Below are 1,153,433 nucleotides of genomic sequence, written 5' to 3' on the forward strand. Positions count from 1 at the left end.
ATGTACATGCTCACTCTCTCTTTCTCTCTCAAAAAAAGAATCTTTTTGGGCGCCTGGGTGGCTCAATTGGTTAAGCGGCTGCCTTTGTCTCAAGTCATGATCTCAGGGTTCTGGGATGGAGCCCAGCATCAGGCTCCCTGCTCAGCGGGGATCCTGCTTCTCCCTCTCTCTCTGCCCGCCTCTCTGCCTACTTGTGCTATCTCTCTGTCAAGTAAATAAATAAAATCTTTTAAAAAAGTATTTTTACCAAAGAATTGAAGAGGTGACAGCATAAGACATTATTTGGCCTGAGCAAAGGTGAGGAGCAAGAAGCCAGCACTCACAATCACTATTGCCCTGAGGGGTTTGCTCATCCAGAAGTATCAGTGAAACTTTAAGGCAAACAATACTACGTCATAAGCATTAGATTGTCGTTTCCCAATGATAAAATGGTCAATTTACAAGGAAGATACAAAAATTACAAAACTGGTTTTACCTAATAATATGATTTCAAAATATATGAGCATTAATTTCCATAATTCTAATGATAAATTGATAAGCTAACTTTATAAAAATTAAGCACTTCTCTTCTTAAAGTTTATTTATTCTTTTTTAAGATTTTATTTATTTGACAGAGAGAGAGCACAAGTAGGCAGAGAAGCAGGCAGAGAAAGAGGGAGAATCAGGCTCACCGCTGAGCAGAGAGCCCGATGTGGGGCTCAATCCCAGGACCCTGAGATCATGACCTGAGCTGAAGGCAGATGCTTAACCCACAGAGCTACCCAGGCACCTCTCAATTATTCTTTTTTAGTAATCTCTACACCCAGTGTGGGGTTCAAACTTACAACTCCAAGATCAAGAGTCTCACACTCTTCCAACTAAGTCAGCCAGCTGTCCCAAGAACTTCAGTTCTTAGAAGCACATAGCTCAGAGAACCAACACATGAACTGCAGACTGGGAGAAAAAATCTGCAAATCTCATCAGATAAAAGATTAGTATCCAGAATGTATAAAGAACTCTCAAGACTCAGGAAGAACACAGACAACTCAAGAACAAATGGGCAAGAGATTTCAACAGAGCTTTAAGGAAAGAGAATACACGTATCAATGACTGTCTGGGTTTGTAAGGGAGGACAGCATGAGGGAGGGATGTCCCAGGGAGCATGAGATAACTTCTGGGGTGATATGTATACTCATTCTTTTTTATTGTGGTGGTGGTTTCATGGGTTTTACCCATGTCAAAACCTATCAAATCTTATACCTTAAATAAATATAGTTTATTATAGAATTATAGATCATAGTACATCAAGTATACCTCAATCAATCTATTAAAAATAATACAACTTCCTATAAAGAAAACACTAGGCCCGTTTCCCTTTACTGGTGACTTTTTGGCATTTTAAGAAAAAAATAACAATAGTCTTACAAAAATGCTTTAAGGGAATAGGGAAAAAAAAAAAAAAAGGAAAAGGAAACACTTCCCAACCAACCACTTTTATGGGATTACTTTGTCCATAATATCAAAACCTGACAAGGACATTACAAGAAAAATTATCTCAGGCTTATTGGATGTGAAATGTTAAATAAAATATTAGTAAGCTGATTCTAGCAAAACACAAAAATGGTAATACCTTATAAGTTGAATTTATATTAGGACAAACACCAACTGGGATGCCTGTCCAGAAGCTTCCTGAGTCCTTGGCTCTCTATTCATCCTCACTTTTGGGGGGTCTTATCCAAATTCATGGCTTTGAGTATCATCTGTGTGTTGATGACTCTTCTCCGATCCTAACTTTTCCCTAAACGTATAAATCCAGATACCTATTCACCCCTCCCATTGGACATCTAATAGGCATCTCATGAATAATGTCTACAGTGAACTCTGGGTCCTTCCTCGCCCCCAAGCTGTACTTACCCCATCCGACTTTCATATCTCGTTTCCTTTCACTGAACTCTTATGCTCCGAACTTGGAATAATTTGGACCCTTCCACCAGCTTTACATTGAATTTATCCATTATCCTCTCATCTTCATCTTCAAGTGTATCTGGGATCCAACTATTTCTCACCACCTTTTCTCACTGCCGAATATATATATATATATATATATATATATATATATATATATATATATATATTTTTTTTATAAACTAGGGAGATTAACTGCCTTTTTTTTTTTTTTTGACGGAGATCACAAGTAGGCAGAGAGGCAGGCAGAGAGAGAGGAAGGGAAGCAGGCTCCCTGCTGAGCAGAGAGCCCTATGCGAGGCTCGATCCCAGGACCCTGAGATCATGACCTGAGCTGAAGGCAGAGGCCTTAACCCACTGAGCCACCCAGGCGCCCCTGCCGAATATATTTTTATTATCATCTCTCTCCCCCTGCTAGCATGCAAGCTTCATGAAAAGTGGGGTCTTGTCTCTTTCATTTCTACTAAATTCCAGTGCCCAGAACAGTGACGGACAAACACATAGTAGGCACCCAATCAGTATATTTTTTTTCAATTAATGGCCTGCAGTAATTTCTCACACATCACAAACACTGTAAAGATTGATATCACCAATGCTGTAAGGATGTAGGTCCACAGGTCCACATTCATAATACTGTGGGTGTGAGAATAAAATTTTTAATGGGGTCTACTGAAATTTTAAAGATATAGATCTTTGATCCAAAAATTTTATTTCTAGAAATCCACTAGAAAAAACACTTGCACCGTACACAAAGACTGAATGGTTTTCACTCTTTGTGTGGTTTTCTACACACTGACTGAGTGGTTTTCTATGACACTGGAATAGTCAAAGATCAAAACTGCCCAAATCACCAGTCAGAATGGCTAAAATTAACAAGTCAGGAAACGACAGGTGTTGGCGAGGATGCAGAGAAAGGGGAACCCTCCTACACTGTTGATGGGAATGCAAGCTGGTGCAACCAGTCTGGAAAACAGTATGGAGGTTCCTCAAAAAGTTGAAAATAGAGCTACCCTGTGACCCAGCAATTGCACTACTAAGTATTTACCCTAATGATACAAATAGAGTGATCCGAAGGGGCACGTGCACCCCATTGTTTATAGCAGCAATGTCCACAATAGCCAAACTATGGAAGAAACCTAGATGTCCATCAACAGATGAATGGATAAAGAAGAGGTATGTATATATATATACACACACACATATATATACATACATATATACATATATATATAGTAGTATAGTATTCCATTGTGTATGTGTGTGTGTGTATAGATATATACATACACACATATATATACATACATATATACATATACATATGTGTGTGTGTATATATCTATACACACACATACATACGCACACAATGGAATACTATGCAGCCATCAAACCCCCGAAATCTTGCCATTTGCAATGGCGTGGATGGAACTAGAGGGTATTATGCTGAGCAAAATAAGTCAATCAGAGAAAGACAATTATCATATGATCTCTCTGATATGAGAAATTTGAGAGGCAGGGTAGGGGGTTGTGAGGGGTAGGGAGGGAAAATATGAAACAAGATGGGACCAGGGAGGGAGACAAACCATAAGAGACTCATAATCTCAGGAAACAAACTGAGGGTTGCTGGAGGGGAGAGGGGTGGGAGGGATGGGGTAGGTGGGTGATGGACATTGGGGAAGGTATGTGTTGGGGTGAGCAGTGTGTATTGTGTAAGACTGATGAATCACAGACCTGTACCCTGAAACAAATAATATATTATATGTTAAAAAAACAAAAACAAAAATTGCCTGAATGTCCCCTAGTAGGGGAATTGCTGAAATATCATACATTGTTCTTGTGCTGACAAGGACTTAATGTCATACTGTTAGGGAGGAAAGCTAAGTTCATAGTACTATGCACTGTGTATAATAATCAGTTCAAGTATATGTTTACATAATATTTCTCTATGCTTATGAGTGCATAGATAGAAAAGATCTCGGGGGCTACAGAGCCAACTGAGAGCAGTGATTATTTCTGGGGGTAGATGAGATGAGGGAGTTGTCAAGGTGAACTTTGTGTGATTTCTTTTTAATGAGAATATATTCATTTCATATGTATTGAAAATTAAATTTTAGAAGGACAGAAAATCCAATGAACAGACAAAAAGTTGGTATTATTGGCCTTGCTACTTTGTAGCTGTCCGCAGAGAGTGCTACATATTCAGCCCTGCCCAAACGATCTGGTTACATTCAAGAGTATCCCAGCATGCCACACGTAACTTAGTTAAAACTGTCCTAATAGCTCACAGTGGAAACTTGACCTTTGTGGGAGCAGATCGTCATTTAATGCCGGGGCAGGCGGTAAATATTAATATGTTTTCTGCAATTAAGCGTTCCTGAGGGGCTGACATGTAAGGCATATTTCAACAAGCATGATATTAATAGATAAATGCAACATTGGGAATAGTTCTTGTTCTTTTTATGAATGTCTTGATCCTTTAAAACTCACCTGGAAAAGAGCAAACACTATTGAAAAGAGAGGACACTCGATGGTATTTAAGTGTTTGAAAGCATGAGGAGCAGGGACATAACTCAAAGTAACTCTGTGCGAAGATGTGATGAGAACATGACCACTGTTTGCTGACAAACGACCAAGACTTTGGGAGGAAAAGCAGGAGCGTGAGCAGCCAGAGCCCGGCCCTCTGAGGGAGAGCCACGCTGAGGTAGTTGCTGTTGGATCGTCACGCTTTTAAAACTGCCCCTTTAGTTTCAAGTGATACTAACTGACGGTTGATGGAAAGTATATACTTCTCAGGGCACCTGGCTGGCTGGGTCAGTAGAGTGGGCACTTCTTGATCTCAGGGTTGTGGGTTCAAGCCCCACATTGGGTGTAGAGATTACTTAAAAATTAAAAAATCTTTAAAAAGAAGTGTATACTTCTCTTAGAATATGAAACATCAGACCTTTATTTTTTTATTTCTTATTTTTTTTTAAACTAGGGGCATTTTTCTCACAACCACTGCAAGGAATTTCTGACCTACAAAACTCGAGTTGAAGTCTGAAATGGGCATACATGGAAATGAAGTCATTACCTTCCAGCAAAATTCATCTTTTCTTTCCCCTAGTTACAAAACTGTAAAAGGGCAAAAAATGTTCTGGCGATTTCTGGGAGGGCGATTACTGTATGCAATTAATATGAACATAAATCTGAGGGGCGCCTGGGTGGCTCAGTTGGTTAAGCCTCTGCCTTCAGCTCAGGTCATGATCTCAGGGTCCTGGGATGGAGCCCCACATTGGGCTCTCTGCTCAGCAGGGAGCCTGCTTCCACCTCCACCTGCCTGCTTACTTGTGATCTCTCTGTCAAATAAATAATCTTTTTTAAAAGACCTCTTAATTTAAAAAAATATGATCGTAAATCCTAAGGTATGTAAGTAACCCCTGGATTCTATTTGGTGGGTTTTTCTGTTACTGCTGAGGTTGAAGGGCCCTTTCAAGTGTCCAGTACTTTCATGTGTCTCTTCTCTGACATCATCTCTGCAACATCCTGGTGAGGGTGGGGGGAGGTGGTATCTAATTCACAGAGAAATACATCGAGGCTCTGGGAGGGTAGGTGGTTAACGGAGGTCCCAGAGAAGGCCGAATCAGGATACAAACCCAGCTCTGCCTGATTCCAAAGGCAGGGGCCTCAGAACACCTTGCTGTCCTCTGTGGGGTGCCCTCTCACTCTAGTCCCTGTGTTCTAAGTGTCCCCACATCTTTCCATTTCAGGGCTTTCCTGGTCCAAACTGAACATGTTGAGAGCAGGAGGCAAGACTTATTCATGTTTGAATGCTCGGGGTCCTGATGAAACTAGCTTAACATAATGGTTTTATTTTTATCTTGACCAATTTCTAAAATAAATTCTGATTTCTTACAGCAGGGAAGAAATCCCTTAACATTCAAAGAATGAGAGTAATTAGAAGCAGGAGGACTCCAGGAAGGACACAGTTAAGAAAGAAAAATTTGGCTGATAGGACACCTCATTGGTTTGAATGTTTTGAGAAGTGATTTACATGTCCGTTGGCAATGTGGGATGAACCCGAGATGTTTAGCATACAAGTTACTTACTAATATAGAGATAAGAAAAAGTTGCATAGGAGAAGAAGTGCAACCGTGGTACAGTATATATGATATACGGCTCATCTGCGAGTAATATTCACGTGGTTGTAGAAGTGAATACTGAATACTGATTTCCCTCAAACCTGTGATCCAGCTATGTTGGGAGAGTAGGTTTGTGGAGGGGGAGGCACAGGAGAGAGAAATCCTAGACTTCAAGGGTAGCCAGTCAACGGGAAAATCAAGAAATAGCAGTAGAAGCCCATCACCCAGAAATACAGAGGGGATGGGCCCAAGAAATAGCTAGAAGAGCTGGAAGTAGGTGCTTCTGGGGGCCAGGCTCAGGGTGCATTGGAGGAGAACCAAGGGAACTATTATTTTTCACTGTAAGATTTTCACTATAAAACTTAAAAAAAAAAAAAAAGATTTTATTTTTAAGCAATCTCTACACCCACGGTGGGGCTTGAACTCAGGACCCGGAAATGAAGAGTCGCTCACTCCACCAACTGAGCCAGCCGGGCTCCCCTCATTGTGCATTCTTTACTTTTTAAGGCACATACACATATTACTTCAGGAGGGAGGAAGCCTAAATTATGAAAGTAAAGTGAGTGGCAGCTGAGGCTGGCTTCAGGGTAGAAACCACATCCTGAGTCGAACCTTCAGACCATGGAACAGTTTCTAAAGTACTCAAGCATGAATTCTTGCATGATTGGCCACGGGGAGCATCAAATAAGTTTTAGTGACTAAACTGAAAAAAAAAAGTAAAAAGGGTCAAGGTTTCAGTACTATAGTCAGGACTCTAGCTATAGAGCGTATCACAGGAAATAAAATCCTACAAAGCCAATGATACTTAGGCATGTGTTGCTACTTCAAGTTTTCCTGTTTTCTGTTGCTGTCATCAAGGGGAAACTGTAAGCATATCTTCGTAAAAACAGCCCACCTGTACCAAACTCTCACTATGTATACACCAGACCCTGTGTAAACCACATCCTGCCTTTAACCTTTGGATCACTCAACAGTTTCTGAATTCATGAGCGTGAGTTACTGCACAATCTACCATGTTCAGCCAGAAATAGTCTCAGTGGACTAATATTAGATACAACATTTATTTTTAGGGTTTTAGGAGTGACATAGCAAAATCACATACAAGAGAAACTAAAATAGAGTAAAGTAAACCATGTATTTAAGGCATTTGCTGTTTTTCCAAGTACTACCTCATCTTCCCTTCCAACCTAGAATGCTATTTTGGAGGATTTTTTTTTTTTTAAGGAGTTAATTATGTATGTGTTTATTTATTTATTTTCACGGGAGGGGGCGGGCAGAGGGAAAAAAAGTCTCAAGTAGACTCTGTGTGAGCACAGAGCCCAATGTGGGACTTGATCTCGTGACCCTGAGATCATGACCCAAGCCAAAGCTATGAGTCGGACCCTTAACCAACTGAGCCAGCCAGGTGCCCCTGGAGAATAATTTTTAATATAAACTGCTAATGTTTACTGAGCATCTAGGATGTGCCTGGCACAGCTTTCAAGTTTTAGATGCTTCCAGAAGAGCTGATGTGTCAGTTCTACAATTCTGGGTCTACGTTTGAGGAGGTCATGAAGTGTAAACAAGCTATCTTTAAACTAATTTTTAAGGCAATGTGAAGTTAAAAGAAAAAAGGAGGAGGGAGGTGGTGTCTGGCTGGCTCAGTTGGTAGAGCATGCAACTCTTGATCTCGGGGTTGTGAGTTCAAGCCCCACATGGAGTGTAGAGCTTCACTTAAAAAGAAGAAGAAGAGTCTGTTCATGTCTTCTGCCCATTTTTTTATATGATTGTCTGTTTTGTGTGTGTTGAGTTTGAGGAGTTCTTTATAGATCCTGGATATCAACCTTTTGTCTGTACTGTCATTTGCAAATATCTTCTCCCATTCTGTGGGTTGCCTCTTTGTTTTGTTGACTGTTTCCTTCACTGTGCAGAAGCTTTTGATCTTGATGAAGTCCCAAAAGTTCATTTTTGCTTTTGTTTCCTTTGCCTTTGGAGACATATCTTGAAAGAAGTTGCTGTGGTGGATATCGAAGAGGTCACTGCCTATGTTCTCCTCTAGGATTCTGATGGATTCCTGTCTCACATTGAGGTCTTTTATCCATTTCGAGTTTATCTTTGTGTACGGTGTAAGAGAATGGTCGAGTTTCATTCTTCTACATATAGCTGTCCAGTTTTCCCAGCACCATTTATTGTATAGACATTTTAACAATGTTTATTCTTCTGATCCAAGCGCATGGAATGGTCAGAAGACATGAACAGACACTTCTCCAATGAAGACATACAAATGGCTATCAGACACATGAAAAAATGTTCATCATCACTAGCCATCAGGGAGGTTCAAATTAAAACCACATTGAGATACCACCTTACACCAGTTAGAATGGCCAAAATTAGCAAGACAGGAAACAACATGTGTTGGAGAGGATGTGGAGAAAGGGAAACCCTCTTACACTGTTGGTGGGGATGCAAGTGGGTGCAGCCACTTTGGAGAACAGTGTGGAGATTCCTCAAGAAATTAAAAATAGAGCTTCCCTATGACCCTGCAATTACACTACTGGGTATTTACCCCAAAGATACAGATGTAGTGAAAAGAAGGGCCATCTGTACCCCAATGTTTATAGCAGCAATGGCCATGGTCGCCAAACTGTAGAAAGAACCAAGATGCCCTTCAACGGACTAATGGATAGGGAAGATGTGGTCCATATACACTATGGAGTATTATGCCTCCATCAGAAAGGATGAATACCCAACTTTTGTAGCAACATGGACAGGACTGGAAGAGATTATGCTGAGTGAAATAAGTCAAGCAGAGAGAGCCAATTATCATATGGTTTTACTTATTTGTGGAGCATAATGAATAACACGGAGGACACGGGGAGATGGAGAGGAGAAGGGAGTTGAGGGAAATTGGAAGGGGAGGTGAACCATGAGAGACTATGGACTCTGAAAAACAACCTGAGGGTTTTGAAGGGCGGGGGGAGGTTGTGGGAACCAGGTGGTGGGTATTAGGGAGGGCACGGATTACATGGAGCACTGGGTGTGGTGCAAAAACAATGAATACTGTTACGCTGAAAAGAAATAAAAAATTTTAAAAAAAAAAAAAAGAAGAAGAAGAAGAAAAGGGAAAAAAAAGAGAAGAAAAAAAAGGAGATCTACTTTGGGCCTTGCCTGCAAGTTAAAGAGTTATTTATTAATGCAATATTTTTTAATCCAATCTTTTACCCGGTAAGATGACTTGCCAGTGATGTACTGTTGGCTTCGGTGTGGAGGAGGAGGGAGCCACAGGTATGTACTGTCTTGTGTAGTAGGAAATGAACCACTCCTTTGCAAAAGTCGGTGCCGAGTGGAGATGGCCCGGGGCCTGGGTTCATGATGGTTGATAAAGAGGTTAGACAGAGCCAGCTACCAGCCATTCTGGTAAGCAGCCAGTGCTTACTGGACACCTGTGAGGGGCTCTGCAGGGTGTGGGGACTTCATGTGCACTGTCTTGTTAATGGCCACAGGGCCAATGTGGAAACTCCGGCCTTGAGAACGGCTCACTCAGGGCGGTGACCCAGTTCTCCAACCCTGTCCTGTAATGGCGGGCGCGGCCTGGCTCTGTGCTCTGCTGGGTGCAGGCACTTCCTCTCTGAGCTCTGTGGGTGTTTCCTGAAATAATCTGCAGGATCAGATGGCCGATGGAGGTATTTTATCTGTGCAGCTTTGACATTTAGTTCTGTTTTGCTCCACCTACATTAGTACTGATGCTTTGATGTTTATGAAGATCTAACCTGAAGAGAAATTGAGGATGAAGCTGGGTATAGGGTGGGGAATGGTATCGAGGGAAAGGTCTTAATTATTCAATCTGGGGTTTACCCAAGATAAAGTTTCTTCTCTTCCTTAAAAGAAAGAAAAGAAAATATTTTTAGACCAGTCTTTGTCTCCTAATTGTAGAATGGACAGTTTCTCTGTTTCCTGAAGCATGGTTGCTTCGAAACACAGAGGACATCTGATGCCTGTGCAAAGGCCAAGGCCCTGGCTGGCGTTTGTTTATGTTTGTGTTGGGAATTATGGCAGCCATTCTCCACACCTTTTAAGAGCTCAGTGGGCAAGGAGCTGAGGTGTTAAAGTAATTCCTAATGAGCCGACTTTGTTAAGAGGAGGAAAGTCCTACAGGAACTGCCCAGAGGGACACCTGTGAAGAAGAAGCCGTGCCCACGGAGTCTGGCTCAGATCCCTGACCCACAGAATCAGGGCAGATACAATGACTATTGTTGGAAGTCACTAAGTTCTGGGGTACTTTGTTACACAGCTGTAGCTCAGACAGACACTTACCAGGAGGAGCCGAAACTGGAAGATGCATAGATTCACCGGCCAAGGCTGAATCCCAGAGAGTTAAACTCATGAGGTGTACAAGGCCCAGAGAAGAGGGTGAAAAGGTGAGAGAGTGGAGGGGAGACAGAGGGATCGACGTTGCCATGAAGGGGAAGGTCAAGCCAGCTCTGTGGCTGAGGGCTGAAGAAGGCGGCCTGATTCTTCGAGAACTTTGTACGGTGTGTGCCAGTGGCAGAAGTTCAAAAAGTCTTTGTTGAAGAAACAAATGAATTCATGATGCAGTCCACTCTCCCATTCTGCTTATCTGCATTCCATTAGCAAAATACGCTCCTCTCAGGGTGTCAGCTGATTTCTTATTTATCTTGAGCCTTTTCATGCCCCTAATAATGCTCAGTGTCCTTGCTGTGCTTGGTCACTGTCGTTGCAGTGGTTTTCCTCAGACAAAGTGTCAAGGGTACCAGAATTCCCATGCAGAACACGCGGAGAAGAGGAACCTGGTTGGAAGGAGGCACTAGATGCCTTTTTAAAATAAAGTACAACCTTTACACAGAATATACAAATTGTAATTGTTTGCCTATGTAAACACCATGAGACTACCACTCTGATCAAATCTAGAATATTTCCATCATCCCAAGAGGTTTCCTCGTGAACTTCCGAGACACCACGAGATAAACCACTATTCTGACTTCTGTCTTCATGGATTAACTGACCTGGCCTTGAACTTCATATACATACGGAATTACACGTATGTATGCATTGGACTTCTTTGCTCACCATAATGTCAGCAACTCATCTGTGGTGTTGTATCGGTCATTACAAAAAAGATGTAAAAGTCATCTTTTTTATTGTATGAGTAGGCCACGATTTCTTTACCTTGTTAATGAACATGGCGGTTGTTTCCAGTGTGGGGCTAGAATGAATAAAACTGTCACGAACACTCTCATGCATGTCTTTTGTGGGCACACGCGTTCAGTTCCCTTGGGTAAATATCTAGCAGTGAAATTGCTGGGTCATAAGGACAGGCATTAGTTTCACTTTAGTAGATAATGCCCAACAGTTCTGTGATGTGGGTAAACCAAATTACTCTCCCTCTGGTGGTGAAGGATGGTTTCTGGGTGCTCCGCCGTATCCTTGTCAGAACGTAGTCCGGTCTGGTCCAGAGCAGTATCACTGAGGTTTTAATTTGCAATTCCCCCATGGGTGGTGAGGTTGAACATGTTTTATTCGCGTGCTTACTGGCCACCTGGATATTCGCCGCAAGTCCTTTGCCCATTTTCCAACTGAGTTGTTTGCCCTTTTCTTGATCTGTAGGTCTCTTCTGTGAGATGAATGCATGTGAATCCATTCTCCCAGTTGCTGGCTTGCCTCTTAGGGAGGGCTTTTGCTTAACATAAGCATCTAATTTTAATGATCCAGGACTTTAAAAACTGTATCATGTCTATGTACCTTATAACAATAAAATGAGTACTTATAAACCAGACCCAAAGTAGAACCTGAGCCCTGCTTTGGCGCAGCCTGCCCTTCCTTATGGGAACTGCTTCTTCAGAGAGAACTACTGCTACCCTTTCCATGCTTGAAAAAACAGTATTACCTAGTACAAATCTGTCTCTAAACAACATGTTGCTCAGTTTTGCTTGTTTTTGAGATTTATAAAAATAGTATCTTATAGTGTGTATGTGTGGGGTTTTGTTTGTTTGCCTTCTGAGGCTTTCTCATCTTCACTCCCTTTTTGCTTCTAGGATTCTTTATTGCTGCAGATAGGTGTAGGTCCATTCCCACAGCTGGATGATAGTCTATTACATGGATTTTTCACATCTGTGCGTTAGCACATGCTTGCAAATATGGGTTGTTCTCAGGATTTTTTTAATTTCAAAAAAAGCTGTTGTTATCCATCTTGCAAATATTTCATTCTTCTGAGCAAGAGTTTCTCTAAAGTATATCCCTAGGAATGGAAAATCCTGCCCATAGGATGTGTACGTACTGGTTTTACAAAAACACTGAATTTTCTAGAGTGGGTTTCCAAATGTCTCAATGTTTTCCAGATGATTGTACCAATTTATACTTCCCCTTGCAGTTAAATTTGCTCCCACTGCCCCATGTTTCCCTCAACATTTTGAACTATCACATATTAAATTTTTCCTAATTTTGTGGGTATAAAATGCCATCTCATCATATTTTAAAGAAATATTCTCTGGTTTTGTTTTTTAAGTAGGCTCCATGTCCAGCATGGAGCCCAATGCGGAGTTTGAACCCAAACCCTGAGATCAAGACCTGAGCTGAAATCAAGAGTCAGCTGCTTAACTGAATGAGCCACCCAGGTGCCCCTTATTTTTTATTTTTAAAAATCTTAAGTAAGGTCTATGCCTAACTTGGGGCTTGAATCATGACCCTGAGATCAAGAGTCACATGCTCTACCAACTGAGCCGACAAGGTACCCTGCTGTCTTGTCATCTTAACCTCCATTTTCCTCGTGACTAGTGACCTGGAGTGTATTTGTGGACCACCGGTCTCATGTCCATATTTCTGCTGGGTTGTTTATCTTTTCCTTACTGGCGTTATAGTCATTTGTCTTTAGTACTGTTCCTTTGTTGGTTATGTATGTGGTGAATATCTTCTCCCAGTTTGGGGGTAGAATTTTTACTTTCTTTACAGTGTCTTCCAACACACAGACGTTCTTAATTTTAATGTAGTTGTATTTCTTAATCTTTTATGATTATAACTTTTTAATACTGTTGAACACAGGCATACTTCAGAGATGTGGGTTCAGAGATGTGGGTTCAGAGATGTGCCACAATAAAGTGAGTGAAATGAATTTTTTGGGTTCCCAGTGCGTTTAAAGATATGTTCCTACTATACTGTAGACCACTAGGTGTAATAGCATTGTGTCTAAAAAATGTACATACATTAAGAGATACTTCATACTTGCTCTCAGCAAATCATAATCTTTCTGCTTGTTGAGGGTCTACCTCATCACTGATGGCTGCTGACTAACCTGGTTGGTGGCTGCTGAAGGCTGGGGCGGCTGGGGCAATTTCTTAAAATAAGACAACAATTTGCTGCAATGATTTACCTCCTTTCATAGTTTCTCTGTGGCGTGCGGTGCTGTTTCATAGCATGTTACCCACTGCAGGAATCCTTTCAAAGTTGGAGTCAATTCTCTTAAACTCTGCTGCTGCTTTATCAACTAAGTTTCTGTCTCAAGAAACCACGTGCTTGGCTCATTCATGAGAAGCAGCTCCTCATCTGTTCAAGTCTGATCAGGAGGTTCTGATCAGGAAGTTGCCACAATCCAGGCTCATCTTCAGGCTCCACTTTTTTTTTTTTTTTAAGATTATTTATTTATTTGACAGACAAGAGACCACAAGTAGGCAGAGAGGCAGGCAGAGAGAGAGGAGGAAGCAGGCTCCCTGCTGAGCAGAGACACCCCCCATGCAGGGCTAGATCCCAGGACCCTGGGATCATGACCTGAGCTGAAGGCAGATGCTTAACCCACTGAGCCACCCAGGCGCCCCTAATCACAAATATTTTTAATGGCTTCTAGAGTGGTGAATCCTTTGCAGAAGGTTTTCAATGTACTTTCCCCAAAGCCACTGGAGGAAAAACTATCTGTGGCAGCTAGAGCCTTATGGAAATGTATTTCTTAAATAACAAGACCTGAAAGTGGAAATGACTCCGTTGTCCTCAGACTGCAGAAAGGGTGTTGTGTTAGTGACATGAAACAACATTCATCTCACCATCCATCATCAGGGCTCTTGGGTGACCATATCTTTGAAAGGAATTTTTTCTGAGCAGTAGGTCTCAACAGTGGGCTTAAAATATTCAGTAAATCCTGTTGTAAACAGATGTGCTATTACTAGATTTTGTTGTTCCATTTATAGAGCACAAGCAGAGTGGATCTAACGGAATCCTGAAAAGCCCTAGGATTTTCAGGATGGCTAATGAGCATTGGCTTCAACTCCAAGTCAGCAGCCGTATTATTAGGAAGCTATGAAGACAGTCAGCCTGTCCTTTGAAGCCAGGCATTGTCTTCTCTCTAGCTCTGAAAGTCCTAGAAACATCTTCTTCCACTGCAAGGCTGTTTCCTCTACCTTGAAAATCTGTTGTTGAGTGTAGCTATCTTGATTAATTATCTCAGCTAGATCTTCTGGGTAACTTGCTGCTTCACCTTGCACATCTATGTTATACAGACCGCCTCTTTCCGTAAACTTCATGAACCAACCTCTGCTGGTTTCCAGCTTCCCTTCTGCAACTTCCTCACTTCTCTCTCCCAGCATTTACAGAATTGAGGAAAGCTAGGGCCTTGCTCTGGATTAGGCTTTGTCTTAAGGGAATGTTGTGGCTGGCTGGATCTTCTCTCCAGACCACTCAAACTTTCTCCCTATCAGCAGTAAGGCTGTTTCTATTTCTTATCATTCCTGCTCACTGGAGTGGCACTTTCAATCTCCTTCACAAACTTTGCCTTTGCAGTGACACCTGGCTGTATGGCACAAGAGGCCTAACCTTTGGGCGATCTCTGCTTTCGACATGCCTTCTTCAACTAAGCTAACTCATTGCCAGCTTCTGATCTAAAGTGAGAGACATGTGACTCTTTCTTTCCCTTGACACTTAGAGGCCACTATAGGGTTATTAATTGGCTTAATCTCAATATTGCTGTGTCTCAAGGAACAGGGAAGCCCAGGGAGAGGGAAACAGATGGGGGAATGGTCAGTAAGTGGAACAGTCAGAAAACACACATTTATCAATTAAGTTTCCTGCCTTGGGTGGACACAGTTGTGACAGCCCAAACTGATTATAGTAACAGCAAAGATCCCCGAACACAGATCATCACAATCTAATGGTGAAAAGATTTGAAGTATTATAAGGATTACTAAAATGTGACACAGACAAAAAGTGAGCAAATGCTCTTGGGAAAATTGCCCCCACAGACTTGCTGGATGCAGGACTGCCACAAAGTTTCAATTTGTAAAAAACACATTTTCTGCAAAGCGCAGTAAAGCAAGGTTCCATGACAGGAGAAGGTATGTCTGTAAATCCTTCTCTACCCAAGTTGATATTCTATATTATCTTCTAAAAACATTAAATTTCCCTTTTCACATTAAAAAAAAGATTTTAGAGAGAGTGTGTGCACACACATGTGGGGGAGGGGCCGAGGCAGAGAGTCTTTAAGGAGACTTAGGGAGACTCTCCGCTAAGTGCTCAGCCTCACACAGGACGTGATCTCCCAACGCATGAGATAATCAGCTGTGCCCAAACCAAGTGTCTGCCATGTTCAACTGACTGAACTCAGGAGCCCCTCTTTCCACATTTAAGTGTGTAATCTAGTTGGGGTTGATTTTGTGTTATTAATATCAACTTCATTTTTCCCATATGAATAACCAATTATCTCAGCATTATTTCTTTTCCTTTTTTAAAAAAAGATTTTATTTATTTATTTGACAGAGAAAGACACAGTGAGAGAGGGAACACAAGCAGGGAGAGTGGGGGAGGGAGAAGCAGGCTTCCCACCAAGCAGGGAGCCTGATAAGGGGCTAGATCCCAGGACCCTGACTGAGGGTCAGGCGTCTGAGCCTCGACTGAGCCACCCAGGCACCCCATCTCAGCACTATTTCTGTCCCTACTCTGTTGGTCTTTGTGGGAGGATGAATAATGGTTCTCCAAAGATGTCCTCGTCTCAATCCTTGAAACCTTCAGATACATTACCTTCTATGGCAGAAGGAACTTGGCAGGTATGATGAAGAATCGTGAGAAGGGGAGATTATCTTGGATTATGTGGATGAGCCTGATGTATTCAGGAGGGTCCTCATAAGAGGGGAGGAGTTAGACTTGGTCAGACACTGGAGTGCTGCACTTTGAAGAGAGAAAAAGGGGTCACGACCCAAGGGATGTGGCAGCCTCTAGAAACTAGAAAAGATGTATCAGCACATTCTTCCCTACAGCCTCTAAAAGGAACACAGCCTTGTGGACACACTGAGAATTCTGACCTCCAGAGCCCTTCTGACAATCAGTTAGTGTTGCTTTAAGCCTCTAAATGTGGGACAATTTGTTGCAACAGCAACGGGAAACTAACAGTCTTCAATGTCACCTTTGTCATATGCTAAAGTTTCATACTCTTCTGAGGTTGATTCTGGGTTCTTTATCTGTTCCATTAGCTGTTCTTGATCCTTCTGCTCATGCCACACTGTTTTAGTATGGAAGCTCTATAATAAATACTGATACCTGCTAGAACAGATCCTTCATTTGCCTCCTCCCTATGTCTTGGCTACTTTGACTCTTCTTAGGCCTTTGCATTTCCAGGTAAATTTCAGATCTGCTTGTCTAGGTTCTCAAAAAGACCCGGTTGGAGTTCTGTTTAGGGTTACATTGACTCTATAATCAATCTGGGGAAAATGGACCTCTTTAAATATTGAGTTTTCCTAAGAACATGGCATATTCTTATATTTAGGTCTTTCATGTGTTACAAGAGGCCTTACATTTTTTCCCATATTGAGGTTCCAGGTCTTTTGTAAGATTTTCCCATAATTATTTTGTATTCTTTTTGTCCTAATGGAAATGGTGTTATTTTTAAGATTATGTTTTCTAACTGCTGTGGGTACCTAGAAACATGATTGATTTTTTTATATGACCTCTTACTACAATAATTTTTCTATGAAATTCTTTTTTTGTTTTCTATTAGTAATATCACCTGTGCAATGAAAGTTTGATTTCACCCTTTTAAAATACATTTTCTTTTTCTTCTCTTACTGCACTGGCTAGGATCACCAATTTAACATTGAATAGAAGTGGTGATTGACTGTGGTCATCCTTTCTGTATTTCTAGTTTTATATTTTATCTTTTTAAAAGAGTTATTCGAGAGAGAGAGTGAGAGAGCATGAGTAGGAGGAGGGGAGGCAGAGGAGGAGAAGTAGGCTTCCCACTGAGCAGGGAGCCTGATGCGGGACTCAATCACAGGACCCTGGGATCATGACCTGAGTTGAAGGCAGACGCTTAACTGAGCCATCCAGGTGCCCCTATGGTCTCGGTTTTAAAATAATTTTAACATTTTCTCATGACAGTAATATCTAATGTGGATTCTTTTTAAACTTTGGTCTGGTATTGAACTTCATCAAATGGTCCTCTTTATGCTTTCCTTTTAGTGAAATACAGCAACATTTTCCAGTAACAATGGATTGTCCCTGCTGTTGTCTTTGATTGCTTCTCTCTGTCATCTCTATGAGACATGTCATTCAGCTTCTGACCTAATCTGCTTTGCCCAAGCTCAGGAAGGGGCAGCCCTGGGTAACCTCAGCCAAGAGTGGACGTATGACCTAATGTGCATGTGGCTCAATGCTGGCCAGCTATTCCAATGTCACGACCTCAACCTGTGTTCAAAAGTATGGAGCATGGGAACTTCTAAGCCACAGAGATGAGAAGTCAGAATTGGTCATGGCAACCCTGAATCACTGCAGGATAAAGTTACAGGGAGCAGAAACCTTGAACCATGGAGCACAGGTAGAGTCACAGAAAGGAGATACACAGACCCCACACACATGCAAGGAGTTGCCTCCTTGGATCTTAAGGATTCCCAGATCCCAGGCTTATGCCCATGAGGCCAGGCTCTGCTTCATTTCTGCTGTACAGAAAATTCCACTTTCCCCCATACTGGTAGTCTGAGTGGGCTTCTCCACATGGTCGAACAAGTCTGACTCGCATCTCCTCCCAGATCATTCCCTAGGACGCTGGCCTCCACAACGTCTGTCACACTGACCACTGCTTTCCCATCCCCAGCACCTCACTCAGGTCCTTCTCATGTCCCCCTCGGGCTCTCCTGCTGGCGGCAAACCAGTCTCTAGGCCCACCCTTAGGCAACCCTCTTCCCTGTCTTCCAGATGCCTCCGATTGCAGCCTTGCTCTGAAACTGCCCCCGCCCTACCTAATAACTGGTCTTGCCTGCCCAGCCTATCTGGACATCTGAACACCTCACCTTGCTTGGCCTTCAAGGGGCCATACAATTTGCTCTCACTGCCTCTCAAACGTATTCTACCTCTCAGCTACGACTGACCCACACAGTGAAAAATCCTATTTGCTTTGGGCCTCAGTGTACCCACATTCGGCTCCCCAGGAGTCCTTGCTCCTGTCCTCCACCTGTGGGCCCATGCTCCTTAAGTCCTCTCAGGAGGACCACCACCCTCTCAGGTACCTTAGGTATGGAGACACAGGGAAGTCAGGACACACTCAGCCATGGTGACCAGCCCTCAGCAGCACATGTACATGGATCCCCTGCCAGCGGGCCTGCTATTCCCACAACTCCTGTGCTCTGCTATGACTCCCGTGCTCCATCTGTGGGTCCCTCTGCTCCTACTTCAGAGGCCGCTGGGAACATCTGCCTCTCTGCCTGTTGGTGAAGCCGCCTCTCATCAGGAAGCTTCTGCCCACACCCTTTCCTCAGAAGCACCTGTAGGCCTAACACGCCCATGGTCCTCAGGGATTTCTCTTCAGGATAAATGCCTATTTTTCCCTTCAAGTTTCCCTACTGGATATATATACTTACTGTATTTTTTTTTTAAAGATTGACTTATTTATTAAAAGCTTGAGTGGGGGAAAGGCAGAGAGAGAGCGTCTCAAGCAGATTCCCTGCTCAACGTGAGCCTAACACAGGGTCTGATCTCACAACCCTGAGATCCTGACCTGAGCCAAAATCAAGAGTCAGGTGCTTAACCACTGAGCCACCAGGCGCCCCTATACTTACTGTAATTTAAACATTTTTAAAATTTTAACTTTTTAATTAAAAAAACCAAAACACAGTGATAATGCCGGAGTCCCACTGACTCCCTCTTCTAACCTGGTTCCTCTCCTCAGAGTGACCCTGATACCCATCAGGGCTGTCTACTGGCCTCGGAAAAAGGTTTTCTAAAGAAATTAAGTTTGCTGCTTTAAAAAAAAATAATAATATCCTATTTTATGTATTGATGATGCTCCTCCCCCATCTTACTTATTGTTGCTTGTTTTGAACTATTTCCTCCTCACATATTTGGAAGAGAGGGAGATGAACTAGGCTAACATTCACAAGGTAGAAAAGGACAAGCCACGGAAAGCGGGGCTGTCCTTGTCCCTTGGCAGAAGCCTTCTCCACCTGCAACGCCTCTCCCCGTCCCTCTTGCCCGGGTTAACTTGTTTTCAAGGCACCTGCCGCCCGCTGACACAGAAGCACATGTGTCCATTTCTGCCGTCTCCCGCACTGACTGGAGGCCACAGCAGAGAAAGGACCGGGTCTGTTTTGCCCAGGGCCTCTTCCCCAGCTCTTAGAACCTAGTGTCCCACCCCCAGTCAAAGGTGGATTCAGGAGACGGAAGACGATCTGGGGGTCCCAGGCAGTGGGGGGGGGGGGGAGGGGACGTTATGGAAGGCGCAGTCCTGGGACTGGAGAGCTGTCTTTTGAGGAAGGGCTCGGAAGAGAGTTGACGACAGAGGTTCAAGTGGAAGGAGGAGAGAAGGATGCGGGGTTGAAGGGCAACCAGGGTAGGGTGGGGAGAATCCCAGGCACCAGGTCGGGCTGGTTCTTTTTCTAGGGCACTTCACTGCCCAGGGCCACTGGTGTGTCCTCCCCTCCCGTTGGCCCATCCCCAGCAATCCTGAGTTGCAACCTCTTGGTTGGGAGACCAGCTCAAACCTGTTCAGGAACAGCAGCGTAGGCAGGAAATTGCGGGGGTCGGGGTGAGGGATTGGGGGCTGGGCTCCTAGTCCAGCACCCGTCCGGGCACGGCTCTACGCTGGCGGGCTAGTGGAGGATGGCGCGGCCCGCCCGAAGCCCCGCTTAGCTCACATCCCTGCGGTGTCATCGGAGTCCCTGGGAGGTCCGTGGCACCCGTGGGCTGCCCAGAGGGGAAGCGGGGGCTGGAGGGGGTGGACCAAGGCCTTAGGCCCCACACCTGTCCTCTGTCCTTCTCTGTCCTCTCCTGGCGTCTTGCCAGCATCCTGGGGCGGCGCTAGCCAGGGGTCGCAGGTGTCCCTGCCTGCGGGAGTAGGCGGTCAGCCTGCAGTCTCTGGGCGTGGGCACCGCCTCCCGCCGCTCCCCAGAGGGCTGGCTCGAGCGGACTTTGGAGGCACTGGCACCCCGGCCCCAGCACACAGGCCGCCTCCGGCTCCCAATCCGCCAAGTGAGCGTGCGAAGGGGAAGCCGGGCCCAGCCACCACTCCCGCCAGCAGCCCCAACCCCGCCCTTCTGCGTCCCCGCACCAGCAGCCCCGGCTTCCATCCTCCCTCACGGCCTGGAGGGTGAGGGTGTGGGGGGCCCAAGCCGCACCCGGGAAGTCAGCGCTTTCTGTGAGCAACAAACTCGGGCCACCAAAGGAGCCGCCAGGCCGGTGGCGCGGGGAGGGCCGCCTGCTCCCGACGCCGCATGCCGGCGGGGCTCCGAGGGCCGCCTGCCGGGCTGGTGCTCCCGGTCCGCACGCCCGGGCCTGCCCGCCCGTCCGCCCCGGATCCCCGCACCCCTCCCGGCTCCGCTCCCTGCGAGCCTTCGCCTCGTTCCCTTCTCCTTCTAGTTCTGAGCCAGACCGACGGGGGAGAGAGGCCTCCGAGCGTCCCTGGACCCGCTCCCAGGACCGGGGTGCAGGCCTCGGTCCCGGCGTGCCTGCAGCGCCCCCTGCAGTGAGTCCGAGACACGTTCCCAAACCCGGCGGCGAATAGAGACCCCGGAGCCTTCCTTTCCTCTCTGCCTCTGTGGGCTCGGGCATGGGATGCTGGCGTTATCCGTTCTCAGTCTGCGTCCAGGCCCCAATATACAGTGAAGCCTAGTAAATTACGATACAATGAACAACCTTGCCATCACCGCCCAGGCCAAGAAATAGCACTTTTCCAGCCTCTCCTGCATACCCGCCCGAGGCCCCATCCCGATCTCAACCGTCTCCTCCTTCTAAAAGTACCCGCTGTCCTGACTTTTACAGTGGTTACTCTCCTTGAGTTTCCTTATAGTTTTTTTTTAAGTCATTCCTGTGTGCCTCTCTAGATGCGAGAGGTTAGTCTTGCTCATATGCCTTTTAGGCCTTTGAATCTGCAGGTTTCTTCTCCATCTCTGTTCTCCTCACAAGGTGTGGAAGATAGTGAGCCATTCCCCCTGCAGAGCGCTCCAGGCCGGAGTTTGCAGATTGCATTCTCCGTGCAGTTCGGCACCTCACTCTGCTCCCTACAGCTCCTGCCAACTGACCGCTGGATCCAGAGGCTCGGTCAGACTCAGCATCAGATTTCTGATGATATTCTAGGTGTTGATGTGCTCATTCATCAGGGGCACACCAAGTCTGCTTGTCTCGCTTTTTCCAAGGTGTCAGCAGAGATGATATTCAACTATTCAATGCTTACATTAACTCGTTGTGAAAAATACTGAAATTCTAATTACATCATTTCTTTTTCATTTAGGAGCTGGATTGGTTTTTTAAGGACACCTCCCTTCATCCACTATTTGGTTACCCAGTGAAACAGTTCATAAAGGAGAGGCAGGATAGATGCTTGTTCCTTTTCATTTATTTGCCCACTTTCTTTCTCTTTCTTTCTTCCTTTCTCTTTCTTTCTTTCAAGATTTTATTTATTTATTTGAGAGACAGCAAAAGCTAGGGAGATCACAGAGGGATCACTAGAGAGACAGAGGGAGAAGCAGACGCCAGCTGAGCTGAGAGCCCAACTCAAGGCTTGATCCCAGGACCCAGGGATCATGACCTGAGCCAAAAGCAGATGCTTAACCGGTAGAGCCACCCAAGCACCTCTAGATAATCAATTGCTACACTGTCATCCTCCACTGACGATAAGTTAGTTTTTTAAAATATCGTGAGAGGTGTGCCTGGGTGGCTCAGCCGGTTAAGCCTCTAATTCTTGATTTGGCTCAAGTCATGATCCCATGGGTGGTGAGATGGAGCCCCACATGGGCAGGGAGTGTGCTTGAAGATTCTCTCCCTCAGCCCCTCCCCCTGCTCATGCTCTCAAATAAATAAGTCTTAAAAACCGCAAGAAAGTTAAGGATTTAAACATATTTGATGGATTTCAATACACCGCAGTTACTATCATTATTAATGTTCAAAATGTCCCATCTTTAGCCAGTTGGAGCCTCTTCAGGTCAACTCCTAACTCCTTCTGACAAGACCCTTGTAAGGCTGAGTATTTCCTTGCCATCTATCTGGTTTGGCAAGAAATTTTCAGCTCATCTTGTTTATTTCCTGCCCAAGACTAGAGTCAGCCATTTCTCCAAGAAGTCTTGGTTTCTTTTAATGGAAAATAATAGTAAAGACCACAACTGGGATGTTAGGAATCCTCCTCACTTCTGGGTTGATCATTTCTAGTTTTTGTTTTTGTGTGTGTGTGTGTGTTTTGTTTTCTTTTTCAGTGGGAAAAGCTAGAAATGACATATGTGATAAGATACTCTGGGAATTTATGCTACTCCATCCAATTCCAACTGAGGACAGTAGGGTTTTTACTTAAACTCTTCTATCTATATTTCCTTTCCTCACACTGGGAAACCTGGTTCTCAAGGACACAGTGAATAATTGAATTAGAATATCCATTCAGTGGCTTGTTTTTTAATCTCAACTTATGCACACATGGGTTCAGAATAACAATATCAATGATACCACAGAAGACACAGATGAAAGAAATTAAAGAAGACCCAAATAACTCAAAAGATATTCCATTCACTTAGACTGGAAGAATATTGTTAAAATGTTTATTCTACCCAGAGAAATCTACAGATTCAATGCAATCCCTATCAAAACTCTACTGGCATTTTTTTTTTTTTTTCACAGAACAAATAATCCTAACATTTGTAGAGAACCACAGAACACTCTGAATGGCCAAAGCAATCTTGAGAAAGAGGAACAAAGCTGGAGGAACCATTCTCCCTAATTTCAAACTATATCACAAAGCTTCAGTAGTTAAAACAATATGGCACTGGCATTAAAACAGACACTTACTTCAGTGGAACAGAAAAGGAAGCTCAGATATAAACCCATGCATATATAGACAATTTACAACAAAGATGTCAAGAACATAAAATGGAAAAGGAGAGTCACTTTAATAAGTGCTGTTGAGAATACTGAATAGCCACACATACGGAAATGAAAGTGGACACTGTCTTACACCACACATAAAAATGAACTCAAAATAGATTAAAGACTAGAATGTAAGACGTGAAACCATGCAACTCTGAGAGGAAAACATAGGCCATAAGCTCCAGGATGTCAGCCCAAGTGAAGATTTTTTGAATCTGACTCCTAAACCAAAGGAAATAAAAGCAAAAATAAACAAGTGGGACTACATCAAACTAAAAATCTTCTGCATGGCAAAGGAAACCATCGACAAAATGAAGACGTAACCTGCTGACCAGGAGAAAATACTTGCAAATGATGCATCTGATAAGTGGTTATTCTCCATCATATATAAAGAATTCATACAACTCAATAGCAAAAAAAAATAAAAAATAAAAAAATAAAAATCAGTTAATGGGAAGAAGATCTGAATAATAGACATTTTCCAAAAAAGACAGATGGCCAACAGACACATGAAAATATGCTCAACATTACTCATCATCAGGGAATGCAAACGAAAACCATAATGAGGGGCGCCTGGGTGGCTCAGTGGGTTAAAGCCTTTGCCTTCAGCTCAGGTCATGATCCCAGGGTCCTAGGATCGAGCCTGGCATCGGGCTCTCTGCTCAGCAGGGAGCCTGCTTCCCCCTCTCTCTCTTCCTGCCTCTCTGCCTACTTGTGATCTCTGTCTGTCAAATAAATAAATAAAAATCTTAAAAAAAAAAAACCATAATGAGCTGTCCTGTCACACCTGTTAGAATAGCTACTATCAAAAAGACAAACAATAAATGTTGGGATGTGGAGAAGAGAGAGTCCTTGTGCACAGTTGGTGAGAATGTAAATTGGTACAGCCACCATGGAAAACAGTATGGAGGTTCCTCAAAAAATTAAAAATAGAATTATCATATGACCCAACAATTCTACTTCTGGGTTTTTATTCTGAAGAAAACAAAAACACTAACTCAAAATGAAATCTGCACCCTCATGTTCACTGCAATATTATTTATAATAGCCAAGATATGGAAGCCACCTGAGTGTTCACAGATGGATGAATGGATTACAAAAATGGTGATACACACAGACACACACACACACACACACACACACACACACACATATACAGGAACATCTTTCAGCTGTAAAAAAGAATGAAACCTTGCCATTTGTTATAACATAGATGGACTTTGAGGGCATTATGCTAAGTGAAGTAAGAGAGAAAAACAAACACCATACTATCTCACTTATATGTAGCATCTAAATAAAACAAAACAGAACACCAAGCTCATAGATACAGGGAACAGACTGGTGGTACCGGAGGTGGGAGGTGTCTGGGTAAAATGGGTGAAGGTGGTCAAAAGGTTCAAACACCCATTTATAAAATAAGTCATAGGTATATAATGTACAGCATTGAGTACAGTTATTAATACTGTTTTTCATATTTAAAAGATGTTGAGTAGATATTAAAAGTTCTCACTTCTGAAATAATATATATTGATTAGAAAAAGTGCTCATCACAAGATAAAAAATTTTTGTAACTATGTGTGGTAATGGATGTTAACTAGACTTACTGTAGTGTTCATTTTACAATATATACAAATACCAAATCATCATGTTGTATACCTGAAACTAATATGTCAATTGTACCTCAATTTATTTTTTTATTTTTATTTTAATTGTACCTCAATTTAAAAAATAAACAATATCCTAGAAAAAAAAACACACCAGAACTAGTTAGACTTCTGAAAACAGTTAAAACATTTTTTTGCACAATACTTAAATTCCATCCATTTTTCTTCCTTTGTACCATATATCCATTCTCAGAACACAGAACCATTACATACTATAATCTCTCCTTTTTAACGCTCATTGGATCTTAATTCTACAAGTTCCTGCTCACCACCAACCCTTACTGCAAAGTCTCTTCAGTTATCTTGGTTCTGAAGATGGCTCTTAGGGCCTTCCTCAGGGGGCTGTGGTATGTTTTTCTAGAACTCTATAATAAAGGCAGGGTCAGTATTACTGATTTCCCCTCTTGGCCTCAGGCTCCAATCAGGCTCATCACAGAGCTGTGAATGGTTCTCTCCTGATATAAAGGTTTGATATTTTGCTCATCAAGAGTTTTTGGCATTAAATTCACTTTTTAAAAAACCACTGCGGTAAAATCTCATTTACCTTGAGCAGAGAGCCTGATGCGGGGCTCCATCCCAGGACCCTGAGACCATGACCTGAGCCGAGGTCAGAGGCTTTAACCCACTGAGCACCCAGGTACCCCTTTTTCTTTGTCTTTACTGTTCCCATCCTACTTAATTTTGATTCTACTCCTACCAGTGGCTGTCCATTGTGGAGTCTGCTGCCAAAGGAGCTCAGGCAGGGAGAACTCATAGACCTTCAGACCTTACTGGATACCCCCACCTCACTCACTGGTGGGGTGAGCCCAGCCCTCCCAGGGTCGGCCGCAAGGCCTTACTCTGCCTCTGCGCTGTGCCAGGGAGGCGCTCTCCTGCCAGGAGTGGGTGGGGGCTCGTTCTGCTCCTATACTGAGAGTGGGCAGGGCCCTCTGCTGTCTAGTTACCCTACTGCTTCCTTCCGCTTTCCCCAGTACTCATGGTGATGGAGGACAGGTCTCATGGCTGTTTTCCACCCACTTCTATTTTGTGGTGACGGGGGAAACCTGATCATGTCATTTGGTAAAGACTGTCCATGGCTTTGGTTTTAATATCTTACAGCTCTGTGTTTATGTGGGAATTCTGGAAGGTGCAAAACTATGTTTCCATTACCACGGCCATCTTCCCATAATTCTTTTGCATTTTTTAGAGATTTTATCCATTTATTTATTTGAGAGAGAGAGAGACCACACACTGGGGAAAGAACAGAGGAAGAGGGATAAGCAGACTTGATCTCATGACCACAAAATCATGACCTGAGCTGAAATCAAGAGTTGGACGCTCAACCGACTGAGCCACCCAGGCATCCTGAGAGGTTTTTTTGGTTGTTGTTGTTTGTTCTTTTTAAAAGATTTTCATTTATTTATTTGAGAGGGAGAGGGCTCAAGCAAGCACAAGCAATGGAGAGAGGCAGAGGGAGAAGCAGACTCCCGGCTGAGCAGAAAGCCCGATGCAGGGGCTTAATCCCAGGACCCTTGGATCATGATCTAAGCCAAAGGCAGATGCTTAACTGACTGAGCCACCCAGGCACCCCCACCCCAAGAATTCTTATATTTTTAAAAGGATACCTTGGGGTGGCTCAGTGGGTTAAAGCCTCTGCCTTCAGCTCAGGTCATGTTCCCAGGGTCCTGGGATCGAGCCCCGCATCGGGCTCTCTGCTCAGCAGGGAGCCTGCTTCCTCCTCTCTCTCTCTCTGCCTGCCTCTCTGCCTACTTGTGATCTCTGTCTGTCAAATAAATAAATACTTTAAAAAAAAAAAGATACCTTAAAAGAGAACAATGGAGAGCCAGAATTATTTTTTCATGCACAGAAAGCATTAAACTCCATAAAAAACACACTGTTGTCTGCTCAAAGCCTAGGTGTGTTCCCATTTTTAAAAAGGGGCCTTGCAACTATGAGGGATGTAACAGGTCTTAGTCCAGGCAAGACAGTCCCGACACCCGTGTACCACAAACACCCATACATGCAATGGCCTGGCCAAGCACAGAAGAGAGAAAAACAAAGGTCCCTTGAGTGAAGAGGAAGGAGAAAAACCAGGGTGCAAATTTGTGACCCAGTATTGCCGCAGTCAGGGTGGGGGACCTGGTATAGGTCTACGGAGCCAGGTGACTGGGTTTCACTGCCTTGCGACAGGAGAGGAGACAGGGATTAGGGATGGAGATATGCACAGCGCCAGGTACCTGGGTGGTTTGTGCCCCTGGTAGGAGGTTGACTAGAAAACATTCTGCTCCTCAGGAAGCTTTATTGTCTGGGCTCTGGGGAAGGAAAAGACTCCTCTGAGGGGGAAACATTCCTAGGCCTGGGTTATGGACTGAAGGTTTATGTCCCCCCAAATTCATATGTTGACATTCTAACCCCTAGGCGATGACAGAAGAATGAGGGGCCTTTGGGAAGTGATAAGGTTATGAGTGGGCTAAAGAGAGGCCTGAGAATGCCGCATTGCCCCTTCCACCATGTGAGTGCACAGCAGAAAGAGGGCTGTCTGTGCACCAGAAAATGGGCCTTCGCCAGAAGCCAAATCTGCAAGCATCTTGATTTTGGATCTCTGAGCCTCTAAAGCTGTGAGAAATACATTTTTTTGTTTATATGCCACCCAGTCTGTGGTATTTTGTTATAGCAGCCCAGAGGAATAAGACAAGCCTGGGATTTGGACAGCTAGTATCTGAGAAGTGTTATGGATATAAATAAAACAGGAGGAAGGAGGTGGGGAGCATTTTATTTCAACTAGGGTGATAAGTGAAGTCTGTGTGTCAGGAAGAACATTAAGGAAATAATATTTAAGAAGAATACTATATGTTCACCTCCCTGGGGCCTAAAAATGCATTTGAGAAAATTCAATATCCTTTTCTGATTGAAACCCATTCAACAAAATGGCAAGAGGGAGGATTAGAGGCCCCCAAATTTTGGGAAATAGAATAATCTGATAAAACTATAAAATAAATTGCTCTAAATCTTTTAGGTTAAAGACTTAAAAGATTGCAATGAAGTCACAATTGAATAAGATAATGTGGAAAAACAAGAGGAAAATAGAAAAATAAAACAACAGGAAAATAATTTCTAAAACCCTCCTCTGAAACCCAGAAAAGCCATGGAAATGAGAATGCTGCTGGGTGGGTTAGATACCAGGTTAATCATGATTGAAGAGAGAATTAGGAGACCAGAATGCTGCAGGCTGCAGAGAGAGGAAGTGGTGGGGGAAAAAAAAAAAGATCATTCAAGAATAAGGGCATAATAAGAACATTTTCAGACAAGGAAAGATGGAGTTTGCCACTCTCAGGCTCTCACTGAGAGTGTGAAAGGATATATTGAAGAAGTTGATGAATCCCGGAAGGGATGAGGGGGTGTGAGAAACACAGAGGGCAAGGAATGGGTGAATGCCAGTCTAAGACCAAATAGTCATTGACTGTATAAAACAATAATAGAATTATTAAGAGTGACTCATTTAGAAGGCACAAGAATAATTCCTTACTCACATATTATCTCTGTTTAGCATTTCCAGTTCTATTTCATTTCTATACCTTCTAAATTAGCCAGTTATTTTACTACTACTCCTTTTGTTGTTTCACAGTAAAAAAAAAAAAAAAAAGTGGGAATGAGAATGCCAGACAAAAACAATATGTGAGAGGAGTACTGAAATTAAAGCTTTCCTCAAGCCTTTGTGTTGTGTAGGAGGAAGCTAGAAATACAGATTAATTTTAGGCTTTGCTAAGTGTACATATTCAAAGTTTAAGGACAGTCACTACAAAATAGCCATATAATATAGAACCCTCATGAAACATAAAAATTCATCGTATACTCCCTGACCAAGCAAATCTCAATAAATCCCAAGGGATTTATATCATGAAGTAATGCCAATAAAAATTAAAAATATGAAGTTGTAAAAGCTCTCATACACTGGGATATTAAAAAACGTATATCCAGAGAGGGGAAGGTGACAGAGCCAGAAGATGCTGAGCTTACCTCCTCCCATGCACACATAAAGGCTGCAAATGCATAGAGTGCAATTTATTCTAGAATGATCCAAAGACTAGCAGAACGGCTCTTCCACGGCCAAAGACAGAGAGAAAAAAAACCACCTCAAGAAGAATAGGAGGGCCAGGGACGATGTCAGGAACCAAATCCCTGGTGTGGTAGCCCTTAAGATAGCACAGCAGAGATCCTCTCTGAAGAGCGAGGGCTTTAAGTCCCATATTGAACACGCCTGGTCCTGGGGATCTGCGGTGGGAAGACAAGCCCCCCAGTGTCTGGCATTGAAAACCAGAGGGATTTAACTCTGGGAGAGCCAGAAGGCTACAGGAACAATATCACTCACCCAAGACTCAGCACGGAGGCAGCAGTTTGCAAAGCACCTGGACTATATGTGAAGGAGATTTGCTGACCAATTATAAGACATGTGCTGAAACAGCAAGGACCTATAGGAACTTTCCCTGAGAATGGACATTTTTCTTGCACTCCTTCAGCCTCGCTGGCATAATGCTGGAGGGTACCAGTTCTGACATTACCTTGCTAGGACTGCTTGCCCTGCCCTGCAGTGCTTCTTCAAATCTATTCTCCCAAACCTGCCCACCCCAACAGGTGTCTGTCCAAAGTGGCTCCCATGCTGCCACACCAGGTGGACAGCCTCAAACGGAACTGATGTCCCCACAAAGCAACCACCACCTTGCCACAGCTGGTGGGCAGCCCTAGCTGGGACTGGCACCCCACCAAAGTGACTTCTGCCTTAAGGATAAAGGGTCTAGCCCCACCTACTAGTGCACCCACAGCTGTTATCATAACAGGTGGGTTCACACACAAGGAACATCTCTGGAGTGCCTGGTTCTGGTGACGGGGTGGGGGGGGGGACTGTCCTACTGGAATCCACAGGATTCTACAGAAGGCCACTACCTTCAAGACCAGAAAACACAGCCAACCTACCTAATACACAGAAACAAACACAGGAAGTCAGACAAAATGAGACCAGATGAATATGTTCCAAAGGAAAGAACAAGACAAAACCCTAGTAAAAACAAAACAAAACAAAAACTAAACAAAATAGAGATAAGTAATCTACATGATAAAGAGTATTGTCATAAAGATGCTCCCTGGACTTGAGAGAAGAGTGGATAAACTCAGTGAGAACTCAACAAAGAGATAGAGAATACAAAAAAAGGAGCACCCCGCTGGCTCAGTCAGTAGAGCATGAGACTCTTCATCTTAGGGTCATGACTTTAAGCATCACATTGGGTATCAAGCCTACTTAATAAAATTTTTAAAAAATTTTAAAAAGGAAATATAATAAAATCAACCAGAGCTGGAAAAAATACAACAGCTGAAATAAAATCACTGAAATAAAATCACTGAATCATCTTCCGGGGAAGATGGCAGAGTAGGAGGTCCCTAAGCTCCTCTTGTTCCAGATTCACCTAGATAACATCCACATCAGTGTAAATAACCCAGAAATTGGCTCTAAGTCCAGCAGAATAGACTCTCCACAGAGAAGAGACCACATTAAATAGCGTAGGAAGGGCAGGGATGTGGTCAGGAGTCAAACTGGTCTATTGGACTGTCTGCAGGAGGGAGTGATGCAGCAGGCACAGAGAGGGGAGAGGAGCAGACCCCACACCAGACAAGGGGCATATACACTGAGAAGATGAATCCCCATAACATTTGACTTTGAAAACCAGGGGGAGCTGACTTCATCAGTTCTTATAACCAGTAGGGCTTAATATCTGGAACTTTAAAAATCTTCAGGCTTTGAGTACCTGGATGGCTTACTTGGTTAAGTGTGCAACTCTTGGTTTCAGCTCAGATCATGGTCTCATGGGTCATGGGATCAGTCCCTGTATTAGGCTCTACACTCAGCAGGGAGTCTGCTTGAAGATTCTCTCCCTTTGTCCCTCTTCCTACTCGTGCTTTCTCTCTCTCACTCAAAATAAATTTTTAGAAATTAGCAGGCTCTTCTCTGGGAGAGCTAGAGAGTGTTGGGAAACAGAGTCCCTACCCTTAAACAGACAGCATAACAAACAGCCCTGCTGAGATACAGCATAGAAGCAGCAGTTTGAAAAATGCCTGGGGTATATGGGAGAGAGATTTGTTTACTAATCTCAGAGCACGAGCTGGAGGAATAGGGATCCTTGGGAGACTTCTCCAAGAATAAAAGAGCTGGTGGGTGCCATTTCCCTCCTCTGTCCCCTAGCTTAGATACATGGACATCTGTGGGAACCAGCACAGCTCAAACATTCTCTACCTAGCTCACTAACAGTGTGTCCCACTCCCACGTTCTCTGATGGACCTGCCCCCTCCAACCTGGCTTCAGCAGTTTTCCAAAGTGGTGTAAAAAGTGTGCCACTGTGCAAGCAGTCCCTATAGGGCTCAGCACCACTCTAAGTGACTCCTGGCCCAGGGAGAAAGGAAGATAACCACACATACCAGTCAGACTGTCGCCCCAACCATGGGCTAGGACCAGACACTGGGTCTGAATGCAGGCCCCACCCACCAATGAAAGCTTCTTGGACAGCACAGGGAGAATACCCTGCAGTCTGGTGTTACTGAAGCTAGGCTGAATGCCAAGTTTGACCCAACTCAAGCCTACAGTGGCCCATGACCAGCCCACTAACAGCATAGGGACCAAACCCTGCAAAGACCATTGCAGATGGCTGGACTGATAAGTAATAGCCTGACAGAGAATTTAAAGTATTGGCCATAAAGATAATCACTGGACTTGAGAGTTGAGAACCTCAGTGAGACTCTCAACAAAGAGACAGAAAACATAAGAAGCAATCTGCTGGAGAACTCAATCACTGAAATTAAAAACACATTACAGAAAGTAAAAAGCAGACTAGAGGAAACAGAATGGATCAGTGACTTGGAGGTCAGAGTAAATGAGTTATGAGCTTTTATTTAAGTAGTTCAGGGTAATTGAAAGCAATAAAGCTGAACAGGAGAAAGAAAAAATAATAAAAATGAGAAAGATTAAGGGAATTTAGTGATACCATCAAACATAGTCATACTGGCATTCAAGGATCTTAGAAAGGGAAGAGCAAAAAGGGGACAGAAATAATAGCTGAAAACTTCCTGAATCTGGTGCAGGAAACAGAAATCCAGATCCAGGAGGCAACGAGTCCTCAACAAAATCAACTCAAGGAAGTCCACATCAAGACACACGGTAACTAAAATGGCAAAAATTAGTGAAAAAGAGAAAAATTTAAAAAGCAGCAAGAGAAAAAACAGTTATATACAAGGGAAACCCCATAAAGCTATCAGCTGATTTTCCAGCAGAAACTTTATAGGCCGGAAAGGAGTAATGGTATATTCAAAGGGCTGAAAGGAAAAAAGGTGCAACCAAGAATACTCTATCAAGGCTATCATTCAAAATAGAAGGAGAGATAAAGGGTTTCTCACACAAAGAAAAGATAATGGAATTCATGACCACTAAACCAGCTCTATAAGAAATGTTAAAGGGGACTCTGAGTGGAAAGGAAAGAGCAGAAGCAGGAGTTAAGTAGGAAGCACAAAGCAATAAAATTAGTTATCTCTATAAATATCAGTCAGAGGTTTTACAAAATAAAAGGAGGTAGAGTATGACATTATACACCAAACAGGTGGACAGGGAGAGGAGTAAAAAATTAGTGCTTTTAGAATGGGTTCAAACTGGGGTGCCTGGGTGGCTCAGCGGGTTAAAGCCTCTGCTTTCGGCTCAGGTCATGGTTCCAGGGTCCTGGGATCGAGCCTCGCATTGGGCTCTCTGCCCGGCAGGGAGCCTGCTTCTTCCTTTCTCTCTCTCTGCCTGCCTCTCTGCCTACTTGTGATCTCTATCTGTCAAATAAAATCTTAAAAAAAAAAAAAAAAAAGAATGGGTTCAAACTTAAGGGACCATCAACTTAATGTAGATTGTCATATGCAGAAGATGTAAATATAAATCTAAGGTAATCACAAATCAAAACTGATAAGAGATATAAAAAATAGAGAAAGGAATTCAAATCTATCACTAAAGAAAGTCAGCAAACTGTGAGAGAAGAAAGAATAAAGGAACAGAGAAGAACAACAAAAACAACCGCAAAACAAGTAACAAAATGTCAATAAGTATATACATACCAATAATTACTTTGAATGTAAATGGACTAAGTGCTCCAAACAAAAGACATAGGGGGATGACATAGATAAAAAATGCCAAGATTCATCTACACATTGCCAGCAAGAGTCTCGCTTCAGACCTAAAGACACATACGAACTGGAAGTAAAAGAATAGAAAGATATCCCATGTAAATGGAAACAGAACAGAACCTGGGGTAGCAATACATACATCAGACAGAACAGACTTCAAAATAAAAACTGTAACAAGAGACAAAGAGGGGAATTACGTAATGATGAAGGGGGATCAATCCAATGAGAGGATAAAACAATTGTAATTATCTATGCACCCAACATAGGAGCACAAAAATACATGAATCAAATGTTAACAGACATAAAGGAAGAAACTGAGAATAACACAATAATACCAGGCAATTTTAGCACCCCAATTTCATCAATGGATAGAATCATCCACACAGAAAAGTAGTAAGCAAAGTGGCTTTGAACAACATATTAGACCACATGGACTTAACTGATATACACAGAACATTCCATCCAAAATACCAGCAGACTATGTTTTTTTTTTTTTAAAGTGCATATGGAATATTTTCCATGATAGATATGTTGGGCCATAGAACAATTTTCCAAAAATTTGAGAAGAATGAAATCATGTCGAGCATCTTTCCCAACCACAGCAGTATGAAACTAGAAATCAATTACAAAAACAAACAAGAAACCCGGAGAGAAATAAAAATGGAAACAATAGTTCAAAATGCTTCGGATGCAGTTCTAAGATGGTAGTTGATAGCAACACAAGACCTCAAGAAACAAGGAAAAAATCTCAAATAAACAATCTAACCTTATACCTCAAGGAACTAGAAAAAAGAATAAACAGAGCCCAAAGTTAGGAGAAGGGAGAAAATAGTAAAGATCAGAGTGAAAAAAAAAAATCAAATAGAGACCAAAAAAACAAAACAAAAACAGAATCATTAGGAAGGATCAATGATACCAAGAGCTGGTTCTTCAAAAACAAAGAATATTGATAAACTTCTGGCCAGACTCCAAGAAAAAAAGGAGAGAAGACTTAAATATAATCACAAAAAAGGAAAAGAAATGGCTGAAAACATTAAAGGAGAGTACGATGAAAAAATTATATGCCAACAAATTGGACAATGAAGAAGCAGCGAATAAATTCCTAGAAATACACAATATTCCAAAACAGAATTAGGAAGAAATATGAGATATGAACACACTAATTTCTAGTAATGAAATTGAACTGGCAATCAAAAAATTGCCAACAAACAAATACTGGGACCAGATGGCTTCCCAGGTGAAGTCTACCAAATATTGAGAAGTATAGCATTAACTGTTCTTTACAACTATTCCAAAAAATAGAAGGAAAACTTCAAATTCATTCTTCAAGGCCAGCATTGCCTTAATACCAAAACCATACAAAACCACTACAAGAAAACTAGAGGCCAATCTCTCATGAGCATAGATGCAAAAATCCACAACAAAATATTAGCAAACTGAATACAAAGCATTACAATGTGTTATAATAAATCAACAATACAATAAAAGGATCATTCACCAAGGTCAAGTGGGATTTATTCCAGGGATGCAAGGATGGTTCAATGTCTGTAAATTCATCAGTGTGATACATCACATTAACAAAACAAAGAATAAAAACTATATAATCATCTCAATAGATGCAGAAATAGAATTTGATAAAATTCAACATCCATTTATGATAAAACTTCTCATAGCAGTGGGTTTAGATGGGACATGACTCAACATAAAGAAGGCCATAGAGGGGGCACCTGGGTGACAGTGGGTTAAAGCCTCTGCCTTTGGCTCAGGTCATGATCCCAGGGTCCTGGGATCCAGCCCGCATAGGGCTCTCTGCTCAGCAGGGAGCCTGCTTCCTCCTCTCTCTCTGTCTGCCTCTCTGCCTACTTGTGATTTCTGTCAAATAAATAAAGTCTTAAAAAAAAAAAAAAAGAAAACCATACAGGATGAATGCACAGTGATATTATACTCATTGGGAAAACAGAGACCTTTAAGATCAGGGACAAGACAAAGATATCCACGTTCACCTTTTTTTTTTTTTTTTTTTTAGATTTTATTTATTTATTTGACAGAGATCATAAGTAGGCAGAGAGGTAGGCAGAGAGAGAGGGGGGAAGCAGGCTCCCTGTTGAGCAGAGAACCTGACATGGGGCTCGATCCCAGGACCCTGAGATCATGACCTGAGCCAAAGGCAGAGGCTTTAACCCACTGAGCCACCCAGGCGCCCCACCACGTTCACCGTTTTGATTCAACATCATACTGGAAGACTTGGCATGGCAATCAGACAAGAAAAAGAAAAAGGCATTCAAATTGGTTAAGAAGAAGTTGAACTGTCACTATTTGCAGGTGACATATTACCTATAGAAAGTCCCAAAGACTCCACAAAACCAAAACCTGTTGGAAGTGATACATGAATGCAGTACAGTTGCAGATATAAAATTAATATAAAAATAAACCATTTCTATAAACTTCTAACAAAGGAGTAGAAAGGGGAATTAAGAAAACAATGCCATTTACAATTGCAAAAGAATAAAACATGTAGGAATAAGATTAACCAAGGAAGTGAAAGACCTGTACTCTGAAAACTAGCAGATACTGATGAAAGAAATCAAAGACTACATAAATAGAAAGGTATGCCATGCTCATGGACTGGAGAATTAATACTGTTAAAACGTCCATACTATACAAAGCAATCCACAGATTCAATGCAATCCCCAAAATACCAATGGCATATTTCACAGACTAGAACAAATCATCCTAAAATTTGCATGGAACCACCAAGGACTCCTGGTAGCCAAAGCAATCTTGAGAAAGAAGAACAAAGCTGGAGGTATCTCAATGCCAGATTTCAAGATACATTACAAAGTTATACTAATCCAAACAGTATGGTACACAGAAATAGACATCTAGATCAGTGGAACAGAACAGAAAGCCCCCAAATAAACCCATGCTTTTATGATCACTAAATGTATGACAAAGGAGGTGAGAATTACAATGGAAAAAAGACTGTCTCTCCAATAAATGGTGCAGTGAAAACTGGACAGCTAAATGCAAAACAACAGACCTGGACCACTTTCTTACACCATAAGTGAAAACAATTAAACATGGCTATGGACCTAATGTGAGACCAGAAACCATAAAACTCCTAAAATAAAGGAAAGGAAGTAAACTTTTTTTTTAAAAGATTTTATTTGTTTGACAGAGTACAGCAGAGGGAGAACTCCCTGCTGACCAGGGAGCCTGATGCAGAACCTGAACTGAAGGCAGACGCTTAACCAACTGAGCCACTCAGCTGCCCCAGGAAGTAAACTTTTAACATTGGTCATAACAACATTTTTCAGGCTATGTTTCCTTGGGTAAAGGAAACAAAAGCAAAAATAAACTTCTGGGACTACACAAAAATAAAAGCTTCTGTACAGCAATGAAACTTGTTGACAAATGAAAAGACTACCCAGGGAATGGGAGAAGATATTTGCAAATGATATATCCAATAAGAGGTTAATAACCAAAATATATAAAGAACTTACAGAAGTCAACACCACTCCCCCTCCAGTGCACACACACAGATTAAAATAAACAACCCAATTAAAAGTGGGCAGAGGACCTGAACAGACATTATTCCAAAGAAGACATACAGATAGCCAACATGTATGTGAAAAGTTGTTCAACAGCACTCATCATCAGGGAAATGCAAACCAAAACCACAAGAAGATACTACCTCATACCAGTCAGACTGGCTAGTATCAAAAAGACCACAAAAAGCAAGAGCTAGCAAGGATGCAGAGAAAAATAGCCCTTGTGCACTGTTGGTGGCAACGTAAGTTGGTGCAATTACTGTGGAGAACAGTATGGTGGCTCCTCAGAGTTAGAAATATAAAAAAATCCAGTAATTCCACTACTATTTATTCAAAGAAACTGAAAACACTAACTTGAGAAGATAAATGTACCCTTATATTTACTGCAACATTATTTACTGTAGCCAAGTAACCTAACTGTCCTGTGATGGATGAATGGATAAAGAAGATGTGGTATGGGGGTGTTTGGGTGGCTCATTCAGTTAGTCTGACTCATGGTTTCAGTTCAGGTCTGATCTCGTGGTCCTGAGTTCTAGCCCTGCATGGGGCTCTATGTGCAGTGGGGAGTCTGCTGGAGATTCTGTCTCCATCTTCCCCTCCCCTTGCCCACACGCATGCATTCTCTCTCTCAAAAACAAAAAAAAATCTTGGGGCACCTGGGAGGCTCAATTGTTAAGCAGCGCCTTTGCCTCAGTTCATGATCCTGGGGTCCTGGGATTGAGCCCCACATGGGGCTCCCTGCTCAGCGGGAAGCCTGCTTCTTCCTCTCCCACTCCCCCTGCTTGTGTTCTCTCTTGCTGTGTTTCTCTCCATCAAATAAATAAATAAAATATTTAAAAAAAAATTTAACACCACTTTAAAAAAAATAAATCTTAAAGAGAAAACATGGTACCTATACACAACGGAATATTACTTAGCCACAATAAAGAATGAGATCCCGTCACTGGCAACAGCATAAACACACCTATAGGGTAATGTTAAATAAGTCAAAGAGAAATACCATACAATTTCACTTAAATGTGAAATCTTAAAAACAGCATATGAACAAAACACCAAAACTGAACAAAACGACCACCCCCCACCCCCCAAAACCCCACCAAAAATAAATTCATTAGTAGAGAGGGAAAACTGGTGGTTGCCAGAGGGGAGAGACGTGGGGTGGGGGGGTTGGTGAAACAGTTGAAGGGGATTAAAAGATACCAACTTCCCTTTCTAAAATAAATAACTTCTGGGGATGAAAAGTACAGCATACAGTCAATGATACTGTATTAATGCTGTATGGTGACAGATGGGGACTAATTGTGGTGAGCACGGAGTAATATATAGAATTGTTGACTCACTAGTTGTATATTTGAAAGTAATGTAACATTATATGTCAAGTATACTTATATTTTAAAAAGCTTAGTCCTCTCTAATCTCGGGGTCAAAACAGAAATAATGGGTATTAGGAAAACATTTAAAACTAAACTTTGCTGGGGCAGCTGGGTGGCTCAGTCGATTAAGTCCCACCCTTGATCTCAGCTCAGGTTGTGATCTCAGGGTCCTAAGTTCTGGCCACGTTGGAACCACGCTGGGTATGGAGGCTACTGAAACACAGAAACTACGCTACATGGACAGCATGGCATAGCAACATTTGTGGCATTAAAGTAGTTTTTACAGGAAAATTTCCAGACGGACTCAAAGCCTAACCATGAAAAGGAGAACTGTAAAATGTTTTGTAAGAAATACAGAAATGAAGTGTGTCTGGATGGCTCAGCCAGTTAAGTGTCTGACTCTTGATTTCAGCTCAGGTCATGATCTCAGGGTTGTGAGACTGAACCCCACACGGGGCTCCACACTGGGCATGGAGCTTGCTGAAGATTCTCTTTCCCTTTCCCTCTGCTCCTCCCCACACCCCTCTCTAAATAAATAAGACTGTTTCTTATGACATTAGAGGTAAGGAAGAGCAAGATACAATAAGCAAACCCCATAAAATAATGATAAATTTGATATTAAATTTATAAACCAACAACAAAGAGAAAAGGTAAGATATAGGGTAGGAGAAGGTATTTCCAATGCGTATAATGGAGTTAGCCTACGTATGACAAACTTCCACAAAATAGTAAAAAAAAGATAAGCAACTCATTCAAAAATACGTGAGGGATAAGAATGGGCATTTCCCTAAGGAGAAAATATGATTGGCTATGAAGACTCTCCACCTTACTAATAACAGGGAAACAATAATTTTAAAAATGAGATATATACTTTTACACACCCATAAATTTTGCAAAAATTTAAGAAGCCTGATAATACACTGTGCTGGGAAGACTGTGATGGACTCAGGAACCTGAGACTTTGCTGGGCGGAATATAAATGAGTGGATCACTTGGAGAGCAACTTGCCAGTCCTACTTAGGTCTCTGCACACGCCCTAAGGAGACATTCATAAGTGTTTGCTCTAGAGAAGCCCTTTCCCATGTCCATTAGGACACGCGCACCAAGAGGTTTACTGAGTCACTGGTGATAATCCTAGAAAAGTGGATGGAAATGACTCAACTCTGATCTCGGTAAGGGAACTGGTAAGAGAACTCTGGAATTGCCTGCAGAGAAGCGGCCAAGCCTGGGAGAAAGAGCTCCACCTGCAACGCATTTAAATATCAAAAACACTATGCGAGGAAAGTGCAAGCTGCAGCATGATATGCAAACCATTATCATAATTTATGTGAAACACATGAAACCGAAATAATACATCGTTAATGGAAATGACGTACATCAAAGTGTAGAAAGGGCTTACAGCGCAATACTTAACCCATGAACCGATCCTACATCCCAAAGCTATGGTGCCGCACACCTTCTTCCCACGAGGGGCCCACAGCACTCGGCCTCGCGCGGGTCTCCACGCTTCCCCGCCCCCGCCTTCCTTCCTCTTTCTCCTGGAGGCTTCCCGCGGCACCCCGACAAGCCCAGGAGGCCCCTCCCTAGAGAGAAAACTGGCCTAACTTTCCTTGACTACACCTGCCGCCTGCTGCCTCCCCTTCTTTGCCCCTACAAGCTTCTGAGAGAAATTGTCTACCTCGCCCTGCTCTCACTCCCTCCTCTGCCTATCTCCCCAGGTGCCGCTGCTCTCTGGTTTTGGCATCTGCACCCAGCGTCCGGTCGGCCAAAGTCCCCCTTGACCTCTGGGGACCACGCCCAAGCCCTGCAGTCCCGGACGTTCCACAGCCCGCGCGCGGGCCTCTTCCCAGTGTCCGCGGTGCGGCGCGCTCCCGGACTTGCCGCCGCCCCAGGGCGGGAGCCTCAGTCGCTCCCTCGGCCGTCCTCCCGAGCTAACCGCTCGCACCGCACCCTGCCCTCCTCCACCACCGCTCAGCTCTTGCTGGCTTCGCTCTCGGCCCGACCTCCCTAGCCCAGAGCTTCCCAGCCCTAGCGGCGCACTACAGTCGCCGGGGACGCGATCAGTGCCGAGGCCCAGGCCGATTGCGTCCGAGCCCGCAGGGGAGGAGCGGGGTCGCGGGTATTTATCCAAGCTCCCAGGTGTTCTGACGCCCGCTTGGCCTCCCAGCCTGACCGCTCTGAGGAGCGCCAGCTGCCGGTGCGACAGCTCCACCTGGCGCCTTTCTCAGGAAGTAAGGTGGGGTGGAAAGAGACAACTGTTACTCGTAAAATCTGGCGATGGTGAGCTTATTGAAGAAACCTGGAACTGCTGTTGGAGCCGCTCCAAGGGACACGTTCCCCTCCCCCTGCCCCCATCACGGTTCTTTCTAACCAAATAGCAAAACTCTTACAATAGGCGGAGCACTGTTTTAAGGGCTTTGCCACAATCATAGACATAGATATTCCCATTTCACAGACAAGGAAACCGACGCACAAAATCTTGCTCAAGCCCACGCAGGTAGCTGGAGCTGATATTACAAAACCAGACAGTCTGACTCGGCAGTCCACACTCACAAGCCCAGTGCTGGGAGGCAGCGAGGCTGCTGCCTTCTCCGGGTACTAAGGACGGCAGAGTCAGCTTCTTTGGCTGGGCACAGAGGGTGGCACAGGGATAGGAGGCAGGCTGCCATCCCCAGAAACATCTGATGTTACAGCCAGCCTCAGTTTGGGGGAGAGGCACTTACAGACAGGATCATAAAGGCAGCAGTAAATGAGATTGTCAAGTGACTCTAGGACGTTTAAAAGACAAATTCGATCCTGTCACTCTGCTAACAAACAGTAGAATTATTAGTGACACTTTGGGAAAAAGCCCAAACCCTCAGCTAGACCTCGAATTTCTTCTCCCAGCAGCCCTGCTTGCCTTGCTCCGCTCACTGGCCCCGTCTGCTCCCCCAGGGAGCGTCCCGGTTCCCAACTTCAAACGTCCCAGACTCCAGATTCAACACCGGTTCGCTCTTTACCTGGATAATGACTCAACCTTCAGGTTTCAGCTCTAATGCTGAGGTTTCAGTCCCTCCGCCTGGGGCCCGCAGTTCCTCCTCCATGACTGAGTGCAGGGTCCCGGACGCCTTCAGTCTCGGACGAAGAAGGGGCGGGGGGCTGCGGCTCCCAGAGACCTCAGGAGCTGAGCCCCATGGCTCCGTCGGCCGCCAGCAGCCCAGATGCGCCCAGCGGGCTCTGTCGCCCCCTGGCGGCAGCGGCAGATATGGTTTCTGGTCCTTCCACCAGGCCCTGAGAGGCCTGGCGCCGCCCCTACCCTAGAACAAGAGTTGCCCCCGTGTTCCTCGGACCGTCACACAGCTGGCTTTCCACGAGGAATCCGGAGAATTCCATCAAACCCAGCTGGGGTAAAATCAAGTTCTGAGCCGGGGGCGGGGCTTCCCGACATGGACCCCGCCCCATCTCAGGCCCCGCCCCTTCAGTTTCCGAGGTTGTTAACCAGGTGGTCTTCCCTCCATTGGTGATGGATGCAAATCCTCACTCCCGCTGCCTTACTGTGCAGCTTGTGCATATCACCTTTAGGCTTTTGATAAACGATGGTTGACCCCTTTTATGTGCCAGGCACTATTCCAGGCGCTGGGAATACCACAGTGAATAAAACCCACGAAAGGCCTGTCCTCTTGGAGCTTACAGTCTAGCGTGAGGGACTGATAATTAACAAATAGGGTTTAAAAACCATAGCATCGGGCGCCCGGGTGGGTGGCTCAGTGCGTTAAAGCCTCCGCTTTCGGCTCAGGTCATGATCCCAGGGTCCTGGTATCGAGCCCCGCATCGGGCTCTCTGCTCAGCGGGGAGCCCGCTTCCCTTCCTCTCTCTCCGCCTGCCTCTCTGCCTACTTGTGATCTCTGTCTGTCAAATAAATAAATAAAATCTTAAAAATAAAAATAAATAAAAACCATAGCATGTTGGGGCACCTGGGTGGCTCAGTCCGTGTAACCTCTGATTCTTGATTTCGGCTCAGGGCATGGTCTCAGGGTCGTGAGATGGAGCCCCTCGCGGGGCTTTGCGCTCAGAGATTCTCTTTCTTCCTCTCCTTCTGCCCCTTCCCCCGCGCCCCACAAAATAAATAAATCTTTTTTTTAATCTTTTTTTAAATCTTTAATGATAAGTCCTGGGATGGGAGGGGAATGGAGTGGGTGGGGGAGGAAGGAGGATAGGGACTTTGGGAAAGAGGGTTGTAAATTTTAAAAGGGTGATTTGGGAAAGACCTCCCTGAGAGCGGGCAGGTGATTAAAAGTTGAAGCGGTAGATATCTGAGGGAAGAGCACTGTGCGTAGAGCAAACAGCAAGTGCACAGGTGTGTTCAAGGAATTCAAATAGACCAGGCTGCTGGGGGGGAGGGGCACCCGGGATGGGGCCAGATTGAAAATACTTGTGAGGCTTTTTCTCTGAAAGGGGTAGAAAGGGAAAGGTGAGGGGAGGGAGGGGGAGCACTCTCCGCCCTGGAGGAACAGGATTGACACAAAATAACTGAATCTCTGTGACTGCTGCTGTTGAGAACAGACTGCAGGGCCCAAGAGAGGGGTAGTGGGTCCAGTTAGGGGCTATTGCCATGTCAGGAGACCCCTGTGGTAGTGGAGGAGGGGGGGAGGGGTGGCTGGATTCCAGATCTAAGTTGAAGCTAGAGAGGATAGGATTTCCTATTGGATTGGATTTGGGGTTTGAAGGGAAATCACAAGTTTCTCAACATCAGAAAGGATGGAATTACCTGGGATGGGGAAGGCTGTAGGAGAAGCAGGTTTGGGGGCGGGGAGATGAGGAACTCACCTTTGGGCATGGCCAGTTAGAGCTGAATCTTGACCTCTCAGGGGTGATGCTGGTTTGATGCTGATTGGTTAAAAAAGACAGGTGTTCATAGGAGGGTGAGGCTGGAAATCAAGATTTGGGAGTCATGATGTAGAGATGAGCAACAGTCGGGTGGTGGGAGAAAAACCAGGAAAGGGGGTGCAAAGCCAAGTGAAGAGAGTGTTTCACAGAGAAGGGGATGGACAACTCTACCAAAGGCTGATGGGGCGATACAAGGCCTGAGAGGTGACGACTGGATTTAGCATCATGGAGGCCATTGGTGACCTTAACAGAGCAGTTTGGGTGAATGATGGGGGTAAAGCCTGGTTGGTGTGGGCTTTAGAGAGAGTCAGAAGAGAGCAGCTGGAGGTGAGTCTAGACAAACCTCTGGCAGTGTTTGCTTTAAAGAGAAGGAGAGAGATGGGGTCATAGCTGGAGGGAGATGAAAGACACCCAGTTCCAATGGAGAGATAAACATACTGAGGTAAGCGGGGGGGGGGTGTTAGGGGTGTTGGGGGGGCAGTAGTTGCTGGAGCAATGTACTGTGGTGAGAGCTTGACTTTCTACCAGCGAGTGAGCTTTATTCATAGTAAGAAGAGAGGGAGAACAGATTATTTGTGCCCAGGTGCAGCTGGGTGGGAGCTTGGGAAGGTTCTCCCCGCTCTATCCTCACCACAAATTAACTTGTGAAATATATTTATAGAAAACCATGCAAAGCACGCGTGTACTATTTTATGAATAAAGTACCTATGTAACCATCACCTAGGGCAAAAAAGGGACATTATTAACACCCTAAAAAATCTTTCCAGTGTTCCTCACCAATCAGAATCCTTTCTTAGATATAACCATCGTTCTGGGTTCACTGATAATAGTTTCTAAAAAAGCTTTATCACCTAAATGCATTCCTAAACAATTTTTGGTTGTTATTTAACTTCATTTGGTTTTTAAAAACCTAATTTAATTTCCTCTCCAGCTTTATTGAGGTATAATTGACAAGTAAAATTGTAAGATATTTATTAATCTATTTATGTATTTATTGATGTACTGTTAGATGCAATGATACATTAGTTTCAGGTGTACAACACAATGATTTGACCATTCTGTGAATTACTCAGTGCTCACCCTGTGAGGTATTTAAAGTGCACAATGTGGGGCACCTGGGTGGCTCAGTGGGTTAAAGCCTCTGCCTTCAGCTCAGGTCATGATCCCAGTGTCCTGGGATCGAGCCCCGCATCGGGCTCTCTGCTCAGTGGGGAGCCTGCTTCTTCCTCTCTCTCTGCCTGCCTCTCTGTCTACTTGTGATCTCTGTCTGTCAAAAAAAAAAAATAAAATCTTTAAAGTGCACAATGTGATGGTTTGATACATGTGTACATTGTGAAATGTTTCCCCCTGAGTTAATTAACACATCCATCATCGTGCATATTTACTTTTTTGTGTGAGAACATTTAATTTCTACTGTTTTATCAAATTTGTTTTAAAGATTTTTAGTTATTTATTTGCTAGAAAAAGAGAGCACAAGCAGGGGGAGAGTCAGGCAGAGGGAGAAGCAGGCTCCCTCCTGAGCAGGGAGCCCGATGCAGGACTCGATTCCAGAACCCTGGGGTCATGACCTGAGTCAGAGGCAGATGCTTAACAGACTGAGCCACCCAGGTGTCCCCTCTTTGATGAAATTTTAATTATACAATACAGTGTTATTAACTATAGTCAACATGTCATACATTACATCCTCAGATCTTATTAATCTTGAAACCGAGAGAATTTGTACCCTTTTATCACCTCTTGCTGCCCACCCCCACCCCCACCCCCAAGAGCAAGCATTGTAAGAGGCGTGGTGGAAATGGCACGGCTTCTTTTGACCGAAGCTTGCATATCTCAGCTGTGTTCGATTTGTCAAATGCCTGCTTAATTGGTAGAGCATGCAGCTCCTGATCTTGGGGCCATGAATTCAAGCCCCACACTGGGTGTAGAATTTACTTAATATTCGTCAAATGAGTCACTAAGGCCAGCTCAGATTCAAGGGAAGGGGAATTGGATTCCATCTTCCTTTTTTCCACTCTTTCTTTCTTTCTTTCAAGATTTTATTTTTATTTATAAGAGAGAGAGCACAAGCAGGTGGAGGGGCAGAGGGAGAAGCAGACTCCCCACTGAGCAGGGACCCTGATGCTGGGCTCGACCCCAGGACCCTGGGATCATGATCTGAGCCTGCCTCAGGCTCCCTGCTTAGCAGGGAGTCAGCTTTTCCCTCTCCCTCTCTCACACTCTCTCTCAAATAAAATCTTTTTAAAAATATACAAATGAAACAACACACAATGGTCCAAAATGTTTGCTATGCAAAAAAAGCTGTTCTAAGAGGGAAGTTTATAAGAATACAGGTCTACCTCAAGAAGCAAGAAAAATCTCAAACAACATAACCTTATACCTAAAAGAGCTAGAAAAAGAAGAAGAAAAAAAAAAAGCCAAAATCAGTAGAAGGAAGGAAATAATAAAGATCAGAGCAGAAATAAATGAAATAAAAACTTAAAAACAATAGAACAAATCAATGAAACCAGGAGCAGTTTCTTTGAAAAGATTGGCAAAATTGATAAACCCTTAGCCAGACTCTTCAAAAAAATTAAAAAAAGGACTGAAATAAACAAAGTCAGAAATGATAGAGGAGAAATAACAACTAATGTTGCAGAAATACAAGTATTAGAATATTATGAAAAATTATATGCCAAAAATTTGAACATAGAAGGAATGAATAAATTCCTAGAAACATATAACCTCCCAAAATTGAATTGGGAAGAAATAGAAAATTTGAGCAGACTGATTACCAGCAATGAAAAATTGAATCAGTAATTTAAAAACTCCAAACAAACAAAAGTCCAGGACCAGATGACTTCACAGGTGAATTCTACCAAACATTTAAAAAGGAGTTGATAGGGGTGCCTCGGAGGCTCAGTCGTTACACATCTGCCTTAGGCTCAGGTCATGATCCAAGGGTCCTCGGATGGAGCCCTGCATCGGGCTCCCTGCTCGGCTGGAAGCCTGCTTCTCCTTCTCCCACTCCCCCTGCTTGTGTTCCTTCTCTCACTGTATATCTCTCTGTCAAATTAAAAAAAAAAAAAAAACTTTAAAAAAATAAAATAAAGGGGAGTTAATGCCCATTGTTTTAAAACTATTCCAAAAAATAGAAGAGGAAGGAAAAGTTCCAAATTCATTTTACGAGGCTTGCATTACCTTGGTACCAAAATCAGATAAAGATGCTACCAAAAAAAGTCCTACAGGCCAATATCTCTGATGAACATAGAAGCAAAACTCTTCAACAAAATGTTAGCAATAATACATTTAAAAAACAATTTACCACCAATCAAGTGGTATTTATTCCTGGGATACAAGGGTGGTTCAGTATTTGCAAATCAATCAATGTGATACATCACATCAATGAGAAAAAGGATGAGAACCATGTGATCATGTCAATAAATGCAGGAAAGTCATTTGACAAAGTATAACGTGCATTCATGATAAAAACCCTCAGCCCTCAGCAAAGTATGTTTAGGGGGAACATACCTCAACATAATAAAGACCATATGTAAAACCCCACAGCTAACATCATACTTAATGGGGAAAAACTGAAAGATTTTCCTCTAAGATCAGGAACAAGACAAGGTTATATACTCATCACTTTTATTCAATGTAGTACTGGAAGTCCTGGCCACAGCAATCAGATAAGAAAGAGAAGTAATAGGCACCCAAACTGGTGAGAAAGTTCAACCTTCACTATTTGCACATGCCATGATACTTTATATAGAAAACCCTAAAGAGGGGTGCCTGGGTGGCTCAGTGGGTTAAGCCTCTGCCTTCTGCTCAGGTCATGATCTCAGGGTCCTGGGATCAAGTCCCACATCTGGCTCTCTGCTCAGTGGGGAGCCTGCTTCTCTGCCTACCTGTGATCTCTCTCTCTGTCAAATAAATAAATAAAATCTTAAAAAAAGCAAAGAAAAGAAAACCCTAAAGACTCCAGCAAAAAACCATTAGAGCTGCTATGAATTCATTAAAGTCGCAGGATACAAAATCAATGGACAGAAATCTGTTGTGTTTCTATACACCAATAATGAGGTCATAGAAAGAGAAATTAGGAAAACAATCTCATTTACAATTGCACCAAAAATAGTAAGATACCCAGGAAAAAACTGAACCAAGGAGGTGAGAGACCTGTACTCTGAAAACTATAAAACATTGATGAGAAAAATTGACGACGGCACAAAGGAAAGGCGTTCCATGCTCATGGATTGGAGGAACAAATATTGTTAAAATGGCCATACTACCCATAGCTACCTACAGATTTAATGCAATTCCTATTAAAAAACTGACAGCATTTTTCAAAGAACTGGAAAAAATAATCCCAAAATTTGTATAGAACCACAGAAGAGCCAGAATGGGAACCATAATCTTGGAAAACGAAGACAGAGGTATCACAGTTCCAGGTTTCAAGTTATACCACAAAACTGTAGTAATCAAAAGAGTATGGTACTGGCACGAAAATAGACACATAGATCAACAGAGCACGGTAGAAAGCCCAGGAACAAACCCACGATCACATAGTCAATTAATCTTTGACAAAGGCAAGGATGTGCAAGGGGAAAAAGACAGGCCCTTCAGCAGTGGTGCTGGGAAAACTGCCACGTGCAAATGAATGATACATAATATACAAAAATAGGTAAAAAATGGATTAAAGTCCTAAATGTGAACCTGAAACTATAAAAGTCCTAGAAAAGAGCATAGGCAGTAAGGCCTCTGACATTGGCTGTAGCAACATTTTTCCAGATACGTCTCCTGAGTCAAGGGAAACGAAAACAAAAATAAACCGTTGGTGCTACATCAAAATAAAAAGCTTCTGCACAGCAATGGAAACCTTTAACAAAATGAAAAGACAACCTACTGAGTGGGAGAAGACATTTGCAAATGACATATCTGATAAATGGTCAGTATCCAATATAAATAATTTACACAACTTAACATCCACCAAACAAATAATCCAATTAAAAATGAACAAAGATGTGAACAGACATTTCTCCAGAGAAGACAGGCAGATGGTCAGATGGTCAGCAGACACATGAAAAGGTGCTTGACATCACTCATTGTCAGGGAAATGCAAACCAGAAGTATAATGAGGTAACACCTCACACCTGTCAGAATGGCTAGAATCAACACAAGAAAGAAGTGTTAGTGACAATGTGGAGAAAAAGGGACCCTCTTGGATTGTTGGTGAGAATGTAATCTGGTGCAGCCAAATCGATAGAAAACGGTATGCAGGGGTGCCTGGGTGGCTCAGTGGGTTAAAGTCTCTGCCTTCGGCTCAGGTCATGGTCCCAGGGTCCTTGGATCGAGCCCCGAATCGGGCTCTCTGCTCAGCGGGGAGCCTGCTTCCTCCTCTCTCTCTGCCTGCCTCTCTGCCTACTTGTCATCTCTCTCAAAAAAATAAATTAATTAATTAAATAAAATTTTAAAAAAATCTTAAAAAATCTTAAAAAAAAAAAAAGAAAACGGTATGGAGTTTCCTCAGGAAATTAAAAATAGAATTACCCTATGATCTAAGGATTGCACGACTGGATATTTACCTAAAAAATACAAAAACACTAATTCGAAGTGATAGATGCACCCCTATATTTATTGCAGCATTATTTACGATAGCCAACCTATGGAAGCAGCTCAAATGACCATCAACTGATGAATGGAGATATATATATATCTCTCTCTCACATCTCCTACATATGTATATTCCATTGCATAAAACGGAATATAATTTGGTCATAAAAAATAATGAAATCTTGGGGCTCCTGGGTGGCTCAGTGGGTTAAAGCCTCTGCCTTCGGCTCAGGTCATGATTCCAGGGTCCTGGGATTGAGCCCCACATTGGGCTCTCTGCTCAGCAGGGGGCCTCCCCCCACCCCCCCCCGCCTGCCTCTCTGCCTACTTGTGATCTCTGTCTGTCAAATAAAAATAAATAAATAAAATCTTAAAAAATAATGAAATCTTGCCATCTGCATTAACATGGATGGAACTGGAGAGTATCACGCTAAGTGAAACAAAGACAAATACCATGTGATCTCAATCAGTTGTGGAATATAAGGCACAAAACAAACGGAGGTTTTTAATTTTTTTTTATTTATTCAATTTTATTTTAAAAAATTATTTATTTATTTTAGGGCAGCCAAAGGGAGAGAGAATCTCCAGCAGACTCCCTCCTGAGTGTGGAGACTGATGTGGGGTTTGATCTCATAATCTAGAGATTATGACCTGAGCCCAAACTAAGAGTTGGGCACTTAACCAACTGAGCCACCAGGCACCCCCAAATGGAGCTTTTAAAAAAATGTTGCTATTATGTTTACTAGTGGTAAGAAATGTAATTTATTTTAGCATGATTTATCTTTTAGAACATTCATGTTACTTAGATATACTGGATTGAAATACTATCTAGATAGTTCAGTTATGTGTTTCATATTTACAGACATTAAAAATCATTTCGGGGCTCTTGGGTGGCTCAGCAGTTAGGCATTTGACTCTTGATTTCGGGTCCAATCAAGATCTTGGGGTTGTGGGATCGAGGCCCATGTTGGACTCTGCACTCAGTGGAATTGGCTTGGGATTCTCTCTCCCTCTGCGCCTCCCCATGCTGATGCACTTGCTCTCTCTCTCACAAATGAATAAATCTTAAAAACCCAGCATTTTTTATAATTAAATATAAAAAATTTTTAAAAAATTTCAAATCCATTTTGAGTAAATCAACCACCACAGAACAGCCAAATTGTACATTTACCCGGAACTTTTTGATCTTCCCAAATGGAAACTCTTTATCTATTAGGCAGCTCCCCATCCTCCCTACCCCCAAGCCCAGGGAACCAGCATTCTACTTCTGTCCTATGAATTTGACTCCTCTAGGAAGCTCATTTAAGTGGTACCATATAATGTTTGTCTTTTTGTGACTGGCTTATTCACCTAGCATAATGTCCTTAGGGTTCATCCATCCTGTGTGTCAGAGTTTCCCTCCATTTTAAGGCTGAGTAATCTATTTTATGTATATACCACATTTTGTTTATCCAATTGATGGACACTTGGGTTGTTTCCTCCGTTTGGCTATTGTGAATGCTATGAACATTGATATACAAACATCTCTTTGAGATCCTGCTCTCAGTTCTTTTGGTTATATACCCGGAAGTGGAATTCCTGGATCACATGGCAATCTTTTTTTTTTTTTTTGTAGCCTGTATATTGCTAAGATTTTTAAAATTAAGATATAATTGACATATAACATTATATTAGTTTCAGGTGTGCAACATAATATTCGAAATGATCACAGTAAGTCTAGTTAACATCCATCCCCACACGTAATTACAAAGTTTTTTTCTTGTGTGGCAATTCTATTTTTTAAAAAAATTTATTTGAGAGCGAGAACAGAGAAAGACCATGCGAGTAGGGGGAGGGCAGAGGGAGAAAAAGAATCTCCAGCAGACGCTCCACTGAGTGGGAGACCAACGGCACGGGGCTCAAACCCACGACCCTGAGATCACGACCTGAGCTGAAATCACGAGTCAGATGCTCAACTAACTGAGCCACAGAGGCGCCCCTGTGGTAATTTCTATTTTTAATTTTTGGGGACCTGCCATACTATTTTCCAATGTGCTGCACCTTTTTACCTTCCCACCAACGACCCACAAGGGTTCTGATTACTTCACATCCTTGCCAACACATGTTATTTTTAAAAATTTTTTGATCCTATGGGCGTGAGGTGTTATCTCCTTGTGGCTTTGATTTGCATTTCCTTAATGACTAAAGCTGTTGAGCATCTTTTCAGATGCTTATTGGCCATTTGTGTATCTTCTTTGGAGAAATACCTATTTAAGGCCTTTTCCCATTTTCTAATAGGTTTTTGGTTTTTTGTTGTTGTTGAGTTGTAAAGGGTTTTAAGCCAGATGTCATTATTCGATCTATAGTTTAGAGAGAACTGAGCTTAGAGCTTTTGCAGTAACCAGGGTGAGAAAGGATGAGAGCCAGAGCCTCCAGCTGCAAGAGAAACGCTGTGCGCAGTGCTCTTCCCAAAGGCCTGCCTGGGCCTCCTTCCTGCTCTGGATCTTGGGTAGCTTAGGACGCGGGGGACCCAGGTCATTTTCTTGAATTCTGTGTAAAGTATCAGAACAGTGCCTGGATCATAGTAAATGTTAGCGATTATTGTTATGTTCAATGAGACTCGGAGCTGTCTAGCTTCCTACCAACAGCCCAGTTGCCCCCTGCTCTTCCTCTCCAGCTCAAGGCACCTATACGCCTGAGTCAGGGCCGCCCTCTCTCTCCTGCCGCCTCCTGCGGGTTGCAGCCAGGCGTGCTCCTCCTGACGCCGGCAGGGGGCAGCATTGCACCGCGGCTGCCTCCGGGCGGCGCAGTAGGTCCCACCTGGGAAGCTGGGAGCGCGGTCCCCTCTGTCTTGGCACCGCATACAGGGGAGCGCAGAGACTGCGGTCTCTACCGGCCCGGGCTCCTCTTCCTGCCTGGTGTCCTGCCTCCCCCTCCGCGAGGCTTTTGGCGCCCGCGACGTATTTGCTTCCTCCTCTGCCTCTGTGCAACGTGGAGGCGCTCCAGCGTGCTCTTGACCCCGTGGACCATCTCCCATCTGTGAAATGGGAATAACTGCGCAGTGTCGCAGGGCTTGGCCCAGGCCGGGTCCAGAGAAATGGGCAGGAGATGTTTTAACCTCCACCATGGCTTTCCTTAGGGAGTAGATGGATGGGCATCAGGCCCAGGGTTATCTGGCAAGTGTGACCAATCGAGGGAGAGTGTGGCCAGGAGGCTGTATACATTGGCTTCTGCTTCAGTCTGTGGCTGGCTGCGTGGTCCCCAAGAGAGGGCTGATCTGGACATGAGCACAGGCCACTCTTGAACCTGCACAGCGTCTTTGCTTGTGCTTCCTGGAATGCTCCTCTGCCCATCTTCTAACCCAGCTTATGCTTCTCAGAAGATCTTAGCAGCCTCCCAAGTCTCTCAGGGCCTGGCATCAGATTCCCTTGGCCCCTGCCAGCCCCCAACAGCAGTCCTGTCCCTGCCTGTGCCAGGCTCAGGACCTCACACCAGGACTCCTGTCTGCCCCGCCATGGGCCTTAGTAGTGAACCACAGGAGTGGCCTGGCATGAGTAAAGGAAGGTGTCGGGTGAATGATTCCCATCCTGGAGTCTCAAGGATTCCAGGGGTCTAGCCCTTGGCTGCCTTTCTCCATAATTCCTGAGGAGACTTGAGCACTGGTGGAGGGGACCCCTCCCCCCAACATCTATGGTCACACACCTCTAACAGTTCACATTCTTTAGGAACCCGGGACAGGAAAAGACCTGTCGAAGAGCCACAAACTGGCAAAGAACACTCAGTGACTCCAGTGATCAGGAAACGCTTATTAAAATGACTTTTCACACAGAAAAGACACAACTTTTCACTTGCCAAATGAGCAAAACAGTAGAAATTAACAATGCCTAGTGTTGTGAAGGTACAGAGAAACATTTTCATGAATTGTTCATGGAAATGTAAGTTGGTTTTAAAAAATGGGTTTTGAGGGCAATTTTGGAAATACATATTAAGAGATTTAAATTATGCATAACCTTTCCTAGGCATTTATCCTAAAAAATAATTGCATAAAAGCTGGATATATCTGTATAAGTATTTTTACAGTTGCAATGTTTATAATGGTAAAAGTGGGAAAAAATGTCCAACTGCAAGTGACTGGTTAAATAAAGTATGAAAGATCCGTGAAATAGAACTGCAATCAGCCATTAAAAATCATGTTTTTTTTTTTTTTTAAATTTTTATTTATTTATTTGACAGACAGAGATCACAAGTAGGCAGAGAGGCAGGCAGAGAGAGAGGGAGAAGCAGGCTCCCTGCTGAGCAGAGAGCCCGATGTGGGGCTCGATCCCAGGACCCCGGGATCATGACCTGAGCCGAAGGCAGAGGCTTTAACCCACTGAGCCACCCAGGGGCCCCTAAAAATCATGTTTTCAGGTATCTGGGTGGCTCAGTCAGTTAAGCATCTGCCTTCAGCTCAGGTCATGATCCCAGGGTCCTGGGATGGAGCCCCGCATTGGGCTCCTTATTCTGTAGGGAGACTGCTTCTCCCTCTCCGTCTCCCTGCCCATCCCTCTGCTTGACCTCTCTCTTTCTCTGTCAAGTAAATGAATAAATTCTTAAAAAAAAATCATGTTTTCAGAAAAAAGTTGCATGGTAGGGGGAAGTGCTCATATTAGAATGTTTGTTCACTCATTAATTCATTGATTTAACTAACATTTATTGAATATCCAGACACGCCAGACATTGTTCTAGATACTGAGAATACAAATATAAACAAGGTAAACTAAGCAAAAATTAAGATTTCCAGTAGTAGTACTTTTGTCTGCTTTTATTAAAAAAAAAATCTAAATAGAAAAAAGCACAGGGAAAAATACCATGATGTCAACAATGGCTATGTTTGGTTCGCGGTATCAGTAATGATTTGTGTTACAAATAACTGGAAACTTTACTGCAGTAGCTCAAGTAGTGGAAAGCTTAACTGTCTCATGTGTTGGAAGCTGGAAAAGTCTACTATTTTAATCTGGTGGCTCTGCCCTCCTGGGGTGGGCTGTCAGTCCCACCCGTGGCTTCTCAAGATCAGAAGATGGCAGCCTGTGTTCTGGATCTCCCATCCACATTCCAGGTTGGGGGTGGGGGGTGGGGAGAGCAAAATCTTTCTCCTCTGGAGGCGCTGCGTTTTTATTACTCAGGAGCCGAGCTCCAGCCGGTGTGTCGCATTGGTCAGAAGGAGTCACACCCTTGCCCCTAGCTGAAGGAAAGTGCAGAAGAACACAGAGGTGGTGGACGAGTGACTGTAATTTTCTTCTCCGTGTGTTCTGGCATTTTCTAAGTCAAACCAGACACTAAAACAAGCTTTGCATAGAGAAGAAAAGGGCTCTTTATGTTGTAAGAACTAGGGTGGGGTGGATTGCTGCAGGGGGTGCAAGAAAAGAGCAAGGCGGCAGCAGCTGGGCCCCTGAGGCCTCCCCCCCCCATTCCCATCCCTTCCCTTTGGTTTGTGGGCCCCCTCCGGCGAGGGCAGCTCAGAGAACAGGCAGTGCCGTGAAGATCCGAGGCTGCCCCAGTGAGGGCTGCTTGGTCCCACGGGCTGCCTTGCTGGCCTGCCCTAGCTCTCCCCACTTGCCGCTCTTCAGTCTGTGTCTAAAGACCCTTGTGATGGCAGTTAGTGTCCACCCAGACAATCCAGGACAATCTCCTCCCCTTGAGTCCTTAACTTAATCAGACCTGCAAAGACACTTTTTCCAAAGAAGGTCACATTTACAGATTCTGAGGGTTAGAATGTGGATACCTTTTCAGCCTATCACATCCATTCATTCGCTGTCCAGTCACTTTACTGCTCTTAGTGATCTAAAGTGATCTTTACTGCTCAGTGATCTCATCTGTAGATTGGGGATGAGAAGCACGTTCTCACAAGGTCTGGTGATGATCACCAACCACATAAGCGGAAGGACTGGACCTCTCTGTGATTGAGCCCTGCCCTGCCCTGCCCCTCTGACCTCAAGGGCTGTTCTCATCTCCTAGGGCAGCTTCTCCTTCCCCCGCTTTTATCATCCACCTGTCCTGATCCTGGAGACATTTAAAGAGCACCCGGGGGGCACAGACCTAAGGGCCTCTGATCTGCAGACCCTTGTCCCCATCTCTATCTGCTTTTCCTTCTTGCACTGTGGGCGCCCCTCTGTGTGGTGTTGCTGTGCCCAGGCCTGGAATGTGGCAAGTGTTAGACACATAGACACATGCATTCTCCCTTCTTCCCCTGGGAGCCTCCCCCTGGGGCTTCTGCACCCTCCTACTCCCTCTCTTGTTTCCCCACCAAAATCCTGGGGCTCTCTCTTTTCTAGATGAGTCTCTGGCAAGTTAGGGACCTTGCCCAAGGTGGCAAAGCACATTAGCAGTGGATCCAGGACCTGGGCCATCTCCCTGTCTCATCCAGAGTCACGCTGGGCAGCCCCTGCTCCAAGCCAAGTCCCCAGGAACATCCCTGGGAGGTAGCACCTTCATCCGTCGGATTTACAGGGTGCTAAATGCGTCATGACAACCAGACTAGGAAAAAATCAATCACAATTTCATTTCATCTCCGGATAAAAGAAGAGGTTTACAGGCCAGAAAACCTCCTCGTGGAAATAGGTGTATCCATAAGCAGGGTGATCTGATCTGCTAGGGGTTGTTTCTAGCAGGATGCCTGGGTTGGGGGAAGGGCTTATCTGCCAGATGAACCAGGGCTCCAGACAGATGCATTTTCCCTAATCCCTGCTCCCCAGGGAAAAATGGGGGGCCCAGCTCTGAGAGACAGCAGGCCCAGGTTGGTGGGAACTGCTGGGCTGTACCTGGCTTAGGATGGGATGAGGTGGGATGAGGGTGGGCCTCTCACATTCATTTAACAAAGTGGCTGGGGTCTTCACTGTGTAGCTCCCAGTCTCCAAACCCGTGTGTAGGTTGATACTTGGGGACCCCATTGCAGATGCAGAGCAGGCCTGGACAGGGGTCTAGGGAGCCTCACATCATCTGTGAACACCTGCAGCCCTATCCCTCAAGAGGACATACGACTGACACAGCATGTCCTTTGCAGAGCCAGGATTGAAGAGCTTCCTGTGAGCTCCCTGGCAGCCAGGGAGACAAGGGCCTCACTCACCCCTCAGTCTTGACTTTCCACTGCAGATCAGTGGCCTTCTGGCTTCCCCAGGATGTCCACTGAAGACACAGTAGTTGACACATTTCTGGCCATGGAGTCACCCCAAGGTGCTGCTCTATAGAGATATGTCTGGGAACAAGTGAGACTGGCCTCAGTGTCTCCCACCAGGGCCACTCTGACAATCCACCAACTCCTCCTTCATGTTCCTCTCCCCTCTGCATTCCTTATATGCTTCTTCCTCTACTCTTTCCCTCTTGCTGTTCTCTCTGCTTGAAATGTGTACCTTTTTCCTTAACTCAGCTCATGGTCTCAGCCCCACCTGCATGGAGCTCACTGCAGCAGAGGGCAGCAGCAGGAGGAGCCCTGGGCAGTGGTGGGAGGGGTGAGAGGCATCTGTGGATCTCCATGTTCTGGATCTGGAGCCCTGGACAGTGGCTGATGAAAGGATGAGCCTAGCTCACGGGATGGACAGACAGGCCAGGGAGTTCTTCCATGCTGCTTGGTCCCATCTGAGGATTGGGAGCGCCCCCAAATATAGAAGAACCAGGGCTCAGGGCCTGGGGAAAGAAGGGGAATGCCTCCCCAGGCCTTGTAGCTGGGAAGCAGGGACTCCAACAGCAACATGGCAGGGGCTTTGTGCTCAGGGAGAGACTCCTTGGCTGGTGCTTTTCACACTTAGACTCTCAGCTGCAGAATGCTTTCCTCACACGCAACGGACAGAGCACCCACAAGCAAGACGTAGGAAGTGGGGTGGGTCTAGAGCCCCAGAGGCCCTAAGCCTCCTCTGAGGAAGCTCCTAGATCCAGGCTGTGGACGCACACCTGGTGGACCAGTGCTTGGGAAGAGCTTGGGCGTCAGGCTGCCCCAAGGCCTGGGACTAAGGTGACAGGTCACAGCGACCCTTCCTGGGAGCCTGCCTTCCTTCCCTTTGCTCTCCCTTGGCAGGAAGTAATGCCTTGGTGCAGACTTTGCCCTGCCTCGTCTGAGCTTCTGAGGGGCCTAAGGAAAGGATGGACCCTGCTGGCCTCCCAGGGGGCCACGGGGAGCCCTGGGTGTCAGTCTGAGAGACCCAGATGGGCCTGAGCCGGTGTTTGGTTCTGCTACCCCGCCCTGCCTGGAGAGCCTGGGTCCAGGGACCAGACCTCTGTGGTCCAGTTTGTTTTCTTTTGAAAGAAGCAACTTTTCACACAGGTAACTCTTTGGACTACCTTGATTTTAGGTAGACTGAGCCCACTCAGTGGGCTCCGGTTTCCTGGGCCCCGGTTTCCTGACTGTATAATGGGGATAAAGAGGGGTCCTTACCCTGCAAAAATAAGGCGAGGACATACTATGTGTGGTTTTCTTCTTCCTCATGGGGCAGGGCTCCAGCAAGCGAAGACCTCCCCTACCTCGGCTGCCAGCCACAGGCACCTGCACCGTGCCATCGGCAGTGGGGCAGTGAGGGTACCTGGAAAAGATGCAGCAGCTGAGTATGGGGGGGTCTGGGGGCACACCAGTGGGTCCTGCTTGGTGGCTGCACTCCCCCACCCTCAACCTCAGGAAAACCATAGACCAAAATGCATAGAAGGCTCAGATGATAAAATGAGAGATGCAAAAGATTGCCAGCTTGGGAAATTGAAAGTAAAAACCCATGAGACTACCCAAGAGTAGAAATAAAATAAAAAATATGGTAATATAAAAGGAGATCAAATAAAATAAATACAAGCTGAAAAACAGTGAAAATGAGATGAGAGAGGTAGGCAAGAAGGGGCAAGGAAGACAAAGGAGAGATGGACAATTGATACATAATGTGGGGGCAAAGGCACAATGGAGGGAAGGGGGCGGATAAGCAATAAATAAGGGTTTCCTTTTTTAAGATTTTTAAAGATGTATTTACTTGACAGGCAGAGATCACAAGTAGGCAGAGAGAGAGGGGGAAGCAGGCTCCCCGCTGAGCAGAGGGCCTGATGTGGGGCTTGGACCCAGGACCTTCAGATCATGACCTGAGCCGAAAGCAGAGGCTTAACGCACTGAGCCACCCAGGTGCCCAAGCTGTTTTTTAAAAAAGAAATACCCAGTGGGTTAAGAGGGGCCAGGGGGCAGTGAGGCTTTCTGAGCTCAGAATCCTGACAGAGTGGGTTTCCTGGAGTGCATGGGTAGGGCCCAGCCTGGAACTCAGGCTGCAGGGGTCCGAGCCTGGTCCTTTAAGATGCTGGCTGGCCCCACCCCGGGGAGATGACCTCAGGACTTGGGTTGGCCTCCTCCTAGTGTACTTGGGAGACCTTGTCTTCTGTGCCAAAGCCTGCAGAGAATGGCCGGGCCTTGGTCCTTCTTGCCAGCAGTAAGCTTCCGGGAGGGCCTAGGCTGAACTGTCTTTGAAACCCCAGGTGGGCTCCATGCTGGAGGGAGAGTGGCAGTTTTTCAGGGTACAGTATCATGTGCCATCTGGGGGCTCTCTAGGAGGAAATATGGTTGGGCAGGGGCACCTCTGCGGGGGTTGGGTGGTGATGGATCTACACGGAACAGGCAGCTTCTCAGGGACTGTGCCAGGGAGAGGCACCTGGGAGAGTCAGGATTCCAGCTGGCCCTTCCTGTGTACAGTTTTTAGCTGGGGTGAGAAAGAAGGTGGCTGAGCAGGGAGAGGTCTGCCTTTCTGGAATGACAAAGCTTTAAGTTACAATGATTGTCGCTTCCTAGTGGACCACTGTGGCCTTTCTCTTTGCCTTGACTTTCCTCTGTAGCTTCAGCAGTAAACTTTTGCATCCTTCTTTATTTCCTTGCGTGCAAAAATGGGAATGCTACCTCATAGGTAAGATGTAGGGTGCCAGGCACAGTGCCCACATGTGGTAAATGCTAAAGAAATACAGTTAGAATCAGTAGAGTGGGAGATCTTTTTAGTAAAAGTAGTCACCTCTACTGGCTGAACTCTGTGCAAAAGGATTTTTTTTTTTTGACTCAGTTTTAATATCTGTGAACATATCCTTGTGTAGTTAGGAGCAAACCAAGAAGACTGAGTCCTGGGTCTGCCAACAACTGGCCTGGTGCCTTGGGCGTCAGTCACGCCTCTCACTGAGCCTCAGTTTTCCCCTCTGTGAAATGGGTATGCATCATATGACTCAAGTTTGCCAATCTATCTTCTTCAGCCAAGTTATCACAGTAGGGGTAAACTTGCTCATGAGGTAAAGTTGCTTCCCCAGCAGCCTGGTTTTGGGGAGGCAGCTTTTGCAGTTCCAGAGGTTATCAGGGCTTAAAGGGACTGGGCTGGTAGGGATCAATAAGTAATTAAGAGTTTGATGAACCTGATAAAGCCCCATAATAGCCAGTGTTCCCGGAACCCGACAATCCCAACTTCGCATGGCAGAGAAGATTAAAAGTCTTGCCTAGAGGTGGGTGTGCACAGGGAAAAGTGATCTCTGGGCCTGCCTCCCAGATCCAGGAGAAATGTGACCTATGCAGAGTACCCCTTGTGGCCAGGCAAGCGCAACCCAGGCCATTCTAGTCTGGCTGGGAAAGCTGGCTTGGTAGTGTAGGAGTTTGAGCACCAGAAGATGAGCATCAGGGATGGTGAAGGAACCCATGCTGTGGGAAGTATAGGGGAAGGGAGTACCTAGGACAGGAGGGGAGATTGCCCAGGGCCAACAGCTTCCGGGGGATTCCAACTGGAGTCACTACGCCCAAGTCCCAAACTAGAGGGACCTTATCATCATCCAAACTAGAAACTGGTAGAAGTCTCTTCAAAACTCTATGGGTTGGGGGTGCCTGGGTGGCTCAGTCGTTAAGTGTCTGCCTTCCGCTCAGGTCCTGATCCCAGAGTCCTGGGATCGAGCCCTGCATCAGGCTCCCTGCTCAGCAGGAATCCTGCTTCTCCCTCTCCCCCTGCATGTGTTCCCTCTCTTGCTGTGTCTGTCAAATAAATAAGTAAATAAAATCTTAAAAAACAAAATAAAACTGTATGGGTTGGTAGGTTGTTTTCTTAATATTTGGGGGGGGTGTCTTGAGGATTGTCCTGCTGCAATCATGCTAGCTCTGCCTTAGCACAACATACATCAAGAAAACTTCTAACTAAGTTAGAAACATCACATATTTTACCAACACACTGCAGAGGCCCAAACAAGTGAGTTTGGTGATCTCTGACCCTATGACTCTTGACCTCAGATTTGAGCCCCTATTGGAGATCACACCCACTATCTTTACAAGGTAGAGGCAGTCCCATAGGAACCACATTGTTACATTAAAAAAGAAAAATCTACCCTTTGTTTCTCTTCTTTCTATAACTTTTTGGTCAATGAATGGTGGGATTTTGAGAGAATGAGGATGGGGAGGGGTGTTGGAGAGACTGGGAGGCATATTTTATAACTCAAGTCCCTAAAGATAAATTTTCTTGAGGAAGTGCATTTATGTGGGCACCATACCCAGCTCCCAAGCCCAGTCTCCTGCGGGCATAGTCATTCTTCTCTCCTTGCCCAGGGGCCCCCTCCTCCTGGAAGCCACCTTGCCTGCTCAAGTGGTTCCCTGCTAGTTCTCCAACCCAGCTTCTCCTCTCCACCAGGCTGCCCTCCACCCCCAGCTGAGTCAGCCCCATCAGCCACTCCAAGGGTTGCCTCATTGCTCTCCAAGCTTGTACTTGGCCCTCTCTGCACAGCCACCTCCCCCACCTTTCCAAAGTAACATTTGTCAATGACTCCTCCGTGGTTGGCAGCTTGAGACACACACACGCATGCACACACACACTAAATTCTTTATCTTCCTGCCTTGGCTGGATAACCAGCATTAAATGCCCGAAGGCCTCTATTCCTTCTCCCTTGGTAACCCCACTAAGCTTTTAGAACTGTCACCTCCTCCAGGAAGCCATCCCTGGCTCTTCCTCCCATGCTTGGCCAAGCGCATGCATGGCTCATTCAGGGTCCTCGCCACATCTTCTAATGATCTGTTTAGGTGTCCACCTCTCCCACTGCGCAGGGAGTTCCAGGCAAGGTCTGTTGCTAAGCCTCTCCAAGTCCCTCAAGCCCAGCGCAAGGAATGGCAGGAACCTTTCCGCGGGCGGACTACAGCCAAGGGATGTTCCCAGGCTTTCTAGAGAAGCCCCTTACACGAGGCTCTGCCAGGCGCGCCCAGACCGAGCTTCCGCGGAATCGGGGTCCCGGAAGGCTCAGCTGCGTCCCCGAAATCTTGAGTATGCCACGTGGATCCCAGTCCATCTGGGACTTGAGGGTGCGGGAGCTGCGCGTCCGGCTTGCCACCTCCTCCCAGGCTTGAGCCGACTGGTTAAAGCTGCATCTGGTGGTGGCCGGCCGGAGGCATTCGCCAGGCGGCGGAGAGACCTCGGTTCGGCGCTGGCCGCCAGGAGCGGGCTCTCCGCCCGGGCTCGCGCGTGAAAGCTCCGTGCAGAGTGGGAGTCTGAGTACGCCGGCCGCTTGGAAGGCTCCTCACGTCCAGGCGCCGCGGTCACGGCTGCGCCGGTTTCCGGCCATGAATTAGGCTTCAGAGTCCGAGCCTCCTGCCCGACTTCGGGCTGAGCGCGGGGGATGGGCGCCAGCCGAGGTCCGCACGGCTAGCTAGGGTTCGAGCCGCGGCCCAGGTTCTGCTTCGCGACGCTTGGCCGCGTCCGGTCCCCTTTGGCTCCCCTTGCATCCCGGCACCTGGCTCAGCGCCCCGCTCCGTCTCTCTCTCGGTTACCCCCAGTGCGGCTCAGCTAGGGGCTCTCTGCCCGAGGCTGGGTGCACGGCCCGAGACGCTCGGCGGCTGAGGTCGGCGGGCGCTCCGGGATCCCCCGAGGGCAGTCGGTGGCCGACCCTTCTCCATCCTCCCGCCCCCGGAGAACGGTGGGCACAAGACCCAGGGCCGCCAAGTCTCTGCGCGCCGCAGATTCGGCTGGTCCCCGCTGCCATGCCGGCCCCCGAATGTCCCCCGGACCCGGAGCGCGGAGCACCGGGCGCCCCCTCCGAGCCGCGAGCGGGCGAGTGCCGCGCGGCGAGGCTGAGGCTCCGCAGTCACGTGGCCGAGAGGAGGGCGGAGGGGAGGGAGGCGGGCAGGGAGGGGAGGGGGAGCGGAGCCGAGGGGGAGGGGGAGGGGAGGGGGCGTCCTCCGCAGTTCGCTCCTCGCCGGGGCTCAGACACACAGCCAGCCCGGAGCCGCCGCGCCGGCCCGGCCGCCGCCGTCACCGCCTCCGCCGCCTCCGAAGCTGCCCGAGCCGCGGGAAGCGCCGCCGCCGCCGCCGCGGGCCGCCCCCGCCTCACCGGCCTCGGCTCGGGCTGCCAGCGCCGCCGCAGCCGCCACCGGAGCCGGAGCGGGAGCCCGACCGCGCTGGGCTGGGCTGGGCTGGGCTGGGGCGGGCGCAGGGCGCAGGGGCGGGCGCGCGGGAGAAGACGCACGGGCGGGCTCGGCTCTCCCGGGGAGCGGCCCGGGACTGCACCCGGACCCGCGCCTCCCCGCTCCGCGCTGCCCTCGGCCTCGCCCCGGGCCCGGGCGGATGAGCCGCGCGCCCGGGGGACATGGAAGCGCTGACGCTGTGGCTTCTCCCCTGGATATGCCAGTGCGTGTCGGTGCGGGCCGACTCCATCATCCACATCGGTGAGCGCGGCGGGCGGTCGGGCCGAGGCTGGGCGGGGGCCCCAGCGGCGTGGGGGGTGCGCGGCGTCCAAACTTGGCGGTTCCCCGGGCCGAGGGGCTCGGCGGGCGGTGCTCCCCCGAAGGGCCGCGCCGCGCCGCCCCGCGGAGGAGCTGTGCATGGGCCGCGCCGCGCTCCCGCGGGCTCTTCGCCGCTCCCCGGGGCTCCAATCCCTGCGGCCTTTGCCGACACTTAGGGCCGCGGCTGCGGGGAACCCGGGGCCGGACGCGCGTCCAGACCCGCGCCCCTGGCTGGGCCGTCGGCGTGCTCGGAGCAGCGGTGGGTAGGGGGCGGACACAGCCCTGGGTCTTGCCAAGTTGGCAGGGCAGGATCAAAGAGGCCCGACCGGAACCGTGTGTGAATGTGGGTGGGTGGGTGTTGTCAGCGTGTATCACTGTGTGTGCGCCTGGCACAGTGTTGGTGTCACTGCGAGAGGGCGTTGGGATGTGTGTGTCCATCTGAGCCTGTGTTGGTGCGTGCACGACTGTCAGCCTGTTAGAGTGGACACAGTGTCTGCCTGTTTCCCCGGTGTGTTTGTGTATCTCTCGGTATATGTGTGGGTGTTTGTGTATCTGGTTGTGGCGACTGCAGCCCAATCTTGGACAGTCCCAGAGTTTCCCGTGGTCCAAGTCTTGGGGGCCGGCAGACGGTCCAGGTGGTGGGAACCGGAGGAAGAAGCGTGGGCGGCGGGGGGTGGGGAGGAGTGTGTGTGCGCGCTGAGCGGGAAGAGATGGATGGAGGGAGAGAACCGGGAGAGAAGATGAGATAGAGGAGAGGAGGAGGGGGCGCCCGGAGGGGGAGTGTGTGGGAGTTAGTGGCAACAGGGGAGGAATCCCAGGAAGTTAGGCCGGGTTGGGGGGCCTGAGAGCGGTTGCTTTGGGGGAGCCCCTCTGCAGTCGCCTTTCCGGAAGTTGGGAAAGACCAGGGAGCACAGAGAAACTGGGGGTTGGGAGGTGTGAAAAGGCAGGGATGATGGGACAGGCGGGGCGGGGGGGGGGTGTTGGGGGTGGGGAGGGGTGGTGAGGGACTAGGCCTGGGCTTGGTGAGCTGCAACATTCCCCCCCTCCCCCGCCGGGGCCGGGAGCCAAACCTGCTTCCCACTCAGGGGGAGGGGGGCTCGGGTCTCGCGGTCAGCATTGCGGCTCTGGGTGTAACGTGGAACCGGGGCCTCCCTCCTCCCGCCCGGTCCTGAGCTCCGGGGATCATCGGGCCCAGCCCTGGGACCGTGGGGACCTCGGGGCCTGGCGAGGGTGGGGGAGGACTCCTGAGTTGCCCAGGCTGCAGGGCCGGGCTCTGGCGAATCGGACCGATCTCCGCTGGAAGCGCAGAGTCGGCCAAGGCCGTGCTAAGGCGCGTAAAGGGCCAGCCGGAGGCTTCCCTGGAGATGTTCGCGGTTCTAGAAGGCCCTTTCAGGAGCGGTATCCTATGAGCTCCTCAGCACTGCTGGGTCTGAAGGCAAGGGGTCTAGGGTCCAGTTTCCTCTCCTACCACATACACACAGGAAGAAGCGGGGAGGATGGAGAGCAGGAGGTGATGCTCAGGGAGCCAGGCTGGGACTGACCTGCCCGCAGGTGCAGCAAACTCACTGGGACCTGCGTGCCGAGCTTCTCTCAAAGGGGGAATCTCAGAGCAAAAGGAAGTCATCATTCCATTCTGGGATTGGGGATGGGGACATTGCCCTGCAGGGGAACTTTCTGGCTCCTGCGATGGGATTTATGGGGCGGTATCAGGGCATTTGGGTGCTGCCTGAGGCCACCCAGTTTGGCTCAGTTCGTTGTGTGTTGGTACGGCCCGAACATGAGGTAGCTTGGTTGCAAGACACGTGTGTGACCTGGCAGCATGTGCAATGTGCATGTGTAACTCATGTCAACTGTGTGCACAAGTGCGCTGTGTGTGGAGAACACATTCCTGTTCTGGTTGATCTAAGAAAACCGTAAACTAGCCCGTGAAGCCAAAACCCCGGTCTGAAACTCCCACCGGACAACCAGCTAACCTGCCAACACCGAGACCTGAGGGCCAAGACCAGGGTGGGGGTGGGGTGGGGAGGGAGCGCTCCTCTTTAGGCCAGGTCTTGACCCCTCCTCTCCTCCAGGTGCCATCTTCGAGGAGAACGCGGCCAAGGACGACAGGGTGTTCCAGCTGGCCGTATCCGACCTGAGCCTCAACGATGACATCCTGCAGAGCGAGAAGATCACCTACTCCATCAAGGTCATCGAGGCCAACAACCCGTTCCAGGCGGTGCAGGAAGGTGAGCGGCCCCGGCGCCCGAGGCTAACAGGGCCGCCGTCTGCCAGGCGGCGTGGAGACCCACGGAGTTGCGACGGGTTCGGCCGCCTGGAGCCCCCTGTGCGCCCGGGCAGCCGTGGTGCCACGCATGGTGCACGCGTCCTCTCCGACCCACCAAGCGGTGGCGCCGGGAGTGCTCTGCGCCGGGGAACTGGAGCGGAGAGCTTGTGAGCCCCGCAAGCTAGGCTCCTTGCGGGGCGTGTCGCGGGCTGGAGCGGTTCTCTTCTAGCTCGGTGGGTGCCTGTGTGGGCCCCGCGCTGCCCGCGCAGGCATGTGTGGCTCAGGGCCGTCTTTGTTTCTCGAGTGTTTGTGGGTGGGCGTGTCTGCGTGCCGGGTACCTGCGTCGGTGCACCGCCGCTGACCTCGAAGGTCCGGGGCCCTCCTCTTCCCCAAGCGAGAAGTGCCTGGCGCGCGAGCCCACGGTCTCCCCTCTTCACAACGCAACCCGATACGCCCGGCATTTCGCGCCCCGCGGCCAGTCAGTGCCTCGGCCCCGCGTGTCTGTGCCGTGCTCCTCCTCCCGGCTTGGAGGAGCTGGTTTCTCCCTCGCTGTCCCTGCCGCGGGGAGAGGCGCTGTCGCCTGGGCCGTTGGTGGGCGCTGTTTGACCAGGAAAGGAGAGGAGCTGGGCCAGTCCGGCTTCGGGGAATCCTAGTCCGAGGCTGCGCCGGCCGCCGCCGCCGCCGCCTCCGCTCCGGTCCGGTCGGTCGGACCCACCCGCGGGGGCAACAGGTGCGCAGGCGCGGGCGTTCGCTGCGGCGGCAGCTTCTTTCCCCTCTTTTCTCTCTTCCTCTAACGTGTCACCTGGCTCGAGGCTGGGTTCTGGAACCCGAGTTCCTCCCGCATACTGCCAGCCGCCTTCCTGGTCAGGGCTTAGGGCTCTTTCCACACTCCGGCCCTCCGCCTAGCCCAGGTACCTCTTCCTCTCCTCTGCCTTGCTCCCCACATTCCTGGGTTGACTCAGAGGCCCTTGCCCCAGAGTGTGAGGGTAGGGGGCCCAGCTGGTGGCAGGGGATGCAGGGATTCCTCCCAGGAGGGACTGACAGGACAGTGGGTATTGGGAGGAAGAGGGCTGGTTCAGGGTTCCAGGCCAGCTCCCTCATCTCCCACCCCCATTCCCCTAACCACTGAGTGCAGAGCCCTTCTGCTGCCTTTGGGTCATATGCTGGCTGCTGGGCTCCTGGGTACCTGCAAGGGTAGGATGGTTCAGTGAAGACTCTGCTCTGTGTCCAGAAGGTAAAAGCTTTTTCTGGGGAGAACTTTGTGCTAGAAGGAGGTCTTTGGGAGTCTTCTGTTCTTGGATGCAGCAGAGGAGGGGAAGGCCCAACTGTGAGCTCTGAAGGCCCAAGGATGTCTTGGGGTGGGAGTACAGACTTGGAGGTCTGAGTATGTTTTTGGAGTAGCTGCTAGAGGGGTGAGGCTGGTGTTGCCTATCATGGGGTTTGCTGCTTCTAGCCTTGGCAGATTCTGTTGTCTGATATCCACTGAGGTATGGGGAATTCCTGTCCTTTGGTGTCTGAGTAGCCTACCAGCAGTCCCTGCCCCCACATGACCCACCCCAGGACTTCTTTTCTGTGTGCCCCCCACACCTCCTTGCAGGTGCTTGGTGTGGGCTCCAGCCATGGAGAGTGGGGCCCTCCTTAGGCAGGAATGATACTACCTGGGGTGGGAATCAGGGGGGTGACACAGACTTATCCCCTTACATGTCACAATTTTTACAGTGCCTTCTGCTCCCTTGACACTGTTTCCATACATTTGGCTCTGTGGTCAGTCATTCTTCGTGCTTGGGAGTTGAGGACACAGGTGGACACATCCGTTTCTTGCTCTCAGGGGCTCACATTGTGGTGGAGATCCTGCCTGTGTTTTCCACCTGCTGTTTCCGCTCTTCCACATCCCCTGTTGACATACCTTTTGTCCTTTGACTTCCCTCTGCCCTGTGGAGTACTCCATGCTCATTCATGATGCCCAACCCAACCCCCCCCCCGCCCCCTCCTCCTGCCCCCATCAGCAGGTCCCCAGGGAGTGAAGATAATGCTCTTGCCCAGGGTTACAGTCTCAGGCAGGTAACACACGTCGGCCAACGGGGCAGCTGGACTCTGCAGGGCCTGGAGCGTGGGGGCTGGAGAGGTCAATGCTGTTAAAAGGAGCAGCTGTTACATAAATTTAGACGATTTTTCCATTTGGGAATGAAAATCCTAATGTTATAGATGTGCCTTTTTTTTTTTTTTGAGAGGAGCCCCAAATCTACACTTTAATGTAAAACCTGACTTCTAACTGTTGTCAACTAATCAAGCAATTTAAACATAGTACAAGCCAAATGAAACGCACCTGTGGGTCATTCAACCTTCAGGCCCCAGTGCACCTGTGTCCTGGAGACACAGGGCTTCATCCAGGGGTCTTTTCTGGTTGACAGCTTGCTTTTCTGGGTCTCAGTTTCTCTATTTTTATGATTGGAAAAATGTCTCAGGCTCCGGGGATGGCAGGCTGACAGTCTCAGAGGGTGTGAGAGGGAGTGTGTGTACCCATCCAGAAGTAGGGAGTTGGATTCTGGTGACTGAGGGACATCTGATGCCATCCAGGTAGGATCCTGACCAGGTGTTGCTGGGCTGCCTGCTGCTCAGAGTGTGTGTGCTGGTTAAGGCTGGTATGTGCTTTCAACTGATGAGCCGCGTGGGCAGAAATCCACATGGTTACCCCGTGACCTTGCACGACGGCCCTTGGATGGCTACAAGGGACAGTAGCAGCCAGCCCCTCCAGGGCCTCATGGAGAGCAGAGCAGTGCTCGGAGTCTCCTTCTCCCTAGCATGGGGCTCAGCTGGACAGATATTCAGCTCTCTGCATGTCCTTCCTTCTGTGCTCTGGGATGCTGTCCATCCTGTGGCATGGTCCTGCTTGGTGGGTATCTTCTCTCTCTCCTGGGCTTGGAAAGTCATTGCAACTGGCCGTGGGTGGTAAGTTTGGGTGGGAAAGGAAAGGACTTCTTGGTGGAGAGCATGTATGGATGGAGGACAAAGGCGCACTGGGGTTCAGTCTCCATTGTGGACTGGACAAGCTCCCCATGGACCCCCAGTGGGTTTGGGATTGAGGTGATGCCGTTCCCACTTTGGCCCAAGTGGCAGGACCATACAGGGACAAAAGCTTGGTTGCTGGAGCTCAAGCAACCAGGTTCACATTTGTCTTGCCTTATGTGTAGTGTGGTTCCAGCGGGGTGTCCTAGCTCCGCTTTGAACTTCTGTTCACGTATCTGTTAAAAGGGACCAAACATAGTACCGGGCAAGTGGGGTTCTTGTGAGGATTAAATGAGATGAGACATGTGTAAATTGTCTGCAGAAGGCCTGTGGTAGGTGTTCGGTAAACTTAAATTCCCTCTTTGTCCCTTGACCCAACTGTGAATCCATCTAGCTTCTCATGAGGCTGGTGATATTTTCAGTGGCATCGTTTCTTAAACTGGTGAATTCCTTGAGAGCAGACGCTCACTGACCTTTTCATTTTCAGCATTTTGCTAAACTCGCCTCCCCCCCATTATAAAAGAAATGCATCGCTACAGTGAGCATGAATCAATTAAAAAATGTAGAAAAGGAAAGGGCTATGCATGCTCATTATATAAAATATGGAAGGTACAGAAAAGCATCACGAGGCAGAAGAGAAATCGTTCAGAATTTCAGTTAGTTCCTTCTAGTCTTTTTTTCACTCACTGTATTTTGTATATTTTGTAAGTGCTGAGAGCTTCCATTCTGTTCAGCTGGATAGCCTGTTTGTTTTTTTTTTTTTCATTTAACATCTTACTGGCTTTTTCTGAAATTGTTGCAAAGTATGTGTAAACGCTACTCTTAGCGGCTGCATGTATTTTATGATATTCAAGACAATTATTATTTTTTAAATGGAATCATTTATATGCTGAGATATGCTTAAGTGTCACTGAAGAGAATAAGAGACTCTGCTTCGATTCACTTTCTTCAGGACGATTTTGTACAAGTTCCTGACAAACCACTTTTGGAGACACTTGGTCAGTTGATGTAGAAGAATGGGTCGCATTTAATAAAATGCGTTTGATGAGGATTTAAAGTTAGCAAGTGGCGACACCGGAGTAATATTTAAAATGTTGTGTCTTGGATTTAGTTGGCAAAGTCCATCTTAACAGTCAGTGACAATTTTCCTTCTGGGTACTAGGAGAAATACTAATTTGTCAAATAAAAAAATTTCATATTGTTCTAAAGTGTTTGCTGAAGGGGAAGATTATATAAATGTGTAAATGCATAAAAGAACTAGCCGAACAGGAGTCTTCTCTGTTCACAGTGTTATCTTGTACTGTAGGTAAAAGACTTGGGTTATTGGTTATACTGTAGACATATCTGTCATAGAGTGGAAAGATAACAGTTTAGGGAAGAGGAAGGAAAAAGAAACATATGTGAGGCAATATTCCTTTTAGTTACAATAAGCACAAAAGTGTTTTAGGAAGACAGGGTAAAAATTACCCAAGTATAGCTTGGTGTTTGTAGACTAAAACAATGAGAGAGTGAAGTCAAATGAAAATAAAACACAGTGAGCTTGTTGGTGCCATCTGACTGTCCCTCCTGGGGTCACCCTGCCCCTCATGTGCCTGCTGATATCTGAGCATTCTGCTAGAAGGTCTCCATTGGAGCTTTGATGCCTCTGGAATCTTCCTTGGCTTCCATTCAGAAGGATGTGGCCAGTGAGGCCGAATCTTTTATACCTGCTGGGAGATTCCCTTCTGTCCAGGAGGGGCTCTATTGGTTCTCCTGATGTGATGTTAGTGACATTGAAAAGATGCCTGTAGGCCCAGGCCATCCTTCCCATCCTTCCCATCCACTCGGCTGTATTAATCTTCCCCGGGAGCTGAAAAAAATTTTGCCACACATTTTGATGGTTGGAAACAGATTCATCATCTCTCAATTCTGTAGGTCAGAAGCCTGATACAGGTCTCCCTGGACTAAAATCCAGGTGTCAGCGGTGCCGATTCCTTCTGAAGGCTCTAGGAGAGGATTCATTCTCTTGCTTTTTCAGTTTCCAGAGGCTTCCTACCCTCCGCAGCTCTTGGACCTTTTCCTCTGTCTTCTGCCAGGGTTCGTGGATGGGGTCCCTCTCAGGGCGTCACCCCGATCTCGCCTCTGTCCTCCCATCTCCTTTTCCGCCTCTGACTCTTGGTCCTCCTCCTCTGCAGGACCGTTGTAATTTCACTGGGCCCACCTGGATAATCCGGGATAACCTCTCTACCTTACAGTTAGCTGATGAGCAACCTTAATTCGCTCTGCAGCCTTAATTCTCCGACACAAAGCCTAACATGGTCAAAGTTGCAGCAATTAGGATGCGGGCATCCTCGAGGGTGCGTTGGCACACCTGTCAGTGCCTGTCACTGCCAGTGCACATTGTCCCCTCTTCCCCATCTTCCGCACGGTGGTCTGGACTGGGTGGACTCGCCTCGTCTTTGCCAGACCCGCTGGAGACACGTGGGACTTATGGCTGTGTGTCCACGTCTCCCAAGCTCGCTCTGTGAGCCGGGGGGCCTCCGCAGACTTACCCGTGCTCTTCAGTGAGGCATCGGGGTCCTTCCCTGGGCCTGAAAACTGCTGGTGCCCGAGGAGGTTCCCAGAGGAATCTGCTTTTTGCAAAGCCAGACTGTAAGGCCCATGCATGTGCCACCACTTGTACCTCCTTTTCTGTCCGGGCAGATTCTCCAGACCCGCCCCCCCCTCCTCGCATCATCTGCTGTGCCCACTTACAGCCCCAGCTGGGGCCTTAGCAGAGTCCGTCTTTCTCGGCCACTGCATGGCACTCTTCCTGGCCCCATGGGGGCTGCTGCTAGCAAGGTTTCGTGTTGGAAGATGGCTGTGGCTACAGGCGGGGATTACCCCTCCCTAGAAGGAGGCTGGGGGCAGGGAACCATCTAGTCCCCCCTCTGGATTGCTCACTAGCCTGTGAGCCATAAATTAAGGAGTGGCTGCCCTCCTCCCTCAGCTGGGCTCCCAGGCTCCAGCGCTCTCCTTCATTCTTGGCTCACTCCTGGGTGTGGAGACATGCGCACGCACACACACACATACACACTCACTTTATAGAATATACTCTTGCTGCACCCGTATCTGCATGTTTGGGGTTCTAGAGGATTCCTTTTAGTATCCCTGCGACCATGGCTTTACCCCCCAGATTGGGAGGTTGGACTTAATGGGCAGTGAAAGATGGGCACTTCTGTGGGGTGTGTGGGTTGGAGGCACGTGGGTCCTTGCGAGACACCTGTCCTCCTGCTGCCTCCAAGCTGCTGCCATTCCCTTTCCTGGTGACCTGGGAACTTTGACAACCTTCCTATCTGGAGCAGCATGTTGGGGCCATTTCTCCAGGTTTCTTGTGGAGGATAGCTAAGACCGTCCCTGGCACCCAGAGCTGTATCTTATAAGGGCAGATAGATTCTTTCCAAATTCTCGTAGTTGTGAGGTCAAAAATCCCCTTGCTTTGTTCCTTCTAGTAGCTGTCTTCCTTCTTTACCTGGCCTTTTTGCTACTAGAACATGCTGTCACCTAAAAACTTGGTGACACCTAGAGCCCAGTCTGATGCCTGAATGGGGGTCTTTTTTTAGGCTTGGCTATCCAGGTCCCTGCCTCCGGGTTTTGTTCTGTAGTTTCCTTGTATCAGCTAGGAAGTCTAGATTATGCTGTAGTAACAAACAATCCCAACATTTCAGTGGCTTAACATCACAAAAATTTATCTCCTGCTCATGTTGCACGTCCATCATTGGTCACTATGGAGTTTGGCTCACAGTGGCCACTCAGCTTGAATATTGCCAGTTGCTGTGCCACATTGAAAGAGAGCTCTGGAGGGGCGCCTGGGTGGCTCAGTGGGTTGAAGCCTCTGCCTTCAGCTCAGGTCATGATCCCAGGGTCCTGGGATCGAGCCCCGCATCGGGCTCTCTGCTCAGCGGCGAGCCTGCTTCCCTCCCTCTCTCTCTGCCTGCCTCTCTGCCTACCTGTGATCTCTGTCTGTCAAATTAAATAAAATCTTAAAAAAAAAAAAAAAAAGAAAGAGAGCTCTGGGGGTCTCAGCCTTGAGGGGACACGTGTCACTTCTGGCTACAGCTTATTGGCCAAAACCAGTCATGTGGTTCCAGCTAGTGTTAAGCGATCCAAGAAGCACAGTCCTACTATGTGCCCAAAGGAGGGACAACTAGAAATATTTGGTGAATGACAGAAATACTTATTCATGTCAAAACAGTCTTCCCATTTCCTTGCTGACTCCTTAAAGCAGCAACAAAGAAACAAAAAGCCCAGAACACTTTTGGGTACTGGATCCTGGTTGGGCCAAAGCCGTGGCTCCCATTACTTCCCCTCTGCCCACTCATTTACTTGTCCCTCTGTTCTGGAAAGCTCTGGGCTTTGGTGTGTATGGGGGAAGTCAGGAACCCTGGGTTCCCAGCCCCTACTGGACTCTGAAAAGAGAGCCAGTCTTGTGTCTGCCAACCTTGTCCTCTGTGAGCTATGGATGGGATAGGCGCAGCCTCAGAAGACTTGGGCTAACTGCTTCCTAAGTGGTGAGGTGAAGTTGGTCATTGCCGGGCCCACCCCAGGGAGCCCCTGCAGCCGGACTTCAGCAATCAGTGCTGCCCATGGGTTCGGCAGTGCTCCCCATGGTGCTGTTCCTCTCACAGAATCCCCCTGCCTCTGTCCCAGGCCCCCTTCACCCCATCTTCCCCCATGGCAGCGGCTCTCTCTCGCTACAGCTTTGGGCTAGGGCAGAGACTCATCGCTGGCATTGGCTGACCTGCGACAGCCCCTTTCTCTGGGGTCTGGCCTTTCTGACAGGCACAGGACCCAGGAAGGCAGCTGGGTCTGTGCCCAGTATCCCATCAGCTGGGTTCTCTAAAGACCTTCCTTCCAACCTATGCACACTAAGTTTTCTGGCCAATGGCCATGGGTTGGGAAGAGAAAGACCCATGATTCTCCCTTCTGGGCCTGAAGCACAGGCAGGGTAGCTGGGTGGTGATTAAATGGCCCATTTCTATTTGTTTCTGGGTCCGTGCTGTGGGCGAGCCAGGCTACCAGGGGTGAAGCCGGGCACTGCCCATTGGGGCCCCAGGGTGGTCATCAGCCCAGGCTTCCCCGCCTCCTGCAGCCAGACCCTGGCCAGTGATGTCTCCTGCACACCAGTCCTTCACTGGTCGCAGGCTGTGGCAGCCAGACGCACTGCCCCTGAGCCTGTTTCTGGCCAGTGCTCAGCCTGGCCCTCCTCCTCCTCCACACGGGAATGGATGTGCTGCCCAGAAGCCAAGGTGGGGGCAGAAGGAGCCTTGTGCTTTCACTCATGGACTGAGGCTCTTGTCCCTGCTCTGCGGTTTGACGCTGGGCAGGTTACTTCAGTGTCCCCAACTGGCAGATGGGAATGACAACAGAGAAGACAGCTTGAAGGTCAGTTGAGGAAACGCCCAAGCAGAGAGGTAGGGATGGTGGTTCTGTTGGCAACCTGAGTGGTTCCAAGGGGCTCTTGGCTCCCTTCCACTTCCTGCAGCTCTTGGGGTTCAGTCTGGCCTTTCTGAGTATCCTAGAAGGGCAGGGAAATAGATTGGTGGTTGACCACATGGCCCCCGTGGAGGCTAGCTGGAGCCATCTATGTGGGCTGGAGCTTGGGGACCCTGCAGACTGTTGTCACACATGATTTTATCTAGCTGTAGCCTCGCTATTCCGAGAGCACAGAGTGGCCAGAATCCAGCCTGCCTGGCCCAGCCTGCTTGCTCTGTGTGGGTGGAAAGGGGTAGGCAGGTCCAAGTTCAAACCCCAGCTCTGTGACTGATCAGCTGTGTGGTCTTGAAAGGTCACTTGCCCTCTCTGAGCCTCCGTTTCAACTTCTGTTAAGTGGGGCTAGGTCTAGAGGGGTGATGTGTGCCTGGCAGGAAGGAGGCTTTCGGCCGGCCGTGGCCCGTGGGGTGCCCAGCAGACGTGTGCTCAGCCTTGTGCTGGGGTTAAGTGTGTGTGTGGGGGTGCACACTGGATACTCAGTAGGAGTTTGTTTTCCCTGTGTCCTGACCACCATTTGTTCTGTCCTCCTGGACCCCTGCCAAGGGTACATGGCACCCCTTGGTTTTTGGGCCTACCTGGGTGCTACCAACCCCCCTGTCAGGGCAGAGACGTGGGCCTTGCTGGCTGGACACCATCCCTGTTCCCGCCATGGCTGAAGCTTCCGGCTTAGCCAGTCTGTTTGCTGACCCCACATGGCCCGAGCCCCTGCAGACCTGGCCTTGGCCTGGTCTGGCTTGCCAGGCTGTCTCCTTCCCATGAGCTCTTCCTGCTCAGTCTTGAGGCCTTGCCTTGCCTGTGCTTCTGGGCTGGGGCAGGAGGCTTTCTTCTGTCCTTTCGTTTGAGGGCCCAGAGGCATGGCGAGAGAGGGAGGGCCATTTTCTAGGCCCTGATCTGGGCTCCCTGTGTTTGTCTTGGCGGTGTCCATTTAGGGGCTGGTGCCAGGAGCTGAGGTGACCCTGACTTAGCTCAGAGCTAGGTTCTGCTGCCTTCCTTGTTGTGGCTGCGACATCAAATGCTGCTGCTTCTCAGTCCCCGTTGGCTCCCAGGGCACCTGCCCTCACTTGCCTCTCCCCAGGGCTCTTGTGGTCCAAACAACCCTGTGGGCTACCCCTGCGGCCTGTAGGCTGCCAGCCTGAGGGTACATCTCTCCTTGTCACTGAGCCCCCAGCTGGAGCCTCAGCTCAGGGCTGGCTCGGGGCTTCTCCTGTGTGCCTGATGAAGGCTCCCAAGGGCAGGCCCATGGCACTGCGTGGCTCACAGCGCTGAGCTGGGGCTGCATAGGGAGCCTTCAGCCAGTGTTCCTCCAGGGACAGGCAGGCTCAGAGGCCATGCTTTGGGTGGAAGGCAGTGCCGATGAGGTCCTCAGGCATCGCATGGAATCTAGGCAGAGCCCCCTGGCCCTGTGTATGCACGTGCGTGTGCAAGGGGTGTGTGTGTGTGTGTATGCAAGTGTGTGTGTATGTGTGGGTGAGTGCGAACACATACACATGTGTATATGCAGATGTGTGCGTGTGTGTGTGTGTGCAGGTATGTGTGCTTGTAAGGATGCGTGCACAAGTGAGTGTGTGAGTACGTGTGTGTGTGTTGCAGACCCCACGCTGCCTGGGCATGATCTGTGGAGAGAGCCAGTGGTTCCAGCTGCTGCCTGGAGCCTCTCTAGTCCCATCCCTCTTTGACCCCCTCCTGGATTTCCTGCAGGTCTTGATTTAGATGCGGCATCCCTGGGGGGTGCCCCTAGAGCCCTGAGGAGGAAGGCCCTGCCACATGCCCCCACTGTCCTGTGTTTGGGACTGTCCCCTGGAGATGCTGGGCTGTGGGGAGGGACTTTCGTACCCTGTTATAACCTGAGCTTTAAGACAGGGACATTCATGGGGAATGTTCAACAAATATTATTTCCCCCTCCCTCCTAGGGGATGTTCCTGGACGCAGATATGGGGTCCTGTCCCTGGGCCCCTTGGAGATCACCCCAGTGGATGGTCATTGTGGTTGTGGCCACTTGACTTGGCTAAGGTCAGGAGGGGGCTGTGGGTTCAGCCCGTGCCCTTCCCCATCTTTGGCATCCATTGTGGCACCTTGGCACTGTATCAGAGGTGTGAGGGTGGAAGCCAGCCCACCTGCATAGCCCAGGGAGTGGCCCTCCTGGGGTCCTAGCCATGTGGGTCAGCAGATAGCACAGGTTTCTAGTATCCAGAGCTTGGGGGGGGCACATAAAGCCAAGGCCAGGGAAGTTCTGGAGGTGCTGTGAACTGCCTGGACACCCCCCGCCCTGCCAGCCCCAAGATTCATCTACTGAAACCTTTCCCCCAGTGTGATGGTATTTGGAAGTAGAGTTTTTGGGAGGTGATTAGGTTGAGATGAGGTCTTGAGGGTGGGGCCTCATGGTGTGATCAGGTGTAAGAAGAAACCAGAGAACTTGCTCTTTTTCCCTCTCTTCCACGTGAGGATAAAGCAAGAAGGTGGCCATCTAAAAGCCAGAAAGAGAGCTCTGTTACCAAGAGCTGAATCTGCCAGCACCTCGGACTTCCCAGCCTCCAGAGTGCTAGAAATCAATGTCTGCTGTTTGAGCTGCCCAGTCTGTGGGACTTTGTTAGGGCAGCCCAAGTGGACGGCCCAAGGACTGGCCCAACTCCGGCCCCTCCCGGGGCCTCGGGGCCTCAGGGCCACATATGTCAGATGATGTCTGTACTTCTGAGGCCCCTGATTCTGATCTGGGACTGTCCTTTGTGCTGAGCTGAGGCTTTCTGCACCCCACAGTCCTTGAAGTGTTGAAAGACAGCCACTGCCCCCACTCCCCCCAAGACTTCCGACTGCACATCCTAGAGCCTGGTGATTTCCCACCTGCTTCTCTTTCGGACATACCCACTTATCACTGTCCCTCTTATCACACAGCATCCCTGAGGTGCCTCCACAGAGGTGGCTACCTTCAGCATTCCTCCCTGCAAAATGGGGACAATGGCACTTCCCGTCACAGGCTGTCTTAAGGACCAAGTGAAATAACTACCATTGAGAACTTAGCTGTGCCTGGCACTGTGCAGGTACTCAGCAAACAGGAGCCATTGGCACTGTCCTCACACTGTCTGCCCTGCACAGAGGGAGAGGGACGGTCGCTGTTAGCTCCAGAGGCTCTGCTGGTATTAATGGATGCGAGTGGATGGAGGCCGTCAGCACTGCCTCCTGTCAGGGCTCTGGGTGAACTTTTGGTTCCCCAGCCCTGGGGCTTTTGCCCAGGAAAGGGTGACACATCAGAGACCCCTACCTGGAGCTTGTGCACTTGGCTATTGATCCCAGCATGCCACTTTCAACCGACTCAAGTCCAGTGTGCTCAGAGCCTTGTGAGTTTCACTCGTATTTCCCAAGGATTTGCTCTCCCTCCCAGCCCAGGCCAGCTCGTAGGGGGGCCCTGCTGCCTTCACCCACCTCAGAAACACTCAGCAGTGGCTCCCCATTCTGCTCCATCACTTGACCCTGGGTCACTGACCAGCACCCCTGCGGCACAGGGTCTCATCAGGCAGGATCACTAATACAGCACTAGCCAGCTGCCTTTCTGCACCTGGCGCACTCACAGGCACTGTGTCAGCCCATGCATTCATTCTCCTGTGCGGACTTCATGGAATCACAGCGTGCTGGAGCCTGCTGGGGCCTGGGGCCTTCGGGGTGTCTCCTCCCTTCACTAGAGAAGCCTCGAGGGCTTCTGGGTTGTGCGGGGGAAGGAATGTGGCAGGCTTGGCAACATTCGTTCTCCTCCAGGTGCCTGGTGATGGCCTGATAAGAAGCAGGGGTACCTGGCCATGCCTGCTGTCTGTGCCCCGGGCTGGATGTGCATCATTCACCATCATCATCAGGACAACCCAGGCAGCAATGGGAATTATATAAGGAGTGAAGCTAAGCAGGGGTTGCTTAGGAAATGTGAACGCTTGGTATCTCAGCCAGCCATCTCCGATTCCTCACCTAGCCTCCAGTATGCACACAGCCCTGCCTTTATCCCCAGTCTGTGGATTCTCTCCACCTCCACTGCCATCTCGGCCCGGATCCTTGCAGTCACTTGCTCACTGCTCCCTCCTCTGTCCTCCCCTGTAGGCTGCTGTCAATGTGGCAGCCAGAGTTATTTGGAAAAAAAAAAAAAAATCAATCCACTCACCTTCTTCTCCGGCTGAAACCCTTCCACGGCTCCCTGCTGTACTTGGAACCCTTGCCGGAGATGCAAGCCCCTGAGTACCCTGACAAGAACTGACCTCAGCTGCTTCACCTCTGCACTCTTCTTGGCCTATCTGCTTTAGTCATGTTGGCTTTCTGTCTCCCTAACAGGTAAAGCACACTCCTACCCCAGGGCCTTTGCACATGTTTGTTTCTATCATCTGGAAGGCTCTTTGAATGACAGCCTCCTTCTGTGCCTTTAGCTATGCCTCAGATCTCACCTCCTTGGAGAGGATCCCTTTGGCTCCAAGTAGGGCCACGTTGATTACCTATCAAAGCTTTCTTCTTTGCATGCCCCCCCCCCACCCCCTGCAGTCATGTTAATGTATTTCAGAGCATCACCAGATCTATGAGGGCATGGAAGTGTCTGTCTTGTTCACTGCTGAGGTCCCAGAGCTAAGCCTGGTGTGTGGCTGGTCATGGGTGCTCCGTATAAGTCCTGAATGGGTGATAGGATGAACAGACACATGGGACCTCTGCTGTCTGAGACCCCACAAGCTCACAGTCCTTCCTTCACTCTTGAGACCACTGAGGGTCCTGTGGATGTGGGGCCCTGAGACGTGTTACGCTTACGGCAGCCCCTGAGGCCTACTTGTGCTGCCCCTTCCCTCATGGTCAGCTTCTGGATTCGAAGACCTTCCCCAACGGCATAGTCTCCCCTAGCCATGGGCACTTTCATGGGGTGTTCGGAGGCCCAGTGCAAAGGGTACAGTCACAATGAGGGGGTTTCTCATGCTTGCCATCTAGAGTGGGAGAGAGTTTGGGAGGCCCTGTCTCGGGAAGGCATTTTCCCACTGAGCTGCTCTTGCAGGGGCTCAGGGCCACGGCCTGCCCACCCGTTTTATGGGACTGAGGTGTGCCTTTGGGGCTGGGAGAGGGTGGGGAGGGTGAGGAGAGGGGAGAGAAAGAGGGAGAAGGGCTACACCCGGGAAGCAGAAGCTCTCCCTGGGCTCTAGGGGCTCTGTTGCCCAATGGCTGTCAGGTTGTGGGGTGTGAGCCAGAACCTGGGTCTTCATTCCTGTCTCCCGCCTACTGATCCTCTGGTGGGCTGGAGAGCCCATTCACTCTGGCCTCAGTCTCCACGTGTGAGAAATGGGGATGACGATATTGTCCTAACCACTGCCTGTTCCAGGCTCGGGCAAGAGAAGGGGCTGTGGGAGGGAGGAGGAACTGCAGGTCTGGGGCCGGGGGCTGGGGGTGTGGGGTTGCAGCAGCTCTGAGCTTGGCGGGGAGGGGCAGTGCCGACCCCCTTGGTGGGCACTCCAGGAACTGGTAAGCAGGCTGCATTTGCAAGGACACAGCTGCCACCACTGCCACACTGGCCTCTGAGGAAGCAGGAGCCAGAACCCTCCTGGTGAGCAGGAGCCCGAGGGGCTTTGAAGATCTGTTGTTAATGATCAAAACCTCATCAGGAGAAGCCCGCCCGAGTGCTGCTCAGGGGGTCTGACTGTGTCAGGCTACTTAGCTCCTGCCAAGAAAATTAACTTCATTAAAAGGCGGGCAGCGGGTTTGTGATGAGTATCAGCACCCACTGATCCATCCTGGGGAGCGCTCCAGGGGAGATGCAGCTAGATGGGGACCAAGTGCCTGCCAGGCCCTGCCCTTGCCTCTGGGATACTGCACATGCGCACAGACGTTCAGTGAGCATGCCAGCCCAGGTACCTGCACCCAGCGGGTGGGCCCCTGCCCAGCGGTCCCCTCAGAGTCCACCAGGGCACCTTCCTGGTGCTCATGTCTGGCCAGGCCCCCGGCCCCCCTGCCTGTGGGATGATGTCTGTGCTCAGCATTCGGGTCCTTGTGCTCTAGCCTCGGCTGGGGGTCCAGCCTTGTCCCTGCTGCACATCCCGGTGCCCTCACTGGGCCAGCGGAGAGGGCATGGCTCTCCCCTGACTGCAGCCACTTGCTTGCCCCTGTGCCTCCGTCTCGCCATCCGCTCGCAGTCTCAGCTTGGGAGGTTCTTCAGGAAACCTTCCTTGGCTGCTCTGCTCCTTCAGCCGGGCCCCCTGTCTGCTGCCTCCACGCCTCCAGGTGTGTCCTGCCTGTGAGCTCTGCCTCTCAGGATTCCCAGGCGCGTGCACAGCTGGAACAGGTGTTTGTGGAGCTGCTCTCTGACCGTCCCTGGGCACTTACACGTGTGAGCCTGCAGACACACACCGGAGTGCGTACGTGTGCGTCCTGGTGAGCTCACAGACGCACACCTGCAGACTGGCTGAGTCCCCGGTGCATCCAGGGAGCATCTCCCCACAGAGTCCCTCCCTGGGGGAGCCTGTTGGGGGGGCCTGCTGGAGGTGTGCTCTGAGGACCCTGCTGGGACTGTGGCAAGGTGGCTAAGCCATGGGGCCCTGGGCTCTGGGGAGAGTTTCTGCCTCTTGTGGCCTGGGAGGAAGTTGTTGTCCCCAAGCATTTGTGGGAATTCTAAGCTGGACCATCTGAAAAACTACACCCTAACCTATTAGGGAAACCTGTTGAGGGTCTGAAATCACTCTCTGTATTAGTCACGTTAATCATGCGGGTGTCAGAAACCCCTGTAGGGGCTACTTATCAGGCCACGTAGGGCACAGGCCAGAGGTTGTGTAACTTCAGTCATGGCTGGATCTAGGGGCTCCAGTGGTATCCCTGGGACTCTGCTTCCATCCCTTTATCCTGGCCCCTCCTCTCCCCAGGGCAGTCTCCCTTCCTAGGCAGCCCCATCCACTCAGTGTCCCTGGGCTGCTGCCCGCTGATGTCCCGTCAGCCTAACCCCACCGTCCCTCCCCATGGGAAGAGGGGTTTGCTTAAGAGTCTCACAAGCGTCCCAGGATTGCCACTCATTGGACTGGCATGGGGGTATGCTCCTCCGGGATTCAGTCCTGTGCCAGAGGAGTGCGAAGGCTTGATAGGCCAGGCCTGGGACTGCCTCAGCCCCTGGGGGAAGAGTGAAAGGGGTCGAGCAGACGTCGTAGTGTCACCTGGAGAGGAGAAAGGATGCTGGGCCCACAGTAGCATGCCCTCACATTTTCTCTTTGCTGCCCTGAGAGGCTTCCTGCCCACAGAGCACTTGAGATTGGACCGGAAGGCCTGGAGCCACACAGTGGACACCAAGAGATCCCAGATCATGCTGACTGGAAACCTCTCTTTGGGGCAGGTGGGGTTTTGAGAGGAAGAAGCCAGAGTCTGAGCTCTGTGGCATGTCCACGGGTAGATGGGGAAGGAGAGGAGGCTGGTGGCTGAGCAGTCCAGGAAGGTTTCCTGGGGGAGGGGCTCTTGTGCTAGTCTGAGGGCCAGGGGCCTTTGAGAGTGGATGGCGGGTGTTTTGGACACGCAGGACAGAGTGATCTGTGCGTGGGTTTTGGGCAGTGATGAAAGAGTGGGGGCCAACCTGGTGGGGTCAGGGCTGGGGAATGGGAAGGTAGGAGGGGGAGTCTGAGACCTGAGCCTCCTTATCCCCAGTGTCCTGAGGATCCCTCTGGGCATGATGTGACCTGGGTCTCCCTTGGCACCCCCAGGTCTTGACAGGAGGCAGGGCCTTATTCCCAGGAGGTGGAGCTCGCTGCTCCCTGTGCTCCTGCAGATCCTGGGGTGACCTTGGACCTCTCCCTTCCACTGGGTGTGATGTGAACACCTTTATGTAGGAGGGGGCAGGGTACTAGGTCTTGGCCTTACACATGTGATCCCCACTTTTTATGTAGCCACAAGCCATGCCTTTGGCCCTAAGCTCAACCTTGCCTACCCGGCTAGTCTTTCCTATCTCCACACCAATTGTGACCTGGGGTTTTTGCTCCCTTTTCTAAATGGCCCATTTGTGGCCAGCCCTGAGAGCTCCCCCTAAGGGAGGGAGGGAGCCCTGGGCTGGCAGCCAGATATCTGGCCTTGCCCCATGCCCCGGACTGGCTCTGCTTATGCTTCTGCCCAGTGAGGACATTGCCCCCGGAGTCTGGGTCACCCCAGCAGAACTGGGAGTTGTGGGGAGGGCAGGGGGCTGCCTTACTGGCAAGGCCTCCTGCAGTCTCCTGGGCCGAGTCTGCCCCCTCTGAATGACTAATTGAATAAAACCCTTCCACACACCATGAGGCAGAGCTCCGGCCCTGCCTAATCTCGTTAAGAGGTCCCCTGACAGTCTCATTAGGCGGCTGGATGCGTGGAGAAGTTTATCTCTGCCACAGGGTGGTCAGGCCCCTGGAGGCTGGGCCTGGGATCAGGCCCTCGCCCCGCTGCCCTCCAAATACAGGCCCAGGCAGAGGTGAGGCCATGCAGCTCTGTCAGCCACTGCCAGTCCCTACTTAATCGGTTACAGTTTGTTGGACTTAATTACTTTAAAATTGTTAACTTCAGCTGGAGAAAGCAGGTGGTGGGGGTCAAGGAAGAAATAGGAGTCTCTTTATGAGGTGTGAGGTGGGCCAGCCCCACCAAGACCATTCTCTGGGAGAGCTCGGGCAGGCTGTGTCCAGCCATGAAGGCCTGGCACTCCACACTGCCCATCCTGCCTGTGGCAGCCACAGAGCTGGGGTGGCAGGGACAGACATGTGGGTTTGGAACGTGATCTGTGGGACAAGAGAATGAAGCCAGGCCAGGGAGGCACCGATGTGGAGCCAAACCCAGCCTGGGCTTGGGAGCAACCATGGGAGACTTTCTGGAAGAGGTGACTCCTGAGCCAAGTCTTAAGTAGGGAATGGGGGTTTGAAGAGAGGGAGGCAGGCATTCCAGGGGGTGGAAGAGCTTGAACAAAGGCTCAGAAGTGTGAAAGGGCGGGATCAGGGAGCTGATAGGGTTGTTGGGCATAAGTGGAGGAGGAGGATACTGAGAGCCTGGCAAAGTTTACAGGGGTCTTAGAGCTCCCTCTCTGTGGTCCTGGCAGAAGTGGGCCAGGCTCTGGGGGTCGAGCTCGTGGGGCAGGCAGGGGGTGTAGGCTGTAGACACTGGGGCCCAGAGCCATACATTAGATCTAGGCCTTGAGCCATGAGGGGAGCGATCCATGAGGATGGGGAACACAAGGGAACCGTCAGTTCCCTCTACTCCCTGCCCTTGTAGGCCTCTGTGCTCTGGTCCCAGGGGCTGAGGATGGGGGCTTGTTCTTGAGGATCCCAGATATGAAGTGAGCCATTGTTAGAGATTACAGGGTTTCTGCATAGTGTGGCCCTTCCGTGTAGCCTGGCTCCTGTTTTCTGTGCCCACAATTGCCTGTTCACCCGTGGAGTAGAGTGGGGAGTGGGGGGAGGAGGGACAGGTTGCTAGGCTCTTCTAGGAATGCCACCTGGCTCCTGGCCTAGAGCCCTAAATTCCTGCTGGAAGGTGAGGTAGTCCCAGGCTTCTCTGCTCCTGTCACTCCAAGCTGGGCCTTTCTTGGTGACATCTACTGTTGATGACAAGAGTACCTGCATTTCGCAGAAGTCAAAGCCCGAGGCAGCCCAGCCCAAGACCAAACTGGAGCCTGAGACAAAGGCAGCTGCGCAGCAGTGTGCAATGGAATGTGATGGAAAGGGATGGAAAGTGTCAACCAGGGAAGGAGGGAGAGCTAGTTTGAGCTAGTCTCTGCCTGGGCAACTGAGCCTCCTCCCCATCGGGACCATCCAAGAAGCCAAGTAGACTAGCTCTTGGATTGTCCCCCAGTGAAGGGACAGGGGAGTGTTTACCCACAAGCCACCCCCACCAGTGGTCGGTGGGGTACAGCTGCTAGGCTGGGTGGGCTCTATGGGTGACAGTGGGGGTGGGGGGCCCGGTGCAGGGGAGGTGAAGTGTTGCCCTATCACGTCTGTCTGCAGCCAATCACCACAGCAACAGTCTAGAGGTGGGCTAAGGGGATGTGACCTGGGCCACAGAAGTTGTCTAGATACTCCGATTCTGCAGACATCTTAGAATGACCTGATGGTGAGATTTCAGGCCTCAGGTTAGGGACTTGCTGAAATCATATCCCGCAATTGTACTTTGGTCCCAAAAGGGGCTGGTGTAGGAGGATTTGGTGCCCTGATCTCTCTCCAGTACTTGATGGCATCACTAGACACGGACAGCCCAGCACCTGGCTCTGGTTTGTCCCTGTTCCTCCCCCAGCCTCTGGCTCAGCATGGGGCACATGAAGGCCCCTTGCCAATTCTGAATGACCAAGTTGGAGGGAGAGGGGAAAGATAATGGGAAGTTTCAGAATGGCCTTTGACACCAGACAGTAATCCAGTTGGGCTTGAATTCCTCCTGTGTTTCTTGTTGGCTTGTGATCCGTGGCACTTTCCCTTAGGTTTCTTAGCTCCTGGCTCCCCATATTTAAAGAGGCGATACTCACCATCTACATTGAAGGATTGTTTATAAAGTCCAGAGGAATGATATAGAAAGAGGACGTCCACACAGGAGGTGCCCATTCCTTTCTTGCTTCTATGTCTACCAAGGGTTGACCCTGTGCTTGCTACTGTGCTAGGGATGTGTAAGCACAGCAGACCAGAGTCCCCACCCTCTGGAATCTCAGACAAGTGTCCACACCCAGAGTCCACTCCCAGAGATCCTGATTCCCCAAGCCTGAGAAGGGCCTGGGCCCCAGTATTCTCTAAGAGCTTCCTGGATGGCGCTTCCCTGTAGCCAGAACCAGCCAATCAACACCAGCCCTTAATCATGGACATGCCGAGGGCTGGCAGAGCCACCTGGATGCTTTCCTGGCTCATAGTAGGTAAGTTAATGGGGTGCTTACCCCCACTCATTTCTTTCATCATAGATGTGGGCATGTTCCCCCTGGTCCCTTGGTTTCCCCTCCTCAGATGTTGGGCTCTGGAGTTCAGAAGAGAGAGGACAAGAGAACCAGGCATCACTAAACACTGGGACTGGGGTCTCCAGAAAGGACCCACCCTCACATCGACTGTCTCCATGATGGTCTCCTTCCCTGCCTCGGGTGCCTCAGCCACCAGAAGCCATGTGCCCCCCGGCCAAGCGAGCTCTGAGTTGAGGAGGGCTTATGCTGTCTGTGAGGAATATTTCTCTGCAAGGAATATTTCAGCTCATCTTATCAGTAATGTGAAGCAGTAGAGCGGTGGTATGTGCGTGTTCTAATTCATAATTTTACAGTAATTAAAAAAAAAAACCTCAAGATACTGGTTTTCTTTCCATTAATGAGATGGTGGCAGACAGTAAAGCCCACTGTCTTTTTATAATCGGATTTAAATTGTTTTTAATTATACAGCCCATATTCTCCCAGTAACATACCATCTCTGTGAGTTAATGGGCTTTGAAATCTCTCTGTTTCCGTACACTGTAGATACAGATTTTTTTGTTAAATGATTTACTTTATATATAGAAATTCAGAGAATTAGCTGTGAGGTAGCTTCCGATGAGTATTGGGAGGTTCTGTCACCTTAGAAGAAGGTGAATAAGTATCTGCAGAAAACCCAGCCCAAATCCTGGATGGAATTTAGGGCACCTCCCTATCACTGGAACAAGGTTTTTTTTTTTTTTTTTTAACGGGTTTTATTTATTTGGCAGGGAGAGGTCACAAGTAGGCAGAGAGGCAGGCAGAGAGAGAGGGGGAAGCAGGCTCCCTGCCGAGCAGAGAGCCCATTGTGGGGCTCCGATCCCAGGACCCTGAGATCATGACCTGAGCCGAAGGCAGAAGGCTTAACCCACTGAGCCACCCAGGCGCCCCACCTGGAACAAGGTTTTAAGAGCACAAATGATGTATGGAGCTATCAGTGTTGCTGTGACCACAGCAGAGAGAACACTCCGATAAATTATCAGTGAAGATATTAGAAAGAAAATGTACATTCATTCATTCATTCATTTCCTGAGTTCCTTCTGTGGGCTTGGCCCTGGATCTGGGGATATACAAGAAGAAAGGCCATGATCTTTATTCTTAAACAGCTGGCATTTTCCAGCGAAACAAACATTCCGTGTATGACTCTCAAATAAGACCTCTCCAGTGGTCAGTGCTTCCTTGGATCGGGGTGCCCGCAGGACTGCCAGCACTCAGGGCTTGCTCCCTGCTGATGCTAAAGATGGAGGAGGGTGCCTGCTCTGAGGTCTGACTTAGGCCGCCCCTGGCAAGAAGGTGAGCTAGGCTCCCTAGGGCTTCCTGGAGAACATCTCCTGTTCTCCAAACCAGGATGTCCCTCAGCCTTGTCCTCCCTACTCTGTCCAGGGGCCCTGTCTCAGGACTCCTGTGGGTAGGTACTGGGGCCCAGCTTTGGTTCAGCTGGCATCTTAGCTGGGTGGAGCTGCTCCAGTCACACTAACCAGGTTGGCAGAAAACACTTTTGGTTCTGATGGCCATTGGCTGGGGACCCAGTGGGATGGGGTGTGTGTGTGTGTGTGTGTGTGTGTATACACACGCATGTGCGCACATTGTGAGGAATGGGGTTCAGCCTCCTTGGTTATCATGACTGGGATCAGTATCTGGGATCAGCTGGAAGTGCTGTGTGTCTTTTGTGGGTTGCTGCCCTCTCTGTTCCTGATGCTGGCTATGGCAGTTTGCTCAGTGGTGCCTCTCCCGAAATCTCAGGGGGTGGGTATGCCTTCCAGTGTGAGGGCAGTGAGAACCCCTCCTTCTCCAAACCTCCCTTCTTGTCTCGTCTCCTGGAATACATGGGCATTGCATTTGGGGCCCCCTTGGCTAAGGGTCTTTTAGTGGTTTGGGGAAAAGGCCACAATCTCCCCATGGGCTCAGGAGTGAGCAGGGGTGGGCAAGCCTGGGTAGGTCCATCTGCCCCTCACCCACAGTCCCTCCATTGGAAGAGCCCAGAGCAACTCCTTTCTCTAAGCCCCACAGCATGGAAACGCAAGCTCAGCACCTCCTTCTGTCCCATGATAGATCTTCTAGAATTGACACCCTTGACCCTTTTGCTAGACTCAGAAACCCTAGCATGGCATCCCGAGTTAAAAATTACCATGGCAAAACCCCAGGGTCCAGACCTCTCTATCAGCTCAGAATAAGAGCTGCAGATATAGGACCGTCTAGCCTGGAGACCCAGTTGGGAAGCCACCCAGCCCCGATGCTTCAGGCTAAGGTGTCTTGTTACAGAATCCCAGGACCATGCTTTTGAAGTCAGCCCTGGCCCAGAAGCTCAGCCCAGCTCTCCACTCTCCTGGTGGGCAGCCCTGGTAAGAGGGGCACCCTCTTGTCATGTGCACAGATGTAAATGCCAAGCCTACAGCAAGAGACCACGTGTTGCTAGATGTGGCTGAGGTTTCACACGTGGTCTCTGGCAGTGCGTTATTTACAGCTGGCGAAGAGCGGAGGAGCTCTGAAAACTAAGAAAGGGAAGCCACCAGCCCTGTAGGGGAGGGCTGTCCACTCTCACTGGCTGCAGAAATGTCATCTGTAAGCTCCTTCAGGTGAAGTATTACCCTGAGCAGGCCCCTCTGGAAATGTGTTGGGAGAGTGCAGTGTGAGTGCCCAGAGCCTCTGGGCGCCAAGGGGTGTGGCTGACATGGGCCATTAGCCCCGGCTTCTCTGCTGTCCTTCTGGCCAGTTTAGTTGGGCAGTGAGGCTGGGGGAATCTGCCAGCATGTCCTCAGGATCTCTGTGTCAGCAGCAGGATTTTCTCTCTATCTCTAGAGCACTGTGCTCCCTTTATTCTTGCATTTTAGGGCTTACATTAAAAGATGGGTCTGGGATGGGCTTTGGGAGGCCGAGAGCTCTGGCTTTTTCCTTCCTCCATGGGCATCGTCCATGCATTCTTCGGGGCCATCTCCTCCAAGGAGCCTCCAGAGCCGCCAGTCTTTACCCCAGCAGCTCTCATCCTCGCCTGCAAGCTTGTGGCCACCCTGGAAGTCCAGGGTACAGGGAGTTCTTGGCCACTCTTTTTCTTCCTTCCTCCCTCCCTCATTTTTTTTTTTAATCAAAATTATACATGCAGAAAGCTGAAAGAGTTGAGTTCCACAAGGTTTAGAAAAATAGCAGCTCCCTTCCCTGCATCGTCCCCTGCCCGCGGCAGCCCTGCCTGTTAGCAGATGTTCGATGTTGACCTGGGTACTTCCCGTGAGCCGGCTTGGCTTGCACTCCTTGGCTTTCTGGGTATGGGCTCCTTGCTCCACAGGAGAGAATCCCAGGCTCTTTCTTCCTCTGTGCCCGCACACTCCCCATCTCTCCTCCCAGCTGCATTGCTCCTTCTGGTTTGCAGCCTTAGGCGGTGCCAGCATGGCAGAGCTGGGCTGGGGAAGCCTCTGCCTTTCCTGTGCACATTTCATTTCCCCTGGAGTTAATGACTGACTTTGTGGTGGTCTGGGGCTCCACTTTCCATGCAGGTCTCACTAAGTCATTCCTGTGCTCTCTGTTGGTGGGTTGTCTGAATCAGGTGTGGTTTCCATTCCACTCTTGACCCATGACCCCTGGAACCTTCCTGCTGCCTTGAGGCACTCTTCCTTGAAATATCTGTGAGGCTCACTCCTTCCATCCCCTGTCCACCAGCACTGCTTAGAATGTCACGACCTCCAAGAACTCTTCCCTGACACCCTCTTTAGAATTTCATTCTGTTCCCGTCCCCCCACCCCCGCACTCCCTACGTTGCCCTGTTTTCCTCTGTAGTATTCATGTCCTTGTAATAGGCCAGAATGACTTTCTTTTTGTTGGTCCACTTGCATCTCAAGTGGACGCTTCAGGAGGGCCGGGGTTGCTGTCTTTTGGGTCCCTCTCTTGGGACAACGCCTGACACCTAGCAGGCGCTGTCAGTGCTGGTTGCATGAAGGACTGAATACGTCTGAGCTGGTTGCCAGACCCTGGTGCAGGATGCTGTCCTGCAATCTCTCAGAGCACCTCCCCCCTCTCCCCCCCTGCCCCCCTCCCAGCCCCGTGGCTCCTTGGCACCTCCCTCCTCAGGTCAAGTCCCTCTTGAGGTTGCCTGGGGTCTGCTGACTCCCAGACTTCCTCCTCCTCTACTTGCTCCCTCTTAGGTTCTCTTGGCTCCTCGGCTAGGTGTGGCTGGCCTCATCACTGCTCATCAGGGTGCTCCGTGTGGCCATCCCCGAGGGCCAGCTCCAGGCCCTCCTCCTCAGCAGGAGAACTTTTCCCCCATGTACAGCTTGCAGCATAGTTCTGCCTGCCTGGTTCAGCCTCAGCGTGCAGTGGGAACTACCGCATGCCTGAGAGCAGCAGGTTAATTCATGTGGTTGGAGCCAGCACTGGGTAATCACCGAGTCCATCCCAAGCGCAGCATGTGACCATCCCAGCCCTCATTCACCCCAGCTTTGGGCTCCCCCCGCCCATGCACAGGGCTCTGAGGTTTCCTGGCCTGACCCTTGCCAGCCTCGGAGGCTTCTCTCTTTCCTCACTTTGCCTCCTCCTTCCCCCCCTGCTTTCCCCTGTAGCTCCTCCCAGGGGGGTTTCTCTGGAGAGCAGGACCCCTGGGAGGCTCCTAGGAGATGCCCACGTGTTGTCCTCCTGGCGGAAGAGGAGGGCACCTTCACTCCCGCAGGTGTTTACTGGTGTCGGGTCTGGGCCAGGCACTGTTGGGGGCTGGGGAGGGCAGTGGACATGGCGGATGCACGGATGGAGCTCTTTGTCTAATGGAGAGGGGGTGAGAGACAGCACTTTGGAGGCAGGCCAGCTAGAGCTGAACCCCAGCTCTTCCACTTACCAGCTTTTGATCTTGAGTAACTTATTTAAGTTCCCTAAGCATCATTCTCCTCATCTATAAAATGGGGATAAACATAGCACCTGGCACTCAGGCGATTCGTGTGAATTTAAGTGGACACAGGATGCTAGGAGGTGCCCACTGAAGGTGGCCCCATCCCCATCCCAACGCAAGCACAAACCAGGTGCCCATTGTGTGCTGTCTGCTATGGGGAACGCAGAGGTGACTGACCCGGCCTCAGAGCTTTAGGAACTCGTGGCGGAGCAAAGTAGAGGGGGGCGGGCAAGGTCAGAGCTGTGCCAGGCAAAGTAACAGGGAGTAGGACAGAGTTGAAAGTTCTCATACCAGTGGTCCTGGGGCCAGCCAGGGAGGCCTGCGGTTCTGGACTTTCAGGGTTGGGCTGCACTTGGAGTAGAACAGGGGAGGCACCCCGTAGGTGCTGGGGTGGGCATCAAAATGGGGTTCTGATGGCAGGGAGACCCCTGATCATGGGAGGGAGCAGCAAGCTTCCTAAATGAATACTGGTCAGAGCTCCTTCAGTTGTAGGAGACAAGAATCCAGCTCACCCTGGCCTTTCCAAAAGGGAGTCAGGAACGGTTGGTCTTGGGCTTTGATAGGGGCTCATTCTGACTTCATTCTTTTGGCCAGGTTTTCTCCACCCTACGTGGAGGTCAATCTTCTTCCTTAGCAAAAATGTCGGAGGTTAAGAGACCCGTTCTCTCCCCATTCTGAAGAGGACCTCAGAGGACTCCAATTGGCTTAGCTGGGGTCACGTGCCCATCCATGAGCCTATCAGGTCTGTTAAGGCTGGGAGCATTGTGATTGGCTCAACCTGAGTCATGTGCTCGCCCATGAACCAATCAGTGTTACCAGCGATGTGGGTATATTGTTGATTAGCAGTGATTAGCTCTTCTCCAGGACTGGATAGAATTAGAAGAAAAAGTACCCAAAGGCGGGGAATGGCTGTTAGCAGAATAGACTGGGTGAATAAATGTGCTGGTCATTCAGAACTGTAACTTGCCTGGCTGCTACCAGGAGCAGTTCCATGAAGAGCAGCGCTCCTTACGGAACTCTGTTGTTCTCGCCGTGCTGTTTTGAGGGCTGGCCTGGGTTTCCCCTGCTGCCGAGGAGTTCCCTTAGCTCAGGACAGCACCTGTTACCTTTACAGCTTCAGGTACGGTCTCAAAGTGGATCAGGGTCTCTCTCAGACAGGGGATTCTGTGGTTTTATAGCTGAAGCCTAGCTGTGATCAGAACTGCCTGTCCCTTATAGGACAGGGTCCCTGGGGAGATGCCCTTGCCATAGGCTCCTTGGCACACAGGTCAAGGATCAGAGGCCCCCAGCTCCTGCCATACCACGAGGTAGTCTCTGGTCCTGTCCTGCTCAAACGTGGGTTGGAGGGGTGGGTGTGCTCGCTGGGGGCCTCTCCAGCTGGTGCTGGGCTGCATTCTCGGTGGCCAGGCTTGTGGTCAGTCAGTCTGTTTTCGGACTGATCAGTGAGCTGGAGTGGGCCAGGCAGTCAGCTATGGTGTTTGACGGGGTCTTTCTAGAGTGTGTACAGATCAATGGGCCATACTCAAAAGAAATGGAACAACTGTCAGAAATAATTTGTAGCCATGTTCCCATGGAGCCGGGCCTGGTTATGACTTTGCATGTTGCCTCCTGGCAAATGAGGTTTGTCGTCTAATCATCACACTTTAGTACTTATTATGAAAGCCAGCCCTGAGGCTGCGTTGGGCAGGAACACCACGGGGCTCCAGGCACCCAGGGGATGGTGGGCGGGGGAGCTGGTCCATGTTTGAGAAGGCATGGAGCTGGGTGGGTGGCAAGCAGCCCTAGTCGTCCCAGTGGGGATGTCCCAGTGGGGAGGCCAGGCTGTGGACAGACTCGGATGTCTTCTTTAGCTGCCTTCTTGGGCTCTATAAGAACACCTGGGCTGGTAGGCTCTGCAGGCTGGGATTCTGCTCAGGAACACTGATGTTCCCAGAGCTCCTCACTCCCTGCCCTCCTGTCCCTGAGGTGTCGCAGCTCTCTTCTGCCACCAAACCCTTTCTGATGCCTAAATGTGTGCTTGGCTGTGATTAGGGGCCAGGAATGATGATAGTGCCTTTCAGCATCTGCACCTGCCATCCTGATCTCCGTTAGTGTTTTCTAATATGCGCATGTGTACATTTTATTGTGAGCACGATGAGACAAATCTCCTTGTGGCACATGGCACTGGACTTAATGTCCAATGAGCAAAGTCCTAGGAGCTTGACTTGAAGTTGTCTGTGGCCAAGAAAGGATTCAGAAAGTTGGAGCCGCCCCTGCCGCTTTCCTGACTCAAAATGGGGGCTGACATTTGTGATCAACAGGTGCAATGTTTATATGACTTCTAGGTTCCTGTCCCTCCACTGGCTGGTGAGGACTCCTGGAAACCACGCTCAGTGAAATGTGGGGAGGCCTCCCTCAGAGTTTGCCCTGGGCCAGAGGCAGACAAGGTTCCTGTACCTCTCTCCCATCTTATCTTCACAGCCCTCCAACTGGGACGGGGGGGGGGGGGTGAAGAGGGGAGGGGGCCCTCCTGTCATCTCTGGAGAGGTGGCCCTGGAAAGTGCAAGGAGCTGGGAGTCAGATAGTTCTAGAGGGCTGCCCCTGCTTTCCTCTGTGTGCTCCTCACTAGGCAACTCTTCACATAGCTCCCACTCTTGTGTCGGGCCTGCGGAGTGGGTGTTCTCTGTGCTGGGTGCTGGGGATACAACGGTCAATGGGAGAGACCTCATGAACTTGTGTCGTTTTTCTAAGATGTGCACAGCCATAGCTACTTTCTGGGGCTGGTGAGGAATAAAACGAAGCAGCAGCATTTCCCAAATTGAGTCCTGCTCAACTAGTTCTAGAAACTATTGTGAGAGAAACAGGCTCTGTGGCTGCATACATTGTGACCCAGCTGGATTCTTCTCTTGAAGACTTCTCACCATATGCACTCGTGTATTTAAGGCTCTGAGAAGTCCTGCAGTAAAGAAGCCTGTTAACTTTTGTGAACTTAGCATTTGCAGGCTCAGTTGAAAGTGGAACTTTCTTTGGCAGAGCACTTAATAACATCCTGCGTAATTGCTGCTTCGCACAACCCATTTTGGAAACGCCAAGGCAGCATATGTAAAATACCCCACGGAGTGCTCTGTACCTGCAAAGTACTCAAATAACCATGAGTCTCTCCCCAACTCGGTGTCCCAAAGGAGGCAGAGGGACAAAGCAGACCCCTGCTGCCCACAAATCAGCTTGGTGGAGCTGATAGTAGCCGTGACACTCAGATTTTAATGGTTATAGCAATGAAAGTTAAAATATGTTTAATTTTGAAAAGGCAAGGAGTGATTTCCCTCATGCACTGCCAAAACAGGACTTCATAAATATTGTAGCAGGGTGTGCTGGGTGCTGGGCACAGTTCCTGGCTGGGAAAATCTCTGCATGGCACTGTTAGAGAGCAAATGGCTCTTCCCAAGCCACACTCCTGTTCTTGTTAGCGGGATCCACCATTTGACAGTTTTACCCGTCGCGGCCATTGGCTGGCCTGGGATGGCAGTGGATTTCACAGGCTTGTGTTCTGGAAAAGATGTCCCTGCAGCCACCTATGTGGGAAGGGACTGAAGGCCTGGGAGTTTCAGCAGACCTAACCACATCCTTTAGCCTCCCAGTCATGCGGCAGGATCAGAGAGCCTCATGTTACTTTTCTGGAACATGGGAACCATCCTGTACAGCAATGTGTGTGCCTTGAGGTAGCTACTGCATCTATACCCCTTGTGTCCCCATAATCCAGCCCAGGTGAAAATCAAAACTGGGTTTTGAAGAATGAATAGGAGTTTCTAATACATACAGTGGGAGAAGGGTATTCCAGGCAGATAGGACTTCATGTACAGAGGCATGAAGGCCTGAAAAATCTGACATGTGATATGAGCCCTACGTATCGAGGTACAGGGAGCGTGTAAGGGCTGAGTAAGTGACAGAAGATACTTCTCAGGGTGGCTAGGGCAGCCTTAGGAATCTACTTCCTGTATGAGAAGAGACACCAGGAAGGGAAGCATGGTATGTTCAGAGACAGGAGTGATTCCTGCTCCCACCCCGCTCTGAAGAACTGGTTCGCTTCATCCTGACAGCCAGCAGCAGCAGTAAATGAAGGAGATGGAACGTGTTATTTTAATTATATACTCTCACCACCTAATTATAATTTTAATTGATATGTGAGCAGGTGCTGTGCTCTTCAAAGCAGTTTAAGGCAGGCACATTCCCTGGAAAAAGGAGCACAGGTTGTTCTGTTCATTAGTCAAGCAGATGGATGGGCTAGAAGGGCTGGGAGGGAGCCAGGAGGGCAGGGGGTAAAGGGGAGGGGGAAGCAGCCTTTGCCCTGAGTGATGTAGGAGGTGAGGGTCCTGCCCTGGACAGGCTGAGCACAATATGAGAAAAGAATAGAGGGGAGGGAAGAGAGGGGTGGGAGGGGTGAAGGGGAGGGAGGGGGAGGGTCCAGGAGGTGGCTGGCATCCAAAGCTAGAGTGGATTTATTCATTTATTCATTCAGTTATACTCTGCAAACATTTATAGAGAGCTTGCTGTAAGGGAGGCTCTGTGCTAAATGCAGGGGGTTCCAGAATGACTGTGGTACAGTTCCTTCCCTCAACATGCTCCCAGTCTGGTGGGGGAGGGTGGATAGATGTGAGAAACAAATAATTACAGTTCGTGGAATAAATGGAACATTATCATAGAAGTGGCATAGACTAGGGGAGAATTTTTGCTCTCTAGTGATGTCGGGAAGGCTTCCTGGAGGGCACTTGATTTGGGGTTTCGAAGTCTGAATAGGAGTTGGCCAAATTGTCTAAAGTTAAGGATAGGCAATGGTGATAGGGGTTGGCATTCTAAGCAAAGGTGGGAAGCTGTATAGGTCATGCAAGGAATGCCTGATAGTTTGCTGGATCTCTGGCATGAGGGAAGGTCTAGGAGAAGAGGCTGGGGATTTGAGTGGTAAGCAGTGTCCTGAGGGTAGGAGCTGGATCTCAGCCTGATTGCAGAGAGTTGCTGGGGTGACGCGATGAGATTTGTGTTTCTGAGAGATCACCTTTGATGGTAGAAGGTAGGACAGAGAGACTGATGATGCAGTGAGGAGGGGCTTGTGAAGGTGGGGGCAGGAGCATGGAGGTTGGATTCTGGATACTGGGGTAAGGGAAGGGGAGGGTCAGGGTGAAGGATGAGTCTGGGCTCAGTCCTCTAAGGGTTGCCATCCTTGAGATGGGGAGTCAGGGAGGAGCATAGAAAGGTGGTGGGATGTGATGACTCTTCAGAGGTGTTCTTTTTTTTTTTTTTTTTAAGGTTTTATTTATTTATTTGACAGAGATGACAAGTAGGCAGAGAGGCAGGCAGAGAGAGAGGAGGAAGCAGGCTCCCTGCCAAGCAGAGAGCCCAATGCGGGATTCGATCTACTTGAGCCGAAGGCAGAGGCTTAACCCACTGAGCCACCCAGGTGCCCCCTTCATAGGTGTTCTGACACCGGGAGGGAGGACTGGGCCCTTCATGCCCCTTGCCACTCAGCCCTGGGGCAGCCACTTCAGGAATAGGACATGGCTTAGGGGCGTGGGATTTCTCATCAGCTGGGGAGGTCTCCTTTGGGGCTGACAGCGAAGAGCATCTGAAAGCTGTGTCTCAGGAGTCCTTCCCTCCAGAATAGGCATCTAGGGTGCAGTGTCTACCACACATGGGGTCGAAGGAGACAGAAGGAGATCCCCAGCCCAGTTTTCCCAGACCCCACAACTCCTTGCTGCTTCTCACTTGTTAGCTTCTGTCCATCATTTTTTCTCCTCCTGGAATGCCTCCTTCTCCTCTCCATGGGCTGTTCTTACCCGTCCTTCACCTGAGTAGCCCCCTCTCCTCAGGCGGGAAGTCCTTTTTGATTCTAGAGGGGCAGGGGAGGCCTGTGAGGGAGCCAGTCCACCCTAGAGGGTCAGGGAGGCCAGGGACAGCCATCTCCATGCCCTGCCCTGCCACTGGCTGGCTGCGTGACCTCGGGAAGTCACACTACCCCTGGTCTCCAGTTTTTCCATTTCTGAAGTGAATGGTCTGGAATCCGCATGTCCTGCCATGTGTAGGTGGCTCTGGTGTTGCGGGTCTGCCTCCAGGTCCCCCAGTCTCTGTCTGCTCTGTCCCTTACAGTCAGGGCCTGCTGTGTCAGCCCCAGCTGAGAAGATGGCCCGTGTTCCGGGCCGTGGACCTGTGTGTGATTCAGCTCTGCGTACCCCACGGTAGCCAAGACAGTGGGCTGGACACCTGTCTCTTTGAAGAAGGGGTAGTGCCCTGTTCGATGTTTGCCAGGTGGCTTACAAGCGCTAGTGTATTTATGGCCCAGGACAGCATGTCTGCAGGCGAGGAAATTGGGGAACAGAGCTGCGGTAGAAATGACAGTGAGTTGGGGATCCAGGTCTGGTCACCCCCGAGTCTGGGCTCCTCTTTTACCTGCTCCTGGGGTCCCGAGGTCACATTGCGGAGAGCTTGGAGGTCTCTGTCTCCCGTCCCCCCTACCCCACCCCCCAAGCCCTTCCTGACTGGAGGACCACTGGGAATGTGGAGCAGTGTTAATTCAGCTGTGAAATTTCAAATGGTGCTGTGGGCACCTTGCTCACCTGACTTGGGGTGGTGGGGAACGTGTGCCATGGTGGCACCATCATGGCAACTGAGCCCCTGAGCCACCCCTCCCAGCCACTCATGGAGCTGCTCAGCTCAGTTAGCAGTGACCCGGGTGGGAGACCCTGTCTGGGTGGCTCTGGGTGTGCTTCCCGCCCCACTCTGGGGCACCCAGCATGACCAGAATGCTCAATGGGAATTTGGAGAAGTGCTTAAAGAGGCCACAGTGCTTTGGCAGCTGGAAAGGTGAGGGTGGGGGCAGGGAGAGGTGTGCTTTGTAGTACATCCCACAAGGACAAGCCAAGCTTGCAGTTTTGCACTGTTGACAGTGATCATCTTCTGGCCTGCTCCCCCCATCCCCTGCCCCCCACAGGCCACAGCCTACCCCGCCTGTCCACCCTTGTAGCCTTTCTGTAATGGGGCATCCTCGTGGGAGGCCTGGGTTCGAGCCCCAGCCCAGGACACACAGCCTGTCTTCTCTTCCTGCTGCCCTGTTTTTCTTCTCTTCTTCCTTCTGTGCTTACCACAGCGAGCAGGTGTTACAGGTCAGCGGTCCTGCCTTCGGGGCCCTGAGAGTCTGTCCCTCTGCTGCGTGGCCTTGCACTGGTCCTCCCGTCCTCTGAGCCTCAGTTTCCATGCTGGGACATGGATGTGGTGACCAGCCCCTCCCAGGATGGTGCTGGTCATTTAGCAGGCATGCTTGACACATGGGAGGCTCCCTGTCCTTGTGGGTGCAGCCCTGGCCAGGCTCTCCTGCTTCTGTTTTTCAGAAAACCCTGCACGTGGCCTCCCCTGGGCTTTACCAGGTACCACACCAGAATTCGTTTCCAGTCTCCTCTTTCTGGCTATGTGGCCTTGCGCAAACTGGGAGGACTGTCCAGGCTTTCCTTGTGGCTCGGCCCTGTGGGGGACCCTACCAGTCTCTGCCTTACTCAGCTCAGTCAAGGCTGGGGAGCAGGTATGGCTGAGGCTGTGCCCTCTCCAGGGCTCTGCTTGAGTCCCAGGCTGTGGGTGAACTCGTGCAGGAGGCATGGGCCAGGGGAGCTGGGGGAGCACTCCTGGGGGTGCTGCCAGCCTGCCAACCGGGGGCCCGGCAGCACCTCCTGCCCTTGGCCAGAGGTGTCCTGGGCCTGCCTGAGGATCTCTGCTGGGCAGGATGGAGAGCTGGGGAAGGAAGGGCTCCAGGAGGGCAGGGGTGTATATACAACCCCACCAGATGAGAATGATGAGTCTGGGGTCAGAGGGAAGCCCTGGGTCCCTGGTTCACTCTTGACATTTACTGAGCCTCTCCCTGGGGGCTGGGGACTCTGAGGAAGCAGAAGACCTCTGTCCTGAGGGAGCTCACAGACAGATCCATATTAGGGGCTGTGATGCCTGACTGCCCCTGGGATGGGGCGGGAGCTTCAGGGAGAGGCAATGGGAAGGGAGGGCGAGGCCTGCTGGCCGGCTCAGCGTATCAGGAGGGGCCAGCATGGAGGCAGCCCTGTGGGGTCTGGACCGTGGGAGGAGGCTGCATGCTCAGGCTGTTGAGCTGAATCCAAGGGCAGTGAGGAGCCCTTGATGACATGGCTGCTAAGCCCTGATGTGGCTGATGGCACCGGAGGAGGCTGCCTCCAACTTCTCCAGGAAGATCAAGACTCTGGGTCCTTGGCTTGACTCCTGAGCTGTCCAAAGAGGAAACTGGAATGCTGGGTTGAACAACGAGACCCTGGCAGGGACTCGTTCCCCGGGTTTCTGCAGCTGGGATCGGCCGCATAGGGGATGGGCCCACAAGGTGGCATGTAGGAGCTGAAGGTCATTTGGGCCGTTCTTTTATTGCCAGATGTGGTAATTCACTCCCTGAGGCCTGCCCTTATCCTCTGACTGGAAAGCAGGGTGTCTCTTGGCCAAAACTCTACCCGGGGAAGGCAGCCCATAGGCTGATTCTTGGACACCAACTGTCTTCCCTCCTTCCTGTTTCCATGGTGACATGTGAGGGTACTTGCCTTCTAGCCACGTGGGCCACAGACCCCTGGCTTCTTAAGTGTTGGTGGCATGCTGTAACCACAGCATGTTCATTTGCCCCAGCGGGTCCTTGAAGTCCTGACATGGTTGGGGGTGCTTGGGGATATGATAGGGCTGCAGCAGGGGGTGGGGGACCCAGGTAGCCTGGTGGGTCCTGCCACAGGTGGCATGCACGTGTGAGGCTGGCAGGGCTGGGAAGGGCAGGGGAGCCAGGCAGCCACCTTCTTATTTCATTTCAGAGGGTAGGAAGAGATTGCTGCCCCTGTCCCCACACATGGAAAAAGATGGGTGTAGATATTTGCTGAGGACTCCAAACCCATGCTTTTCTTTCTTTAGTTGGGGTTTCTTGGATTTGTCCAGCCATCCTAGGGTGGCAGGACTTCTGGGAGGGGAGGCACCCTATCCTCACAGCCTTGGGGGTCTGTAGTTCATTGTCTGAATCTCAAGCCCTATTCTCTTGGAAGCACTTGGCAGCACAGGGAGGTTCTGGGCCCAAAGGCAGGTAGAGGGCTGAGGGTGAGAGGAGAGCCAGGGGTCCTGGAGAGGACCATGAACAGAGCTAAAGGGCCTCACGCAGGGAGTCCCTGAGTCCATTGTCTCTTGGCCCACAGAAATGGCAAGTCCAAGGGTACCAGGACAGGGGCAGAGAGTTCTGGTGCTCTTGTCCCCAAGTTAATTCTCAGAATGTTCTCAGAGAACCTGTGGGGAATCTCTCCTAGTGCGAGCAATAGGGCACTGGCCGTTTTCACGTAAAAATGTTTCTGGAGGGACACCTGGGTGGCTCAGTCATGATCCCAGGGTCCTGGAATCGAGCCCTGCATCGAGCTCCCTGCTCAGCGGGAAGCCGCTTCCCCCTCTCCCACTCCCTCTCTTGCTGTCTCTTTCTGTCAAATAAATAAATAAAATCTTTAAAAAAATGTTTCCAGAAATTTTCTGGTTGTAAAAGCAGTACATAGGCTTCAAAGAAAAATTAGGACCTAATGAAAAGGACAAGAAGGTAGATAAATGTTGCCAGGACACCAACTATGCAGAGAACTGCTGTTCACATCTTCTGGCCTCCAGTCTTTGCAACCTTTCCTTCCATATGGTTGAGCTCATACTCTTCACTTGGTTTGGTTTTCAGCCTTAACAATCTGTTTCTTTAAATGTTAGAAATAATACACAGATACATCTTATCATAAAAGAGTTAAAATAATGAAAAGAAATAGAAGTCCCGTTTACCTCCTCAGAGGGAAAACTGAAATCAGTTCGCTCTGTATCCTTCCAGAACTTTCTCTTGCTGCTCACATTTATGTACACACAAAATGGCATACAGGTAGAACATTTCTATGAAACCTTTCACAGACCAAAATGGCATAAAGCAAAGAGGATCGCCTGCTTTCCAAAAGTTCGAATGACACCACTTCACTTTTTATGAAAGACCTACATTAGTATCTGTTATGCTAAGCGAAAGGAACCAGAAGAGGATTTTCACTTTTACAAAAGGAAAAAAAAAAGGGAAAAAAAAAGAAGAAAAAGCTGTTACCATAGTAATGTAGGTCTTTGGCAAAATAGAAGTGACATGGGTACTTTTGGAAAGCCGGATAACCACAGAATTTAGCTCTGCGTATTTTGAGTATGTAAATAATGCTGACTACCCATATTTTACTGTACCTTGCTCATTTTCATTCTCTAATATGTCTTGGTGAGCTCACCGTGTTATTTCATATAAATCTATCACTTTTTAAACAGAATCTCGTAACATGTTTCTCTGTTAATAAATATTCAGTTTTTTTGCTGATTTTTCATAATTACGAACCATACTGTGACTAAAATTCTTACACATGCCTATGAGTGTTAGTCTAGGTAGATTCCAGGATGTAGAATTGGTTCGCTGAATGGCACACACAATTATATTTCTCAATAGCTCTTGCCAGATTGCACTCTAGAAAGCTGAATGAATCAGTTTGCACTCCCACTCGACAGTGTGAGAAGAGCACTAACTTCCTCACATTCTTGCCAACACTTGATATTATCAGCCTTTTCAGTTTTGCTGATCTGATGGCTAACTCGTGGTCCTGCATTGTTACTTTAATTTGCATTTCTCTAATTTCTGTGAATCTTTTTATACTACGTATATGACATATGCCGTTCTAGTAGCCCTTGTTAATAAAAATATTATCACTTAAATTTATTTATCCAAATAGGTCATTGCAAACACGATTAGCTAAGGCACTGTCCTCTGATAACAATACTTCATAGGCTCAATGAGGAAATCTTTGAAAGAGCAGTATATACCCCTCCAGGAATCAATACTGCCAGCGATGGGTTGATAGGGGTCCACTAATATGGGGAGGGCCCACTCATGGGGGGCCATTATTCTCATGTGGATTTGCTACACTCTTTTGCTGTTTGCGTATGTTCTTTAAGATGCTGTTGTTGAAGTGTGGGGTCTCCAGCCATAGGCAGAGTAACTGGGCACAGAAAACTAGTGTGTATCTGGGGTTATAGTGAGGCACTTAGAATCTCTAAACACTGGGATTTCAGGCTGCCCTACCTTCATCTCTAATTCAAAATAAAAACAGCACCAAGCTGTAACATGAATGTAAGTGTGTCCAGCAGAGGTATTAATTTTTTCAGGACGACCCTGAAGCCAAATTACTTTAAAAATGTGTTCTTGTTTTCAGGTTCCCCACTTTGTTGGTTGCCTGCTGGGAGTCTGGCACGTGCTTGACTCCTGCCTCTCATGGAACCGGTGATGTGCCTGCAGTCTTGGTGATACCTCTCCTGTTCTCTGTGTGCCCAGGACTTTCCGCTCACCAGTAACTGGAGCCTGGCACTGCCATTTGCATGGGCCGCTAGTGTGCCATGACAGCTCTTCCAATGGCCAATCCTTCTCTTTCTTTTATGCCCTTTGGTGTCATCGTGGCCCTAGATTTTAATTTTCATCTCCTGGTCTATTTGAATTGCCTTTCTCTATTTCATTAATGCTCTCCTCTGATTTCTCAGTGTTTGTTCATATGGTTCGGACCATTTCACCCTTCTTAGAACTTTCAAACATTTGATTAAGTAAATAAATGCTCAGAAAATGAATGCAGTTCTTATAAACGATCATCATCTACTTGTCACCCACCAGTGTCAGCAGTTATAAATGAAACGGTGTGTCTGTCACCGAGTGCTTTAAATATATAGGTTAATAAAGCAAGAGCTTGTCATTTTCACATACCGATACTTACCATCCAGAGGCAGAGTGCATCTCTCCACTTAGCTGCAGTCTTTTAAATGCTTTTAGTGAAGTTTGTCCTTTTCTTCATATAGGTCTTGTGCATTTCTTATTAGGTTTATCCCCAGGGATTTTATAGATTTTTTTTTTTTTCTAATATGAATGAGCTTTCTTTTGGATTACATTTTCTAATTGGGAATGCTGGTGTACATAGAAGCTATTGATTTTTGCATATGGGTTTTTTTTTGTTTTTTTAAATCTGGGAGTTTTGTTGAACTTTCGTAGGAGTTCTAACAGTTTATTAGCCAGTTCTCTTGGAGCTTATAGGTAGATGCTCATATTTTCTGCAAGTCATGCCAATTTTTTATGCCTTTTCAAGGTTTATCCGTATTTTTTTTTCAGGTGTTATCACATTGTCTAGAACTGATAGTGGTAGAATATTCTAAAGTTTCACAATTAAGTATGATGCTTGCTGTAGGTTTCTAGGAGATGGCCTTTATTTGCTTAGGGTAGTTCTCTTGGTCCCTTCTTTACCAAGAGTGATCAAGGGTTTTACTAAGAATACTATTTGGTCAAATATCACAGGTGCCTTGATTCAAATTCACTTCTAAATACTTTGGAATCTTTTTTTGGTCATGATTTCATAAATCAGCTGTTATGGGAAAAAAAAAAAAGGAATGCTTTAAATTTTTTAAGTAGATAGATTGGGCTGGGTAGTTTCTTTTATTGTTAATTCCTAAACTTATTTTATTGGACTCAGTTAATGTACAGTGGGTTTCTGAATAATTTCTCCTTTAGGATTTCACCCAGATTTGCATGTTGGAGAGCTGGGTGTGCATGGAAGAGATTGGTGCTGTCTCTCGGGTCCCATGAGAAAGCATGGAAGTGTAATTTGAGAGCACATAAGGGAAGATCTGGGTCCCAGCCTTCCTCCTACTGGCTGCATGATGGTTTGCAGGTGACTGGGCATCAGTTTCATCGTGTGTGAAATGGGCAACATGTAGTGCCAACTTTGTAGCCTTATGGAAGGATTAAATTTGCTAATATCTACAAAACTATAAAACAAAAGCTAGAACATAATTTAAGTATTTAATAAATAGATATTATTTGGTAAACTTACAGGTGAGATATGCAAATCTTCCATATTGTTTTTTGCCTGCTGAATCAGAAATGAAAATGTCAAAGTCACCTTTATGATTGTGGATTTGTCAGTATCCTCTTTAATTATTGTCATTTGGGCCTTATTTATGTTGAAGTTGTGTTGTAAAGTTCATAAAATGCTGCAACTGTTTATTTTTTTTTTGGTGTGGCTTTTATTTCTTATCAGTGTGAAATTTCCCTGGCTATTCCTTTGAGTGCTTTCCACCTTGAATTCCATTTTGTCTGATAAATACCTTCTTTTTTTGGCTTATCTGTTACTTGATTGCCTTTCTCAACCTGTTATTTTCAACCTTTCTGGAAGTTCCTCTTGGTATCTTTTGCAAAAATAATTTTAAAAAATCTGGTTCGTTTATTGAGGTATTAGGCCCATCTACCCTGTTTACATTTAATGAGATGACTGATGCACTTGGACTTTTTTCTTGCCATCTTACTTTGTGTTTCTCATTTACTATGCTTTCATGTGCAGTTTTCCCCCTTTCTTGCCTTTTGTTTGGTTTGATTGGATTTTTCTTGTCCCAGTTTTTGTTCCTTAAAGCAATGTTCTCAATAGGAGCGCTGCTGTCATTTTTGGTAGGACTGTCTTTTGGGATGTGGCACTCTTCCCTTTTTTGGGAGGACATTTAGTGTTCTTGGCTCTGGACACTGAATTACGGTAGACCCCTGCCTGTCACTGTGACAACCCCAGAAGCCCCTTCCCTCTGTTCTCAGTGGAGAGCCATCTGCTCAGGGTTCATTAATATATTACATTTTTGTTTTCTCATGCTTACTTATGTTTTAAAGATATCTTTAGGCTCATATTTGTCTCTCAAGACATAATCAGTGTGTCCATTGTCTTCCCGAAGAAATCAAGAACTTTATTTTTTTTACTTTTTATTTTTTTTTCAAATCACGAACTTCAATATGCCTTAACGCTTCCACACCTGAATCTTTTCACCACTTAAAAATGAGACCAACTGAGGGGCACCTGGGTGGCTCAGTGGGTTAAGCCTCTGCCTTCAGCTCAGGTCATGATCTCAGGGTCCTGGGATCGAGCCCCACATCGGGCTCTCTGCTCGGCAGGGGGCCTGCTTCCCCCCTCTCTCTGCCTGCCTCTCTGCCTGCTTGTGACCTCTCTGTCAAATAAATAAATAAATAAATAAAATCTTAAAAAAGAAAATGAGACCAACTGGGATTTTTGTTTCAAATTTTAGTAATAGCCAATAAATGGCTTTAACAATAAATTAAAAAAATTTTCTCAATGCTACTTTTGTATTCCACATCCTGTTCTTGGATTCATTTTGTTGTTATTGTTGAGGCAAAATTCACATAACAGAAATCATGACTTTAACCATTTTAAGATGTACAATTCAGTAATTTCTAGTGTATTTGCAGCGCTGTGCAGCCATCGCCACTGTCTGATTCCAGAACATTTTCATCATCCCCCAAAGGAACCCCTTTCCCATTAGCAGTCACTCCCGGTTGCTCTCTTCCCTAGCCCCTGGCAACCAGTCATGTGTTCTCTATCTGGACTCATTTTTGTGGTTGCTGGAGCATACCATTTGGTAATTCTTTCCAAGAGGGTTTGTGGGAGATGAACTTGCTATGTCCTCACGTGTCAGAAAATTCCTGTTTTCTTTCCAAAGCCTGAGTTTTCAAGGTTTATGTCATTTCTTCCTTCAGCACGTCTTCTGAGATGCTGTCTCACTGGCTTATGTGTGTCTGATGTTTGCATAACAGTATGAGCTAAGCCTCACATAGTGGGCGCCCCGTGGCAGGGCTTTATGCACGTTAACCCATGTAACTCTGACGTCAACTGTGCGAGACTGTTCCCCACACAGTGGACAGGAAAAGTGAGACAGAGTGAGGAGGAGCCCCACAGCTAAGAAGGAGGGGTACGGTCCACACCCCACTGGCTGGATTTCACAAAGTCGACACCAATCACTCTGACTTGTGTTTGCTGTAGGCAATCTGTGTTGTTTCTTCCCTGGAAGCATTTGGCATTTTTCCTTTTTCCCTTGAGTCTGAAATTTCACTACTTTGTGCCTAAATATTGCCTTTTTACAGACTCTCACTTTGCATGTGATTAGTTCTTTCAAAGTGAGGATTGTGTCTTTACGAAGTTATTTATTTTACTGATTTCCTGCGTTCTCCCAGATCTCTCCTGGGAATTCTTTTTAGGAATTTTAGGTGGTGGTTGGACCTATACCCCCCTGATTCCCTTTCCTTTCCTTTCATCCTTTCCATCACTGAGTTTTGTGCCACTGTCTGAGAGAATTACTGTCTTGGTCCGCAGGTCAGTCATTTGATCTTCAGATGCTCCATGCTGCTATTCAGCCTGTTTTTATATTTTAACAATGAAGTGTTTGGTTCCCAGATCTAGTTCATTCTTCTTTTTTTTAATGGACGTGATAGTCTCTCCCACCACTGTGGGTGTTCTAGTTCTAAAGTGTCATTCTGTCTGCCTTAATATCTCTATATCCTCAGGTGTTAGTTCTGGTAAGTGCTGAAATTTGGGGTGTCTCTTTCAGATATAGGTGGGTGGTTCTGAGTTGTGCTCTCTTTGGGTTTGAAATGTCTTGCTAGTCTCTCTGTGAGGCTGAACCCATTCTCAGCAATGGGGTGCTGGGTTGAGTCCCTGGGTGGCTGCAGTGGTGGTGCTGGATTCCAGTGTCTGGGATGGATGCCTCCTGAATGTTGGTGCCACTCTAGGGCTCCCTGCTCCCTGGGAATCAAGCACTCTTACTTCTCGCTCCTATGGGCAATCACTTTTATAATTCTCTGCTTTGTAGGATGGGGAAGGGGCACCTGGGTGCTTCTCCCAAGACCCCACCATCACCAATCTCAAATGTTTCCTTTTTTTTTTTTTTTTTAAACACACTCTCAGATTTGATCAGGGATTTCTTCCATGCCTCCATATCCTCAGTTTCCTGGCTCAGAGCTGACACCCCCATGGCAGCTATCTCTTAGGTGTCTTTGGGCTTTGGGGCCATTTCCAATCTGAACCCGTCAGCCTTTGGCCTTTCAGAGATTCCTCATGATTGCTGCCCTATTAAGAACCCCATTCATGTCTCCTAGCACTGTTACAGATTTTTAAAAAATTATTTACCTTTTATGTCATTTTAAGGGTGTTTTGTTGGGAAGGAAAGAGGCTGAACATGTTCAGCTACCCTTTCGATCCAGTCCCTATTCTTTTTTTTATGGATGACCTTGTACCAGAAGGATCTCATGATGTTGCTTACAGTTCCTTCCATATAATTACTGTGAAATGGTGATTATTTCCCAGGTCACTAAAAGTAGTCACTGTTTCAATGACTACATAATATTTCTTTTCGTGGCTATACCTTAGTTGACTCAAACATTTTCCTTTATTTCCCAGTATTTTACTATAACAAAAAAATGTAGTGATGCACATCTTGTATCCGAAACTTTGTCCACATTTGGGACTACACACAGTCCCTGACTTAGTGATGGTTTGACTTAACAACTGTTTGATTTTATGATGGTGCAAAAGCAATCAGCATTAGGTAGAAACTGCACTTTGAATTTTGATCTTCTCTTGTGCTAGTGGCATGTAGTATAGCACTCTTGTGATGCCAGGCAGTGGCCATGACCCTTGGCTCTCAGTCAGCCGCACAAACCATTCCACTTTTCACTTTCAGTCCGGTAGTCAATAAATTACGGGAGGTACTCGGCACTTATTATAAAATAGACTTTGTGTGAGATGACTTTGCCCAACTATAGGCTAACGTAAGCGTTCTGAGCACATTTCAGGTAGGCTAGGCTAAGCTATGACGCTTGTGTATTAGTTAAGTGTATTAAAAACATTTTTGACTTCAGGTATTTTCAACTTAAAAATGGGTTTATTGGGATGTAACCCCATCATATAAGTCAAGGAAGATTGGTATTTTCCTAAGATAGAGCCCTCAGAGGGTCATCATCATTTTCGTGCCCAAGAAATAGCTTTCCATTCACTGTTCCTGCAGCCTGTGGCAACCGCCATTCTAATGTCTGATTTTGACTACCCCAGGTGCCTCATGTAAGTGGGATTGTACAGTATTTGTCCTTTTTGATTGGTTTATTCATTTAGCATATTTTCAGGGTTCATCTGTGTTGTCAGTGTGTGTTTTACAATGCCCACTCTGTCCCCCTTGCACCCAGGGAACCCACCACACCCTGCCCTCCCCAGCCCTTGTTTGGGAATCAGCCATGCTCCCCCAGGAGGTGGCCTGGGAATCCCTCTTCATTTGTGGGCAGAAAGAAGGGCTTTTGCCAGAGACTCTGCTATCAACATTCACTTAAAGATTCATCTCGGAGCCAGAGCCAAATGAAATGGAATCTCGTTCCCAGCAGGGCTGGTCTGAAAGTTTGTGCTCAAAAACTCGCTTTACAGTAATCTATACCTTGAGTTTTATCGTGCTGCCTGCTCTGTTCCTCCTGCCTCTGCTAGAGGTATTGCCACATGGGTCATGGGGCACAGGTGTGGCGGGTAACCCTGGGATGCCCTGCGCCTAGGCTGTGGATGGGGATGGTGACAGCGAGGGCTGCGGTTTGAACATGCATTTTTGTTGCTTGATCACTGCTGCTTCTGTTGCCGAGGGAAGAGGGGGCTCCTGGTACAGCTGCTTCTCACTGCAGTTCATGCTTTAATGTCTGACCCTGGGAAGGAAATTGATAGAGTCTGGTGGGGGAGGGTAACCCCTGTAGCTTCCGGGGGCAGCAGGCCCAGCAGGTGTCCGTGAAAGCTGTCAGCAGCTTCTTTGCCACAGTCACTGTCCTCCTCAGCAACTCTGCAGGCCCCAAGTCTTCCCGCCTCCCAGACAGTCTCAAGAATCCTCTGAGGAAGTTGTTATCATGACTGTAGTGTAGATGGGGAAATGGAGGCTCCTTGTCCAGAGTCCTAGCTCATGTGAGTGCTTCTTGGCAGGTTGGATGCTTTAGTCATGGAATTGAGGGGGTTGGTGAGGGCAGTCAGAGGACCCCAGGGCCTTGGTGGGAACAGTCGGAGGCCCCCGGGGCCTTGGTGAAGGGAGGGAGAACCATAAGCTCCCTCTCCTCACCCCGGGGCTCACCCAGAGCAGACCTGGAAGGGACCGTGGAACTCAGCTCCTTCAGGCATCATGTTCCCTCCGGCCCGGTGCAGGGGCTGCCCCGGGGAATATGGCCGGCTGGGCCAGTAGCAAGGCGGATGGCCTTTGCAGGGTCCCAAAGGCAATAAGCTGGGGACCCAGATTGGATTCCTGGCTCTGTGATTCTAGCTGAATGATCTGGGTTCAGCTCCTTAACCTCTCTGAGACTTGGCCCCTGTTACTGCAGTCCTCCCTGATCCGTACTGAGTTTGGTGAGGTTGATAGGTCTGTCTGGTCTCTGGGCTTTTCTTCTCAGCCTACTTGTCATAGAGAGCCTTTAAAACAAAGGCAGATACGGAAACAGAATCCTAAGTACAGAGAACAAGCTGGTGGCTGCCAGAGGGAAGGCTGGGAGGATGGGTGAGGTGGGTAAAGGGGATCGAGAGGTACAGACTTCCAGTTTTGGCATGAATGAGTCATCAGATGAAAAGCACAGGAGATATAGTGAATAATAATGTAATAACTTGTGTGATGACAGGTGGTGGCTACATTTTATGGTGGGCATTATGTAACGTACATAATTGTTGTATCTCTATGTTGTATACCTGAAAATAGTATAACTATATCAGCTGTGCTTCAATTAAAAAAAAAGTCATCCTCAAAATAGATCGAGAATGCGATTGACATCAGAGTCATGTTCAGTAACCCTGCATGTCCTTATATCCTGGCGGAAAAAATCAGTTTAAACGTTAGTTCTTTTGCCAGCCATTACATACTAGTATTCAAGTGTATTACTTAAATAAAAATACCTTAAGACAGAAAAACAAAACAAACTAAAAAACCAGAAGGCACATCACATCGTTCTTCTGCTTATAGCCTGCCAAGGCTCCCTCCATTTCCTTTGGAGTTCAAGCCCATGAGGTCCTCGTGATCTGGTCCCGTTACCACTTTTCCCTGTGCTCTCTTCACTCCTGTCAGAATAGCCTCCTCCTCGCTCTTCAGGCACCCAGGTATGGTCCAGTCTCGGGGCCTTTGCACTACCTGTTCCTTGTGGCTGCAGTGCCTTTTTCAAGACCTTTACTCTCATGGTTTCTCTTCTTATCTTCTCTTCTTGGGGAGAGCTACCCTAACCCTCTATTTTCATTTAAAGCCCACTCCCCAGTTCCTGTTTCCTTTCTCCTGATTTTTCCAATGAACACTTATGACCTGTAACACACTATTCTATATATGGGTATTTAGTTAGATTTATTTTTACACCCTCTTTTGTTCTAGAATGCAAACTCCATGAGGATAGGGTTCTAAATCTGTTTGATTCTCAGATGAATCCCAAGTGCTTGGTACACAGTAGGTGCTCAGTTGAATGAATGAATAAGTGAGTGAATGAGAGTGTCTAGCAAGTTGTCCTGCCCATGATAGGGCCTCAGGAAGAATGATTTCTTTTTTCTCCCACACTCTCTTCTTCTGCCCATGATCTCAGACTCAGCCTCTTGGCTCAGATGTGTCCCAGCAGGGGATGGACAAGGGAGGATGCTAGGCCTGGCCTGGTTGGGTTCTCTGGGGACAGTCCCTAAACACCCCTAGGATATTGGAAGTGGGATTTTCACAGCAGGAGGGAGCAACAATGTGAGCTTTACCTGTATCTTGCCAACCTGGTGGTCCTGGGTGTGGCTGGCCCTGGCAGGTGGAGGACAGGGGCCTTGAAGTCACCATGGAAGCAGAGCACAGAGCTTGACTGGGGAGAGAGGAGGTATTTTCCAGCCCTGGCACAGCTTCTGTGTGGCAGCTGGGGCTGTGACCATGTCCAAATTAAGTGAGTGAAATGTGTAGAATGAAAGCCAGAATGAGACATGGGTTTTGGGGTCAGCCTTGTTCCGTAATGGAGAGGGACTGTGGTGGACAGCTTGGGGGTTGGCTGCTTAGCTCCAGTGTGTCCCTTGGGCCCAAAGTCCCTGCCTCTTGCCTCTCTCACCCTGAGGGGGGCCTACTGATGCCTGACTGTGCTGACTCTTAATAGGCGGCATGGGGGGAGCCCCAGCCCTCTACGTTTGCTGAGGAATAATGGGGATAGCTGGAGAGAGGGGTTAGAATCTATTCACAGAATAGTGAAAGGTTGAGTCCCTCATGGTCCAAGAGAGAGGCTGGGGTGCCTTGCTAGAGGATAAGCTGGAAGGAGGCTAAGACGACCAGAAGGTCTAGGGGTGCCTCTTAAAGACACCTCTGCCCCCTTGGGTTCTTCACCCTTGCAGAGTGGGCCCTGGGGCCCGCAGCAGTGGGGGCTGAGCAGCTGCACTTGGCTCTGGTACTCAAGTGCTGAGTCAGTGCTAGTCCCTGCCTATGTTGAGGCGGGCTACAGCCTTATCAGTGCATTGACGAGCAGGCTGCAGTGGGGTGAGGTCTTCTAAGCACCTGGGGTCTTTTCTTTTCACTTGGGCAGCCCAGCCTGGCCTTTCAGACTGTATGAACTAAATGGACGCAGCCCAAGAGGTATCACTTAGCCTCCTTTTCCCTAAGGCCAAGCCCAGGAAGGGGGCCCACTTGTGTCGTGGCCCAGCCAGGAGCACTGGTTGAGATCAGTGGGTGCAGGGCTCCTGATGCATGTGGCCTGCTCACCACTCCTTGCCATCCCAGCAGGGGCAGAGTGTGAGAATGCCAGATGGGTGCCCCTGAGAAAAATGGCAGTGTGGAGAACCCATTTTCAGAAGGTGAGATGTAATTGTGGATAATTGAAAACACTGTCAAGCTATTTGTCATAATTTCTATAAGTGCTTTCTCCTTGGGTCATTCATAACACTGGCAGAAGCTCACAGGCCACAGAGCACACGCTTGCTGCATCCCTGTCTTCTGCAGAGGCTGTCTTTTTCCCCGGGGCGGGGGGGGGGTGTGTGGTGTGGGGGGCTTTTGGGTAGGCCAGCCCCACAGGCAGGAGCCTGTAGGCCTGGGTGGAGAAGGTTTTGGATTCAGGGGTCTGAGCACTGCAGGGCAAGGCACAGCCTGACCTGAGCAGTGAGCTGCAAGCCCAGTGTTCAGAATCATGGAATGGGGAAGTCAGCACAAAGGGCCAGCTATGCACACTTGGGTTGAGCCCTAAAGCCTTGACTGAGAGCCTGGGGAGGGGGGTTGGTGCAGAGGGTGGGGGGCTGCCTTCTGGATGGAAGTGAGGGTGGGGACTCAGGCAGTTCTCTTCAGAGGGGATTTAGATGTATAGTTCTTTGGTGACAGGCCCTGGGGCCACCGGTATTGGAATCACCAGCCTCTTACGCCCACCAACCCCATCACGTCTCTTGGGGAAGGACCTGGGATCTTTGCCAAAGCGGTTCTTATGGTTCCATGCACACTGTAGTGTGAGGAGTGCTGGCTTGGAGTAGGCTGTTCTGAAATCCAGCCTGTCCCTACCTCAGAAAAAGCTCCACAAGACCAAGCCAGGGCCTTACCTGAAGGAGGAACAGGTTAGTAGTGGAGGGATTACACATGTCTGAGCAATGTCAACAAGATGACCTTGGAGCAACAGAAGGCTGGTGTCCAGGAGCCCTCGGGTTTTACACACTCCCCGCTGGACCATTCTAGGCTGTATTCTGTATGTCTCTTCTGTAGGGTCCAGCCCTACCAAACCTGAAGGTCTTGCCTGTGCTGTTCTGACTTGTCTGAGGGCAGTTTTGAGGGGCCTCGGGGTTCAGTGCTGGGGAAAGTTTCTTCCACCTGGTTTCAGGAGAGCGAAGAGCCCCAGGGGCCAGGCCGGCTTGCCACCTGTAGCCACATGGCTCTGGAGACTCTGGAAGGCACGGTGACATATGATCTGACTCACTTGCAAGTCAGGGCTCCGAAGTCCCTGACGTGAAGCAGCGGGCAGTTCTGGCTTATGGGAGTGTGCAGATAGGATGCAGAGTGGGCCCAGTGTGGTCCTTATAGGACGTGTTGGAGGCACAGAATTTTTCTGGGGGATCAGAGAAGACTCCCAAGAGTGCAGTACCTAATGGTTATGAGGGGTGTTGACTGAGTCAGGGTTCCCAGTATTGACCAGAGTGGACAGAGTTGCCATGGGCTGGGCCTATGGCCATTGCTAATCCCCATGTTGCATTCTATGATACGTTTGTTCAGTCTTAGGAGAAGAACCAGGGAAAGGAGGTTGGCTGGATGTGTAGGTGGGTGGCTAATGGCGGATGGGTAGATGTGTAGACAGATGGATGGGTAGACAGGGGTTAGATGGATGAGTGGATAGAGTTGATAGATGGCATTTAGAAAGATAGTAGTTGTATGTGTGTATGTATGGATGAATGGTTAATTGAGTTCATGCCCAGCTGGCTGGGTGGGTGGCTGGTCAGTGGGAAGATTGATGGGGATTGGAGCTGGATGGGTGGATGGTTGGATGGATCAGAGGATGGGAATGGCTGGGTGGACTGATGGAGTGTAGATGGGAATAGATGGGTGGCTGAATGATTGGAGGGAGACATATAAGAGTGACTGAAGGAGCAGATGGATAGGTAAGGGTATACGTGCATGTGGGTGGGAAGATGGGTGGATGGAGAGTAGGGTGAATGGAAGGATGGATCTACCGGTGGGTAGTTAGTGGAAGGACAGATTGCTGGGTAGGAGGCAGGTTGGGTGTGCTATGAGACTAAATAATAGAAATAAACAATAAATAATATAAAATTAAGCTGCAGCCAGATATGCAAAAGTCAAGGCTCCTTGTGGGACCCAGAGAGGCTGTAGGGGTTCTGGGAGGAGTTGCCCAGCCTCAGACACATTAGGGGAAGTAGACCTGCACCCCTCCCTGGGCCACCCAGGTCAGGCTTCTGCTCCGCAAGTCTCTCCTCCCTGTGGCCTCAGCCATCCTTCCTTGGTGGGTGTGGTCGTCTTGGAGTCTGGAGACCCTGCCCGGGATGTGGCTGTGCCTGGCCTGGGTGACAAGGTGAGAGCTGTGACACAGGGCCTGGGGGACAAAGGCTGAGGGGAGGGCAGGACCTTTGCTTTCTGGAATTGGAATCAGGTCCTGTACACTTTGCACACATTGCCCATTTCATCCTCATGATGGCTGAGGTGGTATTGGCCCCACAGAGGAGGAGACAGAGCTAAGGGAGGGTGAGTGGCTGGCTCAAGGTCATGCTGTGTAACACGGGCAGAGCCTGGAGGCCTGGTAGAGGCTGGCAGCTCTGAGCTAGAGACCTCATTGTGGGATCAGATCAGCAGTGGGTCTGGGAGGACAGATTGGGTGGGGAGCCCTAACTGCAGGCTGAGGCAGAAGGTGGGAGTGCTCCATATGGAGTGAACAGACACAGGGACTTGTTGGTTCAGCTGTGGGGCCCTGGGTCCTCTGTCTGGTCTCCATGCCCACAAGGCCTTTCTGATGCTCCTATACCAGGTCTTAGGGGACAGGGCAGAGCTATGGAATGGCAGCACCGTATTCTGGCTAAGCACAGAGAGTTGGGCAGCTGGCATACCTGGGAAAAGTGCTGGAGGAGGGACTGTGGGTCCAGTGGTCCAAGCAGCTTCATAAGAGGTTCTGCCTTCAGAGAGTTGCCTCCTCCGGGGTCTTCTGCTGAGCAGCAGGTGCTTCCTGCAGCCCACTGACCCTTTCATGCCAAGGGCACCCTGTCAGGACTTTCCAGGCTTGGCTGAAAATGTCCCCGGAACTCCTAAAGCTTCCTTGCCTTTGTCTCTGGGCCAGCTCATGGTTTCCTCTGATGTCTTCTCAGACGGGGCCCTTGGGGCACAGCCCATCCCATCTTGAGGGGTTGGGGGAACAGACAACCGCCGGACATAGGCACCCAGGGATGGGAGGAACCCTAGTCTCTGACCCACCTCCAGGCCGTGTTTCCAGGCCTGGGGAGTCCTCATCATTTAGACCCTGGGCACCAGCTGCAACAGCCAGCGCCACCTCATGGTGGAGGAGCCCAAGGGGTGAGGAATGGAGCCTCAGGAGCCAAGAGCAGGAAGCCCCCATGTTTGGGAGGAAGGAGAGAGGAAGCTGGACCTGAACTGGCTTTAGCAAAGGAAGAGAAAGGAGGAAAAACAGAAAAGTAATTTTAGTGCATTAGGCTAGAGATGTGAGAATGTTTACGGATCATTTAGTTTACGGATGGTGATAGGTTAGTGGTTAGATTAGCAGGAAACCAGTCAGCTTGAAAGGAGGGAATTAATTTATGAGATTGCAAAGGGGAAAATTGTTTGCAAGAAATACAGGGGTTTTGTTGTAATAGCAGCAAGTTTAGCAGAAACAACAAGCGCTGGCAGGCCCGCTGTCCATCAGGGAGCCAGCCACCAGGAGCATGAGTCTGTGGGGATGCAGGGGGAGCGGGATGCCCCAGCTGGGGGACAGCCCAGCTCTCACTGGCTCCCCAGCCTGGAGTAGGCTGTTCCTGTCCTGGGAATTTCCCAGGCTTTGGCACTGAGGTTCTGGAACCTGGAGCCTGGACTGGGGGTCCGGATGTGATGGCAGTGGGGGGGGGGGCTGGGTAATATGTGGGGGGTGGGGGATGGGCAAGACCCAGGATGCAGCTCGGTCCTGGGACATCTTTACCTCCGGTGCCAGGTCCTGCTGCAGCGTACCTCTAGTGGAGAGACCTCCCTGCCATGGAGACCTGGGGAAGGAGGATCCAAGGTGGCTCTTATGGTGCCTGTGCCCACCGAGAGAGTGGGGGACAGAAGACCTGAGCAGGGACTCCCAGAGCCTGGAGAGTCCTCCAGTCATCCCACAATCATTCATAAACTCAGCTTGAGACCCAAGAGCTGGGCAAGGTGGGATGGCCTGGGTTCTATTTCTGGCTCCACCCCCTAGTGGCTGAGTGACTTGGGGCTGCTGTGGAGCCTCTCAGAACCTCGGTGTCCTCATCTGTTAGCGTCTCATGGTTGTTATGAGGATGGCCTGAGAAAGTGCGTGTGAGAAGCCTGGCTCGTGGTTAGTGCCGGCTAATGGCTGCTGTCAGGATAATCACTGTGTTAGTAATGGCAAGGGCGTTAAAAAAAGCATGCTAAGCCCCAGGTCCTTGTGGCCTCCCCAGGCTGCCCAGACTCAGCACTGGTTCTCTATACAAGAAGTGCCTCCTCCTGGCTCTGCCCCGTCTCTGGCCTCTCCTTCAGCCCCGGAGCCCATCCTGCAGCTGAGCCCATGGCTTGTCCTATACCACTGCTATGGTGTCTGGTGGTACTAGGGAAGAGCCCCTGACTTTGGCACCCTCTGTCTGGGTTTCCTGTCCTGTGGAGTTGCTTGGAGGCCCCACTGGTCCTCTGAATGGGAGGCCAGCACGGGTGGGCCACTGCTGAAGTTGTCATGGGGAGTTATTTGCCACACCCCTACTGCAGGGGGTGCAACCCTGGGCACTGGTCACTGCGGTCCGCATTCACAATGGCACCTTATCATTTACAGAGAGCTCAGTCTCCCTATTCACCTTGTGACACGTGACCCACAGTGCCCTCCAGGCCCAGAAAGGGGAAGCATCTTGTCCAGGTTGCAGAGCTGGCAAGTGACAGAGCCAGGATTCAAACCTGCCTCTTGTGGCCCTTCCTGCAGGCCAGCTCTTTCCATCTCCTGCCTCAGGATTGAGCCTGGCCCTTGGGGTCCGAGGGCTGAGGCAGCTGCCCTTCTACAGTCTGTGGAGAGGCCAGACCACTGCCTCTGAATGTACCGCCTGAGTCTGACTGAGAGAAGACCTTCTCCAGAGGGGCAGCTGGGAAGGAAAGGAAAGCAATCCCTTCCCCTTGGCTGGCTGACTAATAGAGGGTGAATCTGCTCCTTGGGAGGGGACCAGTGGGCGCTCTTGTCGTGAGCTCCAGCAGAGAAAGGGACAGTGCACTTGAGGGGGGCGGGGGGGGCATGAAGTGCTTTTCTTCCATTCCCTGTCGAGCACTGCCCTGGAAAGGCATTTCTCCAGGTTGGGGGAATTTCTGTTTAGAAAGTGAAATGACTCTGATGTCATCTGGGCTTGACGGAGCTAAACCACCTGGAAACATTTGGAGATAGCTTTGCTTTGTTTTCGCTCACATTTTAACTTAACGGTAGCCAAGGCTGGCTGAACTTCACCAAAGTGCCGCTGTCAGCAGAAAGAACTTGCGCGCTGGCACTCCGTCAGGAGGCACTTTGCGCAAATTACAAGTGCTGGGACGTGGAGGCCAGCCCCAAGGGAGGCTCTGGGCTCCCCCCTTCCAGCCACATGGGGAAGGTACCCTGGGATGAGCCATTGGGGACCCTCAGAACTGGAGACCCTTGGGTTTTAAAACCCGCTAATTGAAATAGATAGTGGTTTTAGTGCTGCTAGTGGGTTTTTGACTTAGCTTCTGAACCTGAGCTCAGTTGGAGGGTTGGAGAGATGGAGAGAGAGGGAGAGTGGGGAGGGGGAGAGAGGGAGAGAGAGAGAGATCTTGGTGCATTTCTTCACTCTGGTGGCCCAGTATTCTCAGGAGCTAGGAAGCTTCTGACACCTCTCTAGTGTTGAATTAGAAAGGTGTGGTCTAGGTATTTGCCCTGCCTGGCTGGAGGGGAGAGGTCTGTATAGGCTTTGATGGAGAGAAGTTTGGTTGTGAAGGGGGGGGTGTCATACCCCATGCATGATACAATGGAACACTATGGGTACAAACCTGTGGGTGACCCCCATCTGCTGTGACCAGCTTTCCCAGCTGCCCCAGGGGTTTCTCTCACTGCCTCTTGGAAACTGTATGATACAGTAGAGAGAGGTTGGCTTTCACATTAGACAGTCTGAGTTTGCACTAAACTGGCTGTGTGATTTTAAGGACATTTCTTAACCTCTCTGAGTCTTGGTTTCATCATTAGTAAACAGGGAATAATACCTAACAGGCCTAATAGGCTCTCATGGGATTGAACAAGATAGCAATACATGATGTCTTAGCTCCTGGCTGGCACAGAGGATGTGCTCAGAAAACATTGGTCTGTCCCTCCTAACCCTTCTCCTCTTCCTCCTTCACTCCTGTGCCTTCCTCTTCCTTGTCTCCATTTCTTGTTCCTCCTCCTCCGTCTTGATCCATGAGGCTCTTTTAGGATGGACCAGCTGGAAATCTATCATGCTCCCCGTCCTGTAGCCTCTGCTGTCTGAGACAGAGATCTGGGCTCAGAGGTAGCAGGCTATGACTCTGCAGACCACTGCACAGTATTAGCAGAGTGGGCCAAATTGTAAATTCCTCTGACTTTGGCTTTTTGGAAGCTCCAAAAATAAATCTGGGGACATCTCAGGCTCTAGCCAACTGGAGTGCATGTGGAGGTTCGGGGACAAGACGACAGAAGGGCAGCAGGTGTGTCTGGCTGGATCTGAGTGGGATCAATGGCTTCTTCTGGAATTTCCAGCCTCTTTGCAGAAACCACAAACTAGGCGGTGGGAAACATGGATTCTGGACCCATATATACCCTTCTGCACATCACTTGAATGTCTGGGTTCCCTGAAAGAGCAGGGCTGGCTGCTGCATCAAACTGTGATTGGGGTCCTCAGGCCTCGAGGCTCCTTGGTGGAGTCAGGTACAGGCTGTGAGTAGATGGAGCCCTGTTCCTACCACTGTGCCCTACCTGGGGCCTGGGAAACACCCACTGCAGATGCTGGCCACAGTGAGAGTGCTTGGCAGGAGGTGCCAAGTCCAAGTACATGCAGAATACCTGTGGCTCTGTCCTATGAAGCACGTTGGGAAGGGCATGGGAAGGTTTGGGGCATTGGACTGTGTCTCTTTGCAGTGAGAATTCATTAGTGGCCCTGGGCCTGGTTAGAAGGATCTTGGCTTGAGTGTGGGTAGAGAAGGGCGTGAGGGCTGCCATGGAATTGCTCTGATTTAGGATGGAGCCATCAGGAGAGGAGGATGGGGAGGAGGCACCACCATGTGCACCGGGTTCCGGTTTGGGTGTTAATAGGAGCAATCTGAAGCAGTCCCAGTGGTAGAGCTGAGGCTCTGACCCTGGCAGGTAGCCTCAGGCCAGCCAGCTGGGACCTGGGGGTGGTGGTGGTGGGCTTGAACACATCTGGCTGTGAGTTCCCAGAAGGTAGGGTTGGTGAGATAGAGTGGAGTTGGTTCAGTCTTGGATTTGTGCATTTCGCAAGTGTGGGACAGAAAGGGTTTTAGAGGCTGAGCTCATTGAGGACGGGCTTCAAGACCCATGGAGAGGATGGTCTCTCCTATCAAGGGGGCTTTGCAGGAGGAATTTCAGTGCAACCTTTGTGTGCAAATTGCACAGATATGTTTCAGAAGGAAGGATATTGATTCCATTCCACTTATTGGACTTCTCTTGGGTGGATTCTTTGATGGCACTAACTATGGAGGCCAGAGGCTACAGTGCTGGTAATTCAGGCCCCTCATAAGAGTTGCCAGGGAAACAAATGCTGCCGTTTCCAGCCCAGGGTTCCTTACAGGTAGGGGTGCTATGGATAGAACAGATGATGTAGTGTGGATATCTCTGATTCTCTAATGGTTAAAACCATGCCCATAGGGACATGACAGAGAGGTACCATGCCCAGAACTCTCTAGAACACAGGCTCAGTTGATTTCCTTTATGGATAACCATGGTGATCATGGCACCTCCAAACTCCATCCTAGTAGCTCCCCCAGGGTAGTTTTTTAGAGGACCAAATGCTGTTGGTTACTTCATTTACTATGGCTTTGTTAATTATCATTCATGAGCATGAGGAGGGGCTCCTTTTGGGGCTGCAGGTTTCAGTATCAGCTGCTCCTCTTTTTTCACTTTGTCAAATCCAGCTGTGTTTAGGGCTCACCTCACTCTTGTGGTCTCAGGAAAATTAATGCTCTGCAACTTCCCACCCCTTATCTCTTCTGTGACTTTATAAATCCTAAGTTCTAAGACAAGTTCTCCTAAATCCACTAATTTACCGTATCATCATCCTCTTAACATAAAATATGGAGTATCTCCAAACATAAATAATGAAATAATTCTATGTTTAGAATCCCTCTAACCAAGAAAATTTTATATACTTGCTATAGAACCTAATACCTTTTCCATTTCCAGCAGATTTCTCTTTTGTTCCACACCCCCTACAGGAGGATTTATGACTCGAGACTGGGTGTTTTGTGTTTTTATTCCACTAATACATTTTGGCGTAGACTCCCTAACTTGACAGAATATATAGGAGGAATAGCTCGCTTGAACCAAAAATCCACAGATTCTGGAAGTGGTTTTGGGGTCGCTGCCAAGTGTCAGAGTCTCACTCTAAAGTATGATGGGCCCTAGTTCAGGTCTGTGGGGGTGGGGAGGAACCCAGCTGGTCACTCAGAGGTAGCCTTAGTTCATGGTTCCATGAAGCTAAAGATGAGCTGCTTCTGGGGCAGGGTCTAGCTGTGGAGAGGTAGGTGTTTGGGGAGAGTACAAAAGAAGGGCAGGGTGGCAGAAAGTGAGGGAAGACCTGGCACCTGAATTCTGGACAGCAGAATTCACACCAAGGTAGCAGCAAGGTGTGGGGTTAAAGAAGGTTTCTTCCTATCCTCATGCTCATCAAAGCACAGGGCACTAGGGCAGGTCAGCACCTTGGATAGCGCCAGGGCGGCTCCATTGTCTCAAGCACTTTTGAGGTAGAACTCTGCCTGCAGAGTTTAGCCTGAGTGCTCTGTCCCCTCTCTGGGAGTTTTATTGTTAGGGGACCCTGGATCTCTTTATGTTATATGCCTTTCGGTCTTTGGATCTCTGTGTCAGGGGAGGTCCTTGTCTTCTGGCCTGGGAAATGGACCTCCTTCCTCCCTGTCCCTCTCTGTTCCTCCAACATCTAGACTGTGTTTGGCCAAACAATGGGCCACCGTGGCCTGGCCAAAGTGACACATAAAATTAGCCTCCACAGTTGGGGACAGTGTCATCCAGTGGCTTAAAAATGCTCCTTTAGGGGTGCCTGGGTGGCTCAGTGGGTTAAAGCATCTGCCTTCAGCTCTGGTCATGATCCCAGGGTCCTGGGATTGAGCCCCACATCAGGTTCTCTGCTTAGCAGGGAGCCTGCTTCCCTCTCTCTCTGCCTGTCTCTCTGCCTACTTGTGATCTCTGTCTGTCAAATAAAAAGATAAAATCTTTAAAAAAATGCTCCTTTAGTCCATGTTTACATTCAGGAGGCTCAAATATGAGAATACCCCACATCCTGACCATGGAAACAGTGTGGCCAACTCTTTTTTTCTTTCTTCCTTTCTTCCTTTCTCTTTCTTTCTTTTCTTCATTACTTTGACATTTGGCTTCTGGGATCCAGACTCAAGGCAAGGGCAGGAGAGAGAGAGAATGAGGGGAATTGAGCCCAGATACAGGGGTCTTTTTTTTTTTTTTTTAAAGATTTTATTATTTATTTATTTATTTGACAAACAGAGAGGCAGAGAGGCAGGCAGAGAGAGGGGGGGAAGCAGGCTCCTCACTGAGCAGGGAGTCTGGTGCAGGGCTCGATCCCAGGACCCTGAGATCATGACCTGAGCCGAAGGCAGAGGCTTTAACCCACTGAGCCACCCAGGCACCCCAATACAGAGGGTCTTAACATCTAGGAGACCCTTTGTCTTCCGAGCCCAGATTGTTACAGGTTTATGTTCGGGAGTTTCCAGGTAGCACCGCTGTCTTTCCTTGTGATTTGGAAGTCTCCTAGAAGCAGATAAGGGAGTGCTAAATGTGATTAGGGTCTGTTTTAAATCTATCAGAGGATGGTGACTGGGGAAGGTTACCCAAGCAAAGAGCTTTCTCTATTGACCTTGGCTCAAGAGAGCCCTAAACAATCCACCAGGGCCTGTTAACACTCACAGATCTTGTGGGATTCAGGGCCAAAGCTCGGGTCAGTTGGGGTCTGGGGCTATAGCAGGAGAGGCCCCCAACTGGACTTACGGGGGTGGAAGACTCTTCCTTTCAAGCTTTGAAGTAGAGGCTAGGATCCCAGGGTATCTAAAGACTTGCTGAAAGGGTCTAAGTGAGATGATCCCTGAAGTCATTTCCTCTTCTCTACATTCACGTGACAGGTAGAGTCAACATTTTCCTTGACGGGGACACATCTGAGGAAGGATCATTTTAAAATGTGGACAGGGTAAATGTTGGGACACTGATCACCCCCAAGTATTGGTAGAAGGATTTGGGCTGGAGGAGCATGCATTTTGAAGCCAAAACATTAACTTGTAAACCTGGCTTCTTACCATCTGGTTACAAGGTCTTTGGAAAGAGAGCTTGTGACAGTTCTTGTTGAGGTTTGTTCCTCAAATGTAAAAGGAGACAGTGTTGCTTAGCTTGTAGAGTCATTGTGAAGATTAGAGACAAAGTATAGAAAGAGTCCAGTGGAAGTCTCAACCCTCCCTTCCCAGAGCATCCAAGACATTGTATGATCCTCCTTTCTGAAGTCCCCAGGGCAGCCATGGTGGTCTGGCCTTGAGGGGAGACCAGACTGGAATCCCAGTTCTCATAGTTTCTGGGAGCTGATGCCAGGACTACTGAGGACCCTCACTCTCTTCTCTCTGCATGGAGAGGCTGAACAGAGGAACTTCTCTGTGCAGAGGTGCTCTCAGCTGTGGGGGCACTTCCCCTTCTACTTCCCCTCCTACAGAAATAGAAGGCTGCTTTGGAGCCTCTGATAGAGATGCTAGATATTCTGTTGCTTCTGGAAGCAGGAGGGAATGAGGGGTGGGAGGGAGGTCTGAGAACCCCATGGTTATAAAGTAACAGCTCTTTTGAGTTTTATACAATTATAAAGCCAAGATCAATCCTTAGCCCTGCCACTTTCCAGTCACTTTAAGAGAAATAAAGCAAGGTTTATGGGGCACACATCTGAGGGGAGACAGGCTCTGCTTCTCTGCGTGCCCTTCAGCATCCCTGCTGACTCCTGACCATTGGCAGGATCTTGAGGGAGGGCTTTTTTCCAGGAAGTGGTGTATTAGTCTGGGTTCTCCAGAGGAACAGAACCAATAGGCATGCATATTTCTCTCTCTCTTCTCATCATCTGTTGAGAGACAATTAGCAATAATCGCGCCTCGGATAAACCTCATTGGCTACGATACTGCCACTGCGCAAAGCTTCTCTGTTGAGAGACAAAGTGAGACACAGAGACATAGACATAGAGAGACAAACAGACAGAGATAGAGCAAGTGAGAGTGGGAGAGAGATTTATTTTAAGGAACTGGCTTATGTGATTGTGGGTGCTGGCAAATCCAAAATATTCAGACTTGGCTAGCAGGTTAGAGACCCAGGGGTGGGTTGATGTTGCAGTCTTGGATCCGAAGGCAGACTCAAGTCTGAAGCTTCGGAAAGACCTCACTCAGTCTTTTCTCTTAAGGCCTTCAACTGATTAGATGATGCCCATCCATAATATGAAGGATAATTTGCTTTACTCAAAGTCTCCTGATTTATTTTGTTTTTTAAATTTTTATTTTTATTTATTTTTTTTTTTTTAATTTTTTTTAAAGATTTAATTAATTTATTTGACAGTCAGAAATCACAAATAGGCAGAGAAGGCAGAGAGAGAGAGAGGAGGAAGCAGGCTCCCTGCTGAGCAGAGAGCCCTACATGGGGCTCGATCCAAAGACCCTGGGATCATGACCCGAGCCGAAGGCAGAGGCTTTAACCCTGTGAGCCACCCAGGCGCCCCTAAATTTTTATTTTTTTACTGTAAATTCAGTTAGCCAACATATAATATATTATTAGTTTCAGATGTAGAGATCAATGATTCATCAATCATATATAACACCCAGTGCTATATATAACACATATATAACACATCACATGTCCTCCTTAATGTCCATCACCCAGTTACCCCATCCCTTCACCTCTCTATCCTCCAGCAACCCTCAGTTTCCTATGATTAAGAGTCTCTTATGGTTTGTCTCACTCTCTGATTTCATCTTGCTTTATTTTTTTCCTCTCTTCCCCTATGATCCTCTATTTTGTTTCTTAAATTCCACATATGAGTGAGATCATATGATAATTGTCTTTCTCTGAGTGAAAGTCTACTGGTTTAAATGCTAGTCATATCTAAATAATACCTTTACAGCAACATGTAGACTCCTGTGTTTGACACAAGAACTGGTCACCATAGCCTAGCTAAGTTGACACACAAAAGTAGCCATCACAGACAGGGACAATGCCATCCAGTGGCTTAAAAATGCTCCTGTAGTCCATGTTTTGATCCCAGAGTTTCCAATCTGAGAGTACCGTACAACCTGACCATGGAAAGTGTGTGGATTTTTAGTCTGCCAGTCTGGATTCTGATCTCTGCCTCCCCACTTTCTTGGCAATGACAGCAAGACATCTCATTCCTTTTTTATTTTTCCTGTTTGCCAAATGTAGACAATAGATTGCATGTTCCAGGAGAGCTGGATCTTGAGGTCACAGATGTGGCAGGGCCAGGCACAGTGTTAGCTTCCTCCAAATTTCTCTTCCTGCCTTTGGGAGCCGCTGCCTGCCACTCTGGCATCTGTCATGCCATCTGGGTTGGGGGAAGTAGGCAGAGCTCTGCAGGGCTCAGCATGTGCCTACTGGATCCATTTCAGGGGTTCAGGAGCTGGTGGAACCCTCTGTGGGACTCTAGTAGCAGACCCAGGGGTACAGAAATGAGGAGCCAAATGCTGAGGATGGGACATATGAAGCTTGAGTTCAAGTGTAGGAAGGGGTGAAGAATTCTTTCTGTTGATGTCTTCCTCATCTTAATCAGTTCCTGTGCATGCCCTCCTTTTGTCTTGGTTCATTTTGAAGCAGGTTATTGAGGAGTTGGGTCAGATAGGCAGTGTAGAAAAGTGGAGTGGAGTAAGCTGGGAACTGGGCCCTGGGGACCCTCTCCGTACCTCTTCTGAAGGAGGTGACAGCAGGGAGGGTCATCTTCAGGGTCAGGGGATCTCCCAGCCTTCTGGGAAAGGGTGTTTGAGAACACTTAGCATCGCCTCTTCCCATGGCGTAGCCAAACATCCAGCCAGAGGGAAAGCTGGAGATGGAAAAGGGCAGCGTAAGAAGAAGAAATGATTTGAGCCTAAAAGGAGAAAATTTGTTGGGTCTTCAAAAGGTCAGCAGTCATGAAGTCAATTAACCAGGGGACACGGTGCAGAGATGGGGCTAGGAGTCAGTATCCACAAAGGCACCAGTGTAGGTAGGAACAGCTCAGGATGAGCCTCGTTGCCCCTCCTGGCAGTACTGCAGTGGCCAGAAAGGAGTCCAGGTGAGGCTTCTGGAATCCTGTGAAATCAGGTGGGGAGGACAGGGGCTGTCACCGAAATCTTGACACAAGTCCCCACCAGCTGTGTGTTGTGGGGTCCACTAGGCAGCTAGCTCAGTTTCCTTATCTGTAAAATGGGGCTAAGAAGATCAACCTTGTGGGGTGATGTGAAGATAAATGAGGGAAACAAATACCCACTACTCTTGTGCCTAGTATGTAGTAGATGCTCGAGAAACATGCATTTGCCTGTTGCCTATCCCTTCCCCACTCACTGCCTGCCTGCTGAGCCTAATCCCTGCCAAGAAGGGAAATCATCCAAGCATGCACCTACCTGAGCATGCTCTACTTTTTGTTTAGAAAAATCTCTTTAATGAAGTAAAAGATTATTTCTAATTTTTATTATACAATTTTTTGTACACATGGAGAGGTATTAGAATAGTGTAATGGGCACCCACACAGCCATCACTAGATTTAACCATTGTGGCTGTTTTGCTCTATCTGCTTTATTTATTTTTTTGTTGAAATATTTTAAAAGTAAGTTACGGATATCATGACATTTCACTCCTAAATACTTAAGTACGTATCCCTAAAAATCTAAGGACATTTACCTACATGATCACAACACCATTATCACGTCTAGTGGGATAATCATAATTTCTTATTAAAATCTAATATTCCATATTCAGATTCCCTTGTTGCCTCCACAGTTTCTCTTACAGCTGACTGGTTCAAGTCAGTATTTAATCAAGGACTATGTGTTGCCATTGGTTGTTATTTCTCCTAATTCTCTTCTTTTTTTTTTTTTTTTAAAAGATTTTATTTATTTGTTTGACAGACAGAGATCACAAGTAGGCAGAGAGGCAGGCAGAGAGAGGGGGGAAGCAGGCTCCCCACGGAGCAGAGAGCCTGATGCGGGGCTCAATCGCAGGACCCCGGGATCGTGACCTGAGCCAAAGGCAGAGGCTTTAACTCATTGAGCCACCCAGGCACCCCTCCTAATTCTCTTCTTATTTAGACTAGTGCTTGTCAGACTTTCATGTGTACATACAGTCATTGGGAGTTCTTGCTAAAATGCAGATTCTGATTCGGGCGTTGGTGAGGGGCCCAAGCTTCTGCATGCCTAACAAATTCTTCTTTTTTTTCTTTTTTTTTTTTTTTCAAGTTTGTGTATTGATTTATTTAAGCAGTCTCTACACTTAATTTGGGGCTCAGGCTCACACCCCCAAATCAAGAGTTGATCTTTAATGAACTCTGTAACAAATTCTTAACAGACTCTTAAGTGATGCTGCAGACAGTCCATGGAATACACTTGGAGCAACAAAAGTCTAGAACAAGCCCTCCTATTTCTTTCCTATGACATTGACTTGTAGAGTGTGGGCAAGTTGTCCTGTAGAATGTTTCTTCTGCCTCCAACTGGTTGCTTCCTCAAGGTGTCATGTCCTTTGTTCATCTACCCCCTGTATTGCCTGGAAACTGGAAGTTAGGTCTGGAGGTGAGTGTACTGCCCATAAGACATATGTCGTGAGAATACATCACTGGGCATTCTGCATGCTTTATATTTTATCTTATCAAGAGGTATGTGAAAATGCCTTTCAGTGGGAGTCATGGTTGGACATCAAAGGGTCCTTGACCACTTGGTATTGTAGGTAAGTGCTGTTGGATGTGAGTGCACACTTCTGGGGAGGTGGGGAAAGGATCCATTAGGTGCATAAGATTCTTAAAGGGGTCTTAGAAGTTTTCACTCATGAAAGACAATCTGGTGTACTTCTCAAACCCTTGAGGGACATCAGAGCTGTCCCCATTTCCTCTTTTTGTCCTTATCTCCTCACCCACAGAAGTGTCTGTGCAGGGTGAGGGCCATTACCTTTCGCTTGTGTTTCCCAAGGAGGTGTGTTTGCCTCCGTGGAGTGAGTCCCGGGGAAGAACTTGGTCGCAGGCACCGCTGTTTGTGTCCACGATATGCCTGCTGGGACCCTGGGTGGCCATGGCCCCTCCTAGGTGCTGGGAGAGAAGTGAAAGTTCGAAGAAAGCTATGTAGGGAGAGGTGAGGCTTTTAGCAGGGCAACGAAGCGGAGTTGGGACCAGTCAGGGTGCGCAACTCGAGACAGGTGATGAACCATGCTCTGAGTTGGAAGCCCATTTTTGGGGGTGTGAGGGCAGCCTCGATGGCTTAAGAGGCTCCTTCAGGTCCAGAACAACGAGAGACTTCAGAATGGGTTCACGCTGTTGAATCCAGGCAGCAGCTCCTTGAGTAGTATTGAGGCCTCAGGAAGGGTGGAGAGCCTGATTGTGGACGGGGACCCTGGCATCAACCGCAGGGACCCGTGGTGCCAGCAGTTTAGGCCAACACTGCCCAGAGGCAAGGCAAGACCGGGGGCTGATGTGCTGGCTCTCTCCTTCCCAGGCACCTGCTGCTCCTCTGGGGCCTGTGCTGCTCCTTTCCTTGGGAAAGTAGGGATACGGGTTAGAATGGTGCTGTGTGTCTGAGGGCCCATCTGCTGGACCAGTGGCCTCTTGAGAAATGGGTCTAAATCTGGGTGAGATTTGTGTCCACTCCCCTCTCCAAAGAGTCAGCAGAGCTGGAGAGAAAAGAACATGTGCTCAGGCTCAGGGGAAAGATAATGCCGTATAATTTTATATCTTCTTTTATACAGTGGCTTAGCCACACACCATTAGCACAACAGGAAGGAAAATGAATGGAAATGAAGGGTGTCAGTGGCAGATACAGATAGATGGGGCTGATTGATTTTGGGTTTTTTTCCAGTGCAACCTGAAGCAGAAAGTCAATGAGCAGCCCTGAGCCAGAGTTGGCTAGGGTCTCAGCCAGCACGGCCATGCTGGGGCTTGGTGGCCCCTGGGTCCCAGGCCTGTGTCTCCTTTGAGCTTCTCTGTGACCTGTGTTTTGGCTCCATGGTGGACCCGTTCTGCTGCCTCTTTTCTGTGCTTGTGGGGGTGGGGGTTGTTTTAGTTTTCATATAAGGACTTATTCTCTTCGCCTTCCTTGGAGGGTGGGCAGACTCTCCAGGCCACACACACACATCTCAGCTCTACAGAATGGACCAGCCATGGAGGACAGCAGGAATGCTGTGCATCCCGCTCTTGCACAATTTCTCTAAGACTACCCAGTTTCAGTGATTTCTCTAAGACTACCCAGCTGTAATTGATGGAAGTGGAATTTGAATTCAGTCCACCTGCTTCCAAAGCTCCTGCTCTTCTTGTGCCCCATGATGCTGTGGATCTGTCTTCTCCTGTCTTCTCCTCCCGATACAGACCTCCTGGGCCCCATCCATGCTGTGCTCCAAGCCCATTGCCCAGGCAGAGAGGGCGAGGTTTGGGGGTCCAGGGGCCATGTTTGGCTCCCCTGGGGCGGAGCCCAGGCAAATGCCTTCCTTGGAGTCCCAGAGCCTCAGAGGCTTCACTGCAAATTACTCCAGGTTCATAGGTAAGTGTTTGATGGCTCTGGTGGGACTTGGAAGAGGCTGGTCTGTGTGGCTCCAGGGTAGGACCTGGCCAGGGGCTGGAGCCTCTAGAGAATTCCATATGAAGAAAGGTTTCCAGGTGGGCTGGGGCGCTATCTTGTTCCGTCCTCCTTGAGCTGCCGTATCTAATTGCCACAAACTGGGTGGCTTAAAATAACAGAAATTTATTCTTCTCCCAGTATTGGAGGCTAGAAGTCTGAAATCAAGGCGTCAGCAGGGCTGTGCTCCCTCTGAAGGCTTGAGGGAAGAATCCTTCCTTGCCTCTGGATTCCTAGCTTCTGGTGGCTTCCGGCACCCCTTGGCGTTCCATGGCTGGTAGATACCTCCTTCCGGTCTTTACCTCCATTGTCTTGAGACCTTCCCTTTCTGAGTTTCTGCGTGTGCTCTCCTCTTCTCATAAAGACCCTGAGCCATATAAGGATTTAGGGCCTACCTGAATCCAGTATGATCTCAGCTTAACTAATTACATCTGCAAACACTCTATTTCCAAAAATGGGTTATATTCTGAGGTTGCAATAAACATGGCTTGTTAGGGGGACACTACTGAACCCCCTACATATCCTGTCTGTCTGGGCCCAGGCAGAAACTTGACCAACCCAGGCAGAGGTTAGTTAGTGGTACCAGCATTTCTTGCCCTCATAGGTCTGTCCCATGATCCACTTGGGATGGCCATCGATGCTGTGACTGTCAGTGAGAAGCAGAGTTTCTCTGGGGCCGGCAGCATAGTTGCCAGCCTCAGCCTGGGCTTTGGTGGGGGGCAGGGACAAACTGTGCCGAGTCTGCTGGCTTTCTGCTAAGCCCTCACAATCTACATTAACAAAATGTTGCTGGGTTCTTCTTGCTCATGTGGAAAGCCAGTCCCTGTCCTGCAGGTCAGCTCCGGGACAGATAGGCTGAGTGAGGTTGAAGGGCAAAGGCATAAGCTTTGGATCAACAGACTTGTGTTCACTTCCTGGCTGTGTGTGACTTTACCTCCCTGAGCTGTGGAGTGGGTGAGAGTTTCTCCCTAATAGGGTTGGGTGAGGAGGTCGTGGGATAAAGCATGGACATTACCCCACAGTGCCCCACAGACGGGAGCTGCCTTTCCTTTCCAGCTAGTTTGTGATCTTCTAGAAGGTGGGGTGCTGTTCGCTCCTTCTGTGTACTTTTCCATGTGTCCTCTGGGGCTTGGTATAAAGGTGGAGGCTTGCGATGCGTGAAGGATGAGTGGCCCTTTGCTGATGTCTCTTCTGTGCCTGGTCGGAGCTCAGTGCTGGGCCTCCGAAGGCAAATTGGATAGAATCACTGCCCTCTGGGAGCCCCCAGGCTAAGCAGGGGCAGGACACAGATCTGCTGGCTTCTTTGTGTCCAGGATAATTGTAGGTGCGATGCGGTGGAGTTTGTGTATGGTGCAGGGAGGTTGCTGGAGAAGTTTTGTGGAGCATGTTTTAGGGTGAATCCTGAAGATGAATGTTTCCAGGGAGTCGGGAAGGGTGTTTCAGGCATTCCAGGTAAAGCCTGGCAGAGTTGTGGAGCTCCCACGGAGCCTGGGCAGGCTGGACCTGATGGGCCCCGGGTCCTGACAGAGAATGGCCAGGGGGCAACATGACCCCTCAGCCCCAGCCCTTGGGTCTTGGAGCTCAGGGATGAACGTCAGGTGAGGCTGACCACGTAGCCAAAGAGATTCCTGTGTCCAGGTCTTTTAAGATTTTTTTTTTTTAATTTATTTGTCAGAGAGAGAGAGAGAGCACAGGCAGACAGAGTGGCAGGCAGAGGCAGAGGAGAAGCAGGCTCACCGCTGAGCAAGGAGCCCGATGTGGGACTCGATCCCAGGACGCTGGGATCATGACCTGAGCCGAAGGCAGCCGCTTAACCGACTGAGCCACCCAGGCGTCCCCTGTGTCCAGGTCTTTACGTAACACACAGAAATGCTATTACCCTGGAGTGGGAATAATAGAACTAACCCCCCTTACATAGCTCTGTGTTCATTTTCTCTATTCCCTTCCAGCCCTTGGTCCGTAGATGTATTTTTAATCATAACACAACTTCAGTGTTGGTCACAGCTTTCCTTATTATACTGTAAACATTTTTCACTGTAGCTACAGTTTTGCTAATTATCATTTTGGGGGCTGGCTACTTTGGCCATTAAAGTGGCTCTTGAATTTATTTAAATATGCCCCTTTGTGAGAAGCTTCGCTTGCTGGGACTGTTTCCGGTTTCTGGATATTAGGCATCGTGCCGTGCTGACCGTCTTGAAGTCACCCTATTCCTTCTCAATGTTTTCCCAGAAAAAGTGAGACTACTGGGTCCGAGAGTATGGGCATGTTCATGGTACTTGGAGTTGTGATGCTGTGCTGTTTTCAGGAAGGACCGTTTCCCCATCAGTTTTAGTCTCATGCAACAAGCATTTGGTGCTGCACTGACAAACCTTTGTTGTTCTTTACTGCTATTTTAATAGATGTGAAATGACTTCCCATTTGATTACCAGCGAGCTGGAGCCTTTCTCCTTATGTGTGTTTAGCTTACCGATGTCCTCGCACGCATTTCTGTCCAGCCCATTCATCTGTTGGCGTCTCCAAGTTTTTATGCCGATTTGTGTGAACTCTTCCTGTTACGGCATATCAACACTCAGCCTGATACCGTGCTGCAAATATTTTTCTGGGACTGTTTTAATTTTAAGTTATCTTGTTCCATTTCTACAAAGCTTTTGTACTTTTATGGTGTTGAATCTGTTACTTTTTTGGGCTACTTCCTTTTATCAGTGTGAACAGATCAATTATTTTCTGCTAAGTTTTACTTTCATTTGACTTCTCCATTTGCCTCTTTAATCCCACCAAGGTTTTTTTTTTTGGTGTGAGAGGTAAAGTGTGTTTCTGAATTAATTACTTTTCCTTGAAACTTTCCAGTTACCACAGCACAGTTTATTAACTGAGAATTTCTTTCTCCATTGTTTGGTGATGCCCACCTCGTGATATATTACATTATCATACAGTTAGGTCTATTTCTGGATTTTAAGATTCAGATCCATATTTCTCTATTTGTGCCAGTTATATAGTACTTTAATTATTATTGCCTCATAATATATTTTTATATGTAGTTTCCTCTCATTTTTTTCCTTTATAGAATTTTATTTAATGGTCTCATCTGTTTATTTTCAAAATGATTTTATAATAATTTTATTTAATTCCTTTAGGAAATCCTTTTGAGATTTTGATTGGGATTGAATTAAATTTATAAATTAACTTTTGGGAAATTTGACATTTTTATAACAAAGTCATCCCAGCTGGGAATGGTTGTTTTTTGTATTTATTCAAATCAAATTCAAATATATCTTTTATAACTCCCAGTAAAGTTTGCTAGTTTTCTTTAGTAGTTCATGCACATCTCTTGTTAAGTTTATATCTAAATAGTTATATTCTTTGTTGCTTCTGTGAATGGGCTCCCCTTTTGCTTTATTTTAGATTTATGCCTGTCTAGAATACAGTAGTAGAATAATTCAGTTTAAAAGATCATGCTTTTTATTTACTGTATAACCTAAATGGTAATAACAATTGCAGAACTCAGAGTAATAACCCCAATTCTCACTTTTTTAAAAAAAATATTTTATTTATTTATTTGACAAGAGAGACACAGTAAGAGAGGGAACACAAGCAGGGGGAGTGGGAGAGGGAGAAGTGATGCAGGGCTCGATCTCAGGACCTTGGGATCATGACCTGAGCCAAAGGCAGACGTTTAACGACTGAGCCACCCAGGTGCCCCACAATCTCACCATTTTAACAGGCAAATGATGTTAATTTTTTTGTGGCTCCTTCTAGAACTTATCTGCAAACAGATGTGCACAGCTATAACCTCAGTGGTGACCCATTTTACATCCCATGGCTTCTCTTATATTTTATCAGAAGCATTTTCCCCTCTTGCTGAAGAGTTTGGTTAGTGATTGCATGTGAACCGTGGGGACTGAATGTGGGTTCTTAGCCGTCCTGAGGAGTGTACAGGGCGTGGGAGACAGGCTGTGGCTGCTGGCTGTGGTGTGGAAGGTGCTGTGATTAACGTGTGGCTGGTGGAGTGGGCATTGGGGAGACCACTTGGTTCCCAGTAAGGCTTGCCAGGGTGAGGCCAACCCAGCTCCATGAACCTCCCTGGAAACAGGAGGAGCCAGGAGTTAGAAGCACAGTCTGCAGGAGAGAAGGGGGAGGTGACTTTGGAATCCACTGATCCAAATTGCCCTCCACGGTCCAGATGAACCGGATACTTTCCAGATCTCTTTGGCTTTGGTGCTGGGTGGGCACAGTATACATCTTATTGTCATATCTCCCGGCCTGATCGTTCCTTCTCTCAAACGTTTGTTGAGTGCCTGAAGAGTGTTGTTGGGTACCGGGGACACCGATGAACAAGACAAGCTCAGAAGTGATGTCATCACTGGGCAAAGCCCCACCCCGCCACTCCTGGTACGGACATCCATGCTGACCAGTCTCGCCAGTACCGACTTCAGGGGACACCTGTGCATGCCGGCTGCACCACAGTGCATTTCTCTAGTCCATTCACTCTGCCATTGCCCTTGACTTTCCTTCTCTTCCCTTTGCAGACCCTCAAACACCTGTTATTTCCTGTGGGCTGCCCACCTCCCACTAGCAGAAGACTTGCTTCCTATATATTTCATCGAGAAAAGAGAAGCCCAAGGAATAGAATCATCCCGTGCTCACTGCCATATCAGCACCCCCACCAGTCTGTGCTCTGGACAGTGCTCTAGGTCCTTCTGATGACCGTGCCCCCACCTGAGGAACCCCTCCCCTTGGCACGAGGTCCCTCTGGCTCACTGAAGGCCCTCACCAGCAGTTCTCCCTTTTCTCCTTCATGGAGTGTACATCATTCCTGTTAGCTCACCAGGATGCTGGGCTGTCTCCTGCCTCAGGAAGTTCCTTGCTTGGCACCGCTCCCTCTCCATTACTGCCCCATTGCCTATGCCTTTACTGCCGATCTGTATGCTCAGGCTTCAATGCCTTCCCCTCCACTGGCTCCTGAATCCCACCAGTTGGGCATGACCTCAGGACGCTGGCAGAACTGCTCCCAGTGACCCATCACCTCAGTCCTCCTCTTCCCTGACCCACTGGCAGCACGGGGGACTCCCGACGCTGCCCTGCCCCCTTCCACTGGGCTCAGAACAGCAGGCTCCCTCCTCCTAGCTCTCTGACCACCTTCCAGGTGCTACTGTTGGGTCCTTCTCATCTCCCTGCTGCTACACATTGTGCTGTCCCATACCTCAGACCTTGAACGTCTTGCTTCTCCAGTTACACTCTCTTCCCTGGTAGACAGGACTCTACCAGACCAGACTCTACTCTGACCAGAGTCACATGAGTGACTCTTAAGTGTCCCATTCCGCTGGCCTCTGTCCTCAACTCCAGCCTCTTTTGCCACTTGGATGGCTCGGTTGCCCACTTGGTGGCTAATAGGCTTCTCTGAGGTACAGGTCCCCAGTCAAGCCCGTTCTTCAGCCCAGGCAGGATCCCCAGATCCTCTCCATCTGCTCATTATTCCCAGTGCTCGGGTCCAAAGGGGTCCCCCTCATTCTCCTATTTTCCTTGTGCCCTGGCCACCCATCCTTCCCGCTGGTGCCGCTTATTGCCCCACAGCTGTGGCTCTGCTCTGAGCCACCACCGTCTCTCACCCGGATTCTCGGAATGCCCTCCCAGCTTCTGTCTTTCCCCCTTCAGTCTGTGTGCAACACAGCAGCAGCCGGAATAATGCTGGTACGAACAACTCACATCTCCCCACTCCTCTGATCAAAACCCCTGGTGGTTCCCCATCTCACAGGGCAAAATCTGGTGACGGTGGGGTCAGGCCCTGTGCAGCTCTGCCTCTCTGCCCCTACCCAGCTCGCCACACTGCTCCTTGCTGTCCTTGAGCACTGGGTGACTCCCCCTTGAGGACAGACTCTCCACACCCCCCACCCCTCGCCGGGGCCTCTGTCCCACCTGTTCTTCCCAGAGCTCTGAAGGCTCCTGCCTTGCCCGCTGAGCCCTGCTCAGGTATCCCCTCAGGGAGGATTTCCTAGCCCCTTTCAGTACTCCTCTAACATAGGCTTACAAGATTCCCTTTTCTGATTTAGTTTTACCCACGACTGGGACCACCAACAAATCTATAATCTGCTTGGTCATTCTCCACTGTCTTGACTGTAGTGCAAGTCTGGGGCATCAGAGATGCTCTTCCAGTGCGGATCGGCTTGTCCCAGCACAGCGCCCGGACCAGAGTGAGCGCTGCTGATGTCTGTGGGACGAACGAGGGATGAGTGAATGCCTTCCACCCCATCTGCGTCCTTGCACTGCCCAGGTGGATCCCGCCTTCTGCATGGCTGATGATGACGCTCCTCCTAAGGGCAGCATCTTCATTCTGAAAGCTTGATGGGGTGCAGGTTTGGGAGAAGGCGGCTGGCGGGGTGTGTAAAGTGTCTTCCAAACTGCAAAGGCACATTGAGACCAGAGAACAAAGCAGGCCACTCTACACAATTTACATGGAGTTTTATTCAGGGTCCCTTATGGACAGGGGAGATTGGGCGGAGGACGATCTGTGGCTGCTGCCTAATTATTTCTCCACAAAATCCAGACATTAGTCCACAGATTTCCTAGAGTGAGGGGACACGAAGAAGGGCATTGCAATGATGCACCTGTGCCTCAAAGGGCTTGCATGTACCTGATTGACAGATGACCTTCAGTTAGATCTTGGGGCACCACCTGAGCATCAGGAAGGGGAAAGGCAGCGTTGTCTCTAACAGATTCCCGGGAAGCCAAAGCAAATCGTCCCCCTGTCCTGGCCCTGGTGGGCATTTCTGGAGTACGTCTGATAATCTCCAAGAGGCCGAGAACAGGCCCGGAATATGTAGCCCTGAGAGAGGTCATTGAGCAAACATGAGCAAGATGGAGGGTGGGAGATGGAGTCCGTATTGCCAACCCTTCTGCTTTGTGAATGCTCACTGTCCCCACTCTTGTGGGGCCACACCCCTGGACCTGGGGCCTGGGGCAGCGAACAACAGCTTGCTTTGTGGAAAATACAGAAGAGCGCTGGTTTGGGGTTTTTGTTTGAAATGTAGTATACAGAATAATAACAATAAAAGAAAAAAAGTCTTTAACATGTAAATGGCTCTGTTTGGCAGAGCCAAGTAATCAAATCAAATGGCTCTTCTTTTATGCCCACCCTGATTCCCCAGGCATTTGCTGGCTCTGAAGAGTTCCTGTGGGGTTTTGTGAGCAAGCTCGTGGGGGCGGCTATGGGGCCAGGCAACAAGGCCTCAGGGGTGCCTGCCTATTGGGGGTCGGGGCAGGACATGGGGGGGATGGGGGCTGCTGCTGCTTTCTCCCTGGCCACTGGTGCCTACGTGTGAGCCCCCAGGAGCCATGCAGCAGCCTTGAAAGGGGGCTGTGTGTGCGTGTCTGTACAAAAGGCTGGGTATCTAGGAGAACCTGGGCTTTGGGGACCTTTTCACAACCTCTGGACCTGTTCTGGGCTGAGCACCGTGCCAGGAGTGGGAGCGGTTTCCGGGCCTGGGTCTGCAGCAGGGGCAACTTGTGGCCAGGCCACTGGGCCCTTAGGCCTGTGATTTTCTTAGAGCCTCAGCCCTGTGTGCCCTCTTTCACCAAGTCCATTTATCTGTCCCCATCCGCCTCTTATACACACTCTACACTCATACACATACATACTCACACACTTGCACTCATCCCCACACTCAAACACACCCATGCTCACTACACACTCACACAGCCGTCCCTGCACACACACTCACAGAAACACCTCATCCTCCAGGAGAGGCAGGAGGGAGCAGGGTGAAGGGATGGCCCTGGGCACAGATAGGCTCCCTCTTCAGCCCTGGGAGGAGCAGGTTTCTGTTTCTGTTGAGGCCCAGGGAGGAGCCCACGCTCAACGCTCACCGTGAGCTGACCCACAAGCGCAGTGGCTCTGGCATCCTGAGAACAGAGCCTTTCTTCCTGGCATGTTGATGCTTCCCTGGGGCGTGTGGCTGCAGGGTGACATGGGGATGCATTTTTCTTGCCACTCTGGCACTCTTGTGCATCTGGAAACCGAGCTTGCAAAGAGCTCCCTGCAGCTGGGGGCCCGTGGAGGCACCACTGTCCCACAGCAAGACCAGGGGCAGAGTCGGGGGGCATGGTGCCCCTGTGTGAGCTGGGGGTCAGCTTCCTTCCCTGGACAGGCCTGCAGCTCCGCTTCCCCTGCGCCTGCCAGCGGAGTGAGGGGTATCTGTGTAGGGGAAGCCAGAGGCTCCCCGTATGGTGTGCGGGCACCACAGCCCCCCCCACCCCCCCACCCCCGCTCTAGTTTCCAGGCTTGGCAGCCCAGACCCCGGATGATGATGATAGTGAAGGGGAGAAGGACGCTCTGGCCTGGGTTTGAGTCCTTCTAGTTGTGGAGCCCTGGTGGGGTCATTGTCCTGGGTTTTCTCTATCAAATCAGCGTGCTCAACCCCCCCCCCCCCCGCCCCATCACGGCCCTCTCCCGAAGGACCTCGGTATATGCTGTGGTCTATACTTCACGGGCTCAGGGGGTGGCGCTGGCATTATCAAACAATGCTTTGCTCCAGATGTGGGGATGAGCTGGATGCCATCTTGTTCCCACGGAGCTCTGTCTGGAGGGGTGATGGGCATGGAAACGGAAACCCAGGACTTCATTGATCCCCGCAGCAGGTGAGATGAGCATAGGGACTGGGGTCACAAACGGCAGCCCAGAGCGGTCCCTCACCCAGGAGGGAGTGTCAGGAGGGCTTTCTGGAGGAGGATGGCCCACACCAAGGCCCACAGGGTGAGTGGGATTATTGTCCTGTGTCCCTGGGCTGAGTCAGGGTTGGTGCTGAGCAGGCTGCTGTGGGGTGAGCTGGTGCTGTCTGGGGAGGCCTGGTCCTCAGTTCAGCCTATGCCTTCCCTGGGGATGACTCCTGCTGTCTTTGGGCTCCTCAGCTGCCCTTCCTCCAACTAGCCTCTGATGCTGTCTCTGGGCCAAGCCTTGGGCCTGGCCAGGGGCTGTAGAGTGGGTGGGGTCTGGGAGTGGGGACCTGGGTTCTCAGCTTCTTCCATTCTGACCTGCTTGTGTGGGTTGTGGACCTGGAGACTCCCGTGCCTCCCTTCCCACCCTCCCTGCACCTGTGCTCTTCGCTGGTTTGTCACTGAGCTTCATGCACACGGCCCGGAGTGGCCACACTCCTGGTGGGCTCTGAGCTGCTGGGAGCAGGGGGCTGGGACTCCTGTGATGTTTATGAGCTCTCCTGGTCCTGTGAGACTCCTAGGGACTGGCACATTTGTTGCTCTTTCCTGTGCTTTGCTGGATTGGGAACTGTATGGTCAGGATCTCACTGCTCTCCCTGGGGTGCTTTCTTTCCAGGGCTGCTCTCTCTGGCTTGGGCTTCAGGGATGGAGTGTGATACGATGGCAGGTTTTCCCTCTATTTTCTGTGAAGTGAAGTATTGGTACTTCCCACAACTGCCCCTTGCCTCGCCCCATGATACTACTTCCTGTTTCCCTGACACACTGTGGCCTTTCACGCTTTGTCTTTGCTGTTTCTTTACCTGGAATGTCCTTTAAGAGATAACTGTGGCTCAGTTGGTTAAGCACCTGACTCTTGGTTTTAGCTCAGGTCATGATCTTGGAGTCCTGAGATCCAGCCCCACGTAGGGCTCTGTGTTCATCATGGAGTCTGCTTGATCCTCTTCCTCTTCTCCTCCCCCTGCTGTCTCTCTCATAAATAAATAAAATCTTAAAAAAAAAGAGAAATGCCTTGGATGTTGTGGAGTAACCCACAGCTCTCAGACAGAGTGTATGCTCCCTCTTCAGTGCTCCCAAAAACACTTTGTGGTTTCCCTTCATTGTATCAGGCATCCAGTTCAGGATAATTATTTATCTGTCATGGGGTCCACTTCCTTCTGGAGTCATGGGAAGCTGCACTCATCAGGGCTATTTTAGTTAAAAGTGACAGAAATCCAAGTTAAACTGGTGTAAGTAAAAAAAGGGAAGGTTTTAAAGACTGGGTGGTTCAAGAATATGTCCAACTTCAGGTTCAGCTGGATCCAGTAGTTAAATATTATCCTTAAGGCCCTTGCTTTCTCCTCCTCACTCTTTCTGTGTGTCTTGCCTCTCTCAACTGTTTTAACTGTCAGGAATGCCCTCCCACGTGGTATGAAGATGATCACTGGATGCTCCAGCTTATCTGGTCTTTGGTGTCCATAGTCTCACTGCACGTGAGACTCAGCCGGCACAGGCTCTGGGGATATTGTGTTGGCTAAGCTTGGGTCCCCAGCTCATCTCTGAACCATTCAAGGAAGACAGGTAGCAGTGCGGTTGGGGTGGGCCACCGCTGACTAGGAGAGTGGGACCAGCCCACTGAAAGCCTTGGACTAGGGGTAGAGGTGTGTGGCCCTGCAGAAGACAGTGGGGGACAGGAGTCTGGGCAGGGGATGGCCGTATAGAAGCCATCAGAGGTCGGTCAGCAAGAAACTGAGGGGATCAGAGTTGTGCCTAGAGAGATGAAGCCAGCACCACTTCGGAGACTGGGTTGGTTTGGGTGGGCCGGGGTCCATAGAAGCAGGGTAGAAGAGGCTGAGGAGGAGAGCTTGGTTTTGGTCTGTCCTGAATCACTAAGGGCAACAAAGGTGAGTGAGGGGATTGTAACTTATGGATGGTTCAGCCCATTAATGTTCTCTTTATCAGGGATTCATGTGTGAGTGATGGTAGTGCTAGCAGTGGTCCCATGAGACCTTCCTGTCTTGCTCACACAGCTGCATGCTTTGGGGGCTCTGTTTCTCCAGGGCTGGGGCTTCTGTTCCTGGGTACTGATTGATCTTTGTCAGACAGTTTGAGGGTAGAGGACGCTTTGGGCCTCATGGATTGTACTTCTCCCAGTCAGCATGGTGGGGTCTGTTGGCCTCTCTCCCTGCTGACCTTGAGTGACACAGACTGATGAGTTCACCTGTGAAGCTTGTAGATCTAGTGAAAGTGGGCCCTTGGGGCCCAGTGTGAGCAAAGGTGTGGGGCAGGGCATGTTTCTGTGCCCATCTAAGCTAGGGCAGACGTAAGGGATGCCTAGGGGGTTGGTGTGGGCTGGCTCCTGCTGCTGAGTGGGGAGGCGGGCTGAGCGGGGCATCCTGGCGTCTGCCCTGCTTGTCATTCACGACTCTTGAAAAAGGCCCTAGCGAAGTGACCCGGCCGTTCATGTGCTGCCATCTTGGGGCTCAGGGTGGTCATGGTTGCAGAGGAGTTGAGAAGGAACCGGAAGACCAAGGTGCCATCTTGGGGGGGAGCGGTGATACAGCCACGGTGCTTTTCTTCAGAGGCACCTGAAGGGCCAGTATGGGTGCATGATAGGACTTCTGGGTCCTCCTGAGGCTCTGCCTGGTTTCCAGTTTCTGAGGTGATTGAGAGCAAGTTCCTCAAGTGAATGGTGATCGCATACTGGAATAACAGTGCCCCATAAAAGCCTCCCTCATGGGCATCTTACCCCTGTCTTGAGCTGAATGTAGCTGGAGAGAACCTCCTCCCTCAGATATGTAAATGACACACGCTCTCCAAACGAAAGGCGCCATTGTTATCCTTGTAAAGTCCTAACTGGAGACAATGGGCTCTCTCAACCTCCTGGAGCACGTTCTTGGCAGGCTGTGCCTGGTGCTTTCAGCTGAGGGGGTTATTGTGCAGGAGACATTGAGGTCTCTTGGTATTTGCTGCTGAGCCCAGCTCTGGCCTGGCAGGGAGCTGCAGGGGTGGTGGGATTCCGACCTGGGCTGGATGCAGCCCCATGGTCAGCCTCCCCCACCGTGGGCGCTGACCACACCACACGGGCCTGGCTCTGTGTGTGGCCTGGCATCCCGTAGAGCATCTTCAGGCTGCAGAGAGCACAGCCTGGGGCGGGGGGGGCTTTTCCCCAGGAGGCAACGGCATGACTCAGCAACCAGCACCTTTGGTGGAGGCAGGACCTGGCAGGGATGAAGCAGTCACTGGGGACGGGGTGGCCCTGGGCTTGTGTGGAGCAGATGTCAGATTAGCCCCGCCTCAGCGAGGTTCTGAGGAGGAATTTTCTGGAGTCTGTGTGCACTCCCTGTGGATCTGGACCCTCTGTCTTGGGTGCCTGGGTAACCTCAGAAAATCTCAGGGCAACGGAGTTCTGAGCTAAACGCCGATGTCTCCAAAGTGAGCTTGATCACACCAGCTATCACCCGAACCTGGAAACTGATGAAAGTGAAAGCTGGTGCTATTAATAATTATGCCCGACGACAAGGGCAGCTGGCTGTGCTGGGCAGACCAGGAGGGGCCACCAGCCCACTTGGGCAGCCTCTGCAGAGGGGTTTGGCTGGCTCTGCCCTGTGGTCTCTATGATGGGCCAGCTGGTCGTAGTCAGAGGCCTGGGCGGGGGCGGGGGGGACCCTGAAGTGTCACACGTCTGCCTGAGCATTGTGTCCTCAGGACAAGCCGATTCGTGAGCCTGCTCCCATTTGGTCCTGGCACCGTCCACACAGCCCAACTGAACCACCGAGCAGTCGTTCGTTCGCATTTTTTTCTCTGTTGCAAAAAGCACTTGTCACTAGAACAATAGTAGTTGCTATTTAATGGAGTGATCAGTTACTTGGGACCAGCCACAGTGCTCTGGACTCGCCCTTAAACAGCCCTTAATGATCTCTTGCTCTGAGCTGGGCACTGACTCGTCAGTTAGGGGTGAATCAGTGAACGACCTGGCCAGGTCCTGAGGAGTAGCTGGGAGAGTTTGGTGACCCTTTCTAGTTCCAGCTGCTGGTGCGGCCTCTGCCTTGCGTCTGGCCTTCTTTCCTGGCCACCGTGCCTCCTGTGCCCCAGGTGTACCTGCTCCTTCCTTACCTCCAGGCCCGTTCTGTGCATCCTCTGGGTCCCAGCTTCTCATCCTTGAAGGTCCTGCTCTGTGGAGTCTTCCAGTCCCTGGGCAGCGTGGTAACTCAGTCCTGCTCTGCTAACACACATGGCCATGTCTGTGGCCCGGGGCCTGGGACATGGTGGCCCCATGCCAGGGGTTTCCTGCTGTAGAGGGGCCCCTGGGGGCCTAATTTTTCCTGCTCTGGTTTTCCACATGGACACTGACTTCTTTCCAATCACAAGGAGAGCCGGCAACACCGATGGGGCATTCGTGGGGTGTTGGGCCCCGAGCAGAGGGCTCTGCCGATTCCGTCATGTGGCAGAGCTGCTGCTGTCATCCCCGCCGCACAGACAAGGAAGCGAGGTTAGACATCAGGTGACTCTCGGGCACATCGCGGATGCCTGGCAGGGCTGTGATTTCATCCCAGGTCTTTTGATCTGTTTCCAGGATCTTAAGCATATGCCGAGCTACTGAGAAGCATTCCCTCCCTGCCCTCTGTGGGGGGCATGCCTGCTGCAAACTCCCACTCCACAGCTGTGGTCTCACTTGTGGGCTGAAGCTGGCACCTTGTGGAGCCCACAAGGTGGTTTCTTCAAACCTGGTAAAAAGGCAGGGGAGGGTCGGATATCTGGTACAGGATCTTAAACGGTGACAGACTAGTGGTGACTGCCTCAGTCTGTCCCCTGGGCCATGCAGCTATGGGGGCATTCACCCTGCTCCCTGAGGGGTCTTTCCTAGGTCTTTGATGGGGGCCAAGCTCCCAGAGTCACTGTTGGGTGGTAGCCCAAGCTCACTGCCAACCCTGTGTCCTCCTCTGTAAAATGGGGCTACAGAGCATCTGTTCTCCTACGGGGTTGTGGTGAGGATTGAGACTGAGCCTCTATGTGTCTCTCTGTACCTCTGTATGTGGATACCTGTCCCTCCAGCTGTGGCCAATGTGTGCCTGCGTCTACACTTGTACCTGTCTGACCTGGTACCTACACCTACACCCACAGTGACCTGTCTCAGAGCAGGGCTGGCATGTGGTGATGCCGTGCATATGGAAGCAGACTTAATAATTATTATTAACCGAAGGCCAAGTTCAGGAGCACAGGACTAGGTCTCTTTGAGGGCCTGCAAGCACGCTCACCCTCTACTGCCCGCCCGATACTGCCCTCTGCCTCCTCCCCAGCCTGTACTGCCCCCCACTCCCAGGCCTGACCTGCCGGGTCCCTGGTTTCCCTTCTCTCTAACGTGCTCAGCAGGGACCCTGGGCCTGGGCATTTGAGCAGCAGGTTTGTGAGAAGCTGCTCCCTTTGTCTCTGTCTGAAGTCTCCCTGCTGCCTCCCCTTTGGGGGTCATTAAGAATGTTGCATTTGGTTTAAGCAAGCAAGCCGGCATTGGGTTTCTCTGCGAGCATGGTTCATGGAATAATCCTGCCAGCACCTCCCCGTGGACAGTGCGTGAAGCCCACGTGACATCCTGATGGCAGCAGGGCCCTGGCTTGGGGGACGCAGGGCCTCATGAGGGGCCGGGGGAGGTGTGTGCAGGAGTGGGCAGGAGCACTCTGGACTCTTCCTTGGGCCTGGGAGAGGCAGAGGCAAAGGTCCCTAACCCTCAGGAGGGCCAGGTTCTCTCCTGTCCTCACCACAGAGGGCAAGCTGTCAGTGCATGGGGCTGGGTGCAAACATAGGCAGGGCCTCCTTGCACCCTCCATGGCTCTTGTCCCTATTGTGTAGATGTGAGTGATCAGGCTGTCCCGGGTCACCTTGTAGGTGTGATGGAATCAGACCCGAGGGCCGCTGGTCTGCTCTGCTTCCCCATACCACCACACCCGCCTGGCCCTGCTCTGCCATCCGATCTCAGCCCTCTGCCGTAATGCTGCCCTTTCCTTGGACTCTGACTTGAGATGTTGGTGCCTGACAGCAGACCGGGGCCATGTCTGGCCTCCTCCATAGCATCCGTTTCTTCTTGGGGAGCTTGCTTGGTTTTCCTGCTTGCCCTGCTGGCCTCACTTATCCCCTATTGGACCATGCTGGAGGGTGCCCTGGAGGGCCCACATAATCACTCATGCCTGCTCTGTCCGAGTGGCTCTGGTGTGTGATGCTGCTTGGTGGCTTTCTTACACTACTCGCCCTCCACGGGACCTGGCAGAAGGGCTGCTTTTTTCCAGCAGTGGGTAGGGTGGCCTCAGCTCAGCAGTGGTGGAAGTGGATGCTGTTGTACTAGCTGGTGCTCTGGGTTGTTTAAAGAGGAGCCGTTGGGGTTTCTTGGGCTTGCAGACCGAGCCTCCCAATTTCTGTGTGTTTCCATGAAGCGGAACCTGGTTAGAAGGGGGCTGAGCTGCTGGAGGGGTCTCCGTCTGTAACTGAAACGTAGTGGTCATAAGAGAGGCACAGGCATGTGTGTGTGTGTGTGTGTGTGTGTGTGTGTGTGTGTGTGTGTATGCTGGTGTATGTCCCAGGGCGAGGGTGTGTGTGTGTACGTGTGTGAGATATGGGCAATCGAAAGAACTATAGCGTGTTCTAACCTAGTGCCCAAGCCCAGTGCTCTTTGTCTAACTAGGCAGCTTCTATTAAAATTGGCTCAACTCTGCTGAAGTCTTTCCGTAGGCCAGGCAGGGGTCTAGACTCTGGGGGTAACTGCCCCGTGTGATGAGCCAAATGGAGAGAAAGCCTTGGACTTGGCCTTGAGAGGGTCTGAGTCCTCCCCAGCTTTCTGAGGGTCCGAGTTCTCTCCCACCTTTGTAAACTTTGTAAACAGCACAACTGAAGTGACAGCATAGGGACTGGCCTGACCCAGAGGTTTCCTAACCCAGCCTGGGGAGGGTCTTCAGGCAAGGCTTCCTGGTGGAAGTGGTGACAAAGCAGAGCCTGGGAGGAATGGGGGTAGGCACACCGGTTGGGAGAGGGCATTCCAGCCAACGAGCAGCATGGAAGACCCCGGGCTGCCCAGGATGGAGGATGCTGGTGTCTTAGAGGAAGTGCAGGCAGTTCAGTATGGTGTGGGGCGTGGAAGAGGTGAGGGTGGGCTGGGAGGCAGGGGTCTGACCCTGATCACGGAGCATGCTTCATGCCACTGCAGCCAAATGTGTTGCTGCTGAGTGATTCTAGGCAGAAGAGTAATATGAACAGACTTGAATTTTAGGAGGATCCTGCTTGTTGAGGGTGGAGAGTGGGCTGGAGGCAGCTTTGGTTTGGACATCTGGGTGGGAGACGATGACTGATATGAGGCCGTGGCAGTGGGGTGAGGGGAGCTCAGAGGTCCTGGGAAGGGATCCCCCAGGGAAGGCTTGGGGACTGGTGAGATGGTGGGGAAGATGGAAGGACCAATACACCTGGATTGGGGTGTGTCTGGGGATAGGAAGCCACAGCAGCTGTCTGGGAAGATCCCTCTGTGCCCATCCTTGGGTTCCCCCTAACTTAAATAGTTTTGTTGCTGCTCATGGTGACTCCTTAATTATGCATGAACCTTCTCCAGGTACAGTCTCTTTTCTCCCTCCACTGGGAGGAATTTAAGAGCTTGTTGACAGAGTCTACTCTTTGAACTACTGTCTGAGATGGGCCGTAGGTCCCCTGTGTGGATGGGTCCAGTCAGCACCCGGACCCCGTGGAAGGGCTTTGCCCAAAGGCTCTCTGTGTCTGAGTCCCCTGATGGAGTGAAGAGGAGAAAGTCTCAAAAAATGATGATGATGATGGTAATAATAAGAAGAAGAAAAAGAAGAAGGGGCGCCTGGGTGGCTCAGTGGGTTAAAGCCTCTGCCTTTGGCTCAGGTCATGATCCCAGGGTCCTGGGATCGAGCCCCGCATCAGGCTCTCTGCTCAGCGGAGAACCTGCTTCCTCCTCTCTCTCTGCCTGCCTCTCTGCCTACCTGTGATCTCTGTCTGTCAAATAAATAAAATCTAAAAAAAAAAAAAAAAAAACCAAAAAAAAAAGAAAGAAAAAGAAGAAGAAAGAGAAAAGAAAGGCTCAGCTATTGCCTATGGTTATCTCCATTTTACAGATAAGGCAGCCAAAGCCACGGAGGTCCAGTGACTTAGCAGTGTCACCCAGGAAGAGAGGGGGACACCTGGGCCTCTGCCTCTACTTTTAGAGGCTAAACTGACAGTGTGAGGGCACTGCTTGAACATGTGCTGTGTTCTAGGGTCCCTATGGGGTTCTTGAACTATACCTTTCCATTTAATTTGCCTAGCAACCATGCAAGGTGAGGATTGTTTTCTCTCTTTCTCTCTCTCTTTCTTTCTTTTTAAGATTTATTTGTTTATTTTAGAGGGGTGAGGGGCAGAGGGGGAGGAGGGAGAAAACACTCAAGGAGACTATTGGAAAAGGCCCAACATGGGACTCTGTCCCAGAACCCTGAGACCATGACCTGAGCTAGAATCAAGAGTCGGACACTCAACCAACCAATCTGAGCCACTCAGGTGCCCCAAGGATTGTTTTTCTTAATTTGTCTATGAGTAAATCAAGATTTTAAATGGTAGAGTCACTCTGCAAGGTCCTACTCTGTAGGGTTGGGATGCATACCTAGGTGACTGATGGCTAGTGTCTTTCTGTACCACTAGTCTATCCTGCTTTTCACTTAGGGGTCTAGGGTGGAGTGGTATTTAAGCAAACCATACAGATAGGGGCAGGTGCCCTCCCTAGGCACCTATAGGCTGGCTCAGCTTCCGAACCTGGCTGCCCAGGAGAATCACTATGGGAGATTTTAAGATGTGGTCACACCTGAGCCCAAGCTCTGATCAAATTGCAGTTCCACTTCTGGAGGTCAGACATGGGCAATTTATAATTTTAAAATGGCCCCAGCTGATTCTCATGCCCAGTTAAGGCATAAGACTACTGGTCCCAGGCCTCGGACTGGTGACATGTAGATAACAGGGAGCCTAGAGTCCCTGCGGCTTCCTCCCTCTAGCTGCTGGATGTGACTCTCTTGAGTCTGGAAAATCTCATTAAAGACAAAGTCACTTTTCGTGATAGTTTTTTGTGCTGAATTTTGGAGATGAACTCTGAAAAGGCCTGCATGAAGCCAAACCACCTGGCTTGTGAGCGGGAAAGGAGAGTAGGTGAAGAAACATGAAATGGCACAGTTTCCCTCCAGTCTAGCACAGCCATGGGGAGAAGTTCTCCCTGAACAGCCTGCCCTCCTTGCTGCACCTCATAACCCATTAGGAGCTCCTGGCTATGATGGGTGCAGCTCCTCCATGTACCTCAACTTCTGTAATCCCAGCAGTTCAGTGCCAGGAACAAGATGAACGTCAGGTCCCCTCCCTTCACAATTTCTACCTCTCTTTATTCAAGTGTTTCATTTTTTTCCTCCCAGAAGACGCTACCTACCTTCTTTCCTTCCAGCACTTACTGATGGTTTCTTCTCTCTATGCCAGGCCTTGTTGGAGGGGCTTTAGGGATTGTAGGAGTGAGCCAGTCTCTGCCTCTGTCTATTGAATTATCAGTACAAGGATCAGACAAGAAACACATAGAAAATGAAAAGGGCTCTTGGCCTTGGTCGGGAGACACAGTGCCCTTGGGGCTCAGAGGAAGCATGGTTCCCTTGGCTGGTAGTCCGTAAAGGCTTCTTGAAGGAAGAGGCATTTTCAGCTGGTCTCTGAGTCCTGGGGAGAACCTGCATGTGGACAGAAGGAAGAGTAATTGATGATGGAGTGGGGACCATCCAAAGGGAGAGGTGAGAGAAAATCCTTGAAAATTTATGCACTGACAAGGGACACTATGGGGAATGTCTGGGGAGTAGTGAATCAGTTTAGCTGGTGGAAGGGCCAATGAAGGGGGGAATAATGTTGGAAAGGTAGGTAGGGGCCAGGTCACAGCCTTGAAAGCTGTGATTGTCTGGACTGGTTTCATACTGGGTGGGGGGATAAGAGGAGAACTTTTGTAAAATAAATTAAGATGGGAGAGAAGGGACACAGGTGGAGCCACCAGCCCATTACAATGCAGGTTACCCATGACTGAGAGAAAAGGCTTTGCTCCTCTGGTTTTCATAAGGATTCTTATCGTAAAGAGAGATCCCCACGTAAACTGTTAAAAGTCTCATTGCATTCAGTAACATTGATGTTCTGAGTTTGCTGGCCACACTGAGGAGTTGTTGAGTTTGGCCTTGACCCTGCTCCTAAAATGGAAGGGCGGGGAGTCACTGAAGGAGCAGCAAGTAGAGGAGGGAAAAGAAGGACGAAGGAGGCTGTCATGGTAGAACTTTTGTTAGATTGGTCTCTAAATCATGTTTTTGATGCAAATAGTGAGTCATTGTATTTTTAAAGATTTCAACTTGTAATTGCTCATGGCTGGCATGTTGATATAGTTTGTATCTTGTATATTTATCTTGTATCCAGCAATGTTGCTAAACTCATTTAGTTTTAGGGGTGTGTGTGTGTGTGTGTGTGTGTGTGCATCCCATCCAGTTTTCTACATAAATGATCACGTTGTCTGTGAATAAAGACAGTTTTAGTTTTCTCCAATCTGGATATCTTTTATTTCATTTTCTTGCCTTACTGCAACGACTCGAACTTCCGTTAAAAAAAATTTTTTTTTTTAAATGCTAAATAAAAGTGCTGAGAGTGAACATCCTTGTCTTTCTCCTGATCCTAGCAGGAAATCATTCAGGTTTGTTTGTTTTACCACCATTAAGTATGATTTTAGGTATAGGTTTTTTGTAGATGTCCTTTGTCAAGTCAAGTTTCCTTCTCTGTATAGTTTTCTGAGAGTTTTTATTAGGATGACTGTTTGAATATATACATATTATATATATTTATATATAATAAACATATATAATGTTAGTATGGTAAATTACATCAGTTGATTTTTAAATATTAAATTACTTTTACATTCCTGAGATTAAATCCCACTTAATCAAGATTTATTATCATTTTTATATATTGTTGGACTTTATTGCTGAATTTAAAAAATCTGTATTCGTGAGGGATATTAGTATAGTTCATTCTTTTTTCTTATAATGTCTTTGGGGTTGTCAGGGTAATTTGTTACTGGGGTGATTTTGGCTTAGTAGAATGAACTGGGAAATATTCATTCCTTTAAAATTTTCTGGAAGAGTCTGTGTAGAATTGGTATCATTTTTCTTAAATGTTTGACAGAATGCACCAGTGAAGCCATTGGGGTCTAGAGTTTTCTTTGTTGGAAGTTTTTAAACTATAAGTTCCATTTCTTCAATGCACTTTAAGGCTATTTAGGTTATCTGTTTTTTCTTGAGTGAGTTTTACTAGTTTGTATATTTCAAATTGGACCATTTCATCTTTGTTGCTGAATTTACTGCTGTTCATAATATTCCCTTATTATCCATTTAATATCTGTGGAATCTATAGTTATGTCACCTCTCATTCTTGACGTTGGTAATTTGTATCTTTTGGCTTTATCCTGATTAGTGTGGCTAGAGGTTTGTCTTTAGTAGTGATCTAAAAAAGTTAGGTTTTGGTTTCATTGATTCCCCTATTTGTTTTCAGTTTTATTAATTTTTGATCTGTACTTTATTATTTCCTTTTTTTCTACATACTTTGAATTCAGTTTGCTCTTTTTTTAAAGTCCATTTTTTTTAAAGAGCAGTCTTAGTTTTTTTTCTCTTTTCTTTCTTTCTTTCTTTTTTTTTTTTAAGATTTTATTGATTTATTTGACAGAGAAAGAGAACAAATAGGGGGAGTGGCAGGGAGAGGGAAAGGGAGAAACAGGCCACTTCCCCGGACCCCCTGCCACCATGGAGAAGGGAGTCTGATGTGGGGCTCCATCTCAGGACCCTGGGATCATAACCTGAGCTGAAGGTAGATGCTTAACCCACTGAGCCACCCAGGCACCCTAAGAGCAGTCAGGTTTACAACAAAAATCAGACAGAGGTACAGAGAATTCCCATATACCTCTGCCTTCACATGTGCTTAGCCTCCTCTGTTATCAACATTACTTACCAGAATGCCAGAATGATAATTGTTTGTTCAACTGAGGATGCACCCACACAGACATGTTATAACTACCCCAAATCAACTTAGGATTCACTCTTGGTGTTGTACATTCTGTGGGTTTGGACAAATGTATAATGACATATACAATCATTATGATGTTACATCAGGTATTATAGTATACAAACTATTTTCACTGCCCTAAAAATTCTCTGTGTTCTTCCTACTCATCTCTTCCTTCCCACCTCTGGCAAACACTAATCTTTTTATTGTCTCTATAGTTTTGCCTTTTTTGAAATGTCATGTAGTTGGAGTTGTACAGTATGTAGCCTTTTCAGATTGGCTTTTCACTTAGTACAGGCAGATTTTGTGTTTTGCTTTATTGAGCTTCACAGATTATGCCTTATTTATTTATTTATTTATTTAACAAATTGAAGGTTTGTGGCAACCTTGTGTTGAACAAGTCTATTCGTGTTATTTTCCCAACAGCATTTGCTCATTTTGTGTCTCTGTATCACATTTTGGTAATTCTCGCAATATTTCAAACTTTTTCATTATTATTATATCTGAATTGCTGCAGTCTCATGATAAAACTAACAGATGAGGATTTGTTTCTTACGGCTGAGCAAGGAAAGTGGCTTAGAGAGGGGGGATCTGTTCCCGGTGAAGATGCTGTGAAAACTGTTGAAATGGTAACAAAGAATTTCGAGTATTATCTAAACTTAGTTGATAAAGCAGTGGCAGTTTGGAGAAGATTGACTCCAATTTGGAAAGAAGTTCTGCTGTGGGCAGAATGCTAGCAAACAGCATCACATGTACAGAAAAGTTGTTTGTGAAGGGAAGAATCAATTGTGGCAAACTTCATCATTATCTTATTTTAAGAAATTGCCAAAGCCACCTGGGTCTTCAGCTGCTACCACCCTAACCAGTCAGCAGCCATCTGCCTTGAGGAAGACTCTCCACCAGCACAAAGATTATGACTTGCTGAAAGCTCAGGTGATGTTTACCACTTTTTTTTTTTCCAATAAAGTATCTTTAAATTAAGGTATGTACATTGTGTTTTTTAGACATAATGCTTTGCTACACTTAGTAAACTACAGTTTTGTATAAACATAACTTTTATGAGCACTGGGAAACCAAAAAGTTCATTTGATTTGCTTTAGAGTGATGTTCGCTTTCTGCGGTAGTCTGGCACCAACCTGTAATCATCTCAGCTATGCCTCTAAAATGTATTTAAGTTTCCTTCATATCTTTTCATGGCTTGATAGCTCATTTATTTGTAGCACTAAATACTGTTCCATTGTCTGGATGTACCACAGTTTACTTATCCATTCACCCACTGAAAGACATCTTGGTTGCTTCTGAGTTTTGGAAATTAGGAATTAAACTACTGTAAACATCCTTTATTTGACAGAGTTCACAAGTAGGCAGAGAGGCAGGCAGGGAGAGAGGAAGGGAAGCAGACTCCCCACTGAGCAGAGAGCCCCACCTGGGGCTTGATCCCAGGACCCTGAGATCATGACCTGAGCCGAAGGCAGAGGCTTAACCCACTGAGCCACCCAGGCGTCCCTATGTCTTCCTTCCTAATCTGTATACCTTTTATATCCTTTTCTTGCATTTTGACATTTTAGTAAGGATTCCCACTATGATGTTGAAAAGGATTGATGAGAGAAAACATCCTTGCCTTGTACCTGATCTTAGTGGGAAAGCTTTGAGTTTGATGTTAGCTGTAGGTTTTTTTGGAGACAGTCCTTATCGTGTTGAGGAAGCTCCCTTCTAAGTTTGTTGAGAATTTTTTTTTTATTACAAATGGGTGTTGAATATTGTCAAATGCTTTTTCTGCAGTTGATGTGATCATGTGATTTTCTTTTTTAGTCTCTCTCTCTCTTTTTTTAAAGATTTTATTTATTTATTTGACAGACACAGCGAGAGAGGGAACACAAGCAGCAGAAGTGGGAGAGGGAGAAGCAGGCTTCCCGCCAAGCAGAGAGCCCGATGTGGGGCTCGATCCCAGGACTCTGGGATCATGACCCGAGCCGAAGGCAGACACTTAACGACTGAGCCACCCAGGCGCCCCTCTTTTTTAGTCTCTTGATATGATGGATTATGCTTATTGATTTTTTGAATGTCAAACCAGTCTTCCATACCTTGGATAAGTCCCAGTTCATCATGGGGTATGATTCTTTTTATACATTGTTACATGTGATGTGCTAATTTGTTGGGGGGTGGTTTGCATCTATGTTCAGGAGACATATTGATCTGTAGTTTTCTTTTTTCATAAAGTCTTTGTCCGGTTTTGATATTAGGGCAATGCTGGCCTCATTAGAATGAGTTAGGAAGTATTTCCTCTGCTGCCGTCTTCTGAAAGAGATAGTTGAGAAATGGTGTAATTTATTTCTTTATGTTTGGCAGAATTCAGCACTGAACCTATATGGGCCGGGTACTTTCTATTTTGGAAGGTTATTAACTATTGACTCAATTTCTTTAATAGATATAGACCTAATCAGATCATCTGTTTCTTCCTGTGGGGGTTTGTCTTTCAAGGAATTGGTCCATTTCACCAGGGTTATCAGACTTGTTCATAGTGTTCCTTTATTATCTTCTTAATTTCCATGGGATCGATAGTGATGTCCACTCTTTCATTTCTGGTATTAGTAATTTGGGCCTAATCCTTTTTTTTTTTTTACTTAATCTGCCTAGGTGAGCCTTACAGATTTAATTTTATTCCTTCTTTTCAAAGAACTAGCTTTGGTTTTATTGATTTTCATTATTGATTTCCTCTTTTTAATTTCATTGATTTCTGCTCTAATTCTTATTAATTATATTCTTCTGCTTGGTTTAAAATTAATGTGCCCCACTTTTAGTTTGTAAAGTGAAGCTTAGATTATTGACTTTAGGTCTTTCTTCTTTTTTAATTTATGCATTGAGTGCTATAAATTTCCCTCTAAGCACTGTTTTCCCTGCATCCCACAAATTTTGATAAATTGTGCTTTCATTTTTATTTAATTCAAAATATTGGCTCATGTGTTATTTAGAAGTATGTTGTTTAATCTACAAGTACTTGGGATTTTCCAGCTATCTTTTACTGGTTTCTAGTTTAATTCCGTTATGGTCTCAGAGCAGAAATTGCATGATTTCTATTCTTTTAAATTTGTTAAAGTGTGTTCTGTGGCTGAAAAAGTGGTCTATCTTGAAGATTCTCTGTGAACTTGAGAAAAATGTGTGTTCTGTTGTTGTTGGATGAAGTAGTCAATAGATGTCAATTAAATCCAGTTGACTGATGGTGTTGCTGAATCCAACTATATTCTTATTGATTTTCTGCCTGCTGGGTCTGTCCATTTTTTGAGTGAGGGGTGTTGAAGTCTCCAACTATGATAGTGGATTCATCTACTTCTCCATACAGTTCTATCAGTTTTTGTTTCATGTAGTTTGATGGTCTGTCGTTAGGTGCATGCACATTAAAATTGTTATGTCTTCTTGGAGAATTGACCTCTTTATTATTATGCAATACCTTTTTTTATCCCTGACATTTTTAGTTAGTTTCACTTTTGCTCTGTGTGAAATTAATATAGTCCCTCCTGCTTTCTCCTGATAAGTATTAACACAGTGCATTTTTCTCTGTCCATTTTCTTTTGACCTATACATGTCTTTGTATTTCAAGTGGACTTCTTATGGACAGCTTATAGTTGGGTCATGTTTTTTTAATCCATTCTGACAATCTCTGTCTATTAACTGGTGCGTTTAGACCACTGAGATTCAAGGTGATTGTTGATATAGTTGAAATAATATCTATCGTATTTGTTACTGCTTTGTGTTTGTTGCCCTTGTTCTTTGCTCCTGTTTCAGTCTTCTACTCTTTTTCTGCCTTTTGTGTGTTTTGTTTGTTTGTTTGTTTTGAAAGAGAGAGAGAGAGAACACAAGCAGGGGGCAGGGGAAGGGCAGAGGTAGAGGGAGAGAGAATCCCAAGTGGGCTCCATACTCCGCATGGAGCTGGACACAAAACTTGATCTCACGACCCTGAGATCATGATCCCAATAAAGAGTCAAATGCTTAACCAGCTGAGCCACTGAGGCATCCCTGCCTTTTGTGGTTTTAACTGAACATTTATTTATATTTGTTCTATTATGTCAATCTCAATTCAAGTTTGAAAATTTGTATTTACAAATAGAGTACAGGACATTCCTAGGAGAATATTTGTATTTATGTTTATTATTTTTTTCAAAAACAAAATGAAAGCACAACACAATTATTATGATAATTGGGTAGCTTAATGAACATCTTGCTTCTTCAGTGTCTGTAATTACTCAATATTTAAATGAAAATTTGGGTTTTCCTGTTGGTTTTCAGCTGGAGCTGAGAAATCAGATTCTCTTCCTTTCCCAAACTTGGACATTTTTTACATTTTTGCAGCATTTCAACTAATGCCTACGAGTTTTTGGTTTAAGTTCAGAGTTGCAAAATATAGATGAGTGCCTTGCATCAGACCTTCAGGTAGTCCCCGGACAGCCTATAACAGACATGCAAAATAATTTGTGAGTAAGGTCTGTTCTGCTTTCTCTGGAATCAGGGATTAAGGGCTCTAACTGGGAACATGGGCTGTCACCACTTCAGGACTGCTGTCATGCTGAGATTGAGTGGAGCAGGTCAAGTAAAAGTGTCACAATGCTTTCCTATTGTTTTCAGGTTCCATTTATTTATTTATTTATCCCCCCCCCCCTTTTTTTTAAATTAACTATTCTCTTGGCTCTGTAAACCTTTGACTCTTTTCTAGAGTTCTGACAAAGTTGTTTCTGGCTATTTCTGCTGTGTGTGTGTGTTTGTGTGTCTGCCTATGTGCGTGTGCACATGCCTTAATTTTTCTCTGTGGATATGAGAGCTTAAAGCTGCTTCCTCTGCTGCCATTTGCTCAACCTTCATTTTTTGGAAGATATTTTTGTTGGGTATAAAAATCTAGGTTCATAGTTTTTCTCTTTCAGTACCTTAAAGTTGTTGCTCCATTGTGTTCTCTTTTGCATTGTGTCTGATAATAAATATATTGTCATCTTTATCTTGTTCTTCTGTAATAACATGTCTTATTTCTTTGACTGCTTTAATGATTTTTATCTGTATTCCAATTTTGAGCATTTCAATTATGATATGCCTTGATGTAGTTTTCTTCTTCATGTTTCTTGTGCTTGGGATTTCTTAAGATTCTTAGATCTGTGGGTTTATAGTTTCCATAAAACTTGGCAATTTTTCATGAATTATTTCTATGAATATATTTTCTTCTCCTTCTCCCTTTCCTCTCCTCTGGGACTTAAATCACACATATGTTAGACCATCTAAAGTTGCCCCACAGCTCACTATGCTTTTCTTTATTCTTCCTTCCTCCCTCCCTCCCTCCCTGTCCTCCTTATTTCCTTCCTTCCTTCTCTTTCTCTTCCTCCCTCCCTCCCTCTCTTTCTTTCTTTTCCCTCTTCTGTATTTCATTTTGGATACTTTCTTTTACCACCTTTTTAAGTTCTTTTTTTTCTGCTACATCTCATCTGGCGCTAATCCAGTTCAGTTTATTTTTTAATCTCATACAATTCAGTTTTTCTCTCTAGAATTCTAATTTGCATCTTCTTTTCAATCTTTCATGCCTTTGTTTAACTTTTGAACATATGGCATATAGTAATAAGGACTGTTTTAATATCGTCGTCTGCTAATTCTGACATCTTTGCCAGTAATGGTTTGGTTTGGATTGATTGATTTTCTTTTCCTATGGGTAGTATAGTTTACCCTTGAACAACATGGGTTTGAACTCCGTGGATCCACTTATTCACGGATTTTTTTTCCCAATAAATATACTACAGTACTGTTAAAGTATTTTCATGATTTTTTTAAAAGATTTTATTTATTTATTTGACAGACAGAGATCACAAGTAGGCAGACAGGCAGGCAGGAGAGAGAGGGGGAAGCAGACTCCCCGCCGAGCAGAGAGCCCGATGCGGGGCTCGATCCCAGGACCCTGGGATCATGACCCGAGCCGAAGGCAGAGGCTTTAACCCACGGAGCCACCCAGGTGCCCCAATATTTTCATGATTTTAAAATAATATTCTCTCTAGCTTACTTTATTGTAAGAATAGAGTATATAATGCATATAACACACACAATATGGTTAATCAACTGTTTAAGTTATTGGTGAGGCTTCTAATCAACAGTAGGCTATTAGCAGTAAAGTTTTGGGGAAATAAAAAGTTATGTATGAATTTTTGACTGCACAGGGATTGGCTCCTCTAACCCTCATGTTGCTCAAGGGTCAGCTGTATTTTCCTGCTTCTTTTAAAAAATCCCAAGTTTTGATTGGGTTATAGATATTGTGATGGATATTTTTGTATTCCTAGAAATATTCTTGAGCTTTATTCTGGGATGTGGTTAAGTTATTTGGAAACAGTTTGATCTTTTTGAGTCTTGCTTTTACCACTTGTTAGGCAGGATCACAGCTGTGACAGCTGGGGCGGGAACTTTTAATGTAATCTACCCAAAGTGGATCACGAGATTCTGGTTGAAAATGGCACTGTTCTTGGCCCTATGTGAAGTACTAGTCCCTCAAATCTTTTGGAGTGGATCTTTTCCTGACCTTGGAAAAGATCAACTCTGTTGAATACTTCAGCGGGATCTTTTGAAAAATCTCCAGATTTCTCTCCTTGTGTACATCTCTCTTTGGTACTCTGTCTTGATACTCTGGCTGCCTCTATCTCTCTAAATGCTCAGATTCAAATCCTCAGCTCAGGGCATCTTCTGGACTCTGCCTGTGTTCCCCCTCCCCCGAGCCCCCACCAGGGTTGTTCTGGAAACTTAAGGCAGTAGGCTGAGGCAATCGCAGGGCTCATCTTTTTTATTTTAGTCCCTCAGGGATCACTGTCCTTTGTTGTCTCATCTCCAGTATCTTGAAAACCATCATTTCATATACTTTACCATTTTGAGGGGTTGTTTCAGGAAGGGGGGTAAATTTGGTCCCTTTTATTCCATCTTGGTCAGAAGCAGAAGTCTGAGGTATTTTAAAAAATATGGATGATTTGACTTTATTTAATGACGGGGGAAATGGAGAAGGTGAAGATGCGAGGGATGGTGGAGAGGAGGCAATTGTTGGAATGAGATGAGAAGGGACAATTTAATGTTTTAATCTGCCACTGACCAATACTCTTTCCAGGCTCCTGTGGGTATTGGGGAGAATAATTCCTAGCAGCCCCTGCCTTCCAGGAGCCCATGATTTGAAGGGGCAGGAGAAATGGTTTATAGTTGTTTTAATCAAGAGGTACAGTTGCTGAGACAAAGCAGATGTTTCATGTTTCCAAACTATGAAGAATTAGATTCATTTAAAACATTTTTCACTGAATGCAATTATAAATGCAGTTCCAGGAAAGCCTACAAATCAGGATAGATTTGTTCAGCCATTAAGAGAAGAGGATGGTTAATTTTGTGAGGTGTCTGTAGGAAGGAGCTGGAGACTCACGTGTGAGCCTCCTTGGTCTTTCCTCTGCAGGAAGCCGTGGTGCCCCCTTGCACAATAAAATGGGATAATGGCAGGCATCTTGTAGGGTTTTCATGGGATGTACATGTAAGTCACCCATCAGGGTGCTTAACACCTAAGAAGTGATCGGTAAATGGGGTTCCCATGTCTGTGCAAATGAGTCCTGTTAGTGTCTTTGCATAGTGTGATGTTCTGATGGGCATTTCCACATGGGTCCCAAGTCTGTATGCCCATCAGCGTTGGAACCTTCCCAGACCGGAGCTGTGGTGGCTTTCTGCATTCTGAGAGATGCCATTTCTGGCTCCTGTAGACCCCTTCTTCATTCAGAGTCACTCCCTCTTGATCCCCTTCATCAGACAAGTCTGAAGGCCCAGAAAGACAGCAGGAAGCAGCAGGATATAACCTCCATCTCCAGAACATTACTGCCAGCCTGCCTCAAAAGAGCGTTCTGCTTCAGAGTTGAGCCTGAGGAAAGGGCCAGCTGCGGTCAGGGAGGAAGAGAGGAAGGACTGAGGACCAAGACAGGAGAAGCCCTAATGAACAAAGGGTCCATGCAGGCCAGGGCCCAGGTGCCCCAGAGGAGGCAGAAATGGGATCTCTCAGAATGCTGCCCTTTGCGTGCACGTGTGTGGGGTGGGCATGGCGATATAAGCTGGAGCATCGGCTTGGCGACCTCAGTGAGGTCAGCACCCCAGGAGCCTGGGACCTCTCTGTGCCCTGCATCGGTGACAGGGGACATCATCTCAGAGCCCATCCCAAGTTGGCTGGATGGGGTTATCCTGCTCCTCCCCCGCTCAGGGACCTTGGAGCTAATTTGAGGGACTGCCATGTATGAGCGATGGAAGACTCCCAGTGTGCCTGGCCCTTGACACACAGTTTGTCCTCCTGACATCTTAAGAATGCCCTGGGGGGTAGGTATTGACTTTTTGATAAGAAAGCTGAGGTTCACAGAGGTGAAGGGACTTGTTCAAGGTCATGGATATGTCTTAGCTTGGATATGAGTTCAAATCTGTCAGCCTCCAAACCTCGATCCTTCTAATGTGCCCCATAGGTTCTGTTCCTGTTCTGGAAATCTGGTTTGGGGTCATTGTCATGCAATAGGTCTAGTTAGAAAGCCAGCTAGGGGCATGTTCATGGCAGCCTGCAAAGTCCTGGCACCTGTGCTGTCCTGGGCAGGTGCATGTGGCATTTGTTTGCTCCTTCCTTGCATTGTCAGAATAGGCCAGCCTGGGTGACAGTGACAACAGCCTCCAGTCCCGGTGACCGATATCTCACGCAGGCTACACGTCCATCATGGGCTGGCCCGAGGGCGCTGCTAGCCTGTCATCATCCTCCTCACTTCAGGAATCAGGCTGAGAAGCCACCACTCTCCGCCATGCCTTTGGCGATACGGGTAGAGAAGCACGAACCAGCTCAGAGTTCTGCATGTCCCAACCCGCTTCCATTTCATTGGCCGGAGTAGGTCACTGGCCAGGCTTGACAGTGGTGTGGGGGAGCATCTCCAATGGTAACAGTCTCCAGTGGCTGCTCGGTTCCACTCTCTGATGACTTTCAGATCTCCTGGGGGTGCTTCCTCACCCCAGGCTGGAATTGGAGCTGCCCGGCTCTCTGCCTTCAGGAGCTCACCTGCTAGTGGAGGGTGGTCACAACCCCAAGAAAGGGATACGCCTGGGAGAGCACAGGACTGTGGGGGTACCCAAGACCTGTGACACATTTTGCTCATGGAGAATTGCTGGAGGTGGGGAGAGACCACATCAGAGCCTCCAGTTAAAGGATGAGAAATCCCCAGCAAGGGACAAGAAATGAAGGGGCTTTGCAGTCTGAGGGACAGGTGTGCAAAGGCATGGAACCAGAGCCAAGAACATGGTGCTGGGTGAAGGCCAGTGGGTTGTGTGTTTGGAGCTGCAGGGTCCTATGGGATTGTGGTGAAGAGGAAGGGGCTGAAGCAATGGGAGGCCCTGGGGGTGAGGCTTTCTCGGCTTATGCTGTCCGCCTGCTGAGCCTTGGTGATAGGATTCTGGCCAGTGTGTATGGAGAGCACTGGGCACCCTTGTTTTGAAAGCCCAGCTAGGCACCTTGCATGCATCAGCCATCGGCTCAGCCTGGATCGTTCTGGCTGCAGCAGGGATCTAGACCCTGCTCTCTTTTGCTGGCAGCCCCTGCTGTTCACCCTGGGGTGGAGGGTGGGGATGAATCAGCTCCATTCTTGGAGAACAAAAGCTCCTAGGTTGCCAGGGAGATGCAGGGGCTGCTGCCTGCACTTCCTGGAGTTGTGGTTTGGTGTCGGCAAGGAGGCAAGAAATGGGGACTCAGCGTGCCTGGAGCGGAGCTCTGTCCTGAGCGGGGCAGGACTATGTTGAGCTGGCTTTCCATGCCTTCCTTGTGGAGGGAGGCTCTCTGTGGGTCAGAGCTGAGCAGAGGCTCCTCTGCCAGTTTTCCTGTGAGTTTAGGCCCCCTGGTCTGCTCTCTATTTCCTTAAATTGAGATAATACCTGGCTTGTAGGGTGGTTGAGGTGTTTCATGAGAGCAGAGGTGGAAAGCTCCCTGTCTGATCATTTATTCAATAAATTCTTATTGCTGTCTGCCACATGCAAGCACTGTACCAGGGCTGGAATCCATGCAGTGACGTGGGGCTGACGTGGCCCCGTGATGAACAGACAGCCTGGCTGGCACGGTGCTGTGCACACAGGAGCACTCACTGAATGGTGGTTAATGTTGTTCTTGAGGTCAGGAGCTCTGTGAGTGGGGTGTGGGGGTGCTAGGAGAGGAGCATTTTTGGGAAGTGGAGGGATGGAGGGAGTTCCAGTCCCTGGTGCCATAGCCCTGCTGGAAAGAGGGTGAGGGTCATTGGATGACCCTTCCATGAACTTAAGCTTCCTCATGACTGTGAGTCCCAGGGTGCAAGGGCGCCCTAGAGTGTTTCCTAAGCCAGGGAGAGCTGCTGCATTTGCCTTTGGAGCCTGCCAGGGAGTCCCAGTCCAAGGATGAACTGGCCTTTCCCTCCTCTCAATTAGCAGGTGAGGAGTGGGCTGTGGCGAAATGTGTGGGGACGAGGAGCCCAGCTGACAGCCCCTCAGAGGTTGGGGGTTGGGAGAGTGGGGCAGAGGGCCTCCCCTGCAGAAGGCTCCATCTCACCTGCTCTGCCCCCCCCCCCCCCCCGCCCACTTCATGCACAGATGCAGGAAGGCGTGGGTCAGATTTAGGGGCTTCCCGGCTGCGTGGGAGTGCTGGGAATCTGTGAGGTGCATTTGGGGGTTGGACGTGGTATTGGGGTTGTTGATGATATTGAGGGCCGTCAGGGGTGCCCTGTGTGTGAATGCTCTGTGTTGGGGCCTGGGGGAGGGAGGAGGGTATGCTTGGGGAACTTCCGGAGAGGGTCATTGTTGCTGTGCCTGGGGGGTTAATGGCAGGTCCTGGGGTCACAGCTGGGGCCAGAGGTATGCTGGGGAGTCTGTTATGATGGGGGTATTGGGAGAGGATCACTAATAGTGTGGCGAGGGGGGATCAGTGAGGATGAGGGAGCTCTCAGCCGCTGTCCCAGAGGCTTTGCGTTTGAGCTCTGCCTGTCTGTTTCTGGTCTCTGGACCCCAGGAAGGCAGTTTGGGCTTGAGCCTCTGTGAGGGGTTCCTGGGCAGAGAGGTATCTATGTGGCCTGGGGGCCTGGGGATGGGGTGAGGGGGTGGAGGCAGGGGGCTGTTGATCAGCCAGCATGGAGGGGGAGGGGCTGAACCCCAGCAACCAGGAGCCAGGGGTGTGGGAGGCTGGGCTGCTTCTCCCTTCGACTTTGCAGATGCTCAGGGTCATTACTTGCCGTTGTCACCAGGGAAAGTTGCAAAATGAAAATTAACTGTCAGAGAAGATTGATTCGTTTGATGTCTAACCAGGAGCAGCCTTTTATTACTGTAAAATGCTGATTTCCATTCGTTGCCAATGACAGGTGAGTCTTAGTGGCACTGAAGGAAGACAGACCCCCAGTCAGAACCCACAGAACACATGGCCCTCAGGGCCCAGCTCTCCTCCATCGTCTGAGGCTGTGGGAGTGAGACTCAGTGTCTGATTTCACTCATGGGGCAAGAACAGGTCTGTGGGTGGGCTACCCACGGGCAGGCCTGGTGGTGAGACTTGGGGCTCTGGATTCAGACACATCTGGGTTTAAATTCAGGCTGGGCCACTTAGAAGCTCTGTGCCCCGGGCAAGCCTGTGACCTCATCTGTGAAATGGAAGGGGCGTACCTCTCTAAGTCTTAGACTTTGGAGCACTTGGCACAGTGCCTGGCACCGGTTCTCAGGGGACAGGGCTGGAGGGATCAGAAGCTGATGTGATTCAGGACTCAGATCACTTTCCCAGGAGCAGCATTGATCAAAGGTGCCCATGAGCTAGAGGATGGACCTGAGTCAAAAGAGGCAGAGCAGTCAGGGAAGTAAAGTAGGAGGCTAGTGAGGACAGTTATCTGAGATGACACTGTGTTCAAGCAGGGGAAGTCCAGGAGCACATGCCTACTGGGAGCTGGGAGCAGCCCCAGTGTGTGGCCGGGGGTGTTTCCTCTTGCCTCCAGCACTTTTAATTTCTTAAATGTAGCTAGGAAGAAAAGGGCTGGGCTAGTTGAGGTCTCACCAGGTCTCAGTAACGGATGGCAATGATCAGGGGGTTTCCTGGAGGTTAGGAGGCAGCAGCCATTCTCCCCTGGGAACTTCTGGGGTTGGCAAAGGGTATACGGTTGGTGACAGGTTGGAGGGGCTTCCTCATCTGGGGGGTTGGGGAAGAGGGGGCAAGTAGTGACACAGCAATCGAGTGGGAGGTCTCTGTGTTGGGCGTCTGTCTGCCCGCATGCCTGCCTCTTTGTTGCTTGGAAGGAGGCAGGGGCTGGGCCTGCAGCTGCCTGGGCAGAGCGGCTCCTGCGTGGGACACAGCTCCTCTCTCTGGTGACAGACTCAGACTTACCGCGTCGCTCCCCACTCACCTCAACAGTCTGCGTGGGGCCTTGGGCCAGCCTCTCCTGAGCAAGAAGATTGTGGAAGTGTCCTTCTCCGGGTGGAGCTGCCAGCCCTCTGAGAGGTGTTCAGGGAATGGACCTGGCTGGGGAGAGCCCCTAGAGGGGTGTGTTGAGCTCAGGCTGGGTGTGCACTGACACCTGCTGCATCTGTGGGGCCCTCATCCAAAGCTCTGTGGTAGGAGTGTGTGTGGGGGGGGTTGCATCAGGGTCCAGGTGTCACCCAGTGCTGGGTTCCAGCCTACAGGATAGGGCACAGACCCAGCCCTGGCAATGAGGGTACAAGGCATCCCCAAGGGGCAGATGAGTTATAGAGAGGACAGGTAGGAAATTCCAGCAAGTTTCTAGGCCAGGGAGATGCTGCAGAGGATGAATGGAAACGAGAAATGAAGGAGATATGGGTAGGGGGCTGCCAGTCTCTGGGGTATGGGATGTTAAAGCCTGAAGGTTACGGGGTTTCACCTGCCAGTTGGGCTAGGCTCTTAGCTCCAGGGTGGGTGATGCTGCAGCTGCTGGGTTGGGAGAGGAGGGTGCCCAGCTGGGCATCATCACGGGGCATCCTGACCTGGTATTACATAGAGAGGTTGGTGAGATCCTTACTGAAAATGAGGTAGATGGGCAGGAGGTCTCGTGCTGCAGGGAAAAAACCAAAACCAGAATGGAAAAACCCCAAACCAGGAACTGGGCCTGGGGAATAGAAGGCCTGGATTCTGCTTCTAGTTCTGCTGTGAACTTGCTGAGCCCTGGACAAGTCCCTTCCCCTCTCTGGCTTCCAAATTTTTCCTCTGTAAAATGCAAGCTGTAGAATAGAAAAAGGGACTTCAGATGTTTTCAAGAAGTGGGACCCTTTGTTCAAATGAAGTTTTCCATGACCCCTCCTGACTATGACCACTCTTAACTGAGTGAAACGGGTAGAGTGGTGAAGTAAGGGGAGCAGGTCGTTGCTCTATGCCCCCTCTCTTGAATTCAGGACACATTTAGGTCCCAGTGGTCAAGCTCATCTCCAAAGCTCTGCTTACACACACTTGTGGATTTTAAACATTATATATATATTTTAAACCGATTTTTATTGAACATTTACTATGTGCCAGGCACTGTTCCAAGCACTTATGCAAATATTAACTCTTTTATTTCTCACAGTAGCCCTAAGAAGGAGGTGGTAAAACGGAGGCACAGAAAGGTGGTGACATTTCAAGTTCACACAGCTTCTGAGTGGCACAGCCAGGATTCCAGCCCAGGCAGTGGGGGTCTAGGTTTGAGGTGTTCCCCTGTTCCCTACCCCAGTAGATAACAGAAGGAGGTGGCAGGAGGACCTAGCAGGTAATTAACTCAGTTGTTACAGGCTCAGGGGACAGTCTCTGGAGACCTGCCCCGTGGGGTCTGCCTCTCTCCTAGCTGGGAGAGGCCTGTCCTCGCTGCTGGGACCGCGGAGGCCCTGCAACGTCAAAGGCGAGTTTATAATGGCAACGTTGCACGCGTTGGCGCGTCGGAAATTGAATGCGGGAGTTTCTCCGCCAGGCACACACTCTAACCACCAAATTTATTTAAGCAGATAAAATGCAGGGGGTGTAATGTCAGATTAATGGATAAATAACCGTTCTGGTTTTTGGCAGGATGGCGGGGAGCGGCAGTGAGAAGCCTCATTATGTGCTGCTCTGCCTCGAAGAACAAGCCTCGCGCTGCAACCCCAGCACCCGGGCCCACGAACAGAGCATTAAATTGTTGGAAATGGCTCCCCTTCACTCGCAGAACAAAGATGTTTTCTCCAGAATAAATTGCCTCCCTCTCTGAGCGCTGAGCCCCGGTTTCCCACAAATGCAGCCTATGCTCGTGGCTCGGCTCGCCGGCGGTGGGGGGTGGGATGTTGGGGAGAGGGGAGGGGGGACGGTGCGGGCCTGGGAACGCGGCGCGAAGGGCGCTTCCTGCCGGGGCGAGGGCACCGGCCCCAGGGGCTCGCGCTCCGGGGCTCTCCGTAGTCAGCCTCCGTGGCTTGGGGGAAGGGGAAGGAGCCGGCCTGCTGTTGTGTGCACAATGCCCAGAGTCTCCGGAGGAATGCGGTTCAGCTGGGGCGCGTTGAGAGGCTGTGCTGAGCTGTGGTTATTACGGCTTTGCGTTTCACGCCCTGGGTTTGCACGTCGCCTCACCAGCTGTGCGTTCCTGGCAAGTCATTGAACTTCTCTGAGTTCTGGTTATCCGTGAAAGGGAGATACCGGCCCCTCCCACCCGGGGTGGGGAGGAGTAATGAAACAATGCAGTCGGGGAGTGCAGGTACTCTGGACAGCGCCAGCCGCTGCCTCCGCCTACCTTTGGGGGGCAGAGCTATGGGCGGAGCTCCGCCAAGACTCCTCCTCCTGCTTAATCGGCGCTTGACGCCCAAGCGGCGGGGAGGTGTGGGGACTCTGGAGAGCGCCTGCTGCTGGGCCTTGATCCCGTGACAAGGACGGAGTGGGGGGTGGGGTAGGGGGGGTGAGGGGGTGGGCTGAAGGACCCAAGCCCCTCAAGGTGGCTGGGCAAACAAGGCCCCCAGTGCCTGGCAGGCTCCTGGCTGGGTGGGACCAGAATCTCAGGGGAGGCTTAGCTTTGGCTTGGGGTAAATCTTGGCAGATTTGGAGCTGCTGCACTGGCTGCCCTGAGCCCAGTAGGAGCAGGGCTCTGAGAAGTTGCTCAGAGGAGAGTAACTGCTTTCTGTTCCAGAAGAGCCCCTGTCTCCCTCTTCTTTTTCCTCCTAGAAGCCACATGTGGCAGTGGAAAGAGCACAGGCTGAAGCCAGACTCATTGCTGTCACCTCCTAGCTGTGTTACTCTAGGCAAATTGCTTTCGCTCTGAGCCTCACCTTTGCCACCTGCTGACCCTGGAATAGTGCTTTCCCTTTGCAAAACTGATTATGAAGAGGGAAGCTCCTGGAGCAGTGCCCAGCACACTCTAGGCTCTTCGGGCATTCATGTTCTGTAACAGATATTTACAAAATGCCTACTCTGTACTAGGTCCTCGGCTGGTCTCTGATGATGGGATGGTGAGCAGGGCGGCCATGTGGTGGCTTCTGGGGGTTGGACTGGGGAGCGGGGCTGACCAGTGTACTGGTGGCTCTTTGGATGCATACATGGCCCTGGGGCTACTTACATGTGCCGCCTGCCCAGGGCCCTCAAAGTTGGGTTGCATGTGGCAGAATCTGGCCTTTGGGGCAGGGGGCTGCCTGCGTCTTGCTCTGTCTTCTCCCTCCTCTGTCATGCCCTTTCCCCGTTCCTTGCCTGCTGCACCAGAGTTTCTTACTGTTCCAGCCTCGAGTTTAGAAAAGGAATGTTCCAAAAATGTCCAGGGTTTGGTTTTGGTGAGCAAAGCCTGCCGCAGATCCATGGGGCATCCATTAGGGCACAGATCCCTAGTCGCTGATGGAGCATCTCCCAGCAGGGTCATTGGGCACCCTTCAGGTGCTGGTGTCCCTGGTGGGCAAAGCAGATGAGGTCCCTGCCCTCATGGATCTTTCAGTCTTCTGAGTCGTGGCGGTTACTGAGCACTTACCCAGTGCCGGGCTTGGTGCTAGCGTTTTCACATCTCATCCAGAGAACGGACAGTGGCTGGTTTTGAATCCCACCCTCTTCCCAGACTGGCAGGCCCTGTCTGACCTGCCTCTTTGCTAGGGTCCCTCAAGCCCTACCAACATAGAGCTCTGGGTTCTGACAGGGTTGGAACTTGACTCTGTCCCATGATGCTGCAAGTCACATACTCCGTGTGAGCCTTTCTCCTCCTGCACAAAATGGGGATGATACTCGCACCACCTTCCAGGGGTGTGAGGAGGAAGCCTTCAAGCATAGATCCTGGACTGTTGTGGGGCTTGCGAGGTGGCTGGGTGTGTTGCTCCCCAGGGCGTAGGCCTGGAGGCCCTGGCCCCTTCCCAGGATGGCAGCCATCTCCCCTCCAGCCCCAGTCCCGGCTCCTGCTCTTCCTCTGGTTTTGGAACCATGTTTGGGAGGCATGCAGTGGGCTCCCTGGGCTTCACTCCATCTCCCACCCACCGGGTCTCTGTTTAGCTCAGAATTAAAGCCGAAGCAGAAAACACAAAACATTTCCTGCATCGCAAGTGAAGGAACTGTCTGTCTTGTCGTCTCCAGAGCTGCCGGTGAGCTGCCAGTAATTGTGGAGTCTGGCTGTGGGGGCCTCCCCTGGGAGGCTCGCTTTCCATCACTGTCCGTGTCTGTTATCATGGTTATCACATTCCCAAGCAGGCTCTGGGGAAGCGGGGCTGACGTGATTTTCCATTTTCTGGAGGGGCAGCTCCCACCTCCCCTTCACTCACTTATTCCTCTGGCCCAACTCCCTACAGCACTCTCTCGCCTCACCTTGAACCTTCTGTGGTGTCACCTATTGGTGTCGTTCTTTCTGGTGTGTTTGTCTGTGTCCCCACGGAGATGGTGAGTTCCTGAAGACCCTGCTGGGTCCAGGCTGACATGTGCTGCAGGGACCATTAAAGATTCTGGGATAAGGAAGGAAAGCCAGGCACTTCACTTGTGGGAGAGCTCAGGCCTCTGAGGCAGACCCAGCTTCTAAGTCTCGTTCTGTCACCGGCTCTGTGACCTTCGGAGACTTACCTAACTTCTCTGAGCCTTGCTTCCTTCCTTTCTAAATTGGGGGTGATCCTGGTCCCCGCTGGCTGTAAAAGTTGGTGTAAGGATGATCTTGAAGTTATACCCACAGCGTGGAGCTTAGCATCTGGCACATGGTACTTAGAAACACTGGCTCCAGTGGGGCGAGAAGTCACGTTGGCTGGGCTTGAGTTTTCCTGTGGAAGAAAGAACAGAGAATGGGGCATAGGAGAGAAGCGTGGTTGTTGCCCAGGCCACGCCATAGGCTGTGGGGGTCAGGAGACAAACTCATGGTTGTCTGAGGACTAGGTGGAACTCACACTAAGAAGCTCAGGAGACACTGGTTTTGGCTGAATTCACGCCAGCACATTAATTCACAGGGTGAAACCACAGCCTGGGTTCTCACATGCTCCCCCCAGAAAGGAATCGCAGTGGGAAGTCCTAGCTTGGCCAGCTCCTCCAGGAGCTAGGGGGTCAGGTGCTTCCCATGTCCATCTCCACTGGAGGAACCCTCTTGGGGGGCTCTTAGGAACTTCTTGGAAACCGTTTGGAGCCTGCTCTGGATGGAGGTCTGGATGGCCCCTAACCGGCTTTCTCCACGTGCCTGATGTCCCTTACTGGATTCTTCCCATCCTTCTCCTTCCTCTGTACCTCTGCCTCCCTCTCTTTCTCTTGTCTGCCCCACTCTCCCGTATGTGCCCCTGCACAGACGTGAACGATTAGGGATGCAATTCCAGCGTGGCTCTCGGCTTCCTTAAATTTCAAGTCATTAACTTTTTTTTCTGATTTGAACCTTTCACCTCCATGTTGGTGGTTACCGTGTTTCTCCTGTTTTTCTTTATAATTCATCTATTAATATTTTTATTTATGTAATTTTATCTGTAATATACATTTACGTGATTTTTATCATTTTTTAACCTTTCAGAGACATTTTGTTTTCTGCATGCAGATAATTTACAGACACATCTGAGCAAGGTTGGGCACTAGACTGTCCTCAGTGAACATGGGCAGATCCAGATTTATGAGCAAGAGGAGAGAAAAATGCTGTTGAGGTCTGGAAGCAGCCAGTGTGGTGTCTGGGGTGGCCCAGCCATCTGCCCATTGGCAGGGGCAGAGCTCGTCGAAGGGAGCACGTCTGTGTTCTTAGGTCTTCTCTCGAGGCTTTGAGGGTGTAGCTGTGGAGCCCATGGGACAGACTTCCCCTGTTGGCACCTACCCCTGGAAGCCCACAGATGTACCCTTTCTCTCATCAAGAATATCCCCCTCTCGGGACACCTGGGCGGCTCAGTGGGTTAAAACCTCTGCTTTCGGCTCGGGTCATGATCCCGGGGTCCTGGGATCGAGCCCCACGTTGGGCTCTCTGCTTGTCAGGGAGCCTGCTTCCCTTCCTCTCTCTCTGCCTGCCTCTCTACCTGCTTGTGATCTTTGTCTGTCAAATAAATAAAATCTTTAGAAAAAAAAAAAAAAGAATATCCCCCTCTCTTTTTCTTGGAGATTCAAACATTATTCATTTAAACATTATTCATATCCATGAAACTTAGCATTCCTCTCCGTGTATAAACTTTTCCTTAGACAGGTTGTGTCCCTCTGATTTCTAATATCAGTTCTTTGTTCAGCTCTGGGAACTCTTCTGATGATAGGCTTTGGAAGATAGCTGCTGTCGGTTTCTTATGTGTTCTTCAGGAACCCAAGCCCCTGCATTTGGGTTCTTCTAGCATTTTCTCTTATGCTTATCATTTTTCCCATTAAAGAAAGTTTCCACTCAATTATTCCGTGTCCTGGGTATGGTGGTAGACTGTCTTATTGTTCAAAATATTCACTGCTTCTCTCAGTGGGGGGATGTTCGGGCTGCTCTGATGGTGTCCTCCCTGGCCATGTGACTTGCTTGGGCCAATGAAATAGGGGTGAGGGTTCCTTAAGCCTCTTCCGAACGGAAGCTTTAAGAGCCATCACATGGCTCTGGTGTATTTGGTTTCCCTTCTGCCATTAGGGATTGGGACTGCTTCCTCATCCTGAATAAAGATGCCCTAGAACAGAGCTGTGACCAACCAGCAATAAACATGGAGCCTGAGGGGAAAATAATCTCTTGTTGATGTAAGCCACTGAGATTTTGAGGTTTCTTATTACGACAGCATATCTTAACTTAAACTGACTAATACAATACTAATACGAATGATCTCAAACATATTTTTTGTTCTACTGGTACAATGTGTTGGCAGTGCCATTTCTGTTTTTTACTGCTTCCAAAAGCATTCTCATTAGAGGCATAGAGATATTAATTAAAAAACATTTTTATTGCAGTACAGATAACATATAGTGTTATGTTAGTTTCAGGTATACAACATTTTGCCTCAGTAATTCTGTACATGACTCAGTGCTTACCGCTGTAAGTATAGTCACCGTCTGTCACCATACGTTATTGCCATATTATTGACTATTCCCATGCTAACCTCTCCTTGGCTTATTTATTTGATAACTGGAAGTTTGTACCTCTTAATCTCCTCTATCTATTTCACCCATTCCCCCTACTGACCTCCTCTCTGGCACCCACTGGTTTGTATGGAGGTATTAATTTTGTTTATAACTCTGTTATTCAGTTGATGTAATATATTTCTTGTTCTCTTTGAAAACAACTGGTAGCATTTTCCCAAACTCTTCTTATGCTCTGTGTATGAGTCTGTTTTAGCGTTGGCCATCCCTCTGACATTGCCCTGCTTTCTTTCCCTCCCTCCCTTCCTTCCTTCTCTCTGTCTCCCTCGCCCTTCCTTCTTTCCTTGCTTCCTTCCTTTCTCTCTCTTTCTTTCTGTATTAGACTGCAGAGATTTTACTTCCTTACCTATGTGTTTATCTTTGTGTTTGCTCTGTTGCTCCTTCCTGCTTTGCTGAGGGATTTGGTGGCCTCCTTGGGGACGGAAAGCCAGGTTGTAAGCCTGGACACCCACCCAGAGCCCTGGCTGGTGGTGGGAAGTGTGTAGTTTGAGGCTGGGCACGTTTTCGGCTTGTCACTGTTGGTGCTGCTCGCGCTCTTTTTTTTCAGTGATTGCAGACAGTTTTAATTGGATCAGAGAGAGAGAGTCCTTGGCACTGTTCCCCTGTTCTTTATCTTCCTGGAGATAATCCCTTTAGGTGTCTGGAGCTGGCTCTCATGTCACCTTCTCCCTTGGCTGGCCTCTTGCCAGGCTTTTCTCTGGTCTCCTCAGCCACAGCTTGTGATGAGTTTCTGTGTCCTGCACACCTGGCCTGGCTTTTTCCCCTTCTAAGCCTTCCCCATCATACCACCGTCTCTACTGGATTAGAACCCAGAGTGGAACTCAGCTCTAAGCTGCCATCTGGCTGGTTATTAAGCTGGGGGGATAGGGGTGTGGGGGTGTGGGGTCCCTTCCGTCTTTTCTTTTTTTTTTAAGATTTTATTTATTTATTTGACAGAGATTACAAGCAGGCAGAGAGGCAGGCAGAGAGAGAGGAAGGGAAGCAGGCTCTCTGCTGAGCAGAGAGCCCAACGTGGGGCTTGATCCCAGGACCCTGAGATCATGACCTGAGCTGAAGGCAGAGGCTTAACCCACTGAGCCACCCAGGCACCCCCCCCTTCCTTCTTATCCTGGGTGTCATGCTGTTAATTCACCCAGAAGTGACCACATTAGTCCGTTGGCTCATATTCAGCTTAAGCGTGTCTTCCAAAAGCTTTTCACAGAGTCTTTCCTTCCTCTTATGCCTTTGGCCTTCTAAACTTCTAAACTTCTCTCTGTCTCTTTTTTGAGGTATATTTTCCTGAATATGGCCCATTGTTTCAGATGGCCGAAACCTTTTTGGATACCAACACTGCCATTCAGTATATTAACTAGCCCTGCAGTGGGGTCAGGAGCAATCAATATCCTCTGCCAAATCACTCATAAAAGTTGAATGGACAGATCTGCGGACAGAGCCCTTAGACGTATCACCAGAAACACTTTGTTGATTGTTATGAATCATCCTATTTTGGACCTGGTTAATCTCTGCATCCACCTGATGGTATGGGCACATGGCCCATCTCTGAGAAGGGTCCGAAATACTTTGCCGAAACCTAACTCTAAAGCCTGAAGGTGCAGATTCTTCAGGTAAATCAGCCAGTGATGGGCAAGAAACTGATCACACATTCCCAGGGGTCACTGAACAGAGCTGAATGAAGAGGAACCACGCAGGGACCAGGATTCCGGGGAGTGCACCATCTGTGGGCCGAGAAAGGGCAGGGGAAGGGGCAGTGTTCCTGAGCCTCCGAGAAGGAAGCAGCGGGAAGGGAGAAGTTGCCTGATGGGAGCTGTGTCCTCATATGGGGAACACAGCCATTGCAAATGTGGGTCCAGCTCAACTCTCTGCCTGCTGATGCTTCCCGGTGGCTCAAGGAGGAGCCAGGGGCCCAGGGAGCCCAGGAGTGGAATCCCTGGAGGCTGGCCTCATGGGGTGCGGACCAGTGTGGATTGGGAGGGTGCAGGTGGACTAGGCAGCTGGCCAGGTGAGGCTGTGACGGCACGTGCGTCTATAAAAGTGCTCCCTAACCCCCATGTGGTGCCACTCCCCATCACTTTTCAATGTCCCCCCAGCTTCTGTGAATGAAATATTTGCTTGGGAGCTGGTTCCCTGGAATGGAGAGCGGGCTTCTTTGTCTGTTGTCAACTGTGGATTCTCTTGTCGATGCGGTGAGTTTAATTATTGAGTTTTAATTACTATTGAGTTTAATTACTGACTTGTGGGGATATGATGATGTTTGATTTTGGCAAATCAAATGCCATAGGAACAGAGCCCCTGCCTTGGCCAGACAAGAGAGAGCAGAAGAGCAGAGAGAGCCTCCTAGGAGTGGGGGGGGGGGGGGAGGGTTTGGTAGGTGCTCCTGGAATTTTCCCTCTGCCCAGGGCTGTCCTGAGCAAGACGTACAGAGATACACCTGGGGACTCGTGGGCCTGTGTTCACTTCTGAAGAGCTGATGTTTCTGTCGCAGTCTCGCATTTGAAGGGGAGGCAGGGTTGCGATCTGGACGATCCTGTTTCTTCCAGGAGCTCTGATGACTGGCCATTGGGTGCACCCTGCGGCCGGGGGTGTGGTGCTCGGGGGTGTGTGCAATCCGAAGAGCTGAGATGGAGTATGTGCTGGGCTGAACCTCTGAGATGAGGGCCCTGAAATTCCTCTTGAGTTATGTGTCCCCCTGCCGACCCCGCCCAGCACAGGTGAGCAGACACAGGGGGTCTTTTAGGGCCTGCACCCAACGGGACCAAGTTAAACTCCTGTGGAGACAGTGCGGAGGATAGCCCAGGATGCCTAGGAACAGTGTGGGATTCCTCTGAGGGCAAAGCTGGGCACTGGGCAAGAGGGCTGGTGATGACAGCAGGAGGAGGGTCTCCTGAGCCATGGGTGCTCAGAGCTCAGCCGGCTGTGCACACAGATGGCAACATCCCAAGAGTAGGGCGCCGAGGGAAGGTGTTCCTGAAGGGGGCAGGTGTGTGCGTATGTCTGTGTGTGTGTGTGTGCGTGTGTGACATTGACCTAGGCCATGAGGTTTAGAGAAAATGTTTTAATCATTCATTTTAAAGTATAAATGTGATATAATAATTATATGACAGAGTGTTTGAAAATGAAAGAAAAGAAAAAAAACCCACCTACACTTTAACCAATTGGGGTTGCACTGGCTTGTATTCTTCTAGGCCTTTCTCAAAGAATCGTGATTTCTCAGGAAGCAGAGAGCAGGGATCACAGTGGCGTGACATTCTGGTGGGTAGAGGGCTCCTGGGGCTGGAGGTGTGGTGGGGAGCATTAGGGAGAGATGTTGGCTGCTGAGGGCAGGCCTTGTCTTGGGTTTTGGGGTCCAGGCCTGAGCAGGATTTGTCCCAGTGGGTTCCCTCCTGCAGCCTGCCCTGGGGGCTGGTCCTTAATCTGGGTCCTTGAGGCTTTCCGTTGTCAGCGCAGGCAGTGGGCAGGGAGGTGACGAGCAGCACTCTGGCAGGCACAGCCAGTGGGGTCCCTGGGTAGCTCCGGGACACCTGGCAGGGGGCCGTAGCAAGCATGGGTCTGGGCAGGATTGCTGCCAGGAACTCTGGTCCCCTGGGCACTTTTGCGGCCTGGAGGCAGCTGTTGGACATCAGACAGGTGACGGCCAGTCTCTAGGTGGCTCTGCCAGCAGCACAGCTGGGAGCTTGCTGGGCCCTCTCTGCCATTCTGGAGATGCCTACTGGGTCAGAGCTTGGCTTGCAGCCCCAGCTGCACATAGAATCCACCCCCACCCCCAGCCCGGAACTTGTACAATCTGTGACACCAGGGCCTCTGCATTCTGGGGGGTGCCACCTGGTATCAGAGTGTTTGAACGCTCTCCAGGTGACTTTAAAGAGCAGCCACTGTGGTTCTCAAATTTCATATGCATTGTCAAATTTCATATGCATGACAATCACCTGGAAATCTTGCTCAAAAACACAAATTGCAGGGCCCCACCTCCCAGGTTTCCGAATCATTAGGTTTGGGTGGGACATCAAATGCAAACAAGTTCCCAGGAGATGCTCGTGCCCTGGGTCTGAGGATGACACTTGGAGAACCGTTGGCCTAGAGGAAGACAGCTGGGGAAGATCCTGGTGCATCCAGGTGATGAGGACAGACAGGCATCAGCTGGTGAGGGCTGGTGTTGACTGCCACACAGAGGCTGTGAGAGCCGATGTTTGTCAAAGATGCTGAGGGAAGAGGTTGCCTGTCACAGGTGATGAGGGAAGGTGCTGGTTGCTACCCAGTTGCAAGGAAAGGGGTTTGCGGTCACACCCCTAGGTGCTGGAAGGTGTTGCCTTGTATCAGCTAAGGAGGAAAGCTCTTGGCTGTAGGTGTAGACGACAAAGGAAGGTGCTGGCTGTGACAGGCGGCAACCGAAGATGTTCTTGGGTGACCAGGAAAGCCGGTGGATTTATGTGTGGCTGGACAGGGACAGTATCGGGCTACCAGGTGCTGGGGAAGCTGTCGGGGGTCCCACACAGGAGACGAGAAGGTGGTGCCTTGTCAGAGATGTGAGGGAAGGTGTTGGCAGTTACAGGCAACGAGGGAAGGTGCTGGTCCTTCTAGTTGGCAAATAGGGTCCTTCCATAGGTCTCATTTGCCCCTGAGGCTGAAGCGCCCTCCAGCTCCCAAGTGCGGCTTCCTGCCCTCTCATTTCCCCTTTCCTGACCCTTCAGGTTCTGCCTGCGGCATAGATGGGTCTGAGAAGGCCAGTGGAGCTCTGAGGCCTCCTTTCAGGTGGGTGTGTTTCTTAGTCTTGGAGGGAGGGGTGTTAAGGGTGTCAAGTTCAGGCTGGAACTTGCCCCATGGCAGTGTGGGGCTCTTGGGTGGAGGGACAGGGCAGTGTGCACCAGAGCACACTGGCCATAAATAATGCATCTGCCACAGAAGGAGGACCCCGGGAAGCGTGACTCCCACACACGTTCAGGAGGCACATTTCCATGCAGAAGCCACGGGAAGAGCTTCCTTCCTCATCTCTGTCTTTTATCATTAGTTTCCAATCGAGAATCACAGCAGCCCGTGTCCTGGGGCTCCAGCCTGGTGCCTGTGGGGAAAACAGTTCTCCCAAGAGCAAGCTGCCGAGATGCATGATTTGGAGCCTAGTCTTTGGAGACGACAACATGCAGATGAGCCATTCTTGGGGGGAAAAGACAGAGCTGTCAGCCGGCTCAGTCTGATGTCCCTTGTTTCTATAGCTACCATAAATGTAATTACCAAAGAGTAACCCTTTGCGGATTTCACCGTAACCTCAGATAGCTAATGACATTTACTGGGTTTCTAGCAATCTGGGACAAAATGCTCATTTTGAATTTAACATGAGTAATGCCATTTTCCATCTTAGTTAAGTACTTTGTGTCATAAAAGAGTTATCTGCACAGAGCCCCTGGTCCTGTCAGTAAACATATTACAAATATTATCACCACTTATTTTCTGGATGAAAGATGTGGTGAAGGCCCAGAGAAATGCTCCTCCTTTACATTTATGACTCTGCTTGGAGACTCAGCAAATTCAGCATGAAATCATCGTGGAGGTAATTCAGACGGTACACCAGGAGCTCACACGCAGCTGGAGGCGTCTGGAGATGTAATGTTATTTCAGGGATCACCAACTGTGTAAATACACACTTCCACCCCCCGTCCATGGTGGGCGTCAGACGGTGTCACTTGGCTACCAACACATGATAGATGCTGAGCGTCTTGGGCCTAGGAAACTGGAGTTCTTTGACTGCTGCTTGTTAGGGGAAGACACGTTTGTTGTTGCTGTTCCTGGATTCAGGAAGAATTCGCACACCAAAGTGAGTGGGTACCAAACCAGGTAGTCATTTGTTCAACCATTTCTTCTTGCACCTTCTGGATCCATTCCCACAGCCCTGTCAGTAATCGTGATGGTGCAGTGTGCTGGGTGTTCTGATGGAGGGGACCTGGAGTGCTGGGGCAGGAAGAAGCTGGAGAAGGGAGCAAGGTGAGCTGCCTGGGGGAGTCCCAGTGGGCCCAAGGGGAAGGTGCCATTCACTGCAAGGTCTGAGTGGATGTGATGGACCTGGGCAGCCTGGGGCTAAAGGCAGGGCCTCCAGGTTTGGGCGCGATGGCAAAAGTCTTCTTGGACCAAGCCCAATGTCTGCCTCCCCTTGGGCCCATGACTGCTTCAGAGGCCATTGGGCCCCTGAGGGTCAGCAGGACCCAGACTCTGGACCTGGCTCTGCCAGTTAGTCGCAGGGCCACTTTGGGTCAGCTCAGAGCCTGTGTTTCCCTGTGTTTAAAGCAGGGACTCCTGGAGTAGAGTAGAAACGACACGAAGCAGCACACTAACCTGCACAGGCTGCCTCAGGTCTTGCTGGAGGCACCTCGTTTAGGAAATGAGAGCGCCCATCAGGATGCTTCTGCAGGAGGTTTGGTTCGGTTCACAAAGCTTTGCAGCACAGCCCTCAGCTCAGCTGGACCTAGAGAAGCCTCAGCAGGTGCCCTGAGCTGTCGGCCGCATGCACAGGTGGCTGTGTCTGTGCCTGGCATCCATGCTCCCTGATTCCTGGTGCTACTGTTGAGTGACCACAGAGGCAGCCGGGTCATCGAGAGCCTGTTCACTCCAGCTGCCGCCTCGCCCTGCCTCTGACTCCTGCTGGCAGTGATCGGCAGGCAAATTCCAGTGTGTGAGGCCTTTGGAGGAGGCCCTCCTGTGCTGCCTTCCTGCTCATGGATTGAGTGCATTCAGGTGGCAGTGCCGACCCGACTCTAGACCCATAGGCCTCTCCGTCTGGGGCCTGACATTACAGGGAGCTGAATGGAAGGTTGCACATCTAGGATTTTCCAGAAAGAGCTGGGGGGTAGCCCTTTGAGGCTGGGGGGCACCAGATCCCAGTGGAGGTGAGGGGCCTTTGAATGGCAGGTACAGGAGTAACCCCGAGACTGTGCGTAATTTGTTGTGATTTTGTCACATTGCGTGGAAAATGCACAGTTTTAAAATGGTCCTTGGATGGGCCTCCAGAGTGTCCCTTTGTGAAACCGAGGTGCCGCACACTTGCATGAGCCTGCTGCTTGTTGACAGCATTTCCCTCTGCCCACAAAGATGCTCCGGTGCTGAGGCCTCCCCATCCCACCCTTCTGGAAGGCCTGTGCACTGAAAAAGTGATCGTGGAAAGGCAGCTGGAGGGGAAAGCTTACTGATGAGGTGATGCTGGAGGGGCCATCTTGTCCAGCCCTTTGCTCCTGGGTAGGGCTGCCCTGAATGCTGTGAACAGAGGGACATGCGCCGTATTCACCCTCTGGTGGAGCCCCACTGCGTGGAGGGAGTCTTGGCCCCTGGAGACAATGTTCATATTGGCTTTGCATCTTCTTCATGTGGCTTTCTTGTTGGAACAATTCATCCATCTTATGCATTCATTCATCCCTTCGTCCGTCCATCCATCCATCCATCCGTCCATCCATCCATCCATCCAATTATCCAGAGGTGCATCCACTCATCAAACATTGATGAGGGCCCTATGTAACTGAGGATTACAAGGGTCTATTGTGGAGAGACAGACATACAAGTGAACTCATGTAAGTTGACCCGGAGGCCCCGTAATTGGGTGGTGATTGGAGATTTTCTCAAGGAGGGGGCACTGGCATGAGTCTGAAATGAAAGAAGGCATTGGCTCCATAGCACGGTGGTTGAGGGAAAGGAGTCCTGGGCAGTCCCCTCCGTAGAGAACGGCTCTCTGTCCCTGGCCGCGGAGAGGGTGGAGGAAGGGAGGTGGGTCAGGATCGGTGGAGAATGGAGTTGGAGGGTGGGAGAAGAGCCTGGGTGGTAGGCAAGACCCTCACGGGAGGGTATGAACTTTGACCTTTGGTCTAAGGGCTGGGCAGGGAGCACAATCAGGTCTGTGTTCAGACTGGGTAGGGATAAGGTAGAGCCATGGAGTGGGGGGAAGTTCTAACTCTGCTCTAGAGGGAGTCTTGAAGGTAGGACGGGTGGCAGCCCCCACTGGCCTATGGTGGCCACGTGCTGGGTCCTCTTCTGCCTCCCAGTCCTTATCCCAGTGCCCAGGTCCTACTGTCAGGAAGGAGCCCTCTGGGAACCCCTCTATCTCCTAAGGAACCTTTTTCCATCTGAAGGGGAAAGTGGGGATAGGAGGGTTTTCTGGGGGCCCTGTGTGTTGCTCTGCACCAAAGTAAGTGCAGGCATCACCCCCTTCTGGTCTTGGTTCCTCCTGCAGACTAGGGGAAGGGCGGATCCCAGTGAGGTCAGTACCTTCTCCTGGGAAAGGGAGGGTGGGTGTGGCTCCTTCTCCCTGTGCCTGCAGCGTGCCAGGACACTGTGAACTGATGTGCGTTCTCCATCTTCAATCCTGACAGTAACTGGGAGATGGGGATTGTCACACCCAGGTTACAGATGGAGGCTGAGGCCCAGAGAGACTGATTTATTCCAGGTTATATGACTGGAGCAGAAAGTCAGCATTTCTTCCAAACCTGCTAATTCTGAAACTCATGGTCATTTCTTGTTGATTCCTATAATGTTTTTTCCACCAATCCAGGCATCAGCCTCCCCCCCCCCGCCCGCCCCGCCACCCCTGACTAGCTCTCTTCCTCCCAGTTTGGTGTGGCATGTTTGTAAATAGGCCACCCACCTGCCCCAGGTAAGGTGTCAGTGCTCAACCCCCCTGCTCCCCTATTGGTGGCAGAGTGTTGGTGGGTGAAGGTGATCGTTTGCTGGCAGAAGCCACCTCATTAGTGCCTTTGTCTCTGAAGCCACTCTTTCTGTGCTATCTCTAGACTTTGCTTGTGGGTTTTTGGGGAGTTTAATAAGCATGCATGGAAATTCTATGTATTCCTGAGGAAGTGGGAGGCAGTAGGAGGCAAGGGCAGCCCCCTCTATGGGCAGTCCTTGAGTCCAAGGGTTCATTTCATAGGTCCCAGAAAAGGTGTACAGATTGATGCCCAGGCCCCTTGGGCTCTTGTTCCACTCAGAGGAGGAGCTCCAGCTTTGTCCAGGATGGGTACCACTCGCCCCCCCACCAGGCTAATGCTGACCTCACCTGGGCCCTGGGACAGTGTCCCTCCACTGGCCAGGTTGTGTTGGCCTTTGACTGGTAGAGCGGACAGGACCACATTCTGGTCTGGCCTGGAGGCCTAGAGATGGGTAGACATAGCTACCAATGCATGCTAGGGGTTTCAAGGGCCTGGCATTTGGCCCACATTGGTCCTTTCAGACTCTGCCAGGTCTACTCAAGGGTGGAGTTCTGCCCTATCCCATCTCTCCAGCTCATAGCTTGGTGCTCCTCAGGGCCTCCTGGGGCCTGGCCTATGCTGGTCTCTGCTCTGCCTGGTTCTACTGGTTCCCAGATTCCTCGGTCACTCCCCTTCTCCACTTTGGACACTAGCTCCTTTCCCATCTTGGTTCCACCACTTTGGAGAGACCCTGAAAGGGCAGACCTGCCAGTCTTGGCCCTTTCCTGGAGCCCCAGGGCCTCTTTTCCTGGCCTGCTATCCTTGGAGACAGTGTAGAGCCAACCCTTTGGATTTGGGAGACTGGCTGGGGTGTCTTTTTAGTGACTAGTTTGAGAGTTTATCTATCTGTCTCTCTGTCTGTCCATCCCCCTGTTCTTACCTCCTTCCACCCATCCATCTGTCCGTCTATCCATTCATCCATAAATCCACCCATCCATTCATCTGTCTGTGTGTCCATCTGTCTTCCCATCACCTAGCCAACAAGTATTTATGGACACCTACAGTGTTTCAGGCCGAGTGCCAGGTACTGGGGACACTAAAGTAGATGGGTCCTGTCTGCATTTGGAGAGGAGGGCCCTTTCCTTGTCTGTGCAGAGGGGCCATCAGTCACCCTCGTGGGACTTTTGGGAGGTCTCACTTAGTGACCTGAGGCTGTCATGGGCATGGTGGTCTGCGTCAGGGCTCTGCATGGGTGGACTCCTGACACTGGTTACTGGCGAAGGCTCTGTGAGCTGGGCTGGCTGGAGGGACGGGCAGGAGCCTGTGCTGGAGGGGGAGCCCCGGGGGTGTGTGTGGCTGTGGAGAAGTAGCTGAGGTGACACCGGTGCCTGGAATAAGCTTTCAGGTGGTGTCAGGAGGATGAGGGCGTCTCTGGTGCAGGGTGCATGGGGTGGGAAGGGGCTCTGGGCAGTGGTGACTGGGGGAGATTTGGGCTGTCGCATCCCTGGCAGGAGGGAGAAGTCTGGGGTAGGTGGGTCCTGGGGGCTGGAACAGGGCCACTGGGTGGACAGTGGGGATGTCAGCGAGGGGAACCTCTGCTTCTAGCCCTGTGTGACTGGACCAACCCTCAGCTCCTTCCAGGGTCCTACTCCTTTGCTCTACGAGCTGGCCTGTGGGTGGCTGGGTTTGGGGTCCCAGGAGCCAGCAGAGTCATCATTAGGAACTGCCTTGCCTGCTTCTTCTGGTTGTGGTTGGTGCCTTGCCCCTGCCGAGCTTCTCTCAGGTCTCAGACACATGTCCCTGGCACAAGGGAGGCCATGGGGGAGTGAGGAGATATGCCCACAGAAGGCCCTCAGGACCCCAGGCTTCCCAGGGGCCTCCGGCTTTGCTTGAGTGGCTCTAGTCTGAGGCTGGGGGACAGGGGGCAGGAAGTAGCAGGGCCAGTGAAGGGGGGTGGGCCGAGCATCCTCTGCCTCCCTCGCTGGCCCTGAGCCCAAGGCAGAGAGGCCCGGGGTAGGATGGTTCTGGCCAAACTTGGTCCCCAGATTACAGTGCCTTAAACGTCTGACACACGTCAGTGATGAGTAATAGAGTAAAGCTAATGATAATAGGAATTCTGATAATAACGATAATGAGCCTTGGGAATAGTTGGCCGTCTGAGGGGGGAGTGGGCACTGGGATGTGCGCCCCTCTGTGGGCAGCGTCCTTCCTTCCCAGGACACTCGGCCAGTTATGGGCCCCCTTGCCCTGAGGGCTTCCGTGCCAACCCAGGATGCCGGGTGGGTGGTGTGTCCTGGCCCCTTCCCCTGGGGAGGTAGGAGAGTGGGAGCCAGCCCCGCAGAACCTGGGAGAGGGGCTTCCAGGTGAGGAGGGTGGACACAGGCCCATTGGTCTGCACCAGTCCCCATTCCTAGCGCCTGAGGTCCCTGCTGTTGCCTCTGGAAGAGAAAGGAAGAAATGAAAATGCTGAATCAATGAGACAGGGGTCTAATTACTCCGGGTAGCATCAAACCTCCAATTTTGGGCCCGGGTGCTCTCTTTAATTTGGGGTGTTTAAATATTTACCTGAAATGGAGGGGAAAAAATCTTTTGGGCTGCAAGGCTATTCTGGCAGCAATGCGCTGAGAAATTCATTAAACCACAGTTAATTAGGGGATGAAAGATACATATATAGCTCATTAGTTCAACCCACATAATTTACATCTCGGAGGATATCTGAGTACGGCCCGGATCCGGCTCTCAGAAATGGTGTCTTGAAACACAGGCTCTCACTGTGGCTGCCTCTCTGGGCCTGTGGGACTAGAGAGGGAGCCCTGGCTGCCTCCGTCTGTTTGTCCGTCCAGGAGCGGGGAAAGGTGTCGCGTGCTTCGTCTCCCCACCGTCTCCCCCTGGAGCTGCGGTGGTCTGGCTGGCTGAGTGCCTGCTGCCAGGGATGATGAATGAGGCTGCGGTGCAGCCCTCCACGCCCCTCCCCCAGCTGAGCTGCTTAGCATAATGGTGCGGCTTCGTAGCCGATTTTAAGCTGCATCGAATCCCTTTCCTAGATGGGGGACATTATCCCCAATTTAATCTGTAGCAGCCTGGTGCAGAAATCAGGGCTCCAGCCGTCAAAACCCCGTGTCTCTCTACCAGACTTTGGTTGTTGTTTTGCCACATGTGCCTGGGTTTCTCACGGAGTCGGGGGCTGCCTTGGCCCTGCTGAGCCCCGAGTCGGCCTTGGATACCCAGTTGGCCCCTAGAAGAAACCCCATTTTGTCGGTTGGGGGCTATGATGGGATTACTGACGTTGCCAGGGGTTCCCGGGTAGTCACTGTCTTCTGGGAGGGGTTGCTGGTGGGGATTGGTAGGGGTTGGTCTAGAAGAATTCCCTGTCCTCGACTCACCATCTGGTGCTCTCCCTAGTTATGCCTCCAGTTCGGGAACAGAGACATGGAGAGGAGGGGAGGAGTTGTGTGTGCATGCGTGTGTGTGTGTGTGTGTGTGTGTGTGTGTGTGTGTATGGACGGGATGGCGGTGAGGGCCAAAGGAAGACTGCATCAGATGCCCTAAGGGATGGGGGGTGGGCCCTGCTCCATCCTGGCACCTGCGCCTGCACGTGGTGGGGGGCCGGGGCTGCTGTGGGAGAGAGAAGGGCTTGCTGGTGGGAATCCCACATCCGTTGCTGACTATCCATACCACTTTGGGCGAATAACTCTTATCTCCAAGCCTTGGTTTCTCCATCTGCAAACTAGTAGCAACAATTTCCAGCTCAGAGGCTGGTTTTGAGAATTCAGGGAAAGCATGCCGCTGAAGCTCTTTCTTCAGAGCCCGGCATAGAGCAGTCATTCAACAAGTCTTAGCTCTTTTCATTACCATTTTGTTCCTTTACCTCAGGTTCTTCATCTGTAAAATGGGGTTGGCGTGGCCTAGCTCACAGGGTGGGCTGAGGAGTTGGAAAGTCTCCAGCACCTGGCACACAGGACCTCGTTGGTTGGGTTGCTTGGGGGCCGTGTGGATGAGCGGGGAAGGGCGGGTAGAGGCTGGCAGGTTCGCAGGCCTCTCTGTGTGGGGGAGGCTTGGGAGGAACGGAGCTCTCAGAGGCTTCATCAGAGGACACCTGGCTCCTGCTCTGTCCTCCCTTGGTGGACACCTGCCCCATTGAGCTCTGGTCTGTCATGCCAGTCCTCCCCCTCTTCCTCAGGGTTGGTGCCTATCCCTGATGGCCCCACACCTGTGCCAGCACCCGTGCTATGAAATACAACACAACAGCATCCTTGCTGTGAAACACAACGTCCATTTTAGCAGCATGGGCACCGAGAATGACAGGCGACATGCACTGTGCTTGTGCCGTGGCCAGGCACTGCCCCTGGAATGACATTCTCACCCCTATCCTGGCAAGTGGGTTCCCTTCGGACCCTCATTTTATAGCTGAGGCACGAGGAGCTGGAGCCTCGTCCCAGGCTGTGCCAGCGGTGTGGGGAGTGTGTGCAGGGCTGTGGGAGGGCTGGGTGAGGGGCTGGAGGAGAGGCTGTGTCCATCCGTTCATCCATGGTCAGGGTTAGATCCCTGCCCAGCCAGTTGTCATTGTGACTGGGAGCAAGTCATCTTTCTTTGCTTGGGCTTCCTGGGCTGTGACCTGGGCTATCATCACTTGGAGAGGTGGGTCTATCCACGTGAAACAGTTAACCCCGTATCAGGCACACAGAAGGCTCTGATTATTGGGGGGTGAGGGGTGGGGAGTACGTGCTCCCAGAGGGTCCTCTGGGAAGAGGCGGCCTGGTGCTGGTGCCGAGGTCTTGGGGCTGGCATGGACCACTTCCGTTACTGGGGCCTCCTAGGCCTGGGTCCCCCACTGTCAGATGTCTTAGCCATATGGACTTGCAGAAGCTATCCAAGTGGGGCTGAGCCAGGGCCTGTCAGGGGGAGGCTTCCCATGGGATGTCCCCCCTCCTCCGGCAGGCAGCTCTGGAGGCTTCCACTCCTACCTCTTCCCTCTACCTCCATTCCCTCCTGGAAGTGGAAGGTGTCAGGCCCCCTTCCTGGTTGACCTTTGGCTTAATTTCCCAAGTTCTCAGGGACAAAGGTTGGGGTGGGGAAGAAGTGTTGTCCCCCCATGCCCTTCTTGGCATTGTATGGGCCCCAGATACTCCCCCTGGGATCTAAAACTGACCGCAGTTCCTGGGACCACACGGTACTTCCATCTCCAAGCCCTCTTACACACTGTTCTTTCTGCCTGGGATGCCTGACCCCGTTCTTTACATGGTGAACCCAGCTCAGTCTTCCAAGCTGAATCATGCTTCTAGAAACCCCCAAACTCTGCCAAGTGGGGTCGTTGCCTCCATCAGACTCCACCGTGTCACCAGAACCTGGCACAGGGCTTGGCACGTAGTGGATCCTCCATAAGGATTCATGTAATTCGGTTAGCACACGCCATCTCCATTGGTTCGTGTCATGTCTCTGTGATCTTTCCCATGTAAGCCCTCGAGGCAGAACCCTCCCTGGGTGTGGGGGCTGCTTGATCCTCTTGTCCAGGGGCCCAGTGTGGGTGCTGGCAAGCAGGATCTGCTCAGCTCCCAGGGCTCTGGCCAGGTCAGGTTGGGGTAGCTCCTGTCACTTCTCGGGCCAGGCTGGGCCGTGTGTCCTCAGGCTCCTGGCAGGACATCTGTCTGCTGAAGGGGGCCGCAGCCGGGAGTTTGTCCTAGTGGGACTTTGAGTAGGACCTTGTGCTTGCGTACTCATATCTAATTAATTATATTGTGGAATTGAAACTTATTCCCATTAGGCACCGATGAGAAAATTAAAGATCTATTGATATTGCAATAATTAATTGAACAAAAAAGTGGAAAAAAGATGCAAAGTCTGCGATTAAGTCAGCGCTATTAACTCCCTCATGGTCAGAGAGAGGTGAAGGAGGCCTGCTTGAGGGAAGTGTGGGCTAGCCAAGACTTGGGGACCCTGGTTACCCACTGGGGAGGGTGCAGGCTGATGGTGGTGCTCTGTCTGGCTGGGGTGCTGCCCAGACTGTGCCTGGGCTGTTGGGGGGGCCCTAAGGATGCCTCATTTCTAAGCTTCCTGGGACAAAGGGGTCCCAGTGCAGGGCCAGGCAGGGGTCAGAGCCTTTCTGTGGAAGGGTTGGAGTGGGGGCTAGAGTTACCAAGAAGAGTTAGAGTAGCTGCTGGCCGAACGTGGCTCAGAGCCCCAGAACAAGTGAGAGGAGTGGGGAGCTTTCAGGCCCAGGGCAGGGGGCTGAGAGATCAGGAGCATGGCAGTGGGCAGCAAGTGAATGGGGCTCACTGGGTGGGCCATGGCTTGAAGCACAAGTCTTGGACCCCTTCCAGGAGTGCGGGTGACGGTCACCCACTCAGCTAGGTGGTGGCCTCTTCCCAAAGCCTCATTGCCTGGGCTCGAGCATCAGACTGTCTCCTCATGTGCGCCTGGAAAGAGAGAGCGTCCACTCAGGCTGCAGCGCCTCAGGGGCCCGAGGGGCCTTCTCAGAGGCTCAGACTCTGCCTGGCAAGTGGCGTTTGGGGGTGCTCAGGGGAAGGGAGGACATCTTCCATGCCTGTCCAGGTGGTGGGGGACTGCTTCACACCTGGCCCTCCTGCTCTTCTGTGCTTCAGGCTCTCTGAGGCTGGTCTGGGGCTCCCACTCTGCTGCCTCTGGAGAATGAAGGCCTGGTGATGGGCACAGGTGAGCCATGGCTTGGGGGTGGCCTTGATGCTGTGGCTGCAGTGCTGGAACATTCTGGGTGCTACTCTGTTGTGTGCTGGCAGCTCGGGGATCCCAAGCACTGACTCAAAGGTGGAGAGTGCTAGAGAAAGCACCCCCCCCCCGCCCCCAGCTTCTGGGCCTGTGTGTGGCCCCCCATGGTGCTGAGGCTGTTCTGGCTCTCTGCCAGGGAGCACGTCCCACAGGTGGACCGTTGGTCTGTCTTCATCAGGAGCTCAAATCCACTTTTCATGGGTCCTGGGTGTGCCTGTGGGGCCCTAGAGCATGGCTGGCCACTCCCTCTGTGAGGAGGCAGGGCCCTGGGGCATGTCTTCTCTCCAGTCTCACATACTGTGTCCCTAAGGTCTTGCTCTGGGTCAGCTTCCCATGTGCTCACTGACTGACCTCCTCTGCTCTCTCTCCGGACCCCCCCGCCCCCACCCACCATGGCCCCCGGAACCCCTCTGTGAACCCGGCACAGTCCCAGACAAGGTTCTGTGTCGTAGTGGGCTGTGTGTTGGGGGTGGGGAGTTGACAGGATGGAGACCTAGGTCCTGAAGCCAGGTGGCCTGGGCCTGCCTCTCCCCAGATGCGGGTCTCAGATGCCGTGCCACCTTCTGAGCCTCAGTTTCCTTGTCTGGAAATGGGATGTCTTATTGAAGACCTGCTTTGTGGCAGGCCTCATGCCCCCACTCGATACGCCTGGTCTCTGCTCTTCGGCAGGGTGTTATGATGAACTCCATTTTGCAGATGAAGAAATTAAGAGGTTGGTATTTACCACCTAAGGGGAAATATTTACAAATCACTTATCTGATTTTGGATTTGAATCCAGAATATATAAAGAGCTCTTACAACTCAAGAAGACAGTCCACCCAGTACCAAATAGGCAAAAGATTTGAATGAATCCTTCACCAAAGAAGAGACACAGATTGCAAGTAAATGTAGGAAAAGATGCGCAACATCATTAGTCCTTAGGGAAATGCAAATCAAACATGAGATGCCACTTCACACCTGCTAGGATGGCTGTTATAAAGACGGTAACAAGTGTTGTGAGGATACAGAGCCCCTGGAACCCTCACCTGTTGCTGTTAAATGTTAAACACTGTGATGGTTTCTTTAAAAGATAAACATATACTTTGGGCGCCTGGGTGGCTCAATGAGTTAGGCATCTGACTCTTGATTTCAGCTCAGGTCATGATTGCAGGGTCATGGGATTGAGTCCAACGTCAGTCTCCGCGCTTGGCACGGAGTCTGCTTGTTCCTCTCCCCCGGCTTCCCCCAACTCCCGACACTCTCTCTTCCCGCCCCCCTCAAATAAATAAAATTTAAAAAAGAAAGATAAACATACACATAACCATATTATCCAGCAATTCTACTCCTAGCAATTCACATAAGAGAAGTGGCAACATCTGTTCATACAGAGACTTGTACAAGAATGTTCATAGCAACGTTATTTATGATAGGTCCAAACTGGAAACAGCTCAAATGTCCATCAACTGGTGAGCAGTAAGCAAAACTGGGTATATCTCTTTGCCAGAATACCATTTGGCAATAAAATGGAACGAAACACGGAGACTGACTGCAACGCAGATGAACCTCAGAAGCTTTATTCGAAGTGAAAAAAGCCAGGCACAGAAGACGACATGCTGTAGATTCCCTTTGTGTGATACTTCTTGAAAAGGCATAACTGTGGAGGAAGAAAGCAGACTCCTGGTTGCTCGGGGCTGGGGCTGGAAGCAAGGATTGACTGCAGACAGGCATGTGGGAACTTTCTGGGGGTGATGGAAGTGTTTGAGAACTGGATAGTCCCCATGGTTGCAGAACGGTATACATTTGCTAACACTCGAGGAACTGCACACTTAATGTGGGTGAATTTCTTGGTATGTAAATTATACCTTGTGAATGTTAAACAGAATCTTGCTGAAGACCATACAGTTTGCAGATGGCCAAGACAGAATTCAAACTATGGCTTCCATTCTGCAGAGCCCTGGCCTCTGGCCCCCCTGTGCCAGGTAGAGACAGAGTGGTGAGCCTGCGTAGGAGCTGAGAGATGTCTGCCTGGCCTTTGTGGTGGGGACAGGGAGCCGCAGGTGACATTATGATTATATTTGGCAGTTGGTGAAGGACTGGGAAGTTGGGAAGTGCCTTCTGGAAGGCCCAGATTTTCAGGGATGTGTGTGCATGTGCAAGGGTGTGTGAGGGTCTGGAGGTGCTGGCCCAGCAGCTCTGGGTCCTCTCTGAAGTCTCTCTGCATCGCCTTCTGTTCTGTTCTCCACTGCAGCTTCCTCCCTTCAGCGTGTCTCTAGTGCTATTGATGGGGCCGGAGGCTCTGCCGTCAGTGCTCCTGTGGGTTCCTTAAGGAAGCCTGTGGCTCCCTAGGCCTCGAGGAGGCCTGTTGTATTTTGCTGGTGGGCCCAGGACCATAGAGGCTGCTTTCTTACCCTCCTGGTTCCCATCATTAGCATTCCGAAGTGGAAAACAAGCCTGGTGCTTGCTGCCTAAATATTTATGGAATACCGCTGGGGTCAGAGGACAGAGCAGCAAATGAAATTAAAGATTTACGCTGAAATACCAGTCAGGGGAGGGTTTGGGCCACGGCTTGCCTTCTGTGTTGCTTGGAAAAAAGGTTTTCTTTTTTCTTCTGAGAAACTTAGTTTTTATAGATTTTTGAAGCAAAATGCATGAAATTTTAATCCGTGGCTTCACATCGCATCTTCCTAAGTTGTTAGTTACTACGGAGCGCGCAAGCTGAAGGTGCAGGCACACTCCGTGGGTCTGGATGCTCTTGGGGAGTTTGGAAAAATCCATTCCTTTGCTTGGCTCTCATTCTTATGGCCCCTCTGGGGAGGAGGGCCCATTATATAGTGCAGAGCGCTGTGCTCTGTGTAGGGTAAATTAGCTGGGAGCCGAAGTGGGGGGTGGGGGAGATTCTCAATAACCCTGAGAGCCACATATTTCTCTCTTTTGATGAAACCTCCCATTTTACATTGAGAAGACAAGGGAGGTTGGGACTTTACTTCTGTACCAGTCAAAGGCTAGCAGGAAAAGGAGGGTGTGCTCAAAGCATACCCGGAGCTCAGGTAATGAACTGAGGCTTTACATGAGTTGGGGACAAGGGCAAGGTGAAGGAGACCAGCAGATTTGGTGAAGAACCCACAGCAGATTTGGTGAAGAACCCAAGTTCGTGCTCCCAGGGAGCTGTTACTTTCTCTCGGCCAGTGGGAGCCCAGGGAGGGGACAGTGGCTACAGTACAGTACTACCAAGCCAGGAGGGATTGGGGAGAACCCTTACCTCTCTCCCCTCACTCTGGGTCCCCTTGACCAAGTTCTAAAGGAAGGCAGAGGACAGAAGGTCCCTGCGATTCTGTCCTCAGTGGTTAGCCTCCCAGAGCACAGGAGTGGCTCCGGAGGGAGGGCGTGTCATCTCTTCTCCGGCTCCCTAGGAACGGAGCCTGGAACAGGGGTTGGTGTTTGTGGTTTATTGAAAGAAGCAGGTAATGGGCACCTGGGTGGCTCAGGCAGCTAAGTGTCTGCTTTCAGCTTGGGTCATAATCTCAGGGTCCTGGGATCGAGTCCCGCTCCAGGCTCCTTGCTCTGTGAGGAGTCTGCTTCTTCCTCTCCTTCTGCACCGCACCCCCACCACCCCTGCCCTGGCTCATGCTGTGTCTCTCTCTCTCAAATAAAACCTTTTTTTTTTTTTTTTTTTTTTAAAGGCAGGTTAGAGAAGGGGAGAGAGCCAAGTAAGGATGTGGTGTCATGTAAGTCTGGCTTGACCATGTCTGGGGACTCTGGGACATAGGGTTGTTTTCCCTGGAGGTAAGGAGGAGGCCGCCTTCTCTACTTCCCTGACTGTCGGTCACTGAGTGTGAGCTACCCTGAGGTGGGAAGTGAGGCAGTCAGATCTGGGCAAGGTGGCTTCCTCAGGTAAGGACTGTTTGCTGGAGAAGGGGGCAGCTATGACACTCAGATCCCCAACACTGGGAGCAGGTGGGATTGGGAGAATCAGGCGGCCCACTCAGAGAATGACCGCCACACCGCAGTATGATTCCGGGGAGGACAGGTGTCAGTTAGTAAATGCCTCCAGATTATAGAAACCCTACACCTCTCTTCCCAGCCATCTCCCGTGGGTATTTATCTGACTGTATGTCTTCTCATTCACGGTGCTGGGCCTGGATGGGGCAGTGAGAGCGGAGCGAGAGCTTCTCTGAGGCTGACGCATTTCCCTCTCCAGGGGCCGGGGCTGTTGGGCTCCCACCCCAACCTCACTGCCTGCCGCTTAGTTGGTCCTGCTTCCTGTCCCCCTGCCACCAACAGACACCACAGGCCTCTGCGAAGTCTGGCGGAAGTGCTCCTCTGGTTATCCGGAGAAATTATACTGAAGGGTTCCAGCAAGTGAAGAATTTTAGATGAGGATATTTATCAGAGACGAGCATTAATAATAAATGCTGCATGATTTTTTTATTAGAGCAGCCACATAAATGTGGCTGCTTCAACTTTTTAACTCTCTGGAAAGCTTGAAGTTGGAGGCCACTCGGCTGTGGAAAAGTGTTGGGCTAATCAGTTCCCATTCATATGCAAAGCACTCCCTTAGCTGAGTTCATCAAAATGCAGTCGTTTCTTTAAAAAAAAAAAAAATATTTATAGACTTCCCCTCCCTGCAAAGGACTATGAGGAGGATGGATAGTGAAAAATACAAATTGTTAATACCCTGAAAAGGAAGCCTCACTCTGAGCCCTGCTAAGCATTCTTTATTCTCTGAGAAAAAGTTAAAAATGGGCATTTGTAATATAGTGTTCTCTACTTCCCTTTACTAAACCCTCTCCCTCCTCGTATTCCAACTGCTTCTCCGTGTGTCCGTGTGTCTCTCCTTCGTGTGTCTCTCCTTCGGAGGAGGCTGGCCTGATTTGTCCCCCTGGGCCGCTGGGGTGCGGTGGGCAGGACATGGAGCAGGGCAGGGGGTGAGGGTGTACCACGTCCTGCCTTGACCTTGCCTGGCACTGTGCACACTCCGGGCTTGGGAAGCATCACTGAGTCTTTACACCAACTCCATCCCCATGACAGAGACTGGAAAAGTGAGGCTCAGAGAAATGCCCAGCGGTTGCCTGCTGGAGACCCCTCCGTGTACCAGTTCCTAAGGGAGCAGGGCTCCTGTGTTTGCAGGACTGGAGCTGCTCGGGTTCTCGTTCTCATGGCCCCAGTCACTCTGGGGGCCCTTCCTGGCCTTCTTTTGCTGCATTTTTCCAGGGAAGGGGAGTCAGGATTGGGGGCTCCCCTGACCTCTTTCTCCATCTTTCCCCCCTTCTCTCTAGTCTCCAAGTGCGGTGAGATCAGGGCACCCAGCCCCGGTCCTCGGGAGGGAGAAGGGCTATCAGTGCTGGTGCATGGGGGAGCATGTGCAGTTCGGGACAACACTCACTCCGTCTCCCACTGCAGAAGCATTTGCTTAGTGCCTTCTGGGTGCCGGTCATAGGGAGTTGGGGTGACTGAGTGCCTGCTTTCTTGGTTTGCAGACTGGCAAATGCAGGTTGTGGGGGAGGGTGTTGCTGCACAGGCTATAAGGGGCTGGAGCAGCGTTGGCTGTCTGCTGACCCCCGGGGGTGGCTCATGATAGCTGCTCACCCTCTCCTCCCTCCTGTGCAAGCAGATATGCTTTTTAAAAATTTATTTATTTATTTGAGAGAAAGAGTCCTAAGTCCTAAGCAAACTCTGCACTGAGCATGGGGCCCCACTTGGAGCTTGATCCCAGGACCCTGAGATTGCGACCTGAGCCAAATCCAAAAGTCAGACGCTTAACCATCTGAGCTACCCAGGCGCCCTGCAGATGTGCTTTGGGGACAGAGTTGGAACAGTTGGAAAGGTGATTCTTCCCAATTTGTCAGATGGGAAAACCTTGACCCGGAAAGACACCAAGATCCAATTGTGTCATTCATGCAAAGCTTCAGGTGTGGCACTGCTTGGACACCTGCCTGTGGTATGGTCCTGTGGGTGCCTGGGGTGTGAGAGAATGGTTGAGCAGTGGGACCCCTGGGCCAGCCTAGGCTCAGCCTGCTCCTGGGTCGAGGCATAAGGGTTTGCAGGGTGGGAATGGAACTGGGGTACAGGGGGCCTGCTGGTTCAGGGGTCATCAGAACCTGACCCTCTATCCTGGGTGCAGAATGACCGGGCCCTGCTTCCCAGGCAGAATGGTTATGCCCTGAGCAGGTGGGGGTCGGGAGGATGTCTGTGCCTTTGTAGAAACCAGCCCTAGACCCTCTGTCACCCTCCCAGGAGACACTCTCTTCAGATTTTCAGGCAAATTAACAGGAACTTCAGCAAACCAACCATTTCCATTTGGAATTTAAATTGATCGTAGACAATTTTCTGACATGCGTGTCTCCTGCCATTTGCAAAATACACATCACGGGTCCCTTCTGGAAGCCTGGCTAGGCAGGTAGCATTTCCTCTGTCCCCAGCTGTCACCACAGGTTTCCAGGTTTGCTGGAACCAGGGTTGTGTTTAGCGACCCCAGAAAGAGCCCAGTGCTGAGAGGCCTGGTCCTCAGGTCAGTCTCAGGGAACCTGGGATGGCAGCTTGGGTAGATTCAGGGCCACCTGGGGCCCGTCACATCCACACTGCAGGGCAGCGGTGAGCGTGCCTCATTCCTGTACCCATCCCTGAGAGGAGGCCATCTGCCGGGGCTCCTTCCTGCCAACCCTGGGCAGAAGATGAATAGATGGCTTGGACATGGCTCTATCTGGAGGAGCTCACAGGCCGGAGTGGGGAGGCAGCTCTGGGAACACAGAAAGGAACTGGGAGAAACCAGGGAAGACTTCCTGGAAGAGGTGACAGCTGAGTAAATTCTTAAAGTACAAGTAGGAGTTTATAGTGGCCCAAGGGTCCAGACTGATGTAACAGGGCATGCAAAATTATAAAATCTTGAAAGGTGAGGTGGTTCAGGTGTGGAGACAGAGGGGAATGCATACCTCCTTGCTCTGGGCTTGGTGTGGATGGTGACTCACCCAGAATTGATCAGGAGAAGCCGTAAGAGCTCTGTCTGCTGTCTCTGTCTTGTGTTGTTTATCATGTAGCTGAGTGGCTTCTGGAAGAGGTGAGGAATCTGGGAGAGGTGACGCGGGGATTCCTGATGTGTTTTTCCCTACTTGGTGATTCATTTCCTCATCTGTGAAATGGACATTGTACTAAAAATTCCCACAGGTGGTCCTGAGTATGACCAGAGACCAGTGGGGACCAGCGGTGGCTCTGTCCTCTGTCACTCTTATGATGTCTCAGCCCAAGGCGGTGAGGTGAGCAGAGGCTCTGGGATGGGGCAGGAACTGTAGGGCCCAGGCAGGCAGAGTCTGGACCCAGGTTTAGGGACAGGTTGGACTGTGTGAAGGGGTGGGTGGGTGAGATGGGCAGGAAGGCTGAGGCAGAGGGGAGGTGCCCCTTACATTAACTGGGCTCCAGGAGCTCGGGATGCCTGGAGGGTGTTGCTCCGTAACTTTCCGACGGTCATTTTTTTCCGCCCACAGATACCTATCGGGCCTGCCGTGGGGATGCCCAGATGAACCAAATGGGTGTGGTCAGATGCTGAGAGAGTGCCCTGAGAACAGGGCAGTGTGTGTGGTGGCTACATCCTCCTGAGGATACCGACTGCCTAGACTGGGGGCAGGGCAGGGAAGGCCCCTGGAGAAGAGGTGTCCAGGCCAGACTCAGTGAAGGGGAGGCTATGGACGAGGCTGCGGCAGGTGCCAGGGCCCGAGTGGGAGGACTGGCCTGCCTCTGTAGCCCCTGCCCTTTGCCTTGACCATGCTGTTGGGGAGGGCACAGTGCCTGCCTCTTCTGCCCTGTCTGGGCAGCCCTCCTGGAGGGTACAGGGATTGGGGAATGGGTGGGGTGCAAGCAGAGTGTGACTTGGAGTCTCCCAGGCAGGGTCCAGGAGATCCCATGACCCCAGGCAGCAACAGGCAGAGGTGTGAGACATTTGGGTAGCTGTGTGCTCTGGGCATAGCAAACCTACTTAGGAATTAAGCTTCCATGGGATAGAGTGACGGGGTCCACTTGCTCCCAGAAGTGCCCCGCGCTGCCCCATCTAGGTCATAGCTGAAGTACACGGAGGATACCCTGACAGTCAGGCTCTGTTCCTAGCCCTTCGTACTACAGATCTTCGATTTACAACAGGGTTACCTCTTGGTAAATCCATCGTAAGTTGACAATATCTGAAGCTGAAATGCATTTAATACACTTAACCCACCGAGCGCCATAGCTTAGCCTAGCCTACCTTAAATGTGCTCAGAATGCTCCCATTAGCCTATAGTTGGGCAAAATCATCTAACAAGCCTCTTTCATTTTATTTTTATAGATGGATTTATTTATTTGAGAGAGAGAGAGAGAGCCATAAGCATGTGAGTGGGGGAGGCTTAGAGGGTAGGGGAGAGAGACTCTCTGGCAGACACACCGTTGAGCGCAGAGCCTGACGTGGAGCTCGATCTCACGACCCGGAGATCATGACCTGAGCCGAAATCAAGAGTCAGATGCTCAGCTGACTGAGCCACCCAGGTGCCCCTCACAAAGCCCGTTTATCATAAAGTGCTGAACATCCCCTGTCATTTATTGAAGAGTGGACTGAGTGAAAACCAGAATGGTTTAAAGGTATCGGGTACTTCCCTCGTGATCCTGCGGCTGACTGGGAGCCGGGGCTCCCGGCCCCTGCCCAGCATTACCGGAGAGTATCATACCACATATTGTCTGCCTGGGGGGAGATCAAAATGCAAAGTAAGGTTGCTCTTGAATGCTTATTGCTTTCACACCATTGCAAAATTAGAAAAATTGTTAAGTCCCATCATTGTTAAGTTGGGGATTGTCTATATTTACTCAGTCCTGTGATGTGGTTCTGGTATTTGCGCATTTTGCTGGTGTGGAAATTAGGCACAGAACAGTTCTGTGTCTTGCCTGAGGTCACACAGCTCATGAAGTGGCAGAGCTTGTCTTTGAACTTGGCAGCTGGACTCCCCTGTCCTTCCTCAGAACCCTACCTACTCTTTTTTTTTTTTCTTTTCCCAAAGATTTTATTTATTTATTTGACAGAGAGATCACAAGTAGGCAGAGAGGCAGGCAGAGAGAGGAGGAAGCAGGCTCCCTGACTAGCAGAGAGCCCGATGCGGGGCTCGATCCCAGGACATGACCTGAGCTGAAGGCAGAGGCTTTACCCCACTGAGCCACCCAGGCACCCCTACCCTACCCACTCTTTGTGTGGTCCCTGGTGTTTTGCAGGGCTTCCCTTCTGGCCAGGGAGGAGGGGCACTGGCCATGTTGGCCCCATGCGCTAGCTGGGGCTGAGTGGGTTATGGTCGGAGGCATGGAAGGTATATGACTGGAGAGGCGGGGGTGTCTAGAGGGCCGGGAGGGGTGTTACAAAGTAGCAGGCCCAGAGGAGATCACAAGGGGACCCTTTCCTGAGTTTCACTTAGTCCCTGTTTCAAGGCACAGAAGCCGCCTCTGGACCAAGGTGGCCCCTTCCCACTGGGTGTGCCAGTTGAGTCCATGCTCCCTACTCTTGCCTGGGGCACCCTTGGGCATGTAGAGGATCTGGAGGGGATGTACCCCTCTCCCTCACTCCCTTGCATAGTCATCAGGATGCCATTGTTATTTTGGGGGGTTGAAGATACCCCATATTCTGTATCTGAAGCCCTTCAAAGTCCCTCCTTGGGGTACCAGATCTTCAGAGCCATGAATTATGTCAGAAATTTGCGAGGAGAGTGGCTGGGGCAGAAGGGGACTGCCATGTTTATTTCCTGAGACTGACCCAGGTCTCTTGGTGGTGGGGGGGTGTGGGTATGGTCTCCTGAGGTCTCTAAGCTCTGCTCTGAGCTGCAACTCATGGATACTATTGTACCTATAGGGCACTGGGGACCCAGGAGGGTGACTTTGCTCTGGCCTTGGCTGAGCGTATCCAGCTCCTGCAATCCCTCATATGGGCCCGACACCTGGCGGCTTCGAGCTTCCTGGCCAGGGTGTCAGGTGGAATTAACTGGCAGCAGGGACAGGTGGGTGTTGATTGAGGCTGATTGCTGGGAGGCAGCGTCTGCAGGCTGCACAGAGCTATTTCCAGCCGCTCCAATTGTATCAAGGAGCCTTAATCCTTCTAAGTGCCTTTGTGCTCTGGCAGCGTGGAGTGAGGGTGGGGGGCCAATGCCAGAGCAAGGTCAGCCTTCCCCTGGTAGTCTGCGTTTCCCCTCCCTTTTACCCACCCATCTACCCATCCGCCTGTCCATCTACCAATCCCTCCAGGCATTCATCCATCCGTCCATCCGTCCATCCGTCCATCCATCCATCTATCCATCCTTCTGTTGTCATTCATTTCTTCTGTCCCTCAGGGTTCAGTGTCTGTCTACCGTATGCCAGGAACCGTGCTGGGACCCAATTCCTAGGCCCTCCCTTGGCTCCCAGTCTAGTGTTGGGGTTAATGCACCGAGGCCCCATAATGGAGGGGAGCACGGCCGCCACAGGAGCACTGGCTTACCTTTGGAGGTACCCTGTGCTGGAGCTGTGTCTTGGGGACCAAGCAGGGACTTCGTGGGTGGGATGTGGGCTGGCAGCCCTCCACGTGGAGGGCCAGCATGACCGAAGGCTAAGAGGTGTGAAGAGGCGCAGCAGTGAGCAGGAGGTCACCTGTGTGCGGCAGCACGAGGGTGGGGCTGGTGTTGGGGACAGGAGTGGAGAGCTGGATGAGCTCACCAGGGTGTTGGGCCTGGCCTTGGCGTGGCAGGTCCCATAGGGATGGGCATCCTTGAGGGCCTGAAGCAGGGTTTCGGGATGATAGCTTGGGTGAGGAATGGGCCAGAGGGGCAAGGCTGGAGGCAGGAAGATGAAAGAAGGGCCACGAGCTTTGCTTCCGAGCCCTGCTCCCTTCCTGGTGCTGGGCCCCTCTCTCCTCTCATCAAAGAATGCGGGCCGAGCTCCTGGCTGGCCACCTCTGCGGGAGTTCTTAGTTTCAGGCTTGAAGACTCCTGAGGTGCCTGAGATCCAGCCTCGACCCCAGAGGGGGGCCCCTTCGAGTGGATGGGTGCCACTGTCCTGTGACCTCTTTTGCTCGACCACACCTCCCCCCAGTTCTGTGTTCCCCTGCGCTGGGTCCCTCCTGTCATTCCTCTCCCCCACTGGGAGGAGGACCCACCATGGCCACACTCCGGCACGTGGGCAGCCAGGGGAGGCACATCCTGGCAGGTCTGCGTGTGCTGGGAGCTATTTCCCAGGAGCTCCCTAAACACAGCTCGGGGCGGCTTCTGCCCCGGATGTTTGGAAACCCCGACGAGGATGAGCTGTGGCACTGGAGCCCGCACGGGCGGGGCACACAGCATCAAACAGGGAAAATGGCAAGGCTGAGGGCTGGCAGTTCCCCGTGATTCTCTCTCTTGGTGACCTCTGGCATCCTGTTTCCTAATTAGTGCCGCGGGCTGGCTGAACTCTGCAGTCAAGAATGCATGGGAAGGAGCAGAGTGATCCCCTCTTTCCCTGTGCACAACTCTGGGAGTCTTCTGGGATGCCTGTGATGTGATTCTTCTCTTTATCCACACCCTCTCCTGTTCCTGGTGTTTCTATCTGCGCTCTGTGAGCCCAGCTGCCCTCCTACAGGTCTGTAGAAAGGGCATGTGAGTCCCCGAGTGCTCCCAGACTCACCCTGGCCCACCTGTGGCCGCGATGGTGCCAAGGTCGGTGTAACAACGGGCAGGTTCATTAATTGAAGGCTTCTCTGCTCATTAGAAATGTTCTCTATCCATGGGTACTTAAAGTACTTCAAGTACAACTACCTCAGGCCCAGGCCATTTTTGAATTTTAATAAAGGGTCCTATCATTCAAAGAGGTGTGGGACTTCCACACCCTGAAAATGGATTTAAAAAAAAAAAAGATTTTATTTATTTATTTGACACACACAGAGAACACAAGCAGAGGGAGCATCAGGCTGAGGGAGAGGGAGAAGCAGGCTCCCCACTGAGTGGGGAGCATGATGCGGGGCTCGATCTCAGGACCCTGGGATCATGACCTGAGCCAAAGGCAGATGCTTAACAGCTGAGCCACCCAGGCACCCCTGAAAATGGATTCTTTAGCACCGTTCTGTGTCTCTCCCTGACAGCCTAGGGCCCCTGGACCTTCTTGTCCCTGCTTCAGAGCAGGCACCGCCTTGCATGCCTGGGGGGTGGGGGGCGCAGAACAGCTTGGACCCTACTGCCTCCAGGCCATAGCCAGTTGTCCGCCCTCCTTCCTTGCGAGAAGCAGTGCTTTGAAGGAGAGTACAGATTGCCCTGAGCAATAATATAGTCCTCATCCGAATATGAATATGCGTAAACACTATAAATATTTGTAATTCTCAGCCTTGCACGGTGCCTCCCTTGGTCTTACATCCTTCTAAAAACCATTCAAGAAGTCAACCGTTTAAGGCCGAAAGATATCGTGCCGGCTTGTGGGAGGCCACTCTTGCCGCTGCCTTGGCTGCAGAGATGCAGGGAGAGAGGGGAGCCCGTGAGTGCTGCTGGGATCTTGGGTTTGGGGCTTACCTGGGGCCCTTGGCCAAGCCATAGGGCACATCCAGCTCACCTGCTGGAGCTGTGGAAGGACTGGGAGATGGCACCCCCTTCTTCATCCCCTGTGCTCCTCACCAGGACCCTCGGCTGGAAAGCCTGAGCCCCAGCTCCGTAGGGCAGAAGTGATACTCGGTGTGTGCGGCTAGTCCTTGGCACCCCCGCTGGATCTAATGCAACAGTTTCATTCTCTCCTTCAAAAAACAGTCCCCAGGCACCTGCGCCTCGGGGATCCTGCAGTGACCTCGACAGTTTGGTGGCCGAGACAGGGTGATCATTCAGAGTGACAGCTCACAGTTTGGTGGCCAAGACAGAGGGCAATCATTCAGAACGACAGGTGCCGGGCTGAGGTGAACTGTGTGTGTGTGGTGGGAGATAAGAAGGTCCCAGGAGGCTTCCTAGAGGGGGACATGCTTGAGCTGAGCTCAAGGAGCGGGGGGATGGGGACAGGGGGCTTGGGTGTTGGTATGATGTTGGCTAGTGCTCTGGCTGGCTGTGTTGAGGGAGTATACCTTGGGTGCATAATGGATGTCAGCTTGTTGTCTCCCCAGGTGAGGTCAGGGCCCCGGGGCATGGTGGAGGCATGGGGGTCAGGTACAACCTGGGAGTGGGATCTTTGGGAGGAAAGGGCTGTGTCTGACCTATTTGTGTGTCATGCCCAGCCACCACGGGGTCGTGTCAGAGCAGAAGCCGCCATGCTGGGAGGGCCCGGGCTGAGCTGGTAGGGCAGGGTGACCATGGGTCTGATCATGGCCGGGATAGGCTGCAGCATCCCAGTGCCTGCAGCTTCTTGTCTCGCCCTCTGCACATTTCTAGGCCCCGAGGTGTAGAGATCATCTTCCTGTTACCCATGTGGGGGCGTGGGCAGCTGGGGTGGGGAGTTGTGCTCCTTTCTAGTGAGGCTCTGCCCAGGTAGGTGCTGATGCTCAGTCTTGAGCAGGAACACCTTCCTTCAACCAAAGGTTTAAATAGATGCAGAAAGTAGATTCGTTAGCCTGGGTATGTTGGGAGTGTTGGGGGGTGTGTGAGAGGGTGGGAATCTGGGTGTTCAGGAAGAGGGGGAAGCAGGGAAGATGGAGCCCGGTTTGTGGGACATGTGCCTGGAATGAGAGCAGGAAGGTTTTCCTAATTTCATTTTTTTAGGTGACTTTGAACATCTGTCTACTGCTTGCTGGTTGTTGGTCTTTACCTGCTGGTTCTTGGTCTTCACCTGTTGGTCCTTGGTCTTCACCTGCACCACTGGGTTTGTTGGGAGCGTGGGAACAGCAGGGTCAGCAAAGTCAGACTACTTGAGTTTGAACTCAGGCTCCATTGTCTTTTGCTGTGTGACCTTGGGCAAGTGACGTGGCTCTCTGAGCCTCGGTGTCCTCATTGGAAAAATGTTGACAATAATCCTTCCCTCAGAATCGTCAGGCAAATCCAGTGAGATCCCCAAGGGATGCTGCCATGAGCAGAGTGGTTTGCTCAGTAAGTTAGGTCTTTTCCTCAGCCCATTTTGCCCACAGTATCGCTGTATCTCTGTGAGGGGACTTGGTGTGTGGTTGTCACTGGCTCCCATGCCACCTCAGCCACATTTTGGAGAGCAGTCTCAGGCCTGGCAGAAGAGAGCACGCTTGCCCAAGTGTGGGACTGCCCTTCCTTGGGGTGGAGGTCCCTGCTGAGGAGAGAGAGTGCTGAGGCAGACCACAGTGTTCAGATAGCTCCAGATCCTCCCAGAATCATCCATGCTCAGTCAGGGGTCTGGGGTGTGGGGCTGCCTGCACGGCCTGGAAACTCAGTGCAGAGGAGCCTGTGTGCATGTGCGAGGCCGTATGGGTGTGTGCGTGCTTGCTGGGTGGGGCCTTTGGGGGGGCTGAGCCCCAGCCCTGCAGCTCCCTATTCCTCTTCTGGTGCGAGCAATGGGGGCTGCATCCTCTCACCCCTTTGTCTCCTTGTCTCTGTCTAGAAAATTTGTCTGGACAGAGGAGGGGGGCCCCTGCCTTCCATGGCCAGGGCAGGGCCAGAGTTGGGCCAGACTTAAGTCTATGGAGCCTTCTAGGCCTGGCCATCTCTGTGGAGCCTCTTTCATAGCCGGAAAATGCCCGGAGGGAGTGCAAGTCACAGTGAGCACATATTTTGTTGGTTTTTTGGAGAAGAGAGGGCAATTCTCACCTGTTTTCGGAGCCTCTCTGCCCCAGTTTGCTGCACCGTAGCACCCTCCAGAAGCAGACCTGCCTCACAGGAACGTGTGGCCAGCAGCAGCTCACACAGGGGGCCTGTGCCCGCTGAGCTTGCCCTGCAGACGGAAGCGGCCTCACATGTGCCCCCACCTGGTGACAGCGCTGTTCTCTGTGTGTGCCCTTGGCACTGCCACCTTCTGCTTGGCTGAAGGGGAGGAAGGGGGTACCTGCTCCCCTTGAGCTGGGCTCCAGGGAAAGACTCGTGTACTGCGTGTGCCTGCTCGGACTTGGAGAGTTTCATGACGCAGCTCTGCCCAGGCTTACACTCTGTGTTCCCCTCAGCGATCTGAGAGGTGATCAGTCCGAGTGACGGGCCCCCTGCACTGAGGGTCTACCTCGAGTGCCCCATGTGGTGAGGTTGGCTCTCCTCTCTCCCCGCGGCTGCCAGCTGCTCTGGGGTGTCTGCATCCCTTGGGCTCAGCCTGTGCCTCCATCAGCCTCCATGGGGTTTTCCATTAGGGGCAGAGGTGGGGGAGGGGCCCACTGTTCCTTTCCCAGCTCATCCATTCTCCTCTTCCAGCTCCTTCCCTGGCATTCTGTCCTCTATCCTAGAGCTCTCTTGAGCCTCCCGGGGCATCGCAGATGCTGACCGCAGGCTGAATGGCTGGCCTACTCCCTCTAGGGCTGGAAGGCACCAGCCCCCATCCAGCCCTGCTCCTTGGGCCCTCAGCCCAGGCTTGGGTGGGCAGCCTGTGCCTCTCTGGAGGCCTGAGTTCTTGGTCTCATACTAGCCAGGGGGTGGGTTGTACCTGGCAAGAGACTTCACATTGCCAAGCCTCAGCTGTTCCCTCCATAGAGGGGAGTGTGGCGATTCTCTTCTGGGTTGTGGGGGATGTCAGGCCGTGTGCCACTAGTCCTGCTCACTCTGGGGGGTGGGGGGGAGGAAGCCTGGGCTCGGGGTCTGCCTCCTTGCTTGCCCCCCCCCATTCTGTGCTTCTAGCTGACTCTATCCCCTGACCTGTAAGGGCCCTGACAGTCCTCACTGCCTCCTGCACCTGCACTCCCCAGCCCTGGCCCTGGCAGGGCAAAGAGCAGGAGGAGTCAGCTTAGGCCTCGAGTCCTCTTGCTGCGTCCTCACTGGGGCCATTTTTCCAAAGGCAAGCTCTGAGCTGGCCTTGCCTGTGCCCAGGAGCCTCCTAGTCTTCTTCGTGGGATCAAAACACATCCCGTATCCCCCTCATTCCTGGTGGGTCCACTGATGCCACCCATGTGCCTGCCTTGGCTCATGCCATGTTGCCAGGGGCCTAGCTGCTCTCTTTCTCTTGGTCCCCCTTTTATTTGCATTCTGTCCCAGCATCAGCAGCTCTGTCCTCTGTGAAGCCCCCTTGCCATCCCGGGCTGTGTGACTTCATAGCCATGCTACTCTCGCCTGACATCCTTCCAGGGACACTGAGCCACAGCATCCTGGGCCGTGCTCCAGTGCCCTCTCCACATGGCGTTTCTAGAACCTGGGCCCAGATCTGCATCATCTCATTGTTCCTGGCGTGGGTGCATGGTAGGTGCTTGGAGAGATTTGTTGTAGGGCCTGGGGGGCAATTTGATTGCCCAGTAGGGAGGATCTGGTTCCCAATCGGTCTTCTCATGGCGGGAATGGTGCCAATGGGAAAACTGAGCCCCACTGATTGGGTTTTTCTTAAGTTCCTTTCTGGTTTGTGAATTTTGTTGTATTGTTTTTCAATTTTCTCCAAGCATCTGCTACTGTGAAAATTTTCATTATCACTGGCAAGGATCCCCTCTCATCCCTGCTGGTTGCAGGAGATTTCTGATTTCTCTCCCAGTCTGCTTCAAAGCACCTGGGAGCCAAGATGCCTAATGTCCCTGGACCAGCTGGGCTTTCGCTCTCGCATCTCAGGAGTGAGCCCCCTGTGACCGGGTTCAGCAGGCCTGGCCTGTGTCCTGAGGGCTTTGCCTCCGTTCCCTTGGGATGCCGGGCTGGTCCCGCCGGAAAAGCTTCCCCTGGGGGCCGGGCCAGCACCAACACCAACCCCTTTTCTTGAGAGACTGTCAGGTGGTGGCTGCTGGGAGCAGAAGCACCTGCCTCCTTCAGATGCATTCTGGAAGAGTAGCACCGACTCTTCAGTGTTGGAGGCTCTGTGTTGTCATGACGGCTGTTAGGATGATAATGAGGTGATAGACGTCAAGGCCATGCAGGGCCTTGGGGTGAATGAGAGAAGCAGCTGCAGGCTTTGGCAGGTAGAACCTCAGCTGGGTGCTGCCCCACTCAGCCCCAGCCAGCAGAACTGCACCTGGGCCCCCTGCTGGGGAGATGCACAGGTGGGCCCAGGCTGGCCTTGGGCCCTCACCAGCAGCCTGTTTTTGGACCTGGCTGGGCTGCTTTCTTCCCTGGTCTTAGCTCATTCCTCATGCAGGCGCTCAGCTAGTCGTAGTCACTGGCGGGGGCTGGATGTTTTCTGGATTCGAACTCATTTGAGGCTTGTTTGTATCCTATGACATAGGCACTGTGGGTTTTGTTTGCTTGGTTAAATGCATTTATCTGATTTGAAATCACTGTGGTAAGGCCATTTTTAAGGTGGGGCATGGAGAGGGCAAGACTTGCCCAAAGCTACTCGCAGCTGAAGGCACAGAGCAGGGATGTGAGTGTGGGCAGTTCAGCTCTGGAACCTGTGATCTTACCGTGGGCTGTCCCATCTCTCTGGGAGGGACGGAGTGCTTCATTTTTGTTTCAGCCCCCAGTGGGCTGGACAGCGGTCTGCTACCTTCCCCTATGTCATTGGATGTCCTCTGCACCAGTGTGTGCTTGGTTGAAAAGGAGCTGGGAGGGAGGGTGCTGAGCACCTGATAAGTGAATGAATGATGAATGTGGGAACAGACGCTTCCCAAGGGGAAGGAATTAGCATCGTAGAATTGATTCAAGATGTATTTTGTGCCGGAGGCTTTATTTTTACGTCTTGTGTGTAATGCGGGTGCTGTGACCCATTCCTCCTTGTCCTCCTCCTTTAAAAAATAATACATCGATGTCCTATAAAGGGACTGGCCCAGGCTCCCGGATGCTAAGTGACAGGCTAAGGCTCGGGCTTTGTGGCTGCTGCCTCCTGGGAGGAGTCATGGGCTGAATGGAGCAAAGTTCATTTGTAAGACACAGGTCAGAAATCTGGGGGGCCCTTCCCCCCCACCCCACTGTTGTCTTCACAGTCAGCTGTGGGTTTGGACCAGTATGTGTGGCCAGCAGCCTGCTGGGACTGCTCCACGCAGAGAGCATGACAAAGATGTAGAGAGCACTGCAGGGCTCCGGGGGTGTGCTCAGCCCCATCTGTCACAGCTACCTCCCTGGCTGGGTCCCAGATCCCTGCTCCTGCCCTCACCCTGGGTGCTGTGTGCTGAGGGGTGTGGGGAACTGTGTGCAGAGGGGTGAGAGGCATGAGGGGGCTAGCCCTGCTGGCCTTTTCCCTGGGTCTGGCTGTAAGGCTTGGGGGCTGGATGGCAGCCAGAGGCGGGGGGCAGCTAGGCTGAGCAGAGTGAGGGCCGGGGTGGGGCTGTGGAGGGGTGGCACCTAAAGGGGGGTCCACACACCCTGTTTGAGGGACATCGTGCAGGTGGCAACGTTGAGCTCAAGCCTTCCTTCCTCCTGGAGGGCGGGTGCGGCCCTCCCAGTGATAGAGTCAGGGAACGTGGCAGGATGGACGAAGGGTTTCCCTGGGTCAGCAAAGCCCAGAAGCTGGGGTCCAATGGTGGGGATCCTCCCCTTGAGAAGGGGCTATTTCTGCCCACTGTGGGGGCTTTGGCCAGTGCGTCAGGGCTGGGCTCCATTGGGAGATAGGTCAGGGCATAGCACAGTGGGCTGGATCCATGCATGCCTGATCTGCTCGGGCTTGTGGGGTTTGTGTGGGTGTCCCTGTGGACATTCACCTTAGAGACAGACCCACGGGGTGTGACAACCTGTTGCCCTGAGTGAGAGTGCCATCTTGGGCTGCCCCTGTGGTAGTGGGTAGACCAGGGCCAGCATATGCCCATCCAAAATTGGCCTGTTGTTGCCTCCTGCCCTGAGACCTCTGGGTGTCTGTCTCAGACTTGGTGCCAGGGACGGAGACGTCCTTAGGGGACTCAGTCCAGGGTATGACAGAGACCTGTGAACAAACAGTGGTGCGCTCTGACTGTACTTGTGTATAGGGCCTGTGGTGTCCTGGCTGGGGGAACAAGTCCTCTGGAGAGGAAGAGGCACTTGAACTGAGTCTGGAATGCTGAGTTTCTACCATGGGAACACAGGTGATGGAGATGTGAGCCTGACACAGCAGAGCCTCTGCTATTCCTGCTTTGTGCCTCAGAGCCCAGACATTGCCTCCCAGAAGCCTCCCGGGAGGCCAAGCTGCAGGAATAGTGTGGGGTCTCAGAGCTGGAGCTCAGAGCTGGAGCGAGGCAGGATGGGGACGTTTCTGCACCCTCCCAGCTTTCTGGAAGGGGCCCTGGCTGAGAGGTGACACTTGCTCCTGGGACACTAACCCCTTGTGGTCAGAGAAATGGGGAGCTCAGGGCCTAGCTGGCGGGTATCCGTGGGCCAGCTTACACACCCAGGGTGGAGATTGGGAGTCAAGGTGTAGACATGGGGCTCTGTCCCTCTGGGGCAGTCAGCCCTACTAGGGAGAGAGATTCACACACACGCACACATGCACGTATGCACTCTGAGAGAGAACTTAGGCTAAGGCTCAGAAAGTGAGAAGCAACAACAGGGGAATGAGAGAGATGGCCAGAGAAAGCTAGAAACGTCAGACATAGGTTGAGATGGGAAGGGAGATCGAGCAGCCTCCCTGAGTCTCTGTTCCCCAACTGAGAGGGCTACGCTAGGCCTGGCAGGAGCACTCAAGCCGGGCGGGCCCGGTGATGGGATGGCCTTGGCTTTGGGGAGACACATGCTGGTGGAGGGAGGGGAGAGGCACATGTGAGCTGGCCTTGGGTAGCCCAGGGATATGGGGAGGGCTGAGGCCAGGCTCTGGGATCTGGCCTCTTGGCATACATCCAGCCTTGGCTTCTGGCTCATTCCATCTTCCCAGCAGCCCTAGAGGTGGGGACAATTATTAGCCTGTTGGTAAGTGAGGGCTGAGGCTCAGCCCAGCTGAAGTGACTTGCTTGAGGGCACATAGCTCTAGCTGGGGCCCTGCCTGTCTCCTGGGTCAGAGGCAGCTCAGGGTTTGAATCCAGGCTCCCTTGTGACTTTAGGCAACACCCTGATGTTGGCTCTCTCCTCCTGTCAAGAGTGGGGTAGCAGTACCCATTTCCCAGGGGAACCATGGGTTCAGCAATGAGGCGGATGGGCCGGGCCCCCTATGGAGCCTGGCAGCCATCTGTGCACGGCTCCCGTCTTTTCTGGAGTCCAGAGCAGCAGAGTGGCTGTGTCCTCACCCCCAGTCCCTCTGGCTGTAAAGGTGAAAACACCGTCTTGCCTATCTTGGGGTATCCAAGCCTGTCCCAGCTGCGGCCACACAGGATGCCCCTTGTCCCTGAGTGCATATCCTGGGAACGCTGAGCTCCCCAGATGGCTCCCTGTGCCGCTTCTCTGAGCCAGGCTGCCACCTGGGCTCAGGCCTCGAGCTGTCCCGCCTCCGAGGCCCCGGTAGCCAGCGCTCCTCAGATCTGGGTGCGTCTCTCCCTTGCCTCGTCGGCTCCCAGACAGCACCCTTGCTTTCTCCACAGTTCGCACTGTCCCTTTCCCACCCCCATACCGTCTCTCCTTCTGGGGCAGAGTTAGAGGAAGTGAGTGTCCCTTGGCCCCCGGGCTCATCTCTGCAGAGATTAGATTCTGGAGCCAAGTCCAGGAGACCCCAGAGCCCACAGTCTTAATTCTCCCTGTGCTGCCTCGGGCTAGGCCCGCGCCAGGATGAGACACACTTTGCCATTGCCCTGTTCCTGGCATGCGTCCCATCCACGGATTCTGTGGGGGACTCGTTCACCTTGGGGCGCTGACATTCCCAGCTCTTTGTCCCTAGGCATCTGTACGTTCACTTCCTCCTTCCTGCCCTGAACATCTTCTGATCATCTCCGTATCAGGCCCTGAGCCTGGACCTGCAGAAAACTGTGAAACTCAGTCTTGAGTTTCGCTTTTCTTGGGACCTTAGGAATTAAGCATGAAGTCCAATAATACAGACTTGATAGAGAGGCTAAAATACTCTGACCTCCAGGGAGAGGGAGGATTAATCTTTCTTAGCATGGGGAAGTCGAGGAAAGTTCCATAGAGAAAGAGGCACTTGGGATGGGTCTTGGAGGAGGAAGAGGAGTTTGAAGGGCATAGTGGTGGAGGAAGGGCATTTCGAGACAAAGGAATCAGCACGTGTGAAGGTAGAGATTGGGAGAGGGGCATGGTGATATGAGCACAGAGCTGGGGGCATGTTGGACAATAGAGGGGTGCCATGCTGGTGTGTGGAGTTGGGGGATCCTGGGGGACATCTCACAAACTGGACTTTGACTCCCAGGCGATGGGGAGCACGGCAGGAATTTTAGGGAGCATGCTTGTTGAACTTTGGTCTGAAAAGTGGGCTAGAGGAAGAAATGCTGGGAGGCAGGGAGACCAGTAGGCTGATGAGGGATGTGGGCAGGAGTGGGGAGGGGCATTCAGAGGCAGGGTTGGGAGGGGGGAGCCCAGGAAGAGAGCTCTGGGCTCGGACTGCGGAGAGAGCTACAGGAGGCCCCTGGGTGCACTGCTGCTTTCGAGGTTCTCTGAGTCTCCCAGGACTTGTCACTGTCCTGATTTAACTTCCACAGTGTAGGCTTTGTGTGAATCCAGCCCGAGAGCCCGGCGTTCCATTGGCGGAGCAGTAAAAGTCATTAACGAGGAGCTGGAGAGCTATAAATAAGGCAGCACGATCCCACCCCGTGTTCCCTGTGTTTCCAATCTGTGGGAGCATGGAATCAGTTTTGATTCATTAATTGGCATAAGGATGAGGCCCCAGAGATTGGCATGGTCCTGCCAGCTCTTCTCCACCCTCCTGCTCTGCTCCCCGTGTCCTGCCTGCACCAGCTGCTCACTTGCTTCAGGCTACACTCCAGCATCCAGTGGGACCCTCCGGAGCTGCTCCTGTTGGGCCTCTGGGCAGGGGCATGGGAGCTCCCAGCCTGGAGGTGCTTTGGGGCCTCCGCTGACTTCTCTCTCACTGTCCCCTTGGCACCGTCTAAGCGCTGGGTGAAGCTCTCCTTACTCTAAGACTCTCCAGATTTTGGGATGTGGCTTCCCTTTTGGGAGGACATGAGTATCTGGGCACCTTGGCAGGTTTGAAAACTCTGTCTCACCATCGAACTGTGGATGCCAGTAGTGCTTCTCTTGCGGAGTTGGTGGGAGTCTTAAACAGCTTGTTGCTCTGCTGTGCCGTGCTGGGCGCTGGGCCAGTGGCTCAGGGGGTAAGTGGAATGCCCGCGCTTTTGCCCATGGGCTCATGGGTCAGAGAACGAGATGCCTGGCGGTGGCCACACAAAGTAGTCCATAGTTGCAAATGTCGGTGGATGGTATGCAGGCAAAGTGCAGTAGGGGAAACTAGAGGTCATGGAAAGTTCTTTTGTGGGTGTGACAGTTACCCACAGAAACCCAGAAGGAGGGGAGCCAGCCACCAGCTGCAGGAGGAGCTCTGCAGACCGAGGGAGGTTTGTGGAGACCTAGAAGCAGGGAGAGCTTGGAGTACCTGAGTTAGGGCATGAAGGCTGCTGCCTGGGACACAGGGTATGGGTGTGGGCTCGCAGGTCTGGTTGGGAGCGTTGATCTTATTTGAAAGCCAGAGGGAAGTTAACGTGGATAGTAAGCAGGGAAGCACAGCTTGCTTGGTGTTCCACGAAGGCCATTGCGCTGTGGCGTGTCGAGTGGAAGGCAGGAAATGGATCAGCGGGGAGGTTGGCGGTAGGTCGAGGTGGGGGGATGTCATGGTGGTTTAAACCAAGGTGACGGAGGGAAGTTGATAGACCCAAGACTTATTTACATATTATGTAAAACATCCAGGACTTGGTGATGGCTTGGATGCAGAGGGTCAGGGAGAGAGAAGGGTCAAGAACACGTGGTGGATAGCGGTGCGCCGTTTGCTGAGATTGGTGACCAGGGTAACCACCTTGCTGGGTGCATGGGTCTCTCTGGCTCTCCACTGTTTGCTCACAGCCATGGAGAAGGGGGAGGGGAGTTTGACCAGCCGGGGTGACTCTCACTGCGGATTTCAGCAGCTGTGCTACCTAAGGAGAGAGGGGGGCATGACGTTCTTTGCAGGAGAGTGGCTGGAATGATGGCCGGAATGAGAGCTGGACACAGCCGGAATGATGACTGGACAGACGCTGAGCTGAGAGGAGCGGGGAGTGAAGGCAGGCAGAAGCTGCTGGGAGTGCACGCTTTAAGCAGGTCTATGGGACAGGATCCACCAGACAGGAGGTGAGGCCCTGCTGACTCTCCTTTGGGGTGTCCTTTGCTAGTGAGCAGCGAGGGCAGGGTCAGCATCCTGTAGGACCAGAGCTCTAACCTCTGCCGTTGTCTGGTGCTGCCACCCTTTCCCCCCCATTTCGTGGTTCTGTTTACCTTTTTAAGTGTCTTAATAAAACATGAAAAAATATTTATTCTTCATAGATCAATAATTTACTATGAGTTATGACAATACTAAATTTGGTCAATTATTCATTGACTATAAAGTATTTATAAATGCTACCTTAATTTAAAGTGTTAGCCATTAGAATTCAAATATTAATAAAGCCGGTGCCAGCTGAAAGGAGGAAAGGAAGGGCACAGATAACGAGGGTGGCTCTGGGGAGGCTGAGTGCTCATGGCTGTTAAGAAGATTAGAATAACGAGTTGTCACCGGGAGCCCCACTTAGGGGGCAGGCAGAGGTGCCGGACCCCCTCTGAGAGACAGACTGTTCCTTCTGGAGGGTAGGGCTAAGCCCCGGGCTGCCCAGAGCCTGGCTCTCCCTTCTGTTGCCTGCTGAGACAAGCAGAGTCTTGTCAGGCTGCCCTGGGCATGTCTGCTTCGACCCAGGTGGAGTGGCCTCTTTTGCCTTGTCCATCTGGAAAATGTGGGATTCTTGGAGGGGCGACAGAGGCCAGTAAGCACAGGAGGTTAGGGGACCTTGTCCTCAGAAGGGCAGGGCCCCCATGGTGGGTCCCACCATACCAGGACCACATCTGGTCTTCCAGAAGGAGCAGGTGTGAATGTGCGGGGGCTCGGGGCGGGCATCTGGTGGAGGGGAGGCCTGGGTGGCTGTGGGCAGCATCATTTCTGGGTGGTCTCTTCCAGCACAAGTCCTCTGGGGCTATTGCTTGCCCCCATGAGTCTTGGTGCCTGGAGTGACCTCAATGTGTGGGGGCACCTCTCTCACCCACAGCGTCCACTGCAGGCACCTACTGACTTGATAAAGCCAAGGGTTTGCTGTTAGCTGAGAGAGGCCTCGTGCCCACTTGCCAGCTCCTTCCTCAGGGCCTGCGCTCAGTGTGGAGCTGCCCTCAGAGTTTCTTTCCAGGGAAGTGCTGGGTCGCAGCAGCCCAGGAATCCTGGGCTGTGTCCCCTACTGGCCACTGTGTCTTCCAGGACTGGCTCTAGAGGCTTCTGGTCGTCTGCTTCTGATGCTCTCTTTGCTGGTTGTTCTCTGGCTGTGTGGCCCTGGCTGAAAGGCCAACCCTCTCTGTGCTTCAGTTTTCTCACCAGGAGATCAGAAAGTTCAGGTGGGATGAGAGTTACAGAGAGCCCATCTGTCCCATGATGTGGCCGGTGCTGTGCCTGACATGTCCTACCCCGAGGGTCTCGTGTCTGGGAAAGCCTGGATCAGCAGGATGGCGTCTCAGGGGACACTGGCGGGAATGGGATTGTGGGGCTGTCCTGGAATCCTGGCGGAGCTCGTGGGTCCTCTCCTTTGGGCCCAAGCTTGAGCTCTGAGCACTTTCTTTCCCCCAGTTCCTGGGAAGCCACTGGGCAGTGCACAGACCTTTACAGAGACCCTCTGCTCTCCCAGGCTGCCAAGCATGGGGAGGGGGCTGGAAGCTGATCACATTCATCTCCGCTTCTTGCTTTCCCAGCTGATGAGCCACTCTCAGGGTGCCCTTATCAAGCCATCAAGCCTGAATTCTTGCAATCAAGAGAGCCGCTTTATGACCACATGATATTGGAGGCAAAGAATGGTAACAAAGGCTCTTATCTTGTAGCGAGCCACAGAAACACCTCCAAGTAGGAGAGGCAATGACTCTGGTGGCTTCTGCATCCCTACTGGGTGTCAGACAGTGCAAATGGCTCTTCACACACCGAGACCCTTCTTGGAACGTGCACGACAGCTCTGGGAGGTGGGTGCCATCGTCTTCATCTGACAGAGGCCCAGAGAGGGCCAGCACTGTCCAAGGACCCACAGCATGTATGTGGCAGGGCCCAGATTCAGACCCCGGCTGGGGGACCCCGGCACTGGGGTTCAGCATCTCTCTCTACAGTGTGGGTATGAGTTGTAAAACGTCCTGTCCCAGGAATGAGCACACAACCTTGATTAAGCTAATAGCTGATTTGGCTTTGATCTGATGTATTTTGATCATATTATTTTTATGTTAGGAGCCTCTAAATAACCATCATTTCAACAGTGCCCCAATTAGCAGGCCATTCACAACGGATTGGAAATTGACTTGTATCGGGCCTCTCCATTAGTGCCTGGGAGAGGCTTCCAGCCTTAATCACCCGCCCTGTCCCCGAGGCTGGCGGCTTGAGGAGCTTGCGTGGTGCTGCAGGTGGCCGTCCCAGTGGCGAGACAGCCAGGCCCACCTCTGCAGGGAGGGCTGTCATCAGCACGGGTGAGGTCCCTCTCTTTCTTAACTACTCTTTCTTGGGATCCTGGCCGTGACTTGGGTGGGGATATTGATGGGGTGATGGGTGTGCCCAAGGAGAGTGGCGGGAAACTGATACCTGTTTAACTTCTTTCCTGTGTACTGCAGGGCTGGGATTTGCCATTCATGTTTTAAGTCAGTGCTGCCGGAACTCTGCTGGGGAGAGATTCTTATCCTCATTTAACAGGAAATGGGGGCTCAGGAAGGAAACGTGCCTGTAGCCAGAGACTGCTGACCGGAGGACCCTTAACCAGACCTGTGGTTAGATTATAGGGTGTCTTCCACTGCCCTGATGAGCCTAGGTCCAGCCAAGAGGTTGGTGTCCCTGGCTACCAGCAGGATGGGGCAAGGTGACCGGTCAGGCAGTTGTTCCCTGAGCATGTTCCTGCTGCCTGGCCCCTGTCTTTGTCCCACTGCACCTCTCTCTCATGCTGGTCTAAATCCTCTTTCTTCGAGGCCCCGATGTCACCCCTCTCTGAGCTCAAGGAGCTTCATCTCTCCTTCCTCATGGGCTGAATTGTGCGGTCTGTCCTCTGGGTGGGTCTAGACTCCTCAAAGTTGGGGCTTCATGTTGTCTTGCTCTTTACTCCCCTCCAGTACGCAGTGCAGGGCTTTGCACATAGTGAGGGGAGTGGGTACTGAGTGGATGTATGAAACACGCAGGAGGGAAGGAATCAGTCTGCAGGGAGCAGTGGGATGCATGCCCAGGTGGGGAAACTGAAGCTCAGAGAGGTTCAGAGACTTCAGAACTGGTGTATATGGAGCGGGTACAGGGTTTGCCCCCAGAAGTCAGGTGGTGACCTGGGAGGGAGTTGGATGGGGTGGGTGACAGCTGAAATGAGCACCATCATGGGTGTCCTGGGCTGGGTGTCTGGACAGCCTTATATCCCAGTGATGTCAGGTCATTTTGTGTGATTACTTCTTAGAGTTAGAAATTTGGTGTATTGGGAGTAAGAGAGTAGGTACAAGAGAATAAAGAGGAATCCATTCAGCATCACAGCACCTTGCTTTTCTCCTGCCTTTTGGTGATTTCTCTTGCCTTTTCCCCAAGCATGCTTTTTAACTAGCTGCAGTCCTGGGGAGCATATAATTTTGTGCCCCGTGGTTGTCACTTAGCAGCTTCTCAGAAGTCTTTTTTAAACTGGATTGTGTCTCAGTTCAGCCCTGTCCCTTATCGCTTGTTTTTTCCTCCCAGCCTGTTATCTGGAAAATGGACACAATACCACCTGCTAAACACAGGTGTCGTGAGAACGAAATACACAAAGTACTCAACAGTATTTGGCACGGAGAAAATTCTCACAAAATAGTCCCTCCTCCTACATGGCTTCACTACTTACCCATCACCGGAAGATGATTTTCCTTTTCTCAAAGAATTATCTGTTCACGACTCAAAATTTTGGCAAAATAGAGAAAAGATGGAAAATCAGTTCAGGCCTCTTCTAAAATGCAGTCACTTTTAGCATTTTGCAATATTCTCTTCAGGTCTTTCTTTCATGTGTGTTATTTTATTTAATTGATACAATAAAATACGTATAATTTTGTATTATTTTCACATAACTTTTTTATGGCAAGCGCTTTCCCATGTTATTGTATTATTTTCGTAAGTAATTTTAAAGGCTACATAAGCTTTCAACAAATGGAGCGTTTTTCCTAACCACTCCCCTATTTGCATCTTTTAGATTGTGAGAGAGATTTTGAGAGTATAGATCAATGTCCTCTGAGTGTTTGGGGCTCTCAAGCCATTCCTATACTTTGGATAGTGCCTAGAGTAGAGTTACTGACCCGAGGGCATGAAAATGTTAAGGCTTACTGTATTCTTGCACTGGTCTTCACTGGAGAATGGATTGTGTCTAGGGAAGGATGGTGAGCAGGACGGGCGTAGCCCATGGCCTCCTGGAGTTTGTGGTCCAGAAGGGGAGACAGAGAGTTACACCAGCCATGCATTGTGCCGGGATGGTGGAAGTATAGGGTGCAGGGGGAGCTTGATATGGGAGGTCCTTAGCCAGACTGGTGATGTGGAGTCTTGAGGAGTGAGTGTGAAGGTTCAAGACGCATTGGCGTCTGCTCCTGGTCACCTTCTCTCAGCCTCGTCTGAGACATTACATAAACCCAAAGGCCCTCCACCGCAACAACCGCATTGTCAAAGTTGTTCAGAAGTCTGCCGTCTGCAGCAGATGGCCTGCTGACATTCACAGGCTGTGTTTTGAAGTTGCATCTGCTTTCCCACATTCCTCCGTCACATAAGCATTATTAATAAATGTCTGCTTCCAAACTGGTGCAGTGGGTTGCAGTGTTGGGACGGGCATCTTTCTATTAATTGGTCTGATGTCCCCAAAAGATGCAAGCATGTGGCTAAAAGGGGCGTCCCTTGTGGTTCCTGGATGACTTGTGAAGATGAGCCGTGCCGTGCCGCCGTCCTGGCCCCGGCTGCCCGGACCTCCCTCCCTCCAGCTCCGCCTCTGCGTAGCAGCATCTTCCTTTGTGATTATCAGCTGGCTTTTGCATAATCCTGGGCTTCTGGAAGCACCTGCTTCATCTGGGGTTTGACCCTGTATTTTATGATATAAATCAAGTGGACTTGGCCAGAAGACCTAGGGTTTCTTTCTTTCTTTTTTTTTTTTTTTTTGCTGCAACCCGAGTCCTCTGGGGTAAGTGTCTCCCTGACTTTCTGATGTAATTCATTCCTATCAGCCACCATCAGTTCAGTTCAACCAATAATCATGGAGCACACAGTATATTCATGGCCCATGTCTTGGCCTCAGAGATACACAGATCAACAAAATGTGTTCTTGGCTCTTAAAGGGCTCACAACCCAGGTGGGCAACAGAACGGCTAATGGAGCAGCTCTGATGGGTGTCTCAAACCAGATGTGGGCTGGATTCTTGTCCTGCCATCCCTCCTTGAGTAGCCCACAGCAAATGATTTTGCCTTCTCCTGGCCTCCATTTATTCCATTTACTCAGCTGCAGAATGGGTGTAAGAACATCTAGCTGGCAGGAGCCCTGAAAGTCTTAGTAGGACTCCACATGTGAGAGCTGCTGGCCTGGCCCGGGGTGGTTCCCAGTCTCTGGAGGGAGGCAGCATTTCCTGGGGGTCCCCCTGGGCGCGAGCTGCCAGGCCTGGGCCCTGCGGATCAAAGTCAGTGTGGCTTTGTCTCCAGGCTGACCTCTTCCTCTCTCTCCCCTCTCTTCCCAGCCTGTGACCTCATGACCCAGGGGATTCTGGCCTTGGTCACGTCCACCGGCTGTGCGTCTGCCAACGCCCTGCAGTCCCTCACAGATGCGATGCACATCCCACACCTCTTTGTCCAGCGCAACCCCGGAGGGTCTCCGCGCACTGCCTGCCACCTGAACCCCAGCCCCGATGGGGAGGCCTACACGCTGGCCTCCAGACCGCCTGTGCGCCTCAACGACGTCATGCTCAGGCTGGTGACAGAGCTGCGCTGGCAGAAGTTTGTCATGTTCTATGACAGCGAGTATGGTGAGTTGGGGGCCGGGGTTTGCTCTGGGGCTCCTGGGCGGCACCTTGGGCTCTGGGAGACCCCCGAGCCAGGCCACTGCCATGGTGGCTGAGAGCTTCAGGGTGGGCTGGGTGTACATGGCGGTGGGTGGTCTGGGTGGAGTGGGTCTTGGGGTTGGTGGGGCCCAGCCTTGAGCTTTGCAAATGGGGGGAGAGCTGCAAAAGCAGATCTGTAGACAGGCACGAATGTTGCCTAGCAACAACACCTTATCATGACAGCTGAAGTTTGAATCATCTTAGAGTTTTCAATGAAATATTAATAAACTGCTGGTAGGGATCTGAAGGGCTGCACGTAGGTAGCGACAGAGGCTGGCCAGCATGGTCCTCTCAGAATACCCCTCTTCAAAGACCGTCCCTCACGCTGGACAGTCACCTGACCCTCCCAGCTCCGTGGTCTCCCCTCAGTGTCAGGGTCTCAAGTGGGGGCAGAGGGCAGGGACAGGGAACCCCCAGGGTCATGGGACCAGGCTGGGATCATGGGGGTATGGCTGGACATGGCTTTTCTGAAGACCTCCCAGAAGAAAAAAAATAAAATTTGTTGGTTAAAAATGCACAAAAAAATGGGCTTTGGAGAAATAGTTTTAGGTGTTCTTATGGCTGCCCTGTGAAAACAGGCCAGTCCTAGTCCCAAGATGAAATGGTTTCCATGTTGTGTGTTTTTTTTAAAAAACACTTTTAATTTTGAGATAACTGAGATTCCTATGCAGTTATGAGAAATGGTCCAGAGAGATCCCTTGCACCCGTCACCCAGGTTCGCCATGGGCAGTGTGTGGTGTAACTCACATGATACCACAAGGAGGACTTGACGTTGATGCAATCCCGTGACCTTTCCACACTTCTCCAGTTTGCAGACACTTGAGTGTGTGTGTGTTCACATCTGTGCAGCTTTATCGTGGGTACATTCATGTGGCTGGAGTCAGGACACAGGGCGGTGCGCTCAGCAGTATCCCTGTGCCCCCTTTACATAGCCACCACTACTCCCATTACGTGTCTTTAAAGGGTGGGGGGTTGCTGGTAAGGGTCGGCGGCCTGGTGACTGGGGCCAGGGTGCCGTGGGTTGGCCCTCGAAAGTCTTGCCTTGTCTCTTGGTGAAATCATTCCTTTGCCAAGAATGTAACTAGGAAGAGAAGCCAGCATATGTTTGCATTTGCCTAAATACTCTGCTGCTCTAAGACTGGAATGTTGTCCTCAGCTCTTGAGCAAATATGCTGTTTGGAGTCTTCCAGAAGGAATTGGAAGAGCAAACAGTCACTGGGCCGAAATGAAGATGAGGTGGTGATAGAGACAAGGGTGACCCGAGGCTCCGGGCACTTGAACTAGACACTGGCTGGCACCTGGCCTCTCCTTCCCACCTGCATTCAATCCCTGGCACTGTGCGGGGTGTGGTGGGGGGTGTTGGAGGAGCTCACAGGGCACCTCTCAGGGCCTCGGCCTTCTCTGAGAATCTCTCCTACTGATGTTTCAACCTGGGCATCCAGTGTGTTCTGTGGCTGGCCTGTGGACACCGCCAGGGCTGGGTGCTGTGGGACTGGGTCCACATGCCCTCCGGCTCCCTTCTTCAGACGTCTTTGCTCTCCTTGCGCTGTGGTCCTTAGAAGTTCTTCAAGCCTTGGTTCTCCCCAAGGCCTGGGAGGCGGGAACTGTAGCCACAGGAGGGCAGGGAGCAGCTCTGCGGTCTGCCCACCCTGCCTGGGCTCCTGTAATTCTTTTTTTTTTTTTTTTTAAGGATTTTATTTATTCATTTGACAGAGAGAGAGATCACAAGTAGGCAGAGAGGCAGGCAGAAAGAGAGAGAGGGAAGCAGGCTCCCCGCCGAGCAGAGAGCCCGAAGTGGGGCTCGATCCCAGGACCCCGAGATCATGACCTGAGCCGAAGGCAGAGGCCTAACTCACTGAGCCACCCAGGTGCCCCTTCTGTAATTCTTGTACCTGATGAATGACACCTGATGGCACTTGCTCAAACTATGTGTTTTTGTATTATTGTACCCCTTACCCTAAGTCAGCTCAAGGATCAAGACCCCGAGGAGACGAGCCCCGATCTTTACCTGTCTGAAGCTTCCCTTCTTTCCTGGGAGCTGCTCTCACAGGCACATGTCTCCCCCGCTCAGCCTGCTGTCAGCTTGTCCTGACCCACTCATGAGGGCTGATTGCTGCTGAGCACTGACTGTCACACCAGGCTGTAAGCTCCAGGAGAGTGGGCCACTTACTGTTCACTGCTGTGTGCCTGCTGCTTAGCACCGTCCCTTGCACAGAGAAGGGCCCAAGAAATTGTCACTGTGTGAATGAGTCCACTTATGAGGATATGGGATTTTCAGACAATTTTCACATAAGACAAAGGAAAAATGGGAAGAAAGACAAGGCACCCGATAGTCTCACCTCTGAGGTCGGGGAGGTGGGCTAGGATGTTTCATTCTGCAGATATATTGCCCTGCCCCTTTCCTCTCCTCTCTGACCCACAACCTCCAGTCAAACCAAAAGGTGTGCCCCCTTTGCTGACATGGATGCTTTTGCTACCTTTGGTGGGGTTGAACTTAGTTTTCTCTCTCTCTCTTTCTTAAGGATTTTATTTATTTATTTGAGAAGGAGAGAGAGAGAGCACGGGAGAGTGAGCATGAGCAGGGGGAGGGGCAGAGGGAGAGTGGGAAGCAAGCTCCCCACTGAGCAGGGAGTGTGAGGAGGGTTTCAATCCCAGGAACCCCCCGGGAACATGACCTGAGCCGAAAGCAGACACTTAATTGACTGAGACACCCAGGTGCTCCTCGAAGTTAGTTTTCAACCAGCCTGGACTTTATCAGTGATTCCAAAAAGACATAGGGTGACCGATAGCTTTCCTCTAGCAGACAGGCAACTGGTCGGACCTCGAATGCTGTGTTGAGAGGGATGCCGAGGCTGTATTGGCTCAGCAACAGAAAATGCCGTGGTTGCTCCATGAAGTTTCCGTGCTGCAGGGGAGGGGCTGGCGGTATCCTGACGCGTTTGCTGATTCTGCTGTGGGTGCTGGGGGTTAATGGAACACCTGGACACTGCTATACATTGGACTGTTGCTGTCTTGGGTGCTGATCCGTTTGGCTTTAGGCTTTCTGGAGGCCAAAGCTCTTTCATCGGATTCTGTGCCAGACCTCCTATCTTTGTAGGCCCTGGACATCAGTCCCCTGATCTGACAGCCTCCAAGGCCAAGCCCCAAGCTAGTCTCCGTAGACTTTAACCACTTTGACTCCCACCACTTGTCCTGGCTGTGCCCCTCGTGCATGTCTGGTTTCTGGCCTGTTTTGCCCCCCTGCCTTGTGTAAGGTGGGCCAAGGTGGTGGAGGGCCATGTGCTCTTTGCTGCGGTACATGCAGCCCCCCGAGGGCGGGGTGTGGGTGTCTTCTCAGCATGGCTGGCGTTGGCCTGTCTCAGAGCAGTGGGTAGACTCAGTCTGCTGAAATGCCCAAGACAAATGGTGCCTCCAGAACTCCTCAGGGCTCCTCCTCCACCCCACCACTGCACCACGAGCTGCAGATGAGCCCAATTAAAAAGCAAATTGAGTGTAAAGACTGTTTTATTCCTTCCAAAGTCAAACAGAAGGGGTTTGGGGATATGATGACTTTTTTTTTTTATGCTGATCTCCAAGTATCTTTACATATATTAAATGTATATTATATGTATATATATGTTAAAGCCATTCCGTGACTCTTTGAGGTGGGATTATTGTTGGTGTTTGACAGGTAAAGTACATGAGGCCCAGAGAGGTTCTTTTTGACCTGAGTGCCCATGCGCTTTGCCAAGGCACCATCCTATTTCTGTAATCTGGGACTTGCTATGCTCCAGCTTCCTCTCCCTGTCCCCAGCCAGGCAGAGTTGATGCCAAGAAGGAGGGAAGAGTGCTTTGGAATGGACTTGGCATCCCAAGGCTGGTGTGCTCAGGACGTGAGTGAATGTCACATGGAAAGTCCCTCCCTTGCTGGCGGAGGCCTGATTCTTCCCTGCTGGCCCCTCTGCCTCCTTCTCAACCCAGGAATGACCTGTCTTTGGTGGAACCTGAGGACTGGGCATTGGAGTCAGGAGTAGAGGGTCAAAGAAGCCGAATCACCAGGCCCCGAGACAGAACTTGGCAGAGGGGTGCTAGAGGAGTTTTCGTGTATACAGTTTACAAAATGTAAGATGTGCCATTTGGTAAAATTCCATCGAAATTACTTGTATGCTTGTTGTGACAGCAAAAGGGAAAATAGAAGAGAAGCTGACATTTGGGAGAGAAAAATCTGTAACATGAAAATACCAAAAGTTTGGATCGAACAGAACAGAGAACTTTCTGATGTGCCACTTCAAATTCTGGGATATTCATTTGTGTGTTGGGGGAGTTGGGTGCCAGAAGCTATAGCCACAATTTTTCCCTAGTGAGTACACTGGGATGAGGGCGGTAGTTGGGAAGGAATCTTAGAAATCACTGACTCATTCATTCAACAAATATTCAGAGTCCCCACCACGTACGATGACAACGTTTCTTTATTATAGATGAAGAAACAGGAAGTTGGCTCAGGCTGCCCCGGGCTGGGATGTGAAGATAGGACCCCAGGACTCTTTCCTCCACCATATCCCCAAGGGTGCGGTGGTTTTCCCTGGGCTCCTGGGCCAGCCTACAGGCCAGAGATGGGTCAGGATCTGCATGAGTAGCTATCATCTATGTGTGCTGGTTTTTAAACTATTAAAATAATTAAAAGTCAAACATGATAATAATGTAGATGTCAAATTAAAAGAATGATAAGAAGATAAACTCCTGTGACCTCATGCTAGTTTAAAGAAATGCAAAGCAGACCCATGTGTCCCATTACTCTTACATCCTCCCTTGCTGAGAGGATGTGACCATGATCCTGACGGCATATGAACCCTGTCCTTGCTCTCCTTGCTGGCTTGTCACGCAGGCATGGACCCTGCCAGATAGAGCACGCAGTTTGGCCTGTTAGTGAACCTTAAATATATGGGGTCACACTTCTGTGCACTTTTGTGACTGCTTTTTTCACTCAGAATTAGGTTTTTGAGATCCATGCGTCTGATTCAGGGTGTGTTAGCAGTCATTTCTTATGGTTGCATAGCATCATCTGATTTATTATCTGTTTTAGTGTTATGGGTATTTGGGTTATTTCCAGGTTTTTGCTATTACAGATAATGCTCATTAGGACATTCTTGTATTTGTCTTTTGAGGCTTGTGTTCAAGACTTTTTTTTTAAACTTACAAACTTTTAAAAAAGATTTTTAAAAAATTTATTTATTTGACAGAGAGAGAGATCACAAGTAGGCAGAGAGGCAGGCAGAGAGAGAGGGGGAAGCAGGCTGCCTGCTGAGCAGAGAGCCTGACGTGGGGCTCGATCCCAGGATTCTGAGATCATGACCTGAGCCGAAGGCAGAGACTTAACCCATTGAGCCACCCAGGCGCCCTTAAACTTATGAACATTTTAATTTATTTTCTAAAGTTTGAAGTTTCAAATTCATTCATTCATTCTTTCTTTCTTTTTCTTTCTCTCTCTCTTTCTCTTTCTTTCGAGTTTTTGTTCTGATCACCTGGTGCTTCTCATGACAAGTGTGCTCCTTAATCCCCATCACCTACTTTACCCATCCCCTCTCACCCACCTCCCCTCGGGTAACCAGCAGTTTGTTCTCTCTAGTTAAAAGTCTGTTTCTTGGGGCACCTGGGTGGCTCAGTCGGTTGAGCATTTGCCTCCAGCTCAGGTCATGATCCCAGGGTTCTTGGATCAAGCTCCAAGTCAGGCTAGGTGCTCAGCGGGGAGCCTACTTCTCCTTTTTGCTCTACCCTCCCCCCACTCATGCTCTCTCTCCCTGTCTCTCTCTAAAAGATAAAAAAAAGTCTATTTCTTGGCTTGTTTCTTTCCTTTTTCCCCCTTTGCTCATTTGTTTTGTTTCTTAAATCCCACACATGAGTGAAATCCTATGGTATTTGTCTTCCTCTGACTGACTTGTTTTACTTTGCATCATACTCTGTGGCTCCATCCATGTTGTTGCAAACAGCAAGATTTCATTTTTTATGGCTGAGTAATATTCCATTATATGTATATACTACATCTTTATCCATTCATCAATGGATGGACGTATGGGTTGCTTCCATATCTTGGCTATTGTAAATAATGCTGCATTAAACATAGAGTTGCATGTATCCTTTTAAATTAGTGTTTTTATATTCTTTGGGTAAATAGTCATGTGATTACTAGATCCAGGGTAGTTGCTTTTTTTAAAAATTTTTTAAAAAGTGGACTCTGTGCCCAGTGAACTCATGACTCTGAGATTAAGACCTGAGCTGAGATCAAGAGTCAGATGCCCAACTGACTGAGCCACCCAGGTGCCCTGTGGTAGTTTGATTTTTAACTTTTTGAGGTACTTCTGTCCTGTTTCCCACAGTGACTGCCCCAGTTCATATGTGCAAGATTTTTTTCGGGGTCTTTCCCGAGGAGCAGAATTGCTGGAGTATTTGGTCTGGCATGTTTCACTTTAGTAGGTTATTCCAGATTGTTTTCTAGAACATTTCTACTGTTTATACTGTCATCTGCAGCATACTGCAACCTCACTAACACCTGGTAGTCTTCACTTTTAAGATTTTCATGTGAAATGGTATCTTGCTATGATTTTTACATTTTCTTGATAGCAGATGAAGTTGAGTGACTTTTTGTATCTTTATGGGGTATTTTTATTTTCTATGGAATGCCTATTTACCATTTTAAATTTTTGCCCATTTCAAAATTGAGGCTTTTCTTTTTTTAAGTGTGGCTGATAGCTTTTTTCAGTCTGCCTTAATGCACAGACGTTCTATACTGTATTGTTATCAGATTTATTCATCTTTTGTGTGGTTAGCTCTTTTTCATATCATTTAAGAAGTCCTTCCCCACACAAATGTCATATTCTCTGGCCCAAACTTCACTCTCTGCACTGAGGGCAGATGTTCCCCTACAGGCTGGGTGTCCACAGTTAGGTCCTAGCACTGGGACATGCACAGCTCCTGATGCTAGACCACCTCTCTCCCTAAAGCTGTGGCCTGACATTCCTCCCATGACTCTGCTATGGGCTCCGAGCCAGTCTTGTTCTTCCTGGGTATTCTGTAGCCTGTGGCAAGGTAGTTAGGGAAAGCTTCCTGGAGGAGGTGACAAAGACCTGAATGAGGACTATTACAAGTTAGGAAAGCAAAGGGTAAGGGGGGAGGAGGGTAGAAGAGCGTCCAGGCAGAGAGAAGAGTATGCTGGAAGGCCTGGGGGCAGTGGAGAAGGGAAAGATCATATGGCTGGATTATGGGCCATAGCCGGGAGTGAGGCTGGAATATAGGTCTGGCAGGCCTGAGAGGCTCACTGAGGAGCTGCCTATGTCCAGGCTCACTGGCTGCTTATAAAAGGGAGGGAAGTACTGCACAGAGAGGAAATGTGATCTGACTGAGGATAAACCCAGGGACTGGAGTTCAAGCCAAAGGCAGAACCTGAACTTCCCAGGTGACAGTGGGAAACCAGAGGTGTCAGTGAGAAACAGCTCATGCCTTCTCAGTCCTTGCTCTGGGTTAACCACAATGTCCCATGTCAGGGACAGCAGCTCACAGCATCTCATGGCTGTTCTTCCTGGTGCATTGGTACTATTCCCGTTTTACAGGTGAGGGAGCAGGCTCGGAGAGGTAGAGGCTTCCTCTAGTTCAGATGGCCGAGGAATGAGGGGCCGGCCAGGTCTGAGTCCCGAAGCTCATAACACAGCTCTGCTCACACACAGCCTCTGGGTCCTCATGGCGAACCCTGCAGGTAGACTCTCTTCTTAATACGCAAAGATTTATTGTAGCATTGTTGGCAACAGCAGAAGTGGCCAACAACCTAAATGCCCATCTTCAGCAAATTGGTTAATATGTTATGATATATATGTGTAATTTACAACCGGTTCATTATGTACTCAGAGGGAGTAGTTCCAACACTTGGAACTGTTAGTTGACAAAAGCAAAGCAAGAACTGGGATGTGGAGTGTTGCTCTGTGTCAAGGCAAGCTTGTGTGTGTGTGTGTGTGTGTGTGTGTGTGTGTGTTTGAGAACATACGCAGTCGGTACAAGGAAATGCTGTTTTAGGGAGAGAAACACAATGACTTGGGACAGGCATGGGAGATGTATTTTTCACTGCATTTAAAAAAAAATACCTTTTGAGTTTTGTACCAAGTGCAAAAAATAAAGAAATAAAAATGAGAGTGTGGGTTGCTCCCCCTGCCACCTTCTTACAGCCCACAGCGAATTCTCGGAGCTTCTGGTCCCATCTCTGGAACTGGGATGGGAATTCATAAGCTATACAAATAAGTACTTAGCAGAGGTCCTGGCCCACAGTGAGTGGTCTGTGTGATCATAAGAAGCCCGGTGTGGGAACCAGGAGTGGTGGTAGTCGGCATTCCTCCCTGGTAGGACTGAGTGTGGGTCCACAAGAGGTTCAGCTCTCTGCTCCTCTACTCTTGCTCAGGATGACCTTGAGTGTAGCGCTTCGGGGCCTAGACTTGGGGGCAGTCTGCCTGGGCTGGATCCTGGCTCTCCCTCTCTGGCTGTGTGATACTGGGTGTATCCCTCCACCTTGTCGAGCAGTCGTCTCTTCGTGTGTCAAATGGGGATAAAATAATGATCCCTGCCTGACAGGCTCAGTGTGTGGATTAAATTAGCTGATACCTGCTGAGTACTTGGTCAGACTTAATTCCCCAGGAACTGTGGCCAGCTCTGGCCCTATCGCTGCCTATTGTCTCTTGACCTCTGAGCTGGTAATCTCTGCTGTGGTTTGTTCTGAGACCCGGATTGCCTTTGGGTTCTGTTCTTGGTATGTGGGGAGATGGAGTTTGGGGGTCAGCTGTCTTGCCTGCAGGGGACACTCACTGCGTGGTCCCAGGTGGCTCTCGTGCGTCATCACACCTCAGTCAGATGGCCTGACTGGTTCCCATGGCAAACCTCCATCAGCCATTGGGCCTTACCCCGCATCTTCCCCATGTGAAACTTCCCAGAAGAAACAATCATTTGGACCAAATGCTATTTTAATGCTCTGCGCCAACAACGTCTTCTTTCCGTCCCCTGGCAAAGCAGGCCAAGATGACTGAACTGCAGTGGGGAGGATCTCATTAATAACACACATCGTATCATTATGGCATTAGTTTAAATCGAAGTAATACATGCTTTTTCTAGATGAGATGAGTAAGTGAGTTTAATTGCTAGGAAATCTACCAAGAAGTTCGACAATAACTTTAGCAGGACGAGTGTTTTAGGTTTTGTTCTTCCATCTAATTACAAAGCAACTGTACTTTGGGGCATGTTAATTGCAGCATTCCCTAGAAGATTAAAGTTCATTAACCCTGAGTTTCCCTCAGCCCCCCGCCAGATTCCAGAGTGCGTCTGGGAACGGGAGGAGATGCCTGATACAGGCCTGGATAAGGGACGGGAAGGCAAGGCTGCACTCGCCCCCACGTCTTCCCCCTTGTGCAGCTGGGGCCCATCAGCTTGGCCACAGCAAGAATTCAGCAGATCTGTGCTTTCCTCTCCCACGCATGCGACGGTGTCCCCTTGAAGACAGGGCCCCATTGCCATCCCTCTCCGGCTGACCCTGATTCTCTACTTTCCCTGAGCCCATTGTCCCCAGCATAAAAAAGGGAACAGGTTTTGTTGTTAAATACCAGGATTTCAGGGAGGGCACCACGTGATGTGGCCCCAACATCTGGGAAGGCTATTGGCTCAGATTGGATCCCTCCCCGCTTCCTTAGTGAAATGAGATCCTGTGTCCTCTTCTGGGTCTCAACAGAACAATCTCCTGCCCTTCTGTCAGGAAGAGCATGCCTGTTTCCTACTAGGAGCCATGTCAAGAGAGTGCCTTCATTTCTTGGTAATGAACTATATTGAGGTGTAAGTGGCAGGCAATAAAATACACTCATCCACTGTGTGCTCTTTAATGGTTTGACAGACGTGTGCCACAGAGCCTGGTGGAGGTGCGGAACGCTGCCCAGGAAAGCAGCATCGGTTTTGAAAAGAGTGAATTGTAGGTCACCTGCCCCTGGGCCCGGTCACTTCAGCCCTGGGACCTGTGCGCAGCTCCCCTCTAGCTGCCTCTCTGTTCCTTAAGAGGGTTCGCAGGGACCCAGAGGGTCCCTGTGGCTGGCTGGGAGAGAGGGAGCGGGACAGGGAGGCATGGATGGCAGGGGAATGGCAGGGTGAGGCCGGGAAGCCCTTTGGCAGCCGTGGCGGGCATTCGGGCCAAAGCCATCTCCAGCAGGGCTGAGAGCCCCGACCATCTGCTCGCTGGCTGGAGAAGGCTTCCCATCCCTTGCTAAATGATGGCTCGCACCTCCTTAGGAAGTGGCATTGGTGGACATTATGAACGCAGGCCTCTGTGTCAGGAAGAGCTAGGTTCAAGTCCCTGTTGCACTGCTTGCTGCATCCCGGGTGAGCCGCGTACCATTTGGAGCCTTGGTTTTCCTGTCTCTAGGATGCACAGAGCAGCACCTCCCTCCCGGGCTGGTGGACGAGCCTGGCCTTGGGCACTCGCTCAGCACACTACAGTGGGGCAAGGACCTTTTGCTTTAAAAGTTTTCCTTTGCCTTTTACAAGGGGGTCTCAACGGAGCCCACCCAGCTCTGAAGAAGCCCTTTTTGCTGGCCTGGGAAGTGGGTTTCTCTTGCCTGGTGCTCAGCGCTGACCTGGCTGGGTGGAGGCCGTAGCGGGGCTCTGTGGGAGGAAGGCCTGTGGGTCTTGCGTGGCTTGTGTCCAGAGAGGATCTCTGAGACAGCCTTTGGAACAGCCTTCCCCTTGGGAGTCTCAGGAGGCAGGAAGGTGCTGGGGCGGCACCCTAAGGAATTCCCCTGTGAAGTGTCCTGAGGGAACCTCAGATGTTAACTCAAAGGTCCACAATGATCACCGGGGCTTTCCATTTTGTGCTGGAATAACAGCTACCGCCCTTATAGTGGCCATCAGGCCTGCCCCCCGTCATGGCCACTTGTTCTCCACACCCATCGATTCCCCTACCAGTTCCTTGCTGCTATTCGAACATGCCAGGTGTGTCTGGCCTCAGGACCTTTGTGCTGGCTGTTTCCTCTGCTGGGACACTCCTCCCACAGACACATTATATGTCTGCAGGCTGCTTCCTCACCTGCAGAGCCTGGGCTTCAACCCCATTTGCCTTTCCTCCCCAACTCTTTTGAAGATAGCACTCCTTTTCCTCTTGGTACCCCTTTCTTCCTTCCTGCCTTATTTGTTTTCATTAACTCACTGCCCCTTACTTATTTTTTTGGTGTTGTCTTTCCCCAACGAGAATATGAGTTCCACATAAGCAGGGATTTTGTCTGTTTTGTTGACTGATGCTGCATACCCAGCATTTAGAATGGCACCTGGGACGTAGTAGGTGTTCAATAAATACTCAGTGAGTGAGCAAATGAAAAAAGCTGTATTTTGGGGGATTTCATTGCCCCTTTACTCTTCTAGGAAGCATTTCTTTGAGTTTTTTTTTTTTTTTTAAATTGACTTATCATTGACTCACAACATTGCATTCATTTCAGGTGTGCGACAGAGTGATTGGACAACTCTGTATGTTATACTGTGCTCGCCAGTGTGGCTCCTATCTGTCATGTACAACACTGTCAGAATACTACTGACTATATTCCCTGTGCTGTACCTTTCATCCCCGTGACTTACTCATTCCATAACTGGAAGCCTTTATACGATTCTAGTTACACCAGTGATCATCATTTCTACGGATTCCGGAGATGTATAAAGTCAAAGATCTCCCTTCCTCCACTCCCAGCAGTGAGCCTGTGTGTGCGGCCCCTCGAGTTTCTGCCAGCACTTTCCTCCTCGGCAAGTGTGTAGGGAGAGCCTCTGTATCCAGGGCCCAGGGCCTGAGGAGAGTTCAGACAGGCTCCGTTCACGCCAAAGTTCTCCCTGCAGTTTCCCAGGAGGAGAGCATGTTCGTATCCCAGTGAAGGCGGGAGTGGCTGCTGGGGTTTTGGGGGTGAGCCTGCTGGAGGACTTGGCCGTCCTTCCTGCCTCAGCCTTCTTCTGACTTCTCTCTGGGCACACTGACAAACCTTTTGCGTCCTTAGTTTTCTCCCTTCAGTAGAGGGCATCATAAAGATGCTTAGCTCAGAGGCTTCTGGGGAGGTTGGAATGAGATGCTGGGTCTGAGGGATCGAGCGCCCTGTGGCCCTAGACCACTTCTCACTTTTCCTGCTCCTCCCTGGGACCCAGGACAGAGCAGGGTGTGCTGGCCTCTCTCGTGGCCTCCGCCTGGAGCAGAGACGAAGGAGACGACGTCGCGCTGTGCGGCTGGCTCTCCGTTGTGGGAAGAAGCCCGGGAGTTTTGGTTCTGGTGGCTGCTGCCAACCCCGTGTTTCCCACTGGAGGCTCTGGGGGTGGTGACAGGGCCACGCAGGGCGAGAAGCTGAGGGTCCTGCCTGCCATGCCGTTGCCTTGTGGGGAGCAGGACGTTTCCTCTCCAGGCCTGTGTTTATCCAGTTCCTTGCTGGAAGTCACCTTCCAAGGGGCTGGATGGAGTGCCCGTGAGGGCCTCCGTGCTGCCCCTGACCCTTCCCCACGTGGGCCTGCGTGCTGTCGTTCGATTTTCGGTTTAATTGTTTCTGCTTGCCTTGTCTGCCCGTTTGCTTGTTTGTTTATTTCCTGCTCACATCCGGAGCGGGTTTGCAGAGGCTTCTAATGAGGCCCCCAGATGCTGAGGTGGAGAAAGTGGCAGTTAGAAAGTCAAGGCAAGGCCACCGCGGCTGTGCTGGCTGGGAGGGTGGCAGGGACCACTGTGGTCACATTCCCCTGGCAGCCCAGGGGGAGGAAGCCACAGCTTGTAGGATCCTTGAGTCCTAGAGAAGAAAGAAGCAGGGCGGCAGGCTCCTGGGAGGGACCAGGCTTCGGCGGCCCCGCGAAGAATTCCCCCGGAGGAACCTGATCTGTGCCATCGAGACCCTTGACGGGAATGGGGATGGGCAGCTCGGGCTCCATGTTAAATAACACACATGTAGAGGCGGCTTTCGTTTGGCTGTCTCTCGGAGCACCGCTTGCTGACGGTGGAGGGTAGCTCTCTCATGGCCTGGGGGTGGGGGTCCCATTTTCAGAGGGGCGGGAGGGCCCAGAGAGCAGGAGTCAGACTGCCCCATGGAGCTTCCTGTAGGCTGGCCTTGGAAGACATCAGTGAACCTAGGGCTGCCTGTTCTGGTGTCTCAGGTTGCTTGGAGTGTGGCCTCCTGTGTCCAGGCAGTCTGGTCCCATTGGACAGATGCCCATTGAAAGCCAGGTGCCATGTGAGGCCCTGGGGAGCTGGAGGTGAGCGAGGCAGGTGTGGCCTTTGCCCCCTTGGCCCTGAGCGGGAACGAGGCTCGTGACGGAGGCCAGGCTATGAGGGCAATTTGAGTTTCAGGCAGTGAGGTCTGCCTGCCTGGCAGAGCCTGGGAGGACTTCCGGAGTTTGAGTTGAGTCTGGATGGAGTGAGCAGCGGTGAGGGTGGGTGGGCAGGTGTGGGACGTGGGCTGAGAGAAAGCGGAGGTGTTCTGGGCTGGCCTAATTACACCTGGCTGGAGCCTCTTCTCTGGGATCAGGGACAGCGACACGGAGAGCCCAGCCAGGTGGCAGAGGGGCTGCGAATCCCAAGGGTGGTGAGGAAATGTGGAGGGGCAGACCGCTCTACTTTCTTTTTCTTTGTGATTTTTTTCTTTGCAATAATTTATTATGTCAGTAACACATGAAATTGTATGTTCTTGCTGAAAAAAATGCGGCATAGACAGCAAGGGGAAAATTATACACACCCTCTTCTCCCCTCCCCTCTCCCTGTCCTCCTCTCTAGAGGTCCTGGACACGTCACACGGACGTGCAGACATTCACGTTCACGTTCATGGGTTTTGGTTGTTTTCAAAAGCAGAAGCAGGATCATGCTTCCTGTATTGTTTTGGACTGAGTTCTGTATTTGGGGTGCTTTGGAGCTTTCCCTCCGTGCTGCCCCCCTTGGTTCTCCCTCGCCGTCCTCCCCACATTCTGCCAGGTGGATGGTTTATAGGTTTATTGTTTCGTTTCCTCATCTAAGTGGTTTCTCGAGACTGTGCGCTTGCACGCGGCCCCATGTCGAGCCTACAGCTTCGTGCACGTGTCTGTGTATTTCTGTGGGATGGGTTGCTAGAAAGCAGAGTTGCTGAGTTACAGGGGACTCTGCTTTCCAGTGAGGACGCTGGAAGGATAGTGGTGAGGTGCCAGGTACCAAAATAAGGCGGGCAGGAGGAGAAGAGTTTCTGGAGGAGAACAGACCTTGTTCTGGTCCCTGGTTTTTTGATGGCTGGGAGGAAGGTAAATTCTTGGCTGCCATGTTGCTGAGGGGAAATGTGATATTAGGCAGAAATTCAGAGACAAAATCCAAAGTCAGAGAACCAGAGGAACTGAAGCAGGAGCCCTCGGAGGTCAGCTGCAGCTGTCCTGAGAAATGATTTGGGAATGGAGCCAGTGGGGGTGGGCAGTGGCCGGGGGGACGGTCCCCTGTGGTGTGACCTGTTCTGAAGGGATCACGCCTGTTTGGTACTGATGAGTTCAGGCTGACGTGCTCAATGAGGAGGGACCCCAAGCTCTTGGGAGGAGTGTTAGAGGGGGCTGGGGCAGGGCAGATGTGAGCTGAGGGGTCCAGCCCCCTCTTAGTGGCCCTGGTCAGGAGAGGTGGTACAGGAATCAGGAGCTGTCTGACTGTCAGAGCTGGTCTGGGCTAGAAGGGGCTGCTCCCCTCTCCTGAGGTCCTCCAGGGCACTGTGGCAGGAAGGGTCCTTGTTTCTAATCTACCTCAGATGGGGGCAAGTCTTTGGGTGACAAGTCATTATTAATCGAGGTGCTCCCCACCCCCCACCGCTAGGTCTCTACTTCATCTCTCAACACTGAGAACTTCCCACTTTGCCTTTTTTTTTTTCCATTTTTTTATCATGGTAAAACATGCACAATATAAAAGTTACACTGTAACCATTTAAAAAGATTTTTATTTATTTATTTGACAGAGAGAAAGCCGGCATTAGCCAGGTGAGTGGTAGGCAGAGGGAGAGGGAGAAGCAGGCTTTCCATTGAGGGGGGACCCCAATGTGCGATCCCAGGATCCTGGGATCATGACCTGAACTTAACTGACTGAGTCACCCAGGCGCCCCTACATGGTAGCCATTTATAAGCGTGTAGTTTGGTGGTGTTTAGGACATTCCCAGCATTGGGCAGCATCACCCTGTCCATTGTCTTTTCATCTTGTAGAACTGAAACTCTGTCCCCAGTGAACACTAACTCCCGCCCCTAGCCCCTGGCCACCACCCCTGTCTGTCTTGGGTTGGTGGTTGCTCTGGGGCCCTCACACAGGTGGGATCGAGCAGTATTTATGGTCCTGGGATTGGCGTATCTTACAGCACAGTGTCCTCAGGCTTCCTCTGTGTCATAGTGGGTGCCAGGGTTTCCTTCCTTTTTAAGGCTGCACAAGGTTCCATTGTGTGTATACACCACGTTCTGTTTGTCCGTTCCTCCGTCAGTGGACGTTTGGGTTGTTTCCACCTTCGTCTACGTTGCTTTCGGAGGGTATTGAAGAGAAAGGGGTCTCTTGGGAGCTTGTGTGTGTGCGTGTGTGTCTGCATTTGCATGTTATCCCTTTTGGAAGACATCCATTCATCCCTCACTCTGCCACCAAAGTCACTGAGTTTAAGGCTCTCTCTGCCTAGAGCCAGACAGTGGCCCCCTGCTCTCCTCAAGGGTCAAGTTCAGATCCCTTCAGGAGGCCCCTGGGGACTTCAGGGTCTGTCCCTCACCTCCTTGCTTCGTCATTGCCTCAAGACTCCTCGAGTCCTGGTTACACAGGACGTACTGGGTCAGGGAGACACAGCCCACTCAGCCTTCCTCAGACGAGGGTGTTTAACACGGGAAACCACCTGACAGGTGTCGTCAGGGGTGAAGTGGACACATTCCAGACTAGCAACAGTAGGAAGGTACCAGAACGCCCAGGGCTAAGGGAAAATGGGAGAGATGGTCCTGGAGGCAGGACTGCCCGGTGGGAGGGGGGAACTACCCCGGGAGGCTGGAGCATGGAGGAGGCACTGAGCTAATGCTTATTGTAGAAATGGGTTAGATGTAACAGAAATAAAAGGATCAGAGATCTGGAGACCTGGAGGCATGCACACACATACACACACACAAACATGCATGGGCACACACATGCATCTCCGGTGCCTGGGGCAATTAGAGTCAGAGGCATAGGTGAATCACTATCAGTCACTGAGAAAGATGGATAAATTTGCCTCCTTCTGCATGGGCACAAAGTCTCCCTGGAGGGCACAGGGCAGCTTAAGGTCAAACTCTCCCTGTGGACTTCCGGCTATCCTGGCCTGCTCGGGAGCGGAGATCGAAGTGTGTGTGAGGGGCCATTCGGACCTGCGGGATAGGGCTGGTATGCCAGGGGCAGCCTAGTACCGGGGACAAGGACTGCAGGAGAGGCTTTCCTGCTGACGGGTCCACCTTGGACCTCTTCAGAACTGCAGCGAACTGCCACTGTGGTCACAAGACCGGGCCACAAAGCCAGGCTGTGGCCATGGATGCTGGTGGGGCCTCTCCTGACACAGCCAGGCTTCTCGGACCCCCACGTGTATTGCGGGGACAGGGGCAGCGAGGTGGGGAGGCATGTGTAGTGCCCTGAAACCTGTGTGCGTGGACTTACAAGAACCACTGGGCCACCTCTTGCCAGTGATAGCACTTTGGTAGCAGAAGTTGGCTAAGTGTGAGTGTTTACACCATGGAAATCAGCAAGTGCTACACACATCGGGCTTTTTATTCTGGAAAGCCAGCGTAGTCCCACACCACATGTCCTACTCCCCAGTATTTATTATCTGCTTGGGTGGGGACAAGAAGGTGACCAGAGAATTATGAAGGGCCTAGTTTATGCTGATAAGAAGATGGGCGGCATGGGGCCTGGATCACAAGGAGGCTTCCTGTGGGACCCTTGCTGAACCCTGACAGCAAGGGAGGATCTGGGTAGATGGAGACAAGGGTGCTCCAGGAGGGGAGCGGTCTGAGTATAGACAAGCATCAACTGTCTGAGTCTGGGAGTTGTGGGAGACAAAGTTAGGTAGGCTTGCAGGTAAACAGGGAGGGCCTGGAAAGCTAGAAGTTTGGTCTTTATCCTGTAGGGCAGGGGTTCTTAGTGGGCCATTAGCTTATGCCTGGAGACAGTTTGGGGAGGAGTGCTAGTGGTAGGGGTCAAGGATACTGCTAAACATCCAGTGCTGCTCTTTCCAGGATAGCCCCTGACAACAAAGAACTTTCTGGCACAAAATGGCAGTAGTGCTGAAGTGAGGAAACCCTGCTATTGGAGCTAATACAGGTTCATGGTCAGAGGTGTACACAGTCATAATTTTAGTGCACTGTGTGTGCGTGTGTGAGAGAGAGAGGGAGAAGGACAGGAATTGGAAGCAGATTGGTTAAGGTTGGGGGAGGGGGCCATCAGTTGCTCCCTGAGGGTCTCACTGCCAGCTTGGAAGGGCAGTGACTCACTCATGCCAAAGGAAAGAGAAAGAGAGTGAGAGAGAGAGAGAGAGAAATCAGTGCCCAGCCTGCTGAGGTCCCAAGTGGGGGCTCTCACCGCCAGTGCTCTTGTCCCCCTGAGTTCCCTTCTCCCTCCCCACAGCTGAGGCCGTGTCTGGGTCTGGCTCAGCTCTCTGGGGCCTGGAAAGTGACCTCAGCTGCAAGCTCTCCCCTCACCCCAAGCACCAAAGCACGAGCTCTCAGTGGCTCCTAGAGGTAAACAGTTTTCTCTGATAAAGAGAATATGTATTTTCTGATTTTTATAAAGGTATAAACAACACTGGCGTGTATAAAGTGAAAACCAGATTTCTCTTTCTAATGCCCTCCCTTGGTACTCGTTCCCTTCCTGCCCAGGGGGCCCCACCAGCATTTTCTTGAGGTATCTCTGGGTGCGACAGCCCCAGTTTCCTCTGTCCTGTTTGTGTGTTGGGAGGACGGGTACCACACACGTTCCCTCTAACATTCATTTTGTTACGTATGTCACGTTGTGTATGTGTCACTCATCAATGCTCTTTGAGGATCTGTCCTCCTATGGCCTGCAAAGGATGGGAAGGGCAGGGCAGGGCAAAAGCCTAGAGACCCTGGTTTCCACCTAGGCCTGCCATCACCAACCACTGGGCTATGGGCAGAACTCTTCTTCTTCTTTTTTAAAAAATATTTTATTGGGGCGCCTGGGTGGCTCAGTGGGTTAAAGCCTCTGCCTTCGGCTCAGGTCATGATCCCAGGGTCCTGGGATCGAGCCCCGCATCAGGCTCTCTGCTCAGCGGGGAGCCTGCTTTCTCCTCCCTCTTTCTCTCTCTCTCTCTGCCTGCCTCTCTACCTACTTGTGCTCTCTGTCTGTTAAATAAATAAAAAAATAATAAAAAAAATATTTTATTAATTTAAAAATTTTTTTTTATTTTTTAAAAATTTTGTTTATTTATTTGACAGAGATCACAAGTAGGCAGAGAGGCAGGCAGAGAGAGAGGGAGGGAAGCAGGCTCCCTGCTGAGCAGAGCCTGATGTGGGGCTCGATCCCAGGACCCTGGGATCATGACCCGAGCCGAAGGCAGAGCCTTTAACCCACTGAGCTACCCAGGGGCCCCCAAAGATTTTATTTATTTTTTGACAGAGAGAGATCACAAGTAGGCAGAGAGGCAGGCGGGGTGGGGGGGAAGCAGGCTCACTGCTGAGCAGAGAGCCCAATGCGGGACTCGATTCCAGGACCCTGAGATCATGACCTGAGCTAAAGGCAGAGGCTTAACTCACTGAGCCACCCAGGCGCCTGGAACTCTTTTTCTGAGACTCAATTCCCTGGTACTAGTAGGACTGAGGATGCTTCCTGGGCCTCTGACATCTCTACTTTTATGTCTTATGTAGCAGCCGCAAAGGAGAAGCTCTTAGAAGTGGGTGGTGGGCACTTCTGGAATTAATTCACCCATGAAGCTGCCATATGGAAATGAACCAATAATGCCCAATTCCTGGTGCAAGTCAGCTCCAGGCTCAGCTCAGCCTGAGCAGACGGCATGTTTCCTGCAGAATAAATACCTTGCCTAGAACTAGGGCAGCCCCAAGAGTGGCTCCAGAGCTTCTCTGCACCTGTGCAGCTGCCAAGAACATCACCTGTTCTGCCTGGGGCTCCCCCGTCCGCTGGCTGCTCCCAGGGATCTCACATTTCCTGGCCTAGTTCGGTGCTGGGCTCCTGGGATATATTTGTTAAATCTCACAAAACACTGGGAGGATAGTATAATTAGCAGTGCTGGATGGTGGTTTAGCACTCAGGGCTCTCACGCAGCCTGTCTGAGTCCATCCTCTGTAGCGCACGTGAACTAGGGTAAGGCATTCAATCTATGTCTCAGATTTTGCCAGTGATAAAATTGAGTCTCAGGAAGGTTAAGTAACTTGTCTGAGGTCATAGATCCAGATCATATTTTTCCTACTACAACCCACATGGATCTGTGTTCTTGGAGGATTTGTTAGTTGAGGGTTCAAATGCTTAGGTTAAGTTGGAAGGGGCCTGGAGATGCCATTTCTTCGTTATCCTCTGGGATGCCCACAAAGCTCCCTGGTGTCTTGGAAAAGCCATCTCTGGGTTTCTGGTTGTACCTATGAAGTTAATCCATAGGAACAGGTGGTTCTGCTTGGGATTTAGTCTCTGCAGTCTGTGAATGAATCTGTCGGATCTGCTGGACTTTGTGGCTACGTCGATTTCTGTATCTGTGGCTTGGGGTACTGCTACGCCCATAGGTGTCACCCAAGGAAGTGCTGGGGATGATTGCTTGTGATAGGAAGGGAGGAAGCGCATATTGAACACGTACTGTGCTAGGATTAGGTTTAAAATTTGATCTTGGATATAAAATCTGATCTCAGTGAATTGTCATAACAGCTTTGAAAGGTAGGTACAGTGGTCCCCTTTTCCAGATGAGAAAACTGAGGTGCAGACAGTTATTTAACGAGACTGAGGTCATGCAACCAGAAGTCACAAAAACCAATGGCTATTTGGCTTCAAGTTCCTTTGCCTCTTAGAAAGGCAGAAAGATCTCAGTCAGTTATCTCACCTTCCACCTAAGAAGCTAGAAATTAGAAGAGCAAATGAAATTTGAAATGAGTAGAAGAAAAAAAGAAGATCAAAGTGGTAAGCAAAGATATAGAAAACAGGAAAACAATAGAGAAAAATAAATGAAACCAAATGCTGGTTCTTTGTGAAGATAAAATGGATAAATGTCTAGACAGACTGATCAAGAAAATAAAAAAAGAAACAAAACACAGATTGCCAGCATCAGGAATGAGAAAAGTGACATTACTACAGATTCTACAGGCATTAAAAGAATATCAAGAGAATATTGTGAAAAACTTCATACCAACAGATTTGACAAACAAGCTGAAATGAACAAATTTCTTGAAAGATACAAACTACTAAAGCACCTGTAAGAATAAGAAATTTGAACAGCCCTATATCTGATAAGGAAATCAAATATGTAGTTAAAAAGCCTCTGAGAAAGAAAACTCTAGAGCAGGATGGTTTCACTGTTGAATTCTGCTATATATTTGAGAAGTAAGTATTATCAATTTTATACAGTCTTCCAGAAAATTGAAGAGAAGGGAATGCTTCCCAACTCCTGCTATGAGATCAGTATTATCCTAATAATAAAACAGACAACATTACAAAAACAAAACAAAACAAAAAACAAAACTTAGCCAATATCCTTCATAAACACAGACCTGTAAAAAAATCAACAGGATATTATCAAGAGCATAGAAAAGGGAGATATATTATGACCAAGTGGGGCTTACTTAGCCAGTGATGCAAGCTTGCTTTAGCACTCAAAATTCAATGGATGTGATTCCCTGTGACTATAGATTTTAAAAGAAAAATCATGTGATTATGTTTCAGAAAAAAAGCATTTCACAAAATCCAACATCTTGTTCTGTTAAAACCCTCAGCAACCTAGGGACATAAGGGAACTTCGCTACCTTATAAAGGGCATTTATGACTAACATTATACTTAATGGCAAAAGACTGAATACTTTCTCCTTAAGATCAGGAACAAGACGGAGATGTTCACTCTCATCACATCTATTCAACATTGTACCTGAGGTTTTAGCCAGTGCAATTAGGCCAAAAAAGAAAAAAAAAAATCTAGATTAGGTAGGAAAAACTAAAACTTTTTATTTACTCATGAAATGATCCCCTATGTGCAAAATTCAATATGATCTGTAAAAAAGCTACTGGAAATAACAAGTGAGTTTAGCAACATTGTGATGTAAAATCAATAAATAAAAATCAATTGTATCTATATACTAGCAATGGATAATTGCAGTCAAAATAAAAATCATACTATTTATTATAATAGCATAAAAATTGTGAAATCCTTAGGGATCAGTCTGACAAAAATCAGTAAGACCTGTACACTGAGAACTATGTGACACTACCAAAAGAAATTGGAGGACCTAAATAAATGGAGAGATACATTGTATTCATGGATTGGAAGACTCATTAGTATTAAAGCATCAGTCATTCTCAAATTACTCTATGAATTCAATGCATCCCTATAAGAATCCCAGCATGCTTTTTTGTGGAGTAGAAATTGACAAACTGATTTTAATATTCATAGGGAGATGCAAAGTACCTAGAATAGCCAATACCACTTTGAAAAGGACTAACTCCATGACTTCAGAACATTAAAAAAGCTACAGTAATGAAGACAGTGTGTTTCTGATGTAAACATAGTCGGGTAGACCCCTAGAACAGAACAGAGAACACAGAAATGGACTCCCGCATATCTAGATGATTGATTTTCAACAGAGGTACAAAGGTAACTCAATGGAGAAACTATATTTGTTCAACAAATGGTGCTGGAACAAGCAAATATCTACGTGCAAAGAAAGAAACTTCAATCCATACCGTGTACTATATATAAAAACATACAAGTAAAAAAATGGATCGCAGATGTGAAAAACCCGAAACTAGAAAGCTTCTATGAGAAAGCGCAGTAGAAAATTGTCATGGCCTTGGGTTAGGCACAGATTTCTTAGATACAACACCAAAAGCACAATCTATAAAAGAAGGAAAAACTGATAAGCTGGATTTCATGAAAATTAAGACCTCTTTAAGAATTAAGAGCTCTCGGGTCGCCTGGGTGGCTTAGTGGGTTAAAGCCTCTGCCTTTAGCTCAGGTCATGATCCCGGGGTCCCGGGATTGAGCCCCGCATCGGGCTCTCTGCTCAGCGGGGAGCCTGCATCCCTTCCTCTCTCTCTGCCTGCCTCTCTGCCTACTTGTGATCTCTGTCTGTCAAATAAATAAATTAAAAAAATCTTAAAAAAAAAAGAATTAAGAGCTCTCTAAGACCTCTTTAAGAATTAACGTCTTTGAGGGGCACTGTGAAGAGAATAAAAGACGAGCCATAGTCTGGGAGAAAATATTTACGAATCACATATCTGATGAAGGGAATCACACATGGAAAGTAAAGAACTCTTAAAACTCTTAAAACTTAAAACACCACAATGAAGAACGGGTAAGATATTTGAATAGACACTTTACAAAAGAAGATATATGGATGGCAAACAGGCCCATGGAAAGATGCTTCTTGGTGATTTAGGAAATGCAAATTAAAACCACAACTAAAAGCTACCATATCCCTATTAGAGTGATTCAAATTTAAAAAGGAGGATAATATCGGGAACCTGGGTGGCTCAGTGGGTTAAAGCCTCTGCTTTCGGCTCAGGTCATGATCCCAGAGTGCTGGGATTGAGTCCCGCATCGGGCTCTCTGCTCAGCAGGGAGCCTGCTTCCTCCTCTCTCTCTGCCTGCCTCTCTGCCTACTTGTGATCTCTGTCTGTCAAATAAATAAAAAAAATCTTAAAAAAAAAAAAAAAACGAGGATAATATCAACCGTTAGTGAGGTTCCGAGCAACTGGCATTCTTATACCTGCTGGTGGAAATATAAAATGGCACAGCCCCTTTGGAGCAAGGGTTTGGCAGCTTCTCAAACAGTTAGCCTACACCAACTGTATTAGCCGTTGTACTCATAGGTATTCGCCCAAGGGAAATGCAAACATATGTCCACACGAAGACTTCTAGAGCAGCTTCGTTTGTAATAGCCCCACATGGAAAACAATAGAAAGGTCCATCAACAAGTGGCAGGCCACACATTTGGCACATCTGTAGAGTGGAAGTACTTGGCAATGAAATGGAGACAATTATTGGTAAAAGCAACAGCATGGAGGAATTTCCAGAATGACTAGATTAAGTGAAAGAAGACATAAAAGAATACATACTGAAAGATTCCATTTCTATTAAACTCTAAAACGTGCAGACTAACCCATAGTGACGGAAGTAGATCAGGGGTTGCTTGGGGACAGGGTGGGTGTGAAGGCACAAGGAAACCTTGGGGGTCTTGACCCCAATTCACTATCCTGGTTGGGGTGATACCTATGTCAGAAGTGTTTTAGCTTGCACACTGTTCTATATGCAACTTACTGCATATCAATTACACTTCAATAAAGCTGTTAAACAAATTCCATTGCCCTTTCCAGATACCATGCTGCCTGTCACAGGGGTTCTGTCTCTATGCCAAAGAAACCACCATGCCTGAACTCATTCAAACAATCTCACGCCCTTATGGTTTCCAAAGATGTGTTAGTTTGATAATCCATCTGTATGACATCCACCACATAAGTGAGTCATGCTGGCTTGCTGGAATTCTGTCACACGTGGGAGAGAAAGGGTGGAATGGTCAGGATTGTATCTGGGGCCCTGAATGCAGTGAGCGATCTCAGCTAATAGGCCTTGAAATGCACTACACAGGAAGCTAAGTGAATCACCATCTTCTAGGAGCTGACATCACGGTGTTTAATCTCAGTGTTATAATTTTCTTCCTTTCTCAACTGTCCACATTAGGGTTGATTAGTAAGCCTCTGGCCTGCTTGGAAGCCATCGGGTGGGGACAGATTAGCGTGTCGGTTATGGAACAGTGCTGGGGGGAGCCGATCAGATGTACTCAGACAGTACGGTAATTAGCATGCCCGAGACACCAGGCTGCCGCGCTGGGGCGGCCTTGGCTGGTTTCACTGTGGAGCAGTTTGTTCCTTTCCACAAAGAAATTCATTAGTGGAGATCAATGGTGAGCGGTGTGGAACCTCCATCCCTGTCTTGCAGTCCTGAGGCCCAGAGGCAGAGGTGCATAGACGAGGCTCCGGGGCCTGTGGGCAGCCTCTGCATGGCCAGGCTTCTGGGAAGCGACTGCAGACTGTGGAATTCTGCATGCCCCAGTGTCTCACCCCAGAATCCCAACAGGGAGGGCTAGCCCTGGGCTCCAGTACCCTCTGCTTCTATGGAAGTTGATGTGGAATTGATGCCAGGGTCTAGTGCAGGGACTGGCGAGTGTGAGGCGGCCAGGTCAAGTTCATAAGGAAGTCCACATCTTTTCTGTGGTTTCTCCCAATTAATGGAAGCAAGGTCATAGCAGCTTCTAAGTGCCAAAGTTCTAGATCCATTCGTTCATCCAGCAAGTATTTATTATGTGCCTTCTGTATGCCTAGCTCTGTTTTATGTCCTGGGGATTCAGAGAACGACTGAGTCAACGTTCCTGCCCTCATGGTGCTCATAGCCTAATGTAGGAGACAGAGAATAAGTAAGTAAGGAAGCAAGAAGTGATTAATAATACTGTTCTTACTAATGCACAAAATATATAGGACTTCCTCTCATTCCAAGTTTCTCTTCCTGGTTTCATAGCCTCCATGAGCTCCTTGAAATTGTATGGAAAAGTATGCCTATGTGTGTGTGTTCATGCACATGCATTTTCTGCTTTTTCTCTGAGAAAAGTCCATAGTTTTCTCCAAATGCTTCAAGTGTCCACATTCTAAAGAAGAGTAGGCTTGTTACTCTAATTCCCTAGTGCCCCTCCTATCCAGGGGCACAGGGGTCCTTCCCTCACCCTCTCCTGGACCCACCATGACTGTTTCCTTCTTGTCTCACCAAGTTGGCTCACTCCCAGAGAGACCTGCCTGCCTTTCTGCTAGTAGGGCTTTGAACTGTTGCCTCCCTCCCTGGGTTCACATCCTTGTACAAGGGAAGCCGCTTATCTGCCTTTCTGAGTGGCAGTGGCCAGGGCTCCACGGGCAGCTGGATGCGGGGCTCTTCAGCTCTGCCGTCCCCCAGCCTGGCTGCCCAGTGCTGGAAGGTGGTGGCTGCAGTGGGGGCCCTCGTGTGCTGGTCATATGGGCAGGTGCAGGTAGCTAAATACATCGGTGGGGGTCGAAAGTAAGCCCCCTTAGGGCTGAGGCTTGGGGCATAGGGAATGTGTCCTGCTCCTGCAGCTCTGCTGGGAGATGATGGAAACTACAGGGACCATTCCAGGTATCCGGTAAGTCGCTTGAGCCCCATTCTGGGTGTTGCCCATTAGCCCCTGGGTCCCCCTGCAGTTGCACCACCGAGGCCAGCCTCTCTCTCCCCTCCCCCTCCCCAGCCAGGTGGCCTGGGCAGAGTTGTGCTGAACCTCTTGCCAATGCCTGGCGCACATTTCCCAGAGCTGCGGAGAGGATGTCTGTGGCCATGAGTTCATGACTTTTTTTGTGGTGTTGGTACACATGACCTTGACGTACGAGGTTCCTGTCGGCCTCCCCTGGAAGCCTCCCCAAAGCGGCAGGTCCCCAAGTCCAGGGCACTTCTCACCGGTATGTCACAGCCTGAATTTCTTTTGGCTTGAGGGTTCCAGGGAGCCATGGAATGTCTGTTGCCATCTGGTATTTAGCATCTCAGGACATTTTCTCTAGAACAAAATGTTCAGAAGACCTGAGAGAAGATGAAGAGCGTTTTTATTTTTATTTTTATTTCTTTGTCAAAGCAGCGTGCTGGTGCTGGATGGAGCCTAGGGTGTGCGGGTTTGCAGGTGCCCATGGGTACCTGGGGCACAGGAGGTGGGCCATGCTCAGAAACCTGTTCTGGTCCAGTTCAGCAAAGGCTGGTCAGGAGCCCCCTGGCACCAAGTCTGAGCATCAAAGTTCATCCTGCCCATGGCCTGTGTGCCTGAGGGAGCAAGCTCTGGGCCTAGCTGCCCTCCACATGGCCGGCATCCAAGCGAAGACCAGCCCCCTTGCCTGCCCTGGACCTCAGCACCACCCTGAATCTTCCATGTTAGTTTGCTCTGAGCTCACCAGGTCCCCGGCAGGGCCCGTGGCCTCTGTGGTCTGGCCCCAGGTTCCCTAGGCCCCTCTCGGGGGGTGCTGCCGGCACCCTAGGGAGCACTTCTGGTGATTTCATCCCAATCTCAGATGACTTGCGCTGCCCAATTTCAGAGCCTGTCCTTGAGCGGTGGAGAAGACTCTGGTAGTTGCCTTGCCCCTGCCTGGAGCCCTGAAGGAGATAGGGCCTTTTCTGGAGTATGTGGGGGGACACTCAGGAGTGGGTGCACATGGGTTTTCTCCTATAAGGCTTCCTGCTGCCCATGCCTTTGTCCCAGCCCCAGCCCCTAGGACAGGACTTCTGTGCTTAGCAGACCAGAGGTTCTCATTATATTCGGGACATGGTCAATATGAAGCACTCTGAGGACAGCCTTTGGAAACTCAGAGTCACTTTCCCCACAGAGAGTAAGGCCAAGCCTGACCCCGGGCAGCTGTTTGATCATTTGGGGACTCCATTCAATTTGTCAGTAAAATGGGGAAAGGGACATCTGCTTGTGTGATTGAGGAGAGAAGTAACTGAGATGATCCCTCCAAGACCCTTCTCATGGTGCCAGCCCTCGTGTTCTCTGGGTCTCCTTCCCATGTGCCAGTTGGATCTTCCCTTTCACCGGCTTGATGGCGCGTCACCTCACTTTTGGTGCCCACCTAGGCACCCTTCCTTTGTCTAGCCCTGTTCTTGCTCCGTCTTGCTCCAGTGGGCCCCACACAGCCCTGCCCGTTTCAAGTTGATGGCGCTCCATTTTCTTAGGGATGCCTAGGTCTTGAAGAGTGGTGCTGATCCTTTGGGGAGTCTCTCTGGACCCAGAGCCTAGGACACTCCCTGCCCCTGTGCAGCAGAGGGATCTGGATGGGGCTGGATGAGGAAAGATGGGCTTCCTCATGGTCCCTGGAGGTTTGTCTAGGGATGGTTGTGTGGTGACTTTTCACTGTCAGACTCTCCTGATTAAGGTGGCTGTGATCCTAGCCAACGTTTAGACATGATTCACTGGTTTGGGCTGCGGGGTCATCTGCTGCTGTTAATGATGGATGGGCCTGGGGCAGGGCAGGCTTATGTGAGCTTTGTAAAGACGTTCCCATACACGGAGGGATACAGACCCATGGCCAGTTGGAGCAGTGACCAGGGGACCCAAGGGTGAGAAGGGGCTTTGGGGCTCCACGAAATACCATCATCTGTTAGGACAGGTGAAATCCAAAATTATACTGTGGATCTCTACTGACAAATTATGTAACCTCAAGCAAGAGAGGGATACTTTTTCTCCCTTGAAAGCTAAGGACGGAAGTGATTCCTGCTTGGGCTGTGGTAAGAATCAGAGGAGGTAGCCTCAGTGGGGGTGGCCTGCATATCCTCAGGGACAGCCTGAGTGAATCTGAATGGCTACAAGTTCTGCTGGGTCCCTAGAGTGAGAAGGTTGGAGAGGGAGGGGTCAGAGGTTCCGGGGACTGGTAGGCTGCCAGCTTGATCTGATGAACCCTTCTGCTTTTCATTACTTTCTCTGGTCTGGCCAGGCTGGGACCCTGGACCTGCCTGAGGAGTGTAGGGCTGGAGTAGGACCTGAGGATGGACCAGACCCTGCAGCCTCTGCTTGCCCACCCAAGGTCAAGGCCCTCAGCTCAAAGTTGAAGTGAAAATCCTCCCCATCAGAAAATGTTTTGAGGCTTTCCTTGTCATGGCACTGATTTTTTGGGATCTCCACTCAGAATTAAGCTGGGATGCTGGGGAGAAAGTGTCTGCTGGAAGGAAGGTCCGCTGGGGAGGGGAGAGAAAATAGTCTCTCGAAGTCAGAAAGGCCTAGAAAGGCCTGGCTGTGCTTCCCAGGCTCCAAAGGTGGACCGAGGGGCTGCTTCATTTAAGGGGCCCCTGGTCTACCTTGTAGAGAGCATGGTTTTGAGGAACAAGGAACAAGTGGGAGTGAGGTGTCTGATGGGTCTGCCCTCCGGGGCAGTTACCCGAAACCCTTTGTGGGGCTCACCAGTGCAGCCTCATGGCCCGTGGGCAGAGTTCTCAGGCGTGGATGGGCACCCCCTGGCTGGGCTCCCCAGTGGCCCTGCACCAATTTGCCAAAAGCCAGGCCAGTTTGCCCTCAGAGCAAGTCACTGGATAACCAGTTTGGTGAATGCTTGAAGAGGTTTTGCCAAGTTTTTGCTTTCGCCTCCTTGTCTCTGCTTGGATGTCGTCCTCCTGCCTGTCCCTCCCCTGCTGGTTTGTATGCAAATGATGGGTGGGAGGAGGGGCAAGATGAGGCTAAAATCCTCATTATTGCTTTTGGGGATTTTGTGATTTGGCTTCTGGTGAGTTGGCCACTAGGAGAACTGGTCACATGACCTTGTCATGAGGGGAACGGAACTGACTTTGGGAAAAGATTTGGTTTTTGTTGAGTTGACTTGATTTCTGAAATGAAACATCAGGAAAGTTTACAGGAAGGCAGAGGCCTCCTCCCTGAAAACTTTTAAGTCACACACTGTGCTCCTCAAGGCTGAGACACAGTCTTTTCCTGGAGGCAGCACGTTTTTCATCAGAATGGACTGGAGTCCTCCCTGTTTTTCTTCCTCTGTGTCTCCTCCGTCTCCGTCTCTGTCTCTCCCCCTCTGTCTGTCTCTCTCTTTGACACACACACACACACTCCTCTGCTTCAAGCCACCAGAGAAGTAAGTTGGCTGCTGGGCCAGATTTTCCCATGGGGTGGCTCAGAAACCAGCCGTAATTGGAGGGAGTAGGGAAAAGAAAATGCACTGTAACTGGTCTAAATAACCCTTCTCATTGCGTGTTTAAAACAAATAAGTTCTTCAGGAGCAGACACAGCATTTTCCTTCCTTGGGCTTTTCTTACCGTTCTAGAAGACGGGCTCATCTTTCTCCCTGAAGGCTGGGTGGGGGACCGCGGAATGGCGGTATTTCCTGCTTATAGGCACAAACCACCAGACAGGGACACGATGGGGGCTGTGCCCTGTGTGCCTGGGACTGAACTCACTGTTTTGTTTCTCCTCCCTATCTGGTCCCCTCCTGGCTTGGCAGGTGGCACCCCTGTCACCTGGGTGATATTCCTTACTTTCTGTCATGGCACTCTGCTGGCTCGTCACCAGAACTTTCTGAGCATCCTTGAATCTATCTTTTCTCCATCCCCATCCTTGCATACCCTCATCATTTCTTACCTAGATTAGTATGACAGTGACCTGTCAACAGTTCCTTGACTGGTATTTTCTCCCTCTGATCCACTCCTATGGCCTAGACGGGACTTGGGAAGATGAATCTGATTGGTCAGATCCAAGCCGGAAAATCTTTGGTGGCTCTCTCTTGACTCAGGATCAAGTTTAGGTTTGCAGCATGACATGTAAGACCCTTCCTAACCTTCCCTTCCCTTCCTCCCCAGTATTGTCTCTCCATAGTCCCCATGTTTGCTGCTATTCTCTATGGCACCCTGTTCCCTACTTATGTCTCCATCTTTTCATGCCGCGGGGCCTTTTCTTATGCCCTTCTTTCTGCCTAGGAATCCCTTCCTTTCACTTTATAATCCAGTGAATTTAATAGGCCTTCAAGACCCAGCACAGAGAACATCTTCTCTGTTGTTCTTGGTAATAGTAGATCTACTCTCCCCTGTGCTTTTTCTGCTTTTCTTCTTTTGCCTTTTTCTCGACGATTACTATATTGCTTCTAACACTGTGCTATATTTAATTTGTTTCCATTTTCTACTGTCCTCTTACCCTTTATTCCCAGCATGTGACGTTTGAAGGCAGGAATCTTGCTTTGTCTACCTCTGTATCCCCAGCATCTGGCCCAGGACTCAGCACATGTTGGTCCTCAAGAATGGTAGTTCTTTCTCCCTGAAGGTGCTCATTCACAAATGTTTATCAAACACCCAGTATATGCCAGGCACGGCTCTAGGCACTGGGGATATGGTAATGTACGTGACCTTATAGAGCCTCCAGTCTAGTGGCGAAATGTGGAGAGTAGATAAATAAACAAGTCAGTGTGTCAGATGATGCCACCAAAAACCAGCCAAAGAGGCAGAGAAAAAAGCAGCCAAGAAAGAAGGAGGAAAACTGGAGGAGAGACCAAGAAGGTATTTCAGGGGAGCATGGGATGAGCACCATCCAAAGGTGCTCATCCAGTGGCAGGTGGGTTGAAGAGGAAGAGGGGTGAATGTTGACTGTTAGATTTACAGCAGGGAGGTCCTTGACATCCTTGGCAGAGCTGTTGCAGGGGGTTGGTGGGGCCAAAGCTGATGGAAGTGGGTTCAAAAGAGAATGGGAAGACAGGAAGTGGGGCCAGCAGGTGTGGACACCTTTTATGGACTTCTCCTTGTAAAGGGGAACAAAATCATGGAGGAATGGTGGTGTCAAGGGAGGTATGATTTTATAAAGACAGGAGACATGATGATGTGTCTGTGTTTTGAGCTAGTGCCTCTGCAAAGAGCATGCTGCATACGGGAGAGAAGGGACAGTTGGTTGTGTGATGCCCTTAAGTTGGCTGGAGGGGATGGGAGCTGGTACTCAAGATGTGTATGTCATAAGTGAGATGAGCCTCGTCTGGCTTCTCCCAGCACCATTAACCAGCTGGCGCCAATGATCTCAGCACTGGAGAGATCTGCAGGGCTGTCCTTTCCCCACTGTCTCAGTGTCATGGTCATGACTGCCAGGACTCCCGGCATGAGCAGGTGCAGGGCGGAGCAGTGCTGGCTCCAGAGATAGGCAGCATAGCTCTGGTAATAGGGCATCAGAGCAGGCAAGGGGGTGGACGGGTGACACCAGTGGTAGGTTTGACTGTGGTTTGCTTGAGGAGAAGTGGTGTGCCTGATATCCAAGAGGTGGTAGCATTTGGAGTGGAGTTCACAGATATCCAGGCTGATGGGGGAACTAGCAGAGAGTAGTCCAGAGGCTGAGGCCAGGGTTACATTTGGGCTACCAGCTCCTGTTGAAGAAGGTTGAAAATAACTAGGGGACAAGTCAGAGCCAAGTTCAGGAACTAGTTAGCAGTGTGTGTGCCAGGGTGGGAAGTAGGCAGAGCAAGACAGGATGGCAGTTCCATTATGGGAAGTGGGGGCAATGTGGGGACCGGGCCAGAGCCCACTTAGCAGGGCTGTCGCACCATATCTATGCCAGATCAGCCGGGGAAGGGAACCCACTGCTATTAGTTTTATGGACTGCTCTCTTGGGTGGATTATTTGTGTATCCACCCATTCATTCAACAAAGATTTCTTGCATCTAGTCTGTTTTTCATTTAGGCAAGAATTACTGTACCTATTTTATGGTCGAGGAACTGAGGCTGAGCAGAATTACAGAATACTCCTAAGGTCCTACCTATTTAGTGGAAAAACACTCAGGTTCCTGCCATAATTTGATGCTGCATGCCAGGAAGACCTGACACTGGGGCCCAGGTGGGCTGAGGGTCCTTGGATCCCCATAGGGTGGGTCCTGAGTTCTTTAGAGGTGTGTGTGTGTGTGTGTGTGTGCGCGTGCATGTGTGTTTGTGTGTCTGTGTGTGTAGGGATGTCAGAAGGCTTTAGCCAGGGCAGAGGAGGCATGCAAAGGCTGGGCGCTAGGGAGGGCATGAGACAGCATCCCTATCTTGCACCTGCTCTTTGGTCATGCAGGTTGCACCCAGGGTCTCGCCTGGCAGCCTTGCTGCCTTTGCTGGGACTGTCAGAGCTTACGGGGCATTTAGGGTGGGGAGGTTGGGTTTGTGCTCCGATAGCTGAAGCTCTTGGCTCTCTCTGAGGTTGCTTCTCTAGCACGGCAGCTGGGGAAGTTCCTGGTGTATGTGACGCAAGGCTGATCTTCAGGAAGCGTGTTTTGATTACCTACTCCATGGAAGATACTGTGCCAGAAACCTGACATTCTTTATCTGGTTTTGTCCTCATGGCAAGATCATCCCCTGCTTTTATAGGTGAGAAAACAGGCACAGGAGACCTGAGCGACTGTCCAAGATCACACAGCTCACAAGAGGCAGCACAGGTGTAGAAACCAGGTCTGCCTGACACCACCAAATTTCCAGAACCTTCGTTGCTGACCATTAAGCCATTAGCTCTTATTAGGGTGTCCTGGATCGAGGTGTCTAAAATCATTCATGTGTTCATTTGTGGGCAAAATGAAGACAATCCTTCAGTTCCAGGCACTGTAGTGGGATGATGGCTGGTTGAAGGGGGAAGGAAGGGTCCAGAAGGGCCCCCTGGGGTCTGAGGTGGAGAGGACAGGAGGCAGGGTGAGGGGGGGGTGGGTGCTCTGGACAGGAAGTGACTCAGGCATCCCCTCCTCCTGGGCCAGCATACTCAGTCTCCATTCCTAGGTCCTTCCAGCTCGTTTGCACATGTGCATACGTATACAAGTGCCTGTGTGGACGGCCACCAAGAAAGTATGGGCCCTCCCATCCATCTGCACCTATGAGTATATTGATTTGTCCATCTACATCCATCATTTCCTTATCTCTGTGTCTCCAGTGTTTGGCAGAAAAGGTGCTTAATCAGTGTTTGTTAGGGTGAGGTCTGTCTCTGTCTCCATGTCCATTCCTGCTCGTGTGTTACATGTAACGATGGCAGTACGGCCACTCCTGCCCCTGCCAGCAGCTCTGGTCTACCTTGGTCAGGTCCCCCATCCCCACACAGGGCATTTCAGACCCTTACCCTCTGGGGGGGGTTCTCGAGTGTGCAGGATGGCTGAAGGATGGGTGGTCTGTGGGTGGTGAGCCAGTGGGGAGGGGGAGCCTGCATTCGTGAGCCCCTCTGAATCTCTTCGTCTCTCTCCTGAGCTGTCTTAATGCGAGTTTTGCCTGATCCTCTATTCCCTCTCTTTCCAGTTTGCTTTTTTAGTTTCATTTGGCCTTTGCTTTTACTCTCCCCTAAGCTGGATCCATCTAGAATCTCAGAAGTGAGAAACGAAAAACTAGCCGTGAATCTTCTCAAATGTAGGGCGGCACTTTCTTTGAGGTTTTTTTCCCCCCCCCCCGCTTTGGTGGGGTAGGGAAGTGGAGGAAATGCTCCCTGGGAGTAAGGGAGTAAGCAAAGCGGGAGAGGAATACATAGGGAATAACCAGATCGAGATGCTGAGCCCTGTATCTGTATCTGTATCCAGATGTGTGTACCCTATACCCACATACCCACATTCACATGCACATCTTTATGTAACTTCTCACGACTCTCTGAGGCCCTGGGGAACACTGGTGTGCTGCTTTAGGAACAAAAGGAGACGGAAGGGGCAGAGTAGAGACGGAGGTGACCCAAGATCTGTACAGCAATTGGCTGCATGTCTTGGACTTTATCAGGCTCCTGATTTGAAAAAACTGTACAAACATCGTTTATGGGAAATTTGAATACTGAATTGAAAAACTACTTTTTCAGGCATATGCATGGTGTTGTGTTTATGTATTTAAAAAAATCCCTTGTCTTTTAGAGAGATAATTGAAATGTTTGCCTGTGAAGGATATGGTGTTGGAGATCTTTTTCAAAATAATTTGGGGGGGGGTAAGTTATACATGATAGGACTTGACGCTGAGTGATAGGTACCCGGGGGTTCATTACACTTTCTTAGTGTTTGAAATTTTCTGTAATATGCAGTAAAATAAAATCACATGATGGCAGTTTTTCCCTAGTTTTGCAAAGAATATTGTTTGTTTTTTGTTTTAGTTTTTATACCTTAACTTTTCTGGAATTTTAGATACTGTTATCACTTTCCTGCTAGAGAGGAGCAGATGGCAGGATGAATGGATAAGTAATGAGAAAATATTAATGAGAACAGGAAACTATCAATCGTGTTTCCTAGACAGCTTGCTTTTAGCCCTGGATACTTCTGCAAAATTACTTGCATATAATATAGTCCTGTTATTTTTTGCGGGAAAATGAATCATACCATGGGCTTAAATAGGTCAGCATTTATGGTGGGAGGCTTAAGCGGATTAAGTGTAGACTCTGGAGGCAGACTGTCTGCTCTGCACAGTGACCTTGGTCAGTAACTCCCCTCTGCAAGGGGGGGATTATGATAGCAACTACTGTGTACCCATACAGTGGAATATTATTCAGCTACAAAAAGGACTAAAGTACTGAAAAACGATAGTCATGAAAGACCACTTATTGTGTCATTGCATTTATACAAAATGTCCAAAGTAGCAAAAATCTATGCAGATTGAAAGTGGAAATTGAAAGTTGTCAGGGGTTGGGGTGGGATATGAGGAGTGTCCCAGTCATTTCAGGCCATTATAAAAAAGTGTGGTAGACGGGATGGCTTATAAGCAGCAAACATTTCGTTCTCACAGTTCTGGAAGCTGGGGAGTCCGGGATCATGGTGCCAGCAGATTCAGTGTCTGGTGAAGGCCCTCATCTGTGTCGGAGACTACCAACTTCCCGTGATCTCCTCACATGGTGGAGGGGGGTAGGAAGCTCTGTGGGGTCTGATCTCATAGGAGGGCTCCAGCCTTAAGACTTAAGGACCTCCCAATACTGATCTCACAGGAGGGCGCCACTCTCATGACCTGAGCACCTCCCAAAGCCATCACATTAGGATTTCAACATATGAATAATGGGGGTGGGGTGGGGTACATTCAGACCACAACAGGGAGTGGCTACTAATGGAATGGACCCGAGGTTTCTTTTTAAGGTAATGGGATGTTCTAAAATTAGGTTGTGGGGATGGCTGCATAACTCTGAGTATAATTAAAAAAACATTGACTTGTGCACATATAATGCATGAGTTTTGTGGCATGTAAATTATATATCAATAAAGCTGTTTGGAAAAAAAAAAAAGCACCCACATCACAGAGTTAAGGCTAAAATAACATGCCATGTGTAAAGTATTTAGAAGAGGGCCTGGCGCATCATGGAGGTTTTCTAATTCTAAGTGCTTTACTGAAATTATCGTGTGTGTGGGGGGCACGTTTTCCTCTAGGATTTCGTTTCTGAAGTGTTTAATATGTATCATGCTATGAAAGCTCTGAAAGTCAGTGGTTCAGGTAGAATTACCATCTCAAGGTTTTAATGACCATCTTTTTCTGGTCTGGAATTAAAAGCCTTCTAAGCATCCCTAAAATAGATTATTCATATCCCTCCACAATTTTGGTCATTAAAAAAGATGTCTCTTTAAAGACTCTGGAAAACACTTTGGGCAGTGTCTGGGCAGTGCGGTATTTTTTTGGTCCTGTCCCCCTTCCTACCTCTGTCCTTAGGCTGTCCTGTATTCTGTACCCAGGTTTTTCAGGTGGCAGAACTTAGGGGAACCTCTGATTCTTGGTACAGCTTTAGATTCTCACCTCCATTAACAGATAAAACGCTAATTGATAGTTAATCTAATTGATTCACCATCTCCTAATTTATCTCTCTTCCTTCAATAATTCCTTAATTGACTAAACTGTGGTGAGAGACAGAGAGACACCTGACCTGCAGAATTGGTCCCGATGCTGGGGTTTCCAGGTTCCAGGCTTTCCGACCAAAAACCCCTGGGCTCAGCATGGAAGGTCTCAGCACCTTCTGCTGTCCCAGGTCCCTGCCCTGGTCATTCCTTGGAGTATGAGGCAAGGGGTACTATCCTTTAGTTTAACCTTTGGCGCCCTACCAGGGTCAAAGCCTGCTTCCCCTCGTGGTTGCATGTTGGAATCACTTGGGGAGATTTGAAAACACCCTGAGGCCTGAGGCCTGCCTCTGGGGGCTCTGGGGTCACTGGTACATGGTTCAGAGATTAGTAAAAGCTTCTGAGTGATTCAGACATGCCGCAGAGTTTGAGAACCACCGCCTTCGAGGGAAGACACACCAAATGGGAGGTCTGAAGGCAGGAAAATCAAGTGTACTTAATTAGTAGGGGGCGGAAGTACGGAGGGTAAACATTTCTCCTGACTTGTGTGTCGGAACGAAACCTGTGAGTAAACATGCCGTTTAAAACTGGCTTTCGACTGAAAATAGACGGAAGCCCGGGTCCAGTAATCCATTCAGCTTCCAGAACATGGACCAAAATAGCTTCCCTTCTGCTCTGACACATCCTCGGGCAGGACTCTGCCTCCTTTGTCAACCACATATGTCAGGGGCTTGTCCTCCCGCACTCAGAGCATTTGCGCACGTGTGACAGCGGGAGGGTTTTGCGGGGCTTCGGGCCCTCTGCCGATTGCTTCTCTGTGGTTCGCCTGCCCCTGGGGAAGCAGAGGTGTGTGTATCCTTTTGGAGCATAGCAGCCCCAGGGGCGGAGAGCCGGTCCATTCATTAAAGGACAGGGTGTGGCCCTCTCCTAGGGGAGGGACCTCAGGACCCAGGCCCTGTGCTGGGTCACTCTTCACTCTGGAGAGGAGGGCTGTTATAGTGCCCCTTTCCAGGGGTGTAAACTGAAGCTGGGGGGATGTGTCCAAGGCCTTATAGATGGTGGGTGCTGGAGCCCTGCTGGAGCCCAGGGTAGAGCCACACGGGGGGCCTCTGGCTCAGGTAGCAGTGAGGTGGGGGTGAGTGTTTCTGGCCGAGTCAGTGCAGAAGCCCAATCCTGGGGCACTGAGTACTGGCTTGGATGTCATCGCCCCCTGGCTCTTCGATTCCCTTGAGTCCTAGGGGACTTCCTGGAAGAGGTGGGAACTTTGCTTTTCATTAAGGATGGTGGGAAAGGCGTGCCCCCTAACAGCCTCAGCAGTGCTTCCAGCCTGAAGGGTCAGATGCCTGAGCGGGGCCCCTCCCCTGCTTCTCTCCTCCCCAGCCTGCTCTCACTGACCTCGCTGTTTCCAACAGCAAATCTTTGGGGGTATGGCATCTGCAGGCAGTTCCCCCGCAGGATGGGGGGAACTGACTTGACTCGAGAACGGGAACCTTTCCGCTGTGTGGGAGGGGATGTGTTCCAGAAATTCCTTCCTGGATCTCTGCTGGGAAACTTCTGGAGGAATTCTACATGTCTCTGACTTGCTCGATCACCAGGCCTTACCCGTGGCTCTTCAGCATCCCTGTTTTCTTCTTGTTGGCTTCCCCACCACACCTCTGAAACAGAAACAGGCCCAAGGCCACACCTCTGAAATAGAAACAGGCCCAAGCAGATGCCCCCCCGGGTCAGGGGTATGCAGGGAGTGCCTCACACCAGCTGGCTTCCTAACTCTGTGCTCAGTGATGTCATTTTGGTAGCTTGAATTGGATCATAGTAGAAGTACTTAACACCAAGGAAGTAGGCAAACATGGCAAATCGAGGGCTTGTTATCGATCTATCTATCTATCATCTATTTATTTACGCATCTATCACCTATCTTTTTATTGACTTTCAGAGAACCCGCTGTTGTATCTTCGCCAGCACGCCCCTGCCCCTGGGGTCGAAGAATGGCTAGACTAGCCCACGAGTGCTTGTGTCCCTGCGCGCCTGTCCAGGCTCTGTGTCAGTGCAGGACTGGGAGCTTGGCTTTGTCAGAGCCGTATTTCTTTTTTTTTTTTTTTTTTTTAAAGATTTTATTTATTTATTTGTCAGAGAGAGAGAGAGAGTGAGCACAGGCAGACAGAGTGGCAGAGGGAGAAGCAGGCTCCCTGCAGAGCAAGGAGCCCGATGTGGGACTCGATCCCAGGACGCTGGGATCATGACCTGAGCCGAAGGCAGCCGCTTAACCAACTGAGCCACCCAGGCGTCCCTCAGAGCCGTATTTCTAAAGGCCACCTGGCCCTTTGGATCTGCTGTGACTGAACCCATGGGTCTGACTCAGGCCCTTTAGGCAGTCAGGTCTAGCGCTTGTGGTGGGCTGGCCTGGATCGCTGCACGGAAGCCACCTCCCATGTTGGAGCCTGCGTCCCGCAGCCTCCTTGAGGTGTCTGGGCATTCAGCAGCCCTGCGCAGCCAGGCACATTAGGGTGGGGATCTGGGGATCGTGAGCCTGTGCTCCCCCTCCCAGCTTGACCTCCCCTCCCCCAGGGTAGAGCTGAACTTACAAAACCCACCTCTTGCTTTGGGCTGTGGACTTGGGACTGTGCTCCTCAGTCACCTCACTCTGATGCACACTTTGCCCAGGTCCCTCTGCCCGGTCCCACAGAGCTGCGTGGATGGGCTTAGCAGAAGGTCCAGCACTTCAGTAAGGCGTGTGTGTGTGTGTGTGCATGCATGTGTGTAAGTCATGTGAATGAGTACCTCTGCATGTCAGCGTGTGTTCTGTCCCCCCAGCAGTGCTAGCCTGCTGCTCTCTCCTGGCTTGGCTGGGGCTGCCTCAGGGCTGGAGCGTGTGAGGAAGGGCAGCTTCCCAGGAGAAGGACTGCTAGTTGGCTGGGATGCTGCCATGTTTGCAGGGCGGGGTCCCGGAGGGGGTATGTCTCAGCCGTTGCATGAACAGCAGGCTCTTAGGGTGCTGGCAATTCTCTTGGGACCAAAGGTGAGGTGTCTCACTCCCAGGCTCGGACACACCCTAGGGGAACACAGACTCCCACTAAGGCAGGGGCTGCCCAACTCTGTGTGATGGATGAAGGCAGGAACAACTTACTTCACCTAGCCTGCATTGTCTTACTGGCTCTGCACGCCAGCCTGGTGAGGTACAGGTCATGGTGCCCATTTCTCAGAAGTGGAAACTGAGGCTCCGAGTGGTTCAGTTCCAGGTTACACAGCCCATAAATGCTGGGGGAAAGATTTGAGCCTAAAGGCCCATGTTCTTTCTCCATAGTCAGCATGCCGCCTGAGGCAGGGGAACCAAGGCCCACCCATATGCAGGCTGATCTTGCCTGCTGGAGCCTCTTATAGAATCTGGACCTCTTGGGCTGCCCTCATGCCTATGAGGGATTTCAAACCATTGATGCCTATGTGTGCCTCTTCCAGGCAGCCTGCCACGACTGCTCCCTTCTTCTCTTGCCCTCACTGTACTCAGACAGCTCTTGACCCTGAACTGCATGCTGAGAAGCTGTGGGGTGCACATGGCTTCTTATGCTCCTTCCTTCCCTGAGAACCCACGGTGGGCCTATTGCGGCACTTCCCTTTGGTCCCAGTGGTTCAGCCCTGAATCTCGTCCCCTGAAGACAGTGTCTTCGGTTTCACAGATGCACAGACAGGATGCCCAGACTATATCTGGCCCAACCCATGCCCATTGCTCAGCCAGCCCTCTTCTGTGTCCCAAAGGCACAGGCTAAGGAGCGGATTGGGGAGGGTTGACTCTGCTCTGGCTGTGAGGAGGACACGGTGGGAGAGCTTCAGTTTCCTCATCTGTGAAACAGGGACAGTGGTATGGACCCTGCCTTTGGTGAGTACTGCATGGGGGTAGTCCAGCCCCAGCTTGTTGGGCAGAACTGGAAAGATGCTCCAGTGAAACCCTCCTTCCTCCTGCCCCCCCTGTGGCAGCTCCTCTCTCCCCACAGTTCTGAGCTTGAGAACTCAGGACGTCAGGTTGGGGGCGTGGCTGAGGCTTCATCGGGAAGTGAGGAGATACTGGGTGTAGGGTACGACCAACCCTGCCACAAACAATGTGGAAGCAGAGACTGCCCAGCAAAGACTTTGATTTGGCTGCGGGGACTGATGGAAACTGCATTCCGGTCACACATAACCTTCTGGGTTGGGAAAGCAAAGATAGCATATTTGTTCTCACCTGAACTCTAAATGTCACCCGAGGCAGCTTCTGTGAGCTAGCCATTGGCCATCCTGGCTGCAGGCCCTGCTTTGACAGTTCCCAGCCGCGGGACTGTGCTAAGTGACATATGCTCTCTGAACCTCAGTGTGCTCATCTGCAGAATGGGACACTCGCAGAGCTCATACAGAGTTCTCGGGAGAACTAAGTGAAAACCCATATGTAAGGTGCTGGTAAAGTTGGCCTGAGGCTCAGTAAATGGTGCTACATGATGACAGGGACGAGAAGCACAGCTGAGCACGATACATCTCCTGTGATGGAGGCCAGCCATAGGTCGAGGTTGGCTCAGGCAATAGTGAACCATGAAACGTTTTCTTGTGTCCTCAGCATCCTGGCGTTTCCCTGGGCTCTGATGTCCAGCCAGCATGACTCAGACCTCCTCTGGGTGTGATGGGAGCCACGGTACTGCTCAGGATTTCTGGGGGTGTGAGCAGGGAGGTGCGTCTCACCTCCTGAATCCCAGGGACCTGCTTGGGGATCATCCTGGGACTACCAGCTACTCACAGCCCCACCTGTCTTGCGATGGAAACCACCCCGTGCTTCCTCCTCCAATGCACCCTTAGGACAAGGAGGTCTATGGGACAGACTCTCACTTAGTGTTTGAGAATAAAGGAAGGGATTCCACTCACCTTGCTCAACACTCATCCTGTCCCTATTCCCAGACCAGCCCCAGTCCCAACCTTAAACCTAACCCAAGTCTCCAAAGCACGTCTGTCTCTTTGTAAACTGTACCAGCCCCAGGCGCCTCCTCAGCCCCCAGGCTCCAGCAGGTGCTGACTATCTTGCCGGAGTCTTGCTCTGCGTCTCCAGCAAACAGTCACCCTTCCGCCTCTTGGTCCTGCAGAGCCCAGAGCTCTGTTTTCCTTCTTCCTCGGTGTGGCCTGGGCCTGGGCCTTCACACAGAAATAGGGCTTCTCAGGCATTTCTTACACAAAGCTTGAGCATGAATGATACCACAACCTGCCCGTGTGACAGGGTCCCAGGGTTCCCTGCCCCCTCACCTTGTGCCCCCCACCCCCAGGGCATAATAGAGGAGAGCGGGAAATGTGCATTGGGAGCAAACCTCTGGGCCCACAGAATTGGTTTTCACTGTGTTGGACACAGCCGGGGCTGGTGGAGAGCCTGGGCATCTGCTCTGTGGCCATGTGTCCTGCCCGGAGCACAGTCTGCCTCTGGAAACACAGAGTAGCCAGCTGAAGGCAGCCCCCCCCCACCATTTTTGGTCTCCTGGATTGCCACTTGTTACCACTCACATGCTTCCGTCGACTGTTCTTTGCTCCTTCTCTCGGGCTTTGTGTCCCAGGTGTGCCTTCTGGTCTGAGACATGCTTCACCACTTCCTACATGGCCTCCCCCTGCTGCTGACGTTCCGGGAGGAAGGCTGCACACCCACCTTCATCCTTTAGCCCTTGGGACCCAAAGGGAGGGGCCAAATCATGTGGGTCCTGGGGCCTGGAGGAAGGGGGTTCTCTGAGGTCCTTGAGGCAACTGAGCTCGCAGCCTTTGTTCTTGTTCTTCCATCTGCCTCAATGCTCTTCCTCCTGGTGCTCCTCTCCTCCACTCCCCCCCACCGCCCTGCCTGCCCCTCCTCCAAGCCTCAGCTTAAAGTCATTTCTCTGGAAGCCTTCCCTGATCCTTCTGACCCCGCAGACTTGCTGTTGTGTGATTGTAATGTAAGTCTGCGGTTGTGCCATTGTCCGTCTAATGACGCATCGGTCTCCTCCCCCGTGCGGGGCGAGGGCAGGGTGTGCTCTCTGTGCTTGCGTTGAGCTGGCTGCCTGGACAGGTGCCACTCTAGTACGCGTTTTTCACAAGCTGAGGGTCCGGGGCTGGGGCTCAGCGCCAGCCTTTCTGTTTTCTTCTACAGAGGGCTGATGGGAGTGGGCCTACCCATGTTTTGGCATCTTGGGAGATGCCCCCCCGCCCCCACCTTCCCTGCCTAGTTCTGAGACTTTTTCCTCCTGGTTCCTGGGCTGCTGTTCCAGGTCACTGGCCTGGAGCCTCCCCCAGATTTTGTCCTTTAAAACTCATCGATTTTTGTGCTGACTTTTACAGTACAAATGTCATCGTTAGATAAAATAATTGAAGCGGGTAATCTATTCGCTGAGCTCCCACGGCCCCTCCCACTCTTCCTGGCCTGGTGCGGCCACAAAAGTGCCGCTGGGGTTTGTCTCCATGGTCGGCCTGGGCTGGGCGTGGGGCCAGCTGGTGCGGTGGTGCAGGGCCCTCAGCCGGGAGACCCTTTCCCGCCACACCAGCACCTTCTTAGGTGGACAGTGGGGTGACCCTGTGCAGGCAGTCAGCCTCCAGCTGGGGTCCCGGGGCCCTTCTTCATCTTGTCTGCTCCTCATCCTCTCGGCCAGTCAGCTGGGTTGATCTAACTTCCCAGGAAGAAGGTTGAATAAGAGACCACACTTGGGCGGCCCCCGAGGTCCCTCCCGCTGAGCAAGGACTCAGCAGGTGTGGTGCCCTCTTCCTCCTCTCCCAAGTGAGTCCTCCAGGTGAGGGCAGGGCCAGGTAACCAGCAACCTGCAGACTGTATATCCCTTAAAAGCAAAGGTAGTTGGATGCCTGGGAGAGAAGGGCTGTATCACAGAAATGTAAACCTGCCCATCTTTTTTGTTTCCAGGAGCTTACTTTTTAGGTAGGGCCTCTGGTGGGGCAAACCCAATTTCCATTCCTCGTTCTACAGATGCAGCCTTCAGAAACAGAGAGTTTGCTGTGCATGAGAAGGGTCTTGGGGAGGAATTTTTCATAAGCATAAAGGTGGAAAGCGTGTTTGGACATGGAGCTGGGTGTGTGTTGGTGGGTGGGTGAGGGTGTTGTGTGGGGAGGCTGTCTGTTCCGCAAGCACACATAGGCTTGGGGGCGGGGGCTGGGAGAGGCTGCGGGGAAGTGAGGCTGAAGCTCCCCTGAGTCCTGGCAAGGGTGAGGACGGGTCTGGGTGATGGGGAGGAAAGGGCATTTGCTTGAAATATTTTATGGGGAGACCCTGATGATGGAAGCAAGCTAGTTCGGAGCTCTGGGTCCATGGGGGTAGCACAGGGCTCTGCCTGCCCCGTGGGTATTCCCCAGGATCGGGGCTATCAACAGGCTGCTGCCCTACCAAGTGTGTGAGGGAAGCTCTAAGTTAGCATGTGTCCCTCGCCCCCGGTCCCTGGGTGTGCATTCAGACTCTGCCACACCAGGCTGACGCATGTGGGGCCCACCACTTTACCGCTCGGAACCTCGCTTCCCTTGTCTTTGAAAGGTTGCCCAGCTGTGGAGTGGTGCGGATTAAACAGTGTGGAGTAGGAAGGCTTGGGGCAAGGCGGTGCTGGCTCCGGGTCCCCGCCGGCTCCGCTGAGGATGTGCATTTCCTTGGTGCCGAGTTTCCTGACAGAGCAGGGGTATGGTGGTCTTGGGGCTCAGGGCTGGGGGGAACAGATGAGATGAGGCTGACCTCTAGCAGGGAAAGGCAGCCTCAGCCCCAAAGGCCGACTGTGCACGGAGGAGTGTCGAGATCCTGTGAGTCAGAGCAGGGGTGGGGCTGGGGCTGGGGCTGGGGCTGTTAGAGCAGAACACGCTGACCACGGCCCCAGAGGAAGCTGTCAGGCCTGGGGGCTGACCTCTCATGAGTGTCTGAGGAAAGCAGCAATCTCTCCTTCGAATGTGAATGCGGAATCCGCATCCCTCTTGATCTCAGTCTCCATCCTGTGTTCAGCCTGGGCAGCCCCAGGGAGCCTGCTGAGGGCAGGCCTCAGACTTGTGACAGGGGAGAGGGACTCTGCCCCCTGCCCCACATGGGGGCTGGGCCTTCTCGATAGCTCTGTGAGGTTCCGTCAGCCTTGGCTGGCCTGGGTCTTTCTGGCAGCCCCTGCCCCCTGCAGGGCACCAGGAGCAGCTTCTGGGGACACTAGCTCCTCTGGGGAGGGAGAGGAAGGAACATGGCTTGTGAGAGCTGGGGGAGAGATTAGTTTGTCCTGGGTCAGTAGAATTGCTAATTGAGCATTGATGGTGTGCCTGGGGCTACCAGAGCTAGCCCAGGTGACTTGTCGGGTGACTTGTTTTCTGTGTGGCGTGGGCAGGTGGCCAGGAGAAGACATTGCTTCCCCTGGCTTTATCTTTCTGCAGGAGTTTCAGGGCCATGCCTCACACGTCAGAGGCCCAGATGGACTGCAACAAGCAGGGCTGTGGGGCTTGGGGCTTTCTCTACTGGGTGGGCAGCCTGGCCGGGGGCATGGCATGTGTCTGACCCACGGCTGTGTGGACATGAGCCTGAGGGGTTCCAGAGCCCAGGCTCAGGACAGGTTGCTGAGTGAGAGCCTCCGTGCCCAGTAGGACAGAGGAACACAGGGTCTGGAGGAAGACATGGGGGCTGAGGTTGAGGAGCAGGGAAGCAGGAGGCTGGGAAAGAGAGGCACAAGGGACAGGGAGTGGCTGCACGGGTTGACAGTGGGCCGGGGTCTCTGGGCTTTTACTCATGCTGGACCTTTCTGGGGGCAGACTGAAGCCACTCAGAACAATGTGGCGAGGTGGGGTGGGGTGGGGGCTGGGAGCCGTGGAGCCTGGCCAGGCACTTGCCTCTGAAGCCCGTGGCTGAGACGAGGCTCTCCGTGGCCCATCTTACCTTTGAGGTGGGCAGCATTGCTGGGGGCAGTTGGGGATGGTGGTCCTCTGCGCATAGGCCCCGCGGCACACCCCTCAGCGCATACCTTAAAGACACTGCTGACTTGTCAGCCCTAAGCCGGTGGTGAAGTCTGCAGAGACAGGAGCTGGCATCCTGGACTGAAAGGTAGTTGGCCAACTGAAACTCGGAGGAGGGGTCAGAGACTGAGACTCTGTGCGCTGTCCCACGCTGGTGCCCCTCCTGGTGGACCCCAGCTGCCCCTGGCTCAGACAGTGACCGTTCTGCAGGCTAGATGGACCCGAGGCCATGGGTGGTGGAGACAGCTGGGGAGGATCGCAGCCCGTGCATTTGCTTTTTCCCCTCCCTGCCAAGCAGAGTTCACTGGCTTCTATCCCTGGTCCTTTCCCCCAGGAAGCAGGGTGGGCCCCCAAACATGCTGATCCCGTATGACATTTGAGTAGGAACATTGAGGAGGGGTGTGCTGGATACTCCCATCCTGTCCCGCCCTGGCTTCATGGCATCTTGAAGGGGCAGCAGCTGGAAGCCGGCCGACTGGGCTCTTGGTCCCCAGCTACAGGTGCACCCAGGCCAGCTCCTGGGCCTCAGCAGGGACACTGTGAAGACAGCCTGTGATTTTGCCCTTTCCTGTCTCTGCTCCTGGGTCTGTTCCTCCCTGTGATGGCCGCACCTCTTCCTTTATACCTCCTTGGGCCTTGCTGCCCAGGACCCTGGGATAAATCGGCGTAAATCGCCAGCACCAGAACACATGCATTTATCCCACATTGAATTTCAATGGGAAGTGCTACTGGCACCCTCAGAGCACACCCAGGCCCAGCCTCACTGTGAGTTCTCAGTCTTGCCGCTCCCCAGAACAGGTCCCTTTCCAGCCAGCTGCCATGAGAAAAGTTCCTGAGTGGCCGCCAGCATTTTCCTCCTGTAAACAGAGTGTGACAATTGGAAGTTCGTAGAAAATAAAACACACTTGTTTTCCTGCCTTCTCTATTGATTTGGTTTTAGCAGGAAGGAGCTGGATGTAATTTCTGTTTCATTTTCCTCTTGGTTTCCAAGTGGATAGAGATGTTATTATCCATCCCTCCACCCCCGGCCCTTTCCGCAACTCAGTTCCTTTGTGACCAACAGCACCTGCTTGCCAGCCTTGTTGTGGGCAAATCAGCCGGGGGGGTCATTACTGCCTCCTTCGATGAACACCCTGCCAAGAGCAGGGTGATTTGCTGAGCGGTCTGTAGCATGTTTGGGAAGGCAGGTTCTGGCCAATGCGAAGACAATTCCTTCTGGGACCCCTTCAAGCAGTCATGCCCAGAACGGCCCACTCATGCCCAGAACGGTCCCAGCCTTAGCCATGGTGGTTCTCTCTGGGCTCACTGCACTGCTGGAGCCTCCGTGTTCTCATGTGTGTAATGGGCTGACGGCATTTCTCATGGGAACTGGGAGCGCTCAGTGGAGAAATGTATGTCAACCACTTGCCCCCACGCCTGGAGCAGAGTGAGAATTTCACAGATGCTGTTCCTTCCGGTCACTGCCTGTCCTGACTTGGCTTCTCAGACAGTCACTTCTCCAAGTGTCCCTACTTCCCTCTTAGGCCACCCGCTCTACACAGCTTCAGAAATCCTAGCATAAAAATCCCCACGTTTCCTGAGCCACCTGAATGAGCCAGGATGTCAGACTGAATGTGCCAGAATTTGTTTTTCTTTCCTGACGCTCCCTGGTATCAGCTTATTTTCTCATGCGTTCTCCCACTGCAAAGGGCATGGCTCACACCAGGTTCTCGGGGTTACTGGTTCACGTGGCCTGGGTAAGGGGGCTTTTGTATGGTCGTAGCTTTCTTCAGGTTTCACACAGTCAGACTGTCGTTGCTGGTAGTGACAGCTGAGAAGTGGGAGGCCCGTGATGGAGGCACAGCTTTCCTGAGAGCCAGCTGGGCAAATACTTCTTAACAAGAACTCCCTGGTTCTTGAGTATTGAGAAGAACTTCCAAACAGATGTCGAGAGATGCATGAAGGCTTTCGGCCTCTAAGAATGAGAGGCTTTGATTCTCAGTGTGCGATGTGTACTCTGACAGTAGGCTTTATGATTCTAAGAGAACAGCTTATGAGCTGCACTCCCCTAAAGTCCATTCCTTGCTTCCCCGCTTATGCCCTGTGTGACCCTGGGCAACTTACTTCACCTCTCTGAGCCTCAGGCTACTGATCTAGAAAATGAGGGTGCTTATTCCTACCTGGAAGGATTTTTTTGGAGGCTCAGTCGGGGAGGGCCTGGTTCCTGGCACAAAGCAGACCCTCAGTGCGTGCGGGTGGCTTTCTTCTCCTTGTAATGCTGGGACTTGCTACTGATGAGCTTCTCTCTGCTCGACACATCTCAAGCAGAGTTTCAGGCAGGTACTCAGGCTGGAGAGTGGTGATCACTAGCAGGTTGTCGGCTCGTGGCTACTCAGCCTTCAGACCCTTTGTTGACTATGCCTCCGTCTTCCTTTCCATCTGAATGGCAGAAGGTACACATTGAACTTCCTTCCTGGTGGCATGGTTGTATAGACCGTTCATGTCATCCTTCCCTGAGAGTAACTTGAGAGTGGTCATGCTAGGGCTGGCCTGCAGAAGGCGTGGCAGTTGGGAGAGGAGGGGCAGGATGGGAGATGTGGACTGTACTGGGCATTCCACCTGGCTGAGATGGAATGTGTGCTTTGGGGAAGTTCACTCAATAGGGGTGGAGGATAGGCACATGGTGGACATTGCCCTTGGCCAGGGACTTCCACAAAGACTGGCATCGCATGTGTCTATGATCGGGCCTCAGGATGGAAATCGGACCCCATCTGGCCCGGTATCCTAGTTTAGAGGTTGATGTCCATATGGGGATGGACAAGTATGCTTTGGCATACATGGTCCTGGTGCTGGTGCTGGTGATGGAGGTGATGGTGATGATGGTGATGATGATGATGATGGTGGTGGTCAGGATAGTGGTGATGATGATGGTGGTGGTGGTGATGGTGATGATGATGATGGTGGTGGTGATGATGGTGATGATGGTGGTACTGGTGATGATGGTGGTGATGATGATGGTGGTGGTGATGGTAGTGATGGTGATAGTGCTGGTGATGATGATGATGATGGTGCTGGTGGTGATAGTGGTGGTAATGGTGCTAGTGATGATGGTGATGGTGTTGATAGTGATGGTGGTAGAGCCAATTCAGTATTTAGTATATGCCAGGTACTTATCTACCTGCTTTGTGTGGATGATACTTCATTTAATTCTCCTGAGAATCCTAAGAGCTTACTACTGTTTATTATCTTCATTTTATAGATGAAGAACAGAGGCAGAGAGAGATTCAGCCAAGTGTCCAAGGTCGGGGGTGGAGCATGATGGTGAACCCTGGCTGACTTAGTTATTCTGCCGTCCTGCCTCTCTCCCAAGCATGCCAGCCAGCTCTGCTGAGTAAGACGGTGTCCTGTGGAGCAGACAAGGCTGTGACCTAATGATGTCTAACAGAAATATAATGTGAACCACGTGTGTAATTTAAAATTGACAGAGTAAAATGATCCAGGTGAAATCTATTTAATATACTTTATTTAGCTCAGTGCATTTATTTAGTTCATTATTGTTGTTCCAACATGTAATCAACAGAAAAAATTAGTAATGAAATATTTTATATTCTTTGTTTTGTACTCAGTCTTTGCAATTCGGTGTCTGTTTTACGCTCACAGCCTTTCTCAAACTGGATTAGCCATTTAAGGGGTCTGTGGTCATTTGTGGCTTGTGGTTCTCAGAGGATCACCCATGCCCCATCCTCCTGTGGCTCGCAGCCTGCCTGGAGAAAGAGCACCCTGATTTTTGCTTTGCATTTGCTCGGATAGTTTCCCATCTTTCTTGTATCTCTGCAACTTTGCACAGTTGCTCCTTTCTGTCATCTCAGGTGGGGCTGGACCTGAGTCCAGGTCAGAGAGACTTTGGAAAGGTCAGGACTGGGGGAGCCTGTGAAAGTCCAAAAAGGCAAGAGTGAGTCCTATCTGCCTTTCTGGGTGGAGTCAGGAGGCAGGTGCGTCTGGGATAGGGAATTTCTGAGGATGGCCATTGTAGCTGCTGTTTGCTGGGCACCAACACGATCTGCTTGACATTTTTCCCTTAATCTTCCCAATCACCCCATAATGTGATTCCCTCTTTCATTTTAATCAGTGAATTGAGTGGTAGGGAAACTGAGGCTCAGAGAGGTTAGAGGCACCTTAGCTGCTAGACGGTGAAGCCAAGATTGAGGCCTGGGGCTGTCTGACTCCCAAGGCCAGGCCTTTCTTTGGTCAACACATTCAGGCTCCAGCTCAGGCCCAGGAATGGATAGGAACTAGGGGACCTTGAGGCTGGTGAGCAGGGATGTATTCAGGGGACAAATCTGGCAGAGGGAGGACTGGTGAGCTGCATTTGCTTTAGCTCACTGGATAAATGGGGGGTGGTATGACATGACACAGTAGGAAGTCCCAAGAATGCTCTCTGCTTTGGAGGAACCCCTGGGGATGACTGTTGCTATTAGCCTCTCCGGGTCCATGCTCCGAGGGCTACAGCGTCCCTGACACTCAGCTGGCCTGTGGGTGCAGCTGGGAGTCAGTCAGAGACAGGTTACCCGATGGTTGGGATACAACCCCTGGGAGCCTGTCCACGGTGCTCAGCCCCGGGTTGCTTCTCCTCACCACTGCTAATGGAGGATGATGGCGGACGCCTTTTCTGACTGCCTGCTCTCAACTCACATGTGTAAATGGAGTAGATGCCAGCTTAAACAGGGAAACCTCACGTTCACTCCCTGGCCTTTTTGCCTCCTTTCTTCCATGGGGACAACAGAGATGGCCTGAGGACTTAGATCACCGGGAAAGATCCCGACTCTGAGCTGTGGGAGGAATTTATGCAGGTGGAACACCACTAGTGGCTTTGAGGAGAAGAGCGTTGAGCATGGCAGGTCTTGGTCATCTCCTTGCCACGTGGCCTCTAAACTGAGACACTGGGTTCCTTGAAGGACCCGCTGTGCGTCCGGGCTGTCCAACAGGGGGCGCCTGCAGGGCATGGAGTCCCGCTCAGATCTGTGTGGAATGCTTCTTCCTTGGGAGAGACTTCCGAAACTCCAGGGCCTGGGGCCTCAGGGCGAGCTCCCCTTTATTCCAGCTCTGCCGGAGAGAAGGCAGAGGATCTTAGAGCTGCCTGCCCTGTGCGGGCCCGGCGGGGGGGGGGGCTTCTAGGGGTCCCAACAAGAAGTAGGAGGCAACCCCTAGAATCTGCCTCACCCACTCCACCTTCCATCTTGTATCAAGGTCCACAGCCCTGGTTCCCAGTGGTGGGGCCCTGATGACATCACTCAGAGTCTCTGGACTTCCATGTCCTTGTCCCCATGCTGGGGTGACTGGATCTCCTTGCAGGGTGTGGTAAGGCTTTGGAGCAGATTCGGCAGGCCAGCATCTGTGTCTGAGATAGGCTGCTTGTGAAGATTTTGGCCATCACCCTCACGCAGTGGATCCTGAGAGAACCTGCTGCCTCTCATCCTCTTGGCTCCATTTGGGGGCTTTGCCCTCATATCAGTTTCTCCATATTTTGACATTTCAGTCTTTCTTTGCTTTGGTTCCTTCCTAGTCATGTCCCCCCATCCACGCTGGGCAAGGAGGAACCTGGCTCCTTCTCCCACAGTCCTGCCCCTTCTCCAAGCACCCATAGTCCATCGGAGCCAGTGTCTGGAAAGTGTCTTCGGTATTTACTGGCCTCCCTGCCTCCCCAAAGATATTCTTCTGAAAGCCTGCCATGGTCTGATTCATGTGTCAACTAGCAGAGACAGACACTCGTGTAAGTATCTCTGTGAAGGGTTTGGTCGATGGAATTAATGTCTGCCCTCAGATGACTTCAAATAAAAGAGGTGAGGGTGGGCCTTGTCCGATCAGTTGCAAAGCCTTAAGACCAGACCTTTCTGCGAGGAAGAAGAAATTCTGCTTCAGTACTGCTGCCTTGCTCCTACCTGAGGATTTCCAGCCTGCTGTCTGCGCTACGGATTTCAGACTTGCCGGTTCCCATGATTGCAGAAGCCAGATTTTTTTTTTTCCTGTGGCCAGGGCTTTCTCTCCACCTTTTCCCTTTGCTTCTCCATCTGCACACTGCCTAATTCCCTCAGCCTTACTTCCTCCATATGGCAAGAAACATGGCATCTCTCACCTGCTGAGCCCACGTGGCGAGCTTCGTCATTACAACGCTTACCCCTCTTCTCTCAGTTCTGGCTTGCAAAAAGTCGGGGATGGGCTGTTTCTGCCTGGCCTGGATCAGGAGAGAACTGCTGGCTCTTGACCCAGTGTGCAGGGAGTGGGGGGCTCTGGATGGCAGCTTGTTAGAACTGCAGGACTGGGGTGGAGTAAGGAGACAGTCCCTAGAATAAGGGCTGGAAGATGTTTCCAGAAGGAGAGGGATATGCATGTGACAGCCAGCCAGCTGTGCACCCACACCTTCCCTTCCTCCCTACTTGCATAGCTCTGAAGTAGTTAGTACTTTGGCCGCGGGACTGAGCATTTTCACATCTGGCTTCTGCCCCAGCCCCAGCCGCTTGAGGGCACTGCTCACGCCTGTTCATCTGGGTGGTTCTCCCGGGCCAGCAGAGTGTCGGAAGCATGGTGGATGCCCAGTGTATCTCCACATCTTTCCTCTTTCCCCGCTCACGTGCCATTTTTCCAATTCCCACTTTTACGTAGGTGTTTTCACATCTGCTGTTATTGTCACTAATAAAAATAGTGACTGTTGGCTCAGTTCGTTCCAAGCACCTTACACTTGCTATCTCATTTAATCCCGGCATCAACTCCCCAAGATATCCTGATTCTCATCCTATGAGAATCTATCCTATTCTCATCCTATGACAAAATTGCTGCTTTGAAAGGTTTGAAGGTCACATGGCTAGGAGGGGCCGAGCTGAGCTGATTTCCAACCCGAAGTAGCCGAGTTCCAAACCTGGGCCCTTCCCACAGCAGATGCTGCCCCTCACTTTACCTGGGCTTTCTGTTAATGCCCTGGCAAGTGTCTGCTCCGTGCCAGGCACTGTGCTGGGTCCTGGGGACGTAGTGGCAGACGAGACATGAGGACTGACTAGTGAAGATGATCATCTTAGGAGAGGCTAGGTGTCATGAAAAGAGGGCGGGGATGTGGCAGAGGCACAGGTGGCCGGGAGAGGGGCCCCCAGGCAGCTCCAGGAAGACCCCTCCCAGGAAGCAACACTGGAATTGGTACCACGGTGCTTTAAAGGTGGTAGTAAGAGAAAAACTGGGAAGGGCTTTCCAGGTGAGGGAATAGCAGGTGCAAAGTCCCTGAGGTGGCAGGAAGCCTGGAGTGTTCAGCAAGGAGAGAGGAGGTCTGCGTGGCTGCAGGCAGGGAATGGGGTAGAGAGGGAAGCTGGGTGGGAGATCAGGTCAGGGGCTGTGCCCTGTGGAGCTTCTCAGGTCCTGGGTGAGGACTTGGGCTTTCATTGTAAGCATGCTGTCAGGCCACTGGTGGGATTTTGAGCCCAGCAGCGACATGTCTGCTTCATGCTTAGAGAAAAACCACTGTCCATGTCTGTGGTGTAGAGGCAGGGAGGCCCTGTAGGAGGCTGGCAGAACAGTGTCTGGGAGAGGTGGTGGCATGGACCAGTCAGGCAGAGGAGAGGCTGGGTTTCAAGTATCTTGTGGATTATAGGTGAGGAGTGAGGAAAGGGGGAGACTCCCAGGCTTCCGGACTGAGCCGCTGAGTGGTTTGTGGTACTGGGATGGTTGATGGAAAAATCAAGAGGTCCACTCTGGGCTGGATTTTGTTGAACTACCTGTTTCCAAGTGGAGAAAGGAGTCTGGAAGCCCTGGCCGAGTCCAGGGTAATGCTATCCATCAGGTGTGGCTGCTATTTGAAGCCACAGGACTGGGTGATATCATCTAGGAGAGAGGGGAGGCTAGTCAGGACCCTGGACAGAAACTGACTCTTAGATTTCAGCAAAATGGAGGCTCCGTGGACAGCTACTCTCCCCATGGCTGCAGGTGCTATGCTTACAACACCATTGCCTTAGAGCCCCTCTCTCCCTCTTCTTCTTGCATCTTGGGCTGGTCCTGACCTCCTGATAGGCAAGGAGCTAGTAGGCCAGCAGACGCATAGCATATTAGGGTTTTTGATCTCCTGACTTCCAGGAGGAGCCTGAGGTCTAGAGCTTGGTGTCTGTGGGGCTTGTTCCTACCCATCAGCAGACTTGGAAGTGCTTGAACACCTTGCACTATCCTCATTTCGTGATGTTTCCCTATCTGCCTTCCTGTCTTCCTCAGGCCAGCAGTCTTTGCAGCAGGACCTTAGTCCTTCCTCTGGGGCGCACAGCTGCGCCCTGCAGGAGACAAATGGCTCTCTTCCCTCCTGCAGTCTCCAGCCCCCTCCCACAAGAAACTCCTGGGGACTGTTAACTTGTCCCTCGCTCATCTTGACGTATACAGTCGGAGGGAAGGGGCAGGCAGTGACCATGAACAGAGGAAGCTTTGCAGGACCTTTGACACTTCCGACTGCCCCTAAGAACCTGTGCCAGCCAGTAGGCAATTGGATCACTCTCTTCTCCTGGTGACAGGGCTTGTGAAAAACTGCAAATATTTCATCTCTAACAGGGTTTTACTGCTGTTCCAGAATGGTAGGATTAATTCTAAATGCTTTCTGGGGTGCTCATTTCCTCCTAAACTGAAAATCACTATGATCGCCATGAAAACTCTGACTCAGAATCAGAACATGCATCTCCAGTTGCCCTTGCAAAGTTGGGGAAAAGGCAGCTGTGGGTTATGAAAGAGCCTGTTTACTGTCCCGAGTAGAGGCTGCATGACCATGGCTGCAGAGAAGGGCAGGCTGGCCACTGAGCTGGCCCGGTGGGGCCTGGTAATGTAGGAGCTGCACCTTCAGCTCAGGCTTGGTGGCCAGGTTCCAGGGCCAGTGTGGGGCAGTCCCTAGCCTCAGGGCACAGTCCAGTCTGTGGTATTGGCCTCAGGGCACAGTCCAGTCTATGGTACTGTCCTCGGAGGACGACACTGGGCACAGTGTGGGTTTGTTTTTGATTATTGGCCTGGAAGGCCAAGGAGGCTATCAATAACGAAGGGCTTTTGCAGAGCAGACAGGTCCCTGTAAAGCAGAGGCTAAGGGCAGAGACTTTGGAATCATGGCTCTAGCACTTAACTTCTCTTGAGTCTCAGTTTCACCATCTGTAAAATGGGACTAATGATGGCAGTGCCCTCCAGTTGGTTGCTGCTCCTGGAGAGGATGGCATAGGGAGCCTCCAATGGCAGCCCTGCCAGTCCTTCCACTCTGACTTCACCACCCAGCTCCAGCATGGGCTTCTGCCACGATCCAGGGGGGTCTTGTTGGACCTAGCATCCACCTTTGGATGGAGAATGGCCTTTCATGAGTTAATTCATACATTTTCCCCATGTGGCTTCACGGAGCTGCTCTTCCCTGCCAAGCACTGTGTGTGGTGCTGAGGACACACTGGTGCATAAGATACTGGGTCACTGGCCAGAGACACCTGCTGCTGCTGGGAGGGACCCCCTTAGATATTGAGGCCAGTCCATGGTCGGGTGGAAGTCACAGGTCTTCAGGAGAATGGGGCATGCATGGACTGTGGTCCTTGGGGATCCTGGTTCCATTGTGTTCACTCTCCTGGAGGTAGCAGAGTGGGGTATAGTCAGATCAGCCTGGGTCTGCCTCTCTTGCTTGAGTGGCAGAAGTGACCCAGAACTCTCTGGGTTCCAGGTTTCTCATCTGTAAACCAGGAAGTCTGCTACCTTCACAGGCTGGCTGTGAGGAGCATGGACAAGAGCATGTGGGGATCACACACAGAAGGTGCTCCATGGCTGGGGCTTTGCTCCCCTCCTCTCCGTCCAGCACTCCCGGTGCGGAGATGTTTATTCTTGGGAACAAGAGCGGAGTTGGCATTGACCCTGGCAGCCATGTTCCCGTTGTTGTGGCCTGTGCCACTGGCATTGATCATACTATTAGTTCAATTGTCCCCATCCTCCTTGGAGCTCTAGAGCTGCCCTGCCATTTCCAGGGCCTTCTGGTGGCTGGTAATGGATGACCCAGTGGTCTAGCCCTTGCCTGTGGTGGGCCCCTAGTGGGTGCGGAAGTGCGATGGACCAGCCCGAGGATGGTATTTTGGAAGGAAAGTTCAAGTTATATTTCAGGATAATACCTTGCCTCCCCTGGCCCCCACTCTGAATCCCATTTGTAATCTGGCCTAAGAGGCCCTGGCAGGAGTTAACGAGCTTGTGATGGATGGGCCGACAGTCCTATCAGGCCTGCGGATGCTGGCTCTTAATTAATATAGATGTGGGTTTAATTTTGGGATTTGGCAGGTGTGTTTTGCAAGCGGGGTTATGTGGGGCTACAGAGGGCCCCAGCCCCTTGCATTTGCTCCCAGAATGGTCTGGCTCTCTGGGTTGGGGTTTCTGGCCATGCCATCCCTCCTTGCAGGGCCCCCAGCTTCCCCTGACCATCAGCTGGTGATGCCATCATCTTGCTTGCAGTCACTAAAGTGAGGCACCAGAGCGAGCTGCCGAGCCTCTGCTTGCCAGGTGGCATGAGGGGGTTGCCGCATGGACACCTTCTGGGGGCATCTGCTCCTGGCCCAGGGGGCTGGGGGAGGCTAGGGCTATAGGGTCTGCTGTTCCTTCATCCCCAGAGCAGCCTCTGTTCTCGCGTGGGTGTGGGTGTAGGCGTGGTTTCTGACCTTCCACAAGAGACACTAGGGGAGATGATGTGCTGGTGCTTGTGGACAAGATGGGGAGTGCCCTGTGTGTGTGAGTGTGTATACATGCATGCGTGTGCTTGTGTCTGTGTGTGTGTCGAGTACTGCTGTGGGAGTGGGTGTGGGTGTGGGTGGGAGTGTGTGTGTGAATGGGGAGTGTGGGTGTAGGTGTGGGAGCATGCCTGCTGGTGAGTGGGCCGAGTGAGTGTGAGGTGGGTGAGCAGGGCTGTGCTGCTCAGAGCTTACCAAGCCGCTCTCTGAGAAAACAGGAAGCTCTGATTTACCGCTCTGCTGGTTTCTGGGGTGTCAATGCCCCCAGCGAGGCAATTCTGGGCATCTTGGTGTCACGGAGCATTGAATTGGGAATGCTTAGTGTTCAGGTATCACAGGCATTAGGAGTGTAGATAATAGTAAAACACAGTAAAGAATGAGGAAGTCATGAGCTTGTGTAGTCATCAGTTCGGTTTGTAATATAATTTGCTCAATTATAAGTTTGCATCATTTAATCAGTAGTGGCTGTGTTTAATACCTGGCTCACACAATCAAAAATTTAACAACAGGCAGGCTCTCATGAGGGGGCACTAGGTGGTTCCAGCATGCCAGTGTGAGCGAATGTGTGAGCCTGCAAGTGAGTCTACGTGTGAGAGCAAGTGTGCGCACGGTGTGAGTCCAAATGTGAGTGTACCTGATTGTGAGTGTGCACATCAAGTGTATGTGAGTGTGTGTGTGTGTGTGTGTGTGTGTGTGTGTGTGTGTGTGTGTGCGGCGCAGGGTGGAGGAAGGGAGGGGTTCCTGCATACCCAGCAGAGGCCAGGGTCTGTGCGTGGCCGTCTGGCCAGGGTTGAGCCTCCTGCCCTCTCTGCCCACCTCCCTCATGTTCCTGTCCGTTGCTGCCTATCCGCCAGCCCCAGCAGGCTTCCTCTGGGCTGTGCCACCCCTTATTCCTCCCTTGCCTTCCTTCTCTGCAGCCAAAGGCCCTCCTCTCTGTTCTGTTGCTCCGTCATATTCAGGCTCCCTTGGGTCCTGCCTGGGCCATGGCATGGGCTTTTGATGGCCTCTGGACCTCTGCCCTCCAGGTCATTCCCCCTCTTCCAGAACTGCCAAATGAATTTTTGAAAATCAAACCCTTTCTTCCACCCTGTGCTTTGTCTACACTGTCCTCTGTGCTCTGCCCTGCCTTGGAGTCCAGCTTCCTCTGCATGACACCCCGGGGACCTAATCTCTTTGTACCAAGAGGGCCCTGGCAGGGCCATCTGTGCCCCCCCTGCTCCCTGACTCTAGCTCGGCGCCTTGCTCGGCACCCCCTGAGCAGAGCCTCCTGCCCTCCTGCCCGGCACTGCCCACACTTCGCTCTGCGGCCAGACAGAGTCGTTCCCGTGACAGGTGTTTCTGCATCCTTCCCTCTTGCTTTGGGGGCAGCGGTCCGCCGCAGCCCGGCCCCATCTGGCCTAGGGAGCTGTGAGGCTCTGTGCATGGCACCAGCATCTGAGCAGAGCTGGGTCCTTCTGCAGAGGTGGCATTTGGAGGCCCCTGGAGCGGGATGGTGGCGTCCATGGGCCCCTGGCTGTGCTTCCCTCCTGGCTCTGGTTGGTGCTACTTCTTCAAGGGCGAGTTCCAAAGGAAACAAATTAAATCTGAGTAAATATCAGAGAGTAATTATGTAAATTAAATACGTAAGTAAAAGAACATTTGTCGTAAGGTCAACAGGGAGCCCTGAAGACTGAGGCTTCCTGCACCGGGGTTGGTGGGGAGTGGGAGGGGCCGGGTAAAGGTGGGGTTGGGTGTCACCAGAGAGGTGGGCTCATCATGCCCAGCCTTCCCCACACTTGGACTTTGCCCCGGGTGCTTTGTGTTTGTCATCCCTTTGCTCCCCACGACAGTACCACATCGGAGTTGTTGTCCTGCCCATTTTACAGAGGGGGCACCTGAGGCTCCGAGAGCCGAGGAGGCAGATCCAAGTCATGGATGGGTCTGTCTCCTGGTGTCGGACCCCAGAGCCCATCTCCTTGTCCTGCGTGGGAGCCACAGCCCTGCCTTGAAAAGGCTCCCCAAAAGGGGTATAGTGGCGCTCAGGCCGTGGGGCTCTGGCCAGGAAGGGCACTCAGGTGCACCCTGGGGCTCTGGACTAACTCCAGGGCTGACTCTGCTACCCCTTGGTCCTTCCTGTGCCCCAGAGATATGGCGTGGAGTGGGCAGGAGGGCTGGAGTTGGTGTGGCTGGGGCCACAAGCCCCGGTCTCAGTTGACCTGCAGGCCATTCTGCTCTTCCTGCTGCTTTCTGGCCAGTCCCAAGAATGTCATGGTGACCACCCTCCTTGGGGACACACAAGGCTACGTGCCTGTCCTGGCCACACAGAGCCATCAGCAGGCCCTGCAGGTGGGCTGTTAGGTTCTGTGAGACCTTTGACCCTGTTGTCCTTTTGGCCTGGAGTACTTTTCTCTCTCCTGTCAACACAGAAAAGTCCACTGTATCCTGCAGTTCAGCCTCTGTGTTGAGCTCTCTGAAGGTTTCCTGGAGGCCCTTGGTCCCCCAGACACAGTCGGGGCAAAGTGGCTCCTTCCTTGGGACTTCCCGTGGGTCCTAGCATGTCTTTGAGCATCACTAGTCCGATTCCATTGAGCTCCTCGTCTTCTCCATCTCTCTCGCCTTCATGGTGGGCATGGCAAGGTGTGGGCACCAGACTCAAGCTTGGAGAAAGCCTGAGAGAGCGAGGTGCATGTGGGGGCCAGCCCCACAGTTCTGTCACAGGGAGGTGGGAGGCTGCTGCTGGTCCTGGGGTGAGCCAGGAGTAGGGTCAGCAGGCAGCGGCCCTGGGCATCCCCCAAGCAGGTCTGCAGATGGGGAACCCAGCCCAGGGTTGCTTCCAAGTCAGACCGGTTGAGGCTGCTGTTTCCAGGAGTGTGGGCTTTTCCTCAGAGTGGTAATTTACGGAATAAATGAGGATGCTGCATTGCACTGTGTAATGCTGGTTATTAATACTGATTGCAGATTAACAGTGGGTATGTCATGCAACCCATCTTCACTTCTTGCCCTTCTTAAAAGCTAGACTCTGGCACCTGACCAGCATGCTGTGTGGTCTCTCTGAAGCTCCATGTGCCTTGGGTGGCTGTTCCGTAGGCCTGGCTGGGGTCGGGGGAGGCTCTGGCCTCTCCCAGTAGGTCCCATGACCTGGTGTGGCACAGAGAAGATAACCTCTGACAGTAAATGAATCTGAAATTGAATCTCAGTCCTGTTCTGAGCCTAGAGCTTACCTGTGAAATGGGCACAAGCTGGTGATTCCTGGGGGTGCTCCAGGCACCCAGCCCAGCATCTGCACACAGCTGGGGGCACTGCTCTGCCTCCTTCTCATCCCTTTCCAGGCATCTCTGACTGCTTGGCGAATGTTGGGAGAGAGGCCTAGATTTGAACCCTAGTCTTCCCTCTGACTGGCTGGATGACATCAGGGCCTCATGGTGATCAAGAGACAATACATGCAGGACATTTAGTGTCATGCCTGGCACCAAGTTCGACCCTAATTGGTACATGCTGTTACGTTATTTTTGTTGTATGTGGCGGCCATCCCGCCACACTGTGGCAGGACTTTTCTCTGTGGCATTAACCCTGGGTCAACATTTGGAAGTAAATTTTCCTAGATTTGCTTTGGGATCCTACTTAAATTGAAGAGAAGTCCAGGAAAATATCCAGAACTTTCTCAAAGCCCCAATGTGGGCTGTTCCTCTTGTGGGCTGTGTGGTGTTGCTGGAGGGACCCAACTTCCCTGGCTTCAGTTTTCTCATCTGTGAAATGGGATAGTTATGCCTTCCTTACAGGGTGTGGAGGAGAAAAGACACAAAGCATCTAAGTGTCCAGTGGCTCTGGGAAAGGGAGTTATAGCTCTGGGCCTGTCTCCCAGGTCCTAGGGACCTGAAGATGTGGAGCGGCCTATTGGGGCCGGCAGCCAGTCTGTTGAGGGCCTTGTGCTCAGCCCCCTGTGGACATGTCCAGTGGGGTTTTGCTTCCCTCCCGATGCACCTGTTGGCTCCAGAAAGAAGCCTGTTGAGAAATGCCTTTTGATTCCTTACCCTGAAAAACTGCAGGACTTTACAAACCAGCCCTACAAATCTTGAAGGAGAACTGCTAAAATCTATAGCAAATACCTTGTAAGTAAAAAGTGATAGGAACATCAAACTTTATTTGTGAAAATTCTAAGAATGATTAGCTTATTACGGATTCTTTAAAAATATGACCTCACTCAGCTGATGGAAGGGGATTGCAAATCAAAGGGACTATTTACTACAGTGGGAATAAGGGACCTGCCAGATTATAAAAAAATACTGAAGGAGCCAGAGATTTGAAACATGAAAGACAGTAGCAGATCAGCACCAATGGAATTTTATCCACATACTGGAACTGAACTTAGAGCAGAAGTTGGTGAAGAATTATTTTATAAACCCATTTTCATCATAACATGTGTAAAATGCAAATTTTGATCATTATGTAAATTAGTTACTTGGTGTAATTTACTTAATTCAAAGCACTTAATGCAGCGTGGTATGTTTTTTCCAAAGTGCCAGAGTAGATGTTTATTTTAAATTGTTTTTAATCTCGATCTTCCAGCCTGATTATTTAAAATGTTTTTCCCTTATATTTGTTTTTCAAATGGGAAGGAGCAGAGCTTGGTGAGAAATGGGTGCTGCCCTCCGTTGCCGGGGCCCGGGTGAGAGGTGTGGGTAGGGCTCACTCATGGACCCTGTGTCTGCAATTCCACGTGTGTGCGCATGCCCCATGGACAAGCTCCCCAGGGTTTATCCAGAACACCCATTCCCCTTTCTGTTATCTGCTGTTGGATGGCTTCCTGGCTGGTACTGAAACCTGTTGGAGCTGAAGGCTCTTGGATATCACGGGCCCCTCTCATGGGCAGAAATTTGATGTCTTTCTCAGAGAGCGCTCACTGGCAGACCATTTCCCTCAGCCATTTGACAACTTTGGAATTACTGCAGAAGGGAGAGCTGAGCCTTTCAGTGCTCCTTTATGCCGTCCGCATGGTGCCACCCTTCTTGATGAGTCTCTAGGGCAGGAGGAATGATTTGTTCATTTGGGAACACTTTGGAGGGCATTCCTGGTGTTGATGAGGCGGTTGGAAGGCGGCCGGCAGCCACTGCACAGCTGTGTTGCATGTACTCGCAGTAATGTGCGCCCCTTACCCGAGGACCTTGGTGCTCCTATGAGGAGGGTGGGGTTGGCTCTGTTCTGCAGATGAAGACATGGGTTCAGGGAGGGGCTGCCTGAGCTTACCTGGCTAGTGTGTGGTGGGATTGGAACCCAGACCTGTGCTTATTCTGTGTTCCTGCGGGAGTGTAGCTGATGGGGCTGCTTCTCTGAGTCTGTCCCCAAGCTGTACCCAGGTTCCACTCTGGAGGGGTGTTGTACAATTATTCAGGTGTGGCGAGGCCAACAAATGCCAGTGACGGCTGTTGGAAGGGTGTTCACAGTTCCCTGGAGGTGGTGGCACACCGTGCCATGGGGGTCACCAGGCAGCACCGGGGGCGCTCAGGAGGCAGAGGGAGAAGGGGAGCTGTGGGCAGGAGCCCTTCGTGTGACTTCCGTAGGAAAAGAAGGGTGAGATGGAGTAAAGGGGTTTAGGATTAGCTCATTTGAGTAAGTTCAGCAGACTCTGGGGCACAGGGCTGTCTCTGGTCTTCTGGTACCTGGTTCTGGGGTGATTAGAGCACCCAAAGTGTGAGAACCTGATTGAGGAGGTGTTGGGTTTGGGCTGTGGAGGGGCAGGTTTGCACATGGAAGGTTGGATTCCTACCCCTGGGGATTGGCTCACCCTGCAAGGGGTGGTCCCTCTGGGGTCAGCAAGGCCCTGGGTGTCACAGCGTCAGAATACAGGAAAAGAAAAGTCATGTTTAATATAGGAAGCTGTGCATTTTGGGGGGCTTGGGGATGAGAGGTCACTCTGGAGGACTCCTGGGGCCAGGTTGGCTATGACTGGTGTCTGGGCCCTTGAGATTGTGACCAGGAGGCGGGGTGGGGTGGGGAGAGTCTGCCTCCCACCCAAGACCCTTAGCAAGAAGGCAGGGAGTGGTGGCATTGTGCCGCTGAGGACTGTGGGACACCATGTGACCGTCTTCCTGCTCCCTGGAAGCTGGCCCCTACCTGGGCCCTGGGGGTGTCTGCTGTCAGGGACGTCATCACCCCATGATGGGGACAGACCTACTGCTTCCTGTTCTACTGAGAGCTGGCTGGGTGTGCCACCTCCACTTCCTTCCTTTGCTGAACTCTTGAGGGCCTGCTTTGTGCCTGCCTGACTTCCATGGAGATTTTTTTTTTTTTTTTTAAATCACACCTACATAGATTGACTGCAATGAATTAATTCATCCATGAAATGCAGTCTGCAAACGGAACACATTCTGGCATGTCGTCGGAGGTGCTCAGTAAATGGAGGAGGGGAGCCACTTTCTGCTTCCGGCTCAGTCTTAGCTGCAGGACTGAGTGCTCCTTGAGGACGGGGCTGTGAAGTGTTACAGTGCTGTTGCTCCAGTGCCCAGCCTCTGGCCTGGCCCAGAACGGCGGTCGGGGGAAATATTTGAGGATGGAAGAAAGACAGGATGAAAAGGAAGGATGCAAGGAGGGAGGGAGGAGAGGGAAGGAAAGAGAGAGGAGGGATGGATGGCTGGAGAGAGGGAGGGATGGAGGGAGGCAGGCAGGCAGGCAGGCAGGAAACGGTAACTGGGCAGCTGAGGGAGGCCCCCCCGTGGATTTGGAGGGAAGGGAAGGGGTGTTACTTCTGACTGGAGCCACAGCCATAGATCTTTGTGATCTTTTCTCTTGGAAACGTTGGATGCTCCCTCACCTGAAGTCCCGGTCTCCATTACAGGCATTTCTGTAGCTCTTCTGTGCCTGAGACAAAGATGGCAGGTGGCATTTTGGGTTGGTAGTGGGGAGAGGGAGGGACAATGAATGAGGAGAGGAGCCTGGGCAGGGGTCTTGGGAGTGAACTTAGGATAAACTATATTTTAGAAGAAATTTGAAACGTCTATTTGGGGGCAAGATAAGAAAGAAGTTTTTAAAAAAGTCTCTAGAATCAAAGTTGTGTCTCAGCTTAAGGAAAATTTGCCAGTAATCCCTAAACACTTCTAGCTGTGAACTTCTCCTGGGTGTGAGTTAGCAGTCTTATACGTATATGTGTATTACAGATGGTAAGATATTCTTCGTAAGTACTCTCAGTGCTTGGACCTTTCTCGGAAATTGAAAATAGTAAGGGAAGCAATTTGAAATGTGTTCTTTCGTTTCAATTACTTTTCACAAAGAAAGTATTTAAAATACCCATGACTATTCTGTTTTTTTTTTTTTCTTTTTTTCTTTTTTTTTCTTTCAGGAGTAGTGGGATAGTCACAGCTATAGCCTTAGATTTTGAAAAAAAACTTTTGCCGGATTTCAATTCCTTGCCTGGAGCGGCCCTGCTTCCATCAAATACATGACAATGCGTAGTTGCTGAAGTCATGCTGGGTTTCAGGCGAGCTCTCGCTTTGGTTCAGTTTGATTTCACACCCTTTTGCTGTCCCTGACCCTGTGCTAGGCACTGAGCCTGGGGATTGGAGAGAGAAACGAGGAAAGACCTAGTTCCTGCTTCCCATGTCCGTGAATTTTGAAATCCTGAGAGGGCTTGAGGGGAGGTGTGACTTCAGCTGGGTCTTGATGTGGGGGTGGGGCTATGTAAATTTCATATTGGGAGCGTCCAGGCAGAGGTTATGCACTTGTGGGTATGTGTGTGGGGTATGAGTGTGTGTGGCGTGGTGTATGTGCATATGTGTGTACGTGGGTTGTGTGCGTGCTACATGCATGCGTGCTTGCATGCGCACGCATGTGTGTCTGTTTGTGGGATGTCCGGGGAAGGTCTAAGAGCTGCTTCTCCTTCTGGAGTTCAGGTGCGTGGTTTCTGGTGGTGGTGATGGTAAGATGGTAAGAGCTGGAGATACAAAAGCAAAATAGACAAAGCTCTTAGGGCCAGATAGCCCCTTATGCACAGGCTAAGATGTATGGAGTTTATTTATGTATGATAATAAAGTCTCTAGAAGGTATCTGGTTTGTTTGTGATTGATTGATGTTCTTGAGGATGTTCATGTCTTGGCAACTTTAAAATAGACTTGTGTTATTTATGGAAAGTTTTAGAGGAGGGCTCTATTGTGAACAGATGAACTTAGAAGCCATCCTGGCAGAAGGCATTAGAGGGGAGGACCCAAGAGTCAGGGGGACCTCAGGGGAAGCTGTGACAGAAGTACCAGTGAGGCACTGATGGTGCCTGAATCTGCGAGGGGGTCCTGGAGATGAGCTAGGGTCAGTGTTGATGTTCTTCCTGCCCAACTGACCATTGGGCCATGCCAGAACAAAGCCCAGGAGTAGCTGGGAATGGGACAGGAGTGTGTGTGTTTACAGGATGGGGGAGGGTGAGAGTGAGGGGGACTGGGGAACAGGAGCAGAAAGAGCACATACTGTCTGGAGGGTCAGGGAGGAGAGACCCTCGAGGACGGGTGGTCCTGGGCTGGGTATGCCGGAGAACTCATGAAGAATGAAGAGAGAGGAGGACCCTTATTTGTTGATGACTTTGGCGTGAGTTTTAGAGCAGCATGGTGTGGGTGGCCGTGGGTGGAGAGGTGAGTGGTGAGGAAGTGCCATAGGGTGCTTGGGCCTTGAGTTAGGAAGCTGGTCTACTAGGGGAGGAGGTCCAGGGCTCAGGAACCTGGGACCTGTGTCCTTCCCTCCTCCACTTGTGCTAGGCACTCCCTGGTGCCCATGGACTCCAGCTTCCTTCCCTTACAGCTTCACAGTTCTGGCTGCTTGGTCTTTGCTATTCCTGGTCCCCATCATGGGGGTGAGCAAGGTCTTCTTCCTTTGGTGTCACGGATGCCTCATTCTGGAACTTTCTACGTGCCATTGCTTCTGTCTGTCGTGTTCTTCTCTGACAGGTTTCCAGAGTTGACTTCTTCTCATGGACACTCCTTACAAAGGTTTTTCCCACTCCCACCTCCTGCAGGTTCCTCTAGCCCAACATCTGTTTTCTTCAGAGCTCTTATCACTGTTGGAAATGATCTATTTAGCATGGTGTTTATTTGTTTTGTTCTGTTCTCCAACCCCTGAAATGGAAGTTCTGTGACAGCAGGAGCACCATGGGCTCAGTCATTCTCGGTTCCCAGCACCTTGGAGAGGGACCAACACAGAGAAAGCGCTCAGTGAATATAGGAGAGAAGAAGGAAGGAATAAGTGTTCACTGGATGGCTTTGTCAGGTTTGGGTGTTAGAAAGATTTCTGGAAACCAGATCCCTTGCGAGCCCAGAGGGTGGACCAGGGAAGCTGAGGCCTATGCTGTGTTCCATCATATCACATTGCCCATGTTCCCTGAACTGCTGCTTTTCTCTGGGGAGCAGGATGTCTTTCCTGGGAGCCTCTCCCTGTCCCCAAGTATGACTAATGCCCTTTTCCGTGGCTCCTGCCCCCCTTGCAGCCTTGGAGAGCTGTGGGCCATTTGTCTCTTCCTGCCCTTCCTGGGTTGGGGCTGGGGATGTGATGCCATCAGCTCCTTTCCCAGTGGGAATGGGTCTGGTTGGGGGAGCTGCACCAGCAGGGATGCCCCGGCTGGGTTACTAGGATGCACAAGATGCTTGTAGAGGAGGGCTTGGGCCGAGGCCCAGAACTCCATAGGGGTCAAGGAGCTCTTGGGGTGCCCATTCTGCTGCCCATGGGAGTAGTGTCAGTTCTGTCCCTAGTCTACCTTCTTGGAAAAATCTTCCTTCCTGGGGAGTGGCAGTAGACAGCTGGATTTCTTGGGGGAGAAGGGGGTAAAGGTCATTGCAAACCCCGTCACTTCTCTTTTGTTGGAGAAGTGGGCTTCCTGGGCCCATTCCCGGGGAATGCCAGGAGGGCTGCAAAGTTAGCATGAGCTCTCTGCTGTTACTCTGCCCCCAGCCCACCCCGTGTACAGCTGAATAAGAGCTTTGGAGGCTGAGAGCTGACCTTTTCAGCTCAGTGGGAGCCGGCGGTTGTAGCCAGGGCCTGTGGTCCCTTGGGAGCGCTGCCGTCAGCCCGTATTGCTCCCTCCATGTGTGGGGAGCCAGCTGCTGACAGGGAGCTTAAACTCTCTCTGATGGCTCAGTCCCATCAGGGGCTTCCCAGACCAGAAGGCAGAGACAGAGCAGCTAATAGGGTGGGAGAGGTCTGATGGCTTGTGTTCTCCGAGTGTGCCTGTTTGTGTGTGTTGTGGGTCCCGGGCAGTGACCTGCATGCCATGGTGCCTCCTATCCCCTGGGAAAGTAAGACCATCCTATTTTAGGCAGGGGGACCTCAGGGAGGGGACCTCAGGGGACTTCTCCCCCAGTTTGGGAGGACTGGCCATGCCGGCAGGATGTGTGAGGTCCCTGGAGCCCAGTCAGACTCAGGCAGCGAGGGGGCAGGCACAGAGTGACACTGGAGTCCTCGGTGTGCATGTGCTTGGGGGAAGGCACAGCAAGCATGGCCCTGCAGACATGGCTCGTCTTGGCCACTTCAAGGATTCATGATGGCCTTGTGAGGTGCCTGAAGAGAAGTAGGAGCTAGTAGATGTGCCCCCTTCATGCCTGTCCTGGTCAGCTCTCACCCTCCTGCTAGCCGTGCTCAGCTCTGGGTCAGATCAAAGCCATGGGGCAATGAGGACCGTGGGTGTCCGCGTGAAGGGATGGGGCCTCACTGGCCACCAGGGACCTTGCCCAAACTGGCTCCTGCTCAGGCCCACGTGGGCGGTGCCATGGGGGAGCTGTGTGTGGGGCTCCTTGTGTGGGAGGCCCAGAAATCCAACCTCCTAGTAGCTCATAAGGATGGGGAGGGCACGGTGGTGCCTGGTGAGAGCCCTGAGCATCCTTCTAGGGATGGCAAATGCATGACCAAGATTCCGTCCCATGGCACCGGTATTCAAGTGCAGCCCTGACCTTGGCCAGCTTCGCCCATTGGCGACCTGGCCCCTGGCGCACAGACATTTACCCAGAGCTGCTTGCCTGGCAGCTCACAGGGGTCTCTGTGGCTCTGCCCGCAGAGTCAGATGGGAAAAGGTCCCAGGTACAGGACAGCAGGACAGGCTTTCTCCACCAAGCTCCCACCTGGCTCTCCCTCCCCTGAAGCTGCAAAGTAGGTCCTGCCCGTAACACCAGGGGCTTCCCGCACACAGGCCGCTGGCTGTCAACACCCCTCGGATTCCCAGAGAGGCTCTGCGGTCCCCACACCCTGCTCGGGCCCCTAGAGACCTGTTACCCCAAAGCCTTGAAAGATTGGAGAGGTTCTTCAGAGATTTCTAGCCAAACAGAGGGAACGGCAGGGCAGGCATGCATGGATGGTTTGGGGGACAGAAGTGCGACATGGGGAGGGGACCCCCAACTAAAGCAACTCAGAACTGGTGTCAACACCAGCCACTCCCTCTCCTGAGGACAGCACAACTCACACCTGCCAGTAATATGCTTGAACATCTCAGCGCCAAGCAGACATCCGTGCCCAACAGCCCCTCCTCTGTTGGGCATGCAGCAGCTTTCCATCTGTGCCCAGGATGGCCTCCCCCTCGATCTGGGCTCCCCAGTACAGCAGCCACTAGCCACATATGGCTGTTTACATTTAAACTTCAATTCATCAAAATTAAATAAAATGACACCTCCGTTTCTCACTCACACTAGTCACATTTTAGGTACCCAGCCACCACATCTGGCTAGTGGCTATCATACTGGGCAGATGTGCATCATATATGATGGATCCTTGCAGAAAGTTCAAGTGCCTTGTACTGCCTGAGAAGCTGTCTGTTAACCAGTGTGGTGTAAATGGTATTCCCAAATATGGGGGATTAGCTGCCTTCAGGCCCCTCGTAGTAGCCTCCCTACTCCCAAGCCTCTTGCCGTGTCCCTTTGAAGACCCTCTGAGCTCCTGCTCTGGGACACATGACCTCCTTTGACCTACGAGATGGTTGTGACTTTGTGTCAGCAGAGATCTGAGTAGACGTCTATGCATTCTGCCCACACCATGGGAACATCCCTGGGCTGGCCTGCTGGAGGGAGGTGGACACGTGTGGACCAGCAGGCAGGCCTCCAGTCATATGTCAGCCGCATATGGGGCACAGGTGAGCCTAGAACAGAACTTCCCAGTTGATCTACAGACTCAACAAATAATAAATGACTATTGTTTTAGGTCATTAAGTCTGAGGTTGGTTTGTTTCTCAGCAATGACTGACAGAGTGAGCTTATCAGACGCCTGTATCTCGTATACCTTATGACTGTTTCCATGAGAAAACAGGGCTTCTGTCTTAAAAGTAGCCCCATATGGGAGCACCTGGGTCACTCAGTTGAGTGTCCGACTCTTGACTTCAGCTCAGGTCGTGACATCAGGGTCGTGAGATCGATCCCCGCATCAGGCTCCACACTGGGCATGGAAAGTTTGATCCCCAGCTTACAGATGAGCAAAGGGAGGCACAGAGTGTTTGGAAGATTTGCCCAAGTGTTTAAGGAACCATCCTAAATTCTGAGTGTTGGAGTCCACAGCTAGTGCTCAAAGCGTATTCTACAACTTCCCCCTGGTGGGAAACAGGGCCCCCCTGCACGTTTCCCCCCAGCACTCCAGTGCTACCATGCCCCCTGGTCTCCCTCGCACTGTGTTTGGTTTTCCTTGACCTCTCTTGTTATGTCCAGCTGGGACTAGACTTACTGGTGAGCCTGCCATCCTGGCGAAGTGGGCAGCTGAGACCCACTGCAGCAGCATGCACGGTGCCTGGAACACTCAGGAAGTGTGTGGAATGGGCATGAAATGAAAGTCTGGGAGAGAAATGGGTTGGCAAAAGCAGTCTGGTTGAACTAACAGCGTTTACTGTGAATTTGATTTTGGGGGACTGGACGGGCCAGGGCATGCCTGTGGCAGCCCATGGGCATCCCAGGCTCTGGGAGAGAGCAGCTTGTGTGGCGTGGGCAGGCCCAGAGTATCCTTGAAAGAGGGCTGCTCGTTACAAGTGTGTCTTTGGGAGCCGGAATACACATATGGGCAGATGAAGGAAACATCCCAGACTTTGATAACGTGGCCTCTGGATTGAGACTTTGGGTTGAAAGTGGCAGAAATCCTGCTCCAGTTGGCTCAGGCAGGAAAGGGTATTCTTTGGCTCATAGAAAAATCCAAGAGAAGCCAGACTCACAAATGCACAGAGGCACTCACAAATGCACGACGTCACTGAAACCAGGTGTCACTTTCATACCTGCTTGCCTCAGAGTTGGCTCCAGTCTTGGGGAGGTCTCCCTTTGGAGCAGACAGATGGCTCATGCAGGGCTGAGAGAAGATTTGGGCCCTCGTTTTAAAAAAAAAAAAAAATCAGCATCTTGGTGCTCACAAGAGTGGGTTTGCATTAATATGTGGTAGAGCTGGGCCCCAAGCACCTTCTGAATGCTCATTCCCTAGTAATTTATTCCAGCTCCCCCTGCTCCCTTCTTGCCTTACATCCTGACCTCTTAGTGATGCAGAGGAAAGAGCAGGACTCTCTCCCAAGTGCTCCTCCAGAATCTGAGGATGGTGCTCGGTGGACCATCTTGGACCATGTGCTCACCCCTGAACCAGTCAGGATGTGAAGTTCAGGTTGGATTTGGGCAGTTACCCCAGTGGGAAAGAGAGTGAAAGAGGGGTTCCGTCTAGGGAAATCAGGCCACTGGAACTGGACAGGTCCCAAGCCTCAGGGCTGGGGTGTGAGGGCGGGGTGTTCAGTCATGGGATTGGAGCTGGGCCAAGGTTGGGGCAGTGGCCTTAGCTTACCTGCTAGGCCGTGAGCACAGAGGAAGGTGCAGGGAACTGGGGCCAGGGTCAGGGACCACCACTGCACATAGCCTCGAGGACAGAGCTGCCAGAAGTTTCGTTCTCATTGGGTGGAAACAGTGGGGAGAGAAAGAGAAGTCATCACAAAGGACTTCCAACAGGACCTGTTGGAACAAAGGGCATGCTCCTCGTGGTGGGAGGCTCTTCGCCTGGGGCTGGGCGCTGCCGCCAAATAGATATGTTGATGTTTTCCCACTTCTGTTCAGGGGTCACTGAGGCAGACGTGCGCCCTGGCTTATGGCAGTGGCCCGTAGCTAGTGGGGGGCGTTGGGGTTAGATCCTTCCTGCTTAAAGATCCTTCTTTCCTCCCCTTTCTCCGCTGCTCAGATATCCGTGGGCTCCAAAGCTTTCTGGATCAGGCCTCACGGCTGGGCCTTGATGTCTCTTTACAAAAGGTGGACAAGAACATTAGCCACGTGTTCACTAGCCTCTTCACCACCATGAAGACGGAGGAGCTGAACCGCTACCGAGACACGCTACGCCGCGCCATCCTCCTGCTCAGCCCGCAGGGGGCCCACTCCTTCATCAACGAGGTAGGTGGTGGGGCCTGGGGCCGCAGGAGGCTCTGCCCAGGGTGCCAAGGTGCACCACAGGTGCCGTCCGTTCATGCATGGCCAAAATGGGTGTGGGGACTCCTAGGTGCTGGGTGTTTGGCACAAGCCGGAAAGAGTTAGATCCTGAGCACAGCTTGGCTCCTAGCTGGTCCCCAGCAGGTTACCCCAGGCCTACCTGGACAGTGGGGCTGGGGGCAGCTGGCGGGAAGCCTATTCACAGGTGACTGCTGGAGATTTTGGAGGCAAAACTTGGGCTGTTGTTTCTTTGTATCGTTGTTTTAAATTTCCCCTCTTTGTTGGCAGGTATAAGCCTCTAGGGATAAAATAAATTTTCAGGTTTCTGCAGAGGTGGGCAGCTCTGCCTTTGGTATTTGCTAGCACCTGGAGGAGGTGTCGGTTGCACATTAGCAAATGATACTTGGTGCACAGGCTGATATTTTTGGTACCTAAGCTAACCAGTGATTTTTTTTTTTTTTTAATGCCTTTTTAAGGGTTAGGGCCTTCCAAGGAAGACAGGGCCCATCAGTTTAACAAAGAACTTAGTAACAAAGAATTTAGAATTTAGTAATTTAGTTGAGAATAGACAACTAGAAATATGTTCTGAGCTGGCTTATGCTGGCAGCCCTGATGGTCTGATGGCAGGAAGGTGACGAACTGGAGTTGGCAGGTCCCTCTCTGGCCTGGGTTGGTTTTCATGGGGGAGCCCGGGGTGAGGGGTGTGTGTGCTGGGGGCGTGGTGTGCCTGGGAGCAGGCGTAGCCCGAAGGGGTCGCAGGGTGGCCCAATGCGGTCTGCGATTTCCTCTCCAACCCCAGTCACCTACTTGGCTCTCTCTGATTGAAAGGAAAATGAAGAGAAAGGCAGAATTATACTAATTCCATTTGATGTACTTTGGTTGCTTATTCCGCTTTCTCCTCTAATTAATTATTACTCAAAATGCTACCTTATATATCAGGAACCAGCCCGAAGCCCACTGCTGGGGAACTTAAAATTCTGAACGCTTAATTTGGCACATTGGCTGGCAGTCCTGCAGCCCTTGGCTAATCAGGCCCTGGCTCACGCCGGTGGTCAGCCAGCCTGTGATGTCCTGTCGGCACTCGGCATTTTCTCTGGAACACGTTTCCCTGTAGGAAGTGATTCAGGCTAGTAATGGGAAGCCTAGGATTAGCCGCACTAATGTGTCCGGCTTTCTCAGAATGTTCCCAGCAGGGTGTGTGCCAGTGTCTGCTCATAGGATGGCTTTTCTCCTCGCTAAATTCCCCGGGCCGGGGCCGGCTCCAGTGATGGTGTCTGCTAATCCGGTCGCGGGCCTTCTCCATCTCTCTTCTCGCCCGTCCCTTGCCTCCTGCCCTTGCTTCCTTTCTGCCTTGCCGCTGTCCCGCCGTGAAGCTTCGGAGTGGGAAGAATATTGGCTTTGGAGTTCAACAGATTTGGGGTCAAGTCCAGGCTCCTCTACTTCCTGTTGCTGTGACCTTGGCTGCTTTGCCTCACCTGTGTGACCTCAGCTTCTTCATCTGTAAAGGAGGGAGGAAGGAGGCAAGAGGCCAGCTGAAGCCTGTGGTACATAGCTTCTCGGGAAACATCTGTTCTCTTCCACTTACATATTGTTTCCCTTCTAGATGAATTCAGCCCATGCTCTGTTTCTAGGCCCTGCAAGGATTTAACACGTAAACAAGACTGGCCTAAAGATACTATTTCCAAGTGGTTCATTATGCAAACTCCTGCAGTGTTGGAAATACTTGGCTTGGCTTGGGCCTGGCGCCTTCTTGATCCCCACCCCCCGCACCCCGCCTGCGTTTGCAAAGTCTTGGCTTTGCTGGGTGCTGCGGAACTGGACCTGCTCTGGGAGTGGCCACTCTTTTTTTTCTTTTTTTTTTTTTAAAGATATTATTTATTTATTTGACAGAGATCGCAGGTAGGCAGAGAGGCAGGCAGACAGGGAGGAGGAAGCAGGCTCCCTGCTGAGCAGAGGGCCTGATGTGGGGCTCAATCCGAGGACCCTGAGATCACAACCTGAGCTGAAGGCAGAGGCTTAACCCACTGAGCCACCCAGATGCCCCAGGAGTGGCCGCTCTTAGTGTTGGGCAAGAGTGGCAAGCCCCTGGGAGGGGTGGCCAGAGACTATGGGGGAGGATGGCACCTGGAGTTTGTGCCTTCAGCTTTAGCTGGTCAGAGTCCTGGTTTTTGATTTCCTATCAGGGTGGGTGGCTGGGTTGGGGGGCGGGTGTCATGTCCTGGCTACCCATTGTGGGTGTTTTGTGTGCTTTCCCTAATGTTCACACTTTTGCACACAAGGCAACTGAAGTCCAGGAAGTTCCCTGTTGCTTCAGGTCCCGTGGGTAGCCACCAGGGGGACTCAGCAGGAGTCAAGTCCAGACGTGACCCACTCCGGAGTCTCCGGCTGCCATGTTGCTGTGATGATGGTGGTGGGCAGTTGAGGTGTGCTACCTTCTCGTGGGAGGACGTGGTTCAGCAGCCTCCGTCCACAAGCTGGCAGAGGTTTTCAGGGCACTTATGCTCCAAGAATTTTAGTGTATGTACTAAACGGGGTATGGGAGGGGTTTCCGGACTCCGGCAGGCTACGGGACCTGGACTGCTGGCTAGCCCAGGAGGTCCCCTGGGAGGGACCTGGGCATGCCATCCCAGCACAAAAGCTTCATCCACTGCCTGGAGGTACTGCCTGGGCTTTGCCAGCAGACTGACCCAACCTCTCCTTTGTTGGGACAAGGACAGAGGGTGTGCACAAGGCTGATCCACTGCCAGGACATGTCCTGAATTTTATGAAACTCAAAACACTGTTTTGGGCCAGCAAATGGCCTCAGAGCCCTAGTGCTACTGATGACAGGTGGCTTTGGTACCCAATCAGGACTGCGTGTATGAACTGTGTTAGGCGTGGTGTACACTCTTCCCCTGGCTGTAACTTCTCCCTTGCCCACCCAGAAAGCCCGGCTGATGGGAGGAGGGAGGAAGATGGTGCTACTCAAATCTTCTACATGTTGCCACATGGGAATCTGTTGGCAAGGCTGGCACTTTCACTATCATTAGTGACAAGTTCTGGGTGGCACAGATTGGCTACCTGGGAAGTGCCAGGTGTCCCCATGCTACGCTGGGGGCTGCTTCTCTGTCCAGTGTCCAGGATGCATGCACTCACTGTGGGGACTCAGCCCGGGGACCCCTGCACTACCATCCTCTCTGGGATCCCTCTTGATGAGGGGCCATCCTGGCTGGGGGTTTGGGGAGTCTGGCCTTGGTGGTGGGTGGGTAGCAGGGGTGCAAGCAGGCTGAGGCACTGGGTGAGGGTGGGGCGTGGGCTCAGATAATAGGTCCTTCTTTAAGATCCCCTCACCTTTCACGGTTCAGTCTCCAATCCACATTTCCTGCCCTGAGATCATTTCATCCTAGTCTAAACAACCACCACATGAGTGCGTTGTCTCTAAAAGACTCCCCTTGGGGAGACTGGGCTCAGGGGTAACAGCATGCTGGTCCTGGACTGGGAGCCCACCATGGGGTGGCCTCGGGCACTGCTGAGGGCCCAGAGCATAGAGAATCCTTTCTCCAGCCAGGCCTCTTGTGCTCTGGGCTTGGCAGTAGAGGTCCAAGTAAGGGTAGGTAGTGCTCTCTAATCATCCCAACCGGGAAGTGAGTTGAACACATTCTATCCTCAGCTGGGCCTTGGTTTATCTCCAGACCACTGCTAAGTGGTGCTTCAGTAGGCAGTGATACGCACTATGACACCCTTCTCATGTTGCTTGTCAGCCTGAATCACTGGACAGGGGAGCTGGGGCTGGGGTGTGTGCTGTCCTCACTCCAGGGCCCTGGGAGTCCTGAGAGGGGCGGAGGGACAGAGGCTTTGCCTGGGTATCCTGTCTGTGGCCGTTGGAACCTTCCCCCTCTGCTCCCAGTTTCCTTCTTCCATTTCACCAGTATTTAATGAGCCCCAGTGGTGTGCCAGATTCTGTGTGGGACACTGAGGCTATTGTCCCTGTTCATGTGGGGCTCCCAGCTTAATGGGGAGGACGGACATGTCAGAACAGAGCTGTGGACCAGGTTCTGGGAGAGTGCCGAGGATGGAGCGGTGCCCTCTGGCTAGGGAGAAATGGGGGTGGCCAGAGGGTCAGGGATGCTTCCTGGAGTGGGTGACACTGGGGCTGGGTCTACAGGAATGAACCTTCATTAACCCCATGGCCAAGGTGGCGGCTGGGAGAAGGGGTCTGGAGAGTATTCAGAGACTCTTGTGTTGCCGCGGTGGGTGTGCCAGGTGAGGAGTGGCTGGGGCTCAGGCTGTGGTATCAGCAGGAAGGGGTCCCTAATCCAGGGTGGAGAGTCTGAACTTCAGGACCAATTTGTTCTTGGGGCCCCTTTTGGGGTCTTTGAAGCTAAGAAGCTCACTGAGCGCTCCGTATGGCCCCAGTGCTGAGGGTTATGTATGTCGTACTGTTTGTTCTTTCTCCTTCAGGCCAGATTTGATGGAGAGACCTCCAGTGCACACTCAGTTTTGGCCCTGGGTGTCATCTCCTCTTCCTGGAGCAGATTCCCTCCATCTATCTATCATCTGTCCATGTGTCCTTATGTTCATCTATGCGTCCATCTGTTGATCTGTCCTTCCATCCATCTATCCATCCTCCCACCTAAACACCCATCTGTTTAGGACAGATTGGGTGTCTACTACAGACCAGAAATCATATCTTGATATGGTTGGGGACACAGAGGTGGTGTCCCCTCCTGGAGACCTGACAAGATGTGAAATATTGTGGCTACACATCACACCCCTCATCCTGCTGGACATTCCCAGTGGCTGGCTGAGTGAGCACACCCCAGGTTTCTCATCCACTGAGGCCTCTTCTGGGCTTGGGGTGGGGGGTGCCCCAGGACTCTCACTTGTCCTTTCTGTGCCCCTGTCTCTATTCAGACTTAGACTTCCCTCTTTCCTTTTTGTATCCTCTTTGTTTCCTCCTGTCCCTTCCCTCTCTCTTCTGTTTTGCTGGAAAGAGTAGAAAACTTAACTATTTGAAACACTTAAGCACTTGATAGAGAAGAGTTGCCACTCCTTGTTCCCAGTTCCTGAGGCAAACAGAGCAGCCTGCTGGGGCCCTGAAGCCCGGGCACCATCAGGGCGCCCGTGGATATTGGGCAGCCTGTCTGTCCCATGGTAAAGTGAGCCCCTCGTGGACAGGGACCGGATGGTGTCCACCTTTGTATCTTCCAAGAGCAGCACAAGGCTGGCCCACAATGGCGGCTGAGGGAAAAAAGGCATGGATATTTGTATTTCTTCCCTCCGATAGAAAGAGCTCGAAGCGAGGTTTTCTCCTGTGTGCCTTGATTGCCTTTTAGCTTGTCTTCAAGTGCTTGGTCAGCTTGTCAGCAAGGGCCTTAGTCTTAAAACTTCTGCCTTTAGCAAAGCTTGAGTTTGTGTAAGAACCCTGCCTTTGGCCTGAGTGGGCCAGCAAAGGAGTGGCTGCTCCTGTGGGTGGGGACATTCCCAGGCCCAGCTTTGGTACAGAGTAGGGGAGAGCACTGTGCAGAGAGGTGAGTGTCTTGGGAGAGGCTTGACGATAAGCAGCAGTGTAGGCCGGTGTGGGAGACTGGACATGTGCGCGCACACACACACACACACACACACACACACACATGCACACAGGCTGATACAGTGATACCGCTGGCCAGCCACATGGCTGATACAAACACACCCTCAGATGAGCACAGTCTAATAGGAACAACCCACCCCCCCATCCCTTGTGCCCCCCCGTGCAGTTCTAGGCATAACTATGCACACACATACACACACACATACACATACACACACACCAGCATAAAGGCACTGCTGGTGTCAAAGCAGCTGGGGAAGGCATTGCAATGTTGGGAAAGACATGGCTGTTACCACGTGATGGTCGCAGCAGGTGACCGTTACCTTTGTAGTTAGACGGGTCTCCGTGATCTTTTTATGGCGGCAAGAAGGATGGGAGAAGAAATAGTGAGGGGAACAGCTTAGGGGTAGGACAGCTCCTCATTGCTCTGAGAGTGGGGTCCCCTTTCACCCAGATTGGGAGGAATAGGTGAATAGAAGGAACAGAGGTGGAAAGGGCCACTCGCGCTATCCCTCCTCACCCCTGCCCAGACTGGCTTCCCAGGCAAGGAGTGTGGCTGGAGGCCTGTTCAGTCCTTACTGGGAGCACAACTTGGGTTAGCTCCTGGCTTCAAATCAATTGCTTCTCAGAGTTTGCTGCAGTGAGTGAGTTTCCTTCCGCAATTTGAATATAAAGACTTGCTTTTTAGTACATTTATCGCAAAGGAAGATTAAGTAATGTCAGTGTTCTGTTGTCCCACATGATATATGCAAATATTTCTTACTCCAACATGGTAAATCTTCAGCAGGCGACTTTATCACTCAGAGCTAGGATAATTCTGTGCTATTTAAGTATCATTTACCAGAATATTTTAAATTACTAATTAATTATAGAAGATTAATTTTTAAATGTGGCTCTGCATTTGCATTTAATTATATCCTACTGTTTACAGATTTTAAAGCCTTAGTACTTCAGAAAAAGTGCTAGGAGTCTGAAAAATTCATTTTTTCCCCTTAGAAATTCTTAGAGATGAGCTCATGAGCAAGAGATATTATGTTGAGTTTGTTCTGGTAGGTTCAGAGCTCAAGGGATGGTCAAGGCAACCAAGACTTCAGGCCTGGCTGAGATGGGAAGGGAGCAGAGTCTATGGCCACTGTCTCCTTCCTTCTCTGTCCTCATTGCCCTCAATCCTTGCAAATCTCCCTGCATGCTGGGGAGGCCTTCGTGGGTTCCTTCCCTGTGGGACATGCCACATTCTGAGCACACCTCCATTGCCCCTGTCATCTCTAGGTCTGCATCGTACCCACCACTTGTGCGGTGACTCTTTGTACTTCCCTTCCCATGGGACCTAGGAACATGTGAGGGCAGGAGCTGGGACAGGTTCATCTTTGTGAATCGCTTTTTCAGAGCCTGTGGTTGATGGTTGGCACATGGGTGAATGAAGGGTGGAATCCCAGGAGCTTTGACCTCTGTTGTGCACGTGCAAATGTTTTCTAGAAGCTGCGTTCCCCAGTGGGCAGACCAAATATATTCCTAGTGCTCTGGCCAAGCAGGGGCACCTGAGTAAGCCGGTGTTTGGAAGAACTTCATGTTTGATTTTTAATATTTCCAAGGGGCATCCAAGCCCACATCAAGGAAGAATGCTTGCCTGTGGCTGGGTCTTACTGGTGTTTGTTTTCTGGTTGAGGGCTGTTTCTATTTTGAGTTGACTTTTGAATCATGCCACCCATTCCTGGGGCTCAGGAAGGTCTTCCTCGGCTGCCTGGGAGGACTGTCTGCTCCTTCCTGGGGTCAAAGAGTGAGATCGTGAACCTAAAGCGTGGGCTTGGAGACACTTGGTGTTCTTCCCTTCCTTCGTCGGCCATTAAATAGCCAGCAAAGTGTCACTTCCTCCCTGTGGGCGCCTCTGTGGCTTATTAGTAGCAGGAAGCCAGCAGCCCTGAGAAGTAGGCATTTACGGAGGGAAGCAGCCTACGGCCGTGGAATGACTCAGTTACCCTTTCTGCTCCCGGATCCCCGAGGGTGTTCAGGTTGTGGGGGCCTCCCCTGAGGTGGTGAGACAGCCCATTTGTTGACTGAAGGGCTGAGGGGGGAGCCCAGCAGGGAAGCAGCAGCAGACTCTCCCCAGCACTGCGGGAAGCCAGAGAAAGGCTGAGCTGCATCAAGAGAGGCAGAGGTGAGGCGAGGTTATCCCAGTTGCCTGGATTCATCTCCCAGCAGCTCTCTGTGCCGTACAGCCCACATCTGTTGTCATCCTCTGCACGCTCCCAAATGGGGCTTTCGGTCAGTGCCGGCAAGAACTTGGCCTCGGTCACCTGCCACCTGTGCCCAAGCTGCCAGGCAGCTGGGAGGAGAGAAGGCCTCTGCATCCGTGAGCTGGAGCAGTGTAACAAACCCCTCCGAAACTCGGTGTCGTGAAACAATGAGCCTTTGTTGTTACTCGTCAGCCTCATAGTCAGCAGACCTGGGTACGATGCAACTGATCTCGTCTGGGCTTGTGGATGCCTCTGTGGTCAGCTGACTGTGTGGCTGGAACCGGCTGGTTAGGAGAGTGGTTGGCTGGCTGTAAGTTAGGGTGATGGAGTGACCAGGCTGTGGGTCTCTCATTGTCACACACGCTGGCCCACACTTACTCCTGTGACAGCAGCAGAGTTCCAAGAAGGCAGATACAAGGGCTCTGGGCCACTCGAGGCCGGGGCTCAGACCCAGTGCCTTGTTGCTTCTGTAGGTCTCTTGGCCTAAGCCAGCCAAGAGGTCAGCCCAGATTTAAGGGGCAAGGGAAGAGAGCTCCCGGGAAACCCCTCATGGGGGAAGTGCAAAGTCACTTTGCAAAAGGGGTGGTAGGTACACTACAGAGTGAGGAGTTGGGGCTGTTTTTGTAATCTGTCTGCCCCGCCCCATTGTGCAGATGAGCTTCCTAGGAACAAGCAGGTGTCCCCTGGCTGTGTGGGTGATGGGGAAACACGTGTCTCCTTTCTCCTACTCTGTTTCAACCTGGCTCAACTTGGGGGTGAAAGTGGTGAGGAAAGGGTTGTGGACCAGAGGGAGAGTTGGAACAGGCCTTTATTTATCAAGAATGCTTATGCTGACCCACTGATTCAGCTCACCTCTACGATGCTGGGAAGGAGGGGCTATTGCGGAGTGTTGGAACCTGGGGGCTTAGGGACCTGCTCATGCTCCCAGGTCTAGTGACACAGCTCGGATGTGAGTTCAGAACTTCCTGACTCACAGCCTGGCTCTGCTTCATTACATGGCACTGGGAGGAGGGGGAAGCTTGTTGTCTTGACAGATCAAGGGAAGCCCATTTTCTTCCTAGAACATGCTCAAGGGTGCATCTGATGGACTTTGCCACTGAGGAGCAGGTGGGATATGGGGAAGGTGGACTGGGAACCTTTTTAAAAAATGTAAAATTTTTTAATTTTTTAAAAGATTTTATTTATTGATTTGACACACAGAGAGAGATCACAAGTAGGCAGAGAGGCAGGCTCCCTGCTGAGCAGAGAGCCCAATGTGGGGCTTGATCCCAGGACCCTGAGATCATGACCTGAGCTGAAGGCGGAAGCTTAACCCACTGAGCCACCCAGGTGCCCCATGGACTGGGCACCTTTGAGAGAGCATCCCCTGGACTCCACGGTCCTGTCTCTGCCACCACACCTGCAGAGAGTGTGAGGGGATGTGCAGGCTGCCTCTAACTCCCTCTTCAGTAACCAGAAGAGCAGCTTCCTTGCCCCAAGGTCACCAGAGAGTCTGAGGTGATTTCCTTAACCCTTCTGCCAGGTGGTCAATGGGGCCAAGTTGCAGACAGACTGGTTCAGGTCCCATGTCCTCACCATGGAGCTTTTCTGAGTTTTGCTCCCCCATGTATACGGTGGATTGATAATGATACTTGACCCCCCAGGTTCCTCTAAGAATTAAGCATGGGAAATATTCTGGAGTACAGCTTTCCTCTTTTCTCTCCTTCCTAGGGCCGGCCATCCGAGGGTCCCCAGTAACTGTTGTGTAGATAGGGAGACAGATAAGTCTTAGAAAATTTAAGGATATGGAGCACTTAGAGCAGCAAGAACAATGAAAAATCTTCTTGACTCCAGGCAAGGCCGACATTCCAAATTTTGAAACGCGCTGGTGGTTAACGTTAGGGATTGTCATGGTGACCTGCTGCTGGGTCAGCTCACCAAAGGGAGAAGTGGGCACGGTTGATGAACTATCAACAGGTGTGTCTAATGCTCATTTCTCCGCTGTTTGCTGTGGCATCTCCGTCCCTGCGGTGTGTTCCTTGTGTGTCTTCAGTGTCTGCATCCATGAGTGACGTCAGGGTGAGAAAGCCAGGGACAAGGGCACGATTGCAGCCATGGAGATTGCGGAGAAAGAAGTTGCTGTGACAGAGCCGTGTGGAGGTGTGGGAGACAAGAACCAGATGGGAGTGGGATGTCGAGGAAAACACACGTCGATGGAGCCCCAGCTCCGGCCACAAAGGCCTGGTGTGCTGGCAGGTGTGGAGGGCAGAGGCTGGATTCCCACCAGGTGGCGGGACGGGAACCACTTTAATTTTGGCAACAAGGGATGGGGCAGAAGACCTGAGTGTGTCCGCTTTTTCGCCCTCCTCCTTCCCACACCGCACGGATTCATTTCCTTGCAGAGGGATGCTGAGCACTTCAGCTGCTTCGGTGGGGGCCGTTCCTCGGGGGTGAGAGCTGCTGTCAGCACGGAGATGGGGGATTGCCTCTGGAACAGCAAGACACACCGGCCCCTGCTCACTGCCGGGGACGTCCTTTTGAGCCTGTTTACTGGTCTGTAGACTGGGATAATACTCCTTTCCCTGAGGGTTGCGGTGGGGTTTAAATGAGATAAAGCCCCAGGGCTGTACTCTGTGAATGTGGCTTTGTTATGGCGTCCGTGGAGAGTGTATGGCTGAGATCGTGGAACCAGCCTGGGCCGCTGCCAGGTCAAGGGCAGATGTGGTAATGGGTCTGAGGAGCCGTGCTTTGGCCAGCCCCATGGGAAGGCACCTTGCACGATCTCTGTGGGAAAGTATAGCTTCCGGAGCCAGGTGAGGAAAACCGGGTGCAGGGTGCCCCCTGGGTGGTAGGGGATGGGGCTAGCAAAACGTGACAAGATGCTCACGGCCCTCAGCCAGTGCAGCTGGGATTGAGGCCTGGCCTCTCAGATTACGGGGCGGTGGGGGGGGGAAGGGGGGGGAGCAGGGGGCCTCTCAGTGCTCCCCTCCCCCGCACAGGCTCCCTGTGCTGGCTGGGTACATGCAGGTCTTGCGCAGGAGCAGGAAGGAGAGCCCAGGGCGCCTCCCATCTGGGCTCTCGCTTGCCTGTCCAAGCATGCACAGCGGCTGGTGGCTTCTCAGGGCTGCTCGTGGCTAGGCTCACAGGAGGAGGAAGAGCTGTTGGTGCTTTCTGCCTGCAAAGTTACTTTTGGAAAGAGAAACCCTCCTTTCACAGCCTGTCGGGTGGCAGCCCTCAGCAAGACACAACGAACGGGGCCCTCTCCCTGGACCCCTTGCACTGGGTTCTTTGGTGGGGAAAGACCCAGGCTCTGCTCTGAAAGAGCTACCAAGCTGGACTGGACTTGGGAAGAACCACGAGCAACAGAACAAGGCGCCCAGCAGCGAGCACCCAGTTGGAGACAACTCTGTGGCTAGCACGGCCCATGGGGTGGGCAAGGGAGCAGTGTGTCTGCCGTTCTCTTGCTGCTCTGCGGCGGCCACGTGGGTCCATCCAGTCCACGTAACCATCTGGACCACTCTTGGCTATTGTGTAACCTGGGGCTTTTGAAGACAGCCAGAGGATCAGGTAAGAATGGCTAAACCATCCCTTTGGAATGCCGGCCAGGTACAGCCAAGTCACAGATCTGAAGGCCCACGACATGCAGGCAGGGATAGTGCAGGGCAGAGCAGGTGGGCTGTGAGAAGGACCAGCAGTGTAGCAACTGTGGGTGCCTGGGGGGGCCCATCCTTCCCTGAAGGGCACAGTCGGGCAGGCCCCACTGAGCTTCCCCCGTGAAGGCCTGGTACGGCCAGTGCATTCTGTGTCTCAGGAGCCAGAAATCTGGACTTTTCTGTGAAATCTCTTCATTTTTAAATGTTGGCAACTAATGACAGCAATTCTAAGCTCTCTGTTGGCCAGCTCTGCCTGGGGTGGGCTGATACAGCTTGCAGACCATTGAGTGGAAACATCTGATTTATGGCTTATACGCTGTCCACTTAAGCATATTAAATATGGGAACGGCACGACGTGAGCCCCGTTCTCTTCTTCCAGGGTTTTCTCACTAGGTGCCAGCAATCATTCTTCGTGCAGTGTTCCTGAGAATTCCTGTTTTTCTCCTGGATCCTCCAGCCCCCCCTCGTTGTCCGTGCAGCCAGTGTTCTTATCCTTGTTGGTCGGTGCCAGGGAATTGCTGACCTGCCTTAGGACCTTTCTTTGTATTTACAGGAAAGTCTTGGTCTTTAAGTGTGTGGAGGTCAGTTTTCTAGACAGAGGGTCACCACCGGGTTTGGTCTGTGTCCTTCATGGGGCTCCACAGTGAAGCTGCTCATTCCTTGTCCCAGGGTGGGTAGCTCTCCCTTCAGGGGTGTTCTAGCTTTCCAGGGCAGCAGAGAGCTACTGAGTCTGATAAGAGGAACTGGACAGTTTCTTAAAGGCCTGACTAATGCACTTGGTAATTCCTTGAGCTTCTCTGCTGGGCCCTTTCTGAGCACTGGGGAAGCACCTGAGAGGTGAGGTTGGTCCCTTCTTGGGTATGAAATATGGTTTAGAAGAACAGGCAGTGAGCCTACAGCCCCAGGAAGTAAGTATCGGAGCCCAGCCCAGCCCAGCCCATGCTTGCCTGGGATGCTGCCACCTACAGACTAGTGCCTGTCCAAGTCTCAGTTTGCATGTCTTCTAATGGAACAAATGTTCATTGAGGAGCCAGTGTGAATCAGGCCCTATTGTGGGTACTGGGGACACCAAGTGGCTGAGACAGACAAGGTCCCTGACTTCAAGGAGTTGACATTCTGGTGGAGTCAGGGGGTTGTCACTAAATCAATAAATGAATAATGTCCAAGTGATTGAGGTAGTGATAACCTCCTTGAAGAAAGCAAAGCAAGGTAAGAAGAGAGTGGTTTGGTGGGGACGCCATTTTAGATGTGGTCAGGGATGGTGTGACCAGGTGTTTGCAGAGAGACCAGAAGGGTGTGATGGAACCCATCAAGCGAGTTCTGGCTATAGAGCAATTTCAGAAGATGGAAAAGCATGTGCCAGGGTCTTGAGGGTGGAATGAGCTTGGCATGCTGGAGGATCCATGGGGGTGAGGGGGTGCCTGGTACAGGGCGAGTCAGGGGAGAGTGGTGGGAAAGGAACGTGGGGAGGGACCTGAGGTCAGAGCCCAGAAGACCTCTTCGGCCACTGTAGGACTTTGTGGACTTGGTTTCAGTCTGATGGGAAGGTTTGTGAGCAGGTCAGCAGTAAGATCTGGAAAGGGACCGGGCTGAGGGTGTCCTCTCTGCCATTCTTTTGCTCTGACAGGAAGTAGCTCAGGGACGTGGAAGTTCTAAGGAGATGGTAGATCATAGTTGTCAGGCCACAGGGAACCGATGTTTGGGGAGCTGAGCAGGGCTACTCAGGGTGAGGTGCTCCTTCTGCACCCTCTTCTTGCTGGGGCCACAGGGAGGGCAGGGGGCCCTGGGTGGGTGGCCCCATTTGGCGCTCTCTGCTTGGTCCCCAGTTGTGGGAAATCAGGCGGGCCTGGCTTCACATCTCACTCAGGGAGTTCACAGGGATAAGCACAGCCTCCTAGCAGCCCCCCATGGTGGCTTCCTGCTGGGTGCAAGCAGTCAGCCTAAAGAGCTTTGCATTTTATTAATGTGTGTGACAATGGGCCTGATGGCCTTGCTGCTCCAAGGACTCTCCTTCTGGAAGGGCTGAGAGGACACACTCTTTACAGAACCATCTTTCCTCTGTTCTTCACCAGGGAATTCACGCGAGCAGCGGCAACAGCCAACCTGACCACGACTCACTTTCCTCAGGTCCCTAGTGGGCGTCTGGCAGGACCGCTGCTGAGCCCAGTGCAGGCCTCGGCCCCTGTGGGCCTCCGTTCGTTTGCATGTGTGCCAATACGTAAACACATTTGGACCACCAAATGCTGTATTATGCTCTGTATGTGCCTATGACAGGGAACAGTTTGCTCATGTGTCCCAGCTTGTCCGCCTGCTTCCACAATGACGCTTTGGGGCTTGCGAGATGCCCCCTGCTACCAGTGCAGTGGGAGACAGTGAAGTGGAACTCCCCCTCCACCCATCCCACCCTTTGCTGCTCCCAACTGTGGCTCCTCTTCCCCCACCTCCCCTACCCGGCTCTCAGCATCCCCTGTAGGTTCTAGGCCATGACTTTGTGGCCACAGCTGTGACCTCTGCTTTTTGGGTTTGGGTTGTCACTTTTCCCTTATAACGGGATAGACTTGGGTAGTGCCCCTTCTCCTGCTGTGACCCAGTGGATTCCAATCCTATTCCTGCCACTCATTCCAGACCCTGGGGAACTTGCAGTGTTGGGGGTGGGTAGGCAGGCCTGGCATGGCACATGGTCTGGGTCCCTTGGCTCTGCTACCTCGAGGCCGAGTTTTGGACTCCAGACTCAACCGCTGCCAGGCCCACGGAGGAGGATGCTGAAGGGCTGCAGTGGGCTGGGACCAAGCACTCCAGGCTGCTCAGCCTGGCCTCCCACCCATCCCCCACTGTTCCCTTCCACATCCAACTGCTGCTTTCCAGGTGCTCAGACCCCCAGGGTTAGCCCACAGGGCCGGCCCCATAGTCCCATCAGGGGACATGACTATAGCCTAGGTATAGTGGGAAACCGGAGAGGCAAATAAAAGGTGGGAAAAACTCCTTTTTTCTGTGTAATGGGGAATGCTGTTTGCACATTTAATTCAGTGGCCACTTAAAAAAAAATCATAACTTTTTCTTTCTGTGAAAGGAGGTGTCCTTTCAAATCTGGCAAGTTTTAGCTTCCAAAAGAAGGGAAGTTGCATAATAAGCTAGCTGGGCGCCCAGACTGGGCTCTGCAGCCAGGGAGAGGCTGAACAGGGACAATCTGGTCCAGGGCTATGCGTCTCTCTTCCGCGTGTCTGCCGTTTCTTTCAGGGAGAAAAGAGCCCCGCTCAGAATGGCTACCTGCCCTGGGAAATGCAGAGCAAACACATCTGTGCTGGAAACAGCTCTGCTTCTCCCACTGGGGTCAGGTCGGGGCTTTGGTGTGTAGCACGTGGGACCTGTCCTCAAGTGGGGAGGACATTTGAGGCAACAGAAGGAGTAAGGGCTTGGAAATTACACAGTTGGGCTCACTCTCTGAATCTGAGCTCACTGACAAAATGGGGAAGCTTCTGCCTGCTTACCCCAGTGTTGTGGTGAAGTTCAAAATAGGCAATGTATGGAACAACTGCCCAGTATTGTCTGACCTAGAGTGAATGACTGTGTCCTGTTCCCTCCCATGGCACGGTGTCCCTCACTCTGATCTGATGCTCAGTTCAGAGCTAGGCTGTTGTCACCACTCCCATTTTCCAGGAGCAGAGACTAAGGCACTACGAAGTTGTACTGTACTTGGGGACCTGGGGTTTCCAGTGGAATACTTCTTTTCTTTTTTCCCTGAGTAGGGGAGGGACAGAGGGACAGGGAGAGAGAGAATCCCAAGTAGACGCCACACTAAGTGTGGAGCCCAACATGGGGCTCGATCTCATGATCCTGACATCATGACCTGAGCCAAAATCAAGAGTCAGATGCGCATCCAGGTGCCCAATCCAGTGGAATATTTCTAAAGAAACTTAGGATGAGAAGCCATGGAGTGGACTTGAGGGGAGAGGAGCCAGGGGAGGTAAGATGGTGCATGGCCTTTGGAGTTAGTGCATTTGAGGTTCGAATCCTAGCACTGCCCTTATGGCTGATGGCTGTGGGCAGATTATAAAACTGCACCAATCCTTTGTCTTCTCATCTCTAAGGTGGGGCTGGTAGCACATAGGCTGAACTACATCATGACAAGATGGCAGACAAATTTCTACTACACAGTGGGTACTCAGTACACATTCCTGGTGATGATGGCTGTGATGGTGATGATGATGCCAGTAGTGTTGATGATGATGGGGGAGTGGTGTGAGGACAGTGATGATGCTGATGCTGATGATGGCTATGATGGTGATAGTTATGGTGATGATGATGATGACAATAGGGGCAGTGGTGGTGATGATGGTGATGATGGTGATAATGACAGTGAGGATGGCAATGATGAGATACTGACAGTGATGATGGCAAGGAAGATAATGGCTATGATGATGAAGTTGACCATGATAGTGATGATGATGATGGCGATGATGCAGCTTGTGCTTCTCATTTGAGAAGTACATTCTCATTCTCACTGTCTTTGGCATTATCTTTGTCTTACTTGGAGACATGAGTAACCCAGAGGTTTTATCCCATCATAGCATGTTCAAAGGCAATTTTTATTTTGTTTCTGCATTGATGGCTGAGAGCAGGGTTAGGGGCAAGGAGCCCCTGCTGTGTGGGATTAAAGGGGCCCGGGAATCCCTGTGTTTGTGGGGGCTGTGGTTGTGGGGTCTACGTAACTGTTTCAGGGAGATGTTTGCACCAGGAGCATCAGCACATTGGGGAGGGGACAGAACATCCTCTGTCTTACAGCAGGACCAAAGCTGTGTAGAAAACTGCAGTCAAGTTGGCTCTGAGTCAAGAAGGATCTGAGAGCTACTGTGGCTCTGAGGTTGGACCTTTGGTCTGGTTATCTACTGCTGTGGGATAAACCACCCCAAAACTTAGTGGCTTAAAACAAAAATCATTTTATTATCTCTCATGTCTTCTGTGGATCCTAATTTTGGTAGGGGCTCGGTGCTTTTGGCTCTGAGTCTGACACGCAGTTGTGGTCAGTCTTATATGGTGGCAGGATCTGGAGGAGTGAGGGGTCAGAGAAGCTGGAGACCAGCTGGGCATCTCTCCCTCTTCCCATGGTTTGTCTGAATAGGCTGGTTTGAGCTTCCTCACAGCAGGGTGACCTTAGGATGGCAGGATTTCTTACATGGCTGCCCAGGGCTCTGATATAAGTGGTCCAGAAATCTAGAGGAGGCTTCGGCTGGATTCAGGGTGACAGAGGGGCTAGGGTGGGGTACTGCATCCTCCGGTTGGGTCATGGCATGCCATTTGAGAGTGGCCTGAAGGTGACTGACAGGAGGCTGTGTTTTTATCAAGGCACAGAATGAAATCCCAGTCACCGTAAGGCAGGAGCCCCAGCCAGTCTGTGAGGCGGCTGGAGGAGAGGGCGTGCCGGAAGGATGGAGTCCCAAGGTGGGGCCTTCCTGTTCCGCAGCAAGCTTAGCAACCCCCTGACTTGGGCTGTGCCGTCTCTGCCTTGTCATCACCTCTGAGAGTCCTTTACTCCTTGTGGTTGCTCTTCTTCCTCGTTTTGGTGGGAAAGTGAGGTCATAAAGGGATATGTGATTCAGGGACCTCCCAACGGGCCTGGGCAGATCCCTTGAGAAATTCCTCTACCTAAGGACCTCGGCTTAGCCAGAGTGAGGTAAGATAGGGGGTCTGCACGGGGGTGTGTGAGACATGGAACCCACCTCAGGGTCAGGGATGCTGGGAGCCCACCCTCAAGCCAGGAAGGAGGCGTGCTGCCTCGAGGACAGTTGGCAGCCTGCAAACCTGGTGTTCTCCTTGATGTCACTTCCCTCACAACAGAGGCACTTCTCATCAAAAACTGGTGTTTCTAAGCACTGTAAGCACACAGTTAGAGAACAGTTACACTGAAGGTAATATTTAATATTTATGTCCAAACGGGCAATACCTTGACATTAATTATCCTGTTATAATTAAATCTAGTAATCCGTTACATTGCCATATAATGGAATGTGGTTATATGGGACTCTAGTGAGAACAATGGAGTTCTGAAGAGTAGAATTTGTAATTTAATGCCTAGGAACAAAAGGTCTGGATTGCTGGCTTATGATGTTTCACCTCGTCTTTTTCCTGTAGGGACTTACTCATCATTAAATAAGCATTTGGCAGAGATCATGCCAGAGATGTGTGGTGAGAGCCTTGTGCCTGGGCTCACGGCTAGGAGGCAGCCCTCAACAGTGGGGGGTAGATGTAAGGTAGGGGTGATTGGGGTGCCCACCAAAGCCAACACATCCGTCCTGGGGTGAAGGAAGGCTTTCTGTAGAAAGCCCTGCCTGAGCCTAGTCTTGAAGGACAGGCACAAGTCAGTCAGGAAAACAGGGACGGAGGGGCCATCCCAGGGGAGGGACCAGCAAAAGCAGAAATGTGGAAGTCGGGGGCACAGGAGAGCTGGAGGAGCAGGTGTTTTTGTTGTTGTTGTTGTTTTGTTTTGTTTTGTTTTGTTTTTTGGAGAAAGCCATAGAGTTTTGCTATGGAACCATGGAGAGAGGCATGTAAAAGCATCGCAAAGGAGACCATCAGCAAAACAAAAAGGTAATTTGCTGAACAAGAGAAGATGTTTGCAAATGGTATATCTCCTAAGGAGTTTATGTCCAAAACAAATAAAGAATTTAAACAACTCAGTACAGAAAAGAAAAAAACAAATAATCCAATTTAAAAATGGGCAGAGGTCCTGAATAGATATTTTTCCAAAGAAGACATCCAGATGGCCAACAGACACACGAAAAGATGTTCAACATTACTGATCAGCAGGGAAATGCAAATCAAAATCACAATGAACTATCACTTCACACCTGTCAGAAGGGCTAGACTCAAAAAGCCCAGAAATAACAAATGTTGCTGACGATGTGGAAAATAAAGAAACCCTCATGCATTGTCGGTGGGAATGCAAACTGGTGTAGCCACTGTGGAAAATTGTATGGAATTTCCTCAAAGAAATTAGGGATAGAAATAATTGCACTACTGCGTATTTACCCAAGGAAAACAAAAATAATTCAAAGAGCTATATGCACCCCATGCTTATTGCTGCATTATTTACAATAGCCAAGATATGGAAGCAACCAGAGTGTCCACTGGCAGATGAATGGATAAAGAAGATGTGAGGTAGGGGTGTGTGTGTGTGTGTGTGTGTGTGTGTGTAATGGAATATTACTCAGCTATGAAAGAGAATGAAATCTTGCCCTTTGCAACAACATGGATGGAGCTAGAGGGTATTATGCTACATGAAATAAGTCAGATAGAGAAAGACAAATGCCATATGATTTCATTTATATGTAGAAGCTAAAAAATAAAACAAAACAAACAAAAGTAGCAGAAAGAGACCTGTACATACAACTGATCGTTACCAGACGTGGGGGAAGGGGTTCAGGGGAATGGGCAAAAGGGGTGAAGGGGAGTGGGAGGTACCAGTTTCCAGTTACAGAATGAATAAGTCACGAGGATAAAAGGTACAGCATAGGGAATATGGTCAATGGTATTATAATAGCTTTGTGCGATGACAGATGGAGGCTACACTGTGAGCTGAGCATAACCTGTTGAGTTCTTGACTCACTGTGTTGTACACCTGAAACTAATGTAACATGTGTTGGCTATACTGCAATTAAAAAAAGGCAATGCTAAAAAAAAAAAGGGAGGGGGATGTCAAGGAGGAGTAGGGGCAAGGCTGTGAAAGGACACCCCATTCCATGCTAGGGGCCAAGAGCAAACCTGAAGACAGAGGGAGCCATTGCCACGTGGGTGTGCCTCCGCACCTCTGAGTTGCCAAAGCTCTGAGTGGCCCCAGGGAGCGTGATGGATTGGATGGCGGGCCTGGGACCAGCAAGGAGGAGTGGTGCCAATATTTGAGTGAATGTTAACGTAGCACTGAGGAAGTCGGGGATTACTGGGGAGAAGGAAACACTTTTGAGGACTGTTTTGGAAGCATAGTCTCTAGAACTCAGGATGAGAGTCCAATCCTTAAAAATAAACTTTTAATTTTAGAATAGTCTTTGATTTCCAGACAAATTACAAAGATGGCGCAGAGAGTTCGCGTACACACCACGCCCCGTCTGCCCCCATCTGCGCATTTACGTTAGTATAGTACATATGTCAGCATTCATGACGTTATTGATACATTTTTTGTTAACTAAAGTTCAGGCTTTATTCAGATAATCTTCGTTTTTACTCTCTGCTCCAGGATCTCATCCAAGACCCCACAATACATTAGTCATCCTGTCACCTTAGGCCCCGCTTGGTTGCGACAGTTTCTCAGATGTTCCTTGCTTTTGGTGACCTTAACAGTTTTGAGGAGTCCTGGTCAGGTTTTATTTTGGAGAATACCCCTCAATTGGGATTTATTTGGTGTTTTCTCATGATTAGACTGGGATTACGGATTTCGGGAAGACCACAGAGGTAAACTACCATTCTCATCACTTTCTATCAAGTGTGTGCTATCAACATGACTCATCACCACTGATGTTGACCTTGACCACTGGCTGAGGTAGGGTTGGTTAAGTTTGTCTGCTTTAAGGTTATGCTTTCCCTTTTCTGTACTGTTCTCTTTGGAAAGAGGTCGCTCTATGCAGCCCACACTTCAGAAGGAATAGGGGGTTATGTTGTACCTTCTTGAGGGTGGAATATCTCTATAGATTATTTGGAATTCTTTGGCACAGGAGATGCTAGTTCTCTCTCTCAAGGGAACATTAGCTGGCTGTGGCTGGTGGGGTTGATGGTGGACAGAGTGGTAGGAGAAGACCCGAAGTTTTCTTGTGAATCATTCTTTCATTCTTCGGGCCACCTGTGCCCCTCTGAGCCTAGCTCCAGGGGACATTCTGATGGCTGGTGGATGGATGACATGAGCCACTGCCTGGACCTCCCAAGTAAGTGAGGCTCAGCCTCCTCTCCATGAGCTGTACCCCCAGCCATGTGGCCTATCTGTGCTCCTCTCCCCACAAAGTGGAGAAGGCCATTCAATCCAACTTAGTTCACTTCAAGCTAAACCCACAAGCACATTGTTGACCTTGGGGCTCTTCCCTAAGTACTCTTGGGGAGAAGGAAAGAGAACAGCATTGTTGCTTTGGGGCATTTACACAATAGATTCTGGGGGGAGAGACATTACAGACATGCCTCGGCCTCAATCTTGGAGGCTCAGTCCTTTCCAAACACCTATTTTTCCTCTTGTTTTGTTGTGTTTCTATGAAATAAAATTTTGTGAGTACTTATTGATTCTAGCCAGGGAGGCAACAACTGCATTTGATTGGTTTTTCTGCCATTTATCCTGAAGCTGTTAGAAGTTATACACATGTCTTGGCTTCTCAGGGTAACAGCCCGCAGGGTCCTTCCTCTGGGAGGGGCTGGGATGGGGCTCACCCTGCATGGGGAGGTAGCTGGGTCTATAAGGCAAGCAAATTGGATCTCTGCACAGGTTAGCAGAGGGTATAAGCAAATGGATCTGGAGCCGTCTTCCTGAGTTGGAATTCTGGCTCTGCTGCTCACTAATGGTGGGACCCAAGGAGACCGTCTCACCTGCAAAACGCAGGTCTTGTTATTACCTACTTCGAGGATGGTCGTCAAGATTAAACTTGCTACATGTACAAAGGTGCCCCATACCGAGCAAACCTTCACCTAGGAAGTGTTAGCTGTTACCATCTCGAACATAGGCAGGAAAGACTTAAGACATTATGAGCTCAACAGTGGCTTTGGGGTTCCCATTCATGGATTCATCTATTCATCCACTGCAAAATTTTTTTTAACATGGCCCAAACATTTTATTAAATGTATTTACATACATTTGCAGATTCTTTCCTAGTTGAGTACTAAAATAGACACAGTTTCAGAATTTTCATTCAAAAGGTTTTTTTGTTTTGTTTTGTTTTGTTTTGTTTTGCAGGGGGTGGTGTGGGGGGCCATTGGCTGTGAGATGGAAAAAGAGCTAAGCTTCTTTGTATGACTAATTCTAAATACATCCAACACAGTAAGTCCTAGGTACTATCCCAGGAGATAGTGTTTTGTTCCTTTGTGATCCAAATGAAACAGGTGCTGTCGCCCAGCCCAATCTCCGTAAAGTCACATTAGGAAGAAAACCAGGAAACGTAATGGACCTAGCAGGTCTCCGCTGGTGTCCTTCGACGACCTTCGGAGGACCCCATTCATAATTCACAGCAGCAGGGCTTTGAATCTGCCTTCTGTGTCTGTCCCTTCGCCTCTTGTCTCTTCCTAGACACGGTCTCCCTAAATCCTCCAGAGACGTCACATCCTGCACCTGTGCTCTTGCTTTCCTTCCCCTCCTGTCCTTCTTTCTGACCTTGTCTTGTGTCCCCCACAAAAGCTCAGGAACCAGCCCAGGAAGCCCAAGAAAGTGGAGAAGGTAAGGGGCCGTGACTGGATTCCGTGAGTAGGCTGGGAGGGGGGGAATTCAGATGTGACTTTGTCCTGCTGTGGTTCTTCGGCAATCCATGAGCACCTGTGCCGGTTGATGGGAAGGAGACCATGGGATGCCCAGGGGACTCTGTGCCTGCACCTGGCTGGGAGGAGGGGTTGTGGAAACACGCTCTTTCTAGCAGCTTCTCTCTGAATGGGCCCAGGGCTGGTTGGTTGAACAGGGAGCTGAGTGCAGTTCAGAGGGGCTCAACCTGGGGGGATGTAAGAAGCCCCAGTGTCTGAGAAGATGGGGAGCGGAAGAGGCAGCTTGACTTGAGAATGTTTCCAACTGGACAGGTCTGATTGGAAGGGTAGTAACTGATCCGTTGGGGGGTCAGGTGACAGGGACATAGGCTGTGGCATCTGTTAGATCTGAGCTCAGCCCCTTGCCCCTCAGATGCCCTGTTAGACTTGGTCAAGCAGCTTGGCCTTTCTGAGCCTTGGTTTCATGGTCTGTGGGTTGGAAGTCCTGTCACCCCCTCATAGGCTGTGGGGAGGACTGATGGAGATAAGTGATCAGAGTGCACGTTGTGGCATTCCGTGACTGTCACCTCTTCCACTGCCTTCCCTGTGCCCTCTCCGGGCTTGTGTCCCAGGAGGGAGCTGGAGGCTCCATGCTCACTTCCGTCAGGAAGGTACCTGCCTCCATTTGGGGCCGCGTGGAGTTGGCCCTGCCTAGAGCCTCTGACTTTCCCTTCCAGGAGGTTGGGCACATCTGCTGCCCTCCATGTCTGGTGGATGTGTGTGCTCCGTCCATTACGATGGTCCTACCCTGTGTGAGTGCTGTGGGGCTGTGCCAGAGGGCAAGTCTCTGCCCTTGCTCAGAGGGTTGCGATCTGGCAGGGTGAATAGGATCGAGATAGAAGAAACCATAGGGGATATTGATTATGGCTCACGGACTCAGAAATTAGAAGGATGCTCATCTTCCCAGTCTGTGGGCTCCAGCAGTGGCCTCTACTTACATGCCTCCAGAGATGGGGAACTCATCTACTAAGGGAACCTGTTCTGTTATTGGGTAGCTCAACAGTGAGAAAACTTCTGCCTCATGTCAGGCAGAATATTAAGTAGATCTGTCTCATGGCTTCCACCTGTTAGTCCCGGATCCATGTTCCGGATGCTCATCTTCCCAGTCTGTGGGCTCCAGCAGTGGCCTCTACTTACATGCCTCCAGAGATGGGGAACTCATCTACTAAGGGAACCTGTTCTGTTATTGGGTAGCTCAACAGTGAGAAAACTTCTGCCTCATGTCAGGCAGAATATTAAGTAGATCTGTCTCATGGCTTCCACCTGTTAGTCCCGGATCCATGTTCCGGGGCTAGAGGGGAACTTTCCTTTTCTTTCCCCACGTGAGCCCCTCAGCATCTGAAGATAGCATGCTGGTGAGATCTTGATAAGCCAGATCCCACCAGCTCCCTCCCTGATCTTGAGTCCATCAGTACTAATTCAGTACCTCCTGTGTGTCACATGCTTTGCACCTGCAAAGTGCTGGGCTATGGGAGAGAATAAGACATGTGATATCTCTACACCTATGGGACCCACACTGTGAGTGTGCGGGGAAGGAACAAAAGCAAGGCGACATCAAAGGTAAAGGGTTCCATGGGAACCACCACGGGACGAGGTGGTAAGGAGTGACTGGAGCCATGTTTGACTGCATGGCCATTCTCTCTGCTTTTTGAGCTGAGACCCGATTGGTAGAGTCAGGCCTATGAAAGCCTTTGCTTTTGTAAGGGAGACGGTGGCCATTTGCCAAGGTCCCAAGGTGGGAGTATAGGCTGGCTGGTTGGAAGTGTAGAAAGAGAAAGCCTCTATGGCTGGATCTTAGTGTGAGGTGGGGAGAGGGGGACAGTTGGTGAGAGAGGTGTGTGGGGGTAGGCCGCCTGTGGTCTGTAGCCCAGTGAGGAGCGGGGTTTTATTTTAGGTGCAATGGGGAATCAATCACTGCAGGATGTTTATAGGGCCATGACATGACCTAAGTCCCCTTTTGTGATTCCTCTGGCTATTCTGTGGGGACGGGCCTGTAAGAAGGCAGGAATGGGAGGAGAATGCGTGTCATTGCAGTCATGGCATGAGTAGGATCTTTGAAGACTTGCTTTGACAAGCACTGGACAAACCAGAGGCCAAAAGGGCTAGTCTCTTGCAAGACTTTGTGTCAGTGAGAGCCTCTGAGTCATGGTATCTCGAACACCCAAACTCTACGGATGTTTTCTACTTGTGTAGAATTTTGGGTGAGCCGATGTGAAGCCCACAGCTCGGCCAGATCGCCAGACTCTGAGCATGACCGGGACCGGGAAGAAGAACTCTGATGGTACGTTCACGTCCGCAATCCCCAGGGGAGCTTTCTTTCTGATGAGGGATCGTTAGAAAACGTATCAGTGGAAATTGGTCTTTCATCTCCATCAGCATCACTTTTATGTTGTGGAAAAGACCCATCGTCACGAGGAGGCAAGGAGGAGGTGAGATTTGAAGCAGGAGCTCTGTGGCAGATCCCGCCATCACGTCCCCCACGCCCGCCCCAGCTCAGCCGCGGTTGTCATCAATCTGTATTTCACTCCTGCTTTCATCCTTCACTCGCTGTTTGTCATTTTTGGAGAAGGATCCTCTCTGTTAGCACATTTGGAAACCTATTTTATTGCAGAGGAGAAGGGAACAATACAGGTTTTCATCTCAGACTAATTATGCCTCCAATACACTGATGCTAAATAAAACCAAGGGGAAGGTAATTGGAAATTCTTGACGTGACATTCACAGCTTTGAGAAAAACAGATGTTCACTTGAGGAGCTGGGAAGAGAATGCCTGTCCCCACAACTGGCCAATGAGATCGGTTCCAGGAAGTTGTGAGTGGGAGCCGGGCCACCCCTCATCCTGTGGACGTGCGTGAGGGTTCTCGGGAAGCCCATCTGTTCTCTGTTGGCCTCGCCTGTACCCTGTCCTCGCCTGGGCCGACACGGACGGCTCCCGTGTGGAGTCATCTAAGGCATTTAGGGACAACTCAGGTCTTGCAACAGAAGGATCCGCCTGCTGCCATTCACCAGCTGTGGGACTTCGGGCAAGGACTTTGGTGTGTATGTTTGGCCATTTCCTCACCCATCCCATGGAGCTAGCTCCTCACAGCACCTCACAGGGCTCTTGGGAGAATATGAAGGGACAACATCTATAACATGCCCAGAACAGGGAAGGTGCTCCAGAATTTCTGTTTTCTTTCCCAAAACAGTACCTTCCTGCAGATTAAGGTGGTGCCTGGTCACCAGGGCTTCTTCCCATCCATATGAATTCTTTGATCTCCTTAAGTGGCATGAGTGATTGGACTAGTCCAGCTTGGTTTCTGTTAGCCTAGGAAGCTACACACACCAGATCCACTTCCTTTACCAAGTAAACACGTTCACTAACTGCAAATAATAGTGGAGAACTGAGCAGTTGCGTGTGTCTTGGGCGAGCCCTTCATCCCTCCAGGCTGCCTATTCTCCACCTGTCAAATGGGATGGGGACTGCCTGGTCTAACTTACAGGATGGCTGCAGAGGGGGAATGAGGTAGAGGACAGGTGTCCTTCAGGCTAGAGGCTCCAGGTCCTGAATGACCCCGATGATTGGCCACATGTGTTTCAGTTATTCTCAATACATTGCCCTCTCTATGCAGGCCAACAGAAGTCTGGAGGGGCAGAGGCTGGGTGCGGCCCATGGAATGGTTACCCTCAGTTCTTCCTCATACCCTTGCTGTAGCCTTGGGGGCGGGGGCGGTAAATTATCCCTCCCTGTGTCTTACCTTTGGGTTTGGCCACGACTTGCTTTGTGGCAGCCCTGTGTGGGCAGAGGTGACAATGTGTGTGAGCCTGGGTTCTGAGCCTGAGTTCTGACCTTGGGCCTTAAGAGACACTGCACATTTCCATCTTTCCTCCTTAGCTGCTACCAAGAAGACAAAGGCTAAGCTCCAGATCACCCACTGGCCCCAGGAGGATGAGAAAGGGGAGCTGGAGCAGAGCCACTGAACTGACTGACCCATAAATTGCAGTGAGAAACAGATCTTCCCCCACCAGGCTACACGTCTGTGAGAGTAACTGAGGGGGATCATAGCCCCTGAGTTTTTGGGTGGTTCATTATGCAACATTATTGTGGTGATAGCTGACTGATACACTGAGTCCGCTCGTTTCTGAGTTCCTCACTCCAGCCCCCTGCCTGGTACCGAGGAGCCTCCTCTGTTTACTCACTGAACAAATGAATGAATGAGTGAAGAATTTTGTTTTGTGGTTAAACCTGATTATTGTGTTGATCCTTTCTTCGCGTTGTCACATACAGGGACATTCTGAGCCTGAGGGTCTGCTGGCTCCTCTTGAGGTGCCCACCCCATCTGGATGACTCTTGCAGAGTTTTGTTCAGATGGAAGGTAATGAGGCTAGCTCTTTTCTCAATGCCACTTGGGGAGGGTGAGCAAGCGGTATGGGCCACGAGAACCAACGAGGATCTCTAAGCCTGCTTATGTTACGGCTGTCCCTGTGGTACCCTAGGAGCACTGCAGGGAACCTTGGGCTTTTGGGCGGTAGAGACTAGGAGTCTAGCAGAAGTCACTGCTGGCATTAAGGCTAATGCCCAGCCAGCCTATTGCTTATCCCCCTTTAGGCAATGGTACCCTCTTCCCCAGTAGGTGGTTGCTGTCATGGGGTGTTTCAAGAGCCCTGTAGCAGGTACTGTGAGTCAGACCATCTTTCCCATTGCCGGGAGCAGTCAGCTCAAACCCAGAGATGGACTCTGGACAGCTTTGGATTTCCCTCTGAAAAGCCCTTTGCAGAAGTGCATCGAACGGGGGAGGGAATTGGACCTGGGTGGGATGACCCAGGGGTGAGTTAAGAATGATTATATTAAATACTTATTGAATACTTACTTTGTGCTAGGCTCTTTACATGAATTTTTTTCTTTATCTGCTGGAAGTGCTGTTTTGATTCTCCTTTTCATAGCTGAGGACTCCGAGGCTTAACAAGGCCAGTAACTTGCTGGCGGCGGTTTGTGGAAGTAGGGTTTGGATCCCAGCCATCCAGATCCACAGTTCCTGCTCTTGGAAGCCCAGTGGTCTCTACCCATCTGTACATCAGAGGCACCTAGGGAGCTTTTAGACAGGCCCGAGGCCCGAGGCCCAGGCCTCAACATAAGGCCTCCAAGTAAGAGGAAGCCCTCGGGCTGATGTTCGGTCATACTATGTGCAGGCCTTACTGCCCGCAGCTGGGCTGTGGTGTTAGGGCCTGTCTGGCATTGGGACACAAAGTAGTAAGTGTGATTGTCCTTCTATGGAGTTGTGTGTGGGAGGGAGCTGGGATGGGCCTGGGGAGAGCCTTGAACTTTTATGGTCACTGTAACCTTGAGGGGAGTCATTGTCCCTAGGCTGGATGACAGAGGCTTCTGGAGCAGGTTAATGAGGCCTTGTGTGTTGGTAGCCCAAGCTCTTCGCTGAGAGCTTTCTAAGCTGTGCTCAGGCCTGGCAGGCGGGGTGAGGGCATCTTCATCCCCGAACACGCAATGTCTCTCTCTTTCTCGGTGCACATCGGATTTGCTCCTTCCCCACTTTGTTCACCAGCCCCTGCTAACTGCCAGACCGAGGCCCTGGCTGGAGTTAAGGGAACGGTTGTTTGGAATTACAGAGGAAGGAAACCACCTTGAAGCAGGAGAAACAGGAAGGCAAATACATGCTGTGAACAATATTCGATCTATAGCCACAGCTGGAAGGATGTTTGCTTAGAAAAGGGTCAGGAGAAAAGCTGAAGAAAAGGATGAGAAGAGAAAGTGGAATGACCTGTTGGTCTTGAAGGTGGGGGGCTGGCAGGGCTAGCCAGAGTGGGGACCTGGGCAGTAGCACGCAGGGAAGGAAGGGGCTCCAAGAGGAAGGCGGTCCAGGGAGGGGCAGGGGAAAGCAGCAGGGGCTACACAGAAACAACTCAGGGAACCCAAGTCATCACACAGAACCACGGCCAGACTCCCAGGCACCCTGGGCCCTATGATGCGTGCGCCTTTTCCAAACAGTGCTGACAGGATTTTGAAAGTGATCAAAGACCTCCCCTGTTAAACACAGGATGGAGAAATCAAAGAATGTGGGAAATAAGAAAGACTAGAAATAAGGCAAATAAGAAAATGTAAACAACCCTGGGGGGCGGTGCGGGGAATGCTGGGGAATGAGCCTGGCGCGGGTCCACCCTAGCACCTCCCTCCTCGGTGGGGATAGAGCTAGGTCCCTGCAGGTGTGCACATGTGCGTGTGTGCACTCGTGTGTATGCACATTACGTATGCACATGTGTGTGCCTGTGTGCACGGGCATGTATGCACATTATGTCTGCACACACGTGTGCACGTGTGCCTGTAGGCCTACCAGGCATGCACACGTGTACTTAGGTGTGTGCATGCCGGCATTGTATGGATGCATACCATGCATGAACACGTGTGTATGCTTACATGTGAGTGCATGTATACACATCTTTGCTCATGGAAGTTTCCAGTCCCAGAGAGAATAACAGGGCAATTTGGTAGACAAAGCTCCATTCCAGGCAGGCAGTAATAACAGCTAATTCTTGCTGAGGCTTATCATAGGCCAGGTGCTTTCTGAACATTTATTGTGTCTTGTCTCATTGAATCCCCTCAATTCCAGGAGGCAGGGTTTTAAATTTATCCCCATTTTACTTGGGAAACTGAGATGGAAAGAGGTTATCTAACCTTGCCAGGGTTTGGGGTTTCCATAGGCAGGTTAGAGCCCAGTCTACCAAAGGTATGGGTTTGCTTGACCTGGAAACCTTCTCCCCTAACCTCACCCCTTTCCTTCTCTTGTTGCCACCTCCGGTTCATTTTCTGCTTCACTTCTATGTGCCTGGACATTTTTTACTTGCATCCCGTCTTAGCTGCCAACTCCTATGACTTCATCCTGGAGTTTGCCCAGCCCCAGCCCTGCTCTTCTTCTTGCCTCTGCCATTCAAACCTTCCATCCTGCTCCAGTGCATCCCTAGACGTGCCCTGTAGTCCCACTGAGACACCCCTGTCCTCAGCTCATCAGTGAGCAGGAATCAGAAGTAAATGACTTGGCCCGAGTGTGTAGCCCAGGAATAGAGCTTTAACTTGAACTCCTGTCTGTTTCTGCCCAACCCCACTCCTGCAGGCAGGTCCCTCCTTCCATGCTCACACCTGGATGCAGGTTCCTTCTCCATCTCCACACCTGAACACAGGTCCCTCCTCCCATCCTCACACCTGCAGGCAGGTCCTTCTTCATACCCTAACATCTATTTTGCTTATTTTAAAACCACTCTGACAACATCAGGAAGACTTTCATAACCTCACTGCCTAGCCCAGTTGCTGTTTTCATTTTCTGTGTTCTCTGGCCATATGCGTACCTATTTTAGATAGAGATACTCATAATCTAGATGCAATTTTGTGTTCTGCTTTTTTGACCTAACATCCTGGCATAAACATTTCCTGTGTTGCTGCAAAGCCTTCCTAATGATCATTTGTAATGATTGCATTGAGATGAAGAATTGATGTTCCATAACCCACCTAATGTTTCCTGTTATTGGACATTGTGCCTGTTTCCAATTCTTCAGTCAATTTTTTTTGGACAGTGTTTCAGCAACAAACTTCATGTGTCATGTTGTATTTTTTGCATTGGATTATTGCTGGTGGGAAATTTCCAGAGGTGGGTCAGAAGGCTGACGGTGCTAGGCTCCTGAACGGTATCGTCTTTGTCTTGGCTACCATACTCAGCTGTGGGTAGCATCACTCTCCTTTCCCAAATGAGAAAACTAGCCTTTCCAGAATCTTCTCACGCTGACTTCCTCTTCCTGGAGCAGCCCCCCTTGCTCTGTGCACCCTCTGCATACCTTGATAATCCCCATCATCCTTTCTCTCCCAGCCTGGTGGCTGCTCCTCAGGGTAGCCTTTTCTGAGCACCCCATGGAACCCAGCCCGGTTGGACATGCTCATGGCTCCCTGTGCTTTTCCTTGAGAGTGCATGATTCCCTCTGTGATCATATATCAGTCATATAATTATTTGACTAACCTCAGTCTTGCCCACTGGGTTCTATCTGCACAGAAGAGGGGGAGTGTGGTCGCCTCTCTCCCCACAATGCCAGCTCGGGTGTCTGGCATGCAGAAGGGTCTTACTGAGTGCATACTGAATGAGGAAGGAAGGCTCTGTGTGCCCAGGACACCACTGGGAAGGGGCACTTGGCCCCTTGCACTCTGGTTCCCTTGAAGGAAACATTCCCCACATAGTCTAACTGTGTGCCTGGGGAGGTTATGTCTCAAGCGTGAGCACTGAGCGTGAGTCCCAGTAGACAAGGCCAGTGAGCAAATCTGTGATGCTCTTGGGAGGCAGCATGGAGCGGTGACACACAAAGCTGAGAGGACATGCCTCTGACCAAGTGTGACGGTGGATGTCAGGCAGAGCATTCAGTGCCCTTGGGTCTCAGTTGTCTCACCTGGACAATGGGCACACACTGTGGTGGACTTGGCAATGGCCTTCCTTCCGTTGTGGGCCCTGTGGGCATCTGGAAGCTACCCTAGTGCCCCTGTCCTTCGGGTTACTTCCCAGGCATTTGGGGTAATACTTTTTGTGAAAACATAGCCCGTCGAATTGAAGATACTCCTTCACCTTCCTGGGAAAGAAGGTGGTGATACTCTTATCTAGAAGTTCAGAGCTACTGTAACTCACAATTGTTTTTCAAGAACTCGGGTGTCATTATGTGGATAAATCATGGAGTCAGAAGTCGGCAGGATTGATTCGTCGGGTAAATTAATCTGAGCAGCAGATGGAGGCGCATGGGGGCACCTGTCACAGCCCTGTCACCTGCTGTGGGTCTTGTTCACTTCCCAGCCCCTGCTTTGCTGCCTTCCGCCCTCCTGTCCTCCCCATCTCACAGCTGTCCGGCATGCTGACTGGTGGCCGGCCACATGGAAGGACCCAACGCCTCGTCTCAGGCTCTGGAGGGTCATGAGAGTAAGACACTGGGGCTCAATGTCAGTTGTATGGTGCAAGCCTGGGTGCAGGTGTGTGTCTGAACGCGAAGGACAGAGGTAGAGCCTATGGCCCTGGGGGCATGGGGTGGGGAGGTCCCCCAAAAGAAGGTATAGATCGCTCCTGGCTTTGGTCTGATGAGGGTTGCCTTTGCTGTATGGCATGAACTGTTCTCTGGATACAAACGAGCTGGCCCTCGCTCTCTGCCTGCTGCTTCCAGCTAGGGCTGAGCCTGGTGTCCTCGGGACATAACGAGTGGGGGGGTGGGCGTGCCCTTGCCTGGGCTGTCCTTGTGGCAGAGACCTGCACCCCAGGAGAGGACCCCAGGCTACCACCAAGCAAAGTGGGCATGAGGCATGCAGGCTAAATCTGCACTTGGGGAGGCCTTGCCTGCAGAGCCGAGGAGGCCCACAGGTGTGGGGTAGACCAGATGCAGGTGCACCCTTGATTCTGAGCTGGGCTGGTGGCAGCTTTGCAAGAAGAACGAACACTTACTGCATGTGCAGCAGGTTTACACATGAACACATTCGTGTCTTACAGCCCAGGAGAGACATCTTACAGGCGAGGAAGCTGAGGCTTGGGGGTTAGGTAACCTGCACACAGTTGTATAGCTGGTGAGTGGTGGGTTTGGGATTTGAATCTGGGTTCATGTGTCTCCAAGTCTGCTTTGCTCACTCTGTGATATTGAAGGGTCGGTGAGGCAGTGGGAGGGTGCCTTCCCTGGGGGAATGGGCTTGACCTATCTCTCTACAGTGTGTGTGTGTGTGGCCGGAATAGACCTTGAGGGCCACACCATTGGGTGATGCTCACAAGGGGAGTATGGTGGAAGGAACCATCCTTCTGAGGTTCGGGATGGACAATTTGTGATACATGTCTGGAGGTGGAGGTGGGAAGGCTGAGGGATGTGTCCAGCATCCATCACCGGATGACTAATTTATTTCCAAGTGGGCAGGGCTCAACCCAACAGTGCTTAGTAATGATTTTCTGCCTCCCGGTGACATGGTTGAGGTGTGGGGAGGTGGGTGGTGTATCAGGGTGACTCTGCCCTCTGCTTTGCTACCCTTGGGCTGGAGGACATATGCTTTCTTAAGAACTCTGGCTGGGAAGAATGTGAGGCCTGTGTCTGCTCCTGGAAGGTGTTACATGCTCAGCAGTGAGGATCCTGTCTCTGCTGCATGTCTTTTAGCCGCCGTGGCTGATGTTTGTCCTTGGGAGCCTGGGCACATGAGCCAGGATGGGAGCCCATGGCTGGGGGTGTGGTAGGGTCTCTGTAGATAGCCAATTGTGAATCTAGTTTCCGGCACTGAGCTGAGGCCTGCAGGCAGGTTGGGCTATGCCTTGCATCATAGACCCACATGGAATGGCTGAGGGGTCCAGAGTTCCCACCTGGTTCCTATAGGACATTCAGGGGCAGCTCTAGCCTCTGGCCTCAGAAGGAGCCAGGCTGCTCTGGATGGTCTTGGGGGCAGAGTGGTGGCTGGCTCCAGTGCTGCCTGTTCCCTGGCTGTCCTCCCCTGTGATGCACATCCACTTGGTGGGCTGAGTGTGGAGTGTGGCCAGGGTGGCTAGTCCCTCCTGTCTGTCGGTAATGTTCACTGGTGGTGAACAGTTTGGGGGAAGGCCCAGTTCCCTCCCTTGGGACTTCATGTCAGCTTCCCCATGAATGGCCATTCCTCGACTGGGACAGTTTTGTCTATCGGGTTCATGATAGGATTTCTCCTGTGGTGTGATTTCTCCTTAGGAGGGGAATGCTTGCTTCTCTCTTGGTCTTTTTTTTTTTTTTTTAAATTTAATTTAATTTTAATTTTTTCATTGTTCCAAAATTCATTGTTTATGCATCTCTTTGTCTTAAGGCCAGTGGTGTGGTGATGCCAAGCAGCTGGCTGCTGGAATCCCAGCCCTGGCTCTATGCTGTTGATGGGTGGCTGTGAGCAAAGGTCTTCTCCTCTCTATGCCTGGGGGATAGGGGCTTCTCTGCAAAATGGGTCAATCACCTTTTTTTTTTTTTTTTTTTTTTCAGTTGCTCAGGTCAAAAATCCTGGTCTTGTCTTTGATGCCCCTTTTTCTCACACCTCATAATTAGTCCAGCAACAACTCTGGCAGCTCTGCCTTCAGGGTATCTGGAATCTAATGATTCTAGGCCACTGGGATGGCCAACTCCCTGGTCTAAGCCACCAGCGTTCCAGCAATAGCTTCATAATTGGCCTTCCTGCTTTGCCCTTGCCTCCTGCAGCCAGAGTGATCCTGCTAGAATGTCCTCTCACCACGTCATTTCTCTGCTTAGACTCTTGTCATAGCTCCCCACCTCACAGAGGTGACCGCCAGTCCCTACCTTGGCCCAAGTGGGGTGAGCACCCTTCCTGGTCCACATAGGATGGCCACCGTTCACACCTCTTTCCCAGAAGAATTACTCATTCTCAGCCTTGTAGCAGCTGTATTCATAAAAGTCCCAGACTGGAAACCACCCATATGTCCTTTAGCTGGTGAATGGATTACAAACTGTGGTATATCCATACAATGGAATCTCATTCAGCACTGAAAAGGAACAAACTGCTGATATAAACAATAACATGGGATGATTCTCGAAAGCATATGACAAGTGGGAGAAGCCAGACTCAAAAGGTCTTTGTACTCCACGAAGCCATTTAATGGTGTTTGGAAGCAGGCAGGACTGTAGGGACAGACACCTGCTCAGTGTTTGTCAGGGCTAGGGGGTATAGACTGCAAGAGGCACAGGGAATTGCTATGGGGGATGGAAGCGTTCTGTCTTCATTATGGTATTGGTTATGCAGCTAAGATAATCAAACAAATACAATTGTGCAGAAAGAATGTATTTAACCATATGCAAGTTGTACTTTATTCTAAAAAATGTGTTTTGGTTTCGAAGATAAATTACCTGCCCACCCAACCTCTAAAGTCTTACTTGATCTAGTCATTTATTGTCTCTTTGACCTTATTTCTTAGTGCCCTTGTCCTTATTCTCTCCATTCCAGGCATGTAGGCCTCTTTGCTATCCCTTGAATATGGCAGGTGGGCCTCTCCTCCGGCTTTCCTCAATTTTTGGAGCAGTCTTCCTGCAGATGGTCACATGGCTCCTTCTCTCTCTTCCTTAAGGTCTTTACTCAAAATTCCTCCACCAGTCACATAACGCTGTGTAACAAATAAGCCCAAATCTCACTGAGATCCAGCATCTCATGCATCCTGCAGGCTGGCTAGGCTGGCTGAGCTAGGCTGGGCTTGGTAGGCTCTCCTGCTTACTGTGGATCTGCTTCCTGGCGTCTCATCTGGAGCCCAAGGGAGACAGTAGCCACCAACAAATGCCTTTCTTGGCCAAGGCAGACACACGAGAAGGCAAGTGCCTGCACAGACATATTTTAGGCTTTTGCTTGTGTCATGTCTGTTAAGAAACCATTTGCCGGAGAAGTGGAATTAGGCTGTCTATACCACCTGTGTGGTTGAGGAGGGAGTGTATTACCAATAATCCAAACTGTCACCGTCACCTTCCCCGCGAGGCCTTCCTTGGCCAACCTATTAAAATTCAACTCCCCTAACTTGACATTAGTGAGTCCTCCTCTCCTCCACACTTGTGACAGTGTAGCTTCTCATGCGTTTTGCTTATTTATCTTATTTATTTTCTGTCTTACAGGAATGTGTATTTCATCAGAGCAGGGATATTTGTCCATTTCACTCACTGTTGTATCTCCAGCACCGTGAAAAATGCTCACTAAATATTTGGCGAAATGATTGAATGGGGTTATGCTAAGAAATTATTAAGATGATATATGAGATATGCTTAAACCACAGTCCTGCACACAGGAAGTACGCAGTAATTGAGGGCTCTTTTTACTCTATAGTTTGAATGATGTTGGAACAGTGGGGCCTCAGTTACGCACATGAATGCAATAATTTGCATGATAGACCTTTGAAGCCAGATCTGTTTTTAGTTCTGGTTTCAGAGATAAGACACTGAGGCGTGGAGAGGCTGCCATTTGTCCTGAGTCACCTGGCCAGCCAGGATCTCTTTGACGGGAAGTTCAAGCTCATGTGTTTCTCTAAATGCTCTGCTGCCTCCATACGTCGCTTTATATCAGTTACTGGGTTCTGGCCCCTTTCCTTGCATCAGAGTCCCTGTGCAGTGAGAAGAAGTGACCAGGTTAGAGCCTAGTTCCTCAATGCCGTTGAAGGTCAGCCCGGGTATCCCTCCTGGCTCCCCAGGAGCCAGGCGCAGTATGGGACTGAGACCCCAGAGGGACAGACTCGGAAGCAGTCAGACCCTGAAGATGGGTAACTGGGTCTCTGGGCAGAGAGAATCATAGACGCGTATTACCAGGCAAAATGTAGGCTCCGCCGGCTCAGAGCAGAGTCAGGGAGGGAGGGCATGATGGATGGGACACGTAAAAATTTATGAGAGTCATTCTGTTTGGTCTGATGACCCCTCATAGACAACGATGGGCTGGAGGAGCCAAACTGTTCAAATGTGAAACTTCAGGAGGATGAATTTGACCTTGGGTGATGGATTCCGCCCTGCCGAGGGGACGGGGCTTTGGGTTGTGCCCGCTCAGTGCCTTGTTCATGCTTTTGTGAGGGCCCTGCCACGTGGATTGGCAGTTAGCAGTGTGTCTGTTTGTTTTCCCTGCCAGACTTCGAACTCCTGCTCGTCATTGTTTTCCTGGGGCTGAGCAGAGTGGCCCCAACAGCATCGGCAGCCGTGTGTGACATGAATGATTTATAGAGCAGTTATGGTGAGCCAGGAACTGTGCTTAGCTTCGCACACTCATGATCTCATTCGACCCTTTCCCTTGCCGTTAGGGGGAAATAGCTGCTGTTATCCCTGGGGCTTGGAGAGTCCGTACTTGTCTGAGGTGGTGCAGGTGGTTAGACCAGAGCTGGTTTATAGACCTGGACTCATAGCACTGTGCCACCTTTTCTCCTGAAATTGAAGGACATTACTGGTCCCAGACCTGCTAGTTACAGGTTGTGTGATCTAGGGAAGCCAATCCCACCACTTTGGACCTCTGGTTTCTGCTCTGTAAAGTGGGGATTCCAAAGCCCTTTAGTCCCACAAATAGGGCTATTGTGCAAGTCAAGCCAGAGTGGTTGTGTTGAGTGCCTCATAGATCTAAAATTTCTTACATATTATGATGGCAAGTGGGCACCCAGAGCAGTCAGCAAACGGGAGTCGTAGCAGGAGTGTGACAAAGAGAATTTAGAGAAATTAAAATATGATACTGATCATCCTTAGTAGGCAAATGTGCAAAGAACATGATCAAACAAATCACAAGAGAAAATGCAGCTTGTTAACAAACATATGGAAAACCACTAAAACCTCAGTTGTAATCAAAGCAAAGCAAATTGATACAGGATGCCATTTTTCACCACTCAATTACAGAACACCCCGTGCTGGCGAGACTTTGATAAAATGAACCCTCTCCTCTCCTACTGTATGCTGGTGAAGACTTTCTGGAAGATATTTAGTAATGAGTATCTGGAACTATAAAAATGTTTATATTGTTTGATCTGAAAATACCAGTTCTAGGAATCTCTCCTAAGGGATGATCCTAATTACGCAGAAAGCTTCCTGGGTGATGTCATTCAACACAGCTGAATAAAAAATTGGTGATAATCTAAAGAGCCAGCATTAGGACAGTGGTTCCGGAAAGTGTGGCATAGCCACGTGATGGAGTAACGTGCCTATGGCCATTCCGTGACTGTTTGCCGGGTTGCAGATGAGCACATAGGCTGTGAGGGAAAAAGCAAGCCACGAGATTGTATCATCTTATTACGAACACCTAAGATACCCTGAGCATCTTTGCCTAGAACCAAATCTGGAAGTCAGTAAAACAGAAATGGGTAGTGATGGTGGTTGGATCAGAGTGGAAGGAATATGGGGATTTACAATTATTTTTTTTAGTAGTCAGCCTGCGCCCCTTTCACGGAGGAACAAACAGCATAGGAGCTACACTGACTTGGCTGGGTAAGTGGAGATTTGGATGCTGCTGGAATAGAAGTGTCAAGGTCAGCAAAGCCAGGTCAAGAAACCGCCTTCTTAGGTCGTCTTTCCATCTAGAATTCATTCTGTCGAAAGCCAAGCAATGGTTTCTGATGATGAGCCATGCCAGAGAATAACCACTTGATTTCATTCTCTTCACATCCGGAATTTTTTGGTTTTGTTTCTCATTTGGTACTTTATCACTTTCTCCTTCCCATCCATCCCCCCACCCCGGCCAAGTAACTTGAATATTTTTCTTCTCCTTATAAACTTAAAAGACAGTTATATACATTTCAATCATGATCAATCCCCATGCAACTGAAAGTGAACAAGACTTGTTTCCCACCCTTCAGAGATAATCACTATTAAGATTATGTATTGAGAGTATGCCATTAAGTGTGCATCTGTTCATTTGGATGGCAATTTAGCAATATTATAATGAAACATTCTCCTATCTGTTGATTCCACTCCTGAGACTCTGTCCTTTAGAAACAGCCAGCTATGGGGGAGCCTGGATGGCCCAATCAGTGAGCGTCCGTCTCTTATTTTCAGATCAGTTGTGATCTTGGGATCTTGGGATCCAGCCTTGCATCGGGCTCTGTGCTAAGCTTCGAATCTGCTTGCGATTTTCTCTCTTCCGCTGCTCCTCTCACTTGTGCTCTCTCTTTCTCTCTCAAATCAATCAATCAATCTTAAAAAAATAAAGAAGCACCCTACTATGGATGGAGTGGTTGTATTCCTCCCCCTCCTTCTCCCCAATTCATATGTTGAAGACTTAACCTAAGTGTTACAGCATTGGAGGTGGGACCTTTGGGAATAATTAGGTTGGGATGAGGTCATGAGGGTGGAGCCCTGTGCTGGGATTGGTGTTCTTACCAGAAGAGGAGACTAGAGAGCTGTTTCACTCTGCCGTTGGAGGGTACAAGAAGGCAACCATCTGTAAGTTAGGAAGAGAGCTCTCACCAGGAACTGACTCTTTTGACACCTTGATCTTGTACTTCCTAGACTCCAGAACTGTTTGAAATGAATGCCTGTTGTTTAAGCCACCCAGCCAGGCTATTTTGTTATAGCAGCCCAAGCTGATTAAGACCTACTTCCATAAAGAGAGAACTACTAGAGTGTTCATTTGGTACTAATTATTATAGCTCCCAAACTGGGTCTTAGATTTCTGGCGAATCAAGATGATGCTTTTGTGAGTGCCACATTGTGGGACAAAGGCTAGGGTAGATCCTTCCTGAGACAGCCATGGGAGGTTGCACAGAAGCTCAGTGGGGCTGAGACACCATTGGCCGGTTGAGAGCCCTGGTACTGTTGGGCTGACCGGGCCACACCGAGGTACAGTGTCCAGGAAGTGCATTCTTAATGGGGCTTTGGCAACTGAGAAGTGGGAAGGATAGAATGTTTGTGGAGTATCCACTGTGTGATGGGTGCTTAGCGTCCGCCCTGTTGAAGAGCACAAATATTGGCGTTGGATGGGTCTGTGTTCAGGTTTCAGCTCAGCCATGAACCAGTGCTGATGGTAACCTCAGGGAGTTCTTTACCATCTCCGAGTCTCTGCTTCCTTCTCTGACCATGGAATGTCTGCTCTTAGGGTGGGAGATCATCGAGCACCACTCCTGGTCCATAGGAAGTCATCAATAGAAGTCAGTATTATCATTATTGTTAGTAGTGAATCCTCATTCCTACCATGTGAAACATGCATTATTTTCAAGAGGGGTGTACACAGTACGACGGTTCCCTCCGTCTTGCTCTCCCACTGCCTCTGCAAAGGGAGTGGAACATGTGTTATTAGCTCCAGTTTACAAATAAGGGAACAGAGGGTTTATGCCATTTGCCCACGGCCCCACAGCTCCTTCTTGTAGCATGGCCAAATCCAGGTTCACGACTGTTTTTCTTTAGAGCCTTTGCTCTTTGATCCACATGCATTGTACTGTCCACTGATAGGAGGGGCTGCATAGTAAGATGGAGTTCCTCACTGCCACATGTGTCCAAGCAGAAACCAGTGACCATTCTTTTGGGTCTCTTGAATCCAGTGGAAGGGGGTAGATCCCCATTTTTCAAAGTGTGGTCTTTGTGATTTAAAAAGAATTTGCACGGCAATGGAGTTCTCTGGCCAATCAAGTTGTAAAAGGTTTGCTTGAACAAAGTTAAACAGATTATGGCAGGACTTTCCAGTGCCTTTAATATGCTGATTTACAGTATGAATGATCAAGAAGGGCATGCAAAATGCAATGGTTCCCAAACTGATTTGACTATTGAATCTTTCCCCCCTCAGAGTATCTTGTAAACCTAGAGTTCCCCAGAATGTACCTTGGACAAGAGGCTTACTGGGCAGGCTTTCAGCGGGGCTGGGTGGTACTTTCCAGAGTTACCCAGCTTTGAAGTCATGATCCCGCCATCATTGGCCATCATGGAATGCCATGGAGCATTTCATCTGCCATCTGGGAACCTCAGAGTGTTCTTCTGGGAGGACAATCCTGCTTTCATTCCTTCTCCCTTCTTTCAGGGCCGTGAGCCCCTTAAACTCAGGAGGTGGGCTACTTGTTTCTGCAGTTCCTGGGGGGCTCATACAGGTGACCTTTAGGGATGCTTGATATCCTGGATGCTGGACTTTTCTCTGCCTTCAACTTTTTTATTAAACAAGTTGTTTTAAGGTAGTTATAGATTCATAAACAGGTATAAAAAATAATACAGAAAATCCATTGTACCTTTATCCAGATTCTCCCCACGGTAACAACTTGTAAAACTATCACAACTGGGATTTTGACATTGATATAGTCAAGGTACAGAACATTCCCATCCCAACAAGGGTCCCTTGTGCTGCCATTTATGGCCACCCCCACTTCCCTCCCAGCCCCATCTCTCTTTAACCCCTGGCAACCACAGATCCGTTCTCTGTATCTGTAATTTTGTCATTTCAAGCATGTTAAATAAATGGAATTATTCAGCACGTAGCCTATGGAATTAACTTTCATAACTCAGCCTAATGCCCTGGAGATTTTTGGATGTATCCGTAGTTCTTTCCCTCCCCCCACCTTTTTAAAAAGATTTATTTATTTTGAGAGAGAGAGGAAGAGGGCAGGAGGGGGGAGGGGTAGAGGGAGAAGGAGAGACAATTTCAACCAGACTCTGAGCTGAGCCGGGAGCTCAGTCCAGGCGCAATCTCATGACCCATGAAGTCATGACCTGAGCCAAAACCAAGAGCTGGATGCTGAACTGACCGAGCCACCCAGGCGCCCCCATAGTCCATTCCTTTCTGTGGCTGAGTAGTATCATGTGGCATGACGTACCACGATGTGTCTGACTAGTCACTCATTAAGAGATACTCTTCTTTTTTACTCAGTTTTTGGCTCCTATGAATAGGGCTGCTATAAACATTCAGGTGTAGGTTTCTGTGCAAACATATCTTCACTTCTCTGAGACAAATACTTAGGAGTGCCGCTGCTAGGTCATAGGGTTGTTGCATTTTTGTTGTTGTTAAGAAACTGCCAAACTGTTGTCCAGAATGGTTGTTGCATTTTTTTATTCCCACTAGCAATGTATGAATGATCTGGTTTATCCTCATCCTCTGGAAGATATTGTCACTATTTTTTAAATTTTAGCCATTTTAGTAGGTACATGATGATAGATCGTTGTGGCTTTCTTTTTTTAAAGATTTTATTTATTTATTTGACAGACAGAGATCACAAGTAGGCAGAGAGGCAGACGGGGGGTGGGGGTGGGTGGTAAGCAGGCTCCCTCCTGAGCAGAGAGCCTGAAGCGGGGCTCGATTCCAGGACCCTGAGAACATGACCTGAGCCGAAGGCAGACGCTTTAAGCCACTGAGCCACCCAGGCGTCCCAGATCATTGTGGCTTTAACTTACGTCTCCCTAGTGGCTAATGATGTTGAACATCTTTCCTGTGCTTATTTGCCATCCATAGAGTTTCTTCCATGAAATGGGTCTTCATATCTTTGGTCCACTTTCTAATTGGATTTTTTTTTTCTTTTTTACTGTTGAGTTGTGGGATTTCTTTGTATTCCTTGTCAGATATGTGGTCTTAAATATTTTCTTCCAGTCTAGTGTGTTTTTCATCCCTTTGTAGCTTGAAAGGTCCCTGGATCTTTCACAGAGAGTATGTTTTTCATTTTGATGAAGTCCAATTTATTAATTTTTACTTTTATGGATCACATTTTTGGTGTCGTGTCTAAGAATTCACTGCTTTGACCTCCACCCTGAAGGTTTTCTCCTATTTCTTTTTCCTAAAACTTTTATAGCTTTAGGTTTTACATTTAAGATTGTGATCTACATGGAGTTAATTTTTATATATCATGCAAGACTTGGTTTGAGGTTAATTTTTTAATTTGAAAATTTTTTTACCCATGGATGTCCATTTACTCCAGCAGTATTTGTTAAAAAGGCTGTTCTTCCCCTGTCAAATTACTTTGCTCTTCTGCTAAAGATCCGTTTGGCATATTTGTATGGGTCTATTTCTGGCCTCTGTATTTTGTACATTGATCTGTGTGTTTCTACCTCCACCAATACCACACAATCTTGAACACTGTAGCCCTATAATAAGTCTCAAAATTGAGTAGGCGGATTCTTCCCAGTCTATTCTTCTTACCCACCGCCCAAAATTGTTTTACCTATGCTAGTTCTTTTGTCTTCTAGATTAGTCTTGTCTATATCTGGGAAAATCTTGCTGAGATTTTGCGAGGGATTACTTAACCCTGTATGTCGATTTGGGTAGAATTGATATCTTTGCTCTGTTGAGTCTTCCAATCTATAAACACGATATGTCTCTCCATTTATTTAAATCTCTCTCCTTTTATTTCTTTCATCAGCATCTAGTAGTTCTCAGCACACAAGTCCAATACATATGTTGTTCGGATTTACATTGGGATATTTCTTGCCATTTAAATGGTATTGTTTTCCTAATTTCAGTGTCCATATGTTCATTGTAGTATATAAAAATATAGTTGAATTTTGTGTGTGTACTTTGTATCATGTGGCCTTGCTAAACTAATTTATTATTTCTAAAGTTCTTTTCTAGATACCTTGTGATTTTCTTTATGATTGTGTCGTGTGCAAATCGGAGCAGTTTTATTTCTTCCCTTCCCATCTGTAAGCTTTTTATTTCCATTTTGTGCTTTATTGCAGTAGCTGAAACCTCCTATACTAAGTTGCGTAAGAGTAGTAAGAACAGATATTCTTGCTTTGTTTCCCATCAAATAAGGAGCAAATGAAAGAGGAGAGCATTCAGTCTTTTTTCCGTCACTATTAGTTATGATGTTAGCAGTAGGTTTTTTGGTAGATGCTCTTTGTCAAGTTAAGGAAGTCCCTTCTATTCATTTTGCTGTAAGTTTTTATCATGAATGGATATTGAAAGTTGTGAAATGCCCTTTCTGCTCTGATGGATATGAACACATGAGCTTTCTTCTTCTTGCCTGTTAATACGGTGGATTATTATATTGATTGATTTTCAAATATTGAAATATCCTTGCATTCCTGGAATAAGCCCTACTTTGTCTTGTGTATAGTCCTTTTTATATATTACTGGATTCCATTTGCTAATAGTTTGCTAAGGATTTATGCACCTGTATGCATTGGTGATATTGGTCTAATGTTTTCTTTTTTTCTTTTTTAAAAAATATTTTATTTATTTATTTGACAGACAGAGATACAGTGAGAGAGGGAACACAAGCAGGGGGAGTGGGAGAGGGAGAAGCAGGCTTTCTGCTGAGCAGGGAGCCCGATGTGGGGCTTGATCCCAGGACCCAGAGACATGATATGTCTATCCATTTATTTAAATCTCTGCTGGAGTAAATGGACATCCATGGGTAAAAAAATTTTCAAATTAAAAAATTAACCTCAAACCAAGTCTTGCATGATATATAAAAATTAACTCCATGTAGATCACAATCTTAAATGTGAAACCTAAAGCTATAAAAGTTTTAGGAAAAAGAAATAGGAGAAAACCTTCAGGGTGGAGGTCAAAGCAGTGAATTCTTAGACACGACACCAAAAATGTGATCCATAAAAGTAAAAATTAATAAATTGGACTTCATCAAAATGAAAAACATACTCTCTGTGAAAGATCCAGGGACCTTTCAGATCTGAGCCGAAGGCATACACTTAACGACTGGGCCACCCAGGCACCCCATGTTTTCTTCTTTTCTATGGTCTTTCTTTGGTTAGGTATCAGGGTGATACCAGCTTTGTAAAATGAATTGGGAAATACTTTACCCTCTTTTATTTTTTGGAAGAGATTGTATAGAATTAGTATTCATTTTTAGGCATGTGATAGAATGATAGAATTCTTCAGTGAGAACATTTGGGTCTAGAGATTTCTTTTTTGGGGGGTTTAAGATTATGAATGCAGTTTCTTAATGGTTTTAAGATTATCCATTCCATATTGGGTAAGTTTTTTTTTTTTTTTTTTTTAAGGAATTGGGCCATTTCATCTAAGTTGTCAAATTTCGACATGTAGAGTTGTTCACAGGATTCCCTTTTTATCCTTTGTGTGTCTGCAGGCCTACAACAATATTCTCTGTTTCATTGCTGATGTTGGTAGTTTGTGTCTCACTTTTTTCTTTGTCAGTCTTGCTAGAGGTTTGTCAATTTTATTGATCTTTTCAAAGAACTAACTTTTTAAAAAATTTATCCTTTCTACTTTTTTTCTGTTTTTAGTTTCATTGATTTTGGGTTTTATCTTTATTATTTACTTCCTTCTGCTTGTTTCCGGTTTATTTATATTCTTTTGAGACTCTTGAGGTGGGAGCTTACTTTATTGATTTGAGGCTTTTCCTCTTCCTAATGTGTACTTTTTAGCATTATATGTTTTAGTCTCATTATTACTTTAACTGTGTCCCACACATTTGGATAGGTTGTATTTTCATTTTCATTCAGTTAACTATTTTTGGTTTTCCTTGAGACCTTCTCTTTGACCCATAGACTGCTTTGTAGTGTGCTGTTTGATTTCCCAGTGTTTGGAGATTTTACTGTTATTTTTCTGTTATTTATTTCTAGTTTGATTCAGTGATGGTTAGAGAATGCACTCTATAAAATTTCAATTTTTTAAATTTATTGGTACTTGTTTTGTGGCTCAGAATATAGTTTATCTTGGTAGATGTTCTCTGGGGACTTGAAAAACATGTATTTTGCCGTTTTTGAGTGGAGTGTTCTATGTATATATATATATATATATACACATACATACATATATATACATATATATATGTATATGTATATGGCTGATGGCAGTGTTAGGTACTTCTATATTCTCGCTAATTTTCTATCTAGTTCTGTCAGTTGTTGAGAGAAATGAAGCTTCCATCTATAATTGTGCATACAAATACTTACCCTTTCAGTTCTATCAATTTTTCTTTACATAAGGTTGTTGGTTGGTGCATACACATTAAGGATTGCCTTGTTTTCTTGGTTGATTGACCCTTTTTATTATCATGTAATGTCCCTTCTGTCTCTGGCAATTTTCTTTGTTTTGAAGTCTATTTCATCTGATATTAATGTTACCACTCCTGCCTTCTTTTATTTACTTATTTATATTTTTTTAAAAATTTACTGATTTCAGAGAGAGAGAGTGAGGTTGCTTGTGAGTGGTGGTGGGGGGCAGCAGGAGAGGGACGGAGAGAAGCAGACTCCCTGCTCAGCATGGAGCTTGGGTCTGATCCCAGGACCCTGAGATCCTGGGAATGAAGCCAAAATGAAGAGTCAGATGCTTAACCAACTGAGCCACCCAGGTTCCCTGGTTCCTCCCTTCTTTTGATCGATGCTGGTGTGATGTCTTTTCCCATTCCTTTACTTTCAACTTCTGTATTGTTATACTGGAATGATGTACCTACAGCAAACCTGAATTTGTTGTAGACAGCATATAGTTACTTATAATTTTTAATCCCCTCTGCCAGTCTCTGTCTTTTAGTTGTTATATGTAGACCATTTGCATTTAATGTCATTGTTGATCTATTTCAGCATAAGTCTGCCATCTTATTTATTGTTTTGTTTGTTTTGCTTGGTTCTCTGTTTCTTTTTTCTAGCCTCCCTCTGGATTACTTGAACATGTTTTAGAATTCCATTTTTATTAATCTGTAGAAGTTTTATGTGTATCTCTGCCTCACTGTGAAAGTGGTTGCTCTAAGTATGACTCTTTCTCTACAGACACATACACATACACAATCTTGTCACAATGTGATGCTATTGGTATTTTACCAGTTCAGATGAAGTGCAGAAGCCTCTCTTTATTTTTTCACCCTTCCCATTTGTAATATATAATATATCTTATCTTACATATTTATGCTACTTACATTTAGAATTGCATTAAACAGTGCTATAGGTTTTATTCAACCTTCAAACATAATGTAGAAAGCTAAAGAGGAGAAGGAAAGTGTCCTGTATGGACCTATGTTTTTGCTTGCCCTGTTCTTTTCTCCTTTGTGATATTCCAAGGTATTTTATCTTTTCCTTTCTGTTTGGAGAACTTCCTTTAGCCATTAAGATAGGTCTGCTGGTGGGTATTATGGAGGGCATGTATTGCATGGAGCATTGGGTGTAGTGCATAAACAATGAATTTTGGAACTGAAAAGAAATAACATAAAATAAAATGAAAAAAAAAAAAAAGGTCTGCTGGCAACATATTCTCTTGTTTTTTTCACATGAGACTATCCTTATTTTCCCATCATTCCTGAAGGATTATATATTTTTAAAGGCAGATTTGAAGTCTTTTTTTTTTTTTACATTTTTATTTATTTATTTGACAGACAGAGATCATAAGTAGGCAGAGAGGCAGATAGAGAGAGAGGGAAGCAGGCTCCCTGCCAAGCAGAGAGCCCGATGTGGGGCTCCATCCCAGGACCCCGAGACCATGACCTGAGCTGAAGGCAGAGGCCTAACCCTCTGAGCCACCCAGGCGCCCCTCCTGAAGGATATTTTTACTGGATATAGGATTCTGGGTGATAGGTCTTTTCTTTCAGCACTTGAAAAATATTGTGTCAATTCCATAGGACGTGCATGGTTCTGATGAGAAATCTACCATCATTTGAATTACTTTCCCCCCTGTAGATAAGCTACTTTTTAAAATCTCTTGCTGCTTTAAAGAATTTTTTCTTTGTCTTTAATTTTCAGAAGTTTGACACTGATGTGTCTTGATATGGATTTCTTTGTGCTTTTCCTGTTTGAGGTTCACTCATATTTTTGAATCTGTAGATTTATGTCTTTTGCCCAACTTGAGAAGTTTTCAGCCATTATTTCTCCAAGCATGTTTACAGCCCCACCCTCTTTCTTCTCTACTTCTAGGACTCTGATGACTCAAATACTAGAATTCTTTTTTAGTAGTCCCTCAAGTCCCTGAAGCTATGTTCACTTTTTTTTTTTCCCCCAGTTCATCTTATCTCTGTTGTTTAGATTGGGTGATTTCTGTTGTTCTGATTATTTACTCTCTTCCCTCCATTCTGCTGTTGATCCCCTCCCCTGAGCTTTATTTTTCAGTTATTGTATGTTTTGGTTCAAAAATTTCCATTTGGTTCATCTTAATATCTCCTATTTTTTTGCCAAGACTTTTTGTTTTTTCATTTGTTTCAAGTATATTCGCAATTGCCCATTGAAGCATTTGTATGATGGCTGCTTTAAAATCTCTGCCAAATTGTTATAAACGTTTCCATCATCTTACTGTTGGAATCTGTTGCTTGTCTTTTTTCATTCACTTGGAGTTCTTCCTGGTTCTTGGTATGAATAGTGATGTTCACTTGAATCCTGGACATTTTTGGGTATTGTGTTGTGAGGCTCTAGGTCTTACTTAAACCTTCTGTTTTCTCTGGTTTCTTCTGACACTCCCCTGGGGAGGGGGTTGTTGTCTCATTACTGCCAAGGGAGGGTAAAGTCCAGGATTCCCTCCTGGCCTCTGTTGACACCTGAGGTGGAGGATTCTTGTCACTTCTAGCAGAAAACCTAGGAATCTCAACACCATGTTCCTGAGGTCCCACATGGCCTCCACAGGTAGAGAGGACAGTGGCCTTTTTATCTCTGGGTGGGGTGAGAGTGCTGATTCCCAGCTAAGCTTCCTCTGACATCATCTTGCTCAGGGGAAGGAAGGTTGTTAGAGCCTGCGAAGGTAGGTTCTGGGGCTTCCACTGTGCCTTCGCTGTGTGGCTGAATTTGGGACCACACCAAGTTCTGTGCTGTTTGGCTGGAGTAGAGTGGTTGTTGTCTAAAAGTAAGCTGTCCATTCATTTCCTGGAACTTTGGCTAGGAAAAGTTCCTCCCCACCCCCCTTTCTGGTGCCTTTTGGTGTTTTTGGGTTGTCACCTTTTCAGCTCCAAGTCTAGAACATATGAAGAGAAAAGAAAACCAAACACCTGGGGATCTAGTCACCATGTTCCTTAGGTCCCATGGTCCCTAGCTGGTTTACCTTTTTTTTCCAGCTCAGACTCGTTTGAAATTGTTTTTGTATAATGTTTGGGGCTTTTACTTGTACTTACTGAGAAGAAAAAGGAAGGGTACATCTACTCCATTTTCCTGAAGCAGATTTTTGCACTCCAGCCTGCCCTCACCTATTTTTTTTTTTTTTTTTTTAGATTTTAGTTATTTGTCAGAGAGAGAACACAAGCAGGGGGAACAGCAGGCAGAGGGAGAAGTAGGCTCCCCACTGATCAGGGAACCTGATGTGGGACTAGATCCTAGGACCCCAGGATCATGGCCTGAGTCAAAGCCTGATGCTTAACCAACTGAGCAACCGAGAAGTCCCGGCCCTCAACTATTAAGGCATCTTTTTGTTGAGCTCAAATTCCCCCAGTCTCCAAAATTTGTCCTGGAGAAGCACAGTCACTGCTTCAGAGCTAGAATTCTGGTGTTCCTTGGGCCATGTCTGCTGTTCTTTAAATGGGGAGTTACAAAGTTAGTCAAAGTACAGTTGTTCATGTTTCAGGCATGTTTAATGCTAGCATTCATTTGCATGCTAAACGAGTATATCTGGACTCTAAGAAAGTATTTAAGGAATCTCAAGTGGAGGATATTTATTTAGTTCTAAATGAACAGTTGTGATCTTGCTCTTTTTTCCTTTTTATTTGCTTTTTATCCCATTGTTGTCTTTTAATTAAACAATTCCTTCGCAGGATGTTCTTTCATTGAGAATTATTAAAGATGTCAGCCTTCCTTTATCAAACTGTGAGCTGTGTAATTGTATACACTTTACATTTGGCTCTGGGGAAATTTAAGAATTGTGGGAGAGAAGGTGCTCCGTTAATTGGTTGAGCAAGATTGTGCCTTTAATGGAGACAAAGCCACGGAAGCGTTCATGGGGTTGGAACAGTCCGCGGTTGTTGGAGAGGACAGAGGCAGCCAGTGTTGGGGACCCTGCAGACAGTTCCTCCTTCTGCACTGACCGCCGGACGTGCCCTGCATGAGTGGATGGAGGGCGTAGGGGGCAGGGAGGACTGGCCTCTTCCCGGGGCCTGAACGAGACCCGAGACCTGGTGATTGCACCACCTTCTGGAGCAGACCCTTGGGAACTTGTGGGGGTGGGGGTAGTACCAGTGGTCCAGGGGGGATGGAGGGAGCTGGGCCAGATGGGTGTGGGGGGGGGGAGTGTGGGCTGACTCACTGTGACTCTCCGAGGCTGTGTGGACAGGGATCCAGGGGAAGGGCGAGCCCTGCGCTCATCTGCTGTTAATTAACCAATTAATCAGTTGTGCTTTTTGGACACCCAGGAAGTGGCCAGTGATGGAAAACAGTGAAAGAGCCCACCTGGTCTCTCTTTTGTCTGGACTTTACAATGTGGAAGGGGAGGCAGGAAACACACACACACACACACACACACACACACACACACAGATTGGCATGTAGATTCATAGCCATAGTCCCAGCAATCTCTCACACCCAGGTCCACAGACACACATGCACAGACACCCCAGCTCCACATACAAGACTCTACTCATACAGACACACATGTGCACACCAACACACACTTCATCTTCCAATACAGAGTGACATAGGAGGCTGGATAGAGTGGCCCAGATAGGATGTGTGTAGAGCCACTGAAGAGACATAAGATTGTGTTGATTCCATGCCTCCTGGTCTCCGTGTAAGTACATTCATTTTTTAACCCTTAACTCTTGCTAATCTCGTCTCTGTGGACTCAGGTGCTCTCATTCCCCCTGACATACATGCAGAAAAGCAAAGGAACTTTCAACAATGATCGCTCACATGCACGCAGCTCTTGAGTTTGTCACAGTTCAGTAAATTTTTACTGAAGCTCATTCGAAGGTCCTATTGAGTGTTCTGGACACAGAAATATGAAAAAGATGAGCTCTCTTTCTTCCAAAAGGTCCTGGCCCTGTGGGATGGAGCCATGTCCAGGCCTCGGAGGCACAGGTACAAATACACGCACATGCACACACACACCCACACCCACGCTCACTTACACACTCTTTCATTTGCTTCTTTTGTCTTTTTGGAATCCGTAGGGCCTTCAAACAGTTGTAGCTTTGACTCCTGGCCCTGCCACTGCCTCACTGTGTGACTGGCCTGCAGCCTCCTGAGGCTCACTTTCCTCATCTATAAGGTGGGGGCAGTAATTCCCATCTTAAAGCAATAACTCGATAGGTCAAATAAGATGACAGGAGCAAAAGTGCTTGGTAGATAATACTCATTTGTTCATGAATTCTGCAAATATTTTTGACTTCTACATGCTCAGTACTCAAACTGGGTGCTAGGCCAAAAGAGATAGGCAAGACCCCAGCCCTCATGGAACTGTATGCTAGTAGGAGGAGACAAACTAAACAAGTGAGTGAATAAAGAGAGACAATGTATGTGGGAAAGATAATTAAGGAGAGTGATGAGCTCTGTGGGGGGAAGGAGCAGGGGATATCAGAGAGAATAGCTAGGTGGTCAGGGAGGGCCTCTCAGAGGTGGTGACGTTTTATGTATGTCCATATCTATGCACGTATGAATAGTTGGCACACACTGTTACATTAATTGCAGTGTACAACATAGTGATTCAACAGCTTTATACATTACTCTATGCTCACCACAAGTGTAGGCACTGGCTGTCACTATACGATGCTGTTACAGCATCATTGACATTCCCTAGGCTGCACCTTTCATTCCTGTGTCTTACTCATTTTATAACTGGAAGCCTGTATCTCCCACTCCCCTTCTCTCATTTTACATGTCCCTTCCATCCCCTTTCCTCTGGTAACCATCAGTTTATTCTCTATATTAACAGGTCTGATTTTGCTTTTTGTTTATTCACTTGTTTTTTTTTTTTTTTTTGGATTCCACTTATGAGTGAAATTGTATAGTATTTGTCTTTCTCTGACTGACTTATTTCACTTAGCACAATACCCTCTAGGTCACCCACATTGTCACGGATATCAAGATTGCATTCTTTTTTATGGCTGTGTAATATTCCATTGGGTATAGTACATTTCCTTTATCCATTTATCTGTTGATGGATGCTTGGGTTGCTTCCATATCTTGGCTATTATAAATAATGCTACAGTAAATATAGGGGTGCAGATATCTTTTTGAATTGGTGTTTTTACTTTCTATGGGTCAATAGCCAGTAATGGAATTATTGGATCATTATGGTATTTTTATTAATTTCTTGGGGGGAATCTCCATACTGTTTTCCACAGTGGCTACACCACTTTGCATTCCCACCAACAGTGCATGAGAGTTCATAAGATTCCAAATGGCCAAAGCAACCTTGAGAAAGAAGAACAAAGCTGGAGGTATCACAATTTCAGGTTTTAAGATACACTACAAAGTCATAGTAGGCAAAACAGTACCATGAAGGCACAAAAGTAGACATGTAGATCAGTGGAATAGAACTGAGTGCCCAGAAATAAACCCAAACTTAAATGCCCGATTCATATACAACAAAAGAGGCAAGAATATACAATGGGAAAAAAACAGTCTCTTCAATAAATGGTGCTGGGACAACTGGACAGCTACATGCAAAACGATGAAACTAGGCCATACTTACGCCATATACAGAAAGAAAGACTATATTGGGACCTAAATGTCAAACCTGCAACCATAAAAATCCTAGAAGAGAGCACAAGCAGTAATTTCTCTGAGATTGGCCGCAGCAACATTTTTCTAGATCTGTCTCCTCAGGCAAAAGCAAAAATAAACTGTTGGGACAATACTGAGATGAAAAGTGTTTCCACGGTGAAGGAAACCACCACCAACAAAAAAAAAGGCAACCTACTCAATGGGAGAAGATATTTGCAAATGATCTATCCGATGAGGGGTTAATTCTGAAATAAATTAAGAACTTACACAACTCAACATCAAAAACCCCCAAAGAATCCAATTAAAAAAATGGTCAGAGGATGTGAATAGATATTTTTTTTTCCAAAGAAGACATCCAGATGGCCAACAGACTCATGAAAAGATGCGCAGTATCCCTTATCATCAGGGAAATCAAACCAAAACCACAGTGAGCTATCACCTCACACCTGTCAGAATGGCTAGAATCAGAGAGACAAGGAATAACAGGTGTTGGTGAGGATGTGGAGAAAAAGAGACCCTCAGAAGCAGTGATACTTGAGGTAAAGTCTGAAGGATGAGCACCAGGCAGCCCCCGGGATCTGGTAGCAGCATTCCTGGAGGAGGGGACGCCAGGTGCAGAGGCTGTGTGGCTCCATAGGGCTTGGCAAATTTGAGGAACAGGAACAATCCCAGTGGGGCTGGGGCACGGAGAGCTGGAGAGTCAATGGGTTGAGGCGAGTCAGGGCACCGGCCCGTGCCCAACGTGGGTGCCCTGATGGCCATGGGCCAGGCTTGGGTTCTGCTCACAGGGCATCATACTCAGAGATGTCAGAAGCCTTCCTGTTCCCCGGCCCATGCTAGCCTAGTGCCTCAGAATGTGTGGTCAGCAGGCTTCATGGGGCACCTTTCCTCTCTCCATGTAGAAGTCCTGTGCAATGCTGGGACCCACAAAGACATGGAGACTGCTGGGTGGAGGTGACAGTGCCATCGGCCTTCTTGGGTGTCCAGGCCACGAAGAGGACGTCAGATGTTCCCTGTGATTCTCCATTTGCTCTGTGGGAAGGCTCTGCTCTATTGGCTTTGTCTTTCTGGGTATGGAGGAGGGCGTTCCCTTTAACTCCTGAGGAGTGTAGCTCTCCTGGGCTACTGTGGGCTGAGGCATGCACTTCCCAGGCTGGCCCCAGCAGGCTTCCTCTCCTTACCTTGCCCTAGGTGTGTTTCTATGTTTATTGTTGGTTTCAGTGGTTTCTAACACCTGCCTGCACCTCTAGTCCCCTTGTAACTTCTCATTGTTAGGTGGCACAATGTCCTCCTCGGGGCTGGTATGGTAGGGTCTGTGCCAGGGGCAGAGCAGGGCAGAACCTCTGTGGGGGGCCAGATGTGCATAGATGAGCACACACTGCAGGGCTGGATGAGCCCCCAAAGCCCAGGAGAACAAACTGAGGACCCTCAAGGCTCATGGACAGCTGTCCCTGCAGGGTGCTCCTGCTCACCCCAAGGGCAGGTCTTCCTCTTCTAACTCTTGAGTTTCTTAGATGCAGTGAGCAAGTTATCACAGTGCTTCTAACAGAAACACTATTTCCTGGAGACTCCTCTTTGTTTTTATTGATTGATGGATTCTTTTTCAAGATTTTAAAATCTATTTATGAGAGAGAGAGCATGAGCTGAGAGGAGGGTTAGAGGGAGGAGCAGACTCCCTGCTGAGTCCCTGTGGGACTCGATCCCAGGTCCCTCGGATCATGACCTGAACCGAAGGCAGATGCTTAACCAACTGAGCCACCCAGGAGCGTCTTGATGTATTTTTTAAATTGTGGTAAAGTGTACATAACAAAATTTGGCATTTTAGCCATTTTTAAGTGTATGGGTTAGTGATGTTAAGTATGTTCCTGTGGCTGTGCAGCCATCACCACCAACCATCCCCAGAACTTCTTCCTCTTGCCTGCTGTAACTCTACCTCCATTAACCATTAACGCCCCGTTCCGTCTTCTCCAGCCTCTGGCAGTCACCTCTCTAACTTCTCTCTCTGTGGGTTTGACTACTCTTGGTACCTCGTATCAGTGGGATCAGAGTTTGGTTGAGTACCTTATCTCTTATTGTGACTGTGGACTGAGCATCACAACCTCCAGGTTCATCCGTGTTGGGGCCTGTGTCCGAATTTCCCTCATTTTTAAGGCTGAAGAATATTTTGCTGTACGTAGACACCACATTGTGTTCATCCATCCACTGACAGAAACGTGGGTTATCCGTTCTTCGGCTCTTGTGAGCAATGCTGCTATAAACGTGGATGTACAGACATCTCTTTGAGACCCTGCTTCCAGCCCTTTTAGACAATACCCAGATGTGAAACTGCTGTCTCATAGGGTAGTTCTGTTTTTAGCTTTTTGAGGGACTGCCATCCTGTTTTCCATAGTGGCTGCGCCGATTTACATTCTCACCAACAGTGCATGAGGGTTACAGTTTCTCTACAGCCTCACCAGTGCTGGTTTTGTTTTGACAGTAGCCAAAACAGTAGGTCTCTTCACTTAAAAAAAAAACAAAAACTTTTAATTAATTAATTAATTATTGTTTCTTTTATTGTGTTATGTTAGTCACCATGCATACAGTACATCACTAGTCTTTGCTGTGGTGTTCCATGATTCATTGTTTATGTATAACACCCATTGCTCTATGTAATCCATGCCCTCCTCAATACCCATCACCAGGCTCACCCATCCGGAATCTATAGTCTTTCATGGTTTATCTCCCCCTCCAATTTCTCCCCCTTCATTTTCCCCTTCTTCTAATGTCTTCCATGCTATTCCTTATGTCCCACAAGTAAGTGAAACCATATGATAATTGACTTTCTCTGTTTCACTTACTTCACTCAGCATAATCTCCTCCAGTCCCATCCACGTTGATGCAAAGGTTGGGTATTCGTCCTTTCTGATGGCTGAGTAATATTCCATTCTGTATATGGACCACATCTTCTTTATCTGTTGGTCTGTTGAAGGGCATCTTGGCTCTTTCCGCATTTTGGCTCTTGTGGACATTGCTGCTGTGAACATTGGGGTACAGGTGGCCCTTCTTTTCACTACTTCTCTATCTTTGGGGTAAATACTTACTAGGGCAATTGTTGAGTCATAGGGTAGCTCTAAGGCCTCTTCACTTTTTAAGACACAGGTCAGCCATCACCTCTTCCAGGAAGTCTTCCCTGATGCTTCCAACCTGGTCAGGGGCCTGTCTTCCATATTCCCTTGGCCTCCTGTGCTTCCCTTTGTTATGTTTGGTTGTGTGCACATTTCTTCCCTCGATGGTAGGTAAGCTTCTAGAGGAAACATGCTGTGGATATCCAGTGCTATTCTCCCTGTCATGTCAGGGCCTGACCCACAGGAGGTGCTCAGGACATTTTTGTGGAATGAATGCCTAACACCAGAACCAGGTTGGTCCCCAGGGTCTGATAGCAAGGACTCCAGATATAGGGAGAAGAGCCTGGTCCCCTCCCCTGGGGCTGCTGGACCCAGGACACCATAAGAGCTTTTCATGGGTTCTGACCCAATCCTAGAAAGTGGCCCAGTGCTGCCACAGAGCCTCATAGCTGAGAACACAGAATCACAACCGACTGTGAGTTGAAGCAGAGCTGGTGTGCACAGAAGTGGGTATGAGGCAGACAGCTGCACTAGACGCGTGTGCTGAGTGGAGGTCATTGGCAGTGTGTGTTGGCCAAGGGGGCCCGATTCCTGATGCTAGTGGTGGCAGATTTATCATTCTTCTTCCCAGTGATGAAGACAATGACAGAACTTCTATTCCTGGTGATTTAGTGGCAACGCCTTCATTTCTCAGGATGGCCAAGAGACTTGGTTGTGGAAGGGAGGATGGCCTTTCACTATCTCCCTTGAAAAAGCAGTATAAGTTGGAGCTATCCTTAGCCCTCGGGGGAATGACTGCTCCTGAAATGAGATTTAAAGAGCAGACTTCTTGACAAGAATTGTCCCGTTACTGTGAGGAAGGGAGTTAAGTGGCAGTAAGTAGGCCCTACTGTGCGTTAGCCCTATGGAAACCCTTGGTGCCCTTGACCCAGCCGTGGCCTCACAGTGGTGCTTAAGGTGACAGAAACAGAACCCTACTGGGCTCGGCGCAGTGGAGATGGCCACAGAGCTCCCAGCCTGTCGCGTGCTCTGGGCCAAGCCCCACGGTAGCCCCTGTGCCCTTCTCAGCGTGGGCAGCTCCCAGCAAGCGATGCTTTAGAAATGAGAACGTAATGTTCAAGAGAAGAAGCAAATGCCGCTTTTCATTTCAAGTTTGGGTGGGAGGTGGTCCCGGTGGTATTTCCGTCCATTTACATTCACTCAGTCATTCCACAAACTTTCCTGAGCGCCCACAATGTGTCTGGCTTTATGCTGGGTGTGGTGACAAGATGAATAATGTAATGTCTTCCACCCCCAGAAGCTCCTGGTCTAGTGGAGCAGAGAGGCAGACAAGCCCTTCCATTGCACCATCATAGAAACAGGAATAGAAAGAGAGGCCCAGAACTAGGAGAGCACAGACGGCTGCTTGCACAGACTCTCCCCGGGCATTCTGTGGAATGACTGCAGCGGGGTGGGGGGGGGGTGGTGACCACATAAGCTGGGGGTTGAGGATAAAAGCAAAGAAAGAGGGAAGGACAGGGTGTGCAGAGGGCACAGTGTGTGTGCAAAAGCAGAGTCCTGGTTTGGTTCAGCAGAGGGTGTGGGGGAGGCTGGGGAGATGTGACAGGAGAGACTGCTTGGGGGGTTGCGGAAGGTTCCCATGAGTGTCATGCAGGAAGGAGTCTGGTGTTTATCCCGTAAGGCAACTGGGCACCAGCAGAGATGGTAAAGATGGGACGTGACCCTCTTGGATGAGTTTCTTTGAAGCTCCCTCTGGCAGAGATGTTGATGATGGACTGGCGTGTTATGGGCAGGGAAGTGGATGATGATGGTCCCAGTGAGAGATGATGAGGATGGGAGCAAAGCATATCTGAAGAGGCTGGCTTGCCTGGGAGAACCAGGAGAACCAGGTCCTGGTTAAACCCAACTCCCATCCCCCTGTGCACCTGGCACTGCAGCTGGTTGGAGAAGAACACACAACAGGGCTGGAGCTGGTTCCTCTGTGACCTGGCTGCCCACATCTCCTAGACCCTCCATGCCGCCTGGCCATCCTACCACCTCGCCCTAGGCCATTCATTCCCACTCTCCTAGATAAATATTTCACGTGTTCCCTCTCCTCATCTCTCCAAATCTCCTTTTTCTGTACTTATTTTTTGCAGAGTTTTTTTTCTTTTTAAAAAATTAATAGATGTTATTTTTTTGAACAGTTCTAGGTTTACAGAAAAATTCTTCAGAAAATACAAAATTTCCATCTACCCCCTCACTCTCCTTCCCATCTTCCCTTGTTAATATCCTGCATCAGTTGGGTACATTTGTTACAACTGATGAGCCAGTATTGAAACATTGTTATTAACCAAAGTCCCCCCCCCCCCGCCCCGACATTAGGGTTCACTCTTTGTATTGTGTGTTTATGGATTTGGACAAAAGTATAGTGACAGAGATCCACCCCTGTAGTATCATACAGCCTAGTTTCACTGCCCTAGAAATCCTGTGCTCCACTTACCCATCCTTCTCTCCCTCTCATCCCTGATAACCACTAATCTTTTTATAGTCTCCATAGTTTTGCCTTCTCTAGGATACCATGGAGTTGGAATGCCACAGTATTGTAGTCTTTTCAGATTGGCTTTTTGGTAATAACAGACTTGGTAATATGCATTTAATTTCCTCCACGTCTTTTCAAGGCTTGAGAGTTCATTTCTCTTTAGGACTGAGTAATAGTCCATTGTCTGGACATAACCACAGCTTATTTATGCATGTACCTACCGAAGCCTATCTTGGTTGCTTCCCGGTTTGGGCAATTGTGAACTTAGTTGCAATAAACATAATGACAGTTGTTTTCAAATCAACTGAGAAAACAGGAGGGGTGAAGACAGAGTGGATCTGTGCACACTCTGCCACGCTCTCTGGCTTCCCTTGGTAGTGACTGTGAGCCTCTCCTGATGCTGTGCGTGAATTCTGCAGTCCCTCTCTTTGGATCCTGGAAACCATTCTCTGACACCTGCTCAGGGGTGGAACTCTTGCATTGTTACTGTTTCTTTTCCAGGTGGACCATATCTACCACCTCTTGAGCAGGCTGTGATGCTTCCTACCGTTGCATGGTCCTCTGTGCACCCCACATTCATCTGCTGCCCCATTTCTCTGTCCCTTGTTAAGCACAACAGTACAGAAATAGTCATCTGTGCTCTTTGCAGCTCCTATCCTCCTGCTGTCTCATGGAGCTCCTGTGTAGCAGATACTGGGGGTGGGGGGGACTGAGCCACACCCCTCAGATCCTCCCACTTCCTGGGGCTCTGTGCCTGAGGGCTTTTCCACTTGCCCTCATGGAAGGCAGGAAGTGCTAGGGAATTAGCACGCCTGAGAGCTGCCCTGAACTGGTGGACAGGAGTGGTGTGTAGGTCCTCCATCCCTTGTCCCGCAGGGGGGTGGGGAGGGCATAATTCCAAGGCCCACACTGCTGCTCAGGGGTTCCCTGCAGGAAGATGCACTGGTCTCTTTGTGGGAGTCACCTAGTAACCCCTGTTACTGGTTTTCTTCCTTTCTGTACCCCCTACTGATATTCTCTGAGCCTCCCGGATTAACTCCTTGCACTTGAGCCCTTGTGTCAGAGTTTGCTTCTGGGGACCCAAGCTCAGACACTTGGCAATCAGGCAGTGCCCGCCATCCCAGGCATTGCTCCTGTGTGGTCACCAGTGCCCTCTGTGGGCCCGAGCCCGGGTTGTTCCCTGGGCTTCATCTGATTCCGCCTCTCCACAGTCTTTGGCTCTGCCATGTACCCTCTTGCCCAGGGAACCCTTCCTTACTTAGACTTTGGGACACTTACTCTTTGGTTTACTTTACTGGCTGCTTCTCCTCTTCCTGCCCTCAAGGCCCACTGCCAAGGAGCTCAGCCAAAATATACAGAAAAGAAATAACATCCCCTTCAAACAGAGTGGGAGTTAACTTTCTCTATGACTTTTAGGTGCGGGGTAGGGGGCGTGACTGCCTTTATCGAGGGCCTGCTATGTGCCAGGCGCTTCACATCATTAACTCATTCGATCCTGAAAACCAGCCCACAGTGGAGATGCTATTTATCACCACCTACCGAGGAAGAAACAGAGGGTCAGGCAGGTTGAATGGCATGGTCAAGGGCACTCATCGGTGGTGCTGGGGTTTGGAGCCCAGGCTGTCCCACTCCTTCCCCTTTGGACCCTGACTCCTTTCCCTTCTTTCTCCCTCATTTCCTGGTCTGATGGATGCCTTATTCCCTCCAGCCCAGTGCCCCAGCCCTTGATTTGGCTGAGCCGTGGAAAAAGCCCCAGAGAAAAACGGATGATTAAGTCATCAATAGTGCAGAGCCCCAGCCACTCGCAGGCAGCCCTGGCCCCCCATCCGCCGCAAGCATTCAACCTCCGTCGGGGAGAAGGAGGCTGACTTCAGAAATTCCTTTTCGGAGCTGTGTTCAGAGGGTAATCAGCCCTCATCCAGGCCACTGCCGAAACAGGGCTAATTCACCAGCTCGCCCTGGATGGTCCCCGTGATTTGGCCTGAGCTGTTGAGGCTGTTAATGGGGCTTCCCGGAAATGAAGAGCCCACATTCCCCCCTCATTTCTCGGAAATGCACGCTGTGGGCCCGTGAGGGAGTGCCAGGCGCTAAGCAGAGAAGTCCCTTCATGCCAGTGACAGGCATTGCAGCCGCTGGCCTGTCACGCAGTTTCCTGGGCTGTGGTCCCCTGGGGTCGCCCCTGCTCTGGAGGCCACCTCTGCTTGGGCCTCTGGAGCCCTGTCCATACGGGTCCCGACCCATGGTCTGGTCCAGGCAGACTGCATGAGGAAGGCTGTGCTGGCTCTCCGTAGAGGAGGATGGGGCTGGACACCTGCCTGCCTCTCCCAAGCTCCCGTGCACAGCTCCTGCTGCCCAGCTGGCCATGACCCCGAGTCATGCCCATGGCTCCGTGACTAGTGGAATGGGATGGTGTTGCAGGCAGAGCTGCGTGCTCCCAGATCGATCTGGTGTCTGATCCCTTGTTCAGGGGAGACAGAGGACATGAGGCAAGGCTTTTGAGAGCATCAAGGCTTTGGCGAAAGAAAGTGTGAGCCCTGATTTACATGAGAGGGGGAAGAGGAGGGAGTGAGAGGGAAGCCCGGCAAGGAGAGAGACGTTATGTGGAGAAACTGCTACAGGTGAGGGAAACACCCGCTCCATCTCCCCGACTGTGTCCAGGGAGACAAGCTGCTGACCATCCACAAGGGGGACATTTCTGGTTTACAGGTTTTACACTTAGGGGGTTTGGCAATGAGCAAGCAGGAAACTAAGAGAAGGCACAGAGCCCAGGCAGGAAAGGATTGATTGTGTTGCCTGTTCAATCCGTTCCAGAGCTTTGCTGAGCATATCCTCAGAGGCATCACAGCCTCCCGGCCTTTGGGAAAGACGAGCTGTGTAATCGCTGCCCTTGGCTAGCCATGGAGTTGAAAATCAAGCCCAATGCCTTTCCTCGGAGATGGCCTGTGGGTGCTCCTGGTCAGGCCTGCCAAAGGAGAGATGAGTGCTAGCCCTGGCATGCCCAGATCCCTCTTTAATCCATGTCTTAGAGAGCCCTTGAGCATTAAAGCTGCCGGGCTGGCTGTGGCTGCAAGCCCCTGGGGCAGCCTCCGAGGAACCTTCTGGATGAGCTTTGGAACGGAAGCTCTTTGGGCTTGCTGCGTAGGGCAGGCCAAGGAAGCCATTGTGCTTGTCATGCCATGTCCATGCAGAGGTGGGTGGGGGGGCGGTTCTGATGCCAACGTTTCTTCCCATCCATTATTGGTCTGCCTTCCAGCCGTTCATTCACCAGCCTCCTCTCCTGACATTTGATTCCCAATATATGTCCCCAGAAGGCCTCAAGGAGTGTTCAGTCTACAAACGGAGATGGTTCAGTCAATGGTCCAATGAGGGTGGGGACAGATTCCTCCTTCCTCTCTTAACATATGCACAAAATCACCAATCATAGTCACACAGTGTGTCTTTTTACTGCAGGTCCTTGCAGGTGGAGATGTAGAAAATAGAGACATGATTCTGTCTGTGGGGAGCAGGGAACATGTCACAGAACAGGGGTCCCAGATAATAAGGGTCGGATGGGGCAGCATGAGAAGGGGGAAGGGCATTCCAGGATGTGCAAGGACACAGTGGCCGGGGACTGTAGGCAGCAGTCTGGCGGAGCAGCATGGTTTCCAGTACTGCATCGGGAGGCTTCATGTGAAAAAGTTGGTGGCCACCAGGTCAGGAAAGGGCTCTGGAGGTTGCAGTGAGGAGTCGGTTGCGTTTCTCTGAGAACCCTGAAGAATGCGCCAGGCCTGGCCGGGCTGTTGACTGATGGTGTCAGAGCTTCAGGGACCCCAGACCAGTGGGCCTGAACCCCAGGGATTCGTGACTGACTTTCACAATTTGCCATATCTTGTTCATTAGGTACCATTTTTCTTTAAACCAATTTACTTCTTCAATGTTGCCTCGTCTTCAGAAATAATTTCTGTGAAATCATGGACATGAAATGCTAGCAGTCAATGGTTTCCCAATTTAAGCTAACTAGAATAAAATGTGTAACTATTAAAGATGTCTGCCTGTATACCACCTAATGTCATCTCTCACACCCTTGTAGTGGTGGAGACCACGCTGAGAAATGCAGCGGGGCCTTCTCTGGGAACTGGGAGCCATTTTGGTTTAGTTTCCCTGAGCCTTTCCCTTGTGCTTCTGTCTGTCCTTCAAAACTTTATGGAGCATCTACTAAGTGCCAGGCCTGGGGCGGGAATTGGAGACACTGGGTAACAGTTTTGGCTTTGACTTGCTTGGCTCTGTGGGGACTGTGGAGACATCAGCAGTTACAACAGGACAGGGAGGGCTGGGGCAGTGTGGGCAGCAGGACTTTCTCCAGCTACCGAATGGTGCCCCTCACATTCCGGTTCCTCTGAATGTATTCCAAATACCTGGTCAACCTCACTTGGATGCAGTGTTTTCCTTCTTGGTGTATGAGTGGAGGGATCTGCGGTGTTTTCTCTCAGGAGCTGCCGTGTGCCTGCCTTTCCCCGTGGACACTTGCTCCAAAACAAGCTGTCTACCCTGCTGGTGTCATGGCAGCCATTAGCGCTTCCTGGTCCTGAGGAGAATCTCACCGTGGCTGTGTATTAGTTGGCTAGGGCTGCTGTACCACAAATGGGATGACTTGCACAACAGAAATTCATCGTCTTACTGCTCTGATGTCTGGATGTCCAAGATCAAGGTGTTGAGGGGTTGTTTCCTCCTGTGAGCAGTGAGGGAGAATCTGCCCCTTGCCTCTCCTGGCTTCTGGTGGTTTGCTGATGGTGTCTGGCCATCCTTGGCTCTTGGAAGCATTTCTGATCTCTGTCTTCTTCCTGTGTTCTTCCTATGTACATGTCTATCTCCACATTTCACCTTTTTATAAGGACACCGGCCATATTCCAATCTTATCTCCCTAATGACTTCATTTTAACTTGATTACCTCTGTAAAGACTCTATTTCTAAATAAGGTCATACTCTGAAGAGCTGGGGTTAGGACTCCAACATACACATTCTGGGGGGACACAATTCAGCCCATCACAGGCTGCAAGCACTGTCACTGAGTCAAGGTGGCAGGGGGTGGTGGTGTTTGAGGAGCCTTCTGTGAGGACCGTGGTGACTGAGCTGAGCCAGGGCCTCTCGTCCTCTCACCGTGGGCTGTTATGCTCCAGTTGAAGCTCACCCCTTCACTGTATGTATTTTAGTCATTCATTCAACAGGCACATACTGCTTAGTTATCTACCCATTCAATTCATCATTCCTACCCTGGTTCAGTCAGTCATACGTTTATTGGACCCCATTCATTTATCAACCACAACAATATTCAGTCTTCACCCCTCCCCTCCAACACTGACATATCAACACTCCTTCTGTCATTCATTCATTCATTCATTCAACCCCACATTAAAGATGGTGGAGCTGTCTCCTGCCCCATCACTGTGCTGGGAGCTGAGGTTGGGTTTTATTTTTATTTTATTTTATTTTTTATTTATTTTTTTTAAAGATTTTATTTATTTATTTGACAGAGATCACAAGCAGGCAGAGAGGCAGGCAGACAGAGAGAGAGGAGGAAGCAGGCTCCCCGCTGAGCGGAGAGCCCGATGTGGGGCTCGATCCCAGGACTCCGAGACCATGACCTGAGCCGAAGGCAGAGGCTTAACCCACTGAGCCACCCAGGCGCCCTGGGTTTTATTTTTAAAGATTTACTTACTTATTTATTTTAGAGATGGAGATGGACGGGGTGGGGTAGGGGGAGAGGGAGAGAATCCACAAGCAGACACCTGCTGAGAGTGGAGCCTGACTCCGGGCTCTTGCCCAGGATCCTGAGATGATGACCTGAGCCAAAATCAAGAGGTGGCTGCCTCACCGACGGAGCCCCCCAGATTTTAATAAAACCCATGCCCTTCCCTGAAGGTGCTCCGCAGGATTCAGGAGGTCGGGGGGGATTTGTTTTCTCTACTGTGTTTTGACAATTGGACTGCTCAGCTATCTTCATGTTGTGAAAGTGGTGTGCTTTTCTAAGACTGAGGGGAAGGAATAGTTTGGTGAGGAATGGATCTACAGACTGCACCTACACTTGATTTCCTTTACTAATAGGTTACCAGTAGGAAATGTGAACGGACCTGTTGGTCTCTGTTTCTTAGTCTCAAGATTCACAACGCCACATGTCTGGATAAGAAGGGAAAATTTTAGGGTGCCTGAGTGGCTGAGGGCACTTGGTTAAGTGCCTGACCCTTGATTTCAGTTAAGGTCGTGGTCTCAGGGTCATGACATTGAGCCCTGTATTGGGCTTCATGCTCAGTGGGGAGTCTGCTTGAAATTCTCTCTCCCTCTCCTTCTGCCCCTCTCCCTGCTCCCATGCATGTGCTCTCTTTCTCCCCCACCCCCCACCCAATGCAAATAGATAAATAAATCTTAAAAAAAAAAAAAAAGGAAAATTCCATCAGCTAGTGGGGTGTTTCCAAATATTGTCACTTTGGCATTGGGTAGATGAGAAAATGAAATAAACAAAATTTCATCTCACATGCATGCTGTGTAGACACAGTGGTGTGCTGGACAGGAATGTGCCTGTTCACCAGCTGCTGTAGTGTGGGTGAAGTGAGGGCAAGCGGGGTGGTTGTTTTTCTGCACTAGCGAAGTGTAGACTGAGGTTTGAGACCACAAAAGAGTGTGGATAGTTTGATGAAAACACACAGACAAGAGTACAGTGTAAGGTAAGCTCGCCACGCTGATCATGGCAGAGCGGCTTTGTTTTCAGTGTGGGTCCTTCATGGTGTGTGTTTGGATTTTCGTTCTTGACTCAGCTTGAGAACTTATTTATGTTTGTCATCCTAAAAGACAGACTTGGTTTTCCTTCTGACATTTTGTTTTACATTTTTGTTGGTTTGCTATTTCTTCTGGTTTTATAGTTTGATATGTGATTTGAGCTTCCACTGGTGATTACTTTCCTTAGTAATTTGGAATGAATACATCTTATTTTATCTCTACGGTATTGTCTTTAATTACCTATGCTATTTAAACAAATGTACCTATGTTTCACGAAACGTGCCTCTATTTCTTTACTCAATAGAATACATACACACATATACGGAGAGAGAGAGATGGAGAGAGAGAGAGGGTATTGATTCCTCTGGCTAAGATGAAGGAATGCCTGGTACTAGCTAAGGAAAAAACAAATCCACTGGCCTGAAAAATGACTGGGCAATGTCTTGCCCATGAGTCTTCTTTTAGCAACTTAGAGGTAACAAATTGCAGAAGTTTCTCCTGGCATCTGGCCCTAGGTTAGTGATAAATCTTAGTTTACCATTTTTATCTTGGTCTGAGTGGTCATAGATTTTTTTGGAGGGAAGTTGGCTGAGCTATGGATTGTTGCTGGACACGCTCTTAAACTTGAAATTCTAAAATATAAGACTTACCTGTCATTCCTTTGCATAAAACCCTTCCGTGGTTCTCCATTGCACCAGAATGATGTCCTGTTCCTTTGGCCCCAATGGGGCCCTCCAAGAGCTGCCAACCCTTCCTCTGTCACCCCCCATTGCTCTTACCTTCCCCTTCTCTGCCAGCAACACCAAATGACCCATGGTCCTGTCCTCAGTACCCTCTTCTCTCCTGGCCTCTGCTCTTGTGGTCATTCTGCCTCCACTCCCTTACCGTTTCTTCACATCCTTCAGCATCTGCTCAGGTGCTCTGCCTCTAGGAGCCTGTCCTACACACCAAGCCCACTGGCTCCTCTCATGGCAACCTGGGCTTCCCTGTCTTTTCCGGCCACCATCTTGTATTAACACTGTGGATTGCTTCAGGGTATCTCTCTCTCTCTCTCTCTCTGAGGAGACCATGAGCTCCTCAAGGATTCACAGCATCCCTGTCTCTCCATGGAGTCCTTGCCCCATCCCCCTCACACATAGCACAGAACTCAGCATATATTCGTGCTCAGAAAATGTTTGTCATAACCTGTAGAGAGAAAGATGTCAATCTTCGTTTAGTCCAACGTAACCCATGTGAGTTTAATGGAATGAGAGTAAAACTAGAATAAGGGAATGGCTTGGAATTGAAGAAGAGTATTGCTTTTAGAGGCTGTCGTCTGAGTTTCCATTTGCGGAGCTCTACAGCCCAGCCTAGAGAGTATTATGGACCCTGTTTTTCACATGAAGGGCCTGAGACTTAGAGGGGGTAAGTTGCTGAGTTGTCACAGCATGGCTGCCAGAGCCAGGACCTGAGTCCATGTGCCACCAGCTGCTGCATTTGAACTCTGGGCATGTATGCCGGGTGGACATTCTGAGCAGCACGGGAACTCTGCTCCCTGTTTCCAGGACAGCGGGTCCCTTTCTCTCCTCTCCCAGGGAGGAGCCTACTCAGAACAGGCTGGCCATGGGTCCTACTGGGGAGATGCTCCATTTGAGTTTATTCCTGCTCAACATAAACATTGAAGTTAAGCAAAGCTATTAAAAACATTCGTACAAGGGTGCCTGGGTGGCTCAGTGGGTTAAAGCCTCTGCCTTCAGCTCAGGTCATGGTCCCAGGGTCCTGGGATCGAGCCCCGCATCGGGCTCTCTGCTTGGCAGGGAGCCTGCTTCCTCCTCTCACTCTGCCTGCCTCTCTGCCTACTTGTGATCTTTGTCTGTCAAATAAATAAATAAAATCTTTAAAAACAAAACAAAACATTCGTATGAGTTAATGTGATATGCAGGATGGGTAAGCCCAGGGCCACATACCCAGAGTCCACCTTGAGTTTTCAAACTTACCTGTAACGTACCAACTTAGAATTGGGGGACAAGGTGCAGAAACAGGCCCCTGGGGATGCAGGGACCTGGGCTGCTCCATCCTTGATGGCTTTAGGTGGACAGAGAGGGGCCTATGGTGGTTCTCCGCCCTTCTCTGACATTTCCCTCTTTATTGGGTCCCCTGTATTAGCCCAGAGCTCCTCCAAGTTAAGAACAAAATCTGATCTCTGCTAATGCAGAGATTAATCTGCATTAGCAGTGCTTGGTTCAGTGCCTGGAAGAGTCAGTGAATGTTTGATGGGAGACGACTCAGGGTACAGATGAGTGGTACATAGAGATGTGTAGGCAGAAATGTCATTGCCATCTTTCCTGGGAGTTCCAGGAAGTTCGGGGAGTTCCAGGAAGGCTAACAAATGCTTTCCAGTATCCGCTGTGGAGAAAAGGGAGCTGAGCACCTTGCAGGATTTCTTTCTCTCTGTTTTGGACCAACACCAAGTGGGGCAAGGATTCTTGGGGTGGGGCTTCTGGGGGGCTTTTCTGGGAACAGGTAGGAAGGGCTATGGATCCTGTGCCCATCCCAGCCTGGCCAGGCCAGAGTTTGAGACAATTACCTTAGTTTGAGCATATGCTAGGCTCAAAGGGCTATGCTGGGAAGAAATAGCCACCCTGGAAAGATTTGGTTTTGGAAGGAGACTTTTCATGAGGGCCAGGTAAAGGGGATGGACCATAAAGTCCACCTCTGCTCCCATCAGGGGCTCATGCTTTGGTCTCCCCTGCTCCCAGGAATGCTGGCAATGACCATTCTCAGCTGCATAATGCTGTCTTTCAAGCCTGCGTGCTTGATATCCCTCTGGTTAGACTGGCCAAGAAAGAACTGAACTTCCAACAACATTTCTGAACTTTGAAGGGAAATAATGAATTAAGCATGGGGTGCATGAAACATTAACAAAAATGCTGGCATCCCTGGGGCTGATAACCTGGTTTCCATTCCACATACCTTCTGACAGCGAGTGGCTCTGGCTCCAAAGCTGAGAGCTGGCAGGGCTGCAGTGGCTCCTTTCCTTCTCCAGGCTTGTCCCCCTTGGCAGGCACCCTATCAGGACCCACGAGTTTCCTTGTGGGCATCCCTGTCTCTCTATGGTCAAGAACAAACGGTCTCACTCGCCTCACATACCCACCAGTCACTTGAGCTTTCTGGGCTTTCTGCACCAGGGATTATCTTATCTCTCCATTGGACCCCGACTAAGGCACAGAAAAGTGTTCTGGCCAAGAGGAAATGAAGACAGGGCTGGACCAGCTTGCTTTGTAACTTCCTGGACATTCAGCATGGTCTTGCTGAGGAAGGTTCTTGGCTCTTTGGGGCCTCTGTTAGGGAGGGGAATGCTCTCAAATGCAGTGCTCTCAGGGCCTAGTCCTGGGTTCTAGAGCGCCCCCACACCTGAAGTCTGGGGACTACTTAGAATTCTGCTCACATCCGGGGCCAAGTGTACCTGACAGTCATCTCTGTGTCTGGAGCAGCAGGCGTGACTGTGAACCTGGCCCGGGTGAGTGGAGCCCCCTCCTGCCTGCGGCTCTCAGTAGGGAGAGTGCGTAAATGCATCAGCCTCATTCCCCTCCTGATCCACCCCCCCCTCCCCGCCCACCAGCCCAGCCTCCCCCAGCTGGCTGCACACACTCTCCCTGCAGGAGACTTTCAGGTCAAATCAAGCCAGAGGCAAAGGGACCGCAGACCTGATTGGAGTTTCGGATTATGGCCATGGGAGCCAGGACTTGCCAGACACCGGGGACAGGGTGTGTGGCTGCAGAATGGCGAGTCTTTGAGAAAGGGGCTTCCCACCCCACTCCTGACTCCTGCTCACAGCATTCTGCCTGTTAGCTAGGAAGTCCCTGGGCCAGTAATTAATACCTACACAGAAGTGACACATTTCACTGTTGGTTTGTTTGGATTGAAGTTAGGCTACCTGCTTCTTTGTAGGAAAGATGGTATCCTTGGGTGACACGATCTGAACAGGTTGCCTCTCCTGAGATGTTCCTCACAGAGCACGTTTTAATTAAGCTGGAGTGTGTGACAGTATCAGAAGCCACAGTTGCTGGCAGAAGTCTTTGTTACCTTTATGGAAACTATTAGCTCCTCTAGGCGAGAACCCAAAGTGGAAACATTTGCTTCAATCCATGACCAGTGAAATATGCATATGCTAAATTAAAATGTAGGATGTGCTTTACCATTGTGAATCAGAGAGGTGGCGAGTGATGAGTTTCTTGCCAGGCAATATGCGTAGGTTCCGCTGGGGGTGAAGGAGAGTGTATGGAATGGTGATCTGAGCATCTCAGCTCAGTGTGGGTTGGTTTTCTTTCTTCCTGCTGGTCTGCCAGCCCTCCGCCTTATGAACCTTTGCCAATCCGAAAGTTTCTTATAAACCCCATCCTGTCTTCTTTTTTTTTTTTTTAATTTTTTTATTTTAATAAACATACAATGTATTTTTATCCCCAGGGGTACAGGTCTGTGAATCGTCAGGTTTACACATTTCACAGCACTCATCATAGCCCATACCCTCCCCAATGTCCATTTCCCCACCACCCTCTCCCGTCCCCCCTCCCCCCCGCAACCCTCAGTCTGTTTCTTGAGATTGAGTCTTTTATGGTTTGTCTCCCTCCCAATCCCATCTTTTCATTTTTTCTTTTCCTACCTCCCCCCAACCCCCCCCGCCTTGCATCTCCACTTCCTCATATCAAAGAGATCATATGATAGTTGTCTTTCTCCGATTGACTTATTTCGCTAAGCATGATACCCTCTAGTTCCATCCACGTCGTCGCAAACGGCAAGATTTCATGTCTTTTGATGGCTGCATAGTATTCCATTGTGTATGTATACCACATCTTCCCATCCTGTCCTCTGACATTGCGCAGCTCATAGTAAATGTGGGGATGGGGGTATAGCTCAGTGGTAGAGCATTTGACTGCATAGTAAATGTGGGGAAGTGACACGGTGTCATGGAAACAGACTTGCTGTGACTTCAGCATCCATCTCACCTACACCATTTAGGTGCCATGTGACCTTGGCCGAGACACTTTCCCACTCAGAGTCTCCGTTTCCTTCTCTGGGAATGGTGATGATCTTCCATACCTCACAAGGTGACTGAGGAAGGCTCATGAAATAACGTGTGGGAAATGTCTAACAGAGTGCTTAGAAATTAGCAGTTCTCACCCATCTCCCATCCTCTGGCTAAGTCTGGTTTCCTGGAAGCAGAGCCCGGCACTGTGCAAGTGAGGTATTCTGGGACAGTTCTCAGGTAAGATCCTTCAGGGTGAAAAGGAAGCGGGATAAAGCAGGGGAGAAGCTCGGCAAAGACGGGGATTCCTGGAGTGGGAATTTTACCAAAGTGATCCCAACTTGAGGCAGAAGGTCTGGACTTTGGTGTCCCATTGTAGTCACTCACTGGCTGCAGGCCACCCCCAGAAGGAGGAGGTAACTTCCCAGCATTTCTGGGCAAGGCAGAGCCTGCACGAACAGCAGCTGGGGATGGGCACACCAGCTGGTAAGAGGGATCTGGGCATGGAACCAGCAGCATCTTCTACATTTCCCTGGCCTATTCTGAAACTTTTTATCCTGAGAGTTTTCCTATCAGCTATCAATGTTAAGTATGTTTGAGAAAGTTTTAACTACATTCCTGGAGACCCAATACTGAATGGTTACCTGGGGTGTGAGGGATGTGTGTCGATTTCTCTGGTCTTTTGGGGTGAGGCCCGTGAGGCCCTCTCTGCTTGCGCTGTCTGTCCTTTGCCACAAGCTCAGACCCCACGTCTTGGACAAGTGTCGGGGCTGCTGGACCTGCGGGGCAATTCTAGGCCGCTGGAGAGGCTTTCAGCAGCAGCCGGGAATCAGTTCCAAATTGAGAAGCTCCCTGGCTTTAATTGCCAACCCTCCAGTGCCTCTGTGCTGCTGGAGCTGTCTCTAAATAGCATTTGCTAAGGTTTATTAACACCTTATCAGTGCTTGGGACGAGGCAGGGTACACTCCCTCTTCAGTGACATTATCTCACTCCGGGAAATCTGAAAACATTAGATGTGGAGCCATCCTGCACGCCTCATTAGCTGTTCAAGGCATGCATGGTTTGAGGGCTGGAGGGGGGCGGGTAATGCATCAGGTCCACGTGATATTCAAGGAGGGCTGATTGATAGGTTAGGTCGGCGGCATCCAGGCGGTGTGACAACAGCCCATAAAAAGCCTCGGGCCTTGCCTAAAAGGTTCTGATGTATGGCTCAGGGTATTTGCCATCTGAGCCCATCGCCACTCTGCAGGTGCATTTCCTTAAAGGGGGTGGGGGGAGGTGGCCAAATAACAGGAAAGAATGCACAGAGCCTCTCAAGTTAGGGAAACGTGTGTCTGATCTCAGCTCTGCCACGTAGACCCTCTGCGAAGTTGAGTGCATTCCTCAGTCTTCTCATCTGGAGAATAGGGATAAGTGTAACTCCCCTGCCTGGCACATAGCCTATTGGAAAGTTCTAGACACATCTTAGCCGCTCAACTACCAGTACCAGTTTTTATTTTTGCTCTCGAATTTTAATTCTTGGCTTGGGTTTGAGCTTGTGGGAAACATGCGGTCCCTCTGGGTACGTCTTTGGTCTTTGGATCGGAGCCACTCATGGAGGAACATCTCGGAATTCCTCACCTCAGGAAGGAGCTGCGGGGTTGAGGGTACGATGAATAACTCTTCTTCCAAACTCTTACATTTCAGTCAACTTAGCCTCCTGCTGTGTGTGGGAAATTGTTCCGTCTTAATACCTCTCCCCAACGCCCCTCCCCCATCTGTCTTTTCAGAGTGTTCTGTCAATTAGAAAATGCTTGTCAGCTAAGTGACTGTTCGGAAAACAACCTACATGACTTCTCTAGCACTTGAAGACTTTGAAATAATGGAAGGGGATTAACTTGCAGGGGAAGGCATTGTTAGGAAGGAGGGCTGCTATTCAGAACTGCCTCCTAGTCTGTATGGTTTCATTAATAACACCTTTCATTCTATAGCCCCTCGAATCTAGAAGGATCTTGAGTGATTAACAGATGCTGTGAATAGGAATTACTTCATCTTCTGCTGAGATATCCCTTCTCCTGGAGCGGCAAGCATTGGTTTCTCGACATCCTTGTCTGTCAGAGGAGGGCGGAGGCTGCCTCAGGGTCACTCTTGCTTCAACGACTTAGGGGGACATAAATATCACCAAATGAATGGATTCTATTCTGGAGAAGTCCCTCAGTTCCTGTCGGGGGCCTGGCTCTGTGCTAGGTGCTGGGGAGGGAGGGATCGTGATAGCCCTCACCGAAAAGCATTTCACAAGGTCGGAGGATGGGCAGGTGAATTGCCCGTGGCCACAGGCAGCGGCGAGGATGGGTGTCTGTGACAGAGCGGCAATCCGTGTGGTCTTGCGCCAACACAGGACTGAACTTTGCTGTAACTGAGGATGGAAGGGTAGAGGTTGGGGGTGGGGAAGGCAGGTGGAATACACAAGCTGGATGCTTCGGTGAGATCCTGTGATGCTAGAGCAGAGATTCTCAGATCTGAGTGGTCATCAGAGTCCCCTGGATTGCTTGGTACAGCATGGATGGCTGGGCCTTGCCCTTGGAGTTTCTGATTCAGTAGGTCTAGGGTGAGGCTGGAGAGTTTGCCTTCCTAGCAAGTTTCCAGGGAATGCTGATGCCCCCCGGGCACACTCTGAGAACCACTGGGCTAGAGCGCTGCATGCAGGGATTGTGATCTTAAATAGACATGGGCCCAGGTGGGGTCCGGGGCTGCCTGGGGAAGCACACGCCCCGTCAGGAGAACAGCCGCTCCTCAGCCACAGCCTGCGGTTGCCATGTGGGAATGTGGGATGAGTGTTACTAGATCTTTCATTTGGTCTGGGAAGACTGGGAGTCTCAAAGTGTTTACATTACATGTCCTTAGTTTTACAATTTCCCCTGAGTCTGAGAAAACACATCTGTAGCCTCCATGAGATTTTAGTTTGTGACCTTTGGAAGAATGAATAGGAATTTTTCAGGTGGCTGGGGTGGGAAAGCCCTTGTCATGCGAAGGGGACCTCTTGTGCAAATACCTTGAGTGGAGAAATGCAGAGCCTTCTGATGAGCTGGTGCCATGGGCAGATGCCTGGGGAAGGGTGGTAGGGGGTAGGTGGAGCCAGAGGAGAAGGTAGAAGGCAGGGAAGAGCCCCGGGCTCTGGGGAGGTTCTGATTTGGTCTCTGACCTCAGCATGGCCGGCTTTTCCTGCTGACCTCAGTGCCTCTGCGCCTTGGGTAGAGGGAGCAGCTCGGTGCCCACCACAGTGGTCCTGCCAGGCTGAGGTAGGCCCTGTGGACTCTGAGCCCCATGCAGAATTCTGAAGCCTTGTACCTCCGAGAGATGCTTCCTATCAAGGCTGGTTTCCGGGCGGAGGGGCTGTGGGTTTATGGTGGCGATGCTGCTCAGCGAGGGGCACGTTGTTCCTGTCTTCTGAGGAGAAGAGCCTGGGGCTTTTCTTCCACTGTGGTCCTGAGAAGGTCTTTGGGTCAGAAGGACCCAGGTTGGGAGTCTCACCTGCACCACTTGCTGTGTGACTTTGGGCAGATCGCTAGAAATTTCTCAAATCTGGCTCCTCAGTTGTAGAATGGAGGAAGATCATTATGAGTATTAGTGAAATTTTTTTTAGTGTAAATATGGCAATAGATCCAATAGATTATTTTTCTAAGTTATGTGCTTTTTAGAAGATTATACATTACTGGGGTAGAAAATGTAAATATATAACTAAGCATAAAGGAAAAAACCCAGGGGCAACAGACTCTTTCTTAAAGACCTGGGTAGTAAATATTACTGGTTGGAAGCCCCTGTGGTCCCCGTTGTATCCACTCAACTCTATCCTGTAGCCTGAAAATAGCCACAGAAAACTCATAAAGGAAGGGGTGTGCATGTGTTCTAATAAAGCTTTATTATAATAATAAATGTGTTCTAATAAAGCTTTATTATAATAATAGGTCCGCAGGTTGTAGTTGATCAGGGCCATCCTGGTGCTACTCCGTCCTCCCTCCTCCATCTCCTGAAGCTGGATGGCTCTGTACCATGCAGCCCAATAGAAGGAAGATGCAGACAGCAGGGGGAGGCGTGGGGGTCCTACAGAGTGGACTGCTGCTCTGCCCCTTCCCTTGGGGGCTTTGGGAATGGTTTGGGAAGGGCTCATTGATCTCTTAGTGGCTAAGAGGTGAGAGCTCAGCTCACTCATCTTCTGACTCTGGTAGGACAGGCTGTACACAGGACTTTGACCTTTATAAAGGAGAAAGCTGCCAGCAGACAGTGGACAAGTTCAAAAGTTAGTCCAAGGGGCGCCTGGGTGGCTCAGTGGGTGAAGCCTCAGCCTTCAGCTTGGGTCATGCTCTCAGGGTCCTGGGATCGAGTCCCGCCTCGGCTCTCTGCTCAACAGGGAGCCTGCTTCCCCCCTCTCTCTGTGCCTGCCTCTCTGCCTACTTGTGGTCTCTGTCTCTCTGTCAAATAAATAAAATCTTAAAAAAAAAAAAAAGTTGGTCCAAGAGGATCCAAGGAACTGCAGGGGCTTGGCCGTGGCCTGGAGCCTCGGGTCTTGAGCTTGGACTGGATGTCACATTCTCAGGAGGGACGGAGACAACGGCTAGCGGTTTTGTTCACTCTGAGCTCTGGAGTATTCTTCCTGTGCCCATACAGGAAGTCACGTTAATGAAGCCAGGCCCCGAGTCGGGGAGCGATTAGGTGATAAGATTTCAGAGTGGAACAGACTGGCCTATAGTCCTGCTTTGCCCTCTGTGCCTGTGCTCTTGAGCAGGTCAGCTCCAGGACCTCTCTGGACCCGATCCCTCATTAGGAAATGAAGATTTGCTCCCTGAAAAGTCTGGGTATGCAGATCGGGTGGTCTGGCTGGCCGGGCCACTTCCATCCTGTGGGTAGAACTGGGTGTTTCCACCTCCATCCCCTGAGGCTAGTTCCCATCCATGCTGGAAGAGACAACCGCTCCATTCCTAATAGAAAGTGCTTTTTTGCATTTTTGTAGCGAGAAGATGCTGTACTTAGGGGAGAGGATCAACTTGACGTTGAACATGTAAACTCTTCGAGAGGTAGATCAAAGGGTCCGATGTCTATTTGTAGCACTGGATTCATTAAGTTAGTTACACATACATATTTAAACTCACATGTTATGTAAAATAGTCTGTTAATTTAGAAATACTGCTTTCTTCCTCCTCTCGAGTTTCATGGAATGGTTTTATTCAGAGCTTCCTCGGGCCTCTTGGGCTGCCATGATTCTGTCATTGCCGGAGCCACTGTAAGCAGCGACTAACCCAGTTTTCTGGGCCACAGAGATCTCTGCTTCTGTCCTAGCTGTTTGAGAGCACCACTTTGTGGATCTGTATAAAATGCTGCCCCTGGAAATTTTATCCTAAGCCACCCACACTCGTTTGCATAACATTAGGAGAGTGGTTTTTTTTGTTTGTTTTTTTTTAACCTGCCCTCCCCCCCATTTGTTCGGTGGGTATATCCATGATCATGATCTCCACAGTAACACTGCATACGGTCTTTGCTTTTGAAAGTGATTTGTAAAAGGCGTGTTTAGAACAATATCCCCAGCTTACAATTCTAAGGTCCTACTCAGGAATAATTATTAAGTAGGGTTAAATATCTCTGCCTCTTTTTTTTTTTTTTTTTTTTTTAACGATTCCATCAGGCAGCTTCCTATAGGCATCCCAAACTCGCATTGATTGAGGTCATTTCAGGCTAATGTCTTTTCCCCAAACAGTACTTTGTTGTTGAAAATAAAGTAAATGAGAGCTGCCCTTGAATAGGAGAGGGCTCATCTGGAATTTGAGTGTAAGTTCACTCACTCATTTTTTGAAGGATGATTTTGGGGAAAAAAAACCACTATTGCCTTCTACTTTCCCATGGAGAAAAGCAGTGGCTCGATAGCTATTTGTTGAATTGAACGAATGGACAAGTCTGAGGATTTCGTAGATACTTGAGTGGGGCACAGTGCCCGACATGTGGGACGTGCTCGGGAAAGGCTGTTCTTTGCCCACGTGCTCTGGGTCCCACTCCATCTGTCCTGCCTCACCCTTGCCTACCTTCTCTTACCCATGGGGTTGCCAGGTGGCCTAGAAGCAGGATCCTCTGACATCATCCTGCACAAGGGGGCTCAGGCCTTGCACTGGCCACACCTGCTTCCCCTGCCTTCCCTGTCTCACACCACACCTGCCTTCATTATTGTCCACTTTGTCATGATCCTCCCATCAAAGGGCTTTGCACAGGCTGTTTCCTCTGCCGTGCCTGCTTTCCTCTGTTCCTTCTTCTCGTGAACGCCTACATTGAGCGGATGGTGAAGCTTCCTCATGGAGGCATCCCTGCCTCTAGATGAGATCTGTCCCCTCTGTGCCCTGCCCCATGTTATGCTTTCATAAGGCTGAATACCTTCCTTCCCAGGTGGTAACTGAACATGTAATTTGGTGGTTGATGAATGCTTCTCCTCTCCCTTGAACTAGAACCTTCTCCAGGACAGAAACACGCACTCTGCCTTCACAGCTGTCCTACCTGTTCCATGCAGTGCGGGATACAGAGGCCGTGCCCAAGGCATTTGCTGGACATTTGGCCGAGGGGATGGTGCTTGTAGATTAAGAAGTTTGAAGGAGGAAGAGTGCTATTTGTAAGAGTGTGACCTGCCTTCTGGGTCCCGGACACCGACTGGCAGATTTGGTTTCTGTCATTTTGCGTACATATAATGGGCTCGGAAAATAAAGGCACATGGATGCCTGGAGCCTCCCCTGTGGGTCATGGTCTCCCTAGAAGGAGCCACTTCTTCCTCTGGAAGGAATGAATTAGATCTTTCAGTGTAGTCTTCCAATTTTGGTATTGCAGGTAGCCAGGAACTGAGAATTCTTTAAAAAGATCCTTGTATTGGAGCACCTGGAATTGTGTGCTCATGGGAACCAGTAGTAGAAACAGAGAGATTGGACCTGATAGCTCTCATGTCAGCAAGCTTAGAACTTGGGGCTGGAATCACCAGAAATCAAGTAGAAAACCAAGTAGAAATGGGCGATTTCTTCCTTTGTCCCATCTGACCCATCATGCACACAGGTGCTCCATCAACCTCTCTCTCTCTTCCTCCCTTTGCCCCCAGCCCTCTAGTCCAGGGGTCTCGTTTATGCTTCCTTCCCTTCCCTTTCCCTTCTTTCCCTGTCTCTTCCCCATCCTAGCAATTCTCCCTGGTTTTACTGCCTCAATAAATTGACTTGTACTCAAGTTTTTGTCCCGGCATCTGCTTTTGGGGACACCCAACCTAAGATACCGTGGATCTTCCATGCCTAGAGCAGAACTCCCAGTTAGAATTCTTTTTTTTTTTTTTTTTTAAAGATTATTTATTTATTTATTTGACAGAGAGATCACAGGTAGGCAGAGAGGCAGGCAGAGAGAGAGGAGGAAGCAGGCTTCCCATTGAGCAGAGAGCCCGATGTGGGGCTCGATCCCAGGACCCTGGGATCAGGACCTGAACCGAAGACAGAGGCTTTAGCCCACTGAGCCACCCAGGTGCCCTCCCAGTGAGAATTCTTGCAGTGCCCATCCATCCGTCTGTCCGTCCGTCCGTCCATCCATCCATCCACCCACCCATCTGTTCAACAAGTATTTGTTGAGTATACACCCTATGCCTGGCACTGTGTTAGATTCCACATACAAATGTAAGCAAAAGCAGGCCTGATTCTACTTTCATGAAGTTTACTGATTAGTGGGAAAGACAGACATTAAGTGAGCAATTGTGACAGGGATATAACGTCAACATACATGACAGTACAATGAAAGAAACGGGCGTGGTTCTTAGGGGGAGCAAATCTGAGGAGGCTGAGCCAAGCTGGAGGGTCAGGGGAGGCTCTCCTGGTGAAGGGACCCTTGTGCTGAGACCGAAGGGCAGGGCAAGCATGCGTGCCAAGGCCTGCAGGGTGTCCCCCGAGGGGGTGCCTTGAGGAACCGAGAGAAAGCCACGACGCTGGGAACCCGGCGAGGGAGGGTGAGACTGATCACTATGGAGTGGGCCGGTTCCTGTGACCATGCTGAAGACTGTAATCTTCATTTATCAAAAAAAAGGGAGAGCATGGTGTGGTTGTAAGCGGCATAGTGACAGTAAGTAGGCTGGGGATCCCAGCCATTTTGTTGGTCCTTGAAGGAGAAGGTGAGTCCAGATTCTGGAGGGCTTGGTACATGTAGGAGGTCAATATTTGGGGAACATAGGAGACAGAGTTCTCACTATGTCATTCCTGACCTGAATTCTACACAGCCCCTGGGCAATCTCCGGAGAAGTGATGGCAAGAAAGATCTCCTTGAAGGCCTAGCCCAAAGGTCATGTCCTCCCCTAAAGCCTGCCTGCCTGCTTTTCTTCCTCTTTCCCTCCCTCCCTTTTCCTTCTTTCTTTCTTTTCCTTCCTTCCTTCTCTTTCCTTCTTCTTTCTTCCTCTCTCCTTTCCTTCTTTTCTTTTCCTTTCCTTGCCTTTCTTTTTCCTCTCCCTTCCTCTCCCCTCCCGTCCTATCCCGCCCCCTCCCCTTTTCTCTTCTCTCTCCCCTCTCCTCTCCTGTCCTGTCCTGTCCTGTCCTCTTCTCTTCTTTCCTCTTTTCTATTAAGTCAGCTCCATGCCCAATGTGGGATGTGAACTCATGGCCCTGAGATCAAGAGTCATATGCTCTACCAACTGAGCCAGCCAAGTGCCCCCCAAAAACCTTCTTGAAGGCCCTTCCTGCCCTCTCTCCATCCAGACCAGAATTAGTTGCTGTCTCTTCATGCCTACAACTGTATACACCTCCATAGGACTCTTACTACTTGACTGGGGGCTCTTGAGGACCAGAGCCATATCTTGTTCACTGTTGTCCACAGAGCCCCAGAGACAACAGCTCTTTGCCTGTGTGCTGAGTGAACTTCATCTTCTCTAAGAGTTACACCAAAGCCTAAAGGCTGGGGCAGTGCTCCAGCTCGGAGGGAAGCACACAGTATCCTCTGATGCTTCGTGGCATCTGAAACGGAGCTCTATCTTTGCACAGCAGATGGGTCCCAGGTCCTAGGGGCTCCTGATTGTTGTGTGGTTTGCAAGATCTTGGAAGTAGCTGCCAGACCACCATATGCATGGCAACAGCCGAACTGCCTACATTAGCTGCAGTCTCTGCTACAAGATCTTCCATGCGTCCTTGGAGAAACTGTGAGGGTGACCCAAGCACCCTGTCCCTTACATGGGCACAGGGTACTGCTGCCTTTATGATGCTGGTGGGCTGAAGCAGCTTCATTTCCTTGGATGTCCAACAGGCACCTAGGCCCTACCATCTGCCCGTGCTGTGTCAACTGCATGGCTCAGCAGGCTGATTTGCGGAGAAGAGTCTGGGGAAGGGGCTAGATTGGGTAGGAATTTATGAGTAGCTTCCAGGAGTTCTGGCTCCTGGAGCTCAAGACTGGGACACTTGGGGCACTGGGGTTGGGAGCAAGATGAGAATTCCTGAAGGACAGCCCTTCCTTATATAAATTACTCCTGGAGAGGCAGGTCAGCCCAGTGTGGACAAGTGAGCACTTCCCTGGGAGCTCAAAGAACTTTGCTTTAGCCTTTTCTTTGCCTTTACCTGTAGTCTGACCTTGAACCATTCATTTAGATCACCTGGTCCTCAGAGTTATCATCTGTGCGGCGCAGTTGGAGTGAATGTCCTCCACGTCTGTTTCCAGCCTTGCAATTCCACGTGGCTAGGACATTTAGGATTCCAGGAGAGCTCAAGGTAGAGAGCAGCCCCATGGATGTGGCAGAGAAATGCTCTGGAATTGGGGTCCTCCTGCTCTGGTCATAGCCCCAAGGCTGGGCAGGAATTCCTGGACCCTTCGTTCAGAGTGCAGGCTTTGGCTCCTTCTCTGTCGGCTACTATCTGCGCGATTTGGTCAGGCTCCTGTAGCAAAATCCCACAGGCTGGGGGGCATAGATACAGAAATTTATTTTTTCACAGTTCTGGAGGCTGGAGTCCAGAATCGGGGTGCCAGCATGGTTGAGTTTTGGCGAGGGCCTTCTTCTTGCTGGGTCAGCAAGCAGCAACAGATCTACAGCTTGCAGATGGCTGACTTCTTGCTGGGTGCTCCCATAGTGGGTGGAGGGAGTTAGGGGTGGGGAGAGTGCGAGGGAGAGAGAGGGTGCTAGCTCTTGGTGTTTCTTCTTATAAGGGCAGTAATCCCATTAGACCAGGGCCCCACCTTCAGGACCTCACTTAGTGCTAACTCCCAAAGGCCCCATCCCACCAACATTTTGAGGGTTAGGGCTTAACATGAATTTTGAGGGGACACCAACATTCATGCCATAACAGGAAAATTTCTCGGTTCTCAGCTTGAGTTTGGCATCAATGATGGTACTCACCTGTATCCAGTTATCTGTGGCCACAATACTACAGTAAAATAAACTATCTCCTAATGTAGCAATATAAAAGGACAGCCACCTGTTATTCCTCATGTGTCTGCAGGTCTTGCTGGGTAGGTCTGCTGATCTGGGCTCCTCTTGGCTGGTCTTGGATGGGTTCACCCACATCTGTGGTCAGCTGGGACCTGGCTGGGTGAGGGTGGCCTCGGCTGGGACAGCTCTTTTCTGCATGGTCTCTCATCCTCCAGCAGGCTAGCCTAGGCTTGTTCTCCTGAAAGTGTCAGGATTCCGAGAGAGTGAGTGGAAGCGAATGGAAGTGGGCCCTTGAGGCCCAGGCTTAGAATCGGCACTTCCTGACTTCTTTAGCCGTGAAAGTCACAATATCTGTCCAGAGTCAAGGGATGAAAACTAGACTCCAGCTGATGATGGGAGGAGTTTCAAAGTCACATGGCAAAGAGTTGCAGGTAGAGGAATGAGTGGAGACGTGGAGCCGTTTTCACCGTGAGCCTTCTACGGTGCCTCTTACCCTTGCTGTTAGGCTCAAATACAATTGTTTGTGATAGCCTAGTGCCTGATAAATAGTGGAAACACGTTGACTGAGATTAGACGGATGACTTTCCAGAATGACTACAGGCTCAGCCACTTTATACAGTCGGGGGCCAAAGGGAGGCGTCCATCCGAGCTCAGCTTTTGCAGGGCGCACTGCTCCCTCCTCATACTTGTGAGCAGAAAGGCTGTGGGTAAGCGGGCAGCCCTCTCCTGGAAGTCGCCTTTGGCGTTCTTCTAGAGTTGGGGAAGGCCAGCTCGAGTCTGACTCTCCAGCACCAATGCATCTTGGATGGGAGATGTGGCTCAGCGTATTCTCAAAGACTGACCCACAGTGTGCTCTGGTGCCTGCTGAGGGGAGGGACGGTGCCCCTTGCTCAGTACTTCTCTGCTGCTCAGGTGCCCACTGTGGTCTCCCCTGCCTGCCGGGGCCCCCCATTCTGTGCTCTTGATGGCAGACAAGCCCACCCACTCTTCCCAGTGAGTCCCGTTGAATCACACCTCTGGGCCTTTACTCATGCTTTCATCTGCCCGGGATAAAAGCTCTTCAAACTCATTACCTCAGTTCCGAGAAGTCTTTTTCAGGGGTAATGACAGTTAAGTGGTTTCTTGGTGCTCAGATGAGGTATAAGGACAGAGCTTCATGGGGCAGTGTATCTGTGTTTTTTATCTGCAGTCTCTGTTATTAAAGTTAAATCTTAGGCAGAAAGTGTCTATATAAAACTTGTAACAGTGGAGATGCTCTGAGTGTGTGTGTAGGGGAGGGCCTGGCTTTGGAGCAGAGCCTCCTGCATCACCCCCCCCCCCTTGCCCTTTGCAGCCCTGAGAAAAGCTTTTGGATTTCAGTCTAGCGCAATTTAAAAAATATTGGAGCAGAGACTCTAGACAAGCGGTAACCATTAGAGCAGCTCTCTTGGATACCAGTCAACTAAGTGGCGCTTTCCTATTCCTCCCTTTTTAAATAACTTTTATTTGTTTTTTATTACACAAGTAATACATATTCATTGTAGAAAAATTAGAAAGTATTAATATGCAGAAAGAATAAAAGTCATCCATAATACTACTCTCAGAGATAACCACAGTGAATATTTTAGTGTATATCTTTGCCAGCAGAGAGTAAACATCTTTCAGTATCACTAAATATTCTCTGGCATAAATTTGGTGCCTGCTTGGCATTCCATAGTATAGGAGGGCATGATTTATTTAACGAATCATCTATTGTAGAGCCTTTGAGAGTGAGATACAGCTCTGTACCGAAGTCTTTGAGCACATTCTTAATGATTTCCTTGAAAAAGATTTCTAGATGTACAGTTGCTGGGGACAAAGGGCATTCATTGCTCATTAAAATGCTTTGAATTATGAAATATATAGATGCAGACATGGATGTGAGTTTTATACAAAGTATCTGAATAGTTCAGAAACAGTAGGGGTGCATACTTCTCGTGTCCCGTTCACATTATTTGCATTGGGCTCTTCTGACTTTTTTGTTCTGCAGAGTTCGCTTTTCTACCCGCCACCCCACCCCCTGCCACTCCCCACATGTTCTCTATCTCTGTAGTTCTGGAGTGCCACTTTATTTTTGTAGACTCTATGATTTATTCCATTAACATTTATTTTTCTTTTAAAAAAAATGACTTTAACATGTTTATTTAGTTTTTGAGGAAAGAATGCATTCCCATGGTTCAGAAACGAACAGTTTTTGTAAGAGGTATGGAGCAAAAATTCTCCTAAGCTCCATTTTGCTCCATTGCTTCCCAGTCCCTCAGATAAATACATTATTATTAAGGGGTCCTTCCAGATTTTCACTATGAATTATAAGCAGATAATGAACACAAATTCACATCCCCCTCCCCACCTTCCTATGCAAATGGAGACATTCTATGTGTATACCTGTTCCACATTTTGCTTTTTTTACTTATAAAAAAGTATAGAGATAGTTCTGTGTTAGTATATAAAGGACTTTCCTATCGTCTTCCCTGACTGCACAGTATTTTAATGTATGGATGTGCCATAACCTACTTGACCAGCTTCCTAATGATAACACCTTGGTTCTAGCCAATCTTTTGCTGTGAAAAACAGTGCCGCAAAGACTAATCTTGTAATTAGGTCAGTTTGTATTTTTGCAAGTATCAGATAAAATCCTAAAAATGGAATTGCAGAGTAAAAGGATTTTTGCATTTGTAATTTTTATAGATATTGCAAAACTCCTTTCCAGAAGGGTTATGTCAATTTACAGTCTCACCAGCAAAGAATAAGTGGGCCTGTTTTCCCCTAGTTTGGCCAACAGAATGCGTTATCCAGCTTTTGGATTTTTGCCAATCTGATGGATTAAAAATAGTATGAGAGCAGAGTTTTGATTTGCATTTCTATTTTGAGTGAGATTAAGCATCTTCTCACGTGCTCAGTTGTCTGTATTTCATTTTCTGGGAATCATATACTTTGCTTACTTTTCTGGTGGTTTTAGGAAGCTCTTTATATGAAGGATTTTACGCCCTCTGCCCTGATCTTTGACATGAGTTGAAAATACTTTACAGAGTTCACTGTTGTTTTTACTTTGCTTTTTTCATGATGAAATTTTTGATTTCTGTAGTCAAATTTTCAATCTTTTATGGCTTCTGAATTTTTGTTCCTAGGAAAATACACCCCTGTACAAGCTAGGAAGGATTTTCTCTATTTTTCTTATGAGTGCTTTTTTTTTTTTTTTTTTAAGATTTTATTTTTTCATTTGAGCGTGAGAGAGAACATGAGAGCTGAGAAGGTCAGAGGGAGAAGCGGACTCCCCCTGGAGCTGGGAGCCCGATGCGGGACTCGATCCCGGGACTCTGAGATCATGACCTGAGCTGAAGGCAGTCGCTTAACCAACTGAGACACCCAGGCGCCCTCTTATGAGTACTTTTATGGTTCCATTTTAAACACTTAAATCTAAGATCCATTTAGAAAATGGCTCAGTTTACTGAAAATCTTATCTTTTTCTCATTGATTTGCGATAGCACCTTTATGATATACCAAAATCCTGTGTATAATTGTATTTGTTTCTGGAAATTCTATTCTGTTTCATCAGTCATTCCTATGGTCTTCTGCATGTCTGTACTACACTATTTTAGCAATGCTTTCTTTCTTCTTCTTTTTTTTTTTTTTAAATTTTTTTTAAATTTATTTATTTGTTAGAGAGAGAGAGCAAGCAAGCACAGGCAGACAGAGGCAGAGGGAGAAGCAGGCTCCCCGCCAAGCAAGGAGCCCGATATGGGACTTGATCCCAGGACGCCGGGATCATAACCTGAGCCGAAGGCAGCTGCTTAACCAACTGAGCCACCCAGGCGTCCCTCTTCTTTTTTTAAAAAAATTATTTATTTATTTGAGAGAGAGAGAGTTTGTGTCTTTGTGAGAGAGAGAGAGAGAGAGAGAGAGAAAACGCATGAGTAGGGTGGCGGGGCAGTGGGAGAAGCAGACTCCCCACAGAGCAGGAAGCCCTACACCATCGGACTCAATCCCAGGACCCTGGGATCATGACCTGAGCCGAAAATAGAGGCTTAACTGACTGAGCTACCCAGGTGTCCCTTAGCGATGCTTTCTTAAGTGTTTATTTTCATACCTTGTAGAATTAGGTCTCCCTGGACCTCCTGATATCATCATTATTATTCCTTTAGTTTTTTCAGAACTCTTCTCTTGTTCTTTTTTTCTTTTGAACTTTAAAATCAGCTTGTTTGGTGCCAGAAAAACAGCCTACGGACATAGAATTGGGATTGCTTTCAGCACGTAAATAAACTTAGGGAGAATCCAAATCTTGTGATGTTGTGTCCTGCTCAAGAAAATGGCATGCCTTTCCTTGTTCTTCAAGCCTTCCTTTGCATCCTTTGGTACTGTTTCAATGTTTTCTTCATACAAATTTATGGCATTTCTAGTTCAGTGTATTCCTAGATATGCTTTTGTCTACCTTGGTGTGTGAATCTTTTTTTTTTTCCTTCCTGAGTCTTTATAATTAGTCATTTTTTGTGTGTAGATGAGAATTACTGACCTTTTTAGGTTGATTTCCTGATATATTACCAACTTTTCTCCTTTTTTGCTTACCAGAAGTAGATCAGCATTTTCTCGTTTGTTTCACAGAGCTCTTCTGGAATCTCGGCCGTGTTTACACATTTAAAAGATTTTTCCCACCCATTCCTAAAAAATAAATGCTCAAAATTTATAAAGTTACTTAATTACTGAAACTTTTGAGCACTGCCTGGTCCAAATCAATTTTACCAGTTGGGGAAAAAATGTGCTTCATTTTTAAAAGCTTAAGGAAATACTCAGAAACAGACATTTCTTATATAGCCTCACTCCCAACCTGTCACACGGTCACCCCTCATACATTTATTGACTTGAATTTCCAGTGATCCCTGGATGTGTGCTATCCGTGAAATCAGAGCTGTCCGAGTCTTGTGGGGATGCATTCGGACTTTTTGTGTGCGTAGATCCTGTCCTCTCCCCACCGCCTGGCAGATTTTGACGGGATTGCACAAGCAGACCCTTTAAGTTGAGCTCTGGCAAGTGCTTAATACACCTGCATGGGTTCTGGGGGAATAGTGAGAGAACGTCTCACCTTTTAAAACCAGCCGTGGAAGGGCCAGTGTGGATGCTCTGTGTGATGTAAGGGGATGAGGTCGTCATGATGGGCTTGAGAAGGGGAAGGGGAAGCCCATGGGTGGAGCTGAAGGCAGGGCCCAAATGCGTTTCAAGAAGAATTTTGTGCTTCTTAAAGACTTGAACAAGTAAGACTCCTAGGGTGGCAGTCAAAGCCAAAGCCACACAGCTGTGCCCAACAACAGGCCTGGTGTTTAGGAGAATGCATGACATCTGGGGCTACTCCCATTCTAGTGGGGTCCTCACTGCTACCTAATGGCTGGGTTTTCTCAATGCTGGTGAGAAGCAGCCTCTACCTTACCCAGGCATTGAGTATATCCGTCCTTGGCTTATAATACTAGACTTGTTTTCTGCCTTCTGTCTCAGTCCTCCAACCTCACTATAGGTCCAGGCTTTTCTGAGCCGTATAGTAGCTCCCTCCTGACTAGCGGCCCTCCTTATTCAGGAATAATGCCTTTAAGAAGGAAATTCTATGGGCTGAAAATACATATGTGGCTGGAATGTTGGGTCAGATGTAACGGGATCAAGTTTGATGTGGATTGATGCAATGTGTAGGAGAGAACCTCTCCACCACTCTCCTGAGCATCAGATCCGTCTGTGGGTGGGGGCAGGGGCAGCGAGGTCGGGATGCTGCATGGGAACCTGCTGCGGGCCTGCCATTCACTCGTTCACTTAGCATCACGTGGTGGTGGTACGTCCCTGACCTGTTGTCAGCACACCAGTTGCCTGTCTCAGCTCTGCCATTTACTGAGTAATGGCTTCTGGCCAAGGTTGCCTAACTTCTCTCTCTCTCTCATTCTCTGTCTCTTTCTTTTTTCGCTTAACTTCCTTGAACCGCGACTTCCCACCTGTAGAATAGGGATGATAGTAACGTCAAGCTCACAGAATGACCAGAGTGAGGCTGCGTCTGCAAGGTGACTGGCGCGCGCGAGGCTTGACATATATAGAAGGAATCTTTATTTCTATTTTCAGTTCTTACACTAATTCTGTGAGATGAGTCACTTTCTGTCTTAGAGAGGAGACCGAGTCTCAGAGCAGAGGAGGGATAAAAGGTGTGTACCCAAGCCTGCAGGGTGCTCCAGCTGGTCCACTTTCCATGCGTCCCGCGGTGCCCCGTGGTCATCGTCGTAGTATTTCTTGGCTTTACGAACAAGGTGAGTCTCCAGCGTGATATGTCATGAGTAAAGAGCTTTTGTGGCTTCAGGGCACGGATCCGCCATTCACAGTTCTTTGTCCTCTCCCAAATGGTGTTTCTATGCACAAGCGCTCACACTGGGGTTCCTGGCTTAGGAGGGGAGAGGTCTTTGGTAGCAGGTGGGAGCTCCCCTGTGCCCTCGATCTTGTGCATGGGGTCTGGAGCCCAGGCTACTGACCTAGCCCCACTTTTCCTTGGAATGGTTGTATTTCCCAGTCTTCTTGTGCCCCTGTGTCTGGGCCTGGAGCAGCAGCCCTGGCCTACCCCATCAGTCTCTCTGACGTACAGTATTCTGTGGTGTGGTTGGGGTTTTAGTGCTTTTTCTCTCAGAGGACCCTATGAGTTTTGCAAAGCTCCAAGGAAAGCAATTGTGTTAATAGACTCATGATCTCAGGCAGTGGCTGCCTCTCTGTCCTACTTTTTGCCTAAGACTGGCACTCAAGCGATCCTTCAGAGGTCAAAGAAGTCAGTGTCTATTAAGAGAAAAATGGCGCTCTGCTTCATATGCCAATGAACTTGAAATGAAATGAATGCCACATAGAGCCCTTAACTGGTGGCCTCTGATCCCAGAGCCTCAGAAGAGTTTATCTCTTTCACTAGGCGTTTGGAGTTTGCTTTCCCAAGTGAGGAAAACCCACACATGTATTTATTTATCTGGAGATGATAATAAGCTTGAGGTTGGGGGTGGGTGGGTGATTGGGGTGGGGGTGGGGCGCCAAGAAAGCAAAAACCAGGAGCGACAAAGGGACTGCAGCCACCGCGTCGCCACATGGGGTGTTGCCAACGAGGACAAAGCAACCATTATTTTCCTCCTGGGAAGTTCCGGTCAGCCAGAGAACGAAAATCCAAATGCTTTCATCAGCATAGTTTATGCCTAAATTCTCGCTGGCGGTGGCTAACGGAAGCTCAGTATTACAGCGCTCTCCCTTGCTTGTGGTTTTGTGGCTGTTTCTATCTAATTACACATGTAATTCCATTTCCCAGACTTGATTAAAAGTCATTTTTCTCCCTGGAAACCACGTCTCCAGTGCTTTTGCTGTACTACGGAGGGTGTCGAGTGTGGCTCAGAGGCTGCCACGAGTTGGGCTAGTCCAGGATTACCACAAAAATCATCTCCAGCAATCAGTGCTGGAGTCTAATTAGCCAGAGCCACTTTGACACCCCCCCACCCCCTTAAAGTTGACTTCATCGCAGTGTAAAGGCAAGGAGAGGGGTTAGGAACTCTGTTCAGGCTGGGTGATATAGCGGGGCTCCCCCCCAGAAGTCCTCATTAACCATGAAATCGTGCACACTGCCTTGGGTAGTAACGAGTCCCTGAACATCTCTGTTGGCTGGGAGTAATTGCATCCTCTCTCAGGGCTGCCACCATGTCCTAGGAAAGGGCTCACTCTATCAATCACCTAATGCAGAATAAGTGATTTTCAGCTTATGTTTTAATAATGTGCACCCGACTGGGGTCTGTGCACTCGGGGCTTGGCTCTGCTCCATGCTCCTGGGTTACTGTGCAGCCTGTCGCCACGCTCCCTTCTCTCGCCAGGGCCCAGGTAGCTCCGGAAGCCCGAGTTATTTCGACAAGTGGCCTTCCTGCCGGGGAGTTGTCTTTTTTTTTTTTCTTTTTTTTAAGATTTTATTTATTTATTTGACAGACAGAGATCACAAGTAGGCAGAGAGGCAGGCAGAGAGAGAGGAGGAAGCAGGCTCTCCGCTGAGTGGAGAGCCCGATGTGGGGCTCGATCCCAGGCCCTGGGACCGTGACCCGAGCCGAAGGCAGAGGCTTTAACTCACTGAGTCACCCAGGCGCCCCATGGCGAGTTGTCTTTGATGACAAATTCAGGTTTGGTATTTTTAGTCGCTGAGGGTGAGGCTTCAGTGAGCTTAACTAAGATTAATGGGTTTTGAATATGAGCAGCTAATTAATTTTTAGGCAGTCCTTTGTTCTGATGCTTGAGCTGTGGCGAAGTCGGCGACCACCGTTCCAGGGGCCCATCTGGAGGGAAGCGTGAGTGGGGACAGCACATGGCCTATGCTGTCGAACGGACAGATCTGGGTGGTACGCCCAATTGATGACTTGCTACCCATGGGGGCCTCAGCAATAATTTGACCTCGCTGAGTCTCCGTGTCTTCTGTGTCTAGCCATTTGCAGCCTTACTGCAGGGGTTCAAGGCATACATGTAAGTGCATGTAAGTGATCAATGATTGGGAGTTTTATGGGCGTGATTTTCCAGGGATGAGCAAATGGCATTTCCTTCACTGTCAGTGTCACTTGTCAGGATAAGGATTCCTCTTTCCTCCTTCATTGTCATGGGCAGACCAATCTAGATGGATCAAGGTGAGTTTAGGGTTTAACTATTAAGTATGATTTTTAAAAAAAAGATTTTATTTATTTATTTGTCAGAGAGAGAGAGCGAGCGAGCACAAGCAGGGGGAGAGGTAGGCAGAGGGAGAAGCAAGGAGTCTGACTGGGACTTGATCCCAGAACCTTGGGATCATGACCTGAGCTGAAGCCAGATGCTTGAACTCACTGAGTCACCTAGGTGTCCCCACTATGATTTTTATCAAACCAACTCTTTGGGGGAGATAAACTCTAAGAAGAGAATGAAGAGAGAAATTCTTGGCTCTCTCATCTGATGTGATCATGCTGGCTGTAATCAAGAACATAGTCATGGGCCACTTTGTGTCTTGAGACCAAGGTATCCCAGTCCATGGCCAGTGAAAGTCCAAAGCTCATCATATCACCAAGGGTTTATAATCTGCTGGCCTCATTTGTCTGTGAGCCACAATTTAAGCACCTATGGCCTCTGCCTGGCCCCACACATCTCCCATTGGAACCTTAGCCCTCCTGTGCTTCCAACATGGAACAGAACAGTCCTCATACCAGTGAACAATCATCACACTGATCAGTCATGACATCGGTCGGCTTTTCTCAAGATTTGTAGGAGGGGCATCCCGAAGAGATCAGCCTAACCTTCCTCCTGTCATCTTGTACTCTCCTTTCTCCCTCCCTGCATGTCTTTTGTCCCCTCAGGTTGTGTCCCAGGAGCCCCACACTCTTCTCTATTTTACAGGCTTCTCTGACACTTGGGACAGTCATCACTTAGGCTTTATGTGGCTTGTCTGTTGCCCTAAACAAATGTCAAAGTCTATCTTCAGTAGACAGTTCTGTCCCTGTGAAAAATCCCAGTCTAACCCATCAAGACAATTTTCCCCACCTCCTTACGTATTGAGCACTCATTGATCCCCACATTATAAGTTCATTTGGCTCTGCATAACTATGGGAGAACATGTAGATGTGGTTACCCCAGTACATCCAGACCTCGGCCCTCATCACACGGTTGCAGTGATAGCAAGTGGGGACTCTCGAGGTGAAAAGTCGTGTTTGAATCCCAGCTCTGCCATGAACTGTTGTGTGGCCTTGGGCAAGTTACTTAGCCTCTCTGTGATTCAGTTTCTCCACATGGCAGAATGGAGAGAATGACAGACTCTACCCACATTGGGTTGCTTGTGGATTAAATGAGTTAATACAAATGGAGCTCCAAGAACAGTACCTGGTCCATGATGAGCACTCCGTCAATGTTATCCGTGTTGAAATAATTTCCATTAGACTACAGGATCCGTGAAAGCAAGGACTTGTAAGTCCTTCTGTCCCATTGTGGAGAGGAGGGCCTGCCCGGTAAACTTTTGAGGGATGAACATGGGAGGAATTGACATGATTGTGTCTGACATTGACACAGGGCCCCGGGATTTTGTGCACAGGGCCAGGCTCTGTGCTGCAGCAACTGGTTCGGCAGTGTAAATGGAATGGACTTTCGACCTGTATGAGACCACTTGTCAAAATGAACTTCCAAGTTCCACCCAAGAGCAAAGGGTTTTGACTTCTTTTTTTGCAGAGGAATGTGTGTGATTTACAGGAGGCTCCCTGAAAGTCTGGACATCACTCACATTCCTCTCCTCCCTGCTCTATGCTACTTGTGCACATTTCAGGGAATTAGGACTTTCCTGGGGGACCCTGTGATAGCACCTCTGTGATGCAATTAGTAGGTTTTTTTTTTTCCCCTTTAGTAAGGTCTTTGATGGGAAGTGAGGTGTCAGATGGTAGAAAAATTGAGTGGTCTGCAGTAGCTCTCAGTGGATATGCAACAGACAAAAGAAGGATGTGAGGATACCATTGCCTTTATGAACACCTAGTTCTTCTTTTCTAAGCACATCGTATGTCCTCTGTAGACCAGTAGTGTTTCAGGCCTTCCTGGCTCTGCAGAACGACTGGCAATTAAAACATAATCAAAGTTAAAATCACTCACTGGCGTGTCAGAAATGGTTAGGCTGATGCAGGTTTACAAGGGTACGCATGAGGATAGCTGAGTAGCGGAAGGAGGCAGGTTGTGTGGGTGTTTGCCTGGGATTTGAAAGTCAAACACTCAGTGCATTGGAATGCCATGAATTTCTTCACTCCCTCGTTTGGTAAACATTGATATGGCATTTAGTATGTGCCCCGCACTTGTTAGGCACTGGGTGTGGAGACTGAAAAAAGCATCGTTCTGTTCTTGACCTTGACCGCGTTGAACAGTGTCTCTGTATTGGAGCCTGGCTGTTGTTTCTTTTGTCGACTACTGAAAACAGATGTGAAACTGATATAATCTGAGAATATATTATAAGTTGTTTTCTTAATGTTAAATGTGTGCTGTAGGTGGTGTTCAGTAAGTCTTCAATTATCATATTAAAATGTTTTGTTTTCAGTTTCTGTTGTCATGCATTAATTCCCACGGAAATTTAAAATCCCATAGGTGCATATCACGTGGGATAATTCACCTTGCAGGTAAAGCTCCAGTTATTTCAAGTTCCAGAAAGTAGTTTTCCTAGGTGGATGAAATTCAGGATAAGGGCTGACATTTGGGAAACAGAAATGGAAGATGTAAGAAGAAATTATTTTTGTAAGGGTGGTCAAAAATCCGGCCGTTGGGTTATTTATGATGCAGTGTACATTTGTGGAGGGGGTTTTATTAAATTCATTTGAGCTGTGAATTTGCCAGAGTTCAAACTGAAGCTCCAGCTGGATGCAGAACCGAGGTAGGTCACCTACAGCCTGCAGCCCGCCCACCTGTGCCCTTTCCTGGGCCTCCAGGCGCCGGCCAGCCGGTAATGAGGGTGGGGGCCAGCAGGCCATGGGCAAGGGGTCTACAGTAGAGCCTTCAGGTCACGCTCCCAGGGAAGGCCTGCCTTGGGCTCCCTGACACCCCGCATGTGTGGCACCACCCTCTGGCTGTGAGGAAGATCGTCAGGATGGAGAGGGAGTGCATTTCTTATTTTTGGTCCTCAGATTCTGTGTGTTTTCTGAGGGAGCTGGAGGGGTGGAGGGTTCAGGGTGTGTAAGAAGGCAGAGTCTGGGAGAGGCCCTGCTGGGTGCCTGGGACAAAGGGCCAGAGCTGAGGGAGGGCATTTTCTGGTCGGGAGTTCCAGGTAATGCCACACTGTGTTGGAACATAGTGTTGGCTTCTCCGAACTTCGTGTCTCTGTGCTGGCATCTTGAGCTTTCTGAGTGGCTCAAAGGGGAAGAGGAAGATGCTTCGAGTATGGCTTAGATGGTGTAGGAAAGTCAGGATCACCTCCTGCTCCTTGGCGGTCCCTGGGTGCCCAAGGAGTTCTTCGGAGGCAACACTGTGGAGCCCGAGTTTGCTGTTAGCCTGCTGCTTTAATGTAGGCAATATCTCCTGCTGTTTAACTCCAGCTTCTAGAACCTTCTCAGACCACTGGGCAGACATTCAAGCTCCCCAGGGGCTTCTCCTTGCCTTGGTCCTGGACTCCTGCACAGGTGGGGCTTTACCTTTCCTGGTTGAGCTCTTCCCTCTCCCCTTCCTTTAGGCATGTTGGCCCAGCTCTGCACCCAGAGGTGACTGTGCCTCTCAGAGAGGCTCCCACTTTTTTACCAGAAGCTGTGTGGGCCACAAGTGTGGTGTCTGGGAGTCCAGAGCCCTGATGGCCAGGCCAGGCTGACCTCCTCTGGCTGAGGAAAGACTCCAAGCATAGAGACAATCATCCTGTCTGACTCGAGGGGGCTGGAGACAGTCTTCTGGAAGGAAGGTTTAGATGAACCTCTGTGCTTCCATAGGACTTATAGGATTGACTGAAGCCCTCCTAGGCTCCCTCCAGTGCCGACACAGTTTCCCTATTGCATAGATCCAGAGTGTCTGAGGGGCTGATGGACATGTCCCTGTTCCAGGGTGGAGACTGCTTGGAGGGGCTGCCACTGGGCAAGATGATTGGCTTTGCTTGGTCTCCTTGGAGTGGTCCCCAGGATGGGGCTGGAACTAGAGTGGAGGGTTCACCTACCCAGGTGGGAGGGCCTGACAGGCTCTCCCCCAGTGACAGGCTATGTGAGGCATTAACACCCCAGCTGAAAAATGGTGGAAACAGAGGTGGGGCTTCATAAGAACTCCAGCAGACAGCTCCACTCTCACATTCCCTTAAGATAGCAAAGCTAATAACTGTGGGATTTAAGGAGTGACTCTTGGGCCATGAAATTGACATTTGTGCTCTCTGTTACACATCTCAATGACTATGAATGACAGAGCAGATTTTATAGATTAGGAAACTGAGGTTTGATGTAGTCAGGAGACTGACCCAGGATGAAGTAGAGAGTAGAGCTGGGATTTGAACCCAGGAAGTAGGAACGCAGAGCCCATACTCTCTGGGAAAGGCAGGCTATCTCAGATGGACTCCCCAGCTGGCTCCACCAGGGAAAGCAAACCACCAGGTACCCCTTTCTACCCTATTTTATGTTGCCACCTCATAAACAACATTGGTCAGGGAAGTTTCTAAATAAAGTCAACCTCTTCATGGGATAGGCTACGGCTCATGGACTTGTACCTCAAACCCTTGTTTCTCTCTGAGCCCCTTCGGTGGTGCTGGTGTAAGCAGATGGACGTTCTATCTTGCTGCTGTGGTGTTTGCAAGACTTCAGGCCTTGTAGAGGACCCCACAAGGGCCCAAGGCTTTGTCCCACTCCTGACATCCTGGGTTCATTTGTAGGAGCAGATTTCAGCAGATCTGCCCTAAACACTGCTGGTCTCAGGTATTCTGGGTGGTCTATGTGTGGATGAGTGGATGGAACATGACCCCTCTACCTCTGAGATCCAGGCATGGTTGATATCCCAGCACCAATGGGCAGCCATGTCACAGATGTGCAGCGAGTGACAGAGTGGCAGAGTGAGAAGGGACCAAACAACAGAGGAGGAGGTAGAGGGAGGCAGACCCATGGAGAAAGTGGGCTGGGAGCCACTTCTGGATTCCTCCGTGGCAAGGGCATCCCTGGCTTGCATGGCCGGAGGCTTGGGTCCTTACAGCCCAGAGGCCATCTTGGCCCGGCTCTTCCTAAGCATTCAGGTCCTGTGACAGTTGATGCCCTGCCTGAGATGGGATGGGTACTCTGTGCTTTTTGGGTGCATTCCATTCAGTAAAGAAAAGACTCAGCCTCTGCCCTCCCAGGACTCATGTCCTCTGGGCGAGACTGACAACGTTAGCAGATATTTACTACTCTGAATACAGATCTCTTCCTGCCACTCAAGTTCTGGGTTCAGCGGGCTAATTATTCATACTTGAGTCTTCTTTGAGTCCCGCATGATTGAGAAACATATAGAAGAGTCAGACAAGGATAAAAATAACATGTTTTATTATTGAATAAAGGACCTGTTTTAGAGCTGAGGTCAAAATGGACTTTCTGCGATTTCCCCCCCAGTTATGTTAATTGACCCTACACACAGGGACAGTCTGTCTGGAGCTCCAGCCTCCAGGCAGGTGACTGCTGGGGCAGCTGGCCTGGGCCTCAGTCCTTACCCTTCTACTCATCCTTGTTGGTCACTAGACGTAAGTGAGTCAATAGGCATCAGGCTCTTGCCCCCTTACCCGCAGGTTAAACCTCCCCCTTCCTAAGAGGAGTGACTAGGAGAGGTGTAAGGAAAAATAGCAGCTTTTCCCCTAATACATTTAGGGATGAAATTTCTTCTTTAGATTCTTGGACAAAACACAGTGAAAGGGAGTAAGCTGTTTCTCACCATGATTTATTAACATTGACCGGAAGAACTCAGAAAGGGGTTTTGAAGCGTGAGGAGAAGTTGTCCAGGTGGTCCAGGAGGGGTGGGGAAGGGAACTTCAAGTGGAGGGAACTGCATATGCCAAGCCAGAGTTGCAGATTGTCATGGTGTCTGGCATAGGGTCCAGAAGTACCAAAGTTGAGGGCAGGGGTTGGGGGGTAGAGGGAAATGACTGTGGATAACTTATGAGTGGGGAGTGACAAGGTCAGATTGCCATTTTGAATTGTCTTTCTAGTTGAGTAGAGGAGGCAAGGACAGGAAGAAGTGAGATTAAAGAAAAGTGATTAGCTTGGGGATAACTGAGTAGTCTTGGCAAAAGATGATAAGGCTCTAAGGGAAGGAAGTCGTGGTAGAGATGGAGTGTGGGGATAGATTTCAGTGCCACTTAGAAAGCAAAAAATAACGGGTCTTGTTAATTGCTTGGTTTGTCACCTCGAGGATAACATTGGCTTTGAGTACAATTTGGAGTTACAAATCCAGCTGTCGTGCGGTGAGCCCCCTACTGCACAAGCTAGGAGATACGAGCAATCAGACCATCTTCTGAGAGTTACCACTTCAGCCAACATAAAATAGGTCTGGGCGGACACGTGTGAGAGAAAGCGATGGCTTTGGTGTTAGGATAAAATGGGACATTCAGAAGGACTGAGAAGTGGAGCTTGGCCCTCCCAGAGGCAAAGGCAAAGCAGAGTTGCAGGGGTCAGTGTCTACGTCCATCTAAACACCGTGCAGGCGGGGGAGGGGCTTGCAGGACCATGACTTCACTGGTGGTGCCGTCCCCACTGTACCCACAGCACCTGACGCCAGTGGGCTTCCAGGCTCATCTGCAAGCCCATCGGCTCTGCTGAGAACTGTGCGTTGGGCTAACTCCACTTGTTCCCATGACTCACCTGCGGCCTCTGAGCAGCCCAGGGGATCTGCTTCCTAGAAAGGAGGCAGCTAGTCTCGTGGAGGCAAGACTGCAGTCCCAGGCTCAGTTTTAGCTGCTGGTATGCTGGGCCAGCTTGTTACCTGCTCAGGGGAGTTGACTGTGTGTACAATGACATCACTTTGATAGCTTGGAAGTGGTTATGGTGGGGGAATTTATAGCCTGGCAAAGCCTACAATGTGGGGCTTCCCACTCCCCTCCATCCCCACCACCTGAGAGCTCGTCGTTCAAGACTAACCAGCCCATCACTGGTTGAAGCTATCACTGCCATTTTTGTATTGGCTTTCTGGTAAGTACACCCATTTCAGGAAACATCCATTGGTGTTCCCTCAAACTTCTTGTTTGAGTTTCTGAATGAATAAGGCCAAGCACAGGCCTTGGACTTTCCCTGGAGGGAAGAAGGAGGCATCTAGGTCACCAGCCCACAAGGCTAAGATGACCCTCTGGGTCTTCCAGTGAAAGGGCCCCCTCTTCGTAGGGGCCAGGCCCTGGTGTAAACACTTGGCATGGAGTATCACATCAGTCCTCACAGCAAGCCTAGAAGGCAGGTATTATTACCATAGCCATTTCTGGACGAGAAACCTGCCTGACACCGCACAGCTCACAGATGGCTGAGTCAGGATTCTGGCCCCACGGCCTGATGCCCTCCATCACTAGGCCCCTGAGGCTCAACATTCCTTACTTTACATTGCCTCAAGTAACTGATTGTTATTAACTGTCTTCCAGAGGCCAGGTCTTGGTCCTTGACAGCCTTTGTTCCCTTTCCAGGAAAGACAGTAAATCTTTGCAAACACTGTTGTGGTTCGAAGCTTGGGTGGCGAGTTTGATGATATTTCTGGCAGCCTTGAACCCCCCGTTCTGTCCCAGAAAGTGGTACTGAAAGGGCACCTTTAGAATTCACTCTGATTGCATAAGTTCTTTTAATAATACATCTGTAATTTGAGACATATATTCTCGAAGCAAAATATAGTAAGCCATGCTTTAGGGCACACACTGTGCTGCTGTACTAATTAATTTGTCAAGTTGTGGCTAATTATAAAATGCAGTGTTGCTTATTTTGATTTGTAATGTAGCCCACATTGTTCGAACCACTAAATGGGAAGTGGCAGGGTGTGGGAGAATGGAACGTTCCCTCCAGGCTACAGAAGGCCAGGGCCTGCCATCTGGGTTACCTATGTCAGGAGTGTGTATCACAGCTCATGTTCCCCGTGCTCTGTAAGGCCAGCAGTCCTCCTGGGTTCCATGCTTCCCCGCGCTGTTCCTGTCCCATGAGTGGGCAGTACAGCGCCCCCCACCCTTCGTCAGCTGCTGGACGCTTCTACCTGGCTTGCAGTGTTCTACCTGGATGCTTCTACCTGGCTCATGGGATGGGTCCAAAGCCCTTGGTTTCCAAGCCCACTGGGGACTGGAAAGCTGAATCGGCTTATGTCCCGTGCACGTCTGCTGGCCACAGGGGAGTGTCCTGGCTTTCCACAGCACTGGCTGTGTACCTCTGTCTGGGCCTTCTTGGGGCTGGAGGTGATAGGCCCGAGGTAAATAGGGATGTGCTCAGAGTGCGAGAGACCAGCTTTCAAGACTTCCAGGGGGTGGCATTTTGGGGAAGATTCACTAGAGTGCAGGTGTGGGTCTTTGGATTGAATTCTTAGAAGCCTGATTTTGTTAGAGCAACGCCCAGCAAGGAGACCTCCAGCCAAGGAAACCCATGTGTGACTCCAGGCTAGAATTCCTGGGACCGCAAACACCTGTATGTCCTGTTCTTATGGAGAGCCACTCACAGTGGGAGTGTTGTCTGTCCGAACCACCACCTAGGACCTGTCTGCCCCAGAGCCCGGGGGGCTCATGTCTGGGGCCCTGGGTACCCTTTCTCTGATAGTACCTGCGTGGGTGCTGCCAACTTCTGCCTCTTGGAGCTTTCCTCCCCATATTCCAAGCTGATTTCATCCCCTTCTGCACTTTTTTCCCTAAACTAATTGTAATACATTTGGTAAGGTGTCTCCACAGTCCTGCCTTCTGAGGTCCCAGCCAGCCACCTGGGGTAGACTGCAGGAGGCTCTCCAAAGCTTTGGCCTGAGGCTCCAAGTTTCTGATGATGTCAGTTTTCTGATATTCCCCTATATATGGCCACTCCCATCTTAGTCTATCAAAGCACCTGCTGTTTTCCTGGGGAGTGTGTAGGTCAGCTTATAAATATCTATTTATTAATATTTATGTGTTTATGCTATATATAATGTTATAAACATTTATTTTTTGATGTTCATTGTTTATCTGCCTCCTGGACCATGTCTGTTTGTTCATCTGGGCATATCTGGTGCCTAGCCCAAGGCCTGGCAGCTAATGGGTCCTCACTAAATGAGCGTTGGGTGCACAGAAAGTTCAGCCCTGAGAGACGGACCCCAGGAACACCTCCTAAACCCACTCTACACTGCCAGCTCTTGACACTGGACCCCGTTCACTGCGCTTGCCAGCCTGGGGCCTCCTCTGCTGGGACTTATAGGCACCCGGCTGGCGGCTGGCGCTGTATCCTGCCCAGCGCCCTCCCATCCTCAGTGCTTTCATAGTCAAGAGGACACTTGATGAAATTAAAAGCCTGCACATTTAAAATAGACGCGCGGGAACCCCTTTTTTTGGCAACATGCAATTAATCAACCTTTGGAACTCAATCCTGCAGGATATCATTGAGGCAAATAATTCAGCATGACTAAGGAGGGGATTAGAAACCTCTATGAATAAGAATAGCATCTATTAGCAGAGAGCTTCCCTGTCCAGAGAAATCCATCCCAGGGCTGTTAGGTAAACTCTAACCATCAGCTCTGATGGAGGGATAACAGACCTACTAGAATAGAGTAGATAAAAAAAGGGGGCTGGTAAAGAGTGGCTATGGTCACTGTCCTTTGACTGGCCGGGGAGAGAGGCCCTTGTCCAATGTGGCGCAGCCCCCAAAAGGCTCCTGAGCAAAAAAACCATGATTCCCAAAGGCTAGAACCTAGACTCACGTAGCCCTGTGATTCCATGCATCTGTCCACCCGTCCATCTCTTCAGCCATCCAGCCACCCATCTGCTTACCTGCCCGACTGTCTATCCATGCACCTGTCTGCCCATCAGTCCATCCATCCATCCGTCCATCTATCATCCCATCCTCCCACTCACCTGTCTCTCTGTCCTTCCATGCAGGTACAGTTGGGGATACAAATGTGAAAAGATAGACAAGGCCTTGTTCTCAGAAACTCACAGTCCAGTAAATGAGACCGAAGAGAAAACAGTTTTAATGGTAACAGATAGTTGTAATCACAGGGGACCTTCCAGATGCCGTGGGAGCCCAGTGGAGGGCACCTTATCAGAAAGTAAAGCTTTAGCTCGTTCCTGGGAGGCAGTGTGGTATTGTGAAAAGAATGTTTGCTGTGGACGTGGTCAGAAATGGATTTGAGTGACTTTGCATTTGTGATTGGAGGGATTGGTGGGCAAGTTATGGAAGCTTTCAGAGCCTTCATTTCCCTCACCTCTGAAATGGAGACGATGCTATCCGGCAGGGCTCTGTGAGGATTCAGTGAAGGGATGTCTGTGAAAGGGGCTCAGCAGAACACCTGCCATTAGTAGCTTGGGTGGGAGGAGCATTCTTCTCTCTCTCTGTCCTATGCTAAGCCTCCCTTTGGTTAATTTGTTTATAAAATACAGATCCTGTTTAAAGATATTTATATATCCCGTATTTTACACATTGACACTCACACACACCCATAGAATTTAAAACTCTAAGTTCAGCTTCAAAGCCCTCACTTTTCCTGGGCAACTCGAAAGGACATCTGTTACCTCAATGCCATTAGCTGTGTTAGCACACATATAAGTACCTCGTTAAAAAAATCAAATATTAACACACATAGCAGGAGCCTCCGGCTTTCTGTTTGATTACTCTGAAGGGTACGTTTGCTTAATATAAGCTAACTTATAACTCCGAAGTTGTAAATTTGAATAAGCCTGTCTCCTGAAAACTCTTCCGGATGATTCCAAGCCTAGAATGGATTGTGCATGTTCTGTAGGGAGAGTCAGGGTAAGGTGGTAGTGGGGGACGCCTCTCTCAGAGGACGTGTAGTCAGCACATCTTAATACTGGAGTGGAGGGGCGCCTGGGTGGCTCAGTGGGTTAAAGCCTCTGCCTTCAGCTCGGGTCATGATCCCGGGGTCCTGGAATCAAGCCCCATGTCGGGCTCTCTGCTCAGCAGCAGGCCTGCTTCCTTTCCTCTCTCTCTGCCTGCCTCTCTGCCTACCTGTGATCTCTGTCTGTCAAATTAAATAAAATCTTAAAAAAAAAATACTGGAGTGGAGATGGTGGGCGTTTGGCACATATTGCTGTGATAGGGGGTGATTACCATTTTCACCTGGCGGGACCCCCAGTGGGCTGTTGGTTCTCTGGGTGTAATGGGAGAGAGTTATCTCCTTCACTTTTCTGCTGGCCGGTGCAGTCTGGAGCTCCAGCCCCTCACTGAGCAGGCTTGGGTGACCCTTCAGCTTGGGGCTGTCCTCTAGTCCATGCTTCTGTAGGACAGGGCTGCTGTCTTCTTATAAGGGCTTCAGGAGCTTTCCATGCAGGCTTAGTTTTTTTTTTTTTTAAAGCAGTGCAGTTCCCATCTTGTCCACACCCAATTCCTAGACTTTGACTCTCTGCTTTCTTCCCCAGCCCATGGGCAGGACAGAGGCTGAAGCATCATTCATATTAATGGCCTCCCATTGTCTGCTGTTCTAGTTTTCTCTGTCCCTCTGAGGAGCCTGCCAAGCAGGGCACCATGTGCTCATGGGCCCTTAATAAATGTTTGATGATGATAATTAGATCATGGGCAATTTGTTACCATAACATTTATTTTTCACATTTTTCTTGGAAATGTTATCTGTCTCCAGCTCTGCTTGACTCAGGATGGTGATTTCAATTTCTACAAAGAATGTGGCCCAAAGATGCAATTCATTATTGAAGAAAGAGCAAAGGTTATACAGCACCACAATCTGGGCTCACATTCTGGATTTTCTACTTTCTAGCTGGAGGAATTTGGGTGAAGCTTACATTTCTGGGCTTAAATTTCCATGACTGGTAAAGATACTAGTATCTGAAAATGAGTCTCATCATCTCTAAAACATTTCAGGGCGGACAACAGATATTCATTTTGTTGGCAGGAAGATTGGGGCCCATTCAGTAGGCTGGCTCACCTGAAGTCACACAGTAGATCAGGGCACATGGGAGCCCGGGACTTCTAGATTTTGGCTAGGACCCCGGTTCTATAACCTTGCTGAGTATATAAAATTCACCCCACTTGCTGCCTTCCTTGTTCTCCGCGTCTACAAATATTTAATGAGCACCTACTATATGCCAGCCAGTGAGATATGGTGGCGAGCCAGACTAAGCCCCCCTTTATTGTGGCACTTACATTCTAGTGAAAGGAGACAGACAACAACCAGATGACCGTATAAATATGTAAGAGACATACAGTGAAGGAAAATAAAGGTGAGTAAGGGGAAAAGACAGGGGTGAGGGTCCTATTTCAGAGAGGAGGGTCAGGAGGCCCCTCTGATGTGGGGGCATTTGAGCAGAGGTCCAAAAGAAATGGCAGGTGCAGAGACTCAGAGCAAGGGTGTCTTTGTCATGTTCAAGAAACTGGAAACAGTTGGGTGGTGAGCTGTGGTCAGAGAAGCAGGTTGGCAGCAGGTCAGGTAGAACCATATGGGCTTGGTAAGGAGATTGGATTTTACTCCAGGATGGAAGCTGTTAGAGGGTTTTGAGCAGGTGCATGGGGAAGAACAGACTCTAGTGGGAGAGAGAGGGAGGAAGAACTCTTAGGATACTATTGAAACAATCTGGGCAGAAGTGTTAGGGACTTTGGGTGGGGATGGGCAGAGGACCGAGGTGGGAAACCTGGAAAGTGATCCAACTCTGGATGTGTTTTGAAGGCAGATTGATAGATTTGCCAGCAGTGTGGATGAGTCTTGGAGGGAAAGAGAAAGAGGAGCTGAGGATGAGGGTATTGCCTCTGGGCTCTAGCAATAAGAAGAATGGTGTGGCCGTACGTGGGGTGCGGACGACTGCACAGGAGTAGGTTTTGGGGGGGGGTGCAAAAACCAGGAGTTTTTTTGGGACATGCTAAATTTGAGATACAACTTAGACATTCATTTGGAGGCTTGGAGGAGGCAGGTGGATTTACTGTGTTAGGGGTGAAGGAGAGGTCGGGCCTGCAGATTCAACTTTAGCACTTAATACTACAGACATGAAAAGCCAGGATACTAGGTGAGGCCGACCTTGGGGGAGGGAGTGAAGGTCGAGAAGAGAAGAGGTCTGGGGACGGGTAGCAGAAGGACTATTTTAAGAACTGAAGACAGGAGCCTAAAGCAGCTGGCTTTCCTGCCTCTCACCCCTGAGAATTCATGGGAACATTTTGACCTTTGAATATCTTAATTTGGAAGTTTCCTAATAGAAAGCCTGGGACATTTTCTAAAAAGTATGGGTATTTCAATCATGATGATGCAAATATTACAAGGCTGTCATTTGAGATGGATACCACCCCCTTTCCCATGGCCCCTGAAATCCTTCTACCAGTTGGCCTTTCAGAGACAGTGGATGCTCCCAGGGCCCCGGGTGTTGGCTGAAGGTAGTCCTAAGGGGAGCCCTGGCTGTTCTGATCACCTTGTTTCTGCTAAGTAAACCTCACACGCTCCCCTTCTCTGGATTCAGGCTCACATCTTCCATGTGACTATGTACACAAATAGCTAAAGATACCAATATCGAAAGACAATTCTTTTTTTTTTTTTTAATTTTATTTATTTATTTGACAGAGAGAGAGATCACAAGTAGGCGGGGGTGGGGGGTGGCGGGGAGGAAGCAGGCTCTCTGCTCAGCAGAGATGTGGGGCTCGATCCCAGGACCGTGAGATCATGACCTGAGCAGAAGGCAGAGGCTTAACCCACTGAGCCACCCAGGTGCCCTCGAAAGACAATTCTAACCACTCCTAGGCCATTATGGGGCAGACACCAGATGCCTGTTTTGGTCATGAGGCCTGGTCTGGGGGACTCACCTGAAGTCAGTCACTCAGGATGCTCCAGAGACCTGGGCGCCTCTTAGCTTTTGGATCAGGGTCCCAGTTCTGTAACCTTGCTAGTGTATAAAATTGCATTACTTTCCCAGAATGAAGGGGGTTGAATTGCCCCCAGGCCCAGCAGACAAGGACAGGAGCTTTGTCTATCCACAGAGATGCAGTGGTGGTTCGGTTTAAGGGGGCAAAAAGTGAACAGATAGGAACAGAGGAGCCCACGAAGCCAGCCCTTCGTTAATAATCACTCCGCCCAGGAAGCACTGCCTGGTGTTTGGGGGGCAGCTTTGGAGCCAAACACACCTGGGGGCTGAATGCTCGCCCAGCCTCTCCTAAGCAATGTGATTCGAGACGAGTCCCTCCGTCTCTTTGAGTCTGAGTATTCTCATTCATGTGACAGGGCTGGGAACTCCTAGCTCAGAGAGTGGTAGTGAGGACCCCATCAGAGAAGGGCACCAACAGAGCACCTGGTTCCAACTCGTGCTTGCCCCGTGTTCCTCCTCTTTCCCCAACTGTGTGCAGCCCACAAGAAATTCATGACGGCGAGAACCACAAGTTCACGCTGAACCGTTTCTGTAATGTGACGGTGTAATGTGTACATTATGTCTGTAATGTGATGGTGATGCGAGGGTGGATTTTAGGTCCATAAATCAGTTAGGAAGCACAAAGTGGTTGCTGATGGGGGGGCAGAACAAGGGCTGTGTACGATAGAGAAGCCGTCAGCTGGGGCGCCTGGGTGGCTCAGTGGTTTAAGCCTCTGCCTTCAGCTCAGATCATGATCTCAGGGTCCTGGGATCGAGCCCTGCGTCTGACTCTCTGCTCAGCAGGGAGCCTGCTTCCCCCTTTCTCTGCCTGCCTCTCTGCCTACTTGTGATCTCTCTCTGTGAAATAAATAAATAAAATCTTAAAAAAAAAAAAAAAGCCGTCAGCGGCTGGCTTCACCTGAAGTCTTGGCCTCACGGGGACATTGGGAGGAGCCGCTCCAGACTGCGTAAGAGTGATAGGTAGGATTGATGTGAGTGAATGGACACAGCACCCTGAAATTGAAGACATATTGGTCCCGCCATTAAAACCAGATACGCTTTCCTAGCGGCACTGGTCATGATAGCCCCAAGGTGGAAACAACCCAGATGTCCGTCAGTGACTGAACAGATAGAGTGTGGTAGATCCAGACAATGGAATATTAGTCAGCCACAAAAAAGAGTGAGTGCTGATCGGGGTACAACTTGGGTGGAACCTGAAAAAATTTCAGATGCTCCGTGGAAGAAGCTGGACATCAAAAGGCAAGTACAGTGGTGGTTGTTGGGGCTGGGGGAGGGAGAAATAGAAGGTGACAGCTCATGAGCCCCGGGGTTCTGTTTGGGAGGATACAGATGTTCTGGAACTAGCTACAGGGGATGGTTGCATAATACTATGAATGTACTGAGTGCCATGAACTTGTACACTTCAGAATGGCTACAGCGGTGAATTTTTCATTATGTATATTTTACCGCAGTCAAAAAAATAACTTACCCTGGGTGTCCTCTGCGTGGGGCTCTCTTCCCTGCCTCTCACGGCCCCTCCGTGGGCCAGACACAGGGCAGCACACATTGGGCATGCCATTTCCTCATCTTCATGGAGTGTCTACAAGGGCAGAGGCCTTGGTTCCAGTTTACAGGCCAGGAAGCTGAGACTGAGCTGGTGACATTCCTTTCCTCAGGTCACAGAGCCAGTGCACACTGAGCTGACATTTAAGCCCAGCCCGTGTCCACCTCTGCTTTAGGGCTGAACTTGCTGCCACGGACACATCACAGTCATTGCTGTTTATTAAGCATATACTGTATGCTGGGTTCTGTGCTAAGTCTGTGTAGGCTCTCGCCTCGGGCTTGCTTCTGGCTCCCTATGCCTAGCGCAGTGTCTGACCTCTGGCAGAGGGCAGGAACCCCTGCACTTTTTTTTGTCATTGAGGTTGTTAACTTAGCCGTTGATTGTGAACTGGATTGGGGGAATGGCTTTCTCTTTGACAGCCACTAACAGGAGTAGTTTTCACAACGTGAACTTAACTCCTACCTTCTCCGAGGCGAAGCTTCTTGAAACTGTCATCCTCCTTTTCCCTGATACTTGGCAGCCACAGCCCATCAAGCCGTTGAAAATCATTTCTATGTTCAGTGATGGACAATTTAGTATTGTAAATTTTAAAATTAACAAACTGTTGAAGGATCAGGGCACTTCAAGTTGTGGCAGAAAGTGAGCAAATTTCAGCTCTCGTAAGAGCAATGTGTGCATGTGTTTTGGATATTACCTATGGAACATCAGTGTATGTCTATAACTCGCCATTTATATGCAAATAACTGGCACTGTAGTGCATATGTCCCCCACAAACAGTGTGAAATGTCTATAAATTATGCAATAATATAGATGTTGCACATATGTTTTTTTAAGCTGATTGTCATCAAAACTCTGGGCTGAGATGGGCTTGTGATAGGTGTGCTGGCACCAGTCGTGGGCCTGGGAGGAGTGCTGTGGAGGGTCCCACTGTAGCAGAGAGCTGGGTGTTAGCAGACCCTGGGAGATGAGCTGGCTGGCGGCTCCAGGGTGCCGAGGGACCAGATCCTGAGGCAGAAGGCTCAGAGACACGTTCCCCAGGCCAGGGGGTTTGGCTTTCAGTCTTGTAGACTTGACATTCAGTTTTTTTAGAGCCCTGGGGGTGGGGTGGAGTGGATGGGCCAAGGTACTATTGGAGGTTAGCTCAAGTCCTGGGTCATTCCCAGAGAGGACCCAAGCATGTGCTGGGCTCAGCCTGGCTGAGTAGCGTGGGCTCCTTTTGCTGACATGGGTCAGAACATAGACATCAGGGTCTGCTCTGGGTTTGTAATGCAGCTCTGCCACTTCCTGGTTGTGTATGTGACACTTGAGGGAAATACTCACCCTCTCCAAGGGTCAATTTTGTGTAAGATGAAGGTAGACGGGGTCCTCTTCTAGGGTTGTGGTGGGAGCCAAAGTGATACAATTTGGAAAGAACTTGTGTGTCTAGTGATGCCCAATGGGTGGGACCCATGACTGTGGCCATGACCATGGGAAGGCTACCGGGGGAAGCTAATTCTAATGAGGAGGCTGCTTGATCTCCTCACTGGAGCTGGGTGATGTCAAGGGCACCATTGCTGAGTGGCAGAACAGGAGGCAACCATCTCCCCTATAGGGCTGGCCCTGCCATCAGCTGGACACAGGAGAACTGCCCGGATCCCTGTTTTTGAGGACCTTCTATGTGCTAGGCACTAAGTACACTGTATACATTTTATTTTCCACTCCCCCTTCAAATTGGAGAGGTGGTCCCATTGCTGGCCAAGAGCTGAGGACCTACAGCTCAGGGATTAGAAACTGAGTCCCCAGGTCACAAAGCTGGTCAAGGCAGCTGGGATTTGAGTCCAGCCCTGAGTCAAGGACACGCTGCTCTGTGGCTGTCTCCTTCCATTAGGGCAGCCTCTCCCTAGATGCTGCTGGCCACTTGGGGACATACTTTTGCATATGGAGCCCCTCTCATCCCATGCTCTGTGTTTAAAACATTGGTGCTGTTTCAGGTTTCTGCTCACGGGGACTGACATTGCTAACTCCCCCAGGCCTGGCTTCTGGATTTAGCCTGGTGCAAGAGCCCTGAGCCTCCGATGACATGTTTGGGTGTTTCCCTGGTTTACAGCTTGGCAGATGGGGGGTGTCTCCCTGTGCTGGGGAGCCAGCAGCCTCCCGCATCCCTGGATGGGCAATGATTGAGGAAGTTGGGCAAGGTGTTCAAACTGGAGACCTCTAGGAGCAGAGAGGAGAGGCGTTCCGGCCCTGCTGGGTCACTGCGAGGCTGCTGGGCCGGGAAGCAGTGTGGTGGCCAGAAGGACATCTGACTGCAGCCAGCCAGAGAAGCGAGTCTCCGAATGGGGGCAGTGGGAGGACGGCATTTCCTGGCAGGAGCCCCGCACCTGGCTCAGAACTACTCACCTTGAGGAAGCCCAGCTCCCACCATGTTGTGCTGAGGATTCTCACGCCTTCTTATAGAACACTGTGTACCATTTCGAGCATCACACAAGCAAATTTAGCCAAGCATATTTTGGGCCAATTGAAGTTGTAGGCATGCTGCCTGGGGAAAAAATAGATCTTTTCTTACTTGATGTGTGACAGATGAGAGCAGTGGAGAGGCCCATGCACTCTGTTCTGCCCACACAGGGATGCTGCCCAGGGGCCCTGCACTGGCTACCTTGTTATCCTGCCTCTCACCGTCACTTCAGAGATGTTTAAATGGGTTGTTTTCACCAGACAGCTGGGGGATAGTGGGAGAGGGCTGGCACAGACAGAGCAAGAAAATTACTCCACAGGATGTCTGCAGGTAGTGCTGTCTCTGCTCACCCATCTGAGAACTTGGGGGTGGGAGGTGGGGTAGACTCATCCCAGACTGACCATGCCAGCTGTTGTTCCCCCGGTCCATGGCTGTGCGTGGTCAGAGTGTGGACACCCACCTCCTCACCAGCCTCTGATGGAGGGTGGGGGCCCTTCACAGGGAAACAGGACAGCTCTCACACCATCTGCAAGCCCTGGAGACATAACAGGCTGGCCTTAGTTCACAGAGGCTGTAGAGGATGGAATGAAGAGGAAGGCATTAATTCGGTACAATCAATGAATACTCAGTCACTGTGTGCTAGGCATTCAGATGTGCTTGTGATTGTTTTGTATGTGTGTGTATAGTTGTTTACATTTTTACATTTTTTTTCCTGTTATCTAAATGAGAGCCAGTGAGGCCCTTCAAACATACAGCATAGGGGTGGGAAGGGGAGCTAATTTGAGTCATGGGCAGGGGGTGCTTGTAATTGACTTTGGTAGGAGACATATTGGAGACAGAGGCTGGGATGAGGCCTAGGTGCTTGCCTGTGTGGCTGTGTCAGTTATATGGGATTTGTGGAGAATCTGAAGGGAGGAAGAAAGTGTTGGCCATGGGGACTGGGTGAGCCCAGCCTTAGGCCTTTTGAGCATTCCGTGTTTGCATGGGCTACGCATGTAGGTAATTTTAGTAAGCGGGTGGTAGTAAAGAAATGGTGTTCAAGAGAGGGGTTTGTACTGGACTGGAGGCCTGGGTGTTAGGAACAGTGGGTGTGGAATAGAGAATGCTATTTTGCTTAGAGAGAGAATCTAGAAGGAAAATGACCTAGGGAGAGAGCCTGGGCAGGTGGGCTGGGCAGAGGCAGTGGAGGAGAAGGTCGCTCTGCAAAATGGGATCATACCAGCCTTGAGCTTGTGGAGTTGTGAGTGTTCATTGAGGGGTGCCACTGGTGCTGACAGCGGAGCGGAGGACACGGGGAGTTCGCAGGCCAGCTTCGCTGCTGTTGTGGATCGTGGGGGCAACTGTTGTTCTGGCTTGATTAGTTTCTCCAGCCTTTTTTGGAGCACACATTTCAACTTTGGAACAAGTGAGACATTCGTGGGAGGGGAGCTGGGACTCTTGTCCATATCCCTCAGCTGTCAGGGGAGACCGGGAGGACAGAGGGGCAGGTGGCAGTGCAAGGTGCTGGGGTACCTCTGAGTCCCCAGGGTTGGACAGGAGGCCAGGAGAGCTGGAGCTGAGTTGCCCAGGAGGCAGTGGTTAAAATCTCCTGTGGGCCTCCCCAGCATGTGGTCATGGTTTGGGCCCGGTCTCTGTTGGTCTTGAAAAAGGTGTTTGTAATGCCACTCATTCCCCAGTGGACTCATAGCCTTGAACTAGCGCCTCAAAGAGAGCATGAGAAAGAAAGAACTTCAGATCTGTCATCATTTTTACACCTTTAATCAACTTCGGGGTCATGGAATAATGACCGTTGAGGGTGGAAGCCAACATCGGTCAACTTGTGGGCCTCCCCGGGCCTTACGCTATAGTTCTGCCCTGTCCAACATGAGCCACCAGCCACGTGTGGCTTCTGAGTACATGAGATGTGGCTAGTGCAACTTGAGCACCAAACCTTTTAATAATATTTAATCTTAATTAATTTAAGTGAAAAAAATCTTACTCAATGTAGGCATTAGAAAAATTATTAAGTGTGTTTAGAACAACCTAATTATGTGACTCTACTTTTCCAGGGCAGATGTGATGAAATCTAAAATTAGATCAAGTATTTCTGATGAAAATGTAATATTTAAGATTGAGATGTGCTGTAAGTATAAAATACACATCACTTTAGAAGATTTGGTACAGGGGCACCTGAGTGGTGTGGTCAGTTGAGTGTCTGACTCTTGGTTTTGGCTCATGTCGTGATCTCAGGGTCACGAGATTGAGCCCTGTGTCAGGCTCTGTGCTCAGTGAGGAGTCTGCGTGAGATTCTGTGTCTCTGCCTCTCTCCCGGCTTGAGCGCTCTCTCTCTCTGTCTTTCAAATAAATAAATAAATAATTAAGATCTTAAAAAAAAGATTCAGTACAAATGTAAACTATCTTATTAATAATTTTTATATTGATTGCATGTGGCGATGTTGATATTTTGGATACATTGGTCTAAAGAAAATCTATTATTAAAATTAATCTCACCCATTGCTTATCTTTTTAAGGTGTTTAATAGAAAACTAGAAAAACCACAGAGGCCTGAGTCAGCCACTGGACTGAGAAGCCCATGGCTTCACCTGGAGCATTTGCTAAGGGGGGTGAGTGAGACAGATTTGCAGGTCTGAAACAGATGTCAACTATAATGGAAATTACGGAGTTTAGGTGATCCCTCCGGATCAGTGTTGACTCCTCAGCTGTAACAAATGGACCACTCTGGTGGGGGATGGTGATAGTGGGGGAGGATTTAGCAGGGGGTGGGCAGGGCATATAAGGGGGATCTCTGTACCTCCCTTTCAGTTTTGCTGTGAACTTAAAACTTTTCTAAAGAATACAGTATATAAAAAAAAGCTTAAAGCAGAAGAGTAAGACAAAAAAAAAAAAAAGCAGACATCTCAGAGTGCCATCAGTTTTCTTTTTTGGGGAGAAAGAAATTTGCTCAGTCAATCCCTACGAACCAGGGAAGGCACCTGCTCATCAAAGCATCTCACTCAAGTGTCCCAAGGCCGCCCATCACGCAGCACAGGCTGAGCTGTGGACAGCAGCCGCCTGCCCGTCAAGGAGTCTCTTCTGAGAGTCTCACCAAGAAACCCAGAAGGGCCCAGAAAGGAAGAGAATACCTTTTCTTAATATGGCTGGCCTCCATTTTGGAGATCAAGATCTTAAATGAAACCCCACGATTACAAGCAGATTCTCCTCCCGCTTTGATCACAATGACGCCTTTGCATTGGAGAGCTGCTTTCCACCACTTTGATCCTCCTCCCGCGCAGACTGGCCTGGGCTAGAGAATCAGAATGGATGGGAACACCTTGAAAGTGGTCCTCAAGTGTTCTTGGGGGTTGCTAATACCAGTTTCCTCATAGCTGTGTGTCCTCTTAGGAACATTCATCGGTCTTAGGATTTTTGTACGTTCTGTTTGCATGTTCAGTGGACGGCCTCTGTTTAACAAAAGGCCCCAGAGTTAGTTGCCACCATCACCCAACCGACAAGAAGCCAGGAGGGTGCTGCTCCCGGGGGACGCGGGGGGCTTTCCTACCTCCCCGGAGAGGCCTGGCTGTGCTTGCTGCCTTGGTGTACCAGGCTGGTGGGGCTGGCTGGAATGACCCGGTGCTTTAGGACTTTGCAAACTGGCAGGGATGGAATTCCTGAGTTCATGATGGTGGGTTACAAAGCACTTTATCTTTTCCCCTCCCTGTTACTTCTTCCCACACACAGTCATGTTCACACACCTACCTTAACTTTCATAGGCTGGAAAGGGAGACCTAGGGAAGTCAAGAGATGACAACAACGTCTCTCGGCAAAGATTTGACCTCAGTTCAGTTAGAGCCCCCTGGATCCTACAGGCTGTGCCTGGGGCCATATCCACGACCACTGAGCGGCCCGCAGGCTGGAGCTGAGTGGGTGGGCTGCTCGTCCTGTGTGGGCTGGGCTGTCCATGTTGGCACCCTGGAGCCATCCTGCCAATTACGGGGGATGGGAGCGCTTGGCTCAACTAAGGGTCCTCGCTTGAGCCAGGCTCCATCCTCCCTCCTGTCTGGCACTTTACAGATGTGGGAGGGGGCAACACCCTCCCCAACCCCCATCCAGCCATCAATAGTCAGCTGATTTTCTCTGTCACACTGGAAGAAGTTTGCTCCTAAGTGATGTGTGCCGTCTCACCTCTGCCGGTGCGTCGCCAGCTCTTGGAAGGGCGTGTGCAGAATGCTAAATGATCTCCCTTGATGTTACACCTGAGACATGTTTGTGTTATAAATGGGTACAAATAGAGTTTGGTTTTAGGTGATGTATGAGGTCTGTCACGTTTCCCCCTGCGGTAGGACAGTTAGAGAAGAGCTAATTTGTTCTGGGTTGGGCATTTCCGAGCCTTCTGTGTGTTTGGGACTCCTGTTCCCCCTCTGTAAGGGGATGGGGCCAGTGGGCCCTGGGCTGCCAGTGGGCGGGAGCTCTGCTCGGGCATCATGATCCTTGGCCTGCCCACCTAAGAGGCCCATCCAGGATGTCCCGTGGCCCTGAGCAAATGTGCCTCTGCTTTCTTTTGGGCCCTGCAGACCTGACCTGGAGTCAGACAGATCTCTATTGGAGTCCTGTGCTACTTATGAATGACCACACTAGGGTGTGGCTCAAAGCAGGTCACGTGCCTATTCTGCACCTGAACGCCGACCTCCCCTGAGCAGTTTCTGGGAGGATCAGGTGGACAGTCTGACAAGGGCCTGGCAAGGATGTTCTGTGCATAGGAACTACTTTCCTCACTGAAAATTCAGAGTACAGAGGCCACCTGCTTACCCAGCTGAGTTGGAGTAAGCAGGTTGGAGTGGGGTTGGGGTCATGGGCCCAAAAAGGAGAAGCCTCCTGGGTCCTGAAGCACCACCCCGCCCCCAAATCCCACAGGAGCCCAAGGTTGGTGTCTCCTTCCTTACAAGGAAGCTGTGACTATCCCATGAAAGCCCTGTGGCTGAGGCACTGGGGAGCTTGCTGTTATGGTGCCCGTGGGAGCACCGTCCTGTCAAGGGGGTGTCTGTGCACAGGGCAACTGGGGTGGAGAGGCGGCTGGGAGGTGGGGCTGGTGATTGTCAGCACGGGGGGCGGGAGGTGTGTTGAGGCTCCCAGGCACCTTTGCAGTGTAGAAGCCACACCTGGCCCAGATGTGTCCCTCGGGGGGCTCCCAGGGACCTGCCAGGCCTGTGGCTCAAGCAGCTCATGTCCATCCCAGCACTCTCACTGCAGAGAAAAGGCTCCACCTTCCCAAGGCCCCTTTGTGTCTGGTAAGGGCCCCAGTGTCTGAGATCGCCCCTGCAGTCGGGCATCCAGTATTAGGTCTAATTCTAGTTTGGGGTTTGCAAACTCCTCACCCCACATCTTGAGGGTCTTTTGGAGGTGGTCCTCTATGGACTAGATGTGCATGCTCTCTTGGGGTCTCCCACATGCAGAAGAGTATCTGGTTGCATCATGAGGAAGGAGGGGACGTATTTTGTGGATGGTGTCAGAACCCTGGGTCTGTGGCTGGTGGACACCGTGGAACCCACAGCAGTCTTCTGCCATGCAGCCTCTGACAGGGCGGGGAGACAGACCAGAACCCCCCTGTGGTAAGTCTTGGGGGCATGTCTGTAACCCCAGCATTCTGGCTGTCTGGGCAGAGCTGGTGGGCCCATGGTGGGCCCTTGGGCTCCACCTTCCCAAGGCCCCTTTGTGTCTGGTAAGGGCCCCAGTGTCTGAGATCGCCCCTGCAGTCGGGCATCCAGTATTAGGTCTAATTCTAGTTTGGGGTTTGCAAACTCCTCACCCCACATCTTGAGGGTCTTTTGGAGGTGGTCCTCTATGGACTAGATGTGCATGCTCTCTTGGGGTCTCCCACATGCAGAAGAGTATCTGGTTGCATCATGAGGAAGGAGGGGACGTATTTTGTGGATGGTGTCAGAACCCTGGGTCTGTGGCTGGTGGACACCGTGGAACCCACAGCAGTCTTCTGCCATGCAGCCTCTGACAGGGCGGGGAGACAGACCAGAACCCCCCTGTGGTAAGTCTTGGGGGCATGTCTGTAACCCCAGCATTCTGGCTGTCTGGGCAGAGCTGGTGGGCCCATGGATGCTCCCCAGAGGTTGGAAAAGGAACAGCCTCCGCAGCTCTGGAAGGGGAGTCTGGGCCCAGCAAAAGACATGGGCACCTGCAGTCACATGGCCTGCAGCAAAGCCAGCTGCTTGCTCTTGACATTGGAGCCTTAGTAAAGAACTCAGGACTTGCTGGAGGGAGAGGCGTGCTATCATGCAGGGCTGAGAAGCCTGTGCATGTGAGTAGGTAGAGTTCCCCCAGACACTTTGGCGTGGAGTGCTGTCTGTCTTATCACATCTGCTGACTGCTTCCCATGGGCCTGTCTTGTCCCCCACCCCCAGAGTTGTGGGGGCCAGAGAGCAGGTCACCCCTTCACTTGCATCCACCACAGGTGGTCACAGAACTGTGACCAAGCTGGGGCAGTTTTAGTGTGTCCCAGGGAGAAGTTTTGATGCTAGGGTTTGGGTATAGCTCATGGTGGAAAGGAACTCATGAGAAGTCCTGTGGCCAAGGTGGATGGCTCAGAGCCAGATCACCCCTGAATTTACACATTGGGATCATTCTGCCTGGATGTGCCCATTGCCCCAGACCGGTCCCCCTTTCCCAGAGAGATGAGGCCAGCAAAGCACCTCGGAGCTGGGGGTGAGATGCCTGGAAGAATCTCTTTGCAAAGCATGGGTGTAGCAGGTCTACGGGGAGGTGGGGTGATGTCTGGGCCAAGCACCCGGGGGTGTGCCAAGGTCTTCCCTGTCCTTCTCCTTCCTTCTCTCTTGAAAGCTTTCCAAAGTCCACAAAGGACTGGCATCCTCCCCACCTCTTTCTCGTCTTCCTCACTTGGAATCTCCATGCAGCTTTTCTTGCCACGGTGGCCTGCTTAGCTACCCAATCATTCTCAATTGTCAAGACTGGCTACATTGATTCAAATGACTCAAGCTTGGAAGGATGTTTGAGTTGTCAACCGGAGAGCGCAGTTCTCTGGACTGGATGTTTGCCATCCATGTCCGATCCTTGTCCTGGGGACACCAGGACCAACTCAGCCACACAGACTGACATTGGACAGTGACCCAGGTGTGCCTGCTCAAGGGCTGCAGAGAAAGCGACTGGTGAAGCTCGGCTTCTGCAGACACGGCTGGGGCAATGGGTGGTATGGTGCCCAGTCCTGCCTCTGCAGACTGACGAGTGAGAGTGTTGCTATAGAAGGTGAGGCAGTAGTGGGGGCTGGGTCAGTGGTCTCCAAAATCTGACACAGGACCCTTCATCCCAGCCTTTGGCAACAGTTCCTATTTTGAGCACTGGCTGAATACCCAGCCATGGATTCATCTTAATGAGAGACGCAGAGGAAGGGGCAGGAGAACAAGGAAGGTGATAGATGTCTCTCGATACTTGTCCATATGCCAGGACTTTTAGATTTAGTTATCTTCATGGATAAATGAGGAAACTGAGCTCAGAGAGGTTTGGATATTTGCTTAATGTCTCACTGTGGCAAGTAATTGTGGGGGTATAATTTGTACCCAGAAATACCTGTTAGCAAGTCCATTTTTTTTTTTCTATACCCTTTGATCTCCATTGTTGTGTGCATGACCTCTATTTGGGGTTTTGGACGCTTTCAAGATCCAGGCCCAGGAGAATATGGCCAGGTAGTAACACTCAGTAAAGGTTCATTGAGTGAATGAATGAGCCAAAGCCAGACTCAAGATTGGTATTATCCCTCATCAGAGCAGCCTTCTCCTGTGGATGCTGAGTGTGAGAAATGATGTCTCAACTCTCAAGTCTGTGGTCTCTCTGCCACACGGTTCTGGCCATCAAGGTGCTCACTGTTTGGTGGGGAGACAGGATACTATACATAACAGAGGAGATGAGTTTAGAAATGGTAGCCAAGGCTCTAACAGAGAAAGAGACCAAGGTATATGACCAGCTATTCTTCAGAGCCTCAAAAATAAAGTATTACAGTATCAGGAAAGATGTAAAATGGAGGAAAGGAAAATTTAAGTTTTCATTTATTCCATAAGTATTTAGTAGGGATGTGCTCTGTGCCAGGCATTGTTTCTAGGCCCCTAGGTGATAAGAGTGAACAAGAGAATCCTAGAGCCAAGCTCAGGCAGTAATGTCACTAATATCAGCTGTAACAACATTTTTCTCTAGAGGCAACATATGTCTCCAGAGGGAAGAGAAATAAAAGCAAAAGTAAATTATTGGGACTACATCAAAATAAAAAAGCTTCTGCACAGTGAAGGAAATGATCAACAAAACTAAAAGATGAACAGAATGGGACAAGATATTTGCAAATGACATATCTGATAAAGGATTAGTATCCAAAATAAATAAAGAACTGATACAACTCAGCACCTAAAAATTGAATAATCCATTTAAAAATGATGATGTGAACAGCCATTTCTCTGAAGAAAACAGATGACCAACAGACACATGAAAAGAGCTCAACATCACTCATGATCAAGGAAGTACAAATCAAAATTGTAATGAGATATCACCTCATAGCTGTCAGAATGGCTAAAATCAACAACACAAGAAACAACAGGTGTTGGCCAGGATGTGGAGAAAAAAGAAATCTCTTGCACTGTTGGTGGGAATGCAAACTGATGCACCTACTCTGGAGAACAGTATGGAGGTTCCTCAGAAAGTTAAAAATAGATCTACCCTATGATCCAGGAATTGCACTACTGGGTAGTTACTCAGAGAATACAGAAACACGAATTTGGAGGGATATATGCACCCCTACGTTCATTTCAGCATCATTTACAATAACCAAGCTATGGAAGCTGCCCAAGTGTCCAGCCATAGACAAATGTATAAAACAGGTGTGTGTGTGTGTATAATGGAAAATTACTCAGCCACAAAAAAGAAAACAAATTTTCTCTTTGCAACAACATGGATGGAGGTAGAAAGTACAATGCTAAGTGAAATAAGAGAAAGACAAGTACCATATGAATTCACTGATATGTGGAATTTGAGAAACAAAATGAACAAAGAGGAAAAAAAGGAGACAAACCAAGAAATAGACTCTTACCTATAGAGAACAACCTGATGGGGAGAAAGAGGTGAAGGGGATTTAGAGGACACCTGTCATGATAAGCCTTGAGTAATGCAGAGAACTGTGGAATCACTGTACTGCGCAGTGGCAATGAAGATAAATGGTATGTTAACTATTAAAAACTTAATTAAAAAGTAAAATAAATTAAAAAATAAACCATAAAAAGAGTGAACAAGACAGAAAAATCTATATACACACATGCACACCTTCGAGAGGAGTCAGAGAGGTGAACTCCTATATATCACTCTTAGTCCTGGGGTTAAACATGCAGAAGGCTGGCTTCCTAGGACTCCTTAGCACACATGTGCTGTTCTAGGCTCTTGGGATTCAGGAACGGAGAGCTTTGATACTCCTTTAAGTTCAGCTGCCTTCAGGGCCAATCTGACAATTTCACTCACTCACTGTTTATTTCCTCTCATTCATGTAAGACTTTAGCCCCTGGATAACCGTGTTCCTTCTCCAGCCCCAGTCCAGACATAATGCTGGGTGACTTTGCTGACCGTGTGGTGACCCTTCAACTCTATGACCTCTTATTTCCTTGACCTTGTTTCCAGGTGACCCTCTCCTCAGCCCCTTGGCTTCTTACCTCCATGGCAACAGGGTCCTAAGCATCCTCTGAAATATTCCACCCTAGCTCCTACTTGCTGGCCATAACCTTGACACTGCCCTTTCCCTCACTTCTAGTACCTTTGGGGTTCATTTGATTTGCAAACAGTACCTTTGATTTGCTAACAGTCAGCTCCAGCTATCCTAAATAGTGAAAATGAATTTTTAGGCTATTAGGCAGCTCATAGAATTGATGAGAAATCTGAAAAATCCGATTAAGGAAATGGGCACCAACCGAGGGAGTGTGACCTGCGGAGAACATAGGGAGGACACACATTTAGTGACATCTTGGTGAGGGGTTGGGGCCATTGTGGAACTCCGGCTGCCACTTCTGCTCTGCCACCACCACCAGGGGGGGCACTTGTGGTTGCACAGTCATGGTGCCCATATCTCTTAGACTTCTTTGTGTACTCTCCTCAGAGTTGAAGAGTTGGGCAAGATATCCAGTTTCCCCTTTTTACTGTAGCTGCCAGGAGGTTGAAAGAGAAATATCCAGACTCATTCAACAACCTTTGAGGAGTGACTTTTTCTTCCAGAAAGACTAAAGCTGTGGTTGAATCTCCCCCAAAGGTCACTGGGCAGCCAAAACAAAGCCACATGGTCACTATATTACACCTGTCTGGCTGCCCAATACCCACAAACATTTATTCTGCATCTATTTTTGAACAGCTATGTGACTGTCTCGATTTTAGAGGCTTGGGACAGTGAACAAAACATAAGACAGTGAACAAAACATAAGACAGTGAACAAAACATAAGAATTCCTAAATGAAACAAGATGGGATCGGGAGGGAGACAAACCATAAGAGACTCTTAATCTCACAAAACAAAGGGAGGGTTGCTGGGGCTAATAATACATTATATGTTTATAAAAATAAAAAAATTATAAAAAACAAAAACAAAAACATAAGAATTCCTGCTGGGGTGAAACTTTGGGGAGATGGGCCCTCAATAAAATAAGTAAGGCTATAGTGTGTTATGTGATGGTAAGTTCTATGGGAAAAATACGGGAAAAGGAGATGTAAACTGTTAAGAGAGATTCCGCTTTAAATATGGTAGGAAGGGAAGGGATTACTGGGAGGCTGGAATTTGAGCAAAGACATAAAGGATGGAGAAGTGAGCTATTTGGATTACTGGGAAAGGGTATTCTGAACAGAGAGGACAACAAATGAGAAGACCTTGCTGCGGGGATGTGGGTGGATGTGGAGGCCTGCTTTACTTCTATGGGCTCACCCAGCATCCTCAGTTCCTGCAGCGACTTTGAATCCTGAGCTAGGAGAGCTGAGTCTCATGGCTATGTGCACTGCAGCTGGGACAAGGCAGAGAGTCTACTGTTTTGGGGGGGCTCCACCCAAAGTTGTTAGAATTTCAACTCCTCCAGGGAGCCGATGGGAATGGTATAGCTAAATATAGTATCTGTTGCCTCCAAAATCCGAAGAGACCCATGTAGTGTTGTGCCTCTTTCTTAATAACACGGGATACAAGGAGCAACATCTTGTCCTTGATTTTGTAGAACATATTCTGAAAGACCCCAGAGCACTGGGACTCCAAAAACCTTGACCAAGTTTTCAAGTTCCTGTACTTTCATAGAAGTTAATTTTTACCAGATTTATATATACATGCATACATTTATATATTTATTTATAGACACACTTGGTACCTGTTAATGTATGCTCCTACATCCTATCAGCATGATGTCACCCAAGTCTTGGGGGACCATGATGACCTATTAGATGGTTGGAGTCAAATTCGTGTGGACCTTGTGGTTTAGAGCCAGAAAGCTGATTTGGCCCTCAGGTAGGACAGTGAAGTTTTATTGTCATATCTGCCTGGAGAAAGCTAACTGCTTCTAGCAGTTTTTGTTTGTTGGGATAGAGGAAAAATATACTGACAGATCAATAACTGTGTACTAGAGTTGCTAGAGTCTGTATTGATTTGATCCAATAAGAAGGCCATATCAGGAACATATCCGATACAAATTGGGAGTTACCCCTGATTAAGTTCATGATAATCCACTGTTACTGCATAGGACTCATTATCTTTTGAACCTGACAGCCTAGAAAATTATACAGGGATGTGATTGGGAACCTCCGCTTTGTGCCTTTCAAATATTTTATAATGATGCTAAGTTCTTTGATTTCCCAGGGAGGTAGTAGTGCTTTTGTTTTCTAATTTTGGCAGGGAGAGGGAAATGGCTTCCACTTTGCCCTTTCTGCCTTATTAGCCCTTAGTCAATTTCCAGGGAGTCAATTAGGAAGTTCACCAGATGGCTGAAGATGTGTTTTTCAAACCTTCACTCTGGAAATGGGGAGACAGCCATTGAGTAGGTCTGGGGTCCCTTGGATGTTCTATGAGGCTGACTTGGGTCAACACTCGATTTTTCATTTGACCTCCATTAGCCCCCACTCTGACGGATGCCCCAGTGATGTGCCAGGCTTCTAGGAATTAGGATGAGCCAAGATCCAGCATTCATGGATACTCAGTGGGTCATGGTATTTCCTGTCCGCCAGTGCGAAGTGATCTTGATAAGTAGTTTCACGTCCCTTTGGGAAAGACTGAGAATATTTTATTCACAGTATTTAACTGTGATGCTCGAGGGAGGGTTTAGGGCTTTTTTTCATTTAAAGGGTTCAGGGTTATTCAGGGGCCTCAGGGTTTGGAGATTGGATGAAAATAGTGTATCTTTTCATCTTGATGGCTTAAACAAGGCCTCTTTTTCCCTCTTAGTTATACATATTAAGTATATGTATACTTAATATGGGTCACCTGTTTACTTTTATTTTTGGGACCTCGGTATCAGTTAATCACTATCAGCTATCCCTGCGGGTGAGAACATTGTGCTGACCCATTCTTCTTCCAGTCGCTCAGCTCACCTGACCCTGGGTGTTTGGATGCTGGCACTTGGCCTCTGCCCTTCTGTTGAAATCAGGGGCCCACAACTTCTACTGCTATTGAACAAGTACTTTCTAGCCTATAGAGACCAGGCACTGAAATGTTTTCCCAAAATGCTGGTGCTTCCCCCACTTTTGGACGTATCAGCACTTGGAGGAGGGAGTGGCATTTGGAAGTGTGGTTAAGGATGAGTAGGGGGAGATAGTATATGTTAAATGGATCTCAGTCTTCTGTGGTTTTTGGACTACTTCATCTACATGATGTCAAAGAAGTTCTGGCATCTCAAGTTCATTTAGAGCAGATCACTGTTGAGTTTAGATTTCCATTAAATAGCTGAGCAAATGATGAGAACCACTCCCAGCTGCTTGAGCTAGGACACTGCATTTAGATATCTGGCAAGCCTCCATATCAGTGATTTCTGTCTGGTCTGAGATTATATTCTCCTCTTTTTGGTATAGTCCTCTCAGGGCCCATTCCTATACATATATTCCTGGAGTAAATTAGCCAAGTCCTGCTATTATTTTTTGTATGAGTAAGGCTTCTGCCCCAGGCTTAACTTTGTAATTGGTCCTCTGGGAGATGCTGGGATAATACTCTCATTACAAATATAGAGACAATGAAGTTTGTGTGTGTGTGTGTGTGTGTGTGTGTGTGTGTGTGTGTGAGAGAGAGAGAGAGAGAGAGAGAGAGAGATAGTTTGGAGTGATGTTAGGATACCATGAAAATGAGTTTCTTGTTTCAAAGTAGAAGCCACAATCAAGGGAGTTTTGAGTCTTCAAACAAAGAAGGACTGTGCCAACAGGGAAGGGAGGAGAGGTAGCTTCAGCCCGCGCTGGGGACCAGCAAGGTTGGGGGTAGTGAGGCCACTCTGAGCTGCCTTATACTGTCCCATTAATATCCATTTTTATTCTCAGCTCCCTCCTGGTTCCCAGTCAATGCCTCAACTTCACTCTAAGAGTCTTGGTTAGGTTGTGAATACAACTTTACTATAATTCAGCACCTCTAGGGCCTAAAATTTAGAGATCTGAGTTTTTCTTTCTCTGTCTTCCATTTATATGGTACAGTTGGAGATGGCCACTATAACTCATTCCATTGCCATCCAGCTGTCCATCCATCTATCCATCCAACAAATATTTAATGAATATCTATTGTTTATTAGGTATTATTCTAGGTGTTAGGATACAGCAAAGGATAAAAAATAACTGAGAAAAATCCCTCACCTCATGGAGTTCCCAATCTGCAGATATTTTATTTCAAATGATCACAGGTGATAATTAATGAGTTATTTTAGCACTACGAAGTATTCATTTTCTGTTTCTCATTCCTGAATCCTAATAAGATTTTCATTACTGTAGCCCCCAATGGGGCCAGAATGTAGTCCCAGATATCATCCATTATTTCTTATTGTAATAGACTATTAACTTATTCTCACGTATTCACTGTGACCAGCTCTAATTTTTATTAGGAGTGTGTTTTTTTTTTCAAAAGGCAAAATGAAAAAGTCATTTCCTACACCTACTGTTTCCTACCCCAAGTTCTTTTTAAGATTTCCACTGGATTTGAGTAAAGACCTGAATCTTTTCTTTTCTTTTTTTTTATTCAAGTATAGTTAACATACAATGTCATATTAATTTGAGTTGTATAGTGTAGGGATTCAAATATCCCATACATTTCCCAGTGCTTATCACAGTAAGTGTCCTCTTAATCCCCTTCATCTGTTTCGCCCATCCCCCACACTGCTCCTCCCCTCTGGAAAACACCAGTTTGTTCTCTGTACTTTAGAGTGTTTGTTTGTGCATTTGCTTGTTTTGTTTCCTAAATTACACTTATGAGTGAAATCATATGGTATTTGTCTTTGACAGACTTATTTCCCTTAGCATTATACCCTCTAGGTCCATCCATGTTGTTGCAAATGGCAAGACTCCATTCTTTTTTATGGCTGAGTAATAGTCCACTGAATGTGTGTGTGTGTGTGTGTGTGTGTGTGTGTGTGTGTACATACATACACACATTTTCTTTATCCACTCACCTCTTAATGGACACATGGGAATTGAACGTGGCCTCTATAGTCCATCTACCATCTAATGGTGCACTTCTTTCCTCTGCCTTATTTGCTCCTCCACTCAAACACACACACACACACACACACACTCCTTCAACAGATTACTTCTTTTTATCTTTCAAAAACAATTTAGACATTACTTCCTGATCTCACTCCCACTGCTGCCAGCATGATCTGGTCCCTCAGCACCCTGCCTGCCCTTCATTGCCCTTAGTTTGATTTGTAATTGTGACAGTATTACGACTATCTGGTAAAGGGCTTTTTTCCCTTGCTACCTAGTAGCCCCCAGACAGCAGGTGTCCTGTTTATGTTCATTTACTGCTACATTCCCAGTTCTCAGCACACCGTCCAGCGCATGGTAATATCTAAAGGTATTTGTCTAATGAATTAATAAGATGATGTTACCATTCTAATGATTGCTCATTGTCTAAGTGCCAGAATCAACACAGTACTGATACTGTTGTCATTTGGGTAGGAGGCCCTTTAAAGGTTTCAGGGGCAATCATGGATGTCTTCCTGGAGGAGAAAGAGTTTGAGCCAAGAAGTGAACTGGATTTGACTCTAAATGGATGTTTGACAGTAGTGAGGATCTTTCTGTTCTGGATCCTATTCTGTGCCTGGTCAAAAGTGGATGAGGTAATTGTTGTTTTGAAACAATTGTCTGGAGGGAAGGAAGTGGAACGAGGTAACACTTTGGTGACAGCCACTGGAGACCCTTGAGACATGGGTTTTCAGCCCTGTAACCTCCGTGCTCATTTATCTGCTATGGTTGTGATCCAGCCTTTCGGGTGTATTCCCTTTTTTGTCCATTGTCATGTCTGACACAGATAATTTAGGCAGTTTACAGACCTCAGCTGAGATTGGATTAGGTAATGTGTCCATGTCCCTGGCTCTGTGAAGTTTTTTAGGAAAGTGAGAAAGCCTTTGCCAGGGAGGAGCATAAGCAGTGTTTGCAAGAATCTAACAGCAGCTTTTGCCATTCTTCCAGCTCTATTTACCTTCCTTCTTGGCAACAAGGTTACCTCTTTTATCACTGCTGTTTCATTTGTCCAATAAAGTCCCGATTATCCATCTTCAAGAGCGTGGCCTGGCTTTATTTCAGGCAATTGGTTCCATCAGACAGACTGATTAGAAGCCATTTCCTTCCCCAATTCTGTAGCTTGATGTTCCTGTTCACTTTTACCATCCAGGTTGTAGCATTCTCTCTTCGGTCTGCCTGAATGCATGCATAAATAAAAATGGCTGCAGCTAAGCCCCCCGTCCTCTGCCATTTAAATCCCAATTTATCTCACTCTGGGATGCTGGCATAGAAATTTCACTTATGGTATTGGTTTGAGGAATGTCAGAAGGGACTTGCTGTTAAAAAATTCTCCTGGAATAAACATTTAGATCCCTTGCAAGGATGAGATCACAGCATCTGTCTGACCACAGAAAGGTGGCCTTCTAAAAATTTTTTTTCTACTTCTTTTCATTTGTATTTTGAACCTCAGAATTGGTTTAATCATAATCTCTGGTCTATGACATGCTCTCATTATTACTGTGTGTAGCCAGGGTTCATTACATAACATTCTAGTACTATACATTACAATAGGATGCTATTGTGAATGGTGTCTCCTTTTTAATCCATTCTCCTGTTGATGGGCATTAGGCATGATGCCAAGATTTTGCTATTCTGAACTGTGCTGCTATGAACATTCTTGTGCATATTTCCTGCTCTACATGTCCAAGTTTCTCTTGGAGTGGCATTGTTGGATTTTCGGTGACTGAATGTTTAATTTTACAGGAAAATTACAAATTATTTTCTAAACTGACAGTATCAATTTACTCTCCTACCAGTGATGAATAGGAGATACTCTTTTTTCGCATACTCTGCAACACATGGAGGCTTCTTAATCTGTGTGGACAGAATGTATGTAAGGTGGTTATTTTATTATGGTCTTTATTAGCATAATAAAGATCACCAAGGAGAGTAAAGACCTTACAGCTTTATTTTTCACAGGTGTTTACTCTTCTGTGAACTGCCTGTTTATGTCTTTTGATCCTTTCACTATTGTTTCTGAAGATCCTTTTTGTAGTTCTTTATTACTGATGTTAATCCATTGCCAGTGATTCTGTTACAAATATCATTTTCCTATTTGCCTTTTTATTGTCTTCAAATTTTTCATTGATATTCAAAGTTTTCATTGATAAAGAAATTCTTAATTTGGATATTGTCAACATTTATCAACCATTTATTTTGTGGGCTTTTTTTCTTTTAAGAAGTCTTTTTTTCATCCCTGGATCAGAAAGATATTTAGCTATATAAAAGGGTTAAAGTTGACTTTTATCATTTAAGTTCTTAATCTAACTACAATTAATTATTATGTTTGGAGTGAGTTAGGAATTAAAGTTCATTTTTTCCCCAAGTGGACAAACCATATTTTCTGGCTCTTCATTGACTGCATTCCATGACCCGACCTGCCACTTCTGTTATCTAGACAATTTATAACTTTATAACATAAAGACATATATATATATATATATATATATATATACACACACATACACATATAACTTTAGCATCTGTTTCAGGGTTTTGTATTCTATTCCTTTGGTTAATTTATCTGTTACTGCACTAGTTCTACAACATCTTAATCCCTGTGGCTTGATAATAATCCTTGAGACCTAGTAAAACAATCCTCTCCTCATTGGTCTTCTTTCTCAGAAGTGTATTGGCTCTTCATTGTTCTTTATTCTTCTGGGTAAATTTTAGAATAAGCTTGTTAGTGCCCCCTGAAAGTACTGTTGGAATCTTGAATAGAATTGGTTTAAATATACAGATAAATTTGGGAAGAATTTACATCTACATAACTGTATATATTTCTATCCATGAGTATGGTATGTATCTTCATTTGTTTAAGGTTTTCAGAGATCAGACAGGACCTTGTGTTGCAAAATTTCTCCTGCCTGCTACTATGAGAAGTCCTCTTCTGTTCCTCCGTAGACCTTACAGGAGCTAGGCCCCATAATTATACATTCCTGTATATTGTTTTAATTCAGTGTCTTCTCAGTTACTCAGCATTACTAGGTGGTAGTGGTTGTCTGACCCTGAAGATTCTGGGTATGTCTACTGGAGCCATCTCTGTATCCCCGTCAGGATTCTGACCAAACCATGAGATCCCTTATCTGAAATTGGCAGTTAATTTAATAATGATTTCTATAGAAGTTTTTTTTTTTTTCACTTCTCTTTGTGCTATTTTCTTGTAGTATAGGTTTCTTGTGCTTTGTTATTAGATATTTCAAACAAACACATTCTCTTCTGCCTGCTATATAATCCACCTGATTGAACAGTACATTCTCCAATAACATTCACCCTTGTCCTTGGTTTCTCTCCTTACTGTCTTAAGGGAAGCCCCATCTTGGGGAGGAGGATATCTGTAAGTTTTGCCTTACTTTACAAGTATTTGTCCATTTAACAAGAACTTACTGAGTAGAGCTGGCCAATGGAAAACATACAAAAATGTATGTCCTGGGGGGAGGAAGGTATCCAGGGAACACCGGGCAGAGCCATTGTGGTTGGTTGGCTGGAGCTGTGGGCCAAACATAAGGTCTTCTGCAGTGAGAAGGCTATTCACAGCAGTGGCCCTAGTACCCAAACTGGTCAACTCTTAGGATTCCAGGCATGCGCCTTATTGGGGTTTGATCATTGGCAGAATCAAGGTGTACCCACAGATAGCCCTTGCTGAATGCTTTAGGACAATGTGCTTTGTCCTTGCCTGGTGGGGGAACTTGGCAAGCTATTTAGCTCCTCTGAGCCTGTTTTCCTCCTTATAAGATGGGATTAACAATAGCTACCTTGGAGTGTGATGTTCTGATAATTAATGGCTTCTTTAGGGTTTTTTCTGTCAAGATTCCAAACAGGAAGAAGTAGGAACAACCCAGCCAGGCCTCTTTCCATCTGTCCTTTGACAGCTGTACTACATTCTGCTAGGCAAGGGCTGGAGGGAGTGTGAGTTCACCACAGAAACAACACCAGTAGGATGTACACACACATGTGTGCGTACATATGCAGTGTGTATATATCTGTCTATCTGTCGATCTGGAGAGAGTGAGAGAGATTTAAAGAATCGACTCACGCTGTTATGGAAGCTGGCAAACCCAAACCTCAGGGAGAGCTGCTGCTGCAGAACCCATCTGAAGGCTGTCTGCTGGACAAGTTCCTCTTGCCTGGGGGAAGCCAGCCTTCGGTTCTAGTCGGGCCTCAAACTGATTGGATGAGGCCCATTCAGATTATGGAAGGCAGTCTGCTTTTCCCAAAGTCCACTGATGTAAAAGTAAATATCATCCAAAAACATCCTCACAGAAACATCCAGAATCATATTTGACTAAATGTCTGGCCGCTGTGATCCAGCCAAGTTGACACATAAAATTAACCGTCACCCAGGGGCTTTGGGAAGTTCTTTCTTGTGGAACTTCTAGCTCTTCTTTGACAATTAGGAAATTTTTCAAACATATGTAAACTTCAGGGAGAATTGCAATATACCTGCATGTCCAGTCCACAGAATCAGGATTCCAGAGTGGTTAAGAGCACAGATTTTGGGCCAGATGGCCTGAGTTTAAATCCCAGATGTGGAAGTTTGGGAAAATTGCTTAGTCTCTCGGTGCCTCGGTTGTCCCATCGTGAAATGAAAGTGACTACTACATTTCCATCGCAGAGGTATAGCAAGGGTTAAATTCTAAGGTATGTAAAGACAGATCAGTGCCTGACACATGGCTACTTCTCTCACTCACCTCCCAAGGTTGATAAATCTCACCTTTATGATATGATGTGTTTGCTTCCAATTTTTAAAGATTTTATTTATTTATTTGACAGACAGAGATCACAAGTAGGCAGAGAGGCAGGAAGCAGGCTCCCTGATGAGCAGAGAGCCCGATGCGGGGCTCGATCCCAGGACCCTGAGATCATGACCTGAGCTGAAGGCAGAGGCTTAACCCACTGAGCCACCCAGGTGTCCCTTGCTTCCAATTTTTAAATAAAAAGGAATCTCCAGTTGAAGCCTCCTCTGTTTCTCTCCTTGCTCAAATGCAGCATTGTCCTAAACCAGACATCTAATTTGGCACTTATTTTTTCCACATTTTGACTAGGTCTTCATTAACAAGAGAGAGCAGTATTTTCTGTTTCAAGTGATAGACGGTGGTGTCCTATTGTACATAATATTCTCTCACTTGCTTTGTTTTGTCACTCAGCAATATGTTTTCTTGATCTAACAAACCCAAATGTATGGAGATTTGAAGAGCTGATGGGAGTCCTTTGGATGTGACTGGCTTACCTTCTTGTTCCTTTCCTGCCAGACGCTGAGGAGCGTCTGAGGTTCTATTGTAATGAGCAGTGCTACGATGAATGTGTCCTGTGACTTTCCTTGTGCCGTGTGTGGGGAGCTGCCCCGTAGGGCATCCGTGCTGGAAGGTTCCCTGGGTACTGCCAAGGGGCTCTCCAGGCTAGCTGTGCTTTGTTCTCCACGTCCTGCCCAATACTTGGTTGCTGTTGTTAGACTTCAGAGTCCTTGCCTGTCAGGTGGGCCTAAGCAGTGCCTTGTTATAATGTACATCTCCCTCTTTGCAAATGTTTGAACATCTCAGAGACTCATTGGCCACTGGGTTCCAAAGTCTTAGAGAGAGAGAGCCACTCTCCTCTTTGCAGTCTGCTATGGAGGGCTTCTCCTTGTACTAGGGCCCACTTGTGGAGACTAGGAGGGGGTCAGGCCCACCGGGGTCTGTGCGAGCCAGCTGCCCCCTGTCCTGCTGGCTGCTGGTAGCCTTTGTACCTTTGGCAAGCTGCCTGAGCTCTCAGGCGTCTGGAGCAGTTGGGCTCCCCTGATTAGTGACTGAAGTAATAATTCTAAGTGGGGCGCAAGTGCCAGAGAATTAAAAATATTTCTTGTTTTTGAATAAGAAGCTGACATGTTCTCAGGACAGCAAGGCTATATCTGGACGAGCAGCTGTCGGCTGCCTCGTGGGCTCTCTTAGCCAGCTGATGTGCCAAGGGCTCCCCATTCTCCCAGCTCCCCAGCTACCTAGGAGCCAGTCTTTGCTAGACAATGGCTCAAGGAGGGCAGCTGCCCTGTGGTCCTCCTCCTGTAGCTCCACTGCCTGACACCAAGTGTGGCATCTTACAGTCCGTTTTTTCAAAGTGATCTCTATACCCAATGTGAGGCTCGAACTCATGACCCCAAGATCAAGAGTCACATCCTCGACTTACTGAGCTAGCCAGGTGTCCCTGTACACTTCCATTTGTCAAATGAATGTGTCAGGTGCCTCTAGTTGCCCTTGAGGTTCTGAGCTGGTCTGATTCTGGGCTGCATCAGTCAGGGAAGACGGAAGGGAAGAATTTTTTGTCCTTGTGGGTTTGCCATTGACTTGGTGAAATGGATCAAACTAGTTGAAGGACAGTCACTCTTTACTCTTGGGAGGAGTTGGGAGCAGCCCCAAGATCCCGAGGTACCTTGTGTTAACCCCATGAATGCACTTAAAACACTGCATTTTCTTCAGTGTTATGGCTTGTCCTATTTGACTTAGTACCTCTAGTATGACATGGGGTGCAGAGCGTAGAATGTGCTCAGTGAGTGTCTACCAGGTGCATACCTAAACCAAGGGAGGAAGGTCCAAGGATCCTCGCCAACCAGAGTTTTGAAATGTCACTTTCGTTTCTGTGCAGTGCATATTTTAAACTGCACGCTTTCACGTACGCCTAGTTTGACATAGTACCTTCAGACAAAAGAACACAGTGGTAAGCATGGCTCCTTCTGCCTAGAACACGTGGCCGAGTCTGGGGGGCTGTAAGAAGAGAGAAGTTTGTTTATATCCCTCCCAGGCCCAGTAAGTACCATGATAATTTTGTGAAAAGGCCAAGCGGTTAAATAAGGATTTTGCTGAGACTTGGGAAATCGAAACACAGCAGAAGCAAGTGCAAAAAATCATTAAATTTTACATCCGCGAGGGCTGGCTTGAAAACTTTAAAAAGAGGTGCAGCCTGCATTTTAGAAAAACATACAGCTCAAGGGAGGCTTTGTTTTTCCGAGCAATTCGAAAAGGCGATTCAGGGTAAAGGAGAGCAGCTGCTTAATGCCAGTCAGTCTCTTTAGGATCGATTGCTATTAGTACTTAACACAAATGAATGCCGGTGCTACTGTTGTATCTTGCCTTTCCCATTTTCCATGGAATTCTGATGGTATAGGTTGAACTGTTACTGGCCCAAAAGGTATGTGGACGTTCTAATTCCTTGTACCTGTGAAAGTGAACTTATATGGAAATAGAGCCCTTGCAGATGTGATCAAATTAAAATGAGATCTAATTAGGGGATGCCTTAATCCGATATGACTGGGGTCCTTGTAAGAAGGGGGAAATTCAGACACACACAGAGAGGAGAATGTCGTATGACGACACAGACACAGTAGGAAGGCAGCCATGGGAAGATGGCGGCAGAGACTGGGAGTCACGTGGCCACAAGCCAAGGAATGCCTGAGGCTACCACAAACTGGAAGAGGCAAGGCAGGATCCTTCCCTAGGGGCTTTGGAGAGAGCATGGCCCTGCCAAGACCTCAATGTCAGACTTCTGGTTTCCAGAAGTGTGAGAGAATACATTGCTTTGTTTTAAACCATCCAACTGGTAGTACCTTGTAACAACAGCCCCAGCAAACAAACAGGGTTGATGCACCTGTCGTCTCAACAGTCCTGCTAATTGTCAGACATGTATCCCACAGATGATAAGGGAACTTTCTGGAGGGTTCTCTGCTGAGTCATATGGCTCTATCACAGACACCACAGAAACTGCATGTCTCCATTTGTAACAGGTACCCTTCTGCTGCAAGGTCAAATTCCCTTAGGAAACATTTTCTGGCTCTGTATATAGGCAAATTTGAGGAGGAGTGCTCTCAGGACTCACTGTGTTCGCGTGGGGTGGGGGGGGTGACTGAATGGTGTTCTAGGCTTGGGAGGAGGCAGCTTGGATGTGAAGTCAGGGGAGATGCTCAAGGGCCAACATCTGTCTCTTCGGTGCTTTGTCAGTCTCTTTCTGCGTCTTCTGGTTTCCAATGCGTCTCTTATCTTATTTGTAAGTTTTTAACTTGAGAAGCTGTCATGCAGAGCCTTGGGGACTGATTGAGGGCTGCTACGGTGCCCCATCCCATTTGTGTCATGTTTCTTGTTGGGATTTTGTTTTATTTATTTATTTTTTTATAGTTCTCTGAATCTCAGCACATGTGGAGATTCATGGAGTCACCACCCCAATCAGGATACGTAACAGTTCCATCAGAAATCTCCTTCATGCTGTTCCTTTATGGTCCCAGCATTCCTAACCCCTGACCTGCTTTCCACCATAATAGTTTCATAATTTCAAAACTGTCATATAAATGGAATCAGACAGTGTGTCAACTTTTGAAACTGGCTTCTTTTACTCAGAATAACGGCTCTGAGATTCATCTGTGGGTGTGTCAATAGTTCACTCATTTTAATGCAGAATAGTATTTTATTGGATCAACCATGGTGTGTTTATCCATTCACCTGCTGAAGAAGGTTTGGGCTTGTTTCCAGTTTTTGGTGACTATGAATAGTGATGCTAAGAACTTTTGTGTTTACATTTTTGTCTGAAGATTTCATTCCTCTGGGATAAATACCCAGGAGCAGGTTTGCTAGATCATACGGTAAGTGTATATTTGACTTTATTAAAACAGCCAAACTTTTCCAGAATGATCGATCCATTTTGAGTAAGCTTTTGTATAAGTTGTGAAGCTTAGTTCAAGGTTGTTTGTTTGGTTGTTTTTGGATGTGTAGTTGTCTTTACACCATTTATTGAAAAGACTATCTTTTCTGCATGGAACTGCTTTTGCAATGTTAAAATCAGTTGGCCATATTTATGTGGCTTTGGTTCTAGACTCTGCCCTGTTCCACTAATCTACTTGTCTATCCCCTTATTAATATGTTGTCTTGTTTATTATGGCTCTATAGTAAGTCGTAAAATTGGTTAGAGTGATTCTTTCAGCTTCTTTTTCAAAATTGTTTTAGCTATTCTAATTCTTTTCCTTTCCATGTTCATTTTAGAAACAACTTGTCTATATTTAAAAAATCCGCCTGGGATTTTGATCAAAATTACCTTAAATCTATGGACCAAGTTGGGGAGAATTAGGATCACTGCTGTGTTGAGTCTCCCCATCTTCCCATCTGTGAACAGTTTATCCTTCCATTTATTTAGGTCTTTGATTTCCTGTTTTAGCGTTTTGTGCGATCTTTCATAAGTTATATTAGCTTTATAATTTATTTCTTTTGGGGGAACTATTGTAAGTAGTATTCTTTTTAAATTTTGTTTTTCAATTCTACATTGTTGGTATATAGAAATACTATTGATTTTTTTGTGTGTTGATGTTGTACTCTCCAACTTTAGACACTTAATTTTTGATTCTAGGAATTGTTTGGTAGATTAATTGGGGTTTTCTACATAGAAAATCTTTTTGGTTTTGAACAGGTCAGTTTTATTTCTTCCTTTCTAATCCATGTGATTTAATTTTTTTGTTATTGAGGTAAAATTGGTACATGGCATTATATTAGTTTTAGGTATAAAACATAATAATTTGCCATTTGTGTATAGTACAAAGTAATGATCACAATAAGTCTAGTTGCCATCCATCACCATACAGTTGACCCCCTTCAACTTTTTTGCCTACCTCCCAACCACCTGTTGGGAAAAGTCTATTCTTTGTATGTATGAGTTTTATTTTGTTCTTTAGATTCCTCATGTAAGTGAAATCATACTATTTCTCTGACTTATTTCACTTAGCATAAAAACTTCAAGGTCTATCCATATTGTTGCAAATAGTAATGTTTTCTTTTTATGGCTGAGTATTCCATTGTACATACATACCACACCTTCTTTATCCATTCACCCATCATGGACACTTGAATTGTTTCCATATACTGGCTATTGTGGGAATGCTGCAATGCATAGAAGGATGCAGGTATCTTCTTGAATCAGTGTTTTCATTTTCTTCAGATAAATACCTGGAAGAGGAGTGGCTGAATCATATAGTAGATCTATGTTTTCTATAGTAGATATACTAATCTACATTCCTACCAACAGTGTATGAGGGTTCCCTTTTCTCCATATCCTCTTCAACACTTGTTATCTTTTGTCTCTTTGATCATAGCCATTCTAACAAGTATGAGGCGATATCTCAGAGTGGTTTTGATTTATCTTTCCCTGATAGTGATGTTGAACATCTTTTCATATCTGTTGCTCATCTGGATGTCTTCTTTGGGAAAGTGTTTATTTAGATCTTTTTGCCCTTTTTAAAATCAGGTGCTTTGCTTTTTTTTGCTGTTGAGTTGTTTGAGTCCTCCCTTATATGAGTCCTTCCTTCCTTCCTTCTTTCCTTCTTTTTCTTTTTTAATTTTAATTCCAGTATAGTTAACATACAGTGTTATATTAGTTTCAGGTATTTGAATTCTTTATATATTTTGGTTATTAACCCCTTATCAGATATGTGATTTGCAAATAAATCCTCCTGTTCTGCAGGTTGATTTTTCTATCTGTTGATGCTTTTCTTTGCCGTGAAAAAGTTCTTTAGTTTTGATATAGTTACACTTGTTTCTTTTGGCTTTTGTTACCTTCACTTTCGGAGTCAGATAAAAAAAAAAAACAAAAAACATTAAGACCAATGTCAAGAAGGTTACTGCCTATGTTTTCTTCTAGGAGTTTTATGGTTTCCTGGCTTACATTCAAGTCTTTGATCCATGTGAGTTTATTTTTGTGTATGATTTAAGACATTGGTCTCTTTCCATTCTTTTGCACGTGGTTGCCCAGTTTTTCCAACATCATTTATTGAAGAGTGTCCTTTCTCCATTTTGTATCCTTGGCTGCTTTGTCATTAATCATTTGACTATATAAGCATGGATTTATTTCCAGGCTCTCTATTCTGTTCCATTTATCTATGTGTCTGTTATTATGCCTATATCATACTGTTTTGATTACTGTAGTATTGTAGTATAGTGTGAAATTACGAAGCGTGATATCACCAGCTCTTTTCTTTTTTTTTTTTTTTCTTCAAGATTGCTTTGGCTATTCAGGATCTTTTGTGGTTCCATATAAATTTTCAAATTATTTGTTCTAATTCCATGAAAAGATGTTCTTGGAATTTTGATAGGGATTGCATTGAGTCTGTAGATTGCTTTGGACACTATGGACATTTTGAAAATAATATTTCTTCCCATCCATGAGCACAGAGTATATTGCCATTTATTTGTGCTTCTTCTATGTCTTTCATACATGTGTTACAGTTTTCAGTGTTTAAGTCTTTCACCTCCTTGGTTAAATTTATTCCTAGGTATTTAATTTCCTTTGATACAATTAGAAATGGCATTATTTTTGTAATTTCTGTCTCTGTTTGCTATTAGTGTATAGGAAAATAATAGATTTCTGTATATTGATCTTGTATCCTACAACTTTACCAATTTCAACTCTTAGTTCTCACAATTTTTTGGTGGAGTCTTTGGGATTTTCTATATACAGTATTATGTCTTCTGCAAATACTGGTATTTTACTTTTTCTTTTCCAATTTGGATGCCTTTTGTTTCTTTTCTTTTCTTTCCTTTTTTTTTTTTTTGTCTTATTGTCATGACAGGGATTTTCAAATCTATGTTGAATAAAAGTAGTGATACTGGGCATCCTTTCTTGTTTCTGATCTTAGAGGAAAACTTTTATCTTTTTATCATTAAATATGATATTAGCTATGGGTTTGTCATATATGGCCTTTATTAGTTGAGGTACATTCCCTCTATATTTACTTCATTGAGTATTTTTACTTAAATGGATGTTGAATTTTGTCAAATACTTTATCTAAACCTATTGAGATCATCATATAGTTTGTATCTTCATTTTGTTAATGTGGAATATCATGATTGATTTGTGGATGTTGAACCATCCTTGTATCCTGGAATAAATCCCACTTGAACATGGGATATGATCCTTGTACTTTATTATTGAATTGGGTTTGCTAATATATTTTTTTTAAAGATTTCATTTATTTATTTGACAGACAGAGATCACAAGTAGGCAGAGAGGCAGGCAGAGAGAGAGAGGGAAGCAGGCTCCCCTCTGAGCAGAGAGCCCGATGCAGGGCTCGATTTCAGGACCCTGGGATCATGACCCGAGCCGAAGGCAGAGGCTTTAACCCACTGAGCCACCCAGGCGCCCTGGGTTTGCTAATATTTTGTTGAGGAATTTTATATCTATATCTATCAGGTCAGGTATTGGCTTGTAACTGTCTTTTTTTTGTGTATGTTTGTCTGGTTTTGGTTATCAGGGTAATGCTGGCCTTGTAAAGTGAGTATGGGAGCATTCCCTTCTATTCAGTGTTTTGGAATGAGTTTGAGAAGAATAGGTATTGAATCTTTGAATGTTTGGTAGAATTCACCAGTGAACATGTCTGGTCCTGGGCTTTTGTTTGCTGGGAGGCTGTTGATTTTTTTTTTTTTTATTAAGTCTTTTACTGGTAATCTGTCTATTCAGCTTTTCTATTTCTTCATGATTCAGTGTTGGAAGATTGCATGTTTCTAGGAATTTACCTGTTTCTTCTATATTGTCTATTTTGTTGGCATATAATTATTCATAGTGATCATGATAATTTGCATTTCTGTGGTATCAGTTTTAACTTCTCTTTCATTTTGATTTTGTTTGAGTCCTCCCTTTTTTTTTTTCTTGGTAAGTCAGTTAATGGTCTGTCAATTTTGTTTATCTTTCCAAAGAACCGGATTTTAATTTCATTGGTCTTTTCTGTTTGTTTTTAGTCTCTATTTCATTTATTTCCTCTCTGATCTTTATTATTTCCTTTCTTTTACCAACTTTTGGCTTCATTTGTTCTTTTTTTAGTTTCTTTAGGTGTAAAGTTAGATTGTTTATTTGAGATTTTTCTTGTTTCTTCAGATAGGCTTGTGTTGCTATGAATTTACCTCCTAAAATCACTTTTGCTACCTTCTATAGCTTTTGTATTATAGTTCCATTATCATTTGTTTCAAGGTATTTTCTTATTTCTGCTTTTAGTTCTTCATTTCTACATTGACTCATTGGTTGTTCAGTTGTTAGATCTCCACATATTTGTGATTTTTCCCCTATTCTTGCAGTTGATTTCTTGTTTCATGCCATCATGGTTTTAAAAGATGTTTGATATGATTTCAGTTTTCTTAAATATATTGAAACTTGTTTTGTGGCCTAACATGTGGTCTCCCATGGAGAATGTTCCATGTACACTTGGGAACAATATATATTCTACTGCTATTGTGTGGCATATTCTGTATATATTTATTAAATTCATCTGGTCTAATGTGTTATTTAAGGTTGATGTTTCCTTATTGATTTTCTTTCTGGATGACCTATCCATTGGTGTAAATGGGGTATTAAAGTCCCATAGTATTATTGTATTAATGTCAATTTCTCCCTTCATGTCTGTTAATACTTGCTTTAAATATTGAGGTGCTCTTATGCTGTGTGCATTAATATTGTTGGACTGACACCTTTATCATTATGTAATACCATTCTCTGTTTTTTATTACAATTTTTGTTTTAAAGTCATTTTGTCTGGTGTTTAAGTATAGCTGCACCAACTTTCTTTTTGTTTCCATTTGTATAGAATACTTTTTCCATCATTCACTTTTAGTTTCTGTGTGTGCTTAGATCTGAAATGAGTCTCTTATAGGCAACATATAGATGAGTTTTGTTTTCTTATCCATTTAGCAACTCGTATCTTTTGATTGCAAAATTTAGTTCATTACATTTAAAGTAATTATTGATAGATATGTACTTATTGCTATTCTGTTAATTGTTTTCTGCCTGTTTTTGTATGTAGTTGTAGTTCCTCTTTGTTCCTTTCTTCTCTTGCTCTCTTTCCTTGTTGAGGAAGACTTTGTAAATGTTGTGTTTAGATTTCTTTCTCAATATCTTTAGTGTATTTACTATATAGGTTTTTGCTCTGTGCTTTCCATGAAATTTATATATGACAGCCCATATATATAAGAGTTAATAATACCTTAAGTTGATAGCAACTTAAAAAAACCTCTACATTTTCACCTCCACCACAGTTTATGTTTGTTGTTGTTGTTTTTGTTTTAAAGATTTTATTTATTTGACAGACAGAGATCACAAGTAGGCAGAGAGGCAGGCAGAGAGAGAGGAGGAAGCAGGCCCCCTGCTGAGCAAAGAGCCCGATGCGGGGCTCGATCCCAGGACCCTGAGATCATGACCTGAGCCGAAGGCAGAGGCTTTAACCCACTGAGCCACCCAGGTGCCCCCAGTTTATGTTTTTGATGTCATATTTTACATCTTTTTGTGTGTATCCTTTAACTAGTTGTAGTTATAGTTAATTTCAGTACTTTTGTTTTTTAACCTTTATACTAGTTTTATAAGTTGTTAATACACAACCTTTACTATATATTTGCATTTAACAGTGAGATTTTTACTTTCATATGTTCTTGTTACTAGTTTTTACTTTCTCTGCTTAAAGAAGTCTCTTTAACATTTCTTGTAAGGCTGGTTTAGTGGTGAACTCTTCTAGCTTTTGCTTGTCTGGAAAACCTTTTATCTCTTCTTCAATTTTGAATGATAGCCTTGCTGAGTAGAGTATTCCTGGTTGGAAGTTTTTTCCTTTTAGTACTTTGAATATGTCATGCAAGGTTTCTATTGAAAAAATCAGCTAATGGTTGTACAGGGGTTCCCTTGTATGTAACAAGTTGTTTTTCTCTTGCTGCTTTTATCTCTCTTTATCTTTTGACATTTTAATTATAATGTGTCTTAGTATGGATCTTTTTGGGTTCATCTTTTTTGGATCTCTCTGTGCTTCCTGGATTTGGATGTCTGTTTCCTTCTCCAGGTTAGGATATTTTTTTTGACACTATTTCTGTAAGTCCATTAAGTACATTTTCTCCCCCTTTCTCTCTCTTTTTTTCTCCTGGGACTTTTACAGTGCTGTTGTTGTTCCATAGGTCTCTTAAACTATCTTCACTTTTTCAAATTCTTTTTTCTCATTGCTGTTCTATTTGTATGAGTTCCACTGACCTGTCTTCTGGGTCATTGATACATTCTTCTTCATTTGGTCTGCTGTTGAAACCCTCTAGTGTATTTTTCAGTTCAACTATTGAACTGAATTCAATTATTGAATTGTATTCTTCAGCTCTGTACTCATACTTTCAAATATTATATATTTCTTTATTGAAGTTTTCACTGTGCTCATTCATTCTTCTCCCAGGTTTGGTGGGCATCTTTATGACCATTATTTGAATACTTTTTTCAGGTAGGTTACTTATTTCTGTTTCATTAAAGTCTATGTTGTTGAGGAATATTGATCTGCAGTATTGTGTTTTTGTACTGTCTTTGGTTTTGGTAATAGGGGAATGCTGGCTTTACAAAATATGTAGAGTGTACACTTCTTTTCTGTTTCCTGGAAGAGATTGTTTAAAATTAGTTTTATTTTTTCCTTAAATGTTTAGTAGAATTTTCCAATAAGATCATCTGACTGAAGATTTTTTGGGGGAAGACGTCTAATTATGCATTGAATTTATTTAGTACTTACTGTACTATTCAGGTTACAGGTTTTATCTTGGATGAATTTTGTTTTTTTGTGTTTTTTAAGTAATTGCTCTGTGTCATCTAAGCTGCTGATTTTATGGGTTTATGATTTTATTCCTTTATTTTCCTTTTAATATCTGTGACATCTGTAGTGACATCTCTTCTTACACTTCTGACATTGGTGGTTTGTGTCCGTGCTCTCTTTTTTCTTTGTTAGTCTTTCCAGAAGCTTATCAATTTTGTTGTTCTCCCGAAGGAACTTGTTTTGGTTCCATTTATTTTATCTGTTGTTTTTATGTTTTCAATTTCTTTGATTTCTGATGTTATCTTTTTATTTCCTGCCTTGTACTTGCTTTGGGTTTAGTATGTTCTTCCTTTTCTAGTTTCTTAAGATGGAAGCCTAGATTATTGTTTTGAGTTTTTTCTTCTTTTTAACATAAATATTTCAATGCTACAGTTTTTCTCTAAGCACTGCTTTTTACTTGCATTTCACAAATTGTTAAATGTCAAATTTTTGTTTAGTTCAGAATATTTTTAAAATTTTCTTTAGATTTTCTCTTTGATCTATGGATTATTTATAAGTATTCAAGTGTTTGGAGATTTTCTTTGTTATTTTTCTGATACTCAATCTTCTAGTTTAATTCCATTATGGTCAGAAACCCTTTTTATGATTCAAATATTTTAAATTTTTAAAGATTTCTTTATGATATGATATATGATATTTCTTGGGGCATGTTCCATGTGCACTTTATAATCCAGGTATTCCATTGTTGAGTGAAGTGTTCTGTAAATGTTAATAAGATCTTGTAGATTGTTGGGACTGTCTAGTTCTTCTATATCTTTTTGGATTATCTGTTAATTCTATTACTGAGAAAGTTGTGTTGAAGTCTCTATAATTATGACTTTGTTTATTTCTTGTTTCAGTTCCTCCTGTTTTTTTTCCTTCCAATTTTGCCTTTCTGTTTTTAGATGCATACACATTTAAGATTGATTGGGGGAGAATTCATTACTGTTTCTCTTTATGCTAATTTTCTTTGCTTTGATGTCTTTTTTGTCTGATATTAATATAGCTGCTCCAGCTTTCATTTGGTTATGTTTACATGATATTTTTTCTACCCTTTTATCTTTAATCTTATATCGTTATATCTGAAGTGAGTTTTTTGTAGGCAGTTTGGGTGTTTTTGAAAAAAAAATTCATTCTAATCATCTGTCTTTGATGTACATGTTTAAGGCATTTACATTTATTGCATTTGTTGGCATCTTTAGACTTAGATCTTCCATTTCTGTTTATTTGTTTTGTTTCTTCTGTTTTTCATTATTGTCTTTTCTTTTTCCTATCTCTTTTTTAGTTATATGAATATTTTTTAGTATTTCTTTTGGATATATGGATCTTGACTGTATTTCTTCGATCATTTTGTATAATGGTTGTCTTAGAGGTGAAAATATACGTATTTATTTTTTCATTGTATGCTAAGAATCAGTATTTTACTACTTTAAGTGAAGGTATAAATCTTACCAGCATTTAGCTTTTTTTACCCTCTCCCAATTTATGTTATAATTATTCTTTTTTTTAAAAGATTTTAATTATTTGACCATAGAGTTGAGGGTCCATATCTGGGCTCTCTACTCTGTTCCACTGGTCTATGTGTCTGTTTTTATGCTAGTACCATGCTGTCTTGGTGATCACAGCTTTGTAGTAAAGCTTGAAATCAGGTAACGTGATGCCGCCAGTTTTATTTTTGTTTTTCAACATTTCCTTAGCAATTCTGGGTCTCTTCTGATTCCATACAAATTTTAGGATTATTTGCTCCAGCTCTTTGAAAAATACCGGTGGAATTTTGATCGGAATGGCATTAAAAGTATAGATTGCTCTGGGCAGTATAGGCATTTTAACAATGTTTATTCTTCCGATCCAAGAGCATGGAATGGTCTTCCATCTTTTTGTGTCTTCTTCAATTTCTTTTATGAGTATTCTGTAGTTCCTCGAGTACAGATCCTTAACCTCTTTGGTTAGGTTTATTCCGAGGTATCTTATGGTTCTTGGTGCTATAGTAAATGGAATCGATTCTCTAATTTGCCTTTCTGTATTTTCATTGTTAGTGTATAAGAAAGCCACTGATTTCTGGACATTGACTTTTATCCTGCCACATTACTGAATTGCTGTATGAGTTCTAGAAGTTTGGGGTGGAGTCTTTCGGGTTTTCCATATAAAGAATCATGTCATCTGCGAAGAGAGAGAGTTTGACTTCTTCCTTGCCAATTTGGATACCTTTTATTTCTCTTTGTTGTCTGATTGCTGTTGCTAGGACTTCTAATACTATGTTGAACAAGAGTGATGAGAGTGGGCATCCTTGTCGTGTTCCTGATCTCAACGGGAAGGCTGCAAGCTTTTTCCCATGGAGGATGATATTTGCTGTGGGTCTTTCATAGATAGATTTTATGAAGTTGAGGAATGTTCCCTCTATCCCTATACTTTGAAGCGTTTTAATCAGGAACGGATGCTGGATTTTGTCAAATGCTTTTTCTGCATCAATTGGGAGGATCTTGTGGTTCTTCTCTCTTCTCTTATTGATTTGTTCTATCACATTGATTGATTTGCGAATGTTGAACCATCCTTGTAACCCAGGGATGAATCCCACCTGGTCATGGTGGATAATCTTTTTAATGTGCTGTTAGATCCTGTTAGCTAGGATCTTGTTGAGAATCTTAGCATCCATATTCATTGGGGATATTGGTCTGAAATTCTCCTTTTTGGTAGGGTCTTTGCCTGGTTTGGGGATCAGGGTAATGCTGGCTTCATAAAAAGAGTCTGGGAGCCCAGATATGGACCCTCAACTCTATGGTCAAATAATCTTTGACAAAACAAGAAAAAATATCCAGTGGAAAAAAGACAGTCTCTTCAATAAATGGTGCTGGGAAAATTGGACAGCTGTATGTAGAAGAATGAAACTCGACCATTCGCTTACACCGTACACAAAGATAAACTCGAAATGGATAAAAGACCTCAACGTGAGACAGGAATCCATCAGAATCCTCGAGGAGAACATAGGCAGTAACCTCTTCGATATCAGCCACAGCAACTTCTTTCAAGATATATCTCCAAAGGCAAAGGAAACAAAAGCGAAAATGAACTTTTGGGACTTCATCAAGATCAAAAGCTTCTGCACAGCAAAAGAAACAGTCAACAAAACAAAGAGGCAACCCATGGAATGGGAGAAGGTATTTGCAAATAACAGTACAGACAAAAGGTTGATATCCAGGATCTATAAAGAACTCCTCAAACTCAACACACACAAAACAGACAATCATATTAAAAAATGGGCAGAAGATATGAACAGACACTTCTCCAATGAAGACATACAAATGGCTATCAGACACATGAAAAAATGTTCATCATCACTAGCCATCAGGGAGATTCAAATCAAAACCACATTGAGATACCACCTTACACCAGTTAGAATGGCCAAAATTAGCAAGACAGGAAACAACGTGTGTTGGAGAGGATGTGGAGAAAGGGGAACCCTCTTACACTGTTGGTGGGAATGCAAGTTGGTGCAGCCAATTTGGAGAACAGTGTGGAGATTCCTCAAGAAGTTAAAAATAGAGCTTCCCTATGACCCTGCAATTGCACTACTGGATATTTACCCCAAAGATACAGATGTAGTGAAAAGAAGGGCCATCTGTACCCCAATGTTTATAGCAGCAATGGCCACGGTCGCCAAACTGTGGAAAGAACCAAGATGCCCTTCAACGGATGAATGGATAAGGAAGATGTGGTCTATATACACTATGGAGTATTATGCCTCCATCAGAAAGGACAAATACCCAACTTTTGTAGCAACGTGGACAGGACTGGAAGAGATTATGCTGAGTGAAATAAGTCAAGCAGAGAGAGTCAATTATCATATGGTTTCACTTATTTGTGGAGCATAACAAATAATATGGAGGACAAGGGTAGATGGAGAGGAGAAGGGAGTTGAGGGAAATTGGAGGGGGAGGTGAACCATGAGTGACTATGGACTCTGAAAAACAACCTGAGGGTTTTGAAGGGGTGGGGGGTGGGAGGTTGGGGGAACCAGGTGGTGGGTATTAGGGAGGACACGGATTGCATGGAGCACTGGGTGTGGTGTAAAAACAATGAATACTGTTATGCTGAAAATAAAGAAAAAAATTTAAAAAAAGATTTTAATTATTTATTTTAGAGAGAGAGAACATGAGCAGGGGGAGAGGGAGAAGCAGACTCTCTGCTGAGTACAGAGCCCAATGTGGGGCTTGAATCCAGGACTCTGAGGTCATGACCTGAGCTGAAGGCAGATGCTTAAGCAGCTGAGCCACCCAGATGCCCCTATAATTGTCTTATATATATACACATTAAAAAACCCACCAGACTATGTTTTTTTCTTTTAGCCTGCAAATATGTCTTAAAGAACTCAAGGGGAGAATAGTCTACTACTTATAAACATTATTGTTTTTAAGATTTTCTCTTCATGCCTAGTTTTAAACAATTTCACTATGATGTGTTTGAACATGGTTTTCTTTTGGTTTATCCTGTTTGATGTATACTGAACTTGGATCTACAGGTTTTTGTCTTTCACTGAATTTGAGAAGTTTTCAGTCATTATTCTTCAAATTTGTTTGTTTTCATTTTTCTGAGTCCCAGGTGATTTTTTTGTTTTTGGTGGCATAGATCCTCGAGTCTCTGTTATTTTTTTATACCTTATTTCTTTCTCTTGTTCTGATTATATAATATCTATTGATGTATCTTCAAATTTATTGAGTCCTCTATTATCTTCACTTCTGCTATTGAGCTAATCCAATGAGGTTTTTTTTTTTTTTAATGTTACTGTATATTTCAGCTTAACTTTTCTGTTTGGTTTTTCACTACCATTTCTATTTCTTTGCCAAGATTTTTTATTTTCCTGTTTGTTTTTAGAGTATTCACAATTTTTCGTTGGAATATATTTTAAATAGTCACTTTAAAGCCTTTGCTAGAACATTTTAACATCTCATCTTGGTGTTAGTGCCTTTTTGTTTTGTTTTTGTTTTTGTTATGAGTTGAGATTTTGCAGGTTCTTATTCTGAGAATTTTTGGATTTAATCTTGGACACTTTGAATATTATGTTATGAAACTCTTGGTCTCATAGGATATTGATATTTTTGTTTTAAGAGGTTAGGTTAAGGCTACAAGTTCTAGTGTGTTGCCTGTGGACTGTTTCTAATATCAGTTCAATTTTCAAAGCATTTGCAGTGCTCTTTTTACTGGGGATCAGTCTGAAACCTGGATGGTAACTTGTCTAAATTTCAGTCTCACAGCTTTTTTTTTTTTTTTTCTAAATATCCTGATAGGATCTTATTCATGCATGAGTAACTCAGGGATATGTCTAGAAGTTTATAAACAACTTGATGGAGCTGCTTTCCCAAGTTCCTCCCCCTGTGTGGTGTCCTCAGTCCTGTCCTGTTCCCAGGGATCTCCTTTGATGGTCCTTCAGCCAGATAACTGTGGCTTTTCTGATCTTTCCCTGCTGTCCACTTTTGCAGCTGTACCTGTCTCCAGGGCTACATGGCAAGAAGAACAGAAGATAAAACTTGGTGAACTTCAAGCCAGTTTAGTGGAACTCCAAATTCTTGTCCTCTTCCCTTCCCTGCCTGCCACTATTTATTTTTCAGGTTCCTCTCATAGCTGCTGCATGCATTCTGTCCAGGTTTGTTTTATGGCTGAATTCAGGGGGGGAGAATCATGGTGGGGTGTGATTACTCCATCATGTCCTATCAGTGCTTCTTAACCAGATGTGCACCTCTAAATCAGCTGTGCAATGTTTTTTCCCTTGCATAGTTGTAACGGAACCCTCCAAGTGGGATTCACAACCATTCCTTGCCTCTAAGTCAGAGACCCTTGAAGAGTATAGCCATGGTGGAAAAGTCCCTGGAAATGAAAACCGAGCCAACAGATGGAGAGCAGGGCATCCAGCTGCTCACTAGTTGGGGACTGCTCCACTAGCCAGATGCTCTTAGAACACTTAGTATACCCAGAAACAAAATCTAAGATAGCTGACCGAGGGCAAATCAAAGAATTGGCTCATCATACCAGAGAACTACTTTGTTTCTAGATGATGCCTCTGCATTGAGTTGTTATATGTGAAGCCTCAAATTCCTATGGGTGCACCATTATTTTCTATGGGTACAGAATTCTATTTTTAAAAAAGAAGTAGGGAGTTCTTGTCTAGAAGTTTCTTTCATTGAAATCAGAGGCCACCACTCCTAATCCTGCCTGGGCACCTGGAGATAAGGTTCCAGTGTTGTTCCAGACCTTTGGGGTCTTTATAAGATAAAACCTCAAGTCTAACATGAAAATACATAAAAAGAATCTAAAACACAAACATGTGCTTTTGAAACATTTGTAGTAAGTTTACAAAACCAAGCAGGATCTGTAAAGGTTAGTTGTACATTTGCATCTGTTTCAGCCAGGTTGTGGCTGGCAAATGTTAAAAAAGATAAGCCCAATGGCATTTGGATTGAAGATACTGTCTTCTTAATAACAGTCCAAGATTAGGTGCTTTTTTTCTCCTGCTCCAAGCACTTTAAAACTATGTTTAGAAGTAGGGAATTCTTGGAAAGGAAAAGTGAATTGGGGGAAAACAGAGGGGGGGATGAACCAGGAGAGACTGTGGACTCTGAGAAACAAACTGAGGGCTTTGGAAGGGGGGGGATGAGGGGATGGGTGAGCCCGATGGTGGGTATTAAGCAGGGCACAGATTGCATGGAGGACTGGAAACAATGAAACTTGGAGCACTGAAAAAATAAAATAAAGTAAAATTTAAAAAAAAGGGAATTCTTGTCTAGAAGGTTCTTTCATTGAAATAAGAGGCCACCACTCCTAATCCTGCCTGGGCACCTAGAGATAAGGTTCCAGTGTTGTTCCAGACCATTGGGGTGACCCCAGCATTAGTCCACTTGCAGATGCATGCTCATGGGCTGAGCAACCAATAGATCACCAGTAGATGAAATGCATGAATGATGCTGTACCCAACAAAAGCCTCTATGTCTTCTCCCAGCATCTCAGGTTGGGTCAGTTTTATAGCGACACAGAAGTGGACAGCTGGGGCTCTTGTGGTCCTTAACTTCTGATTCCAGGTATGCAGTTTCAGGGCTGAGATGCCAAGTATAGACATTGCAGTTCTGGGCAGTTATCCGCTGGATTTCAGGCAACGTCAGTCCTGCCACTTTTTTCCTAGGAATCCACCCTGCCTTACCACTGTCTGCTTACAGTCACTGTCGCTACGATCCTCATGGCTTTCCCGGTGGGGCCAGGCTGCCTGACTGTGGGTCACTGAACAACAGACCCTCCATCTGTAAACCCAGATGGAGGGTCTGGTTCCTGGCTGGAAGAGCTATTTGGGGGCCTTGGGTCGAGCCTCTTTCTGGGTCTGGTTTGATCATTTTTCTTTCCTGTTGTTGGTTGTGTTTGAAAAGTGGAAACAGCTTGGAGCCCCTGGCCCAGGACATGCCTGATTAGCTGATTCATCCTGAAGGGTGGCTCAGCAGGGCCAGAATCCAATGAGGTTGAAAGATGTGGCGTTCATCTCCGTGGCAGGGGCACCTGCTCTGTATTTAAGCTGCTCTCCTGATGGGACCGCTGCCTGACGGGGCTTAGAGCACGTTTTCTGTGGGTTGAGACATCATGTCCAACAACAGATAGGGGTGTCTGCCTTTGACTTTGGGCAAGTCTCATTACTCTCTAAGTCACAATTATATCATCTATAACATGGGTATATCATGCAATTTACTTTATTAGTTTTATCATGAGAATTCATAGGACAATGCACTTAAAAGCAACTAGCCATAGGCCCGCCATAATAAGTTCTAAATAAATCTAAATAATACTACTTCTCATCATTTCCTTCTCCTCCCTTGTCTTCTGTTACTTGCTAGGTGGGGGCCCTGGGTGAGGTACCTAATTTCTCTGAACCTTGTTCTCATGTGTAAAGTGCAACACTAATATTTTCTCCACAGATGTGTCAGAATATTAAGTGGACATAAATATACATATCCTGGAACCAGTAGGTTTCCAATATTAGTTCTCTCCCTAACTTTCCTTGATGAGGATACATGCTTGTCCTTTGAAAATGTTGGTGAAAATATAAAAGGTCACCTTTGTACAGAGAATCACCCATAGAGATAGTGTCCTGGGATTTACCACACCATCAACCAGAGTCCTGGGGAATGTCGGCTACAGAACTGTCCTACCTCCTCTATGAATCTTTTACTTTCCGTCCTGCCATTCTGCTGACCAGTCACAGCTGTCCCCAAGCCTGCACAAGCTCCACATGTTGTCCCCTCCCCCACTCTTCCTCTTGCTCGGCAGGTGCCACCCTGGGGCTGGCAACCCCCCTGACTTCCTCCCCTTTTCTTCCCCTACTTACCTTAACGGACACCTGCTTGTCCTCTGGAGACAGCCTGTCAAGTTGAAGGTCTTATTCCACTTGCGCTTACTCTCTCTCTCTATCCCAGATCTGCCTCATTCCTGATGACTTTCACATTTCAGCCATTTGGTTCTGTAACTTCTTCATCTCCGGTTAGTCTTCCCCCACTTACCTGAGCCTTCCAGCCTCACGGATCTCATACTCTAGACAAGACCACTTTCAGATACCCCATATCCGAAATCACAGGCACAACCTACTGTTCTCCAACCACTGCCAGTTCTTCCGCTGGAATAGTGAGACCTCTAACCCCCACATTCTTCCACAAAACCCTCGTCTTCATGTCTTTTGAGTTAAGCTTCACAATTTTGTTCCATAATGATCCTTCCCTTGCCTGCCCAATTCCCCTGTTCCCTTTCCTTTGTGATATTCATCAGGCGAACCTCCAACAGGAGCTGAACTTGGTGGCCACCTTGAACCCCGCACAGGTTCCCAGAACTCCATGGAGAGGAGAGCCAGGTGGCGGGCTTGACTTGCCGGTGTTCAGCTCTCATCTCTACATTGTTCGCTTGACCTCCTGAAACCTCCGTGTCACACATACTTTGTCATCTCCTCTCAATCCCTCATCCTCCGCCCTTCCCATTTCTTAGCCGTCATCTGGGAACCCTCTCATCTCCAGACTCCGAAGTTAAAACCCCACCTGTGTCTGCATCCTTCACCTTGTGACCAGGTCCCGTTGCTCCCGAGGAAGCAGGTGTCTCTCCCCTTGCAAGAGCCACTTCCTGCCCTGGGCTTGGATCCAAGCCTTTCCCTTTCCCAGGACTTTGTCTTTCCCCCTTTCACACCTCCCTCCTCACTTACACCTCTCCCTCTCCACTCCTTTGCCACTGCTCTGCCTAGAAACTTGTTTCAGAGTCTTCTTTCAAAAAAACGAAACCGTAAAACCCCTACCCATTTTTCCACACTCCCTTCCAGCTACTGCCCTGTTTCTCTCATCTCTGTTTCTTCCCCCCCTGTCCACATTGTAGCTCACCACGGTGTGGCTACTGGTGTCACCCTCCCTTCCCTGAAACTCCTTTGTTAAGGCCAGCCGTCTTCATAGACCTGGAGCTGGCTGCCCTCTTCCATGCCCTCCCTGTAATACTTGACAAGGTTGAGCGCCGCATCTGTGACACAGTCCCTTCTCTGGTCTTCACACTGTTGTCATTAGTTGTACCCTCCTGCTTCCTGGGCTCCCCGTCTCCTGTCCAAACCCGAACTTCTGGCAGTCCCCAAGGGGCAGGGCTGTGCCACGTCTCTTTCCTCTCTTCTTCTTTCTTGGAGACCTCATCTATCCCAGGGGCTTTGCACATTGACACATCAAACCACCCCCAGTGCTGGTCTTTAGCCCAGACTTTTCCTCTGGGTCTTGACATCTCTTGGCATGTTTCCTACACACCTTGGCCTTAACAGACTCCACAGGGAATTCTCCAGCCTCTTCTTTCCTCAGGACCCCACCTCACAAAATGTCTCCACAACCACCCAGATACTTGAGCCCAAAACAGAAATCATCCCTGATCCTCCTTTTTGTCACTCTCCACATTCCTCACAGTGCCCCCCAACCCTGCCAACATCATAAGGAACTAGATCCAGCCAGAGGGAAACCAGAGGCACCTCACCTCACTGACAGATGATCAGACACCTCAGACAATGCTGGGCATATCTCTGTACTTGCCCCCTGCCCCCATGGGCCAGAGGAGGGGAGGCCTGAAGAGGAGGGAGGGATATGAAAAGAATCTCTTGGAAATTATACTTCCTCCCCTGGGACAAAGATTCACCATGGCTTGAGAGATGGTGGAGGGATACACTAAAGGGGCTAAAATAAGCCTGGACCTCTTGATAATTAAAAGCAACTTAAAGTTTTGGGTGTTATTCTGGAACTAAGGAGAAGGACTAAAGGAAAAGGAACTTTTAATATTTTTATTCTCCTGGGTTTGTGTTGTTCAGTAAGTGAACGACAATAAAAGTGACCTCATCCCCTCCTGTGTGAGACTTTTCAAAGGTTTTCTGTTAAAATAAAACTCAAACTCCTCACAGGGGCCTCTATTCACAGTCTGTGTTAGGTGGAAGGGATTTGCTGGTGAACAGACTCAGCTTTTTACCTCCCTTCAAGGAGTTTTCAGTGGGTAAGGGAGGAAGACATCAGGCAAATAATTGCTCAGTTCCATAAAATAGTACAAGTTACGATGACCACGAAGGAAAAGTCAAGTGTATTAAGATGAGATGTGGTGGTATTAGAAGTCTAATCCAGATGCAAGGTCTGGGAAGGCCCCTGAGGAAGTATCTCTTACAGTTGGAGCTGAAGGGTAAGAATGCTTGACCCCAGCAGTGATACGAGAGGAGCATCCTGGATCCAGGTGGAAGAAATGGAGGCCTAGAGGGAGAGAGAGCTGGGTGAGGAGAGCTTGGGAGGAGAGAGGGGAGACTGAGAGGAGATAGGGAGGCTGGGAAGAGGGAGATGCGGCTGAGAGGAGGCAGGGAGGCTGGGAGGAGGGAGATGAGGCTGGGAGGAGGGAGATGAGGCTGGGAGGAGGGAGATGAGGTTGAGAGGAGGCAGGGAGGCTGGGAGGAGGGAGATGAGGCTGGGAGGAGGGAGATGAGGCTGGGAGGAAGCAGGGAGGCTGGGAGGAGGGAGATGAGGTTGAGAGGAGGCAGGGAGGCTGAGAGGAGGCAGGTGAGTCTGAGAGGAGGCAGGGAGTCTGGGAGGAGGCAGAGAGGCTGGGAGGAGGCAGGTGAGGCTGGGAGGAAGCAGAGAGGCTAGGAGAAAAGACAAAGCTGGGAGGAGGGAGATGAGGTTAAGAGGAGACATGGAGGCTGGGAGGAGGCAGGTGAGGCTGGAAGGCCAGAAATGAGGCCTCATGTGAGTGCGGAAGACTGAGAGGGAAGATCTGATTTTCAGAAAGTCTTTAGAAGGTGGGGACACAACCTCATCCAGGGTGGGTTTATAGAGACTACTCGGGTTTGCTGGGCTGGAGGGCCAGGCAGCTGGGAACAACTCTGGGCATCGAGTGACTGCCCAGGTGCCTGCTATGGTGTCCTGCCTGCCCCCGCCCCCCAACCCCCAGTGACTGGCTCTAGCTGGCTGGAGTGGTTGGGTGGGGGGCAGGGAGGGAAGTTCTACGTCATCCTGGAGCTCAGGTTGATGGTCCTCCCTTGGAATCGGCACCCATAGCTCGGAGATGCAGCCATGCTGGAATAAAGCTGCTCTGGGTTAGGGTGCTGAGCAGGGGAGTGGGTGGAATTCCAGCTCCCTAGAATGAAAGGAGCAAAGGGGCATTGTTGTTCTTTTTCCCACTCACAGAGAAGCTCTGAGAGAAGGAAGTTTTATCTGTGCTGTCCCTTGCTGAATCTTTAGCACCTAGGACATTGGTTTGGGCTTAGTACTCCGCAAACACTTGAGTAAATGAATATCGCACATGGGTTTGATTCAGGTACAAACGTGGGCCGAGCTGACTGAGGAGCTGGGGCACGTTTCAGGAGGCCCTGGCATCCCTGCCCACTTCTGAAGTCCACGGGCAGGGTCCTGACAGATCCTGCCAGACCCTTTTCTTCTGCCAGTGTGACTGGCGGGTGGGGTGGGCTGTACAGGATTTGGTGGCGATGCTGAACCCCTCCATGCTGCTTACGCCCTGTGCTCCCCAGACGCGCCCCACCCCTATCACCCCACCTCTGCAATTCATGCTATTTCCCCAGCAGACAAGGGCCTCAGACAACAGCCTGTATTATCTTTTTTTTTTTTTTTTCTTCTTGGACTGACTACTTCAGTGCCCAGCAAGGGTTCTCTAGGGCATCTCATTTGGAAACATTCTGGGCTAGCCATCAGCAGGCAAGTGCCTTTAAGACAAAGGTAGTCGGAGACCACTTCATTACCTTTCAGAGTTTTTTCCTTTAAATTTGGGCTGCTTGCAATATGGGGGGCTGCGAGTAGGAGGTATTCTTTGTCGGGAGTACGAGGGGTCCTGAGTCTGCTGCTGACCCACAACACTTCCCTTCCCCTTTCCCGGCCTTGATTTCACTTCCTGTAACATGACAGGTCTGACAGCTTCTGTGGGCTCTCTGGCTCTGATGCTTCTCCCCAGCCTGGCACGTGCTGGGGTCTGGGCAAGACCCAGGCTTCTGAGGACTTTTCATATGAGTCCTGCCGACCCCCCTTCTGCTCCAGGTTCTGGACCAGGCCCATCCCACCCGCCTGTAGTGGTGGGAAAGAAGGCTCAGCAGGTGGGGGCGGCTCTCCTCCTCAGAACCCCTCAGCACCTGGGCTTCCTTCTTGGCATCAGTGGCTTGTGCGTTGGTGCCAGGTGTTAAGGTGGTGGGTGGATTAGACCCACCAGGTTTGGGCTTGGGCTGGGTATGGTGATTCTGTAGGAAGGAGGAGAACTCTTGTATTTCTACCATGTTCCACACTGACTGGTCCCAGGTGTTTTCTGAGGCCATCAGGTGGGGAGCCGTGGGCAAAAGGCATCTGTTAGGGGCCCAGGAGGGAGTCACTGGCAAGAAGCTCAAAGGAAGATGAGCAGAGCAGGAAGGAAGCCAGGGGGACATGCTGGGGCCTCCTTGCGTGGTCAAGGAGGGGGATGACTGCAAGGTCATGGAGGGGATGAAGAGGAAGGCCGGGTTCAGGCCAGGAGAGGTTGGCAGCTGGGACTCCTGCATGGTCTCCGAAGGAGGTCCGCCCTGTGCATGTCTCCACATCCCCTCTCTGAGCCTCGGTTCTCTCTTCTTTAACATGGGATCATCGTTTTTGCCCTGCCCATCTTAGAGGGCATCCGTGAAAATGAACTGGGCTCATTTCCTAGACGGTGCTCCACAGTGAACTCAGGGATTATGGCACACGGAGGGCTGAGGCCCAGCACCTGGGGCACACAGCTCAGTCCCACCAGGTGAATTCACACGTGTGCCCTGCTCTGTCCTCTCCTCTCTGCCTTCTGCATGTGGCTCCCCCAGCTTCCCTGGTTGAGTGGGGTCCTACCCCATGCCCAGCACTGAGCAGCATGTGGGGAGAGGCTCCCTTTCCTCACTTACCAACTCAACAGAGGTTGGGTACTCACACTTACTTCAGGCGGGGTGGTGGGTGCAGGAGAGGGGCTGTCCCCTTGCTCCCCTGGAGGCCCGCGTCCAGGTCATAGTCAGCACCCACTCCCGCTTGGACAGCTCCTCCTTCTCTCGGGGGCAGCCCACCTCTGGGAATCTGTGTTGTTCTGGGCTTCAGGTTGGCTAATTGATTCAACCACAGAGGGCCTCAAACGCTTTGTGTGTTTCTAACAGATTTTTAGGGAGCCATGCAAGTGCAGGCTTTCTTTGTCATGGTGGATTTTAGGTCCTGATATAAGAGATTCTTGAGTTTTCCGATGTTTGTCCATGGGTTGCTCTCCCTGAAAGGCTCCAGCCTCCTGTGAGGGAGTGTTTTCCAGCAGCAGCAGCCACTGTGGGGAGGCATTTTCCTCAAAATACAGAGACAGTAGTGGAGGCGGAAGGAGGGTCCTGATAGGAGCCAGGCGCTATGCAAAGCTGGTTACATCTGTTACCTCATAGCATTCCCATTGGGAACCTATGTGGTCGTGGGATTGTCCAGAGGCCGACAGAGGCTTCGAGAAGCCACTGACTTGTATAAAATCACTCAGCTGCCGAGGCTCAGCTCCTCAGGAGCCAGCTCCCCTCATCCCTGCCGGCAATACTGTCTCTGCCACACTCAGCTATCACTGACTGACCACGGCTACAGGAGTTCTCAGGGGTGCCCACACTCACCATTTGACGACAGACAGTTTTCCATAGAGCACCTGCACTAACCTTCTTAAATATAACCCAGATCGATTTTTGCTCAAAATGCTTCCAGTGATGTCCGTCCTCACTCAGAATAAGATCCAGTCCTTTTTATCACCTCCAAGGCTCTCACAAAATGGCTGCCACTCCCTCTGGCCTTCTCTCTCTGACTTCTATATCTCGTGCTTATCTGGTCCCCTTTTTTTGGTTCTCACATATGCCAAGCAAACTCCCACCTCAGGACCTTTGCACTGGCTATCTCCTTTAATTGGGTTACTCTTTCCCTCAGATGGTCTCAGGTTCATTTCATTATCTTTTTGGGACCTCTGTGTACTGCTGCCTCCACAGAAAGGCTGTCCCTGACTGCCCTTCCTTGTCCCTGACTCCCTATTCTCCTCTGGCCCTCACCCTGCTTTATTCTGTAGTGTTTGCCATGACCCCATAGTATAGCACATGTTAGTGTGAAGGTCACTTGATTGCCTCTCTCCTACCAGACTGCAACGAAGGGGCTATGTCTTTCTTGTTCCCATTATCTTCTATGCTGGCAATGGTGCCTGGTGCAGAGCTGGCACCGAAGGCATTTGGTGAAGGAAGGACTCATTGAATGAAGGGATGATGGGTGGGGGTGGAACATGGACAGTGAGTTAAGAAAATAAAAGATCAGATCTTTCAGACAAAACATCCAAATGTGGACATCTGTGCACAAGGACACTGGCATGCCAGGGATCCCAGGCAAGAGGCAGAACTTGGAGGAACTTTGGCACCATTTGAAGGAGACTGGTATGAAGGAGCCTTTGCCAAGGTTCCTGGTGGCTGCTGCGTCCCCAATTAAAGCTGGATAGGCCATGACGCCCTTGTGAAGTCGGCAGCCTTGGTAACCAGATGCTTCCAGATTCCCTTTCACAAAGGCTGATAACTCGTGAGGCTTTTTCCCTGGAGCAACTATGGCTCATATCCCTTGCCTGCACATTTCAAGTCAGAAAATAGAGGAAAACTTGAACCAAAAAATAGAGCTCGTGTCTGACCAAAGGTGTGCCTTGCAGAAACATGGGTCATTCCTATCCAGGTGTGGAGAGACATGCTCGTCATGTTTGGCTGTGGCATTCGTTTCTTCCAGGGACTAAACCAGAACATGCAGCCCGTCGGGTAGTTCTTGATTCTCTGCACTCATGCGCTGCCGTCAAACGGTGGTGTACGGAGATCTAGCCCACATGGCGCCTGGTCCCATTGCTTTTGTGGGAGCTCCTGGCCCCTCCACACTGGGGTTGCTTGAGCTATAACTTACCCCGGAGGAAGGAAGAGACAGCTGTCATTTCCTGCGTGCCCACGGTGGTCAGCATCAAGCAAGGTGTCTGTGGTGTCCCGAGTTCTCATGGAAATACTCTTGCATTTTACAGGGGAGGAAAATGGGGTTAAAGGAAGCTGTGTAACTTTCCCAAGTTCCTACCCTGTAGGCAACGGAAGTCACATCTGATGCCTCATCCGGGGACTTGGGATCCAGGGTTCCATTCATGATGATGCCTTTAGGAGGAAGCCTTCCTTTTCTATCCTGCTTGGGCATGGCCAGCACTCTTGGCTTTTTATTACTCTCTTATCAGCCTTCTGCCCCATGACTTCTGGATGGGAACACCAGGGTGTTTTTCCACAGAGAACATGGAGCAGAGATTTGTCTGCTGGCCAAGAAATAGCCAGAGATGAGCTACCGAAGGAGGAATCCAAGCTGTTCTGGATAACTCCCAGCTTGGAGAGCCAGTAGAGCTCTGTGATTGAGAGCTCAGGGTCAGGTATCCAATGTGTTAGCTGTGTAGCCTTGGACAGTCACCTCATCTCAGAAATTCAGTATCCTCATCTCTTATCTGGAAATTAAGTTTCTTTTTGTATCTAAAGCTCCTAGTGAGGTGCCTCACGCATAGTAAGGATTTAAGAAACATTCTCAGAAGGAGAGAAAGTCATCTGGGATCATACACTTGAATGCTACTTCCACACTTTGTCTTCACTTAACAGATATTGAGCAATGCCTTCCTGGGCATGTTATAGGTGCTGAGGATCCAGGGGTGAGCAAAACAGACTGACACTCTCAGGCTGGGGGCTGTGGGGTGGTACTGGACCCCTGGAGAGAAGATCTCTGAACTGGGATCTGATGGTGGAGGAACTTAATCGTGACCAGATCTGGGTGAGTCCCAGGTGGCAGGAGGAGGAAAGGGAGAGCATTCCAGGACCTGGTCCAGGGTTTGGAATATAACGAGGATGGAGTGGCTTTGGTCTGTCCCCCGAGACTAATGGGCAGCCACTGAAGGCTTTTGAGCAGTGATGGCTATTATGAGATTTATGTTTGATCAAAAAGTTCATTCTGGCTGCTCCATGGAGCCTGGATGCAGGTGACAATTGTGGACTATTGAAGACCAGGGAGGAGGCTATTGAGATCATTTTGGTGTAGGCTGGTGGGTAGACCTGGAACCTGGCAGGAGGCCTGGCCTCCTGGCCCCATCCTGACCCCTGTGGACCAGTGTCTGTCACAGAGGCTATCCATGCTATAGCCCTTGGTTATGAGTTGAGTTGTGTTCCCTCAAAAAGGATCTGTTGGTGTCCTAACCCCAGTACTGGAGCGTGTGACCTTATTTGGAAATAGGGGCTTTGTAGATAATCAAGTTAAGATGGGGCCATTAGGGTGACCTATATGGGATCATTATAGGGTGTCTAGTGTCCTTATAAAAAGGAGAGATTTGGACACAGAGACAAACATGCACAGAGGGAAGACGATGTGAAGACACAGGGAGAAGACACCATCCACAAGCCGAGGAGAGAGGCCAGGAACAGATCTTACCCTCCCAGCCCTTGAAGGGACTGACCCTGCTAACGCCTTGATCTTGAACTTCTGTCTTCTAGAACTGGGAGAGAATAAATTTCTGTTTCTTCAGCCACCCAGTCTGGGGTACTTTTTACAGTAACCCTAGCCAATGTATACTTTCTTGTCTCTTTGTAGAGAAATTTGGGGGCCTAAAAACCATCAGCACCTGGGTTGCACTCTTGCAGGTGCCGATGTGGTGGGTGGGGTTTCTCTGGGTGGTGCTGATGCATATCTGGAATGTGGGGAGGGTGGGCTACAGAGCGCAGGTCTCACACAAGCCTCCTTCTGTGCCTTTGTACCCTTAGTCCTCAGATCCGTCCATGGAAGAGCCGGTCCACCTGAAAGCTCTGCACTTGGCCTTCATTATGTCCCCTAGGCTCCTTCAGAGTCCCCTACACAGTGGTGGCTGGCACTGTTATTCATTCAGGCGTAGGAGAAAGAGGTTGGACATGGCAATCAGAGAATGCACCTGTCACTCACTGACTTGAACTTGGCGAAGATGCTTACACTTTGAGTCCCTTTTTTTTTTCTTTAAATCTATGAAGTGGAACCCTGTCCTTGCAGGGTCACTATAAGGATGCAGGCAGGATGTGCATAAACAAGGCTGCCTGTACAGCTGGGCACAGGATGGCCAGGGGGTAAACAGAGCTGGGCTTGGCCAGCCCACTGCTCAGCATCCCTTCCACACTGGTCATGTTCTCACGAGCTCCTGCTGGGGCAGTGCTGTATGTCAAGGGTCTCATGGCATTCCCAGCACACAGTTGATAGTTTGCTTTATCCCTGGAAGGCATTGTCCATTACACAACTCAGAGGGATATCTTCCAGAATTTAGTGAAAGTCTGTTTTGTCCTCCCTGGCATTGTGATACATGTAACTAAATGTATTTCTGTTTCTAGTTCTTACCATCAGGAAAGTCCAGACCATTAATTCTTATGTTTGTGCAATTGTATTCCCTCTTTCCCCCATTCTAATTTCTTATGCTTTATTTATGTTGTATCTGTTGATTAAATAAGTTCTTTGTGGCAGGCTATCCCAGTTCCTTTGAGAAAATGTTTATAAGCCAATGCAGTATGTTTTCAGACTTTGGCCAACACTTCTGGGTCCTTCGGTCTGGCAGCTGGTCAGAGATGAGTGGAGTAGCCCCCCAGCAGCTTGTATGGGGTTGAGGTTGTACCCCAGCAATGTGGCTGCAGGGGTATTTCTTTGACCATGGGGTGAGTGGGGAAGACGCTGCTTGGCCTGGAAACATGCCCGTCTCTGCACTACTTGTTTATGGCTTTATTTTCTATCATAAGCAAGAATTAAAAGGATAACCCCAGGTATCTGGGGAAGCTCCAGAAGGTTAGCAAAATGCTTTCAGGAAGCTGGATGAGTTCCCTGGCCCCTTTGGCCCTTGGGTCCAGCTTGACCTGGGCATTCTCACAAACGCCCTGCCATGGCCATCCGTTGTCCTATCTGCCATCATGCCCACCCTCCAGCATGCTGGCCGGGCCAGGCAGCAGCTGGGCTCCTGGGGGTGGCCCCCGAGGGCATCCTGAGGTTCACCCTTGCCCGTCTGTTTGAACAGTGGTTAGGATTTCACTTTCGGTGGAGGGTCTTCAGGAGGTAGTGGGTTTTGCCATGTAGAGTTGGGCCCCGTGTTTCTACCTGGGATCTGAGGGTCCGTCATCTAATCCAGGGATGCGAAGGAGCTCACCTCACAGTACTGCATCCCGAGGGGGCAGCCATGAGTGTGGGTGTGCAAATGTGAGAGCTTCCAGGCTTAGCGAGTCTGTGTGGGGGCCTTTCTTTGACCCAGTCACTTTACATTGCTAGGAATATCCCATAGCTATTATTATTCCCTTGTTTTCCAGATTTTTCTCTTCTGTAGAATTGGAAACTCTCTGCCTGATGCTGCCCTCCTCTTGGGGATGTGTGTGTGGCCAGCACAGTGTTTCTTACAGGCTGCATTGGAGTACCTTTAGATGGGGTGTGACCCTTGGCTGGCACAGGGCTTACCCGTCTCTGTGGGCTCTTCCTGCAAGTTCCCCTCACTCCTCTCCACATAATCTGGCTGGGGCAGAGCCTCTGTTGCCACCAACATCTGCATTGTCACCACAATCAGCTGGGGAGGGGAAGAAAAACCTTTCCCACCACCCACTGCATATGTCTGTCACTCATTTTTTTCCAAGCATTTCTATGACTCTACTCTCCTTCAAGGTATATTAGCACTACAATGTGGACATCAGCTACATGCACAGTGAAGGGACTGACCCCCAAACCAAAGGTGCAAGCAGAATGTGGGCCAGGCTTCAAGTGCCCTTGGCTTCTACCCGGGGTTTACGGGCTTCATCTCCCCTCCCACCCCCAGGAGCTGGGCTTTGTCAGGGAAAAGACCCCATAGGAATTCATGGACCAGTGCCTGCTACTAAGAAATAAGTCCTCCCTAAGTGCCTTCCATATGGGGCAGGAGAGGGAGAATGGTTCCTTGGATGATTTTGGATCCCTTACAGTCCCACGGCTCCCAGATCCGTTCCCATTATGGTTGAAGCAAACCATGCCAGTGTGCTATATTTTCCTGAGTCCCAGGCAACTCTGGGATTTTTGGTTTTGCCTGTCATCTGGGGCTTTTGAAGACTGTCAGGACTGAAGGCAGAAGTTTGCAGGGCATACACAGAGAGGGGATGTGGCGATGGCCGACAGAGCAGCTGCTGTAGGGACACTGGGACACAGGAGGACTCTGTGTCCTGGGAATCGGCTTGGCAGGCAAGCACCCTCTCTGTTGTGCACACACAGGGCAGGGCAAGGGGCGGCAAGGGACAGGGAGGCTAGCTGGCTGCGGTCAATTTTCTCAGACAAGGAGGCAGTAGCTGGCCCCGTGGTCTCCGAAGAGAGCCAGGCGTGAGTCTGCTGAGCGATAGTCCTCACTGCCTTCCCTCAGTCTGGAGGCATCCCCACTCCTTGGCGCAGAGACTCCAACTCGTTTTACTGCAGGCCACTCTAGACGGAGCAGGGTCCCGACTCATGATTAACGCGGATCAAAGTGCTCAGCCGGACACGGCCTTACGGACAGATTAATCACTACAGGAAATGATCACAGTTTGATCGATGGTCATTTTGTTTTTACTTGAAAACAGAACAAAAACCCAATAATCAAATTAGAGAAAATAAGTGCTTTTATATTAATGAGAAAAAGGGCAGTGAGGACCACAGTCACGTTTGGATTCGAAGAAGGACAAGACACACAGCACTGAAGTGTTGGTGTCTATGAGACTGCACTCGCCAACCCAGTGGTCATGTCAATATTTTTCTTTTAGGTGAAATCTGTGTGTTGCAGGAAAAAAATCACTATCGTTTTTTAACCCAGTTTTGGGGCAAATGCCCTACATGAGAGGTTGGCCTCAGGCACTGATTTTCTTGACCATCGTTTGGGTGGTGTCCTGCCTTGTGGGAGCTCGGTTGAAACAAGGCCACTTGGAGACCCAAACTGACCACCAGTGTGGACCAGGAAAAGTCAGTCCTTGGAGTCTGGGGTTGCAGGCCAGCCTTCTACAAACTGGCCCCAGCTCACTGTCTGCATGGAGGCCAGTCAGCTTCTTCCCTTTGAAAATCTAGGCTGACCCCTAAGCTGATCCCAGTCACAGATTATCCTTCTGCTAGGTGTCACTGAGCATCTGACAGCTTTTTGGCACTTTTATTTCCCATATGACAGAGGATTTGATGAGGGCCATTACTACCTTGGCCCTAAATGTGGCCAATGTGGAGGAACTGTTTGATAGAATGGAAGAGAGGGGAACCTTGTGACAGATGTCCCAGATGACCTTTCCGTTGCCAAAACCAGGAAAGGAAGGCTGGACAAGCACGTGCTCTCACCCTATACCTTGATAAGGAGGATTTCAAACTTCCCAAAGAAATCCCAGTGTTTTCGTCAAAATAAGGGAAGATGGCTCTTCAGGCTGTAGAGACTCTGACCTGAACGTGGGCACATAGTTATGGATGCCTCTAGCAAAGACAGGGAATGTCGAAATAAACCCACTGAACCATACATGGAGATTTTGGAGAAATTCATACTCAGGATGTGGATACATAATAGGAGTGGTTTGTAGGAGACCCAGGATAGAGCCCTTCTAGAGAAAACAGGGAAACATAGAATTTTAAGCAGGACAGTGAGACTGATGTGTAACTTTAAACATGTATCCAGAGGTTATTGATCCACTGATCAATGTCAATCAGAAGAGGGCTTCAGCACTGGCCCTGTCTCCTTTAACACGTCCACAGTCTGTGAGGAGCTGTGGCGCAGAGATCGAACATGCAAATAAAGGCAGGTCGAGAGGGAAGGCTGTTTCATCAGTCCCATACAAGCCTGCCACGTAAGAATATATGGGAACCTGTGTGGTGTGGTGCTCTCAGAATTTGCTCATTTACTTGATAGCTGATGATTCCAAATATCTCCAATGACTGGAACAATGTGTCAGAGGTAACAAGATAAAAATCTGAAATATGGAAAGACAGAAAGTCTCCCAGCTGGGTTTGAAAGGTCAATCGCATTGTTTGGTCTAGAATTAAAAATGGTAATAATACTTGACATTTATTGAGTTCTCTTACTCAACAGCCATGATGCTGAGTGGTTTCTAGACATTATCCCATTTAGTCCTCAGGGCAGCCCCATGAGTTGGTAGGGTGATAATCTCTGTTTTACAAAAAAAAAAAAAAAAAAGAAAAGAAAAGAAAGAAGAAAAAAAGAAATTGAACCTTGGGTTTTAAGTAAATCTCCCTATGTCATATGGTATAGTACATGAAATTATTGTGCAGCAAACATTCATTCCCATCCCTAAATATCCATCAATGAGTTTACTTCCATGCACCATCCATACTGCACCTGGTCATGAACTTGCTTTGGCCCATGTCATGTGGGCAAAAGTGAATGTGTAAATTCAGAGTCTAGGCTTTCAGTAGCAAGGCGTGTTTGCACCTGTCCCTCCACTTCTGACCACAACAGGAAGGACGTACCCCACGGACTCACTCACTGCCCTCCCACCTGAGCACAAGAACAAGGCATAGAGAACAGGCACAGACCCAGAGACCTGCCAGTGGGAGAAATATGTCCTCAAAGTCTTATGCCACAGGGGATTTCTGGTTGTCACTTAGTAATGCTGACTGATACATAGCTCCACTTTGTAGATGACCTGGCATTCAAACCCAGATAATCCACTCCAGAGCCCATGTTCTTTGGCACTTCACCATATTTTATTGAGAGAAATAGGGAAGAATAATGGGGGAGACTTACAATATTCTCAGATATCGCATTTTGGCTAAATACAAAAAAATCCTTTTTCAATTTATAATATCATTCAATCTCTATCAAAATCCCAATCAGTTATTTTTATCGGACATGTACCAAATAATTAGAAAATTGGACTGGAAAGGAAAAGCTAGTTAATATAAAAATACTCAGAAAACAGGAAGTAATGAAGGGGACCAGAATTGCAGATTTTAGAACATATACACCAATAATTAAATCACAGATATACTTTAATATTGTGTAAAACAGATTTACAGCAACAACAAAGTCTGAAGGAAATCCTATATAAAATAATTTAATAAAAGACAAAGGAGGAATCAGACGCTATGGCAAAAGCAAGGATTGTTGAATAAATGGGTTTAGCAGAAATTATTAGTTATTTGGGGTGGGAAAAAGCTATATACCTCATCATGAGCCAAAAATAAATGAAGGTTCTATTAAGGAATTAAATAGAAAAAATAATTCTGGGACATGAGCAAAAGATAGGCCATAAGATTTTTCAGATAATTTCCTAAAATTTAAAGTGATAAAAAATATTACAAAGGTAAACAATTAACTCTTGAATGGTGTGGGGGTTAGGGCACCAACCCCCCACCCATGTGCTGTCAAGAATCTGCATTTAACTTACAATTTTTAAAAAAATTTCCTTCTTTTTCTTTTTTTAGAAGATTTTATTTATTATTTGAGAACGAGGGAGACCACAGCAAGGGGAGCAGCAGGCAGGGGCAGAAGCAGACTCCCCGCTGAGCAGGGAGCCTGATATGGGGCTCGATCCCGGGACCCTGGGATCATGACCTGAGCCAAAGGCAGAAGCTTAACCAACTGAGCCACCCGGGAGCCCCAAAATCTGCATTTACTTTCGACTGCCCTAAAACTCGGCTGCCAATAGCCTACTGTTCACTGGAAGCCAGTTGATTAACATGTGGTCTGTAGATTACAGGTATTCTATGCTGTATTCTTAGCATAAAGGAAGCTAGAGAAAAAAAATGTTGTTAAGAAACCATAAGGAGAGAAAGTACATTTACAGTCCGTACTGTATTGGTTGGTTGGGAAAAAAATCCACATATAAAATATGAGCAGGCCTATGTAGCTCAAACCCATGTTGTCCAAGGGTCTAGTATAGACACAACTTCATAAAAATTTTAAAACTCTTTTATTTTTTATTTATTTATTTTTAGAGCAAGAATGAGAACGAGTGGGGGGAGAGGGGCAGAGAGAGAGAGGAAGAGAGAATCCCAAGCAGACTCAATCTCAGTGCAGAACCGCATGCTGGGCAATCTGAGATCATGACCTGAGCTGAAATTAAGAGTCGGATGCTTAACGGAATGAGCCATCCACACATCCCCAAACTTAAAACTTCTTTTAAAGAAAAAAAAAAAAAGAAAGAAAAATAACAGAAGGCCGAGTAGCAAATGTTACAGATATGACAAGACAGAAATATTTACTTTGCCTCTTTCAAATCATTGAGGCATGCATTAGAACTTAGATTTAAAAATGGGCCAAAAGGGAGCACCTGGGGGGTGGGTTGGTTGGTTGGCTCCCAGTTGATTAAATGTCTACCTTCGGCTCAAGTCATGATCCCATAGTCCTGGGATCAAGTCCCACATCAGGCTCCACTGCTCAGTGGGGAGTCTTCTCTTCCCTCAGCTCCCCGCTCCGCTTGTGCTCTCTCTCAAAAATAAATAAATAAAATCTTCAAAAAAAAAAAAAAAGGACAAAATGCATGAATGAACAGCTGACACCAGAAGAAATAGAGTTAAGTTCCCTTCAAAAGATGTTTATCAAACTCCTCCTTTGTACCTGGCCCTGTATCAGATACCAGCATTTCAGAACACACATGGCAGGAAGGACAATGACTGGAGTAATCACAGAATTATAAAATGAAATGAAATGAAATAAAATGAAATTTATGAAATAATCTTTTACCTATTGCATGTGATTGAAAGTTTCAATGATGCTGTCAAGGTTGTGATAAAACTATGTTTATACATTGTTGGTGGTCATGTCAGTTAGGAAACCATTTTGCAAAACACACCTAGAATCATACCTTTTGACCCAATAATATTGCTTCTAAGAAGTTAGCCTAATGGTATAATTTAAATGAGAAATACGTGAATATATAAGCATTTCATGGCAGTGCTATTTATCAGACTGAAAAATTGGAAACAACCTCAATATTCAATGCAGGGAGTAGCTAAGAAAATTATGGGTGTAGCCACACGATAGACTATTCTGCAGACAATAAAAATGATAATTATAAAGACTATGGAGAATATTTATGATGTAACAGTAGGTATATTTAAAAAAGAATAGCAGATTTGTATCTATGAGGTGATTATAAATATCTAAAAATTAAATATGTGAGTGGACAGGTCTGGGGGCTCTGGAACTTGACAATTTGTGGGCTGGCCTGTGGAAAGTTTTCCTCTTTCCAGTTGCATCTGATTTCCATTAGGGTTGTTACATCTTGCAGTAACAAGTAATAATAATAATAACATTAAAAATGTTTTAAAGATGCAAAGGACAGAATGTAGACGATAGGCCCTAGCTGTACATGGGGTAAAAGAGACTTGGAAATTTTAGTGTAAGGGAATTCGCTATGGGCCATCAACATTTTGAGTCCGTAAAAAAAATGCTTAGGAGATCCTTGTCTGCTTTTTTTGAAACACAGCTTGAGGCCCTGGGGTCATGGGGCACAGAATGTGTGCTGGGTGCTGGGGCAGACTCAGGTAGAGTCCTGGATACAGTTTTTTAAATAATTTATATGTTTGGTATTATTTAATATATTTTAATTTTATTTTTGATAGTGTCATCAAAAAAACCTTTTAAATCACAATTTGGTAAAGTGCATGAAAATGTTGATTTTAAGTGCACAGCTTGATTTGTTTTTAAATATATACACTCCTGTGTAACTAGCATCTGGATCAAGATACAGAACATAATGGTATTCCAGAAGCTTCCATCATGTTCTAGTCCAGTTCGCATCTATTTCTCACCAGGTGGTAACCACTAATTTTGATCACCATCAATTCAGTTTTTCCCGAATTTCATGTAATCAAAATCATACAGACTGTACTTTTTTTTTCTTTTTTTTTGTTTTTTTTTGTTTTTTAATTTTTTTATTTTAATAAACATATAATGTATTTTTATCCCCAGGGGTACAGTTCTGTGAATCGCCAGGTTTACACATTTCACAGCACTCATCATAGCACATACCCTCCCCAATGTCCATTTCCCCACCACCCTCTCCCGTCCCCCCGCCCCCCAGCAACCCTCAGTCTGTTTCTTGAGATTGAGTCTTTTATGGTTTGTCTCCCTCCCAATCCCATCTTTTCATTTTTTCTTTTCCTACCTCCCCCCAACCCCCCCCCCCCACCTTGCATCTCCACTTCCTCATATCAAAGAGATCATATGATAGTTGTCTTTCTCCGATTGGCTTATTTCGCTAAGCATGATACCCTCTAGTTCCATCCACGTCATCGCAAATGGCAAGATTTCATGTCTTTTGATGGCTGCATAGTATTCCATTGTGTATATATACCACTTCTTCTTTATCCATTCATCTGTTGATGGACATCTAGGCTCTTTCCACAGTTTGGCTATTGTGGACATTGCTGCTATAAACATTGGGTGCCCCTTCGGAGCACCACGTTTGTATCTTTAGGATATATACCCAGTAGTGCAATTGCTGGGTCGTAGGGTAGCTCTATTTTCAGTTTTTTGAGGAACCTCCACACTGTTTTCCAGAGTGGTTGCACCAGCTTGCATTCCCACCAGCAGTGTAGGAGGGTTCCCCTCTCTCCACATCCTCGCCAGCATCTGTCATTTTTTGACTTGTTAATTTTAGCCATTCTGACTGGTGTGAGGTGGTATCTCATTGTGGTTTTGATTTGTATTTCCCTGATGCTGAGTGATGTGGAGCATTTTTTCATGTGTCTGTTGGCCATCTGGATGTCTTCTTTGCAGAAATGTCTGTTCATGTCCTCTGCCCATTTCTTGACTGGATTATTTGTTCTTTGGGTATTGAGTTTGCTAAGCTCTTTATAGATTTTGGATACTAGCCCTTTATCTGATATGTCGTTTGCAAATATCTTCTCCCATTCTGTCAGTTGTCTTTTGGTTTTGTTAACTGTTTCCTTTGCTGTGCAAAAGCTTTTGATCTTGATGAAATCCCAATAGTTCATTTTTGCCCTTGCTTCTGTTGCCTTTGGCGATGTTCCTAGGAAGAAGTTGCTGCGGTTGAGGTCAAAGAGGTTGCTGCCTGCGTTCTCCTCAAGGATTTTGATAGATTCCTTTCTCACATTGAGGTCCTTCATCCATTTTGAGTCTGTTTTCATGTGTGGTGTAAGGAAATAGTCCAATTTCATTTTTCTGCATGTGGCTGTCCAATTTTCCCAGCACCATTTGTTGAAGAGGCTGTCTTTTTTCCATTGGATATTCTTTCCTGCTTTGTCGAAGATTAGTTGACCGTAGAGTTGAGGGTCTATTTCTGGGCTCTCTATTCTGTTCCATTGGTCTATATGTCTGTTTTTGTGCCAGTACCATACTGTCTTGATGATGACAGCTTTGTAATAGAGCTTGAAGATACAGACTGTACTTTTTATGTCTGACTTCTGTCATGTCATATAACGTCTTGAGACTATTCTGTATTGTTCTCTCTATCTGGTGTTTGTTGCTGTGTAGAATTCCATTGTATGAATATACCACAATTTATTTATCCATTTCCTAGTTGATGGACATTTGAGTTATTTCTAATTTTGTGATATTATGAAGAAGTCTGCTCTGAGTGTTCTTTTCCATGTCGTTGGTGGACATATGTCTATTTCACTCCAATGTGCATTTAGGAATGAGATTGTAGTATTATAAATAGGAATATGTCTAGCTTTAGAAGATGCAGCCCCTCTTCATGCCAGAGTGGTTGCAGGAGTTCATACTCCCACAAACAATGTATGAAAGTTTCAGCTACTCTGCATTCTCATCAATACTTTATGTTGTCAGTCTTTTTAATTTTAGGTCTTTGGAAGGCAATATAGTGGTGTCCCACTGTGTCTCACTTCTCACAGGGAAATTTCTATTTCCCAGATAACTAAAAATCATTGTATTTTTAAAGTATATTTTATGGTTTTATTATATATAAAAACTATATATATTTAGATATATGTTATATATATTATATATATATTTATATATATATATTTTATACTTTTTTACTCTATTAATGTGTGTGTGTGTTATCTAGAGACAAGTTCTTATCATCTGCCAAAAGAGATAGGTTTACTTTTTCTTTCCCACTTCTAGATGCCTTTTAATTTCTTTGCTTACCTGATTGGTGTGATTAGAAAGTCCAGTACAATGTTGAATAGAAGTGAGATTTGTTGGTGGATATTCATCCTTGTTATGTTCATCTTAGAGGGAAAACATTCTTTCATTGTTAAGTGTGTTAGCTGTGGGTTTTTCATAGATGCCCTTATTCAGGTTGAGAAAGTTTGCTTCTATTCCTCATTTGTTGAGTGTTTTATCATGAAAGGGTGCTGGAGTTTTTCAAATGCTTTTTCTGCATCAATGGAGATAATCATATGGGTTTTTCCTTTATGTGTTAATACAGTGTATTACATTGACTGATTTTCAGATGTTAAACAAATCTTGCATTCCTGGAATAAATGTCCTTGATCATTGTGTATAATCCCTTTTATATACTTAGTTTGCCATTTTTTGTGTCTGTGGCCATAAGGGATGTTGATCTGTGATTTTCTTTTTTTTTTTTTTTTGCCTAATTTTGGTATCAGGGTAATACTAGCCTTACAGAATGAGTTGGGAAATATTCCTCTTTTTGGGGGGAGTGAGTGGGTAGGGGAGAATTTGTGAAAGCTTGATGTTAGTTCTTTAAATAAAAATTTGCTGGTGAAGACATCTGGGTCTTGGCTTTTCTTTGTTGGAAGTTTTAAAATTACTAATTCAATTTTCTTATTGGTTATAAGTCTATTTTGACATTCCATTTCTTCTTGAGACAGTTTCAATAATTTGTGTCTTTCTAGGAATTTGTCCATTCACCAAAATTATATATTTTGTTGACAATACAATTTATAGTATTCTCTTATAGTTCTTTTAATTTTTGTAAGGTTGATATTAATATCCTCTCATTCTTGATCCTGCTGATTTGAATCTTCTGTCCTTTTGCCCTGATCGGTCTAGCTAAAGCTTTGTTGATTTTGTGGATCTTGTCAAATAACTAACTTTTTGTTTACTGTTTTCTTTGTTGTTTTTCTATTTTCTTTTTCATATATTTTCACTGTAAGATTTATTATTTCTTTCCTTTTGCTTGTTTTGTGTTTAGTTTAGTTTTCTTTCTTTTTTAAATAGTTACCTAAGGGGGGAAGTTAGATTGCTGACTTGAGATTTTTTTTTTTTTAAATAGGGGTGTTTACTGCTACAAATCTCCCTCTAAGCAATGCTTTCACTGCATGCCATGTTTTGGTATGTTGTGGGTTTTTTTTTTTTTTTTCCATTTATCTCAAAGTATTTTAAAATTTCCTTAGTGATTTCTTCTTTGAAAGAAGAAGAAATTGAGGAAATTGAGGTTATTGAGGAATGTGTTGTCTAATTTTCATACATTCACGGATTTCTAACATTGCCTTCTGTTCTAGATTTTATTTCTTTTCTTTTTTTAAAAGATTTTGTTTTTAAGTAATCTCTACACCCAGCTTGGGGCTTGAACTAACAATCCCAAGATCAAGAGTTGCATGCTCTTCTGACTGAGCCAGCCAGGCACCCTCTGTGTTCTAGATTTTTAATTTAATTTCACTGAGGCCAGATGTTGTTAAATGGCATAGCATATGATCTATCCTGGAAGAATGTTCCATGTGTGCATGAGAAGAATGTGTATTCTTCTTTTTTCAAATAGAGTGTTCTATAGAAGTCTGTTAGGTCTTGTTGGTTCATAGTGTTGCTCAGGTCTGTTTCATTGTTGACCTTCTGCTTTGTTGTTCCATTAGTTATTGAAAATGAGGTATTATAGTTTTCAGTTATTATTGTTCAGTGATCTAGTTCTGCTTTCAATTTTGTCAGTTTTTGTTTCCTGTGTTTTGGGGGCTCTGTTTTTACATGTATTTATCTCCTATATAACATGTATATTATATATGTGTGTATATGTATAACTAGATATAATATATATGTAATACAATTAGAATTAGAATTATGTATCTAATGCAATTAGAGATAATTACTTTATCTTCTTGATGGATCAACAATTTTTTCATTATAAAGTATCCCTCTTTATCTATGTTAACACTTTTATCTTAAAGCCTATTATGTCTGATATTAGTCTCTTGGGTTAATGTTCCCATGGTACATCTTTTCCCATCTTTTACTTTTTACCTATTATATCTTTGGATCTAAAGTGTGTTTCTTGTAGACTGCATCTGGTTGTATTTTTTAAAAAATTATAAATCCCAATCTTTGCTTTTTGGAGTATTTGAGTCATTTACACTTAATATAATTACTGATGAAATATAATTTGCATCTTCCATTTTTGCCATTTGTTGTCTATATGCCTTATGTCTTTGCTCTTCTATTCCTCCATAACTGCCTTATTTTGCATTAAATATATATTTTCTAGTGTAGCTTCTTAATTCTGTTGTTTCTTTTATTTTTTACTTTTCGAGTTATTTTTCTTAGTGATTGAGGATTACATTAACATTTAAACTTAAAACAGTTAAAATAGTAGTTTAATTTCAATATTTACAAAAACTTTATCCAATATAGCTGTTTGTAGTATAATTGCCATACAAATTAAGCAGAGAAGTGATGAGCAGCACCTGGGATTAAGATAGTGGCAGTGGACTAGGGAAGGAAGGGTCAAAGTGGAGGGAGAATTGAGTAATCAAATCCATAGGGCCTGGGACCTGGTTGCATGTGGAGGAAAAGGTCAGAAGGATCATTTTGTGTCTGAAAGTTGTAACTTGTTCCAAATGAAGAATTCCACAGACTCTGTGCTTGAACTACCTGTAGGGATATGCTTCAGAATCCACAATACAGTTAACAGAGGAAGTGAAGAGAGGAGAAACACTCTTCATCTCGGGCATCAGCAACACAGATCCTTCTTCCAGATTCCCCTGGCTGGGTTGGGCATCTTTTCTTAGGCTCACACAGAATGTACATCTTATCTCCTGTGAAGAACTTAGTATAATAGTTTAAACTGTCTACTTATGTGCCTATCTTTCCTTGTAAATTATGAGTGCCACAAGCATAGGAACGATCACTGTACTGCTGGCCTCTCCCAAGTAGGAGCTTCACAATTGTGTGTTGAACCGAGGGTGGGTAATAGTTGTTTGGGAGCAAAAGGGAATCTGGCAGGCTAGTGCTGAGTGAGTCCATCAGTTTCTAAATCCCTCCCCTGGTTTAGTACCCCCCAAGCCTGATCAGTGTGCCCAGAGTCTTCACCCCAAAGAGCTGAGAGTCCACAGACTGTGTCCCTGGAATCCAGTGATCGATGTGCCAAGAGTAGGCAGCATTGTGATTGCATACTGAGCAAGGAGCTCCAACCTCTTGACTCAGGATGGTCAGTGCCAACTTGTCCACTCCCCACTTGAATCTGCCATCCTTGTTCTGTTCATCTGCTGAAGTCATGTGAGACTTTGGCCCCTCTCCCAGTGTCTATTGACTCTTTCCCTCCAGGAGCTTGTGAGGTCTGTGCTGACTTGGGAGGAAAGTCTTACTGAACTAGGGCTCCCATATTTGTTTCTGCATGCTTAGCAGGACTGTGGCCACCTTCTGGGACTGGGCCCTTGCAGACTAGTTAGGCATGAGATGTCATGGTCCTCTTTAGTGCTTGAGACACCTACTTTCCCTGGAGCAAGGATGGCCCCTGATGCACAATGGTTTCTCTGGAGCCCTCATTTTGCTTTTCAGAATCCCCGCTGAAAGCCTGCAGTATGCCTAGAGGCCCAAACAACACTGGAATGGTGTATTCTTCCCTCCCTCCCTATTTGGGGGGCTAATATGGCTCTAAGCAATTTAACTTCCCTGGACATCATTGGTGAATGTAGCTTTTGAACAGTCATGGAGTTTGCCTGGCACCTGGTAGTGCCACTCTGCTGAGGGGGGGCTTTTTCTGATTTGAGAGACAGGCAGCTTCAAGTTGACTCCTTAAGTGAAGCAAAGTGGAAACCGGCAGAGAAGGCTATCGGAAGGACCGCCCAGGTCCAGCCACCAGATACTAAGTGTCTTTGTAGCCCATAATGTAAAATCTTTGTAGCCCATAATGTAAAGCCCATTAATTAAATGCTGGGAAAGAACATTGGGGAAAGACAGAAGGAAGGAAAGAAGGAAGGAAGGGAGGAAGGAAGGAAGGAAAGGAGGAGTAACCCAGGTGTAACCCATGGGTCCTGAGGTCTGAGACCTTGGAGTACATGCTTCCTTTGGCCTCAGAGCCCCAGTGGTGGGAAACTGCCTTAACTGGTCTAGACCTGACTGTGCTCATCATACAAGGCCACGGACGGGTGCTGACAATGGGTCTGTTCATAGCTTCTAGGCTGACAGATACATGAGGATTTGTTCAGCACAGCTAATGAGCCTGGTGGTGCCAGTGGGCAGGCTCTGTGAGGAGAACCCAGTGCTGCATGATAATGGGGCCTAACATTTGGGGAGCAATTTAGTGTTTTCAGAGCACTGTCATCTACATGATCTCATTCTCGCCTCAGAGTGATGCTGTGAATGTGTTAATCACCACTCTGTTCTTTCCAGAGAAGAAAACCCAGGTGTAGAATGGTCTTGCCGCTAACCAAGGTAGGGACCTCGCCTGAGATTCAGGAGACCCATCTCTGGAGTCCTTCACTCCCAGGACCAAGACAACCACCCAGGAGAGCTGTTTTCAGTGTGGAAGCAAAGACTGTATGTGTAGAAAGAAGAGCTCCACCTGGGGGAGGGAGCTCCCTCTGTCAGTCCTCAGAATCAAGGCAAGGGTTAGCAGGGAATGCTGCAGAAGCCCCTTCTCTCTCCCCAAGCGGTCAATATCAGTTTTGGCTTTCTTCTCAGAAGACTGAGATAAATGTTTTTCCCCAAGAGAGGTCAATGCTCAAATCATGTGCCCACATGGAGAAAACAGTGGTTCCACTGAGCGAGGTGGGCATAGAGATAGAAGGTCTTAAACCAGACTCTGTTTATTCATTTAGTCATTCATCAACATATATGGTGCAAGATTCCCGGGGGTTGGAGGTCAGGAGGGACGAAACACTGAGGTATATAAAATGGAGCCCTGACCTCGAGCCCTTGGCTGGGTAGAAGCATACAGTGCTCTCCCTCCCCAGCATGGCCAGTGCTGTGTGAGTACATGTGGGTCGCCGTGAACACCGAGGTACAGAGGAGAGAGCAAAACTGAAGGCCGGGGAACACGTCAGCAGGGAGGGGGCTCCAGACCTGGCCGGGAGGGCCCACCATATTGTGATACTGTCACAGTGTCTTCCGGCCCCTGTATCCTGTAGGCTCCGCATGAATACCTCTCCGCATGTCTGTGGGGGCAGGGTGATAGGAAATCTTTGCTCCTGGGAGTAGAAGATGGTGCTATATCACTTTGGTAAATAATCTGTCCACTGCTTATTAAGTTAAGTGTAAATTTACCTTAGGAGCTGCCATTCTGCACCTGAATATTTACTCAGAAGAAGTGAAAACATAGACTCACACCAAGACTCAGACGTGCATGTTTTGAGCAGCTTTAATCACAGTAGAAAAACCCAGAAGTAATCCAAATACCCATCAACAGGTGACTAGATGAAAAAATGGGGAGGTATTCGGATACCAGAGAACTAAACAGTGATAAAAGAAAACAGCCTATTGATACATAATGATGAAGATGAATCTCGAGAACATTACGATGTAGGGAAGATGTTGGGGTTCAAAGCTGACGGCCAAAAAAGAATTCTTGAGATGTCTTTGGTGCATAAAGCACAGGGACAGGACCCATGGGCAGAAAGAGCTACCATGGAGTCATGAGAAGTGGCCCATTATATACTTACAAGTTGGGTGGGAGTTAGGGACATCATAGGTCTCTAAGGAATTCTGGAAGCAAGGTTTCCAGGACCTTGAGGTGCTAGCTCTTGTTAGGAAAAAGCCATTTATTACCGTCTAATAAAACCTTAGTCATGACAGAGGTATGTTGGTAGGTCATATGCTTAGGGGATGATTGCTAACATGTATCTTGGGGGGTTGGTGGTAAAGCTAAAGGAAGTTTCCAAAGCAATTTTATATGTTAAAGTAGACTTATAGGATCTTGGGGGTCGGGCTAAGATTGCTTTTTGGCCTTAGCAAAGTATTAACATCAAAGCAGTTGAGTTTCTAGAGGAATGTACTCTGCCTAATTCAAGAACCTATCAGTGGGCTATACATAGTAAGGAAATTTAATTTTTCTTTTGCCTTTGTTTCCCAAATCACATTATGGTGAGCAAAGGAAGCCAGGTGTATGTATAATTCCATGTATGTGAAACCCTAGAAAATACTAATCTGATTTCTGTTTCCTGGTTTCCCAGGGTGAGGTAGGGTGGGAGCTCACTAGGCAGGGTGCAGGGAACTGTGCAGAGTGATGATTATAGTGATGGGTGCACAGGTGTATACGCGTGTCAACTCTGTGACCTGTGTGCCTCAAAGCTGGTGCAGGCAGAGCAAAGGGCAGTGTCCCTGGGGACCCCCTGTGGTGCCACAGCTCCCCTCTCCTTTATCTGCTGGATTACGATGAGGCCCAGGACTTCCCAGGGGAGGGTCCAGTGTTACCAAGGAGTGTTACTGAGGGGTACTGTATTAAGGTTCTCCCAAAACAGAGTTAATAGGATGCATATACATGTATAAAGAGATTTATTGTGAGGAATTGGCTTACCCGATTATGGCAGCTAAGGAGTCCCAAGCTCTATAGTTAGCAAGCTAGCCAGGAGAGCCAATGATGTAATTCCATCCTGAGGCCAAAGGCCTGGGATTCAAGGAGAGCCAGGGGACAAATTCCAGCGTGAAAGCCAACAGACTGGAAACCCAGAAAGAGCTGATGTTCAGTTCAAGTTCGAAGGCTGGAAAAGACCAATATCCCAGCTTAAACAGCCAGGCAGGGGGAATTCCCTCTCACCCAGCCTTTTAGTTCCATTTCGTCTTCAACTGATTGGACCAGGCCCACCAACATTAGGGGAGTCAATTGACTTTACTCAGTCTATTGAGTCAAATGCTAATCTTAGGGGTGCCTGGGTGGCTCAGTGGGTTAAGCCTCTGCCTTCGGCTCAGATCATGATCTCAGGGTCCTGGGATCGAGCCCTGCATCAGGATCTCAGCTCAGCTGGGAACCTGTTTCCCCTCTCTCTCTCTCTACCTGCCTCTCTGCCAACATGTAATCTCTGTCAAGTAAATAAATAAAATATTTAATAAAAAAATGCTAATCTCATCCAGAAACACCCTCATGGGCACACCCAGAATAACAGTTGACCAAATGTCTGGGTGCCCATGACCTAGTTAAGTTGACACATAAAATTAACCACCACGGGGCTCATCAAGGGGTTTTGGAGCAGCAGATGGGTACTGTATTACCTATTGTATGTGCTCAGGTTCAGTGTACCAGGCTCCTGGTGGGGGCGGGAAAGTAGCTGGTAACAGCCCCCTCCCCCAATAGAATCTGATTTGCCCGCAGCAGCACACATGTTTTCTATCCCACCCCCTTCAAGCCATGTTTAGAATTGCTGCTGCACAATTGAAAAAAGTTGGCATTTTCTATAGAACCTTGGCCAGTTGAGGTAGGAGTGATCCATGGATAATGGGGCTGTGGAACCCAAGCGAGTCAGACTCAGTTTGTCCATTCATTTATTTATTCATTGTTTTATTCAACACATGTTTCCCAAGTCCCTACTTCTGTGGATCAGATGCTAAGCACTGGGGACATTTGTAGGAGCAAAGACTGGGGGGAGAGGTGTCCCTGCCTCTGAGAAGATGCTCCAGTGAGAGACTATCAGCAAAGCATAGTCACCCAAGGAAGTATCATTCAGACTGTGTCCTGTCCACGCAGGAGCCATGTGGGATCTGGGAGTGTATCTGTTGGCTTGTCCTGAGCACGCTGGCCCCACGTGGGGTTTGCCTGAGTTGTCCCCTGGCTGGGTTCTGCCATCATGAGCTTGACTAGCTAGCACCTTTCCTGACCTCTCATGTTCCATTTTCACTTTAATCCAAAATTGTAATCTTCCATTTGGGGGAAGGTCCCTGTTTCCAGCTGGTCTCACCATGGCAGGTGACTGCTGAGTGTGCAAAGCTGCCTCTGAGTGGCAGTTTCACCTGATCAGACAGACAAGACATCCCTGGCCTTGCTGTCTTCCCATTAATCCCTCGTCTCTCCAGCTTTGGGGAAGCATTCACAAGGGCAAGCATGGCTAACCTTTAGGATGGGTGCTGGGAGACAGCAGTCTGCCCGGCAGGCTTGGGGGCTGTGAGGCAGGGTGTCCGAAGCAGGGTGTGACTCTGCCAGGTGAGTTCTGGGTGTCAGGACTCTCTTGTCTTCATTTCCAACGGGGAGCATATTCATCATTTCCTCTTTCCCGTAGCTCTCTGATTTCCTTTTGGAGAGCTGCCACTTGCCCCTACTTAGAGTCTGGGGCGGGGGGTGGTTATTTTCTGCTGACAGCCAGAAAGCCTCAATATTTCATCTCACTGCCTAGGACAACCAGAAGGAGCACTAAGGTCTAACCTGGCTGATCACATACTTTCTGTGGGGCTTGGAAAATTGGAGGACCGAAGACCCAGCTAGGGTTCCTTCATCTGGGGGCATGGGGCTGGGGACAGACTGGTCACACTCTTCCTACTCCAAAGGCCATTTCCATGGTTTGCTCTTCAATCCCCTGGAGCTGCCTCACATCCCAGTTTTATTTGCCAGCCTTTGGCAGTGATTCTGTGAGCTCCCAGATTCCTTCCAATAATTCCCCAACTTTAATTAGAATTAATTTCTGTTGCTTGCCCTAAAAAGCCCAGTAGTCATGGTAGCTTCCTGGACCCTTTTCAAACTGATGCTTCTTGTTCCCACCCTGTTCTGCACCGACCTCACCAATGTGAGAAGGGCAGTTTGCATTCAGCTCGATGGACCTGCCTGTATTAGTCCGTCGAGTGCCGACCTGCATAGGGGCTGCCCCGGGGCTACCAGCAAAGGTTCGGGCAGCTTATGGTAATCAGACCACATGTGTGGACACAGACAAGGCTAAGATGGCCTCTCAGGGTCAACTGTACTTAATCCCCATCTGCTCAAATTTGAAAACCGAAATCTGGGGCATCTATTTTATACTTTCTTAATACGTGACATTTATTTAACGTATGGAAGTTGCACACCTGCTCCTGAACTTTGAAAAGAATGGGCATTAGCTGCTCGTGAGTGTCCGGGGAAGAGTATCGGGAGGTGTGCGCTAGAAGGAACTTGCTGGAATAGAAATTGTACGGGAAGGGAGTTGGCACAGCTGAATAAAGGCTCATGTGGTCAGCAGTGCCCAGTGGTAAGGACCTTGCTCTGGACTTCTGGAGCTCAGGATTTGTCTGGCAGGAACAGATCCTTTGAGACAGTAGCTTACTGTCTGATTCAGGAAAGTTATTTTGGTTAAAATCAAAATGAGAAAAAAATACGTGTATAATGGAACATGAGCATAACAGGTGTTGAAGGGAGAAAGGATGAGGTGTCTGGCTGGTAGCGAGGCTGTCCAGTATACCAAGTAGCATGCATCCTAGGTAACCATGTCTGGACTGTGGTCCTGACTTTGAGGACCAGGATCGAAACTCAGTTCTGCCGGATATCTGGAAGTGAATCAAGCTAGTCAAGCTCACAAGAACTGCATGTCTGATCCCAGTTTCCTTGTTACACCGAGAATTAGGAATGGCCTGGCGGCCCACGACGGCCGGAGGCTGGCCAGCAGGCCCCCTTGTGGAAGTCGAGTTGGAGGAGCTCCCTGGGGGGTCCGACAGCATATGGGTGCGGTGGGGGGTGGTGAGAGGGAGAGGACTCAGGGACAGGTTGGCAGTACTCTGTGTGCTGTGCTACTGGCAGACGGGGCAAATTGCCTGGGATGTAGGATGCCCAGGAAAGCCATTAACTAATGGGCGGGCTGAATGAAGGAATCGGGGAGGGTGGTTGTGTACAAAGCCTCCACCTGTCTGTCTATAGAGACCTTTCTGCCCCACTGGACCCTTTTAGGAGCTGGCTAGAGCTGGGCAAAACTGGAGACCTGGGAACACTTTTCTCTTCTGCTCACGTCTTTTGACAGAACAATCCGCTTAATGAGTTCATGTTCAAGTTCAAGTTCAAGTTCAAGACCCTGCTCTTCCTGCCCTGACCACAGAGACCCTTCTAGGCAGAGGGCCCGGTAGAGGGCCTGCTGGGCCCTTCTCCACTGATTTCATTAGTTGTACCCCTCAAGGAGGCTGTTGCATGCAGCCTTCCAATCCTCGAATGGCTACAGGCTAGCAACTGAGATGCAGTTTCTGAGGGTCCTCTTGGTTTCACCATATGTTGCTTGCTCATGGCTAGAGGTTCACCTCCTTGATGCTGCCGCTAGTCCCTGTGAAATGGGACACTGGGGCAAGGTCACAGGAGCTTCCATTGTCCCAGTTCCTGCTGGGTGAGCACGTTCTTTCTGCACCATCCAAGGGACAGGGTGATGGACAGGGTGATGGATTCAACCCCCAGCAGCTTATTGTCTGAAGCCCTGAGTCACTGGGAGCAGTCAGCTGCCCTCTCCCTCCATCATGGGCATGCTCCCCCCGCAGGGGCAGGGCTGAGCCCCCACCCCCAACCCCAGTCATGTGTAGGAGCATTTGGTATACTTGTACCTGTAGACTCCAATCCTTGACACCTGTTCTGGAGGATGTGCTAGAAAGGGAGAAAAACCTAACATTCTCGAGCATCTGCAACAGGTTTGACACTTTGTATCCAGGACCTCATTTAAGATTCACAGTGACACCTTGGGGAACTGTGGCTCAGAGGGACTAAGAGACTTCTTGTAGATCACACAATTAGTAAGTGTCTAAGTTCACACCGCTTCAACACTCCTTCATGTAATTTACTCCCTTGATCTGCATTTTTGGGGTTTAACACAGTTCAGCAAGTTTGTGAGGACCTGGGAGGCTGGTGTTGGGATGAATATCACCAGATTTTATTTTCTGCCCCTGTTAGAGTACAAAGTTTATCAAAAGAGCCACATGGCGTAGTGAGATGTTGTCAATTTGAGGACGGATTTCTCAAATGTAACCAGGGCCAACTCTTTGTATTTGGTGAGCTAATTTCTTTCTTTTAGAATAAAAAGGTATAAATATTTTTTTTTTGGCCTGCCAGGAGTGCTGATGAAAAGGGTCATTTGTATTTTCTGTGTTTATGACTTACATTTTCACGTAGACTTAATTTCTGAAGATTTCCCATTATTATTGGTACTCTCAGCCTATTAAATAGGGCACGGGATAAGGAGCAGTGATGTTTATAATCCCTTGGCATACTTGTTTGAGATAAAATGATTGGCATCCACTGATTTACAGTGGAAGTGCAGTTTCTTCTGTTAATGGTTATATTTAATTGAATATCCTGAGAGTACCACCCAATTATTATCTTCATTAATGGCATTTCATGGCCTGGTTTTCTGGGGCTGGGGCTTCCCACTGGCTCTCCTTCTTGCCTCCATTTTGTACACTTGTTAATTCTGGGTCAGATTTAGCGGTTCTCTAATTTGTGGAGCAGTCCTAGCATCCCCTTCTATCTGCCTTGGTTGTGAAGTGCCAAAGCCCCAAGTTCAGAAGAATTTGTTATTTGGAAATTATTTTCCCCTCTTTTGTAAATTAATTTCCTTTCCTGCAAAGACAGCCAAAGCACCACAGTGATTTTCTACCACAGAGAGGTAATGAGGCTTAGGGGAAAATGTTTAATAGAAAAACATTGTCCCACACTGAGAATTAGGAATTCTGGGTGGGGAAGGCGCTGATGAATATTAAAACCAGAGAGTGTGATGTTTCTGTGTGAAGATTTCCGTGAGATCGTGCATGTGTTTTGCTGGGAAGGGGTTATGTCTGTGCCTTCATGCATATTATCCATGTCCCTAACTAGAGAGATGTGAAATGGTTGAAGACTTTATTTTTTTAAAGATTTTATTTATTCATGAGAGAGAGCATGCGTGCACAAGCAGAGGGAGAGAGAGAGAGAGAGAAGCAGACTCCCCGCTGAGCAGGGAGCCCAATATGGAGCTCAGTCCCAGGACCCGGAGATCTTGACCTGACCTGAAGGCAGAGGCTTAACCCACAGAGCCACCCAGGCATTTCTGGTTAAAGACTTCAATGTCCACAGGGGCTAAGGCAAGGGAGAAAGGTACATGCTAAAAGTTTAATGTTGGTTAGCCAGGAGTACTCCAGAGCTCAGGGATCCCCCCCCCGCCAAGTCCCCCAAGTCTTTTTCAATTTTATGTATCTGGAAGTTTCTTTTTACAAAATATCCTATAAGCTATGCAATTGTCTAAAGATGATAGCTCAGCTCAGTGCAGGGGGAAATGCATATCAGAGAGCCCACAGCACCAAGATATAGTTCAGTGCACAAGACCTCTGTTATTTATTTATTTAGGTGGCAGAGACTTTATTTGGAGGGGGAGGAAAGTACTGACTGGAGGAGATCAGAGCTCCGAGAAACCGGGTGTCGTGCAGGCGCTGGAGGCCTTGCGGTGGGATACCACCAGATACCCAAGGGCCCATTTCATCACAGATTAATTGGGGAATTCAGGCGCGTCGGGAGTTCACTTGAATTGGGAGATTTACGAAACACTGAAAAGGATCAGTGAAAGAAAAGAAGAATTTCTAAAACAGTACATTTGTCTCGCTTTCCCTCCGGATAGAGCTTTTAAAAAGGCCATTTTCATTGTTCTCGGAGTTGATTTGAAATTTTCGTCCGCTCTAGAAGCTTGCTTCCCTCTGCTGTGTGGGCGGGTTTAGGCCATGCCACCGCCTTGGGCTGACTCCTCCTCGTTTACTCAAGATTGTTAACTCCACTTAGTGCTCCCTCTTGCCTCGTTCACACAACCCCCCATGTTTGGGCTTCACGGTTCCACGAAAGCACTGCATGACAAGAGAGGGAAGGGGGTTGACGTTCAGCTTGTTGTTAAGAGATTTGTTGGGGAGATGGGATGTTACCTTGGATTGTATTCCTTAAATGCACAACACGGTTGGCAGATCCCTGAGTGCTTTATTTTTTATTTATTTTATTTTTTTCATTTTATTTTATTTTGTTTCTTTTGAGTGTTCCAGCATTCACTGTTTATACACCACACCCAGTGCTCCATGCAATACGTGCCCTCCTTAATACCCACCACCAGGCTCACCCAACCCCCTACCTCCTTCCCCTCCAAAACCCTCAGTTTGTTTCTCAGAGTCTACAGTCTCTCATGGTTCGTCTCTGCCTCCAGTTTCCCCCAACTCACTTCTCCTCTGCATCTCTCAATGTCCTCTGTGTTATTCCTTATGCTCCACAAGTAAGTGAAATAAGTCAAGCAGAGAGAGTCAGTTATCATATGGTTTTACTTACCTGAGTGCTTTACTTAGTGGGGAGGGGAGATGGTCTGAAGGAGGGAGGGCATAGAGGAGGGGGTGGGGCTCCGGAGAAGATGGTGACCCCTGGAGCATGAATGGTGCTGTGGAGTGTCACCTTGGGGTGTGAGAGCCAACTTTGGTTCTCCTGCCAGTGGGCTCTGGGACGTGGCCCTAGAGATAACTAACTCCTAAGCACCTTGGGATTTCAGTTGTCCCCCAGGGAAGGTTGTAGGTCTGAGCCTTTAGCCCAGCACCTGTAGCCTCTGGGGCAGGCTTGTAGCAGCTGGACCAGTAGAAGGGATCCTGGCATGTGTGTAGGTGGGACACCATGGCCGTCTGCTGCAGCTGTGTCAAGAAAAGAGCCTTAGCTCAAGGTAGAAAATCCCAAATGTTTCAATAGTGTGAGATTGCAGTTTAAAAGGCCTAGAGGGTACCTTGATCTGGGAGCATCTGGGAAGACTGCAAGAGAGAACTAGCATATCAAAAAATCTAGAGAAGTTTGAGCTTTTGAGCACGTATCAGGGAGGGTCTTTTGGTTATGTGACAGAAGTCCAGCTCAAGTTAGTGTACGCAGAAGTGCAGAAATGGAACATGTGAATGCACTTAATTGGCGGGTCCTAAGGGCACCTGTTCAGCAATCTGTCCTATTATTTGTGTGCTGGTCTGTTTGATCTGGTTACATTCACTCGTTGAACAAATAAGCATGCACTGGATGCCAGACAGACCGCCCCCCCCCCTGCCGTCCTTATGGAGCTCAGGGACCCAGTTTTACCCAAGGTGGGTGGTAGGATGGTGGTCGGTAGCCCCGGCCCACATTTTAATGACTTCTCATCCCAAGGAATGTAATGGCTGAATCTGTTCCCACATTCATCTATCATCACTCTTAGAAAGGTTGGGCTTGGTCTGGCTTTGGTTATGTTCCTATTCTGTGAGTTTCTATTCTATGGTTGGGATCCTCCAGTGGCCAGCTTGAGTGGGATTTTCTGAGTGGCATTTGCTCAGACCCAGATGAAGTCATAGGGACCATTTCCAGTTGGAATGGGGGTGCTAGGTAGGCCCCAAACTCTAGGTGTCTACCACATATACTCCGGGCCCAGGGCACCAGTCAGGCAGTGATTACCACAGAAGGGGGCTGTGTGCATTGGAGTGATCAGAGTGGGGGGTATATGGAAGGAGGGAAGTGATACAAGTCAGGCTGGGACCAGATTTAGGAGGATTCTGAATGCCAGGCCAGGACTTTAGACTTCATTTTGGAAATCACAGAGGAATATGGGGCCTGGCATGATCAACACTGGGTTCAGGAAGTTCACTACAGCAGGACGCTTGTACGAGGCATAAGGTTTATGGGATTTGAGAACTGATTAAATTAGAGGATGAATCAAAGGTGGTTGCCAGGCTATGTTCCTGCTTTTAAACATTTTGAGGTATTCCCCTTTTGAGATATTCCCCTCTTCTGCTCCTTGCCAGGACTATTTATTATAGTCCAGTCAGATTTGGATTCTGGGAGCCTCCCACATCTGAAGCTGTCTCATTTTTAAGAGTCTTAGTCTTGCTTTTCTCTAGGTGTTTTACAATCCCTCTGACTGAAGTCTGGGCTACATTTGCGATTATAGAGAGCTTTACCCTCCCTGGCTCACACATGCTATTAAAATGACAGGGCCACTTTTTCTCAATGTTCTTGCCATTCCTACTTCCTGAACCACTTCTCAGATCCAGAAGAGTGCCGTCTCCCCCACCACTTCCTCCACCTTCTGAGGTGGGTGACTGTCACTTCCAGGCATCTCATCGCTACTCTTGGTGTAACAGCCCTTCAAGCAGATACCTTAGATGATTTAAATCCCCTCTCGCTTCTGTGTTTTGTCAACTCCCTATTTCTGTGAGTGGTAAAAGAAGGAACTTAAGTTTTATCTTATTTATTTTTTTTTAAGATTTTATTTATTTATTTGACAGAGAGAGAGAGAGAGAGAAGGAGCAGGGAGGAAGGGGAGAGGGAGAAGCAAGCTCCCAGCTCAGCAGTGCTGAATCCCAGGACCTTGGGATCATGACCTAAGCCGAAGGTATACAGGTAACCTGAGACACCCAGGCACCCTGAAACTTAAGTTTATCGATCATTGAAATTCCCCCCATGTCCTGTGAGTGAGGTATAATTCCTGCAAGTCTTCCTTAATAACAAGGGTCTGTCCATCTCTCTGCTTATTTGTTTCTCCATCCATCCATCCATCCATCCATCTGTTGGCCCTTCATTTTTCTCTCTGTATCCTTCTGTCTCTCTCTCTCACTCTCTCCATCCATAGATACACACACAGAGAAACTACCCAGACATTTTCTTTCATTCAGTTTCACTCATTAACATAAACTCATTTAATCCACACAACCTCCCTATAAGGTAGATATTATCTCCAATTAAAATGAGGGCACTGAGTTTCAAGGAGGTTCAATAATCTGTCTAAAACCACAGAGTTAGTCTTTGGAAGTACATGGAAGCTCAGAGGGCTTGATGTAAAGACTGTGCTCATTAGAGCACAAACAATGTGGCAGCATCATCTATAATAGCAAGAAACTGGAAGCACTGTAAATGAAAATCAATAGGAGAGTGGATAAATAATTTAAGCTTTATCCATAAAATGGAATATAACGCAGCTTCTCAAAAGAATGACTTACACCTACGTACACAAAGGGTGAGAAAACGTCTGTGATCTGTTTCATGAAAAAAAGTGAATACAACAGCACGCGTTGCGTATATGATCCCATATTTGTGATTATCTTTGTATCTTTACAGATGCATAGAAAGGGTCTAGGTGGATGCCCAAAAGTGTGCAGTTATTAGCGGTTTCTTCTGGGAAATGAGATTAGGGGATAGAAAGGAGTTTAAAATTAACACTTGTTTGGAATTTTTATAAATATTATTATTTTAATAGTAATAATAATTATTATTAGAGAGAGAGCATGCATGAGCAGTGGGGAGGGGCAGAGGGAGAGGGAAATAGAATCGTAAGCAGGCTCCTCACCCAGTGTGGAGCCAGACATGGGGCTCGATTTTTTGACCCGAGCGGAAATCAAGAGTCGGATGTTTAACCTGCTGAGCCACCCAAGTGGCCCAATACTAGTTATTTTTATGATAAGACTATAAAGGCTATTTCTGATGTTAGCGCTCTGCTACTGAGGAAGGGCTGACATCGCTCCCCTGCCTTCCCAGACATCTCTTCTGTTCTCACAGAGTGGGCTCTCCCTTTGTCCTCTCTGCCCAGAGTTAGCCCTTGTGTCCGCATGGCTCCTCTTGCCTCCAGTTCTGTGTGGGCTCAAAGCTTCTTGTCTTGGATACATTTCCTGATCATAAAAATAATAATAATATAAATTAAGACAAGGCACTATCGGGACGCCTGGGTGGCTCAGTGGGTTAAGCCTCTGCCTTCGGCTCAGGTCATGATCTCAGCGTCCTGGGATCGAGTCCCGCATCCAGCTTCCTGCTCAGCGGGGAGGGGAGCCTGCTTCCTCCTCTCTCTCTGCCTGCCTACTTGTGATCTCTCTCTCTCTCTGTCAAATAAATAAATAAATAAATAAAATCTTTAAGGAAAAAAAAAAGACAAGGCACTATCATATTACCTTTCAGAATGGTCGAGGGATTTGGAGGGGGTTTGTTACCCACAAAATTTTCCCCATAAAACACATGTTTTTATTTAAAGTATTCAGTGTCAACAAGACAGTTGCAACTTTTTTTTTTTTTAAATAAACTGGTATTCAGTTCACAGAGCCATGATTTAACATAGGCTGCCTCAGAGGCGAAACTACCATCCCACGTATAATGTGTGTTATACATGGCCTGCTTTAAATTTCCATGCCAATTTATAGCCCTCATCCTGAGCCATACAAGGTTAATGACTATTGCAAATCTCCCTGAAAGACAGGGTTATCTTAATGCTAGATTTAGTCGTAGACAAACAAATGATCTTTCATATCCTTGTGATTTCAGTAGAATTTTGTAAAAAACATGTGAGATGTGTACATGAGTTAATGCCTCTGGGAAAAAGGAAGACCTGCTGTAGAACCGACTAGTTCATCAATTTATCTTTGGCCACCTCATCTTCCTCTTCTTCTTTTTTAAGTTTTTATTTAAATTCTGGTTAGTTAGCATCTTGTGTAATGTTGGTTTCAGGAGTAGAATTTAGTGATTCATCACTTCCCTACAACACCCAGTGCCCATCACAAGTGCCCTCCTTACTGCCCATCCCCCATCTAGCCCATCTAGATCTACTCTTTGACAACTTCTCTTTTTTAAGACTAAGCTTTATTTTGGAATAAGTTTTGATCATTAAACATAGTACAGAGGGTTCTCACATCTCCCGTTACCCAGTTCCCCCTGTTGTTAATTATCTAATCTCATCAATTGTACATTACCAGGGTACGTTTGTCAAAAGAGAGAAACTAGCTTTGGCACATGACCATTTATAAACCCCAGGCTTTGTTTGGGTTTCACTAGTTTCTCCACTGATGTCCTTTTCCTGGCCCAGCAGCCCACCTGGCATACCACACTGCGTTTAGGCCAGTTTCCTTTCTTCCCAGGCCAGGGTCTCTTTTGACATAGGGAAGCGATACCATTTTCAAAATTTTCTTCAGGAGAGCAGACTTACAATAAGGTTGTTCATCGTCCCCAGAGCTGTTCACCATTACGCCGTTCTTTTGCGACGTCTCCGAGATGCTCTCCCGTGATGTCTGGCTGACATGCGGAAGGAAGCCAGAACAAGGTCACAGGAGGCCGTTCTTTATACGTTTGTCATAAGTCCAAGTTCTCCTCTTCAGCAGGCATAGTGGTTTTCTCTGTAGAAAGCGTTTTGGAGAAAATTCCGTGTGGTTGACTGAGGCATCTGCGTGCTGTTTCTTGCACATCTGCCTGTAGATCAACATCGCTGGAATCAGCGCCCGGCTCCCCACGCAGTGCTGCTCGGTGGGGGTCTGGGGGGGCAAACCACAGACTCCCTCAGCACATCTGCTGGGGCTCATGGGGGAATCTGGGAGCACAGCCTCCTTCACAAAACCAGCCAGCCTGTAGGTAACCGCTCTCCATATATATATTTAATTATAATTTATCTGCATTACAAAGTTATAAATGGCTATCAGGACCAGGAAAACAGTATAAAGAAGCATAAATCAGTGACTCCAGCCCCACCGCATGCCACCCTCCAATCCCAGCCTGCTGAACTCGCCCCCATACCTCTCTGTGTAAGTATGGATGTCTGACACGCATAGGGCATAGTCATCTCAAACCGCAGATTCCTAGGTGAACACAATGTCACTCTGTGTGTCTATAGACATCTTTAATTTTTACCTTGAACTTCTGGGGGCAGAGGAAGGGGTCATAGCCATGTTGAGTTCCCCCCTTGCTCTGACTGGAGGAGGAAGTTGTGGTGGAGGAGGGGTATTGACGGTGCAGATGGCTCTGGTTCAGGCTCATCATCTGCCTTTTCACCTGAACCTATACACCTGTCCTTCCAGAATTTACTGGCTCTCATCTCTCCTAATGTATTCCCATTTCCATGCTTTGAATTGTTGACACGTTGTGCCCTTCTTATCTGCATCTGGGATATTTTCTTCCGCAACTTTCAGGTCACCAGGCAGCTCCAGGTGCCACACTGGGAAGAGGGCGTGCGGTTCTGTCTCACATCGGCCTTCCTGGATGCCTGGGAACACTAGGCTTCTTGATGTCATAGCCTCCCAGTGAAATCAAAGGCCAGCTTTCCTTTACTCAGAGTCATCTGGGATTGGCCAGTGCCCTCAGTACTTCTCCAAGGGCTGGCTTTGGGTTGGGTGCCAGGGCCCAGGGAGCTGGCGCAGCACACCCATCACATACCTCATTGGACTCTGTTGCTCAAGGGTCTCATGCCATCTCTTCTTGCCTCAGCGAGGTGTTTTTATCTCCTTGTGGCACAGAAAGTATTTTTCCAGATGGGCTATTTAAAGCAGTGCTCTCCAAAGTGCTCACCAGAGGTGCCTGGGTAGCACAGTTGGTTGGAGGTTCAACTCTTGGTTTCAGCTCAGGTTGTGATCTCGGGGTTCTGGGATCGAGCCCCGCATCGGGGTCTGCACTCAGCACAGAGTCTGCTTAGACTCTCTCTCCCTTTCCCTCTGTCCCTCCACCCCCTAAAATAAATAAATAAATCTTCTTAAAAAGTGGGTCTTACAATTGATTTTCTGTGGTATGAGAGGAAAATATTAAAACTTCTTTTTTTTAAAGATTTTACTTATTTATTTGAGAGACAGAGAGTGAAAGCAAGCATGAGTAGGGGGAGGGGGAGAGGGGGAGTGAGAAGCAGACTCCATGCTGAGCAGGGAGCCCAACACAAGCTCAATCCCAGGACCCTGAGATCATGACCTGAGTTGAAGTCAAATGCCTAACTGACCGAACTTCCCAGGTGCCCCCAAAACTTTGCTTTAATTAAAAAACAAAGGAACTAAACTTCCCAAATATTTGATATCGAGTTGGTGCTTGGGCCAGATGGAGTGGACAGAGTGGACAGTGAGGAGTGTTTGGAGCAGCAGCCACACTCATCTGTGTCTTCAGGGTCTCGCATTCCATTTGACCTGCCGTGGGATACCATTTATTGATTACTTTGCTAAAAACAAGACTTTGAAAAGGTAGAATTCTTTACAATACTTTGTAATAAAATGGGGAGAAATTTTGAAATCTTTGGCACTCTCCAGGGCTTCAGTGATGATCTTATGGCAAAGTGTTTAAAAGACTCATTGAAATTGATGTTAAGATATTTCTTGTTTCCCAAGATGACAGACATTCACGTTTACTGACCTCTCTTTGAGATGACAGAATTAGTTGAATGCTACCTGGAAGCTATTCTTGAAAAATTAAACATATTTAATCTGTTCCTTCAATGGGAGATCCTGTTTTAACAATGCATGAGAAAGTAATTGCTTTTTGAAAGAAACTCTTGCTCTTGAGCATTTTGAAAATGAATGTTTGGAAATATTTCTATTATTTTGTTGTTGTTGTTGCTGAAAGCAACATATATCATTCACAAAGAATAATTTAAAACCCCCCCTCTCAGGTCTGCCAATTGAACACAAAAAAATCCCAGGAAACAGTATTTTCTAACCCATATATAAAAATCTTCCAAAGTGAAAGTTTCAATGTGTTTTGAAATGATTTCCTAAAAACATGAAATTTCAGTGTGTTCAGAAGCCTTTGCAAGAAGAAATGAGTAACATGTAGGAAGATGAAAATGTTTTAGCCAACTTTGGGCATATTTTTTGGTGGCTGAGACTAAGCAACCAATACTACCAAAAATGAACTTCTTCCCTTTGAACATATGAAACTCTGCAAGTTACTGCTTTCAGTTACACTAACCATTAAAATCATGTACTACATTAAATGGAAGGTGGAATTAGGACTTTGAATTACTGTATCACAAAGTGTTAAACTAAGATATTTTTTAAAAGTAAAGCATTTTGGGGTACCTGGGCGGCTCAGTCGGTTGAGTCCAACTCATGGTTTCAGTTCAGGTCATGATCTCATGGGTCGTGAGATGGAGCCCTGCATCAGGCTCTGTGCTCAGCGGGGAGTCTACCTGAAGATTCTCTCCCTCTGCCCTTCTCTCAAATAAGCAAATCTTTAACAAAAACAGTAAAGCATTTTCAATTACATTGGTAATTGTTTATGATTGAGGTTATGTTTTATTTTTTGTTTTTTTTTTGAGGTTATGTTTTTAGTAATAGCAGGACAATTTTGTACTATGAATGCACTATATATAAGAGTATAACTTACATAAAATAGTTTATTTCCCTTTTTATCTCTCTGTTGAATATTCATATTTTTGCATAGCCTTATACTCTAATTCATGTACCTAATTTTTAAATACCTAAAACACATATAATGGGGCACCTGCTTCAGAGGTTTTACTGATACATATACACAGTTAAGATGTTAGTAGTTTAGATGAGTAGTTTAGATGAGGACCTCAAAATCTGAAACTCAAAAGCCATGAATTGACCTCTGTTTCTATGATCTGCTGTGGCATACATTATTTCCATGTCTTTAGGGGGGCCACCGCATAAAGGAATTAGTGAAATGAAAGCCTGTCAATAGTATTCTGCTAAAGCTTGTACACATATCTCATCTTTTTTATTTTAGAAAAATAGAATTATATCCATTACATTGTAAGCTGCTTTAAAAATTCAACAGTAAATCAAATTTGTTCCTCCAAATTAGTAGCTATAGCTTGAATTCATTCCTTTAATATTTATATAATAATCCATAAGATGCATGCCCTGTATTTTATTAAACAGTTTCCTATTGATAGATACACGTGTTTTCCCTGGATTTCTTTCCTTTCCTTGTTTCTGTCCTTCACTCTCTTCTTCTCTATCCCTTCTTCTTTCCTTCTTTCTGTGATGATTCCCCCCCAATACAAACAATGCTCCAATAAATATTCTTACACATTTTTTTCCCTGTAAGATAAATTCACCGAAAGTGGCCGAAGGGTACATGTATTTTCAGTTTTAATCTGTATTGTCACATTACTTCTCAAATAAGTTTGTAGCAATTTACACTCTTGTCAGCAATGAATGAAAATATTTATTTCTTCGCATCCTTGCCTGAACTGAAGTTACCATTCTTCTTCATTTTTGTCAATTTGATGGGTAAAAAAATGATGTTCTGCTTTAAATTGGCTGCTTGTGAATTTGAACGTTTTATTTATTAGCTGCTTTTGTTAGCTTTTGCTGCATAAAGAACCACCCCAAAACTTGGCGACCCAAAGCAACAGCTATTTATTTAGCTCATGATTCCATGGGTCAGCAGTATGGGCTGGGTTCAGCCTCTACTACTGGTCTTGGCTCAGCCCCCTCAGGGGTCTGTGGTTAGCAGTTGGTCAGTTAGGCAGCTCTGGTGCTTGGCAGTTACTAGTCGTTGCCTAGGGTGAGGAGATGAGTGGGCCATGTGTCTCTCATCATCCATCAGAATAGCCTGGGCCACAGGGTGGCTGTGGGCTGGGTTCTTTGGAGCAGCAACACAGGGCAAGCCCCAGTACCAAGTACTTTTCTTTGCTTGCATTATATGTTAGTTTCCCATTGGCCAAAGCATGTTGTGTGGCCAGGGGGCTGGAGGTGGGGCTAGGGACACAGAAAAAGACTCCATCTCCTGATGGGTGGGGGGAGTCCTGTGGTCAAGGTTGGCAATCTCCCATGTTAGCCTTTTCTTATCTTTTTTGAAGATTTTATTTATTTATTTATTTATTTATTTGGGACAGGGAGAGAGTGAGCACGAACAGAGAATCCGCTTGGGGGACAAGCGGATTCTCCCTGCTGAGGAAGGAGTCCTTAGCTGGACTGGATCCCAGGACCCCATGATCATGACCTGAGCTGAAGGTAGACTCTTAACTGATGGAGCCACCCAAACACACTCCCCCTGCCCCCATTAGCCTTTTCTAATTTCTTCTTCTCTGCATTGCTTTTTGTAGTCTTTGCCCTTTTATTTTTATTAATTCTAAGGGATTTAGTGGTATCAACCAGTTGCCTGTCATATCCACTATAAATATATTCCCTTATTTTTCACATGTCTCTGGGCTTTGTTTGTGATATCTTTTACTGTTTTAATAATAATCTGGTTTAAGAAGTTCTTCCTCATTTCAAGGTGAGGTAATTCTGGTATTCCACCCCCCCCCACCCATAGTTTAGTCATTGGGTTATTTCCATTGCGTATATATATATATATATTTTTTAAAATATGGTTTATATCTTATATATCATTGATTTATTTGAACATTCTCTATTATATTTATTTATTAAGTCAAGTATCATTTTTTACATGGATTTCAATTTTTTAACCTATAATATTCCCACATATGTTTTGTTGATGGGGACTATTTAACAATATCCTTTGACACAACAATTCCACCTCTAGGAATTTATCCTGTAGAAATAGCTGATCACGTGAACAAGAGATAATGAACAAGAATGTTCATTGCAGCATTTTAATAGTGAAAAATTGGGGACTACTCTATTTTTGGAGGAGGATTAGATAACCAACCAGGACGATAGAATATTACTCAGCTGTTACAAAGAATGTATTTAGACCAATAACTCAATACCCTTCGTTCAGTGAAACGAAGAACACTGAAAAGTATGCATGGTATGATTCCACTGCTACACTACTTTTCAACTATCTATGTATTTATATTTCCCATGCCCAAAGGCACAAATACAGCAAGTGCATATTCTAAAATAGTCACAGATATATTTTTCTGTTCTTTCTGTGCCAAGCCCCCCTGACCCCCTCAAACAAGATCACTTCTTGGTTCTGCTGTAAGTAAGAGATGATGATGCTAGTGCAGAACACGAAATTGCTGGGAGCGAAGGCTTATGTGGTCTCCAGCCTGAGTTGATGGGCTCTCGACATCAGGTCTATGTCATATACCTCAGGTACCCAGGTTGGCTGTCTGACCTACAGAGAGGAAATAAGAGATCACAGATCCCACCCACTTTAGAGAGCAGAGAATCTGATCTGAGGTGATGATGGAGTGCATTGGACTTTGGGGAGGACTTGGTGTCTTTGAGGCTCTCCCAGAATGAAGAAGGGAAGGCCAGGTCACAAGTCTCAGATCACTGGCGATTAGAGTCAGAGACCCCCCCCAGAACTCACTGGGCTGTCACCCTTGCAAATGTCCCCTGAGCAGAGCCAGCTGGCTGCAGCATCAGAAGAATAGAAATTTCTCTTAGGGCCTGAGAGACCCCAAGAAAGTCCCTTTTAGGGACAACTGGGAGAGCATGCTAGAGTTTTCCATGTGAATTAGAGGTCCAAAGCTGCTGGACCAGAATGGAGCTCAGAGTCGAGAAAGGGGTGTTCCAGAATGTTCGACATGATTGATAAGTAGATTTGGGAAACTTGATGTCTCCCAGAGTCTGTCAGTTGGGGTCGATCCTGCAGACCAAAGCCAGACAAAAGGTATATCTTTGCTTACCCTTGCAAAATCAGATGATAAGTGACCAGACACCCCCACAAACAAGGCTACCATGTTAGCCCCCTAAGAGGAAGATGCAAATCCAGGTAGAAGAAGTGTGGGGGCGGGAGGGATAGGTTAAATACATAGAGAAAACCCTTATTTGCCTGAATGTACCCTAGTGCTTGAGAAAGTTTCTGCCACTAGGTGGAATGGGGGCTCAAGACAGAAACAAAATTCAGTTACAGGAAACTAAAGCTGCCCTCTTTTGCACACCTGAGTTTTTGGCCTGTGAAACTCATGCCCTCTACATATATATTTAGACATGCACAAAAAAACATCTGCAAGAATTCATAACAAGCTGTTCCCAGTGGTAACAAAGTTTAATTTCCTATCCTGAACATGGATCACTTTTGCAATAAAAATGCAAATCTAGAAAAATATTTCAAAAGTATGTCATGTTCATTGTAGGCAATTTGGAAAATATGAAAGGTACATTTAAAAATTAAATCATCTGAATTCCCACCATGAAAATAACTATCATTAATATTTTTATTTTCTTTCATATGTATATGTGCATACATAGATGGGCACGTATTCAAAGTGTATATATTCCTTTTACAAAAACAGAATTATATTGGTATTTGCCATCTACTTTTTTCCTTTTAATGCTGTTAAAGAAAAAGCATTTTCCCATGCTGTTAAATGTTTTTTGAAAACAACCTTTAAAAGGTTCATGCTCTGTGAGGTACATACTATATTATATATTATATATAATAATTTCTAAATACAAATTGTATCTATATATAAATAGTATATACACACACATATGTACAGTGTATATATATATAGCACTTTTTAAATACAGATGAGAAGATGATGGTCAGAGAGGTTCATTAACTACCCAAGGACACCCAGCTAGCAAAAGGTACAGCTGGGATTTGAACCTATACCTTCCTATTAAGGCCAGTCCTCCCAAGGTTGGAAGTATAAATGAATCAGTGTCATAGGTTGACGTAAAGTACCTGGCATGTGTGTGTGCTTAATAAATAAAATTCCTCTCCTCCATCCTGCCTTGCCTTCCCCAGGCGGGGCGGTTCTTAGGTCCTACCAGGTTCCTGCTTCTGTGCCTTGCTTTCACAGAAGCCTTTGATGCTCGGGCTGCTCCTTCCGGAGCTCTTCCCTTTGGACCAGAGCCTCTGCCTTGGTCTGCTCTCTGAGATTCTGGCTGACACCCTTGTCCAGCCCAGCTCTGGCTCTGTCTCCTTTGCATTTCCCACCCCCACTGGCGCCATGTTGTTACCATGGATCTGCAGTGTTTTGTGTTCAGGTTGTCTAGAAGTATAACAGAACCTTCCACAAAGGACAAGATTTAAACAGTTCAGGGAGCCAAAGTTCTCCCAGTGGCCCTTTAAATTTAAAGCAATCAATCCAATGAGTTATGGTGGAAGTAGTAACTGGGTTTCAGCTGGGAAAAGTTTAGGGTCTATAAAATCCAGATAAATCATTCTGGAGATATATATCTAGAGCTCTGAGTCACCCAGACATCAATAGAAACAAATGCTTCTCTGATTTCTTATTTTGGAAGTCACACCAGTGCGTGTGTGTCCCGGAATCTGCATTCATTCTTCACCCCAGTAGCTTTGGAGAGGGCTGGGGATGGCATGGTGCCAGGAACTCTTGGGGTCCCTTCACAAGATCACTCCTCTGAACTTGGCTTCCTAAGAAAAGAGCCCAAGCTAAGCAAGACTAGCTCTGTGTAGAAGATTTGCTACACCTGGGCTGGAAAACCCGAATGCCTCCTTGGTCCAGGCAGATAAGGTAAGTGAGGGCAGAAGGCTGGGAAAAGACAACAGAGAATGATAGAAACTGGGCAAACTAGGCAGGACTTAGCCCATAACAGGGCTTTCAAATTCAATTAAATTCTTGTGAGGGCCAAAGTTCTCGGACAGTTTGCTACCCCATCTAAGAGGAGGTGTGGTAGGCAGAATAATGCCTCCTTGTCCTCTTTTCCCCAAAGCCACGTCTTAACCCGTGGAAATATGTTTGGTTACATGGCAAAGGAGAGGTTGCAGATGGAACTAAGATTGCTAATCCACTGACCTTAAAATGGAGAGCATATCCTGGATTATCCAGGTGGGCCCAGTGTAATCATGAGGGTCCTGAGGAGTCAGAGGACCATGTGACTACTGAGGAGCGGCCCAGGGAGATGCAATGCTGCTGATTTTTGGAGACAGAAGAAGGCGCCACACACCAAGGAATGAGAGCAGCTTCGGCCCATTGGAATGAGCAAGGAGCCTCTGGAAAAGAATACAGCCCTGCTGATGCCCTTATTTTTAGCCCGAGGAGACCCATGTTGGAATTCCAACTTAAGACTCCGAGGTAATAAGTTTGTGTTGTTTGAGCTTCTAAATCTGGGGTAATTTGCTGCAGCATTAATAGAGAACTAACCAAAAGACAGCCTACAGAATGAGAAAAGATTTGCAAAACTCTTACAAGATAAAGAGCTAGTATCCAAAATCTATAAACTTATCAAACCAACACCCAAAACACAAATGGGCAGAAGACATATACAGACATTTCTCCAAAGAATACATACAAATGGGTAACAGACATGTGAAAAAAATGCTCAACTTCACTCTCGGCATCAGGGAAATACAAATCAAAACCACAATGAGCTACCACCTCACACTGGTCAGAAAGTCTAAAATTAACAAGTCAGGAAACAGCAGATGTTGGCGAGGATGCGGAGAAAAGGGAACCCTCCTGCTGTTGGTGGGAATGCAAGCTGGTGCAGCGACTCTGAAAACAGTGTGGCGGTTCTTCAAAAAGTTGAAAATAGAGCTACCCTATGACCCAGCAATTGCCCTACTAGGTATTTGTCCCAAAGATACAAATGTAGTCATCCAAAGGGGCACATGCACCCTAATGTTTATAGCAGCAATGTCCACAGTGGCCAAACTATGGAAAGAGACCAGATATCCATTGGCAGATGAATGGATAAAGGAGTTGTGGTATATATACACAATGGAATATTGCTCAGCCACCAAAAATTGAAATCTTACTTACCATTTACAACGATGTGGGTGGAACTAGAAGTTATTATGCTAAGTGAAATAAGTCAATCAGAGAAAGATAATTATCATATAATTTCACTCATGTGGAATTTAAGAAACAAAACAGGATCATAGGGGAATAAAGGGCAAAATAAAATAAGACAAAATAAGAGGGGGAGACAAACCATAAGAGGCTCAACTCTAGGAAACTGAGGGTTGCTGGAGCGGAGGTGGGTGGGGGGTGGGGTAACTGGGTGATGAGCATTAAGGAGGGCATGTGATATAATGAGCACTGGGTGTTATATGCAACTGATGAATCACTGAGCTCTACCTCTCAAACTAATAATACACCATATGTTAATTAATTGAATTTAAATAAAATTAAATTTAAAAAATAGAGAACTAACATAGGTGGCATCTTTTCTATAAACCAATTAGAAGAACATCCCAGTCTGAATCATGGGCCCCAACAAGACCTTCTTGGATAGAGTGAGGTGGGAAGCAATTGACTTGACTTAGTTGTTGACCCAGGTGAGAGGGATCCCCCCCTACCCAACCCCCGTCTGACAGTTTGGGTGAGCTGGCAGAAAGGCAATCCTACTGACAAGGCACCAGATGGAACAGGAACTGAGCAATGCCCCCTGTGTAGAGGTCTGGCCTCAGGGAACAGCCGTTTGGTAAGGCCCAGTTTTCTAGGGGGCCACAACTGTCATTGTCCATTCTTAAAATAATCAGCCTTTGGCAGGTCTGAATAGCTATGCTCAAGTTTATTTGATTAATTTTTGTTACCTTTAGGAAATAAATTTTAAAGAGAAATTTTACATAATGCATTTCTGTATGACTACTTTGGGTTCAATATGAGAGTATTTTTTATTGATGGCATTAGCACATTTTAATTTTTTAAAGCTTTTTGAGTCAAAGGTTAAGTGACTATCTCTGATTGTCCCACTGGGGCCTAACAAAATTGGTTTCTGGCCTATTTCCCCACTGTTGCTACATTGTTACAGGTGATGTCCCATGGGGGACTGGGTTGCTTACAACCACTTGGACCTTCCAAATATTATGGGTCATAATTGGAGAGGCTTTTGTGCATTTTCAATGTGTTTACTCACTCTCCCTGCAGTGAAATCCTGGCTGTGTTGTATCATGGCATATTATCATGTGTCTGAACCTCCCATTTCTCATTTGTATAATAGGCATAATAATAGAAACTACCCCATAGGGTTGCTTTGAGCTATTTAAGGAGCGAAGCCATATAAAACATCAGGTAGCATAGAGAAAGTACTCAAATAAAAATAACAATTTCTTTCCTTGTTCTTCTAAATTTAGAATCTACAATATGAAAAAGTAAAGAATACTTGCTGTATTGAGGGTCAGGGTAGGAGTAGAGGGTAGAGTTCCATCCCACCTGAGCATTTAGATGCTGGTGATCCAGTGCAGGGGGGGTGGTCTCAAGTGTGACCTAAATCATTCCCTCAGTATGGCACCCTACATAGAGACACGTGTTCAGATGTTTTCCTCTTTAATGCAGGTGGGTTTCCCTGGAGAACTGGCCCTAAGGAGACAGTCTTTCCCTTCCACATTTCCTCTGGCAAGAGTTTGGGAGCATCCCTGGAATGGAGGCATTCAGACTTCCTGAAGGAACTCTGTTGGTTAACATACTAAGTTCAAAATCTTGTCGAATTGAGACCAGATAGCTAAAAAATCTGGCATGAGGAGTCTCGATGTTGATAGATGACATTGGCCTTATCTGGATGATGCATATGTATGGAAGAAGAAAGTTCTTTTTTGCGGGGGCGGGGGGCAGTGGGGAGAAGAAAGTTCTGGATGGGAATATCTTTCTGATGTTTGGTGTCACTCTGTCTAGTGTTAGACTAGACTAGGGTTTCTCAGCCTAGGTACTATTGACAATTTGGACCTGATAATTCTTTGTGGTGGACTGCTCTGGACATTGTAGGATGTCTAGCCCCATGCCTGCCTTCTACCCACTAGCTGCCAGTTTGCATCCCCCTCCCCAAGCTGTGACAACCAAAAAAATCTCCTGATATTTCCAGATATTCTCAGGGGTGGGGGGGATCATAACTGCTCCTGGTTGAGGCCCACTGGACTAGGTGATGGCGTTAAAGAACTTTATCAGCCTCAGCCTTTGCCATCAAAATCTCACAATTTTGGGGCACCTGGGTGGCTCAGTGGGTTAAGCCTCTGCCTTTGGCTCAGGTCATGATCTCAGGGTTCTGGGATCGAGCCCCGCATCGGGCTCTCTGCTCAGCGGGGAGCCTGCTCCCCCCCCCCCCCGTCTGCTGCTCTGCCTACTTGTGATCTCTCTCAAATAAATAAATGAAATCTTTAAAAAAAAAAAATCTCAGTTTTGAGGGGGGACCCTCCTCCCCCACCATGAACAGTGGGCCATAACAGTACAGTCAGGCTAACCACTGGGCTGAAGCCATATGGAAGGTAAGAAAGACCGAGATGGGCCAGGGGCTGGCCAGTACCTTCACTATGGCAACCCAGTTCTTATAATTACAGGTCAGCATTTTGAATATCAGTTTTGGTTTCTTGATACCAATGACAGATACAGGGGCCAGTCAGAGAGCACCTGTTTTTGTCCCTGTAGCGAATGCTCTTCGGTTTGACTTCCTGCATCTGTTTCGTGTGTGAGAGAGTGGGCGCTTTTTACTTCCTGTTGCTTCCTAATGCTCGTCCGTCTCTAACATTCCTGCTCTTCTCTCAGAGTGCTAGTGCTTGCTCAGACCGCACTCGGGTTAATTAACTCGGAGGAGTTGGAGCCTGGACGCATATATATTTTTTTAAAGCTTGCTGTGTGAATCCAACGTACTTGAGACTGCCGATGACAGACCGAGGAAGCGTCTGGGTGAAGCAGATGGGGTGTGGGCTCGCTGAATCTCTCCAAGTCTGTGCTCCGGGGCTGCGCTGGCTCACGTCTGGAAACCTGGGCAATGGCCACTTCTAGGCAACCAAAGCATTGTTTTAATTTATAAAATTAAACTCCATTGGTCCAAAAAACAAATGTGAGTCAAAATGAACTTACTAAACTACTCTTAAAACTTAGTCCCAGAAGAGATTTTATTAGTGTCATTTTAAAGCAGACTGTCTTCTGACTAGATTTTTTTTTTTAAATTGAACCTCAAAATAGCTCACTAAATATATTGAATGTCAGCTTTTTCTCTCAAACCGAAGTCAAGTTCTTCTCTTGAATAGAGTCTGTGAGCCTGTTTTCAAAAGGTCCAGTTTTCATGAACATGAACTCATAAATAAGGAGTGAACCATATCCACTTCAAATCAGTTCAGCTGCACTGGGGTCCAGACAGCTCTCTTCAGTTAAACAGGACTCTGTAGTGCCCACTGTGTCCCCAGCGCAGTCCTAGAAGTGGGGGGTAAAGAACAGATTCTTGAGGCATGCATGCATAAGATGCAAGGAACATACACTATGCCCTAGGTCTGTTCATCCTTCCAAGTATCCAGTGCCAGGCCAGGAGGTATGTAGAGGAGACAAGGAATCTGACCATTTCCTAATATCTTCTGGGAAGGGTAGAAGACAGCTGGGTTCAGAATTGCCATGGAGAAGGACGAAATTTTGCACAGGGGCAAGACTAGGTAATCTGTGATCAAAGGGAGGACGAAAATTTTGCACAGGGGCAAGACTAGGTAATCTGTGATCAAAGGGAGGATCAAAGGCAGAAACACTAGAGAAGTCTGAATGTCATGGGAGCAAAGTCAGTCTGGCAAGACCACCAGGTCTTCACCCAGCCAGGAAACTGACCACCAACCTTGCCAATGAGACCAGCATGTAGGTTGAAGGAACAGACAGACTAGACCTGATGAGGTGGATCAGAGGAGAATGCTCCTTTCCAGGACCCTTCATACCACTAGGTCGTGAAAATCCAGAGCAGGGCCAAGGGGAGGATATCTAGAAGACATCCACAAGAGTCAGTTGAATCTAAAGTACTAGAAACATGCATATGGATCCCTCAGTTTCCCTGGTGCTCAGTTTCCCCTGGCGGGGATGGAGAATTGTGAGGAACATTCTGGAGAAAAAGAGGCTATGTTATCTTTGCACATTGAGTAAAGGAGTAAATTTGCAACACAGCTATATATCATGTCATCTGTTCAGATCTGTTGTTTGCTGTCATTGATTTATTCCAGCAATATTTATCAATGGAGTACTGTGTTCTCAGCATGGGTGTCTGGTTGCTCTTAAGGGCCAGGATTTGCATTAGGCATTGGGGACTAAAACAGTCAGTGACAGTCCTCATCCTCTTGGAGACTGGAGGCTGCAGTCTAGCGTGGAGAGAACAAACAGAGATAATCTTTATTAAGGGCCAGCTGATACCAGGTGCTTCATAGGTATCATCTTTGTGATGCTTCATATAAATCTCATTTTGTGAATGGGGATCAAAGAAGCCTTGGTCATGCTAAAATGGAAGAGAAGGCTTAGTGTGGATTTGGGTAGGCACAGACACAGATAAACGTGTGGGCACGCACACACGTTGTGAAAGAGGGCCACATACCCCTTTTCACCAGAGTTATCTCACATGCTCTCAGCAGCTGACCCTGATGCTTGGCATTCCAGAGAAACATGTCCTCAGGGTTTTCTTGATGTCCCGGAGAGGCTCATACCTGCAGAGATGTGACGTACAATCCTTCCTTCTATTCTGAGAGCAGACGCCATGTTGCAGATCCTGCAGGCAGCGGTTGGGGGCCGTTTTGGCTCAAGGATCTTTCCTCTTTGACTGTAGATCTAGACCCATCCCTTCTGCATATGGAGAGACACTCAGGGTTTGAAGAAAATAAATAATGGGAAATTGTAGATACCAGCGAGTTGGGGAGCAGGGGCCTTGAGTGTCCAATAAGCCTGCAAAACTCTTTTCCTTACACGGAATTGTGCAACGGTAGTGTTGATAACTAGAGGTCTAGTTACAAAAGATATAAAACCTTAAATCATGGAATACTACATCAAAAACTAATGATGTACAGTATGGTGACTAATATAACATCATCCTTATAATAAAAACCCTTAAAATAAAATAAAATTAATCCATTAAAATGAAGGTACAGTGTTAAAAGCCAAGTAATCAAGGGCCAGAAGACATAGGCTAAAGGAAACTCACAGTATGGACCTCCATTCTGAGCTTCCTGGTAGGCAAGACGATGACAAAATCAGGTAGAACGCATAACACAGAGTGTTTACTACAAAGAAGAATACCAGTCCATGGGGAGAGAGGTTTCTATTCTGTATTTTATTTTTTAGTTTAGTGCTTTGGGAGACATTTATCACATCAGTCTGTAGATAAGGGACATAGAACAACATAATGGATAGTGTCTTTGCTAGCAGTTTTACAAACAATGCAAATGTGATTCATATGACTGCTTCTTATATCAGCCCTGGCTGAAAGCCAAAGGCATAAACAATGTGATATTCTAGTTCAGTGCAAATTTTCCTGTGGAAAGCTGAAATGATATCATTCAGACTTGGAGCTTCCTAGGGATTTGATTTGGCACAAGGTAGAGCTTAAAAGCTTTAGAAGAATTAAAATGTGTTTCTTAGGTTGTCTTGCCTGCTAGCTGCTACTTCATTTTTAAGATACAACTCCAGCATCATCTGCTCTAAGGAACCTTCCCTGATTCCTTGAGGTCAAGTTTGAGGCCCTCCTGTGTGCTCCTTGGATGCCCTGTGCACTCCTGCCCTCCGGAGACCTCCTACCTCGTAATAGCTGCTTATGGGTCTGTGCTAAAGGCAGTGAGATCCTGAAAGGTAGGCATGGCACAGTTAGAGTGTATTCCCAGCTCACACAGTGGCTTTGGCTGTTGTAGGCCTTCATGGATATTGATTAGGTATTCCAAAACTCAGAATAGTTCTTGGTTTAAGGAGAGGTGGTACAGAGAGTGGTTAGAATCTGGGCTTTGACACCTGATTGCTGGGTTCAAATTAGGGCCTCTACCACCATCTAGATCTGCTACCATGGAGAGTTAAAGAATTACTTGTGCCTCAGTTTGTTCATCTGTAATATGGGGCCGATAAAAGCACTTAACCTCATAGGATTGCTGAGGGAATTAAGGGAATTGATATATGGAACGCACGTAGTACAGTGCCTGGTGCATTGATATTCCTATGTGTGTAATTGGCTCTGATGACTGGTGTCTTTGATGTCCCAGCAGCTCTTCTACCAGGGTTAGCCAACAGATGGGCTGAGCTGTGGTCCACACTGGGCCTGGCGCACAGGCTGCTTGTTGGTCACTCAAGAGCAGCTTCTGTGCCTGGGGAACCAGGCTGACAATCTGTGCTCATTGGCTTTCCAGGCTGTCTCTGTTTAGAGGTCAGTCAGCCCTATGTGTCCTTCTCAGAGTTCCCTGTCCAGCCACACTGGGGCTTCATCTCTCTCCATCTCTGAGGCTTTCCAGCTTTCTTCAGGTGCCATGTCCCCTTGCCTCAGTTTCCCTCAGGAGGCACTTGAGAAATCTTTGGCTAGGAGCAGACTTCGGATCTTCTCCTGGCTCAGTCTCTTATTTCCTGTGTGAACTAGGGTGAGTAACATAACATCTGCAGCCTCTACGGTCTCGTCTTTAAGGATAGGGTTGACGGTGCCATGCCCCCCCCCCCCCCGCCCCATGTGGTGGCTCTTGTAAAGATTCAGTGAGGTTATCTATCTATAATGCTTGGCTGGGACCTGGCATGTGGTTAGTGCACATTCCATGCAAGAATCTCCTGTTCTAGACCTTATGAAACTCACTTCTCTGAAGTCTACACCCGGAATTTTTCTTTATGATATGAACTCACTTTAGAATTCATCTTGATCAAAATAGCTAGGAAAACTCAGGGAGTCTAAAAGTTCCCAGATGGATTTATCCCAACCAAGGTCCTTAGGGCTCAGTTGTAGGGAGGGGTCAGTTTCCACCAGCCTGAGCCTAGAGGTGTAGGACCTCCATGCATGCCCACTCCCACAAGGCCTTCCTCCAGCAGGTAGACTGCCTGGGGCTTGGAGCCAGGCCTGGGCCTTCCTGACTTCCCATTTGCTGGTGTGCATCCAGGAGGAGATTTTCACTGCCCTGTTTATACTAACTCCATTTTCTGTTCGGAAAGACACATAGGTATTTTACTAAGAAGGATTAGGAAAAAAAAATTTAAATACTTTTTATCATACTTGTACAGAAAGTGATATGTGAAGTGGTTTTGTTGAGAAAAATATGATTTTGTTAATGTATAGTATATTGTGTACTAGAATCAAAGAAGAAGCTGTAAGTTTAGGCTTTGCAGAGAAATCTTAACCCTGAAGGAACACATACACATACTCCTGAACAGTCACGGTCCTGGGGGCTCTACATGAGATTCTAGACTCTCCGAGACTGAGTGGCCCAGACTTTAGCTCTGACCTGCCATCTTGGTTGAACAGCTCTAGGTGAACAGCTTTCTCTACTGTGGGTTTTTTGGTGTTTCCCATCCTTGCCACTAAGGACATTTCCATCCACTATTTAGGGGCGTACTGTAGGCACTTGGGATTCAGAGGGATTTGTCTCTATACTTGTTATTTTTTTTAAAGATTTTATTTATTTATTTGACAGAGATCACAAGTGGGAAGAGAGGCAGGCAGAGAGAGATGGGGGGAAGCAGCCTCCCTGCTGAGTGGAGAGCCCGATGTGGGGCTCGATCCCAGGACCCTGAGATCATGACCTGAACCTAAGGCAGAGGCTTAACCCACTGAGCCACCCAGGCACCCCATACTTGTTATTTTTGAGAGCTGAGGGATGTCGTGCTCTTTTGCCTTCACAGTTTTGCTCATCCTTACTCTTCCTACCCAGGATTTTAATGACCTTCTTCTTCCTTCAAGTCTCTCTAAACCTCCTCACCCTTCTAGCCCAGCCCAATCATGAAGCCTTTCCTACTCCTCTAGCCTGCTCTCGCTTCCCTGCCAGAGACTCACCGGACAGCTCGCTTGTCTACAAACAACACACTTTATCTGTTTCTCCTCTCTCACCTCCTAACAGAACCTGGTCTGACTGGGGAAAGAGACATGTTTGGCTTCCTTGTTGCCCCAGGCTCACCGTCACCAAGGGCAGGATGCCTAGGAAACCCTCAGCCTGGATTTTTGTTGAAGGAGCCTGGATCCCTGTATCTGTAGATTTTTAGATCAGTCCTCCTTCTAGAGGGATGTTGATCAAAGTGAGCCAGTATGTTTGAACTATTTCTTTGAACAGGCTATTATAAATCCCCAGACCTCATGCACGTCCATATATACAATGTCAATCGTGAGGTTACTGATGGATCTTACCCTGGGTAACCTGTTCATTTAAATGGGCTGTGGGATGAAGTTGTCAGATAAGAATCCGACATCCTTCCCTTCTAGGGTGATAAACAGAGCCCAAGCCTAAAATGGGCTGTGGGTTTGATCAAGAATTCTCTGTGAAATCGTACCTGTAGCTGCATGTTCTCCCAAAGAACACACCATCCCAAACAGCTTCCAAGGGCTGTAGATTGGAGTAGAGAAGGCAGCCATCCCTCTCTCACCCCAAAGTCTGGTCAGGCAGCCTCACCACCCCAAAGCTTATGGAAATGCATTCTTATGAGAAGTTTTGGAGTTTGGGTTCTCTGCTAGGTTTTCAGGATTGGTGAAGGAAAACAATATTCCCTTTATTTCTGTTTTTGCCTGGGACTTGCCCTTCTCTCTCAGCCCTGGCATAGGGCACACCCGTCCCTATTGTGTTCCCCTCCAGCCTTTTGTATCCGTCAGTGGTCTCAGTAGCCCATAAGCACGTACTCTAGCTAGCTTGAGCACAAAGGGAATTTACTGACTTCTGATCAACTTCTGATTGATGAGTTTCTGACTAATGAGATAATTAGACATGTTCTGCCCCTCTTTCCTCTAAACAATTCTAAATGACAGTGAAGTTAAATGTTATAAACCAACAAGATCAAAGAGTACATGAGAAGAGACAACTGTGGGTGAGAGCTTGGGGCTAGTTTCTAGAAAAGAAGAAAGTAAGTGGTTCGACAGAGTAAGGATATTACAACTTCAGTGCCTGATAATAGAGATGTAGGGAAATGAGCTGGTTCTCCCAGTCCTGAGAGCCTTGGCACCCAGAGACCCCAGAAAGTGAGGATGATGCAGGTAGCAGAAACCAGGGGAAATTCAACAGAGATTTGCATGATGCTTAGTTGGGACATCTATTTCTTTTGCCTGTCCTGTTCTCAGAATGCCAGCAGCTGGAATATACCATTCAAGCAGAATATTCAAAGAATCTTTTCTGGAGAAACTGAACAATTCTGGAGAAAGGACCTCAAGGAGCTGAGATTGTAGAGAAGAGAGGTGGGTCTTCCAATGCAAGGGCAATGAAGCCCACCAATCCATCCATGCTCAAGTGGGACCCATGCCCGCCGGGACATTTTGAATGCCTGGGTGGTTCGGTTGGTTAAGCAGCTGATTCTCAATTTTGGCTCAGCTCATGATCTCAGGGTTATGAGATTCAGCCCTGTATTGGACTCCTTGCTGGGCATGGAGCCTGCATGGGATTCAATCTCTCCATCTCCCTCTGCCTCTCCCACTCCCTCTCTTAAAAAAAAAAAAAAAAAGGCAAAATAAAGAAACCCAAAGAAAAATGTAAGAGCACAGCTATAGATCATTATGCATTTGAGGAATTTATAGGGATGAAAAAGTACAAAACAAACATAAAAAAGGAATCCAGGGCAAACTTAGTTTAGGGAACTGAACATCAAATGCCCTATCACTGATAATCTTAAAAATATTTTAAAAAATTACATCCTTAACACATGAATAGGATACTATGATAAAGAACAGAGAACACAAAATGGTAGCTGAAGATTTAAAAAATGTGGCAACTGCAATTGTAAAAATCCAATTGAAGAATTAGACAAAATTGAGGAAAATAAAACCGAGGGTAAAGTAGTATAAAATGAGAGAGAAAAGTTGATAAAAATGAGTGACTTCATCCAAGAAGTTCAGTATTCTTCTGAGAGAAATTCTGAAGAGAGAACAGAAAACAGTGGAGAAAGAGCAAATGTCAAAGAAACAAACAAGAACATGTCTCAGAGCTAAAGGACCCGTGTCTCCAGACTAAACAGCTCTACCAACCATTTAGCTCTTAGCCAAAATAAGTGAAAAGAACCCACATATCTAAGGAGTGCAATGACAAGTTTCAGAAGACTAGGGAGAGAGGGGGAGGCAGAGGGAGAGAGAAGAACAGGAGGAGGGGGAGGATGAAGAGCAGGTGACATTGGAGGAACAGAAACGAGAGGAATCGGAATGGCATTAAGATGCTTAAGAATAACACTGGATGCTAGAAGATACTGGAGAAACACTTTCTGTGGAAGAATTCGGATTGCCATAGTCTACGGGTACTAAGTGAAACAATCAATATGGCAGCAACATTTGTTTTAAAGGTGGTATTTATGTATTTGAGAGAGAGAGCATGAGCAGGGGGAGGGGCACAGGGAGAGGGAGAAGCAGACTCCCCGCTGAGCAGGGAGCTAGAGGACCACAGGGCTCAATCCCAGGACCCTGAGATCATGACCTGAGCCAAAGGCTTGACCTACTGAGCTCCTTATGGCAGCCAAAGGCTTGACCTACTGCTCCCTTATGGCAGCAAAAATTTTTGAAAATTCTATACAGGCAAAGACTAAAAAATTTACACCTCATGTACATTTTCTTAGGAAGATACTCTAGGATGAGCTTCAGAAAAATTAAAGCCAAAAAAAAAAAAATGAAAGAAAGAAAAAGAAACAAGAAGAAGAAGTAAGCAGTAAGAGGCACAGAGATTCCAAACTGCCTTGTCACTCAACCCGAGACCAAAGTCCACACAGGAGCCGGGGAGACAGGGCTCTGACTGGCCGTCTCTGAGGGGTAAGGAAACTGAAAGACTATTTTATGTTGTTGAGCATTTGGACACATGTAATATAGCACTTGTATAAATAAATACAAATCGAGGCAATTGTTGACCCAAGAGAAGCCGAAGTTATATAAGCAAGGAAATAAAAATCATGGTCTACTACTTGGCTTAGTAGGGAAGAGTATCCTTTGTCTGAATGGCGTCAACAGTTTTTATTTAAAAATTGTGATACAAGTAGATGGGGGATATTGGGACAGGAAATGAAAGGATGAAGGGTGGTATTAGAAGGTAAGTCCTCATTCCCATATCAGGAGGATAATGGATAATGGTGATGTCTAAAACTAAGCAACCAAGTAAAACTGTGTGAATATAAGATTGAAAAATATGGAAGTCAGTCTCCAAGACATAGCTAAAAGAGTTATAAGTGTTTGCCTCTGGAGGGCAGGACCAGGAGCAGGGTTAAGGCCAGGAACTGCTGTCAACGGAAGGCTTTTAATACCACTTGATTTTAGGGACGCCTGGGTGGCTCAGTTGGTTGGGCAGCTGCCTTCGGCTCAGGTCATGATCCTCAGCATCCTGGGATCGAGTCCCATATCGGGCTCCTTGCTCGGCAGGGAGCCTGCTTCTCCCTCTGCCTCCATCTTCCAGTGCTCGCTCTCTCTCTCTCTCTCTCTCTCTGACAAATAAATAAATAAAAAAATCTTTAAAAAAAAAATACCACTTGATTTTATAGTATGATTTTGTATAGAATAATGGGTTTATAAACTGTGGTTTATTATTGCCTCAGTGTGCTTTGAAATTACTCCATTTCTTTTCCCTTAAAAAATTGATTATGTTCTTGTTTAGCACGTTGGTCTTACTAGTGTTTGATATTCAGATTTTAAAAATAAGCATTATTTTCCCTATTGCTTGTAAAACATTTTAAAACAGAGTTAATAGGAAATGAAAGGAATGTATTCAGGTGATAGTGGGCAGCCACAAAGGTGGGCAGGAGGATGGGAAGTCAGAGCTGGGACATGGCCAATGTCACTTCTAAGTCTGGATAAGACACCATCATTGGACTCATGTAGCAATCCCCTCATTGCTGGGATTAGTTTTTCAATTAGATCTTTGGGTCACTTTCTCACAACTCAGAGGAATTCACTGTGCTAAGCTTCGGTCCTCTGCTGGCCTGTGTAGGCTATGGAGAGGGACCTTCTCCTCCCTTTGCAACACTTACCTCTGGCCAAGACACATACAATGGGAGTGTCCACAAATCAGTGGTTTTCTGATATTGGATGGCCAACACTCTACAGCTGTCTCTGACTCCCATATGGGACAACTCTTTTCTCTTCTTCCAAACTGCTGAGCTCCCCAAACCATTAGGAACCTGCTCATAGACTCTTAGAATATACTGAGAACCAACCATCACTCTTGTCTCTCTCTCAGACTTTTCAGATGAAGAAAATGAAGCCCAGAGAAGTTAAATAACGTACAGGAAAAGCAAGAACTAGGACCCAGGTCTCCTTCACATAGAATGTCTCCCTTCCCTGACCACGATGAGGCTAGCCTGATAAAATTCCCCCCTTTAATAAATCCACCACGAAGAAGCAGGAAGAAGTTCCAAAGTGGTCTGAACGGTTTGGATAGAGTGGCAGACTGACTCCAACAGCATGGAATTTATAAGGATAACGGAAAGTCTTCCAGTTATGTTTAGAACCCTCTGGATCAGTGCAGGGTATAGAGGGAAGGTAGAGCAGTGTGTGTGTGTGTGTGTGTGTGTGTGTGTGTGTGTAACTCATAATTAAAAGAAAAATACATTCTTGGTGGTTTAAAGTGGTACAGCTGGGTGCATGCCATGTACTCTCCAAGAAGGTGGTGGCTTGGCTGGCACCAGTAGAAGCAGTAGTGGTCCAAAGGCGAAGGTGAAGCAGTTTCTGTCCTCCTGCCGTGCCTGCCTGGCTCCCAGCCTCCACAGGTTACTGATCCTATGGCTGGAGCCACTTGAATGTATCTGTAGATCAAGCCAGCCATTGCTGGTTCTTACACTGGAGGATGGGGTATCTAGGTTAACTCGATACTGTGTCATCTGCCTTGTCCTGTGTACCTTCACCTTTTGCCTGGGGTGAGCCCTTGGCTTACCCCTGTTCACTCCCGTGATCACCTATCTCTCCCAAACTTCTAGGACTTGCCTCTCTGACTTCCCGCTGTCCAGGACGTTATGCCTGAATTCGTCTTCCTCGCTGAGCCCACTCCACCTTCTGCTTTTATGCGATCGCATCTAGCTGTCACGTCAGATTTCTTTTTGTCCTTCACACTTCACTCAGTTTCCAGCGGATGACCATATCCTATTAATGGTTTCCTTCTAAACATTTCATACTCCATCCTGTCCTCTCCAACCTGGTGACCTCACTCTCTTCTGGCCCTCACTGCCACTTTTCTGGACCACTGGAACTGCTTCCTGGCTGATTCCCTGCATTTCTCGTGCTTGTGACCTTCTCCTCCATGTGGCCAGTCTGGCCCATCTGGGATCCAGATGGGCCAGATCCTTCCCATCTGCACATTCTCTCCTGGGCCCCCGAGGCCTGGACTACCATTTACCCTACCTGTTCTGTTGCCACCTTAGTGTCCTGTGAAATATCCATGTGTTCCTTGAATGAAGAAATTTGTTGTTCTGGGGAGATAGGTTTGATAAACATGGGGTTCAGCCAAGTTTGATGATTTTCTGTGATAGGAGAACTTTTCTGTTAGTGTGCTTTGTGGTTCTTCAAGGTGGGGATATAAATGCATTGTATCTCAAACTTTCTGACCACAGTTTGTTTGTTTGATCTCAGGAGAACCTTTAGCATCCCCTGTATTAGTTTGCTAGGGATGTTCTAAGAAAGTACCATGGACTGGGGGTTTTAACCACAGAAATGTATTGTTTCATGGTTCTGGGGTCCAGACGTCCAAGATCAAGGTGTCGGCAGGTTTGGTTTCTTTTGAGGCCTCTCTTCCTGCTTTGTAGATGGCTGCCATCCCATTGTGTCCTCACATGGCCTTTTCTCTAGGTATCTCTTATCCCTGGTGTCTCTTACTCTTTTCTTATAAGGACACCAGCCACATTTTATTAGGCCCACCCTAATGGCCTCATTTTAACTTAATCTCCACTTTAAATACCTTATCTCCAAAGACAGTTATATTCTGAGGTACTGGGGATTGGGACTTCAACATATGAATCTGGATGGACCCCAAGGTAGCCTGTCACATTCCAACAACATTTCTGCCCGTGTCCTCCGTGATTCTCCAGGGTGCAGTATAACTCAGGCTTCCTGAACATAGATTTTTTTTTTCTTAAATTGGAGAATTCTTAGCAACTTGTAAGGCTCTTCTATCCCACAGTACATAATCTGGGGGCTCCTGATTTACAAGATAAAAGCTCGACTCCCTGGCGTAGGCCCTGTTGTTTGGGACCTGGCAGTACTTCAGGTCCTAGCTTATTCCTCATGCTACTGATCTTCTCACCTTTGGTTTTGAGCCACAGAATGACCAGTAGCGGGGATGCTTTGTGTGCAGATTCAACTCCAGCTGATAGGCACATAGGCCAGACAATGCCACATTGGCCTTGTCAATAGGCAATGGACACAGTAAAGCTTGACATGGTAGAGAATGTGCTGGCAAGAATGTGTGCATGGTCCCAAGGGCTTCTCCACATGGCCCGCCTGACCTCTGTAGAATGCGGGTCTGACCATACCCTTCCCTGCAAGGCAGGAGGAGGTTCCAAAACTGTCCAGTCTCTGACTGACTGGATAGAATAGCGATCTGACAGGACAGGATAGGGAGCATGGCTTTCGGGAGCTAGGCAAGTGGGTGATGGTTTTGTCAATACACTCAGGGAAGAAAATGAAGCTCTAATTGCAGACCATAGAGAAACATTGATTAGTAAAGGTCAGAGGAACAGATCCAGGATTCTTTACACAAATTATATTTTCCATCATACACTTTATCCATGAGCTAAGAAGTCTTTGTGGCTAATTTTGAGTATAATTGATTTTAGGATCCAATCTTTATTCATAAGATGTGAAGATGTGACTCAACCACCACTCCCTAACCTACTGCCCTTTCTTGCCTCCAGGCTTACACATGCTATCTCCACAGACTGGAATGCTTGGCTGCCCCACCACTGCCCACCCCCAACATGGGGACTTCCACTCTCCAGGAGGGAGTTGGTACCTGGCTCCTCATTCACTGAACATTCCCTGATCACTCCTTTTATCCTGTACAATATTCTCTCTGTGTGGAACTGTCTCTCTAAGTAGGCCGGAGTCGCCTCAGGATAGGGCCCCAGACTTCCTTACTTCCTTGTCCAGATTGCTCGTAGCACCTGGCATCTAGTAGGAAGCCAGGTCCACAGTTTTTCAGTGGGTGGGTGGGTCCTGCTGTTGTCTCTCGCACCACTGGTCATGGATTTTCTTGAGGTTGACACCTGCTTCTTTGACTGTTTAATTCCATGGTTCCCTGAAGTGGATGGGTCCAAGAAGCCTGTTTTTCTCCCCTGGGCCTCCCTCCCGCCTTGCTGTTTCTCTGGATCAGGCAAGTTCCTCAGGAAGCCTATGGGGCGATGTCCCTTTCTAGCTTGAGCCTCTAGTCCTTCCCCTGAGCCCAGACCAACACTAGTTGACACTTGGCCTTCCCCCTGGGCTATGGCCAACCTGGTCCTAGGGAGCACAGAGTCAAGAAGCATCAACTCTATACTGAATGACCACAGGGGAGGGCATGAGACCATCTCGAGCTCCCCATTCTCGGGATCTGGTGGGACAGGTAGCTCCTGCAGAAGTGTTCTCTCTCCTTCCGTCATTGGTTAGGCTGGAATTCTGGGTTCCCAGTCCAGACAGAGATGATGTTGTTTGTCTGTGAACCCAAAGAGCTGGGTGGTCAGTCATTTCCTGGTTTGCTTTCCTCTTCTTTTCAAGGGGATCAGAAAGGGTCATTTTTAGGATTTGTTGCAAGAAATAGTGCCACTATCAATAGAGAATTTACATTTTGGAATAAGCACCTGGGAGGCCATCTGGAAAATCTGGTCACGAAAACTAGAAAGACGAGTGTGAATCTGAGGTAGGAATTTGAGAGAGATGTGATAATGGCTGTCCTGGGCATTTTGTGTTTGTTGATTCATTGATGTTTTTCTTTATTTGTGTCCCACATCCCCCTACAAAGGTGTATGAAGTGGAATGTGTGTGTATGTATATATATATATATATATATATATATGTGTGTGTGTGTACACATGCACACACAGATGGAAGTTTTGGGGAAGTTCAAGGCTTAACATTGCACTGGGGGCCAGAAAGGGTCGCCTGCTGCCTTCATGTCTGTCACCAAGATCATCAAAGTAGATGAAACTAGTGTGATGCTTCCAACCTACAGTTCTAAGACAAGTGTAGGACATGGTTATGGTGAGTTTTCTCACTGCTTTTTCTACTCCAGATACTGAGCCTAGAAGCCCTGTGTTCTGAGTTTTCTCTTCAAGCTATGCCATTCCATGCCTAGGGCCTTTCCAACGGCTTTGTGCTGGTCCTGAGAGTGGAGGGTGGGACAGGTCAGCCACACTCCTGAAGACAAAGTGTATTTATTTGGCTTCTTTGTCAAATGTAGACTTGTAGCCACTGAATGTAGAGTTATGTGACTTGAACTTGATTGTTGGGCTCATCGGAGTTTGGGCAAAAATGAGGTTCTTGGCCATGCCCGGATCTGGGACCGAACACCACAGATGCATTGTACTTTGAGAGAAGCTGTCTCAAAGCTGGTATAACAGTTCATATTGTGGATTCTAAAGATTATAGACCCTCCCCTTTCTCTTTTCACTGAATTTGCAATAGCCTCTCCTTATTCCCCAGGACCTCATAGTCCCTCCCATGGCCTCTCTGAATCACTTTAAGTGGGGCGAGAATGTCGAGATACGCTTCATGCCCCCTTTCCTGTGCAGGGCACCTCCCTGACTTTCCCATGTCACAAATCAGGGACTTGTTTCCTGACAATTGCCAAGCCAGAGAACTCCTCCCCAGCACCCTGAGGAAGAAGCAGCTCTTGTCTCTAGAACAGAAAAGAAGATATTTTTCTTTCTATTCCATTCTCCAAAAAGTCAGGCTCATAAAAAAGAATACAAATTACACCCAGCAGCTCTTATCAGCTTGGTAAAGAATTGCTACTTTCAACTTTATTGCCTTAAAAAGAATTCAAACGCTTCCATCTTTTAAAAACAATTTAGGTTGAGAAAAGGAATTAGATCCGTGTGCAGAAGCCGCTTGCCTGGCAGGATTTGAAGGGGTCACGGCATTAACCTTGAACGCTGATGCTTTAAATGAGTAGCCCGGGCAGTGTAAATGTTCTCCTGGTGGATATGTGCTGTGAGTCTGGTCTCTGGGGCTGACAGCCACACGAGGGGGCAGGCTGGTGGGGCCTTATGTGACCCAGCAGCCCTGGGAGGGAGTTTTCTGCCCCATGCCTTCCCTTCCTTCCACAGCCTCTGATGCTGTGGGTCCACAGAGCCAGTCTTAGGATGCAGGCAGTGCTGTCTCAGATTCTAGCATGAACGTCCAAATACTCATGGGAGGGAGAAGAAAACATTTTTAATCAGTTTTGGACTTTGCTTTGCTTATATCTGAAAATCACTTGAAGCTGGAGCAGAATCGCAGGTTGTATGAGAAATGGCTCAGCGCAGCCACCTGCCACCCAAGAGCTGTGTCCCTTGGCCTCTGGGGGACCGTGTCATGAGATTATGCACAACCGGCTGCAGAGGCTGGTGGCTGTTCTCTCCAAACCGGAGCATAAATAAGCTCAGAAATGATTTGTTCTATTGTGCATCTCGGTTCTCGAAAGAAATGGTGCCGTAGTGTCCATGCAGCCAATGGCAGGAACACCTTTCTTTTGCATGACACAAGATCTGATAGAAAACCTGCTCCTGTCGCCTCCCATCAGGACAAAGCCTGGGCGTCTGTGAGAGTGGATAGAACACAGAGGGCCTTACTGGGCGTCCGTGTCCTCCAGATGGCAGGGAGATTACGGACCACTTATTAAAATCCGAGTATCCATCATTTGCTACTCATCGGCAGCGCCTGGCTTTACTTCTCCAAGTTGCCCTTATTAAACAGGTCGTGCCTGCGAGCAGACTCCATTTCATTTTTCTGCTGATATTAACGTTTCCTCGTAAATTGTCCGCATGTAGCATATTCTCACTTTTTATCACAGTGAATTGCACTTCCAGCACAGCCCTGGAACCTGTCTCTATTTCATCTGAAGGATCCACAAATGATCTGTAATGAATCTTCATCCCCGGAGGCTGTGGGCTGGCACTCCTGCCCTCCGCACAGAGTGGGAAGGCGGCTGGAAAGAGCTGTTTATCTCAGACTTGATCAGCAGTGAGGACCCAGGCCGGGGAGGTCTGATGATTGACTGAAAATTGTTCAGTTCTATCAGATTTTTACATGTGTCTAGTCAATTATGCATGCTTTTTTTTTTTCACTAACAATGTAATAGTTTGTCTGAGATCAAAGGCAGTGTTAAAAAAAAACACAAAACTCGCCTAACAATATATACCCTCTCACCAGTGTTATGGTAATATCTTTTAAAATGCCGCTGATTGACCAGACTAGTCCGGAACTTACTGTGTTGTTAAGCAGAATGTATGGGAGGAGTTCAGCACAAATGAAGACACAATTATATCCCCATAGCAAGGCTCTAAAATTTGATCATGTTTCCATCAACTTCCAAAGGTCACGATGTCTTGCATTTATCCACCTTTCAAGTTCACTTTGTTTCATTTCACCTTCTTTCAGATGTGTCGAAAAAGGGTGCTATTCTCCAATACAGGCAGTACTTTGCACAGCACAGTGTTAACCAGAAATCGAGTGCGTATCCAGACTGTGCAAAATAAGGACACAGGTCCCGTGTGCATGGGTTTCTGTGAAGGCAGTACCAAGGGAAGAGAAAAGGAAGAGTAACCTGCATGTCAGTACCCCCTCTGACTATTTGGGGCTTCCTTTTTGTGCCCCTGGCCTTTGTCATTCTCAGCTTCAGGGAAATATGCAGGAGTGTGGGCCCATCCATTCACTGACTCCATAGACATCTTTCAGAGCTCCTTGTCTGCTCGTTGTCTGCCAGGTGCTATGTGGGGAAGGGTGTCTCGACTAGGCCTTAGGCCTTAGTGAGGGCTCTTCCCCACAGATAACTAGAGGACCGCCTGATCCCAGGGTTTGGAGGGGTGGGGTGGGATGGGGTGGCAGGAAACTACAGAATCCCGGACCGAACTTCGCAGAAATCCCTGTGTCTTCCCAGATGTTCTATCCAGGCTTCCTCACTCTCTGCATTGTCTCCCAGCTTGGCTCTTGCATTTGTGTGAAACATCCCCAGAAGTAACCGGAATGGGTTTGTCTTCACGTTGGCATGACACGCACTAGAGGGGCTGTTTGTGTGCCTCGGTGACACTGACTTGCAGGCAGCCTTTGGGCAGGTCTCCCCATCTGGCTGCTCAGATCAGAAACCTCTTTCAGCAGCTCGTCGTGAGGACTCACTGTGTGCAGGGCTTCCCTCAGGGTCTGGGGAGAGGAGGTGTTCAGAAAGTGCAGCAATTGCTCCCAGTCTACAGATGGTCCTTCCTCCAGCCTTTTCTAGCCAGCACCTTCCCTGAACTCGCAACAGCAGGCTCCGATTCCCCTCAGGCAAGGCCCTCTTAGTGTCCCTCGGAGCTGTGTTTGGAAGCAGGCTGAGTTCTGCCTCACTTTCTTCCCCAGATGGCCTTGTGTGGCTGGGTGCCATTGCCCCGTCTCCGCTATCCTTCAGCAGCCAACCTGCCCACCAATACACACATGCTAAGTGGCATGTCCGTGTGCTCAGGGGACTGTGGTTCCTGCTCCCGCCAGGGGCCAGGGCCCTTGGCTTCAAGGAAAACTCCATCAGAGTCGGGGTGAGGTGGGAACACATGACACATGCTTAGTCACAAGGGACTGTTTCTTGGGAAGGGCCTGGGACAAGAAATAGGAAAGGAAACCCACATACAGGTCAAGATTCCTTGGTGGGACCTAGAAGTAGGGATGGGCCCGTAGTAGGAGCCACCAACTTGGGCAGAACATTAAGGCATTTTCCACTGAGAACATAGAGATGGGGCTAAGGTAAACAGGAGAAGGAGCTGGGCCAGAATCTCGGGCCCTTTTCTCGGGGGGGCAGGCCTCTTGGAAGCCCAGAGTGACCAGACATAGTTCAGTGACAGCTGTCCTTTATGGGCTTCCTTGTGGTTCTGTGCTATCGCTTCTGAACTTCGGGGCCTGAGCATGGCAGCTGCTTTGCTGATTTTCTTGTAAATGGGTTCCTCAATCACCCATGATCTTGTGGCCAGCGACTCCCCTTCTTTGCAGATCCGGGGCACCACACTCCCTCACTCTCCAGAGGCGTGACAAGTACAGAGAGATTTGTTCCTAAATAGCATGCTGTTGCAAAGGCTGTGGTGGGTCTTTAAAGTTAGTGTGCTACCCATCCTTGGGAAAATGCCAGCTCTGCGCTCCATGGGGGGAATGCTCTGAAATGTTACGAGTTGGGATTTTAAAAAGATGCTAATTGTCGACAAGTTTTCATTATCTCGGGTTCCCAGTGTTGGGGGTGCCTAGAGAAGTGGCCAACAATTAACACATACATAAATAATGGGTGGCATTTGCACTTTGTGGAATAAATCCTCAGCGATGCCGCTGGAAGGCTTCCATGTGGAGGTTTTGTCCCACTCCATTTGTGATTCCTTTAGGCCAAGATAAAGTGAAATGGGCTCATGCTTAAGAAATGCAAGTGGCATAATGGTCTCTGGCTGATGAGTACAAGTTAACCTGGAGAAGGAAGGCATTGTTGCTGGTCATGGCATTTTCTCCACTATGAGAAAAAAGATCATTTTGTCCCTGTTGTGAGGGGCTGAGCCCAGGCCTGAAGGCTTGTGTGCTTGCCCTGACAGCTGTTGAGGCCTTTTGAGGAACAGCATGACCGAGAGAAAAGAACTCAAGCTTTGGAGACAGACAGACCCAAGTTCAAATCCAGCTCCTGCCAAGTACTAGCAGAGGGTCCTGGGTGAGCTGTGAGGCCAGATCTAGGTCCTGGTTCCCCATCCCCATTTGGAGTTGGGGAAATGGAGTATTGAAGTATCTGGAGGGGTGCTTGACCAAAGGAGATGGCTCAGACTCGGTCCTGGGTGAATGGCTTAGAACAGACGCCGGAGACCAGGCTGGAGGCACTTCCTGCAGTTGCTAAGAACAACTGTCTTCTTGGCCTCTTTTTAGGCATTTGGATATTAGAGCTGATCTCCACCTCCATATGGCCAAGGGGACTCTCCTGTCCTGTCCAGGCGAGCCACCCTGCATCTACCATCCCCGTCAGCACTAGGGGCTTCTTTCTGTCTAGAGCTTTGGGGAGCTCGGAGCTGGCTTCGGTCTGCACCTACTTCTCTATGGAAGCTGTGGAACCAGGGTGGCTGAGGAGCCAGGACAGGATCCAAATGTCCCCTGGCCCCCGGGGGGCCTGCAGGAGGGCATGTTAGTGTCCCGTGTCCCTTATATTCCAGCTCTGTGATGCACTTGGCCATGGGAAAACTGCCATTGGCCTGAGGTTCAGACAGGGGCTGCTGCTCCTGCAGAAGGGGACGTATTCCCTTCCCCAGGTTTGGGAAGGACAGCGGCCTTGCACTTCCTTAACCGATGTCAGCTGTGACAGTGTGTGCTGGTGTATGGGTGTCAGACAAGTGTAGACACCTAGCTCTGCCTCTGGAAGGGATGCCCTCACCACTGGCAACCTGTGTCCACTATCCCAGCACTTTCTATGGGCTGCGTGCCACAGTAAGCTCCTTGGGTCTTCTATTGAAAGGGGGCTCAAACAGGAGTCAGCATGAACCTTTGGAAGTTTCCACCTTTTTTCATCTCTTCTTCTAAAGTTCTCTGTTGGCCAATCTACGGATGGACACAAGAGCTGGGAAGTCGGTCACTGATGGTTTGGCAAAACCTTGCAAGACTCACAGCAGCAGCTTAACCAGGGCTGCCAGTTTGGGTCTACCGAGACGTGGTTCCTGCCTCCTGCGGGGTCTAGGTAGAGAACCTGCAGTTGCTCAGGACTCTGTCACCTGTCACTGCATTGTTTTGAGGGTTGTCCCACAGCCATGGTGCCCAGCTCTGGTAGAGAAACCCAACTGCAGGAATGCAACCTCCCTACTTGCTGGAGGTGAGTGACTGGAGCCCACCCTGGCCAGAAGGCCAGTTGCACTCCCTTCCCCACCCATGGAAGGGAGGGCTGCCCTCTATTTGCCTGGTTAGCTCAGTGCTTCTCTGCTAATGCTGATAGTGCTACAGAGCAGACCTGCTGTGGTGCCAGCATGAAGGGAGCCCCACATTGTGCTGCCTCGGAGGGTCTGTGGACTCATGGTGGAGACAGCGCTCATCATTCTGGCCATGTTGTGTTTATTGTCAGTCGTCTTGGCACTGTTGGCTCCATGATGGCACGGACGAGGCTCCTGGCTCACACCTGCCTTCCAGAGAGTTAGGACAATAGCTGGTGTGAAGGAGGCACAGTCTGTTGAGTGAAGGACAGAGTGGATGAGACTATGTACATCTACCCATTCAAGAAGCCTCTGAATGATGAGCAGGCTGGAGACTCTTGAGTGGAAGGAATGGGAGGGACCTTCATATTCACTGCTTATCTATAGTGAGCTCCATTCTGGGCCAGGAGCTTCACAGGTAATTTCATTTAATTCCCATGATAACCCCAGGGTGGGAGGTATTTGTCTCAGGTTGGGTTCCCGGAAGCGGACTCTGAGGCAAGGACTCGTGTGACAATGATTTATTAAGAAGTGTTCCCAGGGGAATTAAAGAAAAAAGAAAAGGAAAGGCAGCAAGGGAGTGGGAATGTGGGACAGGGAAATGAAGGAAGCCAGAGTGGGCGTGCTTGCAAGTGATGCAGTTTGGGTGTGGTCCCACGGAGAGTTTCTGGACCCAGCTGCGCTCACACGTGGAACAGTCCCCATCTGGGAACAGGGCAGCTGGGATCTGTATATGTGATGCTCTCAGTCCTCGGTTAGGGGTGTAAATTCCCAGGCAGTGTGAGAGCTGTGCAGGGTTCCAACAGCCCGAGCCATGGGTGTCTGCCACTGGGCGTGAACACACGCAGGGAGCCAGTGTGCTCAGAAACCCTAATGGAATTCAGGGGGAACGTGGGCAGAGGATCGAGAGCCCTGTTGGCATTGAAACGCCTTATAGGCGTGGAGCTGCTGCGCAGGGAGGTGGAGTAGCTCACCCAGGAGCCCACGGCTAAGCTGTGCCAGAACTAGGATTCGAACACGTTCTGCCCGCCTGCTTCCCCCTGACCCCGCTGGCTCTGCCATGGAAGAGAGGGCTTGGCTGCACCTGCTGCAGACATGGCTGGGGAGGAAGATGGAAGGATGGCACTTATATGGGGAATTAGAGGTACTGGGAGGGACATTGCCCACTGGGCTGTGAGCATTTAGGGCTCTTCCCATGGAGCTGGCAGCTCTCCAGTAACGAGTGGGGTGGGGGGAGGTTGGAGAGAGGTGTTCCTTCTAAATCTGCAGTAGCTTCTCCTTTCTATCTAGCCCAGCTTCTGTGTAAATTGCATCCTTTAGAAAAGGCTGCAGCCAAGCGCTATTTATCTCTGTGTGGGGGAAAAGAGGCTTAACAAATTAACGGAGCTTAATTGGTGAGGAAAGTAGGACAAGAAAGTTGGCCAGTTGTCCTGTGGGGTTTTCTGATCAGTTCTCTCCATCAATATCTTTCATGCGTGCATCTGAGACCAGGTGGGACAACTCCTGAGAGGAGCCAGGGTCCCAGCTGTTCCCTGGGACTTCCCGGCAACTGCGTCATGTCCTCTGCACGGTGGGCTTCCTTGGGTAACAGAGGACCGTTCACCGGCACAGGTGCATCTCTACCTTCAGATTCGCAGAACTAAACATTCTGGAGCAGGGCTCCCAGCTGCGGAAGCCAAGAGTCAGGGTGGGAACTCTGAAATAACACAGGACCTCAGGCAGATCGCTATTCCTGGTGCACCGGGACCCCAAGGAGTGGGGCCCCAAGGTCTGCATTTTTAAAAGGTCCCTAGAAGGTTCCTACATGTGGCCAGACTTTCCAATCATTGCTTCAGAACAGCCGTGCTGGGGGAGTCTTGCCCCTCACCCATGGTCAGCCTTCCTGCTGATACGTAAGTCCTTTCAGGGACATGCTGTTCACCTTCCACTCGGGCACATCCCCTCCATGAGACCTTACTGCTCCTGAAGCAGCCCGTTCCCTCTTGAACCACTCGGAAAGTCAGAAAGTTCTGTCTTCTATTGAGTTGATACCTCCCTTTCTGGTTCCTGGAGACCTTGGTCCTAAACCAACTCTGAGAGCCCCTGAAGAGCAGCTTCATTCTCTCTCGAACATGACAGTGCTTCATGTGTTTAGAGGTGCCTGTACTTTCCCGGCCACACTCCATGACCAAATCCTGTCTGCAATGTCGCACGTTGAGTGCGGTGGCCCATTAGTCAATGCCCAGTCCCTGCCTTTCCAGGGTTCCTTATTCGGCAGTGTGGCTTCCAAGTCTCATCTCCCCAGATGCCCTTCTGTTCCTAGAAACCAAGGGCTTTGATCTCAGCCTTGTTAAGCTGCCTCTCTTTAGAATCAGTTCAGTGTTCTAGCTTTCTGAGATAGAATGACACGCTCCCAGCGCTATGTCCTATACAGATCTGTTGAGTGTGTCGCTGGTGTCCTCCATGTGAGCATTAAGGGAATGCTGAGGTGTTGGCAATGGAGGCAAGCCAGAGCCCAGCAGAGTGCTGCAGCATGTTCCCAGAGCACCCTGTGTCCACGTCTCCTTCCCACACCTCCTCCCCAGGGCTCCGGGCTTCTGAAGACATTCCTGAAGGTCTGTGTGGGGAGGCTTATGGTTGGGTGGCTGGGACTGCACTTGGACGTGCTCTCTCCCCCTCATCTGAGGGTCTGAGGCACCTCAGAAGGCGGCTGGCCCGGAAGTCCTCACAGCTTCTGGGGAAGGGGGGCTGGTGTATAGAGTGAGTAGAATGGGGAGAAAGCATCTTCAGGACATGGCTCCACAGGGGCCTGGTGTCTCTGGAGCTCCTTTCTTCCACGTATAGGAGAGAGAACACTTGGAGCCTTCTTGCTGGGGTAGGGGACAAAGCAGCCTAGGCATTCTTAGACATAACTCATTTATCCTGAGGAAGAGAGTGTTTCGAGGGGGCATGGCTCATGAGGAGGAGGACTTGTGTGGCTAGAGAAGATTTTCAGGATCCAAGCATGTGGGCGAGTCAATGAATAAGGGTGGAACCTGCAAAGGGTGGGGATGACCACTTCCTGCCTCTGCTTTGTGGGAAAGGCTTGGGACTGGGATGGATGCCATTCCATTTTCTGTATTGACTGCTTCTTGAGATTGAGGACTGAAGATATTGGCAGGAGAGAGGAAGCAAGCGTTACCTATTTTTTTTTATAGCTGAACAGAGACTGGAGTGGCTAAAGGACAGCCAGTGAGGGGAGTCCCCTTCCAGCCCAGTCTAGACTCCCCTCCTCACCTGTCTTCATAGGGGTCATCACCCTCTCACTTCTGGAGAAGGAGAATTCATGTCCTCCCCCAGAGATGGCCCAGAAAGACTCCTCTGTCCACCTTGGTGTCGTGTGGGAGTTATCTGTGAAGGACTGGGCTGCTGAGCTGGCTGGGGCACTCCCATGGGCTCTCTTTCCACATGCTTGCTGTCTTGGTCAGCAGACTGATTCATTCTCCATGTAGATGACGTCCTAACAGAAACCCTGTGCACCGGCAGTGCTATGGTCTAGCTCCCACATATGGCTGGGTCGCTAGTACAGGCAGGCTCTTTACCCCTCTGTGCCTCATGGTTAAGAAGAATGAGTCATATCTCTGTGTACTGATGAGGAAAGATAGTCTTGATACACTGATAAGTAAAAAAATGACAGATGCAACCTGATGTGTAGGTCATGATTCCAGTTTAATAGAAGCACGTGCCTGATAGGTGTATGTAGATATGTACCACAGCCTTCTAGAAAGGGACACCTCGGACAACCTCTGGAGGATGAATGCAAAGGGATAAATGCGGCATTTTCACCAATTTAGCACGTTTTAAAAAATGGGGCAGGGTTATGGGATGATTTTGAACATTTTTTCTATATTTTTGCAAATAAAAAAAGTAATAAAAATGACATCATAAAAGTACACACACACAAAGAGGACAACAATCTGATAGCTCTCTCCAGGTTCCTAGATGACTTGGCACAGTGCCTGGCACTCAGCAAGTCCTTGACACATGCTAACTGGGAGAATTCTTACCGGACAGGCTTGACAATGACCGGTTCCTTCTCTCCTTTCAATCTGTTGGATTTCCAAATAAAGGAGGGTAAAAGCACCCATAAAACACCTGAGAAACAATAAAAAGTGGGGTCCTATCTGCCTTGCCCTCTTAAGCTTCCTTCGTGTGTTCAACATCAGTGTTCATTCGCATATTGAACACTATGTGCTGGTTATAGTGTAAGGTTCTGGGACAGAACCGTGACCACCCAAGATGCGGAGACCCCAACTTGGTGAAGGAGATCGACGATATGAAATAGATAAGCTGCTAACTATTCACGTACCGAAACTGGAAGTGCGATCAATAAATAGAACAAAGTGCTAGAAGAGAGAATGATGGGGCGGCGGGGGGGGGGGAGTGTCACCACCCAGAGACAAGAAAGAGTCAGTTCTATGGGTCTTTTGTGGTTCTTTAGAACTAAAGGCAGCTCTGAGCCCCAGCAGAGGCACCTCTGTGTCCCAGGTGTCGTTCAACATGGCTGGATGAGCTGCCATACATCCCTCGTTCCAGATTCCTGATGCTCTAGCCTCTGGCAGTCGTGAGAATCATCCCCCAAGCTCCCCTCTAGAAAGGTGCTCTCCAGGAGAGGGGAGGAATGCCCCAACTTGTGGTGGCCTTGGGATGCCTGCAGGAACTGGAGCTTCCGACGTGCTCGGGGCTGGTGCACGAGAGCTTAGAAGAACAGCAGGAAATCAGATGTCTGTGTTCAAATGATGCGTCTTATAACTAAGGCAGCCAGGGCTGACCCCAGGGGATAGCATGTTTTGCAAAGAAAAAAATCTCCAAGAGCAATGTTTATCAAACCCCGTCTCGGCAATCATCCTGCGTGTCTGCCAGCTTCTGGCTTGCTTCTGTTCATGTTTGTTTTCTTTTTCTCTCTGCAGGCCGTGGAGACCAACCTGGCTTCCAAGGACAGCCACTGGGTTTTTGTGAATGAGGTAAGAACCCCAGAAGGCCGAGGGGCACAACCTGCACCGAGACCCCTTCCCCTTGGGAAAGCTCAGAGGGATGCCATGGGGTCCAGTTCTGCCCTGGGGTGCTGGAGTGAATTCCAGGGCTCCACTGTAGGACACAGGGGTTCAGAGAATTGGATGTGACTGCCGAGATGCTCACGTGGAGCAGGTGGGAACCAGAGAAGGAGTCGAGACTGGAGTATGTGAAGAAGGCGGAAGCCGAAGGGCAGTGGCTTCAGGCATGGGGTGTGCGTAGTGAGGGAAGGCAGCCGGTCAGGGATCAGGGGCTGGAGCAATTAGGGCAGGTTAGAAAATGGGGCTCAGAGGGGATGGGGCAGAGGAATGAGGAGGGGATGGAGGAAGCTGAATTTCATGCAGGAGTTGCAGGTGTGTGTGTTACCTGGTGAGTGTGTGTATGCGTAAGAGTGCATGTGTGTGAGAGTGTGTGATAACGTGTGTCAGCCTGTGTGTGAGCACGTATATGGACATGCACGTGAGTGTGTCTGTGCATGCACACACCTGTGTGCAGCTGGAGGGGGCAGGAATCTGTATAACCATTTAAAGGAAGTAAATGGAAAGTGTCTTCTATGACAGGCCATCCCACTGCTTTGGGCCCTGGGAGGAGGGGGAGCACTGATAGTTCACTGTGGCCTGGTCTGCTCTTCATCAGTGCCCCGTGACTGGCCCTGGCCTCCTCCACGCTATAGACATGACATGTGAGTGGCCTGTGACCACCCGCCCTGGCTCTCCTCAAGAACCCCCTGTGCCCACATGCCCATTTGGGAAACCCCGCCAGGGCAGCCTGTGTGACCCCAGCATGCTGTTAACAGAGCTGATTCTAGAAGGTGGTTCCTGGTGCCCCTTTCAGCAGGCCTTGGGCCCTCAGCTGCTCCTAAATTAACTGATCAATTTCTAATGGGCTCATTCGAGGAGATGCAAAGTTTATTATGTAGGCAATTTATTCTTTTATGATGTGTGTTTCTTCATTAGCTCAGTGTTCTATGGTTGAAAGAGTTCTGGGTGGCTTATTTTAATAATTTTGCAGGTAGTATCAGATAGTAACTCTTGCAAGGCCTACTTTTCATGGCTTTTCTCCATAAATTCACATCTTATTAGCTCTTCAAGTCAGGCCAGTTGGAGACATGCAAGGTAACTGTCCATTTGCCTCGGGTTGTGGATGGTTGTGCTCCTAATGAGGAGGGACGTGGTGGCCACCGACCTATTCTTCAGAGCCCAGTGGAGTGCTCCTGGGTCCTGGGGAAGTTCTAATCCTCTGGGCTTCACCAGCTTCTCTCCAGGTTTCTCAAAGTCTGGGTTTCTTTGTCCCAGAGAAGGGAGCATTCCATATGCCTCTTAGGGCAAATGTCTGGTGCTGACTGCAGTTTTATGATGACTTCTCCAAACCAGGTAGCCAGTGTTTCTCTATTGCCAGTCTTCAAAAAGGGCTCTACTTTTATGTTTCTAACTTGCATATTTTTCCTTCCCTGCATCTGACCCTCTCCAGGGCCCTCTGTCCCTCCTGATTCCTTCTTCAGGGCTGGGGGTAACTTAGGTATGGCTTGTGGTGACATGCCCGCAAGGGCATTGCTGGGGCAGCTGGACCCCAGGAAGGGTTACCAGGAAGGGTTACCAGGAAGGGTCAGGTGTGGACACGGATGTCAGCCTCACCCAAGAGGATTGCTATGTGACTCCCTTGGCTACGTGTGTCCTCCTCCAGAAGTGACCTCCCCTGCTTCTCGGCTTCCTTTTCTATGGGAGGCTCTTCCTCTTGAGAGTGAAGAATATCGCCTACTCTATTTTGATCACCCATTATGTGCCAGGCACTTGTCAGGGCATTTTATGTTTGTCCTCAACGACAACCCTGTATAACAGTTGTTATCATCCCCATTTTACGGACGGGAAAGGACAGGCTCAAGAGGTTAAATCATTTTCCCGAGGTCATACAATTATTCAGTGGTGCATTTGGGACACTGTAGGAAGACTGTCTGACTCCCAAGCCCTTTCTACCAAAGGACGTCATCATGCATGAGGCCCTGACCGAGATCCTTGTGTTTGGGGTCTGATTCTGTAGGGCTCAGGTATGGCACTGATGAAGATACCCCTGGCTTTCTTGTCAGCTCACGGACATTCTTGAAGTCTATGATCTGAAGGTTGGTTCCTCCATAAAGCTTGGACCCTTGGACCCCAGTGTGGTCTCTGGTTAACAACCAAGATGTTCTCTTAATTGCATGTAGACGTGTCATCAGGATACAGCCATATTCAGAACTTCCCTTTCCTGTTACACTCTAGCCCTACTGGAAACAAGAGTCCTGCTACTTTCATGACAGTCGATAGTCATATCATTCTGGGCTCTTTCTAAATACAGAGCCATGGACAAATTTTCCCAGTTGCTTTTCTGTTTGTCATACATGATAGGTAAAATAAGGCGGAAAGAAGAGAAGTAGGGAAAGCCCTTTGTGGTTCCAACATGGTCTCCAGAAGTCAGAACCTCTCCTGGGGCGCCATCTTCTCATTTCTTGAGCTGCTCCCACTTCTCTGGAGGAAGTTCAGTTTGTCTGACAGGGTCGGGTTTGTGCCTCTTGGCTCCACATCTTTCCCTGGGAAGGCCTGCCCTGTGGTCCCCAGCTCTGCTCCAGCCTGTCTCATTCCTCATAAACTCTGTCCTCCAGTTTCTCCCTCGGTATCTGACTCGCTTAACGTGTTTTCCTGGATTCAAGATAAACACTCAATGGCACAGGCCTTTGTTTTTTTGCTTTTATTTTTTTCCTTAATGGGGTGGTTTTCTTAATATAGCTACCCCTTCACTGGTGAATATTGGTGTTGTATGTTTGCGGTCTGTTTCATTTGGAGAGTGGGTAATTGGATGCAAAGAAAGGCTTGTGAGTCTGTGAGCCTCACTGACAGTGTCTAGTTTCTGCAGGTCTCTGGGTTTGACTGTGGGGATACTGGCAAGCAGATGTGCTTTTGGGTATAAACTATATTTTTATTGATTGGTTGAATTATATGTTAGCTTGGAGGAGGGTAGGGATTTGAAAGAACCGTGGAAAGCTGAGTGAACCACTAATCAAGGTGGCTACTAGGTCATGAGTCCCTTGAAGACATGGCCAGAATTCAGCTCATCACTGAATTCCCAGTGCCCCGTGCGAGGAGTATATTCTTAGAAAGCTTTGGTTGAAGGTAAGTCAATATACTTAGGGTAGAGCAAGTTCCTTTGAAGAGCATTTCCTAGGAGGACTTCGAGGAAAGCCAAAGGCAACAATTAAACTGAAGACTCAGGGGTGGAGGGGACCACTCTGGGTCATTCATCAGAAGGTGCCAGTTGAGGACCAGTCAGACTTGACTGTGGATGAGCTAGCCAGTTTCTGGAACCTCTTCTCTTGCTGGTCTGGAGTACTTCCTCTCCATCTGGCTTTCAGCAGATCCCAGGTGAGCCAGTGCTTAGGACAGGTGTCCTCAATGCCAGGTGGAGTCAGAGAATGGCCTCTCCACAAGGATCTGTCTCTTGGGAACCTTTTGGGGGAAATTCTTTTGTGGAGTATATATACAAATTTCCAGACTCTTCCAGAACTAAGCTTGATTGGGACTCTGGTGCTCTGTTTGTTGCTGAATAGCTCAGATTGTTAGACTGATTCTTCCATCAAAACATCAAAGCATGTTTTGATGGAAACAGTTGCAAATGTTTAGAAAGTACTGCAGAAGCTCATACATAACCCTTGTGCTTAGGTTTCTCATTGAGTGAGGCTCTGAGCTGTGGTCTGTGGAAGAGACAGAGTTGGAAGGCCCCTCACACCCCTGCCCCATTTCCAGCAAATGCCAATGACCCCCACATCCCATGTTCATTCCAGACCTTGCCTCTGAGCTCCAGACCCAGAGATCCAGATGCCTTCTGGAGTCAGCTGCTTGGAAGCCTCTTGACCACCTCTAGCTCAGTGTGTCTTCCTCTAAACTCATCAATACCCCGTATCCGGTTCTCACTCAGTGTTCCAGTCCCAGGAGCCAGTGCCGCCTCCACATCTTCTGGTTGGCCCGCTATGCAGTGGAGAAAAGCCAACATCATGGGCCCTCCCTCAGAACCTGTCCAGGATGACTCTGACCACACCTGTGCACCCTCATTTACTTCTTACCCTTCTTCTCACTCCCGTGGCTCATCCCTGCAAGTAGATGAGTGACTTATTTCCTATATTTATTTTCTTCTCCTGGCTCTAGATTTTGCTTTTTCCTGGCATGCTCTTCCTGAATTGCTGTTTGCCAAGGACTTACCTTTCCTGCAGGGGTCTGCTAAACCTCTCCTTTGCCAAATGGTCTTCCTGGATTTCCCCATTTTTCATTCTCCTACCGTTGTGCCCTTCTTGGCCCAGCTATGATACATTGGGACTTTGGTGCATGTGCCTAATTCCCTGAGCAGCCTGTAAGTGCACCTCCTTTCCCTCAGGCTTCCTAGAGTTTCCAGCACAAGGGACTCACTCATACACAGGCTCCTCCTGCTGCTGGTCTGCTTCCTGCTTCCTCACATTCACTCTGCTTGTCTAACTGCCTATGTGTGGGAGAAGAGCATTTATAACCATTCCAACCCTTTACAGACACAGAAAGCCATCATCCTGCTCTGTGAGCTACAGTTGTCAGCACCCCCTTTCCCTGTGCTTGCGCGTCCCATGGCGTACAAGCTCTTCCTTTGAGGTGCCCCCCCACCAGCCCCCGGTCCAGGCCATTAGCCAATGACAGAGCAGCCAAGGAGAAAGGCAGAGGAAATGCTGGCTGGGTTCCTACAGCAGTCTCCAAATTGCGTTTGGGAACATATGTTCTGCTAATCTCTAGGTGCTTTGTGGAAAAAGCTTCTGTGATCAAAGAGGGTGGCTAAGTTCAAGTTCAAGAGTGAGAGACAGGTGTCTCCTGCAGGCCTCTTCAGTCTCAGAGGCAGGCCTTGCTTTCCAGGGTTGAGGCTGTGCACTCTGTCGGCTGCATATGCTTTTGTTCCAAACGCACTTGGGCTTTTTCTCTTGATGTGCTCCCCTCTACTCTTGAATGGGTCATTGGAAGGCGGTGGAGTGTCAGGGCCCACAGGATCGAATTCATTCCTCCATGTGACTCATGGTGTTGTTCAGGAGTCAATCCCAGAGCCCTCCCTGTGGTCTTAGTTTCTGCCCCCACCCTTGTCATACAGAGCTGCCCTGAGTGTATCCTTAGAGATCGCCGCCAGCACCTGACATGCGGGGTCATCCCAGTGTCTGGACCTCTCCAGCCAGCCTTTGCCCAGAATGCCTTTGTGTTGTTGGCCCTCAAGCTTCAGCTCCCACCTTGTTGCTTTCACTGGTTTGCTACCAACACCTACTCCGTGAGGATCCTCCAGGTGCAGACCTTGACCTGGCCCAGAGGGGATTTCCCTCAATGGTCCAGAGAATGAACGTCAGTCCAGACTTCCAAATCTTCCCTACCCTGCCCCCAACACTCACTGAGTTAAAGCACATGAAAATGAGATTAGGCTACACACGAATAATGTGGGGGAAAGAAATGCTAATGCACTAATTGAAGAAAACAAGAAGAAAGACCATGATATGAATGCAGAATCAAATAGCTTTAAGAAATCTCTATTTGGGACACAGAGAGAGGTCGGGAAAAGATTTAATTTTTTTTCTTCCTTTCATTTTGAAGACTCCAATTCTGTTTGGATATTAAGTCCCTGTACCATTTACTGTCTACAAATTTAATTTAGTAACACTCCAAACCAATTATGTTTGTTGTAATTGAGCTGATTGTTTGTCTCCTCAGCCCCACTGAGGAGCGCTGGAGGACAGGGACCACATCCCACCCACCTCTGTAGCCCCTGCTGGAAACCTGGAGCAGAGAGTAGGAGTCGCCATTTATCAGACATTACAGTTCTGGCACTGTTTTTCCAGGATCACTCCTTTCATCTATTTTTTTTTACTTAAAAGTGTACAGCTTTATTGAGGTTTAATTCACATACAATAAATGCACATATTTAATGTACAGTTGACATTTGACATATGAGTGCGCCATGAGCTGTGACCACAAGGAAGATAGTGAACATGTCCATGACCCAGAAAGTATTCTTCTGCCCCGTGGTAATCCCACCCCCAGCCCCATCATCTCCCACTCACCAGACAATAACTGATCTGTTCCCAGCGCTATAGATTATTTATATTTTCGAGAGTTTTACGTATATGGAATCATACAGTATGTACTCTTTTTTTTTCTGTTTTGCTGTGGCTATTTCCATCCAGGTCATTATTTTAAGATTCACCCATATTGCAGTGTATACCAGTAGTTCCTTTTCTTAATTGATGAAGGGTATCCAAATGTATGGATACATCACAATTTGAATATCTCTTTATTCATCGATGGACATTGGGGTTGTTCTAGATTTTTAGTGATTAAAAATAAGGCTGTTATCAATGTCCATGCACAGGCCTTTGTATGGACATTTACTTTCATTTTTCTTGGGTACATATTTACAAGCAGAATTGCTGGACCGTGTGGTAGATGTACGTTTAATTTTTTAAGAAACTTTCAAGTTGGGTGAGAATTCCAATGGCTCCACATTGTGTTAAGTAGTTGGTTTGATCAGGTTTTTGATATTAGCCATTGGACTGGTATGTAATGGTTCCTCATTATCATTGTAATTTTAATTTCCCTAAGGACTCATGATGCTGAGCATCTTTTCTTGCAACTATTTGCCATCTATATCTGTATTTTTCTTAGTGGCGGGGGGGGGGGTGCGGGGAGCTGAGGTCATTGATTTGAGAACTTTTTCTTTAGTGCTATTAACTTCCCCTCAAGTGATTTAATGGCATCCCCCAAATTTTGTTATGTTGTGTTTTCACTGTTATTCAGCTTAAAGTATTTTCTGTATTATCTTTTGGTTTCCTCTTTGACCCATGGGTTGTTTAGAAGTATATTGTTTAGTTTCCAAATATTTGGGGATTTTTAAAGGATCTTTCTCTTATTGATTTTTAATTCAGTTTCATTATTGCCAAAAAACATAGTTTCTATTACTGGCATCTTTTAAAATTTATTGAGACTTACTTGATAGTCTAGTATATTGTCTTCCTGGATAAATGTTTTATGCGCATTTGAAAAAGATGTGTTATCTATTGTTGTGTGGAATGTTCTATAAATGTCAATTAGGTCAATTTAGTTGGTGGAGTTGTTTATTGTCTTTTGTATCCTTGATTTTTTTTGTCTACTTGTTCTATTAATTATTGAGAGGAGTATCAAAATATTCAACTTTAATTGTGAATTTGCCTGTTTCTCCTTGCAGTTGTAGCTTAATGTATTTTGAAGCTTTGTTACAAGAGGCATAAATGTTTAGAATTTTATGTCCTGTTGATTAATTGATCTGTTATCATTACAAAATGACCTTCTTTATCTTTCTGCTCTGAAATGTTCTCCACTCTGAAATATAATTTGATGTTACTGCAGCTATTACAGATTTATTTTGACTAGTGTTAGCCTAATATATCTTTTTCCATTCTTTTACTTTTAACCTACTTGTTTCTTTGTGTTTAAAATACAACATGTTTCTTGAAGGCCATTCATACTTGGATCTTGCTATCTTATCTGTTATAACACTTGGCCTTTTAATTGCAGTGCTTACATAATTTACATTTAATGTGAGTATTGCTATGTAGGTATGGCTTCTTCATCTGGAAGCCAAATGAAGAAACCATTTCTTCCTTCCTTCCTTTTTTCTTTTTTTAAAGATTTTCTTTATTTATTTGAGAAAGGGAGAAAGAGAAAGAGAGCATAAGCAAAAGGGGCAGAGGGAGAGGGAGAGAGAATCTTAAGCACCCCGCACTGAGCGTGGAGCCCAACGTGGGGCTTGATCTCATGACCCTGAGATCATGACCTGAGCTGAAATCAGGTCAGAGGCTTAACTGTCTGTGCCACCTGGGCACCCCTGAAGAAACCATTTCTAAGGGGATAGAGAGACCACTGATGTCAAGTGCTGCTGTCATGAGGATGTGATGACACAGGGGGTTAAGGGTGGAATGGAGTTGGAGAGCCAAGTCCCCAGGTACTTAACGTGTATTATTCCATTTTACAGATAAGGAAACGAGGGCTCAGAGAGATGGGTTGACTTTCCAATGTCACTTAGGAAGTGGCAGAGTCAGGATTTGAACTTAGGGGTGGGTGACTCCAAATTTAAGAAATATATACCCTCTGCCATGCTGTCTCTCCCTTACCTTTCCCCCTCATACTTAGCACTAACTAAACACTAAATGCATGGCTGCATGACTGAATACCAGTCATATTTGAATGTTTTCATCATTTGGAAGTGGTGGAAAGTCTTATTATAAAACTTTTATTATTTATTATTAGAGTTCTTCCCTTTAGGTGATTTTACATATTAGCACCTTGTTTTCCGAGACCTTCTGTGGAAATGATGAATGTCTCCTAAAAAAACCCAAAAGATTAAGCTAATACACATCCCATGAGTAGTATTTGAAGGGAACAAACCATATTTACTAGAAATGTACTTCCGCTCTCTACTCAGAGTGAATCTACTTTCCTTTCTCAGCCCAAAAGGAATTTGTGAAATTTAACACTTGTGGTGACAGATATATGAGGAAATTGTCATTGTGGGACATCCTTCTTTGGCCCTTTTCAAAGCCCCCTGGGAAGGGTGCTTAGAGCTGCACCGATGGGTTTGGGACGGTATTAGAGAACAGCGACGTACCATCGTGTTTTAGATCAGTCACCATGGATACCTCTTTGACTCTGGACAAACTGTTTTACTTCCTTCCTTGAACCTTATTTTCTTCATCTGCTCAATAGGGTTCCTGATAGCTACCTCTTAAGACAGGCGTGCAGATTAAACGAGATAACTCACCCCAAGTGACCCATCACAGGGGTCTGGCCTATAGCAAGCACTCTTGAAGGAGAGTTCCTCTTAACAAATCACTACTGTCCTGTGGGAAAGTTCATCTTTAGAATTTAATCAAGGAAATATGTAACAGGTCAGTGTATGACTTTATGAGGAGTGCCAGGGGATGGAGACATGGCTTGACTTATCATTGAGGTGAACCTGAGTTATAATATTTCTAACTGTGTGTTCGGCTTGCTGGGGCCCTAGTTCTCTCTTTCAAACTCCTACACATCCTTTAAAACTCAGCCCAAATGACCCTCCCCTCACTTTGCAACACCTGTGAATTGCTTCCATACCTTTCTTTATTCCAGACACCCCAAAGAACTCGGGCTGTGATTCTTCGGTGGTCCTTAGCTCTTCCCCTATGTCCTGTCTCCCTACCAGAATTTGCAACTCTTGCCAATCTGTAATTCTTTTCTCATGCATGTACCAAATACCTGTGAGGCACTGGGGATGCCCAACACCTTGGAGAGATACGCTCCTCACCTTCAGAGAATTTATGGTATGGGGGAGAAAAGTGTGCTCATGGATCACTGACCTACAGCAGCTAGGCAATGCTTGTAGAGGCCACTCCAGATCCTCTGCGATTTGCAACCAAGTTCAAGCTCCCTGCAGACAGAACAGCTCATCCAGATTCCTACCAGTGGCGTGGAATCAGACTCCATGTTTTAGATGTGAGTCAACTGTCCCCAACAAGTACATTGTCGTTTTGCAGAGTTTTGACAGAAGGATGCTTGGGAAAGGGAGTGCTGACACTTAGGGAGTTTTAAAAATAGCTTTAATTACCGCGTGCGGCAAATGTATCTGAAAACTAAAGGTTAGTGTTTACCCTTGTGCATTCCTATCCATTGCTTTTCCCACAAATGGGTTCTGATGGATTCCGATGAACTCAGTACTTGTGCCAGAAAGATCCTATTATCTGTGCCTTCTACCCTGTTATTACACCTCCTTTGCCAGGCTTGATAATCACCATGTACCACACGGAGAGGCGAGAAGTTAGCACGTGTGCGCATGCGTGCACACAAAGGGCTGCTGCCTTTGCGCAGCGTGGGGGACTCGCAGACCCTTCGCAGGAGTGTGTTTTTCAGAACCAGAGCGTGGAAGCAGAGGTGGAGGCCGGAGACAATTCAGACCAGAGAAACTTCTCCTGAAGTGACTTAAATAATGTTTGAGGGCTCACAGAGACCAGAGGCTTGGTTTGCGTTATTTTTCCCACTGTCTCAAACCAGAGGATGTTCTGTACACTGGGGCCACCTGTGTCTTAGAGCTGTTGGAGAATCCCAAATGAATATTGTCAAATTTCAGAAAGGGGAGTGAAGAAACCCTTTATTTGTCAGTGACTAGAACTAGGATGTGGTTTCCTGCAGCTTGTTGGCTGCAGAAGTGATGAGGGGCTGCGTCAGGTGCTCCCTGCGCCTGGTACTCCTCCCTGGTCAGGTGCAGAGTGGGGCTCCTGGGCAAGAATTGGGGAAGAGCCCACCTTCTGAGGCTAGTGGGGGTCTTAATGGCCTTTCTCTACCCTTAGGTCTCTGCTTATTTGCTGTGGGGCATTGCAAAAACAGTGAACCGAGTTGTTGCCTTCAAAAGCAGGGAAACTTACATTTGAGTACCTACTGTGTGCAGGCCCTGCTTTGGAGCTTTATAGACGTTATTTCAAAACAAATTATATTTATCCATGAAATCCCACTTAAAGGGATTTTGAGAGAAATTTCAGAACCCATTCAAAGTGAGAATTTTCAAAGTGAGAAATTTGAACCCGTTTATAACAGGTATCTTCCTCCTTGCCCTCATGAAGGTCATGCAAAGGTCCCTGGATTCTGTACTGTCAGTATTAATCATAGAAAATCTCTGTAGATAGATACTCAGGAAGTTCCAACACTTAGGGTCTCAAGCCTGGGCATGGAGATTTTTTCCCCTTTTCTGGGTGTGAAAGACCCCACGCATTGAGCACAGCCTTCCTAAGTGACTACGACTACCAGCTAGGGGCACCTGGGTGGTTCAGTGGGTTAAAGCCTCTGCCTTCGGCTCAGGTCATGATCCCAAGGTCCTGGGATCGAGCCCCTCATTGGGCTCTCTGCTCAGCAGGGAGCCTGCTTCCTCCTCTTTCTCTGCCTGCTTCTTCTCTGCTTACTTGTGATCTCCATCTGTCAAATAAATAAATAAAAACTTAAAAAAAAAAAAAGTTACTACCAACTACTCCTTTCTGACACCCTACCTTGGATTAATGTGTATCAGGGGATGGGTAGACCCACAAACCCCTCTTCTGTCTCCTTCCCATCTCAATGGGAACTTTCTTGGCTCAAGCCACTTTGACCACTCCCAAACCCTAAGCCACAGAGGCTTCCCCACCAACATCATTGCCAAGTTCATGTATTTGCTGAAAGAAAATATCTTGGGAGAAAGAAGAGCATAAACTTCCTGGAGCATAGGGTGTTGCTTGCTTCTGTGTGTGTACATGGGCACATGCATGGTAGTGAGAGAGGGGCTGGGATAGAAGGAAAGCAGTGGAAAATTGCTCTTTTTTTGGTGACTCTTCTACTAGTAAAACAGAAGACAGATTAACATACTAATAAATTATCCTTTCCAATAGCCTTATATATGTAGTTTATTTTGCCAAATTGAGGTTTCTCTGTTGTGTTTTGTATCCTACTGCTTTCAATTAATAATGTGTAATTCACGTTTTATCATGTCAGTAGCTAGCATGGGGAATAATATTTAATGGTCTTGTAGTAGTTTGTCATCTGGAGGAATCATAATTTATGCAAATCATCTCCATTTTTGGAAACTTAGGGTAATTAATGCTGTTGTATATAATGCTGCAATTCACGTACTTGTACCTGGGTCTCATGTGTCTCTGATTCCGAGTGATGGTAAAAATACTGTTCCAAGGTGTGGGAACTCTCAAGGAGCCTGAGCCCCTTTCATCAGAGTACTCTGTCTCATCCCACTCTTTTGTCTTGTGAGCATGAATATAACCGTTTTTCATCTTTACCAATATTATAGATAAAAAGGCTCACTGCATTGTATTCATTTGTATTTCTTTGCTTATTAGCCAAGCCAAACACTTTGAACATTAAGTTTTTTGATCATACTTGTTTCTAATTTTGTGACTTAGCTGCTCATGTCCTTTGTGCAGATGTATTCATCCTTTTTTATGTGACTGGATCCTTACAGTGACCTTCTGAGACAGCTATTACTAACACTGGAGTCAAGAGTACAAACCTGAGGGTCAGGAAAGGTCTAAGGTATCACCACCATATAAAGAGAAGCAGGAATTTTCAGCTCACATTGATTTTTTTTTTTTTAAAGATTGTATTTATTTGAGAGAAAGAGAGAGAGAGAGAGAGAGAATGAATGAAGAGGAGAGGGAAAGAGAATCTGAAGCAGTTTCCACACTGAGCAAGCCCAACATGGGGCTCGATCCCACAACCACGAGACCACCACCTGTGTTGGACACTTAACCGACTGAGCCCCCCGGGTGCCCCAAGCTCATATTGATCTTGTTCAATGTGGTGGTGCCTTTGAGCCAGCCTAGTCCTACGTTAAAGGGAGATACAGGTTCATTTATGTATTTTAAGGGCCAAAATAAGTTGTATGTAATTTAAGTGTCAAAATAAGTCTTCCAATTCTTATATTGGATTAGAGCATTTTTGTTCCTGAATCAAAACTGGATTTTGCAACTTAAAGTGACATCAAGTTTTCTATTAACCATAGATAATACACAGAAGTTGTGACACTTTCTCTAATTTGTATCCAGTAGAAGGGAATGAGCAATGCCAATGGGCCCATAGTAGGCTCATAAAGTATCACAAGTAGGCAGAGAGGCAGGCAGAGAGAGAGGAGGAAGCAGGCTCCCTGCTGAGCAGAGAGCCCAATGCGGGGCTCGATCCCAGGACCCTGAGATCATGACCTGAGCCGAAGGCAGAGGCTTAACCCACTGAGCCACCCAGGCGCCCCTCATAAAGTAGTTTTTATGATACAAGGCAGAGAAGCTTATAGAAGGCCCTGGCTCTGTTTTTTGGTATTTGTCAATGGCTCCAGGGAAGCACCTCCAAGAAGACTTGTAGTGAGGGAGTAAACACCCTCCTTTCTCTTATGGGGAGTGGAAGCGTGTCCATGTTCTCTTTTCCTCCTCAAAGAAATGCTCCTCACTAAATCCTCTTTCCCTCAATTTTGACTCTTCTGGTTGTTGTTGTTGTTGTTCTTGTTGTTTATAGCCTCCTTGTAGGTGAGAATATTAAATTATTAATATAAAGTATAATTGACATTAAAAATACCACACAATTTTATGGGTTATGATTTGGAGGTTTTTTTTTTTTTTAAGATTTTACTTATTTATTTGAAGGGAAAGAACACGAGAGAGAGAGAGAGAGAGAGCACAAGCAGGGGAAGAAGAAGACAAAGGGAGAAGCAGGCTCTCTGCTGAACGGGGAGCCCGATGCAGGACTTGATCCTAGGACCCTGGGATCATGACCTGAGTAGAAGGCAGCCACTTAATTGACTGAGCCACCCAGGTGTCCTGATTTGGAGTTTTGACATATACACTTGTGAAACTATAACCATGGTTATGATAATGCACCTTTCTATTACCCACAAAAGATGTCCCCACATAACCAGTTTCTCTCTCTCCACTGCAGTCCCAGGCAACATCTGATATATTTTCTGTCAGTGTAGATTACTTTGCATTTCGAGGACTTTGTATTAATGTAATCATACAGTACATACTCTCTGTCTAGCTATTTTCACTCAGCATAATTTTGAGATGCATTCATCTTGTTAATATAGATTGATGGTTAATTTTTGTATATGGTGTGAGGTAAGGGTTGAGACTAATTTTTGCTTTGTTTTGATTTATTTCTGTGGATGAATATTTAATTGTTTCCCACCATTTGTTGAAAATAATCTTCTTTCCCCTTTGGATCATTTGTAGACTCTCAATTGGCATTCAATGTTTGGATCTATTTCTAGATTCTCTCTTCTGTTTCATTGACCTATGTGTCTATCTTCATGCCAGTGCCGCACTTCGTAACAGTAGCTTTCTGAAATCAAGTGGAGTAAATTTTCCACCTTTTTCTTCTTTAAAAATTTGCATTAAGCCTTCTATATCCTTCACATTTTCATAGGGCTGGGACTAGGATGAGACAAGCAAGGCACGTAAGGCACAAAATATAGGAGGGAATTCACCCTCAAGTTTGTGCAAGCACCACAGCTTAGTTCTGGCCCTGCATTTCCATACAGATTTTAGGAAAAGGCCTGCTAGGATTTTAATTTCATTTGTATTGACTCTAGAGATAATCTGAGGGAGAATTGAGTGCTTGACAATATTGAGTCTTCCAATCCTTGAACAAGGCTTATCTTTTCATTTATGTATATCCTCCTTAATTATTTTCAGCAGTGTTCTGCAGTGTTAAATGAATAGGTCTTGTTAAATTCATCCTTACATTTCTAATATTTTTGATACGATTGTAAATGGTGCTGCTTTTTCAATTTAAGTTTACAGTTGTTTGTTGCTAGTGTGTAGAAAATACAAATAATTTTTGAATATTGACCTTATATCTCACAATCTTGCTAAACTTACATATTGGTTTTAATGGCTTTATTTGCAGATTTACTGAGATGTGCTCTACGGACAATCATGTTACATGTGAATAAAGACAGTTGTACTTCCTTTCTAATCCAGATCTCTTTGATTTCTTTTTCTTGCCTTATTGCACTGGCTAGAACCTCCAGAGCAATGTTGAGAAGAAGTAATAAGAGTACATATCTTTGTTTTCTTCCTGATTTTAGGGGGATACCTTCAGCTTCCTGCCATTATTTTTGATGTTACAAATAGGTTGATCATTGATACACTTAATCAGGTTGAAGAAGTTTTCTTTTATCCTTGGCTTACTGAGCATTTTTAATAGAATTAGTAATTGGATTTTGTCAAATGTTTTTTATGCATCTATTGATATATTCACATAGTTTTCCTTTTTTGTATTCTGTTGCTATGGAGTACTAAATCGATTCATTTTCAAGTGTGAAACCAACTTTACAGTCCTGAGATGAATCCCACTTGATCATGATGTTGCTGGGTTTTATTTTGTTTTGTTTGGAGTTGTTGAATTTACACTTAGATAAAGTATTAGCTAATATATCTTAAGGAAGTTTTGTATCTATGTTCATGAGGGATGTTAGTTTGTAGTTTTCTTATCTTGTAAACCCTTTGTCTGGTTTTGTTATTAGGCGAGTACTGACCTCCTAGAATAAGACTGTGTTTCCTTCTCTTCGGTTTCTGACGGAATTTTTGTAGAATTGATATATCTTCCTTAAACATATGTAGAATTCACAAGTGAAGATATCAGGCCCTGAAAGATTCCCTACGTATCCACCCATCTCCACGATGGGAAGATTTTTAACAACAAATCCAGATACTTTAGTAGAAATAAGGATAATTAGCTTATCTTTGTTTCCCCTAAGTGAGGATTGGTAGTTTATACCTTTCAAGGAAGCTGTCCATTACATCTAAGTTTCCTATAGTTCTGATATGCTTGTAATAAATTCTCCATCTTTTGTTTTTCATTCCTTAAAGATGTCATTTTAGTGACTTATGGTTCACCTTGTTCCTGATGGGAGATCAGCTGTCATTCTTATCTTTAGTTTTCTCTGCATACTGGATCTTTTCCCTCTGGTTGCTTTTAAGATTTTTCTTTTTCTCTCTGATTGTGTACTTGGGTGTGGATGTCATCAAATTTATAATTGTTTGACCATTATTTCTTCCAATATTTTTTTCTGTCCTTCCCTTTCATGGATTTAAATGACATGTATACTAGATTACTTGAAATTGTTCCAGTGCTCACTAATACTCTTGCTTTTTCACAGTCTTTTTTTTTTTTTTTCCCCTGTGATTCATTTTGGGACTTTTTGTTTTGATACTTTCAGGTTCATTTATTTTTCTTCTAATCTGCTGTTGATTTTGTCTAGAGTAATTTTCATCACAGACATTGCATATTTTATTTGCAGAGATTCAATTGTGTCTTTTATTTTTCTCCCTATCATGTACATACTTTCCTCTATGTTCTTGAACATATGGTGTGTGTTTATACTATTTATAATATCTGTTTTAATGTCCTGTTCTACTAATTCTGCCAGCTGTATTATTTCTGGGTCTGTTTCCATTGATTGATTCTTCTCATTATAGATAGCATTTTCCTGTTTCTTTGCATGCCTGGTAATTTTAGATAGGATGCCAGACATTGTGAATTTTATATAGCTTGGTGCTTGATTCTTCCTTTAAATACTTCCTTCCTCTGCTTCTCCCCCTTGGACAGAGTTAAGTTATTTTGGAGCATTTTGATTTTTTCAGACCTTCTCAGAAGCTTTGTTAGGTCAAAACCAGTTTTAGTCTGTTGCTAATTTGACCCATTATGGAGAGTTGGTAAACCTGATCCTTCCTGGTGATCCTTTCCTTAGACAGGAAGTTACTTTACTCACATGCACTAATGAATACACTGCTAAAGACTTAAAGGGAACTTTCAGTAGATTTCTGGAGGGCATTTTTTTTGTAGTTCTCTCTTCTCTGGAATTCTGCCTTATGAATTGCAATTGTGTTGGCCTCCTCAAAACCCAAACTCTCTTCAACTCATGGAAACATTAGGCTTTGCCTAGGTTTCCCCTTCCTCTGCTGCAAACTGGAAAGTCTATAAAGTTAAGTTCATGCTTACTTCACTTATTTCTTTTCTCTTAGGTATCACTTCTCAGCTATGCCTGTTGTCTAATACCTGAAAACTGCCCTTTCGTATGTCTTGTTTTTTAAGGGGAATGGTTATTTCAGTCCCTATGAGTCCATCATGGTCAGAATTTATACAGTTAATTACCATGCTCTATATCTTCTGCTCCTCTGAATTTATATTCTCAGATCTCTACACTTGAGTCTACACAACTGGATCCAGTTCAAATATAAGGGCTTTGATATGATAAACATGAAGCTATGAACTTCAGAGCCTTCCACTTCAGTCTCTGGGTCATGTAATTTTATTTTAACATCCTGTTTGGAAATTTTAAAAATAATATTTCAGGATTTTAAATTATAATGCAATTAAAAATTATAATTTTCTACCAGTTCCTTGGGTTTTAAAAAACCATAAAGTGTTAATGTGAAACATAAGGTCTCATTTTGCTAGTGGTCGGGATAGTTGTGCACAAATAAAAGCGGATTTAAATATTCTCCTGAAACAAATAGGTATTGCAAACAAAATAATTAAAGTGGTTTGTAGCAAGCAAGCAAATGAGTGCCGTGAAGGATCAGCTGCTATGATATTTATTTTTCTGTTTGAATATCTGCCTGGGAGTAAGCTGCAAATTGAAGCCCTGATCAGCTTTAAAAAATTTAACAGCAGAATGAAGAGCATTGGCTTTATGTTACAGAATTATTTAGGTCAGAATTTCAAATATTAAAATTTTTGAGGTTCACCTTTTTTTGGGTGTGGAATTCTGAAGAACTCCATGTGCCCTTCGCTCCCTTCCTCTCTTCCCCTCTCTTTTCCTTCTTCACTCCTTTCTTGTTCTCTACCCTATTTTGTTCATAAGTATTTACCAGGCCTGGTGCTCAATAGTAGAAAGATAAGAGAATATAAGAAACCTACGCTTGCCCTCAAGGAGCTGGTTCTGGTTCCAAGCCCAGCGTAGATGGAGCAATGGATTACACCTGCAGTTTCTTTCTGGTTGTACAAGGAACAGAGAATTTCAGTGCCCCCAGATTTGAATCAGGGTTGTGGATATATAATAAAGGGCTAGAGGATCCTTAGGGATGTTGGATCCGAGTAAATGGAATTACCTTATTCAGCTCTCGAGACCCCTTTTTCAGGTGAGTTCTGTAGTGTCCTACTGGGCTCATAAGGTTGCATGAAGGGCCACTTTTCTGACCGTGACTGTAGAGCCTTGTTACCTGGACCAGTCTTCCTCAGACTCTGCCCTGAGTCTTTGAACTGTGTACACCCTACACTACTGCCTTTCCCTCCAGGTGGCAGACAAAGCTATGTTTAGCTTGTCCCTACAGTTATTAGTGCTTTTAAAACTCAGGCCCAGACCTGCAGAAGAATATATTTCCGGTCCAACTTAGAGCATATTTCAGGTTTATCACATCTGGATGTGGGGGGGGGGGGGGTAGGTTAGCTATCACTGACCCACTTCTGGGAACTGCTTTGACCTACCTTGGATGTTCAGAGACCTTGGAATGAAGGAAAACTACCTGAGTGGAGGGGCATGACATAGGGTTGTGGGAATTCAGAACTTGCAAGCTTGCTGGGAGCAGGAAGGCCAGAGAAGATGGGGCAAGGAAAAGAGGGAGGGAAGAAGAGTGAGATCCAAGAGAGGGAGTAGAAATGGAAAAGGAGAAAGTGAACGTAAAAGATAAGGAAGAAAGGAGAGGAGAGAAGGAGAGTGTAAATCCCGCTGACAGCCCACTCCAGCCCAGCCGTCATCCATAAATAACTCACAGCTGGAGGAACTTCACCGACGTCTCCCGTAAATGCTGGGGACATGTGTGGGTCCCCTGGCTCATTGGAAGACAGATGTCCACCTTGTGCTCATGGTCAAATATAATAGAATAAAATGTGATGAAATAAAAGTTCAATTAAATGAAATGGAATAAAAGAGCCACTAAATATGCAAAACCCCAGGGGACTTGTTTGGGCTTTCTGGGCGAGATAGCAGATTCTCCTGTAAGGCAGCAGGCCTGGAGAGGGCCTGAGGGGACATCTGTTTTACCCTGTGGTCATGGCCAGGTGCGGGTCTTTAGGAAATAGGGCCAGCTGCTCACTGCTAGCTGGTCTGACTGGGCCACTCGGGGGAATGGACTGTGATGGAGGAGGTGGGGACAGCTCTGCCACCTGTACCATGGGCAGTTCTGGGTAAAAAGGGCAGGCAGAATGCTGGCTTTACTGTGAGCAGAACCCATTTGTGTCACTTATAAAAATGAAGGAAACCATGCCAATTTTCAATTAGTGGGCCATTTTATTTAATGATAGGATGGTTGAGTCCTGGTTTGATGTCTTGGCAGGGAGTCAAGTATACCACGGGGTCTCTTGGAGATGAGGAACAGGGAAGAGCTACATGCAGATTGAGATGGTCTGCTGTGAGCTCCCTTAGGGCTGTGCGTTAGCCATGGTGTGGAAAAGGGCAGAAAGAAGGCTGCTCTGGCTTGCCCTGAGGCCAGGCTATGGCCAACGTTTTGCTGGACCTCAAAGGATGTATGAAGAGCTTTAGCTTCTGAGTTAGAAGGATAAGGAGCGCTCACCGCAAGGCTCTGTATGGACACATTGAATCCCATTGCATTAAAGTCACTGAAACAGTCAAAACCCTGGGAAGTACTGTTACCCAATTACAGATGACACTTAAAAGAATTAAGTGCCTTGTCCAGGTTATGCAGCCAGGAAGAGAAGCCAGGACTGGAACCCAAACCCACTGGATTCCAGATCCTATAAGCTCTTCATTTTACTGCATAATACCCTAGACCAGTGCTTCTGAAATTTGAGTGTGCCTACTGGTCAAAATGCAGATTCCAATTAGATAGGACTGGCGGGAAGCCTGAGATTCTGCATTTTTTAACAAACTCAGAGGTGATGCTGATGCTGTTGGCCCATGGACCACACTCTGGGGAGCAAAGGCATCCTCTATGGCAATTTCCTACATCCCAGGTAAAACAGGGAGACTCATGCATACCCCATGAGCTTCTAGGGGGTGATGAATGAGACAGGTGTCTGATCAGAACCACCACTCAGAAAGTGCCTTCCTGGGACATGGGGGTGGCTCGATCGGTTAAGCAGCTGCCTTTGGCTCGGGTCATGATCTCAGGGTCCTGGGACTGTCGAGCCTGCTTCTCCTCTGCCTGCAGGTTCCCTGGCTTGTGCTCTCTCTCCCTGACAAATAAATAAAATCTTTAAAAAGAAAAAAGAAAGAAAGAAAGTGCCTTCCTGCCACCTTTTCTGTCCTGCAGTTGTAACCAGCACCAAGCTTTGACAGCTTCCTCCCACGCTCTCTTTCTCACTGGGATGTCCTGGTCTCTGTGGAGCCTTGGCTTTCCATAGGGATCCGAATGCAGCAGATATTCTAATGAGTCTGTTGACTTTGTTGGGAGGAAATCTTCCATCACAACTTTATTGAATCCTCCTTTTTTCTCTCAGTCCAGGCTTGTCTGTGAAGTTTCCTTACTATCATCAACTTTAGATTAGTGGAACCATGGTTGTTAGAAGGGAAATAAACTTTATTATTTCTCCAGAGATGGAATAATGCTGGTATCACATAGATGTTTGATAGATCTAGGCCTTTGTAAAGAATAAAAGGAAATGACTAATAATGTGATTACACAGCCCTATATGAGTTTAGAGCTCCATATAAATGTTTAATAATATTTTCCCCTGATATCAGAAGGTTCCGAAATTTTACTGAAGTCTTAAAAATCAGACAGAAACTTACTTGTGCATGAGTTTTGCATTGGATTTGCCAAAGTATATATTTAGAAAAAGGAGATCCTTACCATGTTAATTGCTGTTTTGAAGATTTCTCCTTGTTATGAAAATTTATCCTCTCTGCTGCTCAAACAGACATGGAGTAAGACTTCTGCAGTGATTCTCTCTATTTTAGACAAAAATTTCCAAGAGGCATGGAAGCTATAGGGCATGCCATCACAAACCCCTACATGTCCACTGTTCAAACTTTGCCATATTTGAGATCTCAATTTTTAAGAGGCTGGCCATCTCAGATATAATTGAAGTCTGTTTTGTACCTGCTTACATTAAGTCCCATTAAATTCTGTGTCAGCCAGATTTTTTTTTGTCTTTTTGTTTTTTTACTACAAGTAACAGAAAAATATGAACCCAGTTTCCTTCAGTGATCTGAGGCTTTATCATCTCACCTTAGAGAAGGCTCAGAGGTAGGCCATGAGGTCATAGGGCAGGGTGATGTAGCCGCTAACTGGTTTCCTCCGGGATCCTTGGTCTATCTGTTGTGTTCTGTGTGCTCAGACTGCCATCAAATGGAAGTTCCCCCATGTCTCAAGCCTCCAGAGGCAGAAAGTGCTGTGTTTTCTTGGTGGTCATCTTAGGACTGAGCAAACCTTCTCAGAATTCCTCTAGGAGAACCCCTTCACATCTCAACGAACAGAAATAGAGTTGTGAACCTTCTCCTCGAACTGCCTAGGGTAGTAGGACCACCCAGGTTGGCTTCGACCAAGCAGGATGCACCTGTGGTTCTGGGTCCAGGGAGCACCTCCCACCACCTCAAAATCCCAAGGTGGAAGGAAGGGCACCTGTTCACATAGCATAGAAGAGGAGGGGTAAGACTGTCAGCAAATCGGTTTGCCAGCCCCCTCTATTTCCACAGTGGCAGCCACTGTCCTGAAGCTGGTGTATGTCCTCCACATCTCTTTTTACTGTTGCACAGATCTCTACTATACATGTCCTGTATTCGAGGTCTCAAGAGAATCAGGTGTCTGTTTTCCTTACCTCTAGTATCTGCGGGGTAGAGGTAATAATGCAGTACTATAGGTATATCCAGTGATTTTCATAGCTGCATAGGAGTACCTCACACAAATCCCATTGCCTCTGGTTGTACTTTTTTTGTCATTGTTATTACCTCAGAGGCCAGAGTGGAAGTGAGGAAGAAGCAGCTGAGTGGGACAGACACGACAACTCATGTGTCTCCCAGTTATCCTGTTGACGGTGTCCTCATTATTTTCATTCATCTCATGGTTAGAGATAAGCAGAACTTTTAAAACCATTACTAGATTCAGTATTGGTTGTTTGTCAGCTTTTTGGGGTCAAAGGCTTCTTGGAAAATCGAATACAGCTCACAGGCTTTCTCTACAGGCAAATGCACACATACTTAAATACTTAACATTTTTTTGGAATGGTGAGCCCCCCTTGAAGCCCGCTAGAAGCCCTAGCTGAAGACACACATTGCTTCTGAATGGAGGCAATCAGGTCTTATTCTGTTCCTTATTGTGCTCTCTAAGAAGGACAGTTTGGCTTTCAACCAGGGGATCAAGTAACACCTGAGAGGATGGGAGGATTGGCTTTTCTTTAGAATTTGTCTGACTTTTCTTTAGTCTTAGCTCTCTGTACATGGAGATTCGTAGAGGTTTCCTGATAATTTATCTGACTCAAAATGAAGATGCTCTAAGTTTCAGTGTGCATGTTCAGTACAAAATTAGATGGAGTGAGCATTTTTATTATTCGGTCTCACATTTTATTTCTTTCATAGAAATCTTCCTTTAAGAATGCTACAAGGCACAAGAGTCTCCTGCCGCCCTCTGCTCCCTGTCCCAATGACTAGAAGAATGGATGTTCCCTGGGAATTCTATCCCTGTTTTCTTCTCTACTTGTTTTAGTTGTTACAATATTTTTGTTATCAAACTATAAGTATTTCTTACATTGAGAAAGGATTCAGTGATACCTTGCCATCACTCTGTTCCAGTCTCATCAGTCAACATGTGCTCTAGGTTCTGCATTTCGGCTCTATCTAAAGATGATCCATTTGCAACAACCCCAGTCTAAGATGCCATCATCTTTCACAGAGATGATCTTTTGAGTGAGCAATATTGATGAGAGAGGATTTATGGGGAGAAGCTATTAGATTGTAGGAGGGCAAAGTAATAGAATATCTCAGGGGGGATATTTCTGGAGTAAGAGACGAAATAATTTGGAACCTGTAGAATGTTTACCTTTGTGGACACACAACTGGGAGATAACTGAAGAATACAATTGGGATTTGACCAAATGGAGAAGGCTGTACATACTTCTCTTGGGCCCCTCAGAAATAGCCTTCCTTCTGATATTAATGACAATGAACTTAGGGAAAAGCAGTCAGATGAAACAAATAGAAATTGTAGCACGATAACTGAGGTTTAGTTAGTCACACAGCCAAAAAACATGAGGAGTTTGGGAGATAGGTGTGTGTCCTAGGAAAATAATGGGGTCATATGCTAAAGGAAGAACATTCTAAATAAGAGGATTAATAGTATGTCTTTATGGAGGAATAATTAGTCTGGATGACACTCCCAAATGGAAAAGAACTAAAAACCTGGGTATGGTATACTTTAAAAATACTTTTAAATGGGTCACTTAGCAGTCAAAAGCAATGTCCACAGAAGCCAGATATAAAGTGAAAATTGAAACTTTGGGAAGTATGTGAGGTTCCAATTTAGTTTTTGCCTTGAATCTATTGACCAAACTGTAGAAACCTTGAGCTTTTATTCTTCTGTCTTTGTGGGGACCAATCAGATGTGAGGCTTAATGAGAGATTTTTGTCATAAAGCTAGAAACTTAGATTCTCGGTATAAAGGTTAACTAGAAATGAACTCACTGTGCAGAAGGGAATAGCAAGAAAAATGTTCTATCTTGATCTGGAGTTGCATGGAGGGGGTAGGTTTTCTTGAGAATTGATGAGGCCCTGAAGGTTTATGACCCAAGTCATACTACCTGTGGTGCCTAATGAAGCTCAGACGAAAGTTTAATATTAACTTCTGGGGTTATAGATTGGTAATGCTCCTAGTAGGTTGTAGAAGCGAGCACAAATATTCCCTGAAGTAATACAAATTTGAGTCAGACTTTAAGGGACTCATAAGGAAGTTCTGAGGGAAATAAGATTATACACAAGAAAGGGAGAGGAAGGAAGGAAAGAAGGAAAGGTAAAAGGGAAAGAAAGAGGGAAAGAGGGAAAGAGGAATGGAAGGAGGAAGGAAGGAAGGAAAGAAGGAAACAAACCACCATGACTGAGAGCTGGGGGTGGGGGGCAGGGGGGACAGTTTAATCAGATCTGAAATGAACTGGAGATATTAGAATTATCTGACATAGACAATTAAATAAGCATGCTTAGATATGTTAAAAAAGAGAAGGAGATGCTGGAAAATATAAGCAAGGAATAAAAGCTGTCTAAAAATGAAGCAAATTTGAGAAATAAATAGCTTCAGGCAATTAAAAACCTAATCATTGAAGTTAAAAAATTTAAAGGATAATTTAACTATCAAAGTGGACACATATAGAGAGAGAATTGTGACCGGGAAAATGTGAAGAGATTATTTAGAAGGCAACCCAGAGATACAAAGGGATGGAAAATATGAAAGGGAGGTGATGGCACATGGAAGAGAGGATAACACTGAACTTCTAGAAGGAAATAGGAGATGATGGGGAAGAAATAATATGAAAGGATAGTATGTTCTAGAATTCTCTGAAATATTGAAAGAAACCAAACCCCAGATCTAGGAGGACTAAGGATAAAAATAAAAATAAAAAATCTATACTGAGAGACCTCTTTTAGCATGATACTGCAGAACGCCAAAGGCAAAGAAAAATCTAGAGAGCATCCAGGGAACAAACACAGGTCTTCTTCAAAGAAATGGCAGTTAAACAGATTCCTAATACCTGGAGTTCGTGGGCTGCATAGTAGCACCCAAAGATACCCAAGGCCTAATCCCTGGAACCTGGGTTAACTTATGTGGCAGAAGAGATTTTGCCTAAGTGATTAAGGTAATGATCTTGAGGTGGGGAGATTATCTTGGGTTATCTGGGTGGGCTCTAAATCCAATTTCAAGTGTTCTTATAAAAGGAGGCAAAGAAAGATTGAAGAGAAGAGAAGGCAATATGGTCACAGGGGAAGAGCTTAGAGTGATGTGACTGTAATTATGCCAAGATAGACTGGCAGCCACCAGAAGATATGAGAGGCAAGGAACCGTCTCCCTTAGAGCCTCTGGAAGGAGTGCATCCCTGCCAACATCCGGTTCCAGCCTAGGGAGACTGACTCTGGACTTCTGGCCTTCAGAACCAGGACAGAATACAGTTCTGTTGTTCTATGCCACGGAATCTGTGGTAATTTGTTATTGCAGCCAGAGGAAACTGACAGAGGGGACAAAATGGAAGCCAGAAGACAGTGTCATAGAAAATTTAGTGTGCTAAGAGAAACTAGTTGTCAACGTAGACTTTTATCTTTCAAGAGTAAGCTTAAAAAAGACACTTTCTAGCACACCAAAACTAAGTGTATCACTCGCAGAATGACATTAAAGGAAATTCTAAATGATATACCTCAGGAGTGCATGTGAAAGGTATGAGTTCAGAAAAGAATGCCTAACAAATACACTGATAAGTATTGGTTAAATGGAAAGATATTAACTCCACAAAGTATTAGGACTTTTATGTCATAAGAAGGCCTAAAGAAAAATAGAACTAAAATACTGGATATTGTTATCACATTAGTTGGGATGATGGTAATTAGAAATAAATGCTGGATGGGCGCCTAGGTGGCTCAGTGGGTTAAGCCTCTGCCTTTAGCTCGGGTCATGATCTCAGGGTCCTGGAATCAAGCCCCACATCGGGCTCTCTGCACAGTGGGGAGCCTGCTTCCCTTCCTCTCTCTCTGCCTGCCTCTCTACCTACTTGTGATCTCTGTCTGTCAAATAAATAAATAAAATCTTAAAAAAAAAAAGAAAGAAATGCTGGAGAAGACAGTAGGAATATGGATTAACTTCATGCTTTGTTTCATATCCATTTTAAAGTATCTGAGATAACCAAGAGAAGAATAATGTAAACAATATAACTTCCAAAAGAGGGTAAAATAATGAAAATAGGAAGAAAAGTCATTCCAAAGGGAAGTAATAAAGAAGAAAAAGGAAACAGGAAGCTATGTTATAGAAACAATATGATAGAAATCAATGTAAGTGTAGGTAATCATAGCCCAATATAAATAGATTGAGATTTCTACTAAAAAGTCAAAGATGGACATAAAAACTATGCGAGTGTATTTTGCTTCTAATAGTCTCCAACTAAAGTGTGAGACAGAGAAAGATGGATGGCAAAGAGGCAGAAGAAGTTAGAGCAGGCAGCTAGTAACCAAAATAAAGCTAGTGTCACTGCATTAATATTGGACACAATACAGTGGGAGGCAAGATGAATTACTAGAAATAAGGGGGATATCTAAATAATGGTAAAAGATTCAATTCAGCAAGGAGTTATAGTCTTCCACATGTGTGTAACTAATAAAACACTGAAAATATGTTTTTTGAATTTTTGAAAATATCGGCTGAATTCAGACAGAAATAGACTAATTCCTAATCTCATGGACCTAAAAGTAGGCCACTGAAACCTACAACATCGGGATAGTTAATGCACATGAAACATTCATGCAGACTAACCACATGATAAGCCACAAAGTGAAGCTCAATACATTTTAAAGGATTACCTTTATACAATCCATGTTCTCAGGTCACAGTACGTTTAAGTCAGAAATCAATAGGAAGATACTAAGAATACCCTCATGTTAGGAAATTTTTGAAAAATCCGTACTAAATTACGTATGGGTCAAATATAAATCAAAATGGGATTTCTAAAAAGAGTGGTACAATTTATATGTATAACTTGTGGGACAAAGCTAAAGCAATGTTTGGGTGTAGATTTATTGTTTTTACTTTCTTAGAAAAGACAAAAGGTATAAGATTCCACAGCTATGCTTTATACCTAAAAAGCTGGGAAAATAGCTACCTAATAAATCCAAAGACAATAGAAAAATAATAAAGATAAGAGTAAAAATTAATGAAATAGAAAACCATAGAAACTTATAAGAGAGATTCAGTTAAGCCAAAAATTACTTTTTGAAAAGGATTTATGGGCACCTAGGACTGAGTTGGTTGGGTGTCTGAGTCTTGGTTTCAGCTTGGATAGTGGTCTTGGAGTGGTGGTATCAAGCCCTATGTTGGGCTCTGTGCTCTGTGCAGAGTCTGCTTGGGATTCTCTCCCTCCCTCTCCCACTGCGCCTCTCTCCACCCTCCTCTCTCTTCCTCTCTCTCTCAAGTGAATCTTAAAAGAAAGAAAAGATTTATAAAATAAACTTCTAGTATCAAAATAAGAGAGAGGGCACAAATAAATATTGTTAACCGTAGATGAGAGCATGTAGCTTTAGATGCATTAGAGAAAGTGAAGAAGTAGAGAGACATTGTGAAAAATATAGACCAATCAACTGGAAAGTCTGGACAACACAGGTGAATTTTTAGAAGAAAAAAATGACTTTGGGCAAAGAAGGAGAAATAAGCAAAATCCCTATATAAAAAAAAAAGAAATTTAATCAGTAATAAGAATCTTCCTACAAAGAAAACACTAGGTTAGAAGAGTTTATAGGCCAGTTCTACCAAATATTCTAGAGAGTAGAGAAGATACTTATGACATGTGGTGAAGGATTATCTAGAATTTTTTTTAAAAAAGGTCCCACAAATCGATATGCAAGAGACCCAACCCAATAGCAATTGAAGAAAAACACAAATGCAAGAAAGGTAACAGAAATGATTCATATATAGATATATGAAAGATATTTAACTTTATTAAGAATTAGAGAAGTGGAATCAAATCCAATAATGTACCAGTTCCTACTCACCACGTTGACAAATATTAGGAAGTCCTACAATAATGTGCAGGTGCAGGCAAGGGTGTAGGAGCTCTTTTTACTACACATGATCATAAATTGGTATGATCACTTTGGAAATTTGGTATTCCTTCATGTATTTGAACATACTCATATTCTCCTATCGAGGAATTCTAATTCTAGGTATATACCCTAGAGAAATTCTTACACAAGTGTACCAACACGTATGCACAAGAAAAATGTGCACAGAAGCTTTGTAATAGCAAACAAAAACATTCCAATGGGAAGGAACACCAGGGTATGTAAATGGTGGCATAGTCATACAGGGCAATGGGGTACAGTTGTATAAAGAAGTAAACTAAGCAGAACCCCCATCACCTGGACAGATTACAAAAGTGTTAAATGTTCACGAGTATTGAAATTATCTGGGGAGCTCATGGAGAACACAGAGGCTTTGCTTGATAAAGTGGAACGGGGTTAGACCTCTCTATATTTTATCAAGTTCCCAAGGTGATGCAGATGCACAGCAAAGTTTGAGGAACACAACTGCCAACATTTTAGCTTGTACGAAGCTCAACAAAATGTAGAAGACAAAGTTATACATTACTTGGGCTACGCACATAAGTCATAGCGTGATGAAGTTAGCTGCTGGTGAGGAGGAAGGTGTAAGCATTTGGGGAGGAGGCAGCCAACCAAGATGCAGGATATACTTTATTTCTTAGCTTGATAGAAGACCCGCTGATCCTTTTATTATTCATACTTAATGTGATGTTTGTGCCTAAGATCTATTTCACAGTATGAGCTTACAAAGTCATAAAAGCAAGATTTATTTCAAGCCTGTGTGTCCCGGTCGGCATCTGGGTATGACACATTATTGCTGCCACTGCAGAGTCGCTGACTTTAGTGAGGGTAGTGCAGGTCACATGGTGTATACACATTGTCTTTCTTCTGCTGCTCATCAGCAGTGCGCTCTGGAAGGAATAGTCAACTGGGACAAAGGGAGAGTTTGTTCTCCAAATGCGTGGAATAGATTGGCTGCTTGAATTGCCCTCTGCATCCATAGGAAAGCCCAGAAGTTGGATGTCTTCACATGGGTCCAGAGATTGACCTGGTGGGAAGCCTGGAGACAGTGCCTGACAGCAGCAAGCAAGGAGTGCGTGGATCCCTGCATGTAGCCCTGTGACACTGAAGGGACCCAGGGGACCAACAGCATAGGGAACGGCCTGGCACAGAGCTCCTGGAACTGACTGATGATGCAGGGTTGGAATTTTCCAAGGGGAAGGACACATCCCTGGTAGAAGAGGTGACCTTTTTTCATTGCCCCCAAGGGATCTGAGGGAATTGTTTTTGTGGATTCTTAGATTCTGATTGCAACTGTTTCTGTACTGGAGGCTAAGGATGGGCCCAGAAGTGTAGGGATCAGGGAGGACTGCACTGGGAGACAGTGTATGTGCTTTAACCCAGAGTGAGTGAGGGGCGCCTGGGTGGCTCAGTGGGTTAAAGCCTCTGCCTTCAGCTCGGGTCATGATCCCAGGGTCCTGGGATCGAGCCCCGCATCGGGCTCTCTGCTCAGCAGGGAGCCTGCTTCCTCCTCTCTCTCTGCCTGCCTCTCTGCCTACTTGTGATCTCTCTCTCTCTGTCAAATAAATAAATAAATAAAAATATTTAACCCAGAGTGAGTGGATGAGAACTGGGCCACAGGAGACGGGGTATGTAGAGATCCTCACTAATGCAGCTAATGGGTTGGGTTGAGCTGTGCCAAGTTTGCAAGGAGTTCTGGGCAGGCAGAATGGAGAAAGAACAGCATAGGGACCACAGCGGCTGGGCCAGGGCCAAAGCCCACACCCCCCCATACTGTTTAGGTTGTGACTGCCCTTGGCTCCCTATACACTCACCCCAGTTCTACTGCAGGTTGCCGGGAAAGATAATGGCTGTGCTTTCCAGAAAGGTACTGTGCACGCTGTATGTCAGGCTCCCTACAGAGTTCCAGGGTCCTGCTTTGGATGCAGTGGGGAGTGCTTGTGCCACTGACCAGCCAGGAAGTTGAGAATGCAGGAAAGGTTTAATCAAAGAGCATTTATAGTGGCTCTGCCATTAGGAGTAAGTGAGAAAAACAAAAGGTTTGTAACCTCCCCATTTCTTCTCCAAGGTGTGTGGGCTCTCGTGAACCCTCTTGTGCATAGTTCAAATTATGTTCTTCCTGACCTCACAGAATTCCTCTCCCAATACTCTATATTCCTTGTCCAAGGAGAGCTAGCTAGCCCATCCTTGCCCTTTCCCACAGTCCTACTTACTGTTAGATCAGAATGTGATTTCCCTCACCCCACTGGCCTATGCTCAGGGCAGGGCCTCTGTTAGCAGGGCCGCTAAGAGCAGAGCACAAACATCCTGCTCAGCTATGGTCTCTACCGTTGCTCGGGTTCCTGAAGCCTAGCTCGTTCTGGGCGCATTCTGGTAGCCCTTCAGATGCGAACACTTTGCCCTTTCCACATCTCCTGTCTTTTGATCACCTTTCCTTCAACAGTCTTTTGTTTGAAATATAAAGTGTAGTGGTTCTAACCCAGATTCTCTTTATTTTATTTTTATTTTTAATTTTTTTAAGATTACTGCAATTCCACATCTCTGGGAGCTATCTAAAAGGATACAAGTCTTACTCTCTCCCTTTCTCCCAGATCTGCATATGGTTTCAACTGGCCAGTCTTCACGCTCACATCAGGTTCCTAAGATAGTTCCTGGAATAGATACGTTAACAGTTCACCCTTCAACATGTTGTATTCTGGTGTAAGTGATCTGAAAGCCCGGATCACTGATTTCTAATCTTCTTACCTTCATTTATACCAGTTCATCATCTCAAAGCTAAAATGTATCATCTGCAAGGAGGAAGATTTAAAACCTATTTTAAGACATAAGTTATTCACAGTCAAAATCTTGACTTGCAACCAACCACCGATTTAGCCACGTTTGAGAGACGGTAAACAAGCACTTTTCTGAACTTAACTCCTCTTTCTGAACCCTTGATTTTTGTTAGTTTGTATTTTTTGTCGTTGTTGGGTTGCTTCTAGCCTTGAAGCAGTTTGGTTATTGTCTGGCCGTCTGGTCTCTCCCTAAGGCAAGCAGACACAGGCTTTTGTTAAGAAAAACTTATCGTAGCCTGGTAGCCCCGCTTTGTACCTAAACCTTTCCAGGGCTTCTCATTGCCCTTGGCGGAGTATGAGAACCCCGCCCCACCACAGCTCTGTGGCTGCCCCTGACCACTCCTCCTTTCTGCTCGGGAAGCCATGGGTAGGGGTTGGGGGACAGCAGACTTCATGGGCCCTGCTGCCTCTGCTGGAAATCCTGTGCCACAGGATGTCCTTTTGTGTCCTCCCACCCCCCAAGCCTCAGTCTTCAGCAGCACTCCCAGCAACTCAGTTCTGCATTGCCCTGGCCCCACGTAACACTTCTGGAACTTTGCCTAACAAGTTCATCCTTCAGGTTCAGCGTCAGTGCTAATTCCTCATAGAAGCCTCATCCTGGAAGGAGCTCCCTGTGCTCTGCTGCCTTTGCTGTTTCTCTGCTTGCAAACGCTCAGTGAAAATGGGGTAATAATGGGATTTACCTCACAGAACTCCTGCAGTCGTGAGCTCCAAATGAGATAATGTGTGTAGATGTCTACCATGGAAGCAAGATGGGTTTCCTTGGCCCCTAGATTTCCTTATGGCGGCACTTGGCATATTTCCTGCTATGCAGACTGGAAACTTTACTGGGTAGGGTTAGGCCTTACTCATTCAAGGTCGTCTCCCCAGTGCTTAGTACAGAACAAACCACATAGGAGATGCTGGGTAGGTTTTATGCAAGGAATGAGTGGGTTTATTTTCAAAATTTGAAAGACCTTAAGAAAAAAAAAAGCAAATCTAATTGTTAAAGAATTAAGGGAAGCTTAATTTCATTTTGGCCAAATCCAGGTTTGTTTCTCTCAGGTAGATGATAACCCCTAATAGGAAATATAGCTTTGACTTCCAGCGGCTGCCTACTATGACATTTGGCAGGATGGATTCTTCAGAGCTTAACCCCATGGAGGCCAAGGCATGGTGGTTTGGCAGCCACATATCTTTTTCTGGCCTGCAGGAAAACTGTTGAATAATCCTATTTGCATTTTAGGGTTAGCAAGTGTTATTTATAAATAACCAACTAATGAACTGTGTGACGTGGGCCCAAGCCCTTGATCCCTTCAGCACCAGCTGCTGGGGAGGTTGGCCATCGATACCTCCCTAGGGGCCTTTTGCAGACACGGTTGGTGAGTCAACGGTGAGCCTGAGTCTGGTTGTCTTCCTAGGAAATCAGCGACCCGGAGATCCTCGATCTGGTGCACAGCGCCCTTGGCCGGATGACTGTGGTCCGGCAGATTTTCCCATCTGCAAAGGACAACCAGAAATGCATGAGGAACAACCACCGCATCTCCTCCCTGCTCTGTGACCCCCAGGAAGGCTACCTCCAGATGCTGCAGGTCAGTGCTCCCCTCCCGAGCTCCCTCCAGAAAGGGGTCTCACCCGTGCCCTTGGCCTGCTGCAGGCGAGGGGCAAAGATATGCCTCAGCTTCAGCTGAGCACTGTTTCCCACCAACTTTAATTGCTAGAACCCTGTCATTTGCTGAAATTGAAAACAGTCAACTGGGCAGTGCCTCCGAGCAGCGTTAGCAGGCAATTATGCCTGTTGTCTGCAGACAGGGCCTATTAGCTCACTGGGTGTCTCTTGTATTTAAAAGTTACATGTTCAGGGACGAAAGTGATCACTGTGTCTTAGGCTTCTGGGCTAACTACTTTGTGGGTGATGGGTTTGCTTGGCCGGATTGGGGATGGGGAGTCATCGTTTTGAGTCTGTTTTAGGGTCTTTCCTGTGGGAAGTCAATAATACAGACATAGGTCCTGTGAATCAACTAGAGACTATCCCAACTCATCCGCTGAGGGCTAGTGTTTAGGTCAACCATGACACTGTCGGAGTTCCAGCTGAAGAGGGAGAGGCAAAAGGTAGGACCTTGACTTGCCTAGGTGTTGCATTCCTTCCAAGGCAACAGGTCCAGTGTTTCTGGACAGTGCTTCTGCCACACCTTGTACCATACATGCAATCAGTATTAGCTTCTCCTGGGGCCAGGGTGGAGCATGTGGGGTTGTGCACCTATTGGAAGAGGTGGTTTTCTCTCTGGGTGTTTGGGAATAACGATGAAGCATGGTGAAGACTGTCCTCTGGCAGCCCGGAATCCACTTCTTCATTAAAAATGTTGTGTATAAAAACATTTTCATATGGGGGCACCTGGGTGGCTCAGTCGGTGAAGTGTCCAACTCTTGGTTTCAGCTCACATCATGATCTTGTGGTTGTGGGACTGAGCTCCATGTTGGGCTCTGTGCTCAGTGCAGAGTCTACTTTAGATGCTCTCTCCCTCTCCCTCACACTCATGGTCTCTATCTCAAATAAATAAATAAATAAATAAAAACTTAAAGGAAATTTTCATTTGATGCTGTGTGGCTGACCCATAACAGAAGGAAATTTCTCCGAACTGGGTTTGCAACAATTGCCCAGAAATTTGTACATGTGATATGCTTGCATTCAGTGTTTGAAAATAATGGTACCTCCTCTACCCAGCCAGGCCTGAGGAGTAGAAATCAGGGTTCAGGACAGACATGCTGTGTCTGCTGTCTGAGCATCCATTCTGTCCCAGGACATTTTGGTATTGCCTTACCGGGGGGCACACATTTTGGGGAGGCGGATGGTTAGAATCTCTGGAGTGGGCTGGGTCCTGTGGAATCTACCAAAACATCCAATCCATTCTGTAATCTTATATTTAGGGAGGGGGGAAGGAAACGTGCCCCAACAGATGGTAAACACTAGAAATATATACTTGGTTGATGAGGAAACATAGTAGACACAGATTTTAGCTGGAGTAATTCCCACTACTCCCATATACACTGTTCCAGGAAGCCACCACAATGTCTTAGGGCTTTCTAAGGTGGTGAAGGATCAGCCAAGGGAGTGGACAAAGGCCCCTGCAGGGCCCGTGGACTCAAGAGCCCTGGGCATATGGGCCAGGGGTAGAATGTGCTTCATACAAGATTTTATATTTTTGGGTGCTGCTGGCCTTCTCTACCTTCCTCCTTTCTAGAGCTTAGAAGAAGAAGTAGGACCAAGTAAGTCCCCCTCTCTATGCCTCTGTTTACTACCCCTACTGATTCGGTGGATAGGGGTAGGGTGAGATGATGCGGCTCAGATAGTGTGTGCCCAACACTGTGTCCTCACCTGGGGCAGGAGGGTGAGGGGATTCTCTCATTCTTTGTGTGGCCAGACCCTGGGAAGGTCTTACTCCCAGGCTGTTCTCCCCAGGCTTTCAACCCTTGAAGGTCTCCATCCCTCTTCAGCCTTGTCCCCACCCCACCCCTTTGCCCCATCAGTTTTTCCAGTTCTTGCCTGGTCACACTGCACTCCTTCTCTTTGAGGAACCAGGAGGGGCCCCTTGCAGGACACAAGTCTGTGCAGCATGCACTGTGGGCAGCACGAGAAGGGGAGTACTTCTCATCAAGGCCTCTGATCACCTGTCATATTATGGACTAAACGGGGCTGTTGGGCTCTTTGGTGACACATCAGACACACTAGATGCAAAGAATGCATCCTGGAGGACAGGAGAGCAGAGGAGATTGGTAGGACTGATGAGGCATCTGGTGGAGGGTCTACTAAAATGACCCATAGCCATTAAGAAGGTAAACAGAGGCACAGCTCTGAGGTATGTGGCTCGTTATCATCAAATGTGGTAAAGGCAATATCAGACCTAGAACCCTGACCATCCTGTCTGCCTTTGTCTTTTCCTGCTGACACCCAGGCCCTACATCAAGAGCAGGATGGAAGAGGCACATCACAGAGATCTTGTGGCAGGGGAGTAGCAGTAGCAGTGGCAACAATCGCAGTAGTAGTAGTAGGAGTGTAGTAACAGTACTACTAGTAGCAATAGTAGTCGGTAGTGATGGTAGTAGCAGCAGCAGTTTTAGTAGTAGCAACAGTAGTAATAGTAGCAGTAGTAACAGTACAGTAACAGTACTAGTAGTAATAGTAGTAGCAGTGCAGGCACAGTACGGTTAGTAGCAGTAGCAGCACTAGTAACAGTAGTAGTAGCAGTACAATAACAGTACTAGTAGTAGCAGCAGTAGTAACAGTAGTAGCAGCTGTGACAGTAATAACAGTAGCAGTAGTAGTGATACAGCAGCAGTAGCAGTAGCACTCTGTAGTAACAGTGCTAGTAGTAATAGCAGCAGCAATGATAGCAGTAATAGTAGTAGCAGTATAGTAACAGTGCTACTACTAGTAGCAGAAGTAGTAGTAGCAGTATCAGTGCAGTAATAGTCCTAGCACTAACAGCAGTAGCAGTAGTAGCAGGAGCAGCAGGAGCACAAGAGCCACATCTCCTCCGTTCAAATCCCAGTAACTCTAGGTACTAATGAATTATTTCATTATTATTATTTATTTGTCATTTTGTGTCTCAGTTTCCTGTTCTGTAAATTGGAAGGAAAATGTCTATCCCTCAGAGACAATGAAAATTAAATGAGGGAGCATACAGGAAGCATCTAGAACAAGATTGAGCTATTAACTGTGTCACTATAGAGGAGGTGGTCAGATGTGTTCAGTGTCTGCTGAAAGGCTGACCACGGCCTCATTTTTTTTGGTAAGGTATAGTCCACTTATCTTTCTGAGCAAGCTCTTTAAACGCATCACAGTGGGTGGGAGAGCAGTTTCCATCGGTCTAGCCCCGTCTCGCGTCTCGGGCTTCATGTGCCATTTACTGTCCACACCACTCCCGCAGGCGCTCCATCAGAGCTGCCTCGTGTCGGGGAGGAGAGGCCATGTCCGGGAGACCCACTCAGCCCTCCCAACAAGACCCTGCTTGTTGGAGACCCTCCATAAGGACTGATGGGCTAAATCTGTTAATGATGCAGATCTTAACACAAGTTAAACTGTTTCTAGAAGTCTCCTTATATATCTATAAATAAAGTACTTTATTAAAGGAATCTGTCTCTATTTGTTGCTTCTGCCTTGAGTGGGGGTGTGAGGAGAGGGAAATGCGGATTTACTTCCTCATCCTGCCCAACTCCTAGATTCATCTCATTTACAAGCCATTCTCTTTGAGTTTCCTTAGTAGCTATTACCACTTCTTTATTTCTTAATGACAGTATAGAAAACAAACTAATTTCTACTAGCCTCTAGCTGTGAGATTTATTGAGAAGACTCTAACATGTTTAGAACAACTAACTCAAGAAAAAATAAAACATTTATGTCATGGATTATTAACTTTGACTTGATGGAATTAATGAAAATCCTTTTGGAAGTGGAGTTCTCAAGTCCATCTTTTCGTTCTTCCCCCAGACGGCTGCTAATCTTAGGACAATAACTCTGGGTTAGAAGTTTTCCTGAGGACCATCATGAACGGGAAGATTTTACCAGATCGTCTATCTCTTGGCTCCTCTACTGAGCTGGGCTCAGAAACCCTATTTTCTTCTATTAGGCCTGTGGTCAGGGTTCCTGTGCTCCAGACCCAAAGCCAGCCCTCTTACAGCAAATCAATTTGGTTCCTATTTAGTAAAAAGAAAGACCCTTGGAGGAAAAATACCTAAGTAAGTGACTTCTTGGAGCTCCAAAGTCATTGTATTTGCCCGTGTGCTCTTGTCTATTTTCCCCTACAAAGCACTGTCTCATTTGGGTATTTCTCATTCTTATTTTCCTGACAAGTTAGTTTAGGGCCTGTCTGACACGGCCAGTAATAAAAGTGATAACTAGTCTCCAAGAACCTTGAGACTTTGCTAAGATTTCATAGACAGCCTTGCTCAGAGGAGAATCTAGAAAGTACTCCGTCTTCAGAACGTGCCGTCTGGTGACTTCAGGGCTGCAATGGAACTAACAGACATATTGTCCCATTGTGACCCCGTTTATATTCAAATGGGTTTTCAAAGGGGAACAGGCACCGTGATAGGAGCTGTGTTGTCTGGTCTGCGTGGAGCCTGATTCTTGAATTAAGCTATGGGGGCTAATGTGGTATTATAAATGCCCCCTCAGGTTGGAATTTCTCCTCTTTGTGCATTTTTAAAGTGTCCAGTGGCTTGATAGATGGATTTACTCTTCTCTCGCTGAGTCTATGAAAATATTTCAAAACTCCCCCTCCCCGCCAGTCTCTATTTCTTTAGGGCTTTCTAGATTATTCTCTGGCTACAAGTTGTTTGCCAGTCCGCCAGTAGAAGCCTTTCCTCTGGAGTGACAGTGAGCTACCCCACACCATAGCTACCTTGGACTTCATGTCACTTTCAGTGCTTTCTGTTTTTCACCCTAAACCCTCAGAGGGAACAAAGAGCAACCATGGGTCAGGAGGCCTGTTGGGCGCACGGTGAAGCGTGATCCTCACTGCCGTTGTCAGAGACAGTCACACAGATGGTCTCTCTGGCTACAGCCAGCTGCTGTCCTGGCCACACACGGCCACCTGCGCATCTGGAGCCCAGAGAGCCTCAGGTATGGACCAATGCCTCTCCCTACGCTGCCATCCCCTGGGCTTGGGTGGTGAGCAGAGCTCCCCATCCCCTTTGCCCTCTGCGCCATCCCCTTTGCTATCTGCTCCCTCCTCAGACCGGGCTGTGGTGGCCTCTCTCAGGATGGGCGGGCTGGCAGCAGTTGGCCAGAAAGACCTTGCCTGGGGATGGGTTTCTCAAGCTGTGACATCTGGGCGTCAGCTTGTCCTCCCAGCAGGACCCTCTGCTGGCTGCTTGTCTGACTTGCTGGATGACCAGAGCCTGTTTGAGGATCTGGTCAGACGTTAGTTCCTGCTGTTTGCCCCTGTGAGGTCTCCCTGAACAATTCCCTTGGCTTGATTAATGATGGCGGGAAGAGAAAACTGGGCTCCTTAGGAGCCTGGAGGAAATGCAGACTTTCTTAATGAAAACATCGCTGAGGTTTCTCTCTCTGGTGTGGGGGGGATAATGGTCTGGTGTCAAGATGGACCTGGCTTGTGTGGCTGTGACCCTGGCCTGCCATTCATCTTCCTTTGCCTTCAAGCATGATTCTTCCCTTGATAATGTGAAGGCACAACAATTCCCTGGGCCCTGGCATGTAATGGAGACAAGGCTGGAGCACCCTCAGATTTGCTACAGGGAATCGTCTTCCGAGAGCGGTTTACACAGCGGAGCCATTGTCCCTCAGGGGCCTCTCCCTTCCAGTCTGAGGGCGGTGGGCACCGGTCTCCACCTGCTGGGGTCCTGATGGGATCAGGAGAGGATAGCTCTCCTGAAGAGCTTAGCGTATTTCCCAGGGAGGGGAGGATTGCTGGGGAAGCTTATATTTTCATTTCTCCTGGCCCTAATCCTGCTTCTGGGGACTCAGGTAAGTAACAGATCATCCGGGCTTCGGAGGGGATGGCCTGCACCTCCCTCAGTGCTGACCCAGATGCAAAATCAGTGCCTTTCTTGGCTTCACGCACAAATCCAAGTCTCAAAGATGCTGTCACGTATGGTAGGGGCCAGGGTGGGGCACTGTCATTGTAGTGGCACAGACAGCCTGTGAGGTCCTAAGTCCCCTCCTGCTGGGGGATGTTCCCTGCTTGTCCCCTCCCCCTCAGGCTCTATCCTGTCTTTCCTGCTGGCCTTCCTACCTGTCCTCTATTTTCTCTCTCTGGGTCTTGACTCCAAAGTAAATTCTCATTTTTTCATGAAGATCAACTTAACAGTTTTACTGGTAGCCTTTGTTCCTGCTGATGCAGGTAGTTTCCTAAATAAAATAGAGTTACTGATGTAGTGGGGATTCTGGTGCTAACTCTTAAAAAAATGAAATCTGTTTTTCCATCTTGAGTCCTCGGTTGGCTTCATGCGATTGGTCTTTGGTTATCCAGCAGCCAGGAGGGTCTCAAGAACTTGCAGGCCCTAGTCAAGAGCTCCTGGTCAAATTCTGTCCTCTACCTCCCAAACATGTGTCCTTACCTTTCCCATTTCCCTCCTGAGGACCCACTTTCTGCATAGGTTATTGGCTTTGGAAATGCAAGCCTTGCCGTGATCCCTGCCCCCACCTGCTCCCCAGTCTCCTGGAAATGCCCAGATTCTGACTGGAGATGGACACTTCCTCATCAACATATCATTCCATGGAACATATACCCTTTTCCCAGTGTGGCCTCTATCCTCTCTCGGTCATATTCTAGGAAGCATTCTCTTTGCAAATACCTTGATATGTCTTTACCTTTTTTTTTCCCCCCCCTGAGAACAGACTTAAATCTATTCATTTAGCATTCACTAATTCTACAAACACTCCTTATGCACTCATTATGGGCCAATTCCTATATTAGACATTTCACAAATGCTCTGTCTTAATTCCCACAAACTCTAAATAAATGGGGAAATTTCATCTCTCTTCTGCAGCATGTACAGGTTAGAACAAAATAGCATATACAGAAACTCAGGGGCCCAGGAGAGCAGGGGCCGAGTTCAGTGTCTGAGGGGAGGGGTGGGAGGTGAGAAGTGTTGGAGTTCAGTCAGGGCAGAGGGTAGCCACCAGGGTACTAAGGAGGAGGGTGCATGGGGGGGTGGGCTGGGAGACAAGGTAAGCAGTGGTTGCTGTTTCCCTAGGGAGAAATGAGGGCCCCTGAACCATGCTGTGGTTGTGGGAAGTCACCACATAGAGAGGACATAAGGAAGCTTCCTTGGGATTGAAGCCCCTAAGTCTATATATATAACAGGTGACAGAGTATAGAACAAGGTGATTCCCACAGGGCTGGGCTATAGCTGCCCCTGTTCTAGGCATACTTGCCTGCCTCCGCTTTTCTCCTGCCCACCTGGGTGGTCTCATGGCAGGGTGGGCTGCAGAAGTCTCCTGTGGCTGAGCCAGCCCTGCGGTGCCAATGTCAGACCTTCCCCTGCAATGGGCCAAGCCACCTCCCTTTCAGGAACCTGAGTCAGGGCATAGTGAGGCCCCCACTCTGGGCCTTCCTATGTTGGTACTTTTTATGGAACTCCCTGAGGGTAGAGAAGTCGCCTTTCCCATAACAGGCAGTTCTGCATCACTTCAGCCCGTGTAGCCCCAGAAGGCCCGGCTCAGGGCTGGGGACTGTGGCAGCTGTACCTTGCTGCTGGGGCAGGAGGAGACCAGGGATACGGGTCCAGGCAAGCTGCTTTCAGGCCGAGCTGGGCACATAATGCTCAAGGGGATCCTCGCTCAGACTTCCCGGTCACCAGCTGCAAAATCCAGATATGACTCCTGCTTGCCCTTAAGCAGCTTCAGACCAATGGGCCCTGGGGGAGAGGGTAAATGGTGTTGGCAGTACAAGTTCAGTTTCCCAGTAGTCCCGAGGCCTCAGTGTACCAGACCTGTGCTAGGCTCAGAGACGGGGACACGCTGGAGGAGCTCTCAGACCATCCACATCAAAGTCAGGAGCCTGTGTAGATCCTTCATTCCCCCTTCCATTTCTTCCATAAATAAAGCTGCCCCCAGAGAGCGTGGCACACGGGAGTACTACTATCCGCATTTCTCGGGGAAGTAAGTTCGGGCCACCCCCACTGCACCTCTCCGGGGACATTGATCATATTGGATTTGATTGTCCTTGAGATGAATCTAGAGCATTAAATGGCTTGTTTAACGTGACTTTGTTAGTGAGTGCAAGATTCAGGTCACCCGTTCAGTAAGCATGTACTGAACACTTGCTAGGTCCATGCACTGGAGGAATGAGTGGCGATGAGCAAAGCTGGCCCAGGCTGGGATGAATCCAAAGCTCTTTTTCTTCCTACCAGGCCACCTGGCTAGGCTGCACACAGAGTTGAGTCGGAGTCGTATGGTGTGACCCTGAAAGAGGAATCGGGCATGTATCTCTCAGGTGGGGAAATGAATTAGCTGGAATTAGCTGGCCTCCATTCCAGCTCTGTCCCCACTTAGAGCGGAGGCCACAGGCTCCAGCCTCAGGCCCCTTGCCTGGCTCTGGCTCTTGTCTGCCTCTGACTTTACTCCCTCTGGCATCTCTGACCTGGTTCCAGGCCTTTTGCTTTGCATCCAGGTCTTTACTCTGCCATGCCCTTGGCCTCAAACTTCAGTCTGTCTTCTGCTTCTCATGCCTACTTTTACCTGAAATGCTTTTTTTTTTTTTTTTTTTTTTGGTTTTGCTTCCTTGTCACTTTTGTGCTGTAATGTCCCTAGGCCAGCTGGAGGGGATGAGGGTTTAAATAATGACAGTCGCTGCTCTGCTTGTCTCTCTTCTGTGAATGAGCTCTGTGTTGTACCTTAACTGAGAAGTGAGGGAAAGAGACAAGGATTCCTTCAAACCAGGACCCTTTTCTCTGTTCCTGCAGCCTGGAGCTCAGCTTGGGCTGTTAACCCCTTGAGCCCAACCATGAGTGAGTGTTTTGTACCTGGGAGTCTCTCTTCTTCCAGACCACTTTTCTTGGTTTGGCGCCCATCATGACCATCCCCTGACACTTGGTCTCCACCCACCTCCCCTGAGAAAAGGCTTGCTTTATGTCTGTCATGACCCAGATGAAGCCCCAAGCAGAGGCTCCCTTTCTGCTCTCTCCTCTTGATCTTTCCCCCAAAGGTCCCATCTCCAGTTTGCAGACAACCAAACTGTAAGGGTAGTGCCCTCCCTTGGCATCCCCACCAGTGAACCTAGCAAATCACCTAATTGGGAGGATGCCGAGGTAGGACAGCAGAGACAGGGCCACGGATCAACACAGGGTGTTAGTGTCTGCCTACAGTAGGGAGGAGTACTGACATAGCATCTAACCAGGAGAAGGGACAGGAGTAAGAGGATGTGGAGCTCCAAGTGGGGATCAAGAAGACATTCTGAGTAGGCTGTAGATGAGAAGCAAGTTGTGTTTGAACAAAGGAAGTTCTCTCCCAAGTCAAAGTGGAGGTGGCCAGTCTCTTCTTCCCACTGTTCTCTCTTTTGGGGAACCAAGATCAGTGTATATCCTCTTAGCAAGAGATACATCCTCCTTTCGCCCGTCTCTCTGTCCATCCATCCATCTCCCTCTCCATCCTTCCATCCATCTGCCTCTCCTCACTCCCACCTACCCATCCCCCAATCCATCTATCCATTTATCCCTCCATCCATCCACCCATCAAGTATGCATTAAGCACCAACCATATTCCAACCATATGGTTGGTGCTGGATGCTGTGGTTAGAGATGGTAAGAAGAGTTTTATACACACACACATGAAAGTTTCATATATAAAAGTTATTTACAAGTTATATATGAATATGTACACATTTATTGATAGAGGTATATAAATACGTATATGTGTGTATATATGTATACATGCATATATGTATATATGTATAAGTTATATCTATAACATATATGCATATATTTCCGTAGATATCTATCTGGAAAAGAGCATTGCTAAAGCCTTTAAACTGAAAGCTTGTTCCTTTGACCTGAAATGCGGTCACCCTTCCCAGCAGACATACTTGTGGGAGGACCGAGGGCTTCCTCTGGCCTTTCTGAGTCACATCCTGCTTTGCCTCTTCATGGCCAGCCTCTCTGCATTCATACACTCGTTAAGTACCTTAATTCATTGTGAACAGAAGTGCTGGAGGTAAAAAGGGATATTCCGTTGGGTGATGGTCTGGGCCATGGCTGAGGCGGTGCTGTCCCGAGTGGTGTGTGCGTGTGCAGAAGACGGAATGTGGGTCAAAGAGTGTCAGCTGCTTGAATGCCATCAGCTAGGAGTGGGTGGCTGGGAACCCCATGAATGTCTTGAGAAGAGAAATCTTCACATTATGAAGGACTCTCCACTTTGAATTATTCTTTTGGAAAAAATAAAATAAACCGAGCTAACTCTAAGTGGCTGGCATTGTCCTGTAACAATGTCTCATTATGAGTTTGTATTCCAGAAGGGAGGTGGACTTGTCAGCAATCATTCTGCAGTGGTAGGAGCTCCTGAGAGGGAGAATCTGACAAGCACAGAGAGTGGGTTAGTCTTTCTCATGGAGCAAATGTGCCCCCAGAGCTCAAGGGCTAGGAGACCCAGTTCAGGGGTTCCCTGTAGGACAGGAGGTGGGTTCTCGGTCATGGGAATGACCGCTTTCTGCTGTCAGGCAAGCCCCTGTGTACCACAGGGCTCTGGAACAGGACACCGGCCACTGATATGCCTGCTTCCCCTAGGCCTGAGGCCTTAGCTAAGTCGGCAGTGTCCACGTCATCCCAGGCACACTCCCGCCACATCTGAAACATCGCCTGTCCATCCCCCACCCTCTTCTTCCACAGGCCTTCATGGCCCACATCCCTGTGGCCACTGTAAGGATGCAGGTTGCACGTGGTTAAGACAGGGCTCTGCAGGGGGCGCCTGGGTGGCTCAGTGCGTTAAGCCTCTGCCTTGGGCTCAGGTCCTGGTCTCAGCGTCCTGGGATCGAGCCCCACATCCGGATCTCTGCTCAGTGGGGAGCCTGCTTCCCTCTCTCTCTGCCTGCCTCTCTGCCTACTTGTGATCTCTCTGTCAAATAAATAAATAAAATCTTAAAAAAAAAAAAAAAAGACAGGGCTCTACAGGCAAGGCCAGGACACGTGAAAACCCGCAGAAGTGGTCAGCTCCGCTTGACGTGCGGTGGCGGGAATGCCCCAGGCAGTTCGCGTGAGTTGCTGGACAGTCATGATGGAGCAGATGGTTTGAGGTCCTGCACTATATCAGTTGCAGGGGATGGTCTATGCTACCCCAGCTCTTGTCTGGGGCTCTGCTTTGGGGGCACCTAGCCCAAGACACGTGAGGCAAGAAATTGCAGGTGGAAAACAAGGTGTGTAGGTACCAGGAGTGTGAGGGCCAGCCTGGGGAGTGGTGAGAGGTAAGGCTGGGTGACAGTAGGGGTTCTTCCTGCAGACCAAGGATCTTATATGATTCTCCCGGGAGTCCTGTGAGGTTGACACATTCTCCTATTTATATCTAGTCATTTTGTTTTCCTGAAATATTTTTAGCAGAAATTTTGCTGCTTAGGTGTACAGAGACTCATCCCCTTGACCCACTTCGGCTATTGGTTGTTTGTGCAACAGTTACCCAGGAGGGACCACACACCTGAACAGGGGTGGACATTCCCTCCTCCCCACCCCCTCCCCTTACACTCTCCTCCCTTTGTGCTCCATGACCTTCCCTTGGAGGAGTGGGCTGACGAGAAGTACCAGGCTGCCTTCCTTCCTGCAGAGGGCTCTGGAGGGGGCCCTGAGAGGGTGGGTGCTGGTGTTCAGGCTCAGGCACATCAGGGTGTTGAGTTGTTGTTAGGACGGTGAGCCAGATCTGTCCCATCCGTGGATACCAGCATGATGGTGATGTTCTCCTCACTGTTGTCCCAGTGTCTCCCCAAGACTCATGCTCTTGGGAGTTCTGAGGTGTCTTCTGTGAGCCATCTCTCTGTAGTGGACGGCTCAGCAGGGGGTACTTCTCATGTGTGCACAGTTGCCATCCCCAAGTGTATCCCCTGCTGGCGGTGATGTCCCTGCAGGGCAGGCTCTGCGGGCTCAGAATCTCCATTATCATAAGCTGCCAGGGTCACTCAGGCCACCCTTTACCTGAGGTCCATCTGGGGACCAGAGCGATCTTTCCAAGACACAGATCTGACTTCTGGGCACAGATTCACCAATGGCATCCTTCTCCCAAAGTCACCTGTGTTGTTACTCTGTTGCATGATCCACAAGGCTCAACATGGCTAGATCCCTGATCCCTGCCTCCCTCTTGATCCCACTTCCTCTCTGCGCTACCCATGGGTGCAGACATTTGGTACTGGATTCAGTCCCTCTAACCCAGGGCTTGGCCACTTGTGGTCTTGGGCTGGATCCAGCTCATTGCCTATTTTTTTAAATCTAATTTTATCTAAGTCTTTATTTTTTAATAAAGATTTATTGGCACATCCCTTGTTAATGTGTTGTCTGTGGCTGCTTTCCTGCTGTAACAGCAAAACTGAGCCCCGTGAAAGAGACTGGAAGGTCCATAAAGCCTAAAATTTTTCATAGATACATTTTTCATAGCCTAAAATTTCATAGCCTAAAATTTCAAAGTCTAAAATTTTTCATAGATAGTGCTGCTAGATCCTGCCCTACCTGACCCCGCTCCTTTGTACCTTTGTGCCTTGGCCTAATACTGCCTCCCTGTAATGCTCCCCATCCTTTATCCTATGAATCCTTTGAGACCAAGCTTTCTGCCCATCCTTCCCCTATCTTGTGTTACCTGAGCAGGATGTCCCCTTGCAATCTTGCACAAAGCCCGTGTATAAGTCTCAACCGTGGTGCTGACCATGCTGGTTCTCCTAGTGTTGTACAGATCCACTGCCCACTCTAGTTCCTAAAGCAGAGCTAGCTCTTATTCTACTTAGGACTCCATTGCCTGGCCTGGTTTTTGAATGAAGCTAGGAGACTGTGGTCTACATACTGGGTACCACTTGTTAGTGTTGGCCCCCTGGATCACCCAGACCCTCTGCTGGTTTCTCCCATTTCTGAAAATGCATCAGTGGAAAGGGTTTCACTGCCTTTGTGTTTGCAGATCTCCAACCTCTACCTGTATGACAGCGTCCTGATGTTGGCAAATGCCTTCCACCGGAAGCTGGAGGACCGGAAGTGGCACAGCATGGCAAGCCTGAATTGTATACGCAAGTCCACCAAGCCATGGAATGGAGGGAGGTCCATGCTGGACACAATAAAAAAGGTGTGTGTAAGGGGACGCCCACTGGGCGAAGGCTGAAGACCAAAAAAAAAAAGTGTGCACAGAGTGCACAGACACTCCCCCACCCCTTGAGCAAGTGCCACTCTGGGAAAACACTACACCCCTTCCAGCCTCAAAAAAGAGTGCACAGACACTCCCCCACCCCCTGAGCAAGTGTTCTGAAGCTTAGCTTTTTGCGTGGTTGCTCCTGCAGGCCCCTCCCAGGCCTCTTTCCGTGCCACTCTTCCTTTCCCAGCGTTAAAGGCTGGTGAACTGGGCTTCATGGATATATTATTATTATTATTATTATTATTATTTATTATTATTATTATTGTTTATGTTTTTCTACAAGGAGATTGGACTTAGGTTAAGTAACTTGCCTGAGGTCACAAGTAAGCAAACAACGGAGGCAACTGCCCAGCTCATGTGTGCCAGATGGCCATTGTTCCTAAGAGAGGCTGTCTCAGTCAGCAGTGTGTGTGCTGACTGCCAAGACCTTAGCTGGTGTGTGTGTGTGTGTGTGTGTGTGTGTGTGTGCGCACATGTGTTCTATGTTGATGATGTATTGTACACACTGAGGCATGACACCAAGTTGGAGGGCTGGCTTTGGAGTAAACTGGGTCATCACAGACTTGTTACAGTGAGTTGGCTTCCTGAGGCTTCAGAAGAGCATTTAGGAAAATCTACGGTGCTAGGAGTTGTAGGCACAGTAAATGGTGCTTGGTGGCACTAGCACTGAGCATATTCTGTGTTGGTTGAATTTACTGCAGCCTGAGCCAGAGCTGGGGCGCCTCTCTGGCCAGCTCAGGCTCTGGGACTCCCCGGGCTCATAGTCTATGGGAGATCAAGGCTGGATGACACCCCCACCCTAGGCTTGAAGAGAGAGGGAACCCGCCACAGCCTCCCTCGGCCTCTCCGCCATCTGCTCCTACGGAGCCCAGTGCATGGCCAGAGAGAAGGGCAGGACTTCCACACCCACCATGTCCTATCTGTGCTGGACACCGTGATTCATACACATTGCATCCTTCAAACCTTGCAGGCTCTGTGATGTGGAACTGATTAACTCCAGGCTGGAGATGATGGGAGATGGATTGCCCAAGGTGGCACAGGCAGCAAAGCCAGGACTTGAGCTAGTATTGGCCTGCAGGGCACAGGCTTGCTGCCCTGTAACTTACCGCTGTGTGTCTGATATGGCTCTGTTGACCTTTGACCCCCCCCCCTTTGGCTCAGGCTAAGGTGACTCCTGGTGCGGATTGCAAGGGAAGACTGTGAGCTCTAGGAGGGTGGAAACAAAGCTGTCATTCTTTGATCTCATGGCTAGCATGATACGTGGGAAGGAGCAGGTGCTTTTATCATACTGCCCACATGAATATCAAGTACAAGCCTTCAAACTTTCCCCTGTGAGCAGAGGTCTGGGAAGTGTTGATCTTACTCTGGGGCTATAGAACTGCTAGCAGCCTTGTCCTCATTACAGCCTGTCCAGTGCTTCCTCAAGACCTTGATCATCCCATTCGTGGGGACTGCCTCTTTCTCCTTCGTTGTCATTGGGATTCCATCCTATATTTTCCTCAGTGAGCTTTCCTTCTCTTCTGCAGGGCCACATCACTGGTCTCACGGGGGTGATGGAGTTTCGGGAGGATAGTTCGAATCCCTACGTCCAGTTTGAAATCCTCGGCACAACCTACAGTGAGACCTTTGGCAAAGACATGCGTAAGGTAAGTCTTAGGGCCCCCACCTGCCTCTTTTCCTGCATTGGTGCCCCTGGCTCTGTGTTATGAGCAGGTGTTAACCACCACCAATATCCCCTCTTCTTGTCTCTCTCTGACAATGCTGCCATTTATGTTGGTGTTTATGGGGCACAGTGTGGAGAAGGCTCAGAGAGTTTTTCAATCAGGAAGTCCTACTGATTCAGTCTCTGAATACAGCAGGGTCCCTGGCACCACCTGGTCCTGCTGCTTGGCCCTGGGCAGCCAACCAAGCAGGCCTAGGCTGAGGCTGGAAGGGGTGTAGTGTTTTCCCAGAGTGGCTGAGATCAGCCCAACTGCGGGACAGGTGTAACTGTGGCTGAGGCAGGAGTCTGAGGTTACAGCCAGTGTCCCCTAGATCTAAGAGCGAGACAAAGCCATGAACAGAAAAATGAACCACAAGGTGGGTGAGAAGCAGGGAAGTGTGGAGCCCAGTTGGGGGGAGAAGGGAGAGGTAGACAAGCTGCATAGCTCAGGGTGGGGTTTGGCTGTTTTATTTGGTGCTAATGAGAGTGGCAGACCTGGGGTCTCTTTCCAGTAATGCTTTGCCTCTTCCTCTCTCTTCCTATGAAGGATTTTCAGGACTGAAGACTTGGGGGTGGAGGAGGCAGCCTTTGCCCAGAGTTGGGACCCCCAAAGTTAAGGGGAGGCTTGTGAAGTCAAGACTCTAGTAGGTATTGGGACTGAGAGGTCAATGTAGCAAGCAAGGTATTGGAACAGTTATCCAAGAATCCCAGATGTGGTCTCTTCAAGCCTGTGTGGAGTGGATGGTGGGGTTGGAAGGCTCGGCCATGCAGCTGGCTTAGATGCATTCCCAGGAATGGCCCACACAGAAGGTGCATGTGTTTGTTGGGCCATTAACTGATTGCCATACACTCAGGCATGGGCTCATATTATTACACACAGACACACTCACACACATGCATTTCTATACAGTTTAAAGGAGGGCATCTCTACTAATCAGTGCCCAAGAGAAGAAGGACATAGTGAACTCTTACTGGGGCAGGATAAACCTTTAACAAAGAGGCCTCTAGCCTGGCTTTGGGCATTAGCTGGGCAGTGGGGAGGCAGAAAATGCTAACGCGCTCTTGAGAGATTGCAAATCTGGGTGACGGCCTTCTTTGGCTGTACTCCTTGAGGAGCAGGTAGAAGGATGCATGTGTGGAGTGGCCGAGGGTGTGAGGGCTGGAGAATGTGCTGGGGGTGGTGATCGGTTATCACATGGGAAGAGGACCAGCTTCCCACAGAGGGACTGGGATGGCTGGGGGTCCATGAGGGATGTGGGAGTTGGGGAGCTTCAGCTCATTTTAGGACAGAAGGTGGAGTCACTGGTTGGTCCTATAAATAATGGGAGGTTGAATAATTGGTTGTGATGCCACACCAGGTTGGGTGACGTTTGGAGGATTGTTTGTGGCATCGTAAAGGGTGTTGGCCACTATGGTGTAATACCCCGGAGGGCCGAGGTGGGATGTGCAATGTCAAGGGCATCAGGGAGCCCTCGTGATGTCTCTTAGGGATGCCAAAACCTGGGAGGTTTGATGAGGGACCAGGAATGGGTGGTCAGCATTGGTCTTTGTTGTTCAGGACCACAACAGAAATCAGCTTGTGTTGGGACTCCCACCTGGTAAGGAGCAATGAGAATCAGGAAGCCATTTTAGTCACCCTGATACCAAAGGGGCTTGCAGAGTGCAGCTACCTGCTGAGGCGACTAGTCACATTTGCCACCGTGCTTGCTTTCATCCCCCAGTGATCCTCAGATGCTAGAGACACTCCGGCCCTGCCTGCTGGCTCCCTTGCTACCCCCAACCCCCTTCTTTCAGCTCAGCTCCAACAACAATGTCCCACAGTAGGTGAGAATGTTGTCGGTGGGGGTCCCCGCCTGTTAGGGCCCCCACTGACCACTCCAGGTGCCTGAGAGGGCAAGAGGCACTGTGTCCTCCACTTCCTGTTTCAGGTGTCTGGGCCTTCCCTGTTGCCATGGCAACGCTCTTCCAATACCCCAAAGCCAATGGGAGCTGGAATCTTTCAGTGTAAGGAGCTTCGGAGAGCAGGAGGCCTGAATGTAATTGAGTTGGAAGGGAAGCTGATTTTCAAGTGGGCTTTATTTTAAAGCGTATCCTTTTGTCATTTTAAAATCTGACCTTAATAACTGCATATCCCAGTTGTTATCTGTCTGCCTGGCAGCTTATCTCTGTTAAGGAGAAGTTATCTGGAAAGCAGGGAATGGGATTTACCATAGCAAATGTTTGTTATTCAGGCCCATGGTGCATTCAAGCAAGGTCTGGGAGGCTTCGGGATAAAGCCAGGTGAGGGAATTGGGATGCAGTGTCACAGGTCTAGAGCGGCCTTTGAAAGCAGGGCTGAGCTATACGTTCCCGGTGGAAGATGGGGCTGTGAAGGATAGGGCTGGGAAATTGGGGTGACCTAAAAGTAAAGTTTAGGGTGGGCACCTGACTTGAGGGCAGGGTTAGGGTGCTGAAGCACACAAGAGCAGTGCAAAGATCATTCATGCTAAGGAGGCAGGGGCAGCTCTGACTGTTCCCGTTGGGGTCTCTCTGGCCACACCCAGTTCCGAATGGTGAAAGGAGCTGACTGGGCAGATTGCTAGATGCTGTCGTGTTGGAGCAGGGTCAGGGGTTCTCTGCAGAGATGATCTAGGTCTTGATATATGTGCATATCCTAATCTCTCTCTATTATATATATATATATGTTATATATATATATAATATAACTTCTGTATATTATATATTATGTGGCCTCTTATAATCTCTCTTTATTCTATGTATATATATATATATATACGTATGTATATATATGTCTATGTAGATATAAGTTTACATATGTATATATAAGATTAAAAACAACTACAGCAAACAAACACAGGCACAAAAAAACAAAAAGCAAGTAGCTTCTTTAAGATTTAAACCAAGAGGAATTGTTTAAATTAGGGAGCAAATGGATGTTTTCTTAAAGTAAATACTCTGGGGGGAATTGCAGGGAGGGTGAGTCACCCAGACGTTTTAGCTGAAGTGGCATCAAGAGACGGTGGATTACTCAGCCCCTTCAGAGGGTGGAAGGAATAGGTGATTGCCTCGCGCTGCAGGGTGCGGGACAAATGCTAATTCAATTATCTCATCCAGGAAGTGCGTTCTTGTTGAGGGAGTGCTGGCTGGCAAGATCAAAGGTCTATGTCACCAGCCCACTGTGTAACTCCAGGCAAAATATCAATCATCTCTGTGTTCTGCTTGGAGCTGCCTGGCACGGGTGGTCACCAGGCAGCCTCACGGGGGGATGGCTTTGCTGCATAGTCACATCAAGCTCCCGCAGGACTTGGCCTGGCATGTGTCCTGGAGGTGTGTGCTTGTTACCATCAGAGCTCCACAAATTTCTTCTCGGTTTTCTCTGTGCTCAGACAGAAATCTGTGAAGGGGAGTCCTATGGCCTTACCCAGGCAAATGTCCTTAGCAGATAACATGAGCTGGGGTGGGATTGTTGGAAGCCCCCTGGATGGAGGTTTCCAAAGGTGGGGGCATGGAAAGCTGTATTGCAGTGGACCGAAGGGAGCAGAGCAGGAACCGTTGAGCTCCTACTGGTGAACAGTGGTGCCTTCCAAGTCTGTTGCCTCACCGACTGGGGGATTTTGTGTCGCTCCTGCCTCTCCTGAGATGTTGCAGCCACTTCCCTTCCCCGAACCTTCATTTTCTCCGATGGGAGGTGCAGATACTGCTAGCCTCCTGGTTGAATCAAGGGGTCCGTCGGTATGATGACCCCGATGCCACTCTTGGCAGTGAGTGCTGTCCTGTGTGGTGCGGGCCATCAGCTTGTGCCAGGCAGAGCTGTACCCCTTCTCCAAGCCGTCCACTCTGGACCGTGTAAAAGCAGCGACGTGGCCTTCCACCTTGAAGTGCGCTGGACCCCACTGCCGAAGCCTGAGGCCAGAGACAGGAGGGGGGCTCTGTGTGCCTGTGCAGTGCCCACTCCCCCTTCATGCATGGGAACAGGTAGCCACTGTCTATAAAGACCCAGTGGGGGAGTGTGCTGGGAACGTGGCCTCTGATGAAATTTTGTTTTTAGGACTGTTTTGGTGTGATTAAAGGAAGAAGGAAAACATGGTTGTCATTTTGTTTTCTTTCTTTTTTTGTTTGTTTTTTTTCCTTTCCCACAAGCATGAGTTGCCTGGAGTATAACACCTGCTACAGCCCTGCAGAAACATTTTTCCATGACATGATTACTGAGGATATCTGCCCTTTTCCATCCTAGTGATACTGATGTGGGAGACTCTTTCCCTTCTACCAATGAAGAGTGCCTGTTACACTGACACCCTGGGGAGACTGCCAGCTGCCCGCAGGCCCTTTGAACCTCATTTCCCATGGGCGCCATCCACCTGATTTTCTGGCTTAGTGGAGGGTGGCCTGTCTCCTTGGCCAGGATTGGGGGGCGGGGAGTGGTAGGAAGCATAGAGAAAGCCTGTGAATTTGCTCTATGTGTTGGCGTTCTAGGGCAAAGAACACTCTGGTGTGGTGAGAGAACAGGACTGTTTCTGCTCCTTGTGATAGAGTAGAATCCAGTTCGAACCAAGAGACTGAGGAAGAATTTAGTCTGGGGTCTTCAAGCTTTTCTTTAGTCCTAGAAAATTTGTTCCAGCGGAATCTTATTGGAACCCAGATACATTAAACAGTTGTAGAAGTCGACATGCAGTGGTTACGATAGATGGGAAATTGGGGTCGAGGGTCCTGAGGCTCCCTGCACCATCTCCCCCATCCCAGTATCTCTGTGGTTTTCTGAGCAGCTCCACATGGGAAACTGAGGCTCAGAGATTGGAATGACTCAGTTATGTGGCACCAACAAGCATGTATCTGTGCCTGGGCTGGAAGGCAGATTTCCTGAGGGTGATGTGTGGGGCCTAGAGCCTTCTTTACGAGCTCAGGATAATGCAGTTCCATGACCCCCTCACTCCGGGCAGCCCACTTTCCACCCCATCTTCCTATCACCCCACTCTGCCTGCCCCCACAGAGCCAGCAGTAGGGCCTCAGAGTCCATTCCTGTTGAAGCCTGCTAAAGTCCCACCATGGCCCTTGGCTCAGCCTCCCCGTTCCAGCCACGACCCAAGAAGTGGGAGGGCTTCATTCTCCTTTAACCAGTTTAAGATGCTTCTTCTGTCTTTGTCAATTTCCATTCTTCATGAAAGCTGGCTCTGGACAGGAATCAAATGCCCTCCTTGATGTCATGTCCCTGGGAAGGCCTTGTGGTTGCTGATAATTCATAGAGTAATAATTGCTCATCATGTAGTGATTGCCATGCCATAGGAACCCAGCCCTCCCGGGGGCTTGAAAGTACATCATTAACATTCTGGCCCAGGTCTGCTACACTGTGTTACAAATCTTCCCGCATTCTCAGGGTTCAGAAGTTCTAAGCTGTGAGGCCAGGTGGAAAAGACACCAGCCAGTAGACAAGATAGCCCTGGTGATGAAGTAGGGGCTGCCACTTAGAGCACAGGAGGAATCCTTTACCTGGGGTCTCCAGCAGCTGGTGCCCGGAGCTGCACGGTGGATTTTGCAATGAAGAAGGGGAGGTGGGCAGTGGTGGGGCTGGGAGAATCCAGCCCAAGTAGTGTGCAGTGTCTCTATTAAGCAGCTCTGATAGAGGCTCCCAGCTGTGCACAGTGAGTCACGGAAGAGAAATAAACTTCAGTCTCTTCGTGGATTAGCATTCTTGCAGCATATTTCCCAAGTAAAATGTCAACCATTCCGAACCCTTGTGCAGAACCGCGTTTGATAGAGCCGAGAACCAAAACAAACCCTGCTGCTTCCTCTGAGTAAAGGGATAAGGAAAAGATACAATTAAGTGTTTCATTTTAAGTACGTTTATCACTTCATTTTGAAGATAGCATCAATACATGCTCATTTAGGGTAGAACCATTAGAAAATACAGATAAATGAAAAGAAGAATATAAAAGTCAGCCATAATCTCTGAACCAAGGAATAAATACTGTTAGCATTTCTGGTGCATTTACCTTCTTTCTTTATTTTTCTTTCTTTTTTCACTTGCTCTGTACATGAGGGTAGAGAAAGTGATATGTTTATTTATCAAATTGCTACTTATTGTGCATACATTTTTATATCCTGACTTTCCACTTAATGCTGTATTGGGAGCATTTTTCCTTCTTTTATTCTTTACTCTTATTTTTAATGGAAATACATTACTCAGTTTACAGGAAGCCATCACTTAGTTTATCTTCCTATGTGATGAATGTTTCGGCATTTACACCATATTATGATGGAATAATGTAGTAATGAACATCCAAAATATATGCAATTTTATTTCATCTATATTTATTTCCTTCTATTTTTTTAAGAAGTGAATTACCAAACCAAGGATAATAACTTTTTACAGTTCTTTATATTGTTGACACCCGTTTTTCGAATTGATTATAGAAAGATATAACAATTTGCATATCCACCAATAGTATTTGGAAGTCTCTGTTACATCCTGTGCTCAAAACATTGAGTGATATATTGAACATTTTTGCTACTTTGGTAGCAGTATGGAAACATAATGTTGAAAAATTTGCATTTCTTATGGGATTGTGCATTTAAAAATGCAGTCATTGGTCAGTTATATTTCACATTTTGTAAATTACATCTCAAGTCCTTTGCTCTTTTATATTGGGCATGAAGTTTTTCTTGTCATCTCCTATAACCTGTCATTCAGAAGGGAATTGATAGTTATTTGTGTCAGATATTTTGTTCCCATAGATTGTTTGCCTTTGAAGAAACTAATTTCATACAGAGATGTCTAACAATTTAGTATTTGTATTTTTTTTTAAGAAAGTCATACCCAGTTCACAAAGTAGATACTATTCATCCATACTTTCTTCTAGTGTTTTTATGGTTTGATTTTATTTCAGTATAATCTGCCATCTCCTTGGGATTGATTTGGGATGAACTGGGACGTGATGACCTAGCTTTTACGTTTTTCAATATTGGTTTCTACTATCCAGGAATCTTCCCTTTCGCTGTTGGCTTGAACATCACTTCTACCCTATGACCTGCTGAATTTCCCATATCCGCCATGGATTTTTAAAACATTCTTAGACTCTTTTCTCCCTTTTTTCCCCCTCTCAGCTGAAATTTAATCAGTCTTTGTACACTTTTAAAATGTACTTTTTGTCTGCAAGTAACAGAATGTTCATCTTGAGTGGATTAAACAATAAAGAAGTCTTATTATCTCACATAAAAAGAAGCCTGGAGCTAGGGTGGCTTCGGAGTTGGCCAAGGCAGAATTCTGTGCCCAGATCAAAGGCTTGGGTCTTTTTCATCTTCCTACTTGGCTATCCTCAGGGCGTAGTCCGAGCTCTTCTAATTTCAGGATGGTTGTGGTGGTTCTAGCCATCATGCCCAGAAAGACAGTCACAAGTGGGAGAAGAAGGTTGTCTCTTTCTGTGTGTTGGTTCCTTTTTATAAATGAGGAGACTTTTCCCGGGAGTTGAGCCTGGCTGCTCGTTTTTATGGAGCGATGCTTTTGCTTTTTTGTTGGGACAGTTGAGGTTTTCCACCTACATGCATGTGACATTGACCTATAGTTTCCCTCTCAGATGCTTGTGTTCAACTTGTATGAGGCTTGTACTCCCTGCTTAACATGGATAGAGAATCACTCATTCTTTTGTACTTGTAGGGACAGAGCTCTTGAAAGTTGGAAATAATTTAACTTGTAAAATTACCTGGGCTGGTTGTTGGTCTTGGAGCTATTACTTTGATATCTTGGAAATTCTCTTTCCTGGTTTCTACATTTCCTTGAGTAATTTTTCGTTATCTACTTTATAGAAAATCTTGTATAACCGGGGCATTTTCAAATTCATGACTAAAGCTCTGTATCGTTTTTGCAAATTTTCAAAGTATCTGTCCGTTGAAATATTTCTCTTTTCATTGGTACTGTTGTGTATTTGTGTTGTCTCCCTTTATTGCTTGATTAGACTAGACAAAAGTTTTTTTTTATTGATCTTTTTCAAAGAACTAGGTCTAATTTGCTTAATCAATTTTGTTGTATTTTATGTTTCTCTAATTAATTGATTTGTTTTTCTTCCTGTCTCCCTGCTGCCTAGTGTTTGTTTTATTGTTAATTTTTAAACTTACTATAGGAGGCATCAGATAATTTATTCTTTCCCATTTTGGAATGCTCTCTATTTTATTCTGAATATAGTTGCTGCTGAATCTTTGTGGTTTTTCTAATGTAAACTGACATGTAACACTCCTACAGTAAAGTGCCTAAACCATCAGTAAATCACAGTGTATTTTCTTTCTTTCTTCTTTTTTTTTTTTTAAGATTTTGTTTATTTACTTGACAGACAGAGATCACAAGTAGGCAGAAAGGCAGGAAGAGAGAGAGGAGGAAGCAGGCTCCATGCTGAGCAGAGAGCCCTAAGGGCTCGATCCCAGGATGCCTGGATCATGACCTGAGCTGAAGGCAGAGGCTTTAACCCACTGAGCCACCCAGGCGCCCCTCACAGTGTATTGTCAAAAGTGAACCCACCCATGCAAATCTACACCCACATCGAGAAACAAGACATCATCAGTGACTCCAGGGGTCACCCCGTGCCCTCTTCCAGTCACGACACCCACCAGCAGAAACACTGTTGGCCTCTAATGCACGCACTACACACACTGTTGTATCTGTTTTCTTTTGCTCAACATCATGTTTGTGAGATTCATGATTACTGTTGTATGTATTTTAGTTCATTCATTCTTACTGTGTTTTAAAATGTAGGTTTTATTATTATTCCGATATGGTGAGGACAACAGATCCAGAGAGATGCCTACCACTGAAAAGACAGTTTGTTATAGTTCCCAAGAGTTGGGCGCATGCCCCACACACCACACAGGGCTGCAAAGAGAAGCACCAGGGTGAGTCAGCCCCCAGAGCAGGCAGGAGAAAGAGCTTTTATTGTGGTTCTTGCAGGAACAAATAGGTGAGGCAGAGGAAGCAGGCTCAGTATTGGGTAGTTTGAACTGACACAATGTCAGTGGGCTCTGGGGTGTAGGGGCTGCTCCCGGCTGTCTGATATCTCCCCCCAAGGATGGTGGCAGAGGAATAGTAGCTCAGAGTGGAAGAGCTCCATAAAGCAGGTGGTTGGGGGTGGGGTGGCAGGCTCTGGATTGGTTAGTTTGCATATGAAAGGCATGCCTGCGGGAGAGTCATTTACTGTCCCTGGGAATTGGCCACCCCTGGGAAGAGCAGTCTCTTTTAAAGGATTAGCAAGACCCTAGGTAGCAAAGCTTCAGAAATACAGAAACTAGAAAGACATGATTAATATATGTTGATGTATAATATGCCTCCTACGACTATTTCACGCTTGGTTTAGGTATTCTGTTGTTGAAGGCACTGGAGCTGTTTGAAGATTTTGTCTCTCACCAATAATATGACTATAAACATTCTTAGATACATCCTTTAGGGGAACATATATATGTCTTTCTGTTGGGTATATCCCTGAGAGTGGAATTAGTAGGTCAGAAGGCATGGGTATGATTAACAGATCCCACAAACACTTATCTAAAGGGCTCGTTAGCAGTTTTATTCCTGGGGGTGGTTCCTAAAAGCTGTGGTTGTACTTCACTGACCCTCCGCGAACTAACACGGGTTGTTAGTCTTTTACACGCTGGCCATTCTGGTGGGTGGGTAATGGTTTCTCACTGTGGTGGTTTCATTTCCATGATGATTAATGATGTGGAGCTCCTTTTCATGTGTTTCTTGGTCATTTGGAGATCTTTGTGAGGTGCCTGTTCAAGTCTTCATGCCTTTTTAAAAAAAAAAATTGGCTTTTGGCCTTTTTCTTAGTAATTTGTAGGTGAACCAGATATATGTCCTCCACAAATATGTATGTATGTATATATATATATATATATATATATATATATATAGGCATTGTTCTCACATGCTGTGCCTTGTACCTTTCTTGCTCTTAATGACATCTTTTAATGAACAGAAATGCTGAATTTTAATGTAGTTCAATTTATCCAATTTACCACTTTTTAAAAAAAATCTATTTGTTTACTACATTTGGTGTGCTGTTTAAAAAAAGTGTGTATCTATTTAAGAACACAAAGCTGTCATCCTATGTTTTCTTCTAAATGTTTTCTTGTTTTACACTGCTCATTTTTGTCTGCATTACATCTGGAAGTGATCTCTGTGTAATGTGTGTTTGGAGGCAAGATGCATTAAAAAAATACAGGTATTTGATTGACCCAATACTATTTATTGACAGAATAAACTCTCCTCCCTACTGCTTTATCATACTTTCTTTCTCATAGGTCAGGTAACTATAGAACTATATATTGTGGGTCTGGTTTTGGACATTCTCTTCCATTTCATTTGGCCATTTGTATGTACCAGTATCATACCATTCTAACAACAATGTTTTTTCTTTTTTTGTATTGTTTTGTTTTGCTTTTGAGAGAGAGAGCATGCAAGCAAGGGCGGGGAGGGATCGAGGGGGCAGAGGGAGAGAATCTTAAGCATGACTCCATACCCAGCACTGAGCCCAATGTGGGGCTCAATCCCATGATCCTGAGATCATGACCTGAGTTGAAATCAAGAGTTGGACACGTAACCGGGTGAGCAATCCAAGTGCCCTAACAATCATAGTTTTATAATAGCTCTTGAGTGCTGATAGTGGAAGTCCTCTAGCTTCCTCCTTTTTTTTCAAGATAGACTTGACTATTCTTGGCCCTTTGCATTTCCTCATACATTCTAAAATTCGATTTTTATTTTCTGCAAAGAAACCCTGAAATTTTGATTGAGATTGCATGGACTTCAGATCAATTTAGGGAGAATTAACATCTTACCAGCATTGAGTGTGTGAACATACTATGCCCCTCAATTTATTTAGATCTTCTTCAGTTGCTCACAGGAAATTTTGTGGTTTTTACTTAGAGATCTTGAGTAACTTTTGTTTGATTTTTTTCCCCCATATATTAATATTTGTGATTATATTATAGGTAGTATATATTCAAAATATGTTTTACTTGTTTGTTGTATGAATATAAAACTATTATTGGTTTTGCATATTAAACTTGCTTCTAGTGAACTATTCACTGATTTATTCTAATAGTTCACCTGTAGATTCTTAAGATTTTCTACATATATAGTCACATCATATGAAAAATGGAGTTTGATTTTTTTCTTTCCCATTTTTATGCCTTTTATTCCTTTCTCTTTCCTTATCGCACTACTTAGGGTCTTTAGTTCAAGTTGAATAAATGTAGTGATAGTGGGCATTCTTATCCTTTTCTTGATCTCAGAGGATAGCCTTTTTATAATGCACAATTTTGCATTACGTTTACTACATATTTTTGGTATGCGCTTCTTTTAAGATTGAGAAAATTCCGGAGTTCGTGCTTTGCTAACAGTTTTGTCAAAAAGGAGGATTAAGGAGCACCTGGGTGGCTCGTTGGGTTAAGCCTCTGCCTTCGGCTCAGGTTGTGATCCCAGGGTCCTGGGATCCAGCCCCGAGTCCTTGGGCTCTCTGCTCAGTGGGGAGCCTGCCCCCCCCACCCCCCGCCTGCTTCTCTGCCTGTATGTGATCTCTGTCGAATAAATAAATAAAATCTTTTTTTTTTAAAAGGAGTATTAATTCAGTCAAAGGTTCTTTTGCAACTGTCAAGATAATTATATAATTTCTATTTTAACTTTCTCCTGTAAATGTGGTAAGTTACATTGACTGATCTTTTTTTTTTTTTTTTTTTTTTTTTTACTTTCTGAGGCCACTTATTATTTCTCTTCTCTGGATCAGTTCTACACCTTGCTGTTTTGATTCTTGCTATTTTACAATATGTTCCAGTATTTGGAAAGGTTGATACCTTCTGATTTCTCTTTCTTTTCAGAATATTCTTTAAATTAAACTTTTATTCTGAGATTAGCAATAGTTCGCCATCGTTTGTAAGAAATAATAGAGAAAAATCCAGAGATCCAGGACAGCCTTTATTAAGTTTCTCCCAGTGGTGGCGCCTTGTAATACTTGTGTAGAGTAACACAATGAGGATACTGATACTGATAGAGTTCATAAATCTGATTCAGTTTTAGATTTCCTCAATTTCTTTTGTACTTATGTCTGTGTGTGTTTGCTCTGGGCGTTATAATATACATACATGACTTATCAGAGTCTACTCACGTCAACATTTTGTCACATCAAGTGATGTCTGGAAATCTGACTTTCACTTAAATGGCTTTTCCTTCTTCACTTTTTTTTCTTTTTTAAAGGATTTTATTTATTTATTTGACAGGCAGAGATCACAAGTAGGCTCCTTCTTCACTTATAAATATCATTGTCTTGCTTCTTAGCTGGTGTTGTAATTTATCTTTTAATCATCAAATATGATTTATAAAACTCATGGGGAAGACAGTCTATTGTATATATTCCTATGACTGCTCTTTTTTTTTCTCTTCTTTCATATTTCTGATGCTCCAAGAATTAATCTGTAATTCTAAATATTCTAAATTCTAAATTCTGTAATTCTAAAATAAACTTCCTTTGGCAATCTTTAAGGATCTGCTAGCCACACATCTTTTAGTTTCCCTTCATTGGATCATGTCTTTATTTCCCTCTTCATCCTCGAAGGATAGTTTTGCCAGAAACATAATTTGTGGATGAGAGTTCTTTTTTTCCCTCCCGAGAAGAGAGAAGTGGAGAAGTGTTGTGCCATTCTCTATTGGCCTCCATGGTTTCAGAAGAGAAAGTCATTGTCATGTAAATTGTTTTTCTTCTGGATGTTTTTTCTCTGGATGCTTAAAAAAATTTTTTTTTTCATCTTTAGTTTTCAGAAGTTTTATTATGATGCCTCGTGATGTAGATTTCTTTGAATTCATTCTGTTGGCAGTTTCTGTGTTCTTGAATTTATAGGTTTATATGTCTTTCATGAAATTCAAGAGATTACTAACAATACTCCTTCAGCCCCCATTCTTTCTTTTCTCCTTCCAGGATTCCGGTGGAATGAAGTTGAGGTCTTTTGTCCCTCAAGTCCCTAGCAGAGGTCCTATTCATCTCTTTTGCAGTCTGTTTTCTCTCTGCCACTCATGTTGAGGAAATTTCATTGCTCTGTTCTCCAGTTGCTGATTGTATTTCCTGTCATTTAAATTCAATGATTGATTCCATCCAATGGGTTTTTAAATTTTTATTATATTTGTTTCAGTTCCATGATTTCTTTTTCATTCTATTTTGTATTCTCTTTGCTGAGCTTTTCTACTTTTTTTTTCATTTGTTTCAAGAGAATTTGTAATTGCTTGTTGCAACATTTTTATGATGGCATTTAAAATCCTTATCAAATAATTCTAACATCTCATCATCTTGGTCTTAGCATTAGTTGTTTTTTTCTCATCCAGTTTGTGATTTTCCTGGTTCTTGGTATGATGGATAATTTTTTTTTATTACATTCTGAACATTGTGGTATTTATTTTACAAGGCCATGTTCCATTTAAATCTTTTATTTTACTGGGGAGTTCCCCTCTTCAGTTTTGGCACAAATGTCTGTCCTACTTTTCTCTGCTATGCTTCCAATGACTACTTAATTTTAAGAGCTGATAGTATTTGGTCTGGTGCTTTTGGGGGAAAGTGAATGGGTTTCTCTGGATGAGTCACCTGGTACCTCTTGTTGAAGGAAGGGAGTCTCTGGCCTATGAAGCTGAGGACCACTTCTCAGGCTGGACATTTGTGGTCAGATTGCCCTGCCTCTGGGGAATGGAGGGCGCCTACCTGGTTGAGCCCTGACTGTGGCAGGATTCACCCTTTTGATGCCACCTGGTGGCTGTCAGTGAAGGAGGGCACTCTCAGGCCTATAGGGACAAAGATACTTCATGGATCAGGCACTGGTGGAATCACCCCTGTTACTTTTGCCCAACTGCCCAAATGAAATGTCTCGCAGTGCTTCAGGGGAGGCTCAGGCTAATGTGGAAGAGAAGGATTGTCTAGGCTATGCCATTGGTTGCCGAGGAGCTCCTGGGGGTTTCCCTGCCCAGTGCTTCTGGGTTGGACTGGCTGGGGAAGCATGAACCTCCTCGGGCTGCCTCCAATTGCTAGATTAGGAGTTCCCAATTCCAGGCCTGAGATGCTTTCTTCTGTTGGTTGGGGACCATAAGACCCTCTGCCACTCTGTGCTTCCAGTCCTGAGTTCCCTAGCCCATGTGCCCTCATCTCCCCATCTTTCAGAGGTCTCCTTTTGTGTTCTCCTGCATCACGTCCAAGGCTTCTCATTGTACTTATGTTACTGTGATATGCTATTCTTTTCAGTGGCTTCTTGATATGTTTGGTTACATAAAGTGTTTTTTGGTTTTCTTCTTTTCGTTTAAAGCTACTAATAACCACCTTAGTACACTACAATCTAGGTTTTTGATGGGTGATATTTTGTTTGTTTACATTCCAAGTAATGGCTAATCTCTTTGGGTGTATGGTCATCATTTTCCTATTCATTTTCTATTTGATCCACATGCTTCATATTCTTTTTTTTCTCTTCTCTCTCTCTCTCTCTTTTTGCCTCGATCTGGTTTATTTTTATTTTTAATTTTAAAAAAATGTTTATGTGGTTTATTTTAGAAATATTATTTTATTTTCTATTTTATAAGTGTTGAATCTACATGTATTTTTTAAACCCCACAAGTTATTACTATTCAGTTTGTACAATCGATATTTTTATATTATACACATGTAAGTGCTCCCTCCTATTTTCTGGAAGAGATTGTGTAAAGTAGTGATTATTTCTTCCTGAAGTGTTTGGTGGATTTCATCAATGAAATCATCGATGCCTGAAATTTTCTTTTTTGAAAGTTTTTTTTTTAAATTTTAGTTAAAGATTTTATTTATTTATTTGACAGAAGAAGAATGGGCACAAGTAGGGGGAGCAGCAGACAGGGGGAGGGGAGAAGCAGGCTCCCTGCTAAACAGAACACTGGAGATGGGGCTAGATCCCAGGACCCCGGGATCATGACCTAAGCCAAAGGCAGATGCTTAACTGACTGAGCCACCAAGGTACCCCCCCAAATATATATTAAACACATAAAATTTGTCATTAAAAATCCTTTCAAAGGGTTCCTGGATGGCTCAGTTAAGTTTCTGCCTTCGGCTTAGGTCATGATCTTAGGGTTCTGGGATCAAGCCCCATCTCCGGTGTTCTGTTTAACAGGGAGCCTCCTTCTCCCTCTCCCTCTACTCCCCTCTGCTCGCTCTCTCTCAAATAAGTAAATAAAATCTTTGAAATATATATTGATATTCAGGATATTCTGGTTATCTATTTCTTCATGAGTGGATTAGGGTAGTTTATGTCTTTCAAGGAACTGGTCCTCCCTTCTTAAGTTGTTTAATTTATGAGCATATAATTATTTATAATATTTACTTGTTATTTTAAAGTCTGTAGTGATAGCTCATTTTCACTGAAGATATTGGTGATTTGTGTCATTATTTCTTGTTCAGTCTGACTAATTTTATCAAAAGCCTGAGTTTTTCAAAAGCCTACTTTGGGTTTCATTGATTTCTCTCTATTGTCTTTCTGTTTTTCAAATTCAATGATTATTTCTCCTATATTTATTATTTACCTTCTTTTGTTTGTTTTGGGTTTAATTTGCTCTTCTCCTCTAAGGTGAAAATTTAGATTACCTATTTTATGTCTTTAGTCTTTCTCTACGACGAGCTTTTAATGCTATATATTTCCCCATAAGCACTGCTTTGGCTACCTTCCATAAAACTTGATAAGTTTTGCCATTATCCATCCATTTATTTTCAATCTGTCTAGCATTTTTGTTTTAATTATGACTTCTATGGGGAGCTCATAGTAGGGTCTTACTTTTTGTCCAGCCTGTCAATATCTGCTATTAAATTGAAGTGTTTAGACCTTTTCCACCTTAGCTAATTATTGATAGAATTGGATTTATGTCTACAAGTTTGTTAGTTATTTTATTCTTGTTTTATCTTGGTATTTTGTGCCCCCTTTCTTCCCTTCTTTTGGATTGTGTATTTGAATATTTTTAATGTTCCATTTTAGTTTATTTATTTGATTCTGGGGGTTATCTCTTTGTATCAATATTTAGGGGCCTTATTTAGGGATATATTGATCTATATATCTATAGGTCTGTATCTGTATCTATCTGTATCTCACAGTATACTTTTTGAGTTAATACTGTTCTATGTTACATAAACTGTAACATATAGGTTGTAACATATAGGTTCCTATGACTCTGTCAGTTTATCTTTAGTTTACTTTGTGTTATAGGTGTCACATGTATTTACATACGTTGGAAACCCTCCCATACAATATAATGACTTTTGAATTTTAGCAGTTAAGAGTACTTCATTTAAGAGTACTTCAGATGGGGAAAAAAGTCTTTAGATATTTACCATTTATTTTATTCTCCTTTACCCCCAAAGAGCCATGTTTCCCTTTGAAATTGTTTTCTTTTAGCCTGAAATGATTCCTTTAGCATTATTTGTATGTAGTGCAGGTCTGCCGGCAAAAAATTCTCCTAGTCTTCCTTTTTCTGAGATTTTTTTTTTTTTTTTAATTTATTTATTTATTTGACAGAGAGAGAGAGAGAGATCACAAGTAAGCAGAGAGGCAGGCAGAGAGAGGGGGTGGAAGCAGGCTCCCCGCTGAGCAGAGAGCCCGATGTGGGGCTCGATCCCAGGACCCTGAGATCATGACCCGAGCCGAAGGCAGAGGCTTTAACCCACCGAGCCACCCAGGCGCCCCCCTTTTTCTGAGATCTTAATTCTTTATTCCTGAAGGATATTTTAACTTTGCATAGAATTTTAAGTTGATAGTTTTTTTTTATCCTGGCCTCTGCTGCATTCTCTGGGAGAAATCCGTGGTCATCCCACTCCTGGTTCCCTTGTATGTAATGTGCTGTTTTCCTCTGGCTGCTTTCAAATTTTTTTTCCTTTTGTTTTCAGCAACCTGTTTAAGATGCATCTAAGCAGTTTTCTTTGTGTATATGCTTTTAGGAGTTCATTGAGTGTCTTGAAATTATAACTGTCCCTTTTACCAATATTAGGAAATTTTCTGCAGTTATTACTTTAGATATTTTGTGTGTGTGTTGGGAGAAAAACTTTTTCTTTCCTTCTAGGGTTCCAACAGCACATATATCAATATGGATATTTTTAATGTCCAACAGTTTCCTAGGCTCTTTCATTTTCAACCTTTTCTGTCCCTATTTGTTTTTCCGGTTGAATAATTTTTGTTTCGTCTGTGTTCAGGTTCACTAACTCTAGAGCAGTGATGGGTATCCATGCTGACTTTAGGTATCATTGCTGTCACCACCACACTGATCATAGTAAGGACCCTCTTAGGGGTAAAACGGAGCAGGAATAGAGGGGAGAGAAATATATATAATTTTAGGCATATGCATATACATGCAATTAATGTAACATATGTCTCTATCTGTGTCTAGTCTACATGTTTGTCTATGTCTGTACGGGGTTGGGGGGAAGGAAATTCATCTGTGTACAGTTTGCTTCTCTAAGTTTTTATTCCCGTTCACATTCTGCCTACATTTTTTGTCACCCATTGGAGTCCTCAGGTAATTGTTTTTTGTGTATTCTCTAGAAATTAGAGTTCTATCAAGCAGGAGCTATGGGCTATAGTAGATTTATGGCAACATTGCCGAACTAGAACTCCAGTCATATGTCTTTTAAATAAATTAAGAAAAGAAAATAAAAAATAAAAATGCTTCAAACTGCAATCTATAAGAGGGTTTCTACAACCACTTTATGTCATGGCCATTATCACAAAGTACCTCACCATCATTTCTTGAAGTGTATTTTCACTGGGTACCAAATTCAAGTTTCCAGTTATTTTAAAAAATACTTTACAAATGTAATCTCGTTAGTCTTTTGTCTACCTAGATTTTATTTTTGAAAAATCAGTCATCAGTCTTAAACCTTTCCAGGGAGTGTGTGTGTGTGTGTGTGCGTGTGTGTGTGTGTGCACAAGCGCGCGTGCATGTATGTGTGTGTATTTCCAAGTTGCTTTTAAGATTTTCTCTGTCTTCGATTTTCAGAAGTTTGAGTATAATGCATCTAGGTAGGTATAGTCCCCCCCCTCCCCGCTTTATCCTGCTCTATTTGTTGAGTCAATGGTTTGATATATTTCATTAGATTTGGGAAATTCTCAGCCTTTATTTCTTTTAATATTGCTTGTGACACTTTGGCTCCCTTTTTCAGACAATTAAACATTTATTAGACATGTTTAACAAGAACCCACATCTTCTGTACTGTATTTTCCCCTTTTTTTCCACTCTCTGAGCTTCATTTGAATATTGGGTATAAACATGTCTTTGAGTTAACTAGTCCCATCTTCTCTTGGGTCCTGTTTTTACACTGATTCAGTGAATGTCTAATTTTACATTTTTGTTTTACAGTTCATGACTGTCTTTATAATTCTTTTTTATGAGTTCAAATTATCCGTGCAAAAAATTTCAACTTTCTATCCAGGTTCTTTCTCATTTCTTCTGTTTTTCTTAACATATAGATGTGACCTAGATTTACTGTTCATTTTTAAATCTTGGTCTGTTATCACCAATATTCATCTACGAATGATTTAATTTTATTAGCTATCTCATCTCTCAGTTAATTACTTTTTTAAAAAAATTAGACATGTATAGTAGTAATTTTTGTTTTACCCTCAGCTGTGGGAGATATTTGTAGGGTGCGGTTTATATTATGTTTCTCTGATGATTGTGAAAGTGCTGTGCTCAAGAACATCTGAGTTACTAACAAATCATCTTGATACTATTGAGGTTTGGTTTTAGAATTTGTTACAGTGGTTCTTTTTTAGATTTTACTGATTTATTTGAGATAAAGAGCAAGAGAGAGAGAAAGTGAGCATGAGTAGGGGAAGGGAGAAGGAAAAACAGACTCCCCACTGAGCAGGGATCCTGATGCTGGGATCCATCCCAGGACCCTGGGATCATGACCTGAGTTGCAGGCAGATGCTTGACTGACTGGGTTATAGTGATTCTATTGGAGGTTTTCCCTCAGTCTTGTAACAGGATTCTTAAACTTAGGACATGGCCTCCTGGGGTCTCAGTTGAAAGTGATTGGTATTCATCAAGATATTGAAACTCAAGTTTTTAGCCTACAGTTTAACATGTCTCTAGCATTTTATTTTATTTTATTTTTAATATTTTATTTATTTATTTGACCGACAGATCACAAGTAGGCAGAGAGGCAGGCAGAGAGAGAGGGGGAAGCAGGCTCCCTGCCAAGCAGAGGGCCCGATGCAGGGCTTGATCCCAGGACCCGGAGACCATGACCTGAGCCAAAGGCAGAGGCTTAACCCACTGAGCCACCCAGGTGCCCCGTCTCTAGCATTTTATATCCTCTGAAATATCTTCTCATTTCTCCATCCTCCCAGTGGGTCAATCACATCCTCTTTGCTTCTTTGCAAGCTAGATACACATCTTAGGAGTGATCTAAGTACTGGTGGATAACCTTTACGGAGATATTTTGTACTTTCTCACTTCAGCTTCTTTGCCTCTCTTAACACACTTCAGAATTTTATTTTACCTCAGTACCACAATGTTCCCTCCATCTAGTGAGGCTGCCGTTCCATGCTGTTGTTTGATTTCCACGGAAAATGGATTAACAGTGTCTTTAGGTAAATAGATCTAGTGTGAATATCAGGCTCTTCTCATGTTTTTTTTTTCATTATCTCAAAATGCAGTCTCGTATTGGTTGACATATAAAACAATTATTTTATACATTCGAATAAGTTTTATACTTGCTTACTATGGTAAGGTATATTATTTTTATGATTCTTCCACATATTTATTCATGCCCCCCCGCCCCAGCTTGACACATTGTTCAGCTTAAATAGTTTTGAACTTTCCAATAAGGGGATCGTGTTGTATACCTTGTTGTCTACATGGTTTCATGTTGTGTACAACTTAACTTTTAAATTCAACATTATGTTAATGAAGTTTGTTATATGTAGCCAAGTTGTTTAATTTTTAGGGATGTCTAATATTTTATTTTCTGAGTATATGATTTATTTATCTATTTTCCTGAACATGGACTCCTGATTTATTTCTAGTTGTTTTTGTTCCTTCTTATAAACCTTATTGTTATGAACATTATTTGGCATGCATGTGTTTAGGTACAAGAGCTTCCCTTGACTCCATGTAGACATGGAATTTCTGGGCTATGAATGATCAACTTAAAAACCAACTCATAACAGTGGTTTATTTTCCAAAGTCGTCGTTTTAATTTATACCACCAGTAGTGTATATGATAGCCCTTTGATCCACATCTTCTTCATCCCTTACTATTTTTTTGACTTCTTATTTTTGCCAGTTAAGACTGTAAAATAGGGGCATATTTTGGTCTGGATTTGTATATTGCTGATCACTGTGAAGAGTGAGCATCTCGTCACATGTCTATTTAGCATATATATTTCCTGTTGATGTTTACTTCTTCTCATTTTTTCAGTTTATTATTGATTATTGGATTATTTCTGACATTCTCACTGATTAAGTACCTCATTCTCCAGTGTTTTTCAGTTGTTCCTGGAGCTTACAACTTTCTGGCTTTCAGTCATGCACCTATCATCCATGATTTGCATCAGGGTTTTTTCCCTTCCATTTCTCTCTTTTAAAAAAAAAAAAAAAAAGGTTTATTTATTTATTTAAGGGAGAGAGAGGGAGAATCTCAAGCTGACTTCATGCTGAGCATGGAGCACAATATGGGGTTTGATCCCCTGACCATGAGATGATGACCTGAGCCAAAACCAAGAGTCAGGCATGCTTGACTGATTGCTCCTCCCAGGTGCCACATTTTTCCTCCATCTCTTTAAGGTATCTTTAAAATAACAAATTCTTAGTGAGATTGATTTCTCTTTGCTTTTAAAATTTAAAATTAAAAAAAAATTTTTTTTTGGTTGCCAGTTGTTTTTATAAATAAAGTTTATACGTATACGGCCATACCCATTAGTTTAGGTATTATGTGTGGCTGTTTTCAGGCTTCACCAGCAGTTGAGTGGTTATAACAGAGACCGCATGACCTGCAAGCCTGAAATATAAAATTTAAATTTTTTAAAAAGATTTAATTTATTTGACAGAAATCACAAGTAGGCAGAGAGAGAGGAGGAAGCAGGCTCCCTGCTGAGCAGAGAGCCCGATGCGGGCTGGATCCCAGGACCCTGGGATCATGACCTGAGCCAAAGGCAGAGGTTTTAACCCACTGAGCCACCCAGGTGCCCCTAAAATTTAAATTTAAAATAAAAAATAAAAAATAAAAAAATTATTTATTTATTTGAAAGAGAGAGACAGAGAGCATGCGTGCGCACATGGAGGGGATGGGTAAAGGGAGAGAGAGATCTCAAGCAGACTCCATGTTGAGTGCGGAGCCCCATGAAGGGCTTGATCTCACAACCCTGAGATCATGACCTAAGAGGAAACCAAGAGTCTCATGCTTAACTAACTGTGCCATGCAGGCTCCCCTAAAATTAGTACTTTTTGTCTAAATTGAAGGTAAAAAGATATTTTCTAGTAAAAACTTTTTAAATTTTGTTGAGATATAATTTGCAAACAATAAAATGCACCCATTTTAGCTGCACAGTTGGATGAGTGACGATAAAAGTGTTCATCCAGATAATCACCACTCTGTTGAAGGGTGGAACAGTCCCATGCCCCTTTGAATTCAGTGGCCGCCTCTGTTGAATACAAATGATGATCTCATATCTGTCACTACAGAATAGTTGTGTCTATTCTGGAACATGTAAATAAAGTGCATAGTCATCATTTGTATCAACGTTCTTAGCCTAGTGTTTTTTGAGTTTTTCTATGTAGTTTTGTATGTGAGTAGTTTGTTCCTTTTTATTGGTGAACTGCATTTCATCATATGACTGTAAGCACAATTTAATGGACATTCAGAATCCAATTTTGGATTATGAATACAGCTACTAAGAACATTCACATACAATTTATCATGTAGATGTGAACTTAAACTTTTATTACTCTTATGTAAATATCTAGGGGTATGGCAATTGTGTGTCTAGCTTTATAAGAAACTACCAAACTGTTTTCCAGATTGATAATACCATTTTGCAGTACCATGACAATGTGTGAAAGTTCAAATGGCTCCTTATTTTGCCAAAACTTGGTATAGCTACTAAATTTTTGTCATTCTAGTGGTTGTGCGGTGGTACCTCTGTTTTCAAATTCCTCTTCTGTAATAACCAATGATGTTGAGCACCTTTTTATGTACTTCTTTGTAATTCCTAATGTGTTCTTTTCCGAAGTATCTATTCAAATCTTTTGCCCTTTTAGAACATTGGGTTGCTTGTCTCCTTTTGTTGTGTTGTATGATTTCTCTAATATTCTGGATACGTCATTTGTTGATATAGATATAGATATAGATATAGATATAGATATAGATATAATCTAGTCAATATATTCTCTTTTTATTTCCTTAATGGTGTTCTTTAAAGGCTGTAAGTGTTTAATAGTTATGCAATCCAAGTTATCTTTTTTTTTTTTAATGACCAGTGCCTTTTGTTTGCTATATATATAAACAAATCTTTGTCTGCCACAAAACTACAAGTATTGTACTCTGGATTTTCATCTAGAAGATTAATAGTTTCAGGTCTTACTCTTCTGTCTGTGATCCATTTTGAATTATTGTTTTGCATATGGTGTGAGGTAGGCATCAAGTTTGTTATTTATTTACATATGGTATCTAACAGTTGTAAAAGCTGCCCTAATGAATTACTTTGGCATCTCTGTTGCAAATCAATTGAGCATGTATATGGGATCTTTTTTCTGTACTCTCTCTTCTGCTTCATTTTATCTACATCTGTCTCTATGCTAATATCACACTTTATTACTGAAACTTTATTGTAAATCTTAAAATTAACTAATAATAAAAATTGTCTACTTTTGTTCTCCTACATAAAAATTATTTTTTCTATTTTAGGTCCTTTTAATTTTTAGAATCACAGGGGTGCCTGGATGGGTCAGTTGGTTGAGCGTTGAACTCTTGATTTCTGCTCAGGTTGTGATCTCAGGATTATGGGATAGAGCCCCATCTTGAGTTCCACACTGAGCATGGAGACTGCTTGGGATTCTCTCTCTTCTACTCCCTTTGTCCCTTCCCACACTTGTGCATGCTCTCTCTCTCTCTTTAAAAAAAATAAAAATAAAAAATTAAATTCTTAGAATCACATAATTTCTTTAGAATTATACTGTCAATTTCTCAAAATACCTGCTGGGATATTTTGAAGGACTGTCAAATCTTTTGACCCATATGGGGTTTATTAGACATCTTAACAATGTTGAGTATTTCATCCATGAACATAGCAACCTTTCCATTAACTTAGGTTTTATTTTATTTCTCTCAGCAATATTGTATAATTTTTAATGTATAGGTCTTACATATATTTTATTTAACATATCATTATGTATTTTATATGTTGCACAGTTTCAAATGTTATGTTTAAATTTCATTTTCTGATTGGTAATTGCTGGTATGTAGAAATATGCTAGATTTTTACATTTTGACATTGTACCCAAAGATCTTATTAAAATTATATCTTAGATCAAATAGTTTTTTCCTAGATTTCTGTATACATGACCAGAAAAGGAAGTCATCTTCTTTCCACCTCCCTTCCTCCTCCCTCCTCTCTTTTTCCTCTTTCTTTCTTTTTTTCGCCACTTTTCCTTTTATACCTCTAATAAGATGTTGAAAAGACATGGTGAGGGGCACTTGGGTGGCTCAGTGGGTTAAGCATCTGCTTTTGGCTCAGGTGATGACCCCAGGGTCCTGGGATTGAGTCCTGCATCAGGCTCCATGCTCAGCCTGGAGCCTGCTTCTCCCTGTCCCTCTCTCCCTCCACACCCCCACCCCCACTTGTGTGTTCTCTCTCTCTCTGTCAAACAAATAAATAAAATCTTTAAAAAAAAAAAGGAAGAAAGAAAAGACATGGTGAAAGTTGATATCTTTTCCTTGTCGTGATCTTAGTGGGGAAGTATTCAGACTCTTACCATTAAGTAAACTGTGAAATGAAAGTTTTTTGAACATGCTCTTATCCAGTTCCTACTTTGCTGAGATTTTATCGTAAATAAACTTTGAGTGTAATCAAGTTTTTTAATGAAACAATTGTGGTTATTATGTTAATTTGTGGCTTTATTCTGTTAATGTGATGGATTATATTGATTGATTTTTGAATGGTAAGACAACCTTGCACTTCTAAGATAAATTCCCCCATGGTCACAATGTACCTCTTTAAAGTGGATTTGATTTACTTTTATGAGTGATGTGGATCTATCATTTTTATATCTTATAATGTCTTAAGTATTAAAATAGGAATAATGCTGACCATATGAAATGAGCTAGAAAGTATCCTCTTGTTGTCTAAAATTGTTTGTGTGAGATTGGTATTTTTTCTTCTTCAAATGGGTGTTTGGGTAAAACCATCTAGTTCTGCAGTTTTCTTTGTGGGAAACTTTCAAATTATGAATTTAATTTCTTTAATAGTTATAGCCCTATTTAGAATTCCCCTTTCTTCTAGTGTCAGCTTTGGTCATTTCAATCTCAAAACATTTTTTTTTTTTCGATTTCATATATGCTTTCAAACTTATTGACATATCTCATTTTTAACATTTCTCCACTCTTTTTCTCTCTGTAGAATCTGTAGTCGTGTCCCCTCCTTTGCTCCCTAAATTGGTAATTTATGCTTTCTTTCATTTTCTTTCTCCACTTGATCAGTCCAAAAGGGTTTTATCACTTTTCATTGACATTTCCAAGAACCAATTTATGACATCACTATTTTTCCCATTTTTTCCAATTTCATATATTTCCCCTTTTAATATTCTCTTAATTCTATTCTGCTTTAATTTGATCTTCTTTTCATCTCCTAAACAAAAGCTTGGGTCATTATTTCATGCCTTTTTCTTTTTAGAAATGTGTATTTAGGAATGTCATTTTTTGCTAAGTTTCCCACAAACTTTGATGTATTTGGATGTGCATTTTGTTTTAGTTCAAAATATTTTCTAATTTTCACCATAATTTTTTGACCCATAGTTTATTTACTTGTATATTTGAACATTTTCATTACTTAGAAAATATTTAGAATATTTTGTTACTAATTTTTTAGCTGATTTTGTTTCAGTTATGGAATATTGTGTGTATGATTTTCGTACTTTTAAATTTATTGAAACTTGTCCGATGGAAGAACAAGAGTTCATGTAGGTGAGTAGTACTTCCATTGTACTGTAGTTGTTAGATGTGTGTTCCATAAATGCCAGTTAGGTGAAGTTTGTACATAGTGATGTTCCAGCCTTCTGTATAGTTACTGATATTTTTTACATATCAATTGCTGAGAAAAGAATATTGGAATTTTCTGTCATTTTTGGTACATACATAGATGAATTATTACTTTTAGTTTATTTTTTTTTTAAAGGATTTTATTTATTTGGCAGAGAGAGGTCACAAGTAGGCAGAGAGGCAGGCAGAGAGAGGGGGGAAAGCAGGCTCCCTGCCGAGCAGAGAGCCCGATGCGGGGCTCGATCCCAAGACCCTGGGATCATGACCTGAGCTGAAGGCAGAGGCTTAACCCACTGAGCCACCCAGGTGCCCCTACTTTTAGTTTATTTTTGAAGTGGGGAGAGGCAGAGGGTGAGGGAGAGAGAGTCTTGGAGCATGCACCACACCCAGCATCCACTGTGGGGCTGGATCTCTCAACCCTGAGATCATGACCTGAGCTGAAATCAAGATTTGGACTGAACCACCCAGACGCCCTTCTTATATTATTACAAAAAGACCTTATACACTGGTGCTCATCCCCTGACTTCTTGATCCACTCTAATTCTCTTTGCCCTCAAATACCACCTCTGCTGGGCTTCATGGTTTATCTAGTGGTATGAACCAAACCCTGACACTGTTAAGTCTGAGCTTCTAGGGGTAATACTTCTCAGGCTGGGTAACTGTACTTGTAATTCATTCTTAATTGGTCAAGGCAGCACCAAGAAGCACCCAGATAGAGCACAGGCTTTTCTCCCCATCCCCACTATGTAAGCAGGGTTATACCCTCCCAGTAAGCTTCCTGTCTTCTCTTTTCACTTGCTGGTCCTTGGACAAAAACAGTTAAAGAGAAAGAAGGAAAGTAAGTAAGCAAAAAAGGAAGGAAGGGAAGGGAAGAGAAAAGGAGGGGAAGGAAGAAAAGGAGTCTTTATTTCTTGCTCTCAAAGCACTTGATCAGATATTAATATAGCCACCACACCTTCTCTGTGTGTGGCTAGAGTTTGTGTGTCTTTTTTCATCCTTTTATTTTTGACCTGTTTCTTTACATGTAAACACATAGACAACACACTTGGCTTAAAAATATCCGTTCCAATAATCTTTACCTTTTATGTGTGTTTTTATTTTGTTTGCATTTGCTGTAAGTATTTATATGCTTAGATCTAGGTCTGTAAGTCTGCTATTTGTCTATTTGTATCATCTGGATTTTTGTTGTTTCTTTCTCCTTTACTATCTTCTTCTGTATAATGTCTAGTATTCCCTTTTATCTCCTCTATTTGTTTATTAGATACATGTCTTTAATTTTTTTTTTAAGATTTTATTTATTTATTTGACAGACAGAGATCACAAGTAGGCAGAGAGGCAGGCAGAGAGAGAGGAGGAAGCAGGCTCCTGGCTGAGCAGAGAGCCTGATGCGGGGCTCGATCCCAGGACCCTGAGATCATGACCTGAGCCGAAGGCAGAGGCTTTAACCTACGGAGCCACCCAGGCACCCCATGTCTTTAATTTTTAAATGTATTTTAGTGCTTGTTATAAGGTTTATCGTAACCATTTTAATTTTATCACCTCAACCTTCAAATAATATACCAATTCATATGTAAATAAGAATCTTAGAACAGTATACTTTCAACTTCCACTATCCCATATATTATTGTCACTGATTTTGTTTTTACTTATGTTTTAAGGCCACAGTTTATTGTTATTAATTTTGTTTTACACACTCAAATGTCTGTTTTTTCAAATGTCGCTTAAAAATGAAAAAAAATTAAAAAATCCATTTTATATATACAATTTCCTTCACTCTTTATTGATTGGATAGATCTTTGTTTCCTTGTGATATTACTTTCCAGCAGCCTGAAAATCTTCCTTTAAAAGTTTTTGTTGGGAATTTCATTGTCCGTAAATATGTTTTCTTTTTCCTAAAAGGATTTTATTTTTGCTGCATATTGATAATTAAAAAAATTTTTTTCACCATTTTGTTTCATTATCTTTTGACTCATATTATAGTTGGTAAAAAGTCTGTAGTAACTTTTATATACTTTTTTCTACTCTAAACAGTATTTATTTTTTCTCTGCCTGATTTTTTTTTTAAAGATTTTATTTATTTATTTGACAGACAGAGATCACAAGTAGGCAGAGAGGCAGGCAGAGAGAGAGGAGGAAGCAGGCTCCCCGCTGAGCAGAGAGCCTGATGTGGGGCTCGATCCCAGGACCCTGGGATCATGACCTGAGCTGAAGGCAGAGGCTTTAACCCACTGAGCCACCCAGGCGCCCCTCTCTGCCTGATTTTTAAGCTTTTCTCTTTATTTTAGTAGTTGGATTATAATGTGCCTTGGTGGAGTGTGTGTGTATTTATACTGCTTGGGATTCTGGTGAGGCTATAAGGCTCTCTTCATCTTTCTCTTTTCTCTCAAGGGTCACAGTCCTGCACTGCCTTTTACTGAAGACCTGAAATAGTTGTTTCCTATTATTTAGTGCAACTTTTTAGTTATTTATGTTGGAAGGGCTAACGTGATACTGATTACTCTGTTATGACTGGGATTAAGAGTACTTCTTATTAAAGTTTAGATGTTTTTATTTTAAACTTAAGGTCTGAATCTATCAGAAAGTGATTTTTGTGCATAATGTAAGTTAGATATGATTATTTTTTTAAATTATGGACCATCACTTAACCCCAGTTCCATTTATTGACTAGTACTTTCCCTAATGAATTATCATGCCTGCTCTTCCCCCATGACAAATTTCCATATACATATGGGTCTGTTTCTGGGCTTTCTATACTATTCCATTGGCCAATTAATTTATCCTTGTGCTAATACTGAGCTATCATCATTTCTATGGCCTAATAATACGTTACATGGATTATACTATCTGTTAAGTTTTCTCTCAGTTCTTCAGAAATTTCTTAGGTATGCTTAGCTCTTTCAAGTACCTTGGAAAATATTGCTTTTTTGGTTAGCATTTCTTTGCCTGTATGGATCAACCTGGGGAGAATTGATATCTTCACCATATTATGTCTATCTTTCCTTCAACATGGGTTAACTGTTCATTTTTTCAATTCCTTAATGACCCTCAGTAATTTTTTATAATTTTCTTCATATGGATCATGTAAATATTTTGTTAGAATTATCTGCTATTATAAATGCTGTCCTTTACAGATATTTTTTTCTAATTGTTTGGTGCATAGACATGCGATCGACTTTAAATGAATAGATTTTATAATCATTCTTCTTGGTAAACCCATCTGTTATAGCTGGTACTTTTTCTCAAGATTATTTTGTTTTATATATACATGAACATGTAATCTAAAAATAATGACTCTTATTTCCTCCTCTATAATCCTTAAGTCTTTTTTTTTTTTTTCCCAAATTTCTCTTACTGTATATTCTGTAACCTCTAGTATAATGTTGAATGGATTTGGTAATAATAGTGAGTATCCTCTAGTCTTTCTGATTTTAAAGTAATTGCTTTACTATTTCCCCATTTGGGATTATGTTTATTAAATGTACTTTGCAGATACCTTTTATCAGATTAAAGAACTTTTCTTAATATATCATGATTTTTGTCATGAATAGATATTGAGTATTATGGAGAGCTTTTTCTGCCTCTGTGAGGTAAGGACATGGGTTTTTTCCATTAGCTGTTTAGAACTTTGTTTCAGATATTTTTGTTTAGATTTTTTGCTCCTATTTCTGTGAATGAGATGGTTTGGTGATATTTTCTAGTACTATTTTTGTATATTTTGGGATCAGAATTATAGTGGATCAGAAGATGATTTAGGTCTGCTCCTTCTTCTTAGGATTCTTTAAAGAATATATTCTCTATAAATTTACTATAGGTTGCTTGTAAAGATGCCAAGAGATTATTTGTGGGTAAAATATAAATTACTGCTTTAAAATTTCTTGAAAAGCTATAAAAATTGTCATGTATTATTTCTTCTTGGCTCATTTATGTATTAGTTTTAATATATTTTAGTTATTAGTTATTTAGTTTAACAAATATATTTCTAAAACTTTTACAAGTTATTAGTGTAAAAGAGTTAATATTCTCATATTTTGAATCTCTGCTATATTAGTAATTGAGAGAGTGTGTGCATGCATGTGGGTGGGGGAAGGGACAGAAGGAGAGAGAGAATCTTAAGCAGGCTCCACACCAAGCCTGACATCGGGCTTTCTCTTTCTTTTTCTTTAAAAATCAATAATCCAAGAAGCCTGTTTTGTTACTCCTTAAAAAAAAAAAAAAGATTTCATCCTTGATTTCATTCTATTTTAACAAAGCAAATAGCCCAAAATTTATAGTCAGATTCTAGCTACAGTGATTATTAGTTGTGTGGTTTTGTGTAAATTACTTAAGCTCTCTGTGCTTCAGTTTCCATCTTTTCCTAAATAATATGGCTGTTATGAGGATGAGTTACTAAAATGTAAGGCACTTAAAACATTATGTGGCAAATAGTTATATAAAAATAATTTTTTGGTAAGCAAATCTTTTGTCCTTTTCTGTTCTTACCTTTATCTCCTTTCTTATGTATTTTGAGAATTATTGTTATCCTCTTTCTAAATGTTTAGGTCTTGTTCCTCTTCTAATATAAGAATTGGAAACTATATATTTTCCTCAAATTACCACTTTTGCTACATTCTATAAATTTTGTTATGTGCTAGTGCTGATAGTTATTTTATTATTATTTAGTGCTGTGTGGTTTTGAGCTATCCATTATAAATTTTTTATGAGCTCTGAGTTACTTAGAAGTATTTAAATTTTATATATATATATATGTATACACATACACACACACACAGGAATATCTTATGTTTTTATTATTAATTTGTAACTTTTAGTCAAAAACATAATTTGTTCATGTTTAGTATGTAATTGGTTTTTACAAATGTCCCATAATGTATCTGAGAAGAATGTGTATTTTTTAATTATCCAGTGCATAATTATATGTTTATTAAATCATGCTGTTCACATCTTCTATACCTTTGGTAATTATTTGGTCTGCTTGACCAGTGATTGAAGTAGCTTCTTAGAAATTAATCACTATGTTGCTAAGTTTTTACATTTCTCTTTGCAGTCCTGTGCATGTTCACTTTATACATTTTGAGGCTAATTATTAGGTACATATTTGTTTAGACAGATCTTCTTGATTAAAGTCTTCAACATTTTGTAGTGATTCTCTGTATTCTTTATATTTCTTCCTTAATGTTTATTGTGTCTGATATTATTTTCATCTTTTTTCTTAATTAATATTGCATGGTATATTTTTTTCTCATCCTTTTTCTTTTACCCTCTCTGTGTCCTTTGAATTTTTCTATCATTTGAAGATTTGATTTAAATTATCCATCTTTTTCTGCCTTTTAATATACCTTTTGCCTTTTCCCAAATGATAAAAATGTACCATTAGTTTCTCCCATTGCCCACATCATCTTGTTATTTTCTAGAATTTTCATTTTGGTTTCTTATGAATCTACTTTGTTTTTTTCTTTTGGGGGTACTCTTAGTCCTTTGAATACAAAAGGCAACTTTATAGGTATTTTTCTCCCCTTCTTTATGAATCTCTTAGAAAATGCTAGATGTGTTTCCTTTCTTGTTTGAATACTTTCTCACAGTCTTTTAAAAATGTCCCTTTGTGTGACAAGCCTAATGAAGCTTTGTATGTCTGACAGTTATTTTATGACGTTTGAAAGGCAATTTGGCTGGATATAAAATTCAAGATTTAATGTTCCATTGTTTCAAAGCCTCGAGAAAGAGACTCTATTGTCTCATGAGCCAGTGTTGCTGCTGAGAAGTCTGATGTCCAGTGGTTCTCGTTGGTTATCTGTTCTTTCAGGAAACAATTTGAAGATTTTCCTTTGTTTTGGGTATTCTTCAATTTCATTATAATATCGATTCTTACATTTTCTTATTTTCATATATGCCATCCTGTGGTGCTTTCACTCCAGGGTCATTCAGGATCTTTATTAAAGTCTTAGAAAATGTGTCTCCAGAGTTTCTTCATTATTTCCTCTTCCACATACTTCATGTTCTCACCCACAGACTTTTTTTCTGATTCTTCCTTTGCTCTTCTCCTTTCCTTTTATGTGGTGCCCAGTGTGACCCAGGGTGGTGGTGGTGGTGGTGGTGGTGCTTCTTCTTCCTCCTCCTTCTTTTCTTAAAGATTTTAATCTATTTATTTGACAGAGAAAGACAGTGAGAGAGGGAACACAAGCATGGGGAGTGGGAGAGGGAGAAGCAGGCTTCCCACTGAGCAGGGAGCCCAGTGTGGGACTCGATTCCAGGACACTGGAATCATGACCTGAGCCAAAGGCAGATGCCTGGCTCACGGGGCTTCTACTACCATCCTAAACCTTGCTTTCCTGTTTCCCAAAGAGGGCACTTAATAGTGGTTGTTTGTTTGTTTTTTTGATATTCTACCTACATGGGGGAGGAAAGAGGCAGATTGGCATATAACTATCAGAAATGCAGAGATTCAATTTAAAATAGATAAACTATGTGCTTAAGTTATTTCAGTGTTCAGTGTCATCATTTTTCTACTGTGATTTGCCAGTCTTGATTTCTGTACTGTGCTTGATTTCTGTACTGTGTTATCTCTTTCAGGTGGCTGGATTATATATTCATGTGATTTTTTCCAAGTATGTCCCTTTTTATTAATTTCTGAGCCTTTTATATCTGGCACTGCCCTTCTTAACCTATAACGCACTTCTTGTGCTATTACACAAGCTGAAGACAATATTTCTTTTTTCGTTTATAATGTAAGAAAGGAAAAGTCTGAGATCACACTGATTTTAGTCAGTGTAATTTTTTCTGTAAGAGTTTGTTGTATATATCCTTTCTTCAATTAAAGTATTTTTTTACCAGAATATATCTTGATTTATTTGAGATGATTTTGTTTTGAACATTATAAGTTCCTTTGATTTACCGTTGATTCATTTAAAACTCAAAAACCATTTCTTTTTGTCTTCTTTGGTTTTGTTAAGTTGTGTGTGTGTTTGCTGGTTTGTACATCTATTTCCCAAGAGTCTTCTGCAATTCTGGTGTTGCTCCCCATTCTCTGTCCTCCTATACTTTTCATTTTAGCCCTTGTCGTTGCTGCGTCTCACATTGCCGGGAGGACGAGGTGTCACCTCACCAATTCTGTCTTTACTGCATTGATCCCAATGCAGACTTGAACTTGGAAATTACAGGTTTGGTTTTATTTGCAACCCTTCCTTCTTTAATTCACCAACTCCCTTCTTAAGCTCAGGTTTTGTATTTGTGTCTCTTCCTGTGACTTTTTTGTCTTAGCTCATTTTCTTCTTTTAGTTCTTTGTAACAGTTTCATAAAAAGAGAAATATCCTCTGAATTATTTTGCAAATGTTGTTTACTACATTGTACATTGTTCTATCTATGGCTATTCTCTCTAGCGGTGGAAATAGATTACTCAGGAAACTACTATAATGCCTGCTGCAAGATGTTAAGATTCTTTCTGAAAGTGTCTTGGCCAAATGAGCTTTGCTAGTGGGGACTACATTTCCCAGGATTCAGTGTATCCTCACCTGTTCCATTTCTTCTCCACTTCTTGCCCTATAGTTCTCTGGCAGTTGTTTTTCCTGAACGAATTTAGAGCATTTTCTGAAAGTATGTTTGGGGGACAGTAGTTCTTCTGAATATGTATAGATGTTACGTGAAAAGTAAAAATGTCATGTATCCAAATGTATTTAAGAAATATTGAATGAAACAAAACTGTAAAAGATTTTTTACTGAATGACTTCTGAGAGCCTTTAATGGCGCTGTAGCTCCTTGGGATGGGGCTAGCTGAAGCTCTTTAAGCTGTACCTTATACGATGGATGTTCTGCAGAATACCTTTTGGGAACCTTTGCTGTCAAAAGTTGGGGGAGATCCAGGAAGTCATCTGGCTGCCCAGGAGCAGGAAGCACTGGGAACTGATGCATACTCTTCAAGTTAGCATAGACCCTGGGCTCCAATCTCAAGAGCAAGCGCAGAAGGTGAGGGTGACGTTAGAATATCCGCTGATGATGTTTCAGAAAGGCAAGGCTGTCCTATCTTTTGCAGAAAAGTACAGGTGCTGCACTGATTATATTTCTCCATTCATATCCGACAACCTTATATTCAATGGCAATTTCCCCAGTATTTACAATAGGATGGTTGCCAGTATTGTCCTCCTCTTTTTCCTTTGATATCTTAAAAAATCATTTCTGTGTCTTTATAAATATTTTAGTTAGAAGTTGGGGGAGAATATGCCATCTGCCATTTTAAATCAGAGACCTACCTAAATAGTGCAAGAGGTTGGTAAATAATCCACATTGAATTTGCTGTCTCTTTGGGGGCAGGGAAGGCAATCACTTGGAAGTATGCCAGCTTTATGCATCTCCATGAGTGTCTGACCTCAAGGGCATGGCTATGTTGCCTCATGATTACAGCAGGGAAATGCACGGTCTTATCTCTGGCTCAGCTGCTTTCACAGAACGGGGTTATATTGGCACGCAGTGGCAAGGACTGACTGTACCCCCAGACACTTGTTTAGAAGTAAAACTTTGAACTTGCCACTACTTAAACCCCATTAGAGAACCAACACGTTTAGTAGATTACCTGAAAGTTCTTCAATGTATCCATCCTTTAGGTACTCTAATGCTTATGCTCTGGAAGGCTGGGCATCGAGGATGCCTCCTCTGTTGAGAATCGCTCTCCTTCATAGGCACCCAGAAGTATTTCTGGTGTGTTGTCATTGGCTGTCATTGAGGGGCAGGGTTAAAAGCATGCTTAAGAATTAAGAAACTCAGGGCTCCTGGGTGGCTCAGTGGGTTAAGCCTCTGCCTTCGGCTCAGGTCATGATCTCAGGGTCCTGGGATCGAGCCCCGCATCGGGCTCTCTGCTTGGCAGGGAGCCTGCTTCCCCCTCTCTCGATCTGCCTGCCTCTCTGACCTCTTGTGATCTCTCTCTCTCTCTCTCTGTCAAATAAATAAATAAAATCTTTTTAAAAAAAAGAATTAAGAAACTCATGATCAACTTTATTGTAGGCATGAGCTTGAAAACACTCTCTGCCTGACATGGGTTTTCTCCATAAGCACTGACACTCTGAGATTCAGTCTCAGGGATGGAATAGCTATGCTTGTTCTTGTCCTATGATATTATAAATCATGTAAATGATCAAGTTACTGATCATGTTAAGTACCTAAAATGATGGGTGACAGAGCTGATATTCAAATCATTATGGCAGACTCGGGGAGGCTAACGAAATAACCTCAGCAGGGGAAAAATCTACAGCCTTCATTTGGGTAAAAACAATCCATTGAAACACCTGTCCTGACAGAGAGATTAATACAGCATTTCCAAGAGTCTGTTCTGAGCAACAGTACTTCAAGAAGATGCTTCCCGAAGGAGGGGGCTCTGGAGAAAACGGAGTATGAGGAATGCTATATGTTAGATCTGTTTTATGATGATTCACAGCACACGTTAGCATATTAAAAGTCTGTAGTAAAGAAATCTGTTTAATTTTTGCTGGAGCCATTTTTTTTTTCTTCCCAAGTTCATTTATTAGAGGACTTTCCTTGTTGCTGCTGCCGCCGCCGCTCTTCACCATCGGATCTAGTACAGTTTGGGGACTGCTCTGTAGAGTTCGCTTGACAAATGCTGGTTTCAATCTTGCAACCTAGGACCCCAGGGTTTTTCCTCATACCATGGGTTGTCTCCCAGTGCAATCATCCTCTGATTTTTCATAGGCTCGTCCTTATGTGCCTGGAACTTTGTTTTCTTGGCAATAATAGCAGTAGCTCCCACCTGCGGGGTGTCTAGAACATGTTACACCTGGGGCAAAGTTCATATCGATCGGTAAAACCAGAAAACTGGAAGATGGCGCCCTGCAGTAGGGTCCGGCACTAGGGTTGGAGAATGTCTGTGAACACTGGCGGTCTAGAAGCAGGACTGGATTCCTTCCTTGGCTTCTTCACAGACCTTCTGGGCCCATGCTAGATTCTGTGAGTGATGTTACGAATAAGATAGAGATGTTGACTCCAAGGGCCCATCTTCTGGAATGGGGACAGCTAAGCGAACACACGGTGGGCTGGCATGTGGCTGGGGGCTGGGGTAGGAGACCCCAGAAGAGGAAGGGATTAGTCGAGGTACAGATAAAACTGGATTGAAGAGCACACTGCTACACTGCTGGCTGGACAGGAGGTACCGGCTGGTGGCAGACTGCAGATTCCCTGCCGGGGGAGGAGGGACCAGGAGGCTATAGCTCGGGACACAGAGCAAGTGCTGATAGTTGCTTCTGCTGAGGGGCAGTGCGCTCAGAGTGGCCAGACCCAGAACCTTGAGGAAAGGAAGCCTGAAGATGGAAGATGGGTCTAGAAGGGCTACAAAGGCCATCTTCTGGGGACTGAACTACATACAGAAAGTGGGGGCACCCCCACTCTGTGCCAGGGACACTTGAGCTGAGCTCTAACATCTGGTACTTGCCAGATGTTTAAACTTGAGAAAGCCTCTTAGAGATTTGGTAAAGGTCCTTTTCTTCACTTGTTAAATGGGGACTATTTGCAAGGCATACCTAAGGTTGTGTGGGCCTAGCCCAGTGCCTGGCATATCTTCTGAGCTCCGTGCAGGTTACCTGCTATATAATAGCTAGGTTTCATTGTGGAAAGATCACCCTGTGCAATGAGGGGTCGGGGGAAGAGGGCCTGGAGCCATAGGGGTGGGAAGGTGGCCACTGAGATAGTCTGAGAGAGAGAGGTTCTGAGTACAGAAGAAAGCTCTAGCAGGGGAGACTGGAAAACCTTGAAAGGTTTGAAGGAATCCAAGAAGGGAGGTGGCACTTGAGGGCTGCTTGGGAGGACTAGTGACCTTGGATAATTGAGACCTTGCCTCCTAAAGGCACACGGGACCCTAGAAGTAGTCCCAGGACAGTATGTCTTCTAGAAGAGTGGGAGTGTGCTCTGTGTTGTTCCAGAAGGAAGAGCTTGTAGGAAGACAGCTTTTAACTAAAGTAAGTTTCTAACAGAGCTGTCAGAAGATAGATATCATAGGCTGCCTTGTGAAGTAATGAGTGCCCCATCACTGGGGTGATTCAAGTGGAATCCAGATGCTATGGAGGGGATTTCTGTTGCCCATGGGATTTTTGACTCTCTGTCATCCAAAGGGCCTTCCAGTTCTAAGTTTCTGTAATTCTGAGCCTTATCTGGAATTTAAAGTAGTCACTGGTTCCTAAAGCCAGTCATAAAGATGAGGGCAGATTTAAGGCTGCACCACACAAATAACACAACACAGCATTTTCCTTTCTGTCACGATAGAGGGATTTGCATATTTGGATCCAGGCTGGACAGTCTCATATCCTTGATCTTGAAAGCCTTTTGGAAGCCTCTTCACACCTGTGTCAGGCCATGTGGGTGCTTGGTGGCTCCCACTCAGGGTAAGGTGCTCAATCCAGTGCCTGTTAAAGGTGGGAGCGAGGCACGATGGGCTTTCCACCTGCATCTCCCCGAAGATGCCGACACAGAGTTCCTCCTTTGTACGTCTGAGCATCAGGCACACAACCCATCCACACTTACCTTGTTTGAAGGTGGTGGAAAGAAAAGGAGCACCTTGACCATCCTGGGGGGTGTAGGACTCGGCGGTGCCAGGGCTCCCAGAAACCTGAACATCCTGACCCATGGGAAACACCCCTGTCCACGAGTAGTTCTTCCCACTGGATGCCTGCCTTAAGTGGGGCCACTATGAGACCCAGAATTATAGTGGAGCCCCAAGGTAGGCATCTGACTAAATCAGGTTGTACGTAAGGACCTGAATTGCTCTCTGCTTTGCTGGACTGCTCCCTCAGGAGCCCCGACTCTGGTGTGGTTTTGTAGAAGGCACATTGCTGTGGCTCCCCCTGTGGAACTCTGGGGTGTTCTTTCCTGCCATGCCGTTGGGGTGTCATGGGGGAGGGGCTTCCACTTTGAGTGGAAGAGGGCGACTTCCATGGAGGAGGCGCTGGGGTGACCCTGCCTTGGACCCTGCCCCACGGATCTGGGTGCCCAGACAGAGCTGTCGTGGTTGCTGTGCTTGGCCTGCACGGGGAGGAGGGGGGTGCCGGGAGACTGGGGCCCGAGGCCTTCGGCAACTCTCTGCTTGGATCGTGAGCTGTATTCCAGACTAATAAACCCTGCATCCTGCTGGAGAACAAATCATTTCAGCAAGAAAGAGGATTCTGGCTTTCAGTGTCTGATGACTTATTATGAAGTACAGCCAAGAGGAAAAATCATTTAAAAAATATTGAAAGGCACCTCGCCAGGGCTCCCTCCACTGGTGGAAATATCAATACAAGATTTATTTGAGGCCCCGAGTCCTGTGGCATCATCCAGAGACAGGCACAACACTGTCTGCATTTTAGAACTGACAGAGAAGGCTTGTTTCTCCCACGGCAGCCCTCAGGAGCTTTGCACGTCAAGGTGGCACTGACAGTGGGGACAGGGTCATCCGGTGGGCCGGGCAGCAGTTCCAGGGAGGCCGAGGGCCCAGGCCCAAGGAAGGATGGCTTGAGGAAAGGCACGCTCTGTGGCTCAGCCGGAAAACCACAGAGAACTTGAGTTACACCCTTGTCCGTGAATGTGCTTGTCCTCTCTGCCTGGCCGGCAAGCTTGTCCGGGACTCCCCAGCGCCCCTCCTGCCTGGCGCTGCCGCACCCCACTGCCAGCGTTCAGTCTGCGGCCCCAGCACAGAGGGCCCAGGGTCTCCCACCTTCTCTTTCTCGAGCCCCACCATTTTTCATTGTCTTTGTCTGTTGTTTCAGAATCTCTCTTCTTTGAAATCTTGTCTCTCAGATTTCTTTTCCTTTCCAGAGACTCTGTCGTCTGTAACTTCTCTGAGACTGGGGAGAATATCTGTCTGAACTCTTCATCTTTTTTCTCTCTCTCTAAGGGATATCCCTTCTGGTGGATTGCACATTTTCATCATCTGCGCTTTTAGGTGTTCCTTTCTTCCCCGTGCCTGCCCCTGCCTCCTCTCCCCACTTCAGGGGAATTTCTGTGCGTCTTTCTTTCTGGTTGTTGCCCATCTTTGAGGAGCTCTGGCTCCCTTTAGGCAGCGAGGGGAGGGATCAGGGCTGGGGAGGGGGGAAGGGGGGCAGTCCTCCATCTCCATGGGAACTGGTGATCCCTCTCACAGACTTTGGGCTCACTTGTCCAAGTCGTGTGTTTCTCCATAATTTTCAGGATTCAGAATTTGAAGGGACTTTCAGAAAATTGCTTTCCAATCTACATTCTCCTTGATATGACTTGAGCTCTCTGCCCTCAGCTCCTTCGTCCCACCTCATCTTGAGGCGTCTGTCCTGGCTGAGGCTGGGAGAGACCACAGCATGGCCATTCCCCTGCTTAGGGCCCTGTTGTGCTATGTGGGGTCTGACCTCTTCAGTGATGTACCCCTCGTGTGGGGAAACCCACGTTCTGCTCATTAACGCCTGTCTCTTCACTCAGGGGCCACCACCCAGCAGGTATAGTCTGGTCACTGTGGTTTGGAGTTTCTGGGGGTGAAGGTCCCTCATTGTGTCTGAGAAAGGCAGCGTTAGAAGGGAAGCAGATTATGAGGGCAATAGAGCGTGTTCCCCCCACGCCCCCCAGGCCCTCAGGAAGACCAGGACCACAGCCAGTGAGCTTCTCACTGGTGCTTAAGAAATGCTAGGATGTGGCTGACACCTCAGAAGGCTTCCTTAACAGGAGAGCAGGAGCTGGGTGGTGGAAGGCTCTGTCCAGGCCACGAGGAGGGCTTGGTTCAGGGCAGTAGGTAGGGGGAGGAAGGAGGGATTTGAGGAGGAGAAGTGACAAGCCAGATGCCCCTTGAAGCGACAAGGTGCCTGACTCCTTTAAAGCTGGGGGTCTCTCCGCAGCCACCTCTGTTCTCAGCCTCTGGATGTCCAGTTGTTGGGCAGGGCAGTGTGTCCCGTGTGTGCCTGACCAAGCCAGGAGGCGGGTCGGACGAAGCACCTGGCCACCCCTGCCGGGCGTCTCCTGGTCTCAGGTGATAGGTTCAGGCAGGAGCATCCAGCGTGTCCTGGTCCTCTTCCTGAGGGCGTTTGGACCCTCCCCACCTTGTGTCACCTGCTGCCCTCCCCTCTGGCCAGCTAGCCCATTCCTTCTGACAGAGCTTCCATTCTGCCCAGCTCTTCTCCCCTGTAATTTCTCCATCTTGCTGTTTCCTCATAGACGTAGACCTTGTTTGTTTCTTGCCAGTTTCCCCCCTTTGAAGGCCTGAAATGGCCCGTGAGTGTAGAGCCGGGTCCCTTGAGGACAATTGCCTAGTGACAAAGTGCTGGTGCTTGGCGGACTGTCACCTCATTCCATCATTCTTCCTCCCCATCTATATTTATTGAGTTCCTGCTATGTGCCAGTCATGGGGTTAGCTGCTGGGGAAATGACAGGGGACAAAAGGAGACAGAGCCTTGCCCTCCCACATTTAGAGGCTCGTCCTTCCCCCGTCCAAGGGACATTTTCAGTGGTGCTCTGAAGGCTGTGGCTGCAGGAGGGCAGGGAGGACCAAACACACAACAGTGGTCCCAGCCTGGCTGGGGGGTGGGGGGGGGTGGCATCAGGAAAAGCTTCTGGACAAAGTAACATCTAAGCCAAGAGTCCTGGTGCAGATTCAGGCAAGGTTGTGGCGGAGGGAGAGGCCTCTGTACAGATGGCAGAGCAGGTGTGAATGCCCGAGAGGCACAAGGAAGGTGTGAGGTGCCACCTCACAGAACTGGGGGCTCCTTGGGGTGGGAGAGGTAGGAGAGCAGCCTACCCAGACCACTTGGACTCTTGGAAACCAGGCTTGTGCACATGGACTGTATTCCTGCGGTGGAGGAAAGCTTTGCATTTCAGCTCGTTCTGCCACAGGGTGGGGTTATTTAGGATGGGCTGAGGCTGGAGCTCCGAGTGCCCACCTGCTTGTGAGGCGCTGAGATCACACGAGGAGCCTCAGGGACCATCACTCGGTGGGCAGGTCTGAAGTCCGCCCACCCTCCCTTTCTGTTGTGAAACTCCCGAGTGCTTGCAGCTTTAGCTGTGGCAAAGGGATCTGTAAGGCCGTGCTCAGAGGGTGGCGGCTGGAACATACCTGTACCGCCAGATGAGGTGTCTGGTACCAGGGGCCATGCCTTGTCCCAGACGCTGCACCAGGAGCTGTGCCACCCATCCCCGCCCTCAGAGACAGTCTTTATCCCAAACCCCGCTTTTCCAGTCCAGGGAGAGAGGCGACCCTTGATTATTCCTCTGGCTTTGCTGTGCTGCCGTTCCCAGGGTGCTTTCTGTCCCTCCGGGCTACACTGGTACTTCCCCAGGCCCTCAGGGGCCAGGTCTCAGACTGCGCGCTAGCAGCAGGACCCCGCCGAGTGTCGGCTTTGGCAGGTGTCTCAGTCCCAGAGCCAGCTCCGTGGCTCCTGCTTACACAGCCAGAATCCTGAAAGTCGAAAATAGATCATAGACATGTGGATGACCTAAATCCAAGTGGAGTGGGGGCACTCTGGGGGGAAGACGAAGCTGATTTATTTATTTTTATTTATTTATTTATATCCTGCCTCATGCCAAAAAAGGATTAGTGGCAGCTTACGGAAATATTAATGTACAACTGGCGGTTGGTTCCTCCTGCCCCCCACCCCATTCAAGAACTGGGGTGGGGGTGGGGGCGGAAATCAGGGCAAAGAGAAATGAGGGCAGGAATGAAAGATGAACCATGCGCCCTGCCCCCTCTGCCTGCCACCTCCCACATTCTCCAGTCCAGGTGTATTTCCTGGGCAAGTTTTGGCTTGAGCTGAAGCCTCTAAAGCAGCCCAGACCCTCCCGGCTGGTTGAGTTATTAGAGTTTGCCTCCAGATACCCCTTATATACCTGGGAGCCTGCCGCTAGCCACACTGAAGAAGGAAACAAGTTCTGGGCAGAGGGCCAGGCGATTCTATGGCAAAAATAAATCGGGTACCCCGGGAGATGAGCCTTCTCAGATACTCAGGACCTAAAAAATCTTCAGTTGATGATATTTATTTATTTATTTATTTATTTATTTGACAGACAGAGATCACAAGTAGGCAGAGAAGCAGGCAGAGAGAGAGGAGGAAGCAGGCTTCCCACAGAGCAGAGAGCCCGATGCAGGGCTCGATCCTAGGACCCTGGAATCATGACCTGAGCCGAAGACAGAGGCTTTATCCCACTGAGCCACCCAGGTGCCCCTATTTTGTTATTTTTTAAAGATTTATTTATTTATTTGAGAGAGAGAGAGAGCGCGCGCGAATGGAAGGGGCCGAGGGAGAAGGGGAGAGAATCTCAAGCAGACTCCATGCTTAGTGGAGCCCAACGCAGGGCTTGATCTCACGCCCCTGAGATCAGGACCTGAGCCGAAACCAGGAGTCGGTCACTTAACTGATTGGGCCACCCAGGCACCCCAGTGATTTATATTTACAAACATTTAGTGTTTGCCTTCCATCGGAGAATAAATTCATGTGACCTGCCAACAACTGTTCAAGGACCTTCCTCTGGGCTAGCCAGGTGCTACAGAGAGGACAGCAGGGAGACAGGCCTTAGCAAGAGCACCCTAACTGTAAGAATAAAAGGTTGTGGTAAAGGCTAAGAAGGAAACGGGAGGGGTTCTGGTGGTGATAGGGCAGTGCTGGGTGTAGGGCCATGCTCTGCAGGGTTCTTTCTGAGGATATAATCTATGAACGGAAGCCTCAACATTGAGCAGGGGAAAGCCACACAAAGAGCCAGGGGAATGTGCTACAGGCAGAGGAAGGGAGAGGCAAAGGTCTAGGTGTGACAAGTCTTGGAGAGTTCTAGGGATTGATGGAAGTTGTATGGCTTCAGTGATATCTTTGACTTCACAACTTCTGTTTTGACTCTAGGGCTCCAAGGGCTTCTGCTGGAGGGCCTGACTCTGAGACTAGTCCAGGTGAGAGTTTGGGTCCTCTTGGAGGCACGGGGGGCTCAGGAGGATTCAACAGTTCTGCCTCTTAAGGCAGAGGGAGCTCACCAGGCTGGATGGATGCTGGGTTAGGACAGCTATGCTTCGGCAGGAGGACTTCATCTTCTCTGGTCAGGATTGGCTCTACCTGAGGAGAAGGAGAAGGTGCTAGAATTGGACCCTGGATGCCCAAGGGGGCACTTGAGGATTTGAGGATAAGGATTGGAGTAGAGAACCAAGGCCAGGAAATCAGGCATCCTCTAAGAGGTGTGTAATACCTAGTGATCAGGGGGTTCCTTCTAGAAGTATCCATGGTAAGCAGTTTCTAACTCATGGTCTCCCTGAGGATTGCATGACAAGAAACTGCATGCAGTTCATTGTGTCTGCTTACCCATTACTGGGAGACACCCGGTCCCCGAGACAGAGAACAAGGGGTCAAACTCAGCAGTCCATTTAGGACATGAAAGAAAGTGACTTTGCCTGGTCCCCCTGCCAGTGACATCTGATCACGGGCATCACACTGTACAGAAAGGCCCATGTCCGTCTTACCTTTTCACATATTATCTTTAAGAGAGGCCAACAGGGACATCAGGAGAATGTGAAGGGCAAACAGAGAGGCCGCCTTGGGTGGGATCTGTTCCATGGGAGGCAGGGTCCCAAGATTTTCCACTGAGCAGTTAACCTTCTGAGGCTCTATATCGCTGCAGATGCTCCCGGGTCAAGGTTGGCTGAATATGTTGGAAGCACTAGCCTTCAGATGTGTGGCAGTGGGAAACGGGTGGGAGCTTGATTGTCAAGGTGACCATGGACAATGGATTGTTGTCTCAGTTCATGGACACATCAGTACTTTGGTTTTCTCTCCCAACGGCAGAGGCCATCAGGTAAACCGTTGAGCCTGAAAACAGACTGGCTTGGTCGCAACTTGCAGATTTTCAGGAAAGCCTTTAAGTTGGATCCAGTTCTTCTTGCTGAATGTAAGGAGCGGAGGTGATAAGCAACACGAGCCAGGCTTGCACAAGCCCCATGTCAAGCCTGGGGTTTCCATCCTTACCAGGGAAGAGGAGGCCACGTGGAATCTCAGATCTGCCAGTTTACTTATATCGACTAAGACCTCATCTCCAGGGCTTTTGATAAGCCTTCCATAGCCAAGATTTTCAAGTGCTTTTCAGCTCCGTTCAGATGTGTTCTTTCTGTCTTTGGAATCTGCCACACCCTCTTTCCTTCCTTCCCCGCTAGGCCCAGGTCAGTGTCTGCCAGGGCACTGTGTAGCAATGCCCAGGAGCACCTGCCTGTTGTGGCAAGGCTCACTGCACCTCCCTACTCCTGACTGTGTTCCAGAAGGAAACTTTCCCCCGACAGAGGAGTAAATGAAGAAAGTTAAAGGCTGGCAAGCTCTAGGCATTAATACTTTCTTATTTTTTTTTCATTCATTCATCAACTCTTAATTGGAGACTACTGTGTGTCAGACACTCTGCTAAGGGGTAATTAAAGGCAAAATAACTTTTTTCCTTGGAGTTTATAGCCTCCTGAGGGTGACCGATGAGTAAGCAGATACTTATGATGTGTTAAGTATTTTGCAGGGGTAGTAGGAGATGAGACCAGAGAGCATAAGGAGGAGCAAACCCTGGGGAGTGATTTTGGAATGGATTCTCTGAGCCATAGGGCCCCTTCTCAGATCTGGAAACAGAAGTATCACGCACAGAAAGAAATTCTGGTGGGAAGTACCTGGAAGCACAGGCCATCAGCGGATGGGTGTCAGTAGGACAGAGCATCGGAAAGTGTTGGGCCTTGGCCTCAACAACTGACGGTGGCCAAGGGATGGTCTGGCCGGGGAGGTGGTGGAGGCCCCCTGGTGGGGCAGTGTACTGGGCTGGGCATATGCCTGTTTCAGACACATTGGTGGCCCTGAGTTTCCAAGGAGTGTTAGGTGTCACTGAAGCTAAGCAGGTTCTGGGAAGGGAAATAGGGTTGGTTGGGCTGGAGGTAGTCATGACATGAGCTCCCAGTTATTCCACCCTAGGATTCAAAATGAGGCTGTAATTCCTATAGGAGAGATGAGTGAGAGGGAAACACAGGAGCCTAGCTCCTACAGGGGTACCGAACCCACAGACAAGCCAAGAGCTGCTCAGGGGTAGCCATACCCACAGTACCTTTTATGAATGGGCTCCAAGTAGATAGTAGAGCCATTACCCAGAGGGAAATGCCGATTTCATGGCCAAGGCCACCGTAGGCTATGGTCTTCCACCCAAGGTCAACATTGTTCAGATCAGGGGGCCAGGCTGCCCCTAAGGATGACAGCACCAGTAAATCCAATGGGGACAGCATTGGCCAGGACAGGGGAAGGACTAGTCACATTTACCAGGCTCTTCTCCTTGCCAGGCCCAGTCTGTCCTATGCACTCTATGTCTGTGATCTCACTACAATGTTACATGAATGGGAATGGTCTTTGTGTTGACCAAAGAGCAGGCTCAGAGAGAGTCTAAGCCATTTGCTAGTATCTCAGTCATCCTTGGTAGGCCCGGTGCTCCGGGCAGACATCTGTGGCCCTGATGGGAGGGGCCAGACCAGAGCCGAGAGGCAGAGGGAAAAGTCGCTCCATGGGAGAGAAGAGCTGGGAAGCCCAGCCATGACTCTGCCCCTCACATAGGCTGCAGGGTTGGCTGGGTGAGTCCCCTAGGCAGGCTGGTGAGAGACCTCATTCTCTAAGAGCTCATTCATTTCCAGGTTGAGAACGTCTCCCTCCCACTGCCCCTCCTCAGCCTCCCTACCCTTTGCAGCCTGGGCCCTGGGAGGCTGGAGTGACATCCAACGCTCACAGCAGGTTCATTGCTCCGTGCACAAGTCTGCTTCCTGTCAGCCGGGTCCTGGTGGGGGGTGGGTGTGCTAATCTAATCGGCCCTTTCCCCTCTGTAATTACTGTAATCTATAACAATAATTATAGTCCATTTTATTTTAGTGCCACTTAGCTAAATGTGGCTGTGCACCACTGAGATTGCCAATAGAAATAAGCCCCTGGGGGAGGTAGGAGGGTGGGGAGGGGTGAGGGGGGACAAGACTGCCTCACAGCTCATGGTGACTGACCGTCCTGGCCTTTCTGAGCTCCTTGCAACCCTCCCAGGACACCCCCACTTTCTTCTGGAGTCCAGCGACCTGCAGATGGGTGAGCCATTGAGCCATTGGCCGAGAGGCAGGACTGTCACATCAACTCTAGGAGTGACAACCCAGGAACAGGGTCCTCTTGGACCTAAGAGCTGGAGTGACCCCTGGCTCCAGCTCCTGGGTGGTGGCCGCTACACTCTGGTCACAAAGTCTGCAGAGGTTGGGGATGCCTTCCTCTACACCCGGTTTCTTTTTTTTTTTTTTTTTTTTTTTTAAAGATTTTATTTTATTTGACAGAGAGAGAGAGAGAGAGAGAGAGAGATCACAAGTAGGCAGAGAGGCAGGCAGAGAGAGAGAGAGGAGGAAGCAGGCTCCCCGCGGAGCGGAGAGCCCGATTCGGGGCTCGATCCCAGGACCCTGGGATCATGACCTGAGCCGAAGGCAGAGGCTTTAACCCACTGAGCCACCCAGGCGCCCCTACACCCGGTTTCTTAAATGCCTCACATGCTGTCTGGCACAGGGTAGGTGCCTAACCAGCACTGGGTGCCTGATTCTCTCTCTGGAGGTCTGTCCTTTTTCCATCAGCCTCCATGGCCCCATCCAAGGTGGGTGCTGTGGGGTATGGGTGTGTGATTATGGCTTGAGGATGGGTTTATATAAACCAAGGTCAGAGCTTGTGTTTGACTAATAGGGAAGCTGGAACTCTGCTATTGAGATGAGGGTCAAAGAGTTCTTAAACATGGAGCTGACATGATTTTATTTTATTTTTTATCTTAAAGCTTTACTTATTTATTTTAGAGAGAGAGAGAGAGCGCGAGAGCAGGGGGAGGGGCGGAGGGAGAGGGAGAGAGAGCATCTCAAGCAGACGAGTGAAGCCCGACACAGGGCTTGATCCAAGGACCCTGCAATCATAACCTGAGCCGAAACCAAGAGTCAGACACTTAAGCGGCCGAGCCACCCAGGTGCTCTGGGGAGCTGACATGCTGTTAACATCTTGAACCATGAGATACTTGGTCAGACAATAAACCCTCCGAAAGAGTCCTCCCGAGACAAGGTCCATGTATCTTCAACTTTCCTAAAATTTATGTTATTTTCTTTGCTACTTGTTCTCCAGCTCTTTTTCATCTGGAGCGGATTTTGGGGAAGGTCTGACATGATGGAAACATCACAGCCCCATGCACGAAACCACCCAGAAATTCAGCATTGCATGCTCTTGTCCTTAAAAGGTCCTCACCTACCCCTCCAAGCCGGGCCACCCCCTACCTGAACCAGCCAATCCCTTCCACATAACGTGGTCTCCTGGTGTGTCCTGGTCTGGCTGTCCTTTCTCCAAGGCTGCACCTCTCTGCCTGCTTTTCGGGGGGTGGGGGGTGGTTTCTTTTGACTCATGCAAGTCTCTGGTGGCAGTGACTTTATATTTTTTGAGTACAATGATTCTGGCCATGCTAGTTGAAAGGGAGCCTTGGTCAGTCCCTGAGTGCCCATTTGTCTGAAGCAGATTCCCAGCAGTTTCCTGAGGTGACTCCGGGTCCCACCAGTGATAATCCTTGGCTTGCCTCATGGCACAGGTGAGATCTGTTCCTAGTAGCACCCATGGTTTCTATAGAAGGATGTCATCTCTCCTTGGCTCCATTTCCTGTGAAGGCTTTGAGGTTACTCCTCGAGTGGCAAGAGAGAGCTGTCCTCCTGGAGACTGCTGGGCAGTACCATGCCAGTCCAGAGGTCACACTCAATTTTTCTGTCTGTAAACCAGCTGCAAGAATCCCCACTCAGGATAGCATGAAGACAAGAGGTCTGTCCTCTCTTCTTGATACTATAAAATCTACTCTGAAGTCAGTCTGGGCATCTGCAGGTGGTGCCCTTAAATGCCCACCTCTCCCCCACGCACTTGGCGGAAGTGGCGTGGGTGCCTTGTACTCTGCCACCTGAGCAACAGGATCTGGAAAGCCTTTCACTGCTTTCATTGCAAGGAGGCTGCTGCTGCTGCTGGCCACTTTTTCTCCACGGAGTCTGGGCTTATGATCCCCAGGAAATTCTTCCTGATTCTCATGCCCAAAATAGTCATAATCCTCAGAGCAGTTTGTTTGCATGTATCTTCTGGACATGAGGCATGGAGTGACTAACGGCATTCCCATGTTTGGGCTGCTTCCTAGGAGGTAGGGAGCAAATTTGGGGCTCACCTCTTGGAGAGGTACAGACCATCTTTGATTTCTGGTCAGGTGCTGGCTCCAGGTTATTTCCATCCTTACTTCCTTTCTTCTTTTGATCCCATGAAAATGTATGCTGTTGCAGTTAGCTTTGTAGGCTGCCTGAAGTCCCTCCTGGAAAAAGGTTTCTACATCTGTACACACATTCATACACACACACACACACACACACACACACACACACACAGAGGCTTGCACATGAATCTCATCTAGAACGGCCCCCAAGGTCAATGTGACTTGTCCCCCTGACCTCCCTGACTCTGTTACAGCTGCCCTCCCCTCCTTGCTGCCCCGTCCACCGGGCACACACTTCCTCAGGGTTTTTGCACTGCTGTTCCTTTAGCCTGGAATGCTTTTCTTTCTGATATTCATTGGGCTTCCTTCCTCAAATACTTCAGGGTTTTACTTAAATATCTCCTTTCCTTCTATTTATTTATTTTTAAAGATTTTATTTATTGGAGAAAGAGAGCATGCATGAGTGAGTGGGGGAAACGGCAGATAGAGAGAAGGAGAAGCGGACTCCCCGCTGAGCAGGGAGCTTGATGCGGGGCTCCATCCCACGACCTGGAGATTATGACTTGAGCTGAAGGCAGATGCTTAAATGACCGAGCCACCCGGGTGCCCCAAATATCTCCTTTTCAATGGGTCCTTTTTTGTCCACTTGACTTAAAATTTTAATACCTGAACATTCGCTATCCCTCTTCCCATATAACCATTTGCATTAGTCTGCTAGAGCTCTCCGGAGGAACAGGATCGATAGGAGAAATATAAATATATATAATTATTAAATATCCTAAATATAAATGTTACTAAATATATATATGCACAAATGATATGTACGAATTAGCTCCCATGATTATGGAGGCTGACAAGTCCCCAAATCTGCAGGGTCAGTTGGCAAGCAGGAGAGTCAGGAGGCCTGAAGGTATAATTGCATTCTGAAGGTTCGCGGGCCAAGACCCAGGAGAAGCTGCTGTTTTACTTTGAGCTCAAAGGCAAGAGAAAGCCAGTGACCCAGTCTGAAGGCAGTCTGGCTTCAGGAGGACTTCTCTCCTTCTTGGGAAAGGTCAGCCGTTTTGTTCCATTCAGGCCTTCAACTGATTGAACGAGGCCCATGCTCACTGGGGAGAGCGATGTACTTTACTCAGTCTGTAGATGTAAATGTGAACCTCATCCAAAAACACCCCCACAGAAACACCCAGAATAATATTTGGCCACCCTGTGGACCCGTCAAATTGACTCATAAAATTAACCGTCCTGCTCTCTACCACACTCTTTTTTTTTTTTTTTTAAGATTTTATTTATTTATTTGTCAGAGAGAGAGAGGAACGAGAGTGAGCACAGGCAGACAGAGTGGCAGCAGAGGCAGAGGGAGAAGCAGGCTCCCTGCCGAGCAAGGAGCCCGATGCGGGACTCCATCCCAGGACGCTGGGATCATGACCTGAGCCAAAGGCAGCCGCTCAACCAACCGAGCCACCCAGGCGTCCCTCTACCACTCTTTATTTTGTCTTTCTTTGCTGGGTTTTTGCTCTCACTTCCTCCACTAGATTGTAGCGTACAGGGAAGCTGTGATTTTTGCTTGCTTTGTTTAGGTTTTAAAACGAAGCCTGGTTGGCTCAATCAACATTTTTCAAATGAAGAGGTTCTGTTTTCAAGCTGACAGCAGAAAATAATACAGTCCATTCCACACAGATCTCATGAAAGACACTGGTTGCCAACAATTCCAGCATTTTCTTGGCGTGATGATATAGATTCAGACTACTGTGTGCGTGCACCTTTCTGATCTGAAGGTTAATTGTTAAGTGTTATAATTAGTATTGTTGCTGTCATTATCATTTTGTGTTCACTCTAGTGACTCCCAGACCTGGCTGGCTTTTTAACTTAGGAATGTCATGAAATTCTTAAAAGAATATTAATTTGGATTTATTATAATTAAACTTCTAATTTATGCCCTGAGGAAGATTAATTTTGAGACAAAAGACTAACAAAAATAGGTCAAACCCATTCTAAACCATTGAGAATTCCTAGCCTCTAGCATGAGGAGGAAGGTCTGTAAGACCTTGTCAGGGCTTCTGAGACCAGACATTTCAGGGTTCAAACTCAGCGTGATCAGTCACTGACTGAGTGAAAACTAGTCTGCACTACTTTTTTTTTTTATTTTAAATGCACAATAAATCTCTGTTTCTTTGCTGCAAATTGGAGAAAGTGGTATTTACTTAAGAGACTTATGGAATATGATTCTTGCAGTAAAATGCCTGCTACGAGGCCAGTCATGTAGTGCGTGTTCATTCAGTATGAGTTTTACTAAGGGGCTGAAAGGGATGAGTTAGCATTTCATGAGCCAAGCCCTCTGGGTTGGAAAGTATACCTCGGTAACATGCCTCTTAACTAACTACATCATATAGGCATTTTCTCATCTGAACTACATGTTTATGCTGGTCGATCAGCACTGTATTATAGCTTGTGTCATCAACAATGCCACATTTTATTTTTTTAAAGATTTATTTATTTATTTGAAAGAGAAAGAGAGAGCAAGTGAGTGGGGAGAGGGGCAGAGAGAGAGAGAGAATCCCAAGCAGACTCCCCACTGAGTGTGGACCCCGACCTGGGGCTTGATCTCATGATCCTGAGATCACAACCTGAGCTGAAATCAAGAGCCAGCTGCTCAACTGACTGAGCCACTCAAGTGCTCCAGTAATACCACATTTTAAAAAAGCAAAGATTATTCACTTGTCAGAGACACACTATAAAAAAAAATAACAGTATGGATTTCAGAGGACAAAGAATTAATTTCTGGCAGTGCTGGAAATGTGCACGTAGTATAGCAGAAGCAGGTAGAGGTATCTCAATATTTGGAGGAAAATGTTCTCCAAATGATACTAGGACTTAGGAGTCCAAGGGCATTAGCTTTTGTTTCTTCCTAGATGAGGAAGAATCATCCTTGATCTGATACTGATTTTGTAAAATTGGGTTCTGCTGCCTTCACACTCAATCTGAGAACAGAGTTTCGGATGCCAGCTCTTAATCCTGGGCACACCTACCTTTTCATCTCCCCGTCTGGTTGGGGTGTTAGGAAGAGGCTCCCAGCACGCCACAGGGACTGGAGGAAACATTTCCTGTGATACAGAGCATCCTTTATTTCCCTTGCTGCCTGGGGTTCCGAGCACATATGTCCCCATATGGAACCACCCTCTGGGCCAAGCAGGGCATCCTGGTCACTCTAGACAAGACCATACACTCTGGGGATCATACTAGTACCAAATCTTTATTAAGCCTTTACTATGTGCCAGAAGTTCTTTGAGGGACTTTATATCTTTACGACTGATTGAGTCTTCCCAATACTCTTGTGATGGAGGAACTGATGCTTCCTTCCACTTGTGTAAAAAGAGACACAGGGAGGTGTAGCTTACCCGGGATCACACAGCTCAGAAAGGCATGCACATGGGGCTGGACCCAGATGGTCTGCCTCCAGATGGGGCGTTAAGGAAGTTGGCACGTGAGTGTCACTGAAACATCTAATCTCCTGTCAGGCCTGCTGTGTGCCGGGCACGTTATACATACCACCTTTCAGTCCTGGCAGCTACCCCCAGGATGGATTATCATCCGCATTTTACTGCTGGGGGAACTGAGGCAGGCTGAGTTTAAATGATGCGCTCAGCGTCACAGGAGCAGTAGCTGGGAGGGACTAGACCTTTGCTGAGTAGGGAAGGATGAGAACCAGGCTCTTGCTCCCTCTGTAACACTGATTCTTGGTAGTTCTCCTCCCTCCAGCCCTCGCCCACCATCTCCTGCAAGCACACTTGGTTTCTGGGTCTGAAGGGATCCATTGGAAGTCGAAGGTCAGCGTGTTCCAGAATCCTAGCCATTGGTGTCCTTGGCTTTCAGTCCATTTGGGCTACTATGCCCATGGGAACAAAACATGAGTGGAGGGGGTCTAGCAGACCCTCCTTTCCCGAATAGCATAGGTGCTCTGAGACCTCGGGATGGGGTTAGGTGAGGGACCCATGAGGCTCTCCCAATTCTGTGCTGTGCCGTGAGGTGGAGCATGCTTTGCTCCTTTTATTTCCCCCAGTCTGGCTTGACCTGGTATTATCTAAGTTGTAACAGAGCACACAGTCTGGGCTGGTGCCTGTAGAGGGTAGATAAAAATCAGAATCTGCGTAAGGCTGCAGCCTGCCCTTCCCAGCCGGCATCTTTCCATCACCCCCAGACTCCAGTGTGCAAAGCCAAGCAGGTCCCGATGCAAACGGCCACCTGTTTGAACACAGTGGATTCATGGGAGCCACCCATCATTTTGGCATTTAACTTTTTCCCCACATTTCCATCCTCATTTCCGCAGGTGTGAGATATCTGGCATTGCTGTCTGCTCACTCGAGGGCAAGCTGATAGGGAGGCCTGGAAGGGGCAGTTAGGACCTCTTTAGATGGTCTGATTTAACCTCATCACATTTCTGCTTGTAGAGCAGATAATGCTCTCAAATGCTGTCCAATCTTTCTGGGATTCAACATGTTTTAATTAAACAGAAAAGCGCGGGCAGGACCAGGAGAGGAGTGGCTGAGCCTGTCCTTCTGGACTTGCCCAGGAGTTTATCGTCCGATTAATCTCTGATCTCTGTCCTTCTGGAACATCTGGGAGTAGTGTCTGCTGGGAGTGCTGGGCCTGGCATGGGGTAGATGGCGAGTAAGCGCCTGAGCCCAGTGACAGGGATGAAACCCTGGGGGAAGCAGGAAGGCTCCCACTGGGCAAGGCCATTTGCACTTTCCCAAGGCAGGCTTTGGATTTTTCTGAAAGAGTAGAGCAGGGAAACAGAAATCAAGACTCTTTTCCATTTATGTGTTTTGCGTGCCTGCCCCGGGGGCCTTCGCAGAGTGAGAAACGTCAGCAAACGACACAAGGTGCTCCTGGGCCAGGGGCTGGCGAGCCAACCGTTTCCCTCACATGAAAGGTGTCGGAGCTCTCCCACCCAACTTTTTCTCCAGCAGCAACTCAGCTATGGGAACAACAGGAAGCAAGAAAGGTATCTTACTTTGCCAAAAACATTTTGAAGAATGACAGCTTAGGGGCACCTGGGTGGCTCAGCGGGTTAAGCCTCTGCCTTCAGCTCAGGTCATGGTCCCGGGGTCCTGGGATCGAGCCCCGTATCGGGCTCTCTGCTTGGCGGGGAGCCTGCTTCCTCCTCTCTCTCTGCCTGCCTCTCTGCTTACTCGTGATCTCTGTCTCTCAAATAAATAAATAAATTCTTAAAAAAAAAAAAAAGAATGACAGCTTAAAAACATTTCTGTTTAAATAGTCAGCTCCTCATCAGACTTCGATGCTTTCTTCCCCTTCACGTCCCTCCAAATATTGTCATTCCCTGGGGATAGTGGATTGTTCCACATGCTTCCCAGTTAGTGCCTGTCACACCTCAGCTTTGGGGAGCTTTCATGTTCTTCGTCTCCAGCTCAGGACTCTTTACATAGGTCATTGCTGAGAAAGGTCTTTATTTTTGCTTGGAATTCTTGGTTTCCTACTGACGATGAGTTAAAATCCAAAATATCAGCACGGTACGTGTGGCATACTTGTCCCCATGCCCAGATATTATTTCTTATGGGTTCTTCCCACTAGAAAATAAGCTTCCTTAGGTCAGAAATCGTACCATTTTTGCCCATCACAGTGTCTCAAGGGCCTACAGTGACGAGCTGTGAGAAGCATCACATGTATATAAGTATGTATGTATGTGTATGTGTGTGGATACCTACGGAGAGTGCATAACGACATCATTCCGGACGACCTGGCCCTGGAGTCACCTTGCCAGGTTTCATGGCCACCATCCTGCCTTGGATTCCCTTGGTGCCCCTGTGTTCCCTCCCTGAGCCGTCAGCTCATCACCCCGTCACTCTAGGTCCCCACTTACCCACCCATGAGCCCCACGAGGTTCCCCTGCCTCACAGGATGGAACAGCATGTCAGATGTGCTCATCCCCCCAAAATTATAAATAAATAAATAAATAAATAAATAAATAAATTTTAAAAATGTGCTCATCCCGGGAGCCTGAGCTTACAGCTGTTCTCATGCCTTTTGGACCCCTCCTGCTGGAGCTGGGGTTCCCTGTGCTCCTCAGAACCCCCTCCTTCCTCTGTGATCACTCTTCTCCCATTGTTGCCTGCTTTCATCCTCTGTCTACCCATCTCTGATGTTCCACAGGAGGCATGGCCTCTTCTTGTAGATCCCGTGGGCAACACAGACCTGTCATGTAGACTCCCAAGAATTGGTTAAATGAATGAGTCCCCCGGGGGTGAGAGACCGTGGACAGAAATACATTGGGGACAGGGATTTGTTCTTTCCTCAGTACGTTCCCCATGATTTCAGGTATAAACTTCCGCATGTGAGTGTGTCTGACGATGTCAAGTGTCTGCCTGTGACTGCTGACCGGTGTGATACCCTGTGCTACGGTGACCAGCTTCCCCAGTTTGCCTGTGAGATAGGGTTTAAAAAGTGCTGAGACTGGCAGAGTCCTAGGGTTGGTTTGTCCTTCTCTCCTGAGCTGTGGCCAATTAAGAAGTCTCTTTAGTAGATGAAAGGCTGGATATTTGCTGCTGTAACCATCTTTGGTGCCTCTGTTTATAATAACCATGAAGACAGAGAATGACACCTTCAAAGAAATAAAATTAGACAGCAATAGGATACAGGTTCCTGGAACCTCTGAAAAATTCCAGTGCCCAGGTCCCACCTCCCTACCACTTCAGTCATAAGTCTGGGGGATGGGAGCCGGCCATCCGTCTGTTTTGTAGAGTCCCAGGAGGTTCTCATGTTCAGCAGAGTTGCAACCCCAATGACGTGGAGTTGTGAAGACACGACTGTGAATGGGTTTGATGATGAGTGGACTGTAGGTAGAAGGTAGACAAAGCACTACTGGTAGTAGTGGTAGCAAGATTGTTGGCTGGCTGGGAGAAAGGAGGTGCCCGGACACCGTGGAACCCTGGTGTTGGGTGCTCCAGTCACCTCTAGCGCTTCTTGTCACATCCAAGTGTGACAGCCCGAGTTGGGACGATGGCCATCCTGTTTGGTGGAAGCCCTCCATCTGTGGCTCTGCAGCTTCCCTTGGGCCCTGGGTACTGTAAACTCCCAGCACAGGCCACACCAGCTCATGCCCATGCTTTACTGAGGTGACCTTCAGCTCTGTCCCAGCCAGGACCCTCACCCCATCTTGTAAAAGTGTGTTTCTGTTTTCCCCATAAGTGGGGAGAGTGAGGAAGCTTTTCTTATTTATTTATCAACCTTGTTTATTTTATCTTCTTTCAGTTGTCTCCCATGTCCTTTATTGAGGAAATCATGTAGTTGAACTGAGCTTCAGTTTTCTTGTTTATAAAAACAGGATTGCTTTGAATATAAATTTTTACTTCACATACATACATGCTAAGTGCTCATTCTTGGCCTGTACCGTCAAGAGCTACTTGCTAAATCTTTGCAGCCTTCATCAGAGCAGCAAAGGCCTTACCCACCAGCTCCTCCAACATGAGAGGCCCAGGAGTGTCGAGTGAGCTGGTCAGGAACGAGGAGGGCTTAAGGTTAGGAGGGGCACCTTAGTCTCTCTGTCCATAGCTTCTGATTAGCCACCTCACTGACACCACCACCAACAGAAAGTATTTTACTGTTTTTCTGATGGTATAGAACTCAGGCACATATTGTTTTAAGTTCGTCAGGTTAGAATTATTATTTTTTTTTTTAGATAATTTGATTATGTCATCTATTTATGTGGCTGAAAAATCCTTTTTTTTTTTTTTTTTTTTTTTTTTAGGAGTTAGAAAGGTACGTAGTGGAAATTTTCTTCATACTATTTCAGAAAGAACTTCTCGATTTATTTCTGTAGGGGCCTTATGGCAAATTTTTTGTTTGTCTATTTACGACTGCAGTACTTTCCTGTGAGTGAATGGAGCATGACTTATTTTACCAGTACTCAATAGAGGGACATTTAGGCTGTTTCCAATCTTTTTGCTACTGGAAACATTGCTGAATGAACAACACTGAACATATATTAATTCGAAGTACGTGAGAATAACTTTAAGAGAAATACCTGGGAATAGGATTGCTGGTGAAAAGAGTTTTCATGCGTTTCAGGAGTTTTACTAAAGACAGCCAACTTGTCTTCCATAGGGGTCAAGTCAATATTCTCCACCCACCAACAATGAATGGAGGCAGCGATTTTCTCAGAGCCTTACCAAACACTGAGATGTTTGCCACTGTGATAGGCGAAACATTGTAACATAGAATAATTGGAATTTATGTTTTTTATTATCCTCCACAAGGCTATGTATCTTTCCAACTATTTTAGTAGCATTTTCTGTTAACTGCTATTCATATACTTTTCCATGTTAAAAGTTGGGGATGTGTCTCGTTCTTGTTCATTTGTAGGTGTTTTGATACATCAGGGAGATTACCTTTTGTGTTGTGCTTTGCCAGTATTTTCTCTGGAATATTGTTAGTTTACTTATTACCATCATTATTGTTGTTATTATTACTTTCGTACCACATGGAAGGTTTTTATGTAGCCCAATTATCATTTTTTTCTCTTTATGGACTCCAGGTTTAAATAATTTTCTGTGTTTTTTTCTAGTATTTTTACAGTTTTAATTTGCTACTTTTTTTTAAAAGATTTTATTTATTCATTTGACACAGAGAGACATGGTGAGAGAGGAGACACAAGCAGGGGGAGTAGGAGAGGGAGAAGCAGGCTTCCCACTGAGCAGGGAGCCTGATGCGGGTCTCAATCCCAGGACCCCAGGATCATGACCTGAGCCAAAGGTAGACGCTTAAAGACTGAGCCACCCAGGTGCCCCAATTTGCTACATTTAAAGCTTTGGTTCTTTTGGAATTAATTCATCCTGGTGTGTTGCATGCCTAGTGAGAAGAATGGATCCCACTTAATATTTTTCCTTATGGTCACCCAGTTGTCCCAATACCATTTTTTGAATAATTCATATTTTCTGCACTTTCTTAGGGTTTGGTTAAGGGCAAAACATTCTCAGCTTTCATCCTGCCTTAATGAATTTTAGCCTGGGATTTCCTGGGAAGGTGATAAATCTCTTTGTCAGGGTATCTGGTGTTTACCATTCCTGCTCTGTCCAGGATTACTGTGTGCTTCTTAACTCCAGCACCTGCTGGATTTCCAAGGCTTTGTGGCTGCCGCCCTTGGCAACAAGACTCTTTTCCTACAAAAAAAAAAAAAACAACAACAACTCAAAAGCTCTACAGGTCTGATGTGCCTTCACAGTGCCTACAACACCAGTACCAGCCAGGGCCATTTGCAAGCAGAAAACTTTCAACAAATACCCCGTGGCTTGCCAGGCTTGCTAGGCTTGCTAATTTCTACCAAATGATTCTGCCTTGGGACAAAATGGGTCCTGCCAGCCAAAAGAAATATTTGCAAGTGGAATCAGGGCTACACTGGGGAAGTGAGAGCATAAAGGTGCAGGAAGATGTCAGCTGTCAAGCATATGAAAAGACAGGGGATGCAATGAGCAGTCCCTTCCCTGAACTCTACCTCCTCCTCTTCCCATCCCCCATCCCAAACTCAGGCTGATGGAATGATTGACAGGGAGCTGAAAACTCCAGCAAAATGTACATGACTCAGGACTTCTGGGTCCTGTTTGTCTATTGATGTATTTCTATGTAAAGTTTATTTCCCCTTGTAAAAATAAGCATGCTTATTGTGTATAGATATGCTTTTTAACTTCTTTGCCCTTTTAGTGAATCTCATTCAATAAAGAATAGGAAGCAGCTAAAGAATGAGCCTGCATAATGAAGGAAAAGAGATTACTAAAGCCTGCAGGTGGGGGATGGTAATGGGAGAGGAGGATGGGCTCACAGAAATGTAAATTAAAAGAGTTAGGTCTAGGCTGTATAAACATTTTAACAATGTTTATTCTTCCAATTCATGAGCATGGTATGCTTTTTCATCTTTCTGTGTCTTCTTCAATTTCTTTCATGAGTGCTCTGTAGTTCCTGGAGTACAGATCCTTTACCTCTTTGGTTAGGTTTATTCCCAGGTATCTTATGGTTCTTGGTGCTACAGTAAATGGAACCAATTCTCTAATTTCCCTTTCTGTATTTTCTTTGTTAATGTATAAGAAAGCAACTGATTTCTGTACATTGATTTTATATCCTGCCACATTACTGAATTGCTGTATGAGTTCTAGTAGTTTGGGGGTGGAATCTTTTGGGTTTTCCCTATAAAGTTTCATGTCATCCGTGAAGAGAGAGAGTTTGACTTCTTCTTTGCCAATTTGAATACCTTTTATTTCTTTTTGTTGTCTGATTGCTAAATAAATAAATAAATAAATAAAAAACCAAGGTACAGTTCAAGAAATGAAAGTGATTAGATAATAAGCAAATTTCTCCTACTGTTACCCTAAAGTAAAATAAATTTTACTTAGACACATATATAAAATAAAATAAAATAAAAGAGTTAGGTCAACAGCTACCTTTAGAATTTGGCTGTACATTTTCCAGCAAACCAAAAATGGAAATACTAGTCACAACCTTTACAATAAGATAAAGAACTGCACAGGAGAAGCCCAGCTTGACTTAATGTCACAACCTAGGGCCTAGTTCTCCCTAGATCCAAATGCTCTTTATAAAGAAATCCTAGACCTTGTGGGATTGGCAGTCACGTGTGTGGATTTGCTTACAGAACAGGAGGAGCATAAATGTATCCTTAACCTGTGGAGGAAAGATCCTTTACATCTAGTTAGGTTTGCAGGCTGGGTAGATCCCTGTTATGTGAGACGTGAAAGGTATGCCATTTCAAAGGATCTTCTTCAGGAAAAAAACACAAAATTATGAAGATAAAATCCAGGGTGAAATTGAATATTTATACACTGAGAATATAAATCATAACACAGATTATAAAAAACATGAAAAAGTTGACAAACATGGCAAAATCATACACACACACTGCCTTGTGCACAGTTCTATAATCCTTTTCCCCACTTTTTAAAAAAAGGTTTTATGTAGCATCTCATTGTTGTGGTTCTGTACATTTCAGATTATTGTCCAATTTGGGTTTTTATATGTGAGTTATAAGATCTGGAGCATTTTTCCATGGCTAGCTTCTGACTTGGTTTATTTCAAACCCAGTTTGTCTACCACGCCCACGTTCATCCAGTGGGCAGGGGCTGCAGGGCACACATGGCCATGACACGGCCTTACCTGGGCACCTTGGTGGTCTGAGAGCAGGTGAGTTGGCACACAGGATGGTTCAAAGAAATCCTGGATTGCCACCCTGAGACTGAGGACAGTAAGTTAACTCTGCACAGCAGTGATGTTAGACCACAGAAATGTGTCCCACTAAACTCAAACCAAATGTACCAAAATGTGGCTTCCCCAAATTTCTCCTAGCCACTCCACCAGCAGTAGATGGAAGAACCTGTGGTTAAAAAGAGTTGGAGTGGAGTAGTGGTCTGAATTGATTTCAGTTAAGGATCTTACTTTTGCACATTTTATAAAACCAAAGGGGCGTGGGAGCACACAGCCAGAGCAACAGAAGGACCATGGGCCAACGGAATCCCCTTTAATTGAGGAGCCTGATGCATGCAGAATTCCCACAGGGTTGCCACGATCATTTCCCATGCCTCTGTGGGCTTTAACGTAGGGGATTTGGAAGCAGACACCGCATCCCAATTTATGGCGGTGTGACCATGCCATACTCATAAATATCTGTGATCCTCGGCTGATCAGCTTGAACATTGAGAGCCTTATCATAATATGAATGCACAGGGTTGCAGGTTAAATGAGATATACATCCGTTGCTTTGTTCAGCATCCAGAACATCACAAGCTTTAAATAAACACCGCGTATGAAGATACACCAGGCATTTTGAAAGAGACCATTGAACCACTACTTTGTCCTCTGTGGGACCAAGAAAAACCCTGCTCCATTTGTGCTTGGTATATAGTCAAACTGTTCTTAATATTTTAGAACCATAAAGGTCTTGCCTTCAGACAAGTAGATCCTGATTTTTGTTTTCAATCTTCTTCTTCCCTTTTCCTTGAATTACCTTTATGTCCCTAACTCTGGCTAACATTGAACATTAACCAGAAGTGTCAGTTAAAATCAGACCCAACTCTAGCTGCTTTTGGGGACGGAAGGGAAGTGACTAACTTAGTGTGGGAAGGAGGAGGGCTAAGCTGAGGGGACAGGTTTACCAACTTAGAGCAGATTTGGGAATCAAGTCCCAATCGCATTTTCAAATGCTTTGGGCAACCCCTTAGCACAGGCTGGGTATTCATCTGCCTCTTTCTCCCCACCGTATTGTGGACCCTAGTTTGCTCTGGGCCCTAGGACGCCTGTGGATCACTACCGCAGCCCAGAGGCTGAGTTTCTCCACCGTGAAGGCTGGCTCTTCAGGGGACCACGGAAACCTTCCCCACCTGGGTTTGCTCTCTCTGTCGCTGGAAGATCTCACTGAGGGCTTGTGAATGCTGCCCAAAAGTGCCACGTGGGGCCAGGCAAAGGCCCTGCATCTGTTTGCGGCCTTTTGATGGGTTGATTTGCCAGATGGACCCCTGCTAAGAATGGTGCTCCTCAGGGGACTCTGTGTTGCCCTTTAGAACAGTGACTTGGCAGGACGACACCCAGCAGTGTAGAGAGACACTCGATTTCTCTGATTATTAAATGTGGCTGCCCCTTGGCCCAGGAAAGATTTATTGAGCATTTTGGATCACCTCTTGTCACCCTTCATGGAAAGGGTCCCCATTTGAGAGGCCTGTCATCCTTTTCCTGAACACAGTGGATTTCTGTGGGCAAAAAACATATTTATTTAACTTTTATTAAGAGCTAATGTGGGAGCATCTGACAGTCTCCAGAGGTCTTCTCTGTGGCCTCCTCTGTAATTTATGTATGATTTAATCTTCAAGTGCAGCCTCACAGAGACTGCGGGATTTTCCTCATCTACCTTCTCACACAGAGATGAAATTATTCCCCAAGCATCTTAGATCACGAAATGGTACCTTTTGGAAATGAAAAGATAATACTGTTTATGTACGAGTACGAGAGAATTACTTTACTTGTCTGTAGTAACACTGATTAAATTGAAATGTCAGAGCTAATGTTACAGTTAATAAATGTTATACATATTCAAATCTGTCTAAATACTGAAGATTCTGACTAAAGCGGGGGAATGCTATTTAAAATTGCGGGAATACCCAAATCTCCTTGTGAATGCCATTTGCGCTCTCCATTTTCAGTGAAGAAGGTACAAATGTGTATTATGAATGAGACCCGTGTTGGTGATACCTGCCAGTGATGTTTTGTCACTTGGAGTTTTCTTAACCAGATAAATTGGTACTGTTAGGAAAAATCTACCTAGCATTTGGGAGCTGTTTTGTGAGATAGGTTGCAGTATGGAAATCAGAGGGGGGGGGGCGGATTGCGGTGTGTTGTCAGATGTGATGGGAAAGTGGAGTGTTGGATGTCCCTATGCCAGGGGCCTCTCCATGTCCTCCCTTCTCACAGCCTCGTAAAGAGCTATTGTTGTGTCTTCTCTTCTTTGTAAGACAAAAGGTAGCTAACTGCTGTCTCAGTGGGCATCCTGGGGCAGATGGCCATAGCATCCTTTCTTTCAAGGAGTAGAACACAGAGAACGTGAGGGGGAGGAATGCAGAGGAAGGGGGATGAGGGCTGTGGACAGGCAGCTGGCTCAGGGTGACTGGCAAATGGAGACCAAGACTCCAGTGCCCTTTGCCTGTCCTCTGAGAGTCAAGTCTCAATTTGTAAGGAAGGGTGGCACCTCTTGCTCTGGCCATAAGAGGGCTTTGCCAGCTTGCTGCCCACCCACTCCGCTCTCCTCAGATGCTCTCCATTCTGCTGCGGTTTCCCAGTTTCCAGAAAGAGCTTGTGATTTCCAGCCCCATAGATACAGGTGCAAATTCTAGCCTGCCCCGCAGTAGGTGTGTTACTTTAGGCTGGGTTTTAACAGTGAGGCTGCTTGGGAGCCTCATGTGTTAGAGAGGGGGTAGACAGATCTGTCTCCTGGGACCGTGCTGCTTCGTCAGTGAGCTAATGGGTCTCAGGCACCTGGCAAGTCAGTTTCATAGGTGGCACTCACGCCTCCCATGTGGCTCCAATGTTGGTGTCAGGTGTTTTTATAGCCTCAGGGTGGAGGGTCCTCTTCTCCTCCCCTCTGCCCTCCCTCTGTCCTGGCAAAGCCCAGCCAACTTTGTTGGCCAGCAGGAAGGGAGCAAGCCGTCTGTTCTCTTTCTTGCTGGCCCATGGAGCAGTCCAGGGCTTAGACAGAAAGGAAGAGGCCAAATGAGGCACAGTCCCTGCATCAGGATGGAAATGGGAGTGACTTGCCTGAAGAAGCTCTTCACGGGCGGAATGTCTGTGACAGAGAAGCTGGCGTCGGCGGACAGGTAGCTCACCACCCTAGGAGGATTCTAATTCAGCAGGATTTTACCAGCAAATGACTGTATCAAAGAAAGGATATATTAAAGTGTGCATTAGGGATGGTGGTTATTATAAATTCTTTGAAATCTCATTTAGATCCAGGAAACAGACTGTGTTTGGAAGGCTCTGAGGATTAATCCTTTTGGAACAATAGAGTGTCAGTGATCATTTGGAAAAGTAATTATGCCAAATTTAATTATCATGCACGTGCATTTCATCAGCATCCCGGTGCACGCCCAGAGGATGGTTGGGGAAAGACTGCCCCAGTTCGGGCCCTTGATTGAGGAACGTGGTGCAAAATTATGCACGTTGTAATGGAACGTCACGTAATGTGAGGCTTGATGGATGCGGAGATGGTGGGTGGAGTGAAGGGGAGGGGGTGTTTGGCCCACTCAGCAGATGTTTGAGATATTTGTAAAGGCTTTTCAATGATTTCAACATGCTGGAGAGGAGCAAACCACATTTCAAGTAGGCTGATAGAAATGTTTCCCTGTCTTAAGCATTTCTTTTGTTCTGTGTTCTTGTGGTAGCCTCACCTCTTCTGAATTGCAAAATTCAGTTCAGAATAGTCAAGTGAGCTTCCAAAGTGGAGGACAGACGGACCAGGGCCGTGTGGGTCCCAGGGTTCTCAGAGTTTATGATATCAGAGGCTGACCTATCTGTCTCCTGGCCCCCATCCCAGTTTCCTCCCTTCGGCTAGCTAGCAGTTATCCTTTAGAACCTACTCTCACGGTCCCTTGTTTAGAGGGCTTCCGCTGATGGCTTTGGGTTGGCTTGGGTGCCGTGCCCTGACCCGCACCGCACAGCCAGTACCACTGCTAACTCATGTGCCTGTTACTTCTGTTCCCTGTGGGCGTCCGCCATCAGGGAAGTGACCACACCCTTTGCTCAACACCAGCCCCCCAAACCCCCAGCACCACACTTTCGTAGAAAGGGCTCAGTAAATATGTTTGAATGGATGATCAAAAACTGGAAGGAACAGGAGTCAGTTCTTCCTCTGCACACATCCCTAACTGTGCTGAAGCCTAAATGAGCTCTAGATCGTGATCTAGAACACTCGAGACAAAACTATTAGTGTTTGGAACATGGATCTTCCACTTGATGTGTGACAGGAGCTGATGGATTAGCCTCTCTGGGGCTCAGTGGGGATTGTAAAATTGGCCATAGACATCCTTAAGAGGACAAACCAAAATAACATAGAACAGGTGTTCTGGCCTTCCTGGGGTACTCATGAAAAGTGACTTTTTATTTGCTCAGCTGAGCTCAGAATCTCTTTATTATCTTTTGAAGAATTGGCCAAAAATTTATTAGGGATCTCAAAGCGAGCACCTTTAGCTTCAGGGTAGAAGTGTTTTTAGTAGCTTATCAATGCCGTGGGGCTGAAGCCATGTCTCATGGATGTGAGTGGTCAGTGGAAACATGTGTCCATATTATAGAAAGAATTTCTGCCTCTGCTTTTGGCTGAGAACCTCACTGCCACAGGTGGGATTCGATGGCCCTGCTGCGGTTTGGTATCCACAAGATGCAACTTTCCCTGGGGGGTCTTTGACCAAGGCCCATGACCCTCAAATTGCTACAGCCAAGCGGAATGGCTGCCCCACTGGAAATCCAGGAGTACCGCCTCCCTCGTGGAGCCCTTAGGAGAGATATAGTGGGAAGGTTATGAAGGCGGTTCTTGAGAAATCATGGAGAGCATTGCAAATACACATCGCCATCAACCTTTGCCTCACTAGCGAATACAATGGGTGTGACCAGTTGCAACTGCTCTTGAGGGACACCAGCAGGCTTAAAGGTAGAGGGGTGCAAGACTGCTGTGACTTCTGTGGACTTAATCCAGTTTTCCTGACAGCAAATGAGTAAAGCCAACCCCAAACTGGCAAAGTAGGGGAAAGAAATTATTTGGAAATTGGCTGGTGTGTCAGGCAGAGTGCTAAGTACATTACCTCATATACTTTCATTTGATTCTCCCGACAACCTGAGAAGTAGGTGCTACTGTCTCAATTTATAGGTGAGTTGCCCAGATCACACAGTTCATAAGAAGAAGAAAAATATCTGAAATGTATCAAGTACTTGCCATAGGTAGGCATTTGGTAGAGCTGAGCCCAGTAAAATTGCCATGTGTGTAGGTCAAAGACAGTTGATGGTTAACACATTCATGTTTCTCATCTGTGGCTGAACTAGCAGGTCAGAGAGGACCAGTGGTCTCCAAGTTTTCTATTAGGACAGCCCTTCCCAAAGAGGTAAACTACAGTGCTTCTAAGAGAACCGGATGTCATCCGGGCATTTTATGGATTCATAATCACCACCAATGCTATTCTTAAGGCCCCCACAGAGAAGGGGACCGCCTGGGGACCGAAGGATGCCGGGGGCGGGGGATCTGGGGCATGAGAGCATGTCCCCAGGCACCATGCTTTAGGGACCAATTTCTTCCGCTAATTCTCCACCTGGCATGGCAGGGTGCCCTCAGAGGTGGAAGATGGTTTTGCTGTATTAAGTTTAAAATGTCATCACTAATTAGCTAGGATAGCAGGCTGGAGAGATACAACACCAGGCCTGGGGACTTAACTTTATAGACACAGAATTGAAGGGAAAAATACATTTTGCAAACTCATTTTAAAAATAGTTTCCCTTGGAAATTAAAACCATTAAATGTACATCATTATGCAGATCAGTATTCATGCTTTAAAGAAACATAATTTTGCCTTCATTTAATTTGTTTCTCCTAGACCTAATTATGGATTGGATAAAAAATGTTATTTTTCTATCACTGAGCAAATCGCCTTTTACCACCCAGGAGGACAGTTCTCTCTGGTTTTCCAGAGTTGTTTCCATGCTGTGATTAGTGAAGAAAAAGTCAGGGAGATGTATTCCAGGAGGGAGCTGCTTGTTCTTGAAGAAGAAGAAACATAACAAGTGCATTCCTTCTCAGGAAGACAGAGTGATGGGGACAGGCTGGGGGTGGGGCTCCACGTCCTTCCCCAGGAACAGGTGAATTCAGCCATTCGGCCAGGCCCTGGGGTTGTAAGGATGCAGCAGGCCAGGGGCAAGTCCCATCAATCTGGACTGCCTGGCAGGGAGCACTAGGATGGTGGGCAGGAGGGCAAGAATAGCACTCAGTGGCCTTGACTGACCTTCAGACATCTGTGGACATCACTTTGCTTGTGGGAGGTACTGATGCTAGTGACTTGATCCAGGGGAAGATGCTGAGATTAGAGCTGGCTCTGATCAGGATTATAATAACAGCAAGCACTTCTATCTTGTGCACACTCTGTGTGGCAAGCACCCCAGGGTTGTTAAACACTAGTGCTTGTTCATTTTAGTGTGAAAGTGCATCTTAAACACTTTGCAAACACCCACTTACCTAGTCCTCACAGCAGTTCTAGAAGCAAGTGCTGTTATTGTCTACATGTTATAGATAAGGACTTCAGGGTGCCGAGGGGGTAAGTATATGTCTTGGGTCACCTTGCTGGTGGGCAATGGGACTCCAGCCATTTGGCTGCGTTCTTTAGCTTTGACCGGAGCGGTCAAAAGCGTACTGCCCCGCCTCTCAGTACGAGCAGGTCACTCGTGACTTGCCAAGAACCCTGCGTTCAGGCGTATACTTAATCCTCTCAGTGAGGGAGATGGGACTCTGGTGAGCTGTTACTCTGGTGGTCCTTGATGAATCACACCTCCTGGTACTCATGCCTTTTTGTTGTCCCTTCCCTTTGAACTTGAACTGACCTCTGACCTGCTTTACTCAATAGACGGCAAAACTGACACTGGGACAATTCTGGGCCTCCTTATGACGCTCGTCAGCCTCTACTCTGTGTTCTGACAGAAACCAATGGCCCTGTCAGAAATCTGATCATCCCTGAGAGCCGCCGTGCTCGGCAGTGAGGAGAAGCTCTGTGGAGGGCTCTATGGAGGTAAACTGAGGCCCCAGCCAGCAGCGCCTGCTGAGCTCCCAGCCAATAAGCCCACCATGTTGCAGCCCGTGAGAGAGGCCACCTCGGATGTGGATCCTGCCACCCCAGCGAGCTTTCCTGGCAGATGCCACATGAAGCAGAGATGAACTATTGCCGGACACTGTCCAAATTGCAAAAGCATGAGCAAATCAAAAACTGAACACGATTTTTGTCTGAAGTCACTAGATTTTGCAACTGTTCACCAATGCAGCAAAAGATAATTGAAACACCTATTAACTTCACTTTACAGATGAAAAAATCTAAGGTACAAAGAGGTTATGGAACTTGCCCAAGATGATGTGGCATGCGCAGAAGTTGAATCAAGGAGAATGGGTAGAGAGATATGCTCTGACAGCATTCTCTGCTTCTTCTGTGAGTGCGTCTTCCAGGATTTCCTCTGTGCTGAGGAGACTGGTCTGTGTGAGGCTGTGCAGGGAGCACTGTGATAAGTGGCCCCAGCTCCTGTCTTCTGGGCCTTCTTGGTCTGGTTGGAGCTGACATTACCCCTTAGAATAATTCCCAGCATAGGGGTGTGCTATGGGCTTTCCTGAATGGCAGGGATGTACTAGATACCTTTTTAGCACTCTTATCATATAAGCTGAGAGCAGATGAGATGATTGCTCCCACCTTGCAGGCAGGGAAACTGAGGCTTGGAGAGTTAAGAATTTGTTCAGGTCAACACAGTATGTTTGGAGTGCTGCTAGAATTGGAACCTGGTTCAGCTCAACCTCCATTCATAATACATGGCCGGTATTATGAGTGGGTACAGGCAAGGCTGTACCCATTCTCCGGTGTGCCCAGGCAGGCTGACACACCATCTCACCGGCATCCAAATTCAGCTTCCTCCCCACTTCCTCCGCAGCTACACCCTGGAGAAGCTTTTGCAAGTTTGTGAGACTGCCCGGACTTGGTACCTCTCCTCACCTCCCTAATCAGACACTGTTGTGTCCGTTTTCCTGTGAATGCCAGCTCCCTCAGAGGACAGATGGAGGATTTCCTGCCCTCACCCTACCTATGCACATCAGCCCCACTCAGCATCAACAGAGCTCAGAAGGGCTGTGTCAGGATGGGGCGCTGGCTGGGCCACGAACTCTTTCCTTCCACAGAGAATGAGCAGGGAAGTGCTCCTAAGTGAAGGGCTGGTTCTTCCTAGGGAGGAGAGCAGCAAAACCTCCAGGGGAATGAGAGGACTTCCAGGCTGGAGGCCAGTGAAGGAGCACCTGCCGAAGGGGGAACCGGAGTCCCCAGACTTCTCCTCTGTTGGCTTCGTCTGTTTCTCATGCCTCGGGTCCTGCTCTGAGTTCAGGAAGGGTCTGTGTGCCAATAGCCGGAAGACCACAAGCACATTTTGATCAAAAAGGTGCAGTCAACCCCCTTATGCCTCCATCTCCCCACTGTACCTGGAGTTGGTGGTGGCACCCGCCTCCTTAGGGCGTCCAGAGGAGTCGAGGGGTTCATGTTTGTGCAGTGCTCAGCAGTGCCTGGCATAACCTATATATTTGCTGGTTAAATCAGTTAAGAAGGGATGGACAGCCCAGTGTGTAGGACAGATGGACAAATGGCTGATGCTTGTGTGTACGCGGAGGTGGGGGCGAGGGCAAGTGGGATGGAGTGGGTGGGAGGGAGAGCAACACAGTGAGGGAAGTTCAGAGCTTCTGCCAGGCATATCCAGCTCAGAAGGTGTGCCCTTGCCGTGGCATGGGTGGACTCTGAGAAGTCTGGATGCCATCCCCTTGTTTAGGATGAGGGGCTGAGGCCCTAGGCCAGGGGAGAGGCCTGTGTTATTTGGAGTGAGGTCATGTCAGAAATTTCCCTGTCCAGGTCACCAGGATGGGTCCTTGGAGGGATCCGGGGGTCAGAGCCTCCATCAGGTGTGTTTTGGGGTCTGCTGTGCCTTGAGCTTCCTGCACTAGGTGCCCAGGTGGGCCTGTGCAGAAGAAACATGCCAGAGCCTGAAGGGTAAGAATGTCACCATCCCCTGCTGGGTTAGGCTAAGGGTGGCAGGTTCCTCAGTTCAGTATGTATGGCCTTGGCATTTGCCCTTGGCTGCCCCTTCCTTCCAGACAGGGAGTCTCTTGCTCTCCCCTAGGAGACGAGACCGGCCAGTGACATGCTGAGACCCATAGAAAGTCGCCCAAGTGACATTGCAGAAGTTTCAGAGTCTCAGGAGGCTACTTGGCTTCTGCTTAGTGTACCTGGGTGCTGCCCTGAGTGGGCCACCCCTGGAGGAGCCCAGGTTGGAGCCACAGGAGAGATGGGCCCACTGCTCCCACCCCCCTGTTCTTCCCCAGCTGAACACAGCCAATGAGCCTTGTTAGCCCACTGACTTGTTAGAAATAATATGACATCTGAAAAAGGCAAAGTATGGAAACAAACAAACAAAAAAATCACTGGTTTTCAGTGATTGTTGGTGGGGGGAGAGTCGATGGAGCACATAGGATTTTTAGGATAGTGAAAATACCATCATATCATACTATAATGGTGGATGAATGTCTTTATACATTTATTCCAAGCCCACAGAATATACAACACCAAGAGTGAACCCGAAAGTAAAGTACAGACTTTGGGTGTTTATGATGTGTTGATGTAGATCCATCAGTTGTAACACATGCACTGCTCTGATGGGGGATGTGAATAAGGGGGGAGGGTATGCATGTGTGGCAGCAAGGGGTATATGAGAAATTTCTGTGCCTCCCTCTTAATTTAGCTGTGAACCTAAAACTGCTCTAAAGAAAAAAAAAATAAAGTCTTAAAAAAAAAAAAAGAAATAATACATTGTAACTGCTTTAGGCCACCAGGTTTTGGGCGGTTGTTTGGTTGTGGTACGTAAATGAAACACCTACCCAGGTTGGACCACATTTGGAGTCTAGGTCCTTTGCTAGGTGCTCCTCTACCAATGGGTGAAGTAAAATTGGATTGTGTTTGGCAAAGGGCCATTCTGAAACATGCCTCATGAGGACCCGTGGGAGCTGCTGGGGAGAAAAGCCTGAAACCTCCCAGGTGCACGATCAGGCCGCTTCAAATACCAGCAGGGCTGTCCTGTGCCAGGAAAACTGGATTAATTCCGAAACAGCCAAGCAGTTTGAGAAAAATCGTTAACAGTGCTAAAAAGAAGTTTAGTACCTCCAATATGCCAGTTATTTTATATACAGCTGACCTTAATCCTCTAAATCACTCTTCTAGCTATTTGATTATTTTGCAGGTGAAGGAACAGAGAGGCTAAGTTACTCACCCAAGATCACACAGTGTGTAAGTGGGGGAGGGGCATTAGCATTTGAACCTGAGCTTGACTCCCAAGAACAACCTCTCTCCATTATACCTTGTGGGCTCCTTCCTGGTCCACAGGATGGAACTCAAGGAAACTTTTTTGGAAGGAAGGGGGCGTTCTCTGCATGCTGTCTCTTACCTCCATGATGGTGCCTATGCTCTTCTTTAAACAGCAAAGACCTTTTCCTGTTCTCTGCCCGGGCAAATCCTACTCACTCTTTAATACCATATCCCTCGTGATGGAAGTGAGCTCCCTCCACCTCCACCTGTTGAGTGTCTAAGTGGTCACAGAGCCTGCTGTCGGGTGGGTTCTGATGTCACGTGGGGATTTCACTCGATCGTGATCTCATGAGTGAAATAGACCACAGGGAGATAGAGGATAAAATTAGAACATTTCTTTATAGGTTTTTTTTATTTCCTAACACTTGAGAAGGAAATGAAGCTTTACAATATTTATTACGTGGCTTGGCGTTGGTCTATTGGAGATTGGCTGTACCTGCAGCTTACACATGTGTTGGTGGAATATTCTGGGTCCTCCTGGAACAGGGATGAAGGGAGGCCTGGTAGCCGTTGCTGTGATTATCTCCCACTGTTCTCCTTATCTCTTCCAGGGGCTGTCCTGAGATGGTTTCTCATTGTTCCTCGGGCTGTGATGCGTTGTGGGGGTTTCTGTGTACTGGGTATAGCTGTGGGGTATGAAACTGCTTCACTGAAGTCAGGATCTGGCTCTCCAGTGGGAGGGCACCCCACAGTTCCTGGGACGACCCGTCATGCAGGCCCTTTTGTCCCAGGGCTGCCATTTTTGCTGCAAGGCATAAAGACCCAGGAGCTGGCACATTCGGCTACGCTTCCTTTCTCTGTCTATATAAGTAATGAACTGTCCGAATCTAAAGGTGGCTTATTGTATCTTGGGCAGCTCGACCAGTCTTGGCCTTGGCCCTGGCCTTGCCTCTGTGCCTGATGCTGCCCTCGGTCTATCCACATATCCATCTGTCCACGGATCAACATGGCACTGCTTCTCCACTATGAGTAATAAAGGGGGACTCGTTTTTATTTTTGATTGGCCACCAACTAACATTTTCATGGAGTGTAATAAAACCAATCCTCGAAAAGATAAAATGGAATAAAAGACGTGCAAAATACAGGCCCCTCCTTCTCTTGGTTAAATTAGATTACACAGCATAATATGTCAAATTGCTAGATGTTTATACACACTTTCTTTTGGTTTCTCTGCTTATTTCATTGAGGACTGGAAACAGTTTGAGGGCTAGCACTGCTCCATGGATGACACTCTAGGCAGTACTCATGGGTGGAATGGGGGAAACCCCAAGGGGAAAGGAGGGATTTCAGAACACAGATGGTTTTTGCCAGAGTGCCCAAGTTTTTATTTGATTTCAGTAAATTATAACATACTGTCATTCATATTTGCCCATTAAGGGATTTATGGATAATACCAAATTTATAACTAAAACAATCCTTAGAGAATGAGGGCAAAGGGGCTTAAAAGTTACCTGTTAATAATTTACAGATTAAGGATAATACTAATAAGGCAAACACAGCTAACAATATGAAAATGGCAGAGTGACTCTTTTTCCAGATCTAAAGCTGAGCTCGCCGTCAGCCGTACTGGGAAGTGAAAACAATGGCAGCATATTCTGATATTACAGGAAGTGGCTTAAAAAAATTCCAAGTTGTCTATTTATGATAACAAATTAAATTTATAGTGGTTAATAATGAGCCTTACCTTAAGTGTTTATTGACTCTTGAAATATTCCCTAATGATAATATGATCTATCAAGTCCAGCAAGACATTTGACAATAAATATTACATCTGTAACTCTACTTGTGGAATTCTACTTTATATATAGTTTATAATATATACAAAATGTTTGTACGTATGTATATGTGTATGTTATATTTACACATCATAATTAAGTATTCATATATTGTTTTGAGGTTAATATTCTTTCACTGAAGGAGTAGCATCCAGGAAGTATGGAGACCCTGACATGAAGTTACCTTCAAGGCCTTTCTAACCTTGGAAAAGGTGGTTAGAAATGTCTTAACCTTTACCCTGCACCTGCAGGTTGAGATTTCTGGACTTTCTCCAGTTGGGGTGTGTCTCCAAGAGCAGGAGCTCAGTGCTGGCCCTGGGTTGTGTTTCCCAACAATCCTAGCTCATAAAGGGCCTGAGTGCTGGGATTGTGTGTGCTTTGGTCTTGTACCAATTACAAGGATCATAAAGATACACTCAAGGGGCACATCGACTCTTTCTACAGTTTGTCTATTCCAAGCTTCATTAAAGAATGTGAATTAAAGAAAGGCTGTTTTAGGAGGGCTGCTGTGGCTCAGTCCCAGCCAGAGTGGGCTGGCTAGTGTCAGTGTGAGGATGATAGCTTTCAGCTGGTCACTGGCATGGCGCTATTCCTGGGCTTCTCTGCCAATGAACGCTGAGCTTTCTTGCATAAAAGCAGGGCCCAATTTAAAATTACAGTTTATTTTTCTTATTGTAAAAGCCGGTCAAGCTCATTACAGAAAGTTTCAAAAGTGCATTGAATTCTAAAGAAACAAAATCAGCAATAATTTCATTACTTGACGGAATCATTATTAACTTTTGTATCAATATCTGTCTCTCTATGTAATATATATCCCCATACTACATACCATATATACATAATTAAATATATATTGTTGTAATAAGAATATAAACTCATCATTGACTTTTTTCTGTTTCTTTTGAAATCATGCAATTGTGATTCCCCATCTTTATCTACAATGACCACTGGGGACAGTGAGCTTTACCATTCTGAGGAGCTGAGGTTTCCTTTCCATGTAACAAAAGGCACCAGAGTAAACAGGTGTGTGTGGACCGAGGCTGTGGTGGGACCACCTTGGTGGGAGTGACAGCAGATCTGGTGTTCTCCAGCTTTGGGATAGCAGCATATTCACAGGTGAAATGAGCCATTGTGTATTCTCAAATCACCTTTGTGTTCTGCACAAACCCTTCCCAAACTTCCCCAGACCTGCCCCAAAGCAGAGCTTCCTGGAGCCAACCTCTCTCCTCCCCAGTATCTGCTCGCTTCATTTGCATGTGATTTGGCCCATTTATAATGTCATTATCCAGAGAAGGAGGCTTGTAACCGGGGCAACCAGAAGAGGTGGTTTTGCAATTCAGACTTTCTGCTCCATTCAATTGGATTCTGGTCCACTCTTGGCTCCCTTCTCTCTTGAGATTGTAAGAATGTAAACACCCAGAACCTTGCTTCATCTCCTGTCCTTTATCTCTCAGGGCTTCCCCTCAACCCACTGACACAGAACATTCTATTTCTACGGACTACACATTTCTTTAACAGTGACAAGATTTCCTCTCTCATTACGACTACCCAACATTTAGGATCATATTTTCTAGTGTTATTACAATCCCTAATAATCACTTTTAATGCCACATAATATTATACCTGGGGGCAGACCATAACTACTTCACATTCTTCATATAATGGACTTTTAAAGTTTCCATTTTTTATTTATTTTCACCATTATATTTATTTCTCTGAGGACCATGTTTGTGGATTTCTTTTTTTGGGGGGGGGGTCATTCGTATATAGAACTTCTTCCCTACGAAAGTCCTCTAGAATTGAAATGACTGGTCAAGAGGTATGTTTGTTCGGCTCTTGATGGATACTGCCAAGTACCCTTCACACAGTGTCAATGTAGCCTGTATTACAATTGTACTCATTTTACCATAATGGCACCAGCTCGTTTACTATTTAAAAATGTTTTTGTAAGCAAGAAATAGCATATCACTACAACTTGGTTTTTTTTGGGATATTAAATTAGACACATTCCCATGCTTGTTAAGTAACTGCATATTGTCTTTTGTGAGAATATTTATTTATTGGGGGTTTTTACCCCCATAAAATTACTCGCTTCCTTTCTTTTCAGTTCTTAATAATGTTTTATGTTGCAAGGCATTGTCTGCAAGACCAGGGCATAAGCCCTGTTTTTGACATAAGAGTATCATGCCTTTTAAACAATCATGATGGATGATGAGATGCCCAAACTTGATACTGGGTCACAAGAGTCATGTCCTCTGAGCAGAGCCAAACCTTCTCTGAATTTTAGGTGAGGGAAGGTTGCACATGATCTTATGTTAGGATTCCTCCACATCCACACTCCAGTCACCTGTCTGCACGGGGAGAGACGTTCCTGTTGGAATTCAGCTAACGATAAAAGTAGGCACATTTTTCTGCATTGTTTGTTATAATGCTAGTAATAATCATTAGCTTTTATTGAGTGCCCGCTCTGTGCCCAGCATTTTAATAAGTGCTGAGCCTACTGCTGAAAAAGTATTCTGTCCTCATGTAGCTTATATTCCAGCGAGGGGAGATACACTATATACGTTTATATAAATTTTAGTGATTAAATAATAAGATAAGTTGGATAATATAATATAGCCATCCATACTCTTTGGCAATGAACTAGAAAACAGGATGGAGAGGGACTTCATAGGGGAGTCTGCTTGGACAGAATTGGCAAGGAATCCCTTCCAAGGAAATGAGGACTAAATAATGCACAGAAGCCAACTCAGAATAGTTCAGGGTAAAAATGCTCCTAGAAGAAGAACATGTACAAAGGCTCTAAACTAGAAATAGTTTTGGAATGTTTGAGAAACAGAAAGAAGGCCAGCACGGCAGTTTTAGATAACGAGGAGGAAGTGGTAGGATGCTATGGGAGAACTAAGCCAGGACAAGATCTTGGAGAATAGGTCATGCTTAGGTGCTTGGATCTTATTTTAATTGGGAGCTCAGGGAGCCTTTTAAATGAAGGGGTGATATGAAATCATTTATGTCTCTGAAACGTCAGTCTGCCTGTTATGCAGAGGATGGGCTCTGGTTGGGGTAAGCTGGAGTGTGTTACTGTGAGAGGCTTGATATCTTAAGTTTATTTCTTGGTCATACAAAGTTGGTTGCTTAAGCAGTCTTCAGTCATCCTTGATTTTGCCTCTTACAGAGAGCCGGGCGTGAGTCACGAGGCCCTGTGCCTGAGTTCTAACAAATGGAATGTTTGCAAAAAAAAGATTCTTACTTTTGGTCCAGCATGTATAACTCTTTGTGTGTTTATCTTTCCATCTCTTCATTAGTGTCATGGAGGTCACATGCCAAGAAGGTACAATCACAGGGTAGATGGGGCATGGATCCCTGAGTCACTGCATGGAGAAGATGTTCCCTAGAGGTGGCCTGGAGACCTCACTGAAATGAGGCTGAGAAATTCAGGGGAACATACTGATATTTGATAAATAAGAACAGGTCATGAGCCTAACAATGAACTTAAGGAATGATAGGGATTCCAGTTATGTTACAAAGTGCTTTCACTGATCTAAATGATAATGGTGGTTGAGATTTGCGAGGTGGCGGTAGAGATGGTTCAATTTCGGGATATATTTTAGAAGCAGAGTCAAAAGCAGATGGCTTTTTCATGGGAAGTAGAATCAAAGATGACGCTGCCACCTTTGGCATAAGCAACTGGGTGGATGATGGTGCTTGTCGCAGACACAAGGAAGAAAGCGAAAGATGAGCTCATGCTGTTTATTTGGGGAGTTTGAGGATCAAAAGTTATGTTTTGAAGATTTTTGACTCTGAGTTGTCTCTTAGGTACTAAGTGGAGATGTCAAGTGGAAATCTGAGCACTGCAGTCTGGAGTTTAGGAATGCTGATCTAGGGATAGAAATATGGAAGTGATCAGACATTGGTGGATTTTAAAACTCATAAAAACCTACCATCAGTGCTATTATATCCTCTGCTTTAAAGAAGTAAAGCTTGGGGCAACTGGGTGGCTCAGTGGGTTAAGCCTCTGCCTTTGGCTCAGGTCATGATCTCAGGGTCCTGGGATCGAGCCCCACATCCAGCTCCCTAATCAGCAGAGAGCCTGCTTTTCCCTGTCCCTTGGTCTGTCTCTCCAACTGTTTGTGCACTCTCTCTTTCTGAAATAAATAAGTAAAACCTTTAAAAAAAAAATAAAGCTTGAGGCTAAAAAGGGTTAAGTAGCTTGCTCATGATCTTAATTAGCATATGATTGAGGTAGGATTCAAATTCAAGTCTGTCCAGATTCATTCTGCTAATGATAATGATTGCTTTAGTATTATTAATATAGTATCAACTTTTTGTTCCATTTTATAGCTCTTAACCCTCTTTTTCATACATGGTTTCACTAGTAGAGAGAGAGTAGATATAAAAAATTCCTACCCCCAATTTTCAGGTGATGACAAGGAGACGGAGGGTATTCAAGGTTATTGACTAAGGTCATATAATATTTTCTAGGCAATCATACCCTTGATTTGCAAGTTTTTCAACCATACCAGAGTATAATCCACTATATTGCCTTTCCATCAATAAGGAGTCATGGGAATATTCTATACCATTCTATTCCTTTTAGTTCAGTTATAAATGTCCTTTCTGAAATGTCCTTACCAAGTTATTTGCTGTGAGTCCAGAGTCTGTGGAGGCTGGAAAGAGGTGCCCTCAGTTGCCAGCCTTCAGCCACACACAGCCAAGATGGCCAGATGTCTTTCACTCCTGTGACTTATTTCCCTGCACATAGCCTTGAAGTTCATCAAATGCAGAGCTCCCTCCAAATTTTACAAAGTCAAGTACTGATCATCTTCTGCTTTCACTGTTGTAGAAGTAAAGATTCTTTATTTGGCTACCTTCAGATCTGAGTTACATGTAATCTAAATAAGAATCATTGGTATAGAAGCCAGTATCATTTTACTTTCTGATTATGGGCTATGAAAGGGAAAATTAGAAATGGAAAGAGCCATCTTTCTTCTCCTGCTTGGTTTCTGTAGCAGCTCCAGGCTTTCACTATCCCCCATAACATGAAATCTCCATCTCTTGGTACCTATTTCCTAATATCACCCCCAGGTTATATATACAGTCACTTTCAGGGGTAGGTTTTAGCTTTCTTCTTGCTGCTCTTAATAAACATTTTCTGGGTAAGAATAATTGTTTGACTCTAGTGCTAATGGAATGAGAGTCCATTTGCCTTCTGTGCAGTTGGAGAGACCTCTATAGTATGAGGCTAAGAGCCAGAGGCAGGGAAAACAAGGTCTGAGGCCAGTGCGGTTTCCAGGCTATCCAGTGTAATGATCTGGTTCCCAGAATATCAAATAAACTTTTAGGAGAATGGAAGCTGGCAAAATGCTGACCTCAAGGATGTCAGCCTTTGTAAGCCTGGGTTCAGTGCCTCATCAGTAACCTTAGAGTCCAGATGAGATCCCATTACCATCAAAATTAACATCCATGGGCACATTCATTCTTTCTTTCTATCTTTATGAAATGACTAATGCTTGTGTAGACCCTACTGTGTGCAAAGGAAGCATTTTACAGAAGTCTGGTGGACTTGGATTCAGAAGTCTAGAGTTTACAGCCTCCCCAGACTACTTAAGAGACCCACAACAAGTCATGTAACTTCTCTGAGCCTCAGTTTCTCCACTGGCAACACCAAGGATAATAATTCCTGTTCTCCTTCACTCAGAAAGTGTTGGTAGCCCTCGAACGGTTGTGCATGGCAGTGCTTTGTGGAGTATAAACAAGTTCACCTGCCTTATGCCATCAGTCCATCTGTTGGATGCTGTAAAAATGCAGAGAGCAGCGATCCAGCCATTCCTGTAGGATGATCATGAGCACAGTGCTTGGGAAACTGTTATTATTGATTCCTAACAAACTACCTCAAAATTTAGTGGCTTCAAGCAAAAATCATTCTATTGTATCTCACAGATTCTTCAGGTCAAGACTTCGAGTAGAATTTGGCTGGGTGACTTTTTGCTCCTTGTGTATTAACTGAGATCATTTAGTTGGACACAGCCTGCTGATGGACCAGTTTAGGTAGCTTAAGAGGGCTTCAGTCACATATATGACACTGTGGCAGGGATGTTGGAAGGCTGAGCTCATCTAGAACTATCTGCCAGGGCACCTACTTGTGGACTCTTCACTGTATGGTCCTCAGGGCTGCTTGACTTCTTTGATGGTAGCTGACGTCCCCCAGCACAAGTGTCACAGCAGAACCAAGTAGTTACTGCATGGCCATTTAGAATGTAGCCTCTGAAATCACACAGTGTTAGTTCCACCATAATTACACATGAAATAAGTCAAGATTCAAGGGAGAGAAGAGGGTTTAGGCTCCACATGTTGATGAGGAAATGGTGAAGCCATGTTCTAGAAAAGCATATGATAAAGATGATTTGGTTGTTCCTCTGGGGACACACCATCTGGAAGATTCATTCTTTCCTCTGGCCACAATGATCCACACCCCTTTACATGAAAAATGCTCTCATTCCTTTCCTCAAGACCCCAGAGCCTTGCTCCATTGTGTCATTGGCTCAACGCCCAGGATGCTGTCATCTAGATCAGGTCAAAGTAAGGATGACGTTCCTTGGTACGGATTCGTGGATTTGGCTCTCCAAGTATAGTTCATCACAATCTGAAGACCTCAGTCTAGAGACAAGTTGTCTGACCCTGCACACTCAATATATGTAAAGATAAGACCATGATAGTATAACTGCAATAAACATTCCCATTCATAAGAGAGGGAGGAAAGAGGAGGCACAGAGTGTTCACTGGTCCATAGCCATTCTCATCCACCTGGGCTTATGTCATTAGCTCCTTAATTAGGGTCTGTGACTACTTCCTGGAAGTGATTCTCTGTTTGATCTCCTTTGAATCTTGATTCTGCCTCCTGATTCATCCTTACGTTTCCATAAAAGGTATACTGTGTTTGTAGCAGTACAGTTTTCACAGCTGCTTCCTACCCCAGTCTCTCTTCCTTTTGCATCCCCTCTGTCCCACTTGGTCTGAGCTGCCTGTGCTTCTGCCGTTACACTTTTTTAAAAAATCATGTGGCTTCTTATGAAGTTTATTGTCTGTTCACTACATGAGATGAAAACCATGCCCACAACTTGGAGTCAGGCCAGTCTCTATCTGGAGCTCCCTAATGGTCTACTATGAGGCTTCAGAAGCTCTATTGTCTAACAGAAGGTCTGAGATACACACCTTGCAGATTGTAGAGATTGATCTCTCAGAAAGGTCTACAAGACGCTCTCCTTTAATTCTAAGACCTTAAGAAAGGGTGTTGTAGTCATATCCTTGACTTCCTGGGGTCACATTTTCTGGGATTTGTTCTTTGTTTCAAGCACCTCTGTTATTCTAGAATTTTCTGCTAGAAGAGCCCAGGGTTGAGAAAGTTTCATTTCTGAATCCAACAAATCATGGCTTCTATCTATTTACCCTAAATTTTGCTTGAAAACAGAATTCCTCCACAAATAATGAAACCATATGATAATTGACTCTCTCTGCTTGACTTATTTCACTCAGCATAATCTCTTTCAGTCCCGTCCATGTGGCTACAAAAGTTGGGTATTCATCCTTTCTGATGGAGGCATAATACTCCATAGCGGATGGAGAGGAGAAGGGAGTTGGGGAAAATTGGAAGGGGAGATGAACAATGAGAGACTATGGACTCTGAAAAACAATCTGAGGGTTTTGAAGGGGCGGGGAGTGGGAGGTTGGGGGAGCCAGGTGGTGGGTATTATGGAGGGCACGTATTGCATGGAGCACTGGGTGTGGTGCATAAACAATGAATTCTGTTACACTGAAAAGAAATAAATAAATAGATTAAAAAAAAAAAAAAACCAAACCAGAATTCCTTCTCCAGTTCATCCAGGAACCATCTATGCATCTATGCTTACAGGATTATATGCATCTAAGAGAAAGGAGAATACTCTAAAATTTTGCCTGATACTTTCTTAGCCATATGTACTAGCTTATTAAGTAGATATTCTGTTTTTCTTATTCTTGTGGATGACGATTTTGCTAAATATTTTGCCACTATATTACAACGGTATTCTTTCCTGCAGCTTCCAATAATATTTTCCTTGTGTTCCTTTAAACTCTTATAATCTGTCCCCGTGGGGCTCATTTTGTTTCCAACTAAAAGTCTCCTCAAGGCCCTTCTAGGTTTCCTCTGCTATGTGGCCCCAAAGCCAATTCTATATACTTTATATGTGTGTTCTAGTGACACCACGTTTCTGGGTACCAAATTCTGTTCAAGTTATTATTGCTGCATAACAGATGTCCTCAAATTTACTTTTATAAACAAAAAAATTCTTATATCTTATGTATTCTGCATGTCAGACATTTGTTCAATGCTCGGCTTGGCAATTTTTTTAGCATTAACAGAGATCACCTGATGCTACTTATCTGGCTGATGGGCTGATCTTAAGGGTTCAAAATGGCTTCACTCCCATGTCTAGCACTTTGGCAGTGGTAGCCGGAAGGCTGAATTCATCTGGAACTATTGCCCAGAATACCTACATGTGATTTTTCAAGTGGTTTCTCCATGTGTTTTCAGGGTGTTGAACTTCTTCCATGGCAACTGGCTTCTCCTAGATAAATGGTCCTAAATGGGAGACAGTTATGTCCCCCAGGGGATATTTGGCAATATCTGGAGATATTTCTGGTTGTTATTCTGGGACGAGGAGAGAGGCTACTGACATCTGGTTAGTAGAGGTCAGGAATGTTTCTAAAAAATCCTAAAATGCACAGGACATCCCCCTCCCCCCAACAAAGAACTATCTGGCCCCAAATGTAAATAACGTCAAGGTGGAAAAGCCTTTCCTTACAGCAAGCAACTGAAGAGGCAGGTAGAAGCTTCCTGGCCTTTTTTTAACCTCACCTCAAAGAGTAGCATTAGATTCAGACCAGACTTTAAGAGAGGAATTAAACTTCACTTCTTGATAGGAGGTGGTGAAGTCACAATGTAGAAGAGCGGGTGGGATGGGAAATGTTGTCACAACCATCTTTGGAAAATACAGTGTGCTACAGGAACTGTCAAGGAAACCTGAATATAGTCAGTGCTCTGAAAAAGGGACAAGCGTAAGGCTTTGAGGATGCAGGAGGATCTGCCACTTTTGATTGGAGGGATAACATGAAAACATGACAATTACACATTTTTTTAAGTGATAAATTAAATCTTGAAAGAAGGATAGTGTTTTAAAAAGTTCAGTTGTAGGGGAAAACATTCTAGCTAGAAGGAATAAGAGAAATAGAGGTGTCAATTATTAGGGATTAGTAAAGTATATATAGCCTTTTTGGCCAAATCCAGCCTGCCATTTCTTTTGTTTATTGGAATCCAACCACACCCCATTGGGTGACTGACCACAGAGACAGTATCGCCCTAGAAGACTAAAATATTTCCTGTCTGGCCCTTTCTGGAAAAGTTTGCTGACCTCTAACCTAGGTTATTAATTGATTTGCTTATCCAACAAAAACTTGTCAAGAGCCCACTGTAGGCCAGAAATTGTATCAGATGTTTAATGGATGATGCTGGGCAAAAACAGGCAAAACGAACATAATTTCTATCGTGGAGGGTGATTTCAGAAATTACGACATTTGAGAGCGATAAAGAAAATAGCAAAGAGAGTTGAACACTTGAGAATTTAGGAAGAGTGATCTGGGAGGCTTTATTGAGAGGATAACTCAGTGGGTAAGACCTGCCAGGTGGTAAAGAGCCAACCACAGGATGTGAAGGATGGAGATAAGAGTTATCAGAGAAGCAAAGGATGTACACAGAGTTCCTGAGGCAGAAAAGATGTTAGCTTGAGAGAGTAATTACAGAATGGTCAGCATCTACAGGGTGCAGTGAGCAAAGTGAGACTCATGGCCTGAAATGAAGTTGAAGACCAGGTATGGGCCAGGTCTCAGAGACTCTTCTAGGCCATGAAAAGGATATATGCTTTTACTCTGAGTTTAACAGGGAACCACTTGAGAATTTTAAGAAGGAGAATTAAAAGAAGAAAAGAAAGGGAAACTCTGGCTGCTGTGTGGAGTTTCACACAGATCAGGGAGGAATTGTGAGCTAGGTAAAAAGCAGCTTATAACAATTCCAGGTAAGAAATAATGATGGCAAGATCTAGAAACTGTGCTTCTCAAACTTTACTGTGCCTATGCATGACCTAAGATTCTTATCAAAATGCAGACACTGACTCAGTAGACATGGGGTGGCGCCAAGATTCTTGGATTTAAACAAGTTCCCAGGTGACTTGGCATGGACCACACGTTGTGTAACAAGGGTCTAGAGGTGAAGACAAAAAGTGGGTTTTAGAAAATGTCTTCTGAATCATTCATTTTACTAACACTTTTTCATGACTCAAAGTCTTAAAGTAAGTTTGCAGAACAAAACCACGCAAAAGAAAAAATCCAGCCCAGGCACTTTCAACCATCATAAATAAACTAGTGCTAACTAAGAAAGCCCTTTTCAGGGCTTAAGAGATATGACATACCTGGAAGCTTGAGTTTGAGAAAAGCATGAAATTCCAACCAGTTAATGAGGAAGTGCCCAGGTCATGATCAATTTTATTAATTTTTCCAATAACATTTTATTGAGTGAGTTGACATGAAGAACAGATCATCTCTGCCATACAAGAGATATAGTATATTTGTGAATAGATAGACATGGAATTTAATGTACCATGAAAAACATTTCTACCAGCAAGGGGGCCACTTACTCACAGTGTAGGGTACAAGGAGGGACCCTTAAAGGGTGACTCAGAGTCAGAGAACAAACAAAGAGGAGAATGTTGTAGGGAGAGGAAAAGCTGAAAGTTTCTAGAGAGTATAGTGAGAGACACCTGCTTTTATATTGCAAGGTCTCCTAGCATGGGCTGTCAGAAGGTATCTTGTCAGCTTTCAGAATGATGTATAGTGTAGCTAGTGTGTATATTGCCATTGATTCTAGTCAATTCTAATGGGCAAGAGTTCTTTAAGCTGCTAGTATGGGCCTGTGCCTAGTAGAAACCCTAGAGCAAAGAACATATTGCCAATGACAATAACTAATGTCTATTAGTAACTAATAACAGATAAGGACACTTGAGGCCAGAGATAGAGTATGGCCAATTCAAGTCACTTGCCAGAGGTGTTCAGCACCCAAGGTGGAAGAACCAGAATTTCAGCCTGGCTTGTCTTGCTGCAGACACCGCCTTTGCTAGAATGTACCATTTATTTCGAGAGACAAAACCAATACATCTAGAACAGTTAGAGATACAAAATCAACATTATAGTTACAATCTAGTTGGCAGTGCCATTTCAAAAGGGAAGTAGCCTTATTGTTTTTCTTCTGATTATAAAAACAATGCTTCCTGTCTGTAAAATGTTTCAAACATTACGGGAGAGTATAGTGCAAGAGATGAACATTCCCACAGTCCCATTGCTCTACCTAAGGCCAGAAGTAGCTACTTAAACCTACCTTTTTGTCTTGGGCGTGCTTTTGTACCATCGCACAAAAAGAAATAAGCATTAAAAAGGTGTATCACACTACATATAATGTTAGGAAATCTGTTTTTCCCCACATGCTAAAAGCTATCCAAAGGCAAAACTGCACTTCTGTTCTTCCTAAACCCTTATAAAGATACATTCAGTTCTTCTAGATTGATGGGTAATTTCTTGGCTCCTTGATACCTACTTAGCTTCAACTAGTTCGAGAATGATGACACAAGTGTACTAACATCAGTCATAGTATCCTATCGCCAACCTTGCTTTATTTTATTTTATTTTATTTTTTTTCAGTGTTCCAAAATTCATTGCTTATGCACCACTCCCAGTGCTCCATGAAATACGTGCCCTCCATAATACCCACCATCAGGCTCACCTAACTCCCCCCAAAAACTCTCAGTTTGTCTCTTATGGTTTGTCTCCCCCTCCCATCTGTCCGTGCTTTTAAAGTCATCATCCTTGCTGACAGGTCATAGGGGATGCCCTTGGGACATGAGCGCCGTAATGCCACGACTTTGGCTCTCCAGCACATGGCTTCATCCCTTTCCAAATCATTGGCAATGTGTGTATGTCCTGCGCCTGTACATGTATTTGTTTAAAACAAGTCAGTCAGGTCTATTTGGGTGCGATTATGTGCAGTAAACTCACTCATTGGAGACGTACACTATTCGATCAGCTCTGACAAATGCATGCAGTGGCATAATCACCACAACACTGAAAACATAGAATACTTATTTACCCCCGCATAGCCCTTCTTCCCCTTTGCGTTCAACTCCTTCCTCCCATTCCTGGCCCCAGGCAATGGCTGATCTATTTTCAGGACCAATAATATTGCCTTTTCAAGAAAGTCATGGAGATGGGATCATGGTGGCTGGCTTCATTCACTTGGTGTGATGTGTGTCCATGCTGTTGCGTGGGTCAGTAGCTTGTTGCTTTTTACTGCTGAGCAGTAGTCACATGTGGCATAAATATGCCACAGTTTGTCTCTCCAGTCACTGATCACCATGATCCATGTTTGGAGTGTTTCCATTTGGGGAGCATCAAAAATAAAGCCTCTAGGACACCCACTTACTGACCTTGGTATGGACATACTTTATATTTTCCCTAGGGAAGTAACTAGGAGTGGAACTGCTGGGTGGTAGAGTGTGTGTTTAACTTGAGAGGAAATTGACAAACTGTCTTCTAGTGTGACTATACCTTTTGCATTTCAGATCTTTACCAACACTTGGTAAGGTCAGTCTTTGATTAGCCACTCTAGTGAGGTTTAGTGGTATGTCTTGTGGTCTTATTTTGAATTTCTCTGATGACTTATGATGTTGAACTTATATAGTTTCATGTTCATATTATCCTTTCACATATTTCTTGGAATAATAAGTCCTTTCTCTATTTTTAAAAATTGTAATTTGTTCTTATAATTGAGTTATAAGATTTATTCAGGTATAGCAGATATAAGTCCTATAATAGATCCACCTATATCTCATATTGTCCTATAATTTTTGGTTGCTCTGTTCCTCTGTTCTGTTTTGGTTTCTCCCATTCCACACCCTTGGAGATTCGGAGGAAAGAGCTGATGAGGGGGTATGGCCTCCCTTGCGTCTGGGCCCCCAGGGAAACTCACTATCACTTGGCCTTTAAAAATATGGTAAAATTTTGGTCTTTTTTCCTTGTTATCCACTGTTATAACTATGGCTTCTTTTCTTCCATGCTCTATCGAGGATGGAACATTTCTTGTGTCCTGTCTGTCCTTGGAGAGGCTTCTCATCTTTTGAAATTCATCAGTTTACCAGATAGTGTGTGACCACAGCTGTCTTAGAGGCTAGATTTTTTTAAAATACAGTTTTGGCGATTATCTGACTTTTCGTTTGTTTGTTACAATGAAAGAAACATTGTCTTGCTTTCTATATCTTAGGCAGAGTGGAATTGCCTCTACCCTTACCGTTAAAGTGACAGAAAGACTCCATCGCTGGTACCATGGGAGTCGGTCGGTCCTTCTGTCCCTTTGTGGGCCCAGCGAGTCCTTTGTGTCTGTACTTGCAGAAAGTGGAGGCTGGCACTGGGGCATGTTCATGATCTCCATCATGAATGACCTGGTTGCCAACATCGATAGCACTTCTACATGTTTTTCTGGTCCTCCTTGCCAGCACCATTGGGGGAGTATCTTTCTCCTCTCCTTGCTAAAGGTTTTTCATGAAGCCCCCATTTGTGATAGCTCTCTGGCCATAAGAAACCTTCATTTTTTCCTGGCTCTGCTCTCTGGACATTTAACAGGAGTTCTGCTGGGGCTTATTTTAAGGGAGTACAGCTTTCACCAAATGTACAATTCCTGCACACATAGTCCTGGGCTGAGACTTTCAGCTCTCCCCTGTGAGTCCCCCATTCCCATGAGGGCCTCCTCTTGTCTTGTTATAACATGTCTGGAGCTTCAGGAATGGTCCACTGGGTACCTCCGACCTGATGGTCATCTTCTGTGGTTCATACTTTCCCAAGGCCCATACCTTAGTGGCCCTGATATACTGGAATTCCCAAAATGAACTTTTAAATTAGACCTTACGTTAGCAATCCTGGCTATAAATAATATTCTGTGTTCGGATTCTTACATTCTGTTTCCAAGATGCTCTTTTGTGTCTAAACATGTTGTCCCTGCATTTAGCCAAAGCTTAAAATGTGCAATTGATTATCTGAAACCAGTGCTGGCTGAATGCCCCAATTCAGGCTGGTTCAAGATGAGGGTGCCCCCTTGGCTCCAAACCCAGCTGGGAATATGATCCTTTGAAACATACCCTGAACCTATCTATTCTGTAGAAATGGACAATGGAACAAAAGCTAATAGAGGGATTATTGTTTTAGAAAAGTCCATGCACTGCCATGATGATAAACCCACTGTGGCTTTCACTACTGAAGCCCATATCCCAGCCAGGTCTTGTGTGCTCAGCTGAATGTGGTCACTGGTCAGTGAGGGTATGGCTCAAATTGGACTCCAGCAAAGGCTGTGAGGTATGACAGACATGGTCATCAAAACTTCACTTCCTGCCTTCAGTGCTCTCTTGAGGTAAGCTCATCACTAAAGCGGTTGGTCACTTAGTTGTAAAAGGTGACTATAGGTTATTGATCTTTTGTCTTGCTGGATATAGTTAAATATGAGATTTGGGGTTAAGCAAACTTACCTTCTTTCGTTCCCTCCCTCCCTCCCCAGGAATTGGCGAGGCTCTATGGATGAAACTGGTCATATTCTTTCTCTGGGCTGTAAAGCAGTTGGATTGCCTCTCCTCTCCTTCCCCCTTCCCATGAAAAGAGATGACAGTTTAAGAGACCTCTGTCACTAGATTATAGACCACAAAGCCCATTCTGCCAAAGGAGGCCTATCCCATTGATGGTTAATGGCCCTGCATTTATTAAAGACAGGGCCACAGAGTCCCAAATCCCCACATCGCACAACTCAAACGCTAACATGAAGAACATCCTGATTGACTCGGGAAATGTATTTCCCCGAGACCAGTGGTTTATGAAATTTATTCTTCGTTTGGCTGATCCCTTGAACAGTTGTTTGTCATAATCAGATTTTGAAACCATAGATCTCCTTTCTAGGGATGATTGTGCTGTAACCTCTGGCTCCATCCAGGCTTCTGGTCTGGGTCGAGCAGACCTCCTGGATGAATGAGAACCAGAGCTGTCTTATCAAATTGTGGCAGTTCTCGTTTTGTTTAACCGTGCTGGAAATTAGTTTTTCAGGCACTGATCTTGACAGGTCAGCTGTCAAAAGTGGGTGTCTGTGGTCATAAAATTCATCGATCCCATAAACAACATTCTGTCTACAAAATACAAGGAGAAGTCAGAATCGACGCCCTTATGTACAAATGAAATGGTCTGCAGCTGTATGACTGAGTGTCGGGACTTGTATGGGGGAAAGGTTTTTCTGGCTTCCCATTTATCAAGCCCATCAGCCTCATTTGGCATTCATTGACTGAAACTTTTTCCTTGGCGTTCTGAACCAGGAGAACCAAGCACCCTCAGGAGGGAAGGCAAATACAGTCTCTCCTGATCTGGGTCGGCTGCAAGTTTGGGAATCCGTTTAAAGGCTTTATTTTATTTAAAAAGAAAAAAAAAAAGAAGAAGAAGAAAGAAAGAAAAGAAACGTCCACTGGAGTCCATTAGATTGTGGTTTTTCTGTGTTCTGGTCTCATGTATCAGGTGTTCAGAGGGATGGTCTCACTCAGAAATGAAGGATTACTACTCTGGTCTTAAGATTTGGGCAAGAACACAAGGCTTTGTGGAAATGGGGGAATTCACTCTGCCTGCGGTGCTCAGCTTGAGACTGATGTGAGGGAATAATAAACTTCCCTGCCCAACTCAAGGATCCTGGTTCCTGGAACATGGTTGCACTTTGATGTGTTTGAAGGCAGAATTTTGGTTTCACTTTGAAGTATTTTTTCTTTCTCTGTCAGAGTACAGGATGCCCTGAAGGCCAGGGAGAGAGAGGTCTGTATTAAAAAACAAAAACACACAAAAATAAAAAACCTTTAAGTCCTCAATACTTTCAGACCCCCAAAAAAGAAGTAATTACAGGCTTGGAGGAATTTTTTTTTCCCCCTCTCATGTACCTGCACTTTGATTTAAATGGTTTTTGCCTTAGGATTACTGTCCTTCTTTATTAGTGGAGAAGGATTGTCCTGTCTTCATGGAGCTGGACCTCAGCAGTGGCCATTTCCCTGTCTCCAAACCCAACAGGTGTACTGGGCCCCATATCATCCTGGAGACATCATAGAATGGGAGACTCCATGCTAGATGAACCTGTAATTGGCTCTTCTAGGAGATGGGGATGCTGTGGCCATAGCTCTTGGCAGCCAGAGGACTGAATTTTGGGGGGTTCTTACTCTCAGACTGGTCATGACACATGAACAGATTATTTAACTCTGATCACTCCCCTCTATTCAGTCCTTAGTCCTACAAAGCATGTGACAGGATTTTGTCACCCCTGCTAGTTATTTTGATCAAAAGCTTATTTCCCTTTCTGTGACAGTAGTGAAAAACCTGTTGAAAACACAGAACAGTGTCAAGAAGTTGCAATGATTATTCATAATTCCACCACCTGGCTATATTCACATATTACCTTTTAACAAAGCTCCTCCCATGTTTACCACCACCCTTTTAAAAAACCATAATTAGGCTTTTATTGCACACGTGGGTTTATATCCTGATTCTTTAGTCTGTGATTATTGCTTTATAGCAGATTATTTCAAAGCGATTTTTTCTTCTGAATAGCCCCCTAATTATTCGGTAGGCAGGGAAGGTATTCTTATTTTAATTTTTAGATAAGAAAATGGAATCTTAGTGGAGTCAAGTTTATTCAAAATTTTAAGCACCATGGTCAAATGTGCTGCTCTCTGAGGTCACCCAGGTAAGTGATGGAAACACAACTAGAATACAGGTTGGTTGACTACAAAACTTATGCTATTTTCATACCTTCAAGTTCCTCTCTTCCCCAGATCTTTACCAGGTATAGTAAGTTGATCTTCAAGAGGAGAACATGGCATTCAAAGCAAGGTTGGAAACCCTGAGCTGGGAATAATCAAGGCAAGGTCTAGTCCAAGAGCCTGAAGTTCTAGACAGTTTATGAAAGGTTTTGATCTCAGGGGACAGGGTGACAAACCCAAGTAGCACACACAGCAGGGTCACAGATTAAGGTCCAGCATGGAAGAGAGTGGAGGTTATTTCTACCTCAGCTCTGTGTAAATGGTGGCCATGGGACTAATAAACACTGCATTGGCTGTGAGGAATGCATCATGCCAATGTACCATCTTAAATGGAGAAAACTGGGGGTAGACTATATGGACAAATTCTGCACAACCTCTACAACTCTCCTGTAAATCTAAAACTATTCTAAATTGAAAGCTTATTTAAACAAAACATGAATAAAAGTGTACCAGACCCAACCAAAGAGGGATGGCATTACAGGCTGGAGGGAACTGGAAAAAGCGTGCCGTGTGAGGTGCGTGAGGAAGGTGAGGGATTTGGTGGGGTTGGAGTGGACTGGACCTACGTAAACTTAAGTGAGGCTGATCATCAGGTTTGGATCTCCATAAGGAAGACCTTTCTTTTAGGCCAAGCTTCAGAGTGTTAAGATTTATTCTGCAGGAAATGGGAAGTCATTCAAAAATGTTCATTAACACCTTCTTGTTTATTTATTATAAAGGTACAAGTCAACACAATGGAAGAGGCTGTAAGAGAGAGGCTGGGAGTAATGAGATCAATGGGGAGGCTGTTGCAATCCTCCAGGGCAGGGGGCCTGCTGCCTTGAGCCAGACAATGAGCTAGAAGAAGAGGGTTGCGTGGGCAGGCGTTGAGAGACAGAGCCTGTGTCACAGCTGAGCTTAAAACTCTACAAGGACAGGGCTTCATCCCAACTGGTTTTTCCTGCCTCCATTCTCCATTGCCAAGACTGACTACAATCACAGTCAGTGACAGACCGTGGGTAAAGTTTGTTTGGTCAGGGCCAAGCAGAGCCCATCCCGGGTCTTACTCAGACAGGTGCTGGCACAGAGCGGAGATGCCCCTTCACCTGCACCACAGAGGTTTAAAGCAGCACATGTTAGGAATTCAAGCCATGCTACAGGGCAGAATATCTGGAACCTGAAAGAGTGTGTCATCATGAGGACAAATCGCCTTCATTTTGACTTTGTCAATCATCGGGATGGTTCAGGGACCTTCTCAACACCACCCCACCGGGGAGCTCTGGTGGATTACCCATCAGGGTTAAGCAGTTCCAATGCCTGGGCTAACCGATTAAGGGGATAAGATGTGAGCAGCCCAAACACACAACATGAAGCCCTTGGTCCATGTCACAGGGTCCAAAAAATGCAAGGAATCAACACCTTTTGTCTGGATTTATCTCATTTGTCACTTCCCTTTGACCAGCATTTTAATCTGATGCAGGACTTGATCCTGGGTCCCAGTGCTGTTTCCGAGACCCAGAGGGGAAAGAGCCATGGGCTTTCCTTCTCACTACGCCAGTTCCCAGAGTGTGGCATCTTTGATGTCCTTGAACAGGACTTTGGGCAGATTTTAACTTTGCCCTTTCCTGCAGTGCCCCTCCAATTAATTGGTGGTGGCTGTGAGGAGCTCCTCAGAGCACACGGCCATGCTCTTAACTAAATGATTCATTCATCACTGCCAGGCATCCTATTACTTAGGATGGAGTGGGTCTTAGTTGGTATTGTGTCCAAAGTGATAGCCAGAGTTTCTAGGTTCCTTTTAAACTGCTTCTACAACCACGTACCTCATTCTGATAGTCCTGCTTTAGGCCTCAGGGTTCTAGTATCTTCCAGGTAGTCAAAGCTCAGAGCCTAGAGCTTGCTGCAGATGTCAAGGCTCAGGGACATGCTGGGAGAGCCATCGTGTCCTTAGGTAGCACTGTTGGTGGCTTCTTTAGGGCACCTGGTGACATTTCTCCAACGGAGGGATAGTTCTTCTGCTCAGCTTAAGTGGGGCAATTGTGGGTTTTCTCTGATGAAAAGTAGATGCTGCCCACAGTGGTCTGCTTCAGTGGTGGTCCTGGGTCAGCAGCAGCAACCTCACCTGGGAGCTTGTTAGACAGGAATAATCACAGGCCCCAGAATCAGAGAGTATGTATAAAATCCCTGGATAATTTGTGTGCATATTACAGTTCGAGGATCCCCTGCTTTAATCTATAGCAGAGGTTTACAGTCCTGGCTGTGCATTAGAATCACCTGGGGAGCTGAAATATTCCTATCTAGCCCACTACAGGCCAATTAAATTCAAACCTCTGGGGGCGAGGCCCCACCTCCAATATGCTTTAAAAGCCTTCTTACGAGAATCTAATATGCAGTAACCTAGAAGAACAGGGTTTCTCAATGAGGACCACTGGGGAAGCATTACAATTCTCCATGCCTAAGTGCTGAGATCCTGATTAAGTTGAGATGGGGGCTCATATCTGCATTTTTTTTTTTCTTTTTCCATTTCACCAATTAGTGATTGAGAATCATTGATCAGGTAAGGCGTTCATTGTGGTTCCCCCTGCAGAGATGCAGCGAGGGGAAGCAGTCTGGAGAATATGTGTGTCTCCTATTTTTCCTGAGCCAGCAGAGGGGCTCCATAACCAGCTTGGGGGGCCCTCTCAGAGATGCATCAGGCTCTGGGAGAGGCTCTGCAGGCCTGGGAGCATACGGCACAGCACACGTAGTCTTGGCCTTACCTGCATATCAAGGAAAAATTATGAAATTTGCCCTACAGCGAAGACAGGCAGGGAGCTCTTGACCCTGCTTGTAGCAGGCATCAGGGTGCAAGACAAGCCACAGAAAGGGGTCTTTGTTACCCGCTTCCCTGCTGAGCCCCATCCTGCCCTGGTGGCAGCAGTGGGTGAACCCAAGGGGCCATCTGGCCTGGGCAAGTCAAAGGAGTAATTACAGAAAGAAGACACTATGTGGGAGACACGGTGATATGACCTCAGTGGGTGGACAGAATAAAATTAGAAATATTCATTCTAGAAAAAAGTTCTTACTGATCAGTTTTATTTTAAAGATGTAGCAAGTCCTCAAGTTCCAGATGGGCTAATGGAGCAAGTGGAGCTTTCTGCCACACCTTTATTCTTTTGAAGGTTTGAAGGGACTGCTGTCCTCCTAGCTGCCTGATTCAGGATCCCAGTTTGAGAGGCGAGCTCCTGAGGTACACACAGGTGCCTGTTCTGTCCCTCACACTCCCTTTTTCCTTCACAGCTGGCGACGTGGGACTCAGAGAAAGGCCTGAATGGCAGCCTGCAAGAGAGGCCCATGGGCAGCCGCCTCCAAGGATTGACTCTCAAAGTGGTGACTGTCTTGGTAGGATCATGGGCATATTGGGGAGTTTACCATTCAGGCTTTCGAGCCAGAGGCTTCTCTCTGTTTGGCTTAATGCTGGGTTTGGAGAAAAGGGGATCTTGAGCCATGCCTCGAGTGTTCATAAGGCCTTTATGGCAAATAATTTCGCAAATAACGAAGGAAGAGTAATGTTGGAGATTCTGCCCCAGCGCCTTCCACGGGAGGTGTCTGGGCTGCTCTAGAAGAGGATTACTAATCTGGAACCATGGCTAAGCTTCCAAGCAGGCACAGCTCTACACATTCCTGGATATAACCAGTATCTTGACCTACTGCTGGTCCTTAGGAGAGCTTTGCTCATAGCCAGTGTCCCCAGACAGATGCTTGGCGGAACACACCCCTCCAGCTCCCCTGATGGCCCCATGTGACACAAACTTCATAACAAAGACCTTTGTTGCCATTTGTCTGCATGGTTGTCCTGGCATCATGGATTTTTACATCCTTAAGAGACCTTAGAATCATCTTCCTATCAATTTCTTCCTTCACCTTTTTAGGGCCCTAGGAGACATTTTCGATTTACCTCTTGTTAACTGGTCAGACCTGGTTCAAATGTCCCCTCGGTCACATCAGGCATTGTCATCTCCTTGGCTCTAGAACCCTTTGTCCACAGTGTTCCTGCATTCCCTGTGTGCACATCACAGAAAAAGCATTATACCATAGTCCCCATGCCCCCAGTTAAACTGAGATCTAGTCTCTGGGGCTGTTTGCCAAAAGCCCCCTTCTTGTTCAGTTTTACAGGATTGTGGTGGGGAAGCCTGAGGTGTTTTCCAGAGAACCACATGCCCTACAGGAGTGCACAGGACACAGCAAAAAATGTGTGAATGTGGCTTTGGAACTGCGAGGTTTAATTCTGTCCTGTCCTTTGACATATGGTGTGACCCTCTCCCATGAATCAGAATCCATTTTCTAGTACAATCTGATAGATGTAATACTGTCTTCTCTCAATCTAATATTATAGAGCTTTTACTGTCGTTCTTTATCCTGGATGAGAAGTAACCACATTTCTTATGTGGGTCCTGAAGAATTACGATATTTCCTAAGGACAGAGTCCCGAATGTCACAAATAAAGGAATGAGAACAAATCATGTCACTCTGGCTATAGGATTCTGAGCAGAGGCTGGGATAGCATAATACAGAACAAGTAAATCTCCATTCCTCCATCAATATGTTGATTGGAGGGATCTTCCTATCCGCTGTGCTCTGAGTGTCCATAAACTGCTTTCAAAAAAAGGGCAGAGATGTTCAGACTCCAGGAGAAAATTGGGTAAATACATGCCGATGCTCTCAAACATTCTAGAGCTATGATTCATCACATTAGTTGCTCCAACAATCCCCTGGAAACATGTGTGTTGATAACCTGTTATTTAATTGAAGAACATCCGTTCTGTTGTCCTCAGGAAGAGCCTTTCGTGATGGTGGCTGAGAACATCCTTGGACAGCCCAAGCGCTACAAAGGGTTCTCTATAGATGTCCTGGATGCACTGGCCAAGGCTCTGGGCTTCAAATATGAGATTTACCAGGCCCCCGATGGCAGGTATGGTCACCAGCTCCATAACACCTCCTGGAACGGGATGATCGGGGAGCTCATCAGCAAGGTAGGTCCCAAAAGCAGGGTCATGGGGAAGGGCACCCTAGTCTGCTTCTGAGGTGATACCTAAATTGGGCCCATTAGGCAGTTAGGACCTTGGAACTAGCTAAGGAGATCACAGGTTACCACTCTTCACTCACCAGAGCTCTCTTTTCTTCAACCCACCACCCCTCCCCACCATACCCATTCCTGTTCTTTAATTTTCTCATTCCCTGGCACTCTGTTTTCCTTCTGTGCCCACTGCTGCCATTCCTTTCAAGCCTGTCCACTGAGCCTGCTCTGTCATACACCCTTCCTGCAACCTATCCCCACGTTTGGGCTGAAACAGGAACTTGGTTCTCACAGGAGGTTCTCCCTCATGGCCCACAGCAGGGGTGTGTATACATAAGTGCATATGTATGCGTGAGTGTGTGCATGTGTCTGCATTGATGTGATACATTTCCCAGCTTCTTAGATTAATTTCAGATAATGACACTTCCTCTCTCCTTACAACCTGGGTCCTCATTGAGACTCATACTCATGGTATGAGGCCAGTTCACTGTGTCCCCATCCCCACCCCGTCATCCCATGACCTCTGGGCTATTTCCTGGTAGTCATTAACGATGGTGGCATCTGTTCAAATTCTTCCTCTCTAGTGTTGCTGCTGCTACCAACTTTGACACTACAGACATCCCTGGGGCCAGCCGTGAGCTCCCAGTGTTTTGACTGCCTCACCATGCACGATCTTGGTTTGTGCTCCATGTCAGTGCCTGACCCCATGCATTTTGTCAGAATCTTATGTGTTACCATCACTGTCCCACTCCATGACTATGACCTGTTGTCCTGAGTCTCTTGAACCTTTGCTCCTTGAACAAAGGAGCTTTATAAACCCATAAAGGCAGACACAATCTCTCCAATTTCTCCTAAGCTTTAAAACAAATTTTTCCTGCAGTACTAATTTATATAAAAAATTCACCCATTTTGGAATATACAATTCAGTGACTTTTAGGAAATCTACTGAGTTATGCAACCATCATCATCATCTAGTTTTAGAATAAGTCCATCAACCCAGTGAGATCCCTCACACTTATTTACAGTGAAATCCCATTCCAACTCCAGCCCTAGGCAGCCACTGATATATTTCCTATCTCCATAGATTTGCTTTTGTGAACATTTAATGTAGATGGAGTCCTACAATATGTGGTCTTTTGTGTCTGGCCCTTTCCACTTAGCACAGGTATTTGAGGTTCATCTTTCTTTAAGATTTCTGTGACCTTGGGATACTGCATCCTTTCCTCCCTGGTGTGCCCTCCCTGTTCGACCAGATAATCCTGTTCCCTTCATCTTTTGTGATTCTCTTTGTTCTTAGTTTCTTATTGTACTGAAACCCTGACTTGATTATGTTATCTACCCTCTGACTTTGACCTCCAAGTTGCTACATACAATTAGAGAAGAAAATCACTAATTTGCCCAGATAGATATATGAATAGTGTGTGGGCTCCAAACTCAGGTAGGCCTTCAGGACAGCCCGAGTTCCTTAACTTGTCCTTTGTTGGACCCCTTGGCTGTATCCCTTAGAGACTGTTTCAAAGTTTGTCTTTCTCTCCAAGCAACCCAAAAGTCTTCTCTACTAAATTAAAACAAAGTGCTCCTGTATTAGGCAAAGAAATGAAGATTTGTGGGCTTGAAATAACTACTTCAACTACGTGTAAAATTCACATCTGTAGACACCTGCTCATACTCCAGGTTCAGAAGTGGCAGTGTTTTTCCCTGTGTTACAGGTCACCCCTCTTCTTGTGTCGTAAGTCAATCCCTTTGTCCTTCTTCTGGACCTGGCTTCATAAATTACTTTCCCTTCTTCCTATGTTGTAAAGCTATCTTGTTCCGCTAGATCTCTTCTTAGTCCTTAAATGTGCTCTGAATGACCCAAATCTTTAAAAAGAAATCCCTGGATCTTGAGTTTTTGAAAAGAGAGGCAACAACCAGAGATACAAATGTGACAATTCTACAGGAGAGCTTCACCATCATTACTTCCAGCATTTTTTCTTTATACTCTAGATATGTTGTTGGATTTCATGTTTATTATTTTATTTTATTTTATTTTTTTTTGGATTTTGTAGTTAATATTTGCCCCTCTAGTCCACATATTAAATCTGATAAAAATTTTTCTGATAGGGACGCCTGGGTGGCTCAGTTGGTTAAGCAGCTGCCTTCGGCTCAGGTCATGATCCTCAGTGTCCTGGGATCGAGTCCCACATCGAGCTCCTTGCTCGGCAGGGAGCCTGCTTCTCCCTCTGCCTCCATCTGCCAGTGCTCGCTCTCTCTCTCTCTCTCTCTGACAAATAAATAAATAAAATCTTTAACAAAATTTTTTTTCTGATAAAATCTTTTTATGTATGTTTTCCCAATTTATTATTTTTTTAAAGATTTTGTTTATTTGAGAGAGAGAGACACACAATGTGAGGGAGAGGGAGAGAGAATCTGAAGCAGACCCCTTGCTGAGCACAGAGACTGACGTGGGGCTCTATCCCATGACTGCAAGATCATGATCTGAACTAAAACCAAGAGTCAGCTGCTTAACCAACTGAGTCACCCAGGTGCCCCTAAAATAAACTTAGTTCTGATGGTATCTCCTACTTAGAAGTCCGAGAGTCAAGATAAGGATAATCATTGTATATTTTGGTTCTCTTGTGGTTGAAGGGGGGCACTGCTGGCCTATTATTGCCCATCATTATCCATCTAGTCTTAATTATCCTAACCCCCACCAGTCTTGGCCACTTTAATCTCACAGTCTAGTTCCATCTTAGTGGAGTCTTGGTCTATTTTTAAAATTAAGCCCATCTTGGAAAGCAAGTCTTGCAAAGGTACTTTTGGGTCAAAGTAAGGCATGCCCAGAGAGTCCCCTCCCAATATGGCTTTACTATATGAAGAATCAACCTGTATGTTTGAGAGGCCATGAAATAAGGGCCATGGGAGGTCAAGAAAAGTAGATAACCCTTTTTTCTTGAAGGATATTACTCTCTGGCATAGAGTTTACATATAAAATAACCAGGGACTGTGACATTAATGAGATTTCAAGTAGTTGTACAACTCACCATAAAACTTCCAAAGCATCTCAGGAAAGGGAGACATCCATGTGGGCTAAAGAGAGTTTGGAGAGGTTTGATGGCAGTATAGAAGGATGCAGATAAGCCTAAAAGAAGATAGAAGGGGCTTCTTGGTTGGGGCCAGGGATGGGGAAGAGGGAATTACTGGCAAAAGAAAGAAGAGAGTGAAAGTTTATGAGGATAACAAGAAAGTGAAGGAAAACTACAATTCAAACAGACAATGTTGAATTTTTTTTTTTTCCAATATTCAAGGTCAGTCGCAGGCTGTCACCTCTTGAATCCATTTCCTCTGGACAGAACAACCCAAAGGGTAGAGGGCAGCTCTTACCCCAGGGTGGGCCCCAGCAGGAAGCTGAGGACTGCTGTCTGATGAGTTGGTTTTGCATTTCAGAGGGCAGACCTGGCCATCTCCGCTATCACAATCACCCCGGAGAGGGAGAGCGTTGTGGACTTCAGCAAGCGGTACATGGACTACTCGGTGGGGATCCTAATCAAGAAGCCCGAGGAGAAAATAAGCATCTTCTCTCTTTTTGCTCCGTTTGATTTTGCCGTGTGGGCCTGCATTGCGGCCGCCATCCCTGTGGTGGGCGTGCTGATATTTGTGTTGAACCGGATCCAGGCCGTGAGGGCTCAGAGTGTGGCCCAGCCCCGACCGTCGGCTTCGGCCACCTTGCACAGTGCCATCTGGATCGTCTACGGAGCCTTCGTACAGCAAGGTACATTCCTGGTTTCCTGATGTTGCGGTCACATCTTCCCAGGGGCCTGGAGGAACGTGCCCATTGGCAGAGTTCTTAGATGCATTTTGGCAAAGTCATTTTAAATGCAATTTTATTTAATCTCTAGGACAGTACTAATATCAGTCTGTACCCGATTTCTCTGAGTAATATCAGATAGAAATTAAATGAAGTGACAAGGAACTCAACTTCAAAGCCTGATTCTCCGCTTTAGATAAAATTAACTTTGGAGTTCTGCTTTGTACTTTTCTCCCCTCCCACAGTAGGTTGATTGTTATGCACATGGGGTTGTCAGATTAAACTAAATCTTGCTTAAATCTGAAATCTTAATAGAAAAAAAAGTCACAATTGTTTTGCAATCATCTAAGCAGTCCTCCATCCATTCTTGAGATACAAAGTCTCCTTTCTCTGTGAAGTCTGGAGAGCACTTGGTAAGTTAGAGGATCTTGCAGTTTTGACCCAAGCAACAAATTGCAAAGTTCCTAATGTGAGTGTTGGCCTTGTTTGCACCATGGCAAAACATGTATCGCCTGTTTGCAAGGTTATATAAGAAGAGTCAGTGAGATGCTTTCTTCTGCTACCACCTAAGGGACCAAGGAGAAATAATTGGCCTCCATGGGGCAGCTACTGACTGCAAGTCACAGGCCGTGGTTTCTGAAAATCCTAGGAAAAAAGTTATCCAGTGAGGGCTGAATATTAATAAAAGCGAGATCTCATTTCTGAGGTTTAAAAGAAAGCTAGGGGACCCTCCAGGTAGGAGGTAATTCTATATTTACAGAATTCCTGAGACTACTCTCTATGAACTTGAAACTGAAAAAGGATCTTACATCAGATTGCAGCCCTGGAAGTAGGCAACACAGGGAGATAGAATCTTCTAACTGGAAGATTTTGATATTCAGAACTCAACTTTTGGTGTTTTGACAAACATCACATCACTAAAAGGCCAATTCTGGATTTTTTGTATTTGGTGGTCTTCCATCCCTTTCAAAGACTGGTGATCTTTGGAATCTTTCCCAGAATTGTCACAATCCCTGATAACTAGCCAGGAACTCACTTCCCTGCTCCCCAGCCCAACCCCAGTGGTGGTTCCCTAAGCCAGGTGGCGGGGTGGAGTTGCTGGAGCATTTCTGGGGGTGGTGGGGTGGTGCAGGGGAGAGCAGAAGCCCAGGACCAATCCATTTTGCTGGCCTCCTGTAGGTGGCGAATCCTCAGTGAACTCCATGGCCATGCGCATTGTGATGGGGAGCTGGTGGCTCTTCACCCTCATTGTGTGCTCCTCCTACACGGCGAATCTTGCGGCATTCCTCACAGTGTCCAGGATGGACAACCCCATAAGGTAAGATCCATTCCTCCTTCCAGGTGTGGGACCATTCAGCCCCGAAAAGCTGTAAAGGCAGAATGCAGCCTAGTGTCATGGAGGCAGACGGACTTAGATCCCAGATTTGCAGTTTGATTATCATCCTCTTAAATGCATGAAGAGCACCACTCCTCTTGTAGTTTACTTCATACACAATTATATAAATGCATAAATGAATTAAATAATACTTCTCTGAACATTTAAATGCTGCTTATAAGACTAAGAAATCAAAACATTAAAAATTAACAAATTAAATTTCCTCAGGCATTTAAATGTTGATTACAAACTTATTTAATCAAAATTTTCTAAACATTAAATTAAAATTAATTAAGACCACAAGTCTAAGGTATTTTTTCAAATCTTCAAACACCTTAAAATTATTTTTAAAAACATGTCATTATCACAGTGATTAGAAAACTTATTTTACTTATATTTATAAAAGTATGAAATTACTGAAGCCAGAGAATAAAAACATTTCTTTGTTTTACCAAAGTGTTAAAAATATGGCATGAAAGAATTTGTTCAACATAGTGAAATAACTTGGGAATGCCTTTTTTTTTGGAGCAGATTTCCACAAACTGTGTGAATTGCAAGAGAACTTGGGCAAAGTGAAGGGGTATTGGAAATGTGGTTACTAAAGTGACGAAAGGCACAGATATAGTCTACATTTCCTTGGGTACAATATTGACTTCAATATCACCTCTCACTTGATCCCTGATTATAGTGTTGTGTAATTTCTCTTTTATCATCCTCACTATCATTACACGGATGCTTTCTATCTACTGCCCTAACCGGTCATCCATACTTAACCAGCTTCTATGGCTCCCAACAGCCTATTTAAAAGAGTTCAGACTCTGGCCAGGATTCAATATTTAGTATGATGTTATCCAGTTTTATTTTTTAGTTGGCATTTTTATTGAGATAATTATAGATTCACATGCATTTGTAAGAAATAATGCAATGAGATATCATAATATCCTTTAACTGGTTTCTCCCAATGGTTACATTTTGCAAAACTATAGTATTTTATCACAACCGGGGTATCAACATTAATACAGTTGACTGATTCTATTCAGATTTCTTCTCTTGTACTTATTTCTCTGTGTGCGCATTGGATTCTACACAGTCTTAACCCATGTGTAGGGATCGAGCCCTGCTCTAGGCTCCTGTTCTGCACAGAGTCTGCTTGTCCCTCTCCCTCTGCTCCTCCCCCCTGCTCACTCATTCTCTCTCTTTCTATCTCTGTAAAATAAATAAGTAATAAATAAAATCTTTAAAATGTCATTTTAAGTATGTTATATAAATGGAATTATAGCTCTTGGATTGCCTTTTTCATTTAGCATAATTCTCTGGAGGTTCATCCAGGTTGGTGTGTGTCTCAGTCATTCATTGCTTTTTTCTGCTTAGTAGTATCCCATGTACCACAGCTTGTTTAAATGTTCACACACTGAAGGACATCCAGGTTGTTTCCCTTTTGTGCAATTATGAATAAAGCCACAATGAATATTTGTGTGTAGGTTTTGGTGTGAACACAAGTTTTCGTTTGTTTGTGATACATATCCAAGAGTGCAATTGCTGGGTCATGTGGTAATTGCATGTTTTATAAAAAAATATGCTTTCTAAGAAAACTATCAAACTGTATTCCAGACTGACTCTGCCATTTTGTATTACTGCTAGTGATGTGGGAAGGATCCAGTTTCTTTGCATCTTTGCCAGTATTTGCTTTAGCATCATTTATTGAAAAACAATCCTTCCTTCATTGATATGCTTTTGTAATTTGTCAGAAATCAGTTGGGTATATGTGGTCCATTTTTGAGTTTTCCATTCAGTTCCATTGATCTGTGTGCCTCTCCCTTCATCAATACCACACTGTCTTGGTTACTATAGCTGCAGAGTAAACCTTAATATAGGGCAGAGTGATTCCTCCCATTTTTTTTTTCTTTGTTCAGATTGTTTTAACTATTCTACGGCCTGCATGTTTCCACATAAATTTAGAATAAGCTTGTCTATGTTTACAAAAAATAATTTTCCATCATTTTGATAGGAATTACATTAATTATAGTTGAAATTGCATTAAACCAATAGATCATAACTTGCTGAGACTATCATGAATGGGTATTGGCTTTCTCAAGTGCTTTTTTTTTTTTTTTGCATTGCTTAACATGACTATATGATTTTTCCTCTTTAGCCTACTAATATGATAGACTACACTGATTGTTTTTCAAATATTGTGTACCTTGAATGAATCTCACCTCGTCATGACCTATGATTCTTTTAATATATTTTGGATTCTGTTTGCTGATATTCTGGTTGAGGATTTTTGCATCTAAATTTATGAGAGATATTCATTTCCACTTTTATTTATTGTGCTGTATCTGTCTAGTTTTGGTTTCAGGGTAACACTGGCTTCGTAAAATGATTCAGGAAGTCTTTGCTCATTTTCTATTTTCTGGGAGAGAGTATATAAAGTTGGCGTTAATTTATCTTCAAATGTTTGGTATAATTCTCCAGGGCAGCCATCTAGGAGATTTCATATTCTTGCAGCTTTTAAATTAATAATTAAAATTTTCATAGCTATAGGGCAATTCATATTGTCTATTTCTTCTTCAAGTCTAGTTGGTTTATAGTGTTGTCATGTTTTCCATTTACTTGCTGATCTTCTGTTGTTGTTTTATCAATTATTGAATGTGGGATATTAGTCTCCAGTCATTTTTTCAGAACTGCCCATTTCTCCCTTCAATTTTATCAATTTTGATTCATATATTTTGGGACCCTATTGTTAGGTATATATATGTTTTTAATTGTGTTTTATATTCTTATCAAATGACCCTTTTATCATTGTATAATGTTCTTCTTTGTCTCTTATAAAAACTTCCGTTAATGTTTACTTTGGCTAGTTCTCTTTTGGTTATTATTTGCACAAAATATTTTTTTATTCTTTAATTTTGAATCCATTTGTCTTGGAATCTAAAGTGAGTCACTTCCATACAAGATATAGTTCAATTATGTTTTTTAATCTGTTCTATCCATCTCTGTTTTAATTGGAACATTTAACCCATTTATATATAATGTAATCAGTGATAAGGAAGAACTCACTTCTGCCATGTTGTTGTTTGTTCTCTTTCTTTCTTTCTTTTTTTTAAAAGATTTTATTTATTTATTTGACAGACAGAGATCACAAGTAGGCAGAGAGGCAGGCAGAGAGACAGGAGAAAGCAGGCTCTCCACGGAGCAGAGAGCCTGATGTGGGGCTCGATCCCAGGACCCTGGGATCATGACCTGAGCCGAAGGCAGAGGCTTTAACCTACTGAGCCACCCAGGCGCCCCATGTTCTCTTTATTTCTTACACCTATTTTGTTCTTCGTTTCCCCCGTTACTGCTTTTTTAAATATTAAGTAGATATGTTCTGTATATCATTTTAATTCCCCTGTTGTTTCTTTTACTATATATATTTTTAAGTTATATTTTTAGTGGTTGCCTTAGGCATGCCAATTAACATCTTAATTTATAACAATCTTATTAGCCAACTTTATTTTAATAGTATTAAAAAATGTTTCTCCTGTATCACTCTGTTCCACTCCACCTCTGCCCCCAACAACTCCTTTTTGAAGCTGTCTGATCCCTTACTTTTTAGGAAGTAATTAAAATTTTTTTCTCCAATTTATTCAATGGATAGTCTTCTATATTCAATTTTTAAATTGTTATTTTTTATTGTTTTTTTACTTATTGAATAAGCTTCATTATTGTTTTAAAACAACTTTAGCTATTAGAATGTATTATTAAAATGCATGTTTATAGTTTTTAACTTTAATTTTTAAATTGTGATAAAATATGCATAACATAAATTTTATCATTTTAATCAATTTAATATCAATTTAATGTCATTAAGTACATTCACATTGTTCTGTAAACATGACCACCATCCATCTCTACAACACTTCATATTGTAAAACTGAAAGTCTATATAATACTCCCCATTCCCCACTTCCCCAGACTCTCGAAACCACTATCCTTTTTCTGTCTCTATAAGTTTGACTACTCTAGGTACTTTATATAAGTGAAATAATACAGTTTTTGTCCTTTAATGACTGCCTTATTTCACTTAGCATGTCTTAAAGTTTCATCCATGTTGTAGCATCTGTCAGAATTTCCTTCTTTTTAAAGGTAAATAACATTCCATTGTACGTATATACCACATTTTGTTTATACATTCATATGTGGAGAGACACTTGTGTTGCTTCCATCCTTTGGCTATTTAATAATGCTGCTATAAACACGAGTGCAGATATATGTTCAAGTCCCTGCTTTCACTACTCTTGGGTAAGTACTCAGAAGTGGAATTGCTGTATCATAAGGTAATTCTACGTTTAGTGTTTTATTAGGAACTACTTTATCATATTCTACAGCAGTTCCACCATTTCACATTCCCACCAGCAACTCACAAGGATTCCAGTTCCTTCACATTCTCACCCAAACTTATTTTCTGTTTTGTTTTGTTTTTATAACTGCCCTAATGGGTGTGAAGTGGTATCTCATCTTGGTTTTGATTGGCATTTCCCTAATAATTAGTGATGTTGAGCATCTTTTCGTGTGTTTATGGCTATTTGCATATCTTCTTGGAGAAATGTCTAGTTAAGTCTATTGCCCATTTTTAGTGGGTTGTTTTTGTTACTGAGTTATAGTTTTTTATGTATATTCCAGATATTAATCTCTCATCAGATATTGATTTGTAAATATCTTCTCTCACTTTATGGGTAACCTTTTAATTCTGTTGGTAGTATCCTTGGGTACAGAGAAGTTTTTAATTTTGATGAAGTCCATATTATCTATTTTTTATTGTCATCTTTGCCTTTATTGTTATACCTAATAAATTATTGCCAGATCCAATGTCATAAAACCTTTCCCATATGTTTTCTTCTAGGAGTTTTATAGTTTTAGGTCTTACATTTAGGTCTTTGATCCATCTTGTTAATTTTTGTACTTGGTGTAAGTTAAGGGTCCTGCTTCATTCTTTTGCCTGAGAATCTGGGATCATGATCTGAGCCGAAGGCAGATGCTTAACTGACTAAGCCACCCAGATGCCCATTCTTTTGCATGAGGATACCCAGTTTTCCCAGCACCATTTGTTAAAAAGACTGCCCTCTCCTCACCGAATGGTTTTGACATCTTTGTTTGAAATCATTTGAACATATATGGGATAGTATTACTGAGCTTTTTATTCTATTCCATTGGTCTATGTCTGTCTTCATATCAGTACCACACAATTTTGGGTACTGTAGCTTTGTAGTACATTTTGAATTCAGGAAATTTGAGATCACCAACTTTATACTTTTTCAAAAATTGTTTTGGCTATTTGGGGTTCCTTGAGGGGGAATTTTATTTTTTTTTAATTTTTATTTATTTTTTTAATTTCTTTTCAGTGTTCCAGAATTCATTGTTTATGCACCACACCCAGTAGGGGAAATTTTAGAATAGATTTTTCTATTTCTGCTTGAAACATAATTGGGGTTTTGGTAGAGATTGCATTGAATTTGTAGATTGCTTTAGGTAGTATTGACATCTTAACAATATGAAGTCTTTCAATCCATGAACATAGGAATATAAGATGTCTTTCCGTTTATTTGTGTGTTTAATTTCCTTCAGAAACATTTTTTAGTTTTCAGTATACATGTCTTTGCCTTTTTAGTCAAGTTTATTCTTAGGTATTTTATTCCTTTTGATATTATTATAACTAGAATTGTTTCTGTATTTCCCTTCCAGATTGTTCATTATTATTGTATAGAAATGCAACTGATCTTAGTGCATTGATTTTTTTTTAATCCTACAACTTTGCTGATTTATTTATTAGTTCTAATAGTTTTGTGTGTCCAGTTTTAAGGTTTTCTACATATCAGGTCATGATGTCTGACAGCAGATATACATCTACTTCTTTCTTTCCAATTTGAAAATATTTTATTTCTTTTTCTTGTCTAATTGTCTATGACTTCCAGTACAATGTTGAATGGAAGTGGTAAAAGTAGACATTCTTGTCTTGTTCCTGACGTTAGAGGAAAAGCCTTGAGTAAGATGTTAGCTTTGAGTTTCTCATATATGGCCTTTATTATATCAACATAGTTTCCTTTCCTTCCTAGTGCATTGAGTTTTCATCATGAAAGGGTATTGCATTTTGTCAAATGCTTTTCCTGCCCTGAGATGATGATGTGGGTTTTTTTTTCCCCTTCATTTGGGTAACATAGTGTTTTATACTAATGGATCTTTGTATGTTGAACCATTCTTATGTTTCAGGAATGAATACTGGTTGGTCCTGATGTGTAATTTTTTAAAAATATGCTGTTGAATTCAGTTTCCTAGTATTTTGTTGGAGATTTTTGCATCCACATTACTCAGGAATATTGGTCTGCAGTTTTCTTTTCCTCTAGTATATTTTTGGGGTTTTGGTGTGAGGGTAATGCTGGCCTCATAGAATGAGTTAGGAAGTGTTCTGTCCTCTTAAATTTTGGGATAAGAATTTGAGGAAGATTGCTATTCTTTCTTCTTTAAATGTAGATTGTATGTTTCTAGGAATTCGTTTATTTCATTAAGGTTTCCAATATATTGGCAGACAATTGACAGGTAGTATAATATAAATACATTTAATTTTCTCTCATGTCTACTTATGCATTCTAAATTGTTTTCATGATGTTCAGCATTCTATTACCATTATTACTGTGACTCCCCACCACCACCACAATTGGAAGTTAAGCATCCTCTTTTAACCTTTAGGCTTAAAAATACAGGCTTTAGGCTTAAAAATATAGGCATTGCTCTTTCTCTTTCAGAATCAAGCATGAAGCCATATATTTATATCTCTTCCTATGTAAGATGATACTGGAATATCTTTTTGTCCTCCCCTCCTGCCACCTACTCAATCATGTTTTGGTATTATAATCTGAGATTTTAGGCCCAGTTTACTATTGTTATTCCTTTCCTTCTCCTCCTTCTAATATTTGATGGTTTCTCTAATATATATATTTGGCATTTTCATTCTTCTATTTTATCGCATCTACATTTATAGTCATTATTTGGATTGAAGTCTATGTTCCAGGGATTTCAGTGACTGTTGAAAGTCTCTCTATTCTGTGATTTAGCAATTGTTCATATCTTTATTTTGATGAATTTTTATTCAGCTAGAGTAGTTATTTGAGCAACAGACCTAGCAGGAGTGGTATATTTTGTGAGATAATATATCTGAGAATCTTTTTCTGTTGCATTTATTCATGAATTAAAACTGACCTCGGTATAATATTCTTGTGTTATAACTTTTCCCTTTAATATTGTATAGAATTTGCTCTACTGAGTAAATTCTATAGAATTTGCCCATTGTTCTTCCTGTATGTAATGCTACAGCGAAGCATGAGAATACCTCATTCACCTCCTTCTTCTCCCCTCGTCTTTCCTTTCCTATCTTTTCTTCTCACTCTTTCCTCTATTCTTTCCTTTTTTCTCCATCTCCTTTTTCTCCCTCCTCTTCTTCTTTCTCCTTCCCTTTCTTTGGTCTTGTTCCTCCACTTCTTTTTTTTTTTTTTTTAAGATTTATTTATTTATTTATTTGACAGAGAGAGATCACAGTAGACAGAGAGGCAGGCAGAGAGAGAGGGAGAGAGGGAAGCAGGCTCCCCGCTGAGCAGAGAGCCCGATGCGGGACTCGATCCCAGGACCCTGAGATCATGACCTGAGCCGAAGGCAGCGGCTTAACCCACTGAGCCACCCAGGCGCCCCTCCTCCACTTCTTTTCATGCCCTTCTTCTTGCTTTTCTCTTCCTCCCTCTATTTTAATCCTTCTCCTCTTCCTTCTTCTCCACCTCCTCCTTCTCCATGTCACTTTCTTCTTCCTTTTTCCTTTCTCCTCCTCCTCCTCCATTCTTCATTCTCCCTCTCCTCTTCCCCACTGTTCCCCCTTCTTCCTTCCTTTTCCTGTTTTCCTCCCATGATTTCCCACTTTTTCCTTAGCTCCCTGCTCATCTTCTTCCTTCTCCCATTCTCTCTGCTTCTGATCCCTTTTCTTTTTTCTTCCCTCCTTTTTCTTCCTCCTTTACTTCTCCTTTCTTATGCTTTCTTCTTTGTAATTAACCTTAATATCTTTGAATTTTAAAACTTCCATCAATATTTAATGAGTTGGCCTACATCTCATTAATTATGGTTAGAATCCAAAACATGCAAAAACGACCTGATAACCTTAGCTCAATAATCTTGTCATCTATTAAATCTTTCCTTATCTATTACATCTTTTGCATTTGTCTTTGTCTTGTTTCTAGGAATGTTAACTTTTCTTTTTTTTTTAAAGATTTTATTTATGAGGAATGTTAACTTTTCATATGTTGATTCTATGAGTCCTCCATGTCTGTTATACTCTCTTTGATAATTTTCCATTCATTGTCCTTTTTCTTTTTATTTTGAGAGTATTTTAGTTTGTCTTTAAAATTTCTGATTAGACTTTCTCCAGTGTTCATATGTTTTTTAACAATGTTAATGAATACATAAATTCTCCTTGTGTATTTGTGTTTCTCCTTAGTTTTTCCTCCCTGCCACTCCATTAATACCTCTTTTATGTCTCAACCACTCTTTATGGAATTAATTCTTAATTTTTTGTTATAGTCATTACTATAGTGAATTGTGCCTATAGAAAAACAAATATTTTTAAAACTTCATTTCCTTTAGCATATACTTTTCAAACAATTTGTTTTTAGTGTCTTTGATGCAATATAATATATTTACACGTTATTTCTTTCATGCTAAATCCTTTCCTTATTCTTCCACGTTGTTTTGATGTTTAGTTTGCTCTACCTTGATTCTGGAGAACTCTTTCCATAAACAGGTAGGTATAGACTCCCTGAGTCTCCTAACAGTTCACCTGGCTGCAGGTAGAATCATCCTCTCAGATCTTAACCTGGTCTTCTGAGTTTAGCTGGAGACTGTGATGTAAATTCCCATTACAAGCCCTGTGCTTTAGTGGAAAACTTCTTTTTTAGAGGTTTGCCCTGATAAAGTTTCTGTTTCTAGAATCCTGATTGATGCAGCCCCTACAACAGTAAGAAAGGCCACTGTATTTTTTAACCTTTTTTCTGGCAGTGCTCTTCTTTCTGTCAGAGACAAATGCCAGTGAGCTGGCGTTTCTGAATACTGTATTCTGCAGAGACCAGAGTAATTCAAGGGGCTTCCATTATTAATAACTTGAACTGCTTTGTCTATGTAGATATAAAAGGAAATCCACTGAGATGATGCACTTTCAATACAAGATGAATTTGAGTCTTGCTGTGTCTCACTAATTTGCTTCCCCACAATATGTGATAAGTGGGTGGCATTCTTTCCTAGGTTCATGATATGTGATCCCCTGTAGTTTCCAAAATTACATGGTCATTTCAGTAGGTATCTAGAAGGCTTAAAGATGGATATCTGTCCTCTCTTTACTGATGAATTTTTCTTATTAATCCAAATGGTCTTCAGCCTATACATTTCAAACTAATATAAAACCATTCAATAATGATTATAATATGCCTTATAAATGTTCATATTCACTGTCCATGTAAGTGCCCTAGTCTTTAAAACCTATAAATTCCTTTAAAGGCATAGGGAAATTTGGTATCCAAGAGAGACTGAATTTTTTTAGAGAATAGATATATACTTAATAATTGCCTTAAGCAATTTTCAGCTTTTTTGTTTGGAGTGGGTATGAGGTCCATTCAGGGGAGGGGGCATATCTTATAATTACTTTTTATCTCCATTACAATTACAAAAAAATCTTTACCTGTTATCATGATGAAAACAGTCATTTGGAAAAAGGTAGCACTGACAGGTGGTTTGGCACTGTAAGCATCAATACCCTGTGTTTTTTAGGAAATGCTTTGGTTAAAACTTCTAGGTGAGTAGAATTCAGAGGGTTCACATTTAGAAGGATTGAATTTGGCCTAGAGGCTCATGTTGGCAGGCAGAAGCACAGTGGCATGACTAAGAGATATAACAGAGTGCAGTTGTAATGAGCATTGACATTGAAGCTTGATTGCCAGGCTTCAAATCCTTTCTCCCACTTACTAACTCTGTGATCTTGGGCAATTTACCTAATCTCTGTGTACTTCACTTTTCCCATCTATATGTAGGAGTAAGAATAACATTTATCTCATAGGACTACTGAGGGAGATTAACAAACATATATTTAGAACATTTACCTGGTGTGTTGAAAGGACCATATAAATCTAGATATAATTGTTGTTGACAAGGACCTTGGTAGTCAAAGTAATAGCTCTGAGATTTGGAGTCCTGGACTGAGGAAAAGCAGCGTGACTGAGAGATGTGGGCAAGAAGATGCTAGTCTAGGAAACAGACAACTCTGTTTTGGGAATGTCACCAGCTGGCTCAGTGACATTAGTCACTTGTCCTTTCTCATTCTTAGTTTCTCTATCTGTAAAATGGTGAGGTTGTTGTAAATGGCCTCATCATGATATTTAAGATGTTTGTTCATCTTTCCATTGAATTTGGAAACATCAAATTTGTAAACTAAAATGAGAAAATGCTTCCTACAGAAAAATTCTTGTGCTAAGCTTGGGAAAGATATGCAATCCATAAGAGCTTTGTCTTGTGTCCACACATTTATACAATTTCAGAAGGGAAAATAAAAAGATTGAACACCCCAGCAATCTAATTTATCCCAAGGTGATTTTCCCTCTAATCTTCTTGACATAAAAATGACCTTTATTCACACAAACTTGCTGTAAGCTTTTTATTATAAATATCTTTATTATTATTTGCAGTCTTATGATAAGCTAAAGATTTGATGACCTTGGGTGTGGCGATGACTTCTTAGGGACAACACAAAAGCACAACCAATCAAAGAAAAATTGATAACAGTTGGTCTTTACTAAAATTTAAAACTTCTGTGACAAAGATATTGGTAAGAGAATGAGAAGACAAGCTAGAGATTGGGAGAAAATCTCGGAAAAATACATATAAAATAAAAGATTTGTATCTAAAATCTATAAAGAACTCTTAAAATTAAATAATAATAGAACAAATAACCCATTTAAAAACAGGCAAAAGATCTGAATAGCATCTCACCCAGAAGATTTTCTTATGGCAAACAGCCATATGAAAAGATGCCTAATGTCATATATCATTAGGAAACTGAAAAAATAAAATAGCAATGAGATACCACGACTTTAGGATGGCCACAGTGCAAAACGCTGACAGCACCAAATACTGGTGAGGATGTGGAGCAAAAAGAACTCTCTTTCGTTGCTCGTAGGAATGGAAAATGGCCACTTTGGAAGAAAGTTTGACAGTTTCTTACAAAACTAAACCTATCTTTATCATATGATCCAGCAGTCACACTCTGGTATTTACCCAAAGGAATTGAAGTCACATATCTATACAAAAACTTGCATATGAATTTTTATGACAGCTTTACTTGTAATTACTAAAATGTGGAAGCCAGAAGTGACTAGATAAACTCAGGTACATCCACACAATGAAATATTTTTCAATACTAAAATGAGCTATCAAGTTATGGAAAGACATGGGGGAACTTTAAATGCATACTAATTATAAATTATTTATACCTATAATATTAATTTGTGGTATTATTTATATGTAATTATACATAAATATTACATTTATTTATATATTGATAAATTATTAAGTGTATTTTTTTAAATGTAGAGAAAGAGAAAAATATATATGAGTTTTACTAAGACCTATCTTACATTTAAGATATATTTGTAGATAAAATGAGAAGTGTATTATATATATTTGTAGATAAAATATGAAGGGCCGGACTAGTTGTCAATTAGGCCAAATGAAGCCAACTTACCAGTTTTTCTTTTATTGATCATGTTTTTGGTGTTGTATCTAAGAAGTCATGGTCAAACTTAATGTGGATCAAGCTGTTTGCAAAGTGAACTTAAAGATTGTTTATATATGGATTATTGTTAATTTGGATGTGAAGTTCACATTTTTAAAATTAATATATGGTTAAAGACATTGAACAGGAATCATAAACAGTTGGATATGGTGTGAGTTTCCCTCACAAGCTGTTTGTTTGTTTTTAATATGTCAGCATAGTGGTTTTTTTAATTTAATTTTATTTTTTCAGTGTTCCAAGATTCGTTGTTTAAGCACCACACCTAGTGCTCCATGCAATACGTGCCCTCTTTAATACCTACCACCAGGCTCACCCAACCCCCGCTCCCCTCTAAAACCCTCAGTTTGTTTCTCAGAGTCCACAGTCTCTCGTTGTTTGTCTCCCTCTCCAGTTTCCCCCAACTCCCTTCTCCTCTCCAACTCCCAGTGTCCTCCGTGTTATTCCTTATGCTCCACAAGTAAGTGAAACCATATGATAATTGACTCTCTCTGCTTGACTTATTTCACTCAGCAGATTATTCTGAGGATAAAGTTTTAAATATTAAATCTGAATGACGTTGGTGGTGCTAGCACTCCTCTGGTTCCCTCTGGTTCCACCATCCTGTTGTGTTTTTGTTTCTGTTTTTTACACATGCTGGTTTCTCAGTCTCATATACCCACCTTCCAACCATCAAGTTACTCAAGTTGGTCACCTGTGACAGAGATCTGAATGACTGAAGTCCTGTATACATTCTCGCTATTCAAACCATGTCCCACAGACTGGGTCTCATCTCAGATTTCGTGATTCAAAATTTGTATCTAAGTATCCAAGTGATTTCTATTTACATTAAAGTTTGGAAAGCATTGCCTTTAATTAGAAAAAATGATCTGTAAAATTCTAATAGGGTGAAGGGATTGGCAGCATCTAACAAATGCATTTTGACAAAGCTACACATCAGTTCCTGCCTTGGGGGCACCACAAACTAGGAAAGGATGGGGTGTACATTCATGGTACTCATAAAAAAGAATGTGGGACTTCTTTTACCTGTCATGATGGAGTAGCAGGTATCTGACTAAACTTTCCAACATCAACAACAATAAAACCTGAGGAAAAAAATTGCTGTCTGTAAGCGTTTTAAACTTAAAGTCACAGATAGATTAAAAGGGAAGGGAAAAGATAGACCATGCAAACAGTAAGCAAAAGAAAGTTGGTGAGGATATCTCAGTATTCAAGTAGACCTCATAGTTGACCCTTGACCAATGTGGTGTTGGGGGTGTTGACCACTGCACAGCCAAAAATTTGCATGTAGCTCTTTTTAAAAATTTTTATTTATTTTTTTAAAATTTCTTTTCAATGTTCCAGAATTCATTGTTTATGCACCACACCCAGTGCTCCATGCAATATGTGCCCTCCATAATACACACCACCAGGCTCACCATATAACTTTGACTCTCCAAAAACTTAACTACTAATGGCCTACCGTTGACCAGAAGCCTTACTGATAACATAGTCAGTTAACACATATTTGTGTATGTTATGTGTATTATATGTCATATTACTACAATAAAGTAAGCTAGAGAAAAGAAAATGTTATTAAGAAAATCATAAGGAAGAGAAAATACATTTACAGTACTATACTGTATTTATTAAAAAAAAAATCCACAGATAAGTGGACCCACACAGTTCAAACCTATGTTGTCTAAGGGTTAACTGTATACCATACAGTATTATAAGGAATAAAGAGGAATAGTATATGATGATAAAGAGAGCAATTGTACCAGGAAAACAATTCTAAATATGTACACACCTAATAAGGAAGCATCAAAAAGTCTATGACGTAAAATTAGACAAGTCTAATGGGAGAAACAGAAAAATCTAAAATAGTTCAAAATTTAACTTCATTCTATTAGAAATTGACCTCTCAAGTAAACAAAAGACCAGTAAGGCTGTAGAAGATCTGAACAACACTATCAACCAACTTGACATGGTTGACATTTATAGAATACTACACCCAACAATTGCAGAATACACATTTCTTTCAAGTATACAGGGAACATCCAGCAAGACAGATAGTTTCTTGGGCCATAACATTAAATCTCAATCAATTTCAAAAAAGTAAAATCTTACAGAGTATATTCTACCAGTATAATTAAGTTAAATTAGAAAATAATAAAAACAATCTAGAAAATCCCCAGTGAAATTTAAATAACATAGTTCTAAACCTATGGGTCAAAGAAAAAAAAATCACAAAAGAAATCACAAAAGAAATATAAACAATATTTCTAATAATGAAAATAAAACATATCAAAAATTTGTGTAATACTGCTAAAATGTGCTTAAAGGAAAGTTTATGGCTTTATTTTTTTTTAATTTTACTTTATCTTTTTTAAAGATTTTATTTATTTGACAGACAGATCACAAGTAGGCAGAGAGAGAGAGGGGAGGAAGCAGGCTCCCTGCTGAGCAGAGAGCCCGATGCGGGGCTTGATCCCAGGACCCTGAGATCATAACCTGAGCCAAAGGCAGATGCTTTAACCCACTGAGCCACCCAGGCGCCCCAAGTTTATGGTTTTAAATGCCTATTAAGAATAGGGGCACCTCTGTGGCTCAGTGGGTTAAAGCCTCTGCCTTCAGCTCTGGTCATGATCCCAGTGTCCTGGGATCGAGCCCCGCGTCGGGCTCTCTGCTTAGCAGGAAGCCTCTTCCTCCTCTCTCTCTGCCTGCCTCACTGCCTACTTGTGATCTCTGTCTGTCAAATAAATAAATAAAATCATAAAAAAAGAAGCCAAACAGTACTTAAATTCATGATTCTTAGTTCCCCCTTTAAAAGGATAGAAAAGTAAGAATAAGCTAAACTTAAAATAATTTTAAAGAAAGAAATGGAATATGTACGATCATATAGAAAATTAGCAAAAATGAAAGTTGGTTTTTTGATAAATTTAATATGTTGGTAAACTCCAAGCAAGACTAATCAAGAAAAATAAATGAAAAAAAGAAGAAAAATAAATGAAAGAAAACTGAAATGATCAATATTAGGAATGCAAGTGGGGATTTCACTTTAGATCTTGTGGACATTAAAAAGATACTAAGGCAATATTTTGAAAGTTGTTTAGCAACTTTATGCCAATGAATTAAACAACTTAGATGAATATAGATACAGTTTTTTGAAAAACACAAGTTATAAAAACTGATTTGAAAAGAGATAGAAATCTGAATATCTATATATCAAAGATAGTGGATTTGTAAGCCTCACCACAAAGAAATTCCAGGCCCAGATGGCTTCACTGGTGAGATCTATCCAGCATTCAAAGAACTGAGACTAATCGTAAGCTCTTTCAGAAAATGAAAGAGCAGAAATGTTTTTAAATTCATTTAATGAAACTGCCATCACTCTATATCAAAAACTGAAAAAGATAGGACAAGAAAAGAAAATTATTGGCCAGTATCCCCCACAAACTTAGATACAAACATCCTCAACAAAACCGGAGCAGATTGAATTCAGCAATGTATAAACAGAGTACGTCGTTTTCGAGTAAAGTTTTTTCCACTGGGATACAGTTTTGTTTCAGTATTTGAGAACCAATCAATGTGATTCACCACATTAACAAAGTATAAAGGACAAAAATGTGATCTTCACCTCAAGTGATACAGACAAGCATCTGACAAAATTTAACACCCAGTCATTATTTAAGAATAAGTAAATAAAAGGAAACTTCCACACCCTGATAGGCCTAGGGAATTAATTGCTAATAATATACTTAATGATGACATTTTTATTGTACTTCCCAACATTGTGGTGTGTATCCCTGCCTGACCAAGAAGCAATAAAAGAAATAACAAGTGTACAGACTTGGGGCTCCTGGGTGGCTCAGTCATTTAAGCGTCTGTCTGCCTTTGGCTCAGGTCATGATCCCAGCACCCTGGGATCTGGCCCTTTTGGACTCCCTGTTTAGCAGGGAGTCTGTTTCTCCCTCTCCCTTTACCCCCCCCCCCTTGCTTTCTCTCTTTCTCAATTAAATAAATAATATCTTTTTAAAAAAAAGTATACAGACTTAAAAGGAAGAAGTAGCCCTGTCTTTATTTTCTGATGGCATGATAGTCTTTGTAGAGAATCTTAACAATCTTCTAATAAAATTAAATCTAATAAATCTTTATAATTTGTAAGAAACGAGGTCACCATACAAGAATCAATTATATTTTTATATACTTACAACTGAAAACTGGCAAAGAAAATTTTTAAAAAATTACAGCATCATCAAAACCATAAAATTTTTAGGGATATATTTTAAAAGATGTGAAAGAATTATATCCTTAGTGGAAAAATTACTGGAGGATATTGCTGAGAGAAATTAAAGATCTAAAAACAAATGGACAGATGTCCAATATTCATGGATGGGATTGGAATGCTCAATAATGTGGAGATGGAAGGCCTTCCTAATTAAGCTATAGATTCAATGAAACTACCATCAAAAGTCCAACACATACACACACACACACACACATATACACATATACATACACATACACATAAACACACACATAAACACACACACACACATAAAGGGTCTAGAATGGGGAAAGAATTTTGATGAGGAACAAAGTTGGAAGACCAGCACTATTTCAGGACTGTCTACAAAGCTGTAGGGGCATTCTGCATGGCCTCCCTAACTTTATCTCCTATAATTTCTCAGTCTTCTTGCTTCCCTGGCTCTGTCTGCTCATCAAAGCTCACAGGTCATTTCGTGCTTTGGCTTTCACTTAAGCTAATTCATGTTTTTGGAATGCTGTTCTCTGCTTTTTGACCTGGTCAGCTCTGACTCATCCTTCAAGCTTCTGCTCAAATGTCATCTCCTCTGAGGGGCCCTCCTGGATACACCTCAAATTAAATCACCCTTTTCTGTTTTTCTCTTCATAGACTCCAGTACTTTTCATTCTTGGCAGTTATCACATTGTGTAACTTTGTGTTTATGTGCATATTAGACCTATGCAATGAGGGAGCTGACTTTGGCGGTTTTGTTTTTCTCTATTTATTTTTATCTTGAGGGCAAATGCTTATACCTGGTGTACATATCGGTCTCCTGCTGGGCAAAGTGTTGACAGAACACCTTTTTCTAAAGGTCAAATTGGAGATTTTCCACATCTTTTGCATTTTTTTCATCCTTCTTATTCCTCTTTGCTCCTGTATTCATGGATCCATTAGCATTGTGTGAAATGCAGTTTGCGGTCTGCGTACTGTTTCACATTTCAAACATGAATTCATGAATTGAAAACCTCCAGACTTTATAGCTGTGCTAAGTCATCCGTATACACAAACTGGCTGTAGAATTGGGTGTTCACGCTCTAGCTCATGAGTACAAAAATCAGATGATTCAAGGGAGCTGGGTTCCTCGGGGGCAAATGTACTGTGCCACTCCTGCGATGGGGTGCATGCCTAGTCCTCCCCTGTCCCATCTACAGCTGCAGTGTCCTGTTAAAGAACTTCAAAGGCATGGAGTCCAGCCCTCTAAGCAGACACTGGGCTCCTAAGGAATTATGGAGACAGGGCTTCCCCAGACTTACTCTGTAGACTGTGCTCAAGAGATGACCTGCCTTGGGATGCCTGGGTGGCTCAGTTGGTTAAGCAGCTGTCCTCTGCTCAGGTCCTGATCCCAGGGTCCCGAGATCAAGTCCCACGTCGGGATCCTTGCTCAGTGGGGAGGCTGCTTATCCCTCTGCCTACAGCTTCCCCTGCTTGTGCTCTCTCTCTCTCTGACAAATAAATAAATAAAATCTTAAAAAAAAAAAAAAAAAAGAGAAAGATGACCTTCCTTGATGCTAACCTAATGTGCCATGCCCATGGTCCTGGGAGGTCTCAAGTTGGTACTTCCTGTACCTTCTATTTTGTTTTTTAACAGTAGACTATTTTCTTGAGCAGTTTCAAGTTTATAGGAAAATTGAATGGGAAGTATGGAGGGTTCCTTTATACTATCTCCCACCAATTTCCCCTACTAGTAACATTTTTCGCTAGTGTGGTGCATTTGATGAGCCAGCCCAGATACATTAGTATAAACTGAATGTCATGGTTTACTTAAGGCTCATTCCTTGTGTTGTACTGTCCATAGATTTGGATAAATGTGTAATGACATATGTCCATTATAGCCACATACACCATAGTTTTGCTGTACTAAAACTTTCCTCTGCTCTACCTATTGACCCTACTTTCTTTTTCCTTGAGTATTATTTTTAACTAAACATAAACTGTGATTACTCTAAATACCAGCCTGCTCCATATTCTCTGGGACTATTCTGTTGATAGATGATATCCATTCTAACCTCCTGAATCTCTCGAATAGTTATTTCTATATTCTCTGTACTATATCTAGGTCCTGATGACCACAGAGCTTATTGCAACAGCCTTCTGACTTCCCTTTTTTGGTCCTTTTTTCACTTCTTCAACCCTTTCTTTATATAGCCAGCAGAAACACCTTTGTACAATAAATGCTGGTCAAAACCTTGTGTTTAAATATCCAGTGGCTCCACATACATTTCCGGTTAAAATTCAGCTTCCTTAGCATGTTTTCTTCACTTGGCCTTGGCCACCTTTCCAGCTTTACCTTTGTTTAACTACGTGCATGTTCTGTTCTGCCTCAAATGGTTAGGCCTTGGTGGGTATCTTAATATATGTCCTGTACTTAGCTAGTTTAAGAGTTGAATTTTTCAAGTTGCAGTTTTGTTTTCTTTTGTTGTTGTTTTTTTAATCTTGTATGGTTTTCCTTCTTTTTTTTTCTATGACATTTTCTGTATAGAGCTCCTTAAATTCAGTTTTAACTTTCATTTATTTGTTTTCTTTGTGTTTCTATCCTTGGATTTATTAAATGGACTTATTATATGTTATTCTTTTAATTAGACCACAAACTCTTTGAGGGTGGACACTGTGTCACATTCATATTAGAATTCTCCATGGGGACTTGGCACTGGGCTAGAATTTAATAGAGGTGGGGTAAATGCATGAATGAATAAACAAGGGAACTTGACAGACTCAGGTGACCTAGAGTCAGTAAGAGAATAAATAATAATAAAAATGAGCATTGAAAGTTGGAGGAAAAAATGGATGGGTGTGGAGAGAAAGGAGGATGCAGTGGGCTGCTGGTGAAACCAGTGACAATGTTTGCTGCTGAGAACAAGCTCCTCATTGGGCTTGTGCTCTATGATGGAGGGCATCTGGGGTGTCAGAGAAGCTATCTCAAGAACTACTGAGAAGGACACAGTAACAACTTAAAGTGAGACCACCCAGTGTGCAAAGACACCCCACCTCCAGTATCCCCGAAGTGGAAACATGTAGTTTAAATGAAGTGGTCATTGCTGTTGGTGACTATGGGAGCATTTATCTTCCAACAACCCAGGTGTTTTTGGTGTCTAACAAGACAAGGTCAGGTATCATGGAAAACAACCAAGATATTTATGGCAAATTTGACACCATGTGGAGCTGTTCTCATTTTAATTATTATGAAAAGAAAGTGATTTGTTGATAATGCAAGTAAATGGGAAGTTTGGGAGGAAGAGAAACTATCTTACTGAAATTTATCATACCAGATATATGAAAAAGAAGGAAGAGCTACATATAACTTGGATGTTGACTAAGACTATAGGAAATTTCAGAGGGAGGAGTCTTTAAACAATGAAGTGGTAGTAGTCTAATCACAAGTTATCCCAGTGAGGAGGGATAGGGACAGCCCAGGGGCTCTCCTGTGGAGTCAGATAGCTACAAGTATAGAATTTGGAAGGCAATACACAGGGTTGTAAAACAAAACAGGGACATCCTGTCCTTGCAGGTAGGGCCAACTAGGGGAGCCTGCTGAAGAAAACAGTTGTAAAGTTTTGATAGGATGAATTTCTAAGCCCTAATTTTGATTAAAAATGTGTCTCAAGGAAAGAGAAGGTGAGGACTTGAGGAATACTGACTGCGTGGTGTTAATGGATGGTAAAGTAGAGTAGAATCTCTGCTGTAATATAAAAATCACTGAATTCAAATGGTGTGCTAAGCATGACGGTGTGCTTTCTGTATGATTTAAGGTGGTCATTTGATGGGTCAGAGCCTTAGCTTTCTCACCTCCAAAATACACACAATTCTGCCTGTTCAGTGGTGTGCTATATTGATTAAAGTGAGCTTTGTGAAATCCACCATGATGTTGGCACTCTGTTGGTCCTCAATAAATAAGTTCATCTTTCCCTTGATGCCTTTTAAAATCTTGCTTCTAGGTGCAGTTGGATAATTATTCTAAGGCATTGGAAACTTACAGAAATGTATGCAAGTACACTATTCATAATATTTGAAAATGGGAATGGTGTCAAATTATCGGTGATGGTTAAATATTTGAAAAACAGTTGAATTTTTAAATTTTTTACTTGATAGGCCAGTGAATTTGATGTGCAACCATGGAAAAAGTTATAAATGATCTATTTGAAAGGAGAGTTGTGAGTATGTAGGAAAGATCCCTAGGACGTAGTACGAGTTCCCCAGTTAAAAATCGTGTTGGGTTAGGCTGACCTCTTTGGATTTGTTTTGTTTATTTTTGACAGGCTTATGAGACTGACAAATTAGAATAACTCTATAAACATAGTATATCTTGATTTTAGCAGTAGAGTTGATGGGTTTACATAGTAATCTTGTAAATAAGATGGAAAATGTGGTTTATAGTTAAATAGATTTGCAATTGATTAAAATTGGTCCCAGAGCATTAATAATACTTGGCTTAACTTGGCAGATGATTGCCCAGCTGAGTGGCATAAAGTTCTGACCTTGGAGCTATAGCATTAAACAATCATCAAGGACTTAGATTAAGATACAGATACACGCTAGTCAGTTTCACAGATGATACAAAATTTAAAGGATTTATAAATACATTTTATATAAAGCTTATTGACAATATAAGTACTTTTTAAAGGCAAATATACAAATCAAGGCATAAAAATTAGAGACTGTATATTTCAGTGTGTAATTATTTTATGACAGATTCAATTCATGGCCAGTTCTAATAGGTATGGATCTTAAAAATCTTTCTCCTTAAGATAATTTTGATAAGCTGTGTGTGGCTCCTGCTGATAGGTTTTTTAAAATCTAAATATCATCCTGTGTCCAGTTTTTCTATATTTAGGTTCTTACTGTCAATTTAACTCTTGGTTGGTTGAAGTATGTTTTCAGTAGGTGATTCAACAACAGAATATAAACATTTTCTCTCCTAAACTCTTTCTTTTCTGCAGATGTGTTTGATTTCTGGTTCTTTCTATATGAATGATAACCAGTTGGATCTAAGTTTATATTCTCTACCATGCAGGACTCCACTGGGTATGAATAACCAGCTCTATTTTTCTCCCTTTGGCTCTGTACCCTTCTCCCATTTTAAGCTTGAATTTCTGTAGTTGATTTTTGACAAATTTTTGTTAGTATGCCTACAAGTAGTGTATGTTTCTTTGCGTTGGATTTCCTTCAAATGTGATGAACCCTCCCAATTTTCATGCCTTTTTTTTTAAAAAGAAAAGATTTTATTTGTTTATTTGAGAGAGAGAATGAGAGAGGGAGTGAGAGAGAGCATGGAAGGGCGGAGGGTCAGAGGGAGAAGCAGACTCCCCGCTGAGCAGGGAGCCCAATTCAGAACCCTGTCCTGGGACTCCAGCATCATGACCCAAGCTAAAGACAGTTGCTTAACCAACTGAGCCATCCAGCACCCCAGTTTTCATGCTTTTATATTTTGTTGGTTTGTTGTACTCGGGGATGTTTTCTTCAGTTATAACTACAATTATAACTTCAGTTACAACGACAATCATAACTTCGGTTATAAATACAATTTACATGTGTCTTTGCAATGGGTATATTCTGAGGGTGCTGTTCTGGTCTCTCGTCTCTGTAACTATTAGCATTTTCTTTTCATGTGCCTTCCATTTCTTTGTTCTTTTATTCTGGATTCAGAGGCAGCTTTTGATGTATGTTCTTCACCTTCATGCCATCTATTCTGTTTTCTCTATTGTCAGTGTGATTTTCATTTGAGTAACTACCATTTTTTCCCCCTGGAATTCATTTTATTAATCCTTTTCCTTTACACGTCATCCTGGTGACCTTTCACTTCCGGCTCTTATCTTCTTAGGCTCTAGGTACCAGTTCCAAAAATACGTATAAAAAAGTGGCATTATTGAATGATTGTGTGACATTTTACCCCTGTTATTTTATTAGGAAAATGAGAGCGTAGTGTGTGCCAGTGAGAAACCATTTCACACTGGAAGGTCTGGGATGGCTAATCTGTTGACTGACAGAATCAAGACTCTAAATGATATCAACAAGATGGAACAAAGTGCTAGAACCAACCAGACGGATAAATGTAGTCTGACAGGCTGCTTAAAAATAATCAGCCACTTAAGTACAGGACAGGCTGGAGGATGCCTGACATGGTAGATTTCCAAGCTTACACATTCAGCTCACTGCTTAGCTCACTCCCCTGCCCTTTCTGGTCAATCTTGTCTACTCTGAAGGCTTCAATTACCAGCAAATACTGAAGATGTGACATCTGTGGCCCTGGTCCAGGCCAGACACCTAAACTTGACACGTTCAGCACTGAGCTCATTAGCTTGACCCTCAAACCATCCCACCAACACGATTCATTAGTTGAAGAGTATCGCCGTCCACCTGGTCACGGAGTTTTCCCTAACCAAGTCTGTCCCCATTTCCCACAGGCAATCATTTGCCGCCTTTAGATTCTTCGTAAATATTTCTCAGAATCTCCCCTTCTTCACTGTACTTGGGGAGCAGGTGCTCAGACACTGGATGAATTGCTCCCTGCCTTTGGATGTTTTAAATCCATCTTTTCTGTTTTTCTCTTACCAGTACATTTCAGGTGTCTTTTTATTGTTTCACTTATTTATTTTTAAAAGATTTATTTATTTATTTTAGGGAGAGAGAGAGAGTATGAACAGGAGGAGGAGCAGATGGAGAGAGAGAATCCCAAGCAGGCTCCATGTCCAGCATGGAGCCTGAGGCGGGGCTCAGTCCCATGACCTTGAGATCATGACCTGAACCACAATTAAGGGTCAGACACTCAACCCACTGAGCTGCCCAGGTGCTCCCTGAGTATCTTTTTAAAAGGCAAATTTGTTCATGTCATTTCCGAGCGCCCAAGAAAGAAAGTCTGTTAGGGTTGTGCCGCTAGCAGTCAAATCTCTTTCAGAAAGCCCCAGAGTGGGGAATAACCTTACAACCGTGCTGCCTCTGACTCCCTGCCCTTCTCCATTCCTCCTCACACATATTATAATTCCAACAAGTTGTGTATTTCCTGTGTTTTTTTTTTTTAAACACATCTTGGAATACTTTATTCCTCTCGTCTTCCTGGAAAACTCATCATTTTCCATTCAAGAACTACTCAAGTATTGTATCCTCTGTGAATCTTTCTCTGATCTGCCAGACTCAGTGAACAATCCCATCTTCCTGCACTTTCCCAGCACTTTGCACATACAGTATGAATAGCCAGCTTCCTCTACTGAAACTGTCATTAACATGCTATAATCTACCTCTACACCTTTTTTTGTTATTAGTTTCAGACGTAGAGTTCATTGATTCATCAGTTGGCTATAACACCCAGGTCTCATTACATCAAATGCCCTCCTTATTGCCCATCTCCCAGTTACTCCATCCCCCCTCCTCTACAGCAACCCTCACTTTGTTTCTTATAGTTAAGAGTCTCTTATGGTGTGCCTCCCTCTCCAGTTTTATCTTACTTTATTTTTCCTTCCCTTCCCCTATGCTCCTCTGTTTTGTTTCTTAAATTCCGCATATGAGTGAAATCATATGATAGCTTTCTTTCTCTGATTGACTTATTTCACTTAGCATAATACCCTCTAGTTCTATCCACTTGTTGCGCATGGCCAAATTTCATTCTTTTTGATGGTTGAGTAATATTCCATTACACACACAGACACACACACACACACACACACACACCCCACTTCTTCTTTATCCATTCATCTGTCAATGGACATCTGGCCTCTTTCCATTGTTTTGCTTGGCTATTGTGAACATTGCTGCTATAAACATTTAATCTCTACACTCTTAAAGGTAGGCGTTTCACTGTCCTGCGAACCAGTCATTTTTAGATTTGCTTTCCTCGCTTTCCCCCACTTCCCACCGCACATTCCATCCTTCAGTTCTTTGGGATACTTGACGGTTCCTCTCAGTCTGGGTACAGCTTGCTCTTCCTTGGATTGTTCTTGACCTTTTCCAATTGAGTTAGTATTCCCTTCCTTAAAATTCCTCTTCACATATTGTCTGGTTCTTGCAGGTTGAACCTAATTCTCATTGCCTTATGAGTCTTAAAATAATAATGGTTGCATTTTTAATAATTTTTAAATTTTTATCATAAAAATTTAAATAAAAAATTAAAAAATTTCGCCTCTGCCTCAAATACTCAATATCTTTATTTGGAGAAAATAATTTTAGGTATCTGGCTCTGCATGTTTATAGATGGATATAGGGAGGTAATGTAGGAAAAAACAAGATCATATGGTCAAATCTATTTTTAGTAAAATGATTACATTTATTATTACTTTTAGGAAAAACAATGTAAGTGAAACTAAATGTACTACTGAAATTTGATAGCTTTTTTTTCTATCACAGGAAACATTAGTTTCTAAATTATTCTTCTGTGGTTATACAATTAAATCTGAAAACTGAAGAAATTCATGTACGTTTTAAATACCTGCTTCCATTATTTGAATCTCTACTAGGAAATTACCATACACAGGTTGCCTCCCATTTCCCTTAACATTACTTTTCATTTTTGCTAGTTAATATATTTACATTGTAAAAAAAATTATGACATTTGCATTCCTTTTCTGTAACCACAATAGTTGAGAATTGCCAAATATTAGTTCTGTGAGTAAATGAATTCAGCACTTGCTCAATATTTGTATTTTTATCACTGTTCCCATCTCATTATTTACCTTGGATTTTGTACAAAACATTTAAATTGTGAGATATATTTAAAAGTAATATAACAAATATTTATGTGACCAATGTTACTTAATCAATTTCCCTTAAATTATGCTTTTGAACCAAATTTTATAAAATTCAACACGCATTCAAACTTATCTTCAGTTTTATTTTTTTTCTATCCAGAGGCATTTATTGAAATGAATTCAGAGTCTGTCAAGATCACATATATACTGTATATATAAAATTGTACCATAAGTATTATGCATCTGTAAAAAATAGGATTATTTTTAATATATTTAGTATATTTTTAGTATCTTAATATATTCAATATTTAGATCTTTCATATCTTTAATATACAGTATATTTTCAGTATGTAAATATATAATCTATAATTTTAATATGTAAGTGTATAATATATTTATATTTATGTTACCTGTCTCCCTACTGACATTTGGATTATTTCCAGTATTTTGCCAGAATTGACAGCCCTGCTGTTTGCATTTTTGTATGTTTTGTGAGCACGTGGATGTATTTCTTTGGATCCAAACCTTGAAACAGAATTGCTGGCTCATTGATGTAGGCCTGTTTAATTTTATTAGCTATTGCCAAATTGCTCTCTAATGCGGTTTTGCCAATTTACATTCTTAATAGCTGTGTAATAGTACCCATTGTTTATTAACCTTGTGAATAATTGATGACTTCATACTTTTCACTTTTGAAAATCTGATGGGTATGACATGATCTTTTATGTCTATATTAATTCGCAGTTGCCTGGTTATAGGGGAGGCTAAACGTTTTTCCATAGGTTTATTTTCATTTAGGTTTATCCTTCTGTACATCTTTTGTTCATAGTTTTTGCTTTTGTTCGATTAGATTATTTGTTTTAATCTTATCAGTCATACATTTATCTGTCACATTTGTGCAAATATCTTTTTCCTGTCTATGGCTTATATTTTATTTTACTTACAGTGTCTTTTACTGTCAAGATTTAATAGTAATATAGTCAGCTTTATCATCAGTTATTCCCATTGGGGTTTGTTCCATTAGTGTGCTATTTAACAAATATCATCCCTAACACCAGATCATATAATTTGCTTTAAAAATTGTTCACTATCGAGTTTTCACAAATATGTTTTTTATTCATCTTGAATTTATTTTGGAGACTATCCTTTAATCCATATGAATAAACAATCTTGATGTACTATTTATTGAAGACACCAAGCTTTCCCCTCTGATGCTTTTAAATAAATATTTTATTTTAGAGTAATTAACATTTATGTAAAAATTGCATAACTAGTACAGAGAATTTTTGTGTACTCCTTACCCAGTTTCCCCCATTGACAACATCTTACATTATGATGGTATTTTCTTACAACTGAAATCCAACATTAGTGTATTACTGTTAACTACATACCACAGTTTTCCCCTGGGTCCTCCTTCTGCACCGGGATCCCATGCAGGAGATCACGTTACATTTAGTGCTCATGTGTCCTTTGTCTTTCTGGTCTATTATAGTTTCTCAAACTTTGTTTTTCATGACCTTGCAGTTTTGAGGAGTGTTGGTCAAATATCTTGTAGAATGTTCCTCAGTTTGGATTTGTATAGTTTCTTTTTTCATGGGTTTTTGGAAGAATACCCTTCTCATCACCTCATGTCATGTTTACATTCTATGGACATTACTTAATACTGGTGCTCTTGGTTTTGTTCCTCTGGCAAAAGTAGGGTCCACCAGGTTTCTCCAACATGGAGTTACTTTTCCTTCTCTTCCACACTCTACGCTTTAGAGGCAAGTCATTAAGCACAAAGAGTTCACTTCCACTTCCTGGAGGAGGGCGTATTTGCATAAGTTATTCGGAGTTCTTTAAGGGAGATTAATTCCTTCTCTCCCCATTATATATTCATTCAATCATTAATTTGTGTTAGTATGGACTCATGAATATTTTACCCTTCAAGTTACAATCCAGTACTACTATATTTATGTTGTTGCTCAAATTATTTCAGCTTCGGCATTGGGAGGTCTTTTGGGTTGGCTCTTGTGTCCCTCTGGTATGCCCCCATTCTTGTGATTTCTTAGCATTTTTTGCTTTCTGACATTATGGGGGTGCTCCACGATCATTTGGTATATTCTCAGCCTCAGTCCCAGAATCAGGCATTTCTCCAAGGACCATTATTTAAGAATGGCATTAGAATCTAAGATATGGGCTCTGGGTGTGCTCTTTGCTATTGAGCATCACTACTTCTAGACCCTTTCAGCGGTTAGAGCTTGGAGGTGTCTATATGTGTGCTAACTCACGTATCTGTAGTTGTTTCATCTGTACCTTTACTAGGCTAAACATGAATTCATACTGTTGTCTCTGACTTGAATCTGCTACCACGTGGTTCATTCTAGTTTCCTCCCTTTGCTTCTCTGTAATTTCTCTAATAGTCAGAAACATGGATCCAACTATACACCATTCATTTACTTATGTGTTGAACTCCGATATGTGTGCATATCAGTTTCAGAATTATTAACCCATACTCCCATGAGAGACAAATTTACCAACTAAAACACAGTGTTTTTGGACTCTTCCTTTTGTCTTGAGCCTTACACTTTCTAGTAAAACACTTTTTTCCAAAGTTACTTAGGTTAGCTCCTTCTTCCCCTAGCTTTTCAGAGGTCATGCCACACATTTGTATTATAGTTAGATTCCTGTGTTGCCATTTATATTCCTTTCTGGATTCCCCTCAAATCCTGCTCAATCTTTAAAAACTTGTATGAGGAGAAGGGAGTTGAGGGAAATTGGAAGGGGAGGTGAACCATGAGAGACTATGGACTCTGAAAAACAACCTGAGGGTTTTGAAGGGTCGGGGGGTGGGAGGTTGGGGGAGCCAGGTGGTGGGTATTAAGGAGGGCACATATTGCATGGAGCACTGGGTGTGATGCAAAAACAATGAATACTGTTACGCTGAAAAGAAATTTAAAAAATGGGGAAAGAAAAACTTGTATGCATTAAAGTTCACTTTTTGTGCTATAAAGTGTTAGGGTTTTTGACAAGCCCTACTAGTTTCCAGTGCCTGTTCTATTGTGTAGGAAGTTTTTGTATGTCCTAGAGATTGTTGCTGGGCTTTATTTCCTCTTCCAATGATCTCTGTCTATCCTTATGCACCATAATACCTTTGTAATTGCCACACTCATCTTGGCTTTTCTTTTCCAGAACTGCTTGAGGCATTATTCTTTCATGTGCATTTTTAAATCAGCTTCTTAGATTTCACAAAAATAGTAGATAAACTTGCAGGTAAATTTCAAGATAATTGGCCTCATTATGACGTGAGCCTTTCTACTCATGAACATAGTATATCTGTCTTTCCATTTCTTATTTATCATAATTTTCCTCAAATTGAATATTCCAACCCATGTAATGGTAATCTCTCTATTTAAATATTTTCCCCTCAGTTTAATTTCTCTCAATAATAATTCTGCCATAAAGACAGACAACTTTTTTTTTAGAGTTATTACTTGGTACCTGAAATTTTCATGACATTTTAAGTAATATCTTGTAATTTTTCACTTTATTTTGAATGTTTATGTTGCTGGTATATAGAAAAATAATTCATTCACATATTGATTTTAAATCTAGTTATTTTGGGGGCAGTCTTATTAATGCTAATAATTTAACTATGGATTTTCTTGGAATTTCTATGTACATAATCATATCACTTGTGAAAAATCAGAATTTTATTTTTTCCATTCTTTAGAGTTTTATTCCCTCTTCCCTTTAAGGGACCAAAAGGACCTCCAGCATAATGTTGAATAAAAACAATGTTAGTGGGTGCTATAGACTGAATGATGTCTCCTCAAAATTTGTATGTATGTTGAAGCCCTACACTGGATTATGACCATATCTGCAGGTGGGGTCTCTAGGAGGGAATTGAGGTCCAATGAGGTCATAAAGATGTGGCTCTAATCTGATAGTATTGTGGCCTTGTAAAAAGAGGAAGAGAGATCTCTCTCTTTCTCTATCTCTCTGACATGTGAGGACACAGTGAGAAGGTGGCCATCTACAAGCCAGAAGAGAACCCTCAACAGAACATGACCATGATGACCCCCCGAGCTTGGACTTCCAGCCTCCAGAACTGTGAGAAAGTAAATTTCTGTTTTTCAAGCCATTCAGTCGATACTTATGGTAATCTGAGCTGACTAATATAGATGTTGGTATGAGAAGTGAGGTACTACTGTAACAAATACGTAGGCATGCGGAAGCAGCTTTGGAACTGGGTAATAGTTACAGGCTGGAAGAATTTTGAGGTGCAGGCTGGAAATGTGGATGTTAAGGACAATTCTGGTAAGATGTCAGATGAAAATAAGGAACATGTTATTGGAAGCTGGAGGAAAAGGCGGCTTATAAACTGGCAAAGAACTTGCCTGAACTGTGTTCTGGTGTTTTATGGAAGCTAAAACTTGTGAGCAGCAAAATAGATATTTAGCTGAGGAGATTTCTAAGCAAAGTGTTGAAGGAGCCTCTTGGTTTTTCCTGACTGATTATGGTAAGACAAGAAGGAAGAGATGAATTGAAGAAGAAATTGTTGGAATCAAAACTTGGAGATTTGGAAAATTATCAGGCTGTCCATATTGCCAGAAATGAGAGAGCTTATTCTACATAGAACACTAAGGATGTGGCTGAGCAACCATTTAATAAAGAGATCAGGAGTGTGACTCATGGACCTAATCAGCCATCTCAGCAGAAGCCAAGAATAGATTGGGAATATACCAGCAAAGACATTTCCAGTTTGAGCTAAAGAGCACAGAGAACATGGAGTGTAATGAAGGAAGTCATTTTGGGCTTCTTGGATTCTACAAGACTGAACCATAGAGCCTTAAGATCTAGTGGAATTTATCTTGCTACATATTGGACTTGCTCAAGACCCATCACCCCTTCCTTTCTTCCAGGTTTTCCCTTTAGAATGGGTATGCCAATCCGATGCCTGCCAGACCCCATATTTTGGAAGCACATAATTTGTCTGGTTTCATGGGTTCACAGTAGGAGAGGAATTTTGCCTCAGGATGAATCATACTTGAAGTCTCACCCATATCTGATTTATATGATATTGAGGTGAGACTTTGGGCTGTAGACTTTAGACTAGTTAAGACTTTTGGGGGTTCTGGGGATAGAGTACGTGTATTTGGAATATGATAAGGATATTCATTTTAGCAGGCCAGGAATGGAATTGTGTCCCTTCAGAACCCAACCGTGGTCTCAGTCTTCCAGTCTCCAGGACTGTGAGACAATACATTTCTGATGCTTAAGCCAGGCAGCCTATGGTATTTTGTTATGGCAGCGCAAGCTGACTAATGCAGTGGGCCTGTTCATCTTGTTTCTTGTCTCAGATGGAAGGCCTTTTCAGTGTTTGGCCATTTAGAATTTAGAATGATGTGTGCTATGTTTTACAGATAAAGATTATTAAAAATTTCCTTCATTCCTATGAAGTTAGAGTTTCTGTTTTGTTTTTCTTAAGATGAGGAGATATTTTATGAAATCCTTTTTCTACCTCCATGAAGATGATCGTAGGGTTTTCTTTTTCTGCTTTAATGTGTTAAATAGGAAATTACATTGATATTTCTAACACTATGCCAACTTTGCATTTCTGAAAGAAACCCAATTAGGTTACAATGTTTGTCTTTAAAAATATATATTACTGTGTTCATTTTCCTGGTATTTTGCTTAGGATGTTTACATCTATATTTATGATTAAGTTTGACCTATAATTTTTCATTTTCTTACTATCTTTGTCAGATTTTATTATCAAAGTTCTGCTGGTTTCATAAATTGTGTTGGGGTATGTATATCTGTCAGGTTATTCTGGGCTCTACTGAGGCAGTAATCAAATGCCAAAATGTCTTAATACAGTTCATTCTGGCTTTCATTCAAATCCAGTATATTTCAGGGGACTTTCTACATAGAGATGACTAAGAGATCCATGATATGTGTATATTGTAAAACTCTCATTTTCTATGTATGGTCTCTGAGAATTATACAACATTCTGCCCATAGGCCATTAATTTGAATATAATCCGCTGACCCCCCCAACCTAACTGCCAGGAGCAGTAGAGGATGTAGTGTTTGGTTGTGTCCAATAAGAGGAAATGGGTTTAATAAGCCACTGTTGATCACAGGAAGAAACCTTCACTGGCAGTTATGTACAGGTGTTTGTTGAAAACTGGAGCTATTTAGTTCTTAAATATTTGGTAGCATGCCACAGTGAAGCTGTCTGGGCCACAAGTTTTCAATGTAGGAAGGTTTCAAAATATGAATTTAGTTTCTTTAATACTTGTAGGACTATTCAAGTTTTCTATTTTTTCTCACATCAGACTTTACTAGGAGCAGTTTCCAGATTTTAACTTTGATATAGTTTCAAGCATGTGTTCCTGGACAGTGGCCATGAAAAGCGGTAGCCCTGAGGATTGTATGGCAAGTTTCTGCTGCCTCTAATGAGGAAAGGAGGAAACACATATGCCTTAGAGTTGATTTCATGACCTTTGCATGGTCCATAGCACCACATCTCAGCGCTCTGGTCCTCAGGACACCTCATAGGCCCCATATCAAACCTTTATTAAAGGACCAAAAGTAATATTGTGAAGATCCCTTCGTAGTCTTTGTCAGATCAAAACTTAAAAAAAATTCCTCTCTTAAGGTTTGGAGATTCTGTCTCCAATGGGATTTGTATATTGCCATTGAGAGAGACTTGGTTTTCACCCTGTTTTGACACTCATCTGTCCCTCAAAATATATGGCAAGAGATCACTTTCACTTTTGCCCAGTGAAATTTTGTTTTTCAATTTTTTTTTCTACATGTCTACAACAACCTCTAGAACTTTGTATAAAGTGAGGTCTCTCTCGTTGAGGAGGTTTCAGTTAGAGATGAGAGGAATATCTGTTGAAATTGTTTTTCTGGGGTGATGGTGAGCTGGGTGTGTGAGGGCTACTAGCCCAACGTGTTGCTATGGGAACTGAGTGCCACTTAAGTACTGATTGTAGAAAGAAGTTGCTTTACCAGACTGGCTGAGACAAACTGAGAAAAAAGTAGAAATGAATCGTGAAGGAAAATGCAGGATGTTCATATCCTTGGAAAGTTGAGAAATTCCTGAAGGGCTATCTAGCTGTGAGCCATCTTCCTTGGAGGATGCTGGAAGAAGGCTTTTCTTATGCCTTCAAAGAGAATTCTCAGAACAGACAGGCTTGTGGTTCTTTCCAGGCACCTATAGTCCATGAACTTGGCTACACCCCACACAGGGACTAATCCTGTCTGGTCTTTGGATTGCTGAGGCTGTGCAGGCTGTCTGGAAGGAGGCCTCAGCCCTGTTGGCAAGGGTACCTGAGGTCTCAGTCTCCTCTTTACACCCCAATTGGATGTCACAGTTATTATTTCTTTTCCACCTAACAAAGAAGTCCGTCTGTGTTTACAGGGAGGTGGAGGGAGTGGCAAATGGAATTAATGTTTGTTTTTGTTGTTGTTTTTGTTTTGTGAGCCACAAGCAGTGCTGTGCCGGAGGTGGCTAGTGATAGTTCTTTGATGTCATGTGGCTAGCTTAGAACTGGTCATTGTAAGAGCATCTCTACCACAGAAATTGGTGAACTCTATGATTTAGGGCTTTACTTTTATGTTTGCTAATGTACCTTTAATTTTCCTCTTACAATTTTCCTCTTTCCTTTTCGAGAGTCTATTGTTGAATATTCACCCTTGTCAACCGTAGATCATAATTGTTGCACACCTGCTATGCGCTAGATTCCCTAGTAGATGTCTTATAAACATAATCACATCATCACAGTTCTCTGGGAGGATTGTACTGTATTTCCCCCATTTCACTGAAGAGGAAACAGAGGATCTAGATTGGAAACTGGGAGTCTTGCTCGCTGTTACCTGAATGCTCATGGATGCGCTGGTCCTGGGATTCACCTTGTACACTTGGTTGGGATCCTTGTCTCTTGCTGTAGAGAAGTCCGCTGATGCTGAGAGGGCGATTTGGTCTTTCTAGTCACCATCACCCAGCACCTGTTGCTCCCTACTGCTTCCCCACCTCAAGAAAGCTACAGACCATGATGAGAAAGGGAATGGGATGCCCTCCCCATGCCTGCTAGTACAGGACCTCTTGCAGGGATTTTACTGAGCACACTTCTGAATGAATTGCCTGAGCTGCCCCAATGTTCATTCAGCTCTGGTTGAGCATCAGCTCTGTGTAAACACTACGCTGAGCATGTGTGAGGAGAATGGAGCATCCACTGTCATCCTTGGAAGGGACCCTGCATCAGAGAGATAGTTGTCTGACATGGGAAGTAGGAGAGAAGCAGAAATGCCAGCAGAACAACCCAGAATAATGTGTCAGATGCGTGGGCCGTAGGCAGTGTGGGGGAAATAATTATTCTCAGCTGAAGTAGCAGGAAGGGAGCTGGGCCGTGAAGGAGGTGTAAGATCTAGAAAGTGATGGTGAGCAGCAGGGCATTCTAGGTAGAGGCAATGCATGTTGGGTAAAAGCAGGGGTGAATCCACTGTGTATTCAGGGGAAGCATCAGGTTGGACCAAAAGGAACAAAGATGTGGAAACTGTCAGACCAAGGTCTGAGTTGCTGCCCTAAGAATTAATAAACCCTGTGAAATTAAAGTTTTCTTATCTTGCTTTTCCTCCTTTTTTCTTTTTCTGGAAATAAATGGAAGTGCTGATATCTGCTTTATGAGGGTTGTTTGGACTGGAAAGAAAGCTAATGCATTTAAAAGTGTTGGATGTAGTGCTGGACCCCAAGGAGATGCCAGAGAATCTATTCAGTGCTCCTTTTCTCTCTTCTTGGGTTCAGATTAGGTGAAGAACAGGGCTTACAGGGGAGCTGGGGGAACAAATTTGAACATGAGGTTGGACTGGGCCCCTGGACAAAGAGCCTTGCATACAAGATCCAAGATTTCTACACTAATGACTAAGCTAATGAGGGATTCAATCAGGAGTTGGCCATGATCATGGTGGCACATCTGGGAGATGAGTTTTTGTGACTGGCTGGACTGAGAAGCTGTGAATTGGACTAGGAAAGGGTTGAGGTTATGGTCTCCAGGTTCAGCCCTAATGGAAAAAGGGCCTGTAGAAGAAGATGCAGCGGAGGATGACTGGTAGAATTTCAGTGCTGGTCATGGCCTGGTAGGAGGAGGAGGGTAAAGGATGTTAAGCTTGCCCTTGCCAGATATCCTTGCTGCCTGGATCTGTTGCCACCTTTTCTACCCTCCTACCCCTTTCGGCTCACTTATCCTCACCTTGACCCTTCAGTATTATTGGGAGATCCAAGATCTCTCTGGAATGACCAGAGGAACAGGCTTAGGCATAGAAAAGAAGAACTGGTTGGTAGTGCAGGCCACCATATAGTTCAATGTGGTCAAGGTTATAGATGCAGTGGAGCCCAGGCTGCCTTTCCAGTACTACATGTCACCTCTAGAACCATCCACACTGACCCACTCCACTTCCCTTCGCCTTCACGGTCATTACCTGCTCAACACTCTCAGGCTGTTCATTACAGGGGGTTATAACTCCCTCAGTGGCAGGGATTGGAGTAAATTAATATCACTGCTCTGACTCAAAGAGGTCACTTGCCATTGTGTCCTAAAATTAGTTTAGAGATACTTTCTACCTTTATTGTATCACTACATCGTCTTTTAGTCACGTTTCAGGTCGCTGGGAAGCAGTTTGTCTAGAAACATGTTTGCCTCATGTACTTCCCTACTCCTGCCAGTAATAGATTTTGCCTAGAAGACCAGAGTATCCCTGTCTCTATATCCCATGCTCTTCACCCTTTTCCTTTTGCCTGGAAGGCCCTGCTCTCTTGCTTCTCCAAGGCACTGAGATCTATATCTCTTTCTTAACACTCAGTTCGGTTGTTAACCTTCTCTAAGAGGCCATCCCAGATTCCTCCTGGATGGATTGAGGAATAGCTAGAAATGTGCACCTGTTGATCTGGGAGAAATAAGGACTGCTAAACCCAGAGCCTTCAGAGTCTTCTGCTAAGACATATGCTCATCATTATGGAAGTTGATGAATTTCCAATGGAGATACTATACACTGTAAAGCAGTGGGGCTTGGACAGGACCTTGGACAGCAGTAACAAATAAGGTATGTCTGAGGAAGAGGAGGGAGGTCTGTGGTTAGGGAGGTGGGGGAAGGGGCCCAGGGACCTGGATTACCATGGTGTTCTAGGGGACAGGCTTTGTGGGGATGCAGCAGGGGTAGTTGAAGCAGTTGGTCTAGGGCTGATAACTGTTTCCCCCTGGGGTTTTGAGACTATGCTCCCCACCACCACAAGAACCAGTGCCATGATTGTTAGGCCTTGCTGCCAACAGGAGGATGTTCTCTCCCCGGATGTCATGGGGCACGTGAAACTAGAAAGAATGCTGGATTAAATAACAAATGAAGTCATCAGCATTCTTTGAGAGCCTGTTTTCTCTTATGGCAGGTGTAGATTACCTATAATGAGGCATGTTAAGCAGCAGCATGGGACCTGGCTGAGTGTAGCTCGATCTCCTTTATCCATTGAGAGAGAAATTTAGTTGCATGCTAAGGGTGTAATTTAAATTTCAAGGAGTATAAACCAAAGTTGAAGAAGTGAGGATATATCATTATTGAGACCTCAATTGGTAAGAGGCCAGGGAAAGGAGGCAGTAGCTTGCAAAGATAGTGGTGGCAGGGTGGGGGGTAAGGAGGGAGAGCTGTCCAGGGACATTTGGCTGTTGTAGTTAAGGTTTTTGGATGAGGCAGACCTGATCATGCTTTTAGATTGAGAGGAACCAGAGGTAAGAGAGAGAGGAACTGGCTGATCAAGGGGCAAAGTCTGTAAGACTAGGTAAAATAAGGTTAACAGTGAGATTCGGGTAGAGAAGGGAACCAGAGAATAGAGGCACAAAGACCACCTGAGGAGATGAGCCCTCTCCATGGGCCATCAGCTGCAGAAGAAGCCAAGTTTCAAGCCTGTCCTTGGATATTCATCCTTCTAGAAGTCCACATTCACCATTTTTGCTCCTAAGCCGAGAAAGGGTAGAAGGGAAGCCTAAATTCATAACTATCTTTGAACATGTTTGAAGGAGGCTGGAGGAGAAATCAAATGAGTGTGTTCTGTCCAGCCTTTGTTTGATCTTTTCCTTCAGGACATCTTCTCTGCTGAATCATTCCAGTTGAGGTTTCCTCTCGGGGCACATTGGCAGCAGGAACATGGTCATTCCTCTTGGCACTCAGCAGGCCCTGAGCCTCCTGCTCCACAGAAGCCTCAATTGGAAAGCTCATTAGAGATGACTCCATTCTCGCCAGGAAGCCTACCTTAGGCCTTGCGTCTCTGGCCAGCTTCAAGTTTGGGTGCAGGAGTAGGGTAGAGAGGCAGGAGAAATGGGTTCTTGGCCTTTGAGTGCCATGTCACTGAGGAATGAGAAACAGCAACCTGCTTGCACAGGTTAAATCCCTCTGCAGATTCCAGATCTCTTAGTGTCTGAAAGGGCCCTGGCACCCTCATGCTCTGGAGCATCTTGATTTTGTGTCTCAAGATGCAGCTCAATCAACTCACGTCTCTAAATCTCACCAGTCTTCAAAGTCCATCGTGCCCTTTACCCCATCATTGTTCATGTTGTTCCTGTTTCCTGGTATGTTCTTTGCAGCTTATGTACCTCTAATATTCTACTTTTCATTCACAGCTCAGCTCAAAAACACCAGTTCTTAGGGAAGATTCAGGGTCAGAGCTAAGACTCCATTCTCTCCAGAGAAGTTCCCATCCAACTAGGATTCCAGAAAAGTATTGAGTATAGAACTATGGTGGATGAAAATCGCCTTGATTGATGTAAGCTTATATCTTCTCAGCTCTGTTTCCTTGAGCTCTTAGACAGAAATATGCATCCCTTCTCTATAAGGCTGAAAAGGTTAATAGAGATGACTATGTGGACGCATCTAGCACATGGCAGGCCCTTCATTAGAATTAATGCCTCTCTGTTCTTTCCCTCTTCTTCAGTTTCCAATTCTTGACACATCCAGGAACTCATTGACTTCTGACCTTACTCTTACACCAAATCCCAAATCACAAGGGTGACTCAGGCTGCATCCTCCACCTCCTGCTTACTGGCTACTTGGTACTGGGTATAGTGCCCAATGGGGACTCCATCTATAGCCGTCACCCCTGCTCTAGACCCACTTTATTTTTTTGTCCTATTGAATGCTTTGACTCCTGAGATTTTTGCTTTAGAAACAGATTACAGGCTTAACACCGAAGTGACCCTGGCTATTCTGGGGGTCAGGAATTCCTGCTCTGAGATTACCAGAGGCGACCTTGTCACACAGTCCAGAATCATCAGAACGGCTTAGCACGTACAGTGCAAACACAGGGCTAAAGAATTGGTTTCTTGAAACAAAAAGAGGATCACAGGGGAAGGAGGAAAAAAAACAAGACAAAATCAGAGAAGGAGACAAACTATAGGGGACTCTCTTAACTGTAGGGAAAAAAACTGAGGGTTGCTGGAGGGGAGGGAAGTGGAGGGATGGGGTAACTGGGTGATGGGCATTAAGGAGGACATATGATGTAATGAGCACTGGGTGTTATATGCAATTGATGAATCACTAAACTCTGCTTCTGAAACAAACAAACAAAAGAGAGAACTAGAATTGGTTTCTTAGCTTGTCTAAAAGCAGCATCCATGGTGGAGCCAGGTTTTCTCCTAGGCCTTATTTATTTAATTTCTCCCCAAGCAGACAAATGATGGTTCTGATAACTCTGCCTGCCATTAACTAATGGTGAACTCGGTGACTAATTGTGCTTGAATCTGGTGAGCAAGTGAAGTTAATGGTTAATTGTAGATCCTGGCTCCAGAGGACTTGGGGGGAGAATGGGGATGTTGGTGTGAGGAGAGCCAACCATATGAAAATATGGAGTTTTATCAATCAAGTCGGGCCTCCAGGATTTAATGGGTGCTTATGACATGCTCAGTTCTGTGCCTCATAGCTTGGAAGTGTATGCCTTACTAGCTTCTACCTGCCTTCCTGGGGCTGGGAGAAGCTCATTGGAGTCTGCTTCTTCATTGTGGTGTGTTTGAACCCATTGCCCCAGGCCTCTTGCCTCTCATTGGGACACCTACAAGCAGACCCCTACAGGTTGAGGACTCTTGCACAAATGTTTTAGGTGGGCGGGTGGGGGGTGAGCAGTGGGAGGGTAGAGTCTCAAGAGAAGCAGAAGTAGGGAAATAGGGTAAGACAGGAAAACCTTGCTAAGAAGGATGTTCTATCAGCTGGAAACTAGCTCCAACCGGATCCCACAAGAGCTTTGATATGAGAGTCACCCCACAGAGCACAGAGTTGGTCCTACCATCAGGCAAAGAGGTTGGCCTTTTAGAGTCCCAAATCATTCAGTTGTTGGCTATGGGCTGCCCCCTGAAGAGGAGATGGGAAAGGGGGTAGTTTCAAGGGAAATTACCCCCTCTCCCATCTCCTCTGCAACCCTCTAGGAAGGACAGTGCTTCTGACCATCAGCAGCCAACATTCACAGGAGGATGGGTACATCCTTGCAAAATGGGATCCCGGCAGGACACAAACAGTGTCCCCTGCAGGTCTGACTGCCCTTCCTTCCCTGAGCAGGGACTCAGCATATACCCATGTTCTTTGCTGCCATGAAAATCCTCCTGTTATAGCTGTCCCCTGTGGCACTGAACAACCTTCTTAGCAAAAACCTCCTGGCCACAGGCAAGGCAGGAGACAGAATTTGATTCTGCACCCAGGGCCTGACCTTGGAACTTCAGCTCCCTATCACGGCTTCACTTACAGGTCCCAGCCCTCACAGGATACCCGGAATGCTCACAGTGCCTCCCCGGCCACCTGACCTGGACTCCACCCGCCGGCCTCTGACTTGACCTCATAAGTCAAGACCCTGTCTTTCTTGAGCACACACCTGCAGTGGACCCCTCCAATTTTGTCTGTACTATCAATGTCACACTTGGCTCTGCAGTGTTTTTACACAGGGGCCCTGCTGTACAGTGAAAGGACATCATTCCCCTAATCCCTGAAGTTCGAATGCTGGCTTCATTGTGTTTATGATCTTCCTCTGTTTGGGAGAGATAAAGATGGAGAGAGGGATAGGGGTTCACTCTCCATCACATAAAATGCATTTTATTGTATTTTATTTATTTATTCAAAATGCATTTTAATTAATTTACTTTGTCTTTCTCTCAGACATCTCCCTTAAGGATCTTGAGCCATAGTCTGCAAGACTGGATCAGGCAGTCCCTCAAGTCACACGCATACGGGTATCATTCCTTAAAGCAGCCTTGTCTCCAGCAGTCAGGTTAACCGCTCCCACTGCCGCAGTAATTTGCCCCAGGTCAAGTTCTTTATTGTCCCCTAACCTGGGAGAAACTGGGTGAAGGGGAGGAGGCACTCAGATGCCAGACTGTCCATGCAGGGTCAGTTGCTGGCTCTGCTGTTTCCCATCACTCCCTCCCAGCCATTTCTCTCCATGTCTGCACCGCCCCAGGGTAGACACGAGCAGTAGGCTCCTTCTGGACGCTCTAACAGTGTGAATAATTTCTGGAAACTTTCCCTGAGATAGGTTTCTCTTTTTTCTGGGCAATTTTCCTAGGAGGAAATGACACAAACCAGCAGCACTGAGCCTGATGGACGGTCTCTTATCTCCTCCGAAACAGCTGTAAAGCCATTGATAGAACATTGAACATGAACCCAGAAATGAGCTCTAAAAAATAATTTTCAATAAGCTCCAATGGAATATATCAGCAGTTAAGGCAGAACGATTCTCTACATTTTCTTCATTCCACGCCCAGGGTTTGTCCTATATATATCTTCTCCTGGGGTGAAAGACCTGGTGTGCATGGGTTACGATTTGCACTAATAATGAACGAGCATCCTATTAACATACACTGGGTATGTCCGTGGCAGGTAATCCATTGGTCTCTGCTCTGGATGGATTTGTGTAACACCTGAAAAATGTACAGTGCCAACTCTTAACTTCTTTTGTGTTAACTGGGGTGACAGATTCCACAAAGTACCAGCTCTGTGATCCAGAATAACCCTTAACCTCTCCGAACTTTCATTTCCTTATCATTTGAAAAAATGGGGATAATTAATGGTAGTTGATCTCATAGGATAGTCATCTTGATCAATCAGTGTCATCCAGATTTCTGGAACATTATAAAATGTCACATGAGATAGAACATAAGCCTTTATAATTTATCAATCTTCAAAATAGGACTTTTATAATTTTGTCTTTCCTGAGTTTGAGTTGTGCAGCAGGATATGCTGAAGGTATTCCCAAGTGGAGAAAGATGCAGACTTTTTCCTCTAAGTAATACAAGGGGAAAGCCCACCAGCCCACAGCTTTGTAACAGGCCAGTTATGGCACAGGAGCCAGAGAAGAGGCCCAGAGAGAAGGGCAAGCTCACACACTCAGTCTGGAAAGGTGGATGGAAAGGAACAGAGAGGAAGTCACCTCTGAGCTGGAACAGGTGTGGCAAGTAGAACACCTGCAGGAAAGAGGAGTCAACAATTTTTAATGTTGAACCAGATTAAAAAACTGGATCTGCCCAATGGCGCCATGATTGTGAAAAGAGATGCTGTCTCTAAAGTGCTCTTTACAGTGCCTGGAATATGGGGAGTCTTCAATAAACAGGAGACCCCCCCCCAACTCCTCACCAACCTCTCCCTCTGCCCAACCTGCGGTAGACTTAGTGAAGCCAGAAGAGAAGACAATGTCATGGCTGTGGGTTACGGCCTGAAATAGCCACTGGCCATGGAAGTCAAGTCAAGCTTGGTTAGCACCTCAGGCTTGTTGAGGCCTGAACCCAGGAATCCTGTCATTAGCCCTGTGTTACCCTATGGAAATCAAGAGGATTCCTAACTCAGATATTTTCCAAACAGCTGACTTTGCAGGTACAAATCCACTGTGGTTCCCATCCTCTGTCACTTCTTTCCTCTCTGGCCTCCTGAGATCTGGACCCCTTAGACCACAGTCCACTGTCATGAGTTGGTTTCTGGACTCACAGAAAGGATCATGAGTGGTTGGGAACACAGTGACCCATGTGACTCTTTGCTGTGCCACACTGAGTGTGAATACTGGTGGCCTTCCTTTGGAAGTCTTCTCTTACTACATTGCAGAAGTGTGGGATAAAGTCTACCTTTTAGCTGTGGCAGGTTCTGTAGCTGCCCCTCAGACATTGTACAAAGTCTCCTGAATAGGGGCTGAGGGTGCTCTCGTCCTCCCCAGCCATGTGTCCTTGAAAAAGTGACTGTTCTTTTCTGGGTCTGTACCATGAGGGGATTTCACAAGATTCCTAAAGTATCCTCCCACTCCAACAGTTTGTGGGCTGATCAACAACTCAGCTCTGACTCTGGTCTTACAAACAAGTTTCTGTAGAACTTCTCAGAATTGGCTTCTCTTGGCTCAGCACACTAAGAAAATCCGGCCTCAGTCTAGGGTCAAGAACAGACACATTTTCTTGTCTCTGCTGCAGAGCTCTGCATCGAGAGGACACACATCAGCCCCTACACACTGACTCAGAAGTGGCCACACACACACACACACACACACACACGTCATAACCACATACTCTGTTGCTCATACACAGAAGTGAATGTAATCTCTGTGCATTGCCTTCTTTTAGTTCCCTTTCCACTTTTGGCTGCAAAGGACAGGGCTGGAGCTGAATTTCTCTGTCTAGGACTTCTCTTGGGGCCTCTGTGTCAGAGCATTTCCTGTGTCTGATGGGCTGTGGGATGCATGTGTATGCCTGATACCCTCACATAGCTAATGTGCCTTATATCGTAACAATGGCATTCAAAATACACAGCAGGTTAGCACAGGGTTTTCCTCTGAGCATGGGGAGAACTCAGCTGGCAAGACATATGGGATCTCTGCAGGGCGGGGCTTTGCCTGGGCATGGCGGCAGTACTCTCCCACTGAGGACAGTGGCTCAGCCTGAGTTGATGGAGAGGTGAGAAGGAAGGGTGTTTCGTATTTTGCAGGGGAAGGAAGGCTAGTCATGCAGCAGGGCCAGGAGCAGAATGTTGCTGACCCATCACATGTAGTGATGTATTATGTAGTGATGTGCACTGTAGTGGGGCAGGCTGGACTCACCCCTTCATCCACTGACAGCTCTATTGATTACCTCTGTGCCAGGCACTCTGCTCAGTTTTGGGGGTGCAGTGGGGAAGCAACCATATCTGTCAAATATTTTCATGGAGCTTAAAACACAAAAGCATGCTAGGGAGCCAGGCGCCCTGATCTTACATCCTGGACCCAGTGTTGAATGGATGCATGACTTTGGGCAACTTAACTTTCTGGGCCTCCAATTCCTCTTTTGTAAATTGGGAAGAATAATAGATCTTACCTAAAACCTGTTCTGCAAATATTCGGAATAGTGTCCTGTACTGTCTAGTGCTCTGTGCAGTAATAATCTTCTCTTGTTTGTCTTTCTTCTTCTTTTCAGATTTTTAAAAAATTTTAAAAAGATTTTATTTGACAGAGAGAGATCACAAGTAGGCAGAGAGGCAGGCGTGGCGGGGGTGGTGGAGAAGCAGGCTTCCTGCTGAGCAGAGAGCCTGATGCAGGGCTCGATCCCAGGACCCTGAGATCATGACCTGAGCCGAAGGCAGAAGCTTAACCCTCTGAGTCACTCAGGTGCCCCTCTTCTTTTTTAAAACAATAACTTATTAGGGGAGGAATCAAGCAAATGTGAGGCATATACTATATATAAGACTTTGGTTAAAGAAGGGTGTGCTACTTGTCAGGTTGTCGGCCTCCACCTGGGGTCATAGAAGGATACCAGAGGGGTGAGGTCTGTATTAATGAGACATATCTCTCCTCAATCTGTCTTTTCCTCTCTGCCTCTCCTTGGTTCTCCTCTCCTACAGCCCTGTGAACGTTCTCTGTATTTTCCTGACCAAGGGCAGTGACATTATGAGGAGGAGAGAGATCTAAGAGAGATGGAGGAGGTTGACTTGGTCGTGATTTTTGGGATGTGACAGGTGGGAGAAAGGCTGAAGTGAGGGGGCAGGGCAATGCAGACTTGAGGGCTGGGATGGGGGGCTAGAGATGCCTGGACCTGACATGAGGTGTACAGGGGAAGAGCAGGGTCAGATGGGCACAGCGAGGTCCAGTTGGGACCAGGTGTTTTGGATACTTATGGATGCCCAACTCAGCTCAGGATAAGCTGAGGTCGCATCCCTTGCAGTGTTGGCAATCAGGGCGCACAGCACAGTGGGCTGTGAAAACTGATTCAGTAACCAGAGTGAAATTGACCTAAATAAAACAATGCAAACACAAGAGTCTCTAAAATCATCCATCATCTCCTGATATCTTCTAAGTTAATCCCAACTGAATCTTGTATTTCTCTACCCAAGGTAGCTGATATCTGTCCCTCCCTAGGGAGAAGGGCCTCCTTGGCTGGTAAGTAAGAGTCCCAGTGCTGGTGGGAGGGACAACAGCAGGTAATGGTCTTGTAGAGGGAAGCTCTGACCCTTTTCCAGGACTGCTCCCCTGGATAAAGCCTGTTCATTCTACACTGGCCTCCCATGTCTCCTGTCTTAACACAGCAGTGTGGGGAGTGGTCTTAGCCAAGCATGCTTTTGAATCCTAGCCAAGATTCTGAGTAACCATACTAGGCCTCATTTTCTTCATCTATAAAATGGTACCACTCTATCTCTGTCAATGTATTGTGACAATTAGTTGAGTATGTAATACCTATCCATTAAATATTAGCTATTTCCCAGGCCACATCAGGGGACATTTACAGAAGTGATGGTCTAGTTTCTTACAATAAAGGGGACTAATCAGATAGTGACGCTTTGTCTAGTTTCTTTGTCCAGTCTAGGGAAACTGTCACCAGCACCAGAGCTGTGACCTCCAGGGGTAAGCTGCACGCTCTTCTCTCCACCTTCCCCATGGTAAAATTATGCTGATCCTGCCCGGCCACGTGCTTCCCTTCCCAAGACAGCCTGGAGATGCATATTTATGTATTTCCAGTCATCACCCCAAGAGCTCAGATTTTCCTGTCCTTGGTGTCACTTTAATTAATACACTCCCATGTTCTGGGTGACAAAATTAGGTTGCAGGGGTGGCAGGCGTTTATATCACGAAAGGAGAGAAAAAGGTGTTTTGTACCATTTTCCTTCTTAAGCTCCATTATTAATCTTTGCAATCAATACTCCTTTATTTTTGGCTCCAGGAGGTAGTGGGTTGGAATCAGACTGTCAAGCAATTTAAGGCCACATCTGCATAAGTAATAGAGATGGTTTGTTACTTTCGGTCTAGGTGAGAACATGTGTCCCCGGCCAGATGTGGCAGGGCTAGGCTCTGTGATTCTCATGCCAACTTTATGATATGTTTGATTTAGGTAAAGTGTCTGGAACCTGCTGGGACTGAGTTGTTATTAAACACCATCTGCGGTTTTCACTTTAATTAATATCATAAGAATTAGGATCTCATACTTTAATTACCATGGTAACCCTTTACAGTCACGGGAAGAAGGAGAGAAATGTGGCCAGAATGGTCCTTTAGTGGCCTTTGGATCTATGTGTTGATGCCTTTTATCCTAAGCCCCAGAGCTTGGAGCACATGCTCTGGGCTGGTCACTGCCTTGGCATGGCCCTGGGCTACTGGGGTTCGCTGATGCAGGAAAGGAACTGGAGTATATGGTCCCAGTGGAGAAAGGGGCTGCTGAAATATCAGCCACCTCCATTAGTTATTAGTTATTAGTTATTGAAGAATTACTATTATTTTACTATATTATTAGTTATTGAAGAATTACTATTATTAGTTATTGGGTATTAGTTATTGAAGAATTAGTTATTGAAGAATTACTATTGATGGCTATTAGTTATTGAAGAATTACTATTATTTTACTATATTATTCGATATACTGTATACTCTCTCTGTATATATATACATCATATATGTATATGTGTTATACAATATGGATATGTGCTATGAGTTGTCTACGTGCTCGGCATGCTTTTTATTATATAGTTTTCACTACATTGAGCTATTAGGGCCGAGAAGGAAACCAAGACAGAGAACCAGTCCACCCAACTGGTTTGTAGCCGAGCCTGGGTTCAAATGTCTGTTTGTTTGCATCAAAGTCAATGCTTTCCCTGACGGATACCACTTAACAAAGTATGCACGTTGAAAGTTGAGAGAAAATTCTCCAAGTTGAGAGGGGACCTGTTGGGCCCTCCTAAGTTTCATTTTCTTTGATTCTGGTATTGCTGCCACTGCCATCTCCTCCAGGGTGCCCATAGCTGTGGCTGCTTCCTCTACTCTCAGCAGAGAAGGAGCTCATCCCTTGGGTTCCCCAAGGTGGGCTGGGATTTTGAAAATGCTGCATCAACCCATGTGGAAGGAGAAAACACGAATGTATTCAGACATTACAAGAGACGAAAAACTGAAAACAGACACTGTGAAATCTGAGATGGAAGTCTAGCCTCAGAGTCGTCCTCCAGGTCCAAGGGAAGAGCATTTTGGAGTCAGGCCCTGCTATGAAATCTTTGCTCACACCCTTGCCAGCTGCAGGACCATAGACAAGGCACCTATCCCATATGCCTCGGGTTCCTCGTAGGAAAATGGAGATGCTCATGCTCGGCTCTCTTGAGGTTCATGAGGATCTGACCTGGTGCCTGACACATAGTAGGTGATTCCACTTGCTGAAGGCTTGTCCCAGTGCACTCTCATACTGACTGTGCAAGGGGGCCGTGATCTTGGCCTCCCAGGGAGGAGCTCTCCACTGGGCATCTACACATCTCTGCATTCCTGCTCTGCTACACGTCAAGATTGAGCAACTATTCCACATGGCTGGGTTCATCTCTAGAAGCGTGACACCAGAAATGAACTCCTCCTAGAGGGGAAACTGTGCTTTCTACATTCCAGGAAAGCCCAGGTCTCTTCACACGTTAGTTGACACAGTTGTTCACTTACTTGTTCATCACACAGTTATTAAGCTGGGTATTAGTGGGTGGTAATACTGCGGTGATACTACCACGTAATTGACACAATGACCATGAACTAAGAGTTGCACGTAGCCAGGGGTTTTGCTGTCCATTTGTTAAGTCACTCACTCATTTCTTCATTCACACATTCCTACAACAAAGAGATCATGCGTTCCTATTGTATGCCTGGCGTTGTGTTAGGCTCTAGAGGTAAAAAAATGAATGAGAAAAACATGTTGTCCACCTTTGTAGAGTGGCCCTGGCTGATTCAGAGGAGCCAGCAGACCAGTGACTCAGTACAGCACAGTGAGGAAAGAGCTGTGACAGAGGAAATGTTGGTGATTATCAGAGCACGCAGGAGGGGTACACATTTCCTGGGGCTGCTATAACCGAGTCCCAGCGCACCTCACACATACAGGGGGTTCTGTTCCAGACCGTCATAAAATGACAATGAAGTGAATCAAATGAGTTTTGAGGGCTCCCAGTGCATATGAAATTATGTTTACACTACAGTGGTAGTCTATTAAGTGTGCAATAGCATTATGCCTTAAAAGACAATGTGTGTACCTTAATTTAAAAATACTTTTTAAAATTTTATTTTATTAACATATAATATATTATTTGCTTCAGGGGTACAGATCTGTGAATCCTCAGTCTTACACAATTCACAGCAGTCACCATGGCACATACCCTCCCCAATGTCCATAACCCAGCCACCTTATTGTTAAAAAATTCTTACCATCATCTGAGCTTTCAGTGAATCAGAATCTTTTTGCTGGTGGAGGGTCTTGTCTCCATGTTGATGGCGGCCGACTGATTGGGGTCGTGGCTGCCGAAGGCTGGGGTGGCTGGGGCAATTTCGTAAAACAAGACAATGAAGTTTGATGCTTCAGCGGACTCTTTCATGAACAATATCTCTATAGCGTGCCGTGCTCTGTGATAGCATTTTATCCATATAACTTATTTCCAAATTGGGGTCAGTCCTCTTAAACCCTGCAGCTGCTTCATCAGCTAAGTTTGTGGAATACCCTGAATCCTTTGTTGTCATTTCAACAATCTTCACAGCATCTTCACCAGGAGCAATTTCCATCTTCAGAAATTCCTTGGTTTTGCTCATCCATAAGAAGCAACTCCTCACCCGTTCAAGTTTTATCATGAGCTTTCAGCAATTCAGATACATCTTCAGGTGCCATTTCTAATTCTAGTTCTTTTGTTCTTTCCACCACATTTGCCCTTACTTCCTCCACGAAGTCCGGAATCCCTCAAAGTCATCTGTGAGGGATGGAATCAACTTCTTTCAAACTCCAGTTAATGTTGGTATTTTGACCTCTACCCATGAATCCTGAATGTTCTTAATGGCCTCTAGAATGGTGAATCCTTTCCAGAAGGTTTTCCATTTACTTTGCCGAGATCTGTCAGAGGAATTACTATCTATGGCAGCGATGTATTACAAAATGTATTTCTTAAATAAGAAGTCTTGAAGGTTGAAATGATCCCTCGATCCATGGGCCACAGAATGGATGTTGTGTTAGCAGGTGTGAAAACAACGTTAATCTCATTGTGCATCTCCATTAGAGCTCTTGAGTGACCAGATGCATTGTCAGTGAGCAGTAATATTTTGAAAGGAATCTTTTCTTCTGAGCAATAGGGCTCAACAGTTGCTTTAAAATATTCAGTAAACTGAGTTGTAAACAGATGTGCAGTCATTCAGGCTTTGTTCTGTTTATTGAGCACAAGCAGAGTAAATTTAGCATCATTCTTAAGGGCCCTAGGATTTTTGGAATGGTGAAGAAGCACTGGCTTCAACTTAGTCACTAGCTGCATTAGTCCCTAACAAGAGAGTCAGCCTATCCTTTGAAGCGTTGGAACCAAGAATTGACTTCTTTCTAGCTACAGAAGTCCTGGAAGGCATTTTCACCAACAGAAGGCTGTTTTGTCTTCACTGAAAATCTATTGTTGAGGGTATAGCCACGTTCGTGAATTAGCTTAGCTGGGTCCTCTGGCTACCTTGCTGCAGCTTCTCCATCCACACCTGCGGCGTCACCTTGCACGTCTATGTTATGCAGACGGCCTCTTTCCCTAAACCTCTTGAACCAAGCTCTGCTGGCTTCCAGCTTTCTTCTGCAACTTCCTCACTTCTCCCAGCCTTCACGGAATTGAAGAGAGCTAGGGACTTGCTCAGGTTTAGGCTTTGGCTTAAGGGAATGTCGTGGCTGGTTTGATCATCTGTCTGGACCACTCAAACTTTCTCCCTATCAGCAATAAGGCTATTTCACTTTCTTATCATTCGGGTGTTCACTGGAGTAGCACTTTTAATTTCCTTTGAGAACTTTCCCTTTACCTTCATAGCTTGGCTAACTGTTTGGTGAAAAGGCCTAGCTTTTGGCTTATCTCAGCTTTCAACATATTCTCCTCACTGGACTGAATCATTTCTAGTTTTCGATTTAAAATGAGAGACATGTGACTCTTCCTTTCACTTGGGCACATAGAGGCCATTGTAGGATTATTAAAAGGCTTAATTTCAATCTTATTGTGTCTCAGGAAATAGAAAAGCCCAGTGACAGGGAGAGAGATGGGGGAATGACTGGTCAGTGGGGCAGTCAGAACACACATGTTTATTGATTACGTTTGTCATCTTCTAGGGTGCGGTTGTGGCACCCCAAAACAATTATAATAGTAAATCAGAAATCACTGATCATAGATCACCACAACAGAAATAATACTAATGAAGTTCGAAATGTTGTGAGAATTACCAGAACATGACAGAGACACGAAGTGAGCCAATGCTGCTAGAAAACAGTGCCGACAGTCTGGTGTGATGCAGGGCTGCCAGGAGCCTTCGGTTTATAAAACACGCTGTGTCTGCAAAGAGCTATAGAATGAAGCATGATAAGACAATGTATGTCCATACTGCCCATACTATAAACCGGGTGACTGAACCGAAATTCGTTGCCTCCCAGTTCTGGAGGCTGGCGGTCTGCAAGCGAGGTGTTGGTAGGGTTGGTTCCTTCCCAAGGCTGTGACAGAGAACCTGTGTCCTGTGCCTCTCCTGGCATCTGGAGGGTTGCTGGAAGTCTTTGGAATTTCTTGGCTGGCGGATGCTTTCATTACTCCGATCTCAGCTTCATTTTCATGTAACGTCCTCCCAGTGTGCCTGACTGTCTGTGTCCAAATTTCTCTTTTCTTAAGATGCCAGTCATTGGAGTACAGCCCATTCTAATGACCTCATTTAAATTGACTACCTCTGTAAAGACTCTAATCTCCAAAAAAGGTCACGGTCTGAAGTACTGAGGGTTAGGACTCACATATCTATTTTGGGGGACAAAATTCAGTCCATCACTGAGGGAGTCTTAAATGGGATCCTGGAGGTAGTGATATATAACCTAAGACCTAGACTGCCTGAGGAGATAGCTGTGTTTTTAGGAAGGAAAAGTGGTACATAGGGCAGAGAGGAAGGACGAGAGGTGAGGGAAAGCCCAAGGGGCTTGGGGAACAGTGTGGCCAGGACAGAAAGTATAGAGGTGCTGGCCAGATAGACATGACTCCTGGAAGGCTAAGGGAGTCATGGTTAGGAGGGTCCACTTTGTTCTGAAAGAAATGGGAAGCCACGGAGGGTTGTCCAGAAAAGCATCATGGTCAGAACTCATCATAGCCTCCCACTCAGAACATTGTCACACATGCAGCGGGGAGTCATGCCTTCTACAACTCAGGGTGCAGCTCTGTTCTGGTGAACCGAGTCCCGTCAGACCTACATCAGAAAAACACAGTACATGGCTCCTTCAGGCTTGGGGGGAGTGTGGCCTCTTTCCTGGAGACAAGTGCTGTGTTCAGGGAGCTGGAAGACTGCCTCTGGTTGGCATTAGACACATCAGGAGGGAGGAGCCCTGGAAGAGGGATGATGAGTAAACTGTGTGCGGGGCTGAAGAGGTGGGCTCCATTGGACGGCCCCACCCTTCCCATGGCGCCATTGCTGAGTCGCATGGCGTGTGAAGTCTCTCCTCCTTGCATCCGAGCCCCCTCTTACTTGGTGGTCTCCTCACATCAACCTCCCTCTGATCCCTTTACTTTTGCTTTTTCCAGCCTGGCTGGTCAGACCCATAATGGTTATTTTCAGCAAGGCCTTTATAGAGAGCTTTAAGCATCCCCTGTTTGTTTATCTGACCAGAGCTTCCAGAATAGAGGAGAAGGTGAGGAAACATACATGAGGCAGCAGAGGTGTGTGGTTTGTACATCATTCATCCACTCAAACAAATTGAGATGTGCTGTTTACTGAGTGACTCCTCTGATCTGGGCATACACATCCAGATACAGTTCGGTCCCGGTGCTCCAGGCTCTAAATCCTGGACAACAGGAGGCCGCCTCTGTCCTGCCCGGGCCCATGCCCCGTGAACGTGGCAGGAGGGAGGCATTTCAGGGAGACCCAGCTATCTGAAGGAACAAAGAAAGCACACTGACTTTGAATAACAGTCCTTTAAGGGATCCCATGGCAAGCTCATTTCACTTGAAGATTGAAGGCCACTTCTTCCTAATACTCACCATCAAATCTTCTTGCCAAAGGACACTCTTGCCCAACTGAGGAAAGGACTGGGTCTGCTTTGGGTTTATTGGGTTTGGTGTACTGTCTTTCATCCCGAAGCCCTCTGGGGACAATATTATGTTGCTAAGATCCAGGGAGGCCCACAGAGACTTTTGAAGGGAGTTAATTGGCTTTGTTCTGTTGGGTGTGGTATGGCTGTGGCCTTGGTGTGTCTTAGAGGCAAGCCCTGGCAGCCCCCGCTTCTGGGGAGGTAGCTGCAGGCCCTCCATAGGGGCAAAGCTCCTGGTATCCAGACAAAGTGAATTTTAATTGCTAAAGGTCTATTCTTTGTGAGATCCTCCCCACGGTAGCTCTGAGTCCTGACAGATGCTTCAAAATGAGATTCCAATTTTCAGAGAAAAACAGCCATGTTTCAGGGAAAACAGTCCACAGTGCTGCTTTGTGGAAGAGAAAATCCTAAATAAGATAAGGATTTAGTGCCAACCCAGGCCATAGAATCATGAAATATCACAGTGGGAAGCTCTGAGAGCTCATCTTGGCCAGGGGTTTCAATCACACATGTTAACATGGCAAGGCAAGGATGGCCGTGTGGGCTTAAGACCAAGGAGATGATGGGGTTTGCGATGACCCAGAGATCGCATGCTCGTATTAAAAGCATTCAAATTCAAAACAAAAAAACCCTAGCTAGCCAAATCAGCCATTTCTGGACATTTGACGAAGACTGGCATTTTAGAACCATAATACAGCACACATGTCTCATTGAATAATTGGGATCGTGGAGGTGACCACATAGTAAGTGTCTCCCATAGGCCAGCACTGTTTTCAGTGCACTGCCTGAATTCACTCAATCTATGAACATCCCTGTTGCATAAAGGAGGAAACTGATGTACGGAGAGGTTGAACTTGGTATGGGCCATGGGGCTAGCAAGTGGTAGGGTGAAATTTACACCCACAAGTGACTCTGCTGTCAGAGTTCTGGACCCCAGCCTTGCATGGCCATGGGTGCCCCTCAGAGCCAGAACCCAGGTTCTAGACCTCCAGTCTGGTAGCACCAAACTGGACCATGTTGCTCCTGTTTCTCAAGAGTGTAACAAACCAGGGTAGAACCAGGCTTCACGGTCATAGCGGAGTGGTTTACGTGCCTGGCTGTAGTGCTGGCTGGCTGAAGGGTCCTGGGTGAGTTGGTGTGAGTCTCTAACTCTTGGGTGAGTTTGTTCACCTCTCAGGGTCCTGAGAATGAGGACTGTGATAGCTTTCTCCAGGGCTATCGGGAGGATCCAATAAGGAAGGAAGAGCATGAGGCATGGCTAGGTCTGGTTGCCCTCTCAATGCCAATGTCCTTCTCTTTGTCTTCTGGGCTGTGGAAGCCACAGCGTACTTTTCCCACAACTGCTCCTTGGTGGTTTACTTTGTGTTCTGCAGCTGGGGGTTTTGTTCCCATCAGACAGCTTACTGTTGGACACAGGCAGCGTTGTCCCGAGTGTCCTGCCTAAACCCTAAGAAGTTAATGGGATGGATAATTATCACAAGCAAAAAGCAGGATCATGCTCCGTTCTGCCAGCATCCAGCTGCTGCCTTGGAGGCCCTGTTTCTCTGACCAAGGCACTCACTGCTCTCAGGGGTGCCTGCCAGAGAGAGTGCCAGCCCGAGGCTTGTGGGGTTCCTGGGGTGCTGTGGCTGGCACCTGGCATTGTTCATGGCACTTGAAGAGCCTTCTGTCCAAGAGACAACTGGCTAGGATGGAACGGTCCATGGCATAGATACCATCCTTGGTTGGAGCTGGTATAGGAAGCCCCCTCAGGCATCTGCGAGGTGCAGGCCTGAAAAGGTCAACGTCAGGCAGACCAGCAAACTCAGCCTGGCCCCAGCACAGCTTTGCCCTTAAAACCTTATCATTTCCTTGTGTACGAGGTGGGATGAATAATTCATCATGAAGGTTGATTCTAAAGATGAAACGAGCTGACCCTTCTATGGCACTTGGCACAGAGAGGGGCGCCTGCCATCCCTGCCCCCAAACAAGCCTCATCAATAATAGAGTATACCTTCCTCCTTGCAGCTCCGTTCCCTAACCTTTCCATCAGTCTGCAACCTTGTTAACGTGATTTTTCTGCACGCTGATTCAGAACGGCCAGCGTCTTGTAGCTTCACATGTAATTGCAGTCGGCTTTGTGTTGTGCGGTAATGGGCTCACATGTGCTAGCGTTTTCTTCCCCACTTTCCCATGCAGGGAGGGCCTGGGTCACTGCTTTCTTGCCCTGTGACTGCTGCCTCCCTGGGCCCATCAACAAGGTCAGGGGTAGATGTCTCATGTGCTGGGATCCCTGCTGGGACCCCCAGCATTGTGTGGTTTCTCTGTCACACAAATCTGCCTCCCACGGGGTCACCATGCCACCACTGAGGAAGCCCTCACTGCTCCTTTCCTTGAAAGTCTGTCACAGGGCACAACATCTCATAATCTGAGCGTCCCAGCCGGGGTGGTTCCCCCTTCCATCTTCCCTGTCTTCCTGCCCTGGGTCCTTCCACGCGCACTCGTACATGCACATGCCCAGGCCCTACACACGTGAGCACAAGCATGCATGCACAAACACATGCACAAGGGTTCACCGTGGCTCCTCAGCCCTGCCTTCTGGAACACATGCGAAAGCTTCCTGCTCTAACTTCCTGGTCCCCCAGTGTACAGAATGTGCCCACCTGCTCCTCTCACACCTTCTGGGGTGCTGTAATCTTCTGGGGGGACATCAGTGTTTCATCTCCCATCATTTTTGAACTTCTATCCCATGACACTGCCCTCAGTATTTTATAAGTAATTGTGCCCTTGGTCCGACCGTACCGTTTCTGCTCCCTTACAGTAAACTATTGGTAGTTCCCAGAGGTTTCCCTCTCTCCAAAGATCCATGGCTTGAAAATATCATCACCTTTGCACAGAACATCTTTCATTGCTCTCCTCTATGCATCAGTTTGCATTTTCTCCTGAAGTCGAAGCTTCAGCCTCACCTTTCCCCACCCTCTCCTCTGTCTCTCCTTTGCTGAGCTGCGGTTGGTTCAGCGGCATGTTCCAGTAACTCTGAGCTTCCTTCAGGTGATGGGTCTTGTGTGATATTTCTGAGTGTCTGTTTGCTTGTTAATCCTGTGCACTTGGCTGTGGGCTGCTTGACACACTGCAGCGTGAGAGTCAAGTGTATGGGTTTGGGAACAAGCAGTCCTGAGTGGAAAGACAGCTCTTCTACTTGCTGCTTCTCTAGCCTTCCCTAACTTATTAATCTCCCCGAGCCTTGATTTCCTCATCTCTAAAATGGGGAGATGATAAGAACTTGAGGTAAGAGTGTGGCCAAGGTTAAGGAAGAAACACAAATGAAGTATTAGCACAGTGTCGGTAAGTCAGCATTATGACAGCTTTCTTCTGGCATATCAAGTGACGGACTGCCTGGGAAGCTGACATAATGGAGGGGCTCAGACAGACATCTAGAAAGGAGAAGAGGGAGGGAAGGACAGTGAAAACAAAAGCCAGCAGGGACAGAAGAGGCTCAGGCTGTTGCTCTGGAGCGGAGGGGGACGCAGACTGTGCCAGGAGGCAATGAAGGCACCTTCACATCCTCCCGAAGGGCTGCTGCTCTGATTTGCATTTCGGTCACATTTATGACAGCCTCATAATGGATTAAGAGCCCCAGCACTGATATATTAAAGGTTAATGGTGCATCCTGCTTTTGTATTGATTTGTGGCAGCAAATATTTGCGGGTGTTGAGAGCAGGGCGTCCGCCATATTCTTGGCGTGGAGCTGCTGCCGGCTGGCGAGGCTGTTTTGTGCTCCCACTGAGCGTGAGGGGCATGGGGGCTGGGGAAGCAGACAGCTGCTGCTTGGAGGGTTCAGGCCCAGAGGATTCTCTCAGCTATCGCTGATTTCCATTAGATCCACAAAGAAACTGGATCTTGAAGCTTCAGTGCCCTGAGGAGGAAGCCTGGGGAGCACCTGGCCCCATCCCTGAGTTCCTTGGTGATTGGTACCTGGGCTGGCCCTGACCACATAGCTCTGTGCTGTGTTTTCTGGCTCAGGGCTACAGGTCTTCTATTCAAGCTCTCACACTATCATTATGGCTGCTTCTCTGCAGATGACTGATCCACACTTGTCCTGAAAGGAGACCAGTCAACTCAAGACAAACACCTTTGCAACACAATATCCAACCTAGACGTTGGGAAAGTGAGAAAAAAAGCCAATTCATGAATACATTATTCATGCACATAATAACCCATATTTATTCAAGTGTCTACTGTGTGCCAGGCACTGTTGCAAGTAAGGAGGTGAATGATCCCCGTTTGGCCAGAACTTTCCTGGTTTTAGCACTGAATGTCCTATGTTCCAGGAAATTTCTCTACTTTGTGCAAACCAGGATGATTGGTCACACAGTTGTGGGTATGGGTGATATAGCAATAAACCAAATGACCAAGTCCTGTTCTAGCAGAAGAACTGACATTAAAAAGCCTGTGATATATTTCTTTGCTTTTATCATATAATTTAAGAAGGATGGTATTTTATATAGGTTTGTCAGCAAAGACCTCACAGAGAAGGTGACATTTGATCAGAGACCTAAGACAGCTGAAGAAGTGAGCCAATTAAAGATGAGAGGGAAGAGGATATCAGGTAGAGGGGAAAACAGCTCCAGAAACCCTGAAGTAGGAAGGCAGGGACAGCCAGCTTGGTGAGAGTAGAGGTGTTGGGTTCTGATCATGTGGGACTCTTCAGCCTATGTGAGGATTTTGGATGTTTCTTTGAGAGATAGGATGCAACTGGAGGATTTTGAAGAAACAGGTGATGTAATTTCACTTAGACTTTGAAACAATCATTCCTCCTGTCCCCCTGAGGAATAGAGTATAAAGTGAAAAGTGGAGGTAGGGAGGCCATTAGGGAGACGGTCTCAGTATCCACGTAAGACACAGAGTGGTACATGGTGAAGGTGATGAGAAGCAGTCTGCTTCTGGAGCTCCCTCAGTGGTGGGGAAGAGCAAATATGCAGAGGTAGTACGTAAGAGATACAAGGAAGAGAGGAATCAGCAGTGATACCCAGGCTTTTGTCCACAGCATCTCAAGAAATAGAGCAGTGTTTGTCTGAGATGGACAAAGGTGAGGAAGAACAGGTTTGGTGATGGGTTCTGGGGCTCACAATTCAAGAGCTTGGGACTTATTAGCCATCCAAATGGAGATGTCAAGGGGGGGGGGCAATTGCCTGGAATCGATGGGGTGGGTCAGGACTGAGGTGGTCCATCGGAGGCATCAGCGTATGGATGTTTTTACAGCCAGTTGTCTTGACCAGTCATGGTGAAAGGGATGTCCTTAGAGAAGAGAGGGAATCTGTGGGCTGAATCTGGGACACCACAAGATTCAGAGTCTGGGAAGAGAAGAAGTAGAAAGGGGAGGGATAAGGAAGCACCTACAAGGTTAGAGAACTAAGAAAGAGTGATATCCCAGAAGCCAAGCGAAGGAAGGCCTTCAAGAAGGACAGAGTGCTCAAGTTTGTCAAATTCCACTGGTTGGGGCAGAGTGTGGAGTGGGATCTTTAATGACTTTGACAAAAACAGCTTCGGTTCAGTGTGGGGATGAAAACTTGATCAAGGTAGGGTCATGAGGAATGGGGACGGAAGAACTGGAGAGTGGTTGGAGGAGGATGTGATCCCAAAGAATGCAGGGTTTTTTTTTTTTTTTCCACAAGATAGAATATGTATGTGTTTTCATACTGATGGAAATGATCCGTATAGGGAAGCGATTTCTTGAGGTAGGAGACAGAGGAGACTCCCGGAAGAGCAGTGTATCTGAGAAGGTAGGGAGGTCTGGGCTCTGGGAGACAGAGTGAGACATCAGTAGGAGCAATGGCAGACCACAATTTAAAAAGTAGGACCAGTGGGTATTCCGTGGTTTTAGGAAAAGAAGTTCTTTATAGAGAGGCAAAATTCTCTACTGATTGCTTCTACTGTTCTAAGAAACGGGAAGCAGGGTCACTGTCTGAGAGTCATCGAAGAGACTGGGAGGATCAGTTGAGGAGGGGAATGGGAAGCGTGAGGCAAGTTGACGGTCCCCCTGAAGTTAATGGCTGTGATTTTAAAGGTATACCCATCACCGTGCTGGTCTCCAGCCTGGATTTTTTTCCCCACCATGTTCACTATAAACAGAGCTGTTTTAAACCAGAGTTGATTCTTGCAGAAGACACAAAGCCTGCCCCTATTGTCTGTTAGACCCTATGTGGAGTGACAGAGATCCAGACCTGGACAGAGTCCAGCCCTGAGGGAAGGGAGACCAGCATGTCGATGGTCACATGAATTCCAAGGAAGTAGAAGTTAGGATTGGCTATACTGGGAACACAAAGACAGGGCCTGAATCCCAGGTAGTGGGGGATCTGCTCTTTGTATTGGAGACATCGGCTGAGGTGATCCTGGAGGGCAGGCAGGTTTTAGTCCTGTGCAGAAGGCAGCACACAGCATGGTGGACAGATAACGAGATGAGGGAAGGCTCGGAGGCCTGAGAGCTGAGTAACCTGAGAAGAGACTGGAGGAGATGGGTCTGGAATGCAGGGGGCTTCGAGACTGAGCATCCCCTTTGCCAGTGGTATTAGAGGTCCCTGGTTTTGCCTTAGTGGAGGATATGGCCGTTCAGCCTCTGACCATGCCGGCGCTTCTACTTGGGACCTGGCCCAACATCATCTGATCTGGCCCCCTACCTCAGGGCCTGTTCCTGAGCCCCGCTGACTTCCAGGGTCTGGGCTGAGTTCGGCAATCAGAAACAGATGACCACAGACGCCCACCTTTCAGAAACTTCAGCCACCAGGGTACCAGGCCTGGGCTCAGGCCAGGCAGAACATGCACCAGTGAGAGAAACTCCAGCCTACCTGGGTGAGGGAGCCTCAGTCCTAAGACCCTGGATGCTCAGGATGGCTCAAGCCGTTCTGGATTAGGCTGGACATTTTTGTCTTGTTCTGGGGCCTGAAGTTGGAAGTATCACAGCCCCTCGGAGCCTGATACTCCTAGCCAGCAGTGCTGGTGTCTGATGGAGTAGGACAGGAGCCTCTCTCCTCCTTGTGGATCACGGCTGCACTGGGCACCTGGCAGAGGGGGTGGGCACGGAGAACACGGAGTCTGCAGAGCTAGGATCTCAAGGCCCAGAGCTGGCCGTCACTTGGGCAGCAGAAGGATTTTCAATTTTAAGGATTTGTGCTGTGTTTACAATGTAATTAAAAAATGCAAATTTTACGGAAACACATTTGTAAAGAGTGGAAGTCTCACAACTGTTCTTATTCCCCTTGTTTTTGTTCCTATATTTATTTACATTTAATAATGGTTATTTTTTACCAGAATGCAAATATACTGTTTATGAAACAGTTTTTTTTTTTAAATAGGAGTTTATTTTGGGCATCTTTTTATTTCCATTGCATTAAAAAAAAATGGAATGTAGAGAGAAAACAATGTAGGGGGGGTGGGAAGGGAGGTGAGTGCCATCTGTGACCAGCAGCCTTGGGGCTCACAATTCAAGAAGGGCTCTGTGGCCTCCTATATCTTACAAGGCTATGTCTTCCTCTTTTTCTTTTTTTAAGATTTTACTTATTTTTTTGACAGAGAAAGACATAGTGAGAGAGGGAACACAAGCAGGGGTAGTGGGAGAGGGAGAAGCAGGCTTCCCGCTGAGCAGAGAGCCCGATGCAGGGCTCAATCCCAGGACCCCGAGATCATGAGATGAGCTGAAGACAGATGCTTAATGACTGAGACACCCAGGTGCCCCAAGGATGTGTCTTCTTGTCATGGGCCATGTTGCCCTCATCCTGATGGGTTGCTAAGTGTAAGTGTCCCCAGAAGGTTTTAACCTGACAGTTGTCCTGGGCTGGGATTCAGACCTGTGGCCACTCTCAGAACCAGATGGCTACAAAGGAGTGTGTGTAATTCCACCCCCCACATCGTTGCCTACTCTCAGGCTTCCCCGGTGGGCCCTGGGGAGTGTTGAGGGGACTGTCCCAGGGAAGGAGACACTCACAAAGTTGGAAACTGCCCGCCTCTGCTCCTTGGAAAACACGGTGTCTCCAGGTGTCAGACCCACCTGCAGGGGCACCCTCCAAGTGCTGAAGAAGGACATGCCCTCAGTGTCAAGTCCAGTGGCTAAAACACCCCCCTGCACATTTGATCTAATCACTTCCTCCATTGTTCTCTAACGTCCTTTCTCTGCTTTATTCATCTTCATAGCACCTTAGATCACTGGCTATGTGACATCAGAGGTCTGCCCGCTACACCCCCACAAGCCACATTAGCAGCCTGCAAACAAAGACTGTTTTTCTTTTCTGAAACATTTTCAAAGTGGTCTAAAAAAACCCAAAAGCGCAAAACCCAGGGGTATGCCCCAGAGTGGTAGGTGGCCCTTATTGCCCGCATCTGCACACTCTTCCCTTTCCAGAAAGCTTGCTGATCCTGGCATTCCGTGGTTATTTGTGTTTTTGTTGCTGTCATTCGTATGTTTGTCGCTGTCCCCCTACCTCCACAAGAGCGGGAACTTTGTGCTGTTCCTGCTATATCTCTACAGAAGTGCTTGACATGAGCAGATGCTTAGGAAAATGTGTTTTGGGATGAACGAATGAAAGAAGAAGGCACCTGTGGAGCCTTTCAGAGCCTGAGGTTGAGAGGCATCTCGGGAGTGTCTCAGCCTTCACCCGAGTTCCTATCCACCTTGAAGAAGCCGGGTCTGGGAGAGGAGAGGACCGGAAATGTGGCAAAGCCCTGGGTAAGGGAACACTACATGCGAGAAGAATCAGAGAGACTGGAGGCACAATGGGGAGCACTGGGGAAGAAACCAAGGAAGGGCAGGGAAATAGGGAGTCGGGAACACCAATGCCGGAAGATTCCAGAAGCAGCCTGTGGAAGCCCACCCAGGCAATCCCAAATGAGTCGTGCAGCACCATCTCCTAGAGACTCAGGTGGGAGTGCTGGAAAAGAGAGGCTGCTGGGATCCCAGTCAAGGCATCTGTGGGCTGTAGTTCAGACAGGTTCCAGTTATGAGGGTGGGCATCCCCACCCTGCCGGGCCTTTTGGGTCACTCCAGTACTTTCTCTTCTTTTTAAGGCACAGTAATAGGTTTATATAGATTTGGCCCACGATGATGGCCACCCCACAGTTGTTAAAATCTCTTTTACATATACTGTATATTGATTCTGCTCCTGCTACAAGTGTATTTATCTCTATTGCCAATGTAAATAGTTCTGTAACATGCAAAGATGTATTTATAAATTCTGTGTTATTGATTTTTCTCATGCTGCAAACACATTTATCTCTTTGTTAATGAAAATGTATCTAGGAAATAGTAAGACTGATTTATGGAGAAAGGTATCGGGCGGGAGGGAGGTGGTGCCGAACTGGGTAGGCTGTCCTTGGCCACAGCCAAAGGAGACATCATGGGACGTCAAAGGTGCATGTGTAATTGGAGGAAACTGCTCTCAGAGTTAAGGATGTTTGGGAAGTCCTTTTGCAAGGCAGTCTGGTGTGTTCATGGGAGTCGGCTATGCTTTCAGCTAGGGGAGACCCCCCAAATTACCCATCTGAGCCAGGAGATAGAGAGGAGCATCTCCCCTTGGTCTCAAACCCAGTTTCAGTAGGGCACAACTAAGTGAAAGATATTGGCTCAGTAGTAAGCTTAGAAATAGGGCCAAGCTTTGCCATCGGAGGATTCCAACACTAAACGTTGTCAAAAGATGAAAAAGCACGGGGGTAGACAGCAGACTACAGGGACGCAGGGTAAGCTGCAAAATGCATATTCTTGCAAAGTGACACTTCATTAGTGAAGGCAGACCCAGACAGGGCAGCCTAGGGAAGATGCTTTTAAAGACTTCCTTCCCTAATACAAACGATGGGGTCATGAAAGCATTGTATGGTGACAGATGGTAGCTCCACTTGCTCTGAGCATAGCCTAATGTATAGACTTGTTGAGTCACTGTGTCATACACCTGAAACCAATGTAACAGTGTGTGTCAACTGTACTTCACTAAAAGTAAATACATTAAGATATCCTTCCCTGGAAGCTTCTGCCACCCAGGAACTCACTGCTTTCCCAGGAAAACCTCTGCCGGGCAGTTACCATCGCGGTTCCCCCAAAACAAGGGTCCATATGGCCTGCCCATGGTGTGTTGGTGTCTCCATGCTCGGTCTGGGTTCCAACTTCCTCAGGTTGTCACTTTAGGCCTCCTGGGTACCTAAAACATGTACTGTTCACAAGGTGACCCCTTGCATGCCGATGAAGAGGCATTTGCATGTACCTTGACAACAATATGGAAACAAGAAACAGGCTCCCTACTGGGGATGCATTTGGGCAGATGCCAAGACAGGCTTCAATCTCATGAGTCTAGGAAAGTCTAGAGAAGCTGCTTGTCCTTGGTTGCTTCTATCCAAGCATGACCATCACCACCCCATCACTGATGACTCCTTTACACCGTTCTCTTCTTCGACCATTTGAACTCTTTATTGGCAGCCTAACAGAAAGGCTAGCATCTTTAAACATTGCCTCTGTGCCGGACATACTGTGATCCTTAATCTTCATGACACCTGTGAGAAAGTTCTGAGTTAAGAAAACTAAGGCTTCAGTTGGTGGTTCTGAAACCTGCATGCACATCACGATCCCCTGGAGGGCTGTGAAAGCGCAGATTGCTAAGTGACCCCCAAAGTTTCTGGCTCAGTAGTTCTGGGGTGGCCCAGGAATCTACATTTCTTCGAGGGTCCTGGGGGATGCTGATGGTGGGACTCTGAGGACCATTCTTTGAGAACTACAGGTCTGCCTCGTACAGTGAAGGTATTCACAGGCAGGATTCACACCCATGCCTCTATGATTCAAAAACCTCCATCATTTGAGCTGATATGAAGTGCCCCATGGTGTGTGTCCTAGAGGGACCCCCAGTGCCTTCTTGGGTAATATCTTGTCTTGCTGGAACGTCTTCCCCCTTGATTCTCCATCCAGCTCCCTCCACCCATCCTTCACAGCTCCGCTTAACATTTCCTCTTCTACAAAGCGCTTCCATAGCTCTGGCCCTAGCCCACTGCCCCTCCCCCATGCTTCCAGGATCCCCCAGGCAGAGCTCTCCTGCAGTTTGCTCACGTTGTTTCGTTACTGTTGGTTTACTTCTCTGACCATCCACCACCCCCCCATGAACCCCTCGAGGATGCCCACCATTCATTCCTTGCTCTCTTACCAAGTGACTGCTCAATGGAGCTGTTGATGGAACCACTAACTGGTTGAATGACCTCAGCCAGGGGCAGCTTGTTTGGTGGAGGTTTATAGAGATAGCCCCTGTCACAGACAGATCTGCATCTCTCTGTGGTGGGGGTGAGTGGATGCTTCCTAGCACTTGCTGCTGAAGAGATTAATTGGAGAAACATGCTAACTTAAGTGTGCTGGTGCTGCCTTCTCCAAGCTAAGCATCTCTGGCTTGTTCAGACAGGTGTCCTATCTGGTGTGCGCATCTGTCTTCCCCTGCCTGCCAGAGTTGGCTTGGAGCCTGGCTGGCTGGCCTCTCCTCGTCCCCTTTATTCCTCCACCGGTGTCCCTTCCAAAACTGTACCCTCTGATGAGAGAATGAGTGCCCCAAGGAGATGATGGCTTTGGCATATGAATAGTTGGGTCCTCCTGCCTGAACCTCCAAGTCCTTTGATAGCATTATCTACTCTCAGATACGATGGTGGTACCTAGTGTGTGCCAGGCATGTTAGTGAGCTTGCAAGCTTTCCTTGAAAGAGGATGTGTGTGTCTGAGATGGGAGAGATCCCTCTGCAATGACTCGTGGCTTTGCGGGGTGATATATGGAGGCCGTGGGGCTGAGCCGTGAGGCCGGCCCAGCGAACGGAGGTGGTGTTGGGGGGCGGGAACAATGAGGTCTACTGGGACAGACTTGGACATAAAGCCATAAACATTCGGGCTGCCTACTTGTCATCCAGAGATGATCCCTGAGCCTCTGGCCAGGGGCACCGTCATGAATAACTACTAGGGGGAGAGAGGAACTCTCCATTTCAAATGTGGGGATGGAACAGTAGTGCTGAGCTCCTTGGCAGTTAGGCATTCAAGCCAGACTCATGGAAACTGCAGTAATTTAGAACAGTTCAGTGTTTAGACTCAACTGTGTAATTCATCCTGATGTTTCCCATTCATCAAAGCCTCGTGTTTGTTTGTATTACCATGAGAAAAATAAAAAACGTGGGGAAAAAAGATCCCCCCGCCTTTCATTACAGGCAAATTACGACAGAGTTACAACCCTTGGGGCCCTTCAAGCAAAGGAACATCTTGCTTCAATTAGATATAAATAATGAACAATAATTAGAAAGATTTCTTCATCGAATTTGTTATTTTATGTTTCCTTTCATCTGTAATGTATTGAAACAAATACTGAGCTCCGTTTCTGGGCCATGTAGCAGGGCCTAAAGGAACTCCACGGAGTGTCTCTCCAAAGCAGGAGGAAGCAGCCATCACTGGTTCTTCCAGGAGCGCGCTGCGAAGACTGCCATCAGCCCTGGGTCCCGCACCACGATGCAAACCGGAAGTAACCTTGGGTCCAGCTCTCCAGCTTCTTACAGTCTGCTGTGCAGAATAATTGTTCCTGGTGACTGGCCCCTGAGTTTGAGTCAGCTGCTTAACACACATCCCCTCGGTTAGTCATAACAGTAGCCCCCTACCACAGGCTTTGCTTCTTGCCCTAAGAGATTCGGAAATTGAAGCACGGAGAGTTTAGCTAACCTGCCAGTCCTGCACTGTCAGCGATGGGGGAGCTGCGACGTAAGGCAGGTGGTTGGACTCCAGAGATGCAGCTTCTGCTCACCCTGGTATGCTTTGCTCGGAAATCACAGTGCTATTATGCTGCCATAGAAACCACGCAGGGCATAGATGGCACGGGGAGGAAAGCGATGGCCATGGCTTTGCGTGGGGAAGGGGAGCACCGAGATCTTCTGGGTGTTTGCAGAAGAACATCAAGTAGATAAGTGAGATAAAGGGTTCCAGTCAGAGGAAGCACCATGGCCTGGTGCTATAGAGGGGGGACTATGTGGGATTTCTCATTTCAGCCTTGGCTTTGGGGCTGCGTGGAGACAGAAGCAGTAGCTGGAGATGAGACCAGAGGATGGAGGGTTGTGTAGATCAGGTTGAGAAGATTGGATCTCCTGGAAAGGGTGACTGAGGGAAAGGTGGAGATGATGATCCTGGTTGGTACAAAGGAGAAAGAGATTTCCAGAAGAGAAATAAAGAGTGATTAAGTTGGAGCCTGGACAGAGAGAGCCTGGCTCACCACTGAGCATTTGGGGAATTTTTGTTCTTTTTGCCATTTGATTATGTATGTAACATCCTCTCAGCACAGTGAACCAGGTGGTGCCCGCTAAAGGCAGGTGAGGGCTTTGTGCCAAGTGGTCCTTCCCAGTGTGACTAGTGCCCCCACCCCAAGCTCAGACATCTGCTGGGGAGCCTTCTGGATGTGCTTCCTCCCTCCAACATGCACGTAGCTTGAGCTACCTGCTTCTCCTTTGCATAAAACCAACCCCGGGCTTTCAGAAGTGCTTTGTTTTATCTTTACCATCTTTTAATAATTGCCCACACCTAAAAATCAAGTCACTTCATTTAAAAACACAGATTTCTTTATTGGAAGACAGACTGAGGGGGAGGTGCTCAAAATGCAGCAATTGGGTCGAAATCTAGAAGAAATCTAGAAGAGCCACAAACTTTGGAGGAGACCCGCCTCTTCACGAGAATAACCTGGCGTGTCTCTGCCCATGCCAGTTCTAAGTGGCAGAGACTAGACACTGTCATCAATCTTACCAACATGTGTTTCCTTCCGGTGCTGTAGGCGTTGGAGTTGGAGACTTCTAGTGTCCAGCCGCCCGTGTTGCTCTCTTATACTGTGATTGTCTGTATGTGTCTGTGGCTAGACTATAAGCCCCCTGAGGGCAGGAATGCTGTCTTACAGATCCTTTTGTCCCTTGACCTCAGCACAGGAGCTGATTTTAGGTGTTTGGTAATCTTATTGAATTAATCTACACTGAGGAAATATACCTGTGTTAGGATTAGGCCCTGGCAAGTTACAGTCTGGGCCGAGGAACTGGAGCTACTTGGGGTTTGGAGTGCAGAATGGAGAGAGTGGGCCACAGCTGGGCTTGGTCCTCAGGAGAACCTTGCAGCCCATTTATATCCCTGCAGTGGCATCAGGTACCCATGTTTCACTGTCCTTTTGCATTTTCAGGACGTTCCAGGACCTCTCCAAACAAATTGATATATCTTACGGCACTGTCCGGGACTCTGCTGTGTACGAGTACTTCCGAGCCAAGGGCACCAACCCCCTGGAACAAGACAGCACGTTTGCTGAGCTCTGGCGGACCATCAGCAAGAACGGAGGGGCCGACAACTGTGTGTCCAGCCCTTCGGAAGGCATCAGGAAGGTAGGCGGGAGGTGGCCACCTGGCCGTGTGTGCACTGTGACCGACTGTGGGCACTGTCATCTCCAAGGTAGGGGACACCTTCCCAGAGCATCTCCTTTGAGTCACCCTGTCACCTGCAGGGTGATCCGTCTTCAGCCAGTTGGACAGAAATTTCTCACAGGCCTGTGAGTGTCCATAGGAGATGTACACGTTCTTTAGGTAAGATGCCCATTCTTGGCAACAGAAGCAGAGAGCTGCTCATTAGGTATCTTCTAAGTTTCCAAAGGGTCAGTGAAGAGCAGGCAGATTAAGCCTGAGGCATGGACCTCCCTCCTCATGGGCTCGTGGTATGGAGGTTCAGAGGGACCTGCCATCCCAAGTGAAAACACTCAGCCAAAGCAGAAGCAGAGGAGCAGGTGAGAGGTGGAGGGACTATGGGGACAAGGTTGAAGAGTGGGCAACCAGGGGTTAGAATGGGGAAGACCACACATAAGGGGCGGAATGTCCAGAGCAAGGGCTGGTCAGTTGACCTGGCGTATATGTGAGACTGTGCTTCAGCAGAGCGGTGTGCTTAAGGGGTGGTGGGAAGGGCAGCAACCCCAGGATGGAGTCCACAGTGAGGGACCCTGAAGGAGCGCAGGGTGAGAGGAAGCCAGGGCCAGAGAGAAGGAGGAGGCAGAAAACCCATCGCATGCTTCAACGGTCGGTTAGACTTTGCTCATTTATTTCACTGAATTGCCCACAGTGACCTGAATTAATCATCACTATCCCATTATACAGATGAGGATCAGAGACATGGGGTCACACTCCTAGTTAGGGTCTGACGCCTGGGGTTCCAAGCTGTGTTTGGCATTTATCCACCTTGTGCTTGCAGAGCCCTTAAAGGAGGAGGAAGATGATGGGGTGAAGGCAAGTGTCATATAAGGAAGCTACTGGTGGTGGCGTCCTGCCCAGTGACCCTTATCTGTGGTAGCTGCTGTCCCTCAGGTCCCCAGTGAATGGTGTGAGAAAGATGTGCTCTCTGAGCAGACAGGCAGTCCAGCCTGCCTCAGCATCTCTTCCCTCCCCTTCTGTTCTCACAGAGCAGTTAGCTCAGGATGGCCTCTCCTTGCTGTTTAGCTGCACTGAGCCGCAGGAAGTGTCTGGGCTCCGAAGCCTGACACGTGTGGGCGTGAATCCCAGCGCCACACTCGCCAGCTGTGTAAATTTGAGCACACCACTCCTCCTGTCTGGAACCTCTCAGAGTTGAGAGATGTCCATTGGGGGTCTCCTTAGAAACTTAAAGCCCTCGGATGTACACGTTACGGTTGATACCACAACCAAGTGATAACAAAAATAACAGAACGCAATATAAATGCATTATTCCTGTCCTGACAAGATTTATTAAAATCTCTTTGTTTTAGTGAATTACAAAAGATGGCGCTCTAGCCTCCAGCTGCTGGGTCTTCTTCCATCCCTGACAGTGAATCTTTGTGGCTGTAGGTGATAATGAATATAAAGTTGCCTTGAGGCATTTTACGAACGTAAGGCCTGGGTCAAATGGGTTTTGAGTTTCCGCTCTCTGCTTTCTTTGTCGCTCATAGAGAGCAGATACTCCCATCCACATGGGATTCTTGTTATGATTCAGTGCAACAGTGCTATGAAGAGTTCTTCTAATAAAGGAAAAGATGGCTACTTTTGACTTTATTAAACTTCTGTTCATTGTAAGACAGTTTAAAGAAAAAAAAAAGACAAGTCACATACTGGGAGGGGATATTTACAGTGCGTTATAACCAAGATAAGATTAATATCAAGATTATGGGAAGAATTTTTATAAATCTATAAGAAAAATTCAAACAATTCAACAGGAAAATGAGCAAAAGACTTGCACAGGCCTTTCATAGAAGATATCATAGGAAGAGATGTTCAAAATCATTAGTGATGTAGGATATGCAAATCAAGACCATAAAGATATATCATTTTACACCAATTAGACTGGCATAAAATGAGAGGTGGTGGAGAGGACGCGAGTAACAGGTGGTTAATTGCAGGTGGGAGTGTACCCAGTACAACCACTTTGGAAATGAGTACACTCTTCTCTTATAAAATGTAACATTCATATACCCTATGACCCAGCGAGGCCACTCTGAATATCTACCCAAAGGAAACTCCTGCATGCACTTCAGAAGTGAGAAAGGTCAGGGTAGTATCGCTTATAAAGTCAGAACCCTGGAAACAATCCCAATGAGCCTTAACAAGGTGAAAAAAATATGACCTGCAACGAAATGAGTGGCCTACAGCTTCATGTAATAGCACAAATGAATCTTAGCAGAATAACATGGAATCTGAAAAAGCATCAAAGGCAGTTTTATATGGGTCAACTAATAGAAAACAACATACTACTTAGGACCCATTTAAAATGTATGAAACACATGCATGCACACAGCCAAAGTAAGGATGAAATACAAAATTCACGATAGTGGTTAATGCAGATGGGAGAGGCAGAGCAACGGGGAGGAGAGAAGCAAACAGTCGAATGTAAGTCAAGGTCAGTGCTAGCTTTAGATTCACAGGGTCTAAATTCTTTTTTTCATTTCTCATTGTAATAAATAACTAATGAGTTAATTAAAAAGAGGGCCATTCCTGGACAAAAGGATGGGTGTCCAGAACCCAGGGTTGTGATGAATCCCACTTAGTGCACTTACCTGCTCTTCCAAATAAGTAAGTCCCGACCAAGCCAGGCAGGGTTTGGCTGCCACAGACACAAGGCCCTCTTTGTCCTTACAAGCTCCCATGTGCCTGCTTTGTCTTGCTCCTGATGTACCATAAGAGAACAGACACCACCACGGAGCCCTCTGGAGGGTGATAAATCTAGAGATGGGTCATTGGGGAAATATCTCCTCGTCATCCTACTTAGCCCTCGTCCGTTGCTGGCACATTAGAAATCATTCACCCTCTGGCGATATGATGAAAACCATGTAAAAAAGGGTAAGTAGTGGAAGATGCAAAAGAAAGAAGTCCTTAGAAATGCCTAAAGCTTCGGGGTGCAGAATCTAATCTCTTTTTCAGTACATAGGATGTGTTACTTTTATGACACCTTCATTTTATAAACCCCAAACCAGCTTTGGGGTCACAAATCTCCCTCTTGCATTTGGATCTCTAAGAAAAAAACTGACTGCCAGCACTAGACAAATGTTAAGGGTTTTATAACTACTGTCATAAAAGTGAGTTTATGGTATTGTCAGAAAATGGAGTGTGCTGCATTTTTTTACTGGAAGGAGAGCTCAGATTTACTCTCAGATCCTCTTCATGCGCCTGTGTGGGGGTTGGGGGGAGCTCCTGCCCATAAATGCTTAAGCAGTGCGGGCAGCTCAGCAAAGGTGAGGAGGGGCGCCCCCAAGGGGCGTTGCTGGAAGCTTCCTTAGCAAGGGGAGGATGACCTCACTTCTAATTTCCAGTTACTCTTTGGTGACTCTGGCTCCATTTCTGGAGAGTGCTTGGTAGTGGAGCAATGTCTAATTGGTCCTGAAGTCAAGGAGCTTGGTGTAGAGGGTAACCTCAGAGAGCTGTTATGTTTTCCTAGGGAGTGCTGCAGCTTTTAATGACTTGAAACCAATTTAGGTGGGAAATTGCTTAGCAAGAGGTGACTACTTTTCCACAGTCTCAGAACTAGGGAAAGGGATTATGTCATGGTTGTCCCACCTCTGTGACCCATGCCTTCATTCTAGTGGCCCCTCAGACAAGGAGGGGGCAGCCCTTTCTGGGCTCTGGTGAGGAGAACAGGAAGGAATTCATGAGACAAAGGAAGTTTTATTTATTTATTAAGAGCCCACAACATCCAGTTTTTACAACAGACCTGCCTGGCACCCAGTAAGTCTCAATAAATAGTGGGTTGTCCCTAAATGAGTCATCTGTTTGCTGTCTGCCTGAGCAGAGACACGTAAATCTGAGCTATAGTTGGTGCCACCAGTTAGCAGGTTACCCTCCATGGATCCCTTGACGGGAGGGGTAAGGGAAGTAACTCTGGGGTCCCTTGCAGGCTCGTCTCTTCATAGCCTTCTCTTGAGAAAGAAACCATGCTGGTCCTCAGAAAGAGGAAAGAGGCTGCCTTCCTTTCTCTCAGCCACCTGCTCCTGTCAGCCATGACGAAAGAGTAGACTAAGTATTGGCGAATATGGTCCATGGGCTAAATCTGGCGCATGGTCTGTTTTTGTAAATAAAGTTTTATTGGGACACAGACACACACTTTCATTTACATACTGTCTATGGTGTCTTTCCTACTACTTCAGCAGTGTTGAGTAGTATATATTACATGGCCCTTTTAGAACAAATTTCAGGACCCCTGGTCCAGAGCAGTGGGTGGGCCAGGGATCTTGCCCCTAGGTCCGTATCATCTAAAGGCACATACACCTATCCAGTTGCTCATCGTCTGGCTCTCTACCATCCAAGAGTGCATAAGCACATCAAGTAAGGAGTCTGCCTCTTAGTCCTGCATCATCTAACAGCCCATAGACACATGCAGTAACACATTACTTAGCTCCAGGCCACCGAGTTGCACATTGGCATGTCTAGTACTGTATCATCTTAGCTTTGTACCATCCAGTAGCTTACAGGTTCTGCCTACCCACTGCCCTTTCTTGTCCTGTTCAGGTCTAACTCTAGTGGCCCAGGACTTCTCCCTCACTACGCTGGGACCCAGCTGTGCTCCTGGCCTGGCCTAGACCCCCCCAGAAATCTGTTGAGCAGTCTCTGTGTTTCAGGCACTGGGCCAGGTGATAGACATATATTATTCTTTTCATCCTAAACAAATCTCTTGATCATCATCATCTACATCATGTAGAAATGGCACCTGAGGCTCAGAGAAATGAAGAGGCTTGCTCAAGGTCACACGGACCTGAGTAAGTCATGGCACAGTCCGGGCCAAAGCTCATTCCCACCTTGCCTCTTCGCACGGGGTAACACTCCCATTTCTGTGCCTCACGGTACCTCTGCCCCTTGCATACTCTTTACTTGTGTTTTTATTTCCCTCCCTCTTTTACACCGGAGTAATGAGACGCGTACCCGAGCCCATTTTTAAAAACCTTACCTGCCCTTCCATGCCCTAGCAAAGGTTTCTTAAGTCTGATTTTATTTTTTGGTTTCCAAACTACTGAAAATATCAAAGAAATTTTGAGATGCAGAACTGGGCTAGCAAGTGGCTCAGATTTTTATGATAATAACTTAGTCACATGAAATCAGACTTTAATGTTGTTGGTGGAATTTTTTTTCTTGAGTTTGATCAACACTATCAAGTAATATCCAGTGTAACCCAATTTCGGTGCAGTGCTGGGGCTGACCTAGCCTGCCTATTTATTAAGCCTTTCCATAAATCAGACCTAATGTTTAATAACATTGTCAACTAGAATACAATGTTAATAGTTCAAATGTCAATCTTCGCAGCTCATTGAGCTCTTTGAATAAATAGACAAGTAGCTTGTTTTAGAACTGTTTAGAAACAGTATTTTTCAGAGGGAAGTAGCTTTTGAGTCCAGCAGTCCTAACAGAAGGTGGTTTTTTCCACTCAGTAAATATCGCTGAGGTCATAAAGTGTGAATGCAAATGCAGGAAGAAAGCAGGCCCACAAATCTTATTTATTTCCACACTGATCTAATGCTTGCCCTGGACCAGATTGGGCATCACCCAACAGCCCCTGCGTTTTGTCCCTTCCCTTGCACTCTGCTCTATGGCAAGGGTTATTTCCTTTGCATGCACCCTCTGCGGAATGTCAGGGACTGTACTGTGTGGCAGAAAAGGATAGGGTTGGGGACCATACCCTGAGGCTGGTAGGTCCTTCTTGGGTTCCCCAGAAGGACTGTAGCCTGCCATAGGAGGACAAGGAACGTTGGTCCCCAACAATACTCTTCATCTGGGAGGAGCATGGTGAGGAAGTATCCTGGTTTCATGGCCTACTGTATGTTCCTACTGAGGAGAGGGAAGAAGCTTCTGTGGAATGGTAGTCCTTTGCATTTGGGGGATGCTGCATGCAATGATCAGGAAGATTTGGTGAGGTTGATCAAAAGGAATGTTGATGTGGGTCTGGGCCCCCTGGAAAAGAGACTGGTACAAACTAGGCAGCCCTGTGCAGAGGAAAGGAGCGACATTCTTTTGGCAGCGGCCATGGGCCTTATAGGCACGTATTTTGTTCTTTCTCTGCTTCTGAGTCAATGCAGGCCAGAGATTCCATATGCCTCTTTCCTTCTGAGATACTCACATTGGATAACTATTCATCTCTATATCTTTTCTACTTGCTCAAAAGCACTGTATCCATTTGTCAAGTTGGAAAGTCTCTTCTCTTTATATGTTCACTTATTTACTTACTCATCCATTCAAGAAAGGTAGTTTGAATAGCTTAATGCCTAGGAGTTTGGAGATGTGAATTGAAGTTTCACTTTTGACTTAATTTAATCTGTGGCTTGTCTTCGGTCAAGTGAATTCACCTCTCTGAGCTATCTGTGAGTCTGAGAAGGGCCTTCCCAGATTAGTTGTGAGCTTACCAATGCATTAAGCAGACAGTGTCCAGTATGGTAACATGAGGTTGTCTTTTGGTAGACATCAGCAAACTGCCTCAGCACCTACTATTTATTAGGAAATGAAGATAGAAAATAAATAAAGACAAATAGTACATAATCCTTTCATGAAGCGTAACTGACAGAAAATGAAATTCACATGTATTAAGTGTTTGTTTCATGGGTTTAGACAATTATCTACAACTGTGAAATCAACACCTAAAACAAGCTATAGAAACTGTTCATCATTTTGGAAAGTTTTCTCATGTCACTTTCTGGATACTTCTCCCTACCCCGAGAAGCAACCACTTACAGCTTTCTAGTAACACAGATTAAGTTGACCTGTTCTTGTAATTCATGTAAGTGGAATAATATAAAATGTATATATTTGTGTTCTGTTTCTTTCACCCAGTGGAACACCAATGGGATTTAAGTTGTGGATATCAGTACTTCTTTTTCTTTCTTCCTTTTGAGTAGCATTCCATTGCATGAATAAATCTCAGTGTCTTTATCCACTTTCCAGCTGACATACATTCAGCTGTTGCCAATTTGGGGCTAATAGGAGTGAGAGTGTATGATCTTTTTTTTTTTTTTTTTTTTTAAAGATTTTACTTATTTATTTGACAGACAGAGATCACAAATAGGCGGAGAGGCAGGCAGAGAGAGAGGAGAAAGCAGGCTCCCCACTGAGCAGGGAGCCTGATGTGGGGCTCGATCCCAAGACCCGGAGATCATGACATGAGCCGAAGGCAGAGGCTTAACCCACTGAGCCACCCTGGTGCCCCGACTATGATCATTTTTATACAAAATCTTTTGCGGAGATATGTTTACACTTTTCTTTACCAAATATAGAAGAGTGGAATTCCTGGATCATGGGGTAGATGTGTGTTTACCTCTACAAGGAATGCCCCAGGTACCTCCAACTCTATTTTATACTCCCACTGGTAATACCTGACTTACATACTTGTAAGCTCCAGTTGCTGAACATCCTAACCAACATTTAGTGTTATAGTGTTTTTGACTGTAGACAATTTGGTGGATGTGAAGGATGGTTCTAGGTAGTTTTGCCACAGACATCTTGCTGCAAGCATTTTCATTGCAAACCTTTTCGCCACATAACGAATTGGCCGTTGGGCAGTTTTGCCATAAAAGTTAAAATAGCTGGTGGACAGTCTGGTTTCACTTCTCCATTGAAAATTTTTCCTTTTTTATATTATATAAATCTTAGCTAGCCCTCATAATGATCTATATAAATCTCAGCTAGCCCTCATAATGGTCTATACAGTAACATGTAGAGATAATGGTCTTAAAATAGTGTATGATGATAAATCCGTATGTTGACTTGATGGAAAATAGTGATGAAACTTACTGGAAGTGTGAAATAAGGGAGTGTAAAGCCAGATTGCGCTCTAGACTACACTAGAAAATGATGACAGATCAGTTACAGTGATCACAAAGCTCAGTTACAAATGCATTACAGCCTTAGCATTTCTTCCACATTTTCCATAGAACTTTGGAGCATCTGTCAGTGGACATGTGAGACTCTGCCAAGAAGGAACAATAGTGTAGAAGGCTCTCATCATGCAGTGCAAAGCTCAATTACAAATATGCATCCTAGTATTTGGAAAACCGATATCTGTCTTAATGAAGGAAGAAATTAATTTTATTAATTTTTTCATGTTTCATTATGTCCTTTTTAATGTCCCTCTTTTCTTTTTCATTATTTTAAATTTTACAGCAAAATTCCCTTATAGCCAATTAGCTATGCGGTGGAAATGCTTTCAGCAAAGATGCTTATGGCAAAAATGAGGACATGGTGAAGGATATCCCATTTTTTAATTGGCACTCTTTTGGTGGCTAATGATGGCTAGTACTCTTTCATGTGCTTATTGGCCATCTGCATAGCCTCTCTCTCTCTCTTTTTTTTAATTTAAATTCAATTAGCCAACATATAGTACGTCATTAGTTTCACATAGCCTCTCTCAAGCAGTGTGCGCTCAAGTCTTTTGTTAATTTTTACTGGGCACTGCAGCTTTTCATTATAGATTTAGATGAGTTTTCAATATATTCTAGATATAAGTCCTTGATCAAATAGAAGTACCGCAGTTATAATTTCCAGTCGGTAATTTGCCCATTCATTTTCTTAATGGTGTTTTTTTAAAGAGTAGAATTTTTAGATTTTGATAAAACCCCATGTACCAGGGTTTTTTTTCTTTTACGGTTTTAATGCTATTTGTGTCCTATGTAAGAAAGTTTCCTACCTTAAAGTTGCACATTTTCTTCTGGAAGGTTTTTACATTTATGTCATCTATTTTTGTTTGTATTTATGTTGCATATCAAATTAGTTTTTGTATATGGACTAAAGAAGTGGTCCATGTTCTTCTCCCCCCATACATATATCCAATTGATCTAGCATCATTTATTAAAAAGATGAAAAATAAAAATGTGTTTACTTAACAAAGAGAATAGATGTGTTGATTGAAAATTAGCTGGCCGTATATTTTTTGGTCTATTTCTGGATTCTTTATTCTGTTCCATTGATCTATATATCTATTCTTATGCCAGTATAAAAGTGTCTTGATCACTGTAGCTTTATAATAATTCTAATTCCTTAAATCAGGTAGTGTAAGTCCTCCAACTTTGTTTTTCTCTTACAAGAGTATTTGGGCAATTCTAGGTCATTTCCATTTGAATCTTAGAATCATGTTGTCAAATTTCTTAAAAAATCCTTGAGATTTCGATAGCTATTACACTGAATCTATAGGTCATTTGGGGGAAAATTGATATCTTCACAGTATTGAGTCTTCTAATCCACAATCTATTAGTCCAATAATCAATTTCCTTTCAAAACACCAACTTTTGACTTTATTGATTTTCCTGTGTTATATAGTTTATTGATTTCAGATTTTTTTTGTTGTTAAATTTTTTTCTCCTGTTCACGTTGGTTTTAATTTGCTCTTACTTCTTGCTTCTAAATTTTGAAACTTAGACCATTGGATTTTACTCTTTCCTGACATAAACATTTAAAGCTATAAATTTGCTTCTGTGCACTGTTTTAGCTGAATCCCATGGGTTTTTATGTGTTGTATTTTTATAATCATTAAGCTCAAGACTTATATAAAGTGTCAGACTTAGTCTTTTTCTTTACGGTGTCCCTGTTGAGTTCTGGAGGGGAGCAAATGGCTGTGATTTAATGTGGGAAGAGGTTATAGAGACAGAGAGTGGGTATTTATTCTGTCTAGTGAGGTTGAGGAAAACTTCTTAAGGTACTTCTGTTGAGTGCACATTTACAATCCAAATGCCTCAATTCCTTTTCAGTTTTGAGGATACAAGGGTGAAAAGGTGAGAGAAAACTGGCAAGCAGGAAATCAAATACAGAGAAAAATAAAGGAAACCAGAGCGGCAAAAAAAAAAAAAAAAAAAAAAAGACAGTTGAATGGCATGCATGCAAACAAAACCCATTTTTATTTCTATTGAATGTATAATTTCTCATAGGAAAGTGAAGGTAGGCTTTCCCTGCTGAACCGTTGCTGTCTGCAGAACCCTCTCTGGGGTCTTGGGCTTAATTCTGAGTGTCTTGGCCATGTAACAATATACCTGAACCATCTTCATTCGCATGCTTTAACTGTGTGGCCCAACCTAACTTCAAGTGCTTTAAGGTTAAATATTCCCAATCCATGCCAATGTTTAAAGTAATAAGAGCTTTTAAGAGGAAATCTTAGGTTATACATGTATAATTTAAGTGTAATATATCACCATTAAGAAAAGCTTGAAATAGTCCTAAGAAAATAAGCAGAAAAGAACCAGCCAAACTTCTTTTCATCACCTAAATAAGGCTCCAGGGATTCTTGTGTATATTTATGTCTAGTCTTTTTTGAATCTCTACAAAGAATTTATAGAATTGCGATGTTATAGAAAAGATATTTTATCGTGTATTTTTCTAGTACTATTATAAAAATGCATAAATTATTTTAGTGGCTAACTAATATTTCATCAAATCAATGTAAAATAATTTACTTATTTTCTTCTTCATTGTCATTTGGACCATTTCTAAGTTTTCTCAAACATGTATGTGTGTGTGTGTGCGTGTATACATACACATATATGTATATATATGTACATATATATGTGTATATATGTATATATGAGTATATATGTATATATATAATTTTTATTTATTTAGTTTTTTTTAAATTAAAGATTTTATTTATTTATTTATTTATTTATTTGACATAGAAAGAGAGGGAACACAAGCAGGGGGAGTGGGAGAAGGAGAAGCAGGCCTCCCGCTGAACAGGAAGCCGGATCCCAGAACCCAGGATTTTTGTTTCCTTTCTTACTTTATCCATGGCTTTCCTTCTTTCCACGGGAGCCTGGGGCCATGTTTGGATAATCAGGAGATCAATATAACATGATGGCTACCATTAGAGAGACCTAGGACGGCTCAGGTGCGGTGTTGGGCTTCTGCCACGCTTTAGCTCAGGTATGCTTTAACACAACCTGTTTATTAATGAGGAAACTGAAGTTCAAGGAGGACAAGGGACCTGGAGATCAATCTTGAAGTCAGTTTGACACCCAGGGTTTGAGCTCAGTACCTTTCTCACTCCAGCTCCTGTGTCATTATTTGTGGCACGTTGCAGAAATGGAGGGAGAGGCATGATCAGAGTAAAACTTCGGCTCCTGCCTTCCTTTGGCTCTTCTGGAAGCCGGAGTGCTTCCTTTCCCTCTCCCCTCCTTTATACGTCCCCGTGCTACCTGCTGCTTGGAGTATCATTCCCTTTCTTGGTTGGCTAGGCTAATTCCTAGGTATTCCTCCAACCTTAGCTGAAGCATTCACCCTTCCAGAGCTCCCCTCTCCATGCCCCACCCCAACACCAGGTCCTCCTACCACCCCCGCCCAGGGGGCAGGGCGAGAGGCTCCCTTGTCATTCCGTGTATCCTAGGGTACAGCTTCATCAGATGCCACCCCATCCTTAGTGCCCTACTCTGACACAGCCCCCACTATACTCAGAGGCTTCTTAGGGTCAGGCCTGTGTCTTAATCTTCTGTCTGTCCTCAGGCCCTAGGCATAGCCACAAAGCACATGGACATCCATGTGCTTCTATCCTCTTTAAAATCAAACAAATGCTCAGTGAATAACAAATGAGAGTGTGTAGAAATGTGGGCATGTGCATCTTTGTTCAACACAGACGAGCAGGATTGCTGGTACCCAGTTGCGGAGAAGTCAAGAAAGGGTGAGGAGGGGCCAGGAGGGCAGGGGTGGGGGGGCTTAGTCAGTCTCCTGGAGCAAGTTCCCATACAATTGAGTAAGTTGGCCCCTTCATAACGCCCTACTGCTTAATTCTGTTTGATGATGATTGGTTTGGGATAATACAGTCCAAAGATCAAGGAAAGCCCCCACTGTGCCTCTCTTCTTAAATTACTTTGCTTTGGGTTTTGAGCATTGCCAAGCAAATCTCGTTATGAATTCTTCAATTACTTTCTTTTGCGATTTTAATAATTTGGTAGGGTAAGCTCTGGAATTAAACCAATATCTGTGCCATCATGCTAACTTTGATTATTTTCAAACTCCTCATTAGAGGAGTGGGAGGATGTTTACTCCCCTTAAATCTGATTTTATTTTTTCAGATTTGCTCTGCCCCATAATTTGCTTTGTACCCAGGTCTGATATGCTTCACCTTAGTGCTGGCTGTAAATGTGGGCTGATTCTGTTCTATTTGTTCCACTGAGCATTATTGCTTTGGGTTTTATGATTTAAGTTTTTACATTTTGAATTGAATTGTTTTGTTATTTGATTACATTAAAATCAAGAAGCGATTGCTGATGAAAACAATTTTGATTTATTGTGTCAGTCAGATTGTTGGCAATTTTTGTTTAGCTTATTTTTATTTCCATTTTGTTGGTATAATGTTGTTTGTGCAGAAACAAAAAGAGAAAGGGAGGGCGGAAAATAGCTTTCATAAAGAAATTATTCCATGTGGCATTGTGCTTCTGTACTCTATCTTCACCATTGATGTCATTTTGTGATATTTCCATTTTGCAAATGAGGAATACAAAAACACAAAAAGGCTGAACAATTTGTTCAAAGATTATCAGACTCTTTCTCTGCCATCCACGTGTTCATTATTATTACTACTATTACTACCAGCACCATCAGCATCACCATCATCATCATCATCAATAATATAAAACCTACTTGAAGGTCTCCTGGGTAGCTCAGTCGGTTAGCGTCTGCTTTTGGCTCAGGTCATGATCCCAGGGTCCTGGGATCGAGTCCCACAATGAGCTCCTTGCTCAGTGGAGAGCTTGCTTCTCCCTCTCCCTGCGGCTCCTGCTGCTTGTGTGCTGTCTCTCTGATGGATAAATAAATAAAATCTTTTAAAAAAAAACCCTATTTGAGTAGAAGTAGTGGTTTTCACTGGATGTAGAGCTCTAATGAGGAATCTCTTTATCTTCCAATGTAGAGATATTAAGATTGGCTTTGAACCTGACATTTTAAACTTTTAGTATGTGTTTATGTATGTGTGTGAGACACACACACACACGCACACAGAAATAGAGACAGAACAATGAGGGATAGATTAACTTAAATCAGAAATGGTAATAAGAACAGTAAAAACTCTGAAGATCATGCCTTCCAAGGATCAGATAAAGGAACCAACCAGAAATGGTGTGAAGCCTGGTAAAGACAACTCTGAGCAGAGAAATTTGGTATCTCTAGTATTCCAGAACCTTCGTCTGGAAGAGGTCTCAGACACATTCTGTACGGCCCAGATCTCACACCACAGCTTAGTTACACAGGGAGTGATGAGAAGCAATCTCTGCACTTTCTAGTAAGGGTTCAGCATCCCTGGGCGATGTGACAGGCTCGTATTAGGCAGTGCCCCTGCCGGACCCCTCTGGTGGCGAATCTTTCTGATTCTTTGACTTTACAAAGCTGTACGTCCTGCCAGGTGGAGCTCAGAGTTTGTTCTGTGAGGGATGGGAGTCCATTTCAATCTCTTTGGTCAGAGTGTGACCTCTTTTGTAGCTCCTCAAAGTGCTTTCAGGCTATTGTGCGAGCTTTTTCTCTCAGGGCTGACATTTCAGCAGAGGCCATAAAGGAATACCTCAGCTGTAAATGGGGTTGGAGAATGAGACTCTTCTACATAAAACCCACAGAGAGGGCCTCCCAACACTCTTAGGGGTTGTCTTTAATATTAATTATGATCACACACAATTTTACTGCTTCTGTCTCCTTCAGGCAACAGTCTGAGTCGCCAGTTCCCAACACCTTTTATGGCTAAAGAAACAGTGAGAGGAAGTGGCTTGCAGATGGCAAAGCCACCTGGCCTCAGGGGTTTAGTTTCATGGGTCTCCTTTGAACTTTGTCTCAATGAAGTCAAATGCTCAGTTAAAGCAGCGTTTGTGTGGTGAGTAGAGTGCAGGATCTGAGTTAACAAGAACCAGGTTTGGTTCTTGCATCCCTCTGGTGCCAGAGGGAGACCTTGGTAACTTAACTAACCCCCAAACAAAGTTATCTCCTCTGAAAAATAAGAATAATCATCCTGGGTCTTCTTGCAGTTACAACAAAATTTATTTATTTATTTATTTATTTTAAAGATTTTATTTATTTATTTGACAGACACAAGTAGGCAGAGAGGCAGGCAGAGAGAGAGGAGGAAGCAGGCTCGCTGCCGAGCGGAGAGCCCCGATGCAGGGCTGGATCCCAGGACTCTGGGATCATGACCTGAGCCGAAGGCAGAGGCTTTAACCCACTGAGCCACCCAGGCACCCCGCAGTTACAACAACATTTAGAGGTGATGTGAAGGGATGGGTGCGATGCCTGATAGAGTGTATTTTAACAACGTAGTTCTCAGAGTGTGGTGGTTGGACCAGTAATGTCAGCACCGTCCAGAACATGTTAGAAGTGAAATTCTCGAGCCCCACTTTAGACCTAACAAATCAGACACTGAGGGAGAGGAGCAGGGTGGAGATTACTAATCTGTATTTGAACACACCCTCTGAGGGATTCTTATGCCCTCTTCAGTTTGAGAACATGCATTTGAACAAGGGGTGTTTATTGTTATGATCGTTGTTTTATTAGTATTAATATCTTATTTATTCCTGAATCTTAGAAAGTGACTCTTAGAGGCCCGAGGGTGGCCTTTGATGCTGTCCCTGAAGGTCAGCCTCTGGAGGAGTGAACAGGGTGGGGAGGGGCCATCCTGGTGGGGTGTACAGGATATATCCAGCCCAACTTGCTTTGATTCAAGACCCCAGGCTTCCCAGATCCTAGCATTCATGCCATCAGTTCTTGACTAATCACTTTATGCATATTTATTCAGCACCAACTGTATTGCAGACATCATGCTAGGGCAGTGAACAGGACATGCCTTACCTTCCTTCGTGGGTGTGTGTGCACACACGCACCTGTGCACACGGGGAGTATCTGCATGGTCCTAGCTCGGTGCTTCTCCATAGGACGTTTAACTGCATACTTGTCCTCTGTGCTGCCTGAATTCATGTATTTTTTTTGTTTATTTTTGTTTTTTAAAGATTTCATTGATTTATTTGACAGACAGTGATCACAAGTAGGCAGAGAGGCATGCAGAGAGAGAGGAAGGGAAACAGGCTCCCCGCTGAGCAGAGAGCCCAACTCGGGGATTGATCCCAGGACCCTGGCATCATGACCTGAGTCGCAGGCAGAGGCTTTAACCCACTGAGCCACCCAGGTGCCCCAAATTCATGTATTCTTGAGTCTCTCGGATGACATTTTTCATTCTGTATTCTTTCCTCTTTGTGATCTATTCTGTATCTAAGCGAACCAGTTCACTCTTTCTTTTAGATCATTCTTAATCTTTCCCATGGAAAAACTCAGATTAGATTGTTGTTTATCATGGTCCTTGGACAATTTAAAGTTTTGACAAATCATTGAAAATCAATGTGTCCCTTTGCCCTGCTGGGAAGGTTGTTTATGAAGCCACTGGTTTTGCTGATGGTATGCAGTTTGAGACTTTGAGGAAGGAGCCATTGATCCTTCTAAGTTAGGACTTTTCTTCCTCCTTTGTACTGAACCAGCTCCTTCTCCCTTGGAGATGTGAGAAACCTTCTCCCACGAAGACAGTACATGATTCACTAAATAAGACTATTTCTCCCAGAGTATTAGAGGCCCAAAAATGGAACACAGCTATAAAGCTTTCATAGGCTTGGGTGCTGGAGGCAGACATCATTAACAAAACCTTGGCCAGAATCTGGCTGCAGAAGAGAAAAAAAAAATCAGTATGGTGACAGAGACAGCTGCTCAGGTGGCCCTGTGCCACTCTTCAGGGCTCCTGAGGTAGAACTTCTGATGTGGGAGAGTGGAAGGCCATTTGCAGTCAAGGTGACCTGGGGAGACATCCAGTCTCTGTCAATAGCTGATTCTGTGGTCTTGGGCACGGTCCTTTTTGAGCTTCAGTCCTCTTGGGAAATTGACAGTTTGTGCTGTGGAAGTTTATCCCGGACTTTCTAAGAAGAGAATGGCTGGGAAAGCACCATGTAGAGTACTTTGCAGGAAGGAGGTATAAAGTATAAATTACCTTTAGTGTTTGTTTTCAGTAGTCTTGCTCTTTCAACTCTGTAACTTCCGCTCCTGTTTAGGGCCCCGACCTGAGACCCTAGAGCCATAATACTCTCCCCTTTGTAAGCCTGCTCTCAAAAGAAGATCAGAAATTAATTGACACAGAGGTCTATACCGCGGGATCTCTCAGCTTTACCACACATCAGCACTGCCTGGAGAAATTATTAGATGGTTGGGCTCTATTCCCAGAGTCTCTTCTTCAGTGGGTCTGGTATAGACCCTGAGAATTTATATTTCGTTTCAAGTTCTCCAGTGATGTTGATGCTATAGATCCAGGGAACACACTTTGAGAACCATTGGTCTATGTCATAGACTTTCAGGATGTTAAAGCCTGGACGATCTTAAGGACGATCTCGGCTCATCTTCCATTTTTACAAATCAATAGTGAGTTGGTGGCTGGACCAAGACTGTGACCCGGGCTTCTAATTTACCAGGTTGATGACTGAGGATGATCTCAAGTGTTATTTCCCCCAAGGCATTTGCATTTTAATGAGGGTCCAAACTCAAAGCTATAAGGATGATGCTGGTGATGATTATCATGATCATGATGACAGTATCTTATTGTTTGAGTTCCTTCAATGCATCAGACACTTTCCATGTTGTCTGCTCCCGTGATGAGCCTGTGAGGTGGGCTTGCAATTCCTGCCTTGTAGATGAGGTCATGTAGGCTTACTTTCGGGTGGCTGGCCAAGGGCACTAAGGGAAGGCCTGGCCCGCCTGTGTCCAGACCCTTGCTCTCACCGACATAACATGCCTTGCTCCGTGTGAAATGGAGCTGAAGATTCTATAAAGGAAGTTAAGGAATCAAAGAGAAGATAATGTAAGAGTAAGGACATTGGTAGCCTGAGGAATTACATGCCATTCATTCTCTTTACCCTTGTCATGCTCCTCACAACTATGTTACTCTAGGATACAGGAATACCAGGATGGGACAGGCCATCATTGCAGACATCTTGCAGGTGTAATGTTTGGCAATCAGGAGCCATTTTATGCTGCTGTAGCCTCAAGACATTTCCCTTATCCCTGTCCTCTCATACAGGTAATGGACAACATCACTGGGGCCACCATGACAAACCTATAGCATTGCCCTCTTACCTGAGTTCATGTACACACACACACACACACACCCCCAGAAGATGGCCTTGCCGCCTCTTCTGTTGTGTGATCTCATCATCTAACTCTATCCTATTCATGCTAGTCTGAAGCCAGGAGCCAAATTGACTGTGTGCCCCATGGACACTTCAGAAGAGCAGGCGTAATGCTGATTGTGGGAATGTTCAGTTGCCCTCTCCCCTCCCATGGAACCTTCCTGGTTTGCTTGCTTTTGCTGGTCCAGGGGCTGATCCAGACAAATGGTCATGATCACTCATTCCTTGAGTGGCATGGTTCCTTCCAGTCTCCTGAGGTTGGCTTGTGAACAGCTCTGAGAGTCCTACTGATTGTCTGCCCTGCATTGGCATGTCATTTGGGACAACCTATCCATTGTTCTGACCAGGAGAGGCAGGCTCCTTACTGGCCGATAGTCTACTTATCGTAAACCCTTTGTGGTTCTCCAGGTGCTTGGTACCTGAGTTCACTTCTCTGCTCCTTTCCTATGGGCTGTGGTGTTCATACACACACACACACACACACACTCTCATGTATGCACACTTACACACACACATACCCCACACGCTCCCACAGAGCATGTCGATGACTTGGTCAAGGTGCAGGAATGACTGGTAGGGGGTGAGGGGGAGTGGGTGGGAAGAAGGATGTTCTCTTAAGAGCTGACAGATTGGTCTCCTGAATCAGGGTGAGGACTGCAGAAAGGAGGACACGGAGCTTGCACTGAGCCCTCACTATTGCTGGACATGGTATATTGGGCCTGTAATGTCACACCCAGCATAGTCCTCTAGGAAGCCGTTATTAGTTCCCAAGATTGCGGGTTCACTGAAGAGCTGGGATGTGGCCCTGTGTTTGTCCATGTCTAGAACTCTACTCTGTTCACTACGCTGTGCTGAGGGAAGGAGACCAGATTGCTAAAATTTCCCCCTTGGACAGCTGCAGTCACAGAAGAAATGCTTGCTGAGCTGCAGAAAACAGGCAACACAACAGAATGAAAGAAACCGCCAGAGGTCACCTGTGACGGCCTCACCCCAGATGACCATTGTTGGTATTTGGTGCTTGGTTTTGATTCTTCCTAAACACAATAATATTATTTTTATGTAATGATTGAAAAAGGATACCCAAGACAAATACTCTAGTGTAACAGATGCTTTTTCACTATGCAGCATAATACTGGTTGCCATTTATTTAGCTTCTACTGTGTGCCAGGTAAGGCTCGAAGCACGTCCCATGTATTGAGGGGTTTAATCCTCATTGGAATTCTGTGAGGTACAGACCATTTCGCATCCAGGAGAACCGAGCACAGAGATGTTAGGCAACTTGCCTGCGCTCACACAGCCAGCAAGCACTGGAGCTGGGATTCACATTGATACGGTCGGAGTTGAGAACCCAGGCTGGTCCTTGTTTACCGTGGACGGCTGTTTCCCTTAGCAACCAACGCTCTCTTAAAACTCCGTTGTAACGGTGATGTAATATTCCATCATTTGATACCATCATTTACCCAGTTGATTCTGAAGTGTTGAACATATAGATTATTTCCAATGCTTGCTATTTTAAATGGAGTGACTCTGAAAATCTTTGTACAAACATCTTTTCAGAAACTGAATAATTCCTTAGGATAAATCCCTAGGGGTACAATTGCTGTGTATGCACATTTAAAAAATGAATCTCCCCACCAAATTGCCATTCCAGAAACATCATGCCAGCCCACATTCCCACCAGCAGACTGTGAAATTATCCTTTTCTGCCTAGATGATCTGGGTTTTCACTGTGCACTTTGTGAGTTGCTACAGTGCATAATGCAGTTGTCCCTGTAGCCGGGGTCCAGGCTGTGCATGGCAAGGCACTGACAGGTTGTGAATGAGACCATGGGAGCTAAGACTTGGGACTCTTGAGAGGACCAAGCTCTGCTTTGTTGGGGTGAGAGGTGGATGCAAAGAGAGGCACTGGGCGTGCCCCTGGATGGTGAACCAGAGTCCAAGGAGTCCCCAATATCCTGGCAGCCCCATCCAAGGACAGATAGTATGGGTCCCCGTGATGTCTATTTCACAGAGTTTCAGCAGTTCCATAAGCCACCTCTGTTTGCAAAGCTGGAGAAGTCCAGCTCCGAGCACTCTGTCACCAGCAGCATTGCCCTGGGATGGGATCAGCGGGCAAGGACACTGGGAGCAATGTCCTCAGCCATCCTCTTCCCAAGTCCAAATGGGGCAGAGAGGAGAGCCCAGGCTTCTTTGGAGCCAGAGCCACAGCGACCTCACATGGACCTGGCTCTGCTATTGGTAACCTGGGTTTGTTTGGGGCAAGTCACTTTGTTTCCCTGAATCTCAGTTTCTTTGTCTGTAGAAGGGGATTAATGTTCGGCCCTTCACACTTATACCAGGGATGGAAAAGGAATCGGGTTTCTGAAGATCCCAGCACCCAGCAGGGACTCTCCCCCTCCTCGTCCCTGGCACAGGAAACACCAGACACCTGATTTCCTTCAGCGCTTCCTTTCCCATAACATCTGTGTTTGATGTTTGCAGTACCAGCATCCTTGTTTTGGGGAACAAAGTGGTTGCTTGCCCCTTTCCAAAAGCAGTTAGAATGACGGAGAAGAGCGTAATGAAGTTCTTGCCTCTGAGGCTGTTGTCTCTGAAAGTTGGTACTCCAAGGGACTTCCGGGAAGGGCGGAATCAGTGGTGCAGTGAAAGGCAATGCACTCTCAGTTTATTATCAGTGTGGAGCAATGAAGAGTGAGTCATCCCATAATCCAGCTCACTCTCGGCCTTGTTTGTGGTTCCCCAACCTTCCTCTAGCCATAGAGGCTGATCCCTTTCTCCCAAATGTTGGGGAGGGTGCTTGAGGCGCTGAGACCAGACACCTCACGTCTCCATCCTTTTCTATGCTGTAGTGTTCCAGTGTGTGTGTGACGGGGCAGAGCAGACTTCAGGGAAGGGCTTGGATCCTGTTTGCTAAGAGGCTTGCAGGGAGACAGGTCAGGGCAGGCCAGTCCACCTGCTGCTATCCTGACATCCCGGGGATGGAAGTCCAGAGGCCTTTGACTTTCTCTAATGTGGAAGCTGTTCTTTTCCTCCTGTCCCTGAGCCTTCACATCTTTTCATTTCATGTCTGGAACCTCATGCCTTTCCTTTTCCTTTTAGGGAAAGGGGAAAATGAAGCAAAGCAAAATGTTTAGATGCAGCCCAGGGAAATAAGGGTTGTATTTGGGTAATGTCTGGGAAATTGGAGAGCTGTGCTGGGCCTCTGTGTTCTATTGATGGACAAGGGCACACAGGGGAACAGAGATCATACTTGGTGCCAGTGTGGTGTGTGGTAACAGAGACTGTGTCACAAGATTAAAGAAGAACCTTTAAGCAGCTTGTCCTAAGAATCACTGATAGCACTCCATTATGTAATAATCCTATCCAACTTTTGGCACATTACATTTCATATATCTGCAGAACAGTAGTAATATTGTATCCATCCTATGGTTTTCTACTACTTTCCTTTTGTATGTGTATGCTTCTGTATATACATATGTTTCTGTACACACACACACACACATACACACACACACACTACCCCAAGCTTTGTGGATAAGCAGCACAGAATAAGAAGATAGGTAAGGGCCCATGGAAAACTGTTTCTGACCCTATGAGGGAGAAGTATATCTTAGAATTTGGTGGGAGCCTTGTGGAGCTCATTCTACATGGGGACAAGAGGGTCCCTATCAGGGGACATAACCATGGTGGGTGGGATGTTTGGGCTCCTTATAGCTGGCAGCTGAGAAGTTCCGAGAGCACAGCCAGACCAAGAAGGCTTCTGTGTCTCACAGGGTCTGTGACCCACCAGGAAGATGGGGAGACATCTGCAAGATCCAGAAAATTTCCCTCGGAAGCTTAAAATGGTGCCGGAATTTACCCGGTGCGGGGCTAAAAGGAGGATGTAGGAGGCTCTGGGGTGCTGGGGAAGTGAGGCAGGGGTGTGAGGAAGGGAAAGTATTTCATAAACATGGAGCACCGCTGCTGTGGGTCTTCATACTGGCCTGCATGCGAGATGGGGCACACCGGCCTCTCCAAATCTCCCTGTTCAGGCATTGCCTGGTAGACTGGGACTGGCCACGTGCTTCTTGAAGCAGACAGGAAACATAATAGTACATTTAGTCCCTGTTTACAAATGGGGACACTGAATGTCTGGGGTCACTTGGCAGCTCAAGAATGTGAACCACGTTCCCCTCTTTTCTTGACTGCCTTCCTGGTGAGCAGGCATTTGCAGCTAAGACATCGTTGGCATTGCTTCTGTGTCTTTCCTGCCTTCTCAGCTTAGGCCAACGAGACAATAAATGCTTCCTTCATGCAACCATGCTCCCCTATCACTGAGCCCCATATGGAGCCACCCATGCTCGTGACTCAAAGGAAACAAAGTACCCCCTTAGAATGGCTGTGCCAAGCTTTTGTCAGAGTCAGTTTCCACTCAGTCAAGGCCAGCTTATTTCCTTTTCCTTCTGGGAACATCACTTGAAAGGTGGAAACGAACATGATCTTAATTCTTCCTTCAACATGACATGCCCTTTTGAAATCGTACAAATAACAATGTCTGATTGTCATGTTGAATTGTGAGCGTGGATGTGAAATGCTCCAAAGTCAGACCGAAGCCAAATATTAGGTCATAAGTCAACATTTTGCTGAGAAACTCGGATACTAAGAGGTCGAAAATTTATATCTTTTCATGGGAAAACTTGTTTGCCAGCAGGAAAAAATTTCAAAGACTGTTATCTTCCCGTGTGGAGGGAGAGAGATGAGTGTAATTTTGCAACCAGGGTCAAAGTCCTTTAGGGACCCCTGAAATTGGCTTGGCCAAGGAGTGAGGCTTTGATGTCCTATTTGGATTGCTCCCCGATGTGAGAGTCCACGGGTGGCCCTGGTGCGTGGGTCAAGTCTTACAGGGTCCTTGGGCAACACTGTGGGAATGGCTAGGAGCAGCCTCTTCCTGCCGGGTGGGGGGATGCCACACTCTACCTACAAATCCCTTTGATGGAAAACTTCTGAAGAGAAAATGATCCGTTTGGGCCCACGTGCACTTTGGGTCCTGAAAGAAGTAAAATCTTGACTATCTTCATCTGAGCAACTATGGCGCTCCGCGGAAAGTCTCAGCGGACATGAAGACTGAGCTGACGTGAGAGATCAGAACGATGCCCATGACGATATGGTGAAGCTTGTAGCGTGCCAGTTGGCCTCTTGACTGCTGTGCTTTAGGCCTGCCTCCAAGCCCAGGCTCAGGGCTTCCAGCTCCTAGTGTGAGCTGGGGAGGAGGGGAGAAGTGGCAAAGAGGCATCTGCGTGCTCCTTATAGAGTTAAAACCAGGCGCAGGGCTACATTAAGAACATTATGCTCTATTTTAAGCTGGTCAAGTGACAATGTCTAGTTTACATCCCCTTCCAAGAAGTGAAGCAGCTTACATTTCTTCTCTGTGCCCAAACTCCAGGCAAAGTCAGAATTAAGGCTCAGGATAAAATAGAAAGTCTGCTGTGGATGGGTGTGATGGAGTGGGACTTCAGCGTGGCCACGGGCAGATTGCTGATGGAGTAATCTGCAGCCATTGCCTTGATAGAGAAACCCGCTCCTGTGTGTGTGTGTGTGTGTGTGTGTGTGTGTGTGTGTGTGTGCGCACGCGCGCGCATGCACGCGCACGCGCGCGCATGCACGCGCACGCAGTCCCACACGTATGTATGCTTGTGTGTCTTTGTGTCTGCACATGCATGCAGATATGTGTACATTTAAAATGTGCGTATGCATGTGTATATGTGTGTGTGTTTGTGCATGTTTGTATGCATGGGGACACTCTGGTGTGAGCAGGGAAAGGCAAATGGCAGAAATACAGCCTGACACCATAATAATCAGGACCCTGTCCTGGATCCTTCCATATGCATAGCAAGTTTGTGACCTAGATGCTAGGTCATGGCCACTCAGGGCCACTAAACCTAGGGCCTTTCATGTTCACCCTGAGCAGGGTTCAGTTGGGTTCTAAGTACAAATACTGAATGGGGACTATTATGTTTCCCTCTAAATCTCTGATCAGAAAACCTTAATTCCCTGGGTCAACCTTTCTGCACTTTCCAAGGTGAGCCTGCTAATCTGAGAATGAGGTCCCTGCCACTGCAAGCAGGAGGCTAGCTGGAGAGCCCACCTGTTGCTCCCCTTCCCCACCTCTCCGTGTGACATGAGCTGCCCTGGAGCCTACTGGAGGCAGCATCATGGCCTTTTATGTCTAAGCACAGTGGGTGGCATCAGCTTGCAGCAGAATTTGTTGCCAGAAAATAGGAGAAGAGGTTGCGGTGCTGGCTGGCGGGCAGGGGGCCATGTAGAAGGGTCCTGCAAATCCCACGATTGCAGTTCTCACCACTCAAAACTGCTGCAAGCCTGCCTGACTTCATGGTGATTTTGGTCTTTCAGGCCAAGAAGGGGAACTACGCCTTCCTGTGGGATGTGGCGGTGGTGGAGTACGCAGCCCTAACGGATGATGACTGCTCCGTGACGGTCATTGGCAACAGCGTCAGCAGCAAGGGCTATGGCATCGCCCTGCAGCATGGCAGCCCCTACAGGGACCTCTTCTCCCAGAGGTAAGCACCGCCAGCCAAGGGGGACTTGGCGGGTAATCTTCTTATTATAACCTTCCTCAGCCCTGACTGTGTCCCTGCACGGCTCCCCCCACCCCATCTAGTCCCATGCCAGCCCAGGATAGAGAAGAGCAAGTATGTGGTCCCTTCCCATGAAAGTTCACAGTCTTGGTCGGAGCCATGATGTGGGCAGAGCATGCTGGCCTGGGGTGTTCAGTACAATGGGGAGGATTTTCTAGAGGTGGAGGAGGGCAGAGGAAAGCAACTGACCAGCCCCCCAGGGAGGCCAGGGAGGACTTTCCAGAGGAAGTGATACCTGAGGCCTAAAGGATGAGTATGAGTTAGCCAGATAGGCCCAGTTATTTGAAATTAAGTGAATAATGAATTGGACCCAACAAGGATGCAGTAATTACTTATTATTATAAGTAATAGGAACTTCTGACATTGGCTTTCAGTGGGAAAACTCAATGTGGGAAGAGTCAACGTGGAGTCTTGAAAATAAATGTGGCCAGACAAGCATATTGACCCTATCTTCATGGGCATGTGGACTGAGGAGGCCGATGGTACCTGCTGGGGCAGGCAAGGGACCTGCCTTCCCATAATCATGACTCATGACACATACTGATGAGCCAGTGGCTCATGACTGCCTCCTTCCCATACTCCCCAGAACAGCTTCCTGGTAATTAATACTAGCAAATGCTAGGTGTAGGGGGCAGGGTAGTGGGGGAGGAGGGCTGAATAGGGGTGGGTATTCTAGCCGAAGCAAAGGCACATGGATACCCTACAGCAGAAATGAAACAGCATGTCCAGCGTGTATTGGCCTTTTTAGCTTCCCATGGAATTTGCTGGTGGGAGTCCATCCTTTGTTGAGCCTGTTCTTCTCAGGACACTGGGGCATGATCAAGTTTCCGAGTGCTCAGCCTACACACCTGGCCAGATTCCTTGTGAAAAATAATCTGTCATCACCACCCCACTGCTTCTGCCAGAGAAGCTTACCTTAGTCTTTGACTAGGTGTATTGGCCTTACCAGACAAGGTGGCAGTGAGGACATGGGTCAGCTCAGTGGCCTTTTCCCAGTAGCTAGTCTGCTACCTGGGCTCCTCTTCCCAAGGACATCTGTGCCTCGGTCCCACTGCTCACACATGTCTATGAGGTGACATCCTGGTGAGTAAAAAGGGCAGGACTGAGGAGCCCAGAGAGGAATCCCTAAGGACAGGCTCTGCCTTGGCCCACCAAAATCCAAAATGGTATCCAAGTGAAAAAACTGGCATGGTACCCAAGCTTAGGGGCAATACCAGTTGGCTGGTAAACACAGACATCCCATCAGTAAGGATGATCTATTTGGAGGGTCAAGAGTGGCTAGAGATCCTTTGTTTAACACCTTGAAGCTTGCAGAGGGTCACTCCGCCAGCTCCTGGCAGAGTCCAGAGGATAATACAAATCCCCGAGTCCCACTCCTTCACCCACATTGCTGTCGGACCTCCAATCCCTACTGCCTTCCTTCTCCTACCTTGTAGGTGTGGGTTAGGGCTTTGTGACCATGAGCACTTGAGCCTAAACCCCATCAGAGATAGGCTGAGGAGGATACCCTGTGACCCATCCATTCAGTAGCTTGTTTGCAAAACTGGGAAGAAGGGTAGAATTATCTAAGTTAAATGAGGCTTTTGTGTTTTGTTTTGTTTTGTTTTCCTAGAATTTAATCAAGTATACGTTCTGTGCCTCCCTTTGCTCCCTGGAGCAGAGATAATCAGGGAGAAGAAGGGGTAGAGTTTTATCAAGTGTCACAATTAAAGGCATGAAGAAGGAATGACTTCTGTCCAGGATGTGTATTGCATAGGTGTTCTTGAGGTGTACTCCAGTTGGTTTTCTGAGACAGGAGGCTCAGGGCATTCCAGACACCATCAACCTGTGAGCACCTTTCTGGAACAGATGGTAGGGGAGTTGGGAGTGGGGGGTCAATCCAGCAGCAGCACCAAGACAGCTAACGTACCCCCAAACCACAGTCATGGAAGCCCAGGGTCCCAGTGAGGGAAGCATAGGGTCCCCATGTACTTGAACTGTCTAGAGAGCTCCAAAGTCTGCTAAAGAGACTGTTGGCACACTGGAGAGAAAGAGGAGAGAGCTTGCTTCCCAGCTGGATTGTTCAGCAATCCCAAATCAGATCAGGAGGAAACCTAAGGATATTCAACCCAGAGCAGGAGATGAGCAGGGAGAGGGTGGTTGGTCACTTTCAACATTGTGACTGCTTGCTGGGTGCAGGAGTAATTCCATGCCCTTTGTATGGCCCTACAGGGCAGTTGACCAGGACCGATGTGGGGGTGTAGGGTCCCAAAATTCAGGCTTGCCCTTGAGCAGGCCTGTTCATTATCTATCAAAGTGCTGACCCTGAGGTCCTTTTCAAAATTTCTCCCATTAGAGACTCTGTTGGCTGCTCCCCCAACACCAGAAGTGACCAGAAACAAAAGTACCTACTCCAATTTCCTGGTTATTCTGGTTATTACTCTTTGCTTTCATGAGAAGGCCATGTGCTCTGTGACTCTAAGTAAATGTCCCCAGTGGGCTGTGCTGGCCTCCAGAATTATCATCACCTGGCTCTTTGTTGTAGCCCCTCTTAAACTGGAAGCATCCTCCCTCCCCGACGCGGGCAGATGGGTCTCTACTTGGAGGGAACCCTCAAACCTTGGGTTGCCAACTTACTATGGCCAGTGGTTCTTCAAGAGGTTCTGTTGTATGGTGCATACAGAACTGTGAGGTGCCCCTAGTTGGGGACATCATGCCGGAGAGCAGGAAGGGGGCAGATCCAGAAAGCAATGCTCCATGCCATTTACAGAGAAAAGGTCTTATAGAAATAGACCCCCAGTCTTACCTGGAACTGCAGTAACTTTCTTTCCCTTAGGCCTGTGAATTAAGCTATTTCCTTGGGTACAGATATGTTCCCTTGCTTTGGCAGAGGACGGGGTCTATACGCTACATGTTATAAGTGAGTATGGTGGGGGTTGAGTGCTGTAAGCTGTTTGTGAACCATGGCGTGCAGAGCAGGCATTCAATAAATGTTTAACAACTTAAGAGCCATTTATGGAGCACCTACTGTGTAGCAGGGCTCCACAACTATTGACCAGAAGAAAGCACCTGCAATTACATCTGTCTGGAAAAACAGAATGACTGGCTTCAGGAAGCGGCTATGATCACTCCAGCTCACTCGTAAGCAGGAGTATGGATTATTCTTGTGTGCATTAGTTTAGCCTTGTTCTAGGACTCATTTGGTGCCCGTGACTTGTTTTATCTTTCCTCCGTTGCTTACATATTTAAATTTTCCTTTTGATTTGTTTGTTTTTATTTTATTCTATGTTTTCCTATAAATTGCCTTCCATTCTTCCTGGAATAATATCAGGCATAAGAATACATACGATTAAAAGGAGCAGGAAGAAGGCAAGCATCAGCAGAACTTAGCAGCCTGCCTAATGCTGCAGTCAGTGAGTGGAGGAGTAGGAATCAGACCCTACAGCCATGCTCTGGCCAGAGTCTCATGGTCCCCTAGACCAGAGCCTGACTCTCTAAGAGCAGGCTGACTGCGCTTAGCAACCTGATGTTCTGGAAAGAGCGTGGCCTCCCGGGTCAGCATGACCCAGCTCTGAAGAGCAGCATTGCCACTTTCTGATTGCTACTGTGGGCCAGTCATCTAGATGTTCATTCAGCCTCAGGTCTTCAATATGTGAAACTGACATTATAAGAACGACTTTATAGGCTGTTAGGAAGATTAAGACAATGGAAAATAATCAGTCCCTTCTATGTTCTCAGTAAAGGGCAGTGTAGGGCTGCTGGTCCACATGGCCATCAGACCGGGCCACTGGAGCTGGCTCTTAGGGAACTCTGATTACTTGCCAGATCTTGAGCTGAGGGGTGGCCCTGTATCCCGTTTTTTCATTTTGTCACAATAATTCTGTGGTAGGAGTCATTATGATCTCCAAATTTAGTAATAAGAGTGCTGAAGTGGAGAGGTTGCCTGACATGGCTGGTGTGATGGCAGGTCTGGGTTTGGACCATCAGAGCAGAATCTATACAAATATATACAAAGTTCTGCTGTCTCTCCTCGGCGAGCCAGGAGACTACCCACGAGGCTTCTCACAGCCCGGAGATCCTGCCCACCCAGTCCTGGGGTTCCTCTAACTGCCAGGAGACCCAGCTTCCTTGGACCTGCCAACGGAGACTTAGATGATGGCCTTTCAGCCTGAGCCAGTGGACAGCTTCCCTAACATGTCCAGAGCCACACAGTGGTGGTGGGACACTGCTGCTGCCCAGTCCGTCACGGGATGCGCCATGCAAGAGGTCTGTGGCACTCAGCGGCATATGGATCCCAAGCCCAAACCACACAGATCCACACATCAATCACGGATCTGTGTCATCACCAAGCCCCTCCGTGCACAGTGGCATTTTAAGTCTTTTGTGCTGACTTGTGTCCTTGGCCCTTAACAGACATCATCTCATTATCTCACATGACCATTTTCACTTAGTTTTCACGATTTGGTTAATACATTCATTTGTATGGTGATGCAACAAACATTCATGGATGGCCCAAGTTGGGTTGTCACTGTACTTGCTCGGGAGAAACTATTGAGAGTAACACATACATAGCCCCTGTCCCAAAGGATTTACTCACCTGGAAGGCTCGTGGGTCTGTCTTGCAATGATGATACAGCCAGGATTAACAGGGGCAAGTCACTTGTCCTGTGATACTCAGCTGAGATCTGGTGCCTCCATAGCCTGCTCTTTGCCCTGAGCCAGGCTGATCACAGCCCGTCAGAGGCCATGCTCTGCTGGGCCCATGATGCTGACAGGTCAGAGGACACCCACCCCACCCCCCACCCCCACCCTGGGCTGTCCCCTTACCTCTCCACAAGTCACAGCTCATGCATGGTCACAGAGCTCAGCCTCAGCCTGTAGTCATAGCTGGCCTGCAACACAGGCCCAGGGCAGAGACTGCTCAAATGGTCAGTTGGAAGTGAGATTCTCCTGGCTATAAAGAACCACTGCCCTTGAAATGTGCACACCCAGGGGGGCTCAGAGCGGTCACCGCAGGTGTTATCACGTAGCGGTATCACCATGAATCAGGCTGAAAAAAATACCCTCCACCCCAGAAGGAAAAGCTTGGGTATGAGGAGCCTGGGGACTGCCAGCTACTACTTGCTCACTGTTCAGAGCCCTGGATTAGAGAGGGAGTCCATCACATCGCACAACAAAGGAAAACCACCATCCAGACACCTACATGGGGAATAACGGAAGAGCACGGGTTGCCCTACCTTGATGAACAGGATAGAATCCAGATTCCTCTCACACCTTCTCTAAACCCACATTCTCAGCTCTTCCTGTTTTACTGTCTTCATATCTCACCATCCTCCTTCTCCCCACTACCCCTCTGGAGCCTCACTGGCCATATTGTAGTATCTCAGACATACAGATCACGTAGCTGAGAACAAACTTGCAAGCATGGCTGTTGTCTGTCCTCATTCAATGCCATCCCTGCCAGCCACAAATTAACCTTGGCAAGATATTTTACCTCCCTGTGCCTCCTTTTCCTTCTCTGGAAAAATGGAAGGAACCATCTCAAAGCGTTGACTTGAGAATGAAACACTATTTGTCAAGCGCTTAGGCTATATCCTGGCACTTAGAATGTATTAGACAAGTGGGAGCTAATTGATGACTAACCTTCCTTCAGGTGTGCGCTCACCCTGTCGCCTCCTTGATGAGGTCCTCCCTGTAATGCCCCCGTCTGGACCACCCTCCCCATGCACCATTTCTTAGCACCTCTATCTTTGTATCATAGTATTGATCACAGCCTCTTTCTGTATATTATTGTTTCAAAGTCTGTGTATATGTCTCTGGACCTTACCCAGCGGTGCGGAACATCGTACATAAGCCTAAGGCAGATGCTCAATGAATGAACGAATGAATGAATGAATGATTCAGTGAATCTAGTGGAAGAGACTTACAATGTGGTTATTGAAGTTTGAAAGGAAGCATTTTTTTAAGTCTGTGGTCTGAGTGTTGCCTCAGCCAGTTTTGTATGTTGCCCCGATCCCATGTGAAGGATCCTTATGTGCTTTGCCACCGAACTTTATCCACGGGCAATGAGACAGGGTGGGAGGGAGCTTCGAGGCTTTTAAAGGAGGAGAGAGAAGAAACCTGGAGTGTGCCAGGGGAAGAGCACTCTGCCTGCAGAGGGGAGGATGGGTTGGGGAAGGGGACAGCTGGGGCAGAAGAAGAGCTGCCACAGCTCAGCGTTTTCTGCGGGAGGGCCAGCATGCTGCGGAAGGGGCCGGGGTCCCCAGGACCGTGCCGAGGAGGCCAGGGGCCATGGCTCCCATGGCTGGTGTCTTGCAGGATCCTGGAGCTGCAGGACACCGGGGACCTCGACGTGCTCAAGCAGAAGTGGTGGCCACACCTGGGCCGCTGCGACCTCACCAGCTCTGCCAGCGCCCAGGCCGACGGCAAAGCCCTCAAGCTGCACAGCTTCGCGGGGGTCTTCTGCATCCTGGCCATCGGCCTCCTCCTCGCCTGCCTGGTGGCCGCCCTGGAGTTGTGGTGGAACAGCAACCGGTGCCACCAGGAGACCCCCAAAGAGGTCCGTGCCCTTCGCCCTCCTTCTCCCTTCTGCAGCCCAGAGGCAGGAGAGTCCCCCGGGGCGGGCTTTCTTCCAGTTAGTACTTACCGGAGTCACCTGTGTGCAGACGGCCATGTTTTACTGGGGGGCGGGGTGGGGGGATGGTGTCATTGCTTTTGTTCAATTTTAAAGCAAGAGAACAAATGGAGGGGATGTTTTGATGCTTGACCGAAGGGCCAAGGCCCCAGCCGTGGCCACTAAAGTCCTGTATTTATCTGTAGAGCGGGTGCAGCATGAGCAGCGCCAGAGGGCCCTTCCCTACCCTGCCCCGCCCATGTGCCTCCACCCTGACCTGGAGAGAACAACTGTAGGGTAAGAGAGGAGACCTCATTCCTTCCTGGTTCTCTTTGCTTTCCCATCAAGGGCCACAGGGCTCTGCTCTTGCGGCATGCAAGTAGGGACCGGCCCCTGCCTCTCCCATCCTCCCTTCCTCCCTCTCCTCCCTCATCTTGATAGGGCCCAGCCTTGCCTATGCCCCTCCAGGCCCGCCCAGCACAGGGAACATGGCGGCTCTGTCCAGACTCCGTGTTCTGGCACATTCCCCGCCGTATCTATGGTGAGCACGAGCTGATTCTGCCCACGACACTTCCTTCCACTGGGGTTTTGCTCTTCTTCAAGCTCTTTTTTTTTTTAATGTGAAGGCTTCACACCCTGGAGTCAGTTCCCCTAAGGGAGGGTGGCAAGGCAGGCCATTTGACTATTTGATATTCTGCCAGCAGAAACCTCCACACTGGCACGGAGGCGTAAGCCCAGCCACTCCATGGTAGGCCTGCCACTGTGTGCTACATACAGCTCAGCTTCTTCTGAATTATCATCAACAGATCATGTTGACACAAACAGGTGTAAATTTCAAACACGATGCAGCAAAGTAACCAGCCCCAAATCCAAAGAGGCAGCGTCGCCATGGCCACCGTCTCTGCAGCCTGGAGGGACTGGTTGGCCACAGCCCATACATCAGTCTGTCATGGAACCCTTGGCCGGGTGGGGGAGGGGACAGACTCTCCATTCATACCAGGCATCCCGCTCTCTGTCATCGCACTTAGCTTTTGCTGGAAGGACGTTGCCGTTTGACTCAGTGTGTTGGAAATGTTCCAGGGACACCTGTCTTCCTCTTCTGCCTTCTGTGTGCCTCTCTGCAAGGAAGTGCAAAGCCTAGGTCTCCCGTGGCCTCATGCTTCTCCTTGTTACCCCTGGGCCACAGGAGAGCAGGAGGGAGGAGACTTAAGGGAAAAGCACTGAAAGGAATGGTTAATGGTTCTGCCCAAGCTTCTTTTGCTACTGGAAATGCGTGTGTGTGTGTGTGTGTGTGTGTGTGTGTGTGTGTGTGTGTGAAAGTCATGGGGAGTACCTGTGAATTATTCTGATGAGTAGTTTTAAGGAAAGGCCACAGATCTGTCTTGTTACCAACCTGCTTCTCACCACCAAGGCTATATGCACAGAGGCATCAGGGTACACACCCAAGGAAGGGTGGCCCTGGAGTTACCTCCAACTGGGACCAGAGAGGACCAGATCCCATTGTATCCAGGCTCCATGTTATTTGGTTTGGGTCTGGTGTTTTTCCAAACCCAATCAGCTATAGCCTGATTTCCTTTGTACAAATGTCCTTGGGTCAGGGGAGCAGCAGAAGCTCTCTGGGTGGGTGAGCATCTCATCATCATGGAGAGGCTGACTTGGGATGGCATGAGCAGAGCAGGTGCCCAGGCTCAGCCTTCCAGAATGTCCCTTATGAGCCAGGTGCAGGGAGAGGCCATTCTTCTCTGGATTGTGTGTCCTCATCTGCTTCCAGTCTTCATGTCCCTTTACATCCCCTGTTTAGGGTTTAGTGATAAGCCTAACCTAGACATCCCAGAATGAATAATCACCATGTGTGTATGTCTGTGTGTGTATGTGTGTGTGAGAGGGAGAGAGAGAGACAGAGAGACAGAGAGAGACAGAAGGACAAGTATTTGAATCTATTGTTGGAGAGACATAGAAGGCAGAGGTGAAAGAGAAAAACACAGAGAAAAGACCAGGAAACCAAAGAATGACCTAGCTACGAGGAACAGCTCTCTTCTTGCCAGTAAAGCATCCTACCTTCTCTCTGGCTTCTACATAAGCCCAGGACCCCAGGCACAAGAGAAGAGGATGAAGTACATTGGTCCTACCTAGAAAATGTGGAAATTCTGCCCCTGCCACCAACCTGCTTCCAGGTAGGAATGAGGACCAACGAAGAGGCAGGTTAAAAAGCATAGTAGCTGCCTTTCTTTCTGCCAGCTCCTTCTGGTAGAAGAAGGAAATATCCCCTCTTTCTCTTGTTTTTATGGGTTTCTGATTTTCAAATGAAATTTCTCCCTCCCCTTTCTCCTTCCTTTCATTAATATGCCTATAGGGGCATAGCCCATGTCCTCAGGGAATTCACCTCTACAGGGGCAGATGTGTCAAGCAGAGAGGTTGACCAAAGCAGTCTTCATTGGTCAGGACCATTCTCAAGTGAGTAGAAGGTACCATGGACGTACTGAGGTGCACCCAGCCCAGCCTTGGCATGGCGGGGACTTAGCGGGCAGGGATACTGGTTAATGAAGAGTTCTTGGGGCTTGGAGTTGTTAGAAGTCAGTGTTAAAGGGTTGGTACAGATCGTAGAGCTGGAGGTGAGATCGGAAGTTTAGGCAAGGCGAACAGCATTGAGGTAAATAGTCCTAACTGACCTCCCGCCCCCCGCCCCCCACCTGGAGCTCTGGGGACTGGAGGGTCAGCAACAGCAGGGGGTGAGTGGAGAAGGCTGGGCCAGGGAGCAGCTTTTTCTGGGGGATCTGAGTGCCAGGCCACGTGATTGGGACCTCATCACATAGGGAACAGAAACCGGGAAGGCAACACAACACAATATTAGAAGCATATCTTTCATACCTTCCACGAATAATAATGATCCTTAATCCAGAACCACTTTGTGGTACTGGTTGCCTGTGTTTTATGGAGCAGCGTTTGCAATTAGGTGAGAGTGTCTGGTTAGTCTTAGAATGCTTCATTCTGGGGCCTTGGCCATATTTCTTAAGAGCCAGAAAGCTGTCTTTGGGTGTAGTTCTAGTTGTGTTTAATGGCTTGTGTTGAGATGCCTTCAGACTTTAGACACCTACTTGAGGAAGAATAGTAATGTGCGCTCAACCCTTAATATTCATGTGGATCGGGGCTCATATTTTTTCTAAGGAATCAGACTATTATGTAGTTACCCAGTGCAGGTGAGTGCGGCAGACTCTGTGCCTGCTGTAAAGAGCCACCCTCTAGATTTATGGGGGAAGTGGAGCCATTGCTCGGAGAATAAAATATTCATGAAATAAAGATGAGAACCGCACAAATGGGAGATGACATGAAGAGTGAGGGATGAATCATCTGTCGCAGGGCTGGGAGCTTGGAATGCTTGTACTGCCTGCCTCGCCTGCCCTCCCCCAGGCCCTGCTTCCATTGCAGACGGGAGCTGACCGAGGCCCGGGTGGCCGGGCACCGCCGCAGGTGGCCAGCTGCACTTGGTGGGAGATTTATTTCAAGGGGCTCTCCCTCTGGCTGCACACCCTTCTCTTCCTCTACTCCCCTGATGCTTCTTCAACTCCACGTAGAGAATTTGCTCTCCTGTACCTTTCCCCTCTTCCTTTACACCAGCCTCACAGCATTGCCCTGAGGTTCAGTGAATGGAGGTGTGCAAAGTGCCAGAAACAGCACCCGCCCACGGGCCGTGCTTGGTGAATGGCAGCCCAGGGGCTCTTCCCTCCCAAGGACCTTGTGATGGGCAGTCACGGGCACAGGGGAAGACAGGTCACATCGTGTGGCACCTTGTCTGTGCTGGGAAAGTTACACGTTACCTTCTTACCTGTCCTGATTCTCTTCAAGAACATTGGAGGAAGGCATCCTTCGCCCTGGAGAAAGAGGAGGCAGAAGTGACAGGGACAGAACTGGAATAAAATGACCTGTCTGCCCCTGGGTGGGGTATGTGCAGGAGCAGGGGTTCTTACCTAACATCTTCAGGATGATTTGGCCCATGAAAGGTATAAACTGGGCTTTTTCTTGAGCCAGGGTCCTGGCTCCTAGCTAGGTGTTGACATCCTCTGAACCTGAAAGTTTCTCTCTCTCTTCTGCTGAAAACCAAGCCTGGCCCGATGGCTACACTGCCGATATCAGACCTCTTAGCACGAGGGGGAGGAGAGTGAGTGTATGTTGCTGCCCTTATTCCAGGGCCTCCCAGCAGGAAGCCTGTGAGTGCTTGTCATACACCAGTGTGGACCTCATAGCCTGTTCAGACATCACTCCCCTCTGTCTGATCTCCCCTGCTCACCTCCTTGGGCTGCCCCCCTGCCCTGCCACCACCATGCATACGCATTCAGGCTGGCTGCGATTCCAAGTTGCTGCGAATGGTTTACCTGCCTGTGCCTGCTCAGAGTCTGCTGGCGCTTCTCCACCTCTGCATTCCCATCACTTACTTAGTCCAGTCGCTGCAACGGCGGAGCCTCTCATTACGAGGTGATGGATCTAACTGAAGTATCGAGTACCTTCTATATGCCAGGGACCAAGATGTATGCTTTACCAAGAACATTAGCTCATCTGGTAGTAGGAGCTCAAAAGTGTTTATCGAATGAATGAACCAGTCTGGGCTCCTATAAAGAAAACGTTATTAATGTTAAATTGTTGTGTAATCATTGCAGCTGGATCAATGGTTTTCAGTTCTGGCTGCACATCAGAGGTGATTAATCCTGGAGCTTTTTAGAAATATAGATGCTTGGGCTCCATTCCCCAAAGGGTAGGGTTGGGTGGATATGGACAACTCTAATTTCTAAAAGCCCCATGCCTGCTTCTGATATCCTGCCCAGGGTGAAAACCACGGGTCTACACCATCCTTCCAAAGGGAAATTGGGAGCACATAGCCCGCATAGTGGGAGAGAGCCCATGTTTGGGAGCCGGGTAGATTGGACTCTGATCCTTACACTCCACTTACCATGCGGTTGTGTGACCTTGAACAGATCTCGTCACCCCTGCCTCGTTTCACCTCTTTGTACACCTGCTGCTACCACCTCTGATGGAAGGTGTCCATTAGCTCTCTCTTCTTTTCACCTTCCCCTGTGAAATGTGTGAGTGAGCCTAATGGAAGTCTTTCTCGTGATGCTCTGAAAACTGCCTATCATCTCTTGAGACCACTTCATTAGCTGTTGAATTTCTTTGCTCTTACCCAAACACTAGTCTCAGACTCCAGCACAGGCCTTTGGGGCTGGCAAGTCTTTGGAGCAATTCTTTTTTTTTTTTTTTTAAGATTTTATTTATTTATCTGAGAGAGAGAGAGAGACAGAGATAGCAAGGGAGAGAGCACAAGCAGGGAGGAGAGGGAGAAGCAAACTCCCTGTAGAGCAGGGAGCCCGATGTAGGACTCAATCCCAGGACCCCATAATCATGACCCCAGCTGAAGGCAGACACTTAACCTATGGAGCCATCCAGGCACCCTGGAGTAATTCTTAAGAAGCTCATATGGATGGTGTTTCTCCCAGCTGCTGGGTCTCATTTACAACCGGGGTGGTCTCAGTGGTAACGGAAGAACACCTCTACAGCCATCCCAGTCAGGTGTGAAGTCCCTCATCCCATTTTTGTTCCATCCCAACTTAAAGTAAAAGCTGTTGGACACTAAACAAAGTCTGTTCTAACAAGTCCCACATGTAACTGGCTGTTACATAGATGATAGTTTAGTTAATTACCGTTTTCCAGTACACTGAATTATTTCCACATTGGTGAACAGCAGCTTAATTACAGAACTTTATCTCTTTGCAAGACAATGCCTGGGAGAGGGTCCCCAGTCACCTCTGTTGGTGCATCTGTCATCATGTTTAATATGAGGGGAGAAATGCAGAATTCGCCCGATTCAGGGATAAATGCAGTCTGTGAATTTTATGTCATATTCAGGGATGTTTGACTAGGTCAGTTACCTACAGTAAATTAATGAAGACAGCAGCAAGTTTCCATGTGGTTGAACACCAAAAACTTGAGATAATGAGGATGTAAACTGATGTAGTTCATATAAAAAAGTCCATTATTTGAATTTGCATAACATAATAGAATGTCCCATTTTGTCTAAAATATAGATAATTATTCAAATCACTCCTGCCTCTTTCCTTGAGTGGGCGGATTATTTCCGCCTCCTCATTCCTTGGCCAGGGGCCACTGGAAATGACTTCGTGTATGCTAAATCTGTGGCCCCGGGTGACCCAAGATTATGCTTCAGGGTTTTACCACCCAAGGTGGTTTTCTCCACCTTGCACTTGGACTAGACAGCGGCGGAGGAAGCAGGCAGCCGAGGGATGTCGTGGCTGACTCAGAGCCAGATTGCCTATGTTTTCAGGGGGCGTGAGGCATTTTCTTTAGTTCTCCTCATTTTGCTGTCCAGATAAACAATCACATATGGGCAGCTCACGATGGCACCTTATTCCTCCAGAGTTTGTTTGTGTTGGATCTACTGGCAGTAATCGAATTTGAATAGAGTGAGGTTCCGCTGGGGCAGAGAGGGTGAATTATTTGACTGCATTTGGGGCGGAAAGTTTTCCCTGGGAAATCTGTTCAGTTGGTGTGGACCTTTTCTCTGGGTCCTGACCTGGAGAGGTTACAGGCTCATGACTGACCTCAGCTGGAAGTCGATCCCCACGGCACAGCTTTATAGTTAAATCTGTTCTCACTTAACTTGAGGCACGAGAAAAATTATTTAGATTTAGGAAACTATTCAAGCTCTTTCCTCCAAAAATACTGATTTGGGGGGTAGTTGGGCTGTTTCCACACCTACACTCTGGGCTGGCTTTTATTCTAAACGCTTTGGTATTACCAGACCAAGTCCTCACAGCTGTGATTATAATGCTAGATTGGTGCCTATACCCAACCACTTTGAGAATCCTACTCTCCGAACCCCTTCTCCCTCATACTTCTCTGGTGAATGGCTGCATCTCAGAGACCTCTTTTGCTCACATTTTTCTTCAGGGGATTTTGGGTGGTTGGTCTTCTCCCAAAGCTCTCCTTCTGTTTTGTGTCTGTGGCATTAGGTAGAGAGGGCTCCTTTCACTTGGTCTCCACTCTCGACTCTTGTGCCCTTCTTGGGCAGGAAGTTCCCCTTTCTCTTTCTCTAGACCCCAGCAAAATGGGGAGCATCTCCTGAACACTTTCCTGAGAAAAAGTGCTTTCTTCTCACCACCAGAGTGAACAGGGCTGGGGCCATGATGCTTGCCGTCCCCTCCAAATTAGTCCACTCCTAAACTTGACTTCTTTCCATCCCCAAAAGGATCCTTAAAGCCCTGGAAGGAAAATCTAAAGGAGGAAAAGATGAGATTATGTAAATAACCAGTTCTCCTCTTGATCCCAATTCCAGTGGCCATTGGTTTTCCTTCAGTAGAAACTGAAGGCACTGCCAACAGCAACACTCAGCTCATCCAACCTTCTACAAGCTTTGCTCTCTGCAAAGAGAAGGGAGGATTATCTAAGTAAACCCCAGAAGTATCTGAAATTCTCTCTCAACTTCCCCAGCTTCCAGGATCTCTGATATTTGTCTTCCATCCTTCCCATACTTTGAAATGAAAATAACCAATAGATACGGAGATTTACCATCATAGTCATGGCACAGACTTCAGCCAATGCAAATGAAAGTTGCTGTATCAGCAGTTTTTCTGGAGCACATAGCAACCATGAGAAGACTGGAGAAGCAGGATGGGTCGGGGTGGGGGGGCAGGGGTCAGGCTTGTCTACAGAGCTGGGAGGCAAGTGATAGGAGGATGGTCATGGAGCAGAAAGTTTGTTGAAGTATTTCTACTGTATTGGAAGGATAATCAACTCTTTTCTGTCTCTTTTTATCTCTTTGTTCAGGATTCAGATTCAGTCCTATTGTCCTTGCTTGGTCATGGTCCTGCATCTTAGCTACAGGTGGGGCAGGGCACCTGCCAGACTGTTATCTGGTGAGGAAGAAGTAATTTCCCAAAGCACACAAACCATGGTCTTCTTAGGAAGAGATAATTGATCCATGGTGGCCCTAAAACAACAAGGGACTAATATAGCGGTGTAAAAAACTATTATAAAATAGATTCATATGCAAGAATAAAAACCAATAGATAAAACACAGAGAAAAAGGCAAGGTCGCACAGAGCTGGAACAATATGCTGTAAGGTAGTTGAGAGGACTTGAATTTGGCATCTTGTCTTTTTTACAGGCTTTAAAGAGTCTGTGAAAGACAGCCCATGCATCACATTTAGTTAGGCTAAGTAAAGGTCTGGTCCTTTCCAGCCACTTTCTCCAGTGTCACCCACGACACTTGCTACCCTGAGATGTCCTCAACGTGGAGCTGGTTTCCCAGCATCAGTGAGCTGAGCTCTGCTGTGTGGGGCTTCAGATCCCTGGAATGTTGGTTCTGCTCATGGGGCCCTGCCAGCAACTTCTGATGTTTCCACCTGGGACACAGTGTCAAGCCCCATGGTATCTTCCATCCTGAAATCAGTTGGCTTTCTTATTCTCAGCTTTGCTCTTGGCCTGGGATGAGTTCTTTACTCTCTTGTGGGGGTTGTTAGTTTTCTTATTCCAGGAAAGGTTCTGGGAAAGATGGCAGGTGTCCCACAGAAGCCAACCTCTGTCTACCAGTCATGAACTTGGCAAAAGTGTGGAGAAAGCAGTGGCTCTGCCTTCACCACTCCAGGAGGCATTGGGAATAAGGAGCAAAGTGCAGAAGCAACTTCCTTGCTCGAGGAAGGCTGGGTTGAGACTTCATGGGGGTTAACCACCCATGAGAGAGGGGTGTTCACGCCAGCTACTCAGGGTGGCCTCTTCCTGGAGAAAGTCTCCCACCAGCCTCCTAGGAGCTCAGAGCAGCCACTGGAATGGCCCTTAAATGTGTATGGTTCCTTCTTTTTCCTTTCAAAAGCGCATTCAGGGCTTCCCCATTGTGTGGTATTTCTAACCATGCTACAAGACAGGTTCCTACCGAATGGATGCCACCATTAGACAGCCCACAGTGTTCTGTCTCAGACCACATGTGCCTACCACATTGGCATTCATGCTGCCTGAAAATAGGAGTGAAACTTTGAGCACCTCATCGAGGAGCTGGTGTGGCTTCTCTGTGGACACCTGGTCTCATGCCCCACCTCCTTGGGGCGAACTGAACAGCTAGAGTACATCTTCTCTGTCTTTTAGGAGCTTCCAAGTAATTTGGCCTCCTTGATTTATTTTAATATTGTAGACAAAACATCAGGTTTTTGAAAAGAATGATATTTGTTAAGCACACAAAAACCATTTTCTTGCTACCATTTACCATATGGAGAAAGAGTCAAGTGTGAGGGTCACCATTTTGGCAGTCTCAACCCTCTTGATACCAAGAAAGTCACCTGAACCCTGAGAAGTCCCCTTCCTCACCGTCTTCTCCATCTTCCTCATCCAGGAACCAGCCCCATGAGCCTTGGAGGCAGGGGCGTGCCTGCTTGCTGGCATCTCTGGACATTGTGCACAGGGAGAATGGATTTTCAGGGGCATCCGGGACTTCGCTTCCAACTCCAGGCTTCCCAGGCTGCCCATCACAGGGTTGTGATTCCAGGGAGGCCACTGATCTTCCCGAACCCAGGCTTCCTCTTGTGGATGACGGGGATGATCACACAAGGCTTTCTGAGCATTGTGAACTCTATGGCAAATACATGGGGCCCACCAGGGGCTCGAGGACCAGTTCCCTTTATCCCCATGGGAACTCCTTTATTCTCCTTCTGTCTCTGCTGGTTCCGCAAGGTATCTTCTCACAGGGTTTCCGCTGGGTATGACAGGGGTTCTAAGCAGAGTGAGGAGGGGAGGCACGTGTTGCCAAGGCCTGCTTGCTGGGTCTGTTCTACCCAGGGCCAGTGTCCTAGGCTTCTGGTTCCCCAGATAACAGAGGGCCGGCCATCCAAGTGAAGGGGGTTGGGAGGATTGGGGGATGCCCACCCAGTGTCCGTACGCTGAACAGGCCTGGGGTCTCCAGGCCTCCCAGATTTGGTGGAAAGCCCGCTGTGGCTCATCTCAGGGCTCAGTCTGACCTTCCTGTGCTTTCCCTCCAGGATAAAGAAGTGAATTTGGAGCAGGTTCACCGGCGCATGAACAGCCTCATGGATGAAGACATTGCCCACAAGCAAATTTCCCCAGCGTCCATTGAGCTTTCCGCCCTGGAGATGGGGGGCCTGGCTCCAAGCCAGGCCTTGGAGCCCACGCGAGAGTACCAGAACACGCAGCTGTCCGTCAGCACTTTTTTACCCGAGCAAAGCAGCCACGGCACCAGCCGGACACTGTCGTCAGGGCCAGGCAGCAGCCTGCCGCTGGCCCTGAGCAGCTCCGCCACCATGCCGTCCATGCAGTGCAAACACAGGTCGCCCAACGGGGGGCTGTTCCGCCAGAGCCCTGTCAAGACCCCCATCCCCATGTCCTTCCAGCCTGTGCCTGGAGGCGTCCTTCCAGAGGCCTTGGACACCTCCCACGGCACCTCCATCTGACCGCGCTGCCCGCCCCGCCGCCCGTCCACCCACCCACCCGACCAGCAGAGCTTTTTAATACAGGAAAACCACAACACAAACCACACACACACATGCACACACACACACACAGAGACTCTTTCATTTTTCTTGTACATACATGTAAATAATGACAGAATGGAGTGGGGTAAAAGTGTATTTTGAATATTCCCAATTTTCGAAGTCAGTAAAAAAAAAACACAAAAACTGTATGAATGACTTTGTAAATTTTGTTCTATATGAATAAAAAGGCAAATTACTTGTGATCATTCTGAAGTGCCAAAGAAGCCCCCTATTCCTGGGCCTTTCTGAAGGCAGGAGGGGGTGATCAGATAAGGAGCCCCTTCCTGCTGGGGGAGAGGGGAAGATGAGCAGCTATTCCCTTTAGAGGAGCCCCAAATGCTGCTTGTTCCCATGTCCCATGGTTTCCTGCCACGTTCCTCTGCTCCTGGCCCTTTGTTCCTCTTTAATCCTCTTGGGTAGACCAACAGTGAGCCAGCTTTGGCATGACCCCAGGCCACTGTGCTATAGGGTGATCAGCTGTTCCTGTCAGCCTGGAACTTAGGAGGCTCCTGGGACAGGGGGCAGTCCTCTTGGTCACCTACCACATGACACCATGTGCTGTGGCCCAAGAGAAGCACCCCCCAGTGAGGTGACTGTCTCTGAGAGCTTTGCTGCTGACATACAGAGGGGTCATACTATTGGCCTTGTTTTTTACTTTCTTTCCTCAATTAGAAGAATCAACAAGTGATAGAATATGGAAAAAGGCAGATAGGCTCCATCATTGGCTCTGGAGGCTTGGCAGAGGTGGGCTTGTCCTTGTCCGTGGTTGTAGAGAAAGGCTAGGTGTGGTGTGAGGGCCAGGTGAGGTGGTAAGACGTGAGGCCAGGGAGAGGGAGGATATCCCCTTGGGTTTGCAACCTGTAGTTTCAGGTCAAAGGATTCTGTTGGAGAAGTGGAGGGAGGCACCCTGGTGAGCAGACCAGTGCTCTAGGTGATGGTGAGTGCTGGGCATAGATCAAAGGGACCATGTTTATTCAGATAGGAAGGAGCCTTAGCTCCTAGAGAAGGAGCAGCATAACTTGGTGTGATGTGAAGACAAGTAACTCATCCCCCAGGGAAGCAGCCCCAAAAGCGAGAGGGTGTCTTCAGGTCTAAAACCCTGCAAGCGGTCTGCCAAATGGCCAGAACCCAGTCCTTCCCACCTGCCTTGCCCCCTTCTCCAGACCAGAAGCCCTCAAGCAGTGAGCCAGCCCATAGCAGGGGTCCCTCTGGCTGGGAGCATCATATGGTCTCAGATTTCCAGAACTATCCCTGAATTTGGCCAACCTGCTGGGAAGCTCTGTTCCTTGAGGCCAGAACAGCCAGAGAGCCACGCCCCCCTCCCTATCTTTCCTGGGGTAATTACAGTATAGAACCAGACAGAGAACTATTAGGAGCAGAGCAGTTCCCGGTAATCTAGTAACCAGAGCTGTGTCACTTCAGCTCTTCTGAAGACAAAGGTTGATTCTTCTCTCCTAACCTGCCAGGGTGGTGAACACAGCCCATATCAGGGGCCCAGAGGACTGGGCTCCCTGCCCCCCACCCCTCTCTCTGGGCTAGATGGTAATCAGGGAGCTCAGAGCCCATCTGTGGTCAAGGAGAAATACAGAGACTATTGACTACATCTCTTTTAGCCTTGTAGAGTTAGTCCAGAGGTGTGTTTAGGAGGGTGATAACTAGCCCTGGATTGATTTCTCTCCTGAAGTCCTGACTGACATGATTGAGCAGAAAGGAACGGCTGCATCACATAGTCAGCTAAAAGCACCCCGGGGAGAAGAGTGTTTATAATTATGTTATTTATCTCTGGATACTGAGAATGGCCTGATATTAGCGCTACCAAGGCGATCCATTGACATTTCTCCAATGAGAGTGTGGAGAGCCAGGAGCCGGGCGCATGCGCACAGCGAAGCCTGGGTGGGCGGCGGTTTCCCCGAGGGAGGGCAGGCTTCGTTTTCTTTCCATCAGCACTTTGGGGGCCTTGCCCTGGATGGTCAGTTTTTCATATATATCTCTCTATTTTTTTAATCAAATTCTGGTCTCACTGCCTTATCTCACTCCCAAGTCTGTTTTGTGCTGAGAATGATCTGTCTTCTGGGGTACACCATGGATGTCTTCTTGGACAGCTTTGCTTAGAATGGGTGTGAGGGACAGTAGAGCGAGGGCAGGTGTGCGTGCGTGCGTGCATGTGCGTGCGTGTCCGTGCGTGTCCGTGCGCGCGCGCGTGTGTGTGTGCGCCTGTGAGAAAGAGAGCACACACATCCTTGAGGAAAAGGTATTCTGCTTATATTTAAAAAAAAAAAAACAAAAAACCGTAACATCTTATGGTGTTATTCTTCACCATGTTTATGTTATTTTTAAAATTTCCTACCCGTGGCATGAGGGGAAATGATTGATATTCAAGTAAGTTCTCCAGAAAAAAAAAATTCCCAACTTGGATTTCTGTGTCAGCTCAGAATGTATCTTTTTTTCATGCTTTGCTCTTTGGATTTATAACTCTGTTTAGACTATTCCATACATTTTAGGTATATTTTGTGCCTTCAGACACTGCAAATAATAATCAGCATTTGGATTAAAGTTGTTTAATAATAAAACTTGACTTTGCTCCCTACCCTCTTCTTCTCTGGGATGAGGAAATGCTATCTGCTTGTTCCCGGGCATGCTACGGTCATGAGCTGAGTTCTGTCCCATTGGCGTGGGCAGTCGTGAGGGAAATTTCTCTGACCAAGTGGATGTCAGACAGGCCTGGGGTGTGGAGGCACACCCTCCTTATCTGGTCTATGTCCAGAGTCCCCCATATCAACCAGGGGGCAATGTGAGGGACAGACGGAGAAGCAACTCTAATTTTCAGGGAATCTAATAGTTTCCTGTATAACATGAGTTACTAGAAAGCTGATAGGAGAGAATTTGGCCATACGGCATGGAGAAGTGTTCTCCTGGCCTCGTGGAGTGAACAACCTCTTAAGTGTCAGTTGGCTTTGTTTCCTCTCATCCCTACACTCACTCACTCTGATCACAGATAAGTTGTTTCTCTGTAGCCTCGGGGCTAAGGGGCTGTCATTCTTTGGGGAGCCACAGCTTGGCTTTTCAGTATCAGACCCTCGGAGGCTCTGTGGGTATCATTCTCTGATGAATATCCATCTGTCTGGAATCACCAGCCTGGGCCCTGGATCCCCCAGATTCATATGCTCCCCAGCCCCACCTTGTGCATCACAAGGTTCTCCTCTGACTTCTAGGCCTTCCAGGGAGAAATGACTGTACTGTCAGCCATGGGCCAAAGAGGAGTTTGGTTTTCATTATCAAGATCTCAACTTCCAAGAACTGAGAGGAGAGTGTCTGGCCCTGGTTCTTGTGGTACCACACCAACAAGAGGCATCTCCAGTGCTGAGTACAAACTCTAAAGGCTGGGAGGCAGGGAGGCAGAGAGCCAGCAGACGTTCCCACATTATCTGAATAGACAGACAGAGCTGGGTAGAACTCCCAATGGCTACATTTTCTTAAGGAACTGCCCAGTTCCTAAATTCTAAATCCTCCCAAATCTTGCCAAGGTGGAACTAATTCCATACTTAATTTTGTCTTCTCAAGCACTGAAAGAAGAACAAAGACACAAAGGAAGACAAGATCACTGGGTCTGAAGGCCACGATGGCATGGAAAGGAGAGTTGGTACCTCTGGCTTATGTTTTCTCCTTCAATAATCATAGAGTGAACAAAGTCTGGTAGATAATGTGGGGCCCTCTGTGAACTATGCTTCTGAGACAAAGGGGTTATTTACTCATGGGTCTCTGTCTGCCTGTATTTTCAGTTCCCTTTCTTGAAGAACTCACCTTCCATTCCCGTAGGTACATGCTCATAAATTAGCACCTGTCTCAGCAAAAGCCTTGTTTTGTGCTCCTGGCTTCGGCAACATAAGATAGATAAAGGCTCCAAGAATTCTTCACTGACCTTTCTTTGCTAGAGACACAATAAAAGAGAGAACATTTCTGTTCCTGATGTAACATTCCTCATATCTAAAACATTATTTTATTTCACCCCATTAGTTGCTTTTAATAAATGAAATCAGTTTGATTCTTATTATGCTCACCCTTCATACCAGGAAACTTCAAATAGGTAACAATTTTCTATGTTAATAACTTTAATTATTGTCTTTTCCCCTGCTGCATGGTATGTAGCCAGAGAGGTTAGTTATAAGAAAAGTGCACAAATTGCAAATAAATCAGGTCAACTCCTACAAAAGAGGAAGGGAAAATTGTCAGTGATATCAGTCAGACCTTCCCTACAGCTTTCATTCTTTCACCTCCGAACTTGACCTTGGGTGCTGAGCTCTAGGGAGAGGAGAGGTTCTCTCCACAGCAAGAAAAACTCCTGCTATGGAAATTTGCAATGACCAAAGGCTAGGATCTGGGAGAGGGGGCGCCAGAGTGAGTGAGCAAACATGTCTCAAGGGGGGTTCAGTTGCTGGCAAATTCAAGTATACAGTTGCCAGGACAACCAGGTGTCCAAACTCAGAGGAAAACAAAATATTCACCAACAACGAGACTTCTCAACTCACAAAGTAAGTATACCCAAGCACACGTACACCTGTACACCTGTACATTGCTCACATGCGGACACTGGGGTCCCTCCCTGCACACTCATTAGTTCAATCACGGTCATATAATGTTCTGGAAAGCATGCAGGCACACACTTGGGCAATGCAAGCAGAGGAAGTCCCGCTGGCCAGACGTGGAAAAAGAATCCAGGGGAAGAAAGAGGCTGTTTCAAAGCTGTCCTGCCCAGTGCGTAATCTCAGAGCAACAATCAGCCAAGTGATGCGGTGCCATAAGCTGCTGTGGAAGGTCATGTGTCTCCGGCAAAGTGGCCTCTCTCTGGCCAGGTGTGTGCACCATGACCCCTCTTCTGCCACCAAACACTTGCTCTGAAATCCTCCCGATTTTCCACCCAAATCCCCAAATATGCCAAGAAGTCTCGAGTATTCCCCAAGGCATCATAATGGTTTCTAAATAAGAACACCCATTATCATATTCATATCAGCAGCTGTTTATAGATCAAGGATAATGGTGCGGGGATTGTATTACACCCTTTACATCCCTCTCTCATCCTCAGACCAGCCCTGCGAGGAAGAAAGTACGATCCTAAATGCATAGGAAGGAAAAATGAGACTCACAAAGGCACCGTCCCCAAGCTGGTAAGTGACAGTGCTGGGATTCACACCTCCCCATCTGGCTGCCTCTGTAGCACGTGTTCCTGTCAGAGCTACTGGTTCTCCTGGGTCAGGAGCACGGCCGGCCCCAGCCACCCAGCACGTGCTGGCTTTCTCTGCCCCTCAGCGAAGGGCACCAGCACTGCCAACTCCCCTGGCCTCCACGTCTGCTACCTCCTCTCCGGCGGCCTTGGGGCATGCTGGTGAGTATCTGGTTTTGCACCTCTGCATCGGCTGTGGCTAGCCTGGGCTGGCAGGGTCATTCTTCACCACAGCACCCGGGCCAGGCACCTGCTCCCCGGCGACTGCCCTCAGCCAGGCAGGGCATCCAGGTCTGTGAGTTTCACTCAAGATGGCAAGATGGGCTGCTTCTCCTGGGGTCTCTCTTCTCCTCGTCTCTCCTCAGAGCCTCTCCTTCTGCCAACAATAAACTGTGCATCAGGCCGAGGAAAATTCTGGGGCTGACGAGTACCCTAAAGGACTTCAGGATTCTCCCTCAGAGCAGGAATGCCTGCCCTGAAGTCCTTGGGTAGATCTCAGAGGTGTTTGAGAACCTCCTAAAATTACTTGCCAAGGGGGGCCTGGGTTGGTTTAGTTGGTTAAGCGTCGTACTCTTGGTTTCTGCTAAGGTCATGATCTCAGGGTCCTGAGATGGAGCCCTGTATAGGGCTCTGGGATCAGCGGGGAATCTGCTTGAGATTCCTTTTGCCTCTCTCTTTGCCCTCCCCCCCACCTGCTCATGGGCACACACTCACTCTCTCTCTCTTTCTCAAATAAATAAATAAAATATTTAAAATGGCTTGTCATATTGCTGAGTATATAGTATGTATTTTTTCCAGAACAGGGAAATCTTCCGATATATTCCCATGTAGGAATATATAGGAAGAAAATCCCATATTTTCCAATATATTCTCAAAACTCTCGGGGCACCAGGGTGGCTCAGTGGGTTAAAGCCTCTGCCTTCGGTTCAGGTCATGATCTCAGGATCCTGGGATCGAGCCCCGCGTCCAGTTCTCTGCTCAGCGGGGAGCCTGCTTCCCTTTCTCTCTCTCTACCTGCCTCTCTGCCTACTTGTGATTTCTGTCTGTCAAATAAATAAGTAAAATCTTAAAAAAAAAAACCAAAACTCTCTTGTAAGCGCTCTAAGCCAGTGCCTCGAAGAGCTGGGAGTCAGGCCACTGTGTCTCATTCTGTCAATGCCAGTGCTTAGGTGCACTCCTGTTTAATTACTGCCTCCGGGGGAGGCAGTAATTAAAGAACAGTAGCCAGAGGAGGGAGCATGGGAAATGCATTGCAAGTGAGCCTCCCGCCCCTGGGTTTAACCCAGAAGCAGGGAAATCCCACTGACAGGGCATTAGGGATGCTGCAAGGTGCCGGGGAAATGGGCCGATGCTGATGTCTTAGTGTGCAGAAAGGCAGCCCTGACAAGGCAAGGGATACTGAAACTTGGCCAGGTCTGGGCTGGAGCCCTACTTCAGGCATGTTTTGGCCAGGGTACTGCGAGGACATTGTCTTTTTTACTTTTTTGAATTTCACTGCTTCAATCAGATATTGATGACAGTAAACTCTATCTCTGTCTTTTTTGAGAATCTCATAACTAATAATGTTAACAAAAGCCAGAAGGGATTGAGTGTTTACCACGTGCCAGAGCTTTCCCTGTAGCATGCCATTTGCTCCTACTATTCCTGTCCACCATAGCTGATGAGGACGACGAGACTCAGGGCAGTGTCATGACGTGCTTCCATAGTGGAGAAGGGGTAGGATGAAGAAGACTGCACAGAGCCCGAGCTTCTCCTCATGACCTGGTATCAACACCTTACTTTGCAAGCATTAGTGCCGTGCCAATGTCCTCTGCACTTGCTTTGTTCTCTTTGGTCTGGCTCCTGGGGTGGCAGGCTCAGGAGGAAGGGATTGGTGTCTCCTAGACCCCAAGTTAGACAAACTCTGAGTATCAATAAAATAAGTGAAACTCGGTTTAATTTTGGTTCTGGATTTTCTAGCTGTGTGATCTCAGATTTGAAATGAGGAGCAGGTGCTCTCTGTGATCCATAGAGTGAAGTTTGCCCAGTTTATAAGCTCCTCTCTTCTTACATCTGAGCCTCTTGTGAAACCTACACAGATCTCAAAGGCCAGCACTGGCTCCTGACAAGCAAGGCCATGCTTACTTACCTTTGCTTCGTGGAGGTCAAATTACCTTCTTCTGCATTCAGGTAGAGTCAAATGTATGGTCTTGTGCTCATACAATAGGTGCAAACTGGGGATGAGACAGATCTTGCTTAAAATCTGTTTTTTTTTTTTTAAGATTTTATTTTATTTATGAGAGAAAGAGAGAAAGCATGATCGAGGGGGAGGCAGAGGGAGAAGCAGGTTTCCTGCTGAGCAGAGAGCCTGATACTGGGCTCGATCCCAGGACCTCAGCTGAAGGCAGACACATAACCAACTGAGCCAAACGGGCACCCCTAAAATCTGATTTTTGTCACTCACCAGACGGGTATCCACAGTCCCACCGTGATCATTTCCAAACCTCCACTGTGTCCCCTCACCCATAGTGAGTCCTGCATCCTGAGCCGTGGTGAGGATCCATGCTAATGCAGGTAAGGGGCCTGTGCAAATATCCTCTCGCCCACAGCAACTCTGGGCGCGGCCAGCATACCTACAGCACCGCATGTCTCGACGGGAATCACAAGGCTCTGTTAGCCTACCATGTCCTCCGAAGTGTTCACGTCCTTCCAGCTTGGGCGGGAGGTGGAATTACCTGCCTGGGCGGAGAGAAACAGCGTTTGCACTTCTACCCTTAGCACGTGGATGTTGGCTGAGTGCCCCCCCACTCCTGCCCCAGGGAGCTGACGGTGTCAGCAGCCCTCCCATCTGTTCCTGAGACCCACTCGGGTAATAATTCTGAGTGCTCCCAGAAAACAAATGAAAACCAGCCTGGTATTCTGGAGAGGCATGCTTTGGTTGTAAGCTCTTCAGTCCGTGCCCTCCCGGCACCTGACTTTCAGGTGTGCTCCTAATGAGATGCCGAGGAGTAGAAGCAGGCTCTGGGGTAGGAGAAGCTCCAAAGTTAGTAGGGCCCCTGATGAGGCAGGCATGGGGATACGTTCCATAAATCCTCAGACCTTCAGGGGCCTCCTGGCATGTCAGCCTTTTGCTTCTGAGGTAAGACCCAACTTCCTCACATTTTGTGCAAAAATTAAATGCATAAATTTAGTGCGGCCCAAAGTACACGTGCTGAGATGATTTTACATTTACTCTGTCTGTGCCTCATTTTTAGCTGCTGCCACTTTCTTCGGTCTGAAGCTCACAATAGCCATATCGTCCTCAGTCAGCAGCTTGTGGTCTGGACAAGCTACGTTATCTCATGGAGAAGATGCTTCTCACATTTGGGAGGAAATGGCAGAGCAGGCAGCTGAATCAACATGGGTCCTGCCTGCCCAGTTAGAGAGGGCACACTGAAACGGAAGGATCTGGGGAGAGGGACTCCTCAGAAGGATGTGCTCTTGCCACAGGTCATGGGAAGCTGCAGGATAATGGAAACGCCCGGGAACAGAAACAGCCGGGTCCCTTTAGTCCTCACAGCCAAAAAGGACGGTCGGAAGGGGCGTGTCTTCTCACTGCCAGAGAGGAGGTTGGGAAGAGCTGTCCGTCCCTTTCCTGAGAATGAGCCATAGACAGTGATCCAACAGGGAGTGAGCTGGGGGAGCCCATCCTCTGGAGTCTCCCCCCCACCTCCAATCTCCTGCCAATCACAAGAGAAGAGGAAAGGGAGCCCATTGAGGCAGGTTGCCCTGACCAACCTGGGGCACGGAGCAGGGTGGAAACGGATGGGAAATTAGTATGGAGGTACAGCAAAGATGGAGAGATAGAAGATATTTAATACGGGGAGGTCCAGTGAGGAAAGCAAAGGGATACACATAGGTTATATGCCTATCATGTCCTAGGAGAATTAATTCATTTCTTACATTGGAAAATTACAAGATCTCTTTCTGACAAATGAAAATGAGACTCAGAATAACTAAGTTGTTTGCTCAAGGCGATCCAAGTCATCTGTCAGCCTAAATAAAACCTGTGCTCTTTCTACCCTTAATTGGCCTGTGTGTTCAGGAGGTATGGATGTGAGAAACCATCAGACAGAGGGTCGCTTCCCAAGATCTGGGGCTCAGCCATCCAGGGTTGTAAGGTTGTGGGGAAAGGTAGGCAGAGTGGAGTAAGGAGCATGTGGAGAAAACACTCATCTACCTTTTCACAGCGAGGGCAGTGACTGTATCCTGCATAACTAACTTGGTTGTTGGCCAGTCTTTTGAACAGATCCCCCCAAAATATAAAGGCAGTATGTTGGAATCAGAATGGTGTGCTTTTGAAGTCAGGTTCTTCTACTTTCCAGCTATATGACCAAGAGTAAGTCACTTAACCCCTCTGAACATCAGCTTCTGCATCTTTGAAATCTATACAATACGGCAGCAGTCCCATCTCAAAGGATGAAATAAGAAAACTTGGAATAAAGCCCCTCGTGCCAGCATCAGTGGCTGGCTCAGAGCAAGTGTTCAATCGATGAAGACCATGACTAGGGTAGGAAACAGGGTTGCAAAGGGCCTGATGATCACAATTTTCAAACATACTTTCTTTAAAAAAATCATAAAATACACACAGAAAAATGCAGAAATCATAGCTGTATGGCTCAGTTAATTTTAATAAGCTGAGTGCTCCTGCATAGCCATGAACGAAAATAAGAATAAAAAATTATCACCTTCCTGATTGAACCCTCCAGAACCCCAATGGTCGTCATGACCATCAGTTCTATAATCACTGACTAGTTTCATATACATTTGAAATACATACACTTAGAATCAATTATCTCTTTTGGTCTATTTTTTTTTTCTTCACTCGACATTGGCGTTAGAGACTTATCTACGTTTCTGCGTGATGTTCATTTTCATTGCTGTTGAGGATTTCACTGTATGGACATCACAATGTATATATTTTACTGGTGACAGACTTGGGTCTGTTTTCATTTTGAATTAATTTAAGTCGTGTTCCTATGAATGTTTTTTGTGCATGATTTTGGGTGAATTGATGTATGCTTTTCCGTTGGAGTGCCAGGCCATGGCTATGGGTCTGTGTGACCTTAGGTAGACACTGCTAAAAAGTTTTCAGAAATAGTGGTAATGATTTATGTACTTTATCTGTGATGTTTGAGAGCTGAATTTGTCCCCATATCCTCACTGTTGCTAGTGCTGTCAAATATTTTAATTTCAGCACTTCTAGCAGGAAGGTAGCATACCTACTTGTGCCCTTAACTTGCATTTCCTGATGAGTAATGACATTGAGCCCTTAGGTGTGCTTCTGGGAAATGTGTCTCTTCCACACCACAGCCTGCCTTCTCACTCTCTTTCTGCGATCTTCTGATGAAGAGAAATTCTTCATTGTAATGTAGGTTCACGTATCAACTTTTCCCTTATCCTCAATGCTTGATGTGTGCTGTTTTGAAAGTTTTGCTTAATGCAGGCTGGGGAGGTATTCTCTCTGTGTTCTTTGTTTTTCTTGGTTGACTTTTGTTTTGCCTTTCACATTTACATCTATAACCCTTCCGGAGTTGATCTGTGAGTATGATGTGAAATAGAGGTTAAAAACATTCTTAGAATACAGATCTTTATTATTCCAGCACCATCCACAGGGAAAAAAAAAGTCCCTTTGCCATCAACATCGCAGGGTCACATTCATCTTAAATCAAATATCTTGTATGTGTTGGCCCCTTTTCATATTCTGTTCTGTTGGCCCGTACGTCCATTTGGCACGGGCCTGTCTTAGTTACCATGACTTTGAGGTCAGTCTTGATACTGACATGTAAGCACGTCCTTTGCACTCACACATAAATTTTAGAATCAACATCTCATTTCCACAGAAATCATCTTGATATTTTAGCTGAGACTGCTCTGAATCCAAAAACAAACTTGAAGAAAATGGACACCTTTCTATTCCCTACTTTTCAACTTTTCTGTGTTCTTGTACTTAAGGTCTGGCATCTGTAAGCAGATGGAAGTGTGTTTGTGCGTGTTTAATTTATGATAGTTTCTTAAATCCTTAATTGAAGTGATTAGTCCATTCACATTCAATGTAATTGATGTATTTGGGTTAGATCTATAACCTTACTACTTTTTTCTATTTGTTCCTTTTGTTCTAGGTTAATTATATCCCTTTTTGCCTTCTTTGTAGTTAAAATAAGCTTTGTTATTCAATATTGTATCTCTCTTAACCTGTGGGTTATGCATTCTCATATTTTCCAATTTCTTAGAGGAAATATCCTAAAAACAGATATAGTATTTTTACTATGCCCAAGACAAGGCTGGGACCTTAAAAATACTTTAAATTCATTTATCACTCTATTTCTCGGCCTTTATTATTTTATTTCTCCATTTATTTTTAACAAGATGTGATGGAATCATTGCTATATACACTCAGGAACTATTTGAGTTTATCAATATATTAATCTTTGCTGTGTCTCTTCTTTCTGAAATTTTTTTCTGCCTCGAGAATTCCCTTAAGATTTTCTTTAGCATTTGGTCAGTTGATGACATTATCAACCCCCTTTTTTGGGAGAAGCCTGGAAATTCATCTTTAATTTTTCCTTTTAGGGGATGTTTTCACTGGGTACAGAATTCTAGGTTTCTTATTTCTTTTGACACCTTAAGAATATCATTCTTTTGTCCTCCTCTGGCTTCCAGAATTTCTGCTGAAGTCACTTCTTATTATCTGTTGTTTTTCTTTGAACATAATATGTCTTCTTTTCTGGCTGCTTTTAGGATTTCTATTTGTGTTTGGTTCTTAGCAATGTTACTATGATATTCTTAGGTGTGGTTTTTAATAAATTTCTTATGCTTGGTGTTTAGAATTTTTTGAATCTATGAGTTATTGTCATTCATCCATTTTAGTAAAATTTCAACCCCTCTTTTCTGTCTGTGGCTCTATGTGTATTTGAACTTGTATTTTTTAAATTTTTATTTATTTTTTAAAATTTATTTATTTGACAGAGAGAGAGATCACAAGTAGGCAGAGACGCAGGCAGAGAGAGGGGGAAGCAGGCTCCCCGCTGAGCAGAGAGCCCGATGTAGTGCTCGATCCTAGGACCCTGAGATCATGACCCAAGCTGAAGGCAGAGGCTTAACCCACTGAGCCACCCAGGTGCCACTGAATTTGTATTTTTTTTTTTTTAAAGAAATCATACTATATAAGTCCCTTAGGCTTTTTTTGCTGCATTTTTCATTTTTTTAAATAACCATCTTTCGCTAGTCTTAAAGACTGATTATAATTTTTTTTCTTTGTCTAAATCCTAGATCACCTATGGGTCTGATTTTATTATTTATATTTTTCTATTTTTATGTTTTTAATGTGCCTTTTTTGTTCTATGTTTCTAAAAACTTTTCCCACCTGTCACATATTTACATATTCATCCTTACTAGAGTAAGTATTACTATTTTTAATAGGCTATATTTTTAGAGTACTTTTAGGTTCACAGCAAAATGGGGTGGAAATTAGAGTTCCCATATATTCATAGTTCCCACACATGCACAGAATTCTCCACTATCAACACTCCACACTAGAGTGGTACATTTGTCATAATCAATGAACACACATTGAGACATCCTGTCACCCAATGTCCATTAGCTTACAACAGGGTTGATCACATTCTCTGGTTTAACAAACATATAATAACATGCACCCACCACTAAAGTATCACATAATCATTGCACTGCTCTCAAAGTCTGTGCTCCCACTATTCACCCATCTTTCCCCCTAACTCTTGGCAACCACTGATCATTTTATTGTCTTCATAGCTTTGCCTTTTCCAGAATGCCATATAGTTGGAATTATACAGTATGTGCCTTCTCAGATTGGCTTCTTTCACTTAGTAATAAATATGTAAGTTTTCTCAATGTCTCTTTATGATGTGATAGCTCATTTCTTCCTAGCACTGAATAATATTCCATTGCCTGGATATATTACAGTTTATTTACTCATTTGCCTATTGAAGGACATCTTGTTTGCTTGGTAATTATGACTAAAATTGCAATGAACATCTGTGTGCAGGTTTTGTGTGAACATAAATTTTCAATCCTTTTGGGTTGAAATATCAGTGATTATTAGCTCCTTATACCAAGATATACCAAACATTTTGCATTTTGGCCATTCCAAATGGCCCAATGTAGTAGTATCTTGTTTTAATTTGCAATTCCCTGATGACATACAATGTTGAGCATCCTTTCATATGGATTCCTTTCATAAGGATTCTTCAAATATTCTTAGTTGTGGGGAATCCCCTTGCAAGAAAACTGGAAGCTGGGGAAGAGGAGCTGGAACATTCCAAGGACTGGGCAAACCTAGCAGTAACACCAAAAGACGACACAGGGACCCCACTTTAAAGGTCTGATAGATTCAGTATAATATCGAGACCAGCAGAGCAGGGCCCTGAGTCAATAGCCATCAGTCCAATGGCAGCTATCCTTGAACCTGAGCGTTTGACATGAGTATGCTTAAATTGGGTTAATTATGTCTTCTCTCCTTGTTTTTAAATAATATTCTATTGGATGCATTTCACATGTGACTTAGCAGAGCTTAGCAGAATCCATTCTTTGCTACATGTGTCTTGGAGATCTCAGATGGATGGGGAGAATGTATCTGAATGGACTGCATGGTCCAATCTGACCACAGAAATAAATAAAAAGCAGGATGGGCTAAGAGACTTGGTCAACTTTTATCAAACACAACAACATGCAGGGCATCAGCTTCTTCTGGGGATGCAGAGATGCATAGAAACTCCCATGAAGATATCAAAGCCTACTGTAGGGAGACTATAATGGGAATGACCTTGCATCCTAGTTTGCCAGAGACAGTCCTAGATTATGCCTATTGTTTCAGAAGTGATTACTAGCTTCAATTAGAAGGACAAATTACCTGGCTACTCTAGCTACCATGGTTGTATTTGTTAGTTTCATGGTCAACTTGCCCTGCACACAGCTCCCAGCTATTTAGTCAAACACAGTCTAGATGTCCTTGTGAAGGTACGTTTTAGAACAGATCAACATTTAAATCAATAAACTTTGAAAAAGCAGTTACCCTCCATAATGAGAATAGGCCTCATCTAATCAGTTGAGGTCCCCAGGGAAGAAAGACTCTACCTCCCTTCTGCCTTCATACTCGAGTTGCAACATCTACTCTTCTGGATCTCTAACCTGCTAGTTTGTCCTGTAGATTTCATACTTGCCAGCCTCTTCCATAAATGCTTGAGCCAATTCCTTAAAATAAATCTCTCTTTCTTCCTGAGTACACACACCTACCCCACCCCCCAACACACACACCCTATTTCTGTTTCTCTGGAGCATCCTGAATAATACCATGGACTTACTTATCAGGGCCTTTGGGGACATAGTTGCAAGAGGCTTTGTTCCTTCAACACTCAAGCATTTGAAGGGCAGGCTGTCTAAATAACAAGGCTGGTGAGGGAATAGTTGACAGAAGAACCTGGGGATTCTACAGAGTTCTGTGTCCCTGGTAACCGGTGGGCAGGCCCTGGAAGAGGAAGTGAGGTGTAAATTCCGAAGGACCGAAGCCTAGTTTGCACTTCTGATAAAGTGTTCCCCAGGTAAAGTGAACTACCAGGAGGGTTTAATCAGAGCAAAACCTGGTTCAGCTTACTTTTTCCTAATTCTCTCTCTAGCAGCAGATCAAGTGGTGGGATGGAGAAAAGGATGACAGTAGAGATAGTGAAGGGGTGCTGGCCAGAGCTCAGAGAGTGAGATCATGATTCTGAGTGGAGGCAGCAGCAGCGAGCATGGAAAGGACAGAGATAGATTTCGGAAAAGTTCTCCTTCCTTTCTTGGTATTGTGGCACCTGTTGGGTGACACCTATATCCTGAATAAACCCAATCACCTGCTTTCTCTATTCCCACATCCAGACAGTGGAGCGCAGGTGCTGAAAACAGCACAGGTGAGCAGATTGCTGTCTTAATGAATGGTCCCCAGTCTCAAAGAGACCTGAAAATTCTACCAGGACTTTGTGGCCAATTCAATCTTCACTTTCTTCCAGAAACTGTTCATATTTTTAAAATGCATGAACGTGGCTTTTCTCCCTCACCCAACATTTTAAAAACTAAGCTTAATTTTTTTTTTTTTAAGATAGATTCACCTGAGTGGCTCTTGGGTTCAGCTCAGGTCCTGATCTCATGGCTCCTGAGACTAAGCCCCATGTCCAGTTTCCTGCTCAGTGTGGGTCTGTTTGAACAGTCTCTCCCTCTGCCCCTTATACATGCACTCTCTCTCTCTCAAATAAAGAAGTCTTTAAAATTTTTTTAAAGATAATTACAGATTCACACAGAGTTGTGAAAAAGAATACAGAAAGATCCAAGGTGCCCTTTGGTCAGTTTTCTCTAATGATAATGTCTTTCAAAACTACAGCAAGTTATCACCACAGGATATTGGCATTGATCTAGCTAGGATAGAGAATGTCATTGCCATCACAAGACTTTTTATTTTATTTTTTTATAGCCACACCCATTTCCTTGTGCTACTCCTTAACTCCTGGCAACCACTAACACATTCTTCATTTCCATAACTTTGTCAAGAATATTACGTATGTAGAATCATGTAGTATATAACTTTTGGGAATTGATTTTTATCTCCCAGGATAATTCTCTGAAGATTCTTCCAAGTTGTTATGTGTATTAATAGTTTTATCTTTTTGATTGCTGAGTAATATTTCATGATGTGGCTATACCCCTCTTACTTTAACCATTCACCCACTGAAGGACATTTTGGGTGCTTCCAGTTTTTGCCTATTACAAATAAACCGGCTACAGAAATACATGCACAGGTTTTAATGTGAACATAAACATTCATTTTTATGGAATAAAAATCCAGGAGTGCAATTGCTGGATTGCAATTGCTATGATGGTTACATGTCGGGTTTATAAGAAACTGCCAAGTTGCTTTCCAAAGTGACTTCACCATTTTACATTCCCACCATCAATATGGAGGTGATCCAGTTTCTCCACAACCTCTCTAGCATTTGGTATTGCCATTATTTTTTATTTTAGTCATTGAGATAGGTTTGTAGTGAAAGCTTGTTGTGATTTTACTTTTTATTTCCTTAGTGGCCAGTTATATTGAACATCTTTTTTTTTTCATCTGATTATCCTCTCACTGAAATATTCCTGTGTCTTTTGCCTGTTTTCTAATTGGATTATTTTACTGTTTAGTTTTGAGAGTTCTTTCTATATTCTAGATACTAGTCATTTGTCGGATATGTGGTTTCACCGGGAGAGGTTTTTGAAAAGGCATGACTGCCAAGTGACTTGTGAGCTGGACCTGGGCACTTAGAGGCCCCCTCAGTCCTCTCCTGTCCTTGGGTTATGGGTTCTGCTTACCTTTCCCACTGCCAGGGACTTCTCCAAGAGCACAGACTTGAGATAGTGATGTGGTATTGAAAACATCTGCAAGGTATACATGACTGAGCCCAATTAAGGCCTCTCTATAAATTCGGAGATTCTGGAGGGCAGGCTAAGGGACCCATTAGTCTGGCTGCAGCACAAGACCAGCATCCTATGTAAGTTCCCTTTACTTATTAAAACTGCCACTTACCAACCTGGAGTGGCCTGCCTCTTTCCTTGGTCTCTCCCTGACCCTCCTGTAAGGGGTCCAGTGATAGACTTCAACTGGAAAGCTCCCAAAAGGGTTTTGAATCAATAGGTTTGCAAATATTTTCTTCCGGCCTGTCACTTATCTTTTCATCCTCTCTGTGGCGTCTCTCATATGGCAAACATTTTAAATTTTGTTGGAGTCTAATTTATCAGTTTTTCCTTTTATGTATGGAGCTTTGAAGTCAAGTTTAAAAGCTCTTTGTCTTGCCTTAGGTCTCAAAGATTTTCTCTTTTTAATGAGTTAGTTTATAGTTTTATATTTTACATTTATGTTTGTGATCCATGTTTACTTACTTTTTGTATAAGGTATAAGACTTTGGTTGAGTTTCGGTTTTTTGCCTGAGGATGTCCGCTTGTTCCATCACTATTTGTTAAAAAGGCTACTTTTCCTCTGTTGGCTTACTTTCGCTCTTTTGTCAAATTCTAGTTGGGCATATTTATATAAGTTATTTCTGTGTTCTCTGTTCTGTCCCACTGATCTCTATGTGCATTCCTCCATCAATATCACATAATCTTGGTTACTGTAGTTATATGATAAGTCTTGAAATCAGAAAGCTGAATTTACTACCCTTCATTCTTTTTCAAGATTATTTTGGTATTCCAGTTCTTTGCCTTTCCATTGCATTTATCTTGCAATCTTATCCAGGGGCACCTGGGTGGCTCAGATTTTGGCTTGGGTCATGATCTCAGGGTCCTGGGAATCCCCGTCAGGCACACTGCTCAGCGGGGAGTCTGCTTCTCCTTCTCCCTCTGCACCCCCCAACTTGTGTGTGTCCTCTCTCTCTCTCTGAAAATAAATGAATAAATAAATAAATAAATAAATAAATAAATAAATGATCTTTAAGAAAGCACAATCTTGTTCATACACAAAATTCTTGCTGTGAATGTTATAGTAATTGCATTAAACTTATATGTCAATCTGGAGAGAACTGACATTTTTACTTTGTTGATTTCCAACCTATGAATATGGTATGTATCTCCCTTTATTCATCTCTTCTGTGATTTCATGGACAGTTTGTAGTTTTTTTAGCATAAAGTCCTATACATATTTTATTACATTTACACTGAAGTGTCTTAGGTCTAAAATAAATGGTATCATATCTCAAATTGTCATCTCCATGTGTTCATTGCTATTATACACAAAAATGACTTTTGTATGTTTGTTTTATATCCTACAACCTTGCTGAACTCATGTATTAGTTCTAAGAAGGTTTTTTGTAGATTTCTTGAAATTGTCTGTGTAGGCAGTCATGTCACTTTCAAATAGAGATAGTTTTATTTCTTCCTTTCCAATCTGTATGTCCTTTGTTTCCTTTTCTTGTCATGGCTAGAACACCGAGGACAATGTTAAATAAGATGCTTTGTTCCTGATTCATTCTTTGATGATTAAGTGTAATGTTAGATGTAGTTTTTTTGTATTTTTTAAATCAAGTTGTAGACTCCAATATGCCCCCACTGAACAAAGACAACCTGACAAGAATAGAAGTCTAGAATCCTCATTTGACTTTTGTTGGCATGGGTTGAGGAAAAACCATGGTTTTGAGGGTTGGTTTTTATTTTGTTTTTTTTTGTTTGTTTGGTTTAGTTTGGTTTTACTATAATAGAGCAGTTATTATCTATAGTTTTCTGTCTTGCTAGGCTACCTACTTTCTGGTTCTTTGGCTAGAAAGAGTAGGCTTTTGTTGAAGGCTTTTTTTTTTTGGTCTGTTCTTATTTGTGTCTAGGTTGCAGGCTTCTTCAGCAACAATTCTGGAATGTATAACACAAAAAGAAGACGCAGGGAACTCACTACTATGTTGTTCCTTCTCATCCTAATGCCCAGTCTGCCGCCTTCTCCTCATACTTGAGAATCTTCTTCTATTTGCATTCTATATAGTGTTAGAATACAATTTAGAGGGAGTGATAGGGAAAAATATATCTACTCCATCTTCCTTGAAGCAGAAGTTCTTGCTCAACTGATTTGACTCCATGTCCACTTTACAGAAAAAATGAAACAGCTAGAAGATACCAAATAAGACTTCCCTTGTCTTCTCAATTACAAACCTGTAAAATGATTTACATCTCCCTCCAAACTGCTCTTCCTTTTGTTTTTTCTTGTTATAACAGAGGAGACTTCCCACTTTGGAGCCAAAAACCAAACCTCCTACAGAACACTAGATTCCATCTGCTCCTGCCTCCCAGGAACATTAAAAAACAGATTATTTTTCTTTTTCTCTTATACATGGATTCCTCCTGTTAACTAGATTTTTCTATTAGATTTTAATTGTGTTCATGCCCTTCCCATTAAATACAAGTCAAATCTTGGTTGCACATTTCGTTCAGCTATTGCTCTGGCTCTTGAATTTCTGCTTCGGCCACACTAACCTTTGAGTGACAAGTATGCTTCACAGTGCTTGTGCCCCAAGGCATTTTATCCTCCTCTATTCAACTCCTTATCTTTCTGTATTCTTCAATTTCTGGCTCACTCATCATTGCCTGTTATATTATTGCAGTGTTTCATTTATTTGATAGCCACCTTATTTATGCCTATGCTATTCCATTGGATTTTAAGAATCATGAAGGGAGAGAATGCATTTATTGCATGCCCTTATATTCCCTATGTGTAGCATGATATCTCACAGAATCACTGAGAAACACAAAATGCATGATGCCCCTGAATTGTGCATTGTTGCAGGTGGAATTATTTACTTCATATGCAGGGGGTTTCAAATAAATATTTTGGAATGAATGAATGAATGAGAGTAAATCAATGGGACTTAATATTGATTGCATATGTGTATGGGAGTATCTAATACAAAAAAGTAAAATATCATTCTTAAGTTTTGACCTTGAGCAATTTTATCCATTTTAATGCTATCTACTAAAATAGAGATTAAAGAAAACTATTTGAAGAGGAGGAGGAGGAGGTTTGGTTTAATTTTTGGCATACAATTTTTGCTATGTAAGTGAAGATCTCTGTCTTAAATTGAGGTCTGGGCTTGGGAAATTGTTTTGGAATCATCAGCTTATATATGGTATTTTCAGATATATATGTAAATAAAATCTATTCAGTGGAGGAGGAAGAACAGGTAAAATGAGAAGAAAAGAGGGTCAAAGATACGACCCTGAGTAGCCTGCCCTAAGATTAAAAAATTGAATCATCATAGAAGTCACAAAAGGAGGAATTTTCGAAAGGAGGCTATGATAAGCACTATTAAAGTTATAAATTTCCATTAAGATGAGGAATGGAGTGGGGACTATGGACTTAGTCTTTCCAGAGGGACCATGGGGAGATGGCAGGGGACTCTGAAGTGAATGGAATGATTGATGGTAAACATAAGTCTGCAGTGGACACTTAATGGCACGGCAGGGTCCAGGGAACTCTTTGACAAAATGAGGTCCTACTGAAGACTAGGATATTTGAAATCTAGGGGACAGGTGGGTACATAAATAGAGAAGGTAAAGGGATTTTAGAGGAAAGTGGAAGGAGTTCATGCTTAATGATCTCAATTTTCTCAGTGACACATACTACTTATTCATCAACTGAGAGAATGAGGTCAGGAACCTGGTGGGGTGCCTGAAGATAAAGACAAGACTAAGTGTCGCCCCTGTGGTGAATAGGAAAGGGATCCAACATGAGCAAGGTAAAGGATTTTTGAGTGAAACTGATAGCTTAACAATGGCTGAATTCATACATGTGTCATGGATTTTATCCAATAGCACTCTGTATCCCCAGGGTGACTGAGGGAAAAACAGGCGGTTGTATTAATTCAGGTCTGGACATCATTAGAGTATGTGCTGAGAAAGATTAAGGAATCAGCGGACACGCAGCTGAAATGACTGACGTCATAACCAGGTTGATAGGGAAGAAAGTAAAGCTGGGCTGAGATTGGTAGATTGGGAAGATAAAGCAGGACATGGGACTGGAGTTCTCCTCGAGGCTTAAATTAGAGCAGTTTTACTGAGACAGGTGAAGAGAGAGACTTTAGGTAGATGCTGCAATGTTAAATCAGAGATTGCAGAAAAGAAGCAATGAGGAACTGTTAAAAATATATACTGTGGTATTAGACGCACCTGGGTATAAGTCCTGTCTCTTAGTTATTAGCTGTGTGAATTTGGAACTTAGTTGTTTAATCTGCAGAAATAACATTAGTTCCTATGTCCAAAGCCTGCAGTGAGAGTTGAATGTGATAATGCACGTGAATTGTAAGATACAGTAAGCTTTGTAGGAGTAGGTAGATATCTCTCCTCTTACTATATGGTGATCATAATGTGACCTCGGAGTGTGGCCGTTAGTGAGTAGTTGAAGATGTGCAGAGGTACAGGATTTGGAAGTGGAGAAGACTTGAGACCAGGGGTACCAGAAGGATGATTCACATGGGTAGATAACAATATCCTTGCTTTGTCTCTAGGGTTGACCTGAGTGTCACAGTTGTAGACTAGAGATGGTCCTCATGCTTCCCCTATGCCACAAAAAAAAATTAGCAAAGGCATCCCAAGGCTCAACCCAGCTGGGACCTCCTTGCAACTGAAGGTACACGTGCTTGTACATGTGCCACTGAAGGTACAGCTTTGCTTGTTCATTGTCATTCCATGTAGATCACAGTGCTTCATTTGCATAAAAGGATGCCCAGGTTTTAGTAATGAGACCTTTTTAATTGTTTGGTTTCTGCACATAAATTGGTTCTGAGTCAGCCAAATATGCTCATAATTAGGAGACAAACAGCAGAGGCCAGTGAGTAGCATTTTTTTTTTTGCTTATTTAAATAGTTGGCTAACTTGGAGTTAAGCCATATTGATTCTGAGAAAGCTTTATTCAATTAGTGCCCACATGTGCCTTCAGCACTGTGGAGTCAGTGAGGACCCAGGTATGTCTGAGAGTGACTCCAGGTACTTCTCAGGAGCATGGTCACCTTGTGTCCTGCATAGAAGATGAAGAGAGTCTGGCCCCTGCAAGATGACACTTTTGTTACCTCTGCAGAAACCAACCAAATCAGCACCTGTGGGACCCCTATAGTCCAGCTGACAACCCAATAAAGCCCACAGATCTTGGTGATGAGCATACCCTGAAAGACCTGGGGAAGATAAGTCCTAGTACCTAGCTTAAGAGAAGAAAGAAACCTAGCAGTTAGTAAGTGCCTACTGCTTACAGGTACTCTTTTAAGTACATTACTAATAGCAAATCATTTAATCATTACCCTGTCCTACAGCAAGGAGAACTAGACTTGAAGAAGTAATCGCCTGGCCTAAGATCACACAAAGTGGTGAAACTGGGAAATGAATCCAGGTGTTACAGAATCTAAGGCACACATGCTTAGTGGATTGCTAGTGTGGTTTTTTCTTTTGTGTGTGTATATCTGTGTTTTTGTTTTTCAGGGCTTACTGGGCACTTTGAACAAATTACGTAAAGTATTATGTATTTATAGATTGAAAGACTGCCTATGTGGGGAATATCCAGGGCCAAGGTGAGCGTCTGGCATGTAAGAGCAGTGTACTCATTGTCCAAGAGCCAAAAGCCTATTGGAAAAGTGAGGATGAGACTCACTGGGGCTGATAGTTATTTACAAAGTCTCTAAGAAGTCCCCTGGCATGTTTCAAGAAAATCAAAGTTCAAGGTCTGTCATCCTTGAATCTAGCAGGAGATGGACACACTGGAGGTATGGCATCCATCTTTCTCTTTGGCTTAAAGAACCTAAGAAAAATTGAGAAGACAGATGAAGACCAGAAAGACACAGGGGTGGTATAAGGATGTAATGTTTGAAGGTACATGAGATTCTGGCAGAGGTATTTCATTGGGTTAATGGATAGAATCAATGAGATATCCCCTTAGCAGGGAAAAGAAACAAAACAGAAATGGCAATTAAGTCCAAGAGTAGGACTTGAGGGTATTCAGCCATCTAGTTTGCCTAGGACTGGCATGGTTTTGCACTGAAAACCCTACTTCTGGGAATCCCTCATTCTGGAATGAGTCAGGAATGAGTCATCAATGTAGATTTCATGAAAGGCTCAGGAAAAAGGTAGGGAGAGATGATAGGGCAGCTACGAGCTTGTCACTATAATGGATAATCTCTCTAAGCTTCAGCATCCTTAAATATAAAGTAGAGAGAGGGATTCCTCTCTTGTGTGGTTACTGTGAGGCCAAGGGTATAAAAAGGATTGGAAGAAAAGGGACAAGGGACTAAAATCACGGAACATTCGAAACCATGCTAGCACTACACAGTCTCATTCAGTACTCCCTTGTACTATTATTACAATTTTCCTTGTTTTAAAGGGAAAAAATGAGTTAAATGAATTAAGGTCCTAAGTAGCTTATCCGAAGTCCTATGACTGGGAAGTAGTAGAGTTACATTTGAGAGCCAGATAGTAGGGATAGGGAATTACACATAGCTGAAAGAATTTACTTGCCAGTAGGACTTGTGAAAAATCTAGAGTTGGTTACCCCACTACCCCAGTGAAGCCCTGCTACTGGGAATAATGGCTGGGGATGATGTTACTCTCGTTTGAAGTGTCTAAGCTATAGGGTGCTGGATGGGTCTCAAAGGAGTTGAATTTTTTGACCTGAAATTTTGTATTTCTTTCAAAGGAGAAATAATCACTTTTGGAATTTTTGTTAAGGAGAGAGTTGGCTATCCCGAGCAATAAGGCAGAGATAAAATGGAATAGGATCTCCTGCAGTAATGCATATGAGTGTTTGTCAGGGATTATTTCTTCTTAGCTTGAAAGAAGATAATCAGCTCAGAGAAGAGAAGATGTCTTTGGGTTTGAAATCTTTTTACAGAAGCTAGTTGGCAAGCGTTTAACCAGGTAGAGATACATACACCTTAATCCACTGCAATCCAGAAGCCCACTCACTGGGAGTGTTTCCATTGGGAAATTAATCATTTCTAACTGAATTAACAAGGGAGGGACCTTCCCAGACCCAACTCATGGGAACTTCAGAGCTCCATGGGATATCTCTGGGTCATGGCTCTTGGAACTTCATGGAGGCCTGGAGATGCCACCCTGCTTTGAGGAAGGAAATTCCAATCAGACTGGCCTTTACACATAGCACTCCAACATTACTACAACAGGATGTCTCAAAAAGAACACATGGTCTGCAAATGTTGATCTTTGAAATGATAATCTTCTAATTTTTATTCATTAGCTTTTAATTTCTATAGAGATGTTTCTTAGGGGGGAAAGAGTGACAGCTAATCAATATAGAATTTGAAAATTATCCATTCGCAACCCCCAATATAAAACATACTGATTGCATGGAGCACTGGTTGTGGTAAAAAAGCAATGAATACTGTTACACTGAAAATAAATAACAAATTAAAAAAAAAACCCATACTGAAGCAAATATTGGCAAATGGATGCAAAATCCTTTGGGTAAAATATTCTTGTGGAACAAAGAAATTCATATAGTGACAAATATTACTGCCCAGTTATTTACCAAGTATATAGATATAGGTATATAATACAGTATTATATTACATATATATGATGATAAAAGTGCAAAGGACAATGAAAAATAAAGCTATACTCTGTCTAGTTTCTTATATTCATGGCAAAGTTGTATAATATTTACTTTTATTTTTTATTTTTTTAAGATTTTGTATATTTGATAGAGAGAGAGAGCACAAGCAGGGGGAGCAGCAGGCAGAGGGAGAGGGAGAAGCAGGCTTCCCCACTGAGCAAGAGCTCGATCTGGGGTTCAATCCCAGGACCATACGATCATGACCTGAGTTGAAGTCAGATGCTTAAGTGACTGAGCCACATAGGCACCCCTAATGCTAACTTTTCTTGCTATAATTTACAGAACAACTACTAAATGTAGTACAAAGATGTATAGCTGAAATTCTGACAGAAAAATTAAAATCAATCACTAGAAAAGGAAGAATACTTTTTTCTTCTTTACTCAAGGTTATTTAATTATTTTTTTTTATTTTATTAACATAATAAGGTATTATTTGCTTCAGGGGTACATACCTCAATATCATTCTGAATGGAGAAAAACAGAAAGCTTTTCCCCTAAGGTCAGGAACACAGCAGGGCTGTCCATTATCACTACTGCTATTCAACATAGTACTACAAATCCTAGCCTCAACAATCAGACAACAAAAAGAAATAAAAGGCATCCAAATTGGCAAAGAAGTCAAACTCTCACTCTTTGCAGATGATATGATACTTTTTGTGGAAAACCCAAAAGATTCCACTCCAAAACTGCTAGAACTTATCCTCTTCAGGATATGAAAACAATGCACAGAGATCAGTTGCATTTCTATACACTAACAGCAAGACAGAAGAAAGCAATTAAGGAGCCTGCCTGGATATAGTATTCTTGGGTGCATATTTTTCTCGTTTAGTACTTTGAATATATCATGCCAGTCCTTTCTAGCCTGCCAGGTCTTTGTGGATAGGTATGCTACTAATCTAATATTTCTACCATTGTATGTTATAGACCTCTTGTCCTGAACTGCTTTCAGGATTTTCTCTTTGTCACTGAGACTTGTAAGTTTTACTCTTAGATGACAGGGTGTTGACCTATTTTTACTGATTTTGAGGGGGGTTCTCTATGACTCCTGGCTTTTGATGCTGGTTCCCTTTGCCAAATTAGGGAAATTCTCTGCTATAATTTGTTCCAATATACCTTCTGCCCCTCTCTCTCTTTCTTCTTCTGCTGGGATCCCAATTATTCTAATATTGTTTCATCTTATGGTATCACTTATCTCTTGAATTCTCCTCTGTGGTCTAGTAGTTGTTTATCTCTCTCTTCCTCAGCTTCTTTATTCTCCATAATTTGGTCTTCTTCTATGTCACTAATTCTCTCTTCCACCTCATTTATTCTAGTAGTAAGAGCCTCCATTTTTGATTGCACCTCATTAATAGCTTTTCTGATTTCAACTTGGTTAGATTTTAGTTCCTTTGTTTCTCCAGAAAGGAATTTTATTTTTCCAGAAAGTGATTCCATGCTTTTTTCAAGCCCAGCTAGCATCTTGATAATCGTCATTCTGAACTCTACTTCTGACATCATACCAATGTCCATATTAGTTAAGTTCCTAACAATTGGTACTGTCTCTTGTTCTTTTTTGTGAGGTGAGTTTCTCTGCCTTGTCATTTTATGCAGATAAGGATAAATGAATGAGAGAACAAAATACTAAAAGGGTAACAATGACGCCAGAAAAATATACGCTAATGAAATTGGAAGAGACCTGAGACCTAAAACCTGGGGGGGGGGGTTGTTGAAGAAAAGAAAGGAGGGGGAAAAATATATTTTTTTCCTATTTTTATTTTTAATTAATTAATTAATTTATTTATTTATTTTTTTCCCCTCCTTTCTTCTCCCCAACCCTTCCCGCCCCCCCCATCCCGGTTTTAGTTCTCAGGTCTCTTCCAATTTCATTAGTGTATATTTTTCTGGGGTCATTGCTACCCTTTTAGCATTTTGTTCTCTCATATATTTTATATATATGTGTGTATATATAACACATATGTATATATATTTAGACTGGTGAATAGAACAGAGCCACACACTTGGTTTTGGGTGTATTTTAAAGAATGAAGAACTTATATGTATATACAAAAATAAGGGTAAATGATGAAGCAATGGAGTATGACTGTAAAGATGAATATTAAAATGATTCTTAAAAAGAAATTAATGAGATAAGAAGTTGGTTGAAAAAAGAAAAAAAAAGAGAAAAGAATGTGATCAGGCTGGAGACTAGAACAACGCCATGGCTATATTTAGGGTATATTTTGATCTGTTAGAAGAAACTGTATCCCAAAATTCTAAAGAAAGAAAACCTATATGTATACAAAAAATAAGGTTAAATACAATGAAGGGATAGAATATGCCTATAGCAATGAAAATTTTAAAAGATTTTTTTTAAAAAGCCATTTATAAGATAAAATAGTTCAAAAAGGTTAAAATAGGAAAGAGGAAAAATTAAAGAAAATAGAATAAGAAAAAAATAAAATTAAAAAAAATTAATTTTGAAAGACTAAAGAATCATGGGAGGAAAAAGCCACAAATTCTATATACTGCATTTCCTTAACTCTGGAGTTCTGCAGTTCTCATTGATCAGTGAACTTGGTCTTGGCTGGATGTTCTTGCTGATCTGTGGGATGGGCCTGTTGCTGTAATTGTCAAATGTCTTTGCCCGAGGCAGAATACACCCACCTTGCCAGGGACCAGGCTAAGTAATCTGCTCAGGTTCACTCTTGGAGCTTTTGTTCCCTGAATGCTTTCAGAAAGTGGCGGCCTCCCAATCTCCTGCCCAGAGGAGCCTCAGTGCGCCCTCAGAGAAAAGCAGTCAGTCCCTCCTGTCTCTCTGGTCTCTGGCCACGCTCCATGCTCACCCAGCCTGTAACTGAGCATTTATATCTCTGGTGCATGGCCCTGTTTGGAGTCTCCAAGCCCAGTCTATTCCTGCAGCGTGGTCCGTGGCACTTCCCCCAGGGAAAGAAGGTGAGTCTCCCTGGAACTGCCACTTGTAGGATCCCTGATGGAGGAACAGTGGTCTGACTGTGCCTTGGATCATGATTTAAGGTAACCCTGAGCTGAGAGCCCCCTCCTCAGCTCTGTCTCTGCAGCTGGCTTCCCCGCTCTGATACCTGGGCACTCTGCCACACTCAGACACTTCCAGTCTTTTTGTGGTCCTGAGACCACACTGTCCCTGCAAGGGCTCCACTGCTTAGCTAACTCTGGAGTGATGTCCCTCAGGGGAGCTGACTTTTAAAGATTCCTGTTTTGTGCTCCACTGCTGTACCACTTGCTGGGATCTGGCCCTCCCCTTCACCACCCCCCCTCCCCAGGTGGTCTCTTCCCATATATCACCTCAAATTCACTTATCCATTTCTCCATGTATCCTACCTTCCAGAAAGTGGTCACTTTTCTGTTCTTAGAATTGCTGCTCTTCTTCTCTCGATCTCCTTTTGAGTTTGTAGGCGTTTAGAATGGTTTGATAACTATCTAGCTGAACTCCTAGACCCTAAGGATATTTAGGTCTCTTACTGTTCTGCCATCTTGCTCTTCCTCTGAAGAAACACTTTAATTAAAAGCACAGCCTATCAGGTTAGGCTATTAAAAAATGACAACACAGTTTAGCTATATACTGTCTATAAAAGATGAAATTTAAATATACTTAGATAGTTGAGTAAAAATTGATAAAAAATAATGCCATGAAACCAATAACTGAGAAAATTGTAGTGGCAATATTCATCATAGACCAAATAGGCTTCAAGTTATGGGAACTTGTTATGGAGAAAGAAGAATATTTCATAATAGTGAAAGAATTGCAAGTTGGTGCAGCCACTTTGAAAAACAGTGTGAAGGTTCCTCAAAGTTAAAAATAGAGCTACCATGTGACCCAGCAATTTCACTCCTGGGTATTTACCCCAAAGATACAGGTGTCATGAAAAGAAGGGCCATATGCATGCCAAAGTTCATAGAATCAATGTCCATGATAGCCAAACTGTGGAAGGAGCCAAGATGCCCTTTAACAGATGAATGGATAAAGAAGATGTGGTCCATATATACCATGGAACATTACTCAGCCATCAGAAAGGATGAATCCCCATGATTTGCACTGACATGGTTGGAACTGGAAGGGATTATGCTAAGTGAAATAAGTTAAACAGAGAAAGACAATTATCATATGTTTCACTTATATGTGGAACATTAGGAATAGCATGGAGGACATTAGGAGAAGGAAGGGAAAAATGAAAGGAGGGAAATCAGAGAGGGAGATGAACCATGAAAGACCATGGACTGTGAGAAAAAACAGGGTATAAGAGGGGAGGAGGGGTGGGGAATGGGTTATCCCGGTAATGGGTATTAAGGAGAGCATGTATTGCATGGAGAACTGGGTGTTATGCACAAACAATGAATCATGGAACACTACATCAAAAACTAACGATGTACTGTATGGTGACTAACATAACATAATAAAATAAAATAAATAGAAAGTATCAACTCATTAGAAATAGTCATCAATCATAAATTAATAGTAATAAATAACATTATTAAAATAATAAGAGCAGAAAGCAATGAGAGTGAACAGAACAACAAAACAGAAAATCAACAAAGAAGAAAATTGTCTTTAAAAAATTTTCATGAAGGGACACCTCAGTGGTTCATTCATTTGAATGTTGAACTCTCTCATTTCCACTGGAGTTGTGCTCTCAGGGTTGTGGGATTGACCCCAAGTCTGGCTCTGTGCTCAGCGAGGAGTCTGCTGTTCTCTTAGTAAATTTCAATTATTGATACAGTATTACCAATATAGTTACCAAATTATATGTTAGATCCTCAGACCTTACTCATTTTGTAATTGAAGGTTTGTCCCCTTTTACCAACATCTCCTTATTTCCTCCATGTCCAATTTGGGCCTGGTAATCACTTTTCTATTCACTGTTTCTATGAGTTCAGTTTTTTTTTTTTTTTTAAGATTCCACATATAAGTAATAACATGCAGAGTTGGCATGGAATCAATAGAATACAGAAAGAAAAATCTTTTCAAAAATTGGCATGAGGGGGCGCCTGGGTGGCTCAGTGGGTTGAGCCTCTGCCTTCGGCTCAGGTCATGGTCTCAGGGTTCTGGGATCAGGTCCCGCATCGGGCTCTCTGCTCAGCGGGGAGCCTGCTTCCCTTCTCTCTCTGCCTGTCTCTCTGCCTACTTGTGATCTCTCTCTCTCTCTCTCTCTCTGTCAGTAAATAAATCTTTAAAAAAAAAAAAATTGGCATGAGAACACCATTGAGAGAAATATCCATAAAGGAAAAGCAAATTAATATCAACTCTTACTTCATAAAACTTACTTCAAGAAGGATCAAGGATCTACATGTTAAAATTAATTATAAAAAGCATTTAGCAGAAAAGAGAATATCTTTGCAATATGGATGTATATACACATTTCTTAGAGCACAGATAACAAAATCCATAAAAGGAAATGGCATAGATAAATCATACTTCATCAGAATTCTGCTGATTGAAAGACATTCCTAGTAAAATGTAGAGGCAAACCAAAGATAGAAAATATTTTATTTATATAGTACAGAGCTGACAAAAGACTTGCATCCAGTATACATAAAGAACAGTAACAACTTAATGAAAAAAGTCAAATAATTAAATGAAAATATCAAAAAATGATAGCAGAATGATTAGTAAGCCCATGTAAGAGTGTTGCACATCATTGGTCTCTCCCTTCCTCCCTCTGAGACTCTTCTTTTGCTTTTTTTTTTTTTTAAGATTTTATTTATTTGACAGAGAGAGAGAGAGAGACCACGAGAGAGGGAACGCAAGCAGAGGGAGTGGAAGAGGGAAAAGCAGGCTCCCTACAGAGCAGGGAGCCTGATGCTGGGCTCAATCCCAGGACCCTGGGATCATGACCTGAGACGAATGCAGGTGCTTAATGACTGAGTCACCCAGGTACCCTTCCTCTATTGCTTTGATGAAGCAAAGCTGCAGTGTCCAGAATTCTTTGGAGAGGCCCATGGAAGGAACTGAAGTCCTCAGTCCAACAACACAATGAGAACTGAATCTTGCTCACAACCAAATGAGTGAGCTTGAATCCCATCCTTTCCCAGTAACATCTACAGATGACTAAGGCTGCAAATACACTTACACTTGCTGGCACTCCAGAGAGAGATTCTGAGTCAGCAGACCCAGATTAGCAGTGCCAAGATTGTTAACCCACAAAAATTGTGAGATAATATATGTTTGTTGCTTTGAGTTACTAAGTTTTGTGGTAATTTACAATACAACAATAGATACCTAATACAGTGACTTTGTAAAAAAATCAACTGATTTATTGGCTCCATTTCCTGTATCTCTGTTGACCTATTTGTCTATCTTTACCCCAAGAATACACTCCCATGATTTTTGTAATTTTCAAACTTGGTATTTCAAGTCCTCTAATTTTTTTATTCTTTCTCAAAATTGTTTTAGTTATTCTGGGCCCGTGTTGATTTTAGAATCATACTACCAATTTCTGAAATAAGTAAGTAAATAAATAATAAAATCCTGAAGTGATTTTGACTGAGATTGCATTGAATTGAGGTCATTTGGAAAGAGTTGACATCTCAACCACATTGAGTTTTCTAAACTGTGAATATGATAGATACTCTTCTCTCACTCTACTATAATTTTTTGTCTTTAAATTTTTTCTGAAATGTTCTCTAGTTCTTAATGTTTTCTTTTTTTAAGATTTTATTTATTTGACACAGAGTGAGTGAACAAGAGAGAGAGAGACAGAGCAAGCACAAGCAAAGGGAACGGCAGGAAGGAGAGAAGCAGGCTCCCTGCTGAGCAAGGAGCCTGATGTGGGGCTTGATCCCAGGATCCCAGGATCATGACCCAAACCAAAGGCAGCTGCTTAACTGACTGAGCCACCCACGTGCCCTTCTGTAGTCTTTGGTATAGGAAACATGTATATTACATATGATGTAGTATAGGAAATTTACGTATTTTAATTTTTCCTACGTATGTTTGATATTTTTGGTGGCATTATTATTATTATTATTATTATTATTTTTACCTTGTAGTCTCTCTTTTTTTTTAAATTTTAATAAACATATAATGTATTTTTATCCCCAGGGGTACAGGTCTGTGAATCGCCAGGTGTACACATTTCACAGCACTCATCATAGCACATACCCTCCCCAATGTCCATATCCCCACCACTCTCTCCCGCCCCCCCTCCCCCCAGCAACCCTCAGTCTGTGTTTTGAGATTGAGTCTTTTATGGTTTGTCTCCCTCCCAATCCCATCTTTTCATTTCCTACCTCCCCCTAACCCCCCCACATTGCATCTCCACTTCCTCATATCAAAGAGATCATATGATAGTTGTCTTTCTCCGATTGACTTATTTCACTAAGCATAATACCCTCTAGTTCCATCCATGTCGTCGCAAATGGCAAGATTTCATTTCTTTTGATGGCTGCATAGTATTCCATTGTGTATATACACCACTTCTTTATCCATTCATCTGTTGATGGACATCTAGGTTCTTTCCACAGTTTGGCTATTGTGGACATTGCTGCTATAAACATTCGGGTGCATGTGCCCCTTCGGAGCACCACGTTTGTATCTTTAGGATATATACACAGTAGTGCAATTGCTGGGTCATAGGGTAGCTCTATTTTCAGCTTTTTGAGGAACCTCCACACTGTTTTCCAGAGTGGTTGCACCAGCTTTCATTCCCACCAGCAGTGTAGGAGGGTTCCCCTTTCTCCGCATCCTCACCAGCATCCGTCATTTCTTGACTTGTTAATTTTAGCCATTCTGACTGGTGTGAGGTGGTATCTCATTGTGGTTTTGATTTGTATTTCCCTGATACCGACTGATGTGGAGCACTTTTTCATGTGTCTGTTGGCCATCTGGATGTCTTCTTTGCAGAAATGTCTGTTCATGTCCACTGCCCATTTCTTGATTGGATTATTTGTTCTTTGGGTGTTGAGTTTGATAAGCTCTTTATAGATTTTGGACACTAGCCCTTTATCTGATATGTTGTTTGCAAATATCTTCTCCCATTCTGTCAGTTGTCTTTTGGTTTTGTTAACTGTTTCCTTTGCTGTGCAAAAGCTTTTGATCTTGATGAAATCCCAATAGTTCATTTTTGCCCTTGTTTCTGTTGCCTTTGGCAATGTTCCTAGGAAGAAGTTGCTGAGGTTGAGGCCAAAGAGGTTGCTGCCTGCATTCTCCTCAAGGATTTTGATGGATTCCTTTCTCACATTGAGGTCCTTCATCCATTTTGAGTCTATTTTCATGTGTGGTATAAGGAAATAGTCTAATTTCATTTTTCTGCATATGGCCGTCCAATTTTCCCAGCACCATTTGTTGAAGAGGCCATCTTTTTTCCATTGGATATTCTTTCCTGCTTTGTCGAAGATTAGTTGACCATAGAGTTGAGGGTCTATTTCTGGGCTCTCTATTCTGTTCCATTGATCTATATGTCTGTTTTTGTGCCAGTACCATACTGTCTTGATGATGACAGCTTTGTAATAGAGCTTGAAGTCTGGATTTGTGATGCCACCGACTTTGGCTTTCTTTTTCAATATTCCTTTGGCTATTCGAGGTCTTTTCTGGTTCCATATAAATTTTAGGATTATTTGTTCTATTTCTATAAAAAAAGTGGATGGGATTTTGATAGGGATTGCATTAAATGTGTAGATTGCTTTAGGTAGAATAGACATTTTCACAATATTTGTTCTTCCAATTCATGAGCATGGAATATTTTTCCATTTCTTTGTGTCTTCCTCAATTTCTTTCATGAGTACTTTATAGTTTTCTGAGTACAGATTCTTTGCCTCTTTGGTTAGATTTATTCCTAGGTATCTTATGGTTTTGTATGCAATTGTAAATGGGACTGACTCCTCAATTTCTCTTTCTTCTGTCTTGTTGTTAGTGTAAAGAAGTGCGACTGATTTCTGTGCATTGACTTTATATCCTGACACTTTACTGAATTCCTGTACAAGTTCTAGCAGTTTTGGAGTGGAGCCTTTTGGGGTTTCCACATACAGTATCATATCATCTGCAAAGAGTGATAGTTTGACTTCTTCTTTGACAATTTGGATGCCTTTAATTTCTTTTTGTTGTCTGATTGCTGAGGCTAGGACTTCTAGTACAATGTTGAACAGCAGTGGTGATAATGGACATCCTTGTCGTGTTCCTGACCTTAGCAGAAAACCTTTCAGTTTTTCTCCATTGAGAATGATATTTGCAGTGGGTTTTTCATAGATGGCTTTGATAATATTGAGGTATGTGCCTTCTATCCCTACACTTTGAAGAGTTTTAATCAGGAAGGGATGCTGCACTTTGTCAAATGCTTTTTCAGCATCTATTGAGAGTATCATATGGTTCTTATTCTTTCTTTTATTAATGTATTGTATCACATTGATGGATTTGCGGATGTTGAACCAACCTTGCAGCCCTGGAATATATCCCACTTGGTCATGGTGAATAATCCTTTTAAGGTACTGTTGGATCCCATTGGCCAGTATTTTGGTGAGAATTTTCACATCTGTGTTCATCAAGGATATTGGTCTGTAATTCTCTTTTTCGGTGGGATCCTTGTCTGGTTTTGGGATCAAGGTGATGCTGGCCTCATAAAATGAATTTGGAAGTTTTCCTTCCATTTCTATTTTTTGGAAGAGTTTCAGGAGAATAGGAATTAATTCTTCTTTAAATGTTTGGTAGAATTCCCCTGGAAGCCGTCTGGTCCTGGACTTTTGTTTGTTTGGAGATTTTTGATGACTGTCTCAATGTCCTTACTGGTTATGCGTCTGTTCAGGTTATCTATTTCTTCCTGGTTCAATTGTGGTAGTTTATATGTCTCTAGAAATGTATCCATTTCTTCCAGATTGTCAAATTTGTTGGCGTAGAGTTGCTCGTAGTATGTTCTTACAATTGTATTTCTTTGGTGTTGGTTGTGATCTCTCCTCTTTCATTCATGATTTTATTTATTTGCATCCTTTCTCTTTTCTTTTTGATAAGTCTGGCCAGGGATTTGTCAATCTTATTAATTCTTTCAAAGAACCAGCACCTAGTTTTGTTGATTTGTTCTATTGTTTTTTTAATTTCTATTTCATTGATTTCTGCTCTGATCTTTATGATTTCTCTTCTCCTGCTGGGTTTAGGCTTTCTTTCTTGTTCTTTCTCCAGCTCCTTTAGGTGTAGGGTTAGGTTGTGTATTTGAGACCTTTCTTGTTTCTTGAGAAAGGCCTGTACCGCTATATATTTTCCTCTCAGGACTGCCTTTGTTGTGTCCCACAGATTTTGAACCATTGTGTTTTCATTATCATTTGTTTCCATGAATTTTTTCAATTCTTCTTTAATTTCCTGGTTGACCCATTCATTTTTTAGAAGGATGCTGTTTAGTCTCCATGTATTTGCGTTCTTTCCAACTTTCCTCTTGTGATTGAGTTCTAGCTTCAGAGCATTGTGGTCTGAAAATATGCAGGGAATGATCCCAATCTTTTGATACCGGTTGAGACCTGATTTATGACCCAGGATGTGGTCTATTCTGGAGAATGTTCCATGTGCACTAGAGAAGAATGTGTATTCTGTTGCTTTGGGATGGAATGTTCTGAATAGATCTGTGATGTCCATCTGGTCCAGTGTGTCATTTAAGGCCTTTATTTCCTTGTTGATCTTTTGCTTAGATGATCTGTCCATTTCAGTGAGGGGAGTGTTAAAGTCCCCTGTTATTATTGTATTACTGTCGATGTATATCTTTGATTTTGTTATTAATTGGTTTATATAGTTGGCTGCTCCCATGTTAGGGGCATAGATATTTAAGATTGTTAGGTCTTCTTGTTGGACAGACCCTTTGAGTATGATATAGTGTCCTTCCTCATCTCTTATTATAGTCTTTGGCTTAAAATCTAATTGATCGGATATAAGGATTGCCACCCTAGCTTTCTTGTGATGTCCATTAGCATGGTACATTATTTTCCACCCCCTCACTTTAAATCTGGAGGTGTCTTCAGGTCTAAAATGAATTTCTTGTAGGCAGCATATTGATGGGTTTTGTTTTCTTATCCATTCTGATACCCTGTGTCTTTTGATTGGGGCATTTAGCCCTTTAACATTCAGGGTAACTATTGAGAGGTATGAATTTATTGCCATTGTATTGCCTGTAAGGTGACTGTTACTGTATATTGTCTCTGTTTCTTTCTGATCTACTACTTTTAGGGTCTCTCTTTGCTTAGAGGACCCCTTTCAATATTTCCTGTAGAGCTGGTTTGGTGTTTGCAAATTCTTTCAGCTTTTGTTTGTCCTGGAAGCTCTTTATCTCTCCTATTTTCAATGATAGCCTAGCCAGATATAGTATTCTTGGCTGCATGTTTTTCTCATTTAGTGCTCTGAATATATCATGCCAGTTCTTTCTGGCCTGCCAGGTCTCTGTGGATAGGTCTGCTGCCAATCTAATGTTTTTACCCTTGTATGTTACAGACTTCTTTTCCCGGGCTGCTTTCAGGATTTTCTCTTTGTCGCTAAGACTTGTACATTTTACTATCAGGTGACGAGGTGTGGACCTATTTTTATTGATTTTGAGGGGCATTCTTAGCATCTCCTGGATTTTGATTTTTGTTCCCTTTGCCATATTAGTAAAATTCTCTCCAATAATTGTCTCCAATATACCTTCTGGTCCCCTCTCTCTTTCTTCTTCTTCTGGAATCCCAATTATTCTAATGTTGTGTCGTCTTATGGTGTCGCTTATGTCTCGAATTCTCTCCTCGTGGTCCAGTATTTGTTTGTCTTTCTTTTGCTCAGCTTCTTTATTCTCTCTCATTTGGTCTTCTATGTCACTAATTCTTTCTTCTGCCTCATTTATCCTAGCAGTAAGAGCTTCCATTTTTGAATGCACCTCATTAATAGCTTTTTTGATTTCAACTTGGTTAGATTTTAGTTCTTTTATTTCTCCAGAAAGGGCTTTTATCTCTCTGGAGAGGGTTTCTCTAATATCTTCTATGCCTTTTTTGAGCCTGGCTAGAACCTTGAGAATCATCATTCTGAACTCTAGATCTGTCATGTTACCAATGTCCATATTGATTAGGTCTCCAGCCTTCGGTACTGCCTCTTGTTCTTTTTTTTTGTGGTGAGTTTTTTCACCTTGTCATTTTGTCCAGATAGGATTTGCTTTCTCCTCCTCTGGAATTCCACTGTTCTTGGTGAGTGAAGTTGGTCTTGGCTGGGTTTCTTGTTGATCTTCTTGGGGAGGGGCCTGTTGTGGTGGTTCTCAAGTGTCTTTGCCGCAGGCAGAATTGCACCGCCCTTGTCAGGGGCCGGGCTAAGTAATCCGCTCGGGTTTGCTTTCGGGAGCTTTTGTTTCCTGAGTGCTTTCCATAGAGTTCCGGAGGATGGGAATGAAGATGGCGGCCTCCCAATCTCTCAGCCCAGAGGAGCCGAGAGCTTGGGGTTCCGCTCCTCAGTGTGCCCTCAGAGAAAAGCGCCCAACCGCCCCGCCTCCCTGGCCTGTGGTCATGCGGGTAGGAAAGCGGTCAATTGCTGGCACTTGGAGAAATGTGTCTGGTCGCTTCCGTCTTCGTGGCCTCCGGCTGCGCTCCAAGCCCACCCAGCCTGCTACCGGCACAAGGTAACCCGGGGCTGAGAGCTCACTCCTCAGCTTTGTCACTGTAGCTGGCTTCCCCACTCTAATACCTGGGGTTATGCTGACCCCGCCTGGGTTTCCCCCTGGTTTAGCCTCTGGAGCGATGTCCCTCCGTGGAGCAGACTTTTAAAAGTCCCAATCTTGTGCTCCATTGCTCCGCTGCTTGCCGGGAGCCGGCTCCTCCCCCCACGGTGTATCTTCCCGTCGCTTTGGATTCACTTCTCCACAGGTCCTACCTTTCAGAAAGTGGTCGATTTTCTGTTTCTAGAATTGTTGGTCTTCTTCTCTTTGATTTCCCATTGGATTTGTGGGTGTTCACGATTGTTAGATAAGCTGTCTAGCTGATCTCCTGCTACCTGATGTCGTCTCAGCCTGCTACTTCTCCACCATCTTGACTCCTCCCCTGGTGGCATTATTATTTTATAAATTTTATTTGTCCATTGTTATTTGCTAGGATTAGAATTAATTGTATATTCACATTGCTTTTTGGGACCATGCTAAATTTCATTTTTACTTGTGGTACTTTTTTAGAAGATTCCATAGAGAATGTGTAAATCATTTTCTGCAAACAAGTCAACAATTTTACCTTTTCTTTTCCAATCCTTATTTTCCTTTTCCTCTTCCTCTCAACACCTCCCCCCCCACCCTTTATTTTCACTAGATTGGACTTTCAGTAAAATGTTAAATACAAATTAGGACAGCAGATATTTTTGCCTTCTTCCTGATCTTTGTGGATAATCATTCAATATTTTACAATTAAGCATGATAAGAGCTACAGTGAGGGTTTTTGTTGTTGTTATTGTTTTTGTTTTGTTGCATAATTGTGCTTTATCAGAATGTGGAATTTCTCGTCTGTTCTTGGTTTCCTAGGAGTTATTATCATGAAGAGGTGGTGAATTTAATCAAACGCTTTTCTGCATTTACTGAAATAATCATTTTTTCCCCTCTTCATCCTATTAATGTGAATTGTGTTGCTTGATTTTCAAATGTTAAAACAACCTTGCACTCCTGAGATAAATTGCACTTGATGATTTATTATCTTTTTTAAAGACAGCTGGAAAGATTTACTAATATTTTATTAAGTATTTTATGTCCATGTTCATGAAGGATATTGATCTGCAATTGTCTCTCTTGGGTATCGGTATCCATATCATGTCAGTTTTATAAAATGTATAAGGAATTGCCCTTTGCGTTTTGAAAAATTTTATGTTGAATTTGCATTTTCTCTCATGATGTTTCATTGAATTGTTGTAAAGTCATCTGGGGCTGGATTGTTTTTTGTGGAAAGATTTTTTATTATTACAAAGTTATAAATAATTAAAATGAAAAAAATAATTTTTTAATAGATATTGAGATTTTTAGATTTCTGGATTTTTAGATTTTCTATTTCTACTTGTTTTTAACCTTGGTCAGTTTTCCTTTCCAGAGGTTTGTACCATACCATAAATTATGGTAAAGAATTTATTGTCATAAAGTCTCTTAACACTAGTCCCTTATTATCTTCTTAATCTTTATGGACATATAACAATATCCCTTCTTTTACCCCTCGTATTGGGAGTTTGGGTTTTCTCTCTTTATCTTAACCATTCTTGCTATATTTTTGACTAATTTTATTACTATTTTCAAAGCACTGAGTTATCGATTTTTGTATTTATCATTTTTCTATTTTAGTGGCTTCCAGTATTTATTTTTTTTCCTTCTACTTACTTTTGGTAGAATTTGCTTTTTTTCTAGCTTCTTAAGGTGAAGGTAAAGTAATTGGTTTCAACCCTTTTTTCTTGCCTACTGTAGTCATTTAATGTGATTTCATTTTCTCTAAGCACCTCTTTAGCTATAACCTACACATTTAGGAATGTCATGTTTTCATTATCACTCAGTTTGAAATACTTTTCAATTTTCTTTTGATAACTTGTTTGACTCATGAGTTATTTAAAGTGGTATTACTAAATTGCCACATAATTGAGGATTTCCTGGATCTCTGAATGCTGTTTATTTCTAACTTAAAATCCTTTTGGCCAGATAATACGTTCTGTGTGATTCCATCCTTTTATATTGATTGCAACTTATTTAATGACCTAGAATATTGGTCTACCTTGGTGACTGTCCCATATACAACTGAAAATAAAGGATATCTGCAGTTTTGAGGTGAGATGTTCTATAAATGTCAATTAGGTCAAGTTTCATGATAGTATTTTTCACATCTTGTCTTTTACTGACTTTTGTATACTTACTCTATCAATTACTCATAAAGGAGTCTAAAAATACCCAGCTGTAGTTTCTCTTAGCTCTCTGCTCTGCCCTTAGCTTTTCATTTGAAAGCCTGACTGGTCTTGGTCATTTAATTTCACTCAGTTCCCCTCCCACCCACCTCTGCTCTTGGAGAGTATTGTCTCGCAGCAGGGGAAGGGCCCATGTACCTCACTGCAGTATCTCCTAGTACTTGTCCTGCATCCAGCCTTTCACATGCTATCCTTGAGCCTTCAGTGAAGATCAGTTTCAGAGAGTTGGTGGGTGGGATGGTAGCTAAGGTGGATCAGAACTTCAAATTACCATGCAAGTCCACTCACGACCATAGCAAGTATGTCAAAAATTTTTATATATTCTGGGGGCCTGAGTGTCTCAGTCAGTTGAGTGCTTGACTCTTGGTTTCAGCTCAAGTCTTGATCTCAGGGTTTGGAGAGCAAACCCCACATGGGCTCGGTGTCCAGTGGGGGTCTGCTTGAGATTCTCTTTCTCTCCCTCTGCCCCTTCCCTTACCCCTCCCTCTTTTCTCTCTTTCAGATAAATATTTAGAAGTTCCTATATATTCTCCTAAACCTCCTCCATGATAGAATATTTTCCCCTTTACAACTCTCCATGAGCTATCAGTTTCATTTATCCTATAATGTGTTTATCCTTTCCTGGAATTTAGTACATTTGCATTCTCAAGTTTCTGATTTTTTTTTTTTTTAACTTTAACTTTGTTACATAACCAGCTTGTTTTGGTTGGTAGTGTAGAAACAATGGATTTGTGCAACTTTCTAAATACTAACAGGAGGAGAAAGTCTATTTCAGTTGATTTTTCATTTTGAGTATTACTTTTTAAAGTCTATTTTTGAATATGTAAAACATTTATTTGGTTCAAAACCAGAAGTATGTAAAAAGTATAATGTGAGATTTTTTATTTTAATTCTTTTCTCCTTTTAAAAATAATGTCTGTGTTTTGCTTCTCTTTTTTAGTATTTCTATTTTTCAGTATAAATGTGTGTGTATGTGTGTGTGATATGTAGATAGATAACGTAGGTAGATTAATTTCACATCCATTCTTACATAAAAGTAGCATTCTAAAAATTGTTTTTTACTTTGTTGGATAATAAATAACAACAAAAATTAAAGTTGATTGTAACATAGAAAGGTAAAATAATGGTAAGAATAGAGACTAGTGAATAATAATAACTGAACATATTTGTGTAATCACTATAATTGCCAAGAAATAAAGTATTAATGGAAGCCCATAACTCTCCCGCATGTCCCCTCTAAATTATTACACTCTTCTTTGCCACAAATCAAATATCCAGGTTTTTACCATCACTAATTAGTCCTTCCAGCTTTGAAATTTTATAGGTGAAAGTGTACAGACTTTCTTTTGTGTCTGACTTATTTTTTCAACAATGTATTTGTAAGAGCCAACAGTGGTTTTATGAAAAGCCTTAGTTCATTCATTTTTATAGCTTCATGCTATTCCAATGTATGAATATCATGAAATTTTGCTTCTTTATTCTTCATTGATGTTTGCTATTGGAAATTGCATTTTAAAATTACACATCATCTAAAAAAATCTGTAGCTTTAATTCTTACTTTCTGATCCCTATACATTTGCTTTCTTTTTCTTGCCTTACAATGTCAATAAATGTCATAAGTTGTTTTTTTTTTTTAAGATTGAGTTAAATGCTTATATTTTGGGTTTACTAGCAGTTTTTAATTTGTGCCATCAGTAGAGGTTGAATTTTATCCCACGATACCTGGGTATCTTTTGAGATATTTTTATCCCTTGTTCTCTTAATGAGTCATATTACATTGATTTTTGAATGTTAAACCAACTCTGCAGTCCTGAGATAAACTTAAATTGGAAATAAAATATTGCAATTTTTATATATTACTGTATGTTTTTACAAATATTAACTTTTAAAATTATCATTTCTATTTATAAGTAGGATGGGCCAGTACTTTTACTTTCACATAGTGCCTTCATTGTGTCTTAAAACCCATTTAATTCTGTTTTCCTAAAATAAGATGGCGAGTGCTCCATCCTATCTCATCCTCTGGATTGATCTCTATAAGCTTGGTGTTGTTCCAGCATTACAAGTTTAGCAGTTTGTCTTGTGAGATCTTGTGGGACTGCCCTTTCATTTGTGAAGAGTTATTATCATTATTATTTTTTTAAGGATACAATTTCCTTGGGAGAGCTCAGTTGGTTACCCATCTGCCTTAGGCTCAGGTCATGATCCCAGGGTTCTGGGATTGAGTCCCACATCAGGCTCCTTGCTCAGCGGCAAGCCTGGTTCTACCCCTGGCTTTCCTCCTGGCTTATGCTCTCACTCACTCTCTCTGTCTCAAATAAAAAAATAAAAAGTCTTTTTAAAAAAAGGATACAATTTCCTTAATAGAGAAAGGACCATTTACATTATTTCCCTGTTCCTATGTCAATTTTAGTAAGTTATGATTTTTCTTTTTTTTAGTTATGATTTTTCTAAGAATATGTTCATTTTGTCTAAATTATGAACTTTATCATCAAAAGTTGATCATAATACCTTCATTTTTAATTGTGATATCCTCCTCCTTCTAATTCTGGGATTTTTTTTCTTTTTTCTCATTATTAATATTAAACATTCTTAATAACTTTTTTTACTCTTTCTAAGAAAACGATTTTTGTTTTTATATTTTTGTTCTCTATTTCATTTCTTTTCTTACTATATTGATATTTCTTCATATATTTCTTTTGTGCTTTCTTTTTGGGTTTAATTTACTTTTGTTGTCTCTGATTCTTGCCCATGGTCACTCATTTTCTTATTTTATGTAAGCATATCTTCAGCACAAACTATTTTTGTCTGGAGACCTCTTATACTCTCTAATTTATATAGCGCTTAAAATGAATTGCTTTGCGTTTGGTTTTGCCAAAGAGTTTCAATAGCTTTCCAAGCATTTCAATTTTACTTTTGTTTTTCTCATTTGTGAATTATCATGAGTTTCATTTCAATAGGAGAGAGAGGACATTTTTACCCACCCAAAGCCCTAGGCAGGAGCACTTCTCATTTTCCAGGGCCATAGGGAAAGTGGCAGGTATTCTCTTTCTCTTGTCATTCAGGTACAACACTGCAATGATTTTGATTCTAAAATAGGCCTCATTTGCTTTCCTTGACTCATTTGAACCCCAAACCAAGTATTCGGTTTATTTATTTATTTAGGATTTTACTTATTTATTTGTCAGAGAGAGAGAAAGAGAGAGAGAGCAAGTGAGCACAAGTAGACAGAGTGGCAGGCAGAGGCAGAGGGAGAAACAGCCTCCCTGCTGAGCAAGGAGCCCGATGTGGGACTCGATCCCAGGACACTGGGATCATGACCTGAGCCAAAGGCAGCTGCTTAACCAACTGAGCCACCCAGGCATCCCTGCAAGTATTCTGTTTCTAAGACAGTACTAAATTGCCAGATCTTCCCTCTGAGGCCTCAATCTGTTATGCTTTACTGCAGGCTTCTGCAGTGATATCTAAGGGCTTATTATTAATTCTACTTAATTTTGTTCCTTGTGTCTGGCTTTTCTCTTAAGTTTTGGAATAGGTCTTTCATTGGGATAGAGGGTTATACTAAGTCATTCATCATATTGCTGGACTTCTGATTCTGGGCTACCTTTATAAAAGTTGGACTGGAGTCTGATTATTTTGTATGTTTCAAATGAGGGCAATATCATGAGGATATGATAGAAATGAAGGGATACATTTGGATGATCAGAAAACAAGACAAAATGAATGAATTGTATAACATGCATTTTATTCTTTTGGCAAGATAGCCAGCATAGAAAAATGCCACTCCCAAGACACCTTGGATATAAAAAGTCTTAGCAAAGAATGTGTCTGTGGAATTAAGTATAAATAGATCAGAACATAAGAATCATACTTCTCCATAATGCAAATTTATGTGGAATTTGAAGTTTAATATAAGTCTACACTTGGGAATTTAAGCCTATCAACATGTATTGGGTTTTAGGGAACTTGGCTTCATTCACCCCTAATTTAGAGTGTTCTAAAGTTTGCAATTAAAAGCTACAACTGAACGGTGGCTGAACACAGACTCATTAGTACAGAGTTACAAAAGCTTTAGAAAAATCACCTAAATTGTAGACCTTGGCTATTCACAAGGCTTCCTTGATTTTGGCAAATCAATGTTTTTAAAGTTTTAAGTGTCTGGCTGGGGAAAGGATTGTGTATTTATTGCTTACAGTCTTTTATTCTATCTCAGACTCAGATATGTGCATCACTAGAACGCCACCATTCAATCACTCAGTATGAAACGTCCTCCTGTTCTTTCTTCAAAAATTTGGAGCAGTTTTGAGTTTACTGCAAAATCCCCCTCCCCCGTAGCCTCCTGCCTCCACACATGCATAGCATCCCTTGTTATCAACATCCTCCACCAGAGTGGTTTCTTTGTTAAAACTGATAAACCTACACTGACACATAAAGACCAACCAAAGTCCGTAGTTGACATTAGGGTTCACTCTTGATGTTGTATATTCTACGGGTTTAGACAGACATATAATGACATGGATCTACCATTATAGTATCATAGAAAATATTTTCACTTCCCTCAAAATCTGTTCTCTGCCTCAACACTTTTGCCTTTTCCAGAATGCCATATAGTTGGAATGTATTGTATGTAGTCTCTTAGATTGGATTAATTCACTTAGTAACATGCCTTTGAGTTTCTATTTCACCCATTCCTAACTCCATTTCTTTTTCCCAGAACAGGTACCATAATATATAAAACATCACATGGTTGGGAGCATATATTCATGCTTAAAATGATCAGATTGTAGTAGATAATATTGGTAGCCTGATGAATCCCTTAACTCCATGAATGTTGACTGATAACATTCCCAGTTGCCCCTTGTCTGGAGAATTGCTCTTAGCTGCATGGGAGACCTGTCTCTTACCCTGTTTGCTCCCATCATTCTTTCCTCACAAGAACCCCTCTCTCAGGCTCTGCTTTTAGAGAATCTAAACTAAGACACTGGTTTGTCACAGAAATTAACAATGTGATTCACACATACTTACACACACATATATATAAAAATGCAAATATTATATGATTTATAGGTTTTATAAGTTTAAAATGTATATGTAATTTGAGTATATTCTAAATATTATAGATAAATAGAACAATAACTGTAAATTTTAAATATATCAAATATTATATTTGTACAAATTTATATGTGATTTATTATAAAATATAAATTATTATAAAATATATGAATTATATAATATATTATATTGTATATTATATATAAATATATTTTATATATATATATAAAACAAAAGAACCAAGAATAATCAGAATAATTTGAAAAAGAGTAACAAGAGGAGGGATCTTCTCTGATAGATGTTATGATTAAGCAAATATTATATCATTTAAAGAGAGCTTTAAAGCTTTGAGATTTTCAGGAACAGGGGTATCAACTTAAATAAGGGAACAGAATAGAGAATACACATATATGCATATATATAGTTATACAAACATATTCAAACACATGGTAGGTAACAGAAACATGCTGAATGAATGGAAAATTGATATGTGACAGAACTGACTTACAAATAAGTTGGGAAAGAAAGGATAATTCAGTAAATGTTTCTGGAACAATAGTTTATGTGAAAAAAATATTATAGCCCATCTTCACACTATAAAAACAAATCAGTCCCAGTCAGTTAAAAAATCTAAATGTGAAAAGTAAAACTCAAAAATGTTTAGCAGAAAATATAGCAAAATATCTTCATGATCTTGGTATAGGAGAGGTTATTTTATAGGAGAGTATAGTTGGTTATTTTATCCACAAAAAAAAATACAAATAGAGGAAAATGTGGATTAGTTTTACTATTAAAAAAGTTTTTGTATGTAAAGTGTAAACATATTAAAAAGATAAACCGCAGATGAAGAAAGCTATTTGCAATATATAAAACTGACAAAGGACTAGTTTTTCCTATATATAAAAGTTACTATAAATCAGTGAGAAAACAGATGAAAATGGAAAAATAGACAAAAGATATGAAAAGGCAAATCCAAAAGAGTAAATAAAAACAAGATTTTCAACCTCAGATGACGCTTCATATTCATCAGATAAAGTTCTAAAACAACAGCTAACAATCCCTGAATGTGCCACATGTTGACAAGGACGCGGAGGAACAGGTATATTCATGCCTGGCTGCTGAGAACGTAAATCAGTATTACCACTTGGGATAACCATTAGCAATATCTAGGGAAATGTAAATACCAAAGCCACAGGAATTCCAGTTGTAGTTTTATGCCATAGGTAAGCCCATGTGTTAAAAAAAAAAAAAAAAGCTCATTTCAACATTATTTGTAATGTCAGAAGTATTGAAATAATCTGCCCATCAACAAGACAAGGGAAAATAATATATGTGACTTTATACAATGAAATACTCTACAGTCAAAATGAATATACCTGATGTGCCAGGAACAACAGAAAAAAAATTTCAATGTAATGTGGAATATATCAAGCTAGTTTCAAAAGGATATACATAGTATGATGTCTTTTTTATAAAGCTTTAAACATGGAAAGTAATACTATGTGTTACTCTTGCACAAATACACATTTGGTAAAAATATAGAAACATGAATGGAAATGATCAGTAAGGTCAGACCTGCTTTAAACTCTGGTCAGGGGAGGAGGGAGTGTGTTCTTAGAGGTTTAATTTTCAGCTACATGTGGGTTGAATTTTACCAGTAATGTTTTATTCCTTAAGCTGAGTGGCGGTATGTGGGTTTTTGTTGTATTATATAAACATTTCTATACCCCAAACTTTCTTGGGAAAAAAAAGTATATATTTTTTGCTGTTTCCTATGTATTTAAGCTTACAGACACACACTGCTTTGTTTTATACTTTATTCCAAAAGGATTTGTTTTGTTTCATTTTTAGCATTACCTGTAAAGTTCTATGTAGATCTTCCTAAATGTTTCTGAGTGCTGTGTCCATCACTTGCATTTTATTTTTATTCTTTCAGCAAAGGACAGATAATTCCCTTCCACCTTTTTGCCTGTCCTCTTGTAGACCTGTGTAGGAGGTTGCTTCATGTATTGCGGGATCATATAATGTACACGTATGTAGTTTCACTCGGTATTCCCAGATAGCTCTACATCAGATAGTCCCAAATAACATCTCATTTTATACATCTACCAGAAGTGGGTGAGGGTTTCTATTTTCCCACAAACTTTTAGTCCATCATTGGTTAACAAAATCTACAGCATCTTTTGTCAAATGGGAATTATTAAATGTGATGTAGAAGAATTAATTCATCTTTACTTCATACTATGTAGGGTTGTTTTTTTTTTTGTTTTGTTTTGTTTTGTTTTTGCATCTGATTTAGGAAGTTCATGGCTACCCCATGGTTGCAAAGGTATTTGGAGTTGAAGACAGGTTGTTCAAAAAGTTCTATCATTCTATTAGGGAAGTGCAGCTCTTTGAGTCTTCTTGGTTCAAGAACTGTTCTCTATCTGGGAAAATGATCCTTCTCAACCATAAGGGCAGTTTCAGGAGTAATGTCCCTAGAGTTTGAGGGGAGAGGACTGAATTTAGAACACCAGAGCACATGAACTGTCTGGGACACTCAGTGGAGTATGAGTTGTCCCAGAGAGGGCATTCTCTCTGAGACACTTGAAAGCAAGAGTTAACCCAGCCATACCAGGCTCAGCCTTTCCCTTTTTTATTTATTTATTTATTTATTTATTTATTTGACAGACAGAGATCACAAGTAGGCAGAGAGGAAAGCAGAGAGAGAGGAGGAAGCAGGCCCCCCGCGGAGCAGAGAGCCGGATGCGGGGCTCGATCCCAGGACCCTGGGACCAAGACCTGAGCTGAGGGCAGAGGCCCCTACCCACTGAGCCACTCAGGCGCCCCTCAGCCTTTCCCTTTATGCACCTCAGGGTTCTCATGGATAGTATGAAAGGGATGGACAGTAAAATCTCTATTATCCCCTTAGTCTATGATAGAATTTTTTTAAACCAATTTATTAATTTCATCATTCCAGAGCTGCAGGAATCAAGTTTGGTGATAATTTTTCACAAGCCCTAGACCAAGCCATTTATGAATCAAGGTGATCTCAGAATCTAGGTTGAGACCATATTAAACTGTTCACAACGTGTATTACTTTAGCTTAACTGCCATACTATCAAATCTCAAGCCTCAATAATTCACTGCAATAGAAACCATTGTCTCATCCATTTATTTACTTACTTATTTTTTTAAAAGACTTAATTTATTTATTTTCGAGAAAGAGAGTGAATGTGAGAGGGGGGAAGAGGGAGAGGGAGAGAGAATCCCAAAGTACACTCCATGGAGCCCAAAGCGAGGCTGGGTCTCATGACCCTGAGATCATGACCTGAGCTGAAATCAAGAGTGGGTGCTTACCTGACTGAGCCACCCAGGCACCCCAGTTTCTCACCCATTTAAAGAACACTCAAAGGGTTTCTAGTTGGGTAGCTTTCAAAGCCATCATTCAAGGACCTGGCATTTTTCCATCTGTGGTTCTTCTCTCCTTCAGGTTCTTGAAGTTCTTGCTAGTCACCTTCCACAAAGCAAAGAGAACAGAGTTCACTGTAGGAGGTTATTCTTGGCCTAAGCTTTAAAGTAGCACACATCACTACTGCTCACATTCTCTTGGCCAGAACAGAGCAGTCTCTGACACAACAAGAATACCTGCCAGCCATCTGCAGAAGACAATTAGTTTTGTTTTAATTTTAAATTTTTAGTTTTTAAAGATTTATTTATTTATTTTACAGAGTGAGAGAGTGTACAAATGAGTGGGGGGAGGGGCAGAGGGAGAGAGAGAATCCTGAAGCAGACTCCCCACTGAGTGTGGGGCCCAACGTGGGGCTCTACCTCAGGACCATGAGATCATGATCTGAGCTGAGACTAGGAGTTGGCTGCTTAATGGACTGAGCCACCCAGGCACCCCAATTTTGTTTTAATTTTAGAAGGAATGTGACAATATTAAATAACAGTGCTTCAAAACTACGGGGGAATCACCCATAATCCCATGCCAGGAATAAATTATCTGTTAGTATTTATGCAGTTTTACATAGCTGTAATTTTAGAAGGATTGTACTTGAATAGTTCCCCCACAGTTTCCCCTCCCTCTCTTCTTCCTTCTTTCCTTCTTTTCCCTTCCTTACACTCCCTCCTTCCTTTCTCCTTTCTTCCCTCCCTCCCTCCCTCCAATTTTCTAACTTATTTAAACATTTTTGATTATCTACTGGGCTAGATACCAAGAACACAGACATCAATATGACACAGCATTTTAAATTTGCCCTCAAGTTCCACTAGTGTGAGAGCAGGCAAGTAACCAATCATTATACCATAATGTGATGAGGGCTGTAAGAAATAAATATTGTGGCAGCCCTTATCCCCTCCCCCAAAATGTTTAGAGAAGGTGGAATCTGGACTGAGCAATAAAGGATACATAGACACTAGTGTAAAAAAAAATCCTCAGAGTCTTCTGGAATGGGAGCACCATTTCCAAAGGCCCAGAAGCATGAGACAGAACAGTGAGCTCTGAAAACTGCCCATGGTTGAGATTGATTGGAAAATAGAGTGTGTATGAGCAGTGGTGAGGGCTGAGTTGGGAGACTTCTGATGAGTCAAACTGAAAGATGTTTAATTCTGGTAAGGAGTTTTTAGTTTAAACACAAGAAGTATTATTGAATATTTTCATCAGAGAAATGATATGATCAGAACCGTGTTTGAGAAAGATAAACCTGGTTACTGTGTGGGAAAAAAATTGCGGGAGGAAGAAGTTTAAGGCAACATCCAGTTAAGGAACTAGTTTCACAATTCATATGAGGTATGATGGTGGGGGGACTTGTGTTTGATTGACTTTGGAGACAAACATGTAGTATTCAAGAGATATTTCTGTGGTGGAACACATAGGGCTTAGAAATTGACTAGGTATGAAGAGTTGGAGAGAGAAATATGTTTGGATTGCCCCCCAGGATTCCAGTTTGGATCATTTGATTGATTGACAATTATCCCAGGAATGATTAGGGAAGAAGAGTGAATAATGAATTCAGATTTATATTTTAATTTTTAGGTACTTTTGGAAATATAAGCAGAGGAGAGTGGTAGGAGGTAGATTGTAAAACTGAAATTCAGGAGAGAAACCTATAGGGAAATTAATGTTCTTAATTAAATGTATAGGGTGAAAGAGGTTGTCTAGAAACCATGTGTAGAGTATGAGGACCAATGTTTAAGTGAAGAATAAAAGAATAAAAACTGACAATGGAGTCTGTGATGAGGCAAGCAAACAAATAAAGATGATCCATGGAATAAAAGTATCATTAAGTCACAGAAACTAAGGGGAGAAAATTTTAAGGTCTGAGAAGAGATCAAGAAAAATAAAGATGAAAAAGTGTCCATTAGATCTGGCATCAAACTGTTCATTGGCACCTTTGTGAGTACAGTTTTTATGGAAAAGAACCAGATAATTTGGATTGAACTGTGAATGGAAGGTGAGAAATCAGAGATAATGACAGTAGGTAGATATTAATAAGGAAAAGAGAGAATAAGATAAAAGCTCTAATGTTAATTTGAAGAGGGATTTTTTTCCCCAAGTGGAAAAAAATTTTATGACATATAAATGCTTTTAGGAAAAATCTTACAGAAAGGGGTCCTTTGAAAATAATAGAATGATAATAGAAGGAAGAGTAATTAATAGGGTGAAGTTTTGAGGAGACAGAACTGGAGGAATAAACTTTTCATTTTAATAGTCAGAAACAAGAAACAATGATTCTATATAGGGCTTCCTTTGTCAGTTCAATAGTGGGAATTGGTGGGGGATCTCATGTGATGACTCCTATTACATTTGGGATGAAATGTCAACTGCTGAGAGAAAGCAAGATGGTAGGGTCAGATATTTAAGAAAAATGGAGATTTAAAATCACCATTGTGGACAAAGATCTCATGGGAAGCATATAATAGGAACACTGAGTAATGCTGGGCACTGGGCACCTCCTGGAATTCAGAGATGCTGCGATGGCTACCATCCCAAGGATCTGCTTTGGAGGCTTTCTCCAGCAGTGTTCAGTGTCCTCTGTGTGGAGGTGGAAAAGGAAAATAGTTGAATAGTTGCACATTGTCAGGTGGGTTTGGCAAAAGAAAGTAAATAAAATGATCAACTAGAAAATCTAAAATGACTATGGAAGAAGGGAAAAACCTCCATGGGACTGGTGAATCTTTTAAGATGGAGACCAACTGACACTAATTAGTGAAAGAGGAAGAATGCATGACTTTCATTATCAACTTGCTTTTTAAGTGACCAATATAGTAAAGTGGATTTTATTTTAGTGTACCGTTCTATGACTTTTTAATTAAGACACTATTTTAGAACACTTTTAACTTTGCAGAAAATTCAACAGATGGTACAGAGTCACCCATATACCCCCTTCTACCCCATCCCTCATACACAGTTATCAACATCTTGTATTAATGTGGTAGTTTTGTTTGACTTGACAAAGTGATATTGATACATTTTAATTAATGGAATCCTATAGTTTACATTAGGATTCACTTTTCCAGTTGTAAAGCTCTATGGGTTTTGACCAACGCAAATGTCTTGTATTCACCATACACTATAGCTTTACTGTCCTAAAAATCTCCTGTGCTCTACCTATTCATCCCTTAGTCCCTAGCAACCACTGATCTTTTTTTCTCTACAGTTTTACCTAAAATTCATAATGTCATGTGGTAGGAGTCATACAGATGTGGCCTTTTCAAACTGATTTCTTTCACGTAATAATAGGCATTTAAGGTTCATTCGTGTCTTTGATAACTCTTTTCATCCGTGTCTTTTCATCTGTGGCTTGATAACTCATTCATTTTCAATGCTGAATAATATTCCATTATCCAGGTGCACCAAAGTTTATTTACCCATTTATCTACTGAAAGACATCTTGGTTCCTTCCAAGATTTGGCATTTATGAAATTCATGTGTAGGTTTTTGGGTGGCCAGGAGGGAGAGTTATTGCTGGAATGTATGGTAAAACCATGTTTGCCTTTGTAAGATACTGCTAGACTATCTTCCAAGTATCATTTTGCATTTCCACAAGAAATGATTTGAGAGTTCCTGTTTTCTGAATACTCACTAGCATTTCATGTTGTCAAGTGTTCTAGATTTAGACTATGCTAAAGGGTGTACAGTGGTACATTATTGTTATCTTAATTTGCCGTACTTAGGGACATGTGATGTTGATGTTGAACATTTTTTCATATGTTTATTTGCCATCTGTTTTTCTTCTTTGGTGAATTCTCTGTTCAGATCTTTTGCCCATTTTAGTTGAGTTGTTTGTGTCCTTGCTTTAAAGTTTTAAGAGTTCTTCATAGCCCTTTATTGGATATGTATTTGGCAACTATTTTGTCCCAGTCTTTTACTTTTTGCATTCTCTTAACAGTGTCTTTCTTAGGGCAGAAGTTTTACATTTCAATGAAGCCCAGTTTATCCAGTTCCCTTCTATTCCTACATTTTATCATAAATTAATACCGAATTTCTTCAAACTAGTTTCCTTCATCAGTTGATCTGATAATGTATCTTTTCTTCTTTGGACTTTGAATATGGTGTGTCACATTGATTGCTTTTAAAATATCAGCCTTATTCTCTTGGGATAAATCCCACTTGGTTGTGGTGTATTATGATTATGCATACATTACTTAATGTAATCTGGTAATATTGTGTTGATAGTTTTTGCATTTTTTTTGGTAAAGATTTTATTTATTTATGAGGTGGGGAGAGGAACAGAGAGAGAGGGACAATCAGACTCTGAGCTGAGCACTGAGCCTGCAGTGGGCTTGATCCTAAGATCATGACCTGAGCCAAATCCAAGAGTCAGATGCTTAACTGACTGAACTACCAACTTGCCCCAGTTTTTGCTGAAGCCACCCAGATGTCTCAGTCTTTTGAGAAGGATATTGGTCTGTAGTTGTCTTTTTTTTTTCTATGGTTTTTGTCTAGTTTTGCTACAGAGAGATGTGGGCTTCATAATATGATTTATGAAATGTTTCCTGTTGTTCCATTATCTGAGAGACATGGTGTTAATTCTTTAAATCTTTAATGTAATTCACCTGTAAAACCATCTGGACCTGAGGATTTCTTTCTCAGAAGATTTTTAAACTACAAATACCATTTCTCTAATATTTATTCCATTTCTCTAATATTTATAAGACTACCTATTTAACTTGTGTGAATTGGATAATTTACAGTTTTCAAGGAATTGTACCATCTTAAGCAAATTTTTGACCAGAGTGCAGAGTTAGGCAGAACATTCACTTGTTATCCTTTTAAATGTCTACAGTATCTTTAGTGAAAAGTCTTCTTTCATTGCTATGATTGGTAGCTTGTGTCTTCTTTTCTCAGTAGGTTTGATAGAGGTTTATCAATTTTATTAATCTTTCAGAGAATCAACTTTTGCTTTCATTAATATTTATTTTTTGTTTTCAAGTTTATTAAATATTTTTCTTTATTATTTCCTTCTTTATGCTTGTTTTGAGTTTTTTTTTTACTCTTCCTTTTCTCAGTTATTATGTTGAAAGCACAGATTATTGATTTGAGACATTTTTTTCTTCTCCAATAAAAGCATTTGTTGCTATGAATTTCACCCCAAGCATTGTTTAAATATACCTCAAACTCTAGATATTGTATTTTAATATTTTAATTCACTTTTTTTTCCTAATTTACCTTGGGATTTCCTCTTTGACCTACGGATTATTTAGAAGTGTTCTACTTAATGGTGTTTGGAGATTTTCCAGTTATTTGTTATTGATTTATAGTTTAATTTCATTAAGATCTGAAAACATACTTAGGATTTGAGTATTTTAAATGTACTGCATTTGTTTTTATTACCAAGAATATGGACTAGCTTGGTGAATGTTCTATTTGGACTCAAGAAGAATGTGTATTCTGCTATTGTTTTGTGGAGTTCTATAAACATCATTTTGATCCAGTTGGTTGGTGGGTTTGTTAATTCTTCAAAATCCTTGCTAATAGTCTGACTTCTAGTTCTATTACTTAAGGGCATGTGTTGAATTCTCCAAATATAACTGTGAATGTTCCCATTTCTCTTTTAATTCCTGTCAGTTTTGCATATGGACTCTGTTCTTGGGTACATATGTGTGTAGGATTGTGTTTCTTTTTCATGAACTGAATCTTTGATCAGCATGCAATGACCCTCACAATCCCTGGTAACTTTCTCTATTCCAAAGTCTTCTTTGTCTGATTTTTAAAAAAGATTTTATTTATTTATTTGAGAGAGAGAGAGAGAGAGAGAGCAAGTGTACCAGTTGGGGGGGGGGCAAAGGAAGAGGGAGAAAGAGGCTCTCTGCTGAGCAGGAAGCCCAGAGTGGGGCTTGATCCACAGACCCTGGGATGATGACCTGAGCCATACTGGTGTCCCCATCTCATATTAATATAGCTATTTTAGCTCTCTTTGGATTAATGTTTTCATGAGACATAACTGTCTATCTTTTTACCCATTTTTTTAATATTTAAAGTGAGTTTGTTGTAGGCAGCATATAGTTGGGTCATTTTAAAAAGTCCATTCTGAAAACTTTTCTCGTTGAATTGCTATATTTAGACTGTTGGTATTTAATATAATTATTGATAAGTTTAGATTTAGGTCTACTATTTGATTGTCTGTGTTCTGACTGTTTCCTCTATTTTTCATTACCCTGTCATTGGGTGAATATTGTTTTTTAAATTACATTTTAATATATCTATTGTGATTTTTACTTTATCTGTTTATATAGGTTTTTAGTGGCAATTCTTACAGTTACAATACGCATACTTTATTTTTTATTGACTCCAAAGTATTTTATCACATCACATCAAGTGGAATTTATAAAATCTGTCTTCATATAGAATCTTTACTCTCTGCCTTTTATGTTATAGGAGTCTTACACACTACAATTTACATTAAAAACCTAATTAGACAATTAAAATTTTTCATTTTCAACCACTGGATATATTTTTAGAACTTGAGAAGATAATAGTCTGTTGCATTGACTAAGATATCTACTATTTCTGTTGCTCTTCCTTCATCCCTAATGTTTGAAGTTCCTTCTGATACCAATTCTCTCCGCCACCCCCCCCCCCATTCTCTTCCATCTGGAGAATCGGCAATTCTTTTTAAGCAAGTGTGCTAACAAAAGTTGTCTTAATTTTTCTTCATGTGGGGCTGTTTTTATTTTATCTTCACTCCAGAGGACAATTTCCCTGTAGGTAGAATTCTTGGTCAATAGGACTTTTCTTTCATCATTTAAAAAAAATATGGTACTTCTGGCTGGTCTAAAGGTATTAAGTTATCTCAACTGATTGCTCACTGTCAGTTACAGATCAAACTCCCTGTTCTACTCTTTCCCCACTTCTCACTACTGCACTTGACCAAAAAAATAAAAATAAAAATAAAAATAAAAAAATAGAAAATTGGGATGCCTGGGTGGCTCAGTGGGCCTCTGCCTTTGGCTTAGGTCATGGTCTCAGGGTCCTGGGATCGAGCCCTGCATCGGGCTCTCTGCTTGGCAGGGAGCCTGCTTCCCCTTCTCTCTCTGTCTGCCTCTCTGCCTGCTTGTGATCTCTCTCTCTCTGTCAAATAAATTTAAAAAATCTTTAAAAAAATTCAAAAAGTGCTACTTCTTTCTGGCCCTCATGATTTCTGAGAAATATACAGTCATTTGAAATCACTGCTTCTTTAGTGATAATGCATTGTTTTCTTCTAATACTTTTATAATTTTTTTAATTTGCTTTAATTTTCAGCAGTTTGATTATATAATGTTTAGGTATGGATTTCCTTGGGTTTATCCTGCTTAGGTTTTACTGACTTTGGATCTATAGACTTATATCTTTTGCCAAAATTGGGACATTTTCAGTCTTTTCTTCTTCAAATGCTTTTCCAACACTGTACTTCTCCACTTTTAGAATTCCAGTGACATGAATGTTAATGTTAATCTCTTGTTATTGTCACACAGTCTCTGGAGCTCTGTTCATTGTTTTTTCAATCTGCTTTCTCTCTGTTGTTGCTCTTAAGTCCATCTAATGAGTTTTCAGTTTTGGTTATTATACATTTCAGCTCCAAAATTTCTATTTGGATCTACTTTATATATCCTATTTCATTGCTTACTTTCTGTTTTGCCCTTTTTTTGAGTATTTACTATTGTTTATTGGATCATTTGTGTAATAGCTGCTTTTGTACTGTTTTCCAGGTAATTCCAACATCACTGTCATATTGACATTTGTTGGTTATTTTTTCCCATACAAGTTGAACTTTTCCTGTTTTGTTTTTATTTTTATTTTTTTGTAAGGAAAGTAGTTTTGGACTGTTTCTGGTATTTTGAATATGATGTATGTATTTCTGGGTCATATTTAAATTCTATGGAAAATGTTGGTATTATACTTTTAGTCATTAGTTATCCTGGCTTGGTACAGACTATGAATTTCAACTTACCTTCCATGGTCTGTGCACCCAATCTCAGTTTAGTGTTTAATGTCTTGCAGTGCTATTCAGAATTGTGCCAGGTATGTGGCACCCTGTACTCAGTCAGGGACATGGACAATGATCTGTTTGTTAGTTCAGTTCTCTAACTGTTTCTTATACTCAGTTGAATGGGATCCATGTCTGTGTGTAGTGTGAAGTGAGCCCAGGAGTTCCGATACCACTTTGTGGGGTAGTTTTCTTGATATTCTCCTTCTCCACAGTCACCCGGTTCCAATATATCCATCAATTTTTAACAGATTACAAAGGGCCCTTCTGGAGCACCTCCTTTTTATCCTCCAGACAAAGTGCTGTGGCTTTATTTTCTCTCCTCGCCCTGCACTTCTGAGACTGCACCTATGTCTGGGGTCAAGTGGAAAGAGGACATGGCGGGGGGGGGGTGTGAAGCAGTGGTGGTTCACTCTACACTCCTAAGGTCCCAACCCCACTGACTGGAGGGGCCTCTGCCTCTGCCACTTCCACCACATTATTGTTTGGGGACTGGACATGAGACACCAGAGAAAAGAAAATGAACAAACAAAACAACAACAGTAAAACTCCAGAGGATTTTCCCACTCTCTTTGCAATTTCCACCTTCCCTTTCCAGCTCTTGGAGTGAGGACCAGAGGGCTCTTCCTAGAGGTCTCTCTGTGCTGATGGCCACTGCTAGGTTTCGGCTCGAATCACGTGCAGGCCAAGGGATCTTGGAGGAAAAAAACATGTAAACTCACTACTATCTTGATGGCATTTTGAATTCTGGTCTTCTTTCCCAATCCACCTGCTCCTGTTTACTTTTCAGAGTCATAAAATAGCTCTACCAGGTATTGAATCACAGCAGTGGGAGAGACGTGGGGGCATACTGACTCTACTTAACACAACTGAAGACTTGCCATCAGGTGTTTTTTTCCCAGTTTTTAAATTTTTTATTTTAAACTAACTTTAGACTCATGGAAGTTGTGAAAAGAATAGTGTCTGTGTATTCACCCTGCTTTCCCCAGGGTTAGTATTTTATATACCATTGTGCATTTTCAAAACCAGGAAGTTGGCAGTGGCACAGTACTATTGATTAAACTATAAACCCAATTTGGTTTTCATCAGTTTTGATGGTGGTGGAGGTGGTGTATAGTACTATGATATTTCAGCACACTTCAGTCAAAACAGAACTCTTCCTTCCCTATGAAGAAACTCCTTTGTATTACCTCTGAATGGTCATATCTTTCCCCACACCTAACCCCAGGCAACCACTGATATGTTCTCCATCACTGTAATTTTGTCATTTCAAGGTTATTCTGTAAATGGAATCTTATGGTAGATCCATCAGTTTTTTAATAGAATCCAATCTTGGGAACCATGTGTTTTGCTGCTATTAAGCATTCAAACATTCAGCAATATACGTTTACTGGGACAAAAACTGCAAAAGATTGCTCCCTTCCCTCAAGTCCCTTTAAAATGTACAAGAGTTTAAAAAGAAGGAATTGTAGCCCTGGATATATAAAGTGACTAGGGTCTGTTAAAGGACCAAACACTCATTACTGCCCATTTCTGAACACCCATCTGCTGGCCTTTGGGGGTCAGAAGGAAACCAGTTTCCTGAACATAATACATCTGAGTCATTGCCTCAGCTCACAAACTATGACCTGGGGTCCAAGCCTGCTCTGTCCCTAGCCCCAAGTGGCTCCTCTGCCTTCATGTGGCTGTGAGGACTGGAGGAAGGTATGCTAAGACAGACATTGAAGCTGTGAAAAAAAAGAGGTATATTTAAACACACTTATTATTGCTGTGGCTTTGTCAACAAAATATTTAAACTCCTGATGAATCTCAGTGTTCCTAGATTTATTTTTAGGGGCAACACAACAGATTGTTTCTTTACCCTTCTATTTGCTCATGAACCTGAATGGTTCATCATAGCAGCAGTCATGCAGGAACCATTGGACAGTTTATTATTATTTATTCTGTATCTAGTGTTATAAAGCTTCATAAGGCTCACCAGCTGCCTAGGATGATATGAACCAGAGACTGCAGAGCTTACTGATACATTTGGGCACTCATGGGGGAGAAGGAACTGGAGGCACAACGATGAGGCCGGCGGTCCTGGGAGTGAGCTTTGTCATCCTGCCTCCTCTTGTTGGTGGAAATAGACACAGAGCTCAGGAAGCTCTGTGTGGCCAGGACACACAGGAGGACGTAGACAGCAAGAAATCTTGATGTGGATTTCACAGGCAAAGGTGGTGGTCCCTGTCTTAGCATGGATGGCTTGACTTCTTCAATTATGAAAATGCAACTCTGCTTGTCCTGTCTTCTGAAATGAGATCCTAGGGGCTAGGGCATTGTGAGAGAGGGTGGGGAATGATAAAAGGAGAGCAAAGCTAACCCACGTTTATAGATTATCTCTGTCTGCCTGGACTGAATTAGACATTGGTGTATGGAAGACAGAACCCACAGTGTGTTACAGAAAACAGACAATAGGTGAATAAATAAATGTATAATGTGATGTCTAAGAAAGTGATGAAAGTTGGGCACGGCGATTAAGCATAGACAGGTAGTTATTTTTGTTAGCTTGGCCAGTGAAGTGTTCTGAAGATTGACCTTGGAGCAGAGACCTTGATGAACTAAAGGAGTGAGCCATGTAAATATCTGAGGAAGAGTATTGAGTAAGAAGGAACAGCACGTGCAAAGGCCCTCAGTTGGGGCACACTTGGCAAGTGGGGGGAAGGGCAGTGATTCCATCAGTGGAGTGGTGGCCCATCAGGCAAAGGGGAGAGGGAATGCGATGGGATTGGAATAGCAGCTGTGCACAGGCTATGCAGACCACAGGGAGGCCTGTGGATTTGCTTCAGGGTGATGAGGAACCATGCAAGGGCCGGAATGGGGAAACTGCATGGTCCTGTCCATGACATTAAAAGTTTCATTTGAGTGTCGTGCTGATGTGTGGAAAATAAACCAGAGCGGACAAAAGTAAGAATGGGTCTGTGTGAGTGACAGTCACTTGCTAGGCTAACATCCTGTAACGTTTGATTCCTATACCAACCCAGGAGCTACGTAATAGTCTTCCCATGCAGAAGAGTCTGCAATAAGTCCAGTAACCTGGTCCAGGTCACCCATGTAAGGAAGAGTTGAGCCGGGGTTTGAACCCAGGACTACTTCACTTCAGCTCTCCTTGAATCCCATTCATAGCCCGAGTGTGGCTGCCTTGCTTCAGAGAGCCCAGGAAGGCCAGGGCCTCTGCATTCTCCTCTCTGCCCATATTCCTTCCTTGAGCAATGGGGACAAGACGCGTTTGTGTCATTGTCACGGTTAGAGCTCCTAGCTACTTTGTGCCTTTTGCACAGACAGGCCCCAGCTCCCTCCAGGGTGCCCAAGGTGGTTGTCAGAGAACACGTGCTCTGGCCAGGAGAGGCTGGCCCTCTGAGAACATGCTTCTCTCTGGGGATTGCTACCTCCCTGATGAAGATACTAGCCACAGGCGGGGCTTTTCTCTATTCCTGATTCAGTGCTCTCTTCTCAAGAAGTGTGGTTTCTCTCAATGAGCTCACTCTTAGAGCCTAAATCCTGCAATTAGCCAGTATTGTCCTTCAGTGAAATAGTAACTGATGTGAGTTGTTAGAGAATTATGATGATCTCTGACCAAATGCTCTAAGGACACACAAAAGAGGAAAGAAGTGTTCTTTCTAATACCTGATGAAAAAAATTCAGCAATTTTGCAGCCTTGAGCAGAGTGTGACGGGAGTCATGGCTTCCATAGTCCCATGAGACCTGTATAATGCCTACGATTCTTCTTTTTCATTGGTGAGGTGACACCAGGGCCAAATTTCTGCCATGGCTCCCCATGCACCAGGCTACCCTTTGTTGCAGTGCTCAGTGTTCTTCGTGAAAGAGGCGACATGGTGTAGTCAGGAAGAGCCCAGCCTCTGAGATCTGATTGTCTCATTTAGAATCCTAGCTCTGTAACTCACTGACTCTCTACTGCTGGGAGGGATTGTGGTGTATCCCCGTCTTCTCTGTGAGGTGCAGTGTACACCAGTAAAAGCTCCTTTTGCTGTGTGGCTGTTCACGATCCCATGCCAGAGCCCAGGCTGGCTGCAGTGGCCACTTTCTCCAAGCTCATGAGACTGGGGGCACTCAATGCAGTTGCTTTCAAGAACAAAAGGATTGGAGGAGGAGAGCTGCCTGAGGACTGTCCTGCCTCACAGCCTTGCCCTTTGTCTCTCCTGGTGACAGGGGAGTGACACTCCATCAGGGTTTTCTCACTCACAGGGACAGACCAAACTCAGGAGGGCAACCATGTGCTTCTTGGGAGCATAACAGGTTTTTTCTCTTCTCCCTCCTGTGCTAGGTTCAAGGTAGTATTTCCCTGTTGTTCCCCCATCTTTCACTGGCATCTGCAAGTCCCAATCAGCCAAGATTTGTCAAATTTAATTTTTGAAGTTTGTTTACAGACCAATTCTCTCATTGACTCTGCTTTCTAAGCCTGCTCAATGACCCTCTGGAGATTCAGGCTCACCTGTTTATTTCTCCCTGGATGAAAATAGGGTATAATTTAGAGATCCCTGAAGCTTATTTTTTACTTTTGATTGCAACTCAAGTCTGATGAGACATTTTCCATATTTTTACTATGTATCAATCATTCTAATGAAATTAATGGAAATAGAAGCACTTAGATCCCTGTGCTCAAATCACTATCTTACCCAAAGTCCTCGGCAAGACCAGATTTTGTTAGGTACTTTGAATGATATGATGTGCCTACATTTCCTGGATAAACCTGCTTGATGCCTCTAAGTTAACTCTTCCTGTGGGATTCCATCACCTTCCCAAGCAGGGTCAGGGGAAGTTTGGAGTTTCCAGGAGTTTCCTCTCCGCACGCATAACAAGGACATTGCCTTGGCTTTAAATATCTTTCTGGCCAAACTCTGGGCCTGTCACAGGATCACTAGCGCTTGACATATGTCTACTTCAGACCCAATTCTGACAGCTGCCTCTGTCCTGTAAGGCCTGAACTTTGTACCTGTGTGGCCACTTACTTCACAAAGGTCTAGAACAGAAGTTCCATGAGGACAGGGACTGGGCTGATCTTGTTCTCTCAGACCCACATTGGTGACTTCCCAAACCCACATCACTGTCTAGCATATTGTAAACCCTGGACATTTACTGAGAAATGAATGCATGTGGTCAGAATTATGGGCTAGATACTTCTCATGCTATATTTTGTCTGCGTGACGGATGGTTTGTCTGCCCAGAGCAAACAGAAGATTTTAACAAACTATTTCAAAAGCTTTGGTGATAGCACACTGTGGCATATATTTAAATATAAATAAATAGATAATGAAAATAAATGTATAAATCAAGTCCTAAAGAAATAAACCTCTGGTTTTAATTAAGAACTTTCTTACTTTGCTCTGGTCCTATTTAACTGATCTAATAGTTGATAGACAAATGTTGACTACCTACTCCTATCAAAGGGCATTGTCAGTCATTATATACAGACTCTAGCACCTCAGACAACCCAGCTAAGTCATCAGGCTCCATGAGATTCTTCCCAACCCAAGGGAACTTGGACTTTGTATATGTTCCTCCTCGATGTTAGCCAGGTACTTCAGAAACTGAGTTGACTCCATCACACAAGCTCTGATTTTTGTGATGTTAACTCAAGAAATTGTTGCACAATCTCTGTTTTTATTTGATTTCTCACTCTGCCCTGCTCACTTTTATTCAATCTTCTGGTCATTCTTTCTTTCTCTCTCTTTCTCTTTCTTTCTTTCCTTCCTCCCTTCTTTCTTTCTAAATATTTTATGTATTTATTTGAGAGAGACAGAGCATGAGGAGAGAAGAGGGAGAAGGATAATCAGACTCCCCACAGAGTGGGGAGCCCACTGCCAGACCCCATCCCAGGACCCTGGGATCATGACCCAGGCCAAAGGCAGACACTTACCCAACTGAGCCACCCAGCTGCTCCAATCTCCTGGTCTTTCTTATCTAGCAATGTGAGGTATCCTCTTTGAGAACATTTAAGAGAACATGGAAAAGGAAGCAAGGAGGGAAACCATCCTTCTGTAGAAACATGGTAGAAAATAGAAATAGAAAACTGGTAGGCAGAAGTTCTAGGAACAGCAGTCAAGCCCTAATCCCTGGAACCTGTGGATGTGCAGAATTTCCATGGCTGTGTTGTGTTATATAGCACACTTGACCTATGTAGAGGAGGAAAAATTATTCCTCTACCCTTCAAGATCTTCTTTAATGAAGAATTAAACTGACATAAGACAGACTAACAGGAGAAAAATTGGAGTTTCATTGCTTGCACATGGAGGCCCAATAATGAAACTGAGACCTAAAGAAATGACCAAGGCAGGCATTTTTAAATACTTTTTAGACAGAGACAACAAATCTGCAAGGAATTGACAAGACAAAAGAAACTTGGGAGTTTCACTTAATAAGGAATTTACACAGAGTTTGGGCTGGGGGAGTAAATTAGTAAAAATAACCAAGGTCGTTGATAAGAGCCTTCTTGGCTCTAAATTTCCTATCTCTGGCCATAGGGTGTGTCTTTACCTCCTAGTATGGGTACCTTTCCCATAGGAGATTCCTTTCCTGCTTCCAGAAGGGAGATAGAGGAGGCTCTGAGTGTCCTCATCCAGGCTGTCTCTTAAGCAACTTTTCTTTAAAATAATCAATATACCAAAGTAGCACATTTTGAGGTGGCCTGCCCTTGGCCCCTACACATAGCAAAATGGAGATTATTTAGGTAGACCTGATCTAATCATATGAGCCTTAAGTCATGGACCTTTCTCTGGCAGCAGAGAGAAAACTCAGAGAGCTGTGAAGAGTGAGAGGTAGGAGACCTCATGAGAAGGAACCTCGGTTTCTTCCAGAAGCAGAGAGCAGCCCCTACTGAGAGCCAGGATGGACTTCTGTCAACAGTCTCTGTGAGCTTGGGAGTGGATCCTTTCCCAGAGCCTCTAGGAAGGGCCTTATCCAGGCCACATCTTGCTTTCCCTTGGTGAGACCCAGAGCCTAGAGCCTAGAGGAGCCCCCTCAGACTTCTGACCTACAGAAGTAGGAGCCAATAAACAAAATTTTGTTTTATGACGCTGAATCTGCAGCATTTTATTACAGTGGCAAGGGAGAGCTCATACATACCCTTTCATGTGTAATTAAACTCTACACAGAAGAGGTGAATGGGGCCCCTGAATATACTGCAAGCAAAAGCTAAATTAGTGGGTGTGGACTCATTTGCAGGAGGGAAACATTCTTTATATTACCTAAGGATGAAGAAGTCCCTCTAAGTAGCACTTCTTTAAGCCTTTGTTTACAGATCATTACCTGCTTAACAGGGAAAGAGACGGAAAGCTGACGTGTTCCAAGCTATTGCTGATTAAATAACAATCAGAAATGAAGATAAAGTATGAGATTATAATAACGCATGGACATTTACACACGCATTTCAAATATTTTCACTCTGCAAAACTGAAAGCAGAAATACCAGCATCTCCAGTTCTTTCCAGGACACTGGTCCTTCTCATTCGAGTCACAGCTAGTGCCCTCAAGAAACTTTGCTTCTCTGAACACCTTGAAAGGACAAAGAGGAGAGAAGGAATACTTGCCCTTGGGTCCTTGGCTCCAAACTATTGTGCCTCTTAATTCTTTCTAACATGGAACTTTTGACTGGAGGAGCAGGTAGGAAGCAAAAGCATCAAGAATCTCAAAAGGTGAAGTCAAGAATCCCAATAGCAGGGATCTTGCTTCTGGGGAAACGAAAAGGGGAAACTTTTGTCAGTCTCTTACTCCCAGGGTCTGACAGTAAGGAAAAAAAAAAATCTAATGACATTTGCCAAAATGATAAGGCTGACTTTATTTAGGACCATTGCCATGGGCTCACGGTAATGGAATTTTACAGCAGGGGGATGGGGAGAGAGGTTGGACAGAACTCTGAATACAGATGTCCAAGGGGGAATTTATAGCCAAGGAACAGGCTGAGGTCAGTGGAAAATTACTTAAAAGAAACCTCAGGAGTAAGGGGTTTCTGGCTAGTTGGACCTCACAGGATTCTTGCTGAAGGCAGGGCAGGTGGCTCAGATATGGGGGACAGCCAGTGCAGGATGAGATATAGAGGCTGAGGCTGATGAGTTACAGAGGGTAAGGGATTCTTGCTAAAGTGATTTAGCAAGGCTCTTGCTAAAACTGGATTTTACAAGCAAGTACATATACATGAGCCCAGGAGAAGGTTCAGAAGCCTGACTAAAGTTTGGCCAACTAAAGAATCTTTGTTACCAGGCCAGGCCCCCTCGGTTTATCTCACGTTTCAGGTAAATAAACCAAGGTTCCAAGAGGAAAACCAATTTGCTTAAGTTTAGGAACATGTAAATAAAAGGCAGACTCAATTTTGTTCCCAAACCCCTGCTGTTTCTGTTTGCCGCTCCAGACATTTGCAGATGATGAAGAGAAGTTACAAAATCAAAACTAGGGCAACATCAATTCTACCTTTGGACCTTGGCCAGGTAGCAACAAATTAAGAATTTTGTCTGAAGGTTCCTAAGTGTTTTGACATTTCCTTCTTCTATCTGCATTTAACATAACTGTGGTTAGTCCTGATAATTTTCACAATTATCCTTAATGGTTAGACTCAGGATTAGGTTGGAGCAGACAAGCATCAAGCACAAGTGACCTGTGTCAGTTAAAACCTATTGTGGAACTAGAACGAATCACGGGCAGGATCTCCTACTGCCCTGAGCTCAAATTTTACCTTCAGGATATTAAATTTTTTTAAATTTATTCAAATGAAATATGCACATTCTTTTACTCTCAGCTTGGTGAATCCTGAGATAGTTTGTCATAAAAGCTCAGTCCTACTAAGCATTTCACCTGGCATAAACTAGGCATCCCATAAATATTTCTTAAATTAGTACTATTGGTCTCTAGCTAATTCTGGTCCTTTCTTGAAACCCGCTGGGTTCCATGAAGTGGTTGCTCATACACTCACCCACACTCTGACTCATTAAATAATTAAAGCTCTTATGATCAGTTCTGTTGCATTTATATTCACTTATCCCACTCTCTTGAGGGTTTTGTGTCTGTTTTTATTTTTCTAGCTCAAATAAGAGTTAAGCATTTATTGAATGATTTCTATGTGGCAAATACATTCTCATGAAGTCTTTGCTAATTTTGGCACTGGTTGTAGGCAAGATGGTATATTTGGTGGCAATAGGATTCTGAGCCTAACTGCAAAGCACTCATTCATTCGACAAATATTTACCAAGTGCCAGCTGTTTGTCACACACTAGCAATGCAAATATAGAGATGGCGGACACGTCTTCTGTCCTTTATGGGGTTTTCTATATATATATGGGAGAGAAAGAAGATCTTACTAATGACAAGAGAAACTGGTAAGTATGCTGGTGGGATTCAAAGAAGAATGTGAACACAGAGAAGGGACTTAAGAGAAGTAGGGAGGTGAAGGATAAAAAGCTTTCTAGAAAAGTCACAAAGTGAGTTGAATTGTGAAAAATGAGTAGAAATCAGCCAGGTGGATATGGGAAGAAACGAAGGACAAAGCATAGGCTTTTGAGAACATGATATTCTGAGGGATGTATTGAGAAGCTCAGATATGGCTGAGTGATGTGTAGGAACAAAGCAAGAGAAGGAGATGGAAAGGTTGGCCTAATTCCCTTGTACTTCTGGCTGTGCTTACACACAGGCTGAGCAGATAACTGTGTTGTCCGACAAGGTCCTGGCTGAGAAGCAAGGCTGACTGATGCCTGGCTCCTGCTTGAAGTGGAATGCTGTCCCTCAAGGTGAGCCTGAGCTTATGTGAAACTGTCCATCACAGCTGGGGGTGAAATGAGAGACAGGTCGGGAGCGCATGATGGGAGCACTGGGGGCACCTGTGCGTGTACTTCGTATATGTGAATTTGGGACTAGGTTCTCCGGGATCATCAGCCACTGCCAGGAAGCCCAGGAGGCCCAGCTCATATCAAGATAAAAGCAGGGAATCTTCAGGCCTGAATATTGTTTTTAGGCCTGAAACAGTCCTGCCAGATGTCCAGGGAGAGTGGAGAAAGATGAGCTGCTCAGCTGCACGGCAGCCTTCCTGCTACCTGCTGGGCCCTGTGGCTCTCAGCCTGCCTCATGAACACCTTCATTCTCCTTCCTCAACCCTTGAGGTGCTAGAGTTGACGACCTCTGCTGGAAAACAGATAATGGAACTCTAGGAGACACTGGCTCAGCTTGGGGACCACCAAATAAAAAGGGACAGAGAGAGAGAGAAGTGAGAGCATTATGAGGGAGGCCAGGAGAAAGCGTGGTCCCTTAGTGGAGAGGAAAAGGTGAGAACCACAAGTGCAGTGTCAGAGGACGATCAGGCAAGACGCTCATCTGCAGCCTCCTTTGGGTGCAGCACTGAGCAAAACCAAATCCATCCTGCCGGTCCCCATGGCATTGACAGGAATATTGAATTTCAAGAATCAGGCTTGTGAGAGTCAATTTACTTCATTATGGATTTCTCCACCAGAATTACAATTAATAAAATTAAAATTTTATTTCAACTGTCAAGAACCAAGTCTAGAGGGAGACCCCTAGTTCGCCATTTCCCCATGGGTTTCTGTCCCTGCTCTTCTGGCCTCTGTCTTCCCTGGGCGAACTGGATTATCTTTGTCCACGTTTCCCAACTTGGACCCATTCTATTCTTTACCTTCAAGCCCTGTGCCCCTTCCTAGGACAACTTCCTATTGCTTTTCTTCAAGGCTGAGCTGAAATGAATCATTTCTGAAAGGTTTTCTCTTATCAATTCTCTGTCCAAGACAGTTGGCCACTTTGCTTGACAGCTGATGAGACCTGTGTAATGCCTAGACATTTTCTTCCTCCTTGTTCAAGGACATCAAGGTAGAGTCTCCTCACATTAGAAAATGGAAAACGTTTGCAAAGATTACTCACCCACAGCCTCAGGGATGAGCCGATTGTCTGGTAACGGTGCCCGGGGACAGGCAGGGGCAAATTCACCATAATTTTCCTTAAACTCTCCTCATAAGGAAATCCAAAAGGAAAAATCCTCCTCCTGGGAGAACAGTGAGGGAAGTCCTATGGCTAAGGTGCCTTCATTTCACTGGGCTCCGCCCAGCTCCTGCTGATTCCCTCTGTGAGATCTGGTGCCCAGAAACTCAGGGACTCCAGTGCACCTGTATTTTCTGTCTTTCTCCCCAGCTAGCATTTCCCAGCTGGCTTTCTGGATAAGACTGATTCCTCATATCTGTAAAATAATTTCTCTTCACATCTGTGTATGAATTTCTTACATCTGTAGCAACCTTGGATATTCATTATCTTATTTGATCCTTATAACTGTCATGTATAATCATAATAATGATGATGAAAATTATTGAATACTAAATCTATTCCAAGTGGTATCCTAGAGGTTTTATGCTCCCTAATCCAGTTCTCTCAAACCCTATAATGGAGAGATTTTATTATCCCCATTTTTCAGATGTGGAAACGAAGATCTAAGTCTGTCATGACCCTCAGTCAAGAGCGTTCAGTTTTTCAAGGTCATGTTACTTCTTGGTTCCAGAGCAGTTGAGGGTGGCAGAATATACCACCCCCAATTTTGGCACTTTGGTATATTAAACCGAAGGCAATTGAGAAGAAACAGGTACAAGAAAAGCTCTCTGCCATCCCCCTGTGGCCTAAAAGTAGGATAGACATTTGTAAAGGTGTCCTTACCCAACCAGGAAGGACAGAAGTTAATCATCAGAGGTAACTCTAGACCCTTATCAGGCCAGAAACAGCACCAGATGAATAGAGATAACAAACCCGGCCCAAACCAGCCCCTATCTACCATTAGTTCCCCCGTATATTTACTTCTCCACGGTTTGCCACCCCTAGAAGGTCCAAGTCCTTTTCTCTGGTCATGCTACTTCTCTAAAAATGTGTTGTTTTTTTTGCGAAGATTCTATATAAGCCCACGTCTTAACCACGCCCTCGAGTTACTCATCACTGATATTCTCATGTGTTTATAAACTTCTGTTTGTTTTTCTTGTTCACCTTTTTCAGTCTAAGTTATAGGGCCCTAACCAGTGAACCTAATAGGGGCTGAGGGGAAAAAAAATCATTTTTCATGCCTATAGCTAGTACCAAGGATCAGATATCCCATCTCATCAGTTTGTGCTTATTTTGTTGTACAATCTCATTGCTTGAAATATATCATATAGAACAATACTTCTCAGACTTTAATGTGCACAGAAGCCCCTGGGGATCTTGTTAAAATGCAGATTCCAGGTTAGTAGGTCTGGAGGGCAGTAGTAGTGTAGAAGTAGTGTACTTCTCATAAGCTCTTGGGTGATGCTGCTGCTGGTCCAGGGACCACACTTTGAGTAGCAAGGTTTTAGGAGCCTCAAAGTGTGACCCAAGTCTTCAGTTCCCTTTTGAGATAAAAACCACTTCCAGAGGAAGTACCTCCTGATCCTCATCTTGCTTGCTCTGACCACCCCCCTGCTTTGAATGGGCAGCCGAGCAGCCCTCTGAGAGGCAAAGAGCAATTACTAGAGAACCTCAGAGAATCTGCATGATGGGGTATCGGAGCCTCCTTCTGGGAGCTGGGGAAGGTGTTGGTTATAGAGAACAAGTCTAGAGCCCTTTATCTCAAAGGCAGCCTTACTTAGTGTAGCAGAAGGATGAGGCAAGGCAGCAGATACATTTCTTATTCCAAATGATGCATTTCCCTTCAGTTTATCAAAGCATCATGTATCTTTTATAAATCATTTGCAAGATACTTAAAATAACAAAAGAACTATTTAGCTTACTCGGAGCTCAAAATCTAACAATAACCGCCATTTACAATTTTTATGTAATTTGCAGTGAGTTTTTAAGCTAGGTGTAGCCATCAACTGGTAGATAAAACAATTGAGATGACACAGCACTGTTAGATTTACGTGTGGCAATAGGTTTAAAATTCTGCTAGAACATCTCCTTATGTTATTAAGAATCCTTTGTAAACATCATTTTTGATGGTTGTATAATTTTCCACCATGAATTCCTTAACTACTCCCATCCTTCTATTCTTTCAAGTTATTTTTAGTTTTCACTGTTATGATCAATGTTGAAATAAATCTCAGTTTATGTTTCTTTATGGTTTCCCTATAATAAACTCCTAGGAGTGGGAGCTAGCAGGGTAATAGTTTTAGACATTATTAAGATTTTGGTTGCATATCACCAAGTTGCCTTCCAAAAATGCCGTTTTCTGGAGGGGACATTTTACAGATGTCTTCTTCGAGATATGACCCTGCATCATGAGACTGAGCTCACCCACAGAGGCTTCCTCCTGGCACAAAGGGCTCCAGCCACTTGCTTTGTGATTGTGTTCCCAGTCTTTCCTCCCTCTCATTTTCTGGAAAGTGCCAGTACAGGACCAATTTGGTCCTTAATGCACTTTTACTAATTGCATCGTATGTCACACATTCAGGTCACAGTAGTTTTGGATTCCGTTTGTGTGTCTTTGGGGAAGGAGATGAAAACGAGCCAACAGAGGAAGGAACCCAGTGATGTGGGAAGCTCGGCTCTGGGCCTCCAGCTGTGTTCTCCATCCCAGTAGGCTGTGAGATGTGCTGAAGGGGCCTGGGCACAAAGACCTACATGAGATTGTCTTTTTGGTCTATCTTCATTTTCTGGCATCTAACATAGATAAATTTAACTGCAATTAAATCGCCTATGATATACTTGTGGGTTCTTCTCCACCCATGATGCTGCGTTTTGCTTGTCCAAAGTCATGTGTCTTATGACACAGGTCCTTGTGGAAATGTGAGCCACACTTTCTTGTGGAAGATGTGAGCATAGCATGGGCTGTACAGGAGATGGCATCTATCACCTGGCAATGTCCTGTGTCATCCTGGCATTGTCATTTTGGAGCAGAGCCTTATCTGTATTGGACATAAGGCAGGCCATAGTGCTGGGAACTCCAGGCAGGGTATGGTGTGCAATGGGGCGTGGACCCCCGTGGGAGAGGCAGGGGGCACATGGTAATGATTGCCAACTCACGAGAGTGGTTGAGACGCAGGGATAGAAATGAGCTCTAAGCCTGCAGGATTTCAACATATAAATTTGGGGGCACACCAACATTCAGTCTCTAACATTCCCCTTTGACCCTGGACAAAGCTCTGTATGGCCAACCTGGGGCAGAATGTAGGTAGAGGTTGCCACCTTTGGTGACTCTAAGTGATCATTTCTGATTCATTTATAATTCAGCCAGTGGTGCTTGGCTTCTAGTGGTATATGAGAGCCTGTGACATCACCAACCTGGCTTCCTCCCTTAAAGGTAAATACCTGGGCATTCTGAACATTTCTGCTCTGCATGGTACCCACTGTTCTGGCACATTTCCACCAGGCATCAACCCCCAGGGCACATGGTCACTGTCCAATAACCCAGAGGTGACCCTGTATTCTGAATCGGCCCTCACTCGTCAGATCTCACTGGGATTGCATCTGCAAGAATTGTTCATCTTTCTCTTGGAGACTTGAGGAATGGCAGGCATGGGTGAATCCCCTTCTCATCTTCCACAGAGAACTGGGCCAGCAGAAACAAGCGGAGTGGGGCTCCTTTCTTGTTAACAACAGACAGACCCAGATTCATGAAGAAGTGGGAGGAAGGGGCTGTAACCTTTTTATGCAAAGCAATGAAAAGATCATATTACTCAATCCTTAATACAGCTTTTTAAGTCAGTGCCGTTATCCCCATTTGGTTGATTAAGAAACTGAAGCTCAGACACATTAAAGAAATTGCAAGCTCATACAGTTACCAATCCAAGTGAGGTTTGAAGGGCTAATATCTGAATGCACTTACATAGAGAACACTACAAATCAGTTTTGTGGGACACAAGAATGAACCTCAATTTTTGAATGTTTTTGTCATGCATTTTAACTAGCTCCTCTCCCCTTGTCCTTGCCTGAACTGTCAGAAAATTTGGCATAAGGTGAGGTCTCACAGATGCCCTAGGTCAATATCCATGCTTCATAGAATTGGAAACCAAGGTCAGGTTGCTTATGTGACAAGCTGATTACCAGCAGGAGGGATTTTCCAGATCCAGGGTGATATATTAGAAGGGGGGAAAAAACCAAGAAGTTTTGTAATAGACCGTAGACACTTTTCTTAACATCTTTCAAACTCCTCTGCTTCCTTATTTGTAAAATGGGAATAATAATATCTGCCATCCAGGCCCATGGAAAGAATTAAATCAAAGTACATTTCTGAACCATCTGTCATGGTGCCATAAAAGTTTAAAGAAAGAAAATGTTCCAACTTGCAGAGTGATTCTAAAATCTAAGAAGCTGGGGATCCAGATCAAGTCCTCTCTACACATCTCTTCTCTCGCAGGCTTTCTCTGGCTGTTTCCCTCCTGCTGTCACCCACCCGCTCTCCCCTCCCCACCCAAAAGGGCACATTAGTTACGTTCGGTCTCCAGGTGTCCTCTCTTCCCACCCGTTTCTACTTGTTTAAACTGTTTCTAGTACCAGAGAACACCCATTTGACCCGTTCAAAGCCCAGGATCTCTGCCTTCTTTATTGTTAGCTGTATAGTCCAAGGCCACTGATGGCGCTAAACAGTGCTTGGTGTACACCGGTAGCGTTAGAGCTGTTTTCTCTGAGGCATTATAAGGCCCTCAACGGAAGAACTTTCATTCTCAGCTCAGTGGAGTGCACACCTCAGTTCATGAGAGCAGCTCTAGGCCTGATCTGCCCCTCCAGCTGATCCCAGACCAGAACAGTTTAGGACAGCGCATAGAATATGGAAGAGAGGGGTGTCTGGGTGGACGTTAAGTGTCAGACTCTTGGTTTCAGCCCAGGTCATGATCTCAGGGTTGTGGGATGGAGCCCCACATCAGGCCCATACTCAGTTGGGGTCCCCTCGAGATTCTTTCTCTCCCTCTCCCTCTGTTCCTCCCACTCATGTTCTCTCTCTAAAATAAATAAACAAATAAAACTTAAAAAGAATACAGAAGAGAAAGGGAGGGAGAGATGAGCATCTTCTGCTGTGATGTTCCTCTCTTTACTGCTCTCCCCCCTTGCCTCGCACGCACACTCACACACTCACACACACCCTCATACTTAGCAAACAGAGGACAGGACTGGACCCATTTCACAGCAAAGTCTTGTGACTAGTTTCTTTGAAGCATCTTCTTAGGAATCTCCACTGATGTGAATTCAGGCTCTGCCCATGACCTAATTCATCTAAACAAGTCAGGCTTATTTTGTCACTGAAGACTCAAAGACTTTGGCTGATTGCTTTGTGCTCTGACTGATGGAAAAGTCTTTCCTCAGCCGCATGAGGTACCTATGATGAAGAGCACGAATAAAGAAACTAACCCACTGGGTTAGTTCCCCTGATGTTGAAGGATTGAGAGAAAATTTGAACCTAAATACTTTCCAGAAAATTCCATAAGGCTTGCTTTAAACACAGGCCTATCCTGAAGCTACACACGTAAAATCTGACAGAGCACACTTAATTTTCCCCACTCGGAACAGTCTCTCAGTTGTTCCCAATTGCCTCAGAGAGGATAGAAAAAGGGAGTCAGAGCAGAATCAGATTACTTCTGATTTGATTTCTTTCTCAGTTTCATGGATCATAGGTTTAGGTTATTTTAAGAACCGCTGTTAAAGAAGAAAAGGCAAGGTACCCAATATAATAACACTAGTGACATGACAGAATGGGTCTGTGAAAATTTCTACTCGCCCTTCCTCCTTCCCTTTGTCCCATGCATTCCCTCTTCCTTTCTCAAAAACAATCTGTGGAGTGCGAGGCCACAGACTAGGTTCTGAAGACAAGGAGATAAGCAAGAACAAGACCTTCTCCTAGTTCACAGGCCAGGTGGCAGAGGGGACGGCACAGAAGGACCCGTTGCAGACCAGAGCTCTGGTCATAGCTGCAGAATAACGCTAAGCATGTTCTTCTCCTTGCTCCACCCCAGCATTCCCCCTGTGATTACTGTTATCTTTCAGAGTCAGTGACATCAAGAAAGGGTGAGACCTTGATGAAAAGAGGAAGTTCCAGCAAGAAAGCAGGGATTGGAACAGCAGGATTATAGCCAATTCTGAATTTCAGGATTCATTCTTTTTTGGCATTATTTGTTTTTAATAGACTTTCTCTTACACACAAAATCTCATGTTAGAAACATTATTTAGAAAAATAACCGCTCATATCGACTAAGTTCCTGCTTGGTTGCTAGGCCCTACACAGAGTGCTGTCTGTGAATTACACATCTCATTGCTGCTGAGACTGAAGAATAGGGTTACTAAGGTGGTAGAGCAAGTAAATGGCAAACCGGGATTCTAATCAGGGTGTGTTAATGTTAGAGTACTTATATATGTACTCTAACATATATATACATATGTATATATATGTGTGTATATATATGTATATATGTGTGTGTGTGTATGTGTGTGTGTGTGTGTGTGTGTGTGTGTGTGTATGTTAGAGTACATATACCTATAGTACCTAACCTATTCTGTTAAGAAAAACAGGGTCACTAAATCCCACTGTGAAGTAATTTTGGTTAGTATGTTAGTACGTTTTCTGCTTTCTAACATTTATGACTCTTATTTTGACACCAGTTATGTTGGGTTCCACTTCCATGTTGACATTCAGTACCACTGGCAATAGCACATCACCTTGCCTGGTCTCAGATTTCAAAGTTTAGATTTCAAAGCATAGATGCTTAATTTTATCAAAGTCTTTCTTAGGAACCATTAGGAGTCTTTTGCCCTGCAAATGTAGTTAATAATATCAATAAATTTGTGGATATTGAAGTTTCTGTGCATTTTATTCAAGGTGATGTGAGAGTGAATGGCTGATGTACCGTCCTTCCTTCCTGGATCATACATTATTGTGAGGGAGGTCCATATCTCCCCTGGTAGCAGGAGAAATAGATAATGCATGAGAAAAGAAATACAACACTTAGCCCTGTGATTACTACCACCAAGGGAATAGATAATGTCTGTGACAGAGGATAACAGGGAAGAGTTTTTGCTACATTTATAATATAATCACTGGAGGACTTCTGAGAAGGTGATATTTAAGCTGACTTCTAGAAACCAAGAAAGAATGTATCAGGTGAAACACCAAGATAGTTGAAATCCAGGAATCTGGCAGATGCAAATAGGCTGATTACAAATTTTAGAAATCATCATAAGATGCTAGAGAGGCAGAGTTCTGACCATGACCTAGTAGGCGATGGCAAGTTTTTCATGCTACATACAACAGGTAACCTCTGAAGTGTTTTAAGCAAAGGAAGGGTAGGATATAATTAATGTCTTTAAAACATTTATTTGGTTACTGTGTGAAATCAGCTCTTCTTCTGATAAGGGATTGATATCCAGAATATATAAAGAACTCCTACAACTCAACCACTAAAAACAGCCCAAGTCAAAAATGGACAAAGAACTTGAACAGACATTTCACCAAAGAAGATACACAAATGACCAATAAACATAAAAAGATGCTTTGAACATCACTAATGATTAAGGAAATGTAAATCAAAACCACAATGAAATACCACCTCAAACCTATTAGGCTGGCTAGTGTTGGTGAGAATGTAGAGAATTTGAACGTTTATTCATTGCTTGTGGGGATATAAAATGGTGTAACTGCTATGGAAAAACAATATGGTACTTACTAAAAAATTAAAAATAGAATTAATATATGATCTAACAATTCCATTTCTGAGTATATATTCAAAGGAATTACAAAAAGGTACTTGGGATATTTGGGCACCCATATTCATAACAGCATTATTTAAAATAACCAAAATATGGAAGCAACACAAATCTCCAGCCACAGATATATGGATAAGCAAAATGTTGTCTATACATACAGTAGAATATTATTTAGCCTTAAAAAGGAAGGGAATTTTGATTTATGCTAAAACATGAATGAGCCTTGAAGGCATTAGGCTAACATTATGTTAAGTGCAATAAATCAGTCACAAAAGGAAAAATATTATATGATTCCATTTATATGAGGTGTCTAGAGTAGTGAAATTCATAGAGACATAAAGTAGAATAATGGTTGCCAGGGGTGAGAGAGAGAAGGGAACAGGAAGCTAGTGTTTAATGGGTCTAGAGTGTCAGTTTGGGGAAAATGAAAATGTTCTGAAGATGGATGGTGGTGATGGTTGCACAAAAATGTGAATATATTTAATACTTCTAAACTTTACACTTTAAAAAAGGTTAAAATGGTAAATTTTATGTTATATATATTTTACCACAATAAAAATAATAGGACTTCTGCTTCTGATTATGACAGAGGAACTGGCATTAGATTATCTCTTTTGCCACAAATGTAAAACTGGACAAAATATATGAAGTAATTTTTCAGTCAGGACAACACCACACCTGGAAAAGAAAGAATATTCATTAGGCAAACCCCATCGTGGCTTCAGGTCTCTTCTGGGGGATAATTTCCTAATGGCAGTGCAGTGAGCTAGAGTCCAAGCAGGGAGCAGCACTTCCACTGACCAGAGAAGGCAAATATTAAGGTTGGAGGAAGTTAAAAGTGTTGGAATTTGAGAGGCAGGCACTAGAGGGTAGAACCTGAGCAGGTTTCCTCATGAGTTCCCATGAATCCTTGGTGAAGAGCTATGGTTTTGTAAGCGCTAAGTGAGACTTAGGGGATTTGCTGCTACAGGGTGGAGGGAGAATGGATCAGACACTGAGTTCAAGCAGTGCTCAGGGATGCTGGAGGCATCCAGCAGAGACACCAGAAAGGCCTTGTCTCCCAAGGAAGGATTGCCCTCTAAAGCAAGACCTACTTTAGATCACTCTAACAAAGTCCGAAAGCAAACTCTAATGAGATTCTGAGAAGAGACAGAGTTTGGAGGTTGAGACTTACCAAATTAGAGAGGCTAGGGAAACAGATTTGGCTCTCAACAGATCTTCCATAATAAAATGTAAACCAAACCTACTCAATCCCAAGGTGAGCAGCCAAAAGTCAGACTACATACTAGGACACTCTTCAGAGGAAGATAACAGAATCCAAAGTCCATACAACTTAAAATAGCCACATCTAGAGTATAGTAACAAAAATGCTGACTGCAGAAAAGAACCAAGAAAGTATAACACAGAGTTAGGGGGATTAGTCGATAGAGACTGACCACAAGGTGGCCATTAACATGGATTTAGCAGCAAACAACCAAAGCTTAAAGCAGCTACTATGAAAGTGTTCAAAAAACTAATGAAAATATTTTCAAAGAATTTAAAGAAATTACTTATTGAGTGAGGATATCAGGGATCTCCATAGAAAAATGGAAACTATAAAAATTAATCAAATACAAATTTGGGCTTTGACTAAGATGAAAAATTCATTAAATGGTTCTATTAGCCAATTAGAGATAAGTCAGGGGGTGGGGGCGGGAAGAGACAGTGACCTGGATCACAGATCCAAAGAAATAATCTAATCAGAAGAAGAGATAAGGGGCACCTGGGTGGCTCAGTGGGTTAAAGCCTCTGCCTTCCGCTCAGGTCATGATCCCAGGGTCCTGGGATCGAGCCCTGCGCCCTGCATCGGGCTCTCTGCTCGGCGGGGAGCCTGCTTCCCTTCCTCTCTCTCTGCCTGCCTCTCTGCCTACTTGTGATCTCTGTCTGTCAAATAAATAAATAAAATCTTAAAAAAAAAAAGAAGAAGAGATAAAGTATAGAAAAAATTCAACAGAAACTTAAGGATATGTGGGTCAATATCATATCATCTAGTGCATACATAAGTAGGATTTCCAGAAGGAGAGGAGAGTAATATAATACAGGAAAAAAAAACACTTGAAATATAATAACTGAAAGGTTACAAAATGTGATGAAAAACATCGACTTATCAGAAGCTCATTGATCTGTAAGTAGGATAAATACAAAGAAATGTGCATATCCTAGTCAAATTGCTGAAAACCAAAGAGAAAGAGAAAATCTGAAAGCACTCAGTGCTAAAAAGTCTTGTTCTGTAGATGAGAAAAAGATGAGTGTATTAACTTCTGGTGAGGAGCAGAGACCAGAATACAGGGAATGTCGTCTTTAAAGCACAGGGGAGAGAGGTGGTTGGAGCCAGTCTTCCAAGCATCTATATAAACTAAAACATCTTTCAAAAATGGGGGTTTAATAAAGAAATCCTCTGATAAGCAAAAGGTGAGAGAATTTGTGACCGGCCGACCAGCAATAGAAAAGATTCTAAATAAGATCCCCAAAGCCAGAAGGAAATGATATCAGAGAGAAACCCAGATATCTAGGAAGTAAAAAAGGCAAGAGAAATTGAAAATAAGCAGGTAAACACAAAAGAATGTGCATTTTTTCTACTTATAACAACTATAAATATTAACTGTTTAAAATGAAAATAGTGACATCAAAAGGAGGAACTTACTGTGTCTATAGAAATAAACAAGCACAGTAGCACTAAAGAAAGGATTGTGTACATAAAATTACACTTTCCTTTAGTTATTCCATCTGAAAGGTGATAAGTAGGAGGTGTGAAGAGTAACGTGAAAAGTTGTAACATCAGAAATGGAAGGCCTCAGGTGTGAAGTGGCACAATATTCATTTAACTAGATATTGAAAGTGAAAAATACATGTTGTTAGCCCTACAGCCACTATTGGAAGATAACAAAAGAGATATGGCTAAGAAGTTAAGAGAAAATAAAACAGATTATTATATGGGACAAATCCCCCCACTCCTCCCAAAAAGGAGAGAACGAAAGAACAATAAAACAAAAACAGTAGCTACAAGTGACAAACAGAGAGGAAGACTGTGGGCTTTAACCAACCACAGGAACAGTCATAAGGAACGTAATTGGACCCAACGCTCAAAGTCACAGCTTCTCAGACTGAGGTGGGGGGAGAAGCAAGATCCAACTCTACGCTCTACAAGAGAAATGGATACCAGGTCCACATGGTCTCACCCACGAATTCTATCGAACATTCAAGGAAGAAAGAATCCCAGTCGTATGCAACTCTTACACAATGTCTGCGTCATGTTACGAATTCAGCATTGTCCTGATTCCAAAACGAAGCACATATATTATTCAGAATGAAAACTAAGATAAATATCCCTCCTGAACCTATATACGAAACCCTTAAAATATCAGCCAATTGTATCCATAGTTGGGCCTGCTTCCTCATTCCCAACATTTTCTCCTTTAGCCCTTAGTTGAATGTGTCAGAATGTTGTTTATTTTATTGATATTTACAAAAACTTGTAAAGGTGTTCATTTTAATTTGGATTTTGTTTTAATATAATTTCAGGTTTTACACTTTATTTAAGCTCTGTGTATGTCTAGAGTGTAAGATGTTTTATGTTGTTTCCAATACCCTACCATCATTTAAAAAGATTGTGGAGTACAAAGTATATACGTCTAGCAAATTGGTTTTATTTACTGTACTATCCCGTTCCCTTAAAATCCATTGTTCTTGTCTATTTGATGTGTTAAAGATTTAGAGAATTGGCTTGGTTTCCTAACTTGATTATGACTCCATTAATTTCCACTCATATTTCGGCAGTTGTTATAGTCCTATTAATGCAGTGTTATTCAACATACACACTTTGTGATATGTCCATTGAGAGCAATTATCATTATCAATAATGCTATTAATATTAAATATACTTCCCACTTATCTTTAAATATCCAGTTCAGGAAGTGCCTCCTCTCAGAAGCCTTGCCCTGGCCCCCCAGGCTCCCTTTTCCTACATTGCTCAGCCACCTGTGCTGAATTCTCTTTTTTGTTTGTTTTTTTATTGAAGTTGAGTTGATGTGCTCTGTGACATTACTCTCAGGTGTACAACATAGTGATTTGGTAAGTCCAGCTGTGCTTAATTCTTTGGTTGTACTCACAGTTCTTTATTAATAAGCTGCATTGTGTGACATTCTTCCTCCTTAGGTTGTGAGTTCCATGAGAATGTAGTTCATTTTCTTTTAAATTCCAATTCTTAGCAGAGTTCCTGAATTGGGGGTGGAGCTGGGTAAAATCTGTTGAATTGCACTGAAAGAAAGGTGACAAAAAACAATAGCATTTAGAAATAGTCATCACAGGCCTTAGAAGGGGTGCTGTGTATGTCAGACAATGTGAAGAATTTGGAAACAAAGAGAAAAACAGAAGGAAAACTGCATTCAGCTGAGAACTCCCCCCTCCCCTGGCTCCGTCCCCACCCCTGCCCCACCTCATGGCCAGCACCTTCCCAAATCCCTCTGTTTGTGGGCTCTTTCTTGCCCAGTGTCAGTCTCCTCCTGCATGCTCCTCCCTCCCCTCTCACCCAGGAGAGCAGCAGGTCAGATGGCATGCAATTTGTGCGGCGAGTCTCCTGGATTTAAAAAAAAAAGAAAAATCCACAAAGACAGTGTTTTGACAGCTCCGTGGTATGAACTCATTCCTTACAAGCCACCTCTTTCGGGGCTTCTGCCTTACACGGGAAGTGGATACAAGGCCGTAGCCGGGACGACACTCTGTGAAGACAGGGACGGGCCGTGGGAGAAGCAAACGTTCTTGCTTCAGTGTCAGACACCATGCACACCTGGCTCAGAGAGCATTCTTGGATGAAGCCAGTGACAAGCCTGGGACTGGAGAGCCGCAACATGGCACCTTCCGCCCCAGTGTCCCACCTGCTTCCGACCTGTGTGCTCCTAAGATCTCCTGAGCTGTAGCCTCCCCTGTAGTCAGCCTAAAGACATAGGAGTCCCAAACCACTTCTCTGGGCCTAACCTTTCCTTCTCAAGTTCATCCTCTCCCAAGAGGGGCAGGGATCTGACCAAGAGGACCACATTCAATTCATAAAAAGAGGATCGAGTGCTTTTCACTTTCGCCTCTGAAAGTGAAATCTGCTCTTCCCTGATCTGGAATGCTCATTGCCCTCACCCTCTCCATACACTTGCAGGACCAGCTCCTCTATGAAGACTGTTTTTTTTTTTTCCTGGGGAGTATTGATAATGTCCTCCTGTGTGCTTCTCCTATAGCTTGGTCATTTAGCTATCATAATAAAATTCTAAGAGACTGACAGTAGTGAACATCTTTGCTAAGAAATCTTTTTTCTCAGCCTGTGGGATTCTTACAGACAGCAAGATTTTATTCATTTTTTTGCATTCTCTAATACTTGGTACATATTGACCTACAATGAAAGCTGTGAATGTATTGGACTTGAGGGCGTAGATGCGTTAACTCACTGATAATCATAGTAAGGAATTCTTTAGTACACAAGACTAGCCTTTCTGGATAGTATCTAATATTTGTTGATTTCCAAAACCTTGCCCGTGTAAGTTTCCTCTGTCTAAAAAGCCCCCACTCCTCACTCATGTTTCAAGGACTGATAAAGATCATGTGCACTTGCCTGGAAGGAATTCCAGCTCCCCTTAACCACTAAAGCAACATTGTTTACAGGCTCTGGATCTCAACAGAGATTAAGTCATGTTTCTGTTCTGATATTAGTAAACCCTTGGTCCTGGTCAGGTTATAATTTTTTTTTTTGAGCTGATTTATTCATCTGGTAAAATATAGAGATTAACTTCTACTTGTTTTGGTATAACCAACTGCCTGTGAATTCTTTATTCTAATAATTTCCTTATGAAATCTAGCCTATGACTTATGGCATTCCTGACCTCCCCAGAGTACGGGAGAGATTAAATGAGATGACGAAGCGCACTGATCAGGACGGCTCTGCAAGGTCATGCTGTGAATCTCCCTTTGCTTTAAGCACATCAACGATGGATGAGGTGTGTTCTCCGAACAAGAGCAAACTCTTGGGAGCCCAGAGCATAGCTGAAGCACTCTGTGGTGAAGTCACAAGTCTGCTGAGCCCAAGTCAGGAAACAGGCAGAAGCAGCCCAGACTGGGGTGGGACATCTGTGTCATAAGGGGAACAAAACACACTCCATGTGGGTGGGTGTCCCAAGCCAGCACATTGCATGAAACAAGGGTAATGGCAGCGTTCTTGGACCTGGGAAAGAAGGCTGGAAAGATGCCATGGACCCTGTCCTGGGGTGTGGCTTATATAAGTGGTGCATGCCCCAGCTGAAGGAAGATTTTGAAGTTCCCTTAGGAGCCCAGCTCCCTGCTAACACAGTTGCAGGATCTGCCAGGTGATATTTACAACATCAGTCCAGGATGGAGCCCCGAGCCACCCATCCTAAGATGTGCTTATGGACTGGATGACACAGGGGGACATAACAGATATAACTGCGAAGCCCCTAGATTGCAAAAGGGGTGACTATAGAGAGAAGACAAATAAATTGCCAAAGAAAAGAGTCTCTCCAGATGAGTCTGCAAAGAGCAATACCAGATAGCCTGAAATGTACTACAAGCTCACAAAATATTAGTACCATCTCTCCCTCCCTGCCGTGACCCTACCATTTTCTACTTTTCCTTATATACCTTTTTAAGTACTCCTGTTTTCCTTCTAGACGGCGTGCTTCTTGAGGACAGTGACGTTTTCTAAGCCCCCCCCCCCCCCCCTGCAGGATACAGGACAAACAGTGGGAGCTTAAGAACTCTGCTTTTGGCAGAACTCTGTGTATACCAAACACTGTGACTTTGTAGCAGAATCACTGGGAAGAGCTCAGTGGGTGTGATCAATGTCTTTGTGAAAGGGAGCTTCAGACACTTTCTTTTCCTTGGACCATTTCTGAAGACCGGGTAGTTGCTCTGGGGAGATTTTCCTATTTCTTAGCACTAATAACATTCTCTACAACATAGCCTCAGTGCACAGCATCCTTCTGGCCATGGATGTAGCCTCCATCACAGAGCAGAAAAGTCCCAGGCCAACCGCCTCCCCCATTCAAGGCTCATCAAGTGTATTTCATCTTTCTGGCTGGCCAGTACTGTTTAACGTTATTCTCCCTGCTGACTTTTCAGATCCTTCTTTTCTTCTCCCATCTATTTTGCTTGCATGGGCTGGCACCTGCCTGCTCTAAAGTTGAGGAAGGCAGTTGCCTCCAAAACAGTAGGATAGTTTCCTTTGTTTCCCACCCCCCCCTTTTTTTTTCCTCCCAAGTGTTTGATTTGATATTTTCTGTGAATTTCATATCCTTTGGTAGCACTCTATTGGTGCATACCCTGGGGCTACAATTTATCTTCAAATGAAACTAATTTTGCCTCTGAAATTCTCTCCATTAACTGTTGCTGTTTGATCCCTGTCTGTGAGCTCCTGTCCATTCAACGGTTCCAGTCCTGGTCACCTCTAGCTTCCCATCACTTCCTTTCTGTTTTTCTCTCTCTTTGAAGGGCTTGGTTTCCAGAACTCTGTGTCTTGCTAAGGTGGTCCTTTTCTATTACCCCCTCTTGCTTGTATCTAAGTCTTGGCCAGTAGTCACACACTATTTACACCCTCCTTTGAACTCGTAACATTGTCATCTGAGTACAAATAAGTCAAAACCCAGACAAGGAAGGCAAGCTACTACAAAATGGTGGTTTTTAGACTCCAGTCCAGATCGACCTGACTCCAAAGTTGTATTTTCTCCGTCCCACTATGATGACTCCTCTCTCTGACCCCGGTACACTGTGACCAGCCTTCTCTGCTTTACCGTGTCAGGCACCATGCTTCTTTCTGGGGTCGCCAGTCCATTCTGCTTAGAATGCATCATCATTTTTTGAAAGAAGGATCTAAATCTTCTGCCTGGGTTGACATACTCACTCAGGGCTCCATTGCTTGGCTGTCTGCTCCTACCCTGACAAATTCATTGGAATTATAATCCTGGCTTTTTCTCCTCAATCCTCACCTACCGTTGAAAACATTATTCCTCTCTGTCTATAGCTTTGCTTCTTCTAACCCTGCTTCCATGCCCTCACATGGCTTCCTTTCTGGACTCTGGTCTAAAAGCCAGCAGATGTTAGACTAACACAGTCTGCTCTTCTGCTCCTCAGCGTTCACTCTTAACTTCTGTCTTTGTTTAACTTGCATACAGCAGCGACTTCATGAGATGGAAGGGAAAACAACAGGTGGCCAGCTATACCCGGTCAGAGGCTAACATCTCCGGGTACATGCTGCTTTCCCTATTACTTTTCGATGTGGTTTTTATATGGTCTATTGATCCACAACGTGAAATGTAAATGTGAGCACCGGTTAACATACCTCAAAATAATAGGGGAAGAGAAAAAATAAAGGAATTGATTGATGTGTAATTTTATACTTAAAAACAGGCATAGCTGCTATAGTCTTATTGCTGTACTAAGTCATGGGCTAGTGTGTCTTCCCTACAACACTTTTCATATTCTCTTTGCTCTTAGCCAGCACCTTGGCTGGTTGGGCTTCTTGAACTAGTGGGATAAACCTTCATTCAGGAAAGATCTCAGTTCTTAGTAGCCCTGCTTCTATTGGCTCCTTTTTGCCTTGTGCTAAATTTTCCTCTTGGATATGGCTGCTGTGTTAAACATAGTCCTTCCTGCCCTTATGTGGGTATGTGTATGTGTGTTTGATTTGATTTGTAATAAATTTTAAAGGATTTTTTGCACCTCTGCTTATAAAAAATACGTAATTTTATTTTTCGTGATGTTTTTATCAGTTTTTGGGTCAAAGTTATGATAGACTCATCGAAATGGTTAGGAAATTTTTCCTAGTTTTGTATGCTCTGAAACGACTTCTATAAAATTGGTATTTTTTTTAAGTTTTGAGGAATTTATGAATAACATCTTCTAGGTCAAGTGTTTTGTTTTTGTGGGAAGATATTATTTTATTTATTTTTATTTATTCTTTAAGGAGGTTCTGTGCCTAATGTGGAGCCCAATATGGGGCTTGAATTCATGATTCTGAGATCAAGACCTGAGGTGAGTTCAAGAGTCAGATGCTTAACTGACTGAGTCACCCAGGCAACCCAGAAGATTTTAAACTTAACATTTATATTATCATTCTTTCTTTCTGGGTCATGTTTTGTAACTTGTGATTTTCCAACAACTTTGTTCATCTTATGTAAATTAACAAATGTATTGTCATAAGCTTGTTTATATCGTGTTATAATCTAACACCTATAGGATTAGTAATGAGTTCCTCTTGAAGTTTCTGATGTCCTTAAATTTCATTTTGTCTTTTTTCTTCATCATTAGTCTTGCTAGCATTTTACCATATTTGTTTTTTTCCCAAAAACAATATTTGACTTTCATTATGGATTTTATTACCATTCAGTTCAACTCATTTAAAGATATTCCTTACTGTACATTGGGATTTCCTCTTAAATATGGGTTATTTCAAAATGCTTTATGTGAATTTCAGGTATTTAGATATCTTAAAAGTATCTTCCTTCTTATTTCTCACTTAAGTTTACTGTGGTTAGAAAATATTTTGTTTTTCATGCTCTCATAGTGATTTAGGAGAGGAGTACTACTTCCATTCAATAAGGGAAAGCTGGTTTTTTTAATAAACGGTACTAGAATAACTTGATATTGTATTGAGAAAAAACAGTAAATCTTAACTCTGACCTCATACAACATCTACAAAATGATTGAAGTAGTCATAGACCTAAATGTGAAAGCTGAAAAAACAAAGTCTCTGGAATAAACTGTAAGGCAATATACACAACTGTGAGATGTGCAAAAATTTTCATAAGCAAAACAAATAATTAAAGAAAAAATCAATAAACTGGACTTTACTAGAATGAGTTTCTTTTGGTCGAAAACAGCAACAAGAAAATGGATATGCATGCCTGAGGGATGACATTCTATCATCCATCTATCTATGTATCTATTTATCACCTATTGCCTATCAATCTATGATCTATTATATAAAAATTGACATAAGAAAACATATGAATCAATAAGAAAAAAATTAACGTATAGAACTAAAAATGGGAAAAATACTTCAACAGTCATTTTACAGAAGAGGTTATCTAAGTGTCCAATGGATACATGAGAATGCGTTCATCATCTTTAGTCACTAGAGAAATAAAAATTAAAACCAAAATGGAATACGTCTCTATCTTACCAATATGTCTAAAACTAACAACACTAGTGATTTCAAGTTTTGATGAGAATTTGGAACAGTCAAAACCATCTATACTTCGGATAACTGGCAGTTATCTGTTAAAACTAAAAATCATCTAACCACAATTCTACTTGTAAGTATACAATCAAAAGAAGTGTATTTATATGCCCATTAAAACACACACAAACACACACACATGCTTGCTAATAAAAGATGTATGTAATAGTCTAAAACAAACAAAAAAAAATTCTATGGTAGATTATTTCCAAAGATGACCAAAGCAATATTTCCCCTTTTTAAAAAATTTTAATTCCAGTATAGTGAACATTATAGTTTCAGGTGTACAATGTAGTGATTTAACAGTTCCATCCAATGCCCTGTGCTCATCACAAGTGCACTGCCTAATCCCAGTCATCTGTTTCACATATCCCCAACTCACCTCTCCGCTGATAACGGTTTGTTCTCCATAGTTGAGAGTCTTTTTCTTGGTTTGTCTCGTTCTCTCTCTCCCTCCTTTTTTTCTTCTGCTCATTTGTTTTCCTTTCTGTTCTTTATACCTTCTGAAATGAAACTGCCACTGCTATCAAGTCAGTAGGGCCTATTTATTTCTTCTCTCCTGAATTTGCACTACTCCTGTGATTTGCTCAAATCAGTATCTCCTATTTTCTTCTTCTTGGAGTCCACACAAAACTATGTGAAGAAATCTAGACTACTCTTGGTACAAGAGTACCAAAAGTGAGAGTAAAGCCTTCTTAGACCTTCAAGTTCAACCCAGTTACAGCTGAATACAACCAATGAGGGATCCTAACCAAAGCTATTTGGATCAAGCAGAGCCGTTCAGTTCTACCCTACTTGAATGGCTGAGCTAGAGAACCAAAAGAAAGAATATAAGCCATTGTTGAAAGAGCTAAAAAAGCTAAGTAGAGGACAATGAGGTGACCTAGAACTAACCACTGCACTCCAAGTGATAGAAAGAAACAGGTAATATTATCAAAGCCCCAGAGCAGAGGCCAGTCTATGGAAGGTGGTGCAGTGACAGGCTGTTTTGTGGTCCCAGGACCACAATGGGAGCCTTGTGGAAATGGAAATCATGGAGAAGATACAGCCACAGAAGGTTTCTGCTTCTGATGGACATAATTTAAAACAAAGAAGAGAAGAAATACCTTGGCTTCTCCCTCCTTCCTATCTTTCAGTATCCCTCTAATGTTTTCCTTTGCCTGAATCTAGCTGGAAACCAGGTAGGAAGGGAGTTTTGGAAAGGTAGTTTGAAGACTTTATGGAGCATCTTTGCAAAAGTTCATGTAAGAATATTTTATTTAGGGAAGGAGAGCAAATCCTATTTGAAACACAATTTCCTACTAAAAATGGTGAAAGAGCTTCTTATTCTGCTGAATATTTTGAAGGTTGTTTTGAAGGTTGTTTTAGAGATGCGGGGGTGGGGGGGGAGAATTGAATGACTGCTTAATGTAAGGAGTAAAATATGGACTTTCTTGGAATAAACTAGGGGAAGAAACCTGAAAAAATAGTGTGAGGCTAAGAGCTCTGTGAGAAAAGTGCCAGTGATGACTCTGTGGTAGTGAGTCAAGTGAAGAAATTTTACCACTTCGAGTGAAGTGTGGAATTTTTGTTTCAATTGTCAAATGTGGTTTTAAAAGCTTATGAAGAGAAGGATAGTGCCTCCTCTTTTTTTCATTTCCTTGTTGTTTGAAGAAATTCCTTTAGTTACTTTTTAAAGACAGGACTGCTAGTGAGAAATTCTTTTAGTTTTCCTTCATCTAAGAATGTCTTTAGTTTCCTTTTTATTTTTTTTTTTATTTATTTATTTTTTTTAAAGATTTTATTTATTTGACAGACAGAGATCACAAATAGGCAGAGAGGCAGGCAGAGAGAGAGAGGAGGAAACAGGCTCCCTGCTGAGCAGAGAGCCCTATGTGGGGCTCGATCCCAGGACCCTGGGATCATGACCTGAGCTGAAGGCAGAGGCTTTAACCCACTGAGCCACCCAGGCGCCCCTCCTTTTTATTTTTGAAGGAAACTTTCACTGAATATAGAAATATAGAAAGCTCAGTAAATAGTTCTTTCCTTCAAGCACTTGAAGATTATGCCATGTTCTTCTGTTCTCAGTGATGTCAGAAAAGAAAGCAGTTTTGTTCAATTTCCCCCTTTAGGAAATGTGTCGTTTCTCTTTGAGTGGTTTCAATACTTGGTCTTTAGTTTTCAGAAATTTAAATGTTATATGTCCTGGTGTAGATTTCTTTAGGTTTATCCTATTTAGGCTTTGATCAGCTTCATGAATCCAAAGGTTTATATCTTTCACTAAATTTGGGAAATATTCAGCCATTATTTTTCCCAATACCCTTGTAAACACTCTCTCTTTTTCCTTGTCTTCTGGTACTCTGATCATATAAATGTTGACTATTTTGTTACTGTTTCATAAATAGTAGAGACTGTTTGTTTCTTTAATCTGCTTTTTTCCCTATCTTTTCAGTTTGTGTTGATTATATTGATCTCTTCTTAAATTCACTGACTCTATCCTTTGTCATATCCACCCTAGTATTGAGCCCATCCCATGAATTTGTGACATTTCTCTTATTGCATTATTCAGATCTACCATTCTCTTTTGTTTCTTTTTTTATAATTTCTTTTTTTTGCTGATATTCTTCTATCACTTATTTCAAAAGAGTTATTACTTGTTGAAGCAGTTTTATGATGGCTCACTTAAAATCCTTGTCACAAAATTCCAACATCTGATTCATCTCAATGTTGTTATGAGTTGATTATCTTTTTCTTTCAAATTTCTTGATTCTTGGTATGAATTGGGTGATTTTTCAATTTTATTCTGACATTTTTATTATCATGTTATGATACTCAGGATCCTATGGAAATCTGTTATGTTTTTAAGATTTTATTTATTTATTTGGCAGAGAAAGATCACAAGTAGGCAGAGAAGCAGGCAGAGGGAGAGGGGTAGACAGGCTCCCTGCTGGAGAGCCTGATTCAGGGCTTGATCCCAGGACCCGAGGATCATGACCTGAGCTGAAGGCAGAGATTTAATTCACTGAGCCACCCAGGAGCCCCTGGAAATCTGTTATTTTAGTAAGCAGTCCCCTGTTTAGGTTTCACATGTAGTTTTTGGACAACTTTGGTGGCTTTAGTTTCAAAGACAATTTAATTTGCAGAGCCATTTTGGTTTACTTGGTTTATCGTGTTTGGTGGGACTTTCACTGGTCTCTGCTGATACTGCTTGAGGAGGAATGCAGGAACACCTGGTGCCTCTAGATGAGAAAAGGGAACCTACAGCCCATGGAAATGACGAGTGCTTCCCAGGCTAGACCTCTTGTTATGGCAGGATATCCTTTGGCACAAATTTACCTGGTGTTGTGAGAGGAACTTTCACTCAGTCGGATGGAAGAATGATCCTACCTGGACTATCTGTTGCCAAGTGGGAGGTTAGAAAGTGCTGGGCCTGAATTGGTTTCTTTTGTTGGATGGAATGAGGGGGCCTAAGACTACCTGGCCTTATCTTCTTCTCCAGTTCCAGGTTTCCTAACCAATTTGCCTTTCTCTTTCTACCTTTCAGAGTTCCTGATTGGGTCTTGTATTATTTCTACGGGTTATGGTGTTTCGTAGTGAGAAGAATCAGAGAGAAACTAGCTTATGACATCTTCTTTGAATAAGAAGTTCTCAAGAGAAGAAATTTTAAGAACAAAGGTGTCTGTTGTGTCACATCGCAGCTAAATTAAAATCTTTTTAATCTCTCCATTCCCATTGACAACCAGTTTTCATAAAATCTATCATACACTCAAACATATACAATTGTCACTAAAATCCACACCTAAGAATGAACATGTGTGTTTGTGTGTATATGGGAGAGTAAGAGTGAGAGACTGAGTGTGCAAGAGAGAATAATCTAAGAGATTTTTTTTTTTTATTTGAGAGTGAGAGAGAACATGAGCCAGGGAGAGGGGTAGAAGGAGAGGGAGGATCAGGCTCCCCACTGTGCAGGGAGCCTGAGGACATGGGCATCATGACCTGAGCCAAAGGTAGATGTGTAACTCACGAAGCCACACAGGCATTCCTAAGAGAATGCTTTTCACAGCAATACGCTATAGAACCAGAATGAACAATTATAGAAGACAGCATTAATCCAGAAACTATTGAACTCCAACATTAGCTGAAATCAGAGGAAAGGCCATCATCAGAACCTCAGTCTCTTGTATATTTAAAAACAATCTCTGAGAAAATGAACAGTTCACCAAATACAGAATGGGGATTCTGGATTATCTTAATAAGGTATCAAAAAGTCAGAAGATGCCAGTTGATGTGTGAGTTAATGTGATTTTCCTTATCATGGAGTCAGGATTGTGCTGTTTCTAATTGTAAAATTGCTAACATGTTTGGAAATAAGTTGGACATGTAGGTAAAGTTGCCCTGGATTCATTATAATCATCTGCGTTTGTGATGTCTACATTTGGTTGCAAGGTAGCGAACCAATGTAAATTGTCCCTTTGATACCATGAGCTGTCAAGAGAATAAAACCTATGGTCACTTGTCTACTCATAACCCAGGTACATGAATTTTGAGTAGGAACAAGCATTTCTTGTTTTTTTTAGGAACAAGCATTTCTACCAGAGTGTTGAACATCTGCTTGGTGGCTGGTTCTATGGGGGTGGTTGGAATTACTTTCAGAAAGATGCAAAGATAGAAGAGACACAAAAGTAGTCTCAGGAGACCAGCACATCTAAGGGGCAGGCAAGGGCAAAGATCTGAGGATGGAGACGAAGAACGACAACAACAACAACAAACAATAAAATGGTACTTTGTTTATCATACTACTCAAGGGAGAGAGAAATGGTAAGAAGGTCAAGGACTTGCTTTCATAGCAATCTGAGATGGCTTTGGGGAGGCCAGTCTCAGTGAGTGGTGGGAATGAAAGACAGATTATAGTGGTTGATCAGGGATCATGACACAAAGAAGCCTGATCTTTAAGGACAGATAGCATCTCTTGCTGAATTTTGCATTCTCAATAATTTCCTGTGGAGAATTGGTATATGGCAGATGTTTAATAATATTCTCATTGGCCCCTCAGAATCTGGGTTTCTTTCTCTTCTCTAGGGAACTGATCTGCGCCCTCCTAGGACTGGCTAGGTTTCCTGCAGCAAGACTTGTGACAACATCTCCTAATGGTGCTTGACGTGCACCATTGTGAGCTCTTGGTATTCTGCCATAAGCCTGAGCTCTGCTGTGGTTGACCCCAACCCACTCACGAGTCAAGGCTTGATGCTTATTATCCCACAGAGGCTAGAGAGGGCATTGCACCAACCCAAGGTTTTGCTTAGATAATTTCACAGAGTGATGACAAGTCATCAATTATAAGTACAAATGTTAGAATAAAGGAAACACACTGTTTAACAGCTGTAGGTTTAAGAGACAATGTTGTCAATCATGGCTCTCACTGGGCAAAGACATTTTTAATTAGCTGGTTTGGGAAAATAATCAAATATAGGACATTGTTCTAAAACTGAAAACGAGAGTTGGATGCTCTCCAAATTAGACTTTTTCCCTCTGTGCTGCTGACCACCTGATCTTTGCCACCATTTTTCATCTCAGGGTTCTGTCTCTTCTGGGGTGGGGATTCTTCCTCAGCCATGACTGACTGCCACCTAGTCTTACCATTCAGTCTCTCCCATCAACTGCAGATAGGTTGTGGTTTCCCTTGATCTTTTCCTCTGGCTCCTCTTTCCAGTGTCCCTTTCAGTCTTAGGAGTGTGCTTTTGAAATAAAGAATTGCACCAGAGTAAGCATTATGTTCCTCATCTTTCCAAGGAAAAGAGTCTAAAATGCATTGCCTTTCCACTATATGCCAAGCACTTCCACATATTTTATCTAATTTAATCTTCACCACAACTCAATGAAGTACACTTTATCCCACCATAGAGATAAAGAAATTGAGTCTCAGGTAAGTGATTTGCTTATCCTGACATATCCATTTTACAATAAAACCATCATTTATAACCAAGTCTGTCTTATCCAGTGCATTCCATACAGCATATTAAATCCACGTTATAACACAGTACCCTGTACCACTTCCTATTCCCTTTGCCTGAATGCTCTTCTCCTGTGGTTGGATTCTTCCTTTCATTTAGACATAAGCTTAAAAATCATCTCCTCATAGAGCCTCTTAGGACCACTCTAGGGCTCCACTACTTTTTGTTACTAGTACTTGGCAGTTTGGTTTTTTTATTTTGGGTCTTTATCATGTCTCTTCTCCTTTTAGGATGAAAATTAACTCATCAACAACATACCTAATCTCTATAACAGTGTCTGGCACATCCTTGCCATTCAGTAATTTCTTGGTTAATGAATGAATAAGTAAATGAATTGTGGATTAAAAAATGATGGAATAAATGAATGAGTAGAAATTTTTCTTTTCTATAAACTATACATTTTAAGTTTTACCCAATAATATGAATTATAAATCAATAGTTCTGTGGGGGGGAGGAAATGAAACATTCTTTTCAAAGTGAATGAAGTTTAGTTGATTTAGAAAATATACAGGTTTGGTGAATAATGGCCAGTAGAAAAAAATGAGCACTGAAGGGGACATAATAGGACCTGGGTTCTTTTGCTAGTTTAGCAATGTCTGGCTGCATGATTCAAATAAGTAACTTCTGTGGAATCAAATTTTCCATTCTTTCTTGGTTTTAAAATCTAAAAGCATGTAAGTACTTGCCTAGTTTTCTAAGGCAAAGCCCCAGTTGGCATGCAGGGACTTCAGCACTTGGAATGTGTTTCTTGAAAAGAGTCATTGCTTATGAATGCAGAACATGAAAAAGTGTGTATTGATTTACATACCTGGGTGTGTGGGCATATTAGTTTCCTATTGTTATTATAATAAATTATCATAAACTTATTGACTTAAAATAGTACATGTGTTTTCTCTTACATTTCTAGAAGTTAATATTCCCAAATGAGTCATTTTCTATGTAAGGTAACATATTTATAGGTTTAGGAATTAGTATGAGGGCAGGTTTGAGAGTCTGCCTCTTAAACTTTGAGCCTTCTTAGCATGGCCTGCAAAGCTGTACAGGACCTGCCCTTCATGTTACCTGCTTTATTTTGTATTCTCTCCCCCTTCATGCACTATATTTGCTACCTTACTTTTTTCAATGCCCCTCCCATGGTCTTTTCCAACATGGGAGATTTGTTCACACACTTCCCAATTCTTGCACTTCCTCCCCACCCCATTCTACCTGTCTGCTTATTCCCTTAAATATCTCATTCTCTTGTTCGTTCCCATTATTGTCATCATATCTTAGAATTATTTTATGTCTTCTGCTTTGCTGTTTTCTTTTTCATTTTTTGATCTCCCAGCAGAAAACAGCCACTTAAAAAAGAAGAACCATGTTTGCTTTTCTCTTTTGCTCAAGCCACCTCCAGTGCCCTGAATAATGCTTAGTACAGATCATGTAATCAACAGATATCTGTTAAATAATGAACCAACAAATAGCTTGAAGTCCTTATAAAGACTTTATGCTTTGTTTTAATAGTGAGGAAGATTTTAAAGGGAGTAAGATTGAGGTAAATTTGACATGATCTTTTTACATTTTGAAAATATTATTTTGATTGATGTATGGAGAAGGGTTCCAAGAAAAGCAAGAGTGGGTGCACGAAGGCCAGTCCACATAAGAACTGATGTTCACTTGACCTAAGTATGTGAGAGTGAAGAGGGAGGGAAAACTTGATGTCAGGGAGAAACAGATGTAAGGAATAACAATTAGTCTTCTTCTTTATACAACTGAAAGTTGATGCTGTTTCCTGAGTTAGGCAACCCTGGAAGAGATTGCTTATTGGCAGGGAAGACTGCGTTGAAACTTGAAGATACTGAGTCAGAGATCTCAGGGACATCCAAGTGGAAAAATCGAAGAGGGGATTGTTATACCCTAGGTGACCACATGTTCAGGTTTTCAGGACAGAGCAGAGAGTGAGCCTAGAGTGAACAAGAAAAAAATCAAGTACCAAGGCTTTGAAGATTCCAGTGATGGCATTGAAAATATTCATCCTGCGTGGAGACAGGGAAGCTAGGACTAGTCCTATGGAAGATAAGGAAAAATACAATAATTCTTATACTTCTCTTTTTTATAGATTTTTTATTAAGTAATCTCTATACCCAATGTGGGGCTTTAACTCACAACCCCGAGATCAAGAATTACATGCTCTACAGACTGAGGCAGGCAGGCTCCCCTCTAATATTTCTATGTAAAAAAATATCAAATGCCTCCAAATTGACAGCCTTAGATTTAAGGTCGATAGGCAATATTAACACATTTGATTACAAGACACCTGTCTTTTCCAAAGTAGTACTCTTGAGCGAGTGCTACTATATGATTAAAGGAAGGAATCCAGAGCCTGGAAAAAAGGATACCGAAGAGAAGGAGGGAAAAATGTTGATCCAGGGTTGAGGCGGGAGGGATATCTGGTCATTCTGTTTGGTGAAACAAACTGTGAGGAAACTTGGAGAGGTTTCAATTTTAGGCCATAAAGACTTGAAACCATCTTCCCGAGTTGTGAGATACCCACAGCACACACAACAGGGCCATGAAGACCATAGAACCCCTATAAATGTTGGTTCATGGAGGAAGTATTTTGTTTGCTTGGCTTTTATTATTAAGTTTTTGTTTTCACACCAACTGTGGTAGGCAGAACCTTTGGACCTTTGAAGATGCCTGGGTACTAATTTCCAAACCTGTGCATATGTTACTTTATTTGGAAAATGGAATTTTGTATATGTGATTAAGTTAAGAATCGTGAGGTGGGAAAGTGACCCTGCACTATCTGCATAGGCCCACTGTATTTGCAAGAATCTCTACAAACCAGGGAAGCAGGACTAACAGAGTAGGAGACATAGTTAAAGTTGGTAGCCTACTGGCTTTGAAGATGGAGGGAAGAACCACAAGCCAAAGAGTGTAAGCAACATGTACAAACTGGAAAAAGACAAAGAGACACATTCTACCCTAGAGCCTCTGGAGGGAATGTAGCTTGGTCAACACTTTGGTAGTAGGCCAGTAAATTGGGGAGAAAGAGAGAAATCATGTAGTACTTCTAAGCTTATGGTTTAAGTGACTGGAGGAGTGGCAGTGCTCTGAGAGAAATCTGGAGGAAGAGTGAGTTTTTCAGATATGTAATGCCCATTACACCATCAGGTAGAACTGTTGAGTGGGCAGTTGGCTGTAGAAATCTGGAGTTCAAGAGAGTGATTAGGTCTGGAAATATCCAGGGAGGAGAAGACATTTCGTAATGCTAACAGTTTAATTATCAATTCTAATATGCATGCTCCTACTAACAGAGCTTTGAATTTAATGCAAAGCCTGACAAGTACAAAGGCAAAAAGACTAATCTAAATCATATCTGGAAATTGTAAAATTCCTCTCTCAGTAACTGGTCAAAGAAGCAGGCAAAATAATCAGTAAAGATATGAAAGATTTAAACAGAATGATTAGTAATGTTGGCAGAATAGGCTATCTATAGGAAATTCCATGCAGCACAGAGTGAACCTTATTTTCAAATGTACATGGAACCTTTACCAATACTGAACACATGCTGAGTGGCAAAGGGAACAAATTTTAAGAATTGAAATTCTATAGAGTCGTCTCATTGACCAGAGTGACATTGAGCGAGAACTCAGTAATGGTTAGGAAATTCGCAGATGTCTTCAGATTAAGGACTACAATTCCAAATACCCATGTATCAACATAAATATCCAATAAAATTAGAAAATGCTTGAACTGAATGATAATGAAAATTTGTATCAAAATTTGGGGGATGTAAGTACACAATCTTAACATAAAATTTGACTTTATTTATGAATATCATACAAAAAATTAAAGCTGAAAAGTTAGTGTCCTAAGTATCTTCCTCAGGAAGTTAGGAAAGTAAATCAAGTTAAACTCATATAAAGCTTAGAGAAGGAAACCACAAAGGTAAGAATAGAAAGTACGTGAAATTGAAAACATGCAGGAGGGGATTAAAAGTAAGAGTTCTGAGGAGCCTGGGTGGCTCAGTCATTAAGCGTCTGCCTTCGGCTCGGGCCATGGTCCCGGGGTCCTGGGATCGAGCCCTGCATCGGGCTCCCTGCTCCACGGGAGGCCTGCTTCCCCCTCTTCTACTCCCTCTGCTGTGTTCCCTTTCTCTCTGTGTCTCTGCCAAATAACTACATAAAATCTTAAAAAATAAATAAATAAAAGTTCCTCCTCCTCTCTCTCTGCCTGCTTCTCTGCCTACTTGTGATCTCTGTCTGTCAAATAAATAAATAAAATCTTTAAAGGGGCACCTGGGTGGCTCAGTGGGTTAAAGCCTCCGCTTTCGGCTCAGGTCATGATCTCAGGGTCCTGGGATTGAGCCCCGCATCAGTCTCTCTGCTTAGCAGGGTGCCTGCTTTTCTGCCTACTTGTGATCCCTCTCTGTCAAGTAAATAAATAAAATCTTTAAAAAAAATAAAATAAAATAGTATAACATAAAATGCTAAGACTGATAAAAAGAGAAAAATAGAAGAGTACTGTAAATGTTAAGGTGAATCTGGAGTTTAGAACCTTCTAGCAAAGAAAAGTTCATAACTAGGTAGAATGTCTGGAAAATTCCGTCAATTTTTAAGGAAATATAATGGTGAGAGCTGAAAGCTTGCTTTCTTTTTTCCCCCCATTAATGCTGTATTATTTTTATTTTTAGAGATTTTCAAACCCATAAAAAGGCTAAAAGCTGTACAGTGAACACTTATTTACCCCTTACCTAGATAGTTCTTAATGTCTTGCCATACCCATTCCACCCCATTCCACCTCTCTTTATATACATAGGCACTCTTTTGCCAAACATTTGGACAGACACTGCAGGCATCATGACACTTCACTCCTAAATATCTTGGCATGTTTTTCCCTTGAGGAAGGACATTTTACTACACAACCACACCATTATTATTATACCTTAAAAAAAAAATCCACTTTTTTTTTGGAGAGTGTCCTCGGAGGTGGGGGTAGAGGAAGAGGAAGAGAATCTTAAGCAGACCCCACCCTGAGAGTGCAGCCCCATGTGGGACTCAATCTCACAACCCTGAGAACTCAACTGAAATTATCAGTTGCTTGCTCAACTGACTGAGCTGCCCAGTAACACCCAAATCAACATTATTTTAATCTACACTCAAAATTTCCCTAAAATATCCTTTATAGTTGTTTGGTTAAAAAAAAACTAAAATGAAAGATTTCTTTCTTAAGATTTGGAATAAAACGAATTTTTTTTTCCTCAGAATAGGAACATACTGCTGCATTTGTTTTGTGTGTCCCAAAAAACTGTAATAACACAGTGTGACAAATACAATATATAAATGAAAACAGAAGAAAATTTCACTTGTAAAGTTAGATCCAGAAAGCCTACCAAATATTTGCAAACGGATCCATTGTGTGTGTGTGTGTGTGTGTGTGTGTGTGTGTGTATGTAAATGTAAATGTATATGTATATATGTACATATGCCTATGTGTGATTTATTACACTAACAGAATAAATAAGAACAAATATATGATCATTGCAAAAGAGGCAAAGATGCTGATAAAATTTACCATCCATCCATCCTTGATGTCTTAGCAACCTAGGAATAGAAGGGAATTGTCTTCATCTGATAGAGAATATCTTTAAAGAATGTTATTCCAAATATCATACATAATGCAGTATGATATTTTATAAATTATACAAGTAGGCCAAAGGAATAACAAACAGCCCAGATTCATACCTACTCATAAATAGTCACTTGATTTAGACAAACGAGGAATTACAGAACAGAAGGAAAAGAAACATAAATATAATACATAATAGGTGGTAGTGGGTCAGTTGTCCGAGTGGACAAAAATGAAATTTGAATCCTGCCTTGTACCTAGCACAAAAATAAATTTCAAGGGGATTGTAAATCTATACATAAATTATAATACAATGGAAATTTTCTAGAAGATAATGTATGAAAGTATGCTCATGATCTTGATATAGGAAGAGCTTTTTAAAATAAGACATAAATATCTGTTAAGTCTAAAGGAAAATATTGAATATAGGACTGTATTAAAGTGAAGCACTTTTGTTTAACAAAAGCCACTATTAAGAAAGGGGAAAAAGAGGGGTGTCTTGGTGGCTCAGTGGGTTAAGCCTCTGCCTTCAGCTCAGGTCATGATCTCAGGGTCCTGGGATCGAGTCCTGCATCAGGCTCTCTGCTCAGCTGGGAACCTGCTTCCTTTCCTCTCTCTCTGCCTGCCTCTCTGCCTACTTGTGATCTTTCTCTGTCAAATAAATAAATAAAATCTTTTTAAAAAAAGAAGGGGGAAAAAAAACCCCAAGCTTACAAAGTGGAAGAAGATATTTGCAGCCTGTATAACCAATAAAGTGCTTCTATACAGAATCTGTAACTATTTCATTGAGAAAATATAATAGACTACCTGGTAGAAAAATCGGCAAGAGACCTGAACAAATTACGAAAGTTGTTTGTCCAATTGGCCATTAATATATTTCACAAAGTGGTCAACTTTATGACAATAGAGAACTTGCAATTAAATCACAATCCAATACAACATTCCGTTCACCAGTATAGCTAAGAGGAAAGGAAAAAAAAAAGACTAAGAAAAAGAAAAAAAGACTACTATTTCTAAGTGTTGACAAATATGATGTGGAACAGAAGGAACTCTCCTATACTGCTGCTGGAAGTGTAGGCTGGTCTAAGCATTTTGGAAAACATCTGGCATTATCTATTAAAGTAGAAGATATATAAAGCCCACACTCCCTCACTTTTATATCCGTACAGCCAAAGCGAATCTCTATAGGTATATACCAGTAGACTTGTGCAAGGATGTTCATAGCAGCATTATTCATAAGAGCCCCAAACTGTGAACAATCCAGTGTCTATCAAAAATATAATAAAGAGTCACGTTCATATGATGGGAGATTTTTTAGTAATCAAAATGTGTAAGTTACAGCTTTGTGCAACGACGTGAAGAATCTTGGGGATACGATATTGATCAAAGAAAGCAGATTCAAACCATTTCCTGCCATATGGTTACATTTATATAAATATAAAACATCAGGCAAGCTAAACTATCCATTTAAGGCTGCAATCATAGGTGGTAAAACTACAAAGCAAAGTAAGAAAGTGTTAAGTAAAATAAAAATAGTTAACTTTGGAGTGCGGACAGAGAACAGGGGAGAGTGGGGGGAGGGGATTAGTTCTTGTAAGGTGGTGACACTGTTTCCATTACTCTGTTTTTGACCTGGGTGTTAATTAATTGGTCGTTGGATTTACATAAATGTGTGCTGTATTTTCCAATTAAAAAAACTGTGCCTCTGTTTGTGTCTGTGTGTGAGAAAGAGAGAGGGAGAATGAAAAGTGGGAGATTACTCATGAAGACAATTTTAAAAGGAATCTCACTTATAGGGGTGCCTGAGTGGTTCAGTTTGTTAAGCATCTGCATTAGGCTCAGGTCATGGATCCTGGGATCCAGCCCCTCATTGGGCTCCCTGCTAACAGGGGAGTCTGCTTCTCCCTCTTCCTCTGGCTCCCCCTGCTTGTTCTCTCTCTCTCTCTAATAAAAAAACAAAATCTTAAAAACCGTAGAAAAAGGAAAGCATTATGGCAGATGTTAAAGGAATGTGTGTCTTAATACAGTTATTGTTTAAGATAGGAGACGGTAGGGTGTGTTTGCACACTAACAATAATTCTGCACAAGATAATAATACATTATATGTTAATAAAAAATAAAAAGTTATAAAAAATTCTGCACAAGAGAAAGGGAAATGAGTGATGTCGAACATAGAGGAAACAATAAAATGCAAAGCCCTTGAAGATGGCTGGAGTGAGCCACAAAGCATGAATGGAGGAATCTGCCTTGAAAAGAAGGAGCCCCCCAGAGGTAGGGTGCCTGAGGGGGTTGAGATGAATGTAAGCATAGCAAAGTTTGCAGGTCTTTGTATTGGAAGGCCAGCTCGTTCCCTGGTGAGATGTGCACCTCCTCTCCCTCACAGGCTCACCTCTCCCGGAGCTTCCTTTCTATTCCTGCAGAGGCTCAAGCTCCTTCCTCCTGAAACACCCCTGCACATGCTCCCTGCTGCACCCACTGTACTCTCTGCCCCCTCCACTGCGTGAATGGCCTGCCCATTGGGCCAATCTCAGCTCCACCACCTTATACACAGGAAAGCCAGACCCGACTCCCCAGAACACACTCTTAGCTCCCAGGGCAGATTTCCCTCCCAGCACATATCCCTATTGTGACTTCACATTCATTTAATTTAGGCTGTCCTCCCACAAGACAGTGTGTGCTATGTATTCAGAGAGCATTTCTTCTTTGGACCAACCCCTGGCACAATGCCTCCGTCTTGTAGGTGCCATTTTTTAAATGCATGAACGCGTGAATAGATGAAGGTCGCCCAGAGTATTTTTAGAAACATTATTTGAAGAAGTCAGAATGTGTTGGCAAAAAATGTTATTAGCAATAATGTTTCTGCTCACTGATCAAATGCTCTAATATATTTAACCTAATAAATCATATGTTCATTTAGACAGCCATTCATTAATAAACATGTATTTAGTAATGACATTATGGGAATGGTCACAGAAGCATTTCGGTTTTCGTGTAGGTAGAAGAGCTCTGTGGAAACAGCCCCTGGCTTTGGGGTTTACTGCGTAAATTTTAATTCCAGCTCTTCTTACAAATTTGTAGGCATTGGGTAAGTCCCCTAAATTCTTTGAGCCTCTATCTCCTTGTTAGTAAAACGGGACTCCTCGTTCATCCCTTACATTATTTTTTGTGAAGATGGCATATGGCAACATATGTAAAGTCATGTAAGGTGCCTGGTACGAAGCTGTGTCCTCCCCTTGGTCAATATCTAAGTGGAGAAATGAGGCAAGAAGCATGTGCCCTACGTATGTACATATGTTGCACATTCCTGGGGATGGGGACTGATGCTGACGCAAGTCCTGAGTTGATCCTGAGATAAACGTGGTGTCACAGCTAGAAGGAACTTAAGATTCGTGTAGTCAGAGTACCTTCTCTACGGGGGAGGCCTCTGTGACTCCGAGAGGGGAAGGGCTACTGCAGGCCTATGGCTTTCTCTCGAAGCAGAGGGCAGCCTGTATCTTAGAGACAGCACACTTCTTCCTGCTTTGCCTGTGGGGGCTCTCGGCTGGGGTGCTAACAGACAAGCTATTTTGGGCCAGGAGTTGTATAAGGAAAGGCTCCCAGCAGTGCCCAGCCTTGGTCTTGTCATTGTATTGGCCTCCTGTGATGCTTCCCTCCTTGCAAGGCACTTTGTGTCAGCAGGAACGGGAGGCAAGTTGTGAAATTCAATTAATTCGACAGTCAGCCCACACACCTCCTTCTGGGGCTGTCCAGCTGGGGCTAGGAGGCCCTACCCACTCTAAAACCCCAGGCTTTCTGACACCCCCTTCCCTCCCCTTCGACCAGCTCTCTCTTAGGTCTTCCCTTACTCTCTCTCCATTCTATTCTTGACAGAAGATGAAGCTGATCTACGGGGATATGTTGCAATATTAAAAAACTGTTTCATACCTAATTTTGATCTGGAATCTCTGAAGGCTTGAATTACAGAAGTGCTTTTGTTGAAGTTGGGAGAGAGTGACTAAGATATCCTCTCCTTCTCCAGTTCTAACAGAGTAAAAGCAAAAACATGAATATCTTTATGACTAATGTGTTTCTGGGATGCACCTGTAACCTTAAGTGTCAGGGTTCCAGTGAACTAAAGGCGAAACAGGGCCACCAGTTTTCTCTCCTGTGAAGGAGGGGACAAGGAGCAAAGACTTGCCCAGGTTTTAGCACATGAGGTAAGAAAACAGAGTCCAATGTTCTTATAATAGATCCACATGTCAGGAAGTAAAGGGGTGTGTGGGGGGGAGGTGAGGATGAGGGGGTGGTTGTGTCTTATTATAGTTTTGGAGCAAATTAAGTGCTCCCTCAAAGCTGGGGACTGTCCTAGACTCTAAGTATAGCAAGAGAAAATATGAGTTTGGAGAAGAGCTCAAGTGTTCACTCCAATATTTTCATCTTCTGGGAAGTTAAAGAAAAGTCCCCCTTTTTATGGACAAAGTGAACACAGGGAAATACTGGGTATATATTCACTGACATTCTCCAAAACATTTCATGTTCATGTACTGAATCTGAGTGCATACAGTGAGTCAGCCCTGTGGCTGTCATTTGAGGCTGGAGCTCTCTGACTTTTCAGGGCAGGCCTGTCTTTCCCTTCACGAGGTCACTCCTGATTAGACGTAGAAGCTCACATATTCTCTCCCACCCAGAAGACTGAAATGGGTTAGAATGAGTCGTTAATTAAATTAAATTTTAAGGTCAGTTTTTACCCTTGGCAAATGGTTTACCCATGATTCTGTTTCCCACCCCACACTAAGCCCAGCAGAGAAGACCAAGGAAGGTGGTATTACAAACAGTTTATGAACAGTAAGTGCATTACCAGTGCCTCCAAAGCCGAGTTATCTATCCTCAAACCTCTTATGCCTCCACATTTGTGAAAGTCCACAGCAGTGTTCATAACAGCATTGTTCATAATGCCTCAAAATGGAAACAACTCAACTCATGCGTAAATAACGCATACGGTGTATCGATACAATGGAGAATTTATCCATATCTGTGTCTGTGCTATACAATAGAGTCAGTTATAAAACTGTGTAAAGTACTGATAGATACTATAACATGGATAAGCCTTGAATGTGTTATGCTAAGTGAGACAAGCCAGTCACAAAAGGACATGTATTATATGGTTTCATTTACATGCTATGTCCAGAATAGGCAAATCCATGGGCACTGTAGATGGTTTCATTGTTTCCAGGTACTGCAGGGAGGAGGATATGGAGTGACTGCTAGAGGGTTTGGGGCTTCTTTTTTGAGGTGTGAAACTGTTACAGAATTATATAGTGATGATGATTTCACAAATTTGTGAATATACTAAAACCCACTTATTATTCACTTTAAAACTTAATGGTGAGCTTTATGTTACATGAATAATATCTCAATAAAATAAATGTCTCTATTGACATTTCCTCACTGAATAGTATAAAATGATGATCCAGATTGATTCTGTATTTTCCTCTTCCTCCATCCTGGAACCTGACTATTCTTCAAAGAGCTCTGGTTCCTTTTAGTTGAAAACGTATTTAGAAATCATGATGTGGGTTTAGGTATGCTTATTACTATAATGGTGGTATTGCTTCTAGACAATCTACCTCCCTTCTCCCCTCCTTCCTTCCATCTGTAACTATCTATCTATCATCCATCTATCCATCTGTCAATCATCTACTTATGTTATCTATTTATCTCTTTTTATGTTAAAAATCTTAAGTTTGTATTCATACTTCCCAATGCAAATCAAATCTAAGTGTTTTTTCTGGGTTCTTCTGCTTTCTTATTTGTAATTTTCTCTCCTGAAGAGAAACACGAGTCCCATTATCTGCAATATGATTACTTATTTGTTTAAACGAAAATACATAATTCTGTCAATATTTGCTACTTAATCTTTTTTTGAGAGTGTATGACTGGGCTCATAAATTGAATTTTTGTATATTCCTAGATATATAGAATTGTTATATGACATTTTTTTTTTTTTTTAATTTTTTTATTTTAATAAACATATAATGTATTTTTATCCCCAGGGGTACAGGTCTGTGAATCGTCAGGCTTACACATTTCACGGCACCCACCATATTACATATCATCCTCGATGTCCATAACCCAACCACCCTATTTCTTTTCTTTTTTTTTTTTAAGATTTTATTTTTATTTGAAGAAGAGAGAGAGAGGGAGGGAGGGAAGGTATGGGCGGTGAGAAGGGGCAGAGGGAGAGGGAGAAGCAGACTCCCTGCTGAACAGGGAGCTGGACTCTCTTGGGCCCTATCCCAAGACCCTGAGATCATAACCTAAGCAAAGGCAGATACTTAACTGACTGATCCACCCAGGCACACCGCCACACCCCCTATTTCTGGCCACCCTCTTCAGCAGGTGTTCATTATCCCTTTAGTCCTCATTTCCCCTTTCAGTCTCTCACTCTATATTCACACTCACCTCACCTCCCCCTGCCCCCCATTTGCAGCAGTGGCTAAATGTGTCCAACTGAGAGTCAGATACCCTGGAAGAAAATCCTGCTGTACTGCTCACTGAAAGGTTATTTGACCAGTGCTCATTTGTAAATTGGGGAGAATAACAGTAGATCCCCCATAGGGACATTTTGAGGATTAAGTTAATAGAGGTATTACTTCCTGGCTCACAGAAAACACTTCATAAGTGTTAGCAATTATGGCGGTTATTGTTTGAGGTTCATGATGTCCAAATACAAAAATTTCTGCTTCTTTCTTTTTACCATCAGCTTAGTTATTCATCACAATTTGAGCCATTTGGACACCTGGTCTACAGTCTTCAATACCTCCAAGACCTGCTTTCACTCAAGGTCACATGCAGAAATATCCATCCGACCTCCTTACACCTGGGATCATCCCATTCCTGGAACCTACTACTCTCTGAACTCCAATTTCTATGCCTTCTGTCATTTAGGCCCTTTCTCACATCCTTCAGTTTATTAATATGACAGAACTTTGCCTTTCTATGCTATCCCATCTATCAGTGTCCTTTCAAATTCATTCTTTTTCTATAGAGCCTTCTGGCTAATACCCTCATCCCTTTATCCCCTCTGTCCCTAAATGATTCCCTAAGCCTGGGTAAGTAAAAATATCCACCTTCATTTTTCTTGCACTGGGACTGCTGGGTATACCTACAGAACATTAGACAAGCCAGAACATTGGTGCTACTTTGGATTCATGGTCACCATTATCTGTTGGGACACTAGTATTTTCTGGCAATCCTTCCAGATGGCCCTGCCTTAACTGATCTTTTAATTTATCTTCCCACTCTCATTTAAGAATATAACTATTTAGGAAAAAATTTCTCTGATACCCAGTTAGGTGGGCTTCCCCCTTCATGCTTTTACAGCATCCTAGCTTATTTGTCCCACAGCTCACATTGAACAGAGTGCTAATTTCTTCCTTAATTATCTCAGTCTACCACTAGACTGAACTCCTTAAGAGCAGTGTACTTACTTGAATAGTGTTACCCCCAAATTGTTGTCCACCTGCAACACCAGAATGTAACCTATTTGGAAATGGGAATTTTGCAGATATAATTACTTAATTTAGGATGAAGTCATATTGGGCTAGAGTGGACTCCAAATCCATGAAAGAAGATTCTGTGAAGACAGAGGCAGAGATTGGAGTGATGCGTAAGGGAGTCAAGGAATGCCAGGGATTGCCAGCAACAACCAGAAACTAGGACGAAGCAAAGGAACAGATTTTCCTCCAGAGCCTCCTGAAGAAACCAACCCTATTTACAGGCTGATTTTGGCTTTCTGGACTTAAGAAGAGTGAGACAGTAAATTTCTGTTATTTAAGCCTCCTAGCTTGTGGTACTCTGATAAAGCAGCCTAGGAAACTAATACCAATGGAAAAAATATCTTTCATATCCATACATTTAGCTTCTAACTCATGGCACAAGGTGAATTTTCAGGAAATGATTGTTGAATGAATGATCAAAGCAAAAAGGAGGTCTGACAAGTAAGCTTGGTGTGTGTGTTGGGGTTGATTAGTCATTTGCTGAGTGCAATAAAGATTGAGGACCAAAGGGATCAGGAGGGAGACAAACCATGAGACTCTTAATCTTCACAGAACAAACTGAGGGTTGCTGGGGGGAAGGGAGTAGGGAAAAAGTGGTTGGGTTATGGACATTGGGGAGGTTCTATGCTATGGTGAGTGCTGTGAAGTGTGTAAACCTGGCGATTCACAGACCTGTACCCCTGGGGCTGATAATACATTATATGTTAATAAACAATTAAAAAAAAAGACTGAGGACCAAAGATTAGATTAGAAAGAGCACATGGCAGCCCTGCTTATGGCTCTCTGCTCAAGGGGATTCTGGGAAAGAGGAGAGATTTTTCCCTACTTCATAGTCATGGAAAGAGTTGGGTGGATGCATAAATGTGGGAGCCCAAAGAACCAGAACATCACAACAGGAAACTAGGAACCAATGTGGCCAATGCCTGGGATTGAGAGAAGACAAGACCGTGCAACAGACCAAGTATTTTTTTTTTTAAGATTTTTAAATTCATTTATTTGTCAGAGAGAGACACAGCGAGAGAAGGAACAGAAGCAGGAGGAGTGGGAGAGGGAGAAGCAGGCTTCCTGCTGAGCAGGGAGCCCAACGCGAGGCTTGATCCCAGGACCCTGGGATCATGACCGGAGCCGAAGTCAGACGCCCAACGACTGAGCCACCCAGCCGCCCCAGCAACAGGCTGAGTATTAAGAGGGGAGAGTGGGAGGGTCATCACCACCAGGGAAAAGGAAGAACAAAGAAGGATGGCAGTTCTTAGCCATAAGGTGAATATATTTGAACACAGATAAAACAAACACGTCACAATCATGCCATGAGTATGCCTCAGGAAGAGAAGAGAAATTGTTCCTGGAATTCCCAGGATTCTGAAACTGGGGGAGATACTGCTCCTGTTATTAGGCTTTAGCTTTCATAAAACTGAGTGCCACCTGTGATTCAAATACCCAGACCCAGAGGCCCGTGCAACTTGCGGATACAATGAAGAGCTCACTTCCTAGCACCCAGGAAGGCTTAACCTCTCTAATGCAGATGAGACTTTGACTAAAAACGCTTGGCTTATCTTACCTAGAGAGGCAAGCACAGTCATCCCACTCAGTGTTTGTTTCACCACTAAGTGTTATTAAAGGAAAGCATTTGTTTAGAACTTCTGGCCAGTCATTCTCCCGTTCCTTTTGTTCGCTTTGTCTTTTTGCAAATGCATCCCTGGGCTAGAAGCCATTCTTGTTTCCCTTTTGCTAAAATCCTAAATCCAGACAAATAAAGGTGGTGTTTGGTATTATCACACGTGAAGCCATCTCCGTAATTAGCACAGCCCATGGATTCAAGCAGAACAAGAGGACTACTGGACTGAAGCCTGGGGACTTGTGAACAACCACACCATCCGTGAATCTATTGTTTTCTTGCTCAGACATCAGTGACAGTGGAAATCCACTGTAGTTTCCCTTTGAGCCTGTGCAAGTCCCATCAGAGAATTTTGATTCACGCGTACAACCTCCTTATCTGTTGACGGATTGGGTTTAGGAATGTCCTTGCTGCACATACACTAAGGTTGAGACACAGATTTGGCAAATCAAGCACAGATTTGGCAAAACTCACAAATGGAGCTTAGCTTGCCAAAAGACAGGCTGAAATATGAAAGGAATCAGAGTAACTGAAAAAGTATCTAGTGATATAAGGAAGAGAAGGAAGTTGGTGGAATTCAAGTTGTTAGCCAGTGGCAGTTCCCATGTTTATGGAAACAAGGGGTTTAGGGACATGAGTATGAATGGAAGGGAGATGGTGGATAGCAGAGAATTCTAATGAAGCTGTAATAATGTAGATATTTGGGTTATAAAACTGAGATCGGCCCCACTTACTATGTTCTCACTATGCACTATACACAGCCTAAATGCTTTAGATATATTGACTGATTGGATTGTCACAAGGTCAAGACTGTTCATTTACAGGTGAGGATATTAAAGCAAGGTCACACAGCTAGAATGTGGCAGTTCTGGGGCGGCCACAAACCCCAGTGGTATGGCACCAGGATCCATGTTCTTAAACCCCCAAGCTATATTCTCTCTCATGCTTTATGTTTATTTGTATTTATTTAGCTGGTCATAGAGATAACATGATGATCCATCTTTGGCACTGGATTTTTGCTAGTTCAAGGTCAGGCATTGCAGAGGTTGATGGCTAGGCTGACCATGTAATTTACTGAATAAAATTCAATTGTTTCTGATCAACAACTGGGATTTACTTTATTCTTAGACATACAAAATAGTTCTTTTAAAATTATTTTTCATTAGTATTTCTAAAACAAAACAATGCTGTCTTTCTGTGTACATTAAAACAAGACAAACTTTATATTGATTATCAGAAATGAAAAAAGTAACATTAAACAGAATAATGTGTTCTTGGCATAGGCTCTTGTACCTTAAGCAATTTTGTACCTTTATGTATCTCACTTGGATTTTTAAACACTGAATTTTTTCATATAGTCTTAATTACATTATTAAAATAAAATTATCTGAAAAGTTCTTCAAGATTGAATTTTATGGTTAATAAACTTTAAATTGTGATATTTTGAATTAGTGTTTTCTGTTGACCATAATATTTTTAAATGAAAAAATATTGTCTTACAAGCATTGAGATACTTGCAATTTCAAAGATAATGTTTCCATTTAGCAGTCTAAATGGAAGCTATTCATAATTTTAATTTTTGCAATGAAACTGGTGTCTATTTTAGACTACATATTTTCACAGGACTGTTATTTTGCCTCAGTCAAGTCAACCTTTCTTTGAAAAATATTTTTACAACTAAAATCTTGTCAAATTTTGTTCAATGTTTCACCAAATGGAGATGCTCCAAAACCAGAGGCCATCTCAATTTCATTCTGCTCTCGTGTTAAATATCAATTTATTGAAACAAAAATAGGAGCTCTATCAAAAGATTCTTCTTACAGTTGAGATATTTGAAAGAGTAATTACAGAATTTGAAACTTAAATCTTGAACACCATTTGAATTATCTTTGTATAATTTTTTCAATTTCACTTCTGCTTTTGTAGGATTAAATTTAAATGTCTATCTGTTTGCAAGCTTGACTTTCAAAAGTCTCAATTTACTGAAAATTCAAAGACTGGATTTTTTTGTACTCCCCCTGTTGAATATGCTGATTAAAGATTTAGAGCTGATTTTTAATAAAATGCGTGTCAGATATAGAAAGTTGATTTAAACCATGTTTAATACCGCTGTAGGACATTTAAGTTGATTTACAAAGTAGTTCTTCAAAAGCCCAAACATCACTAGAAATTGGCTGGTGTTAAGAAAGGAAGAGTGAAAATGCATGCTGAAAATGCATGCTGAAACCTGAATTTTTGCAGTCAAATGCTCTACCACTGAGCTATAACCCCTGAAACCTGAATTTTTGTAGTCAACAGTTTTGTCACACTAATTCTGTAATTCATTTCTTCTGTGTATGTGTAAATTTTTTTTATAGTTTTTACCTCAATCTTTAGAATATTGGTGCTTCTTTGAAAGCAGTGTGTTTCTGCAAACAATTCTGAGTACATTTTTGTTCCGTTGGTATATTAAATTAGTAAAAACACTCTATTTTTCATGAGGCTGTGCTTTACTGAAATTTTTATTTGTATTTTTACTGAAAAACTAATTAATTCTTAAAGTTGAATTTTTTAGCTGAACTTAAAATTGCATTCATAGTAACATCAGATGTTTTACCTTCCACAAAATGAACTTCTAACCAGCTTTTGTTTAGCTTCTCTGAATAGACTAAAATTTGGCCCATTATTGGAATTGACTGAGTTTTTTTTTTTTAAAGCATCTGATGATACTTACATAATTGCAAATTAACTATTTGCAAAATCTACCTTTTGCTATTGAAGATAACTTATTAGCAACTATTTTGCACCCCTTTTTATATTCATACAAAAATCAGATATAAATGAAATCAATTTAGAAAATCAGTCATTTGATCTATGTAAAAAGTCACGTTCATTGTATAAATATAACTTTCTCATGAATGAATTAAATCATCATCCACAGGCATCATTAAAAAAAGGCTAACTTTTGAAGTTGTTACTAAAGCTTTATCATATTTTTGTCTTCTCACTTTAATGTGATCGATGATATCAGTACAATCCCCATTGTGAAATAGAAATAAAGGGCAGGAAGTGGGAGTTAAACACGATGAAATGACCGAAGACTGACACACGGATGAAGTTTCCAGAGATACTGCGGTCTATGATATGCTGAGTTATTTTTTCCAAAATAAGGGACATGTTGTCCCTATCCATGGAAAGAGACACAGAGCCATGTTTTGTGGTAGTTTTGGATTACGGAGGCTAGATATACCTCATTTGAGTGTCTGCTATGAAGCATTTACTAAGTAATCTAAGAATCCATTTTTTTTTTTAAAGATTTTATTTATTTGACAGAGAGAGATCACAAGTAGGCAGAGAGACAGGCAGAGAGAGAGGGGGAAGCAGGCTCCCCACTGAGCAGAGAGCCCAATGCAGAGAGCCCAAAGTCCACTGGCTTTGAGAGCGACACAGCAAAAGAGATTCTGTAGCAGGGCTGGACTCCTGTTTTATCACCTGTGCCTTACAATGCAGCAGATTTTACTCATTTATTTGAGAGAGAGATTGAGCAAGCACAAGTCAGGGGCAGAGGCAGAGGGAGAGGGAGAAGCAGACACCCTGCTGAGCAGGGAGCCTGATGTGGTGCTGGATCCCAGGACCCTGAGATCATGATGTGCTTAACTGACTAAGCCACCCAGGTGTCCTAATAAGGTTGCTTCTTACTGTGTTTGCTTGTTTTGTCAGTATTTCTGTAGAGAGATGGGAGCCTGTAATTGCCATAGTTGCCAACTTCACCCTTTCCCTAATGGCTCTCATTAAGTTTTGTTGTTGGTGTTGAGTTGTTTTGTTTTGTTTTTGAGGAACACCTTCTGATTCCCTACTGGAACCTGGTAGTAATTGACTATATGACAATGATGTCTTCAGTTACTATCTAAGTAATCATGCTGTAATGTCAGTCATGTTCTGCAGTGTGTTAATTGTGCCTGGAAGTGGTTTATGTGAAATCAGGATTAAGCAGACACTGACAAAAACAAGTAAGTTGAATGAACAGATGATTCAGATTCCAATGGCATTTACTTATTTCACATTAACATCTCTCCTTCAACTCACAACTTAAACCTTTGAGGAGTTTCCTGTGGCCAAATTTTTAATTCCTGATTTACAGTTGGTTCTGACAATGTGCCCACACCAGCCAGTTTTTATAGCCCCAATCAGAAGTAGCCCTAAATTACAATGGGGAAGGTATATTCTCTCAGTGAGCAAAGCTTTGGTCAGTGGACTTGTTTCCTCATTTTGAAAGAGGAAATTTCCAGAGGTATAAATGTGCAGTGCTTCATAGGCAATGGTTAATGGTTATGCCTACTGGTCAGGGACTTGGAATGACAAGATTTGAAGATCAGTGACAAAGAATCTTAAAAAAGAGGCATAGGGAAGGATCTCTCGGCATGGGCATGGATGAGAGTGTACTTATTTTCTTTGTGTGAATGCACACCAGAAGGGATGAACTGTAGAGGAACCTTTCAATATTCAGGGTGACAAAATGATAAAACTGTGGCTGTAGTTGACCTCTTTCCTTGGCCACTGAAGTACTTGTTCATAGAATTCAAGAACCAAAGGAGCAGGGATGGAGAATTATGTATGGACTCGACAACACAGTTTACCCTCACCAAAACTGACCTGGACATCTTTTCTTTTATGTGTTTACCTGCCAACGACAGAGACCAATGTTAAGCCTCCAATACAATCACCTCTTACAGAAGGATTGCTCATCTACCTAATGGCAGATTAATTACAATGACCTCTTCCATCAATAGTGGGCTTTCCACCATGGATGTATTTGTAGTCAGTAGAGAGCATTTTGCTTTAGGTATGGACTTGCTTTAATATCCCAATACTTTCGCCAGCATTACTACCAAGAAATATATGAAATACCTTATTCATTCACTATCCTTTTATCCCAAACAATATTGCTTCTGAGCATGGGACTCATTTCTACACTGTTTTTCAAAGTGGTTTTTATCATTATATGTTTCTGTTCAAGTAGATGATAGTCTTCATTGCTACACATCCCCGACAACACTGATTATCATCCTATTCAATTTAGGGGTAGACAATTTGTCATTTTCTGGTGAACCTGAAAATGAGAATACCATATAGCTTAGCAAATAATTTCACCGGATATACTCTAAAATACTCTTGAGAAAGTTCATGAGAACATACATACACAAATGTTCATATCACCATCATTCATAATACCAAACAAATGGAAAAAATCTGTATTTACTCAACAGTAGAACAGAAAAATAAATGTTGGTATATTTATATAACACAATACTGGCAAGCAATGAAAATAAATAAATTAGAGCTATATGTTTCAGTGTGAATAAATTTCAGCAGCATAATATTGAGCCAAAATAGCAGCCATGAAAGAATATATGCATTTTGACTATGTTTATGTAAGACTCAAGAACAGAAAATCTCTATTTTTTAGGAAGTATAGACAAATGTTAGAGACTACAAAGAGGAGTAAGGAATTGATTGGTCAATACAAAATTTCAGAATGCATTTTCCTGTGGGAGGGTGATGAAAGGAGCACATTTGAATTTCTATGATATTGTAGAAGTTTTTATTAAGCTGAGTGATAAGTACCTGCATATTCATTTCATTATTTTCTTGAAGCTGTATTTTCCAAAGAATATGCTCTGTGTCACTAAATCTTTTCCTCTTCCTGGTTACATAAGAGTACAACATTTCCTAGCCTTCTTTTCATTAGGGAAAAACATGACATCAGTTCTAGCCAAGGAATTGTGAGGGATGCACTTCATTTCCAGGCTGAGATAGTAAAAGCAACCACATGACTCCCTTCTCCTGTCACCTTGGCTTCATGTCAGGATAAGGACAGCTTGGACCTCTGAGTTACTCAGAAGGGGTGCCCTATGGAACCTCTGGACCTGTAGTGGACTTTGTGCGGGTGAGAATTATGGTTTATGTGCTAAGCTACTGAGATGTGTTTGTTATTGCAGTATAAACTAGTTATTCATCTACTGCAATGCACTTAGATGACTTATGTATTTATTCTTGTATATAGTAAGTTTCTCAATATAAAAAGAACATTTATGCTTTGGAGCCAGACATGGGGAGAGAAGTTGTAGGGGCAGAATCACTCAAAGCTCCATTCCATAGTAGGCAGGTTCTTTATTCAGGTAAGGAATTCCCTAGAGCTTCAGTTGCTTCATTAAAAAAAAAAAAAATTGAATCATAATGCTTACCTTGCAGGGTTGACTGGGTATTACATGGGATAATGTATGTCACTGGCTTGGTGAAATGACAGTATATAGTGAATAGTGAATGATTAAATATTAATTTGTTTCCTTCTTCTCAGAAAGGAAGTAAGAGATGGTACAGAAAAGGTAAAAGGCCCATGGTTTATTAGATGAAGATATTCTGGTGGCTTGACTGAACTATGACCAAAGGACGGAGGCAACCAGAACTGGAAAAAAAAAAAAAAAAAAAAAAAAAAAGAAGAATCAGTCAAAGGGAAAAGCCCAATTAAACCTCAGAGATGGATGGATGGTTAGGGTGTTCCACTTTTCCATGCTATAATCTGGTACTGGGAAAACATGAGAGTCATCACAAAGGTGATATTGGGTCATGATTCATAATCCCCACAACTGGAACTAAACCGGATGCTAAGAAATTCATTGTGACTTCGAACAAGACTCTTAAAGTTATGTCTTTTCTGGGGTCTTCCTGGTTAAACCTGTTTACTAGTGGGCTTTGGGTTAGGGTTAGCCAGTGGTCTTTCTTGAACCAGCCAGTTCCCAATGACTATAAGTTCTCATCCTTCACTATGTGTACTTCTCTCCACAGCTTTCCCTTTCCCCTAGAGTCTTAGGAACTTTTCAGAGAGCTAGGATTTCTGGACCAGTGGATTTCAAACTTCAGTGTACGTAAGAAATACCTCGTTCGACTTCTCCCTCAGAACTTTGGATCCAGTAGGTTTGACTGGGGCTCCAGAATCTGCATTTTGAATCTGTTCTGTGATTCAGATGCTGCTGGTCTGGGAGCCTCACTGTGAGAAAGGAACCAATGCTAAAGAGCATGTCCTCTCTTGATTTTCTTTTATGCTTAGAAACGTTGAGGGAAAGCAGGAGCCCCAGCTGCATGAGAGGGTCATATTCGCTGTGGCTACGCATTCCAACCTGGATGTGCATTTTGCCAAGATCTGTGGTCTGGGCTGGATGTCTGTCCTCCTAATTCAGAGGTAATCCCAGTATCTACTTTGGCTTCTTTCATGTGATTAAACAGCAGGAAGTGACCAGGGAAGAAACCAGGAAAGGGATGAGAGCTGGACTCCTTGAAGTGGATTTTTTCGTGAGAAAATCTGTTAGCCTTTGTGATTCTCAGAAACCACTGCTGTAGGCTGATTGTGGGAACAACCCTTTTTAGGAAATGGGAGAAGGCAGTTCTGGGCACCCCATGGGATCCTCCCAGCTCTAATTTCTCTCATTGTAATGAAGACTGATGGGTAATGAGATCAGCTTTTTTGCCCAGGGGCCTGTACGGTTCTGCAGGAACTCTCTCCCACTGTGGCACATTTAGTCCATGGGGAGAGGATGGATGCTGGAGGCAGGATTCTTGACAGGAAGCCAAATTCAGGCTAGCCTCACATCATCTGATTCCCTGTGTACTTGGCTGGCCCAAGGGAATCACATGCCCTCCTTCTCACTCAAGGTCGAGCGGGGAACAGCAAGGGCTGATGGCTGCTCCTAGTTACAGCCCTTCTGGGTAGGCGCTGTGGAGGAATGTGATTCCATTAAAACACAGCCATCCCCTTGGGGCAACTGAAGGAGACAGTAATAATTTTGCAATCCAACCCTGAAGTTTAAAGAAATTACTGAGAATAAAAACATGTTAGCGCACTTTGCAAAAAAAAAAAAAAAAAAAAAAAAAAACCAAACTAGACTGAGTCTAGACCAGTTAGGAAAGTTGGGATGAAGGAGAAGAACTAAGATTTCTTGAGCATTTTTCTAAGTGCCTGGTGATTTAAATAACTTCTCTAACTGCCCATTTGGGAAAACCCTGGAAACTAGAATTTATCATCTTAATTATATGAGAATTTAAACTGGGGTCAGAGAGGGTAATTGATTTACTAAAGTTTGATAAGCAGCTGAGTGTCTCTATGAAGCCCAAGCTGGCCTGGCTCCAGAGCCACATCCATGGATGCACAGCCCTGCTTTCTAGAATCTTTGGTGTCATTTGGATCAGAATTAAGCTGGCCAGGGGACAAAATGCCTATACACCTTGAGTGCATTTCTTTAATGTTCTATGGAAGGTTCACACATTTGACAAACTCCATACTATGGTCCTGGTGCAAATGGAATATTCCACTTGTATTATCCCTAATCTTACCTTACGAACCAGCACAAATGCCTAAAGCCTAGTAACTTCCTCCTTAGCTTGTGCTTCCTGGAATCTTTCCCTCTCAACTTTTGTGTGTCATGATGGTATGTTTCACCTCATTCATTCATTCATTCATTGAATAAATATTTATTGAGAATCAACTACTATATTGCAAGACCCTTGTTTTAGGTTTTAGGGATGCATAAATGTATAAAATCTATCAAGTCCTTGCCTTCCTGTGCCTCTATTGTCATAATAAAAAATACATTATTTGATTTCAGCTGGTAAAACTTGTTATGATGAAAAATGCACTAGAGTAAGAAGTTTGAGAGTATTTGGGGGAAGGACCTATTAGAGAGAAAAAGGTCATTAAAGGCCTTGATAAAGAGAGGTTATTTGACCAGACAACCTAAAGTTATGGAACAAGTGATGTGAATATACAGAGGAAAGAATATTCTGAGCAGATAGAGCAACACATTCAAAGGGACTATGTTGGGAATGACTTAATGTGTTTCGTGGGAAATCTTGTGTGACTGGGGTGGGGTCCACTAAGGGGATAATGTTGACAATAAGGTGGTAAAGCCAGGCAGGCTGTGGACAGCTCCGAGTTTCCTAGCTCAACCTTGGACAAAGCAATTGTCTTTTCTGAGCCCAGTTTGCTCATGTGTAAAATAGGGGTTACAATGCCTGTTATGCTGGATTGTTTGGAGGATGAGCCAAGAAAATATATTAAAGGCCTGGCTCAGGACTCAACCACTTTCACGTTTCTTCCTATTTTTCTCTTATTTTCCACTTTCTCTTCTTTTTCTATCCTTTTTATCTTCCTAAAAAAATCTATCCATCCTGAAAACCAGAACGTGGGCTGGTCCTTGGGCATATAAAAATGATTGACCCAAATTCCTGGCCCTCACTTATCAGAGGGGATGGTCACAGTTACAGTAGAACTTGCCTGGTGATCCGAGAACAGGATCTGAACCTGCCATACCAGGCAGAAGAAAGGCAATAACTCTGCCTGGGGGTGTCATTGAATGAATGCTAGAGGATGTGCTACTTGAGCCATATGTTGAAGAGTGTGTGGAATATTCCAGGACATTGCAAGTAGGGAAGAGTGTATTCCTTGTGACAAGAAGAACAGTGGACTCCCGAAATATTTGCATCTTAATCCTCAGAACCTGTAAACAGGTTCTTCTCCATGGCAGACTGCATATGTTTGAGGTTAGGATCTTAAGACGGGAAGATTATCCTGGGTCATCTGGATAGATCTAATATAATCACAAGCATCCTTATAAGTGAGAAAGGGAGGCAGGAGAGTCATAATCAGAGGGAGAACAGCAGATGCTTAGTTTGTGGACTTTGATGATGGAGGAGAGGGGCCGTCAGTCAAAGAATGCTGGCGGTTCCTAAGCTGGATAAGTCAAGGATATGGATTCTCCTCTAGGGTCTCCAGAAGGAACAGAACACTATGGAAACCTTGGTTTTGATCCTGGAAGACCCATTTTAGACTTCCGACCTCCAGAAGCATAAGATAATAACTTTGGATTGTTTGAAGCCACTCTGTTTGTGGGAATTTGTTCCAGCAGCAATAAGAAATGAATACATTCTCATTTCCAAAGCAAGGAAAGAGTGAGTTGGATCCAGAGAGATGAGTGGACTTCAAAGTGGGAAGGGTATGGTCTTCCATGCTTTATCCCGTAATCCAGCACATTTACCCCTTTCCTTCTCTTTACCTTAGAGCATTTTAGCATCTAGCAAATGGCATCTTTAAATCCTGATTACCTAGTTCAAAACCCTCTTCACTATTGGACACTTCCTTCCTCACTTCCCCTTCAAGATTCATTGTATCTGTCAGGCAATCTGTAGTAACATTCCCAGGCCAGAGCTGCTTTTTGTCAGACATCTCAAGCCTTTAGCTTGTCCCAGACTACAGCTTCCTTGTCTCGCTTTTCACTCCTTGGAAAAACCCATCACCACATTGCAGGTTCTCATATCAGATCCATACTTTCAGCCACCAAATTTAGCATCTCAATTTGGAAATCTTGAAGCAAATTAATTCTGTAACTGAATTATACTTCCCTCCCAGAAAACCCTGCTATAATAATAAACATCTTCATAGAAAGATACTCAAATTGCAGAGGCATGCTTGGTTTCTCCTTCTCCACCCCACCTTGGTGTCTAGGTGCCAATGTGCTTTGAGGCCAACCTTTTTTGTTTCTTGCAGCTGTCCCTTCTTCCTCCTTTACTGTCCACCGTCATTTTCCCTCTTTACTGTTTGCCTCTTGACTGACCTTCTGCAGCCAGCCATCAGTGTCCTCCAATCTGTCCTACACCGGAGATATCTAGTGAGTTTTGTGCCACAGCACATCTCAGACTGAGCAAGTCACTCCCCGCTCAGGCACACCCTGTCGCATACATAATAAAGTCTCTTATTCTTCGTCTGGCATTTCAAAGTCTTCCCAATTTGGCACCAGTCTACTTTTTCATATGAATCCCACCACATTTCCCTCCCAACATACTATGCATTGCACCATTCCTGGCGATTCTCCAATCCTTGAATACACCTTTATTCTTCTGATTCCATGCCTTTGTTCAAACTACACCCTACATGCTATAACCTTCTCCCTACTGAAGTGCTTCCTTTTCCTTTCAGACCTACAGGAAATATGAACATTTTTCCAAACCTTTATGAGATTTTCTTATTGATCTTCTTAATTAATGTCCCTCTCTTATTTCCCAGTACTGAATATGGAAGTGGAACTCTGGTTGTAATGAGAAATGAATCATTTCTCCTAATCCTTAAAGTTCATAAGCACATTTAATTTCACTTGAAAGAGTACTAGGAATACTAGGTTAGGTAGTCATTTATTAGGGTAAATTCCAACTTCTCCCCACCTTCCTATCTGGAGTCAAATGTCCTCAGGATTCCTTTTCTTTTAAATATAGTGCTAGTCTATGGGAAATGTGCTGGGCAACTTCCAGATGCCCCCTAATTCTGCTCCTCATGCTTCTCTATCCTGCTCTGTGTTCCTGGAGGTTGAGCTATATGGATTCCATTGATCATTTGCTTTGCCCACTGGCTTTGGGTTGAGTTTGTCCAATGGGGAACCCCACTAGAAGATTAGGGAGAAGAAGAGAGATATTTATTCTGGCTGTTCCTTCTGGTGGCATCATCACATGCTGGCTACTATCTTGTTTGAAGAGGCTCCTTTCAGGTCCTCCTTTCATACTTATACATATATGTATTTCATACTCCCATACATATGTGGAGGGTGAAGACTCATCTTGTTCTTGCAAACCAAATAGGACACCACACCATGATTTGTTTCATTTTTCCTAAACAACGCTTGTGTCTTTTCAAACAGTCCTGTTGCTAAGCTCTCCTAAAGCTATCAAAGGTGAGTGTGCCATCTCTTTTCTAACAGGACTGCAACAGACAGCATAATTGTCTGCTATTCTTTGAGCTCCTGCTCTATCCTCTCCAGATCTACATGGCACAGTGCAGGGCCCAGCATGTAGACTCCAGCAAATCTTTGTGGTGGGAAGGCTGTGTGGACTACACCCAAGCAGTCCTGTTGTAATGGTAGTGCATATTTCACTTTGGTCGCTCTTATGAGCTTCTGGAGCGAGAGTCACCAAGCGTCTCTGGGTCTCTATAGTGCATGGTACATGATGATTGCATGGGAAAGCACAGCGGAAAGAAGTGGAATCAGAGCTATGGCTGACTTCTCTTTTTCCTACAGTTATTGGATCTCGGAAATGCCCATTGCTAGTGGCAGAATTATAAACTTGGGTCACATAATCTTATTCTTACCCAAACCTCACTGCTTTCATCTATGTGATGAAATTCCCCAAAGGCCATTCTGTTTCTTTCTTGGATTAAAAGAGCATGGAGATGCTCTTTTAATTGGTATCTAGAAAAGAGCATGGCGATGCTCCCAGAGGCTTCCCTGGGAAACAAGGCTGGAGACTACTGAGAGAGTGAAATAGACAGATCTCTGGGGACATGGAACCCCAGCTCTTGGCTGACACAGAATTGTGGAAAACTACTTCCTGGAAAGAAACCTCACTCAACCTGCCAAATAAAGATGCTCACTTCACTCCCACTCCTCAACCACTACTTGTGCTATATTCACAGGGAGAGAGGAGTCGCTCAAAGAAGCCCCAGAATATTGTGTTGGGACAAGGAAAAAACATTTCTGGAGGAGCTGGTGTACCAGAAGACTAAAGTCTCTGAGAGGAGCCCCATGGAACACGTCTGAAGCGGAGACATAGGGGTTAGGCCTGGCATGGCCTCCAGCGTGCACTGTGATTCTATCCTGAAGGGAGTTCTAGGAGTGGCTCTCAAAGTGTGGGCTGAGAACAGTAGCATGGGCATCACCTGGGAATGTGTGAGGGATGCAGATCATCATGTATGGAATTGGAAGCTCTGAGGAAACAGTCCAGGGAGGGTGTTCGCAGAGGCTGTCCAGTGATTCTGAGGCTTCTAAGGCATGAGAACTGAGTTAGAAGAATGTATTCTGACAGTGCCTTTTGGGATCCAAGATTTATTAAGTGCCCTCTTCCTACCTCTCCAGGGAACAGGCACCACAGTCAAGGAGTACATGATACATAGGGCATGGTGTGGGAAGGTAGAAGGCACTTATGAAAAAAAAAAAAAAAAGTCAGCCTTCTTGCCTTAAATTCCATCCAAAATCCTTTCTTTGTACAGCCTGGGCTGGCTGAAGACTAGAGATTCCTCAGCAAAGATGGATGAGTAGGTAATAGTTCTGCGGGGACTCAGGCCCTACATATTAGGAATGGTCGCCTGGGCTCTGCCAGCCCCTTGCTTAGCATTCCACAAAGGGCTCTAGGTCATGGCACATATCCAAGACTGCGAAGGTAGACAGAGCTGGTACAGCTTTGGTCTCTAGTGATTGCTAAACAAAACCAACCTAAGGGAGATGCTCAGGCACAGACGTCTCAGGGAATGAGTCGAGACTCTGGCATCAGGATGGGACACTCACACTCCAGAGGCTACAAGCAAGGGAAAGGAAACTGAAGGCCAGAAACCCAAGGACACACCATCAGCTGAAGGCTTCTGGCTCATGGGTCTCATTAGGCAGATGCAGCTCCGGCTCTTTGGCTGATATATAGCATGGGACAGACAATGATCAATGCACAGATCAGTAAAAGCTCAATGCCGCGTCCTCGGAATCCCTCAGCTTGGTCAGAGGTCCTTTTTATTGGGTCGTTTGAATAGATGCAAAATGTTAATCCCGTTATAGCTGTAACTGTGCTGGATGTTGGGCTGTCTGAAGATAATCAGCTGATATTTTTGTGATATTTGGAAAAAGGATCCAGGAACAATCAAGTCAGCTGTAGATGCCATTGACAATCACCTCTCCCTGCAAGGTTCTCATGGGAAATACGTGTGCAAAGAATAAAGCCAGGCAAAGCAGCACTTTTTTCCCAACACAGTTTGGTTCCAATCAATGGGAGTAAGGGCAGAGTGTCACCTGCACACTGGGGAATCTTTGACCTTGGGCGGGTCACCTGTTCTGACCTCCTCCTCCTGAAAACCCAAATGTGTCACAGAGGTTCATTCCATAGTCCTGGAAAGGTCATCCAGGCAGGAAAGAAGAGAGAGGAATGCCAGAGATGGGGAGCATTTGTCCTGGGAGACAGATGCCAGAGAAAGCCGTTGGGTAAGAAGAGAGAGATACTCCCACGGGGCCGCTGAGAAGTTAATCGAGGTTAAGATACTCTTATTTTTTAGGCTCCTAATAGAGTGAAAGCACGGAGAAATTGAAAAGAGGGTCATAAAAATAATACATATTAAATGTTTCCTTGGAGCAAATTAATGGTTTAACAAAAACAAAGCAAAGCTAAATCTGTGCAATATAACCCCAGAATTTTAAAAACCATCTGCATGGAGACGATGTCATAGGACGGTGGGGCAGGAAAAACACACATTTAATGTTTTACGATGGGTGTCTTCTTCCTTTAGTTGGCCAACTTAGTTCTGTAACTGCACGTGTAATGGTATTTGAGCATAACATCCAAAGTGTACATAGTCTTCCTGTATCGCTGGCCTCCCTATGGGCTCAGAGCAGTTCTAACCACGTCTGTCACTGCAGGGTGGCAGAGAAGACGGCATTTGTATTGAAATGCCATAACAGAGCGCCACGGACTGGGCAGAACTTTCCTCTCGCCCAGTCCTGGAGGCTAGAAGGCCAACAGCCAGGCACTGGCAGGATTGGTTTCTTCTGATGTCTGTCCCCTGGGCTTGTCGGTGTCAGTCTCTTCTCCGTGCCCTCCCGTGGTTTTCCCTCTGTGCAAGGCTTTGTCCAAATTCCTCTTGTGATAAGGACACTAATTATATTGGATTAGAACCCACCCTAATGACATCATTATAACTTAATTACCTCGTCAAAAACTCTAGCTCCAAATACATTCTAAGGTACTGGGCGGCAGGGGGTGGGGTGGGGTGGGGGTAAGACCTGAGTTTTGGGAGAACACAATTCAGCTCATAACAGTAAGTAAAACAAATAACATCCCCCCATGTATCCTAGCGCTGACCCAGCACTAAACTACTTCTCCATCCGTAATGCCTGTCCAACTGGAGTTTCCTCTGATTCCTCACCCCACCCACCCAAGGGCGAGGAATGAGAGGCAGGAAGAGTAACTTTGGCTTCTGCTCCTAAAAGCCCCTAAGCCTTGTGACACTGTAAGTCTATGGGAAGCCAGAAGATGTGCTTTGGGTCGAGGCCACGAAAGGAAAAGCACCACCACTGCACCAGGACTCCCCTGGCTTGTGATTTCTCTGAGCAGGGATTGCACCAGTGACCTCCCCAGAACTGGCCACATCTTGTTATTGTCACGTGTTTGAGCAAACTTGAGTTTGCCTGGTGTTCAGGGCACAGGCAACATTTTTGCTGATTTGCTTCATGCAAGATGGGACTTTGCCCTTCCCTCCGTTCCTTCGTGGCTTCCTCAACAGTTGCAGCCGCCACGGGCCATCACCTGAGAGCCAGGGAGAAGCCGGGATGACAGAGACCTGGCTGTTGCCTCCTCTGCCGTCTGCTCCGCGCTCTGGGAGCCTGCTGAAACATTTGACTGCCTCCCAGGCAGCAGAAGCCTGGCTGGCAGCCTCCTGGGAAGGTTTCACCAGGAAAGACGGGAAGCAGGCAGGGCGGGCCATCCTTTCTTCGGTGTATTCGGCTCCGGCACCGGCTCGTTTATCTGCTGCAGTGAAGCTCTGCTAATGCAAAAGGAACACATTCAGCACAGAGCGCCCTGGAGAGCAGTGGGGATAATAATGCCACTATTCATTATTTTAAAACAAACACAATTTGGAGTGTGGATCTATCTGAAAGTGTGAAATTGGTTCCTCTTTAAGAGCAACTGGCAAGGGAAGAGCATGTGACCAGCCCAAGGGCAAGGATTCCACCTGGGGCCAGAAGTGCGGTCTCTCTGAGTCCACCAGCCCTGCTGGCTCAGCTGCAGCCACGAGAAAGGCAGAAATATAAAGAGAGGTGTCTAGCATGTGATGGGCACCTACTGGGTGCTCCGTATGCTTGATCTCATCAATTCTTCACTACTGCCTTGTCAGATGAATATCCACCCCCCTAACCCGGCCCAATTTTCTATAGAAAGAGACTGAGGAAGAAAAAAAAAAAGAGAGACACTGAGGGTCTCAGAGAAGTTAAGACATTTGCCCAAAGTAACACAGCTCATCTGTGGCAGAGAGAAATTGAATCCAGACTGATTTGACTTCAAAGTCATGCTCTGTCCAGAGTTCCTTTTCACTGGGGCCAGGAGAACACCTGAACTGTGAAACAAGGCTCTAGGTTTGACCCAGAGCCAAGAGGTTGTGTGAGAAGGTAAGAGAGACCAAGAAGAGACCCTCCCCATGGCGCAAGTCAAGGCCTATCTCCCTGGCAGCCTGGCCAAGTGTAGGCACCCAAACCAGACATGACCTTGGTTAAGTTGTTTGTGAGTTCTGCCCCAATTCCCTCATCTGTAAAGTGGGGATATGAATGGGATGTAAACTCTGCTCTTGGGGTTCCCTGTATGCCATTCTTATGTCAGCTGGACCATTGCTCCCTGATCCATCCATCTGGATGGATACAGGTTCTGGAAGGGCATACCATGTGTGGGAGGGCAGACTTTCACGTGGTCTCTTTGGGGGTGCCCTGAATGGACCTGGTGGGTTGATGTGGTGCTACCCTGAGGTCCAGCCTCTCTGCCCCCTTGCTATTTGAAATTATCACCATGATGAGGTAAGAAAGGCACCGTTTGGAATCAGACAACATTCTGGGTCCAAATTCTATCATAGCCTGTGTCCGCCCTGGACAAGCTGCTTAACAGCTTGGAGCCTTAGTTCTCTTGTCCATAAATCGGGGAAAATAATGCAATCTTGTAGCTAATGGGGGACAATTGAATGTGCTGCCAGGTGTGAAGCAGCTGGTACAGTGCCTGGCCCACTGTTCTTCTTCACTTCCCAGCCCTTCAGCGGACAGATCCCTCTCCTGAGAAGCGATTCCCAGGCTCTGGCTAGCATCTGAAATAGTGAAACTATATAAGAGCCACACTCTTTTTTAAGTTCTTTTAGATCACAGGCCCTTTTGAGACAAAAAGAAATTTATGAAATTTTCCCCAAAAAAGAATGGCAGTGAGCTATCCGTATCAGTTCTCCCTTTCTGGCAACCCCTCCCTGGAGCCTCTGCTAAACATTCCAGGCCACATCCTTGCCCTTGCAGAGGGGAGGGCTTTGGGAGGTCCCATATGTCCTCCTTCATAGTTTTCAAGAATTCATTTTGCTGCCTGTGATCCAGCTCACAGGAAACCAGCAAATCTCCCCCAGGTCCCAGGAAGGCACCTGGAGAGGAGGCTGAAGGCCGGGCAGTCACCTGCTGGCCTTTCCTAATTGATTTTCTCGTGCTTGCATGGGGATGTGCACTTGTTAACCTGTGCTTCCTGAGCCCATGGCCCTGGCCCATTCTCGCTGATCCCTGACACGAGCAGTAGCACCATTAGTGAGCAAGAACAAAGGCTTGGAGGGGCCTGGCCTGGGCCCTGACCTCACCAGGTGTTCTGGCTTGGCCTTTTTCATGTAGCTTCCTGGGGCACACGGGAGGCTGCTGGCTGCTCCCATGCACAGCCCCGCTTGGTCCATGGAGGGGGCCATGTGCCTCTATTCTGTTATCCTGTGCAGTGACAATCATCTGTCCTCAGGCACTTCGCTCACACCAAAGCCAGGGATGCCCATATTCTGATATCAGTGCCCCCTTGCTTATGACCTGACAGGAGAACAAAACAGATGGCTGTCCTTTAATGTGAAAAGGGCCCCTTGGCTCACAGCCAGCCGTGCTCACATGAAGCCCCACAGTCCGGGCAGCAGGAGAGGGCGTGGCAGGTGCAACGTCGCTGGAGGTAGGGGACGGCCTCCACAAGCTTGCTTTCAGTGCACCCCCCTGCCCCCTGCCCTCCCAAAGGGGGGCCTGCAATTTGGTGTTATTATCCGGCTCTTTTTCCCCCAGGCCAGAAACTCTGTGCCCGGGCCACCCTTGATGAAACCTCCACGGATTCTGACACAATAACACCTGTATTTTGTAGAGTTCCTACAAGATGCCAACACACAGCAGTTGTGCCCTCCGTCCACACTGCCCTGTTTTCGTGTGTCCTTGTCCCATGCATACAAGATTTGGATGTCAGTGGTTCGTGTCTTCCCCGTGGCCACGTTCTCCTCTGACCCCCACCTGCCGAATGATTCCCTCTCCTTCTAGCCTTCTCCTTCTCACTACCCTACTCTGTTTCACCTGTAGATCTGATCGTCTTCTAAAGTTCCATGACTTACTTATGTCCCACCTAGTTATTATCTACCCCTCTAGCTGAAGGGTAAGTCCGCAGAGCAGGGCCTTCGTGTCTCTCGGTCACGTGCTATCCCCAGGGCAAGGAGTAAGCACTCAAAGCCAGGTTTGTTGAATCCAGTGTTTGTGGCAAATGTAGTGCTAGAGATGGATTCAGAACTTTCCCCTGAGTCTTATTTTACCAGGAATTTTATCCACCTGCAAGAAAAGGATTCAGGAAGCTTTGCAGGCTTAGGGGCTGGGTTGGTTGTATCTCTAAGGTAGCAGGTACTCCTAGATCTTGTTCCTGATACCTGCCTGCTTCTCCTGCTTTTCCAACTCAGCCTCATCCATGTGCCTGTGGTTTCTGGCTCCCCGGGAATGGCCTTCCATGCCAGGCTGTGACATCTGATTCCCAACCATTGCTGTGTAAGTGTCATGGTGCTAAGCCTGAGGGCCACGGGCTTTGGGGCCAGCATGCCATTTTGGGGCTTCTGGGCAAGAGCTTGGAACAAGATTATCTCCTTCCTAAGCTTGTGATGCATGGAGGTTCACGATGCTCTGCAGTCAGCCACCAGAAGAGGCTGGGCTCACTAGTATTCCGAGCATAAGGTGGTGGTAATGATGATGACAATGGTTGGATCATGTTGAATGCTTATGCTTTGATGGGAACTCTGGTAAATGTTCTATGCATCATTGCATCTAACAATCACAGCAACTGAACAACATAGGTCTTGGTATTATTCAGATTTTTTTTCAGAGGAGGAAACTGAGGCCCAAAGAAGTTAAATAACTAGGACTTGAGTGTGGCTCTGAAGCCAGCACTTCTAAACACTGTGTTCTGTGGCTTCGGGTCCAGTGGAGGTGAGGAGCTGGGATGGGCAGGACCATGCCTGAGTGTGGAGAGGGTGGCCAGGAGGCTCCCTCAGCCACTCAGATGGGGTTGCTGGAGACTGGGGCCGGGCAGGAACACGACATGGTTTCCCTGAGGTACCACTTTTGACCAGAGCAGTAGAATTAGGGAAGAAAAGGTTTGGTGAGAAAAGAATATTGGGGAAATGTCATAAGATGTGAAACAGAGAATGATTTCTTCTCCTACTGATGTTGCCTTGAAGTCACATTCTTTCTCAGGCTCCCACATCGTAATCTGGAATAAAGAACAACATCCTCCCTCTCGGGTTTGTTAGGGGGTTTAAATAAGATACAGCCCGTTTGTATTTTCTCTAATTGAAATCCTTCCAAGTAGGCAAAAGAGAAAGCTTGGGAAAATCTCTGGACACCCCTATCCCCATCTACCCCAGACATAATCTTCCATCCAGGCCTTGCTGGATGAGAATGGGCAGTCAGCTCTGCCAATCCCGACATGGGTGTTACCATCCCCATTGCAGGTGAGGCCCTACAACTCAAATGTCGAAGTGCCAATGGGGCAGATGTTGGAGGATGAACATATTGTTGCCATGGAAGCTTGCATTTTGATATAGAACATCTACCATGGAAGACGCTGGGGTGGGACTTGCCTGTTGCCCATCACTCTAGCTCCAGGCCCTTACATGAGGTCTGAGGATGGGCTTCACATGGGGTGTCTGTGGCACCAGCAGTGCATGTATACAGCTATGAAAAGCTTTGTTTTCTTCTGTCTGAGGTAAGGAACCAATGCATTCACCAGTTTCTCATGGAGCTCCGTGATCCAGAAGAACTGAAGGAATGCCAGGTCCTAGATGACAATCCATAGCACAGAGAGAGCAGCCTGGAATCCAGAAGCACTGGGGGCTCCAATAAACATGGAAACTGAAAGGAGAGCAGGCAGGGACATGAAATGTATGACAGCCTCCTCACACTCTGATGTCTTCTTTTTTTGAAGATGTCTGTGTTAAAAGAGACCAGTTGAAACAAATCTAGGGGGCAGGAGTGACTGAATGAAGTTGGTATGCAGCATCACTGTATCTTCTGGGTCAGCCTTTTGCCTCTGTAATCCCACTGGAGCCTCATGAAGACCCTCTTGGGATGGTGCTGTTAGCTGTACTGTACAGTGAGGAGAACAAGATCAACAGACAAGACAAATTTTTAAAAGATAATCAGCCAAGAAGTGTAAGATCAAGGATGTTAAACTCAGAGATGCCTGATTCCGTTGTCAGAACTTTCAAAAAGAGAAAAAAAAATATAGGATAGTTATCATCAGTAGAGGCAGCCCCTCAGATCTTAGCAAACATGAACATTGTGATAGACTCAGGGACAAACATCTCCGTCCTGGCTAGTACAGAAAAAAATTAATTTTTAAATAAAGGATTAGAAACACATTTCTAGTTTTTCTTCCTTCTTTCCACCTATACCCACCCTTCTCTCTTCTTCCTTCTTTCTTCCAGCTCTTTTCCTTTCCTTTTTTTCCCCACAAATGTCTCCTGCACCACTTTTAGGTGCAATACAGAGTACAGGGCATTGAGGGTCAGACGGACCTGAAAACATGTTCAATACCTCCTGCTCTCAAGAAAATCTTAAACTGTTAGGACACTTATCTCTAACCCAATATACCAGGAGAAAAACTACCTAAAAAAAATTCTAGGTGAATATTTAGGAGAATTCTTGTTGAATGTTTGGATGGAGGCATATTTTAGGGAAGAAAACTCAGAGTGTATAACTGGAAAAATACTCTTACAGCAAAATAGATAATATGTTAGTCAGGTATCTTTCTTTTGCAAGTGACAGAATATAAGTAAAACTAAATTAAAAGAAAATTTAGAGGCAATCGTAGCTGGTAATTGAAATTACACACAGTACTAAAGGTTAATTTCCTAAATATATCAGAAATTCCCACATCTTGATATGCTGCCTAGCTGGATAATACCTGCATGAGTTTAGTTATGGGGGAATATACACATTGCTGATGGATCTGTAAATCCACGTAACTTTTTAGGAAAGTAATATTGCAGTTTTAAGTGCAATTGAAATATCTATATATTTCAACCTTCTGGGCATTGATAATACAAACATACGTGTACAAGGATGTTTGACATGCCAAAGTTTGCAGTATACAAAGCAAATGAAGGGGCGTCTGGTTGGCTCCATGGGTTAAAGCCTCTGCCTACGGCTCAGGTCATGATCCCAGGGTCCTGGGATGGAGCCCCGCATCCGGCTCTCTGCTTGGTGGGGAGCCAGCTTCCTCCTCTCTCTCTGCCTGCCTTTCTGTCTACTTGTGATCTCTCTCTGTCAAATAAATAAATAAAATATTTTAGAAAAGCAAAAAACATGAAGATAAAATAATCTAAATATCCACTGGAAGGGGGTAGTTGAACAAGCCATAGAACATTCTTACTCTGAAATTTTATGGTATTGTTTAAAAGGAAGATTGAGGTACGTGTGTGGGTCAGAGGGCTGGCCATAAGGAATTAGTATGTGAACACAAGTCAAGGTGCACAGCTGTGTGTACAAGATCTTCACATTTCTGTAAATTACTGCAAATGGAAAACAACATTTATACATTGTATATATTTTTATCCAATCAGAAAGAAAGGCGAGGGAGTAGACACACAGACCCCACTGCTAATGCTCTATTCAGTGGGATCCAGATGTGGGGAGAAGTTGCAATACTGGTATTTTATTTTTACAACTGCATTTGTTGGTAGTACCATGCCTTGTTTTTCTCCTTTTAATTTGTACAACCAACCTAGAAAGGGAAAAATAGAAAATCAAACAGGGAGGTGAAATTCAGCATGTTTTCCACATTAAGAGGGAGCAGGGGGACAGCTGAGGCTCAGGAAGGAAGAATGGGCCTTTTGCGGAAGTCAGTGTGGTGTGATTATGAAGTATTGGGGTTGCCGCACTGACACAGGACCCGCCTTGCAGACAGGTAGAGGGCCTGACTGTCCAGAGAGGTCAGGGATGGGGAGAAATGCAGAAGACCCCCCCCCCCATTTCACTGCCTCTTAATGTCAAGAAATGACAAAAATGGTGATATGCTGTTTGTCATGTGATTGAAAAGCTCCCAATTTTAACTGTAATTGGTAAAAAAAAATGTTTTTTTAATCTTTGTTATAACTCAGCATAATTTCACTGTTGTCCATCGCAGACCATTCCTTGTAAAGCAATTATATTCTTCAATCCCAGCAAGTCTCTATCTTACCTTCAGTAATTGCAACGAGTTGGATCACAATGGACGTCAATTTAAAAACCATGAGACACTTGCTGAAGTGAGAAGACTTGGGGACATGTTTTTCAAACTGCAAATTAGATGGAAGACACAGGTCCTAGTTGGTTGTATTGGTGCCAAAGGACAAGTTGATTTTCTCGGATGCTACTGAGAAGCATAATAAAAGCTGTGTCACAGCCTTCCGCTTCATGTAAGCTGTTTGATTTCAAACCCCACCTGTCTTATAAGCAACTGGATCATTAACCTCAAAAATGTCAACTTGTTCATGTTAATGTGAAGTGAGTTCCAAGCCAAGGGATTACCCACAGAACCGGCAGGTATTACAGACATGCGCACAACGTTCTGCCTTCACGCTTCTTCAGGCCGGAAGTCAGGAGAGAGGCTGAGAGCAGGGATCACCCACAGGAGTCCGTGTCTGTCAGGTTGGCTGTGTCCAGTGGGAGAAGAGCAGGGAGGCATGTTTGGGAAGAGCGGGACTGGTGCCAGAGTGGAAAACCCAGGACGTCGGCTGAAGCCAAAGGCTGACCATGAGCCTAGACCAGGGAAGGAGCCCAGAAATAAGGGTTCAACCTGCAGGAAAAGGGGGGTTGCATCGGAAGGACCTCGCAAAGTGAGGAGGATGGAAACGTGCCTCCAGCTCAGCCTTTCCCTCCAGTTCTGTGGGCCAGACCCTCCACCCTGTACTTCAAGGATCTGTAGCACTCCTGACCTGGGAAGAGAAGGTGAAATTCTTTATAGGAATTTGTGATAGAATTAATGGCCAATTATTGACTGTGTTAATTTGCTCAGACTGCCTTAACACGGTACCACAGACTGAGTGGCTTCAACAACAGAAATTTTCTTATAGTTCTGGAGGTAAGAAGTCCAAGATCAAGGTGTTGACAAGGTTGGTTTCTTCTGAGGTTTCTCTCCTTAGTTCACAGATGGCCATCATCCCCTTATTCCCTCTGTGCGTGTCCATGTCCTAATATCCTCTCCTTTTAAGGACACTGGCTATGTTGGGGTAGGGCCCACCCATAGGACCTCACTTTAACTTAATCACATCTTTAAGGGCCCTGTCTCCAAGTACAGTCACATTCTGAGGTGCTGGGAGTTAGGACTTCAACATCTGAATTTAGGGGGATGGATTTCAACCCATGGCATTAGCTATTCCCATTTTCCCCTCAAATAATGACAAGTGCCCATTTAGAAATGTGTGCATTTGTGTATATGTGTATGTATTTATGCATGAATATAAAATGGTTATTTTCCTCCTAATAATACTCTATTTCCCCTAGTTTTCAGCAACTACACATGAACAACACCCCTGAGCTATGTACCTCCAAAGAGCATGACAGTTACTTGCCTCAGAGGGACAACAGAACTCCAAGCACATTCACATAAACCAGCTTTAAAACCCACTTCCATCACTGCCCCCAGGCTGGGCAGAACCCTTCACAGAGGGCCTGAGGTCGGGGTCTGATTTTGATTGTCAGCCCGTCAGTCTGCTCAGACCATAAATGTACAGCCATCATTTGCCAAGTGCTCACTCTGCGCTCAGCCCTTCAGCAGGTTCTTTATAGGGTTTAGCACATTGACGTTGTATGACTCTTTCTAATGCTGTGTCCCCATAGGTATGTACACATATTTGCATGTTGATTGTTATAAGCCTCTTTTTGGGATTCTGGACCTAAATCCAGAGTGAGGGGTCCCCCCTCTGTAACACCAAGCAATTCAACAGGTTGTCCTCAAATTCAACTCTGTTCGGATACTGTCTACTTGGAAATAGCATCAGATTCTAGAGATGAAGGGTTCAACCTTGTAAGATTGCCCACCAGACATCACTTTAGACACAAGTCAGGAGCCCCAGGGGGGTTACCTGTGCTTCTGAATGACTTCCTACAGATTGGAGGTTCCAATGACTTCTTCCTTAGGTTCAATTAATTTGCTGGAGCAGCCCACAGAATTCTGGGACACACTCCTGTTTATCAGCTTACTAAAGGATCCAGTAAAGGACACCAATACTAGCAGATGAAGAGCGACATAAGGTGAGGTCCTGAACAAATGAACTTCCACCTTCATGGTGCTTGGGGCCCAGCTCAGTGGCACAAAGAAGCATTCTTGTTCCCCAAGTATGGGAGCTCTTCAAGAAGGGCCAGACAGCTGTTCCCTTGGGTTTACCGGAGGCTTCATTACATAGTCATGATTGACTAAGTCATTGATCATTCTTGGATTCAACCTTCAACACTTCTCCCACCCCAGGAGGTCAGTGCAACTGAAAGTTTCAACCCTCTGATCACATGATTGGTCCTACTAGCAACCAGCCCCCATCCTTGGGTGGGGTCCAAAGTCATCTTTATTAGTAAGAAGACACCCACTTCACTTTTATGGCTCTGAAGACTTTTTAGGGACAGTGGAAGAAGACCAAATATATCTGAGAAATATAGTTTGATCATTGAATGACCAACTATATATTTCTTATAAATCATTATATTACATTACCACTTACTTGGTTCCAGATATTCTAGGTGCTGTGTATATGTTAATCCATTTAATCTTCACCACGACCTTGGGATACAAGGCTACTCATTATGCCCACTCTGTAGTTGAAGAAACTGAAACAGGGGGAAGCAAAGCACCTTCTCTGAGCTTAGACACCCAGCTGGGGCTGGAGCCTGCACCCAATACCAGGTGGCTCAGAGCCTATTTATTCTTCCTACAGTCTTGTGAGGGAGTATCTGCTATCACAGTCTTGCAGATGAAGAAAGAGATTTATAACTGTTTAGACCCAGGGGTGTCTAATTCTAAAGCCATTTTTCTTTCCATTGTGCTGGCCTGTTTGCTTGGACACTGCCTATTCCCCAGAGCCTACACTAATCCTCCCACTTGTCACACATCCCTCATGAACACCCAGAGCCAAGCACAGTGGCTTCTTCACATCAATATTTCAGACTGTAGAGAGCTGTCAGGTCCATTCGGCAAAACGGAAAAAGCACAGGCTTTAGAGTCAAGGAAATCTTGCTGCAAATCTCAGGGCTCTGAATCTCCAGCTCTGTGGTCTTGGCCAAGTCACTTAGCTTCTCTGAGTCACAGTTTTCTCATCAGTACAGATAATAATCACTAGGTAGACAGAAAGGGGGCACGACTAAGGATTTTGGAATTCCAAATTGGAATCCTACTCCACTCTGATTGCCCCCAAAGTTAGTGACAGGAAAATAATCAACACACCACAATAGAATTGATTTAACATCTGAGAGTATATTGTGAGAAGTTTAGGTGTGTGTGAATCCCTCTTACTAATTATTTTGTAAAATTCCAGATAAAAAAGATTTCAGTCCAAAGAAAAATTAATAATCACTAGGTAATAGTGGGTCTTAAGTGTTTCACACACAGTAGTTAACCCACTCATCCCGTCACCGGGGACAGTTGTGGTAGATTGATGACAACATGACTCTGAAGGACTCCCCAATAAGAAATGACACTCACCTCTCTACCCTGAAAACTGGGTGGTTCTTTGGGCTTGTTCTAGCAAAGGACAGTGACAGAAGTGATGGTGTGTCAGTTCTAAGTCTCAGGAAGTCTTTGCACAGTTCGACTTTTCTCTTAAACCCTCACAGCCACCAGGAGAACAAGCCTGGTCTAACGTGCTGGAAAACAAAAACAAAAACAAAAAACAAAACAAAAACAAACAAACAAACTAAACACATGGAACAGAACAGAGTCATTTCAGCTGAGGCCATCCTGGACCAGGAAGTCGCACCCGACCAGTCAGCTGACCACACATGCGTGAACAAGCCCAGCTGAGATCAACCCACCACCCAACCAGCCTGTCCGACTCCTGACAAATAAGACATTTGTTATTTAAGTTATTAATTTTGGTGTGTTTTTTTATGCAACCATAGCTAGCTGATAACCACCGGAAATTAATATCATCAGTACTATTTAGAAGAAGCTCAAAAACATGCTCACCTTTCCCCAGAGCAGTGTTCCCTCTTTCGTGAGTAATATCATAAGCAAAATCATGTTCTCCCCCCATGTTCCTAAGAGAAGACCCACACAGGCTACTGGGTGATGAGTCTAACAACAAAGGGGAGCAGGGAATTTTTGTTTCCATGGGCTCAAGTAAACTATCTTTACACATGCTTCCCATTGTCCTTATGTCAATATTGGCTTATGGAACTAGAATGTTTTGATGAGGCCTTTAGAGTTGGATTTTAGCAAAGAGGCTAACATTTCTTTTGGCAAAAAGGACACAATTACAATGGCATGAAAGCATCAGAAAGTGTCAGCTTCCTTCTAACCTGGTCAGTCCGGAAGGCCAGAGGCCCGCAGTCATGGTTCTGGGTCCGCGATGGGCCTTCTGGTCCTTGGCTATAATCAGAGCAGTGGGGGTACTTTCTGGATGGCCAAGGTATTCCCCAAGTCTTTAGAACCTCTGGTGGCCTCACATGAGCCTGCAGGGCCGACAACCTTCACTAGCTTGAGGTAACCATTGCTCACCTGTGCGTACCTACGTGCACCTGTCTTTCTCCCACGTTCTGCTACATGACAGTGAGACGGAAAATGGCCATCCTTCCTGGAGTCCTCTGTATTTACCATAAACATTTGTTATTGCAGTGGGAGGATGAGTCAGGAATTCCCACCCAAACTGCTTGATTTTGGAGAGCCTGGCAGTCCCAGCTCTTGAAGAACATGGTGGAATCACAGCACAGTATCAACATAACCCCCCGAAACCACAGTCCATGCAGAACCGTTCCATCTGTCCCCACCCTCAGACAAAATTTTCATTTCTCAGAGACCAGCATGAATGTCAGGAGCCAGGGTTGCCTTCAGATTCCCGCTCTCGCACTTTGTACCTGACGTGTCGTTTCTAAGTACATTAACACCGATGAGCCTCAGGGTGCTCACATGTAAAATACCCGGTACTGTTTACAGTGTTGGGGTGAGGAAGTAGGTGCGGGGATGAGTTCCTACCTGCCTGGCAAACGGATATGTAGACACATCACCCTCTCTCCATTTATAAATCCGTTTAAATCACATTTTCAGAGCAGCAATTACTTGCCACCTGCAAACCAGGCGGAGATGCTGAGATTAGCGCACCGGCCCCTCCACACATGGCTCTCCTGCTAAGGGGGGAAAATGACAGGAAAGAAGTACATCATGATTGATGGGGGGATTGCTTCAGAGGTGAAAACGTGGGTTGAGGCATCTCGGGGCAGAAGCATCTAATTCCCTCTCTGGCCCTAGTCCGGAGTCGGGTGGGGGGATGTTGCAGAGGAGGTGGTATTTGAGCTCTGTTTAGAAGGATGAGGGGAATTTGACAGTTGAAAAGGGCAGGTATTCCAGGCAGAGGGAAAGGCCCGTGGGAAGGAGCAGAGCCCTGCAAGGCCTGTGTTTTGTTCTGGGGAAGGTGAGGTTGTGCCTCCAGGCAGAAAGGTGGTCAGAGGGATGTGCCAGGGGTCGGGCCTGCAAAGGAAAGCAGGGACAGGAAGAGGTCCCGGAGCTCTTCCTCAAGGCCTCATTTCCTTCGAGTGGTGGTGCAAGTGGGGAGGGAAATTATGTTCTTCTGGGTGCTGGGAGCAGAATTCCATTCAGGGAGAGAGCGGTGCTTGTTTAAAAACAAGCCTTGGGTGCCTGGGTGGCTCAGTGGGTTAAAGCCTCTGCCTTCGGCTTAGGTCATGATCTCAGGGTCCTGGGATCGAGCCCCGCATCCGGCTCTCAGCTCCGTAGGGAGCTTGCTTCCCCCCTCTCTCTTTCTGCCTGCCTCTCTGCCTACTTGTGATCTCTCTCTGTCAAAAAAATAAATAAAATGTTAAAAAAAAAATAAAAACAAGCCTTAATAGGCCCTTCTTAATGTGATTGGCAACCTCGTAGAGATCATCAGGATGGGTTGAGGTGTTTCTGGGAGAGGTGTGGTGGAGGGATTACAGGAAGTGTGGGCGGGAGAGCTGAACAGGAGCCAGGAGCAGAGGCACAGGTGGAGAGACCCAGGAGGGAGGGTGAGGAGAGGGAGAGCTTGGGGCATGGGGACCGACTCTGCCACCGGGGAGAGGGTTGAGGGTGGGCAGGGACATTCACAGCTGCTGAGAAGAGGATGAGCTGTCCGTCACTGGCTTTTAGGCTGATGGTTATGCAGTTCTGTCACGTCCCTTCAGGGAAAGCAGCTGCACAGCCCAAATGCAGGAGCGGTGTCTGTGGGAAATCAAGGGACAGGGGCTGAAATCCAGGGCAGGGCAGCTCAGGGCAGAGATAAGTAAGTCACTGGAAGTGCTGAGGTATCAAAAAGGCACAGACTAGAAATTAGGGGGCATAAACCCAAAAGCCCCTGGGAAGTCACAAAAATACAGAAGTATTAAACTTCAGAACAGAAATAGCATAAAACTTTGAATCCATTTTACTTACATATTAAAGAACAGAGAGACACAAGCTGTCACTCCTGCCTACACATGTATGTTCTATGTCCCCTGTGATATTTACCTGCATGGTGTCTTTTTAAGAACACAACATACAGCGCTCACATCTTCAGGAGAAATGAGGAGGGCTGATTTTGAGGATATTTAAAACTTGGGATCCTTAACTGCTCGTTAAATTGTCATGGCATTTTTCTTGCTCATTGATGTTAGGATACCCTGACATTTCAAGTTTTTCTACTAAGCCCAGAGACTACATGGTAAAGAACACAGGGGTACCAGACTTGGTGTGTCCCCACCAAGAGTAGAAGAGAATGCTAGGAATGTTCTAGAACTCAGAGTCCCCCAGAAATGGCTGAGAGTTTTTTATTCAGGCACCACTGAGTAGCAAGGAACAGAACCCCCCTCAGAATACAATGAACAAAAGGGAGGCTCTTTTGGAAAGATACTGTAGTTAGCTCGCGGTAGGGGGCTGCATCTGGGAGCCAAACAGAACTAGAAAATCAAGAATCGAGGTCCCTGCCTTCTGTCTAGGGACCATACCGTCTCTTGCTTCTGTTTCTTGCAGCTGCACTTTTGTCCTCCTTTGTGGACCCCTTCCCATCCCAGCATGCGTGGGATCCCCAGCCCTGCTTGAGACAGGCTCCGGGTGAGCGTGGCAATCAGATGCTCCGCAGACACTGGCGTGCCTCCAACCCCCCTGGTTCATCCCTGTGGATTGGCCGCTGACCTGTGTGTCTTTCTCCCTTCCCTGTACCTGGGCATGGAGGCCGGTCACATGGAAGTGCGATCTCTCATACAAAATGAACTGGTTCCAAAAAAATAAGATGAAAGGAAAATATCCTCCTTTGCTGTTGGGCAGAAACTCTACAGTTGACCACGTCTCCTCGGCAAGAGGAGAACACAGGTTTTTAGAGCACCGTATCTGTATGGCCTCACACCAGGTCCTTCTCTCTTAGCTCAGTTTCTCCCACCAGCCACTCTGGTGGTTATTGGTGTATTTGCAGCAGCAGCTCTTAAAGGGCTATAGGGCTGCAGACAGACAGTCATCCTGTGAAGGGACAGCTGAGGGGAGGAAGGGCTTCATGAAAACTATATGGATCAGTGAGTGGGTGGCTTAGTCTACAAGGGCACGCAGGTAGGGTCCCCATTTGCATGCATCTGTCAAGGCCTGTCTGTGCACACAGACTCCAGTGCAGGGGACCTCTGTCATGCACACATGCATGCACACACACACACACACACACCATGCCTGGAGATATATACACATGTCTCCGACATCTCTCACACACAGTCACACCACATTAGATGCACCAGGTCCACAGGGTGTCAGACTGGGGATTTAATCTCAGCTTTGTCTCTTGCTCCCTGGGTGATCCTGGACAAATCTTTCTAGCTCTCTGATGTTCACTTTCTGCATCAATAAAATGAAAGTAGTTATAGACTTTCAAAGACGACAGGAGAATAACCTGAGATGGTGTCTGTAAAAAACTTAGTGCCTACCAGATATTTAGCCACATATACATTTAAACTAAATATAAACTCTTTATTAGATTACATGTACATAGGTCCTCACACACATTTTTTCACGTGCACACATACACATGTTTCTGTACACGTTTTTCTCTGCATATATAAAGAACATACACAACCATAAATACCAGTATGCATAATGATTGTACACACATCCGTGTATTAACACAACCATTCATATACATACATGTGCATATATGTTCTTAAACATAACTCACTCTCAAATGCACCACCACATTAGACATATATACACACACATATGTAATACATACATATCGAACACATAGATACGCATTACATCTGAATCTGTGTATACACCTATACCTATATAATACATGAACACATTTTACATAGTAAGAATTTATCTCTAATACAAAGACAAGTGGAGATAATTCACAGCTCTGAAAATAACACTCTGATCTGTTGATCTTATTACCTCAAGTATGAAAAACCATTTCTGTTGCTTCTTTGGGGGGAAAACACCCGGATTCTGGAAAGACAATCTGTGATCTTCATTAGCCTCTTGGTGGTGGAGGAGGTCATCATTTCATGCCAGGCGTGGAGGAGAGACGCCCACTTCCCAGCTGGGAGAAAGGAGTCAGGTACCTCCCCAGCCTGGCATGAAGAGCCAGTCTGCGTTGGGAGCATCACCAGCCAACCATGAGTTGGGCTATTCTCATACAGAGGCTGTGTCTTCAGCACGGGCTCACGGAAGGCTGGGCTTGGTTAGTACAAGGTGTTTTTCTTCTCTCAGTGATATGCTCTCAGGTGAACTGCTGGAGATCTGCAGTTTGGCTTCCTGAGTGTGTGTTTGCAGTGCGGGCGGGGGAGGGATGCGGAGTGCAAGGCACCCGAGTCCTCCCACTAAGAGCAGAGTCCCAGAGTCCCTGGGAAATTGAATTCTTGTTCAGTGGCTCCTGGGCTAGAGCGTGAGGCTGTAATCAACACAGCCGACTGCCACCTGGGCATCTGGGGGCCTCCCCACCCGTGCCCCTGAACCATGGCCATGAGTCTGTTGCGGGATGGTCTGTGGGTTTGTACTGTTCACTCTGGAGAAGGCATCCAAGCATTAGGGACTGGAGCTGTAGGTGGAACTCCATGCAAAAGGACAGCGGGCAGCCTCATTTATATGATCACACTTCCACTTGTAAATTATGAAAGGGATGAAGAAGGAAGAATTTGATCCATCAAATTTATGGATTCAATAACTGTTGCCATTTCAGACAGCAGGGATCCCTGGGGATTATTTTTCCATGTATGCTTAGGTAGCAGAGAGGGAGAGACAAATGCTAAATATCCTGCCGTATTTATGAAATGTCAAATGTGCTTTCCGGGGTAATTACATGAATATTGAATAGTCTCGCTGAAATTTACAGCCCTGCAACTGAGTGTTTGGGGATGCTTCTTGCCAGCAGCTTCCCTGTAGACAAGACAGCAGCCCTGGCACAAAGGACCCAAACGGACCAGGATCCAGTCTGGCCCTGCCGGTCCTGCCATTGGCACTGCATCTGGACGACTTGGCCCGATTTCATAAATATTGACCATCAAAGGAGTCCGCGTCAGGCCCTGTGGACATCTGCACCGTAAAGAAGAGACTGGGTTGATGTTAAATATCCCCTGGCAGTTCTCCAAAAAAAAGTGATTTTATGGTAATTTTCCCCAAAGCTGGTGGAATAGCATATAGCATATTAAAACCCAAAGCTATTCTATGGGTAGATGAATCATTCTTTTCCTGGTTTTTCCAAAATCTTGGCATCTTCTTGGGCAAAGAAGAACATTCTAGATTTTGGCAGGCAAAATAGCCTCAGCATAATCTGAGTCAAAATCATGCAGACTTTTCCATTTGCAGGCCCGGAGAGGTATTAAAACATGGGGGTGACTTCCAGCCCTGTTTTTTCTTAAAGTTTCGGTTAAATCAATTTACTAGTCTCAGGGGGCATTCTCAAGTCCTCTTTCGCTTTAACCACTGATAACTTTTCTATCACGGCTGTGACTGCTCTAATCTCAGAAGTATCTCTCAAAGCCCTCGTTTGCTTCGCCACTGTCTTTTCTCAGGCCTTCCAGGATTATTTGAATAATACTCTATTTATCTCTCTGCCTCTAGTTCATCCTTCACAGTCTCTCCCACAGTGACTTTGTCTTTTGGGTGTCATAGTTATATTTTACATACACACCACTCCCTACCCCCCTAAGCCCTGTGCTCTAGCTCCTCCTTGCCATTCAGTGCTGCCTCAGCACCATTTTACATGCTGCCTTCACGGCCCAGAGGACTTTCCTCCTTCTCTACACCCAATACATTCCTGCCAACCCACTGAAGTCCAGTTCAAATGCTAAAGGTGAGTGATATGCTCAGAACACTTGGCCACCAAATACAAAATCCTCTTTTCCCGGGCTTACCCAGATCTGAACAAATTCAAGAGCTGAGTGAGAATTCCAATTATTATGCAAAGGTACCAGGAATCTGGGGGCAAAGGGAATAGAAGAGGGGGCAGTCCTAAGGAGGATGATAGACTGATGTGTGGAAGCAGAACGGATCACTGCTCACACTGTAATAATAGGTGAGGCAGGGACCCGGGAGGGAAGGATGGTGTGGAAACAAGGGTGGGGTGAAGCTGGGGAATGTTGGAGAAAGGACAGCACCAGTATTCCATATGGGCCATCTGAGAATACCAGAGGTGAATCAGAAGGAAGAGGGTTGGTAATGCCAGGGAAACTAGCTGCTAGTACAATTTAAAGGCCTAGGCAACTTGCTTTGGCTTGTATTGGGTAAAGTGTTCTAGCAGTCAGTTCCAGGGATCATAGCCCCTAGCTGTAATCATCCCCTCTTTTAGGATAATTATAGGATTCCTCGGTGGGTATTCTTCCCTCTGATCCCATCGCACTTCATCCACGCTGAGAGGGCTCCAGATAGATGGAGCTTTGCTAATCTCTGTGCTAAAGCTCTGAGCATCTGGCATACAGCTGCCTTTGATAAGACCGTGTCCTAGCGCTGTATCAGTCTTCACTCACCTATGCGCTACAGAACGCCACCCTGTGATCATCGAAGCTTCTCATCCCAAGAGGCTGTGCCTACACCTCTGCTTGCGGTCTCAGGCCGTGTTATGGACTTTCCTCCCTCCTGTCTACTGTTGTTCAATTTGGAGGCATTTCTCTTCTCAATACCGAGAAAGTAGAGAGCTCTTACTTAACTGAAAAGCAAGAACAAAGACAAACTGAATTCCTCTAGCCATATGCTACATTTCAAAAATGCTTAAGGCCTTCAAGTTGGCAAATTAGATCACAGACAAGACTCTAGAGTACAGAATTCTTGTCTAGGGGTGGAGTGAAATTTACGCTTCAGACTTCTCTCTGGATAATGCCCCAGCAACCCATAACGGGATGTGGGTATTAAAATAATGAAAGAAACCTGAACCAGGAGGGGATCATACAATACTGAAGGGCAGATATCAGATTTCTTTCAGTATTTTAATACCTGAAAATCCTCATTCCACGACAGTAATACACATACATGTGTGTGTAGACACACACACACGCATGTGTGTACTTACATGCATATAAACTATATATGTATATACATGCACATATAAATATGTACATACATACACGTTCTGCTAAAATGGAGTACTTGGAGCCATGATCCAGTCTGTTCCCATGATGGCAAAGGGCATCATGAGATCAAAACAAATAAGAAACAAAGCAAATAAAGCTTCCAAATGACCACAAGACAGATTGATCTTTCTGTTCTCTGCATGACCAAAGACTCTCTAGGACCTTGACCACCAAAAGATAGGATATGAGGAAGGCTGGGTTCCCTCTGGCACCAGGGACCCCTCTAGCACCTTAATTCCAGCACTTTCAATATGTTGGAATGGAGATGCTGCTTCCCAGATCTGTTTCCCTGAAGCTACCACATCCTCTCGAGATTGGAGTGTGACTTTCTCACCTCTGCATTCCTAATGCTAACTATAGAACTTGGTACCCAGTCATCCAATACATATATTTGACTGAAAGAATATCCTTGGCTAATTGCCATATATTTTCATGAAATTTGATCTTGCTAAATTGTATATGCACAGATGGAATTGGGTCTTACTAATAAAAATTTAAAACCATTTCCTCTTCCATGAATTTTGAGGAAAGGCAGTGAAGGACCAGCGTAAATAAGCTTTGGAAAACGGAGACATTATAGATCCTCTTAATGGCCTTCCAACTTGAAGGTCCAGCAATTAATTTTAAAAACCTTCCGTGTTTATGAATTTCCCAAGGGGCACAAAACTTCATATCTCTGAAGGGCCTCCCCTCCTTCCCTGGATCCCCCTATTTTCCTTTGTCTTCCTGTATTCTTCTTGTTTGCAGCCCTCTCCATCAGGTGACTGCCTCCCAGTGTCCTGAAACATTGCCTCCCTGCTATTCGACAACAAGGTTAGTCTTTCCAGTCTTTAGGTCCTCTTATGTCTTATGAGTCCCAGAGCCTCACAATACATCCTATCGGTTCCAAATCAGCTCTGGACAAGAAAACTGGTGATGGTCAGGGAAACTTTAAACTGGGCTGTGCCTGAAAATATTAATTTTATGAGAATGAATTGCATTCAGAAGACCATCTAGCCTAGTCTTTTTTCCTAACAATGGCCTTATGGCGCTAAGGACAGAGTCCCCTCTCCTTACCCCAGGCTTTACTTTAAAACCATCTAGCGTTAATAGACCGCAAATGTACCATGCTCAAACTGTTTCTGGCAGATTATTGGTAGGAAACAGGGAACAACTCTGATTTCCAAACCCAAATCCTCCCAGTTCCTTTTTTTCCGGAGCAGTGGATGGTGGACTAAGCCTTTCTCTTTGTGAATCAGACTGCCATTAACCATAAGGTTACTGGCTGGCCCTTAGTGTGCATTTCAAGCAGATTAATAGACAGATTGAAAGTCAAGATCCCCTTCCCATAGATTCTTGCACTGCTGGTTCTGTGCAGATACAATGGGTCCAGATTGTGCCCTCAGAAATGTATGGGCCATGAATAATGGGCTGAGACCAAAGAGAAGCAGAGAAATATTTGCATCTAGCAGCTGAGATTCATGCCGGGCCTCATGGAGAGTGGCAGAGCTTCCAGATGGCTGAGCAGGCTGCTGCACACCCTGTATCTCTAGTGCCCTGCACAATTAACTTCCTTGACCAAAATTAACCAGTGAATGAATGGATAAGTGGATCAAAGTTTAGTGCCCTACTTACCCTGGCCCAAGGTGATTGCTTCTAGGAAAATATTCCTGTGACCAAGGACAGTTAAAACATCTATGATATTTTGACAGAAATCTTTCAGTCTCTGGTGGAAACAATGTGATTTGACCTATGAGCAATCTGCTAAGGAATCTTACTTCCAGAAACTGGATTTGTTCAGGAAAATCTGCTGGGAACGCATGACCACGAGATAGCTTGAAACAGCACTTTTCAGACTGTAATGTATACTTGGATCATCTTGGGGATCTTGTTTAAAATGCACATTCTGATTCTGTAGGATCGAGAAGAGGCATGAAATGCTACATTCTTAATAAGCTCTTAGAGGATGTGGATGCTGAAGCTGTTAGCCCCTGGACCACACTTTGAGTAGCCAAGCTTTAGATGCAGCTTGCTACAGGGTCTCAACATGGGGTTGGGAAAAGGGGGTTTTCCTCCCCTCCTTGCAGATATTTGGTGATGTTTAGGGATTTTTTTGGTTGTCATAACTCATAGGATGCTACTGTCATATGGTAGTACAAGCAAGGAATGTGGCTAAACATCCCACAAAGCACAGGATGGTACCCACATGAAAGCATTATCTAGCCCAGAATGCCAATAGTGCTGAAGCTGAGAAATTCTGCTACAGAGGAAGGAACAGAGATATGCAGTCTGCTTGCCCTGGGATCAATCCGTGAGCATTCCACTTCACTGCTGTAGCCCTTACAGTACTCTCAGAAGCTCAGTTCTTTGGAGAAGTATGTAACTAGGATCAGCAGTGTGGCTGGATATGCAGTAAATTGTTCAATAACACTTGATATCAATTAAAAGAAGGTCAAAGAACCGTCTTCCTCGGAGACCTATAGAAAAGTAATTACCATTATTGAGTACTCCTTTTATTGTATATCTAGATAAATATTTGGGGTATTTCAGAGATACTGCAGATCATATGGGCTGATCCAAGGCCATAGACTGCCTCTTGACAATCTCTTGAGTCTGTAATATTAGATTTCTTAAAAAAAAAAATAGTGCTTCAATCCCCATTGTTGGGCAGATATTGACAGCAGTTGTTTTCACAAAGTAGCCAATTGTAATTGCCAATTGATTGAGAGAGCTGGGTATTGTGTCTTTGACCATCCCAATGGCAACAGTGTTTTCCCGTCTCAGGGACACCTAGCTTTGATTTGGCAAAGGCATAGATACCACAGAGCCCCATTGCTGATGATTTCATGGGTCTGGCTTGGTTTGGTCCCAGAATGAGAGCAAAACTAGCCCAATAGAGAGGTCCCAGCCAGGGTGGTAGGGTAGGAGGGGGCTGGGGCTGACCATTCTTGGCACTGGTTCATGCATACTTCAGGGACCTTCTGAGGCCTAGTCTTTCCTATGTGTCTCAGAATATTCTCCACATGTTCTTCCCATGCCATACCCACCCTGCAGCTCCTCTGCTCAGCACATAAACAGATGAGCACAAACATACATAGACCCCCATCCTCCGTCCTCCACACCGCCCCATCTATGTCTCGACAGATGAGTCTTTCTGCTGACTGCATGTAAAAAGAAAAAAACAACCAGATGGCACAGCTGGAAAAAAATGTCTGTGTTTTAGAGGGTCTATAAAGTTCTTTATCATCCCAGCAGGAATGGGCAAGGGCCTGGCAGGACACGGGAGTGCTCAAGAAGAATGTCGAGCATCTGCCTGACATGTTGGTAGAGCTTTCAAGAATCATCTCCAGGCTGCTCTCTTGCTAAAGATATCTGCATGACAGTCCTGGGACCTGAGGGCTGCCTTCTCCTTCTTCCTCCATCCTTTACCGTGCTGCTCTCCAGCTTGTCTGCCTGCAGAATTTCATGGAGACAGTTGCTCTAAAAGGTTCTTTTATTTGCCCGGATGGAGACAGTTAGATCATCCCATGTGGTATAGTGGTAGAGTAGAAAGGTCAGGGACTTGGGACCAACTTTGCCAGGAGTACTGGTAGGACTAGCGCATCGTCATCCTTGTGGCTGTGACGTACTACAAGCAAAAGGATACTAAGTCTAATCAGCAAAGGAAAGAGGCACGGAAAGCAAAGTCTGGAGGAGGCCAGCCTCCAGCCTTCAGGGTCCTCTCCCACTAGAATCACACAGGACATACTTCATCCCCACAGTAACATGTGTAAGGTGTTGTCAACAAAGAAAACTCAGAGACTCAGGGCAGAGGTTTTTTTATTGGGGACTGATCCCATTGGCAGCCTTTACCTGGATGTACCAAAATCCTAGACTCCCAGGAAGAAAGGAGGTGCTCAGCATAGACCACACTGTTTCACAAACAGCACAGTGAGCCACTCTTATCAAGTTATGGCTGGGAATCTTCCTGAAATATAAGTTCCCAGACACCAGCCAGGAGCCCACATTGCAAGCAGCCCTTACCAAGGATCACAGTTGAGACACGAGATGTTGTTCTCTGCACAATCATGGATCCTATGCTGGTTCATCTCATTTTCCTCTGTGGGACAGGTGGCAGCTCAGTGGGACCCCAGGGCTCCAGAGTTGTGACAAGCTGCCTTGGGGCCCACATTCCCCCCACAAAGGCAGAGGCAACTTGTTCTCAGCCATGCTGCTAGAGTCTTTGAAGATGTAGGTCCTGCGGGAGAGTACCACAATTCCCAGGGATAACAGGTTATGCCAAAAAAAGGCAATCTCTTCTCAAAACCTTGTCCGTCTGTAAGATGAGCTGCTCCATTTTCTTCTTTGTTGAATTAGGAACACTCAGGGTTTTATTCTTGTAAGTCAAAGGATCTTTTTGAAGGATGGCTTGTAAGTAGTTTTTCCTCTTATTTGGTCTGAAAGCTTCCAGGAGTCTTTCTTTATCTTTGAAACTGAAAGCTTTTCCCTCCTTCCCGTAGGATATACTTGGGCATATTTCCTTACTATTAACTCTGTCCAGCATGTGAAGATCCCTCTAAATTTCTCATCTCATATATTTTAAAATATTTTATTTTCAGTTCTTCAGTTCTTTTTATTAGATCTGTAATTATCGATGCCTATCCTTGGGATACTGACCATTTGGGAGCTGAATGTTCATGTCCTGCTTTATCATTCATTCCCTACCCCCATTCATGTATTTAAGCCAGAAATTTGCTCATCCATTCAATAAACAGTTCCCAAACATCCATATCCATTAGAGGTACTACCAGATACTGGAGATTCAAAGATAACTGTCTTATTCAGGTGGCTATAACAAACTGGGTGGCTTCTACAGCAAACATTATTTCTCATCGTTCTAGAGGTTGGGGCATCCAAGATACAGGTGCCGTCAGATCTAGCATCTGGTGAGGGCACAGATGACTGTCTTCTTGTAGCCTCATAGGGTAGAGAGCAGAGTGAGCTAGCTCTCTGGTCTCTTCTTATAAGGGCACTAATCCTATTCATGAGGACTGCATCCTCAAGACCTGGTTACCTTCCAAAGGCTCCACTTCCAAATACCATCACATTTAGATTAGAGTTTTGACATGCAAACATTGGGGAGGGGCACAAACATTCAGTACATTACAATAACTAAGGTGTACAGTTGGCCACTTATGATCTCAAGAGTAAAAACACATGTACACAAATCCCTGGAACAAAGGAGGCTTGTTTTAATGGAGGCTTACCCAGCATGGCGGGAACACAAAAGATGGGGGGCTTTTGAGGGACACGGGATTGTGTGTAGACTGTTTTTCTCAAGTTTATCTTCTATGTCAACATTTGGTTCTCTGTGAAGCCACATTTTGCTTATTCCAAGATCATTTTTATTTGGTTGGTTGTGGTGTCTATGCTTTCATGTTTTGTTTATAAAAGCCAGAATTTCATACTTGGTGTGATGCGTGGGTCTTCATTCTCCCCCAGTTGTCTTAAAGTGCTGCTTTAAAGCTTATTCCCACCCTGCCCTGCATGGGTCTAGTCCTAAAGAAGACGACAATGGGGGAAGCCACTTTTTGCTCTTTCTTCTATACCTTGGGGCTGATAATGCCTCACCTCAACCTACATGCTGAAAGTAAGACAGCTAGATGCTTGAGTGTTTTTACTCAACTGCCTGATGTGACCAGAAGCATAAAGTGCTGCCTAGAACTGAGGCTGGAGAGATGGCTCTGATAGCCTTGAGGAGAAAGCCACAGAGACATCCTCACTGTCTGGCCGCACTAGGAAACCCTATCTGGATCACAGGTGGGATGAGAGGTAGGAGCTGCTCCTGAACCAGCTCCAGAGGCAAGACCACCTTCAGATTGTCTCCTAGACCCTCCACCGCCTGGGTATGGAGCACCTTCCCACCACCACCAGGGAGGGATGGTTGCATAGAGACACTGTTTTCCAGTGCTGTGGGAGTGGCGTGGCTGAAAGGAAAAATAGAGTGTGCCTTCCATCCCTGGGAGTCCCCATGAGTCCCTGCTGTAATTGCTGCTGCTGTAAACTCCTCGGATTGGGTGATTTAATAGTAATAACGATGAGCGTTAGGGGGAACAGATTCCTTGTTATTCATCTTCTTCTGCCATCTCTTTGGGATTCTTTTTACCAGTTTATCTTCAAATAGAGGTAATTGAAAATTAATTTTTGCCATAAAAAATAAAAGCTCTCTTGATATAATTGGAGCCACCGGAGAGGGTCTGTTCAAAAAAGCAATCCTTCCCAGTCACGGCTTTCCTATGGTGTTTGGGGCATTATTTCAGGATATCTCGCTAGAGAGAAAGATGGGCTGCCTTCTGTTGAGAACTTACCACCCGTTGGGTGCTGGGAGCAAATCTCTACCTGTGTTATTTCATGAAGTCCACAAAATAAACCAACAAATGAAATAATAATACCCTTATCTGGCAGATGATGAAATAGGTTGGTAAATGTGAGGTAGGGAGATCTATTCTTGAATAAGGTTTAGGAGTTTCAGTGGTTTCTGGTCCACTGTACCTAGAAGCACACTCATCTCAGAAAGGTTAACTTACCTCTCACCTGCACAGGTGATGGAGATCCTTCCCAAGAGCTTTGCTCTATTTGCTTCGCCTGGTTGTGGGTCAATGTTCTTCTTCATCAGGGCTTGCAGTGTCATTTGGGGACCACTCAGAACCTTCACACTACTGCTACCCCCTAAGCCAAAGCTCATGGTTGGCTCTCCCATCCTAACCCTGGTACTGGGTTGTAGACAGGCTGGGTTTATGATGTACCTCTTTGTCACTAAGGCTTATCATGAGTGGCCATTTTTCATTAACTTCCATTTTAATTACTTATCTGGAACTGTTTTTTTTTTTACTAGATTATTTTCAGATGCATTATTACTGCATTTCTTTTCCTAAAAAGCTCTTTAGCTGAGGTATCTCACTGCTTGCATAGGTCATGAAGGCTGGTCTGCGTACCCATGCCCTACGTGAGGCTAGCTCTGGGAAGCAGGAGACTCAGTACATGCTCGTGTGTGCATTACACAGATGCCATGTAAATGGGGGAGCTCTTTATTTGTTTCAAGGGTGAAAAGTGTTTTTGGTCCTATCAGGAAAAAAAGGGGGAAAAAAAAACTTTTGGAAAAAAATGGCCAAAGCAAGGCTTTGGAGTGCCTGGAGATGGTGAGTATGCTCTCCTGTTATTGGAGGCAGGTTGGAGGCTCCATCAGGGGATGCTCTGGTTCCCCTAGAGTAGGAAACACTTGCCACTCTGGGCTGCTGCTTTCCCCACTAACAACGCTGCCCTTGGCCTAACGTGAGAAACCTTACTATCTATGTGGTTGGAGACCGTCAATTCAAGACATTGTTTGGTACTTTGCGGGGAGGAAACATCTTTGCTGAGGCCAGCTCTGAAGATTGCATTAATAGTCTCTAAAAAAAAAAAAAAAGATTTTGTTTGTTTGGCAGAGAGAGAGAAGGAGAAAAGAGTGCAAGCAGGGGGAGCAAGCAGAGGGAGCAAGCAGAGGGAGAAGCAGGCTCCTCGCTGAGCCAGGACCCACCCCACCATGTGGGACTCAGTCCCAGGACCCTGGGATGATGACCTGAGCTGAAGGCAGATGTTTAACTGACTGAACCACCCAAGTGTCCCTCTTTTTTTAATTTTTTTTTATTTTTTTTAAGATTTTATTTATTTGAGAGTGTGGATGAGTAAGAGCACTTCTAGGGGTGGGGAGAGAGGCAGAGGGAGAGGGGCAAGCAGGCTCCCTGCAAGCGGGGAGCCAAACACAAGGCCCTGTTCCACATCATTTGATGATGTGTTTATCTGCCTGATAAGAGTGAGGAGAGAGGAGATGACACTAGATGGAGTGTCTTTGGAAGACTAGTTAAACCTTAACCACAGTTTTAGTCATTGATTCCTACCAGAGTTCACAAACAGGGATGACCTATTAGCACTAGATGTCATAATAAAGCATCGGTCTTTATCTTTCATTTTTTTAGTGGAATGGATCCATTCTAGTGCTTAACATCAGCAGTAAGCAGCATTCTACTTTTCAAGGTGTTTATGATTACCTTGACACTAATATATGGACCCAAATCAAGAAACCACAGGCTAGATAAACTCCAATATCTCTTCTGGTTCTTAGTTCCTATGATTCATTTTTAGTTTTAATTATACAGATATAAATGATGAGATTTCCAGGCAGGGAATTAAAAAAGAAAACAAAAAGACAAAAACCAAAAACCCTGCTCTCCATCCTTACCATCAATATTCAACTTTAAAAAACCGAACCTCGGGGGGTACCTGGGTGGCTCAGTGGGTTAAAGCCTCTGCCTTCGGCTCAGGTCATGATCCCAGGGTCCTGGGATCGAGCCCTGCATCAGGCTCTCTGCTCGGTAGAGAGCTGCTTCCACCTCTCTCTCTATCTGCCTGCCTCTCTGCCTACTTGTGATGTCTGCCTGTCAAGTAAATGAATAAAATCTTAAAAAAAAAAATAAATAAAATAAAAAAATAAAAAACCCAACCTCGGGGTGCTTGGGTGACATAGTCAGTTAAGCATCTGACTCTTGGTTTCAGCTCAGGTCATGATCTCAGGGTCTTGAGATCAAGCCCTACTTCTCTCTCCAGACCCAGCATGGAGTCTACTTGAGATTCTCTCTCCCTCTCCCTCTCCCTCTGCCTCTCCTCCCCCTCTAACATAAATAAATAAACCTTTAAAAAAAACAAAACAAAACTTTTTTTGATTTGACTCTAAAAGTGGCCAGCTTCAATGTATGAAATCTAAAATGTGGATTTGATAAAGTAGGGCAGAAACTGGCCAGAGTCTCCATGGGGAAAGGCTGAAGGGGAAGCTAGCATCACACCTGTGCAAAGAGGTGTGGGGGTGGGGGCCACTCTTCTGAAAGCCTCTCACCAATCAGTCCCTTCCACTCAGAGCCAAGTGCCCCTCATTATGTGTGTAGGCATCAAAAAGCAATGAAACCCTAATTAAGGAGCTGCTACTTTTTTTCAAGTACAGGCACACAGGCCTAGCCTGCTGCCATTTCAGAACTAATTCAGACCGTTCATCTGGAGGGGAGTAAGCCCTGGAAATTTTAATTCCCAGCCAAAACATGCCCTGATTGGATCCTCTCTTTTTCTCTCACTTGAGCTTTTTGAGATGAACCTTCCAATTACTTGGGAAAGTATCAGAGGCTTGTGGAGGGTAGTTGGGGCGGGTGGGGGTTCTTAATTGAGAAACACACATGCATGTTCACTCCAAGGGACAACTGAAAGGAAATGAACAGAAGAGAAAATTTTCCCTTCAAACCAGTTGATTCTTCAACAACAACAGGAAAATTGAAGCTGAAAATCGATGGAGCTCGAGCTCCCGAAAGGCTCCAGTGAGGGCTGTGTGGAAGATGGGAGACCCCTGCTAATGAGAAGAGTTTAAAAACAATTGCAAGCCTGAGTTTTTATTATTTAAAACAAAAACACCCCTAGAATGACAATTTCTAAAACTGGAGGGGAAGATAGAAATGGTTGAGATTTTTTAAAGATGGAATCTCTTGCGGAGACAAACTGTCAAATTTTTCATTATATCCATTTCAAGGCAGGCATTTATTACCTTTCCAGTGACTATATATCTCCTGTAATGTTCTTACTGTGGTTTGCCTCTTAATTACCTGCAAAATTTGCATTTAAACGGAGTTAAAGTGTGCTATCCACTCTTCCACTTCCCACAGTTGTTTCCATGGTAACCAAAGGGGTCTCCCAGTGCCTGGCTGGGCAGGGATGTCTGCTTCAGCAGGCCTGGAAACATCTTGCTCGCCTTCCTTGTAGATCCATCTCCTTTACTTCACTGAGGAAGTGAATGAAAAGCACCAAAGGATCCACTGACCCCTGTTGGACTTTTCTGGAAACTACTGTCAGCAGCAAGATTTTTCCTTCTTTGGATGAGCCTTTCCGGACGGGGGTCTGCGTTGATTTCTACCTGGGTCCTCTGCCCAGATTGCTCTCTTTAGCTCCAGATACATGAACTGAGCACACCTGATGTCCAGTCCTATCTGTTGACCCAGAGAGCTTAGCACTGGCCCTAAGTCAGGGCCCCTCCTTGCCTGGAGAGTGTAGGCGGACCCTCCCCTGATGGGGAAGCCACATGACCCTAAGCATCATTATTAAAGACAGTCGTAGCAGGACTTGTACAAAATGGGTTCACTGCTCCAAAGCCAAGCAAAAGTGAAAGGAAGGCAGATTGATATTGGGTGATTTTCCTTGATCCCTTTGGCACTGAAAGCACATGTTTCTAAGGTCACTTTTTTCCTCAAAGAGAAGTAGATTAAAAGCAAACAAAGAAAGGTGCAGTCTAACAATTTCGGGGAAAAAATAATCTGTAGTATGGCCCTGCATATTCCACCAGGGAAGAAACAGAGATCCCTCACCCACCCTGTGGAGTGGCCTGGGACTCGAGAAGCAAGGAAGCAAGAAGGAAACCACACAGCTCTCTGTGTGATTCCTGACCTCAGCTCTCGGAAAAGGCTAAGTGGGGATTATGCTCACACTTCCAATTGCCCAGCCCCTTAATATTTCCCTCTAATCCTCTCTGCTAACCGGTTTCCTGGACTGGGCTGAGAAAAGGCAAACATTTAAGTTTGCCTGTGATTTGTTATATACCATCTCATAATGGAAGAAGCAGCCCATGTGGGTGTGGGGGTGGTAAAGAGACCCCCGAATCACATGGATGGCAAGTCCATGGGAATAAGGGGCCCAAGTCTGGGATTTTAACTAATTCTAGTTGATCATCCTGACAACCAACTTTCTAACACAACTAAGCTTCAGAAGGTAAATGTACGGGGCACATCAGTTATTGTAACTCCATATTTATTAATGTCCTTCAGAAAAATTACTTTGTTGGGGGCCACTGCATGACTCAGTCAGTTAAGCATCTGACTCTTGATTTTGGCACAGGTCATGGTCTCACAGTCATGAGAGCGAGCCCTACATCAGACTCTGTGCTGGGTATGGAGCCTGCTTAAGATTCTCTCTGTCTTCCTCTGCCCCGACCTGAGCTGCTGTCAAAAAAAAAAAAAAATTCTTTGTTGGATCAGAGCACTTAATCTAGTTTGTCCTCATGATTAAATGTGACTGGACCTGTAATAATGGTTTTACTGTACAGCCTTATTTTCTTTTCTCATTGGATGCTGCAATAAACTTATTTCAAGTATTTCCATTTTAACTTCACCAGAAATTTAGACTGAATGCCTTTGGCCTGTGGGGTTGGTGCATATCTTCTCAGCATAATTCCCTAGTGATCTCCAGGCTGACTCCCCAGAAGGAATGAGTTCCCTGTACTCATCTTGGCCTGTTTCCATTGGGCCCCAGAGGAGACCACAAATGGTGTGTATTTGTATGGTGTGTGCCTATCAGACTGGTAGTTATGAAGACTAGACTTTCATTACCTTGGATTTAGAAAAACGCCTGCCTAGCAAGCACTTCAGCAGTGGGCTGGTCAGGGGAAAATTTGGGAATCTCCAGGGCCTGTGGGCATGGAGGCTGAGAGTCCTTTTATGAACTGAGTAATCACAGACTTTTATCCATTCTTGGTTCTTCTCTCTTCTTACAACTACTTGAAGATGAAACTGTCACTAGGGTTTTACTGCCCAGTAAGCTTTAGGTGTCAGTGTTCTTAGGCCTGACTTTAATGGCTTCCATTTTGGTTTCTGCTCCAAGGGGATTCAAAACAAATATAATGCTACTGAAGACTGGGAGACACACACACAAGCTAAGGTCTTGTCTTTTTTATCTGTCTCTCAAAGTCACTTAAAATCTAACCTTTGAAGGTAGATAGCTTGAGTCCCAGGCTGTAAGTCAGTTTGTATGACTCATGTCTACATGAGTGAACAACTTCCCATCCAGGAATGAATGGAGGGTTCCCTTGATCTTCCAATGAAACAGTCAGTACTATCTTAAAGGTAATCACTTTTAATAGCCCACTCCTAATTCTAATGACTTTGTTAATTATTTCTCTCTCTGATGCAATTAAGAGAGAGTCAACCTAAAATATCTTAAGGAAAAAAAAAAAAAAAGATGGGAAGCAATTTATTGGTTCATGTAGTTAAAAATACCAGAGAAGAGTTGACTTAGAATGGATGGATCTATGGACTCACATGAGGCCATTTGGAGCACGTGTCTCATCTCCTAACCCTGTTTCCCTTTGCATTGCTTTCAGAGTCAGGTAGGTTTTTCATTTGAGATGGCAAGATGGTAGTCACAGTTCCATGCTTATGGAGTATTGTCCTTCCAGAAACAATAGACAGAAGAAAGGGAAGGTCTCTTTCTCACTGAAAGTTTTAGATGTACTTTTCATTGGATCAAGTTAGGTTTTACACACACACACACACACACACACACACATACATACATTTGATCCAATCATCATGGCCAAAGAGATGAAGAACACTGATTGGTTTAGGTTTGGTCCCTCTGACAATCTCTGGTAAGTAGGCTTGGGACAGTGCCACATAAACAATATGGAACAGAAAAATCAGAATACTACAGTAAGAAGTGTAACTACTCCAACTTTTTTCTTTGTTTTACTGGTGTGAAAAAAGAGTTATTTTCCTTATCCAAGTGAAGTAAATGATACCAAGTGAAGTAATATTACAATGCCGCATAGCTAATAGATTGTGATTAGAACACCTGTCTTTCTGACACCACAGTCCATGTACCTGGTACTTGGTTCACGTGCTCAGTTTTCTTGTGGCTACATTGTGGAGATTAGGCTCAGAAAACCTTCAGGTTTGGTTCCTCAAAGTATTCTAACTTTAGTATTCTGAATCTTACTCGGTGATAATAGTGATTTCTTTAATTTGTATTATAGTATGCATTTCTAAATATGTTCCTGTCAATTATTTTCTCACTCGCTGGTGATTTAAGCAAGTATTTTTGTCCCCATTTTTTTTGAAGCCGAGCAAGAGGTAGGCAGTTTGCACGGTTACCCCATTAGTGAGGGGACAAGCCAGGATTACAAACTGGGTCTCCAGTTTTTGCTTTCAGAACTTCTTCCAAACTTTTGTTTCATTTCTTTTTCTTTTCCCAGCACAGACACCCTGAGGAGTCCGTTGGGTGAAGCCCTACACATCCACATAGAAGGATTCTTTACCGGTCCTGTGGGAAAAGCCAAGTGAAATGGTCTAGAGGTAAGTAGATGAACACCTATGAAGGTTTGGAAATGACCATATGACCTGAGAAACCGCTTTTGTTATGAGGCTAAGAGCTCCAGGTCCCATCAGACATCTCTATTGGCCCTAGTTTGTTTTTGCTTTTCTGAAGGATTTCTATAATACTACGAGGAATAGGAGCTCTTAGCTTTCTCCCCTCGCCTTGTTCTCAAGACACCTCACTTTCTGCAGCAACCAGAGAGGTCCACACCTTAGGAGGAGAACGTGCCAGTCTGAGAGGTCTGGTCCTTAGATAGGGACTGTTAACTCATGAGCAAGGTCACTGATGGCCAGGTGCAAGCAGCGTCTCAAAGGTAAGGCAGTGGGGAAGTTGGCCTTGGCTGGACACAACAAGGGGATACACTGTATGTAGTGAATTAAAAAACAATGCTAGGGACGCCTGGGTGGCTCAGTTGGTTAAGCGGCTGCCTTCGGCTCAGGTCATGATCCCAGCGTCCTGGGATCGAGTCCCACATCGGGCTCCTTGCTCCGCGGGAAGCCTGCTTCTCCCTCTGCCTCTGCCTGCCACTCTGTCTGCCTGTGCTCGCTCTCTCTCTCTCTCTAACAAATATTTAAATTAAAAAAAAATTTAAAAAACAATGCTAAAATTGACGACTAAAAGTTGGTTTGCTTTTTATTATCACCATCCTCCTGCAATTCCACACTCAAAGTCAGTGATAAAACCCTGTTCCTTGTAGAGGCATCTGCTCCCCCTGCCACTTCATCCTTTAGATGCCACTGCAGGTGGGTCAAAGTAGGTGTCGAGGTTAGGGGGAGTAGGACAGAAACCTGCAATGGTTAGCATTTACTAAAGATAAGCCCACCCTCCTCCCCTTGCCAGCCCCTCCCCCAGCTTGCCCGCAGATGTTCTAGAGGAGCACACTCCACGGGAGATTTCTACTGATCTATAATTGAAAACTGTCTGAGCTCCCTTTGGGGTGTTTGCCTCTCTCCAGCAACTCCCGGCCAGAAAACGCTCAGCAGCAGGATTCCCAGGGGCAGCATAATGGCCCAGACTGTAAATGCAGTTCTTGCCACTGCCGCACCGGAGAGAGAGGAGGACAGGGACAGGGAGAGTAGGAAGGGGACTCCGAGTTGAGTACAGGGGTAGGGAGCACAAGGGGGTTGAATCAGGGAGAGTCAGTGAGTGAGGGAGTATGGATTCAGATGTCTACACCAGAGGGACGGGAGAAGGAGAGAGATGGAGAGAGAGAGAGGGAGAGAAAGAAAGGGTCACCGCAGGTGTGAGCCCGCCCTGTCTTCTGACTATCAGCTCCTGGGTAAACTGTTCCTTCACTTCCTGTTCTTTGCCTTTCTCAGCAACCCATCCTGGGTCGGGACTTATGGCTCCTAACCCAACTCTGTCCTAGAGAAGGGCTGACTTAACTTCAGAAAGACAGCAGGCAATGTGTTGAAGGCTGCAGGGAGAGCATCTGGGGCCTTTTCAACCTTGGTGTGCCTTCCTGGGCTTCCTCTGTGCTCTGCAAACCCTCATTCCTTGTGAAATGGCCTCAGCACTATGCTTTGTGACAGTGGGTTTCCTTCTTCTGAAGTATGCCCAGGGGAATGAAGACAGCACCCTCAAGTTCTGGAGGCTGTAAGTCCAAGATCAAGGTGTTGGCAGGGTTGGCTTTATCTGTGGATCCCTCGTTGGCTTGTAGATGGCGTCTTCTTTCTTTGTCCTCACATGGTCTTTCCTCTGTTGGACACGTGCCCCTGGTGTCTGCTTTGTGTGTTCAAATGTCCTCTTCTTATAAGTACATCAGTCAGATTGTATTAAGGTCCCATTCTAAAAACTTCATTTTAACTTAATTACCTTTTTAAAGGTCCTATCTCTAAGAAACAGTCACATTCTGAGGTGCTGAGGGTTAGGGCTTCCACACATGAATTTTGAAAGGACACAATGCAGCCCATAACGATATTATTCTTGTGCTCCAGCAATTCTAAACAATTTCAATAATAACATTTTCTTTCCCCAAGAATCTTTTTATGATCTAAATTCTAAGCAATTGCTCTAGTTACTATTGAATTTTTATTACTTAAACTTTAATAAAAATATATTTAACATTGAAACTAATTTAAAGAAAGACCACTTATATGTTTGACCCCCAGGACACACTGACTGAAGCTATATATCATCAATTTTAAGAATAAGTTTTTTTTTTTTTTAAAGATTTTATTTATTTGAGAGAAAGAGAGTGCTCACAAGCAGGGAGAGGGGTAGGGGTAGTGGTAGGGGCAGGAGGAGAAACAAACTCCCCACAGAGCAGAGAGCCTGATGTGGGGCTCAAACCCAGGACCTGAGCCCAAGGCAGATGCTTAATCAATTGAGCCATCCAGGCACCCCTAAGAGTAAGTTCTTAAAAGTTTGGAATCCTTTGGGCTACTATCTGGGACAGTTTATGTCTCTAATCCCTCTATTTTGTCCATATACCTGTATTTAAACAATTATTTAGAAATTAAGGATAATTTTAAAGATGAACAAATAGAACCTAAGTTACTTCAGTGGAAATTCGTGTTTAAATTTTAAAACAGTTGTAACAACTGGTTATTTTATTCTTATCTCCAGAAATTCATAATTGAAATTCAATACAAGATTTTCATTGTCTATATTTTAAATTTCTGGCCATTACTATCATCATGATTAATACTGGAAATAACTTTGACATATAAAGGAGGAGAATGTTTTTTAAAAAAGTCAATGCTTGAAGATCTTGAGCTCTGGGAAAGCTGTTGGCATTGGAGACTTGGAGAAGTTGAGGGGAGACCACAGGTGGGCACAGATCCAAACGAAGGCAGAGTAACTAGAGTTTAGGCAGGAAACCCAGGATTCAGTCTTCTAGTATCATGCTTCACACACGCATGCATGCCCCCGTGTACACACACGTGCACACATGAAGGTACAGATGGAGATGAATGGGATCTTAGCTCTGACACAAAGACATAGGTCCACTGCCCTGAAGTCAAGCACAGGGGCCCTAAAGGGGATCGCATTTCTCACACTGTCATAGCAATGTAGCAGATGATCTGTCCATCCAGAGAAGGTGGAGCCTGAGTACCCACAGACTAGGGACTCTCAACTCTACTTTCTACTTCCATTTGCTCCTTAATAGAACCAAATACCACCCCCCCCAACACACACACACACACACACACACACACACACATACACACCACATACACACACCCCAGCTGGGAGGTGCTCTGCCAGGCATGGTCTCAACAAACAACAGGGACAGGTCTTTGCCCGCAGGGACCCAGTATGCTGGAGCAGTCAGAAATGTAAATAGACACATTTCACCTGGTCCCGAGTGCACCCCCTCTGGCCAAGAGAAAGGTGGGGAATGTGTGTGGCTTTAGCAGAGACTTTCTGTCACCCGGGGTATGATTCCAAACTCTGGAGAGCAAGTGTTGCCGAGAGTCTACCTGGGATTCATGTCCCTCCGGTCCAAACATGTGCCCAGATCTGTTGGCCAGAGCGGGCATGGGGAATGGGATACTCGCGATGTTAGAAAGATGGCAGATTCAGGCCGTGGAGCTCCAGGTGACAGAGGAGCTGTGCGCTGGAGACCCATCTTAAGTGCTGCTTGGAAGGCATGCTGTTTCTGTACTAGTTGGTGGCTGATTTTTCTGTGCAAGTGCTCATGTGCCTATGAAAAGGCCAGCTGTCTTCACCAACCCAGGTGCAGGATGCATGACTGACTTTAGTTGAGCATATAAGGACAGGAGGACACTGAAGAGGGTGCCCAGGAAGCTTCTTGCAGTGGTGCTTCTCGAGATGAGTCCTAAGGATGCAAAGAATTTAACTTGGTCAAGAGCAGGGAGAAGTTATGCATATTATAGGAAGAAGCGTTCAAAAAAACTAACCTGGTCGCATGAGGTAACCTGAGCCAGCTTGCAGAGAACTTGAAATATTCCAGGTGTAATTAAAGTGGGGGTAAATGCCCATGGATCAAACTGGAAATGCAAAGCCAGAGCTGGCTCCAGTCTCCAGAAGCATTCCATGCTTCCTGCTGAAAGAGAAGAAGTCAGGCTGGCAGCGTTGGAACTCAGTGTTCTAGGTCAGTCCTCAGGGAGGGTGACTCAGGGCCCTGCCACCTGACGGCCCCAGGAATTGGGGCAGGACAGTTCCTGCAGGTGGAGAGATGAGAGGCTCAGCAGGAGGAGGCAAGGCAGGACTGGCTGGCTTCTGTAATCACCTCAGTGGGGTGTATCCAGCTTGTTAAAATGCAGGTTGAATTAAGCTCCAGGAGTTATCTCCTTTCCGTCCTCTGATCCTGGGTTAACTTTCTTCAATTACTGCGAGAGATAAGAAAAAGCTCAAATGAGAGAAAGGCAGGTGGAGGCCAGAGCCTCTTCACCCTGCTAAGAAGAAAATGTAAGGGGAAGAAGCCAGACCTTGGGGAAGTAGATTCACTCCTGAGCAAATTAAATCAACAAATTGGCCAGACTCTAGGATGTTCTCATTATGTCTGCTTGAGACAGGAATTCCCAGGAACCTGAGCATTCACCAATGACCTCCAGAGATCAGCTAGGTCGCTCCTACCTACTGCAAAAATTTTAACTTTTACTTAAAATTGATGTCTTTTAAAAAATAACATTTTTTCTTATTATTCAAGTAATCTATGCATTGTAGTATCTTTGGGAAATAAGAAAGATTGATATCATCCACAATACCTCACTTGGTAATAACCAGTGTTAAGATTTTTGTTTTTATCTTTCTAACTTTCTACAGATACATCCCCACCCTCCACACACGTGCGCGCACGCACACACACACACACACCCCACTTGCACTCATTCAGGATTTCTTGTTTTACCAGTAGAATGGGGTGGTACTGTTTAGGAACCTGATTTTTAGCATTCATTCATTCATTCATTCATAAAGCATATACTAACGCCTCTTTGTGCAGACCGCCTCTTAGGCTTGAGGATACAGTGGCATCAACAGCCTTCCTGGAATTGAATGGGTATAGAAAGATACAGTAGCCTATAAACCCCAAACTAGAGTTCACAATTAATTATTCTGGTGGAATGAGGTACCGAAGCAGAGCCTAGCAGGGTTGGAGCCGAACTTCTGGAGCCAGGTGATGGGACACCTGAGACCCATTTGAGATGGGATAGTTAGAAACGTGTCCCAGGTAGAGGGAACAGCAACCCCAAGCCTGCAGGCCTTGGTGTGGGAAAGACAGTGTGGTGGAGCAGAGGGAATTACAGAGTTAGAGATACAAGGTCAAGTTGGAGGGGGAGGCCAGGGTTTGGTGAGCCACAAGAAATTTAATTTAAATAAAGCAGGAAGACATGAATGGATTTTAAGCAAACGAGTTTGTTACATAATCTTATAAATTATTTTAAAATGTCACTTTGACTTGCTATGTGGGAAACATAGAGAAGAGGGTTTATCAAGAGCAGAGAGACTAGTGAGGAGGTTACTAGAGCAATCCAGGTCACATGCTAGGCACTGTGGCTTGGTCTGGAGGAAAGTACATGTGTCTGAGATATACTTTGGAAGGGAGACCAAATGTCTGTGCTAATGGCTTGGTGAATGGTCAGTTATGTCCTCAAGGTTTCTAGAAGGGTCTGGTATTTACTAATATGGATCAGGTTGGATGAAGACTAACTTTGAGTTTCTTTCTTTGAGTTACCTCCAGAGGAGTAGGAATGGGGAAATTGAGATATCCATTTTGGGCATTTGTTATTATTTGAGATGCTGTGAAACACCCAAGTGGAGGTTTTAAGGAAGCAATTAGATCTGTTCATCTAGAGTTCATAGGAGAGACCCATATAAGAAGTTGGGACATTGACCTTTGCATTTGTCTTGACACTGGAGTTGGAGAACAGAGTATATAGTATCAGTGGAGACCCTGGAAGGAGTTCTGCAGTTGGCAAGGAAGGAAAAGTCAGAGAAGAAGACAGAAAACAGAGAGGCCAGTGGGATCAGGATGAGGGAAAGTATGAAGACACGGTTTCATCAAGGCAGAAAGAGGAGAGTGTTTTACCTTTCGTGTGACTAAGTATCTCAACCTTAGATTTTAAGACTTGCACAATACTTTATTGAATGGTGTACCACAAATCATTGAAGTCCTTCTCACTCTCCTCACCTGCATGTACACACCTGGATTACAGAATAGTTTAACAGTTTACAACCATTTTGCTCTGGGATGAAATGAACATTATGGCAATAAACCTTTGGGCATGTACATGATTCGTTTTGAAGGTAGATATTTTGAAGCAGGATTATAGAATTAAAAGGAATGTATGATATCTTGTCAATATTATATATGAAGGCATTGAAGAAATTAAATGGCATAATTTCCATTGGTAAAATGCTCTATAGCCTAACAAAGCCAATCCAGAAAGAACACAAAGAAAGCACTAATTAAATACCTATCTTATCCTATATATTGTGAGATATATTAGAACTCCTAATTTCTAGGTATAGCGCTGAAATTAAGGGATCTCCTTAACCCTCAGATTACTTACTTTGTTATATAGTTGCAAAGAGTGAAGCCAATGTGTGTCTGTCTCTGCATTATTTATTAAGCTAACCTAAATTTCTCTAATCATGTCTTTCAGTTGTTTTTCCTTCATCCATTCCAAACTCTGCATTGTACCTTCCCGTGGGTAGGTACACTCACACATCAGTACCTTCTTTTCAGTATTGGACAGTTGCTTCTTCCTGTCCTAGTCAGTCTCCTGTCCTCACCCACTTTTATCAGTTCCTCCTTATGGTCTCATCTCCATATGAGTTCATGTTCTGCAGGTTATAATATTGTATGCTCCTTACCCCTACATCACCAGAGAGGGAGAGCCCCCAAACCACATCTAATTTGTCTCTATGAGACTTCACTAATTCTAGAATGCATACATTTTTTTTATAACTAATTAATGTACATCTTACAGATCAGCAAATATAATAGCCATCACATAATGACAATCATTTCTCCAATGTGCCATGCTTTGTGCTCATCAGTTTATATATAAAAATACTAATCCTAGAATCAACACTGTAATACAAATGAGATCTCCATTTAAAAATAAGGGATGGAGAGGAGAAGGGAGTTGAGGGAAATTGAAAGGGGAGGAGAACCATGAGAGACTATGGACACTGAAAAACAACCTGAGGGTTTTGAAGGGGCGGGGGGTGGGAGGTTGGGGGAGCCAGGTGGTGGGTATTGGGGAGAGCATGTATTGCATGGAGCACTGGGTGTGGTGCAAAAACAATGAATACTGTTACACTGAAAAGAAATTAAAAAATAAAATAAAATAAAACAAAAGAGTAATTCTTCAAAAAAATTAAAAATAAAAATAAGGGAAGCCAACCTTGCAATACAAAAAAAAATACAACTGTCTTCATTTTAGATGAGAAAAGTTAAGAGATAAAATATATTATCTGAGGTATTACTAGTTCTCTAGGGATGGAATTTAACTTGAATCTGCCCAACTCTGAAGTCCATGCATTTTATTAGCACACAAACTTTCTTGCATGCATACAGAAAGTACCATTTACAGTTTACCATACAATTGTTATAACTGAGAAAAATCTTGAAATTTTCAATTAATACAACCGTATTTCACATCTTCCAAAGACTGGAATCTTTTTTCATGAAGAAGTATAACAAAATGCCTTACTGCCTACTCTGAAACCTGAGAGATAAGAGCCACTCTGAATGAATGTTTTGTAAATGCATGATTATAGCCATAACAATGGAGTTATCACCTCAGGGGGACCTGTCCATTTTCCCCTGAAATAACCTTCCCTTTTCTCATTCTGGCCATGCTGCCCTTGGCCCCACTCTCTCTTTTAGGGTCTTAGAATTCTGGGGTACATTTGAAGAAAATGGAGCAGTATCTTGTAGGACTGGTAAATGTAAACCTCTGCATCAACAGGCAACTCACTAACTGAGATCCATAGAAACCCTCATGTCCATAGAAACCTTGCAGTGGGAAGATATTAAAATATTACCTCCATATAGATAAAATAAATAGCACTTCTCCAAATTAATTAGGGTTCTCTAAAGAAACAGAATCAAGAGAAGATTTAAAAAAAATAAAATCCTTCTTTTTGAAATATTTTATTTATTTATTTGACAGAGGGAGAGAACTAGAGAGAGAGAGCGCAAGCAAGGGGAATAGCAGGGGGAGAGGGAGAATCAGGCTTCCTGCTGAGTAGGGAACCTGACATAGGGCTCCATCCCAGGACCCCGGGATCATGATCTGAGCTGCAGGCAGACTCTTAACTGACTGAGCCACCCAGAGGCCCCTCAATAGGAGATCTAGATAGATAGATAAATAGATAGATAGATCCTTATCAGAAAGATAAAGAGAGATGCATTATAGGAATTATCTCATGTAGTTTTAGAGGCTAGAAGTCTCATAATCCGCCATCTACAAATCAGAGAACCACAAAAGCCATCACTATAATTCAGTCCGAGTCCAAAGGCCTGAGAACTAGGGGAACCAATAGTGAAAACCAAGACTAAGACTGAAGGCCTGAGAAGCAGGGGAGCCACTGATATAAATCCCACAATCTAAAGGCTGGAGAACTGGAGCTCAGATGTCTGAGGGCAGGAGAAGAGCCAGAAGATCATTTGTTCTTCCTCTATCTTTTTGTTCTACTCAGGCACTTAAGGATTGGATGATCCCCATGCACGTTGGTGAGGGCGGATCTTCTATACTCAGTTTACAGATTCAAACACTAATCTCTTCCAGAAGCGCCTTCACAGACACACCAGAAATAATGTCTTACCAGTAATCTGGGCTATCTTTAGTGCAGTCAAATTGACACATAAAATTATCACAATAATTCCTGCCAGGTGGGCTGAGGATGTGCTGCCATGATTCTTGATCAGATGGAGGCTGGCACTTTCCTTGATGCTAACCAGGCTTATTATCAGAGTTTCTTACAGATAGCCATTTCTCTCCTCTTTCCAGACATGTGGAGAATGGCACCTCTGGACCCTTGAAGTTGGGCACAGCTATGTGACTAGTTCTGGCGAGTGAGTTTTAAGTATATTTTAAGTATATATATTATATATATATATATATATATATATATATATATATATATAAAATCTTGGCTGGAATATTTAATTCTCAGTTTGAGAACAGTGATTTCTCTTCCTCTGATATGGCAACTGGCCACATTCAAGATGGTAGCTGCTTGGTCAGTCGAGGTCTGAAAATTGGAATGGACAGAATTCTCCAAATGATCCTTAAAGGTTAAATATATGTATATACATTGAAGCCTCTGAGATTTGGGGGTTGTTACTGCAGCATAACCTAACCTATTCTGCAGCATAATCCTAACCTATTCTGACTGAGTCACTATTTCTTTTTCTTCCACTTTGTTCCCTTGAGGTCTGGTCACCTCAAGTCCAACTTCATCAACCTCTACTCTAGGCCATGTCCCTCTTAGCCTTTTTCCTCTCCATGACTTGGGGAACCTTGTCTAGCATGTGGCTGGAGGTAGAAACCATATTTAGATCAAAATGCCTTTCCTTTCTTTTCTTTTTTTTTTTTTCTTTTGATGCCCCGTGTCCTCTCAGGATTAAGCTTTCAAAGCTTTATAAGGCTCTAATAACCCTTCTCTGAGGCTTAACTGGGGAAAGCCAGAGAATAAAAAATGGAATCAGGAAAAAAGGAACACACCACTTAATATATTAAAATGTTGTTCCAGCTCAGGTATATCATACTGAATCCCTATAAACCACTTTATTAAACTGTGCTTTTGTGTGGCACCATTTGATTAAATTTAAGGACACTATAAGGAATAACCCTGTGAAATTTATTACTGTGAGTGCTGTCAAAATGTTGCTGAGGACAGTGTTTATTTGATCATATATGGTTCTCTGTGTGAAGATACTCAGGAAAAGTTCTGAACCAAGGATGGCCATAATTTCTGGCAATTTTTAAAACATTATTGATATGTGAACTATGCAAATAATTAGATGTAGATCCATTTATCTATCTCTCTACCTATATTATGCAATAGGATAATCCTCAATGTACATATAGTAAAGCAAACCTATTAGTAGGATTGGACTTGGCTATTCTTGCTTTACAGTGTACTGTAACACTGAATTGTTCTCTGAGCCAGGGCCAGCTGGCCTTCAATTTTCTATTTTTGGAGGAAGGGCTCTGTCAAATTTGACTTTGAGTCTACTTCTCAGCAGCTTGAATGGATTAACAGAGGCTGTAACATCTTAAGCCCAAGATTTGAGTGTTCCTTATTAAGAGTAACATTGACTATGGAATTATCCCAGGAAATCCAATATTGTTTTCATGCATCAGGTATCAGGCTACAGTAACATTAATCAAACCTCAGAGCTTCCAAGATCCTCTTCTTTAACTCTAACATCAACATTTCTGGGTGTAAGATGGTGTCAATGTGAGTAGACTGAATGACACTTCCCCAAATTCCCTTTCATCTATGTTTTCAGTTACGGTGGGACACAGGAAGATTCCTGAAATATATCGGAGCAGAAAGGAAGCAGCAGCCATCTGGCAGCTCACACACATTTTTCCTGATCAAATGACTCACTTTGTGGACATGAGGCTTCAACTGGGTCTGCCATTGCTCTACCTTCCCCTGGAGCCTCCTTTGCTTCTCTAACTTGTGGGCCAGGCCCATAACAAAGGGCCTTGGCGTCTGCTGGACATCTATACCTCTGTGATTCTGCTCCTCTGCTTGAGCCCTGACTGGTATACTGGGATCCATCTAACACAGAATAAGGAATCTGCAGGACATGGCTGCAATAAGAGGTTCTTCTAAGTCCTTGTTGGGTAGCTCCATTCCCCAGGACATTCTATTTCTGCCAAATGTAGTATTTCATTTCTGGTTCATGGCCTTGCCTGCTAATGCATAGATTTGCATGTATCTGTTAATTCAGGAGATAGGCATTCAGCATCTAATATTTAATGTACCTCAGTCACTTATCTTGGAATACAAAGATGAATGATGTAGGTAAAGATAGTATACAAATAACTCACAATATGGTAGGAGCTAATAACAGGAAATGGGAAAGAATGGCTTCTGCTTCTTAGGAAAGACCTGATATCAGAGAGGACTTCACAGGGAGATAAACAATGCCAGGCCTTATGTGACCCATTCATCTAGCATTATTATTCTTTGAAATGACAGAAAAATCTAGCAGTGCAAGATGACCCTGTTAAGTGAAGAAGGGTGCATAGGAGGAACAGTGGGGTATAGAATGATAGAAGATGCTAATTCTCTTTTGTACAAGTAAATTATCAGATGCTGGGAGAGCAGCCAAATAAAGATGACCCAGAGAATGCTATTTGTCTCTGTCTAGGTCTTCAGAGAGAGAGTTCTGAGCTGGAGGTGTAGATTTGAAAGCTTTCAGCACAAAGGTGGGAAATAGAGTCATTGACAAGGACTCAGTCCAAAGACGAACAGCTTGCCTCAGCCTTTGTCTCTGCTCACTGCAGTAGGAACCACAGACCCTAGCTCCTTGCTCGTTTTCATTGGATCCGTGTCCTCCTGTTCTTCCTGGGCTTTGACTCCCCAATTTCAGACTCTGTTGGCTTTATGTCTTGGTTCATGCTTCTTATCAAATGCCTTCCTGGTATAGTGTCCTAGATACAGTGTCTGCTTACATATTCCATTTGGAGATCACATCGGAATCCTTCACTTGGAATGTCCCCTAGCATTCCTGGAATCTGGCATTGGTGAGTCTCCTGTTCTCTGCGCCCATCTTGAATCCATTCATCTGTCCTACTGATACTACTTCCAAAACATGCCTCTGCTACTCTAAGTGGCATTGCTGCTGTCCTAGTCTAAGCTGCCCATCATAGTTTCTTAGGACCTGACTGTAGCCTACTCACCACCTCCTGGCTGCCTAACATAGGCTCCTATAATTCACTCCCTACACAGCAACCAGAGTGATCCCTTTAAAAATAAATTTGGTCATTTCCTTCCTTCACTTTAAGACCATTTAGTGGCCTCCCACTACACTTAAGATAAATCTAATTCTTCACCATGGCAAGGTGATCCTTCTCAAGGATTGTCAGGTGTCTCTTCTATCCTGGAGCGGCAACTGCTTTGGCCACACTGGCCCCTTTTCTGGTCTTGGAACATGTTAAGACTTTTTTCACTTCAGACCTTCACATTGGTTGATCGCCCTCCATACAATCTCTTCTCCTAGATCTCTGAAAGGCTCCTTTTCATTCTTCAAATATCTGCTTAAATATCCCTTCCTTACCACCCAGTCCAGAGGAATCCCATCACATTTGCCAGTTGCACACTTCTCATTGCTACGCTTATTTCTACCAAACTTCTTAGCCAGTGAATACCATGTCCATTCATGTGTTTTCTTGTCGATCTGCTGTGCTCCACACCCCATGGACTTTATGAAGACACATATCCTTCTCATCTTTGTGTCTCCATTGCTCATTTCAGTGTTTCACATATGACGTTGCTCAGATTTTATGCCATTTTGTCAATTGTTTGGAGGTAGTAAGGTGTGTGTGATGTGGGGGAGTAACCTTCCCCATATCTGAGGAAGATGATTTGACTGTTTATGAAAATAAGAAGAAAAGCTGAGTCCTAGAAAATAATGTGTTCTTACCACTTTGTGGTCTACTATTTTCATTTCACTTTATTTCTTGTTTATTCTGAGCTGGACATAGTCCTAATTTTTTTTTTTTATTGGAAAAGCAACCATATTTTCTTATGTTGATTTATCATCCTCTCCCTTTGCTTAGTAATTAGATTACTTACCAGTTTTTTTTTTTCAATTTTCTATGAATACCTAAATTTTTGTTTACTTTATTCAGGAGAATTTCTTTGGGAGATAATCACAGAAGTAGAGTTTCTGGGTCAAAACGGTGAACAATTTTAAAGGTTTCATTTCACAGCAACAGATTTCTCCTTAGAAAGATTGAATCAATTTGCTATGCCAAAAATGATGCACAATGTGCCTGTTTCCCCACAATCTTGTCAACATTAACTTCCAACATTTTTTATCACTTGTACCTTGTTTTGCTAATTTAGGTATGTTGAGAGGCACCCATGGACAATTTCACAAGGGAGAAGTCACACAGCAGTCACCGTGTTCCTTACCAAGGCAGTCATTTCCACAATTCTGGAGACTTGATCTTGTCAGACGCTGTATCCGTTAGTATGTTCTATAGCTACAGAGAACAGAAAAAACAATTCAGACTGGCTTATTCCATGAAGTAGATTTCCTGAGTCAGGTAACAGCTCTGTTTAGCAGGGCCCTGGCTGCCTATTTCTGCCTTTTCTCTCGGCTTTGCCTTCCTCTCAGTGTCCACTTGATAGAGGAGAAAAGCCTGTTGAAGCCACTCCCTACTTCACATCTGCATGACAATCCCCAGCGAATGAATGAACCTTGATTTCCAGTGACTCTTTAAGGTTGAGGAGACTTCTCAAAAATCACTCCTCTCCCATCTCTAATACATCCCTTGTGTCTCATTGAACTGAAGTGGGTCTCTTGCTTACTTCTGAACTAATTACTGCATGTCAGCAGTAAATGTGGGTATTATCTTAAGCCTCCTTTATGGTTCTTTTTTTTTAAACTGCTCACAACTCTGACTTTCTTTTATAGGTTTCTCCACTCTGGCTTTAGTATCTGTGGATGATTCAAACTCTGTTCCCAGGTTTTTCAGCCAGAAAAGCCAACTTTATTTTTGTATTTTTCCTATTATTTATCATCTTTGAGATATTTGGCACAAACTGGGAATTTTCCTTGCCATGGTAGTATCAATAAAGTTACTTTCCCAGTGGTTTTTTTTTTAAGATTTTATTTATTCATTTGACACACAGAGAGAGATCACAAGTAGGCAGAGAGGCAGGCAGAGAGAGAGGAGGAAGCAGGCTCCCCGCTGTGCAGAGCCCGATGCGGGGCTCGATCCCAAGACCCTGAGATCATGACGTGAGCCGAAGGCAGAGGCATAACCCACTGAGCCACCCAGGCGCCCCCCCCCCCTTTTTTTAAATAGAATTGTCGAAATTTTCTTCATGATTTGTAGAAATTCTTTATTCCGGACACAAGTCTTTTTGTTGGATATATGTGTTGCAAAAAGTCTTATCTTTTCACATTTAAAAGTCTGTTTTCCAGGTTAATCTCCTGAAAACATCTTTACTTACTCCAAGTCATGACAATATTTTCTTATCTTTTCCAGTTTTGTAATATATATGGTTTTCGGAGTTCAGTGATATATGATAAACATCAAAACTTGGTAAGTTTTGATGTATGTTAATGTAAGGGCCTATTCAGCCAGAATGGACCCACCACAGTTGAACAGCGATTTTGTTGTTTATGCAGTAAAACTTAAATTGACCCTGGCCCCCCGGGAACTTACTTAAAAGCAAGTCCAGGAAACCAGTCCCAGGTAACAAAGCCCAAATACAAGGGTGGATCAGGTCAGGTGGAGATAACAGCCCAAATGCAGGGATGAGTTGGGTCAGGTGGAGACGTCCAATCAGTAAAGCACGCATACTGTCCGCCTAGCTACCAAGGAGTGTGGGCCCCTCCTTCTGGGCGCCAATTCTGACCAAGGTGATAGGCTAGTTCAAATAGCTACTATGGGGTGAATTGTAATTCAGTTGGCCACCCGTGTGGGACCTAGCATGACTGTGCAGCTTTCTCTGTGTGTTACAATCTCATTGGCCACCTGTGTGTCGCCAGGCCCAACCACATGGCCTTTGCTCTATAAAAGTTAGTCTGTAAGGCAGGGAGGGGGTCACCTCTTTGCAAGGGATGGCCCTGGCCAGTCAGTTTGATTCTTGATGCTTGGCGTGAAATAAAGCTTTGCTTGATCTTCAGTTTGTATCAGTCTCGCTCCTTTAATCACGGACCCATTATTGGGGGACCTAACATTTATACCTGTGAAACCACTACCAAAATAAAAAAAAAAAACAACCTATTTATTACCACTAAAAGTTTTCTCCTACACCTTGGTAATTCCTCCCTCCTTTCCCTGCCAGATCCACTGTCCTCCTTAGGTTTTTGCCACCATTTATTTCTGTCACTGCTCTGCTTTCCATCATTGGTTATTAGTTTATTTGTTTAATATTTATTATATATCATATAAATGGAATAACACAGTATGTAGGGATTTTTTTTTTACTTTTTTGCTTGTTTTGGTTTTGCTCCTTTCCTTCAGTATAATTATTCTGAAATTTATCTATGTTGTTGTTTTTATTGCTGAATATTCACCCTTGCATGGACACACAACAATTTATTTATTAACCTGTTAATGGACACTTAGGTTGTTTCCATTTGGGGGCTGTTACAAATGAACTTACTATAAACATTTGTGTAAAAAGCATGCTTTCATTTCTCTTGAGTAAATACTTAAGATGGGTAATACTGAATCATGTATTAGGTATATAATTAGCTTTAAAACTTCCAAACTTTGTGGTGCCTGGGTGGCTTCAGTCAGTTAAACATTGGACTCTTGATTTTGGCTCAGGTCATGTTCATGATCTGAGTTTGAGCTCCAAGTCAGGCTCTGTGCTGGGCATGGAGCCTACTTAAGATTCTCTCTCCCCCTCTCTCTGCCCCCACAACCCTCCCGCTCCCCAGCTCCCCCGCTTGCGCACACATGTTCTTTTACTTTCTCTCTCTAAATAACAAACAAACAGGGTGCCTGGGTGGCTCAGTGGGTTAAAGTCTCTGCCTTCGGCTCAGGTCTTGATCTCAGGGTCCTGGTATCAGGTTCCTCATCAGGCTCTCTGCTCAGCGGGGAGCCTGCTTCCTCCTCTCTCTCTCTCTCTGCCTGCCTCTCTGCCTACTTGTGATCTCTGTCAAATAAATAAATAAAATCTTAAAAAAATAACAAACAAACAAACACTAATCTTTTAATCTTGGGCTTTATTACCTCTTTTTTAATTTTAATTTTTATTTCTTTTGTTTCCTAAAATGGAGGTTTAGGTCGTTGATTTGAGATCTTTATCCTTTTATAATATAAATGTTTAGTGCTATAAATTTCCCTCTAAGCACTGCTTTGGCAGTATCCCACAAATTCTATGCTGTATTTCCATTTTCATTAATTTTAGAATGGGTTCTAACTCCCTTTTTGAATACCACTTTGACCCATTTACTACTTAGAAGTGCATTAGTTAATTTCTAAATATTTAGGAATTTTCCAGATGATATTTTTTTATTGATTCAAATTTAATTCTGTTGTGGCTAGAGAACATACTTTGTATGATTTAAATCATTTTTAAATTTATTGAGACTAGCTTTATGAGCCAGAATATGGGCTATCTTGGTAAATGTTTCATATGTACTGGAAGGCATGTACAATTTGTTGTTGTGGGATAGAGTGATATATAAATGTCAATCAAGTCAAATTGTCACTAGGGTCACTCAAGTCTGCTATATCCTTCATAGAATTTCCATCTAGTTGTCTTATCAATTATTGAAAAAAGGGCATTGCAGTCATTGACTATAATTATGGATTTGCCCTTCTTTACAGTTAACATCAGTTTTTGCTTCATGTTTGTTGGAGCTCCTTTTTATGTGCATAAACATTTAGAGTTACATTTTTTTTCTTGATGAACAGACTCCTTTATCAGGATGAAATGCATTTATTCATTACTGGTAATATTCTTTGCTCTGAAATCTGCTTTGTCTACCATTAAGGTAGCTATTCCAGCTTTTATTTAGCTTGATCATGGTGTATGTTTCTTCATCCCTTTACATTTAACCTGGTTGTTTAATGATTTTTAAAGTGAGTTTTTGTATCCAGTATTTCTATATTGCTTTCTCATTCAATCTGACAATTGCTTCTTTGTATTTGGGAGAGATGTTCGTTTAAACCATTTAAATTGAATGTATCTATTGATATGCTTAGGTTTAAACTTACCATCTTGTTATTTGTTTTCTATTTTATCTACTCCTTTTCTTCTTTTTGTTCTCTTTTTTGAATAAACTGAATATTATTTATGATTCTATTTATTTCTTTGTTGACTTACTAGCTAAATTCTTTGATTTGTTATTTTATCTTTGCTCTAGAGTTTGAAGTATACATTTTTCCTTTAACATCGTCTACCTTCAAGTTACATACCATTTCCGGTGTGGTATGAAAATCTAATGTAAATATATTTCATTCCTCCATTCTCTGATTTTCTTATTTTTTCATTCATTTTACTTTTAAGCCTCACACTACTATAATGTGTACCTAACACTAATATAATGTTATTATATTTGTTTAAATAATTATCCTTTAAAATATTTAAATATTAAACATTTATCCTATATTTGTCCCCCAAATAACCACTTTTATTTTCTTCAGTCTTTTATGTAAATTATTATTTTCATTGGGTATCATTTTACTTTTTGTCCCAAGGACTTCCTTAACATACTTTTGTCAGGTAGGTCTGCTGGTGATGAATTCTTTCAGCTTTTGTATGTCTAAAGAGAGTCTATTTTTCTTTTGTTTCTGAAGGATATTTTCAAAATGCATAAAATTCTTGTTTAGCAGAATATTTTCTTTAAAAAAATTTTTTTTAAATTTCTTTTCAGTGTTCCAGAATTCATTGTTTATGCACCACACCCAGTACTCCATGCAATACGTGCTCTCCACAATACTCATCACCAGGCTCACGCAACCTCCCATCCCCCTCCCCTCCAAAACCCTCAGTTAGTTCCTCAGAGTCCACAGTTTCTCATGGTTCATCTCCCTCTCCAATTTCCCCCAAATCCCTTCTCCCCTCCATCTCCCCATATCCTCCTTGTTATTCCTTATGCTCCACAAATAAGCAAAATTGTATGATAATTGACTCTCTCTGCTTGACTTATTTCACTCAGCATAGTCTCTTCCAGTTCTGTCCATGTTGTTACAAAAGTTGGGTATTCATCCTTTCTGATGGAGGCATAATACTCCATAGCATATATGGACCACATCTTCTTTATCCATTCGTCCATTGAAGAGCATCTTAGTTCTTTCCACAGTTTGTTGACTGTGGCCATCGCTGCTATGAACATTGGGGTACAGATGGCCCTTCTTTTCACTACATCTGTATCTTTTCACTACATCTGCAATTGCAGGGTCATAGGGTAGCTCTATTTTAAAACCAAAGAGCCAATTAAAACAGAAAAAAACACCATTGGGGTAGCTCTATTTTTAATTTCTTAAGGAATCTCTGCACTGTTTTCCAAAGTGGCTGCACCAACTTGCATTCCCCCCAACAGTATAAGAGGGTTCCCCTTTCTCCACATCCTCTCCAACACTTGTTGTTTATGGTCTTGTTTATTTTGGCCATTCTAACTGGTGTAAGGTGGTATCTCAATGTGGTTTTTATTTGAATCTCCCTGATGGCTAGTGATGATGAACATTTTTTCATGTGTCTGTTAGCCATTTGTATGTCTTCATTGGAGAAGTGTCTGTTCATGTCTTCTTCCCATTTTTTGACATGATTATCTGTTTTGTGTGTGTTAAGTTTGAGGAGTTCTTTATAGATCTTGGATATCAGCCCTTTTTCTGTACTATCATTTGTGAATATCTTCTCCCATTCCGTGGGTTGCCTCTTTGTTTTGTGGACTGTTTCCTTTGCTGTGATAAGCTTTTGATATTGATGAAGTCCCAAAAGTCCATTTTTGCTTTTGTTTCCTTTGCCTTTGGAGATGTATCTTGAAAGAAGTTGTTGTGGCCGATGTCGAAGAAGTTACTGCTTATGTTCTCCTCTAGGGTTCTGATGGATTCCTGCCTCACGTTGAGGTCTTTTATCCATTTCGAGTTTATCTTTGTGTACGGTGTAAGAGAATGATTGAGTTTCATTCTTCTACCACATAACTGTCCAATTTTCCCAGCACCATTTATTGAAGAGACTGTCGTTTTTTCCACTGTATATTTTTTCCTGCTTTGTCAAAGATTAGTTGACCATAAAATTGAGGGTCCATATCTGGTCTCTCTACTCTGTTTCATTGGTCTATGTGTCTATTTTTGTGCCAGTACCATGCTGTCTTGGTGATCACAGCTTTGTAGTAAAGCTTGAAATCAGGCAACATGATGCCCCAGTTTTGTCTTTCTTTTTCAACATTTCCTTAGCAATTCAGGATCTCTTCTGATTCCATACAAATTTTGGGATTGTTTGCTCCAGCTCTTTGAAAAATGCCAGTGGAATTTTGAACTACAGAACACTCATGAAAGAAATTGAAGAAGGCACAAAAAGATGGAAGACCATTCCATGCTCATGGATCGGAAGAATAAACATCGTTAAAATGTCTATACTGGCTAGAGCAATCTATACTTTCAATGCCATTCCGATCAAAATTCCACCGGCATTTTTAAAAGAATATTTTCTTTTAGAGTCTGAAGGTTTAACACTATAAGAAGTCTGCTGTTATCTTCATCTTCCTCCTCTTGTACTTCGACTGTTCTTTTTTTCTGGTTACTTTTTTGAATTTCTCTTTATCACTGGCTTTGCACAGTGATATCTATCTATCTACTTACCTACGTACCTACCGATCTACCTACCTATGTTTGGACATCTTTGCCTAGGTCCTGCCTCTCTGATTATTTTTACTTTGTTATCTCACTTTTCTTTATTATTATTATTTTTAAATTAATTAATTATTTATTTTTTAATAAACATATAATGTATTTTTATCCCCAGGGGTACAGGTCTGTGAATCGCCAGGTTTACACACTTCACAGCACTCACCATTGAACATACCATCCCCAATGTCCATAACCCCACTCCCCTCTCCCGATGCCCCTCTCTCCAGCAACCTTCAGTTTGTTTTGTGAGATTAAGAGTCAATTATGGTTTGTCTCCCTCCTAATCCCATCTTGTTTCATTTATTCTTCTCCTGCCCCTCTAACCCCCCATGTTGCATGTCCACTTCCTCATATCAGGGAGATCATATGATAGTAGTCTTTCTCTGATTGACTTATTTCATTAAGCATGATACCCTCTGGTTCCATCCATGTCATCGCAAATGGCAAGATATGATTTCTTTTGATGGCTGCATAGTATTCCATTGTGTCTGTATACCATGTCTTCTTTATCCATTCATCTGTTGATGGACATCTAGGTTCTTTCCATAATTTGGCTATTGTAGACATTGCTGCTATAAACATTTGGGTGCACGGGCCCCTTCAGATCACTACGTTTGTATCTTTAGGGTAAATACCCAGTAGTGTAATTGCTGGGTCATGGGGTAGTTCTATTTTCAACTTTTTGAGGAACCTCCATGCTGTTTTCCAGATGGTTGCACCAGCTTGCATTCCCACCAGCAGTGTAGGAGTGTTCCCCTTTCTCCTCATCCTCGCCAGCATCTGTCATTTCCTGACTTGTTAATTTTAGCCATTCTGACTGGTGTGAGGTGATATCTCATTGTGGTTTTGATTTGTATTTCCCTGATGCCGAGTGATGTGAAGCATTTTTTCATGTGTCTGTTGGCCATCTGGATGTCTTCTTTGCAGAAATATCTGTTCATGCCTTCCGCCCATTTCTTGATTGGATTATTTGTTCTTTGGGTGTTGAATTTGCTAAGTTCTTTATAGATTTTGGACACTAGCCCTTTATCTGATATGTCGTTTGCAAATATCTTCTCCCATTCTGTCAGTTGTCTTTTGGGTTTGTTCACTGTTTCCTTTGCTGTGCAAAAGCTTTTGATCTTGATGAAATCCCAATAGTTCATTTTTGCCCTTGCTTCCCTTGCCTTTGCCGATGTTCCTAGGAAGACGTTGCTGTGGCTGAGGTCGAAGAGGTTGCTGCCTGTGTTCTCCTCAAGGATTTTGATGGATTCCTTTTGCACATTGAGCTCCTTCATCCATTTTGAGTCTATTTTCGTGTGTGGTGTAAGGAAATGGTCCAATTTCATTTTTCTGCATGTGGCTGTCCAATTTTCCCAGCACCATTTGTTGAAGAGGCTGTCTTTTTTCCATTGGATATTCTTTCCTGCTTTGTCGACGATTAGTTGACCATAGAGTTGAGGGTCTATTTCTGGGCTCTCTATTCTGTTACATTGGTCTATATGTCTGTTTTTGTGCCAGTACCATACTGTCTTGATGATGACAGCTTTGTAATAGAGCTTGAAGTCTGGAATTGTGATGCCACCGACTTTGGCTTTCCTTTTCAATATTCCTTTGGCTATTCGAGGTCTTTTCTGGTTCCATATAAATTTTAGGATTATTTGTTCTATTTCTTTAAACAAATGGATGGGATTTTGATAGTGATTGCAATAAATGTGTAGATTGCTTTAGGTAGAATAGACATTTTTCACCATATTTGTTCTTCTAATCCATGAGCATGGAATATTTTTCCATTTCTTTGTGTCTTCCTCAATTTCTTTCATGAGTACTTTATCGTTTTCTGAGTATAGATTCTTTGCCTCTTTGGTTAGGTTTATTCCTAGGTATCTTACGGTTTTGGGTGCGATTGTAAATGGGACTGACTCCTCAATTTCTCTTTCTTCTGTCTTGTTGTTGGTGTAAAGAAATGCGACTGATTTCTGTGCATTGACTTTATACCCTGACACTTTACTGAATTCCTGTATAAGTTCTAGCAGTTTTGGAGTGGAGCCTTTTGGGTTTTCCACATATAGTATCATATCATCTGCAAAGAGTGATAGTTTGACTTCTTCTTTGCCGATTTGGATGCCTTTAATTTCTTTTTGTTGTCTGATTGCTGAGGCTAGGACTTCTAGTACTATGTTGAACAGCAGTGGTGATAACGGACATCCCTGCCGTGTTCCTGACCTTAGCGGAAAAGCTTTCAGTTTTTCTCCATTGAGAATGATATTTGCGGTGGGTTTTTCATAGACGGCTTTGATAATATTGAGGTATGTGCCTTCTATCCCTACACTTTGAAGAGTTTTAATCAGGAAGGGATGCTGCACTTTGTCAAATGCTTTTTCAGCATCTATTGAGAGTATCATATGGTTCTTACTCTTTCTTTTATTAGTGTATTGTATCCCATTGATGGATTTGCGGATGTTGAACCAACCTTGCAGCCCTGGAATAAATCCCACTTGGTCGTGGTGAATAATCCTTTTAATGTACTGTTGGATCCTATTGGCCAGTATTTTGGTGAGAATTTTCGCATCTGTGTTCATCAAAGATATTGGTCTGTAATTCTCTTTTTTGGTGGGATCCTTGTCTGGTTTTGGGATCAAGGTGATGCTGGCCTCATAGAATGAGTTTGGAAGTTTTCCTTCCATTTCTATTTTTTGGAACAGTTTCAGGAGAATAGGAATTAATTCTTCTTTAAATGTTTGGTAGAATTCCCCTGGAAGCCGTCTGGCCCTGGACTTTTGTTTGTTTGGAGATGTTTGATGACTGTTTCAATCTCCTTACTGGTTATGGGTCTGTTCAGGTTTTCTATTTCTTCCTGGTTCAGTTGTGGTAGTTTATACGTCTCTAGAAATGTATCCATTTCTTCCAGATTGTCAAATTTGTTGGCGTAGAGTTGCTCGTAGTATGTTCTTATAATTGTTTGTATTTCTTTGGTGTTGGTTGTGATCTCTTCTCTTTCATTCATGATTTTATTTATTTGTATCCTTTCTCTTTTCTTTTTGATAAGTCTGGCCAGGGGCTTATCAATCTTATTAATTCTTTCAAAGAACCAGCTCCTAGTTTTGTTGATTTGCTCTACTGTTTTTTTAGTTTCTATCTCATTGATTTCTGCTCTGATCTTTATGATTTCTCTTCTCCTGCTGGGTTTAGGCTTTCTTTGTTGTTCTCTCTCCAGCTCCTTTAGGTGTAGGGTTAGGTTGTGTATTTGAGATCTTTCTTGTTTCTTGAGAAAGGCTTGCACTGCTATATATTTTCCTCTCAGGACTGCCTTTGTTGTGTCCCACAGATTTTGAACTGTTGTGTTTTCATTATCATTTGTTTCCATGAATTTTTTCAATTCTTTAATTTCCTGGTTGACCCATTCATTCTTTAGAAGGATGCTGTTTAGTCTCCATGTATTTGCATTCCTTCCAAATTTCCTCTTGTGATTGAGTTCTAGCTTCAGAGCATTGTGGTCTGAAAATATGCAGGGAATGATCTCAATCTTTTGGTACTGATTAAGACCTGATTTATGACCCAGGATGTGGTCTATTCTGGAGAATGTTCCATGTGCACTAGAGAAGAATGTATATTCTGTTGCTTTGGGATGGAATGTTCTGAATAGATCTGTGATGTCCATCTGGTCCAGTGTGTCATTTAAGGCCTTTATTTCCTTGTTGATCTTTTGCTTGGATGATCTGTCCATTTCAGTGAGGGGAGTGTTAAAGTCCCCGACTATTATTTTATTACTGTCAATGTATTTCTTTGATTTTGTTATTAATTGGTTTATATAGTTGGCTGCTCCCATGTTAGGGGCATAGATATTTAAGATTGTTAGGTCTTCTTGTTGGACAGACCCTTTGAGTATGATATAGTGTCCTTCCTCATCTCTTATTATAGTCTTTGGCTTAAAATCTAATTGATCGGATATAAGGATTGCCACCCCAGCTTTCTTCTGATGTCCATTAGCTTGGTACATTGTTTTCCACCCCCTCACTTTAAATCTGGAGGTGTCTTCAGGTCTAAAATGAATTTCTTATAGGCAGCATATTGATGGGTTTTGTTTTTTTATCCATTCTGATACCCTATGTCTTTTGATTGGGGCATTTAGCCCATTAACATTCAGGGTAACTATTGAGAGATATGAATTTATTGCCATTGTATTGTCTGTAAGGTGACTGTTACTGTATATTGTCTCTGTTCCTTTCTGATCTACTACTTTTAGGGTGTCTCTTTGCTTAGAGGACCCCTTTCAATATTTCCTGTAGAGCTGGTTTGGTGTTTGCAAATTCTTTCAGCTTTTGTTTGTCCTGGAAGCTCTTTATCTCTCCTTCTATTTTCAATGATAGCCTAGCCGGATATAGTATTCTTGGCTGCATGTTTTTCTCGTTTAGTGCTCTGAATATATCATGTCGGTTCTTTCTGGCCTGCCAGGTCTCTGTGGATAGGTCCACTGCCAATCTAATGTTTTTACCCTTGTATGTTACAGACTTCTTTTCCCGGGCTGCTTTCAGGATTTTCTCTTTGTCGCTAAGACTTGTAAATTTTACTATCAGGTGACGAGGTGTGGACCTATTTTTATTGATTTTGAGGGGCATTCTTAGCATCTCCTGGATTTTGATGTTTGTTCCCTTTGCCATATTAGGGAAATTCTCTCCAATAATTGTCTCCAATATACCTTCTGCTCCCCTCTCTCTTTCTTCTTCTTCCAGAATCCCAATTATTCTAATGTTGTGTCGTCTTATGGTGTCGCTTATCTCTCAAATTCTCTCCTCGTGGTCCAGTATTTGTTTGTCTCTCTTTTGCTCAGCTTCTTTATTCTCTGTCATTTGTTCTTCTATGTCACTAATTCTTTCTTCTGCCTCATTTATCCTAGCAGTGAGAGCTTCCATTTTTGATTGCATCTCATTAATAGCTTTTTTGATTTCAACTTGGTTAGGTTTTAGTTCTTTTATTTCTCCAGAAAGGGCTTTTATCTCTCTGGAGAGTGTTTCTCTAATATCTTCTATGCCTTTTTCGAGCCCGGCTAGAACCTTGAGAATTGTCATTCTGAACTCTAGATCTGTCATGTTACCAATGTCTGTATTGATTAGGTCTCCAGCCTTCGGTATGGCCTCTTGTTCTTTTTTTTGAGGTGAGTTTTTCCGCCTTGTCATTTTGTCCAGATAAGATTTGCTTTCTCCTGCTGTGGAATTCCGCTGTTCTTGGTGACTGAAGTTGGTTTTGGATGGGTTTCTTGTTGATCTTCTGGGGGAGGGGCCTGTTGTGGTGGTTCTCAAGTGTCTTTGCCGCAGGCGGAATTGCACCGCCCTTGCCAGGGGCGGGGCTAAGTAATCCACTCAGATTTGCTTTCGGGAGCTTTTGTTCCCTGAGTGCTTTCCATAGAGTTCCGGAGGACGGGAATGAAGATGGCAGCCTCCCAATCTCTCGGCCCACAGGAGCCGAGAGCTTGGGGTTCCGCTCCTCAGTGCGCTCTCAGAGCAAAGCGCCCAACCGGCCCGCCTCCCTGGCCTGCGGTCGCGCCTTGAGGAAAGCAGTCAATTGCTGGAGCTGGAGAAAAGCACCGGGTCGCTTCCATCTCCGTGCCCTCCGGCCGCGCTCCGAGCCCACCCAGCCTGCGACTGGCACAAGGTAACCCCGGGCTTAGAGCTCACTCCTCGGCTTTGTCGCTGTAGCCGGCTTCCCCGCTCTAATACCTGCGAGCTCTGCGGCACTCAGACACCCCCAGTCCTTCTGTGACCCCGCGGGACCTGGGGTTATGCTGACCCCACCTGGGCTCCCCCCCCCGGTTTAGCCTCTGGAGCGATGTCTCCCAGTGGAGCCGACTTTTAAAAGTCCCGATTTTGTGCTCCATTGCTCCGCCGCTTGCTGGGAGCCGGCCCCTCCCCCTGGGGTCTATCTTCCCGTGGCTTTGGATTCACTTCTCCGCAGGTCCTACCTTTCAGAAAGTGATCTGTTTCTAGAATTGTTCTTCTTCTCTTCGATTTCCCATTGGATTTGTAGATGTTCACAATGGTTAGATAAGCTATCTAGCTGATCTCCTACTACCCGATGTCGTCTCAGCCTGCTACTTCTCCCCCATGTTGACTCCTCCCCCCTATTAGTTTCTTCTATTTAAAATAATGTTTTTGAGAGTTACTCATGCAGCTGCATGTATCTTTAGCCCATTATTTTTTATTGTATGGATATGCTAAAATTTGCTCTCATCTACCAGTTGAATAGAAATTTGAGTTTTTCCTGGTTTGGGGTGTTTTTTTTTTATAAAGCTTCTATAAACTTTTGCATGTAAGCTTTCATGTGGACAGGAGTTTCATTTATTTTGGAATAAGATTCCTGGGTTTACTCTTGAAAGTGCATTTTTAACTTTATAAGAAATTATCAAATTGCATTCTCACTAACAACAGATGAGCTAGTTACTCCAGACAAGAGTCGATACTGTGAGTCTTTTTAGTTTATCATTTCTAGTGACTGTGTAGTAGCAGTGACTTATTATGGTCATAATTTAAATTTTCCTAGTGTTTAATTTTATTGTTAATATTTTTTCTTGCTTATTTGTTCTACATATATCTTCTTTGGTAAATTTCTATTCTAATCGTTTGCCTGTTTTTTTTTAATTTATTTTTAAATTTTTGCTTCTTTATATTGAAAATTCCTTTCCATATTCAGGATAAAGATATTTGTGTTATAAATATTTTCCCCTACTTTGTGACTTGTCTGGTCTTTTCATTACTTGACTAGTAGTGACTTGAAAAGCAAAGGAAAACTGGGTCATAAGATTCTCTCCTCTATTTTCTTCCAGAAGGTTTATAGGTTTAAGTTTTTCATTTAGATCTTAGCACCTTGAATTAGGTGAAGATTTCTTAGATAAAACACAAATACATGAACATTAAAAAAAAATACATTAGACGTCTCCTTAGAAACAATATAAGGCAGAAGGCACTGGAGAAATATCTTCAAAGTACCGAGAAACAAAGCAAACAAAACTGTCAACCTAGAATTCAATGCCTAATAAGATATTCTGCAATGTTGAAGGTAGAATAAAGATTTTTTTCTGGGTATACAGAAGCTGAAGGAATTTATGAGCAGCAGACCTACACTAAAGGAATATTAAAGGAAGTCCTTCTGACAGAAGGAAAAATTATGTGAGATGGAAGTTGGATCTCCATGAAATAATGAATACTACTGAAATGGTCAAATATGTGGATAAATACAAAAGAATTTTTTCTAGTTTTATAAAAATCTCTTTAGCACAAAATCTAGGAAAGGGAAAACAGAAGTGTACTATTGTAAGATTCTCATACAATATATCAAATGTTATAATGTTCTTTGAAGACAAACTGCCCTAACTTGAAGATGCATGCTGTAAATTCAAAAGCAGTCATTAAAAACACAAAATAAATAAGTATAGCTAACAAACCAATTAGAGAAATAAAGTAAAATTATAAAATCTTTTATGTCTGAACACAGGCACACAAACACAAAACTTAGAACTTGAATTTTTACATGTTTAGAAATTTTCCAAATATAGAATTTCAATGAATGTTGAGCAAATTTATTAAAATAAATGAAATATCTTCTCATTAGTGTGTGGGAACTGCTGATTGACTTCAGGAATCATAGAAATATACAAGTCCAATTTCTGCAAATACCACTGCATAATTGGAATGGAAAATGATGCTATGATTAATTATGCACAGCCAATGATGACCTTCTTCATTTAGATTCATGAATGTTTGTGAGCCATCTTTTTCAGATACTGTAACCATTAAACCAAGGATCAAAATAAACTGAACTTAGAACCAGACTTTTGAATTTCTACATCACCAATAGTGAAACAAGTATTATTAAAAAATGACACATATTGAAACACATTGTTCCTATTACAATTTTATTATTTATGGGACAATTTACTGTGAAAAGTTCTTACATATATTTAGTATGTAAAATAAATTTTAAAATATAAACATTGGTTATTTCATCTTTATTTCATTGTTTTACTTTTAATTTTATGTGATCTATAATGTACATAATGTAATAACTACTTCCATATTTTACAACTACAATTTATTCTATTATGTATTAGTTATCGTAAGAATTGTTTTCCATGTAACATATACATATATAGTGTAAAATGCAAGCAAAATATGTAATATACATATACTTTATAATATCACATAACTGTAAGAATGAGCATTATATAGTATTAATTATTTGAACAGTAAAACAAATAAGCGTAGTAAGGTTTTAATATATGAGTGGCTCAGTTCTGAAAGCTTGGCCCCTTCTCCTGTGAAAGACAGTGTGACCGGATTGTCAAGCATGAACTTCCAGAGAGAAACTTGCATGGATTCAGATCCAGTGTTAGCACTTTCTAGCTATGAGAAGGAGACTTTTCAGGTCTTTAATTCAGAAAGTACCTCTAACTCATGTGTTTAAGCCTATTTCCCCCTTTTATAAAAAAGAGCATGTGTTGATACCTACCTCAGTGAATGATTGAAAGGATTAAATAACCTATGCAGAATAACTAGCATTTGTAATCAATATATGTAAACAAACTAGAATAGTGCATGATACACATGAGTGCTTAAGTCTATGCCTATTATTACTACTATTAATAATAATTGCTAATATTTATATAGCATTTATTAAGTGCTAGGCACTATTTTCAAAGGAATTTACATATCTAACTCAGTGAATTCTCATTTAAAATAACCCATGGTATATATGCATGAGACAGTATTCCAACTTTAGAGATGAGAAAATTGGGATACAGGACTTAAATTTCATTATAGTGTGCTTGTGTTAAAGCAGGCTTCTATTTGGAGAATGAGCGATTTCTGTGATAGCAGATAAATAAGATTTTAGGTTGGTTAAGATAAGCTTGAAAAATAGTTTTGCATTGATCGCCACAAGTTAGGTGAGAATATAATGTTATTTTTTTGTTCTTAACATCATATTTGACAGTCAAAGTCAGATTTACTTTATAACAAGTGAGCAAATTACCCTAATATTTTAAATCTACTTTGAAATGGTTTGTGTAATATAGGAATTATTTCATCTTTGATATTAAAAAGAATCCAGAATAAATTAAATTAAGGCCAGCTGCATGTGTGTGTGTGTGTGCATGCATGTATGTGTGTTAACACACAATTAATTATAACATGCTGTGAGGCACATTTCTTTGAACTCAAATGATGATAGAAAAGTATAACCACTCCATACATATAAGCATCCAACAACTGAAGATTTTCAAGGCACCTTTGGGTATACTGTATGAGTGAGCATTATGATTTCTATTAGCTCTTAATAATTAGTGTTTCCCTAGCCAATGATTTATTGAAGGCATAGATCCATGGGATCAATGCCTGCAAACTTTATTTTTAGAAATAAAGCAGCAGATGCCTCATGCTGTCTTTTCAATTAGCATTTCTGTGCACCTACTTTTATGCCTAGCACTATAATAAGTGTTGGGCAGTTAGCATTGGGAGGAATCAGAATTCTTATCTGGAGCAATTCACAACAAGTGAGACAGTATTGCAGGAAGATGATGACAATACAGAGTTATAGGTGCTATAGCAGATGAATACAATTATGGATTCAAGACGGTCTCCATAAAGGAGAGGATATTTCAGGTTCATCCTCAAGATGAACTGCCCCCCGCCCCATGAACTAGACATTCAATATAGCAGGTGTTAATAAATGTCAGAATTTGAAAGAGCATGACAGGTATAGAAATAGTTCACAGTGACTGGAGCAGGTTGTTGGAGGTAAAGATGGACAGGCAAGCTGGGGTTCATTCATGAATGGTTTAGCTTTTTTCCTATAGAAAACAGGAAACCAATTAAGGATGTGTTCTTTTGGTCAACAAAAAAGATATGTTGAAGCCTACCCTGTTCCAGGCACTATGCAAGACCCTGGAGGGACAGTAGTGAAGAACACAGAAATGCTTTCTGCCTTTGGGGTACTTAGAAGGGTACTGAGTGGGTATTGAGCTGTACTGTACTATGTCCCAACAATAGGTGTTGAGGATTGCTGAGATTTTTGATGAGGCAGGCTCAAGTGTATTTAGCTGACAAATGTTGCTAGTGAAGGAAGGGAAGAATGGAAGGTTTCTGTTTGAGAGGTGAATTGGATAGTGACGTTACTATGACCTCTAGGAAGAGCACCAGAGGTAGAGAGGAAGATGCCAGCTCAGTCTTTGATATGGATGAGCAACTCTTTCCTAAGGCTGAACACAGTAGAGCTGATTAAAATTATACTTTCTACCAAAAAGGTGTCAATTCGAATGTCACCTCCTCAAAGAGGGCTTCTCTGACCACCTTACACAAAGAAAATGCTCTCCAGAGTCACTTTCTACCCCATTTCCCTAATTTATTTTCTGAATGCTTTTCCTTATCTGGGATTATCTTATGCATCTATTTGGTCATCTCTTGTTCTCCTCAGCTGGAATGGTAATTGCATGAGACTAGAGAATTGGTCTTTTCTATTTCTGCTCACCACTTTAGCCCAGGGATGGGAGCATAACAGGCTCTCAGTACATTTTTTTGTCTATGTTGAGTTGATGGACACAAGAGGGGACTCAGGTTAAATTGGAAGTCATTGGTGTTTAAGCCTCTTGTGAGTGTTGGCTGATGAGTATAAAGTTGATGAGTGTAACATTGGTCTTTTGAGACACATTTCTGGTATGTTTTATGTCCTCCTCTTCTCCAAAGGGCAAGATGATGTACAGAGAAAGGAATATATGAAGTGTCATGGGGTGGGATGGGGGGACTTTGGTGCCACATGTGCAGATCATGGGTTGTTCTAGGTTTTTTTGCTCCTTCCCCATCCCTACACCCTTGGTCTCTGCAGAACACATGGGGGAAAACATGACCATTGGCAGGCTGGTGTTATTCACCAGAAGGAGAAAGACATCCATATATACCACCAATTCTAAAATTCTTGTTAAAAGACTTTGATTGGCCTAGCTTATATCCAGTACCGACTTTGGATCCAATCCAAAGAAGTATTAAGAGTTGTGTGACTATGCATCCTGGTTTGCCTAAAATGGTTCTGTTTAAACTTGTTATCCTGGTTTAATTATTATTATTATTTTTTAAGACTGTATTTATTTATTTGACAGACAGAGATCACAAGTAGGCAGAGAGAGAGGGGGGAAGCAGGCTCCCTGCTGAGCAGAGAGACGGATGCGGGGCTTGATCTCAGGACCCTGAGATCATGACCTGAGCCGAAGGCAGAGGCTTAACCCATTGAGCCACCCAGGTGCTCCTGGTTTAATTATTAATAGAACAATTTCTCACTCTCAAAAATCCTCTTACTTGGATAATGAATGATATGGTTCCTCTAGTCATGGTGAACAAAATGGCCTCCCCCGTGGTCACCATGTAGTTGGTGCTCAACCCCTAGAAATATGGTTGGGATGGGCCGAAGTAGAAGCTAACCGAAAACATTAGATGACCAAGAGGTGGGTGGACCCTTCAGGAAGGCTGATTGCCTGCCTCTGTCATTTTGACCATCAGTGCCACCCCCAGTGTGCCTCTTCCAGACATGGTGTCTGGAGTTAGCAGAGCTCTGGAATACTTCATGATATGCCCATAGGTGTCTTGGTCACTTAAAAACTCTTCTCCTCCCATGATACCACAAGGTGGAGTTGGATGGTAAATCATACAATAATACCCATTTGAGGTCTGCTGCTAAATGTCTTCCTCACTTTAGGACTTCCCTGTGCTGAGGAGTCTGTACTTGTCTCTCATGAGTGAAATGTCTGATCAGGATTTCCCCTATAAGCCTCCTCTCAGGCCTGAGGAGGATTAAGATTCCTAGAAAACAACTTAGAAGTAATTTAGGACATTATCTAAGATACCACTTACATTTTCACCTCATCTCTTACCCCAAATGTGTGGGCCTGAAGGCAATCGAGAGTTCTGAGTGAGCTCCTATGCTTTTCCCGGAAATCACAAAAAGACAGAACCATCAAGACAAGCAGCAGCCATGGGCACCGCCCAGCCAGAGAGAGGGAACCAGAATCCTGGGACATTTGCAACGTCACCTAATTGTTGTTTGCATTTTTTTTTTTCTTAAATGCTTTTCAATCCTCATCTTTTATTTTATGCTCTCTTATTTTTTATTTCCCCTCTCTCTAATTTCATTCTCTTTGTCCTTTTTTTCTCTCTCTGCTTCTTTGCTGTCACACCTTTATTTCCCTTCCCCTCTTCCTTCCTCCTCATTCTCTCTCTATCCCTCTTTTCCTTGATGAATAGACTCTATCCACTTATCAAGTACATTTGCCCCTGTGCATAACCACTGCTTGTAAGAAAATGCACCCCTAGCTCTGAGAACACTGTTCTGCTTCACCACTTAAGGGCCGTGGTGTCAGCATTGGTGTAAGTTAAGTAACAGGTAGTCTTGGAGGAACACCATCCCCCAAAGGTACTTTAGAAAGAACTCTGTGAATCATGCAGTGCTGGTTTCTTTCTATAGAGCTGTGCTTGGAGGTCAGAACTGATTGTCTAGTGTTCCTTTGGGGGCAGGCATGTCCTGCTGCCTGATCCTTTCCACAGAGCCTGCTTCCTGAGCTGAACTCCAGCCTCTGATGGCTTTATATTTGGTGTATGATTTGTCCATTGCCCAGATGCATATAGACTAGTACAAGGTCAGCGCAGATCCGAAGTTGTCACCACAATTTCAGTAAAGTAAAAGGAAGAGTGCAGAGAAGAAAACACAGAAACTCAATAATAGCTGTGAGAACTAGGAAAAGTTAATTTGGAAAATGAAAGAAGAAAATGTAAAGAGATGTCTACCTTCTCCTGAGAAGAAAAACCTATATTCACAGACTTTATTGTTGAATTTGAAAAATAATTCACAATATAATTTTCTCTCATGTTACAGTAAAATTCTATATTCAAGACTTTGGATGTAGCATGTGCTTTACTGCTTGATCACGGTGAATACCATTTATTCATTTGTTCAAAAAATATACCTTGAGCTTTCATAGTGTGTTGGCTACTATAACACACATAGGGTTATAGAGGCAACCAGGACAGATAAGTTTTCTGCTATTCAAAGAGCTTTTGTTCTGTTGATTGAAGATACAAACAAATGAATCAATGTGTGATTTCAGATTACCGCATTTTTGAAACAGAAGGAAGGCCAATGTGGTGGAAGTATTGTGAATAGGGTCTTGATTGCACATGATGAAGTTGGAGGAATAGACAGGGACAGGTCATGATGTGTCACTATGAGTATATTATTTATTCTAGGTATAAGTGATGCTTCAGAATCACGACTTCATCCTCAAGGCCAAAGCTAGAGAGCAGATCCTCTAAAAGCTCTCCTTCTCTTCACTAATACCTCTTTTAACTGAATCTGACCAAAACTACCCACTTGAGAACACCTTGTAGCAGAATTAATTCCAGTGGCTCCTTGATCTCCAACAACCTGTTTCACAAAACTCAGCTCCCTTCTTGAAAGTCTGCTTTCAGCACTGGCTTGCAGGGTCTGGTTATCACCTCCTGATCTCCTGTTCACCCTCCGTCTTTGTGATTATGGATAAAATCTATCATGGGCATTTTTCTGGCTCTTCCTTCACCCAGTGCTTGAGGTATAAAATATGAATTAAAGTATAAGCCGTTTTAGTTACTTTCCTTTTAATCCTTACAGACAGTGGGGGAATGCGTCATATCAAGCATCTTGTTTAGTGTCCTCTGAGAGGCACGAAATATCTGTAGTTCATCGAATGTCAGAAGTAGGACAAAATGGATTGAGCACTTTTCATGTCTTGACCCCAAATTGACCCCTTGACCCAAATCTGAAAGGTATTTAACATTTTTATAATAATTCACAATAAAAGGTAAAACTTGACTGCCATTTCCCAATAGTCAGAATGCAGTTTACCCTATCTTGGCTTTATGTTTACTCTGTTTAGATCTTATAGAATTTTCATATTTACTCTATTTTTTAAATGAAGGAAAGTTGCAGAATTTTGATCCTGTGCTCAACTATTCTTCATGGAGTTGTGCCTTTTGACAGACATCTTCTCATTTTAAGAGCTCTACTCTGAGAGACTGCTTAATGGAGGACCACTTTCCGGTAAGATCAAGAGTCAGTAGATGCAAGCAAACTGCAGCAGAATTCAAGCTTTCATGTGCGTGGATTTCTATGAGCCATGCATTGTTCCTATTGTTCTGTAGATCGTTGCTGGAATTTGTTGATAGCCATTCATTTCTCAGAGCAAGTACTGGAGCTCAGTGAAATTTCTTTCTAAAAAGAAAGTGTACAACAGGAGAGCTCAGATGTCCTTACACCGCCTTCTTTGCACTTCTGACTTCCACCTCCCTCCAAGGAAGGAAAATTATGTGGGAAATAGAAAATATGGAATTTTGGGTAAAAAATGGCTTGAGGGAACTGAGGGAAAGGGGAAGAGTCTAATGGACATGTAGAGAATGGGGAAGAGGGATGTGAGAGGCAGAAGTTGGAGGAGGGTGGGTATAGGACCATTTCCAAGACTGGACGTGGAGGTAAGTGAGTGGGAAAAGCTGAGGGAGGTTATAAGGCGAGCAAAAAGAGATTGAGGATTTAAGAATTAATGGGAGAGAGGTGCCTGGGTAGGTCAGTCGGTTCAGCATTTGTCTTTGGCTCAGGTCATGATCTGGGGTCCTGGGATTGAGCCCTGTGTCAATCTCCCTGGTGAGCCTGTTTCTCCCTCTCCCTCCACTCCCCCACCCAGCTTGCTCCAGCTCTCTCATGCTCTCTCTCTTTCTTAAATAAATAAATAAAATCTTTTTAAAAAAATAGAATTAATGGGGGGAAAGAATGCAATTTTTGGTCTAAAACAGACTCCACCCTTATATTAGTATCCTGTGGCTGCTGTAACAAATTATCACAAACGCAGGGGCTTAAACACCACAAATACATTGTCTCACATCTTCTGAGTTCGGATGTCTGAAATTGGTCTCAGTGGGCTAAAATTAAGGTGTTGGCAAAGCTATGTTTCTTTTTTGAGGCGCTAAGGGAAAATCTGACCCCTAATCTTCCAACTTTCTGCAGGATGCCCACAGTCCTAAATGACCAAACCAGCAATGTCAAGTTGTCGTTCTCAAACTAAATTTCTCTGACCTCTGCTTTACCTCTCCATCTCTGAGTCTTTTGCCTCCCTCTCCCACTTATACAGACACTTAACGATTACATTGGACCCATTCAGGCAATTCAGGATAATCTCCCCATCTCAGGATCAGATGATTAGCAATTTTAATTCCATGTTTCACCTTAATTCTTTTTTTGCCATGTAAACTAATGTATGCACAGATTCTGAGTATTAATATGTAGACATCTTTGGTGGGGGGAACATTATTCTGCCTGTAGCAATCCTGGTATTATGACAAAGATCTGCCTGATCCTTGGACTTCTCAGGCCAACAACCCCACCATCAATCTATTTTTTGTCACATCTTCATCTAGAGAATGGAGGTTGATACAAGGTTGGTTGGTCTTCATTGGCGTCCTTACGAAGGCCTCAGGGAATCACTCTTCCCATACATCTGGTATCTGGAACACATCTTCCAAGTTCTACTTCTATTCACAAACTCTACCAAATGTGGTACAGTTTTTAAGCAAGATGAGTCTTCAATTAACAAACTTAATTCCTGGGAAGGTCAGGATAAGGTGAAGGATATAAAAATGCATGTGGGTATTTTGATTTCTCTTTGACTGGTCACCATGTTCTGCAGAGAGAAAGTCCTTGCATTCTATGTGGAGGGTTAGAGGGAATGGAGTTAGATGAGGTGCTCTAATAAAAACCTTAGGAAAATATCAGAGAAAGTGTTACATAACTGCTTTCTCAAAAGGTATAATTATTATTTAGTAATTGATGCATTAACTAATAAAATAAGAGAAATTATTATTATTATGGTTGAGAGCATAATATTTTAGATAATAGAAAAGCAAAGTAGAATTTCAAAATTAATAGGGATATTGTCTCTCCAATATCACAACAAAAATCATGATAAGAAAGGAACAGACCACAACATTAATAAGTAACAGATAATTTAATAAATATAAAATACAAATTAGGATGAAAGGAAATAAATTAAATATATTAGCCAGCATGATAAATACTAATAGATGAAATCGTCTATTATGATGGTTTTCAGAATATTATACACAAATATACATACACATATACAATTTGCTAGATATTTTCAAGTAGTATGCTCAATGAAACTATCAAGGAAAAATTTTAAAGAAACAGTCTAGCAAGAATAAGTCAAACAAATGTAATACAAAGAAAGTAGGACAAATGACCATGGCCAGAGCTAAACACAAAGCCAAATGCATCATACAGGAAGAAAAAAGATATGATGTGTTAAAAATTATGAATACATATTTCTTTATGAAAAAAAAAAAAACAAACAAATGGCAGCCAAACACATAAAGCAAAAACTACAGGAGCTCAACAACATAAAATTATATGGAAGATACCAATAAAACTTTCAGAATGGAAAAATTAAGTAGACAATAAATTGACACAGATAAAAAGAGTGTAGATGATCAAATAAAAGAATGTCATAGATTTAGACAGAGACAGTTTTATTTCTTCTATTGATTATGTATTGTTTTGTACATACAAAATTAAATAACATTTAAAATTCCAAAAAGTTGAGTTCTTTTTAGCTTCCTTAATTACTCCTAAATTTGTAAAAAATGCCAGCCTTAAAATTAAATGAAAAATTAACGCAGTAATGAAGATACTCCTTAAATAATCTCTGAGACAAAAAGGATATCATTAATGGAATGGAAACTATCTGAAAAGGAGAAAAGTACTCACTAAAATATATACAGCACAGCAAAATATATACTTATAGGAAATTAAGAATGCCATTATTATTATTTTTAAAGATTTATTTATTTATTTTAGAAAAAGAGTGTGTGCATACGCAGTGGGGAGGGGCGGAGGGAGAAGGAGAGAAAATCTCAAGCAGGCTCTCTGCTGAGCATGGAGTCCAAGGCAGGGTTAGACCTCAGGACCCTGAGATCATGACCTGAGTAGAAACCAAGAGTCCTGTGCTCAACCGACTGAGCCACCCAGGCTCCCCCTGCATTTTTTATTATTAAAAAATGATTTAAAATGCATTGGGTATTCACCTACAAAATATAGAAAAAGGTTAACAATTCAAGAATAAAAGGGGGAATTATTCAAGATTAAGAACTAAAATTGAAGGACTAGAAAACAACTAAATAGTGAGACAGGACAATTAATAAAATCCCTTCTCCTCCAGCAATAGTAAAATAAATCTATTCCTAACAGCCTCAGTTTACAAGACAAGACTCAAACATTAGGAATGATAAGGGAGATACAAACTCAAATACAAGCAAATTAAAAGATTTATTTAAAAAAATTATTTAGTTTAGCACTTTGAATGTGACAATCACGTAGAAATAGATAATTGCCCAGCAGAAAAAGAAATCTTCCTGTTTTAAGATGGCAGGGTGAGGTTTATGACAATCGCTTTACCCCACCGCTTCTACCAATGGCTTCACAGAGTAGAGGATATTCAAAGAAAAACCGACCAAACTAAACCAAACAGCAACACATTAACAACAAAGAGTGGAAAGAAATAAGAGTTAATCTAAAAAGTCACCGAAATTATAAAAGGTTTTATTGGGAAGGAAGTAAACAAATACCTGAAACCCATAAGAGAGATACTTTCAGATGGATGGATGGATGGATGGATGGGTGGATGGATGGGTGGATGATGGAAGGAAGGAAGAAAAGGAGGGAGGGAGGGAGGAACGAAGGAAGGAGAAAGGGAAGGAAGAAAGGAAGGAAGGGAGGGAGAGAGAAAGAAAGAAAGAAAGAAAGAAAAGGAAGGGAGGGAGGGAGGAGGGAAGGAAGGAAGGAAGAAAGAAAGAAGGGAGGGAGGGAGGAAGGAGGGAAGGAAGAAAGGAAGAAAAAAAAGAAAAGAAAAGAAAAAAAAAGAAAAAGAAAGAAAGAAAAAGAGGAAAAGCCACAGGCAAAAAGCGGGCACGGAAGATTGCTAACATGGTGGAAGTGTTTCCAGAATCTCTCTAGGCTGCAAACGCAATATTCTGGGAATAGACGGGGACCCAGTGTTCCTAAGCTGTAAAATCAGTTGCGACACCCAATCAGCTTTTCGACACCTGTACAATTCATCTCTCCCGCGCAACATTTGTGACACCACAAAGCTGATTCACTCAGGGCGGGAGCAGTGGGTTGGGGGCCCGCTGTCCACAGGGTGGGACTATCCCAGAAATCCAGAGGAGGTGTTATGCGCAGCACCGCCTTCAGGCGCACTGCGCAGACAGAGCGCTCCCAATCTGGCCTAAGAACTGTCAAAGAAACAAAACACTCAGAATAACCAGCTATTTAAGAAAAATTTGTACCATGATAGAAAACACATTCAGCCAATGCAAAAACCTTATATCTGGTTGAAAATAAAAGGGGTTATGTCTTTGTCTCCCTGGATAAGGATTTAAAAGGGTTGGTGGGAGGAGGGCAACACAGATCTGGATTAATGTTAGCCAGATTGTGTTTGACAAATATAACTTCAGGTACATGTGTTAGCACCTTAGGGTAAACACTTGAAAAATGGAAATAGAATTAATAACTTGCGGATCATTAGAGGAAGAAAAACAACAAAAAATCCTTGAAGGAAATATGATAAGTAAAGACATATATAAAAATCCACAAAGTGGGGAGAAGGGGGAATTAGATATCAGGATAAATATAAATCACTAAATAGGAAAGAGAATATGTCCAAATATATTAATAATCACATTATTTTTGAGTGAATAAAATTCATGTATGAAAAACATTTTTAAATTACAGAAAAATAAAGCAAACAGTATTAAGTAAAATTCAGGATGAAAATCTTTAAAGGCAAAAACAAAATTTTTCATTTTGATGAAAGGAACACTCCAACATGAAAATATTAAACAGTGAATAATATTTATGTACCCAACAACATAGCTTGAAATATATAAAGGAGAAATGATTAGCCATGGAGAACGAATTGACTAAGCCACAAACCTAGTGAGAGAGTTTATTACACCTCTCAGAAATGACAGAACAGATAAGTAGACCAAAATAAGTCTAGGTGTACTAGAAAATAAAATGTTTGAACAAACAGAATTTGAATTCAATAGAAATTGCATTGTTTTGTGAATCTGAATAATGAAAAAAATTAAGCAAATAAACATGTATTACCTCAATTTTCACAAAGCTATACTTCTAAAAAATACATATGAAACATTCACAATATTATTATGAATTAGAACCCAAAGGAATCTCAAATAAATTACAAAAAACTGATTTCATGTAATCCATAGCCAATAACATAACATAATACAATTAAGAATTAATAAAATATGAGCAAAAAATTGCATTCACTGAAAAATAAAGCATATAAATATATAAAACACAGTTTTATAGAACTTTTACATTGAGTTAGAGAAAATATAAGAATGGAAATTATTACTTATAAAACTTTGGTCAAAGATAACACTTAGATATAAGTGTTGGTATATAAAATATACCATAGTTAAAAAAACAATAAACTTTGAATAATATATGACCTTAAAATAATATATTAGAAAAATAAGACATTTGGGAATAAATGAACTGAACTTTTAATTTAAAAAGTTAGAATAGAACAATTTAGTGATTTTAAAAAGCAGAAATAATTAATAAAGATAATAGCTAAAAAATAACATAAAAAGGTAAAACAAAGTTAAACAAAAAAGGCAGAGGTATTTATATTAATATTCACAACATTAATAAATAATATTTATAAAATTTATACCACCGTGTTTGAATTATGAAATCAATTTGAGGTTACTTCTCAGTGTCCTGATACTCAGGAAAGTGACTGGGTTGCATAATCCTTGGCATGAATTGAGTGCCTTAGAGCAAATAATTAATCAAACATCTGATTGAGCAATCTTACTTTCTATAGCTCCAACACACTGAACTGCCCTCGTCCTTACAGAGAAAAGCAGAGAAGGTGAGGAGCTCCATTCGCTTGCTGAAAATGCCAGATGATCAGACACAAAACTAGACTAGTTGGGGAGCATTAAGCAGGGTGATGAATTGCATTTCATACAACCCAAAATAATCTGTGCCCATTTACCAACTTGAAGGGCCCTCGTCAGGTCCAGGGAGCTGTGCCAGGAAGCAGACACTAAAACGGTGACCTTGAATCTTGGCTGGCTGATAATGGACCACAAAGAATTGACAAAATCCAACAGCTCGTGGGAAGATACATGGCTTCCCTCAGCAGACGGTGAAACATGAAATAGATTGGCTTGAAAAAAACACCAAAGAGCTTTGGGCTTTATTGATTTTTATAAACAAAACCCTTTGGGTGCCCTATGAATAGAAAGACACTATGACAATTCGTCTTCCTGGAATGAAAATAGAGATGTATAAATTAAATATGCTTTACCCCTGAAATATATGCTAAGGTTGAAGTGGAGCTAACTCCTACTGGGCCTTTTCCTTTCATTTTTAGTTAAATCAAAAAGAAGCTTGTTTACCTCTTTCTAATGAAGCAGAGGGCTAGGCAGCGAGGTCTCCCCAGATCCTTGGTTTTCAAAGAGACCAAGAGTTGGATTGAAGCTGGATATTGCAGGCAGGAGTCCTATCTTCATCCGCCCTCATTCTTCACTGGACACTCGTATACATTCTGTGTTTTCATTTAAATGGACACTTTTGTAGAATCTTGGGTGGTTAAAATGTCCTTCATTTCTGGAATTGTTCATTTCTCCAGTGTATAATTTGTTAGATGCCGTTGTCTGTCAACCCACCCCCCACAACACACAGGTCCCTCCTTGAGGAAGCAAACTAAGTCACTGTGTGCACCAGAGGTTAAAAAAAAAATCTTATTTTTTAAAAAGATTTAATTTATTTATATGAGAGAGAGAGTAGGGGGGAAGGGCAGAGGGAGAGGGAGAAGCAGCCTTCCCGATGGGCAAGGAGCCCAATGGGGACCCTGGGATCATGACCGAAGCTGAAGGCAGACACTTAACCAACCAACTGAGCCAGCCACCCAGGTGCCCAAAGCCAAATCTTAACATCTGTTTCTAAGACCAGGGAGGAAGAGAGCAAAGAAAGGAGGGAGTGCAGTCATGAAGCTAAATTTTGTGAGTGATTACTCTGTACAAGACGTTATCCAGGTCATTTCACATTATATTACATTTAATCTGCACACCAACCTTGCTATATTGACACTGATCTCTTCAGATCACATATAAAGCTTACAAAATTTAAGGGCTTTAGCCCAGGTCACAGAGTTGGTTAACATTATACCTTTCATCTCATCCCAAAGCGTGTGCTCTCTTTGCTACCACATAATTGTGCCGAATTTAAAAGCAAAATAAATTCCCTTCAATATTGTCATTCCCTACAGGAGATGAGTCTAAAATGTACAGTGGACCTTTCAATTGCCAGTGATCATGAGAAAAATCAGAGCAGGTGATATGGCACCTCCTGATGATGGTGTTTATTTAAGTGGACCAAGCCTGACTTTAAAACATAGCTGAGAAAAGAGAAAATAGAGAACACTTTGTTAGTGATGAATGGGGTTGTCAAAGAAAATGCACAATTTAACTGTTTGTCACTCAACAAGACATGGAATACAAAGCCATTTAAGGCCTTTTAAGATCTTATTTAATATTCAAAGTTACAGGGATGCCTGGGTGGCTCAGTTGGTTAAGCGGCTGCCTTCGGCTCAGGTCATGATTCCACGGTCTTGGGATCGGGCTCCTTGCTCAGCGGGGAGCCTGCTTCTCCCTCTGCCTCTGCCTGCCTCTCTGTCTGCCTGTGCTCACTCTCTCTGACAAATGAATAAATAAAAAATCTTTAAAAAAATATTCAAAGTTATAGCAAGATCATTCTCTTTGACAGGATATTAAATTAATAAAATAAAAAATATAAAAATTAATCTATAAAATTAATTTGCTAACTCCATAGCCTTCAAATAATGATAAAGCTGAATGCACACATAATTTTTTTTCTGGCCACAAAAAGATTGTGACCACTTGATTTTAATTATAAATCTTTTAACCTATTATTAAATATATATACATATTGTACACATACATATTTATATACACATATACATAATATATACATACATACATGCATTTAGTATACTACATGTATAAAAGTGTATATATATGATGTATATATGTGTATGTATGCATACATATACATATTTACATACATGTGTATATATATAAAGATCATTTTGTTTCAAATGGCATGAAACAATTGTAACTAGTGTAAGCATAAATGGGAAATTTGGAATTACACCCTGCTGTCTCATGGAATCAAAGAAAGTAGTGAATCAAACATTATTATGGAGGAAACAAGAGCTTATCTAACCCAATGTGTTTGATATCAGAAATACACCAAACTTCTGCTTAATGGTTAATATAAATAGATTCAGCTCAAAATTTGATCAACCTATCTTAAGCACAGTCCAATTCTGGACCTACCAGAACTACCTCCTCATGCAAAATCATTTAATATGGACATGGCTAATGAGGGTGGGAGAGAGTCCCCATTGTTTCAGGGGTGGTTACTGGAGGAAAGGGAATCATAAACTTGAGTGAATATCCTGTTATGAGAATTTTGATGAAAGGTTTCTCCAAACTTTGTTTTTATGTTTCCAATATGTCACACATTTTAAGTTAAACATTCAGTAAGCATTTGACCGAAGTAGAAATTTTATTCTACTTAGTTGGGACCCCTTAGCTTGGCGATTGTTGCAACAATGACACGGTCTATGAAAAAACCAAAATGATGTATTCAGAATAACTAAACCTGTAATAACTGTCTAGATTGCAGTCCTTAATTTTTGGTCATTTCTGTCTTTTTTTTTTTTTTTCAAGCCATGCCCACCATGCTTGTCTTCTCTACCCTGTGCATTGTAACCTGCTGACTTCCCACTTCTCTCGTTCATGGCTGGTTGAAGGTGTGACTCTCTGTCCCCTGTGACTCTCTGTCTCTGTGTGGTCTCTGGCGTCATCAGCATTCTGCTGTAGCTTTGGAATTGAAGTAGTGCTTTACAGTAACGTCAGCGGGGAGAAGCTGGTATGAGAACAGATGTCCACTGTGCAGAACACTAGTGCCGTTTGCATTCCGCCTTGAAACAACCCTCCAGAAACCACAGCTCAAGGGCATCATTGCTTGTTTTATACCCAGTGTCATGGTCGGTTTCATGTGCAAATACCTTTGCTTTAATCAAAGTGTTCATTCTATTTTCCACCTTTTTTCCCCAGCTAAAATTAGTGTATGTCAATTTCCTGCATAATTTTTGAAAACATAATTTTAACAATTGCACATAACATTTGATTTACTGGATCAACTGTAGCTTACTCAACCATTCCACTCTTGTTGAAACAGTAGATTAGGTCCTTTCACCACTGTGAATCCTACATGCATGCAAACCTGTGTAACATAAGAGTTCCTTCCCAAATAGTGGACAGTTCATTTAATCCTGTCAAAAGCTAAAAATCTATTTATGCTTCCTAACACTTACTGTCATTTTTTATTCCTTGACATTTTCTGTTTTCATTTTCATTGTCACCTTAATTATGCAGGAAAAAAATTCTTGTTCTTCCTAGGATCACATATTTACTGTATTTACATTCTGCCAGTTTCATAAATGAAAAAAAAAGTACTGGTTGCCTTTTTTTTATTATTAGCAAAAGTGAACTTTTTTTTTCATATCCTTGCTTAAAATTTTTACTAGTTCCCATTTCTTCTGTGAATTGTCTGATTTTTTTGTTGTTGTTGTTCATTGGCCTTTGCCTAAAGTCAATGGAACGACTTGCCTGCAAAGTCCAGATTAGAAGCCAGGATTGAAAGACCTTGGGCAAGTCATATGATGTCTTTTCTCACCTATGTACTTCAGGGACATATGGCATTTTAATGAGATAATAGACATCAGACTTAAACTCGAAAATAGGGGATATTCAAGAAATAACTCTTGATAATAATATCATTATTTTTGTTGTTTTTAATTACACGAGTGACTTGATTATCCAGAGAGTCGTAAAGAGCAGTGATGGCACAGTTGTTATTTGATTGCTCATGTTTATGGAAATTCCTTTATTGCTTCACACTGGTAATTATCATCTTGAATCTTGGCTCTTAGTATATACCACTTATTAGAAAGAATTTAATAATTTAACAAGGCTTTTGGGTTTCTATTGAGATTAATTTTGTTTTGCTTTGTGTTTGATTTGACAGATTGATTTGGTGTTTGTTACAATAAAGTTTTTGATATTTAACCATTTTTGTGTTTGAAAGATTAAACCTTATTTGGTCATGGTGGAATTGTTTTAATGAGACACTAGCTGCTATTAAGAAAGAACTGGGGGTTTTCAAATCTATATTCATTGATCTGTTTTTGACTTGTATTATCCTTGTATTTTTTTGATATCAGGACCATATTTCCTTTATGAATCAAGTTGGTCTGCTTTATTTCTTCTGGGTGTTAGATCATTGTCTGTTTTGTGAAAATTCTCTGCTGCTGAATATTTAGAGGAACTAGCTTTTATAACCAAAAAGATCTGAGGCTTCATTTGGGTCACTCTTTAACACATTTCTGAGCCACTTTTCATGTTATGTATTTATACTGTTTTTCTACTTCATTTGGTCATCACTTAGGTATTTTGAATTTTGAATTTTTAACATTCTGTGAAAATTATCTATTACATAAAATTTCAGCTCAATCAATATTCACCATTGTATTTTATTATAAATTAAACATCTCTTCTGAAATCACTGTCCCATCTCCTTTCTTCTTACTTTGTTTGAATATTTTCCCTTCTTTAAATCTTGTTTTGTTGGCTATTTATTTTTCAAAACACAAATTATTGTTGCTGTCTAAATCACTTCAACCTTTTTAATATTCATTTTTATAAGCTCTTTTCTTTTTTAAACATGCAGTGCCTAATAACATTATTATTGTATATTGTTGTTATTATTATTATTATTTATTATATATTATTATTATTTCATCATTATCGTTATTGATAAAAATGTTAATCTGTGAATTCACCTTTTCTTGCACCTTTGCTGTAAGATGTAACTCTAGAGAAGGTGTTTTTATAAATTGCATTTACTACTGACTCCGTACTAGGCCATTACTAGGAATTTATAGTGTAATTATGACTAGAATTTATAGTATAATTATGACTATGATGTTTATCTTACCATTTGGCGATTACACAGGAGAAAAAAGAGATTACTAAGTAGGGATGCCTAAAACACCGTGGTAAGTATTAAAATAATAACCACATGGTCCCATGGAAACACAGAAAAGGAAGCACATTTGAGCAGTACCATAAAATGCTGAACAAATATTAAATATTGCTTTTGCTTTGCTTTTTGCCCATGTCATCCTTAAGGCATTACACAAAATACTTAACTCCGTGTTTCTCCTCTGCCACCCCTCTCTCGCTCCTCATTTCATAGGATACTAATGAAATATGTCCAAACAGTGGCTCTTACCTATCCATTTACTCTCCCCACCTCCTCTCCACCTACCTACCTATCATTTATCTGTATATCGAATCTGTCTATCTGCGCAGCCGCAGGCTCAGAGAGCTTTCACACATGGACTGGCCACCGTGAGCTATAATCCAGCGTAGAACAGCAAGATTCCAGTTTGTCCCTTTGGGTGTATTCTTTTTCTTATAGCACAATGTTTCCCATTGCTTCCGCAACCGATAGGTATTATATGAAAAAATAAGCTGGGAATCTCTAGGTCAAATAATTATATTTCCTATTAGATTGTTAAGGGCTTGAATGTGCTTTGAAACCCCTATAAAAGAATATAATATGTAGAGTTTTTATATTAATTTCATCATGGGTTTCTTTGATTTGGGACCTTCTTGCAAGAATAAGGTTCCTTGCGACAGACTTTGTGAAGAGCTCTTTTATATTACTGTGGGTATATTTGGTTTGGAATTCTGCCAGCCTCAGAAAAGGAGACATAGAAAGGCCACTGAATGTATCTACATGTATTAGGAAATGTTAATTATAGGATAAATCACAAGTGAAACAAAGGACATACACACAATAAAATATACAATATAATATGTAAACATGTATACTATTTAGAATACAAATCCTATAGTGCCTTGCAGTACCATACAACAAAATTTTTTTAATGAGACATAGCATGTGTGTGATGCATTGCCTAGAGAATGCCTATTAGACCATTTAGGAGAAAAAAAAGTAGCTCTTTCAGGGAAGAGTCAGTAAAATGGCCCAGCCATTGTAAAAAATGATTGGAAGACTGACTTTTTATTTTTAAATTGGTGAGACTTATGATTCACGTTCACAGGAACCAAACTATATCCAGCTGGGTAACAGGTGTAACAAATTGAATCTACTCCTACTTGGATGACACCAAAGAGAAATTCATAGTGAGAAGAGAATTTCTATACTCTTAGGACATAGAAACCACTAGGGTTGTCTAAAGTTTGGTGATAATTCAAAACAGGACAACTAAGCAGAACACCAACTCAGGGGATCTTTATTTCAAGGTTGAATGTTATTAGACTCCATGTCACTTTTTTCTTTAATTTTTTTGAAATTTCTTTTTTTTTTTTTTAAGATTTTATTTATTTATTTGACAGATAGAGATCACAAGTAGGCAGAGAGGCAGGCAGGGAGAGAGGAGGAAGCAGGCTCCCCGCTGAGCAGAGAGCCCGATGGGGCTCGATCCCAGGACCCTGAGATCATGACCTGAGCAGAAGGCAGAGGCTTTAACCCATTGAGCCACCCAGGCGCCCCTGAAATTTCTTTTTCTTTAATTTTTTTGATTTTGGACATAGAAAGGAGTTGCAAGATGGTTTCTGTATACCATGCAAACAGCTTCTCCTGATGTTACACCTTACATAACCATGGTTCAATTACTAAAACTAAGAAATTAACATGACAATAATACTAATAACAAAAAGTGCAGACTTTATTTAGATTTCCTCACTTTCCCCAGTATTTTTCCCAGAATTATTATTTTTTTAAAATTCTAGGGTCCTATCTTGCTTTGTACATTGCATTTAGTAGCTAGATAGCCTCAATCTAATCTATGATAATGCCCCCATTGTTCCTTGTCTAGTGACCCTGACACTTCCGATGTGTATTTTATAAAATGTTCCCTGATTTATGTTTGTATATTTCTCCTGGTTAGATTGAGGCTATACATTTTGAGGAAGAACATCTGAGAGGTGATGGCCCCTTGCTATGGCATCATTATCAGACCCAGGTGATACCAATATGACAGGTGATGTTTGCTTGATTACTTAGTTACAGTGTCTGCCAGTTTTCTCTATTGTAAAGTTATTATTTTTTCCTTTCCTTACTCTATTTGTAACTGACTAAGTCTAACCTATGTCTAGCGGTGAGGAATTAACTGCCACTACTTGGAGGGAGTATCAGAGAGCAGGCAGACATATGTTAAAATCACGATACTAGTTAATAATAAATATTTCAGGGGACGTACTTTGCAGATATGAAAATGTCCTAATTCTCTTTAACATTGCTTCTACTAAATTTAGGATAGTGGATTTTGTTTACAGCAATTATTATTGTGGTATTTCAATAGCCATTTTACATTTCTCTCATTCTTTGATATTTATCAATTAGGATTCTTCTATATGGACATATGGCCCTTTATACCTGATTTATTTATTCAGTTGTGTATTTACATATTTATTCTTTGCGTTGAAACCCAAAACTACCTTTTTTATTTTATTGTTCACATGAGTCCAATTTTGGTCACTGGGAGCTCTTTAAGATTGGTTCCTGAGACCTTGGAACATGCTTTGTGTTCCTTCTTTTTAAATCATTCCCTTAATTCTGGCACCAAAAGATGATCTGGGTATATCCTGTACTCATCCTTTCCCAGCTGTGGAATGGTCCGTTTCCCCATGGAACCTAGAATGGTAGTTAGAAACCAAGGTCTCTGTCTATTTGTCCCTCATTTTCATTCTGTTTCCAGAAATATATGTACTCTTACTTATGCATCTCCATATTTGTGCATACTTTAAGAGTCTAGTGCTCTACTAACTGAGCTAGGCAGGCAGCCTAAGTACACATATTAATAAAATATAAATTCACACTGATATATTCAACTCCTATCCAGCATCATGGGTTCATCCTAACATTACCTCATTACTTACTTGTTTCATCTTTCTCTGACACTGAAAAACCTGGCTTTCACTGTCTAAATAGATATTGTTTTGTCCAAACTTAATGTATATGTAACATAGTTTCAGCATGACTAACTGTGTACCCCTGCGAGAAACAAATTTACCAGTTAGAATACAGTCTTTACATACAGTTCTGGTTTTTTAAAAGATTTTATTTATTTATTTTAGAGAGAGAGCGAGAGCTCACACATGCAGGAGCCATGGGAGGGGCAAAGTGAGAGAGAGGAGGAGGGGCTCTTAAGCAGATTCTGTGCTGAGCTCAGACTCCGACGTGGGGCTCCATCCCAGCCCTGAGATCATGACCAGAGCTAAAACCAAGAGTCAGACACTTAACCTACCGAGCCACTCAGGGGCCCCCTCCATACAATTCTTTTTGTTTTCAACCTCATGATATAGCTGGTTGAGCTCATTGTTTCTCAGAGATAATTAGGTCAGATCCTTTCTTGCCTACACCCTTCAGTGTGGTTATGTTATACATTTGTAATACAGTTAGAGTCATTTGTTACAGTCTAGACTGCACTTTGGATTGCTATGATCTACTGATTTTCTGCCTACTTGTACTATAAAGAGAGAAGTGTTGAAGCCTCTGATCCCAGGCATGGATTTGTCTATTTCTCGATACAGTTATACCAATTTCTCCTCAAGTTTTTTGAAGCTTTGTTATTAGATGTACATACTTTTAGAATTAATATGTCTTCTTGGGGGCCCTGGGTGGCTCAGTCGGTTAAGTGTCTGTCTTCAGCTCAGGTCATAAATCTGAGGTCCTGGGATCGAACTCTGAGTCGGACTCCCTGCTCAGCGGGGAGTCTGCTTTTTCTCTCTCTCTCTGCACCTCTCCCTGCTTGTGGTTTCTCTCGCTCTCTCGTAAATAAATATATAATATATCTTTAAGAAATATATGTCCTCTTGGAATAAATAAATAAAATGTCTTTAAAAATATATCTCTTCTTGGACAACTAAACTCTTTTATCATTAATTAATGTCCATCTTTGTTCCTGAAAATATTCCTTATTTTGAAGTCCAGTTTGTGTGGAATTATTAAACCTCTGTAGCTTTCTTTCAGTTAGTCTTTGGATGGTATATTCTTTTGTCCTTTTACTTTTAACTCATCTATTTTTTAATTTAATGTGACTTATTATAGAAAGCAATAGCCAGGTCTCACTTTGTATCCACTTTGACAATTTCATTCTTTTAAATAATTTGTTTATACCATTCATCTTCAATGTGACTATAAATAGGATTAGATTGATATCTACCACCTTGTTCATTGTTCCGTCTCTCCTTTTTATCCTTTTTTTCTGACTTCTGTTGGATTGAGAGTTTTATTTCCTTTATTGATTTATTATTTATGCCATTTAAAACATTTTTGGGGTAGACCAAAGGTTTACAATATATATTTTTAATTAATCTGAGTCTACCTTGAAATAACAGTACACTACAGGAATATATTCTCAACCCCCGTCCTTTGTGATATTGTTATCATATATTTTGCATACAATACATACAATGTTTGTATTATGAACACATACAATGTTTATATTAAAATTACCTTAGGAAGTTTATTTTCTGTAGAAATTAGAAATAAATTTAAAATTTGACTTTTATTTTACCACTATATATTTTATTTCCAGTGAGATCTTCATTTCTTTTTCTAGATCTAAATTTCCAAACAATATTTCATTCCTTTTGCTTCAAGATCTTCCATTAATATTTCCTATTGAATAGGTCTACTAGCAATGAATTATCTCAGGGTTTGTTTTTGAAAGAATGTTTTATTTCCTTTCCCTTTAAAAAAAAAAATTACTGTGCAGCCAAACTGACCTTCTTTTGGTGTCTATTTCAATGTATAGATTTATGTAACCACTTACACAATAAGGAAACAGAATAATTTTGTTTCCCAACAGTCTTTCATCCCTTTGGGGTGATTCCTTGGGTTTAGGTTGTGGTCTGGTTTTCCAGAGGTGATTTCTCAATGTCTTCTTCCTTCTTGGCTTTGTATCTTCCCCTTTGCTCTTGCTTAAGAGGAATTTGTCTCCTACAGTTAGCTAGCATTACATTGTTATTTTCTACCCCACACTTATTAGCCTCTCGGAGGGCAGCAAGTGAGGGGGTCTTCTCGAATGTTCTGATTAAGCATCAATCTTAGGTAGGCATTGTATCCCTACCTTACTAGGATGGAGCCTTTCTTGTGATCTTGTACCTCCTCCAGGTTTTGTGCTGTGCCTAACATATATTCCTGCCCCTCACAGCGAGTTAGTTTCTTTTTTTGTTTTTCATTTTGTTTTCTCTGTCTTCTTTACCCAACTGTCATGAATGCCTATTAATGCCTCCAGGCAACACTGCAGACAAGGTTTTTAATCTGCGTAGGCAGTAGGGGAGATGCAAAACCTAGAACTTAAACAGATAATTGAATTTTAAAATTTCCATTTGGGTTGGTCAACAAGGTGGTCACAAGTGAAGAAAGAATTAGTCAATGAAACATCAGAAGGAGATATTCATGCTGGAAAATGGGAAGGTGAAGGCAAACACAAAAAATAGACTAAAAGGCAGATGGAGTACAGTGAAAAGCTGTGACATATGTATAATTCAACTCCCAGGAACAGAAGAGAAAGAGAAAATGTGGACGATTAGTATTTTAGAATATATGGCTTAAAATTTTCCATAAGCTGACAAGTAATAAAAAGCCACATATTCAAGAAGCTGAATCTCAAACAGAAAAAGTGCTTTGGAAACCATACAGATTCACATAATAATAAAACTATGATCCAAAGACAAGGAAAAATATCAAAATCAGCCTGGAGAGGTATATTCATTTAAAGCTTCAATGAGACCAGCTGATGATTTTTTAACATAATCAATGGAAAAGGGAAGATAACTGTATTATATATTCAAAGTACTGAAAGAAAACAAAAATCTGTCAATTTAGAATTCTAGACCCAATACAAATAGCCTTCAGATATAAAGCAAAAATAAGGATATTTTCAAATTCAAATAAACATAAAAATCTGAGAAGGTTTATCACCAGCAGGCACACCCTAAACCAGATGCTAATGCCAGTTTTTGAGGAAGAAGGGAAAAGTAATCCCAGAGAGAAGTTTAAGAGAACATAAAGGAATAAAAGGCAATGCAAAGGGGGAATGTAGATAAATTTAAATGAATATTACATTTATTAAAATAGTAATAATGTATTATGGGAATTAAACATATACAATTCAATTAATTTTTAAAAGAGCATATATGGTAGTGGAAGATCAGATATAGACATGGGGTTATGATCCTCTTGCCTTGTCTAATAAATGCTAGAAGTACATTGGACTTTAATTAGTCAAGGATACATGCTAGATTTTCAGGGTAACAAGATAATAAAAGTGAATGTAGGAAATGGAAAATGATAATAATAATTCCTTAAAAAGGGAAGAAGAGAGAAGGGAAAAAAAAAACCAGTTGGGGAATGGTAGAGTAGCAAATAAGAAAACACTATGCTTAAACCCAAAATTTAACATTGGATGTAAGAAAACTAAGTAATTCAATTCAATGACAAAGATTATTGGACTTATTTTTTAAATCTTATGAGACAAATGTATATAAAGTTTGAAAATGAAAAGATGCAGAAAGATATACCGTGGAAGTGTTGAAAAGAAAGATGGAATAATAATAATATCAAGGTCAACTTTAAGGTAAAAAGCATGAGTACACAGGAATAGATAATCATGATAGAAGTTTCAGTTCACCAGAAAAGATACAAACCTTGAATTTCTATGTATCTAGTAACATACCCCATCAACTGGTTTCCAGCGACTGCTGTTTAACAAAGTGATTGACTTAAAACAACAGAAATTCATGTCTCATGGTTCTGGAGGCTGACAGTCTGAAATCGAGGGGTCTGCAGGGCCAATGCTGCCTCTGAGATTCTGGGTGGAAGTCTTCCTTGCCTTTTTCTAGCATCTGGTGGTGACAGTCAAGCCTTGGGATTCCTGGGCTGGTAGCCCCATCACTTCAGTCTCTGCCTGCACCATCCCATGACACACCCCCTGTGCACCTCTCTGCCTTCACATGCTCTCTCCTCCCCATGTCTCTGTTTTCTCAGAAGGACCATCATTTTGCGTTAGGGCGTGCTCTAATCCCGCATGACTTCACCTTGATTTACATCTGCAAAGACCCTATTTCCAAATAAGTTCACATTCACAGGGTCCAGGGGTTGGGCTTCAACAAATCTCTGGGAGGACTCAGTTTAACCCATGATAACCTCAAAACATGTAAAGCAAATATTGATGGAACTAAAACAAATAAACAAAAGAACAAAAAGATGAAACCAAGATTAATGTGAGTGATAGCTTACTCTTCTATTACTGATAAGAATAAGAATCCAACAGGGATGCCTGGGTGGCTCAGTGGGTTAAAGCCTCTGCCTTCAGCTCAGGTCATGATCCCAGGGTCCTGGGATTGAGCCCCGCATCAGGCTCTCTGCTCAGCGGGGAGCCTGCCTCCTCCTCTCTCTCTCTGCCTGCCTCTCTGCCTACTTGTGATCATTGTCTGTCAAATAAATAAATAAAATCTTAAAAAAAAAAAAAGAATAAGAATCCAACAAATCAGCAAGAATCTTGATTAAGATAATGATTAAAGGCATGCATACAAAAGCAATGCAATACACATTCATTTTTAGGAGCACATGGGTTATTAACCAAAATTGACCAATTGCTGGTATAAATTAAGATTCCGAATAGTTGAACTTTTCAAAGCCCTTAATGGAAAGGAGGTTTAGAAACTAACATTCACTGAAATGCCTTTGGAAACAATTATTTGAAAGATACAAATACAAAATTAAAAAAAAAAAAGAGAGAGACAGAGAGATAGAATATAAAATATTTTCTCTGGCCAGACAGGAGTTATGACAGAAGTCAGTAGCAAAAAGACAATTAAAATTTCCTTTACATTTGGAAATTAAGCAGTACAGTTCTAAATAATCACTAGATAAAAGAAGACATGAAAATGTAAATTGGAACAAAAGCAAACCAGGGGCACTTGGCTGTCTGAGTCAGTTAAGCATCTGACTCTTGATTTCTGCTCAGGTCATAATCTCAGGGTTGTGAGATGGAGCCCTGTGTCAGGCTCCGCATTCCGTGGGGAGTCAGCTTGGGATTCTCTCCTTCTCCCTCTGCCCCTCCCTTGCTCTAAAAAATAAGAAAGCAAAAACAAAAACAAAAACAAAAACAAAATAAAAAAACCCCAACCAAACAAACAAAACAAAAATCATGAACTGAATGATAATAGAAATATTATGTATTTAAATTTGTGATACGTGATGAGAGGTGTGATTATGGGTACATTTATAACCTGAAAAGGTAGAATATAGGGTAAGGCCTTTATTTCAAGAAGTTCAAAAGAAATGATCACATTAAACTCAAAGAAAGTAAAAGGAGGTTACAGTGAGGACTAGAACAAATGTACGAGAATCAAAAATAAATCCATCATCCAGAGACTAAGCACAGGCCAAGCTATTTGAAAAGACATAATTGGTAAATTTCTACAGGCAATGAACACAACAGACAAGTATGGACGGCATAAATGACTCCACTGTTGGAAAAGAAAACCGTCCCAACAGCATCCAGAGTGATTTTTATTTATTTCTTTATCTTATTTTAAAGATTTTATTTATTTGGGAGAGACAGAGCACAAGCAGAGGGAGCGGCAGGCAGAGGGAGAAGCAAGCTCCCCGCAGAGCAGGGAGCCTGCTGTGGGACTCGATCCCAGGACCCTGGGATCATGACCTGAGCTGAAGGCAGATGCTTAACCAACTGAGCCACCCAGGTATCCCTCATAGCCACTTTTAAAAGGTAATAAGAGGGCACTCTGAACCATTTTCTGCCTATAATTTTGAAAAATTTGGTGAGATAAGTTCCTAGAGAATACAACTTAACCAAACATGACACGGAGATCATAAGTAATCTGCCAAAAATAAATTTAATTAAAGAAATCAAATCTCTGGGAGATACACTTCCCACCAAACGACAGCACAACCACCACACAGCGGACTGACAAGCATTGACTAGCGAAATCCAGCAGATATGTATGAAAGCAATGACCCAGATGTTAAACAAGGTTGTCTAGGTAATAGAATAAGAGGGGCTCCTTCCCTACTCATTTTATGAGGTCTGTATCACTTGATATCAAAAGCTAACAAGGAGTTTGCAAGGAAGGGCAACTTCTTGAGGGACGTAGGTGCAAAATTCTTAAACACTCATTATTAAACCAAATCCAGAGTTACAGAAAAGCAAAGGTACTCTTTCAATGAAGTTAGGATTTTTATTCCAAGAATTAAAGTTTGGTTTAACATTGTAAAATCAATCACTATAATTTACCACATTAATAAAGGACAGAAACCATGTGATCACATTAAAAAGATCAGTTAAGGTAGCAAAAAGATTTAATTAGTGCATTATAAAATATGCATGCTCATGAATTCTCATGCACACGCACACACATACACATTCTACTCATCAATCCTTTATTTCCTGTGTGAATTTTCAAAGTTTTAGCCAAAAGAAAATCTGGACCCTAAAATTTGTATCCACTTGCCAGAACAGAGTGGATGATGTTGGGGGCAAGGTATTTAGTTAAACTTTTGGAAAAACTGCCACTTTTGATATGATCAAAAAGAAAATTCCAAGTGAAACGATGCCTGTTTCCTCAGATAAGTCCCAGGAAAGTGATCAAATCCAGAACAGAAATGGCAGCAGGCACGTGTGTGCGGGTGGTCATGAAAGAGTCTCAGAGTTTTTCTACCAAAGGAAACTTCCAGTGAAGGAAAACATCCCTCTGCACCGGGAGTCACATGACCATGGTCAAAAGCCAGTTTTTCAAAACTGGTGTGGTGTGGTCACAGGCACCGTTTCTCCTGTACCATGAAAGGCAGCACAGCCAGCTGAAGGAGAGCTGCACAGTGAGGACAGGAAACCAGAAACGGTAGTCCTCTGTGTGGACTGACAACCAAAAACCAAACACAGTCACTAAGTCTGAGCATGGGCACCACAGGATACGATTAACTTGGACAAGTCGCTTGCCACCCCCCCCTAAAATCTTGACGTATGCAAAACTTTGGAAACCTAGACAGAACTTTGAGCTAGGGTGGTGGGCATCCCTGAATTGACTGTTATGTCTTCAACTCCAAGCCTGTTATGTCTCCAACTCCAACCACGCCTCATTAGAGAAAAAAACAATTAAAGGGAAAGCTGTGTATTTCATCCACCTAAGTTGGTGAACTGCTAAGTGAGTATTCTGGGACCAAGAATTTTGGTAGAGTAAGGGGCCTGAGTTATGGAAATCCCTATAGAACTTCAGTCTGCAGTCCTAATTGGACCTCCTACATCAAAGGTTGGTCAAGGTGAGGAACAGGGATACAGCTTGGGCACAGAGAAGGGCTAGAGTCTGGGGTCTCGGGACAGAGACTTGCTAGTAGCACCATGTAACAAGGACTGTGACAACTAGCCCACTTTCATTCATGGGAAAGATAGAGAGGATTTTTTTCTTTTGACTTTTCAAGTGTGTTTCCAGCTAGCCTACCAGTAGGAATGGCCCAATGGTCTGGGGAACCCAAAGTTTTGCTCATACAGTGCACTGTTCCCCCTGCTGGGACCCAGGTGCCATGTCCCCATCACTAGTCTTCAGCAACATCTGTCCTTCAGTCCAGCACTTGCAAGCACTCTTCTATCAACCTGGGAACTTGGCAGGTTTCATCTTAGGGATACGCCAAGTTGTTAAAAGGTGATCCCAGCAAATGAGATTCATCGGGAGAGGTAAGTACCCTGGCCCAGATTCTCATCTGTACTTTTCTTTTAAGTAGCTGGGTGACCTTGGGCAGGGCCCCTTGATTTCTTCAAATCTAATCTGAGAAATGGGCACATGGCCTCCACACCGCTGATGGCAGGATAGGCCACCAAGACCTTCTAACATAGCTTGGCTTCTCTTTTTTTATCATTAATTATCATCATATGGAAGTCAGTATTTGTCATCCTAAAATAGGAATGGCCCATATGTTGGGATTTAAACATAGAATAAAGTTTGCCTGTCTCGCTCCCCTCTTCCCTCCAAATCCATCCCCTCTGGGCTGACATATTTTTTGTTTGCTCTGAACTTGGAAATAGAATGTTTGTGGCTCTGACACGCCTCTTGTTTCCTTCTTTTACGGGAACAGTGTAACATACACTTCTATTTTGGAGGGAGGCCTTCTGTTTTGAAAGTTTTGGGGAGAGAAAGGCCTGCGGCCCTTTGTCGGTACAGCATATGTCTGTGTGAAGCAGAATTAACTTTCTGAGAAAGAGAACGTGTTTGTCTTCAGCGTCTTAAGGAGCCATAGCCAAAGACCAATGGTGGTTTCTGGAATTATAGGAAAGCTGGTTCTGGGGAGGAGTAAGGAAGAGAGAGGTGTGGGGGAAATCCAGGTTGAGGTTTCTTTGGAGGGGGTCTGGGTGTGAAGTGGAAATTGGCTGCCTCAGCAGCGCACCTGCTGATAAAGGCGGCTACGCAGCTGATGGGCTCCCATGTCCAGAATGCGGGACGCTCAAAGATGGGCAGATGGCTTCCACCGCCAAAAACTGTGCCACCATCTTGACAGGTCTGCATTACCTAAGAAAAGGAGCTTCTTTGGAAATTATGAGAATGAATCATGTTTTAACCATGTTTTAACTCTTTGGATTCTTTTTTTTAAAAAAAAAGATTTTATTTATTTATTTGACAGAGAGAGATCACAAGCAGACAGAGAGGCAGGCAGAGAGAGAGGAGGAAGCAGGCTCCCCGCTGAGCAGAGAGCCCGATGCGGGGCTCGATCCCAGGACCCTTAGATCATGACCTGAGCCGAAAGCAGAGGCTTTAACCCACTGAGCCACCCAGGTGCCCCAACTCTTTGGATTCTTTAACTCTTTGGTGTCTGTGATTATCCTTGTGCAGGGGGTACAGTGGTAAGTTAGAATCAGGGCCTTAGAATCAGGCCGGGGGCTTTGGGTACACAACCCATCTTAACTGAGCTCCTTTTCTTGTTCTGTGTAACAGGAATGGTCATTAATAATAATAGCAACTTGCTGTGCAGATTCGATATGGGAAGCCTATAGCATACCCTTCGAAAGCAGAAGGTACAGAATACACGAAATAGATGTTGGCTACTTTTATTATGAAAATAAGACGGGCATCCTCTGAGAAATCCTCTGGCTACCCGGCTGAGAACATCATTGCTGATTGTCATTTCTGATCCATCTAAGTAGGATAACCATGCTCTTCTCTCCCACTGGTTTTATTAATCAACCAATCACGGGTCAGGAAATACAATCCATCTCTCCGTTCTCTGATGACTGTGGTTAGCTTGCTGAGTGCAGCTGTGTCATGTGGTGTCTGCGCAAAGTGGACTGCAATGTAGGTTTCATTTACGGTCTCGCTCGCTCTCACACACACTCAGATCTGTGAAATCTGAAGCACTTGTATAGTCTCGGGAAACAGCAGCATTGAGCGTTCAAATACAGAGCTGGCACTCCCCTTAGTTGGAAATGACCCCAAGAGAAGCGGTATCTGCTTGCAGGTTGCAGTCCTTCTATGTCATCCTTGACAAGTCTCCTCCTTCCCTATGCTAAGTCATTTGCAGAAACACACTACTCCAGAGGCCGGTCCACTGTCTGAGAGTGCCAATGGCCCAGTCGTTTCCTGTTGGTATCAGATGAAAGTTGATCCTTGAAGCTCTCACTCTCATTCCAGCTCCAGGTTCCCTGAAGCATGAGGGTGACCCTCTCCCCCATTCTGGTGCCTCAGTGATTTCTTGGTGGCACTGAGCCCTGCTGTGTCTTTCCTTCCTCAGGGTCTTTCTCTGTCACCTTCCCCAGACCCTCAGAACTGGCCCAGTTTGTGAGAAACAGAAGTAAGCAGTGGGGATTTCACATCAGACAGAAACCATGAACTCAGATTTCTGATTTGTGAAACGGCGTTAAGAGTTGCCACCTCACATGTTGGCATATTGTGGGAAAATGCAGCAAACTCGTGCGTTTCTTTGCCTCCTCCCTTGTCTGAACCCATAGGATTTAACCAGAAGTGTATTATTAACTGAACTATGGAGGAATGACTGGTGGAAATTCAGGAGTTAGCTTTTCTTCCACGGTTAAGGGTAAAGCCCCAAATTAAGAAAATAAGAGAGAAAGAGAGAGATCTTTTGTGTTGCATTCATTTGTTCCCAAAACTGTTGCATAATTACATTGCTTCAAAGCTATATAATTAGAGCTTATAATTCTTATCCCATTATAGTAGTTTTGAGCTTTAGTGAATTTTAAATTTAAGCAATATTTATATGGCCTATTATGTTTATAAAAATAAGAAAAAAATAAAAATACGATAAAGCTGCAATTTAAGTAATGACTGTTTTTATTGATCTCCTCTCCCCCGCCCCCACCCATATAAGATACCTTCTGGATACCCTCCCCCATAAGGCAGAATGTTATGGTTGTAGATGCTCTCCATAGTTTGGCTATATGGTTCCTTTTTCCCGGAAAGTCACAAAAAACAAGGCCTTAGTAAATGATGTGAAATTTATTTATTTATTTATTTATTTATTTATTTATATTTATTTTTTTTAGAGAGAGTGAGTGGCGGGGAGGGCCATAGGGAGAGAGAGAAACTTAAGCAGTCTCCATGCTGATGCAAGGCTCAATCTCACTACCTTGAGATCATGACCTGAGCCAAAATCAAGAATCAGACGCCTAACCGACTGAGCCACTCAGGTGACCCTGAAATTTAATTTTTTAATCAAACTTTACTGAAAGTCTATCAAGCTCCAAACACAGTGATGATTGTGCTGAATTCTTTTTTTCTTTTCTTCTCTTTCTTTTCTTTTCTTTTCCCCCTTTCCTTCCCTTCCCTTCCTTTCCCTTCCTCCCTCTTTCTCTCTCTTTCTTTCTTTCTTTTTCTCTCTTTCTTTTCTTTTCTCCCCCCCCACCCTCCTTCCTTCCTTCCTTCCTTCCTTCCTTCCTTCCTCCTTCCCTCCCTCCCTGCCTTCCTCCCTTCCTTTCTTCTTTCCTTCTTTCTTTCATAACACTAATGTGGTTGTGACATCTGGGAACAAGAGGGGCCTCTGCAGCCACTAGGCAGTATCCAGGACAAAGAGCAGAGAAGCAGGGTACATTTCCCTTTTGCCTGAGACCAGAGTCCCGGTCTGGGCCAAAGGCTCCTGTTTTAGCTGGGATGGAGGAGTTCCAGCTACACAGTCAGACGGCTGGCAGTTCACAGGTCCCACGTCTCCCTGCCTCTGGCGGTTCCTGGGCCGGCCCAACTGGACAGATTCTCCCCAGGCTCCCCCGTCCTGAAACCCAGGGACTGGACACAGGGAGCAGCTTCTGATTTAATGATAAGGAGTGTGGCTTCAGCACCTCACCCTCCCAGATCCTCTGCCCCCCTCCCACCTCATGGTACTCCCCTTGCTCAGGTAAGATGCCCACACAGGGGTGCCAAAGATGAATTATATAGTGTCAGGAGGGGGTGGTATTTCTGATGATGAAGAGTTTCATGTAACTGCTAAGTATTATTATAATTAGGGAACTAAGCAGATACATTTATCCTGCATCTACTAATTAGGCAGGGAAGTAAATTAATTCTTCCTTATCCATGCTCATTTTGCTTGTTGGTTATTTTTATATCTAGTACAAGGAGAAACCCTTATCTCTTTCAGTACGGATTATATACGCTGTGCTCGTCTGTCCAACCAATTTAGATAAAGCTGGATCCACCCCAGAGAAATTTCATTTGAGGAGGGGTAGGAGGAGGAGATAAGACCTCCTTGTCTGAGTGAGTTATAAATAGCAGACAAATAAATAGAAAGTCCCAGCTGCTGCTGGGAAAGAAAAAAAGTGTATTTTTTTTTCTTCGGTTACTGTATAATTAGCATGAGTCACTGTCCTCTCACTGGGAGTGTACAAGGGAGAGAGAGAAGAGGTGTGGAGAAAGACAGCCATGCCCGGGACTGGGGACAGCGCTAGTCTTCATTGAGTTTTCTGGAAACGAGAGTCCAGAAGTGACAGTGCCCGAACAGCCTTCTGGCCCCCAGGAGAGATGCTGGGGTTGTATCTATGAGATGTAGGACGTCTGCCTTTCATTTTCCCTGGGAGGGCTCATTCCCCAGGTGGTTCAGTTGCCGCCAATCTGCGGTCTGTCCATCCCCCTTGCCTGTCGCACGTACCTCCCAGATGGTTTTCATCTTGTCCTTGGAGGCGGCCATGCGGGCAAGCTCTGAGAGTGTCTCATTTCCCACCTGGCCTGGGATCCCATTCCCAGACAGAAGCAAGGCCCCTTCATCCGAGTGAAACCTGTTCTACTCTGGGGTATTACTAGAGTAAGGTGTTAATGCTTGTGCTCAGGCGGCATTGTTCTGCGGCTCCCTTGATCTTCTTCCTTGTCTGTTAAACTCTATGTCCTGCTACACACACACAAACACACACACACACACACGTGCCCGCGCCCGCACACACATGCAAATCTTCCCAGCTTCTGGAAGCAACAGGAGCTCTACTGGTCCAGCCTTAATGCTCTCAGAGGGATCACAGCCCCTTTGGTTATGATCCACCAAGAGTTGTAAGAGAATAAACGTGTTCTTTTAAGCACCGACTCTGTGGTACTTTATTACAGGAGCCAGAGGAAATGAATCAGGAGCATGGGTCCCTCTACCCTTGACTTCCCCAAAACGACCCAGGAAACTGATCACCATGCCCCCAGAGCAGCGGACAGGTAGAAGGACACAGCTATCTCAGCCACCCAAGAGCCCAACCCTGGCCTCCCTTCACATACTGACTCCTGAACTTCAGCCTATTACTAGAGATGTGACTTCTGTGCCTCCAAAGCTCGGAATTGACGCGGGTGGCGGAGGTGGAAGCCCAGAAAGGGGACAGCGATGAGGGAATCTGGGTAAATATCACAGCGTGCTTTATCTCCACGAAGGCAGCGAGCAAGGCATTTTATATACTGAGATATTTACCTATCAAGGCAGCTCAGTTCACCCTCAGTATGCAAATAAGTAAACAGAGTATGAGAGAGTTAATTTACTTGTTCTGGTCTCCCGGTTAATAAATAACAGGGCAGGAGTTCTCTTTTCTCTCAACTCTTATTTCCTCCTTCAGACCAGGAATTCAGAGCCTCCTTCTGGATCTTGCAGGATCGGGAATTTAACACCCACTACCCATCAGGAGCCCTGGACCAGGAAAAATACAGATCTCACAGCCACCACCAGCAAGGCAGCTGTGCTCGTATTGCCCACCCTGTTAGTGAGCAGGAGGGAAAGAGAAGCCCTTACCACTCACGCTTAGCGGGTTCTTTGCGGTGTGGGCCCAGTCTGTTGCCTCGTTGGGCATGATCGGTCCCCCGTGATCATTGTGCTGCTCCTCCACAGCCTCCCTGTGGTTTCTGGCATCGGGCTCTGTCAGCACGAGAATCACACATTGCCAAGTCCCCTGGTTCCGGAAGACACATTCACTTTTGTACATGCTCCCCCTAATTTATTCTGCAAGTACTAAATCCAAAGTGTGTTCCCTGGCTGAATCTCTTCCGGTAGCCTCTGGGCAGAGGGTGGGTGCCCTCTAGTCTAGGCACTCGGGAGTTTTCACCTGAAGCCCTATCTCACCCCTCTATGATTGTTTACTTTCCTTCTTCCTACAACAGACAGAATCTCTATCTTACCAGCTCTGTATCTTTTCCCTTCAGTGACTTGCACAGTGCCCCATACATAAAGGTCACTCCATAAATGTTTGCTCAGTGAGTGAATGAATTAAGACACAGATATAATAGAGTAGAATGTTTTTATTGATGGAAAATTAATTCTGGCATCTCCAAACAGCACCATCAAAGGGATGCCCCTGGGGTGAGATAAAGCCTAAGAGAATACTTCGTAGGATAAATTCCAGGCTGACCCTTTGAAAATGGGGTGAGGGAGCACGGCAGTGATTTTTCCTTCTTGGTTTTTACATTTCATTTCAGTAACTACATCCCATCTCGCCCACAGTGGAGCTGTACGTCTTGTAGAGCACATCGACACAGAATGAGTGTGCCTGGGAGATTATGTGGGCAATTGGAGATGAACATCAATTTACTTGGGCTTGAAAATAAAAGTTTCATGGTAAGAAAAATCAGTAATGTGAATCTTTCCTTGAACTCAGAGGTAGATGAATGGATGAGTCGAAGAAGTGGTACTTGGAAAAAAAAAAAAAAACATTCAGCAGAATCTGGGGGAATGGAAGACTCATTTTGACCAATCACGTGGAAGTCGGGTGGGGTGGGGAGATCTCCACGCAGAACCACAATCCCGAAGGCTCTTGCTTCTTTCCCCTTCTACTTTACTTCTCTTGCCTTCACCATGAGGCTGCCTTAAAGGCAGACGTATCTCAGGAAACTCATCTGTGGAGAGCCTTGTCCCTTCAGCCTTTCATCTTCATGATTATATATCTTCGCTTCAGAATTCTGCAATTTCAAAAGCTACGAAGTTAGAGGGATAATGACAAGCTGAGTGAGGAATAGGATTCAATCCTTGATCATAGAAAAACAAGCCCTACAAAATATGTTTGGCTTAAGGATAAGACAGAAAAGACCATGTGTACAGAAGCATTTTCTGTTTCCAGATTTAGTGCCAATAGAACATGTGTAAGTCAGAGGGAGGAAGGGAAGGTGCATGGCCCCTGGGATGCCTCCAGGCTCATAGTCCTGCTCTATAGCTTGCTAACAGAGAGACTGCTTGCTACCCTGTTAACATTGCCTCTGTTTCCCTCAGAGGGGGAAGGATGCCCGTCCCTACCACAAAGAACCACTGTGCCTGTAATCCACGGAGGACACACGCACCAACATGGACGCACGGAAGGCACACTGAAGAATCATAACCAGTAAGTTCACGCTTCCCTGTGATCACCTGTCTGCTAATTCAGAGGCAGAAATACAATTGTGCAGCACATGAATGGTTTATTACAGGCTTCATTGTTTTAACAATGTGACATCACCCTCCCCCCACCCCAGGAAGTTAATTTTAAATTTCTCTGGGTTAAGTTATAGATTGGTTACAAAATTCTTTTACGATATTTCCAGAGGTGGGGTAATAGATTTGCTTTTCATATTCTTCTCTCTTTGGGTTTCAGGACCTGGAAGGGTAGCATCAAGTCCGACCTGTAGGTAACCAGCATTGGCCTTCAAATCTTTGTTGGGTCTTTCCATTAGAAAACTAGCTATCAGTGTGTATGTATATGTAAATATATATGCAAACCTACATGTGCATAGATGCATGTCATAACAATATATGTGTATGTTATAACAAAAATATATAGACATAGATGTTACGTATATACATAAACACACACATATGTAAGTGTGTGTATGTTTATACAGAGACTGAATGAGTGGCTCTCAAGTTGTTGCAAGCCCCCAAAACGTCGTCCTATATCCATTACATTTGACTTCTCTGGAGCTCTGGAGAAATTGGAAACAGTTATATATAAAATGCTGTCCCTTTTGGCACTGGCTTGTGCTTTGTCAGCGATTTTCTATTGCAAGGGGCAGAAACTTAGAGAAGCTTAAGGAAGAAGGGAACATGAGGCCAGACCTCATGGGGAGTGCAAATCCTCCAGGCTGACATGACTTTCTGTCTCAGGCTCTCCTTGCCTCTGGGGCCACGTGACCTCTTGTCGGGGTGCAAACCAGCTTCCGCAAGTTTCCTACTTTTCTCCTGTGGTTTCTGTGTCCTCGTCCCCCATGTCTTTGGCTTGCGTGTGCTGTGATTCCAGCCAATCCTGGCACCACCACGCCTACTGCAGAGCAGAAGTCTACTGTGTTTTAGGTTTCTTAGAGCAAAATATAATGCAAAAAACAAAAAAAGAGAGAGATTTTTCTTGGGTTGGTTCAAGTGCCATCTGTTGTGGACAGGGGTAAGTTTAAAGTCAGGGTGATGGCATATGTTCCATGAGAGACTCAGGCTTGAGGAATTTATTTGCATTTCTATTACAGGAGGTAAAAGCACATGGTCAAAAATTTTTGAAAAAAGAAAAATTGGAGGGGCACCTGGGTGGCTCAGTGGGTTGAAGCCGCTGCCTTCGGCTCAGGTCATGATCCCGGCGTCCTGGGATCGAGCCCCGCATCGGGCTCTCTGCTCAGCAGGGAGCCTGCTTCCTCCCTTCTCTCTCTGCCTGCCTCTCTGCCTACTTGTGATCTGTCTGTCAAATAAATAAATTTAAAAAAAAAATCTAAAAAAAAAAAAAAAAGAAAAATTGGAAGTTTGAGAAAGGAGTTTTTAATTTCCTCATCTTTGACCCATACATTCTACTGGTGGGACTGGAGAGTCAGAACACTATCCTGAATTCAGAAACCAATAGACATAAAAAAGTTCAATGGAACATTAGTGAAAGTGCAAAAGGAAACTAATTTTAAATTCTCAGCAATAAGGAAAAGCTCACTTAAATTCTAATCTGCTCCTGATGCATTACTTAACCATTAAATGTGTAAGGATGAGGACTACACCTTGAGTTAGTCTTTAAAAATTGCAAAATTGTACATACAGGAACATCTAAAATATGCTAGGAATAAGCATAAATGAAATATAAAACATAATACATCAAGATATTTGCATATGATGGCTTTGGTATATGGACTTATGTTTCTCCCCCTTTGTCCCTCTACATTTTCATGTTTTACAAATTCTGTTATGAGTATATATATTGTATACTACGAATTTACCCTAAGTTCTGTGACTGTTGGAGAGAGCCTTCCAGCTTCCTCTTCCATTTTAGCTCCTGCATTGGGATTGGAAACATAACCAGACGTGTGAACAGAGGAGGTAATGAGCAGACTCATTTTGATACGAGGTTCAAGGACTACATCTCCAATTTGTGGCAAGAAAAGTATACTAAACAGGGCTTTCATTTTGCCAAATATCAATTAACCTTAGGCCCTTTTTAGATATGTTAACACTATTTTTGTCAGCTAAATGATGATTACTCAGTCTGTGTGTCTCCAAACCCTCATTAAGTCCTGTATTGAAGCCCTCACAAATTATAGCATTTGAGAGACACATTCTGCTACACAATCACAAGAAACTTTAGAAAATGTCATTGATCACTTGTTTCTCCCCCGGGGAGGAGAAAACTTAATTATAGTTATTGGAGATCTATCAATATTAGTCTAAAACAGCATCTGAGCTGACACAGTTTTTAAGGTAGTCTCTAAAAAAAGTGCTGGTGATTAGCTTGCATGACAAAAATGCCTTCCCTCCCCTTCTGCTCCCCCTCCCCCTTCATGCATTCCCCCAGAAAGTCAGGCTCCTTCATGAATGAATCCCTCGCACTTGCATACCACTTGCATACCCCGTTGGGAACCTGAGCGTCAATAAGATAAATTTTAATACCATTGGGAAGAAAGAAATGTCAACACAGTACTGTTAGAGGCCAAATAGTACTTCTGTCTCTCTCCAAAGCACACCTAGTACCAGTGCCACTGTGATTTGCAAAGTTTCACTCTAATTTATGCATCGATGTATCCACTCATTTACTCAACAAACATTTGTAGAAACACCTAGGAAAGCTATGGCAAACACCTAGAAAACTATTAGAAAGAACTATTTGATGAAGTATCAAGAATATCCTGCACCCTTGGGCCAAGCAGTCCTTTAGGTCCTGGGTGTGTTGTAATTGACAAAGCAAGTTCGCTGCCCTTGGGGAGCTTGCATTCCATGGAGGAGATACAACCAAGAAGCATATACATACAATACATACAAGGCATATAATATTACACATTCTCTATATAGTAATATATACATATGCAGTTGACATATCTGTAAGCATGAATGTACTTATGTTGAGCCTCACACCATGGAGACTATGTGCTACTAGAATGAATGAGTGTGAGAGTCACAAAGGCATGTTGAAACCCTGGGTCAGTTAAGTATTCAACCCATGGGCTTCCGCATGAGTAATAATGAGCTTGAAGCAGGAAAGGAACAGAGAACACCCAGAGCAGTGTTCTCAGCATCAGAGGACAGGCGAGATCCAGAGTGGCAGGCCAGAGTTCTGACAAGGCAGATACAATCCTCACCTGAGCCCTCATGTTATCCTTGAACAGTGCCCGCTATTCTTTGAACACTTTGAACATTTAATAATAACAATCATCTATTATGAAGGTGTTGTGTATTCATGTAAGCCTCATTCTGAGGCTCAGAAGGTTGAAGGTTTTGTCCACTACAAATTCTACACCGTATTTGCCCACACTGAAATATTAATTGCACTTCATTGATTCAAGCAGATTCCCAGACACTTGCCCAAGGTACAAAAGAACCAGAGACATCGTTTAAGCATGTTGGAGATTAAGCCACAAAATGAAAGAAACAAGCCAAATGAGCAGAATTCTCAAGTAGTGCAACATTATTGATGCTGAAGTGTCTGGGCTGTGTTTCTTTTTTTGATACCCCATCTGTTGGCTTAGGTACCTTTGGGCACCTGGTGGGACAGAGCACCCCCAGGTTTTCAGTGAGATCTCCAACACTCTCCCTCTCTCCCTAGCCTGTGTTGTACATTCTCTCAAATGGAGGAATTCATTGTAATTATTAGTTTTTAAGACTGTGCATCTTGGTAACTCTTTTTACTCATCATGGAAACCAGAGAGCCTCTCTGAAAGATTGACATGTCGATGAATGGGGGAATGGAAGTGTTTCAGCTTTTAAGCTGTTCTTGAAAAACACTGCAAACCATCTGCCAAAAGAGGCTTTAGTTTGGAAAACCAGGTGGTCAATATCACCATAAGAGATGTGATAAAGAAGAGGATTTAGTGAAAGGTTAAGGAGGAGAAAGCCTCTTTGGTTTCCATGATAATAACTACCAGGATATTGCACATCATTGAGGAGGACTCACAAGCACTTTGTAGATTTTAACCTGTGTACAAGTCCTTGTAGGTGGGAAGGACTTTTCAAGAACACTCCCAACACTGATACTCCATGCTTCCATCTCTCCGTATTTACAGTACTGAGATTTCTGATACTCACTATTTTTATAATCAGTGTTTCTGGTATTCTGTACTTCCATTTGTGGGAGTTCTTCTACACAATATTTTAATAGTAAATGTTTCTCTCATTTGAGATTGATAGTTCTGAGACTAGGAATTTTTTCTTTTGTAATTTTTTTAAGGTCTCTGCATCTTTGTGTAACACTCAGTCAGGTCAAATGTATTTTAATTTGGGGGTCCTCTAGCTCACTAGCTTAGATGTGTCACCTTTGTGGGAATATTTCTTTCTCAGAACTCCTAGAAATATCTATAAACTGGCAAAAATATAAGTTTCACTGACATTCTTGGTACTGGATACCAAGTACCAAGTATTTGAAGAAACTATCAGTAGACAAAATATTATTTGAAGAAAATTGAATATTTGAAGAAAATATCAATAGATAAAATATAATCACATTACATGATAGGTATAAAATCCTCACTAAATCTCTATTCTTGCCTGACCACCGTTACAGAAGAACAGGTCAATGTCTTGGGCCCCAACATCTCTCAGCTTCATGGTGGAGTCTCCCTCTGTCCTCAGGATGGCATATACCCTCCTAAGGAATCCCTTTATGAGGACGGATCACCAAAGATAAAGGGTGTTTCAGTAGGGTTGCCAAGTTGAGCTATAGAGTGCAGTATTTTGAATTTATTGTATTTTATTCTTGGTATGGTGCTAGGGGTCTGCGGCATAACACAGATCTGGATATTCCTGCTTGCTCTCTGACCTGGCTTCTAGATCTGCTGACTTGTGGTTTGTGACTTGGGCTTGGGCTTATGGTTCACTTAGAAGAGTTTGAGCCCTTCTTAAGCATCAGAGTGGGCAGTTTTATATCTAGCACAGACCATACAGCCATGGAGCAGAATCAAATTGCAGCCCCATTTTCCACTGTCTAGTAACTGTGCAATTATGCTGGAGCGTGTCATATTTCCACTTTTTTAAAATGGAAGTTCAGGACATGATTGTTCCTTGTATGGCCTCCATCTTTCTTTATTTTGCATTACTCTTTTAAGGTAATATGTTAAGCATGTCATTTAGAAATTTTCTTTCTGGGGAGACCCCTGTTGTCTTTATTCAAAATTACTGATCTTGGACTTCTCAGCCTCCAGAACTATGAAAAATAAATGTTTTTTCTTTAAGCTTTTTAAATGGACTAAGAGACTAAGTATTCTCATTTCCTTCATACAAATTTATTAGGTACTTTAGATATTTTTACTGAAGCCTTTTGATACAAGACTGGTCGGAACTTGTTCTTCATGCATGACGGCAGCGTTCATATCCTTCGGTGTGTTGACTCCTTTGTGGTGTTTTGCTGGTAATAAACTTACCTTTAGACTTTGTGCTCTTAGGAAAGTTATTTATTTTCTCATTAGAAAATGTGGTTGCCAGGGGTGCCTGGGTGGCTCAGTTGGTTAAGTGCCCAACTCTTGATTTCAGCTCAAGTCATGGTCTCAGGGTGGTGAGATCGAGCCCCATGTTGGGCTCAGCAACTGCATGTGGAGCCTGGTTACGTTTCCATCTCTCACTCTTTCTCTCTCTCCCTCTGTCCCTACCCCACCAACCTCTCTTTTCCTCTCTTTTACAAAAAAAAAAAAAAAAGTGTGGTTGCCAGAAATCTTCCCTTGTTGCCCATTGTTCCCTTAATGAGAGGGTCTATGGTCAAACTTGTTGGCTCATATTTAATATCCACTTCCCTATGAATCATTAGTGCATAGGTGAACTTATTCTAGCACTTGATGTTTCAAGCTTATGCTATATTTTTTTCCTCTATAATTCTATGGCTGGATTTAGGACCCTCATGAGTTGTGATGTGCAAAGTATATCTGATCCTCGTTTCATAAGTTAGCTCCACAGAACTCATCGCATTATTACTGGTGATTATATTTCTGGTAATCAGAGTTTTCATTAACCCTGCTTTAAAAACTCTGTATGAGCATCACAATTAATAGAGAAACTTGAAGCTTTCTTGTTAAGATTAGGTACAAGACAAGGATGTCCTTTCTCACCACTCCTTTTTAACATTATACTGCAAGTTCTGGCTAATGCAATAAGTCAAGAAAAGAAAAGAAAATGTATACAGATTGAAAAAGAAGAAATAAACTGGTTTTGTTCACAGACAACATGATCATCTCTAAAATCCCGAAGAATTGACAAAAACACCTGAAACTAATAGATGATTAGGGTATGCTTGTAGGATACAGGGTTAACATACAAAAGTCAATCTCCTTTCTGTATACCAGCAGTGGACAAGTGGAATTGGGAATTAACAATGCAATAATATTTACATTAGCACTCCCCAAAATGAAATACTTAGGTATAAACCTAACAAAATATATACAAGATCTATATGAGGAAACCCACAAAACTCTGATGAATATAATAAAAGAACTAAATAAGTGGAGAGATAGTTCATGTTCATGATAAGAAGATTCAACATTGTCAGGATGTCTGTTCTTCCCAAACTGATCTACAGATTCAGTGCAATCTCAATCATACTCCTGGGAAGTTATTTTGTAGATATTGACAAAATGTGTCTACAATTTATATGGAGGGACAAATGCCCCAGGATGGCAAACATAATATTGAAAGAAGAACAAAGTGGAGACTCGATAGTACCCAACTTGAAATTTACTATATAGCTATAATAATCTGGACAGTTTGATATTGGCAAAAGCATAGACAAATATATCAATAGAGCAGAATAGAGAGCCCAGTGATCTTCTCACAAAAATTTCATTAACTGATCTTTGATAAAGGACCAAAGACAAAACTTTGGAGCAAAGACAGTCTTTTCAACAAGTAGTCCTGGAACAACTGGATATCCACATGCAAAAAATGACACAGATTTTACACCCTCCAGAGAAAACCAATTAAAACTGGGTCACAGATCTAAACGTAAAACACAAAATTATAAAACTCCCAGAAGATCACATAAGAGAAAACCTAGATAACCTTGGGTTTGGTGATGACTTCCTGGTACAACACAAAAGCCATGATCTGGGAAATAGATAACTGATAAATTGGACTTCTTTAAAATTAAAAAGTCTATTCTGTGAAAGACAATGTCAAGAGAATCAAAGACAAGCCAGAGATTAAGAAAACATATATTTTTTTAAAGATTTCATTTATTTGAGAAAGAGAGAATGATTGAGAAAGCAGGAGCAGGGGGAGGGGCAGAGGGAGAAGCAGATTTCCAGCTAAGCAGGGAGCCCAAGATGAGACAGGGGTGGCGTGGGTTAGGGGGGATAGAGGGGTGGGAGGGTGGGGGGGGGGAAGGGGGCGCAGCTCCATCCCAGGATCCCAGGACCACAACCTGAGCAAAAGGCAGATGCTCAGCCAACTGAACCACCCAGGCGCCACCAAAAAAAAATGTTTTCAAAAGACACATCTGATAAAGAACTGCTATTCAAAATTAATGAACTTTTAAACTCAAGAATAAGTAAACAAACATCATAATAAATGAGCCAAAGACCTCAACAGACAACCTCACCAAAGATGATATACAGACAGCAAATATGGATACGAAAAGATGCTCACATCATCTGTCATCAGGGAAATGCAAATTAAAACAAGATACCACTACACACCTGTTAGAATGGACAAGATTGAAACCACTGACATCAAATGCTGGTGAGGAATGACGATTTATTGATGGAGGGAATGTAAAATGGTACAGCCACTTTGGAGGACAGGTTCTTAAAAAACTAAACACACTCTTGCCATACAATCCAGCAGTCGTGCTCTTTGGTTTCTACCCTAAGGGGACAAAAGTTTATGTCCACACAAAAACACATACATGGTCGTTTATAGCAGATTTGTTCATAATTGCCAAAACTTAGAAGAAACCAAGATGTCCTTTGGAACCTAAATGAACAAATAAAGTCGGGTACATCCAGACAAGAGAATATAATTCAATGCTAAAAGGAAATGAACTATTAGAACAGCCAGGAAAAGTATGTGGGAACCTTAAATGCATATTGCTAAGTGAAAGAAGCCAATCTAAAAAGGCCACATACTTTATGATTCTAACTATACGACATCTTTGAAAAGCATAGTTTGGAGACAGTGAAAACCTCAGGGGTTGCCAGGGTTTGGGGGGAGAAGAGGATGAATATACAAAGCACAGAGGATGTTTAGGGCAGTGAATCTCTCCTGTGTGATACCATAATGATATACACATATCATTATACTTTTGTCCAAACTAGTATAATATATACCAAGAATGAACTGTATCATAAACTATGAACTTTGGGTGATAATAATGTGTTCATGTAGGTTTGCAAATTGTAATAAATATGTCATTGTGGTCAGAGAGGTTGGTCATAGGAGAGGCTGTGTAACTATGCAGGAGAGGTAGGTAAGAAATCTCTATACCTTCCCCTCAATTTTTGCTGTGGATCTATAAGTTCTCTACAAAATTGTCTTGAAGAAGTATGGTGTTGACTGGTCCTTTGGTATAATTTTTGGAGGAGAGTATTGCCATCCTCACTCCCCACATTCCTAAACAGGTTTGCACTCAGTGGATATAATCAAACCTTAGAAAAGCATGGTTAAATATAAGCTGTTTGTTCTACTTCTCCCCTTTGGCCATACCTACATCATTAGACCCCTATTTCTCTGCAGAAAACTCACATTAGAAAACAGAACGAATTGCTATACCTCAAAGATAATATAGTTTGTCATTAATTCAGTTATCTGACAATCTTGTATATATACTATATGTCAGGTCCCTTGCTGTAATGGGGGGGGGGTTCTATGTAGAATAAACCATCATCACTTTTCTCAAAGAGGATAAAAAAAGAGAAATATTAGAATTAGAATTTGGAAATAAAACACAAAAACAATGGAGAAGATTTTAAAAAGACCAACATTTGTTATTTGAAAAGATTAACAAAACAGACCTCAGGCAAGACTGAACAAGAAAAATAAAAAAATACAAATAAATAACAAATGAAATGGGGCAATAATTTAGAGACATTAGAGATTTAAATACATTAAAACCACAATTAAGAGAGAGGAAACCAGATAGCATGTGCATGACAAGCTGCTCCAACTCATTAGTAATATGAAAAATGCAAATGAAAACAACAGAGACCTCTCTTTAAACTTGTAGACTGGCAAGATTAGAAAGTGGGGTGATACCAAGTGTTAGCAGGGATTAAGAACCTTGATTTACTATGAGTGGGAGAAGCCTAGGTCTACCAATCAGGAGAGTACATTGACAGTACCTGATCAAAATAAAGGTACACATGCTTCATGACTCAGCACGTACACTTCTGGTTTTATGCACTGTGATAGTCAATTCTATGTATCAACTTGACTAGCTTATGGGATGCTTAGATATTCAGTCAAGTGCTATTCTCAATGTATTTATGAAGGTGGTTTTGGAGGAGATTAACATTTGAATTGATAGACTGAGTAAAGCAGATTATCCTCCACAATGTGGGTGGATCTCATCCAATCAGTTGAAGGCCCAATAGAACAAAAAGACTGATCTTTTCTATCCAATTTTTCCCCATCTGATAGCCTTCAAACTGGGATATCATTTTTTCCTTGTCTTTGGACTAGAATTGAAACATGTCAGTTCTTCCTGAGTCTTGAGCCTGATGCCTTTCAGTTTAGAGTTATACCATCAGGCCTCCTGAGTCTCCAGCTGGTGACTCACCTTGCAGATCTTGGGACTTACCAGCCTCCCTGATCGTGTGAATCAATTCCTTATAGTAAATATCTACATACACACTGATACACAAACACAGAGATGCACACAGATATACACACATACACACACACACATATCATTGGTTCTGGTTTTCAGAAGAAACTTGACTAATACACATGCCAACATCTTCATTTCCCAGTTCACAAGAGGACACAGGTAAGGCTGTCTTCATTTTATTTGTGTAGGTAGTGAGTACATTGGTCACATTCATACCAGGGAGGGCTATACCATAGTTGGAAGCAATGGACCAAATATAGCAAAATGGATGGATAGTGAAGAATGAGTGCTTAATGAGAAAAGTTGGAATGAGATTATATTACACAATATCATTAGTGCAAATTGAAAATGCATGCATGTAAAACAACAGTTTACATTTTGTAAAATGAATGCCTATTTTGCAAGGATACAGTTTTTCATATAAATAGGAAGATACATATTAAATATATTAGAATTTTGTCTAATGTGGGAGAAGAAAATGGGAATAGATCGTGTAGAAATAAGAGGGAATAACTAAATGATTGAATTAATAAACAAGAGGAGAGTTTTGCATAGACCAGAGAAAATACTGTACCAAGAACTAAGTAGTATGATCAACTCAACTCTCTGCCCTTTAAAGGGGGATAAGAAAAATCTGATATAAGCCAGTATTTAATTAGATTACTTTAGACAAGGCAACTAAAAAAAGAAAAAAAAAAAAAAAGGCAAGCATTTCAGGATGGGAGACTCACTGATTCTGAGTTAGAGAGATCCCTTGAGGCCACAATTCAATGTGCCACGATTCCAACTTGCCTCTCAAACCTTTCTGGGAGCAGCTGTGCCACCTGCAACGAGCAGTCTGGTGAAGAGATCACAGCCACCCACAGCAGGGACAGTTTTGTCTTTGGATGTATCTTCTAGAAAGATCTCCTTCAAATGTGATTGAAAATCTATCTCCTCAAGGTTCCTGGCTGGTTCTAGGCTTTGGCTTGTAACTTCTTGGTTTTCTTTTTTTCCTTATAGTCTCAACATAATACCACAGATGTGAAAAATTTTCTTTGTTCTTAAATCTTCACTGTCATGATGCTAACTGTCTTAGGAACGCTTGGATAAAGGATTTTCCCCCAATCTCCCGACCTCACTGTTCAACATGAAAACATATTTCTGTAGCTCACAAAAGCCCTGGGAGGCATAGAATTACTTTTAATTCTTTCCTAATTGGATTAGAAGTGTAACGAAAGCCACATAGAAGAATAGAATTGGAGATCAGTATAGAAATAGTAATTAAAGGGGCTCTTGGGTGGCTTAGTTCGTTAAACAACTGAGTCTTGATTTCAGCTCAGGTCATGATCTCAGGGTCATGAGATAGAACCCCACCTTGGGCTCTGCACTCAGCAGGGAGTCTGTTTCAAGATTCTCTTTCTCCTTCTGTGCCTCCACCTCCAACTCACTCGTGCCCTCTTTCTCTCTCTCTCAAATAAATAAATAAATCTTAAAAAATACATTAAAAATACAAAAGTCTAATCTCAAATTTATATCTATGATTTATCAAATATTTTTTATTCTTATGGGTCATGGTATCTAGTCAGGACTGAAACATCAGTTAGAAATGAAGATGGATAGGGAGAGGGTGGTGGGGTTATGGACATTGGGGAGGATATGTGCTATGGTGAGTGCTGTGAAGTGTGTAAACCTGGCGATTCACAGACCTGTATCCCTGGGGCTAATAATACATTATATGTTTATAAAAAATTAAAAAATTATTTAAAAAAAAGAAATGAAGATGGATAAATATTTGGAACTGGATCAGCAATTATGAGATGTAATCGATCATGGAGGGAATCAATTATTCCCTATCATTGCTATCCATTCATTTAAGAGTACGAATGACACAGTTTTGCTCTTAAAAAAAGTTAATTTAGATAAAATAGTATCCAGTAACTATAGTAAAATACCAGGTAACTGAAACACCACTAAAGCATAGCTATGCTATGTCATACCGGGTGTTTCAAACTAATAGTTTGATTAACAACAAATAAAAAAGGTGGAAATATTCAGAAAGTTTTGTCTTAACAGCATCAAAGGACAAGCAAGATACTGAAGATCACTGGACCAAGTCCCAGGCTGAAAATAAGAGCACGAAATACAGAGCAAAATGCTCTGCCCACGGACATCTCAGGAATTCGGAGGGAGACGACCAAGAGGTGGCGCTATGGAGCACACAGGAGGCAGGACAGTGTTGAGCCAAGGAGGCAACAAGATAGAGATGAGAGAGTCCTCTGTGTCTGTCACACACACACACACACACACACACACACACACACACACACACACACAGTGATCCTGTCTCCCATCTGTGCATCCCTGAAAAACAGCTGAGAGGTGAGTAAGCTCTAAGTTGACACTTGCGGTTGACAGGATAGAAGCTCATGTCCACCAAAGGCAGAGGCCAGGGCACTACCCCACATTGAAGACATTCTTCACCTTTTTTTTATTTTGGTTTTTCTCATGGACCCCTTTAAAAGTCGATCAAAGCTGATGGATCCCTTCTCAGAATATTTTTTTTTAGATGCATGTAATGAAATAGTTGCAAATACAAAGAAGCCAATTATGCTGAAAAATTTACTGAAGTGTGTTTTACAGTAAAATGTATCCTTGCTAGTGTACAATTCTATGGTTCTTGACAAGTATATATAGTTCAGAAACCACCATGACAAACAAGATACAAAACAGGTCTGTCACTTCAAAAAATTCCCCACATGTCTTTTTTTCTCAGGACCTCCTCTGAACCCCAGTCCTGACAATCACTTTTCTCTTTCTCCCTCTATAATTTTGCCTTTTCCACAATGTCATATAAATGTCAATTGAATAGGTATATAGTCTTTTCAGCCAGTCTTCCTTCATTCAGGACAATGAATGAGATCCATCTAAGTTTATTTCTCTGTAGTACTCCATTGTGTTGAGATCCCATAATTTATTTATCCATTCACCCTTTGAAGGGCATTTTGTTTTTTTGCCAAACTTTTTGTAATTAGGAAAAGGAGATACTATAAAAATTTGAGATCATAAATTTTCAGTTCTCTTGGGTAATAAGGATTGCTGGGTCTATTTATTTGTTTCATTGAAAACCCTAAGTTTTAGAGTATTCTTGAAGAAATACAGAACTATTTCTTCCAAATCTTAAACAAGTCTTAAAAAGTGAAACTACTTTTTTCCTTGGATTTTCTATGTTTCAATCATTAGATAAGGGGAATGGTTTAGAAATTAGCAAAGTCGGGGCACCTGGGTGACTCAGATGCTTAGGCATCTGCCTTCGGCTCAGGTCATGATCCCATGGTCCTGGGATTGAGCCCCGCATCTGGCTCCCTGCTCGGGCAGGGAGCCTGCTTCTCCCTCTCTCTCCCCATTGTCCCCCCTGCTAGTGCTCTCTCGATCTGTCAGATAAATAAATAAAATCTTAAAAAAAAAAAAAAAGAAATTAGCAAAGTCATTGTCTGCTTACAATAACTCTATTCATAGTAATTTCATTAGCACTTGAAGTTTCTTGGTCTTCATTATGAAGGATAAACATTTTCCTTGTTTGTCTATTGATTCAACTTGTAAACACTTCTCCATTTCAACAGTGTGATTATCTTGTTGTGGATGAGGTCTTACTGGCTCTTATTGGTTGTCATGTCATGATCAAATTGGGGCTCAAGATCTTATCCAGGCTCAGGGGCTGACCACTCTGTCTTGAGAGAATTTCCCTGGAGCAGTGCCAAGGGTGAAGGCAATCTGATATAGAAGGCAAGATCCCAGATCTCTGTTAGAGAATCTCTATTAGTTTCAGCTCTATCACCAACTAGCCACATGAACTAACCAAACACTTCGTACCCACAGGCATCAGTTTCAAAGCTCAGACTAAGGGGAGGTGATAAGGTGCTAGGGCACAAAAATTCAGAGGGCAGTCACTGTCAGGACCGGCCCTGTATGTATCTATCCCATATGTAAGCAAGTGCCTCTCAAATGTTGCTCCCCAGGTGCCTTACTTGCCCAATCCCAGGCCAGGCTGTGCCCATCTCACTCAGCCCAGTAAGAAGTGCTAACATCTCATGTCCCAACCAAATGCTTAGGCCAACATATAGAACTGGTCAGATTAAGACTTAGAGAATTATTCAGTTGAGTTTGGTCAACAGCCAAGCTCAATAATTCAGACCAAAATACTGTCTCTTCCTGTAACAGGAGGATGGATTTTCTTTCCTCTCCACTTCAGAAATATTGAATGTATGAAGGTTGCTCAAACACCTTATGACTTAATTATATCCATAGTCCTCAACTTACAGGCTCCAATACTTTTCTTTGATGTTTAGCCCAAGCCATACCTTCTCTCACCCCATGATGATGTCTAAAAGAACCCTGCGCAGTCTAAAAGAATTCCCAAAATGTGTCTGTGTACATATGTATGTGTGTTGGTGGGAGAAAGAGAGCTTAAGAGGTTATGATAGCTGCCTCCCTCAAGAGTGAGACTTATTTTATTATGAATTTCAAATAACTGGAAAGAGGGTATCAAAATATTTTAAAAATCTAACTTGTGATATGATAGTATATTTGCTTTTAATTTAGGTATTCAATGATAAGGTAAAATGCTGAGTCTTGAAACTATAAAAATTTCAAAGCACTGATAAGATACATGGTATTTTAGAAATTTGTAATCACTGTAATGTGATTTCAGGAGAGATTCTAGAGGATGAACTGCTGGGTCTCAGGGTAAATGTGCATATGTAATATTCCTAGGTATTGTCAAATTCCTCTACAAAGAGATCATACCCTTTTGCATTCCCATCAGCAGTGTATAAGAGTGCACAGTTTCATCATGTAGTATGTTGCCAAACTTTGAGGTTTTTGTCATTCTGATGGATGAAGAATAATATATCATTCTAATTTTAATTTATATCTCTCTTATTGTATAAACAAGTTTAAACATCTTTTCATTGGTATGCAAGTCATTTTCATTCCTTTTTCTGTAAATTTTCTGTTTATTTCCTTTGTCTCCTTTTCTATGAAGTTGATGGCTTTCTTCTTCCCTATGTCTGAAAGCTCTATGTTAAGAAGACCCAACATTTGTTTATCTCATTAGTACTAGTCTTTTTTCCCTCAGGATGTAATTTTCCCTTTTATTTTGAATAAGTATTTTTTGTCACAGAAAGTCTTCATATAATCAAAGTTGTTTGTATTTATTCCTATCTGTTGCTTCTGGAATTTGAATAATAGATTTAAAAGATTTCCTGCAGTGCCTGGGTGGCTCAGTCAGTTAAGAGTCCCACTCTTGGTTTCAGTTCAAGTCTGATATTGGGGTGGTGAGATCGAGCTCAATATCTGGCTCCACACTCAGTAGGGAGTCTGCTCAGGTTTTTCTCTCCTTCTTCCTCTGCCCTTCCCCCCTACACATGTTCTCTCTCTCTCTCTCTCTCACTGAAATAAATAAAGATTTCCCAATTCACAGGTTATAGAAAGATTTACTCATATTTTTTTCTGGTACTTTCATGATTTCATTAAAATTTTCTGATCCATTTTGATTGGTCTGGGATTTTTTTTTTAAATATACACCAAATTTTTTTGGATTCACGTTTTATTTTATTTTTAATTTTATTTTACTATTAAGCTCATTTAGCCAACATATACTACATCATTGGTTTTTGATGTAGTGTTCAATGATTCATTACTTGTGTATAACACCCAGTGCTCATCAGATCTCATATACCAAATTTCAAAATGCAGTAAGTTCTACTTACAGATTTTCTATTAAATTCTAATGGTATAACTGCCAATACATCACTATTTTAACTATAGAAAGTTTGGAGTATGTTTAAATGTCTGATAAGACTGAACCTTCTCATATTTTCTCTTTCCTTTTTTTTTTTTTTTAAAGAAAGGAGAGAGAGAAAAGAGAGGAAGGGGCAGAAGGAAAGGGAGAAAGAGAATCTTAAGCAGATCCCAAGTCCAGCATGGAGCCCTCTGTGGGGCTTGATCTCCCAACCCTGAGATCATGACCTGAGCTGAAATCAAGAGTCTGTTGTTTAACTGACTGAGCCACCCACGTGCCCCTCATTGCTCTTTATGAAAAAGAATAAACTGGGAGGAAATCAGTCCACCTGATTTTAATATTTACTACACACTTACAATAATCAAGGCAGAGGCAGTGTGGAATTAGCATAGCGATAGATACAGAGATGGATGAAAGAAACAGAGATCCAAGACATAGTCCCATGCAAGTATGTGTAACTGATTTTTGATGAAGGAGCAGCACTTCAATTGAAGAAAGCTACCCTTCCAACAAATGGTACTAGAAAAATTGAACATCTGTGGAGAAAGAAAACGAACCTCACCCTAAACTCATTTGATATACAGATTAACTCAAAATGGATCACATCCTTAGATATAAAATGCACACACACAAAATCCTTTAGAAAAAAACATAGGAGGAATCTTCAGGACACATCGATAGGTGAAGATGTCTTAGACATGATGTTCAAAGAGTGATCCTAAGAGAAAATACTGATAAAGCAGGCTTCATCAAAATTAAAGCTTTAGCTCTTTGAAAAAGAGACTGTTAAGAGAATGAAAAGACAGGCTACAGACTAGAAGGAAATGTTTGTAAATTATATACATCGCCAAGCACTCATATTTAGAATATATAAAGGTTTCACAACTGAACAGAAAAAATAAACAATCAGAAAATAGTAAAATACACGAAGAGACATATCACTAGAGAGGATATATGGATGGCAGCTAAGCCCATGAAAAGAGGCTCAACTTCATTAGTCATTAAGGAAATGTCTTAAAATCATGATGAGATATTACTATACATCTATCTCAACAACTGGGAAGAAATTGTGACAGTATCAAATGCTGATAAGGAGGTATAGAAACTAGATCTATCACACACCGCTATTGAGGCTATAAAATGGCATAGCCACTCTGGAAAATAAACTGTCTGTGTTGGCAGAATAATGGCCCCAAACATGTTCCCACCCTGATCCCTAAATCTGTGAATATGTCCCATTACTTAACAAAAGGGACTTTGCCGATGTGATTAAGGGTAAGGACTTTGAGAAGGGATTATTATCTTGGATAATCTGGATGGGCTCAATCTAATCATGGAGCCCTTAAAATCAAAGAACTTCTCCAGCTTTATTCAGAGGTAAAGTTGGAGGGCAGAATAAGAGTTGGAGGGATGTGACATTTTTGTTTCTGAATCTTGAGGATTAGAGCTATGAGCCAAGATACAGGCAACCTCTAGGAGCCCAAAGAGACAAGGCAATGGATTCCCTCCTGGCACCTTCAGAAAGAAACACAGTGCTGGCACTTGCTTGACCTGAGTCTAGAAAGACCCATTTTGGACCTCTGGCCTCCAGAACTATAAGATGAGAAATCTGAGGTATTTAAGCCCCTAAACTTGTGGTAATTTGTTAAAGCAGCAACCAAAAACTAACAAACTTAATAGATTTTTTCAGTGTTTTTTAAACACTAAATATAGTGTTCAATATAAATAAATATAAATTTATATAGTACATGTGCTGCCAAAGTGAGCACAGTATAAATTCATATATTTATATATAATATGTATATGCATAAATAAATATAAATTTACTATACAACTCAGCAATCACACTCTTGTGCATATGTATCTCAGAGAAAAGAAAACTTATGTCCACACAAACTTTATGTGAAAGGTCATAGTAGCTTTATTTGTAATAGCCAAATATTGACAACAACTCAAATGCTCTTCAGTGGGCGAACCCCTGAACTGTATTACATCCAAACCATGGAATACTATTCAGCAATAAAGCAGGGACAAACTATTGATAGTAACAACTTGGATGGATCCCAATGGCAATTTGCTGAATGAAAATGCCAATCTCAAAACATCATATATGGTAGGATTCAGGTTATATAACATTCTTGAAATGACAATACTGTGGAGTTAGAAAAAATGGATCTGTGGTTATCAGCAGTTAGGGACAAGGTGTCAGGGGAAGGGGATGAGTGTGTCTATAAAGAGGAAGTTTACATAGGATATTTGAGATGATGAAACAACTCTGTGTCCTGAATGTGTTGGTGGTGATGAAATTGCATATAATTACACACACACAAATGAATGCATATAAAACTGATGACATCTAAATATGGTGTGGATTGTACTAATGTTAATTTCATTATTTGGATATTGTACTATAATTATGTAAGATGCGGCCATTAGGGGAATCTGGGTGAAGGGCATGTGGGACCTTTTTGATTAATTATGCAATCTTTTGTGGATGTATAATTATTTCAAAATAAAAATTGAAAATATAATAGAAGAATATTTGGGGGGAGTTTCCTTGTCATTTGGAACTGTGAACAACCTGTCTAACTTTTAATCAAATTCTAGGGGGCTTGAGTGAAGTGATAGATGAACTTAGTACCACAAAAATAAAAACTTCTGTCTGGTCACAAAAAAGAAAGCCAAAGAAAATAAAATGAAATTTGGCAAATTGGAAAAGTATTCGCAACTTAAAGCTCAAAAGCTCAAAATTTTTAATATATAAAGGGCTCATAAAATAGAGAAAAATGAGAATATCCTTAAGAATAATGAATTAACAAATGAACTTTAAGCTCATAAAAAATTTGTGTAATAGAACCATTTGAAAATGTGCTTATATCCTCTCACAATAAGAGAGATGAAAGTTAAAATTGTAATAAGACACCATTTCTCACCTGATAGATGGGCAGCATAAGATGCGTTTGGCAACACACTCTGCTGTCAGAGCTGTGGGGGAAATCAGTCATTCTCACATGTCCCTGGTAGAAATGCAGATTAATAAACACCTGTAGGCACAGGTGGTAATTTCTAGGAAAATTACATATCCATTTACCCTTCAACCCAGCAATTACCCTTTTAGGAGTTGATGCCAAAAAACACACAGGTGAAAATATGAAAAGTCACATGCTCTAGGCATTCTTTGCAGGAATATATGAGATATCAGTAGAATTGAAACAACTCAGGTGGCCAACAATCTCCAAATAGGAGCTAGAATTAAGAAACCCGTGATACTCCACAGTGGAGTGCTAACTAGTCACGGAAAGCGGTGAGGGATATCTCTATAGCTTCGCTGGGAGAGTTCTTGAGAGTATCTTATTGTTATAAAATAATGATTAGAAAAGGGTATAGCTTGTTACTCCTTATCTAAAGAAAAGTGAGGGGTGTGTGTGTGTGTGTGTGTGTGTGTGTGAACTTAAGTGTAGTTGAGGGATGAAATAAGAATCTGATAAGAGGGACTGAGTTAGAAAGCTATGAAATTGATTTTGGAATCAATCCTTGAAAACTTGAAAAGTGGCATTGACCAAATAATCCTAAATGTTTCCCTGTTTGGTGACTAATCACTCAGAATGAAACTGATTCTCAAATCTTCTTCCCTGGACTGAACATGTCCTAGTGGGACAACAGCACAAAACATATCAAGTAAGCATATTGTTAGTAATAGTGCTATTATTTATTTGTTATTTGTCTGTTTTTGAAACTGTTGGGTGTGTGTATTTGGGGATTCATCAAATGGCTAAGTATATGGTATTCTATTATTCCTGTGTCCTGGAGTCCTATGATTCAAACTAAAATGTCCAATCAATTGATCAATCAATCAATGGATAGCCATAGATAGAGGTACATACATATTCATATGCACATGTATATATAAAAACACATACATATATAAATATATGTAAATGTATATGTATGTATATTTTTAAGCAAGTTTCCCCGAAAATGCCTTGAAAACATATCATAATACACCAGTAGCAAGGAACCCCACAGTTCACAGATTGTAGTCTTAAAATACTATTCTCATCAAAGGAAGCAGAACTCCTTTCAGAATGACTGATTCCAAGCAAGGGGCAAGAAATGTACAAGGGGATCTTGGAATATATTGTTATATGGGATAATAAGAACCCTATCAAGATGAGTAATGTTTTATCTAAACAAATTTGAAGTCAATTCAAGGAAGTCTTTATTGGCCCAAAATGTTACAATTTCAAAATTACTAAAATTAATTTCTGCTATGAATTTAAGCACATGAAATATGTATAAAACTATAGAATGCAATATGATACTGAAAGAAAAAATAACCTTGGTTACCATTGGAAACTTGAAGATAAAAGGAAAGAATTCAGCATTTTATCATGTCTTCCCACACTACTAGGTCACCAAAAAGTAGATGAAGCAAAGTTTCTCTTTATAGAAGTATTCTAGCAAACGAATAAAGAAGAAGTGAAAGAATTGGAACATCATCATTGTGTAACACATAATGAATTCTTGTGCGAAGCACTGGTCATTACTACTGCTAACACTAGAAAAAGTGGCAAGTAAACACTTCATGTATCCCAATGGAAAACAGACAAGCAAACCTGTGTGTAAACCAGTCTTCCAAATCAATCCTGAATCTGATCAAGCCCCCAGATTCAATCTAGGAAAGAAGAGATGAGAACAATATGTTGAACAAGATATTTTATGTTGAACAACTGATGCCAAAAACAACCATGGGTTGTAATCAGCAAGATTCAGGTTATGAGAAGCTCTATAGGACAAAATGATTTGGATTCTTCAACAAATAACATTGCAAGGTGGATAGGGAAGATGAAAAGGAACTTAAGGTCTAAGAAGAGTCTTAAGAAACACAACAGCAAGCTCCAACATACAGAACTTACCGGTATATCTGAATGCTGATCCACAGAAACTTTTAAAATGACTCTTATGGGACAATTGGAAATGTGAACACTGCCCATTATATTTTGGCTTGTGACAGTGGTTACACGACTCTCTATATTTGTCATTACTCAAAGAACTCTATACCTAGTAGAGTGAATTTTCCTGTATGTAAATTTTTTAAAGCTCTAAACTAATGAGAGAAAAAAAAATCTAACAATATGCAAGACAGATAATACATATGCTCAAATTAAGCTTATAATGTGAAAACGGGGGTTTATTTTTTACCATTAGAAAAACCAAACAATTTAATATAGACATTAATAAATTAATAGAAAAAAATAAACACCACGGGATTTAACATTTGTGTTAAGACTCTTACTAAAAGATGAATAAGACTTCCTTCATTGGACAAGTAAATCTATGAAAGTCATACAACAAATATCACATTTAGTGGTGAAATTTTGAAAGCCCTTAGATCTAGAGCAAGACAAGAATACCCACTGTCACAGATTGGGTCTTCTGGAAAGCAGACACTGATATAAAATCATAACCAGTATCTAAAACATGAAATAGAGTAAAAAAATAATAAGAACTTGGATGCTTAATGAGGTTAAAAAGTATTTCGTGAAAATTTTGTTTCAATTCTATGTATGTCTAGTAGATCCTGATGTAAAACCTGTTTTTTGTTGTGGTTCACATCTCAGAAGTATGAGGAAAACTGCAGAGAATAGAGCCCAAACTACCTGCATAAATTAGGGAAGATTCCCCCACCCCCACGTTCCCTCCCCCCCCATTTCGTACCTCCTTTAGCTTTCTTTCCAACATTATTTAACTACTTGCAGTTCCTTTTAAGTTGTTATTTAGATTCCAGTTAGTTAACATACGTGTAATACTAGTTTCAAGCGTACAATATAGTGATTCACCACTTCCATACAATACCCTGTGGTCATCATGACAAGTGCGCTCCTTAATCCCCATCATCTATTTCACCCATTCCCCCACCCACCTCCCCTCTAGTAACCATCAATGTGTTCTCTAGAGTTAAGAGTCTGTTTGATGACTTGCCTCTCTTTTTTAACCCCTACGGTCGTTTGTTTTGTTTCTTAAATTCCACATATGAGTGTGATCATATGGTGTTTGTCTTTCTCTCACTGACTTATTTCACTTAGTGTAATACACTCTAGGTCCAACCACATTGTTGCATATGGCAAGATTTCCTTCTTTACTATGGCTGAGTAGTATTCCATTGTATATACCATTCATCAGTCATTGGACATTTGGGCTCTTTCCATAATTTGGTTATCGTTGATAATGCTGCTATAAACATTAGGATACATGTATCCCCTTGAATTAGTTATTTTGTATTCCTTGGGTAAACACCCAGTAGTGTGATTGCTGGATTGTGGGGTAGTTCTATTTTTAACTTTTGGGGCAAACTCCAAAAATGTTGTTTTCCAGAGTGGCTGGACTGGTCTGCATTCCCACCAAGAGTATAAGAGTGTTCCCCTTTCTCCACATCCTCGCCAACACCTGCTGTTTCTTACGTTGTTAATTCTAGAAATTCTGACCCATGTGAGGGGATATCTCATTGTGGTTTTGCAGTTTTTAGAGGCACAGTATAACTTCAGGTCCTGCGTGTTTGCAAATGCGAATCCTCCCCCAAGTCACCCACCTAGTGCATTTCTCCAGGTGGTTTAATTCCCAGTGTTAGTGCATTCCCTGCCAAGCCGAGTTGCTTCTACCTCTGTGTGCCCTTGAATAACCCCCTACTCTACTTGGCTCAGGATGTTTCAATTATTTGCGACAAGCTTCTTTATGTCTGCAACGGGTGCTCTTTGAAGCGTTTTGAAGTATTGTACCTCAACTGTCTTTTTCATTAGGATAATAGATATTTGATGAAAGTGGGAAAGGGAGAGAGGGAGGGAAGAAGGAACTGAGCCCAGAGTAGCAGAAGAACATTTCCAGTAATGTCTTTATTTAGGCTTGAGCAGAGGGTGTGGGCTTGAAGAGAGCCTGAGAACGGGGATTCCTCCCAACACCGCCTGTCACTCACTGCCTGCCAAGCCCAGCAGCAAACACGCTGAGCTGTACTTTCCCACATGGAGCCCTGTCACCTAGACAATGACATGCCCTCACGGGGCTACTTTCTGTAATAAGAAATGAGCCACAGAAGTATTTTGGCAAACAGACAGGGTAGAACTGTCAAATTATCCTCTGCTCTGGGGTAGCCAGAGAAGCTCAGCTTCTGTAGTCATCTGTGTCTCATTACTTTGTTAACTTTATTAGCTTTGTGAATGCTGTGTCAACCCTGATGGTGACAACCTACAGGGAGCTACTTGAACACGAACTCTAGCATTTTCCCCACCAAAGTTCCAAAGGTGTTTCACTAGTGAATTGGAAAAAGAAGCTCTTCATGGGAGATCGTAGAAACCACTCTTTCTCTAATGATTCTGAAAACGTTTTCTAAGATGAGAACTCAGAACTTTTCCTTTGGAAAGGAGCTAAGAACCATAATGACCCAAGTTCTAGAGACTTTATGAAATCTTATTTGCAAACAGGAAACGGAGGAAAAAGAATTAAAATCAGTTCTGTTAGTAAAATTATTCTTGAAATCCGTTTAGGGTGGTGGAGGTAAAAGGCAAAAGGTAGCATTTAACCAAGACTGAGTAAATACCAGACTGACTATCCTGGCACAAACAAATAGAAAAGTGGACAAAATAGGTGAAAAAATTGTTTCATGTGGGCAGGAAAAGACTGTGATCTTTGAGTGAAGAGAAAGAAATAAGGTGAGCCCTACAATCATGCTAGATTTCTGAGCCACTTTTCCAGAGAAGGGCTTTTTTGTGGAAGGATAGGAGAGTCCAAGTACAGAACCATGGTCTCACTGAGTTGAGGACAGATACTAGAGTTCATGGAGGCTGAGACAGCTACAATTTCCAGGGCAGGTACCACAGAGGATGGAGCCAGAGAGAAAAAGCAACAGACCTTTTTATAGGTTTTCCTCTGAATCTTTGTGCATATAGAGGGGGATTCCCCACAAAGCCAGGCAAACAATGACTAAGGACTTGTGAGCTGAGGAATTGTGATTAAGGACTTGTACACTGAGCAATTGTCCACACTCACGCAGGGACAAGAAACTTCTTAGCTCCCACCAGTCAGGGTAGAGGGGCCTCCCTGATCGTCGGGGATGTCTAGAAAGCATCCCAGGAGGAAATCTTACTAGTAGGGCTAAACTCTTTAAAAACAAACCTAGAGGGGCACATGGGTGGCTCAGTGAGTTAAGCCGCTGGCTTCCACCCAGGTCATGATCCCAGGGTCTTGGGATCAAGCCCCAAATCCAGCTCCTTGCTCAGCAGGGAGCCCGCTTCACCCTCTCCTCCCCACTCATGCTCTCTCTCTCTCTCTCTCTGACTGTCTTTCTCTCTCTCTCAAATATATAAATAAAATCTTTGAAAAAAAAAACCCAGAGAAAAAAGCATTCAACATCTTAAAAGCTTTACACAGATATAGTTCCCCAATTAAGATTACACAGTTTGGCAGTTCCTTGAAATGCTAAACATAAGGTTGCCAGAGTCCCAACAATTCCACTGTTAAGTATCTACCCCAAAGAAAAGAAAAGCACAAGTCCACACAAAAACGTGAACATAAATGTTCATAGCAGCATTAGCCATAAATACCTAAAAACTAGAAACAATCCAATGAACATCAGCCAATGAATAACTAGATAGAAGGTGTTCTAGCTATCCAGGGAGATATTATTTGGCAATAGAAAGGAACAAGTGCTGAGATATCCTCCGATGTGGGCAGCCCTTGGAAACGTGATGCTAAGGGATGGAAGTCAAACACAAAAGCTACATACATTGTATGGTTTCATTTATATGAAATGTCAGAACAGGCAAATGTACAGAGACAGAGAACGACCTAGGGCTGGGGAGGGGCAGGTGGGGAATTGGAAGTGACTGGTAATTTAGGGAGTGAGGAGACATGCGAAAGTTAGATTATAATGGCTGCACAATTCTATGAATATACCAAAAAACATTGAATTGTACACTCTAAACAGGTGATTATATGTTATGTAAATTATGTGTTGGTAAAGCTAAGGGTTTTTGTTTTTGTTTTTTTTGCCCCATGAGTTTTAAAGGGTATAAAAACTAGGTACAGTACCTGGCCCTGCATTGGATGTTCTCAGACAAATGATGAATTATTAAGGATGGCTGGGGACATTTGAATATGGGATGGGCATTATTGAAACAAAAAATACTAAATATTGGCATGGCAACCGGGAGAGGTAAATGTTATTCCTCCCAAATAATAAAATAAATGCAGTAACCATAACAGAAAAATCCCGGGGAATTTTCTTAAACACATACTTGAAACAATTGGTTAAATAAAAAACAAAACATAACAATTATGTGTGTATGTGTATGTCTGTGTGTACGCATGTATGAAAGTTTGGAAGGACACACAAGAAATATACATTTAACTATGGTAAACTCAGGGTAGCAGGAATATCATGTTTCAATTTTCTCATCATTTCTTTCCTTTCTTCTTCAATTCTTTACACTGTACGCATTACTAATGTTATAATACTATGATACTTTATTTTTATGTTTTATATATTTCCAACATATGCATTGTAGAGGACAGAGTGACAAACTTCCATGAACCCCCAGGCTGCTTTGACATTTATCAACACAGCCTACTCTCTTTTATCTGAAACCCACCAACCGTCTCTTCTCATGAGTCCTTGTGTTATTTGGAAGCAAATTAAAATGTTATTTTTAATTCAAAGATTATTATCGACTTGATACTTAATTAACTTCACATAAACGCATGGGCGAAGGTCTATTAGGGTACATATCAAACTGTGACTGAGAATGGAATAGGAGGATAGTGCAAGGAGCGGGTCTTTACGATGAGAAAGCATTTGGGTAGAATTTTTTAAATCACGAAGCATGGAAAAATAACTTAAAAAAAGAAACATCCCTCCCTATGCACAAGAGGCAGGAGATAAATTAATGGAAGGTGCCCTGAACTAGAACTCAAGGCATGAGCGTTTTACTTCTATCTCGGTCACTGTAGCCATTGTGTCTCTGAGTCATTGCCCATAATTGCTCCGGAGGTTCAAGTATATTATTCACGCATTCCAATAATATCCTTGAGCATCTACTCTATGCCCCGCGTTGTCCTCGTTGCAGGAGAGCCAGCATGACTTCATTTCCATATTAGGCAGGACTCTTTTGGTTGTAAGTAAAAATAATTCAAACCCAAACTAAGCGAAAACCACAGAGGAGATGCAGGGGCTTGCACAAGCACAGAATCCAGGGATGACCTGAACTCACACGCCCCTGGACTGAGGCTAACAGAGTTTCATCGCAACCCTGTCTCTTAGTCCTCCACCCTTCTCCGCGGCTCTGCTTTTCCTTGTGTGATCTTCTGTTTTATGCAGGCTCTTTCAAGACCTAGTGCTCTGGGGAACGCCCTTCCTCCTCTAGGTTTATTGTGATCCTGTCTCCATCAATATCCTCTTGTACGAAGTCCGATCGGCGTGCACCACACACAGTGTCTGGCACCTTAGCTGCTATGTAAATGTTACCTCCTTCCACCTTCTGTCTCCAAGGCTGCATTCCTCATGTTTGCCAGCCACATTGTTTCTTTGTTTGATTTTTCTTTTATTTTTAAAAATAAATGTTGGTATTTTTATTTTTATCTATGATCTGTTTTCTGAGGCCACCATTTGGGAAAGATCCATGGCCCACTTTCTCATGAAGATATTCTAGGCTAATTTCCAATTGGATGCTTCTGCTTTGAACCATCAGAGATCCCACATGAGGCTACTTTGCAAAACGTCCCATGTTATGCACGCTCAGCACTGATGAGAGAAGCTGAGCTTGTGTCCTCACAGCTATCATTTCAGGCCGTATGTGCCCATGGTTCCCATCCCTCTTTACCAGAATTGCCTACAGTTTCCCTATTATCCAATGGAAAGGTATGGCAGTAGAACAGTTCTTTTTTTCCCCCTAGGGACCATATAAACATCTTTCCTCTCTATTTTCTCTCTCCTTAGAGTCAATGAGGTTTTCCAGAAAGGGTAGAACTTAAGAGGCAGACAATGTAAAATCCCTTTCATCATTTACTAGTTGGGGCTTTTTAGAAAGCCCTATGGTTCTTCTGAGCCTTGAGTTCTTGCAACGATCAATGGGGACAATAATGGACCTATCCCACAGCGTAGTTGGGAGGGTTCCATGAAAAAGAAAGCTTGCAAGCTTCTAGTGTAGTGCCTGGGACAGAGTAGCCACTCAGCACACAGAGACCTCTGTCCTCCTCAGCACTTTCAGATTTCTTTCTATAGATCTCACTTTACTTCTTGTCTAACTATTATCTTTCTGATCTCTGCTGCTCATTCACAAATCCCTAGAGCCTGTGAATCAGGCTTTGTTTCTTTTTCTTGCCCATGGAGCTGAGTACCACGTCATTTCATGAAAGGGGCCGCACTAACAAATGATTTGTAGGTATATAAAATATGGTAAGTTTGATACTCTTATTCCTAAACTAAAGGTATGAGGACATAATAATCCCACTATTTGTGAGACTGTGTTACGTGATTTCTACTTACTTTCTCATTTAATCTAATATGAACCTAGGTGTGGTTCCTTTCCCATTTTATAAATGAGGAAACTGAGGTTTGAACATACTAAGGACTTGCAACAAAGTCATCTAGCAGGTGTATGGAGGGCTTTGTCCTTAAGCTCAGGTCTGGTCACTCTGGACACTCAGCCCCTTTCACCCAGTTGGACTGCAACACATCACCCATCTTCCAGGTAGGCCCGTGTCTAGGACATCGGCATCTCTGCCAGCTACAGTCCTAGCAGGATGCAAAGGTAAGACTAAGCTGTGAAGAGACTTTAAGACCTTTACTCCACGGTACAGGTGTGTAACAACGTGGAAGCAAAGATGTGAGTTACTCACAAAGGCAGTCTGGGGAGAAACATAGGCGACAAGAATTCCTCTGCAGCCCAGAAGCCCACTCAATTATGCACATAGAACCTCTTGTTCCAGGGCTCAGGCACAGTATCCATTCCCTGCTTTGTTCCCTCCTCCAAAGAACCTTTCCACATTAGCATCTCAGGCCTAGCCTGGATTCTCCGTGGCTATTTTGAGGCTTAGGTCTGTGCTCCACAATGACACCCCTCCTTGCCCTCCTGCTACACTCTGATGGCTCAGCTCCTTTCCAAATTTTGCCTTCCCCAGTGATCTAGTTACACTCTAAATTGTTGTGTGAACCTGTTTTCCCCACCTCTTTTCCATAAAGTAGCATCATGCCTCATTCCCAAGACCTAAAACTTAACAGCAGGCATATTCCTAACAGCAGGAAAACATTTTAACTTCCTTTCCACTGGGTTTTTGCTACTTTAAACCTCCGAGCTTTCTCTTCTCGATATCAAATTGGGTCACTACAAGCCCAGCCCGGTGGCAGGGTGGATAGAGTGTGATCTAGGTTTCCTATCACCTCACAAATACTATTTCTTTTCATCTTGCAAACAGGTCTTTGATATACATTCTGATGAAAAATTTGAGATTTAGGGAAGTTAGGTCATTTGTCCAACGTTTTAGTAGATTGGTCTGATTCCAGAACTCAGGCTGACATTCTGGAGACACTCAGGGGGCTGCATTTTGGCCCCCTGGAAGCGAAGGTGGGTTCTGAACCTGATGAACCGGTGGGGCAGGAGTTTACTGCTGTGTTGCCCGGTCAGATCTCTTTGCCATGGTGCTACTCAGGTGACCGAGATCGCGTATGGCCAGAGGAGACAGGACTGGAACCTGCGGAAGCTCATGCACAGGGATAAAGGGGGAGCACTAGAGGCCTTGACCTGAGCAGAGACATCCCACTTAGGGTCCCTGGTACCTGGCAAATAGCTTCACCCTCCTTATTCCCCCACTCTTTGACATTTCACTCCCCTTGCAGGCTTTCCCTTTCATGCCCCCATAACATGTCTGCAGTGATTTAAGAAGGTTCATGTGCCTTCCCGTGTCCCTCCAAGCTTGTAATTCCACAGGGCATGTTCTAAAAATAAAATGAATCTATTCCGAAGTAGGAACATTCATTTGCTCAGAGCTAAGCTTCTGGGAAGCTCCAGGCAGTCACCGACATATTTGCAGAACCTGGCCCATCTCTTATCAGCACTGTATCTACGCCCCTAACCTAGAAACATTGCAGCTGGGACTCGTAGCTCTGCATGATGGGTGCAAGCTCTCCCTCCACTTTATGAAAGATAAAATACAGATTTAGTAAGGATCAAAGCAGATACCACTCTGAGCATCTCTAGAGCAGTGGCAGTAACTTGGAAGCCCCCGGTGAATAATCTGGGGAAGGGGAGATTGTAGGGAAGGGAAGCCAAATGGGCCTGAGCCAGGAGCTATGGACAGATGCCACAAAGAAGCAGACTGTGATCCTATGCAGACACTTGAACAGCCAGCTCTGTTCCAACATGAAACCACTTAGGAAGGTGGTGAATTTCTTGTGGCTGGGAGTGGAGCTGGGGCAGCTGGAGCATAGCTATTATTGGGGAAGAGTTCTCCCAGTGAAAACCTGGTCCATAGGCAGGCTGAGTTTTCCAGGCTGGGCTTGGCCCAGGGACTTAAGTCACCAGGCAAATGTGGATGGGTCTAGCAATTAGCCCAATCTTGCCATCTCCAGGGGGCCATTCTGGACTGGCGTAGGGAAAGGACAATAGTTCTCAGCATCAGGAATCTGGCAGGTGACACTGACCCACCTTAGCAGGGAGCAGAAGAATGAATGAAGCAAAGCAGGACATTTGCCAGAATCTGAAAGAGTAGGACCAGCTTCTCATTCTGAGCAGAGTACTGGGTCAAGTCATAGACCCAACCAAGGGCAACCAGAATGTTGTGCCCTCCATAAAAATGGTGTGGAGGAAGGTGAAGGTGAAGGAGAACGGAAGGGAGTGTTGCAGGCAGAGATGTCTTCCTTTGCTCAGGCCCCTTGGCAGTGGGCGTGAGGTTCTTCCAGAAGGACGGCCGGCACGACATTGCACCAGGAAGAGCATTTGTGTCTGTGCCGAGGGAGGCAGGAAAGCGGGAGCCGACTCTGCCGGTCGCACTCGGTGACTGCAGCTGACCTTGCCTTCAGCTCTGAGACCACAGCATCTTGCGGCCTGAGGAATTTGGGATTTAGCCTAATCTGTGTTAGATTCGCTCAGTGGTGTCAGTCCTGGATCTAAAACAGTGATTCTTAAAGCTTAGTGTGTGTCAGCCTCACTTGGAGGGGTTTTTAACCCCAGATGGCTGGCTTCACCCCAGCATTTCCAATTCAGCGGGTCTGGAAGGGCTTGAGAAACTTCCTAACAAGTTCCCAGGGATGCTCATCCTGCTGGTCTAGAGAACACTCTTTGAGTAGCTCTGGTCTAAAGGAATGCTAAGCCAAAGAGCACCCAGAAAAGTGAAACTTACTTTCCTCCAAACCTTATTCAACAAATGTAACACCTTCTTGATTTCAGTTACCATGCCAAGAACTAGAGATATTACAGGATACAGAATTCCTGATGTCAGGTGCCTTAGAGTCTATCAACACATAAATGGGCAGTGACAAAGCAGGTAATTGCCAAGAGGGGTAGTTACTGGGGGCAGTAAAATGGTGAGCATTTGTACACATGGGTACTGAGACATACAGTCCTGGGGATGCTAGAAACAATTTCGAGAACGTGTGACCTTGAACCTGGGAAATTGCTTTTAGGGACAGGAAACACTGCATCAACTCCTGGCTCTGCCCCATGCTACCTGGTTGACCTTAAGCCAGTTAATTTTCCTTCAGTCTCAGATTCCTCATCAACTAAGCGGTCCTGAGTCATTCAACACCATGACCATGGGCATGTTCTAAGCACAGGGCCACAGAGTGAACAGGCCTGACAATCTGTCCCTGCTCGCAAGAAGCTCACACTCTGCTAGCAGCAGCAAGACTAGAGACAAAGAATTACCTGCAGATGCATAAATGAGCTGTGACAAAATGCAATCAGGATGGGAAGTTCAGGGAACAAGAAGGAAGACCAGATGATTTTAGGGGGATTGTCATGGAGGGCCTTTTGAGAAGGGAAGCTCTGAACTGAGACCTGGAAGAGAATGAGGCTGTATTTGCCATGTGAGCTGTGCTATGGGGGTGGACATGAAGGTAGATATGACTTTAAGAACTCTGGTGGTTGGGTTGCCTGGGTAGCGCATTTGTTGGGTGTCCGACTCTTGGTTTCAGCTTGGGACTTGATCTCAGGATCTGGAATTGAGCCCCATGTCGGGCTCCACACTTGGTGTGGACTCTGCTTGGGATTCTCTCTCCCTCTCTCCCTCTCCCTCTCTCCCTCTCTCTTCTTTTCACTCTCCCTCTCTTCTTTCTGTCTCTGTCTCTCTCTCAAATAAATAAATCTTAAAAAAAAAAAGAACTCTGATGTTCAACTGTCAATAAAATATGCTTATATTCATCACCATCATCCTTCTTCTTCATGATCATAACTGTTGCTATTACATCACAATTTTTACAGTTACTGTAAGACCACGAAGGCAAGCGCATGAGCAAAGACCCAGGGGCACGTGGTCTCCCAGGCACATATGGAAAGGTCAAAGTTCGGTAGCACTAAAGCACACAGAATTCATGGGGTGGTAAACAGTAACACTTGAGAGCCCGGTAACACTTCTGTGGACCGGACCAGGCCCTAGACTTTCTCTTCAGAAGCCACCGGAGAAATCTGGGTAGCAAGGTGACACTTTCATATTTGTGTAGGAAAAGTCCCTGTAGGCTCTCTCTGTTCTGCCTGCAGCGTGGGGAGTAGCGGAAGGTGAACAAGACTGTGGGCGAGGGGGAGAGGTCAACCGTGTGCACCAGGGTGCAGAGGTGGGGCAGAGAGTGACAGAGATATTTCGGAGGAGTCAGGAGCAGAGACCGTTGTCCATTGGCTTGGAGGGTGAAGGGGCGTGGCCAATGGAGAAATCACCATCCGAACAGGACGCGCCTCTCCCCCACCCCACGGAAAGCTACAACGGAAGGCAGACAGACCCTGGAGGCAGGACTTTGGGGACCCTGCTGCGGGATGTCGGTTTTGCCATGCAGTGCTCCTTTCTGTGAGATAGGATATTCTCCTGCTTCACGGGAAAGGGTATTGTGAGGACTGAGTCAGATGACAGGTATGAAAAGCACTTTGGCAATTGTAAAACACTTTTCAAATGCAAGGTGCTATTTTTATTACCCTCGGTTTCCCTGTATAGAATGTGACCCAATAACTGGATGACGGCGTCTGTCTGCTCCGGAGGGAGCGACAAAGGAGGAGATGGCAGGCCCCCAGCTGCAGCTGCTGGGGCCTGTGGACCAGGCCTGAGCTAACCCCCCAGGGGCCCACCCTTTCCCACACTGCCCTTAATGTGTCTCTTGTTTAAAATGATTTGCTAGGCAAAGCTATGTACATCATCAGAGAAAGGCGGCAGCCCTGGATGATTCAGTGGCTGCAAGGAAATAATCCCTATGGTCTCTAATGGGAGCTAAGAAGGCAATGACATGATTACCATGCATCCTCCCCCTATGAAGCCACGCAGGGCAGCTGGCGCCGGGTGCAGACAGGCGCTCTCAGCGGGGGCATTCCCTGCGCAAAGCGTTCAGGAGAACTTAAGATGAATTCCTCTTTGCTGGGTTTTGGAAATGGAAACCTATTTAGGGCTAGGCTGAGCACATGGCGCTGTGGAAGTCCTTTTGCTCCTCACTGAGCTCCCCCCACCCCTGCCCCTCCTTTCCTTTCCTTTGTTCTCCGCCCCCCCTCCCCCGCTCCCCAGCTTCTACTTCCCTTTCTGCTCTGCTCCTCAAGTCTGTCCATCTCCTACTGGGACAGCGCAAAGTAATCCCACAGGCACGTTCTCTAATGAGTTCGGAGCCCAGCCATTTAGTGACTTGGGTGTCCTCTGGAGCGCCGAGCCCAAGCCTGCCAGGGGTTCGCAGTGCAGGTGCCGAGGAGGGGTAAGAAGCGTGGGAGGCCTGTCTTCACACTCACACTTGCTTCGTCCCTTGGAATGGGATCGCACAGATTGACGTGTGGCTCCGCCTGTCCTTGTAGGTGTGTTTACGGGTGTGTGCCTTGTGGCTCAGCATGGCCTTCTGTTCTATCCTTCACCCCAGCCAAGCCTTCTGAGGACTTGTTCTGAGTGCAGCAATGTTTGTACTGTGAGTCTCCTGAGGTTCCACGGGAATCTGCAAACATTGGCAAACTCATTTGCTGTGAAGGATTTTATATCAAGACTCCTCCAAGGGCCACAGCAAAATAGCTCAATCCCAAATTGCAAAAGGAGCTGTGGGTCTGCTCCAGGTTCTCTCCTTCCCTCCCCAAGGGCTGAGCTGTCTTACCTAGCTCCTCAGAGCTCTGCTCCCACTGTCTCTCAAATTGGAAACTTGAACCTTAGAGGAAGTCCTGGATCTGGGCAAGCAATCCCTGGGCTGCCTCCGCTCTTCTGCTTGCCTTGCCTTCTCCCAGGGCCTCAGTTGGAATAGGTTATGGCCTTTCCCCCCAGAGCTCATCCCCTTTCCAGGCTAAACCATTGTCCATTCAAGGCTGCCCTGTTTCCTGCAGTAGGGACCACTATCCTTGTTTGAGCCTCTGTACACAGCTGACATTTGCATTAATTCAACAAATATTTACTTCTTAGCAATTACTGGGGATACAAATGAAAATAAGACATAGCTCCTGCCTGTAAGAAATCTACAATCTAGAGGAGTGAGCAAGTGACCGAGAGATGTAAACAAATAAGGACAGTCTATTATTTTAGGATTGCTTTGTAATTTGAAAATGTTTGCATTTACTGAAATTTGTCTTTGAAGAAGTTTAAATGGAATAGAGCATCTGATTCAGAATTCCCAGGGATCTCCTGTTATTACTGAGAGTTGCAATAAGATCACAAGCCTTACCACCATCTCACCATATCTGGAGCACTAGCTCCATTATACAGTGGGGAAACTGAGGCACAAACCATTTAAATGACTTGCCAAAGGCCAGACATGGAGAAAGCAGCAGAGCTATACATCACATGCTTGCTGATTTGATGCTAATAGCCTCCCTCTTTACCCTGCTCTAACCTGCCTCCCTCTGACACTTTCCTTTTCCCAATGGGACTTGTCACCAGCCTGCCAAATGGTGGAGAGTGACCCTTTTCAGGTCATCGACATGCAAGACTTTAACTTCTGAAGTCAGGCCAGCCTCAGACATGTGACATGACAGGAACATTTCCCCATTCAGAGGATCATTAAAGGAAATGAAAGCCGGCAGATCATTGTTATGCACGAGGAAACAACATAAATGGGAAAATCTATGAACATCATATCCATAAGTCTCTGGGAAATTTGCAGCGGAAACAAATGGGCCAGAGTATGAATGGGTAATACTTCACCAATGGGAAGCTGGGAACCTTGGGGCCAACCTCACAGCAGAATGATCTATTTGTTCAGCATGAAATGAATTGTCTACAGAAACAGAGGAAAGGCAGTATAACCACGTGCTCCTTGACCGCAAGATCTGTGCATCTGGGTTTTGACTTCTGGAAGATGAAGGAATGCTTAAGCATATTCCTCTGGTCATATGGGAGATACATGGTGGATTCTTCCACAAGTGGGCAGAAGCCCTTGGATCATGTCCCTGCAATCCTGGCAGAGTTTGGAGATCAGTGTTTGTTCCATGCTCCTCAGGTTCTTCCTAAAGATGGGAATTAGGAGATAAAGCTACTTTAGGAAGTTGGACATGGCATCCAGTACAGTGTCTCAGAGGGCAGGGATTATTCAGCAAGCCCCAGTCCTTTCTGATAAAAGGACAGTTCCTGGCCAATCGGTGGGATATTTGATTGTCAAGATTTCCATTCTGTCCCTACTTAAGCATATTCAAATATCCAAATCCTTATCTACTTGGGAATACAGTTCTTCTACTCAAAAATGTATCTTCCTCATGCAGATCTGATTGATCCATTAGTGGCAAGTCCACAGTCCCTCCTCTTGGGGTCCTTAGGCCTCCTCTCGGAAGTGTGAATCACACGCAAAGCACACTGGCATCAGTTTGTCCTTGCCCAGCATGTACTGCTCCAGGATTTTCCAACAGGAATCCTCTGGACGGTTACATATTCTCTTCTTCAGATTCCATAATTTTACAGAGGAGAGGCTCAGGGAAACTTCTATAATATAGTATAATCTCATCTTTTTTTAAAAATAAGAAGAATCATGAGTTAACCTTTAGTGAATGTTTAAGTGCACAAACTCTAGGAAGTACTTATCGTGTATTATCTCATCTAATCCTCACACATACATTCATACCAGAAACACTACAATTTCCATTTTGTAAGTGCAGAGACTAAAAGTCAAAGAACTGATAGTACAGAACCAGGCATTTGCACCCAGGTGCCTCTGACTTCAAAGTCTGTACCCTTGGCCACTATGCTCCAGGCTGACTCAGAACTCCTTTTTACAAATTAGAGGATTAAATGCGCTGAGATGCACTCAGTAAAAAACCCTATTTAATGTTGCTTGGCATGAAACAACATTGACAGCTTTGCTAAGCTCTGCCAGGGACCATTGCTATAGTCAGCAGGTACATCCTTTCCTGAACTATGTGCTCAGAACAGGGCAATTGTGTAGAAATTGGAATAGTTGTATTGCTGGTGGTAGTGGTGATGATGATGGCAGAATTTACTGAGAGACTAGTATGTGCTAGGTGCTTTGCATGCTTTAGCTCATCTAATCTTCCCAATTACGATAAAGAGTGAGTCCTATTATTATCCTGTTCAGTAGATGGGGACACTGGAACAATCAAGAGCTATCTTGCCCAAGGTTGTACCACTAGGAAATAGTAGAACAGGGATTTGTACCCAGACTTGCCTGAATTCTCAGCTGCTTGGGTGGTGTCTGCTTTTGTCCTTCCCTTGGAGGGTGGCCAGTCCAGCCTAGTGGAGCCCCACCCACCCTGATAGCTCAGACTCTCAAAAGACCTGATGATTTTCTTTCAAGGTCTTGAGCACATCAGAAAAGACAGGCTCCCTTGTCCATCCGTCCGTCTGCCTTCTAGAATGCAAAACATCAGAGCCTGTGGAAGCTCTGCTGTCAGCCAGAGAGCTCTTCTGTGGAGCCTGTTGAGGGAAAGAAAATCCCACAAGCCCCATTGCGGCAGCGTGGGCATTGCTCTGTGTGGAGCCCTATAGACCAGGAGTAGATTAAAGCTCCAAGATACACGAATTTCAAAATTGAAGCAATAAAGCACATTTTTTTTTCTCGGCTTGCAATTGCCCCTTAATTGGACCATGAATAGCAATTACACTATAAAGCCTAACAGGAATGTGTGGGTAATTAGTGTATGTCTTGGGCGGTGGGTTTTAATGGAGGATCCCGGGTAATCATTGAGTGACTTTCACCCTCTACCAAGTGATAAAATCATCATGAAACGCCTATCAATCACTCAGAAAAATTGCAAGTGTGATTTTAATTCCTGCTAGAATAGGTCTGAGAACGCTGGGAAGCCACTGTGCCCAAAAGGCTCTGTCTGTGTCCTTGAAGAAGTGGGACAAGCAGAAGCAGAGGTGTCCCCACGTTTTGGGAACTTACAATGTCCTGTCTGCAGCTGCTTGCACACATCACTTGTTTCAGTCCTCAGTATGGCTTTGTGGGGAGTATATCTTTATGCCCATTGTCTGGATAGAGACAGTGAGACTCATAGTAATTTAAACTCCTACAGCTAGGGAGGGACTGATCAGAATTTAGATCCAAGTGTTTCACTTAGGTCAAGCTTAACATTCATGACCTTTCAATGCGACAGCTGCTCAAGACTTACTGCGCACTTATGATGGGCAGCACTTTCTATAAATCATGTGATTTTGTACTTTCAACAGCTAAGTGAGGTAGGTTTTTCCAAAAAATCACATTTATGAGCAAAAAAGTAGATATTTGATAGGAATGGTAATTCTTATCTTGGACTATCAGCTTCCTCTACCCTTCTCATCACACTCACACACAAACACACACTCACACACACCTTATTTCTTCTGTCCCCCATGTCTACTTTCCAGTAGCTGAAGCCCCATTTTACAGATAATACAAGAGATAACTTCAAGGATTAGAGAAATGGCATGAGAAATGGAAGGCTCCCAACAAAGGATAAGCCAGTGAAGCAGCTACCAACGTCAGAAGCTGAGTCACCTCCCAGGGACCAGAAAACAGGGTAGACTGCACACACCAGCATAATCTCAACTGAGGAGCAACAGAGCGGGTGTTTACCTATTAGCTATTTATCTGCCAACTTCGCTAGTCATGGTTGGGGATCCTGGAGGATCTATGCTTCCAGCTCACAGCGAACATAGCAAAATGGGTTCCAGAGAAGGAGAAGCCCCTCAGCAAACCAGGTCAGGCACTTACAGGTGGTAAGTCAGGGGCAGGGCACGAGTCCAACAACAAAGGAACAAGCTGGTCTTCAATGGACCAAGAGCAACAGAGAGGCAGCAGAGAGCAGAGCTTTGGAACCAGATAGACCTGGCTAGGTAGGTTTGCTATGTCGTCCCCTGGCAGAGATTGACTTAAGCTAATGGGTTCGCTATTTTTCATTCAGTTCAGTTCAACTCACATGGGTGCCAGGGGATTGATGCCCACATCACAGGGTAGAGTAAAAAATTCCAAGGGATAAAACTTATCAGATCGTGACTCTGCACTTACCTGGCATACAGTTCAAAATATCAAAAAATTCACCCATGCCTTGGAAACTGCCTTAAGACCTAACAATAAGAGGCAGTTTCTGGTCTAGTCAAAATATCAAATCATTCTTCACTTAGGTCTTCTAAAGTAGGAATGTGTAATTTGCAACTTCTCTACCTAGGGGGTCATAGAGGCCTTAGACAGTCTACTGAAATCTCTTAGCTCCCATCCCAGAAATAAACACAGAAGCTACAAAAAGACATCTACAGAAAGCAGATGGGACATTTCCACAATCATCTGGGGGAATCAATACGTAAGTCCAAGGACATTTATTGAATGTGCTGGGTTTTTGCCTGCTGTGTACATTCTCAAGTCCTAATCCTGGCCTTGATGTAAGCCCACCACGTGGGACTCTTGGAAGAAAAGCATCCTGAATGGTGTCTATGAGTGGCTGAGGGCCAGAGAGGACCCTTATTATTTCTCCCAGTTCCCAGCAGCATCGGGACCATATGCTTCAGTAGGGACAAAAGCATTTCGTGAATCATTTGCTCAGTTGGGCTTTGGGCCATTGGTTTCTCTTCATGTCAGCGTCCTCCCAGAAAATGATTTAGGTCAAACTCAAGGATAAATGCTGACTGGTTTATTCCAAGCTTTCAAGTATAAGAAAAGCAGTGATAGAAAATAAAAACCAAGATTGGAGTTACTTAACCTGGCTAAGAGATGTCAGTTTTCCATGGAAAAAACAAACAAACAAACAAACAAACACCAATCTGCTAACATCTTGGCTGTAATCTTGGCTTGTTCTTTTTGGGAAAGGAAACCTCCACATGGGGGTGATATAATATTTCACTACCTTTTTATAATTGAATTCCTAAATTTTGCTTGCTAAGATTCCTCTTCCTTATGAAGCAGAATAGGTCAGAACTACACAGCAGTGGGACCCATAACTTGACATTGCCCTGTGTCCTCATTTTCTTCTCCCTTTATTCCCTCCTACAATATTTCAGAATGGAGAGACCCATTCGGAGCTTCAGAGGAGGAGTCCTACTATTTCTACTCTGTCCCAAGGGGCTCTTCAATGTAAGAAAAGACTCTGTCCCACTGGGACTTCAGGGGACTGAGGAGGATCTCTTAACCACAGGTTTACTGCAGAGCAACCTCCTCCCCACCCGCACCACCAAGCTCTCTTTCTGTGGAAGAGGAATCTGCTACCATCTGTATGTGACAAGAGCAAGTGGCTAGGGGACTGTTTGAGTCACTGGTTAGGATTTATTCCTCCTTTAGAGATTAAAATAGAGGCATATTTTATGTCTTTTCCCCATCTTCTCCATTTCTCTCTTACCTTCATTTGTCCTCCATAAAGTATATAGTTATCAACAGGCCTCTCAAATGTCATACAGCCAGGGAACACATTGGAGACCCAAGAGTGACAGAAAAATAACAAGAATTTTATCTGTCCTCACACCCCCAATCTCCAGATACGCATCTCTACAGATCAGCACGTTGTGGAGTTATGGACACAAGGGCTTGGGAACCAGGTAATCCTGGTCAGAGAGCTGAGCTTCAAGCTACCTGGGTGACCCTGGGCAAGGCTTTCTCTGAGTGTCTGTTTCCTCAGAGCAAAGTGGTGACACTCTTATCTGTTGGGGTTCTTGAGAGGATCACATGAAATAACATATGTGAAATACTGGATTTTACGTGCCCAATAAATGTGAGGGCTCCTCCCTACTGCTCCGGGTTTCTGGAAATCTCTGTCACCTTTCCTGTGCCATGTGTTAAAGCATAACCACATCACAATGGATCTCACAAAAGTAGAAAAAGGGACACGTTTTTAAAAAGGATGTATAACCAGAGGAAACATACCTAACTTCCGAGATCTTACTGAGACGCCAGATAGAGTTGCCAGGTAAACAGCCAGTTAACCAGGTTTTTAGTTTGAATATGCCCAAACAGTGCAGAGGAATATATTTGCACTAAAAAAAAAAAAAAAAAAAAATCTATTGTTTATTCAAACTTCAAATTTAGCTGGAAGTCTTGTATTTTTCCTCCCTAATTCTGGTAACCTCCTTGTGCATGCATTTCACTGCTCTGAGCTGCCCTACCTGCCTGATGAGTGCGAGAGCTCAAGAGCATCATTCAAATTAGGTAGCTTTAATTTGGATCCTGAGCCATGGTGACTGTCCTGCATAATCTTACTCATGTTTTAGGCAACTGCAGAAAGGTATTAACAAGCTTCAGGCAAGCAGAAACAAATATCTTCTTATGATATGTAGATTTGCCAAAAGCAATACAATAGCAAAATGAAAACAGAGCAGCCAGAACCAGATAAACACGTTACCTCTTCATTCAGTGCCATCAATCTATAAAGGGAATTTAAAATTTTTGTCATAGGAGTATGGCGATACACTCTTAGAATATGTAGATTTGCCAGTAGCAATAGAAAAGCAAAATGAAAATAGAGTGGCTGGAACCCATAGAATGTTTTTTACTTCTCTATCCAGGAGCATTAGTCTCCAAAGGAAATTTCAATATTTTATTTTGTTTTAAAAGAGTTTCTTTGTCTGTGTTAACACAAGAAATTGGAGAAGAACAGAGATTTGTCCAGACAGAGAGAAGGTGCAGTGTGGCTATCCAGATGCTGGATTTGTGGCTGCCCCTCCTTAGGGGAAAGTGGTTCTTTGGAGAGTAGAGACAGGTAGACTCTTAGAAGTATGTGCAGTAGGAAAATCTGAGCTTACAGGGTAAATCCTATAATCTTGCTTTTAGATTGATATTTTTGAGCCCTTTCGATGTTTGTTGTTTTTTTGGTATTCCATCTATCTCTTGCTATGTAACAACTCTCCCTCCCATTGTTTAAAAACAATAACCACTGTTTATTATCTCTCAAAATTCTAGAGCCCACCTGGGGTTAGCTAGGGTGCCTTTGCTCCTCATTCAACTGGCGAGGACTGCAATTATTTGCAGGCTTGACTAGGCTGGACCAAGCAAGATGACTCACTGAAATGATTAATGTTTGGGAGCACTGTTGGCTAGGAACTCAGTGGGGTGGTCAGCCAGAGAGCTGCCTGATCCTCTACCCAGCCTCTCCACACTGCCTGATCTACTCCCAGTGTAGCAACTGCGTTCCTAGGGCACACAAGCTGTATATCTCTTTAGGTCTAGATTTGCAAGTTATGCAGGGTCATTTCCACCACGTTCTAATGGTCAAAGCAGATCCAAAGGCAAGCCCATGTTCAAGGGAAGGGGATTTGTTCTCACCTCTAGATGCAGGGAGTGGCCAAAAAAAAAAAAAAAAAAATTCACCACCATCTTTAATTATTCAGAGTTCATCCTGTGGACACAGATTATTTACATTCCTCTCACATGCAAAACACACTTCTCCACAACCCAGTGACCATAAAAATCTTATTCAATTATAGCATCAGACTTGGGTTTGAAGATCAGGATCTTATCATTTAATCATGTCCAAAAGTGTATGAAAAACACCCTGATGGATATGCCATTCTTTGAGGGTAGGTCTTTAGTGTGGTTCTTCTTGACTGGATGGCCTATGAATTAAAGAGAGCCCAGCAGGCAGTGGTAATAGACATAGGACAACAACTATAGAAACTCATGTTCACAGGGGGAGGAAATGCCAGGCATATAAATGTCATCATTTCAGAGCAATTCTGAATTCTGACTTGGCACATGTCACAACTCCCCCTGCTCTGGGGGTAAGGGAGGTATACTGATCAGGACCTGGGTTTGTCCCCTCAGATCTTAGTTGTGTTAGATCTGTTTCTCCTCAGATCTTAGTTTTATTGTCTGAGCCATTGGTTTCACCCTGAGTCATCTCTTCTGTATTGACTATATTTTCTTATTTTCTGTATTCTCGATGCCCTGACAATTGGAGCCTTTAGACTGGAGAGATTGCCCCTCCCAGGGCCAGCTGACTCTTAGAGATAGGAAACTCCCTCCTCTTCTACTATACCTTTGACACCAGCCAATCCAGAGCCGAGACCCGCAACCACGTATTTTACCGAACTCTTACACACCCATACCACTTTTGCCCTAAATCATACCAGGGCCAACTAGGGACCACTTGAATAACCCAGAGTCCACCTGAAATTATTCAAACTATCTAATCCTGGGCTTACTCAGCTTATCTACCCTACCTCACCCATTCCTTCCTCCAAAAATCCTCATAAAGGCTCTCTGGATCATTCTTTCCCTTCTAGCCCTTCTCTGCTTCCTGACCATCTCTGGTCTATCTCCATGGTCCCGCACAGTTTGGCATGCCTCCTCTTGCTTTCTGCTTTAGGGATCTGTGAATATAAGCTATGCCTTTCATGACAGTTATTTCCATGTCTGCTATCTTACCATACTTGATTAAAAAAAAAAAATGCTGGGTACATTTTATTACATCTCCTTTCACCTAAAACAATGATCCATGTTTACAGTGGAATAGCTTTCTCAGGCTCCTTCCTGTCCAAAAAAGATTGGGTTATAGAGGTCTTCTCATTACCCGTTAGTCAGGGTTTGATCATGAAGGAGATCTACGGCAAGTACTGTAGAATGTGGGATTTATTATAGTAACTAACCTCCACAGTTGTGGAGAAATTGTGTCAGTGAAGGTCTAACTGGGAAAGTTGGATGAACAGAGGAAAGGCACAGACTGAGTCTCCTGGACATATGGAGCAAGTGGACAAGATGAAGCTGCTGAAAAACTTTACCAAAGTGGACTGTGGAGAGGACCTGGGGGAGACTTCCAAGGAAAGCTATCACTTTTATGCAGCTGCTGCCTTTGAGGGACCATAGAGCAGTGTCTGATGGGACCACTGGGACACTATTAGCTCTCAGAGCCAGCATCCAGAAGATATGGACACAGAGCAGATGAGACCTAGGATCAGTTGGAAGCCATCTGTGTTTGACCTCCAGCCAGTCTTTGGCATACTTGTCTTTACTCCAGACATTCATTTTTGTTCTCCTTTCCAGAGGACAGGCCTTCCTGCGCCTGTGACAGGAGACTGTTTCTCCTTCTCTGAGTCTTTGTGGACAGAGTTGGTTTGTAGTGCCTGAGTTACTCTCACTGTCTCAGCATTATCTAGCCCCCCCTTCACCCTGTGGTCCAAGACAGGACATGCAATTGACAAACTATAATAGAGGACCCCCTGCAGCTCATTCCTCCATTTCCTCCTTCCCTTTCCTCTTGCTTTCTATGATTTCTTTATGCCAGGCTCATGCACTGAGGACCTGCGATGCGCCTATTGCTGGGCTGGGTGCTGGGGTAGATCACACCAGGGGTGACTGAGTGAAGATGCAGCTTCGTGTGTCTGTGGCTGCCTGCCTTATTCATTCACCTAACAGTTGTAATTTGAGAGAGTGTTTGCGGGACTTTGTGTAGGGGTGAGAGAGGCACCCATCTCCTTCTCTAGCAGAGGACAGAAGAGACAGACACTTGCAAAGAGGCACAGCAGATATTACAAAGACCACAGGGGAGTTGAGGACAAAGTGCTGGAAGGCATTAAGGTTGAAAGGATACATTAAAGTTAGATTATGGGAGTCCTTTAATGCTTGTCTAAGGATTTGGACCTGTTTCTGTGCCTAATGGGAAGTCATTAAAGATTTTTGAGATGCAGACGCCTATGGTAAGAGCTGAATTTTAGGGAAGTGCTATGCCATGGGAGGATTCGGAGCTGGAGACAGTGAGTTAGGCTTATCAGCTGGGGGCTGAGGGAGGAGCGCTATCATTGAGTTATTTGTCACAGGAGTGCTGGAGCTGGAGTCCCCGTGGTGTGCATACTCTTGGGCTGATTGCCAGTAACTCTAAGGTCTCACAGTTGTGGGTGTGGGAGGTACTGAGAAAAGGTCGTACCATCCTATTGGTAGTGACGGGATCTCAAGCTTGTAGGTTGAGGATGCTGGGACGTAAGGCCTGCTGGAAGGCAGGGTGTATGCAGGACTCAAGAGACTGTATCACACAAGACAAATTCACTTGGTCACACAAGGCCAGTAAACTGTTCTTTTGGCCATGTCCACTCTGACAAATGAACCTTTTCTTGCTACCAGATCAATAGTCACTGAACTAAAGAATTGTTGGAGATAATTTTTAACTCAGTGGAGTCTGTTTCCTATAAATCATGTTTATTTATACATCCATTCATTCACAAATATTTGTTAAGCATGTGCTGTAGCATCATGATAGGTAGCACATTAATGGTGGGGGTGGGAGTGTGTGCCTGTCCTTTCCCCCATGAAATAATGGTGATGGTAGGTGGCAGTATATTCTTTCCTTTCCTTTTCTTTTTTTTTTTTTTTTATAAATAATGCCTTTGTTTGGCAAAATAAAATATTGACAACCTTATGTTAATATCCCACGTCCCTCCCTAGTCCATGATTCTCTGGATAGAAATCATTGCTTTGTGACAAAGGCTGCACATAGTTTTTATCCTGTTCAAATGTTTATTATGGACTTATAAAGGCACTGATGATATTCCTATCAAGTTTCTGCATGACCGGAATAGGAAAGTGTTCTAATATGCAGGTATCCAATATGCTGGACCACGGTCCAAAGCTTTCTGGAAAAAATGGCCCATGCCGTCAGGAGATGGATTAGGGAAGCAGCTGACCACACAGAGGAAGGTGCTGGTGAAAGTAGAGGCACCATAGTTCAGAGGACAGCTGGACTAGGGGTCTGGAGCTGGCCAGCATACTCTGAAGAGTAACCCTGACAGACCTGGGGAGTGTAGGAAAGAGTGGTTGGTATGGGGAAGCCATTCTTTTGGAACAGAAACAAATGAAAGACAGATGTTTCATTAAAAAGTAAAAAAAAGTGATGGCTGAGACAAAAGGTAAAAAGTAGCCTAAGAGTGCTTACAAAAAGAACAACAAAAAAAGCCCACAAAGTTACACTGTTGTATTATAGAGACTTCTGTACAGTTTGTGGATCCCACCAGGAGGCAGAACTAGGGAAAGTGGGTGGAGACTACAAGAAACCCAGCTGGTCTTACTGTCAGAAGGAAAAAAAAAAAAAAGCCAACTCTTGGCATTTACCCCATATGGAATATACTGCTGTTTCTTCTACTTGCTCATTCAGTGTATAGTTCCTCAACGAACAGTCCTCATGTTGGAGCATTTGGTGCATCTCCAAACCAGTAGCCACTAACATGCCTGGCTCCTAGTGGGGGACAGGCAAGCATGTTGAATGTAATTGAATGATTCACTGCTCAGGTGTTGATTGGCATCCAGCATGGAAAGTTCTCGTACAGTTCTTTCCGGGCTCACTCAGTTTTGTTGATCCACAAGTAGGAATCGCCCAGCATACTAAAATCTTAACTCGTATTCCCTCCAGTACAGGACTTCTTGAGGCTAAAAATAGCACTCTGCCTTAGTTTTTCCATATGTACAAAAGAAATTCCTAGAAGTTCATAGCCTAAATGGTGTCTAATTGAAGATATACAAAAATATGCCCCTTGTGGCAAGACTGACATGACAATGATTGATTGAGGATGATTGAGGCTCAACAGAGTAGGGCAGAAACGGCAGGGAGGAAGGACGCAGCTCCTGTGGGATCAGATAAGGTTCCCAGGGGAGATGGTATTTGTGCTGAATTTGCTAGATGGGAGAGGAGTAGAGGGGTGAGGCAGGAGGTGAGACAGGAAAGCATGGTTACACCCAACCTGGAAGTATAGAAACAAGAAGGCGTGGGGAGGCTAAAGACATGATTTGACATGAAGAGAACACAAGCTTTGAGAGGGAGGGTTGAAGTGACAAAAGACAAAGCTGTACAAATACATAAAGGGTCATGATGGTCTTCTGGGGCAGACTAAGTGGCTAGTGACATCCCGTGGCCAGCTGGGCTTCTTCTCAGGGTGGCCTATTCTGTGGGCCATGGAGCCTTCTAATGATGTGAGTTTCCCATCTTTAACCCACATCTACTTAGATAATCCACATCCAAAGGAGCTGGCATATAACAACTCAGATTTGTGGTGTGTTGTCTGCCATCAGAGAGATAGGGCATTGGTAATCGTGTTAGAAAGAGATCTTTATTTTCCCCTTCAAAATAAATTCTTTCTCTCCTCTCTTTTCTGCCTGTTTCTCTCATTTTGTTGGCAGTAAAAATCACGGCTTTGACAAATGATCAGGTGAGCTGCCTTCAGACTAAACAACAAAGGCGGTTTTTAAAAATTATCATTTTATATTTAAAAATAAGCTTGGCTTCTTCCAGTGTTCCTGTTTTCTAGACTGATGACATTTCAGGTGGGCCTCTGTTGTGAAGAGTAAGCACTCCAAATTGCTCCTTCTCCTTGTCGGCTTCTTAAAGCTGAGATTGTTTGCTTGGAGAATCGTATTTTGATAAATATATGTTTTAAAGCGAAGTTCCCTTCACCTCATACTCAACAGGAGGTATTAAAAGTCACCGAAAATTGACATCAGAAAGTAGGAAGATTGTCTTAGGGCCATGGGCATAAAAGGCTTAAAGACTCCAGATAGTTTTAATAAGATAATTAGACGCCTTTGCCTGAGTTGAGGATTAGACTTCTCTCTCTCTCTCTCTCTTTTTTTTTTTCCCCAGTAGAAAGCACAGAAGAAATAATGATTCTTAAAACCATCAGAGCAAAAAGAGATGGGAGGGGGGAATGAAGGAGAGGGAGGAGGAGAAGGAGGAGGAGGAGGGATGCCAAGCAGAAAATTTGCAACCATTTGCATGATAAACAAACACAACCAGGAAGCTTGTCCCTATACAAAGGCTGGAGTAGAGGGCTGGCTGACCTGAAAGGAGGTGGTTTGGAATCTTGATAAAGCAGAAGGGAAGATGAGTCCCTCAGTCAGGTCACCTCCAGCCAGGCCTAAACCCTGCCAAGAGCTGGGCTTCCAACACTTTTCCTGAGAAAATGACCTTGCAGATAAGGTCCTTTACCCATTGCTCCTGTCCCAGGTGGTCTGGATGCTCACCACATCATTCCTGGGACCCTACTGTCTCCTGGAAGGGCAATCCTGGCTGCCAGCAGCCCCCTGGACTAAGGTGGCCCCACACATGGTAATGGGGTCCCACTCACTTTCTCAAGCATCACCCACCGGCTTCCCTGTCCTTAGTCTCCTGTCCCTTTTCTTCCCTTCTCATCCCTTCCTTCCAATGCTAAATAATTCCAAATAAATATGATGACTCTGCGAAGCAAAGTGCTCCCAAGTGAAATGACTATGGTTAAAAGTACTAATTAGTCAACAACCAGCACTACTGCTAGGACCTCCCAGCACACCACACGCACAGGACTCAAGGCGATAAGGCAGTGTCTCCTGTTAGCCTCGTACAAAACCTGCGAGGAGGCAAGTTCTTATACCCAAGACAGTTTGAGGCTGAGAAACACAAAGACCATGCGTGTGGTCACACAGCTAGTGACTGGCAGAGCCAGGTGTTGGGGCCCATGCACGTGGTCACTCTCTGGAACACTGAAGAGTCAGGGGCTGACCACCCACCCTCCTCATTGTTCACTTACCCCTGTGAGCATGAAACCCAGGATGCCTCTTTGGTATTTTCTGACCTCAGTGATTCTGACAAGTCTGATTTTCTGAATTTAATTTCTGTGACTCTTGATGAAAAGGATCAAAGAGTTGCCTTTCTGACCTTGCCCAAACCAACAGAACTCTCCAGGGCTCAAGCAACAGTGAACATGGAATTTGGAAACAGGCTTCTTCGGGACTGTTCCTACCTCCCCCAGAAACCACTGACAGGTTCTGGATAAACACCTCACGCTTCAGTTTCCTCATGGACATAACGTCTTCCTTGTGGAGCTCTGATGAGGGCTAAATGAAATCTTGTACCTAAAAGACCGAAGACAAAACCTGCCATAAAGATGTGCCCGGAAAATACAAGTTGCTGCCCTCACTCCCTCACCTCCTCGGTAATCCCAGGCTTGTGCCAGGCGGTGCTGGGGACAGCAGCAGCCTAGTGCCACTGCTTAGTATGTAATGTTCCCGGTGGCACCGCCATAGAGAGGGACAGGCTGCCTCTCCCCTGCTGAGAGCCCATACTGCAGGTGACCGGGTGAACTGGGTGATCATGTTGTTGAGGGGTGACCTTAGGGTGGAGGGACCTGGACAGGACCTTTTCAGTTCGTGGACTTAGTCACCTTCCAGCCCTGGCCTCTGATAATGATACATGGGAAGTATTTGGTATGACGCCTGACCGAGAGGAAATGGTTAGTGCGCGTGGGTTCTTCTCTCCCTTTTATTTCCTTCTATGTTCAGATTTCAGGCCCCTACAAGGGATTGCGCTCTGGCCTGAAGGATTGGGAAGATGAACAAAGCGAGCTCTGATCGTCGTCAGATCCCGGGACTCTGTCCGGGTGAAGGATGCCCACCGCCCTGAGGTGAGAGCCGCAGAAGAAGGGGCATGAAGGATGAGCCGTCTCCCTCCTCAGCGCTGGGTCAGGGAGGCAGAAAATCACAATCACCAGGAGTCGTTCTTCATTTTCTGCAATGAAATTTGGGAGGATCATCTTCAATCAGTGTCATTGCCGGGAAGAGAAGGAGCCACTTTATATGTTAACTCTGATTTCCCACAAAAAGAAAACCTTGATGAGGCCATCCCTCGGCATCTGCCATCAGCCCTTCATACCTGCCCCACCTGAGTCCCCTCCTCCCCGCATTACACGAAGAGCAGCCCATCCACTGGGCTGTCACTCTCTGTCAACCTCATCTCCATCTTGATTCTTGGGGGTGCTCCTTTCCTGACAACCTCTGTCAGCGGGTGCAGCTCCCGGAAGTTTCTTGTTTTTCTTTCCTCCTACACATATGTCCTCTAAGGGGCTCCGTAACACCCTCCCACACATGGGTCATCACGGTTGGCCTCGTTCCTGAGCCATGATGCCTTCCATATCCTTTATTTCCTTTTTGCATTATTTTAAAAAATTTTTATTTTTTATTAACATATAATGTATTATTAGCCCCAGGAGTACAGGTCTGTGAATCGCCAGGTTTACACACTTCACAGCACTCACTATAGCACATACCTTCCCAATGTCCATAACCCAACCACCCTCTCCCTACCCCTCTCCCCCAGGCAACCCTCAGTTTGTTTTGTGATATTAAGAGTCTCTTATGGTTTGTCTCCCTCCTGATCCCGTCTTGTTTCATTATTTCCTTTCAACCCCCAAACCCCCCACATTGCCTCTCAAATTCCTCATATCAGGGAGATCCTATGATAATTGTCTTTCTCCGATTGACTTATTTCGCTAAGCCTAATATCCTCTAGTTCCAACCACGTCGTCGCAAATTTGCCTCATTTTTAAATCTTGAGAAATTATACATTTGTCCTCTAGGCTATGGTTCCAACATGGAGCTTTGCTAAACTGCCTTGAGGTGCTCGACCTGAGACCTTGCCAGTTTTATTCAAGTCGTTAGAACTTCTCTTCCAGAGCTTTTCTAGTGGGATGACCATGTGTTTTACCCCAGTCCGTAGGTGAAGACTGAGTACAGTCTAAAACATTCTGTAAAGATGAGCCGTCCCTCACCCTCTCCACGGCTGCCATCCCGGTGTAAGCTGATTTTATGGGTCATCTGCACTGTTGTGATAACTACTTGCCCAGTCTGTCTGCTTATGTCTTGCTTACCCTCCCCATGCCCCTGCAGAGTCTGTTCTCAGAGCAGCAGCAACAGAGGGCTCATTAAGCCTACGTGAGAGCTGCTCAAAGCCCACTGATGGCTCCCTCCCCTCGGGAGGAGAAAGCTTTTGGCTTTCAACCCCATCCCACTTCACCCCACACTGCCTACCCTCTGACCTTGGCTCCTACCCTCCCACTCCACCCCTTGATTCCTTCTGGCTGTTTCCAGCATTTGAGGCAGAACTTTACTTCAGAGAAATGCTCTTCTCCCAGAAATCCACACAGGTTTTATTTATTTTTTCCTTTTGTTCACTTCCTTTATTTGTTTCCCCACCAAAAAAAAAAAAAAATTCATTGAAGTCTTCAGTAAACACTCTTTTAAATTGCAACCTTTACTTCCTGCACACTGGTATCTATCATTCTTTATCATTCTTATTCCTCTTCCTGGCTTTATTGTTTTCTTCACAGGGCTTATCATTTTCTAACACAAGATATATTTTACTTATGTTTTGTCTGTCTCCTCCCAATCTATATTACGCTCCATGAGGATTCAAGTGTTTTCTGTACCCCAGCACCTAGACCCCTTTCTGGTGCAGAATGGGTCCTCAGTAAATGTGTGCGGAATAAATGCACTCCAGTCAAGACCAGGACCTGGTCCTCTCTCCATCGCTTACAGTTTGATTCCTCCCAACAATGCACATAGCCTTTGACTGGCCCCCTAGGTTGCCCTTCGCAGGACAATGATAAAGTCATAGTCCCTTCCTTCAGGAAAGAAATCTATTCTAACTTTTTTCCGGTCGTTATTTATACCCTAACTCCAACTAGATTTTTCATTACCATGTGTCACCGACTTTAAGCAACTCTTTCGAGTGCTGACGACCTTGGACACACCTGTTCCCCATTCAAGGGCCAGGATGGAGATGAAGGATGGCCCTGTTATTATTACAACTTGTCAAGAAACCTCATTGGTTTGATCAATCCAGACAACCTTCACTCAGAGGGAAGAGACAAATCAGTCATACTATTATTTAACAAGATGTCAAAGGCACAATCGGTTATTTGGCTGAAATAAAATAGCCAATAGGTGGGTTGGTTTTGTTTAGAAACATGGCTTCCTTCTAAGACTCTACAAAGTCTAAATATATACCCAGTTATTCAAATCCTTAGACAATAAGCCCAAACTTGTCTTGTTTACTTGTTTACTTGTCCTAAAATCAAGAACCTCTATTTCTGAGTGGACACGGAGGGGAATTCCTAGCCACTGTCCTATAATAGTATTTGTGAGTTTCAATAGCCAGATCAGCTGCATCTGAGACAGGGTAGGGAACTAATAGTATTCATGGAGTGGCCATACTGGTTGAGCACTCTGCATGCATACTGTTACTTATTTCTCAGAATAGCCCTCTAAAATACGCTCTATCATCCCATTTTACTGATGAGAAAACTGAGGTGCAGAGAGGTTCAGTAATTCTCCAGAGTTATTTGGTATGTGGCATCAGAGCTGAGATTCATATCTAGCACTATCTGATTCTAAGCCCAGTTCCTTTAGTGTTTCAATCCCTATTCTCATTCTTTCTAATGTAGGCTAGTTCTGTGGCCAGTTGGATAAGAGTCGTCTCTTGGATATGTTCCTTTTCTGACACCCTGTGTCACCCATTGGAACTCCCTGAAGTAGCCAAAGAATTCAGAAGGAAAAGTAGATTGAATATCCAATGCCTTCCCCTTGCATGATTTTTGGGATGTATCTGCTTTCCAGCTACGTACAGGAGCATTGAGGGATCAGCCATTCTTCACTTAACATCCAAGGTCAACATTACTTACTTAATTCTATATTAAGATTTAGCCAGTTGCTAGAAAGAGAAATCCACATTAAGTGTCTTAAGGAATAAAGCAAATGTATTGTATTGACCTCCTAAAAAGTCCCACGGGTAGCACCAATTTCAGCAATGGGGGAATACAGGTGCTCGGATGATGGCCCCAGGAATATGTCTCTCTTTTATCATGTTTCCATTTTCTTTCATGTCAGCATTTTGTCACTGAACTCTCCCATCAGGTAGCAACTTGGTTACATTTAGCTACATGTGTCTCACCTGAGCAATGCCAGAAGAAAGAGGCATTTTCTTTTCTATCATTTCCAGGAAAACTCGGGAACTGAGTCTCACTGGTCTGGCTAGGGCCATGTGGCCATCCTGAACTCACAAAATGTCCAGGATAATGGAACAATTTGGTTAACTAGACATAGAACAGAATGGGGTCAGCCCCGCTCAGTCAACATGGATGAAAAGTTGGGAAAAGGCATTTTCAAAGGCAACTAAGAGTGTTATGTCTTCAGTAATGGCAAGTGGATACTGGACATCCAAAGAAAGTAATGCAAAACAGTACAAAACATCCAGCCAAAATGACAAATAGCCGCCAAACCAACTGTGTGGTATAGGGTAGCTTGCATATGTTCTGTCCATCAGTTTGCTCATCCATAAAGCAAACGTAAAGCAAACGTACAGTGTATCTCTCACAGCGTTAGTTAAGGATCCAATGACACCAAATTTGAAATTGCTTAATTTCACAATTACTGATGCTTTGTAAATCCTCCAAATAGCCTTTTATTACATTGCATTATAATGCCCCAGGCCTCATGAGTCTTCTTACACCTTCCTACAGGCAACTTGATTGCCTTATTTTCCTTATGCCGCTGGCTCCTTATTTGAATGGCCCAGAATTTTGCAGACAATTTTGATGATTTTTTGATGGCTACAGGGTCCATAGGAAGCTGGAACTTTCAGAAAAGCTGTTACAAAAGCTGTTGGCAGTATCATTTTTCAGTGAGGGCTGCGTGTGTATGATTTGTGTGGACCCAGTATGAGGCAGAGGTACACAGCTCATTATCCTGTTAATCCTCTCACATGTTGCTATTTCTCCATAATCTCCTTTCCTCAAAGACAAGGAGGAAGAGGGAGACAACAGTAACATACATAACAAATTGTGCTTTGATATACATGAAAGATCAGGGTGGGGAAGAGCATCTTCTGTAGAAAGTACTCCATAAATGTGGCTCCAGTAGCAATTATCTGGTCGAAGACTATCTTTTGGGGGAAGTCATGTTAAATAAGCTATGGAGATAAGCTTCTGAGGACAGCTTCTTCGTTCTCTTTCTTCAAATCCGTTCTGCAAATATTTCAGGAAAATTGCTGAAAGCTGCCTCCCTGGTGGGGGATAGCATTGTTTTAGAAAACAGTTTATAAGCAATGCTCTTTGGAATGCTTAAAAAAAAAAAAAAAGTCAGCCAACTTTCCACTGATGGAACATGAAAATGGCACAGAAAACAAAGGAACTCCAGGGAGCAGGTGACCATGACACAGAGGATTCAGTCTTCTCCTTTTGTTTTTGACACGTTCTTTGTCTGAATGTAAACTTTTTCCCATGTCAGAAGAAGGCAAGTGCATGGCAATTAACATTCACTCATTGAACCAGGATTTGTTCTAGAGTTAGGAGATAAATCCAAAACTGACAAGGTTGTTGCTCTCAAAATCCAATACTCTAGTCAGGGAGACAGAAAATCAACAAATAATGAAGCAAGAAAAATACGTAAGCCGCAGAGTTGAACCAGGTGTAGGTGATGGAGCATGTACGTGGCAAGGCTGGACCAGGTGGTTGTAGCAGGTGAGTTGATGCATTGCTGGAGACTATTTACAAGCCTGTACACACATCTTCCAGCTGCAGGAGGGTAATTCTGTGGCCAGTGGCTTAAACCTGCAACCTCTTCCTGAGAATTGTCTTTGGCTGGTAGGAGATGACTGTGAGGCAGCCAATGACTGACTGATTCCATGGTACAAAAGCTTGGCTCTTTACTTCAAGGCCGGACACCTATGAGCAATGATTTATGCAGCAGGTCTTTACCCCGATACAACCCATAGATCAGCCCAAGCCTAGATATCATCTAAGAGAACATCTAAGATTCTATCCTTGTTCTCTTTTTCTCTTCCCCTCTCTGCTTCCTTCACTCCATTGCAGGCTTACCCTGAACACACCTTTAAATAAACCATGGGTTCCCAAATCTCTCTCTTAAGCTCTTTTCTAGGAAACAACTGAGACGGTGGGCAAGGAAGGCCTCTTTTGAGTTACTATATTCAAATTAGGAAATGAGTGACGAGAAGGATCCAGGAAGGCAAACACTTAGTGTTTGCCTTCCTGGATACGCTTAAAGAACCAAAAGAGAATCTTGAGTGGAGGGCACTAGAAAGGGGGAAATGGAGAAGAGGGGGTTGGAGAGTCCTAAGAGCTGAGCCTAGATCTTATAGGATAAGGATCCTGGACTTTAATCCAGGTGTAATGTAAAGTTATTTGAAAGTTTTGGGCAGTTCTCTGTTCTGAATTATGTTTTAAAAAATTCCCTCTGGAGAACAGATAATCCTGGGATCAGAATGGAAGCAGGGAGACCAGGTGGGAGATTGCAAACACTGAACTTGGTTTGAACTAGAAACGAATTGTGGACCAGTTACATGCTAGACAGTTGACTTACACTTTCTAAGTTTTACTAACAACTCCATGAGGTCTTATTCTAGCCATTTTAGAGATAAGGAAACAGATTGCTTAAAGAACTAATGTGAAATCACCCAGAGGTTAAGTAGTCAAAACCAGTCTATCTGGTTCCAAAATCCATGTTTTTTCTAACTGTACTGTCCTCCTCATCTGATTTCCATCTGTATCATTCTTTCTGAAAATAGCTCAATCTCTTTGGCTTGCCATGTTTGGGTTATCAAAGGTGTTGGAGCATCTCCGTGCAACAGGGGAGAGGAGTCCTTGCTGAAGCATCAGTGTGTTGGGCCCCCTGAAAGGCCGGTTGCCATTATTCAAGCACATCTGTTTATAATTATGAGGTGCCCTTACACTTCCCCTCTTTGTCAACATAATTACTCTCAATTACATGAACACTCTGCCCTGACCAGCCCAGGGATCCACTCCCCTGCCAACTACAATGGTTGATTTCCAAAGCCCCTGACATCCAGCCCAAACATATGCGTCCTCTTCTCAGCTCCAAGCACAAGAGGGTTCAGGTCCAAAAACAGTGTGAATAGAAGCTACTTCTTGTTTTGTCTGGATCACTGTGGCAATACAAGAGGTGGTTAAATTACCTAGGGCCAGGTTTGCAATTTGTCATGACTTTGTCAACTAGAGGGAAATGTTTAATGGGCATTTAATTTGAAAGTGGTTCTCTTGCCATGAAGAGCCATGACAATCCCTAAACTCCTCCTCCCAACATGATGCAGATAGAAAAAGGGAAGCCGAAGCTGTTTCCAGGAATCATTTTAGAATTAGGACAGAGGAGATCTCCCAAAGTTTAAGGAAGGCTCAGGTCTGATGAAAAGCAATAGTTAGAGCTTTTTGCCTGGTTGTTGAAGATTCCAGATCGATACCCAAACTTTGAGAAAGGGCAGGTTGAAAAGTTCTCTGTAGCTAGTACGCAACTTTGAAGTACATAGAAGATAAGTCCAATGTGCCCTAGAATATGGAAGGGGTAAAAATGAGAATTATCATTTACCTAGCTTTCCTTTTGCCAGCCATGTTTTCAGGTGATTTACCTCTATGAAGACATGTAATCCTTACAGCAATCCTCTGGGGGGTGGGGATTATCATTCTGGTTTTCTAGTGGAGGAAATGGACTCAGAGTTTCACAGTTTTTGCCAAAGGTTATTCACTTAGTAACTTCTGTTGTTTCAAAGGCTACAATAACTTTCCAATCTGCAATGGTGAAAATGGAAAAGTATTCCAGCAAGGGAGAAGTCCAAAAGAGGAAGAAAACATGATTAGGAAAGAGAGGTTGTCTTTGGAGATACCTGACCAACAGGGTCAAGCAGCTCTTCAATTAGATGTTGAGAGAATGGTTGGGAAAAATACATAGTCCCAATAATACAGCCTGATGAGAGAGAGAGAGAGAGACAGGGTGTGTGTGTGTGTGTGTGCGCGCGCCCACGCATGTGCATGTGTGTGTGTGTGTTCACATAAACACACAACAGAAATAACTGCAAATAATTGCCTATCATTCATTTCACAGTGTATGGTTTAGTTGCTCTCAAATATTCCTCTTTGACCTTGTTAATACAGAAAAACCATCCAAGTCTTCGTAATCCATGTTCCATGCAGGTTACAGAGTAAGTTACCACCTCCCGCCACAAAACGGGACCTAAACAGGGGCGCCTGGATGGCTCAGTCCGTCAAGTATCTGCTTTCAGCTCAAGTCATGATCCCAGGATCCTGGGATCGAGCCCTCCATCAGTCTCCCTGCTCAGTGGGGAGTCTGCTTTTCCCTCTCCCTCCGCCTATCCCCCACTGTTTGTTCCTGCTACTTCTCTCTTTCTCTCTCTCTGTTGCTCTCAAACATAAATAAATAAATAAATAAATAAATAAATAAATAAATAAGAAAGACAGGGCCAACAACTTCATATCCCCTGGAGTAAGGCAGAGCTTAATCCTGTACTACTCAAAGGAAGTCATTAATTGTCCCAGGTCAAATTCCAGACCTGAGTGATCACCTGGAGTTAAATCCACATGCAGAGGTGTTCATAGATCGGTATCTTTCCAAAGAATTTCCAGGAATCTACTTGGCTTCTGTCTGTTCTACCTTGTATTTTTGTCAGAAATTCTTTAAGCAATTCCCCTCATTCCAGCAGATAGAGAGGCATGAGTCTTCCCAGCAGGCTGATGGTGCAGGCCCTCTGTCTGAGAATAAGGGAATGCCAGTGGGCTCCCAGCCCTCTCTTTGTAATGTCCTATTTGGAGAAATGTGTTGAGAGAATCTTGAGTTTAGCACAGACTCCTCCTTAATTCTAGCCATTAAGGTGGTCCTGCCTCTATTCGGGAACTCAGATACAGTCTGTCCCTGATGGCGAAAAGTATATGTTTCTCTTTAATTCTTTTTTCTTTCCCTTTCTTTCTTTCTTTCTTTCTTTCCATTTCTTTCTTTCTTTCTTTCTTTTTTCCACTTTCTTTGTTCATCTATTTGGCTCGTCCTTCGCAATTTTTTCCTTGTCCACCTAGAACTCAAGCTGGTCTCCTATGAACTCTTTTTTGAATAATACATAGCCAACTACAGTGGATAGAATTTTCTTTTATCCTCTGGTGTGTCCTTTGAGAATTGAGAAATGCAATTGCCAATCTTAGCAGGGTTCAAAGAGCTGTATTCAGAAAGAATAAGTGGGAATATGATCAAGCAAGAATTTTCAAGTCTCAGTAAAATGTATTTTGCTGAATAGACAAGGCTGAGAAGCCAACTTACAAAAGGCAGTCCTCTAACCAAAACAGCATGGTGATGGTCCCCTGGCTTTGAAGGACCTCTCGCCTGGCCAGAGAGATAGCCATCTAGTTGACTGAACTATATGGGGTTCTAACACAATATTTGGCTCATGACAAACTCTGGACCAGTTTTCATACCTCTCCCATGAGTTTCTAATTAGGTCCCAGCGATAGAGATAAATATAATAACAGCAAACACTAATTCCAAACCACCACATGTCAGGTGACTGTTCTAAGCACTGTTCCACGTGTGATCAACGACAACTCTGTGAGATAAGTATTATTAAAATCCTCACTTTACAGGTGAGAAAGTGAGGCTTAAGTGAGAAAAAGTGTTATCATGGCCACACCACAGGTCAATCTGACATCAAAGTCAATGCTGCTGGTGCTTTGTGTCTCTATTAAGGTTAGAGCCCCATGCAGTGGGAGGAAGGTATGGGGTGCCACCATGGGCCGGGTACCATGGGAGGAAATTTATAAGTAATGTATGATTTACTTGTTACCACATCCCTCTGGCAGGCTACTTTCATTATCTTCCTTCTGTTCTGCATATATGGAAATATATAGGCTCTGTGCTGTTAGTGTGGTCCCCAAGGGTGTTAACTGATCCAATAGCTATTTTCCAGACCTCTGTGAGGTAGCAAGTCCTGTGCTAGATGCTGGAGTGAATGGAATAAGCAAAGTTATAGCTCAGAGAAGGAGCTGGACACTAAGCAAGTAGTCAAACGAAGAGATGTACAATTACAACGGTCACAAGTGTGGGCCAGGGTGCTCTCAGAGTGAGAGCATCATCAGCCCATCAGAGGAGACATTGCCAAGGAAGTAATGAATGAGCTTCAATCTGAAGGATGCTAGGACATGTGGGGAGGAGAGGGAGGATCCTATCAGGCAGACAGAAGAACAAGACTAAGACCCTGTGGGAGGAGGGAGTGTGACCCATGTGAAGAGCTGAAAGGGAGTTCGAGGGTGAGGGAGTATCGGGGAGCCATGCAACCAAGAGGGCCAGAGAGGAGCAAGGCTTGGCTGAGCCAAGTAAAACCACACCACCACACCTAGCCCTTGTCGTTTACTCAGTCATTTTCCATGGGGCTTCAGGCTTTGCAGAACGGTCTACAGTCTACTCCAGATGTCACAAGGAGGTTAAGGAACAAGCACAGTGTAGACAGAGGCCAGCTTAGTGGAGGAGTGGGAGAGGGGAGACTGAAATATGCCTGGCAGGAAAGGTGGGCTGTGGCTAAGAAGAACAAAAGAAGTAGAGTTCCTGCAAGGGAGAACAGTGCCAATTGTGGGACAGAGAGCACATTCCCAAAGGTGCAGAAAGTGTGTGTGGATAGAAGACCGTGGTGGGGGAGAGTCCTGCTTTGATTTCCTTCATTATCAAATATGGCAACATTGGAAAAAATTTTTTAAAAATCAGATAATCCCTTAGGACTGAGGCTTGGATCAACCATCCTCACATCGGCGTTGCCCAGAACTCTGTGCTGGGTGGAGGGCCACATGACTCTGAACAACTGGGCGGGGGTCTCTACGGAAGCCTCTTGGGTCTGGCGTGTAATTGCCTTCCATTGGTTTGGGTCCATGCCTCTCTGTGCAGGCAGGGCCTTGGGCAGTGTGGAGAACAGGGGCACTGGGAATTAGAACTTTAAATAATCATATTATCCAGTGGAGTCAATGCTGTAGCCTGTCTGACCTGCCCACAGGGTGGAGACTTCACGGTCATGTCTATGTAGCACTTATTTGGGAATCCTTTATTCACTAACCTGGCATCTGGTCCTTCTCCGTCCTTCCAGTTTCAGGATAATCTACTCCACAAAACCCAATCTCCACAGGACTGGGCCCTGATACCAGAAATCCTACCCATCCCACTCTATTCCAGACTAGGGTTTGGATAACAGAGAATTTGGATAATGAGACTTACATATACTGATTGATGGGCTCCTACAGTGCTATCTGAATGCATGGCCATTCTGTGGTGCCATCTCTCCATTCACTGGTGCCTCTGCTGATCTCTGACCTCATCAGTGAGTTTCCTGGGCCCCTTGTAGACCACAGTCACTTGTTGCCAACTGTCTTTTTACCTGTACCTCTGGTAATCAACAGGTACCATCTGGCTGCCCACCTGTAGGTTCTCTGAATACCTGATGTCACCCATCTGCCAATTGTCTGTTCATCCTCTGCTTGAATGCCACTCTGGATACTGGATTCCATCTCAGCCGTTTGCCAGGACCCCTTGCCTGACACCTGCTTCCCCTTCTCTTGGACAGACAGCTTACCTACTTGCTTTCATATGCATACTTGCATTAGGTTCTGCCCTCAGCAGTCATGCTCTCTCTGCGTCCTTGAGACCAGGAACCTTCACACGGAGGCCATCCAGACCCTGAGCAAAACCGGCCGAATTTCAGCAGGCCAGGCCATTTGCAGACAGAGACTGAATTTGTCTTGCTGCCCTAACCTTGGATCATAACTTATCCGTGGTAGATTGTAGGCTTTCATTAAGCCCCACCACATGTTCCCAGGGAAACCTGTCTTTCATTTCTTGCTTTGCTTTCTGGCTCTCCACACTTTTCTAGCATCCTAACTTTTTGCTAAAATATCGTATTTCTCTAACACCCGCCTCTTATGGGGGGGGGGTCTTTGTTCCCTGAAATCCAATCTCTAACAAGGGTTTTCTACCAAACGGAATGGATTGCCTTGAGCCACAAGCCACATCCCACCTGACGGAAAGCCGTTTATTTCCTGGGGATTCCGGTGTCCATGTTCTTCCTCAAGGACAGCCGCCATCTGGTTATGGTTTTCAGACTGTGGTTACTGCTATCGGCATCAGTCCTAGCAGGGGGTCTTTGAGCAACTTACTTAATTTTTCTGAGCTTTAGTTTTCTCATCTGTTAATGGGGTTAATAATTGTGTCTATAACACAGAGGTGCCGTGAGGACGAAAAGGTTAAGACATGAGGTACATTTGAAAGACAGCCTGGGAGACAGTGTGCTCTGGACCAGTCTTAGTTATTATCCCTGCTTCCTGTCTTTCCACACTAGTATTTCTGGGCATGGGGACCTGGCTAGGCTAGGTTGATACTGTAGACCTACTGTCAGATCCGGGGTGATTGGCCATCTTAGCAAGAGCTCTTAGGATCCTTGCTTGGTCTCAAATACATAGAACCTACAGGAATCAGAATGAGTAAAAGGAATAAACTTGCATCCATCCATCCACTCATTCTTTAAATCATCCAAGAAATATATACTAAGCCTCTGCTCCATGCAAGGCATGGGGCTCACTGGTTTGCATGTCTCATCTCCTATACACAACTCCTTGGGTTAGGCATTTCCCAGGAACTGGAATCCCTGTATGTGGAAAATTGAATTCACATATCCTTTCCTAATAAGATCTGCTTTGTGACCCAATGAATGCCCTGTCAGATAGTGGGGTCTGTCCAGGCTGAGGGAGCTGAAATGCTCTACACATGTCACATGCTCTCCATCCTTCCTGATGTCTCCACATCCAGAGTTGGAGTGGGAGGGACATTTAAACCAAATCCTTTCCAGAGCTCCCTTCACCTTTGGTTTCTAGCATCTGTGAATTTCTGACTCATTTCTATTCTTTCTTCCTGAGAGATTGCTCCCTGAACCACACTGGGCTGTCCTCTGGCCCTGCTTGTCTGAAGCCATGCCTGTGTCTCTTTGCATCTGTAGGGCCCTTCTAGGCAGGGTCCCCATTTGACTGAATTACCCATGTCCTTCACCAATTCAATGCCCTCGATGGTCATTATGCTAAATAAGCACTCTGGGCAAATGGAAAGTGACATTTTCCCTCCTGGAATAAAACATAAAGCCACAGTCGAATATATGTTGGATACTCTAATCAAATTTGGAAATATGTCCCTAATTAAAACTGCCAAATTGAACGCTAGTTCTAAAAATTGGTTTCATTGGTAATGGGGAAAACTATTTTAATTCATCAGATTATAGATAGTTTTGCTGCTCTTTAAAAAGAAATTAATTTTTAAAAGAAAGAATAGAATAAGAAGCTAGAAAATAACATATCCAGGCAATGAGTTAGAAAGTTCCACTGAAGTTTCTCATGCTTGCCTCTTCATGCTTCTCTTTAAAAAACAGGCACAAATGTTCTGCAGGCATGGAGGTGCTAAAAGAAATGACTGGAAGACAAGAATGTCCTTCGGAAAATTTTGTCTTACTAATTGACAAAGTTGCTTAATTGATTGATGGAAGGATGGACAGTATTTAGGAAGAGTGAAGAAGTTTTCAGAGTGGTCTGCCAACAGATCTGGGTTGGCAAACATCCATCTGGTGCTTAAGTGGTTATTAATCTAGACCATATCTAAGAGCAGCTGGAAGGCTCAGGGACACAGTGGCTGTTGTGAGCATCTCTGGTTGGAGAGGGGTGAGTTCTCTTCTAAATGCAGACTCAGTCACAGGCTCACTGGGGATCAAGGTCAAATTGCTTCACCTCACTTGGTCTTGTTAACTCAGATGGAAAATTGGGTTAGAAGCAGATCACACACGTGGAGGACAGTGGCAACTACCCAGGGCAGCTTTCATAGGGTAGCGTGGTCTCTGAGGAAGGAAGGATAGTTTAGGTGGATGGATAAACAGGAATGAGAAAACGGTGCGGCCTCTCTAGGGAGCACGAATCCCCATTACCACCAGGAGCATCATGCTGGAAAATCTTTTACGTTTCCCACTGTGAGTTGTTGCCCAGAGTCTCTGCCTCCTCTTAGACCCACAGTGAAGGTTACTGCCCAGACTTGGGTTGGGCTCCTGTGGGCTGCAGGAAATGGAGGACATCTGGGGAATGAACAGTGCTCTTGGGAGGAAAGGTACTCGATATATGTCTGGCCAAGGAAAGCAAAAGGAACGGATTCACTTGTCCCTCCCCCTGTCTCACAAATTAGCTCCAGTATGAAGTTCTGGTTCCCTGGCTCTTGCTGGAGTGGCTCTGAATTTCTCAGGGGTAATTTTTCTGAGCACTGATTCTGTCCCACGGATCTCAGAGCATGACAGGTATCTGGGTGCTCTGGCTGTATCTTGGCATCCTTTCCTATTCCTACCACACTCATTTCTGCCCAAGGGATCTGGGGCCCAAGTCTGAGGGGAATACCATCACAACCTCCTGTATGAAGCCAATGCACTGCTGGATATTTTCCTCAAGTGGATTTATCGAATCCCTTTCTATGAAGATAGTGATGGCAGAGCCTAAGTTAGGTGTACTCACTCTGCACCTCCTGTCAAGCGTAACCTCCGAAAGAGAGATAAATTGGCGGCCTCCACTCCCCATAGAAAATGAAAATTTTCTGCCGGGTATCTAGAGCCGGACAGGAAACCATTGATCATCCTGAACAAACATCCTTCAATAAATCTTTACCTCTTCCGAAGATAATTGGGAGGATGGTGGCCTTTGAGTTGACTCTCGGCAATTGCCTCCCTTTCACTCTTCCGGGTATATTTGTTTTCAAAGCCAAAATGTACTACACGGCCCCATCCATCAAGGCGGAGGAACCCCAAATGATTTCCTGTTTCAGCTCCAGTGTGTCAAGCTTGAAAATTCTTAATCTACTGGCTTTGTGAGATGCCTGGCATTTTCTATTACAGGTAAGCACGTCATGTTGCCTCATCCTCTGCGAAGGAGGTATCCGCACCACTAACCCCATTTCTCTGTTTGGATTCAGAACTTCCACTCCTTCACTTCTTTAAATTCACTTACTCTTGTACTCATTTCACATGTAACGCATCCCATGCCCAGCACTGTGCCAGAATACCCAGTTGCTAAAGTGGACCTGGTCACACATGTGAATGTGCATGACGTCTAGGCAAAGAAATGTCCCTGGGGTCTTGGCTTCCTTGTTAGTACGCCCCAAGGTATGCAACTAAAGCAAAGAAAATCATTTTGGTGGGCCACGTTCTTAACCAAACCTGTACATTTTCAGTTCTAAAAATCATTCAAAACATTCAACGTCGTAATCTTGGTATTTTTTTTTAATTTTCCGAGCTTTTAATTAGCCACATACTGGCACATCAATATCCTAAGATCCATACTCATGTTTTAAAAAAAAAATCTAGGTTACTATAATGTATAACTTTTAATAAAACCATCCTTACTATAGTAATGCAAATCATAGCAGCCCTGAAAGGTCTATGAATCAAAGCCACCTCACACCCAGAGGTGGTAGTTATTTGGTATTCGCACAATAATCTTTAAATAGAAGAGTGTGTTCTTAAACATACTTGGTCTCTGCAAGCCCCACCCCCCCACGATTAAAAGGCCCAGGCTTTGTGTCACACTGTATGTGCAAATGTAATGGAAAAAGTTTTTCATGTGGCAGAAACAAATGTTGACTCTTACAGGAAGATTCCACAAGCATCTCTTGAGTTCAAGGTCACCAATACAATGCAGCTGGTTCCTTTTTGTACATGTATAAAATGCAGGTAATGATGGCTCCTATGAATGGAGGAAGATGTCAGATTTCAAGACAAAGGCTCTTTCAGTAAATTAGAAAATAATAAATGAAGAATGCTGAAGCAAGTTACCTTTAGAATGGATAAATCTGGAAAACCCCACGTTTACCAAGTGATTAATGCTAACATTACCAATCATGGAATAAATTGGCATCATGTGCCTCCTGATGGGATGTGCTGAATGAGACAGAATATCACTTTGACAGTAGTTCTACCAAAAATCACAGTGTGACTCTAAGCCCAAAACAAATAGAGATTGAGCGACAGGTCACTGAAAAAGCCTACCTTGACTCTTCGAAAATAGCAAAATCATGAAAGGGAGAGAAAAGAAGAGAAGCCGTTCTCTGTTAAACAAGATGGAATGAGAACATGACCTTGGATCAGAGTCTGGATCAGAAAAAGAAAGGATACAGATCAGATAAAGATCTATCTATCTATCTACTTTTCCATACATAATATTCTCTCTGTATCTCTTTTTACGTGTGTGTGTGTGTGTCTCCTAAGGAGGACGCTCTCTTACATAACCATCACGTAGTTATTTTAGGAAGTTTAGCACTGACAAAACAAAATAAAAATATTATCTGATCCTCTATCCATATTGAAATTTTGCTAACTGTCCCAATGCCCTTTCGAGGTAGGATCTGCACACTGCAGCTCCCCCTGCCATCTGTTTCCAGAAGTTAAGTTTTATTGGAATAAAATCCTGCCTGTTTGTTTACATGTTGTCTATGGCGTCTTTCGCATGACAACCACAGAGTTGAGTAGTTGCAACAGAGACCATATGGTCCATACAGCCAAAAATATTTATTATCAGGCTCTTCACAGAAACAGTTTGCCAGCTCCTGCTTTAGAACTCGTTTACTCCAGCTCCCTCCAGATGAATGCACTGCACTCAGTTCTCAGGTCCTTAACAACTCCTTTAACCAGGATTCGTGCCTCACCCTTTCTTTGTTTCTTAATCTGGACATTTTTAAAGAATGTGAGCCAGTTATATTGTAGAATTTTGTTTAACTTGGGTTTGTCTGATGTTTCCTCATAATTAGGTTCAGGTTATACATTTTTGGCAGGAACACAACTGAAGTGGCATTGTATCCTTTTCAGTGCATCATATCAAGAGGCTCGTGATATAGTTTTGTCTCAATATGGATGATGTTACCTTTGATCAGTTGCCTAAGGTTTTGTCTACCAGAGGAAAAATAATATTTTGCTCTAAAGCACATTATTAACATTAGTAACATGCACATACGGGGTATAGAATTGGTGATAACAATCTACCGATATTATATTTTCATTGTTTGCCAATTACACCGTATGCCCCGGTCCTTAGGAAATGTGTACTAAGGTATTTAGGGACGTAGGTCATTATAATTACCCTGTATCAAATGATGCAGGACACACACACATTCACACTGTAAATGTGGAAGATGTTACCATGTGGCCATTCTAGGTAAAGAGTATGTGGATGTCCACTGTACTCTTCTTATAACTTTTGTATAGGCTTAATTTTTTAAATTTTAATTTTAAATAATTAAATTAACTAAACTAAATTAAATTGACCAAATTAAATAACTAATTAATTGATTTAGGAGAGAGACAGTACAAACTGGTGGGGGCAGGGAGAGAGAGAATCTTAAGCAGACTCTGTACTGAGAGGAGAGCCTGACATAAGGCTTGATGGGAGGACTATGAAATTATGACCTGAGCTGAAATTAAGAGTCCAAGTCTTATTTGACTGAGCCACCAGGCACCCCAGTTTAATTTTTTTTAATAAGACATTAAAATAATAACAAAGTTATATTAGCTGGCACACAGGACAGAATGGAGTGGCAGAGGACCATTAAGAACTGAGGTTTGAACCTGAAGAACACCCCCTTAGTCCTATAAGGAGCACTTGGGGTGACAATGGTGGACGGTAAGGAGAGAGCCCAGGCCATTGTCTCATTTCCAGCCATGGCATCCACCCACTGCCTGGATAAAGTAGATTTTTATCGAATTGAATAGAATGCTCAGTGCAGTTTTGATGTATCCACAAAAGCTACAACTTCAAAAAAAAAAAAATCAAGAAGGAAAGGAAAAAGGAAAGTGATAGTAAGGAATTATAAGACTGTTTAAGCCAAAACATATCTGTCATAAAAATGACGTAAATTAGGAAAGAGTGATGCCTCAAGCAGGGTTCAACACAAATAAACTAGAACATAAAGGATCTGCAAACAGATAAGCCTGAAACATGAACTACAGAAGGGACAGAGAGTAGAAATGTGGTTGCCAGGGGCTGGGGGGCAGGATGGGGAAGTGGGGAAAGGTTGGTAGGGGGCACGAACTTTCAGCTATAGGATGAGTAAGTTCTGAGAATCTAAGGTATAACACGGTGACTAAGCGTGATAACACTGTATTGTATAACTAAACTTGCTAAGAGAGTAAAGCTGAAATGTTATTACCCAAAAAAAGGTAAGTATGTCAGACAATGGATGTGTTAATTACTTCGATGGAGGAATCCTTGCACAACGCATATGTATATCAAATCATCATGTTGCACACATCAAATATTTTACAATTTTATTTGCCAATTACACCTCAATAAAGCTGGGGGAAAATTACAGAAGGGAAGAGTAGCAATAGATCAGGCAAATGCAAATGCAGAAAACGGGTGTAGCAAAATTAATAACAGACAAAAGAGAATGGAAGAGTCGAAGTATAAAAAGATACCAAGAATGTTATTTTATATTTAAAATAAATAATTCACAACAAAGACACAATATTCACAAAATGAATAGTAAAACATCCAAAAATGTGAAGAAAAAACTGTTAGAAATCTAAAGAGAAATTGACAACACTATAGTTATAGTAAAAGTAAAAAATGCAAATTTTAGTGTTTGACACACTCACATGACAATTTTTTTTTAAAGATTTATTTGAGAAAGAGAGAACACGCATGCATGTGGGGGGAGGGACAGAGGAAGAGAATCTTTAAAGCAGACTCCCTATTGAGCATGGAGCCCAAGGTGGGCTGGATTTCATGACCCATAAGATCACGACCTGACCTCAAACCAAGAATTGGCCACCTAACCCAACTGAGCCAACCTGGCACCCTGACAAAATTTTTAAAAGTTAGATAGAGCTTCTTTAATCACTGTTACATTATATATCAAGTGTGTATATATCAAATATGTAACTACAGGAAATGTCTACAAAAAATCCATTTTTTGATGTCCCTATAGTCTATACATAGGAAGATCAAATCCAATACTAAAAAGAAATAGAACCTCATTGAGCCCAAGAACAGAAATTCTACAAATCATAATTGACTTACTATAGTGCAAACAAAACACTTAACATTAAATAACAATCTTTGACAAAATACCCACTTAAAAATTATAATTATAAAAACAATCAATATATTTAAAACTAAATAACAGAGGATTAAGCAAACATCTCCATTTAATTTTTAATTTCTTTTTTTAAACAGATTTTTATTTATTTATTTGACAGAGAGATCATAAGTAGGCAGAGAGGCAGGCAGAGAGAGAGAGAGAGGAGGAAGCAGGCTCCCTGCAGAGGAGAGAGCCTGATGCTCAGGACCCTGAGATCATGACCAGAGCTGAAGGCAGAGGCTTAACCCACTGACCGACCCAGGTGCCCTAATTTTTAATTTCGATTGAAGAATAAAATTAAAGATTCTGTCAAAATCAGTGTGAAGCTATCATTATAGTTCAGATTATCTCACACACAGCTAGTCTCAAGAAAATTCATATGCTTATTCAGTGTACTATTAAGTATGAAAAAAACCTGTAAAATAAACTTTCATTCAATTCTAGAGGCAAAGAAAAAGGAAAAATTTCTCCAAAGGCATAAAAAACATTTAATAAAACCAAACATGAATAAACTAGACTATGATCCAATAAAATTGAGAAATCAAAGACCTGTTTCTTATAAAAGAAAAATAATATGCATGTATCTCTGGCAATATGAAAAATGGCAAAAATAAAACACAAAAATGTATGACATCATGCATTCAAAGTAGGATATACACATGAAAATGAACAAAATAATTACAATAGTGTGCAATATGTTATTACAAGTTTAATAATATACAGCTCATTGATAAATGCATGACTTTCATCTTGAAATATGTAAATTAACAAAATTCATTCAAGAAGAGTTAGAAGAGGGAAATAGGCTGTTAACTGTGGTAGAAAATGAAAGTTGTCAATGAACTTTCTCCAAAATGAATGTTCAAGCCAAATCATTCTTTGAAAGAACTTTAATTCAATGTTATTTAAAGTGTCATAGTGTAAGAAACTAATGCAAAACTTCTCAATTAGCTATACAAAACTGGCCTGAAACTGGTGCAAAACTTTACAAGAAGATAGCACCAAAAGAAAACCTGTAATCAGTCTCACTATGAATATACATATGTGTGTATTCATAAATAAAATATTCAAAACTGTAAAAATGATATAGACTTGCAAGCATAAATCTAAATAAAACATCAAGGCAAAGGAATTTGAAGTTTTGTAAATTCTCCAGTAGGAAAAAAACGTCCAATATGATGATCAGAAAGATAAGTGGAAAGGGAGGTGGGTGGAGGGACGGGGTAACTGGGTGATGGAAATTAAGGAGGGCATGTGATACGATGAGCACTGGGTGCTATATCCAAGTAATGAATCACTGAACATCATAGCAAAAACTAATGATGTACTTACAATACCTTGGCTAATTGAATTTAAATAAAAAAGGAAAGATCGGTAGAAAAGGTATTTGATAAAAACTTGCATCCAATATATTATTTTACTATAGACCATCAGGAAGATATGAAAAAGTCTTCAGTTTGAAATCAATAGCCATCATTATGCTTAAGTGATGTACTAGTACCACTGCCACTAGAACCCCAAAGGGTCTCAGGTGTGCTGCTGTTATCATTGCTACAGCCAGTGTAGGAAGCCAGGAAAAATAAATATGATGTGCATACAGGAAAAATGGAAAAGGAATAGGCAATTGACTATCTGACAAATCAAAACAGTTCATTCAACAAATTCAGGCATCGTGAAGTTATCTAAGAAAGCTACTTTGCATATAATTACGTATAGAAATTTATCCTATGATTCAGAAGTAACCATTTGGAAAAGACGACAGAAGTCCCTTTTCTGTATCCAGTATATATGATATCCTGTACATGGTATATATAGAATATGTATCTGTATTATAAAAATTTGGTAGGTAGTCTTCAGAATCCTTTTGCATGACACCGTAAATTTTTACTGAAGAAAATGAACATATTATATGCATTATATAATGTAATCCTTCTAAGGAGACTGTGAGATAGATACGATTATCTTCATTTCACAAAAAAAATACTGAGATTCAGAGTGATTCAGGAACCTGCTCAAAGTCACAGGATTGAACCATCACATTATAGGTTTACTTGAGATCAGTAAATAATAAAAATAGGTAGTAACCCATATAGGAAAAGACAATAATGAGCAATAAAAGGAAATTCAAAGGCATTCAGCAAAGTATTTAGATAATGTAATTATGATAAAGAGGTTTTGGCTGTTGTTACACAGGAATAGGTTGCTTATTGTTAAAATTAAGTGATCGGTACTCCCCTAGAGAAAAGTATCATCTAGATGCTCACTCCATGATATACACCAAAAATTTTCTGTTAGGTTATGGGTTAGGTGATAAATACAAGCATGAATACAATTAAATAATAGCAAATATATGTTAAATGTCAGGCTGAGAAAACCCTCTAGGAATAACATCAAAGGCAGAATCCATGAAGAAAGACATTAATAGATTTTACTAAATAAAAATGGAAAAGTCGTACAGGAAGAAACTCACTATAACTCAATTACAGAATAAGGAGAGAACTGAAACAGCATTGTAAGATAGGCAGAGAGTCTATGTCTTTAATCTTAAATATTTTTTTAAATGTTGCAAGTTAATTAGCAGGAGACCAATATAAAAATAATCCAGCTAACCTCCTTTTTTTTGGTAACTAGGCTAGGTAAATATCTTTGTCATTTACAATCAAACTATAATGTTCCCCACAGTCTTCCCCTCGGCCTCTGGACATGACATTGTGGAAACTAATGATAGAGTTCTTATCAAGGTAGACACTCTCCTTGTCCTTGTGGGGCTTCCATTTCAGGGGGGATGTAGCCAGCAAGCAACAAATGAAGAAGTTAGTAAGGCAATTAATTACAAATGTGTATAAGAGCTATGGAGGTATAGGTAGGAAGTAACCAGGTATTCCTTCAGATAACATAGTCAGGGTGGATATGCTTCTCTAAGGAGGCAATTGCAGAAATGAAGATGAGGTGGAATCTTCCTGGAAGATAAGTTTAAATCACCTATAGAGGATGTTCAGGGAAAAGTATAGGGGCCAAGGGAACAGTAGGTATCAGGCCTTGGGGAGGCAGTGGTTTGATGTGTTGCAAGAAGGGAACAGAGACAATGGTAGCTGGGTGGTATTCAGTGTGGTAGGAGACTAGGGCCGGGGCAGAGTTTAGTTTATATTCCAACTTGACAGGAAGCCTTTCGGAGTAACACAGAATTTGGCTCACCCTGGAGACTGTGTGGAGAAAACTCAATGTTAGAGGGACAAGAGTGGCCACGTTGGCTAGGACGCCATGGCAGTGGTCCTGTGTGAGGTCTGTGGTCAACATGGTGCAGAGTGTCAGGCAGTAATGGAAATAAGATGCGATTGCAGGTAATGCGATTCCTGACTGCAGGGAAAAAGAGTAAAGATGATAGCATGAGAGGTGAGTCTTTCTAGAATTCCCTTTTCAACTCCCCCTGGTAGCTTTTGATCACCCTGAATGCCAATTTTAAAGGGAATATAAACAAACCAGATGTATCCGGGGGTAAGAAGCTGAGGTGAGCAAAGGGCTGAGAGGGGATTATAGGACTGAGGATGGTCGGCCTGGTCTGAAGGGAAACCACATGAGGGACATCATCATTGACAGGGGACCATGGCTTAGAGGACTTCCATGGCTGGACTTGAATTGGGGCCAGTGATTAGAAGTTCCAAGAGCCTATCTGAGCTGCAGATAATGAATAAGCTCATAGGTAAGTAGCTCAAAGAGGGGGCAGTGGTGAGGGAAGGCCTACAGGTGAAGAATGGATCTGACCACTCAACAGCACTGTGAGAGGAGAGCCGAGGTCCCCCCTCACTAGCCCGTGAGTATTCACCATCTCTGGGACTGGCCATTCCATCACTGCAATTATCCGGGCCAAGATTTTGCAACCACCCTTCCTTATTTCCCAAACCCTTCTCTTTCTCTATGCCCCTCATTCAATCTATAGGCAAGTCCTGTTAGCCTTACCTTCAGAATAGACCCCGAATCCAATTACCATCTGTGCAATGGCCACTCTCATCTTGAAGTCTCCCATTTCCTCCCTTCTCCCTTCCTAGGCTTTCTTATACCAGCCTGCAGAGTCCTAAGTCAGGCCCTGTTACTTCTTTGTTTAAAATCCTCCAACAGTATTTTGTCTTATTGAGAATAAAATCCAAACTCTTTGCATTTGTCCACATGTCTCCTCTACTCCCCTCTGGAGGACTTTATCATGTCCCCTTCCCTCCACAGCTCATCTCCTCAGCCACACCTGTCCCTTACTCTTCCTGGAACCCCACAAGCATGGCTTCACCTCAGGGAAGGAACTAGATCTCCGCCGGGGTGCTCTTTCACCAGAGGTTTGGAACACCTTGTTTCCTCACCATTACCGGGTATCTGCCCAATGTGGAGGCCTCCCTGGATACCTTACCTGGCATTGCCCTCCCTTAGTTCCTAGGAGAGCTCTGTAAGGGCCATGAGCTCTCCTTGGTTCATGGTTGTATTTTCAGTGCCTAGGACATTACCTGACCTAAAGCAGTTCTCCTCAAGTAATGGTGAGATAGACGAATTCATCGCAAATATTTCCTAAGTACATATTAGGAGCCAGAAACGGAGAGGGACTGGGAACAGTCATCCACTGGTGGCCGGCTCATGGACCCTCGCCTCACCACGGCATCTCATTAACCCTCATGGCTCCATAACACGGGCACATGGTCTTCATCCTGAAGAGAAACCTGGGGACCATGCTAGGGTTTCCTTCAGGGGAAGTTTTGTATTTTATTTTTAAAAAACGTTTTTTAAGATTTATTTATTTTAGAGAGGGAAGGAGAGAGTAAGAGGAAGGGGTATGGGAGAGAGACTCTCAGGCAGACTCCCCCTGAGCACAGAGCCCAAAGCGGGGCTCCATCTCTCCACCCATGAGATCATGACCTAAACCAAAATCAAAAGTCAGACACTTAAGCTCCTGAGCCCCCCAGGTGCCTTGGGTCAGTTCTGTAGTTTAGAAAGAGTGTTTTAAGGACACCATGGGGCTGGGAGGGCAGTGCGTGAGGCAGCAGGCAGCTGTGATGGTCCCTATGAGGAAAGCCCCTTGTGTACACTAAAACAACGTGTCAGTGGGGATGGAGAGAAAGAAAAGAAATGGCTTTTAGAGACAAGTGGAGGTGGAACCGTGGCATTCAGTCACGCAAAACCATAAATCAAGCATAATCCTGGGAGGCAGATACTATTCCCAGAAGCCATTTCACTGTATCTGCTGGAGTTGTTTCTTTTTATCCCTTTCAATAAAAGCAATTAGAAATACTTTCAGAATGTCTTCTTCATCAACACGGAGGCTGTCATTCGGCACACTCTGGAGAAATAAATGTGAATTTAACAACCCAACCTCACATTCCCCGGCCAGCTCATCCTGCTTGGCGAGTAGTTAAAAAAAAAAAAAAAATACAGGGAGAACCCTGCATCTCCCAGCCCAAGGCCTGAGCCACAGAACAAGAAATACAGACATTGGCTGAAGGAGATACGTTTGTGGATGTGGTGTGTATTGTATCCCAGCAAAAATCGAAATCTGTTGTCAGACTGAATGGAGACGCCCCTTTCTCCTCCTGCAGCACCTGGTGCAGCCAGAGCCCCACTTGCCACCCATCCTGATCGACGCCAGATCCCAGGACACTTGTCTTGGCTTCTCTGCCAAAGTGTCTTAAGTCAGAAGGGCGTGGGCTGTCACATGGAATGCTAATGTCTGGGCAAATCAAGTGCCAGAGCAGCAGCCAGAGGAAGGAGAACCATTGCAAAGCTGGAGAGGATTTTTCTTTGAACCCAGGGATGGCAATAAATCCTAGGGAATTTGGTTAAAAACAAAATATAACCAAAAAGATAAGCCTGAGTGCAGATGAACTCAGCAGTGAAGAAATAGACAAACAAGCAAATATCAGGGGAGCAGAGAGACACAAAATCGGTGGAGAACCAGGGAAAGTGCTATACGCTTTGCAGGCGTGATCCCACTTTCTTGGCCCCACCTGGGCTCCCGGTGGACAAGTCTGGGCTGAGCTGGGCAGGAGGTCCATGGCCTCGATATCCTTATTGTAGATTTCCCCGGAAGGAGGTCTAGACTCTGAAACCAGGTCTTTGGCTAGCTGGGAGACAGGCAGAACAGAGGAGACCCAAGCAAGACTAGATGACTACCTCAGTAAGGTGGGCTCTACATGATGGAACCCCTGGCAGGTAGGCAACTCACAGTCAGAATCCAGAGTACAAAAGTTGGGGGTATAGCTCCGTGGTAGAGCATTTGACTGCAGAATACAAAAGTTGTCACCAGCATGCATTTATTCATACAACAAAGCCCTCATATGCACTCACTTGTGGGCAAGAAATGTGTCAGAGAATCATCCCTTTCCTGTTTCAGCTTCCCTTCTAGAAGCGGGTGTGATGCAGCTATCCAAGCAGCCCCCTAGAAGATGCCATCACTTGTACCAAAGACCATGGGGAGCTCTTTCCTGAGTCCTCCTGGGCGCTGTCTACAGAAGTGCTTTCTTTGTTTGAGATGTAAGAGACAACACGATCCGTGACAGGGCAGTACAGGGCTGCACGGATTTGATGGGAGAAGTTCAGCGCACTGCTTATCTACACTTTATTTTCTTGCTTTTGAATTCGCAGGTCATAATAAAGCATCGCATGTCCACAGTCCAGCAAGAAGAATTAATTAAGGGGAGACTTTTAATGTAGAAAGCAGCTTACTGAGATAATGGAAAAGGCTTTGGTAAGACTTGGCTTAATTGGAATTTCAAGCAATTCCTCGCTTGTTGTACCAGGGATTTTTTACTGTTATAGACAGGATGAGCAAGCTGTTTAAAGAGCTTATGGGCAAAACTGGACTCCGAGGTTTGGGGAGAGATGGATTTGGCTCAAACAATCGGGGCAGCCTCAGAAAACAGCAAGTAGGGAGCATGGACTTGTTCTCTTGTCACTGAATGGACATGGATTGGTTTAAGCCTCTATTGTCCCAGATAACCCAGAAACCAGGAGATGAGCTGGAGTGTCAAGTTCCAGTGGATCAAACCTGCTGCCCATTTTTAGGTATGAATAGGGGATGAGGCAAAGAGGGACCAAATGCAGAACTTGGGCTTTGGAGTTTGAAATGCATGGGTTTATGTCCTAATTCTACCTCGTGCATGCTGATAAATTCCAGGTTAGTAATGCCTCCTTTCATGGGAGAAGCATGGATATTAACTGTTAATAGAACGTGTTAAATACATAGTGCTCTGTTGCAATTTGTGGCACTCTCTGGGTAGGACACATCAGTGGACAAGACACAGACACTTCCTTAAAGAAGTTTATAGCAGAATACAGATGGCAGACAAATTATATTAGCTGAGATGAGACCTTTTCCATTTGAATCACTAACTGATCATTACCTTAACTGAATGAGTGGGAAAAAAAAGCCAATTGAAATTACTGCCTTTCAAGGACTTGACAGGGCTTCAGGAAAGAAGATAGTGGCTCTGTCTTTTTGTGGGCTCACTAAGATAGGAGGGACACCAGAAGATAACTGAGGATTTCGTATGGCTTCCCAGTCCGCTGCCCCATGGTGCAGGTCTTTGCTTTTAGCCTGGGTCTAAATGCTGTTTGTCATAAACACCTGTGCCTGCAGTTCAACGTGACCATCAAAAGGGCTGTTTGCCTGGAAATTCACATCTGAATTACCAATGATTACCAATGATTAGCTGATTATGTCTTGACTTGAACTCCAATTGCCATAAAGGGCTTTATGTCACCCCAAAATACATTCCATTAAATGCTGATTCTATTTCCTCCTTGTTGTCTCACTGGGGCTAAGCTTTTGAAAATTCTCTTAGCACACTCATGGGGCAGCTTTGGGGAACAAGTGTATCTTCACATCTTGTGACATTCAGTCCATTTACTAGGTTAAGGAGTGCAAAGAACAATTCCTTAGTTCCAAGATAGGGATGAGAATTCTTTTGGGGGTGGCAATTTCCCCAGTAAAAATACTATTTCTGTCCTTGTGATAACAAAGAGGATAAAATTGAATCCAGGGCATTGTCCTGAAGCTTTTTCCAAGTAGCAGATACTTTTGACTTTGAAAGTAAGCAATCTTAAATAAGTAAGACCCCAAGGCAAGAAAGAATCCAGAATATTCATGTGCTGGAATAATAACCTTCTAAGTATAGCAGCACAGAGCTTCCCCAATGCAACAGAAAAATCCAGAACAAGCCTTTTAGAAGGTGCTGGATTGTAGCAGTTTATGTGAAGGAGAAATGGACCCACATCTATTATATTCCTTGGTGTATATATACCAGGCCCTGATTTGACCCCATTACTGTAAACAGCTTCCATGCTTGTCCTCTAATTGTATGTGCACAGCAACGTTGGAAAGTACATAATATTGTTCCCATTTACTCTCCAGGGCTGAGAAAGGCAAATATTTTCCCAGATTCACACAGTCACCAACAGTGGTGGTCCAGATGTGGAACATGGGCTTTTCCCTCCAATTACCGAGAGCTTTTACTCCATGGTTTCCTCAGGATTGTTTTGCTTCCATTCTGTGATTCCCCAGAGCAGTTTCCTGTGGTTGCTATCCTAAAACTCCCAGCAGGACCTCAATCCCAGCAGTAGGCAACTCTCAAGACCCTCCCAGCCTAGACTGGGGATTTTCAAATGTGAGTGCCCTTCGCAGTTGCCCGGAGGGCTTGTTAACCACATTCTTGGGCTCTACTCCAGTCTTTAACTAAGTAGGTTTGGGAGGCAGGTGGTGCCCAGGGAACTTGCTTTTCTTTTTTTCTGCTTTAACAGCTTCTTTGCGATAGACTTTACATACCATGAAATTCAACCATTGTAAGTGTACAATTCAATGATTTTAAGAACTTGACCTCCTTATACAACCATTACCACAGTCTCACTTTAGAATATCTCCATCACCCCAGGAAGATCCTTTAGGCGAGGTCGCTGTCATTGCCAGATCCCATCCTCTGCCCCCAGCAAACATGAATCTACTTTCTGGCCCTACAGATTTGCCGACTCTGCGATGATCCAGTATGTGGTCTTTTGCATATACTTTCTTTACTTAATGTAGTATTTTTGAGATCCATCCATGTTGAAGCACACATCAGTACTTTGTTCCTTTTTCATTGCTGAGTAATATTTCATTCATTGGATATACCGCACTGTTTATCTATTCACTGAAATTTTGCATTGCTAAAGAGTCCCCACATGATGTTGCTGCTGCCGTTCTAGTGACACCTTGAAAACCACTGATTTAAGCCAAAATTCCCAACCTTGGCTGCCCACTGAAATCTCCAGGACACATCTCACAAAATAACCATTCCCAGGCTTCATCCAGATTCTGATTTAAATGGCCTGAAGTGTAGGGTTCAGGAACTCATACTTTTATAAGACTTTCCAGATGATTTGACTGCACAACTGAAGCTGAAAATTACATAATGAAATCCTTGCAACTCAAAGTGTTGACTAGACACTGCAGTGCTTAACCTGGAAGCTCCCTGGAGTTTCCGAATCTCAGAACCCATTCTAAAACTCCTGAATCAGAATCAGCATTTTAGCAATATGCTAAGTAGGTCATCCACTTTTATATGTATAATGTCCATTTATTTCTTAAATATTTTTCTTTTTTTAAGTTTCCGTTTGAATTCAGTTAGTTAATATGCAGTGTAATACTACTTTCAGGTAAACAATGTAGTGTTTCAACACATCCATACAATGCCAGGTGCTCATCACAACACATGCCCTCCTTAATTTCCATCACCTATTTCACCTAGCCCCGCCCATCCACCTCCCTTCTGGTAACCATCAGTTTATTTGCTATACTTAAGAGTCTGTTTGCTTCTCTTTTTTTCCTTTGCTCATTTGTTTTGTTTTGCTTTTTAATTTCACATAGGAGTGAAATCATATGGTATCTGTCTTTCTCTGACTTACTTCACTTAGCATGATAATCTCAAGCTCTATTCATGTCATTGCAAATGACAAGATTTCATTCTTTTTTACGGCTGTGTAATATTCCAGTGTATATATACTATATATTTTATTGATTTATTTGAGAGAGAAAGAGAGCATAAGCACAGAGGTAGGGCGGGCAGAGGGAGAGGGAGAAGCAGGTTCCCTGCTGAGCAGGGAGCCCAACATGGGGCTTGAGCCTAGGACTCTAGGATCATGACCTGAGCTGAAGGCAGCTGCTTAACTGACTGAGCCACCCAGGCACCCCTATACTACATCTTTATCCATTCATCAGTCGACAGACACTTGAGCGTTTCCATATTTTGGCTATTGTAGGTAATGCCGCTGTAAACAGTGGGGTGCATGTACCCCTTTGAATTAGTGTTTTGTATTCTTTGGGTAAATACCCAGTACTGCAATTGCTGGATCATAGGGAAGATCTATTTTTTGACTTTTTGAGGAACCTCCATATTGTTTCCCAGAGTAGCTGCACCAGTTTCCATTCACACCGGCAGTGTAAGAGGATTCTCCATGCTCGGCATCCTCACCCACCCCTATTGTTTCTTGTATTGTTGATTTTAGCTGTTCTGACAGGTATGAGGCGATATCTTTTTGTGGTTTCGATTTGCATTTACCTGACGATCAGTGATGTTGAGCATCTTCTCACGTGTCTATATGTCTTTGTTGGAAAAAAATGTCTATTCACGTCTTCTACCTATTTTAATTGGATTAAATAAGTGATTCTTAGACCTATGGGAGTTTAAGAGATTCTTACCCTACAGCACAACAAAATGTCAAAGGGCAGAAGATATGAACAAGGGAAAAATTTCACTTTCAGAATGCATGGTAACAAGATGCAAACAAAAGGCCACTAGTGAACAGGTGGTTTCTTAAGCATGCATTGCCAAGATTAGTTCTCACATTGATTAAACTGTGGGACAATTGCTGGCCTTGCTGTTTGATTCCTGTGGCTACTAAGGAATCCTTCTTTAGTGAAGGAAGTTGGGTTAAACTGCCTGCCCTAAATAGATCTCATTCTTTTTCAAGAAAGCACATTTTCTAAAAGATTTATTTATTTATTTTAGATGTGAAAGGGACAGAGTGAGAGGGCGAGAGAATCCTTAAACAGTCTCCTCACTGAGCGCAGAGCCCCAGGTGGGGCTCGATTTCACAACCCTGAGATCATGACCTGAGGTGAAATTAAGAGTCGGTTGCTTAACGACTCAGCCACCCAGGTGCCCCTCAAGAGAGCACATGTTGATGACTTCCACCTGTGTCCATCCTAATGCAGATGGCTAGGATTCCAACAACTTCTTGTCTGACCTGTTGAGGGTATGTTTAAATTCCATGGAACCTCAACATCTTGATCACATTGATTGTGACAACTTTTCTGAAGAACCTGTTTCGTTCTGGGCATGGGTAAGTAGGTATTAGGGCATAGAGACCAAGATGCAGTGTCTACATGGGGGTATTTAGTATATGGAGGGGTGCAGAGGCTGCAAGAGACAGATGATGCTCAGCCCCAGAAGGGAAGATGGCTCCCTTATGGAACCAGGTACTGAGGGGAAAGCATAGTAGTCAGGGAAAGCACCCAAGGAGGTAATTATTGGCATAATTATTGAATAAGTAATAACAATTAACTGCATTAGGATGATGAGAAGGTGCAAGGGGCACTAATGAAGCATAGGGAAGACGTAGGGCAAAGACCTAGAAACCTGAACACTTTGAAATCCTGCTTCATTTTTAGGACACAGATACAGAATCTCAAATTAATATTATTTGTGGAGCATCTCAAGAGGGATTTATGCTAAGTTTTGAGCTTGAAACCAGAAGTGTTTTCAATACAAAGATAGAGACCCTACTATATTTCTAAGGAACCAGCGTGCTGTAAGATGATACAGGTGTGGGGGATCTGGCACATCGTGGTCTATGCAGGGTCACCTCCCATCTTTTCACCCAGGGTGACAGCCCGACCGTTTCTTTTTTGGAGCCTCACGACTTGTGGACACCCAAGAGCATGTTGTGGGCTGGTGGAGCAGAGAACCGAATGGACAGTCTGTTCTGAGGACATGAACATTCCCAACAGACAAAGGTAAGCTGAAGGTTCTAACCACCAGGATTCTAAAATCAGAGATTGAGACACAGGTTCACATTAGAGCCTTGTACTCAGCAACTGTGTGAAAGGGTGTGAGTTAAACCTCAGACCATGGGTCGAGTTTGATATAGATAATCAATTGGTGATAATTTCCTTCTCTGTCATGGCTCCTTTCATGACAATATCCTGGAAATCATATGTAGATTCCAAAGGTCACTTGCACTATTCACTTTCCTTATAGTGTCCTGTACATTTATGGCCTGACCTTTATCCACACAGCCAGAGCCTCTTCACGTTGGTGACCATAGACCCATGCAGCACTCAAGAATTTTAAGTTCGTTTTCCTTCCTTCCCTCCATCCCTCCCTGTCAAGTTAAATTTTCCTGCAGCCGCTGAGTACCGAGGGCTTAAAAAACATTCCAAATGAGCGGAGGGGAATTAACAGTCAAGGGATTATTTCATTTCAATCCTCAACTCCATGAAGTATATAATAATATATGATCTCCATTTTGTAAGTTTAGAAACACTGAGGCATATTAGCTTGCCCAAGACCACCCAGATACTAAGTGGTAGAAACGACCAGTCCAAGGTTTTCCCTAGATCGGACCACCCCTCAAAGGGGCTGCTTTATGTGTCAGTGGCCCAGCAGACACTAGAGGGACATGTGTTTCAGATGTCCTAATTGCTGTACTGGTTGGGCCACTACCCTCGGAGACAGACTGAGATAGTCTTGGAAACAGTCCTGGGCATGTGAACTGTTGCCATGAGTCTGAGCAAATAGGAGAGTCTCCCCAAGTTTGCTAGGACTGTGGCCCTGGGCCAGGCAGCTGTGGTGCTGGCTGGTGAGTGTGCTCACTCCCTTTCATGTTTTCATGTGTTCCATTTAGAATCCCTATTGTGGGGTCAGTGCAGGACTGAGATCCAGGGAAAGGCCCATGAATCACAGCTGCAAAACAATTCCATTTTGTTGGATACTAGCAGGTGAGTTAGCTTGAAAACAAATTATGTGTGCGAAGGGGTTGGATGAGTCCATCATGGACAGGCCTGTAATATAGCAGGTTATTTCTTGTCCTTAATTACACTGTCCTCTGGTGGGGATAGAAAATAAGGTAAATCTATTACGTTCTGTCCTGAGCGCTGAGACCACCCCCCCCTTGATTATTTCAACTTTTAAAATACTTATCTTGTTCGCATGAATGTGATTGTTGTTTTAAATTTGTAAATTAATATAATTAACGAAGAAATCCTAACTGAAGTGTGGGATTACATTTATTTGGCATCTACTCCATTAATGTCTAGCATCTAAAAAGCATTGTTAATCGTGTGCACACTGTTAATTATCTCAACATGTTTAATTGCTGTTTTCTTAAATAACTAGTAGGCCATATGTAAATGATCTTTCAAGCATTAACATTTCATTTTGTGAAAAACTAAAACACTGATTGCGTGATACATTAGACTGAACATGATCTTGGGGCCATTCATGCTGTATTATGAAAACAGGAAACCAAGCAAATGATTCCCCTTACCACCCCAACCAAAGACCCCAATGGCCCAGAGGGGCAAACATAACAACACTTAAAAGTACTACAGAATTGTCAAAAGAACAGTATATCTGCAGCATAAATTGTGAAATGTATGTTAGAATTATAGTTTTCCTGTTAACTCTGCAACTTTTTGTCAAGCTATGAAACAAAAGTAATGATTTCTAATATTCAGAGACATTATTCAGCAAATAATATTCAGCATTCACTATATTCCAAGTCTTGTGCACAAGCTTAGTGCATTTTCTTTTTAAGATTTTTTTATTTATCTAAGAGAGAGGAGAGAGAGAGAGAGAGCATGAGCAGGGAGAGCAGCAGAGGGAGAGAATCTCAGGCAGACTCCCCACTGAGCACGGAGCCCAACTAGGGGCTTGATCTTGAAACTCTTGAGTTCAGGACCTAAGCTGAGACCAAGAGTCAGACACTTAACCAACTGCGCCACCTAGCCAGCCCAAGCTTAATGCATTTTCACTTTTCCATTTCATTCTCCTGAGAGACCTATGATGAAGATAATGTGATTATCACTCCATTTTATAGAACCAGGCAGGGACAATTAGGTAGCTTGCCCAAGGTCACATACTGGTGTGGTGGCCATTTGGGATGCTTGTCTAATACTTCCTAGTTTCCTCCTTTCACGTGGGATGGCTCAGTAGCCTCATGGGTCCGGCGTAAAGAAAGACTCACAAACACAGGTTTTAGGAGGCCAAGAAGGACCCTACCAGGCTCTAGGCTCTAAACCTGCCCTATTAAAAGTAAGTCAGTGTTCTCCACCAACTTCCAAGCATAATATGGATCATGTCCCAGATGACTGCTTCACAGGGCGACTGGATCATGGGGTGCAGTCCTGCCTTGGGTGAGACTATCTGAAACCCTGTACTGTTTCACAACCCTCTGATTCTCTCTGTGCACTTCACTCCACCTTGGAGAGAGTTTCTCTGCACATCCTTATCATCCCCATCAGCCCATTCCACCCTGCTTGGAAGGCTCCCAACTGTTCTTCAAAGCTCGGTTCACAAGTTCCATACTCTCTGAAACTTTTCCTAATCGCCTAAGATTGTGTTACTTGATTCTTGTGTCGAATGTTTCTCAGACAGTAAACTTGTTGACCGTACCTACCATACCGTATTTCTCCATGTAACCCTGCGACCTAGCAAGAGATCCATAAAGTGTCTTGAATACATGAGGAAGGACAGTTGGGGAAGGAAAAGGAAAGTAAAGGAGTGGAGGGAGATGTGAGAAAGGAGAGAAAGAGAGAGAAAAGAAGGAAAGAAAAGAAACTTAGGTTCCAGCCATACCCACTTTGTAGTACTGACCAGGGCATGGAGCTGTAGGCCAGACAGCCCCAAGAGGCTGTCCCCAGTGTGCAGAGCTGCTTTCTCTGTGACCATCCTCTGACTACTGCCTGGAGGCTGGCAGTATCTGGGGAAAGTCGTTTCTCTCAAGATCCCTGAAAGACTGTGGCAATCTCTGGAGTTCTCATCGACAACAGAAATGGCTTATGACAGTCACTACTTTGTGCATCAAGAACTCAGAGCAGTCATGAAATCCAACCCTCTCTAATCAGAGCGCCCTGCAGTCTCTGAGATGTGCTTGCTTGAAACCTGAAAGCAGCCTCCCGCTGAATATCGGTAGAAGGAAACTCTCGTGGTGGTCCTCAGACAGCTCTGGAACTCCTGGCTTGAGTTCTAGGTGCCAGGGATGTAAACTCTCCAGAGCATTGAAATCTTTATTCCAGAGTCCTGGATTCATTGTCAAGGTGAGTCCTCCTCTAAGTGATTAATATGGCTGAACTATAAATTATAGATGGTCTGACTGACATCTCTTTGTCAGAGAATCTTCAAGAAGGAGAAGTCTTTCAAGTCTAAGACCAGGCTCACTTCCTGGGGCCAAAAGCTTGGAAACTAGACTTGCCCAAGCAGCCAAATGCCGACAGAAATTGGAGTGAGGCAGAATGGAGCTCTTTACTTAGAGGAGATAATATAATGTGGACCTTTCCAGTCTTTACTACACTGACAACATGGCAGGGGTGTTGCTGTGCTAAGTGTTTTTTGTTTGTTTGTTTGTTTGTTTGTTTTTAAGATTTATTTATTTGTGAGAGCATGTGGGGGAGGAGGAGCAGAGGGAGAGGGAAAGAATCTCAGGCAGACTCCCAGCTGAGCACAGAGCTAAGTGTGAGGCTTCCTCCCACAACCCCAGGATCACAACCTGAGCCAAAGGCAAAAGTTGGATGCTTAAGCAACTGTACCACCCAGGCGCCCCATCCCCTGCTAAAGGTTTTACACAATTATCTTGTTCATTCTCATAACAACAACAAATTAGTTTTCAAATTAATCATGCCCAATGTACAACTGACCTACCATGGCACTGATAGGGCTCTGGGAAGCAGATGTTGAGATGGAGTTAGGAGTAGACGTTAACTGTGGAGTCACACATGAGAAAGAACCAGGAAGGCAGCAGGACTGGTTAAGGGGAGTCATTGGGCAACTGTGTGGACTAGACAGAGACTAGTGTTAGTTCAACAGGGAGCAGAGCCAAGACTGCCCATCAGAGGAGGCCCCATGCTGAAGGAATGCCTAGGCCCCTGCACACCATTGTGCTTGGTCACGGGAAGGGGCTGTTTCTGCGGTAGCAGGATCTTGGCCTGAAAGCCAAGGTAGATCCCGATAACGGCTACAGACTGTCAGCTCTCCACAGTCCTCCCACTTGAGCAGGAGCCCCCAGTTGAAGAGGAAGCTGAGAGGCATATCTCCATGTCTGCCACAGGCAGTGAACATTTCCAGTCTAATAAATGGTAGGGAGTGGCGGGGCCAGCACGTGAACCCAGGTGGTAGGTCTTGAGCCCCAGCCCCCGTAGCCATGGCTTTACTCCTGTTGTCCCTGGTGCAGTTGCCAGTCCAGAAACTGCAGGTGCTTCCACCTCACTTCTCTGCTGAGCTCTCTTGCACCCACTCGGCCCATGGGAAGGACATATGGGTCTCTCCGATGACCAGGACAGCTCTGCTGCTGGCCACCAATGGAAAGTGCTGATGTGGCCTTTTGGCCACTTAAACTTTGTAGCTGCAAAAGATGGGACCTGAGCTCTTTGCAATGATTCCCTGCTTTGTTGGCAGCTCTCTAGCCTTCCTTCCCTTCTAGGTCTGGATCACCCCACTTTCCAGCCTAAATTTTTCCAGGCAACAGCAAAGAAAAGCTTTGTCTTAGCCTTTGTCAGTATCTTGACACATGGAACTCTCTCTTCATTTTTGCAGCAGTTCTATTGGAGTTGCGAGCCTGCTTTTTCATACCATCCCTTCTCTCAAAAAACCCAAGAACTGGTCTGAAAAGAACACTTGTGCCTACCCCACCCCATTCAAAGTCAACCCTTCTGGCTGCCCTGAGTCCCAGCACCATCCTTCTTCTGCTAAGGGGTCACGTTTACATCAGAATCTTACTGGCCATGAATTAAACTTTAAATTGCCCAGTGGCTTCTCTTTCTCTCCCAAAATGCCTGTAGAGCCCTTCTACAAATAAAACCCTGGTGGCCAGCCCCGATCCAGTACAACATGGCAGGGTCTCTACTCGGAAGGAGTCACGGAAGAGAAATAGCCCGGGAACCCTTGCTACATTGTCAATGAGCTGACAACGGAGCCATCAGAGAAAGAGATGGAGAGGCATGTAGGGGAGATTGCCCCCACCCTGACTGGGTATTGACTAGTTTCCAGCCAGGGATGACTTTCTACCCAGTGGTTCTCCTACTGAGTCAGCTGTCAGTGTATTAATGTGATCCCTGAGCAGCCCCGAGTGAATAATGATAACCTGGCACAGACGCAATTACGCATTGACAATTTCAGGGCTGTTTCCGCCAGCTCCATCCGCCCCAGCCACTCACAGCTTTCAAGCCTCAGTCCTATGTGGTTTCTCAATCATTCATGACCTAGAGAGGGGACAGCCACCTAACAGGGGTGTGGATCTAGCTTCTGTAAGGTCAACCTAAGCATGATGGGGCTGTGTCCCTTGAATATCCTATCACCTTCCCCACATAGCAGCAAGGCACCACAGAGCCTGTCCGCAGCATGACATATTTTTCCCAATTGTTTTGACATTGAGGCCAGGCCTACAGCAATAACCCAATGGAAAATGTAGCTAAAGAGATGGTAATGTGCCACCCGGGGAATGAAGCAGCATCAAAAAATCTAATTTCCATGAACAAATTTTCTGAGCACTCACTGATGGGACAATCATATTCGCCTAAACCTTTAACTGAGCATTTACAAACTATAATTCCATTAGATTTTAAAAACCAGACAATACTTGCAAATGTGTTTTCATAGAAATCTAATTAAAATAACCTGATACCTTATCGTGTGAGAATTAAAAAAAAAATAGACTATAAGCTACAGAACAAGAATAAGCTGTAGTTCTATTTTTCCTGGTGAATACTGAACCAAAGAGATCTTAAAGCCATATTGGAAATTAGGATAAAACCTGAAAAAATTTTGTGTGCCAGTTTTTATCTTCTGGTTATAGTCCATGTGCTAGTCCTTTCACACAAGGGCATTGTCTTCATGGCTTTTGTGAAGGGCACACTCAGGTCCCAGCGTCTCCTCAGAGACCTTTGCTTCAATCTCTGAACAGGGCCTCGGGGCCCAGTGGGGAGATCAATCACTCAGGCATCTTCCGAGACACCAGGTCATGTGGCAAAAGTTCACCCTCCAGGATTCCTGGTTCTCAAGACCTCTGTGGCATCGATTGTCAACTTGACAAAGCAGCTGACTTTTTGTGTGCAATCCACAGACAGCATAATGCAGAGCAAATCATGAGAGGCCAACACAAAATCTCAGGCTTTCTCAAGAGGAAGAAGAATGGGCCTCATTCGGGGTAGGAAAAACCGCCAATATCAGGCACCATTTAATAACCGCATGAACGTGAAGCAGTTGGATAACACTTAAGGCCTCTGTTTGCTCATCTGTGGATGCGGTGGTTGCCCCATCTGGCAGTGGGTGAGCTGCCTCTGTAGAGCTCTAGCCCAGGATCTTGGGGCCCTGCTGTATCGTCCCCAGGGAGCACTGTGAGGGGCTCTGTCATTGACAGTCCCCTTCACCCCACATCCTCCGATCATTCAGTAACATAGACAAAGATCACATCTTTATGTGATAATAACAGAATATGGTGGAAGATCAATTAGACATAGGAGGAGTGCCTTTGAATAACATCCTCAACCCATCATTGCTCTAGGAAGAAAAGTATCCATTGCCAAAAACCAAACATATCCTATTAAATGATAAATGCAGGAAGGCCATAGTGGAGCATGGTCACTTGGGCAAAGATTCTCAGATTATCAGGCCATCCTGGAAAAGAGCCACTAGGGGACCCCCCAAAGAGAGTTCATAATATTTTGACATCTTGCAGAGGTTGGCTAGCCTGAGGCAAAGGAATTGTAATGTCCCAACCTAAGGTTCTGTATCATATTCATATAGGAAGAAATCATGCTGAGTGAGAAATGGGGATCAGCAGATATGGACAGCTGGGGTTTTCCTAAGTATTTCTGGTCATATTAATAGCAGTTCGATGAGAGAGAGAAAACCAAAGAGAGCTCTGTAGTCAGAATTCTTTAATTCCACACAGTCAATTCCTTAATGCTGGATCAAGGAAAATGCTAGACTTTTGACATATATCATTAATTCCTCATCCCAGCATTTCAAATTCCAAGTTATGTCATATCTCTTTCTCTACACTGGGAAATAGAAGCATGACTTGTCCAAGGTGATGGTTACTCGGATTTTATCTCAAGTCTGCCTCACTCCCACACTGACAATTCTCTCTAAGATTATATTCCTTAAAGAAAAGAAAGAGCAAGGAGTTTTTTATTTGGGGGGGGGCGGTGTTTCAAGAATTAAAAAGAAAACTTGCCAAGAAAAGCCATAGAAATCACAAGACTTGCATGTGTATGGGCAGTGTTATCTGATGGTGCTCCCAAGCCTCCAAGCCTGGGCAAAATTAACATTTCAAGGACTAGTGTAAGCCTAGGGCAGAGCCAGAGTGAGTGAGATAATCACTCTATATTGAGCACAGAGGCCCCACCCAACTAGGAAGTGTCATTAGAGAATTTTTGCCTTGCCTTGTAGCCAATCCCAGGGTAAGCTCCTTCCCAGCTGGGCACCATGATTAGTCAGGTGGCCACAGAAAGGACCACCCCTTTCCAAACCCAGAGCTAACAAGTCTGTCAGGCCTCAGGGGCTTGCATATAAAGGATATAGAGCCTCCCACATTCAGAGGGGGAGCCCAGGCTTCTCTCTCCCTCTGGTCCTTTGAAATCCGGAGAAACTTGTGCCCTGCCATTCTCCCTTCTTGGGAAGCCCACCCTGATCTTTCCAGCCAAGATTTTGTTTTTCACCATCCATGCTGAATCTCCAGTGGGCATCCCCAGACACAACTTAGCTTTGCATGACTGGACACCCTCCTCTCTTAGAATTACATCCCTCACCCCACCTCCACAGCAAATGGGTGTGCCAGTAAATGGGCTCAAGCTGTTTCATGCCCATTGATCTTCTTTTGCTGTGATTGGGGTCTCCCTGGACCTGAAGGGCTACAAGTCTCACCTTTCCTTCTTAGTCTGTACCCCTCCTTTCTGGTGCACACGGGTGGTGCAATCCTCTCCTGCATGCAGATGCTTCTGGGAATTCAGAGACCACAAATGGTCAGTACCTTTCCCCTGGACATGAGATCTCATAACTGGCTGAAGTTTCTCAAAACAAATTTTAACATCCAGACAGAATTTTAAGAGTTTGAGCCATGTTGCAGTAAATGTGTTTGTGAGAAACCCACTATGACTGAAGCCTCCAGAGGACAGTATTCCTGTCACTCAGGTGATGCATCAGTCATGTGGAGGGTGTTTGGAAATGCTCCTGTCTGAGGGGGCAGCAAAGACTCCCTGAGTCTGGGGTTCTCAGAGGTGAGAGCAAGAGGGAAGCAGGGCACCTGGCCGGTATTGCTCCTGAGGGATGGGGTAGCTCAGGAGGCCCCACAGTCCATAAGTTACTAGAGGAAACAGGTCTCCATCTCTGCCTCCACATTGGAGGGAGATAAATGGCACAAGCATTAGGTGGCAGGTGGGGCAAAGCCATTGGCCAACTGCTCATTATTCGGAAATCAAGTGCAATTTTCTAATATGGAGAAATTGCAGGTTGATGTGATCCCAATGGAAACAAAATATAGTGGCTGATCCCTTCCATCATTCAAAGCCTGATGTCAGCAGGAAATCCCTTTGCTGTGGGTTAAAATATGATGGTTTGAAAGGGTAGACTTTAAAACATAAATATCAGGTATTTGTGTTTTACTTTATGGAAATTCTTGACCATTTAGCTGTTTGGTAATTGCTATGCACAGCTGAGTAAATATATAGTGAGTTCCAAATCATTCAATACTGAGAAAATGGATATCTCCCTCTTTACCCTTGTTCTGTGTGTGTGTGTGTGTGTGTGTGTGTGTGTGTGTGTAATTTTTCCTTAGAACAACTTCTTTTGACACTGGTTTTCCATTCTCTCTAGCTATGACTAGAGGTCAGCTAGAATGTTGTGAAATGTCAGAACTGCCAAATAGTCTTCTTAATTTCCAATTCAGAAATACTGACCAAAGTGATGAGAAATAGGAAGGAAACTAGATTTCTCTGAGCACTAGTTGATTTTTCCCATTACTCCAGTCCTTTCTTCTGAGCACATCGGACATCTCTCCAACTAAATACTTGCATTCCCTTCCTTTCTCCCCTTTAGCGGCTGTCTCCAGGGCCAGGCAGTGATTAGGAAGAACCTACTGGGGGGAGGTTTACCCAGGACACATAGAACCATAGAACATAGAATCATCTGCCTTGCTATATTGTGACTCAGGATCTTTGCACCAGCCATGCCTTAGGAGTGGGAAACTGTCCGTACCTGCCACCCTTCTGGCCAAATTCTCTCTCATCCTTCAGATCTCTTGTTAAATGCCACACCGGCTTTATCTGAGCCCTACAGATCAGGCCATATTCCTTGTGATTGGTTCTCACTGTACTCTAGACTTCTCTTTACAACTTACCATGAGGGGTAGCGAAGGGAGTGAGTGGCTGGCAAGAGCCAGAGAGCAAGAACATGGGGGTCTTAGAAAGCCAAGGGAAACAACTGGGATCCAAACAACACGTATATAATGGTTCAGCCTCTTCTACAACATCAGGATGAAAGCAAGACATATGGGGGACAATTTCTAAATAAAAATAGCTGGGATAGACCTTTGGGGAAACATTTCTGTCATTTTGCTCTGTGGAAATTTTTATTCTCCAAGCTTCCCATCACTGCCCTAAACCCATTTTTATACTTATGCTGTATTTCAATCAAATTCTGCTGGATTTATATATATATATATATATATATATATATATATATATATATATTCTGCTGGATTTAAGGTAATTTTCTGGCATGGATCTACTTCAAATTCCTGACTCATCTTCTTTACCTTTGTTCTCAGAACCTACATCCTCTTACAAGTTAACTCAGCTCCTGAGTTAACGTGTGCTCCTTGATGTTAAGGTGTGCTCCTTGATGGCCCTGCACACACCCTTCATATCCATAGCTGGGGTCTGGCCCACTGCCAGCCATTCGCAGCTAGACCTTAGAAAAAGTGGTCAGGCCTTAGTTTGTGTTCTGGGCTTTAACAGAGAATTAAAATCTAAGAGAATTAAAAACAAGACAAGGTCTCAATCTTTGAGAGGACTGATCTTTAGAACAAGTAGTTTTCTTTCTCTACTATGAGGCAGACACTCACCTCTTGAATTAAATAACCAGAGCTCCAAACTACCTAGAGCAAGAGTCTTATAGACAGGTTCTGAGGGTGGGAAAGGAACTCCTGAGTCTAGAATTAATCCTCCAAAGTCAGACCTCTTCATCTGTGCGTAGGCGCGCATGGTATGTTCTCATGATTCCGCCATCTTTGTATCTTGCCAGGTCGGCTCTCCCTCTGATGTCCAAGTCACCCCTGGGGATTACTGACAACTTCAAAAGACCAGAAGTCTCAGCTGGTATCATTTCTTTCTAAGGGAAGTTGTGGCAGCTAATACAAGTGATTTTATTGCTACATACCAGGAATGACTGTGCATGTGGAAATGTGCCTTCCTCACCTGATAAGGAGTGCTACCCAGCAGTTCCTTTGGGCTTTCACAGCTCATTATCACCTCGTTAGAGAGGATTGCAGGTTAAACTCTGGCACCAAAAATCCACTGTAGATAGGTCCTTAGTGACATGATTATTTGTGTTCTCCTCTTCAGAATTCAATTTACATGCTAATTACCTTTTGTGCATCTAAGCACATTTAACACATTTACCTGTATATAGTAGTGATTCTCTTCTTCCTCTTGAACTTCAATTTTGTTATGTTACCATCTCACTGAGAAGCAACCATACTCCTTGGGCCTTTTAAGCACAAAACCGGAAGCACTCCTCTTTCAAAATTCAGGAAGTCCTGTTCATTAATTTGGCTTCCAGAGATGAGGAGCAAGGACAGAACTGTCTGCATTCATCAACACGAGGGGGCCTTTCTCCTGACTGAGTCATTTCACAAGGCAATATGGAAATTGGTTGTCTAACATTCAGTCCTGGAGATCAAGTGACTTCTCTCTATCCAAATGTGGCTCCAAAGTCTTCAAACAGTTACTAAGGGAACCATTTTGGCCTCTTTAGTGTGTTTGTGTGCAAGTGTTCTGAAGCACGAAATGCCAAACTGTGTGCATTAACCAAGGTCTGGTCCATTGCAGATTTTACTCTACAGTTTTAATTCAAATGTAATTGACCATGACAATGCTGAAGGCGCTAAAACTCGTCCTTTATTGGAATTAACTGCAAAACATTTCACCCATTGGTGAGATATGTTGCATAGGAAAAGCTTATGCAAACATCCTGTTGAAAATTCATAGGTAGGAAAATTTCCTGAAAGAGCGTATAAATGGAACTCAGAGGATAGTGGCACAAAAGTGAGGCCCAAAGACCACGTGGGTCAGCTCTTACTCCTGTTTGATTTCCATCCTACATTTTTATGGACATTAATAAGACGGGCTCACTGTGACAAGAGGAGCTCCTCTTGTGATGCTGATGCCTCCCAATTGCCTTTATGCTGCTTTTCCCTGAATGATTTATAGATTCCACCTACACCGGGCATTCTACTAGGGACCTCAGTGTGGGAGTGAGAAGAAGGATGACATATTTGGGATTCTATGAAACCACTTTCAGCATTTCTCCTAAATTGGATCCTGCGAGTCTTTCTCGGAAAATGTAATTGAAATTGGAGTCTGTATCTCCAGTTGAATGAGACATTATATGAGAAACCTATCAGGACCCCAAAAGGCCAAATGGTGTCTGGGTGTGTGTTTCAGCAGGGTAAGAAAGCCCTGATGTTGAACATGGGGTCTTGGAGACACCTCTTAAAGCATGCAAGTGCAAGAAATCACCATTGGTGACCTCAGCGGATGCCCTGACCAGAAGGCATTTCTTGATCACCATCATCCTCACCACCACACTCTGCCCCAAATGATCTCCCTGAACATGCCACTCCTCAGATTTCTGTCACAACAGCTACGAACTAACCTGCACTTAGCTTTTTACACAAGGATCTCTCCCACTAGAAATAGAGCTCCTTGATATCATAATTGTGTTTCCTTTGTCTTTATCTTTCCATAGCTTAGAACTTAGTAGGTGCTCAATCAATGCTTGAGCTGAATAATAAAACACCCTCTATACTTCCTATGATTTATGGAAATAGGCTCTTGTTATAATCCTTGCTTAGGTTTACTTTCCTGCTCCCCCATTTCCCAGGCAGGTTAATATTGAGGGAAAATCTCTTACAAACTTTATGTGACACTCAGTTCTCTGGCCCTTACACCAGCAAGAACCATCACAGACTCGTGTGTCCAACTGATGGTGATGGTATAGTGTCTGTTATTGTGAAAGGAAACCGGGACATTCCACTTAGCATTCCACCCAGTTTCCAGTTCCAGAGTTGTCTGGAAGAGGGTTACACAATCTAAGGCAGGTGTCTGTCTGCCATAGAAGGAATGGAAGAACCACAGGTCTGGACAGTTAAGAAAGGAGAAATAATAATTAGCACTAGTTGATGCCCAGGAACCATCAATGCCCAAGATTCCAGGAAAGGAGATATTGAGTTTTTGTAAACGGTGTTGAGCAATCCCTTCATCGGACACCTGGCTTCCACCTGAATCTGGGAAACCTCACACTCTTACCATCTCTTGTGTAAAGAGATGAAGCTGGTAGAATCGGAGTAAAGGAAGTAGGGGCAGGTGGGAAGTTGGGAGTTGGGTGGAGTAATGGGAAGGGTAGTGGTGTTTTGAGGGTCAGAGACCAGTGTAGAATACCTCTCATCTTATCCTCCACTCTCTGCTGCTGGGAAGTTACTGGACACTTCACAGATTGGCTTCAGGCAAGTCGGGCTTGATGGCTTGTCAAGCCTAAGACCCCCAGAAAAAACTCTGCCTAGTAGTGAGCCTGGGAGGGAGGTGAGCTGTGAGGGAAAAGGGGCCTATTATTTCCTGAGCTCCTACTGTTGTTGAGCATTTTACAAGCATTATTTCATCTAATAACCACAAAATCTTAGCAGCTAACTATTCTTGTCTCCATTTTACAGAAGAGAAAACTGTGGCTTCTAAACAATTTATGTCATTTAAAATTTATTAAGTAGCAGAACTGACTGTACTGTTTCATTCCAAAGTCTATGGTCCATTCATTTTACAAGGAGAGGAGAGAGGCAAAAATAAAAAAAAATAAAAAAAAAAAAAAAAGGAGAGAGAGAGAGAGAGAAGACAAGGGACAAGGAGGAGAGAAAATACAGAAAAGAATAAAAGAAGAGGCATCTGGACTAGTGAGCCCCTTCCCCTGAGTATGCATCAGAAAGAGGTCTCAGGATAAATGACAATGAGCGGATCTACTGGCCTTCTGATTCTTCCTGCCATAAACTAAGTTTTCATCTACATTAGGTTCTTCATTTCCTTCAGGAGGTCACCTGAATTTTGGTGAATTTCCATAAAAATATGATTGACAATTAGGCATAATGACTGCAAAAAAAACCCACATTAATTTTAGGTCATTTGAGTAAATACACTTACAGTTTCATAATTCCTTATGGGAGAATGGTTGTTTCATAACAACCATAACACTTTTGTCTTGAGTCAAGGGGCATGACATAGAGTGATCTTCAGCAGTGTGGACTTGTTCATGGTCAATTCACACTGTCTAATCTATCCCTGGACTTGGGAGTTTGAGTCCTGGTTCTCACACCCACCACTGGTTAAATAAGTTCATTTAGGAAAGAACATTGAGATCCCATTGTTTGACATATTTACTGAAACATCATTCCCAGATTGATTTTGCCTTTTTAAACTTGAATATATTCTGATTATATTAATTTTTAATTTTAATTTAGCCACATCTGTCCATTTTTTTGAGAACTCTTTTAATGAACTGAAGATTAGAAAATTCTCCTTTATGCATAAACTTTCTAAACATTTATTTCTATTTTAATCAATTTTTGTGCAGTTTTTAAACTAAGTCCATAAAATTCATTTTGCCGTATTGTATGAAGTGGGAATCTCATTTATTCCAGCAATAGTTGTCAAATAATCAACTTGTCCCTATTGATTTATGATGCTTCTTTTAGGCTGAGGTACTCTTTTTCAGCTCCAATTTCTTGTCTATTATAACGTTATTCTCCAACCATTCTGGTTCATTTTATAGAAGGAGATCTTCTATAGGAATGCCAGAATTTATAAGTGGTTTACCATTATTTGCCTTCTCCATCTCTCTCTCTCTTTTTCTTTCTCTCTTTCTCTCTCTCTATTTTTCTTTTTTGTCTGTTCCTCCCCCATCTCAGACACTTCTAGCCAACACTACAAATCTTTGTCTTCCTGTTAACATCTTTGGTCCATTCCCCTGATTTCTGGAATAATTTCTCAAACATTTCCATCAACATTAATTACATTTTTTACATTGTCAATTGTATTCCTTTTTGATACCAATGCCAATTTTAAACACGTGTATTAAACAAACAAACAAACAAATTTGACATATAGGTTTGGGGGGGCATGGTTGTGGCAAACTTTAAAATTTTAGCTTATATTTTATCTCAAAATTTGCCTTTTTATCTCCCTTATTCTTTCCTTATATGTCATTTTCTTGTTTCATGATTCCTCTATCTCACAGAGAATACAAATCAGGTATTTTTTAAAACCTGATCTATTTTCGCAGTAACTGTCCAAGATGTGCTTTTCCTCTGAGTCCACCACAACTGTTATGCTGCAGAATTTTCTTGTAAGGCACAATATTACATACAACAAGGCAGCAAAATAGTTGGCAGAGATCCAAATTTTCTCAGCACTTTCCACTTTCTCTGTAGCTTGTGGCCTCTGAAAGTTCTCAGAGAAAGACTGCAGAGAACACACTCATATCTAATTTGTCACTAGTCTCTACTTGGCCCATCTAGGTCTAGAGGCACTCCCGAGTAAGAGGTCAGCCCAGGTCTCTGGCCCCAAAGATGCTTAAGAAATTTGAAGTTTTGTACATGACCCCTCTGCCATCCTCCCACCCCTAAACAGAAGCCAAAATTTTAACCCGTTTTCTTTCCACAATCAAAGCCCCATCCCCAAATCTCTTTGTGAGGTTATTATCAGCCTGTGAATAGGGAGCCACCTTTAGTGAGTACTCCTTACCGGGTACATGGACACCCCTGCACAGCCACAGACCCATTTGTATCCTAATAGGAAATCCCCCTTTAAGATAGAGCTGGAGGGAGGGTACCCATCCCCTGGCCCACACTCCGTTGCAGGTGATACCACTGAACCGTGCTGCCAACACCTAATTCTCCCAGTAGAAAATGAAAATTAGGCCACGGAGAATATGCGGTGATATGGAATCATTTTTCTGTTTCCCTTTTTAAAATAATTGTGCACCCAAAAGATGATTTCTGTGCTCCTCCTATAGATCTCACCATCCCCACCCAGTCTAATATACTGACCATGGGAGGACTCTATCCCAAAAGCCCCATCCCACCTTCTCTTGTGGTAGAGATGCTGAGTATGGAGGGCTACTTCCATGGGGATTTAGAAGGCCATAAACAGTGAGCAGCAGGAATTAAACATGGAAGGTAGATCTAAGGCTTTTGCTCAGTGTGCCACTTACCTGCTCTGCTCCACACTCCAGTATAGTGTGGGGCAAATTCAATGTATATAACCATCATCAGGAATCTAGTTAAAATGAAGATTCAAATTCATAGATCTGGGGGAAGCATGGGATCTGGGTGTTTCTGAGAAGTCCCCAGCTGATCTTGGAGCTGTTGGTTCATGAAGCATACTCTGAGTTATAAGACTGTGAGTTCCTTCCCGGCAGGAACCATATGATGTGAATTCAGCTCAGTGCCAAGATTACGATAGACACTTTTTAAGTTTCTTCCACTGAACTGAAATAGTGTTCTGGATATGAAAGAACACATGGAAAACACAAAATGTGTTTTTTATTCTGGCCATGTTGTTATCACACTTACATCTCTTTGTCTTAAAAGCCGACCTCCGGGCACTTTCAAATCTTAATGGCTGTGAGTAATGGATTTAGGGGAGAATTGATGGGGATATGCTAAATTGATTTGATCTCAAGACCAATTTTTCTTTCCAGTATATTGAGTACTCAGTGACTCTCTGGCCCATGTGGCCCTGGACTGGTGATCACTCTACTGAGCACAGGCATGTTCATAAACACATGTGACCAATAGGTGTGTTCACACAGATACACACTGACCAGTCACAACCCATCACCAACCTCACAGTCCTACCGACAAAGGGTGCTGTCCATCGTGGCTTTCACACAACACTAGTCCTGGGGGAACTTGAATCAGTTTTGATCCAGTAAGGAGATTGAAATCATACTAGTAACTTTAATAGAGAATATTTAATATATAGAATTACATGCCAGGTATAAAGAAATCAACTAGATATCACAGAGGGAGCAAATGCAAGAAGCGGCTCCTACCCTAGAGCTGGGCATCAGAGGGAAGCTATTCAAGCTTAGAAGCTTCAGCGGGGACCTGGAAACCGAAACTCAGACCCCCAGCTCTGGTGTCTGAGCACCAAGGAGAGCATCCAGAGGCTTGGGCCGCCTGTCTAAGGAGATGGTGCCTGGTCAGTGCTGGGGTCTCTGGGAGGGATGTAACAAAGTTGGCTCCGCAAGTGTTGGGAAAACTACAAACTGGCAAGACCTGCTGTTATAGGAGGAAATCCCTGTGCTCAGGAGGGCAGTGTGGCTGGGATGACACAGGAAAAGGAAACAGACAAGAAAGTGAAAGGAAACAAACAGGAAAGAGCACACCTGCCTTTCCCTCCTCCAGCTCTGTGTCTTTCTCTGGGGTCCCCTACTTGAAGAGCCTAACAAGGAGCAGTTAGTAAAACAGAACCATGGTTTGCAGAGACCCTCCCTCAACAGCACAAAATACAGAAAGTACAGAAAGGGTTTGGAGACATACCATAACTAGGATCTCAACAACTGAGGCACCCATGGAAGGTATATAAATACGTAGATTTGGGGAAAGTTAGGTTAAGTAAATGTGAAAAATCAAACTAAAACTATAAACTATCCTATTTATTAAATCATGACACCTTATGGATCTTTACCAGCTGAACAAAGCTTTTTCTTGCTGTAGAGAAAAAGGGATTGCCACCCAAGAATGCAGAAGCCCACTGGAGGGAAGAAGGGGAAGAGGACTTAGAGACATTCTCATTTTCCACCAAAAGAGAGGGGGAGATAAAAATTCTTCAGGGTCTGGGAGGTGGAAATGAGAGAACGATAGTGAAAGAAGTCAAGAGATCAGATACGAGAATCTTGGTTGCTAAAGCTCTAGAAGAAGATCAAAGAGTGACAGACCTCAAGGAGGTTGAGGGGAAGCTATGTTTGGAATTCCTGGAGAGGACCACCTTACCACAGGCCTGGGAAATGGCACGGGAGTAGCCTTCTGTGTGTTAAGGAAGAGGGACAACCAGAGACAACATCTTGCTCTCTGTGCTTCCAGATTCACTGTGCTTCCAGGATGCAGGAGGAAGGTGGTCTAGAACTAAGATCCATAGGCTTTCTCTGGATCAATGTGTATAGAAAAGGAGTTTTTTGTGGCAGAAAAGGAGTTTCTTGTATTGACTTACATATGGGGATTTTGAAGGGCCAGCAGGAGCCATAGTGAGGCTAGTTATCAATAGACCTCCAGGGAGCTATGATATAAAAATAGGTCATGAATTGCAACAGCCATGAACTTGAGTAGCGGATGCTAGCTGGATGCCAAGTGTCCAGGCAAAGTAATGGACGTCTCCAGAGAGGTGTCATGAATCCAGAGGATGGGTCAAGCAAAAACTCTCTTGTGAAGCAGTGGATTCAGCCTCCCTCAGGAACTAAGGGAATCTCCACCAAAAGAAAAATCAACCCTGGCAAGGAGTTTGAACTTTGAATTTGACTGAATATTTATTAGTTTGTCAAATTAACATTCAACTGAAAGTGATTTTTTTTGAATGGGGAAAAATGAGATAACAGATGACAAGATTTGTCACCACCCCCTACATACTCACACAATCTAGGTGTTTATGGAGGATTGGAAATAAGAGGGAAAAAATAAAATTAACATCATTTAGAAAGATTTCTCCCTTTTTCTACCCCTGAGCATAGCATGCAAGTTTCAATACCTTCACCACACAATCAGTCAGATGTCTGCATCACCCAACTTTTCCAAACCATTTATATAATAGTGAGCATGTGACTTTCCAAGAGAGGAAGAACTCTATTCCCCCAGGAAATGTCCTCAGACAAGTGTACCGTTGACCACCATTTGAAGTCTGGATCATAATGAATGATAATACCCACCAGGGCCGAACACCTACTGTATTTGAATCACTGCAGAGTTTGCTAACATGAATCATCACTAATCTTCAAAGAGGGGAGGTTGTGTTATAACCTCCCATGCTATGGCTGAGGAAAATGAGTCTCAGAGAGGGTAATTCTTAGCCAAGATCACATACCTTTATTTCAGTGAAACTAGAATTTGAGTTCAGATCTGTCTAGTCTCAAACCCACTCTATAAGCCAATAGACCTCCAAATAACCACAGGTACCCAAAACCAAACCAAAAACCCTTGGACCATATGCACTCTGTGAATGGTCAGCCAATATTATCTCCGTCCTTAAGACAAATGCAAGAAAATAATTTAGAAATATCGTAGTACGGAGGTCTAAGAGAAAGCATTTACCACTTCATCCTAGATCACCTGCAGAAAAATAGTTTGCATTCTTATCTACCCAATTTTTCCTTCACAATTGTCAAGTGTTATCTCTAGATCTAAATTAATTAAAGTTGGCCAGAGGGGACAAAGACAAGGAAACACATTTCGTGAGAACATATTAGATGCTGTTACCCACCGGTGCTGCTCTCAGTCATTGAGGGAGTCGCAGAGGGCACCATCAAGCTGATTTTTATTCTCTGTCTTCCCCAGTAGTTCATATTCCTATTATCTCTAGCATCTCACATTCTTTCAACTCTTCCATTTTAAACTGGCACATCTATACCCATCCAGCTGTCCGCCTCTCTCCATCCCTTCCATGATATTTTAGGGAGCCAAGACAGGATTCCCTGCTTTTAATTTGTTGCCTTCCATTCACTCTCCATGGCACCCTGACTCCTGAGCTTCCCTTTCCATTAAACAGCTCAGGCAAAAGCCGTCTATGACTGACTAATAATCAAATGCAGTGGACTCTGTTCAGTTCCTATCTTATTTGGTTTCTCTGTAGAAACTGACCCTGGTGCCGACCCCATCATTTCTGAAAACTTCTCTTTCCTTCCTCGACGCCTTTGATATGATTCTCCCCTGCTTCTCATACCTCTGACAGCTCTTTTTTTCTGTTTATCAAGCCTTCTTCCTTTTACTTCTCTAAAATGATTCTCAGTATGTCTCTACCTACTTAAAACTAACCTTATAAATACCAATCTTTCCCCAACTCTTAGCTCCTGAATCAATGAAATCTCTAGTTACCTACTGAACGTCTGCATTTGGCTATCTTCCAGCTGTGCTGACACTAATAGCTTTAAAGTCAGTTTCATATTCTACCCCTCAAACCTGGAGTTCATCCTTTGCCCAGTTTTGCGAAAGCAGTCGTATAAGACAGCTGAAGTCCTCAAACCAGATAATCGGAGTGCTGCTCTGAGCTACTCTTTTTCGGTTATCCCCCCTTTCTGCTCAGACCCAAGGCTAGCAAACCCATCTCAACAGCCTCTGTCCTCCTCCAGGTGAGAATCACCTTTCAACAGCACTGTCCCAATTGCTCACCAAATATGTCTCCACCTCTACTCTTCATCCCTCCCGTATTTCCTACAGTGTACTGACAAGATGACCTTTCTAAAATACAAATACTTTCATAAAACTCCTTGATAACTAGGAATCTGATAGCTTCCTGCTGCCTCGTTATTATGTTGTAAATTTCCATGGCACACAGGATTCTTAATATACTGGCTTCAGGTTGCTTTTGCAAATTCACCTTTCTCCTCTTCCGAGCCCTCCTGTCTATACGTATCATAATTCTCCTTGTTGCCTGTAACATGCCGTGAAACTTCAAAACTGCATGTCTTTGCTCATATTGCTTGCTTTCTTTATGATTCAACTCTGTTAAGACCCCTTTCAAATGTCACATCCTTTCTGCTGTTCTCTGGGATCCTCAAACAAAATCGATCTCTGTGTAGAGTGTCAGCATAGTGCCCAAACACAAACTGTCATATATAGTTAGAAAAAGGACTGTTTTTCACTCTTGTATCTCAGTATTGGTTAAACTCCATGACCAACTGTTTTACTCTTAGGTAATAATAATTTCTCTTGTTTCTTTAGTTTGCAAACATAGCCTCAATTCAGAAATTAGAAATGTCAAGTTCCAAAACCGTAATAATCTTCAAAGATATTATCAGCTACTTGTGGTGGAAGAAAGAAGTCACAGTTCTTCTCTTTTTATCATCTTTTGAGGGAGACCGAAGAAGAAAACATGACAGGGAAGTTCTTACTAGAACTGGTACTTCCATCAAAAGTCTTAGCATTTATGGGCCCCCAGCAAATGTGGGCAGTGACTCCCATGGGTACTGCTCCACAACTTTGGAGGCCCCAACTTTTCTCCAGTGCACTGTCATCAGAGGTCCACATTCAATCGTGTTACTGGAATTCCACCACCTTTTTACGTAGTGTTCTGAGAAGGCCAGCAAATAGCTCTGGGCAGGTTCTCTCTTCTGCGAAGTACGCATCTAGTTCCCAGAAAAATGCCTATTCCTCTTTGAATTGCCAACAGCGGTGAATTACGTTGCTTCCCAGAAGCACCAGCAACCACCCTTCTTTGTTACTAGGGGAGGGTTTGTTTTTCCTGCCCTTCACACACCCTGACAGGATTCAGTCCCCTTTCAGCCTCTCTCACTTTTCAAGCCCTGTGTGAAGTTCCTGTGAAAGTCCCATCTCCAGCCTCGAAGAGAAAGATGCAGCATCTTCACCCCCCTATGCCCCCCACCCACTCCCACCCCTGGTGGGTACCAAGGAGATCAGGTACCACATCAGTTCTTGCCAAAAATATTTCATCATGAAATCTTAACTTTTTCTCCAGTTTCTCAATTTTTATAGTCTAGATCTGTGTCTGAATTTGCTCTTTAAGACGACCCTGAGTCATGAAATCAATTATCAGCTGTTTATTGTGAAATCCTGCCTTTTAGCATGATATAATTCGCTTTTTAATTAGCATCTTTAGTACTTTGGTTTCTTGGTTAAAACTTTTATTTTAATATCCCATTACATGGAAATCTACACACAGGCTTATAACACAGCTGGGAGCACACAAATGCTTCTTCTAAGTAATCTCAAATCTGGATTAGCTCTACTTCCTGAGATTAACAAGAAATCTAGTATCAACAAATCATTTATGGCATGAAGAGTGCGTGGATTTTTGTTCCTGGGCTGTAACAGTTCAAAAAGTCTGGGACTGGCCCCTAGTAAGGAGGAATGAGTTTTTAATAAACTGATGTACTCCAAAGTATTAACTATTGACTCTGAATTAGTCTAAAACTAAAACAAAAATGAGAGAAAACCACAATACTCTTTTTTGACTGTATCACTGAATTTGAGTCACTATCATTATGTTTAGGATTCTTGCATTAAAACTATTTTATAAATATTCAGTATAATAAAACCAACTTGTCCATTAATATAAAGATATGTTAAATGATGTAATTTTATCATGTAGGTACCCTTTTTCTCTTTCAAAACTGTCTTAATGTGAGTGATAACTTATAGGGTGACTCTAACAGTAAATAAAAAAGAAAAAAAACCCACACACACAACAAAGGCATCTAACAAAATACCACAGAGTGAAACAGGAAGAACACAGCCCAAAGACTCAGAGAAGGAGCAACACTCTGCACATGATAAGGAAATTATCAATAGTGAGTTGAGAATTAAATATCAAGAGCATATTGGCATCTTCAATAAAAGAGAAGAAGACATGTATCCTCAGTGAAACAAGGGTAGAACATGTTCAGACAATGAGAAATAGAGACAGAAATTCAACTGAATGAAAGGGAATGAAGACTGAGGTTTACAGGGAAGTGGATGATTGGAGAAGGACTTGCAAGGCATCTAAACAAACAATAGAATTAAAAGTCATGTTAGAGAGTAAAAAAGAGCAGAACTGAAGTGACCGAACATAACATCAGTAGGGCTTGCATATCCAAGGGCAATTTAAAACCACACATTTAACTTGCCTCCCTGACCACCTCACGAGAATGCATCATGAGATATAAAATTGAGAGAAACCTGTATCACCACTTGGAACTAAGGAAACATGATGCTCAAAGGCAAAACAAAAATTCAAAGACTCTGTGAATCAGGGTGCAAAACCTCTGGATAAAACAAAGGGCCAAATGGCTCTTGCAGAGCTCCCTGTGCTTAGGGGTGGATGGAGTTCTCCAGCAAATTCCATCATCAATTCCAGGTTTCAAGAAGCAGGGCCTGAAGGAAAGTTTTGGCTATTACAGACCAAGCACAGTTCAAATGTTGCCCTGCAAAGGCCCATGGTAACCAGCACTTCTTGACATGGCACCAAAGAAAGGAGAAGAATTTGCTCCAACTGGCTCCTAATCGGGGAAGGTCGATCTCCTCACAAAATATGTATTCTAGTCCAGGTATCTCTGACCTATCACCACTAGTAACAACAATAAAAGCAATGACAAGGAATGAGAGCTAGAGAGAGAGAAGAGAGAGAGCAGAAAGACAGACAAGGACTTCACCAGAGCATGCATATACATTTTTACCTCTTTGTCACTCTCTCGTCTACTCGGACCACTCTACTCCACAAACAAAAGAAAGAGTCAGCTCCCCTCACTCACTCATCCAGCCCTAGAAACCTGAATGATGCTCTGTGTGGTCTCTAACCATGCCCATGTTGATTTCCAATCTCAGACATAGAGATACCTTTTTTTTTTTTAATTTTTTATTTCTTTTCAGCGTAACAGTATTCATTGTTTTTGCACCACACCCAGTGCTCTATGCAATCCGTGCCCTCCCTAATACCCACCACCTGGTTCCCCCAACCTCCCACCCCCCCCCCCGCCCCTTCAAAACCCTTAGGCTGTTTTTCAGAGTCCATAGTCTCTCATGGTTCGCCTCCCCTTCCAGTTTTGAATGAGAATGAACAGAAAACCAAACAACACATGATTTCTAAAGAAATTAAGAAATGACATGAAAGGTTGTTTTCTAAAACAAAGCATTCTAAGGGCCAAAAAAAAAAAAAAAACCTTCAAGAAATATTTTGCTTCCTATATTTATCAAGACCTGAGTTCAAAATAAATGTGTGAAAAGAAAAGAAATGAACCATCAGTAAATACTATGTTCAGATGAAAATTAAAATGATCTGAAAGTGTAAAGTCAATGAAGGTCAGAAATATCAGGTTAGAAACTGTGGAAAACAAATAGTCAATTAAAAATCTAGTTTGCAAAATATCAAATAGAGCTCAGGCATAGATGGTAAGAAGACGAATATAAGTTCAAGAAGAGAATCTACAGGGCACCTGGGTGGCTCAGTCTGTTAAGCATCTCAGGTAATGACCCCAGGGTTCTGGGACTGAACTCCACGTTGGGCTCCCAGCTCAGTGCAGAATCTGCTTTTCCTTCTCCTCCACTCTGGTGCTCTCTCTCGCTATCTCTGTCTCTGTCTGTCTCTCTCTCTCAAATAAATAAATAAAATCTTAAAAAAAGAATCCATGAAGACAGTGTTTCTGTGGAAAGACACACACATATAAGAAGACTACTATAGAACACATGAATAAGCAATAAATAAAGAAAAAAATTCTACTGAGTTGAGGAATGAAGTGTAACATTGAAAATTTTATTAAAGAGGTCTACCCAGATTGGTGACAGTGAACTTTCTGAACCTAAAAAAATTAAAGGAAAAAAATGAATCTGAGTTCTCATTTAAATGACTCACTATGCATAAATATTTTCCTCTTCCTTCTCTCAGAACTTTATGAAAATGACAAAATTATTCTGAGATGGGAGAAAATGGTAATGATACAATATGAAGATGAATGCCTTCAAAATCAAAGAAATATAGAGTATTTTTAGAAGATATTTTGCTAATGGAATTACACGGATACCTAAACTTAATGTAGCCGAGGATCCTTAAAATCTATCAAATAGAGGGAGGAATCTCTGACAAATTGAGTTCTCAAAAAAAAAAAAAAAGTCCCTCAAAAACAAGAGCACAGAGATCAAGACCATGGAGCTGGAACAATGTGAGCAACCTTACCGTAAGATTACAAAGTATTTGCAGCCATCCCTGGCTCTCAGTTCTGATGTCCAAGTGGGTAAAGCCTGCAGGACCACTTTTTATAGACTATGGGAATTCTGCAAAGGGGCCTATAAGATGGTGACTCTGGGCTCTTGGGGTGGGGGGCAGGCCTCTTACATTGTCCAGATAGTCTTCTTCTGCACCTCTAAGTAAAGCGAGTCTGCTTTTACCTTCCCATCCAGTGGGTGCAGTTGGTTTCAGCATTCATTACCGCGGCAGTAATAACTGTCACATGTGCCCAGGAAACTCCCATGAACAACGATCACAGCTGAATCTATAAGCTCATTAATATGTGGAAATGAAGATGAAAATAAAAATCAGACATTGGAGGAAAAAAGCAATTTAAAAAACTTAATACCATGAAAGGAAGAAATCAAATAAATTAGGGTAACCAATACCAACAGGATCAGAGTGTTACAGCATTGAGCACAGAAAGATTTTAACTATTTTATATTCATATTTTCATAGAGATGAAAGGATGCTCAGAAAAATAGAAAGTAATTATTTATTTCTTTAAAAACATGATTACTAAGATTAAAAATTACAACAACAATACAAATATTGGATAGCAGAATTGTCAGGGATAAAGATTATTTTGGTGATTGGGAAGATAAAACTGAAAAATTATTCCAAAGGACAGTTTAAAAAGTCAAATGGATAAGAATTAAAAGACACAAAGCAGATGACATGGTGCTTATATCTATAATAACCAATATCCTTTTAAGATTCCCACTGACATTCAACTTTTTATCTAAAATCCTGGAGTCCAGGGGCGCCTGGGTGGCTCAGTGTGTTAAAGCCTCTGCCTTCAGCTCAGGTCATGATCCCAGGGTCCTGGGATCGAGCCCCGCATCGGGCTCTCTGCTCAGCAGGGAGCCTGCTTCCCCCTCTCTCTCTGCCTGCCTCTCTGTCTACTTGTGATCTGTCTGTCAAATAAATGAATTAAATCTTAAAAAAATAAAATAAAATCCTGGAGTCTAGAAAATAGCAAACAAGAATAAAGAAGTTTGAATGAAAAAAGTCTTATTCCTATCAAACTTTGATATGACTATGGGGGGGGGTGGACATTTTAGACATCAATGAAAAGAAACTACATATTGCTTACACTTACTTTTTTGTCAAATGTATTCACTAGTATATGAACTGAGAAATGAATCTTTATATTTAGAGGATGTGTAATGACAAAAGTAACTAACTTTAAATAGTTACAGATAATGAAGCTTTGGAACTTAAGTGAGTGTTCTCTTTCTGAAAAACAAGGGTCCAGGAGGAAAAGAAAAATTCAAAACATACTAGAATTCTTGCCTTGTTACAGGAGCCTAGGGATAGGCTATAGTTAGCAATCTACTTTTGACATTGGTGGGAAATTCCAAGTTTAAAAGCATTTGCTTCAAAGTCAATGTAACAACTAGTAGAACAGATATGTGGAGCCCAGTCCACGAAAACAATAGCAGAAGAATCAACCCGATAAAACTCAGGTGGAGGAACAAGAATCCATTGTAACTTAATGAAACAAAACCTGATAAAGAAGAAACATATCCTGCATCCAGAAATATTGTTGATTGTATTTGATGAAAGTACGCTGGAAATATCAGATAAAAACACAATAAAATTTCTTTTATTTGCTTAGCTGAATTCTCAAAAACATTAGAGAAATATTCATAGCCTAACATCTAAGAGGAAAACTTATAACGGGAATCGTACGCTACAGCTGCAGACCCGGCTGTTGTTCTAAGGGCATATTTCAGTAATAACAAACCCAGGTTTGACCCTTAACCTCAGGAGAAAATGTCTTTGGTGCATATAGGTCAGGGTTAGACTGAATCTAACATATCAATCCCTCAGAGGGTTAACAGCTTCAAAGAGTTACCTGTTTTGAAAGACAAATAATAAGAAATTTTGATTGCCTAGATCACGACGCTGGGTAAATAAAATAGTCCCTTCCAAAAAGTTATCATTGCCAGTATCTTGCCCATACACAGGTAAGGGGTTAAAATTTACTTGAATGTTCCAGAAAGTACAAATTCTGGATATGAACTTAAAATGATTCTGGGTCCTTGAAATCCTTTTCAGGAGAAAAAAGAAGTCAGCTTTCTCAACTTAGTCAGAAATAAATACTTGGTAAAAATGAGCTACCACATAGAAAGTCACTGTGAGCTGAAGTGAGCTGAAACAATAATCAAGAGAATTAAATCTTCAAGGAGTTCAGACAGAGGAATTATTAGATACAGAACATAAAACCTTTACTTAAATGGTTTAAGGAAATAAAAGAGAATCTAAAATATGCAAAAGAAGATTCTATTTATGAAGAACAAGAGTATTTGAAAAGTAAGCCCCAAATTGAACTTCTGGAAATTAAAACTTATATTCCCTTAAATGAAAATTCAGTGAAGAGGTTAAAAAGAAAAATAGATAACTGGATAGAGAAATAGTCAAGTTAGAGAGCGATCTCAAGAAATTACCCAGGAGGCAGCACAGAAATGAAACGAATGAAAGGTTGAGAGACAATGGTGGATAGACTGATAAGGACCAACTATATGCAACTGGGGTCTAGAAGACTATAGAGAGTGAAGCAAAAAACAATATTATTAGGAGTTAATTCTAGAATCAATCAAACACCTTGCTTTTCAGATCTTAGAACTGAAACAAATCCTAATCAGGAAAAATAAAAAGAAAATGATAGCTGAGTGTTAGCTCCTGTAACAAACCCTAAAATTTTTAATGACTCAAACCTGATAAAAGTTTATTTCTTGCTCATATAAAATCCAAAATGAGAATGGCGATTGTTAAGCGCCATTTATCATTTCTGCTCATATTCTTTTAGCTAGAAAACACACAACAATTTTCCAAAGAAGGATGGGAAAGGCAGTGTAGCTTTGCAGCCAGGAAAAGTAAGAAAAGGACAGTGATGAATGCATAGCTCTTTATCTGATACATCTTACCTTTCTCATCATGAAATATTCATTTTATCCTTCCCCTGTGCACAGAGATAACCCAAATGCCTATCCAGTCCTTGAATCTGGTTCAATGTTGAGTATTTCCAGATGATTCTCATTCCTCCCACCAGGTTTGTTTGTAGCTCCCTATAGGTCAGTGATCTATGAATAAAAATAATATGTTATCTGCCCTCTCTTATACGCAAAGGTGGAGAAGGCACAGAGTATACATAATAAACACTTTCATTGTGAAAAGGTGAGTCACTTGTTCATAGGACTAATAAAATCTGACTGCACAGGCTTTGTGAAAACCACCTCCTTGTCTGTGGGCAAAGTTCTTTGGAGCGATTTTCATTCTTCTCTCTGGCCATGTGTGAAATGGGTGAAGGCACACAGGTTCGAGCAGATATTAGGAGTTATTATAAAGTTATGTAGTAACCAAACTGGACTACTAATACTTCACTCGTAAGGGTGCCAAGGTTTTGATGGTGGCACTTGATGATGGAATAAGTGTTTTTGTATTATTTAAGGTGCTTCGGAGCATCAGAAAGAATTCTAATTTATTTGTAACATAAAAGGTACAAAAATGCATAGAAATAGATGAATAAATAGGTCATTGAAACAAAGCATGAGAGTGTAGGTATGTATGTCAATTAAACACATTCAGAAAGGGCTTTTTTCAAATCAGTGAGAAAGGAATAGATTATTCAATTATTCAGTAAATGGCACTGGAACAACTCATGATTCATTTGGGAACAAGATATAAATACTTCACACCATTCACAGAAACAAATTCTAGGTAAATGACTTTCCTTTTTTAATGCTATAAAATACACTATAAAACGCATCAGAGAATAGTCTCATATTCTTATATAGGGTAAGATCTTTCTTAATCAATATAAAAAAATCCCAGCAACTACAAAGTAAATGATTGGCCAATTTGATTATAAACCCTTTTAATAATTTTTTTCTTTTTTTTTTTTAAAGATGATTTAATAAGCAAAACCAGCAAGCAAGGAAGCCTGGAAAATATAGTCCTCTGAAATACAGAGCAGGGGGAATAAGAGGAATGGATTTGATAACAAACAGACAAATAGAGTGGGCAGAGCTCATTCTAGACTGAAGACTGGAGTTCATTAAAAGAGCAGGTCAATTCACACAAAAGGCAACTCTTATTGACATTCCACCAAAGGGAAAAGCTAACCAGGCCACTGGATCTGTATCAATGTTATCAGTTATGGAAAAAGACAAGATTAAAAACAATGACCTCAGGTTTAGTGCTTGAGATCATCCATGTTTCAAATGTGCAACATTTTGCTTACATGAGAGACAATGGTTGTGTCTATTTCAGGCTGAGAAACACACGAGGTGTTGTTGAAAACCGTGTAATCACAACGGGCCACTTAAATTTGAATGGCGCTTTGATACCTGCACAGAGCTTTCTGTTGTGTTATCTCATTTAATCCTCTCAAAACTATTAGTCTGATAATATCGACCTTCTTTATCTAAGAGAAATAAAATCTGAGAGAGAGTTAGACAACTTCCAAAATGTCAGACAGTGAGCAATCAGGATTCAAATCCAGATCTTCCTCCGACACGACATTAAAACATTAACATTTCTACCCTGTCACAGTGACCTCTCACTGTTTATTCAAGGGAGTTTAAAAGAGTCTGTAAACAAGCTTAAAAGACATCACAGTTTGAAATAAATTATTTGCAACACATGCAATCCACAAAGCATTTCTGAGCACATTATACACTCTATAATGTGACCCTTTGTACCAACGTGGAGACCAAGAAACATTAAGGCCATCCCACCTCAGGTTTAGCCTTAGCATAAATACAGCCATCTTAGCTCTGGCAGCCATCTCAGACCCCTGTGCCCAAGGGGTGAATTTTCCCCTACTTTACTTTAGTTCTAAGGACCCCCACCCTGTTTTAGTAATAAGAACCCCCACCCTGTTTTGGTTCCAGAGACCCCCACCCAGCTTTAGTAACAGGAATCCCCACCCAGCTTTAGTAACAGGAACCCATAAATACCCCTGCCTTAACTAAGCTCGGGGTCCAAGTCTCTACTCTGCTGTGTCGGGTATACTTGGGCCCAAGCTTAAGCTTGTTAAATAAACCCTCATGTGATTGCATTGGTGTTGGCTCCTTGGTGGTCTCTCGGACGTGAAAACTCTGGTACAACACCAAGATAAAAGGCAAACAGACAGAAAAAAAGGTAAATGACAGAAACAGACAACTTGAAGATAAAATATAAAGGCACACAGAAATATATTAAATTCTGTTCTCCCATACTGATAATTTAAAAATGCAAATTGAAAATTTGTATTTCATTCCTATCTATTTGGTGAAGACCAGGAGGTCTAGTTCTATTCTGTGTTGGATATTTACATATTTGAATTTTATAATGTCTCATTTTGGGTAATCAGAATACAAGAGAAGTACTACCGATTGATTAGCAATTGATTAGAAAGCAGCTTATGTTGTTTTTTCTACTAACCAAGACCAAGAACTTGCCAGAGAAGAAAGTAAGGCTTTGGCTTCCATTCCCATTTCTACTAGAAAAGATCTGAGTGGATGTTAAGTTTCTGGATAAGAGTTCATGAAAAATACAAAAATTTTTCTGTCAAGGAGGAAGAGAAGGTGAAGGAGGAGGAAGAAGAAGAAGGAGGAGGAAAGGGAAAGAAAACAGTGATAATGGAAAGATAGAGGCCTTGGGACATCCCTGTTGTGTTGGAGGCACAAGGAGTGTGGGAAGCAGCTTCAGTCTGAAATCTCTTCCACCTCCAATTATCAATGTGGACATGCATCCTTTGTATAATGTGTATGGCTCCCAATCTATTCATCTACACTGGTATTACGGGATTCCTGTGAAAGCTTAAAAAAAAAAAAAAGTCTGAGTGAGGCCCCTGTGTGGTGTGTGGGAAACAACTCTTTTTCCCATTGTGTAGGGTTCCTTCCACCTTTTCTGCAGAAGGAACTTGCCTTCAAGGGTCTCCTCCCCCAATCCTTAGGTAATATGGCTGCAAGGACCCTAGGCTTTCTTCCCCTTCCCTCGCCCCCATTGCCCAAACAGTCAATCATTTTCTGACTCTTCTCTGTCCTGTGCCTGGGTCTGCTCTGTCTTTCACGGTCTTACTGAGGACGTGGTTCTGCAGGGCATGTGAGAAATGGGCTGTGGGTCCTGCAGTTTGTATCTGTCAATTTAGATATCGAGTGAGAGACGTTTTATCAGAGCCACCTCCAAAACTGCTTCCTCGGCGCCCGCGCTTCCAACGCCAAAGACAATGACTGTCCGCTTGGGTCAGACTCCTGATGCGGGGCCAGCCGGCTGGGGCTGCGGCTGCTCCTTAACGTCAGGGCTCCCGCCTTAATTGCGCTCGTGGGGTTTGGAAAGGAAGGTCTATTCCCGGGAAAAAAGGGCCCTGGAAGAACATTTCAGGTAGGTGCCAGCCACAAAGAGAAGCCTGGAAATAGAGTGCCCTGAAGACGAAGGAAAACTGCAGGATCCTTTAGGAAGGATGGAAATTGGTAATGGTGACAAAGCCTGCAGGGTATGCAGGGTTGACAGCAGTCCCTGGATTTAATGGGGAGGAGGTCACAAGTGACCTTGGCGAGAAGGTTTAGGTGACCCATGGGGAAGAAGTGAGAACGCAGTGGGCTGAGGCCAGTGTGGGGGAGACTGAGCTGACCAGGTCCGAGGGGGCGAAAATGCTATTAACCCAGACAGAAAGAGCTACGAAGGTTTGACAAGAATGCTATCGAGTTCATTTGTTTTCCTGCTAAAGAACGACCATGGTCAGAGGCTAATAATCTCCTGACTTTACAATCCCTCATTTTCTACTGTCTGAAACTGGAAATAGAAGAGGCCCTGAACTGATATCAGGGAGAGGACCACACTCTTGTGTTTCGGGGATTCAGGAATTCCCACACACTCTTAGGAAAGCACATCCCTTCGCAATCCGAAGAACATACGCAGGGACCACAAGAAATAAGGAACGCTCACGACAAAATTTCTCACAGTATCCATACCAATAAGTTCATTTATACTAACAACGCCATGTTTGTTCAAGTCCCTGAGCAAGGCATATTCCTTTACAGTCACAAAAAACTTTTTCTTTCATCTGTAGCCTCTTTCTCCATCAGTCTGACAAAAACAAAACAAAAAACAAAACAAAAAAAACCCAAAAAACAAACCAAAAAAACCCGGTCCTCTCTCCCTTAACACTTGTCTTTGTGGAGGTTTTCTGGAGTTACCAGAGCATTAATACTTCTTTTTCCTCCAAATTCTGCGTCTCCGGTTGCCCCTGATTCAACAGAGGCTCTGTACTAGGATGGTTGGTGCTCTCGCCTGAGGGACACCCCAGCTGTTACACTGAGCAGGTCAGCAAGCAGCACAGCCATTATAGGAAGCTCGGTGTGAGGTGTGGGGTGTGGGGTGGGGAGCAAGGAGGGGAGCAGGGTTCAGGGACAGCACTGCACTTCTTCCCTAACCGGCTGCCGTACAGGTGTTAGCCCACCTATAGGAAATACCTGTGGCATGAATACACCTAAATTAGATGCCTTGGTCCCAACCCCCTTCCAGGAACCATCTCATATTCTGTCTGCCATGCTGAGCTTTCCCTCAACACCTATAACACCCCCTGGATCCTCCAGCTTGCTTTGGTTACTGGAGGAGAGAGATCAGGACCCAGCCCCACCCACTGTGGTCCATTCCACTGAAGAAAGGTGACCAAGATGGGGTGCCTGGGCAGCTCAGTCGGTTAAGCATCTGACTTTGGCTCAGATCATGATCTCAGGGTCGTGGGGTTGAGCCCTGTGTTGGGCTCCATGCTCAGTGCAGAGTCTGCTCATCCCTCTCCTTCTCCCTCTGCCCCTGTCATCACTCGTGCGCTCTCTTTCAAATAAATAGATAAAATCTTTAAAAAAAAAAAAAAAGGTGACTAAGAGGTACAAGAACAGATGAGATTTCCTGGCATTTTGGGTCAGTACAGGGGAATGTTATACATGCAACCAGGACACTTGAGGAGAAATGCCTGAGCCTCCACTGGGAAGGCTACAGACCACAATTAGGCTTCAGCCCTGCAGAGGAGAGGGTGGGCCAGATCTTTCTAGAAATGGTAGGATGGAGGAAAGAAAAGCAAAAGACAGGTTAGCAATAGTCTGTGCTTCTACGTGACACAACGCTGACTTTCTGGAGAATAAGCTGGCATTTACCTAGGGATCAGTGACAATAGTCCCCATTAGGAAGGGGTGAGCTCCACAAGCCTGGCAAAAAAAACACCTTATCACCTCTGTTCAGGGGATTTGCCCTGAGAGCTTAGATCTCTCAATGGGAGAAGCAGGGTGTGATGGTTAAAGGCACAAGCTACTGAGTTCAGTTCCACCTCTTACCACCTATGATCTTGAACAAGGTATTTAAATTATTCACATCTGGATTTGTCATGTAAAATTTAAGAATTAAATATCCTGGGGCACCTGGGTGGCTCAGTGGCATAAGCCTCTGTCTTTGGCTCAGGTCATGATCTCAGGGTCCTGGGATCAAGCCCCACATCAGTTCTCTGGTCAGCAGGGAGACTCCTTCCCCCATCTCTCTGCCTACTTGTGATCTCTGTCTGTCAAATAAATAAATAAAACCTTAAAAAAAAAGAATTGAAATTCCTAGCTGATAGGGTCACTGGCATTATAAAGCATACTGAACATAGAAGTGGTTCACTAGTACCTACCTAGTAGGTGTTCAATGGACAGTTACTATGTGGAGGGTTTGCAGATTTCAGCATTTCCAGAAATTTGTGTTTTCAATTTTAGGTAACTTTTGTATTTGTTTGATATGTTTTGTTTTCTTATGTCATCTGTTGTGATTTGGGTGGGACACTGGGAGAAGCTGACCTATAGAATATCTTACTAGATATACTATCTAGTAAGTATCTAGTAAGTAGATAGTATATAGATAGATAGTAAGTAGATAGTATATCTAGATATACTATCTAGTAAGTAGATAGTATATAGATAGTAAGTAGATAGTATATCTAGATATACTATATATAGATATACTATCTACTTACTAGTATATCTAGAATATCTAGATATTCTAGATATACTAGATATATATATATATATATATATAGATATAGATATAGATATCTAGGTATCTATAGTATATCTAGATATACTATCTACTTTCTAGTAAGATGCCGTACTTAACTGGAGCCTCAGAGAAACTACATTACTATGGTTCTAATTTTTTACGTATTTAATTATATTTTAATTATTTACAATTTGATCATCCAAAATGGCATAGCTCATATACCCAATATATTTAATAATCTACAAATTACATTTTCTCTTTGGTGTTCAGAGCACACAATTTCCAACATGGTAGGGGGTTCCCCCCACACCACCAAAAAGCAATTCTCAGAATACCAGTCTGAGAAACAAGCTCATTTCTGACACTATTTACGTGGAGACCGCATCAGATTCCACAGGTCAAGGTCTCAGTCCTACAACATGGGGTGTGTGTGCATGCATACACACACGCGTGCACACACGCACACACACACACACACACACACCACTACACACTTCATGTGGCCCAGGCTGTTACCTGCACTTTAGGCTCCTGACAATTGGCTATCAATCAGAGGACCCCATAACTTCCTCAGGTTCAATGAATTTGCTACAGCAGCAGCTCACAGAACTCAGAGAAACATGTTACGTGCTAGATCACCGGATTAATGTAAAAGGATATAACTCAGGAAAGACCCAGAGGGAAGAGCTGCACAGGGCAAGGCAGGTGCAGAAAGGTTTTAAAGGTTCCATGCCCTCTTAAGGCCCACCACTCTCCCCACATCTCCATGTGTTCACCAATCTGAGAGTTTACCATCCTGGGAGTTCTTCAGACCTCTTGGGTTTTTATGGAAGCTTCATTACAGAGGCACTCTTGGTTAGAACATTGGCCATTGTAATTGATTCAGCCTCCAGGCCTTCTCCCCTCCCAGAAGGTCTGCAGGGGGACTGAAAGTTCCAACACTCCAATCACTTGGTTGGGGGCCTCCTGGTGATTTCCAAAAGTTACCTCATCAGTGGAACAAAACATAGCTTTATAACCCTCATCACTTAGGAATTTCCAAGGATTTTGGGAGCTGCGAGCCAGCAAAGAACTGTGGTCAAAGACCAAATATATTTGAGATATTCATATATTTTGGTCATCTGAACGACCAACTACATATTTCTTTTCTTTTTTTTTAAATTTATAATTTTATTTTATTTTTCAATTTAATTTTTAATTTTTTATTTCCTTTCAGCATAACAGTATTCATTGTTTTTGCACCACACCCAGTGCTCCATGCAATCCGTGCCCTCCCTAATACCCACCACCCATATTTCTTATAAATCACAATATCACACATTTCTTTACTCAATATGCTGGGAAATCTGACTTAATTGAATTTCTGACTACTGATGACATTTGAGCACTTTATTCTGCTAAACATCTATATGAAAGAATATAAAGACTAGTGCTATGTAAAATGACTTGTCACAGAGTTAAGGTACTGTCAATGCCTATGTTTATAAAGTTGTTTTAAAAAACAAACCAGTTGGAATGCCTGGGTGACTCAGTCGGGTAAGCCGTTGCCTTTGGCTCAGGTCATGATGTCAGGGTCCTGGGATTGAGTCCCACATTGGGCTCCTTGCTCAGCCAGGAGTCTGCTTCTCTCTCTGCCTCTGCATGCCACTCTGCCTGCTTGTGTTCTCTCTCTGATAAATAAATAAATAAATAAATAAATAAATAAAATCTTTAAAAAACCAAACAAACCAGGGGCATCTGGGGGGCATAGTCTGTTATGCATCCAACTCTTGGTTTTGGCTCAGGTCATGACCTTAGGGTCCTGACATTGAGCCCCACGTCAGGCTCCATGCTCAGCGTGGAGTCTGCTTGACACTCTCTCCCTATCCCTCTTTCCCTCCCCCCGTGCTTGCACTCTCTGTCTGTCTCTCTCTCTTTCAAATGAATAAATAAATCACACACACACACACACACACACACACACACACCCTAAAAAACAAACCAGAGCCCTCAGCACCTTTCGACCTTCTAGAATCTTCCAGACACATGGTCTAGAACCTGAGTTTTTCTCTATCTGCATGGATTATGGGCTGTTCGTGAGTGCAACTTGCCTGCTTATCCACCTCCTCTCTTACCTCTCTGCCTGGCTCTCCACAATCCAGCGACATTGGCCTTCCTCACTCCTGGTTTCTGGATCTCTGCCTGGCACAATCTTTCCCCTTCTTTTGAAGCTGATGTCTACCTGGGTTTAGGTCCCCCTTTGAGTGCCTCTGATACCATATCCCCCTCCTAAATCTTGTTATAACACCCTGTGCTGTTCATCACAGCTCTTATCACAAATGCATTTACAGTTGATCCTTGAACAACGTAAGGGGAGAAGAGCACGATCCTCTCTGCACAGTTGAAAACCTGCCTATAATTTTTGACTTCCCAGAAAATTACTGATAGCCTCTTGTTGATGTGAAGCTCTACCAATAACATAAATAGTTGATTAACCCCTATTTTGTATGTTATATGTGTTATATACTGTATTCTTACAATAAAGCAAGCTAGATAAAAGAAAATGTTAAGAAAATCATAAGGAAGAGAAAATATATTTACAGTGCCATACCGTGAAAAAGCCACAAACAAGTGAACCCACGTAGCGCAAACCCATGCTGTTCAGGTCAGCTGTAAGTGGTTATTTATGTAACTTTAACTTAATTGCAGCCGTCCCTATTAACATGTACATTTCATACTGAGGGACACCATATCTTTTGGTTTACTGCTATATTATTCTCAGCATTTAGCCCAGTACCTCTTCAAAAAATATTTATAAATTGAGTAAATAAGTGAGGAAGCAGGTATGAGAAGCCAAAGCTGATTTACCTTGAGGCCAGGTCTCAGGCTTGGGATACAAACACATCTTTGCTATTTTCCTTGTCCTGTGGCTCTGAGAAAGAAACTGAACATCCTTTTGACTTGATGTTTTCTCTTCTGTAATATAGAGATATTATATTATCCTCTCCCAAGTTAATTGTAAGATATAAATTAGGTTGTACCATGTTTGCAAAAACTTATCATCCCTGGCACATAGCAAGCGCTCAGAAAGTTGTCAGTGCTCAAGGGTCACTACTATTCCAAGTGCAGTAAGAGAGAAGTCTAACTGTGTCCATGTTCTATGCCTTGCCTGGGTCACTAACCCAAACAGCTGATGTTAGGGCAGAGTCAACAGCAATGGCAGTTTAAGTCTTTCTCAAAGCAGATCAAGAGTGTGCTGATCCCCCTGTAGCACTGGAAGAGCTTCTGCCACCTCTTCACTTAGTCTGAGAGACAAGTTATCATTCGAGTTGTGGCATCACACAGCATCTCTCAGGAGAGCTGCTGGCTTTGCAAACAGAGCCAAAATCTGATCCTCAATTACATTGTTTAAAATAACGGATAGTGTCTCTCGTTCGGGGAGGGCTCAGCAGGATCTGATAATCATCACCTTAGCAACTTCTAGTTACCAGCCAGCATTACAAAGGAAAGAGAATATTCCAGTAACATGTGATCTGGGCAGACACTTAGACTTCACGTCTAAATTTACAACACATCTCGCTCTGCCACCCCCAGGAGTCCACTCACTCCAGTAGCACACGCGCATATGCCTAGCTCCTTAGAACCCAGCCTCTCCAACGTTTTGTTTCAGATGTGCTTTGTCCTCCACATTTGCAAAACAAAATCTTTTCTAAAAGTCTATGTAATCACTTTTCATTTCTGATTAAACCTTGTTGAAGATTATGTTGTACCAGGAAGAGTACTGTTCTTCTTAGAATACAATCTCTGAAAAAGTTTGCAGGAAAAAGCAAGTTCAAAATGAGATGTTCAAGGAGTCAACTATTATTACTACATGAATTCATTTTATAATAAAATTTCAAGCAGTACATCCGAAAGAAAACCATGGCTAAATAGCTATGAAGACAAGGCAAGATTCATTCAGACAAGAGATGGTTTTGGAGAAGGAACCTCTTGGCCAATTTCCATCATTATCGAGAACAAATACATTATATGCATAAAAAAGGGAATTTCACATTGAAATTAGTCTCAAGATTTGGAACTACCTAACATGGAGTAAAACAAAAACAAAAACAAAAACAAAAACACAGCTTTGCCATAGAGTCAATGTTAGAAGATTGATCCCCATCAGGGATTACAGCTGCTGACTCTCTGGCCTCTTGAATCTAGATGAGGTCATGTGATGACCAAGCCTTACCAAGAATAAATGAGCAGAGGTGCTCCTTGTTACTTCGGGGAAGAAACATTTAAGAAGTGGGGATGCCGTCTACATCCTCTATTCCCCATCTCTTGGCTATTCTGTGAGGAACCCCAGGGGATGGGGAAATCACAAGTTGGAAAGAGTCTGGATTCCATAATCCGTGTCTAGATAAAAGCCACTTGCTGACCAGCAACATCCACACTCTACTATTTCCTTATGAGAAATACATTTCTCTTGTCTAAAGGCATTGAAATTTTAGGAGTAATTATCACAGCAGTTAACATTGTCCCAATTAATAACTTCTTTTAAAAGAAAAGAAAGTCATACATTTTTCAAAGGTTCTTGAGAACTTGAAGTCATGCAAGGAGTCTGACAGGGTGAGTGGGATCCGAATCCTATAAAGTGGCAGCTCTGTGTTTAATATACGATTATCACTATTAATATCACTGGTGCGTGTTTGCTCTACTCATGTAACTTCTCTGGTGTTTTTGACTTTGCCACAGTTGGGAATTCTAATAACTATTTCTGTAATATTACCAGTTACTAATTTGTGACACTTCCTTGTTTTTGACATTTGGCTCCTTGGCTTCATGCCCCTGTAATGGGCATTAGGGACCAGAGAGTCATTGTGTGTGAGCTCATTATTTCTTCCCAAGTGCATAGAAGGTATGATATGGGCAACAGTCAGCACTTTTGCTGAGACACAGGCCAAAAAGCCATACCTCTAATCATCCAAATTATATGAAGCAAATGAACAGCAGGCAGGCAGATAAAACCCTTAGCAACTCTCAGAAGCAGCAAGAACTTGGAGAATCTGATCCTAGTCCACTCATAGGATGTGCTCGGTTCCAGGACTGAAGGTAGGGTTCAAGTTGATAAAGATAGTGGTGATCATCAGAATCCGAATTATTATTGTTATTATTATTTTTTTTACATCATCTGTGGTTAGTTTGGAGCTGGGCTTGGGCTAATTGCACATTAGACCAATTTCTTGTGTGCCTATCATATACATTATCATTGCAGAACCACTATATTAAGCTGTAAGTCAGAATACATAAGCAGCCATGAGAAGGTAGTCTAAAGACTGATACAGAAATATAAATGGAAGTATTTTGTTCTAACATTAAATAGGAAATGGAAAGCTACAGCTTTTTAAAGGGGAAAAACACATATCCGATCATCCGCTAGAAGCTACCTGAATTATAAGTCCTGTCCTTGTACCACACAGTCTTGCCCAGGTACCTCAGCCCCATGGAAACAGCACACTCCACTGTAGGCTCTTAAATGGGTATGAATTTCTGTAAGGGAGAGGCTAAACTCTGAAACAGTATCAGGATCCATGATGGCACTGGCATAAGGAAAGGATATCCAGGGAAGGATGGAATGCCATAGGATTGTCCATTCTTTATGGACACATTTCAACCCGGTGCTAAATTGGTTTCATAAACTCTCTACTTAAAAACCCTAGTGTATGGGGCACCTGGGTGGCTCAGTGGGTTAAAGCCTCTGCCTTCGGCTCAGGTCATGATCCCAGGGTCCTGGGATCGAGCCCCGCATCAGGCTCTCTGCTTGGCGGGGAGCCTGCTTCCTTTCCTCTCTCTCTGCCTGCCCCTCTGCCTACTTGTGGTGGGGAGCCTGCTTCCCTTCCTCTCTCTCTGCCTGCCCCTCTGCCTACTTGTGATCTCTGTCTGTCAAATAAATAAATAGAATCTTAAAAAAAAAACGAACAAACAAACAAAACCCTAGCGTAGGGACACCTGGGTGGCTCAGTTGGTTAAGCATCTGCCTTCAGCTCAGGTCATGATCCCAGGGCCTGGGATCGAGTCCCATATTCTCCCTCTCCCTGCCACTCTCCCTGCTTGTGCTTGCTCTCTCTCTGACAAATAAATAAATAAAATCTAAAAAAACAAAACAAAATAAAACCTGGTGTAGTGGAGCAGTAGAGTCATTAAGGGTACAGATGTGGAACTTCAGGTCTAAAACACAAGCTTCCATGCCCACTACAGAGAGCTGGTCTAAAGGAAATGGTGGGACAATAATTACCTTGTTCTAGGGGCACCCAGGTGGCTCAGTTGGTTAAACATCTGCCTTTGGCTCCGGTCCTGATCTCAGAGTCCTGGGATTGAGCCCTGCATCGGGCTCTCTGCTCAGCAGGGAGCCTGTTTCCTCCTCCCCCTCTGCCTGCCTCTCTGCCTACTTGTGATCTCCATCTGTCAAATAAATAAATAAAATCTTAAAAAAAAATCACCTTACTCTATGCATTATGCTGAATACTCCATCCACTATATAAGATGATACCTTCCAAAAGGAAGTACTATATGTAATTTAACATACATATTTATACTATATATACAGATATATATATTCTGAACATCTGGGATGTTAGCCCTATCCTTCCATAGATGAATTATATCAATATTTGGCAAAAGTTCTTTCCTAGCCCCAGAAGTTCATTGACATGCAGCATCCTGTCCATTCTCCTTGCCAACACCCTAAAAGCAACATAATATCAAGGGGGATATGTAGTAGAGAATAAACAACAGTATGCAGGGTACACATGTAGACTCAAAGCCTCATTCTTTCTTTTTACTGCTCCTATTAGGCTCACAAAACCACTGTCTTTGATGTGAGGTTTCACTTCTAACACTCCTAGGTGATGTCAAGATTCCTAAACTATGTGGATTAGTGGCTTTCTGACTCAAAATCCAGAAATCAAGGCCTTTCTCTGTTGCAGAGACAGCCAATGGTAAATATTTATTCCTTAGGGGTCCATCTTTTGTGTGCAATTTCGGTGGATTGTTTATCATTTTCTCCTGATCCGCTACTCCCTTTTTGCTACCCTCTCTTTCAGATTCGTTCTGTCTGGAAATTGCAGCCCCACAGTAAAAATGTTGCCCGGAAGTTGCCATCACTCATTCCACTGAGTGCCTTGCTGGCTCTGGCTCCTCCCTGCACACACCCCCACCATTACCCTGCTTATCTATAAGCATATCTACATTACAGGTGCTTATTTATAAGCATATCTACGTATTTTCTACAACCTCGCCGAGGCCCGGGCGAGCTCTTCTACGTGATGATATATTCAGAGGAACAGCGCCTGTTGCGGTGGTCGGGCGCACGGTGAGTGCCACTTGGAAGAACACCGCGTTCCTTTCCGGTGAGCTGCCCTGTCAAAAAGCCCTGAACGCGGCTGAGGGTTGCTCACCAGGGCCAGTGAAAGGCAGCATCAAAGGAATGATCTGAAATGTGAAAAAGAATCAATAATCATTCTTCAAAATAAGGCCTTTTCAAACATGGCAAATGTCACTGGCTCTTGGCAACACTATTGGGATTTATTCTCTCAGAAAGGGCACCACCACAGGGCTGGAAGAAAAAGCCCCTGTATGTTATTCTTTGAAATGGCAAAACGACAGAAAAGCAGGCAGGGGAATTCAGAGCCAGATGCAAATTAAATGCGCATAATTCCTTGGGGTGCTTTGATCCATCTTCTCCTAAGGGTTGTGCTGCTAAGGGTGGGTCATGGGAGGTGTCACTTGGGTGCAGGGAGGGTAAGGACGGGCGGTGTCCCGGCAGAACCTGGATGCCCTCACTCACACCCCGGTTTCAAATGAACGTCAAGGGTGGGAGCTAATTTCTTGTTTCCTCAGCGGCTTCTGTCTCACATGCCAGAGTTCAGCATTTGACTCCTCCCTTACCCTCCTTCCCACCTCTGAACAGTTCCATCTGTCTCTGATTATTCCCCATCTCTCCTTCCCTTGACCCCAAATCAAGCCCTGGGCTTCCTCGGATGGTCTCTCCTCTAGTTCCCTAATGCTAGTTTCTCATTGTTTCCATGCATTCATCACATTTACATCAGAATAATGGGTCCAACACAGGTCTGATCATACCACTCCTCCTGCTTACCTCCAAATCTGTTGGGGTGATCTACAAAAACAGTACATTCTGCAACCTTCCCGGGGTAGCTCGGGTCTTTTTTTTTAGTACAAATTCCTCTATGAACCCCCAAGTCCCTATAACATCATGACACCTACCCTCCAAATTTACCACGCTTAAAGTATGCCATCCCTCCTCCCATCAGTCCACCAGGGAGCAACTTGTACCCAACCTTCATATACCCATGTTTCTAATGGAAGGCTTCGTAGTGGTAAAAGGAGCCACAGGTACACACTGTACATGGAGGGATCGCAGACAAATGCTGAGCTAAAGGAAAGTGTTACAAAAGAGAACATATCACATAAAACCCACTTCTATGAAACTCAAAACCAGGCAAAAGTCCATAGTGATAAAATCATAGTTACCTCTTGGAGGTGCAGAGAGTTAACTCAGAAGGGGCACAAAGAAGACTGCTTGGGAGATAGAAATGCCTCATGCAAGACTTTGATTTGGGTGGTAATCACATGGGCACCTACCTACATAAATCCGGGTGGTAATTACATGGGCATATACATATGTAAAAATGCACTGAGCTGGCCAATGAAGATGGATCTGTTATGCCTCCCTTAAAAAGGAAACAAACACCAACAGTGACATCTGGGGGGAAGCGTTTCTTACGTTCAACCGGTCACCACATCCCGACCTCTGCCCATAAGACAAATAACTCTCTTCTTCATGTTCCTACTGCCTACTACAGCGACAGATAAACAGATGGTTCTTGCTGGTATCTCTTTTTGCTCTTAGCCTATGGCATCTTTATAAACAGGGAATGAGTGGCATTTTCTTTTCATCCCCAGTACTTAACACAGAGTTCGGTCAAATGTTGCTGAATGAATGTAATAAGAATCACAAATAGAATTGAGTGGGCCCCGTATGCGTGTGGGGCCATTCCTGCCACAAATGTCCCCTAACTCAGCTGTGTGCTTCTCCACAGGCAGAACTCTAAACCATCATCCTCTTATCACTCCCATGTCTGTTCATAACTGCACTGTCTTCCCCATTAAGCAACCAAGCGAAGGTAAAGTGATTTGCACCCCCGACCATGCTGCATTGAGCCAAGAGAGCACACACAGTGGGCTCACACACAGTCAACTGCACAAACATTAGGCTGGTTCGTTGTGGAAAGAAAGCAAAATTAATTTGTAGCTGTCAGTCAGTTGGGCGAGATTTGCTCCACTTCTGAAATTTATTGACAGGCTCTAATAACTGGCACTTAAATTGTCTTTTCTGGAAGCAAGCGACAAAAGGCAGGAACTGGAAATGGGATGTTCACCTCCGGTTCCCAAGCAAGACAGAAAGAGGCCATTGTGGTCATATAGTTTTTATACCATTTTCAAATCTTAATGGACATTTTTGCTATTGGAAGTTTCCCAGATTAGCTTGCTGTTTTTCTTTATTACTGCAGGGTTAATGTAGTCTGAGTGTTTTGGCAAGGTTTACAGCACAGAGAGTGAAGGGAAAAAAAAGAATCGTGATTGCCTGTAATAAAGAGGGTGGCGAAGACTTGGAATCAACAGCCGTTTTATTGAGGGACTTCTGGTGATCGGCACTTGGACGTATTTTAATTCAAATACTCTTCACAATAATGCTGTGAAGAGGGATTTATGAGGCCAAATTTACAGATGAGAAGAATTGAGAGTGGAGAGGTAAAATAATTGCCCAATACCCGTAGTAATGCTAAAGTCAAAATTTAAATTAATATTTCTCAGGCTAACTCCTATGAAGTCTGATGAGGTAATAACTTGCAATTTTATAGATGCAGCTTTTAGGAAGGAAAAGGTCCTTCCTAACTTCCCTCAGAACTCATCACCTATGTTTACTTTACTTCAATAAAGCCAGCCTCCTAGACCAAGATATGTAGATGTGTCTACCATATCAATCAACTCAAGGCAATATTTACAGACAGCTACTAAGAAATAATTATATATCTGTTTATTTTTGTACATAGTAGGGAGTCATAAGAGGAAGAGAGAACAGCCTTTGCCCTCAAGGAGCCCTGCAGCCTAAAATTAAGAGATTTGGCCAATTCTCCACTTTGTACAGAAAGTCAGGAAGGGCATTAGCATGATGATCCCTGCACTTGTTTCTCAAGCCAGCAAAAAGCAGCAGCCTCCTCGGGAATCACTCCTGTCTGTGCCCAACACTAGTTGTTGCTATTGTAGATCATGAGTCCTCTAGAGATGGCCATGGGCTGCATGATCTTGGGTGCCAAGGGAGCCATCTCTATCTCCTAGGCTTCATGCTGGAAGGGAGGGCAACATTCTAAATGCAGAGAATTGCTAAGGTCACAATGCTTGAATGTCAGTGACCCAGTGGGGAGGGTGCAGGACTTGATTTCTTTTTGAGGAATTGATTACATCTACTGCATACAGGAAAGATTAAATGGGGGAGAAGTTACTTGTACGTTAAAGATAACACCATTCCACAAAGATTGGCTGAGGACCCACTGGGTGAGAGTGTTGTGAACTCCAGTGAGAAGGGCAGATGTAAGTAATCATCACTCCATGTGGGACCTGTCCATATAAAATAGGGACCAAATTTTATGGGAGCAGAGAGGTCCCATCTAAATCTATCCAGAGTAACTGAGAAAAGTCAGGCAAAGAAAAATGGAAGAGATTTCCAAGAAGAGACAGCAGCATGTACTCTGGCACAAAGATGTTAAAAAATGTCTCATGTATCCAGAATGATGGGGGCTTTGATATGGTTATAACACAGGTTTGTGTTGGTGGTTCTTTTGAATTGTTTTTCCATTCGTTGGTTTTTGGTTTGGCTATTTTTATTCGATTGTTTATCTTATTGATTTTTCCTTTCTTCAATAAATATTCAAAATGTGAATGAACCCATTTAAGGGTAATGGATCAGATACTGTATTAGGGTTCTCCAGAGAAACAGAACTGAGGGAGAGAGAGAGAGAGAGAGAATGAGAGGCAGGAAGGGAGGGAGGGGAGATTTATTTTAAGGAATTGGCTAATACAATTGTGAAGGGTTGTAAATCCAAAATCTGCATGGTGGTTTGGCAGTCTGGAGACCAGAGAAAAACCCAGCCTGTAATTCAAGACCCAAAGCTATCTACTGGCAGAATTCCTTTTTGCTCAGGGGAGGTCAGTTTTTGTTCTAATCAGGCCTTCAGTTTTTTTTTTTAATTAATTTATTTATTTTAATAAACATATAATGTATTTTTATCCCCAGGGGTACAGGTCTGTGAATCGCCAGGTTTACACATTTCACAGCACTCATCATAGCACATACCCTCCCCAATGTCCATATCCCCACCACCCTCGCCCGTCCCCCCACCCCCCAGCAACCCTCAGTCTGTTTTTTGAGATTGAGTCTTTTATGGTTTGTCTCCCTCCCAATCCCATCTTCTTTCATTTTTTCTTTTCCTACCTCCCCCCAACCCCCTCACACTGCATCTCCACTTCCTCATATCAAAGAGATCATATGATAGTTGTCTTTCTCCGATTGACTTATTTCGCTAAGCATAATACCCTCTAGTTCCATCCACGTCGTCTCAAATGGCAAGATTTCATTTCTTTTTATTAGATGATACTCACCCATACTATAAAGAATAATCTGCTTTACTCAAATCCCATCAATTCCAACGTGAATCTCATCCAAAAAACACCTTCACAGAAATATTCAGAATAATGTTTCACCCAATGTCTAGGCACCGTGGCCAGTCAAGCTGATGAACAAAGTTAACTATCAGAGGACCATGAAGAAAAGAGATGTGTTCAAAGTTTTAAGGATTTTGTTTTTATCTTTTGGGTAATACAGAACCCTTGAAAAGTTTTAATCAACTTATGATAAAACCTCTGATACAACTGCAGATGATGCTGAAATTTTTAATTGAACAGATGCTAATGATATTAATGGAGACAAATATAGAACGAAAAATAGGATTAGGTCTTGTCGAGTTTGAAATAGCGGCATGACAGCCAGTATAAATATGCACGAGGCACTGGAAACACAGGTGTGTGTGTGTGTGTGTGTGTGCAGCTTAAGTTGGAAGATATACATTTTGAGGGATGCCTGGGTCGCTCAGTGAGTTAAGCTTCCACCTTAGCTTGGGTCATGATCCCGGGTCCTGGGATGGAGTCCCACACTGGACACCCTGCTCAGCAGGGAGCCTGCTTCTCCCTCTGCCTGCCGCGCCCCCTGCTTATGCTCTCTCTCTTTCTCTCTCTGACAAATAAATAAATAAAATCTTGAAAAAAGATACAAATTTAAAATTGTTATTATGTAGTGACTGCTAAAATCATGCATTTACAAGGGATAGAGAATGAGAAAGAGCTGAGGGCAGTGTTCTGGAAAATACCAGTATTTTATATAGTGAGAGGGAGCAGGAAGACAGTAAAGGAAGAAGAATTATGACAAAACACCTAGAATAAATGGTAAATAGAGAATAAAGAAAAGGTCCCTTAGAACATGGAGGGAGGAAAGGGTATGGACTCAAAGGAAGTATAATAAATTATGAGCAAAACAAAGTCACGAGGGTCTTCTTAGTAAGTTTTCCTAAATATTTATGGGTACAGAAGTATTGCAGCCTGAAGGCTAATGGCGGAAGACAGGGGGTAATGGGGGAAGCCATATATGGAAATGTGAGAACTTTAAACTCCAAGAAAGCTGTTACTGCATCAGTATCCATGACCAGTGCAAAGGGGAGGAAGAAAGAATATGTGATATGCTGAACAGCCGAGGTGATATGAAAAAGTTGACACACTATCAGAGGAATCATTTAAAACCAAATGGTGGGGGAAGTGAAGGTACAACATTTTTTTAAAAAATATTTATTTATTTATTTATTTGACAGACAGAGGTCACAAGTAGACAGAGAAGCAGGCAGAGAGAGAGAGGAGAAAGCAGGCTTCCCGCTGAGCAGAGAGCCTGATGCGGGGCTCGATCCCAGGACCCCAGGATCATGACCTGAGCCGAAGGCAGAGGCTTTAACCCACTGAGCCACCAAGTTGCCCCATGAAGGTACAACATTTTAAGGGTCTCAGAGGAGTTCTCTATAACAGAGAGAAGCCAGCATTTATTCCCCAATCCTTTTCTTCCTTGTGGAAGGTCATTGTTAACAGAACACTCCTGGCCTCTCTCTGCAAACTTCACTTACTCTTCCCCCATGGTGTATGGAATAAAAAAAAAAAAAAAGAAAAGAAAAGAAAAAATACACACACACACACACACACACACATATATATATTTATATATATGATTTTATTTTTTTATTTGAGAGAGAGTGGGGGCAAGAGGGAGACTGAAGGGGGGTACAGAGGGAGAGGAAAAAGCAGACTCCCTTCTGAGCAGGGAGCCCGACGTGGGACTTGATCTCAGGACCCTGGGATCATGTTTGAGCTGAAGGCAGATGCTTAACCAAATGAGCCACCCAGGTGCCCCTGGAGTAACTTATTTTATTGGTAAAGACAAAAAGAATAAAGTCTATGCTTATGACTCAGAGCCTCCCTCTTTCTCTTAGGAGCTGGTCCTGCCAGCACAGGGCTCAGGCTCTCTACGGCACTCTGCCATGTGTCCAGCCTCACAATGAATGGGCCCACCTATCTTATCCAATCCTGGGGGTCAGTATTAGGGCTCTGATCTATGAATATCCGCCTTCCTCTCCAGCACCACTATTATAGGCAAAAGAAGGGCAGTTTTGATATCCCTTCTGCTAACTGTTTGTCTTACTGTTCATAGATCCGGTTAATTGTGCATGAAGGTGAGATGCTGTTATTAGGCACTTACTTCCTAATCAGGGTTACAGTAAAAGCAATGGGGGCATGTTTTGTCACCCACATCTAGACTGAGCCACCTGAGGACAGGGAGGGGCTCTCCTCTTACCACATTTCCCACAGTACCTGCATGGCCCATAGGAGGCACCCAGATAAATCAGGTTTAATTAATGATGAATTAAATGTTTCCTAACTTCTACAACCTTCAATTTTTTCTCTCTTCCTTAAATGGTTAGGTAGCAGGAAAAGTAGGCAAACAGGGCTCTCACATATTCAATAAAAAAAAAATCATAGATAAGAGGAGTTTCTACATCATTAAAGAAAAAAAGCAAGAATCAGGAAGAAAATGGAATAAGAATACCAATAAAACATTTCACAAAAAAGGAAATAAAGTGGCTGATCCACAGCCAAAGTGATGCTCAACCTTATTCATATCAGAGAATGAAACTTAAACAATAATTTCATTGGTTCACAAGATTAAAAAGATTGATGATATCTAATGTTAGTGAAGGTTCAGAGAATCAGTCACTGTCCATTACACTTTCAATGGGTGTGTAAATTAAGGAAGCCTTTTTTGGTAAGTGATTTGGCAGTAGCATTTAAACATTAACTGTGCATATCCTTTGTCTAAGCAATTCCATGCACAAAAATTTATTTTAATATATCAATACATAATCTCAAATATATATAAGTAATGGTGGTCTTTTCAGCAATTTAGGAACAATCTTAGTTTTGATTAGTAGGGGTTTTTTAAACAAATTATGGTGCAACTATATTATGGAATGATCCTTAGCAAGGGCTCTCAAGCTCAGCATTGACACTGAAGTCTGAAATGCCTTTGGACTGGAAAATTCTTTCTTGTGGGAGACGGTCCTGTGCATTGCAGGATGTTTAGCAGCATCTCTGGCTTCTATCCTTCCTGGCTCCCCCTTCTCCACAGTTGTGACAAAGAAACATGCTTCCTGACATTGCCAAATGACAGCACGTCTCCAGGCATTGCCAAATTACAACGTGCTTCTAGACGTGGAAGCTGAAAGACAGCCTGTGGAGCTGGGGCAAAATTATCCCCATTTAAAAATCATAGTTCCACAACAGACAAAGGAGAGCACCTAGTAAATATCAAAGTGTTTTAAATACTAGGGTTCCAAATAATAATTTCACACAAGTGAAAACAGCATGTTACAGAAAAATAGAGCACATCATCCATGTACTAAAAAGATAGAGATGAGGCACCTGGGTGGCTCAGTGGGTTAAGGCCTCTGCCTTTGGCTCAGGTCATGGTCCCAGGGTCCTGGGATCGAGACCCGCATCGGGCTCTCTGCTCAGTGGGGAGTCTGTTTCCCTCTCACTCTCTGCCTGCCTCTCTGCCTACTTGTGATCTCTCTGTCAAATAAATAAATAAAAGCTTAAAAAAATAATAAAAAGATAGAGATGAACATATATATATTTGCAAAGGAAGCAAGCATAAAGTGAGTGTAGGAAGATGTATTACCAGTATCCAATTGGCAGTGGTTTCCTCTGAGTGGAGAATAGGAGTTTGGGAGCTTTTCCTTTTTTTTTTTTTTTTTTTTTTAATGCTTTGTGCATCTAACTAAAGAAAATTAGAAATTACTTTCTACTACATGTAACAAAGCCTTGAAGTCGGTGATTAGAGCAAGTCCAAAGACAGACAGTCCAAGGTTAGGATCACAGGTCCACTATGTCTTCTAAGACTAAGGTCGTGTATTTGATCTCAGGTAATCATATGTGCCCATCACCTAGTACTCATGGAATGGCTGTTCACTTAGAGCATCAAGTCTTCCTTCCAAGAAAGGGAAGCACAGCCAGATTCCAGCTAAGCTGAGCTCATCCTCTCCAATTACATGTCATTGACCAGAACTATGTCACATAGCCACAACCATCTACAAAGAATCTATTTTTAATTTTTTAAATTTCAAGTCAATTTAATGAACATATACTGTATTACTAGTTTCAGAGAGAGAATTTAGTGACTCATCAGTTGCATATAATACCCAGTGCTCATTCCATCAAGTGCCCTCCTTAATGCCCATCACCCAGTTATCCCATCCCTCCAGCCTCCTCCCCTTCAGCAACTCTGTTTTTTTTTTTTTTATTAGAGTTGAGAGTCTCTTATGGTTTGTCTCCCTTTCTGTTTTCATCTTATTTTATTTTCCTTTCCCTTGCTCCATGTTCATCTGTTCTGTTTCTTAAATTCCACATATGAGTGAAATCATATGGTATTTGTCTTTCTCTAACTGACTTATTTCCCTCAGGATAATACCCTCTAGTTCCATTCACGTCACTGAAAATGGCAAGATTTCACTCTTTTTGATGGCTGAGTAATATTCCATTGTATATGTACACCACATCTTCTTTATCCATTCAGCTGTTGGTGGACGTTTGGGCTTTTTCCACAGTTTGCCTGCTGTGGACACTGCTGCTATGGACATTGGGGTACAGGGCCCCCTGGAACACCTATATTTCTTTTAAACTGCCATCTTACCAAGTTGAATACAAACAACATAGGCAGCTAACAACAATGCCTTATGTGAAATACTTTCAAAATAAAGAAAAAGGAAAGGAAAGAAGTAGAGGAATGGAAAGAAGGGGGGGGAAGGGATGAGTACAGAAGAAAAGATGGAATGGACACAGAGCTTGAAGACAACAGGCTTGGGTCTGAATCCTGCTGTCATCACTTCCATACTTTTCAGTGGAAAGCAAATTAGTGGCTGCTTTTCCAAATATAGAATGCCTATCTTACAAAATGGCTATAGGACTAATTGAGATCATTTCGGTTATGTTCTTAGCTGATTGCATACAGTAGGTGTTAAGTAAAGTGGATTTTCTTCTTCTTCCTAGAATGCCCACAGCCTATTGAATATGAAAACATTCAAGTGCACATAGATGGTTCTTTAGTTGTCCCATGGATATCATGTTGTACCCTAAAGAGAGCTTCTGCTCTTCAAGGGCAGGGACTTTGGGTTCCTGGGGATTTCATAAAAAGTATGGGTATCTTTTATACCACATCCACACTCATTGGACGTCATATACTTTCTGCCCTGGACACTTGGCAAGGCTGATGACACAGTGATGCTACACAGAAATGAGGATGGACCTTTGAAGTGAGGCCCAAGAATTACTATTGTGGAAGTGAGTCCCTCAAAACATAAATAGTCCTAGTCTGCAGTAGCTGGATAGGTTGCGAGACACTCAACAGGGGAAATGAAAGGCAAAGGGGAGCTCAGAAAGGAACAGAGAGAACCCTGTAGTCTTTGCAGGGTGGTAATTTTGCTGAGTGGAGGTTGTATTTATGTGTCATGAGGAATTATGGAGGGGACCAGAAAACCCTGGAACATGTATGCACACACACACACACACACACACACACACACACACAAACACACACACCACTGCACAAATACCAAGGCTTGAGGACTCCCACTGATTGCTCTTTCCCCCTTAGACTGTCCACTTCAATCCCAGCCCAAACACAGCCCACATCACCACACCCTCCCCTCACAAAGCTCACCTTCCTCCTTAACTTGCCAGTCTCTGTGAAAGCCATCTCCATTTTTTTCCTACTCATAAGCTTTTTTTTTTTTTTAAAATGATTTTATTTATTTATTTATTTAGAGAAAGAGAGCAAGAGCAAAGGAAGAGAGAAAATCTCAAGCAGACCCCCCACACAGCATGGAGTCCAACATGGAGCTTGATCCCAGAACCCTGAGATCATGACCTGAGCCAAAATCAGGAGTCAGAATCCTAACTGACTGCGCCACCCAGGCACCTCATGGGTTCACACGCTCCTGAGTCTCCTTCAATTCTCCAGTCATAAAATCACCTCCCAATCTTGCCTTTCACTTGTGTTCCTCTCTGCATTTCCACCACCATGGCCTCAAGGTCGGTGGGTTACTTACCCAATCCCCTTACGGGTCACATTCCATTTGTGCCTCCATGTTGTCATGCAAAACTCTGTCCAACAACTTCTGAAGCACAATTCTCTCTTCACAGAGTGCAGCGTTGCCCTTGTTTTCTAGGTAAGTAAACTGAGGTAGAGAGAAGTGAAAGACCTTGACGAAGATCACGTGGCTTGTAAATTTCAGACACAGAACTTGGTCTCTCCAGCTCCAGAGCCACATTTTTCTCACGATATCACACTGCCTTTCAGGCATCAGAGAACTCTCCCCATGCTCCTGGAAGGGGGTCGACTTCCTGCCTTTCTCAGCAGCCTGTGTTCCAGCTGCTTCCGCACTGCTGACAAGCAGGCCCGGTACGGAGATCCCTGCTGGAAGCTGTCGTGAAGCCAGCATCAGGTCAGGATGCTATTTACTGGGCAGTGGAGTTGAGGAGGGATGAGTGCCAGTGCCTGTGACTTCTGTGTTTTAATATTCACTTAACTTTGTGGAGAGTAATTATATTCCACTCATTCTACACCAGCTGGTATTTACTTCATCCTCCATCAGGCATCAACAGAGCATGGGGCTGCAAGACAGAAATATTACTCTGGCGAGCATAAATATTTCATTTTTCACACCACAAATGCGTTGATGATTTATTAATTAGCCTAAAGGCTGCTGCCTCTGTAGAGCTGAAAACGAAGCTTTTCTGCTGTGTGGATTGGGCTTGTCTGGGGCACAGAGCCCGTGGGTGATTCTCAGCTGGGAACATGGCCCAAGTTTGGCAAACGGCCTCTGGAATGTCCAATCCAATCTTCATAGGCCCAGCCTTGCCTTTTCACTGCTCACAGAAGCCTCACAGAGTACTTCTTCCGCCTCAAAAAATATTTTATCTCCACTTTTCCAGAAAATATAGCTGGGACCAGAGCCAACTAGTCTACCTACCAGTCGGCTACTGAGATGAGGTTGCTAACCTTCTAAGAGGTCAGTACCTGCCATTGACCCACATTTTGAAGCTATGTGATCCATGAGAATTGTATATTTGGGAAAACCAACAGAGCCTCCTCTTGAACTTTAGCCACAAATGTTGGGCCAGTGGTAGGGTTCAGGGCCCTTTCTATTTATAACTGATCAAACACTGTCTTTGAGAGGAATAATTATCCTAGGGGTGAAGCACTCATGGGACAGAAGTCCACTCCAACTGGGATCTGTGCACCCACCCTAAGGAACTCCCTGAGATCTCTGAAGAGACCTTCAACTTGGTTCTGAATAAGTTGTGAATTGTTTAAAGGAAGAACAAAAATGGAGCCCAAAATATAAGCTTTGTTGTTGATGAAGCTATATTAGAGGACACAATTTGGTGCGGGGTCCAGTAGTCTGCCAACCCTCCACATTTTTCTAGAGCACTGATTCTTAAGGAGGGAAGGATGTAATTTTGCAATTTCTAGAGATGCTTTAGGTTAGTCTAACTGTGGGGGTGCTATGGGCATGAAGTGGGCAGAAGGGTAGGGATGCTGTTAAATATCCTACAGGAGGTTGCAGGAGAGCTCTCAAACTATCCTCTGCCCCCAACAAAGGATCATCTGGCCCAACGCATCAATAGTGCTGAGGTTGAGAAACCTTGGTCTACTCTTGCAAGCAGCATATCTGAGGTAAACATGGGTCTGTAAAGTAGACACATTTGCACAGGTCACTGTCTCCCACTTCTCCTGGGGAAGAAGGAAGAACAAAACCCCACAGCTCATGCTTAGAATCTTTGATAGATTATCTATTGAGTAGAATACCTATGAGAAAGTGGACTGGTGGTTGTTATCTCTTTCCTGAGTAATCATTCCATCTTAATAGGAGAGTAAAAGGTGTGACAGTAGGTCAAGAACACCCTTGGGGGAAAATTCCCTCAAAGATGCCAAGAATGAAGGAAAGTCTCTCTCTTCTAACAGTATACGTTCTCAGACTCTAGTCAGATATACAGATGAACCTCAAATGCTAGCAAGTGATCAAGGTAAAAATTAGGAATATATCCTGCCCCATCCCTTAACTTGATCTCAACATACTTTCCTTTGGTGCCAGACCTCAAGTCCCTGGCTTCCTGATCTGACTTAGATATCTGTCTTTGGTCCCACTGAACTGCCCCAAACGCTACTCTGGACCTCTGTCTGATGATCTACTCCTTTCTCTTTCTGGGGTTTATCTTCACTTGTCTGACTCCTTGGGTATGACTGAGCCTAGACTCTGGCCCCTGACTAGGGACAGCCTGGTAAAAGGTTAGAAAGCCCACACATAGAAGTTCCCTGGGTTACACCCTTACATATTTCCTACTGACTTTTCTCAAACATCTTTCAAGGTAGGAACTACCATGATAATTTTATTTAAGAGCAAGTTGATATTCAGATGGATAGGGTGCCTAGGTAGCTCAGTCATTTAAGTGTACAGCTCTTGGTTTTGGCTCAGGTCATGACTTCATGGGTCATGGGATCGAGCCCTGAGTGGTGCCCTGAGTGGAGCCCTACATGGTGTCCAGATCAAGCCTGCCTCTTTCTCCCTGCTTAGTAAGAAGTCTGCTTGAGATTCTCTTCACTCTTTCCCTGCCCTGACTCATGTACTCCCTCCCTCTCTCTCTAAAATAAATACTTTTTTTGAAAGAAGGAAAGAGCAGTTCCTGGAACACACCAGCTATGTAACAAACATTGACTAGATATGGATCAACTATTGACTGAATGAGCCAGCTAATAGTTGGCAGAAGCCGAATGAGAAAGATGATCTGCCTTATCCCTAGGTTTGGCTTCCCTACACAATGTGGCCTCCTGACTCTCCTGTTACCTTTTCCGGGGCATATGATCCTTCTCCAGGAACATTTATCTATCGTATCCCCAAGCCATCACTCCATGTCCATGACTATGACGTTTTCGGTACCCAACACAAAGAATTTCAGAAATTGCAAAGTTCTAATGATCTTTTGGGTCAGGACATTCCTGTAATCTCTCACACTATAAATATCTAGATCTATATAATCTAGAGAGAGGCAATCTACACATAATTTTTAAAATTCATTAATTCAAGAAACATACATTGGGGAAGTAACATAGTGCTCTGGGGGAGGGTTTGGAATAGTGATTAAGAGTGAAAGCTCTGGAGTCAACTGCTCGGAATCAAATCCCCCTTCACCATGGATTTGCCTTATGACTTGGAACATTTGTATTAACTTCTCTGTAGTTCTCATTTCTTCACATGTAAATGGGAATAATAATAATAGTAGCACTTCCCTCACGATTCTGCTATGACAATTAACGGGATAAATTTTTATATTCTCTGCCACAGTGGCATTGTTCAGTCATGTGCTAGAGATTTCTATAGATACACAAAATGTGTATCTAATTCGTTCAATGATGTTCTTGATATTAACAAAAGATAACAACTGTTGGGTGTTTACTCTGTTTCAAAGCTCTGCAGTACTTGATCTGCTTTATAATTAAAGAGCAGGTGATGTCCCTGAGTTGCATGCATCACTATCCCTGTTGTACAGATGAGGAAGGTGAGGCAGAGGCTGAGAGCATACAACCTGCTCAGGATGGCACAGCCAGTACACAGCACAGTGAGGATGAGAATTCAGGCTGGCTCTAAATCTCCCTTTGCTAACCACTACCCCACACCGTGCCAGGGGATAGGCAAAGGCAAGGAAAAACAACATTAGCGGATGCATAATTAAGGCACACACAGGTCACCGAACAGAGAAAAGGGCCACCTTGGGCAAAAGAGGGGGTTTCCCAAAAGATACAATGTTTGGTTGAGGTTTGATAAATGAGAATCACTGGAGAGAGGAGCTGGTGGGACTCCTTCACAAAAGTATGAGAACATCAGAAAATAGGGACAATTTGGTCTTGCTAGCTGGAGCATGGGTTGTGAAAACCAGCAGGAAAGAAGAGGGGCTGGTGAGGAAGGCATTGTCTAGGTTGCAGGAGATGTGGACACTATGTAGGCATCTGACTTCTTCCAGAAGGCAGTAGCAGAAGGCCACAGGCACATTTTTGACTTAGAGAGAGTCCTTCAAGTCTGAGTGGGGTAAACATGTCATGGATGAGACCAGTGAACTAGAGTCCAAAGAAATAATTTCCCATGAAAAGGCCTAAACCAAGACAGAAGTGATTGGCATGGATGACAATAGACAGACAAGAGAGCTATTTAGGGGGTGAAAACCCCTTCATGTTTGAGTAAAGAAAGTTAAAAAACAAAATCTCTGTGTAGAAAAAGGAGGAGTTTCCTAATGAACCTGGAGCCACGTGATGGCGAAGCCCCAGCACAAGGACCCAGCCACCAGTGGGCCAGGCCATATGAGGCGGGAAGAAAAGATGTCCCCCTGGTGGCAGCAGCACCCATTCCCCAGGTATCAGACAGGCTTTTCTGCAACCAGTGACCCTGTCCACAGAGTTGTCAGACTAGAGCCACAGGCCTCAAGGCTAATAACCAGAGCCTTAGCATTAGCCTACGTAGCTGGAGAGGTGTGGACTGAATTGAACTAAATGAGCAATTACTAATTCTCATTTTAGTAAATAAAGAAAATCAAATCGTAAATTTAGGCAATATTTAAAATGATTAACACTAGCAACTTCCCATGAAATAATTTAACCTACTTTGATTTAGGGTATCTGGAAACTTTCCATAAAACTATGATCAACATATGGATAGTTTTCATTATTATTAATAAGAATCTGTTAGGCAACTTGTATTTGAAAATGCTCCATGGATCAAATACTCATATAGGGTTCTCAGAGGTGGCGCCAAAGCCTGGACACATGGGTATAGCGTTAGCGCAGACTGTGGGATGACCAGCTTCCCACCCAGAGGACAAACACTTTGTAGGCTACAGGGATTTTAAAGGGAAATTCATGGAGATCAGACTTAGTAAAACCATTTCCTGAGGGAAAAGTCAAAGAGCATTTGTGGACCCTGGGAGTTGCTGAGAATTCAAGCTCTAGGTCAATTTGTCTATACGAGTTCTACTAAATTCTAATAATAGTTTGTTAAATGAGACTTTTATTTGAGATGCCTGTGCATCAAATTTATTTCTTATATGATAGGCTGATTTTAGAACAGCTAATGAGAATCTCCTTTTTTATAGTCTTTTAGGTGTATTTTTTTCCATCGAGCCTATTTTTAAACATTTCAAACCCAAAGCAAATTTCAATGTAATAATCAAGAGTGTAGGTATTTAGAAGAAGTAAAGTAAATGTACGAGAAGTGGCATTATCTTTCAATAATGAGCAAAACAACAATTATCTCAGAAAGCACATTTGTCTTACTTTCTGTTGAACCTTGAGGAGAATGAATAATCAGGACGTGAAGAGGAAAGAAATGGGTTGAATCATTATGGCTCCTTCCTCAGGAGGCTGTAAACAGGGATTTGCTCTGAGACTGACCTAACACAAAAAGATGAATTCCTGATAGCTGAGTAGTTAAATGTTTAAAAAATAAAACAATAGCTCTCTAAAAAAATGGAAGTGTATATTTCTTTAACTTCTGCAGGAAGGACCTTTGAAGTCACAATTCAATAGAAGAGATGACATAGGGGAAGAAAAGACAATTTTGATTATCCCAAAATAAATATCACATGTACAATAAAAACTTAAATTAAAGGGCCAATAATGATTTAGAAAATACTAGTACTAAATTATTGCTATATTTATCATGAAAAAAATGTCTGAGTTATTATTTACTGGGTATTCAGCAAAATGAGTGAGAACATAAGACATCTAGTGAAGAGAGAGGCTTAAATATGTGCCTATTCAGTGAGGTTTTAACTATATCATTCCATCCTTGGCACATGAGTCATCAGACAAATTGCTATATAAAAAACAAAAGCCTAGATGTTTCTATTTTGGATGATCTAAGAAGTAGATGGCTTAACAAACTTAATTGCTGAAAACTGGTAAAAGTTCTTGATGAATACAGCAAAAATTCTTCTTACATGTATCAATGATATTGGTTTAAAAATGGAGGAAAAAAAGGGGGGGCTGCCTAGGTGGCTCAGTTGGCTAAGTGTCTGCTTTCGGCTCATGTTTTGATCCCGGGATCCTGACATGTAGACCCACGTTGGGCTCCCTGCTCAGTCAGAACTTGCTTCTCCTTTTACCTCTGCCACTCTCTGCTTATCTCTCCCTCTCTCTCTCTGTCAAAAAATTTAATAAAATCTTTTAAAAAACTTTTTTTTAATTTTAAAAAATGAGAATAAAAACAGAAAACCTCATTTGATAGAAAAAATGGCAAATCTGCCCTGAAACAAAGAAAACTCAAAATAAATGTAAAAGAATTTCATTATATAAAGAACGAGATTTCCTGGTTAAAGATGAAAACAAAAGACATCTTGCCATTTGTGATAACATGGAGGGACCTAGAGGGCGTTATGCTAATTGAAGTAAGTCAGACTGAGAAAGACAAATATCATATGATTTCACTTATATGAGGAATCTAAGAAACAAAACAAATGAAAAAACAAACACAAAGCAGAATCAGACCCATAAAACCAGAGAACTGATGGTCACCAGAGGGAAGGAGGTAGGGTGATAGGCAAAATGGGGGTGAAAGGGCGTGGGAGTCGCAGGCTTCCAGTTATGGGATGAATAATTCATGGGAATAAAAGGCACAGCCTAGGGAATATAGTCAATGATATTGTAATAGCATTGTATGGTGACAGATGGTGGCTATATTTGTGATGAATGTAGCATAACATATAGAGATGTTAATTCACTATGTTGTACACCTGAAACTAATATAACATTATGTCAACTATACTCAAATTTTAAAAATGAATAAATAATGATAGCTAATCTTAAAAGAAAATGGAAAAAAAAAACATCATGATTAAAGAATAGAAGAAATAAGATAGCCAAATCAGATATACAAAATGTCCAATATTACAGTGACCAATTCAAAATATAAGCTTGAAAAGGAAAAAAATGAACAAGGAAATATAACTAAAATAGATTTTTTGAACTATCAAATTGAAATTTGAGAAGTGGAACAAAATTAGTAATTAAAGTTAAAAATGCAGTATCTCAGTTCAACAGTTAATTCAACAAACCTGAAGGGTCAAATAATTAAAGCGTGGCATCAAATAAAATGAGAAGGAATGAAGAACAGTAACAAAGACATTTGGGGAGAAATTTGATAAACATACAAAATTAAAAGCTCTTACATAAGATCCGTTGGAGTTCCAGAGAAAATGAGAGATATTGATAGAATTGATTTGAGAGGGGGTGCCTGGGTGGCTCAGTGGGTTAAAGCCTCTGCCTTCAGCTCAGGTCATGATAGGGTCCTGGGATCGAGCCCCGCATCGGGCTCTCTGCTCAAGCGGGGAGCCTGCTTCCTCCTCTATCTCTCTGCCTGCCTCTCTGCCTATCTCTGTCAAATAAATAAATAAAAATCTTAAAAAAAAAAAGAATTGATTTGAGAGGAAAGCTATAGCAGTCAAGACAGTGTGAGATTGTTATAAAGATAGACAAAATCAAGAGTCAAGGAACAGACCCACATAAATATGGACAATTGATTTTTGATAACAATACAAAGGCAATTTAATAGAGAAAGGATAGTCTTGTCAAAAAGTTCTGGTAGAACAATTGGATAATCATACACAAAAAATAAGAACTTAAGTGCATACCTTACAACCACACACAAAGATCAAATGGATCATGAATGTATAATTTAACACATAAAGCTGTAAAACTTCTAGAAAAAAATTAGAATAAATCTTTGTGATTTAGGTTAGATGAAAGTATCTTTTCTTTTTTATTTATTTATTATTTTTTTAGGTATTAGGCTCCACACTCAACACGGAGCCCAGTGTGAACTCAAACTCACAACCATGAGAAGAAGACCTGTGCCAGAATTATAAGGTGCACAAATTCTCTCAAAATAGTCCTTAAACAGCAAAATGTAGGCCAGGACACCGAGAGGGACGCATTTGACGAATTGCATATGACATAATGTAAAATTCATAAATGGAAGATTTTGAATCTGAAAATACTTGAAATACTCAAAACCAGACAAATGGATCACAGTATTTCCAAAAGGATGCAAGCAAGCTCTCATTCGAACAATTGTAAAACGGGATATGTTCCAGAAAGTGCTTTGTGTAAATACGGATTTAAGGTGAATGCTCTTAGGAAAGTTTCCATTAACCAAATTAATTTTACTCAGATGAGCTGTAGGCAAATGCCAGTGGGCTGAGGGGACCCATTGGCAGCGCTCAGATCCTCGGAAGAAAACAAGCAGATGCCTGAGTGGAAAAGGAGGAGTCACCAGACCTGCCTGGCCCAGTAGGGAAGGGGATGGGAGGAAAGAGGAAATACAGTCGGAAATATGCCCTCAGCAGACGTTCAGTGAGTACTAGTATGTCCCAGAGCCACGACGGATGCAGGGGATAAGAGATCACTGAGAACCCCCAGCTAAGAGAGACCAACAGGAATAAGTAATACTGTGCTATCACAAGTTCACTATCCAGGTCCATACAACGAGCAGATAGAGCGTAGAAGAGCCGATGGGGTATCTCCCTTGGGCATCGCGGGACGAAGCTGGCCGGGAAGCTGCCCTGAAAGAGACATATTTATTCTGGACCTTAAATCCGAGTAAGATTTTTGTCAGAGAAAAGGGAAAAACAATAATCCAGAGAGGTGAAAGGGCGTGACTTTTTTTTTTTTTTTCTGTCAGTCCCAGGGATTTAGATATTTCAGCTGAAAAGTGGTAAATACGAGTTCAGACACGTGAGGGGCAGTTTTCAGGGCTAAGAAGATGGGGCTGCACCGCTGTCCCTGCCTCCTTTAGGTACCGGAGACCCCAGGAAGGTACTCCTGCTGTTGCTGTTGTTTTAGTCGTTTATTTTCTTTTTTAAGAACAGGAATGAAACATGATCATTGTTTAAAAAGGAAAAAAAGAATGGGGCACCTGGGTGGCTCAGTGGGTTAAGCTTCTGCCTTCAGCTCAGGTCATGATCCCAGGGACCTGGAATCGAGCCCCACATCGGGCTCTCTGCTCAGCAGGGAGCCTGCTTCTCCAGTCTCTCTCTCTGCCTGCCTCTCTGCCTACTTGTGATCTCTGTCTGTCAAATAAATAAATAAAATCTCAAAAAAAAAAAAAAAAAGAAGATTTGAAAAAGGAGTAAGAATAGAGAGAGGAACTTACTGTAATAGTCCAAGTAAGAGATGGTAAGGGACCGGACTGCAGCTTTGATGCTTAAAGAAAGAGTATGAAAAAACTTAAGAAATATTTTGAAAGATGAATAGTCAGGGCTTGGTTCACAATTGATGAAGGAAGGTGAGAGAGGAGTGAGAGATAAGGACTCCGAAAATTCTAATTATGACGAGCCAGCGGATGGCAGCATCATTAACCCAGATATAGAATGCAGGCGAAAGAGCTGGTTTTATTTAAGAAGGAGATAATGAGTTTCGCTTTGGACATGATGCTGATTTGCACGTTCCTCTGGTATATCCGGGAATGCAGAAAATGGAAATAGGGGTCTAGGGCTTAGAGGTGAGTTTTAAGTTCCTGAAATAGATTTGAGACTCAAGAGTATAGAGCTGGTAGTTCAAGCTCGTAGAAAGGAGGAGAAACCAGTAATCAAAACAGAATACATGGACTGGGTGCTCCCCTGTGACCACTTTACATATAACTATTTATTACAACACTCCTGTAAGTTAGGTCCTGTGATTGTTCCTCCGCCGTGCGGGAAACTGGCTCACAAAGAGGTTAAAAACTTGTCCAGGAATGCAAGCTGGGATTCACACCCAAGCAGACTGGCGTCAGGGTAGGGATACTTAACCAAGGTTTATACTTACCTTCAGCCAGCAACTGACAAGAAAAAAACCTGGGGGGTGTGGATGTTTGGGGTGCAGGTGGAGGAAGAGAGACCAGCGGGGGCCACAGGGGAACCCCCTGAAGAGTGTAATGTTAGGAAAAGGAAATAATGAGAGGGTTTCACTGGGGAGCAGACCACTGGGTCAAGCGCAGTAGAGGAGTCTCAGATACTTGTAGACGGGGTCAGGGGCCAGAGAGCTGTTTTCTGTGAGGTGTTGGGAAAGGAAGCCAGACTGCAGTGGGCTATGGAGGTAATGGGAGGGGAGGGACTAGAGTAGTCGGAGCAGATAGCTCTTCTAGAAAGGAGAGAAAGGAGCAACACACTGATTGCTAACCAAATGGAAGAGAGATTTATGGTATTTTCGAACACATGGGTTGCTCATTCCCAGAGGTCTGTCTAGGCTCACATGCAAAAGCAGAAGTCTGTGAAAAGGATCATAGTCCTACCACCAGTCATGGCTGAATACGCTTCAGCTGAGCACGATAGGTCCCAGGGAAAGGACGAGTACTTAGGGTCACAGTCAGGCACAGACATTCCATAAGGTTGACGAAGCCTAAAGTCTCCACTGGAGACAGTGCCTGCCAGAGTAAAGATCTTGAATGTCCTAGCCAGAAGGAAGCATGAACACAGGGCCCCAGAGACCTCGAAGCCGTTGCCTTAAACTTGCCTAAACAGTGGGGTCTGAGAATCCAGGCTGAGGAATGGCCTGAGGACCACAAGGTTTGCGGGGGTACTAGGAACCTCTAGGAGAGAACATGGTTCTTACCATGAATAACATATCATTTTAAGCCTCATTTCATCCCACTCTTAGGAGTTTTGGTGGTTGTTTCCTCTTCACTGAATTAATATCCAAAGGGATCTGTCCGTGCTCAGCCCCAAGAATACTGAGGATTATGGGCGCTTGGGGGCCAGTGTCACAGCGGCAGCAGCCAAGCTAGATGGACAAGTAGACAGACAGACACACAAATTGTATCTCTAAATATAAATAATTGGGAGGTCAGAGGTTGTCACAGACTGATAGAAACTTTACTCTCTTTTCCAGTGAAGTTGGTTTTTGTGTGTAATTATTGGGTTTCCTCCCACCAGCCTTAATTTCCTCCTAGAAAATGACAGCTAAAACCTGCATGGGACACCATGGGGCAAGGAAGACAGTGGGAAAGAAGGACCTCTCTGGCACAGTCCTTTGAATTGACCGAAAAAAGTCCTACAAACCTGTGCAATCACCAATCAGCCAGGTACATGGGAACTTTGACAATGGAATTTCCATGACCACCTTTTATTTACCTACCCTGAATCCATTTCCCTTACTATTAACATTGTTGGTTCTCTAAGATCCCCTTTCCTCCTACTAGGTTTCCAATATTTTTCCAAGAATACCACTTTCATGCTATCCCCACCCCCTTGCTGGATGGCCGTGTTTAGAATTGCCTGTCTGGATTAAACCCCACCACCTTCAAACAACATAAATTTAGTATTTGCTTTCTGGTTCTTGAAAGATATGTCATTTTCTGTATGACTCCAGGGCCCAACTGGCCAAGCCCACCTCTTGTCTGGCTTTCCACTGAGGAGATGGTGGACAGACAAGAAAATGAGTGGCAGAAGCTTGGGGATGGGGTTTGTATTCCTCCCTGTCAGTTGTCCTAAATGATTCTCTTTTCTCTTCCCCAGCAGAACCACAGGGAAGCCTTCTGTTGTCACTCATCATCTTTGGTTTAGAAAAAAACCCCAGAACCATTTTGCATAATGCATGGATGTCCCTAAATTATAAATATGCTGTGACTGCAGATTTTCCCACTGCCTTTGTCTATACCTTAATATCAGCTTTAAAATCCTCTTCCCAGAATCAGGAAGATGAAAGGTAAATTCAATGTGGCAAGATCAGAAGTCAGAGCAAGGAAGTAACCATGTGTCTCCTGGACAGCTTCCAAGGTGTAGGATGATAACTTACCTAGCTAGAAGCTCCCATGGTTCACACAGGTCTATGTCTCCCCTTGCGTATCCTGTCTCCCAGACTCCTGCCCAGCCGGAATTCTGAGCCATGCACTTAACCTGGTAAGATGTTTAAATGGGATTCTTATTTGACTTTAGTGCTTTGCTTTCCTGGAAGCCCACTTTTTATATGGCTATTTGATGAGTATGCTTATTTGTTTGAAGTAAAAAGTTTCATAGGATCTGCTCATATCTGGGTTCAAGTAGAAAACAAACATTCTTAATACTCTGTGCCTTTAGTTGTTAGGTCAAAATAAACTAAAGCAAGGATAGATTTAGAAAAAAAAATAGAGAGCTCATGGAAATAGCTGGAAAACATAACTGTAGCTCTGATCTCCTTCAGTCTGGCAGTTTCCCCAAAGGTCCTGACATCCACTTCTGTTCAGTGCACTGACACTGGCAGAGCCTCTGCTCGTGGCTTTTCTCACCTCACATGTTGCATATCTTCTATCCTTGTTGATAGGTCAGGCTGAAATTCTGCTATACCTGCTTGTCTGGATTTTCTTGGTTCAGAATTTGAGAGCTAGTCTCAAAATAAGATCAAATAGCAGACAGACAGGTAGAAGAGTCCCTGAGAGAGTAGGTGGTTGAGTAAGGAAGAGCTATTGTCCTTAATCTAAGAGTAGCAAAGACCGTATCCAGACACTCTGTCCCCTTCTGCTCATCCCTGTTCCTACCTCTAAGAGATTAACATTACAGGGACTCCTATAGTATCCCAACAGCTCACTCTTGGCAGTAACATGATGTTTTCATGCCCACTGGTTTGCTTTGTCAATGGGAGAGACCATTTGAGGCAAAGAAACTGAGGCATACAGAGTTTAAAAATGTGTTTTGGAACACTTATCCTCACTAACCTCCATGGAAAGAGCCCCATTCTGTTATAAGATCATGTTCCCTCCTTGCTGATGGAGCTTATTATGATCATGAACTTCCCAGGCATTTACCGTCTGTGTACACACTTTACAGTTTAATGGTAAACTTCCAGGGTACAGGCACTTATTTTCTTTATTTTATATTCTACAGTACTTTGTAGGCATTTCGTGCTAAAACTTGGTTCTCAAGTTCAATGGAATTGAAACTAGCACCATGTTTTACATGCTTTTTAATATGCTTTTTAATATGATATTCTAATTGTAATGTGCAAGTCTCCACTCATCAGTCAGATTCCAGCTTTCCCAAGGCAGAAAAGTCTATCTTTGCCTTTATCCTGTGTAGTTCTAGGCATATACTGGGTATGTGAGAATTTCTGGGTGAATAAAAATAAACAGAATCTTTATGAATATATTTGACCTCTTCTACAGAAATTTGAAGTCTGGTGGTGGTGGTGGTGTGTGTGTGTGTGTTGTTTTTCTCTTTCTTTGATTGATTGATTTCTTCTTCTCCTTCTCCTCCTCCTCCTTCTTCTTTTACTTTAATAGGAAGAAAATGTGTACTGGTATTCCAACAATTTTCACTTTCCTGATCCATTGAGGATTCCCCTCAACCCTTTGAGACTGAGTGTGGTATATGTGATATGAAGAGATTAATCAGAATCTTTTCCACTTTAACAAGCTTCCTTGTCTAAAGGCATGCATCCCTAGAAATTCATGTTTTTCTTCCTGTCTCATGGAGTCCACATAATTTGGGGGTTCAGCAAATTATTTGGGCTCGGAGAGAAGAAGGCTGGGCTCAATGGCTATGAGTCCTCCAGAATGAGAACTAGCACTAAGGAGACCCAGTATCCAGCTCAGTGTTTTAAAAATGACAGCATAGGGGCACCTGGGTGGCTCAGTGGGTTAGGCCTCTGCCTTCGGCTCAGGTCATGGTCTCGGGGTCCTGGGATCGAGCCCCTCATCGGGGTCTCTGCTCGGCAGGGAGCCTGCTTCCTCCTCTCTGCCTGCCTCTCTGCCTACTTGTGATCTCTCTCTGTGTCAAATGAAAGAAAATCTTAAAAAAAAAAATTAAAAAAAAATAAAAATGACAGCATAGGTATGCTGTTAAATTCCAAGCATCTGGTAGTAGTCATGGTTCTCCATTAGTGCCAAGGTGTTCTATGTCTTTGGACAGAAGATAATATAATTCTGGCATTCCTAAGAATGTTGGAACGAGGCTGAGATTGTCTTTAAAGATGGTTTGAGTTCTTTCATGGAAGAAGATGTAGTATGACATTTGTTTGTATTATAGTCTTTCTTAGTATTTTGGGTGGTTAACATAAAAGAATTATACATATGTTGTGACTACTATATTATAATAAGGTTAAATCAACCTCTGAAAAATCTTCCCTCTGTATGAAGGGGCCGTCTCACTTGAAGGAACCGATGTACCAATAAGTGGCAGAGGCCACAGATGGATCAGCTAAGCCCCAAAGAAATAACACTGAATATCTCATTTAACGATCAAGTCATTGCTAACAGAACAAAGCTGACATATGCAAGGAAACCTGCATTTCATCACTGGAGACCATTCCTTGGGCAATCATCATTTCCTATCAATAAGATGGAGGGGAGAAGTGCTCACATCAGTAAGAAATCCATAGATGATCTAAGAAGCACACACCCAGGAAAGACTGGAGTTCTACCAAGGAGAAATTGTCCTGGTCTATGGATGGAAAAAGACATACTCAGGCTCCAGTGGACAAGGAGGTTAATAGTAGTCCATAAGTCAATGCCAAAAGGCTGTAAGTTAAGCAGGGTCTTTGTATTCCATGGTGTGGTGTATCTGTTCATCCCTTTAACACATATTTTTTGAGTGCCCACTCTGGGCCAAGAACTGTGTGAATTGATAGAAAAACAACCATGTGAAAAATAAACATGGTTTCTGTCTCAGAAAAATTTTGCAACACATATAACAGACACAAATTCCTTATCTACTACATGCAAAACACTCTTGCAAATAGAAATTCAGTAAGGAATTCAGTAAGGAAAAAGTAAGGAAATTCAGTAAGGAAAAAGGGTAAGAAATTTTATTAAAAGTTTGGTAAAAAGACATATCAAGAATTAATAAATTATGAAAAATAGTGCTCTTAATTTATTAAAAAATAAACACAAAATATTTAGATATTGATTGTTAGATATCAGATAAGCAAAACTATGAAAGAATTATAATGCCTGCTTTTGGTGAGTCAATGAAAGTCTTTCATGCACTGACTGATGAGAGTTTAAATTGCTATAAAATTTCCAGGTTGTAACTTTGCAGTATCTACTTTAATTAAAAATGCCACGGTATGCTTGGGTGGCTCAGCCGGTTTGGCATCTGCCTTCGGCTCAGGTCATGATCCCGGGGCCCTGGGATCGAATCCCACATTGGGCTCCTTGTTCAGCGGGGAGCCTGCTTCTCCATTCCCCTCTGCTGAGCCCCCTGCTTATACTCTCTCTCTCTCCTCTTTCTCTCTGACAAATAAATAAAATCTTTTTAAAAAATGCCTTCACTGATGACCTGATGATTCAAATTTTAGAAATCTGTGCTAAGAAAGAATAGTATAAGTTGTAATGCTAGATGCATATGGGAGCACTGTTTCTAATAACAACAAAGGATGAGTCTAAATGCCCATGAATAAGGGAGGAGTACAGTGCTGCAAAGTATAATCGCACAATGGAATACTGCGTATCTGTTTAAAATACTGAAAACTGTATAAGGCAAAGCATGTAAAAACTATGCTCCATAAAGACAGACCAGAGTGACCAGCAGAATTCTTTGCTGAACAGCTTGGCCCTTGCCTCTGTCTTCCTGATACTCAGAAGTCCTCCTGTATTTGGTTGCACCCCGCAGCGGCATGCTTTGACATTCCGAGGGAAGGTTGTCCATGCCCCCTGGTGAATATGTCTTGCCATCCACCGCTCTTTCCATCAACACTGTGTCTCACACAAGCAAGTAGACATGTGGCATGTTCCTGGCCAATATCTTGCTCTCTCAGGCCCTGGCTTCTGCCCCACCCCAGTCCATATTGTGCCAAGAAATACGTGAGGGCCAGCTTGGTGGGGGCTGGTGAATGGTTATCGTAGGAAGATGAACCCAACATCCAGAAGAGTCCTTCTTTATCTTGGACCCTGAGATCTTCAGGATCCTCTTCTTTTTAAGTGACACTTTTCCGCTGTTACCATTTTTGTACTTCTTACTTAAACTATTGCAGAGGGAGAAGAGGGATGAAGGTGGAAATATGGGGTCACAGGCTGAGGTTTGCTTTCAGCCTGTCCTCTGTTGGGTCAGGGCTGGAGTCCAAATCCGAGCATCTCAGGAGGTGGGACAAACTCAAATTCAGGCCTGGCATTAGATCATGTGTAGACATCTAATATTGTGGGTACATCTCAACCAGGAAGCACGCAAGTGTTCATTCAAACAGATGGAACTATAGTGACCCTGACGATTCTCTCTGCCTCCATCAATTCAACACACCTAACTCTGGCAGGATCCCTTCAGAGGGTACAGAAGCGAGCATAGTAAACATGACACCTGTCATCACGGAGCTTGCTGTCTTCCAAGGGCAATGCAGAATTCTGCTTTGGAACAGGACACTGGAAAGGACCAGGGCACGTAGCAGAATAAACACACACATTACACACACATACACATCAGACACACACCCGCAAACAGCCTTTCCTCTTCTGACCACTCATTTTTAAACATTTTGTATTTTTTCCTAGAAAATGGGTCTCCGTAACCATGGAAATGGCTGTTGTTTTCAGCCCAAGGGGATAGAGGATTGTGTGTTTAAGGAGATACTAAATAAGCTTTGATTGCCGCTCGTATAGAACCTCCAGCTTCACCTCTTCACCGTCCATGCGCCTGGCGGACGGACGCAGCTGTGGCAGACCCTTGCCCCTCCACCTCCATAAGTCCAGTTGAAAGCTGACTTCTGCCCTCCGTGCCTTTGTAGCTCACAGAAGGCGTGGGGGTCACCAGCCGCCCACACCCCTGACCAGACCACGCGCAACACAGGTGGGAGAAGGCAGCAACCATTTCAAATCACAGCCCCTCAACTTTGGGCCACAAAATGAGGCACCTCGGATTCCTTTTCCTAGATGCTCTCTGGGGGTCGAGGCTGGGCCCAGCAAGACGGTTGCAGGGCCCATGAAATGATTGCCTGGGGAGGCCTGACTGGACAGGAGTTGAGACCGTTTGGCCTGAAGTTAACCTTGTATTTTTATCTTTCTCACACTCAGTGCTTTCTGATAAACCTAATAAATCTCCTCTTGTTTAAGTGACAGGCAGTTGAGATTTTTTTTTTTTTTTTTTTTGCTTTTGGCAAATCCTCAAAGAGGAAAATAAACCCACTTGTCCCAGAACAGAGGAGAAATGGGTTAAACAGAAACAAAGTCTAATTCCTTAGCAGTGGACAGGGCATGGAGGAGGGGGTCCATACTTTTGATGAGAAACCCCTCTATGGACCCAGGCAGACATGAGGACCCAGAAAAGGATGTGTGGCCTCCTGGGTGGCTCCTGGCACAGGAAGAGAGTTGAGGGCACATACAAATCTTAGCAGAGTAAGCAGGCATATGCAATGGATAACTGCACACCCTTTTCCCGACTCTTTTACCCTTTAAGGAGATTTCAATGTTTGCCTGCCAAGTCTCCGGCCTTTGCTTTATTGATCTGGGCAATGGTAGAGAAGAAAACTGAAAGTCCACCAGGAAGGCTAAGTTAATCTACTGTGGACAGGGCAGAAAGCTATGCATGATAGGAAAGTAAAGAAATAAAATCGACCATAGACCCAAAGAGGCAGGAGAGGGGAGTGGGTAAAGAACCAGCCTCCGCCGTGTTAACCAAGGGTTTCTTATGGGAGTTTGTAACTGTGAGAGGAGAGTTTGACAGGCTGCGGCAGCCCCTCATACATGAAAGGGTAAGAGAGAGACTGAGGAAAGGGATTTCAGAATTTTGGATTTGGGTTAGCAAGTAATCCCCATTTAGTGCTTCTTAAAGAGCTGTCAATAAAGAATTCAGTTGCTTCTCAGGGCTCTTTGGATGTCATACTAACTTTACTTCTAAATGCAACTCCCTGTATTTGGGCCAATTTTATGTGGATTATGTGATTAAGCAAACACTGCTCAGAGGGTTAGTGAGAGCCTGAGACCTAGCCATCCAAAAGGGCCTCCGGACCCCACATGCAGAGTCTCTGACAGCTGATAGCCTGCATTTCAGGGCCAACATTGGCTTGGATGTGCTCGCTCTGAGAATCCTCAGGGCCTGTAGCTGAGAGTGTTGAGAAAGGCAGGGACCTTCTGCTACTCTTACCCCTAGAGACCCTCTGCAGAGGGCACTTTCCTCTGCCAACTTTGGCTTCATGCAGTGACCATGCTCTGTTCCCGCCAGCCTCAAAACCAATCCGTCAAACAAATTCCTTGTTGGGATGGCTGGGTGGTGGCACAGTTAGTTGAGCATCTGCCTCTGGCTCAGGTCACGATCCCAGAGCCCTGGGATTGAGTCCAGCATCAAGCTCCTTGATCAGGGAGGATCCTGCTTCTCCCTTTCCCTCTGCCTGCTGCTCCCCCTACTTGTGCTCTCCCTCTCTCTGGAAAATAAATAAATAAAATAGTTAAAAAAAATAATTTTAAAAAATTCATTGTCTGTTTTCAAAATGTACTCAGAACATGACTACTCCTTACACCCCCCTCACCATCACCACTACCTTGATCCAAACCACTGCCAACGCTAGCCTGAATTCTTGCAAAAGCCCTCAGTCTGATCTCCAACCTCTACCTCTGCCCTCCAGCAGCATTAGCTTTCAAAGCGTCAGTAGGATCATGCCAGGCTGCCGCTTAAAGCCAGCCAACAGCTTCCCAGCCCTAAATAAAACATCACAGATGCACATACACATATGCCAGAACTTTCTTTCCCTCTCACTTTTGTTGTATTATTTTCCATTGCACCGATGAAAAATATACTATATATTCATTTTCTTTGTTTTCTGTCTCCTCCTTAGAATATAAGAGTAGGAATTTGTCCTATTTTGTCTAACCCCTGATGTCTAGACTGGATATAGGTCTGATATATGGTACAGGGTCAATAGATACTGGTTAAATTAATAAATAGATTCTTTTCTGAGGTTTATGCTTCCTTCTCACAAGGCAGGGTATACCCGGCAATAAACATGGGTGTGAAATAATGCTATCCTTCCCAAGCAGTCACTATTCCTGTAGGCAAGACTATTGTGTTTCTTTTCCCCAGTTTTGTGCTGTAAGCCACTGAGATGTGGGACATGTTCCACAGCAGCATAAGGGGGCCTTCACTTGGCTGACAGGGGTAGAAGAGAGGGGAATGTTCACTGGCCCGTGTCCGTTTCTGTGACGTGTTCTTGCCTCAGAGAGTGTGTGCTCTCTGGAATGAGTGTGCTTGTTCTAGTTAGGAATCCTCTAGGGAGAATCTGCCATTTCTCCGATCTGAAGGGTACAGGTTGAGGGGCTACTCTGGGACCTTAGTGATCCCATACAGGTATAGTGTGGCCCCTTCACTTTTCCAATCCCTGGGTCAGGGATTGGACACACATTCACAATGCACCAGCATTACACACACCCAATGAATTGTTGAACACTACATCAAAAACTAATATGCTGGCTAGTTGAAAATATTAATAATAATAATAATAAACAAATAAATAATAGAAAAACACGATATACATCGTGTTTTTATACATTGCCTAGAATTTCCAAACATGCTGCTAGCCCTTTCTCATTCTGAGAAAAACTGAGAGAAGGGAAGAGTCAGCAGATAAGCTCCTTGCCCTCTGCCTGGGCCTAGGGGATCTTCTGGTGACTCAGAGCAGAACAGGAGATGCACCCATCAACCTCTGAGCTGCACGAGAAAGGAGAGATAACTAGAGCTGATGCCAGGTGGCATGGCAGTCATGGATCTCCTCTGTCTGCCAGTTCATGAGTGAGGGGTATATCCATGGACACTGAACCAAGCACAACCTCCCAGAGGCAGTACTCCAAATCCTGGGCTCTGGCTGTGTGTGTGTGTGTGTGTCCCTCTTGCCTGGGCTTCCTCAAAACGCAAACTTCCAGGGTTTAGACTTGAGATTTCTATAGCTCCAATTCAAACTCCATGGGATAACAGAGATCTCTGTTTTAGAGGATGTTCAGCCATCCTCCATGTCCTCTTGGACCACAGCGGCTGAGCCACCAGGCTACCGACCAGACTAGTGCAGCCCGAACTCTCTCCTCCCATTCCCTGAGGTCTGGCTGGCCTCAGACAGATGCTGGGACGATACTCTGCATTCCATTCTCGACACAACAATGCCTCTTCTTCTTTTCCAACAAAGGAATTTTCCATCGAGTGAAACCAAGTACATTTTGTGCATTAATGAGACAAGGAAGAAGGACTTGAGCTTCCTGTGGAGGCTCTGGGAGGGGCCGAGCTGCCCATGAAATATTTAGAGGCATTTTCCCAAGGTGGTAGGCCATAATGAACGGGTAAAATCAAGAGCTGTTTTCCAGAGCCCACAGAGACTGAAATCCACAGCTGGGGCTTAGGCGTGGTATTTAACCTTTGCTTCTTATGCTGCCCTCCCTGCGTGGAGCTTCAGCTCCGTCCTCTCCAGGCTGTGAAATCTCCTGTCTTTACAGGTGGATCACGTGTCTGTTGGAATTACAACCCCAGCCTGTGGACGTGAGGGATTTGATCAGATCACGCTGAGATGACAGAGAACATACTAGATTGTGCTCATCATACATACACAGCTATTTTGCAAATTCTGAAGCAAAGACCCTATGCACGCTCAGATCTTGCAAGATGGGTTCATCCCTGGTGCCCCAGGGTGGAGACATCTTAGTCACATAGAACTACCTCCAGGGATGAGAATCTGTCACATTATTCTAGTATCTAAGGAGCTTACAGCCAGGTCATCTATTCACAATCTCATTTGCTGTGCATAAAACTCACTTTGTGGTTATTCTTACCAGCCGACCTAGAGTCCCACAGAGAATTGGATTGGATTAGAGTGAGCAGGAAAACCAGGACACATAACCATTATCTTTGCAAAGCTCCGAGTCACAAATGATAGCCCCCAGGACAGGTAGAACACTGCAGATGTGTTAGGTTCTGTCCACGCCACGTTTTCAACAAAATTAGACAATAATTTTTAAAAAACAGGATATGCCCGTTAAATTCTAGATACATAGCTATTTTTTTTTTTTTTTTTTTGGAGAGAGAGCACACAAGCAGGGATGGGAGGTGTGGGGGGAGGGGGGAGAGAGAAAATCAAGAGAGAATCTTAAGCAAGCTCCATGCCCAGCATGAAGCCTTATGTGGAATTTGATCTCATAACCCTGAGATCATGACCTGAGCCAAAATCAAGAGTTGGATGCTTAACCAACTGAGCCACACAGGCGCCCCTGCACAGCTATTCTTAAACTTGAACGATCCAGTAACACTGGCCCTGCATTTTAAACATGGCCACAGCTTGCCAGAACTGCTCATGGCTGGGCTTCAAACTAACATGTGCTCCTCAGTTGAGCAAAGTTGCCAGCACTCCCTAGTATATTATTCTCGTCCCATCTCTTGCAGTCATTTGAGTCTGTGACCTTGAAAACTTGTTTTGTGATACAATGGCTAGCTGAAGATACTCAGGAATAAGCTCTATGTAATATCTAAGCTTTCTCCCATCAGGTGGGATGCAGGCATGCTGAGCTGTGGTCAGGATGCAGTCACCGTCTTTCCCCTCTGTGCTGTGCCATCATCAACCCAGAAATCAGCACTGCAGATCAGATTATCTTTTTGTTACCCCAGTGAAGACTTTGATTGCTACAGATCTCTTTCCTATGGTACTTATGACTACAGAGGGCTTCTCTGGACTCCTGTCTCATCCTCTTTCTTTGAGTAGCTCCTGTCTGCAGCATTTCAAGAAGGAAATACAGCATTCTGGCCAATTATTTCAGTGGTTGTCCCATGTAACATCATTTCCCGCCTGTGAATGACTCGTTCTCTTCTCTTGAGCAGGAAGATCCCGAATGGGGAATTGGGGTATCCTAGTGACACCTCAGCACCATGCTGCTGTCCATTTCAGACTTTACCCCAGGCATAGACAGCAGCACCATCTATATGCACCTTATGGCAAAAAGCAACAGCTGGAAATAGTCTACCAGATAGCCACATTTTGCTGAACATACCCAGGATTATTATTTCACTCCCTACCCTGACCCCTGCACCATTATGTGAAAAATGGAGGGGGAAAAAAAAAAAGCTGTGCTCATTCTCTTGCCTTCTGAGACATTTTGACCTGACACTTTGAAATGTATTAGGTAAACAAAAGCAAGCACTGGATCTCCTCCCAAGGTCAAAGTGGAAAGCATCAATGCTATCCTATTGTCAGAAGTCACTTGGCCCCACAACTTGAAGATTCTAGCCCAGGTTAACCGCTCACATTTACAACTTACCGAGGACCTGTCCAAAGACAATGAATCTCAGCAAACCACAGGACAGCCAACCCTGAATCCGTAGTATTTCCTAATCCTGCCCACAACTTGATCACTACCCCAGATCCTAACTGGTCTCTAACTCAAAACCCAACTGAACTTTAACCTAGAAGAAACCCCAATTCTGACTTCACATGCAGTCCTACAGACTTCCTGCAGATCCTGGGGCTCTATCTAGCTGGCAAGTGCAAGATGGCTCTCTGAGCCAATGGTAAACTCTGCTCCTAGGAGCCATCTTTAGCCTAATATCTTCTCTTAAAACATCCATTTTTAACATTGATTAAAAAAATTAACAGAATAAATTCTCCAAATAAATAGCATATATATCTATATAACGAATCATCTTTTGTTACCCTCATTTATTTGGGACAAGGAGGAAGGAGGAAAGGAGGGGGAGAGAGGGGAAGAAGTGTAGGGAAGTAAAAATAGAATGGAGGAAAGAAGAAAGAAGAGGGAGAGGAAAGTTGGGAGAAGAGAGGAGGAACAGAAGAATGAGTATCATTATCTCCTAAAGAAGATTATTTCAGAAAGACAAAGGTTGAAGACCACTCCCAACTCTTCCCCAGCCCCACCCAACTGCCAGCAAGGCTGACCTCACTATATACAGGCTCAGTCTGGACACAAACTTGATCCAAGCCGACCCTGGGTTAGAAGTCAATAGAGGGCTCTCTCTCCACCCCTCAGTGGGACAGAAAGTAATCTTCAACCTCTGCATCCATGACTGGGCCAGGGAGCCAAATGTCCACTTGGACTTGATGCTGTTGCTTCCTCAAAACCAAAATCATGACAGGCGGGATTCACCCACTAGAACGCCCCCCTGCCCTGCTCCTCTGCTCACAGCAGCACTCACTGGGCTAAAAGTCTTGACCTAACACTCATCTAGCCAGTGGCAGGCTTGATTTTGCCAGCTACTCCCACCTGGAGTGGGTTTCACATCTGACCCTGATGCATCAATGTAGACAGTTCTCTATGGTCTTGGGATTCTATCCAACACTAAGATTGGCTCCTATATTGAACAAGTGACTGCCCCTATCTATGATATCTTCTGATATATCAACTCCAATTTCACTGAACCTGAATTGGGATTTGGGTTGGATCTCTCCAACTCTTTTGTTTCTTTCTTTCAGTCTCTACCCCCCTACCTCTCTGAGCCCACATCACTACCTTCTGTTTTGAGGAGATTCCATCACGCCATCTGGGTGGGCTAGCCCTGGTAACAGCAGGACTATGTTTCAGAATTTGAGTGGACTGGTTCCCAAGAATTCCTTTTCCTGTTGCCTTGCTCATCAGAGATTCCAATAAATGCAGAAAAAAGAAATGTAGAAGAAAGAAATAAGTAACAGTCCATTATTGGAATAGTAAGTGATTATACTATTACTGGCTCCCTGGGAAAGAGTCCCTGTACATTTCATTATTATTTAAGCCTTCCCAGAAAGGTGCTGAGAATCAAACACCCACCTTATCCACAAATGACTATTTAAATGTAAATCAGATTTTATCACTCTTTTTCGAGGAGCCTGTATCAGCTACCTGCTGCACTGAGAGTATGAAACTTTGCACATGGCCCACAGGTATGGCACGTTCTGGGCCTGATTTATCTCCTCCAGCCTATTCTTGCCATGACTGCTCCTCGATCCAATGCAATCACTTTCTTCTAGCTCTTAAAAGGCAATACATGTTTTCCCTCGTCTAGACTTTTCATCCCCACAGATCTTGTATCTCTGCCTAGATCATCATTCTCATTGCTCCTTGTATCACTCAGTTCTCAGCCTCATAGCAAGATATTTTTCTGCTGATCCTCTTGGAATAAGTCATACTAATCCCCCTCATTTCACTCTATGAGTTTTTCTGTTACTGGAATTGGTAATCTTCACACCAGTTTTTTCCTCAGTTGTGTATTTTATGTTTTCCCAACTAGACTATCCGTGAAGACAGAGCTCACCTTCTTTGTGTACCAATATATCTTCATTACTTGGCACATAGTAGAAGCTCCATACACATTTTTGGATATATGAACAAATGAGTGTATTAATAAAACAGTAGAGCTAAATCAAATTTAATTTTCCAACATTTAATTTTATAGATACCATAAATTGATACATGAGTACAGATGCAGAGAATCCTAGAAGGTTTTCTTTCCTTTCTCTGCTATTTTCAGGCCTGAAATTATTTTGTCCACTGAGCTTTGTGTTAGTCCCATTTGTCATGTGTTGTCACTTGTTTTCATCTACACAGGAGTAATGTCTGTAAAGGAGAAGGCCTCAGGCCCTTCTCTTTTGTCTCTCAACTGGAGTCTTAGAAGTACAACTGTAGCACTATCTCATTCAAACTGTCTTAAGACACTTTTGACTACAGGGATTGGCTGCTAAGCTTTATTTCAGAATGATTACAAGATGAAATGTCTATAGCTTCCCCCAAGCCAAAGGCTTGGTTTTTCTTTATGTTGACATTTCTTCTGTAGGTTGGAGAAAATGAAAATAGCACTTTAGAGAAGACCAAGAATAACAAAAATATTAATGACAAATAATTTCCTCTGAATTTCACTGGGATCTGAAAAAAGCACTGAAGAGCAGTATGGAGACCAGAGCTTTGGCATGTGACACACCTTTTTAAAAGTATGACTCAGTGTACTGTGAGAAGCTTACTCAAAATTTATCCTTTAAAGATGAGTATATACTCATCTGTCAAGGTAGAATAATACTGTTAATATTTAGGATTGTTTTGAAGATAAAAAGAGATAGTAGGACAACTGAAACAGTGTCTCACTCAAGAAGACATTAATTTCACTCCTTCTATGGGCTTTAAAGCTCACGCTTCATCTCCAGTTGTAGAAGGAGTAAAGTCTTCAGGAAGTTTCTATTCCTGTCTGTGCAGTAACCCAATAGAGGAGGGTCTCTAAGGCATTACAGAAAACATTCTTTCCCATTGTGGAGAAATTGAGAGTCTGTAAAGACTACTTAGAGAGTGTCTACATACTACTTAGTAAGACAACCTCTGAAAATAAAATAAAATGAAACTGTATCACCCCACGACTGGGCAGCTTTGTTACAAGACTTATCCTGCCTTTTGCTACTCACAGTGATATGTTCCTGGTCACTTGAGGAAGGATGTATCCAGTTCTCTCCATTAATTTTTCCAGAATATTCAGGGAAACACAATCTTTGCTCTAGTCTGTAGGTAATAACCTTCGTCAATGTTTTCTATTAATCTACTGGTGAAAAAATGAGTGCTTTTTTCCCTTTGTTTTGATATTCAATATATAGCCCTCTTGGTTAGATCCTCAAGGGCAACTGGAGACAAAGAGAACTTCTTGACCTGTTGGTGCTCATGTACTTTCTGAAAGAGAAAACACCCACACAGAAACATTAGCCATTCTATCTCCATGTCTAGCTTCCATTTTGCCTCTGTATATGTTTTCTGGAGTTTTTTTTTTTTTAAGATTTTATTTATTTATTTGACAGACAGAGATCACAAGTAGGCAGAGAGGCAGGCAGAGAGAGAGGAGGAAGCAGGCTCCCTGCTGAGCAGAGAGTCCGATGCGGCTCCATCCCAGGACCTGAGATCATGACCTGAGCCGAAGACAGAGGCTTAACCCACTGAGCCACCCAGGCGCCGTATGTTTTCCGGAGTTTCAGGGGCCTTTTTCAGTTATACTTTCAGCAGTGGCTTTTCTGGTGCTTCCTGGCTTGCCTGGAGATTCCAATCTTGTGTTATCTTTCAGGTAGATTATATTTCCTGAAGTTGATTGGAACACTCCCATCCCACATCTTTTCTCTGACCTTGCCTTTCACCATCAAGAGGTAGATTCTAATTTCTCTCCCCTTCCATCTGGGCAAGAATGCGGCTCACACAGAAGCAATAGAACATGGAAGAAGTGATTCTGTGTGACTTCTAAATCATAAAAGCTGATGTAGCCTCCATCTCATGAGCTGGGACACTCACCTTTGGAACCTGAATCTTTGTGTAAAGTGTCCATTTCTGCTGAGATAAACATAGTGGAAAGGCCATGTGAACACACTCCAGTTCAATGATCTCCTAGCAGAAAACCAACAAAAACCTACAATAACCTGTGAGTGAGCTATTTTGTAGGCCCAGCAAATTCCATAGCACCAGTCAACGTTTGAATGCACCTACAAGAAAGAACCTAATATGAGCCCTTTCCAGATATCTGATTCACAAGATTGTGAGAAAAATAAAAAGGTAGTCTTAAGTCACTAAATTTTAGGGTAATTTGTAGTAAGTAGAATAATTCTAGATGGGCCACAGTAAAAGCAGATTTCCTGGCACATCTGTTTACCTGGATTAACTCTATTTCCATTGTCCTATACTCCAAGGAAAACTAGACTTCAGTAGAATTCTCATTTGAAGCTCTCTTCTTATATGCCTGGAATTAAATTTTCATATCTGAGCTATCATTGGAGATATGAAGCATGTATAGCCATGGTAAAATTACACTGAATAGTAGATTAGACAAGCTAGTTAGGAACATTACCATCCATTTTTTATATTAGGTCATTTATTCTTTATTGGGAAGATTATTTGGCTTTCTCACTTCAGAAGGCTTCGTGCCATAGTCCTTGGAGGTTGGGGAAGGTGGTTTTGAAGACTCAATCATCTCTAGACTTTGCAGAGTCTTAACAAGAAGAGGTTAGCAGAAGCTTATTTAGCTAAGTAGAATGTCACCAAAGAGAGGCTTCTGGATGAAAAAGGAAGAAGCCCAGCTTTTTGATTCATTATATGTTTAGGCTAGGACAGACAGATCCCACAAGCCTCTCTCACATATGGATACAGACCACTATCTGGCACTGGAAAAGATAAAAAAGTAAGAGATGGGGAGCAAACATTTCTGCACATTTAATGTCCATCTGAGTACTGTAATCACCATATCATCTTAACTCTAAGGACCAAAGTAAATGGACTAGGAGTCTGAAATAGAAAATAGGAATGTGTCCTACTGTTCCAATAAAATTAAGTACTCAATGCAATCAGTGAGAATATGGCCTAGGGCATACATGGATGGCAACAACAAACTCAAATTACATTTCTAATTAGCTCACAATAAAAGAATAATTCTATAAAAATAAACAGAGGTAGGCCAGAGTAAAGATTTATATTTTACATTCAAGGCATTTGAAAATGTTTCTTAGTGAGAAAGTTTAGTACTGCTGAGTCTTCTTAATTGTGGAAAAGTGAGACAATACTATTTAGGAAAGCAATCAGAAATCATAGATTTAAAACATGTCCTCAAATATCTTCCCCTTAAATCTCATTGAAACATGTATAAAATCTTCTGAAGCAAACAAACAAGCAAAATACTCTTGATTTTCACAGATGATTAACAAAATATCTGGTCTGACTCCTATTTAAATATGACTCTCCAAATCCTATTCTCTTGCTGGCAAATGTTTTCACATGGCATCTTCATCTAAGAAGTTCTTGAGTCACAATCACATTAAGGACACTCTACTATCAACTAAATAACAGGAACTCTATTTAAAAGTATAAAAAATTAATGAAATCTCTATATTAATTATACATAAAGATATAAAACAAGACCTGAAAATATTGTCAAGCCAAGTTTGATTATTAATGAGATGTTAATCATTTTTCTTTCCTCCAAGTAATTCACTTTTTCCTCCCCTCTTCATTCATGCAGATAGACTGTGTGTTCATTGTGTCAAGAAGAGAATGGGATGAGATGACCCAGTGGGAATGAGTTAGGGCCAAATTCTTGGGTTTTGTTGCAATAGCATTAGTCTTAGGTGGTGTAGCAGTGTCTGGGCATAAGCATCATATACGGAGGAAGCATGATGGGAGACAGAAGTCTCCTACTTGACGCCTCATAGGCCAAAGGGTGGTTAGGAATTAGAGAGGAATGAAAGGGATATTATGAGAGAGAGGGGTTAGTGGATCCCTAAAAGAGAAATAGTAACTGAAATGGGCCAGTAGTTCCCTATTCCATTATACTTTATTTTACCCTAGACGTATATTGCTCTACTCAACTCTCGACTCTGATATGAAAAAATCTTCCTTTTCTAAATATAATAGCCTCTCCATGCAGCTGAATAGGTTTTTGGCCTTCTTGTTACCTATAGAAAGTTGAGGGCCCAGAATCCTTTTTGCAATATGAATGATCACAGTCCCTTTTAACTCAAACTGTCAGTGCTTGAGGTATTATAATGATTTTGACAACTTTGTGGGTTTCCTATGTATCTGACTACATTCGGTGAAACCACACCCAGAATTCTTTTTGAGATAGGCTTCTCTCTTCTTTGGCTTGTCAAAGTACTATATAAGAACACTGTAGCAAATCTTGGAAGCTCTTTGGTGTAGCCGAGAGGGTCACTAGACACTATTTTACCTATCTACAATCTTTACAAAGGGTCTTAACATCATCTATTTGATCTTTACAGTGAGATTGTTCCTCACCTTACTTTGCTGCCTGAATAGACTAGAAATCAGAAACAGTTTCATTTTAAAACCCAGCAAGAGCTCCCTATTTCTTCTAAATTCTTGTAGATTACTTTTCTTCTTAGCTCATCTCTCTTCCTATATATTTACCTATGCAGCTAAAATAAGCTACTTGACACTTTTTATATTCTCCCTTGCCAAGAGCACCTACCTAAATTTAATTAAGTATACTTTCTATCCTCTAATTACCAAAAATAATAGTTTTGCCTATTTTTATGTTGTTACATGACACATACTACCTCACTTCACCTTGTGAGAGCCTCCTGTCATTAAATTTCCTGTTCTCCACTAACGGTTTGTTCACAACTTTGCCAGCCTTCTCCACCTGGTCTCAGGTCACTTGTTGAGCTTTTACCTATCACCCAACCCGAAAAGCAATACTAAATATTTTATGTTTGCATTATGGTAGCCACCTACTTCTAGGTACTAATTAGTGTAAAACTTAGCTTTTGTTACATAATAAACCACAATGAAACTCAAGAGTCTAAAGCAACAAATAAGGTGTTTTTTTTTTTTTTCCCATGATTCTCTTCTTAGGTAGTTGGGACTGCATGGACAAATATCTGATGGCTGCCTCAACACCACCTAGGCTGATAACTGCCATATCTCACATCATTGAGCAAAATAGCCCCAGCTCAAACATATGGTAAATGGTGATGATTACAAAGGCAGGACATTTCAGTGTACAAGTACTTTTCATATCCTTATTTATATCACATTTTTAAAAGTTCCATTAGCCAAAGAAACTCATAAGGCCAAGCCTGGATTCAAGGACGCATAAATAGGTTTCATTTCTGGGTGGGAAAAGTTCAAAGTCAACTAAAAAATATCATGACTACATTGAACATCTGGGTGGCTCAGTTGGTTAAGCATCCGCCTTCAGCTCAGATCATGATCCCAGGATCCTTGGATCAAGTCCCAGTTGGGCTCCTTGCTCAGCAGGGAGTCTGCTTCTCCCTCTGCCTACTCTGCTTGCTCTCCCTATTTGTCCTCTCTCTCTCTCTGACAAATAAACGAATGAATTTTTTTAAAAAATTATTACTACAGAGATAAGAAAGTTGGTGGCCATTTTTTTCACCTATACCTAAGTGTATAATGACCAATATTAATTAAAATAATATTATTCTTTATAAATAACAAAACCTAAACCAGTAAAGAATACAGGATCCAGAACTAGATCCAATTTTGAAAAATAGATCAACTTACTTCTACTACAAGAAATGAGGAATTAGTTGAATTTTCATCAATCTTCTCATCTAAAACAACTAAAAAATCTTGACAAAATATGGAAGAATCTGCTTGGTGGGATGTGACAATTACCAAGACAATTATGTTTGGTAAGTTTAACAATCTAAAGAATAGAGAGGTGCATAGAGGAAAAGAACATATCATCCAGATCCTCACATTATCTTTCCAAGTTTTTATATATAATGACTGAATCTATATGGAAAATAACTTGGCATCCAAAACAAAAAAATTACCCAAACCAGGTAATAAACAGATACTCAGGATATTCTAATATGTTATTAGATAAGTGTTTTACATTAATTGTGATTAATGTGTTCTAGAAATGAAAACACAAGATGGAGAATATTGACAGATTAACTGATAATACAAAAAACAAGAGATAAAAACCAGAAGCAAAATACATGAACTTAAAGTTATGAATGCAACAAATAGGATTACTATCAGATACAGTGAAGACAGAATTAGGGGAAAGGAAGATAGGTCAAAAGAAAATATAATGATGTATAAATATTCAAAAGCATGGAAAACAAAGAGGATAAGAAACATATAGTAATAATGGAAAGGTTTAAAATAGGTGTAATTGTCATCCAAGAAAGAGATAAGAGAAAATGAGGCAGTAGCCATATACAAAGGGTTAATTGCTGAGATTTTTCAAAACATATGAAAGACATCAAGCAATAGATTTAAAAAGCATGATAAATATAACCAGACTAAACATAAACAAAATCATACTGAAACACATGGTAGCAGAGCGACTGAAAACAGAGAAAAACAGGATTAAAATCAGACAAAAAAGAAGGACTTTCAATAGAATGAAATATGAAGGACTGTGACTTCACATATATTGTAATACTCTTCTAGATAACCCAAGGGCAAAAGAAGGAATCAGAGGAGAAATTTTTTTAAAATTTTAAACTCAGTGATAATAAAAGTAGGTATATTAACATTTATGGTTTTAAAAACCTGCAATTATAGGACAATGTATAGCTATAAATGCATGAAATAAGTGCTTTCAGTGTATTCTAATACATACATTTATGAATATATATATTTTAAAGAAGCTTTGTGTTCACATTTTAACATGTGCATTTCAATGAATGACACCTACAATTTTCAATATATGTATCAAAAATGAGTCTTATAGCGCCTGGGTGGCTGAGTCGGTTAAGCGACCGATTCTTGATTTTAACTCAGGTCATGATCTCAGGGTTGTAAGATCAAACACTGTGTGACCTCTGTGTGTTCAATATGGAGTCTGTATGAGATTCTCTCTCCCTCTCCCTCTGCCCCTTCCCCCACTCACATACACGCTAAATAAGTAAATAAATAAATATCTTTTAAAAAAAATAAAAATAAAAGTGAATCTTAATCCCATTTTGCTCACTTTACAATAATTAATTTCACACAGACTGTAGACCAAAATATAAAAGGAACAAATCTATAAAATTTAAAGGAAATAAATCTGTAAGAACATAAGAAAATATTTTCATGACTCTGGAGAAGCCAATATTTTTTAAACAGGACACAAAAAGCATTAACTAATGAGGAAATTATTGATAATTTGGGCAAATAATAATTAAGACTCATTCATCCAAAGATAGCATTATAGGTGTCAAAAGGCATGCCACACAATTAGAAAGGTAGCAACAGAGATAAATTTACTATGAAACTAAAGTTTAGCTACACTTTTACAAGACTTTCCAAGGATTTAGGAAAGGTTCTGGCAAGGCTTGCGTGAAAAAAATGTTCTTGTAAAATTCATAAGACCAAGTGTTTTGTTGTTGATCCCAGTGACGTTTATTTTCAGATCAGGTGATATTGAAGATGTCTTATATAAAGACATTGAATTAAGGATACATTTAATTTGAGTTCATTCAGAAATATTTACATTGTTCCCAGTCCCTTCTTTGTAAAATTCTACTGCTCACCTCCATGTGTTGAAATGGCTTCCAGGAGTACTCCCATGACCCACTATAATGATTCACCCAGAAGCATGGAACAAAGGAGCATGGTTGAGGACCTACCCTGACTTCTCCCCTTACTTATCTGTAACTTTCCACTCCAACAGTCAGAAACCTGGTTTCCACCATCTGCAACCATTTACTTAATTATTCTATTCCAGTATACATGTGGAGCACTTTCGTGTTAGTTATTTCCCTGTGGGAATATATTTTTACCAACAAGGGTGCAAAGCTGATATAGAATTCCCTTTACCTTTCGTCTTGCAGATTCCACTCATTTCCAAAATTACTTATGTCAGGAACTTCCCCACCCTGGTTGTTACAATGATTTTTTTTTAAAGATTTTATTTATTTATTTGACAGACAGAGATCACAAGTAGGCAGAGAGGCAGGCAGAAAGAGAGAGAGGAGGAAACAGGCTCCCTGCTGAGCAGAGAGCCCGATTCGGGGCTCAATCCCAGGACCCTGAGATCATGACCTGAGCCGAAGGCAGTGGCTTTAACCCACCGAGCCACCCAGGCGCCCCTACAATGATTTTTTTTTTTTTACATGCATTTAGAGTACAGATTATTTTGTCACAGTCTGAATGCTCCTCTGGGACCCCTTGACCTCCTAAATAATTTTTTAAGTGTGCATGCATTAAGACTCATTCTTTTTGCTGCAAAGTTATGTGAATTTTAACAAATTTTAACAAATGTCACATATCCTATAGACTAGGATAGTACTATAATATCATACAGATAGTACTATAATATCATACAGAATAGTTACACCATCCTGTAAGTTCCCCTGTACTTCACCCCCAAAATATTACCAACCAGTGGTTTGTTAGCCATCTCTAGAGTTTTGCCTTTGCTAGAATGTCATACAAATGGTATTGTATGGTATGTAGCCTTTTCAAATTTCCTTCTTTTCCTCGGTCACAGGAATTTAAGACTCATTCATGGCATTGCATGGCTTGATAGCTCATTTATTTTTATCATTGAGTACTATTCCATTGCATGAATGTACCACAGTCTGTTTACCCATTCACCTATTGAAGAACACCTTGGTTGCTTCCAGTTTGGGATGATTATGAATCAAGCTGTTAAAAATATTTGTGTGCTGGGGCACCTGGGTGGCTCAGTGGGTTAAAGCCTCTGCCTTTGGCTCGGATCATGATTCCAGGGTCCTGGGATCGAGCCCTGCATCAGGCTGCCTGCTCAGCAGGGAGCCTGCTTCCTCCTCTCTCTCTGCCTACCTCTCTGCCTACTTGGAATCTCTGTCTGTCATATAAATAAGTAAAATCTTTATAAAAAAAAATGTGTGCAGATCTTTTGTGTGTGTGCACAAAAGGTCTTAGCACATTTGAGTAATATCTAGGAACATGATTGCTGGATTACATAGTAATAATATGCTTATCTTTATAAGAAACTGCCCAACTGTCTTCCAAAATGGTTACAGCATTTTGCACTCCCATTACCAATGAGTCAGGGTGCCTGTTGCTCCATATCCTCTATTGCATTTGGTTTTGCCAGGTTTTTTCAACATTAGCCATCTTAATAGTGTAAATGGTGCCTCATTGTTCTTTTAATTTTCAATCCCCTAATAACATAACATTGAGCATATTTTTATGTGCTAAATTGCCACCTACATATCTTCTCTGATTAGTATCTGTTCAGATCCTTTATCCATTTTTTAAGTGAGTTGTTTGTTTTCATATTATTGAGGTTAAGAGTTATTCGTGTACTTTGGACACACATTCTTTGTCAGATATGTTTTGCAAATATTTTCTTCCAGTCTAGTTTGTATTTTCATTCTCTTAAGAAAGACTTTCACAGAGCAGAAAATCTGAATTTTAATAAAGTCCAACCTATTAATATTTTTCTTTCAAGGATAGTACTTTTGGAGTTGTATCTAAAAACTAATCTAGCAAACCTAGATTTTCTCAGCACTTTTTAATGAAGAGTTTCACTGAAATATAATATACAGCTTTAAGATACAACAATCTTGAGTTTTCAGCTTAATGAATTAGTACAGAGTGAACATATCCACTTATGTACAAACTAGATTTTAAAAACGGACTACAACCTGGGATCAGATCTGGTCTGCTACCTATTATACAGCTTGAAATTTAAGAAATTTTTTTAATGGTTGGGAACATTTTTAAGTGGTTGGGAACATCAGGAAGAGAATTAATTTCACAAAATTTACATGAAGATTATATGCAATTCAAATTCTGATGTTCATAAATATTCATACTTATTATACATATATGGCCTATAGCTACTATTACTCTAAAGGGCAGAGTTGAGTTGTTGCAACAGAAATCATACAACCCACAAAGCCCCAAATATTTATTATCTGGTCCTTTACAGAAAAATATATAGAATATTACCAGCACCTCCAGAATCCCCCCCACCCATGGCCACTCATGTCATTACACTTCCAAAAATAATGACTATTTTGACTTTGATCACCATGGATTATTTTTGTACATTGTATGAATAAGAAGTGTATGGCATTTACTATTGTGTCTGACCTCTTTTACTCAATGTCTATCAGATACTTTATGTAGCTGGAATTTGTATATATAAATATGGATATATAAAATCTTTTAAATATATACTACATTCTTCATTTATCACACTATTAATGGACATTTGTATTTTATCATTTAAGACTATTGTGATTAATGTTGCTAGGAACATTCGTTCATGTCTTATTCATCATCTACATGTATACTGGTACTACACATTTTTGTTGGCTACAAAGCTAGATATGGAATAGCTAGGTCAAAGGGTATACAAAACTTTAGCCTTAGTAGATTTTATCGAAGATTTTCCTAAAGTATTTTACAGGTATCTATACCCACCAGGAATGCATTCACATACCAGTTACTTAATATTTTCCTAACTTGTACTATGAGTTTATTTTCCTATTATTGATTCACAGGTATCACATCCAATATACAAATTTGCCCATTTAGGTTGGTGCCTTAAATTATATTTCCCTGATGACTAATGATATTGATCACTTTTTCCTATACTTATTGGTGTTTGGAAGCCTTCTTTTCCAACATGCTGTTTTCAAGCTTATAGAATTCAACCCCCTTTTAAAGATATCTATCTATCTGCACATATATATGCATTTATATAAACTCTATCATTTATCTATCTATCTATCTATCTATCTACCTATCTATCTCTTTTTAAAAGATCTTATTTATTTATTTGACAGAAAGAGATCACAAGTAGGCAGAAAGAGAGAGAAAGAGAAGCAGGCTCCCCGCTGAGCAGAAAGCCCGATGCAGGACTCAATCCCAGGACCCTGGGATCATGACCTGAGCCAAAAATGGAGGCCTAACCCACTGAGTCACCCACGTGCCCTCTATCTATCCCTTTTAAAAGATATCTATCTAGGGGGAGGAGTCAAGATGGCGGAGAAGTAGCAGGCTGAGACGACATCGGGTAGCAGGAGATCAGCTAGACAGCTTATCTAACCATTGTGAACACCTACAAATCCAACGGGAAATCGAAGAGAAGAAGAGCAACAATTCTAGAAACAGAAAATCGATCACTTTCTGAAAGGTAGGACCTGCGGAGAAGTGAATCCAAAGCGATGGGAAGATAGACCCCAGGGGGAGGGGCCGGCTCCCTTCTAAACCGGGGGGAAACCCAGGCGGGGTCAGCATAACCCCAGGTCCCGCGGGGTCACAGAAGGACTGGGGGTATCTGAGAGCTGCAGAGCTCGCAGGTATTAGAGCGGGGAAGCCGGCTACAGCGAGAAAGCTGAGGAGCGAGCTCTAAGCCTGGGGTTACCTTGAGCCGGTCGCAGGCTGGGTGGGCTCAGAGCGCGGCTGGAGGCTGCGGAGATGGAAGCGACCCGGCGCTTTTCTCCAGCTCCAGCAATTGACTGCTTTCCTCCAGGCGCGACCACAGGCCAGGGAGGCGGGGCGGTTGGGCGCTTTGCTCTGAGAGTGCACTGAGGAGCGGAACCCCAAGCTCTTGGCTCCTCCAGGCCAAGAGATTGGGAGGCCGCCATCTACATTCCCGTCCTCCGGAACTCTACGGAAAGCGCTCAGGGAACAAAAGCTCCTGAAAGCAAACCCGAGTGGAGTACTTAGCCCGGCCCCTGGCAAGGGCGGTGCAATTCCGCCTGCGGCAAAGACACTTGAGAATCACTACAACAGGCCCCTCCCCCAGAAGATCAACAAGAAACCCATCCAAAACCAACTTCAGTCACCAAGAACAGCGGAATTCCACAGCAGGAGAAAGCAAATCCTACCTGGACAAAATGACAAGGCGGAAAAACTCACCTCAAAAAAAAGAACAAGAGGCTGTACCAAAGGCTGGAGACCTAATCAATACGGACATTGGTAACATGACAGATCTAGAGTTCAGAATGACAATTCTCAAGGTTCTAGCCGGGCTCGAAAAAGGCATAGAAGATATTAGAGAAACCCTCTCCGGAGAGATAAAAGCCCTTTCTGGAGAAATAAAAGAACTAAAATCTAACCAAGTTGAAATCAGAAAAGGTATTCATGAGGTGCAATCAAAAATGGAAGCTCTTACGGCTAGGATAAATGAGGCAGAAGAAAGAATTAGTGACATAGAAGACCAAATGACAGAGAATAAAGAAGCTGAGCAAAAGAGAGACAAACAAATACTGGACCACGAGGAGAGAATTCGAGAGATAAGCGACACTATAAGACAACACAACATTAGAATAATTGGGATTCCAGAAGAAGAAGAAAGAGAGAGGGGACCAGAAGGTATATTGGAGACAATTATTGGAGAGAATTTCCCTAATATGGCAAAGGGAACAATCATCAAAATCCAGGAGATGCTAAGAATGCCCCTCAAAATCAATAAAAATATGTCCACACCTCATCACCTGATAGTAAAATTTACAAGTCTTAGTGACAAAGAGAAAATCCTGAAAGCAGCCTGGGAAAAGAAGTCTGTAACATACAAGGGTAAAAACATTAGATTGGCAGCGGACCTATCCACAGAGACCTGGCAGGCCAGAAAGAACTGGCATGATATATTCAGAGCACTAAACGAGAAAAACATGCAGCCAAGAATACTATATCTGGCGAGGCTATCATTGAAAATAAAAGGAGAGATAAAGAGCTTCCAGGACAAACGAAAGCTGAAAGAATTTGCAAACACCAAACCAGCTCTACAGGAAATATTGAAAGGGGTCCTCTAAGCAAAGAGAGACCCTAAAAGTAGTAGATCAGAAAGAAACAGAGACAATATACAGTAACTGTCACCTTACAGGCAATACAATGGCACTAAATTCATATCTCTCAATAGTCACCCTGAATGTTAATGGGCTCAATGCCCCAATCAAAAGACACAGGGTATCAGAATGGATAAAAAAACAAAACCCATCAATATGCTGCCTACAAGAAACGCATTTTAGACCCAAAGACACCTCCAGATTTAAAGTGAGGGGGTGGAAAACAATGTACCATGCTAATGGACATCAGAAGAAAGCTGGGGTGGCAATCCTTATATCAGATCAATTAGATTTTAAGCCAAAGACTATAATAAGAGATGAGGAAGGACACTATATCATACTCAAAGGGTCTGTCCAACAAGAAGACCTAACAATCTTAAATATCTATGCCCCTAACATGGGAGCAGCCAACTATATAAACCAATTAATAACAAAATCAAAGAAATACATCAACAGTAATACAATAATAGCAGGGGACTTTAACACTCCCCTCACTGAAATGGACAGATCCTCTAAGCAAAAGATCAATAAGGAAATAAAGGCCTTAAATGACACACTGGACCAGATGGACATCATAGATATATTCAAAACATTCCATCCCAGAATAACAGAATACACATTCTTCTCTAGTGCACATGGAACATTCTCCAGAATAGACCACATCCTGGGTCATAAATCAGGTCTCAATCGGTACCAAAAGATTGAGATCATTCCCTGCACATTTTCAGACCACAATGCTCTGAAGCTAGAACTCAAGCACAAGAGGAAATTTGGAAAGAACGCAAATACAGGGAGACTAAACAGCATCCTTCTAAAAAATGAATGGGTCAACCAGGAAATTAAAGAAGAATTGAAAAAGTTCATGGAAACAAATGATAATGAAAACACAACGGTTCAAAATTTGTGGGACACAACAAAGGCAGTCCTGAGAGGAAAATATATAGCAGTGCAAGCCTTTCTCAAGAAACAAGAAAGGTCTCAAATACACAACCTAGCCCTACACCTAAAGGAGCTGGAGATAGAACAACAAAGAAAACCTAAACCCAGCAGGAGAAGAGAAATCATAAAGATCAGAGCAGAAATCAATGAAATAGAAACTAAAAAAACAATAGAACAAATCAACAAAACTAGGAGCTGGTTCTTTGAAAGAATTAATAAGATTGATAAGCCCCTGGCCAGACTTATCAAAAAGAAAAGAGAAAGGACGCAAATAAATAAAATCATGAATGAAAGAGGAGAGATCACAACCAACACCAAAGAAATACAAACAATTAAAAGAACATACTACGAGCAACTCTACGCCAACAAATTTGACAATATTGAAGAAATGGATACATTTCTAGAGACGTATAAACTACCACAACTGAACCAGGAAGAAATAGATAGCCTGAACAGACCCATAACCAGTAAGGAGATTGAAACAGTCATCAAAAATCTCCAAACAAACAAAAGTCCAGGACCAGATGGCTTCCCAGGGGAATTCTACCAAACATTTAAAGAAGAATTAATTCCTATTCTCCTGAAACTGTTCCAAAAAATAGAAATGGAAGGAAAACTTCCAAACTCATTCTATGAGGCCAGCATAACCTTGATCCTAAAACCAGACAAGGATCCCACCAAAAAAGAGAATTACAGACCAATATCCTTGATGAACACAGATGCGAAAATTCTCACCAAAATACTGGCCAATAGGATCCAACAGTACATTAAAAGGATTATTCACCACGACCAAGTGGGATTTATTCCAGGACTGCAAGGTTGGTTCAACATCTGCAAATCCATCAATGTGATACAATACATTAATAAAAGAAAGAGTAAGAACCATATGATACTCTCAATAGATGCTGAAAAAGCGTTTGACAAAGTGCAGCATCCCTTCCTGATTAAAACTCTTCAAAGTGTAGGGATAGAAGGCACATACCTCAATATTATCAAAGCCATCTATGAAAAACCCACCGCAAATATCATTCTCAATGGAGAAAAACTGAAAGCTTTTCCGCTAAGGTCAGGAACACGGCAGGGATGTCCGTTATCACCACTGCTGTTCAACATAGTACTAGAAGTCCTAGCCTCAGCAATCAGACAACAAAAAGAAATTAAAGGCATCCAAATTGGCAAAGAAGAAGTCAAACTATCACTCTTTGCAGATGATATGATACTATATGTGGAAAACCCAAAAGGCTCCACTCCAAAACTGCTAGAACTTATACAGGAATTCAGTAAAGTGTCAGGGTATAAAGTCAATGCACAGAAATCAGTCGCATTTCTTTACACTAACAACAAGACAGAAGAAAGAGAAATTGAGGAGTCAGTCCCATTTACAATTGCACCCAAAACCATAAGATACCTAGGAATAAATCTAACCAAAGGGGCAAAGAATCTATACTCAGAAAACTATAAAGTACTCATGAAAGAAATTGAGGAAGACACAAAGAAATGGAAAAATATTCCATGCTCATGGATTGGAAGAACAAATATTGTGAAAATGTCTATTCTACCTAAAGCAATCTACACATTTAATGCAATTCCTATCAAAATCCTATCCATTTTTTTTAAAGAAATAGAACAAATAATCCTAAAATTTATATGGAACCAGGAAAGACCTTGAATAGCCAAAGGAATATTGAAAAAGAAAGCCAAAGTCGGTGGCATCACAATTCCAGACTTCAAGCTCTATTACAAAGCTGTCATCATCAAGACAGTATGGTACTGGCACAAAAACAGACATATAGACCAATGGAACAGAATAGAGAGCCCAGAAATAGACCCTCAACTCTATGGTCAACTAATCTTCGACAAAGCAGGAAAGAATATCCAATGGAAAAAAGACAGCCTCTTCAACAAATGGTGCTGGGAAAATTGGACAGCCACATGCAGAAAAATGAAATTGGACCATTTCCTTACAACACACATGAAAATAGACTCAAAATGGATGAAGGACCTCAATGTGAGAAAGGAATCTATCAAAATCCTTGAGGAGAACGCAGGCAGCAACCTCTTTGACCTCAACCGCAGCAACTTCTTCCTAGGAACATCGCCAAAGGCAACAGAAGCAAGGGCAAAAATGAACTCTTGGGATTTCATCAAGATAAAAAGCTTTTGCACAGAAAAGGAAACAGTTAACAAAACCAAAAGACAACTGACAGAATGGGAGAAGATATTTGCAAATGACATATCAGATAAAGGGCTAGTATCCAAAATCTATAAAGAGCTTATCAAACTCAATACCCAAAGAACAAATAATCCAGTCAAGAAATGGGCAGAGGACATGAACAGACATTTCTGCAAAGAAGACATCCAGATGGCCAACAGACACATGAAAAAATGCTCCACATCACTCGGCAGCAGGGAAATACAAATCAAAGCCACAATGAGATATCACCTCACACCAGTCAGAATGGCTAAAATTAACAAGTCAGGAAATGACAGATGCTGGCGAGGATGAGGAGAAAGGGGAACACTCCTACACTGCTGGTGGGAATGCAAGCTGGTGCAACCACTCTGGAAAACAGTGTGGAGGTTCCTCAAAAAACTGAAAATAGAGCTACACTACGACCCAACAATTGCACTACTGGGTATATATCCTAAAGATACAAATGTGGTGCTCCGAAGGGGCACGTGCACCCGAATGTTTATAGCAGCAATGTCCACAATAGCCAAACTGTGGAAAGAGCCTAGATGTCCATCAACAGATGAATGGATAAAGAAGAAGTGGTATATATACACAATGGAATACTATGCAGCCATCAAAAGACATGAAATCTTGCCATTTGCGACGACGTGGATGGAACTAGAGGGTATCATGCTTAGCGAAATAAGTCAATCGGAGAAAGACAGCTATCATATGATCTCTTTGATATGAGGAAGTGGAGATGCAAGGTGGGGGGGTTGGGGGGAGGTAGGAAAAGAAAAAATGAAAAGATGGGATTGGGAGGGAGAGAAACCATAAAAGACTCAATCTCAAGAAACAGACTGAGGGTTGCTGGGGGGAGGGGGGACGGGAGAGGGTGGTGGGGAAATGGACATTGGGGAGGGTATGTGCTATGATGAGTGCTGTGAAATGTGTAAACCTGGTGATTCACAGACCTGTACCCCTGGGGATAAAAATACATTATATGTTTATTAAAATCAAAAAAATAAAAAAAAGATATCTATTTATCATCTATCTATCTATCCAGCTATCTGAAACATGTGGAAGATATATTAAAAAACAAATGAATTTTGGTATCCTGCTTTTTTCACTCTCTTCTTAAAGCATATTTTGTAAACTAGAATTCCTAATTAAATGAATCTACTCCAATCTTCTCCTTCTTGGTTAGTGCTTTCTAAATACTGTTTAAGAAATCCTGGCTTTCTTAATGGTCCTGCACACATCTCTAAGTTATCTTCCAAAGGATTTCTTGTTTTACCTTTCATATTTAACTATAAGCCATCCATAATTATTTTTATATGGGTTTAATAAAGGTTAAATATTTTTCAGTTAGATCTTGATTTGTTTCATCATCATTTAGGGAATACAGTCATATATCTGAATTCTCCATTCTGTCACATTGGTACATTTCTCTATCCTTGTGCTATACTACAGTTTTTAATTATTGTAGCTTTAAAATTATACTTGGTTTCTGGGAATACAAAGGGCTCAGCTTTACATTTCTTTTGAAAAACTTTTGTTCTTTTCATTCTTTTATGTTCCTATATGAATGATAGAATCAACTTGTCAGTTTCCACTAAAACAATTGGTGATTTTGATTGATGATTTTGATGATTTTAAGTGATTGCTTAGTGGTGATATATTTGGGGGAAATTACATTCTTCCATTCCATAACCATAGGAATATTCCATGGTATACTCTTCTCTCATTTGTTTTATTTAATTTCTATATGCTGGCTAACTGAACATAATAAAAAATAAATTCATTCTCATACATAAAAAAATAATTTCTCTCAGCAGGTTTTTTTTTTGTATAGTGATTTTGGATATAGTTTGTAACATTTGTAGGAATAGAAACACCTATTTCTAGGCGTTTGATAATTTTCACACTAAATGACTTTTTACATTTTTGCTTTGAAATAATTTTTATTAGTGTATAGAAATCTTCCAATCCAAGAGCATGGAATGGTCTTCCATCTTTTTGTGTCTTCTTCAATTTCTTTCATGAGTGTTCTGTAGTTCCTCGAGTATAGATCCTTTACCTCTTTGGTTAGGTTTCTTCCCAGGTATCTTATGTTTATTCCCAGGTATCTATAGTAAATGGAATTGATTCTCTATTCCCTTTCTGTATTTTCATTGTTAGTGTATAAGAAAGCCACTGATTTCTGCACATTGATTTTGTATCCTGCCACGTTACTGAATTGCTGTATGAGTTCTAGTAGTTTGGGGGTGGAGTCTTTTGGGTTTTCCATATAAGGAATCATGTCATCTGCGAAGAGAGAGAGTTTGACTTCTTCATTGCCAATTTGGATACATTTTATTTCTCTTTGTTATCTGATTGCTGTTGCTAGGACTTCTATTACTATGTTGAACAAGAGTGGTGAGAATGGGCATCCTTGTGTTCCTGATCTCAACAGGAAGGCTGTGAGCTTTTTCCCATTGAGGATGATATTTGCTGTGGGTCTTTCATAGATAGATTTTATGAAGTTCAGGAATGTTCCCTCTATCCCTATACTTTGAAGCGTTTTAATCAGGAATGGATGCTGGATTTTGTCAAATACTTTTTCTGCATCAATTGAGAGGACCATGTGGTTCTTCTCTTTTCTCTTATTGATTTGCAAATGTTGAACCATCCTTGTAACCCAGGGATGAATCCCACCTGGTCATGGTGGAAAATCTTTTTAATGTGCTGTTGGATCCTGTTTGCTAGGATCTTGTTGAGAATCTTAGCATCCATATTCATCAATGATAGTGGTCTGAAATTCTCCTTTTTGGTGGGGTCTTTGCCTGGTTTGGGGATCAGGGTAATGCTGGCTTCATAAAAAGAGTCTGGAAGTTTTCCTTCTGCTTCAATTTTTTGAAACAGCTTCAGGAGAATAGGTGTTATTTCTTCTTTGAAAGTTTGGTAGAATTCCCCAGGGAATCTGTCAGGTCCTGGGCTCTTGTTTTTTGGGAGGTTTTTGATCACTGCTTCAATCTCATTACTAGATATCGGTCTATTCAGGTTGTCAATTTCTTCCTGGTCCAATTTTGGGAGTTTATAGTTTTCCAGGAATGCATCCATTTCATCTAGGTTGCTTAGCTTATTGGCATATAACTGTTGATAATAACTTCTGATGATTGTTTCTACTTCCTTGGTGTTAGTTGTGATCTCTCCCTTTTCACTCATAATTTTATTAATTTGGGTTTTCTCTCTTTTCTTTTGGATTAGTATGGCCAATGGTTTATAGATCTTATTGATTCTTTCAAAAAAACCGGCTTCTAGTTTCATTGATATGTTCTACTGTATCTCTAGTTTCTACCTCATTGATCTCTGCTCTAATTTTGATTATTTCCCTTCTTATGTGTGGAGTTGGTTTAATTTGTTGTTGATTCTCCATTTCTTTAAGGTGTAGAGACAGCTGGTGTATTCTGGATTTTTCAATTTTTTTGAGGGAGACTTGGATGGCTATGTATTTCCCCCTTAGGACTGCCTTTGCTGTATCCCATAGGTTTTGGACAGAAGTGTCTTCATTCTCATTGGTTTCCATGAATTGTTTAAGTTCTTCTTTGATCTCCTGGTTGATTCAAGCATTCTTAAGCAAGGTGGTCTTTAGCTTCCAGGTGTTTGAGTTCCTTCTGAACTTTTCCTTGTGATTGAGCTCCAGTTTCAAAGCATTGTGATCTGAGAATATGCAGGGAATAATCTCAGTCTTTTGGTATCTGTTGAGCCCTGATTTGTGACCCAGTATGTGGTGTATTCTGGAGAAGGTTCCATGTGCTCTTGAGAAGAATGAGTATTCTGTTGTTTTAGGGTGGAATGTTCTGTATATATCTATGAGGTCCAATGTGTCATTCAATGCTCTTGTTTCTTTATTGATTTTCTGCTTGGATGATCTGTCTATTACTGAGAGAGGTGTGTTAAGATCTCCTACTATGAATGTATTCATATCAATACGACTCTTTGTCTTGATTAATAGTTTTCTTATGTAATCGGCTGCTCCCATATTGGGGGCATAGATATTTACAATTGTTAGATCATCTTGGTGGATAGTCCCTTTAAGAATGATGTAGTGTCCTTCTGTATCTCTGACTACAGTCTTTAGTTTAAAATCTAATTTATCTGATATGAGAATTGCTACCCTGGCCTTCTTTTGAGGCCCTTTGTCATGAAGGATGCTTCTCCATCCCTTCACTTTCAGTCTGGGTGTATCCTTAGGTTCAAAATGGGTCTCTTGTAGGCAACATATGGATGGGTCCTGTCCTTTTATCCAATGTACAACCCTGTGTCATTTTATGGGCGCATTTAGGGCCATTCACATTGAGAGTGATTATTGATATATACGTTTTTATTGACATCATGTTACCTTTGAAGTCTTTCTTTCTGTAGATTGTCTCTATATTTCTGTTCAATGATATTCTTAGGGTTTGTATATGCCCTTTATGTCCAACAACTGGATGATAAATTTATACATTTTAATAATTTATCTACAGATTATTTTGAATGTTCCATATGTACAGAAATGTCAAATGCACTTCTTTTTCTACTCATATATATTTTGGTTTTTCCTTTATCTTATTGCACTAGCTAGGAACTTCAATACAATGATGAATACAAGTGAAGTTAGCAGACATCCTTGGAAAAACTTTACAATGTGTTTCTTATTATCATTTTAATAGCTGTAGAATCTACAGTAATACACTGTTTTTCATTCCTGATGTTGGTAATATAATCCTTCTCTACTCTTACGTTTGTGGTCTTGCTAGAAAAATATATGTCTAAATGATGTTTTTGAGGAAATAATAATTGGTTTTATTGATTTTTATTCAGGTATTACAAATAAAATACTCATATTTTGTCTTTTTTCCTGAATTCTTGGGATACATGCTTAGAAAATCTGTTTTCAGTCTTATTTTATAACATATACATTCAAGCTGTAAGTTTTCCTCTAAGCATAGCTTTAACTATACTCCACAAGTTTTTTGGTTTTTTTTTTAATTTTTAATTTTTTTAATTACTTCTCAGTGTACTAGAATTCATTGTTTATGCACCATACCCAGTGCTCCATGCAATATGTGCCCTCCATAATACCCACTACCAGGCTGGCCCAACTTTTCACCCCCTGCCCCTTCAAAACCCTCAGATTGTTTTTCAGAGTCCATAGTCTCTCATGGTTCATCTCCCCCTCCAATTTCCCTCAACTCCCTTCTCCTCTCCAAATCCACATGTCCTCCGTGTTATTAGTTATGCTCCACAAATAAGTGAAACCATATGATAATTAACTCTCTCTGTTTCAGCATAATCTCTTCCAATCTCATCCATGTTGATACAAAAGTTGGGTATTCACCCTTTCTGATGGAGGCATAACCCTCCATAGTGTATATGGACCACATCTCCCTTATCCATTCATCCATTGAAGGGCATCTTGGTTCTTTCCACAGTTTGGCAACTCTGGCCATTGCTGCTATGAACATTGGGGTATAGATTGCCCTTCTTTTCACTACATCTGTATCTTTGGGGTAAATACCCAGTAGTGCAATTGCAGGGTCATAGGGAAACTCTATTTCTAATTTCTTAAGGAATCTCCACACTGTTTTCCAAAGTGGCTGCACCAACTTGCATTCCCACCAACAATGTAAGAGGGCTCCCCTTTCTCCACATCCTCTCCAACACATGTTGTTTCCTGTCTTGTTAATTTTGGCCATTCTAACTGGTGTAAGATGGTATCTCAATGTGGTTTTAATTTGAATCTCCCTGATGGCTAGTGATGATGAACATTTTTTCATGTGTCTGATAGACATTTGTATGTCTTCTTTGGAGAAGTGTCTGTTCATGCCTTCTGCCCATTTTTTGACATGATTATCTGTTCTGTGTGTGTTGAGTTTGAAAAGTTCTTTTTAGATCCTGGATATCAGCCTTTTGTCTGTCTTGTCATTTGCAAATATCTTCTCCCATTCTGTGGGTTGCCTCTTTGTTTTGTTGACTGTTTCCTTATGATATATTTTCATCATTACTTGAATAAATAAATTTTCTAATTTCCACTGGGATTTATTTTGGGGGTCATGGTTTATTTAGATATGTTTTGTAGTATACTCAAGTATTCAGAGATTTATTTATTTTTTAAGATTTTATTTATTTATTTGAGAGACAGAGAGAGAGAGAGAGAGAGAGAGTAAGAGAGTAAAAGCATGGGTAGCAGCAGAGGGAGAGGGAGAAGTAGGCTCCTTACTGAACAAAGACCCCAAGGTGGGACTCGATCCCAGGACTCTGGGATCATGACCTGAGCCGAAGGCAGATGTTTAACCAACTGAGCCACCCAGGCACCCTGGAGATTTATTTTTAGATGGATTCCACTTTGGTCAGAGAATACACCCTGTATGATTTCAAATATGAAGTTTGTAAGTATGGCTTTAAGACCATCAGAAAGTCTATTTTGGTAAAAATTCCATTTGTCCTTTAAAAGATAATATATTAATAACATGTTCTGGAGGTTTTTGGTGTAGTGAAATGCATACACACACACACACACACACACACACACACATATGATGGCATTCGCTTATGGTGTTATGAAAGTCTTCTGTAGCTCCACTGCTTTACTATCTTCTTATTAGTTACTGTGAGAGAGATGCTAAAATCTCCAACTATGATTTTGGATTTGTTGATATCCTTTTACACATTTCATTTTGCTTTATGTACATATTTAAGCTTATATTATAAATCTCATTAAGTGCAGACAAATTTATGTCTTTATAATCTCCAGTTGAATAAATCTTTTATTTATTATTTTTTGAGAGAGAGAGAGAGATCTTGGAAGTAGGCGGTGGGTAAAGGGAGAGGGAGAGAGGGAGAATCTTGTGCAGGCTCCATGCCCAAGGGAGAACCTCACAAGGGGCTTGATCTCATGACCATGCTTGACCTGAATCAAAATTAAGAGTCTGACGCCCAACCGACTGAGCCACCCAGGTGCTCTGAATAAATCCTTTAATTATGACACATTCTTTGTTTTATTGTGGGACCACTGGCAATAGATTCTTTTTATTTATCAGAAATGTGTTTTACCATCATTTTTAAAATATAGAATTCTAGGTTAACAAATGTTTCTTTCAGAATGCGTTCTTGCTTTACTTTTTGTGTGTATCTGTCTTACTTTTGCTCCTTTTAGGCTAAAGAGACTTTTCCCCCTCATCTGGTTGCTTTCAATATTTTCATTTTGACCTGGTTATAACATTTTTACTGCAATGTGTTCAAGTATAGGTTTCTTTTTACTCCTTTTGCTTATGGTTTGCAGAACCTCTTGAACTTGGTCTTGAGGTCTTTCATTCGATTTTGAAAAATTCTTAGCCTATAATTCCTCCAACTTTTCTTCTGCCTTTTCTCTCTGTTTCTCTCTCTCTCCCCTTCCCTCTTGAGACATCGATTACACACATTTAGACTTTTTGGCATGCCCCAATATTTTTCCATAGATAATTCCATCTGCATATTTTCTACTACATATTTTAGTTCACTATCACTCAGTTCTGCTGCAACCAAACTTCTGTTGAACCCAACTATGGGGATTATTTTGGTTCTAAAATTTCTATTTTACTTTTTTTATAGGAAGATTCAACTTCTCCATTGAAATTTTTTATCTATTTTCTTGAAAAAATGAACTATGGTTTCTTTAAAGTATCTGGCTGATAACACTAAGTTCTGGAGTTACATTGTATATCTGGAGTTTTATTACATTATAGCTCTGTTCCTTGTCTCTCTCTCTCTCTTTTTTTCTCTTGATTTTCAGCCACATGGCCACTTTTTCTGTCACGTTTAGTTAGTTTTATTTTATATTTTTTAAAATGTAGAGGTTTGGGTGATTTATATGCCTCCAGATAGAATTTAATTTTCTTCTGACAGGCTACCTTGGGAAGATTGCCTTGATTTAATCAGGAATTAAGATGGCTTGAGGTTTTGTTTCAGGCTTTGTAAGGTTTGGCTTGCTTCTTTGTGAGAGTTGGTTTGCTCTTATTCCTCGACTAAATCTCTGTGTTGCTTCCAAGATTCCTCGCTGATGGAAGAACTCAAAATTCTTTTCTCTCTCTCTCTCTCTCTTTCAAGCACCCTGAGATTACATAAATCTCATAGCTTTTTAATATCTTAATATCTATTTGGCTTCTCAGTCCATTGGGAATTGACAAATGCCTCAAGAGACAATTTTATGCAGAATGTTGGTCTCACTTTTCTGATACTCCTTTCTACAGGATTTTGGATCCTCAAATCTACCCATTCCCAGAACTACAATTCAAGGTGAGGAACAAATTAATAGCAGTGTAACTCAATCCTGATATAGTGAATTTCTTTCACTTAAAAAAAAGTGAATATCTAATAGTGCTAGGGATGAAATTTAGTTTGAGAGAGTTGACAAAGCTTTTGGAAACCTCATAAAGCCAAATAGGGGATAGGGAAGCAGTCCAGGGATTAGCAACTACAAAAAGCTGCTTCTATTCCTAACGCAGGAGAACAATGTGAACAGATATTTGCAGGGGCCAGGAGCCAAGTCTAGCAGGTAGACACCAGAATCAGGACACAGGCTTCTAACAAGAATGGGGATCACATGGGAGATGCAGCCAATGCCAAGAAGAAAGAAACAAATGTGACTTTCTGCCTGCCTAGGTAATGCAGCCTTCTAGATAAAACTAACTGGCAGTTGAGAAAAGAGTCGGAGAAATGTAGAACCAGTCTTCTTTGTGCAGAGCAGAAGGATAGTAAATGTAACTAAGTGCAAAAGGAAAAGACTGGAAAAATCCCTTTATAGCCAGGTGCGGGGAAACTGATTGAACTCGCACCACTCCCAGGTCCCGTTACCTTCGTACACTGGTTGGAAATATTCTTAGGTTAGAAGTAATATGAAGGAAGTTAACAAAAAAAAAAAAAAGATTTTTCTGATTCAAAGATTTTCCTAAACAAATATCAAACAACTCTGGAAGAGAGAAGTTATTTCAGTAGTAGCCAATTTAGTGGATCTTGACCAAGACATTTTAAAATAGAATGGAATGGAATAGGATAGAACAGAACATCACAACATGTAGGGACTTTGAGAGAAAGTATTTGTTCAAAAAGTTTTAAAACTCAGCTGTCTAGGTGAGTTATTTAAAGTTGGTTTCATTTCACTGAAGAGGAAGCAGACAAGGATAATTTCATTTAAGAATAGCAAGTCAAGACCTTTTAAAGAACAGAAAAAGAGGAAAGAAGATTAAATGCTCTTGGAAAAAAATTCTAAAGTGGCAAGTGAAATGCAAATTTTAAATATTCCCCAGCTAGTCAATAAATCCTTACAAATGGGTGGATTGTTCATCAGAATTGAAATAAGCCCTTGAACTTTGATTTTCATTAGTCTGGGTACATGCTGTTTAAAGAATCTTTAAATTTAGACCTTCACCTGTGTTGCAAAACATCTGACAGAAGAAACAAATTACCTCCTCACGGAATCCTCTCCTTTTCCTTCATTTTTCTCAGATATTCAAAGTGAGGATAACAATGACCCCCTCATTGGGTTTTCATCAAGTGTTTTTGGCTGGCTTAAGTGTCTCTAGTCAAAAGAAGGGTTTAATTTCTGGGAAGGCAATTTTAGATGTTTTGATTAGGCAATTCTGTGACAAAAGGACGAGGTATTAGATCTGAGTGGAGCCAGCTGTGTTTCCTTCATTAGCTCCTGAAGGGGTTAGGAAAGGCTTTCAGGGGAAATGATGACCTGGCAGGTGGGAGATAGGTAAGCATGGACAGCACAGTGTTCTCCCTTCAGCCAGAATTGTGATTGCTTGTATTGCTAAGAGGAGGGTTCATCTTCATATTTCATTAGTAATGAAAGAGTTATCAGTTAGGATCATTTTGGTTGCAAGAAAGGGAAAAGTCAAATCATATTCATAAGGTGGGTGTATTAACCTTCAGTCCTGAAGAGCTCAGAGGAGGAGCTGGTGCCAAACAGCTTGACTAGAGGGTCTGATAGATCATCCGGGACCTAGTGGTTCCCACTCTGCTTATTCACTTAGATTTCCTCCTCACAGCCTTCATCCTCAGACTAGCTGGAGAGACTTTTAGTCACAAAGAGGCCTAGGCGGCTTTGGAGTTTGCATTCTCTCTCTGTCTCAGCTAGTGGAAGATAAAAAAAACAAGAGGCCCTTTCCAATGACTCCCCTCAAAGTTTTCTGAAGGTCATTGATTTTGATAAGACCATATATCCTTGAATCAGTAACTGTAGCCTGGTGACCAGCTTTGACTTAGGTCATATCCTCCGCACAGGACTATGCAAACACGTGGCTTGTGATTAGGGGAGAAAGAGTCCTTCCAAGAGAAACAAAGGTATTTAATAAAAGGTTTAAAGGAAAAGGGAGTTGAGGGAAATTGGAAGGGGAGATGAACCATGAGAGACTATGGTCTCTGAAAAACAAGCTGAGGGTTTTGAAGGGTCGGGGGGTGGGAGGTTGGGTGAGCCCGGTGGTGGGTATTATGGAGGGCACGTATTGCATGGAGCACTGGGTGTGGTACATAAACAATGAATTCTGTTACACTGAAAAAAATTAAATAAAAAATTTTAATATAAAAAAAGTTTAAACACACATGACAAAAACAAATGTCCTCTTTATAAGATGGTCAGGGGCCCTTACCTGTGGCCTAGCGTCTTCCCAGTGTGAAAAGGGTTTTTTATTTGTTGTTTGTTCTCTTTTCTTGTTGTATCTTTGGATTCTATAGTTTTCGGAAAAGTGTGGAGGATATTCCTGAAAGCAATCTTTTGCTCTAAAAGAAAGGGAATAAGAGCCTTACCATATATGTGCCATTAACTACCATGACTTCTTTCTTAAAGCTAATTTGCTATATTTAAGGTATACAAATAGATATTAAATAACATATTGAAGATCTATGCACTCACATCCCTAATAAGGCACAAAACATTGTCAGAAGAATGAAATATCCCTTTGGATCTCTCCCCCACTCTTCTTTCCTAGAAATACACTGTTCTGAATTTAGTGGGTTTTATACTATGCCATATTCATATTTTAACTAAAATTTTTATGAATCTCCAAGCAATGTCTAATATGGTTTTATATATTTTTCATGTACATAAATGTGTATTTCTTATGTGAAATATATATTTCTTATATATTTACTTGTTTGTTTATTACAATTTTCTTTCTCAATTATGTTTGATATATGTAGCTCTATTTCTTTCATTTTACTCATGTTATATTTCCTTGTAGGGTTTTTTTTTTTTTGATGTCTGAATACATAATAATTGAATGATCTACTCTCCTCCAGATGATAGACATTTGATTTGTTCTAGATGTTGCTACTAGGACCAATGTTGTTGTGAGTTCTTTTCTATGTACACATTCTAGGATATCTCAATGGTGTCTACCAAGAAGTGGAATTAACAGCTTGGGAAATTTGGATGCCTTCAACTTCACTGGTTATTGTCAAATTGTTTTTCCAAGAAGCTGTACCAATGTACATGTCCACAAGCAAAGTATAAGCATCCCTGTGGCTCCACATCCTTGCCAATATGGTATTGTCAGAGTTTTTAATTTTTGCTGGCCTGATTAGTGTGAAATTTTTGATTTTAATGAGAATTTTTGTACCTGCTAATGACCTAGAGTATCCCGTCCTGTATCTACTGGCTACTCAGATTTCTTCTGGGAATTTTCTGTTTGCCTATTTGCTGATCCCCTGCCCTGTCTAGCTTATTTGATTTCTTAGTGCTTTGTAGACTTTAGTATTATTCTGTATGTGATTTGTTTGGAGGATAAGGGGTTCATAAGTGTTGTGAATATCCTTCTTCTAGTTCTTGAACTGTCTCTGTGCATGTGTGGATTTCTTAATAAACTTAATTATAATGTTATCAAAATTATCACTTTATTTTCATGGTTTGTGTTCTTTGTACCCTAGCTAAGGAATGTTTCCTTACTGCAAATTTTGAAAGATGTTTTTCTGCATGGCTGCTAAGCTTTCCCCATTACTGGGGATGGCCTCAAGATGGTGTTTCCACAGAAGAAGAAAACCCATCTTGGAGAGAGATGGCTGGAAACCTTTGCTAAATTAATTGCCTTTCAGTCTCTTTCAGGCAAATCCCCAACGCCAAGAAGGAAAGGTCTTGGAAAGATATTTTACCCTCCAGAGGAGGCCTGCAGATCTTGTGCAATAGTCCAGAAAGAGTGTCCCATCCCAGCTGCCCAGAATGTGACACCTGCAGGGGAGCTGGAACACAGGCTTAGACACCCACAGGACTGTGCCTGAAACTTTGATGCATCTTTTCTTTCTGCCTCACGCTCACGTGCATGTGCATGCGTGCACACACACACACACACACACACACACACACACACACACACACCATATCCAGGTAGGCTGCCTGGTCTGTGCAGTTGAGGGACCCACATTTGAGTAGCTGATAACTCCTCCACTATATGATTTCACTTTTGACACCAAAACCCCGGTGTCTGCTAACCCCAATTAAATCAGCAACTCCTTTCACTCGCTCTATCTCTCTCACCTACTCAAGAACAGATTCATTTCTGTATTTGATGATTTTCTCTCTCTCTGCTGTGAGACTTGTGACATGAAGAAAACAGTGAAGAAAATAAAAGCAAAGGTACTAGAAAGTAAAGCTTTCAAAACTAAAAAAATATTTCCATCTGCCGTCCAGAGAAGTGTTCTGTGATGTTTCTGGGGTGGCTACATACATCCCCGGCAGAACTTCTAGAATCACATGACCTTAGGAACCTTTCTCCAGCATCAGTACTTACGCTAGTTTGCTGTGGGCATTTGAGGCATTGTGGTAATTAAGTAAAGAAAGAGGCCATCTTGACTATCAGGAACTAGGGTATCTTGTCACCTTGTTTAAGCCCATCAACATGGGGAAGCAAGCTCAGGGGTGTGCCAGTCTTAGATGAGACAGTAGGAAGTAGGCTCTCTGTCAAAACACAACAAAATCTCTATTCTCCTCCCAATTCTCTCCCTCTACCATCACTGTAACAACTCCTATCTCATAATAAGCAATCAGCTCCCCCGTTGTCTCAATCTACTTACTACACCACCAATCAGCCTGTGAATGGCCCAGGTGCCTCTGGAGGTTTCCTAATCTGCAAAGACTCTCTGAGTGGAGAGGAGAGAGAGAGGCTGAAACATTTGCTGTGAGGCCAAGGGAGAACCTAATCTGGTGTGACTGGTGTGATACTCAGTATTTCTTCCTTTGATTCGGTTTCTATTTCTCCCTGAGTATTATTTATAAGTTGTTTTCACTAAATTGAGCGATATAACAGTGATTTGTTTCATGATTCAAAAATTGACTTCATAAACTATTGTATTTCAAGCAGTTAACATATTTCTCCCTCTTGAACAACAGGATAAAGAAATTATGTTGGGATATTTTCAGGGGGATCATGCCCCTCTTTGTCCCTTTTTTCTTTCCCCGTGCTATGTTCCTCCCCTTAAGTTAATGAATTCTGAAGGCCTCTATTGAAATAAGCAACGGGGGTGTTGTCACTCAAAGCTCAAAGTGAGATCATGGTGTCTCTTAGACCTTGAAGAAAGTCTTACTTATTTTAAGGGCTGTTATCCTTTTCAAAAAAGAAAGCCCTGAAAAATCTTTCAAAAATCCTTTACCTTTCGTTCTAGCTACCCAAGGCAATTCATTTTAATTCTGATTGTGCATTTTCCTCTGCTCTCCCTTAACAAATTTTAGAAAGGTGAATGTTCGGCTCCCTTGGAGAGTCTTTGTCTGACTCTACAGAGCTTTGCACCATTAGCCTGACTTCTCCCCTTCTTATAAAAAGCAGCATGCCTGGGTTGCTGAGGGAGAGCTGGGTATAAGTAGAAAGGGCACACCAGCTACTCTTCCTACCAGAGGGAGTCAGTGTGAGTATTTGTCCATAAAAAAGTTTGGAAATTCTCCCAAAAAGATAAACCATAACCATAAAGTCTTCTGACTGCAAAGGATACACTGTTCACACTATTTGTGCCATTGGGCAAGAATATGCTTTTCCCCATGGACACAAGTCTGGACTCAATCAGAACAAGAAGACCATATAGTGCGGTGTGGGGTAAGAATGGGTGAGGGTGAGACCCTGAAGAACAATGAGTAGATGAAGGGGGTGAAGGAGACTCTTGGCAAACTGATTCTTGCTGTGCCGGCTCAGTCCTTCAGCAAACCACACCCTTCAGATGATGTTGTGTCAAGATGAAAGAAGAGTCCTTGAGGTCCTTGAGGTCTAAAAGTGAGGATTTGAGATCCCAGATAGAATCTGGGTGACCAGGTCCAGGATCTGTCTTTTTGCCTAGAATGAGGGCTTATGAGACATAGGTTTTCATGAATCAAGTCAATACTCAGATCACAACTCATAAAATAAACTTTTTTTTTTTTGGATAAAGTAGTCCATTTATATTTAAGGCAACTCTCACTCATTCTTTTCTGTGGTGTTTTTTTTTTTTTTCTAGTATTATTTATTGAGTCCTAGAGGGCAAACCCTTTGCAAACATAGTTTTAAAACTCGGAAAACAATGTTTTCTGGAGTCAGACTGATCTAGTGCAGGGTTAGCAAGTTGAAAAGAGGTCCCAGTGTGGTTCTTCCTGAGGTGGTTTCCTTCTCCTCACATGAAACTTTCTGACCTTTCACCTTTTATCAGCCTCAGATTCCAGGCAGCTTACTTTTCAACAATTTTCACTCTGCCTCTGATTTTTTACTTAAAGAAACAAAGACATCTTTCCAGAATATCCTGTATATAAAGGAATCAGCATCCTATTTAAGAGAAGGACTAAAATGCCCAACATGAAGCAACCTAGATCCCTGGATTGGAGCTCCTGGGGCCTCTTTGTTTTTCTTCCATTCACACTTCTGTCCCACCCCAGTCTCCTTAATGGCTCCAGTGACATGTCACTTCCATATGTTACTTTTAACCTCTGGCCAACTATCGATGCAAGTGTTCTAATACTCAGTCCCTAAGCATATGAGACAGCACAGAATTTTGAAAAAGACTTGGAAAAAACTAAGAAGGAAGAGGAAAATAAATAATCATAGAGAAGATACAAAGAAAAAAGAGTTATTCAACTTTCATGCATTGTTCAATCCTTTATTCAGCAAGCATTTATCGAGCCCTCACTGAGTGCCAGGAGCTAGAGACACGATGGTGGATGGCACAGAACTCCTGCCTTCATGGAACTAATGGTCCAGCAGCAGCCGGGGTTTATACTGCAGAGATCTGAGGCTCTCTCATCGGTCCTTGCTTCCAGGGATCCAAATCCCTCTTCACGTCCATACTCTTCCAAGAAAAACAAAGTCCAGGAGGAAAATACTAGCCCATGACTTGGCATTTAATCCCAAATACCTAAGAGCTTCCAACTCTGATTTTCCTCTAGCTTCCTCCCATTCAGTCCTCATCACTCTTCATTGTGAACTGCAGAGTTGTTGAATGCTGGAGCTTTGCACCTTGGGCTGCGCTGGGGTAGGGGGACAGGGGAACAGCTGTTCTACCTGTCAGCTACAAACCTGGAACTCAGTCATCTACTTAATGGACACTTAGGGACAGGGCCTCTAGCAGTGAGTAAAGATATGAAAATTCACAAAAGGAGAATCAGAGTTTAGAAATAATAGGAGATCATTCAGCCTGGAGAGGAAATAAGCAAAGCTAGACTTCAAAACCAAACCTTCCTCAGTGTTCTTTCTCATGTACATGTGCATGTGTGTGCATTTGGGTAGCGAAGGCACTAATAGAGACCATATGCCATTTCCTATTATAAATTTCTATTATATATTTCCAATTATATACATTTAGAGCTGTATAAACCATGCTCTGGGGTTGAAATCTGGAAAACTGCTTCTGCATTTGGGAGTGCCCATCTTCCACGACCATACAGGCTACCTAAGCTTTCCTTTCTAAATGTTCACGATATTCTAGGTAATCAAAGTCATGAAAAGACTGGGATCTGGGAGCTAGGAGATGACTGAACCTGGAACTTTAAGCACTGGGACGAGTACAGGAATAATGAATTCAGTTCATACTTCAACAAGATAATTTCTGAGATACCAAAACAACAACAACAACAACAACAACAACAAAAACTTCTAGAGGGAAGACAGTCATGACACCTGGAAGAACTGACTTCATAAAATAGGCTATGGTATTTCTACCACTCAAGATTTGGGGAGTGGATATTGTTCTTGGCCATATTATAGTTTCCACCTAATCCCTTGAAGTCAGAAAATCTCCCTTTGTACAAATATGATGAAAGTACAACAAATTTGCAATTTGAGATAATGGTAGTACCAAATGAGGCAGATTAATGAGGTATCTGCATCTTCTACAGGGTTCAGCACTGCTTTCTTCATCCATTTCTCAATTATCTCTAATGAGCAACTTATGAAGATTTATATTTTGCCACCTAATTTCAGTCCAGGAGAGCTATTGTATCAAGATGGTACCTGCGGCATGTGCCAGATGACTCATGATAGCAAAGAAATGAAGATCCCCAGGGTAGACTGTGAAAGAGCAAATACTGCCTTAGAAGTCATTATTTTCATTTTATTAAGTCTGTATGTTTTCCCTTTTTTGAAATTGTGAACATTTGCTTCTTGGGAAATAAGAAAAATTAAAAAGAGAAAGTGACAAATGTCACTAACTGAGAAGTCTGGTGAAAGTATCCATAGGCCTCATGCTTGAGAGATGGCTGCAGTAACTACAGATGTTTACTTTGGAAAGAAAAAAACTTAAAAGGCCATAATGTAAGAAGTTCAGTAATGTGAAATAGGGATTGGACATAGTCTATGTCAACTCAGAGAACTGACCTTACACAAGCATTTCATTATAAAAAGCCAAGTCTAATAAAAGGGTTGTTTTGTCATGGACTAGAAGAACTTCCAGGAAAGTGATGAGGTCACTATTATTCGAGGTTGCCAAGATAACGGATGACCTTTTGAAGGGAAATACAACAAAAGAAGAGAAAACTAGGAATAGTTCTAAATTAGAATCTATTTATGCTTAGACTTTTCATATCTTATATGATTTAACACATTCCTCAACAAGGTGGATATTCTTTTCCCAGTTTATAGATGAGGACACTGAGGCTCAGAGAGATGAAGTCACTTGCCTAAGATGACATGGCTAGAAAGTCATAAGCCAGGAGTAGAAATCCAGCTCTGTTGGTCTTTATGAAGTACTTGTTTTGATATAGCAGCAACAGATGAGGAGTCGATTGTGAACATCAGAGCTGACAAAATTGACTCACATTTCTGGCCTGCCAACTCTATGTTCTCTCATTCCAGCTATTAGGGCTAGCCATCATGCCCCTTGCTCTCAGCTCCAGAAAAAAAAAAAAAAAAACTAGCCCGGGGAACAGTCATGCTTTAACCACACTGTTAAGGCCCATTACCCCATGGGCCTGCGGAGGTGGCCTGCTATCCTCAGCTTCCCCATCCACCCACCTTTCTGCAACTGAGCTCTTTAAGAGTTCCAATCCCATTTAAGTCCTACTACTCTTTCCATGTAGATTGGACCTATCCTCTATGCTACTCAGTTTGAACTTAGAAGGCTCCTAAGGCAGGTTGACTACCCACAACCATGAAGTGGCCCCTGCCTGATGCTGAGCAGCTGAGGTGGGTGGAAGAGTGTGACCAGCATCTAGTCCATGCTTACTTGATGCTAAGCATAGAACTGAGCTAGTCTTTCTACCAAAGGGATCTTATTCAATGTCTCATGACAGTGCTTCAAGATAAATACTGAGAGTGTCCCCAGTTATTGACAAGAAAACTCAGGTTCAGGGAGGCAAAGTAACTAGTAGTGTAACTACTACATGACAGAGAGAGTATTTGAGTGTAACTCTTTCTGGCTCTGAAGTCCAAGCTTTAGGCCACCATGTGGTAACTGTTCTTAATCAACAAAACAGCTTAGAGTCAGGATGGGTAACTTTTAGGCACAAGGGCCATTCAGGGGGAAAAAATGGAGGGGCTTATGAGAAGCATTACTTAATTATTCAAAATAAAGAAAACTTTATTGAATTTCCCTAGTGAAACACATATGTTTAACAACATGAACACATGTTTAACTTAATATGTGTGAATGGGAGAGGCTTATTTCCGGTCTGTTGTCCTGAAAGTGGATGGACTCTAGAAGCAGTTCTTACTTCTTTGCATATCAATTCCAGACTGGGTCATGCTCAGGTTCACCACAGACTTCTGGACACTATGATTTGGATTCCTCCCATCACAGTCCCAGATGACCATTCGCCTTAGTCATCTCAGCTTCCTCTCTATTCCCTTACATACTGCTGAGCTCTTACAATGCTTTGTGGCTAAACATCTCAAGTTGTAACAACATCATCCCAGTCAATACAAATGATTTTCCTGAGAAGTTAAGTGCATGTAAATTGACTTACAGAGAATAAGTAAGAATAGAAATCTGACTTAGTGATGTATTTTATATCAGTCAGTTCCTGTGTATGCAACAAATAATATATTCAGGCTACTTTGAAGATTTTTGAACAAATAATCTTAAAATAATGAACTATTCTCAAATGTGTCTGCTGGGTTTCAAGGAACTATAAGACATAGTGCCATGACCTGGGCTTAGTAGCAGGGACTCTATAGTCACAAAAGGATGAGGGGAGAAAGTAGTTCTTAGACTCAAGATGGAGAGCATCATCTAGAAAAATTTTCTTTGAGAAGAGCAGGACCTTACAACTGAGGATTATAGACAACCTTAGTAAACCTTGCAGCAAGGGAGTACAAGGATTAATACCCTGGTCTTATTCTTCTACCTTTTTTCCAGTATGGCTTCCAAACCATAGGAAGGCAAGAGAATTAACCTGATAACTTTCCAAGGCAGAAAATAGTATAGAAAAAAAATCAAAAGAATAGATCTGGAAAGTAACAAAAAGAACCAGAAAACCACATGTATAAAAACAATTATGAATATAATTATACATCACAAATGCCTAGCTTATTAAGACTTATAAAAAGTGCTGTAAGAGGTTTGAATAAAATGTTATTAGAGCAGAAGCATACTTGTAACTTTATTCAGATACTTCTTAGAATGTCTTCTTCGGAGAGAATTGATTCTCTTGCAGTACAGGAGAATTAGAATAAGACCAGTTTCCAACATGCCCAACTGAAAATTGAGTGATAGGCAGGAAAGCCAGTGGTACACGGTGTATGGACTGGATTGTATTACCTTAAATTCACATGTTAAAGCCCTAGGCATTAAAGTGACTGTAACTGAAGATAGAATCTTTAGGAGGCAATTATCATGAATGAGGTCATAAGGGTGAGGCCTTAATCTCATAGGTCTGGTGTCCTCATAAGAAGAAGGGAAACCAAAGATCTCTCTCCCTCTCTCTCTCTCTCTCTCTCTCTCTCTCTCTGTGTGTGTGTGTGTGTGTGTGTGTGTGTCCATGAGAGCACAGAGAGAAGACCATATGAGGACACAGCAAGAAGGTAGCCAACCACAAATCAGGAAGAGAGGTCTCACTAGAACCCAAACCTGTGAAACCTTCATCTTGGACTTCCAGCCTCCAGAACTGTGAGAAAATAAGTGTCTGCTGTTGGAGCCCACCAGCTTAGGGTATCTTGCCACAGCAGCCCAAGAAGAATAATACACATGGCTTCTGAGATTTGTCACTAGAATTTCTGTCAGCCCTTGCCCCTTCCACCCAACCTGGCCCTATAAAACTCTGTGAATTCATCACACAGGTGATGTTCCAATCCAAACAAGTCCTCCCTTGGACTAGCAAGTAATTTCATCCTTGATGCTCACTCCTAATTGCTTCTCTACTTTCATCTACAAACCAGAAATTGTAGAGGGCAATACCTTCCAATCCTTGAGCACTGTAACTGCCATGCTAGCCCAGCAGTAGGCCATTAGAAAAATAGATTTTGCTAGTCATGATCTAAGACATTTTAATGTGCAGTTTCTGGGTATGTTCATGATGATCACAATATGGCCTTTTGGCTTCTACCTTCAGAAATTATCATTTGACTCCCTTAGACATACCCTATAGATTATAATGTTATTAAGATCATAACTTTAGATTTTATAATATAGTCTCATGATCTACTCTCCTTATGCTGCCATGACAGTATAAACTGGCAATTGGCCTCTGACTGCTGCTTTGAACATGAAAATGAAGTCTCAAGACCATCCTCCTTTAAATATTATTATGCGGCCTCTAGGCCAATGTCTTGGGATATTATGATATGGTTTTCTGGTCACCAATTTGGACATTTTAATTCAGTCAACTGGCCACCATCCCTGGAATTTAATTTTAATAAGCAGATGAATACCTGGGGTGTAACTTTGCCCATTTCTGGCTTGCTCTCCTCTCTCCATGTTCTCCCTTCTTGTCATTCCAGCAGACCTTGTGGCACAGCCTGCGTGAATTATGATAAGCTGCAAAATCTAAGACTTGAGCATGCTGGCAAGTTTGATTATATTTTCTACAATTCCAACAAATGAGTGGAATAATAGAGTTATCTATCTACAGGAAACAGTTGGGAAATGCATTTCCTTAAAAAAAAAATCAAAATGTCAGC

At 44.8% G+C, this 1,153,433-nt stretch overlaps 1 protein-coding gene across 1 annotated transcript; it reads left to right on the top strand.

The window, feature by feature from the left end:
* Positions 1-62,135: 62,135 nt before the first annotated feature.
* On the top strand, positions 62,136-748,537 carry GRID1 (glutamate ionotropic receptor delta type subunit 1; the record flags this gene model as incomplete). Its single annotated transcript, XM_080823657.1, has 16 exons — positions 62,136-62,214; positions 64,344-64,499; positions 210,740-211,024; positions 280,303-280,508; positions 497,786-497,839; positions 529,435-529,605; positions 542,616-542,777; positions 544,370-544,489; positions 635,674-635,775; positions 637,209-637,406; positions 640,877-641,201; positions 642,417-642,555; positions 707,117-707,312; positions 730,955-731,121; positions 737,497-737,737; positions 747,826-748,537. 16 exons carry the CDS (start codon positions 62,136-62,138, stop codon positions 748,252-748,254), a joined length of 3,030 nt encoding a protein of 1,009 aa, XP_080679783.1. The 3' UTR covers positions 748,255-748,537.
* Between the last annotated feature and the right edge of the window lie 404,896 nt (positions 748,538-1,153,433).

The sequence above is a fragment of the Martes martes genome, assembly GCF_963455335.1.
Source record: "Martes martes genome assembly, chromosome: 14".
NCBI lineage: Eukaryota > Metazoa > Chordata > Mammalia > Carnivora > Mustelidae > Martes > Martes martes.